The 1153433-nt window shown below is 38.1% G+C and overlaps 7 protein-coding genes across 14 annotated transcripts; 4 read left to right on the top strand and 3 right to left on the bottom strand.

Annotated features, from left to right (window-relative positions):
* Nucleotides 1-341578: 341578 nt before the first annotated feature.
* LOC136746953 (cell adhesion molecule 2) lies at nucleotides 341579-926030 on the top strand. 3 transcript variants are annotated; one of them, XM_066699859.1, is made up of 11 exons: nucleotides 341579-341893; nucleotides 755521-755547; nucleotides 805752-805901; nucleotides 848153-848305; nucleotides 855264-855401; nucleotides 883634-883795; nucleotides 885206-885296; nucleotides 888083-888261; nucleotides 894469-894588; nucleotides 920859-920984; nucleotides 922853-926030. In XM_066699859.1, exons 1-11 carry the CDS (start codon nucleotides 341833-341835, stop codon nucleotides 922969-922971), a joined length of 1326 nt encoding a protein of 441 aa, XP_066555956.1. In that variant the 5' UTR covers nucleotides 341579-341832; the 3' UTR covers nucleotides 922972-926030. The 3 variants fall into 3 exon arrangements, with proteins under 3 accessions (XP_066555956.1, XP_066555957.1, XP_066555959.1); XM_066699860.1 differs by lacking the exon at nucleotides 894469-894588 and adding an exon at nucleotides 903336-903374 and having other exon boundaries at nucleotides 341580-341893; XM_066699862.1 differs by lacking the exon at nucleotides 894469-894588 and having other exon boundaries at nucleotides 341580-341893.
* A 141308-nt stretch (nucleotides 926031-1067338) lies between these two features.
* On the bottom strand, nucleotides 1067339-1088782 carry ltn1 (listerin E3 ubiquitin protein ligase 1). Its single transcript, XM_066699858.1, has 30 exons — nucleotides 1088629-1088782; nucleotides 1087293-1087496; nucleotides 1086889-1086987; nucleotides 1086068-1086298; nucleotides 1085671-1085723; nucleotides 1085092-1085272; nucleotides 1084413-1084586; nucleotides 1083652-1083842; nucleotides 1082840-1082987; nucleotides 1080381-1081190; nucleotides 1079880-1079921; nucleotides 1079331-1079520; nucleotides 1078768-1079007; nucleotides 1078327-1078480; nucleotides 1077844-1077994; nucleotides 1077393-1077597; nucleotides 1076993-1077155; nucleotides 1076614-1076718; nucleotides 1076337-1076479; nucleotides 1075534-1075669; nucleotides 1075283-1075427; nucleotides 1073887-1074100; nucleotides 1073212-1073449; nucleotides 1073046-1073120; nucleotides 1072616-1072802; nucleotides 1071814-1071985; nucleotides 1070810-1071030; nucleotides 1070250-1070444; nucleotides 1069521-1069688; nucleotides 1067339-1069092 (listed from the first exon to the last, which is right to left on the bottom strand). Exons 1-30 carry the CDS (start codon nucleotides 1088668-1088670, stop codon nucleotides 1069030-1069032), a joined length of 5340 nt encoding a protein of 1779 aa, XP_066555955.1. The 5' UTR covers nucleotides 1088671-1088782; the 3' UTR covers nucleotides 1067339-1069029.
* Nucleotides 1088783-1089026: 244 nt separating this feature from the next.
* On the bottom strand, nucleotides 1089027-1092628 carry rwdd2b (RWD domain containing 2B). Of its 3 annotated transcripts, none has more exons than XM_066699855.1 (5): nucleotides 1092442-1092628; nucleotides 1091750-1091969; nucleotides 1091374-1091441; nucleotides 1090557-1090925; nucleotides 1089027-1090057 (listed from the first exon to the last, which is right to left on the bottom strand). In XM_066699855.1, the coding sequence occupies exons 2-5, from the start codon at nucleotides 1091954-1091956 to the stop codon at nucleotides 1089823-1089825; spliced, it is 879 nt and encodes a 292-aa protein (XP_066555952.1). In that variant the 5' UTR covers nucleotides 1091957-1091969; nucleotides 1092442-1092628; the 3' UTR covers nucleotides 1089027-1089822. The 3 variants fall into 3 exon arrangements, with proteins under 3 accessions (XP_066555952.1, XP_066555954.1, XP_066555953.1); XM_066699857.1 differs by having other exon boundaries at nucleotides 1091750-1092013; nucleotides 1092527-1092628; XM_066699856.1 differs by having other exon boundaries at nucleotides 1092527-1092628.
* A 45-nt stretch (nucleotides 1092629-1092673) lies between these two features.
* usp16 (ubiquitin specific peptidase 16) lies at nucleotides 1092674-1110729 on the top strand. Of its 3 annotated transcripts, none has more exons than XM_066699851.1 (18): nucleotides 1092674-1092935; nucleotides 1093716-1093798; nucleotides 1094056-1094234; nucleotides 1094651-1094754; nucleotides 1095696-1095811; nucleotides 1096202-1096401; nucleotides 1096555-1096650; nucleotides 1096740-1096870; nucleotides 1097125-1097212; nucleotides 1097613-1097694; nucleotides 1097840-1097931; nucleotides 1099809-1099862; nucleotides 1100207-1100377; nucleotides 1100509-1101172; nucleotides 1101278-1101372; nucleotides 1109290-1109376; nucleotides 1109606-1109756; nucleotides 1109965-1110729. In XM_066699851.1, the coding sequence occupies exons 2-18, from the start codon at nucleotides 1093738-1093740 to the stop codon at nucleotides 1110087-1110089; spliced, it is 2496 nt and encodes an 831-aa protein (XP_066555948.1). In that variant the 5' UTR covers nucleotides 1092674-1092935; nucleotides 1093716-1093737; the 3' UTR covers nucleotides 1110090-1110729. The 3 variants fall into 3 exon arrangements, with proteins under 3 accessions (XP_066555948.1, XP_066555949.1, XP_066555947.1); XM_066699852.1 differs by having other exon boundaries at nucleotides 1092675-1092935; nucleotides 1096199-1096401; nucleotides 1100207-1100347; XM_066699850.1 differs by having other exon boundaries at nucleotides 1092675-1092935; nucleotides 1096199-1096401.
* Nucleotides 1110730-1112486: 1757 nt separating this feature from the next.
* Nucleotides 1112487-1120308, bottom strand: cct8 (chaperonin containing TCP1, subunit 8 (theta)). 2 transcript variants are annotated; one of them, XM_066699853.1, is made up of 16 exons: nucleotides 1120154-1120308; nucleotides 1118780-1118870; nucleotides 1118284-1118363; nucleotides 1117778-1117927; nucleotides 1117472-1117652; nucleotides 1117103-1117164; nucleotides 1116877-1117014; nucleotides 1116563-1116741; nucleotides 1116281-1116347; nucleotides 1115892-1115979; nucleotides 1115606-1115721; nucleotides 1115259-1115330; nucleotides 1115002-1115166; nucleotides 1114599-1114718; nucleotides 1113577-1113693; nucleotides 1112487-1112786 (listed from the first exon to the last, which is right to left on the bottom strand). In XM_066699853.1, the coding sequence occupies exons 1-15, from the start codon at nucleotides 1120211-1120213 to the stop codon at nucleotides 1113586-1113588; spliced, it is 1677 nt and encodes a 558-aa protein (XP_066555950.1). In that variant the 5' UTR covers nucleotides 1120214-1120308; the 3' UTR covers nucleotides 1112487-1112786; nucleotides 1113577-1113585. The 2 variants fall into 2 exon arrangements, with proteins under 2 accessions (XP_066555950.1, XP_066555951.1); XM_066699854.1 differs by lacking the exon at nucleotides 1113577-1113693.
* A 1257-nt stretch (nucleotides 1120309-1121565) lies between these two features.
* Nucleotides 1121566-1137460, top strand: map3k7cl (map3k7 C-terminal like). Its single transcript, XM_066699849.1, has 5 exons — nucleotides 1121566-1121969; nucleotides 1123321-1123402; nucleotides 1125470-1125534; nucleotides 1129185-1129300; nucleotides 1135664-1137460. The coding sequence occupies exons 2-5, from the start codon at nucleotides 1123327-1123329 to the stop codon at nucleotides 1135842-1135844; spliced, it is 438 nt and encodes a 145-aa protein (XP_066555946.1). The 5' UTR covers nucleotides 1121566-1121969; nucleotides 1123321-1123326; the 3' UTR covers nucleotides 1135845-1137460.
* Nucleotides 1137461-1141035: 3575 nt separating this feature from the next.
* bach1b (BTB and CNC homology 1, basic leucine zipper transcription factor 1 b) lies at nucleotides 1141036-1151581 on the top strand. Its single transcript, XM_066699847.1, has 5 exons — nucleotides 1141036-1141158; nucleotides 1143618-1143863; nucleotides 1144294-1145556; nucleotides 1147637-1147843; nucleotides 1149694-1151581. The coding sequence occupies exons 2-5, from the start codon at nucleotides 1143627-1143629 to the stop codon at nucleotides 1150126-1150128; spliced, it is 2142 nt and encodes a 713-aa protein (XP_066555944.1). The 5' UTR covers nucleotides 1141036-1141158; nucleotides 1143618-1143626; the 3' UTR covers nucleotides 1150129-1151581.
* Nucleotides 1151582-1153433: the final 1852 nt, after the last annotated feature.

Here is a 1153433-nt window from a genome sequence, read left to right as displayed (position 1 = left end):
CAATTTGCACCCCTCCCCCTGCCAAAACAAATATATAATTAAACTATCCCAGCATCAGGACCATCAACAGCAGTGTGGACCTTTTCACAGAGCAGCAGAGAAGTGGGTGTGACATTGTGCCCAAAGTAGTTCAGTGTCAACAAATTTGAGTGATTGTCCTCTGCTATAAAATTATTGTATTTGTTTTTTTAAAAGGATTTGTGCCCAATTTAATTTCCACAGCTTATTACTATAATGGTGATTTCAAATAATTCAATATAATTTCAAATTTTCTTTGCAAATCTAACTTATTGACATAATATCAGCATTTGTTTTAGCTTTATCAGTTTGGAGTAGGTTGTCTAGATTCTAAATATAAAGTCTTATTTGAAAGTGATTGCAAACTCGGCAGGGGGGTGAACTTTGCAAGGCTCTGTATATACTATTTTCTTAACCGCTGAGTTGGAATCGTTATAACGTCAAGCTGAGCAATGGCTTTAATTCAAGATAATGCTAATTTGGGAAGAAAAAAATAGACATAAGCATGACATTCTATGGTGCACAGTAGGTTAAACCTGAAGTTTCTCAAAATATTTTTTGTTGTTGTTGCGATTTAATTAAGCCTTCATCCAACTGTTAATTTTCTCTTCGCTTCCTGAAATTGGCATGCTCAGATATAGCTGCAACCTCTTGTTGGTGCCAATCTGCTGCTACCTACTCCCTTGACTTGTGCTGGTGATTTATTTATTTTTTGTTCATAAAAAAAGAAGAATAAAATCTCAATATCTCTCAGAAAGAGCACCCCTCTCTGCTATTATAGGGAAGTTTTATTATCCAGTGAGACTGCAATCCCTATAGTTTTAGAGTTCTTCCCAGACTACTTTCTTCACAGCACAAACAATTGCCTTCTGCTACAGTATAAGCAGTGAGGTGGTTCGTACTGACATTTACCTATCAGGACCTATATGGCTTTCTCTATGGCTTTTGACTTTAAAGTCCATATGGCTACTCTTGCCAGCATCTTTCAATGTAACCACTAATGTATTAGCTTTCATATGAGGTTTTAAAGATGGTTTAGTCTGGTCCTTTTTCATACTTTGAAGCTTGGATGATTTATAAAACATATGTGTAGACACGTCTCTCAACAGCAGGTCTTGGAATTTGCTTGTAGGATGAAATCATATCAATATTCAAGGATTTGCTGTGTAAAGTAGTGGACACAGTTGGTTCTAGTGGAGGCATATATGTATTGTTAAAAAAAAAAAACATGGAACCAAGCTGTATATCTCTAATTACACAAGCAGTGGAGGAGACTTTGTATCGGCAATGCCAATTGCCTTTGGGATGTTGAGTTATGAGAACCTGGTCATGAGAATCAGTGAAAGGATCCATCTTGTACCAAGAGAGCCGATGGAGGACTGTTTCTTGAACATGTACAGAATAAGTCGTCCAAAACTGAGCTTCAACATGCTGAGAAGTAAACAAGAACATAGCATTGTAGATCAGAAAAAATAACAGTATGAGGCTAGAGTAATTTTGCATGGTCTTATGAAGATTTTATGTAGATTATTTAAATATTTATATATATTTCCTATATGAAACTTTGCTGCTGGTGGGAAATCTATCGTGTATGTTACCTTAAGCCCATATACTTCTGTGGCTGCATCTCTGCGTACATGTGCGAGCGTCCTACGCAGACGTTTACATTGGTGTCTGCCAACATACTTGCACATAAGGTTGACGCGGCCATAGGGGGCAGTGTCGCATTAACACATCACAATCTACAGAAACCCGTTTCCTATGGTGCACCTAGGGTTGTATGGATGTAAATCAACACATAGTGTTAATGACATATTACAGAAACTACACACACACACACACAAATTGCCATATTGCATCCTGTATTTGCAGATCTATATTGTCTTGCTATAGTTGACTAGATACTTAACACTAGAACCACCATAGCCACTTTTTCAATTCCCAAGTAAATCTCTCTGCATATGTGAATTTCTTATGTTACTAAATATTTGAATTAAATACATATACGCCGACCCACAGTTTATGCAGGCTAAACTGAATAGTAGCACACAATCTAGTCTTTGTAATACAATTAGTAATCATGAAAGATTTATAAACATGTTGATTGGTGAAACATATGATTTTCTACACATCATATATTCATTATTTTCATTATGTGTTGTATTAGATTTGACTGTATTGCCTGTCCTGATCGGCTCAGCAAGTTTCTAACTTTCCTTTGGAATTAAATCTTGATCACGTTGCACCCCCGTCTAGACCTTTGCTATGTACCTGCCCATTTTCTATGTTTTCTAGCCTGCAGGACTGCACAGAGCCACCGCTAGCTATCCTAGCATCAGGACCATGGACTGCAGTGTGGAAATTTTCATAGAGCAGGAGAGAAGTGGGTGTGACATTGTGACATTCTGCCCGAAGACACAGTTTTTTTTTGCAATAGAAACTTAAACAATTTTAATTGTTTCAAAACAAATGAAACATTGGAATAGATGTCTGTCAGGTTGTTCACAGCTGTAGCATAATCACTTTTCCATAACAACTGTCTTTGAGTAGCCTGGTGGAGTTGAAGATGTAGTTGCAAATACATTCTCCCGTGTATAGGCTTATTTTGTTATGATTTTTTGGGCTCCAATGCTCGGACTAATACTAATAATAATATGAATCTACATTTAAGAATTGTTATTAAAACGAATAGTGAAACATTGCAGCTCCTATGCGATCATCATTTAGTCAATATGTTGGGATTTCTGTCAGGAACCTCCACACACAACGTAACTGAAAGCACATGTGTGTAAGTCGGTATTACTTTATAACACCTTCAAAAAAATATTTGCAATTAAATTATTTTGAAATGTAAATCTGTATTTTATTCTATTTGTATTTCATATTACTTTTATTTTGTATGTGTGTAGTTCTACTGTTTGACTGTTTTGACTGTTTGAATTTGAAGAGTCTTCCTACTTCTACAACACTTTTGGAACAATGCCCCGCCCACACAACGCCACACCCACCAACAGTAATACCGGCCACCGCGGCAAATTCTTCTACGGTATATCGATATTAAAAATCTGTCACCAGTACAGCCCTATCCATTACATTTCCTGATAGAAATATTTAAAAGAAAACAAGATACCAGAGCAATTGCTGTTACAAAACTGACAGTGCCATTGCCTTTTCTCATTATTTCTAGGTGATCTTAACAGGTAAAATATGGAATGAAATGTTACAATTGTAATTCCATATATATATATATATTGTGGCAGTGTGAGAGGCAAGGCTGGGGTTAGGGCGGGTCTTTCAGTGGAGGAGACTACAAAACCCCTCCTCCAAGACTCCAAACCCCAGAAGCCAGCAGGGCTCCTGATGGCCATAGAGCGAGAGAGTGGAAGAGCAGGAGAAAGAAGGGCTAAGCTCATAGTTGATGGATTCACTGGCTTATGACCCTTTTTCTGGACCTGGACCATTCTCCCTCTTGAACCCCGGACTGTCTGACAACCTCCCACTGGTAACGAACTTTGATTACGGACTATGACTATGAACCTGCCTTGCCCATGTTATGCTTCTGTCTGCCTGGTGTTCGGCTCTACCGACCAGGGCATTTACTGTTATTATTTGTTTTGTAGTTAGGGATTGTTTACGTTTAGTTAGTGCTCGGACAGAGCTAGGTTTTGTTTTGCTTTTTGACACTGTGCCTGCCATTAAGGGAAGCAATAAAACAACAGCAAGCCTTTTTTGTACCCTTTGCCTGCCTCCCTACTGTGTGTTTCAAGACCAGACCCTGCCTACATGCAGCCCTTTCTTGTGACGGGCCCCCCAACCCATTACAATTGGTGGAGAATGCGGGCATAGGCTGTGTGGTCTGGATCAAGAAAAGAGATACACACGCAAGGTTGTTTTGAAAATCCAAAGCCAAACAACAAAGGCAGGCACACAAAATGGCAGCGGTGGAAAACAAAGTGGAGATCGGTGCTGACTGGATGTTTAATCCCAGCTCTCCACTGTGGCTGAAGACAGAAGGCCTCAAATACCTGCACCTAACCACTTGCTCCTTACTGTTGGAGTTTCTGGGCTATTCCTGACAAGCTGCAGGTGATCCAAGGAGGTCAGTCTGACATGAAGACAGCTGTGCAGGAGTTGCTGGATTTCATGGAGAAACAGAGCCAGTAACAGCAGGAGGACAAGGCCATGCAGCCAGAGAAGGCAAAGCTCTCGCCGGTGCCCCGCTTCCAGCCTGAAGGAGAAGAGGAAGGGCCTCTTCAACTGCAGTCTTCCCCAACCACTGATTGCAAGGTCTGTCCAGTGTGCCTTGCAGGGGAAGAGTGGTGTTTCCAAGTTGGACAACCTGGGCATGTTTTGCCTGACGGAGAGGAATACTGGGAAGGGGGAAGAGCCTTACCAGTAGAATGCTGTCTGGAGCCTGAGGAGAAAGAGGAGAAGCCTCCGTCTGTCCCAGAGCTGGAGACAGAGCAGGAGACGTCGCTGACGTCCTGCATTGAGAAGGAGGTCGAGCTTCTCTCCCTCTCCACCCCAGAGAGAGGGTGGAGTTAAATGCCTTCCCTGAGCCTGAAGATGAGGTGGAGTTTCCCTCCCTCACAGAGCTGCAATGGGAGGAACTGGTGCCTTGGCAAAAGACACCAGGAGAAGATGAGGAACTGTTTCTTCCACTATGGCCGGTACATGAGGAAGACCGGCCAGGGAGAGAGGAAGAAGAGGACCTGCTTCTTCCACCATGGCCGGTACACGAGGAAGACCGGCCAGGGAGAGAGAAAGAAGAGGACCTGCTGTGGCTAGAGCAAGAGAGCCTCTGGCCGTGTCTGCCGCTGGAGCCACAGAGGGCCAATGTGTTCCTGCCGCAAGAGCCACAGAGGGCCGAGGTGTTCCTGCCGCAGGAGCCACAGAGGGCCGAGGTGTTCCTGCCGCCGGAGCCACAGAGGGTGAAACCCGAGTATCCAGTGTCCAAGAGGGAGGAGCCCGAGTGTCCAGAGCCCCGGAGGGAAGAACCCGAGTATCCCGTGTCGGAGAGGGAGGAGCCCGAGTGTCCAGAGCCCCGGAGGGAGGAACCTGAGTATCCCGTGTTGGAGAGGGAGGAGCCAGAGTGTCCAGAGCCCCGGAGGGAGGAGCCCAATTATCCTGAAGATGAGGAAGAGGTGCTGCCTTCCTCGTCCCACTCCAAGGGTGAGTGTCCGGCACCATACCTGGTGGAAGAGTATCCGCCACCGTGTCTGGCAGAAGAGAGTCTGCCCCTCAGCACTGAGGAGCTACCAGCAGAAGATGACTTCAGGAGGGAGTCACCATCTGTCTCTTCAGAGGCCACACCTGAACAGGAGGTGCCTACAATCCAGGAGAAGGCATCACCTGTTGTCCCCTGCACTGAATCAGAGGGGAAGATTATACCAGGCCCTGAATCTGGGGAGCAGCCGGGGCAGCCGGAGGAGCCGCAAAAGGAATAGCACCCGCAGACGCTGCAGTTAACAGTGTCGGGATCCCGGAAGACAGAGGAGTCACAGCAACCAGAGGGTGAAACTCTTGTGCTTCCTCCAACAGGTCTCCGTGACATCCAGAGTTCCTGTCCTCGACCTGAGTTCCTGGCTGCAGAAAAGGAGATGGAGACACCTCAGCGTGCCCAGGACCTGCTGTGTCTCCAGGCTGGAGCAGAGACTGGAGGGGAGCCAAGTGATGCTGTGGCAGCAGAGAGGTCTCCGCCAGACCAGCCTGGTTCCTGGAGGGACCAGGGAGCAACAAGTCCTTACCCTGGACTTGACGCTGGGGGGGAGCCACCTTCAATGAAACCGGGGACATGCCAGTCCACCCCGAGGATCAGATGGGTGTGATATGGAGAAGGACAGGACATGGGGGAATGGCACATCCACCGCGAGGATGACCCAGCAGATGGAGACCCCATCTGGCTCTTTGGCCATCCCACCTGCCCCTTGTGTCTTTTGGAGGGGGGCTTGGCCGTGGTATGGCCGTCATTGTGTGTGCCCATGGCTTCACTCTTGAGGGGGAGGCTATGTGGCAGTGTCAGAGGCAAGGATGGGGTCAGGGCTGGTCTTTCAGTGAAGGAGACTACAAAACCCCTCCTACAAGACTCCAAACCCCAGAAGCCAGCAGGGCTCCTGATGGCCATAGCCCCGCCCACCACTTCCCCTATAAAAGGAAGAAGGAAGCGAACCAGTGTGTGCATGCTTGGCTAGGGTAGCAAGGTGCACAGGAGGGCGAGAAGACAACGGAGAGAGGCGAGAGCGAGAGCGAGAGCGAGAGCGAGAGCGAGAGCGAGAGCGTGAGAGTGAGAGTGAGAGTGAGAGTGAGAGTGAGAGTGGAAGAGGAAGAGCAGGAGAAAGAAGGGTAAAGCTCACAGTTGACAGATTCACTGGCTTATGACACTTTTTCTGGACCTGGACCATTCTCCCTCTTGAACCCCGGACTGTCTGACAACCTCCCACTGGTAACGAACTTTGATTACAGACTGTGACTACGAACTTGCCTTGCCCCTGTTATGCTTCTGTCTGCCCGGTGTTCGGCTCTACCGACCCGGGCATTTACTGTTATTATTATTGTTTGTTTTGTAGTTAAGGATTGTTTACGTTTAGTTAGTGCTCGGACAGAGCTAGGTTTTGTTTTGCTTTTTGACACTGTGCCTGCCATTAAGGGAAGCAATAAAACAACAGCAAGCCTGTTTTGTACCCTTTGCCTGTCTCCCTACTGTGTGTTTCAAGACCAGACCCTGCCTACATGCAGCCCTTTCTTGTGACGGGCCCCCCAACCCGTTACAATATGTGTGTGTATATATATGTATATATACCGATCAGCCATAACATTATGACCACCTGCCTAATATTGTGTAGGTCCCCCTTTTTCCCCCAAAACAGCCCTGACCCGTCGTGGCATGGACTCCACTAGACCTCTGAAGATGTGCTGTGGTATCTGGCACCAAGACAATTGCAGCAGATCCTTTAAGTCCTGTATGTTGCAAGGTGGGGCCTCCATGGATCGGACTTGTTTGGCCAGCACATCCCACAGATGCTCGATGTTATTCACTTCACCTGTCAGTGGTCATAATGTAATGGCTGATCGGTGTATATACATGATTTAGGTGTAGTGTCTGCTTATTTCTCACTGTTTCAGTACTTTAACTAGGGTTCTGATTTCCATGTTTTATTTGATATAAAGAGATGTATAGAGATGGTAATTGCAGTATTTGGGTTAAAACTGAAACACACAGAATCAGTGGAATGCTTGGGGAATGGTCTACTTCATATGCCAAAGAAGAATATGGACATTGTACCTTTTTGTTTATTTGGAAAATGCATTTAAGACAAGAGCTTTATTTTTGTATTTTTGCACTTTGTATTGCACTTATGTTGTAAGTTGTCGTGGATAAGGGCGTCTGCCAAGAAATAAAAATAATAATAATAATAGATGCACCCCACTTAATCGTTTCCTTTTAAGATGGTGGTGATTTTCTCTTTTCTGTGTACCCTACCTGCAGTTATATCTGCAAATCCTCAGAAAATAATAATAATTTTAAAGATATTGGAAAATAGCTACCAATATGTTTTTTCTAGATAAGAATTTCTGTGTGTTAATAGGTATCTGTAACCTAATGTTGTAGTGTTCTTTCCTTCATGGATGTTGTGCATGTCAATTTATTTCTGAAAAAAAGGTTTCTATCCAAATATTTCAAAATGTTTATAACATATCTTATTTCACCCACTACTTTATTTTTTTATTTGTATTATTAACCCTAATTTGGAAGAAAATGTCCTTAACTGAAATGTTTAACAGCTCTGTACTTTCACCTGTTCAGTGTGTCCCTTTTTGGATTACCTGAACTTTAACTGGGCCAAACGAATGTCGGAAATGTATTTTATTTTCAGGTTGGCATGTCTTCTGCTTTTGCAGGTAATTACCATCTAAAAGGAATGGTCCACTAATTGGGTTTCCATTAGTTTCACAATTGAGCTTCTAAAACTCTGGGAACATGTACAGTGGGGGAAAAAAGTATTTGATCCCCTGCTGATTTTGTAAGTTTGCCCACTGACAAAGAAATGATCAGTCTATAATTTTAATGGTAGGTGTATTTTAACAGTGAGAGACAGAATAACAACAAAAAAATCCAGAAAAACGTATTTCAAAAAAGTTATGAATTGATTTGCATGTTAATGAGGGAAATAAGTATTTGACCCCTTCGACCCCTTGTTGGCAATCACAGAGGTCAGACGTTTCTTGTAGTTGGCCACCAGGTTTGCACACATCTCAGGAGGGATTTTGTCCCACTCCTCTTTGCAGATCCTCTCCAAGTCATTAAGGTTTCGAAGCTGACGTTTGGCAACTCGAACCTTCAGCTCCCTCCACAGATTTTCTATGGGATTAAGGTCTGGAGACTGGCTAGGCCACTCCAGGACCTTAATGTGCTTCTTCTTGAGCCACTCCTTTGTTGCCTTGGCTGTGTGTTTTGGGTCATTGTCATGCTGGAATACCCATCCACGACCCATTTTCAATGCCCTGGCTGAGGGAAGGAGGTTCTCACCCAAGATTTGACGGTACATGGCCCCGTCCATCGTCCCTTTGATGCGGTGCAGTTGTCCTGTCCCCTTAGCAGAAAAACACCCCCAAAGCATAATGTTTCCACCTCCATGTTTGACGGTGGGGATGGTGTTCTTGGGGTCATTCCTCCTCCTCCAAACACGGCGAGTTGAGTTGATGCCAAAGAGCTCGATTTTGGTCTCATCTGACCACAACACTTTCATCCAGTTCTCCTCTGAATCATTCAGATGTTCATTGGCAAACTTCAGACGGGCCTGTACATGTGCTTTCTTGAGCAATGGGACCTTGCGGGCGCTGCAGGATTTCAGTCCTTCATGGTGTAGTGTGTTACCAATTGTTTTCTTGGTGACTATGGTCCCAGCTGATCATTAACAAGATCCTCCCGTGTAGTTCTGGGCTGATTCCACACCGTTCTCATGATCATTGAAACTCCACGAGGTGAGATCTTGCATGGAGCCCCAGACCAAGGGAGACTGACAGTTATTTTGTGTTTCTTCCATTTGCGAATAATCGCACCAACTGTTGTCACCTTCTCACCAAGCTGCTTGGCGATGGTCTTGTAGCCCATTCCAGCCTTGTGTAGGTCTACAATCTTGTCCCTGACATTCTTGGACAGCTCTTTGGTCTTGGCCATGGTGGAGAGTTTGGAACCTGATTGATTGCTTCTGTGGACAGGTGTCTTTTATACAGGTAACAAGCTGAGATTAGGAGCACTCCCTTTAAGAGAGTGCTCCTAATCTCAGCTCGTTACCTGTATAAAAGAGAACTGGGAGCCAGAAATCTTGCTGATTGATAGGGGATCAAATACTTATTTCCCTCATTAACATGCAAATCAATGTATAACTTTTTTGAAATGCATTTTTCTGGATTTTTTTTGCTGTTATTCTGTCTCTCACTGTTAAAATACACCTACCATTAAAATTATAGACTGATCATTTTTTTGTCAGTGGGCAAACGTACAAAATCAGCAGGGGATCAAATACTTTTTTCCCTCACGCTCCACCTTTTTCAGTTCAGGGTAGCTGCTGCTCCTGACTAAGATCTCCGGAACATATGCTTCAGGTGAGCCGCACTGGAAGGGAGCCTCAGGTGAGTCATCCTTTCTGCGGGCACAGCCATGCTCTCTTCAAACACAATGGATAAGTTATTGTCTCTCTCCCTCTAGCAGATGCTGCAGGCAACAGCCCACACAGACTCCAACACTTCTGTTGTAACAAAAAAGGAAGGTGAAAAAGACAGAGAAAGAACAATCCTTTCACATGTTATCAATGAATGTCAATAAGACAGTGTTTGGTATTTTGCCGTGTCGAGAGTCCCTCTCAGGTTATAAAAACCAAGTACAAAATATGTCAGTTTCGTGTTTAGGAACAAGACTTGCAAATAATTATTCCACGCACTGAGCATACACTGAGCACCTTTAGCAGTTAAAGACATGAATCTTCTGCATTTATCACTCCATGCTTTATCCTAGATGTAGGTCACTCCCTGGTCATTAATAAAAAGGAAACTCTTTATAATACAGTACCATTAGAGGTACAGTACAGTAGAGTACAGTAGAGGTTTGGTCTCTTGCTTTCCTCAAATTACATGGAATGTTTGATTCCAAGCATGGAGATTTGCTCTATGTGGAAACATGTATATGCTTTTTCAATGTTTTTACATGTTTATGTAATTACATGTAAGAGGGAAGTGCTGATCATCACATGTTACACTGTAACAAGGGATGAATTTAAGGTCATCAGTAACATCACAAAGGTTTGCAATGTTTTACATGAATATATAAAGTTAACTAACCCACACTACATGTAACTTAGCCATTCTACTTGTTGGTAAGTGTAAGTAAGCTTGTGTTGTAATTACATTATCAGTACTAGTATTGAATCTTTAACTATACATAAAATACATGGCCAATTCACCTGTGTTACTGTGTAATTACAGTGTAAGTAAACTGTAGTAATGGTACTGTATTATAAAGTGTTTCCGATACAAATAACTGCAACAAAAAATATATTCCTCCATTACACATTTGCTGTTGTTCTGATATTCATGAACAATTTACATATATATTTTTTATTTTTATATTCTGAAATACCACTCTGTCAACCTTTATGATCAGTGTGAAAATAGACTAGAACTATAAGAGGCAATATCGTCTGATGGTGTATACTTCCTTTTCTTCTTCCCTGTCAAAATTGACAGAATGTCTAAATGGTCTACAAGCTGTATTTTGTGCTGTTTGTTTGCTTAATTTTACTTTTAATAATGATTTATTTCAGGCACAATTCACAGCGATTAAATACACACTCTGGCACCAAACAGTACCAATCCCTCTAATTTGTCATGCCATACAGGAAATCAGTTCAGCAAGAAAACATTTAGCCAAGTGGGAAAATTGTGAGTAATGTAAAGGTATGATAGCATGACAATGTTACTCCTCCCCCAACTATAAACACCAGTTTTGAATATAGATTGCAGTTTAATGTAAGAACAAAAAAACATAAGAAAGTTTACAAACGAGAGGAGGCCATTCGACCCATCATGCTCATTTGGTGTCCATTAATAACAAAGTGATCCAAGGATCCTATCCAGTCTATTTTTAAATGTTACCAAATTTTCAGCCTCAACCACATCACTGGGGAGTTTGTTTCAGATTGTGACGCCTCTCTGTGTGAAGAAGTGTTTCCTGCTTTCTGTCTTGAATGCCTTGAAGCCCAATTTCCATTTGTGTCCATGGGTCCGTTTGTCCCTGCAGATCTGTAAAAGCTCATCTGGTTTGATGTGGTCGATGCATTTCATGATTTTGAAGACTTGAATCAAGTCCCCACATAGTCTCCTCTGTTCCAGGGTGAAAAGGTTCAGTTTCCTCAGTCTCTCAGTAGGACATTCCCTTCAGACCTGGAATAAGTCTGTTTGCTCTCCTCTGAACTGCCTCTAGAGCAGAGTTATCTTTCTTGAAGTGTGGAGCCCAGAACTGTACACAGTATTCCAGATGAGGTCTAACTAGTGCATTGTACAGTCCTAATATTACTTCCCTTGTTTTAAATTCTACACTTTTGACAATATACCCTATAATTCTGTTTGCCTTTTTTATTGCTACCCCACATTGTTTGGATGGAGAAAGTGAGGAGTCCACATAGACTCCTAGGTCTTTCTCATGCGATACTTCATCTAGTTCTATTCCTCCCATAGTGTAATTATAGTGGACATTTTTGTTACCTGCACGTAATACCTTGCACTTGTCCAAATTGAATTTCATCTGCCAGGTGTCGGCCCACAACTGAATATCCCTTTGAATAACCTGTGCTGCCTAGACTGCATCTGCTGAGCCACCTATTTTAGTATCATCTGCAAATGTGACAAGTTTGCTAACTATCCCAGAGTCCAGATCATTAATATAGATTAGAAAAAGCAAAGACCCTAATACTGATCCCTGTGGAACACTAACAACCTCACTCCAGTTAGAAGCAACTCCTCTTATCAACATCCTCTGTTTCCTATACATCAACCAGTTGAATGTACTCAATTATGGCTAATTTGCTCTGTGAAAGAGGTATCTGCCAGGCTCATGTCGCAGGGAGTAAAATAAATAAATAAATAATAATACATGAAAATTAAAATGTCAGAAAGAATTCAGTACTGCTGAATATATTACATCTCCACTAAACATGAAAACTGACCTACCTGAATAATACAAAAATGTCTATTGCAGGATTTGGTATTTCAGCTCTATTTTGAGATATGCTACAGCATTACTTTTTTCATGTGGCATTTCAAATATTGGCAGTGAAAGGTGATCAAAGGTTTTTCCTACTATACTGTATTAATTATAATGCAGTGCAATCTAATAGCTAATGCCTGAGATGGAGAAAAATGTGTACTAGTTCAGTTTTGAAAGTGTACAGGGCATTGTATGGGCTGGATGAAACAAAAAGTATTTTTATTGACAGATTTTAATCACAGATATGCTATTGATCCATCCAACATTGATAGTTATACAATGCATTCATTTTTTATTTATCTGTATTGAGGAGTCTACACCTTGCACCTGCTTGCTAAATCAATTTTTAGTTACACTTCAACAACCATATGAATAAATCCAGAGGCTTCTTTAGTTGAGTGAAAAATACAGTGGAAATCGTAATGTGTGTTTCTCTCTTTAAATCCAGATGCTTAGTCAGGGTTTTCATTTTTCTGATATTTATGTATTTATTTATTGAAAAAGAAAAACATCCTTACCTGCACTACAATTTACTAACTTTAAAATGAGTTTCCTCATCTGAAGTGCACAGGACAATCTCTTTTTATTTGGATGATATCAATATTTACACTTACAGCTCATATCAAATACAATAAAGCATTTCAATATTGCCTCCTGGCTAATGTATGGGATTAGTTTGGAGTGCATGTTGTGAGCAAAGGATCACAAAACTGTTTTTATGTTCTGTTATTTACAGATTTCATTTTACTTTTCAGTTAGCCTGTAGTGAGCAATCTATATTTTCACAGCACACACATCGAAACACCGTAGCTTTGCATGACCTTGAGACTACACCAACATCACTACGCAACCCATTAGTGTGTACAATCATAGTACTAATGGAAGTCACGTGTTTAATTATTTGTTTCTGTTGAGATGCCATGTTATGTCAAATTTAAATACAATAAATGACATATCAGTTCTGCATAAATATTCAAATGTATATGAATATGTATATATATTTCTTTGAATGGAATATGTAAAATGTTGTTGTATAGTTCTGTCCGTCTGTCTCTCTCCCCCTGCACACCGACTTTTCTTGTCCCACGTGTAAAACACGTGGAACCACTCTTCCCTCCCCCTGCATAGCACTTTTCTCTTTGTCTGGTTCCACGTGCAAAACACATCGAACCACTCTCTCCCCCACAGTCCTTTGCGCATCCCAGAATGCTTTGCGGAGGAAACGGTGATGTCACCCCTGGTGATTGGTAACCCTACACTCCAAAGGAGGAAGAGGAAGTAGAGAATCGAGGGCTGAGGCAATCCACATGCACATCCGGGACACTGCCCTCTGCTGATTGGACATTATTCACCTTTTGTTTAGAACTGTATAAAAATGCATAGCCTCTCTGTAAGAAAGCTGTTTGAACACGAGTTCACTCTGGTTTTCTTCCGGGCCGGCCTGATTAAAAGACTTCTTTACCATTTGCAACACAACTCCTGCGCTGCCGTTTTTTGTCCATTTAAGAGGGTTTCTTCAGATACTGTCATTCCATGCCATGTGGAAGACCTCTAGTTTTGTAGGACTCCATTTACATTCATATCTACGGCATTCTGTTTTAAGTGAGCATGTTAGCTCATTAAACCATATAGAGTGTTTTGTTTAATTAATCTTGTCCTTAATGGAGCTACTGTATCCAAAGCAGTGCTTAGCGCATTGTTCAAGTTATTTAATAATTCGTCTACAGATTCTGTTTTGATAAAGCTAGCGGCAGGCAACAGGGTAGTGAATGTATTAATAGCAGTAGGATTTAGGCAATGAGATTTTATGTTCCTGTGCTGTGTGTCTGTTGCTACTTCAAGCAGCTCAAATGTAATAAATCAGTGGTCAGGGTGATATTATTAGGTTGTGGTAATTATTAGATCTAGTGTGTGATTGTGACGATGTGTGGGTACTGACACATCGATGCTGGGATGCTGAGTAAAACCGGAGTAAGACTCCAATAGGAACAGGAAACTAGCAATAATGGAGTCCTCTTTAATGTCAATATGTATGTTAAAGTCCCCCCAACTAATGAGTTTATCATGGTGTATGGCTAAGTTAAATAAGTGATCGCTAAATTCAGTAATACAAATGGAGTGGGGGCCAGGTGGCCTATAAACAGCTTTAAAGAAGAGGAGGATTAAATCCTAAATTCTACCCATTGAATTTCAAAAGATGTGAAGCTGTCTAATGGCTTAGTAGGTCCGTGCGGTGATGGTGGCTAGGCCCCAGCCACAGCCTGTTGTACCAGGTTTCAGTCAAGGTCAGTACATCAATGAGCATGTCGCTTATGGTTTCATTTATTAGTGCTGCTTTGCTAGGTAGCGAGCGGATGCAAGACTGCAAGCTTATACATGGGAGAAGTAGTGTGAGCAGGTAATTTCTGTTGTGTAGTTTTAACTTTTGCTAACTATGTACTTTATTGGATGCCCCCAGGCAGGGATCTAGGATCGGGGTAATGCTGTGCTAGGAGTTACAGGCAGACTGCACTGTGCGACTGCTCTGAAGAGTCACATTTTTAAACAACTAGCAGATAACATTAGGGCTCCTCTCCAGTTGGGATGGAGCCCCTCTCTTCTGTATAAGCTAGGCCTTTCCCAAAAACAATCCCATTGTTCACAAAAGCAAAATTATTTGATGCACACCAGCTTGTCAACCAGCTGTTTAGAGAGGACAGCCTGCTAAAGGCTTCATTCCCTCTGTGTAATGTTGGTAGGGGGCCAGAGACAATTCAATTCTGACATCGTGTTTTGCATAGCGATGTAAAGTTTCTATTTTTAAATCTCTGATTGTCTGTGTCTTATATTGTTAGTGCCAGCGTGAATAAACAGAGTAGAAACTTTACTGCTGGTCAGTTTGTCTAATTTAGCCTCAATGTCAAAAACTCTCCCGGGATGCATTTTACTGCTACTGCTACAATCTTTATATTTCTAAATATGTAGCCTCCAATTATTAACACCTTCTCAACAGACACACTGCAGAGGGGTTCAAATCTGTTTGCAGTCCAAATGGGATACTGGTGCCATAGCCCTAGCTTTTGATTTCGTGCTTCTAGAGCCTCTTTATACCGAGACCCAGCGATCATGCTGTGACTGTGGAGCCACCGGAGTGGGCCTCTGAACCAGGAGAATTAGAGAACGAATCCAGGTTTGTACAGACAGAGTCTAGCCAATTTTCGGGCCTCTTTCATGTTTCTAAGAGTATCTACATGCTCCTCGAACACACTCCTTATAAAATATGCATTTTGTGCATGTAATATTATTATTATAGTGGGCAGATCTAACCATGGCAAACAGGCTACATGACAAACAGTACATGACCTTAGAAAAAGACATATTAGCAGTACTCTGCTTTTGTGTTTCGCTGTCGCTATGCTTCACTCGGGGGTAGATCCACAGTACAGTCACTCCTGTGTTATCGCTGTTGACGTTGTTCTTGCTTCACTTCTTGGAGGCACTGTACTTCTGGTCACGTCTGCTGTCTCACTCTCTCTCTGGTCTGGCTCTCTCTCTCTGTCTCTTTCTATGAAATACTGCTTGGCAGACCCTTAAAGCTAGGGTATGCAATCCTGAGAGGCTAGCAGTTAGCAAGCTTGTTTTGAAAGCATAGAGCCCGCCCTCGTTTCAGAGGCGTGTCCAAAGCCACGCCCTCTCTATCACACATGAACACACTCACACAGAGCAGAGTCTCAGCGACAGGAGGAGAGACGTGTTGGTGGAATCGATCGCAACGGTTTCAGTTTACCTCATGTCTCATTCACAGGTTAGACATTACAATAAAAATGAGCGTAAACAACTTATTTACGGTTATTATGTTTTTAAAAATAGTAGCTGCGGCTCGCCTTCCATTCTCGCGCTCGCTCTGCACAGCCTCAAGGTTCCTGCACTGATGACGTGTGATTGTCTGCACGAACAAGTTGTGCGGCAGTATGCAAATATAGATTGACAGACAGGAAGGACATCCTATCATTACATTCGGACCAAATGCAATGATTGGTCGATCCTTTTTTAGTCCTGTCCCTTCCACAGAAGATATACACTCACCTAAAGGATTATTAGGAACACCTGTTCAATTTCTCATTAATGCAATTATCTAACCAACCAATCACATGGCAGTTGCTTCAATGCATTTAGGGGTGTGGTCCTGGTCAAGACAATCTCCTGAACTCCAAACTGAATGTCTGAATGGGAAAGAAAGGTGATTTAAGCAATTTTGAGCGTGACATGGTTGTTGGTGCCAGACGGGCCGGTCTGAGTATTTCACAATCTGCTCAGTTACTGGGATTTTCACGCACAACCATTTCTAGGGTTTACAAAAAATGGTGTGAAAAGGGAAAAACATCCAGTATGCGGCAGTCCTGTGGGCGAAAATGCCTTGTTGATGCTAGAGGTCAGAGGAGAATGGGTCGACTGATTCAAGCTGATAGAAGAGCAACTTTGACTGAAATAACCACTCGTTACAACCGAGGTATGCAGCAAAGCATTTGTGAAGCCACAACACGTACAACCTTGAGGCGGATGGGCTACAACAGCAGAAGACCCCACCGGGTACCACTCATCTCCACTACAAATAGGAAAAAGAGGCTACAATTTGCACAAGCTCACCAAAATTGGACAGTTGAAGACTGTAAAAATGTTGCCTGGTCTGATGAGTCTCGATTTCTGTTGAGACATTCAGATGGTAGAGTCAGAATTTGGCGTAAACAGAATGAGAACATGGATCCATCATGCCTTGTTACCACTGTGCAGGCTGGTGGTGGTGGTGTAATGGTGTGGGGGATGTTTTCTTGGCACACTTTAGGCCCCTTAGTGCCAATTGGGCATCGTTTAAATGCCACGGCCTACCTGAGCATTGTTTCTGACCATGTCCATCCCTTTATGACCACCATGTACCCATCCTCTGATGGCTACTTCCGGCAGGATAATGCACCATGTCACAAAGGTCGAATCATTTCAAATTGGTTTCTTGAACATGACAATGAGTTCACTGTACTAAACTGGCCCCCACAGTCACCAGATCTCAACCCAATAGAGCATCTTTGGGATGTGGTGGAACGGGAGCGTCGTGCCCTGGATGTGCATCCCACAAATCTCCATCAACTGCAAAATGCTATCCTATCAATATGGGCCAACATTTCTAAAGAATGCTTTCAGCACCTTGTTGAATCAATGCCACGTAGAATTAAGGCAGTTCTGAAGGCGAAAGGGGGTCAAACACAGTATTAGTATGGTGTTCCTAATAATCCTTTAGGTGAGTGTATTTTAACAGTGAGAAACAGAATAACAACAACAAAATCCAGAAAAAAAAGTTATAAATTGATTTGCATGTTCATGAGGGAAATAAGTATTTGATCCTCTATCAATCAACAATATTTCTGGCTCCCAGGTGTCTTTTATACAGGTAATGAGCTGAGATTAGGAGCACTCTCTTAAAGGGAGTGCTCCTAATCTCAGCTCGTTACCTGTATAAAAGACACCTGTCCACAGAAGGAATCAAACAATCAGATTCCGAACTCTCCACCATGGCCAAGATCAAAGAGCTGTCCAAGGATGTCAGGGACAAGATTGTAGACCTACACAAGGCTGGAATGGGCTACAAGACCATCGCCAAGCAGCTTGGTGAGAAGGTGACAACAGTTGGTGCGATTATTCACAAATGAAAGAAACACAAAATAACTGTCAGTCTCCCTCGGTCTGGGTTTCCATGCAAGATCTCACCTCGTGGAGTTTCAATGATCATGAGAACAGTGAGGAATCAGCCAAGAACTACACGGGAGGATCTTGTTAATGATCTCAAGGCAGCTGGGCCCATAGTCACCAAGAAAACAATTGGTAACACACTACGCCATGAAGGACTGAAATCCTGCAGCACCCCCAAGGTCCCCCTGCTCAAGAAAGCACATGTACAGGCCCATCTGAAGTTTGCCAACATCTGAATGATTCAGAGAAGAACTGGGTGAAAGTATTGTGGTCAGATGAGACCAAAATCGAGCTCTTTGGCATCAACTCAACTCGCCGTGTTTGGAGGAGGAGGAATGACCCCAAGAACACCATCCCCACCGTCAAACATGGAGGTGGAAACATTATGCTTTGGGGGTGTTTTTCTGCTAAGGGGATGGGACAACTGCACCGCATCAAAGGGATGATGGACGGGGCCATGTAGTGTCAAATCTTGGGTGAGAACCTCCTTCACTCAGCCAGGGCATTGAAAATGGGTCGTGGATGGTATTCCAGCATGACAATGACCCAAAACACACAGCCAAGGCAACAAAGGAGTGGCTCAAGAAGAAGCACATTAAGGTCCTGGAGTGGCCTAGCCAGCCTCCAGACCTTAATCCCTTAGAAAATCTGTGGAGGGAGCTGAAGGTTCGAGTTTCCAAATGTCAACCTTGAAACCTTAATGACTTGGAGAGGATCTGCAAAGAGGAGTGGGACAAAATTCCTCCAGAGATGTGTGCAAACCTGGTGGCCAACTACAAGAAACATCTGACCTCTGTGATTGTCAACAAGGGTTTTGCCACAAAGTACTAAGTAGAAGGGATCAAATACTTATTTCCCTCATTAACATGCAAATCAATTTATAACTTTTTTGAAATGCATTTTTCTTGATTTTTTTGTTGTTATTCTGTCTCTCACTGTTAAAATACACCTACCATTAAAATTATAGACTGATCATTTCTTTGTCAGTGGGCAAACTTACAAAATCAGCAGGGGATCAAATACTTTTTCCCCCCACTGTATATATACACTCACCTAAAGGATTATTAGGAACACCATACTAATACTGTGTTTGACCCCCTTTCGCCTTCAGAACTGCCTTAATTCTACGTGGCATTGATTCAACAAGGTGCTGAAAGCATTCTTTAGAAATGTTGGCCCATATTGATAGGATAGCATCTTGCAGTTGATGGAGATTTGTGGGATGCACATCCAGGGCACGAAGCTCCCGTTCCACCACATCCCAAAGATGCTCTATTGGGTTGAGATCTGGTGACTGTGGGGGCCAGTTTAGTACAGTGAACTCATTGTCATGTTCAAGAAACCAATTTGAAATGATTCGACCTTTGTGACATGGTGCATTATCCTGCTGGAAGTAGCCATCAGAGGATGGGTACATGGTGGTCATAAAGGGATGGACATGGTCAGAAACAATGCTCAGGTAGGCCGTGCCATTTAAACGATGCCCAACTAAGGGGCCTAAAGTGTGCCAAGAAAACATCCCCCACACCATTACACCACCACCACCAGCCTGCACAGTGGTAACAAGGCATGATGGATCCATGTTCTCATTCTGTTTACGCCAAATTCTGACTCTACCATCTGAATGTCTCAACAGAAATCGAGACTCATCAGACCAGGCAACATGTTTCCAGTCTTCAACTGTCCAATTTTGGTGAGCTTGTGCAAATTGTAGCCTCTTTTTCCTATTTGTAGTGGAGATTGAATCAGTCGGCCCATTCTCCTCTGACCTCTAGCATCAACAAGGCATTTTCGCCCACAGGACTGCCGCTTACTGGATGTTTTTCCCTTTTCACAACATTCTTTGTAAACCCTAGAAATGGTTGTGCGTGAAAATCCCAGTAACTGAGCAGATTGTGAAATATTCAGACCGGCCCGTCTGGCACCAACAACCATGCCACGCTCAAAATTGCTTAAATCACCTTTCTTTCCCATTCAGACATTCAGTTTGGAGTTCAGGAGATTGTCTTGACCAGGACCACACCCCTAAATGCATTGAAGCAACTGCCATGTGATTGGTTGGTTAGATAATTGCATTAATGAGAAATTGAACAGGTGTTCCTAATAATCCTTTAGGTGAGTGTATATCTACCATTAAAATTATAGACTGATCATTTCTTTGTCAGTGGGCAAACGTACAAATACGTATACATATAGACCACTTAAATTATTGATTGCTATCAGGATGTGAAGAGACTTTCAACCAGTATAACAAAAAATGTTTCTGGAAAAGATTGCATACCCTACCTTTAAGTGTCACTGATGGTGATCAATTTTTTTTAATAGCCTTCATTTTCTATTTTTGTTTTGACAATATAATGTATAAATACTAATACTACACATTTGTGCCAAAAATGTGTTGTGCTTTAGTTGTGCATATACCTTCTTTGTCTCTTGTATGTAAATGTAAATGTATGTTGACATTTCCAACATACTCAAAGCTTCCCACTCAAATCATTTTGTTTACTGCCAGAAATAAGGACATGTTGACTTGGCATGTAACTTTTTTCTCCTATGAATGATTCATATGTACATACACAAGGTCAACACAAATGCATGTATGTTTTTATTATTGGTTTTAAATATGTCAGATGATTGACATGTTGTATCTGTCAATTTCAAACCTATATGTGCACATGTACACATATATATTACGTGGCTTCTTCTAGTTTATGTATGACATGCAAGTCTCCTTATATTAAACCAGAAAGAAAGCATTTGCTTTTTGTATCCATCTATGTACATCTATTTTTTCCTTTAAGAGATGGTAGTATAGCCTCTCTTCCCATCAACAGCTGGAGATTTACCCAATTCATAATTGCATGTCTCACCCTGTTCAGTGCCCTTTAAACTAGGTGATTTAAAATGGAGCCCCCCTGAACTTCTTTTTGACAACAATGATTGGAGGGGCTCCGGAGGGGGGGCGGCAGAATAAAGGTCTAATGAGTATCACTGATTGGCAAGGTGAAGCTCCAGCCACCTGCCTTATGAACTGAACAACAAGGCCCATGTCACGCCTGTTTCAAGACGGACAGCCATTGACATCAATAGGGCCATCTGTGCCTCATGCCCTTCCAAGCATTGACTTTGCACTAGGCCCTCTCTCAAGCTGTGCAAAAGCAAGACTGAAATACATTAAGGTTTTGCCCTCATATTGATCAAAGTTTTATTTTAAAGAAGCCTTGATGAAGATAGCCACTCACTAAAAAGATGAGTAATGCTTTTGCATAAGTAGTTGAACAATGGATATTCTACTAAGCCAGGGGTAACCAGGCTATTCCAGTTCTTCAGGGCTGAAGGTGTTCCTAGTTTTCATTCCACCTTAATTTCTTAATTGAAGTCATTATAAAAAATAGGAAGTCACCTGTTTATTCCTAAACAATAGACTGCATTACCATTATACCATGATTATTTCACATGATTATTGGTAATCTCCAATCTCTCTCTCTCTCTCTCTCTCTCTCTCTCTCTCTCTCTCTCGCTCTCTCTCTCTCTCTCTCTCTAGGGTAGCTAAAATTTGACAACAGAATAATAGGACCCTTGGTATTATTCCATTAGTTGGTATGTATCACTTAATTTGTTTAAATGTATTTTAAGTAACTACTTGCAAAAATATCTGAATTATTTCACTTACTACAGTCTTGCCAGTCTAGAAATGTTTTTATTTCTGATGTTAGTTCACACCTAGTCCTCTGTTCCTCCTTTTACCTTTTTTTGGCTATGCAGAACTGTACTTTGTGTTCTTTGAAAAAGTGTGAATTGGAGAATTCTCATCTTACCAGGCCGCCAAGTTTGTTTTTCTTTGTGTTTTTTGTTTTATTCCAAAATTATTATTTTCAGTCTTCTGTGTTTGTTTAACAATATCTCTCACCTTAAACGCAATTCATACTTCATGTGTATTTAGTGTATTTAGAGTACTCTTAAAGAGTAATTAAGACTGCATACAAAAAAATTACGTTTTTCCTTGCTGCGATGATTATATTTAATCATTATATAATGATACAAGTTACAAAACATCTTCAAAATGCCACAACACCCAAAGTATCAAATCGATTCTGCCTGTGTAGTCTGATAGAGCCACATACTTTGTCTTGAATGTACCGAGTGCAGGTTCTGACATTTACTGACACAGCCCCTGTAGCAGTGTAGTGTACCACAGCAGCTAGACATGTTCTCATGAAGTTGACAGTACGACTTTACTGGGTAACAATCAATGAGCATTCCATTAGTAAGTTCAGGGAATCATTTCAACAACACTGCCTTGTCCAGGTAATATTTATTTTGCAACATTTATATCATGCTTGCTATAAGTGTTTGCCAAACATATTTGGAAGATGTTTTCCAGTTAAAATGTCACATGCTATGGTAGTAACATCAGTGGTAATACTATTTTTTCTTTACCATTTTGAAACATTGACTGAAAATGCTTTCTACATCTGGGTAAAGCCTCTTACTATACTGAGAGATAGTCAGTATAACATTTTAAGCCACCATCTTGTCAGGATAACCTATATTTTTTCCTCTTACACATTTTAATATGGGGATTTTCTCAATCTTTATTTCTTTCATACTGCTGTACAATTCCTGACTATTAACCTAATGTGTCTACCTACCAGACCATAATAAGTAGATAATTTAGTAAATAAATTGGGTGTGGTTGACAGCAGGATAACATTGGTTAATCTTGAATAAAGGCACATATTTTACATGACTGTGTGTAAAATGTATATGTTCCTTCATTATATTACTTTGGTCTGTCGAAGTCATTACCTTAAGAAGGCAAACATTAAATTCAATCTATAGTTCAAACCATCATCCTGCAATGAATCGACAAATGTTGGAGATGACAATGACAGGTGATTTTAATTATTTTGTCTAAAACCACACTTTTTTCTTATATTCCCTTGTCTATTTGCTATTTACATAGATTTTGTATCCTAAGGATACCTTACCTTAGTGTGAATGTGTGTAGGGGGCTGTTTATGTGTTAGTTTACAGTGGTGAGTTAATTAAAAATGGTGAAAAATATTGATTGTTGATGTATGTAACACTGTTGAAACTTCTGTTTGGTGGAATCCTCACCACAGCATAATAACTAAATCAATGAAATATTTACCTTATTAAACATTCAGTCACCTGTGGTAGCTATCTGAAACAGTTCTTCAATTATAAAATAAATAATGCAGGTATTTCCAAACAAAGGGATTCTTAACACTGTTTTCTCTCATTACTGTCAGTGTACATTTGTGCTACAGAACAAGAAATCACCTGTGCGTAGACCAAGGTCCACCTAGATGAATGGATTTCCATGGAGACATATTTTTTGGCTTAGCTACCCAATCCAGTTTAAATCAACCTCAACCAAAACAAAACCCAAAGCCCAGGGTTTATACATTTTAAAAGCCTACATGCTTGCACACCATCTCCTAAACAATCTCGTATTGTAGTCTTGGTTGGAAGTTCAAGGTGTAAGTAATGGGCAATGTCAGCAAAGCCTGTGCTATATCCATATACAATGTATTATAAACCAGCTTCATTTGTTGATTCATCAAAATCTTAAAAATTGAAATGATTTTAAAAAGCAGGAATTACCTGGATTTATACTAGAACAGAAATACATACAATTTGATATACATTTCAGCCTCAATTCAATATGTCTATTAATAAATGTTTACTTGGTTCACTGAAATTGACTGGCACCATATACATAAATATTACAGGCCAAAATGTTTTTTTGTCCAAGGGGGCTTTTTCCTCCACAGCAGGAGCATTAGTAGTGGCAGTAAAATCCGAGGCCCGGCTGCCCGGCCTAAGCCTCGGTGTGTCTGAGATCTGACCCGCATGCGGGGCTCCTCCACCGGCTTGCGCCCGCACTACAGCATGCAACAGTGGCTGTAGGAGATCTCGCTCTGTCAGCTTGCTGGGATCGAACTCTGCTAAGCCTCCTCGTCCATGTGTGCAGGCCTCGGTTTTAGGCCCCGTTTCGGCTGATGGCCTACTACCCTTGGCCCCCCTCAGACCCCGGACCCCACGTCACCCTGTTTCCCCTGAATGGCAGGATGGACCAAATCTGTGCTTTGCTGGCCGTGCAAGCAGCACATGCAGTGCAACAGGTCCTCCCCCCCCCACATCATGATGCTCCACCACTAGCCCATACTGTGGGGAGTCTCTCTGTACTATCTCCAGATGGTGGCAGCAGATGGAGTCAAAGCTTGAGGTGGAGCTTGTGGAGATGGTGCTGGTTTCCACCACCTCTCCTCCTCCATTGAGTGAGGACATCCCTCCTGCTCCTGCAGTGATTCAGAGGGCTGTGGAGTGCCTCCAGCTCCCCTGGTCTTTTGATCCTGACCAGACCATCTCCAAGTTTGAGAGGGGTCAGCATTCACAGCGGCCCACACAGGCCCTCCCGCTGCTTCCTGACCTCCTCAATGAACTGAGGGCCACCTGGGACCATCCGGCAACAGCCCCCTCCCTAGCCAGGAGATGGGAGGCTTATGCCAGGACCTAGGGTGCAGCACAAGTGGTCCCTCGTGTGAAGGTCTTCCAACTGAGTGCTCGTGTGGGGGTGTCCCTTTGCCAGAGGCTGCTGGGCCTCCTAACGGCTGCATCGCAGACCCTCCCCCTTGGCGTCCTCCATTTGAAGCTGCTACAGTGGTGGTTCATGTCTATCCGGATGCATCAAACAAGGTTGGGCTTGGACCCTGAGCAGGAGCGTTTGATTGCCTGGGGTCTGTCAGACGCGGTAGTAGTCAGCGAGAGCTCCCTCTACGAGGTTGCAGTATTCCTACTGCTGGCGGATGTTTAGCACCTGGTGCCAAGACGGCGGTCAAAACCCAGTTAATTGCCCCATTGGGGTCATATTACAATGTTGGAGCTGTTGGACCAGGGTAAGGACCAGGGTAAGGTACCCGTCCACGCTCAAAGTGTATCTGGCGACCATCTTTGCATGTTATGTCTGGATTGATGGCGAGTCCCCTGGGTGTCATTTCCTGGCTGCGCAGTTTCTGAAGGGAGCTCGATGGCTACAGCCTCCTCCCACCCCTTCACTGCCTGCATGGTACCTTGATGTAGTGCTGGACACACTTTCCCAAGCCCAATTTGAGCCATTGAACTCAGTTGAGCTGAAGCTGAAGTGTCACTTAAGAATGCCTTTTTGCTGTCAAAAACATATGAGCGAGTTACACGCCCTGTCCATACACCCATCGTGTGTCCGTTTCGTGGGAGATGGCTCCATGCTACAGCCTGACCCTGCGTTCCTTCCGAAAGTGCTGTCTCCATTTCATGTCAACAGGCTTATTGAGTTGATGGCTTTTCATCCTCCTCCCTTCTCTTCAGAGCAGGAGAGTAGGCTTCACCCTCAGGTGCTATTTGGAACGCATTAGGTGCTCAGACCAACTGTTTGTGTCCTATGGAGCACGGACACAGGGCCAAGCACTTTCAAAGCAGTGCCTCGAGCATTGGATTGTGGACACTATTACCATGGCCTACGAGTCCACCGGGACCCCGGTGCCTGAACACCTGGTGGCCCACTTTTTCCACCCCCTTGGCAGACATCTGTGTGGCTTCAGCTTGGGCTTCGTCGTTTACATTTGTCCGGTTCTACAGGTCGGATGTGACGGAACCAGTCCCTTCCTTGAGGAACCCGGTGTTGGCTTCAGTCGAGCCCCAGTAGCCCACGTGCTCTGGCTCCTGATTTCCCTTCCCAGTCTGCGCCTGTTAGTGCATCCTGGATGGAGCTATTTGAACCGGACTATGCCTTCCAGTCGAGCACCCATGCAAACTGCTCCTGGACCTACTGACAGCCCTGTCGATGTGTTGCCGGGGTCTGTCAAGCAGCCTACAGGTACGTTACCTTACGAGGCTGCCCTGTATATAGTTTGTTCATTATTGCATTGTGTTGCAGTGGTGCATGCATCTGACCTGTACCCCGCTTTGTGTATATAATATGTGTAAACAGCAGGACTGTGGCTATGCTCTAGCTTGTTAGTGGATTGGAGCTCAGTGCCGCTGTTCCGAGCTGATGGTGCTCGAGCTGTTCCTTGGTCAGCAGGTCTGTGGCCGCTCTGGTTGTGTGCCATAGAGCAAGAGACCGCTGCTGCTGTCCTCAGTGGTAAGCACTTGAGCAGGCTCTCGTGTTCCGCTGCGTACATAGTTCATTTGTCAACACAGTAGAGCTAATGATGCCCTGCGTTAGCTGGACTAATCAGCAAACTTCAACTTCTTCTGTGTTCCGTGTGTGGGACATGAGTTGGTTCCTGCACCCCGTGGTGTATGTGGTTTGTTTGTACAACATTTTAAGTTGCCAGCACAGTGGAGCTCCAGCTCGCTGCCTCCTCCCTTGCAACGGTTTTGTCATATGGTAACCCCTCCCCCTTGGGCAGTGCTTCAGACTTGAAAGACAATGATAGGTTGTGAATGCAACCCTGGTTATCTGAAAAAGGAAGCACTTCCCAAGGGATGCACGGTCACACTGGAGTCCTAGCTCCCTGCAAAAGAGGACGAACCGGCACAGACATAACCTTTTATACAAACAGGAAGTGGAAGGGGGCTATTTGAGTGATTTGCACAGGGGCCAATGGCAGCTTTGATAGATTGATGTTTTCGGTCGGTGTGCAGACCAGGGTTGCATTTGCAACCTATCATTAGAATAAAGTTCATACTGCAGTGTAAATTACAAAACAACACAAAATTAGAACCAAATGTGCATTATTCAGTCTTAATATATAGTTGACATGTGGATCGATATACACTCACCTAAAGGATTATTAGGAACACCTGTTCAATTTCTCATGAATGCAATTATCTAACCAACCAATCACATGGCAGTTGCTTCAATGCATTTAGGGGTGTGGTCCTGGTCAAGACAATCTCCTGAACTCCAAACTGAATGTCTGAATGGGAAAGAAAGGTGATTTAAGCAAATTTGAGCGTGGCATGGTTGTTGGTGCCAGACGGGCCGGTCTGAGTATTTCACAATCTGCTCAGTTACTGGGATTTTCACGCACAACCATTTCTAGGGTTTACAAAGAATGGTGTGAAAAGGGAAAAACATCCAGTATGCGGCAGTCCTGTGGGCGAAAATGCCTTGTTGATGCTAGAGGTCAGAGGAGAATGGGCTGACTGATTCAAGCTGATAGAAGAGCAACTTTGACTGAAATAACCACTCGTTACAACCGAGGTATGCAGCAAAGCATTTGTGAAGCCACAACACGTACAACCTTGAGGCGGATGGGCTACAACAGCAGAAGACCCCACCGGGTACCACTCATCTCCACTACAAATAGGAAAAAGAGGCTACAATTTGCACAAGCTCACCAAAATTGGACAGTTGAAGACTGGAAAAATGTTGCCTGGTCTGATGAGTCTCGATTTCTGTTGAGACATTCAGATGGTAGAGTCAGAATTTGGCGTAAACAGAATGAGAACATGGATCCATCATGCCTTGTTACCACTGTGCAGGCTGGTGGTGGTGGTGTAATGGTGTGGGGGATGTTTTCTTGGCACACTTTAGGCCCCTTAGTGCCAATTGGGCATCGTTTAAATGCCACGGCCTACCTGAGCATTGTTTCTGACCATGTCCATCCCTTTATGACCACCATGTACCCATCCTCTGATGGCTACTTCCAGCAGGATAATGCACCATGTCACAAAGGTCGAATCATTTCAAATTGGTTTCTTGAACATGACAATGAGTTCACTGTACTAAACTGGCCCCCACAGTCACCAGATCTCAACCCAATAGAGCATCTTTGGGATGTGGTGGAACGGGAGCTTCGTGCCCTGGATGTGCATCCCACAAATCTCCATCAACTGCAAGATGCTATCCTATCAATATGGGCCAACATTTCTAAAGAATGCTTTCAGCACCTTGTTGAATCAATGCCACGTAGAATTAAGGCAGTTCTGAAGGCGAAAGGGGGTCAAACACAGTATTAGTATGGTGTTCCTAATAATCCTTTAGGTGAGTGTATATAGAGATTATGGACATCTTGAATCTTTTTAAACTACAACAAAGTTTAACCACAGTTTATTCCACACAACCACATATTCATTAAGAAAATAAACAGCAAATTGACCATTCGGTCAATGAATTACAAGTGAATTACAGCTGAGCTCATATAACTGGACTTTTTATTTTTAAAGAGTTGCTGGGCAGTTGTGTTTAGGGTTGACACCCATTCCATAAAATACGGAATCGTTCTGTAATCAAGAGCAAAATGTTGTGTTCCGTTTTGAATCAATACAGAATGCTAATTGTTCTGAATTTCCATACCTGCATGACAAAAGTAAAACCAACACAGTTGGGAACCACAATGAAACGATTTTTTCTTGGTAAACTTTTCCTGTGAGTAAGTCGTTGAATTGCAACCACGTGAGGTTAGCTCTCTACTCTGTGTCCTAAGTCTATACAGACATTTTGCATACTCTGTGACGAAACTGTCCAAGTTCGGCGTCTGCATGAATGCAGCCGGAACAGAAGTCACCAGGCGACGCAGCCACAGGCTACAAAGTCTGCACACTAGCGCAGATTCCCAAGAGGTACTGCGCTGGAGCAGCTGCAGCTACAAAACAATCCATGAGTGCTGTGTGACATAAACGTGTGCCTCTCCAGAGACAAAGTTCATTGCTTGTGTGAGCGCCCCCTAATCAGGTGAATTGCCTCAAGGGCAAGATCTTATGGATTTCATGGTACATATGACAAAGTATAACAGAAATATAATATTTCAAAGTTTGTCAGCTCATCAATACAAGAACATGCATGTTTCAGTGGTGTATATTATAACAATTTCCATGTGTTCCATGCATTTGTAAGTGCACACCTGGCAAGGAAATACATAATACATAAATGTGGGCAAATGTGTTTTACATGTGTATCTCTCAAAGCACACATTAAATGTATATTGGAAACCAGTGTAAATATGATATTATACACAAAAAAATAGTTGTAATGAATTTGATCAATATGTGAGTATTTAAGCCTTAAGTATCCCAACAATGAGCAGGAATAAAGATTTTGACTAATTGACTAAACATTACAATCATCTGTTCAACTGTCACACTTTTGACCTCATATTTACTTAAAATAAAGGTACATTTTGTCAGGATTGTGTTCTCAGAAGTCACCAGATATGGCCATTTAAAGGCTTTATCCCTAAAATGTTCTCATGGGGGCGCATGCCGCCGGACCCCCCTAGCTTGACTCCGTTTATGCTCCCCGTTCCTTTTTTTTGTTTCTCAAAGGTGGGAACCCTAGTTGTGTTACAGTTTCCTGCCTGTTTCAGTCATCATCCTGACAAAAACAGAGCATTCACAGGCCCAGGGGACATCTGAATAAAGGAGAGTATAAAGTGATTTGATAGCCCTGATGGTATGGAATCTTATTTAATGAGAGAGAGAGAGCGAGAGCGAGAGAGAAAGTGACATCCAAGAATCTTAAAAATATATAAAGTTTTGTTTTCCACGGAACAGCATGTAGCATATGCAGGGTTTGTAAATACAAGCAGATACATTAAAATAGTTTTATTACAAAAGTAATCCAACATATTATTGTTTTTCCAGTGTCATGTGCTGTACTGTAATACAGTGTAGTGGGTTAATAATGAGGTCCAAGCAAACTGCTGTGCAATCACAGCTTTTAGATCTACATTCCATGGTTTCTTTGATTGCTTTGCTGTTTTCTACATACAGCAGCTTGTTAGGTGTTTATCCTTTAAGAGGGACATTTCAGCTAAAGGATTTTCTTTTCCTGAAACCTGTAAAGCATTCCACTGCTACTATTTTTTTCTTTCTTTTTCATCCTGTCTTAAATGTGGTTTAGTTGAGGTGTTTTAATTAGTAGCCAATGACTTTCACCAGGATTCAGCCTCTGTTCTCATCCTTCATTCTTTTTCAACATCACAATTGACAGCACATGTTAATGATGTGGCATAGGCACCCACATGAGGTGAGAAGAGGTTACTATATCCCTTTCCCTCACCTCATTGCTTGCCCACTTTGCACTGATCAAACTGTTGAATTCAAAATGCCATTTACAGCAGCTTTGAATAGCATCCCAGATGGCGATTAACCATGGCGATTGTTTCCGTAGTTTACTATCATCATGATGGCATAATGTATGAATACCTCAGAGGATGGCTCTGTGTGTGATCCGTTGAATCAAATAGTCTTGAACTGACCTATTTTTGGGGCTGGTATTTAAATGCACACTGGAATACAGGTTTATCTATAATTGCCTTATACAGAGGTTTCTCTTTATGCCAGTGATATGCTGACTAGTTTGAAATGAATGCTTGAACTCACCAAAGAATATATTGTTTTGTTTCATGGTTACACCACTGCGGTTTATGTTTTTTTGCCACTAAAGCAATCTAAACTCAGATTTTCCTCTCATTCCCAAGTGAATCTAAATACATTTTGTACACCAAGTAGCCGACAAGTGGGGTTAAAGTGCAGACCGTTAACTTTCCACGGTGACAAATAATGAGTCTCGGGCAGAAGGAAAGGGAAAGAGTTTAAAGGATAAGCTGATTCCTGTTAGATGTTGGGTAGGAAACAAAGACCATTCGGATTTAACAGGTACTTCAGTATTCCATTTTATTTTCTTTCAACTACAGAACTATACAAGTGTGAAGCCCACAGTCTGAAGCATTAAAAACCCTTTATGCTCACTATTTGGGGATTATAACAAATGGATATGACATCCTGAATATTACTAATAGTGGGGATGTAGGCTAAGGAGCATAACTATCAGAGCTTTTTCCACAATAAATAACACAGTTAATAATAATAATACACAGCAGAGGAAAACAAATCATCATTTCAAAAGTCACTTTATGCAGTACAGGGTAATGGTGAGCTGGAGCCTGACCCAGTGTACACAGGGTGCAAAGAAGGGTACACACCCAGGATGGGTGGCAATTTCAGGGACTTGTAGTGGGTGGAAATGTCACACAACACCCCAGTGGCCAGTGCATAAGAGGAAAACAATACATTGGAAAAAAATGATTCAATAAATAACCCAAAAGACTCTTTAAAGAAACAGTTCTTCACAAAAACATCTGCCCCATGATTATTAGTATGACCTCATGCAGTTGTAGTTCAAACTTCCATGTAATGTTTGAACAGTTTCAGCGGAGCAGTGTAAACTAAATGTAAATGTTTTCAAAGGATAGAATGCTAGCTTGAGGAACGCATTATATACACAATTCAATTAATTTGGGATGGATTCTTGAGCTGGGCTCAAAATCCATTCATAATTTTCAAGCAGCATGATACAAGGAATTGCGTTGCACGTTGAAGGTAGCTGAGTACTTGGCTAAGTCTGAGGTGGCTTTGTATTCAGGAAGCTTGTGTAGAGCATGCAGAGTGTTGTTTCAAACTAGGCGACGTATTTTTAAGGAAAAATACTACGAGCGCTGGCTGGTTTACTTCCAACTGTGGGCTGTGGTCTGGGCCCTTGTGGTATGTTCCTAAAAATTCACTCAAGATCAACAAATCAAAGACAAATCACTTCCGTGACCAAATCAAAGAACATGGAATCGCATATGATAACACACAAAACGTTACACAAAATTACAAACACATTGACTACAATACCAGTGAGTTAGACGAAGGTGAGTCTCTCATTAGTATTGTTAGTCAGACATTAAATAACTAATGCAGGTTAGTCAAATAACTTCTCGTTATATATATCAGTCTAATTTACGTTTGGGGGTTTTCCACCGTAGTTACTTGAAGACAAAGTCTTTGAGGAAAGCAGGACCCTGTTCGTTTCCAAGGGTCAAGTTTCTTAAGACTCAATAGTTATTTAAATGACTGAACACTTTCGAATTGCAGTCGACTTAGTAAATTTTCCAGCTGTAAAACTCCACTGATCAGATGGGTAGAGGTGGGCATGTGCAGTTTCTAAAGTTCTTTACTTAATAAAGTTCTTTAAAAGAATTCTTCGTACAGCTCAATCTCCTTCTCCCAGTTTAACTCTTCTGTTGCCGGCAAAGACTTAGTTGGTTTCAGGTTTTGGTTCTGGCAACAGAGCTACAAGTTGAGCTGTGGCAACGGGTTACTGGTTCGGGTGAGAGAGAGAGTGAAAGATGCCGTGCGCTAGCTTTCATATGCCTGTCAGATCATAGACGATAGGTTCTTGAGTTTGCGAGATTGGATTTCGGTTTCAGCCCCCAGTGTCCTATTGGAGGGGGCTCGATTTATGACTGATGTCAATCCATGCCATCTTTTGGAAATGCCGGTTGGCCTGGGTTTGTAGCTCTGTTTCGGGATTTCGGCTCTCGCCTGCTTCAAAGGGTTTTTATTACCTCCAGGCCCTATTCCCCAGACATTTCACAGCAGGGATTCCAAGCCATTTGGCCCATTCTCGGTGCCATCCTCCCAAGACTGCCACTTTGATGTAGAACAGTCCATGTGCCGATGAGCTCAGGAAATCTGATAACTTTGGGGGAGAGGTCTTCTTTAGATCAACGCTCCAGCTAAGGGCTCTGAATGCTCTTATCAAAATACACCCCCCCTTAACGCTACAGCAGCTTGTTTAAATGCAGAGAGGAAACAGACAGAGTTGCTTAGAGGAGGCAAGTGGGGAGAGGGTCCAGGGCACACATTGTAGGTTTGTGACCTAGGAGGAGAGGAAAGCTCAGAGTCTGAGAGAGGTAAGAATGAAGAAAAGGAAGGTTGAGATTTGGGAGAGGAGGAGGGACTGTTGAGATCTTGAAGAAGGCAAAATCAGAAGAGAAAGGAAGAAGGAGATGAAGTGGTGGTCTGAGATGTCATGGGGTGTCACGGAGAGTGTCGAAGGGGCAGCCTCTAGAGAAGATGAGATCTAGCTGGTGGCCTGCCCTGTGAGTCGGGGGAGATGGGGAGAGAGAGAAGTCAAAGGAGTGAAGGAGAGGAAGAAATCTGGCAGAGTGGGAGGGGTTGGAGAGGTGGATGTTGAAGTCTCCCAGGAGGATGGTAGGTGAGGACAGTGACAGGAGGGAGAAGAGAAGAAAGTAGAGATCATCCAGGAAGGAGGTGAGTGGACCAGGAGGATGGTAGAGAACTAGAAGGAAGAGGTGAGATGGAGAGGTGAGTTCCACTGCGTGGAATTCAAAGCTGTTAGTCATGATAGAGGAGAGAAAGGGGGGACAGAGAAGAGGAGAGAAGGGGAAAACAGGAGCCCTGTTCCTCCCCCCCGCCCGGTAAGACAGGGGGAGTGGGACAGGACAAACAAAGAGAATAGGACAGCAGGGGTGGTTGAGTTCTCAGGGGAGATTCATGTCTCGGTGAGAGTGAGGAAATCCAGAGAGAGGTGGGAGGCAAAGGCGGAGATGAAGTCGGCCTTGTCAGAAGCTGAGTGGCAGTTCCACAGGCCTCCAGAGAGTGGAGTAGAGGGAAGGGAGGAGGAGCGGATAGCAGGGAGATGCAGTTAGATGGATTAGGGAGGCAATGGCATGCAGGTGCACGCCGAGTGGAAGGAGAGAACCGGACTGGAATCGGAGAGATCATCATGGCTGCCTGCTGTTGCTGTGCAGTGCCCTTTGGAGATGGGGCACTGAGGCTGCTGGCGCTGACTGCTGTCGCAGAGGTCCAGGGGGCTGATAAATACTCCACCTGTAGCTAATTAGGATGGTACACACCTGCGCTTCGTTGAATGACACAAGGCTACCATGATGGCACAATCCCTCGCACACAGGACTGCTAATAGTACAATTAATGGCTGCTTTAAATCTGAATACAGACAAAAACCATGCCAGACACACGCAGTTACACTGATCAATAGCTCACAATAATGCTAAAGGCTAATGAAAGCCTACAATGTAACCGCTTCTGATTTACAGAAATTGATATGATATGTGGTCAAAGTGTGTTAAGTCAGTTGCTAATTAACTAACAAACAGTCACTGCCGTTACTACAATACAGGTGCAAAATATATCTAACTCTTAGCTAAACAAGTAACCACATAAACAATTGATGTATCTCTTAGCTAAACTAGAAGACATGTGATAAAACGAACCTAACTGGGGTGAGCTAGGCGACTCCTCTGCTGACTTGCCTGAGTGTCCAGTGGCACGCAACGAGTCCTGCTATACTCTCCCTCTCTAAAAACTGCAACATAAGGAACTGATAGGCATCAACTTGATCAAAGTAATGACACCAGTGACGCACAAATAAGAATAAATCCACTGTTCAATTCACACCTCTGACAGTACAAGCCGTACTAGGAGGGCCCCTGATTGTGAGGGGTTTCAGGTGTCTCATATACACATTGAGCCCTCATATGTTAGTTGCATCATATGGATGTTTTGCATGTGCTACACATAGGAGCTAGTGTCTTCTGTTGCAAACTATCCCTAAAGCTTTACGATACTTTCTTGAAGATCAGGTTTATTTTTCTTGCTCTTTCATCCATCTTTTTTCTATTGACATATAAACAAAGTCATAATGGAAATGCAAAGAAAATGCTAAAACATGAGTTAGTTAAAAGACCCTTAAGAAGAATGTGCTTTATGATACTTACCTTAGAGCAATAATGAGTTCTATTCATTTCAGTGCCCATGGTCAAAACTATGAAAGGAGCACGTAATTATTCTTCCTTCACTTGATGTACAGTACTGTGCAAAAGTTTTAGGCAGGTGTGAAAGATTATATTTATCAATTAACTAAATGCAAAGTGAGTGAACAGAAGAAAAATCTAAATCAAATCCATATTCGGAGTGACCACCCTTTGCCTTCAAATCAGCATCAATTCTTCTAGGTACACTTGCACAAAGTCAATGATTTTGTAGGCATATAGACAGGTGTATGATTAAACAATTATACCAAACAGGGGCTAATGATCATCAATTCAATATGTAAGTTGAAACATAATCATTAACTGAAACAGAAACAGCTGTGTAGGAGGAATAAAACTGGGTGATGAACAGTCAAACTCAGCTAACAAGGTGAGGTTGCTAAAGACAGTTTGCTGTCAAAAGTCATACACTATGGCAAGACTGAGCACAGCAACAAGACACAAGGCAGTTACACTGCATCAGCAAGGTCTCTCCCAGGCAGAAATGTCAAGGCAGACCGGGGTTTCCAGATGTGCTGTACAAGCTCTTTTGAAGAAGCACAAAGAAACGAGCAACGTTGAGGACTGTAGATGCAGTGGTCAGCCAAGGGAACTTACTGCAGCAGATGAAAGACACATCATGCTTATTTCCCTTCACAATCGGAAAATGTCCAGCAATGACATCAGCTCAGAATTGGCAGAAAACAGTGGGACCCTGGTACACCCATCTACTGTCCGGAGAAGTCTGGTCAGAAGTGGCCTTCATGGAAGACTTGCGGCCATAAAGCCATACCTCCAACGTGGCAACAAGGCCAAGCGACTCAACTATGCATGAAAACACAGGACCTGGGGTTTAGAAAAACGGCAGCAGGTGCTCTGGACTGATGAGTAAAAATTTGAAATATTTGGCTGTAGCAGAAGACAGTTTGTTCACCGAAGGGCTGGAGAGCGGTACACAAATGAGTGTCTGCAGGCAACAGTGAAGCATGGTGGAGGTTCCTTGCAAGTTTGGGGCTGCATTTCTGCAAATGGAGTTGGGGATTTGGTCAGAATTAATGGTCTCCTCAATGCTGAGAAGTACAGGCAGATACTTATCCATCATGCAATACCATCAGGGAAGCATCTGATTGGCCCCAAATTTATTCTGAAGCATGACAACGACCCCAAACATACAGCGAAAGCCATTAAGAACTAACTTCAGCGTAAAGAAGAACAAGGAGTCCTGGAAGTAATGGTATGGCCCCCACAGAGCCCTGATCTCAACATCATCAATTCTGTGTGGGATTACATGAAGAGAGAGAAGCAACTGAGGCTGCCTACATCCTCAGAAGAACTGTGGTTAGTTCTCCAAGATGTTTGGCCCAACCTACCTACCGAGTTCCTTCAAAAACTGTGTGCAAGTGTACCTAGAATTGATGTTGTTTTGAAGGCAAAGGGTGGTCACACCAAATATTGATTTGATGTAGATATTTCTTCTGTTCACTCACTTTGCATTTAGTGAATTGATAAATACAATCTATTAACATGTCTGTTTTTGAAAGCAATCTAACTTTACATTATTTTTTCACACCTGCCACCTTTGCAGAGTACTGTACATCAAGTGAAGGAAGAATAATTATTTGTCTTCTAAGAATAATCATTATGTACTCATCAATGTTATTCAGTTTCACACAAATAGAGACTGGACTTTTCAATGCCATTGCTTTGCTGTAGATTTTACCAAAAACAATTGTCCATGTATCTGGTACATAGCTAACTTTAAACCAAGTCTTTATTAATTAAACCTTTTTTCCATATATGTGTGTCTTGATTGATATTTAGTCATAGTTGGAGAACCAGGTGAATTTACAACTAAATGGACCTCACTTGCCAAACCACCCAATTAGTAAGCCCATGCAATATGTCTTAAAGAAACTGTCATTACAAACACATCAAACCTTCGGCTGTAGGGTAAATATGGGATTGAAAAATATATTTATTTTTGTTTTTGACTTCCGAGCATCCCTCAGAGGAATGAGAATTTTTTTCCCATTTTCACTACTTTTAAATTCTAGCTGATAAACAATATGTATTTCCTTATGAACCGCAATGATTTTTGTATCTATTGTTTCAGAACAACTTCTGCTGAAAGTATTTTTCATGTTTAATGTACTTATAAGACAGTATTTGAGTGGGCAATGTGCAATAAAGTAAAAACAATCAGAAACAGAATACATTTATTGATATCACACCACACACAGTAATAGTTAACAGTTTTTACACTAAGAAAATGCTCTTCAAAGCCTTAGGTATTCAAAAGCGCACATTGTTGTTCTATTGTCCCTACGTTATGCAGGTCCCTCAGAAATGCCATTGAGCAAAACAGGGCCTCTCCATGAAGCTGCATCTTGATATATATTTTGTTGACTTTACAGTGCTCACAGTTCCTTGAGGGTTTGCTGTGTCCAGAGGGGCAATTGCCACAGGTGTGTGATTGTTCTGCCTGTGATCCAGTGGACAGTGAGAGTGGTCTCTTCCAGGATGACAATGCCCCCATCCACAGGGCACAAGGGCTCACTGAATGGTTTGATGAGTATGAAAATGATGTGAATCATATGCTATGGCCTTCACAGTCACCAGATCTCAACCCAATTGAACACCTATGGGAGATTTTGGACTGTCGTGTTAGACAGCACTCTCCACCACCATCATCAAAACACCAAATGAGGGAATATCTTTTGGACAAATTGGTGTTCCATCCCTCCAGTAGAGTCCAGAGACTATATATCATCCCCCCACGGTGCCACACTAGGAAGGGTCATGCACAGATTAGCGATTAGAAATGATTAGCTGTAGTGTAGGAAGTCCTAGTAGGTCAGGAGACTTCTCTTCCATGCTAGCCTAGCTGAGCCAGGTGTGGAGTAATATGTGTGTGCTGCATGATGCCAGTGAAATATTTATTTATTTTGAACCAGCTGGAGCCTGTTGAGGGAGCAGGAAGGGGATCCAAAAAATAGAGCATTGCGGTTGTCCTGGCAGGACGAGATGGAGGCACAATAGCATCTGCAAGAAAACAATGCTGTAATTCAGAAGCAGTAACAGCAGCATTGCTGTGTCTAGCAGATGGCGACAGATGACAGTTCCTTTACCGGCAGGGAAAGCACATTTCCGAAGTTGTGTGATCTCCATCTTGCTAACACTCATCTGAAGATGTTCATGCTTCTATATCTTCGAAGCGTAGAGAAATTGTAGAGGCGGTAAAGGAATAGTCAGGAGTATTTCCATTGGATCTATCTGTGTTTGTAGACAACTGTCTTGGGGAAGCAGAGATTATAAGCCTGTTGAACATCATTGTTTCTGGGTTGTTTCTTGTCTAGTCTGTCTCTCTCTCTTTCTTTTTCAACTGTTTGATTACCACTAATACAAGAGAGAACCATTCTCTGCATCGGTGTATACACTTTTGAGCAGGAACTAGTTTATTCCAGATTACTGCAGCATCAAAGTCAGTCTCAAGCCAAGAAAAAGGAAACAGTACAAAGCAAATATTGACTATAATGTACTGCAAAAAATGGTTGCATATGCATTTTTCAAGGGGATGGTGAAGGTGGTGCTTTCTTGTGTTAACCCTCCTGTTATGTTCAACTGTAAGGAACAGCAATAATGTTTAACCATCCGAAAGTAGATACAAAAAAAAAAAAAATCTCCATAAACATCTTTAGCTCAATTAATATCAATTTAATCAATATTTAGTGTAATCAAGTTTTCACCCCTGAAAGATCATGGTTTACTTATGATAAGTCACTCGTTTTTCATTAAAAAACTATTTTCAAACTGTTTTTTTTGTACTTTGGCAAAAACTAGAAATTCAACACATTTGTTTTATTTATTTTTATTTTATTTTGACTTGGACATGGCTTTGAAGGCATGTATTGCCTAAAGGGGCAGCAACCTCTGAATGCCACCAGCCTTTCATCCACGGTGACATTAGGACCTGGTTGTAGAGTAGTGGCAGTGGCTCTACCCACTTGTTCCATACTGTCCTAATAGCTGCCAGCTCTTGTCTCCCGATTATCAAACCCGATGACCCTTGAGGAAATATGAAAGGTCTCCAAAGACATGGTGGCTCAGAATATGGCCCTGCCTGTCTCTGCATCCCACAGGCTGGCTGTCGATTTGTCTTTGGACTTATAAACCCCAGCCAGGATGAGAAGCCCCAAATAAGCATGTAAATGGGTTTCGTCCAGTTCTCTCCACTCCTGCCCCAAAATACGCCTCCCTTCTAAATTAGTCACTTCTAGAACAATTGTTTGAAATGAATCAGGAATGAGCAGCTCAAAAGCAGACTTTATATCTATGACAGTAGTCACTGACATCCTAGTGGGCCCTGGCACTGCCTTTATTATGTTTGCAGCTGATATTGTTCCCCGACGCATGTTCGGGGATGAGGACCATTCTATTTGGCAATTTTTTGATATGAATGTCTCTCTTGGAGTTGATGGCTGTGGGACAATACCCTCATCAGCTGACAATTTATCATCATGATCAGAATTGATCTCAAGATCATCTTCAATTTCAGACACTTCCTGCTCTACTTCACTATTTTGATCAAGGATGTGTTCCAGAGCATCTTGGACCGTCATTATTCTGCTCATATTCCTCATCTTTTCAACCTCTGAGAGAGTACAGATGCATAATGTTGGTAGGACTACATCCAAGGACCCTTTTATATTTGTTGCCTATCCTCCCTGAGTGTGGGCAGATTTTTCCCATGCGAAATGAAAGGTTCCTGGATTAGGTAGAATGATATTTGATACTTCTCTGACTTTTCCCGGAGAAAGTACAGGAAGGGGTGTAGTTGGGGTCCAGGAACAAATTCTCTGCGTGTGTGTGTGTGTGTGTGGGGGGGGGGGGTTGGGGTTGTGAGGGATTAGGCAATTACATTGTGTCTCATATTTGGAAAGAAAACAAATCAATTTCGGTCTGAATTTGATATTTTTACCCTTTGTAGGCTCCATTCTCACTGCCGGTCAAATTGACCCCAACAGTATGTGTGTAATATAAACATGCAGGGGGGTTGCAAACACATTAAATTTGTCATTTTCCATTTACATGTTCATTACACTAATTAAGCCCAGCAGAAAAGGTTTCATGCTCCAAAAATTATTAAAAATATTTTTCCTGTATTTTTAAACTTTGAAATGGGTCAATTTGACCCGCAACATAACAGGAGGGTTAATATGATATTGAACATATATTGCATGGGTAGTACATCTTCACTGGGATACATATATATACTCCCCCTCTCTCTTTCTTTCCTAACAGCTTGGCATTTCAACAGCCAGGCTATGAAAGCTGGTCCTGCAGCTGCTGAAAAACATAACACACAAAAAGCAAGAAACAAATCTTGACTTTTTTATTCCTCAGCTATGAACGACCCAAGAGTCACATTCTGAGAGCATTTACAAATTACAAAAGTAAATGAAAGACATTGCTGATTCAGGGAACGTCGTCTTGTGACAAAGGACATAACATGTAAAACAATCTGCTTACAATTTATTACATTTCCTAACTGTAATCCATGAGTTTCTGAATATTATTTCTTCTTTCATTTAAAATCCATTGCGGTATTCCTGCAGGAACAAGCATGAGGTATTACCTAATCGTTTTTACTAACCAAGGGCGAAAGAAAAAGCGCTGTGCCAAACAAACTTTTTTTGATTAGAGTTAGCCACTGATAAGTGAAGGAAAACAAATGTATTTGCTTTTTTTGCACTCCTGACTACTGCAGCTGTTACCTGCCTGAGACATCTGAGCATAAAATAAATGTATCAGTCAGAACTGTGATGAAGTGGGGCTTTGACAGATGCTAGTGGCAGAAGAAAATCTAATCCTGTAGTGGCTACTTTTACATGCGCAGGCAATCCATGGCTCTCAGCTGCTTTATTTTTATTCACTGCTGATTAACCTTTTAACCTTTAAGATTAACCATACACAGTTGAAGCTTTAAGACATGTTTTTACCATGTCATCTTTACATGTAGAAGACAGAAGGTTGACTGTTAAGTTTAGAATTTATTTTGCTGGAAAATTCAGTGTTTATTCAATTAAAATAATATAATTGATTTTATCATATCATTAACATATAAAAGATAATCTTTGACCAAATACAACATTTGTATTTCAGTTTATATATATATATATATATATATATATTATGAAGAGCTCTTTATTCGTTTACATTGATTTTAAATAATAATAGGCAAGTCTAACATAATATAATGTTGTTATAACAAAAAGTTGTAATTATAGTATCCCATTTAAATGCATTATAAAATATGACCATTTTTATTTTGTTTGTTTGTTGTTGTTTTTCTTGGGGAGTGGAAGGTTAAAAATCAATAATTTGTTTCTCAAGATTTTGTTCCCTAGCAAATAAAATGAAATTTAGCACAAATTATGACTTTTGTACACACAGATTTTGGGTAGTGTTCTATCCAGCATTCTCGCTCTCCCCTTTCTGCTCCATTAATTACTGTCCTGTCTGTTCCCCTTCAAATGCAATGGTGTGTTCCTTTCAATAGAGGGCAATCAATGATGTCTTTTCACTTTTCACTTTTCACTCATATCCCTTTTCATGGAAATCACCTTCGTCAGAGCTACCAGATTGTTAGCACCTCTTAGACAATGAAACTAATGATTATATCGGCCTGGCAAGAATTATCTTCTGAACTTAAAAAAAAAGAACATAAAGAACCCTGAAATTAAAATGATGTTAGAGTGCTTTAACATTTTACCCAAGGCAATTATCAAAAGTACATCATGACCTTGGTATAATAATAATAAAAAAGTCTCAGTTCAGTAAGTACCACATGGCAATACATAAATGACTTGTTGAAGCTTATTGTCTCCTCCTATAATTAGTATAAATCTGCTCCCCATCCGCTATTATTTCTCAGTTGCTGTGCTAGGATGTTAGGAGTTTGGTTAAAATAAAATGTTTAAAAAGGTTGAAGTTTCCTTTGCTAGGCAGGAATTCTGCTCCATTTATTTATTAAAACAAAAAAATCAGTAAATAACCATCATATTGTTACATACAACGTTTAAGCACATAAAGGGTTATATTATATGTAAACATGGATTTATAATAACGCATGATGAAGGTTTCAAGTTAAAGATCTGATCTTTCCTGTTGCCAGACTGGGAGTAAAACACAGTCATGAAGACACTCCATTATGTCTGTGATTGTCCAGCTCTCTCCATTGTTTGAAATTGTTGAGCCCCAGTCTAACTTAGTTCATAAAGTATTTCTTGTGCAGCCTGGTATGTATAAGAAAGGCATAGTATGTTCAGAGAATATTGCTGATGAAGATTGTTCACAACATGCAAACCTTCAGCCTATAATAATAATAATAATAATAATAATAATAATAATAATAATAATAATAATAATAATAATGCTGTATTAAATTTGATTGATGGCTGGAGGAATACTTGATCATTCCTCAAACAGTACAACTTCTAGTTGCATTGGAAAAAGTTGATATTTGGGGTCTCTTCCTGAGTCTCTGTTCCCGTTCATCCCAAAAATGTTAAATTATATTGAAAATGTCACTGTATGTACTGGCACAGTGCCCTGGCATTTCCCAAACACCATTGTTAGTGCCCTGTCTACACATACATGACCTGCTGTAGTCCTCTGCTAGAAAACGGTTTCTTGACCCTCATTGTGTGCTGTCATTGCTCTACAGTTATAGCAAAGCCCTCACTATAGAATCAATTCTGATTTTTAAATATGATTTTAATAAATTTTCATTTCCATATGATTATTATTACTATTATGACTGTACCACTTGGTGGCAATAGTGGAGATTGAGCAATCTGTGGGAGCAGGGGGGAGAAGAGAGGGGAAGGGAGGGTCAGCCTGTCTTCCAGTGCAGGAAAGCTGCATATAATGCTGCAGGAACATTATCTGGATGGGGATTTACATAGTATAATATCCCTCAAATCAAGAAAAAGATAACTCCTCTACTGATAATAAGTAATGCAATCTCTCAACCACTGTCTCATCTCAGAATGATTAATTAATTAATTAATACCAATCATAATACTAAAGCAATCAAAAAGTGAGGTGACAAAGCAGCCTTTATCTGGCTTTGAAACTCTTGTTTGAAAGGGGAGGGTGGGGTGACTGTTTATTTTGTTGTAAGATAGATAACTAAATAATTGGCTCCCAGAAGGATTCTGCATCTTTGATACGTGTGGTGCTTCACTGACTCCTGTTAGTTTCTTCATGGCGGTCTCCCTTATGGCATTGGAAATCTATCCACTGCAATCTTGTGACAGCAAACTTCACATCCTTTCTGGTGTATTGCATAATGAGACTTTGTTTACAGTATCACAATTATGTATTTGTTTTGTGCAGATTGAAATGGAGGGGAGAGATGCCTCTTTGGTTTTACTGCCATATCCCCAGGTTTTTAGTTAATGTGTTCTAACTAGCTGGCCTCTTTCCTTGTTGAAGAATAAAGGCGTCTTCCTTAAAAAAAAATAAGAATACAAAAAATATGCTAAACGTTTTAATGTGATATTTATGCATTCTACAAACCAGATTAATAGAAATGAACAATGTCTATACTCAATTGTACCTTTATTTCTTATGTCAGTAAAATCTCACATTTTAAAAATCAAAATCCCAGAGGAGACAACACTATCACATAACGAAAGCTAAGCATGGACTACAAACTGACTGGTTATGGCTGTAAGAATGTAGTGTTATATTACTTTCTTGGTAACACTTTACAATAAGGTACCAGTATTACTCAATAATTAATATATGAATACTATAGGATTTAAACATCAATACATCATGAACATCATCTAAGTTCTGATGTTGAGCACCCTATAAATTAAATTGTAAAGTGTGGAACAAACCATTTGTTTTGATCTTGATGTATGTAATTTATATAGGGTGTAAAATGTAAAGTAACTTTTTTTGTTCAACTTTTTTCACAGAAATGTCTTAAATCTCGTGTTTTTTTTCACTTTTAACAGATAATTAAGCCTTTTTTCTACATTTACAAATATTTCAACTTTTAAAATACTTAAATTAATGCTGAAACTCCAATATTATTATTATTATTTTTATTTCTTGGCAGACGCCCTTATCCAGGGCGACTTACAACATACAGTGAGGGGGGAAAAGTAGTTGATCCCCTGCTGATTTTGTACGTTTGCCCATTGACAAAGAAATGATCAGTCTATAATTATAATGGTAATTTAATTTTGTCAGTGGGCAAACGTACAAAATCAGCAGGGGATCAAATACTTTTTTCCCTCACTGTAAGTGCAAACAAAGTGCAAAAATACAGTTAAGTACAAGGCATCAATCATTACAAATTCAATTTAGCTAAAACATAGCAATTCAAAATAATACATTTTATAAATTCCAATTTACAATTTACACAAGTACAGTAAGTGACTTCCTACATTCTGGACGGTGAAAGCTTAGTGCTGTCAAGATGTAGGGTCACAGTCAAGGGCTACGTACGGGAAAGGGAGCAAGGAGGAAAACAATCAAGAACGCGATTAGCATAATAAAAACTGTGAAGTGCTATCTAGCAGGGATAGAGGACTAATATTACAAGTACTGTCGGAAAAGATGCATCTTGAGTAAGCTCCGGAATGAGGTCAAGGACTCTGATGTTTTGACTTCCGTGGGCAGGTCGTTCCACCTTTTAGGGGCCAGGGATGAGAAGGAGCGGGCTCTGGAGGAAGGAGAGTGGAGAGGAGGCAGAGTTAGTCTTCTGGCACTGGAGGAACACAGTGGTCTGGAGGGGATGTATGGAGAGACGAGTGACTGAAGGTAGCTTGGTGCAGTGTGGTCGAGATATAACAAAATATTTAGCTTAAAAAAAACTTAAATCTTAAGTCTTTGACTCACAAAAATAATATTTATCTTAAATCTTGGACTCAAACACTAAACATGTATATTTTAAATAAATAGTTTATCTTAAATCTAAATCTTAGATCTGGGTTTGCAAAACAAATATTTAGTGGACATTCCTGCAGTCAGCATGCCAATTGCACGCTCCCTCAAAACTTGATACTTGAAATCCATAGATTAGGAACTAATTAATTTAATTAAATTGACTGATTTCCTGATATGAACTGTAACTTTGTAAAATCTTTGAAATTGTTGCATTTTGTGTTGATATTGTTTTTCAGTAAAAATTTAATCTGTGAAAAAAAGACATGCAAAAATATGTGCATTGATTTACATTTGGCACCCCATACATATATTTCTGTGATTATATATATCATACTTTCATATATCATACTTAATTTCTGGGAGGCTGTTCCACTTTTCTAAATAATAAGTGAAGTACAGTTATTATGGGGCATGCACATATTATACATGCTCAGAAATGTATGCTAATTTCTGTAATATTTTACAAGAATTTCATACTATTGTAACTCTATTTAAAAACATATCCATGATATTTGTTGGACATGTTCAATTAAGCTAACCAACATTTGCTTTCTAGTCCAATAGTTACATTTTATATATATAGTATATATAGAATAGAATCATCCACAGTGGAACAGTAGTAAGTCAGTTATTTTAGGCACATCTCATGCTACTTGTATGCCATATATAGAGCCTGAGGCATTACAGAAGAAAAAACAGATGCCATTTAGAAACAGGTTATTGTTTTTTTGTTTGAGTTATCATGAGCACTTGCTACAGAGAATCTACGCGATCATGTATATCACATCACAAACACCTATGAAAAATAAATTACCTACAAACCTAGGATCTCTGTTAATAAAAATACATTGTGTAATCTGTTTTAATTGAAAAAGTCATTAAATACTTTCACTTTGATACATCAATGAACCCCCAGGAAAGACTTATAAAACTCACTATTTTGTTTTATTTAATTAGAAAAATAGAACTGAATAGAGGTAATCCATTATCATTAGTAAACTGATGGAAACCTGAGGATTTTTAAATAGCAGAAATTCAGTACCTAAATAAATTTGCTAATGATTCCCAGTACTATTTATTATGATGAATTTCCTTAAATTCTGAGAAGATTTTGTAAGTATGATGCTGAAGCCCCCAAATTATTTTTTGATTAAACATTTGCATAACTCAATCCAGACATTCTGTCCCTTGTGCATAGAACTTTGGAATTATAGTGTGAGATTAGATGCTAATAAAAATGGAAATGTGGGGTTTCTCATTTCAGTTTTTAGCTGGCTTTACATTAATGTGTAATTCCAGCTGATTATCTATGTCACAGTTACTGTCCACTGCCAATGTTGGGGAATCAGATACCTTGTGTATTGTACTGCCTTTGCAATGGGAATTCAATCAGGCAAAATAATTAAACTGTTTTGACTTTTAAATAGGAACATAAACATTCACCTGATTCCTCTAAACATAACACTCAATATATTATATGACTAATAGACAATAAGACATTAATAGATAATTAGACATACACTTGCTGTTTTAGTTTACACTAAATGCAATACATTTAAATTATAGTTGTATAAGTGGGGGTCTTACCTGGTTCCAGTGGGCACCTTATTTTAACCTTGAGGCAGCTTTCCTAAAGCATTGTGAGCCACAATAGCATCATTTGATCTTTTTTTTTTATCAGATGCATTTCCCAAACTCCATTGTTAGTTAAGATGATCGTAAATAGCACGATAGGTCTGGGGCCATTGTGAGGCAAGACATGGTTCATGAAAGGACATAAATGCATTGCACCAAATCCTATCCTTTTCAGCACCTTAAAAGGGACAGCACCTTCTCCCATCTACTTAAGGATGATTCTTCAACTGCAGTTTCAGGTGGTTCAGGGAATGCATGCGGGGATTCAACAAAGTTGCCTGTGGTTAATCATAAGAATGATCTTGAAACTTTGCATATTATGGTTATTGGGGAAACAGCCTTTGTGGAAACAAAACATTCCTTCAAGTGCTCCACTGAACAAATCAAATGATAACACATTACTGTTTTTCTAGACTAGGCCTAGGCTAAATACATTTTTAAAAAAGCACCTGCCTATAGAAAAAACATAGTTATTTATGTCATGTAGGGAATGCCAGGGGTGATGAACCTGGTTGCAGAGCGCAGGAGACAGGTCAGGTTGGGCAAGAAGTCAAGGGCCAGCAAACAGGAGCAATAGGGGCAAAGCAGTATTCGTGGTCAAGGAAACTAGTGGGTGGTCAAGTGATGGGGCGAACAGACTGGTCAGGAGAATCCAAGGGTCGGAAGTTAAAGGACAAAAGCAAGAGACTGGTACACAATAAGGCTAAACACTGGAAAACAAGGCTCAGAAATGTCACTTGAGAGAAAACAAGACTTTGCAATGAGTGACTGCAGCAAAGAGGTATATGTAGGTGGATCACAGGAAGGCAGTAGTCAATGGATGGAATGATGGACCAAGGAGAGATGGGGAATACAAGGACATGTATGTGCACATGGTGGTTAGGAATGGAATGTCTGGAGTGCTGTTAAGAATTCAGGAGATGATGGTCTCTGGTGGTGAACTGGAGAAGTGTGGGGTGTAGCGTAAGGTACACTTATAAATTTCAATTAAAGAAGTAAATTTATAGTATCACCTTATCACGAATCCTGGAATCTTGTAGAACTCAATTTCTGTAATAATTGGACGCAGACACCAATTCCAAAGATATAAATTGTCAATTTTTTTTCAAAAACAAAGACTAAATGTAGCACTAGACTAATTATACAAAAGGGAAAAACTAATTAAAATTCAACTCTAGATCAACAAATCAAAGACAAATCACTTCCGTGACCAAATCAAAGACCATGGGATCACATATGATGACACACAAATCATTAAACAAAAAAGGTTATAAACACATTGACTACAATACCGGTTAGTAATACGAAGGTGAGTCTCTCATTAGTATTGTTAGTCAGACATTAAATAACTACGCAGGTTAGTATTTATGTCAGGTAACTTCTCGTCATATATATATCAGTCTCATTTACGTTTAGGTGCAGAGAAAGATCCTATCATTACTTGTTACCACAATTTCCATTAACTGATTATTATTCAATGATTAAGGCTAGGCAGGGCCACCTATAATCTGGTGTCTATTAACTTGTGTCAATTTCAGACTAAACAGTTAAACAGGAATGAAAAGATATTTCTCGGCGTTGACAGATTTTATTTCTAAAATTATCAACAAAATAGTTTAATGTAATGCACATTTATATTTAAGAAACTAAATGATATTACACATTCTAGAGTTATGAATCACAGATTAACATTTCTAATTGATTTCTCAAATGTCATGAATCACAAACTCCAAACTGTTAAACTTATCTGAACTTCGTCGCAGAGAGGCCTCTCTGGCTTCGGGCTCAGATAACAGCACACGGCACGAGGTCCGTGTGGTTTGGAACAAAGGCAGTCCGGTTCGGCTTTGTCCAAGAACTTCCACTCAGTCAATGCACCTGGAAGTTGGAGTCTTTTCCAAACAGATTTTCCACTGGTTTGAAGGCTCCAAGGTTGTGCACAAAATCTTCTTTGTAAGCAGGGTTTCCACCGTAGTTACTTGAAGACAAAGTCTTTGAGGAAAGCAGGGCCCTGTTCGTTCCAAGGGTCAAATTTCTTAAGATTCAAATAGCTATTTAAATGACTGACACTTTCGTATTCAGTCGACTTAGTCAATTGTCCAGCTGTAAAACTCCACTGATCAGGTGGGCACAGGCGGGCATGCGCAGTCTGTAAAGTTCTTTATTGAATAAAGTCCTTTAAAAGAATTCTTCGTACGGCTCAATCTCCTTCTCCCAGTTTAACTCTTCTGTTGCCGGCAAAGACTTGGTTGGTTTCTGGTTCCGGTTCAGGAAACAGAGCTACAGGTTGAACTGTGGCAGCGAGTTACTGGTTCAGGTGAGAGAGAGAGAAAAAGAGGCCATGAGCTGTTCTTTATAGTCTGTCAGATCAATAGGTGATTGGTCCCTGAGTTCTTGAGATTGGATTTCGGTTTCAGCCCCCAGTGTCCTATTGGAGGGGGGCTTGATTTATGACTGATGTTAATCCATGTCATCTTTTGGAAATGCCGGTTGGCCCGGGTTCATAGCTCTGTGTCTGGATTTCGGCTCTCCTCCATTTCAAAGAGTTTTTTATTACCTACAGGCCCCTTTCTCCAAACATCTCATAGCAGGATTCCAAACTATTTGGCCTATTCTCGGTGCCATCCTCCCCAAAACTGTCACTTTGATGTAAACCAGTTCCAAGCTGATGAGTTAAGGAAATCTGATAACTTTGGGGGGGAGAGGTCTTCTTTAGATCAGTGCTTCAGCTCAGAGCTAAAATGCTCTTATCAAAATACACCCAACATAACGCTACAGGGGTGAATGCATGACAATTTGTTTTTCTTTTTTATGGATGATTATTTATTTTAGCTATTCCAAATGTAAGGACCATGTTAGTTTTATCTGAAAAAGGAAGCACTGCCCAAGGGGGAGGGGTTTCAGGGCACTTCCATTTGAGCCCAATCGAAACATCTCTCTATCAAAGTTGCCATTGGCCCCTGTGTCAGTCACTCAAACAGGTCCCTTCCTACTTCCTGTATGTATAAAAGGTGACGCACATACAGGAACTTCCTCTTTTGCCACTAGACTCCCACGCGACCTTACAAGCCTTGGACAGTGCTTCCTTTTTCAGAGCAGGCCCAGGTTGGGGTGCCAAAGCATGCCCGGCACCTGGGACAACAAGTCCTCTTGAGGAGAGAGACCAGGTCCACGTACCAGAGTCTGCGAGGCCACAAGCAGAACTGTCACTCAAAACTGGGGCGCCTCCCGGGGGGCCTCAGAGGTGAACTGCTCTGATGGAACATAGCCGGGGCTGCATCCACAGAAGCAGATGGCACACTAGAGGATACAGTTTGTGCGACCAGAGACCTCCTTGCCTGTTGATATAGACAACCACTGCTGTCGGCTGGCTCTGTAGGACTGGCAGAAAATGGCAAAGTCTGTGGAGCACCACCTGTAGCTCTAGGACGTTGATGTGGTGGCCCTGTTTAGGCACTGTCCATCTGCCCTGAACTCTGCATCCATTGCAGACTGCTCCCCAACCTTGTTTGGAGGTGTCTGTTAACCACTCGGTGACAGACTGGCCCTAGGGGCACACCGAGGGTTTAAGTCTGAGAGCTCTGCCACCACCGGAGTGCTCGATCGCTGCAGGGATGCATCCTGAGAGACCTGAACCACCACTGCAGCGGCCTCAATTGGAGGAGGCTGAGGGGGAGTGTCTGTGATGCAGCCCTGAGGAGGCCCAGCAGCCTCTGGCAAAGGGACACCCTGACATGGGCTCTCAACCGGGAGAGGGAGAGACATGCATGCATGGAGGCAACTCTTTCTGTCGCCAGTGTGGCAAGCAGATGGAGTCGAGGCGCAGTCTGAGGAAGTGCGCCTGTTGAGTTGGTGAAGAGCCGTCGCTCTTCTCTTGATTTCCCCAAAGGCCCAACTCGTAGAGACGGTTGAGAATCAGGTACGTATGGCTCTGAACCTGCTCCCTGGTGTGAGAACAGACCAGGCAGTCATCTAGATAGTTGAAGATGCGGACCCCCTGGCAACGCAAGGGGGCTAACACAGCATCCATGTACTTGGAGAAAGTGCAAGGGGCTTGCGACAGGCCAAAGGGGAGAACAGCAAACTCGAAGTGGAGGAAATACCTGTGCATCTACGTAATGGGGATGTCAGACATGGTACACAGGGTGAGCATCACCTTCAAGTGGCGATTCAGGTGCCTCAGATACAAGATGGGGCGGAAACCGCCATCATTCTTGGGCACTAGGATGTATGGGGAATAGAATCTCCCATGCTGCCCTGGAGGGGGCACTTTGTGGATCGCGTTTTTCTCCAAGAAAGTGGATTTCAACGCAAAGTGCCACACACTGCAACGGGTCCCTCACTCGCGTCCATACTATAATTTGAAGCACCCAGGAGTCCTGGGTGGAGAGTTGCCAATTGAAGAGTTGCTGGAGGGTGTATGGGTGGGCCAGAGGCCTCAGAGCCGTGGCACAGGAAGGGGAGGAGGCGGGGGTTCTTCCTCTTGGTGCGAGCCATCATAGTCTGCCGGGGGCCAGTGCGGTGAGCCTGGGGGGACACCTGCCTGACGGAAATGTGGTAGCTGAGGTCAGCAGGGGGGCAGGGGCTGTTGTCTGGGAGCTGGGCGGAGGGTGCAACAGGGTAAACCCGGGCCACCTGCAGGGACTGTTCCCTCTCCTGGAGAGTGCGTGTCAGCATCTCCTCCACAGAGGGGCTGAAAGTGAAGCCCAGAGATATGGGTGCATCCATGAGATGGGTCCTGTCCACCTCAGGCACCCGTCTCATCTGAGACAAGTAGAGGGCCAGCTGGCTTTTGGTGTTCTGGAGGAGAGCCGTTTGGGTTCCAGCTTCGTAGGCCCTTCGGAGTGTTTCTGTCATTCAACTCTGCCTGTTGGGACTAGTGGTGTTGCCTGGGCTGTCTGCGCAGACAAAATATCACAGATATGGTCCATCCTGCTGTGTAAAGCCAGGATGGCAGCATCTCACTGCCTGTCTGCAGAGATGGACCTCCTGCACCAGCATCTCGGCGGGGAGGGAGCCAGCGGTGGTGAGGAAGAGGAAGAAGGGGCTCGGGAGATGGAACTGCTCAGCCAGTGCAATAGGCGCAGCCGGGGCAGTAGGCACAGCTAGAGCAGCAGGCACAGCCAGAGCAGCAGGTGTGGCAGGCATGGCTGCATCCGAAGCTGCTGGCCTGGCGGAGGAGACAGAGGGGCTCATGAAGAGGTCAAAACCTGGATCCACTGAGCCACTACTGTTGCTCGTTGAAGTGGAGGGTCTTGAGATGCGGCAGCGATGGTGGTGGCGTCCTGTGCCACAGTTGAACTGCGTCCATGGTCGTTGCCCAGATAGATGGGGCAGATTACCTCTCCACTCCAGGAGGACAAGGTCCGATGGCCACAAAGAAGTGCAGCGGTGGGTGGGGGGGCGAAGAGGAGCGGGGTCTCTCCATACTCTTTGTGAGTGCCACACGGCGCATTGGCAGGAGTGTGCAGTGGTGACGCCGATCAGTGCAGGCACCAGAGGCACACAACAACTGGGGTGCCCTCGCGACAAGGTGGAGCACCTAGCGGGACTGGCCGCTGTAAGTGCTTCCCCACCCGGCATGCTACACTGGCCAACAACAGGGACAACTGCACAACCGCACAGCAACCTTTCTGCACCGGGGGGGTGGCTGGGTTGAACCAGGGGCACTGCAACTGGGTCATGCCACAGCAACAAACGCGGGAGACCCGAGGAGCAACACCAAGCGCTGCCGAGTTACGCCGGATAGAAACACTGTCTATCCAAACACTGTGTATTCAACGGAATACACAGCCCCTTGGGCAGTGCTTCTGACTTGAAAGATAACAATAAACATCCTTCACTGCTTCGTTCGTTCACTTAATTTAGAGAAAGAAATAGTGTTAAAAAACACAATTTATGTATATTCAGGAGTCTTTTTCTTATAATAATAATAATAATAATAATAATAATATACATTACAAATATTTTTTTTTCTTTAAAATGCTTATTTAACTTTATTTAGTTAAACCTGTATTTCATGTTTTATTTCTTAACATTTGTACACAAACTGCACTGTTTTACAAATATGTTTTTGTGTAATTTCAATAGTAGCCATCTGTTTTATAATTATTATTATTATAAACATAATACCATATATTAAATATATCATAAACAATATACAAGTAATTGTCTTTTTCAAAAATGTATTGTAGCTTTCATAATATGGTTTAATAATAACTATTATTTGTTATATATTGTATAGAAAATGTCATGCATGTACACAAGATGCCTATCATGATTATTTAATGATTTCACTGCATAAATAATCTAATGTAAGTTTTTGTAGAGAATTTGCAGTCTTATCGCATAAATGCAAAGACCCTTGCTCTCTCTTGCCTTGTGCTTCAAAGGTGCCATATTATTTCGTTCATATTAAAGCCTGTAAAGAACTCCCTCATTGCCTGTAGCTATGGCACTGTGTCTCCCACAGCTTCACCTGTGGTGCCTGAGGGTACTTGCATCATCAAACTGATTTACAGCAGAATTTTCCTATTCCCTTGCCAATCAAGTAGTTATTTTTTTTCTTCTAGGATGCAAGCTGAAGTGATTATATATATATATATATATATATATATATATATATATATACCAAAGTTTAAATTTTTGTGACATATCCTTAAGGGTGCTAACATTTCACCAAAGCTCCTTTATAAAACTAGATTCATATTGTTCAACTGAGAATGCCAGGTCCTCTAATAGAACAGATACTATAGGAGCAACTAGCAGTTTGTATATATCACATCATTATGCATTCTTACAGATATTTTCTTGAAGGCATTTTGCACTCTTTCAAAGGCAGAGTTAATTTTCCCATCATTGACTGTGATCCTTCACAGCAATCCTTTAGTGCAGCTTTGAGTCAGGCCCTGTGCTCTAAAAGTAGATATTGTAAAGGCAGTTACTACGTTGCTTTTTTGTGGTGGATGACTTTGTAAGTGTGATATTCACGAGTTGTAAACTGCAGTAGACCCTGTCTTCTTCTGAGCAACCGTGGCGCTGGTGAAAAATGACTTTTATGAAGGATTGGTTATGCATGGCTTATTTCTAAACACAATGCTTTGGCTTTTAAAAGGTCCCAGGAGCACTCACAATACATTTATTACAGCAGGCAGCAGGAGCCTGGGCTGCAGTCAAAACAGAGATTAATTAGAGAGTAGATTCGAGGCTGTGCAGCTTAATGTACAGCGAAGGGGTGAAACAACGTACCTGTAGCATGTGGCAGACTGAAGCTTGGGGCACATGTTTGATCTCTGTAGGTCGTTCTATTTAGAAAAACAAAAAAAATGTCAAACTGTATATTTAAAGGCAGTGTCTCTGGAAGAGAGGAGGTGGCAATATCTGTCATTGGAACACAGTGTCTCCTCCCCCTGCTGTGCTTTCCCCTGTGTTTCCCAATAAGCTGTGTCATCTTTTTTCATTTAACTTTGCACTCTGCTACAAAAGTATTTCTGTGCGGCTGGAAGGCAGGGGTGAACTTGGACTGGGCCTGTGGGCATGTACTGAGAATATGCAGATTGCATGACTGGTACTGGTACTGGCGTGTCAGTCTGAGACTTACTTTATTATAATTTTGTTTATTATTTTAATTTACTATGTTATACTGCTAATGTGTTCTGACAAGCTCACTGCATATTGTATTATATCCTGAGCCTGTATTTGGATATTTTTGGCGGCTGTGTGATAAGCATAAGCATGCCTGTGATTTATTGTTTTTGCAACGAAATAGATAATTTTACCACACTTATATGGACAACAGAAATACTAAAAGACAACTATTTATAAAGTACCAGTATATATGGTGTGCTCCAGGCCATGGACTTAATGGTTACATTGACCCTTTTCATAAGAGGCTGGAGGAATAAAGTAATGTATTTTATTTTGGGAGAATGGAAAACACCAGTGTAAAAAGCTGGATCTACCTTTGTTAGATCATTTGATGGAAAAATTTAATTGCATCAAAAATTATTGTATATTTTCATCATTATAATACATTCAGGATTTTAGTATTTTTGATTTAACTCACTGACAAACAAAAGCAGTCCTATGTCTTGAATTTTAAACTCAACACACACACACACATACACACACACACACACACACACACACACACACATATATAGGAATGCATCATAAAAGAACCCTAGCAGAGAACAGACAATATAATTCTGATGGCTAGAAATATGATATATCAGAAGCATAATGAAAACAAAGTACAATTGTATTATGTTTACACAATATGCCAAAGGGATAATTTCATTAAGTTCAATGTGCCTAAAATATGCTGTTCAAAGATTAATATTCGCCTGTAAATCTTCCACATGGGTATAAAAATGCAGTGTAAAAGCAACTGTGTTTTATGCATCTATTTTTTTTTTCATTTCCTCTATTTAATTTATTTATGTTTCAAACAGTTTCAACACACACTGTTCACAAAAATAAAGTACACAAATTTCCATGAATAAATAAAGATGCATCGTATCCTTTCAATCTCATAAAGACATATATAATTTACAGTGATGTTGGGGCAATTAGAAATTTCAGCCCATCAGTTTCAGTTAGTAGTTATTTAAAAAAAAAAATCACAGAGGAACAACAAAGTGCAGCATTCTGTATGAGGGAACAGTAATCTGTTATCTCTTTGTAAATGGTGTATTCTCTTTTACATCATTGGTTGAGATCATTTGAATGAGATGGTATGATACAATGTGCTGTATAAAATAGAATGCATTGCTATTTACAGTACAAAACAAATGGGGCTTGGGAAAGTGAGTCCAGCACTACATCAAGACACCATGCGGGCAGTGAAGGGGTGCGAGGAGGCCACAGCCGTCAAGCTCCCTTTAAAAACTGCACAGCCAGGAAATTAGACCCAGGGGGCTCGCCATCAATCCAGACATGACATGCGGACATGGCCGCCAGATACACTTTGAGCGTGGATGGGGACTTGCCCTGGTCCAATAGCTCTTGCAGAAATTGCAATATGACCCTGATGGGGCAATGAATTGAGTCATGACCGCCGTCTTGGCACCAGGTGCTAAACGTCTGCCAGCGGTAGGAATACTTCAACCTCGTAGAAGGAGCTCTCGCCGAATGAATAGTCGCTACTACCACGTCTGACAGACCCCAGGCAATCAGTCGCTCCCGCTCAGGGGCCAAGCCCAGAGCTGGAGGAGGCCTGGATTGGGGTGCCAAAGCATGCCCTGCATCTGGGACAACAAGTCCGCTCTCACTGGGAGGTGCCAAGGCTCTCCGTGGAGGAGGGAGATCAGGTCTGCCAACCAGAATCTGCAAGGCCACCGAGGGGCTATCAGCAGAAATGTTGCTCGTTCTCTCCTGACCTTCTCCAGGACCACCGGGAGAAGGGGGAATGATGGGAATGTATGTGGCCTAGCGTGTCGATCCATAGGGCTCCTGAGCGGTCTTGGACGGGGAACCATAGTGGGCAGTATGTGGACTCTGCCGAGGCAAAGAGATCCACGTCCGCTCTGCCGAACCGGCTCCACAGTTGCTGTATCACAGACGGGTAGAGGCGCCATTCCGAGAATGAGGGGCCTCTCCGAGAGAGGAGGTCCGCCGCCGTGTTGGCCAGGCCTGGGAGGTGAACTGCTCTGATGGAGCGGAATCATGGCTGCGCCCACAGAAGCAGACAGCACGCCAGACAGTACAAGGCCAGGAGGCTCTCTGTTTTTCGGGGGTGAGCCGCTTGGGCCTCATACGCCCTCCGGAGCAGTGTCTCCGTGACGCGACACTGCCTGTTGGGGCAGGTCAGGTCGCGTAGCTCCGCAGACAGTGGAGGTAGGGAGACCAGCGCGGCTATGGTGGAATTCACACATGGGAACTCCACCAAGCGTGCTTCTGCCGCACCCTCCCTTCTCCTGGCTAGTGCGGGGGCTGTTGTCGGATGGTCCCAGGTAGCTCTCAGCTCCTCAAGGAGGTAAGGCAGCAGTGCGCGTGTTGACCCCATTTAAACCTGGAGCGCGGTGGGGCAGGGGCAGAAGGCCAGGGGAGCTGGAGAGACTACAAAGCCCTCTGAATGACCGCCCAGAACTCCCTGTCCTGTCCCGTGGGAGCAGGAGGGGTGTCCACGCTCAACAGAGGAGGAGGGGTGGGAACGACCAACTCCTCCTCCATGAGCTCCGCCTCCAGCTCTGAGTCCTAGTGAGGACCCAGAGACAGGCGGTCCTCCTCCCAGGTGGCCCGTCCACTGCCCTCATCCTGGGATGGGGCAGACAGACTCCCCTCAGTCTCCACCGGCGCGGTGTGAACCAATGGTGGAGCGTCATGGTGTGGGGGCGGCGGTATCTGTTGCACTGCTTGCACTGCCTGCGCTGCCTGCGCGGCCAGGAGAGCACAGATCTGGTCCATCCTACTATTTAAAGCCAGGATGGCCTGATTGCGCTCCCTGTCCGCAGAGCTAGACCTCCGTCACCGACAGTGTGGCGTGGAGGAGGCGAGGGATGACGCCGAAGATGGGGAGGGACGCCACAGGCACTGCAGGCAGGAGGGGCTGAACTGATGTGGGAAGGAACCTGTTCTGAGTGACGAGCACAGGGGCCAATGGCAGCTTTGATAGAGTGACATTTCGATCAGGTTCCTACGGCAGTGCTCAGAAACCCCTCCAGCTTGGGCAGTGAGAACGGTTTTCACACTGTCTTCTTTCTTCCCTTTCAAGTACAAGGGTTACTATGAATGCAGCAGGCAAAATTCCAACGACACACCGGAATATGGCCAAAATAAAGTCAACTTAATGACTCTGTCTCTTTATACCCTTTTGAAAAGAAAGTGGCTTCACAAACACAGCATACATAACACCAGCTGTGTAAAACTAAAGCTAGCAGTTGATTAAAGAATTAAATGCAAAAAAACTAAACACACATATAAGAAAAGAAATACAATATAACACAATATAAATAAATAAAGTGTGAAACTAAATACAGTGAGGGAAAAAAGTATTTGATCCCCTGCTGATTTTGTACGTTTGCCCACTGACAAAGAAATGATCAGTCTATAATTTTAATGGTAGGTGTATTTTAACAGTGAGAGACAGAATAACAACAAAAAAATACAGAAAAACGCATTTCAAAAAAGTTATAGATTGATTTGCATGTTAATGAGGGAAATAAGTATTTGACCCCTTCGACTTAGTACTTGGTGGTAAAACCCTTGTTTTGTGCTTCTTCTTGAGCCACTCCTTTGTTGCCTTGGCTGTGTGTTTTGGGTCATTGTCATGCTGGAATACCCATCCACGACCCATTTTCAATGCCCTGGCTGAGGGAAGGAGGTTCTCACCCAAGATTTGACGGTACATGGCCCCGTCCATCGTCCCTTTGATGCGGTGCAGTTGTCCTGTCCCCTTAGCAAAAAAACACCCCCAAAACATAATGTTTCCACCTCCATGTTTGACGGTGGGGATGGTGTTCTTGGGGTCATAGGCAGCATTCCTCCTCCTCCAAACACGGCGAGTTGAGTTGATGCCAAAGAGCTCGATTTTGGTCTCATCTGACTACAACACTTTCACCCAGTTCTTCTCTGAATCATTCAGATGTTCATTGGCAAACTTCAGACGGGCCTGTACATGTGCTTTCTTGATCTTGCGGGCGCTGCAGGATTTCAGTCCTTCACAGCGTAGTGTGTTACCAATTGTTTTCTTGGTGACTATGGTCCCAGCTGCCTTGAGATCATTAACAAGATCCTCCCGTGTAGTTCTGGGCTGATTCCTCACTGTTCTCATGATCATTGAAACTCCATGAGATCTTGCATGCAGCCCCAGACCGAGGGAGACTGTCAGTTATTTTGTGTTTCTTCCATTTGAGAATAATCGCACCAACTGTTGTCACCTTCTCACCAAGCTGCTTGGCGATGGTCTTGTAGCCCATTCCAGCGTTGTGTAGGTCTACAATCTTGTCCCTGACATCCTTGGACAGCTCTTTGGTCTTGGTCATGGTCATGGTGGAGAGTTTGGAATCTGATTGATTGACTGCTTCTGTGGACAGGTGCCTTTTATACAGGTAACTAGCTGAGATTAGGAGCACTCCCTTTAAGAGAGTGCTCCTAATCTCAGCTCGTTACCTGTATAAAAGACACCTGGGAGCCAGAAATCTTGCTGATTGATAGGGGATCAAATACCTATTTCTCTCATTAACATGCAAATCAATTTATAACTTTTTTGAAATGCGTTTTTCTGGATTTTTTTGTTGTTATTCTGTCTCTCACTGTTATAATACACCTACCATTAAAATTATAGACTGATCATTTCTTTGTCAGTGGGCAAACGTACAAAATCAGCAGGGGATCAAATACTTTTTTCCTTCACTGTAATAATAGTGACAATGATGGAAAATGCAAATTATGAATACATTAAACAATCAGTGTGTGAACAAACCAAAAAATGGTCAAGATATTTTGACTGAAATTCTAAACTTTGACTTTATTAATTTCATTACTTTCTTTTTGCTGGTGTTATCTTTTTGCTGAAGACCAGCACACACCCTTTCTTCTATAAAAGTTTACAATTCCTGACATTCACATACAACATCAGCTCATCACTAAAATTTATACAGTATTTTCGGTACAGTAAATGCCCGATTATTTTAATTTTTAAGCCTGTGTGCCACAGTAATGAACTGCATAGTCCAATAATAATGGTCCTTTGTTACGTCATTTAGCATACTTGAAGATATTTATTTTATATATTAACTTTTGAGTCAATAATTGTGCAGTGACATTCAAGGCATTCAAGACTCAAAACAGGAGACACTTCTTCACACAAAGAGTCGTCACAATCTGGAACAAACTCCCCAGCAATGTGGTTGAAGCTGAAAATTTGGGAACATTTTGGATCACTTAGTTATTAATGGACACCAAACGAGCACAATAGGTTAAAAGGCCTCCTCTCATTTGTAAACGTTCTTATGTTCTTATGATAAACTTAGAATGGCAATTCAGCTGCATACAGAGTTAAAAGTAAAGTTTCCTTCAAAATCAGGTGGCTGGCATCATTTAAAGAGGTTATGTCTCTAGGTAGATGATAAGTTAATTATACTTAGCCTGAGTATTTAGTGAAATAGCTGTATATTCTATACCTCCCAGACGAATGCCACTGGTGTGCTGACACAATATTTAATTACCAATGTGTTGTGGGCTAAATTATTTAATATATAAATTGTCACTCCTCATTGTCATTTTCCTTTATTTGGAAGACCAGTCAGCAACAGGAGTCAATGAGAAGGAAACCCTGACTTGGAGCTGAACTGTAGTTTGGCCCTTGAAGAGCTCCTGAACTGCGGTTGGATAATGAGGGCCCCTTCTGTCATCTGAGCAGAGTCTTTTAATAGCTGAGCCACTGAGGAGCCCTGGGAAATATCCTTAATAGTAGATACTAAAGAGTGTCTGCCCCTGCTGCAAAAGAGTGTTAGGTTGAATCCTGGCAGTGTACATGGAATAATAAAGCTCATCCAATCTGTACTTACATATGCTAACCAGGTCATGACTTGGAAATTAGAAATGCTTGTAATATAATATAATATAATATAATATAATATAATATAATATAATATAACATGAAAAAGGATTGGGATACACAGTGGGAAAATCCATTTGTCACTCATAATTTGGAATTATGTTTCTGCTATTTTTTTAAATATTGCAGAATGAAAAACTGTAATTATTAATTATAACATATGATGCAGCATGAGTTCCCTATCATAGACGATTTCTGTTCCATTTTTTGTAACATTGCCAAAATGAATATACCGTAAAACTTCCAATACGTGCTGGGTCTCAAATAGCAGCCAGTCTCCAATAGTCATTGGTTGATTCGCATAATCACTTAAACAAAAGCCTGTCTCTAATAAACGCCGGGTTATGTGTCTTTCTTGTTTTCAGTAAATATATATACCGTATGTTAATTAAAAAAAACACCATCACATGTGTTTTTATTAATTTCTCACTTTAACTAGTGCATCCGGAAAGTATTCAACAGTGCTTCACATTTTCCACATTTTGATATGTTACGGCCTTATTCCAAAATTGATTAAATTCATTATTTTCCTCAAAATTCTACAAACAATACCCCATAATGACAACGTGAAAGAAGTTTTTTGAAATCTTTGCAAAATTATTAAAAATAAAAACAAAAAAAGCACATGTACATAAGTATTCACAGCCTTTGCCATGACACTCAATATTGAGATCAGGTGCATCCTGTTTCCACTGATCATCCTTGAGATGTTTCTACAACTTGATTGGAGTAGACCTGTGGAAAATTCAGTTGATTGGACATGATTTGGAAAGGCACACAACTGTCTATATAAGGTCCCACAGTTAACAGTGTATGTCAGAGCACAAACCAAGCCATGAAGTCCAAGGAATTGTCTGTAGACCTCCGAGACAGGATTGTATCGAGGCACAGATCTGGGGAAGGGTACAGAAAAAAAATGTCAGCATTGAAGGTCCCAATGAGCACAGTGGCCTCCATCATCTGTAAATGGAAGAAGTTTGGAACCACCAGGACTCTTCCTAGAATTGGCCGCCCGGCCAAACTGAGCGATCGGGGGAGAAGGGCCTTAGGGGAGGTGACCAAGAACCCGATGGTCACTCTGACAGAGCTCCAGCGTGTCTCTGTGGAGAGAGGAGAACCTTCCAGAAGAACAACCATCTCTGCAGCACTCCACCAATCAGGCCTGTATGGTAGAGTGGCCAGACGGAAGCCACCTCAGCCTCCTCAGGCACATGACAGCCCGCCTGGAGTTTGCCAAAAGGCACCTGAAGGACTCTCAGACCATGAGAAACACAATTCTATGGTCTGATGAAACACAGATTGAACTGTTTGGCCTGAATGGCAAGCATCATGTCTGGAGGAAACAAGGCACTGCTCATCACCTGGCCAATATCATCCCTACAGTGAAGCATGGTGGTGGCAGCATCATGCTGTGGGGATGTTTTTCAGTAGCAGGAACTGGGAGACTAGTCAGGATCGAGGGAAAGATGAATGCAGCAATTGTAGCAGGATAAGCGGGCAGGTCATAGATGATTACTCCTTTCTGGCCAACAGGACCACGGACAGCACCATGAGTTTGGCTGCACTTCCAGGATCAGAACCACGGACAGGAGTGCGGAACTTTCCAGAGTGCAGCAGAGCTGACACACCCCATGGCTGATGCAATCAACACAGGTGAAGCCTATCAGACCTGGGCTATATAATCAGGACACTGTTCTACTCCTGTGTCTCAGTAGGTGGTTGGCGAAGGGACAAGGAGGGTGTGCTGGAGAACGGAGAGAACGGAGAGAACAAAACCAAAGGCTGCTTTTATGGATAAGGACACTTCTTCTGGATGACAACCCCCCCTGGCATTTGACCCTGGGCTGTGACCCGACGACGGATTTAGCAAGAGAGAACTGTTTGTTTGCCTTTTGAACCTCATTCTCCTGGTCAACCAGGAGCCTCAGGCAATTGAAAATAAATTGACTTACTCCTGTCCTCAACCACATCTGGCTTGATCTTGTGTGTGATCTAGTGTGCCAAGCTTGTAGCATCATACTCAAAAAGACTTGAGGCTGTAATTGGTGCCAAAGGTGCTTCAACAAAGTATTGAGCAAAGGCTGTGAATACTTATGTACATGTGTTTTTTATTTTTAATAAATTTGCAAAGATTTCAAACAAACTTCTTTCACATTACCCCATAATGACATTGTTTGCAGAATTTTGAGGAAAATAATGAATTTAATCAATTTTGGAATAAGGCTGTAACATAACAAAATGTGGAAAAAGTGAAGCACTGTGAATACTTTCCAGATGCACTATATATATATATATATATATATATATATTGCTGTTAATTGTAGTGATTGAACTAATTGTCAACTGTGACATAAACAATGCTATAATTAAGTATAATGTTGATGGTTTGGTTTAACGCGTATTTCCACAGTTCTGTTGAAGTGCTTTTTTTTATTTAGCGAGAGTTCACAGTTTATCGAATCATAGACTGCTTACAGAATTACCGGTATCTTGTTTTCAATCCAGTGTATAGTTCACCATACATTGAATGTGATTTGTTTGCAACTTTGGAAAGCAAATTATTAAATAATAATAATAATAATAATAATAATAATAATAATAATAAAAGCCTGGGCTATTCATCTACTTCTACAATGAAGCAATGTTTCCAGGCTCTTCTTATCTTCCTACCCTGCATGAGTCCGCGATGTCTTTTTATTTATGAATGTTTAATACAAATGCCGGTCTCCAATTGAGGCCGGAGCTTCTTGCAGTTATTTGGAATAAACAGGGGCATTTAATTTAAGTTTTACGGTATTTAAGTAAACATGCGCCAGCGTCTCCAAAATAGTTGTTTCACAGGTAACACTGATAATAAGGTATATGCATAATAAAAGGAAAATGGAATGAAAACCCCCAAAAGTGTACTCTTAACACATCCAGGTGAGTAGTTTCAGTTTCACAAAATACAGGAAATTTACACAGGAGTTCTAATTTCACCTAGAGGTGTTGTTCCCCAAGGAATCAGCATGCCACCTATTCAAATATCAGTGTTTACTTTTTAGGTATCAAATTGATAGGGCATTTGACTGTATTTTAGTTATTTATCCTTTTATGAAGATTTTAAATAAAACACAACTGCAGCAACATTATAACATTATACTTATAAGTCTGAGTATTTAATAACTACATTAGTAACTTGACATAGCTTCACAGGGCACTTACTTATTAACAGTATTTAATTAGTACATTTAATCTCTGATAGAAAAACCTTTGTCATGTGTTTGAGGTTGAAAGATTTGTGAAAAAATTGCATAAATATCTTGTTTAACCTTCTTTCATGCTGAGGGGACACAGGGAGACAGATATATTTAGTGGCTTGTTTTCTTCTAAAAATCAGCAGGTACCCAACTGATACTCTGTTGAGTAGCAAATATACAAATACCTACTATGTCCTTTATCGTCTTTGGAAAAAACCGTTAGTGAACACATTTAGGACAATGGCATTAGCTAAACTGGATCTATAATTTCTATAACATCCCTTTGAGAGAATGAAAAAAAATAAAAAATAAAAATAATAATAATAAAAATAATAATATATATATAACTATACGCATTTGATTTGAGATTTTCAGACTCTAAGTTTGTCAGGTACAGTGACTATATGACTGAATTGAGCATTTATTTTTAAACATCAATTAATGTTTAGCAAAAATAAGGGTATACATTGCGATTACTATCCTTACAGTAGTGATTGGGAAAACAAAGCTTTATGAAGCTTCGAAACAATTGAACTGATTGCTTTGAAAAAATATTTACAGACCCGCAAAATGTTTCAGTGAATCAGTGGTTTGGAAGACAGTAACCGACTATAGTCATTGGATGCTAACATAGGTAACCTATGTAAACTATTTTTAATACTATAAATATATTTAAACTATATTAAAATGAAACCTACTATATTTCTCATGTGTTGTTCATATTTTCATGATGTTATATGTGAAATAAATTGTATTTGTTCGGACCCAGTCTAGCTATTTTGCATTTGAAGTTGGTCAATCATATTTTATTTGTCAGTGTTGCATAAAATAAAGTATGTCTGACAATGTATGCATTATTTATAACATGGTATAGGGGATTCAGTGATGGGGAGTGCTTGTGTCACAGAGGGTGCCAAAGGCTTCGTGTGATCGCTTATTTTCTTTATTTGCACTTATATTATTCTTATTGGTTGTTGATTTAAATCCTATTATCCACTGATTGATTGATTTTTCACTAATTGTTTGCTTTTCACTGATTGATTGTTTTCACTTGCTTTCACCATGTACAAACACACAGAACTTTCACAACTAATGCGGTGCACCTGCTTCACGGAGCAACACCCCACCCTTCCCTCACAGCCACTACACCTGTTACACCTGCTGAGCCGGGTTGTGACTGGTGGCAATCGCCACATATGCATTGCATTGTGACTATTCATTCTTTCTACTTCCTTCTCAGTTTTATATTGTTGTTAGTGAACTGGGGGGTATCGTTTGGGCTTAGTTTTAACCAGGATTTTAGTATAGTTTATTTTTCTATTTTTAGCTTTTGTATAGGTTTTAGTATTTTATTGCCCAGACGTATTAAAGGCAATTTTATCTGTGGGGAAACATATTGAGGGGACTAACAGACTTCATGCCCTGCTAGTTGCCCCTGTTATGATCGTGTTGTGGAAATTTTCTAATTAATTAGAATAAAACAATTATTTTATTGATTGCTTGTGTCTGTGCCGAACCTGCATGAGGGGACTATTTGAGTGGTAGCAAGTCCCCACCTTGTGTAATTAAACTGGGGTGGCGTAGCAGACTACACTGGGACCCAGTGGTCATTGCCACTTGTGACACTTGTGTAAATTGTGAATAAATCTCATTTAGAGTTCTGTAATGACTTATTCTCGCTAGTCAGTTATTCATACACATTGTCATCTATATTATATGGCCTACAAAAAAAGAAATACACAAACATGAAATCAATAAACACATTTAAATAGCCTAATATAATAATACCTCCTCTAGACACTCATGGAATTCCAGATTCACCTGCATTAGGAATATCAGATGGACTATAAGCGTGCTTAGACTGAAGGTGCCCCAGCATTGATGAGGTATCGCTGCATTTAGGACAGTCCTTGCTGATATATCAAGCATTGTACAAGATTGTGCTGGATAATCTTGAAGTGCTACCACACAATAGACATTGGTCTCTCCCTTCCATTTCTTTCTTTCTCTCTCTCTCTAATACATGAAAACCCACAAGTTTAAGCCATTATGGGTCGCTTTTAAACCTACCACGTTTTTGTGGGTGGGCCTGGCACCCAATCACACAGCTTTATTTTGTACATAATGAAATATAAATGAGCCAACGTGGGGTCAAAAGCTCCAAAAGCTAGCCAACCAATGCTAGCCACCCAATGAGTTTCATCTGTTGATATACTATAATGTGACCAATAAAAAACAAATGAACATTATCTGAGTCTCCTTGTCTTAACCATCAGAGCACTGAGCTCACAGCGACCACTCTATGCATCAGGACTACAGCACTCTCACACAAATCACAGCGCTTGGTATAGCACAGCAAATTACTTAATTTTACAAAAATATAATGATCATATGAAACCTATATATCACAAGAAACGTAAGACATTGAAGTTTTTCATTCTTTCTACAATTCATTGATTTTTGGAAAGAATACAGAAATGTGCATTAGCAAAGAAACCTAAGTTATACAGACACCAATTTTATGCTCAAAACATTTTATTTTCAAAATTAACCCAGCTTATAGACACTTTAAAAAAATAATATAGACTAATTCCCACTGTGTTCTTTATAAAATAAAATACATAAAGGGTTGGAAACAGTATCACGTAATGAAACTCCGCTCGTTGTAACTATGTGACCTTGGCACTTTGATACACACTTCGAAACACTGTTTCGACACAATGGTGCTTCAGATGTTTCAAAGCAGTTTTGAATCGCTGTTTCGAACTGTCCATCACTACCCTATAGGCCTTTTTCAAAAGCCTACGGACATGTGCAAGCCAATCGGTTGTATAGGGCTGCATTTGTTTTTTTTAATCAAGAAATGCCTTATCTGAATAAATGCTTTTCTTATAATTGATCTGCCTCGTCTCAAATGGCACTCTGTTGAAAGAATGCATGAAAATTAGATCTCATAAATGGATAATCTGTGTGTTTTGGAATCATATTTTCCTGGCTTTAAAGAATATTTGGGAGTCATTACTTGGTGTGAATTTGGTCTAAAAACAATACATTGGGCTTTATTGAATTCCATAATGACATTATACTATTTCAAGCTTTGACAATTTGGTCCAATGTCCACTTTCTGGCAGGCTTTCTGGTTCACAGATGAGAAATTCTCTCAGCATATGTTAGACAGCTGGCAACCCACCAGATATTCCTCAGAGAGCATGCTTTTCAGTCCCGCATGTTTTGTTGTTATCCAAGAGGATGTGTTCAAATACACCCATTACAGAAGAGCTGCAGGTGTCCTTTAATGAGATTGCTTCTAATGATGTCAAGTCCTCATCTTGTGCCAGGTACACAAGCTCCTCTACCTACTATGCCATTGTTTTTTAACCACAAGATGTTGGGAAGCAAGGCCTCTGATCTGTTGATCAGTGATGTTCCTCCTTCTATACCTCCCACAAGTGTCCAATGCTTATTTTACTCAACCACAGGGCAGCTTTCAAAAACATTATCCCAGTTTTAGAAAATTCAGTTGGGAGGGATTATTTTTATTTTACTGTATGTTTTTAACTGCTCTAATAATTTTGAACTTGTGAAAATGCTGAGTGTAGTCAAAACTTGCTTTTGTCTTTTAGCCTAAAAATAAAATGCAAAACTAGAATGTGAAGATAGCTTCTGTTAGTAGTTTGATATCACTGATGATTGTGGACCCTCTCTGACAATTCTGTGTCTGATGTGAGGGTTTACATAGACGTTTATTTTGGACTACAAAGCAAAGGAAAAACGTTCTGGAGAATAGAAAAACATTTTCTTTTCATTCACCTGCAAACCTTCAAATTGAAGTTTAAGAACTATTATTTTTAGATGTGAATGCACCCTCTTTCATACATTTTATGGGCACACAGATTTTGAAAACCAAAGTACAGGCTTACATAAAAATGCGTGAAGCCATTTATTCTCAACGTACAAAATGGGATTGTACAGTGATCAGTTGTATTATGATTTTGGGGTTGGGGGGTGTAGTAGGAGTGGGGTGTTGACAGTGCAGGAGTGAGGAGGAAAACATAGAAACAAATGAGAAGAAACTGGTAATTTACCTTTTGGATTGGGACTGGAAAAAGGAATTGTGATTTGGCCTGGTTTGTTGTTTCTCAGATATTAGTTTAGATAGGGACCCGTTTGCACAGTTAGTTACACTCGAAAAAAAGAGTTCAGCATTTGTTTGATTTTTGTTTGTTTGTTTCTTTTGATTCACCAGCACACTGTATAATATATCATATCCTTTGCATCATATGTCCCTGCCTGTGTGTGACTGTTTCCATAGACCTGCTTAATTGAAAGCAGAAAAAAACTTCCTGAGTTTATTATTTATATTAGGAATGCATTTACAGCAGTTTTAAAGACAATTTTGGTTGCAGCACACATATTTAAATAAATTACAACAGTCTGAATGATTCTCCCTGTGAGATTCTTCATTCTGGTTAACATCTGTTGTAGTGTGTAGGTTTGTTATCCAAATTCTTCAGCATCCTTTTCAGGTTTTAAGAGATATTTCACCATAATGTTTATGTTAAAGAACAACAGTGTGAGATTTTATAACATGTGTTTGTTTTAAACCGCTGATAATATATACTCTTAACAGTAGTTCATCCAAGAAGAAACGTGCACATAATCTTGAATAAATATATTTTTTGCAAGCCCAGTCTTGCAGTTAGTACAGTTAGACATTAGATATGCTATAATTGTGTCTCATGCAGCATTATTAGCCCAAATGCATGTTTCCATCTTATCATCATTTATTAAAATCAGTTTAGTTTCCTTTGAAGTAAGCTAAGCTAGTAATTGTATGTACCTCAGTCATCTTGTTTCCTTGATGAATGTTTTATGCTTCCATACATTATACATGTTCATGTAAAATTCAGCATTTAAATACGTTTTTTTTTCTTCTATTTATTTTTTTTTCATTTTCAAATGAAATGTATGTTTACCTTTGAATCACTTTGTCCATTTTGAAAAAAAAAATGACTGAGCAATGTGTTATTAATATATATATATATATATATATATATATATATATATATATATATATATATATATATTTGTTGTAATAAAAAAAATCTACATCTCTCTCACTGAATATCAAAAGCCCAAAGACATAATATGCCCTTTTCAAACTTGCTTTCTATCTTGGAATAACATTTTTGTATGATCTGAAAAATTAACAAGGTTACTAACTGTTCTGGACTTTTAAGTGGCACTTACAATTCGTGGTCTTGGCTTAAGAAAATCTCTGAAGGTTCTCCATTGCCTTCCATTTCCCAAGGTCAACATAGGAAAATATAATGTATGACTGCTGTCCAATTATGCAATGTTTTATGTTCATCTTTAATTTAGAATCTGCATGATTTTTTTCTCCTTTTTCACCCCATTGCTCACAATTGTGACTTCTGTGATGTTTCTGGAAAAGATAACCTAAAGCATGTGTCCACTGGTCTATGTATCACACTGTTGTTAGAATGTAATGCAGATGGAACAGCTAACACCTTGAACTTGCAAGTGTGGGAGGAGCCATAGGAGTTGCTTCTGAGTGTCAAACCAAATTGTGAAAATGCATTTATAAGCAGAAATTTAATTTTGTGTGTGTCCAATATACAGGCTTGCTATTCAAATGTGTTGTAATACTCATTTACAACATATACAGTTTTTTGCCCCACTGTATAACTAGGGTTGCCTACTTGTCACTACCTGCCTTTAAAGTAACAATTGGTCCAACATCCTTTTTGCAACTGAATCATGGATAGTCACTGATAAATCACATGTTTATTAATAACTGTGTTCAATTAAAATTACACTCTTCAAATTGTGATTGGTATAGTTGATTAGGCAGTATGCCATTGCATAATTCTCTGAGTGAAGAGAAAATATTACTAGATCAGTTGTTTTGAAAAAGAATGAATCTGCTAATGAGATTTCGCTCTCAAGTCTTTCTTTTCACTTGAAGAATTACACAACTGCACCCTGATTGACCAGATAATTACTCATTATCACCTGCTCACAGTTTCAGGAGTGTAATTTTAATGGGACACAATGATTAATAAATGTATAATCAATCATTAGATTTGTGTAATTTGATTGAGAAGTGGACATGGATCAACACTAATTACAGCTTGAATAAACACTAGAAATGTGCAGTCCTATCTTTAGAATTGTGAACATGACTTTCCACCGTATTCTTGAATGTAATCCACTGGAATGAAAAAAATGTATAAAAACAGTTCTTGCTTTGTCATTGGTAGCACACAAGAGGAACAACAATTTTTTTCAAATTGAGACTGCAAAAGGGAATTTGCCCATATGAAAAATGTATGATCCCCTTTTTCAAAGTGTTTCCAAAACACACAGTATATTCAAATAATGAATTGATTGTTGGGTTGAAAAAATTGTGTGCAATGGCTGCTTTAATAATTGAACATCATTGGGACCTGTAGTATTTTACTGAGGATGAAAACATTCTTGCTCACCCTTTGAATTAAACATCAGAAAGGACCATGTTTAACACTCAGGAAACTTACACTATTAGTCGACAAACAGAAACTGTGAGTAATGCGCTTTTAAAATACACTGTCTAAATTCATTGCTCTATCTATTTCTCCATGATTTCAAAATTCCTTACAGCCTGTAGGACAATTTAAAGTTATCTCCAATCTTGCATTCTCTCTTTATTCATTCGAACAAAGGGATTACAAACTTCACCGCAGACTATCTTTAAAAATAATGATTTATTCTCTGGGGACTCTTAAATTAGCCTCGTGGATTAGTTATATGAGATTGACCATCTTTATTTTGTTTGTTATTTTGGTAGTAAACACAAACAAACAGACGGAAAACGTTGTACATTTATTGTGGCAGTAAATGTTTTATGAATATGACCTCATAGTGTTTTACAGCTGCCTCTTCTGTTTTGGTTGGTACACCTCACCACGGTTCTTAAGGAATGTATTTTTATTTCATCACCCAATAAAACAACACCTGGGTGAAGATTGCTGGGGTTGAGGGCAGTCCTCCAGAGTTCCTTCGATCGGCTACAGCTTACAAGGAGAGAGGAAGAGCTAATGAGGTAGTGAACTGGAAAAGCTGTTAGTTGAATATGGAATTGGAATTCAAAATAAGTAATATAAACCTTGTGTTCTTTTAATTTTATTTTTTTCTGGTGGACTTTTATTAGATAACACTACCCCTCTCACACTATCTATTGAGGACTAAACTAAGAAGAAGCAAAACATTTAATTGATGTTTAGGGGGTTTACATGTGAGAACATTGATTCTAGACCAAAACAAAAGACACATTCCTTTTGTTTCACTTTCAAAGCTTTTTGCATTAGAACACCAATTCAGTATTTTCCTTAACTGGCAGCAATACAAAAGTCCATATGAAGGATGCATCACTGCCATTGTTCCAAACTCAGACAAGTATTGGAGTCCATAGAAAATCTGTGAGGATCACTTCAATTGCACTGACTGCCATTGTCAGTTGGAAATCTTTGGTGTGGATGATCTCAGTCAAGGTTTTTCCAGTTTTTCCAATTAATAAGCAGACAGGTAAAGGAACCTAAATATTTTTTTAATTGAGAACACCCCTCCCCTGGTGCCACCCTTAACATTTGTACAGCACTTTGGAGCAACATTTATGGAATTAATTGAATCAGAAAATTAAAAACACCTGTTCTCTCTGTAGCACTTATGTTAAGTAGTTTCCTCCAGTAGATTTTCACTTTAATTGTGTCTATATATGGATATAATTATTTGAGAGATTCTCTTTACATTGACATCGAAAGACATACTTGAACTTTTTCGTGTCTGTCATTTGACTCATTGACGTATAATCTGTTTTTGTTTTACTTTATGGGATGAGGGAAGTGAGTTCTGAGGAAAGTTCAGAGAAAATGAAAAATGTTGCAGTGAAACACGGTAAGGTGTTGGGCCTATCTTTATCGGGGCTGAAGGAAGCCAAATAAAACATTGGGAGATTGAAAGAGGCTTCTTGCTAATTTACCGAGCTCTACAATGGAACTATGGGAAGAAAATGACAGTTGAACTGGCAGCGAGAAAGATTTGCAGTGGAGAAGCATGGCCTGAAGCACTAGGGAGGCACTGGGGACTGCATCTTTGCACAGCTGCAGGGGACTCCAAAGCGGATAAAGGACTGTGTCGATGAGCTGGAAAATTGATTGAGGAGAAACAAGTCCTGGATGTTTGGGATTGCCAGAGGAAATGCAAGGTGCTGATGCAAGCAGCTTTAAAAAGCAACATCTCCATAGAGTTTGAGAATTCAGGAAACACTTGTGAGACGGTTTTGTCAAACTTCTTTCTGTAAGGCAGCCACTGTTGCAGTAAATTGAGCAATTGGAATGTGAGTGGATATAAGATGCATTACGAGTTCATGTTTGACTAACAGCACAGTATTTGGTTTCTGTATGACTGCATTTACATTGCTTATTGCTTTTGAGAACAATACAGTCAATGTGCTTGCTCCTGTGTTAGTGGCAGCTCTGTGATAACAGCAGCAGCAGTGGCTTTATTTAATTTTGAAACTGTTCTACTTACCGGTTTGAGTACATTTTTGTTCCTGTTTCATTAAAAAAGTAGTTTAGATGTATGTGAAGAAAAACTGTAGCAGCTTTAGACTTACACAATGTAAGAAAAATAACAGACTAAAATAAAATAAAACCCTCTTATATTTTGTTGCCTGTAATTTTCTCCTTTTTTCTTTACTTCTGATATTAAGGAAGGAAAACCTTGCAGAACATCTTTTGAAAACAGCTGCCAATTTCTTCTGAGAGCAATACAGTTTAAACAAGCCTACCATGATTTTTCTCACCTCTAGTAGATACAGAAGGACAATACATACAGCAGACCCCCTTATGGAATAAATTAATAAGCACACTATAGGAAGTGCTGAAAAACGTATAACAAAGCTGTCGATAGGCCTCTGTGGGTTGTCACTCATATGAGTCCTCCTCCTACCACTGCTCATGTGGACAACACTAAGCCAGGAGGCCTAAAAGCATATGCAACCTAACATAATATTTCAAGTCAATAATACCTCCGAAATGGACTATGGAATACTGTGTACCCAAGCGTTCAGGGAGGGAGGACAATCGACAGAAATCCAGGGAAGCCACGTCCAAGGCCAGTGGCCTGCGAGGACACAAGGGCAAGCACTGGAGCAAGACACATAATCAGAAGCAGGGGCTTCACATGGAGCCTGGTGCCAGGGAAGGTTAAAAATAAAAGCCTAGCTCAGGTATGGCGAACCTTTTTTGGCTGGAGTGCCCAAAGTCTGGTTTGTATACTTTACTAAGTGCCAAAGGGTGCCAATGATAAATTAGGGATATAAAAGTATATACAAGGGCTAAACGGCATTTTTTTAACCAATATTTATATATATATATTTTGTTGTAATTAAGTTATTAAGCAAACATGCTAACAAAACAAACCGCAATACAGAAAATTCTAAAACCATGGACAGATAGAACAACCCCCCCACCACCACCTTGGAACCTCCCCCAATATCCTTCTGTGGTTTGGAGAGCAAGTGCAGCTCCAGTCTGCTAATGGGGCTTCTGCTGCTGAATATTAAGCTGAATTATGTGAGGCACATATTCTTTCCAAAAGAAATTATAAATATGCAGGTTCTATTTTTGCTAACAGATTATTGTGAATTTACAAATATAGAAAAGCAATAGAAATAGTACTCCACTACCTCAATTATTTTTGGAATATGTACCTTTTTATTTTGCACAAAGAGAATCTTTAATCCTCATTCAAATTAAATCAATCAATCTTAATTGTATATAGTGGAACACCATGCCAAAGCAGGTCATAACATTAAAGAATAAAGAATAAGTGCATCATACAATGAATACATATTGTATATGTTGCAGTATTGCTACATGTCAGTAAAATGCATGAATCACATTTAATCACGCATTAAGCTTTAGGATTATAATGCTAATGTACATTTAAAAACCCCATTAATGTCACAATCTACCCCCCAAAACAAAGTCCCACAGATTCTCCCATTGCCCTGCCGTTACATACAAGAAGTATTTGTTCATTTGGCTGCATTAGTAACCCTTCCATATTGTTTTGTGTTTTGTTTGCACTTGCACTCAATCATTACCAATGTACCTTGTTTTTTATAACGTATATTTACCTAATATCTACTGCTTTTACATTTTGTAAAATAACTAAAATGGGTAGATTAATATACATTGTGTGGCACTTATGTTTTAAGAAAAAAATAATACAGTAGTATCAATCTACATAATTTAACTATTTTTGAGAATTTACAGCTTTCTTTTGACAACTTTATTAATTTTTTTAATTGTCGGAGTGTTAAATATGAATGATTGTGGCCGTTTCTACATTTGATACAGGAGATCACAGTAAACACAATGCTTCTTCCCTGCGTGCTCAAAAGACACGTCCATTGCTGACCACAATTAATCACAACATGAAAGATTTACAGTTTTTGTCATCTTCCTCGTGCTCCCAGAGTGCCTAAACACAGCAGCATAAATAGTCATGAGAACATTAACATCTCATTCGTGATGTGCAGATTTTCACAGTTCTGCGCGCATCTGTGCAGCTCCACCAGCAGCAATTGGGAGAGGAGGATTCTGCAGTTCTGCGCATAACAGCGAAAATCTGGACAGAAGAACCCGACATAAAACATGAATATTCAGAAAATAACATGAGTGCTGTTCAATTACTTGGGGGCTGTGCCGTCACTGCCAAATATACTGACTGATGTTCTGAAGTGCCAATCAGTTTAGCCTATGGTGGGGCTGGCTGGCAATAAACTAGAAAAAAAAATAATGCAGATAGTCGGTCACCTGGCGTACCAAGCTATACAGCTCCACGTGCCACTCTGGGCACACGTGTCACAAGTTCGCCATCCCTCGCCTAGCTCAAGGTGCATAGTAGAGCAAGCTCACACTACTCCAGGAGGAGATGGGCCTGACAGGAGAGGCAGCTGCAGAGGTAGCCAGAATGACAGAATGTAGTGGACAGAGAAGGCCAAGAGGAAAGCCCTCAGCCTGGCTGCTAGGAAAGTGCGGTGATGGATGGCCTGCTGAGGAAATCAGCGGTGTCCAAACTCCCTAGGCTGTGGAAAAAAACTACTTTGGATAAAAAGGGGTTACAGCCAAAACACAGAATAATTAGGTAAGAAATTATTCAAGTATTATTTTAATGAAGAAACGTTTACAAAACCTGAAACTTAACAAAACACAGAGCTTTAGTGAATACAATACAGGCAGCAAAAACATACTATTGATAGCCAGGAAAGAGATAGTTTCCAGTCTCAGTCCTACGAATGGTGGCCAGTGATTTTAGTGGAGTTCTTTGCAAAATGAGAAGCAATGCAATAAAAGGCAGAGCACACTCAAATACAACTGTATTCTCAAAGGGTGAATGGCAAAATAAGATGTGTTGTCTGCAGTAAATGGGGGAGTGTTCATTGGCAGATTTGTTTGAAGTTTTTCAGTACTTCCTATTGAGTGCAGCAATGTCTCACAGACACTTCAGGAGCTATTTTTGAACTTAAAAGATAACCTGAAAACTAAGTTTCCAACCTGTTCCCTCAGCAGTTGTACCAGCTATTGAACCATAACACTATCCAATACTAATATAAGCATTCAGGCAAAGATTTTCTCACTCTTGGGTCAGGAGAGATCATCCCAATTGTGACAACAAGTACAATATAAGTTAAAGTACCATTGGGGTTAATTAAGGGTTAACCTTTAGAGCCAGCACTGGTGGGCACATGCACAGTTGATGTTGTGTTGTGTGACGTTGAATAAAGACCCCTTAACAAGAGATAGCTCATGGTGTCCGTCCTTCATAGATAATAAGCTAATACTAGGGTATTTAATATTACCAGCGAAATATCACATGGTGTCAGAAGTAAACTAGATAATCTTTCATGGACATATGCAAGAATGGTAAAGTTTTCGGCACTGGATGAACTGAATTTTCGAAAAGCCAGAGGAATGGCCGCATTGGAAGCAGCACTTTGGAAGGTACTACCAAGCTAAACAAAGACACTGCCGAAATTCAGGTGAGTGCTTTAATCTACGGCATGGGACCAGAGGTTGAGAACGTTTACAAGTCTTTTGATCTTGGTGATTTGGCGGATGTTATATACGAAGATGTGTCTGCGAAGTTTGATGAATATTTTGTTCCGAAACGCAATGTTATATTCGAGCGAGCACGTTTCACTCCCGCGGGCAGGAGGCTAACGAGACTGCATATATTAGACACCTGTATGAGCTAGCAGCACACTGTGAATTCACATCAAAGGATGAGGAAATTTGAGACAGATTAGTGATTGGCATTAGGGAAAAAGAGCTCTCACTGAAACTGCAAATACAGATCAACTTGACTTTAAAGAAAGCTGTCAATATAGTCAAACATCAAGAGCTTGTAAGAGTTTAGAACAGTGCTGCCACCGCCGCAGAGAGTGTTGACAAGGTGAAAACCAAAGTAGGAGGAAAAGGGAAAAAACACCCATGTGGAGCTAAAGACAAACTAGGAACACACCAGTTATCGTGGTGGGGAAGGAAATGCAGTAGGTGCGGACGAGCACACACAAAACAGGATGAGTGTCCAGCTAAGGATAAAGAGTGCAACAAATGCCACAAATTAGGACACTTTGCAGCTATGTGTCTAACGAAGTCAGTCTGAGAGGTCACAGAGGAAGTGGACAGCCTTTTCCTGGGATCAGTTTCAGAAAGGTCTGCAGAAAGTAGCATCTCAGTCGACACGGTCATCACAGACAATGAACCTCCGTACAACTCTGGTTATAGCTGGGACAGCAGTGAACTTTAAAATTGATTCAGGAGCTAACACGTCAATTATGACAGAGACAGCATATGACAGCTTGGCCAGAAAGCCACAACTGAAGCCAGTGAAAACGTCCCTAGTGAGTCCAGGAGGTAAGGTGGCCACCAGGGGGCAGTTCATGGCTAGAGCACAGATGCAGAAAGGCAATAAAATGCAAGACTGACACTTTAGAATCATAGTCACACAGTCAGCTGGAGAAAATCTACACAGCAGAACAGTTGGAGCTCACTTGGGACTAATACAACATATAGAGGAGGTGAGTGTTTTGGGGAACTGGGACTACTTAAAGGAGAGCCAGTTAAGATAAAACTCAAAGTGAAGGCACAGCCTTATAGTGTCACTACTCCTCAACGTATCCCCATCCCCCTCATTCTGAAGGTAGAGGAGGAGTTAAAGCGCATGGAAGACAACAGAATCATCAAGCGTGTGACAGAGCCAACTGAGTGGGTGGCACCGATGGTGATAGTGGTAAAGCCATCGGGAAAACTCTGGATCGGTGTTGATCTAAAGAAGTTGAATGAGAATGTGCAGAGGGAAAAGTTTATCTTGCCAACCCTCAACGAGATATTACATAAGCTAGCAGGTAGCACCATCTTCTCAAGCCTTGACACAGCTAGTGGATTTTGGCAAATAACCATAGACGCAGAAATTTGAGGCTGACGACCGACATTTATCACATCACCAAGGGAGATTTTGCTTTAAGAGACTTCCATTCTGAATTACATCAGCACCTGAAATATTTCAAAGAAAAATGCAAGAACTTCTGCGTGACAAAGAAGGCACAGTGGTTTACATGGACGATGTCCTTGTACATGGAGCTACCATGCAAGAGCATGATGCTAGGTTCAGTAGAGTCCTGGAGACGATCAGGAAGTCAGGTCTGAAACTCAACCGCCAGAAGTGTAAGTTTAGAAAATCACAACTGAACTTTCTGGGCCAGGTGGTTAGTAGAGAGGGCATTGCCCCAAACCCAGACAGAGTGTTTGCCATAGCAGCATTGGAGCCGCCACAGAACCAGACAGAGCTCAGGAGGCTACTTGGCATGATAAACTTTGTAGGTAGAGATTTACCACACCTGTCACAAGTGTTACATCCACTCAAAGATGGGAGATGCTACTCCACTGCTCCGCTCCCTCCACTGGCTCCCGATCCTGGCACGCATCCAGTTCAAGACATTAACCCTCACCTATTGATTGTACTGATGGTACTGGTCTACCATGTTCACGTTGTTTAAAATAAAGTCACTGACATTAAAAAAATGTTTTTTTGCCCAATGTTCCTAAGGATGATTCCTGGCCATGATACACAGACATTTGGTTATGTACTGACATAATACTCCATTAAAAACACACTGTGCCATTAATGAATCACTCAGGAAACATGAAAGTCACTTGCAAAAAAATTCAAACCCAATTAAAGTTATTTGAAGAGTTGTATTTACTGCATAACAGATAATTTGACCTTTTATCATTACACATTTTTAAAGCTGGTGAAAGAATTAGGCAATATATTCATTTTTTTATTTTTTTTATCTTGAATGAATTCATAATCACAATTTAAGATACATGAACAACACTAAAACACATGCAAGGACTACTCTAGAATGTCTCCAGGCAGAATGAAATATGTTTTACTTACTGAGCTTCATTATTAATTGCATCATTTGCATTTGTAAGAAGAATTTATCTCATTAGAAAAATGTCATGTAAACCCAAATCACTTTCACATAAATGATGAATTTTAAAGTTTTGATTAAAAATAATAGTGACAGATTTGTACTTTTGTGTGCAAATCTAGCCAACAACACATACCTTGTAGGCCACTTCTCAACATTGAAAACAATGATTCTTCCATATTGAAATGAGGATTGCTAAAACTTGCCATGATTCAGGACAGAGATATAAGAGGGCAGTACATGCAGGTATTCATGGTTATCGTGATCAAAAGAATACAATGGAGAAAATGTACATAAAATAACATAAGCAGCTAAACAGGTCTCCTGAATGTAAAATGTTTTTATCATTTTGATTCACATACTTTCACAAAATACAGTTTGTTTGTTTTTCTGTGCATTTGAAGATATAAGCAGTGCTCCTGCAACTGTAAAAAAAACTGTAAACGCAGGAAATGTATATACAGTTAGGTCTATAAATATTTGGACAGTGACACAATTGTCATCATTTGGCTCTGTACGTCACCACAATTGATTTGAAAGGAAACAATCAAGATGTGCTTTAAGTGTTGACTTTCATCTTTAATTTGAGGGCAGTTACATCCAAATTGGGTGAACGGTGTACGAATTACACCCATTTTTAGATGTGGTCCCCCCAATTTTAGGGTCCCAAAAGTAATTGGACAAACTAACATGAATTCAATTGTGAGTTTCAATACTTGGTTACAAATCCTTTGCAGTCAATGACTGCCTGAAGTCTGGAACCCATAGACATCACCAGATGCTGGGTTTCTTCCCTGGTGATGCTCTGCCAGGCCTGCACTGCAGCTGTCTTTAGTTCCTGCTTGTTCTTTGGGCGTTTTGTCTTAGAAATCAAAACAAACCAATCAGAGAAATGGCAAAAACATTAGGTGTGGCCAAATCATCTATTTGGTACATTCTTAAAAAGAAAGAATGCACTGGTGAGCTCAGGAACACAAAAAGGCCTGGAAGACCACAGAAAACAACTGTGGTGGATGACAGAAGAATTCTGGTGAAGAATAACCCTTCACAACAGTTGGCCAGATCAAGAACACCCTCCAGGAGGTAGGCGTATCTGTGTTAAAGTCAACAATCAAGAGAAGACTTCACCAGAGTAAATACAGAGGGTTTACCACAAGATGGAAACAGGAAACTGGAAGACCAGATTAGAGTTTGCCAAAAAACATCTAAAGAACCCTGTACAGTTCTAGAACAACATCCTATGGACAGATGAGACAAAGAACAACTTGTACCAGAATGATGGGAAGAGAAGAGTATGGAGAAGGGAAGGAACTGCTCATGATCTGGCCAACTGTTGTGAAAGGTTTTTTCTTCACTATGGAAATAATTCTTGTGCCATCCACCACAGTTGTTTTCCGTGGTCTTCCGGGCCTTTTGGTGTTCCTGAGATCACCAGTGCATTCTTTCTTTTTAAGAATGTACCAAATAGTTGATTTGGCCACACCTAATGTTTTTGCCATCTCTCTGATTGGTTTGTTTTGATCTCTAAGACAAAACGCGACAAGAACAAGCAGGAACTAAAGACAGCTGCAGTGCAGGCCTGGCAGAGCATCACCAGGGAAGAAATCCAGCATCTGATGATGTCTATGGGTTCCAGACAAAGGATTTGCAACCAAGTATTGAAACTAAAAATTTTATTCATGATTATGTTAAAAATGTGGGGGGACCACATCTAAAAATGGGTGTAATTCCTACACCGTTCACCCAATTTGGAAATTAAAGATGAAAGTCTCTTAGCTGTACACACTATATATATATATATATATATATATATATATATATATAGTTAATTATTATGTGGCTATAAACTAATTATTTGCTTACCATTCATACACTTCTGTTTTAGACCTTGTTTGAGGAGGTGTTCTTAAAAAGGATTTATGCAGTTTTCATCTCCATGCCTTGTTAGTCTGTCAGCATATGCCTAAAGAGTGCTTTTGACTCTGTCTTTGTGGGAGACATTACTGAGCATCTTCAGTAAAGCCTCCAGTGTAAAATACCTATCTTGAAAATATCTCTGGCACCTCTGACACTGGCCTGAGGCTGGGAATCTGTCATTCTCAAAATAATGATGGGAACCAAGAAAGATTGCCACTCAGCAAGCAAGGAGCAAGCAAAAGCTCAGGCAAAAAGCTATTGTTAATTTATGTATGTACAAAATAGCATAAAGAGAAACATTTGCTTGACTTGGTGTCACAGAATTTCCTCTCAATATGACCCAAATAGGAGCTGACAAATAGTTGGACGAGGGATTTGTTAACAGCTTAAGAAGTGTATGGGTCATAACCTCAAATATTTCCAGCCTAACTCGAGCAACACAGTGCTCTGCTTCCACTATCACTTCTTTAAATTCCCTCTGCACTTTCCTTTAATTTTAAGATTGCACTAAAACCTTCCTAATGAATATATAATTAGTGTTGGTGTGATAACATTTAGCATTTAAATTAATCTTATTATTGCCACAGCAATTTCCAGCGTGATTTTGATTACCTCTTTAATGACAATATCTCCATGGCTAATTAGAACGGATTAACGTGGGATGTTTGAAGTCACTTTTTAAATGAGAAGTTCCAGTTCAAACAAAATGTGCTGGATTGCCGATCAATTTGGGCTGGTGTCTTTCAAAGATTCTCCTGTTTTAGAAAGGGGAACAGACAAACAATTGAGGGAGAAAGATGCCTGAAATAAAAGATAAATTACAAAAAAAAAGGAAAATTCAAATTGTTTGATGCACTGCTTTAGGTTTTTAAGGGAATTTCTTAAATTATTATTTTGCTTTACTTAATTAAGGCAAGAAGTTGATAGGGGGGTTGCATCCCCTTCAGCTGAGATCCCTTTATTATGTTGGTTTCTTCCGTTAGCTTAGACTTGTTCTGTGTATGTTTATTTTTTTTTTACCACTGTACACTGGATGAGAAATGCTGTTCTTTTCAAGTAGTAAAGTGTCTAGGAATCCATTGGATTAAATTGTAGTATCAATAAGGTATTCGCAAATGGCTAAATAAGCTAAAATGGCTTAATCTCAAGCCAAACCTACTATTATCGTCTTCTGTAGAGCCTTTCTATAAAATGCCCTAATTTGAAACCAGTGTTTAATTTTGTTATTGTCTCTTTTTTGTTTCAATTCTCTCTTCTGTGTTCTGTTACATAAGAAGAAACATAAGACGATAATAAAGTTTACAATCGAGAGGAGGCCATTCAACCCGTCATGCTTGTTTGGTGTCCATTAATAACTTAGTGACTCAAGGATCCTATCCAGTCTATTTTTGAATCTTCCTAAATTGTCGCTTCAACGACTGGACGCTCAGGCAAGCCAGCTGAGGAGTCGCCTAACTCACCGCATTTAAGTATCGCTTTTTCTCTTGTGTTTCTTAGTTTAGTTAAGAGTTACATTGATTGTTTACGTGGTTACTTGTTTAGCTACGAATTATATATCTTGCACCTGTATTGTAGTAAGAGCAGCAACTGTTTGTTAGTTAATTTAGCAACTTACGTAGCACACTTGACACGCCCCTTCTGTAAATCAGAAGCATTACGTTGTAGGCTGTGAGTATTTTGCATTTATTTTGCATTACTAAACGCTATTGTTCAATGTAACTGCATGTGTCCGGCTCGGTCTTTGTCCGTATTCAGATATAAAGCGGCCATTAATTGTCCTATTAGCAGTCCTGCGTGGGAGGGAGGGCTATCCTCACAGCCTTGTGTCATTCAATGCAACACAGGTGTGCACTGTCCTAATTAGTTACAGGTGAAGTATTTAACAACTCCCTGGACCCCTGCGCCAGCAGTCAGCACCAGTAGCCTTCAGTGCCCCACTTCCTAATGGCCCCATCTCCAAAGGGCAGGGACTCTAGCTGCAGGACTCCAGCAAGAAGAGGACTGCGAGGAGACGCCGCACAGCAACAGCATGGAGCCATGACGATCTCTCCGGTTCCTGTCCTGCTCTCTCCATCTTCTCGGCATGCACCTGCATGCCATTGCTTCTCTAATCCCACTAACCTCATCTCTCTGTCTCTCCCCTCCTCCTCCCTCCCCTCTACTCCACTCTCTAGAGGCCTGTGGAACTGCCACTCAGCTTCCAACAAGGCCGACGTCATCTCCGCCTTCACCTCCCACCACTCTCTGGATTTCCTCACTCTAACTGAGAAATGGATCTCCCTGGACAACTCAACCACCCCTGCTGCCTTATCCTCTCTCTTTTTCCTGTCCCACTCCCCTCGTCTTACCGGGTGGGGAGGAGAAACAGGGCTCCTGCTCTCCCCTTCTCTCCTCTTCTCTGTCCCCCCCTCTCTCTCCTCTATCATGACCCACAGCTTTGAATTCCATGCAGTGGAAATCACCTCTCCCTCTCACCTCTTCCTTCTAGTTCTCTACCATCCTCCCGGTCCACTCACCTCCTTCCTGGATGAACTTGACTTTCTTCTCTCTTCCCTCTCCTCGTTGTGCTCACCTACCATCCTCCTGGGAGACTTCAACATCCACCTCTCCAACCCTTCCCACTGTGCCGGATTTCTTCCTTTTTCTCCACTCCTTTAACTTCTCTCTCTCCCTGTCTCCCCCCACTCACAGGGCAGGCCGCCAGCTAGACCTCATCTTCTCTAGAGGCTGCTCCCCTTCAACACTCTCCATGACACCCATGGACATCTCGGACCACCACTTCATCTACTTTTCCCTTTCCCTCCCCTCCCTCCCCACTCCACTCACTCCCTCTGTCACCTTCTGCCGTAATCTCCGCTCTGTTTCCCCCTCCACCCTTGCTTCCACTGCCCTCACTTTCTTACCTTCCATTGACTGTTTTTCCCATCTATCTGTCAACTGTGCTACCTCCTCTTTGTTCTCCTCCCTCACCTCCTCCCTTGACTCTCTCTGTCCTCTCACGTCTCGTCCTGCCCGTTCCTCCCCTCCTCAGCCTTGGCTCTCTGCTGTTCTCCGCTCAACCAGAACTAGTCTGCATGCCGCCAAACAGAAGTGGAAAAGGACTCTCGCATCTCTTTCTGTTTGTCTGCTATCTCCACCTGGATGCACTCGCACCACCTCAAGCTCAACCTCTCCAAATCGGATCTCCTGTTTTTCCCCAACTCTTCTTCACCTTCTGCTGATCTCTCCATCTCAATCCCCTTGGAAGCCACCACACTCTCTCCTTCTTCTTCTGCTAAAAATCTAGGAGTCACCCTCGATCCTGCGCTCTCCTACACCCAGCACATCACCACCCTGACACACACCTGCAGATTCTTCCTGGGCAACATACGCCGAATCCGTCCCTTCCTCACCAACTACTCGACTCAGTTGCTTGATTATTAGGAACACCTGTTCAATTTCTCATTAATGCAATTATCTAACCAACCAATCACATGGCAGTTGCTTCAATGCATTTAGGGGTGTGGTCCTGGTCAAGACAATCTCCTGAACTCCAAACTGAATGTCTGAATGGGAAAGAAAGGTGATTTAAGCAATTTTGAGTGTGGCATGGTTGTTGGTGCCAGACGGGCCGGTCTGAGTATTTCACAATCTGCTCAGTTACTGGGATTTTCACGCACAACCATTTCTAGGGTTTACAAAGAATGGTGTGAAAAGGGAAAAACATCCAGTATGCGGCAGTCCTGTGGGCGAAAATGCCTTGTTGATGCTAGAGGTCAGAGGAGAATGGGCCGACTGATTCAAGCTGATAGAAGAGCAACTTTGACTGAAATAACCACTCGTTACAACCGAGGTATGCAGCAAAGCATTTGTGAAGCCACAACACGTACAACCTTGAGGCGGATGGGCTACAACAGCAGAAGACCCCACCGGGTACCACTCATCTCCACTACAAATCGGAAAAAGAGGCTACAATTTGCACAAGCTCACCAAAATTGGACAGTTGAAGACTGGAAAAATGTTGCCTGGTCTGATGAGTCTCGATTTCTGTTGAGACATTCAGATGGTAGAGTCAGAATTTGGCGTAAACAGAATGAGAACATGGATCCATCATGCCTTGTTACCACTGTGCAGGCTGGTGGTGGTGGTGTAATGGTGTGGGGGATGTTTTCTTGGCACACTTTAGGCCCCTTAGTGCCAATTGGGCCTCGTTTAAATTCCACGGCCTACCTGAGCATTGTTTCTGACCATGTCCATCCCTTTATGACCACCATGTACCCATCCTCTGATGGCTACTTCCAGCAGGATAATGCACCATGTCACAAAGGTCGAATCATTTCAAATTGGTTTCTTGAACATGACAATGAGTTCACTGTACTAAACTGGCCCCCACAGTCACCAGATCTCAACCCAATAGAGCATCTTTGGGATGTGGTGGAACGGGAGCTTCGTGCCCTGGATGTGCAGCCCACAAATCTCCATCAACTGCAAGATGCTATCCTATCAATATGGGCTAACATTTCTAAAGAATGCTTTCAGCACCTTGTTGAATCAATGCCACGTAGAATTAAGGCAGTTCTGAAGGCAAAAGGGGGTCAAACACAGTATTAGTATGGTGTTCCTAATAATCCTTTAGGTGAGTGTATATATATATATATATATATATATACATAGCCTCCCTACTATATATACACATATGTGTGTTCTATGGCTCTACAATAAGTTAATGCACTCATGGTTACAAAGTGGAGAACATATATAATGATAAGGGCGAATTGATGCAGGGACAAACTGTCATGGGAATGAATTATCGCAGGACCAATTATCATGGGGACCAATTGTTGCGGGACGAATTGACATGCTCCCGTTTACAGATAATGGCCCTTGTCTTTATTTAGGGAGAGGATCAGGGACTGGATGAGCAGCTGAGTCGAGTAGTTGGTGAGGAAGGGTCGGATTTGGTGTATGTTGCTCAGGAAGAATCTGCAGGTGCGTGTCAACATGGTGATGTGCTGAGTGTAGGAGAGCGCATGATCAAGGGTGACTCCTAGGTTCCTAGTGGAAGAAGAAGGAGAGAGGGTTTTGAGATGGAGAGATCAGCAGAAGGTGAGGAGGAGGGGGAAAAGAGATCAGATTTAGAGAGGCTGAGCTTTAGGTGGTGTGAGTGCATCCAGGCAGAGACAGCAGGCAAACAGGAAAATATATGACAGGGGATGAGAGGGTCAGAAGAGGGAAAAGACAGGACGATCTGTGTAGGAATGGTAGGAGAAACTATGGGATGTGATGAAGGGACCCAGGGAGCATATGTAGAGAGAGAACAGGAGGGGGCCCAGGATAGAACCTTTGGGAACGCCTGTGAGAAGAGGTTGAGGTGTAGGAGGAGAACCAGGCAAGAGCAGTTCCAGAGATTCCAAGGTCAGCGAGAGAGGGGAGGAGGATGGAGTGATTGACAGTGTCAAACACTGCAAGATCAAGGAGGATGAGGATTGAGGAGGGGGAGGCCACCCAAGCACTGCTTAGGGAGTCAGTGAATGCCAGTAGAACAGTCTCAGTGTAGTCAGCTGTGCTGACATTATACTGGTTTGCTTTTGTGCCTTCTTGGCCGGTGGTGGGTTTTCCATTCTGATATATGTGTGAAATTTTTGACAATTTTTTTCATCTCGTGAACAAAAAACATTTAGATCCAGGCAATCTTTCCTCAAAAGTATTTTCCCCCAGGTGGCAACACTGTGCCATGAAACAGCTTTATAAACTTGGTAGAGACAACTTGAACTATCACTGCTACGCTATGTTGTAAATGGCGTAGTAAAGGCATAACTTTTGAAATTGTGGGGCCCAAAATTTGGGGGGGACTTGAGCCATCATTCAAGCTGGCAGGGAGTGGATTGGTTTGAGCTGAAACAGTGTAGCAGTTTGACAGGCTGGTTTTGATGCAGAGTGACTTTTGGATTTTAAAAGTTGAAGTTAAAACTGAGGACCAATTGTGGAAAGATGGTATATGTGTGTAATTATTTATTTCAATTTATTCTATTGAATTTACAGTTGGGTTTTTCACTATTTCAGTGGGCATTACCATTTGATGCTGATTGGCTATTGGCACATAATCGTTTTGTAATTTTCCATAGTTATTATTAAAGGAATTCCACATCGATGGAATGCAATACACTAATTCGTTCTTTTTGAACGACTCTTTTTAGTGACTCGTTCAATTGTATTGATCATTCCCACAGATTTCTACAACATCATTCATTTGCTTCATACGCGGTCCTGCAGTGCTCCGATCAACGTATGTGTACATTCGCAGAGAAAAATAGATCAAGCCAGGAACATTATAAAGGCATGTATATAACTAATATAATTGGATGCTGGATACAGTAATTAATATATTCCATTGATTATTGATTTCATGATAAACACAGATGAAAACATGCACCGATCGTTTGCTTAAGTAAAAAAGACTCGGAAACGACTGAGTCATTCCTTTATTCATTCAATTTTTATCATTCAACATGACTGACTATGCAGTCCTCCAGCATACTCCGTCCAACAAGCTGTTAGTTTTACGTTTGCAAAGAAAAATGGATCAAGACAGTATTATCTTTGCTTGAGTAAAAATTACTCGTGAACTACTGAGTCGTTCATTTTTATCGTTCAGTTGAACGATGAACAGTCGTTCGCCGCGGGGGGGTCTTGGCACTGCTGACTCACATGAACAATATGACTCGAAAGATTCGTTCTTTTAACTGAACAACTCGAAAAGATCAGAGTCAGTAAAAAGAGTTGAACCTCCCATCACTACTGTGTGTGCGTGTGTGTATTGTGGCACCATGGGGGGGATGTCCACAGTACTAGGCTTGATGAATATAGTTATGTATTTAATTGTTGTAGATAATGAATGTCCATTACATAGTTATTCTGTTCTTCTCCTACCTCTTTGACTCTCTTTATTCTCTCGACTGCCCAGGCACTCCTCCATGCCTCTCCACACCAGGAAGCAGTCTGATTCCTGTCTGTTTTGTCAAGGAGGGGATCCACTCATGCAATGGACAGCCTATCATGTGCTCCCCCTGCTAATCCTTACAGATCTGAGTATATCCTCCCTTCAAGTTCTGAGTATAACCTCCCAGGGCAGTCCCCACGACTGTCATCCAAAAATAGGTGACCTATTTAATTCCAATATTGAGCCTATGGCTCTAAAATTCTATAAGATAAATAAAATTGTAAAATTGTATTGTATTGTTTAGTTAAATTAATCTTATGATCTAACTGCATTTACAGGGGACCTTTTTCAGTACAGTCAGGTCTCAGTTAACACGGTAGATGTGTTCCTGAAAATGACCATGCTGCTGAAACCGTATAAAACAAAACCCATTTCTCCTTAGAAAGATATTTTATAATAGCCTTATATATAATGTATGTAATAAATAAATTAATAATTAACACATGTTGAAAGATCACTTACTTTTGACCATTGTTATTAAAACAAGATTTTACTGAAGGCCTTCATTGGGATTATTTTACACCTATTCTGCTAGAATTACACTCATGTATGTAAATGTTTTGTCATTTTAACATGCAATTAAATTGTGATTAGTGAAAATTTTAGATTAATCGTGATTAAAATTAATAATCATTTCAACAGCCCTAATATAAAATATAATATATAACAGCCCAAATATATGAATACTATACACAAAGCCAACAATGATAAAGGAATGTTTTTCTCCTTTCTGTACTACAGACTCATAATTTCATGGAATAATGTCCCTCATGTAAAATGCACACATTTTCAAGGGCATGTATAAAAATGGTCCCACAGTCAACATGTGAAAGTTTTATTAGAGAGCCAGATGTCTATTCAAAAAGATTGATGTAAATGAGATGTGATTTTGTAAATTTTTTAACCACAGATTTTCAAGTTACAAACACTCATCCTTCTCTAGCAGAACCCTAGGGGAAGGGGAATGGAAGGTAGAGTTTTTGAAATTTCAAATGACAGGCATTTAAACAAAAGATAATGCTTCATGGTTTGGAGTAGATTTAGCAGTATGTAAATAGACTGCATCTGTTTAAACTTAAAAGCTTAAGAAATATTGAAGGGGAAAAAAGGTATACTACTTTCAGCATCTATCAATTTTTACATCAATACATCTTTCCCCATTTTTCTGTTTGTTTAGTTTTGTTTTTTATTTTGTTAAAAGGTGAGTTTTTTATTGTTTTTGTTCTGCATTTGAACTACAGATTCAAGTGTGTTTTTAGTCAAAACACTTTGTTTACAGTATCAATGATATTCACCTAGGTTTGATGAGTTTTCCTGTAAAAAAACAGGAGTACCATGAACCGTAAGGGGTCACTTTTCACTTCTGTAATCAAGATGTAAATGTTGAATTATGCTAACACAGGATTTTGTTTTCTTTGAGGAAAATAACTAAATACTATAGCTCAGAATCAATCTAAAGATCACAGACTTTACATTAAATACATTTTCTTCTGGTAAACCTTGCCTCAGTCCATGTCAGAAATTTGCCCCCCAGAATTAAGGAAAGAAATCCATTGTGGGCAATTAAATTCTAAACTCGGCCCATTTTACATTCAGTGGTGTGTGAGAGAAGCAGCTGCTGTGGGCTATTGTGGACGTGCACTTAGCAGCATATACAGTGCTGTTTCCTCCCAAATTAAGCATGTTTAAGTTTATCCTGTCCAAAAATGCAATGGAGGAGAAAATAAATGGCAGGTTCTCTGTATCCAAAATAATTAAATGGTAAAACAGAATGCCCCTCTGAAGGTTCTGCTAGAAGGCCTGTCAAGGGGGAAACACTGGAAATTACCATGTTTAATGCCACTCATTGCTGTAATTAGACTTGAGGTAAGGTGTCACATTGTCATGCAGGGTGGTTACACATTGGTCAATAGTGAAAGTATAACCATTTGCCCAATGAGAGTTTTCAGGGGGTGGGGGTGGGGGGCAGGGGGCGAGGTGCACGCTCCTTTGTGTTTTGGACTAAATGGAGGCAAGTGTGTTAAAACAGAAGGGAAAAAGGGGTGGATCGCCATACATAGGAGTCCTGGAACCCCCCAGCCAAAATGGATTACCTGGAGGGAAGTCTGGAGGAAAATATTGTTTTAAGACTGACCCGCAGAGGAAAAGAGACCGATATGCACTATTTGCACTTTCTCCCCACTGCTGTTTGATTCTTGTGGGATTTGTAAAATGTTGTAGCATAGGATAGTCTTTTTTATTATTATTATTTTATTGTTAATATTAGGTAGGGCTTTAGCTAGCATTAGTACTCATCTGATTTTAATGGAAGTTTAAGCTCTAGGGATAGGATAATGTAACCCCTATGATATTTGTGTTGGACACAGATCTCTTGTTTGGTGCTAAAAATAAAGATCTCCATCTAACTCAAGTAATTGTCTTCATGATGTATTATATTAAAATAAATTAAAAACAAAAATGCCCCTTCTCTACACGCATTAATCTTGTCACATAAACAGAACAGGCTTCTGCATTGATTGGCAAGACTGTTGCTAAGGAAATGCTTTTCCAGCCTATAGCACAGCTTTATGAACATAACGTCAACAAAGTCAGATCTGCAGAAATCAGCGGTACCAGAAAGCGACCTAAGATGTAGGCGAGAAGACATCGATGTAAGATAGTGTTAAACTGTACATTCAAGAATATGGGGAGCTGCACACTAAAAAATAATATGAACATTGAACAGTGTATGTGTGTGTAGGTGTGTGTGTGTGTGTGTGTGTGTGTGTGTGTGTGCGTATAATGCATCTGCCTAGTCTCCCGTTTTCCAGCCTTTTTTTTATGCTGACGAGCTTTCCGCTCTGCTCAAGAACAACAGTTAATAATGAGAAAGAAGATTGAGAGAAAATGTACATCTGTATGTACATTACAAACTTGTTATTTTCTTTTTCTTTTGGCCTCAGTTTTTTGTCACCATATGAAATTAAATCCCACCAAATTTCCTTTTATATGGTGTCTGAAACAATTATAGGATAGTGACAGTATATTTGTTTAATTTTTGTATTATTCATTACTGTACATCACAATTGAGCACAGTTATTTGTGTATATAGATGATTTCCTGTAATAAAATAATCAGACTAAATCAAGATGCCTTGAACAGTCAGAACTAATGACTCAATGACAAGACAGACTCAACTCGACTCAAGTCTTTACACCTAAATTATTAGACTCGACTCAAGTACCAGTTTAAGTCACATGGTTACAACTGTGCTCCAATCCAACTACGTGGGTGTTCCAGTTTGAAGTTTGAGTTTTGTTAAGAGCAATACAATACTCAGTTTCTGTCCCAACAGCAGCAGCAAGTGTCTGTGTTTCGTTCTTTTGACCTTGAAACACCACAGGTGGAATCAAGGTTCTCCTTCAATAATAACAGGGGTGGTATAGTCCACTTGTGGGAGGCAGTGTCGTGTACCACCTGTGGCACCTGACAGTTTGCAGTGTGTGATGATGAGCAATACAAATGTATCATACAAATGGAAGACACAGAAAAAGCTGGGGTACTTAATGCAATTTAACCAGAACCAAGCTGTACTCAAATTGTACTTTCATATTACATTCATATTCGAGGTTGGAGATGTATTTGTGATAAACAGAGGAAAAACTTGTTTCGTATTCTTGTTGCACTTTTTAGCGTCTGGTATGCTAGAATATGAGTTTCTATGGAACACATTACAGAAACTGAAAGAGCATAGGAGACAGTTCTGGGGTTAATGGTATGTGAAAGAAAGAAAATATGTGGAATACTATGGAAAATCGATCTGGAAGGAAGGTTAAAACCAAGTATTCCACAGCAAAAACAACCCCCCTCGAGAGGACACTGTAGTATAACATTTCTGGAAATTAGTTAAATAGAGTGGCTAACAGAAATATCAGGAAGAATGCAAAAGGAAAGATGAGGTGAAAAATGCAGATTTACAGAAGGCCTATTGGAGAAACAAAACCAGATCAACACAACCTTTTTATCACTGTGTATAGCAAGGAGGGGAAGGCATATAGACAGCTTTGGTAGATAACTTCTGTTCACAGGTCCCATTGTAATGACATAGATCCCTCCCCCTTTGGGTAGTATCCTCAACTGGAATGATAATAGCAATATATACATATATCTACATCAGGATGCTCCCTAAAGAAACAACAACAAAAAATGAGAAAACCAAGGGCCATAAAAAAACATGAATACATTTATTACATCAAATTCTTGGAATACTCACAGCATTTGTTTTCATATAAGCCTTATGTAAAATAATAATAATAATAATAATAATAATAATAATAATAATAATAATAATGATAATAAAAAGGTGTTTAAGCACACATTAGACTGCATTTTCAGTCAAATTCACTCTTGACAATTTCAATACATGCATTTCTTGGGAAAATCAATCTGGCTCGTGGGCAATTACAGCAGACCATATTTCAGCATTGATTCTACAGGTTGCCATGGCTAACAAGTAAATGCGTATGACACTCAACAAATCAGTTTGTGCATTGAAAACTCAATTCACACAAGCAGGAGGCCAATTGAAACAGGCACATGAAGAAGCATTTATTGTATGACCCAATCATATTCTACCATGATTGTAACAGAAATACACTAGTGTTCCCCAGAATTCAGACCTACCACAGTTTAAGACATGTGCTTGTTTTGCCTTTTGATGCAATTAAAGTTTGTCAGGGTCAAACATCACAGAAAAATTGAAATCCCCTCACTACAAATCTACCAATTAGATGCTATTGTTCACCGTAGCTTATTCTGCCAAAGTACTGCGTTTCAGCTTATTAAGGCATATGCTGATACAACACACAGCAAGTTTATGCAGGCACTGTGTTGCACTAGAACATGCCCATTTAGACAGGTAGAGGGATGATGCCCTCAGAACTCATTCAGGTGCCATAGCAACAAGAACTCCCCAAGGCCTAATCCAATGCATGTAAAACTGTCACCCCCAAGATGAACAGCAAATGAAAAGGCTAGATATTATTAGCATTAATCACAGCAGACACCTGCTGTGAGACAGGCAGGGAGAAGCCCCTTTTACCAGACAAGGATAGCGGCAAACTTTCAACTGTACCATTACTGCTGAGGAAGCTACATTTGTGCTTCTTTATTAAAGAAAAAAATCCTTTCATAATAGCATATTTGGAGTAAAAGATCAGTCCCTTCTCAAGACTAATTCCTTTCATAAGAATAAATGTATTCTGTGAACCTATGTGGGCTGTATTATTCTCCAGAGGACAGAAAGATCAACATGTTAACAATAATTAACATAAATACTGCATGAAGTAGAGAGAGGGGAGGGTGGGAGGAAGAGAGTGTTTTACGTGTTAAAACCACAGGACCTGGAATTTCATTCATGAAGTAAATCCATGGCTTAAAAACTCCCACAAAATTAGATAACCAGAATATGAAGTTGTTTATACTGATTAAAGAAAAAAACCTCTTCATCTAATTGAGCTCAAATGGCCATCAAAAGAGAGCACTGGTTCATGTCATTCCTGCTCTCAAAAGTATTCACCCCCCTGAATTTTTCCACATTTCATTGTGTTACAACATGAAATCAGAATGGATTTAATCAGGAGTTGTTGCCACTGATCAACACAGAAACTGTCCATAATGTCAAAGTGAAAAATATAATCTGCAAATTGTCTAAATTAATTACAAATACAAAACAGAAAATTTACCCCCTTCGGTCAATATTTGGTAGAGGCACCTTTGGCAGCAATTACAGCCAAGAGTCTATGTGGATCAGTCTCTACCAGCTTTGCACATCTGGACACAGCAATTTTTGCACATTCTTCTTTGCAAAATTGCTCAAGCTCCATCAAGTTTGATGTAGACCTTTGGTGAACAGCAATTTTCAACTCTTTCCACATATTCTCAATTGGATTGAGGTCTGGGCTTTGACTAGGCCACTCCAGTACATTTACTTTTTTGTTTTTAATCCACTACAGTGTGGCTTTGGCTGTATGTTTGGGGTCATTGTCCTACTGAAAGATTAATCTTCCAGGTTTTCTTCCAGGATTTCTCTGTACTTTGCTGCATCCATTTTGCGCTCTATCTTTACAAGGTTTCTACGCAGAGAAGCATCCCCAAAACATGATTCTGCCACCACCATGCTTCATGGTAAGGATGGTGTTCTCAGGATGATGTGCCGAGTTAGGCTTGCGCCAAACGCAGCCCTTAGTATTGAGGCCAAAAAGTTTTCTTTTGGTCTCATCAGACCATAGAATCTTCCTCCACTTGGTCTCAGAGTCTCCCACATGCCTTCTGGCAAACTCTAGCCGAGATTTGATGTGAGTTTTGTTCTCTCCCATAAAGGCCATAAAGACATTTGTGAAGCACCCGGGCTATTGTTGCAGTATGCACAGTGTCTCCCAGCTCAGCCGTGGAAGACTATAACTCCTTTAGAGTTGCCATAGGCCTCTTGGTGGCCTCCCTGACTAGTGCCCTTCTCGCCCGGATACTCAGTTTTGAGGATGGCCTGATCTAGGCAGATTCATGGTTGTGCCATATTCTCTCCATTTATTAAAAATGGACTTTACTGTGCTCCAGGGGATATTCAATGTTCTTATATCCTACCCCTGATTGGTGCATTTGAAGAACTTAATTGCTTTGAATGTTCCTTCATCTTCATGATGTAATTTTTTGTTAGGCATTGTACTAACCAACTGCGGGACCTCCCAGAGACAGGTGTATTTAACCTGAAATCATGTGACACACCTTAATTACACAGAGGTGGACTCCATTCAACTAATTACGTAACTTCTAAAGACAATTGGTTTCACCACAGCTCAATCTGTTGTGTCATTGCAAAGGGGGTGATAACTTTTGCATTTTACTTATACTTTTGAGAACCACTGTAAGCCAAATCAAAGCTGAAACCAAAAAACTGCACTTAATTCAAAATTGCAGTCTTCCTGAGGTCTTGACCACCAGTTGCATTCTACTAGACTCTAGTTGTGAAGTCTGTCCCTCTGATGGGAGGACCAGCGACTGTGGGTTTGGTTTGTGTTTCGTTTTAAAAACAAATACAGAAACAACACTACGAGCGATAGAGCCTGACGTGGAAAGGACTTTTGTGTTTATTTTATTCTTTCTGCTTAACATGATTGTAAACAGCGTAATTGATACACGTTTCTTTAAAGAGATATTAGGAGGAGCTAAACGTGTTTAGACAACATTTTATTCAGACAAGCATTACGTTACCATAAAAAAAATTATTCCATGTGCAACAATAAAATAAATATTTGCTATTTATTATTATTGTTATTTTAATCATCATCAAGATATGTGCTAGTAGATTTGAAATGGCAGAACTTGACTCCCTTAACTTATTACTCTTTCTACAAATTTGTAACTGCAAATGACACTTTTTGACGTATTATTTTTATTTTACTTATGAGATGTCCTTAACCAGGGCAAGTTACAGCTGAAACAAAATACACACGTTTCATGATTAATCATCCAGTAACAGCTGCTACAATATAGCAGGTTATAATTGAACTAAAGTGTGCATGCTTCAGTCATGGCGTTTATGGACGCATTTATGAAACCAGTCTGTAATGTTTTAGAGGGAAACCCAGATCTGCTGTATTTATTTATTTAATTATTTATTTATGTATTTCTTCATTGAAATTGTAAATGGGTACACATTAACTAAATCGTGTTCGCCTTCATACTGATTGTCTCTGCGGGGCTGTTATACAACAGACCTGCACACCATTCACAGGAAACACTGTCCAGTTATTCATAAAATATTATTAATATCGGCTGCTACCAATCCGATTATTATCCTTCAGTTTATTTTTAACTAGTCACAGCACTGCACCGGTCCTGTGAAATCCAAGTTTTTAATACACTCGGATATTAACTGTAAGCAGTGATTGTTTCTGTACGTGGATTTCACTCCATGCTGCTAAAAAAACTGTAACGCACACGGCACTTGAGATTATATCTTCCGACATAATGTATCTGATCTCTTCCCTGTCTGTCTACAAGTCAAGCACACAGCTTTGCTTTCAGAAGTGGAGATATTTCCTTAGTTGGGTGACGGACGCTTACGGACATGTCGGGCAGCAGATAGTTAACCGGCCACAAAACACAGATTCAATCAATTTCACACATAGTGCAGCCACCTTGTGGTAAACATATGAACGACAGCTCATTTAGGCAATTTGTAGTGGTGGTGGGCTAATATAGCCTAAATAAGCTGTGTTACATGCATAAATGGCTCAAATATTTTTTTGCGGCTCCAGGAAAAGTATTGTATTTATTTTTTTGTCAAAAATGGCTCTTCCAGCAGTTAAGGTTGCTGACCCCTGTACTAGAGGTTCAAATCAAGGGGAATGAAAGTGGAGCTGAGTCTTAACATCGTGGTAAAATTAATATTTTAAAATAATAAATGTAATTGCTTCTCCCATTTTGGTATACATTTCAAGTAGCCAGCTGGGGGAAATGTAAACAATGTGGGCTTCATGATTGAGTCACAAAGTCAGCTGCTCCTTGTGGTGGATTTAAGATGGAGGGGGGGTTGCAAGTTTAGTTTCAAAGCCACTACATGGACTTGCACTGCCTGTGGCTGGAGTTGTTATTGTGCATTATGAAGAGAAGCCCCTTTTGGGCTGAACATCTCAAATCCCCCTCAGGGCTAATGCAGTTTCCACTGACTATATATAACTTCACTTTTCAACTTCCAATCTTCCTTGCAGTTTATGATGTGGCTTCAACTGCTAAAAAAAAAAAAGAATTTGGTTGAGCAACATGTACTTTATGTATTTTCCTTTCATGTACATTTTGATTTGTGGTGATTTTATTATTGTTTCAAGGGTTGTTCTGCACTGGAATTGGGGTCACTGCAATCATACTCTCTACAACCAAGGAGATGTTGCCATTTTATAAATACATTTTCTGATTGGTTTTATACTTTCACTTGTATAAAGTGCCTTGAAACTTGCTGGCTGTTGCCACCAGTGCTTCAGTGTCATGTCATACAGAACAGGATAAATAACAATTAGATGCAGTGCTAGTAAAATAGTAGAAAACTAAAAGTAGAAAGAAACTTTTTTTGCATCTGCATCGGTATTTGCACTGTACTGTTCTAATTCTGAAAATAGAGATCACATACATTGTTAAAAGCTGAAATGTATTGCTTTCCCTATCATTGTTGGCTGTTTGATTTTATTATATTATTATGCCTATATTTTGATTTGAACATACTGTGCTCATTATTCAGTCAAACTGTTTTGCAGATGGGTACAACCTGAAAAAAAATGACTATTTCATATTGCACTTGATTAAAGTCGCATAGAGTAATTTCCGAAAGCACAGCATAGTTATTTAATCCCCCCCCACCCCCACCCCAACACACTCTTTCTCTCAGGTGTTACTGCAACACCTTGTTAGAAACCCACTGAGTTAGGTCCTTCTAAAAACATATATATTTTGGTAACTATAAGAAGAAGTCAGGGGAAGACTTAAAAGCCGATAAAGTGGAGGATTTACAGGTTCAGAATCACAAATTAAGAAACTCTTTATCCCTCATACTGGAGGATCAAAGCCAACAGAAGATAAACTGCCTGTTCTGAAGAGGAGTATAGAATATCATCCCTTGTTGTGAGCCTCATATATATATATATATATATATATATATATATATATATATATAATGTGTTTTAAACTGTAAAGCATGAACTAAAGGCATGGGACACAATGGAATTCACAAAGCAGCTGCATTATATTCAGATTTATTGCAATTATAACTATCCCTGAAAGGTCTGTATGACACAGATATATAATCCATATATACACTCACCTAAAGGATTATTAGGAACACCTGTTCAATTTCTCATTAATGCAATTATCTAACCAACCAATCACATGGCAGTTGCTTCAATGCATTTAGGGGTGTGGTCCTGGTCAAGACAATCTCCTGAACTCCAAACTGAATGTCTGAATGGGAAAGAAAGGTGATTTAAGCAATTTTGAGTGTGGCATGGTTGTTGGTGCCAGACGGGCCGGTCTGAGTATTTCACAATCTGCTCAGTTACTGGGATTTTCACGCACAACCAGTTCTAGGGTTTACAAAGAATGGTGTGAAAAGGGAAAAACATCCAGTATGCGGCAGTCCTGTGGGCGAAAATGCCTTGTTGATGCTAGAGGTCAGAGGAGAATGGGCCGACTGATTCAAGCTGATAGAAGAGCAACTTTGACTGAAATAACCACTCGTTACAACCGAGGTATGCAGCAAAGCATTTGTGAAGCCACAACACGTACAACCTTGAGGCGGATGGGCTACAACAGCAGAAGACCCCACCGGGTACCACTCATCTCCACTACAAATAGGAAAAAGAGGCTACAATTTGCACAAGCTCACCAAAATTGGACAGTTGAAGACTGGAAAAATGTTGCCTGGTCTGATGAGTCTCGATTTCTGTTGAGACATTCAGATGGTAGAGTCAGAATTTGGCGTAAACAGAATGAGAACATGGATCCATCATGCCTTGTTACCACTGTGCAGGCTGGTGGTGGTGGTGTAATGGTGTGGGGGATGTTTTCTTGGCACACTTTAGGCCCCTTAGTGCCAATTGGGCCTCGTTTAAATTCCACGGCCTACCTGAGCATTGTTTCTGACCATGTCCATCCCTTTATGACCACCATGTACCCATCCTCTGATGGCTACTTCCAGCAGGATAATGCAGCATGTCACAAAGGTCGAATCATTTCAAATTGGTTTCTTGAACATGACAATGAGTTCACTGTACTAAACTGGCCCCCACAGTCACCAGATCTCAACCCAATAGAGCATCTTTGGGATGTGGTGGAACGGGAGCTTCATGCCCTGGATGTGCATCCCACAAATCTCCATCAACTGCAAGATGCTATCCTATCAATATGGGCCAGCATTTCTAAAGAATGCTTTCAGCACCTTGTTGAATCAATGCCACGTAGAATTAAGGCAGTTCTGATGGCGAAAGGGGGTCAAACACAGTATTAGTATGGTGTTCCTAATAATCCTTTAGGTGAGTGTATTTATATCATCACCCTCACCATCAGCCTATATTGATCCACTTCTGGATGAAGGCCTCCCCAAGATGTTTCCACTTGCTACTCTTTTCCATGTCACACCTGCAAAGTTTATGATTAAATCTTCCCATCTTTTATGTGATTGTCTTTCGTGTATCCAGTATATATATATGTGTGCCAGATCTATCATACAGAAGCAGACAGGTGCGTAACGGACCCAGGTGCAGGGCTTCACAGATAGAGGGAAAGGGAAATAAGTCAGGAACCGGTGAACAAATTAGAAGGAGCAAACCAAATGTCCTTTTAGAAGAAACAGGCTAGAGGTCAGGGTACAGGCAAACAGGGAAATACAGGAGATCCAGGAATCTGTATCAAAAAGATCATCTCGGGTCGAAAACACAGGTCAGGGAACACAGTAGGCTAACAAATCTTTGCAGGAAAGGAAGGGAACAAAGGGGTTTTTATACTGAGTGAGTGAGTAGGATAATGAGGAGCAGGTGCGGTAAATGAACCAACTGACGGGGATGATAATTCAATAATGAAGAGGGCTAAATGGAGAGACAAGGCAAAAGCTGGGACAAGAGTGACATGTTGTGGTGATCTCTGGAAACTGTTTGACCGGGGGCATGACAGAACCCACCTCCCTACCGGCTGCCTGAGCAGCCACAGGTCATCTTCACTTGACTTGACTTGACTTCACTTCACTGCCAGGGGGCAGGATCAGCAGGATGGGTTCTGTGGAATTCAGTGATCAGTGAAGGTTCCAGGATATCGCAGGCCGGAACCCAAGAGTACTCCTCTGGTCCATATCCTTCCCAACCTAATAAGTACTGGAGATTGTCATGGTTTCGACGGGATCAAAGGTGTGATTGAACAGTATAAGCGAGGCCATCATCCTGCATTAAAGGAGGCAGAAGATAGATTGCAGGAGCAGGAGCAGGACTGAAGTGGTAAGTGAGTGGTAAGTCTTGCACCACAGGCTTCAACAGTGAAAAATTAAAAGTCCTCTTGTCCCCTCCTGGGTTGGTATTGCCGTGCAGGTCGTCGGTGACACTCGTCTAGTGTCTTCTGGTGGCAGATTGTTTGGCAGATTTGCAGATTGCTTTGTTGCGGGAGTACTGCCTTCCAGACCTGGTCACTGTGTCGAAACTACTCATCTACGGCCGGGACATCAGAGGAATCTCCTGACCTGGAAAAAGGAAGGCTGGTAACCGAGGGCACATTGGAAATCACAAAGGAATTCTGAGCATATTCAGCCCAGGGCAGAAACTGGCTCCAGTTATTTTGGGAGGTGCTACAGTAAGTACAGAGAAACCATCTGAATTCCTGGTTTAGTCATTCTGTTCGTCCATTGGTTTGTGGATGATAGCCACAAGTGGCTAATATTGATGTTAAGTGTTTTTAAGAAAGCAGACTAGTCTCTAGTGGTGAACTGGGGGCCTCGGTCTGTAATAATATCCTCTAAATATGGAAGACATGAGAGAACAGAAACTTGGGTGTGTCCATCATGGTTGGGAGTGCTTTCAGGGGAATGAGCCTGCATGATTTGGAGAAACAATCGACAGCAACTAGGATTGTGTTATAACCTTGGGATTTGGAGAGATCAGTGATAAAATCAAAAGCGATGTGTGACCACAGTTGGTTTGGGATAGGTAGTGATTCCAAGAGACCTGCTGGGAGTTGTCGGGAGGATTTTGACTGGGCACAGGATGGACAAGCCATGACGAACCATGTTACAGCACAAACCAAGGTGGCCCAAAAGAATCTTTCACGGAGCAGGGTCACAGTTTGACAGACATCAGGATGTCCTGAGGCTGGAGAGGAATGAAATCACTGCAGAACAAAGGAGCATACAGAGCAGGCGAAAATATATGTGTTGCTGGACAAGTAGATGGAGCAGAATTGGTTGAATGTGGTCCATAATGTCCCATCTAATATGTGCCACGATGCAAGTGGAAGGAAGGATTGGTTTGATGTGTTGTGGTATAGCGCTGTTGACAAACTGACAGGAAAGGGCATCTTAGTGTTTTTGGAGCTGGGTCATGTGGAAGAACAATCATCTTCAATCAGGTTGGAACGTTCGTTGCAATGCCTTTAATACACGCAGCATGGAGAGGAACAGTGAATCAAGAAGATCCCAAAGCCGCTCTGCCTTCATTTTAAAAGTCAGAGGCTTTTATACACAAAAAAACAAAGATCTGGTTACAATCAGAAAGTCATTACTATATTATCTTAGAGAGTTAGCTAAGCAGAATATATATCATTATAGGACAGAGTTCATAGATCAACACATGGATTAGGGAGCAGGCACTTCAATCATACTCTTTGACATTGTCTCCAAGATTCTCATCGTAAATAACAAACAGAGATCAAACTACCTTCTGGCCTGACCTTCTAGCTTGACCTTATCTTTCTTAAGTATACAAGAGAGTAAAACAGGTATGAGAGAGAGAATTTCTAACTTTCCTTCCACAGTCAAGAACAATGACCAATGTGACAAGGATTTAGTCTCTTACCATAGCGAATGTACTTGAGATTGTGGTGGTCAGTTAGGACTAAAAAAGGATATCGGGAACACTCAAGCCAGTGTCGCCATTCTTCCAAGGCCAATTTGATAGCCACAAGCTCCGCAGAGGAGTATTTCTTGGAGAAGAAGTCTCAGGGATGGATGGAGAGCCATGTCTCTGAGAGAGAACACCACCCACTATAGGCATCTACCTCTACAGCGAAGGGGGGAGAGAGATCGGGATGTTTCAAGATAGGAGTGGTGGTGAACAGGGTTTCGAGCCAGTCGAATGCGTCGGTGGCAGTAGCAGTCCACGAGTGTGAGCAGATCCTTTCAGCAGGGAAGTCAAAGATTAGGTGACGGAGCTAAAGTTTAGAATGAAACACCTGTAGAATTTGGCGAATCCCTAGAATCTCTGTAGTTCTTTAATAATTTTCAGCTAAGGCCAGTCCATTACAGCTCTAAAGGGCGAATAATCCCCAATTCCAAAGCCTCTTTGATGTAATCCTCTATGGCGTCACGCACTTTTCATCACAAAGACCAGCATTTGCGGCCGTTTTTTTGAAGGTACATAATAAATTCAGTAAATACATATGGAGGGTAATTTGTGCCAACATAAATAAATAAATACATAAATATATAGGCCTACATGAATATATACAGTGAGGGAAAAAAGTATTTGATCCCCTGCTGATTTTGTATGTTTGCCCACTGACAAAGAAATGATCAGTCTATAATTTTAATGGTAGGTGTATTTTAACAGTGAGAGACAGAATAACAACAAAACAATCCAGAAAAACACATTTCAAAAAAGTTATAAAGTATTTGATCCCCTATCAATCAGCAAGATTTCTGGCTCCCATGTGTCTTTTATACAGGTAACGAGCTGAGATTAGGAGCACTCTCTTAAAGGGAGAGCTTCTAATCTCAGCTCGTTACCTGTATAAAAGACACCTGTCCACAGAAGCAATCAATCAATCAGATTCCAAACGCTCCACCATGGCCAAGACCAAAGAGCTGTCCAAGGATGTCAGGGACAAGATTGTAGACCTACACAAGGCTGGAATGGGCTACAAGACCATCGCCAAGCAGATTGGTGAGAAGGTGACAATAGTTGGTGCGATTATTCGCAAATGGAAGAAACACATAATAACTGTCAGTCACCTTCGGTCTGGGGCTCCATGCATGATCTCACCTCGTGGAGTTTCAATGATCATTAGAACGGTGAGGAATCAGCCCAGAACTACACGGGAGGATCTTGTTAATGATCTCAAGGCAGCTGGGACCATAGTCACCAAGAAAACAATTGGTAACACACTACGCCGTGAAGGACTGAAATCCTGCAGCGCCCGCAAGGTCCCCCTGCTCAAGAAAGCACATGTACAGGCCCGTCTGAAGTTTGCCAATGAATATCTGAATGATTCAGAGGAGAACTGGGTGAAAGTGTTGTGGTCAGATGAGACCAAAATCGAGCTCTTTGGCATCAACTCAACTCACCGTGTTTGGAGGAGGAGGAATGACCCCAAGAACACCATCCCCACCGTCAAACATGGAGGTGGAAACATTATGCTTTGGGGGTGTTTTTCTGCTAAGGGGACAGGACAACTGCACCGCATCAAAGGGACGATGGACGGGGCCATGTACCGTCAAATCTTGGGTGAGAACCTCCTTCCCTCAGCCAGGGCATTGAAAATGGGTCGTGGATGGGTATTCCAGCATGACAATGACCCAAAACACACAGCCAAGGCAACAATGAGTGGCTCAAGAAGAAGCACATTACGGTCCTGGAGTGGCCTAGCCAGTCTCCAGACCTTAATCCCATAGAAAATCTGTGGAGGGAGCTGAAGGTTCGAGTTGCCAAACGTCAGCCTCGAAACCTTAATGACTTGGAGAGGATCTGCAAAGAGGAGTGGGACAAAATCCCTCCTGAGATGTGTGCAAACCTGGTGGCCAACTACAAGAAACATCTGACCTCTGTGATTGCCAACAAGGGTTTTGCCATCAAGGACTAAGTCGAAGGGGTCAAATACTTATTTCCCTCATTAACATGCAAATCAATCTATAACTTTTTTGAAATGCATTTTTCTGGATTTTTTTGTTGTTATTCTGTCTCTCACTGTTAAAATACACCTACCATTAAAATTATAGACTGATCATTTCTTTGTCAGTGGGCAAACATACAAAATCAGCAGGGGATCAAATATGTTTTTCCCTCACTGTATATACATACATGTATATATATATATATATATATATATATATATGTATTGAGAACCCTGACCAATTTAGGACACATAATAACTCCAGGCTTACAAGAAAAAATCATCTACCTCCTCCTTTCCAGATTGAAAACCAAGCTGACCAAACTTTTTCTGCCAAGCAATAATCTGCCTGCCCATTCTCTATTGCAACAGAATAATACACATCATACTGCCCTGGAATCGTATTCTCATGGCAATGTGTTATCTGCATGTTCTCAGCTGGCATGTTGACTATTCGACTTAAGTCACTAGAATTGACAGGTACTGTATAATATTTACTTTGTTGCCAATGGATGTCAAAGAAATCTTACCCAGCTAATATAAACCGCATAATGCATCTCACTCTGAAGATCTTAGAATGCCCTTGACACCACTGAATAATTGGTTGAAAAGTTTAGATTATGTATTTCAGTCCTTAAATTAAATCAGTTTTCCCCAGAGTATTCATGGCATAGAATGTAGAGCCTTCCCAACTACTAACTGACAGTTTTTATTTTTCTTCAAGAAAATAAGAGTCATGGAAGGTTGATCGCACATTGAAGTAGCAAGAACTAGGTAAACCTCCACTTTAACTTTGTAAAACTAAGTGGCAGCTTTAAACTTGATACATTTTTGGTGTTTTAACTTTGAAAGATAAGACAGCTGGAACTGGAATATCTCTATATTTGTAGTCATTCCTGTAATTTAAACTACACACAATTTATTTTGAAAACACTACTAGAAAATACATTAATATCCATACAGAAACAAGATATCACGTCCTCAACCTGTCCCCACCCCTCACTTTTGATCTGAAGGATGATAAGCAAAATATTAAAACATCTAATCCTAAATTACACAATACACATAATTAACAAACCTGCCTCCATGAGAAAGTGCAATTCTTTTCATATTCTTAAAAGTAATTTACGTCCCAGTTTTTAATGTACTTTTACTATCCACACTCCCGATTTTTCCTGGGGGAAGCCAAAGACACCCTCAGAGATGGAGTGTTATTTTTGCACTGCAGACAAGAAAATAAATTACTGAGCCTAGCTACCAGCCAGTGCCTTTGTGAATCCCAAATCAGTTGTGACAGCATACCAAATATAATAACTGCCTGGAAGTGACAAAAAGGCATTCAAATTCTTCCATGAACGCCTCTCAGCCCTGATATGAACCCTTTACAACACAAGCAGGAACAGCAGCTGTGCTTAACAAATCTGCACCCTACAGCTTGGACCAGTCTGAAGTAGAGACAAACAACAGCTCCAATGATATGCCTAATAAGATAATACGCTCCATGCTGGACAAGGCAATAAATAAATAATAATAATCGCTTCCACTAGTTAATCATGTGTGTATTCATCCCTTCTGTTAGTTTGCTTTCTCCCCAACAGTTAAAAACACAAAGCTGACCATAAGATCATTAATTGTATGTATATAAAAACAGCCATATTTTTAAATGAGTTTATTAAACACAGGTAAGTATGCAGTCTATATGAGTGTCCATGATGTCTTTGTTATCAGAGCTGTAGTGTTGGAGACCCCAAAGTGGCAAACTTTCAACTGTACCAACCATATTTGCAGATAGGGAGTTCCTTTGTCAGAAGAGCCCATATGTATTAAAATAAATGAACACAGATGCAAATTCAAAGAAATACAAAACTTATTTTTTCTAAAATTACTTTTTACAAATGATTTTTATGTTTGCTGTAACTTGAGGTTAGCCACTGGCTTGTTTTCATTTCTGGATTAGGATGATTATAGCAGTTTACGAAGTGATTTGACTTCATTGGGGCTTTTCTTTTACCTGGCATGTAAGACAGACAAAACAGAAATGTATGACACTACTGACACTATGCAACAGAGGGATGTGGCTTATTCTGATAATAAAAGATAGTAATTCTAGAAAAACTCAGTTGTAGTCTCACAATGTGTGAATAGCTGTGAGGGCAATTTTCTGTTTAAAATGAAGTTACAGCAAGTTAATGGTAGTTAATTTTCTACAGACCCACCATGTGTATTACATTTGTGTTGACATTCTCTGAAGATAGTGGAGGTTGTCTCACCTATCCATGCGACTAAGCTGAAACTTGAGGCATGGATTTTTCCATGGTAACTCACTTACCGTTGATCAATCTACCCTATTTCACGCTCCCAGTGTAAAATATATAAATGGTTCTCTTATTTAATTTTAGTCAGATTCTGAAAGCTGGCTCCAGCCTTCTAAACTGAGAAGAGAATTTACACAATGTTAAGAGACATAATACTTTAGTGGCAGGTAAATACATATAAAGCATATTGGCTGATATATTTTCTATTAGAATGGATAGTACACTCTTCTAATAAATCAGTGACGGATGTGTAGTTTTCATTTGCAATTTGTTTCTTTTTTTTATATATATATACAATATACTCCATGGGAAGTTCCCATTTGAGTTACATGTATCTAGCATGTGATGGAATAGAAAAAGCAAAACACTTATAACATTGAGCTGACATTTGCACTGATGTATCACACAGTTGTTCTGACATCCAACCTAATCGAGATTCTAATTAACACCCTAAAGACCTCATCAAAAAACACTATCTTCTTTACAGTGGACAGAATTACAAAAGTCCAGTACTACTTTATTGGTAATTGGTTTAAAAAAAATATGGTTGTTTGGCTCTATAACCTCTTATTTAAAGCTACAAAAACTGAAAATACATCAGCTTTTTGTGGTAGGATATTGACTCCCTGCCTGTTATAAATGACTCAGTCTGTCTGATGGGTGTCTAATTGGCTAATTGATCTGCCTGAGGAGTCAACATATAAGACTCCTTGGGGGTGGATCAATTAGTATATTAGCTTAACTACCCCACACATCCAAGTATAAATGGGGAGTGGGCCAGGCAGTTTTGATTGTATTTAACAGTTTACACTCACCCCCATTTTCCCCTGGTTGGAACTTCTTAGATGCTTGTTTAATATGGACATTATGAGGAGTACAGGTATCTGACACCTACCAAATGAGACTAGACAACCTGTACTATAATATTCTGCATAGTTGATCATGATTAGGCAAATTATATTACAATACTACCAGGTTTTTTCACATAAATAAAAATGTATTTTTTGACCTAATTCCTCCATTATAGTCAATGGGAAATCTTGATATGAACATTTAATGTTGAAATACCACTTACATTTAAATTTGTAGAAGTTGTAGGTTAAAAATAGAATAAGAAATGAAGGAATAATGTGCATTTGAAAGAACCTAGCCTATGTGGAAAAGCTTAGAGAAAATGTGTACCACAAAATATGCACAAAAGGGTCATTTCTCCATTATAAGGGCCAGAAGCATGTGGGACCACTCAAATGAAAGCATGAAAACTACAGACTAAGTTTCTATCATAATTATTAATTATGACATTTTTGGATTTTATGTAAACTTTTTTTTCAATTTCCCCCTAAAGTACTAGTCAATAAGACAAACTATGTGAAACTTTGATACAAATCGAAAGCGTTATGATACTTTAATTAAAATTGACATGAGTTTGAGCATTGTTATATTTTTATCCTACTTTGCACAGTCAATATCTCCTCAGAGCAACATCAGATCCTAAGAATCATTTGAAAGTCCCAAGTCTTTAGTTTCCAGTATAAAAACAATATTTCTGGCTATAATAATGCCAGCATTATTAATAGATATATCTCAACCCGCCAGCGGGTTGAAACAATGGGGCTGAGTGTAATGGGCTAATTGACTTGGAAGACACCTGACAGCCCCTGTCTGTGATTATTTATTTCAGCATTTTGGTTTAAAGAGCAGCTATAGTCTTGGGCTTATTGGGTAAACTAGCATGCTGATATATCCAAATTACTTTGTTCATTAATCCTTTTGCTTTTCTTTGTATGGTTTTATGTCTCTGAATCCCATTTTAATATTTACCCATGTGTTTATTTCTGCTTGCTTGCTCATTCTCTCATAGTGCCTAACGCCCACTCCCACCACTTGCATCCTCAATGTTGAATAGCAAGTTTATATTCTGCCCAGGTTGATTCTGCTCTCTCATTGAGGAAAAAAAAAGCAGAACAAACTCTTCTAAGACAGGGTCATCAGTCCATAACTTGAGTGCAGCATGAGGAAAGGGAGGCCTCACAATTATACTTTGAGGCCAGTCAGTGAAATTCCTGCTAGGTATTGAAATGAGAATTTACATACAGATGTGTTTTCAAGCAAGAACATGTGGCATCAATATAAATTCTGTGTTACCACTGGGGATCTGCCTGCAGTACTTATCTAACTTAAAATGCCTGCATACAATTTATGGACCTGGATTAGGGGAAGTGCAGCAATTTAGTACACTCTACCACAAAGCTGTCCATTACCATTGAGTCTGTTGTGATTAGAAAATACAACCATCCATAAACTAGCATTTATATGAATTTGAGAACTTTGGCAAGCCATGTGAGTTTGCATTTAATCCCTCATAAATAATTTGTATTGCATACTTGCAAGCTTCTGCTACCACCTGCCTTTTATAATTAGATTATAAATGTTTTAAGTGCATACCTCTTATAGACAATAAAACAGATAAATGAAACAGACTTCAGTGAATACAAAGTTATTACTTATTGTTTGGTTGAATTTCTTTTTTGGAAACATTATAAAACCAAACCACACTTATTATGAAGCAGCAAGGGGCAGGGCAAAGGACTACATGTTACATAAGTCTTAATGAGCAGTTTGTACATTTAAATATTTATTGACATCACTTAACAATGTGCTACCCCTAGATGGAGAGCTATATTTAATTCATTGCAATAAAATAAAGATTTTAATCAATATTTTAAAAAGCAGCTGCTTCCTCTAGCTGCAGCGTGACTCAAGCCTATCTGATTTGTATAGACATCTTTGCCTATTCCTCTGTTTGAAAGACATTAGTGCTATTGTATTGTGAAATTGTGAGACATAAATTGGGCGATCAAGTCATTATGTCAATGGCATGTCGCTGAGTTCATTTGTCAGGGTCTAGATCTATACGACTGACTCAAACAGCCAGTAATCTTGAATACTAATACACAAATGTCTTCGGTCAACACCTCATAAGCAAACTCCCACCGGAAGGTCAAATGTTTAACACTGTAAAGTCACTCCAAATTAACTAACAGGGTTAGGGAGTAACAGAATGCAAGTAGCAGCATTACGTAGTCAAATTACAGAATTTTGATAACTGTATTTCGGTTACTGTTACTCCTGTCAGATGAGTGTTCTGATTACCGTTACTTTTTGAAAAGAGTAAGAGATTACTGAATACTTTACTGATCATTAACATGAATGTGTTTTTATTTAGAATTTCTAGCCAAAGAGCGGGTGATTCAGCTTGATTCTACAACAAGCATGCATAATGGAAGTAATGGACTCATATGGAAGTACAGGGAATTAAAAAAAATATTGAAGTTTAATGTAATGCAAGATGTACATACCATGGGATAATGTACTGTCTGCTTCCAAGGACTCAACTTCAAATCTAAAATAACATCTGGAGGTAAGATTTTATTTTTTTAAATGTGTGCAGCTACCAAAACAATTACGCTTGACGTGGGTAGAAAAAAACGCATTGTAATAAAAATTATAAAATGAAAGTAAGCATCTTTCCGAACCACTGTGGTGAACCAGTTGCTGGGTTTGATGGCCTGGGACATGGTGTGCAGGTTGAGCATCTTGAAGCACAACACCTTGAGGTGGCGGTTCAGGTGCCTCAGATCCAAGATGCTGCGGAAACCGCCATCTTTCTTGGGCACTAGGAAGTATGGGGTATAGAATCCCTTGTGCTGTTGTTTTGTTCTCCAGGAGAGCAGCGATTTCGATGCGAAGCGCTGCACACTGCAATGGGTCCCTCACTCGCGTCCACACCATGCCTTGGAAAGGGGATGGACATGTTTGAAACTGTAGGGAGTAGCCAACCGAAGTCCATCAGGCCTGCTTCTGCCGCACCCTGGGTCCTGGCATAAGCCTCCCCTCTCCTGTCTAGGACAGGGAGCTGTTGCCAGATGGTCCCAGGAGGCCCTCAGTTCATCAAGGAGGTCAGGAAGCAGCGGGAGGGCCCGTGTGGGAGGAAGGAGGGGGCTAGCGAAGATTCAGATGAGTGTGAGGGAGCCAATGGGCGTCGCTCTGCCGCTCTTCCTTGTTCACGTGCTCGTGCAGGTTAGGCGCGGGGGCATGGCTGATGTGGGGGGAGCAGCTGCCATGGCAGGTGCAGCTGTCTCCAAAGCTGCGTGTCTGGAGGAGCTCGGGGAGAGGCGGAGGTCCATGGGTGGGAGATTGCCGGGCCCTGGGCGCGCCGTAGCGGACATGGAAGTCACGGCCAATTCACGCCCAGACAGACGGGGCATAGGACCTCACCACTCCTGTGGAGGAAAAAGCCCTGTAGACAAAAAAACAACACAGCAAGCAGTCAGAATATATAAGGCATTATATAACACGATCATTATTTTTAAAAGTGCTCTATTTCTAAAACGAAACTGAAATGGATTAACTATCAATAATAGCTAATACAAAAACAAATAGAGACACACACACACCCTGTTGGCAAATAACTCTCATTGACTCACATGGGTGCATTGATGAGGTGTGTGCTGAATTTGATATTTCGCTACTTCCTATTATATTAATGTGCAGCTAATGGTGGGTTACTTTACTTTTCCAATTAAACAGATTTGTATCTCACATCTGTAGGTGTGTGGTTTGAGTGTTTTTCCTTTAAACATTTTATAACATTGCTTTAATAAAGGTCCCCTTAAAACTCATGAGAAGAACAAAATCTCATCAGTCTCAAACCAGTGATCTGTAATGCAGTAGTTTATAATTCCATGCAGAACGTCATGCCAAAGTGCATGATCCGTGAACCCTTACAGGTGCCATAAATCTCACATAAGGACTTAAAGTTTTTAAATCGTTCAATCAGTGGATAGTGTTAGTGTGCACAATTTCTGAATTGTCTTTGTTGTTGAATAGTGCTTTGAATTGGTCTACATTAAAGCTATTCTGAAATCTATATTGCATTGTGTTGTGTTCTATAACAAAGGCAAAGGAGCCCATTGTACAGTACAGTTCTATTTCAAGGACCTTCAGTCTCCAATTATAGATTTCAAACCAAAGAATTAGAAGCATAAATGTATTGTTTAAAACCATGGTTCTGGAATCATATTCATATCTGTGAGTATGTAGCAGGATTATATAGCACAACTAGTATGCCTCCTCTATTTAAACACTAAACCAGAAGGACAATAGCTACTGTTTTTGTAGAGGTGGATTTCAGCAGTTTTACAAGCAAGAGACCCCTCCTATTTGTCATCAGACCTGAACCCTGCCTCTGATAGTGCTAGACCCTGGGTGATTTTCTGGAATTCCAATACAGTAGCTCAATATTTTATTTCAGACAACATGCCATGTGAGCTGGGAACAGTTGCTTCTTGCTTATTTGGTTTTGTTTCTTTTGTCCCTATTCCCAAGTCCTCACTGCAATCAGCCGTGTATGGAAGCCGCTTCGTTTTCAGTTATTCAATATTTTCCAAAATATGGATTCATATAAATAAAAAGATTTATAATCATTTCCGCATGAATTTTGGATCCGTCAAGTACATATAAATACAACATTTACAAAATGTATTAAGCAAATATAATGCGTAATGTAAGATCTATGACTTACTTTATTAATAATTTAGTCTTTGTATATATGCAAAACTGCAAGTTGAAGTACAGCAATGTAGTGGAAGGTAAACAACTGAGCAGATACAGTATGCTTATATGTCTGGGATAACTGTTCATTTTTACCCAGCTCATACACATTCCAAGATATTGTCATTTTTCGGAACATACAGAGATTTAAAATAATAATAATAATAATAATAATAATAATAATAATAATAATAATAATAATAATACAAGTTGTGTATATATATATATATATATACCCAGCTAATGCACAATGTTGCCACAATGTTGTACAACATTGTTGCAATGTAAATTACATTGTTACAATGTTGTGGCAACATTGTGTGTTAGCTGGGTATATACACACACATTTTTTCAGTCTACATGCGTTTTGTGGACTTGGAGAAGGCATATGACCGTGTTCCCCGGGATGTCTTGTGGGAGGTGTTGAGGGAGTATGGGGTGCTGAGTCCTCGAAACAAGGCTCGCGGTTTACACATCAATCTACCTCCCCATCCTCACCTATAGTCATGAACGTTGGGTAATGACCGAAAGGACGAGATCACGGGTGTAAGCAGCGGAAATGAGGTTTCTCCGCAAGGTTGCTGGACTCACCCTTTGGGATAGGGTGAGGAGTTCAGTAATCTGGGAGAGCCTCGGAGTAGAGTCGCTACTTCTCCGGATCGAGAGGAGCCAGTTGAGGTGGTTCGGGCATCTGATAATGATGCCACCCGGGAGGCTGCCTGTGCAGCTCTACCGGGCATGCCCTACTGGGCGGAGACCCCGAGGTCGACCCAGGACACGCTGGAGGGATTATAATCTCCCTTGAGCTGAATCAGGCCTAATACCACCTATCCAGTGATTTATACAAAAATATGCCAAGAACTAAATTCCTAAACAAATAATTCTTAAACCTTCCTTCCATGCTTTAGCTTCCTTCCTATTTATTCTCATGAAAACTATGGGAAATTAGACTTATTATTCCACCAATAACTACACCATTTTCCAGTTGCCTATTAAGTTGTTCAAGAAAGTCTTGAACGAGAAAGCCTGAAGAGTTATTAAATGGTACAACTTCCAGTTGAAAAAATACATTATTAATCCTTCACATACAGAAGAGTGAGAGACCATATCCATGATTATCCAGAATTGTAATTTTGTTGAATGCTATAATGGATTTTCCCGTTTCTCTGCTTTAAGTGAGCATTTTAAGACTTTGGTGCAGAGCATATTCAAATAACCTGAGTGAGCAAAGATTTTTTTCATTATGTTTTTGAAATGTTTATTCTTAATTAAGAAAAACATTATAAAACATCAGTATTAATGGAGATTTGTGGAAATATTTTCTTGAGAAAATGAGCCCTGAATTGCAAGTGTGTGTGTACTTTTGATATTAAAGTTAATTTCCTTCCAGGGATTAATGCTAATATTTTTGTTTAAATAGTAACCGTAATGATAACTTATAATTCCTGGATAACAAGGAATCACAACCTGACCTTTAAGATATGCTATTTATTTTCTTGTTGCTATAGATTGTATTCACTTGCCTTAAAATCATTGACCTTTTGTATCTTCTCAAAGTAATTTTTATGTTCAATACCCAGTGATTAATACTACTAAGAAGTGTCAAACAGCAACAAATGTAGTTTTAGACAAGCTAAAGGGCATTATGCAAATCCTGACATCAAGCTGGAAAGGATCATGCTTTATGCGATAGCAGTCCATTAACTTATTTTAAGAACCAGGGAGGAAAATATAGGAAAATTGGAAAACATGTATTTATTTATTTATTTATTTATTTATTTATTTATTTATTTGTATTTCTTGGCAGACACCCTTATCCAGGGTGACTTACAACATAAGTGCAATACAAAGTGCAAGAATAGAGTTAAGTACATGAATCCTACTTATATTTTATTTGATGTTAAACTTTTAAAACCATTTTTGATTGTGATTTAAATATTTCATATAAAATCTAGATTTACCAGGGATTCCTAGAATGATTAACTAGACAAGCCCAATTATGCAATATGTAAAATACCAATTTTGTATTAACTGAAGTCTTGAATCAAATCTGATTTGTACAAGATGTGAGTGAATATGGGGCAGAGTAGTAGGTGCTGTGTATATAGCATCCAGAATACTACACTACAGTCTATTCCCTTGCTTCTTTTATATAGCACCTTTCATAAATAAATATCACAAAGCGTTTCACAAAGGAGTAAACACTGCTGTGTATGCTCTCCTGCAGATGGGGATATACTATATATCCCAGAGTCCTCAGATACTGGTAACTGAAATTAGTGCGTCTCATTCAGCTTGTAAGGGCTTTGACAGGCCTGTTCCAGCAACTTGCAGAGATTCCTAAAGGGGAATAGAGAATTGAGTGTGGACAAGCTCCTTTGGAAACCTTCCTGAGTGAGAAAGCCCTGAAAGATGCATTTGATTTGTTTCGGGGCTTGTTCTGTTATACAATTAGTAAGCAGCTTATCTGCCCAAACCTAGATAGGAAAATATGTATTGTGTAGCTAGAATTCCCAAATGAAGTAGGTTCTTGGACAACATTTTACTTTAAATGGTTGTAGATACAGATCTTTCACTTGCGTACTTGAAGTCTACTTACAGTGTAGTTAGTCAAATGTATGCAATGTGAGATAAAATATGCTGTTGCATAATGTTACAGGCCAAGCTTTTGGAGATAATCCTGGGAGAACAACTGCCGCTTCCCAACGTTGCTAAGCCGCCACCCCGCCTCAGTACTCGCCACATCCAGGCCCCCGCAACCCTTCACCACCAGTCGCCGATGGAGGACACCACACCCATGCCGAGGAAACCTGACACATGCATTTGTTGGCAATGCGGACAAGGACACATCCTCTGTTATTGCTGCATGGTCCTACATGTGCTGCCGAGCTCCCTGCCAGGAAACGGGTTGGTGGCCGGTGTAAGAGCGAATCCGCCGGCCCAGAGGGATGTCCAAACCCTGCCCTGTTCTTCTTCTTCTTCCCCCGTAACCATGTCTTCTTCACCCTTGCCGTCTCCTCCGACCACACCCGCGGCGCCAAGTTCAGTTGTGCCCCAGGTTAACAGCCTTAACCCTCCAGAATGGCCCTGCCCAGTCATCTGGATTGGGAGTTTGACTGGTTGATGAGACAGATCGGTAGTGGGACGTCTCCTCCTGGCTTTAAGCAAGTTGATGGCTAACTGAATGAGCCGCTCCAAGTCAAGGGTTGCATCCCTAAAGGCAAGTTCTGATTGGAGGTCAGAAGAAGACCCTGTTGGATTTTGGAATTAGATGTTCTATGAGCAGGTGTCCACATACTTTTGGCCATGTAGTGTATTTATCAGGGGTGGGGAGTGGGACTGAATCTGCTTCTACTGCAGGTGCCGCTGCTATGGGACAGCCGCCGGAGGAGGAGGTGGTGTTGGAGGAGAGCTCGGAGGAAGCCTCTGCAGTATCTGATTTAGTGCAGATTTGATCTCCTTCAGCAAGTTACCCCAGCATGACATCCTGAGCTGACAAGGCTTCTTGAAAATCGCATTGTCCCGCTAAGTTCATAACTTCTGGTGAAGTCTTCTGTCTTGGGCTGATAAGATGGAACTGACGGGAGTAGAAAATGCAGGGGCTGATGAGCAGGTTAATGTGAGGCAGGTGTAGACAATTATTCAATTATGTGAGGATCATTTAACATTGCAATGTTTCAATAATGATGACAGACAAGAGACTAACAGAATGAAGGGTGGGGCGGCATCTTGTGGTGAACTTGGGTACAGTTAGACTGAAGGTATGACAGACGATGACAGTCATATTTGCAAAAGTATAGGATGGAGTGCATTTGGAAGAAACAGCATGCTGTTGAAAGGAAATCTCAACATACTAACCATACTCACTTATAGCTGTGAAATCTGACAACTAGATGGAAAAATTGTACAGAAACTGTGGGTGATGGAAAGATGGAAAGATGTATGATTGGAAAAACAAGAACAAATAGTTTTTACATGACCTGCATCATCCACAGAAGCAGGAAACTTCCAATAGTTTTGGACGTTTAATAGCTAAATCCATCCATTACTTTTTATTTTTTCTGTTCTCTCACACTTGAAAAAACAATCTAGTACATATTTGTTTTCAACATATGTACATGTATGCGCAGCTCATGGAGAAGGCGTGTTGCCATGGAACCACAGCACTGCAATAGGAAGTGCCACACCATAACTACAATATACATTTTATAATTTGTTTTAAAATGAATAACAGTGCTGCTGAATTTAAATAATACTACTACTAATATTAATAATGTAAATATATCCAATTTGTCAAATTGAAGCATACTGTAATAGGGCTCATACAATATATGAACACGTTACAAGTGACATAACCCTCAGAAAAAACAGTACACTATTAAGCCTCCCACAATGTGATACCCAGTCTTTTGGTGTAGCAGGTGCAACACTCTACTGGATGGAACGGTTGCGGTGAGGAGCGCCTGTGGTGTGCGGTTCAAATCCCAAGCGGGGAGCTCCAACCGCATCGGCTACAATACGTTTGGTCTGTTTTGAGAAATGCCAGTATGGTATACCATTGTATACTGGCCCATTTCAACCACTGTTTATATATATATATATATATATATATATATATATATATATATATTACACAGACACAGGACAAATTAAAGGAAAAAACAACAAAAAGTGTCTCAGTAAGGTGTTGGGCACCACAGGCCAGCCTTGTGTAGGTCTACAATGTTGTCCCTGACATCCTTGGACAGCTCTTTGGTCTTGGCCATGGTGGACAGTTTGGAATCTGATTGATTGATTGCTTCTGTGGACAGGTGTCTTTTATACAGGTAACGAGCTGAGATTAGGAGCACTCCCTTTAAGAGAGTGCTCCTAATCTCAGCTCGTTACCTGTATAAAAGACACCTGGGAGCCAGAAATCTTGCTGATTGATAGGGGATCAAATACTTATTTCCCTCATTAACATGCAAATCAATTTATAACTTTTTTGAAATGCGTTTTTCTGGATTTTATTGTTGTTATTCTGTCTCTCACTGTTAAAATACACCTACCATTAAAATTATAGACTGATCATTTATTTGTCAGTGGACAAACATACAAAATCAGCAGGGGATCAAATACTTTTTTCCCCTCACTGTATCGCAGTAATGCATGAACATCACGGTTATCAAATGTGTGCTTTCAACCACAAATTTCCAACCCTATTTACTGATGTCTTTCCCATACATCTAAATGCAGATTTAGTGACTGTTCCTATTGAAACACTAACCAGTTGAGCAGTCTCTGTGACTGAAGCTCCTGCTATTTGTACTCCAATAATGACCCCTCTTTCAAAGTCACTTAGATCCTTTCCTCTTGCCATATTGATCCAAAATCGAGGTCAACTGGGCCTGCTAAGCATTTTTATACATGCCACATAGCACGATAGGATGTTAATTGCTTAATTGTATATGCAGTACAGCTGTTTGGAGGCATCTGCATTCATGATGTGCCTCCACTCATTTATTCAGGTTTTTCTTTTAATTAGTCACCCGTCTGTATATATATATATATATATCAAATATACAGTATATACAACTTTTACAATTTGCAATAGCTTTGGCGATGAGGGTATGATCAAAGGTCCCTACGCTTGTGTAAGGAAGAGAGAAAAAAGTAAGACAATGAAATAAATGACCGTAGTGAGAGTGATAAAGAGGTATCCTTCACTGTCAAAATCTAAAATCATATTCTAGTTAAAATGGGGTGATTTTTTATTTTTCTTTACCTGCTTGATGGAAAGTAATTTTAAAAAGATGGCCTGCAGGTAGCAGACAGGTATTTGACTTTTCTGTCTGATGAAAGTGACAAAAGACTGAAAGGCTAGTGCCAAGACCGCTGAAGCTCCCAGGCACCAAACAGAGCACAGGGAAACAGAACAAGGCTACACATCCTACATCTGTGAGAACCAGCATGCACTGTGATAATTCAAAACCAGAAGGCCAATAGATTTTAGTGACCGCCTGGCAAAAGATTGATCTCCCTTACTAGGAAGAGAGGATTAATATCTTTGAGAATGTTCCTGTGACAGTTCAGCAGAACAGAAAAAAGATCCATATATATCTGAATAAAAAACAAAAAACACAACGTTAAAAAATATACAATAACATTATATATATATATATATATATATATATATATATATATATATATATATATATATATATATATAATTACATATTTTTCCCAATCAATGTAAAGGTCATCCATTCAAAGAAAGTCAAATGGCTGGTAGAAAGTAGAGCAAGACAACATGAATCCACTGTTATAACTCCTAAAAGTAAGTCAAGATATGTCAAACCCTCAAGGAACAGGTTTTTCAGTTGCTCGATCAAGAGCATTTGAAAATTTTAAAAGAAGGAATCCTCTTATTAAATAGAAAGAAGTAGAGTTCCATAATGAATACCATTATTCTTCCCCTCTGTTTTCAGTATAGAAGCGAAGACAGGACTAATAATAATTCAAAATATTACTTTGATTTATCATTAGCGTCCACAACCTTTGTGGCACAGACATAACAAGCCATAATGAGATAATGCCAAAGCAACTTTTTAATTGTATGTTTTGTTTTTGTAATTGTTCTCATGGAATGGGTGAACAGTCAGTATCAAAACAACCCTGAGCTGAAAACACAGTTGTTGAGTAAGATGGACTTCATGAAATCACAGTCTGTTCACAAAACATGACAGTACTTTCTTGTTTATAAGCTTATTAGAGAAAATTAAAAATGAAATAATAAGAAGAATGTGGGTCCAATGTGATTTTTAAGTATAAAGGTTCAGAAGGTAAGTATATGAAAATAACCTGTTTATTCAATGAACCGAATGAGGTTTTAGAATTTGCTTATTTTGCCCATTTTCAATTACAGCTTACCAGAGCAGGCAAATTGACTGCCGAAAACAACATTATAGTTCAGCTTCATATTCCATATTCTGGTTCACATTTTTCGGGTTGGTTCTGTTCATTACAGGTATGTTAAACACCTTCACATTCCTTTTTTTAAATTTATTTAATATATGCACACAGTACATACATACATACATACATGAAGTCAAATCCTGTACATTATAAAACACAGAAGTGAAGCCAGGAGTCCACTTGAGCAAAATTCTGGAGATCTCTTTGTGAGCTTTACTTGCCTTGATTAACAGCCTCAATATGAAAATACATCATTGTGCTGGCTTAATTCTGTCCTACTTGACCGACATAGGTGGAAGCCAAGTAACCCTAAAGTTCAGTGAAGGCATGTTAGTTGGCTGTGGTCATTAATAAGACAACAGCATATTTGACTCACTTATGTAGCAGGCAAATTATACAACTTGTTTTGCAATAGATCAGAGAGCTAACATTCTCTTTACCACCATAACCATTCCCTTCATCCTCCTCTCTTTTACCTTCGCTCTTTCTTTAATAATTGTATCCATGTAATTTCCCTCCTTTTCGCTCCCTCTTTCTTCATAATCCTCTCTTTGTTCATGTTAACATGTTTGTGTTTCTGATATAATAGGATGAAACACCTCTGTCTCAGCGACTGACATATCCATTGTCAGCAGTAGGCTTGTTTACAGCTGGAAGTGCTGTCAACAAACAATGGCATAAAAAAAAGATAGGTTATCATTCTGATGCAAAGTTGAGGGAGAAGATAAGGATCTCTTCCAAGGTCTGGTGACTACCCATCTGCAGAAGAGCATTATTTTACAGCTCTCGAGATAAAATGGTTTGTACTCTGTTAATTTGTTTCAGAGGCTCAAGTTAGTGGGACTACAGGAATGAAAATCCACAACCCCAGTTTAAAATATGTGCACATTTGGTTCCCATTTTCAACCACTTGGACTATAGCTGGGATTAAATCAAAACTTTGACCCACACGCTAATAGAAAACTATATTCAGTTGCGGAATCATTTATAGTAAGATGACACTTTCTTCTTATCATAAATTTAACCACTATGATGTACAGCTTTGTAGTTTGCTATTAGCAGGTTGGTCAAAGTTTTGATTTAATCCGGCACTATGTTTAACTACTCCACTGAAAATAAATAAATTATGTCTTCTACTGCTACTACATCTACATCTACTACCACAACAACAACAACAACAACAACTATATGATATGATATACTTAGATTTTCAGAAAGCTTTTGATAAGGTTTCACACCAAAGACTGATCCTTACATTGGAAGCTGTAGGCATTCAGGGTAATGTAAGTAGATGGATTATGAACTTGTTGATGTATAGGAAACAGAGGGTGTCGATTAGAGGAGTTGCTAACTGGAGTGAGGTTGTTAGTGGAGTTCCACAAAGCAGAGACATCGCCGAAAAACCTGACATGTAACTATTATTAAATGCAGCCGGTTGATAATTATTTTAAATATAATTTAAACGTATGTCCAGGTTGCAGCCCTATAAATGTGTTGATGTAACTGTGTAAAGAAAAAAATATACACGTATAAATATGTTGACATATAACATTATTTCTGTTAAATGAGCAATTACTATTTGTCTTTAAAGGATATAGTATTTTATTTCCATCCCCTCATCTTCAACATATTTAAAGGAATAACCATTACAGTAATTTAAACAGATTAAAATGTTGTTAAATTAACACAGCCCATTTCATTGCAGTAAATATGCCTTTCTATTAATTAAGAAATGTAAAATATAATATTTTGTATGTGGGGCTCCAGCTATAGCAGGATTCGAACTGGGATCTCTCACACCAGAGCACACCTGGGTCAGGTGGTGATGCGTGATTTTGTACCAAAAAAAGAAAAAGCAGTGAGCAGTGAGGCTTGAGGAGGAGGCATAAGGAGGAGACTTGAGGTATGAGGAGGAGATGAGGAGAAACAATGGTGATTGACTGAGGGAGAGGTGAGTAACGATCTTGATACCAGAGACTTGATTGGGTGATGCTTGATACTTGACTCAAGGACCACTGACGTGTGAGGATGTCCTAAAATGGACACCGTATTCTCAGTATATGTTACTTTTCACATTAAAACAACATGCAAACAATTATGTAAAGGTTCTGATGACAATGTTCGACAGATGCACTTTACCTCTCTTATCCCCATTTCAATTAGTTACTGACTCAAAGTATACAACACAGTATACAAACTCTAATCCTGCACCCTCACCACTTATCTTTCTTTAATCCGGCTTGAATATGTTTCAGCATAAGGCATCAAACATTTCATTGGTAGGCAGCAGGTGTCAGCCTAAAAAGGCAAACATTATAATAGGAAACACTGGTATTAAATCATCTTCATGCCATGGCACTTCCAGAACTTTGAGAAGCCAGGAGTAAGGAGAAAGCCTGTTTGTACATAGACCCCTGCACACTTTGCAATTGATGTAAAATAAATAAATACTGCTCCAGAGTAATTTCCTTAATAGCACAATATCCTAAAATATGGGTGAAACAAGAGGAAAGGGGAACTATGAAGTTATACTTCCTAATACAGCATTCAACAAGATTCAAATCTGGAAAGTTAGAGTGTGTAATTCACTGCTCAGTCGTGTGTACAGCCACTTCTGACTATAAATGATGTAAACACACTTTGCTTTAACACTGTAAATTATACATTGTTGATATTGATATTGATAGAGCAGGAAGGGAATAGAGGAGGTGAGAGGAATGACGGTGAAAGTGAATGATACATTGTTTTTGCATTTATTTATTAGATCTAACAAAATAAATCAGCCATTGAAAATACATGCTACAGTGTTTTTGTTTGTTTAGTTTTTTTCAGATTTCACAGAATAATGTATGGATAAGAACATAAGAACATAAGAACATAAGAAAGTTTACAAACGAGAGGAGGCCATTCGACCCATCGTGCTCGTTTGGTGTCCATTAATATCTAAGTGATCCAAGGATTCTATCCAGTCTATTTTTAAATGTTCCCAAACTTTCAGCTTCTACCACATCGCTGTGTAGTTTATTCCAGATTGTGACTACTTTCTGCGTAATATATCTCTTGCTACTTAAAAATAAGCTAAGCAATTAACACATTTTTGAATTGGTGTTAAACAGATTCATTTAATTTTTAAAAAGCCTTCAAAGTCAAGGGGAAACTGTTTTTAGCAATCAAAACAATTTGTTAATCAGAAAATACAAGACAGTAGGGAGGACAAAAAGTATTCTCAATTAAGCAGCATCAAATCTGAATGATATCAATGCACAGAAGGATTTTTTAATTTAACAGCTGTATTGTACATACATCAAGACAAAGTCGAATAATACATCTTGTCTTCAGGGAAATATATATATTAAATTAATTCTTAAGTAGCCAGAGACAATGAAAACACGTCAGGAAGACAGCCTGAATGTCAATAATACACTGTCATTACCTATTAAAGTACCACAGTAAGGAACCCCCAAAATTGAGAAAGTCACTGCTCTAAGAAAGCCTTTACATTGATTTAAGAATGTTTTGCTTTAAAGTATAAGTTCTGGTAACACATTATAATGCAATGGTACTTATTAACGTGTTATTGATTGGTTATACATGTGTAATAGGTATATATATAGTATAAATATTAATATATACTTTATAAAGCATTAATAATGAATTACAAATTAGTTATAACTCCATTGTAGAAATGCATAGAATGGTAACAAATTTGAACTGGTAGCTATGAGTGTCCCTCTTTCAAATACATTTTCAGATCAAAATTTATTTAAAAAATGTTTAATAAAAATCATAACATTCATAATTCATATTAAAAAAAATATACTATTATTTATCTTGGGAACAGATCAGCTATGCAGAATATTATAGTACATTTTGTCTATTTTCATTTGTAGGTGTCACATACCTGTATTCCTTATAATGTCCATATTAAAAACTTGCTCGCCTAAGAAGTTGAAATGGGGCCGAGTGTCATTTCAGCGTATAGTATATAGTTTTGTTCAGTAAAAATGCATTTATTTACAAATAAACCTCAAGGAAAGATAGGAAATACACACGTAAACAAGTACAGTCAACAATCAAATTTATATTCCACAAAATTGTGTATCTCTGTTAGAGTCTGTATGTTTTCTTTGGTTTTGTTTTGCAATGCTAAACTTGATTTATTTCAAAATCCACAGCACAGATCAATTTAATTTCTGCACTCTGATTATAATCACTAAACTTGTATCATGGGAAACATGTATTTCTGCAGAAGAGCAAGCTTTCCAATGTTTCATTTATTTACACACCCAGGGAAACAAACAGTGAAGGTATATTTGGCATCTGTTGGCATTTTTTTTATTTTTTTCTCTATAATTGTGAAGTGGAAGTATCATGTCATGCACTCAATGGCGCATTACTCTCTGCAATTTTTATTTGACAGATTGTTTTCATACGGTATAATTGGAAAACCTGTTAATATTCCTGAGAAACAACTTTCAACTGTCAAATACAGCCCTTAAAGTGCTTAACATTGAGTTCTGTTCTGGATCTGTTTTTCTTTGTGCAAAATTAGCATTAGAACAAATTATATATATATATATATATATATATATATATTAGAGGAAGGAAGGCACTGATGCCAATGTTTGTTAGCATGTATAAACGAGCAGATACCCTTTCTTAAAATCGGGATTGACCAGTTCCAGTGGTGAAAGATTAACAACACTACAGCAGTTGATCAAATTATGAGTGATTCCTATCTTAGAGTAGCACCAGCAGTCTCTACTTGAAATAATGCCTTTAATGCCTAATGTTTGAGACTGAGCTATAGCCCAGCTGACACACATTGTTGTCACAACATTTCACAAAAGCTCCTGTAAGGTAAAGGTACACATTACATTGTTTCAACATTTCTACAGCTTTGGTGGCTTGATTTGTGTACCAACATTTTGTGACAATGTGACAATAACAGACTATAGGTGTACATATGTTTCTAAAGAGCACTTCTAGTATTAGCCATTGTATGTAGCTATATATATATATATATATATATATATATTGTAGTGATCTGGGACTGGGGGGGGGGTGCATGTTCATGTGTGTGTGTGTGTTTGGGGTTCTGTTTGTTGGGGGATGGGCTATTTAGAGCTTACTTGTGTTACAGCGGGGTAGTTCCGGGGTTAAGGGTTAGCCCTGCACGGGAACACAGGAGGCGCCGTGATTGGAGGAGCCAGTCACAGGGCCAGAGGGCATAAATAGGGATGCCTGGTTCCCACGCGGTACAGTTCAGTGGGGAGTTGCTAGAGTTCAGAGACAGAGTTAGTGAAGTTGCTCTAGCCTGAAGACTGTGTTCAATAAAGTTCCTGTTTGTGGTTAACCCTACGTCCTCTCCATCATTCCTGCCATTGGTGGTGAACTCCCACGACGATATGGCAAACAAAAAGCCCGTATCATTACAATACATATAATACCTATTTGGTATTTTTCATGTTTTCTCTACAAATCATATCAACTGCTTAATGCAACTTAAAAAATAAAAGAAAATAGTCAAACGATAGATTGTAACTGGATCCCAGGTTATCTGAGAAGAAGTACTGCCCAAAGGGGGAGGGGCTATGCTAGTTGCAATGGATACCTATCGAAAACATTTTTCTATCAAAGCTGCCTATAGGCCCCTGTGCATGTCACTCAAACAGTCCCCTTCATGCGTCCTGTTTGTATATAATGTGACATGTACACAGGAACTTACTCTTTGTCAGGAGACCTAGCTCTCAAGCAACCTTGCAACCTTTGGGCAGTACTTCCTTTCTCAGATAACTTTCTTCCTTTCTAGAAAACCTTTCGTTATTAACAGGTAGTAATGGCCAAAGGGGAAGGGGTTACAGTATACCCAATCTGTCGCAATGAAGAAGGGCAGTGAAATGATAAGGAAACCTACCCATAAGCTATGCCTGCTAGGGGGAGCCTCAACTGAAACAGCAAGTCACACATGACTAGTAGTCGTGTCATCAACTGAGCACAGTAGCAAAGCCTCTTGCTCAAACAGCACAGCTAGGAGCGGGGCTACATGGCTCTACTGTACTAAATATAAAACAAAGCAACAACCACCATGTGTCCTCAGTTAAATCCAGGAGCAGGGAGCTCCTGCTCAATCACTACAGCCAGGAGCAGGGTCACCAAAGCACCATTGTGCTGTACAAACCATCGCTTAACACAGGAGCAAGGCTTCCAACTCACCTAACACCAGTAGGAGAGAGGCCAGCACTGCTCTTACTGTGTGACAACAGTGTGAAAAACAGTTACTCTGTGCCCTTCACTGTGCAACACAGGAGTAATCCTCCGCTCAACTAGAACAGCCAGGGGCAAAGTAATAACAGCTCGATTCCATTATTACCAGCAAACGGGTGAGAAGAGAACACCTCTTACAACCTCTGCCACACAAAGGAGCAAAGCCTCCTAGTCTGAGAGCACAAGCTCTACTGTGTTACTATATACAACATAGGGCGAGATAACAGGAGCAACATCCAAGCTTAGTGAGCTAACTCAAATGAGTAGCTTCACCTAGACAATGAACAAACTATATACATGGTGGCCTAGCAAGGCAACAGCTCCTGCCTGTCCATGTGACAATCTCTGGAGCCAGGCTCGACAGAGCAGTCATAATCCAGGAGCCGCTTATGTGGGTGCTCAAAGCAACTTAGGCTCAACTGCAGCCAACACTGTATTCCTGATCGTGGGGGCCAGTCCCAAGATGTGCGGTGAGGCCCAGTTCACAGCCGTACAAATGTCTGCTAAGGGGGAACCTTGAAAAAGGGCCCATGACGAGGCTATACGCTGAGTCGAGTGGGCCACCAGGTGTTCAGGCACTGAAATGCCAGCCAACTCATAGGCTATTGGCAATTGTGTCCACAATCCAATGTGAGAGGTGCTGATTACAAAGCGCCTGGCCCTGTGTTCGCACTTATTGGTCCGATATTTGGTCCGAGCGACAACAGACTGAGAAGAGAAGCCATCAACTCTGTAGGCCTGTTCATATGGAATGAGGAGAGCACTTTCAGGAGGAATGCAGGGTTAGGCCTGAGTGTGACCCTTGACCCAACTCCTGCGAAACTTGCACATGAAGTGTGCACGGAGAGGGCATGAAGCTCGCTGACACATTTGGCAGATGTGATTGCCAACAGAAATGCAGTCTTCAGCGACACTACCTTGAGGTCGGCTGATTGCAATGGCTTGAAGCCGTAGTTTGCCCGCTCCCTTCAGAAATTGTGAAGTCAGAAAATGCCCATCAATTCAGCCTGGCATGTGGAAATGAATGCGAAATACACCTTGAGCATAGACGGAGACTTGCCCTTGTGTAACAGCTCTCGCAGAAACTCCAGAATGACCCCAATATGACAATTGATGGGGTCATGAGCCTTGTCCTGTCTGGAACATCTGCCAGCAGTAAGAGTAGTGCAACCTCATGGAGGGAGCTCTCGCCGACTGAATAGTGGCCATGCCCAGAGCTGGAGGAGGCCAATCCTCTTCACTTAGGAATGAGACCAGGTCCACAAACCAGAGTCTGTGGGGCCATTAGCAGAACAGTCGCTCATTCTCTCCTGACCTTCTCCAGGACTACTGAGAGAAGGGGAAATGGCAGGAAGGAGTAAAGGAGACTTCACGGTCACCTGTGGGACAGTATGTCGATCCCCAGCATTTTGGATCGGTCTTAGACAGAGATCCATAGGGTATAGTGAGCGGACTTTTCTGAAGTGACAAGGTCCACTTCAGTCCTCCCTAAGCGGTTCACGAGCGGTAACACCAGCAGGTGGAGATGCCACTCTGAGGCTGGTGGACTGCCATGATGGAGCAGAGCCAAGACTGTGCTCACAGCAGCATCTGACACACCAGGTGACAGAGCTTGGGCAAGCGGAGACCTCCTTGTCTGTTGATGTAGGTTACCACCGTTGTGTTGTCCGTCCAAATTAACACGTGTCTGTCCTATAGGACTGGTAGGAAGTGTTGAAGTCCAAGGAACGCTGCTCAGAGTTCCAGAGTGTTGATGTTGAGGACCCTGCTGGGTGCCGTCCAACTTCCTGAGACTCTTCATATGCCATAGACTGTGCCCCAGCGTTGCTTGGAGGCACCTGTCTTCATAACCATGAATGACGTGAATGACCATCCTGAGGGGCACACCGAGGGTAAGAGTGGGAGGGCTCCGCCAGTACTGGAGCGACTTAAATCAGGCCTGAGTGAGTCACTTGGTGTGCTAAATCTGTTGTGCGTGACACCACATCTGCAAGAACCTCATCCTGTGGAGGCTCCAGGCCCCTCTGATTCCAGGGGCGCAGTGTGGGTCGGTGGTGCAGTCACATGACGTGGGGGGGTCAGGACCTGGTGTGCTGCTTGAGAGCACAGATCTGGTCCATCCTGCTATTCAGGGCTAGGGTGGCCATATCTCACTGCCTGTCCGGACCAATGCCATGGCGGGGAGGGGGACAGCGATGGCTAAGAAGAGGAGGAGGCCTGTGGGCACCACTCCATCAGTCTCCCTTGTCACTCTTGTGCTACCAGAAGCGTGCAGTGGGGGTGCCAGTCAGTGTGAATACCGAGAGGCACACAGCAAATGGGACACCACCACAACAAGTGGAGTACCTAGCGGGACTGGCCAGTGTAAGTGTGTCTCCGCTTGGCAACACTACTGGGCACACGGGGGCACTGCAACCCCAACTGCACGCAACCTTGCTGCTGCCGGACACAACACTGTATATCCAAACACCGAAGTGTGGGATACAAGTGTCACGTAGGCCTGTAGGCTTAACCACACTGTGGGGGACACCGGGTGAGGCAGTTCAAGGGTCTGTGGGCCAAGGGTAGTCACCAGCCAAAGCGGGGCCTAGACCGAGGTCACACACATGCACGATGAAGCATATCAGAGCTCAATCCCAGCAAGCTGAGAGAGTGAGACCTCCTACAGCCGCAGCCGCAGGATGTAATGTGGGCACAAGCCGGTTGAGGATCGAGGTCTCTTATGATGAGGTTTACTGCCACTGCTAACGCTCCCGCTGTGAAGGAAAAAGGTCCTGTGGACATAAATCCAACACAGCAAGCTGTCAGATAATATAAGACACTATATTAACCCGCTGTGGTCCTATGACTGACTGGATCCAACATTGTAAAAATGCGGTTTCGGTTTCGCAGCCTTTGAAACATTGTGATTAGTTGGAAAACACTCGGACCTTATGGGATAAGCCCCCCACTGCGAGAGTCTGGAGTCAGGAAGTGATAGAGAGAGAGATGCAGCCTCTCACTGCAGGCTAAACATCGTATAATGTATAATGTTTTATATTAATAATAGCATGCAGACCAAGCAAATTAGATTTATTGAGCTAGCGACAGCCACTAAAGCAGTTGTTCAGGGCATATCCTCTACACATTCTTCTCTCCACTTAATAAGAGGAACACCCAAACAGATAAATAGCCCACGGTTGCCAGTTTGCTTAGTATCTGTTAGTAGATTTGTTGTTTCTCCAGACAGGCAGGAGCTCCATTGATAATTATCGATTGACAGTTGATAATGATGACCGTGGGATAAGACCTCTTGCAGTACATCAAAGGAAGCCATCTGGTTTCCGCATCCCGCACCTCCCCCCAGAAAGACAACCATAAACATTACAAAGGTCAGCAACCTGACCTCAAAGCAACACTTCTTGGAAGCATGTGACTGGACCCTGCCCACAGAACCACATGTCTTGCTTTCTATAAAGGCTGTTACATTTTTGTTGTTCAGAGAGAATCCGCTCAGGTGGAGAGCTTCCATGTCGGGGCCTTCCAGGCCGGGCATCTTAAATAAATACATTATCTTCTGTGCTTCAAGACTTCAATTCTTTACTGGGTTCTTCAGCATATTTTTGTGCATTTCACATATTTCTATTTCTTTTTTGTTTTCAAACCTCACCACTTGTAAATAGTTGTAAATATTGATGAAAGAAATGTTTTTATGTTTTTTTTTTTTTTTTTTTTTTGCTGGTTACCTTTGTTAGAGGTATGTGAAGTGCTGTAGCTTTTCCAAAGTTCTAAAGTTAATTTATGGCCAGAAAAAACGTTTTGTTCTTAATAATTTTGTACTTTTTTATTCATTTGCGCCTGGAATAATTGTAAAAAAATGACTAATGTTTGTATTATTTCAAAATTTGAGGGTGTGCTTTGGAATAATACTGCTTTGTGCATTGTTTTTTTCAACTTGAACAACACATGGTCTGAAATATTATTTTCTTCACAATATTAAATTGGACCTGAGCAGCCTGACAGCTGCAAAATAACTGGAGTGCAAAGGGTTAATACAACTATTTATTTTTTAAAACTGTCCTTGTGAAACTAGAAACAGAACCGAGGCACAGCCAAACCTCCAGTGTGCGGATGGAACAGAAACGGGATTAGCTATAATAAAATAACTAATACACACACAAGACAGAGATGGGAAGTAGCGCAACGATGGTGAAGAACACTATAAGTGAAGCCAGCCAACCGAAACTGCAAGGTTTGTGATATCAATTGCAAACACAATGACACAGAGAGCTCACGTTCTCAAGTTCAAGCGAAGAGGCAAAAGAGGAAGTTCCTGTGCAGATGTCAAACAGGATGTGGAAGGGACCTGTTTGAGTGACGGGCACAGAGGCCAATGGCAGCTTTGATAGAGTGATGTTTCGGTTCAAACGGAAGTGCACTGAAACCCCCCCCCCCTTGGGCAGTGCTTCCGACTTGAAAGATAACAGACGCTGTGATTGGCTCACAGTGCCTCTTGTGCTACCTGTCTATTTCAGAAGCCATATCAGCAAAACATGTCTCCTCCTCATTCACTGTTCCTGGTATTTTAGATATTTAGATATTTTTGAATTCAGTGAGAAACTGCGTTGCAAGATTTCACTCTGCTACTGTTCTGCAACTTTTCTTACTAAGACAAATAAGTATTTAAGTTACAAAAATAAGGTTAAAACTAAATCTAAAATGTCTTCCAAAATGAACACTGATGCATAGTTTATTAAAATGCACTATACAATGTTCTTTATAAAGTGAATTTAAAAAATCACTGCAATTATTTACTTGTTTCATGCAAAGTCTTTAAAAACAGACACAAATAAATGTTTAAATGTTTGGAAATGTGTGTGTGTGCGCCCACACACATTTGCAGGAAGGGGTGTGGGAGGCGCCGACACAAGGAAGAGGAGAGCTTATGCCCTGTTTCCACTGGCGGACGCGTCCGTCTCGCCCACTGAGGACATGATTCGCTATCAGCAGCAGAGGTGTGTGTTTGACTTGAGACACAGGGAGATCAGATACATTGTATCGGAAGATATAATCTCAAGTGCCATGTGCGATCACGAAGAAATTACAAGTTTATTAGCATCATGGAGTGAAATCCACGTACAGAAACAATGACTGCTTACAGTTAATATCCGAGTGCATTAAAAACTTGGATTTAACAGGACCGGTGCAGTGCCGTGACTAGTTATAGTAATAAACTGAAGGATAATAATCGCATCGTAGCAGCCGATGTTATTAATATTGTATGAACAGCTGGCCGGTGTTTCAGGCTGTGTTGTGTGAATGTGTGCAGGACAGTCCGCACAGACAGTCAGTGTGAAGGCGAACACGATTTAATTAACGTGTCCATTTACAAGTTAAATTAATTCATAAATAAATACAGCAGATCTGGGTTTCCTCTAAAACATAAGGACTGGTTTAATAAATGCGTCCGTAAACGCCATGACTGAGACATGCACACGTTAGTTAAATTATAACCTGCTATATTGTAGCTGGATGATTAATTGTGAAACGTGTGTATTTTGTTTCAACTGTAACTTACCCTGGTTAAGGACGTCTGATTATAAATTATAAAATTATTATTAAATTATAAATAATACGGCAAAAAGTATAATTTGCAGTTACAAATTTGTAGTAAGAGTAATAAATTAAGGGAGTCATGCTGTGCCGTTTAAAATACATATATACTAGCACAAATGATGATAATAATAATAACAATACATATTCGCTATTTAGTATTATTGTTGCGCATGGAAATGTATTCTTATGGGAACATGCTTGTCTGAATATAATGTTGTCTATAGACATATAGCTCTTCCTAACATCTCTTAACAGAAACATATTTATTACGCTGTTTACAATCATGTAAAGCAGAAAGAATAAAACAGACACAAAAGTCCTCTGCACGTCAGGCTGTGTCGCTCGTAGTTTTGTTCTCTGTCTCTGTTTTTAAAATGAAACAAACCAAACCCACTCTCTGGGGCGCGTCTGAGGACGGACGCGTCCGGCACGGCAGTGGAAGCATGAAGACTCACCCATCTAAAACAATGGTGTGGGATTCAATTTGCACTGCCCTGCAGGGTCATTAATTTACTCCCAATCATGTTTCCAATTTTCTTCATTCAATCATCTACAACCCCAATTCCGAAAAAGATGGGACAGTATGGAAAATGCAAATGAAAACAAAGAGGAGTGAGTGGTAAATGTACTTTGACTTGTATTAAGCAAAAAACATATAAAGACAAGGTATTTGATGTTTTACCTAATCAACTGCATAGTTTTTTGAAGGTAAACATTTATTTTGAAATTGATGCATGCAACACGTTCCAAAAAAGTTGGGATGGGCAATTTAGGACTAATAGCGATGTGACAAGTTGAAATAAGAAGGTGATGTGAAACAGGTGAGGCATTCATGTAATCATACTATATAAGGAGCCTCCAAAAAAGGCCTAGTCCTTCAAGAGCAAGGATGGGTCGAACCTCGCCAATCTGCCAACAGATGCGTCAGAGAATAATCCAACACTTTGAGAACAACATTCCCCAAAGACAAATCGGTAGGATTTAGGGCATTTCACCTTCTACAGTGCACAATATAATTAAAAGATTCAAGGAATCTGGTAAAATCTCAGTGCGTAAAGAGCAAGGCCGAAAACCACTTTTGAATGCGTGTGATCTCCGATCCCTCAGACTTACTGTCTTAAAAACCGTCATGAGTCTGTAATGGATATCCTGACATGGACTAGGGAATACTTTGGTAAACCTTTGTCAGTCAACACTATTCGCCGCTGCATCCACAGATGCAAGTTAAGGCTTTACAATGCAAAGCAGAAGCCATACATCAACACTGTCCAGAACCGCCGCCGACCTCTCTGGGCTCGGTCTCATCTGTGATGGACAGTAGCACAGTGGAATCGTGTTTTGTGGTCCAACGAGTCCAAATTTCAAATAGTTTTTGGACAAAACAGCCGTTGTGTTCTCCGGGCCAAAGAGGAAAAGGACCATCCAAGCTGTTATCAGTGTCAGGTCCAAAAGCCAGCGTCTGTCATGGTATGGGGGTGTGTCAGTGCCCATGGCTGCCATCCAGACGTCGTCTTTTCCAGGGATGTCCATGCATTTTCCAGCAGGACAACATTCTGCCCGGATTACAAGCGCATGGTTGCGTAAGCAGAGAGTGCAGGTGCTAGCATGGCCTTCCTGCAGTCCTGACCTGTCTCCGATTGAGAATGTGTGGCACATTATGAAGCGCATAATAAGGCAACGAAGGCCCATACAGTTGCACAGCTGAAGAAATGCATAATGGATGAATGGGGGACAATTCCGCATGCTAAACTTAACCAACTGGTGTCTTCAGTGCCCAAACACTTAATAAGTGTTATTAAAAGAAAAGGTGATGTTACTCAGTGGTAAACAGTCAACTGTCCCAACTTTTTTGGAGTGTGTTGCAGTCATCAGATTTGAAATGAGTTTATATTTTCAAAAATAAATTAAATTCACAAAGTAAAACATAAAATATTGTGTTAATAATGTGTTTTCAATATAGTACAGGGTGAATTGAATTTTCAAATGACTCTTTTTGTTAGTTTTTTTGCATTTTCCATACTGTCCCAAGTTTTTCGGAATTGGGGTTGTAGTCACAACCTGCTCCTCTTCTTGTTTGTTTTTGTTTTGTTTTTTTGGGGGTGAGATTGCAGTATACAGTTGTCAGGCCCACAATATGACAGTTCCTCAGATCACCAACAGAGGTCTCCATCACACCAGTTCTAATCTCCCCTTCTCTAGTTCTTTGCTTTCCTGCACCTCATTATTGAATCATTGCCCGACCTCTTCTAATCATTTATCTCACACCTGTCCACAGTTACCTCTCCCCTTCCCTATATATATATATATATATATATACACCTCTGTTTGTAGTTTGCTTTGCGAATTCTTGTTTACAATCATCATAGAATTATGAGCATTTAGTCATGCCTACTAGTTACTGACCTCTGCTTTCCTTTCTTTCAACCTTGTCCCTTGGACAGGGGCGTTGCAAGGGGGTAGGCATCCTAGGCAATTGCCTGGGGCCCCCGGGCTGAGGGGGGGCCCCCAAATGGGAAACCCCCCCCCTCCCCGCTCTCACGGAAGAAAACTCCGCCGCACCCCCACCTACCCGGCAGGCATCACCGTCAGGAATTATTATGCCTGGGGCCCCCACATACCCTAGAATTGCCTCTGCCCTTAGATTGCCCCTCTTGTATTTTCTGCCCGATCGCCCCACCTCTTGCTTGTTTATCGACTCTGCCTCACTGACCTCCTTTGATATAGTGTTTACCGGCCCCAGACCTTCTGCCTGTTCTTTGATATAGCCCTGCACTTGGATCCATCATCCCTGCCCACGTGAACGTAACAACATTACAGTTACAGTATGTGCGGATACTGTCTCACATGCTATCTTTTGTGTCATGGCTTTAGTTGTCTGGTAGTTTATACCAATATTTATTTTTATATAATATCTCTGTAGGGTATGAATGACACATGTTGTAATGTTAGCATTGTTAAGTAAAACTAATCCAACATGGCTAAAAATAGGTGTATAAAATTGGTCTAATTTGTCATCATGACAAATGAACCATAAAAATTGAATCCTCAACATGGTTTGCTTACTAGAGAAAGCTATGGGGATTTCTTAAAATAAATAAATAAGTCTTAAAACTGCAACAATGTATTCCTTGTCACTTACACATTATTAAGCACATGTCTATACAAAGTAAAATACAATCTATACTATTTAGTCTATACAATTTCAAAATTACACCTCTCATCTATGGTACAATTAAGCACATATAATCTGTAACTGGGACAACAAAGAGATGTAGCCCTCTTTCTTTTGATATCTTTGCAGTAAAATATGTTTTAAGAATTTCTGAAACTTCTAAAGCTCTCATTAATAAAGGCTTTTTCATACTGGACGGCAAAACATACATTACTCTGAAATTAGCCATCTTTAAGTGGGTTAACATGAGGATTTTGGAAACTAAATTTGTTACTTCATATCCAAAAGTGAACTTAAATTGTCCAATTGAATATTGCTAGCGCGGTACTGAAACACAATTAGTGGATGATTATTCATAGTCATAAATAATGTATAGCAGCTGCCTTTATATTGTGAATGCATTATGGAAAACATGCAAAATATTTATGCAGATGTATTTTTATTTCATTGTAGCCTCAAAGCACTACATCATATACATCTCTGTTATTTTTCTATAATGGAAATTGTAAACATGCTTGTAAAGAAACCACTGTGGTGGTGGCGGGCTACCCTGGACATCAGAAAAGACAAAGATAGAAAATGCTCAAAGTCATATGAAAGCTTGTACCCAGGGAACCTGATGCTTATATAGGGGGTGAAAGGTCACACATCAGTGCCTGATGTATGCATCTTATGAAAACCTGTGCTACCTGACGCATCTGTGCTATACTACTGTTCACAGCTGTTCACTCTGTTTACCAGCTTCGCTGCCTCTCCTCCTTCAGCATTCAAATCTCAAGGTGTTTATAACCAGCCCACAGGTATTCCTCATGTAATCTTTCTCTCAGGTGAAATGGGAATTTGAAACCAGGCAGATACGTGGGTTCTTACTCCCACATGTGAAATAGTGAAATAAATCTTTCAATAAGTCGAAACAAAACTTGTGCACAACCGTGATTATGTGCAAACATAAATCAACTATGATTTTAATATAAAAAAATGATTATATAATGAATAACATGGTAATATACATTGAAAAATAAACCATACACCAAAAAATTTACTAATCACGCATTTCCTTTGTCCTCATGTATTGATTTTTAAAGGAGGACACGAGAGACATGTCTTAAGTAATGAAAGAAATGGACCCAACTCATAAAAGGGAAAGAACCAAGCAGGGAATTTGTGTACACTCCACAAAACAAAAATGACCAAACTACTTTTAAGCCTTTAAGTAAGCTCATGACATGCAGCAGGATAAAGTAGGCCTCATTTGGCTTCTGATACTGAATCAGCCAACATCCTGTTGATGGTAAGGAAGGTATACTCAGACTTACCAGTGACAGTTGTATTTGTATTTGGCCTCGACCTGCTTTGTTGCTTTGGAACAGACCGCAACAGTATACCCCCCAGCCCTCCCAAGGTATAGCTATTGTCATGACATTAGCTTACAGTGAGACCAGGGGTACCTTAGTTACAGTGCAAAAGTGAAGGCCAAATAATGCAGTGAGTAACATTGTATACCTATCCTCTAATAAATGGTATGACTGTCTGACCAAACTGTTGTTATTGTATTTCCTATGGCTCTACAAGTCAGTCAACCCTCCTGGCCCACTTACACAGTACAAGATTCCCCATTATCTGTGGTGCCTTGCTAATTCTTTCATGCCTCCAGCTCTCAGACATACAATAAAATGATACAATCCCTGTGTTTCCCTTAAACTCTTTGTTTAAGTGTGACAACCAACACCGCAATACTTGTGACATCCGCAAGTCCTTGCAATTACACTCCTGACCCAAGAGTTGTAAATTCATCTCTCCCTCGGGGGTTGGTAAACATGGTGCTAAAGTCACAAAGCCGCAGTGTAGCAGTTCCCGACTTATGATAAAATCAACTCGGAGGTGGGTCATGAATTCAGTGCTCCCGAGATGCTGAAGCATACCTCTAAAAACGATAGCAGCAGTGCTCTCTGTCACTCTGCCAGTGGTCCACAATAATAGGATGGCTAAGAGGAAATTTTAAACCTCAACAACAGCTGTCATAAGATTTCCACTCATCATTTTTTAACACGTGAAATTGGTTCACAGATTATGCTTACAAGTGACCGCACAGTTCTGAATGAGTGAATGAAATGTCGCTGTGTTCCTCAGATTGCACAATTCCATATTTAGTCAATTCTATATATTGTTTGAAATGTTATATGATGGTAAAATGAAATAAAATAATACACAGAATTAAGTACCAAAATCCATACAAAAACCAGTGATCATGGGGAACACAGGGAATCAAACTACAAATTGAAGTATTGAATATAGCATTAAGATTAAAATAATTAATTAAATGAATATACCCACAGTATAATGTGGATATACACTTTGATTTCCTGTAGTCTGTCTTAAATATAAAAAAGGTTTCTTAGGACCGAAGTTTAATATTGTATTTGACTTTCAACCTTACATACATTTTTTTTTGTTACGCATTGCACTTCAGCTGCCTAGGACTAATTTCATAGTAATTCAGAGCAAATGTCTTTAATTTTCATATCATTCACATGTGGTTTGATTTTCAAATTGCAGAATCACCCAGCTAAATTACCCCAAGCCATTAATATGAGTAATTAATATGCAGCAAAGAGTTGCTACTGAAGCGTAAGGACATTTCAAATTCAAGGGGATAGATGTTTATTCATTACATTTTAGGAAGACTATCAATTTGTGCATAATAAAAAGAAAAGTAGCATTTGAATGTATATTTTCAACATCAGAGCTCGCTCTTGTAACAATTTGCATATTTTCTATATTTGGTGACTAATTGACATTTAAAACTTCTATTGATATAGTATTGAAAAGATAAATATTTGCCTGCAGCTTTTTTTTTTTTAATACCCCATTGTGCTAGTATAGAATATGTTAATCTCAAATATTACGCCAGGTATATGTTGTCATAGCTCAGACTAATAAGACTGAGAAAAAAACAGCATAACCCCTGTAAGGCATACGCAATGTGAAATGCAGGGTAGTGGTGATTAGTACAAACAATTAATCATTTACATCACATTTTATTCTAAATTAAACTAAGAATTAGTATTTATTTAATTGTTTGTTTTACACAAGTGTATACAAGATACAACCAAATCCATGGAATCAAACAAAAATCCCCCCCCCCTTTTTAATGAGGAAGCCTAAGTTCAATACCGTCAGACAGAGAGTGATGCTTGTTTCTGAGCTTTCTCCAAATAATTAATTTTTCAAAGCCCACACTCTGCTAAAGCCTGATTAACACTGTTTAACTTGTAAAATTTAACAGCTATGTGTGCAAAGGTATCTTTTCATCAATTAACAATCCCGGCGTGGATGGATGGTTCCAACAATTGAACTTTCCAAATAAACAATTGACTATGAAATGTTGTGGAGTGCTGGGTTTATCCCCTTAACAAGGGGAAGGACTTGAATTAAATGTGCTATCTATTAAAAATGAAAACTAATTTAAAAGTCTGATTATTCCCCTCAGCCCTTGCAGCTTTTGGTTTATTTTATTTTTATTTTTGTTTATTTGTGTTTGTTTTCGCTCACGTATTTGAAATTATTATCTTATGGGATACCTGTCCCCTGTGAAGCCAAGGTTCTCTGTTTCCATGCTGTGTAGCTTATGTTCTGTAGACTACTACATCAAACATAGTCTCCCCCCTTCCTATTGAGGGAGGAACACATATATTGAGTAATTATCTCATGCAATTTTGTTTGGTTTTGTATCTAGATGTACAGGCAAGAAGCTGATAATTACAGCAATATATCAGTTTACTGTATTTAAAATCTGAAGATGAGTGACACAGATATTCATTACGATAATATGTTTAGCAGACTTAAGTAGTGTAGTGCATAATTGGCCTTGATCCTGTATAAAACAATTAAATAAATAAAGTTTGTAGGTGGTGGTTAATATTTTTACAATTTCCCCAAGGGTGATATTAATGGAAGAAAACCAAAAACAAATAATACTCTTCATCAGCTATTAATTTACTTAACAGTATGATTAATTACAACAAAATTACTCTTCCCAAGCGGCTCCGTTAACCTCTGATAACAAATACCTTAATTAAAATAGTGTTTTTACCAGTCACTGGTTTTGGATATAACATAATACAATAAATCCAGGTAATCCTGCTATTTAAGCCATTGGCTGATTTAGAGATTTTTTTTTTGTTTGTTTTATCCCCTTTTAATATGACTGGAGCCAAAGTGAAACCAAGAGTAGTCAAAAGCAAATTAGGAAAGTCTCAGCAATGAGATCAGTGAAAGGTTTGGTGAAAACAGACCAGCTGAAGGCCATCACCTAGGCCTGTCCATTTTACACAATGGAGAAAATGTCTACATGGAATATTGCATATATAGATATTGTCCTTCCTGACACACAAAAAAACATTTCCTGACAGACCTTTAGCCACCGCTAAGGCCAAACATTAGCCTACATTATGCTACATACTCTGCAGCTATCTTTTGTTATTTCAATATATTTTGCTAATAAAGTGCATGCAATTGTTTCGCTGCTGTGACAACAAATGCAACTCAACATGGTGATTTCTCTAATGGAATTCTGTGAACAATAATGCACTAACTTCCACAAGCGATATGAAGAATTGCTACATGACATACTAAAGTTAATCTAGTGTAACTATTCAACATTGGTAACGTGATGCTGAAACATACTCACGATGGTATCTGAAACAATTGTTGAATGTATGGGCCTATGTTTAGTGTACTTAATGGGTGTGTGCAATTATCAAGGCACTCTGTTTTGGGTCCATTGCACTCGTGTATTTCAGTGAAAGAAAAGGAGTGCTGTGTGGCTGCAAATTGATTGTATTGTGTGAGACGCTGCCTGATTTTACTGAATAACAATGCAACATATTTGAATGTTCAAGAACACAGCTTTTTTATTGTTTGTATTCATGCAGACGACCATACGAGTTACGAATAGGGATGCAAACATATGACGGTAAGACATCCAGTCGTAATCCATTCGTCTTAACATGCGACTTCCAAGACAATGAAACGGCTACAAATAAAATCTCCCTCTGTGTAAAGCAGCATTATCAGTAATGTGTTCTTTGGAGTGTGCCAAGGTGCTAAATAATTTATTTTGTTCCTCCCCCAGGCCTTAGATTGTCATGCTACATGCTGCTTGCTTTGAACCTAGTGTAGGGAGAAAAAAGCTGCACGATTGTGCCTTCTAGAACAGATCATTTCAAGGATCAGTAAGTAATGTAGCATTTACCTAATAACATGCTTCTAAGTGCTGTAATTTTGTATACATGGCAAAGGCTAAACTTATACCTGTTCACAATTTCATCAGTACTACTATTGCCTTGGAAAAATACATACTTTATTATCAGTCTAATCAATTTACTAGAACTCCAAAACAAAATGCAGGAAAGTATTTAGTTGTGTGGGCTTTTCCATGATCGGTTAGGCCTAATGCTCTTCAGTAAATTCAAGCCCTCAGTGTTTGATATGTGTTTGAAATTCCATTGCATTATTTGCCATTTGGTAACTCTACCGTCCCAATAAATTCACAATAATTAGTTGGCCTTCGAAGTGTTAAGCCCTCAGCATTAGGGGCAGTGAATCTTCCATTCCTGCTGTCAAAGCGCAGAAAATACTCAAGAGGATGTGCTGGGTGAGGTATTATGTAATCTTTCCCTCTAGTTCATTGATGGCCTTGTTCAAATATGATTGAATTGTTACTCAAGCCAATGCTATAGCACAGTATAGGGTAATCTAATTATATGCATTCTGAATACACTTTAAATGTAGTATTCAGTGGATTTAGTATCAACTTTAATATGTATTTTAGGTTAATTTCTTGCACAAACCAGTACTTTTCTTTAGAACCTTAGCATGCCTAAAGTGTACATATAGTATTCTTAACACTAGCACCACCATAGCTGGTTTGTAAGTGACTTTTGAAATTCAAAAGTAAATATGTCTGCGTATGTGAATTTGTCCCACATATCCATTCTTATATGTTACTAAATATTTTAATTAAATACCTTTCTGGTGTTTCAGCTGGACGCACAGTTTATGCGGTAGTCTATATTCAATATAATAATAGCCGACAATCTGGGCTTTGTAATACAATTAGTCATCATAATAGAATTATAATCGTGTTGAGTGTTGGAAGACGTGAATTTCTACACAATATATATATATATATATATATATATATATATATGTATATAATCATTATTTATTTTATTAGCAAATGTAATAAAATATACACAATTCAAAAAAATATTTAAAGTGCAGATAATAATAGATTATGCCATTTACGAAGTGTGAAGTTAACCTCATCAGCTGTTGCAGTGCGAACAAAATCAGTGTGGGCCACATACAGGGCAGTTCTTTAATTGTGCTGAATATTTTACAGCACCAACATTTACAGTGCCTGTTCTTTAAAGAGCATCCCCGTCACAGTGCATAACTCTATTAAGACCCAACAACTGTATTGACTCTTTATTGCTGGTGTGGTGTTGGCACTATGCTGTATGTGGCAAGTGTTGTTTTTGTCCACACTGTAATCACAGTCCCAGTCTGTTGAAATTAACAATTTTGGTTGACTGATCAAACTTACCGGATAGGGGCTCTCCAAGACCGTGTTTGGGCACTGCTGCTCTAAAGAGTCTTTGGTATTGCACAAGAGCTCTAACAAAATGAAGAAAGTTAAACTTTTTTCCATGTTGAGAGTGGCTAACTGGAATGATTAATGACTGCAATTAGTGAAAAATACATTTGTCTGAGATCTGCTTAGCATTTCCACCTGCCATACTGGTTATCAAGTTTGAATTTGTGTTTTCTGTTACAATAATAATAATAATGATAATAATTAGGGAAGCATTTAAAAGAGTCATCTTCATGTTGTTTAGAAAGCTAAGCGATCTGTTTACACAGCTGTATTCTGAGAACTGTGCTCCATGTTGGAATTCAGTTTGGTACACATACAAATGGGACAATGGGGGGTGTGTCTTTATAGACCATGACATTACATACTGTTGTGTCTACTGTTTAATTGTATATTGTTCTGCTACCATATTCATTACTAGCGTTCTCCTGCTGAGTTCTACATTCCACCCGATAGGTGGCAGTATACCTTATACAACATACATAATCATATACTGTACTCTCTTGTGGGACAGAGATAGTACAGATGAAAAAGAAAAGGAAAGTGCTGCCATATTGAACTGGTTCTGAGATTAAAGGGAAGTGAATTGCAATCCGCTCGCTCTCGTATTTTATTTACTCCATCGGTCACTACACATACCAGAGGGCAGTCCTGTGGCTGTGATCACAGTATACAGCAGTATCTGTTCGGTGTTAAAGAGGGAAATATAATCAAATGTCAAATGGTCCCATTTACATTTGTATAGGATTGCATTTTTCCAAGGTGTGACCAGATAGTTGTTTGACTATGCCAACTGCATTGATAAGCATCCTCTGCTTTGGCTTCTGTTCTCCCAAAGCCTTTAAAAAGTCTATAATCTGGGGTTGATTTACTTTATGGTTCAACCTGAAATAAATCCCCAAGTTGCCGACCAGTAATTTAGTACAATTCAGTGTCTTTACTGAATAACTTTAAAGGGTTAAAAGAGGGAAGGCCTGCAATAACTGAGTCTGCATTAACTAAATGCTTAATTGTGAGTTTAATGCCAGTAAAGGTACATGTGTTGTACATGTGAATTATTTGGAGAAAAAAATAAAAACAGGTAGGATAAAAGCACATAAAATATAGTAATGCAAAAAAAGAAAGGGAGCTTTCAATCTCTGGCAATTTAGATAATTCACCATGCCTACCAATCTGTGCATTTCTATCCATTACTATACTAGTCAAATGGCTTACAAGTACAGGTTGCTCAAAGTAGAGCTTTTAAAATATGTTAATATCCCCTGGTTGCAAACCATTTCATTTTCTGCTTCGTTTTCATTCAAGAAAACAAATCTGTGCTTCTTTTGAGAAGCTTTGCATCCCTCTGTCAATGGGCAAGACTGAATGGCTCACAGGGCCCTGATGGTCCTATGGGCAAATGCTATCAAGTACCTTTAAGGGGATGTGAAAGTGAGTGTCGATATTAAAGCATAGGAGCTTGGCATCTGGTTGTGATGGAGGCTGAATAGAGGCGTTGAGTACACACTTCGGGTGGTATCAGCAGGAGTAAATGTCATTCTCTTCTTCATAAGTGTATTCATGTATGGAAGCGCTAAGTAGGCTTCCCTCTCTCCCCCATCACAAATGCATCAATTTAGAGACTCTAGCACAAAGATGCCCTTTAAGGTTTTTGAAGCACCACAGCCTTTATATGGTTTTGTTTAATCTTAGCCTTTAATACATGAATTGACCCAGTTACTGTGCTTTATTGGTCAAAATGATGTAATCCAAGTATTTGGTAATTTATTGATTGTGTATTTATTTCTTAGCAGATACCCTGACCCATAGTGACATACAGATGTGACAAAATTAAAGCATGGTTGCTCCACTTGTGTCTCTCTAAATCATCACCTATTAAATACCTGTGAAAGATGAGAACAGTGACTGTTTAATTAAAATCTTACCTACATTTGGAAGCATTATGGCCCTTGATGTCCTGATGCTGGGCACCCCTGATTTAGTGGTATAGTATAAACCTAATGGGACTATGGCTTTTTTCTAGCTCAGTGATTGTCTGCCTGTGCTATATGTAGAGATCTTTAATATGTGCAGTTCAAACTGTATAAATAAACTTTTTCATAACCTATAAACTTCCATAAACATTCACAAATGCCAAATGCATTTGCAAATATTTGTTTTAGATAATAAAGGGCACCAAAAGGTTCACAGTCACAAATTTGTGCAAATGAAGTCCTCATGTGTGTAATTTAGCTACCATGTTTTTATCTCTCTTCCTGCAATTTGGTGTCAGCGCTGGACATTATGGGTGTGTCCTAATTCTATCAATCCATTTTTATTTAGTGTTGTGCCCTTTGCAGGGTAGCCACAAGACACTTGGCAGATTGAATATAAATAAACAAAAAAATAAAGAACAAATAAATAAACCATAAACAATTACGTCCCCAAGACAATTTGCTCCTATAACAATTAAGTCCCCGATAATAATTTGTCCCCACGTCAATTTGCCCTCACGGCAATTTGCCCCCATCATTATACATTCTCCACTTGAGCATTTGTAACCATGAGTGCATTCACTTATTATGGAGCCATAGAACACACATATGTGTATATATAGTAGGCAGGCTATATATATATACACAATTATGTTTAATTATTTATTATAATGTATGTTTTTAATTGATACATTCATTTGAGATCATTCTATTTTATACAATTAATCACAACAGCTGGCAGTGATGGCTGGAGGCTACTTAAAAAAGGTTTCAAGTAAAATTTGTATATCAGTTGGTGAAGTGGTTAAGGATCAGTGCTGTGACCCTGGTGATCTGGGTTTTATTCCCAATCCTAATTTTATTCCCAATATTCCCAAAGTATTTGTTATTTTATTATGTGTAGATTATTACTTTTTTAATTGCCTTCTAATTGTTATTTCTACTCTGATACCATTTGTATGGAAGCCCATTTCCGCCACAAAAAAAATAAACTTCTTTTTTTGTCAATTTGCTATCTCATAATTATGACTTAGTATCTTGTTATTATGACTTACTATCTCATAATTTCGACTTAGTTTCTCATAATTATGATTTACTCTAACGGGGACTGGGCATGCGCCAACAGGATGGTAGCAATGGGAGCAGACAATGCCTCCCCGTCATACGTTCTCCATTTGAGCATTTGTAAGCATGAGTGAATTAATTTATTGTTGAGCCATAGAACACATACATTACAGTTAGGCTATATATATGCACACTTTTTATTATTTATGTTTTTATTATGTATTAGTATCCTTAATATATAAGTTAATTTGCAATTGAGACTGTAACTCCAATAATTCAGCCATATATGACTAATCAGGACAATTGGCTGCGCTGGCTGCAGGTGACTTCAATAAGTTTAAAAAAAATGTATGTCAGCTAGCATAGTGGTTAAGACTTTCCCCCTCTGAACCCAGAGTTGTGGATTTGATTCCTGATGGGCAGATGTAATTTCTTATCTATGGATTTATAAAAATATATAAATATAATTCCCTGGAGCTAAACGGTATCGGAGTTGAACGAACGGATGTAAGGCAACTAATAAGGCTTTTACATATATTCTCCTAATTAGAATTACAGTTCAGTGAACAAAGAGCATTGCTATCTAGTTACACTGGATCATTAATCAAATTCAGGCAAACTGTAGCAAATCAATAATAATAATAATAATAATAATAATAATAATAATAATAATAATAATAATAATAATGGGGCATCCACATATGCACTGACTTTAATAACAAATAAGTAACGAAAGTAAATTATATATATTTTCAAAATAATAAAACAAAACAATCAATACATTAAAAATACTATCTTATTCAGGAAACTAACCCACAACGCCGGGTTCAGAGGGGAGTGTCTTAACCACTGTGCTAGCTAACATACTAACTTATAACAGCCTGACTGCTGCCATTGCAACCGTCCTTTTCGCGCATGCCCATTCCCCGTTAGAGTAAGGGCAGGATTAAATCAAAAATGTTCGCAAAGTGCGAGCGCGAAAAGTCCCGGAAGAGTCGCAGGAGGGGATCTCGCAGCTCAGCTCCTCGCTCAATTAAATCTAAAATGTGCAGAGCTGCGAACTGGGAGGAGCCGGATTTTCTGGCGGGGCTTCTGGGGTGGGCGGGCAGCGTGAGACAAACCGCGAGCCAATCACAGTGTCTGAAATGTGAGCGACAGCGGGGGGCGGGAGAGCAGGACGGGCTGCGAGAAGAGCGACGCGTCAATAAAGCAGAGAAACAGTGGTATTAAATCAAAACTGTGACCCACCGCTAATAGCAAACTACAGAACTGTACTCAGTTGTGGCTTCATTTTCAGTAAGATGACACTTTCTTCTAATCATAAATGTAACCGCTGTGATGTACAGGTGTGTAGTTTGCTGTTAGCCGGTGGGTCAAAGTTTTGATTATATCCGGCCCAATGATGACGCATGAAGGTACAGAAATCTTAGCATGATTCTACCCGCTGAAACACAATTACAAACCTGTAGTTTGTAGCGGTTACAAATATGAGTAGAAGAAAAAATAATACAATAATAAAAACAAAAGACACTCTTGATGACAGCTGTGTATTTTCATTTTTTTATGTCTTCGCAGATAACCTTATCCAGGCGTGGTTATCCAAGTGTAGCACGGTGCATTCAATATAAACTGACCCACTGGCTAATACAAAACTACAAAATAAACATCATAGTGGTTACATTAATTATTAGAATAAATGATCAACTGAAGAATGAAGCCGCAACTGAGTCCAGTTCTGTAGTTTTGTATTAGCGGGTGGGTCACATATTTGATTCAATCCGGTCCCTAGTTTGCCTGCATAATGTCGGTTGATGTGTGATTGTTCACTGGATGTGTCCCATTGTGATATGTGGTTGTGAAGCAAATATATATTTCATGGAGATATTGATATACGTTGTTCGACTCCGATATGATTCAGAATCGCTCATTTCATGTATTAAATTTTCTACATTTTCTGGTGGAGGACCCCCAGACCCCCGCCGTGAATTCCTCATTACGCCTCGCACCTAATTTTTCTGGCTACGCCACAGATCAATATATAAATACTCTTAACAGTACACATTGTAATATGACAATGTAATATAATTGTGTATATGTCAGTTGTATATATGCCAATCTACATCATTGATTTTCCACAGTGCCAGCTGTGATAGCGTTGCTGATAGTGACTTGGCGCTCCAACAACGTCCCCTACTGTAGTGTGAAAGGAGCCTGTAGCACATAGGCTAACGCGGCACATAATTGTCTCCACAGTGACAGGATGATTGCGTGCAAATCTATTATTCAATTTATCCTTCAGCAGGTGACACAATAACGCTATGTCTATCAAACCGATAATGTCTTATTAAAAGGTGATCGGAAGGTCTAGAAAGTTCAGATGGATCTGAAAGTGTAGAGCTGGCATCGTCTTCGACACGTTCGGGCATCGATGTCTGCCATTATAATTTGAATTGTCATAATAGTCCACTTTCTCTTGTATAGATGGCGATATGGTGCGCATTCAATCCAATTGCGTCATGCGTGTGTGATCTGTGATTAGTAATGAATTATTGACTGATGCTACATTATTACAAGTTTCGTTATGCTGTTGCGTAAATGTTATGAAATTGGCCATACCTCCCATTCGAAAACCTAGGAAACATTACATTGAATAGTTTTGCGGTTCTTGTGGCAATTAAATCGACCAATTATCGACAATTGCTATTAACATTGCAACCTTCTTTCTATATTGTGTGTCAATGTAACGGTGCAGAACAGTACAGTAGTGTATCGTTATCATTTCCATGTTATATAGGCTACTGTGTCTAGGATAAAGGCATAACGTTGGCCACCTGCTACTAGATAATTGATTGTTCAGATGGTTCATATTTTTCTAGAACATTTGTTTGTGTTTTTTTTTTTTTGTGTGTGTGTGTTTTTGCTCCCAACGTGCAGTGCCTAAACGTCACACACTTGTATGTGTACTGGCTTGTACGTTAGACAACCATATATGCCTGTAACAATATTCTATAAATGTCATCCAGACGTCTCCAGATGCTTACTTTTTTGTGTACATATTCATAATAGCAATTATACAGTTGCTGACAGTGTAATTCAATGTAGTGTTCTTGTCTTAAAAGTCGCCTTCATTCCCAAATATACATATAGCCCACGGGCGTGGCTAGACCCTATTTAGTGAGGCTTCAGCCCCCCTACAATTTCTGTCAGCCCCCCTAAAATATTACGATCAAAGACATACGAAGCAACGGAGAACACCGTCAAACCCCCCCCCCCCATTACGCCGTCTGTAGAAACACCGTTTTCCAGCCCCTATAACTGTCAGTGAGAAACGCCTAGCAGCCTGTAAGAGAGATGAACTGTAGAAATACTGTACTCTCCAACATCGGCTACAAAATGCATCAATCAAAATCCACATTCAATCAGTGAGTGCGTTGTATCCAAATGTATCAAGTATGGAAACACCCCCTTTAAGGGGTATAGGCTGAATATATATACACTCACCTAAAGGATTATTAGGAACACCATACTAATACTGTGTTTGACCCCCTTTCGCCTTCAGAACTGCCTTAATTCTACGTGGCATTGATTCAACAAGGTGCTGAAAGCATTCTTTAGAAATGTTGGCCCATATTGATAGGATAGCATCTTGCAGTTGATGGAGATTTGTGGGATGCACATCCAGGGCACGAAGCTCCCGTTCCACCACATCCCAAAGATGCTCTATTGGGTTGAGATCTGGTGACTGTGGGGGCCAGTTTAGTACAGTGAACTCATTGTCATGTTCAAGAAACCAATTTGAAATGATTGGACCTTTGTGACATGGTGCATTATCCTGCTGGAAGTAGCCATCAGAGGATGGGTACATGGTGGTCATAAAGGGATGGACATGGTCAGAAACAATGCTCAGGTAGGCCGTGGCATTTAAACGATGCCCAATTGACACTAAGGGGCCTAAAGTGTGCCAAGAAAACATCCCCCACACCATTACACCACCACCAGCAGCCTGCACAGTGGTAACAAGGCATGATGGATCCATGTTCTCATTCTGTTTACGCCAAATTCTGACTCTACCATCTGAATGTCTCAACAGAGATCGAGACTCATCAGACCAGGCAACATTTTTCCAGTCTTCAACTGTCCAATTTTGGTGAGCTTGTGCAAATTGTAGCCTCTTTTTCCTATTTGTAGTGGAGATGAGTGGTACCCGGTGGGGTCTTCTGCTGTTGTAGCCCATCCGCCTCAAGGTTGTACGTGTTGTGGCTTCACAAATGCTTTGCTGCATACCTCGGTTGTAACGAGTGGTTATTTCAGTCAAAGTTGCTCTTCTATCAGCTTGAATCAGTCGGCCCATTCTCCTCTGACCGCTAGCATCAACAAGGCATTTTCGCCCACAGGACTGCCGCATACTGGATGTTTTTCCCTTTTCACACCATTCTTTGTAAACCCTAGAAATGGTTGTGCGTGAAAATCCCAGTAACTGAGCAGATTGTGAAATACTCAGACCGGCCCGTCTGGCACCAACAACCATGCCACGCTCAAAATTGCTTAAATCACCTTTCTTTCCCATTCAGACATTCAGTTTGGAGTTCAGGAGTTTGTCTTGACCAGGACCACACCCCTAAATGCATTGAAGCAACTGCCATGTGATTGGTTGGTTAGATAATTGCATTAATGAGAAATTGAACAGGTGTTCCTAATAATCCTTTAGGTGAGTGTATATATATATATATATATATATATATATATATATATAATATGTAGTGAGTATGAGTGAGGTGCAATAATATACACTCGATTGTAGCACTTTTCCCACGAAAGAAGGATAGGAAGGAATCAATTGTTAAGACATGAAAGGAAGAAAGCAAGAGCAGAATAAACGTCATGAAACCAAAACGAAACGAAACGAACACTGACACATTGCTAAACAAAAAACAATATAAAATGACATTCAATACCAACATATTTTCTCTCTGTGCACAAATAATAAGCAACATTTCGTTTGTGTGGATGTTGGGCGCAACATCTAATGTATTGTTACGCACACTTTACACCAGTTATTTCACTGACACACAGAGCCGCAGAGGCTGTGAATGAACCCAGAGCTGCGCTTTCTCTCACTGCACCTCAACCGCGAGAGGCTTTAGACGACTCCGGAGTGTCTAAAACTAGAGCAGCTGCGAGATCATTTTCAGGGTGTTTTCTCACAGATATTTTTTGATTTAATGCAGCGAAAATGTAACCACTCCCACTGTATTGTTGGGCGGGATTAACTACAACTTTAACCAGCCGCTAATAGCAAACTACACAACTGTACATCATGGGATTTACTTTAAAAATGAGAAGAGAGTAGCATCTAACTAAACATTAATGCGCGACTGAGTACAGTGGTGTAGTTTTGTAGTAGCGGCTGTATGAATGTTGTGTTTTATTCTCTCGCGTTGTACCAGAAAGTAGCTGCGAGAAGGTCGTTTTGCGGCGCAAATCGGGTCAGATTTAATACTGCGATAGTTTAGCAGCGCGATTTCCATTCGCAGACATGCGCTAATGCTTCTGCGAGCGACTCGCAGCACGAACATTTAATCCTGCCTTAAATATAATATGAGATACTAGTCATAATAACGAGATAGTAAGTCGAAATTATGAGATAGTAAGTCATAATAACGATAAAGTAAGTCATAATTATGAGATACTGTCGAAATTATAAGATACTAAGTCGTAATTATGAGATACTAAGTCATCATTATGAGATAGTAACTCATAATAACGAGATACTAAGTCATATTTATGAGATACTAAGTCATAATTATGAGATAGCAAATTAACCGGAAATGGGCTTCCATACGTTTGACTCCAGGGAATTATATATTTAAAAATAATAATAATAATAATAATAATAATAATAATAATAATAATAATAATAATAATAATAATAATAATGTACACATTACAAAACACTGATCAGGACTCAAACTCAGATCACCAGGTTCACAGCATTGTTCCCTAACCACTACACCAAGCAATATACAATTTAACCAGAAATGATAGGTTACGTATGCAACCCTGGTTATCTGAAAAAGGAAGCACTGCCCAAGGGGGAGGGGTTTCTGTGCACTTCCATAGGAACCCGATCGAAATGTCACTCTATCAAAGCTGCCATTGGCCCCTGTGCCCGTCACTCAGAACAGGTCCCTTCCCACTTCCTGTTCTATAAAACGTGACGTCAGCGCAGGTTCATCCTCTTTTGCCATTTCACTGGACCCGAGAACATAATCTCTCTGTGTCTGTGTTTGTAATAAACATTCAAACTGCATATTTCGGCTTGCTGGCTCACTTTATAGTGTTGTTCACCACCATTTTCGTTACACATCGTCTCTGTCTTGTGTGTGTTTAGTTATTATTGAGGTGCACCTCCGCCAGCTTGTGCCTGCACTACAGCCCGCTACTGCGGCTGTAGGAGATCTCGCTCTCTCAGTTCGCTGAGAACGAGCACTGCAAGCCCTCCTGGTCCGTGTTTATAGGCCTCGGTTTTAGATCCCGCTACGGCTGGTGGTCTACTACCCTCGGCCCCCTCGGAACCCGGACTCCGCGTCACCTGGTGTCCCCGGAAACCCCGGTATACACAGTGAAGTTAAGCCTACAGGCGTGCATATCACCAGGCTTTACTTTTGGTCCCTCCATGGAGGAGATGCTGACGCGCACTCCCCAGGAGAGGGAACAGTCCTAGCAGGCAGCCTTCTGGTGCTCAGTATCTCAACCTTAGCTCCCAGGCAGCGGCCACACAGCAGCCGGGCGCCAGGCCTTACGTCTTGACCCCTGGCGGTCCAGCATGACATGCATCAGGAGGACGGCTGGTGGACCTCCACCCCCTCCCCCTCCTGCGCCTCGACCCTGTGATATTCTAGCGGTCTCTGGCCCACCCGTACACCCCCCAGCAACTCTAAACTATAACAGTTGCCTACTCTCTATAGTTTCAGGCCCGTCCACCCCCCTTCTAAGGCATGGTGTGGCCATGAGTGAGGGACCCGTGGCAATGTGTGACACTTTGCGTCAAGATCGTCGCTCTCCTGAAGAAGCGAGCAATTTGCAAGGCGCCCCCACTGGGGAAGCACGGGGGATTCTCATCCCCACACTTCCTAGTTACCGCGGAAAATGGCGGTTTCAGTTGGAGACACGGCAGTACTCCTTGGACTGTCTCAATTCCTGCCAGTCCTGCAGGACAGACATGTGCTGGTTCGGACAGACAATCAACTATATCAACAGGCAAGGAGGTCTCTGGTCGCGCAGACTACTGTCTAGCAAGCCATCTGCTTCTGTGCGCTCAGCCATAGTTTCGCTCCATCAGAGCAGTTCACCTCTCAGGCTTAGCCAACACGGCAGCGGACCTTCCCTCTTGGGGAGGCTCCCCGGTCTCGGAATGGCGCCTCCACCCGTTTATGGTACAGTAATTGTGGAGCCGGTTCGGCAGGGCAGACGTGGATCTCTTTGCCTCGGCAGAGTCCACATGCTGCTCACTATCTGTCCAAGACCACTCAGGAACCCTAGGGATTGAGGCCCACATGTCTCCTTTACGCGTTCCCACCATTCCCCCTTCTCCCGGTGGTCCTGGAGAAGGTCAGGAGAGAACGAGCAACAGTTCTGCTGATAGCCCCTCGGTGGCCTTGCACCTGGTTCCAAGACCTGATCGCCCTCCTCCACGTAGAACCTTGGCAGCTCCCAGTGAGAGCAGACTTCTTGTCCCAGGTGCAGGGCACGCTTTGGCATCCCAGTCCAGGCCTCCTCCAGCTCTGGGCCTGGCCCCTATGTGGGAGCGTCTGATTGCCTGGGGTCTGTCAGATGCGGTAGTAGCCACTATTCATTCGGCGAGAGCTCCCTCTACGAGGTCGCAGTATTCCTACAATCTGGCGGCCATCTCCGCATGTCATGTCCGGATTGATGGCGAGCCCCCTGGGTCTCATTTCCTGGCTGTGCAGTTTTTAAAGGGAGCTTGACAGCTGTGGCCTCCTCGCACCCCTTCACTGCCCGCATGGCATCTTGATGTAGTGCTGGATGCACTTTCCCAAGCCCCATTTGATCCACCGAACTCAGCTGAGCTGAAGCTGGTGTCACTTAAGACTGCGTTTTTGCTGACAATCACCTCTGCAAAACGTGTGAGCGAGTTACACGCTCTGTCCGTACATCACGTGTCCGTTTTGCGGGAGATGGCTCCAGGGCCTAACCTTGTGTTCCTCCCGAAAGTGCTGTCTCCATTCCATGTCAACAGACTTATTGAGTTGATGGCTTTTCATCCTCCTCCCTTCGCTTCAAAGCAAGAGAGTCGGCTTCACCTGCTCTGCCCTGTGCGGACCCCTCAGGTGCTATTTGGAATGCACTAAGGACATTTGGCGCTCAGACCAATTGTTTGTGTCTTATGGAGCGCGGACACAGGGTCAGGTATTTTCAAAGCAGCACCTCTCTCAGCACCTGATCACCTGGTGGCCCACTTGACTCATTTTCAAGGCGCCCCCTTGGCAGACATTTGTGCAGCTGCAGCTTGGGCCTCGCTGCTTACATTTGCCCGGTTCTACAGGTTGGACGTGACAGGACCGGTCCCTTCCATTGAGAAAATGCACAATATCACTTACTTACAGGTTAAGAGCAAATCAATGTTGTGATTCATATTATGTATTCCATAAAATTTTTTTAGGATATTTGTATTTATTTCCAAGCCACAGGAAAGCACACATCCACAAAACATGGAGTATACTCACATTGGTCTACTTTTTTTCCTATTCTCTATATTTTACCACCTTGGTATTTCAAGTTGATAAGTTTTGTAGACGTGGATTTTTAAAGCCATTCAATATGAAATTTTGGATGTATTTTCTTTTGGAAACAAATTATGTATAATAGAGAAAGAATATAATTAAATAGTAAATTACATCAAAGTGAAGATAAACTACCAATTTAGAGGTGGAAAAGGTTTAGAAGATGTTTCATGATGTTGAAGAAAAATTCATAAAGTTCTCCAGTTCTGTGAAACAAATGGTTGCATATAAACTGTTGACTTTGCCCATTAAGTAGGCAATTTTACTCATATTCAGTGAATGTAATAGTTATTTAACTAATTATTTATTTCACTAATAATTAAAAACACATAATGAAACTGGAAAACAGTACAGGTGACTTCAGATCTGTGGGCCTTCCCTACACCCCCTCCAAATTATTAATCATTCCAGTGTTTGAAATAGTTTTCAAATCCTTCACACTTCAAGAGATATCCTTGAAGATAAGGGGAGGAAAAAACTTAGTCTAAGGGTTAACATATTTCAGCAATGGTATTGCCAGTAGTATATGAGAGACTAGAAATGTATTGAGTCTCATAAATCTCCTTTTGCCCTTAGGCACAATGAAATTGGTGGGCCCTTTATTCACTGCTTATAATAGTACCAGTAACCTTAGCCAGAAGCTTGTTGTGTTTTTAATTAATGTTCAGATAAGCAGGTGTCTTATTTCATTATTTATTGTGCCTGGTGACAGTTCAGAAATACCTTCCTGCCACTGCCATATTTAGTGCCCAAATTGAGGGGGGAAAAGTGATTAAAATTAATTGACTTTGAGGTTATATGTGGATTAGACTGCCTGAAGTTATATGTTCAAAGTCAAATGGTGTCAGGTGCCAATACAACTTCACCCCTGCTGCACAAAGTGAGCACTAAATGATCCAAATGAATTCTACATCCAAGCATCCACAACAGCTGTGAGGAAGTCAAATTGTCAGGCTGCTATAAGGTGAGCTTGTGAGTATTCTGGCAGCTCAAAACTGATCAAATCTTGTTGGTATGAATATAAAGGCGAAGTTCTAAACTGGGCTTTTGAGTATTGTAAAATACCTACATCTCATTATTACTACAGGAACCTGAGCATGGTATTATGTATATCTGTATCTATAACCACACACGATCTCTGCCTTCCACTAACAGTTTAAACTGGTGTCACATCTTCTTCTGTGTGCTGACAACTTAAAGCAGGGACACATTTTATTGGAAAGATGTTCAGGTTAAGACAAAAAAGTTTAATTATCTCACCATGTAAACAAATAAGAACGAAAAGAAAAAAAAATCCTGACTACTGGTGTTTAAATAGTTAAAACACACTTTACATTCATAACTCTTTTTAAATAATATGGATTCGATATTCTATCAATCTGGGACTGTGTATGTGTTGTTGTTGTTGTTGTCGTTCACCACAGGACTGCCAGACAAGCCAGCAGAGCAGTTGCTTAGCTCAGCTCAGCTAAGTATAGTTTTTTCATGTGTTTACTAGTTTAGCTAAGATATATATATTGTATTGTAGTAACGGCATCGACTGTTTGGTAGTTAATTATCAACTTACTTAGTGCACTTTGTCCACATATCGACTGTAAATCAGAAGCGGTTACATTGTAGGCTTTTATTATTTAGCATTGTTGTGAGCTATTGATCAGTGTATCTGTGTGTGTCTGACACTACCCTTGTCTGTATTCAGATTTAAAGTGGCCATTAATTGTGCTATTAACAGTCCTACCTGTGATGGATTGTGCCATCTCAACAGCCTTGTGTCATTCAACGCAATGCCGGTGTGTACCCTCCTAATTAGTTACAGGTGGAGTATTTAACAACCCCCAGGACCTCTGCACCAGCAGTCAGTGCCAGCAGCCTTCAGTGCCCCCTTTCTGAAGGGCCCCATCTCCAAAGGGCAGAGACTCTAGCTGTAGGACTCCAGCGAGGAGTGGACTGTGAGGAGACACTGCACAGCAACAACAGGCAGCCATGACTGTCTCTCCGGTTACAGTCCTGCTCTATCCATCCTCTTGGTGTGCACCTGCATGCCATTGCCTCCCTAATCCCTCTAACCTCATCTCCCTGTCTCTCCCCTCCTCCTCCATCCCCTCTGTTACCCTGGAGGCCTGTGGAACTGCCACTCAGCTTCCAACAAGGCCGACTTAATCTCTGCCTTCGCCTCCCAACACTCTCTGGATTTCCTCACTCTCATCGAGCGGATCTTCCCTAAGAACTCAACCACCCCTGCTGTCCTATCCTCTCTGTTTGTCCTGTCCCACTCCCCTCATCTTACTGGGCAGGGAGGAGGAACAGGGCTCCTGCTCTCCCCTTCTCTCCTCTTCTCTGTTCTCCCCTTCTCTCTCCTCTATCATGACTAATAGCTTTGAATTCCATGCAGTGGAACTCACCTCTCCCTCTCACCTCTTCCTTCTAGTTCTCTTCCCTCCCGGTGCTCTCACCTCCTTCCTTCTCTCCTCCCTCCCCTCACTGTCCTCACCTACCATCCTCCTGGGAGACTTCAACATCCACCTCTCCAACCCCTCCCAATCTGCCAAATTTCTTCCTCTCCTTCACTCCTTTAACTTCTCTCTCTCCACATCTCCCCCAACTCACAGGGCAGGCCGCCAGCTAGACCTCATCTTCTCTAGAGGCTACTCCCCTTCGACGCTCTCTGTGACACCCCTGGACATCTCAGACCACCAGTTAATCTCCTTCTCCCTTTCTCTCCCCTCCCTCCCCACCCCACCCACTCCCTCTGTCACCTATTGCCGTAATCTCAGCTCCGTCTCCCCTTCCACCATTGCCTCCACTGCTCTCACTCTCTTACCTTCCATTTTTTTTTTCCATCTGTCTGTTAACTGTGCTACCTCCTCTTTGTTCTCCTCCCTCACCTCCTCCCTTGACTCTCTCTGTCCTCTCACAACTCGTCCTGTCCGTCCCTCCCCTCCTCAGCCTTGGATCTCTTCCATTCTCCGCTCAACACGATCCAGTCTGCTTGCCACTGAACAGAAGTGGAAAAGGTCCAAACTCCCAGCTGCCCTCGAACTCCACAGCTCTCTATTGTCCACATTCTCCTCCTCACTACCAAGGAGGACCTACCAAGTGACATGGTGAGGTTCCTCATCCACCCCCCTACCTCTCTTCACAGGTTCCATCCTGGGCCCCCTCCTGTTCTCTCTCTACACTCGCTCCCTGTGCCCCCTCATCGAATCCCATGGTTTCTCTTACCTTTTTTACACAGATGATGCCCAGATCTTCCTGTCTTTTCCCTCCACTGACCCTCTCATCCCCTCTCGCATCTCTTTCTGCTTGTCTGCTATCTCCGCCTGGATGCACTCGCACCACCTCAAGCTCAACCTCTCCAAATCGGATCTCCTCTTTCCCCCCCTCTTCCTCACCTTCTGCTGACCTCTCCATCGCGATCCCCTTGGAATCTACGACCCTCTCCATCTTCTTCCTCTAAGAACCTAGGAGTCACCCTTGATCCTACGCTCTCCTACACTCAGCACATCACCACGCTGACATGCACCTGCAGATTCTTCCTGAGCAACATACGCCGAATCCTCACTGACTATTCGACACAGCTGCTCGTCCAGTCCCTGGTCCTCTCCCGCCTGGACTACTGCAACTCCCTCCTGGCCGGCCTGCTTGCAACTACTATCAGCCTGCTCCAGCTCATCCAGAACTCTGCGGCTCATCTGGTATTCTCTCTGCCCCGATTCGCACACGGTACTTCACTGCTCTGCTTCCTCCACTGGCTCCCGATACCGGCACGCATTCAGTTCAAGACATTGACCCTCACCTACCACTGTCTTGAACACTGCACCGAATTACCTGCAGACCCTCATCTCTCCATACATCCCCTCCAGACCGCTGCGGTCGTCTGGTGCCAGAAGACTAAGTCTGCCTCCTCTCCACTCCCCTTCCTCCAGAGCCCGCTCCTTTTCATCCCTGGCCCCTAAGTGGTGGAATGACCTTCCCACCGAAGTCAAAACAGAGTTTCTGACCTCCTTCCAGCATTTACTCACTGTGACTGTACTTATAATTCAGTCATTTACTCTCCTGCAAGATAACACTTATACAATGTTTTGTCATACTTCTTGCTTTGCATTACTAGTACTCATATTGTTTATTTTGATTTCCCCTATGCTCCCTTCACTTGGCCCTTGTCTGTGACCTAACATCTTGTCTGCACTTTTACAATCTAGGATGTGTCTTTCTGTCAGTTCTGGGTTTTAAGTGGTGGGGCAGTTCATGTTGGATGTTTGTTATTAAGGGGTATTATTCTTGTGGTTTCTGGGGTCATGGGTTAGCCCCGTGCAGGAATGGGGGGATACCGTGATTGGGGACACTGGTCACGGGGTGCAAGGACATACATGGGGGTGCCCTGGTTCACAGAAGAAGTTGAGAAGCAGTGGAGAAACCATATTCTGTGTGCTACATTAAAAAACTGTTGTTTTGCAATAAACCTGCTGCAGACCCCAACTCTCTCTCATTATTTGTTTTGGTCTAGTGAATCCAGTAGCATAAAAGGCTAAAACGCTACAATATACAGCTCTGGAAAAAAATTGAGACCACTGCAAAATTATCAGTTTCTCTGGTTTTACTATTTATAGGTATGTGTTTAGGTAAAATTAACTTTTTTTTTCTTCTATAAACTAATGACAACATTTCTCCCAAATTCCAAATAAACGTATGAGTGGAATGGAATGGCTGCCATACATGTAGAGATGCTGATTTAAGTAAAATCTGCAGTGGTCTCTTAATTATTTCCAGACCTGTATATAGTATTTTTTTTAGTGTGCTAATTTGATTTTTATTAAGACAGACATTTGAGTTGATTGCTTGCAGCTTCAGCACTTACTGGTCTGCTATTCTTGAAAAACACAGCATGCAAACCAGGCTTTAGAACAGCTTTCAGGCCAATCTGTAAACTGCAACCATTTAACTGCAAATCAGAAACCCTTGTTGTCCTGGAGTACTGGAGACCAATAAGTACAGAAATCAAAATTGTTCAATTACAATTGAAAGTGATAAATATGGAGACTTGAATCAGGATCCAGAAGTCTCAAGGCCCTCTCAGCATAGGTAAAGGTGCCATGAAGGTATTATTAACCTTAAGTCAACTGCAAGAAACTGCAGGAAGCTAATCTTGTTGCATATACAAAATTAATTATGAATGCACTTGAACCAAGTTCAAGGTGTTTTTAGTGTCATGTCACAGTTTTGATCACTAGTCCAGACAGATAGGGGGATAGGAGAGTGTCATGATGGATTTATACCTGGAACATTTTTAAAGGGACCAAAAATGATGGAATTCAGTGCTTCCCCTTAAATACATTATTTTGCACATGCTTAATACTAAAACCACGAGAACTTTCACAATATAAAAATGCAATTAACAAAATTGTTTTTTATTTTCCTTTTATTTTAATGCATTTTCAGATTTCTTTGCTCAGGAATCTTAACTAAGAGCATCTCATGTTTTGCTTCTTCTAAATTTAGCAGCAGGGACTAGAGTTTAGAGAACTCCACAAAGCCACAAAGCCCCTTTGTATTGAATGACACAAAGTGCTGAAAGGATCTATTGAGTATTCTTGTTATTTCACACAATAATCCAGGTGTTTTTTTTCATTCTTTTTTGTTTTCCAGAGCCAAACAGAAATGTTTCCTTATACATATTTCTAAAGAGGAAAAATGCCCATTTTCAGTTGCTCTTGCTAAAATTAAATCCAGTTTGTTCACTAGAAACTCCATAGATTTGTATTCACAAAGGTTCAGCTCTCATTACTAATTTAATTACAACTATTGCTTTTAAAATGAGTTTCCAGGGATTTGGCATTTAAGATTCCAAGTTCTCTAAATGCTTCTTAAGACTACATTGTATTTGCCTGATATGTGAGTTTACATAGATCAAGCAACTTGCTTACAGCAAAAAATGTAAATCCTCAGCGTTTTTTTTTAATCATGATAAATGTAGTCACCCATTTAATTTCACCAGGCATGAAAAACAGAACATAGATTGAAGTAAAACAAACACCAATTTACATAATTTAAACACACATGCACGCACGCACGCACGCACACACTTGATAATTGATATTTTTTTGTGACATAGTGCTTCCATTAAATTATATCAGCCGGTATATAACATTTTAAAATGAACATGTGACAGCACTGAATGCATGCCTTGTTAATGGTCATGGTTCACAGTTTACTACAACATTCCCTTCCTATCCACTGTTCTGGCCCTCTATAGTGGAATATGATGTAACATATAGCACCAGCTGTTGTGATTGATTAATTGTCAGAAACAGCTTTGCAGTTTCCATCCTTACTGTAGAATGTATTCTACATTATAATCTCAGATTCAGACTCAATATAGGTGGTGGTCCTGTCTATTGTTGCCAGTTTTATGCTGCCCAGGGACACTATGGTCTTTCCATGCTGTGTGCCTGTTGTGAACACTCATATTTGTGAAAGGATAATTTAGTGCTCACTAAAAGTCTTAGGGGTGAAGTCATATTGGCACCTGACATCCTTTGACTTTGGACATATAACTTCATGCAGTCTAAATTGTATTGTGTACTTGCTTTAGTGTTTACTTAATGTTGGAATCCACAGAAATTATAACTTTTTTGACAAACCCTACTACCAATGACAATCTATCCACACTCACTCACTAACTAAAAAAATAATAAATAAAATGAGTTTGTTCTTAAATTAATATATACAATTACTCAAAACTAGTAAAAAAAAAAAGTTAAATCTGCAAGTAATTCTTAGTAATATACAATACGTGTTAGTAATTTAATTTAAAATGTAAGTAAGTCTATTACTTATGTTTAGTAAGCAAAATACTTATTATAGTTTAATATAATAAGTGAAGGTACTTACAAGAAGAAAAAACAATGCACTAATACTACAAAAATGCAGTCATTTTTATTAATAGCTGATAAGAAATTCAAGTAATCCAGTTCCTTGGTTTAAGCAATCCTGAGAGAACAATTCCAAGTAAATGTGCATAAATGTAATGACAAATAAATAATAGTAATATGTAGTAAAATGCAAGTAAATGTTTTAATTGTTATAAGTAAAATAAAAATACTAAGTAATGTATTTTTGTTAGTGTAGTTCATGGGAGTTTTAAAGGAGGGAGGCAGCATTAAATAAAAAATGTTCCCAAGGTCGCAATACCATTGTCTGAATTGCATATCCATACATACATTCTCTACAGTACACCTTGTAAAAAGTTCGGTTGTGTGTGTGCGCGTGTGCGTGTGCGTGCATGCATGTGTGTCAATGTAACATGTATAGTTATCTCCTCCACTTTGAGTACTGTCCCTTGGATAATTGCAAAACATTGACCACCCACTACAAGGTAACTGCTGTTCAGATATTTTTTGAAGATTATATTTTCTTCCAACCCAAAATGTATCCACTACATTTTGCAAGAGAATGCACAACGTTTATCCACCCATTATGCAATGCACAAACGTCATACACTGGATGTATAAAAATAAGTTTAGGTTACCAAAAACTGAAAATTAATGTACATTTCAGAATTATATACTGTGTTACTACACCCTCTTAAGCATTATTTGGCAGTGTTCCACGCAGCTCCTGTGCACAGAAGTTACTGTATTCCTACAATGCGCACATCGTTTGAAAGCCTATTCTCTTGGCTGCCAGTGTGTTTCATTCTCGAACATATCCGATTTACAGTTTCTGAGAGTCTCAGCTTTCATGGGATACCAAATACTTGGCAAACAACACAACAGTGAAGAGTACATATGGGATTAAAGAGAAGCACACAGATTTGGTGCTCATTTAAGGGTACCAGAGGTGTTTCTCAGCTTAAGGGTTTAAATTTTGTTAAACAAAATGATTCCATGATTTATTTTTCATCTCGAATTGTTTATTTGTTCTATGCTTTAATTTCAGAGTACATTGAGACATTAAACTGCATATATTTCAATAAAAACTGGAAAAATGTAGGTGTTCTAAAACTTTTGACCGGTAGTTTATAGTCTCAATCTTTCAGGCCGATGCCTAATTATAATAAACATAATAAAAATAACAATCATGTTAAAGCACATGTAAAAAAGCACATGTACATAAATATTCACAGCCTTTGCAATGACACTCAAAATTGAGCTCAGGTGCATCCTGTTTCCACTGATCATCCTTAAGATGTTTCTACAACTTGATTGGAGTCCACCTGTAATAATTTCAGTTGATTGGACATGATTTGGAAAGGCACACACCTGTCTATATAAGGTCCCACAGTTAACAGTGCATGTCAGAGCACAAACCAAGCCATGAAGTCCAAGGAATTGTCTGTAGACCTCCGAGACAGGATTGTATCGAGGCACAGATCTGGGGAAAGGTACAGAAACATGTCTGCAGCATTGAAGGTCCCAATGAGCACAGTGTCCTCTATCATCCATAAATGGAAAAAGTTTGGAACCACCAGGACTCTTCCTAGAGCTGGCCGTCCGGCCAAGCTGAGCGATCGGGGGAGAAGGGCCTTAGTCAGGGAGGTGACCAAGAACCTGATGGTCACTCTGACAGAGCTCCAGCGTGTCTCTGTGGAGAGAGGAGAACCTTCCAGAAGAACAACCATCTCTGCAGCACTCCACCAATCAGGCCTGTATAGTAGAGTGGCCAGACGGAAGCCACTCCTCAGTAAAAGGCTCATGACAGCCCGCCTGGAGTTTGCCAAAAGGCACCTGAAGGACTCTCAGACCATGAAAAACAAAATTCTCTGTTCTGATTAAACAAAGATTGAACTCTTTGGCCTGAATGGCAAGCGTCATGTCTGGAGGAAACCAGACACCGCTCATCACCTGGCCAATACCATCCCTACAGTGAAGCATGGTGGTGGCAGCATCATGCTGTGGGGATGTTTTTCAGTGGCAGGAACTGGGAGACTAGTCAGGATTGAGGGAAAGATGAATGCAACAATGTACAGAGACATCCTTGATGAAAACCTGCTCCAGAGCACTCTGGACCTCAGACTGGGGCGAAGGTTCATCTTGCAACAGGACAACGACACAGCCAAGATAACAAAGGAATGGCTACAGGACAACTTTGTGAATGTCCTTGAGTGGCCCAGCCAGAGCCCAGACTTGAACCTGATTGAACATCTCTGGAGAGATCTGAAAATGGCTGTCCACCAATGCTCCCCATCCAACCTGATGGAGCTTGAGAGGTCCTGCAAAGAAGAATGGGAGAAACTGCACAAAAATAGGTGTGCCAAGCTTGTAGCATCATACTCACAAAGACTTGAGGCTGTAATTGGTGCCAAAGGTGCTTCAACAAAGTATTGAGCAAAGGCTGTGAATACTTATGTATATGTGCTTTTTTAGTTTTTTTAGTTTTAATAGATTTGCAAAGATTTCAAACAAACTTCTTTCACGTTGTCATTATGGGGTATTGTTTGTAGAATTTTGAGGAAAATAATGAACTTAATCAATTTTGGAATAAGGCTGTAACATAACAAAATGTGGATGTGAATACTTTCCGGATGCACTGTATATGTACATCAATGCTACATGAACAATCTGACTCAATCAAAATCTGCAAAGGAGTACATCAAGGAGACACAATCTCTCCAAAACTCTTCACAGCAACCCTTAAAGTGCTCAAGACTTTGGAATTGTAAGAAAATGTAATTAAGTTCAATGGAGCTTAATTGAACAACTTACAATTTGCAAATGATATAGTCATATATGGACTAAAATTAACCTGTGTAATACCAAAATCATGTCTAACAGCCTTGTTAAATCTAAGTAGATCATTGTATACTTGAAAAAGTCAAAAGTTATGTCTACCTTATAAAACAAATCGGCACAGACAGAGATGTTATGGAAGAGATCAAAATAACAAATGGGATGGAGTGCATTTGGAAGATTTGGAAGGAAATCAACCCATTGGCATGAAGAGAAAAACAATGTATACTACCTATGCTCATGTAAGTGGAGAAACCTGATCACTAAATACAGACAACACAAAGAAGCATGCTTGAAATAATAATTAGATATAAAAAAAATGAATGGCAACTGAGAACAAACAAAAAGATTGAAAGAGTGAAAATGTTTAAATGGCAATGGCCTGGACACATTGCAAGAAGAACAGATCATATATACACAGATCAGCCATAACATTATGACCACTGACAGGTGAAGTGAATAACACTGATAATCTCATTATCATGGCACCTGTCAGTGGGTGGGATATATTAGGCAGCAAGTGAACATTTTGTCCTCAAAGTTGATGTGTTAGAAGCAGGAAAAATGGGCAAGCATAAGGATCTGAGCAACTTTGACAAGGGCCAAATTGTGATGGCTAGACGACTGGGTCAGAGCATTTCCAAAACTGCAGCTCTTGTGGGGTGTTCCCGGTCTGCAGTGGTCAGTACCTATCAAAAGTGGTCCAAGGAAGGAAAAGCAGTGAACTGGCAACAGGGTCATGGGCGGCCAAGGCTCATTGATGCACGTGGGGAGCGAAGGCTGGCCCGTGTGGTCCGATCCAACAGACGAGCTACTGCAGCTCTAATTGCTGAAAAAGTTAATGCTGGTTCTGATAGAAAGGTGTCAGAACACACAGTGCATCACAGTTTGTTGCGTATGGGGCTGCGTAGCCGCAGACCAGTCAGGGTGCCCATGCTGACCCCTGTCCACTGCCGAAAGCGCCAACAATGGGCACGTGAGCATCAGAACTGGACCACGGAGCAATGGAAGAAGGTAGCCTGGTCTGATGAATCACGAGTTCAAGGTGTTGACTTGGCCTCCAAATTCCCCAGATCTCAATCCAATCAAGCATCTGTGGGATGTGCTGGACAAACAAGTCCGATCCATGGAGACCCCACCTCGCAACACACAGGACTTAAAGGATCTGCTGCTAACGTCTTGTTGCCAGATACCACAGCACACCGTCAGAGGTCTAGTGGAGTCCATGCCTCGATGGGTCAGGGCTGTTTTGGTGGCAAAAGGGGGACCTACACAATATTAGGCAGGTGGTCATAATGTTATGGCTGATCGGTGTATAAATATCATTACCTTCAGCCCATATCAATCCAGTGCTGGCCTCCCCAAGATGTTTCCACTTGCTTCTATCTACAACTTCTCCTTTCCATGTCACACCTGCAAAGTATATTATTATTTATTATTTAATCATCCTGTCTTTTATGTGGTAATCTTTAGGTCTTTTTCATCTCTTGGGATCCATACGATAGCTTCCTTGATCCATCTTTGATCTGACAGATATTTTTTTGTCAGATCAAAGATATATATACAGTATAGGCTTTCAACCCAAATCCCTGGACACACACGTTCTGTGCCACACCCTATGTATATATATGTATTAAAAAATGTGAAGGCCTGTGTATTTGTATGTACAGTACTGTGCAAAAGTTTTAGGCAGGTGTGAAAAATGCTGTAAAGTAAGAATGCTTTCAAAAATAGACATATTAATAGATTATATTTATCAATTAACTAAATGCAAAGTGGGTGAACAGAAGAAAAATCTAAATCAAATCCATATTTGGTGTGACCACCCTTTGCCTTCAAAACAGCATCAATTCTTCTAGGTACACTTGCACAATGTCAGGGATTTTGTAGGCATATAGTCAGGTGTATGATTAAACTATTATACCAAATAGGTGCTAATGCTCATCAATTCAATAAGTAGGTTGAAACAGAATCATTAACTGAAACAGAAACAGCTGTGTAGGAGGAATAAAACTGGATGAGGAACAGCCAAACTCAGCTAACAAGGTGAGGCTGCCGAAGTCAGTTTACTATCAAAAGTCATACACCATGGCACAACAACAAGACACAAGGTAGTTATACTGCATCAGCAAGGTCTCTCCCAGCCAGAAATGTCAAGGCAGGCAGGAATTTCCAGATGTGCTGTCCAAGCTCTGTTGAAGAAGCACGAAGAAACGAGCAGCATATGCAATGGTCGGCCAAGGAAACTTACTGCAGCAGATGAAAGACACAGCTTGCTTACTTCCCTTCACAATCGGAAGATGTCCAGCAGTGCCATCACGAAAACACAGGAACTGGGGTGTAGAAAAATGGCAGCAGCCGCTCTGGATTGATACGTCAACATTTGAAATATCTGGCTGTAGCACAAGGGAGTTTGTTCACCGAAGGGCTGGTGAGCGGTACACGAATGAGTGTCTGCAGGCAACAGTGAAGCATGGTGGAGGTTCCTTGCAAGTTTGGGGCTTCATTTCTGCAAATGGAGTTGGGGATTTGGTCAGAATGAATGGTCTCCTCAATGCTAGGAAGTACAGGCAGATACTTATCTATCATGCAATACCATCAGGGAGGCATCTGATTGGCCCCAGATTTATTCTGCAACATGAAAACGACCCCAAACATACAGTGACAGTTATTAAGAACAATCTTCAGCATAAAGAAGAACAAGGAGTCCTGGAAGTGATGGTATGGCCCACAGTCCTGATCTCAACATCATCAAGTCTGTCTGGGATTACATGAAGAGAGAGAAGCAACTGAGGCTGCCTAAATCCACAGACGAACTGTGGTTAGTTCTCCAAGATGTTTGGGCCAACCTACCTACCAATTTCCATTAAAAACTGTGTGCAAGTGTACCTAGAAGAATTGATGCTGTTTTGAAGGCAAAGGGTGCTCACATCAGATATTGATTTGATGTAGATATTTCTTCTGTTCACTCACTTTGCATTGTATTAATTGATAAGTATAATCTATTAGTTTTGTTTGTGCATGTGCATGTGCGTGTGGTACTTGACAAATTGCCAACATGTATGACCAGTGTGATGAGATAATAATCCCCTATTTGGAGGCCTAATTCTGCAGTGGATGGATGGATGTGTGTACATATATAAATGTATTTGTTTTTTCCTTTTTTATCTGGAATAGCTCTAAACAAATAGTTAATCTGCATGCCTATTTAGTCTCACATGATTTCATCTGCACTTCATTTATTTTCTTGCTTAGGCAGTAATACCCTCAAAAGCTTGGAGGTTTGTGATGTATTCAAAGTTAATAAGCATTTTCTAATATAGCTGCTTTCATGAGCTAAAAGGCATTTGAAACTGCATTTTCATCAATTACATTATATATATTTTTAATCTAGAATGTCTACATTCATCTCTCAAATTACTTACCTGAAAGGCAATGTAAGTCGTAAATGTTCATGAATTAACGTGGAGTAATTATGTGAAGATAAAACAGAAAAGTGAAATACGGCTTCAAGCTTTTTCTTCTAGAAATATAAACACAATTAAAACCATCTTGTGATAATGCAAGTGCTGTAGCCTAACTAGTCTTCGATTGTGGCAAATAATGAAATCCTGTTTCAATTGCATTGTTCTACGTAAACACTGAAAAGCACACATTAGCAAACGTTTTGCCTGAATGATAATGTTTAGTTATATCAGGCAGTAATGGATTTGAAAGCTTTTCTCACATTCTTTAACCAGTGTGATCACACTGCGATTGAGAGCTTTTAAAAACAATAGACTGTACTATGAGGATGATTTCGCACAACCCCATTCTCTCATCTGTAAATCTGTCCATTGGCCACTGAATTAATAAAACAGGTTTCTTAGTTTGTCAAGGTGCTTCACAGATAAAATCTATTGACTTTAATTATTTCCTCAATTAAAATGTTGTCATTGAATCAGCCTTGTAACTGTAGTGATACTATATCCGGGTGATGAGGTGCCTTTAAGAGAATACTACCAGAAGCTGTAAGCAGTTTACTACAGTGTGACTGAGAGCTATGAGTTATTTTGTATTTTGAAATTCGCCAGAGAAGTTTGATTTCACTCAGCCGGCTTCATGGCCCATCTGGAAGTGGTGTTTCTCAAGATACCGGATTGCCACCAAACTCGATAAAGAAGAGGGGGAGATACAGGTAAATTCCTTGGTATATGCAATGGGCAGAGAAGCAGAGTCTACTTTCAAAGCTTTTGCACTTTATGATGGATAAGACTACAATGAAGTATTTCAGAAGTTTGATGTACATTTCGTTCCGAGGCGGAATGTTATACATGAATGGGCCTGTTTTCTCCAGCACTGCCAGAGAGTGTGGGGAACAATAGAAGCATTTGTAAGGAATTTGTACGTGCTGGCTGAACATTGTAATTTTGGTACCAGCAAAGATGAGCACATTCAAGATAGAAATGTAATCGTCATTGCAGATAGAGGTCTCACAGAAATTGCAAATGGAATCGGAGCTGACATTAGACAAGGCTATACAAATGGCTCAGAATTCAGAGTTAAAAAGCAAAAATCTGAGCAAGCAGCGGCCAAAGATGTGGACGAGATCGAGCAGGAGCGTGTAAATACAGCAAAAGCCAGAGAGATAGGAATATAGATAGGAGATAGGAGCAGCGATCTCGGTATAGTAAACCTAAACACACGGGCCAGATAGAATGTACGCGCTGTACACGCTGTAATCATATGCATGGTTGGAGCGAGACGTGCACAGCAAGGAATAAAGCATGCAGAAAGTGCAACAAAATGGGATTTTGAAAGCGTGTGTCACACTAAACATTACAGTCATTTCTCAAACTACGTTCCAGACTATACTGCAATTCCCCCTGCTGGAACCGACAGAAATAATGTGAACAGTCCTGGGGGAAATCTGAAATGTGTTGGAAATTCTCAGCAACACTTGCTAAGTCACAGTGTTGCTGTTAAGTCTCCTACTCACTCATCCCCAGTTCGCCTCCAGAGGTCCCTGTCTCCAAAATTCTAGTCTTGTTTTCTCCTGGGTTTCTTTTCCTCAGCCAATTGCTGCTCCATTAGTTAATTAATCCTCATTTCCCCATTATTGCACACACCTGCTCTCATTACATAGTATTTATACCCCTTTGTTCCCTGTATCCCACGCAAAGCATTGTTTGCTCCTGAGTGACAGTGCTGAGCCTTATTTCATGAGTTTAGCTTACTAGTGTACCCAACCTTTGCTTTCTCTTTAGACCCTGATTCTTGGATTCCCCAGTCTATCTTGTTTGCCTGATCCCTTAACCACCAGATAGTTTTCCCGACCATGAGTATTGTCTTGCTCCTGTTTTACTTTATTCATCTGTCCTGTTCTGAGCCATCCCCTGTGCTCTACACCTGGTTTCCCTAGCCCCTAGGACCCCCCTGGCATTACAGTTGCATCTAGAATGGGCTTTGTATACAGAGCTGATGCAATCAATGCTGATATAGTTGGAGACATTGGATTGTTAAATTGTGAGCCTGTGAAGATTGAACTGAAAAGTAATGCAGTTCCATATAGTGTAACCACACTATAGAGTGCCATTTCCATTTCCAATTCTGCCAAAAGTTGAAGAAGAATTGAAAAGAATGCTGAAAATGGGCATTGTGGAAGAAGTTACAGAGCCCACAGACTGGTGTGTCCCAATGGTACCAGTGAAACCAAAGAATGGTAAACTTTCAGAATTTGTGTAGACCTTAAAGACCTGAATGAGGCAGTCTAGAGGGAAAGGTTTATACTATGCCCTCTCCACCGCAGCTGCATAAAGCTCACAACATTTATTTCCCCATTTTTTTATTTTTTGTCAGACTGCCATTTGGAGTCACGTCTTCCCCTGAAATATTCCAGAGAGAAATGCGCTGTGCTGCACACAGTAAAATAATCTGAACTGAAGCTGAACAAAGACAAATGCCATTTTGGAAAGAAAGAGCTACAACACTTTGGTCACATCATCAATGAAAATGGAATCAGGCCAGACCTGGACAAAGTGAAGGCAATCACAGAGCTCCCTTGCCCGACAAATACACAGAGCGTCAACAGGTCATAGGCATGATCAATCATGCCCAGATTGTCATCATCATACACCCAATCTCTGATCTTCTGAGAAAAGATACAGTATGGATGTGGGATCATGCCCAGCTGCAGGCATTAGACAAAGTTAAGGAGATGTTAGTAACTGTTCCTATACTATGATGTGTGTAAACCAACAGTAGTAAGTGTGGATGTGAGCAGCTTTGGTCTGGGAGGAGCATTGCTGCAGCACCACGGAGACAGATTTCTGCCAGTAGCTTTCTGCTCCAGAACATTGACAGAGGCAGAGAAAAGATATGCCCAGATCGAAAAGGAATGTTTGGCTGGAGTTTGGCTGGAGAGATTTGCCCGCTACTTACTGGGCTTAGAAGGGTTTTGTCTTCAGACTGCTCTTAAACCTTTAGTGCCACTGATCAATAACCACGACTTGGACAGAGCACCATTGAGATGTCAGCGTCTGTTGATGTGTCTCATAAGATTCAACGTGAAGGCAGAGCATGTACCAGGCAAAGAACTTATTGTGGCAGATTATCTAGGAACCCTCTGAAGGACACTGAGGTTTAAAAAACTGAAGATGAGGTTAAGGCATATGTTCAAGCCATGGTGACCAGCCAACCAGTGTCCAGGTAAGAAGCTGGAACAGATAAAAGAAGCAACAAACAGTGACCGGGATCTCCAGATGGAAATTAACTATACCAGTCAGGGTTGGCCTAGACATTTACAGCAGGTCCCCTATGCCTTGAAAGGACTTTATGCTGTGCTCACAGAATTATCTGAAGTGAAAGGCTTACTTCTTTATCAGGACAGGATTGTTATACCAGAGGGGCTAAGAGAAGAAATCCTCAATAGGATTCATGAGGGTCATCAGTCTGCAAAGAAAATCCTGAAACAGGAGAATCCCCATTTGGCACTAATATGCTACAGAGCAACACCACTCGCTGCCACAGGTGCAAGACCATTTCATCTGATGATGGGTCATCAGATAAAAACTACTGTCCCAATGCTGGAAGACAAGCTGAAGCCTAAATTGATTAGTCACAGGTTGGTGGAGCATAGATACAAAAAGACCAAACAGGCTTATAAGCGATTATTTGTCCAGAGACATTCAGCCAGAGCTCTACCCTAGTTACTTCCAGGTCAGAGTGTGAGGATCAAGCTGGATGGGGAAAAAGGTTGGAGACTACCAGAACAAGTCTGAGGAACCAAGGTATGGAGAATGCCACAACTCTACACAGGAACAGGAGACATCTGCAACTTGTAAATCATAACTCCTGTGTCTGTGAAGCACCACAACGGTCTGATGCAGTGGATCCTGAGGAGCCTGTTCTAACTCCTTCTAATTTGCTGCCCTCCACTATAGTTCCATCACCACCAGAGACACCACAACTGAAAGTGAGGACCACACAGAGCAGAAGAATCATCAGGACACCCACGCGATACAGAGAGGATTAGATTAGAGTCAACTGCTATGCCTGGGGCACAATAATCCCCTATCTGCTGTTGAATGGCAGGCAGTCTACCCCAATGTCCAGGTTAAATTGTTCATGTTTGTTGTTGTTTTTATTTCTTGGCAGACGCCTTTATCCTGGGCGACTCACAACATAAGTGCAAAACAAAGTGCAAAAATACAGTTAAGTAAAAGGCATCAATCATTACAAGTTCAATCTAACTAAAACATAGCAATTCAAAATATAATACATTTTACAAATTACAATTTACAATTTACACAGGCAAGTACAGTAAGTGAGGTCCTACATCCTGGACGGTAAAAGCTAAGTGCTGTCAAGATGTAGGGTCACAGTCAAGGGCTACGGGAAAGGGAGCAAGGAGGAAAACAAATCGAAAACACAAGAAGCATAATAAAACTGTGAAGTGCTATCTAGTGGGGATACAATGACTAATATTACAAGTACTGTTGGAAAAGATGTGTCATCAGTGAGACTACAGTGAGACTGAGAGCTGCTAGGCTGTGTATTTGTATTAAATAAAATTAACTATAAAAAAGTATATCTCTGGTTCAGAAACTGTCATTGAGGTTTACTGAGGTGCAAACAGATTGGTATACATGTAAAGTAGGAGTAGATAAGAAAGCTTTAAAATGTATTTAATATATTGCTCTTGGTCTTTTCAGAAGATGTATTGTTATTGGTTTATTTTGAGAATGCTAGATTTATTTTGAAATGGCATGCACTATTTTGTCCCTCGATACGGTAGTAGTCTCCTGGACAGGAAGCGAAGGAGATGTAGTAGATTAACACAGTAGTAATTGCTGTTATAGAAAGGGTCTGTATTCATGACGTAACTTGGAGACAGTAAAAGAGAAGTGAATTCCAGTACATCTGAAATAAACCATCCTTCTTATGGAAGAACTGTTATAGCAGGAGACTATACATTTTGCTGTTTTATTTATTTATGTTGAGGATTTATAATCTGATTACCAGAGTGAGTTCACCACAGCTTATATGCACACTAAACTCAAACAAACATTTTTAGTTTGAAACGGACCAGGACTTCATCGTGGAAGTGTATTACATTTGTATGGCAAGCCAAATTGCCATTTAGAGATATCTCAAAATACAATTCAAGATATCTTAAATTGGATTGCAGATATCTTAAACTAACTCCATTTCAAGATATCTCAAATTGAATTTGAGATATCTCAAATTCTATTTCAGATATCTCAAATTCAATTCAAGATATCTCAAATTAACTTCCTGTCTCATTTGAGATATCTCAAAATCAATTAGAGATATCTGAAATAGGACAGGAAGTCAATTTGAGATATCTCGTTTAACACTCCATTTCAAAATATCTCAAATTGACTTCCTGTCCTATTTTAGATATCTCAAATTCAATTTGAGATATCTCAAATTAGACAGGAAGTCAATTTGAAATATCTTCAAATAGAGTTAATTTGAGATATCTCAAATGCAATGCTGTACTTTTCATATTGAGTCACACCTACCTGTGGTGGTTGTTGTGTTGGCTGTACCTGGAAAGGAGAAAGGAAATGTGTTAATGCTCTTCTGTGTTTTTGCTAATTAGTTGTATGGGAAATCATTGGGTTTTATAATATTTTATTAGCTTTTCTCATTATAACCTTATGTTGTATTTTGGATTGGGCTTTTAGTATTTTATTGCCAGATTAATTTAAGGTGGTTTTATTTAGATTTTATCTATATATAATTAGATTCCCTCTCATAGCTATTATCGCCCAAGAAAAGTCGTCATTCCCTGTCTGGGTTGTGTTTCTAAAATAAACATTTATTTTTACCTGGCTGTTGTGGTGTTGTCTTGGGGTCCTGTAGAGCCTGCCAGTGGAGAGAGAGAGTGGGTACAATGAGGTCCTCTCTCATTTTAAAAAGAGGTGGCGTGGTCACGTAGCATGTCACCCCTATCACCCACGGTAACGTGCGCATTAGTGGGGTGGGGGCAATGGAGTATGCACGGGCCGGTGGTGGTGAGCCAGTCTGGGTCAATGTCCAGGGATGTTTTTTAGTCCCAGTCCATCCCTGCTCCACACTGCTGCCCTATACTGACTGATTAAGTGTATTACATGAACAAAGACCCATCACCATTTCGATTCACTTGCAAATCCTATACTTATTGGTTGATTTGTGCAAAGTATAAAGAAGAAGCCTCTGCTTAATTAAAAGCTGCCAGAAATATAGGAAATTGGGCAACTTTCCAGCAAAGGGTTTGCAAACATTGGCCCTTAACTAAGAATATTGTTGTTTTGTTTTGAAGGACTATTGTTACTATTATAATTATTATTATACAGCATGTTTTCATTTATGGATTATATATATATATATATATATATATATATATATATATATATAAGAATGTCCTTACCTTTTCTTTTTTGTATACTCATTTTACAGATGCATTACTACAGTGGACTATGAGCATGCCACAGTGGACAGCCATAAGCAAACTATTGACCAGGTTTTTAAACCAATAATATGGTAAGTCATTCTGTTGTCTTAGTCTAGTACATTTAAGGACACTGAAAGCAGAGTGCATTAATGAACAATGAAGAGCGAAACCATGGAAATTGAGTGAATATAGGAAAAGGTTTGCGGTCAGGCCTTCCACATTTATATTTTAAGGTCCTCCAATGCAGAATATCTGTATCTCTAGTTCTGAATACTAAGCTGTACTGCACGGCATGAAGCATTCTAATGAACTGAAAAACTATATCTTCACCTCATATGGAGAAGTTGATGAAGAGATGAATCAGATGTAACAGCAGCCAATTATTAACGTTGAGAGCAGATAAAGTAAAGGTGAATATTGAATATCTGCAATGACAGAACTGGAATCTTTTCTGAGGCTTCACATCTTCAAAAGGCATATTTAAAAATAAATAACTTTACCCCTTGAAATAAAGTGTAGTGAGAAGACATGCATACCATTGAATGATTCAATCAATCATTATATTCTGTTCCACAAAAATTCAACACAAATCTTTATACTTTTTGTAAAAAATCTGGTAACACTTTATTTTAAGTGTCCATTATAAAAAATCTATTATCACATTATTAATTATGTCATAAATTGTTATATGATTATTATTACAAATTATAAATATATTATTAGACATATTTATTTAAACTTTTTTGCTATAATACATTATAATATACACTGATCAGCCATAACATTATGACCACCTGGCTAATATTGTGTAGGTCTACCTTTTGCCACCAAAACAGCCCTGACCCGTCGAGAAATGGACTCCATTTGACCTCTGAAGGTGTGCTGTGGTATCTGGCACCAAGACATTAGCAGCAGATCCTTTAAGTCCTGTAAGTTGCGAGGTGGGGCCGCCATGGATCGGACTTGTTTGTCCAGCACATCCCACAGAAGCTCAATTGGATTGAGATCTGGGGAATTTGGAGGCCAAGTCAACACCTTGAACTCGTGATTCATCAGACCAGGCCACCTTCTTCCATTGCTCCGTGGTCCAGTTCTGATGCCCATTGTAGGTACTTTCAGCAGTGGACAGGGGTCAGCATGGGCATCCTGACTGGTCTGTGGCTACGCAGCCCTATACGCAACAAACTGCGATGCACTGTGTGTTCTGACACCTTTCTATCAGAACCAGCATTAACTTTTTTAGCAAATTGAGCTACAGTAGCTCGTCTATTGGATCGCACCACACAGGCCAGCCTTCGCTCCCCATGTGCATCAATGAGTCTTGGCTGCCCATGACCCTGTCGCCGGTTCACCGCTTTTCCTTCCTTGGACCACTTTTGATAGGTACTGACCACTGCAGACAGGGAACACCCCCAAAGAGCTGCAGTTTTGGAGATGCTCTGACCCAGTCATCTAGCCATCACAATTTGGCCCTTGTCAAAGTCGCTCAGATCCTTACGCTTGCCCATTTTTCCTGCTTCTAACACATCAATTTGAGAACACAATGTTCACTTGCTGCCTAATACAATGAGGGAAAAAAGTATTTGATCCCCTGCTGATTTTGTACGTTTGCCCACTGACAAAGAAATAATCAGTCTATAATTTTAATGGTAGGTGTATTTTAACAGTGAGAGACAGAATAACAAAAAATAAATCCAGAAAAACGCATTTCAAAAAAGTTATACATTGATTTGCATGTTAATGAGGGAAATAAGTATTTGACCCCTTCGACTTAGTACTTGGTGGCAAAACCCTTGTTGGCAATCACAGAGGTCAGACATTTCTTGTAGTTGGCCACCAGGTTTGCACACATCTCAGGAGGGATTTTGTCCAACTCCTCTTTGCAGATCCTCTCCAAGTCATTAAGGTTTCGAGGCTAACGTTTGGCAACTCGAACCTTTAGCTCCCTCCACAGATTTTCTATGGGATTAAGGTCTGGAGACTGGCTAGGCCACTCCAGGACCTTAATGTGCTTCTTCTTGAGCCACTCCTTTGTTGCCTTGGCTGTGTGTTTTGGGTCATTGTCATGCTGGAATACCCATCCACGACCCATTTACAATGCCCTGGCTGAGGGAAGGAGGTTCTCACCCAAGATTTGACGGTACATGGCCCCGTCCATCGTCCCTTTGATGCGGTGCAGTTGTCCTATCCCCCTAGCAGAAAAACACCCCCAAAGCATAATGTTTCCACCTCCATGTTTGACGGTGGGGATGGTGTTCTTGGGGTCATAGGCAGCATTCCTCCTCCTCCAAACACAAGTTGAGTTGATGCTTATTTCCCTCATTAACATGCAAATCAATTTATAACTTTTTTGAAATGCATCATTCTGGATTTTTTTGTTGTTATTCTGTCTTTCACTGTTAAAATACACCTACCATTAAAATTATAGACTGATCATTTCTTTGTCAGTGGGCAAACGTACAAAATCAGCAGGGGATCAAATACTTTTTTCCCTCACTGTATATATATAGTACATATGGGGAATACAGTCCCTGGGATGTGGAACAAGTTTGATACACCCTCGTCTTTGAGAAATGACTTATCAATGTCAAATAATGAAATTCCATAGTACAGCTTGCAAATTCTCTGTGGAGATTAAACACAGCTCTTGCTCAGTTTCGCCAATATCAACACTAAGGAATGGAATCAAGTTATTCTGCAAAAATTCAAGGTACATTTTAGAATTAACTGTGTCTTCAATAATTTAAACTTACAATAACATTTCAGGAGTAGACAAGCTTGACTCAGGTCTCTCACTTCTGCCTAATACAGTATAAATATCCAGTCCCTTAAACACACCTCTAGCGTTCATTGATTCACATCCCACCTCCTCCTCAGTGAGCACTTCTGCAGCAGCTCCTTGGTTTATCCTTGTAAGGAAAGGGGGTGGGGCAGGGGGGTTGATGGTTTGGTTTCCAGACATCATTCCCTCAGTCAAGTGAGTAAAGCCAAACTTCAGTTCAATTAATCACACCAGTTCATAATCAAGATTGTAAACTACTGAAAGGCAGGTATGATATGCCAATGCTGCAATGGGCACCCCATAATGCATCTCATTGAAGATTGTAGGGATTGTCATAGCCGTACAACAATTTTCTACAGTGTTCATACATTTCAGTTCCAAGACTGCAGAGGGTTAATAAAATACAATAAACTAAACTGTGTGTGTGTATATATATATATATATATATATATATATATATATATATAAATAAAAATAGAATAATCTGTCTTTATATTAGTGTTGTTAACCCCTTCAAATCCATATTGTAATCTTAAAGAAAATGTTTAACCTGTTAAGCACAGTAGGGCAGATAAATGTGACCACATTAAACTAAAGGTAGTACAAAGTACAAACTCAAAGTAGGTTTGATTTTGTTTACAGAGACATTTTGCAGCTTTTCCATCCCAGATTAGTTACCAGTACTGATTGAGAGAGACATGTATGTTGTATGTTGATCTTTGGTCAGAGGATATCATCAATGTATCACAAAGATAATGAAACTACAATTGTGGTCTTGTTATAAAGGGAGACATACAAAGTATTAATTAATAATTTATTCATCTGAAAAAGGCAGTGAATTAAATTTAATAAACCTATAAAAAACAATGATACAGAAATATGTTTTTTTATGATCTGCCCTGTACTATCTTTCACTTACCTCAATTACTAAACAATTCCTACCTGAATGACTGTGGAATTATGCTGGAAATGCAAACCATGCTTACCCTAGATGTCCAAAATGCATTAGACTTTGAGTGGGCTGAAGCCACAAAGATTTGTTTTATTTCTTTAAGAAGTAACATGATAATTGAAGTTGAAATCCCAAGCTGAAGACTTAGCTATATTCTACTTGTGTGGAGCATGCTATGGTAATGGCTGGGATAATGCACTGACAGATCTCAGTTTACATTATTGCTCTATCTGCAATGAAATGACAGGCAAGACAAACACAATAACCCTGATTAAAGTGGTAATGCTGCTAACTGGAAATGATTAGTTTAGTCCCAGAAGGTACAAAAAGTGATATTTAAAAATTATACAATAACAAAAGATGAACACTTTAATTATTATTGTAAATCTGTTCAACACTGGGTAAACAATGTGATTAGAAAATGAAACAATTCTTAACATTTCTCCTCTAGAGGAATCCGAGTAAATACATACAGAAAAAGTATTTAATTTTCCATATGTTATAACTAATTCTTAGTCGGAATTTGAAATGGAGCAGTTGAGAGGGGATAACTCGAATATTATGGAAAAGATCCACGTTGCTGCTGAAGGAATTAACAAACACATCTGGGGGAAAGCTTTAATCCAAGCTATCTTGATCTTCAAAAGGAAGAGTACACAGTAGAATTCATGAAGAAATTAAAGGAACAACTACATTAAGTGTGTGTGTGTGTGTGTGTGTGTGTGGGGGTGGGGGGAATAAGAAATGTAAACTATAAATTATTTGAAAGCATGCTGTTCCTCTGAGCATAGCCTGAGCATAAAGGGGCACATTCTCAAAAGATGTTTTCCCAAGCTTTTACAAGTGTCATATTTTAACTGTTAAAAAAGTTACATGACTCAAATCAAGACCAAAATCAGAATTGAGTGACTTCAGTTGTTGAACCTTTAGAGATGTGTTATGGATTCATTACTGTCATGATCTATGCATGTAGAGAAACCATTGAAAATTGAACCGGAATCATCTGTATTTATACAAGAGCATATTGTAACATTTGTGGGTTCTCGTGGTAATAATAAGAGGGAGCCTGTTAGTTAGCACTGCATGCATGCTTCAGATAGGGCAACCTCAGTTATATTGACACGCCCATATCTGACGCCCATAAAGGTTACGCACCCCTGGAACGTTCTCGAACACAACACAGATTAATAAGCAAGTTCCTTCATTGAACAACCCCCAGCCACACTGAAATATTCAACTCAGGAGAGACCCCAGTTTAGCTGAAATGTCTAGAATACTGTATTCTATTATGCATCTGTGCTGAATGGCAGGTGTTGGCATCAAATACTGAAAGCCAGCTATATGTTTTCATATGTGATGTCAGAGGGGACATTTGATTGAGGTCTTTGAAATCTTTGAAAGGCACAATCAAGGTTGATTCAGGCAATTATTTGAATCTTAGTTAGTCTAGAGGATAATAATGACAGAGGGAAGCTACATTATGTTGTAAGAAATGTAATTACATTTGGAACGTGTAATAATTATGTGCAGATACAAAGAATCTGATGGGAGACTGCCTTTAGGGGATGTGTTGGTGTCATTGTGAGAGAGAAAGATGACAAAAAGTGAATGAAGCATTTCCCTTTTCATTTTCCCCTTTCATGGAATATCAATATGAAGTGCTTGTCCTTCAGGAAAGTGTTTGAATTTCTAATGATCTGGTCAAGGAATGCTAAAGATTTTGGACATGGAGTGACAAATCTGAAATGCGTTTTAAGGTACTAAAGCAATCAGAAACGGAAGATGTGGCAGCAGCTTTCCAGTGTCACTTTTTCCATGGAAGTTCAATTGACTGCCACTCTAGCTCAGCTGTTTTGCACTTCAGCAACCAGTTTAGGCAAAATGCAAATACCGTATGCCAAAGTATACCACTCTTCACACTCGCATACACACATACACCCCCTGTGCTTTATTTTTCCACATCTTACCATAATTCATTAGCCTGTGTCAGTATGAAACACATTATTTTTTGTGCCTATTTTCCAGTCACAGCTTGTTAGACGGTTTTGGGTGAAAGAAATCAGAAACTTGGCTTTAGCCAATGTCTGCTACTACTTGGAGCCAGCTGTGCAACTGGCAGCTAAGGATGAGTGTTAATTGCGTAGAGTCTCTAGAGAGTAACCAATCACCTCAGCTCCAAGACAAGTGACACCACATACTGTGTGTGACTGAGAAACTTCAGTGCTTCAGTTTTGAGCCCTTGACAGTGAGCTGCAGTTGTCGTTAAATTAAAAATACAGATGCAAAAAGTTACACATTTACAGAAGACAGAAAAACTTCTGGAATACTTCAGGACAATATGTCTTCTATACATGGAATATATAGTGTAGAACTGCAGCAGTACTAAGTTAATCAAAAATACATAGCACATTCATTTTGTGACATATTATTGTGTAACTTACAGAACAGTGTTTCAGAGTAATTTCCATAAAGGATAAAATTATGGAAGTTATTTAATAAATGCTGATTCATTCACCTGAAGTGGCTTCATCTGCTTAGGTTTAAGCTGAAGCTTGGAATTTACATATCAAACTTTACTCCAGGTGAATGAATAAAGTTCAAATGAGGTACACTGGAAATTTTAACAATTTGTTTTTGCAGCATTATTTTATTATTTTAATTGTGAAATGAAAATGCTTGTATGTCATAAGGACACGCTCCCTGAACCAATTCAAAAATATATATTTTTTAACTTTCACTTAAGATTTACACTCACCTAAAGGATTATTAGGAACACCTGTTCAGTTTCTCATTAATGCAATTATCTAATCAACCAATCACATGGCAGTTGCTTCAATGCATTTAGGGGTGTGGTCCTGGTCAAGACAATCTCCTGAACTCCAAACTGAATGTCTGAATGGGAAAGAAAGGTGATTTAAGCAATTTTGAGCGTGGCATGGTTGTTGGTGCCAGACGGGCCGGTCTGAGTATTTCACAATCTGCTCAGTTACTGGGATTTTCATGCACAACCATTTCTAGGGTTTACAAAGAATGTTGTGAAAAGGGAAAAACATCCAGTATGCAGCAGTCCTGTGGGCGAAAATGCCTTGTTGATGCTAGAGGTCAGAGGAGAATGGGCTGACTAATTCAAGCTGATAGAAGAGCAACTTTGACTGAAATAACCACTCGTTACAACCGAGGTATGCAGCAAAGCATTTGTGAAGCCACAACACGTACAACCTTGAGGCGGATGGGCTACAACAGCAGAAGACCCCACCAGGTACCACTTATCTCCACTACAAATAGGAAAAAGAGGCTACAATTTGCACAAGCTCACCAAAATTGGACAGTTGAAGACTGGAAAAATGTTGCCTGGTCTGATGAGTCTCGATTTCTGTTGAGACATTCAGATGGTAGAGTCAGAATTTGGCGTAAACAGAATGAGAACATGGATCCATCATGCCTTGTTACCACTGTGCAGGCTGGTGGTGGTGGTGTAATGGTGTGAGGGATGTTTTCTTGGCACACTTTAGGCCCCTTTGTGCCAATTGGGCATCGTTTAAATGCCACGGCCTACCTGAGCATTGTTTCTGACCATGTCCATCCCTTTATGACCACCATGTACCCATCCTCTGATTGCTACTTCCAGCAGGATAATGCACCATGTCACAAAGGTCGAATCATTTCAAATTGGTTTCTTGAACATGACAATGAGTTCACTGTACTAAACTGGCCCCCACAGTCACCAGATCTCAACCCAATAGAGCATCTTTGGGATGTGGTGGAACGGGAGCTTCGTGCCCTGGATGTGCATCCCACAAATCTCCATCAACTGCAAGATGCTATCCTATCAATATGGGCCAACATTTCTAAAGAATGCTTTCAGCACCTTGTTGAATCAATGCCACGTAGAATTAAGGCAGTTCTGAAGGCGAAAGGGGGTCAAACACAGTATTAGTATGGTGTTCCTAATAATCCTTTAGGTGAGTGTATAAGCTGAACATGTAAAAATATGGACAACACATAACACAATAACAGACAACATGCGTGATTTCCCTATCAATTCTATGGACAAATTGTGCAAAACAAGGGCCCTACAGTTATAAAATTCTGGTTAAATATCCATCTTATTTTGCATAACGACCTTAAAATACATTTACAAGCCTTAGCTGTACGTGTTTTAAATGCAATCCAAGTAATGGAAATATGTTTAGTATGAGAGGTATATCTAAACATTTACCTGTAATGTGTTTTTTAAATGTCCTTGGTGTTTGAGCTACATTTAAAGAATAATCTTCAGATAGGGGAAGACATGAGGGCTTTGAGAAATAAAGATTAGAAGTTATACACCACTGGAAGCAGGACATTCAAAGAAACACCAATAACAAGAATATCAATACTGAATGGTATGTAAAAAAAAAAAAAATCTTTTTACTGATGTGTTTTTTTTTGGGGGGGCACAAACAATGTTTCTAATTGATTATAATGCCAAATCAAACATGTATTCTACCTGTTTGCAAACAGAGTGCACTAAAAGAATGAACATCTGATATTTGTTTATGTGCAGTCTGGTAAATGTAATATGGATTTAATAGGGTAATACCAGGTAATTAAATTAGTGTAGCATTGTTGTGATCTTGTTATTGCAGCGATTTCAAATACAAATGATGTTTAAAGGAAACAATGTATTTAAATTGGATTGGAATGTAAGCATTTCAATAAATAATAACAATGTATTTTAATGAAAATTAATCGTTTGATGTGTTAAATCTGTTGGAGTGTTTTGTCTGTTTATTGGAATAGATGCTGGAAAAGGGGGGAACATCAATTTTGTTTTGTAACAGCTGTAAAGAGGTTTCTTATTAATTTTTAATAGAATTATTGACTACACCTGAGGGAAATGTAGTTATTCTAAGAACACCTTGTTTAACAAAAGACTACAATACACTGTGGAAAGCAATATGTTTTTTATTATTATTAATGTATGAACTTGTTTTGCATTTGAATCTGATGATAGCTTGAAAATAATTATGATGGATTATGAACTTGTGTTTTTGTGAGTTCTTGGCAGTTTTCCACTTATTCTGCTCTGAAACATGTGTACCATAAGCATTTCAAAAAGCTTCTTATTCAAAAGAAACCTCTTTGATGGCAGATATCTTTCTCCCCATTGTCTCTTAGGACACCTGTTCAGTTTGGGTTAACTCTGGAGCAACAAGGAAAGGACATCTCAAATAAAGCAGAGTCTGATCTCCATTCACCAGCTGAACTAATTTAACTTAAAGAAAAATAATAAATGTCTGTTATACATTGAAATTTTTCAATATCTTAATTTAAACGTACTGTGCATACTTACAGAGGTTTAACCATTTTAAATGATATTTAAAGAGAAATGTCAAAGGAAATGCAAAGGTTATCTTTCAAGTTGGAAGCACTGCCCAAGGGGGAGGGGTTTCTGCGCAATTCCATAGGAAATGTCACTCTATCAAAGCTGCCCCTGCGCACGTCACTCAGAACAGGTCCCTTCTTACTTCCTGTTCTATAAAACGTGACGTCAGCACAGGTTTGTCCTCTTAGCCATTTTGCTGGACCCGAGAACGTGAGCTCTCTGTATCTGTGTGTTGCATTAGACCATAAAAACTGTGTATTTTGTCTGGCTGGCTTCACTAATAGTGTTGTTCACCATCATTATATCTCTGTCTCTATTGTGTATCTAATTAGTTATATTTATAGCTCATTTCGATCCTGTCCATCCGCGCAACACAGCTCCAGCTGTGCGTTCGGTTTCACATTGCAGTTCACAAAAAGAGCATTTAAAAATAATAATATAGTGCCATATATTATCTGATTGCTGCTGTGTTGGATTTTTGTCCACAGGGCTATTTTCCTGCAGAGCAGGAGCACTATCAGCGGCATTAAAATCTGAGGCCTGGCCACCCGTCCTAAGCCTCGTCCTGTCATAATAGATCTCGCCCACGAGAGGTGCTCCTTCACCGGCTTGCGCCCGCACTACAGCCCGTGACTGCTGCTGTAGGAGATCTCGCTCTCTCAGCTTGCTGGGATCGAGCTCTGTTACGCTCCACCGTCCGCAGGTGTGGCTTTGGTTCTAGGCCCCACTTTGGCTGATGGCCTACTACCCTCGGCTCCCTGGACCCCGGACCCCACGTCACCCGGTGTCCCTGGAAACCCCGGCACACATGGTGTGGTTAAGCCTACGGGCCTACGTGGCGCTTGTATCTGGCACCTGGTGTTTGGATACACAGTGTTCTGTCTGGCAACAGCAAGGTTGCTTCTGGTTGGTGTTGTAGTGCCCCGTGTCCATAAACGTTGCTGAGTGGAGACGCACTTACAGCATGCTGGAAGGCACTCCGTTGATGGTGGAGCCCTTACAATTTGAGCCTCGGTGTGCCACTGGGACCAGTCTGCCACCAAGTGGTGATGATGATAGACACCTCCAAACAAGGTTGGGGAGCAGTCTGCGATGGGCATAGTGTCTGAGGCAGATGGACGGAGCATGCATAGCAGTGCTCCTCGGACTGTGTCATTACATGCCAGTCCTACGGGACAGACGTGCTGGTTCGGACAGTCAACACAGCGGTGGTTGCTTATATCAATAAGCAAGGAGGTCCCTGGTTGCACAGACTATAGACTAGCATGCTGTCTGCTTCTGTGGGCGCAGCTACAGCTCCACTCCATCAGAACAGTTCACCTCCCTCGCCTGTTCTGCAGAGCAGAAGTGGATCTCTTTGCCTCTGCAGAGTCCACCCACTGCCCACTATGGTTCTCCGTCCAAGACCATTCAGGAACCCTAGGGATCGACCGCTAGCCCAAGTGTGGCCGTGCTGTCTCCTTTACGCATTCCCACCATTCCCACCATTCCTTTGTCACTCATTCTCTCCTGACGAGAGGTGGTCCTGGAGAAGGTCAGGAGAAAACGAGTGACAGTTCTGCTGGTAGCCCCACAGTGGCCTTGCAGATTCTGGTTTGCAGACCTGATCGCCCTCCTCCACGGAGGGCCTTGGCAGGCTCACGTTACAGCCTACCCTGTGTTTCTCCCAAAAGTGCTGTCTCCTTTTCATATCAACAGGCCTATTGAGTTGATGGCTTTTCATCCTCCTCCCTTCGCTTCGGAGCAAGAGAGTTGGCTTCACCTGCTCTGCCCTGTGCAGGCCCTCAGGTGCTATTTGGAATGCATTGTCTTATGGAACATGGACACAGGGCCAGGCACTTTCAAACACCTCTTGCATTGGATTGTGGACACTATTACCATGGCCTACGAGTCCACTGGGACCCCAGTGCCTGAACACTTGGTGGCCCACTCGACTGGAGGTGTTGCCACATCATTGGCCCTTTTTCAAGGCGCTCTCTTGGCAGACATTTATGATGCAGCTTGGGCTTCACCGCTTATATCTGTTATATCGGTTCTACAGGTTGGACGTGACAGGACCGGTCCCTTCCATTGGGAACTGGGTATTGGCTGCAGTCCGTCTCTGACTCCTAATTCCTAATAATGATGGAGCTATTTGAACCGTGTGTTTCCCTTCCACTGGACTATGCCTTCCAGTTGAGCATCCATACGAGCTGCTCCTGGACTTGCTGACAGCCTGTTGATGTGATCCTAGGGTCTGTCATGCGGTCTACAGGTATGTTGCCTTTTGAGACTGCCCTGTATATATTTTGTTCATTGTTGCATTGTGTTGCGGTGGTGCAGGTGTCTGGCCTGTACCCCACTATGTATATATAAAATATGTAAACAGCAAGACTGTGGCTCAACTCTGGTTGTGTAGACTGGAGCTCACTGCCGCTATTCCCAGCTCAAGTTGTTCTCGTTGCCTTGCTGTGTACATAGTTCCTTGGTCAGCAGGTCTGTAGCACACTCTGGCTGTGTGCCATAGAGCAAGAGACCAGTGCTGCTGTCCTCAGCAGTAAGCACTTGGGTTGGCTCTCATGTTCCGCTGTGTACATAGTTAATTTGTCAACACAGTAGAACTAATGTTGCCCTGTGTTAGCTGGTCTAATCAGCAGGCATCAACTGCTCCTGTGTTCTGCGGCTGATGCATGAACTGGTTCCTGCGCCCCGTGGTGTATACAGTTTGTTTGTATGACATTGTAGAGCTGGTGTGGCCTCGCTCCTAGCTGTGCTAGTGGAGCAAGCGTCCAATGCTCCCATGTTATGCAGAGTGTGCATGAACGTTTTTCCTGCACACCGCAATGTTTATGGTTTGATTGTCATGGTAGAGCCTGCTGTTGTCCTGCATTAGCTGCACTAATAAGTCACAACTGCTCCCGTGTTACGTGGGGACGCATGATCTGCTTCCTGCACCCCACAATGTGTATATTTGTTATGACAACACAGTGGAGCTGGCTGCTCTGTACCGTTCAGTGAACATAATTTTTCCTGTGCTGCATGGAGGCATAATAGTATATATACTGTTATGTCCAGCTGTGGCTACTCAGTTGACTAGCCAACTGTGTGTTTCTCAGTGGATCTGTGGCCCCGCTCCTGAAATTCTGAAATTCTTCTTTAATTAAATTCAAAGCATTGTGAACTGTATATATATTAAGAACACAGCAATATTGTATATTGCAAAAACATTGTATGGACATAGCAGGTGTTTCATGGCTTGAGTTGCAGCTGAGACCTTCATTACTTAATTGAATCTTTGATTGAACTTTTCATGTGTAATCTTATTGCTGGACATGACTAAAAAGGTCTTATTAAGCAAACTATTTGTCAAGCTTATTTTAATTAAATAACAGGGCTCAACTGGAAGCCTAACCAGGAGCCACAAGGGTTGTGTCACATAACATTATTACTTTTTATATTTTTATTGTATGAATAATACACTATGAATGTTTCAATATATTAGACTAGAATTACATTTAATCTCGAAGTATGCTTGTCTTTTGCATGGCAACCCACTGCATACTTAATGTAATTAGCTATTTGTTAACTCTATCGTGAAGCAATGTGGTTATAATTCAATTGCCTCAGATTAAATATTCAGAAGTTCCCAAAACATGCACACACACCTTGAAACATAAAAGTGTGTTTAAAATACCACTCAGAGATAACAGGGATGCAAACTTATAAATAAAATATAGCTTTATGTAAAGCTGTAACTAAAGATGACATATTTCCAAAGCTTATTCTGTTTAATTTTGGATTTTCAACAGAATATCACCTCTATAACAGCATATCAGACCACAAAACATGTGCTCTTTATAGCATGACTTCTTAGGCATGCCCTTATATTATTTTCCTCATATGCTTAACGTACAATTTATGTATATAACATTTGCGTGCATATATTACATGCCCCATATAAATAGGATTTGATCATTTATTTATTTATTTATTTATTTATTTTTCTTCACTTAGATTTAGACAAAATCCATTGTTCTTGCTGAAGCCTGTTTTATACTTGTCTATGTGTAATCATATATACAGTATACACTGCTCAAAAAAATTAAGGGAACACGTAATCATCACATTATAACACCAAGTAAATTGAATTTCAGGGATATCAATCTGTCCAGTTAGGAAGCCTAAGCGATTGTGAATCAATATCACCTGTTTTGGTGCAAATGAAAGTGACAACAGGTGCACTGAAGAGGCAACAACCCCCAAAAAGGGAATGGTTTTGCAGGTGGTGGCCACAGACAATTGCTCTCTCCTTATCCTTCCTGACTGATTCTTCTCTAGTTTTGCATTTTGCTAGTGTCCTTGTCACTACTGGTAGCATGAGGCGGTACCTGCAGCCCATTCAGGTTGCACAGGTAGTCCAGCTCCTCCAGGATGGCACATCTATACGTGCCATCACAAGAAGGTTTGCTGTGTCTCCCAGTACAGTCTCAAGAGCATGGAGGAGATACCAAGAGACGGGCCATTACACGAGGAGAGCTGGACAGGGAAGGGCATCAACCCAGCAGCAGGACCGGTATCTGCTCCTTTGTGTGAGGAGGAACAGGAGGAGCACTGCCAGAGCCCTATAAAATGACCTCCAGCAGGCTACTGGTGTGCATGTTTCTGACCAAACTGTCAGAAACAGACTCCATGAGGGTGGCATGAGGGCCCGACGTCCTCTAGTGGGACCTAGAGTGCCCAGCACCATGCAGCTTGATTGGCATTTGCCAGAGAACACCAGAATTGGCAGGTCCACCATTGGTGCCCCGTTCTCTTCACAGATGAGAGCAGGTTCACACTGAGCACATGTGACAGATGTGAAAGAGTCTGGAGATGCTGTGGTGAACGTTATGCTGCCTGCAACATCATCCAGCATGACCGGTTTGGCGGTGGGACAGTGATGGTCTGGGAAGGCATATCCTTGGAGGGTCGCACAGACCAGAATGAAATCCTCAGACCCTTTGTCAGACCTTACGCGGGTGCAGTGGGCCCTGGGTTCCTCCTGGTGCAGGACAATGCCCGGCCTCATGTGGCCAGAGTGTGTAGGCAGTTCCTGGATGACGAAGGCATTGTTGCCATTGACTGGCCCTCACGTTTCCCAGACCTGAATCCAATTGAGAACCTTTGGGACGTTATGTATTGGTGCATCCGATGCCACCAAGTAGCCTCACTGACTGTCCAGGAGCTCACTTATGCCCTGATCAAGGTCCTGGAGGAGATCCCCCAGGACACCATCCGCCATCTCATAAGGAGCATGCCCAGACGTTGTCGGGATTGCATACAGGCACGTGGGGGCCATACATACTACTGAGTCACATTATGAGTTGCCGTGATGAAATTCACGCAAGTTGGAACAGCCTGTGATTTCAATTGATTATTTTTATTTTCGGTGTGAGTTTGAATCCAGCTGAATCCAGTTTGAATCAGTTGGTGATTTTGGTTTCCTCATTTGGTGTCCATTAATAACTAAGTGATCCAAGGATCGTATCATCTGTTTTTGAATGTTCCCAAATGTTCTGCTTCAACCACAATGCAGGGGAGTTTTGATTTTGACGACTCTCTGTGTGAAGAAGTGTCTCCTGTTTTCTGTCTTGAATACCTTGAGTTTTTTTCCTCCAGTGCTGTCCATGGTCCTGATCTACTGAGAGCCTGGCTGCACTGTCCGTGGTCCTGTCTGTGGCAAAATAGATCATTGGAGCAGGCACATAGCAGTGATCCAAGACCTGGCCGCTCACCTCGTTATTATATGTTATATATATATATATATATATATATATATATATATATATACTCTGATATATGTACTGATCTAAGACTGTGTGTGTGTAGGGACTGCAGGGTGTGTCTGTCTGTTCTATCTGTTGGAGTGGGGTAGTTCATGTTGAATGTTATTGATATAAGTTTATGGGAAATACTGTAATTTCCGGGGTCATGGGTTAACCCTGCACTAGAACAAAGGGGGAACCACTCACATGGCACAGGGGCATATATATGAGTTGCCCTGTTCCCGCTGGGCAGAAGTAGTTCAGAAGTAGAAAGAGAGAGTTAGGAATAGTGTTGCTCTTAGAAAAGCTGTTTTGCTCTATTAATAAATCTAATGCTCTTATATTTTGTAAGTCGCCCTGGACAAGGGCATCTGCTAAGAAATAAATAATCATAATAATATTAATATTGCGTTAACTCTGAGTCTCTCCTATTATTTGTTGTTTTGGTGGTGTAGCGTTATGTTGGGTGTATTTTGATAAGAGCATTTGGGCTCTGAGCTGAAGCACTGATCTAAAGAAGACCTCTCCCCCCCAAAGTTATCAGATTTCCTTAACTCATCAGCTTGTAACTGGTTTACATCAAAGTGACAGTTTTGGGGAGGATTGCACCGAGAATAGGCCAAATAGTTTGGAATCCTGCTATGAGATGTCTGGAGAAAGGGGCCTGTAGGTAATAAAAAACTCTTTGAAATGGACGAGAGCTGAAATCCAGACACAGAGCTACGAACCCAGGCCAACCAGCATTTCCAAAAGATGGCATGGATTGACATCAGTCATAAATCAAGCCCCCCTCCAATAGGACACTGGGGGCTGAAACCGAAAGCCAGTCTCAAAAACTCAAGAACCAATCACCTATTGATCTGACAGACGTATAAAGAACAACGCACGGTCTCTTTCTCTCTCTCTCTCACCTGAACCAGAAACTCGCTGCCACAGCTCAACCTGTAGCTCTGTTGCCCGAACCGGAACCAGAAACCAACCAAGTCTTTGCCGGCAACAGAATAGTTAAACTGGGAGAAAGAGATTGAGCCATATGAAGAATTCTTTTAAAGGACTTTATTAAATAAAGAACTTTACAGACTGCACATGCCCGCCTGTGCCCACCTGATCAGTGGAGTTTTACAGCTGGACAATTGACTGTATACAAAAGTCAACTGTATACAAAAGTGTTCAGTCATTTAAATAGCTATTTGAGTCTTAAGAAACTTGACCCTTGGAATGAACAGGGCCCTGCTTTCCTCAAAGACTTTGTCTTCAAGTAACTATGGTGGAAACCCTGCTTACAAAGAAGATTTTATGCACAACCTTGGAGCCTTCAAACCAGTGGAAAATCTGTTTGGAAAAGACTCTACATTCGCGAAACCCCAACTTCCAGGTGCATCAACTGAGTGGAAGTTCTTGGACAAAGCCGAACCGGACAGCCTTTGTTCCAAACCACACGGACCTCGTGCCGTGTGCTGTTATCTGAGCCCAAAGACAGAGAGGCCTCTCTGCGACGAAGTTCAGATAAGTTTAACAGTTTGGAGTTTGTGATTCATGACATTTGAGAAATCAATTAGAAATGTTAATCTGTGATTCATAACTCTAGAATGTGTAATATCATTTCGTTTTCTTAAATATAAATGTGTGTTGCATTAAACTGTTTTGTTGATAATTTTAGAAATAAAATCTGTCAACGCCGAGAAATATCTTCTCATTCTTGTTTAACTGTTTAGTCTGAAATTGACACAAGTTAATAGACACCAGATTATAGGTGGCCCTGCCTTTCCTTAATCATTGAATAATAATCAGTTAAAGGAAATTGTGGTAACAAGTAATGATAGGATCTTTCTCGGCACCTAAACGTAAATGAGACTGATATATATAACGAGAAGTTACCTGACATAAATACTAACCTGCGTAGTTATTCAATGTCTGACTAACAATACTAATGAGAGACTCACATTCGTCTTACTAACTGGTATTGTAGTCATTGTGTTTATAAACTTTTTTGTTTAACCATTTGTGTGTTATCATATGCGATCCCATGGTCTTTGATTTGGTCACGGAAATGATTTGTCTTTGATTTGTTGATCTAGAGTTGAATTTTAATTAGTTTTTCCCTTTTGTATAATTAGTGTAGTGCTACATTTAATCTTTGTTTTTGAATACATTTGACTATATCTTTGGAATTGGAGTCTGCGTCCAATTATTACAGAAATTGAGTTCTACAAGATTCCAGGATTCGTGATAAGGTGATACTATAAATTCACTTCTTTAATTGAAAGTTATAAGTGTACCTTATGCTACAGTGGTGAATCCATGCAGCATAAAGCCTTCAACACTTCAATATATATAAAATATTTTGTAGTAATAGTCAAACTTTGCTGTTAATTTTGTAATTATTATTATTATTACTATGCAAGTTACTGAAGTTTACTTTGGAACAAACAAAACTTCAGCATGTATTGCTATGTCGGAGTCAGTGCACCCTGGCATTTTTCTATTCTATTCTATTTTTAAAATCTCTATATTTGGTACCTAACTGACTTCAAAGACATTCATTATTTAAATTGTCACGCAATACTGCTGGAGAAATGCCACCTGGAGGAATTCACACCCTATAACTATCTTTATCAAGATATACCTGACCATTAAAACACAACTCTATACTCTTTATTTAATTTGTTGTAGCTTCTAGTTATGATTAAAAAGCTTGTGTTTGGAAACTTGTGACCTTGAGAGGAACTGATCTTCTTTTCACAGTCATAACTGTATTCAAGAAGAATCAAAGTCTCAGTATATCTTTAATATATGTGAAAATGCAGTTGGCTGTTCTACTTGTTTTTTCGTTTGCTTAGAAAAAATTATCCACATGCTGAACGATAAACCAAAAACAAAGGGTGGAAAATGTCAAACTGTGATTACAGAGATTTAAAGAACAGAAATCATTTGTTTCTCAAAAGTAAAAGTAAATAAAACACAATGAAAACTTAATTAAATTCACACAAAAAAAAATACAATTTAACACACAAATGAAAGGGCATAGTGACAAAGAGTACCGTACTATTTCTTCCAGTGTGTCTAATTGCATTCTCCACTGTGATTTTGCGTAAATGATGGCTTACAGTATTCTAAAGAGAGGAGGCTATAATTGGGATATGCAATATCGGGATTGTAAATTGCTTCTTTTCTACGTTGATCAAGTTACAGCACTATTTAGCAAAGGCCAGACTTGTGTTTCTCTTCTTGTGTAGTTTCCCATAGCTTCCTGTGTCACCTAGTTCCTTCTTTCCTGAGCACATTTACCATGTGTCAGTAGTATTGCACAGACAAGATATGGGTCCAGTTAACTCACTGTCTTTTAAAGAAATTGTAGGCCACTTTGCTATATATGTGAGTAAACCTACTGTTTAATTTTATTTTCTTGAAGTACAAGAACTTGATTTATTAATTTCAAACCTGCTTGTTGCAGTACCTGCTTAATTTGTTCTAAATAGGCTATAAAAGGAAGGCAGGCTATCTGAGATCTAACTGTTTTGCATTATCTGACAGAATATGATCATCACAATTTAAAAATGTTAAAAGGCAGACTTGTGACAGTGTACAGTAACCAATCAGGCAGTATACATTGTATCAGTCTGGGATCTACAAGACCCTGTCTGAGATTATAAATACAACACATCCAAATTGTGTCTTTAAAAAAAATAAAGATGATAGAATAAGACTATAGTTGTTGTTTTTTTAGTTTTTTTTTTAATGGAAAACACATTATAATTTAAAAACTAACTTGCAGCAGACTACTTTGCATAAAGTAAAAAGTTCAGCCTTCCTATGATAGACAGGTATCGCCAGTGGGAAATTCAAGGTTACTCTTCTGAAGGTAGCTTAATTCAGCCTGGGTGTAAGTCAGTTGTACATCATTTCACAGTGATGCATGCCGAAGGTTTTTTACCTTCAGTTCAGCCTGATCATCATCAGCAGCTCAATGCGACTCTTTGAAAACATTTTGATAACTGATCTGAAGGGTGTTCTATAATATGAAACAGACCCACATCTGTTAGTCAGTGAAGGACTTGTAAGATACATTTTTAAGAAGGCTTAAAACAGAAATACCGGCAATCACCCCAGGCTGAAAAGAAATCAAGGAATGCTGTTAAAATACAGTCTAATTATAGTATTGTGGAGCTATGCATCTCAACAGTATGTTACTGCTGTAAGACACCTGGAAAATGAAATGGCAAATGTATTTCCATAAAAAGAAAAGGGGGGAAAAATCCTTAGATGTCATATAATTTAGATCAGGGAATTGCCTTGAAGAGATTTTCACCAAGGCAGACATTTTCATTTAATAGCTTTATTGATAGGTTGACAGGTTTAACAAAACATTGCTTAACTTCATTTGGTGTGGGTCTACCTTTTAGTGTGAGGTATTGATTCCGTTACTTTATTTGCCAGGGGAGTGATAAAATGAAATTCAGTTCCCCAACTGTAGTCTGGCTATCACTCAGATGAAAGCAAAGTACACTGTGCTCCCTATTTGTGCTTGCGAAAAAAAAATTTCACAGTGCACTGCACAGCAATAATTTCAATACTTGCGATCAATGTAATTGATCCTTGGGTCACATTCTCCTCTAGCATCTATGCTTGGAGATTTTTAAGTTTGAAATAATAATAATACTAATAATACTAATAATAATAATAATAATAATAATAATAATAATAATACAATAATGAGATAGTTGTTTATACTGAAGAACTAGCGATCATTTTTGATAATGCCATAGAATTAGTAATTAATATATACTGGTTATTACCAAGTGTCACCACTTGCATTCTCTCTTTGTTTATTATTCCTCAATGTTTGTGTGATATATTTGACAGGAAGGCACACAAATCAATACACAAAAAACAACAAACCATGTTTGCCTTTAAGGAAACCAAGGCTAATTTGCATGTGTGCTGTTGGAAAACTGCAATCTTCACAGGATTACAAAATAATGACCACAGGGGCCCAGTCTGCATGCCTAGCTAAATTGGCACCTAAATGTGCATTCAGGATATGTGACATTCTTGGATGAGTGCTCCTGGGGAGTTTAAATCTGGCACACACCTACCATGGGGTAGAAGAAGGGAAAATTGGCTCAGATGGAGTGCAGTGAGACAGGGCTAAATAGCTGGGCTTGCATCCGCTCATTAGTTTTGATTGTTGAAAACAGGCTCTGGACAGTCCAAAAGGAGCTCATTTGCCCATGGTTTTGTGTACTAATGTATAGGAAAAAAAGCTTGGAGAAAACTGGAGAAAAAGCAACAGCATTCTGAGATATATGTACCCTTTGAAAATATATAATCTTGCCATTTGCATATCCAATCTAAAGAGCTCCCTTATTTCTAATGTATGATTAAATATTGATAATTTATTCAATTTTCATATATATATATATATATATATATATATATATATATATATATATATATATATATATAGATATGATGTGCAGTAGTGGGTGGTGTTCAGTAAACAAAGATTGTTGCATGCCCTAAAATAAACTGATTGATTAATAAGATTATACATTTAGTTCATGCCTTCCTTATTCTGATATGCATATACACATTCTGTACTTCAGTAGGTGTTGTAAAAATAAATTACTGGCTTCCATAACCCTTTGAATGTGTGTTTGATGTTCAATGTCCTCTACAAAAGCTAAATTTCAGTAATGTTAGAATATTCTGCTGTGTTTCAAAATATTAATGGTGGCAACAGCATTCATCTCCAAATAAGTCATGAAGGAGCTTGTAAATCTTGGGGGAAAGATTCCAGTAAACATAATGGTTCATAATTGATTGTCACCTACCATTTTACATCATTCTTGAGCAATTCTTGTCTAAAATATACGGATCGTTCTTCACGCTTCTTGGCTCTGAATGTGGAATCGATGTAAACTGCATTAGACCAATGATAGATGTCTGAAAGCAGCCTTTTCTTTCATTCTTTAGGTTTAAAACTGAAAACTCAAAACATAATCTTTACCGACATAATGAATGCAATGCATGTAAAATACTTAATTACCAGATTTACATCCAGATTTACCCATGCCTTTTTGAAGCATGTTCATGTCTGCATGACTTTCAGACTTAAAGAACTTGAGATTGATTTGTGTAGTGATACATTTCCATTACAATAGAAAAATACCACAGTCTTTGTAATTTCATATCAGGAAGATACATTTACTTCTCGGTTAGATTTTAAAACCCAACTTTGACTATGAGTTTGGAGTTATATCATTCTAAACAGCTGTTACATTTGGTCACTATTGTAGAAAACATTACTTTTACCTGGACACAGAAAGAGTCAGCTTAGTTTGTTCTTCTTTGACTCATATTGCACTTCAGCAAATAATTGACATCCATCCCCTCTGCTGTGATTCATTAGTAACACAGTGCAACATCTTAAAAGCTTATTTGTCCTTTCTTTGATTGGATGATTAGAAACGCACATTAATTCAAGAGTGTGTGATTTTCAGCACTGCCCCATGTGTGCGTACATCAGATAGATCAGCTTTAATATCCCTGAAAATCTACCTATCTACACATTACAATAGGAACTGCATCATATAAGTGTAATAATGCTTACTTTTGAGAAGTGACCTGTAATTTCTATTCTACTCAGCACATTTGATTCCCTTAAGGAAACATGAATACTTCCATAGTAGTTACCTTTCCTTCTGTGAAAAGACTGGCTCATGTTTAGCCATGTGTTATCTAAGGTAGTAATTACCAAATACTAGTGCAAATAGACATAGAAAGCTCATGTGAAAAGGATACTATTTCATTCACACATAGTTGTGACTACATATCTTATAGAAACACCAGAGATAAAATGGTTGCAAGCAAAAACACCATTACTTGAGTTGACTTTGTGTGCATGAATTACTAATACATTTGTACACTTTTTAAAGTAGTGGTCAGAATATATACTAAACGGTGCTCATGGATAAGAAGCCATAGTAAATAATTATTTGTTTACTAAGGTTTACTAAATCTAGAATATGCTGACAATATGCAAGACTTGATAATCTGTGCCCAAGAACTAATAAACCATGTCTGCATTTTTGTCTTTATTGTGTATTTCTTGCCATCTTGTCATCCATATGGCTCCAATAATATCTATATTAGGTCAACACATTATTTACTGATTATCAATTGCCTTGTACTATTAAGGTGACAGACAAAAATAAAAAAATAAAAAATCTGTGTTACAGTTTTACATAAACAATGAAACAAAAGCTAAATGGAGGGTGCAGAAAACTAAGCTCAGCACGCAGTTATTGTTTGTGCTCCCTAAATTGATATAGATAAATAGATAATTGGCAAGTCTGGCTCTCTTTTCCCTAAATGTTTATGAGATCAGTGTCTGTGTACATTCTGATATACATTTAAGAGACTTACATTGCAGTGCAATCAGACTAAAGCACATTAAAGCACTGATATGGAAATCCAAAACAATTCCTAATAAGTACATGTGATTAGAAACATGAAAAAGGTACATGTTTATATACATATATTTACATATACAGGTCACTAGAAACCCTAGAAATAGGGTTCCATTACGTAAGTTAGGAATTTGAATGTATATACATATACCTTGCTCCTAACTAGAATGTCATAAATTCTGACTAATCAATAAACCTTTGATACATGTATAGTGTTGGCTTGAGGGTGTTATACATGGGAAGCCAAGCCAAATTATAATTTAGAGATATCGTTAATTCATTTAAAGATATCTTCAAATATTTCAAGATACCTCTAAATCATTTAAAGAAAACTGCAAATATTTCAAGAAATCTTCAAATAATTCCAGATATCTTCAAATATTTCAAGATATCTCTAAATCATTTAAAGATACACCGATCAGCCATAACATTATGACCACTGACAGGTGAAGTGAATAACACTGATAATCTTGTTATCATGGCACCTGTCAGTGGGTGGGATATATTAGGCAGCAAGTGAACATTTTGTCCTCAAAGTTGATGTGTTAGAAGCAGGAAAAATGGGCAAGCGTAAGGATCTGAGCGACTTTGACAAGGGCCAAATTTTGATGGCTAGACGACTGGGTCAGAGCATCTCCAAAACTGCAGGTCTTGTGGGGTGTTCCCGGTCTGCAGTGGTCAGTACCTATCAAAAGTGGTCCAAGGAAGGAATAGCGGTGAACCGGAGACAGGGTCATTGGTGGCCAGACGAGCTACTGTAGCTGAAATCGCTGAAAAGGTGAATGCTGGTTCTGATAGAAAGGTGTCAGAACACACAGTGCATCACAGTTTGTTGCGTATGGGGCTGCGTAGCCGCAGACCAGTCAGGGTGCCCATGCTGACCCCTGTCCACTGCCGAAAGCGCCTACAATGGGCACGTGAGCATCAGAACTGGATCACGGAGCAATGGAAGAAGGTGGCCTGGTCTGATGAATCATGAGTTCAAGGTGTTGACTTGGCCTCCAAATTCCCCAGATCTCAATCCAATCGAGCATCTGTGGGATGTGCTGGACAAACAAGTCCGATCCATGGAGGCTCCACCTCGCAACTTACAGGACTTAAAGGATCTGCTGCTAATGTCTTGGTGCCAGATACCACAGCACACCTTCAGAGGTCTAGTGGAGTCCATGCCTCAACGGTTCAGGGCTGTTTTGGGACCTACACAATATTAGGCAGGTGGTCATAATGTTATGGCTGATCGGTGTATATATAAATACACACACACACACACACACAATTATTAGTTATTATATATTATAATGCATTTTTAATGCACACCTTCAGAGGTCTAGTGGAGTCCATGCCTCGATGGGTCAGGGCTGTTTTGGCAGCAAAAGGGGGACCTACACAATATTAGGCAGGTGGTCATAATGTTATGGCCGATTGGTGTATCTGCAAATAAATTAGAGATATCTGCAAATTTTAAGTTGAATTAAGGGTTCAACTAAGTAATTGAGAGCTGGTTGGAACATAAACCAGCAGGGCAGATGGTACTCCAGGACAGGTTTGAGAACCACTAGTCTATACAATTGGCCTCCTTTCCATTGCTTTGGTTTGGTTTCAACAGGAATTTCACTAAAACATCCTATCATTAACCTTTTATGGGCTTACAGGCTCCTGCAAATTCAAATCGTTATATACTTTTTTGAGTTTTGTAATAATACTGTACACAAATACAGTGGTAGTGATAAGTTTGCAGAGGAAATGCAGTTCAAGAAACAGAATAAAATAACTGACTGACTTATTTTAGATAAAACAGACTTATTTGATTAATATTTTATTCCAAACCTCCCAAAATATCATAACTTTACAATGTCCTGGAGTACCATCTACCCTGCTGGTTTATGTTCCAAACTAGCTCTCAATGTTCAGGCAATTGAGGCTTCTAATTAAGATTTAGTACAGATGCACAATACACTATGTTTTCTCTATAGATGAAAATAAAAACACTTCTTAAATATGCTTTTAAAATGTTTTTACTTCTTACATTGAGAGAAACTGTCTATCACTGATAACACTGCAGGCCCACAGCCATGTAGTATGGCACTTTAACACAGCAAGTCAAACAAACAATGTCTGACTTTGAACCTACCCAGTTCTGGCAATACAATGCCAATTGTTTTCAACTGCTTGGGGCTTATTGAAAAATGATCAGGCCATACTTAATAAACTTGATGTTTTGCTTTTCAACACCACTGTGGCCTACACTCAACATGGACTAGAAGTAATTGCTCTAAACATGCTATGTTGTGTTTATGTTGACACACACTAATTTTAATGTTATAATCTTAACAAATAAAAGGAAATAAAAATATCCTGAGGAATATGAAATGACATTTGCTTGTTGGCTCCCCATTTAATCTGCATGCCACACAATCAGTAACCTAAAAATTCAAAGCTTTTCTTCACAATCAATTGGCTGCGCATAGCAGAATTGGAATGCTTTTTAGATCAAATTAATTTCAGATAATGGCATCTGTTAATTGGCAAATAAACAATGCATTTGCAATTGGTGATGTATCAAAGAATACAAAGTACGTTGAGGAATTAGTAAAAGTGATATGGTGGCCCATAGTTTTTTCATAAGTTTTGTCATGTGAAATTAGCCAAATGTTATCTAATTATCCTTTAGTGAATAGATCAAAAACCAATCTGGCATGTACATTTTGTTGACAAAATGGTCAGACAAGATTAAAGTAAAAAAAAAGAATAAATAATTGATTGCAAACAGGCCTTCAGAGCTCAGCTTAGAAAGTATTACATTATTAGTAGTATGAAATGCTTTTTAAATTTCTTCAGAATGTTGATGCATCTCTACAGACACTTGAAAGAGATTGAATCTCTCATTTCTCATAACTATGAGTTTTATTTAAAAGCTGAGAACTTCTGAAACCATATTTACAAAAATATAAATTGCTTGCTATTTGGCTCCATTTTAACGCATGCTACACAATTTTAGGAAGATTAAACGATTTAAAATACTGGTATGTATTTTGGATTACATAATAAACAATGGGTGCTGCACTTAGCCTTGAACAATATAGCATTCTTTTAATTATAGTTTTAATCAAGTAATTCATGTATGTAATGTAACAGAATCCATAGTCCTGTAATTGAAATAAAACTCTATTTGCTCTATTTGCATGTCTTAATTGAAAAACACATCTGTTTCAAAATGGTGAATCACACTGTGAGATCTCTTCAAGAGTAATGTTTTTAATTTGCATCAACACATGGACTTATGACACACATACACACACATATTAATATAAATATATAAATCAGTAAGGATTGAACATGATTTAAGCAAAGTATACTTTGAAGCCTGAAGTTCATTCAGGAATTTAAATATGACTTCTTCATACCAACATATTGCTTATTTTCCTTTATAAAAGTAATTGACCTCATCCAAATGTCCATATCTTCAATCTTCAGGGTTTTTTATGACATTCATGTTAATAAAATATGGCAAATGTGTTAGAATGCATACATAAATAAATACTCTTGTTGATAAAGCTGCAGTTTGTTTTGATTGTTACACCATCTGTAACTAAAATGACAGGAATCATTCCATTGGTTTATTTGAAAGGTGCAAGTGATCTTTTATTAATTGAAGAAAAATATCTCATTGTGTGCCCAGTTGTTGTGGCTAAACTTGTGTTCTTTATTAGTTTATTGCAGTTAATTCTATATTTCCATTTTTTGTTGTTGTGGGAAAAGCATGATATATAATATACATGAGATCACACATCTAAAAATATTTTAAATGCTGCCCAGATCCAAATTTCTTTAAGTTTTATCACTTCTTAAATGTAGTGTATAGAAGTAAATTAATATTTGATATAACTTAGTTATTTATTTATACATTTCAGAAATCCTGTGGGAATGATTTGGTACAATTAATTTTAATATTTCAGTGTACAACTTTTAATGGAGTATGACATATTGCATGGCTCTCATTTATTTGTTACGTGATATATCTATTAAAATGCCAGCTTGCTGTTTTTTTATTTGGTGTGTTCCCCTTGTTTTGTTTTTTTCAAATGTAAGCCAACAGTTTTAGAAGCAAGCTGTCCAGGTATGTACTGTAGATGTTATATTCTTGTAATTTCTGATACTTAAATTACTGGATCATTAAATGCATTTAATATACAATGTGCATCTTTAATAATCATCATAATAATACAAAGACAAACAAAATAAATACAAAAAATAAAATTACATACTATGTCTATCAAAGTCTACTAATCTACTCATAATTAATTTGTTTTTAATGGAAACTGATAAATCACAATTAATGGTAAAAATTTAAATAGTTGTATTGATTATTTTATTTAATTCTCCATTATGTTTTAATGAGAGAAACCCCAACACTCTAATTTACAGTCACCAATGCTGGTTTATTGTGTAACTTATTTCTCCAAGTGCTTTGCCAACAGAAATGTGCATTTTCAATACTTTGATTTAAATGGTTAACTTCTTAATTTTCTGAAATTCCAGAGTATTCAGTGTTGCATAAGGGCCCACATTGTAGTAGATTTTTTTTTCTCTTTTCATTTTATACACACACGTGTATATATATATATATATATATATATATATATATATATATATATATATATATATATATATATATATTATATGTTTGTTTCAGTATCGACAAAGAACAAACCTGTTTTACATCTGAAGAAAGAGATTTGGAAGAGAAATGTATATTGTTAGTGCTTAGTGTAGTACTTTCCAGTTGGACTGTGCTCTACTCCTCACAAAATCAGCCCATTTTGGCAGCATACCTTGGCAGAGGCCTTCGACTCAATGACAGTGGGAGTGCTGATCAGGAGTTACAGTTCTCTTAAGAGACAATCATCTCATTCTAAATGGTTTCCTGATGCTAGAATATAAAATGGCCTTTATAACCCCATGTCCAATATAAGTCCAAGCTTAAACAATAAATCTAAAAGTGGTATCTGGGTATGTAGTTAGCCACTCCCCTGTTCCTTTCATAACAAGCCATAGATTTTAAATTACAATGCAGTTATGCTACTGTGAAGTTGAGTGAGTTATATATGTGGTAGGTGTTTTGACAATGATTTTATGTTTTTCACACGTCACATCAAATAAGCTGGTGCGCTATATGATGCTGCCAAGTTCAGGTGAATTTATAAGTAACAAAAGCATGTCATTTAAGAAAACGAGTCTTATTCTAATGATAGAGCAAGACACCTTGGGACAATGAAAACACAGAGAACATTTCACATGAGGGAAGATGTTATGCTTTATTTTGTTTTTGGAATAAGTTCATTGTTTCAAAATAAACTGTGATGATGGTCTCAAAGTTAAACAAAGCCAGATCCACTGGGTAAAGACAGAATTCCACTGCTTCATTAACATGAATAGTTGCATAATTAAATAAGCAGAAAAATAAACAAATAAATAAATCCAAAACTGGTAGTCATATCTGATGTAAATTTCTATTTCAAACAGCATTTTATAATCTGATTCAGTATTATAATTATTAAACCAGGAGATCATTTGTATTCAATATGTTCTTGGTTGTATATAGAGATTTTTTTTTTATAATTATTTTAGTTTATTTACTTCCTAATTAGGTCTCAGTTGGCGGTATCAGTAAAACATGATAAAATTAATTTAACTCCATGTTTATATCTCCCCACTTCATTTAAATGTTATAAACTAATGTCTTACTATTCTTTAGAAGCTGCTTCCCACCAAAGCTTATATGCAGGTCTGCAAGGAATTACAAATGCAAGACCAAGAAATTAAATCAATTACATTGATTTTGAATAAATGGAGAGGAAGCTGGGACACTTGCCCAAGCAATCCACTAGAAGTTTTGCCTTTGGAAGAGCAACAACTTCACCTCCAGCTTATGCTTGAATTCACATTAAAGAGCCTTGAAAATGAGTTCCAGGTGCTCTGGTAGAAGAGATAATTCTTAACGATTAAGATTGTCCTTGATCTAAATTGTGGAAGAACGTAGTGTACACACATCTAGATAAGCTTGGTACAGGTGCTAGGTAAGAAATAAGAAATTTACAAATTGAAAAGATACCTGCACACTGGAATAAGTATTTATTATGCAACGTTTCGACCTGTATGGTCTTCTTCAGGCATACACATCCACATGCAAAAAAGGTGTATATATAGAAGAGACGGCATTTGCATAATTGGGTAGGTGGATCCCAATGCGGTCTGTGTGATTACACACATAAAAGCGCTCAGGAATAAATCCCTAGGTCTCTTCAACAAAGTGCAGTATTCACAACAGCAACATACAACACTGAATCTCAATGTACAACATATATATTAAACATAGAAGATCTTTATTATGTAAATCAGTATGGATAAATAGTATTTAATACCCATTTGTCACAGAAAAAGGTGACAAGTCGGGAAGGAGTGTGTCAGACTTCATTAGGTGGTCACGAAGATTTGAGGTGGTTCCTTAAAAACCTTCTTAAATTTTGGATCGGACTATATTATGTACCAGTGTTTCTGTAAAACCTTCCTGAATTCAGAACCAACAGAAGAGTATTTGGTGCAGCATATAAGATTATTCATAGTCTTTTCTCAACTATTGGATGTTAAAAGGTCCGACTGGGAGCTTCATTTAAAAAGGGCTGCAACTTTATCAACCCATTCTCTTTTGTTACCTCTGCATTTAAATCTATTGGATAGGTCTGCCACCTGTTTAGAAAATGTCATCAATGTAACATCTGTATAGTAGTATCTTAGAAAAGAAAGGATTTATTATTCATTATTTTTGTGTTTAACACAAAATGGTTCTCAAACATACCCATATATAAGTTAGCTTAATTGGGCGCCATGATGCTACTCATAGCAGTCCCCTTTGTCTGTATGACAAAATAGTTAATACTAAGATCTAAATTGAACATTGTCTTTTTTATTTTATGGTGCTTTGGATCTATGTTAACCCAATAAATATTCACTCAATATGTTGTTGTAACTGCATAAATAAAGAATGTATTGAAAAATATTTTATTCTGTTACTGTAACTGTATCGTCTCTATGTTTGCTGTGTGAAAATATCTTTCTTGCAACTTTGATTGCATTCACACATTATCACATAGATTCAGACTCAGATTCTGAAATTAAAAAAGATACAGAATAAAATGTCCACTTCCCCTACACAAAGGTCTGTATAGGCTGTACACAATGATTTTTTTTTTATGAAAAGTTAAAAACAGCCATAAACAAAAATGTTGAAATCTATCAGTTTGATGAATAAAACTACTTTTGGCCAAGAGGAAGTTGATTTTGCAGGGTTGAGGCCTCAAACCAGTTGCTCAAACTCCAAAATGTGTTCTTTTCTAATTGTATTTGTATTTATATTGCTACTTTCCTTAAAAGAAATGTGAGAAGCAATTGGTATTACCTTTTACTGGCAGTGATTCATGTTAGAATTTGTATATTTTTTCTTCACCCCTTTAACAATCCATTGACATTTCTGGATGCTCTTGGCTCCATTATAATAGTCATTATGCAGACTGGAGAAATGGATTGAACAGACTTGACAAAGACCTGAACAGTTGAGGTTCACTGACCTAAAGAGAGCCATTCATCTGCTGAGGACAGAGATTGTTAAACAGACAAAAGAACGGAGCAGGAACATAGAACATTACATAGGGTCAGTCTTTATGTTGCCATCATAGCGGGACCAGCCGGCTGAGCTAGATAATGAGAGAAGTCCTGTTCCGGTTACTCTTTATATCTGTAAAATCCATGGTAAGAAGACCAATTACAAGTGCCTTATTTATTGTTGCTGCAATGCTCTTAAGAAGGTGAGTTCCTTTGTGGTGATGTAGAAAAAATATATATGTAAGACTGTGAATTCTAATTGTTTGTCTGTCCTCATCGTGCTGTGATGACAGGTAGTGCTGAGAAAAGCCCCTGTGTGCTGGAGCACAAGGTTGCACTCTAATGACAGAAGGGGGTAGTGTAGTGTAGTGTAGTGTAGTGTAGTGATCTCAAGCCTTGCCAAGAGGCCTGGGCTATAGACTACTTAAAAAGGTTTCAGGTTAACTGCATATATCAGTTGTTGCAGTGGTTAAGGAACAGTACTGTGAACCTGTTGATCTGTGTTCTATTCCCAATCAGTATTGGTATCAGAGTAGACCAAATGATGTGTATATATAGTAGGCAGGCTATATATATATATATATATATATATATATATATATACACTCACCTAAAGGATTATTAGGAACACCTGTTCAATTTCTCATTAATGCAATTATCTAACCAACCAATCACATGGCAGTTGCTTCAATGCATTTAGGGGTGTGGTCCTGGTCAAGACAATCTCCTGAACTCCAAACTGAATGTCTGAATGGGAAAGAAAGGTGATTTAAGCAATTTTGAGCGTGGCATGGTTGTTGGTGCCAGACGGGCCGGTCTGAGTATTTCACAATCTGCTCAGTTACTGGGATTTTCACGCACAACCATTTCTAGGGTTTACAAAGAATGGTGTGAAAAGGGAAAAACATCCAGTATGCGGCAGTCCTGTGGGCGAAAATGCCTTGTTGATGCTAGAGGTCAGAGGAGAATGGGCCGACTGATTCAAGCTGATAGAAGAGCAACTTTGACTGAAATAACCACTCGTTACAACCGAGGTATGCAGCAAAGCATTTGTGAAGCCACAACACATACAACCTTGAGGCGGATGGGCTACAACATCAGAAGACCCCACCGGGTACCACTCATCTCCACTACAAATAGGAAAAAGAGGCTACAATTTGCACAAGCTCACCAAAATTGGACAGTTGAAGACTGGAAAAATGTTGCCTGGTCTGATGAGTCTCGATTTCTGTTGAGACATTCAGATGGTAGAGTCAGAATTTGGCGTAAACAGAATGAGAACATGGATCCATCATGCCTTGTTACCACTGTGCAGGCTGGTGGTGGTGGTGTAATGGTGTGGGGGATGTTTTCTTGGCACACTTTAAGCCCCTTAGTGCCAATTGGGCATCGTTTAAATGCCACGGCCTACCTGAGCATTGTTTCTGACCATGTCCATCCCTTTATGACCACCATGTACCCATCCTCTGATGGTTACTTCCAGCAGGATAATGCAGCATGTCACAAAGGTCGAATCATTTCAAATTGGTTTCTTGAACATGACAATGAGTTCACTGTACTAAACTGGCCCCCACAGTCACCAGATCTCAACCCAATAGAGCATCTTTGGGATGTGGTGGAATGGGAGCTTCGTGCCCTGGATGTGCATCCCACAAATCTCCATCAACTGCAAGATGCTATCCTATACTGAATATGGGTCAACATTTCTAAAGAATGCTTTCAGCACCTTGTTGAATCATTGCCACGTAGAATTAAGGCAGTTCTGAAGGTGAAAGGGGGTCAAACACAGTATTAGTATGGTGTTCCTAATAATCCTTTAGGTGAGTGTATATATATATATATATATATATATATATATATATATATATATAGGCTTTTGAAAATACAGTGCTTACATATCAGTCCTTCTGATTATTTTTATTTTTTTTCACTTAAGCGTTACATTTGGTGCATATGTGAATGTCTTAATAGTATTATTATTATTATTATTATTGTTATTGATTTCTTACATTAAGTTTGGCTGAATTCAAATAATGATCCACTCTTACTGGATATCAATGACTGAATTTGCCTTGTACTAGTTCATGTTCCCTGAACCGTGTTATTGAAATACAATTCTAATTAGGAGAATCTAAAATCCTAATGAATCGCCTTCCAATTGTTCGTTCTACTCTCAAACCATTTAAATTATATTAAAAAAAATATCTGGGGTTATAGTCTCAAATTAATGTATCAATTAAAAAAAATGCATTATAATATATAATAACTAATAATTGTGTGTGTGTGTGTGTGTGTGTGTATTTATATATACACCGATCAGCCATAACATTATGACCACCTGCCTAATATTGTGTAGGTCCCAAAACAGCCCTGAACCATTGAGGCATGGACTCCACTAGACCTCTGAAGGTGTGCTGTGGTATCTGGCACCAAGACGTTAGCAGCAGATCCTTTAAGTCCTATAAGTTGTGAAGTGGGGCCTCCATGGATCCAGCACATCCCACAGATGCTTGATTGGATTGAGAATTTGCAGGCCAAGTCAACACCTTGAACTTGTGATTCATCAGACCAGGCCACCGTCTTCCATTGCTCCGTGGTCCAGTTCTGATGCTTACGTGCCCATTGTAGGCACTTTTGGCATTGGACAGGGGTCAGCATGGGCACCCTGGCTGGTCTGCGGCTATGCAGCCCCATACGCAACAAACTGTGATGCACTGTGTGTTCTGACACCTTTCTATCAGAACCAGCATTAACTCTTTCAGCAATTTGAGCTACAGTAGCTCGTCTGTCGGATCGGACCACACAGGCCAGCCTTCGCTCCCCACGTGCATCAATGAGACTTGGCCGCCCATGACCCTGACGCCGGTTCACCGCTATTTCTTCCTTGGACCACTTTTGATAGGTACTGACCACTGCAGACCAGGAACACCCCACAAGATCTGCAGTTTTGGAGATGGTCTGACCCAGTCGTCTAGCCATCACAATTTGGCCCTTGTCAAGGTCGCTCAGATCCTTACGCTTGCCCATTTTTCCTGCTTCTATCACATCAATTTGAGAACACAATGTTCACTTGCTGCCTAATATATCCCACCCACTGAAAGGTGCCATGATAACAAGATTATCGGTGTTATTCACTGCACCTGTCAGTGGTCATAATTTTATGGCTGATCGGTGTATATATATATTTGTATAGCCTGCCTACTATATATACACATATGTGTGTTCTATGGCTCTACAATAAGTGAATGCACTCATGGTTACAAATGCTCAAGTGGAAAATGTATAATGATAGGGTCGAATTGATGCGGGGATGAACTGTCACAGGAACAAATTATCGCAGGGATGAATTATCGGCGGGGCGAATTGTCGGGGATGAATTGTCACAGTATGAATTAACGTACTCCCCTGTCTTCATAGACATGTGCTTTACTACTGAAAACTGTCACGAAAGTTATACTGTTTCAAGAGAAATATACATCTGTGAAGCCAAATGTCCAATTCACAGTTTGTTTTCTAGCTGAATCCTGATCCTGAAGGGCAACATTTGATCTTCAACCCACTTTGTCAGCCATTAAATATGAGGACCTACAAGCACGTTCCTTATGCGTTGTCAAATGCTTTGTTGCGCTTGTGATATCCCTGTTCTTCAACATGACAGTTTTTTTTTTCTGTTATTGAACCTAAAAGGTTGGCTTTATTTGTAAGTCAGTGTCATGTTTCTTTGTTGGATTCTCCCTCGTTTATTTTAAATAAGTGATATTTGTTAATGTCAGTGTTTGACAGATTTAAATGCATAAGTCCAATGTTAAATGTTTTGAATATTTAAATAACCCCCGAAAATGCAGAGTCAATTCCTAAAAAAAAAAAATATATATATATATATATATATATATATATATATATATATATATATATATATATACAGAATCAAAGGGTAAGGTATGACCTTGAAGATTATCCCTGGCCATCTTAAGGGATATAGTAGAAAATTGATACAGGAACAAACAGGGATTCAGAAGCTTACTGTGTCCTTTTCAAGCAATCTAGTATGATTTTATTTAGAGAAAATACAGAAAAAAAAAATTCCTTTAGAGAGCAATGTATTTTAATCAGATGGGCCTCAAAAGTGCTAAATACAGGAAATGCTTATTCGCTTCAGAGCACCGTAATGAACCACTATGATCAAGAGGCCAGACCAGAAGGAAAGAGATCTATGAAGTAGCCCTCATACATACACACATGCACGGATGCACACACATACGCACACACACATGCACATGCCCACGCACATGCACACACAGAAATAATGATTCAAAACTATTATTATTATTGTAGTACATTTGGAGTACATTATTGGTGCCTTCATTGAGAGGAGAGTTTTTTTTCTTTTTGGCTGATAGTGGCTTGTTATGCATCGGTTAATGCACATGAGTATGCATGGTTCATAGGTCACACTGGTAAGTGAAAATAAACAAGCATGTGTTATGGTTTACATTTTGAAAGCTAGTGCTGTGTGATGTTTTTTCACACTGTATCAGTAAGTACATTTCACATGGCCACCCTGGGCATCTCTCCAGACATTTGGCTAGACATCAAGATTGGTTGCTATTGGTGCTGGGAACACAGATGTTCATGTTTTGTGGGTACATCTCTGCTTCAAGGCGTGCAAAAGCACAGAAACAGAAAACAGGTTGAAGTCCACTGTGGAGGTCTTAAATCCTGGGCTTTAGTATTATGGGTTTTCTTTTGGTAATGACAGAAACCATTGATTTTTAAAACCATTTTCTTTGTTTTTCTTGACAGCACTGTGGACTCAGAAAGGACGCAAGTTAGAGAGATGTTCTTGACAAAAAAAAAACACACTAAAAAGCTTATGTGATTCAAAGGAACACCAGAGGATTTACTTTTTGTTTGTTTGTTTGTAGTTTCCATCCATCAATTATGATGCCTTAAAATGTCGAAGCATTATCAGAAGAATAAATGTGTCTCTGCAACATGTTATACACAACCCTGTTTAACTTGTTATCCAGGTCTAACATGCAGGGATCAGGGCACTGCTATATAAGCTTTTTGCTCTTGTGATCCTGCAGCCCCAATTACTGCTCCCCTATTGTTCCCACATGGGGTTAACCTGTAACCCTGGAATCCCCACAATTCCCCTCAATAACAGGGATGGAGGAGTCCCCTGACTTAGATCCCCCAAATTATCAACCCCCCCCACCTCAACATACAGAACTGACAGACACAGACAGACACACACACAAACACTGCAGTCCTGCCAATTAGCATACACAGTCCTGAAGGGTCCCAGATTGCTACAATACATGCATGTGTGCACACTCACAATTCAGTGCTGCGGAGAGAGTAAAAAAAAAGCGAAATAAAAAATAAAAATTGCTGCAGCATCTATAGATATGTTTCCTTTGAGAAGTCTGAAGTTGCCATAGAAACATGTACCCCTACTTTTGCATTGTGTGGGATAAACACTAAGATTGTGTCAGCTGCGATAAGAAGAGGGCACTTAGTAACATATTTAAATGTACAGTGTTGACAGTCCACTGACAATGCATACCAGTGTAAGTAAGTAGAAATGTACACACAACTTTTCCAGACACTTGAGATTTCCTCTTTATTAATCTCAACAAGGATAGCGGCCTTTTTAAAGTGAAGCTTCAGTACAGCTTGTCGATTTAAAGGCCAACATGGTGAATGCTTCCTTAGGTACACTGACTGCCAAGAACGCAAGAATGTCTGGTGGTGTTGAACACAAACATCAAAATTCACGTGCAGCTCTCGGGAACTGCACCTTCATTAAAAATCAATCGGATTTGCCCCCAAACCACACCGGGTGAGCGCTGCATCCTTGAGAAAGTTATGCTTGTGCTTAATGGTATGACACCTTTGTCAGTCACAGTGCCATTCTGAAAACCTGGAACCTATTGCCTGGGCCTACAACAGGAAATATAAACATGTGTGACATGCAAGGATGAACTGTCAATTATAAAAACGTTATCAACCATTGTGATGTATATTTCACTGTTTTGGTGCATATTACATTTCTCTATCTAAAAATAATGAAGCTAGTAGTTGTCATAGTATTATAAAAGGTAACTTTATAAACAATCGCCAGCAGTGTTTCTATTCTAGTGTTAGAGTGATCTCAAGTGACTAATCTGGTGAAATCCCATGCCCAGAATGCAGTATGTTATAAGTTACAGTGAGGGAAAAAAGTATTTGATCCCCTGCTGATTTTGTACGTTTGCCCACTGACAAAGAAATGATCAGTCTATAATTTTAGTGGTAGGTGTATTTTAACAGTGAGAGACAGAATAACAACAAAAAAATCCAGAAAAAAGCATTTTAATGTTAATGAGAGAAATAAGTATTTGACCCCTTCGACTTAATACTTGGTGGCAAAACCCTTGTTGGCAATCACAGAGGTCAGACGTTTCTTGTAGTTGGCCACCAGGTTTGCACACATCTCAGGAGGGATTTTTTCCCACTCCTCTTTGCAGATCCTCTCCAAGTCATTAAGGTTTCGAGGCTGACATTTGGCAACTCGAACCTTAAACTCCCTCCACAGATCGTCTATGGGATTAAGGTCTGGAGACTGGCTAGGCCACTCCAGGACCTTAATGTGCTTCTTCTTGAGCCACTCCTTTGTTGCCTTGGCTGTGTGTTTTGGGTCATTGTCATGCTGGAATACCCATCCACGACCCATTTTCAATGCCCTGGCTGAGGGAAGGAGGTTCTCACCCAAGATTTGACGGTACATGGCCCCGTCCATCATCCCTTTGACGTGGTGCAGTTGTCCTGTCCCCTTAGCAGAAAAACACCCCAAAGCATAATGTTTCCACCTCCATGTTTGATGGTGGGGATGGTGTTCTTGGGGTCATTCCTCCTCCTCCAAACACGGCGAGTTGAGTTGATGCCAAAGAGCTCGATTTTGGTCTCATCTGACCACAACACTTTCACCCAGTTCTCCTCTGAATCATTCAGATGTTGGCAAACTTCAGACGGGCCTGTACATGTGCTTTCTTGAGTAGGGGGACCTTGCGGGCGCTGCAGGATTTCAGTCCTTCACGGCATAGTGTGTTACCAATTGCTTTCTTGGTGACTATGGTCCCAGCTGCCTTGAGATCATTAACAAGATCCTCCCGTGTAGTTCTGGGCTGATTCCTCACAGTTCTCATGATCATTGAATCTCCATGAGCTGAGATCTTGCATGGAGCCCCAGACTGAGGGAGACTGACAGTTATTTTGTGTTTCTTCCATTTGTGAATAATCGCACCAACTGTTGTCACCTTCTCACCAAGCTGCTTGGCAATGGTCTTGTAGCCCATTCCAACCTTGTGTAGGTCTACAATCTTGCCCCTGATATCCTTGGACAGCTCTTTGGTCTTGGCCATGAGGACCAGTCCATGTGGACAGGTGTCTTTTATACAGGTAACGAGCTGAGATTAGGAGCACTCCCTTTAGTGCTCCTAATCTCAGCTCGTTACCTGTATAAAAGACACATGGGAGCCAGAAATCTTGCTGATTGATAGGGGATCAAATACTTATTTCCCTCATTAACATGCAAATCAATTTATAACTTTTTTGAAATGCATTTTTCTGGATTTTTTTGTTGTTATTCTGTCTCTCACTGTTAAAATACACCTACCATTAAAATTATAGACTGATCATTTCTTTGTCAGTGGGCAAATGTACAAAATCAGCAGGGGATCAAATACTTTTTTCCCTCACTGTATGGATATCAGTATCAGTGGTACAGCTTGTGTTTACCTATAGAGGTGTGGTGTAGTGATCAAGTGCTACCAAAGTTTCTTTGGGCATGATCTGTGACCCTTCTCATAGTCAAAATGCCAGCAGGGGGAGCTGTGTTATTTGCATTCAAAAAGTGGTGTTCATGTGTGGCATGTGTAGGTCAAAAAAATTGATTGGTCTAGCCATTCTTTTTATTGTTATTTTATGCTGTCATTTATTTTAGTAATTGTTAATCTCTTGAGCATACTGTCAATATCTGTACAGTGCATGACTGATTTGCCAGAAGACACAGGTAACCAATATGAACATTATAGCACCTTTTGCAGGTCCTTAACTTGTCCTGGAATATTCTGTTTAGCAGCTTAGCAGTGGTACAATTTAATAGAAAACAGAACCATAATAACTATTTCAGAATCCATAACAGGCAATTAATTCTGCTAAAGCTGTTTTGGTAAGGTAACACTGTATAATACAGTGCTGCTTAGCAATGTGTTATTAATATTTATAAATGTTTAATAGACACTTTATAAATAATTAATACTACATTACAAATTAGTTATAACTCAGTTATAGCACTCCATTGAATGACCACAGTCAAACAGATAGCCAAAAAGTGTGCCTTCTATAAAAAAATCATGATTAAAAACTGAAAATATATTTTTTAGGAATGTATCAAAGCAGTAGTGAAAAGGGACACTTTTTAGCTACCTGTTAAACATTGTGACCATTCCATAGAGTGCTATAACTGAATTACAACTAGTATATAATACAGTATTCATGTTTTATAAAATATGTATTAATTGTGTAATATTGATGTATAAATCATTAATAACACATTAATAAGCAGCACTTTCATCTAAAGTGTAACTGCTAATTTTGTCATTACTGTTTTTCATTCAAGTTGAGGCCATAGTCTATGACAGGGATATGATTTGCTTGAACACATGGCCAGTGAGATGTAGGATGGTTTGTAATGTGACCCTTTAGAGGAGTGCAAGAGAAATGAAAACGGTTAAATAGCACAGCACGTGAATGGATGCAGAAGCCGAAAAGGGTAGTCTGGGACTTTGCTTGCAGGAAGAAGGGGTCTAGAGTATTTGAAGAGACATTATTAATGTTTTGTATAAACTGTATTATGTTTTATATTAACCCTCCTGTTATGTTCAACTATAAGGAACAGCAATAATATTCCCGGGTCAAATTGACCCGGTGCATATTTAACCATCCGAAAGTAGATAAAAAAATATTTTTCTCCATAAACATTATCTTTAGCTCAATTAATATCAATTTAATCAATATTTAGTGTAATCAAGTTTTCACCCCATCATGGAGATCATGGTTTACATGGATAAATCACTCGTTTTTCATTAAAAAACATTTTCAAACTGTTTTTTCTGTACATTGGCAAAAACTAGACATTCAACACATTTGTTTTATTTATTCTTATTTTATTTTGACTTGGACATGGCTTTGAAGGCATGTATGCCTAAAGGGGCAGCAACCTCTAAATGCCACCTGCCTTTCACCCACGGTGACATTAGGACCTGGTTGTAGAGTAGTGGCAGCCACTCTACCCACTTGTCCCACACAGTCCTAATAGCTGCCAGCTTATCTCTTTTCTTTTCTGCCAGCTCTTGTCTCCCGATTATCAAACCCGATGACCCTTGAGAAAATATGAAAGGTCTCCAAAGACATGGTGGCTCGGAATATGGCCCTGCCTGTCTTTGCATCCCACAGGCTGGCTGTCGATTAGTCTTTGGACTTATAAACCCCAGCCAGGATGAGAAGCCCCAAATAAGCAAGTAAATTGGTTTCGTCCAGTTCTCTCCACTCCTGCCCCAAAATACGCCTCCCTTCTAAATTAGTCATTTCTAGAACAATTTTTTGAAATGAATCAGGAATGAGCAGCTCAAAAGCAGACTTTATATATGTGACAGGAGTCACTGGCATCCTAGTGGGCCCTGGCACTGCCTTTATTATGTTTGCAGCTGATATTGTTCCCCGACGCATGTTTGGGGATGAGGACCATTCTATTTGGCCATTTTTTGATATGAATGTCTCTCTTGGAGTTGATGGCTGTGGGAAAATACCCTCATCATCTGACAATTTATCATTATGATCAGAATTGATCTCAAGATCAATGTTGTAGGACTACATGCAAGGACCCTTTTATATTTGTTGCCCATCCTCCCTGAGTGTGGGCAGAGTTTTCCCGTGTGAAATAAAAGGTTCCTGTCTTAGGTAGAATGATATTTGATACTTCTCTGACTTTTCCAGCATAAAGTGCAGGAAGGGGTGTAGTTGGGGTTCAGGAACAAATTCTGTGCGTGTGCGTGTGTGTGTGTTTGTCGGGGGTGGGGGGGGTTGGGGTTGGGAGGGATTAGGGAGGGATTTTATATTTTTACCCTTTGTAGGCTCCATTCTCACTGCCGGGTCAAATTGACCCCAACAGTATGTGTGTAATATAAACATGCAGGGGGGAGTTCCAAACACATTAAATTAGTCATTTTCCATTTACATGTTCATTACACTAATTAAGCCCAGCAGAAAAGGTTTCATGCTCCAGAAATTATTAAAAATATTTTTCCTGTATTTTTAAACTTTGAAATGGGTCAATTTCACCCGCAACATAACAGGAGGGTTAATAATAATATGCAGACCAAGCAAAGTAAAAGTATTATGGTAGCAACAACCATTTTGCAAGTTGTTCAGGGCATACCCTCTAGACATTTCTGTCAATAATAGAAAGGATCAAACTGCAGAGAAAGAGAGGGCCACAGCTGTTTGTTAAAAGTCTGTTTGTGGACTAAATCTTTTCTCCAGATAGGCAGGAACTGTTTTTGTTAATGAGCGATTGACAGTTGTTAAATGATGACCGTGGGATCGGACCTTTCCTAGTATATCAAAGGAAGACATCTGTTCTTTGGATCCCACACCTCTTCCAAGGAAGACTACCATGAACATTACAAGGGTCAGAAATCTGACCTCAAGATACCACTCTGGCAAACCCGCAGTGACAGACCCCGGCCACAGACCCACATGCCCTGCAATGTATACACTCACCTAAAGGATTATTAGGAACACCTGTTCAATTTCTCATTAATGCAATTATCTAACCAACCAATCACATGGCAGTTGCTTCAATGCATTTAGGGGTGTGGTCCTGATCAAGACAATCTCCTGAACTCCAAACTGAATGTCTGAATGGGAAAGCGTGGCATGGTTGTTGGTGCCAGATGGGCCAGTCTGAGTATTTCACAATCTGCTCAGTTACTGGGATTTTCACGCACAACCATTTCTAGGGTTTACAAAGAATGGTGTGAAAAGGGAAAAACATCCAGTATGCGGCAGTCCTGTGGGCGAAAATGCCTTGTTGATGCTAGAGGTCAGAGGAGAATGGGCTGACTGATTCAAGCTGATAGAAGAGCAACTTTGACTGAAATAACCACTCGTTACAACCGAGGTATGCAGCAAAGCATTTGTGAAGCCACAACACATACAACCTTGAGGCGGATGGGCTACAACAGCAGAAGACCCCACCAGGTACCACTCATCTCCACTACAAATAGGAAAAAGAGGCTACAATTTGCACAGGCTCACCAAAATTGGACAGTTGAAGACTGGAAAAATGTTGCCTGGTCTGATAAGTCTCGATTTCTGTTGAGACATTCAGATGGTAGAGTCAGAATTTGGCGTAAACAGAATGAGAACATGGATCCATCATGCCTTGTTACCACTGTGCAGGCTGGTGGTGGTGGTGTAATGGTGTGGGGGATGTTTTCTTGGCACACTTTAGGCCCCTTAGTGCCAATTGGGCATCGTTTAAATGCCACGGCCTACCTGCATTGTTTCTGACCATGTCCATCCCTTTATGACCACCATGTACCCATCCTCTGATGGCTACATCCAGCAGGATAATGCAACATGTCACAAAGGTTGAATCATTTCAAATTGGTTTCTTGAACATGACAATGAGTTCACTGTACTAAACTGGCCCCCACAGTCACCAGATCTCAACCCAATAGAGCATCTTTGGGATGTGGTGGAACGGGAGCTTCGTGCCCTGGATGTGCATCCCACAAATCTCCATTAACTGCAAGATGCTATCCTGTCAATATGGGCCAACATTTCTAAAGAATGCTTTCAGCACCTTGTTGAATCAATGCCACGTAGAATTAAGGCAGTTCTGAAGGCGAAAGGGGGTCAAACACAGTATTAGTATGGTGTTCCTAATAATCCTTTAGGTGAGTGTATGAGGTTCTGCTGTTCAAGTCGCTTTCAGCTCAAATTGCCCTTCCAGGCCTGGCATGTTAAATAAATACATTTACCATCTATGCATCCAGACTGGGTTCTTCAGTATGGGTATATATACTTTTCTCTTTCACTATGTATTGATTTTGAAGTCAGTTGTCTTTGACCCTGACAGAAGATCAGCATTTGTTTTCTTTCTCCTGTTATCTGGGGGAAAAAAGAATGTGGAAGCGGCAATCTAAGGAGAGAGGAGAGGAAACCAGCAGATTGATGTTTCTTTGTAGATTGTTATAGCTGGCCTGTAGGTGTCTGCCCTCTCTTTCCAAAACTGTCTGCCCATCAAATAGAGCAGATTGGCAGTATGTATTAGTTGTGTGTGGTCTGACAAGTAACATGTCAAGTTGTATTATTCTGTTGGCCATTTCCATTATAAATAGACATAGCAATTGAAGGCAAAACGTATACATGCTAGTGCATGTGTTTTATATTCTCAAATAACAAACATTTAAAGAAATAAAGGCTGGGCTTCAGGAACAACTGCAGTTTTAGTTGTGTAGCATTTTTATCATATTAAATTATAAACAAAGCACAACTTCTTACGACAGATGGGTGATTAATAGCCAGCACTTAATTAAAAGTTACGTGTGTATGACTGCTGTCTACCCATTCCTACCTATTGGGTAACAAACACCCCTTCCCAACAATCACTGATTTGCATCTTTCCTACACCCTAAACACCACTTTTGTAGTAACTCCTTGGCTCATTCTACCTATTACAAAAAATAAAAATAGGGGATGTGCCAGGGCATTCCAAATACATCTTCATCATAGCAAAGTCATCATTCCCTCAGTCAGATCAGTCAATTGAATCTAGGCCAAAATCACACTGAAATAACACTGAACAAAAGTATGAATGTAACATGCAACAATTTCAAAGCTTTAACTTGAGAAACAGTTCATATAAGGAAATCAGTCAATTGAAATAAATACATTAATCTATGGATTTCAAGTCTCAAGTTTTGAGGGGGTGTGCAATTGGCATGCTGACTGCAGGAATATCCACCAGAGCTGCAGTCAGATCAAGACCCAGGTGAGGATGATTAGCACACAGGTGAGCTTCCCTGAGATGCTTTCTGACAATTTGTGCAGAAATTCTTTGATTGTTCAAACCCACAGTTGCATCAGTTGTCCCATATACTGCCAAATTCTCTACAGCAACATTGGAGGTGACTTATGGTAGCTCTGGTGGACATTCCTGCAGTCAGCATGTCAATTGCACACCCCCTCAAAACTTGAGACATCTGTGGCATTGTGTTGTGTGACAAAACTACACATTTTGGTCTTTTATTGTCCCTGTAACAACAGGACTGCCAGGGGTTGTGGACTCAAGTGTGTGACTAAAGATATAGGTCAGAACAGGCGTGAGAAAAAGAACCGGCAAACTGGGCAATGGAAGTTAATTTAGCATCGTGGTCGGGGAAGTGTATAGAGGAAGATCCAAGAGATGGTAATCAAAGAACAGGCAAAAGTCAGGAACAGGAGAACTCAGTAATAAGAATAATAATGCTCAGTAGTGTAGCACAGGAGGCTTTACAAGACTTAATGAAGAGCTGTAGAAAGAGGGGACTTTAAATACTGAGCTAATGAGCCCAGGTAACTGAGAACAGGTATGCTAATTGGTAAATTAATGGAGAGCACTTGACCTGAAGTAACCTGGTGCTTGGGAACAGAAAGTTGAGAAAGGGTAGAAGGTGACAGACATTGACCTCTGGTGGAGAGACTGGGAACAAGGTCAGGACGTGGACATAACAGTCCCCAGCATAAGGTGCACCTGTGTAATGATTATGGTGTTTAAACAGCTTCCTGATATGCCACACTTCTCATGTGAATGGGTGTAAACACATTTGTGCACACAATTTGAGAGAAATAAGCTTTTTGTGCATATAGAAAAGTCCTGGGATCTTTAATTTCAGCTCATGAAACATGGAACCAACACATGGTTACATTTATATTTTTGTTCAGTATACATCTATTTCAATCCCCTGAAATGAACCTCAACTTTCTATTTTTTTAACATTCTCTAGACCCTCCATCCCTACAGAACTATCATCGTGTCTCATTAATGGCTGTATCTGAAACTCTGGAAGATGCAGTTTACAAACAGCTATCATCTTCCATCTTCAAACTCTGTGCTCAGCCCATTCCAGTCTGGCCTACAGTGGCATGGTTATTTCTTAATAAAACCCCTATGAAAGTATTTTGAAGTTTCTTATCTGGAAATTAACCGTAATCATCTGAGCAGGTCACTTTATACACATTTTTTTTTAAAGCAAATACAATATCTGAATGAATATCAAAATGGCTTACAGTTTGATCATTTGCATGGATTTTATCAGGAGACACCTCTTTAAAAACATATCTTTACGTATTTTGGTTTCTCTTCTGTTTTTTATGTTATTTTTATGTTTTACTTCCAGTACTCTGGGAATTAATTGCAGTCTTTAAACTTAGACTTTGCTGGCAGTAAGGAAAATATTTTATCCAACCAATTCGAGGATACCTTTGCAGTCAAAATATATGTTAGTCTCAAAGATATCTGGAAAATGAAAACAGGAGAACACATTATTTTTTACTTATGAAACGTATTCTGCATGTCACCAGCCTTACGTCTAAAGAATTATAATTTTTTAGACTTGTAAATCATTCCTTTTACCACTTCTACACACATTTCTGGAAAAAAAAATACAAATTTGTTTTTGTGTCTTACTGAGAATAATACAATGCACCAACTAGAAACTAAGTACAAACTTCTTAAACATTGCATTTGGTAACGCCTAATCTAAAGAAAGGTAGAAGGTACCCCAGCTGTACTACTGTGTTTCACAAAAATGTACCTGTGTTTAAATCATTACAATTATCATTAATTGTTTTTATATGGCTGGCATGTTAAAATACAGCCTTATAACCAGATGTGCCTTTCCAATTTCCAATCAGTCAGAGTATGAATCTATTTTCCTATAACTTCCACTGTGGTAAACACCTCTGCTGTGAAATACACATTTGGAAGCCACAGTTTATTCTATACTGCAGTATATGTTTCTTTGTGTTTAGAGACTCAAGAGATCCTTTGCAGTCATAAGGAGTTTCAGGTTGGGGGCAGCAAAGGGCTAGCAAGCTTTGGTTTGTTCAGTTATTTACAAGGTACAATTGAGAAACCATTTTATGCATATTACATGAAGGCAGTTTCTTCATAGGAATGTATAAATATATAACTGTGATGCATCTAGGTCTTCTTGTTAGTCATTAAGTAAAATGTTGGTTCTTTCATTGTAATTTGTACTCTGCTTGATGATGTAAATTGGCTTGTTTGGTTGCTTCATTCTTCATGGTTTTAAACATTAATTATATTTACACACAATATCTTCATGTCATTTTCTTCATGTGTGAAAGGATGAGTTGTATGGTTCACTGCATGTGTACATACATTAACAAGGGGCAAATGTTCCATCCAGTGAAAAGACACATGTCTGAAATTCAACTTTGTTCCTTCCAATGAAGTCAGCTTCTCTAACCAAAACCATGCAAGTGTTGTAACACTTCCATATTGCACCATATAAAGATGTATTAAAACCATTTAAAAGTTAATAAACTATATTAAAATTAACATTTCATATCATATACTTCTAACTGCTTCTTGAACATGTTTTGAGTTTGCAATGAAAGTGTTAGAATTATTGTCAAAATTAGATGTATACACTTTTGGAACATTAGGGTACACATGAAAAAAAAAAACCTTTGTTTAAAAAACATTAAGTACAGGCCAATGTATTCAATGATAATTAATAATGATTATTTTGTAATGAACTGCAGGCAATTTCTGTATGTTAATACTACTACTTCTAATACTACTACTACTACTACTACTACTACTACTACTACTACTACTAATAATAATAATAATAATAATAATAATAATAATAATAATAATAATAATAATAATAATAATATCTTTTGGCTGGCTCTGGCTTTATTTATTTTATTTGAATTATGGGTGTAGTTTGAAAATGTATTTATTGATTTTGGAATCCCTTCTAAAGTTGTGTATACACCGATCAGCCATAACATTTTGACCACTGACAGGTGCAGTGAATAACACTGATAATCTCGTTATCATGGCACCTGTCAGTGGGTGGGATATATTAGGCAGCAAGTGAACATTTTGTCCTCAAAGTTGATGTGTTAGAAGCAGGAAAAATGGGCAAGCGTAAGGATCTGAGCGACTTTGACAAGGGCCAAGGTGTTGACTTGGCCTCCAAATTCCCCAGATCTCAATCCAATCGAGCATCTGTGGTATGTGCTGGCCAAACAAGTCCGATCCATATAGGCCCCACCTCACAACTTACAGGACTTAAAGGATCTGCTGCTAACGTCCTTCACCTTCAGAGGTCTAGTGGAGTCCATGCCTCGATGGGTCAGGGCTGTTTTGGCGGCAAAAGGGGGACCTACACAATATTAGACAGGTGGTCATAATGTTATGGCTGATCGGTGTATTTAGCACATTAGATGTTAGTGTTTTTAAATGGTTAATAATCTGAATGATGTTGTGGGGTTGCTCATCACCAGTTCAGCAAAATACTACCAATAATCAGTAGATGCACTTGTGACTTTCAGGTTCAACTTGGAAAAAAAAAACTGTCTTGTCTACAAATGTCCCACATTTATGGGGCCATGTGATGTTGGGAATGTCTAAACAGTCTTTGAACAGTCAAGTGTAATCATCAAGAGTAATCATTTCTTGTGCTTATATTTCAACAGACAGACTTGTATTCAGCATTTCTATAACTATCTGTACTTACCCCAGTGTTGTTCTGGCTATCCAATGAGAATATTTCAAATTGATCAAACTGAAATGTTAAAATTGATTCTCTGCTTTTCTTTCCTTGCTTTATATGGTATGTTATATATACGAGTGTGTGTGTATATATATATATATATATATATATATATATAATTGTATTTAAAAAAATAAAAGATTACCTTATATATTTTTACTAATAGTAAAGAAAAACAATGATTGTCAAAAATGTACATTCTCCACAGATGTACAAAGGATAAGATTGCCTGAACCACAAACATCAAAACCACAAAAATTGATAGGTTATATGATCGCTTACCTCTGATCAGAGCAAGATACAAGAAGGGTAGATTGTATTGTCCTTATTATCAGAAGATGATGAGGCCACTCGCTCACAACCATAAGTGAATAGAATGAAGGTGATTACTTACTTCGAACCTTTGAATCACTTCCATGATTCATTATATATTTATGAGGGCTACCATCAATGCCATTTCTCTGTGCAGCTATGAATGAGAGAGGTACATCTGTCAAGCCCTCTGGGCAGCAGGGGCTCAATGGTCCAACTCATCAGATACAGCAATGGGTTTTGTCCTATTAAGAATGTAGTAAGAGCTCCGAACCAAATACATTCAGACAACCAGGAGAGACAACATTCATAAGGACAAGATGGTTTAAGTTAAACTGTACGTGGCGTGTCAATTCTGGTGTCCAAAATATATTATCTATTTTTTCTAAAAGATTACCTTAAATTGATGATAGCTAAGTTGTAGTTTTCCACAGGAGGTTAAGTTAAATATATTTGTTTTGTCATTCCTGGATAACAACCTGTCATTCTTGGATAACAAAAAATCTCTGTTAGCCAGGACATGTCATCCTTTATCTAGAATGACATATGTATAACAATCTAGTTTTTAATTAGTATTTGTAAACTTTTAGACAAAGTTATTATAGTTATATTATTAACATATTAACATTATTTACATATTTGTATGTTTTTTGCCATATTTGCTGTCATTCATCTTGATTTCATATGATTCAATGGGTCACATGGATCATTATCATTGAACTGAATTGTGTAATGTTATTGGTCAAATCACGAATAATGTAATCATTTGTATTAATATAGCATCATTTGATTAAAGCTTTATTATAGCTTCTGATGATTTAAGGTCAATTCTGTCCTTCCAGATGCCTCTGTCTAATAAAGAGAGGCAGAGACAATTCAGAGCCAGGATAAACGCAGATGCAGATGCTAGGGCTGAGTATCTTGGAAAAAAGAGAGCAAGCTATTATAGTGATGAATCAGTGAAGTGATAATGTGTCAGTAATGAGCAAACTTGAAATATTAATCAAAATAGGTTCACACTCATTTGCAATAAGCCTAAATGTTTTAGTTGTATAATGTGTCAGACTATACCCTTGGCCATTGTTTATGAAGCATTATACTTTTACAGATTTACTGTAATATTTTGAAAATATGATTGTAATGAAGTTGGTGTGATTATAACCTGCATCTAATACTCATTATTATTGTGTGTAGCTACTACAAATCAAGGCCACTTCCCAAAACGCCTGTACGGCTGATGACCCCTTCTGCTGCAAAGAAGAAAAGGGGGCAGTGGAGGGTAAACCAGAGGAATTAGAGGGAAAGATTGAAGCAGATCAATGAATTCATGAACGACACTCCAGTCTCAATGAATGAGTCTAATCTTGAAGAACCCCAACCCATAGAGCTAGATGGCCCTCAAGAGAATGTCCAGCCACTTGCTTAATCTACCCCAGAAAGAAATGATGGCAACATGTGAATAAAAAGCACAAACAACAAGATGACAAACAACAATAAACTAAAGAATGAAATAGTCAAACTTAAAAGGCAACTTGTTCTGTCAAACACAAAATCTGAGAAACTAAGAAAACGTCTGCAAAGTGTTAGCAAAACAAGAGTAGTGCAAGTCAATGAGAAACACAAGCCATGGGGAGCCATGAAGCTCGCTGCAGTAAAGAAGGCATAGGTTACTTGCTTCCTGTGTAGGGATGAAAATAGTAGACTTCTACCAGGAAACAAAGACACAGTGACAAAAAAAAGAGAAAGTTCATAGAAGAGTCCTACAAAAACCAATGAAAGAGTTAAATTTACAATACAATAAAGAAACACAAAAGGAACTCTCACACTGCCATATAGACAGTTTGTGCACTTGCGCCCCTTCTACATAATGGAACCTAAAACAAAGTGTCAAGACCACCTCCAACTAGAAGGAATTCACAAACTTTGTCAAAAAAACAGAATGTGGTACATGGCAGGACCTGCAAAGAATACTGAACGAAAAACTTGATCTGCTTGAGAAACATCACTACAACTGGATACACCAGGTTGAGCAGTGCAGAAAGAAACCATCAGTGACACAGAGGTAATGGTCCACATGGATTTCCCTGAAAACTATGCTTGCAAGCTCCACAATGAGATTCAAGCTTTCCATTTTGGTGGAAGTCGTCAACAGGCCACAATTCACACCAGTGTAGTTTACACATCAGATGGGAGTCGATCATATGCCACAATCTTGGACAGCCTACGTCATGATGAAAGAGCTGTGTGGGCTCACATTGAGCCAATTTTAAAGAAGTTGAAGGAGCAGAAGCCCGCTCTTACAACTATCCACTTCATGAGTGATGGGCCTGTTACCTACTATAGGAATAAGCGCAACTTATATCTCCTGACCACACTGCCCTTTATTTTTGTGTTCAAGGAGGTGACCTGGAATTTTTCTGAGAAAGCCCATGGTAAGGGTACACCTGATGGCGTGGGTCGTGCTGTAAAGCTCATGGCTGATCAGAGGGTGAAAATGGGAGCAGATATTCAGACACGAAAAAAGCTCTATGAAGCTTTACAGAGCACAGCCTCTTCTATCAAGTACTTTTGGGTGTCAGAAGAGGACATCCTAAAACATGATGAATCTGATTAAATATGTTTGTTACACAAATGGTTATGCGAATGCTTACAATGTTACTCAATCAGAAAGTATCATCTCTCTTTTAATGTTATTACCAAATCAAATGTTCGTACAAAATTTATGAAATATGTTTAGTATTAAGTGTTTTATTACAAAAATGTATGAAATACTGTTGCATGTAAGTGTTGGCTGAATTAATCGATTTACATGAAAAAATTATGAAAAACTTTTTTAAATCATTACAAACTTGTCAGTGTCTCTTACTTTGTTTTGAGTTTGAGTGTTGGAAAGAAAAATGATACTGAGGATGGTTTTGATGGTAATCCTGAAAAATATTGCAGAATGTCCTTCCGTCTAACAGTATGTCATTCCATCTAACAATGACACAGCCAAGTAATTTAACCCATATTTATGTGTTAGATTACACAATTCTGTTATTTGTTGAGTTAAGCAGAGCCGGCCCTAGCCTTTTGGGGGCCATAGGTGAGATTTGGTTATGGGGGGGGCCTCCACCTCGCCGCAAAACATTTTAGTGGTGCCCATCTTTATGGTGGAGAGTTTAGGTAAAACTATGATTAGGTAAAAGTAAGAGAGACACAAACATTTGAATAGTGCAAATCACAGAACATGTATTGCATTTCAACATACACTGGAATAGATTTAGTAATACATACACATTTAAATAGTACACTGGGCACATTGAAATAACAGCAATAACTAATAAAGAGTTTAGGTAAAAAAACACATAAGTACTCAGTACTGAAAATACTATATTACACATTAAAACACAAAATGTATTAAAAAAAAATCAAGACTATCAAAAATAATTAGCTGACAACTGGCAAACTACTGTAGTAGTTAACTACTAATCATTAGCTATCTATCAAAGTGATCACATCACCAACATTTTCAAAAAATGTATTATTACTTAATCTGATTGAGCTGGATTATTGCTTTATATAGAATAGTTAATTGCTCACAAAGTTATGACATTTTATAGTCCCACTATTTGGAATATACAAAACGGTTGTTAAGTTTTGGTGACATTCTCTTCATAAACTCCTTAGCAATATACATTTATATCCATCATATTTACATGAAATCTAGCACACATATCCTTGACACATGTGTTTCTGACCTCACTGAAGACACTATGCTCGAGTCACAGATGAAATGCGCCTCTCCCTCTCGGGTTTACATGGTCTTAGTTTATTGCACTAGAGAGGATCTGTTGTTTACCCGTAGCAATGCAAAGGGCAAAGGATTGTCTTGTGTATTACACCTTGTTATTTAATACTTTGTTTTAATTATCTTACCGAGTGTTTTTTCACGTCACTGGCATACCTATAGTCGTGAATAGACTTGTTTGATACAGTTAGGATTACAACACAATGTACATGAACAGTGCATAACAGACCCACAGTTATGTTGCAATTTTAATATGTGACCATTTCAGGATATATTATTTTAAACAGTAGCATTTGCACATACACCGATCAGCCATAACATTATGACCACCTGCCTAATATTGTGTAGGTCCCCCTTTTGCTGCTAAAACAGCCCTGACCCGTCGAGGCATGGACTCCACTAGACCTCTGAAGGTGTGCTGTGGTATCTGGCACCTAGATGTGAGCAGCAGATCCTTTAAGTCCTGTAAGTTGTGAGGTGGGGCCTCCATGGATCGGACTTATTTGTCCACCACATCCCACAGATGCTCGATTGGATTGAGATCTGGGGAATTTGGAGGCCAAATCAACACCTTGAACTTATGATTCATCAGACCAGGCCACCTTCTTCCATTGCTCCGTGGTCCAGTTCTGATGCTCACGTGCACATTGTAGGCACTTTCGGCAGTGGACAGGGGTCAGCATGGGCACCCTGACTGGTCTGCAGCTACGCAGCCCCATACGCAACAAACTGCGATGCACTGTGTGTTCTGACACCTTTCTATCAGCACCAGCATTAACTTTTTCAGCAATTTGAGCTACAGTAGCTCGTCTGTTGGATCGGACCACACGGGCCAGCCTTCGCTCCCCACATACATCAATGAGCCTTGGCCGCCCATGACCCTGACGCCAGTTCACCGCTTTTCCTTCCTTGGACCACTTTTGATAGGTACTGACCACTGCAGAGCGGGAACACCCCACAAGAGCTGTAGTTCTGGAGATTCTCTGACCCAGTCGTCTAGCCATCACAATTTGGCCCTTGTCAAAGTCGCTCAGATCCTTACGCTTGCCCATTTTTCCTGCTTCTAACACATCAACTTTGAGGACAAAATGTTAACTTGCTGCCTAATAGATCCCACCCACTGACAGGTGCCATGATAACGAGATTATCAGTGCTATTCACTTCACCTGTCAGTGGTCATAATGTTATGGCTGATCGGTGTAAACTGCTGTGGAAATGGGTGTGTTTCCGACTTCCAAAAATGTTATGCATCAATTATCACACTGCAGCAGCATTTAGAACCAGTCAGCAGATCATTCATTCTGTCATTGCTGCTTAACATTTGGTTGGCTAGTTATCTGCTTTCATGGTATGTTGTGTTAATTTCAAAGCTAACTACTGATTCAGATTGAAAATTAGTTAAATAGTTAGCTTGTTGCATGCATTGAGGTCACACACAAACATCACTTGACAGGTGAGGTTAAATTATGAATAATGGCTGATCATGCCTCTATCTTGCCCCTTCTTGTCCTCGTCCTTCTTTCTGCACTCTCTTTTAAAAGATGCCATCTCTCTCTCTCTCCACCTCCGTGCTCTCATCAGAGCCCCGCTGTAACCCGTGCTTCACCCGCCCCTCCCGCACTAGTGCACATTTTTAGGCACACGCTACATCTCTGTCACTGCACTCATAGTTGACATATTGTGTAGCGCACAGAAGCACTTGGTTGGATTTTAATTTGTTTTAAATACTATTTATGTAATATTTTAGGCTCCCTTTAATATTATGGGGCCCTAAGCGACTGCCTAGTTCACCTGTACATCGGGCCGGTCCTGGGCGGGGCCCTTGCATAATTTGCGGGGCCCTACGCAACTTGTGTAGTGAGCGTATAGGGCCGCCTGGCTCTGGAGTTAAGGATACAACAATAGTCTTATTTACTTTACTAGAAAACATTTATAAACATTTTCCAGCTTTTTTTACGAATTCTGAATTTTGGATTATCAACAGCCCAAATTGATTATATTAATTGTGATTAAAATGTAGTTTTCTGAGCACTAATTGTTTGTTGAGCTCCAGTTATGAATATCAGTACATTTGTATATGCCAACAATGGTAGAAATGTAATTAATTTCAAAATTCATTATTTTTACCCAGGAATTACATTTTCATGGGAAAAAATATGTGATTCACCAAAAAATGGTTAATTACATTCTTAAAATTAGTATATGTCATTGCATTACATACACAACACTCTAATAATTATAGAAAGTCTTTACATTTTTTATTTTAGCCAGTTTTTTTAGGTTTTTTATCAAATTTGAAATCCTTATCTGTCATTCACCCATATATAAGTGAATAAAAGGCTCCTATTACTGATAATAACATGCATGTACCCTTGGAAAGATTAATGGCCAAATTGTGTTAACGCAAGTGCAATGGTGAGGGTGATATTCAAAGTAATTGTACCAGCCTGTGCTAAGAGAACAACTTTATACAGACATAGTGCTGGGCACAGATTTAATTCAGTTCTATATCTTTGCTCTCAGCCAATCACTGATGAGGTGAAAACTGCAGTCCAATTGTGTGTCTTTGACATTCAAGAAATTGTGTGGAAGAGCTGCTGCTGACTGTGGAATGTATCACAGTGTAACACCTCTTCATCTCTCCTTGCCAACGCATATTGGGATTGCAAAATGGTGTCATAAGCAATCTTTTAAATGTTAGATGTATAAACCATTCATATTAGACAGCCACCGTCATTCTGCCAGCAGCTATGAATTCACAAGTGAAAAAGGAACCATGAGCAGAAGTGGAACAATTAGTGAATTGTGATAAGTAGCAAATGTGATAATTGTATTCATAGTGTATCATGTAGTGTAGGCCTAAACTGTCATGATTTGTATTATTCCATATACTAAGTGCATGTTGCTGCATAAGTGTACAAGTGATAGCACTAAGAACTGTAGGAAACTGTAGGATTTTTTTAACATTATAAATAATATTTCAGTTAGCAGCTCATATATATATTTTTTAATATATTCTCCTTGCTTCACTGAAGGTGCTATTGCACCACGTACAGCCAACTGGCAGGATACCTGCACTAGCATCTACAATATTGACTTATTTATTCATGTTTGTTTTATTATGTATACATTTGGATGATTTTAATAAAATAGGGAAGAATTGTTTAATGGAAAATTTGTATGAAATTTGGTTTATTAATATATAATTTTTAATATATAATTAGAATAGAATAAGCATTTGGTTTCAAATTGTAATTTATTCAGAAACAAGTTCAGCAAAATGCTTTAAACAATAATATTTTCACTGTTGACTTCTCTATTAGGAGAGAAAAAAGGTATTGGGTAGATCAACAAAACCCTTAAAGGACAATTCTCCATTGTAATGCACTTTATATGTAGCATAGGGAGAAAGGAAACATAACTAGTTAACCTCCACACAGAAGAGAAAGATTGTAAAATGTACAGTAAAGTAATTTAAACTCTGCTCAAACACATGACTGGGGGAGACACCCTAAAGGCTATATCGCTGTACTACAGGAAAATCTTAAAAATAGATTTAGAAATACTGCCTTTCTTTTCAGGAAAACACATGGAGCATCAGTAGTCAGGGTATGTGTCACAAGCGGGATGTGATGGACTATAAATGCACTAATTATTTGCTTAATAGCTGATTACAGGTTCTTTTCAATTTTTTACTTAGATGTGTGCACATATTGGTTTATTATCAATGGTTGTCTTTTTATTATTGAAGTGTTTGCTTTCTTGCTTTTCCTTTGTTTGGTTTTACTATGATTTACTTTAATTACTTAATTATTGTTCTTTCACCGACCTGCATTCTTACCTGGATTTACCTGCATTCTCTCCTCTAATTACCTCCACCTCCTCAACTGACTCTCTGCCTGGCTATTTAAGCTGTGAGTTTAATTCATTCAGCAGGAGACAGACAGACAGAGTAAGTACACACTTGATGGAATGGGGTGTGTGGTTCCCTGGAAACCAAGGAGGACATAGTGCTGGAGGGGGGAGCAGTCTGATGTGGCAGCGAAGAGGAGATGGCTTAATTAAAGATCCTCAATATGGATTACAATTAATCGCAGAGAAACCTGGGACCAAAAACCGCAGCATTTGACACCGTTGATCACTCCATCCTCCTCTCCTGCCTTGCTGACCTTGAAATCTCTTGGACTGCTCTCACCTGGTTCTCCTCCTACCTCAGTGACTGGTCCTACCAAGTGACATGGCGAGGCTCCTCATCCACCCCCCAACCTCTCCTCACAGGCGTACCCCAAGGCTCTGTCCTGGGCCCACTCCTGTTCTCTCTCTACACTCGCTCCCTGGGCCCCCTCATCGCATCCCATGGTTTCTCCTACCACTTCTACGCTGCTGATGCCCAGATCTTCCTGTCTTTTCCCTCTTACGACCCTCTCATACCCTCTCGCATCTCTTCCCGCTTGTCCGCTATTTCCGCCTTGATGCACTCACACCACCTCAAGCTCAACCTCCCTCCTGGCCGGCCTGCCTGCATCTACTACCTGCCCACTCCAGCTCATCCAGAACTTTGCGGCTCATTTGGTATTCTCTCTGCCATGATTCGCACACGCTACCCCACTGCTCCGCTCCCTCCACTGGCTCCCGATACCAGCACGCATTCAGTTCAAGACACTGACCCTTACCTACCGCTGTCTCAACCACACTGCACCAAGCTACCTTCAGACATTTGTCTCTCCATACATCCCCTCCAGACCACTGCGTTCCTCCAGTGCCAGAAGACTAACTCTACCTCCTCTCCACTCTCCTTCCTCCAGAGCCCGCTCCTTCTCATCCCTGGCCCCTAAATGGTGGAATGACCTGCCCACCGAAGTCAAAACGGCCTTGACCTTGACCTCATTCCGGCACTTACTCAAGATTCATCTTTTCTGACAGTACTTGTAATATTAGTCCTTTTATCCCTGCTAGATAGCACTTCAAAGTTTTATTATGCCCCTTGTGCTTTTGATTGTTTTCCTCCTTGCTCCCTTTCCCGTTGCCCTTGACTGTGACCCTACATCTTGACAGTACTTAGCTTTCACCTTCCAGGATGTAGGACCTCACTTACTGTACTTGTGTAAATTGTAAATTGGAATTTGTAAAATGTATTTTGTATTCATATGTTTTAGTGAACTTGAATTTGTAATGATTGATGCCTTGTACTTAACTGTATTTTTGCACTTATGTTGTAAGTCACCTTGGATAAGGTCTGCCAAGAAATAAAAATAATAAATAATAATAACACATTACAGCACATGTGTTGCGTGATTACTATTACTTGTGTTGTTGTGTATGGGATATATATATATATATATATATATATATATATATATATATATATATATATATTATACATACACACAGTATTATTCACTGTCACATAACAACAACACAAGTAATAGTAATCACACAGCACATGCGCTGTAAAATGGTATAGATTCAGGTAGATTTACCACAGTCGGTTATTAGTGGCGCATTTAATATCTGCTAGACAGGTACATTTCTTCTCTGACAGTCACGTTTCGATTCTGCTTACCAGTACAGCACTGTATAATATCACAATACAAAATAGTTAATTATAATACAAAATAAACTGTGTACCACTTCAGCATCTTAATAGAAATAAAATGAAACAATCTGCATTTGTTTACATTGCTTTCAAATTTATTAAAATGCAAACCAACTTTATTATTCTTTAATTTTATACAAATTATATAAATCTATATTAGTGGGGGGTGCGATGGCATATTGTCGGGGGTGCTTGCAGATCAGGTTTAGCCCGGCGACGAGAGCGGGGCGGAACATATGCGCTTGTGCTTTAAAGTTTCTTTTGGTTATTATTTTTTTCACTCACATATATGTTTGGCCAGAGGTCCCACTACCCAGCTAACACACAACATTGCTACAGCATTGTTAGCTTGAATAGCGCTGCGGGAAATGCTGTGTGTGTGTATGTGTGTATGTGTGTGTATATATTCGCATTCGCTTATGTTCTTAGTGTGTAATTCAAATATTGAATAACTGTATTTCATTCATTCACTCCCATTGCTTATAAAAAATCTTAATATAGAGAGAGTAACATTCAAGATTGTAATTCCACGAATCCGTCCGTTTGTAAAATAAACATGCAACTTTATAAGCAGTTGCATCTCCTGATTAAGGATCTCATAACTACTCATTTACTAACATCAACACAAATTAATTGATAGTACCACACCATCGACACACATTTGCTTCCTCCTCTTCATTCCTTATCCCGCATTACTTTTATAAATAAAGAAGGCGATTGGTGAAATAAAAAATTACTGGGTAGGGTCTTCTGCAAGTGGCCACAAAGATTGACAAGCATTTGCTGCAAAGGGATTGGCTGCATAAATAAAAATGTTACTCCTCCCACATTCCATGGTTTATGGGTCTGCAGCTATATATTAATTTGCATAAAATGTCAAAAACTCGATACTTGCGATATTAGCATTTCGAATTTCATCCAAAATAATACATTTAGTCGCAAAAACTTGATATATCACCCAGCCCTAATGGAAATTGTGTTAAAATTTATACATACACCACTAAAACATGCATGTGCTTTAACTGATGAGCTGACTTTTCCATATGTACCACGAAATCCATAAGATCATGCCACTCCTCCTGATTAGGGGGCACTCACACATGCAGTGAACTTTGTCACTGGAGAGGCACACGTTTTTGTCACACAGCACTCATTGATTGTTTTGCAGCTGTGGCTGCCCCAGCACAGTCCCTCTTGGGAAGCTGCGCTGGTGTGCAGTCTTTGTAGCCTGTGGCTGCATCGCCTGAATTCAGACGCTGAACTTGGTTAGTTTCGTCACATAGTATGTGAAAAGTCTGCACAGACTTAAGACACAGAGTAGAGAGCTAACCTTACATGCTTGCAATTTAACAACTTACTCTCAGGAAAAGTTTACCAAGAAAAAAATATACAGTGAGGGAAAAAAGTATTTGATCCCCTGCTGATTTTGTACGTTTGCCCACTGACAAAGAAATGATCAGTCTATAATTTTAATGGTAGGTGTATTTTAACAGTGAGAGACAGAATAACAACAAAAAAATCCAGAAAAACGCATTTCAAAAATGTTATACATTGATTTGCATGTTAAGGGGGGAAATAAGTATTTGACCCCTTCCACTTAATACTTGGTGGCAAAACCCTTGTTGGCAATCACAGAGGTCAGACGTTTCTTGTAGTTGGCCACCAGGTTTGCACACATCTCAGGAGGGATTTTGTCCCACTCCTCTTTGCAGATCCTCTCCAAGTCATTAAGGTTTCGAGGCTGACGTTTGGCAACTCGAACCTTCAGCTCCCTCCACAGATTTTCTATGGGATTAAGGTCTGGAGACTGGCTAGGCCACTCCAGGACCTTAATGTGCTTCTTCTTGAGCCACTCCTTTGTTGCCTTAGCTGTGTGTTTTGGGTCATTGTCATGCTGGAATACCCATCCACGACCCATTTTTAATGCCCTGGCTGAGGGAAGGAGGTTCTCACCCAAGATTTGACGGTACATGGCCCCGTCCATCGTCCCTTTGATGCGGTGCAGTTGTCCTGTCCCCTTAGCAGAAAAACACCCCCAAAGCATAATGTTTCCACCTCCATGTTTGACGGTGGGGATGGTGTTCTTGGGGTCATTCCTCCTCCTCCAAACACGGCGAGTTGAGTTGATGCCAAAGAGCTCGATTTTGGTCTCATCTGACCACAACACTTTCACCCAGTTCTCCTCTGAATCATTCAGATGTTGGCAAACTTCAGACGGGCCTGTACATGTGCTTTCTTGAGCAGGGGGACCTTGCGGGAACTTCAGGATTTCAGTCCTTCATGGCATAGTGTGTTACCAATTGTTTTCTTGGTGACTATGGTCCCAGATCATTAACAAGATCCTCCCGTGTAGTTCTGAACTGATTCCTCACCGTTCTCATGATCATTGAAACTCCACGAGGTGAGATCTTGCATGGAGGCCCAGACCGAGGGAGACTGACAGTTATTTTGTGTTTCTTCCATTTGCGAATAATCACACCAACTGTTGTCACCTTCTCACCAAGCTGCTTGGCGATGGTCTTGTAGCCCATTCCAGCCTTGTGTAGGTCTACAATCTTGTCCCTGACATCCTTGGACAGCTCTTTGGTCTTTGCCATGGTGGAGAGTTTGGAATCTGATTGATTGATTGCTTCTGTGGACAGGTGTCTTTTATACAGGTAACGAGCTGAGATTAGGAGCACTCCCTTTAAGTGTCTTTAAGTGTTAAAATGTGTTCCGTATTGATTCAAAATGGAACAAAACATTTTGCTCTTGATTACTGAATGATTCTGTATTTTACGGAATGGGTGGCAACACTACCTGTAGCTCCCAGAAGCTACGCATTGAACCTTAATGATATAGCCCCCATTGTAGTGTATGGAACAAATACCACAGCTCTTCGCTAGTTCCCAGATGGCATACAAGCCTACCCTTTCCTGGTCCCAGAAGCCACAGGGGGGGGGGCAGACAGGTGGCAGACTATAGTGTGGGGGTGCAAAGGAATTATTGGGCAGGAGGGAAGGTGGACAAATCAGCAGTGACTATTGATAGCCTCCACAGCCTCTGCCCTCCCCCTAAAACCTGGTGTGTGCCGCACTTGGAAGGTGCGAGACGTAAGCCTGAAAACGAGGGCATATTGGCATCTGGAGGCTCGGAGCCGGTTGGCTAAAACATGCCGTATGTGGCATCTGGGAGCTGAGACATTTATATATTCTTGTTATTACAAGCATCCCATGCTCCTTTATGTTGTCTGCAGTTTCTCTCTCTCTCTCTCTCTCTCTCTCTCTCTCTCTCTCTATATATATATATATATATATATATATATATATATACACCTCTGTACCTCCATCATTATTAAAAACATTTCAATTAACATGCAGACCAAAAGTGTTGTAACATTAATTCCCTTTGTTAAGCTACAAGCAAGCACCTCCACATTAAAAAGTAGTGGAGTAAGACTAAAGGTAATGGAGATGGAATTATGCAGGCAGTCTTTTCTTTAAATGCCATCAAGATTCGCTGATCATTGAAGTACAAATGTGTCCCCTCCTATTAGCAGATAATTACGAACTTCCTTGAGGATGAAAAAATAAGAATTCAATATGTTCAAAGAGTAGAGAATGTAATTTCAGGAGGAAGCAGAGAAAACCTCACTCTCTCTCTATCTCTCATATATATATAGTAACAGTTCTGGGATGTTACCACCCTCCTGGGTCCCAAACAAGGAGTCAGTCACCGACATGAGACAAACGTGCTCTTTATTTGTTCACTGGCACCATCCGCCTTTATAAAGGCAGCACTATTTGTGAAAAGAACTGCTGAACAGCAAAATAAATGGGCGGGGCATTCAGAGCCCGTATAACTAGACACAGGGTGGGGAAACCAAACACTGGACAGAGGGACACACACAGTGGGGGGACATAGGGGAACAAAATGGAACACATAATAAAACATCCCCTAAACCCCAGACATCCACATGTCCAGTGGGCTGCTTCCCAACAGCCCTTAAGGATATGCCTTAATCAAGTGGGCGGCGCTGCCTTCCCATATCTGTTACAATATATATATATATATATATATATATATATATATATATATATATATACACACATAACTCTGGAAAAATGATCAGTTTCTCTGGTTTTACTGTTTATATGTTTGGGTAAAATGAACATTTTTGTTTTATTCTATAAACTACTGACAACAGTTCTCCCAAATTCCAAATAAAAATATGAATACAAATAACATATCTGTAAATAGATGCAGAATAGAGTCAGGTATAGCCAGACTTTGTCTTCAAAGGAAAAAAAAATGGGTATTAGGTTGGCTATTTACATTAATTCTTACCAGAATATGGTGCAATTTTATTCCTGCCCCACCCCCAGGCAATTCATTTTCAACAATTATCACCTTCATCAGCATAACTAAATATTCATGAACTCTAACACAAAAAGGCAGAATTGACCAGACTTGGAATACATGTTCCAAGTTGAGTCCATTCCAGTAGAGTGTTATACATGTTTCTAAAGACATAAATGCCTGCAGCTCTTTGTCAAAATATGGCATTCCCCATTAAATTGCACACCGCACTGCATGTGCATTTATAAAGCAGCAGCAGCAACTGCAAAAACAATAGCAACAACAAAAACAACAACACAATTTTCATGGATCCAATGCTTCCTTTAACAACTGTATAAGTCTAAAACTCTTGAGCCTTTATAATCGTAAAACATGTTACATAATGCCTGCATATGATGCCTGCATGCCTTCTTGTTATATTGGCTTGTAAGTTAAGTAAATTTGTAAGAAGCATTCGTATTGTATTTTTAACATTTTTGTAATTTTCTTTGCATACCTGTATTTGGTGGTTTTGGTTTTAAAAGAAAAGGTGGCATGGTTGAGGAAAATGGAAATGAAGTACTGTAATGGCAGCGGCGAGTTGGAAGGAAAGCCTGGCTCTCATGAATTAATGATGTACCTTCAGGTCCACTCAAATCTATCCAGCTAAGAGCATTGTGGAAACTGTTTGTTACCCAAAGGAAAAAGTGCACAGGAAGCACAGATTTGGTTAATTGTGTAAAAGAGCACCACATTAACATACAATTACAAAAGAATGTTCCTGTGTATAGTACCTGGACTCTAGGCTTAGCTTTATGTCTTTTATTTCTTATTTGGACATACTTTGTCATTAAGTATAGTAATATCTTATATGTAGGTTACCTTTCTTTCAGAACTCAGAGTTGCAAATATACAAGCAATGCAATCAGGCACATGTGACAACATATTTGGCCTTTATTACTGGTCATGCTGTATGCTCTAAACATGCTTTTAAATGTGCCTCCTCTCTTGGATACCCTCAATTCATCATCTTCATTAATATGCTTTAAAATGCTTGGACCATGTTGCTCAGAAGTGCACTTATACTGTATAAGGCATGTGTAAAACAAAGCATAGCTGTAGACTTGAAGCATTATCGATCTGAATTGGTCTATAAATTCTTAGAAGCATGACAACCATAAATGTTGTCACATGATGAATATTTTCTACCATTGTGAAGTTTTCCAATCAAATTACATTGTTGAGGATGGCACATGCCTTAAATTGGGCTTTGTTTGATGTTTTTTCTTCCCATCTTGTTTACACTTTTCTACAGGATGTGTTTCCATCTTTGAATGACACTCCAGCAAAAATGTATTTGACATTGATTGATGAATTTACAAAAGGCTTATAGAGCATGTTTTAAATAATGTTCAAAGTAGTATATTAGAATGGTGATGCTTAAACCAACACTTTACCTTTTGTGTTTCAGAGGGGGGGGGAAGTGTTCTCAGAAGTACATGTTTTGATACAGGTTGTAACTTAAACCCTGTGGATGCTCTTTTCAAAGATTTCTTTCTACTTTCTGAGAACCATTGTGCTCACTGCATGTTAATTGCTCTGTGTTTTTAAGCATTCCCCAGTGTTCATGGAACATGCTTTTTGAATCACCCACGTAAGAAAGCAGCTATTTTCTCTGAAAGTGCATTTACTGCTTAGCTTTGGCATTAAAGTAAATGTTTACATAATTTAGACCAAAGAATATTTCATTATGCAAGTGTTTTGGATTAAGCACTGGAAAAAATGATCTTGATCACAGATATGAATAAGACATGTGAGAATGTTGTTTGCAGATTACAGAAACTAGCATATATATATATATTGTAACAGACAGGAGGGCTTGTCACAAAAAGTGCTCGTTTGTAGGCAGGGTCTGGTCTTCAAACACACACAGAGGGGAGGTAGGTAGAGGGTACAAAACTGGCCTGCTGTTGGTTTATTGATACTCTTAACGGCAGGCGTAGTGTTAACAATGTACAAACCAAAACCTAGTTCTGTCAGCTCTTACTAAACAAACAGTCCCTAACTAACCAAACAAATAAGACTAATAATAAAAGCACACACCCAGGTTAGCAGAGCCGAAAACCGAGCAGGCAGAAGTACAAAAGGGATAAGGCAGGTTCAAAATCAAAATCAAGGTTCATTACCACGGCAAGTTTGTCAGACAGTCCGGGATTCAAGAGGGAGAATGGTCCAGGTCCAGAAAAAGGGTTGTGAGCCAGTGAATCCGTCACCTCGAAACTTCACCCTTCTTTTTCCTGCTCATCCATTCACTGTGTCTCGTCTTCCCCTCGTCTTCCTGTGCACCTTGCTCATGCAGCAAGTTGTGCACCTCACGGTGTCACTATACACTCACCTAAAGGTTTATTAGGAACACCTGTTCAATTTCTCATTAATGCAATTATCTAACCAACCAATCACATGGCAGTTGCTTCAATGCATTTAGGGGTGTGGTCCTGGTCAAGACAATCTCCTGAACTCCAAACTGAATGTCTGAATGGGAAAGAAAGGTGATTTAAGCAATTTTGAGCGTGGCATGGTTGTTGGTGCCAGACGGGCCGGTCTGAGTGTTTCACAATCTGCTCAGTTACTGGGATTTTCACGTACAACCATTTCTAGGGTTTACAAAGAATGGTGTGAAAAGGGAAAAACATCCAGTATGCGGCAGTCCTGTGGGCGAAAATGCCTTGTTGATGCTAGAGGTCACAGGAGAATGGGCCGACTGATTCAAGCTGATAGAAGAGCAACTTTGACTGAAATAACCACTCGTTACAACCGAGGTATGCAGCAAAGCATTTGTGAAGCCACAACATGTACAACCTTGAGGCGGATGGGCTACAACAGCAGAAGACCCCACCGGGTACCACTCATCTCCACTACAAATCGGAAAAAGAGGCTACAATTTGCACCAGCTCACCAAAATTGGACAGTTGAAGACTGGAAAAATGTTGCCTGGTCTGATGAGTCTCGATTTCTGTTGAGACATTCAGATGGTAGAGTCAGAATTTGGCGTAAACAGAATGAGAACATGGATCCATCATGCCTTGTTACCACTGTGCAGGCTGGTGGTGGTGGTGTAATGGTGTGGGGGATGTTTTCTTGGCACACTTTAGGCCCCTTAGTGCCAATTGGGCATCGTTTAAATGCCACGGCCTACCTGAGCATTGTTTCTGACCATGTCCATCCCTTTATGACCACCATGTACCCATCCTCTGATGGCTACTTCCAGCAGGATAATGCAGCATGTCACAAAGGTCGAATCATTTCAAATTGGTTTCTTGAACATGACAATGAGTTCACTGTACTAAACTGGCCCCCACAGTCACCAGATCTCAACCCAATAGAGCATCTTTGGGATTTGGTGGAACGGGAGCTTCGTGCCCTGGATTTGCATTCCACAAATCTCCATCAACTGCAAGATGCTATCCTATCAATATGGGCCAACATTTCTAAAGAATGCTTTCAGCACCTTGTTGAATCAATGCCACGTAGAATTAAGGCAGTTCTGAAGGCGAAAGGGGGTCAAACACAGTATTAGTATGGTGTTCCTAATAATCCTTTGGGTGAGTGTATATATATATATATATATATATATATATATATATATATATATATAAATGAAAATGTGTCCAACTCAGGTGGTTAAATCCACAAAATGAACAGCAGAGACTGGTGTTTGCAGTTCACTTCTTTAGATTCCTTAAATTATAAACAGTTCAGTCAAGTGAAAACACTAGACATCCCATTTGTACTAACATTTTACTCATTTAACAGTTTAGTCTGTGACCTGATGTGAAAGTGTCTAAATGCTTTTGCAGTATGTGTATATGAATAAAGTATATTTGTAATGGGAGATGTAGTGTTTTCTTTCCAAGACTGTTAGTGCATATGCTTCTTTGAAAAGGCTACTCATGCACTCAGCTCAGAAATAAAGAAATAAACAAATAACATCTGAAATTCTTTTGGAAAAAGAAAAACAAATCAACAACAAATCTGAGTGCATTTTTTCCCCCAAGAATTATGTAAAAACAAAGAGGACAGTTACCAAACTGAACTTCTGAGAGAGCTTATTTCACTGTGTTGGATCAGAAGATACTAACTAAAATGTAATTGGCATTTCAATGCAGGATGTTTTTCTGCGTGTTGCCATGTGTTGCCACCAAGCTGTTGTATTGAAAGATGGGTACATGACCCCATGCTCTTGTCATTCTCATATTCCAAATAAAACTGTGTTTGTCATAAAAGGCACACAAACATGTTTTGCCATCTGCACAATCGGATCTAAGCTAAAACTTGATAACTTCCCTTTCAATTCTAAAAACAGTCACCATGAAACGATGGATACTGACTCCAGGCATATGGGATTATTTTAAGGAGGGGGAATTGGGGTTGTCAGCATATGATTTCCTGATCCAACTTTTAAGGGTAACCAGATATTTTGTCAGGGACCAAGATGGTGGCAGGAGGATCACCTAATCAAAGTATTTTCCCATGGACTACACAGACTGTGGAGGAAGGTGGGGTTTTGGTTACAATGGCAACAACAAACAGTCCTCTGCCATGCTGTTTGTCACAAGTTTCAGCCAGGTGAGAGACAAAAAGAAGGAAAAATATAACAAATACATATTATCGTTGAAGGCAATTGTATAATTAGTTTAGTTGTGGAAGACAAAAGTGTAATGAATGCTTGTTGTATTTCGTACTGATTGTACTATTGCCCTTTACACTGCTTTGAAATGTTTTGTTATGGAAATAATAGGTTGAGAATGTAACACCAGTTTTCTGAAAAAGAAAACTATGCAAAGGTTGCAAGGTTGCTTGGGAGTTCAGACTCGCTTGGGAAAGTTCATAAGTTGTGTTTCTCTCTTATTTTGATGTGGGAAGAGGCTAAGTCTCATTAAAACTAAAAGTTTAGGGCTTTCTAATGTCTTTCTGGGACATTAATGGAAAACATTTTAGTTTAAACTTGTTACTGGCAGAAATCTGCATTCCTAACATAGACATGACCTGAAAGAATGGCCTATCATACTTTACCTGAAACACTATATTGCAATCTAAAACAGTCAATTTTTATTGAGTTTTTATTGGTTACACCTTGGTCATGTCTCATGAGAGTTATTGAGGATAGGTGGGATTATTTGTAGTGAACTGTCTTTGATAAGGTACAAGCTGTAAAAGGTATTTGGAGGCACAATCCTTTGAATCATCTTATCGGCTCCTTTTTTAAAGCATGTGCTCGACCTTTTCTGCTTGAGTTCAAGCCCTTCATCTGGGGCTTTACTGAGAAAACCGAAGGGAAAATGTCTGCTCAGCTCACATCCTACTGTTCAATACAAATTATAATGTATCATTAAACATTTAAATTCTGAACTTCTAGTAATGATAATTATGCACTGGAGAGAATGCTGTATTCAATAGAAACCTGCAGTTTAAAAAAAATATATTATTTACTTAACATGACTGTTTAGAAAATTGTGGTAGGGATAAGTACATTGTAAGGTTTTTCAATTTCCCCTGAATTGTGAATATTTCTAAAACAACAATATGTCTTAATTAAAGCAATGTGAAACCGCATTTCTCCCTAGGTAATTTATCTTCACTTTTTCTTGAGGTACTGCGGAGAAAAATAGATTCAATTACATACATTTAGGTGTAAACAGCTTAAAGTACCCACTCATTCCTTACAATTCATGTTTCTTGCTACCTTTATAATGTCAAATGTGTTCAGCTCTCTCAGAAAGTTTGCCCATTGAACGGACTCTGCTAGAGAATTCTGAATTCTGAATTCTATGAAAGTTGGTAATGTTTCAATCTGAAATAAGGACTAAGCAAGAATCCAAGGTAGGGCTGTGCAATAAAGAGATTAGGAAATCCCTGTTTTGATTTAGTTAAGTGAATGTAGGTTCTCTCTCTCTCTCTCATATATATATATATATATACAGTGAGGGAAAAAAGTATTTGATCCCCTGCTGATTTTGTACGTTTGCCCACTGACAAAGAAATGATCAGTCTATAATTTTAATGGTAGGTGTATTTTAACAGTGAGAGACAGAATAACAACAACAAAATCCAGAAAAACGCATTTCAAAAATGTTATACATTGATTTGCATGTTAAGGGGGGAAATAAGTATTTGACCCCTTCCACTTAGTACTTGGTGGCAAAACCCTTGTTGGCAATCACAGAGGTCAGACGTTTCTTGTAGTTGGCCACCAGGTTTGCACACATCTCAGGAGGGATTTTGTCCCACTCCTCTTTGCAGATCCTCTCCAAGTCATTAAGGTTTCGAGGCTGACGTTTGGCAACTCGAACCTTCAGCTCCCTCCACAGATTTTCTATGGGATTAAGGTCTGGAGACTGGCTAGGCCACTCCAGGACCTTAATGTGCTTCTTCTTGAGCCACTCCTTTGTTGCCTTGGCTGTGTGTTATGGGTCATTGTCATGCTGGAATACCCATCCACGACCCATTTTCAATGCCCTGGCTAAGGGAAGGAGGTTCTCACCCAAGATTTGACGGTATATGGCCCCGTCCATCGTCCCTTTGATGCGCTGCAGTTGTCCTGTCCCCTTAGCAGAAAAACACCACCAAAGCATAATGTTTCCACCTCCATGTTTGACGGTGGGAATGGTGTTCTTGGGGTCATTCCTCCTCCTCCAAACACGGCGAGTTGAGTTGATGCCAAAGAGCTCGATTTTGGTCTCATCTGACCACAACACTTTCACCCAGTTCTCCTCTGAATCATTCAGATGTTGGCAAACTTCAGACGGGCCTGTACATGTGCTTTCTTGAGTAGGGGGACCTTGCGGGCGCTGCAGGATTTCAGTCCTTCACGGCATAGTGTGTTACCAATTGTTTACTTGGTGACTATGGTCCCAGCTGCCTTGAGATCATTAACAAGATCCTCCTGTGTAGTTCTGGGCTGATTCCTCACCGTTCTCATACTCATTGAAACGAGGTGAGATCTTGCATGGAGCCCCAGACCGAGGGAGATTGACAATTATTTTGTGTTTCTTCCATTTGTGAATACCTTCTCACCAAGCTGCTTTGCGATGGTCTTGTAGCCCATTCCAGCCTTGTGTAGGTCTACAATCTTGTCCCTGACATCCTTGGACAGCTCTTTGGTCTTGGCCATGGTTGAGAGTTTGGAATCTGATTGATTGATTGCTTCTGTGGACAGGTGTCTTTTATACAGCTAACGAGCTGAGATTAGGTGCAATTCCCTTTAAGAGAGTGCTCCTAATCTCAGCTCGTTACCTGTATGAAAGACACCTGGGAGCCAGAAATCTTGCTGATTGATAGGGGATCAAATACTTATTTCCCTCATTAACATGCAAATCAATTTATAACTTTTCTGAAATGCATTTTTCTGGATTTTTTTGTTGTTATTCTGTCTCTCACTGTTAAAATACACCTACCATTAAAATTATAGACTGATCATTTCTTTGTCAGTTGGCAAATGTAAATAATCAGCAGGGGATCAAATACTCTTTTTCCCTCAATGTATATATATATATATATATATATATATATATATGTATATATATATATAATTTCTAAGCAGAGGTAAAAATGTACAGGAGCTCTGGGCTGGGTGCAGTACAGTCAATTAAAATACTCTTGACTTTCAGCTCTGCCGTTTAGGATCTCGCCTTTTTCATACTGATGACTAGTCTCCTAATCTAATTGCTATGACTGTGTTTGAGTGTTATTGTTATATTACTGCTGCATTAAAGCAAGTTCCCTGCCTGAACTACTGCTTTGCAGTGTAATTCATGACAATTATATGATCTGCAGCACCGAATTAGGATTTGATCAGTTGTAGACACAAATGATGTGAAGGAATTGCCAACATCTAGAGACAGGAGCAATTAAAATAAGATAATAAAATAATAATCCTTATAAAATAAGGATAAGACCCTACTGAATACAATCCAACAGAGGCCTGTGATTAAGTGTTTGTACTGTATTCAATTATTGTCTCTAAAGCAAGAACAATAATACAAAATGTAAAGGAAATGACTCAGAGACCAAACTTTTTTTTTTTTAAATACAAGAAAGCCTTTTAGTTCTTGTAAGGACAGGGGTCAACATCACCTTCTTCACCTCTTTGTGTCACTTTGTGTGACATTTTTCTCTTCAGAATAGTCATGATGAATTTCAATTAAATAATATTGCCTCAGAAAAAATAGTTTCTGGTTATAAAGTTTAAAGATTTAAAACAATAGTGTCTATCCTAAGTGCCTATTTCATAAAATTTTGGTTTACATAATACTTGGCAGCGTCGGATGCACTGATACATAACGTCCCAAAGGTTCTCAATTGGATTCAGTTCTGGGGAATGTGTGAGCCAGTCAATGGCATCAATGCCTTCGTCATCCAGGAACTGCCTACACACTCTGGCCACATGAGGCCGGGCATTGTCCTGCACCAGGAGGAACCCAGGGCCCACTGCACCCACCTAAGGTCTGACGATGGGTCTGAGGATTTCATCCCGGTACCTAACAGCAGTCAGGGTACCGTTGGCTAGCACGTGGAGGTCTGTGCAACCCTCCAAGGATATGCCTTCCCAGACCATCACTGACCCACTGCCAAACTGGTCATGCTGGATGATGTTGCAGGCAGCATAACATTCACCACAGCATTTCCAGACTCTTTCACGTCTGTCACATGTGCTCAGTGTGAACCTGCTCTCATATGTGAAGAGAACGGGGCACCAATGGCGGACCTGCCAATTCTGGTGTTCTCTGGCGAATGCCAATCGAGCTGCACGGTGCTGGGCTGTGAGCACAGGTTCCACTAGAGGATGTCGGGCCCTCATGCCACCCTCATGGAGTCTGTTTCTGACAGCTTGGTCAGAAACATGCACACCAGTAGCCTGCTGGAGGTCATTTTGTAGGGCTCTGGCAGTGCTCCTCCTGTTCCTCCTCGCACAAAGGAGCAGATACCGGTCCTGCTGCTGGATTGATGGCCTTCTATGGCCCTGTCCAGCTGTCCTCGTGTAACGGCCCATCTCTTGATATCTCCTCCATGCTCTTGAGACTGTACTGGGAGACACAGCAAACCTTCTTACAATGGCACGTATGGATGTGCCATCCTGGAGGAGCTGGACTACCTGTGCAACTTGAATGGGCTGCAGGTACCACCTCATGCTACCAGTAGTGACAAGGACACTAGCAAAATGCAAAACTAGAGAAGAATCAGTCAGGAAGGATAAGGAGATGTCAATTGTCTGTGGCTACCACCTGCAAAATCATTCCCTTTTTGGGGGTTGTCTTGCTGTTGCCTCTCCAGTGCACCTGTTGTCACTTTCATTTGCTCCAAAACAGGTGATATTGATTCACAATCGCTTAGGCTTCCTAACTGGACAGATTGATATCCCTGAATTGACTTGGTGTTATACTGTGATGATTACATGTTCCCTTCATTTTTTTGAGCAGTGTATTAAAATATATACATATATGTATATATGTTCAAGTCGGAAGCACTGCTGACTTGAAAAGGGGGAGGGGTTTCAGTGCACATCTGTTGGAACCCAATCGAAAAATCTTTGTATTAAAGCTGCCATTGGCCCCTGTGCACATCAGTCAAAGCAGGTCACTTCCTACTTTCTGTTTGTATAAGAGGTGACGTCTGCACAGGAACTTTCTCTTTTGCCATTTCACCTTTGGAACATCAAGTCGTGAGAGCTCTCTGTGTGTTTGTTTACAACACAGCTGCTATAGGAGAGCTTGCTGGGATCGAGCTGGGATCTCTCAGCTTGCTGGGATTGAGCTCTGCTGTGTTTCACCGTCTGTGTGTGCAGGCCTTGGTTCTAGGCCCCACTTCAGCTGGTGGTCTAATACACCTTGGCCCTGTGGACCCCGGACCCCGCATCACCCGGTGTCCTTGGAAACCCAGCACACACGGTGTGGTTGAGCCTTCGGGCCTACGTGGTGCTTGTATTCCTGCACTCCTCTGTTTGGATACACAGCGTTCTGTTCAGCCCACCTCACTATTATTATTTTTTATTTTATTTTTTTTATTTCTTGGCAGATGCCCTTATCCAGGGCGACTTACAACATAAGTGCAAAACAAAGTGCAAAAATACAGTTAAGTACAAGGCATCAATCATTACAAATTCAATTTAACTAAAACATAGTAATTCAATATACATTTTACAAATTCCAATTTACAATTTACACAAGTACAGTAAGTGAGGTCCTACATCCTGGACGGTGAAAGCTAAGTGCTGTCAAGATGTAGGGTCACAGTCAAGGACTACAGGAAAGGGAGCAAGGAGGAAAACAAAATCAAAAGCACAAGGAGCATTATAAAACTGTGAAGTGCTACCTAGCAGGGATAAAATGACTAATATTACAAGTACTGTCGGAAAAGATGAGTCTTGAGTAAGCGCCGGAATGAGGTCAAGGACTCAGCTGTTTTGACTTCGGTGGGCAGGTCATTCCACCATTTAGGGGCCAGAGATGAGAAGGAGCGGGCTCTGGAGGAAGGAGAGTGGAGAGGAGGTAGAGTTAGTCTTCAGGCATTGGAGGAGCGCAGTGGTCTGGACGGGATGTATGGAGAGACGAGTGTCTGAAGGTAACTTGGTGCAGTGTGGTCGAGACAGCGGTAGGTGAGGTTCAGTGTCTTGAACTGAATGCGTGCCGCTATCGGGAGCCAGTGGAGGGAGCGCAGCAGTGGAGTAGCGTGTACAAATTGTGGCAGAGAGAATACCAAACGAGCTGCAGAGTTCTGGATGAGCTGGAGTGGGAGTTGCAGTAGTCCAGGCAGGAGAGGACCAGTGACTGGACGAGCAGCTGAAGTCGAGTAGTCAGTGAGGAAGGGACGGATCCGGCGTATGTTGCTCAGGAAGAATCTACAGATGCGTGTCAGCGTGGTGATGTGCTGGGTGTAGGAGAGCACAGGATCAAGGGTGACTCCTAGATTTTTTGTGGAAGAAGAAGGAGAGAGTGTGGTGGATTCCAAGGGGATCGAGATGGGGAGGTCAGCAGAAGGTGAGGAAAAGTGGGGGAAAAACAGGAGATCCGATTTGGAGAGGTTGAGCTTGAGGTGTTGCGAGTGCATCCAGGCGGAAATGGCAGACAAGCAGGAAGAGATGCGAGAGGGGATGAGAGGGTCGGAAGAGGGAAAAGACAGGAAGATCTGGGCATCATCAGCGTAGAAGTGGTAGGAGAAACCATGGGATGCGATGAGGGGGCCCAGGGAGCAAGTGTAGAGAGAGAACAGGAGTGGGCCCAGGACAGAGCCTTGGGGTACGCCTGTGAGGAGAGGTTGGGGGGTGCATGAGGAGCCTCGCCATGTCACTTGGTAGGACCAGTCACTGAGGTAGGAGGAGAACCAGGTGAGAGCAGTCCAAGAGATTCCAAGGTCAGCAAGGCAGGAGAGGAGGATGGAGTGATCGACGGTGTCAAATGCTGCGGAGAGGTCAAGGAAGATGAGGACTGAGGAGAGGGAGGTCGCCCGAGCACAGCTGAGGGAGTCAGTGACTGCTAGGAGAGCCGTCTCAGTGGAGTGAGCTGTGCAGAAGCCGGATTGCAGAGGATCAAGGTGTCAGAGAGCTGACAGTGCACCGCCCACTCGAGAGTCTTTGAGAGGAAGGGGAGTAGGGAGACAGGGCGGTAGTTCTGAGGAGAGGTGGCATCAAGGGTTGGTTTCTTGAGCAGTGGGATGACAGCAGCTTGATTAAATGCAGAGGGGAAACAGACAGAGAGGAGTGAGGAGTTGAGGAGGGAGGAGATGAAGGGGAGCAGCCACGTAAGCAGTCAATGTAACTTAACTAAATGAGGAAACGCGAGAGAAAAAGTGATACTTAGCTGCGGTGACTTGAGCGACTTCTCAGCTGGCTTGCCTGAGTGTCCAGTGGCAACGACAGAAACACACCGGCTAATTTAAGCTGTATTAGACAATAAACTGACAAGGCTGGTCAGGATAGCCCTCCCTCCCACGCAGGACTGCTAATAGCACAATTAATGGCCGCTTAATATCTGAATACAGACAAAGACAGTGCCAGACACACGCAGTTACACTGAACAATAGCTTGTAGAAATGGTAAACAAATGCTAAATAATCACAGCCTACAGTGTAACGCTTCTGATTGCAGACAGGGTGTGTCGAGTGCACTAAGTGACTTGCTAAATTCACCAACAAACAGTCGCTGCTCTTACTACAAAACAGGTGCAAGATATACAATTCGTAGCTAAACAACAAACCACGTAAACAGTCAATGTAACTTAAATAAATTAGGAAACATGAGAGAAAAAGCGATATTTAGCTGCGGCGACTTGAGCGACTTGTCAGCTGGCTTGCCCGAGTGTCCAGTGTCCGGTGCTCTGCGTAACTCCTAGACATGTGAGTGAAAGCTTTTTCTTATTAGAATACATATTTCTGTAATTTAAGTCAAATATTGTCTTACTGTTCGAGAAAACAGTATTGATAGTGTCAACTGTAGGGACTGTGCACTCCGGTTACACTGTGCAGTTTACTTTAGCTTCGGCGTTATGTGTTGATATGGAAAGCCACTTAATATATATACACCGATCAGCCATAACATTATGACCACTGACAGGTGAAGTGAATAACACTGATAATCTCGTTATCATGGCACCTGCCAGTGGGTGGGATATATTAGGCAGCAAGTGACATTTTGTCCTCAAAGTTGATGTGCTATAAGCAGGAAAAATGGGCAAGCATAAGGATCTGAGCGACTTTGACAAGGGCCAAATTGTCATGGCTAGACGACTGGGTCAGAGCATCTCCAAAACTGCAGCTATTGTGTGGTGTTCCCGGTCTGCAGTGGTCAGTACCTATCAAAATTGGTCCAAGCGGTGAACCGGCAACAGGGTCATGGGTGGCCAAGGCTCATTGATGCACGTGGGGAGTGAAAAAAATAGCAACTGAAAACAGCAACATTCAAGATTTAGTCACTCATGAATATCTTGTATTTCTTGTATATCGGTATTCCATTATTTCGTAACATTTCACTTGGAGCCCCAAATGACGATACTTCATTTTACAGAATTTCATTTTATGTAAATATATATTTAATTCTACAGAGAGAGAGCATATATGAAGCAAGCATTACATTGACAGTTATTTTTCATAAACAGTGTCTCCGCAGTGATAATCCCTTTCTTTCCCCTGCAATGCATAATGTCAATTTAGGTAGTGCCAATTTATTATAATCTTTTTGGAAGTAAACCTACTTGGAGAATTTTACAGATTACAATTTGATGATGCTGTAAATTATTATCTTGCTTCCCAGCAGTAATTATTCTTGTTTTGTCTACTATAAGTCAGGCTTTGTTCTAATCCAAGCATTTATGATATCTGTTTTTGAAGATTTTGCTTCCATAACAATGTAAAACTCATACAAATGATTGCTCTAGTACAGAATTCAGATATTATATCACTAAAATTGAGAACATGAGTTGGTTGATAAACCGACACTGAGGTATTTTCTGTCCGGCAGTGAAATTACTCATTTAAGTGATACTGAGTCAACAAGAGTAGAATAAATGAATGACTAAAATACATTAATGAATCAGTAAAATGAACAGACAATATACAGACATATAGGTAAATACAGAAGCAAAATAATAAACTAATAAATTGACACATTGATGCATACACATAATTAAAAAAAATGTCTTGCAATATGAACATATTTTCATTCTGTGGATGAACGGTACATTTAATTCTGCATAGGGTACATCTTTACCTCAGTTACTGTAAGCATTCTGTCTTCTCAATTTACTCGCAGGGGCCACAGAGGTGTATAGATATGCCTACTTGTATTTCTTTCACACTTGCCTAACGCACCATCTGCAGTTTGTTTTAATTGCATGTATGTTCTTAATTTAATACTACTATAATGTGACCACTCCCACTGCATTTTCTTGTGTGAAACAAGATCTGTGAGAATCTCATTTGACTATCATTTTATATTTGGTATGACTAAAGTTTAGCAGTGTGAAATTCATTTGCAGTAATGCCGCTAATTCTTCTGCGAGCGATTCACTGCGCACATTTTTAATTGGGCCCTAAAAAGTAACAAAGGCATAAGTTTACACATATTTGCTTCAACCCAGGTTTAGTGCTATACAAGCTCTAATCATATTCTGTAATTAAACCAACGGCCCACATTTTGGTATATATGCTGAATTGCTGTAGGAAATGCCAACTCATTTTGAAAGTTTCAGATCTGCCATAATATTTTCTGACAATATTGCCGGATTTGCCCACTCATATTGGCAGAAATTCCAGCTTAATTGCCAAGGTATCCTGCCATTTCCGTTTGATATGAACACACCTTAAGGACTTTATTAGACAACTGTAAATTATTCACTTTTCAGGATTAAAACCCAAATTCAGTCAGTCCCCTAAGGACTTTTTCAGATGAGCATAATTTCTTCATTATGTAAATAATAAAACCAAACACACCTTAGTTGATCATTAGCCCTCCCTGTTGGAAACCTTAATAAATGCCCTAGGCACAGGTAAAATAATGTCCAGTATATGGGTACATGGGCATGCTGACACTCTCTGTAATGAATGCAAAAAATTACACATTACAATAATACTGTTCAATTTTGCCGCAAATTGAAATCGATACGATTGATCATAAATGCTCCCCAAGTGGGGATTTAATAACCCAGGTATGCATCAATTTTACGCCCTATATTAACTACTTTCTTTGACAGAGCTGTCCAATATTTATCAGAATAAAGTTAGTATAGAAATACCAAATATCTCTAAGATTTTATTGCTAGGTCTTTCCACCAAACTCCAAATCAATACATCTCAAAAGCATCTCCTGAAATGTATTAGCTTTATAGAAAAACTGTCTATTATTTAATACTGGAAGAAACTGATGTGTCCCCAATAAGGATTTGGATGTCATACATGTGGAAATTAATTATCATGGAAGAGACTATGTTTCTATGAAACGTGTTGTATATTTACCAGGAGTATCAGGTGCTTGGTGAGCTAATTTATTTTTAAAATTGTGTGGTTTTTCACTATTGTTTATTTTCATTATTATTGTGTGGGTTTTGTACTTTTTGTCCACTGGCTTAAGCGTCCGTGTCGTGCCATGCCGTGCCGGACGCGTCCGTCCTCAGATGCGTCCCAGAGCTTTTTTTGAAGTCCGTCCCTCTTATGGGAGGAGCAGCGACAGTGGGTTTGGTTTGTGTTTGTGTTAAAAACAGAGACAGGAAACACTACGAGCGACACAGCCTGACGTGGAAAGGACTTGTGTTTCTATTTTATTCTTTGTGCTTTACATGATTGTAAACGGCGTAATAAATACATGTTTCTGTTAAGAGATATTAGGAAGAGCTAAACATGTATAGACAACATTATATTCAGACAAGCATGTTCCCATAAGAATACGTTTCCATTTGCAACAATAATACTAAATAGCGAATGTTTTGTTATTATGATCGTCATCATTTGTGCTAGTATATTTGTATTTTAAACGGCACAGCGTGACTCCCTTAACTTATTACTCTTTCTGCAGATTTGTAACTGCAAACAATACTTTTTGCCGTATTTATAATTTACTTATCAGACGTCCTTAACCAGGGCAAGTTACAGTTGAAACAAAATACACACGTTTCACGATTAATCATCCAGATAATATATTACAGGTTATAATTGAACTAAAGTGTGCGTGTCTCAGTCATGGCGTTTATGGACGCATTTATTAAACCTGTCCTTAATGTTTTAGAGGGAAACACAGATCTGCTGTATTTATTTATTTATTCATTAATTTAACTTGTAAATGGGCACATGTTAACTAATCGTCTTCGCCTTCATACTGACTGTCTCTGCAGATTGTCCTGCACACCATTCACAAAACACAACCTGAAACACCGGCCAGCTGTTCATAAAATATTAATAAAATCGGCTGCTACCGATCTGATTATTATTATCCTTCAGTTTATTCTTAACTAATCACGGCACTGCACTGGTCCTATGAAATCCAAAATGTTAATACACTTGGATATTAACTGTATGCAGTCATTGTTTCTGTACATGGATTTCACTCCATGCTGCTAATAAACTTGTAATTTCTTCGTGATCGCACACGGCACTTGAGATTATATCTTCCGACACAATGTATCTGATCTCTTCCCTGTCTGTCTACAGTCAAGCGCACACCTCCAATTCTGAAAGCGAATCATGTCCTCAGTGGGAGGGACGGACGCTTACGGACACGTCTAGCACCAGCAAGTTAACCGTCCACAAAACACGGACGCGTCCGGACGCTTAGCCAGTGGAAACGGGGCATAAAAGGCTCCCTGTGTATAAAGACTGTTTGGAAACACAGTTCAGGAGTGCATTTAAAGACAGAGACAATGGTGTAGTGGCAATGGTCAGGGAGAGCTAGCGGCTGTACAGCGAACCGGGAATAGAGAGACGTGAAGCGGTACAAGTCAGGATACGGGCTGACAGAGCTCTGAGGATTTCCTGCAGAAAAAGTATTTGTAGTGACTTGAGTCCACAGGTCATTCTGGAGGGATCCACTGTTTGTACAGCCACTTCTTATCCTTTGCTGCACGTCGCTCCCAGCCAAAAGCAACCGTCAAATAAGAGAGAGAAACATTAGAAATAGATTAAAACAGCCCTTATCTGTTCACTACCATTCAATTATCTTTCCAGAGCTGGAGATGAGGACCCTCTGTGGGAGCAGTGTCTAGGAGCCTGGATCAGGCCAGCCTGGGTAGAGAGATACTATGCAAAAGGGGGTGAGAAAGGGTCATATACTGTTTAACTCAAACTTAAACATTATTCACTCTTATGAACAGAATGTGGGACTGTGAACTTTATCATATTCTTATCTGTTGGATTGCTGTCTTGTATTTTAGTAGGGCTATAGGTTTTAGTATAGATTTTAGTCATAGGTATTTGTGTAGTTTTTATCACAGATCACGATTTTAATATTTAAATTTAGTTGAAATACTAGCCTGTTGTTGTGCGCAGCAGACTTCGTGCCCTGCTGCACAACTGTTGCTGTTTACAAAGAAACCCATTTGCTTATACTTGAGTGTTGGTGGTGCATTAGCTGAGATCTTGACGAACCTGCACTGGGAAAAAGGGGGACCCTTTCTCACCATAATAAACTTGGGTAGCGTAGTCGATGTATTGGTGGTTCAGTGCTCACACATCCCCCGAGGCACTGTCACACTTGCTAAGATCAATACAATTATTGTAGATGCACACTTACTTTCATCTCATGGGAAGAATATATATATATATATATATATATATATATATATATATTCATATGTGGCCCCCCATTCTGGTTAGAAATGCTTATTTGTTGAGACAGTGTCTACAAAACAAGAACGTGTTGTCTTTTACTGGAATTCCTCTTAGCATCAGGAAACAACTTCAGGATAGTTTAAGATTGGACACCCAGCCTGGCAGGTGAGGAACATGTCAAAATCATAATAACAGGTATGCAGCTTATAGCTTGTTTCACCCCCAGCGTAGACTCCAATATGAGGTACTTTGGTCTCCGCACCAGGGCAATATGGCTCCTTTCTTACAGAAGACAAAAGCAGGTCTGCAGCTGAATGAGTTTTGGAGCTTAGTGTTGTGTTTTCTATAAATGAAGAGCTGACCAGACAGTATAGTTCCATGCCTGTTAATGGGCAATTTCGTCTTTAGCAGACGTGTAGGGGTCCTGCCCGAAAGGAGGAGGTTGTTAGTACTCAGTGTGGACATAAAGAAGGTTACAAGTAGGGGATGTTGCATTAGAACTTGCCCATTTGTTTGTTGGTTAAGTTGGTGGACAAAATGACCAAATCATCCATAGTTTGTTCATATGCTGTCACAAGACCACAATCAGGCGATTCAATGCATTACAGAGGGGAATAGTGTATAGCAGCAGCCTTTGAGTCAGTTTCGCTGACTGGTTAGGAACTCAATATTATGGACTCCACTTCAAAAGGGGCAGATCCTCAAGAGTTGTGATGACATTACCAAAATGTTCCAAAAATGGGCCAACACTTTCCGAAGTCTGAATCCACCTAACAGTGCAGAAAGGTTTAAGTCACAATGTTATTCATAGTTTTATATTCATAGTGTGTGTCATAAGAGCAACAAGCTTTCTGGCCCTGCACTATCGCTGTACTTAACCTGTCATAGTGAAACAAAGAAATATGAATAAATACTTTGCACTTACCTGAGACTAGTGTGTGTCTGTAGTGTGGAAAGGATGTTTGTGAGGGTCCCTATCCTCTCGGGGTAAATAATTGTGGAGACATAGTAATTTTTGATTGGGTGTTGTGTTTCAGTCCACCCAAGACACATACCATCTTCTGTAACTTTAATGTTTATGATAAAATGGTGTTGCAGTTTTGGCAGAGAGCTAAATTCAGATTATGGCTGCAGTGTTTTGTACTGTACTAATGAATTTCCTGTACTGTGCAAGTCTGCTGGCTGCTACACTTCCTGCCCATGTTTTAACCATCATTCCCAATGTATTATTGGGAAATATGTTTCTGTAAAACTGTAAAGAATTTCTTCCATGTATGTTATTGAAAAAAAGAAAAAGGAAGCACTGCCCAAGGGGGAGGGGTTTCTGCGCAATTACGTAGGAACCTGATTGAAACGTCACTCTATCAAAGCTGCCATTGGCCCCTGCGCTTGTCACTGAGAACAGGTCCCTTCCCACATCCTGTTCCATAAATGGTGACGTCTGCGCAGGTCCGTCCTCTTTTGCCAGGAGCCAGGACTCCTGCACGACCTTGCAACCTTTGGGCAGTGCTTCCTTTTTCAGATAACCGGGGTTGCTAATGCAACCCATCATTCAATAACATACATGGGTATGTCAAGTCGGAAGCACTGCCCAAGGGGGAGGAGTTACTTTTTAACCAAGCCGTCTCAAGGAAGGAGGCAGCGAGCTGATAAGGGAGCCTGCCCCGTTTTGTACCGCTAGGGGCCTCGGCAACACAACCCCAGTCAGGAGCCACAGAGGCCCCTTGGGGCCAAACTGGGCTGTCCAGGAGCGAGGACCATAGTCATGCTCTACCGGGGACTGTCTGCAATTAGCATATACAAAGCGGGGCTACAGAGGTCAACTCTTACGCCCTCTGCTTACAATAGCAAGGCCGGCTGCTCTACTAGTGCAGCTAGGAGCGAGGCTGAATCTACTTGCACAATATCTGGCACGGGCAATCAAGCAACTTGTGCAGCCTCCACGCATATCATGGCAGTGGATATGTTCCCAATAGGAACGGGGACACAGACCCAATGAAAAAACAACAGAATACATAGCTGGCTAGTCAATAGAATAACTGAGCTGAGCAAGAATATACAATATGTACATATCGCGTGACAGCAAGACCTTCATGCTCATCAGCGCGCAGCACAGAAGCATCCTACTCAACTGAATAGTAGAGTGGAAGAGCTCTATTGTGCTGACAATTAGATTTCATACAAAAAAACTATATACACCACGGAGCACAGGAGCCTGCTCATGTGCCACATGTGGGACATCATAACGGTGGCCACTTGCTCCACTAGCCCAGCTAGGAGCGAGGTCATACCAGCTCTACGATGTTGTATAAATGAACGACAATATATATCACGTGGCAGCAGGAACATTAATGCCGCCTGCGCTCAGCACAGGAGTATCCAACTCAACTGAATAGTACAGAGTGGAAGAGCTCTATTGTGCTTTAGTAAATTACGTAAAAACGAACTATATACACCACGGGGCCACATGTGGGACATCAGAGTGGTGGCCACTTGCTACACTAGCAGAGCTAGAAGCAAGGCCACACCAGCCTGACTGTGTTGTTACAAACTAACTATATACATCACAGGGCGCAGGAGCCGTCCCATGCGCCACACATGGACCACAGGAGCAGTTGACATCTGCCGAATAGCGCAGCTAGCACAGGGCAACTACAGCTATTACTGTGTGAATAAACTAACTATGTACACAGCGGGGCACTAGAGAAACTCAAGCGCCCTCCGCTGAGGATAACAGCAGCGGTCCCCTTGCTCCATGGCATACACAGCCAGAGCGGGCCACAGACCTGCTGACCAAGGCAGTGAAACTCGAGCACCATCAGCTGGAAACAGCAGCAATGAGCTCCATGCTGCACAGGTCAGACGGAGCCACAGTCCTGCTGTTTAACACATTTATATATACAGAGTGGGGTACAGGCCAGACACATGCACCACCAAGACACAATGCATAATGAACTAAGGCAACGTGCCTGTAGGCCGCATGACATACCCTGGGAACACATCGACAGGGCTGTCAGTAAATCCAGGAGCAGCTTGCACGGGTGCTCGACTGGAAAGCATAGTCTGATGGAAGGGAAAAACATGGTTCACTAGCTCCCTCAGGATGCAATTAACAGGGAGAGGAAAAAGGCAGGAGCCAGAGCCAGTAGGCTACTGGGGCTCGACTGCAGCCAACACCGGGTTCCCAATGGAAGGGACCGGTCCCGTCAGCCTGTAGAACCGAGCAAATGTAAGTGGCAGGTCCTAAGCTGCAGCTGCACAAATGTCTGCCAAGGAGGTGCCTTGAAAAAGGGCCCAAGATGTGGCAACACCTTGAGTCGAGTGGGCCACCAGGTGTTCAGGCACCGGGGTCCCGGTAGACTCGTAGGCCATGGTAATTTTATCCACAATCCAACGCGAGAGGCGCTGCTTTGAAAGCACCTGGCACTATGTCCGTGCTCCATAAGACAATAACAGTTGTTCTGAGTGCCGAATGTCCTTAGTGCATTCCCAATATCACCTGAGGGCCCGCACAGGGCAGAGCAGGTGAAGCCGACTCTCTTGCTCTAAAGCGAAGGGAGGAGGATGAAAAGCCATCAACTCAATAGGCCTGTTGACATGGAATGGAGACAGCACTTTTAGGAGGAACGCAGGGTAGCCATCTCCCGCAAAACAGACACACGATGGGTGTACGGACAGGGCGTGTAACTCGTTCACACGTTTTGTGGAGGTGATTGCCAGCAAAAATGCAGTCTTAAGTGACACCAGCTTCAGCTCAGCTGAGTTCAGTGGCTCAAATGGGGCTTGGGAAAGTGCGTCCAGCACTACATCAAGATGCCATGCGGGCAATTAATGGGTGCGAAGAGGCCGCAGCCATCGAGCTCCCTTTAAAAACTGCACAGCCAGGAAATGAGACCCAGGGGGCTCCCCATCAATCCGGACATGACATGCGGAGATGGCCGCCAGATACACTTTGAGCATGGACAGGACTTGCACTGGTCCAACAGCTCTTGCAGAAATTGCAATATGACCCCGATGGGGTAATGAATTTGGTCTTGACCACCGTCTTGGCACCAGGTGCTAAACGTCAGGGGCCAGGCCCAGAGCTGGAGGAGGCCCGGATTGGGGTCCCAAAGCTTGCCCTGCACCTGGAACAACAAGTCCGCTCTCACTGGGAGCTGCCAAGGCTGTCCGTGGAGGATGGCGATCAGGTCTGCGAACCAGAATCTGCGAGGCCACCGAGGGGCTATCAGCAGAACTGTTGCTCGTTCTCTCCTGACCTTCTCCAGGACCAACGGGAGAAGGGGGAACGGTGGGAACACGTAAAGGAGATGGCTCGGCCACGTGTGGGCTAGCAAGTCGATCCCTAGGGTTCCTGAGTGGTCTTGGATGGACAACCATAGTGGACTGTGTGTGGACTCAGCCGAGGCTAAAAGATCCACTTCCGCTCTGCCGAACCGGCTCCACAGTTGCTGTATCACAGACGGGTGGAGGCGCCATTCTAAGACCAGGGGGCCTCCCCGAGAGAGGAGGTCCGCCGCCGTGTTGGCCAGGCTTGGGAGGTGAACTGTTCTGATGGAGCGGAACCATGGCTGTGCCCACAGAAACAAACGGAGACCTCCTGATATAGGCGACCACCGCTGTGTTGTCCGTCCGAACCAGCACATGTCTGTCCCGCAGGACCGGCAGGACATGAGACAGTCCAAGCAGTACGGCTTGTAACTCCAGGACGTTAACATGGAGGGTCCGTGCTGGCTCTATCCACCTGCCTCGGACTCCACGTCCCCAACCCTGCTTGGATGCGTCTGTCGTCATAACTGCTCGGTGGAAGACTGGCCCCAGGGACACACCGAGGGTTAAACTGTGAGGGCTCTGCCACCAACGGAGCGCCTTCCAGCATGCCGGAGTAACTGTGACCCAGCGTGCTTGATCGTGGTGAGGATGCATCCAGAGAGACCTGAACCACCACTGCAGCGGCCTCAACTGAAGGAGGCCGAGGGGGAGGGTCTGTGATGCAGCCGCTAGGAGGCCCAGCAGCCTCTGGCAAAGGGACACCCTGACACGAGCTCTCAGTCGGAAGAGGGAGAGACAACTCTCTCTGGCACCAGCGTGGCGAGCATGGCAACGGAATCAAGGCCGAGGAACTGTGCCTGCTGAGTTGACGTCAGGCGGCTCTTCTCTCGATTGACCCAAAGGCCCAATGCAGAGAGGCGGCCTAAAATCAGGTTCGTATGTTCCTGAACCTGCTCCCTCAAGTGAGAACAAACCAGCCAGGCATCTAGATAGTTAGCCAGGGGGCTAACACGATGTCCATGTACTTGAAGAAAGTGCGTGGGGCTAGCGACAGGCTAGAAGAGGAGAACAGTAAACTCGAACGCTCGGCCCTCGAAGGCGAAGCGGAGGAACTTCCTATGCGCCTGCGCAATGGGGATGTAAAAGTAAGCATTTTTCAGATCCACCGTGGTGAACCAGTCTCCGGGCTTGATGGCCTGGGACATGGTACGCAGGTTGAGCATCTTGAAGCGCAACACTTTGAGATGGCAGTTCAGGCGACTCAGATCCAAGATGGGGCGGAAACTGGCATCTTTCTTGGGCACAAGGAAGTATGGGGAATAAAATCCCTCATGCTGCCCCGGCGGGGGCAATTCACTGATTGCTCGCTTCTGCAGGAGAGCGGCTGCAAGGAATCGCCCTGCCGCTGCTATCTCCGAGATAGGGGGCGGGGTGGGTGATGCGCCATGTTGCTCCAAGGGCTCCGCCAGCTGGGCCAAGTACAGGGCAAGCAGGCTCTCTGTGTTTTGGAGGCGAGCCGCTTGGGCTCCAGCCTCATACGCCCTCCGGAGCAGTGTCTCTGTGAAGCGACACTGCCTGTTGGGATAGGTCAGGTCGCGTGGCTCCGCAGACAGTGGAGGTAGGGAGACCAGCTTCTGCTGCGCCCTGGATCCTCGCATAAGCCTCCCCTCTCCTGACTAGGGCGGGGGCTGTTGCCGGATGGTCCCAGGTAGCTCTCAGCTCCTCAAGGAGGTCAGGCAGCAGAGGGAGGGCCCGTGTTGGGGTCAGAGGGACAGGGGTTCTGGAGAGACTCCACAGCTCTCTGAATGACCGCCCAGAACTCCCTGTCCTGTCCCGTGGGAGCAGGAGGGGTGGGAGCAACCAACTCCTCCTCCATGAGCTCCACCTCTAACTCTGAGTCCTCGTGAGGACCCAGAGACAGGCGGTCCTCCTCCCGGGTGGCCCGTCCACTGCCCTCGTCCTGGGATGGGGCAGACAGACTCCCCTCAGTCTCCACCGGTACGGTGTGAACCGACGGTGGAGCGTCATGGTGTGGGGGGGCGGCACCTGTTGCGCTGCCTGCGCTGCCTGCGCAGCCAGGAGAGCGCAGATCTGGTCCATCCTACTATTTAAAGCCAGGACGGCCTGCTCGCGCTCCCTGTCCGCAGAGCCAGACCTCCGCCACCGATGGGAGGGAGCCCGGGGGCGTCGCTCTGCCGCTCTTCCTTGTCGGTCATGTGCATGTGCATGTGCACCGCGGGCACTGCAGGCAGGAGGGGCGTGGCTACCGCGGGGGACGCAGAGGCAGCCAGCGCAGCAGCAGGAGGAGACACAAGTGCAGGGGGCGCGGCTGTCTGCGTCACTGCAGCCCTGGAGGAGGGGGTGGAGGGGCTCAGGGAAAGGCAGAGATCCAGCACCCCCGAGGCCCCCCGTCACTGACCGAGGGTAGTAGACCACCAGCTGTAGCGGGATCTAAAACTGAGGCCTGCACGCACGGACCGGGAGGGCTAGAGAGCGAGATCTCCTACAGCCAAAGTTGCGGGTTGTAGTGCGGGCGCAAGCCGGCGGAGGAGCACCTCACGCGGGCGAGATCTCTTATGACACACCGAGGCTGAGGCTGGGCAGCCAGGCCTCGGATTTTACTGCCGCTGCTAGCACTCCTGCTGTGGAGGAAGCCCTGTGGACATAAAACCAACATAGCAAGCAGTCGGAATATATAAGGCACTATATAAACACAACTATTATTTTTAAAGTGTGCTATTTGTGTCCGAAACTGAAACCGAGGCGCACCGGAGCCCCGGAGTGCAGACGGAACAGATTCGGGTTGGCTATCAAATAATAACTAAACAGTACAAATAGACACAGATATAAACGGTGGTGACAGCACAGCCATGAAGCCAACCAACCGCAAGCAATAGTAATTATTGTAAACAATATTAACTAAGTCTAATGCACGGACAAGACACAGAGAGCTCACGTTCTCGGGTCCAGGTGAAGTGGCAAAAGAGGACGAACCTGCGCTTACGTCACCTTTTATGGAACAGGAAGTGGGAAGGGACCTGTTCTGAGTGACGAGCGCAGGGGCCAATGGCAGCTTTGATAGAGTGATGTTTCCATCAGGTTCCTACGGCAGTGTGCAGAAACCCCTCCCCCTTGGGCAGTGCTTCCGACTTGAGCGATAACAAATATTTTCTTTCCACTATTGTGAATTTCTGAATCAAATATTGTGCATTGCGCATTGTGTTATTATAGTAGTGTTTGGATGCTACTGCCTCAGTTTTCTGGATATCATTCTATAATTAAGTGAATTTTAAATTGAATGAAATTCAATTATTCTTCAGATATTAGCTTCAGAATTCTTTGTTTCCTGATTATTTGATAAGTTGTGGGGTAATTAGATAAACAGCCTTGAAGAGGGAAATAATTACAAGTGAAAAGCCTGTGGAACATTTGCAACTGCAGATCTGTTTGTTTTCAATGTGCTTGCAGGTGCTTCAACTCTGATAATTCAGCAGTGAATGAACAATAAGCATCACAATCACAGTGTTAAGAAATGACCTCATGGCTGACTATTTAAAATGAAGTATGTGTCTGTGACCTGTGTGATAATGATAATAGACAGCATGTTCTATTTCACTAGGGCTGCTTTTATTGACTTGTATTGAGAAATACAAAAGCACATTTCAAATAAGCACATTTCACCTTACCAGCGCATAATAAAGTTAGCCATTATATAGCTGACTGTTATATATATATAGTAAGTGTGTGTGCATGTGTGTGTGTGTGTGTGTGTGTTTGTATTGTATTTTTTCTATTTAGTTAAAAGCTTATATAAACATAATTGTTTTAAATATCCGAATATGCATTTCAAATCATTATGTGAAGACATAACAGAAGGAATTAATAGTGTTGCATATCTCTTTGTGTGATTTTTCTGTTTAAGTGTAAGTAACCTGTCACACTGAGCTGTAATAATATAAATCAAAAAGCAAAGCCATTGCAATGACCACTAAGACAATGTCAGTTCTTTTAACTTTTAATACAGTACAACTGGAGAGTATTAAGTCAGCCATAAGCAATATAGAAAACATGTTGCCTTCTTTTGCCCTACAAAACTTAAATAAAGTTAAACAGCAACCACCAGTGCCATTGGTATTGTGTGGCAAGATGGAAATGTGCATGATGTTGTCAAGTCTTTAAAAGAAGAGTGTAGCATACAAGGAGAGACAAATTGTACCTTGTGCTTTTGTTAGATTTGGGATTTAAAATAAGCACTCTATGGTGAACGCTACTCCTTTATTTATTTCTAGACTTTTGGGTTCTCTACATGGTGTCTTTTATGTTATTTTATTAAGTGGCAATAGAAACACTTGAAATTACTATAAAAAAAAGCCTTCAATCATCTTCAGTTTGTCAGTACTAACAGGGATGACATCATGTGACTCCAAATTCAAGGGTAGTTCATAGGTAACTTTTGAGCAAAAATAAATAAATTTGTATAATGCTTATGCTTATTGATATTCCAGAGTGTTTGTGCGTCCCTTTGAGCTGAAACATCAGCGCCATAAAAGTTTAATGTGTACGTCATCTCGATTCAGTAGACAAATCCTTTTCCGCTTGTAAATGCTGCTTTTGTTTCGAACCTTTTTGCTTGTCTCAGTGTTTTATAGAAGCATGGAAAGTGCAGGGGGGTGGGTGTTGGGGGGATCTCAATGGGAGAAAAGTCTGGATATTGGCATGGTTCTGTTGAGATCTAGAATTCTTGTACAAATCTGGGAACAGGTTACACAGGTTAATGACTATGCAACCTTTAACTACTAAATTCAAATTCGATCCTTTGAGGGATTGTTTCAAGTCCCGAGATATGCTGAAGTGCTGCTACTAGCTGGCGACTGGCAAGGAGAGCCAAACTGGCATTTGTGTTCTCAGACACTAGCCAGGGAAGATTGTCTGTTGCTTTGAACACTTCTGAACAAGTGGTAATTGCTTAGACTCAGCTGAATCCTGCTGGTTTCAAATGCTCAGTGAAAGCATCTCATTATCCTTGCCATGTGAGAGAGGTTGTGGAGAGGTGCTGGGATATGATGATACTAACCTAGCTTCAGTCTCCTTTACTCACATGAGCTTGGCCTTATAACAATGGGAACTGGTCAAAAACCCTGAGACAAATGTAAAACAGACTAACAGGTCAAAAAACTGAAGTCCTACAAATCCCCCATACCTGCTCCACATCATAATGTATAAAGATAACAATGATACTAAAAGGAATGTTAAATTTTACTTTGATATTGTAACATACTGGAGTGTTTAGGCGATGGTGGGATTCAAACTCTGGTCTCCCATGACACACTGCAGTAACCTTACCACATCACTAAAGGCCCAGGCCTGTTAGTGAGGCTTCAAGATTACAACCAATATCATGGCTTGAAATTCCTAGCAGGCATTTGATGTAATTTCAACGTTGTTTTGTGGTTGAAATGTAGTTGCAACGTGGATCAACAAGAATACAATCACTATTCAACGTGGTTTTGGCAATGATTCATCAACGTCAAAATATACATTGCTTTCAAGTTGAATAGACGTCGTGACAGTAAAAACAATGAAACAGACCCCCAGATAACAAACATAATATCCTCTCAAACAAATGTATTTCCCTAGTCCGTAATTTTTTCATGGGTGTATTTTGAATTACATGGTAAAATTTTTTGCAAAATTCCCCTTAATAAATAAAACAACGGATATATATATATATATATATATATATATATATATATATATATATATATATCCATTAATATACATACATAAATACACATACATATACACTCACCTAAAGGATTATTAGGAGCACCTGTTCAATTTCTCATTAATGCAATTATCTAACCAACCAATCACATGGCAGTTGCTTCAATGCATTTAGGGGTGTGGTCCTGAGCAAGACAATCTCCTGAACTCCAAACTGAATGTCTGAATGGGAAAGAAAGGTGATTTAAGCAATTTTGAGCGTGGCATAGTTGTTGGTGCCAGACGGGCCGGTCTGAGTATTTCACAATCTGCTCAGTTACTGGGATTTTCTCGCACAACCATTTCTAGGGTTTACAAAGAATGGTGTGAAAAGGGAAAAACATCCAGTATGCGGCAGTCCTGTGGGCGAAAATGCCTTGTTGATGCTAGAGGTCAGAGGAGAATGGGCCGACTGATTCAAGCTGATAGAAGAGCAACTTTGACTGAAATAACCACTCGTTACAACCGAGGTATGCAGCAAATCATTTGTGAAGCCACAACACGTACAACCTTGAGGCGGATGGGCTACAACAGCAGAAGACCCCACCGGGTACCACTCATCTCCACTACAAATAGGAAAAAGAGGCTACAATTTGCACAAGCTCACCAAAATTGGACAGTTGAAGACTGGAAAAATGTTGCCTGGTCTGATGAGTCTCGATTTCTGTTGAGACATTCAGATGGTAGAGTCAGAATTTGGCGTAAACAGAATGAGAACATGGATCCATCATGCCTTGTTACCACTGTGCAGGCTGGTGGTGGTGGTTTAATGGTGTGGGGGATGTTTTCTTGGCACACTTTAGGGCCCTTAGTGCCAATTGGGCATCGTTTAAATGCCACGGCCTACCTGAGCATTGTTTCTGACCATGTCCATCCCTTTATGACCACCATGTACCCATCCTCTGATGGCTACTTCCAGCAGGATAATGCACCATGTCACAAAGGTCGAATCATTTCAAATTGGTTTCTTGAACATGACAATGAGTTCACTGTACTAAACTGGCCCCCACAGTCACCAGATCTCAACCCAATAGAGCATCTTTGGGATGTGGTGGAACGGGAGCTTCGTGCCCTGGATGTGCATCCCACAAATCTCCATCAACTGCAAGATGCTATCCTATCAATATGGGCCAACATTTCTAAAGAATGCTTTCAGCACCTTGTTGAATCAATGCCACGTAGAATTAAGGCAGTTCTGAAGGCAAAAGGGGGTCAAACACAGTATTAGTATGGTGTTCCTAATAATCCTTTAGGTGAGTGTATATATACACACACACACACATATACACATACATATACATATATATATCTGAATGTCTCAACAGAAATCGAGACTCATCAGACCAGGCAACATTTTTCCAGTCTTCAACTGTCCAATTTTGGTGAGCTTGTGCAAATTGTAGCCTCTTTTTCCTATTTGTAGTGGAGATGAGTGGTACCCGGTGGGGTCTTCTGCTGTTGTAGCCCATCCGCCTCAAGGTTGTACGTGTTGTGGCTTCACAAATGCTTTGCTGCATACCTCGGTTGTAACGAGTGGTTATTTCAGTCAAAGTTGCTCTTCTATCAGCTTGAATCAGTCGGCCCAATCTCCTCTGACCTCTAGCATCAACAAGGCATTTTCGCCCACAGGACTGCCGCATACTGGATGTTTTTCCCTTTTCACACCATTCTTTGTAAACCCTAGAAATGGTTGTGCGTGAAAATCCCAGTAACTGAGCAGATTGTGAAATACTCAGACCGGCCCGTCTGGCACCAACAACCATGCCACGCTCAAAATTGCTTAAATCACCTTTCTTTCCCATTCAGACATTCAGTTTGGAGTTCAGGAGATTGTCTTGACCAGGACCACACCCCTAAATGCATTGAAGCAACTGCCATGTGATTGGTTGGTTAGATAATTGCATTAATGAGAAATTGAACAGGTGTTCCTAATAATCCTTTAGGTGAGTGTATATATATATATATATATATATATATATATATATATAATGCTACTCTATGACACACAGCTTAGTCGAAAGGGTTATGAAGTAATCAGCCAATTAGATGAAAGCGGGAAAGCGCTCTAAACTTAAACCTGGGAAGAACCTCCATTTTAACTTAAGCTGGCTGTATGGAGGAAGGTTTTCTCAAGTAAGAGTATATATATATTTTGTGTAGACTATTGAAAGGGTCTTTGCTGCTTGAATGTTTAACTGCTATATACTGTAGAAATGGAAGAAGGTATATAATTAGAATTTAACCACATTCCTCTAAAGGAAAAATATTTGTGAGTGTTCGTTAATTTAAATAAGTGATTAATGGCTAGTTTAACTAGCAAAATATTTCACTGCAGGATAACAAAATTGTATTATGTGTGCATTAATCAAATGTATTATCAAAATAGTAACTACAATTAAAATATTTTATCAGTGACCGTTGATGATTTGAAATTTGAAAAATGTCAGCGTGCATCGTTTAGTTTTTTTTTACTTCAACTTTAATTCCACTGGAGACCTGTATAACACACATTAGAAAAACTGTGGGTGTGTATAAAAGTGCTCTCTAACCATAACTTGCATGGAACTAGTTTTAAAAAGATTGATAGCATTTTTTAAATCTGTTTTTCAGGTGGTTAAATATACACTCTTAGAAGTAATGTGTAGAAATTCTACACAAAAAATGTGTTAATAGTCCTATGACACATTTTGTGTTATTTTCTACACAATATGTGCAGGTACTGTCTTTCTTCTAACACATGAAAATCAAGAATTTCAGCCAAAAAAATTATGTTTGGAGTTTTCATTCACTTCGTTCATCCTGGAGCTGTACAGTGTTTTTTCCTCTACTGTTTATGTATCAACATCAATAAAGTGTATTTTAGTTGTTTTCTTTTCTTCTCCCCCAGATTAACTCTATCTGTCATCACTCACTCTTTCTTTCTGTGGTTGTCTGCATTTGCTGATTAAATTGATTTTGAAGGAATATTGATAATTCAACGTCGATTCCATTTGCAAATACAACCAATTTTCAATGTATATTCAACGTTGAAATATGACATTGAAACAACGTTGTTTCTAATGTATTTTGCCTGCTGGGTTACAACAGCATGGGGCAGGTCAAGTTACAAGCACAATGGTAATCAAAGAACCACAATATTTGCAAAATAATAATATGAATCGTCATCTACAAAATGTAGCTAATACAATCATTTTAGAAATTCAAGTTACTTCTGAAATTCAGCAATTTACAAAAACAAAAAAACAATTGCAAATAGATATTTTCATTCAGAGCCACAGTACTTGTCCTGCAGAGCTTTTCATTCAGTCTATGATACCCTTCATTTTATGGGTAATACTTTTATGCCACAGTGCATTCATGAAGATCAAAATGTAAAAAGCATAACATTCTGCTCAGGATTTAATGTCTCATCAAAAAATAAAAATCTACATTTTTTGAGAATCACAGAACCAGAAATTCTACAAATCTCCAGACAATAGTGGACTTGTTGAGGTAGACAATGCATTTTTTTCCCTTCAGTATTTAATGCCAGCTGTAGATCTATGCTTTTCTTTTTTTTTTTTGTGTACAAGCTAAATAGTTTTAATGCACAAGCTGGAATCATCCTGTAAATCATGTAATAGCTCTTATTTATCTTCAACACAGTCATGACTTATACTGTAGGTAGAATCTAGACTCCTCATATAATAGTTTTATCACTGGTGGTACATTGTGAAATAATAGGGTTTCCTGAAATTCATTTGTAATTGGATTGAACCACCTTCCTGTCGTATAATCAGGCAATATTTCATGTGTAGATCAGTTAATTATTCTTAAGCTCAAATTCAGTTGGATCGCTAGACCATCAGGTTGAAATTTCAGGCTGAACTGTAGTTTAATCAGTTCATTCTTATTAACCTGTGAGTTTATCTGGGCTTTAAGCATCTTAACTCTTGTGCCAGTATGTGTTTCTTAATTTAGAACACTTTGTGCCTGATTTTCAAAGGGGGCAAAGGTAATGCAGGTCGTCAAAAACATTTTGCATTATGAGACAGGTGGTAAAATGTAAGTCATATTTCTCAGCTGTAAAACAGGGAAATGTAAAGGTGTGCCATATTTGACAATGCACTTGTTTTACGGCTTGTTAATTAATGTACATATATGACATACAGTACTGTGCAAAAGTTTTAGGCAGGTGTGAAACAATGCTGTAAAGTAAGAATGCTTTCAAAAATAGACATGTTAATAGATTATATTCATCAATTAACTAAATGCAAAGTGAGTGAACAGAAGAAAAATCTACATCAAATCCATATTTGGTGTGACCACCCTTTGCCTTCAAAACAGCATCAGTTCTTCTAGGTACACTTGCACAAAGTCAGGGATTTTATAGGCATATAGTCAGGTGTATGGTTAAACAATTATACTAAACAGGTGCTAATGATCATCAATTCAATATGTAGGTTAAAACACAATCATTAACTGAAACAGAAACAGCTGTGTAGGAGGAATAAAACTGGGTGAGGAACAGCCAAACTCAGCTAAAAAGGTGAGGCTGCTGAAGACAGTTTACTGTCAAAAGTCATACACCATAGCAAGACTGAGCACAGCAACAAGACACAAGGTAGTTATACTGCATCAGCAAGGTCTCTCCCAGGCAGAAATTTCAAGGCAGACAGGGGTTTCAAGATGTGCTGTCCAAGCTCTTTTGAAGAAGCACAAAAGAAACAGGCAACATCGAGGACCGTAGATGCAGCGGTCGGCCAAGGCAACTTACTGCAGCAGATGAAAGACGCATCATGCTTACTTCCCTTCGCAATCAGAAGATGTCCAGCAGTGCCATCAGCTCAGAATTGGCAGAAAACAGTGGGACCCTGGTACACCCATCTACTAGCATGGCAACAAGGCCAAGCAACTCAACTATGCAGGAAAACACAGGAACTGGGGTGCAGAAAATGGCAGCAGGTGCTCTAGACTGATGAGACAAAATTTGAAATATTTGTCTGTAGAAGAAAGCAGTTTGTTCACCGAAGGGCTGGAGAGCGGTACACGAATGAGTGTCTGCAGGCAATAGTGAAGCATGGTGGAGGTTCCTTGCAAGTTTGGGGCTGCATTTCTGCAAATGGAGTTGGGGATTTGGTCAGAATTAATGGGCTCCTCAATGCTGAGAAGTACAGGCAGATACTTATCCATCATGCAATACCATCAGGGAGGCATCTGATTGGCCCCAAATTTATTCTGCAGCATGACAACGAACCCAAACATACAGTGACAGTCATTAAGAACAATCTTCAGCATAAAGAAGAACAAGGAGTCCTGGAAGTGATGGTATGGCCCGCACAGAGCCCTGATCTCAATATCATCAAGTCTTTCTGGGATTACATGAAGAGAGAGAGAAGCAACTGAGGCTGCCTAAATCCACAGAAGAACTGTGGTTAGTTCTCCAAGATGTTTGGGCCACCTGCCAGGACCTACCTGCCGAGTTCCTTCAAAAACTGTCCAATTTTATGAATCTATTAATATGTCTATTTTTGAAAGCATTCTTACTTTACAAGCATTTTTCCACACCTGCCTAAAACTTTTGCACAGTAATGTATATGTCAATAATACAAATGACACTGAACAGGGGATGTGCCAACTCATTGGAAAACTGCACATGTCATACCAATCCACAAGAAAGGGGACAACACTGAGCCAGGACATTCATTTTTTTATAAAAATTATGAAAAAAATTTAGATGGATTATAAACTGGTTGATGTATAGGAAACAGAGGGTGTCGATAAGAGGAGTTGCCTGTAACTGGAGTGAGGTTGTTAGTGGAGTTCCACAGGGATCAGTATTAGGGCCTGTGCTTTTTCTATGATACTGACTCTGGAATAGTTAGCATACTTGTCAAATTTGCAGAAGATACTAAAATAGGTGGCTTAGCAGGATACAATATCAGCAGCACAGGTTATTCAAAGGGACCTGACAGATGAAATTCAATGTGGACAAGTGCAAGGTATTACATGCAGGTAACAAAAATGTCCACTATAATTACACTATGTCAGGAATAGAACTGGAAGAAATAATGCATGAGAAAGACATACGAATTGATGTGGACTCATCACTTTCCCCATCCAAACAATGTGGGAAAGCAATAAAAGAAGGCAAACAAAATGCTAGGGTATATTGTCAAAAGTGTAGAATTTAGAACAAGGGCAGTAATGTTTAGACAATGTTAGTACAGCTCTGGGCTCCACACTTCAAGAAAGATATTGCTGCTCTAGAGGCAGTTCAGAGGAGAGCAACCAGACTTATTCCAGTTCTGAAGGGAATGTCAAACTCTGAGGGAACTGAACCTTTTCACCCTGGAACAGATGAGACTATGGGGGGATTTGATTCTTCAAAAAAGTCTTCAAAATCATGAAGGACATTGACCAAATCAAACCAGAGGAGCTTTTCCAGATCTGCAAGGACACATGGACCCGGGGACACAAATGGAAAATGAGCTTAAAGGCATGCAAGACAGAGAACAGGAGACACTTCTTCACACAGAGAGTTTTTAAAATCTGGAACAAACTCCCCAGCGATGTGGTTGAAGCTGAAATAGACTGAATACTGTATAAAAAAATAGACTGGATAGTATCCTTGGATCAGTTAGGTATTAATGGACACCAAACGAGCACGATGGGCCAAATGGCCTCCTATCATTTGTAAACCTTCTTTATGTTCTTCTGTTCTTATATGTGAGGAGTGCTATCCATAGGACAGTTAGAAGGAGGCATAAAATCGAAATATATAATTATGTGGCAAGAAAATACAAACTGGGATGTGAAATCAAAAATGTGCTGTAACATGTGTCTTCCATCTTAGATTGTGAAAATCAGGCTGTTTATTATGTAAATTTAATTAGATTGTATGTTTCAAAAACCTTTAATAAAATCCACAATTCCCTGACTGTGACTTGCAACCAGTCACATCTGGACTTTTACACTTTTAATTAGCTAGCAAAAGCTTGCGAAATTCACTGGATTTGGAAAGTTACAATCTACAGGTCAGTGAAGAGACAGAGCTAAGTGTAGATGAATTGGGACAGCAGGAGTTAGGCAAGGATGTAGGTGTCAGGATTGATACCTCCCCAAAGTATAGTTAAATAATAATACAATGGTCATAAAGTGTGTGTCTTGCTAGTTTCCTTCCCCAAATGATTTTGTTGGTCAAGCTTTCTGTTTTTAGATCATGACATCCTGTACTAGTCTTCAAGTTGTAATATCAGCAGCCTGATGTTTACCAAAAGCTAAAAATGTTTTTTGCTTTCCTCTGCATTTACTCATTGCCTTGCATCACATCAACAATATATAGTCCTTTTGGGTTCCTTCTTACTTAACTAAAAGTATTTTAAGCTTTATGTCCTAGTGGAGTCTTCTGTATCTCGAGATGTACCACTATGATATGATATGTTTCAGTTCCAATTAACTTTCCCAATTAATTTTCTATCAGCACAAAGCAAGGGGTACTCTAACACTTATATGTCTTCCATTTGCATGCATTTTTAAGGGGCAGATAATTCACCCAATGTCCTTTTTAAATGTCCTGTATATTTAATACAAAAATTGTATAAATTGTGAAAATGGAAAAGGAAAGGCGATATCAGCAGTAAAGGCTAATTAAAAAAAATGTGAACAAGACCTGTTCAAACATCTATTTTACTGTCAAGACTCAGGGATAAATCCTGTGTCCTTCCATTGGACCACTGGGAATAAATTGTTCTCTCATGGTTCTCAATACATTCAGAATTGATTGACCATGCACTGTTCAGCAAAAGCACTGGCTGCTGCTGACACAGGAAGGCAGTATTTGGGAATGGAGCAGTAATTCCATTGTCAGTCTGGGCCAGTGAAAGTCATTGAATGTGATGCTTTATGGTTCACCTTCAAAGACAGAGCTCAGGACTTACCACTTCATGCACCACAGTTCCCCACTTAGCCAGATTATCATTGTAGATTTGGAAGTATGTATTTTAATTGTAAACATATAACAGAGCTCTGATGGGAAGTGGATCTGCGGAAATTTACATTTTCATCAAACGTTGAATCAAAACTATCAGAATAAGATAGAGGTAGACATTCAGTGACAAATATAATTCAGGAAGTAAATCTGCTGTTTAGGAAATCCTTTGACCCTGACAATAACTTTCCTAATAGTGCAATTGACTGCTTGATAGTCTGACATGATTTGTAACAATTATATTGGCTATCTGATCTTGTACATAGTAAGAATCAACAACCATAGATTATCTTTCTGTAACAAAACATAACCATCATCATCATTAACTACATTCAGATACTTAGACTTTCTTTGGATTTAAACAAAGAAAGCTTATATATGCCCCCTATCACCAGCCTGTCTAAGCCTTTTTCTGAATGGACATGTGTGTAATCCAGTCATTTGATATTTATACCTTATTAATGTTATCATGGTGCTTCAAGCTATTTTTTAATTCTATGTCTGTTAACTGAATTTGGAAAATGGAATGGTATCATCACTTTACAAATGAAAACATCACAAAAAGAAATCTGTAGTAATAGAGACAGAACTCTGCTCTGTGTACTGCATTTAGCCTCTCACAGTAATCTGCTGACTTACTGAAAAAAATAATGCAGTGGACCCATTTAAAATCGTAATCTGTGACAGATTAACATTGATTTGTTAGTATTAATCACATCAAGGTGTCCTCATCAAATGACATAATAGATACAGAGAGCTTTCCTTGTATTGATTAATTGATTGATTTATAGATGATCTTCCTTTTTGTTGTGAAACAGATCATCATTATTTTGAGTCTTTTCAGCAACCTGTGTGGCTGGCCTATTTGTGGTTCTGAAACAAAAGACAGTATAAATTGCACTTTAAAAAGGAGGGCTTCCAGAAGCTTTTGTTGTGCTGAGTATGTAATTGAACAATAAATCCTTGAATATATCCTCTAAGCTAGTGAGCTTTCAGCTGAACAGTATACCCTTTATAAAATTAACCAAGTCAGGGAAATTATAAAATTGGGTATGGGGGAAGAACATACAACTTGTAGTATTAGGCCTATGTGTAGCTTGATTGCTAGACTATTTTAAGGAAGACCTACTAAGACATGTTTCTCACCTATCCCAGTATCATTGACTCATCTTTTATGTTTGTGAATATATATATATATATATATATATATATATATATATATATATATACAGTATATATACATTTTAAAATTACCCTCTCTCCCTAATTCCCCAGAAAGACTAGTAACCTGGCCTAATCAATCACACATCTCTCTGCTTCTTCCCAAGACAATGGACTGTTTGCCACTTTTCTGACCTTGATAAGCAGTTTTGCACCTCGTACAGACCCCAACCTTTTAGTCATTAAAATCCAATCACATCCTGACCATGTCTCCATATTTATCAGAACAGGGGGAGATATAGTTGAACATGCTTCTGAAAATACCAATACATTAATCAGACATTTCCCATCTTCCTTGACAGCTACTGATTACAATCTCGAGCAGCCAAAGCACAGTAAGGTTAGAATTAAATATTCATTAATGTTTCAGATCCAAATTAAAAGGGATGTATTAATAATAATAATAATAATAATAATAATAATAATAATAATAATAATATCATTCTCAACTATTTCATTTATCAATACCCTGTATTTATAGTTTATATAGGATTTGAATTTTGTGGTTGATATAATTTTCATGAAGCTCCAAATGAATAGTTCTTGTGCTGACGTTGCTTCCAGTGGCAGTCTGGATCTCGGAGTGTTGCAACTGAGGACAGACGATTTTTACGTACCACATGCTTCAGCACTCGGTCCCATTCTGTGAACTTGTGTAGCCAACCACTTTGCGGCTGAGCTGTTGTTGCTCCTAGATGTTTCCACTTCACAATAACAGCACAGTTGACTGGGGCAGCTCTAGGAGGGCATAAATTTGATGAACAGACTTGTTGTAAAGGTGGCATCCTATGACGGTGTCACATTGAAAGTCACTGAGCACCCATTCTACTGTCAATGTTTGTTTATGGAGATTGCATGGCTGTGTGCATTATTTTATACACTTGTCAGCAATGGGTGCTGCTGAAATAGGCAAATCCAATAATTAGAAGTGGTGTCCACATACTTTTGTACCCCTAATGCTAAAATCAATAAAGACAATAATAAAATAGCAAGGTATATGCTTGTAATAATCTCAGTACACCTCTGTACCATAAAGTCTTGCTTGAATGAGAAGACGTTTGTTATGTTTATGGGAAATACATAATTTCCTTTTCTTTATTTATAAAGCATGCAGAGACCTTTTTTTATTTTCTAAATACAATAATATACACAAAAATATCTGGAATATTAAATGAATCTCAGATTGCATCTTTCAAACACTGGTATCAATGCATCCCAATAATTCTGCAATGTGAAAACTGATATTGCTGTGATCTTGTTTCTTGCAAATGATCAGTTTCAATAAGGATCCCTTCTATGGTTTTACTTTCTGTGGACTTTTTCTACAGTACACTATAGCTTGCTTTTCATTCAGATTCTACCATTATTCTTCCTCCCTTTCTGCCAATTACTTAGCTCAATTGACCACTATGACTTCCCTGCGACTTCAGGGGGGATGAAACTAAGTACTTGTCCTCCGGAAAAAACAATGTTGTGAAGGCCATAAGCTACTTTTCTCACTGCAAGCCCTGAATGCCAACAATCCCATCTGCTGTATCATGCCAATTATAGGATTTGATGCAGATGGTAAAACTAACACCCTGAACTTGTAGGCACCTGAGCAGCCACTGGAGTCACTTATGTGTGGCAAATAGAATTTCCCCCAGACAGCTCCCACCCACTTCACCCTAGAAGTGCTCACCAATTGCATGCACATCTTACCCCCCCCCCCCCCCCCCCCCCCTTTCTGAGTATACCACTTTGGACTCCCCCTCAATTTGGTCTCTTTTAGCCTTTAAAAAATGTTTACCTTGAGAATACACGGTGGTATTAACTGTTTTAGTACAGATAATACTCATCTCGTTTTGCAAAACACGTTTGCAAATTTGATTAAATTGAATAAATGTAAAAAATGCATAATATTTGAAAAAGTTATTAGACAATCCTTTCCTCCAACATGAATGTCATGTGCTATACATATATAGGATGTTTTTGGTAAAGGGCACTCTATCATCACATATATATACACTCACCTAAAGGATTATTAGGAACACCATACTAATACTCTGTTTGACCCCCTTTCGCCTTCAGAACTGCCTTAATTCTACGTGGCATTGATTCAACAAGGTGCTGAAAGCATTCTTTAGAAATGTTGGCCCATATTGATAGGATAGCATCTTGCAGTTGATGGAGATTTGTGGGATGCACATCCAGGGCACGAAGCTCCCGTTCCACCACATCCCAAAGATGCTCTATTGGGTTGAGATCTGGTGACTGTGGGGGCCAGTTTAGTACAGTGAACTCATTGTCATGTTCAAGAAACCAATTTGAAATGATTCGACCTTTGTGACATGGTGCATTATCCTGCTGGAAGTAGCCATCAGAGGATGGGTACATGGTGGTCATAAAGGGATGGACATGGTCAGAAACAATGCTCAGGTAGGCCGTGGCATTTAAACGATGCCCAATTGGCACTAAGGGGCCTAAAGTGTGCCAAGAAAACATCCCCCACACCATTACACCACCACCACCAGCCTGCACAGTGGTAACAAGGCATGATGGATCCATGTTCTCATTCTGTTTATGCCAAATTCTGACTCTACCATCTGAATGTCTCAACAGAAATCGAGACTCATCAGACCACGCAACATTTTTCCAGTCTTCAACTGTCCAATTTTGGTGAGCTTGTGCAAATTGTAGCCTCTTTTTCCTATTTGTAGTGGAGATGAGTGGTACCCGGTGGGGTCTTCTGCTGTTGTAGCCCATCCGCCTCAAGGTTGTACGTGTTGTGGCTTCACAAATGCTTTGCTGCATACCTCGGTTGTAACGAGTGGTTATTTCAGTCAAAGTTGCTCTTCTATCAGCTTGAATCAGTCGGCCCAATCTCCTCTGACCTCTAGCATCAACAAGGCATTTTCGCCCACAGGACTGCCGCATACTGGATGTTTCTCCCTTTTCACACCATTCTTTGTAAACCCTAGAAATGGTTGTGCGTGAAAATCCCAGTAACTGAGCAGATTGTGAAATACTCAGACCGGCCCGTCTGGCACCAACAACCATGCCACGCTCAAAATTGCTTAAATCACCTTTCTTTCCCATTCAGACATTCAGTTTGGAGTTCAGGAGATTGTCTTGACCAGGACCACAGCCCTAAGTGCATTGAAGCAACTGCCATGTGATTGGTTGGTTAGATAATTGCATTAATGAGAAATTGAACAGGTGTTCCTAATAATCCTTTAGGTGAGTGTATGTTTGGTGAATAATGTTTCACAGTAGTTCAAGGAGAAAAACCTTGAAAAGAATCCAGACCTTGGCACATGTGAACTCTAATGATGTTCTGCTGCACCATGGTGTGGCAGGAATATCCCTCTGTCTGTCAACGATAATGGTTGCAGCAGAGATGTCCTAACTATCAATCAAAGGCCTACAGCTTATTGTTGCTTCTGTCAGTAATTCTAGGCCTGGGTTGTGTGAACTTCAATTCACCTGCCAAATGCAAATTAAAAAACTTTAATAGAATGTTTCCATTAGGTAGAATGAAGGATTCCACTTTAGAATGGTTTTGTTAAGAATTTTAAATTGGTGAGTGGTCAACATTTCGAAATGATCTGAACCATAGTATAAATACCAGCATGTTCTATTTGTGGTTTGAGTCATATTACTAAATACATTAAGATTCATGTAATATGTAAATGTCTCACTGATGAACACACACAAAAGTCACAGCTTCTGCACATTTTAAAAGCAGTTTACAGCCCATATGTCAACCTTTGTCACAATTTGAACCTCAAAGTTTCTATTCACAGCTGTTGATGCAAAAGAATAATGTGCAGGGGATGTAAGATTACATTTTAGGGGAAATGTAAACCTCAACCTGAGAGCACTAGATGAGTAGAAAAAAGATGTGCAATGTTTCTGGCACACATCTGATTGCTGCCCGCTTAATGACCGCAGCTGCGCAGTGAACAGAACCTCCGCTGTCGATAAAACAATCAAAGAACAAATAAGTATCCCAAGCACAACAGAAAAAAGCACAAGGCATGGAAACCAATTAAATTCAAGAAAAAAAATGTTGCACAGGACATGCAAAACACAATGCGAAAAGGATCACGGGGGGTTTACAGCCTGTAGGGAACCTTTCTTTAAGAACATTTTAATCGGATCTGTAGAGCATGATCGTAATATGTTAAAGGTAAGGATGGCATTCTCAAATATATATTTTTTTCTAATCCTGTTGAGAATGAGCCTTCAGTTCCCTGATGGTGGCAACCCATGGTGAAAGACTTTTTGAGGATGATGGGGATTTTTATTTCCAGCTAATGAGGAGACGGTGCCGTCCAGAGAAAGAGATTACACTATGAAGATTGGCACAAATTGAAAAGAAAATGTAGAAGTCCACTCATGCTGAGTAAATGCATAGTGCAAGCATGCCTGAGAGGTGCTTTGCAGCAGCATTTAATGTTCACAGTGCCTGGTTTAAAGAGGGAGAGGTAACAGCAAGTAGCAGACCTCAGAACCCTAAAGAGATTAAAGTTAAAGGCTTAAAAGTTGGCCCAGATCTGACATAAGTTGGCCACATTTTATGCCTCTCACAACTGACCGTATGGTGATCCTGTATCAGACATTTGGCAAACAGAACTGTTGAAGTATATGTCATTGGAACCAACAGAAATGAAACCACTTGAATTACAATCCCTGTCCTTGTCTGTATCGTATTAATAACTAGTAATAAGGGTCACATTTTACAATAAGGTACCCGTATAACTCATGAATTAATATATGAATACCACAGGATAAATATGTCATGTACTTTAGCTGAGATATTATGTTAATCACATGTATAACAGGGTTAGGGTAAGTGCATGTTCATGTGCTCAGCCACTGGACTCTCGGGCAAGCCAGCTGAGAAGTCACTCAAGTCGCCGCAGCTAAGTATCGTTTTTTCTCTCGCGTTTCCTCGTTTAGTTAAGTTACATTGATTTGTGTACGTGGTTTGTTGTTTAGCTACGAATTGTATCTCTTGCACTTGTTTTGTAGTAAGAGCAGCACATCCAGCACATCACCACGCTGACACGCACCTGTAGATTCTTCCTGAGCAACATACGCCGGATCCGTCCCTTCCTCACCAACTACTCGACTCGTCCAGTCAATGGTCCTCTCCCGCCTGGACTACTGCAACTCCTTCCTGGCCGGCCTGCCTGCATCTACTACCCGCCTGCTCCAACTCATCCAGAACTCTGCGGCTCGTCTTGTATTCTCTCTGCCACGGTTCGCACACGCTACTCCACTGCTCCGCTCCCTCCACTGGCTCCTGGCAATACCTGTTAGTACTGTATCTACAGTAATTAACTGTGTCTTGCTCTTCCGTTATTAAACATTTTCTCATACATTAACACATTTTGTGACCTTATCACAAAATATCACCTTGCCTTGATTTGACTGTCTATGAAAAAATAGACTTAGTGAATTGCATGTTTTGCATAATATTTGTATATGTTGGAATAGATAATGGGGTGGGGAAATGAACATGCATAATGATGACAGATGTCTATTTTAATAGCACACAGGTGTGAGAGATAAATAAATAAACAAATCACTTAAACAAACACATTTTCTTTTATCAACAGAATTCCATTATAAGGTAATTACAGTCACTTTCAATTGCAAAATGAATTGTATTTTCCCATCAGTATTAGTAGGTGTAGTCAGTCCATTATTTTTAATTGATGGAGGAGAGGAAACTAATATGAGAGCTGAGGCCTTTATCCAGCCAATGTGAGGCTTATCTGAGAAGTTACTTACTGTGTTGATCGCTTCAACTCCCAAAAAGATGCACTTCAGTAGGTTGCAGGCAGGAAAATTGGTTAGCGAAGGCAAGCTTCTCACTAGTTTTAACTTTTGGATCAAGTTCTTTTTTTGTGTGTTTTGCTTTACCCTGGCAGTAATCCTTGGAGGAAAAAATCTTGGAACTACTGCCACTGCTACAATGAATACAAACACTCCTTTTGTATTTGCAAACATTGGTGTTTTTTCTAGCCATTTACTGCTGAACTTATTCTGATATTTAACAATGTCTTTACCAATAAAGTATTTATTACTTGAATCTACTTTATAATTAATGTATACTTACATACTAGTACTGCAGTATTCTCTCCTTAGTACAGTGGTCCGCCAAAAGATTTTAATTTTAATTCTTTAAAACATTTATTTTTAATTCCAATAATGCACTGAAAAACAAAACAAAAAAGAGTTGTGAGGCACTATCCCCCACAAACGTGCAATTCAGTGTCAGAGATCGAGCTGACAGAATTTCAGAATGACCTCTCTGTGGAACTGGCATTCAAGTCCAGCAAAAGACCAGACTTTTGGTTGCAGTTACTAAAATAATCAAGTATTTAAAGTTGTTTGGCGTCCGCAGCTTCAAAGATCCTCTGCATGGTTACAAGCACATATCTATGTGAGGCAACATTTTCCGTGATTAACTTAACCGTAGAAGTCATCTGGGAAACGAGAGACTGCAGGTGTCAGGTTTCTGCCACCCTACTCCATTCCACCACCAGAGGTTGTCATCGCCTGAGTTCGAGCCCTGTCATTGAACATTCCTCAAAACCCGTGCAAGCACATTCCACAACACCCAGTGCACTCACTCTTCACCCTCTGGTCCCATTCGTCCAGCACTCACAGCCACTGTTACCTGCTTCCCTCTGCTCCACATATACCAACATATACATAAACCCCTTGGTCCTTTCTTTCAGTGCTAAGTCTTGTATTCTCAGTGTTTCTTTTCTATGCTTTTACCTGTTTCTGAGCCACTTTCTACTGCTCTGCGCCTGGCTTCGTTCCCTGTGTCAAGATTGCCACTACATCGATTAAGCCTAATTACCAGCACATAGGTGTCATCGGAGTAAAAAGGTAGTGTGAGGTCGTGGGTATTTTACCTTCTGGGTAGCGTGAAAATAAAGACCAGGAGTCAGTGGGTGAAGTATTCTGCATCCGATGTACTTCTCTTGCAGGATGGTAGTTACAAGACATCATGTACACCACAACGTTAGTTTAGCAATTAATAGAAGTGAATAACTTAGAAAAGCCAATAGAAGTGAATAACTTAGAAAAGCCAAAACTGAGTGCAAGCCCCGTGCCCTCTCTCACTCTTCAACAGCATACATGTCTCTCTACGGAGCCCTCACTGGACCAAAAAGCATGCGTACTTCATTAATAACAAAACATAATTTAAAACTGCATTGCAGTAATATTTAATCTATCACTTGTTTTTGGTGTACTGTTTATTTTTATTATTGTTCCACAGTAGTGCTATTTTTTAATTTAATAAATATCCAGGGCGACATACATTATATAAGAGCAATACAAGGTGAAATAATATTGTACAGTTCAAAGCATAATGCAATAACAAGTTCCAATTTACTAAAGTGTATCGGAAAATATACAGTAAACAAAATACTACATCCTAGATTGTAAAAGTTAATAAATGCAGACAAGGTGTGAAGTCATAGTTAAGAGCTAAGGGGAAATTAAAATAAACAAAAAAAAGTACTAGCAATGCAAAAGCAGGAAGTATGACAAAATGTTGTATAAGTGCAGTTTTACAGGAGAGCTGAGCCATACAGGGGAATGATCTACTAAATTACAGGTACAGTCTGAAGAGTCTGACGGAGTCTTGACTTCAGTGGGAAGGTCGTTCCACCACTTAAGGGCCAGGGATGAAAAGGAGCGGCTCTGGAGTAAAGGGAGTGGAGAGGAGGCAAAGTAGTCTTCTGGCTCAGGAAGACTGCAGTGGTCTGGAGGGAATGTATGGAGAGACGAGTGTCTGAAGGTAACTTGGTGCAGTGTGGTCGAGACAGTGGTAGGTGAGGGTCAATGTCTTGAACTGAATGCGTGCCGGTATCAGGAGCCAGTGGAGGTAGTGGAGCAGTGGAGTAGCGTGTGCGAATCGGGGGAAAGAGAGAATACCAGACGAGCCGCAGAGTTCTGGATGAGCTGGAGCGGGCGGGTAGTAGATGCAGGCAGGCCGGCCAGGAGGGAGTTGCAGTAGTCCAGGCAGGAGAGGACCAGTGACTGGATGAGCAGCTGAGTCGAGTAGTTGGTGAGGAAGGGTCGGATTTGCCATATGTTGCTCAGGAAAAATCTACAGGTGCGTGTCAGCATGGTGATGTGCTGTGTGTAGGAGAGCATGGTGATGGTGTCAAACACTGCATAGAGGTCAAGGGGGATTAGTACCGAGGAGAGAGTAGCTGCCCGAGCACACCATTGTGAGCTGATCTGGCCAAATTCGTACAATGTCTGCAACTAGGTGCAGGGATGATATTCGAACAGACATCACATGATATGAATATGATATCCAGCAGTAACAAAATAAACTGCACATTCCTTTTTTCTCCTTCATACATACTAACTGTACTGTAAAATTATGCCTGAGCTTTTTCCACTCTAAGGAGAATATTTTAATAATATTAAATAATATTAATAATTAATAATAACTATGCTGTCATTGTGTGTATTCCAGTGACTCAAGTATATTTATATTTTATTTTGTGTTCAATTCAGACTGGTTTGTGGTGAGAAACAAGAGAAAGAGGGAAATGTGAAACAAATTCTAAAAGCACCAGTTCAGAAAGGCCATAGAGCTAAAAAAAGAGAATACTTTGAATGAAGAATGCACAAAATAAATCAATTGAGATCTCTTAAAATACAGATGATTTGACACAAATATGTTTCCTACTGTATTTGCAGCACATAATGGTCAGCCTTTGATATTTAATAAACACCAATACTTAATTAATGGCATAGAAGTGACATATAAAGTTAAATAATGCTTATATCTAAGGGTTATAGCAACACATGGAATGACCACAATGTCGAATAGGTAGCTGAAAAGTGTCCTTCTTATAAATAATGTATAATCAAAAAGTGTAAAATCATGTATTAGGAATGTGTCAAAGCAGATGTGAAGTTTCCTTCATAACCTATTGACTAATTATTTTAAAGAGGGGCACTTTTTATGTACCTTTTCATCTTTGTGACCACTCCATGCATTAATATAACTGAGTTATAAATAATTTATAATGCATTATAGATGCTGTCAAACATGTATACACAATTAGTAACACATTAATAAGTATCTTTATTATAAAGTGTTCCTAAAATAGCTATATAAAATGTTTACTGTCAAGTATAAGTCAGTGTAATATTTAGACATTTTTAAAAGCATTAAAAAGCATTTTTAATTCTATGAAAATATAAATACTTTGTATCCCTGTAGTATAGTATAACATCTCAGTTATTTGTACGTTGCTTCAAAGTTTTTTTTTTTTTTTTAAAGCAAAGCTTTCACAAAAAATGCTGAGTACAAATGGTGCTAAGTTATGGATGGATCTGCTAATTAGTCCAATCTACAGTGTGTACTCATGGAGATAAACTAATGCTGCAGGCTCCAAAAGTTGCAGGCAAGTACAATTCACATCAGTGCTTTAATTTGAAATTATAAAAATGTATTGTGTCATTTCTCACATGTTGATGCACTGAGTAGACTTTCAATTATACATTAAAGACCATTATGCCCAAATTTTACATTTCATATTCATGCACTGCTTGGCATACCTGCAAATATTCTTTGTGCTAGCTTGCAAAAATGAATAAGCATAAAGTGCCTAAAATGTCTTACACATTTCCAAGTCACAGGACCATCATCAGAATTGTTTATCTTATTCATTATTTATATTTGTTTGAGCTTTATTGTACCACAAAAAAACACACAAAAACACAGGACGATAACATTTATCAGTTGGACAGTGTTACAATGAAACTGTACAATATAATCAAAATACAAGACTATAAATATAGCTGAATTTTTTGGAGAGCTATTTTCCTTATCACTACTTTAAATCAAAATCAGTATCCTACTTATGAGAAAAGCATTTAAATCAAGGACCAATGCACAACAATGAAACTGATTGTTGAGAAGTTCAGGCAAAGCATGAGCCAGGTAAATGCAAGTTAAAATAATTATTATTTTTATCACTGAGATATGCATGTCACCTTCTGCCAAAGGCTTGTGTAACACATTGTATTTTATTATTTAGCTGATGCTCTTATCCAAGGCAACTTACATTTGTACCCATTTATGCAGCTGGGCATTTTACTGGAGCAATCTAAGTGAAGTACCTTGCTCAAGGGTATAACAGCACTGCCTGACCCAGGATTTAAACCCACAACCTTCCAGTCATGAGTCTAGAGCCCTAACCACTACTCCACAGTGCTGTATTTGTGTGATATTACCCATCAAGGACACCATTTCTATGTCTATTTAACTTTTACTAAAGGCATTTTACTGGAAGCAAGTCAAGGGAACACCAGCTATTTCTTTTTCACAATTTACAGGGAATTATGGGATTCCTGTGCCATTAGTTTCAACATTGTAGTCCACACTAGTTTTCAAACAGTATGAGGTTATGGTTTCAGATACAAATATATTAGAGGAGTTTAGCAGAGTATACACTGGGTAATCTAGGCAAGCCCAGGAGAACATTTGATGGCATTTATCAAGTAGCATATTACACCATGTAGAGAATCCTCCATACAGGTTTAGAAAATGACTGGCAACTGGTATAATTACTCAGTGTATACTCACCTGTCATCAAGACTTCACATGAGCAATGCCTCTGAGGAGTTGCATGACCATTATGATACCAGTGACATGTTGACTTCAGCATAGACACACTTCTGGGCAAATGCAATTACTTTATTTTATGCATGGCTGAGATTGGTGGCTTTAGATTGAGAGGGACGTGAAAGAAAAGTGGGATTTTCTCAAACTACATACAACAACACAAAAACACGTCCATGACATTCCAAAAGACAACAGTTGCAGCAGAGGTTGGCAGTGGTCTACTTCCCTGGTTGAGATACCAATTGTTATAATTAAGCCCAAAATATAGCCTGGCAGACTCCATTAGTTGAAATACAATAATGTTACATGTTTTGTCTGTCCCTGTCAGTTATGGTGGTTGAAAGTCTTCATACTTCAAGATCCAAATAAGAAAAATAATTGTATAAAATATTAACAGTGAAATATGAATTTTATTTCTTCACACATTCAGTGTTGAATTTAATTCACCCACCCCCCCAATAATTAAATAAATACATACACAAATATACACACACACAACCATCCCTCTTTGAAACCACTTATCCATGTGGGTTGCAGGAGCTCATCACAGCAAGCACAGGGTGCAAGGCAGGAACACACCCATGATGGGATGCCAGTCCATTGCTGGGCACACACACAGCAATTTAGTATGGTCAATTAACCTAACCTGCATGTCTTTGGATGGTGGGAGGAAACCAGAGCACCCAGAGGAACTGACGTGAACACAGGGAGAATATGCAAACTCCACACAGACAGACACCCTGAGGCAAGGCTTGAACCCAGGACCCCCTGGAGCTATGAGGCAGCAGCACTAACCAGTGCACCACCATGCTGCCTGCTATATACACTACCATTCCAAATTTTAGGGTCACTTACAAATGTCCTTGTTTTCCATGAAAACATACATGAAATGAGTTTGAATAGGACATATTGCAAAATGAATAGGAAATATAGTCATTGACAAGGTTAGAAATAATAATTGTGTCCTTCAAACATTTTCTTCATCAAAGAATTCTCCATTTGCAGCAATTACAGCCTTGCAGACCTTTCTAGATGTTCTAGATGTCAATTTGTTCAGGTAATCTAAAGAGATTTCATCCCATGCTTCCTGAAGCACCTCCCACAAGTTGCATTGTGGGACAACAGCTCGATAGGGTTGAGATCTGGTGACTGTGCTGGCCACTCCATTATAGACAGAATACCAGCTGTCTGCTTCTTCATTAAATAGTTATTGCATAGTTTGGATCTGTGCTTTGGGTTATTGTCCTATTGTTGGAGGAAATTGGCTCCAATCAAGCGCCGTACACAGGGTATGGCATAGCATTGCAAAATGGAGTGGTTGCCTTCCTTCTTCAAGATTCCTTTTACCCTGTATAAATCTCCCACTTTACCACCACCAAGCACCCCCAGATCATCACATTGCCTCCACCATGCTTGACAGATGACATCAAGCACTCCTCCAGCATCTTTTCATTTGATCTGCGTCTCACTAATGTTCTTCTTTGTGATCTCAAAACCTCAAATGTAGATTAATCTGTCCATAACACTTTTTTCCAATCTTCCTCTGTCCAGTGTCTGTGTTCTTTTGTCCATCTTAATCTTTTCTTTTTATTGGCTAGTCTGAGATATGGCTTTTTCTTTGCAACTCTGCCTAGAAGGCCAGCATCCCAGAGTCTCCTCTTCACTGTTGACGGTGAGACTGGTGTTTTGCGGGTACTATTTTATGAAGCTGCCAGTTGAGGACCTGTGAGGCTCTAATGTATTTGTCCTCTTGCTCAGTTGTGCACCAGTGCCTCCCACTCCTCTTTCTATTCTGGTTAGAGCCAGCTTGCGCTGTTCTGTGAAGGGAGTAGTACACAGCGTTGTACGAGATCTTCAGTTTCTTGGCAATTTCTCGCATGGAATAGCCTTCATTTCTCAGAACAAGAATAGACTGACGAGTTTCAGAAGAAAGTTATTTGTTTCTGTCCATTTTGAGCCTGTAATCGAACCCACAATTGCTGATGTTCCAGATACTCAACTAGTCTAAAGAAGGCCAGTTTTATTGCTTCTTTAATCAGCACAACAGTTTTCAGCTGTGCTAACATCATTGCAAAAGGATTTTCTAATGATCAATTAGCCTTTTAAAATGATAAACTTGGATTAGCAAACACAACGTGCCACAGGACTGATGGTTGCTGATAATGGGCCTCTGTACACCTATGTAGATATTCCATTACAAATTAGCTGTTTCCAGCTACAATAGTCATACACAACATTAACAATGTCTACACTGTATTTCTGATCAATGTGATGTTATTTTAATGGACAAAAAAATTGCTTTTCTTTTGAAAACAAGGAAATTTCTAAGTGACCCCAAACTTTTGAATGGTAGTGTATACATATATGCACCGATCAGCCATAACATTATGACCACTGACAGGTGAAGTGAATAACACTGATAATCTCATTATCATGGCACCTGTCAGTGGGTGGGATATATTAGGCAGCAAGTGAACATTTTGACCTCAAAGTTGATAGTGTTGAGTGTTAGAAGCAGGAAAAATGGGCAAGCATAAGGATCAGAGCGACTTTGACAAGGGCCAAATTGTGATGGCTAGACAACTGGGTCAGAGTATCTCCAAAACTGCAGCTCTTGTGGGGTGTTCCAGGTCTGCAGTGGTCAGTACCTATCAAAAGTGGTCCAAGGAAGGAAAAGCGGTGAACCGGCGACAGGGTCATGGGCGGCCAAGGCTCACTGATGCACGTGGGGAGCGAAGGCTGGCCTGTGTGGTCCGATCCAACAGACGAGTGACTGTAGCTCAAATTGCTGAAAAAGTGAATGTTGGTTCTGATAGAAAGGTGTCAGAACACACAGTGCATTGCACTTTGTTGCGTATGGGGCTGCGTATCTGTAGACCAGTCAGGGTGCCCATGCTGACCTGTGTCCACTGCCGAAAGCGCCTACAATGGCCACGTGAGCATCAGAACTGGACCACGGAGCAATGGAAGAAGGTGGCCTGGTCTGATGAATCACGAGTTCAAGGTGTTGGATCTGCTGCTAACGTCTTGGTGCCAGATACCACAGCACACCTTCAGAGGTCTAGTGGAGTCTATGCCTCGACGGGTCAGGGCTGTTTTAGCGGCAAAAGGGGGACCTACACAATATTAGGCAGGTGGTCATAATGTTATGGCTGATCGGTGTATATATATGTTTAGAACAATTTGTCTGGATGAAGTATATCAGTAGCTGGTTAGGTCTTTCAATAGGATTCAGTGATCACAAGCTGGAGAGTGATAATACAAAATGTGGAGTGATCAAAGCTTAGTTCCATCTGCTTGCATTTGCTCTTTGCGCTAAGAAAAAGGGCTTGTGCAATATTGAGGATTGCTGGCCCTGTGTAAATGGGTTATTCTGCAGATTAAGCTTAATTTCCTTTTTATTCTGGAACTGCAGTTTGCATGGGCAATTCAGCAGAAACAAATTATGGCAGAGCTTTGGCCAAGTGAAGGGGTCCTAATGGCTTTACAGATGCTGAATGGAGCTCCAGGAATTGTCATTTATCTAAGTAGCTCAAGATGCACATAGCAGTTTTTCTAAATCACTTTAGTCTCTGAGGTCTGCCTGGGAGAGTAAATTGATTTCCAAAACCACTATGTACACTGCAAATCCATGCAAATCACTCATGAATGTGCATGGTTGTATTGTATATTCCCTAAATCCTTGGATCCTTTATTTTGCCTGTTCATTTCAGAAGTTGACTCAACATTTACAGTGCCAAGGAGAGTATTTGAATACAAAGAATATGGTTGTGCATAATTGCATTAATTGTGGTAAACTAACTTGTACATGACCTGCATTATTACAGTATGTAGATGTCATGACCACAAGGCAAGTAATATCTTAATATAAATACTGAATGTGCTGTTCTTTAATACATAAATGTTGTTTTTCATTTGTATTATTCGGTTGCTGCTTTCAAGGAAATTGCTTCAGCATACATACTGTGGACTACTTGACTTGTTAACATATACAATAGGGTGACTTTTAGTTCTATGATTTCTCTTGACTACAATGGAGCCTATAGAGAATTTTACAGACACTTAAAAACATGAGAATATCAAGGAAGGTAAAAAGTTATTCTGTTTGCCAATGTTATCAAGACCTGATAGCACACAGGAGAGTAAACTCTTGGAGGCAAGAGGCTTGCTTTCCTCGGGCTGACTAGTTTAGGTCTTAAAGGAGTCACAGAGAACAAATTGTGGTTTGTGGCAGAATCTACTGTTATTAAAGACTCCACATAGCTGCCTCATTATCATCGTCAGTATGATTCACCAATAGTTTGCAAACCTCAGTATAAAGGTTCCTGCACCCTTCACTCTTTCAGCTCCCAGCCCTGTAGTCCAGGAGCAACACCCTGATGTTGGGATGGATGAAAGCTAAAGCAATGGTTTCATACATGTCCAAGGCTGCATTCATTTTTGAGTTGATTCCTGAAGTATTTTAAATATGTTTGGCACTTATTTACATGCAAACCTTGAGAGGACACAATTATAAAATATGTCTTCTGGACACATGGACAGTTTTGTACTAGAAACTATTATAAGAATAATGGTGGGAGATATTTTAGATTCTGTGGGTGAGGCAGAAATACATACAAAATCAATGTACAACCTGGTGGGCATATCAATGGATCTGCTCAATAAACCCTCAAAAGAGAAAAAGCCGTTTGGGGACTGGGGACATTTCTTCATTCTCCATTTGTGTCACTCAACCCCAGACAAATGTTAGTAGCAGAGCATCTTACATGCTAAGATTTTGTAAACAACATGATGACAACTGTATGCAGCTTTCTTTCTTTTTTAAGAAATGATAAAATCCTTAATATCCCTTACAAAAATGAAATATACTGCAATATATTTTAAAATATGTGTTTTGACAATAAATATATTTTAAAATATATTGCCATACTTACCATATATGTAGACAAAATATAGTGTAGAGTATTCCACAGATAAAATATATTTCCCATTATATAATATATTATAATACACACAATTTATACTGTAATACAGGGTAGTCAATTATTTTCTGTCAGGGTCCAAATTTCTTGGTCAAGGTATAGTCAAGGTCCAAACATCAGAGTGGGTGGTGGGGGGGGAATCACACCTTCAAATGCCCCTTTCCAACACACACACACACACAAGCATTATTAATATACCCTGTTGCATATGTTTAGTACATTCATTTGGCAAAGTATAATCAAAAACATTGGCTGCCCATGTCGCCTAAATCCGCCGCTGAGGGAGTGTATTTCCCTGCCACAACCAAGAAAGAGTAGATGCGTACAACCCCTGTATCCTGAAGCAATACAGTGAAACCAGTGCTTTTCATGACTAGCAATGATTGGACAACAGCGCATGCGCACTCATCCATTTGTGCCGTAGAAAGTCTCCAGTTAATTATAAACTGAAAGGATTGGTTTCTGAGAAGCCAGCTGACGGTGGTTTGTATGATCGTTTCTCCCTTTCGACAACAATGTCAGAATATGCTTTGGTTGAGTCACAACAAGGAGAAGACAGAGGACGCGTGTCCACATTGAGCACAACTCTACTGAAAAACTGACATGAAAGACTGGAAGAAAACTTCTTGAGTGTCAGGAACAGGGAAGAAAAAATGCAAAAGTTATGCCTGATGAGAAAAGCTAAATTCCTTAGCGATATGATTTCTAAAAATGTAAAGTAGTATTCTGTATGCTAGTACTGTATGCTTCAACTAGTAATTTGTTTTAATAAGACATGAATTAGATGAAGTAATGGCGCGCTGCTTAATTTTGTGAACTTTCTTCGTAGCTAATCTAGTATAATATTAATTGCAGATCAAGGAAGGGTCCTAATGGCCCTGAGAAGAGCAAGAATGGCATTGAAGCATCAATATGAACAGAATCGCAAAAAAAAAAACATCTGTGAGGATCCAGAAACGAGTCAAAGAATCAAAGAAGGAAACGAAGGTACAAGTTATGACAAGATATTCAGTAGGTGTATTGTATTGCTTTACATACTGTATTGTACATAATCTTAACTAAAACAATGTGTTAACTGTGTCTACAATAAGAGTAGTAGTTTTACAGTTAATATATGTATAAACTTAACATTCCCTTAAATTAAAGAGTATATGTAGAGTGATACAATATAATGACACAGGAGCATTAAAACACATTTTACAAGTTTATCTTTTATATCAGCTAATTATATATGTTTCTATTATTACAGAAAGTGATGAAAACAGCAAAACAAATGCAACAGCAATGAAATCAGTCAATAATTGACAATGATCAGACATCTGATGCGAGTGATGAATCTGGACATGCAGACATTAAGATTGATTCTATGGATATGGTAAATTTTTTAAAGTGTTTCTATACAATTTAAATGTCTTTCTCCAGTACAGATTTGACCAAAACAGGGTGCATACACAGGGAATAACATTATTAATATTATTAAGTTAAAAATTGATTTTATAATTACTATTCTTACTGTTCATTGTGTGGGCTCTTATTTTGTTCTGTGTATTTTGTGATGACTGTAAGTTGTCCTGGTTAAGGGTGTCTGCTCAGAAATAAATAGTAAGTGAACAAAAAGTAGATTTAAGATTGCCAACGCTTTGTCTCCATAATTTAGATGACAAATGAATGATCAGTGATACAAGTCTCACAGAGCAACTCAGCTATTTGTAAACGACACCCCTCAAATGTAACTGGCAAATAGTGTTTCCTCAAATTTAAAATGAGACCTTTTTGAATGAATATTTATATCTGTAATACAAGTACAATCAAGAAATATAGGTATTACAGTTATGGACAGGTAGGACTTATTTTTTAATAGAACTGTTAAAAGAACAATACATTATCTGCATACAAATCTCTGTGAAGTGTGTAGAAGACTTTATTTTTTGTTGTTGTTTCTTTGCACTGGTTGGTTCTTAGTGTAACTTTAAAATTAGGCAGTATTCTGCTTAAAGTGATGTTTGTTTTAGATCATGAAAGTATAAAATGAATTACAAAAACATGGTTTGTACATTGCATGTTCTTTAGTTAATCTACATGACATCTATTAATGTCTTAAAGCTTAAGTATCCCAATGTTTTAAGTAAAATTTCCATTGAAAGTATACATGTGTTTGTAAGTTTATCCAAATATATTTTACCAGTATATTTAGAATATACTGATATATTTTTGCAGTCTAACTAAATATATTCACAGTATACTATACATACACTATGAAATATATTGTTATATATTTAGCAGTATACTTAATGTATATTGATAAGTGGACATATATTTTTATATATTTAGTAGTATAAAATACATGTGTAAATATGTTATAGTATATTAAAAATATAAGTTTACATATATTTCTTAATATACTAAAATATACTTAATATTATATTTATTAGATAATATATTTTATAATTTTACAAGACTTATATAATATAGCATATTTTACAGTATAAAATGAAATATACTAAAGCGGCAATAATTGATATATAAAAGTATATTTTTAACATACAGCTCTGGAAAAAAATAGTGAGTCCACTCCAAGTTCAGAAATCAATTTTTTCCAGAGCTGTATATTATAAAATATTATAATATATTTAGAAAATATATTTTAAAATATATACAATATATTTCAGAATAATACATTTTAATTATATTTAATTTTTGTAAGGGATGGCATAGGCAGTAATTTCAACTTCAGCAAAGTTTTCCATAAACAGCATCATTCATGGAGACAACTAGCATGTATTGCATTCTGAAAGCTATCATCACCCACTATAGGCTTCAGTGCATCCCAACTCATATCAATATTAAAAAAAAAAAAAAAAAAAAGGCATTACATAGTTCAATAAGCACACAAACTAGCTCCCTTCATCTTCAACACAAGCTGAATGGCTGGGATCGGGACCTCTGGGTCGGCGGGGGCAGCCGGGATCGGGATCGGGACCACTGGTTCAGCGGCGGCTGGGATAGGGAACTGGATCGGGACTTCTGGCTCGGCGGCGGCGGCCGGGTCTGGAGCAGGTACTTTTTTCTTTTTACTTTCTTCAGAATCTCAGATTCGGCAGCGGACTTTTTAAGTCCAAAACAAAACATTTCCCTTAGAGCGACCTCATCAAAAGGCGTCTGGTTGGCTAGAACACAGAATACCTTAAATATTCCACTAGGGAACGGTCTCCCTGGCATAACCCAAGGAGGAGCTCTACTGGGTCCATGTTAAGGCAAAGTGTTCTGTCACGGTTACCTCATGGAAGGCGAACAAGGCGAACAAGGCGAACAAGGCGAACAAGGCGAACAAGGCGAACAAGGCGAACAAGGCGAACAAGGCGAACAAGGCGAACAAGGCGAACAAGGCGAACAAGGCGAACAAGGCGAACAAGGCGAACAAGGCGAACAAGGCGAACAAGGCGAACAAGGCGAACAAGGCGAACAAGGCGAACAAGGCGAACAAGGCGAACAAGGCGAACAAGGCGAACAAGGCGAACAAGGCGAACAAGGCGAACAAGGCGAACAAGGCGAACAAGGCGAACAAGGCGAACAAGGCGAACAAGGCGAACAAGGCGAACAAGGCGAACAAGGCGAACAAGGCGAACAAGGCGAACAAGGCGAACAAGGCGAACAAGGCGAACAAGGCGAACAAGGCTTGGTGATGCAGGGAGAGCTGACAACACTTTGCAAAGAGTGAGGACAGTGAGGGGTTTATAAAGGAGAGCAGAAACTAGGAAGACAAAAGCAGGACCAATGAGAACAAAGGACAGGAGCAGAAGAGCTCAAGGGTGAGGAGGAATGTTAATTGATAGAGTGAAAAAAGGAAAGCAGTGAAGGGAGCAGGAAAAGGCAAGAGAACATTGGCGGCCTCTAGTGGTGGAAGAGGGTCAGGGCTAGGGAACTGTGACACTAACAACCTCACTCCAGTTAGAAGCGACTCCTCTAATCAACACCCTCTGTTTCCTATACATCAACCAGTTCATAATCCATCTACTTACATTACTCTGAATGCCTACATCTTCTAATTTGAGATTTGGTGCTGAACTTTATCAAAAGCTTTTTGAAAATGTAAGTATATCATATCATATGCTTTCACATGATCTACAGCTGCAGTTGCATGTTCAGAAATGGGTAACATTTTACAATAATGGGCATTAATTCCTCATGAATTCCGATAGTGTGTGAATACATGATATATATACAGCTCTGAAAAAAAAAGATAGACCACTCCAAGTTCAGAAATCAATGTTAAGTGGTCTAATTTTTTCCAGAGCTGTATATGATCTACTTCATTTATTAAAAATGAATTCCATATGAATAAGAGCCTTTAAATCATTATGAATTCACATACTTGAATTACAAATGAAGTTCACAAGAACTATATCATGTATTCATGTGTTTTTCCAGTGTTGTACTATCGGAATTCATGAGGAATTAATGCCCAGTATTGTAAAGTGTTACCAAAAAACAAATAAATTAGTAAGACATGATCTGCCTCGTCTAAACCCACTTTGACTATCTCCAAGAATATGGTCTGTCTAAGAATATTTTCAATCTAATACTTTTTTCCACAATTTTACAAGTAATGCATGTGAGACTGATTGGTCTGCAATTTCTTGACCCTATTCCTATGTGTGTTTCTGGGGTTAGAAGAAACTAGTGAGAGGCTGGAAAAGCAATAAGCTACAGGTTTAGTCTGCACACAGAAGCAGATCCATCACTATATCTATCTATCCATTTATCTATCTATCTATCTATCTACTATCGACTGTTGCTGTCTGCCGCTGTGATTGTTGGGAGTGAGTGTGGAGGTGCAGGTGTGCATGTTTGCTGCTGCCAGGTTTGTTTGTGTTTTTTCTCCTTTATACTTTCTTTCTTTTTGAATGTCTTTTTGACAGTTTTGTAAAAGGTTTTTCTGAAGAGTTTCCCCATGCTGAGCTGACTCCTGCAGTCAGCGAAGTGATCGGGATGTCTGGGGCTGGGTCGGGGAGGGGGGGGAATCTGAGTTTTTCATTCGAGACTTTAACACGTCGGCATGGCGTTAAAGTAAGTTTTTGCCGCTGGAGGAGTGTGTTCTGGCGATCGGGCAAGTTGTCGGTTGTGAAAATATAAAGTCAGCAGCTCATATGAGCGGGTCTGTTGTGCTGTTTCTGAGCAGCATTGAGCTAGTCTCGCGTATCGTTGAGACCAGTATAGTGATCAATGGTGTTTTGATCAATGTTACACCCCTAGCAGCTCCAGCCAGGAGAGTTACTTTGTCTAATGTTCCTCTTTTTCTATCAAACGACCTATTAGAGAGGGAACTGGTGAGACATGGAGATAAATTTCGGGGTTGAAACGTATACCGCTTGGGTGTAAGTCACAGCAGTTGAAACATGTTTCGTTGAGAAGGCAGGTATTTATGATTTTGAATGACATAAATGGGGATCTGAACATTGTGCTTAAGTTCAAGGTTGATGGCAATGATTATGTTGTCTTTGTCACATCTGATTCTATGAAGTGCTTCAACTGCGGTAATGAAGGCCACACTGAGAAGGATCAGGATGAGGGTACTGGTCCCAGTTGATGGGGAAACTCGGGGGCAGGGAACCGGGGAGGTCAGCCCAAGCAGACCAGGTTGGGGAGTGGTGAGCAGCCTGACCGCCCTACTAGTGGAACAGCCGAAATGGCAGAGGAGTCGAGAAGAGGGGCTGCGGGGGAGACTGTTGAAGAGAGTGAGGGTCTGGAGGTCCAGGTACAGGAGAGTGTGGGCAGTGAGAGTATTTCTGACAGCGGTGGTACCGTGCCAACTGTGGAGGTCCCGGGTATTAGTGGTGTGTCAGCTAATGTTAGTGGAGCATCAGACAGTATGGATGACAGCCATTTAACTGGACTGGATGGCAGTATACAGCAGCAGGACAGGGCATCAGGTAGTGGAGTGGGGGTAAGCAGCGAGAGGGCTGGTGACCAGACTGAAAAGATGGAGACTGTGAAGACAACACTGAGCAGTGTGTGGGACACGGAAATGGAAGTGGGGACGGATCCTGGTCAGGACAGCAGGGTTTTTAAAGTGCCTGGGGAGAAACGCACTCGCAAATCTGCTAAAAATCTGCTAAAAAGTCAAGCTCCTGAGCCAGATGAGGCAGTGTGCTCCCAGCCGGGCTCAGATCCCCATACGCTGTGGAGTGTGCAGGCTGTGACCGCAGCGGGTGACAGCTCGGAGTCTGACAGTGAGGGGGAGGGCAGTCTCACCGACTCCTCCATCGCCTCGGAAGCCTCTGACGTACAGAGAGTCCAAGGCGGTTACAGCGTGCAGCTTATTAAAGAATTTCTTGATGAGATGGATTAGTGTTGAAGGCTATTTCCCTGATGTAAGTCTGTTTCTGAGCTCGGTGCAGTCTCTGAAACGCACTTCTGTTGGGCAAGAGCTGTTCTGTACGCAAGAGTTTGTTCATTTAAAGAATATCTCCAGCAAACTGCGTAAAGGGTTGAAAACTAAAAAAGACTCCAATGTATAATAACATTGGTGTTTGCTTTTTTATTGCGGTCACCTGTTTTTTTACTTCTCTGTTTTTGTTTTCCTCTTCCTCTTTCTTATCAATGTATAATAACTTACATATTGGGAGCTTTAATATTAATGGTGGTAGGAATGCTGTAAAGAGAGCCACGGTTCTCTCTTATATCATTCAGAAAGGCCTGGGTGTTACTTTCTTACAGGAGACCCACATAGATAGTGTGAATCAAGTAGGAGAAGGAGTGGGCAGGAGACTTCATCTTTAGTAATGGGACTAATGTCAGTGCAGGGGTGGCGGTTTTGTTTAGTAGAGGGTTTTTGCCCTCTACTGTCATTCTGAACAAGGTGGTAAAGGGACGTTTGATGAGCGTTTGGGCAGTGGTGGAAAAACACACTTTTCATTTTATAAACGTTTATGCACCCACTGAGGGAAGAGAGAGAGTGTGTTTCCTCCAAGTGTTGGAAACACTGCTTTTGGAGTGCACACCTGAGGAGACTGTGGTTATAGGGGGGATTTGAATTGTACAGTTGATCCTCTGAAGGATAGGAATCATTTAGAACCTCATCCCCAGTCCAGCAAAGAGCTTTTAAGGATTATTAAATGTTTTGAATTGGCTGATGTTTGGAAAGTTTTTAACACAACCAGACAGTATACTTGGATGAAGATCACAGAGAAGGATGTCTCTCTGGCTAGATTGGATCGCTTTTATACCTTTCAGCACAATATAAGTATTTTAAAAGCTGGTTTTATCACCCCTAGTGGTTTTTCAGATCACAGTTTGGTAACAGCAACTGTGATGTTTCCATCAGTAAAGCCACTTAGCTCCCACTGGCATTTCAGTGCAGTTCTGGGTGCTGACATGCACTTTAGGAGAGTATTTACTTTCTTTTGGGAGAGGTGGAGGGCGCAGAAATCCAGTTTATTTTCTGTACGGCAATGGTGGGATGTGGGGAAAGTACAGATTCAGGATTTTTGTCAGCAGTACACCATGAATGTCACCAAAGGCTTAACTGAAGCCATGAAAGTTTTAGAGGTGGAGATTCTGGAGCTCCAGAGAGCTGTAGACTCCTGCCCAACGGCCGGACTGATTGAGAGTCTGCAGAAGAAAAGGATGGGATTGTCGGATCTGTTGGAAATTCAAGTACAGGGAGCCCTGGTGAGGGCACGTTTTCAGAGTTGTGCGGAGATGGATGCTCCCACTCATTATTTTTTCGGGCTAGAGAAAAAGAGGGCACAGAGTAAGCTGATACACTGCTTGACGACCTCAGCAGGACAGGAGTTGTGCGAGCCTGGGGACATTCGCAGGCTGGCTGTGGAGTTCTACAGGGACTTGTTCATGGCGGAGGCCATGGAGGAGACGTCGGATTCCCAGCGCTTCCTTGAGGACCTTCCAGAGGAGGGAGCCAGGCAACTTGAGCAGCATCTGAGCGAGGAGGAGCTCACTGACGCTTTGCAGGGCCTGAACACTGGCAAGGCTCCTGGGATTGATGGCTTGTCAGTGGAGTTCTACAAACTGTTCTGGTCCTTGTTGAAGTCAGATCTGTGTGAGGTGTTGGAGGAGAGTCTGCAAAGGAAAGAACTGCCTCTGAGTTGCCGAAGGGCTGTGATCACGCTGCTCCCCAAGAAAGGGGACCTCTGCAGCATAAGGAACTGGAGACCTGTGTCGCTACTCTGTACCGATTATAAGATCATCTCGAAAGCCCTAGCCAATCGCTTAAAGACTGTCATGAGCGAGGTGGTGCATCCAGATCAGACGTACTGTATACCTAACAGGTCAATTTTTGACAATATTTTTTTGATTCGGAACATTATGGGAGCCTCTAAACTTTTTGGTTTTAAGGCTGGTATCGTGTCGTTGGATCAAGAGATAGCTTTTGATAAAGTAGATCACTTGTATTTGTGGAAGGTCCTCGATGCCTTTGGGTTTAGTGTTGGCTTTATTGAGAAAATCCAGCTGCTTTATGGTGATATTTTTGGTGTACTTAAGATAAATGGCATTTTAAGTGCCCCATTTTCCGTACGGCGGGGCATTCGGCAAGGCTTCCCTCTCTCTGGCATGCTGTACTCCTTGGCTATAGAGCCCCTGGTGAATGAGTTACAGAGAGTACTGACAGGGGTGACTTTTCCTCAGTGTCCTGATATGTCCTTCAAGGTCACTGCATATGCTGATGACATAGCAGTGCTTGTGGTTGGAGACGGGGATGTGGAGCAACTTGAGGCATGCCAGAGAAATTATGAGAGGCTCTCCAGTGCAAAAATCAACGGGGCGAAAAGCAATGCAGTGCTAGTGGGTGACTGGAATGGCTGTGCTACGCCACACCTGCCAGCAGGACTGTGGTGGGACAGGGAGGGTTTCCAGTACTTGGGAGTGTTTTTGGGTGATGACGCCACCACTCAGAAGAACTGGGAAGGGCTGATGGAGAAGTTTAAAGCCAGGTTACAGTGATGGCGGTGGCTACTTCCTCAACTGTCCTATAGGGGCAGGGCACTTGTAGTTAATAACCTGGTTGCCTCAAGTGTATGGCACAGGTTTATCATTTTGGAACCTCCTGAGGTTTTGATTAAGAAGCTTCAGTCTATTTTGTTGGATTTTTTTTGGGACGTGCTGCACTGGATCAGACAATGTGTGCTTTTATCTGCCTTTGGCAGAGGGGGGGCAGGGTCTGATCGACATTGCCAGTAGGACTGCGGCCTTTCGTCTGAAGGCACTTTAGAGGCTGCTGTACTCTTCAGAGGACCTGCCCTGTGCACAGCTTGCTCTGGGTTTCCTGCGACAGGTGGGGGAGGTTTTGGAAAGAGTATTTTTCTAATAGAAATGCATTGCCTTAAGGTGACCCAGTTGCCCCTGTACTACTGCAGTCTCCTGAAGGTCTGGAGCTTGTTCAGAATTGTCAGCAGAGATACTGAGAGGTTCAGTTTCTATGGTGTACTGGAGGAGCCCCTGATTCTGAATCCCTTTTTCCAAACACAGCTAGTGGAGAGGTCACATTTCACTAGTGTGTTAGTCAGGGCTGGAGTGGTGAAAGTCGGGCATTTGTTCATTTTAGGTGGAAAGAGCCTGAGCTTTTGACTGCAGAGCTGGGCGTTAACTCTGTGCGTGTAGTGGAGCGGGTTCTAAACCAGGTCCGTAATGCGCTGCCGAAAGTGGGGCTGGTTTTGGTGGAGAGAATGCTTAGGCAAAGGACTGACTCCGAGTTCCTCTTGTTAACAGTGTCCCCAGCATTCAGTCAGCACACTGAGGTGCCGAGGCATTTACTGAAGGTTGAGAATGTTACTGAGCTTTCTCTATTTACTGTGGAGGGGAAGCAGGTGTACAAGGCCTGCGTGAAGGTTCGTCACCAGCAGCAGTTCAAGCAGTTACCTGATACGCACTGGCGAGAGCAGTTAGGGGTGGGGGAGGAGTTTGAACCGGCTTGGTGTACTTTGTACAAACTGTAAAAAAGGTCGGGGGATCTGCAGTGGAGGATCCTGCATTCCATCATTGCCATTAACTCTTTTCTGACCATCATTAAGCCTGGGGTTACGGACAATTGTCCTTTCTGTTCTCAGAGGTAGACTGTTTTTCACTGCTTTTTTTTCTGTGCCAGACTGAGGCCACTGTATATGCTAATGAAGACTCTGATTGAGGGTCTGGGTTTGCCGTTTACTGAAGCAAGTTTTATTTTTGGTTTTAAATACCAAATGACGAGGCAAAGCATTTTTCAGCTGAGCAATTTTATTTTTGGACAGGCCAAGTTTGCCATTTTAAAAAGCAGGAAGAACAAAGTCAATGGTTTTATCACTCAGGATCCTGTGCATATTTTCAAACATCTAGTGGTGTCTAAAATCAGGGTAGATTTTCAGTTCTACAGCGCTATGCAGGATTTGGACAGCTTTGAGCTACTGTGGTGTGTAAACAAAGTGTTGTGTGAAGTAGAGGGGGGAGTTTTAGTGTTGTTTATATGATGATTTCATGGTTTGTTTGCTTTTTTATGTGCTTTAAATGTATAAGACTGCTGTTTTTATACGTTTGCTTGTTGTAGTTGGTGGAATGTGTGTGGGGTGGGGGATGGGAGGGTTTGGGGTTGTTGCAGTGTTAATGATTTAGTGGATAGCTGTACAATGTTATTGTTTTCTTGAAATTGTGAATGAAGTTCTTATTTAACCTAAACCTATATCTCTATCTATCTGGGGGAGGGGGGGGGGGGGCATTATTCTTGACATTTTTGTGTTGGTTGCTGTGTTATGTGCTTTTATGTATAAGATTGTGGCTTTTATACTGTTGCTTGTAGTAGTTGGTGGAATGTGGGTGAGGTGGGGGATAGGAGGGTTTGGGGTTGTTGCTGTGTTAATGATTTAGTGGATTGGTGTACAGTGTTTTTGTTTTTTTGAACTTTTGAATAAAGTGCTTATTAAAACCTAAACCTATCTATCTATATATGATTACACATATAGCATTGGCCATCTCTAAACTTGTAACTCATAAATTCATAAATCAAGTGCATAAAACAATTAATCCTCTCTTTCGCTCACTCACTCCTCAGCTTCCAGGCTCTCCTGTCTCTGCACAACAGGAAGCATATACATGTATGTATGTATTTGTGTGTGTGTGTATATGTTCATAATATTGTGTAACTACTTTAGTTTTAATTAATTATTGTACTTAAATTGGATATCTATTAAGTCATTAAAGGTGTGTACATACTTCTTAAAGTATGTATATTGACAATCGAAGTAAGTGGGCCACACCAATTGATTTTACTGACATGTACATATGCAAAAACAAAAAGAGTAACACAGCAGAAACAATTGATTTACATGAAAATGTCTCTTTCTCAACCGAAAATACAGGTATCATTTTAGTATAATATTTTGCCATCATTATAGCCTTCTTGATTGGTTTTATAACTGCCCATGTTCTGTGCTTTCTGTCAAGCAATTTCAGTTTTTTTTCTTCTTCTTAATCCATTTAAAGTTCTCTTTAAATCACATTTAGATTATCTCCCTTCTTTAAAGTGTGAAAGCTATCAAGGGATATATTCTAATGGGAAAAGGTTGCAGTAAAATGACAGCAAAACATGTCATCCACCTTTCCCTTTGAACAGATTACATTTTCATATGAACCAATAACTCGTGCTGTTTCTTCCTTTTCCTCTTGTAAAGGAGGTTATGTCTTCCACATTTTGCCTCTAAAACCTTTAACGGCAGCATATATGTGCTTTCACATCAATGTATTTGTTAGCAGTATTCTTATAAACAGTATTCTTATCTAGTCTTCAAAACCTAGAGGGTCTTCTGCATTTCACTCCACCTGAGGTCTAAATTAGTTAACTGAACTAAGTATCCTCTAAACTAAACTAATTAAGCAGTATTCCCAGGTAAAGGTTAAAATAGATCAATATAATCTTCTGGATTTAGACCCTTGAGGATTCAACTTAAAGAACATACATTTATAGCATTATTATACTTGTATGTTTAGACCCCTTACACAAAATGGGAATACAACGTCATGTTTTCAGATTCTTCTTTCTCTCTTACCTATTTTTTTTTTCTATAACATATTTTGGCAACCTTGGTAAGTGCCAAGTTAAGGTGAAGGTTGGTTGATTGATTGATCAATTCAACTCTATTTTCTCATGCTCCCGAGATAATTTATGTACAATACAATGTGATTCCCATAGAGAATGTCTTGTCTTGTCTTAATTATTTCCAAACTCTCTACTTAATTAAGACATTTTTGTTGAGCTTAAGATTGATTAAAAAAAAAAGAAAGCTCAGGAAGTGCTCAGGTCAGTTATTCCAGGAGTTCTCATTGCAGTTCATTGCAGTATATGTAATTGTTATATATAACAAACTCTCAATTTCCAGACCACACTCAACCCTGTAGTAACACGTTGTGTGGGGAACTGCATTACTTATGTAAACATCTAAGTGTGTTGTTATATGAGAAAGGAATAAGTGTGTTGAATATTTCACTTCGGGTTAATACATTATACCTTTCTATCAGAACCTGTTTAAGGACATAACTCCCGATAATGCGCTACTGAGTCAAACCACTCAAATTAAGAGAAACACACACACACACACACACACACACACACACACACACACATACATTAGCGAGAGCAGGAGACCATATTTTGCTGTGATTACTCTTACCTAGTGCATTTTTAATTTAGACCAATTTTCAAAGTTACCGTGCAGATTCTGTTTAAAGCCTTCTGCAAACATCACTCTTGCTGATGGAACAGAGTGTCATTCCCCCTCAGAGCTGCAGTCATTTGGCTTCTCAGCCACATCTGCTACAGTCAATATGATTCTGCACATATGCTTTCTTCTCTTGCTTTGAACTTGGGAATTGACATAAAAAGAGAGGAGCTTTAGAATTTACAAACCACAAAGCATCATTTCTATTATGATTCCCCCTAATTTGTTTTGTTTGTTTGTTTGTTTTTGCTGTAAAATACAGCCCCTGCAGACTATAAAACCAAGTGGAAAGAAGCATGTGGCAGTCTTGGAAATCCAAAGGTAGAGGACTCCCAGCAATTCACACTGATTTAGATGGTCCCCAATGAGAGACCACTCTGTGAAGCTGTGAGGATATACAGTTTTAGACATCTGTCATCAAAAGCTCATGACAGCCGCCTGACTCCTTTCACTCTTTGACAGAGATGTTTTGGAGGGAGATGGTGTTAAAGTAGTGAAAATTACTTCTTTCATGTTTACTTTATTTTTTCCAATTAGTGTATGGCATGGTGTTAAATATAGTAACAGAGCTGTTGTCAGATTCCCTCCAACCAAGCTAGGGATCATAAAGAGATGGAGGCATTCATATGTAAAAAGTGTATCAAAGGACCAGAGCTATGACAGTTCCTGCCCCTTTCTGAGGCTCATTGATGCTTTATTCTTCATGCATCACTTAAGCACGTGCTTACACTTAGTCGCTAGTGACAGTTACAGTTACTGTGACTTGTGTGCATAGTCCTTCAAGTGTAGGTTTGGATCATGAGTGATCTAGACCAATCAGCACTGACTTCTATCACTGGGGCACTACTGCTCCTCAGAGTCTTGTGCTCATTCTTATTAAGTCCCGGCAGCCTTTCTGTCCTGATGGCTTCGATCGCTTCTAGTCAGGATTCACAAAGTCTTTTAAAGAACAGCTTTTTGCTCCCCGAAATGCAAACTACTACTGTGAGGTGTCGAGGACCAGTGCCAGCCTTGCACTGTCGCATACAATCACCAGTGGAATATACGACAGTGAACCACTGTCATTGGAGTTCGTGCTGCCTGATAATTCTAATGCTTCCCTCCCTGCCAACTCTATTACAACACAGTTGGCTTTTCCACACTACAGGTGCTGCACTGCAACCCAAAGCACACATCATTTATGCAGTTAGGATTGGAAAAAATAAATAAATAGGGTGCTATATTGATAGCACAGCAACTTCCCCACAATCCCACCTAATGGTGTCTTCTTAAAGACCCTGCAGGAGTTTATCAGTTAGAGCCATATGTCAGGTGTTAAATAACAATGGTTGTGTGGACTCTCTGTGAAAACTGAGTGAGATCTTGTCTTGACCAGGGCTTAGGTTAACATTACAGGGCTTTAGCAAGACCACTGGTATATGCTGTTCTTCCCACAAATAGTAATACAAAGAACATATATCCCCAGATATTGCATATAAAGTGATTGGGAAACCAGCATGATTTAATATCTCCTTGAAAAGAAAACCTATTTTGCAGCATGTCCCTCCTATTTAAGATATAGTAGGGAAGAGGGTGAACTGTGTAGTATATGCTGTCAGCATGACTTTCTCTGAGGACAGTCACTCTCTGGGAATTTGAATCTCAGGGCCAGGTGACAATAAATACATAAATGACAAGGTATGCAACTTTTTTTTGTATTATTCTTGTAGTTTATAAAATGTCCACATTTATAACCTCACTGTTGTGTTCCCCATTGGAGGGACCTGACAACATCAATGAGTCCCAAAGGTCAGGGCAGCACCCTGTAATAAAAGTAAAGTAATTCCACACATTTAAAAAATCACATGAGGGTTTGAATGAAGATCGCATGTGTATTTGGGTGATTAAAGTCCATGGAAAGAAAGGTGACTGCACGATGTCAGCTGAATACACAAGCAGGGTTTCAAACCTGGAGAGGAAAGGAGACCGTTAACCTACCTCCTACATGTCCCATATTGCTCTACATACTTTTCCAGCACATTTACTGATCAGGGAGTTTTCACCTCTACACGTGGATGCAAATTATTTGCATATTAATGATATCTATTTAAGCTCTGAAATTGGTACTAGAAGGCAGTAAGTAGATATTACACCCCTTATTCAATTAAGAAAAATATCAATAAAAACAATGTATGCAAGTCTCAGCAGCCAGGACAAGGTACAATGAGAGCTTGAAATAGCCAATTTGAAAATGAAACCCTACTAAGATGGCAAGTTAGAAGTCTAGATGTGTGATTACTGAGGCCCCCTGCTGTAACACTTATTTGGGTTCAGTCTGCTTCAGCTGAATCAAAGTGCAGGCGTAAAGTGGCTTTAAACTCCTTGACATGAACAATGGGGGAGGTGTTTTAGAAAACCCCTGAGGGAACTGCCTTTCCAAAGCTGGAGATAGAGACAGATCACCTGGACTTGGCCAATGATCATCGCGTTCATCTTTTGAGTCCAGGGAGAAGAATGCAATGTCACAGCGAGAGTCCCGTGAGCTATTGCAACATTAGCTGCTATGATCTCTTTAAGTAAGATAATACATAAAATAACAACAAGTCATTTTAAAGGCGAGAAAACAGTGCCATGTATCTGGAAACTGTCAATAAGTGTAGGTATCTGCACCATCATTTATTGCAGATATTCATTCAAGGACATTTTCCTAAGGCAAAAGAATTTACAATTTAGAAAACCCACCAATAAATCTCCAACTTTTGCTTCGGTGTTCAGGGTTGTGTGAAGATAAACTTAGGTTTTGATAATGCAAAGTTTCCAACTACAGTCAGTATCAGGGCTGTGGAAAATTGTCTGTGTTTTGCGAATGATACGCAAAATAAATTCTACCTTGAAAAACCACTTCTCTTGCATTTTAAAGGTGGCAACAGACAAAGTCTCAGCCCTGCCAGTCAGCAACTTGACTCACAATTTGTATTTTATAAGCATTCCTTAAAAACCTTAAAAATATTTTAAACCATTTTCAGGAAAGCCAGCACTAGCTGGCAAAATCATCTACAGCTATCCACACTGCACAAAGGCAAAATAAATATGGTTAAAACGGTTCTAAATTAAGCAAACACCAAACCTGGTTTGGAATATATATATATTCATAAGCATTTCTTAGCAGAATTCTAGTGGGCAGCAACGAAATACATCTAATTTTGAATAGACATTTGCTTCAGGCGTATCAAACTTCAGTTTCTTAATGTTTTTGTTTCACCTTTGCTAGTTATTTCCTGGAAGTATTTGCAAACTCCTTACAGTTGGTGTTTTTAATGGTCATTAAGACTTAACACAGAACATTGCTTTAAATCAAATTTTTGATTGAATTGAATAATCCACCTGTTTTTAATTATTATTTTTTTCAATTCTCGTAATTAATTTATTTGGCTGTCATCTTGCATGTAGAAAATATAGTGGTCCATTCTAATATTTCCAGTGGAAAAAAAATACTTGTCAGTTTTTGAAAGATCAGTTTAATGTGTTTAATTTTGGAGGGTCAATCTAAGTTGGTAATAAAAACTGCCTACAGAACTCCAGCTTTCCTCATTGTCTGTCCCTGGGCTTTTGCCCTGTTAGTCTTCTGATCTCATTCCACTTGAACACTGTAGGAGAGAGCACAGCAGAAAACCAGTTTCTTTCAGAGACGCCAACAGAACTGCAGGACTGATTGTCAGCCAAAGGAAGTAGCAATCTATTTCCATGGAGTTATGCCAAAAACCTGTACTTACCATGGCAGCATTTAGGCAGAAAGATCGGCAGGCTAAATGTTTGTTGTTTTGTGCCAGTGCTTCCAATGAAAGATGCTAACTTATGGTCTTATTATTATTATTATTATTATTATTATTATTATAAAAATATTTTATAAAAAAAATACAAACGTAGTCTACTTTTGACAGTTACAGGAAGTTTTTTATACTGCTAATCAGTGTTCAATTTGTAAAGAATTTATGACACTTTTAAACATATTTTTGTATTTTATACATTTGTGGGAGTCATATCAAGAATAATGTCCACAAATCACTTGAATAAAATGTTTGTTACATCAGTTCATCCAACAATGACTGTGTTCATCTATCAGTATCATACAGAAAATAAGTCAAAGTTTCAGTGCAACAGAGAAAATGACTGCAACTTCATTAATTGATTTGAATGGCTGTTCTCAGTGTGTGGTCCACCCAGCCCCAACAGAGCATCAACACCCCCTAAGCCAAGAGACTGGACCCCTGACATGTGGTGTTTGAATGCTGTAACAAGACTTGAGGGAATTACATCACTATAGCTGGCAAAATGAGCCATGTTACAATCTAGCCCCTCTACACTAAACAGCAACCTCAGTGACAGAATGGCAATTAATCTCATTGATTCATCATGGCAGCAGTGTGGTCTGTACGCTCAGACCCCCACTCAGATTCGAGTTGCCATCTTGATTGTTCTTCCGGGGTCCTGATCCAAACATCCCTGACAAAGTGTCCAGTCCCCCGACATAGACAGAATGAATGCTCTACCAAGTCTTTGACCATAATAGGCACACTTTATTAAACCTGAGCCATGTTGGACATACAGTTGTAGTCAACGAACCCCAGAAGAACTTCCAAGGATCTGCAAGCCACTCTTGCCTTGGCTAATGTGAGAAAGGTGGAAAGATAGCCTGGAGGAAACCATTGCTCTCTAAAAAGAACATTGCTGCCCATCTGAAGTTCACCAAAGAGCACATATATTATCCACACGACTCCTGGAGCAATGTTCTTTAGACAGACAACTCAAAGGTTTAACTTTTTGGCCTCATTGAGAAACATTATGTTTGGTGAAAACTAAGCACTGCGTTGAACAGTCAAGCATGGTGGTGGGGGTGGGAGTGTGATGGTTTGGTGCTGCTTTGCTGCCATCATGGCTTGCCATCATTGTCACAACCATGATATATGCATTGTATCAGAAGATTCTAGAGGAGAATCTCAGGCCATCCATCCATGAGCTGAAGCTGAAAACAAAGTGGGTCATGCAGCAAGACAAATGATCTAGAACACAGATCTACAAAAGAAAAGAAAGGCCATTTTAGAAAGGCCTAGACACAATCTGCAACCCCACTGGAAATTTGTGACAGGACTTGAAGCAAGCTGTCCATGCATGGAAGCCCTCAAATGTCACAGAGTTGAAGCAGTTATGTAAAGAGAAATGGGCCAACATTCCTCAAACCCGATGTAAGAGGATGACCAGCAGTTACAGGAAATGTTTAGTTGAAATCATTGCTACTCAAGGGGGTACTGCCAATTATTGAATCTAAAGGTTCACATACATTTGGAAACATGGAAATTTAATGTTGAATCGTCTGTGGAAAATACCTTGAAAAGGTATAATGTTTCTCTGTCATTTGTTTAATCGAGTTATCTTTATGTGAAATATGTGAAAATCCTAAGGGACAGCAGTGGTCAGTAACTAGGAATTTTAACAGGGACCAAAAGTCTCAGAGTTCCTGTAGTGAAGGCAAAACAAAAATGTGCAAAGACGTTTACAAACGGAGGTATTTATTAAAGGAAGGGAAGAGGTAATTGGGGACAGGTGTGAGTTAAATGATGAGGACATATGGGGCAATAGTTCAATATTGAGATGTGGGCAAAGCACAGATCCTGGGAAGGATTAGAGATAGAAACTGGTGTGTAGGCGACCTCTGGTAGTGAATTGAGGAACAGTCACAGTGTGGGCCTGACAATTAGGTTGTGATGTTCATTTAACAATGAAAATTATGATGTACAGATGTCAGAGAAAAGCAAGCATACTACTGGCATGCAGAAACTACATCATGCAATCATATGCATAGTAGCTTGACAGTTTCACAGCACTTAACAATGATTTTACCTTAGTATACCATGATAACCTAAAAAATCCCTAACATGAAATAGCAAGCAATGTCTTGGATGATGACACAGTGCACATACATGTATACATTATATGTTATACTATATATTATAATTATTATTAGTAGTAGTATTATGTCACTTGCACAAACACATTTTGAAACATATATTCCTTATTTATTAGATTTCAGAAAACATTTGTTCTTTATTCTTTTGTTCTACAACTGACACAGCACGTGCAGATAATTTTTGCATCTGGACAACAATATCAACAATTACTTATTTCTATATAGCTTGGCAACAGTGATTTTTGAATTATGCTTCCACCAAGATATCTGACTATCGGCAGTTCAAAGTACTGTATTTTGTAAGATCAATATTTCTGTGTTGCAGAGGCTTTAACGTCAACAAAATTTCGTCATTTAGACTCTTGACGTTTAAGACCATGGTATTGTAACGTGTTTTATATCCGTGTTTTTTTTCTCTGTTGTCCTTTATGAGTCAATATCAAGACAAATATCAATGATAACAGACTGTCTGTTACACAGTTACATAAAAGAAGCAGTATGAGATCCTGAGGTTTGGACTGTTGGACAGTTAATCTAGACTAGAGCAAGCACAAATAGATGAAGAAATTCTTGAAACCCTTTCTCCAGCAATCCAATAAATAAGATAAATAAAAAACATCATGCAATAAATCACCATTAAAAATTGATTTCAACATGTTTCTTGGCCCACATAAAAATGAATAAAAATTCAGTGCCTGAACAAATATATCTATTACAAGCACTCGAACTCATGTCTTAATTGTATCCTTACAAATTACCTTCTCCAGTTCCTTAACAAAGAAAGCCTCGTTTATTATACGAATTTATTCAAAGATTGCGACTTTTATCACACCATAACAAGACGAACTGGCAATTTTCCATTCAATGGCAAAGGCATGATTAAACTGAAGTGCTTTTTTTCTTCTTGTTGTACTGCAAGGTTGTAAAGCCTCGTGCCTTTTAACATAAATAATACAATTTCATCAGAGATTGCATTCAAAGAAAGCATAACTCATTTATTTCAATTAATACAATGTAAAAATTGAATCGATTGTATAACCTATATATTTTAAAATATAATGCCTATCAAGTTAAGTTGATGTGGTTGAATTTGTATTTTTGTGTGGGTTGTTTTCACACCTGTTGTAGAGTTAGCAATGAGACCTTTCACTTAAATAAATGGAAGGAGATTAGCTTTCACAAAGGAGTGTGTGTTTCGAAGGCTGTCTTCTCAGGGTGTTTTGTTCTCAGACATCAAGGAGACAGGGAAGTTTAACATGAAATCCCCTCATGTTACTCAAACCTGGAAATACTATTCAGACAGATTGTCTATTATTTGTGCAATGAGACACTGATGAAATATCATATGATAAAACATAACAAACACAAACCAGAAGTCAATGGTATACCTAGTAAGGCTTGTCTAACTTAGTTGTGAACAAAATCCTTCTAATATGATATGAACAGCATGAACATTTTAGGTAGAAGTTATTATTAAGGATTAAAAAGCACCCATTTAAATGTACACTTGATGGCTATAATATACAGTAACAATAGTTATGTTAAGAGATTTTCTTCCCACAAAATCTTATATTTGGAAGTAGAATAACAATTTGAAATCAGTTGAGATGCATGTGTACAGTTCTGGGCACCACACTTCAAGAAAGATATCGCTGCTCTAGAGGCAGTTCAGAGGAGAGCAACCAGACTTACTCCAGGTCTGAAGGGAATGTCCTACTGAGAGACTGAGGGAACTGAACCTTTTCACCCTGGAACAGAGGAGACTACGTGGGGACTTGATTTAAGTCTTCAAAATCATGAAGGACATCGACCACATCAAACCAGAGGAGCATTTCCAGATCAGCGGGGACACACGAACCCAGCGACACAAATGGAAATTGGGCTTCAAGGCTTTCAAGACAGAAAACAGGAGACACTTTTTCATACAGAGAGGCGTCACAATCTGGAACAAACTCCCCAGTGATGTGGTTGAAGCGACAATTTGGGAACATGTAAAAATAGACTGGACAGGATCCTTGGATCACTCAGTTATTAATGGACACCAAACGGGTTGAATGGCCTCCTCTCGTTTGTAAACTTTCTTATGTTCTTATTTAAATTGAGGATGGTCATTCTACAGCTTAGGGTCTCTGAAGCTGAATGATGTTTAGTCTTTTTCCCAACCCTCACAATCTTAATTATAATCATAAAGATGTTAATGTTCAATTGTTCTTAACGTTATTTTTTATTTTTTTTTCTGAAATTCATGAACAGTAACATGAGTGAATAGAAAATTCAACCAACAAATAGTCAGGCAACTGATCCTTTTCACCCTGGATCAGAGGAGAAAATGGGTGGATTTGATTCAAGTCTTCAAAATCATGAAGGACATTGACCACATCAAACCAGAGGAGCTTTTCCAGATCAGCAGGGACACATGCACCTGGGGACACGGGCTGTCTTCAAGGAATTCAAGACAGAAAATAGGAGACACTTCATCACATAGAGAGTTGTTACAATCTGGATCAAACTCCCCAGCGATGTGGTTGAAGCTAATAATAAGCCAGTGAGTAATAAAGGAAACATATTTTTCTTAATTGTACTTCTGTGCCCCTCCCATGAACCCTCTGAACTGTTCAGGTTAGTGCAAGCAAAGTGCAAATGAAATCTTCAGATCAGTAGAATTCCACATAAATGTACACAATGTTTTTTCCCTTATAATTGCCTTGTCTGCATCTAAATTGTTTAACAGCACAACAGCGCTGCTTGCAAACCAATAAAGCTAGAAAAACAAAACACCCAAGGGAACCACTAAGGCAATTTGCTCTCCAGTTCATCTTGGACAAGCAGACGTATAATTTCATTGTATTTCATTAGGGCAAGTATTATAATATAAGTTTGATAATGCAAAGAGTTTTCTATTGAATTTATGTGCATCGGTTTATTGCAATAAACTCAAATACCAGTGGAAATCTACATCTTTCATTTTCTTTTCTTTTCTTTTTTCTTTGGTATTTGGTCTTTGTGCTTTATTGGAAGATGATGAAGTTAGAATGGAGTGTATAAGCTAGGCTTTCTCCTCTCATCAATCTTATTAAACGAATGTATTGTGTGTACGACCATGTCGGCTCTACAGTGACCAATCATAACACCTGTCAATCTTGGAAAATACTGCTGGAGGTTCGCTCTGTACTGTGCTACCTTTCTATCCTTGTCAAATGAAACACTGTCAGTCCTATCTGACACATGCATTGAAATGATGCCATGCACACCCAGTACTACCAAGCATAGTGTAACACTGTTACACAGCTGTCAGAATAAATTGACAGTTCTGAGCTGGCTTGGCCAAGCCTTCCTCTTTTCCCCCTGCTATTTTCTAGGCTGCCTGTAGCCTTCACTGAAGACCAGCTCGGGTAGTTTTCAAAAGAGGTTCCCTTTGTGTTTGTAGGTAGATGAGAGAGAGTTGTGTGTTTCTGATATCTCTAAATTCTACAATACTTATAACCTCTGTCCCTTTTGCCTTATTAGTCTGCTGACCTGAGGTGAGGTGGTTCTTGCCTTTGTGTTTTTGATGCATTTTTGTTTGTTGAAGCCTTTTTGTTTTGAAGCCTTTTTGGTTTCTGGCTAGTTTGCCCTGTCAACTTTAGTTATTTTCTGAAAGGATTTGAGTTTGAACTTGGATTGCCTTTGTACTTTTGGACTTTGCATCAATTTTGGATTCTCTTTGGAGTATTTGGGAAAAAATTTTTTTTCTTTGGTGGATTACAAAATCATTCCTGGACCACTCCTGGATCTTCGGCCTAGTCCATGGAGTGGTAAGACCAGCCAGTGGCTGAGAACTTTATTCTTTGGGACTTCCTTTTTGTAACAATTCTTTAAAGGTGTGATTCTTCCTACTGTGCAGAGACTCAGACATGGGACACGTACAAATTGGATGCTGTTGTGAAAAAACACTATACTTTTTCATATACTTCAGCGTGTACTCATTTGTTGTTTTTATATTTGTATATACTGTTTGCTGTGTTGGTATAGGGGAAAGGTGCTGAGATACCGATGTATGTGCACACATCTTGTATAATACACTTTGGGTTTACAACCAGATATTCTACAGTCCTTATCCTCCCTATCTTTAAATCTGGCAATCCCTTCTGTCTGGTTGGGAATCGTTACAGAATTTGACGCCAAAACAGGGACCTGTAGAAAGAAAGTTGTATATAAAACAATATTGTATATAATACATTCACTTGTAATATATTCCCCACATCTTCATTTCACTGTACTATGGCTTCAAGTGCGAGCTTCCTTGCCACCAAAGTGGTTGATGAAATAGGGGATAGCTTACCTCTTGATTTTATGGCTGGCCCATTTGTTACTCGTACAGACTCAGTTAAAGACCTTATCACCAGTTTGGATGAAATGTACCTTACTGATAGAGAACAAATAGACAGCGATCAGGAACCTCTTCCTGATGTGCCTGAGTTTCCCCCTGCCCCTACTGATGCAGCTGTATAATCAGCTTAGCTACCATGTGTCCTGCATTAAAAATGAGGTCAAAGCATGTCATATGTGTTCCAATCGCCAGGAAGAGATAAGCAAATAGAAGCCAATCTCAAAATTCACGCCATTAAAAGCAACACTCCTAATAAACCCAGTCAAAACACTGTGAGTTTCCAAGATCCTGTTCCCAGTGCTAGCACAGGTAGAAATAGTCTTGTTGTCCCAAACATGCCTCAACATTTTTCATACAAAAAGAAACTGCTGATTAAACTAGAGTTTCCTTGTTTTGGAGGAAATTAAAATGACCCACTGTCCTATGTGGAACGTTGTGAGGAATTCCTGGCTTTGCAACCTTTGTCGGATGCTGAAGTTCTTGCTACACTGAACACAGTCCTGAAGGGTACAGTCAAAGACTGGTGGGTGGTTATGTGTTCCTCAATTTTCACATGGCCCCAGTTCAAGGCAGCCTTTCAACATTCTTTTCTCACAGACGACTATGAGGCTGAAGGGGAGAAGCGCCTGAGAAATCGTATACAGAGACCCAAGGAAAGCATATGGGACTTTGCCTTTCACTATCGTGTGTTATGCATGTGTTGGAAATCTGGTATATCAGAGAAGGATTTAGTCCAGCATATTCTGCGAAACAGTAACCCCAAATTGGCCAGTAGTCTGAGAGGAAACATTGCTACCTTGGATGAGTTGGCTCGGGTGGGCACCTTGATTGAATCGGACTGGGCTGTGCAGAACCAATATTGGTTTTATTGGGTCTAACCCTTGTTTTAGGGTTAGATTTCCTGCACAAAACTGGGATGACCCTGGATTTTCAAAAATACCAATATGGAATGCAGCATGCTGAAGCCAACTCTGTGGCTGTTTACATTGCAGTTCCCTCTTTTGTTCCCAACAGGGAGCACGCTGACGACTACAATACTCTGATGGCATTAGCAGAGGGAGCAGAGGCCTCTGCAAACATGCAGGAAGAGCTGCTGAGCCTGTTACACTGATTACCCCAAGTGTGTACAGATGGACTGGGTCTTACCTCTGTAGTCAGCAGAACAGACAGAACCAGTATGGAATAAATGGCATTTGTTTGGATTTGATGGAAGTATTGCTGTCAGATCTGAGAGGCAAGAACTGTCTGGTGTACATTGATGTCATCACTGTTTACTCTGCATCAGAGGCGCAATGTCTGAAAGACCTGGAGAACGTGTTTCAATGACTTCAGGAGGCAGGGCTAACTTTAAATCTTAGCAATCTGTAATCTGTTTCACCACAGCCTCAAGTTCCTAGGCCACACTGTTACTAACCAAGGCATCACCACAGATGAACAGAAGGTCAAAGCTGTCCAAGCCTTTTCCACTCCATGATCAGTAAAGGAGGTGCAGCGATTCCTGGGATTAGCGGGTTGGTACCACCACTTTTTTCCCAACTTCGCCGAAAGGTCAGCACCATTGAACAACCTCAAACGAAAGGATGTAGTGTGGGATTGGACAGCTGAATGTCAAACCACCTTTGAGGATTTAAAATCTGCTCTTTACTGAGCTCCAGTTTTAATGCACCCAGACTTTGGGCTCCCATTTCGAGTACACACCAGCCACATAGGAATCGGGGCTGTTTTGACACAGCAGGGACCAGAAGATGAGAAGGTGATCACCTATGCCTCCCGTCTCCTCTTGCCTGCAGAAACCAACTACTCTTTGTCTGAAAAAGAGTGCCTTACACTAGTATGGACAGTGGAGAAGTGGTGTCCCTTTCTGGAAGGAAGGAAGGACATTTAAAGTCATTACGAACCATGCTGCTTTAGTATGGGCTTTCTATCACCCGAAGCCAACCTCCAGGTGGATTTGTTGGACAATAAGCTTTGACTTTGACTTTAAAATGGCTTATAGAAAAGGGAAGTGCCACACCATTCCTGATGCTCTCTCTCGGGCTCCCCTTGGTTTGAAAGGATTTGCAGCCTCCTATGTCAGCAAAGATAAGGATGACTTTTACTCCAACTTACCTGCAGACTGGCCTGACATAATGGAATTCCAGGGTCAAGATCAAGAGACACAGGCCCTTATAGCACAGATAGCAAGCCATACAGGTCAACCCCACCGCATCACTTACACTTATACATTTCAGTTAAAGAAGTGAATTTAATTATCATCTTATCAAGAATCCTAGAATCTTGTACAACTGAATGTCAGCAATAATTGGACGCAGACACCAATTCCAAAGATATAAATTCTCAAATTTATTAAAAACAAAGATAAAATGTAGCACTACACTAGTTATACAAAAAGAGAAAAACTAATTAAAATTCACTGAAGATCAAAAAATCAAGGACAAATCACTTCCGTGACCAAATCAAAGAATATGGAATCACATATGATAACAAATTGTTAAACAAAATTACAAACACATTGACCACAATACCGGTTAGTAAGACAAAGGTGAGTCTTTTATTAGTATTGTTACTCTGACATCAAAATAACTATGCAGGTTAGTATTTATGTCAAATAACTTCTCGTTATATTTATCAGTCTCATTTAAGTTTCAGTGCCGAGAAAGATTCTATCATTTCTTGTTACCACAATTCTCCCTAATTGATTACTGTTCAATGATTGAGGATAGACAGGGCCACCTATAATCTAGTGTCTATTAACATGTGTCAATTTCGGACTAAACAGTTAAACAGGAATGAGAAGATATTTCTCAGCGTTGACAGATTTTATTTCTAAAATTGTCAAACAAAACAGTTTAATGCAGCACTCATTTATATTTAAGAAAATACTAAATGATATTACACATTCTAAAGTTTATGACTCACGGAATAACATTTCTAATTGATTTCTCAAATGTAATGAATAATAAACTCCAAACTGTTAAAGTTATCTGAACTTCGTCACAGAGAAGCCTCTCTGCCTTCGGGATCAGATAAAAGCACACGGCATGAGGTTCCACGGGGTGGGACGAGGTCCATGTGGTTTGGAGCAAAGGCAGTCCGGTTTGGCTTTGTCCAATAACTTCCTCAGTCAATGCTCCTGGAAGTTAGGGTTTCACAAGAGTCTTTTCCAAACAGATTTTCCACAGGTTTGAAGGCTCCAAGGTTGTGCACAGGATGTCTTCTTTGCAAGCAGGGTTTTCCATCATAGTTACTTGAAAACAAAGTCTTTGAGGAAAGCAGGGCCCTGTTAATTTCCAAGGCTCAATAGCTATTTAAAATGAATGAACACTTTCGTATTGCAGTCAACTTAGTCAATTGTCCAGCTGCATACACTCCACTGATCAGGTGGGTGCAGGCGGGCAGGCGCAGTTTCTAAAGTTCTTTGCTTAGTAAAGTTATTTAAAAGAATTCTTAGTACGGCTCAATCTCCTTCTCCCAGTTAAACTCTTCTGTTACCAGCAAAGACTTAGTTGGTTTCCGGTTCTGGTTCTGGCAACAGAGCTACACGTTGAGCTGTGGCAGCGAGTTACATGATCAGGTGAGAGAGAGAGAAAAGTGCTGTGCGTTACCTTTTATGCCTTTAGATCATAGGCGATTGGTTCTTGAGTTTGTTAGGTTGGATTTGTGCCAGTCTCCTATTGGATTTATGCCTGATGTCAATCCATGCCATCTTTTGGAAATGCCGGTTTGCCTGGGTTCGTAGCTCTGTTTTGGGATTTCGGCTCTCACCCGCTTCAAAGGGATTTATGACCTCTGAGCCATATTCCAAAGACGTTTTCACAGCAGGGATTCCAAGCCATTTGGCCCATTCTAGGTGAGCCGACTCCCAAAACTGTCACTTTGACGTAGAACAGTTCATGGGCCGATAAGCTCAGGAATTCTGGTAACTTTGGGGCAGAAGTCTTCTTTAGATCAGAGCTCCAGCTCAGGGCTAGAATGCTCTTATCACAATAATACCCCTCCCCCCCTTAACACTACACTGGTGTGTCAACAGATTAAGCCCACCTGCCTTAAACCTGCTGGGATGTTACAATCCACCCCTGCAACAGAGACAGATGTTGGGAGTGGATTTGATGGGACCCTTTCCATGACGTAAACAACAGAACCAGTACTTATTTCGTGGTGGACTATTTCATTAAATGGGTCGAGTTATTTCCCCTAAGAGATGCAAAAACACCCAAAACAGCTTCCATCCTAACCAATGAGATTTTCACTAGGTGGGGTACTCCCAAATGTCTATTTTCAGACAGAGGAGTTAAATTTACCAGCTCTCTCCTTAAACAAGTTTGCAAACAGTGGGGCGTGGTCCAGAAGCTCACAACAAGTTACCACCCACAGACCAACTTAACAGAAAGGGTCAAACAAACGCTGAAGTCCATGATCTCCTCCTATGTGAATGGTAACCATTCCAACTGGGACAAATGGTTAGCCGAATTTCAGTTCACCATCAACTCTGCTAAGCACGAAAGCACTGATCACTCTCCTTCTGAACTAGCTTTAGGTCAATCCCTCAAAGGTCAACTAGACAGACCTCTAGATAAACCTCCAGGTCCTTACTTAGACTCCTACATTCTTTGGAGATACAGGAAACATTGTTCGACGAAGTGAGAAGAAATGTCGCCAGATCTTTTTGGCCTCAATGCTAAGCGCTACGTTTGGCGCAAACCTAACAAAGCACATCATCCTGAGAACACCATCCTTACCATGAAGCATGGTGGCAGCAGCATCATGCTATGGGGATGCTTCTCTACATCAGGGCCTGGAAACCTTGTAAAGATAGAGGGCAAAATGGATGCAGCAAAGTACAGAGAAATCCTGGAAGAAAACCTGCTGAAGTCTGCAAGAGACCTGGGACTTGGGAGAAGATTAATCTTCCAGCAGAACAATGACCCCAAACATACAGCCAAAGCCACAATGGAGTGGCTTAAAACAAAAAGGTCAATGTCCTGGAGTGGCCCAGTCAAAGTCTGGACCTCAATAGAGAATATGTGGAAAGAGTTGACAATTGTTGTTTACCAAAGGTCCCCATCCAACTTGATGGAGCTTGAGCAGTTTTGCAAAGGATGGGCATTCAAGTATTTTCTGTTTTGTATTTGTAATTAATTTTCTATATAGTTTATAGTTTTCACTTTGACATTATGGACATTGTCTGTGTTGATCAGTGGCAACAACTCCTGATTCTGATTTAATGTTGTAACACAATGAAATGTGGAAAAGTCCAAGGGGGTGTATACTTTTGAGAGCCACTGTATATGATCTATAACAGGAATCTCCAAGACTATCCCTGGTAAGGTACAAGATCTTCTGTTACTTTCATCCCCAACCAGGTTCTCAGTTACATAATTGAAACATGTAATTGCTTAATTAGTTTTATTTAGGTCACCACCATGTAAAGTCACCCATTCACAATTTAGAGGGCAAGTGTATATATAGAATGGGGCTGTTTTGGTTTGGTTAGAGTCAGGTACAGATTTGTCAGTCATAGCAATATGAGATTGTGGAAACCTTGAGGAAACAGACACTGTATTTTATTTGGTTGTACAAAAATGGGTTAGATATTATTATTATTAATATGTATTTCATTCCTAGCAGACATCCTTCAATGGGACTGAATTATATATTTTTTTCAGGGCTCCAGTCTTCAGTTCATAGATTTGTTTTTCTCTTAATAATGTTTCTTTGAAGTCGTCTTTGTAAATAAACAGAACGCAGACATTCAACTTTTGGAAATTCATCTCTGATGTGGAACTTCCGAACTTCAATCTCCAAAATCACATTGCAACTTTCATTCCAAGTCTATATACAATTGACTACATATTATGTAATAATCCACTTAATTGTGCATTGTATATCTCATTTTAAATGTGTTTTATACTTTCTTGACTTTATGTAATTGATATTTGTGATCATATAGCCCACTGGTAGATTTGCTATGATATGTAGTGGTGGCACTACATAAATCACAATGGAAAATGTTATTAGGTGCTTATTAAATCATCACATACCTAGGTTGTATTATTGACCTTCAGTTTGCAGTAACAATGTCATGGTTTTTACACAGCTTAAAAATTGGTATATAAGTGTAATGCTGTTCTATACAAAAACAATGTCTCTGTACTGCTGAGCTAAACATCTTTGCATGGCACTCTGGGATTGGAAAACTTCCGTCACATTTAGGAATGGAAACTTGGCTGAGGGTGCTGTTTCATCTCCTTGCATCATAGCTACCGCTGAAGGTACTTGATGAGGTCAGGTAGAAGTTACTCAGGGTGATTTCAGAGCTGCAGGGCTCAGTTAGAGTGATTATCGTCACCCTGTTAAAAAAAGTGCATAGCTCTGCAGTGCATTTCTGATTTCTCCAGGCTCTTTGCTCACGTGGTAACTGTGAATATGATCTCTGTAATGGGCTGGTTTTTAAAGTATAATAGCACACAGCAGATACATAATGTGTTACTATTTTGCAGGTATCCCCCCCCCCACACAAGAAGATTTTTTTAGAATAATTTAGCTTATCTGCCCTTCAGTGGACAGTACAGCAATGCAAACTATAGCCAGTGCACTGGTTATAAAGGGATAAAAACAACCAATCACCTTAAACAGAGAACCCCTTTGTGCAGCTGATTCATGACTGAACAACGATGTTGAGACTGAACTATTGCTGTCAGGGGGCCTCATATAACTTGGCTGCCTTTCCACAATGTGTTAACGTGTAAATATCACTCTTTCTTAAGATCTCAGAAGACAGTTTACCTCCATCATATCTGTATATCTCCTCAGTGCAGTAATGGAGAGACTTTGATGAATGCCAATGTAATAGCTTTTTCACAAAGACATTTCACATATTGTTTTAATTCAGTTGTGAAACGAGACCTGATTTCTCTAGTGAAACATCTATTTATATCTTATGTTTTGTGCTATTATGTGTTAATAAGAAAACGATGTGCAGGGTGCACTGGCAAACATTTTGAATTCGTTTAAGGTGTAAAACCCAGTTATCATACTGTATCCTTATGTTCATTATGGCATTCCAATGCCCTACTGACCCTTTAATTTCATTTTCAATGTTCTCTTCCTGAAAGATTTCATCTCTGCTTGTTGACAGAATTTTGGCTGAAGAGAAAGCAGTACTGTGGACTTCTTTTATTTTATTCAGGTCAGCAGAAAAAAATGGATTTTGTACCTTGTGCTGTGATACCTTTTTACTGTGTGTTTTTGAGAATATAAAACTAGTGGTTATAGCTAGTTTATCTCTGGAAAGAGACAAAAAAGCACAATAAATCGTCCAAACATGGTTACTCTTCCATCCGTCCACCTTAACTTAATTTGAAGAAAAAAACATAAATAAATGGAATTGAATTTCTTGCGTATTTGAAAATAGAAGCTACATATTTACATCCAAAATATATTCTAACAAAAAAACTAAAAGAGATTTGAATCTGCTACTGCTCAGTACAAAGTGTAGAGATTGTCTTTAATTGCATTCGGATTCAATATGTCTGAGGCCTTGTTGTTAATTAAAGATTGTTTAACATATGATTTAGTCGTAATCAAAATGTGTGATCTGTAACAGCTGTAACGAGTAGACTTTTTTCTTTTTTTTTAAGATTTAACAACAATTTTCAATTTAGTAAGAGACAGTGTTTGCATTATTCACAAAAACATTTTTGACATTTGTATCCTACCCAGGATTATTCGGTTTACAGTGATTACAAGATAGATATATCTTTCTTCACTACAGGCCCAGAATGCTCGCAGTCCATTTATCATATTGTAATAACCAACTGAAATGAATAGGCCAAAACACAAAACATGATTTATTATGAGTTCTCACTGAAGTGTTTCTCCCACAGCTCACACCTACAGAGAAGATCCAGTAGACTAGTGACGTATGGCTCACCCTATAATACCGTACGTAGCACTAGTGGTACAATATTGATGCAGTTTGAATAGCAAACACCCTGAGCTGGCTCACAACTGACAGGGTCATACAGAGTTTTCCCCAGCCAGCTCCTACCTTCTTCTACTGGTGCCACTTCACCAAAAGTGTCATGCCACTAGGAACTGTTTGAAGGGCACGCCCTGGGCTGCAGTGAAGTGCTTTCACCGAATGCGTCAAACGGGAGCGCCCAGGTGCATATTATCTTAAAATAAAACTCTGAGATTATGAAAGAAGGCAGGGCATGAAATGAGTCTTACTATTGATATTTAATAAATTATCTGACGCAACTTGGGTGTAAGTAAGTGTCCTAGGGCCATCTTCTTAAGCCATCTTCACACTGTGATCTTTAACTACTTTAAAAGCTACTTATTATTTTATTTTTATTTTTTGTGCTGAATTTTATTTCAAAAAGGAAAAATAAACTCCTAATGTTACAAAATCAAATTGCCTGTAGGGATCCTTGAATTCGCTTCCTGAAATACTTTTTTTCTTGTTCAGAAAAAAACTTTGTACACTTTGGTGGGATACCTTTTTTTAATATACACTTTATTCTAATAACTTTGCTTGTTTGTCTCTCAATGGCACATTCTACAAGAGATCAGTAGTATTCAATTAGATACTTGGTTTATTGTTTAGTAGAGGACAAGGTTAAATACAATAACACATTTTATTATTATTATTATTATTATTATTATTATTATTATTATTATGTAGTCCATTTATGGTCAGTCGTGATGTCACTTTAAGATTGGAATCTTTGGTAGTCAATATGTGTTTTTATTACCCAAGAAAGCTGCAAACAATTTATCTCGGAATAAGTTTAATAAGATAGTACAATTATTACTCACATTTGACTTGTTGCTTGTTGTTACTGTGAATCATATTATAAGAAAAAATAACTTTCATATAATTAGACTTGTGAATATTTATTCATTTCTATTAGCAAGAAAAGTATGTAAAGCTTATATTGCATAGTCGTGCTTGTTCAATAGATTTTGTTACTAGTTTAATTATTTAAATAGGTTACGCAATACTTTAAAAAACACATCGTTTTCATCCACATTTAAAAAAATATATATAATTTAGTTTTATTCTTAAATGCAGTTGATCCATTATATAGTGGTTCTTCTTTCAGTAGGATTTGTGTATTTGTGTATCAGGACAATGTGTCACTTCTTATTAAAAAATACCTAATCTGGAAGAAGAAGCTGCAGTTTTTGACAGATTTTATAATGTTATTGCAAGATGACTCAAGATATATGTACTGTGAGGAATCTAGCAATGAAATGGACATTTTATACTGTCATATGGTCTTCTGCTTTTTTAAGAGAAGATTGGTGGAATGTGAGTGACAGTTGCATTAGCTCTGGGGAATTAAGATCAAAAATCAAAAAGCCTCACATGACATATAAAACAAATGTCAGAAAGGTCATTCATAAAGGTCACCGATAACAGAGATGATAGGAATTAATAAAATAGTGTGGAAGAGGGTTACCAACACCATGTTACCAACAATGTTTTCTTTCTCCATTTCATTTCAGAGCTTCATCACTCTCACATATTACATACACAATTACAAAATACAAGAGACAACTTTTCACAATGTATTTTATAGAGTATATATCCAGCCTTAGCCTGGAGGACTACTGCAATCCTTTTGATAGGTGGCCAATGAAATACTACATTGTAGCTCTCACAACCAGATTCTGCTGTATCCACCTTCTGATTCGTCCAACCACTTAATCTCAGGTTTTTTTTTTTGTTTGTTTTTTCCAACCTCAATATTCTTTGATTTGGCTATTAAATACTGTCAGTCCTTTTATCTTTCAACAGCTGTTTGACACTCCCCAGCATCATAAAATGTGTTGCTGTGTTGGTTGATACCCCAGTCCCACTTTGAAATTGCATCAGTCCTATCTGTCATGGTCTCAAGGACCGCAGGGCATGGGAAAAGGGGACCCAGGTGCAGAACTTGTGGAGGTGGCAAATCAGGGCTATGCAAGGTCACAGGCAATGGTCATCAAGGAGCGAGGAGACAAGGCTTGGAATCACAGGAGTGCTGACGAGACTTCGCCCCGAGTGAGGGGGGTGAGGGGTTTAAAAAGAGGAGCAGGAACTGGGAAGGCAGGTGCAGGGCCAATGGAAGCAGAGGTATGGAACAAACGTGCACATGGTTGAGCAGAATGTTAATGGAAAGATAGATAGAAGAAAGCAGTGAGGGGTGAGAAAAGGCAGGGAAACAGTGGCCTCTAGAGGTTATAGAGGGTACAGACTGGGAACCATGACACTATCAGAGTGGCTGTATGCTGTTGTATGCTGTTGTGTCAAAACACATTCTCGCAATTATGGCGCCCTTCACAAACAAACCTCTGCAGAGTACATGATCTGAGGTACAATCCATGGTTAGTGAAAGTCTACTTACTTTGGAAAATATGGTAATGTACATCACCTAGTATGGAAACCATTGCAAAGATTGGTTTTTGACATTCATGTAATTAGAAAATTGCTTTCCATAAGGGCAGTACAGTATGTTGGAAAATGTCAACATATGATGCATATCCACAGCACTAACTGAATACAATGAAAAAAAAAAAATATATATATATATATATATATATATATTGTTTTAAAAATAAAGAAAGAATAATACATTTAACTTTGTAAGAAATCTAATGTGTAAAGTGTCCACAGGACCATGGTGAATGAATCAAATGTTTAGAGAAACCGGTGACAGAGATATGGAGGATCACTGGACTCAAAAATAGGTGTGGTTACTTATATGTTGAGACCTCAAAAGCGAACAAAGTGTATATATGGGAATAATTTGGAATTAATGAATATGCATTAAATAATGATTAATACACAAGGATAACAGATTATATATATTATATATAATAATCAACAATAGAGCAAATTAGTAGATATCTCATACCCTTTCATATAATTCCACCTCATCACTTCTGTGACCTTGTGGACAACTCTCTGAAACAACAGGAAGGTGCGTTATCAATATAGACATATTTACCTCACCCCCTGAAAGTGCAAGGCAAGGGAAATCAAATGTTTTGAGAACTGAGTGTCTGTCTCCTTCTCAATACCCTGAAAGACAGGCAGATACATACAGGCCCTGTATAAACCAAAATGAATTAATGTATATCAATATAGTTGCTGATCAATACTAGAACTTCTCACAACTTCTACATTCTTATTGTTTATACAGAAAGTGCACAAGAGTGGCACCCTTGTTGAGCTTTCAAGAACTTGTTTGGTACATAACCAACATCACAAATCAGATTTTTCAGAAATGTCAAATATTGGAAATTATGTTTTGTGCCTAGTTTGTATTAAGTAAATCCTTCCATATTGGAGTTTTTTGTGTGGTGATATTTAAATACATGATGGCTTTTCACCTCGATTTGAATGTCTAGAGCTGGCACTATTTGACTGCTTCTGACCCTGTGGTATTGGTTGCCTCTCAGTAGATCGCATTGCAATAATGTACCAATCACATTTTAGATAGAAAATGGAAACAAAGAGAGTAATCTGTGGGGAGGAAATAAGAGATGGCAGGGGATGATGTACATATGAGGTGGGCTGAAGCACAAGATAGAAAAACACTCACAGAAAGGTTACAAGAAACAGATGTCCATGTCACCTAGGACTTCAGAAATTGGGTTTGGCATTGATCCTCATTATGCCAAATCAAATACCAGCTACCAAATCCTACTAAGGTCTGACATAGGAAAGAAAACCAATCTGCATTATTCTCCAACTGAAGAGTCAATCATGACAGTGACAGTCAATCATGGTAGCTCCATTTCTCAATGTCACAGGGTGGCTTTTCAACATCTCAGGTCCAGCATATAATGATACGTATTATTTGGACATGACCTCTATCAGACTTCTGTCTGCTACAGACAGTTATAAGCTATCATTCGAAAGGTACATATAGAAACTACAGAAACCTGCCCATTCCTGATGGAGGGCTTTTACAAGAAGGAAGAGTTATTCTATACCAGGGGTTTTCAAACCGGTCCTGGAGTACCCCCTGCCCTGCTGGTTTTTGTTCCAACCTGGGTCTTAATTATTTAATTGAATGGTATATTGCTTTGTTAGGTCAATTAAGGATTCAATTAAGCAATTATGCCTTCAGTTCAAGATTGTTGCTAAAAAGTGCATGTTTATCATACCGTCTGGATCTTCTGCAAAATTAATGGCACTCTCTGTTTGAATGGACAATAGTGGACTGGGGCCAGGGTGGACCATTTGAATACATTCATTTATGTAGACGGCTCTGGATAAATAATGCAATAGGACATAGAGAATTGTTCCCTCTTCGGAGCTTACCCCCTCTTAACAGATAAGGAGTAAGATCGGTGGCGACAGACATCAATGGGCTTAGGTGGTAAGGCATGGCTCTCCAGCAATTACGCTTATCTTGTCCCATTGAAATATGGTGGAGTTTAAATAAGAAATTATGCCTGACTCAAATCTGTAGAGAAAAGATTGACAAAGAGGTGATTTTGGCTATTCTTATCAGTGCTCAAGGAACTCAGGAGGGTTTTGCGTCTGTGAAGTATAGCAGCTGGGGATCTCCAATGAAGGCAACTATCCATCACATAGACTGTCACCGTTTTGCCTCTCTTCAAAAGCACCAGCGATGTCTTTAAGACACCCAGCTAAAGAGGCGTTCTTTGAATTTCCTTATTTAGATTTATTTTTTTGCCTTCACAGGTTGCACAGTTAAAGGATAAAAGCTTAGCTATCAAAGCATCTAATCCTTTCTCCCCCTTGTGCCTTCCCCGGTAGACAAGGTGTCAGATTAATAAAGAAGAATGAAATTAAATCACTACTCTGCTACAAATGCCTGTATGGCCCAAAAAAATAAAAAAATAAAAAAAATGTTGACATTTAAGTTATCAACATTTAGAATCTTAGGTGTTGCAAACATAAAGAACAGTGGACAGGCTTTCATTATGGTACAAAGGGAAAAAAAATGCATAACTAATCATTCTTCCAGTGTACTGTTCTGGAACAATTACAATCACAGTTAAATAAAATAAAACAAAATAACACATACATTGAAGTGTGGAAAAAAACAATACCTCACAGGTCTATAAGATGTTTCTTGTATAATTAGGATGTTTTGTATTGTTGTTTGTTTTATTTATTTTATTTGAAAGGAAATCCCACAATCCAACTCCACACTTTATATTATGACAAACCAAGGGGCAGGGTTATACATGGCAGATATGTCAGGCCAGGTCTGCTGCAAGGCCTGTACCCTATGGTAGAATACCGACAATAGAAAACTACGTTTCCCAAAAACCCTCAGACAGCCATTTTATCATTTAATGAGTTCACCTGGTGCTACTTTCCCAGTTACCCACCAGGTATATAAGGTGTGCCTGAGAGAGAAAACCTGTGTGGGGTTGTGTGGGAAACAGAGTTAGACCATAAGGACAATGTCAAGATGTGTTTATTCCAGATTATGTTTAAAGTATTATGATTTTGTGAGATTAGTTATGACTGTAGTGGGAGCTAGGTTTTGTTTTCTGTTTTGTTTTGTTTTGCTTTGAATGAAACGTACAAACACAGCCCTGTTTTGCAACCTCCTCCCTGGGCCATGACTTGTTTATACTCGGAAAAGATCACGGAGAAGACGTGCACACGTGTACAGCCAAGGCGGTTTGTCATAATATATAAAGTTTTTATACATTCCATTATATATATAAATATACTTATATACATCAATTGTAAATTAGTATATTATAAAGCATTATTGACCCAGATAGAAAAACTGCATATTGTATTAATCATTCCACATTTACATGCATACCTTGACGTTATTTTTGGTTATTCATGGGAGTTTATTTGAGTTAAGGGAACCCAGCAAACAAACACAGTGTAAGCTGGCTGTGGAGAGTTTAGTTTGAAAAACAAATTAACCACAGTCCGTTTTCCCATGTGTGGCCTATTGGAGCATTTCAATTAATGGACAGCTCCCTGCGGTTCCTATAGACAGACTGGCAACTCTGCATGACAGAAACTCAAACCAAACTTCCCCATTGCATGACTCACCCTAGAGTCTTGCAGGACATCTGTTGTTTTCTTCTATTATTTCTCATTAATGTGGTGTTTAAAATCATTTGCTCAAATAATGAATCAAAAAATCAAAAACATTGTATGTTTACATAAATGTAATATAATGTGGTGTAATATTATACAACACATTAATTTGGAATGCTACACCCCAGCTTGTACAAAGAAGAAGATAGAGAGAAATAATTTAAAACTCCTTTTGTTACTGTAGCCTGATATGACTATTAAACAAGTCTTCATTGATATTCGTCCAGCTTTCAGCTACTTATTGCTTAATCTAGCAGTGAGAAGTTTTCTCTTTGGAATGACAAACTGCAGTGGGTCTGAGTTAATACACTTTGAGGGAAAAAGGCACATTTTAGAGGTGCAAACACAGAAAAAGGAGAATGTACTTGTGTAAAGCTATCCTTTTACATAAAAAAATACATCAGGGTCATGGGGACGACTAGGCCTTCCAGTGAGAATATTTGATCAGAAAGATAGCCCATGCCATTGGTGAACAGTGATTTTGGTGGGCAAGAAGATATTCCAAATGATTTGCTAAAGCAGTCACATTATGTTACTACAGCAACGTTTTGAGAGGCTTTGAAAGGAGTTACAGTACTTACAGTGCCTGGCTATTGAGACATGAATGCTTACAATTAACGAAGTACAGGCTGGTGTCTTTCCTAGTGGAGTACAATGTTCACTCTACGAATTGAAGATCATGGGAACAGATGCCAGGCAGGCTTGAATGGCAGGTTACACTGGCAATATGAACTGATTCACACTAGGTTGTTCAGGTCAAAGGCCCAAAAGATACATTGATTAAAATAGATTACTATATACTGTAAATTGGAAGATTTATGTTAAATTTATAGTAGGTCGTCTTGGACAACTGAAATGGAAACAAAAGCTGAAATTCCTTGAAACTGTAGAAACATCCCATACAGTATGTGAGTTTGTGTGAAAACGATTGTGTTTACTGGGAGAATATCTGTTAAACTGACTTAGTTTCCAATGAAAATGTATTGAGGCCAATCATTCCAATGTAGAAGTTCCAGAAGGACTGATCGAGTAGACTACTACACTACACAGATCGTTCCTAGATTTGTGTTTATGCCACCAAGGGCAGTGGGGGGATATCAACATCAGCCAGGTTATTAACAAGCAGAGCAACTTGACAATGTATCTGGTTTTCCCAATGTGGGTTAGGTGCTTTCTTCTCGAAACACTTTGATATCTCAATGTCGGCTTTAGCTAACAATGTACTAGTGCCAAATCTGTGACATTTGCTGCACTTTCTCTGTGAGCTGTTCTCACTCCCAGCGGTTATATCTGCCTTTATCCTCACCTCCTTCTTTGCTTATTGACCCTCATAATTCACTTAATTAAAGAACACCACAGTTAGCAAAACAGAAAGCAAACTCACATACCATACACAAAGCATTACACTTACTGTATACAGAGATAGGGTGAATTACAAAATAAGTAGGTTAAAAGTGTCCTGATAATTAATGATTAATTTTAGAAGGCTGTGGTTAACTAAAATATACTACTACTACTAATACCACTATTGCTACAACCATGACTACTAAGACTAAGAAAAATAATGTTGTATTATTTATAAATAAATAAAGATAAGGCAGTTCTGCAATATGTAACTTTGTCATAAGATTTACTGTTGGTTCATGTTATAACATAATGGCATAATGTACATTCAGAAGTCAGTGTGATCAATTGTGGAGCTTTTGGAGTTCTTACTGTTCTAATTTGTTAACAAAAAGCAGCATAAGATCTATTTTGTAATGTATAAGCAGTTTTATGTCTTCTATACCAGAGTTTTAACATCTCTGTCATCCAAATTTGTCTACAATTGTGATATAAATCTCTAAGATGAATAGTCCAGGAGAATGTTGCTTCAAAAGGCTTCATAATGGAGATTTTGGTGAAAATGTTTTTGGCCTGGGCACCCTGTTGAAAAGACTTTTGAATTTTAAAGTTACAGTATTTCAATAAATACAATACTGGATAGGTGTCTGAAGCACCTGAGTAATTTAATTGCATACATGATCAACCCTGCTAACATTTCAATTAAAGGCACTCTTTAAATCTGCTCTGTAGCTATTTTGTATTATTATTTGGTTGAAGAAGACAATACAAAGCACAAAACATTCAGGGAGACATGTTGGAATCAGTAAATAATGGGGGAAGGTCTGTCCAACAAGGTCCTGATAGACTCTGTGGTTAACCCCAGACTTCCAAAGAATCATTTGAATTTCTGCTTTAGTGGTTTCCATCTTTCTTTGGTTTGCACAGCTAACAGTTGTTCTGCTGAAGTTTCCTGCAGTCTCAAGCATTGTAAACATGATCTATGCATACCAAATCATGATATGTTGTGTCCGTCCTTTTGGGATATGGTAATTCATCATTCAATCTTATGAAAAGTATGTTTCATTAGGGTTACTTAGCTAAAATGCCAGTGAAATGCATTTCTTCGTTTGGATGATACCTTTGTGAAAGAGCAAAGGATCATGTTTATTTCTTTTCTAGGGAGGAATTCTAAAAGATCAGTGAGACATGCTGTTCAAGTATACATTCATTTTTCCAGAATGCATCTGAATTATACTGTTACTATATTGTGGATATTAAGGTATGGTTTAAGCCCTGTTAACTAGTACATATTTTTATATTTTAGAATTTGCCTTGATTTATTTCATGGCTAAATTTAATATATGGTGTATCTTGTGTCATATTATTGATACTTTTCATATTAGTGTGCATGACTTTGATAAATGAAGAATATAAATACATCTTAGCATGTTCTAGTACTCACATGGAAAAAAGCAAAAGAAAACAAGCTACAAAAATAAGAAAATATGAAATATAAAATGAGAAACTATATCTATAATACATGTGAAAGGATCAGTCTGATGTAGCAAGAATTGTGATCCTTTAAAACTTCTTTGAGTCCATAGCCCAAACCACAAGGGGGCAGACACTTGCCCCTCTTCATGTCAAAAGCTGTTTATAGCAGCTACCTTAGGGCATGAATTAGAGAAAACACCGCTTATCTGCACCTCTTGAGAGAAATTTCTAAAACCCACATTTCTGCTTCACAAGCAGCAAAGGTATAAAGTTGGGAAATAGCAATGCTTTAGGGTGTGTCTATATTGTTTTGCAGAAGAGAACTCAAATTATTATTGAGTTGTTTTTTTGTTTTTTTGTTTTTTGGAGTATACACTTAGCTCCAAGGACTTGTTTTATGTTGTTCTGTAAGACCTGGACATACTTTGGCAGGCCTCTCATAAGAAGACTATTTGTAAATTATATATTTGTGAGTTCAGTTAAACAGACAGAGCTGGTAAGTGTGTTTTGATGCTGTCATATTCTATAAATCCAAAATATGTCCTGTGACTGGGCACAGTCCACAACAGGAGGTATGTGAGGCAGAGCAATACAGTGCCCTACACCCCCCTCCTGCACTTACCTGTACATAATAATCCTCAACCTACGCAGCCTCTACACCAAAGAGCTGAATTTAAGGGATGTGCTTTTGCTGGGACAAGATTACCCACCACCTACTCAGTCACACAGTCTCAATCAGGAAACTATTTAGTTGCCCAATCGTAGTCAGGGATTCATTAAATGCATAGTATAGTAAATAGTTCATAAAACAGTGAGGAGCCATTCAAAATTAAATTATCAATACACCTTTATTAAAAAAAAAATATATATATATATATATATATATATATATATATATATATATTTTTTTTTTTTTTTTAATAAAGGTGTATTGATAATTGAATTTTGAATGGCTCCTCACTGTTTTATGAAAAATCATAAAAATCATATCTTATAAAGGTTTATTAATCATTCATGAATGGAATTAATAATGATTCCTAACTGTTTTATAAACTATTTACCAATCTTTTATTTATGACACCATAATATAAAGTGTTATACCACCCTGTCTGCCACGCCCTGCTCAGTGTCACAGTACCAATATGAATATGTGTGCTTTTTTACCTTTTTTCACCACAGGTGAAAACAAAAGAAAATATGAATATATGAAACAATACAATTTATAATATAGTGTAGAGTTTTTGAAGTTTAAGTAGCGTTAGTTTATGTCTTTGGCTATTTCACATTCCTCTGGATACTCGGTGTGGCTGTCTTGCACACATCAGAACACTGTCAATTTTACAGCCATTTCAACGACTCTTGAATAGTTCTATCCAGTCAAGTCTCCTTGCAGGTCTTGGGCTCAGTGCTTTAATAAAACCCCTCACCTGTGAAAGATATCCTCCTTTCATCTGTCAGCCTGTCATTAGTCTCCAGTTCTGTATCTACCCCCTCTTCCCATTTATCTCATGCTCAGTGCCAGTCAAACTACCTCCCATGAGGGTGGATTGGGGATAGGGGAGTTTTGGGTCCACTAAACCCCCATATCAGATTCCCACCTCAGTAAGTTTTGGTCTTAATTAGGGGGGCTTTTACTTACATGACAGGATGGATGGAGTCAGAACGGATAACCTGGTTTGAAAAAAAAAAAACGATCTATCAAATGTCAGTGATGCAGCTTTGCTTTCCAATACAGCAGATTTGTACATGGCAACCTTTCAAAAAAAAAAAAGTCTCACCTGTACATGTTGTGAAAAGTGTTTTTCGACAAGTTATTTCTTCCATAAGAGTTAGTTCATACATTCAGTAAATAAATACATCTAAGAGGAATGAGGCAGGACAGTTGTTTATACATCATTTGTACATTAAAACAAACAAAATAAAAATCAACAAAGAAAACTGAGCATTATTAACTACTCCATCAAGATGCCTGTTGTTACATACACCCATCTAGTCAAGATAACTTTGCAGTATGTTGCTGGAAGCTTTTAATCATGCACAAGCTGGTGAACACATCTGTACAATCTACTATAACCAGCCCAAGTATGATCCTTGATAAGATACAGAGTGACAAATGCCACACTGATGTGCTTCAGCAGAACACTGCACATGAAAGCAGTTGGGGATGTAAGCCACAGATGGGTTTAGGACCTACATTTTGGGTGGCAGCAAACCAAGCTGGGACAGCAGTGCTTTCTGCCGCTCTATGTGCAGTGTGGTGCACAATGGAACTAGGCATTATGCAGCCCTGAATGCCAAGAAGAGAAACTCCATGCCAATAAATGTAATGCCAGGGGAGAACAAAACAAAGCAAACAAACACAAAAGATATTTTGGGAAAAAAAAAATATTTTTAAAAAGGACAAAATTGCATATATTTTTAATGGTGTTGCTGCCAGCATGGAACCAAACAGAATTTAGGAAGGATTAACCTGGCTATTTGGTTCTTTTTGCTTCCTTCTGAGCTGAAAGTATTGTTATTTCTATCACACAATTATTTCTGGGTTTGCCTTTTTCAATAAACCGTGGCAATGCTATTGCACTGGCTGCATCTAAAGCTTTTGCAATACCTGTTTTTAACACTGGTGCTGGTAGCTGTTCTTTGGACAATCAGATAACAGGAAACCGGAATATCATAAAGAAGTCTTGCTTGCATGTCTGTTTATGCCATGGAAGAAAAAAGCAATTGTAGTTTACCATGACACATAATATGATAGACAGATGCATCAGTAACTCACTGGCCAGTGGCAAAAAAAATAAAATATATACAATTGAAACATTATCTACTACATTTTGAATTTTACTACAGATAAATGCTGTCTCTTTAGTGACTAGTATATAACTGTACATTTTATATGCATATACAAGTAGAAAATACAGGTGAAAATATTTGACTAAGTAATAAATAATGTAATTTCTGTAATCCTTGAACATCAATTATACACTCTATATTTAACTTCTCTTGTCAAACAACATACCTATTACTTTGCACACATTTTCATTGATTTGGGCTGGGATTAAATTGCCCTCCCACTAATACCAAACTCCAATACTGTATTCAGTGGCAGCTTAATTTTTTGTAAGATTGTACTTTCTTCTGCTCATTAATGTGTGGAGTTTGCTATTACCGGGTGGGTCAAAGTTTTTATTTAATCCAGCGCCTGGCATGGTTTGAAGTATTGTCAAAAAGTTCAAAGTCCAGTTCAGCATCTAATATCTATCTTTTTTTTCAAATAGAGCTCATGGAGTAATATATTGCAGAACAGTTGAAGCTGGCTTTTGAAACAGCTGAGCAGAATTTTATATTAAACCTTCACCATGGACATCAATGGTGTGAACTTACATTTGTTTGCCACTTGGTGACTTTGACCTGCAGTCTATGGTAATGGCACTGAATTAGCCCAAGTTTCACAGGGACTTGGTTAGTTATAGCTGTCACGGCAATGCTTGTTTCATCGCTCAGCTATGAATGCTGTGGGTGCCTGTATACTTCACTGTCATAGTGTCACGAGCAGGGCGTGACAGGCCTTAAATTTACTAATTATATTATTACCTGATTATGGGTTATTTTTATATTTTTCCTTAGATGTGTGCACTTACTGGTTTTCCATCACTGGTTGTCCTTTTATCATTGAAATGTTTGATTATTTGATTTATTAGTGATTGGTTTCACGTGTGTTTAATTATTTTCTTTTGCCAAGTGCACGCCACCGACCTGCATTCTCACCTGGACTTACCCGCATTCACTCCTCTAATTGCCTCCACCTGCACCCCTGACTCTCTGCCTGGCTATATAAGCTGGGAGTTTTTTTTCAGTCAAGAGCTACATATAGAGAAAAAGACCTGACAGAATGGTAGCTGCTATCATCTTTCCAACACCAAGCAGAGGATTAAAGAGAGGTGGCATAGTCGCTTTGCGTGTCACCCTGAGTAACCACTATTAGGCGACAACAGTGTTGGTGTTTTAGTTCCTCTGTCTCAGTTCTGGTTTACAGTGAGGTAAAGGGTATTTGACTAGAAAACTTTGGGAAACACAATAGCTGTGTCGTGGGCGCAATGGAAATTTTAATAGATGGGCATATTTAAAGCAGGGCTATCATTCAGATACATCATATCATGTTTCTACAAACACTGTAAGTACAATGTAATTGATACCTAATGCATTTTTGTGTTGACTGTACTTGTGATTATTAAATGATGTTGAAAAGTGACAAAGGCCCTATCCAAGACTTATTACTAAAAAAATAAAAATATTTCTTGTTAGTGAAGAACATCTGTTCAGGTTTTCAACTTCAAATAAACCAAGTCCACCTCTATGGACTCAGATATTTGAAGTGAATTTTCACTTGTTAATTTGAGACCCAGAAGACGGTAGTGGCAGCTTACATTTGTAAGGCATCTGCAGATCAGAAATGTAATCAGGACTGTTGTGAAGGGCTCGGTAGGTTAAAAAAGTATTTAAAGTGTATTTTTATCAACAGGTGTGGAATAACATGATTGTGCTGCTTCTTTCAAGTCGGTATAATGGCTGAGGTATTTTATAACAGTTGAAGAATGCAGATGCACTGGGAAGAGTCAGAGGTAAAAAAGAAATGCAATAGTGTTCCAGGTAGGGAGAGATTAAGGAATGACAGAGATGTATGTTTCCTATATTCCAGAGGTTTGTATAAGGCTGTCTCCATAAGTCAACTGTAATGTTTTGGTCCAAGCTAATTTTTTTCATGTTGTATTTTTCCCTGACTGTAGAAACTGGTAGCATAAATCCTCATACTGGAACCCATCAGGGAGAAATATCCATTACTTCTATCCAGAATATGGTTAGTAAACCAGTGATGGGCAACACTAGTTTGGGAGAGTCGCCATTCTTCTGATTGTTGTTTCACTACAATTCACTACAATTTCACTACAACTTCTTAATCCAACAAATGTTTTATGTGCCAACTTGAATGGATTCAGCATCATGCCCCAGACTATGGTTTTCCAAAACACCCATATATGAAATCTCCAGTGTCATAGGCCTCGGCTCATTGCATGGCTGAATACAAACAGCAAGAGCAGGCTTTTTCTGAAAAACGTCAAATAGCTCTTATTGACACTATGTCAATGCCAAAAGAAAGAAAGCTAGTCTAGTGACCACCTGATTCCAAAAGCAATCCCAACTCTCTTCACATTCATTGCTTGTGCGGCAGTATAGGACATGGAACTGATCTGGCCAGCTCAAGGCCAGAGGACCCAACCTGCTCTCAGAGGGCTTTATGGGAAGGCTAATTGAGTGGCTGTTGCAAAAAGGGAAGTAAAAAATGTGCATAGCAGTTTAATGCATATCTATTATTAATGCACAAAGACTATATTTTAATGACCTCAGGCAAACAATTAGAAAGAATACAAATAACCACCATCCTCAAAAAAGGTAGTTTAGGATGATGTAAGAATGTCTTTGGAAACAATATCAATGCATTTTGGTTTCAGTGAGCAATGTATCAGAAAATAGAAAAGGCAGATGCTTAATATTTGTTAACTGAAACATCAATGCTCATGCTATGCTTCTTAGAGTTTCATACAAAGTGTTCTTTGAAAGATGCTAACATATGCTAATTATTAGCATTGTCACTTTGGTTCCTGTTATTGTCTCCCAGGGGTTGTTTAATCAGCTTGCTGTTCCTTGTATTTCAAAATGGATGTGGCATATTTCAAATGGATGGTAAATTACTAGATTTATTTTGTATATGTACTGTGAAAATAAATAAATAAATAATGGAAATCAAAGATGTTCTCTGCTAAATCCACATACTGTAATTGTAATTGCTACATGCAGATATGGTATATGAAGAGTGCTGAAAGTCATACTGTTGGTATTATAGTTGTTTTAATTATTCTCATTCAGTGTAGTACTGTCTTAATTATAATGTGTAACGATTCAGTGGTGTTTAAAATATGATTTTCTTGATTTAGAATATCCATTTTGATCTTTCTCTGGATTTTGTTTTTTCATCATCCCTCCCCTTAATTTTTCGAACAGACTCAAAATCTGCAGCTGAAGAAGTGACTGCATATTGAAATCTCTTTACAAATGCTGGAGAATCAAACACAGAAGATGTCAACTTCATGGCATGATGTGAGACTATGGAAACTCAAGCGAGGTTGATAAGAGACTCGTGGCAATGTTTAAAACAGATTCAAGAGCGACTTTTACACTAGGGCATACTCTTAAATGATTTATTTAACTTCAAGCAGTATTTATGTATTTATTTATCTATGTATCTATGTATTTATTATAACTGTTCACTGACTTGCGATGAGTGATTATTGTGTTATGGGTAGACATCTGCTTTCAGATTAATTTAATGAAAAATAAAAACTGATTAATATTCTTCACTGGATATTCTAAGGAAAGTCAAGGATATGTTGTACTGTAAACAGACAGGACACACATGCTATACAACTACCAACTGTGATGGTAATGGTTCGATACAATTATTTGGTATTCATTTATGCACTTGGGGATTTTTTTTTGCTACTGTTCTCTCATGACAGATATATATTGGGAGTTCCACAGATTAAGCAACCTCACAGTCAAATTTTCAAAATCATGGTAATTGTACACATGAGATGTCTTCAGGTAATTATCTGTAGTTTGAGAAAATAGAAAATATAGATTATGTAAAGAATAAATCAACAATTTGTCTCATACAGGAATTGAAATTAATTTAAATTCAACCACATAATATTCTGAAATGTAAGGCAAGAAATTAATTTAAATTTGCAATTTTGTATCCCCCAAAATTATGGAAATTGTAAATCTCTCTCTCTCTCTCTCTCGCTATAGTTATGTGTGTGTGTGTGTGTGTGTATTATTGTTGAACATCTGACACTAAAAAATACCATTACATGAACTGTCAAGTTGTTGTTGTCCAAAAATCAAACTGTATACCAACTGTATACCATACCTGTCATTATTTATAAATGCAATGTTGGTGTTGGACCTACATTATTTTGTATGTCCAGCAATTTGTATTGATAAAAAAGTAGTAGTAATGAGACCAAGCTTTTGGATTTGTACCATGGTGACTTCCTGGAAGACTGTACTTATTAGTTCACTTCCCATTTGTAGGGCCACACCACTTTGATGAATCGATTCTCCAACATCAATAAAAATAAAATAACCAAATTATTTTAACTGGGGTTGTTCAAGCTGTTTTTTCTGTATTGGTGATTGGGATAATCCAATTTGGGCAGTGCAAACAATAAAAGCTATTGCATTGCTTTAGGGCTGCATTTTCTCTATTTGAACTGGCGCAATTGTTGAGCAAAGAATAGTTTGTGTTGTGTCTTTTTATGTACTTTATAACCATGCAGTCCTTATAATATATGTACAGCTTTCTATTCATAAGTAGGGCCCTGCATTTTCTGTGACATTGTTTCTCAGCTGTAATTAAACTGCTGTGCCCTAGATGTCCCTGCAGCCTGCTAATGTATAGTAATTGAATTACAAAATAACACAAAATCCTGCTAAACTAATTATGATTAGCATAAATGGTAAATTATTAAATGGATGTGTTCAAAAGAAATGCTGAACTAAGTGCATTTGTGAACATGACAACTGACCTGCTGTAGAACATGTGCATTTGTGAACATGTTCGTTCACAAATGCACATGTTCTACAGCAGGTCAGTTGTAAAGGGAATACTTCCCCCTAAATTGCTGATTGAACATCTGGTAAAAATGTCTGACAGTGTACCTACAGATGCAAAAGATCAGATTATTGCACATTGTTCTGCAGGGACTAAAGTAGAACTCAATATAATATTGGCCAATACAGTTAATCACTCTGAATTACTCATCTGTCAAATGTTTAAATGCATTTTAAGTTATTTGAATAATGTGACTGGATTTGTCTCCAGTAATGCCAATTACATGATCAAGCCAAACAATTACATTCTTCGTGATGTATTGCTAAATTTGATACATTTGACTTGTCTTGCCCACTTCATAGTCTTTGCAGCAATATCTGGGCAAATCATTTTGGGAAAGCCGACCAAGCAACTGTGAAAAATGTGTACATTGCCCTAGCAGAAAATCTGACACAAACAACCCAACAAGTCTTTTTCCCATTAAGTTTGCCACCTGAGCCATGCTGAATGTAATTTCTAATGCAACCCTTTTTATGCAGGCTTTGTGGAAACTGAAATGCACCAAACACTGTAGGACCTGCAGAAATTGCTTACAGATGTTCAGAATTTAATACTAGTTTGCATTAAAGCTGAATATTTTGTTTTCCCATTTTAACACCAAAGGCTGTTTTTTCAATATTTTATTATGTACTCTTTTGTATACAAATGGAGTTTCTACTTGTAAATGAATTCATTTAAATAGTTTTTTGCAGATTGTACTATTGAATAAGTTGTATTATTAGTAATAAAGGGATGCATGCCCCTTTAAATATATATTGATAGCTGCTGCCCTGTGATCAACGTGTCAATGCGCCTTGCTTAATATGAAGACTAATTGAGATGATTAAAGGAATCCTGAAATTATTAATCAAGAAGTAGATTATTTAAGCAGGCTAATTGTCCCTTTCCCTGGGAGGAATGTAGTGAACCTTAGAAAGCACAATGCATAAAAGGCATGGGCCCTATTCACACAGTAAGTGTAAATGGTAAAGTTATTCTTTTACATGTTAGTTTCAAGGAATCTTCCTGACAAAGCATTACAACAGCTAAAACCAATGGGTTTACACAAAAGCACAGTTTAAGAGTCTAAGGAAAGTTAACAATGATTCAATGCAGGCATGATACACATTGAAAGTGGCAGATTAAGATCAGCAACTGCTTTAAAGTTTATACATTATATTAGTCCTTGTAAATACAGATTGTTCAGATCATATGTCATGAGATTAATTGTTCACATCGAGAATTTCAGTGAGTCTTTGATTAAACTCTTCATTATGACTACCAGCTATATATAACTTAGCTATATCAGCTAGGGTTTAAGGCTATTTTGTGCTAATTTAATCAAAGTGAAATATAAATGTACTGGTCACACTTTATAATAAGGTGCCGTGATTCCTCATTAATTCATATATGAATACCACGGGATAAATGCATTCATATGTTGTGCACTTAATCTGAGTTCTTATGTTAATCACATGTATAACAGGGTTAGGGTTAGGGTTAAGTCTGGGTTCATGTGCTCAACATCAGAACTCAGATGATCATGAGGTTTTGATGTTTAAATCCAATGATATTAATTCATTAGGAATCACAACACCATATTATAAAGTGTGAGCAATGTACATTTAATGTCTTGAATTGAACCATATCTGAACAATACGACACAGAAATCCTGTCTCTAGTTCAATTGGATCTTGAGGATTGTCAGTGACAGAGTGCCAGTAGGTCTGCCTGCTTTGAGCCTAAAACTAACATCTTATTTAACTGAATAACAGGTGATCTCACCTCAACAGCAATATCTGCAACCTTGGTCCTAGAGAGCTAAAGCCTGGCAGTTTTATTTTGCGACAATGAAGAATCATTCAGTAGAGGCTTTAAATGTGTGCTTATTCATCAGAAAATGAGCCCAACCCATTGCTATTCATAGCTCAGTTTGGGGTAAAGTTTTTTGTTTTTTTTGGTTTACTATTTATAGTACAATAACAGGGAGGCCAATGCTTCCAATGTGTAGCAGTTTGAGCCTTTACAGATTTTACAACCTGCATTTCCCCTGTGTGTTACCCACAATGCAATAGCTCCTTGTGCTTTGAAAGAAAGCAAATGGCTTACAATGTTTTGGACAGCTGTTCTGGTTAACATTTGATTATATCAAATTCAGAGTATAATTAATAATTAAAAACGAGAAGTGATTTGAAAATGACTTAAAAGTGCTTCTGAGTTCAACTTTTCGTAGAGCACTTTGCTTGTATTGGTCTCATCTTTAATCTACTGCACATCAGGGATCAACTTTGATATGGTCTCAAATTCTGTCAATTCTGCTGATCATTCCCTGTTTGTATACTTTCTGACTACTGCTGAACATATTTATATTTAAATATACACTATCAGTATCAATATCACTTAAAAATACTTGACTGGATTCTTGGCATTACACTATAAACAGACCATGAAATTTAGATTATCGGTATAACCTCTTCCTTTACCAGAAGTAAAATCTCAGTGAAGCAGACAGTGGAATAAGTCAGGTTATTAAATAAGCATTAAACCATTCACTTTATAACTTTCTGTTGGTGTAGTAAGCCCAGTTGTGTTGCTGAAACTTCTCACCTTTGGGTTAATGTGTTCATTTTTTGTTTATTTTGTATTTAAGGAACAGGGAAGTTGTCATTTCCAAGGTGAAAGGTTGAGGTTCAAGGCTTTTCTGTGCAAATGTAATGTCAAAATGACTTCATTGAACGAGGTCAAAAGAACAGGACACAGAAATCCTGTCTGTTGCTCAATGGGATTTTGAGGATTATTAGTGTGTGTGTCAGTAGGTCTGCTTTGAGCCTAAAACTATTATCTTATTTAACTGCATAGCTGGCTGTCTTGCACCATTTATTATTATTATATTTCTTAACATCCAGGGTGACTTACAATTGTTACTATATAACATACAATTACCCATTTATACAGCTGGGTTTTTACTGGAGCAATCTAGGTAAAGCACTTTACTCAAGGGTACAGCAGTGTCCCCGACCTGGGATTGAACCTGTGCTCAGGAGTCCAGAACCCTAATCGCTACTCCACACGTAATATTAATTGAGGGTTTTCCAATAAAATAGACACGGGGCAAACACATTTATTCAAACACAGAAGATGTTTCTACATTAAAATGACAACTGGGGGTCCAGATATGTCATGGAATGGAACACAGCCAATTTTTGCTATGATTGACTATAATTTATGCCTATAAGCAATACGATGTTCATGAAAACTTTGCTCTTTCTAGTGTGAAAATTGATTTGAGGATATTTGATTATTTGAGGATACGTCGTAGAACCAAAACTCCTAAAGCTGTGATGCAAATCAAAGCAAATGCAAATTGAGATACAGGAATGGGTAGATGCATTCATTTGCATATCCAGTAAAGGCAGATTCCACAAAACACATACTGTACCAGGCCAAGTGTTTAAAAAAATAATATAAACCTATTCTCCAGAGAGATCTTGCTGCTGTACTGAATGCTGCATTGTTAGACTAGGGAGCTGTCAGCCTGCTTCTATAGCAAGACAATTTTGTCATTATTGTAATAAAATAAAATGCCCCTAACAATTGTCTATGAATTAAACTGGTTACTTAAAGTCAATGCAGCATCAGTAAGCTACTGTCCTTCCCTTTGCTCCTTCTTGAATACATGGGGAGGGTGTGAGAAAAAAGTTCTGTATATGGTATACATATCTGTACACAGGGCAGTTTATAGCCTTTTGGGGGTCCTAAGCAGACCCTTTATGTGTAGTCTGAAGTCTGTAAGTCAACAAAGGCCCTGACTGATATTACACACTTTGCAGGTTTAAATAAGTCTATCTAGACCAGGGATTCACAAACTTTGTAAAAATGAGCCTCCCTGAGCAATGACAAAAAATGCTTCCTCATAGTTTACTAGAACCATACAACAATATGTTTCAAAATCATGAAAAGTAGGGATCTGATCAATATAGAGATCAGTGTGAGTTACAGACGTATTAAAACTTTACAACCATTTATGAAACATGACACAAACCAATGATAGATTAATTCAGTAATATTCATTATTCCTACCATAGCAGTGGAAGGGGTGTGTTTGTTTGCTCAATGCCCAAAGTGGTGGGATTCAGAGTTGCAATTTAGACAGCAAGAGACATCTCTTTCCAAAGAAAGAAGGGCGTGATATTATTAAATGCTATTCTCCCTTTCTCATAAAACAATCAATTTAGTACAACTTCTCTCTAAGCACATTGCTGATGTGTTTACTTTACTTGAGAAAATACACAACATACTTATATTATTATTATTATTATTATTATTATTATTATTATTATTATTATTATTATTATAATACATTTTATTTAGAAATGCCTGTCAGGATACCCAAGGACACTACAAAACTACACTTCTGATGTTGCTTTGGAACAGTAGAACCTTAAACAAAAGCTTTTTGTGTTATTTTGTTTATGTTATTTTAGAATATATTATTATTATAGATATTTTACTAATATGTTAAAAAACTAAAGCTTAAACAGGTTTTCAGTTCTATATACCTTATCGAGTGGTAAATGTTTACTAGCTATAGGTATCAAAAAAGTTATTCAAGTTTATGCTAGAGCATTATGGGTAAGACAGGAAGTGTATGATAGAGGAGTTGTAGTGTGGAAGTAAATGAAGACATGTGTGTGAAGTTTGTTAATAAAACCCATTAATAGTAACCAGTCTGCATCCAGCCAGACACAGAACACAGAACACCAACTACTGCATGCAATTGAGACACTGGCACTTAAAAATCTTTACCTCACTCCTGTCCATGAAACCAGCTACAGTTACCGCTGCGTTTCTCCTTTGGAGCGTCGGTCCCCACATCATCAACCCTTCTACCGCTTACTTGAGAGATACCACAGTGTGGCAGGGAGGGGGTTAACGGTCACTCCCTGCCTGCTCATGGACTGCAGGTGGTTGGAGTGATTGAGCTTGATCAATCAACTCCAGCCATCTGCTATATAAGAGAGTTAGTTGGTTACAGAGCACCTGGAGAGAGCAAGCAAGGTTTTGTTTGGGCTTGCTGTTTTGTTTAGTTTTGTCACAGTGAAGTCTTCGACCATCCTGTGTCTTTTGTTTTTTTTGCTTTGTGTATCTTTTTGGTTGGCCCATTTGAGTATTTATTAAATAAAAGTATTGTTTTCATTACCTGCGGGGTCTCTGAGCCTCTATTCCCGGCCAACCCACCACACACAGTCATGGACATGATCGGCCACAGCACCATCATCCACCATCTCCAGAGCACTACCATGGACATCGGGACTGGAACTCCACCGACAGGTGACGTCTGTATCATGACCACATGAGTATGATGACAACACCAGGCAGGACAGCTGGGATGAGAGACGACGCAGCCCAAGTCGAGTACAATGGCGAAGTCCATGTGAGTCTCTGAGGCATAGTGTCCATTTCTTATCACCACATAAACAAATTAGCAAATTCCACCCGGTACACTCAATCAGGAAACTATCAGTAGCTGATGTTGAAGGGCAAACACCAACTTCTAGACGAGGAGACAAATTTAGCAGCAGACACATCAGGGGGCCAGTTCCCTCTAATGCTCTCACAGCTAATGTTTTAACTATTATAGAAGGATTTGAAGTCTCTGCTTTAGTTGATACTGGTTCCACATTCTCTATTTTGAGTGAAGACTTGTGAATGCCTCATCCCTCTCTGAAGAAACTACCTGTTCCCCACATGAAGTCCAGCCTACAGCAGCTACCTCTCTCAGTCCTGTACATCCTCTGTCCAGTGCAACCACTCAGTCTTTTGGACAACACCATCATGTTAGTGGTTGTAATGCAGATCAATCTCAAGCTTCCACCTCTACTACTGTTATATCAGCTCCTGAACATACAAACGGACTTTCCCTCTGCATTCATCTTTGCACTCTCCACTGATGGACAAGACCTTTCCACTCATCAACAACAGGACACCATCTTAGCTGAGATAATGCGTGGAAATGACAAGGAGTGTGGAAATAAACAAAGATGTGTGTGTGAAGTTTGTGAATAAAACCCATTAATAGTAACCAGTCTGCATCCAGACAAATTATTATTAAAAATGGATCTCTTCACTTATTTGTGGGCGGGTAAGGTGAACTTGGACTGTCCAGTTAAAGTAACTAGGAGAAAAACCCATGCAGCCAACCATCTGGTTTAGCTACACATTTAATGTCATCATCATTAAAACAATTACTTTAGCCAGTATCCAAGCAAGCTACTGAGCTACTGTACAGCAATACAAAATAAACATAACCAAATAATGCTTTTTTTAACCAGATTGGTATGTTCTTTGTCTTTTTGGTCGACATTATAATTTGGTCGCATCACATTCCTAAAAGATATTTTGTTCTTTTCTGCCACACCCAAACTGTTAGGGAGCATACACTATGCAGACGCAGATCCATGGCAGGTTTCTAGAGCATAAACTATAAGTTTGATTCCATGATGCCCCTGGGTCCAACTCACCAATTAACACAATCATGTAATTTTTTTGAAAACTATCATGGCACTATCTGTACATTAGTAAATAACTTGTTATTAAAAAATAAATAGCTGCAATCCCAGGAGTTGTGCTACTATGGAGCCCATAGGCCTACAGTCACATAGTCTTCCTGTTTGATTATCTGCAATACTGTCTGTTAAATAACTTCCATTAAGTATTCTGAACATTGCAGAATAAAAATTGCAACTATTTAGATGTTACTCTAGAATCCAGATGTAGAAATTCAGACACATTCAAACATTCTGTTTTTATAGGGCAAACAAGCCGTTCCTACATCCTCAGATGAAATAATGGGGAATGGAATTTAGTTATGCTAGTACAACACAGTGGTCAGTTTCCTTCAAAAATGATGTGTACAGTTTTTGTTTTTTTAACATCAGGCCTCTGTTGCATTGAACATGCCATATTAAACTGCCAAGTTTCAGTAGCCTCTCCTTTATCAACTTGAGTATTGTTTTAACTTTCAGCCATGACAGTATGTGCTCTCACTTACCGAGTCGAAGGCTGTAGCATCTCAAAGTAAAGGCAAGCCAATCAGAATCATGACTTGAAAGAATTCACTTGCTCTGTAGTGTAATTTAAAAAGCTGAAAGTGGCTTGGCATATGCTTCAGGTGGAGCCCATGCCAATGTTCCCAAAGTATTCAGAAAAAAAAAACTATGCTTCAAAATGGTTGATGGTTCATGCAGATGCAGCAGTTTGAATGGTCCCAATTCATCAGTGTTGTCTTAAAATGCCTTTGTCAGCCATACATGGGATGGGTGAATAACTCAGGCTATGGAACATAGGGATTGTAAAGAAGACATCAAAGTGGGAGCACTTCAAAGATTCCACACCTCTGATTTTCATGTGACTTATGTAGCACCGTGTCCACTGATGTAGCACCTGAGACAACTGGATTTGCAGGGAGTGTCTTTGGTTGATCAAATTTCCTGAACCTAGAGATTCTAACCATTACTAATGCCCCCAGTGCACAATATTTCAGAAAAACAACATTGTTCTTTCTTTGTCTAAAAAAAGTCAAAGATAAATTGCCATGGGGAGCCTCCCTCTACAAAATCTTTTCCAATTACCCCTATCCAAATTTTCACTGTTTTGGTATGCTTCAGGTTAATCTCTTGTTTATTCTATGTACTGTAGCAGATTCTAGTCTAATGAGTTTTTTTATCTTTGGGATCAATTTGATTTCTTGTTTGGTATAATGGTACTATAGTATATAACCTAGTCTCTAGCTGAAACCTTGCTGTTTTCAAACTATGGTGAAAGATAAACTAAAAGACTTATTGATGATTTCTATCATATCTTTAAAAACTCCTAGGTAAATACTCTCAGAATTTAAGACTTTATTTAAGAGCCTGTAGACCTTTTAGTATATCAATTTATTTAAATCAATTGCATCTTGCAGTAGATACACCCTTTTGAAACTGAAGTTAGTTATATCAAGGTAATACACCCATTCAAAACAGAGACTTGTCCACTGTTTGTTTATCTGAAAGATTTGATTTATTTCCTTTTAAAGAATGCATGAAAGATATTCTATTCTATCTATTCTCATACTAGCTGCTTAAGGAAATATTCAAAATTATATATATATATATATATATATATATATATATACAGGGACAATAACAATTATGTGAACCCTTTGAAATTACCTGGCTTTCTGCATAAATTGGTCATAAAATTATATATATATATATATATATATATATATATATATATATATATATATATAAATATATATATATGCTTACTCAATGTGTTTTTTCAACAATCGCAGCAAACATATACATAGAATAACAAAAAATGTCTTAAATGAATCACTATTACCTAATTAGATTAATGTATCTGACAAATATTGAACTTTATAATGCAAGTTACCACCCACTCCGTACAGCAGCCATTCTGTTCCTGTTCAGGCACAAATCATGTAATGAATTAATGTAAAGGTTCTTAAACCTGCATTTTTTGTAAACTACATTTTTATTGCAATTACCCCTACTTCCACATACTCAAGTCTCGTAACTTTCAGTTTTTCATTTTTCATTAACTTTCATTTTGATTTTCAGCAGTATCTGTAGATTGTTTTCAGTTTATTTAGTATTTTAAGATTTTTTTTATTAGAATCCTAAACCCTTCCTGAAAATAAAGGAAAGAAAATTGTGAAATGTAGAATCTAATTGTTGATAACCAATATTAAGCTTGTGGCCATAGCTAACACCAAAACATGTTGGTAAAATCTAGGTATTTTAAGTTGTCTGGATGACAGTGCTCTCAGTCTTTTCAGTAGAATTAAAACCATTTATTTTGTAACCTACAGCATATGTCTCTAGAGTAGCTTACATTAAATAGGATAGTGGACTCCAACCCTGGTCCTGGAAAGTTGCAATACTTTAGGTTTTATAGGTGACTTTAATCGGGGCTGAAAGTCTTAATAATCATAATTTAAGCCAATAGTTTGTGCAGTTCAGTAGCAGAGAGCTTGTTAGGAATTTATAGTGGAAATCCTTGTAGTAGTTTTGGGACAGGTTTGAAGAGATCTCATATAGAAGTAACACTTTTTTTGAAATGTTTAATTATATATTTTTTTATTGCATGGCTAAAACTGAAAGATACAACAGTTTAGGTTTTCATTCAGTTATGTTTGTGCCAGATTTATCCTCATTACTTCCAAGACTTTTAATTTTTTCATGTGTGAAAATAAAGATCAGTGGCTTAATGTCAGCATCAAGAAAAATAACTAACATTGACAGTTCACAAAAAGCCTTGAAGTTATGTAACATTTAGGATGATACAATTTTGCTGTCATATACAGTTAAGGGATAATCTTAAAGTTGTGACCCACACTCTATCAAAACATACACTTGTTTGGGAAAGAAATACACATGCATTTATGGAGAAAGAAAGACTATGGAAAGAAAAAAACATTTTGGGTAATGACAATGTCATAATTGATTAGTGATCTACTCAACCCGAACATTAAAAATGTGCAATACCAAGAGATAAATATATCACCTCTACTAATTTCCCTTTTTTTTTCATGACAAGCAATAACAAATGGGACACAATGGAATGATCCCATCTAAGAGTGGCTCTAAATATAATCAAATACATGTGGGAGTAAGTAGGGAGATGCAAACACATGACAAACAATCACTAGGGGGTGATATTTAAATTAGCCAGTTGTACCATTTATCAAGAGGATATTTTGGAAACAGATGAGGCATGAAACACTTGGTGTATACAGTCAAAGGTCTAAGGGTGGATTTTGTGTAAAATAAATAACTTTTATCGATTTTTTTTTTCGAGTTTTAACAAAAAATAAGTTTTCTCTCTTGTGAAGCATAGAAACAGAGTAAATGCGCCATACTCCAAAACGCTGCCACCACTTAAAGATGCAGAAAATATTCAATGCCGACATGTAATTGAAAATGCAGCCCGATGTGGTTGCAAATGCAGAAGAGCAGTTCTACAGTAAAACCAGATTGATATGGGCTGATATCAGTATTTCTATCCTAGAAACATGATGTTCGAGAGCTCCATTGTGATCAAAAGGCAAAGGGATACGTGATCGTGTTGTGGTCGTCTACTGAAATCCTGAAACTTCAGGACAGATGCCCTCACCCATGGAGTAATTAAGCGCACTCCGAGGCTTGAGGCACCTGAGCTTTGCCCTGGCACAAACTTCCAGTTGACGGGTTGCTTATTTTGTTCGGCGGCGATAGACTTGGGTTGCCGTCCTTTCAGCACCACGCGTGCCCTTCCCCGTATCCTGGCACATCTCACTTCAGCGCTTCTCATTGGGTTACAGGCGCCAGCCACCGAATAACAAGGCGGAGACCTGTTCAGAAGTCTCCCAGGACCCACTCAGAAAGGTAGCCTTTACCTTGAAAGTATTGGGTAACCAAACACCGAGGCGCACTGGAATTGGGCATCACACACGCCAATCTCCGGGCACGGTTCGCTCGCCTCCTGTTTTTTTTTTCCTGGGCTTCTCTCGCCCAGCGCTTTCCCGAGCCACAGCTCCTCGGATATTTGTAGGCGCCCGCTATTGGTGAAGCGTCTTCATCTGTCAAGCGCGGAGGCGGGACTCGGCTTTGCTGCGGCTCCGGAGCCAGAGGCTGAAGCTGCACTTTTCGGTTTCATAGCAAGCGCATCTCTTTGCTAGCAGTCAGTGACGGTGTGTCTCAGCGCCAGGATCGGGAGAACTGTGGGACCTGACAGGAGAAACCGCATCTTTCGCACAGGAGCATATAAATTCACTGCTGTTTCAGTTGCACGCCTCACCTGGATAAACCGCAGTCTTCACAAGGAGAGAAATAAAGAAGAAGAGACAGAGGCAGCTCATTTGGCTGAAGGAACCGAGAAGAATGATTCTCAAGCAGCATTTACTTCTTACCCTTTACAGCTTCTGTGGGATCCTTCTAAAAGGTAAGCGGAGCAAACTTTCTAGTTTCTGCTACTTGTGATATCCGGACGGGGGAAAAGTCGGACGACTTTTTTCCAATTGATTTGATTCATAGCACGTTGGGTATACGAGGGTGCAGGATTCTTTAAAGCAGCATGATTACAATAAAGGTGAATGCCAACTGAATGTTTTTTTGTTTTGTTTGTTTTTTGCACTAGACATTGTCAAAGCCCCTTTTTGCCGTGGGTGTTTCGTCTCCTATTGCACCATCGCAACACCTATATCAAATATGGGCTATTTGTTCAGTGAAAGACAAAATGCAAGATAATCTCCCTATGATGTATGCATTGCCTACTATATTAATCCATATCACATTTGAAGTAATTGGAATGAAAAGCAAGTTTCCGGACCATTTTCTTTTACGACGATAGCGCACATTCTGTGGAAGAACTGGTGTGTGTGTGTATATATATATATATGTGTATATATATATATATATATATATATATATATATATGTGTGTGTGTGTGTGTGTGTGTGTATGGAAAATAACGTAAATATTATATTCACATACAGCTGAAAAAACAAATCTACAGAAATGGCCGTGCATTAACTTGACTCATACAATAAAATGCAATTCTCTGTCTATTAGTGCATTACTAATTTGGATACGATTTTAAAAGCAATATTATTAAGCAGGGAAGGGTTTTGGTGCTTAACTAGCGTATTAACATGATGCTAACTGCGCTGGGCAATGGATTTTACACATTGAGCATGAGCATATTCCGTCATTTAGGATTAATTAAACGGATGCGTTTCATTTAGCCCGATAACTTGCAGCTAAATAAACTTTAAGTTCTTATTAAATTACCATATATATATTATGTACGTTTATTTTGGGTGGAATGCAATCTGAATTATTATTAGTAGTAGTAGTACTAGCCGTAGTAGTAGTAGTAGTAGTAGTAGTAGTAGTAGTAGTAGTAGTAACAAACGATTAATGTGATATTGGACGGACATGCTGTTATTTTATACATACCGTATATTCTTTTAATTTTGCCAAAAAACATACACCATTTTTCTATGCTTATCTCATTGAATATCTGCAGCGCATTTGTCTAATTATATACAGCTGATTGTGTGATATATATTTGTCTGAATATGTGTATTGTGTGTGTATATATATTATATCTTTTTTGCCATGACTTCTTGTAGTTGAATTCTGCACTGACCTGAATATGGTATTTGCAGCAGTCTGCATCTTGGGGTCGTAGTAGCATAAGCTTTTCTTTTCTATCAGGCTCGGAAACGTTTCTCTCTACTTTCATTCTGTCAAGGTTGATCTGAAAACTAGCTTTTACTTCACACAGTATCCAAAGCTATTTTGTTATGCAGCACAGATATGGTGTATAACACAATGCGACCGTTACGGCTATGCTTTTAATTCTACCTATTTTGTTTTTGCAAAGCGTTATTTATTCTGCGTGATCAAAATGAGTAATTTTGACTTTTAATATGGTTGTGGCTAATATTCTTATACATGTATCATTTCTAAATGTGAGCTTACACGCACACCTTCAATGTAAAACATGATGAATCCAATACGCATGTAAACATGACCAATGTATCCCAAGGTCACAGTAGTCGCTGCGACCGGATTTTGTGTCCATGTCATTCACCTATGCTTGGAAAGCTAGCTATTAGGCCAGTATGTGTTAAAATGTATAATTAAAAGATAAGTCTGAGCATGAGATGGGGCACATCTGTCGACTACAGAGCCAGCACTGTGGGATGGTCTCATCAGAGACATGACAGATCTTCAGCCGCACACACATACAAAACAAGACCTGCATGTACCTGGTATCACTAAATATGTTAATTCTGGACTTCTGGCTTTGCGACTAACAGTAATTAAAAAACATGACAGATGCTGTTTCCTGATGCGTCTATTCAGTGTCCCGACCAGTGTCTCAACAATCGGCAAAGCCACCGCCCCGCAGTTCTGCTAATAGAATTCATAAGTGACTTTTCTTTCTTTCTTATTATTCGTGAATTCCAGAGAGAACGGAAATAGATCAAAGGTTATTATGCTTTTCATTGACAGAAATACATATTTAATTTCTAAATGCAAACCATTTACTTCAGGTTTGAATGTGGATAATGTTCACAGTTAAGGGCTTTAGGGTCTCTGCGTATTCTACTGCGACCTAAACTTTGCTTGTCTTTGAAGGTCACAATCTTTGTTACTACTATTGGTTTACTTTGGTGTTAATTTTACTAAAAAACGAATCAATATGTAATCTATATGTTTGTCTCCCAGTTGTTACTGTTACTGTTGTGATACTCGTTGATTTGAGGAGGAAAGGATTATCATTTCTCTACCAGTACCCCCGTTACCACCACTCCTTTTCAGCTATTTTACATCTACCTTTATTGTAATACAGGGAAATGTCTGGCAATGTTCACCCCTTTTCATTCGGACGAATTTGGTAGACTCCTATTATCGTAAGTCATTGTTTTTGTTAGGCTATTTGTTGTTTTTGTCAGTGTCTTGGTGGTGGTTGTCATTGCTGTTGCTGCTGTTGTAACAGTTTGAAACACACAAAACATTAAGCCAGAAACACAAACGATCACATTCAAGAACCGAATAAAACTTACTTACATTGGAAAAGTCACTTTGAAGAGTTAGGTGTCCCCTGGATAAAAGATGACATGTATTCAGGCCACGTTATAGATACAAAAATACATATAATTTTACTTATCTTTGTCAATCTGAGTAATGTTGTCAATAAAATGTACTGCACAGCTCGCCTTTAAGACCTCAAAAGACCTCTTTCTGCCGTAATACATTGGGCCTTTGAGAAATGGTTGAATGAGGAAGTTATAGACAACATTGCCAAACCTTGGTAATCCTCAATCTGAGTTGGTTAAAATAACATTTTCAAAACTCAGTCTCATTGACACATGGAATCCAAAATTCCCAAGTAATCACCTTTTTCCCTCCTTTGTTTCTGGTATGAGCTTTTTGAATATGCTCAAGTGCTGAAAGAGGTCTCGTATAGACTTTTCTCTAAGCTCAGTGCCTGAGTATGTCTGGGATGTCGTCTTGACAGCATTTTCAAGGTTGTAGAAAGCCTTTTCATAGTATTCAAGATGTCTGCATCAAAATTAAAACTTATACTGAAATGCCTTGGAGACATTTCCCACTTACCAAAAGCCTGGAGTGCTGTCTCAAAATATGACTACCTGGCGAGATCATTTCTGTTTGGCATGTTATAGTCAAATCATTTTGCGTTTGCGATTCGTGTTTCCAGGAGGCTTTCATTAATCCAAACACTTTGTAAACAAAACAACTTGTTTTTCTTCCCCACTCAAATTTAAGAAAAGCCTGCACTCTTGTGTGCACCTAGAATGGTACGTGTCATTGATTATAAAACAGTCCATTCGAATTCAGTGTGCAGAATTGAAAGTGACTAATGACTAAACTCATCAATTGTTCCATTTATGTGAGTGTTCAGTTAATCATCACATTATTGTTCTGCTCATCATATTTGTTGAAAGTTCTGAGATGAGTTTGGTCCCATCATAATATGTGAGTAACCAAAGTGCACAGGCTATGCTTTCCATACTAAAGGCAAGTGTCACGCACTGTGCTTGTGGTTTTAAAAGGGATTTGGTTTTTCATCAGTTATGGATCATGACATGATTCGCCTCTGGTACCAGCTTTTAAGGTCATTTATCAATGGCCAATGCCTAATAGCATAAATGTGACATTTCTTGATATTTGTTTGGCATCAAGAGAGTAACTGCAGATCATTTTAGAATCCGCAGGTTAAAGGGTAGTTGTAAAATATATTTATGGCATATATGAGCTAATATTATACCCTTAAATGGCAGGATATTTCTGGGTCGCATGCCATTAATCTTGAGCGATTGAATTTATACATGGATTTTTTTTTCATCAAAGATTTTCATGGTGGTAGTAGTAGTAGTAATAGTAGTAGTAGTAGTAGTAGTAGTAGTAGTAGTAGTAATAACACTTAAACTGTGAATGAGAACACAGACTTAAAGACAAATGCATTAAGATTGATCTTACCACTAATTTGCCATTATAATAATAGTCTCATAGTGGTCAGAGAATTGAGTACCATTTTTCCATGGGTGGATGGAGGCATATTAACAAAGAGCTGTGTTTTGAGAAATCATACTGACGTACTTAAAAGTGAGCATCATTTCAGATAATGATAATATTTGCTGATCTAACTGGTATGGGGTCTCAATTTCTGTTCTCCAAATACATTTGCTTATTAGAGTTCAGGAAATGGACTAACCTGACATTTGATCAGGTTAGTCAGATAGTTTAATTTATCCGCACACAGGTCATGTGTTCTGGCAGCATGCAAGGTATTGTCATGCCTTCTGTGTTAGGGTTGTGTGTCTGATTGTCCAGAGGCCTGTCATTTAAAAATGGCATTGAGGTAATTGGTTAATTGGTGATCCATATCTGTTTGCTTGAACTGCAGAAAAAATGCTGTTTTTATTTAATGGTTTACTATACTATGTGTGAGGTGTTGATTTTTTTCTCCCCAAGTAAATGGCAGACCTTCATTTATTACCTACTTTAAAATAAATGTAGGTCAGTGTCATTCAACAACATGTCTACTAGTTGTGATTGAAACGTATACAGTGTTTTTATCCACAGTTTTGTTACAGATTTGAAATTGGAGGCTTTTGAAAATCTCATTAGTGATTACTGTCATGGTGAGGTATTTTAGGTTCAGTAAACAATGTCATCATATATTCATCAAACTGATCCCGTGTTTTTAATGGACAGACTGCAGTTAGTGGGAAAGGGTTTGTTACCAGGAGGTTCCCTGTGTCAACAGTGTGTCTGTGCGTTACCCGGAGCAACTTGTGTAACCTCCTTGTGCTCTGTCCTTTTGATAAGATTTAAAACAACATGTACGATTTAAAAAAAAGATAATTAAAATCCTATTTTAGTTCTAGATTAATCACACCCCACTTTCCCTAGGCTCCAAACTATGCCCCATAGGGATAAAATGCACAGATAGAATACAGTTAGTTTATTTTAGAGAGTAGTGATAGTCACAGATGAAAAACAATATGGACAATTTTAGCTAGTATCGAAAAATGCAATGCATTGTTTCCTGGGCTTTTTTGACATAAAACAATCAGTTACAACTGCCCACTTCCCTATACACAGAGCACTTCCAGAGTAACTCTTTCATGAGACCGGGTGATACCTAATAGATGATATGAAACAGGTCAATCATGTAGTAACCATAACTGAAAATAAAAATAGACAGTGCCATGGCTGTATTCAAAGTCTACTAATCATGTTGTTACATCTTGAATAATCCTGTTGTTTCATAACTTTTAAATGAGATGAATGTTACTCAATGTTCTTGGTTTTAATAGGAATGTATAGGTTTCTGGTATTTTTTAATTCACATGCCACTGATGACCTAATGCTATTATGCTCATGCAGGAAAACAACTTTCGAGTGAGACAAGTGAATATTGCTATTATATGTAAAAATAGAATAATAACAATAATAATCCATATGTTGGCAGCAATTAGGTTCATCCTGCTATTCAATGAAAAAAAAATGTTATACATGATTTATTTATTTCTATTGTATTATGTATTAATACATTTTTATACTGTTACTGATTCTGCAGCTGCAGTTTTCTTTGAACTTTGATGTAAATCTTTCAAGTCTTTCAAGATCATTGATAAATTAACCGGACATGTTCTGCCATTTAAAGATCTAATATCAGTCTGCAAAGGGAAAATAGCAGTGCATCTTTCCACTGCTTCTGCAGGAGTATCTTGCTTAGTCACTACAATAATCTGACTTTGCTTGAGGGAAGTCTCTGAATGTGGAAAGTGGCATACATTCAGGAATCAAGGCTTTCTCTCCTGCAGTGGGTTAGCTAATCCTTGCAGAATGACTTTAAGCTGTTGAGTGGCAGCCACCATTTGGGTCTTTATATCATGGAATATAAATATTTTTGCGTAAAGGGGGCCACCATGTTTGGAAGATCAGCTGCTTTTGCTTTAAAACATCTCCAGATTAATGCTGGTAAGGCAGACAGGAGAGAAATGTGTAAGTGAGAATCGAAGGAACAGATTTTTTCATCAGTTTTGCTGACTGATTTTTCTTTTGCAGCTGAAAGGGTCCTTAAAAATACAAAAATCCTGATTTAAGGATAATATACTCCCTACATACTAAACATTAATGGCTATCCAATTCTAGCCACCTCCTTGAAGAAGATACTGTCTGAAATGTAAAAGGTCTAGTTTATTCGGACTTGTTGGGGAAGTGATCAGAAAATAACATTGCAGTATGCAGTTTTCCTTCCCAACTTCTATTTTCTTAAAAAAATGATAATCATCATAAAACGTATTATGTGCAGTGTGCTTTGGAGCCTACTCTGAAAGTAGGCACTGGCCTAGAGTACATCTCCAGCACATCTCTTGTGGGTTTCCTGCTGAGCTATTAGGGATTTCCCATGATCAAAGGAGCCCTTTTGTTCTGTCAGGTGATACAAGACAAGTTCCAACAAAAGGAATGAAAAGTTATTAGGAGCAAGTGGCATTCTTCTTCAGAAAAAGAGGTGTGAGCTTTTCCAGCTTGTATAAAGATCATTATATAGCCAAACAAGTAGTTTAAACAATAATCAGTTGTTGACTGAGTGCCTGGCATCTCATCATATCAAGGACTGAAAGAAGCTCTGGTTACTTTATTATGCATCTGTTGGTGTTTTGGATAGGTGACTGGGTTTTTTCTTTGTTCCTGAAGCATCAATCTTATAATGAATGATCTGTATAGCTGTCTCTTTAAACACATCACTTTAGAATGCCACCCTTGCATATTTGCCAGTTTTCCCTCTGAAACTATTTTGCAGAGATGCATCCTTCTCTATACCACCCCTTTATAATGATAACAGTGTAGATAATAAGGGTTTTTCACCTGCTTGTAGATCCTGTTTTTATATATGGGAGTTTAATTATTAGTTCATCAAGGTGAGGTATCTTTCCCATCTCCTATGTCCTAAATGTGTTGCTCTGTCCTACCTGACAGTAATACAGAAGAAATATATATTAGTTGAATCAGGTGACTGGTTTACAGATCTATTCAGGCATGGGTTTATTTCAGATTTTAATTTTGCAGAGTTACCAAAACTAGTCTGCGTAAAAACCTTGCTATATTCCAGGGCATAGGCAACAACAGAGCTACAGTTCAGGTGGCAGAGGGTGTGTTCAGTAGCAATTCTACCTTTTGAATGGAAAGCCATGATTCAGAACACATAAAACAGAAGAAATATTTGCTGGTTTCATTGGCAAGTATCATAAAGATAGCAAGCATTCTGTCAACAAACAGCACTGGTGTTATGTATTGAGGAATAAAAGATTGTTAAAGAAATGACAGAGTGTCAGTGTCTGCGGGTATTATCTGTTTGAAGTTATGACAGTGGGTTGAATGCTGCCTTAAATCCTTCATGGACTTGGAGAATGAAGCTCAATTTAGCCGGTCTGTCCAGATTTGGAATATAAGTAGAAATGAAACTTCAGCCTTGTTAACAGTGGGAGTAGAAAGATTTTCTTTTGTGTGCTGAAAATACTGTTTTAAAGAATTTTATATTGGGAGGAGTGCCATATCTTTCGATCACAGTTTAGGCTCAGTGCAGTGTAATTACCTTTTATCCTCAACCTGGACATGTTGGAATCGTATTCTTAAGAGTTAAACCTGTTACTTCCTATGATCATTTAGAAGCTGATGAAAGAGATTTGTCCCGAGTTTATGGACTGAAGATAGGTAGTACAGCAATGAAACAGATGACATAAGTACTGGAAGAATGTGTGTTCCTTTTACACACATAAAGTCCACATAAAGAAATAAAAGGAAATAAAGCCAAATAAATATAGACTTAATTAGAAGATGAACATGCACTCTTGACAGACATCAACAAACAGAAGAGCTTTGAAAGGATGTTGTAAAGGTAATAGACTACAGCAGTAATTGCAGTCTTCACATGCAAAGGACAGTCCATTTCAGGGTTTGATGTTCCTAGACTCATTGATTGACACTTCTTGTGAGAGCATTTTTCTCATGTGGGCAAAGGCCCCTATCAAACGAGCAAAAGCTGCCCCGGTAGGTCAAACATTTTTGACAATCCTTCCCAATTATTGACAAGAGCTTGTGGGTACTTCATAAGCAAAGGCTTGGTTTTGCGCAGATACATTTTGTATAATGTCTGGGATGAATTAATAGGGTGGCATTCGTTGTAGAATAAATTGGATCTTTATGGGAACCTTTCTCTTTTGATCACATGCTTGTCACTTTAATGAAAAAGTATTGGTGTTCACTCCAAGGTAGTAGTTTTAAAGAATACATCATTAGGGTAGTGGATCAGTTTTAGAATTAGGTGTAATCCTTAAATAAAGTTGAACGCATATCCTTAATCAAGAAGCTTGTGTTTAGTCAAATAGAAAATAAGTGAAACACATTATGGTGGATTTTACAACGGGCATTGAAAAGTCTTCTACCAGAACAAAATTAATACAGTGCCAATCCTGTGGCCTCTGTCAGTTTGCTTTCTAGGCCTTTTATTTCAGCACTCTCCTTTCTAGACTAAAAGGGATTACAAGGTGAAAGAGTTTTCTTGTGAAGACGTTTCAGTTGATGACTAATGTTTGTGTGCACCTGTTTTGGTTCATTTAGTATTGTCACTGTGTAAGCTACCCACTGAGAAACCTTTCACTAGAAAAAGCTCAGCCTGACTCATGAGTGAAATGATTTGAGAGATGTAAGTGTGGCTGTCAGTATCCCTGTTTTGTCTTTGTGCCCATTTAGTTCTCTTATGCCCCTGTTAACTCTGACAGTTCCTCCCTGTGCCAGCGCAAGTCAGCCTTGTGGCACACACCCTTACCATTTTCATTTCCTGTTGGTGTTAAGGGGGACCTAGCCTTTTGATATAAAGGACATTATGCTGCATAGCCCACCTTTTCCTTGATTTCTAGGGAGTGGCAATTAAAAAGGAAATCAATCCATCAAGTTTCAACTTGGTTTACAATTCGGAAAATCTGGTAAATAGGTATCGATGAATGAATATTGTGTATTCAACTAAATGAATTGCCTAATATTTGTGGTGCACAGATGTGAATTCTCTCAACTACATATGTATGGATTTTTTATTTGGGATTTGCACACACTTGCACTACACTTTTACAGCAGGCCCCTTTTTAATAATGAAAATGTAAGAGTTCAGTAGCCTTGCTTTATTTCTTCATAAAATAAAAATGAATACATGATTTGGTATTGGTTTGGACCAGCTGATGCTTGAGCCCAGTAAGATAGTTGGGGAAGCTCCGCTGTTCGAAACATGAACATTGGATAAACATTTGACCTATTTTATTCATCAAATGGATTTACATTTACATTGTACATCATTAAGTTACATTTCTGGCTTGATAGATAGTTTTGGTGTGAACAGCATTCTATGCACTTTTACATGGAAACTAGTTTGTTTTGCATTGAGGAGATTTAGCTTTAAGATAGTTACTTCAAAAGAGGTACAGTGTTTTGGTACAGTAGCTGACTTCTCTCCTATACTACAAGGTGGTATATTACTTACGCTGGTTGCCTTGTTGTTGTAAAGCAAGTCATGTAAGGTAAATACACTTGGTGTCACATATTTCCGACATTTTCGAGGATCATCTGGCTGCTGTTGCATCTTTCAGGCTGTTGTGTTTTGTAGAAAGGCTGGTAACACCATCTGCTGTATGTAGGCTGGAATTTCACACCTGGAACAACACTGAACAATCAATTAAAAAGAAACCTAAAACTAGCAACATACGCATCTTTGGATGAAAATGACCTATTTTGAAAAGTTACAAATGATCAAATCACTGTGTGTGTGTGTGTGTATATACACTCACCTAAAGGATTATTAGGAACACCATACTAATACTGTGTTTGACCCCCTTTCGCCTTCAGAACTGCCTTAATTCTACGTGGCATTGATTCAACAAGGTGCTGAAAGCATTCTTTAGAAATGTTGGCCCATATTGATAGGATAGCATCTTGCAGTTGATGGAGATTTGTGGGATGCACATCCAGGGCACGAAGCTCCCGTTCCACCACATCCCAAAGATGCTCTATTGGATTGAGATCTGGTGACTGTGGGGGCCAGTTTAGTACAGTGAACTCACTGTCATGTTCAAGAAACCAATTTGAAATGATTCGACCTTTGTGACATGGTGCATTATCCTGCTGGAAGTAGCCATCAGAGGATGGGTACATGGTGGTCATAAAGGGATGGACATGGTCAGAAACAATGCTCAGGTAGGCCGTGGCATTTAAACGATGCCCAATTGGCACTAAGGGGCCTAAAGTGTGCCAAGAAAACATCCCCCACACCATTACACTACCACCACCAGCCTGCACAGTGGTAACAAGGCATGATGGATCCATGTTCTCATTCTGTTTACGCCAAATTCTGACTCTACCATCTGAATGTCTCAACAGAAATCGAGACTCATCAGACCAGGCAACATTTTTCCAGTCTTCAACTGTCCAATTTTGGTGAGCTTGTGCAAATTGTAGCCTCTTTTTCCTATTTGTAGTGGAGATGAGTGGTACCCGGTGGGGTCTTCTGCTGTTGTAGTCCATCCGCCTCAAGGTTGTACGTGGTGTGGCTTCACAAATGCTTTGCTGCACACCTCGGTTGTAACGAGTGGTTATTTCAGTCAAAGTTGCTCTTCTATCAGCTTGAATCAGTCGGCCCATTCTCCTCTGACCTCTAGCATCAACAAGGCATTTTCGCCCACAGGACTGCTGCATACTGGATGTTTTTCCCTTTTCACACCATTCTTTGTAAACCCTAGAAATGGTTGTGCGTGAAAATCCCAGTAACTGAGCAGATTGTGAAATACTCAGACCGGCCCGTCTGGCACCAACAACCATGCCACGCTCAAAATTGCTTAAAATCACCTTTCTTTCCCATTCAGACATTCAGTTTGGAGTTCAGGAGATTGTCTTCACCAGGACCACACCCCTAAATGCATTGAAGCAACTGCCATGTGATTGGTTGGTTAGATAATTGCATTAATGAGAAACTGAACAGGTGTTCCTAATAATCCTTTAGGTGAGTGTATATATATATATATATATATATATATAATGTATGCATGTATGATCTGCAAGGTAAGTGATTAATGTTTTACTGGAGGCAAGTTCTTAAAGATATGACAGTATGGTTTAGTAATGCAGTCCATTTCCTGGTAAATTTGTCAGGTTAGACAATCTCAGGCAGATACTGACCCACACTTCTTTTAGGTATTATAACCCTTAATTAGGGTTACAGTTTTGCACCTCCAAACCCCTCAGGGTTTTATTGTAAATTAGATTTATATATCCTAGTTAGGTATAAAAAATTAAGTTTCCTAATAACACGAGAGATAAAAAGTGGTAGGGCTGATTATAATAGCTGCATAGACAAATGTTTCAATGACATAGTCAATTAATATGAACACCTACCCTGGGGGAAGCTGACACATTAATTAGGCTCTGTTTGGAGTCTGCTGATGACAGCAGCAAAAAGTTTTTTTTTTAAGCAGAATGTATAACTCTTATCAATTTAAAGATCAGTGGAACAAGGTTATGGTCGGAGCTGGACTTAATGGGTTACGCATTATCCTTTTGTGCTTGTGGGTTGAATGCATCTCTGTGTGTCAGGCAGTGAACACAATGCACAGTTCATCAAGTCTTCTCTGTATCCCCTAAAGTAGTAGACCTTGCATTGTGGAAGCAGTGTGATGTTTCTTCACCGCATAATTTAGCTGCTAATTACTTTTCTAGACTGTCCGTTTCCAAATGAAAGTTAGTAAGTTTGGTTGTTGCACCAAACACATCCAGCCCTGTCTCATTAAAATAATAATATGAATGTTGTCATCATTGTCAGTGTTTGATGTTGCACCTCTATTGGGGATGAAATAGGTCCCCTTCTATCCATGTATATGTGATGAAAAGCAGTATATGAAAGCAATTACTTTTGTTCTTTCTCTTTCTTGCCAATTGCTGGGTTTATTTCAATTATAAAAGCCTTGTGTGTCATTGAGCTATGGCTGCATTCATTTGGGGGGGAATTGACCACTTTGGGAGGACAGCCTGCTCTCTTGTCTGAAGCTGCCTTGAAGGGTGACATGGCTGGGTATTTTATGAAGTAGACTATAGTCACACTGGGGCAACCGTCTGACAATCTCAGATTCCTTTCCGTTTGTGTCCTAAACTGCTTTCAAAGCCCATGCCTCCAGAGGTGAAAGGAATGAAGAGTTATTAACCAGCCCTACCAATGACCCCACCAGGCTGTCATGCTCTCAATAGTGGGGGAGTTATTATATAGGTAAGATCAGCACTGATGGACTTTTCCCATGCCATAATTGTTCTCTTGCTTACTTCGCTAAGGCACAAATTATTATTTTTAATTACTATTAACAATAATAATAATAGTAAACAAAGGTATCATACTTTATTTTCCCCCTAGACATTTGTAAACCAAAGTCAGTTCCCCTGCTGTTGTCTTCTTTAAGCCCATGATGTATAAGTGCCTATCTTAGCAGCGTTTGTTGGAAGGGAGTGCATCTGTATCTCGAGCACTGGCTCTGATCTCAAATAAAATATTTTACAGCATGATCGGCAGTGCATTACGGCAGCAGTATATCATGAATAATCTAATACAAGAGGTATTTCCACTCCATTTTCAAATCAGCCTGCCAGACCTTACTGCCTTGAGATAGCATAACCTTTATGGAATTGTATAGGCTGTAGGGTTTTATCATGTCCCGTCGAGTAAGAAAAGAGTGCGTTTTCAGTTCTGTTGGAATAGACGTTGATTTCACTTTGCCCTGTTTAGATTCGATCTCTTCAGTCCCGAACATTGTGAGATTAAACAGTTTTGCTTTTAGTTCAATTTAAAAATTCTTGCCCCAATCTTGTTTAATTACCTTTTCACTCTCATCACATCCTGCATATCAGTTTTTAATATTACACTTTTTACATTTTCCTTTCCTGCTGTTATCAAGGTTCTGGACATTCAGGTTGACCCTACATTGTCTGATCCGTAGTTTATACTTGGGTACTTGGGTGCTCCAATTTTAATTGAATGGAACTTAATAGTGATGCTACATTTGCACGAGTTTGGAATGGAGTGAAGTGGAACAATTTTCAACTGGAAAAAAAAAGAAACAAACTGCGACCTGGGTTCATGGAATGCATGTATGATGTGCTTTCAGGATTATTCCTGTGTGCATTGTTGTGTTGGAGGTAAATATCAGTGGACAGTCAACCCTAGCACCATCTGTCTTGCACTGCCACATTACAAATCCATTATAAAGAATGCATGAGGGAGAACACAGCGGCTTTACTTATTGATTGGACTTTAAAGGGGAAGTGGTTTCAGAATAGAGGAAGTATCAATATGAATGTGTATATGCATATGTGTATATGCGTACAGTGTATTGATTTTTGGGTGAGTGTGTATAGGAATATGGATATGGAAGCTGCTCTTTAAGCTACACAAAAGGATGAAGGAGATGTAACTAGTTTATTTAATTTCTTTCAAAACCAACTTTTTTCTTTCAAGCAGAGCTGCAAATACTTGACTTCGGGTAGTTGTTGCCAAAACCAGTAAATCCAATAGATTTTTTCTTATTAGTGCTTTACATTTATGTAGTCTTTTATGTTTTGAGAAAAATGTGGTTGAACACAGGGCTCATTTTCTGAAAACTGCCTGAAAGTATAATTTATTTTTGGCTCAAAGTTTTGGAAATGTGGATTTTGTCTGTAGCGTGCCATGAGTTTAAGGGACAACTACCTCAGTTTCCTATAGTATGTCATAGTTTTGGTGAGTGTTAAACTTTTAGGTGTTAAACATTGCCAAAAAACAGGAAAAACACAGACACATGTACTTATACATATACATAAATGTCCTTACTTGCTGCATTCTCCATCCTCTGGGAACATTTCTCCATCCTTTGACAAACTATTGAATCCAGGTTTCTGTTAGCCTTGGCTTTCAAATGCACTGCTTCCGATTACATTTTCAAACCAAAGCTTCATCCTACTTTATCTAATGTCACAATCAACTCCAGTGCCCTACAACTTTACATTTACAGAGCAGCCAACGGCTCATTCAGTAGTCTTCAATTGTAATCCAAAATAAGTCCCTACGAGCTCCACCTACTTCAAACAAGGAATGCCTTGATGCATCGTTTTATCAATAACAAAATGGTTCTAAATACTCCCCAGTTTCTCCAATACCTCTGTGATTTTTTCAACACCGTCAAAATTGTTGCAGACCATGCTGTCACCCTAGCCGTTCAACTGACTACTCCTCAGCCAACGGACCTCAGCAGATAAATATACAAGTTAATCCTCAAGACTGATGTGTCTTTAACTTCAGAATTCATCATTCTGCATTGGCAGTATTTCCCTCATTTGGAGAGGTTATGCCTCCTCCATGTGGCCAGGCCATCCTTCCATCAGCCAGGCGGGTTCGAGCCAAATCTAAACACATTATGCTCCATCCATCAAAGTCTTTTTAAGGTTCAACCTAAGCTCCTGAATTGGCGTTGTCAACAAAATTAGGTAGATGGTCGGACCCTAATCTTGTATGAACACAGAGCTCAAACATCACTCTCTCAGTATTCGTTGCTCCACATCCCTCCATCCCACTGTGGGGGATGGAGAGGTGCTCCAGTGCCTCGTCTACATTGCCAGACCATCATTCTCTCAGCCAAGCGGGATCAAGCCAAATCTAAACACATTACAATCCATTCATCAAAGTCTTATTGCGGTTTGACCAAAGTGCCTGAATATGCTTTTACCAACACATGGAACATCTAAACCTTTTTTTCTGATAGTTATCCTTAAAGTGATTTTTCTTTAAGTGAAATCACTAAAGATGTAGGTTTGTGATAGAATTGAGTAATGCTATTATTTTAAATGCTTTCAAATGTCTGTGGCATATTTACTGTGTTTGGCAGTGAATCGCCAGCTTATGTATGTTTGGTTAATTTTTTTAAATAAGTAATTCTATCAATCTATGGATATTACTTGAACCAACCTCAGCATTATGAGCATCACTTTCAGTGTTTCATGTATGAATTGAGTGACAGACATTCAGCTACCTTGCTGCACTGTAAATTCACGATGAAATGTAAAGGGGTGCCAAGTGTAAAAGTGGAAGTAGAGTGGTTTAACTAAGGATAGAAAGAGCAATGTAATATGATACATTATACAGCGAATATAAAGTAACAGATACAATAGCTGTAACGATATATGTGAAGGATTTAAAAGCAACTGGTTCTAGAGAAGCTTAGAGTATAAAACAAAAAACATCAGTGTTATCTGACCTTCTGTATTGGAAAGGGCTGCTACAGATAGGCCATGTGATCTACAGGTGTAGTCTGGGCCATGGAGTTTTAATGAGGTGTCTGAAAGTAGCTGGGCACGGTGAGGGTGGTACTGGAGAGAACGAGGGGAGAAGGCACGCAGTCAACAAACGAGGAGCATAGAGGAAGAGAGAGTGGGTAGAGAAATGCAAGAGAAGAGGCTAGAGGTGAGAGAGATGGAGAAATCGAGGTCAAGAATCTAAACTTGAACGAGAACAGAAGGCAGAAGGTGGAGATGAGGGTGGCTGAGGCAAGGGGGGGCAACCAGAAGACCATTGCTGAAGTCCAGTCTTGAAAGAATTCGAACCTAAAAAGGGAGCTGAGAACAGAATGTTGTTTAGAAAGGGCAGAGTTCCAGTGAAGACGTGCTGAGAATAAGTGAGAGAGGAAATGCAATTAAAACCAAGTGTTTTGCCAGGGGAGGGAGAGTGAGTAATAGAATTACAATTGCGGATAAGTTTTCTAACAAACCAACAATGGATTCCTTTTAATTACAGAGATTGTTTCAAAACGATGCACCTCACACTTTGACTAAGACATTGAAAGGATGTCTTTATGAAGTATATACAGTCAAATGCAAAACGATTTGCCCTTCCTCATAACACAACGCGGGGAAGGTAAAGTAGGCTAAACCCTCAACTAATGTAATTTAGATCCGCTTTAAAGCAAGCAAAAGAAATCTCTTGTCTTCCCTGAGCCCGGAAAAGATCCATCATCAGTTAAACAGGGCTTTGTTTTAATTTGCCAACTTTCCTTTGTTCACTCTATCACTCTATCACCAGTGACATTGGAGGGATCAAAGTATGTCACTGCATACGTGCTTATTAAGTCTTTATTTGTTCACACTAGCTGGTGGATAAAACTAAATGTGAGATATTGGATCACAAAACACTTAGGAAGAAAATAAAAATAATTGCCAAGAATTGTCCTACAAGTGTTTCAGATTCATCCTTCACGTTAGGGCAGCAGGGCATGAAATTAAACTTTCTTCTACTAACAATTACTAGATCCCATGGCTAAGCTACAAATGTTTCCCTTTGGTCAAATCAATATACCATTATTCAAAACACCTTTTTTAAATAGTTCTTTGTTTTTGACAACTGAACTTTGCTTGCCTCAAGTGCATCCCCACATTTTGCAGGAATGATCTATTGCAATTCAGAGTAGGGATAGGAATTAGTTGCTAGCATGTCTATACATCCATCTATCCATCTCCATCTTCACCCAGCTTATATTGATCACTGCTGGATGGAGGGCTCCAAGATATTTTTGCTGTTTCGATCTATAGCTTCCTGTCTCCATGTCACGTGAGCAGATCTCATTTAATCTTCCCATCTTTGATGTGGTTGTCTTCTAGGTCTTTTCATCTCTTGAGATCTATTCTATAGCTTTGTCCATCTGTGGCCTGTTCTCCTTGCAGTGTTTGTTCTCTGATCCATTTATTTGTTTTTCTATCTTTTCTTGTTAGCATGAATCTCTAAGCATGAATCTTTTCACACAGCTTTAAGTGAGCACTGGTTGTATGCATTGATCAGATACTTTTCTCTTCAAGCAAATGGCAAGATTTCCTTTCAATAGCATGCCATTTCTTCCAAATGTACCACTTTTTCCTTAAAAAAAAAAAAAATCCCCAAAATCTCTATCTGCATTGATTTTGATGTCCAAAGTAGACCTACATTTTGACTTTTATGATACCTTGCACTGGCATTTAAACCATGAAGCATTAAATAAAATATATATGTACATTTGTTTGGAAGGTTATCCTTGTTTTGGGTGGTTAATATGTCTAGTTAAGGAGAGGTTAAAACAATTTGCAATAACTGAAAAGCAACTTAAACTGGTTTCTGTTTGTCATGTAAATGCTGGTTTCTGACTATGTCCACTTTATTCGTATGGCTTTTGAAATCTGTAACAAGATATTTAGAGACAACTTCCCCCCCAACAACAAGGGCCAGAACTTGTTTTTGAAAAACAACCAATTCTATTTGTAATTTATATTTGTGCAGCCATAGACTGTACCCTCCTCCCTCCCTTCTACAATAATACAAATTAATTGTGTGTTGTGATTGATTGTATGTCACATATGGTATTAAAGTCCAAAGACTGTGCTGTTATTTGGCCAAAATGAGGGTACTGCCAATAAGCTTTGCTAATCCAGGATATTCTCTGAGATGTGATATATACACTGTTCTGCATCCATCTGTTACAATGCAGACCACATTAGAGTCCTTGCCTTAGCAGAGTGTCTTGAGTTGATTGCCAGCAACAACACTGAGGCTAAAATGCTATGCACTAAACTAAGTTTACACTTTACCAGGGGTTATTATGATGGCTCAGAAATCATTATTGTGTTCAGATTCTACTCATGAGGTTAAGTAAGAGGTCAGATGAAAAACCCTGACATACGTAAAAGTATATATAAAATGTTATCTCTATAGCTATGCAAAAAATAAAAATCAATAAAAATGCATTTTTGAATACTCTAGTGAATATTGCTAAATCCGCTGTCTCTATAACATGGCCTCTCACTCATTGCCCTCTGTGTATTCCTAATTTAGTGGGAAAGATAAGAAGCTCAAGAGTTTTGAGATTATGGAGATATGTGGGCACCCACGTCTTATTTCGATTAGTCCTTCAGGCTCTGCATGTTGTCTTTTTGTAAGTTGCTCTTAAATCTTGTGAACCTAAATAGCTCGGCAGTCGAAATCTGAAGTCGATTATAATATGAAACATACAAATGAGATGTAAAGCAAGTGTGAAATCAGCTTGAATCAAAATGACTTTAAATAGAAATTAATGGCAGATACATTGGGGAATGCCAAAGCCAAGGATTCTCAACAACAAAGACATTTGTCAGTACTGCACTGTTTCACCAGTTTGGTTCAGTTTATAATGACAGTGACGTAAAATCAGCTGTATTGTTCACTGTATGATTTGTACTTATCCATTGGCAGTCTAGCAGCGTGTTCACCCTGAAGCAAAACATGGGGAAATATTGCCTTAGGATGCAGTGCCTGAAGATCGTATATGAAAATATGATCTGAGGTGACAGAACAGTACAATCATGAATATATCAGCAAAAACTTTAAGCACTTAGCAAACTATGCTTCCATATATACATATACACATGTACGGTGTATATAGAACGATGGATGGTTATTGAGATTTATTTATTTTTAAGTAGCAGTATTAAACAAGTTTCTCTCTGTAACAGTAAGTGAATGACGACAATCTTTTGGATTTCAACTGCGACAGGCAGAATTGCTCAAGAACTAGAACCAGGGAGTTTTATGTGCATGACAGCTTCTAAAGGGCATCTTCTCAGACTCAATATGTGTTTGTAAAGTGAAGCTGCAGGTTCATTTTATCCTCCATTTGCTATAGTGACCTTTAAAAATATTTCTCAGCACTCTGGTAGCAGGCCTCTGGGTTGGGCAGTTATATAGTTTCTCAGTTTAACAGATGTGTTTTCTATTCAAACCTGCCTTAACCCCTGCCATCACTTAAGGCAATCTTTTAGAATTAATTACTGTCGTAATTCACATGCAAAGCTGTATTTCAGTTTAGATGCCACGCTTTTAACATTAACAATCTTTTAAGACAAGTTTCTCTAGATTATTAATACATTGAAACAGATTTTTTTTTTTAATGGTCTTTCTGGCATGTTTATTGGTAATATGAATACTAATAAACAAGATTGATGTGCACATGACCCTTTTACAGCAATATCATGCCAAGATTCTCAACAGTGTACACATCCCACCTCCGACAGACCTGAAATTTTGTCACAGCATTCGTTTGGAGTTTGTGGCTTGGGCAGTTGTTTATGCCTGTAATGGCCGAATCGGGTCTCGAGTCAATTCATACTTGTCAGTGGTAAAGCATGTATCTAATGCAATACGTTAAATAGATAATCACTGCTATGATTTTATAAAAGGAGGGGAAGGGAACAAAAGCTGGTGTGACCCTTGTGATGGACACTGTATTGTCCCAGCGGTTGATTTTGTTTTCCTGCTTTGCCTGAAAGAAGGATCGGGCTACACTGTCAGAACACAGAGCGTCGATCTGAACAGGTTAAAAATTAAACCTTTATCGGGGGCTTTAAGTTAAACCTTATTAAAAATAATAGCCCCCATTTGGACAATGCAGAGAGTCAATTTTTGACAGCCTGGAAGTAATTTGTGAGAACCATTTACTTTTTAAGATCTGGAGAGGGACTTAATTGCAGATGCATAACTTAATGTAGATGGAAAAAAATCCAGCAACGAGACTTATTACAAAATGAAAAATCGTTGGCCGATGTAATGATATTCATTTATTAATTCATTTAGATGGCCAGCTTAGTTTGTAGCCTAGGTAAGAAGAGAACTTGGATCAATTAAGTGAATAAATGGAATAAAACTCAGCAGAGCCTCTTGCCTTCAGGCTAAAACTGGACGACCACCGCCTGCATTTTATTCATTTATCTTGAAGTCACTTTACACAGCCGCCCATAACTGCTCCTATTTTTATCTGAGAGATGTAGCCAAACACATGGCTTATGACAAGGGAGTTTCAATCTTGCTTCATGGCTTTGTTGTATCTCATGCTGACGACTTTGATTAGCTGCTTGTCAGGTCCTCAATCTCAAACTGAGGTTGATTCAAAATTCGGCTGCACCACTATTTACCATGACTCGAACTAGAAACCATATTGCTCCTGTTAAACATCTATATAGCCTCCCGGTTTCTTTGTATATTGATTTTTAAGGCTCTTTTAGTGACATTTAAAGTAAAACGCAACTTGGCACTATCTTACCTGAGTGAGATGTTTCAACAATCTTATCCTTGCATTGTGAAGGCACAATCCAAGGGGTTTTGAAAATACCTAGAATACGACTGAACAATGAATGGCAGATATTTTCTCTTCCAAACTCCCTACAGATGAAATTTCCTTCCAAATGCAATTAGTTTGCACCTGTAGCTGTTCTCAAGTCACTCATATCTCTGAGATGACATTTTCACTTTTGTAAAGCGTATTATAGTTTGATCTTGTTTAATGGTATTATAATAAATCTGGGTTGTATTGTACAATGTACAGTTTGATGTTAGACCTCATAGCTGCTATTAGAATTAAAAGCACTACATCTGTTTTGTTTTTAAACTCTTAATCTACTGTAGGGAGCCCCCTGCCTACAACAGTTTATGTTTTTAAGCCCTGGGTTTAGACCTGTTTCACAGCAGGTATTCCCCTGTCGTGAACTGAGTGTTGAACAAAGGGAAATTAATTCCACTGAAAAACAACAAGCACATTAAAATGAACTTGCATGCATCACCTTGGGGACTGTGATCCAAGTGTAACTAATGAAGATTTCTGTGTGAGTTTTTTTGTTTCGTTTTTTCCCATCTTGTAAACATGGGAAAAATAATGTGGTCTTCTTATTTTCCTACCACCTAAGCATTATTTAGAAGTGCCAGATGTTCTGAACAAAGTGAAAACTGGCTCTTTTCTTTTCAGATAGAATACAATTTAAAATGAGGACAGTGAAGATGGGTCGTATAATATGTTGATAAAAGGGGGCTGGGGACTTCAGGGTGTGGGCAAGATGATAGAATGTGACAAAAATAGAAGATGAGGGATGCCTTCTACATATATCACAGTATGAGTGAATCTAACGAATAGGTTGAGAAAAGGTAGCTTTTAAATTGATATCAAAAAGTATGTAAATGCGTTTTTCCTGGAAGAGAGATTGGCAAAGCTTGGCAGTGTGAGCTACTCCTACTTGGGCACTAAATATAACACAGAATGTGCAGTTTGGGTGATGGTGTTGAATTTGGCTGTCCATAGTAATGTAGTTTCAATGTGTGTACTGTAATGTCTGTCATGTAAAGTGTATGCAGAGAAAATAACAGTGGCAGGGTAGCCTGGAGTAATTCAAAGCAAACTGAAAGCATAATCAAAGACTGTAAAGCAATGCACAGGCAAGTGCCACTTAATATCCCGTGTGGGTTACACAGATTATGGAATTGTGAAATAATTGATTTCTGTCTTTAATTCAGTTTTAGATGCAATTCATTATAATCAGATGTAGTACAAGCTGGAGGCGATGAATACAGCATGTTTCCGACTGGTTTAATAATATACAGAAATTGTGAATACTCAGTGGAAATATGACCAAAAGTGCCTCCCTTTTTTGGGGGGGAGGTCAAAAGGCTGGAATGAACCAAAACACATAAAGTGGTGTCAGCTCCCTTTATAGACACAGTCTACATTGATCTTGGCTAATATTGAGGAAAGTGTCCAGGGTGTATTTTCCTATGCTGTGTTTTCTCAAATCACTACCATGAACTGTCTGCAGTATGCGTGTGTGCTTGCTTGTTTCTCTGCTTTGCTTTTTAATTTAATCTTGGTGGAGGATGGGTGATTAACCAAAACCTTTTAAGACCATAGTGGGTTTGAGTTAAAACATTTGTGTTATTCAAGATAACTAAATGAGCTGGGTTTTACTTGAGTCTCATACTCTTAACAAAGCTGTGAAGCAGTTCTTTATTTCTAGAATGACAATGAACACCACCATAACTAACTCTCCTCATCTGAATAGTAGTTGGCAAATTAAACTAAATTATTATTTTACAAATGCCAGAGACCTGTAGCACAAATACAAAAACTCTGCAGGATTGATGCATTGTAATAAAACCTTCAATTTTGACTTTCATACCTCTGCAATTACATGCCTACATCCTCTATTTCACAAAACAATACATATTCTCAAGCAGTTTAGATGTGAATTCTAAACTGAATTCCTAATTGTATTATTTTCTGTTGTGCAGAGTGTTCACTTAATAATAAATAAACCTCATTAAGCTGTGTGTAATTATAGCTACACATAAGGAGAACTCAACCTGAATGGACCTTTTAACCAATTTGTTTAAGCATTTGTTTTATCAATGAATGCAGTTGCATGAGAGCAACATAATTTATGCATTAAGCTGCAATTGCTATTTAAAGGAGATAACCTTATTGCAAATGGGGGGTAATGTGGTATAAAGCATGTATTGTTTTTTTTAAAATTTAAGGATGTGACCATTTTTTATCTAAACCCTAAAGCCTTTCAGGTATATCAGTATTCTATTAGGTACTTTTTCATAGCACCCCACTCACCAAAGATACTTTGAACAGTAGGAGGACAGTACAGAACTTACTCTGAAGGCGACAGAAAAATAATCCTTACATTTGAAATTATATTGACCCAAAGCAATTATTGAGGTTGTGTTATTCACCCTGTAGTGTTTTCAACAGATACTAGACAAGCAGACCATTAAGCCATTTTTTAATCACCTCCCATCGTACTCTGTAATTGGCAAAGCAAGAAAAGCTTTTCGAAACTTGATAGTGTTGTAAAATTACGTTTACAAAATCACATTCACTTAAAAAAGAGCCATTCTGTGCGTTTATCACATATGTAACACTTAATTAGGGCCTCTGGCCTCATAATACTGTGAACAACAGTTAGCAATGGCTTTTTTTACCCCAGCAAGACGAGGGTCGTTGGCAGCAAACAATTATCAGATTTCATGTAGAATTTAACACTACGCAGCTAAGTGCTTTAAACCTATGGGGACTTTCCCTTTAGAGGAAATTAAATGTATTTCACGATTAGCAGATTACTTTTGCAGCTCCAATTTGTTTTTTTTAACAAAGACTCCAAATGGGTCAAGATGTTCAAAGTCTCATCTCCCCTAAGCAAAACCAGAAATGTATGACAGGATAAAGATGCACTTAGACATGTTAATTTTACATGTAATATATATATATATATATATATATATATATATATATATATATATATAATCTGCAGTCAAAGCTGCCATTTTTTTCCAGTCCGCATTACTAAGTCAGCTTTTAAAACACAACTGACTTCATATCAGCAGTTTTGCGAATTTACAATCAGAAGATCACCAAGGTTATTCAACTTGACTACAATGTGCCGTTGAAGAGTGGCTTGTGATGTAGCCAGACTGTATGACGCTAATGTATTCCTCTTTGCAGAAGAGTTACAGCAACAAAGTGGGAAGCTGGGTCCCCTGCATTCATCTTCTGTACAACTAACATACAAATTATTTTCATCCAGTAAGCAGTTGATTAGATTCAGGTTTTATTCTTTCGAGGAGAGAAACTAGAAGGATACTTCACCATGCATAAAGAAGCATAACAGTATAAACCATGTATGTCAGTGCAGATCCAAAGAAAGGCATGATGTTAAAAATATCTTCAGTGTCATTTCCTGTGGTGAAATGATTTTACTCGTGACCCGCTTAATGTTATTAAAAATCTCTCCCTCAGTCCTCCCAATTACAGTTTGTGTCCTTTTCATTGAGCTATGTAGAGGATTGGTAGGAAGAGTTAAAAACTTAATTGGGAGAGGCTATCCTGTACATCTGTGAGACATTTAATGGAAAGGTCAACTTGTACGTAATTTTTGTATGTATATGACATTGCATATTCTTACCCCCCCGAAACACTATGACTGGCTAAGGTTCTGGAGAGTCTCGGAGTCACTTAATGGGCCAGTGATACATTCATTAATATAATAAAGCTGTTTTGGTTCTTTTTAGTGCTCAAATATGTAACGGAGACTACTATCCCTGGTCTCTTTCCTGGTTTAAGGATTGGGCTATCAAAATGTGAATATGGATTATGTGAAAATGAGTGTCCTGCTAGATTTTGTTTCAACTGATATCTCACTTCCTTAATTAAACTAATAATTGGCCTAATCAGTGCTAATTAATTATTTTAAACTATTAGAGATGTTGTTTAATAAAAAAGTATATAAGGCACTCATATTCTCCAGTTGTGTAAGTTAAACTATTTTAAAAGTTGAATGAGGCGAGTCAGGACTGAGGGATAGCAGACCAGATTCAGAGCATCAGAACTACTGCATGATGTCTGACTAATTCAACACATGATGAAATGTGAAAACCATCAGGGAATCGCTTCATATTGAATCAACATGAAGTGAATAATTAGCTTTACAGATAATAGTAGGTTTATGATTATATTTCCGAGCACCTTAGAAAGGGTTACAAACAGAAAATGTGTCTATAATATGTACATATTAAGAGAACATAATGAACATGAAATCAAAACAAAGCTGCTTAATTTCAGTGTAAAACTTGTTGTGTCCCCCTGTAAAAACTGAAATTTAATCACCCAGATCGTGAATCAAAAGACATCAAATAAAACCCTAACATGACATCATTCTACCTAGAAATCCTGTCATAGTTTTAGTTAAAAAATGTATTGTTTTTCTATACAAAATTAAAATATGTATGTGGTAATATTTGATATTAATGAGCAATTCCATATATATATATATATATATATATATATAAAGAATAATATCAAAGAGTGTTAATGAGTCAATTAATTATACTCTTATATTCATACATTTATATAGACCTCACTTAGTCAATTGTTTTATACTTAATAATTAATAACTCATAATTAATTACAAGCATGTACACAAATAATTAGTGCAAGGCTGTTTTTAGGATTGGCTGATTATATGATAACAATTTTGAATAATAACTTTCCATATTTTATTCAAAACCATATATACTGTATATATGTATATGTGCATGCCTGTGTGTGTGTGTGTGCGCGTGCGCGTGTTTTTAAATATATATATATACAATGTTATTTTTTGTTTCAGCCATATGGAAAAAGGAGGAGCACACAAAAAATGTACTGTGGGAAACTGTGCATGCAAAAGCAGCCATATGAATCACTGGTGCTAACATTTATGCTTCCTGGTGAGCAATGTTTGGTTATTATTTTTAATGAAACGCATTTGTCATGATATAATCAGAAATTGATACTTCCAGTAATTACAGTATTGATTCCTTATGTTTAAAGGGTAATTGGTTATCAGAATCACAGCTGGGGATTAGAGATTAGACAAGCGATGACCTTTGCTTTGCGTTTGTTCTTCATATGTCTGCTATTATTGCATGCACCGTGTTTAGTATGTTTTACACTACTTAATTACGAAACCGTTAAAAGCCAAAGGTTGGTCTTCGGTAACCTTGTAACTTATGAGCTACTGGATTGATGCAAAAGCCTATTGAAGCGATTGATGTTTGAGGAAACGGAACTCTTCAGCACAATTTAAAAGGAAAAACAAAGCATTAAATCAGGTGCGTCGAGGGCCACAACCATACGACTTTGCTTTCAGTACAGGCTGAGTCTGATAGTCCAGACACTGCTGGTTCAAATCTGGGCTATGTGGTGGCCAACTATGACTGGGATTATACAACAGTCATTGCACAATTGGTCAAGGACTGTTGGGATTGGGTGGATTCCAAGTTAGCCAGGGTTTATGGGCTTACCACACAACACAGTAGTAGCCTGCTGAGCAGATGGGAACCTGCAGTGTTATCAGCAAGAGACACATCAGTCTTCTCTGCAATGCTGCAGCTCCACTGCTTGTACTAGGGACTCACAGCGTGAGAATAATTAGATAGCCCGATTAGTATTACAATTTTTTTTTGGCATTTCCAAACAGCACTTGGCATCAATCAATACATCTACAGTATATAAATGATGAAACAATCATTAAATGACCTTAAGCAATTATAATATTTTAGTCTACATATATCTATTTCTATACACACAATATACTTTCCAAATATTATTCCTCTAAAGGGGCTGTGTTTATGTGACAAAAAGTGGACTAGCCAACTCAGAAGTCAGGGTTTCCTTACTTTCCCCCAATGCAGATTAGACATCTTTATTGTGAATCCTGTTCTTAATATGACCTGAGCATCATGAGTTTTGTCAGTGTAATGAAAGATTAGATTTCCTCTGGGAACCTGCAAATGACCTCTGTCTCTCACTTTGTGTAAGAAGATTAAATAACTTCTGCAGGGAAATGTTAGCGGATTAAACTTAAATGTGGGCTGAAATGGCACTAGGTTTCACAGAGCATATTGTGTTTGTACAAAGGGCTGGGGAAACCAAGAAAGGTATCTTAATTTGAGGTATAATAATTCTCATTAGGCCTGCTAATACGCAAGTAGGGTTTTTCATAATTAACAAGAGGACCCTCTGTGGAAGTAATCGCAGTTACTTAATATAATGTTTCCATATCCATTTTATTTTAGTAAGCTAATGCAGTATTGTTGCATCAATATTTTTCCAGTGCACATATCATTTTAACATTTCTGGATTTTTAAAAGTTAATAAACGACCAGGTCTGCAATTGAGGAGAGTCTCCATATATCTTCCATTCTAAAATAAAAAGGTTAAAACACAGATGATTTTTTACCACAGATACTCTGAATTGTTGAAGAAAACAATTAGTAACTTAAAAGTTATTAAAAGACCTATTGATTCATTCAGTTCATTTCAATGTATGCTAATAACGAATTAATCTAATTGCTAAAGAGAATTGTGAAGACTGTAATGGAGAAGATGACCCCCACCGGTCGACTATTCTGCAGCATGGCAGCATCCACCCCTGTGGTCACACTTGTCACACTTAGCGCTTTGGTTCCCCATGTTCATCTGCTCCCTCACATTCATATTTAGCTCCGGCACCTCGTCATTTACAAATTAAGCATATCCTAATTCGCTATATCCTCACATTTCTTTATTTTTATTTAGTTCAAAAGCTGAATATCAACTGAATAGCAATGAGTGCAGACACATAGAAAGTGATGTCATTCTGAAAATGAATAGAAATTGTTGTATGCAACAATTTAATTCATTGTCAAAATAAATAAATACATATGAAACCATACTCTGCCTCTTTTCACCACATGACAAATACTGACAAAAGTGATAAATCCATTTTTTTTACCTCTCCTAACAGTTTGGATTACGCTTGTCAATTCTAAGATATTAAACAATTATGTCCCTTTGTGTAACTGTTTTTAACACAAGATTGTGATTTGAACATTCTGCTCAGAAATAAGTAATAATAAATACTGTCAATAGTTGCTCTTTGAAGAATATGGTACCTTCCCAAATAGCCTGGTTTATTTTCCCTGAAGCTTGTTGACCTTGAATGCCTCCACTGTTTCTGCAATTCCTAATTTTCTGTGTGGTATGTCTTCCCCTTTTAAATTCAGAAGGGATGACAGCGTTTCAATAGTAGCCAAATAAACCATAAGCAAATAAAGTTAGCCTTATCCCTTCTAGAAACTGCCAACGCTGTCAAAAATATGTAATTTTGCAGTTTACATGACAATTTTATTATATTAAAATAGAGATTGAAGCACAACATATGTAAATAGCTGCATCACCAGGGTGCTTATTTTGAAAAAGGAATTATGAAGCTTAATTCAATACACAGTTATTTCCTTCCCCCCTTCCTCCTTATCTAGTTAAAACATAAATTAAAGTAATTTAGCATTTACAAGTTTATATATTCATATTTATATTTTATATTCCTCAGGGCTACAAATCTTAAAAGTAGAAAACTGAAAAGAAGACAATTTAATTTTGTTTTGCTTTCCATTTACAAATTTAGTTTGTTGTTAATAGTACTATTATGATTGCTATTATTATTAATAATAACATGAATAGCAATAATATAATTTCTGCAGTGAAGGAAATACTATGGCTGGGATTAAATCAAAACTTTGACCCACCCGCTAATAAAAACTGTAGATCTGTACTCATTTTTAGTAAAATGCCACTTTCTTCTAATCAGAAATGTATAGGTTTGTAGTTTGCGGATGGGTCAAAGTTTTGATTTAATCCGGCCCTATAGCTATTTGTCTAATGTTGAAAAATGATGTGCTTATATTATGCTTTCAAATTATTATTGTCTATCTTCTGCTTCATGCAGTACAGGTTTGGGTGGGCTAGGGCCTAACATAGCAGGCACAAGGCAGGGTTCATATGTACATATATGGGATGACAGTCCATCACAGAGCAGCACACACCACACTTGCACAACTACAGGGCCATTTAGAGTAGCCAATAAAGCTTTGCAGCCTGTCACTGGGAAGTGGGAGGAACCTAGAGCACCTGGAGAAAAGCCACATGGGACACGGACATGCAGACTCTGGAATGAAGCCTGGGTCCCAGGAGCTGTGAGGCAGCAGTGCTAACCACGGCGCCACCACTTGATTGACAATTGTATTAATATTAAATGTAACACATTCATTGAAATTGGCTTTATTGTGCATTTAACCAAAATTGAAAAAGCACTGACCTGATAAATTGTATTGACTAATACAAGCAGAGTCTGCCATGGAACAAGCCTGTGAAACTTTTGTACTTCTCATTGGATCATGAGTACACTGAGAACCCACATATGTGTGCATGTATGCCCAGCAGTATACAGATGTATTGGAATGTATTGGATTTATTATATATGTTGGATTCAAATGCACATTCCCTTGAGTTATGCAATAATGAGTAGTACAAAAGGCATTTAAATCATTGCTCCGTCAGAATCTATTGTAGTACGCGTCGGACCCTTATTAAAAGCGGAGTATCTCACAGAATTTGCTTTGCATTTATGAACTGAAACACTTTGAGTAGTTTTAGATGCAGAAACATTAGCTTGATGTTTCATTCATCACAGAGACTTTAAATATTTTGGGAATACAACAGTTTAAGTTTATGAATTGGCTTTTGCAGAAGAGACCTGAACTGTCAGTAGTTTGTCTGGAAAATAATCTGTAACCAAGTTCAAAAAGCAGAAATTTGAAACTCCAAGCACGTGCTTGTCTGTTTTCATTTTGTCCTTTGCTTGTATAACCGTAATATTGTTTTATTATGTGGTGTCATTACAGATTGGTTTTCTATGAAAATATCTAACAGTGACAAAAAGGGTGGTGAAGGTGGATACAGTTATTCTTTCCATTATTGTATTGTATATTAACTATATTTTCTATGTATTTCAAGTGTTTCATAACACTCAAGTTACAAAGAGCTTAACGACTCTAATACTAGTAATTCTGCAGCAGGCATTTCAAATTGTCTTCATTGAAATTCCAATGATAAAGCATGTGTTATTTTTCAAACTTATTAGCATTTCCTTTGATGGTCTAATCTTGAAATACTTCCCAATCTTTCATTAGATATTTTACCTACCTTCTTCTTTGGCAAACAATAACAGTATTTTTTTGCCAGGTGAACTTTGCAATTGTATGATTTAATGACTAATTTTCTAAAGGCCTGAATGGCAACCATGATGCCCTTAATAGTGCAGTAATTATCTTCAAGAGATTTGAGCATTTCATTCATTCTTATTTAAAAAGATACACATTCATCCTGTTGTTTATTCGAAAGCGCTTATTATTAATGTAGAAATTCTCTTTTTATTAATAGTATTTTCTTAATCTGAATGTTAAGCATACATAGAAGGCATGATTGCAACTGCAAGGGGAAGAAATGATAGCACAAACTTCATGTCCTTATAAAGACAAATCTGCAGTTTGCACAGGACTTGCATACAAATGTGAAAATTGGAACACACGCTTGGTGTGCACATGACTTGCTTCTCAGCTAAATTAGACAGAAGGACTGGAATTTACAGCTTCTTAATACAGTGTAGCTGGAAAGCCATAGGGGAACAGACCTACAAATGGCGATGGAATAAAAAAAAAATATATATAAAACAAGAAGTTGTTAGTCATAGACTAGTTATGATAATTGCTGGAGATGGATGAGAAAAATCCTCTTGTTGTGGAAATAAATATGACCTTTTTGATTAATTAATCTCACTGTATAATTTGTCTTTTTAAGATAGTGCTTTGTAATCAACACCGGTGATCATGCAAAATGTAGGCCTGCCTCTTGATTGCTGGAGACTGCTTTCCTGTAAAATGGAAAGCTAGGTACACACGCATTTCTGTGCTAGTGATTTCACAGGATGTGTACATTTAAATCAGATTCAGGTCCATTTGCTAAAAAAAAACAAATATATTAAATACTTAATTACTGGTATTGCTTAATAATAATTTGACATTTATGTATGCATGTATGTGTATATATACACACATACAAAAAGTGTCAGTTTGCAACAGTGAGATATTTTTAAAGCCAGCTATATGTGTGTATTCCATCAGAGGATTTCGACTATTCATCAAAGCATGATCTTAAAAGTGAATTTTGGTGACTTAACAAACCTGCATATTGTACCTGGAGTCCTGTGTGTTTTACAGGTGTCTTTCAATTAGCAAACGATCAAAACCTCCAATAAACAGGTCATTTAACTTTGTCTTGATAATGATAATTCAGTAATTAGACCAGAAATGAAAACCAGAAACGCTAGTCTAGATTCCTATACAGCAAAAGCTTGGAAGAATCTTTTTCCGTACTGCTCAAGGTGGATGACAGTTTTTAGGCAAAAAGAAAACCTATTTTCTACCATAGCTGAAACCATGAGTTTGTATGTGTGCATTGTAATGTACACAGGGGGCAGAGACCATCAACAGCTTTCACTCTTCCTGTCAAGAAGAAAATGTACATCTCGTCTTCAAATGCATCTGAGCTTTAATCCACCTAACTGAAATATTTAGCAGGCTGTTAATGAGAAAATCAATACCAGCAGTGCAGCCCTGCATTGAATCAAAATATATTTGACATGAAAGCATTACATGAGGTTGGGTGGGGTGGGGTGGGGAGTTTGAATACATAACTAACATTGGGTTATGACCACAAAATAGCTAGGTGATAATTACAGGTGATTTATTGTGGTCACAGTGATTATATTGTCTGCAAACAAATGAGCATAATAAAAGGATGCATGTAATTGGCTGGAAGCGCAGTCTTAGAAATTAGCCTTGTGGGAAACTCATATTCAGTGCAACAAATCGCTGCTAGCCTTTTCATTTTTGCCCATGTTGCATTGTGATTAAATGGTTTAATCACAGCTGTGTAACACTGTTTGGAACAATTACCTCTATTGAACTAATGTAAAGTGGAAGAAAGTGCAAACAAAACATGCCTCTTTTGGTTTTTGTTTTCACTTTTTTCCTGTTATTTTAAAAGATCATCCACCAAGATGGGTTGTTGGGGTGGGGGTGGCGGGGGGGTAGTTCCACTAACATCAGGCAATATGACAGTCTATTGCAAATCAAGAAGTATCAAATGGCTGTGTTTCCAGCATTCTTCGTAGACCCTTGGAACCTTACAAAAGACTATTTGTACTTTTCATGTTAAGCATTTACTAGATGCTTTGCTGTTAAGGACAATCACCATCCTATACCTGCACCTTGGCAGGTTTCTGGCAGGTTTATCATGGATAAACCTTGGTTTGTGACTCTGTATTCTTATTGTATATGCCCAAGTATCCCGTCCTGTAAAGTAACCCTTTGTCATGCATAGGCAATGCACTGCCACTCCTTTCTTTTCATTAATATCATACGTGTTGTGACTGATGCCCATGTATGGTAGGCTTCTTTGATGATGGCTCACACTTTCATTGGTCTTGCAGTTTCCCACAATCAGTTCAACTTAATATGTTTCGGCAGATCAGTCTTCCCACACAAGTTCTGTTCAAGTTGGAAGTCGGGCCAGCAATACCATTTTACACTTGGAATTCCATTTTTCTACCCAGGCGTACCAGGATAAAATTGGATGGGCCCTATAACCACACTTATACCTTTCACTTGTCTCTGATAGATCTTTTTTAAATCAGTCTGGTTTTTCAACTCTCTGAAGATGTTCATAGTTCAGCACTGAGCACCACACTGTTATTGACTGCCAAAAGTGGCTTCAAATCTTCATCTGTTTTTTAACTTTGTGATTCTGCCCACTTCCCACAGTCCTTGTAGGGGATGTCAGTGCACAAACAGAAGGCAAGGGTGTGGGCTTAGATGTTAATGTGTCACTGAAAAGAATATGAAGCCACTGTTTGCTCAACTGCTTAAAGGGCTGGCAGCTGGCATTTGCACAATATTAAACAGTAATAATATTTTCAATTACAGTTTGGTTTCATCTTTTAAAGTCACTGGACACAATGGAGTATCAAATATCAAAATAAAACCTTTTCTGTCCTAAATGTGTACCGTAGAGGTATATCTCACCCACAGTGGCCTTCGTTGGAAAAACAAAACAAAATATCTGATTTATTTCTCTCCATTTTATTTTTCTGAAATTCCCCAAGCATTTTGCTATGCTAAATGGCTCAAATTGACCCTGGCAATCAATTTTTAAATTAAAATGTTCAATATATTTGGAAGTTTAAATTGTTCTTCTGCTGAACTAAGTGCATTTCTTTGTCCTTAAATAATTGAAAATGTGAAATGAGTCTAGCAGCCTAGAATAGTAAATTAAAAGTGCTTGCGTTTTTGCCATTGGATTTCCAATTAGTTTCTCTGTCTCTCTTTTCTTGTATTGCTAACCTAGGCATCCAATTAATTTGCTCTTAGTCCTAAACTTTAGCTAAGTATTTTAAGATGACTCTTCAAGGGAGGGGGCAGGAGGGGGTTAGATGCTGGCTGTCTCTCTAGATTGTGATTTTGTGGACCCACAAGGTGTTTTGAAGTAGAAGATCTACTGCTACTCAAAGGCAGCATTGTCATGCATTATTTTATTGATTGGCATAGAAATATATACCTGTGTTCCTAAATGATACTATTACTGCTTAAAATAACTTCAAAATTGCAGTTCCACACAGTAAGAGGACTGTCTTCAGCACACTGATGAAGTGCTCAATCTGTGGCATTGCAGATATTCCCAGAGCACTCTTTTCTTGTTAATTGGATTTTGTTTTATAATATAATCTGTCAGTTTCACCTACACCTCCCCTTCCCATACTCTCACTGGCACCTTCCCACCACAATGAACCATCCTCCTAATCGGTTAGGATATTCTTCCATTTGCTGTGAAGTCACTTTTCTCTTTTTGAAAGTACAGCTTGGTCGAATACAGAGTCTAAAATACCATTCATTTTGTTCAGATATAGGTAGCTGAGGTACACCTTTTTTTCTGTTCTTGTAGTTTCCATGCCATTTACATTTAAGTTTGTATTGATGTATTTGTTTGTTTATTTCAAGTGCGCCATGTTTGCAACTTTGTCTATTCTTGATACTTCTATGATAATCTGGCAGTTCAATGCCTCTTGGAGCATTTGAAGTGATGGTATAAAGGACTTAAATGTGTGACTTGAATGACACAGTGACATAGCTTTGAGAATCTAAAAGTCTGAGCCTTATGATAGGAAAATTACCACAGATAGTCGGATATCAGTGGAATGTTTCTTTGCTTTCCTCTTTAGTTTGTGTACTTTAGATTTACGAGAATCACTTCCTGTTACCTGTTAACTGTTGTGATGAGAATATATCAGTGTCAGATGTGTCTGACACATGGTAAAATGGTAAAAAACCTGTTTTTGTTACTGAGCTGTCAATGTCTGAAGGGAATATAACTTTGAAAGAAATCTCAAATAAGCTACATGTTAAGACTGGGCTCACATTGAGTGGTGATGCTGCAATTTTACTTTAAAACAGAAGAAGATGCTCTTTTAGACTAGGGCTGGGATTAAATCAAAACTTTGACCCACCTGCTAATAGAAAACTACAGATCTGTACTCAGTTGTGGCTTCATAAATGTAACCGCTATGATAAACAGGTTTGTAGGTTGCTAATAGCGGGTGGGTCAATGTTTTGATTTAATCCGGCCCTAGATTTGTGTTTTTGATCATTTGAGAGAGAACTGGTCCATGTATTGCTCAGTTCTTTCCCTGTGTTTAGTTTTCTTGATGGTTTCCATGGGCAAAAAGGGGCAATCAAGGTACTGGACTGTTTCAGCTGTGGCTTTAGTGCTGGATAACCATTATGGTGGCAATGCAAAGTACAATATGGTTTCCCTGTGTTCTCCATACTTTGGCTGTCCATTTTCCAGTTTACTTCAGCAAACACTCTGCAAACACTCTGTTTCCAGGCTTCCATCTGTGATGTGGTGATCTTGGTTTGTTGGCCTTCATGATCCATTCCATAACTTCTTTAGTCTCACTCTGTTCTGATCCAATCACACATATCTAGATGTGTATACTGTGTGTCTGTCTTGCTCTTATCCAATCCTAACAAATTGGGCCTACTCATCCCCAAACCTTTTCTCCCTTCCAGAAAATATCTTCTGACTGCACTAGGTTACCAGAGCTGCGGCCGCACTTTAACTACAATGCATTGTAAATCTGCCCTGCATGCAACACAAGAGACTTCTGTGCTTCTGTTAACTATGTGCACATCCACCCCAGTTGATCGTCCAATGTTGTTTATAGTACATCTTGTCTTTGAGACTTCCACCAGAGTGTGTTGCTTACATCCCTTGCTTTTTGACATCACCAACTGAGCAGCATGTGTCATTTATATGATTTCTGTGGGATTAGGAAGCAGCCCAGTCCATTGACTTTTTCCAGTAAACTGACTTAACAATTCCATAGGCAGCACTGTACGGCAAACATTGCAGCCACTGCACTCAAAAGTTGCACAGCTATTCCTCTGTGGCATGTAAAGCTGTGAAGAGATTTCCCTGTAGTCCAATTATCTGAAAACAGCAGTTTGCTGCATACTCTTTGGACAACACACACAAGGGATGGGGATGGGAACGGGGGTGGGGTAGCACAATCAATCGTTTATAAGATATAGGTTGGCTAACTTAATCATTAATACAACACCTACCTGATGTATTGGAATGATGTAGATGTTTTACTTCAAATACTGTAGTATAATATAGAAGCCTTTGTAGAATTCATCATTGGGCTGTGCAGTACTCAAGATTAAAAGACAGGAGTCTCCGAACACATTTGAAAGTAAGTGCCTAGTGGCAGACAGGTGCTCTTGTGAGGTGGGGAGTGTGGGGGGGGGACAGCTGTTTCAGTCTAAGATATGAACATAAGGAGTCACAGACATAAATACCTGTGTTTTGATCAAACTGACTGCAGTAAGACATCTAGCAAAATCTTAAGGATATTGGACTCAACAGCCGCACCTCGCTTAGTGTTCTAAACAGTTACCACTCTGGGTGAAAAAATAGAATATAATTGAGAATAACTGAATCTGAACCTGTTTGTGCTGAGTTATTGTTTCCTGTCCCTGTTGGGTTAGCTAAACCAGTACCATTGGAGTCAAGCTTCCTCATGTCTTTCAAAATGAGTACAAGAGACAGGAAATATCAGAGAGATCATAAAGTCACTTTTACAAGGTTTTTTTTTTTTTTTTGTGCGTGTGTGTGTGTGTGTGGGGGTAGACTGTACAAGAAATGTTAAATTGCAAATGGAATACCATTTCAACAGCTATTAACAATCTCTTCATGCATACAAATTATCTTTTTTTTTTTTTTTTTTTTTTTTTTTACTTTTACAGTCAAAAGAACAACGAAGCAACCAAGGTCATTATTAAATAGCCCGAGCACCTCTGTGGCACTCATTCTTAATCTTAGTCCCAAGGGTCCCATCCAATTGTCTTGTGGGTTAAATGAATTGTCTATTTATTACTATTATTATTATTGTTATTATTAATAATAATAATTGTTTAATTAAGTATATTTATTTTTTCTTACATTTGAAAAGCCTTTTCAAAGACTTAGGGCTTAGGACAATTTACAAGATCCATGGCTAAACTCACGTAAACATTGATCCCGAATATGTTGAAATTTAAAGGCAATATACTTGTTGTTATCTTCATCCTAGGACAAATTATGCCAGTGTTGATGTTTTTATTACCTTTAAATTATAGTATAGGATTATAGTATAAATCAGTGTTTGCTACCAGCTGTATTATCCAAAGGGGGTCTGAAAATAGCCTGGTTAGGTTTGACATTTGAAGGTCAATGTCACAGGAAGCTTTCTAATGTGCAGCTATGACACTTTTTGGATGAGCAGCAGAACAACATTCTAACTAGGTTGACAACGTCCAGGCTAGAATGCTTTTAATGAGCAGTTTGGCCTGTAATCAAAATGAGTTTAATCTGCTGGTGGAAAATGTGGCCACATTCAATGGGGTAGCAGTAAAAACGTTGTATGCCGACTATCCTATTGACAATTAGATGAAACACTGCGAGTTATTCAATACACTTTGGCAACATCAGGGAAGGTAAGAGTCAATAAAACAAAGGCAACTCAAAATTTCTAAATGCAAAATGCGTTTTATTTAGTATTTCTCTTGGAGAATAAAAACAGGTCAATTGTTGTCTCTTAGGAGTCTTTTCATAAAGGGTTAATGGCTTTTGAAATGAGAAAAACAGGAGAACATGGACACATTTCCTCCGTAACCACCTATTTAACACAACTTCTTATTGATAACTGATATCTGAGGTGCGTTACATCCCGGCAACAGGTGACGGAAAGGAATATAAGGGAAGATTTCAAACCAATTCAGAGTTTACTGTCTACCTCATCATAATGTTTTCACCAGTTCTGAACGTCAATCTGCTAATCTGCCAATACAAACATAGTGCGGTTGACAACAAGGTGTTAAGAGTCAAACTAATCAAAACAAGTAATCTGAACATCAAAAAGTTAGTGGGAAAGGTGTTATTTGTGTCTTCCTGCCAAAGGGGAAATAAAGAAATTGGTGTCTACCTTTTTTTATAACTTGCTACTAAGGTAAACTGTTGGGCTAAGTGCTTCTTGATATGCGGTTATATTTTGAACTGTATTGCTTAAACTTTTTTGATTGTGTGTCCCTGCAACAGCCACCCAACGACAGATGGAAAATAAGAGATTAATTTATATGTTCTCCTTTTAAATCTGGAAGAATAAGTTAGTCTTTTTTTATTTATTTTTTAATCTGAGGGAGAGATATAAATAAACTTAAATAAGAATGCTTCAGGCTCCAGCTGTCTGCCTGGAAATTACACATGCTTATGGTTGTAGGAACTATCTAATCTGGAAAACCTTTATTAATTAGAGCTAGAGGAAACCAATAACGGTTGATACATTTCAACACTGATATAATATGTGGAATCGTGTGCCATCTCAAGGTGGGGGAAAAAGCATACAGCTTTGAGGTTTAAATGATAGGTGTGTCATGAATCATGTCACAGTGATTCTGGTGCAGAGGTTATACATCATGTGGAATGACCAGAAGCACAGTGAAAATATTATAGCTCTTTTGAAGACCTGTGATGCGTACAGTTCTCTTAGACGGCCATGGGCAAACTGAGCAGAAAAGGCCACATGAAGCCAACAGGCCAGCTTCTCATTCTGACTATAAACTTGTCCAAATGCCCGTCTCACCAGAGCCAGGCCCCAGCTCTTTTGCCTCGTCTCTGCAGAAGGCCTGTTCAGAAACAGTAGGTGTTTGACCTAGGGAATCACATACCTAAACACAATCCCTCTAATTTCAAGAGGATCTCCATGTCCTCGTTCACACTGTCAAAGGGCTCTGTGACTTGCCGTCCTTGAATTCAATTAAAGAATGGCAATTCTCACAAAATTGACATTGTGCTTTTAATTTCCTTTTGTATGAGGATTTATCATTTTCAAACGGTTTATACTGGTGGGAAAATTAAATAAATTGCACTTTGTTTGCAATTCATCTGAAGGTCTTCTCTTGGCAGTTTGCTTAGTATCCATTTCATTATTGGGGTTGTGTTACCCCTTATTGTCTGTGCCACAAACTTGCTTGTGGCAATGAACCTATTAGAATCAAATATTGGGTGCCTGATTTTTATTTGACAGTGTCATCTCTTCCCAGACAGGCAGGTTAGCATTAATCCTGCCTAAATTAATCAGACTGTTCTGCGTGATCTTTATTTCTTCTGTTAAGAAGGAAGCATGCACAGGGTTAGATTTAATCAGCTTGTATCCAATTCAAAGTCATGCAAGGCAGGGCTCAATAAATTGAGTTGATCATGGTGAAACTTGCCAGAATGCATAACAAACACGGTCACTTCATCCCACAGCAATTCTCCCATAATGCTTTCCCATTTTATCAAAGCATGACCCTTGAGGTGGTTATGTTCTATTCATTTCTTCCTTTTTGTTTTTGGGATGCTATTATTTTGAACAAAAATAATGTAAATAATTTGATGACAACTGTAAGATACTGCAAGAAAAGCTCCTGCAGTGCTCCATTTGTGACTTGTTCCTGTTTTCTCTTGCTGTCTTATTGTTTCAAACGCAGCAAAGGGGTGAGTCAAAGCAAAACAGTCAATCAGCACGTCCACAGAGGAAAAACAAAGAAAGAAAGAAAAGAAAGCAGAAATGTCAAAGCAAGGGTAATCTACATAATGAAGCTGTTCACGTTTTTGACGTGGTTGAATGAACACCTAGAGAAGCCGACAGACACTTGACAGGGAGGAGGTTTAACTTCTGATGGCTTTGAAAGGGCAGCATAATAAAGCACAGAATGATCAACTGCTTCTTTAAGTGTCTCATCCTTGTGTGTTCCTCTCTAGCATCCAAAGCTAAAAACAAAAAACTCTCACAGACACACAACCCTGGTAAAAGCATTGATAATTGAAGGTCTCCACACAATTGCTGGAATGTAGTCAACAAGCTACAAATACAAAATCTTCATATCATATATATATATATATATATATATACAACATATTTTCAGGTTTCAGGTGTCCGTCTGTTTTCTTTGGATCCAGCCTCTGGTTGGCTCAAATCAGCTTTACCACCCAGACCTTTCTGTTTATTATAACGTATACAGCATTGGAGTAGATCCAAGGAACTTGGAGCCCAAATCGTTAACGTGCTTGGCTGGGTTGTATACATCACCCTCATCATCAGCTTTTGTTGATCTACTGCTGGAGGAAGGTCTCCCCCATCTCTGCAAGATATTTCCACTTGTTTCGATCTACATCTTCTCTTGTCTAGGTAATTGCAGCACAGTTTCTGATCTCATCCTACCATCTTCTATGCAGTCTTCTTCTTTGTCTCTTTTGATCTTTTGGTATACAGGTAGTATTGGTTAGACACTATCCTTTCAGGCATAAAGGGCTGGTTTGGGTGGTTGTCAGTGACTGGTTGTTTTTTTTATTTTGAAATAAATTGTAAAATACACACTGAAGTGAATATTTTCGATACAAAATACGAAATGGTCTTGAAAGTACAAATTTAAAAATAAAAAAAGTAATTAAACTTATTTCATATACATGTATTTCAGTTACTCCTATCCCAGTATATATATATATATATATATATATATATATATATATATATATGTATGACCTATTAAGCTTCAAAAACATGTACATAAGTAACCACTGAAATCGACATACTCAATTCTTGTTTCCCAGACTTCCTTACAGTTTCTTGTGATATTGTGCTGTAATACACTTCTTTTATACCAGCCAAAGGCTCCCATGTTACTCAGTTTATTCTTTGAAATTATGGATTATCTACATCACCAGAATCCTCCAGACTTAATTCTGCGATAGAACTGTGGCAAACCATTAAGCCTGCTTTTTTCATCTTATTGAAGGGAGACTCCAGCTTCATACTCATACCTTCAGTCTGCTGGTCCCTGGTTCTATTGTGACTTTACAGACTGCTCACAGGAAAAGAATGGGCTCCAAATGCACACTTTTAACTGTGGGCCTCTCACACAATAGAAGCATACAAAAGGTGAATGTGATTTCAGTTATTCCTAAGAGACTACTTCTGGGCCTCAGTGGCAGGGCAGTGTAAAATCGGAGCCATGCTTAACTGAATAGAAGATTTTTTTTAAAGTGTTAGCTGAGGAATGAGACATTTTATGAGAGCAAAACCCCATTTGTGTGCCTTAATTAGCCCATGAGTTATATAGATGCCTTAGTTAAGTGTCACATTTTTCTTTCTGAAATTCAAAGCAACTGTAACAAACAAAACAGTGCTGAGTGTATCTCCTGGCTTTTATTCTAAATTGGAGCTGGAGGGGATTAAAAAAGAAAAAGCAATACAGACAATTTTGACTTATGCATAAAAAAAAACAATCTGTAGCACAAATGTGGTTATTTGAGCAAAATATTTGGACAATTTTTAATTGTATTATTAGAAATACTTTTCTTTTGTTCTCCCACATGACCTTCAGAAACTGCAATAGTGTTGTATTTTTAGCCTGGTGGATTTCTATCCTCCTGTATAAGTTTGGAGGCAAAATACTGTATATTTACAACATTTACAACCTGGGTATGGCAGGTCATGTTTTATTTGTTTCTATCTGCACGTTTCTCGTAAGTCTCAGCATGGTTATAGCTTGTGTTATAGCTACATTGCTGAAGGGGGAAGTGGTATTTCGGACGTCTTTTCCCTCTGTTCTGTGAAATAAAAAATTTAAATACCATGGGCCTTTGTGCCATTTGAAAGGTGAAGCTCTTGTAAACACACTTTTTCCTGATTTTGCATTCCTACATGGCATGTGTTACTTTAGGTGGCATTTATTTTATTTTTCTTGCCCCTGGTGCAAGAAGTGCTATTCTCCAGAAATGCAAAGGTGAGTTCTCCCCACCTCAAGGGACTGAACATATCTTAAAGGAGGTGGAATCCATAAGGAAATGTTTGAATTGACCTTTCCAGTGGAAAGATATCTCCATCGGCCAGTGGTCTGATGTTCATTGCAGTAGGGTTATAGCAAAGGTTACTTTTTTTTTACTCAATCTCTTCTGGAATGTCTTGCCCTCAACGCCTCTTGTGGATTGTCAGTAAAAGCTCCAGAAACACAGAGGACAGAGTCTCCCTATCGATTTATCAGCATCACTTTGTGACACCCATCTTTATTGTCGCCTGCTCTCCGAGAATCTGAAGAGATCTGCGACGAGTGATGGGGCTTCAGACTATTACCCATTTAAAAAGTGATTTCTTTTTCAGTTCATCTTAATCAAATAGCAGGCCTGCTACATTAACGCTCAAATTCATTACAATCGTATGTGTCATTAAACCCCTGGCTGTAATGATATTTAGAAAGACATGTGGCTGGTGAAAGAGGAAAGACCGGGGAAGGCAAGACTTTAAATGTATTAGGAGACAGTGTTATTGGGAGGTTATGTTAGAATTTAAAGAAGCTGGGGAAAAGTTTGAAAAGACTGATTTACTAACAGAATGCTTCTATCATTAATTATTATTATGATATGGTTTATAAAAAGTTGTGCTTATCTAAGTATCTTTAAAGATAGGTATTGGCCAACTAACTGTTAAAAATACATTCTAGCCATTTAACAGCCATCCAGTGCTTTACAAGAAGAAAAATAAATAAGACAAAAGCAGCAGGTGGACCACAGAAGGGGGGCTGTTTAATTCTTTTAGTCCTGGATAACTGCAGCCTTAACTGGGCGCTCAGCCAAGGCTATAACCAAAAGACAGAAATAAACGATGGCTAATTAAATAACAAGAACAACACAACCGTTCAGTTTGACAGAAAATGTCCTCAGAAATCAGCAATCCAAATGTGTAGCTTGAGTTTACAAATACCGTTACCAACTCAGGGGCATGGAAATATAAATCTAGATGCGGAGATGGATATATACTGTGCATTTGATGAGTTAATTAGTAACACTGCAGACTAATCTTCCATTGAAGGCATTTGTAGAAATGTTTTGTGAAAAAATAATCCCTGCCTGTTTCACACATTCTGCTCAACATAGCAACTGATGAAGTCTCAGAGATTACAATATAAACACTAAGCTCTTGCTATAACGTTCATGTCAAAATAAGACAATGGTAAACAGGTCTGTGTAAATGGATTGCCCTACTTTATACTGATGCATCATTGCGTTCTGAGCATTGTATTGGGTGTTTTTGTTAAATTGACCAAAATACCGGCTTGTCGCTTAATGTTGAATTCCATCATCTTCCACCACCGAATCCCTGCTAGCTGGAGGCACTTATTATCCAGGAGTGGAACAGGATATTCCAAATATTCATTTAGACACTCGTTTAATCAATGAGGCAATGCTGTCAGACCTAATATAGTGGCCAAGGGTAATCAGACATGACCTTGAATTCAGAAACAATGCCCTTTTCATTTGTGACAATAAAATAAGTTGGTTTTCATGAACTGCTTGGGTCAAATTTGCATATGGGCTTCACATAATTAGAGTTCAATATCAACTGGAATATGTGAGTGCACCTTTCTTCGCTGGTCTATAGAAAAGGCAATTTTGTATATTAATGATATATAAGGTCACACACTTAAATGTATTCTGCTAAGGCGTGTCACTTCTGTGCATGCCTACTGTTTGTATATATTGACCTTTGTCTGTCCTCAATGATTAAAAACAAAGCTGTCAATAGTAATTGATTCAGTGATATTATAGTGCACTCTTTTGCTGTGTGGAATAATATGTTGAACTTGAGCTTGCCTTTGGGATAATAATGTGTGAAATATGTCATGAAAGCTAATGTACAATGTTAGGTTTTTTAGGTTAACCAGGATACCTTGACCCCTGTTGTGGGGGGACATTTTGTATGAATGTGATTGATTGTTTTAAATGTAACTTAATTTTATTTATTTTATTCATGTGTCGTCCCCGCACCCAATGACATCTGTGATATTCGAGTGATTTTTAAAATAATAACTTTTTGCAATATGCCTTGCACAATAAGGAGTGACATTTCTTACTTCATTAGACTATAAACTTACAGTCAGGAATATGTATGTGCATTGGAAGTTGGTCTAATTGCAGTTTACCCAAGAGTGTCCAACATTTGATCTGAACTGTCACTCTGATACAAAGTGGTTGATGCTGAGTGCTCTCAGCGTGCCATGCCACATATTCAATACAATGTCAGAATGCTCAGCTATTTATTTATTTATTTATTTATTTATTTTTAAGGTCATACAGATAGATTTCAGTCACTTTGGGAGGATCACTTTTCAAAACATGAATGACTTGGGAAACAACTTGGTATATTAGGGACAACCACCTTTTTTGAAAACATTACATGGTTATTTAATGTAAACTAATTTGTTCATTATATAATGCTACATGATAATGCCAACGGTATCAGGTTTTGAAATGTAGCAGAAGCAAGATAACTTGGACTGGGAATGCTGGATTGACATGGCTTTTCAAATAAGCCAGACTTGCTAGCTGTTATTGCCTTCTACAACATTTTCCTCTATTGTCTCATATTTTGCAAATAGTGGCATACACTCTGACAGAAGTAATATAGATGTGGAGGTCTTGCATGTAAATGATTGGAGAAACAGAAGAGTTCAAGGTAAAATCCATATTCACTCGAAGTAAAAATAACCACCCCAATGAACAGGTCAACCCACTGAGTCATGCCTGAAGGAAACCTTGTGTTTTTGTACTTAAATACTAAAATACACTTTGATTTATTTGAATGCATACATTTTTTTCCTTTAATGTTTTATGTATTGACCAAATCTTATAGATTTGAACACACGTATTTGTATGTATTCCTTTGGATTTGCAAAAGTAACAACAATGTTTTAGCCCTTATGTCTTAGTCTGAGTGCTATTCATGCAGTTTTCACATAATTAGATTGAATCACCAATTTTAATTACAACCGGACAGCACAGTGCACGAGCACAAAAAGACATTTGAGGCTATTATGAAAATGATATTGAAAATAATAGTCATACCTACTTATCTGCTAACCCCTTGACACCTGTGTGGAACTGCACTTGTGGGAACAATGGCATTAATATTTGTATTTTATTTTAAGAATGATCAGACCAAGGACATTGGAAAATAAACTGGCCACTTTGTTCCCTACAGACAGAAAATAAGGCAGACAAGTTTGAGGCTTTTACCTAGGTGTTAATTATTCATAGGCGGAATAATAACTTTACTTACCCCCACACACACAATTTTTGATGTTCCACAGCTCTCACCAAAAAGCAAAAGCCTTCCTGCAGAGTCATACAGTGATTAGCAAGATCTTTTTTAATGTCATTGCCAGGGAGGACCAGATGGCAGAAAGATGCCTAAAGAGAAGAGTCTTAAAAGCATCTGTTAACTGCCTTTGTACATGCATACAATAGTAGCCATGGGAGAGTCATTAATGTTCGATAGTACTGCTTTCATGTGTTTTCATTTTATTCTCCAATGGTTGACTCGCCCAGACCCTCTGATAAAAGGTCACTCTGTATATAATTTGGCCCTGTCTTATCATGGGAGGCATGATAGAGAAGGGCTGACAGCTCAGACATTTATTTCAATAGATCGATCCTCCCCTCTCACGAGGAGGAGCGGGGAGAAAAAGCTGCTGAAATAAATAAATAAAAACATATTTATTTTATCCCTGCATGTTCAACTGGCAGTGGAACATGTCTGTTCTCGGGAGTTGATTTTGAATTTCCACAGTCAACAACAACGCCTACCTGAGAGAAATGTTAACTTAGACAGATGTCCATAGCAAACAAAGACAATAACAAGAAGGGTCATTCTTTCAGTCTGTGATTTGTGAAGCCCCGGGATTGGCCAGATCTCTGGCAGGAAATGGCATCATTGCTGAACATTGGTGAATCTAATTTATAACATTTCTATCCTAGGAAATGGTAGACTTGTGAACGAAGCTGGAATAGATATTTACATTTAGATGCCATGACAGATGGATCTTTTACATTACTTGATCTGGCATTACTCACTGCAGCAGCTCACAGCTACTGGAGTGACACTTTTGGGCTCGAATGAAGGGAGCCTTCATTCTGCCAGTTTTTAGAAACCATGTTAGATTTATGAAGTAAATTCAAACATACTAGTGGTTACAAACTTTTTACCTTCCTTTTTTCTTTTCCCCCAAGGGTCTATTATTTTTTTTCAGAACAAGTGCAAGAAAATGTATAGACTTGTAGGAAACCCATTAGTTGTTGAAATGAATATGTGAGGGGGGGGGAAATGACGATAAGGAAGGGATGGAATAAGGCAGCGGTGCGAATGCTGAAAGCAGGTGGATCACTGCTCTTGCTGTCACTGTGATAAAATGCTCCTGACATGGTCATTGTGGCAAAATGAATCTGCCAATATTTGAAATGGATTTTTGGAAGCATCGTCTGCTGAGGTGGGGGTGGTTGGTTGGATGGGGGGGGGCAGCAAGCGGAAGAGTAATAAACATGACACGTGAGACAGATAAACAGTCACTTACTATATGTGCGCCACTGAGACTTACAGAATACTTGCTGTTGATGAGGCTCCTCTACATTTGCACATAGAGCCTTCACTGAGCAGCAGAAATCCTACGAATCTCTCCGGCGATCAGGGAACAAATCCCTTTTTCTGAAATAATTTGGCCCCTGGGTTTCTTTCTTTTTTGCTGGAATAGGCAATTGCTGGCCTGTAAAAAGGATTTATAGGCAGGGAGGACAGTGAATTGCTCTTTTGCACTTCAAGGGTATACTTCTGTCCCACAAATGCTGTGAGGCAAAGAGGCAGAGCAAGGGAGTTTGTGGACCAGAAAGGCTTGTATGCCAGGTGCATTTGTTCTCTTCAACATGGCTCGTCTGGCTTCCCAGAAGAAGAGAGCGCTTTTGCCATTGCCAGCCTCCTCCTTCTAGTCTATTACCAATTAACTGTTCACACTGTAAGAAGCATCACATCTCCCGAGCTCAGGGAAGCCACGCAGCTTAAACACTTCATGAGCCACCACTGAGCAGTAGGGGCATAAGTATTTCAAAAGGAAACTCCTATGTACAACAACTCATACAATGAGAGAGGGGGCAGGGGGGATAAGTGCCTTTTCCTGGAGTTTCATTAGATTTTTAACTTTCAGCATTGATTTTAGGAATACACAAGTCTTTGTCTCATTAGAACAGTATTCCAGGCGGGGATTTGGTGTTCCTTTAAAAATAGCTGGACACCATGCTTTTCGTAAGTTGAAGAGTGGGCTTCCACCTTATTAATCATGGTATCCATTTGAGTCACGATTTGGAGTTGTACAATAAAGCACAGGCATTGCAATGAATGCTTCAATTGTAGGGATCCTTCAAATGTTTGGGTACATTTGATTAAAAGGCAATTCAAGGGGTACTCTTAAGAGTTTGCTTTAGTTTGGATGCTTGTATTCATTCCACTTTGTGAACAAACCAACTCAAACTCAGATCAGGAGAGGACTATGTATCAGGAGCCATTGATGTTGGTAAGGAATCTGTAAAGAACGATTATGTATGTATGTACTTATTTCATATTTTTTCCACTCCGTTATCCATTCAGCTAGTGCTAATGCATTTCTTCAGCCTGAATATCTTTCTGCCTATTCGCCATCTCTGTATTTATAATATAAGTGTCACAAGGAACATTATGCTATCTGTTACTGCTGGTCATTGTTGTTTTTCGATTTTGCTTAAAAGAACATCGATGAAATGAAATGCTGTCATTTCACCTTGAGCCTTTGTCACATATTTCTTTATTATATCACATATATTAAAAATAAAAGTATTGATAAATGTGTGATGGTTTTCCTTGATGCAGTAATTTGATACCGTTGATTATACCTTACTGAAGTGAATCAATTGTGTTTTTGCACAACAAATATTAAAAATGTCACATCAGGCTGTTTGTTTTTCCTTGCCAGGGAAAGCAAATACCTCTCTTGATGCCTAGAAAGTGATGTATTTGCTGTTTTTTTTTTCTTCCCTACATTCTTTTTCTCATAAATTTGCTCCCTGTAGTTGTTTTGTAATGAAAATGCCATTTACATGTGGCTGTGTGACTGATGCTCTTATTTCAAAAACGCAACGAGTTAAGAAAATGAGAATTTTTGATTGAGGAGCTGTTTTTTTTTCTGGAGAATCACATTGAAGCATCTGTTTTTGACAGTGTAATTTATTAATTGTGTCAGGCTGCTGGCTTCTGTCATGGTAAGCACTTCAGGTGAGATTGGAGGTTTTTGTGGGATTTTTTTTTTTTTTTAATCAAAATACAAAACCCAACACCACAAAGAAAGTGTAGTGTCAGAGTAAAAGCTGTTTTCAGAGACTCATAAAGAATTTAAGCCCAAACCACAGGGAAATGCCCACCCACTAGTCAACTACAAATTGAAAACCGTACTGGAGTGTACATTTGCATTAGGTGGGAGATAAAGCCCTCCTGTCAACCAAAGAGACATGGTGAAGTACGTTCTAGAATTTTAAACCTGAGCATCACATGTTCCAAACAGAATTCTAGCCTCATATCAGCCTTTTTACCAATTTTTGAAGAGTTGAGAAAAGGAACCCACTGCGTGACTTGATTTCTTGAGCTGCACCAGTTCTTACATGGCATTTCCTTTCCGAATGGGCTTTTATGCTATCCAAATGTAGAATGGTACAACCTTTTAAAACTGATTGTCAGGGGAGCTTTCAGGAACCATATGGGGGAACGCAGTAGTTTTCTTCCATTCCCCCCCCCTTCCCAAATACTTCCTTGAATCTTACTCCCACTAGTCTTTTTTTGCTGTTTTGTTTCCTCGTCATCTCCTGTATGCAGCTATACAGCTCTGGATTTTTTTTTTTTTGAGAAATCAATGTTAAGTGGTCTTAGTTTTTTCCAGAGCTATATTTCCATTTCAGGGACAAGTTTTTGAAAACTTTGAAGAATATGATTTAGTTTTTATAATTTTCCCAAGCAAACATTTCCAGAAGATATATTCATATTTTTGTCTTGTTCTTATCAGAGGAGTAAAGGTAAAATATAATCAGACATGGCTTTAAATTGCTTTATTACTAAGATAAGTACACTAATATTTAAAGTATATAAGACAGACTTATGAAAATATTTATGTGTGTGGTTCAGGGACATTTGAAGTCCTATTCAGCTTTAGTTATCAAAGGGAATTATATGTATATGTGCAAAATACATACATTTAAATATATACATATATATGTGATGACATATTTTGTTGGGAAAATTGAATAAATTACTACTAATTAGGAGGATTTTGTAATCTAAGGAAAACTGTCTGTACATGACACGAATGGTTTATATATATATATATATATACATACACTAGCCTTAGTGATTCAATGCTTTGAGACATGATATGTATATCATGAATGCCAAATAAATATAGAAATATACTTTCTATCAAGCTAAAAGGTGAGCAGTGGATAGTCTGATCGATATTTCTTGCATTTTAATTTATCCAAGTATGTTAATATTGCAGGCGACAGTTTAAATATTAGAGATTTATTATTTTAATTAAGGTGATATTTTTGGACATTTCTTATCTTATTCACTGATAAAAGCACTCTCATGCAGCAAATGCATCCTCATTTCCACATCATATATTTTCCATCATCTGATTTGCATGAAATGAAATATTCTGCTCTGTAAAATAACTTGCAAAGGAGATTTCTCTCTTTATTTTTGGGCTTCTAGAATTCCTATCAAACCGCATTCCTTATAAAACAAACTTGACCTGATACTTCAATAGATTCAAAAGTCTACTTTTGCGCCTGGAAAAAAAAATCACAATCCCTTGTCACAGCCAGGTATTCAAAGGCACTGTGACAAGATTGAAAAACACTCAGTATCCCTTGCTTCTATAGACAGAGAAATTAATGTCTTCCGCTTTTATTCATATGGTAATACAACCTTGTGAAAAGGTTATGGCAACTATTCTTATTATTGTCTTTAAAACCTTAACATAACAAACATAATTTTGTTTATGCTGTCATAAGATGGAATAAAAGAAAACTTTGATTCTGAAATTAAAATTTCAAAAAAGTGCTTTGCCATTGCCTTTGAAATGCCCTTTCCTTTAATTTGGGTTAGATATATACCAAACTTGACAACTTTTTTTTTTTTTTTTCTGCAGTAACTTGAATTTTAATGCTGTAAGTAATGCTGCGAGGATTTTTTTTTAATGTTACAAGGTCATTTTGCTTTTTAGCTTTTTTGGTAGTTTATATCCAATAACAAATCTTACAGAAAAGACACTTAAAAACAAAATTGTGGGGGTGGGGGGGATTCTAAATAAAATAGGCAGTTACTGCTGCTGTGCATTAGTCCTCTGAAATTGAATGGCACTGAAATGCTTTTACTGACTGTTTCTCTGGTACTTTAGCCAACTAATGGAGTCTGCTTAAAATAATAATGAAACAAAATAGCTCTTTCTCAGTTTCCTCTTATATAGCCACCCAGGCAATTGACATCAATTAATATTAGCTTAGCAACATCAGTACACAACAATAACATTTAAACCACAGCAATCACCTTAGGATCTATGCTTATGGGTGAATTGGTAGCAAACGAAGGTCTCTATCCAGCTGAAATACATTTGTATATGTTATGTTGGCTTTGGACAACAAATCAGTGCAGCTGGAGAACTTATGGAAGAAAGGGCATGAAGGCCTCTTCAAGATGTTTCCACTTGCCTCATCTACAGCTTCTCTTTTCCTTGTTATGCCTGCAAAGGTTATGACTTCATCTTCCCATCTTCTATATATATAACAAGACTGAAAAACAGGTTCTAATGGCATTTGGTCTTTTCAGACTGATCAGCTAAAACCATATTTAAGGAATGTATGGCAAGAGCTGGAGTTTTAGCTTTATCATCCAAGAGGAAGTATTTACCCCCCTTGGAACATCCCCATAACATGATACTGCCACCACCATGCTTCACAGTAGGGATGGTGTTACCTGGGTGATGCGCTGTGTTGGGTTTATGCCAGACATAACTTTGCAATTAGACCAGATAATTTATTTTATTTATTTTTCATCAAACCACATAATATTTTGCCTCCTCTTTTCATAGTCTCCCACATCTTCATGGTAGTACCTTTTCTTTGAATGCACTACCCAGCTGTAGGACCTTACAGAGACATGTGTATTTAAACTGCAATCATGTGAACCACTTTTACTGCACACAGATGGACTCCATTCAACTTATTGTGTGAATTCTTTTGTGATTTTTTTTTATTTTTTTTATGGCAAATCCACAGCTCATGCAGTGGGAAAGCAGAACTGATAAGACTAATACAACTCACAGGCACCCAGAGAGAACCAAGCACTTGTGCAGTAAGCTAAAGAACCCAAGCCAGCCTTGAGCCCAACCAGCCCAGATAGTGCTTGGCCAGTTGTGTGTCACTGTTGGATTACAGTGAGCTTAATATCTACTCACCCATTACCACTCAAGCCAATCAGAAACCCTGAGTTTTTTTTTTTTTTTTTTTTTTTTGTGAATTTCTTTTGAGGCTTCTCTTATAGATGCTTCATTCAAGTTTATGGGTGAATGTTACTGTATTATTGATGACAATATTCCATAAAAAAACACAGTAGACTGGTCCTGCTACGCACTCTTTAATTCTTAGTGTAGCTGCTGGTCAAGAGTAGCACTGTGATCATTTCTCTTATTTAGATCATGGCATAAAGGGTAAAGGAGTTCATATCGCAGCTGCCGCACTATTACAAAGTGTGCAGCCAGGTGAGTTCTCATTTGCAAACAAGAAGCTACGTTGTGGAAGTATATGTTGCTTGAATTTCCACCATTTATCTCAAGTGACGCTTGAAAAATTGGGGAAAAAATCAGTTGTACCATCTGCAAATAAGTGTCAGCAGACCCAACAAAGACAGAGAGAGTAAAATATGGAATGCCAATTGGAAGTGTGAAGGATCGAGGAAGAGCGGTGAGCACCATTTACACATCTCGGCATCAGTACAGGGTCTTTAAAGTTGGAGTTATGGAGTGTCAAGTCTAATGATAGGCGGTGGACAGGCACACTTCTTGAGAGAATGCAAAGCATGTCAAATGCTGGGTTTGTAAAATATGTACTTAAATTCACAGCTATTTATTTTTCAAAAGCAAACTAAACAATCTATGCTTTGTTGTGATGCTGCAGGCGTGCAGAATGCCCCTCAGTTAAACCTTAGATAATTTTCTATCCAGTCAATCCAGCTTTCTATGTGCACCAATATCCGTTTGGAGCAAAACTGCAGGCACAATATTTCATAAATATTCAAGGAGTTCTTCCTTTTCTAACTTCATAGAGCATTAGAGAAATCATTACTAATTAAAAAATAACGAGAAGAGTAGAGCAGGGATAATGAGTGTTGGTAAGGAAGCCACTTCTAAAGGGCAGGAAGAATTCACCAATTCAAACACAAAATGTTATCATTTTGAAGCGCTATTTAAAGAATAAACAAGATTTTGGAGTCTTGTGAAGGAATGACCCAAGCTGTGCAAATCAGCCGATTCTAGGTAAATAATTATTTAGATTTCTTTCTGGATTAGAGAGAAGTGGTCTTAAAATAAAGGAGCTCACAGTTTCAGAATGGTGCTAGTTAGTCTTTCTTCCAAAATTACTTCCTTTTATATAGCTTTCTCACCAGGACACAATTACATTGATATGTGATTGGGATTTGTCTTATTTAATAACTGATAGACAATCAATATGTAAGATACTGTACTTCTCCACAGCAATCTATACAAATGGCCATATCTTCAAAAAATAATAATAATAAATACATACAGATTGATTAATTTAGGAATTAATTCCCATCAAAACTGTCCATATGCTCAATCCCATTATGTAGAATGACGAATTCTGAGAATTCGTAAAGGCGTGAGAATAAACAAAAACTCTTTAGCTCTAAAGTCACCTATTGCACCACCCAGAGTGTGTCGCACTAACTGCATTCCTATTTCTTTATGAAGACCTTTACTGTGCCATCATCACCCCTGAATGAAACTTTCGGACCAACTCAATGCTAATCCGCCTTTGACTCCACTGTATGATAGAACATGACTTGAATTTATTTCACCCTCCATAAATAATTCAGTGTTTTGCATCGACTAACTGCCACATACTTAAGGATGTGGGCCAAAGCCCTCAGTGCACTTTGCATGTTAATACTATCAGTATTCAGCACATTATGGACATAAGCATTCCACTACTAATACCTCTATTAAATCTGATTAACAATTAAATTGTTTCTGCCTCTTGCTTGTAATTTGGGTGTAAAACACTTGATTTTTCATTTGTCTTGTCATCAATTATTTAACTCTAAAAGTCTTCTTATGTCGAATGTTATCCATGCATTGAAGGTCAAGTTATAGTGGGGAACTTTCCCGTATATGCATGGACCCAAAACTGCCTTCCTAATGCTCATGTAATCTCATGTAACCAGCATGAGTAGTCTAGTTTAATAACAAACTTGCCTCTTTAGTTCTGCTAGAGTTGTGGTAGACGTGAGTACGTTTTCCGTGTGGAGTTGAAGTACAGATTATGAGGCACTTTGGAGGCTGGTAAACATTTAGACGAGAAATATTCCTGATTTCCAATTAGAGTTAACACGAGTGTCCTTAATTCAAGCAGCCTTAGAAGAATGCAATGTGACTGTGGCATGAGTTGTCATTGCACTCTGAAATGTGCCTGGGGTGGGAGTTTCATTGTATGCATTAGTATATTACATTATAATATGAAAAAGGTCAAATTAGTAACTTTTTATGGCAAACAAAATGTGGGCAGCAGTTATAAAGTGGTGCAAAATCAGTCAGGAGTCACTTACGATTCACAAATCACAACTAAAAAACATCACAACTACTTGAGAAAAAAGTGTCTGTTTGTATAGCATTAGCCATTCAGTATGAAGCAAAGTCATGGTACCCACTGGGATTACATTGTCCAATAGCATCGATACAGCATTGTTAAATGACCGCGATTTAGTGCTGCCATCATGGCTATTAACACTGTTCTAAATTCTGTCCGACGACACAAGTTAACAAGAAGTGTAGAAGTATTTTACTTTCACAAACACTGATGTGTCCTAATCAAATATTGGTGACACTGCTGATATACCATAACAATCAAACACCACCAAAGTGCCTGAACTCTGGGTTGTCCTTATTGAAGTCCTGGTTATTTAGGGAAGTAGACTGTTCTTTCATGACACAACATTTGTAATGCCTCATTATGTATTTAACAGTCCCCAGCGAAATGGTAGCAGATTTAAGGACAAGTGGTGAGAGGACTTGGAAGGGGCACACTACACTAATGATGCCCGTGCATTCTGGGAAGCCCTGTTGATTTCTCAAAATTGCAAAATCGTCCTCTTTGCACTCAAGGGCTTTTGAAGGAAAATGGGCTGTAGTTAAAGTACCTCATTGCAACAGAGGAACATCTGGTGAGAAAGGGCACTGTGCGGCCGTGTTTTGAGGTAATATGGTTGACCCAAAGTGCTGTATGACACACTGCTTTTTCAAGAGCCAGACTGGGAAAACTGGTGGTCGGGCACTCATGGAAGTCAGTCTGTAGCTGAATTGTCATCATTCTGTCTTCGTTAAGAGGCTGAAAAGTCACAACAGCAGCACACACTTATGCAGTTCTATACAGTGCATAGGGTAAGAGTTGTTTCAGAGAAGTGGGACAATTCTGTTTTGCTCCCTGTATGTGATGTAACATGAGTCCAGATATTGAGAAGTGAAAGTCGCCACAGTGACTCTTTTCAGTTCTATGTGGATTTGTATTTGAATTTGTAGGTCTTTTTTTCTTATAATAAAAGAGCTCTGGAACATGATATGACAAACCAATGCTGCATAATCTTAATGCTAAAATGGAAATTGTCTGTTTTGTGCTTGTTTGTATTTTATTTAAATATCCTGTTAAAACCCCAATTTTAGTTCAAACATGTTGCTTTTAAACAGCACAGTTTGCACCAATACATTGATTGACACACACACACATAAATCATAATAATAATAAAAGTCTCTTTGCAATTATTTGCCTATCCGATACCAAAACCAAGGTATTTTCCAATTCAGCACAATGGTGCAGTTAAGCTCTTGACCAGAAAGGTGCAAGGTATGTTCAGATGTTTTCTTCCCATTAATTAACATTTTAAACTTGCACATCTGTTGTTGATCTTAATCAACATGATGCTTTGCCAATACAGACCAAATATTTATGCTAGAGGAATATTAATGTTAACAGTGCTAGAAATGTTAATATAATGTACCATTCACAGAAGAGATAATTCTTTACATTAATAATGCAATTATTTTGTCAGCACCAGTATATTTCATGATTAAAGGCGCCTTGATTTGCATTCGTTCTTCATTGTGATAAATTCAACTAAAACTTAGGTGTTAGTCAAAATTGTATTGAAATACATGCATCTCATTGCAACTTGAATCAAAAAGCTGTGTTGCTAATATATATTCCTCTTTTTAAGTCATGCAGGTATATTACTCTCTCTCTCTCTCACTCTCTCTCTCTATATCTCAATTCAAATATCATAAAATAACTTAATAATAGCACAATTTAATTCTTCCTTGGGGAACCTGCCAAAAAATAGAGTGATTAACACTTTTTTTTCTTCCAATATGACTGTTGACATGAAATTAAAAAACAGAAAATGGCCTAGCAAAATTATTTATAGGTTTAATTAATGTTTAAATGTTTCCTTCAGATTAAGTAACTCACAGCCTAAATCTTATTTCTTGCTTTATTTTCCTTTTTTTCTTTCTTTCAACATGGCAGTTATGGAAGATGCTTTTATAAAACCTAGTTGATTTTATTCATTTTGCATTATTGTCATTCACTTTTTTCCTTCACTTTAGGTTAGATTATTTTGCCATTTCAATCTTTAGGTAGAATGTGGTATATGTGACATTATATTGAACTTGAATTGACTAGTATTACCTAGTATTGACTAGTATTTACTAGTAAGACCTTGTTCTTGCAATGTCAATCACTATATCTGCTTACTTACCTTTTAGATGTGTCCAGTAAAATGTCAGGTAGTGGACATGTTAGAAGTACTGGCAATACTCTTTACACAAGTTATGTGAAGCTTATGGTATCCTAATTGTTTAAAAACTCTGGGACAGATTACTTGGATCTGTCCTGTTAGTCACAGATTTCTGAAGGCTTAAGGACATTGCTTAACGACGATTGCAGATCTTGCTTTAAAATATCAGACAGCGATTACTAATTAATTAGAGCTGAATAGTTCCTCAATGATTTATTAGCCACTTATGAACCCTAAACACATGACTAATAGATTAAAGTGCATGGATAATAACAAGTTACTAATTAGTTAGCAAGTATATGTTTAATAATTACCTATTAAACAAATTTGCCCAAAGTCACTGATAAGCTCTTCCTTTTCACATGCCAAATCATACTTAATACATGCTTGCAAGTCCACTTCCCCAAGCATTGCAGGAAGAGGCCATCACTTAAGATTAACTAGCTGTTATTGAATCACAGTGAACCTGCTGTCTTATTAATAAAGCATAAAGTGTTTTATGAATTTACAGGACTTCGGATTATGAGCTATTTTGCACATTCCTCAGTGCATCCACAGAACAGTATAGGTCTCATTTATGTGTGTGCGTGTCCCTGCCTTTATTTGGATATGTAGCTCTAATTGATTCTGACACGCCATGCCATTTCCCATGAAGTAAAAACAAATCCTAACCAGTAAACACGGTTATTGTTAGTCACAGTGATAACCCACGTAGAGCACGTTTTTCTTTTATTTATTTTTTCTTTTATTTATTTTTTCTTTTATTTGTATTAAATGTCAAAAAGGGACAAAATGGGACACAGCTTGACTAAGGGGCCCCATTACAACGCCCAAGCACAGTAAGACAGTTGCCTAGCGGTGGTCAGAGTGGGGGTGTTCCTTTGATGTTCACTCTAGAAAGCTTCATCGTGCATATCTAAAGGGATTAAATATGTTGGTTGTTTTATTGTATAAACCTCCAGCAAGGATAGGCAATAGCAGTCTGCCTGCTGAAAGGGACTGTAGGTGGGCAACAGTAGCTAATGTTCTACTTGCTACTGCAGATTTCACACTCCACCTTTGGTTAATCTGAAAAGGCTCAGCAGAAGACCCAGAAGGCCCATTCCTTTATCATCAAAACGGGACTTGTCTGCGGACAGACCTGCATTTGTTTGTTTTTAGTCCTTGATTGTGGGTTTACTGCCCCATGTACACACCGAGTCTGACATCCCTTCACATGCAAACAAGAAATTGAACCTTCGTCCTAAAAATGTATCTTTCATAAAAAAGCTTGCCAGTGTGAGTGAAAGAAAAGTATCCTGAAACCGTAGTATGGCATGGTTTATTGTAGCGAACTGTCGATTTGTGTGTAAGAATCGATTCACCTACACTTTCCTCTGAAGAATAGTTCAGCTCTAATATTGACAAATGTGTTTCACAGTATAGGTAGTTATGTTCCCTCCTAACAGACTTTCTTTAAAATGATTATTGAATGTTATTGAAAGCTTACAACACATATTAAAACATGTAAATATTTCTGTGTGTGTGTGTGTGTGTGTGTGTGTGTGTGTGTGTACATTGCCATACATAAGCATTATATTATAATATATTTTGCCAGCATTGGAAGTATTTTATTTTGAGAGGCAGTACATCTACTAATAAGTTACTGCAAAACATTGTACTACTGTAGTTAAAATGGGTAGCGTTATATGCAGTTTAGGAGTTTTTGACCTTTTACATGTTACATTTAAATTGTATACTAATCATTTGCATCTTTGTCATGCCAAATTTCAAAAGGATTTAAGAGGAGAAAAGATTCACTTCATGCTGTAGGGTGGTGTTAGGTAATCATAATGTATGTGTCCCCATTTTTATTTGTGAATCAAATATTTGTATTTATTTTTCGAGGAATTGTAATACAACATAACAATAAAACAGTGTGTCTCCATTTTTGATTGTGTAATGCATGTACTTTAACTATATAGAAGCCTCATTCTAGATTAAATCGAAGCTTTGACCCACCTGCTAAACGCAAATTAAAAACTCAGTATTGACAAATTGCATTTTGTGATAAGCCCCATTTTGTGGATTTGTTATTTGCTATAAATAGGTGGTTCAAAGGTTAATTAAGGCCTTAGTTTTTATCCAGTTGATTCAGTGTTGCCATCTAATGCTGCCTCCTAGACCTCTGTCATATTATTTGTTTTAAAATTTAAATAATATATACATTTATTCTTCTACCTCATACTTGCTTTCTCCCCAGTTTCACTCTTTCCAAACCATACTGTACAGGACACATTTACACACATTCTTAATGAAGATATAGGCACATGGATGTTGTCCTATCCCAGTTTAATGCTGGCGTCCTCCAGGTGCCATCCATGACAAATTTACAATAGATGTTCACCTGTTTTGTTTTTAATTTGAGTAAAATATCCTGTTAGCCAACTTACTTAGTGAATCAGACTATTTAATGTGCATATTCTGCTCACGTATCTGCTGAATAGACAGCTTCTCTAAGCAGATCACACAGGGATGTGAGAGAACTGGCAAATGTTTGATTTGTCACAAGTCTGGCTGCGTCATACTTAAATCAATCCCTTAATCTAGGTCATCTCTTAAACTGAAATATCCACAGTGTATAGTTTAAATTATGTTTTAGTAGGTTTTTACGTATAATTGCAGATGGTTTAACTGCATGCTTTGCATTTTAAAGTATCAGGTTTTTTTTTCTTCTTCTTATTCTTAAGATGGCACTCTGTATTTACAGAGATGTCTGCTGTTGGTAACAACGTCTTCCAAGACTCCAGTCAGCAGGAAAGAGAATCACTCTGGTCAAAGGACACTGTGCTCAAATGAAAAGTACAGTTTGAAGCCGACCATAGGGCACAAGTGAGAAGGCAGCTTTTTGGGCTTAGTTTCCTTTTAACTGCAACAGCACTGTGCTATTCCAGAGTACAAAAGACACTTATGAAAGGCGAACACATTTCAATTTATGCTTTTTCTCTCTTTTATTTTCTTGCAAAAGTACAGTTTTGAATCAAAATTTAGGTGAACTCTCTGCCGCTCTGGCAAATTCTCTGTTTCAAATTAACAACAGGAAATCACGGAACAGCTCGGTTGGTTTCACACTCAGTTAGCTTATTTCAGTTTGTGCATATACAGATGTATGTGTGTATATTGAGATGTGAGAAACAACACGTCAGGACATTTCTTTCTATGCCAACTGAGAGAGATTGTAAACTCCTAAGACCCCAGTGTCATTTAAATGTAAATTCAAATCTATAAATAGATATACATACATACATACATATATGTATGCATACATACAAATAACACACACACACACACATACACACACAAGGCCCTTTATTTAAAATGCCAAAGGAAGATGGTTTCTGTAAATGGTTAAAATGGTAGGCTTTACCTAAACAAATATAGAAATTCTCCATATGCCTCTAATGCTGATACAGCAGTAACTTTAGTTTATATAGTATCCTATATGAGCAATGCTTTAAAGAGAAAATGGAAAGCACCTTTCTCATCCTTCAGGTAAAGAGTTTGTTGTTTACACTCCATGTCCATAGGTTTGCCACTTGGCCCTATAATTGCAAGACGCTTTCAGAAAAAAAGGTTGTGCTAAACTGATGTGGTTCCTAGATTACCTGATATAATGCTATAATTATATGTCATGAAATTGGAAACAATAAAATAATTGTAACATATTTATTGAATTAATAGGCTATGTCCCTAATTTGAGCATAATGGCTATTCCCGAACAAACAAGCATTACTGGTATAGTGATAATTTTTCTACACTGCCATTGCCTCACACATACATGCATACATACAAACTTAGTTTTGACAACTATTTGGAGGTTGAGTTGTTACAGAGGGAGATCGAGAGGCTGTGGAGCATAACTCATCCACTTGGCAAATCGCAACCATGCTTCCCAAGCTAAGTCTGAGTTCCTCTGTTCTCATAAAACCCTTACCATATGCCGTTTGAAGTCTCCCATGCAATTGTTTGCTCCCCTGTGACACACACAGTAATTACAAATTGGAGGCCATTTTAAAGCTGCACGCTGGCTGGTGAAGTTGTCACATCACAGAGATTCATACAACCAACAGTGTATTTTTTTTATATACATTCTTCAGGATTACAGAGTGGAGTTAAGAACACCAACCCCACTTCTTCTATACCCTTGAATGACATTTTATTTTCTTTGAAAACGGAAGCTAAATAAGAAACTTCTACCAGACTCAACAGTGTGCCCATTGTAAATGTTTATGCAGAAATGCAGAGAGATTATTTTGGAAGTGAAACGTCATCCTTTAGTCACAAAAAAGGGACAGTGCATTGAGAGAGCCTGCTGTGAATGTTAGTGTAGATCAGCATAGAGCCAGATATATATATTTTTTTATGTATAGCATGTATAGTATTTCCTGCATGGAAGGGTGGCGGAGTCATAAACAGAAACAATATTGCAGATTAGAGATATTAAAGGGACTCAATACCACCGGCTATTTAAAAAAAAGCTGTATTTTACAATTCATTTGAAGGATGGTATACATTTTTGTTGTTGTTGTGGAGCTGATGTTTTTAAAGATACATTTGTTAATTGTAATCAACTCAAGCATTGGTTTACAATTTGGTTTATTTATGAAAATGTGAGCTCTGAATTGCAATTGACTGCTGTTATGATCAAGACACCCCTTGTGGATGGAGACAGGTACTACCATTCAAGGTCATGCGTAAGGTCTTATGCTAAACCAATTCCGAACCTATACCTTGCTATGTGTATCATTGTATTTCCAGAACAGTATATATGATATTTTATCTGTTTCTATAGCAAAACAATAATTTGAATGGCAATACTAACTTACTCAATCATTTGTTTTATTTTCCTAGATGTTTTTTTTTTTTTTTTTTTTTTCGGTATACTGCCTAGAAACTTTCCTTTTGAAATGTCCTATTTTAGTTTCTGTAACCTTCACTGGATCAAACCTTTATCTATTGCTTTACTCTTTGAAGTGTTAATTCAAGAGCATATATATATATATATATATATATATATATATTTTTTTTTTTTTTGGGTTACAATCAGTAGGTGTTGGTGGTCTTGCTGTTTTGTCAGATTACAAAACATCTTTAAAACACAAACCACTACGATATACAGACATTTTGCTATCTGAGAGCGAGCTGCGAAGGCACACAGGTTTCAGTGAAAAAGGCATACCCTCCCACTTACACATCAATTTTAGTATCTGAGCGTCTACACTGTTCCACTTGCCTTTAATCTATGCAAGCAACTCAGCTATGACTAATGTCTTTCCTCTGAGCAGAATGGAAACGGTAATGTCCTCAACACAATCTGAATTCTTCTAGTTTGTCAATTTTCTGTTTCAAATTCCAACTCGTTTGTTTGTGTGTTTGTTTTTGGGGTTCATTATTTGCTTCTCTGTTCAGACCCACGTGTGATTCCGGCCTTACTCAATTGCAAGGAGACATTATTTGTATTTTTTATTTGCAGGGAGCCTAAAGTGTAGTTTACCGAATGCGGTCTGTGATTGTTTAGTGTTGCAGGAATCTAGCCGTGCTTCAGAGGCGAGTGCAGCAGTATGAATTACCGAAGGGAGAACAGCCAAACACATATTTCTTGATTTATACACCTCGCTGCTGTGTACGGCATCAGAACCAAAGCATAGGAGCTATAAGCGGCAGGTGTTTTGGTGTGTGTTGAAAAATGCTTTTTAAGGAACTAGTTTTTATTCTTACTGGTTTGGTTCTGCTGTGTGCATGTCTGAGCTTAAATATTTAATTCTTTGCCATATTGTGTCTTTCCTTTTGGTTGAGCCTGAGGTACCCACATGTGGCCAGTGCACAGTGAAGTGGGGAGAAGCGGCACGGCTGATTTACTCCCAAAGCGGATTCCGTGCAGAAGAGGAGGGCCATGTTGCTCTGGCTGATCTATTCCTTAACAAGCTGTACAATGTAAGCAGCAAGACAGTTTATGGGTTAGCCAATACAAAATAAAGATATAAACTTAAAAATAACAAAAAAATTGTGATTATGAAATCATTGTATTATAATTTAATTGTGAGAATGTAGGCTATATCAAAGTATATATAATTTGAATGGGTTTCCAAGTTAGATCTTTCTCAGTTTACTTCTGGATGAAGGCCTCCCCAAGATGTTGACTCCAGCAAAAACTTCTGATGACATCTTCCCATCTTGGTCTTGGTTTTGTTCTTGGGCATTTTTCATTCCTTGGGTTCCATGCCATAGCTTGCCATACAATCTATTATCTGTTCTTCTTATTATATGTTTGGCTTGCTTTTTAATATCTACTAAGATCAGTCTGTTAGCAGTTTAAATGCAAAATAAATCAAATTATTCAAAGATGTTTGCTCAAAATAATAATCCTCGATCAGTTGCGCCTGCTGTGATCAAACTCTGAGAAATGTCCATGCATACGTTAAGATCATTACTTATCCAATGCTGTTTTAAGCATGATATCATTAATTCCAGGCTCGATTTGTTTGCAAATCTGCTATCAAATTTAAAACATGGATATTAATAGTTTAAGTTTTCAGATTGTCAAAAAAGTGGACAGTCTGACACCTTTGTACCAATAAGCTTTTATCTAGTATCTAGTAAATTGAAAAAGCAGGATTCAGCTTTATTTCCTGACCCTTTATGGACAACTATAGCGAGAGTTAGTTGCTCAGTTTACAAACATAAGTAAAAAAATTACGAATTCATTGTCTCTTATGACAGCCAATACCTGTCACAGATAACATTTCACAGTAGTTTAATATGGTTATTGTGGCATGACTCAATAAATTATAAATAAAAATGCAGAATCGATATTTGAAAGGTGCTGTAACAGCTTTCAAAATGACAAATGATCAAACATAAAGTTCACGATCGAGTACAAGCTTGCACATTTTTGCTTGGTCTGTCGTTTTAAGCAAGCCAAACTTTTTTAGTTTTTAGATTTTTTTCTCTCTCTAAAAAGTAATGTTTCTAAAAAAAGGATTTATATTTGTGCCGGTGTTTTGTTTGTTCATGTGCTGCATATTTCCATTAGTCAGACCATTTTTTCACTCACCTCCATTTGTCTTGTCACTCCTTATTTTACTTGCAAATAAAGCTAATCAACCCACTTGCTTAATGGTGCTCAAGTGCCACAATAACTTTAGCAGCATGTGCCACTTGATTTCTCCAGTTTACGAAGGGCGCAGGGAAGTGCACACTCTTGTGTTATTATCTGATTATCTGACTTTAAGCTCTTGGTGATCGCAGATGCCAATACTAATCAGTAGATGCCCACTTGTGTTGTCTGCAAATCTGTTCTCTTAAGTACAGAAAAATTGTCTTCTTGCTGGTATACGTGTTTTGAAATTAAAAAATAAAATCCGGACAGGAGTCACATAAGTCTCTACCCCCTGTCAGCATTAAATAACACACTTTTACTGTAGTCAGTAGATTTCCCTTATATGCAGCAATGCTTGATTACGTTGGCAGTAAACTGTGTTTTGAAAGAAGAATGGTTATTTGTGCCCAAATGCCCCTTAATTACACCTTTATTTGTAATTCTTTATTCCAAGGTACCATGCAACACCCTAAACCACGCTAAAACCATCAAACCTCTAAAAAAATTAAAAAATAAAATCATAATCTCTAAATCTGAAATGATCTGCATGGTACAAAATGGACCATTAAGTGCTTTTCAGTTGTTATGGAATTGCAATGTATCTGTTAAAATGCACAAACTGATGAGAATGAGGTTGAACTCTTGTAATCCATTTATAAATAGTGAGGGAGCATTCTGCTTTGTTATGTTCAAGTGTAATTGCAACATTACTATTAAGAATCAATCGTCATTCGTTGTTCAGGTGGATGGATTATTGTTTAGTGGGCTAGAGACAGCCTTCCAGTTGAACAAGCATACATTTGAGTTGTTGCCAAATGAAAGGTTGTCAGAATAACATGATCTATACCCTGACAGATTAGATATATGGTCTACTGTAGTAATTAATTAACTTATTTAATAAAGGAACAGTCCTTACAAGTTACAAATGTAGTTACAATTGTGTACTTACATATACCGTTAATCATGTTTACACATTAAGTACATTGTAATAATTTAACATTGTAATTTCTTTAACTTACTTGTATCCTCGACTATTTGGATTAGTTAATGTAATACATATGTCAATGTATACGATTTATGTGTTTATTTATTTATTTAAATAATATCTCCCTTGGCAGATACTACTGAGTCTATGTAAAAATACAAAAGTTTAGTTGGGTTGCATTGCTTCCTTGTTCAATATGTGAGTCCTTTAAACCTTCCTCGTGGGAAATCATCCCTAATCGTTACAAATCATGGGATGACATCATTGGTAGATGTCATAGAAGTGGATTCTGTGTACATAAAGTGACCTTCCTCTATTAAGTGATTGGCCCTTTTTGTGTATGTGTTGTGTTGCAGAAATCAGTTGTAACAAACTTGCCGTTCACACTAAAACAAGACCCTCTTTCCCCTAACCCCGAGTTCATCAATCGACTATCTCCATCATATACCAGAAAGTGAAAGTTGAAAACCACACATGCCACTTGAATGTCAGGTCTGAAGAGACATACAGGGAAAGTACCATGTTTGAAGACCACATTGTGTACAAAACATTGGAATGAAAGTGGCAGTACAGTGCACAAAGATGACAGGAATCAGTGGATGTGTCTCGTTAGCCAATTTGCTTTGTTTTACAATTGTACTGTCACACATTATAAGGCTTTATGAAAGGCTTTCTGCACAAATCCAAGAGTTGGGGGAAACCGAGCAGAGGTGCATCGCAGCGGACCGACCAGCGGCACTCAGTTTGTTCTTATGGGGGTATGGCCATCTAGCAGATTGTGAACAGAATCGTTGTCTAATCCAATTGCCAACAAACAGTTCTAATGGATTACGCTAATCTCTGAAATCTCTGACTTTTTTCTCGTTCTTAACCTTTTACTGGAATGCAGAGGCCATCCATCACGGCACTTCCCAAGCAGTGCGGAAATGAGCATCAGGATTCTACTACTAGCACTTCTTGTTTAAGAATGGAGGGTTGACATTTGCTTTAATGATTTGGTTAAGCGTTTCCTTTGGACTTGAAGTGCAGTTTGAAATGTAATACATGCCTACAGTACTTTAAATTACCTATAACTATACCTGCTATTAAAATGCTGAAGCCAGCTATGTTAATGGAAGGCACCGCTCCTTCACCAAATTGGTTCTATGTACCAAGACAATCTAAATAAATGAAGGGGATATTTTTCATAACGTACAGTGAGGGAAAAAAGTATCTGATCCCCTGCTGATTTTGTACGTTTGCCCACTGACAAAGAAATAATCAGTCTATAATTTTAATGGTAGGTGTATTTTAACAGTGAGAGACAGAATAACAACAAAAAAATCCAGAAAAACGCATTTCAAAAAAGTTATAGATTGATTTGCATGTTAATGAGGGAAATAAGTATTTGACCCCTTCGACTTAGTACTTGGTGGCAAGACCCTTGTTGGCAATCACAGAGGTCAGACGTTTCTTGTAGTTGGCCACCAGGTTTGCACACATCTCAGGAGGGATTTTGTCACACTCCTCTTTGCAGATCCTCTCCAAGTCATTAAGGTTTCGAGGTTGACGTTTGGCAACTCGAACCTTCAGCTCCCTCCACAGATTTTCTATGGGATTAAGGTCTGGAGACTGGCTAGGCCACTCCAGGACCTTAATGTGCTTCTTCTTGAGCCACTCCTTTGTTGCCTTGGCTGTGTGTTTTGGGTCATTGTCATGCTGGAATACCCATCCACGACCCATTTTCAATGCCCTGGCTGAGGGAAGGAGGTTCTCACCCAAGATTTGACGGTACATGGCCCTGTCCATCGTCCCTTTGATGCGGTGCAGTTGTCCTGTCCCCTTAGCAGAAAAACACCCCCAAAGCATAATGTTTCCACCTTCATGTTTGATGGTGGGGATGGTGTTCTTGGGGTCATTCCTCCTCCTCCAAACACGGCGAGTTGAGTTGATGCCAAAGAGCTCAATTTTGGTCTCATCTGACCACAACACTTTCACCCAGTTCTCCTCTGAATCATTCAGATGTTCATTGGCAAACTTCAGACGGGCCTGTACACGTGCTTTCTTGAGCAGGGGGACCTTGCGGGGCTGCAGGATTTCAGTCCTTCACGGCGTAGTGTGTTACCAATTGTTTTCTTGGTGACTATGGTCCCAGCTGCCTTGAGATCATTAACAAGATCCTCCCGTGTAGTTCTGGGCTGATTCCTCACCGTTCTCATGATCATTGAAACTCCACGAGGTGAGATCTGCAAGGAGCCCCAGACCGAGGGAGACTGACATTTATTTTGTGTTTCTTCCATTTGCGAATAATCGCACCAACTGTTGTCACCTTCTCACCAAGCTGCTTGGCGATGGTCTTGTAGCCCATTCCAGCCTTGTGTAGGTCTACAATCTTGTCCCTGACATTCATGGACAGCTCTTTGGTCTTGGCCATGGTGGAGAGTTTGGAATCTGATTGATTGATTGCTTCTGTGGAAAGGTGTCTTTTATACAGGTAACGAGCTGAGATTAGGAGCACTCCCTTTAAGAGAGTATTCCTAATCTCAGCTCGTTACCTTTATAAAAGACACCTGGGAGCCAGAAATCTTGCTGATTGATAGGGGATCAAATACTTATTTCCCTCATTAACATGCAAATCAATCTATAACTTTTTTGAAATGCGTTTTTCTGGATTTTTATGTTGTTATTCTGTCTCTCACTGTTAAAATACACCTACCATTAAAATTATAGACTGATCATTTCTTTGTCAGTGGGCAAACGTACAAAATCAGCAGGGGATCAAATACTATTTTCCCTCACTGTATTAGTTACTGGGTGAACCCCTAAGAACTTAAATGAAGAAGGAAACAGAAATTCAGCAGATGCAGCAATTAAGGTAAATATTATAGTACTGTTGAAAGCACTTTGATTTACATTGGCAACTCTAACATTGCTTGCAGAGTCTTGTGCTACCTCTTCCATCGGGCATGTATTCTGTGTGTTCAGTTTTGCCTCCAAATTCATTATTGGTTGTTTGTACTTAATCACAAGCAAAATTCTCAGGATTTAGAGCTCATTATTGTAATTGATGTGGAGGGTTTTGGTGCTTATGTTGCATTGGTAATGAATCTCTTTAATTGTACAGTCTCTGTATATGTGTATCGTCTGTTGTTTAAGTCTCTTTCAGACAAGCAGGCTCTGGTCCTACTGAGGGTGAACAATTGAATCTGCACTGTAAACACAGTGCAAATGCCTGGGAAGATAGAGCAGTGTCAGTAAACCCTGGAGAGAATTTGTTTACAGATCCCCCGCCGATACACTGATACATGGCAGAGAAGTGCTGCTGTGTTTTAGCAGGTTTCAAATAAAGTCCAGGGTGGAAATAAATTGCATGAACTCGGTATAGCTCATTTCTCCCTTACTTACGGAGAAGTAGACTGTAAGAGCCTTTTTTTTATTTCCCAAGATTGCTTACCTTGCAGTGCAGTGTAAGAAAACTAATTTAAAGAGGGAAAAAAAACAAGAAACATTTGGGATCTGAGCTGACGCATGCAAATTGTTAGATAAGTGAGGGTCGTTTGTCTATAGTTTACAGATGACAAGGTAGGAGAAGTGATCATTTAACTTGTATGGTGTTGATCTTCATACTTTATCAATCTACCTTTGGATGATGGCCTATTCAAAATTCTTCTCTTAAATTCCATCCTTTTTTTTTCCCACTTTCTCCACTTTTCTCATTCACTTTTCTCTGGCAAACGCCTCGTCTTCAACTTGTCATTGTGAAGCCTGCTAAGTGGTAACCAGGTTTAAACCTACACAAATTACACAGAGAAAGCAGTTAATACATCCAAATGCCACTATGCAATTCAATCCTTGATAATAAGGTAGCATAATTTGGATTTTTTTAAGTGCTTACATTTAGATCCCTGACAGATCTCAATGATCAGAAAAAGCAAAAAGCTCAAATAAATATTGTGATCTTTGGAAAACTTAAGCCAGTTTTAAATTAAAATCTTTCAGGAGTTAAGTGCACCTTACATAAGACAGTTAGAAACAGAATACACATAATAATAATGTACTCAAGGCAACATCTTTTCATACGGATCATACATGGAGAGTCATAGTGTTGTCCATTGGTCCTTCAGTGATGGAATCCATGTATACATGACAGCAGATATAATTACCCTTGTACCAATACTTCCTTTCAATTCATGACATGGAAACGCCAGAGCTAGCTACAGTTGATAAGAAATAGGGTTTCCTTTGTAATGTTCGCCAATGCTTGCAATATTTAAAGAATGTCACCTATCCTATTACCCACATGGGTATACCTTTGCATATACGCTGATTAAAGAATAGGGTGTGAGTAAAGCTATTATGTCTGTATTTCCTTCTTCAGCGCTCTGTTAGTACAAATAAATACCTACCATTTTTAGTGTATGCTATTCTCTGGTTATTGATAGATGTCTGTGGTGCTACTGTAACTAATTAGCAGGTTGTTGTGAAGCAGTTCAGTGTGCTTCTGCACTAAGATGTTTAACAATGAAGTGCTTATGTCTATAAAACCATTAGAATACATTATATGTATAAACACTTGTGATAATGTTTATATAATAATAAAAAAGAAAATGTATACTTATGTAAATACATACATCTGTAGGTAACAATGTCAACTGTGATGGTAAAAGAAGATTCGCTTAATGTCACTTAAGGATTCTTAGGCTGCTATGTAAGCATTGTCTACAGTATCTGAAAATCTGTTGTAACACAGCCTTTACAATTACAGTAATTACAATTGGTTGTTCATTATCAACTTTTGTAGTTGCACAAAACCTAGTGTAGTTATATATAGTTTCTGCACTTTCCAATACTTTTGATGCAGAATGCCCATGTTAGAGAAAAATAATGAGTTGCACTAATTATGCTATATGGCTTTTAGTCTTTGTAATTCAGGTTAGAAGACAGAATGAGTGATTTTCACACCTCTTTAATCTACTATGAAGTGGATGAAAATTACATATCATTACAACATTTGCTGTCTCAAATTGGTCTTATAATACAATACATTACATTCTGTTTTGTGACCCCTAATAGAGGTTTGAATACAATTACTCCATAATTAATTAATTAAAAGAAAATAAAAAGTAAATAAAAAATAAAAATAAAACAGATATACAGATATACAGAAGATGTGTATTTTGGCTGACTAAATTTATACTTCTGTAAACATATGTTTTATAGATACTGTACAATATTTTGTTTCCCCTTCTTTAAATCTAATCATCAGCCATTTGCAAAATTAAAATGAGACTTCTGTGTCTATATATATATGCCAAAAATGTTCAAAATTGGAAACCAGTTTTGGCAGCTGAAACCGTAAATCTAGATAAGCAAGTGGGGCTTGCCATTTTACTTATTTTTCCTATAGGTTTTGAAAGAGGTCAAGAACCTCAAACAGTCGCTCAGAAAATGTTGTGCTTTTAATTAAGATAACATAAAGTCTTCAAACACTTTATTTGAAGAATGCTATATATATATATATATATATATATATATATATATATATATATATATATATATATATATATATATATATATAATATTTACAGGTCTTGTAACTACTTTTGTATTATAATTCACATTAATTATTATTTTTGTATTACCTCATGCAGAGAAATGTATTATAATGAGTTGCTCTTATTATGCAGCTTTTATTAATCTTCTTTTCATCTTTTATTCATCAAATGCTCTTTATTTAAGAATCACATTCTAAAATAACTACACTACACTAATAAGATTTTGACTGAAGGACATGACTGAATTTAACATTTTAAAATAAGTGTATGAGTTTACCCTTTTAAATCTGGGGTTGGGGGAGTGGGAGACATTTTTTTTTGTAGATGATGCATATTTGATTACTAAACCGATGGATGTAAGCCAAATGTCTATAAGCAACCATGTGAATATTCCTTAACATCCTTTCTGCCCCAGACTGGAGATGGATTATATCTCATAGGCTGCAGAATAAAATAAAATAGTGTTATACAGAAGCGATTGGCCAAGATTCTGAGAAGGTGGTGAATAAGTGATGGGAAAACTGAAAAAAAACTAAATCAGATTCTATAAATAGATCCCCTCGGTAGTTTGCATCGCTCCTAAACCTGTCTCCACCCTGCAGCTGGCCTCGTCTTGGGGGAGATGGGTCTATAGGCCACCTGCACTTCCAGCTGACAATTGTTTTTCTTTTACATTCATTCATTAAAATCAACTGGCCTGGGGAGATACAATTAACAAGGCCAGTGGGCCAAACGGGAACTGTCTCTCTTTTGTGTGGGCCTCACACCGAAGGACAATTTTTTATTCCCACCCACTTATTTGGGGACTGGGATTTATATTCAGTTACTCATTACCCCACAGCAGGTTTGCTTCATTTGTATGTTTCCTTGGACATACAGTGGAACAGCAAATACATTGACTAAATTACACAGATGTTTTAATGTGGCTGGGAGAAAGGGGTTTCACATGATTGTGCTTTAGAGTTACCAAATATGTAAGGCCACAAGTAGAAAGCTGCTATTTCCTTTTTTTAAGGTTGAACTTTGCATCAGTTTTAAATGCAGCATTGCATCCTATTCAGCTGGAATCTGTTTATACCCATGTCTATCATACCCTGTAGACCACTGTAGAAAATGGTGCCATGTGGACCAATTTATGGAACAATAGAATCCCTGCAACTCATTTCCAGTGCCCTTTATCAGCTTTATTTCGACTGATTTATACATGTTACAGACTAGCTCTTGGCGTGCCAGAGTTCCTATTACTTGGAAACGGGGTGCTTTAATGATAAAGGCGGAGAGCTATGAAAACTGTCTGCGTGACTACACACTCTTTTAGTATTTACTCATCGCATTTGTCCCTTTTCTTCAGGCCTCCTATGTAGTCACACTACTTCATTATTACAACTTGAAGGGAAATCACAAAAAGCTCTTTTCAGATCCGCCTTTGAGCTCTCAGAAAAAGGTTTTGTTTTTTTCTCACCAAGACATCCGCTACTCAAATGTTAGTGGGAATCCACACTTTAATGATCACTGAAATCCCTTCCGCTCGGCTGAAATGAATAATCATCTAATGCGGTTGTGTTCTTTGTGTTTGAAATTGACCTTGTTACGAATGTGCCTTTTGATGTGCTAATTTTTCAGTAAAACCCCCTGCTAGCACTACCATTGGGATTTGATATCCACTGGAACCTTCCTCGTGGCCACCAGAACCAGGCCTCTCTTAGATGAAACCAGTGCTTCTTCAAGGCACATTTTAAATCACTTGAACCTGACATGTCACTGCACAAAAAAGCATAAATCCTTATCTGTATAATGTCACAATCCCTGATTAACCATTGGCTTGGATTACATGGGACACCATCAATCATTCTATAAAATGTAGTAGTAGTGGTAATCATAATAATAATAATAATAATAATAATAATAATAATATAATAATAATAATAATAATAATAATAATAATAATAATAATAATAATAATAATAATAATACTTTATTTACATGCATCAAAAGTAGGGTAAAACTGCTATTCTAATCATTTTATCATAACAAGAATGTTGACAAATGTACTGTTTTTTCAATATATCTCACTAAGCTTCTAAGCATTAGGGTGAAATCATAGACAACAAATCACAAAGGACAAACGAGTGGAATACAAATGTAACATTTAAGTTGGTCCCAAATAAATAAATAAATAAATAAAAGCAATTAAATAATTAATCAAGGCCATATTTTGACAGATATTTTCCTGCCCTCTCTTCTCTGAAATTAAGTGCAGTATATGGACATCCAGATTAAAAATAAATACCCCCAACAGCACAAAAGGCCTTCAGTACTTCATTTAAAAGGAAAAAAGCCTTCCTTAGACCTTTCTTGTGCTGACGGGAAATCCATGCTGTGTATTGGAGACTGGGTTAGCCATAATACTGAGAAGTGGATTAGAGAGTTTGGAAGGCATAGGTTAACAATAAACGACTGCATAGATTCCATTCATAGGTCAGTATCCCACCTCCCAATTCTCCGGTGAGTTGGAATCATGCGAGGCCTCAGTTTTCTAATGAGGCAGCCTAATGGTATGCTGCCAATTGCTTTATTGGCCAGCATCTGGTAGCAAGCACAAGCATACTCTGTGTATAATTGGATTTCGGTTCCTTTTTTTTTTTTGGTAGTTAAATAAATAAGTGGCATAACAGTTTCCCACAATTTACTAACTGTTTAAGACTTTGTCCTAAGTGTGCCCATTGGATAACAGGATAGCAAAGAAGCCGCTGACATGTCTACCTTTTACAGCACTGATGGATCCCAGGACTCGAACAGTCGGTTTGCTCACACTCTCATGCCGTAAAGCATTGAACCACAAATCCAGCACCTCGAGGGGCTGATCAGGAAACAAACAAAACCAAAAGACCTGGTATAAAAGGCTTCTAGCTACAAGAGAGCTGCCAGAGACTTGCTCAGAGCCAACGTCAGCTACATAAGCAAAGCGTTTCTTAATTGCCGCCCTCTTGCCAAGACTGAGATGTGAATATTGAATTTAATTCCATTTGCACGTGTACCTTTGAGCCTGCAGGCTTTGGTTTTCGAATGGAAAGGAAAGAAGTTTAGTATTCCAGTGGCAGAAGCTTGTTATACAATAGCTAGGCCCATCCCTAGATTATAGTTCCATTTGATTAGGCATTCTGCTTGTTCCCATAGCTCACTTTCTTCTGAGAAAAAAATAAAATAAAATAAATAAATAAATAAATAAATAAATAAATAAATATACATACTTCACCTTCTTTGCAAAGGGCATTAACAGAATATTAAGCAGTTGGAATATATGCTGTGTTCTATTCTAAAAACTAACAAATAAACCAAACTGCCCAATTCTTTTGCTTCAGGGGTTTTCTGAGGCACTGTCTCTCACTGTCTACCAGCTTTGGTTATGTAATGAGAGAGAATTAAGTATGCTTAGATTTTTTTGTTTATCTCATAATGTATGTTTTGTGACAGTTGACAATTAAAAGGCAGTTTATAAATCTGTGTTTGAGCTCTGGAAGCATACCCCACTCCTGGTATAATATTCTACAGCATTTTATGTCATCTTGAATTTGAACCTAGCCTGACCATTAAACTAATGCCAACTTTATAGCTTTCTGAGTATATATATGTCTGTATGGCTTCAGTCCAATCCAATCTGCCATTGACATACAATTCCAAAATGTTCAATGTATTATTATTATTATTTAAATTAGTATAATATGTTACTAAATGTCATTTAAGTTTTAGACTGCATTTGGTATTCCTCATATTCCTCAAATATACCCAGGGAACACACTTTTTGATAACAATTTTCGCCCATAGTCCAGATGGAGACAGATACGGAAATGTCTGTTACAAGACCTACTTTCTTTCCATATTACAGAAAATGGCATGATTGGTAGCTGAAGAAAATGATCGATAAAAGATTAATGTTGGTCTTAGGGGGTTTCCACAGCAATTTGGTAAACGCCATCAGATGACAATGGCCTCGCACAATCTGAAGCACAAAAAGGGTAGTCCAAGGTCTCTGCCATGGCAGTAAAATATAAATGACTTTCCTCATTGATCGAAATACAGTTTTAAGCGCAAAGCAATTTAGATAAACAAAAAAAAAGGCTTTTTGATCTGCAGTTCTTTCCTAATCACCCTGCAGGTTTAATAGTAAGCTGCCTATTGAATTAAGTTGAACTCAATGCAATCCTGGTGTGTGGCCAAATTTGTTCAGCCTCTGTATAATTACAAATTACATTTGGCAAAGACAGGGGAGTGAGTTAAATAATACTAATAAGTTACCACCCTTGACATTATTTCCCCTTGTTCCCCCTTCAATCTGATACTTGACTATATCTGGCAATGTTCTGTATGATTTGAAATTATTCATAAAACCTCTTTCTTGTTGTTTCCTTGCCTTCAACATAGTTTTCCAGACGTTAATATACATTGTGAGAGGCAAGGTTTTTGATTCGTATTTACTAGCAGAATCAAGCCCATTAACCAGCGGACTTGGGGACAATAGACACAGTTTGTTTTTTCAACGTGTTTTGTTTGTCTCTGGTCAGTCTGTGTAACTCTTTGATATATCCAAGCCAGAAGTGGATATTATCTAGTCAGTATGTCTCCTGCTTCCCTGTATATTATATTATAGTATGATACTACACTTATACTCCAATATTATATTATCATAACAGCATGTCTCCTGTTTTGCTGAGATAATTGGCAGGGCTTGGTTGGAACTGGCTTATTGAATTGGGATGAAGACAGTCAGTCCATCAAAATAATTAAATGAACATGGTGGCAAGTCAACCGTGGCACGTGCAGAGTTGTGCATCGCAATGTAATAATGGGGGTGAAGCTTGAATACATATGGTTGATGGCTACAAAATGGTTTGATTTGTATTCCATATATATACTATGTTATACAGCTTTGGCAGGGAGGGGAATGGCACATTTAATTGAATGACTTCTGATTACATCCTAATGCATTACTCTTTAGATAAGTAGGCAATGGGTCTCCAAAGAAAGCCCACACTTTAATGTGGTTTTGTAATAGATTTTCAACCATGGGTGGGTTGAGGGGATTCTTTCTTTTGATCCAGTTGAAGCTGAACACTGTCAGAATATAAAATGCCACTTTGAAAATGAGAAACTAAAATTAGGCAGACTAGGGGAGAGAGAGAGTTTTGAAATTATGCACACATATTTATGCAAAGTTCCCAGTAAAGGTCTTTACAAATTCTGACAATTACATACATGAAGAAACTTTAATTCCACTCGCTTTCATATGATCTTTTTTGTCATAGCATTTGTATTTGCTAAAGAAATCTCTCTTTTTTTGAGATTTTGAGACTTAATTGTCTAATTGAAGGGTTTACTTAACTCCACTAATTAACAATTTCCCCAGGTCTTAAGCAAGTAATTTTTAAAGCAAACCATAAAACCTGGTAAGCTGTTCTTCTACTAAAGAAACAGTCCTGTTTAATCCAGTATCAGTACTGAATTGATCCTGTTTGGCTAATCATTTGGGGACATATTCTGGTAGACAGAGTCTCTGTTCTATTTATTTCTGTGTTTGGAAGATGGGATTGACCGAAGTGTTCTTGAAGTCAACCGCTCACATGTTCCATAAGTTTGCTTTCATGAAACACATCCAAAAGTCAATTCCTGAGAACTCTACAATCAAAAACTGAATTTTCCTCCTTTCACAATAGAATAATAATATGTTTTAGAGCTGCTGAGGGAGAATACAAAGCCAATATTATATACATAAAAGCAATGCAGCGAAACAAGCAGCAGTTTCTGCTGCATTTGAATTTGATAACATGCTGTTTCTATCTCCTTTCTTTTTTCATCCTTTGGTTCTTTATATAGATGCAAATGTACACCCTCCTACTACAGTATTCAGGTAATGGGAGCCTCATTGAATCTAAAACACCATGATTAAGAGGCAAATAATGATTTGACTTAATGGTTAATAACAGTGTGCACTTGCATAAAACAGGTAAAACAGGTCTAAATTAAATGATCTAAATAAGGTAAATATAAATGAAAACTGAATTTTGAAATCCAGTGCACAGTCCATAGTACATTTTGGTGAAGTCCTCACCAAGATTCTAACACTGAATTATTCATTTTAAAAGGGTTTATATATGAAAACTGACTTAATAATGTGTTGTTTATCAATTGAAGACTGTTACTGTCAGACTATTTTGACACTATTACTAATGTGTTCATATATTTTAAGTTATAAGGAATGATGTTAGAATATGAATCTCAATCTAAGTTGTCAGCAGCTTTTTTCATGTCTGGACAGAAAGAACACATTTATTTCCTGATTAACAATATATCTGAGTTTTTTAGTTTTTTTTTTAGATTGAATTGTATTGTTTTGTACCACTAGGGAGAGAAACTGATGGTCTATATCAGGTGGTGAAAGAAAAAGTCTTAATATTTGAAAAAAACAATACCATAGCAGTGTACAGTTCAAATGAACAGTATATCCACTTGTAATTCCCTTTCAAATCAATGTAAGATTTTTCTTATGACAGACTGAAGGGCTTGGAACAGATCTAGGCATTATTTCTCTGATGAAGATCAGCTTTTTCAAACTTATAGTATTATGTAAGTATTTATAAAAAAAAAACATGTAATAGTTATTTAGCAGATGCTTTTATCCAAACCTAAGGGGCAAACACTACTGGGTACTACTGGGGGGTTTTTATATTTAAGGCCTGGTGCACAAATGCTGTTCTTATTGCTGCTGCTGACTAGTGGGTGTTTAGAAAAAAATTATCTAACATGCATGTTGTGAAAGCTGACTCACAAGGATCCCTGCGGAAAAGGTTATGAAGGCCCTGGAATCAATACAATGTTAGCAACCAAATGAACCAAAAGTGGTCAGGAGATGCCAAAGTCAGACACAGGATAGGTGAGATCGAGCATTTTGTTGTGTTTCTACTTTCAGACAGTCTTAGCATTCCTGATTTGTTTTTAGTTTGCCTTAATTGAAGTTAATCTTGTTTCTAGTTTGCCTTAATTGCAGTTAAATCAGTATAGTTACTGTGTTGGTTATAGTACATACATTCAAGGAAAGGTGATCTATTCAAGGAATTTGGAGGTGGAGCCAGTTAGGTATCAATTGGTGGCAATTGGTGGTAAGCTTAAAAAGTCAAGCAGCTGAATTATGTTTTCTCCAAAATACTACTGGTACCATGTGTCAGGCCAGGGAGACAGGCAGAGATTAGAAAGTTGTTGAAATCCTGGTGTAGGGATGAGGGCTTTAGATTTATGGGGCATTCGTCTTTCTTCTGAGATAGATAGGACCTGTACAAATCGGACGGTCTACTAAACAGAAGTGGGGCTAATGCATTGGGAGAGTGTATGTGCAGAGTAATTGAGAATCTTTTAAACTAGGGACCAGGGGGGCAGGGAGCTCTGACAATGGGCGATGTTCCACTAAGGAAATAAAACAAAGGGAAACTGCTATTAGGAAAGTCCTGAAATGTTTGTACCTTAATGCCAGGAGTATAAGGAACAAGATGTTAGACCTAGAAGCCACAGTGCTGGCATGTGACTATGATGTTGTAGGAGTAACAGAAACATGACTTACAGAAAATGATGGGGATGAATACAAGTTGAAAGGATACAGAGTTTAGGAGAGACAGGCAAAATCAAAGAGGTGGTGGGGTAGCATTATATGTGAAAAATGACATTGAGGCAGAAGAACTCAAATTAGATCCTGCCAACGAAACAGAATCTTTGTGGGTTAAACTTTTGAATAAAAGATCTGGAGGATTAGTGGTAGGAATGTGTTATGGAACACCCAATTCAAATATTCTGCAAAGAGATATTAAGAGAGGGATCAGGAAAGCAAAGAGGGAAATAAAAAGAAACATAGCTCTTGGAGTTAAAACTAATGCAAAGAGCTTTTTTCAATACTACAACAGCAAGAGGTCAGTAAAAGAGGAAGTGAAACAGATAAAAGCTAAAAATGGAAGTATCTTAGAAAGATGTGGCAAATGATCTAAATGAGTATTCCACAGAGGTTTTTACCAAATAAAAAACTGATAACATGCCACAGGTTAACAACCAGTCCAGTCAAACCCAGTCATCACCTGGGCCAGATGGTATATTTCCAACAGTACTTGAAATTAAGGAAATTATTTATAGGCCACTAACTAAAATATTGCAATTGACACTTGGAACAGGGGATTTGCAAACTGATTGGAAAACTGCTATTGTCATAGCAATCCACAAGAAAGGGGACAAGCTGAGCCATGGAAATTACAGACCAATCAGTCTTACCTGCATTACTTGTAAAATTTTGGAAAAAATTATAGTCAACAACTGCAGCTGTAGATCACGTGAAAGCATATGATATGATATACTTTGATTTTCAGAAAGCTTTTGATAAGGTTCAGCACCAAAGACTGATCCTCAAATTGGAGGCTGTAGGCATTCATAATGTAAGTAGATGGATTATGAACTGGTTGATGTATAGGAAACAGAGGATGTCGATTAGAGGAGTTGCTTCTAATTGGAGTGAGGTTGTTAGTGGAGTTCCACAGGGACAAGTGCAAGGTATTAAATGCAGGTAACAAAATGTCCACTATAATTACACTATGTGAGGAACAGAACTAGAAGAAGTAATGCATGAGAAAGACCTAGGAGACCTTTGGAACTGCTCATTCTCCCCATCCAAACAATGTGGGGTAGCAATATAAAAGGCAAACAAAATGCCAGGGTATATTGTCAAAAATGTAGAATTTAAAAAAAGGGCAGTAATGTTCAGACTGTACATTGCACTAGTTAGGGCTCATCTGGATACTGTGGACAGTTCTGGGCTCCACACTTCAAGAAAGATATTGCTGCTCTAGAGGCAGTTCAGAGGAGAGCAACCAGACTTATTCCAGGTCTGAAGGGAATGTCCTACTGAGAGACTGAGGGAACTGAACCTTTTCACCCTGGAACAGAGGAGACTACATGGGGACTTGATTCAAGTCTTCAAAATCATGAAGGGCATCGACTATATCAAACCAGAGGAGCTTTTCCAAATCTGCAGGGACACAAATTCAATATGATTTTAATATCCATGTCCTCTGCATAGGTAATGCACATCGCTGAGCTTTTATAGATTTACCTTAATGGGAATGCTTTGCTGATCGTTTGGAAGAGAACTGGAATTATAGTGCAGTATTTACAGTATTTCCTTTTTATTTTTATTTTGTTTGGTTTCAAGGTAGTTTTGAAAGCAGCATCCTTAAGTCTTACAATGTCCTTGGTCCTGTTGTGATGCCTACTGATAATGAAGCCCTGGCTGAATGTTTCTGTGGACGGTAAACCCCTTAGTAGCTTCCTCTCTTCACGAAGTGTCAAGGGTTTACTTAAAGAGAATATCAATTGGATTTTCAGATGGTTCTAAAAGCAGGATCAAGGCATCAGGGATCATATCCTGTTGACCTTGCTGGAGGAGTTCTGATTTATTTCATCTTTCATTGATTTTATTTTTTTTTCCTCCCAGATGATGTTCATCCTGGCACCAGCACACACTTACAGAATCTCTATTAACTTCTGCTGGACCAAAAAAAAAAAAATGGCAAGACTAAAGCTTTATTTTCTTTTTAGAGAACCAGAGTAGCACATATTTCTTATTTTTTTACATGATTATTTATTTAGTAATGCATTCAGAATTTTATTTACTTATTTATTCGTGGAATCATTGTGTGTGGAACAAGTCAATTGTGAAGGTTTTCAGCTTTATTTTAAAATACACAATAAAAAGACGTACTAATACTGTTTTTATACATAATAATAAGCATCATCACTACCATCTTTGTGGCTTGTGTAAGTGACTCTATGGGGGAGTTTACATGCAGCGTTTTTAACTTGTGAGATGATGATGTGTGTGCATGTTTGGCCTGAAAACTGGCGGGAATCAGGTTTGTCGCCAAAATAAACAGCCCCAGAGAAGGACAGGGTCAATCCCAAATACTCGAGTAAATCACATAAAAATAAGGAAAACAAAGGAAAAACACGCCCATTTCCAAATGTAAACCCGCATTTCACATGTAAATGTTACCGAGATAATCATACATTTTTGCTGATGGACATTTCATGGTTAGCAAAGGTGTATTTCAGGCAATGAATGGCAATGCGGAAAGCTTATCGTATGTTCCTGTTATAATTATGCTCTCTATATTGTTGTGGTCATGTTCAGTACTGTACATCATGTTGTAATCCTAACTATATAGCATATAAAACATTAATATTCATGGCTTGCTCGCTCTATCAGTACCACTTGGGTAAGATCAGTAAAACAAAGTATTAAACAGCTGGGCACTGTTTAATTTGAACAAGTTGTCACATGACAGCCATGGATTCTGTGATGTCAGCATCTTGAATACTGTTCTCATGCATGTAAACCACTCTTTCAGGGATTTTCCTGCAAAAACAGTGCAGAGGGCTATTTGTAAAGCTAATTTACATATTAATTCACTCCTTTGTCCTTAATTTGCATAACGATGGGTAAACAGTAGCTTGTCCCGAGTGCAATAAACTAGAACCATGGAAACCCCTAGAGGGAGAGGATCATTTCATCATTTCATTTGTGAGGTCAAAACACACATGTAAACTCCGCCTATGATGACTAAAATTGACCGAAATTAGTTAGGTCTCTCAACTCTGAGCCCTCTACTGTAAAAGACCACCATGACTTCGAAAGGCATGCCAAATCCTACTGTTTCCCACTGTTTAGGAGGATGGAAGGGACAGAAGTAACTTGTTGGATGGTTTCAGGGCGATTTCCATACAATTGTACTTTGTATCATCTGTAGGATTTCATGGAAATGAAAATAATTTAATAGTTAATAGGTCATGTGAAGGGTGTCTCTAACATGTCATCTCATGCAGTTTGGGTGAGAAGACCATGACAGACTTAAGGATTAGACACAAATATCTTTACATTGATAAAATACATTCATTTTCGTTTAACTGAACAATCAAGCCCTTTTCTAATGGACCTACAGTAGCCGATCTGTGTTGTTTTCATGCTTATTAAACTAAACTACCGAAAGACTGATGACTGTTAGAATGAAGAATTTTGAAATACAGAATCTATGAATGGGAAGACATGTATACGCATTTATACACAAGATAAGAGGTACTGGAATTTTTGGAAATTCTGCTCTGTGGTTTCTCATGTATGATTTATAATTAACACAATGAACAAAATAAATACATGAAATACTTAAAGCATTTTTTTTTATCATGGATATCAACTTAGTGGTCAGTTTTTTTTTGTAGCAAGAGTTTTGAGTGGGAAGAAAATAAGTGAACTAAACTGAGCAGAATAGACTACAAGTGACAAAAATTTGGAAGAATGAACAAGACCATTTCCTTCTTCCTACAGTATTAGTGGCAAAGGTGAACTAATGACACCCTCGGTTAATAATTCCCCCATGTCCCATGTATTTCTCTTAGGAGTATGGTACAGCTACAAATTATTAAAAGGTTATGTATGTACCAGAGTAAATGTATGCTTAATATAGTTAGTAATCATATTATAATTGGTTCAGCTTATGTTATTATTATATTATCATCGTTCTATCAATGCAGACTGTAAGATAGCAAGGCACATCAAGTGTTAAGTAAATTAATTGTTGCTTTGAGTTTGACTTTCAGGTCCACTCTGAAAGGCTGTGAGTGAGGTGTATGAATTTGAAATGCAGGGTGTCACTTTTCACCTTCTATCATGTAACAGTTTGGTCCCAGGTGCATAGGCATTCATTAATTTTGTAATTTAGTAATTAACACACCACATTATGCTTATGCAGTCCATGTAGATTCTTGTAGGTGGGTGTAGTAGCTGCATATTAATTTCTAAACTGAAAATCCAATAGTGTTTTATTTGTTTTTTTTTTTTTTCAGTAAGAGGTTGCACTATGTCATATATTCAAAGAAACACACACACACACACACATACATCGATCCTCCCATTGCTATTATTGTACTTCCCTTAGTTGACTTTATAATTATGAAACTCTAGAAATCTAACTGGAAATATGTTGTTGTAAGGAACAAGAAAGCCCTTTTACACAATGCATCCGCTTAGGTTACTGCCTTGCAGTAAAGACGACACGTTTCATCCTTAACTTGATTAGTCTCCCTTTCAAGATCAATTACAGGGGTTTGGATTCAAATATCCTGGCGCCAAGGCAACACCTATTTACTAGAACCCTCTTGCATTTGATGCATGAACTGTATTACTGATACAGTCAGGTTTTCTATAGTCTTACTTCTTGCACTTTATATTGCACTTATGTTGTAAGTCACCCTGAATAAGTGTGTCTGCCAAGAAATAATAATAATAATAATAATAATAATAATAATAATAATAATAATAATAATAATAATGTTTCTCCATTAATAACCCCCATCGTAACAATTTACAAATATTCTAGATTTAATGTATATTGTTACTATTTTGGAGAAAAGGAAGCAATAACTCGGGATGATGGGGCCCAAATGTGAGTTGTTACTTACTTCAGTGGATGCCATGTATTTGCATATTCAAATTGCCAGACAATTTAATGCAATTAAGTGGATTATGTAGTAAAACTAAATGGAAAAAAGTAAGTACTTGAAACATTTATTTTTTACTTTCTTAAAAGCTTTCAGCTTTGCCTGTGAATCTGCTATAATCATGTTAAAACTGCATTATTTATTATGTTTTTAAGTGAAGCAAGAGATGTCAATCATAAAATTGTTTGTCATGGTGTTTGTTTTTGCATTGGTTTCTCAGTCCGTGTATTATTATTATTTTTGTTCAGTAAGACTCTAGGCTTAACACTGAACTAGCCTAATGTCTCCCTCGCTGATGGAGCTGATCACTTTTTCCTTAAGTTGTTGCATTTACAGCCAGGACATCACTGACTTCCACATTTCACATCAATCATTCTGGCTGTTGAGATTTATGATGTCATTTTATGAGAGAAAAATGTTTTTCAATATAAGCAGGAGAGAGAATTATGCAAAAATGGCTCTCTTAAACATGAAAAATAAAAATCTGTGCAATTAAATGGAATTTGTATTTAGAAATTATGCATTTAAATTACGTTATTTCCTCAGCTCTCATAGGAAAAGCTTTTCAATATTTTATGTAAATAAGCAAATTATGCATTACAGCAATATGGAGTAAAGCAGAGCGCAGTGTACCTTGCAACTTTATGCTACAGCATAGTCACTTGAAGCATCATTATTCTAAAACAACGCTGCATCCTAATGAATATGTATGTACAATATTTTCCTATTGCTTTTAATTTACAGAAGAAATTAAAATGCAGGATCTTGTATGCTTGACTCTGCAATCAGGTGGTTTTAGAAGTTAAAATTTCTCAGCACGGAAGAAATTCATAGTACATAATACAATAGTTTGACACTGTGCTAGAATGAAGTGACATTGTCTTAGAAAAAAATGCTTTTCTCAGCCTTTTTTCTTTTGCAGTCTATCCCAGTGGTCTTGCCACACTGTCCATAACTTAAGGTTAGCTGCCTTCTGAGGAGGAAAGCAAACCTCCTTGATCTCTTTAAAAGTCACATCACATGTATTCAAAATAAAAAAGCCTTTAGAGACTAGGTACTCTGTTGTTCAAGAACCTTAGCAAAAGTTTAATCTAGGAGTATTGTATTTTGCCCACCACCACTCCAAAATGGTATTTTTGTGATTCAGCATGTGCAAAAAAAAAATCTAATATAGCACACTACTGAAAGAGCAGCATTCTCAATTTCTTTAAAACAGCCATTGAATTAGCACTGTCTCTTTGTCTTTTAATGTTTTAATACCTTTACAAAAAGAACAAGCATTGGATTGTACATTACATTATACAAGGGGGATAAGGAGAATGCAGGTTGAGATAACTCTTTAACAGCACTTGCACATTATTGCCATTGAGGTAATTTGCAGCAGATGTTTGCTCTTTTATACTGAGCTGTAAAAAGTTTTTTCCTGCTCCCTGAGTATTTTAAATGTGATGCAGTATTGGACACCATAGGTTATACAATACCAAAAGGGACACATATTACAGGAATGTTTTTAATCTCTGACTCATACATCTGTTTCCTAAAAAATCACATTGTTGTTATTAATATTATTATCATTACTTTCCTATCTAAGTTTTTAAAATGTCAGATATTCTTATTTAGTCAAACTATTTCATATAAAGTGAGGAGTGTACTGAATATATATTTCTTCTCCAGGTTCTTAGAGACTTGCTTCAATTAGTTATAACAGTTACTGATCTGTCTTAATAATGATTTAAAATATACATTTTTTAATTAAAACAAATGTTTTAAATGTGAGGCTCCAGTAGTCTTGCACACCAACTGTGTTTCTGGATTGAAGTCAGCATTTGCTTAGGATCACAGCTATTTGAATTTAGTTTTTCATTTACTTACATTTCACTGCACTGGATGGCATGCAATTGTGTAAGCAAACTATCCCAGCACCGGCATGAAATAGATGACAGTTATTTTCCCCCCAGGTGCCAAATATAAGAAGTATTGTCTGACTGTTAATTTGACACTTAACCTGTCAGTGGTAGCTTTTGTCCCCAACAGGAGTAATACTGTTGTCAGCAATGTGGAGAAACCATGCTTTGCGGTCTATAGGATGCAAAGTTCCTGAAGCAACATTTATAGTCAATTAATTCAACTATGCATCCTTCCAGAGCCATGATTCACTAGCTTTTATATTAGATTTCCATTGAAGATTTGAACAAAGTTGTAAAAAGGAAGGGGGGGAGGGAGTACTTTGCATGTCTAATTTAGGAGTTACTCAAAGCAAGTGAAATTGTGCCACTTACTGAGCCATCTCAAATTTCATGCAACAACTGAAATGAATTGAGATCCTACTCACACATGGATGAAAACGGTATGTGGCTCATTTTCAGGTAAACCTAATCTATGGAAATGGATTACTTGTTATTCACAGAAGTGGTAGACATGAGTCGGGCTTCTAGAAAAAGCCTTGTCGCCTTTTTACCTACTTGGAACCCTTTTGCTAGCACAGTCTTTTATTCAAAAATATCTCAAGCATTACTGTATGCTGGTGCTACGCTCTGTGTCTAGATGCATCCAATGAGGCAACTGCAATTATGTTTATTTTTTATCTTTCAAGAATGTCCTTACAGATATATTGCTATAATAAGTTGATGGGTAGTATTTGTTTCCATCAGATGAGTGCATTTAATCCCTGCATATTTGTTATTTGGGGGATTTGTTACAGCTGTTTTTACGATATTAAGCACAACCAACTTTGCATGTTGAAAACCACTATTTTGCAAGACTGAATGTTCTGGAAATGGCTTTGTACATTAACAAGACATGCATTTAATTGAGAATAACTGATGAATCAATGATTTTCAGAGTACATGTGCAAAAACAAAGCCAGAGCTGCCTACAGGGTAGGCTTTATAGGAGCACAGTAATGTTCAGAGACACGGTTTTCATAAGTCAGCATCTATTGTGTTCCTCGGAGGTTAGAGTGTGGAAGTACGTGGAGAGGCCTGAAGGATGGGGAGAATTGTATTTCAAACTGCACATATATCAAACAAGGACATTTTACCACTTTTTTTAAGGCTGGTATTTAAAAATTGAAAATTCCCTGAAATATATGTATGTATTTATTTTAAAGCCACGTCCTTCCTCCTCCACAGCTCAGAACAAAGGCCACGAACAATGATCAAGCAGATCAATTAAGTGGCAAAAGATTCCAAGAAATGAATCGTTACTGCGAGTGTGCTAGTTGCAGTCTGTTCTCAATAGACAGTGCTAGTGACGCAGCACACTGCTCCAACAATGCAATACAATACAATAGGAAGATTTTTCTGTCTTTCACCCAGGTGTAAAAATCCCTTTATTTAAACAGATGCCAGATGGGGATTTCTTACTTACATCAAGCAGAAGGAAGTTACAACTGTGTCACCATCGGAGCTTGCAAATCAAAGTCATTACGTGATCAAATCGATCTGTTTCCTGCACAATCCCAGTCTATTAAATGGAATAAGCTGCATTGCTTATGTAAAATGTAAAGCTTTGAGTACAGATGCATTTCCTCTCACCAGCTCAAAACTATCATCTTTTACCCACATGTATGAACCTGCTTTCTGCTAGATTAATTTAGTTTGAAGTAACTGCTCGCACCAGCCTTGCGTCTTCCTTTTAGGATTATGAAGACCTCAATCAGATCACCCCGCAGCCTTCACCAGCTTCACATGTATTCATCTTAAGCTTTCAGCAGTTATGTCAAGCAGCAGAAGATGTTGTTTGTGGTGTGAAAAAAAATCCTCCCAAGATGTGCTAAATGTACCTTTTTCGAGTTTTATGATTTATGAACTTGTATGATTATAAAAATGTATGCAGACATAATCCTAAACTCTGTCTTCAAAGAACGGCAACACCGCTATCTGGGGGGAAGGAAAAGAAAGAAAGGAAAAAGACTTGCTATGAATACAAGTGTTAGGCTAAAAAGGTTCAGCTTGTTCCATCTTTCTTCGTAATGGAAGCTTTTCAGCCAGGGAATAAGTTTCGTTAGCCTTCTTTGAACCTCATCCATGAGAACCATGCAATTGTGAATTGAATACAGGGTTACAGACGGAGTCTAATTTGGGCATTGGAGAATGTCAGTATAACCTATCTGGTCTTGTATTGAACACGGAAATGTATATACCCAAGCTTCATACATGCTTTTTCATAGCTTTTTTTTTAAGGGATAGTTGGTGACAAGAATCCATTATAACACATAGATCTCTCTCCCTCAGAGTACACAAAACACTCATTTTATACATCTAACCAATACTTTATCTACTGCCAATAAAACTGATTTTGCCACGTGCCTCGTGATATCTGAATCTTGTCTCAATCTATTGTAATGTTTATTGACATCCTCAGTCCTTTACATTATGATCCAATGTACTATTTCTTTCCTGATTTTCCAGACCTCTGTGGGTCTGTAGTTCCACTACCTGACAAGAGGTGGTGAAGGAGTGGGCTCTAGAGCAGAGCAGCCTGGAGGAGGTACAGACACGAAGATTGCTTTGGTTGGAAGGGGTTTAAGGAGAAACAAGTGTCTGGGAGTAGCTGGGTACAGTCTGTTTTGAGGCAATAGTAGGCCAGTATAAGTGTATTGATTGCACTCTCCTATGAAAAAGTGTCTGCTATGTTTTAGTCCGTTACAGATCCATCTTCAAGGAGCACACCTGATTGTTTGTTGAATTCGATTCCAAAGCTAATGCTTGGCGATTCACTTGATCAAATAGAGAAGCAATGTATACAGGACTGGCAAGCATTCAATACTGGAAACTAGGGGAGGTCATTCTCCAAAATCAGTTTTGTATTTTTTGTATTTTCATTATCATCTAAAACCATCATAATACACTTCAGAGTGATTCGTGATTATTATTGATTCCATGAAATTAAATTAGATGCAATACTTATTCGACTGAGTCTGTGGTTTTCATGGTCATTATCTTTATTTTATTTTATACATTGCTGCTGTCTTACCAGGCAGTTAAAAATCCCCTTGTTTCCAAAGACTGGCAAAAGATAACAGTTAAACAATTGTAGATGATTTCACTCATCTCTGTAAGAACTCTGCGGTAAATACCATCATGCCTTGCAGAGTGGTTTGATTTAAACGCCTGTAGTCTCCTCTATTACATGAATTTTCTGTGTATTGATCAAATCTAGCCCTACAGGAATATTATCCAGAATATTAGGAATCCATTTCTCGTCTTTGCTAATGAAGACTTCTGCAAAATATATACATTTAATGCATTACCTTCATCAGTAATTGTAATGTATTCTTGAGAGTCCTATACATTTTTAATCCTGTTTTTTTTTTTAAATACCCTGAATATTGAAAGCACTAAACAAATAAAATATTATAATAATATTTTATTATGATGTAATAACTACCCCAAGTTCTTTTAAGGTCAGTTAGCTAATATATATATATATATATATATATATATATATATATATATATATATATGTGTGTGTGTGTGTGTGTATGTATATATATATATATATATATATATATATATATATATATATATATATATATATATATACGTATATATATATATATACGTACATATATATATATATATATATATACGTACATATATATACATATATACATACACACATACACTCACCTAAAGGATTATTAGGAACACCTGTTCAATTTCTCATTAATGCAATTATCTAACCAACCAATCACATGGCAGTTGCTTCAATGCATTTAGGGGTGTGGTCCTGGTCAAGACAATCTCCTGAACTCCAAACTGAATGTCTGAATGGGAAAGAAAGGTGATTTAAGCAATTTTGAGCGTGGCATGGTTGTTGGTGCCAGACGGGCCGGTCTGAGTATTTCACAACCTGCTCAGTTACTGGGATTTTCACGCACAACCATTTCTAGGGTTTACAAAGAATGGTGTGAAAAGGGAAAAACATCCAGTGTGCGGCAGTCCTGTGGGCGAAAATGCCTTGTTGATGCTAGAGGTAAGAGGAGAATGGGCCGACTCATTCAAGCTGATAGAAGAGCAACTTTGACTGAAATAACCACTCGTTACAACCGAGGTATGCAGCAAAGCATTTGTGAAGCCACAACACGTACAACCTTGAGGCAGATGGGCTACAACAGCAGAAGACCCCACCGGGTACCACTCATCTCCACTACAAATAGGAAAAAGAGGCTACAATTTGCACAAGCTCATTAAAATTGGACAGTTGAAGACTGGAAAAATGTTGCCTGGTCTGATGAGTCTCGATTTCTGTTGAGACATTCAGATGGTAGAGTCAGAATTTGGCGTAAACAGAATGAGAACATGGATCCATCATGCCTTGTTACCACTGTGCAGGCTGGTGGTGGTGGTGTAATGGTGTGGGGGATGTTTTCTTGGCACACTTTAGGCCCCTTAGTGCCAATTGGGCATCGTTTAAATGCCACGGCCTACCTGAGCATTGTTTCTGACCATGTCCATCACTTTATGACCACCATGTACCCATCCTCTGATGGCTACTTCCAGCAGGATAATGCACCATGTCACAAAGGTCGAATCATTTCAAATTGGTTTCTTGAACATGACAATGAGTTCACTGTACTAAACTGGCCCCCACACCAGATCTCAACCCAATAGAGCATCTTTGGGATGTGGTGGAACGGGAGCTTCGTACCCTGGATGTGCATCCCACAAATCTCCATCAACTGCAAGATGCTATCCTATCAATATGGGCCAACATTTCTAAAGAATGCTTTCAGCACCTTGTTGAATCAATGCCACGTAGAATTAAGGCAGTTCTGAAGGCGAAAGGGGGTCAAACACAGTATTAGTATGGTGTTCCTAATAATCCTTTAGGTGAGTGTATATATATATATATGTATATATATATATATATATATATACATATATGTATGTATTTTGTTCCTTGATTTGAAGGGGGCCAAAATCGTTTAATAGACAATATAAATGTGTGAAGTAGAGTAAGTGGAATTAGGCCTACAGAATTACCTTTAATGAGTACAATGGTGTTAGCCTTATAACGGAAATCCATTTACCTGTCACAGTTTAATTCCACAATTCCCAAGTTCACCACCAGAGGTCATCATTGCCCAAATTCTAACCCTGGCTCAATCACATTCCTCAACCACTCCTGCAATCACTCAGTCACATTCCCTAAATGCCATGTGAACTTGCTCAATCATCCTTTGCTCCCAATTTGACCAGCACTCCCCATCATGGTCCTCTGCATGTGACTCCCTATTACTGCTAAGTCTTGTTAACCTTCCGGTTGCATTTCTAAGCATTTTCTTCAGCCATTGTGATTTCCTGTCTTCGACCTTGGCTTACCTTGACCACCAACTTTTGGATTTTCCCTGCTACACTGTTTGCCCTCTGACCCCCTGCTTGCCTCAACTACCCATCTCTCTCCGCACCTGGGTTCCCCTCAACTGCAGTGCTTTGTTACAGGTCCTGACAAGCACTCATTTTTGGTAGTGAATAAACAAAAACATTTAATGTGGCCATAATTTGTTCTTGATGTGATTATGATCAATTGGGTGGAACCATTTTAAGTTTGGGTTGAAATTCTCCATTATTGCAGCTTCACCAAACTCAATAATGTTATAATTTAGTAGATAATTTTAGTAATGCTCCTGCCATTGAAACAAATCACATGGTCCTGTTCATGGATTTTCACATACACTACAGCTACAAGTAATACACAGTTAGAAATATTTCTGATAGTGGTTAAAATTGCAAGCATAACATCCCTGTATAGTAAGTTTTATTATTTGTAGTGCTTGAACATTAAGCAAATTAATTAGATAGAAAGGAATTTAAGTATCAGGCAGGAACTGATCTAGTAAATTCAAAATGCATGTCACAATAATCTTACTATGCATATAAAAGTAGTGATGCCAATGGTTTAGTCTCTATTATAAAAAAATGATGTGCATTGTCCATGTTTCACCCCCGTTTGAACATTAAGCTCGGTCTGTTGCTTCCACACATGCAAAGATTTGTTTTGATTAGCAACTGACATTTGTCTTATTTAAAAAAAATACCAAAACCAGCAATGTTTATGCTTATGCTGATATGCATGGTGTTATCCATGGTCCTGATATGCATGGTGCTGTCCATGGTCCTGATCATGCATGGTGCTGTCCATTGTCCTGATATGCATTACACCTGTCCACAAGGACGAGTCTCAATAATTGACACATGCACCATTTCCCCGGTGATACAGCATTTATATTATTCACAAAAATATTAGGCCTAGTATTAGACCATGCAATGGTTGATTTAAAGGCAAACACCCGGTTTCTGATTCTGCATCTCAAAAAAATAATATAATTAATATTGGTCCATTAATTATGAATGTTGAATGGCTTACTTTTTATGTGTTGTAGCAAACTGGAAAGAATGTTTGGTTAATTTGTGCTGGAATATATTTAGTAGTTAGTATTTAGTTTATTATGTATCAACCCAACCATTCCGATACAAGTTTAAAAAGAAATAATAATGATACTATATATAAATATATATATATATATATATATATATATATATATATAACCTTTTGTGTGTTAATTACAGTTTAGAATTATATTGTCTTTCAAGCTTTGTTAACATAATAGTCTGAGTCATATTTGTGATTCCAGTAAACTGTGCTTTTCTTTCAACATCAATCCCATCATCTATGGATTGGATGGATTTTGATTTTTTTTTTCCTGCATTGCTGCTTAAGCTTATAGCTTGGCTATGAAAAATTAGTAATCAATAGCAGTAGGTGTTGAAATATTTCTTCTATCCACAAACATTATGGGCAGGCACTGTGCCAGCATCCCCCAATACAACAACACTTTGGTCAACACCAGAAACCCAGGGTGGAGGTTAGAGAGTAATTTATCTCCATGATTAATCAATGTACTGTCGGGTCTTCTTTCAAGCAGCTTGTATTTAATTGTGTTAAATTATCTGTAGTAATGATATACAAACTGCAGGTTTCTGAACACTGTGAGAATGCTGTATATGGCTCAATCTATAGTCTCCTAAAAAACATGCATATATATTTTAGTTTTATCCATTGTGCTAATATATAACTGTCACACATTATTTTCTTACTTTCTACATTTACCTTATATTAATTTATTATAGACTTAATTTTATTTACATATTCCCCTATATGTATAAACAATAGCCCACTGTATGATATCTATGGAGTTGAATAGCCTTTGCCTACATTTATATTTCTTTCAGGGAACACCATATGCTTCGAATTCAGGAAAAACAGACCGTTTTTAAAATCAGCGTATGTTCAGTCTACTACAATTTGCAAGATTAGTTTAGCAAAGGATGCTAAATATATTACTCTTTAACACTGGTTCAGTTACAATGTACTGTTAGCAAATTAGCAAGGTAATATATTTCACTTCTGAAATGAAATGCAATACTGAAAAACAACACCACAAAAGACAACCTCTTAAGTGTTAGAGATTTCTATTCAGTATTTCTGATTTTGCACATCAGCTTATTTCTGGGTTTACTACTACATGGTTTGGCCTATGTGAAATGGTTTTGTTAATACATTTTCTAGTTGGTGGATGAAACTGTGCTGTTTGTGTAAGGTGGATTTCAAATTCTAGTAACTGTAAGAGATGCAATGCACTGCAGCCAGCATTCATGTGGGAGTTTCAGCATTATTATTTCAATATCTATGTCTCTAACAGAAAAACAACAACAAAAGAACAGTGACCATCTATGTACTTGTTTACAAGCACAGAGGATAGAATTGATAAATCATGGGTAGCTGATGTTTTATTTCTCATGCCATGAGGGCAACTGGAAACCACAACGCCCTGTGGAAAATGTATTGAAAATCAATCAAAAATCAATCAATCGGCCACTTCCATATCAACCTTTCATTTAGTACAGTTCAGTTAGGCTTGCATTCAGCCACGAACCGTAATCCGCTGCAGCCAGGCCTGTTGTGTCCCTTTGTCCACAGAATTTCTGTGGGATAGATTTCCCATTGATTTGGCCAAGTTGAGAAGGGGGTGATTATGGTTCATTATGTTTTAAAATGTAGTTCCTGGAAGCTTTGAGAATGCATCCTTTTCCTTTCAATAACAAATTGACTAATATACTGATCTGAGATGTATAATTTTCATGGACAGCCAGTCTATAAAATAGCAGTGCTTTTGTGTATGCCCCTGGGGTGTTACTCCAGTCCAACACATTGCTCTCTCTCTCTCTTTACTGTTTTTAATGAGCATTTATTGGATCAATTAGTTAACACAGATCCCGGTTAAAGCAAAATGCTGAACTATACTGGAACATCAAAGTTGAGCTCCCAAGTAGTGAAAAATATGTGTTTTTAACTAATTTTCAGTTTTCACTTAATGCTTATGTTTTTTTTCAATTGATTGACAATTTTATAATTTCTATTATGTATACCTCTCTCTTTTTTCTTTTTAACTTAAATTTGTTTGCCTTGGTTTTAGCAAGGTATCATTGAATATGCACATGATGGGTGACAATATAGTTAAATTTGTATGTTTCAGTTGAATCATTTAAAAGTCAGAACACATTATTTTCTATCCCAGCCCCAGTGGTGTGAATGTGGATACCAGAACCTCATTTTAAAGTCAAACATGAATGCACTTTGTGAAGCAGAATGCACCAACTGGGAATTCCAGTGTTTTCAAGAATATGCATGTTTCCTTTGGGAGGTACTTTTACAATAAGGCTGTAATTCACAAATATCTATCTTCAGTTTGATAGTCACGTGTATTATTTTTTATGCTTAGGACATCTTCAGACATGTTGGAACCAATCAAACCTTGTTATTCTAGTGTTATCTTTTCATGATTGTATACCTCTTTATTGTTTTTTTTTTTTAATAATTCAGCTCCTCTCTATAGCCACTAGGGGAATAGGCATGATTGAGTTGAGACAGGGTTTTCATTAGCATTTACAAGCAAAACTAGCATGGGGTTGTGCTTAAATTGGTGCCTTCAGGCTTTGCTTTCCCCTAAGTGAATAGGGCCTGTTTCTGACAGCTGCTCTTAGTTTTTATGTATATGTTGTTGTATTCTACTTTTGATTTACATATGTGTATATATATTAGTACATGTAGATGCAAAACAGTGTTATACAGTGGTCATTCTTTATGTTTTTACCTTATTTTATTTTGTTTTGGTGGGGGGAGGGTCACAAAGATAATTGTATTTAACATGCAATACCTGTCTTTGTTAGTATTGAACACTTCACCGTGTTCAACAAGAAGAACAGAACATTTAGTGGAACAATTACGATGACAAATGCGAGTCAAACTGCAGATATAACCTGTTAAATAAATGTCTTTTTACATTGTTTTCAGTATCAAATTAAATAGATGGATGTTGAATGCATGGATAAATAGATAGACAGGTAACAGACAGATAATTCACATACCTTTGAACCGCACAACACAGTACTGTTGATGTGGTAAATTATTAAACTCGGTTACAAAAGGACTAATTAAAATTAAGTGGTATGCTGTCTATAAAACATTGCAGAGTGAAGACTCAAGGTTAAATGACACAATAGGCCTTTGTAAAAATAGACTCAGATGGGCTAATTTTGCCCTCTGTAATTCAAATTAGCAGATAATTTGAAACCATTGGAATGATATTCAGATCTTGCAGTTCCGAGCTGCTCAGGCATGCAGGATGCATTATATTTGCAATGGTGGAGCTTATACTGTTGCAGAGCAGCATTACCTTTGAAACTGAATACCCTTTCACATAATGGCATTTGACCGAAAATATCCTCTGCTTTTAACTAATCTTTTCTAATGACACATTTTTTGTGGCACTTGCTGCTTTCCCTTTTCTCTTTAATTTGCTCTAGTTTGATAAGTGCGTTACACCTCCTTCATATCCTTTTCCCTTTGTGCTGCTTTAACACTGCAATTTGTAATCTCCAGTGAGCTAAATGCAGTAGAGTGACATCCAAACAATCGCCATGAAAATACTGTGCTTCCCATGGTGGCAAATGTTGTCAATCTTTTTTGCGTTTCTGTTACATGATTACATGCTATCTGTAGGCCAAGAAAATACTATATATAATATATATATATATATATATATATATATATATATATATATATATATATATATATTCATATATAATTCATATAAAATATCAAATATATAAATATATAATGTATATAGTATATATCAAATATATAATATATAATTTTATTCACTAGATTATTCAGTTATTAATGGCCAAAGTCTCAGCATGTATGTGATTCTTATTGTGATTCCTAATGTGTGCACGTGTTAACATGTATTGCATTTAATCAGCATCCTTGGTATGCAGTGAGGATTGTGTGTCATTCGTTGAATGCTTATTTCTCATTTTAATCACCACACTGTTTAATTTCTTTAATTTGAGTTCATTGCTTTTGCCCCTAGGAAAACAAGGAACACTTTTCTCTATTGTGCCAAATCAGTCATCCACTTTTTTATATTCTTTTTTTACACCTGACTTTTATCCAGCAGTAATAAGGTTTAGTTCGGATATGACAAATACGCTTCTCATAACATTAATGGGAATGACCTTTAAAAAGTGATATTTGTTTCAGAATTGCTGGTAGGTTGTCATTTGCTTCTACCATTCTCAGGTAACTATTTAGTGGCAAGAAAACAGAAGGTGGGATTGAGGTATAATATGGTCTCTATGAAGGAGGTTAACAATTTAAAGTCAGCTGTGAGTTGTTTTTCTGTTGGGTGGGGTGGTTGGTGTTGGCGGGTAGTCAATATTCCAGGATAGATTGAGGAATACAACTTTTAACTTGAAAGGAAACTAGGATAACAACATGTATTTTAAAGAATTGAATTTAAGAGCGAAAACAATGCCACAATGGGTACGTGAAGAGGAAAAAAAGGAGGTGAAATGAGTTCTAGAATATTGCAACAGAGATAAAAGACATCCCAACAATAATTACAATATGAGTTCACCACAGGGGTTATGCTATGAATAAAAGATCAGCCAGCATAGATTTCTAATTCTCTTTAAAAAAGTTAATTAGATCCAGGCTTTCACCACACATACATACAACGATACAGCAATGCAGTGTCATGCTGGTAGTGTCATACATTTGTTATTTCATCACAGAAATTAAATTTTGGCAAACATTTGAAGGCAAATTTGTCCGATGAATGGAGCCTGCCTGTGATAAAAAAATCCCCTTTTGTTATCATTAAGTATCATCTTATGTAAATGCAAAAGAGACTTGGACACCTCATCTCAGCAGAGGTCCCCACAGAACACTCTCATAAATTCAACAGAGAAAGTGGACTGAGAATTCATAAATCTACTGAGATGTTGGATACCCAACTAATTGACAATGGTAAGCTGTTCTCTGACAGAAAGGCCAATGAGGAACCACCACACAGCGAGCATACAAATAATTTGTTTTACGAAGAATTTGAAATGCAACACATTCTGTGAACTGAGTTTTGTCTGAAGGTTTCAAACTGTTAAGTGTCCATTGATCAAACTCTTTCACCACCTTTGAAAGATGCAGAAGACCTCCAGAGACCTAGAGCACTTATCATAACATTTGGCAGGATTACATCCATAAGTATTGGATATTTAATCTTCATCATTTTATGAACTTGAGAGATAAGGGCACATGAGTTATATGAGTGATATAATCTGTTAAGATTATTTTCAAATGTAATGAGAATTATTGTAACTGTTAATTGTGTGTACTTTTATTTATTTTACCACTGTGCGCTTAAAAATATTCACTCTTCTGCTGTTAGCTATCATGAATCTAAATTTAACGTGAGTTGATACTAGATTGATTTGCATATAGACCCTGTCTATATCTAATGTTATAGCAACCAATTTTTACAATTATTAGAGTGATTGCCAAAAACATCCCAACCTAAGTGGAACTGTAGCTATCTTTTGGGACTGATATAACAATTTTTGATATTTAAAAATTAGATATTTGATTAAAAATGTAAGAACAGATTTTCACATAGGAAAAAGTAATTGAAGTTGAACTGGGGTACAGGAGACTGTCATTGTCAAAATGGCAAAGACATGTCAAGTTAAACAAAGAAAATTACAGTATTTTCCACAGGTCCCCTACAAAGGCCATCAGCAGTTTAAATTTGTACTGATGTAAAAGTGATGAGAAAGAAAAGTATTGAATTTGCAGCAAGGAACAAATAGCTATTTAAATTTGTGTTGCTAATTATCTGCAAAATGCAGTAATTATCCACAAAATGGCCCGGGAATACATAATTGCTAGGGCACAAAAATGAATCCTGAGTAAGTGATTTCCAGTTAAATTGAAGGGTTTAGGGAAAATGAGAGGACAGTAATGCGCTTTTGATATACAAACAGATTCAGACTGTCAGCTACATACCCAAACCATATGGTTGAAGCAAGCATATTTTCCACAGAACTGACCGACTAATGAAAAAAAAAAAAAAAAAATGTGTGTGACCAGATACTATAACCACATGCAAACAAAGCAGATAAAAACTTGAAAGTAACACATAATATGAATAACATTGGGTTAATGACAAAAATCACTACATTTCCTGCTCTACAATCCTTAGCAGAGATAAATAACATTTTCCTTTTTTTTTAAATGCAATGAAAAACATTAAGGGGAACACTGTATCACAAGTGTAAAGTCAACCAATATATTCATTGCAATGTTGGCTGATAAATTAACTTAGTCCTACCTTGAACAGATGCATGTTGTCTTTTTCTGTATATGTAAATTATTTTAATGTGCTGTCTTTCCTAGAATAGCAGATGTGCCTCAAATTTCATCCCTATACAGCCTTTGTGCTGAATGGAATATTTGCTCTCAATTGCTCACTATATATTTTTTTGTTCCTGGGTAGTAAGTGTTATTTCCTAATTGCTTATGCCTCAAATGTATATTCCCCACAAACTTTGCTGTTGTGACCAGGACAGTAATATTTTGAAATGTACCTATTTCCAATGAGAAAACGGGCACATTTGTGTCTTTTCGTTCACATAAAGTAAAAAAACAACAACATATGAATCCAAATTAACATGTAGTTATACTAAAGTAATACAAAAATTACTACAAAAGATTTAGAAGTGAGTAGTTTGGAAATAGGTACATTTCAAATTTCATGTCCTGGTCACAAAAACAAAGTTTGTGGGGAATGATAGCCATTTTCTATACTTTTGAGGCATAAGCAATTAGGAAATAACACTTACTACTATATATATATATTTAATTCTCTTTAAAAAAAATATAACTTGAACTTGAAATATTAATGTAAACCTATGTAGGGTTATCACAATGGCCTGGCGAATAATTTGTCATACAATCTTTCCCTCTGTGTATCCAAAGCGATATTTCTTCAGAGTTTGCTGAACACTGATTGATGATCCAATTTTATTGGGCTGAGTTTAGAAAGGGGTATGTAATCTTTGGATGGCCAATCCAGCTGTAGCTGTAGTTAGCAGGTGAAATAGATTTGTGTTTTTACTGTCTTCAATGTATAAGAGATTCCAAACTGTAACACATTATATATATATATATATATATATATATATATATATATATATATATATATATATAGTGAGGGAAAAAAGTATTTGATCCCCTGCTGATTTTGTACATTTGCCCACTGAGAAATAAATGATCAGTCTATAATTTTAATGGTAGGTGTATTTTAACAGTGAGTTAAAAAAATACTTTTTTCCCTCACTGTATGTACACTCCTCACTGTTGTCCTGTGTACTCCTCACTGTTGTGTTGTTTGCCAAGTGTTTGCTATGGTACCCCATGAAAGCTGAGACTCTCAGCTTTCTAATGATGTGAAGCATTCTTTGGTGTGAAAAATTTGGTATTTAACCGCCCCCCCCCCCCACATTCTGAAATGGGGGTGTGGGGGGATACTTGGTCTGAGTAGGAATACAAAATCTTAGAAAATATTGACAATTATGACATATTCTGGAACCAGGCAGTCTACTGATCAAAACAAGATCATCCACGTGTTGGTAGAAGCAACACACACCCGTAGAGAGCTCAAAATGTCAAGATGGAAAGTGTACTAATGTACTAATGTGTACTAATACACAACGATTTTATGTAATTGGATCTGAACTTCTCTGCGTTTGATAGAACATCAAATAATATATACTGGTTAACTGTTAGGATGTTCTGAACAAAACAAGCCTATTTACAAAGAAATCCGAGTGATCTGTGACTGTCTGAATGAGACCCCCAGCCCCCTGGAGTAGACTGCACATTTACCCCCCGGGCTCTGAATGATGGTGGGCGACACGGAAACTGTAAATCGGATGTGTTTGAGAATGAAATGCGCTGGTAGCCAAGAAAATAAGCTTTCAAACAATGTGCGCATTATAGGAATACAGTAACTTCTATGCACAGGAGCTGCACGTAACACTGCCAAATAATGCTTAAGAGGGTGTAGTAACACAGTATATAACTCTGAAATGTACATTATTATTCAATTTTTTGTAACCTAAACTTTTTTTTTTTAACCTCTGGCAGTTTACCGCTTACCTTTGTACCATTTCAGGTTATTCACTGCTTGAATTTCAATAAAAACTAAAAAGGGGGTGTTCTAAAACTTTTGACCAGTAGTGTGTGTGTGTGTGTGTGTATATATATATATATACACAAATAATATATCAAATGAAGTAAATAGGCCTACCTAACATCCACAATATACATTTTGTATTCAGATGTTCAGATTTGTACAATGGTTTTTTGTTAGATTGTATGGGATACTTACTCAATTTAATCTTGTGACTGGCCCCAGTACTAATGGCTTGCAACAAGTACAGTTTCCCATCCGCTGAGAGAATTTAAGAGTCACAGGTTTTTTCTCTGAGGAACATTTTCACAGGTTTTTTGGCCAGAGAACAATGCCCCTCTTGAAGTGTTATCACGGGAAATCAGGATATAATTAGAGGTGCTGGCAAAAGTACTGCAAGTGTCACTGGACAAAAAGAAAGCGAAAATGTAATTTTCTTGTTGGTTTGACACCTGTCAATATTCTCACTTGGTAACTTTGAAATGTCCCCTGAAAGAGGAACCAGAGTCCGATTATTTGTTCAGCATTAACAGAGAAAAGACAATTAGTAATATGAACAGCTGCTTATAAGATATGCAAGTTCTAATTACTGGAGGTCATTCAGGAACATTAGTGTTGTCTGTTTTAATTGAAAGTACATAATACATCTGTATTAATTTGAGTACAATTGTAGTACAATGAAGAAAAAATAATAATTATATATATATATATATATATATATATATATATATATATATATATATATCTCCCTTGGTACATAAAATGTGTTTGAAAATAAATAAATACACACATACATATAGTGCCTTGCGAAAGTATTCACCCCCCTTGGCATTTTTCCTGTTTTGTTGCATTACAACCTGGAATTTAAATGGATTTTTATTTGGATTTCATGTAATGGACATACACAAAATAGTCCAAATTGGTGAAGTGAAATGAAAAAAAAAACTTGTTTTACAATATTATTAAAAAAATGCATATGTATTCACCCCCTTTGCTGTGAAGCCCTTAAATAAGATCTGGTGAAACCAATTACCTTCAGAAGTCACATACTTAGTTAAATGAAGTCCACCTGTGTGCAATCAAAGTGTCACATGATCTGTCACATGCTCTCAGTATATATACACCTGTTCTGAAAGGCCCCAGAGTTTGCAACACCACCGAGCAAGTGGCACCATGAAGACCAAGGAGCTCGCCAAACAGGTTAGGGACAAAGTTGTGGAGAAGTACAGATCAGGGTTGGGTTATAAAAAATATCCAAAACTTTGAACATCCCACGGAGCACCATTAAATCCATTATTAAAAAATTGAAAGAATATGGCACCATAACAAACCTGCCAAGAGAGGGCCACCCACCAAAACTCACGTACCAGGCAAGGAGGGCATTAATCAGAGAGGCAACAAAGAGACCAAAGATATCCCTGAAGGAGGTGCAAAGCTCCACAGCAGAGATTGGAGTATCTGTCAATAGGACTGCTTTAAGCTGTACACTCCGCAGAGCTGGGCATTATGGAAGAGTGGCCAGAAAAAAGCCATTGCTTAAAGAAAAAAATAAGCAAACACGTATGCTGTTCGCCAAAAGGCATGTGGGAGACTCCCCAAACATATGGAAGAAGGTTCTCTGGTCAGATGAGACTAAAATTGAGCTTTTTGGCCATCAAGGAAAATGCTATGTCTGGTGCAAACCCAACACCTCATCACTCTGAGAACACCATCCCCACAGTGAAGCATGGTGGTGGCAGCATCATGCTGTGGGGATGTTTTTCATAGACAGGGACTGGGAAACTGGTCAGAATTGAAGGAATGATGGATGGCACTAAATACAGGGAGATTCTTGAGGGAAATCTGTTTCAGTCTTCAAGAGATTTGAGACTCCTTGTCCAGCAGGACAATGACCCTAAGCATACTGCTAAAGCAACACTCGAGTGGTTTAAGGGGAAACATTTAAATGTCTTGGAATGGCCTAGTCAAAGCCCAGACCTCAATCCAACTGAGAATCTGTGGTGTGACTTAAAGATTGCTGTACACCAGCGGAACCCATCCAACTTGAAGGAGCTGGAGCAGTTTTGCCTTGAAGAATGTGCAAAAATCCCAGTGGCTAGATGTGCCAAGCTTATAGAGACGTACCCCAAGAGACTTGCAGCTGTAATTGCTGCAAAAGGTGGCTCTACAAAGTTTTGACTTTGGGGGGGTGAATAGTTATGCACACTTTTTTTTTAACTTATTTCTTGTTTGTTTCACAATAAAACATATTTTGCATCTTCAAAGTGGTAGGCATGTTGTGTAAATCAAATAATACAAACCCCCAAAATCCATTTTAATTCCAGGTTGTAAGGCAACAAAATAGGAAATATGCCAAGGGGGGTGAATACTTTCTCAAGGCACTGTACATAAAATGTTGAACATTAAAGATCTGTAAGTAGCAAAGCTGGTGCATAAATGCATCATGTTATTTTTACCACATCTGTTTGAACTTACTCTGCATAATGACTGATTTCAATTCATCTACATAAACAAAATTTGATCTTCATAAAAGACTTCTGATAATGCTGGGCTACATGGCATAATGCACAATGGATGAGAACCAATTTACTTTCCCTTCTTGTGATAGGTCAAGGGTTGGCTCTATAGATTAAAGGTGTTTCTTCAGTAGCATACATGTGATTTTAATTTTCTTTCCCGAAATGGGGAAAAGGTTATTGGAAAAGCTATTTGGCTTCAATTGTTCTAAATTTAGCAGAGGGTAAGAGGGCAAGAGAAGCAAGTCAAATGACATCTGTAAAACTTGTGCAATAAAATAAAATAATTAAATATGATGGGATACTTCCATTGAGCCAGTATAATTGATGTGGGCTGTACATTACCATATCTGCATTTGAAAAGATCTCTTCATCCTGTGCAGCTAGAGTATTGACTGCATGAATTCTGATTTGAAGCACTGATAATAAATATTAACTCAAAATTGAAAACAACAAGTTAAACATTTCTGTGGGAATGGATTGCAATGTATTTCAGATGTGTGGTTTTCCGTCATAGGATTTCGGCAAGGTTTCAGAATTGTGCCAACATATATAAATGTCTCGAGTAACTGGGGCAGCATATGTGTTCTGCGCAAAGGGCAGTAAGTTAAAGCTCTTGATGATCATTTGTGGATACTGTAGCCTCTTCAATTTCACGAGCATGACAAAAGTAAAAGGAAGTCACTTCCTTGCCTTGCACAGTGAGGGCACCCCAGAGATCTCTCTCGAAAAGCAACTCGTTCCCCAGCAACTTGCACCGTCTTCTACCTCATTAAAGTTAATGAGAATTAACAATTAATGCAGAGTGTCTGAAGTGCCTTGGTCAGATCCTTACTCCTCCCTTGCCTTTGCATTGTAGTTCAGATGAAACAGGTGCAGCTGGCTAGGGTTCCTTAAAGACTTGGTTCTGGGGAGAGAAATGTGTCTTTCCAGAGGTAGCCAGATGTTCTGGGAGGAAATGGAAAGGGAGGTGTGCAACATTCTGGGCTAATGCATTTGAAAGGGGGGTTAAATGGATAATTATGAGCTGATCATTCTTCCATTCATTCAGAAAGCTTAGTCAGGCTCTCCAGCTGCTATTTATTTATTTTTCCTTACTTATTTCATCTATTTATTAATTTATTTATTCAGCTTTCGTAATTGTTGATTTTAAACCTCAGAAGAGAATTCCACATTTCCAGAGAGAGCGCGAGAGAGAGAGATAGAGAGAGAGAGAGGGGTACCACATAGGTTGCTGAACTCTACTGACATATCTTTGCTGTACTCCACAGACCCAGATTGTAAATTTACAATCCTTTAATATCATTAACACGGTAGTTCTCGATCCATAAAGATGATCCGGTCTGAACTGCTATTCCTCATGTGTGACATTTTAGTTTTATTCATATAATAACAGGTTCATTTTTCACACTTTGAGCCCTGTTACATGAGCACAATAAATACATGTTTAAGTTGTGAAGAAAAGTCATGTCATGTTAAATGTGTCAAATATTTTGTTTTGTTTTTCAAAACAATGAAATACATCAATGATTATTATTATTCTGGAATTAGAAAGAACTAAGACTGAAAAGTATAGTTTGTATATGTGGTATACTGGAAAGTATGATTTTTGAGTGGAAGATCACTGGGTGGGAGGGAATTCAAATGTTATATATTGTGGGAATATGAGCTTTCCTTGACTGGAGACATCATCCGTTTGGGAATTATTTCCATTTGTGAAACTGTACATGACAGCTACATTTCATTGTGTTGGCTCCTGCTTAATTCAATCCCATCACCAATCCCCAAATTCCACCCAGTTCCTAGAAATACCCTTAGTATTAAAAGCATATCCAACTTACTTTATGCAATAAATGGGTGTTTAATGAAATCTCTTCTTTGCTTGCTTTCAGACTATAGCAGTAGCCTGCCCTTCTCGTTTTAAGCTGCCTTGCCATTTGATTTAGACTCTCATATTGTTTGTTCTGTCAGCCCTTTATTGAACTTTGCATTCCTGTGCTCAAAGTGGTAATAAATGTATTCTTTCAGAGCTGGGTTCCCTCAGACAAATTGTACAATAAGGCAAGAACTTCCAGGAAGACGTACAGAACAGACATGAATAAACAGGAGTGAACCACATTAATTTCCCTTGCAAGTTTGACCTGATGCATTATGCATGTCTTACACCTCTTCATTGTCAGATTAGACGTAATAAAAAGGCTGCTTCAGGCTTTATTTGCTTCTGAATGCAGCATTGCAAATTTCTTCCTTGACTTAACCCATGATCTGAATTGTGTCCCTGTAAAGCATCTCACCTTCTCTTCCATGGCACTCCAGATTGCATTTGATTTCCAAATCGGATTTGCTTGTCTGTCTTCTCTAACTAAAGTATGGTGACATCATCCATATCCATTCATGTCTTGAGTTCCTAAGGAAGAGTTTCTTCTCTCTTCTCTCACTACCTATATCAGTGTGTGTATAAAAGTTTTGTCCTTGACTTTCACCGTCTTCAATCTGTCTTCTCTTAAGGTACATTCCTTTTCCCTCCCAACGTCCTCCTTCTTTCTCTCCCATCTTTTTCTTCCGGTTGCTTAGCTAACATCATCTATGACCACTTAGCAGTGGCTTTAAATGTGCACATAGTGAAAATAAAAAAGAGAGATAGGAATAATAAGGACAGAAGGAAAAACAGAACTACCAGAGGTCTAGGTAAACCTACAGGGTCTTATCTGACACAGTGCTGTGTAGATTGTTCACTGTGGGTCCCTCAGGCTAGGCCACTACATATTTTTTCCTTAGTGGGACTGGGTGTCCTTGCTAATTCATCTCTTTCATTCAGTTGTGGGAAATGGGGGGGAGAATGGGTGATTTTGCAAGGTAAATACACTCACCTAAAGGATTATTAGGAACACCATACTAATACTGTGTTTGACCCCCTTTCGCCTTCAGAACTGCCTTAATTGATTCAACAAGGTGCTGAAAGCATTCTTTAGAAATGTTGGCCCATATTGATAGGATAGCATCTTGCAGTTGATGGAGATTTGTGGGATGCACATCCAGGGCACGAAGTTCCCGTTCCACCACATCCCAAAGATGCTCTATTGGGTTGAGATCTGGTGACTGTGGGGGCCAGTTTAGTACAGTGAACTCATTGTCATGTTCAAGAAACCAATTTGAAATGATTCGACCTTTGTGACATGGTGCATTATCCTGCTGGAAGTAGCCATCAGAGGATGGGTACATGGTGGTCATAAAGGGATGGACATGGTCAGAAACAATGCTCAGGTAGGCCGTGGCATTTAAACGATGCCCAAATGGCACTAAGGGGCCTAAAGTGTGCCAAGAAAACATCCCCCACACCATTACACCACCACCACCAGCCTGCACAGTGGTAACAAGGCATGATGGATCCATGTTCTCATTCTGTTTACGCCAAATTCTGACTCTACCATCTGAATGTCTCAACAGAAATCGAGACTCATCAGACCAGGCAACATTTTTCCAGTCTTCAACTGTCCAATTTTGGTGAGCTTGTGCAAACTGTAGCCTCTTTTTCCTATTTGTAGTGGAGATGAGTGGTACCCGGTGGGGTCTTCTGCTGTTGTAGCCCATCCGCCTCAAGGTTGTACGTGTTGTGGCTTCACAAATGCTTTGCTGCATACCTCGGTTGTAACGAGTGGTTATTTCAGTCAAAGTTGCTCTTCTATCAGCTTGAATCAGTCGGCCCATTCTCCTGTGACCTCTAGCATCAACAAGGCATTTTCGCCCACAGGACTGCCGCATACTGGATGTTTTTCCCTTTTCACACCATTCTTTGTAAACCCTAGAAATGGTTGTGCGTGAAAATCCCAGTAACTGAGCAGATTGTGAAATACTCAGACCGGCCCGTCTGGCACCAACAACCATGCCACGCTCAAAATTGCTTAAATCACCTTTCTTTCCCATTCAGACATTCAGTTTGGAGTTCAGGGGATTGTCTTGACCAGGACCACACCCCTAAATGCATTGAAGCAACTGCCATGTGATTGGTTGGTTAGATAATTGCATTAATGAGAAATTGAACAGGTGTTCCTAATAATCCTTTAGGTGAGTGTAAATCCCTAATTTGCGTGTATCTGTTGCAATGTAGGAGGGAGTGCATCTCCACCTCTCCGGCCTCAAAATTGAACACACAGTGAACACAGGGTATCATTTCTCTTTAGAGCTGGGTTGCAGTCTATGTGTTTGTGAAACTATTTTACAAAATATAACCTCTTCACTTAGTAATTTGTATCTGTGTGTATGTATTCATATGTTGGACTTAACGCAGCTTCTCTCATAAGGTAATAGCCCAAGACTTAAATACTGACCCTGCAACAACCTTGCAATTAATTATTCCTGCTATGAGCAAACAGGTCCATATATGTGGGGGCAGTTTATGGTAAATTTGGAAAATGTAGCTTATGGATTTTCTAACCACTAATACCTATACAAGGTGTCTGCAAGCTAAACATTTAGCTTCAATTGTAATTTTCATGAAGGTTGTAACCTTAGGAGTAGCATCTTGTAGCTGTGGTAAATGAATGACTTGAGGGTGTGAAGTTGTCCACATTTTAAGACCAAGAACGTAAGGGGATACTAAATACAGTTCAGGTTGTGGTTTGTCATGTTTAAAAAATGACAAATTACATGGTTTAACACTTAGGCCCAGACCAGATTGAAACGGTGACCTACCTGCCACTCACAAATGACAAATGTGTATCCTTTTGCGTTTTTATTCATAAGTAGCAGAAAGGGGGTTCTGACAGTAATTTAAACCATAACTGGGTAGACGTTTGTAATTTGCAATAAGAAGCTGCATACTAGAACTTATCTATCTAAACAGGTTAAAAGGATCATACCTAACCAATCAATCTTTATACTGTCATAGCATTAACTTTTAAAATTATAATTTACTTTGTTAGCATATTAAATTGAAAATGAAGTAAAACAAAAAAAAAGTGTATACAAGACATATAGACAAGTTACAAATTAAATAGCAGGGCCACACAATTTATATAGCTTCAATGGTGGATACTCTGCTAAAATTCAGATCTTATTAATAGATAATGAAAAATGTTTTATTTTTGTATTGAATTAATATTGATTAATATTGCACTCTCTCAAATTGCTCCTCTGTTTTATTTTTTATTTTCTTTAAAATTAAATTCTGTTTGTTGGCCACATTCATTTTCTCCACCTGCTCCTATTGGTATATCTGGATGTAATATTGATACCGAGAGACAACATGCTTTACACCGAGGGATACGTCAAATGCTGGCGTTCACCACTTTTACACTTCACTAGATACTTAATCTCCCAAAAGCATAATATGTATTACATATTAAAAAAAATCTAAAAGCTTTGGTTTCTGTGTGTCCCCCGAGCAATCATTACCAAGCAAATACCGGTCTTAAATCTATATAACCAAAACAAGAAAGCAAGATACATTCTCTTATCTCCTTATTTTATCTTGCTTACAATGCTACGTCACTGGCACTACAGTGGATGGTTCTTCTGGTTTCTTCCATTTTCTTCAGTCATTAAATCCGAGGAGGTTATTGTCGAGTTTTGAATTGCTTTTTAAATTGATAATTGCCTGGAGGTTACAGACTGAATCTTGCCAACAACTCCCTTTAAAGTGAGTTGTGTAATCTTCAATTACTTGTTCCCTGGCAAAGTAATGATATATATATATATATATATATATATACACAGTGAGGGAAAAAAGTATTTGATCCCCTGCTGATTTTGTACGTTTGCCCACTGACAAAGAAATGATCAGTCTATAATTTTAATGGTAGGTGTATTTTAACAATGAGAGACAGAATAACAACAAAAAAATCCAGAAAAACGCATTTCAAAAAAGTTATACATTGATTTGCATGTTAATGAGGGATATAAGTATTTGACCCCTTCGACTTAGTACTTGGTGGCAAAACCCTTGTTGGCAATCACAGAGGTCAGACATTTCTTGTAGTTGGCCACCAGGTTTGCACACATCTCAGGAGGGATTTTGTCCCACTCCACTTTGCAGATCCTCTCCAAGTCATTAAGGTTTCGAGGCTGACGTTTGGCAACTCGAACCTTCAGCTCCCTCCACAAATTTTCTATGGGATTAAGGTCTGGAGACTGGCTAGGCCACTCCAGGACCTTAATGTGCTTCTTCTTGAGCCACTCCTTTGTTGCCTTGGCTGTGTGTTTTGGGTCATTGTCATGCTGGAATACCCATCCACGACCCATTTTCAATGCCCTGGCTGAGGGAAGGAGGTTCTCACTCAAGATTTGACGGTACATGGCCCCGTCCATCGTCCCTTTGATGCGGTGCAGTTGTCCTGTCCCCTTAGCAGAAAAACACCCCCAAAGCATAATGTTTCCACCTCCTTGTTTGATGGTGGGGATGGTGTTCTTGGGGTCATTCCTCCTCCTCCAAACACGGCCAAAGAGCTTGATTTTGGTCTCATCTTACCACAACACTTTCACCCAGTTCTCCTCTGAATCATTCAGATGTTAATTGGCAAACTTCAAACGGGCCTGTACATGTGCTTTCTTGAGCAGGGGGGCCTTGCGGGCGCTGCAGGATTTCAGTCCTTCACGGCATAGTGTGTTACCAATTGTTTTCTTGGTGACTATGGTCCCAGCTGCCTTGAGATCATTAACAAGGTCCTCCCGTGTAGTTCTGGGCTGATTCCTCACCATTCTCATGATCATTGAAACTCCACGAGGTGAGATCTTGCATGGAGCCCCAGACCGAGGGAGACTGACAGTTATTTTGTGTTTCTTCCATTTGCGAATAATCGCACCAACTGTTGTCACCTTCTCACCAAGCCGCTTGGCGATGGTCTTGTATCCCATTCCAGCCTTGTGTAGGTCTACAATCTTGTCCCTGACATCCTTGGACAGCTCTTTGGTCTTGGCCATGGTGGAGAGTTTGGAATCTTATTGATTGATTGCTTCTGTGGACAGGTGTCTTTTATACAGGTAACGAGCTGAGATTAGGAGCACTCCCTTTAAGAGAGTGCTCCTAATCTCAGCTTGTTACCTGTATAAAAGAGACCTGGGAGCCAGAAATCTTGCTGATTGATAGGGGATCAAATACTTATTTCCCTCATTAACATGCAAATCAATTTATAACTTTTCTGAAATGCGTTTTTCTGGATTTTTGTTGTTGTTATTCTGTCTCTCACTGTTAAAATACACCTACCATTAAAATTATAGACTGATCATTTCTTTGTCAGTGGTCAAACGTACAAAATCAGCAGGGGATCAAATACTTTTTTCCCACACTGTATATATATATATATATATATATATATATATATATATATATATATATATATATATATATATATTGTAAAGCATTCAAATATCATTGTGCACATATGTTTCATTAAAACTGATCATCCATGTTGACATAACGGCATCCTATGTCCATTGTCCACCCTTTTCCATAAAGTTGAGCCTGAGTTATAGATTTACCTCTTCTTTTATTATCGGTGACTTTGACTTTGTTCTTCAAAAAGTGCAATTGTCTGAGCAACCCCAACAGCTGCAATTTCCCACCTTTTCCCCATGTTGAAAATCTCGATGAGAAAGTGAACCTTTAATCTAAATGGTTGAGCGTAGGGATAACATTTTCAAAATCTACATTTTTAATTCTGTGTCCTGCAGTAACTTGTTAGCTACACTAAATCCTCTCTCTCCTGGCCCATAAGTGACCATGCTTATTATTGTTTGTGACGCAGGCAATTGTCATTGACATTCCCTTGGAAGAAATGGCAGTTTATTACAGGTTGGCTGCCTCCCAGCTGCTACAACTAGGTGCCCATTCACAGCGGGATGGACTAAGATAATGGGGAGTTACTCAAGCTCCTCATAATATCAATCAATCGGTCAATCAATCAATGTTTATTTAGTATAGCGCCCTTTTAAGGGTAACCGCAAGGGGGTTTTGGAGACTGAAAATAAACAGAGATAAACCAAAAAACAAACAAATTAACTATTAGACACAGAGGAGAGATGAATAAAATCTCCAATAGGATGGCGAATTGTTATATATCCAGCGTTAGGCTACTGTGAAGCATTTTGCATTGACCAGTAGTGAATCAAAAAGCAGGCATTGGTAGTGCTAAAGTCAGCTGGGAGATCTTCAGCTTACTGTGTAGCTATAACTGTTGAAACTGCCTGTTTGCCTGCGAGACACCCAGCTTGATCTTCTCGCGTGGGAGTAATGTCATTAATGCTTATATGCAGTAAACAGTTGAGATTGGCCATAGTTTGTCCTCAAGGGAAAATAAGGATCGCAGCCTTAATCAGTACAAGTTACGTTAGTAATTTGTTGGGCACTTGTGTTGTGCTGTTTGCAGTTCATGTTCATAGCTAGTAGAAAAAATAACAATTGGTTCGGCTCTGCAGAGGTCAATGTGGACTTGCAGTGGTGGCATGTGTTGAGTAACAACTCTGAATCATCATATCTATATAGTATAGGCTTACATACTGTACATTTGTACATAATTATGTTTATCAATATAAGGGTCTTCAAAGACAAATCTGAAAACACAGTGGGACATTTGTTTCAATAATGCATTGACTGTGCAAACTACTCATTTAATGAGAAATGCACTGGAAACAGTCCATTCATTGTCTGTTTGTTTTCATTCTTCACATGCTGTAAATCTTGCATGTTCCCTTAAAATCAATTGTAGTTGCTAATGATGAAAAATGTTTAGTAAACTTCAATAGACTTCAAGTCATGTATTCTGCATTTTTTTTCCTGATAAGAAAATACTTTTTCTTGACTGTGAGACTGTGAGTTTCTGTAAACTCTATGAATCACTGGCATTTGCAGAGAAGCACAGTCATTGTCACAATACTGAAACATTATGTTTTTCTTTATTGTTCATTGGTAGCAACATTTTTGTGGTACAGTTTGTGTTATTTCTTAATAGCCTTCTTAAATAAAGAGGCACTTGTTCCTCTCTTGATTAATTACAATACATTAAATCACATCACACATTCTATAATGTTTTACAAGACCCAATGAAACTCTCAAACTGGAGGTTCAAATGAACAAGGGATTTAAGAAGGCAAGGTATAAACTGCCAATACATTCACCATATTATTTTATTTTAAATTAGTAAAATAGTTTTTCTGCAGAAAAAAGAAATATGCAAGGTCAAATACACATTTATTCCATTGCAACTGTCATTCATTGTTATATGGAAGGTATATTTCTTTCACTAATCATTTCAGTTTCTACTTTCAACACACCTGTTATTCACAGCTTTCAAACAGGTCCCCTGACCGTTCAAAAAGGCTTCTTGCATCTGCCTAATGGAAAGCTGTCATCAAGTATTAGGCATGATACGTGATTTTTCATGTGGTTTTCAGCTTTGTCCTCCTCTACCTTCTCTCACCCACTTTCCATTTTGCTGTTTGTCAATCATGGGTTTTATTTTCAGTGATAAAATAAATCTTGAGCTGTAATTTTTGTATATATTTTGTCAGAATACATTGTTGTAAATTCAATTACAGGAACATCCATTTGAGCAGGTTGATCTAAACTATACTGACCAGCTCTAATGAGTATAGTTTAGGTCAGCCTGCTCAGATTGTATCCAAAAGTGTGCATACTTCAGTCATGCTGGCACATTGAGACTTGCTACTGAAAAAAGTGGGGCTTGCAAATTTTGCAAGTCTTTGAGCCCTAGGCAATATGAACAGACAGACACCTCTTTGAAAGACATTACAGTAGACATGCAGGCATTTGCAACCATTCTTTGAAACCAGGTTATCAGTTTGTCTTCTATGTGCAGCTCCGTAGGTGTAGGGGATACACCCCCTTCCCCCAATATTGACAGCATCCCCCCGATATTGACAGTGCATTTTGAGTGCATGTTATCAAATGCTTAATTACACTGTTCTTATGAGTAACTAACAAGTAGTTAATGAGTACCGAATATGTTAATAAACTGTAAATTGGGAGACCTATTGTAAAGTGTAACCTACTAATTCAATTAATTGTGAGACAACCCACTTAACATGATGGCAGCATGCTTTTGTAATGCAAATACCACATTACTTGGGCTTTCCCCAGTTGTTTGCAAAAATCGAACAACAGCAGCATATGTAGCTTCACAGCACTGGTGTCTGATCTTACAGAGCTAATACAGAGCTTGCTACTTACCTTAAACCAATGACCCTCCATTGTGATGGAGTGCACTTTAATTTGAAAGGTTTGATCATCTACATCACATATAAACCTAAGCCTTGTTGACTATATCTTTATCTTTCTTTGTTTAGCTGGATCATATTTATAAAGCACTACATACTACTTTGGTACTTCTGATTACATTTGTTCTTTATAAATCAGATGAAGTGTCCAGTTTATTCACAATATTTGCAACATCCAGCAGCTAAGTGTAAATCAGTTGACTGCAGAAGTGCAGGGGAGAAATTGGGCACGTATCTCATGTTCCAGGGAGAGAACAAACATGTGTCCCTGTTTTCCACCCTGCGATCAACTGCCGCCATATGTCTGTAGGCTTAATCATCATATAAAATAATATTTTAGTACATGTAATACGACTTGTGTTTAATCTGGATTAATCAAGCACGTAACCACAAGCTGTATGAACCAGAAACAAAGGCTCACCTTCTATTTTAAGCAGCATGTCTTAACTGAGTATGCTTAGAATGCAAAGTATTAAATCACCTCATTGTTATTAGGTGCAGACAGAAGAAGGATGTGGTATGAGATGAAGGACACACATACATTGGTTTTAAACTATATCAAAAGAACAGAATGCCTACAGTAGTTACTGGTTAAAAGATTTGTCAAAGGATCTTTGTGTAAACAAAACAATAATTAAACATTAATATATATATATATATATATATATATATATATATATTTTTTTTTTTCCTAGCAGAATTATCCATACAGGAGTAATTGAAAACTACTAGTAAGTAGCAGCAAATGCCACGGTGGCATTGACAAGAAACAAAATGTAATTTGATTTTTAGCAGAGTACTCCTTAATGAAAGTTCTGAAATGGAAAGATCAAAGAGCACATAATTGTTCTATTGCAGTAGGGACTGATGTTTTTTTTTTTTGTCTTGATGGCCCCTGACCAAGGTTTATGCCTTCATAAGTGCATCTCTGTATTCCCCACACTAAAGTGATGTACAAGGTGCTTAAGAATGACCGCAGTGGTCAGTCGTGCATTAGTCATGACTTGAAATGCTTGACCTCTGCCTTTTCCTACTATCAGAGAGGAATTTTGCTTGGGATAGTAATTTAGTGTGGCTTTATTGGTTCACAGTTGTGACAAGAACAATTGCACATTAAAAGCAGCTCGCACACTGATTCACAGATGCATTATACAGTGACTGTATCTTGCTTTCCTTTACACTCCACATATAGACAACACCACAAAGTAGTCCAACTGTAAAAGCTATGTTCACTTAAAAGGCTCCTGTGAGGAACAAAAGAGCTGAATATGCCTGCCACCAGATTAATTGTACTGGCGCTGCAAGTTTAATAGACATTGATGGCGATTCCTGTAACTGTGCAAAGATCTAGTCTGGGAAATGTCAATGAAGTTCCATTCTTCAATTAGGTAGAGACAAACCAACCCACTCACTAGAATAATTTTTCAAAGAGCACCTAAACACAATCAGCTCTTGTCGTCAACAGTTTTCATAACTTTCTGGGTTTCTCTCCTATTCAGTTTTTTGGTACAGTCAAAGCTTGTCTTCCTCCTCCTTAAAGTGTGGCCAAGAATGTTCTGTTTATCTTGCATGTGCTCTCAAAAAGCTGTCATGTTTATCAACTTATTATAATTAGTGTGGTTTATGTGCTGCAGCTGGAATGAATGCATCACAAGTGTGTGCCAAGTTAATCTCATGCAATTTATCGTAATGCAGCTTTTAAGGAAATTGCATGCATGTGTTATGTTATCATCCTGTGTAATTTAAATGAGATATTGGATATTAGATATAGGCAGGTAGATAGAATAATAGTATATAAGATAGTCAGGTGACTAAAAAAATGAGCTTTGCATCTTCTCCCCAGCTTACATCTATTTATACAAAATGCCTACAAGAAGAATAATATGTTTGCATTCAGATTTACAGATATATACTGACAGGTGACAAATTAAAGGAAAAACTTGAATGAGTGGAGGAACATAACAAATGCAGATGCCTCCAAGCAGGTGTACTGCATGATACAATTAAGCAATTAACATCCTATCATGCTCTGTGGCATGTATAAAAATGCTGAGCAGGCCCAGTTGACCTCGATTTTGGATCAAGATGGCAGGAGGAAATGATCTAAGTGACTTTGAAAGAGGGGTCATTATTGAGCCATGAATGGCAGGAGCTTCAGTCACAAAGACACTCAACTGGCTAGTGTTCTCGACAAGTGGGAAAGTGCATGTGTGGCGACACCAAGAGAACGGGACAGGCCTGAATGCTTGACCCCTACAGTGAGGGGGTCCAGAGGCTCTGTTATGCTGTGGGGGGCATTTTCCTGGCATGGTTTTTGTCCACTTGTCCCCTTAGAGGAAAGGGTCAAGCCTTTGCAGTCACCAGATCTCAACCCAATTGAACACCTATGGGAGATTTTGGACCAACGTGTTAGACAGTGCTCTCCGCCACCATCATCGAAACACCAAATGAGGGAATATCTTTTGGAAGAATGGTGTTCATCCCTCCAGTAGAGTTCAGAGACTCATAGAATCTGTGCCAAGAGCATTGAAGCTGTTCTGGCGGCTCGTGGTGCCCAACACCTTACTGAGACACTTTATGTTGGTTTTTCCTTTAATTTGTCAACCGTCTGTATATGGAAGGAAAAATAAAAAATCTAACAAACCTGAACAAATAAAGACATATGCAGAGATTGTAGCTGGTTGTTGTGCAGTTCAGTTAACTGATCTTACATGGGTTGTAATTATGGAAAGGAGTCACCTATGAAATTTGAAATTAGTTTCATTAACACTTGCATTAACTGGTTCTTTTAGCAGACAAACAGTCTAGAATGCATAAAAGAATAGAAGCTCACCAGTAAGGAAAGATGTCTAAGTGGGATTTGAAAATCTGAACTGTTACATTTTGTCATTGATTTTTGGGCATCTTGCACTCCTTCATTCTCTTCAGAAAAAGAACAGCCTAATAATTCTGTCCTCCCCCCATCTCCCCCTACCAGTAGCTCACTGAGAAGCAACTGATTTAATTTTTTGTGACAGATGTTGCTTCAGTTAGTTTTATTTTTTTAAACGTCATGACTATAATGTGTTGCATAGTAGATTACCCAATTTCCAAGGTCATATTGAAAGAATACAGTTTAAGTTTTCCTTTTTTTTTCTCCATCTCACTTACTCTTCAGTAAGAGTGATTCACAGCATTAATAGGATCTAAGGTGCTTAATGGCATGAAGAAAAAGCCAAGCATTAAATTAATTTATAAAACTCGTCCGGGAGAATGGCAGAAGTAACCTTGACAAAAGCAGGTGTAATGAGCGGTTTAGGATCTTCTCAAAATAAGGACAGGGTTTGGGGGGGGGGGACCCATTATTCTCCTCCAGCTTTCAAGAATGATCATTACACTGCATGGGTTTCGGGCCATTGTCTTTTAGCAGCCTGTCACAGGATCCTGTGCTGAGTGTGACTAGATTGATCAGGATGCTGCCAAGACATTCCAAAGGCATAGAAGCAATTTCTTTGCTTACAAACAGGGTATGTATGTACTCCAGAAGCTCTAAACCTATTTAACACCATGATATTCTTCCAGCAAGATCCCATTTATAACTCCATGATTAGTTGCTGAAATCCCTAAGGTGGCCCAGACAAGTAAAACTCCTGTCAACATTCTGTTACATGAAGGTTGAGGTGTTTGTGAAGCCAAACTCAAACTGTTTATCACTACTCCAGAAAACAAATATATTTGTTTTTTATTTTAAAAGACATGATTTACTTGTATAATGTATTGTTTGTTCTGCTAGTTTGTCTGGTAATTGTACCAGCATCAAATAATGTATTTGCAATAGCTTAAGGGTCCAGAAGTTGCTGCCACTCTTTTTTGGCAAGCAGTACCCTTGGTGTAGGGAAGGATTTCTGTTACTTTCTGGCATGCTTCTGAATGTATAGAAAATGAAGGAATTTTCTGAATATCATCTTCCTCGTGAAATGACTACACAAAATAATAAACCTTTTGAAGATGTTATCCGAGTGACTGTCTTTGTGAAGTAGTTTCAGTATGGGTATACTTTTGTCCATTTATACCTGAATACTAGTATATTTATGAGTCCTAAGAACATTTTCAGTCTCTATAATTTTGTATTTAAATATTGGTCAAAATAGCTTTTCATTAAGTAAAGATACTGTTGTAAATCTTCAATATAATTCATTCAAGTAATTTTGTAGCTTATCAGATACAGATATTTGTTGGTTTGGCTGAGTGTTAGGCCAAAAATGACATTTGTCTAGTACACATGTTATTACACTGCTATAACACATTTTGTTTTACTAATTAAGTACTAATCACATGCAAACCTGTCTTTAAATATTTCAAAAACTATATATTGATTGATTGATTGATTAATCATTAAATTACACCCAAAATTAAAGTGTTTACTCGTTGTTTTTTCTTAAGCACATATCAAACAGCTGTAGAACACGTTGCACACATTATCTCAGAGTATTACTAAAATTAGTACTCTCCATGATTAAATCAGTTCATGTTCAGGGCATGATCTTCATAGATTGCATATAAGATTGCGTATAATTGCATATGGCAAAAATAAGAAGTGCACAGTTATGTCTATGGTGAGAGCACTTGATATTCTGTTCTTCATGTTTCTATCATGTTCCTACTCTGTAGGTCAAAGTGTTCCAGTAAGATTGCATTGATTACCCTAAGATACAGAGGAAAATGATTGTGCAAAGAATATTTCAAAACTTGAAAATCTATTGAAGCTTATTGTGCACAGGAATACAAAAACATATATTCATTGGTTAGCTTTGGGAGGAAAATGTGGAGTTAAGAAAGAAAAAAACATTAATTTTAAGAGATTAGCCAAAAGTGACTGTCCTTACTTGACTGATAATGCTATAGACTCAATCACATAATACATGCAACCTGATAAAGTCAGCTTATCTTTTTTGGAGTGTGTTACATTATATACCATACAGCAATAAATAACTTGTTTTAAGTGGTTAAAAGCTTCAGGTAGGTATGTTCTGTACTCGGTGAGAGCAGCAATATGATGAAGTGGAGAAGTTTGAACTGCTTGTGTAAAAGGTCAGACACAGGCCTTTAATCATTCTCATTGTTTTAATCTTGAAAGCTGCACAATAAAAACATGTTTTTCTCAATAAAACTCATTTTCAATAGCTCTTGATTTGGAATGTAGAATCGTTCTCAACTGACAAAGAAACAGCTGTCTCAATGGAAATCTTCTATTTTCAGATTAAATTGAAAGTAGTCCATGCGATAATCCCATGTAGCTTTACATATAGATAGATTGATAGATAGATAGACTGATAGATTGATATTGACAGCATGCTGACATAACTTGTTCAGGCACCAGGTAGTTAACCCCACCAAAATACAATAATAAAAACACCACCAGGACACCTATTCCTGTATCATCTTCTACAGATAACAGCAATTAAGATGAACTCTGTGCCACCATAGCCAACATCAGACCAACATTGTTTAACAAACAAGATCTACACCGTATACCACATCCATGATAACAAATCAGTGTTTCACACCCATGTCAAGTACATAAGGAACAGAGCAGAACATAGCCATTGTTAAGAGGTCTTCATCCAATCATCTATTAGAAGTCCATAGTTGTATGGTCCATAGGAGCATACCATGTTCAAGCCAAACAAATAGTTGTTACAAAGCAAACATACAGTTCATCCAATGTATTGAAAAACTAAAAACTTAATTCACTCCGAGAGCTAATACAATTATAATGATTTTTCAAAAGAAAATTGAATTCATACAAACTATATTAGAAAAATACCCCACCCAGATATATGTTAACAGCAACGATCGGTCAAAGCAACTCCCTTATACACAGAACAGAATTCCCTCAGCACTGTTCATGTGCACATCACTTTTGTTTGTGTTAATTCAGTATGACTATAAAAGTCCTGCAAATACACATCATTCAGCATTCCATGTAAAAACATGCAATCAAACCACACAAGAGAATGAATAACAATGAATGGGAGCAAAACATCCCACAAATACACAAACCCACTTGATATAAAAAATAAATAAAAATAAAGATCAAACGTGACAACGTGACATGTGGGTTCTTTGGACCTTGAAACCACATAGCCACATGTGGCAACGTAACAGGATTGGAAAGAAAAATGCCCCCAAGCCCCACTGTACTCACTAGAGTCTGAAATGGGGGCAACCATTTGTATGGTTGTCATGGAATGCAAGAGAGCATGAGCCAGCAGGAACAACAACCCTCACAAGGAAATCTCTAGAACTGGCACTTTCTTTAGAGCAACTGCTTATTAACCAATGGCAGTGCAGTGTACATCATTGTAAGTGGTGCACTGAGATTGTGTGCGTGTGTGTGTGTGTATAGGGGGGGCAAGAGGTACAGTTTGGCATTTCCTGCCCACTTGCAGAATGTAACAAAAGGTTGTGACCTGTGATATCCCAGTCTGAGTGAAAGAGGAACTGTTTTAATCGTGGAACAAGGTTTAAAGCTAGGCACTACCAGATCCTATTAAGACACAGATAAATACATATTTCCTAGTGACCCAGCAACAAGGTATCAATTATGTTCTTTTTCAGCAGAGAAAACATCTCATATTATCAAGGTTGCCTTTGCTTAAAGTATATTCAATTTAACAAAATGACCTAATTATATATGTATCTCAGCATTCATGGAAATATTATGACTTCAGGTATGTCAGTTGGCTCTTGAAGGGGAATTGGCCATCTAGATACAGTTGTAGTTGAAAGTATCCACACCCTTCATTTGAGAGACGAAAAAACTAAATAAAGTTATTTAGTTATTATCATTTAAAAAATATTTTTCATTAACCTATACTGATAAATAATGTATACATTCTCCAAAGTATTTTTGAACACTGATTCAGCCAAGACACAAATCTGTCAATTTTTCCATTAACTGAGCCGAGTTAAGACAGATGGTGTGTAAACTTTGTATTGCAGATCCTTTGGAGCGTAAGTTCACACTCCCTGTTTTATTTCAGTAAAAATGTCTAAATGTTGTTTGATATGCCCTCTGACTAACAATGTGTCACGCCAGCAGATTTGACTGTAATCATGCGTTGACTGGACATAAACAATTACTAGCCCATATGAATGCTCTATTCTGTTCCACAGACTCTTCTGGGTCATTATCCTACTAATTAATGCAACTAGAAACATTATATATATATATATATATATATATATATACACTCACCTAAAGGATTATTAGGAACACCATACTAATACTGTGTTTGACCCCCTTTCGCCTTCAGAACTGCCTTAATTCTACGTGGCATTGATTCAACAAGGTGCTGAAAGCATTCTTTAGAAATGTTGGCCCATATTGATAGGATAGCATCTTGCAGTTGATGGAGATTTGTGGGATGCACATCCAGGGCACGAAGCTCCCGTTCCACCACATCCCAAAGATGCTCTATTGGGTTGAGATCTGGTGACTGTGGGGGCCAGTTTAGTACAGTGAACTCATTGTCATGTTCAAGAAACCAATTTGAAATGATTCGACCTTTGTGACATGGTGCATTATCCTGCTGGAAGTAGCCATCAGAGGATGGGTACATGGTGGTCATAAAGGGATGGACATGGTCAGAAACAATGCTCAGGTAGGCCGTGGCATTTAAACGATGCCCAATCGGCACTAAGGGGCCTAAAGTGTGCCAAGAAAACATCCCCCACACCATTACACCACCACCACCAGCCTGCACAGTGGTAACAAGGCATGATGGATCCATGTTCTCATTCTGTTTACGCCAAATTCTGACTCTACCATCTGAATGTCTCAACAGAAATCGAGACTCATCAGACCAGGCAACATTTTTCCAGTCTTCAACTGTCCAATTTTGGTGAGCTTGTGCAAATTGTAGCATCTTTTTCCTATTTGTAGTGGAGATGAGTGGTACCCGGTGGGGTCTTCTGCTGTTGTAGCCCATCCGCCTCAAGGTTGTACGTGTTGTGGCTTCACAAATGCTTTGCTGCATACCTCGGTTGTAACGAGTGGTTATTTCAGTCAAAGTTGCTCTTCTATCAGCTTGAATCAGTCGGCCCATTCTCCTCTGACCTCTAGCATCAACAAGGCATTTTCGCCCACAGGACTGCCGCATACTGGATGTTTTTCCCTTTTCACACCATTCTTTGTAAACCCTAGAAATGGTTGTGCGTGAAAATCCCAGTAACTGAGCAGATTGTGAAATACTCAGACCGGCCCGTCTGGCACCAACAACCATGCCACGCTCAAAATTGCTTAAATCACCTTTCTTTCCCATTCAGACATTCAGTTTGGAGTTCAGGAGATTGTCTTGACCAGGACCACACCCCTAAATGCATTGAAGCAACTGCCATGTGATTGGTTGGTTAGATAATTGCATTAATGAGAAATTGAACAGGTGTTCCTAATAATCCTTTAGGTGAGTGTATTTGTTTAACATGTTCACAGCTTGTCATGTAATGGTGCTAGGATGATGTGAGATAAAGGCAGTCTTGGAATTGATTCTACAGTTTATTTTAGTAGGGGTTGCTTGGGAATCATGAACCCCCTTATACACACACACGATTTAAAATAACAGACCATTTGCCTTCTCTTCAGAGTCAGGAATGCTGAAATACTCTATCCACACATGCACCATTCACACACTCATCCTCCGGTTCTGCGTTTAATGCACAATAATGACCCAATTAGACCATTTGCGGGGCTTAAGAGGGATCAAATGCACCAATCAAATGACACAATCGTTTGTTCATTACATCAGTTTAATGTGCTGATTATTGTTAAATCAGCCAGTAATGCTCAGAGGCCTTCCTCAGCTGGACAAATCTGTGTCCTCTTAGGAGAAGCCACAACTCTGCAAGAATGTGAGGTAAGCTGAGTCTTAGAGAGAAACAATGTATGTATATATACAAAAAAAAGCAGCTTTTCCACACCGCTTAAAATCTATCTATGCTCTTCGAGATGAACTGCTTGTTAGAAAACAAAAATAAAAAGAACAGTTTCTTTCTTTGTCATAAGCATCCATCAGCATGGATTTAAATTCCTCTCCTGTACTGACGGCAGACTTATCTCTAACCAGCCCTGGCCATCCTTCAGATGTTGGCTCAGAGCTGTCTGCCTGTTTTACTGATGTGAGGACTGGGTTGTCTGAAGATCTCCTGCAGCTTAATGTAGCCAACAGAAAAGTCAGTCAGCTAGCTGCTTCCCCTTCTATATTGAGTACTGTAGGTAGAGTCCTTGGGAAGCCATCCACATTACTTAAGACATAAACACCTGCGCTATGCTTCTGCCTCAGTTAAATTATGATTCCCTGCCTTTACAGATATATCTTTAGCAATCCTTGTTCGTAATGTACAGATAAATCCTGGTATTAGCATTACTAGTACTGTCATGAAAAAGAAACCTATACAGGTAATCTTTTGAAGTATTCCATTAGGTGACCTCCTGATTCAGAAGCCTGCATTTAAATCCATTTTATGTTAGCTGATAGCAAAATGTTTTTTTATTTTTTTTTATTTCAGTATATACGCAGTCCACAATGACAGCATTCAGACTGCAAAACAATTTTTAATGTTAAAGGTAGCAGATTAAACACCCCCGAGGGGGAAGAAAAACAAAGCCAACAAGAACAAAAACAGGAAATGTGGCAAAGGTTTATATGCACATGGAATCAAGCAATCATTACAGGAGAGCTGAAATGAGAACAAATCTCCATTTCACACTGAGATTCTACATATTAACAGCAAGCTTTAATATACATATTTATATATGTATATAAAAAGAAAGAAATTAGAGGTTGGCTTTGTTGCTGTTGTTAATGTTGATGATTATAAAGGTATCAAGTCTGCATTGTTTTCATTAAATTAATTATGTGCATTGATTATTCATAGGTCTCTCAAGGTAGCAAACAATACTCTCACCTGCCAATAACAGCTGCACTCTCTTCAGAAGGGACCTCAGACACATTCAGTCCTTGATCCCATCTTTTGCAGTGGGTGGGGGAAGACACCACAATATGTTTACACCATCATTTACAATATAAACTGAAGATGCAGGTGAAGCTTTCAGCAAAGGCATTTGTAGCTCTTCTTTGTATGAACTTCAAAGCCAGCTTCTCTTTGAAGCTGAGGGGGGCTGTTTGGTTCTTTTCTAATGTTTATTATCTAAGTAACTTCTGAAACTTCACAAATGGAAAACGACACAAAGGTTTTTTTTCAGGACATCAAAATGTAGGGGTAGGGGGGGACATTTGTTTGCGATGCAATTGTGTTCCACTGCTGGCTGGGTTTGACATTTAAGGGCACTTGGGGTTATTTTGGAAAGCTCATTTGATGTGGAACGCAGAACAAGAAAGTAAACCGTAGTGCCAGTAGAAGACATTGAGATGCATGCTTTGAACAACGCACGCTCTTCTTTATTTTGCGAAGGTTGGCTTTGTACTTTCTGTTGTATATTACGACACAGTACCTTATTGGTCAACACACTTGTGATACACATCATTCGCTGTGGTTAATGTACTTGCTTATTATTTTTAGTGCTGCATTATATGACAGTGGCAGTTTGCAAAGGCAACAAGAACAAAATCTAGAAACGTGGCAAAGGTGTACGTGCACATTAGATCAATCAGTAGTCATCACAGGTTAGCTGAATGGAGAACACACCTTAATTTCACAAGATTCTGCCTCAAATGAATGAGAGTCAATTTGTTATATCTTTCTCACACACCAATGTTGCCAAATAGACTTTTCCATTCAGTGTTTGATATCTATAGCATTGGAGTAACATCCGATCTGATCTATAAAGTCCCCTTTTTTACAGATGCTTAATTTCTCTACAATAGTAGATACTGTGACATCTTGTGTACTAACGGTGGATCTAGTCACCTTAAATACATAAAAGCATTTTTTTTGTTTTTTGTTATTTATAAGTTTTATTTCAGGTTGCAGATAAGTTAGACATCAAAAAAAGCTGAACAAAATTATTTTTAAGAATTAAATGAAACCTGAAACATTCGTAACTGACTTGCATCCCCAATTAGAAGTTGGTGTCAGTCTTAGTGTGGTACTCATGTTCTGACAGAATTTCACCCACTGCTGTCAGTGCTCTTGGCAGAGATCCAATTATTTAGAATAAACTAAGTATCAAATGTCCCCCCTGTCATTATACAGTATATTGTAGCAAGAGCATAATAGCTGGGATAGTCACTGTAGCTGCTTTTTATTATTGTTTTCTGCAAAGGGAAACAGACACCGTTTTATTGTATCTAAAGTGGGACGTGATATAGGTCTCTAGATTGTGTCAGTCCCCCCACATATCATTTTAGGAAGACATGTTCAGATGCCATGCTAAAATGTAGATCACCGAGAGTGTTTTGATGGGCCATCTAGTATTCCCATAAACCTTTGGAGTGGTTGATTTTGAATGCGATTGTATTCCCTCCATACCAAACGATTCTGTACTGATAAATGACACATAACACTAATTTTGACGTTTAAGGTTTATACCAATATCAAAATGCTTATGGCAGCACCTTCCTTAACCAAATAAATAAACATTGCCATGAGTCAATTAATATGACATTTATGACATAAGATTAACCACATGCATCCTGAATAAAAAGATCTGAAATTAAGATTTATAGAAATAATTAAAAAAAGACCTGAAACAGATACCAGATTTCAGAGCTATTCAATAAAACCAGATTAAACACATTAATATATATTTCCAATTTCAAAGTCAAAATAATGAAAATAAACAGGAGAGAAAGTAAAAGTTGCATAAGTAAGAGGTACTGTGAACTTTCATCTACTGCATTTGCTTTGCTGTATATGTGGGGAGATAAAAGGAGAAATAGAACAGGCAGATTTATTGAAAATCACTGTCTGCAGCTCCATCAAGGTTATCACAGCCAGTTGGGTTTAGGAAGCAGAGAAAAAGATAAGAAAATTGAATATAAATAAATAAAAATAAATAAAGTAGTTCCTGGATTTCCTTTGCAAGGGCTGATAGTGGAGATGAATATGTTGCATACAATTTGAAAGAGTGCTTGACAGAAGAGTGGCACAAGATCTGTAACAGATGGTTCATCTCAAGGGGATATGGTTAGGTCCTTGTAAGATGCATCAATTCTTATGTATACTGTAATATTTGTTTACATGTGCTGGGGTTGTATTCCTTTTCTTAGGAAATGTTGGCGTTTTCTCTTTTTGATTTTTAAAGTCTGCGAGTAATTCCACTGCAGGATTTTGGTACAGCCAGCGCCATAACTTTGCCATTGCAGCTAATGAACTAATCAAGCAATGACCGATTGGCTCAGAAACTGATCTGGAATGTCAAGCAAATGGACTACCCTGGACACAGACCTAGAAAATGCAATTGCCTGAGGAGCTTTAATATAATTTAAAACATAAACATTTCTTTACAACTAGGATCTCCCAAAACTAGATACATTGAAAATAAGATATTGGTGGTGCTGTGCGCAGTTATATTAGCTGAGGCTTAATGTTATGAGTGCCTGAAAGAACTTTTTGCAAATAGAACCTACAAAGAGAAATAATTCCTTTTCACAATGAAAAACAAACATAATACAAAAAAGATAAAGAAAAATAACACCAAATGGCTCATTCATATATCAAACTTGATACAATGTAGCATAAACTCAATTTGGCAGAACGGATTTGTGTGGTATTTTATACTTCAAAGACTTCACTACTTCATTTATGAATAGCTCACCGCAAACGTTTTATCTATCCATACTTTGTTTTGGTAACAATAAGACTGTTAATTAAAGTTTTTCTTAGTTGTAGTTATTCAGTGATTTCTTTGTCATAAAATGTCTTAAGTTGAAGACATATTTAGCAATTCAATTACAGAACTGTCTGTTGTGAATTCTTTGTGTTTGCTGACAAAAGATCTGAAGAGAAAAACAACACAATATCTTCATATAATATTGATCTCCAGAAACTTTCACAAAACACACAACATTTAAACATTTGGAAATGCAACATCCTTGCATTCCCATTGATAATACATATTGTATAACATATTTATTATGGCCTGCATATTATTGTTACATTTTTCAGCAGACACCCTTACCGTATCCAATTATTACAATATATCAAATTATTTAGTTTACATACAGTTACCTATTTATATAACAGTTTTTGTCTGTGTTTGTTGGGTATGGGGGGGAGGTTACAAAGCAATCTAGGTAAAGTACAAGAGTATCCTACCTGGGACTGAACCACCCTAACCACTGTTCTACACTGTTGCCCAAAACATATAGCTCAATGTATCTTCTTGATGTATGCCAATAATAACTATCCTTCGTTATTTTCCTGCTTTTACTTATGAATATACAATTGAGGGGGAAATATACTTAGTGAAATACTATAAACTGAAAGATGTTCCAAGTCATTTACTGGCCAGAATGCACTGTTTGACTCTCCTTAATATGGGAAATCAGTGTATTCTTCTTTTTGTGTGATCTTCACTTTTTTTAATGTAGTATTGATATAAATGCATCCTTTAAAGACACGCTTAAACTGACAGACACCTGTCTACAGGATACCATTTCCTTTTAAAATGATATTACATTATGGATAATTTAACTTTCACTGCTGTAACTTAGTATTCCTAAAGGATCTAGAGGCTGGAGTTGTTCTTGGTGAACTAGTTTGATTATTTCTTGTTTTGTTTTGTTCCATTTTAGATTAAATCTTAGATTAAATCTTCTCATGCATTTCTTTCTGGTAACATAGGAGATAAGGTCAGGCTAGCACAGATACAAACTGAATCAAGGAAATTAAATCTGTTTAAAATTCAATTGTGCTAGATGATACTGCGGGCAAAATGAGATGCTCTGGAATTTTTCATGAATCTGGTGATTTGATGTGAGTATCAAAAGAATCCATAATGTATAAACACCTGATGTCTGATTTTCACAGACTAGAAATTCCTGTAGCGGCTGTGGCTGTTGCCTTCCCATCTGCATAATAGCAGCAGTTACCATAGAATGAAATAGTTTCATTGCATTTTAACAGATAAAAGCTGAGGATACATAAATCAACACATAATAATATCGATTTAATACTATACAGTTTATCAGTAAAATATGAGAATCATAAGTATCATCCTTGGTTTTGTTTAAAATGTTTATTTTGAGTGAATTAAGTGAGAGTCAGTTTGGTTAAATTTGTGCTTAAATATGTTAGTTGTATTCTCTCACGGACGCAATCATGATGTCTATTTCTGGGATGACAGGACTGTGTGGTGACTTGAAATGTTCATGACAAATGGCCATCATCCACAAAGCATTTCAGCTGAATGTCAGCAAAAGGACCGCATTGATTTTTGACACGTAGTTCATCTTTGTGAAGGCAAAAGCCATTGTTTAAATATCAAAACAGTTTTAATAAAATGAAAAAGGTGAACCTCAAGTGCCAATGTATAATCCTGTGACAGGCCCTTCATTTTCTAGTCATGCAATCAACTTTATATTATCATAAAGCTCACTGAACGTTGTAAGTGATGGAAGCAATGGCGGAAATGAGACATGATTAAGGTTATCATTATACTTCAAGGAAAGCGTCTGAGGATAACTAAGGTCTTTTTTTTTTTTTGTACAGCTTAATATTAATTATTGCTTTTATTGAGCCCTGGGGCTGTCATGTTTAATCTTCTCACTATGAGCCAGCGACTTCCTAACCTGACATCTAGCTTTCCTCCAAGCTGAACAAACAAAACACACAACATTTCAACAGTATGACATATTATCAGTATTATCATTATTATCATTATTATTATTATTATTATTATTATTATTATTATTATTATTATTATTATTATTTATTTCTTAGCAGACGCCCTTATCCAGGGCGACTTACAAAATATCAACGCAATACAAAGTGCAAAAAATACAGTGCAGTTCAAGGCACACAAAATATTACAAATTCCAATTTACATAATACAGTGCAATTCAAAGCATAATACGTTTTACAAATTCCAATTGACACACGTGTATACAATATATGAGGTCTTACATCCTGGATTGTAAAAGATGATGAGTGCAGACAAGGGACCGGATTAAATCAAAACTTTGACCCACCCGCTAATAGCAAACTACAAACCTGTACATCATAGAGGTTACATTTATGATTAGAAGAAAGTGTCATCTTACTGAAAATGAAGCCGCAAATGAGTACAGTTGTGTAGTTTTCTATTAGCAGGGGGTCAAAGTTTTGATTTAAGCTGGCCCAAGATGTTAGGTCACAGTCAAGGGCCAAGGGAAAGGGAGCATTGGGGAAATCAAAATAAACAATACGAGTACTACGAGTCTAGAAGGAGGTCAAGGACTCTGCTGTTTTGACTTCAGTGGGAAAGTCGTTCCACCACTTAGGGGCCGGGGATGAGAAGGAGCGGCTCTGGAGGAAGGGGAGTGAAGAGGAGGCAGAGTTAGTCTGGAGTTAGTCTGGAGGACCGCAGCGGTCTGGAGGGGATGTATGGAGAGACGAGGGACTGAAGGTAACTCGGTGCAATCTCTTCGAGACAGCGGTAGGTGAGGGTCAATGTCTTGAACTGAATGCGTGCCAGTATCAGGAGCCAGTGGAGGGAGTGGAGCAGTGGAGTAGCATGTGCGAATCGGGGCAGAGAGAATACCAAGTGAGCTGCAGAGTTGTAGATGAGCTGGAGCAGACGGGTAGTAGATGCAGGCAGGCCGACCAGGAGGGAGTTGCAGTAGTCCAGGCAGGAGAGAACCAGGGACTGGATGAGCAGCTGAGTTGAGTAGTTGGTGAGGAAGGGACGGATTCGGTGTATGTTGCTCAGGAAGAATCTGCAGGTGGGTGTTAGTGTGGTGATGTGATCAGGGTGACTCCTAGGTTCGAGGTTGAGCTTGAGGTGGAGCGAGTGCATCCAGGCGAAGATAGCAGACAAACAGGAAGAGATATGAAACGGTCAGAAGAGGGAAAAGACAGGAAGATCTGGGCATCTTCTGCAGATAAGTGGTAGGAGAAACCATGGGATGCGATGAGGGGGCCCAGGGAGCGAGTGTAGAGAGAGAACAGGAGGGGGCCCAAGAAGGAGCCTTGGGGTACACCTGTGAGGAGAGGTTGGGGGGTGGATGAGGAACCTCGCCATGTCACTTGGTAGGTCCGGTCGCTGAGGTAGGAAGAGAACCAGGTGAGAGCAGTGCTAGAGATTCCAAGGTCAGCGAGGCAGGAGAGGAGGATGTAGTGATCGACAGTGTCAAATGCTGCAGAGAGATCAAGGAGGATGAGGACTGAGGAGAGGGAGGCCGGCCAAGCATAGCTGAGGGAGTCAGTGACTGCCAGGAGAGCAGTCTCAGTGGAGTGAGCTGTGTGGAAGCCGGATTGCAGAGCATCCATGAGTGAGTGGTGGGAAAGAATTGCAGAGAGCTGACGGTGGACCGCCCGCTCGAGGGTCTTTGAGAGGAAGGGGAGTAGGGAGACAGGGTGGTAGTTCTGAGGAGAGGTGGGGTCAAGGGTTGGTTTCTTGAGGAGTGGGATGACAGCAGCTTGTTTAAATGCAGAGGGGAAACAACCAGAGAGGAGTGAGGAGTTGAGGAGGGAGGAGATGAAGGGGAGTAGATCAGGAGCAGTCGCTTGGAGAAGGCGAGTAAGGAGAGGGTCCTGGGCACATGTTGTAGGTTTGTGACCTAGGAGGAGAGAGGAAAGTTCAGAGTCCGAGAGAGGTAAGAATGAAGAATCCATCAACCATCAAAAAGTGGAAAAACTGAACCAAACAAAAGTAATTCTGAATTTTAAACTACTGAATTAAATGAATGTGTCTTAATGGGTATTTATCTTCTCCCCCCTATCTTTCTCTAATTCCACATCAATTGGTAAGCAAAATATCTATTTCATTATATTTCATAGACCACATTTACCAAACTTTTTCTTACCAGCTACTAACACAGCAACAGACTCACTTTGGTGATGGAACCAGGAAATGAATGTTCTACTCCGAAGACAATGTAATGTAAACACATAATATAGCTATACCCCAGAATAAAATACAATTAATTAATCAATCAAATGTATCTATTGCAAATTACAAATTAGACACTTAATTATGACTTGTTGTTTGGAGGGAGGTTCTTGCTTTTCCCCCAGTAGAAATCTGTCATCAGGTACTGGGTTTGTACTTTTCAGTTGGTGGCTGGGTCAAAATGTTGGTTGAATCCACAACTAAGGTCCGGATTAAATCAAAACTTTGACCCACCTGCTAATAGAAAACTACAGAACTGTACTCAGTTGCGGCTTCATTTTTTAGTAAGATGACACTTTATTCTAATCATAAATGTAACCGCTATGATGAACACGTTTGTAGTTTTCTATTAGCGGGTGGGTCAAAGTTTTGATTTAATCCGGCCCTAAGTTGTGGATTCAACCAACATTTTGTTACAGTGGTTTAATATACATTTTCTTTTGGTTGATATTTAACTCTTTCCAATTACTTAGTGTAAAGAATTAGTCTCATTATTTGCCAAACATTTGTTGTACTGGAGTGTCGGTGATGTAAGGATTTGTGTGGTGATTAGTACCAAACAAATTCCCCAAAAAATAACGTCAGACTGCTTTATAAAAAATTACTCACGTTTAATTTAAGTTTGTATTTTAAACATGTTCAAGAAAATCCTTTATGTAAATCCATGACTTTTAGTATGACAGCTATAATAATTGCTGAGTTTTCCTCAAATTGACTTTTCTTAAAATTGTAAGTTGAAAGACACCAGACATATCTAAGTAAAACTTCTGCTTGAAGATTACATATTCCTACAAAGAGTCTGACTTTACAAAAGAATCAAAAGCTTTTAGCATGTAGGAAATAAGATCAGCAGTTAAAATAATTTAAGTGTCAGCAGTTACTGCTTCAATTTGATAATTAAAACAGATTTGTATTGTGCTTTCTTGAGCTGCAGGATAAAAGTCTAGAAGTGTTTTATCTTTCAAGATATATTGATGGGGGTGGTGTTTTCATTTTTAATTTTAATTCTTCCAAACGTACGTTTTGGTTCTCATGAGTGATTGAAGCAGCGCTTCAACGATTTTCTTCTTGGTCGATGATGTTCAATGCCAGCATAATTTGAAACCGCCAAGCTCATTAAGGATTAAACCTATCAGCACAGTTTTAGCTTCAACATGATCCTATAACATCAGCCAGAGCTCTCAGATTTGACGTAGAATTTCCCTGCACTCAAATCTTCTTCAGGTATTTAAACAATAACACTTAACATAATCATCTTCTGTGTTTTATGTTAAGTTGTAAAATGATGCTCCACACAGAACTAGGTTACTTTAATATGATGAGTTTGGAGAAAACCAGTAACATGTAAAGACTGTATTTTACAAACAAACAAGCAAAAAAATGCAAAATCTGTAAAATGGAAGACAAAGAGTGTGCTTTCTTGCTTGATCAACAGCATGAGAAACAACTGACGGGAAATGGGAAGTACACAGAAGTACTGGACCGGATTGACAAATGTGACTTTAGTGTCTGCGGGAGTACGTGTCAGGATAAAAAAAGACAATTTTGAGGAAATATCTATCCTATTAGTATATGTTTCAAATACTTCTTAAAGCTCAAATCCTGATTTCTATATTAATATGCTGGTTTATTATTGGAATTTAACCCTGTATGGATGTACTGATATCATCCAGTTCTCTTCCTATGTAGTTTTATCCCCATACAAAAAAGAATGCTGACATTAATAAATGAACCAGCATTTATTTCATAGGTGTTAGAATTAGTTGTCAGGAGCCAGAATGTAATAGAAAGAAATCGCATAATTTCCTGTTATTGCCAATTGCAGTTCATTGAATTAGTCGTATGTATTCCTGAAGCACAATAATGACTGAACACTTTGTCAGCATTATGAACTCATCTGTAATTCAACATTTAAAATGCCATCCCCATGGTAACCATACATAAATAAATAAATTGTACTTTTAGTACATCCCAGGCGCCCATGAGCATTTCTTGTTTTTGGATGCTGCATAAGACTGTGCCATTTACCCATGGCACTGTGAGCTAATCTAACTATTTGACAATTTTATAGGCAGAAAAGCATTTAATTCAACATTAGAGTTGAGCATTTGAGCATCTCTGCATATTCCTTGCATCGCGCATTGTCAATATCAGTGGAAAAAATAAAGCCGGTTAAGTGTGGTTACAGATTTCACAGTGTGTCATTAAGGGATGCGTTTGTTAGGGCTTCATTTGTAAGGCATTACACAACCGTTGTTCATTGCCTTACTCCCACTTTTATCATAGTGCTTTCCGTTCTTTCTTTACCACACATTCAACCCCAGACTGAACTCCTTCAGTATGGAAACAAGGTCTTTGGAAAGGAATGCAGTGCTATGAGCCTGACTCTTAAAGGAATTTGTGCACAATTGACTTGCTTTATTCTCCCGCATGTAAGTGTTTACTTCGTAAATATCAATTGCCCAAGCAGGCAGTTGTTTCTGTTGTACCATAAACAAATATATAAAAGAAACAGGTGAAGTGTTCCTGTATAAGACTCAGCAGGCTTTCTAAAATTGATATAAATTTCATGCATATATGTAGGAATGAGAGAAACATGTTTTTTTATGTTCTCAAGCATTCATTTTATAATTTACTATTTTTCTTAATACCAAAGAGGTGCTGCAACTGGTTCTTTACAATTCAATCTAATTTACTTATTCCACACACTTTCAAAATGACTAATACAATCTGCTCACGCATGGTGGTAGACTGTTGTAAATTGCCTTTTAAATATTCATACCATAACTTCTGATCTTTTAACTGAAATCCAATATCAAATGTGCTTCTCTCTGGGAAGAACTGTTTTTGGCTCAGGCTGCGGCGTACCTAAATCTACATATCTACATAAATGTGCATATTAAGCAATCATCAGTATGCTGTTTATTATGAATAATTGACAACTCTGCAATAGATGTTTTTTAAGAAAGAAAAATATTTTTCCTTTGCCTTTTTGCCAACCAATGTAAATATTACAGAAAAAAGAGAGACTAATATAATTAAAATAATCCATTTAAGTGTATTTTTGTAATCCAAAGCAGGACCAATATTAGAGGTGATTGACAAGCACAAGATATATACAGTACTTGTGTTCCAGTTGAAGTAGTATTTTCATTAATGTTGCATAGTAATCATTATATTTGATTTATGCTCACCCTTTTTGGGTGATATGGAGATTAGATGTTTTTGAAGTATTTTTTTTTCTCTCAAAGAGGAATATCCTGACAAGGCTATGGTTTTTTAAACACAGACTCAATGATTAAACCTTTTATAATGTTAGAGGCAATGCATACTTCTACTGCTCAATGATTACAGCAAGAATGGGACCAATGACAGAGATGGTGGGATATCCTTACTAGGACAACCACAGTGGTATAGCTACTTTGCCCAAAGCATTTACCAGGGTTCAATCTATAATTCAACACACGCATTCATTGTGAATTCCAAATGTGCCACTTAACTCTTCTGTCTGCCCAATTGGGAAGCTGCCATCACATTTGGAATTTGTGATTTAATGACTGCCCTTTGTTTTAGGTGCCAAAAGCACGTTAGTTTTGTGCAGTAGCTTACAAAAGACAGAAATTCAAAGATGTATACCTATGTACAAACAATAATTGATGACATTGCCTTCTTAAAAACTAATAATCACTAAATCAGCTATTTAAGCATTTTCTAATTGTACAGCACATGCCAAGACCAGATAAAATGGAAATGGCCAGTGGAACACACATTTCAATTTTGTGATAGTAAAATACATAGGGCTGGTTTCAGAGACCCAAATTAGCACTACTCATGGACTACCTAATGTTACTTTAGTTAGTGTAGATTTATACCTGTGCTAACTGAGGTATGTGAAACAAGCCAGCTAACTTGTTTGGCTAAGTGTTGGAATTTGGGAAATGTAAGTGTGTAATCTTTATTGTGCCTTCAACAACATGGTCAGAGAAGTTGTAGAGAACAGAAGAGTCCTGATTTGGGACAGTTACAATTTTACCATCTGTAAATATTTACATTATAGCACTACCCAACATAATAAAAGATTTAGGTAACACTTTATATAAGATGCTGCTTATTAATGTGTTATAACTAACTTTATAAAATCACTACTGTGGTTGGTACATACTTTATAAAGCATTAATACAGTATTATAAAACAGTTATAAATAGGTTATAGCAATACATGGAATGGTCACCAAGTCAAACAGGTAACTAAAAGTGCCCCTCTTTCAAATGTATGAACAGATCATAAAGCCAACTTCACTACTGATTTGACACATTCTTAATACATTATTGTACAGTTTTTGATAATACATTATTCATAAGAGGGACACTTTTAGATACCTGTTCGACTTTTCGCCATTCCACATTTTGCTATGACTGAGTTTTAACTGATTTATAATACATTAGTAATGCTTTATAATGTATCTGTTAATCGTTTATTAAACATTTATAAATAATCAATAACACAATTAAGCAGCACCTTATTATAAAGTGTTACCAAGGTTTGTATGTCAGCAAAATGTTATGAAAAGCTCACAATCCAATGACCCATTTCAATATGCCATTTATATAAGGTACCTGTGCTCTTAATTTGTGTTTTATTTTACTTAACTGTTTTCTCCTTTCTTTTCTAGGTGAGTAAATGATGTCTCTAACAGGGAAAATATCATTTCTGAGTCTATGTCCTTAATAGTAAGTAAGTATTTTTTTTTTTAATGAAAGGGGAATGACATCCACACATACATGTATAAAACCTGCTCCTTGTTATCAGACAGCTAAACATTGTGTTCCGAATACTTCCAGTCTCAGATGGACCTGGTTTTTTAATCAGAAAACAAAACTCTTCAGTGCTCAATCAATTTTAAACAATTATTAGTTAGAAAAATACTGGTGTTAAACTCTTTCACAAGCATGGGAAATTGAACCCTACTCCTTTCCTGTTCTGTTTAATTAGACAACAATAATTTTGACAAACTGATTATTTGTGGTCCGTGTTGAATTTACCATTTTCAGTATCTACCAGTGACCACCAGATCAAATTGTTTATGAAGCTACTTTCAGTTTTCTTATTTGAATGACCATGAGTCCAAAATGCTTTTCTCGAAAATGCTTCCAACTTACAATATACTTAATGAGCTGTACAGGGATTTATCCAGAACACAGGATGGCACTACCACTCTTCTTTGAAATAGTGCCCCCCAGGGTCTCTACCATTCACAGGGAACAGACAGGACCTCATTTAAACATTTAATCTGCAAGTCATCTCCTCTTACAACACAGATGCCCATATCACCAAGCCCAAGAGTTGTCTATGTGCTTTTGTGCACCATCTAAGAGGTTTGTCTGTATTGTTTGCGTATAGGTGACTATGGGACAGATTAAATCAAAAATGTTTACCCACCCACTAATAGAAACTACAAACCTGTACATCATAGTAGTTACATTTCTGATTAGAAGAAAGTAGCATCTTAGTAAAAATGAAGCCGCAACTGAGTACAGTTCTGTAGATTTCTATTAGCGGGTCAGTCAAAGTTTTGATTTAATCCGGCCCAATGTCTCTATTTTGCCAGTCAGCTTAATCATAATTGTCTTTTTTTTGGATGAGCTTCCATTAAATAATTCAAATTGTGAATGTATGCTTAAGTTCATGATACCACACAGCACATTTTCATGGAAAAGGACAGAATTCCACCTCTGCTTGTTGTAAAGTGTTGCTGTGAAATGCCATGGATCTACAGCACGACCTAAGAATCGACATGTTGGGTGTAGTGGTAATGCATGTCTTCAAGTCTTGAGGACAGTGATCAACTCCCATGTTCAGCTCATATCAACAGCTGTCGTAGTATCATTTTCCTGTGCTCTTCAGCCAGATAAACAGCCATAGTGGAAGTATCTCCACTTAGCAGTAAGGCAGTAGACAATGGGCTTCAATATGGTACAACAGATCTATAACACTCAGCTTTACTCTTTGCTTTGCTAAGAATTCTTTGATTGTTGGTAAGTTGACATGAATAATTTAGACAAGGAACTTTACATGTAACCAGCAAAACTACTTTGTTTAAGCAAATAATAGTCTTTTAGAACCAGGGAAAAAGATTACCTTATGCACCTTGGCTGTATCCAGTGTTGCAAAAAAAAAAAAAAACACTTGTTTTCAAGTAGAAATGGCCGAAGTAACAAAGCAAAACAATTCTGAATCTTTATTTATTTATTTATTTTTATTTTTCAGGTAGCATTACTGTGGTCACAACTAGGGCTATAGCATGTTTTTTTATTGTTTTTCATTTTCCCCTTCACATGGGGAACAGATAGATGAACATTGGATCTGTGCGAAGTGAAGGCAGCCAAGTGTGGCTCTGCTTGCCCCTGTCATTTTGATAGAGTGAATATGTTGAAAGAGATAATGGAAACTTTCTATTCAGTGAGGACTGGAATAAAGAAACCGTTCCCAGTCATTCATCAGCATTGATTACCACAGGGCCCGAGGCCTAAAAAGGAGTCTTGCACTTTATAAAGACACTGTTAAACTGGTTGAGGCAAAAAAAGGTCTTTGATACATTTGTGGGCCAAAGAAAAAGCACTGATCTGCTTAACGAGATAACTATGACGATAACACAATAATCCCCTATTCGCACAAAAAAGCCAACCCCCAGAGGTGATTTGTTATCATTTGTTTATTTGTTGCTTCAGCTCTGTTTTTATATACAAGAAGGCCTAGTCAAGCATACTCTTAATGTATGGCTTTTATTTGTTTTAGCATTGGTGGAATTTACATGTGTGTTCTAATTCTCCGTATGTCATTTTGCTATAACCACAGATGAAAATGACCTTATTCCTCTTGGGGATTTATTTTAAGTGGAAATAACAGCTGTTAACCTGACATGATGCAAATGAAGCAGAAAGCATATAGTACATATGTGCTTAGTAGAAGTAGTAAAATTTAGGCCATGCATAGATTTTCCATACTATTGTCACAGGAGAAAGTTGGAAAGGGTCTTTCCATACACTGAGAATGATGACGCATTATGGCATTACATCATGGAATCCGTGGTTATCATGTGACATCTCGTTTCTCTGCAATCTTGAAACCCTGCATAGAAAATGTCCTGCTTTCTTTTTGAGATATAGGATGAGATATTTTATGTCTCTACATTTTTTGTGCATTTTTGTGTGAATCAAATATGGGATTATTTTGTTATCGTCATAGTTATCTTGTTAAGCAGATCAGTGCTGCACTGTTTCTCAGTGACAAAAAAGTCAAGCAGTTGACCAGGAGACAGAAACCAAGAGATGAAAAAAAAAAATTTGATCATGTGGCCACTACAGTGTCATGTTTGCAGAATGATTGCCTTCCTGGATGTCAGCATGTTGAAATCAAGGTCCGTGATTTTGAGGCTCAGCTTGTTGATCTGTGCTGTATTAGTGATATGGAATAATTTATCAATCAACCTATTAGAGGGATAGTGTGCACGCCAAAACCTAGGAAAGTTGAGACCTTACAGCAGGAAAGTGTACAAAACTTCTGGGTTACAGTAGGTCGTAACCGCAGAAAAGGGCTTGCACAACCCTTAAAGTCATCCCAAGAGCTAGAAATGCCCAACAGGTTCCAACTGCTGGACACCGAGTTGGACAGTGACAGCTCAGAGGGTGATGGGAGGGCAGTTGAGCACCAGAACACCATGGTGTCCACTCCCCCTGAGAACAGGGAGGTAGTTATAGTAGGAGACTCAATTCTTAGAGGTGTAGATCACACAGTGTGTTCTAATGATAAGGAGACCCGCATGGTATCTTGCCTATATGGTGCTCAGGTTGCAGATCTCCCTAAACCAGTAGACGGGCTATTGGCCAAAGCCGGGGGGAATCCACTGATCATGGTCCAGATTGGAATCAATGACGTAGGAAAAGGTAGGACAGAGGTTCTGCAAGACACATTTAAAGAGTGAGGAAATAAACTAAAGAGCAAAACCTCCATGGTAGTTTTCTCTGAAATACTACCGGTACCATGTGCATGGCCAGGGAGACAGGCAGAGATTACAAAATGTACCACGTGGTTGAAATCTTGGTGTAGGTTTTAGATGTATGGAGCATTGGTCTTTCTTCTGGGATAGATGGGACCTGTACAAAATGGACGGTCTACATCTAAACAGGAGGGGCTAATGCATTGGGAGAGCGTATGTGCAGAGAAATTGAGAATCTTTTAAACTAGGGACCAGGGGGGCAGGGAGCTCTGACAATGGTACATGTTCCAATAAGGAAAGAAAACAAAGGGAAACTGCTAGTAGGAAAGTCCTGAAATGTTTGTACCTCAATGCCAGGAGTATTAGGAACAAGATGTTAGACCTAGAAGCCACAGTGCTGGTGGGTGACTATGATGTTATAGGAGTGACAGAAACATGGCTTACAGAAAATTATGGGGATGAATACAAGTTGAAAGGATACACAGTTTAGGAGAGACAGGCAAAATCGATGAGGTGGTGGGGTAGCATTATATGTGTGTTGAATTTCCCATAGACTAGGAAAGCCCAGGTGGGACTTCAAAATATGTTGAACTGCCAAGAGATCTTAAGAAAGGGATCAGGAAAGCAAAGAGGTAAATAGAAAGAATATAGTTCCTGTAGCTAAAAATAATACAAAGAGTTTTTTTTTTCAATACTACGACAGCAAGAGGTCAATAAAGAAGGAAGTGAAACAGATAAAGGGCAGAATGGAAGTATCTTGGAAAACGAACAAGATGTGGCAAATATTCTAAATTAGTATTTCACAGAGGTTTATATGAAAGAATAATTGATAACATGCCACAGGTTAACAATCAGTCCAGTTAAACCCTAAGAGAGATCAGGATAAATGAGGAGGAGGTAATAAAGGGACTAGTAGAATTAAAAACAAACAAATCACCTGGACCAGATGGTATATTTCCAACAACACTTAAAGAAATTATAGAAATTATTTATAGGCTGCTAACTAAAGTATTGCAATTGACACTTAGAATGGGATGTGCAAACTGATTGGAAAACTGCTAATGTCATACCAATCCACAAGAAAGGGGACAAAACTGAGGCAGAAAATTACAGACCAATCAGTCTCATCTGCATCACTTGTAAAATGTAGGAACAAATTAAAAGACAACAAATAGAGGAGCATCTTAATGAAAACCATATTCTTGGAGATAGTCAGCATGGGTTTAGACGAGGCAGATCATGTCTTACTAATTTATTTGAATTTTTTGAACATGCAACTGCAGCTGTAGATCATGTGAAAGCATATGATATGATATACTTAGATTTCCAAAAAGCTTTTGATAAGGTTCCACACCAAAGAGTGATCCTCAAATTGGAAGCTGTAGGCATTCAGGGTAATGTAAGTAGATGGATTATGAACTGGTTGATGTATAGGAAACAGAGGGTGTCGATTAGAGGAGTTGCTTCTAACTGGAGTGAGGTTGTTAGTGGAGTTCCACAGGGATCAGTACTAGGGCCTTTGCTTTTTCTAATCTATATTAATGATCTGGACTCTGGGATAGTTAGCAAACTTGTCAAATTTGCAGATGATACTAAAATAGGTGGCTCAGCAGATACAATCTCAGCAGCACAGGCTATTCAAAGGGACTTAGATAATATTCAGTTGTGGGCCGACACCTGGCAGATGAAATTCAATGTGGACAAGTGCAAGGTATTACATGCAGGTAACAAAAATGTCCACTACAATTACATTATCAGAGGAATAGAGCTAGAAGTAACACATGAGAAAGACCTAGTAGTCTATGTGGACTCCTCACTCTCTCCATCCAAACAATGTAGGGAAGCAATAAAAACGGCAATCAAAATGTTAGGGTATATTGTCAAAAGTGTAGAATTGAGAACAAGGGCAGTAATGTTAAGACTGTACAATGCACTAGTTAGAGTTCATCTGGATAGTGTGTACAGTTCTGGGCTCCACACTTCAAGAAGGATATCGCTGCTCTAGAGGCAGTTCAGAGGAGAGCAACCAGACTTATTCCAGGTCTGAAGGGAATGTCCTACTTAGAGACTGAGGGAACTGAACCTTTTCACCCTGGAGCAGAGGAGACTATGTGGGGACTTGATTCAAGTCTTCAAAATCATGAAAGGCATCGACCACATCAAACCAGAGGAGCTTTTCCAGATCTGCAGGGATACACGGACCTGGGGATACAAATGGAAATTGGACTTCAAGGCATTCAAGACAGAAAACAGGAGACACTTCTTCACACAGAGAATCGTCACAATCTGGAACAAACTCCCCAGCGATGTGGTAGAAGAGACAATTTGGGAACATTAAAAAATAGACTGGATAGGATCCTTGGATCACTTAGTTATTAATGGACACCAACTGAGCACGATGGGTCGAATGGCCTCCTAAACATAGTAAATGTCCTGAACCCGTTGTTATCGCTGAATATGCTTCCAAATATTGAATATACATTTATTTTGTCATTTATAACACTTTCCAGAAGCCATTATACTCTGCAAAACTAAACCCAGAAATAGGGACACAACTAGCATCGTGTGTTTCAGTTATTTTGTGTTTGCCACAGTAATGGTTACCTGTATTTAGTTTCTGGAACTTTCCAAATCACATTTGATATCTATATGTATTTATTGCTGAGGCTGTTACTGTCAAACTTTCATTTAAGAAAAAGAGAAATACTTTATCTGAGAAATACTACAAGATTTTTGGAGCTCCAATGAGTTTTAGCACAGATTAAGGGAAACTGAAACTGGTGTTTGGAGAAGAAAATTAAAAAAATGCTGCTGTGAAGGTTGCAGCAAACAATTCAGTTTATATTAAAGGGATAACCCCGGGGCCTGGTGAGTGATTGAAACAATAATGAGGCTCCTAAATAGATAAACCTTATCAGGAGTTAGGTTATTGGCACGTTCACTTCTTTGACCTGTAGACTTCTTCCTATTACATTTAAAGTCTCCTACCACAACTCCTATTTATACAGACTTCAAGTTTCTACTAGAACAGCTTCCCCCCCAAGGACATTGTGATACTCAGGTATCAATGAAGTCCCAGAGCCTTTTAGACGATGCTTTGAAAATACATTACAAGAGTACAATCTACAATTTCAAATATACACATGATCTGCACGGCTATGTACTAGTAATTCACAATCATATTTACATATATAATATGTATAATAGAAGCCTTAGTTTCTCTGCTTATTACAGCAGTTGAATTAACATTACCTGTTACTTTGCTTTATATTATCATTTTTTAAGAGGGCACAATTCTACATATTCTTTAAGTATGGTTCCTTTAATTCCCATGTGGTAGGGGCAATAGGCTCTGAAAGCTGTTCTTTTCGTTATGACAGTCAAACAGTCAATATGATCGTCCATGATTCTCATTGCACTTTTTCTGTCTTAATTTCTGTATTACTCTTCTTTGCTCATCGTGCTTTTGCAGACAAATGCGAATGAGCTCAAATAAAGGACATGCATAACTGCGTTCAAAGGAGGGGAATTAGAAATTGTCCTTTCAGAAGCAGCGTATGTTAGTAGAACTTTCCTGCTGTTTGATATCTGAGCCGGTATGTGTCCTATTGTGTGAGTTTTAGCTTTTTCTCTCTTGTTATTTCCACCTTAAGGTTACTGCATCTGAAAATACTTGATATATTTTTTTAATTGATTAGCGAGATGTGAGGATGTGAATGTCACACAAAAGGAAAGAGAGAAGGAGATGAAAAAAAGAAGGGCATTATACTGATGTATCACGGATTAAATACCTCCGTTCTCTTCAATGGACAGTTAAACTTTGTATGACCCTTTACGATTCCTGTCAATCAGCTTTGAATAGGCATTCCCCTCTTGCTGGACTGGTGGTTCACACCAATAAAACAGGAATAATGTAAAAAAATATATATATATTATTAAAAAAATATATATATATATATATATATATTTTTTTAATGAAATAAGTCTACATGTCCTACTTCATTAAATATGTGTGTGTGTTTGTGTATATACAGTGAGGGAAAAAAGTATTTGATCCCCTGCTGATTTTGTACGTTTGCCTACTGACAAAGAAATGATCAGTCTATAATTTTAATGGTAGGTGTATTTTAACAGTGAGAGACAGAATAACAACAACAAAAATCCAGAAAAACGCATTTCAGAAAAGTTATAAATTGATTTGCATGTTAATGAGGGAAATAAGTATTTGATCCCCTATAAATCAGCAAGATTTCTGGCTCCCAGGTGTCTTTTATACAGGTAACGAGCTGAGATTAGGAGCACTCTCTTAAAGGGAATTGTTCCTAATCTCAGCTCGTTACCTGTATAAAAGACACCTGTCCACAAATTATTCACAAATGGAAGAAACACAAAATAACTGTCAGTCTCCCTCGGTCTGGGGCTTCATGCAAGATCTCACCTTGTGGAGTTTCAATGATCATGAGAACGGTGAGGATTCAGCCCAGAACTACACGGGAGGATCTTGTTAATGATCTCAAGGCAGCTGGGACAATAGTCACCAAGAAAACAATTGGTAACACATTATGCCGTGAAGGACTGAAATCCTGCAGCGCCCGGAAGGTCCCCCTGCTCAAGAAAGCACATGTACAGGCCCGTCTGAAGTTTGCCAATGAACATCTGAATGATTCAGAGGAGAACTGGGTGAAAGTGTTGTGGTCAGATGAGACTAAAATCAAGCTCTTTGGCATCAACTCAACTCGCCGTGTTTGAAGGAGGAGGAATGACCCCAAGAACACCATCCCCACCATCAAACATGGAGGTGGAAACATTATGCTTTGGTGGTGTTTTTCTGCTAAGGGGACAGGACAACTGCACCGCATCAAAGGGATGATGGACGGGGCCATGTAGCGTCAAATCTTGGGTGAGAACCTCCTTCCCTCAGCCAGGGCATTGAAAATGGGTCGTGGATGGGTATTCCAGCATGACCATGACCCAAAACACACAGCCAAGGCAACAAAGGAGTGGCTCAAGAAGAAGCACATTAAGGTCCTGGAGTAGCCTAGCCAGTCTCCAGACCTTAATCCCATAGAAAATCTGTGTAGGGAGCTGAAGGTTCGAGTTGCCAAACGTCAGCCTCGAAACCTTAATGACTTGGAGAGGATCTGCAAAGAGGAGTGGGACAAAATCCCTCCTGAGATGTGTGCAAACCTGGTGGCCAACTACAAGAAACGTCTGACCTCTGTACTAAGTCGAAGGGGTCAAATACTTATTTCCCCCTTAACATGCAAATCAATTTATAACTTTTTTGAAATGCGTTTTTCTGGATTTTTTTGTTGTTATTCTGTCTCTCACTGTTAAAATACACCTACCATTAAAATTATAGACTGATCATTTCTTTGTCAGTGGGCAAACGTACAAAATCAGCAGGGGATCAAATACTTTTTTCCCTCACTGTATATATATATATATATATATATATATATATATTCATGCGTCATTCTGTTAATACTGTGGTGAATTTTTGAAGATCGGGGTAAAAGATGTTTCAGGAAGAGTCAGTCATTATCTGAACTTTCTGGAATCTTAATGTACAAAACTTACTTAATGATCTTTACAGCTGCATATTATTACAAAATATACTAGAATATTCTGTAATAGGCAATATTTGGCCCATGGCAGTACTGTGACCTAATTCTTCTCAGGGAGAGTTCAGCTCACTTCCCAGTAGGGCTGAGTGTTCGATTCTGCTACAGTTACATTTGGAGTAGTTGTTACGAAGTTGCAAACTACTGCAGCTCTGTATAGAAAGTTACAGAACTGCGGGACTGGCTGCAGAAGAGAGTGCTAGGCCTCTGTGGAGACCAGGAATGGCAAGAGCTTGGTTTAAATGCATGTAAATTCACTTTTTTTTTCTTTCATTTTACTTCAAAGTCATTCCCCAGTGTTCAATAGAGTTCCCCCTCCCCCATCCTTTGAAACATCAATGTACCGATGTATCAAAGAGCATAGTACTTGATGGCAAGTTTTACATTAGATAGTAGGATTAATTCTTTGTCAAACAATTTATTTGTGAAATAAAATATTCTGAAAGTTAGGTACCAGCATTGTTTGTTTTTTGTCCTTTTTGGACATCAGGAGTGTTTATCAAAAGTCCTTCACTTTCATAAAAAAATAAAATAAATGATGTTGATGTTAATATGTAAATATTTTAAAAGGAACAGAAACCTTTAACCTCAGATGAAACAACCAACTATTTACCAAAGCAGTGTATTGTTTGTATTTGTTTAACCTATTACCTGACATTTTATACATACATGATATTGATAAATCATCAATGTATTTGTTTGTCAGTGAAAATTGGGTGTTTTGGGTAGGTTACCCATGGAGTGGGTCTGAGTGAGTCACAGCATGTTTATTATCAAGGAAATATGCCATGAAGCAGATAAAACATTTATGAAGCATTCATTGCTTTGTAAGCTGAAATAACTCCTGTCTTGAAAAGTGTTTCGCCTTGAGGGGTTTCAAAAAAACATGTGTTAGGACTATTAATGAAGTTGCAGTGTCTGAGGACAAAATTAGTACTTACGCCTGCAATGAATAAAGTACAGCAACTGCTTGATAGAAGCACATCATGTTTTTCACCTGGGGACATTGGTATTTGTGTTCAAATAAAGTGATGAAATTGGAAAGACAGCTGCCCCCAAAGGAAGATTCAGGATGCTTGTAACTACATAAATTACTTTGCAAATAGGGCTCTTTCAATTTTAGTGGTAGGCAAGAATAAAGATTCAGTTAGTTTATAAGCCATTAATAATTAAAAGTGGCTGCGTTTAAGATGGGCACCAGGCTTAACCTTAATCTGGCTGTCTGTAGAGTAATTAAATATGTAACCAGATGCTATTTGATGGCTGCAGGTAACCGTGGCGATGGGCTATATATTGGCTGTTGTGTGGAATAACAGCACTGTGCAATATTCCTTTTCAAATAGACCCAACTCTACTGTTACTTTAGGGCTTACAGGCATTTTCACCAAAAATAGAACTGCATTTTTAATTTTTTTGCCACACATGTTTGTACCTCGGGCTACAAAACACATTGTAAATGCTCAGTATACCACCACCCCCCCTCCATACCGAGTGTCTCTGTGTCCCGATCTGAAATACCAAGTATAAACTATACCCCTCTCTATATGCTGGCTTTGTATACTGAATATAGGATACTTATCAGAGGTAATAGATGTAAAATGCATACAATCTCATTTATAAACAGAATATATATAAAATGTGTTATTTTTTACATTCAATTTGGAGGTTGATAGATTGTATTAATGTATTTGCCTCATCTGTACTGTAGCTTCACTAAGAATTTGAATCATGGATGTACTTGAACTCTTGACCTTCCTGGAGTTTGTATATTTTGTCTCTTTGTCTGAAAAATAATGAAACTATTTCAAATGTAATTCTACACTGGATATGGTTAATAAAGGACAGTTTATAGGAGATATCGAATATAATTTGCTGAGGAAAACATCTCAGTTCTGATTTCTGTGCTTTTGTATACCGTCGTCCACAGCAGAAATACCTATAATATAGACTTCCTTTCTATTGTACTGTTTTCTAATTGAGTAATTTCTTTCCTGTGATTTATTTTATTTTCATTTTTGTATCCAGGCTGTATTAAGCTGCCCATGTTGGTGACTTCTTTTTTTTTTTTTTTTTGGATGTGAAAGTAAAGAAATGCTCCTGTCGTCGTCCATCAAGTAAATCAAACCATGAACTGCAATTAAAAGGTTTCTTTCATATTGTGACCTCTGTAATCCTTTATTTGCACTGCTGGCAGTGCCTGTGAATTTGGAGTGAACATTAATTAACACAGATTGCACTCTCAAAGTATTTGTCTACCCAGTGTTTTGCTGGGAAACGAATTTGTCAAGAGTGCCGTGCGTCTGCATAACAACCTGCAGGATGCAAATTGTTATTGTTTAACCAAATAGCAGGGTGCTGGAAAGCTGTGAGAATAGGGTTCGGTGTGGTAGCTGAGTAGTCAAGAAAGTATTTTTAGTTTTAAACCCTGATGTTAATGCAGAGGATGAGGAATTAAGAAGTGAATAGACTTATTACAGAATAGGTTATTTAGTGGCTGATTTTGTTTCCTTTTTCTTTTCTTGTGGAATCAGTTTTGCACTTTTGTGAACTGTTCGTGAACAAGCTATGCTTGTGATCCTTAGAACAAGCCATCTCTGGCCATACAATTGATGGATGGAAGTAGGTGGCAAGAAAGATGGTAGCATCATCGTTCGCTGACCCTTTGCTTTCCTTCTTCCTGTTATGGATACATTCCTCAGTAAGTCTTGCAGTCCAAACCTCACAAATGAGGGATACAAGAGCTGCAAAAGAGGGGTTGGGGTTGCAGTCAGGGTACCTGCCTTATGCTACAGTGGATTTAGTCCCAAGAATAATATCCTAGCATGGACTGTAGTGTTCTTGAATCATACTAGGCTTACTGCAAATCAAGTACACAGAGTAAAATCACAAGTAAGTCTAATTGAAGATTCTAGACTATTTAGTTATTTTCTCTATGGATTTTGATGTTCTATTACATTTGATAATAAAAGCTTCCAGAGCTGATACATCTTCAGCAAATTGGGAACTTGCAAATATATCAGTATATATCAGTATATATCAATATATCAAATATATCCAGCAAAAGAAGCTGGTCTAGTGGAGAATTTTGAAATTGTGTATGGTTCTGCCATTTGTTTTTTATTTAATTAGTGAATAAAAGTGACTTATGTTTGAATTTACCAGAGAGTCATCTGCTTATTTAATCATTCTGTCTCATTCCATTCCCAGTCGAGGCAAACCCTCCATGGAACACTATTATTTTTTAGTGGATACCACTTGGAAATCTCATCAAGCCTGTAGTCTTATTTCCTTTGGTTTGTTTTATCATGTGTCGCACTGTTATTATTTTGTTTGACTAGATCCACAAGCACTGCATTGGAAAGCTGCAGTAGTACATGCTTATTTATGTTCATTTAATAATTGTGGATTCATTTGAAGTCTGATTTGTATTTATGAATTTGTTGTTGTTTTTCAAATGCTGCTCTCCTGAGGGTCCTTACAAGGATAGTAAATCCTTAATCCAGGCAGTTAATCAGAATTAAAAGCTGATCAATTGCAACATTTTCTCTGGGACGTTGTAAAAGAATTTCACCAGGAGGCTGCTCATGTTCATATATTACAATGCTACTGTAAAGAATGGTAATGATGGTACTTGTTCTGCACAAATATTAATAATAGAGAAGAAAAGCCTCTAAACACAGTACAGAGTGAAGAATAATGCAACGCTAGTTTGACTGAACCATTTGGCTTTCAGCTACTGTTTTAGATGACTCCAGTTCAGATATTACAATAAATGACTGCTCTATATTCCATTGAAGTCTAGAGGAATGGAGAGCACTTACCTGAAGCTAGAATCCTTTTAACCAATCCCACTATTCTGTTCATAGTCATCTTTAACCGGAGGCCTGGAGCGGTAGAAAGTGTGGTGGGAAGATGTAGCATTAAACAGGTCACTGACTATCACACTTGCATAACCTTGTTTCTGCGAAATAATTACTTGTACTGTTAATTACATGATGTACAAAAATTCTGCCTGGCCCAAAGAGGCCGGTGTGAACAATTTCCCTCCTTTAATATGAAAAATGACATCTCTTTTCAATAAGCTCTGAGCATTTTAACTACTCTCTACTTAACTCTTATTCTTTTTTTCTTCAGAGTGGTTTGTGTAGTAATTTCAGTGTTTCTTAAGGCAGTGTAATTCCATATATGTCTACGCGTAGTGTTACATGCACCATGCCTTTCATTGTATCCAGGTAATTCAGCATTTTACAAGACTTTCACCTTTTCACCCTGCCATCTCCCATCAGTTTCCAGAAACCATCCTGTTCATTTCTCATTCTGTTCTCTTCAGACGTGACATTCCCTTCAGGAATTAGAATATGCAAGGGGGGGAAAGCCTCATGTAAATATAAATCAGATTAATGTGTGTGCAATTACCACAAAACATCTCTAGACACCCCTACATTTCATGGAACAAGCTGCTGTCAATTACAGATTGTTGCATGTTACATTATCAGATATAAGTGTACCCTGCTAACCACTTTTTTGACATTTTGTGTAATCTAAAAAAAAAAAAAACTACATTTGAATCTGTTGTAACAGAGCAAGGGGGATTATTTATGTCATGTATGCATTTCCCCCTTTATCATTGGTGTGTGTGTATGTCTAAGGACCTTCTTTCCCATTTACTGTTTTGTTGGATCCATTATTGTATGAATAAATATGAATCCATTACTGGATAAAAAGCTATATCACATCACAATATAATTGATCTGCATACTTTGTTATGGATCTTAACCAATTTGTATGAGGTGCGAGGTGACATAATTTCTGTAACAATTTATATTTTCGTCCGCAAAGAAGGCTCCCAAGAGGCTTAAGTGTCATGTTGTTTTAAATGATTCTAAGATAAGATTATAATACAGTAGTATGATTGTAAAATGATATTCTGACCACTTTGAACTTTGCATACGCATATTTAGTTGTAGAAATATGTAACTCCAGCTTTAGTGATTTTTGTGGTGATTGTCCTCAGTCTTTGTGTGGAATACGAGATGCATAGTGCTTCAGTAAAATGATCCCGCTTCAAAATGATAACGGTGGTGGCCCTCAACAAAAGCCTAATTTCCTCTCTGTCATGACCGACCTTATGCTTTCCTTGTAGACTTCAAGTTTCTGTGAATCTTTGTAGTATTTGGCTAATTATCTTATTGAGAGAGTGCTTTCAACTTTTGCTCAGTGGTTGATCTACATCCCACAAAAGTCTGCACATGTTTGAATCTGTTGTCCCTATGGTGACAAAAGGAACTGTGATGTATTGCCCCTTTAGAGAGAGACAGAGAGAGAGATTAAATGAATGACCCAGCAGAGTATGATTGTGTTTATTGCGTCTTTTTTGCAATTATGTGAGAGTACAGACTTCAGAAAACCAGTTTGCTGTAGTTGATTTGGGCACAAGCAGTTAAAAGTACAGACAAGAGCAATAAGAGAGAGCTAAGGCAATCGTAGTGCAGGACTGTCACCCCGTGTAACTGGAAGATTACACTGCCGGCGCACGACTGTTACAAGACGGATGAGTGCTACCGATACACTAGGCAGCACTTGGGACCATCCTTACCCTGGACAGGCTAGACATTCCTGCCTGTGAGATTGACAAGGGAGTGTGGTGGTGCGGAGCAATCTAATCAATTTATCTTTATCTTATGCGGACACCTCTTTATGTCTTTAGGGGATGTGTGAATGGAGAGGCCCAGGTCACTGATGTATTGACTGGGATTGTGGATGTTTTTCACGTTTCACCTCTGAACATCTCAACAGGCATACTAATATTGCTGGAGCTCACCTGGACTATATATATATATATATATATATATATATTTTTTTTTTTTTTTGGCACAGCCAAATTAAATGCCATAATTCAGGTAGTCTACACCTATGGTTCTCAAACTAGGGGTCCCCAGACAAATAAATGAGTTACATAGGATTTAGATGGGGCTCCAGAATAAGCGTTTCTGAAAAGGGGTCCTTCAACCAAAAATGTATGATGACCACTGATCTGGTTTATTGAAACTATGAAGTGATTTGGTCTAAACTCTACAGTAAATATCAGAGGGTTAAATCAGATTGAATTGCAATCTTGACCCATCAACTACTAGCAAGCTAAACATCCAGTAGCTTGGATACAGCATTGTTAAACAATTATTAAAATATAATCTGCAATGATTTATTACATGCTATTTAACATTTGTAGTAGTGTGACATCCGTATTGCAAAGAAAGCACAATAGTAAGAAAGTAAGTATGTAAGAGACAATGTTTGTGGATACAGATGTTAGTGATGTAAGAGTGAGAGAGCCCTTAGGTTTGAGCAATACCTTGACCGACTCAGAAGAACAGTGTCCTTTGGGAGAATTTTCTTCTAAAATATCTCCTTTATCCAGCTGAACCGCCCACACAAGCCCAGGGATACCTGCCATTTTCTCCACGTAAAGCACAGAAAGCAGAAAGCAAAAACTCCAGGTTCAAGTATAATCAAGATTGTACGTGGCCTTACCCATTCAAAACAAGTTCACAAAGTGCCTTAATGCACAATTAAAAATTACCAAAAGACGTTGCAGTGTATGTTTGCTCTTTTTGTCTCACTCACTTGCATACCGAACACATTAAAACCAACCATGATTGTACTTCATTTTCATGTTGGTGGATATACATTATTCTATTGTTGTACTCTTCAACCCAGTCATGTGATTATCTTTGAGTAATCAGTGTCCCCTTGAACCTCAAAATAGTAGTGTTGAATTAAAGCTCCTGTTTTACTGATTCTGACACTGTATGTCTATTTAAATGGTTCTTATGTGGAAAGATGTTCTGAGCACATTTTCACATTCTTAAAACAATATGCGATTTAAGGTATTTGCTGTGCAGCTTTAGAAATGTGTACATGGATGAGTCAGTCTATCTTTTCCCCTGATGCTCTTACCCTCTCCGAAATACATTTTTGTGTATATTTATTTATTTGTTTTCCCACAGGGTGGACAAAGTTTTTGCTTTCTTTGCATATAGACTTGTTTTACCCTGTATTCTTAACACATATGCATTATCACTTAGTAGTAAACCACATTCAGCCAAGCAGAGACTCTCAAAGTATATATCTATCTCTTAGGAGGCTGGAACATTGGCTGTAGTTGAAGTTATAGAACTAAAGCAAATGTTAGAAAAATATTAACCCCAGAACAGTGATGAATCATCCTAAATGTCTGACCTAATGTGTACAAAATAATTGTCTACATCTGAGTCAAATTGATAATAAAATCACTATTCCACTATTTCACACTTTACACAATATGATTTTCAGTGCTGGTTGATATGGGAAGGCCTCAATGATATTATGACAAGGCTAAGGAAAGTGTTAGTAAAATTACTATAGCACCAATTGAGTTTACAGATCTAATACATCTTGTGCTACCTGTATTACAATGCAGCATGATATAGTTTCACAAACCTACCTTCAGACCATTACAAATGTGTGCTTGTCACATGACACCAGTAGATTAGATGGCAACACATTCAAACTCTGTTACAAATGTCTTTGCAACTGAATTTCAGTTGCAATGAAATCTAAACATATGTTGTTGATAAGTGGTTGTGATAGCACACTGTCTGTGAAAACCTTTGGTATTAGGAAAACTACAATCAGTTTTCCAGAAATCAGAATAGGTCTGCTGTGCCAGTAGGCTTCTCCTCTTCCTTAGTAATCATAGGGAAAACACAGTGCAAAGAAGAAGGGATTGTAATCTTAATTTGGGTGATTTGCTTACACTAGGTGATGGTCAAATCATGCATTTACTGTGAAACTGAGGGATGTTTAATATACTTTCCTTGATACAGTAGTTCAGGATGTAACCTTGTGGACGCCTTGGTGAGAAAGGGGTGGATTCTGCGTATGTTGCTCGGGAAGAATCGACCAGCGTGTGTCAAAGTGGAGATGGGCTGGGAATAGGATAGAGCTGGGGTCAAGGGTGACTCCAAGATTTTTAGTGGAAGTAGAGGGAGAGAGTGTGGGGTAGATTCCTCGGGAATTGAAATGGAGAGATCAGTGTCAAGTAAAGAGGAGGAGGGAAAGAAGAGCAGGTCAGATTTGGAAAGGTAGCATGGACCACTACAGCTTATTAAGAAGGTTGATAGCAGCAGGTACAAAATAATGTTTAGACCTGTTTGTTTTAAGCCTAGGAAGCCTGTATCTTCGCCGTGATGGGAGCGACACAAATTCATCCCATAAGGGATGTTGGGAGTCACCCAGAATAGCCTACGCTTTACGCAGTACTCTAGACAGATACAAGTATGAAAGATCATTCAGTTACACACCAATGATCTTCCTGCTTTGTCTAACAACATTCGTAAGGCTGTTCTTGCATTTCAGATTTAAATATCCAAAGCAGCAGATCATGATGAATGTTAAAACAGACTCAATAAATGCTCTATAAAATATAATTAATAGTGTCCTATCTACCCTAAAACTACGCAATTTTCTGAGGAAGAACAAGTGCTGGTTACTCTTTGCACATACAGAATCCACATTGGCCTCAATTAAATTTGCTGTAGCAAGATATTTGTACTGATCAACACTTTCCCTCTATTAGAGTTTGCTTTAATGGTGCCAAGCTCTTTCAGAAATCAATTGCCATGTCTTTAGTTTTCATGACATTAAAGGAGCATTTACACCATGCCACAGACTCCTCCACTACAGGACCATGGCTCACTTCCTCATCCTGTAGCAGACTCACAATAACAATAATAAAGATAGCGGATGGATGTAGGTCAACGCCATATCTCTTGGTAGGTGCGGCAGTTGAGGTAGGAGGAGAACCAGGCAAGAGTAGTGCAAGGGATTCCAAGATAGGCAAAGGTAAGAGAGGACAATGGAGTGACAGTGTCAATGACAGGGCAGAGAGAGAATTTGGGTGAGTCAGTGACAGCTAGAAGAGCAGTTTCATTTTCATTTACAGTTGCATGAGTCCCTCCTCCCCAATACAGTGGTTTGCAGATTGCATGCAAAGATGAAGTGACCTGGAATGCCAGGAATACTAACACAATTAAGGAACCAACTTTTTATCAGTTACACAATTTAAAAAGTGAAATGTAACAGTTAACTTAAGGGTTAATTTAAGTATTTGAGAGCTTGGTTGGAACAAATAACTAGCAGGGTATGGAGTCCTCCAGGATCAGGGTTGAGAACCACTGCTCTGCATTATACTTTTGGCTTAAAATGTCTACATTCATGGCAGACTGTGACCATGGAAATAACAATGAAAGAAATGTTACTTAAACAGTTGACAACACCTGCAGATATTAAACAATACATCTGACAGAGCTGGTAGTTCTCTGGTAAAGGATCTCAAAATGTGTTATTGTTTCCTCATACATTTAATTTTGATAGACATTGATAGACTAACCAACTGGTATACATAATTCCACCAGGGAAAAAATAAATCTCTTATATACCCAGCTCACATTTTCAGCTTCACAGTATTAGATGTAATTTGTCTGAGCTCTACTGCAGAATCTAAAATGGCTGTCATTTTTCAGCCTTGAGTCAAAAGCCAGAGAAAGAGACAGTTTCACTTTACAAGAAATCTGTTGTGAGCAAATTATTTGATTTCTTGGTTGGGTTTCACCGATTTGCTCACAACGCCACAAGGGCACATTTAGTAAATTCTGAAATCCACCCTTCAAGTGTGGTTACACATGAGATTGCTCATAATGCCTGAGAAAACACACACACACACACACACACACACGCACACGCGCACATGCACACACACACAGAGACAAATGCTTTATAGATATAAGAAATGTTTATGTCTTAAGGGGGTGAAAAAATAAATATTACTCCTTCTTTCATAGTGGGAGGGATGAACTCTTCAAAAGTAAACTCATTCCTTACAGAGAAATCACGACAATGCCAACACAGAAGTAGAAGAAAAGAAGAAAACAAAACATGGAAAATTACACCATATCTGTTAACCTAAGGGGGGCACAAACTGGTTTCCTGGCGTTATGCAGTGTGGTCTTGTTTTTGATCTCAAAAGTTCTCAAAATTAGCATTTCTCTCCAGGCCTCGGAACAGTTTAATAGTTTGAATCAAGCGCATCTTTTAAATCAACATATTTAAAATACCTGAAATATTTCCAACTGTGACACATAACATATTTATACCTCCTGGGGTATTATAAATCACTGGCAAAATGTATACCACATCAAGGCACTTAAAGGGAATCTATTGTTTACAGTACATGCCAGTAATTGAAACCAAGGAACCATACTTTCCAAAAGCGATAAGTCATAAGCAAACATGCCTATATGAATCAGGTACAGAATGTTATGTGCTGTTATGAGAAGCAATTTCAGAACATATTTCTGCAGTTGTTTGTTTGTTTTCTTCCCCCAATTAAAATAAGACATATATCTATATTTAAACCAGGTTTCTGGGATCCTAACTCAGCAATCTTGCTTTTTCATTTTGCAGATGGTGTGTTTTTAATTGTGGGGTTATTGAAAATAACATACACATAAAACATTAATTTCCATTAGTGCTCGCACTGCCAAGTGTATTTTGTGATGCCACTTGGTTTGATGAACACTATTGACAGCTGAATCTTGCAGGTGATTTAAAAACAAATGAATATATAAAAGCACACCAGAACCCAGATTAATTATACGTTTCTTACATTAGCCTAGTTGTCAAAAGCATAGCATTACCAAGAGAAGCAGCATTGTATGATACCTTACAATAAAGGATTGGGCCAAACAACAATCCTTTCTGTTTGAAACTGAATGATGGAGTACTAGATGGGAAGAATATCCAATGTTGTGACCCGCCACTGAACAAATCAATAATCAAGGGGAATAAGATCATCATTATCTCAAATGAGGAGAAAGCACAGTAACACACCATAAGGAAGAATCATTAAAACATGACTATGCATAGAAACAAACTAACGACAGCAGAAACCGATTTCATTACTTAAGGAACAGCAAATCAAGAGCATTATATATATAATGCTCGAACTTGTGCAGTTCACGGTCACCATAATTCCCTGCCTTTCTAAACATACATTCAGCTAATGTTGGTAATGCAATTTCTAGGTTTTGCAAAACTAGTCATGACCTACATACATTTTCATGTTCTTAATACAACTTTCCTGTGACTGGGCCAATCTTGAATGATCTCCAAACTTAAGCAGGAGGAATATCTAAAAATAAACAGATACAGGATCCTTTACTGTACATTGAACTTTGGCCTTAAAATCTATTTATGAACAAAACACTGAATGCTCTTTTAAAGCCTATTTAAATGCTTGTCCAAAACAGTGACATTATTTATTTATGCATTGAAGCTGTTGTAATAGTTTGTAGTTTGTGAACCACAGGAGCTGTGTATCACTTTCTGTAATCAGATATGGTTTCATTACATATTAGTGTTTTTCTTTTGAGCTCCTGTACAGTGCAGTTTGGTAGCTTACTCTGCAATCCGAAAAGGCTGTTCATAAGATAAGTTTCTTATACAATTTTATACTTACCTACTGTTTAAAATAATGAAAATTATCTGATATAGGACATTATTTAAATTAAGGGTTCAATTAAGTAATTGAGAGCCTGGTTGGAACAAATCCCAGCAGGGTAGGGGGTACCACTGAAGTAAAGGTCTCCAGTCCTGTTCCTGGGGAGTCCCAATTAATGACATTTAGCTTAGACATAACAAAAACATTACATTTTGTAACTGAGCTTAGTTGGAGTGTTAACCAGAAGACACTGTTGTCTATTGCAATTACTTTCAAGTCGGGGGGGATCCCCAAGGCTATATGTTCCACAGGGTGAGAATTTATGTTTTTCATGCCATGTGTTCCTATGCATATCAGTCATACATAGCCAAATTGATTCCTCATTTTGCATTAGGCCCACTGTGTTTAGGGCCCTACATTTTGTAAGACTCATTGTTTTTACTTGTAATTCCATTGTTATGCAACAAGTTCATATTGCCACTCCAGTTACCTATGCAAGAATAAATCAAGACCTTGAGCTCTGATTCATTACAAAAAAATCATTACAAGTATTCTAATATGGCTATTAAACTAAGACACTTGTTTCAGGTGGATGTCATTTTTAGGCCATGAAGCCATTGTTATTGTTGAGTCCAAGGCTGCTGTAAAATTTAAGTTTGTTTGTGCTTTATAAGGATTTAACATTATTTAAGATTATGTTTTTTGGATAAACATGTATGGGTTCCTGTACATGTTCCATAGTAGTTCTGAACGTATTTGTGCATATACAGGAATTTTAAGCCAGTTTTGGATCTGGGTTTATTATACAAAGTGCAAATGAAACCAGTGGTGAAATGATTTTTCTATGATTTTTTGGGATTAAAAGTAGATTATTATTTTCTCCCAGTTGAACACTAAAGGCTACAACATATCTGTAATTCAAAAACAAGTGTTAATTTGTATGACTGTATCACAGAACAATTTGACAGGGTACTAAAAACTGACTTTATACTTGATTCACTTAATTAAATTAATCTAATAGCAACATATAATGCGCTAGAATAGCAACATATAATGCATTAGAAGAACACTTATGTCTAAATTGACCATATCGCTTCTAAATCTCCTAAAACTTTGAGACAGGACTATTTTCCCATTCCCACCATGAATACTTATGTCTAATTGCAGTGTATGGCAGTATAGTACTCAGTCTTGCTTCCCCTCCAACTGATCAGACTGAACGAACAGCACATCATTTTGTGGTGTGATCTCAAACTAAACTCAAAGCATAATTATGACTAAAATAAGACTAAATTAAACAACATCAGGAAAAAAGAAGGAATCATTATCTTTTATATATATATTTTGCAGTTGGCATTTATCCCTTGGTAATGAATTGATACTCGCCGTTTTGTAATTTATCTTCTGAACACATCAGAAACACTTCAGCCTGATCAGTCACAGGAAACGTACAACAGCTGTTTGGAGTACCTCGTTTGTCATGCTCTGCAATTAGTCGTCAGATTTCATCTTGGCACATTTATAATAATTTGTTTTTTTAATTTCATTTAGTTTAAGGGAAAGTGTAAAACTTTGTCTCATAGTGTCCTGGCGGTTAGGGAGACGTGAACTTTTGCCAAAAACCTTTTATAATCACGATTTTCTCTTTGTTAGATGTGTATATGCTGTGCAGCTACATATTTAGTTATATGTATGTGTCTTTTTCTAGGTCTTTTTTCTTCTTTTGGGGGATATACTGTATAAAAATATATGTGATCTGAAATAATATTGATATGAAGTTGTTTTAATTATTAACACTGTTTTGTTCACCAATGTACTAATGTGTAGTTAGTATTACTGTGATATAATTATTCATTTAAAAGACAAATGTAAGCAATGGGATGTGGAGGCTATACTGGCATTAGGGGCAAGAGAACTGAAGTACAACTTTTAAAAAAAAGTTGTGCAAAACAACTTAGTCTCTGGCAAGGTATCCACACTTTCAAATCTCCTTAAACAGTTTTAGTTTCTGAATGTGACACCCGTCCTATCCTGTTCATGTCTGTGCGTTAGATGCCTGACTCCTTTTGCTAGAGCAAAACTTATCAAAGTGGATCTGGGTTCTCTTTGCAGGGCCTTAATTTGGAGAAAGCAATCTGTGAAACTAGCAGAACAGTTTATCCGAACTTTCAAACTTTCTTGTCATAGTATAACCTTTTGGTTCCCTTAACTTCAGCCGAGGTGAAGATACAGACAGGTGACAAATTAAATGAAAAACCTGAATAAATGAGTGGAGGAACATAATGAATGCAGATGCCGCCAAAGAGGCGTACTGCATGATACAATTAAGCAATTCACATCCTATCATGCTCTGTGGCATGTATAAAATTGCTGAGCAGACCCAGTTGACCTCGATTTTGGTCAAGGAAATGATCTAAGTGACTTTGAAAGAGGGGTCATTATTGGGGGACGAATGGCAAGAGCTTCAGTCACAAAGACTGCTCAGTTGGCTAGTGTTTCAGTAGGAAACTAAAGTTACTAGTGGGCGAGTGCATGTGTGGCGACACCAAGAGAATGGTACAGGCCTGACTGCTTGAAACCCCTACAGTGAGGGGGTCCGGAGGCTCTGTTATGCTGCGGGGGGCATTTTCCTGGCATGGTTTGGGTTCACTTGTCACGGCAGAATCACGGCAAATCAAATCACGGAGTTATCACCTTTAGCCTATTGTGAAACATTTATATCCTGATGAGAGTGGTCTCTTCCAGGATGACAATGCCCCCCTCCACAGGACACGAGGGCTCACTGAATGGTGTGATGAGTATGAAAATGATGTGACTCATATGCTATGGCCTTCGCAGTCACCACATCTCAACCCAAATGAACACCTATGGGAGATCTTGGACTGACATGTCAGACAGCGCTCTCCACCACCATCATCAAAACCCCAAATGAGGGAATATCCTTTGGAAGAATGGTGTTTATCCCTCCAGTAGAGTCCAGAGACTGCTAGAATCTGTGCCAAGAGCATTGAGGCTGTTCTGGCAGCTCATGGTACCCACAACACCTTACTGAGACACTTTATATTGTTTTTTCCTTTAATTTGTCACCCATCTGTATTGTATTGTTTTGCTTCCTCCCAATGCAACTCACTTCCAGTTAAAATCACTCAGTTGGTGTTCTTATATCAAATTTCAAGGCATGCTTGTTAAAGCTACCTTTATATACCTTTATACCAATATATAATTGGTTTCTACTGTCTCACTGTAAGGATTATCGGGATGAATTCATGTACTACAGAAGTGCACTGTAACAGTACTGTGTTGCAGTTTCCACACAGCTGTTTAAATGGTCTCCTTTTGCTGGTTTTCCTATAACAAAAACATAGATTTTTAATTTGTATGTTACAGGTAACCTCCTTTTACTTCATAATAATTGGATACTTAATACAGGATGTTGAATGCAAGTGTAGGCTGAACCAGGACTGTTTTTATTTATTTTTAAACATGTATTTTCAACACTATTTCAAGGATACAAGACATTTTTTATTGGAGTCATTTTTGTCCTGCTTTCTACAGAAGAAATAAATTGAGTGGAAAGGAAATTTCCACTGTTATTAATCCTATTATGGATGAAGCAGAGCATCTCTAGAAATACACCCCCTTACTCCCATCCCACAGTTATTGCTTTCTGTCGTTCCAGCCCTCCCCTTGCTCTACCTTGCAGGTGGCCTTGTCTGTAGGGCTGGTGGCCTCGAGTGCCACTTGTATTTCCTGACATTTAAAAAAATCACTTTTAATTCATTTTTCATTTTTCATTTGAGTTTTCACATTAGGTGTGTTTTCCAGCTTAGTGGCAGCACAATATGCACTGAATGACAAGGCCATGGGCCAAAATGTATTACAATTATTTTCAATATGGAGGTCTCCTTCCTGACATTTAATGTTTTACACACTGGCAAACAATTTTAGAACATCAAGGCTACCACATTTTATGCATTTTTAGAAAGATGCAAAATGCTGCATTGCATGAAGTAAAAACAAAAAAGATTGTAGTTATATTGCACTACTTAACCTACGACCACTTTGAAAAAATAATAAACTCTATTAAACAGTGTTCTTTCTAGCCTGTAAGATCACATGACTCACAATTGATATTCAATTTTAATTAATAACTTGCCTTCATATTTTACTGATGGCCAAGTTTATATACCAGGAACAAACTAGTTCAGATGGGCTTAAGAGTTTAACTTAAAATCTTAGTTCTGTGCTGTAAATACCAGCTCTGACATAGCAGGTTCATGTTTTGTTAGAATCAGCAGACACAGTGATGGATATAATTCTTCAGTTTGTGGGTGGTTCATTAGTTATTTACATATTTTATTTCAGCCATGAATGTTGCATGTATAACAATCCATTGTCGTTCTGTGGAGATCTGCCCATCATGTAGACATTTCATTAGTATATTAGTCTGTACACATTTGATATGTCCAAAAGCTTAGAGTTGAGGTTGGACACAAAAAATAAAAAAAAACTGAAACATCGTGGCTCTTCAAATCCAGGGTTGCAAACTGTTCTAAACAGTGGACTTTTACAAAGAACATATATTAACATTTAAACTACTTGAGCCATTTAAAAATGCACTATCTGCTATTTCCTGAGGTGAGAGATGAATGAGAATAAGGACTCTTGAGCAGGAGAGCCTGTTTTATTGTTTTTGTGTGTTTGCGGAGAATATTTGCATTTTAATAGTGTGGTGTTAAGTCACTAAAACCTTAGATTATATAAATATACTGTTTAGTTTAAAAATATAATCAAACTGAATGATTGTTCTTTACACATGTGATGCTGAAGTTTGATTTTCAACTTAAAAACTTTGAAGTTGTCCAGTGGTAAAACTGTAACTACTACTTCAAGACCCATCAGGTATTGCACCTTAATGACAAATGCCTGCTTTCTTTTTTCTTTTCTCTTTTCAATTGAAAGAAGTCTGAAGACAATCTAGAAAGTGAAAACCTTCCTTATTTCCTTCCAACACTGCTACAGTGTTTTTCTTATCTTGGCTGAGGAGAATATTTGATTATCACAGCCATTTATAGTGTGCTTGTTAATTAACTGTATTATCAGTTTATTTTGAGAAAGATGTCAATTAAAATAATCTGATGTCTTATTCAAATTGAAATGTCTACAGATCTGTGCTGTTCTCTGTGAATGTCAGCATGCAGATCCAGGCGTGAGGCGTGTGCTTTGCTTTAGTAGCAGTCAGCTCCGTTTATAACTTAATTAAGGTCAGCATGCTAAATTGTAAGTGTTGCACACAACAACAATAATAACAACAATGTGTGGCTGATTTAGAAATGTTCTCAAAGGCACGTGATGTAGTTGCGATGTTATAACTGTGACCCTTTATGTCAGTAAGGGGAACATAATTAAGGGGGGTGGGAAGTATTTGAAACATCCCAGACCAGACCGCAAATCAGATCCCAGGGGCTTCTTAGTTTTTACAAAACCTTTGAGTTCTCAATTAAAAAAACACATTGCATACTAATCAACATGTCGTTTGAACTCTTACCCTGGGCTTTGGCAAGGCTTCTAAATGAAACATCTGCCATATTGTGTCCAGAACTACATGTGCTTTGCATGGCTTCTTATGACCTTTGTTTGTACCAGTGTGGATGCCCTGGATGCTATAGTTAAATAAAATTACAACCTGCTGTAAGAATGTTTCCTGTGTTGAGAGTATATGGCATGTCCTTTTAACTCCTTTTAACTCCTGTGGCCATATTAAACATATGCTGTATACCAACATGTCTGATTCCACATGCAGGTGTAAATGACTTTCCTATTATGTTCTGGCCTCTGTGTTTGGAATTTCACTTGTTTTTCAATATGGTATGATGCCATTTTATGACCCATAATGCAAAATCTACATGTGGTGTTTAAATACTTAGCTTGGAAAATGTAGTAAAAATGTACCTGGTATAATCCTGAAACCCCAGCTGTGCCCTATTACTGTTTGTCATCAGATTTAATAGCAATGAGATGAACAGGCTACAGCCTGCCCGCATGAAAAGCAATGACTGGAACAGGAAATGAACTAACGTAATAAGATAAGGACTGGGGAGAATGTTATTATTGCTAATCAAATGGAGAAATTGTTCAATTAAGTCTTAGTACTTATGCTTAAATGGCAATAAACACCGACTATAAATACAGGAGTAAGTATCTCAGTTTTCTTGTGAATATTTTTAGCATCTTTGCACAGGGTTGGGGCCAGAGTATAATAATCAATATCAAGAACAGATATAGAAAAGATCCAGTTTTTCCACTGACATTTGACATAAAATCAAGCTCAAACAGGATGGAACATTGAGCGATTAATCATTCTGTAATCCAGTACTAAATCGGTGAGATTCAAATAAAATATACATTTTGACCAAGTTAATGCATTGTAGCCTCAACACATTTTCTTCCAATATGATTACCGACCATATGTATATCTTTCAATCTTACCAACCTTTGAGATACCAATAGCCGAATTAAAGAGCAGTAGAACACATAATGTAGGTTATTATTTAGATTATGCTTTTAGGATAGGCATTACTTGAAAAGTTCATTTGTAACATTTGTAAGGTAGAGAAGAAACAGGATTTGTGAGGGGAGAAAACTCAAGATCAGGGTGCAGTACTGCAGGATTGGTGAGATTCTTGGAATTTTCTAACGTACATCAGTGATCTAGAAAACTGGATTAGAAAACATGTCAGTTTTGCAGATGGTTTAAAATGAAGTCCAGGTGTTGCAAACACACAGAGATGAGCAAAGGAAATTCAAGCATATGTCAACTGTACCCTGAAGTGGGAAGAAAAATTGAAAATTAAATAGAATCTAGATAAATGCAAAGTATTACATACAAGTGAATTGGATATACTGTGTATTAGATTGTTAGTACTGAAATGGAAAAGATAAATAAGACCAAGTAATTCATATGCCTTCATCGTTGCCTTTATGCAAGTAAGGAATGGTAAAAAAAAATATTGTAAAAGTGCAATGCAAACCCATTTGGAATACTGCAGAGCTTTGGTCAAGACATTAATCAAATTACACCTTGGCCCTGGAAAAAGTTCAAAGAAGGGTGAGTGGAATAAATCCAGGACTGAAAGGCTTGTCCTGTTTGGACAGGTTGAAAGAATGTAATCTCTTCAGCCTGGAAAAAATCAGACTTCAGGGAGATTTGACTGGCGTATTCAAAATCCTGAAAGGATTTAGCAATGTCAAGCCAAGCTGCTATTACAGAGTCAATATGAAAATCCAGACCTGAGGACATTAATGGAAATGAACTGGAAATAAATTAATGGATCAGAATGAATGTACTTTTTAGATCAATGATCTACTAAAAGCCAGTAGAGCACAGTACACCAAAAGCTCTGGCTTTGTTTGTATCTATCTTTCTATATTTATTTAATTTGGGAAGTTACTGTATCATTTGCCATACTGTGATGGTCTGATATTTTTCTGTATTTGACATATATGATTCTGTGGAGTGTTTTTTAGAGAAAACAGGCGAACAATAGTATAATATGTATTTATAGATCTTAAAAATATACATTGATAGACATGCAGCCATGGCATTGGATGCATTCAGTATGGGAACTGCTTTTGACTACTCAGTGTTTGACTGGGCACTTTGGTTTAATTTTAACTTATAAGCATGCCAACTATCCATCTACCTACTATATATTTATGGTTTTGGATTCATACCAATGTTCTGTCTTCTGGCTGTGGCCTTTTTATTTGTTTTGATTGATTGATGATATATTTAGAAAGCCACAGTTCATTTTAGAGATTAACTGAACCTAAAGGGAATGATTGTGTTTGAGTCTGATAAATTGTGTTTTCGAGATTGATCAAGGGTATAAGTACATCATCTGCTGTGACAAGCCTCAACCGTTTGGACACAAGTGTCACCTGTTTGCAACCAACCCCCCCCCCCCTATAGCTCCAGCACTGTGCTGCATGGACTCCACCCACAAAGTCCACTGTAAGACTGAGGTCCACCCTTGCCTGGACCATGTCAAACAGTCTGTCCACCAACTACAGTACAGTCCCAAGAAGCTGCCGGTATTTACAAACCTGGCGGCCTGGGCCTCGGCCACATACCCTTTCCTCAGAAGGCCGTCAGTGAGCTTACACCACCTATTGGGGCAGTAGAAGTCCCGAGCCTTGGCCGAGACCAGAGGTAGGCACACCATTGCAGCGATGGTGGAAAAAGCCACCAGGCCAGTAGCGTACATGTGTTCATGGCCCGGAAGCAGAGTCAGGCTTGTTCCATGAGGACTGCGGTTCTTTCAAAAATGACTTTGGATAATAATGAGGCATAACTGAGACTGTTGATAATCCTCATAGTTGCTTTGTGTACAGAGATTGCTGTGATATGAACCTTTAATAGTGTATAAAGCCAGTTAAAATGAATAACGATCAAACCAATTATATATGTATATGTATTGTATTCATTATTTAAAAAAAATTCAGTTACCATGCAAGCTGATTCGGAGATAAGCAGTGGAATCAGGAAGATGATATGAGTAAAATCACCCTTTTTTGTTATTTAATGCTTACATCTATAGTCAACATGAACATTAGTTATAGACTGCCTGTAGAGGTATAGAGACAGAGACATCGTTTGGGATTCTTGAAGGGCAGAGGTGAACTTAACAGAAACCACAGGGGCTCCTTCACTGTGACTAAGTCTGTTCTTCCCAGTATGAATTGAAGAGCCATTGACAGCGATGAGCTGTGAAAAGCCAGCTGCATTTGTCTGCCCTTTGGTTCTGGAGGGGGGTTCTCTCTCTTTGCTGCCATCAGTCGCACACAGTCCAGAAAGGAGTTCATCCATCATATTCGCCACAGACGTCTGCTTTGCTGTGAAACAAATGTGAGCTGGGAACACCTTTCAGCACCATGAGCCATCTCCAGGAGCAGAAAATTAACAGCTATAGTTGTTCACCATGATTGAGCCCAGAGTTCTGACTGTCAGATTTCACCTGCATACCCAGTTTTCATTTTCTCCTTCACTCCCAGAAAGGAAAAGAAGTTGAGAGTCATCAAGATTTAGGATATGCACAGGACTTAATCGTGTATATCATCTGGCAGATCCACAACCACTGACTTCAGTGAGCTGTTTTGTGCATGCACACATAAATATAAATCACAGCATGGGCATTTTAAAAAGGGTATTGCGCCTAATTAGTCTTGGTTGGAAAATGCATTGTGGAAATACACCGATGAGAATGTAAAACCTTTTAATTTGCTTGTTTCCCGTCTTTTGTTTAATGGAAATCGTGAAACAGACAAAATAAGTGATCAGGTCAGCATTGGCATAGTTGTATTTTTCTGCAATCAACGCTGCCAAAATCGTAGAGCTTTTTAAAGGTCAACTGAACAGTATTTAATGAGAACATAATTTTCCATGAAAAACTTTCTATTTCTTTACTAGTATTGGGGTAGTGCAACTCCTAAAAGAGAGGCAGAGGCTATAGAAAGGCATTTCAGGGGAATGGGGACAGAGTTTCTCCCTGCATGTAACATAATCTGATAGTTAGAGAAAAGGATTTCTTTAGAACAGTGACACAGCACAGAAGAGAGGATGGGTACTTAATTTACTAATCATGTTTTCATCTTATACCAGTAAGGAAATAGAATTTGACTATAATTATGTTTATCAATTAATATTTAGTTGACATTTAAGGTGCAGGCAATGCTGGATGACCTTTGCTCTTATACATCCATACTGTATAACCATCTTTCTGGCTTGGAGAGTCATGGCTGCTTCTCCCAGTGACAGGGCGATCTGTATCCATAAATGGATTGAGAAAGGTTGGAGATGATGATCTATATATATTGTAACATTCTTGGAAGAAGTTTCTTAGAGGCTCGGTGACCATACATGAATAAACTTGAGAACTTACAATGAGAATGTTACACAGTTGGGTGTGGTCTAGGCCAAAATAAAGAATGATAGACAATGACTTCAACAATAACTGTATGAAGTCAAACAGCTCTATGTTGGTGCATGTCAATCCTCTCCTGCCAGACAAGGCATACTTAATCACTTCCCTTTTTAACCTACCCGTTAAATTTAACCCCCCAACAGTACTAAAGCCAAGTCACATATATATATGGACGTGATTCTTGGATCACTTTGTTAGTAGTGGACACCAAACGAGCACGATGGGTCGATTGGCCTCCTCTCATTTGTACACTTTCTTATGTTCTAATATGTTTGTGTCAGTCATTTGCTCCCCTATCAAAATGAAGTGGGGTTGTTTCTTTAGTTCCACCCCCCCCCCCCACCCCGTTTTCTTTGACAAATATTGAACACGCTGGCTTCGTTTCTGTGATCTTTTATCGTTCATTTTGCGTAATAAGATTACAAGGGACAGTGCCCTGGTATACTGTGTTTGTTGTTTATTTCCTTTGTTCTCCTGTGATCAAGACACCTGCTTAGCCCTTCCTTTTTTTATTTTTTAAGTAACAATACTCCTGAAGGTGTATGCATAAAACATCACAAACAGAGCAAAGCTTTTTCTCCCCCTCTGCTATGCTAACATATGTCAGCTGTCTGTAGCAATTGATAACATACTACTTAGTTACTTTGAGAGTGACAGTGTTGTGGTAGTCATGATAGTTTTTACACCTTTAAATCTTTTCTGTGTGGAACAGATTGCGGCTCCCTGGCCCAGTGCACACCTGCAGCGATTTCAATGTTTTGCCCTCTATGGGTGAAGCCACAGAGTCCCAATACATGTTAATCTTTGTCAAAATCTTTATTATAGTATGCCAGAACCAGTGAACTGAGATTTTTTACATGAGACCTGACAGCAGCTTTGCTTCAGAGGGTTATGATTTGAGGCTTGTGTAAAAACAGAAGTAGAAGAGCTAAAATCGCCATTGAAGTTGGAGAGCACGCAATAAAGATTTCTTTGATTGCTATTCTTGGCATGTTCAAAGGGTGCAGGCTGCTGACCTTGAAATGCGAGAAGGAAAGCCGACCCAGGTTCAATCTTTTCTTTTATACTTTTAAAGTACACACACACACACACACACACACACACACAAATGTGAACAGTAGTGGAAATTAATGGCAGAATACAAATAATGTCCTGTTCCTGGCATTAATGTTGCAATTAACCTTTGCATGTTTGATCACTGGGGTTCTAATGCTTACCTACCCCCCCTTTTATATATGTGACCTCATACAGCTCCACAATGCTGATATGGAGGAACGACTTTGTAAATATTTGATCTCCGAGAAGGCGCTGCTATTTGCTGATGAATCTGGAATCGTTTGAAAGCAATTATTTTATAGAGGGACTTTTGTGGATTGATTTATCTTGTACAAGAGTGATACGCTTTCATTAGGCCATTGATCCATTTTCAATTTTTCGTAATCTGTTCACATCTCTCAAACGTCGGTAATATTTCAGCACTGAACATGAGCTTATTACACGTGTTGAAATAAATGTTTAAAGCCATTGTTCAGCCCAGGCAGAAAGGCTAGTGTGTCCTTCACAGGCCAGTACCTTCAGTTGATCTCATTGTGCCACAAAACACAGGAGCACTCTGAGGATGGCAGGCAGGCGCGCTGTGTCTCTGTGTTCACGCTGTTGTACTTGATGAATCTCTGGTTCCAAATTAAATAAATAATACTAATTTAGTTGTTTTCGTCTGTTCCGCGCCCGGCCTCTGTAAATTGGATTTGTCGGAGGCTTTTTCTCCTCCGTGGATTTATTAACATTCCACAGGTGAATCAATATTCATTCTCTGCTAAACGATTTTTAAACATAATGTATGAATCTCATGACCACAAATGAAAAATAATCCTGTCTTTTTTTCCTCTCTTTTTTTGGTTAGTGTGTGTGTTTGTCTGAGCCTGCACATGTTTATTTAGAGGTTGTTTATTTCTAAAAACAGCCAATTCACATTTAATTTATTATTGCTGTGGTTTTCATAGAATATGGAATAATAAGAGAAGAAGGAACAAATGGTGTTTGTTTGTGTGTGTGTGTGTGTGGTTGTGTGTGTGTGTGTGTGTGTTCGTGTGTGTGGTGAGTTTCCTATTTATTTTCTGTTATTTTATTTTATTTTATTTTATTTACTTTAACAATTGTTTAAGTAGTGTTTACAAATGAGTCAAGCAAAACAGCTGTTAGCATTTGTGCCTAACCAAGGGATATCTGAATTTGGCTTGTTGAGCCTTATTAGACTTTGCTTCCAGAAGCTCGGAGGAGTTTAGAGGCCAATGCTTATCGTCAGTAGATATTGACTCTGCATGGTTCACAGCTTTTCCGTGATTTTCTCTCCAAGGGTCCTTTTTGAATACTTCTGTTTCAAAGCCTCCTTCTTCAGAACATTTCAGGCGAAAAATCTATTAAATTGCTCAATGAAAAAAGACTGTAAAACTGATATCCTTTGACATTGGTGTACCCCTCAATATGAATTTAACTATCAGGCAGCTAATGTGCCAAAGAGGCATAAACAGTTTGGGTGTTGATAGTTTATTGGTTCAAACCTGATGAACATCAGCACCAGGGGCTGGAGTTCAATTCTTATCTACTCCTATACCCTTATTACATCTTGCTGTGCTTTTTACGGTGTAAATTATGAGAAATACAGAAAACAACAATATCAACAACATGCCAGCAAACATTCTGCACCTGGTTGAGTCAAAATCCATCGGTAGTGACAGAGAAGAACAACAAGTTCACGTACAAGTGGGACTCAGACAGCATACAAGAACTGCAGTGTGTGTTGTAGACCTTCCCAACATCGTAAGAGCAAAAACCTTTTAAGGTCATGCTTTTATAGGTTAGATGTAACAGTATAAGAGCACATTTGCAATCAACAATCTAAAATAAAATGTAGGGGGGGCGGAAAGTGACCTTTAAAAAAAAAAAATTCTAAGGTTTATACCTTCAACTTCCGTGGTTCAATGCATATATCCTATATTGTGACTTGATCTTGTAGTTAGACATTCAGCAACTGGATTACCCAGCTGACCTCGGCAGCAATAAAAATAGCTTGTACTATGTGACTCTCATACTCAATAACTGACTCATGCAGCCCTCCAATGACACTCTGCTTTGGTAAGTGATAAGTCCAAGACAGAGCTGCAGTTTTGTTAGCCACTATCTGAAATACCTGTTAGCTTGGTGTGAGCTATTAACATGCAATAGATAACTGAGGTTAATTCATGGCCATATCATTAGATGTGTCTGCTTCTAATCTTACCACCCAAATAAACTAAATAAAAAAAATCTGACATAGGACAAGGTGGAAGTTGTTATGATCTGTCCTCCTTTTTGTATCTGGAATAAGTAGGTCCTACAGCATATTAAGGATGATAAGGTAATATGCAGACGTGCTGGTAACTCAGTTCAGTTGTTTCTTAATGAAATGCCAGGAAAATTCCATATGGTAACTTATTCCTTAATAACTTTGCACAGTTTCTGGAATTGCATTGGAAAAATGTCTGTAGTTTTTTGGACATGTACAAGTAATTCTGATGCAACGTAAATCTCCAACATGAAGAACGAAATTAATTCTACTGGTAATAATACATATTCAGCATTATACATAGTAAAACATATTCTCTTTGTTACTTTTAGAAGATAAGAACAATCGAGAGGAGGCCATGCTCGTTTGGTGTCCATTAATAACTAAGTGATCTAAGGATCCTATCCAGTCTATTTTCAAATGTTCCCAAATTTTAATCTTCAGCCAAATCGTTGGGGAGTTTGTTCCAGATTGTGAAGCCTCTCTGTGTGAAGAAGCGTCTCCTGTTTTCCATCTTGAATGTCTTGAAGCCCAATTTCCATTTGTGTCCCCGGGTGCGTGTGTCCCTGCTGATCTGGAAAAGCTCCTCTGGTTTGATGTGGTCGATGCCTTTCATGATATTGAAGACTTGAATCAAGTCCCCACATTTTGTACTTCGCTATACATTTGAAGATTTTACTGAATTTTGCAACTGGTACATTTCAGTAATTCAGAGCTGCTTTGCTTATGATTAATTTGTAGCATGGCATTGCAATTGAATAATTACTTTCGGAGTATTTGTTTATGGTTTTAGCACAAAAAGTAATGGAATAAGTTCAAATTGATTGGAAATAAACTAGTGTGGGAAGGGGGAGGCGGTCTACTTCATAGAAATACCAGAGATAATATATTAGCAACATTGTGGTGGGATGTACAGGGACTGCACAGGGAAAATGGTTAGCAGTAAGAAACTTAAACTTTAGGAGCACAATTGTCTGTTACCAAAGCCTCCTAAATAGTGCTTCCTGTTGAAGCTTGCTTTTTCAGCTGTGTTGACATGTACACTCTGCAGTTAGTTCAATGGAGGGCACTCCGTCCAATTATATGCCCCCCACCCCCTCCTTCCCCATTATCCTGATATTGAGCCACCATTATGTGCTATTATCATCTTTCGCATGATTGACATTACAAATGCAGGCCGAAGTGACAATCCAAGAAAAGTGAGAAACCTCTGAGGGTAAAATGAAGAGTCCATGCTGATAAAATCCCAAGGGCTGAGCTTCAGGGGAAACTGTCACGTCCTGAAGTCTCTCAGTTGGACACGGAGCAAGCAAGGAAGGATGGATCAAAGTACATGGTCTAAGGAGCTACAGCAACTGTCAAATTGTATGAATTCAGACTAGTTTTTCTTTTTCTTTTTTTTGTTTCACTGAAGGCAGAGGACTTAGAATCCAGAGCTAGAGTCTGGCAGCAGCTGAGGTTCTTAAGATTTCATTATGTATGGCTATTTGCCTTAAAAAAAGGAGTCCTGTTGAAAATGTAAGCTGCTCTGTGCCTGGGTACTGGCTACATGAGCATATGAAGAAATTAAACCAGCTGTGGCCTAGGATTCAACATCTCTGAAGATGGAAAGACGATAAAAAAATACCAGGGGTAGGAATTATACTTTATATGACATTAAATAGTAGGCAGTCAGGCCACAGAGAAAAGTTCAGGGGAAGGACTGGAGGTGTGTGTCTGTGTTTAAGTATGTATGTATGTATGTATGTATGTATGTATGTCTCTTTAAAGCCAGGTTGACTAAATGTCACCATAATGTGATCCCTATTCAGTACACAGAAAAGCCCTTCTAACTTAATTGAATCTCAGTGTAGTTTCACTCTTAATGATGGGGAACAAGTGGGGCACAAGTGTGTTATAAAATACAAATATAAAAAACACAGGGTTTTGGGTTTTGAAATGTGTTCCCAACACCTGTTTTATTGACTTGTTTATACTATTCCCTTGAACTCTTCCTTGCGAAACACCATCCTAGACTTTTTAATGACAAAACCAGTGTTTACATACACGTTTAAATCTCCTGATTGCCACACTGTTGTCACATATTCCTCTTATGCCACACACTAATGACTCAGATTGTTCGTCTGATGCGAGGCAACTTTGAAAGTCATCATACTTTGGTTAAGCACAAGTGCAAATCATCCCTCAATAAAGAGTAGCCAAAAGGTCATTGAATTTGTTCTCGTATGGTAATGAGGTCATTTTAGTCTTTAAAATGAATGTCAAATTCCTCTTTTTTTTGAGAGAGGACAATAAGAATGTTGGCAGTGGTTTATCTGACCAAATATGTTATATGCTGTATTTGTGTATCTCTGTACTTGCTGGATATTTACACTGATCAGCCATAACATTATGACCACCTGCCTAATATTGTGTAGGTCCCCCTTTTGCCGCCAAAAAAGCCCTGACCCGTCGAGGCATGGACTCCACTAGACCTCTGAAGGTGTGCTGTGGTATCTGGCACCAAGACGTTAGCAGAAGATCCTTTAAGTCCTGTAAGTTGCGAGGTGGGGCCTCCATGGATCGGACTTGTTTGTCCAGCACATCCCACAGATGCTCGATTGGATTGAGATCTGGGGAATTTGGAGGCCAAGTCAACACCTTGAACTCATGATTCATCAGACCAGGCCACCTTCTTCCATTGCTCCGTGGTCCAGTTCTGATGCTCACGTGCCCATTGTAGGTGCTTTAGGCAGTGGACAGGGGTCAGCATGGGCACCCTGACTGGTCTGCGGCTACGCAGCCCCATACGCAACAAACTGCGATGCACTGTGTGTTCTGACACCTTTCTATCAGAACCAGCATTCACTTTTTCAGCAATTTGAGCTACAGTAGTTCGTCTGTTGGATCGGACCACACAGGCCAGCCTTCACTCCCCACGTGCATCAATGAGCCTTGGCCACCCATGACCCTGTCGCCGGTTCACCGCTTTTCCTTCCTTGGACCATTTTTGATAGATACTGGCCACTGCAGACCGGGAACACCCCACAAGAGCTGCAGTTTTGGAGATGCTCTGACCCAGTCATCTAGCCATCACAATTTGGCCCTTGTCAAAGTCGCTCAGATCCTTATGCTTGCCCATTTTTCCTGCTTCTAACACATCAATTTTGAGGACAAAATGCTCACTTGCTGCCTAATATATCCCACCCACCGACAGGTGCCATGATAACGAGATTATCACTGTTATTCACTTCACCTCGGTGAAGATAATAATGCATGCAATAGGTCTTACTAAATTATTTTTGCACTGAATTGCAATTTAAGACCAATTAATACGTTCTCTGTCCCCGGTTGCTCTGTATAGCATTATTATATTGTTGCCAGTTGCTTTTCCTTTCTTCAGCCCCTGTCTCCAGCATTTATTCTCTGTGTTAAGGTTTTAAACTACATTCCAGAATGTCAGCTGCCTCAACTTTCTGTTTTGTTTTTTGGACAGCGTAACTGGAGACTTGATACTGAGAAAGAGATTGTTGAACGCCCTCACCTCAGTTTCAGTTTAAAGATCTGTCGGTGAATGTATTAGACCTTCTATTTGTCCGTTTATTAACTTTTACAACCCGCCACTAATTCTTGTTGACATTTTTGCTTTGCCGTTCATGAGAAGAACAAGAGTATGATTAGTGAAGCAGCGAGGTTGTCCTGGTGGCAGTCTGCTCTCCCTAGATAGCTGCATTAGTGTCTGCGGTGAATAGTGTTTATCATTAGTGACAGAGCTAGGGTTTGGGCTTGCTTCTGCCTAGCCCTGTCGCTTTGCCAGCATCAGTTGATGAGCTGCGTAATTTACATTTCTAGGTAATGATTCCCTATTCCTGTTGCCTTAATTCATGGATTACCAAGCAGGTACTTCACCCCCAACTACATTATCTTATATTAAGTCATTCTCCTTTGATTGGGCACATTACGTTCAGATGAGACCGGGTCTGTGATTACTAAAGTCAAACAGCTGTCTATATTCCATTACGGTTTTGTTTGGTCTTTTCTAAATACTCAAAAGGCCTCCCCTTGAAGATGTCTTTAATTCACCTCAAAGGCAAATTTATATTAACACCGTTTACACAAAAACCACAGTCAAAACACACTTAAACTGCACAATCAGTATTCAGTTATACAGACCTTTCATCACATTTAGAGGCATGGTCATTATTGTGATGGTATCAGGGGTGAAAATACTATGCAGCAGAGCTATACCTCAGCTCCTTCACACAGATATCTGATGTTGTGTTACATACCAGCCATGACAGATGTTGTTGTCTTTTCTTGCATTTCCAGCATAAAAGAGGCAGTAATTGTGTTCAACTTATATTTTATGTATTTTTAATTGTATTTATACATCCAATCCCCACACCCACCTCCATTTCTAATCAAAGAAAGAAGCTGTTTAAGGTCATTCATTTCCTCAGAGGAAGGGTAATTGGTTCAATTAAGCAATTAAAATGGTGCCAAATTATTATCATTATTATTATTATGGAGAAGATATGGAGCTTATGCTGCCCTGAAGGTAGTTAAGATCTTACACAGATCCAGGAGCTCAGACAGCAACCAGGGGCATCCATTGCACAAAGGAAATGTGTACAAATTGCTGTCTCATCAGTTGATAAAGGTTTCTGTTTTGAAACTAACGCTCTTCAGAAATCCTTCCCTGCAAGGACTTTTGGCAGTTCTGTGCTGCGAAAAAGCTACACATCTGCTAAGGAATAGTTAGATTTTCAATGCATGTGTCCACTATAGACTGCTGTGTGATTTAAACAAGCACAACGTGATTAATCGTTTCTGAAGAGTCCGAATAATCGAAAGACAGAGAGAGAGGTGTATTTTCAATCAAAAGTAATTGATTACGAGTGGCCGCACTGAAGAGGTGTTCAAGAGACAGACTCAAGAATAGTCTCAGAAAAATTACACACTACAGGCATGTTTATGCAGAGCAGACAGGAGAGAAAGATAACAGGCCTACATGTCTGTCCCGTGATGTGTGGAAGCTTGGTTTCTACTTGACAACTGGTCAGGAAGACCGATATATACTTAAACCTGGGTAACATTAAGGCATACGTAATGTTTTATATAAGGGGGGCTTGTAAAATGTATCTTAGCAGACCCTGTCCCTCTGGGTATCAGGGTTGAACTATAGCACAGTACTGACCATGAGACAGACACACAGGGAAAGACATGCAGTTTGTCAGTTTCTCACTGCAGTCCTCTCTTTAAATAGAGTAATAAAAGCTACATAAACAACAAGAAACATCCTTTAGTCTTGGTCATTTTTTTTACATCAAAAATGTCTTGGTGTACAGAGATGCTTAAACAGTTTCTATGTTTTCTTAATGAGGAACTGTCTTTTGAATTTATCACGCAGTCAGTCCCCTCTTAGGAATTCATTTTCGGTCTGCTTGTCCATAAAAATACAAAGCGTCTATTCCAACCATCTCTTCCACTTAATTATGATAGAGCTGAATGCAAGTCACTCAGATCAGCAACAAACCATTCTCATTAAGCATCTCTGTGTTAATGAGAAGCAGGGTGGATATTCTCCAGTGTGTGGCAGGTCTCCAGCTTGTGTCGGTGGAGAAATCCTAGCGGCAGAAAGCATATTAGGGGTGCTAAGGCGCTACTGAAAGACTGCTTTCACATTTCAGAGATGCAACTATGAAATAATTGTGTCAGATTCCGTTGCCTTTTCCTGGCCCTTCTGGGTTGTCAGCTTCTATCATATTTCCCAGCTTGCCAAAAGCCGCAATATTTATCTACATTAATTACCCCATAGAAACCTGTTGATTTTAAAAAAGAAGAAACAATGAAAATAAATCAGTTCAAAGCAATATTGGGTATTTTCTAAAAGCCCAATCTCCAAATAACTGACAAGCAATAACCAAAACTGGTAGCTGTTTGAACCTAATGCATAAAACTCCTCACAAAGAAGAGGTTTAAAAGTCCAAATCCGCAGTCAATAAAATATTCCTGTGTTTTATTCTATTGATTTTGATGGAAGTAGAGTTCAGTTCCAGTTAGGCAATTGTTGATGTTTTTTTTTTAGATTTTTGTGCAAGACTGAATGACATTAAAAAGTTTTAAAAAGTAAGCAAGAATTAAGCTTTTAGTGCCACCTTAATTTAACTCTTATTAATTATATGAATTATATGAATGATATGTGAATGTGATTTTCTATTAAAAGTATAATGGATACATATACATATGCAAAATAGTAACTGATTGATATTTAACTACCTATTCAGCATATTAAGCATGCGTTGCATTTTTCAAAAACTATTCCATGTAGGAAATTGAATAAAGATGGAAAACTGAGTATGTTTCCTGCCACTATTTTGGCATCTGAGCTATTTCAGTTCTACATTATAATTTAAAGCTGCCATCTTATATGGTTCTGCTAGATACTTGTTCCTTGAATTGAGGTTTCCTTAAGGATGGCTGCATACTGGTGACCAGCTTGCCATTAAAGTTCATAAGCCTGGATAGCCTTGTCTGTGGACTCCTAGATAAGCTGTGATTTAAGAAGAAATGTCACTAAATTTGTTTGTACAAACATTTGCTTTTAATGTATTTATTTATCATACATGTCACTGCACAAACATATTGAGGCCCATGGAGTACAATACTAATTTTTGTTTTGTTTTACCGCTAAGCCATATTTTATGGGAACAGGGAGAAACCTGAACATGTGTGTCACATACAATTAAAGTATGCAATGACTAATCTAGTAAAACAATATACAGCTCTGGAAAAAATTAAGAGACCACTCCAAGTTCAGAAATCAATGTTAAGTGGTCTCTTCATTTTTTCCAGAGCTGTATATTGAGCATATCATGATATTACTGGATGATGGCTTCCCCAGTGTAAAGAGCTATAATTGCCTGAGAGTCAGCAATCCTACACATTGTCTAGTTTAGTCTGCAAAAGTTATATCATCGTGGTTCTGCAGTCAGTGTGTCAGTTTTGTACCAACAGCAAGGGGAACATGTCTGTAGAAAAGAATCAAATATTTGTTTTAATTAATTAAGCAATTAATCTAATAAATGAATAAGCTTCCTTTTATTCACATGCAAGAAACATTCATGTTTTATGTCTTATGCATGTAAATGGGAAATGGAATTTGTTTAAGATTTTGAAATACCCAGATTTCTTTATAATATAATATTTGTGGGCTTGTTTCATGAATATTCATGTACAAACCAAGTGCTGTAGTAGGGTACTGCCAAAAAATATTTACCCTAAATACAAAGCATATGATAATTAATTCTCAGCTGTAATATATGCAGAATCACTTTTTTATTTCCATTCTAGAATTCCAAAGAGACACCTCCTGCATCTGCATAATGTTTTTTTTTATGTGTCTTTCATTTCTATAATTGCTGTCTTGTTGTTTTATTGTATTTTTTTGTATTATTATTTTTGTTTTACAGAGATGCAAGTAGCATGTATAATTATATGTATAACTAGCTGGGGGAAGTTATTTTTTCATTTGTTTTATTCTTACTGGAACTGATACTAAATATAGTACTGTGATGGGTAGAAAGTAATTAAAATGTTCCCGTTACATACATACATACAGAACCCTTGCCACAACATTTTGGTCTTTACATCATTCAGTACACTCTGCAAAGATACAAACAGTAATTGTGACATCATCATCAATAAATAATTTGGAGGAAGAAAGTTCAATATATCCAAGCATTTTATTTGCCCGTGTTACTTGGTAATGTCTAGAAAGTGATTAAATTCACTCCTAGATCTCTATGCTGCTGCCTCATTGTATATTTGCGGTTTATATTATTATTGCCCACATGCAATACCTTGCATTTGCCCACATTAAATGTAATTTGCCAGGTGTCAGCCCATAGCTGAATATTGTCTACGTATTTGTGTATTACCCTCATGTATATTTTAAATTACGCATGAAAAAAAATCTTAAAGCTCAGAAACAAGTAAAACCGTAATGGTTACCTTTTATCTGCAACTGAATGAAATTGATTTTTTTTTTTCTAAAGTCAACCTGTGAGAATTTCAGGTATATAATTGGTTGTGGAATTTAATGATAAATTCGGAAACATTTAAGTTCGGAAATGCTTTTTCAAAATAGACAGCTTCAAGCAGAGTGACAGTTCAAAGCTGAAGCTGTCTGCAGCTGTCTGCAATTTCTGCTGTCTGTCTTGGCTTGTCAAAAAAGTTGCTGCAATTTGGGCCTAGAATATTCATGGTCTGCCACATCTTCTAGTAGATATTTTCCCGTACCCTGTTCATTTTTTGGCTCATTAAGACTTTGTTTTCTTTTTTTGTCAAATATGCCAGTCTTTTTTTTTTTTACGCAAGATGCAGGCCTTTCTGTTTCATTTCAGCATTGACAAGGCTATATCTGAAGTCATATTTTCCTTTTCTCATGGGTATCATAATTACATTTCCTTTAACAGTGTTACTGAAGGAACAACTGAATAGTGACAGCACAAATGGCAACAGATGAGCTTATATTGGCTGGTGACCAATTTACAATTATAAGTAATTAGTGTTAGTGAGAGGGAAAGCAACCAGGAGTGTCCCTGATGAAAACTAGTGAACTGGAGCTGAAACCTTTGAGGATTAGGAGCTCCAAACCTTCAACTGACAAGGTCTGCCACATAAAAAGGACCTGTCGGTTAAGATGGGATGATGCTTCTCTCCTTTTAGTCTGCTTTCATCAATTGTGTCTTACAACAGTGTGCGACAAGGACCTTATCCAGTATTTCAGGAAGAAAAAATAATCTGACAGAAAATAAATTAATAAATACAATCAAACTATAACAAAAATATGTAATGTAGATTTTATTCTTTAATTGGGGTTATATATCACAATTTATTTTCAGTTGGGCTTCATTTGCATCTGAATCAAGATTGTACTCTTTCTGAAAACAAACATTACTTGTTATAAAGTCTATGCGTTTAACCTTCAAAAGTCACAAGAAAGATCCCGTGAATTTGAAGAGGAAGAATCGGCAATAAATGGTGATAAAGAGAAAGGCCGAGATTGAATTACAGCCATAGGGAGTTCATTCACTAAAGCAATGTCTAATTGTATCCGCAGTGATAGAAAATAAGACCAACACTGAGTTAAAACCATTGGGAGTTCACTATTTACAAATGCGATGTCTAATTATATCTGGCAGCTGCCAGAGGATAAAAGAATCTTTAAAGTCTTTGTTTTTTGTGGTTTAGTTAATGTATATGTATGATATGTTTATTTTGATTTTTTTTTTACATTCAAATGTTGGGCATGATACCGGAATGAATGATGTGGTAGAATTTCATTTCCCCAGTAGAGATGGCATGCTAAGTGTTATTTGTGAGTTTATTGCTTTATATTTTCTATTACTTTTCTAAATCAATTCCAGAAACCTCTGTGCTCTCAAAGACGCTCCATGCTGATAATGTAATATGCTGCCTTAATTACCTGGGGCTATTTCCCATTCTTTGTCAGCAGTATAGCTAAGCTAATTTTAAGTCATAAGTTAAAAACGAATATTTGGCAAAAGCCCCATTTCTCTGTGGTTCACAGGTCTGAAGATCAGATTTAACTTTGTCTTGGAGAGAGAAAATTAAACTTTTTTTTTTTTTTTAATTTCCTTCTTGAAACAGTCAGTTTATTCCTTTAATTGTAACCTTTTGACATATCTGGGCGGAAATCCTTTGTTCTGGATTTTTCTTGGAAGAGAGAACTGACGGAATTGCAGCCAAATCCTGCCATGCCAAAAGACTGGTGCCTGATGCAGGGAGTTTGAATGCTCTTCTTATTCTGGGAGAATTATCAAAATATAAAGCTCATTTATACAAAGAGCTCTGTTACACCTACAATACTTGTGGGAGAATGTGATTTGACCTTTCTAAATTTCTCCCCGCACTGAGTCAGTGTGTGTGTGACTGTTATTTATTCATTCATTTGTTTGTGTATTCAAAAATGCTTAACACTGCAGCAGTAAATGTTTATCTGTGCAATTAAAGCTGCTATAGCCCTTGTGTGTGTTTGATGAATGTCTGATAATGCTCTATATGCCAGACTGCTTTTTTGACGGGGACATTTTCGCACAGCTGTAACAGTGAACCTCCTACCAGGTGGCATGAAGCAGACCATTTACTCCCTGCAGTTGTGCTTTCTGCAGTATTTACAGAGAGTGCAGGTATCAGAATTGCAGTAGCTCTGTGCTTTTCTGTGACGCACATTCTGCTTCCTTCCTTTAGAGTGGTGAGACTAAATTAAAGCTTTCCCACCTGGAATAACTCTTGTCTTAAAAATAAAAGCTGGTGGGTGTCTTAAACACTGCCTCAGATACCCTTGACCTCCTGTTTAAAGTAGTACCACATATTTGAAGTCCTAATTCCACTTTGTGATGCTTCTTTCAGTGCTGGGAGTGAAATGGTCCTTGGGGTTGACTTTGTGAAAACACTGAAGGATCTTGAATACTTGAAGACTGAAGAGGATCGGTTTATAATGCCTAAATATAAGACATTACTTTGAGACCAGGAATTATTGTGGGAAAAAAAATAAATGAGGCGCTAACTCTTAAGTTTTAGACTCTACTTTCAAATACTTATTCAAGATTTTCATTGATAAAGATTAATCAACAGATTTTTCAAGGTTAGCACAGTTGATATGTACACTCACCTAAAGGATTATTAGGAACACCTGTTCAATTTCTCATTAATGCAATGATCTAACCAACCAATCACATGGCAGTTGCTTCAATGCATTTAGGGGTGTGGTCCTGGTCAAGACAATCTCCTGAACTCCAAACTGAATGTCTGAATGGGAAAGAAAGGTGACTTAAGCAATTTTGAGCGTGGCATGGTTGTTGGTGCCAGACGGGCCGGTCTGAGTATTTCACAATCTGCTCAGTTACTGGGATTTTCACGCACAACCATTTCTAGGGTTTACAAAGAATGGTGTGAAAAGGGAAAAACATCCAGTATGCGGCAGTCCTGTGGGCGAAAATGCCTTGTTGATGCTAGAGGTCAGAGGAGAATGGGCCGACTGATTCAAGCTGATAGAAGAGCAACTTTGACTGAAATAACCACTCGTTACAACCGAGGTATGCAGCAAAGCATTTGTGAAGCCACAACACGTACAACCTTGAGGTGGATGGGCTACAACAGCAGAAGACCCCACCGGGTACCACTCATCTCCACTACAAATAGGAAAAAGAGGCTACAATTTGCACAAGCTCACCAAAATTGGACAGTTGAAGACTGGAAAAATGTTGCCTGGTCTCGATTTCTGTTGAGACATTCAGATGGTAGAGTCAGAATTTGGCGTAAACAGAATGAGAACATGGATCCATCCTGCCTTGTTACCACTGTGCAGGCTGGTGGTGGTGGTGTAATGGTGTGGGGGATGTCTTCTTGGCACACTTTAGGCCCCTTAGTGCCAATTGGGCATCGTTTAAATGCCACGGCCTACCTGAGCATTGTTTCTGACCATGTCCATCCCTTTATGACCACCATGTACCCATCCTCTGATGGCTACTTCCAGCAGGATAATACACCATGTCACAAAGGTCGAATCATTTCAAATTGGTTTCTTGAACATGACAATGAGTTCACTGTACTAAACTGGCCCCCACAGTCACCAGATCTCAACCCAATAGAGCATCTTTGGGATGTGGTGGAACGGGAGCTTCGTGCCCTGGATGTGCATCCCACAAATCTCCATCAACTGCAAGATGCTATCCTATCAATATGGGCCAACATTTCTAAAGAATGCTTTCAGCACCTTGTTGAATCAATGCCACGTAGAATTAAGGCAGTTCTGAAGGCGAAAGGGGGTCAAACACAGTATTAATATGGTGTTCCTAATAATCCTTTAGGTGAGTGTATAATGTAAGCATTTTTTCTGCTGCTTGCATTTAGTGCATTCTATTTGTCACATTTAATTTGCAGGGCTGAGGCATAGTCCTCCATAGTGTCTATATCATTGTATATTTCCATTGGTATCAGTTTTTTTTGTAAACTACCCCAATTTGTGTATTCATGTATGCAATGGAAGTTTACTAATTATTCCAGAGATCCTGTCTTCAGACTTTTGCTGCACTCTAACTCTGGTTGGATTGTAAAAAGGAATAAAACTCTTTGCGAGGCATTGCTGAGTTTGATTAAAATAATTTAGTAGTAATATAATGTTTGCAATACTGTAGTTTGAACAGGAAAATTTTCATGACCTTGGCTGTTAATTCATTTTCAAAACTTTGGTCTAAGTTACACTCCTGTTTTTATTCCTCCTTCTCCTTTTTCTCCTTCTCCTTCTAAATGGAAAAAAAGAAAAGCTTAACACTACAGGATTAAAGCTGATAGTTATATCTGTAGGTTAGATGACTGAGAAACTTAATTCTACCATATGTTTCTCCAAGTATAATTGGGCTTTTGCAGCTTAATCTTAAGCTGATGGAAACCCTATGGAAAGTGCATTATGAAGTTTTGGCTTTATTGTGGACAGCGGGAAACACAGTCTTTGCTTCATGTGTGCTGGCCCTCTTTGCACTCAGATATAGATATTCAGCACAGCCTTTCTTCAACTCAGCAGTTTATCAAATACACCTAAAGGAAATCATTAGTTTTATTTATTTATTTTTAAAATGTAGTTTTCAACAAAAAGGACTTTAGGCAATTCAAAACTTTACTTTAAATTTTGAAGCATTTTTTCTAGGTAGCAACTTGTCCATCTTGATTTCTTTGTACAAGCAGTATGAAGCAAGACCCAGCAGAGCTTTATATATGTGGGGAACCCTGAGAGTAATAATAATAATAAAGAAAAAACACTTTAAGTAAAGCTTTTTCTCAGAGATAGGCCTCATGGATTAAGTCAAGCCTGCTGGTTGTGTGATTAAATCAGTGCTTTAAAATACTACTATAGCCTTTTTAACACTGTTACAGATTAACCGTAAAGTTCTCTCATAGCACTTCCAACTCCCTTCACAAGATTCAACAAGTCTTTGCATCATCACTGTGGTCTGTATTTTAGCATCATCAAGGTGCATTGTTTAAAAGGAGTACCCTTAAGAAGATCAGTGGCAATACTGGCAATAATTATTTACTATACAGTGTTTAAATGCATTTTGGCGGGAAAGCTGAACATATAAAATATGCTTTTTACATTTACAATTCAAAATATTGGCTGTAAAATATGTATCAAGTTTTATCACGGTCTATCTTTTTTTCTTAATTCTTTTTTATTTGTTCTTTCTTTCACAAACTTGTCAGAAAGGCATCTTTTTGGTGAGGTGTAACATGTCTAAAATCCGAAAAAATATTAGCACATTAGAACATAAGAAAGTTTACAAACAAGAGGAGCCAATTCGCCCCATCGTGCATGTTTGGTGTCCACTAATAACTAAGTGATCCAAGGATCCTATCCAGTCTATTTTTAAATGTTCCCAAATTTTCAGCTTCAGCTACATCGCTGGGGAGTTTGTTCCAGATTGTCACAACTCTCTGTGTGAAGAAGTGTCTCCTGTTTTTTGTCTTGAATGCCTTGAAGCCCAATTTCCATTTGTGTCCCTGGGTGCGTGTGTCCCTGCTGATCTGGAAAAGCTCCTCTGGTTTGATGTGGTCGATGCCTTTCATGATTTTGAAGACTTGAATCAAGTCCCCACGTAGTCTCCTCTGTTCCAGGGTGAAAAGGTTCAGTTCCCTCAGTCTCTCAGTAGGACATTCCCTTCAGACCTGGAATAAGTCTGTTTGCTCTCCTCTGAACTGCCTCTAGAGCAGCGATATCTTTCTTGAAGTGTGGAGCCCAGAACTGTACACAGTATTCCAGATGAGGTCTAACTAGTTACATTACTTCCCTTGTTCTCAATTCTACACTTTTGACAATATGCCCTAACACTCTGTTTGCCTTTTTATTGCTTCCCCACATTGTTTGGATGGAGAAAGTGAGGAGTCCACATAGACTCCTAGGTCTTTCTCATGCATTACTTCTAGTTCTATTCCTCCCATAGTGTAATTATAGTGGATATTATTGTTACCTGCATGTAATACCTTGCACTTGTCCACATTGAATTTCATCTGCCAGTATGTTGGTACTATAACTGTGATCGATCACTAGGTGCTCTGCTGTTATTTTCAAAGATACATTTTATATAGCCATGTCTCATTCTACATTAATTGCTTGTGAGATAAGGAAGAGGAGCAAGCAGCATAATTCTAGTCAACAACACTGTATTAGTCGCCTTCCATGGGTAAACTGTTGGTGATACCAGATTCGCAACAAGTATATAAATATTTTAAAGGCAGCCATGATTGATTATAGGAGGGAAAATGTCAGCTGTATGATAATTAATATAGGGAATTGCTGTTTATGTTCTGAGACATGGTTCAATCTTTTTTTTTTTTTATTCAGAGCAAGAACACATTTAAGTGAACAGATTTAAATATGCCTTTACATTTGAAAACCCTTGTCCTGCATCAATGGATCAGTAGATAAAATATGTCAATGGAATTACTCATGATTATTCAGATTATTTTTGCAAGCTTTTTTTTTTTCCTTCCTTGTTTTCCTTGCATTTGAATGTTTAAATAGTCCACTTCATTTATATAGAATGCCTCATGGTAGTATAAAAAGGGAATCGATGTACAACAAAATCGGAATCCTGGAAAACATTGTGGGTGTACACATCAATACTCAATTCTGAATACTCAGCAAAAACAAATTGATTTGAGGAGGTTTTTGTTCTACCATGGAGTTGGTGACCTGTAATTTATAATCTACCCTTTCCTTTGAAGTTTTGTGGTTTAATGTTTAGCTTGCTGAGATGTGTGGAGAAAGGTGGGATTCTGTTCTGTACAGTATATGAAGTGTGATGTTATTACTGTAGGACTGCTGTAGAAAAATAACCTCCAATTTTGTGTTGTGGTTTAACTCTAGGGAGCAAATTTACTAGTAACAGAAATCTAAAATAGGTTGTTGAAAGGAAAACATCAGGGGTTTCCGAAAAGACCCAAACCTCTAAGCTTCCAATGAAAAATGTATTCTGTTACCTCTTGGCCTTACAATAAGGCATCAGCTCTGTTTGTTTAGTCATAGGCCACTGGTAGTTAAAACCAATAACTTGATGACACAGACATTTATCCAACAGTAAGTACTAAATGTGACTAAAATGTTTCCTAATTTCAACATTTTGTACCTGCAATCTTGCCATTGTGGGACCTCTTTTAAATTGCAACCGTGCAGTTTGGTAATAGTATTCTATTGATTGAGCTCTCAAATTTTTGTTATTAGCTGGACATGTGCTCTTCCTGCTGTTTGGTGTGAAAGCAAAATGAACAATAACATTGTTAACTTTCGGGGGTTTAAAAGTGTCACTTTGATTTCTCACGAAGGGCGTTAGAATCTCAAGATGAAGGGGAGAATGCATGAGAACAAACAATTATCAATTTGTGTTCACACTTCCATTTCCATTTAATCGTTTTGTCATGTAGAAAATTACTTAAACACAAGACGGTGAACTTTGAAGTCCCTGCTACTGAATTCTATTTAGATTAGAGGGTTTTCTTCTTTTTTTGGGCAAGAGGGGTCAAAGGCTATAGCTTTTTGCAGTTTGTTTCAGATTAAACGTGTCATACCTTCAGTTCCTGTTAGATGGATGAAGTACGGTGAGATTGTCAGGACTTTGAATCAGCTCTGTTTGAACTCTACATTATGTGGCATGGGAAATCATTGACAGCAGGTCAGCTGTAATGGCCATTGATGACATTTACAATATTTTGCATGTTGTATGCTGGATCGCCAGGTAAATTAATTTGGTTGAACTTTCTACCTTTTCACTCTTTTCCGAGTTGTATGCACCACAACTGCACAACCGTACAACTGACTACAATTGATAAAAAAAATGTAAACTGAAAATACAATGTGCCTGCCATCAGAATTCATTTCTCATGTGTAGGAACATATTTTTGCTAACTTTATATAATATGATATATATATTGAGATTCTGTTTTCATCACATGGGTACATACATTTTAAACAGAACTTTTTACATGTTGTTAAGTTGAAATCTTAATGCAATATGTACTTTACAAATGTGCTTCGCTTCATGTCAAGATAGGAGACAGTGTTGGAGTTTTTTTTTAATTATTTATGAGTGAAAAGGAAAATATAAAAATGGAAGATATATCTTTCATGGGTTAAAAACTATTTACAAATTCATAAAACTGTCACATGGGTAAAAAAAAAAGATTCCGACAATACATAAATAAGCAGACAAACAAACAAATACATTAATTAATAGATCCTTGCAACCACAAGAAGGTGAAAAAGCCATGTTGGAGTTTAACAGATTTTGCCAGTACATACAAAAATAAAAAAATACAAACACTGCTTTGTGGCAGTGAAGAAACCTAGGCATTTGTTGTACTTAATTTGCATTTGAATCATAACAAGTTCCAGGAACATGATTTCTGCTTTTGTCCCTTTGTGCCAAACAGGGTGTATGATGCCACATTAATTCCCATTAAAATAAATCAGGCAGCTATTGGTAATTCATGATTCTCACCAGTAATTCTTTATTGCAGGGTGGCAGAAATTTGCCAGGAATCAGGAATTTAGCAGGAAGTGTATTGTGTGTAGCCTACAGCTACATACAGTATAATTTACATTTTTCAGATTTAAATGTTATCCCTAAAAGCAATTGGTTATATTTAGGCTTACTCTATGTCTATCCTTTTTTTATTATTTTAGTGCTTGAACAAAAAATAACACAAAAGCAAAGGATAGAGAAATTAAATACATACAAAATACAGCCATTGTTAGGTACAGTTTAAATATATATTAAGAGGCAGTATTACAGATATTAAAGTCTACAAAAATGTTATATGTTTAAATAGCTTGAAAAAAATGAGGTTTTATTGACTTACATATTGCTCTATATCCTATATTTCTACCTTTGTTTTGGAAGGATATAATATTTCATAATAAAACCCTTACCTCCAGTAAATTAATTAATGAGTGAGGATGGAGTATGCCTGGGGATGGATAGTTTATATTGTCTATAAACTAGAGGTGGGCATTTTAAACATTTAAAAGAGGTAATGGAATGCTTTTTTTCATATTTTACACACTTAACTTTATATGAATGTATTATTATTATTTTAAAAACCTGCAACCATACAAATAGATGTATAAAACAACAACAGGTCATTCATATTGTGTAACAGATTAAGAAATTCAAAGTAGCCTTCCCAACACCATACATGCTTATAGATTGGTATTTTTCAGGTGCTGTAGTCATTGTTGTGTAACTTGTTGCCTGCCCTGATATAATGGCATAAACCCAGTAACTGATTGGTGAAAGGTCTTCAGGCATTTGTTTTGAATGTATGCACGGATTAACTTATTTATTTATTTGCTTAATTATTGCCTGCATTTGGTAGTGTTGCACTTTTCAGAATGGAGAGGCAAAGTGGCATTTGCATCAAGGTGCCAGTACAAATTGGGAGTTTGCTGCTCAGGCCTTGTCACTCGCCACATGTGCTTCTCAGGGGTAATTCATCTTAAAGTGCGTGCTGCCTTTGAGGCAATAACACACGACAGTTGTGCCTGTTCCAGTAGCTCTGATCAACAGCTCTAAATCTTTTTGTCACCAAGTGGTACAGAAGGCAATCAATCTTACTCCCCTGAATTGAAATGGGATACCATGTTATGGAAAAAGAAAATACTGCCTCCCCCTGCAAAAAGAAGCACATCATTCTCTCTGGTTCTACCGTCGGACTTGTAGTGAAGTCGAAATGAGACCTTGCGTCTGTGGTTGCGTTCGGAAGATGCTCCAGACTGCAAAATCAAGTAAAGCCACTTTAAATGGCAAATATCTGCAAACAAATTGTTTTAGTGTAGTCTTCTCTTCTGTCTTGTGCTGCAGTTATGCTTTCAAGGCATTCAATATGCTAAGTTGTTGTCCCCTTTGCTATGTTTTTCATTAAACGTTAATGCCTACTCTGAACCCATAAAAGTTATGTGTTTAATAAACACATCTGGTTCATAATTAGGAGCCATAGCATATCCATCGCCCATATGAGATGTGAAATGTCCTTCAAGAGATCATAAATAGTTTATTGCTTTTGCGTTCAAAAATAGCTGCAGTGTTGCCACAATTACACGAGTCCCAAAAGCTGTCAGAGCCTTTTCTTACAGAGCTGTGCCGTTGCTGTTGCTTCCACAGACTATTACCTTCACCTGGAAAATTTGAAAAGTAAAATTAATGAAAACTTTTAGTTTGTACTAACCTTGCGAAATGGCAGTGGAACAAGCATAATGACAGACCGTAAATCACCTTACAGGGTAGGTAGGTTTCAGTAAGTCAGTGTTTCGACTTCAGATTGCTTTGTTTTATTTTTTTGGTGCCTTGTTTTCTTATTTTTTCAGTCTTGTTTTTCTCCCTGCAAAACCTGACTCCTCACTTTCTATAATGTATTGGCAGTAATATAAATAAATCATTTCAAGTTTCATGCATACTAGTCATTCATCTCTCTTGGAATTGAATGTTGTGTTGTGACAACCCCTCATATCAATGACTTTGTTTTAACACAATAAGCGGCTCAGTATTAATGTTTCACATCTGTTCGTACCTGCAATCATAAAACACAGCCGTGCCGATAAAAAACATGGGAGATTTGCATTTTACCAGTATTGAGTGCTATATATTTCCTGCCTTTTTTGTTTGTGTTAAGGAGTAAAACTAAAATTGTTGACTGATACATATATGACAATGAATGTCAGAATGGGTTTGTAAATCATTCCTTCCTGATGTTTTTTATTTATTTATTCAAAGAGACTTAGATAATGTTCAGTTGTGGGCCGACACCTGGCAGATTAAATTCAATGTGGACAAGTGCAAGGTAATACATGCAGATATCAAAAATGTCCACTATAATTACACTATGGGAGGAATAGAACTAGAAGTAATGCATGAGAAAGACCTAGGAGTCTATGTGGACTCCTCACTTTCTCCAATCCAAACAATTTGGGGAAGCAATAAAAAAGGCACACAAAATGTTAGGGTATATTGTCTAAAGTGTAGAATTGAGAACAAGGGTAGTAATGTTCAGACTGTACAATGCACTAGTTAGACCTCATCTGGATACTGTGTACAGTTCTGGGCTCCACACTTCAAGAAAGATATCGCTGCTCTAGAGGCAGTTCATAGGAGAGCATCCAGACTTATTCCAGGTCTGAAGGGAATGTCCTACTGAGAGACTGAGGGAACTGAACCTTTTCACCCTGGAACAGATGAGACTTCGTGGGGACTTGATTCAAGCATTCAAAATCATGAAATTCATAGACCACATCAACCAGAGGAGCTTTTCCAGATCAGCAGGGGGACACACACCCGGGGGCACAAATGGAAATTGGACTTCAAGGCATTCAAGACAGAAAACAGGAGACACTTCTTCACACTGAGAGTTGTCACAATCTGGAACAAACTCCCCAGCGATGTTGTTGAAGCTGAAAACTTGGAAACATTCAAAAACAGACTGGATAGGATACTTGGATCACTTAGTTATTAATGAACACCAAACGAGCACGATTGGTCAAATGGCCTCCTCTCGTTTGTACCCTTTCTTATGTTTTTAGGTTCTTATGTTCTTATGGGTGTAGAGCAGTGATGATGCTTAAAACATTGTAAGCAAAACTTTACATTTGTGAACAAAATTGGGAGTCATGGATTCAACTGAATAAATGTAGTTTTTAGTTGGTGTGAAAAACAAGAAATAAATGCTTTCATTTTCAGGTTTGAAAACCAATAGAACTAATATGCAAAATAACAATATTTCCTGAATCTCGTTGGTGATAGATGTTTTGTTGACGCAAACAGACAGAATCACATATCCATTCTGCACACAGAAGTAGCGGCAGAGGAACGATCACAGAATTTGTGGAAAGACTATACACACCCCCTATTCCAGCCCCCCAGACACCCCTACCCACATTGTTTTTTTTTGTATACACTGTTAGGATAAGCTACTGTGGAGGTTTGCTTTGGCCTACCATTAGAACAATCCTTGATGCATTTTATTTGCGATTGTTGAGTTTGCAAATTTACCTTCCCATGTCAATAAGCCTGCTGTACACAGCTTGTGTGTAATTAGGGAGGTTATATGAGTTTGCGAGATGTTTGGGGAATTAAATTTACTTCATTAACTTTATCACTGCCAGTGGAAAATAAACTTTTGTCCTTCATCCCAGGCATGTTATCCTCCCACATAGATATTGAGGATGAAACCTTACCCTTATAAGCATATGCATGTAACAAGAAACTCAAAAATTGAACAATGTGATCTTTAAAATCCCAATGGGAACTTAATGGAGTATAAGAGAAAGGTCCCCTCATCTGCTGTAAATAAAAACCACCCAGAGTACAGGAGAAACTCAAAACTAGGAGACATACAAGAAACGATAAGGTAAAAATAGGACTTTTGTTGTGCTATACCCACCGGAAGGCGATCTGTAGAGTAAGAGTTCGTTTTGCAACATGATATGGATATCAAAAACACAGACAGGCTCACCAAAAATGACTTACTACAGTACACTAGGTCTCCAGATTGATTTACTGGCCTCTCCTTCACTTAACCCCAGTGAAATATTATGGGATAAGCTTTGACAGAACAGTGGAGAGGAAAACAAGTTCAAACTGCAAGACTCTGGGAGATCAATGGACAAAATGTTGTGTCAGAATGGCTGCTAACAAAGAGTGCCATTTGATGTGAAATTTATAGTGAAATGCCTTAAAAGCATATCTGTTTTGTCATTTGCGATTGAGAAGGTTAATACATTCCCATGCAGATCAATAGTTTATTCTGATTATTCCTGCCTGAGTTACCCTTCAATGAGGTTTCTAGGTCGCCCCATAGCTTTAACTGGCAGAGCGCAGATAAGACAGTCACGCCATATTAAAAAGAAAGGCTTTGACCCCGAGAAATATTTGACAAAATGGAAAGCACAAGACAGAGGAAAACCAAATCCAGCATGAGGTGTGGTGGCTTTGCTGTTGTTTGGTTTGTCAAACTTTCAAGGACTTTCAAACCCCAGTAGACACGTTTCCGAATTGGACAAAATCATTACAAAAAAACGTATTGGATGTTTTATTTATTTAATCTTGGCTATACAAGTAATAACATTTTACTTTTCTACACCAGGGCAGTTTATAAGTACTAACAGGAAGAGGGGGAAAGGAAGATGCTGCTAGTAAGATTACAGTCATTAATATCAATATATTCATGAACACTCATCTTCCCTTCATGTCGTATATATCTAATCAAGTTGTCATCGTAAAAATGCAAAGGCCCAGTGGGAAATCTATTAAACATCAATTTGTTATAAACCGTAGATTACCCAATAATTCTGACATGTTTTAGTTTGTCAGAAGTGGGAGATTCTCGCAGCCGTGCTTCAATGAAATTCTAAAGGCTAATTTAAATTGTCAAGGGCAGGGAGACAGGCTAAGAAAGCCAGTGTTAATAGCTGTGTAGGAGGTGGGGATATGGTGACAGGAAACAGCAGAAGGATTGGAGCATCTATTGATTCTGCAGTGGGCTTTGGTTGATGAAATGAAGAAAATACCAAAGCTGGTTCTTTAAGTTGGACATAGAATTCAAATGCTGCCACTCACACACTCGAAATACATGACATAGAGCCAATCACAGGCACTTCTCTTTGAAAGAACAAAAGTGATTTTTTGTATTGCCTTTATTGCCCTATTGTTATCAAAAGTAAAATATTGTCAGCCTGCCCTGTACTGTAGGTATGTATACATCAAACAAGCAAACAAACAAACAAAATAAAATACTTTGATCTCAGATTCTGTTCTTTTTGCCGTTTTGATAAGCTTGCTATCAGGCAATAAAGGATAAAGATGGTTTACTGGCGATTCTCATTGCAAAACATTTTTTCACTCTCTTTGACCTGTTTGGCCTTGAGCTTTATTGGTGAAGCCTGTAATCCCTTTCATTGAGGAATTCAGACTCAGATCTGGGTTTCATGATCTTGAGTTGGCAACCTCCCCAACAAACTGTATATATATATACACTCACCTAAAGGATTATTAGGAACACCTGTTCAATTTCTCATTAATGCAATTATCTAACCAACCAATCACATGGCAGTTGCTTCAATGCATTTAGGGGTGTGGTCCTGGTCAAGACAATCTCCTGAACTCCAAACTGAATGTCTGAATGGGAAAGAAAGGTGATTTAAGCAATTTTGAGCGTGGCATGGTTGTTGGTGCCAGACGGGCCGGTCTGAGTATTTCACAATCTGCTCAGTTACTGGGATTTTCACGCACAACCATTTCTAGGGTTTACAAAGAATGGTGTGAAAAAGGAAAAACATCCAGTATGCGGCAGTCCTGTGGGCGAAAATGCCTTGTTGATGCTAGAGGTCAGAGGAGAATGGGCCGACTGATTCAAGCTGATAGAAGAGCAACTTTGACTGAAATAACCACTCGTTACAACCGAGGTATGCAGCAAAGCATCTGTGAAGCCACAACACGTACAACCTTGAGGCGGATGGGCTACAACAGCAGAAGACCCCACCGGGTACCACTCATCTCCACTACAAATAGGAAAAAGAGGCTACAATTTGAACAAGCTCACCAAAATTGGACAGTTGAAGACTGGAAAAATGTTGCCTGGTCTGATGAGTCTCGATTTCTGTTGAGACATTCAGATGGTAGAGTCAGAATTTGGCGTAAACAGAATGAGAACATGGATCCATCATGCCTTGTTACCACTGTGCAGGCTGGTGGTGGTGGTGTAATGGTGTGGGGGATGTTTTCTTGGCACACTTTAGGCCCCTTAGTGCCAATTGGGCATCGTTTAAATGCCACGGCCTACCTGAGCATTGTTTCTGACCATGTCCATCCCTTTATGACCACCATGTACCCATCCTCTGATGGCTACTTCCAGCAGGATAATGCACCATGTCACAAAGGTCGAATCATTTCAAATTGGTTTCTTGAACATGACAATGAGTTCACTGTACTAAACTGGCCCCCACAGTCACCAGATCTCAACCCAATAGAGCATCTTTGGGATGTGGTGGAACGGGAGCTTCGTGCCCTGGATGTGCATCCCACAAATCTCCATCAACTGCAAGATGCTATCCTATCAATATGGGCCAACATTTCTAAAGAATGCTTTCAGCACCTTGTTGAATCAATGCCACGTAGAATTAAGGCAGTTCTGAAGGCGAAAGGGGGTCAAACATAGTATTAGTATGGTGTTCCTAATAATCCTTTAGGTGAGTGTATATATATATATATATATATATATATATATATATATATATATATATATATATATATATATAATGTTAATGGAAAATAGTATTCTTTCTGCCTGTATACTTACACTTCCTCCATTTCTGATCCTGTTGTCTTCCTACCTAGTGCTTTGATACCATTGTGTTATATTTCTCTTCCATTTTCTTGGCTTTGTGCAACAATATGTGTTCTAATAATCATGAACTGGATTGTTTTACCTTCTATTTATAATACATATATATTGAGTCTATTTATGTGACATACTTTGATAATTAGATGTTTTGTTTTTTCTCACAATATACAGCTTTGAGTAAACATACAGTATTGACTGCTTTTTTCAGTGCGGTCTCATTTAATAGTATATGTAATGTATTATTCAGTGTTTTAATGACAGTAAATATAAGCATATAATGTTTATCTGTGTTGTATATTTGGTATACTCCATAAGCTAGTTTCAATGGCTCAGAAAGCTATTTAAAGAAAACATCGGCCCAATCAAGAAATTGTAGTGATGGGAGACGTTGAGCCTGCAAGTTTCTTTTAACAAACTCTCTGACCTAAAATTATCAAAAGTCACCCATGTTAAGCGTTCTGAGAGATAAGGTCTAGACCATTTTGAAGGAGACAGGTCCACTAAACCAGTTGTGACGAAGTAGATCTCTATCGCTGAAATTGAAGGGAGTATAAATCCAGAAGGATGACCCAAATAAGTCTTAACGGTTGCTGCCACAAATTGTCTTGTGAAATTTTAAAATGCCGTCAGATTTGCAGAATTTACTTGTGAGCCCCCAACAATTGAAACATATACTTGCAATAACTGGAGGATAAATAGCATAATATAAGCTGAGACACAGAAGCAATGTCATTGGTGAAAATGGTCAAAACAGCTGTGTTATATGCAGCTCTGCCTCGGCTGCAATTACCCTTGAAAGCTGTAGTAGAGAAAGTGAGGCATATTAAAACTTGGAGGCTTTTTCACAACATCCTGCCTCAGCCAAAATGCTCAGGGTTTTTCCAGTTACACTAAGCTTGATGTACCGGCAGATGTAACTCCTGGGTAAATTCATGAAACTACCATTAAATGTTTCCAGCCAGAGCACAGAGGCAGTGGTATAGTATCATATCTTATGTTGAGGCATCACAACAAAGCAATAGCCCCACTTAAAAATACATAATGTCAAAACATACTCCATTCATCTGTTATTATAATTGCAGTTGTCCTGTACTTTTGGGAATCGAATGCCATGTCTTTAAAACATGTATGAAACAATGTGCCCGAGCTTTGGAAACAGCTGTGAAGCAGCTTGTGACATTGAGATTAAATAACTGGAGATCTTCAAAAATATTGGATGGCGATTTCTTTTAAAAATGTTATTCATTATTAAAAGTACATAGACATCATCAGTATTATTATTATAATGATGATGATGATGATGATTATTTATAAAAATAATAATAAGAGTAGTAGTAGAAACACGAAATTAGTTATTTATAAATACATTTATTCACAGTTACAGGTGAAGGACAGTTTGTTTCTTCCAAAATATTGGCAATACAATACTGTATCATTCATGTTTTGAAAAGCAATGCAACTAATCTATTTCAATTATACACACACACACACACACACCCACATATATATATTTACAATGTTATAATATATTTTGTTACATTTAAGCTCAAAATCAACTTAACATTGACTGTTTGCATATTGACAGATTCAGACATATTTTAGCTGGGACCCAAGGGTCTGATGATAAATGGCCCCCAAGGTGTTTTACTATGTCTCTTGACTTAACTATGTGTGATGCTCCAGTAATACAATACTCAATCTATTCTTAAGCAATCAAAATTGTCCACTGAAATGCTTAAACTTAAATCTTAAACTTGTGAGCCAGAGCTGCTGTTTCTACAGCCTGACTTAATTGGGAACCAGAGCTTTGAATTTCATGGCTAGACCAAAAGCATAGACCAAAGATAATGTGTTGGTGGTTCATTTTCTGTACTACAGAAATTTCAGTTCAGCACCATTAGTTTCATTAGATTCTCTTCCAAGCTATCTCCCAAATATGAAATGTCCTCTGTGCAACCCTCACAAAAAGTACTTATAAAACTTTACTCTGGGGCTTCACAATGGTCAAAGTGTGAAGAGGTATGGTATCTAAAGACACCGACCATTTGAAGCAAAGTAAATGTTTAGTGTAACTATGGAAGTTGGTGAATTACCATGCAGATTTAGCTTGGTCAATTTTCCTTCGAGCAAAGGGAATGAAGAGTTTCATTTTGCCTGGTCTCACTCAGTGTGTTGGCTCAACACGGGTTTTTGTGGCACAGTCAGAGAAACAAAATCCGCATGATTTACCCCCTGCTGAAGCCTGCAGATGTTAGCAACTAGCAGTTTCACAACAGCAGCGACTGATTTGTGTATGATATCTGACAACAGCTTGATTTCAATGTGGACATTTCCATGATTGATCTGCTTGAAAATCTTCAATGAACATGCAGACATGCACTATACATGCTCAAGTTTTGCTTGCAAGTTCTTTCGCCTCATTAAGGTGACAAAGACGTGTCAGATTCAATTAAAATTAGCAACACACTGTCAGCAGGAAGCCCAGTTTACAAATTACGTGTGTTTCATTTAGTTTCCATGATGCAAATCTGGCATCTAATTTCCTCAAAATAAGTAAACCAAAGGCTTTATAGTTTTAGTACCAGCCATGAGTGTGGGAAATATATAACCTATATTATAAAATATGTATACTGAGTGGCCACCTCACCTTTACATGAAATAGACTGGGCAGTGAGTGACAGCATTACGTGTTCTGACTAAGCAGGTAGGCAGGTATCTAGGGTTTTTCTGTGTGTGCAATTCAGAGGGGGAATGGACAAGACAAAAGATTTAAGTGACTTTGAACTGGGCATGGTAGGTCAAATGTCAGAAACAGCAAGCCTGCCGGGGTTTCACACATGACAGTTTTATGGTTGTATTGGGATCTCAGGGAGATCTCCAAAACTTTTCACTTGAAGTGTTCTAGGACGAAAAAGGACTCAAGATAAACTAAGCTTACTTTAACAACCTACTATTTGCCGATGAGATTGTCATACTTGCAAAAACTCCTGAAGTTTCAAGAACTCTCGGATACAAGTTAGAAAACTGGACTCAAAATGAACTTGAGTATGACTAAAGTTATTTTCTACAGTTTTGTTAGAATTAAAAAAAAAACGTAGATCAAAAGAAGAATGTCTACCTTGGACAACAAATCTGCACAGATGGAGATATTATGGAAGAAATCATTAGAAGAGTAAAAATGGGATGGAGTGCAGTTGGAAGAAACAGCAAGCTGTTGAAAGGAAATCTACCCATTTGCCTGAAGATAAAAGTATTTGATTAATGCATACTATCAGTGTTCATGTATGGCACTGAAATGCATACTATCAGTGTTCATGTATGGCACTGAAACATGGTCTCTAAATGCAACAAAATATACAGAAACTGGAAATTACACAAGGAAGCATGGAAAGGTGTATACTTAGAATAACAAGATGAGACAGAAAAACTAATACATGGAGTTGAGGACAAAGAAAAGAATTTGAAATCATTGATAAAGTGAAAATATTAAAATGACAATGGGTCAGACACATTACAGAAAAAAACAGACCAGAAAGGGACAAAGGAAGCTATAGAATGAATCCCGATAGATAAAAAAAATACCTAGAAGACGACCACATAAAAGATGGGAAGATGAAATTAGAAGCTTTGGTGATGTGACCTGGAAAAGAGATTGTCTCATTCTCTCTGGTTTGTCTGAATACAATACAAGTGTTTTATGATCATAGCAATAATTTGAAATACTGATAACACATTGTGGGATTGGATTACATTTGGTATTGTAGGTATACTGTTATAAAAAGGTAAAAAGCAACAGATCCATTTGCCAACATTTAGACATGAACCATAATTAGTATAAGCATGCCAATAATAGATTTTTTTTTCTCTACAATTTTTATTTTATTTTACATTTATATTTTAATAGGTGTTTAATCCCTGTCAGCCCATTAGCCTTATGGGCTGGAATAACTCAATCTCCCAAGATTGTTCTAATGGAGGAATTGACCTAATTAGCTTCCAGAGAGAAGGTAGAGTCTGATATGGTGAAAGTATAATTATGATTTTTTTTTTTAATAATTAAGCAATAAGTGAGAAATGAGAATGAAGCAATTACACTGGAACATATATGTATATATATATATATATACATGTATGTATATCTGTCTACATCTTGATAGAAAATTCGTTTTGACAGTGTGTTATAAATATATTAAATTAAGCTGTACCTCCCATTATGTTTCTTTTGTAGGAATAATGTTTTGTGTAAGTCTTTTCAGTCTTGACATTTTTCTTCCTGAGATAATAGTTAACTTTTAAAATGTCAGATGAAAAAAAAAACATATCTCCCAGGTACATAGGTAAATATAGTGTATTCTCATTTGGGTAAGTAAAATAAAAGAGCTGCAAATCTGTCAGTGCAAGACCTCTGCTCTCCATTACATTTATAAACTGCGAGTGAAACTTCAGAATTCGCCAAAAGCCAAGGGAAGCGTTGGAATTATGACTATTTGATTTGTTTTTTTCTTGAGTTCTTGATTTAACCTTTTTGAAATGTCAAAACCCTCAGTTCATTTTTCTTGTGATCTCAGCATTTATTTCCATTTTCAGCAGGCTTCCATATGTATTATTATTATTAGAGGTAGTCATAGTAGTAATAGTACTAGTAGCAATAGTAGCAGTACTACTAATATTGTTTTTGTTATTTTTTTTATTTGTTTAGGAAAACCATTGGATTTGCACCCACCATTTTACATAGATTTTTTATTTTTTTCCAGCAAATTTAGAAGTTGTTGTGTGTGGTCACTGTGAACAATTGCAATTCACATTAGGTTAAGAAGTCATGAAATGAAGTGTCTGTAAGACTAATGGAAAGGCAATCTTACTTGCCAAAGAGGGAATTATTTTGTTCAAACCCACACTTACCACCCGCCTTCCCCTGATATGTGGGCTGGGAAGTGTTGATACCATTAAGCTTTTAACTCGGTAGGTTTGTTCTCATTTATTTTATTTTATGTTACTGTTTTTTTAATGCTTCTGCCTCAGAAGATTCAGATTAAATATCGGGATAAAGATTCCTGTGAACTTCAGACATTTGTCAAATGTAGTGACTAGCTTTCAGCTGACTAATTAACCTAGAGTAAAGTTACACAGTGGGGATATATGACATGTACAATATAGACTATTGACTAGTGTAGCAGAACATTGAATCTAATGAAGAGGTCTTTTAATGTTTATGAAGTACATGCCAGTCTGAGAAGTGAAACTCATATTGAGTGCCCTTTAAATGCATGTGTCAACTGACCTTATTGGCTTTCACTGAAAATGGCTTGTATTGTTAATATAATAGGTGATCTATAGCAGTTATTACTCAACAAAATACAATAATGTTGTATAAATTATAGACTATTTGTAGATGATAAATGTTAACCTACAAAAGCATTTTTAATTTAGTTATAAACGTTAATGACTCTTCCAAAAAAGCAAAAGCACTCAAAAGTGCAACATGTTAAATGTATATAATCTATTACAAACTGAGGCAAGATGTTGTAGTCAATTGACAGCACAATGTACCGAGTCTTGCCCAGGATTTTCTGTCAGTGCAAAAATTCTGCGAGCGGGGGTGGGGGGATGGGGCGACGGGTATAATCAGAGATATGCGATTTCGTCAGCAAATCACAAGTGTTCATTCAACATTGGCCTTAGAACATACCAGAATGGTGCCCCAGGTCTTGAAATATTGATGTAAACAATGAAAATGGCAATATTTTTTCTTTTTTTTTAAATGTACATACATCGGTACAACTGAAAATTATAATGCCTCAGCAACCTTGCATTTCGAATTATGGTGATTCGGCACCGAGGTGCTTAAACGGTCTGGGATAGACTGTGATGTAATATATTCCAAATGCCTATATACAGTGATGGAAAAAAGTATTTGATCCCCTGCTGATTTTGTACATTTGCCCACTGACAAAGAAATGATCAGTCTATAATTTTAATGGTAGGTGTATTTTAAGAGTGAGAGACAGAATAACAAAAAAAAAAATCCAGAAAAACGCATTTCAAAAAGGTTATAAAATGATTTGCATGTTAATGAGGGAAATAAATATTTGATCCCCTATCAATCAGCAATATTTCTGGCTCCCAGGTGTCTTTTATACAGGAAACGAGCTGAGATTAGGAGCACTCTCTTAATGGGAGTGCTCCTAATCTCAGCTCGTTACCTGTATAAAAGACACCTGTCCACAGAAGCAATCAATCAATCAGATTCCAAACTCTCCACCATGGCCAAGACCAAAGAGCTGTCCAAGGATGTCAGGGACAAGATTGTAGACCTACACAAGGCTGGAATGGGCTACAATTGGTAACACACTACGCCATGAAGGACTGAAATCCTGCAGCGCCCGCAAGGTCCCCCTGCTCAAGAAAGCACATGTACAGACCCGTCTGAAGTTTGCCAATGAACGTCTGAATGATTCAGAGGAGAACTGGGTGAAAGTGTTGTGGTCAGATGAGACCAAAATCGAGCTCTTTGGCTCGCCGTGTTTGGAGGAGGAGGAATGACCCCAAGAACACCATCCCCACCATCAAACATGGAGGTGGAAACATTATGCTTTGGGGGTGTTTTTCTGGTAACAGGACAGGACAACTGCACTGCATCAAAGGGACGATGGACGGGGCCATGTACCATCAAATCTTGGGTGAGAACCTCCTTCCCTCAGCCAGGGCATTGAAAATGGGTCGTGGATGGGTATTCCAGCATGACAATGACCTAAAACACACAGCCAAGGCAACAAAGGAGTGGCTCAAGAAGAAGCACATTAAGGTCCTGGAGTGGCCTAGCCAGCCTCCAGACCTTAATCCCATAGAAAATCTGTGGAGGGAGCTGAAGGTTCGAGTTGCCAAACGTCAGCCTCGAAACCTTAATGATTTGGAGAGGATCTGCAAAGAGGAGTGGGACAAAATCTCTCCTGAGATGTGTGCAAACCTGGTGGCCAACTACAAGAAACGTCTGACCTCTGTGATTGCCAACAAGGGTTTTGCCACCAAGTACTAAGTCGAAGGGGTCAAATACTTATTTCCCTCATTAACATGCAAATCATTTTATAACTTTTTTGAAATGCGTTTTTCAGGATTTTTTTGTTGTTATTCTGTCTCTCACTGTTAAAATACACCTACCATTAAAATTATAGACTCATCATTTAATTGTCAGTGGGCAAACATACAAAATCAGCAGGGGATCAAATACTTTTTTCCCTCACTGTAGGTTGTTATTCATCATATATTAATATTATATAACCTTATATATTACCTTATTATAACCTTATGCTAATAATAATACCATCTTGTGTTCCTGAAGGTGAAATACAGTAATCATTATGTGCCTGAACATAAGATATGCAGAAAGACAGGTGCTAAATACATATTTAATAAGGACACACCCTTGGCCTTTCTGACTACAGCAATCCTTTTGATATATCACTACAGGGATGTCGTGCAAACATTTAACAACATAGTGCAGACTAGTTTTGTCGAGGAGAAAAAGAAGACACTTTCTTCTGAAATGGTCACATTCGTAAAATGCATTCCACACCTTGAGACTGCTCCCAATGTCCATAAAAAATATATTGCAAATTATATTGTTCCAGGATCAAGATGATATTGTCGAGCCAGTGACAGAGCACGCATATCCGTCTTAATCAGTAAACAGCTGTGTTTAGTCTTCAAAGCAGGTTGCCCTCATACTGGCGGTCATATGTGAAAAATGACTATGAAATCTGAATCTTGCATTTCTGTTGTGCTTTGCTGCTTTTATCTTGATTTCAAAATGCAACAAAATTAGAGAGAGGAAAAAAGAGAGAACCAGTAGGGGACAATCAATACATCTGTCATATACTATTCACTTTGTATGTATATGAACTGGCAAGAATAAAGATTTCAAACAACAAATACTTTATAGATTATGAAGATCCCTGTATTTCCCTTATTCTGTTATAGAACACAACTCCCACAAAATGTTCAATCTCCAGACTTGTAGTAAGGATGTATTGATTAGCTTGAAGATTTACTTTAGGCGCATCAATAAACAGACGGGACCTCTGTTTAAAGCAGCAGAAGTGTAGTGTAGTCGTGCAAACATTTAACAACATAGTGCAGACTAGTTTTGTCGAGGAGAAAAAGAAGACACTTTCTTCTGAAATGGTCACATTCGTAAAATGCATTCCACACCTTGAGACTGCTCCCAATGTCCATAAAAAATATATTGCAAATTATATTGTTCCAGGATCAAGATGATATTGTCGAGCCAGTGACAGAGCACGCATATCCGTCTTAATCAGTAAACAGCTGTGTTTAGTCTTCAAAGCAGGTTGCCCTCATACTGGCGGTCATATGTGAAAAATGACTATGAAATCTGAATCTTGCATTTCTCCTTGAAACTGACAAGGGGCCACTGTTGAGGATTCTTAATTTATTTTCGTTCTCCAATAGCTTGGCCATAATTATCAAAATTAATTTCCCTTTTTAATTAATCATCGAATGAGTTCTTTCAGCGTGCATCGGGGGGAGTCTTAATTGGGTTTCCTGCTGTGTGATACACATTACTGTACAGGCTGAGCTACTGTAGGGACCACATTTGCTGATAGGCAATGAGAAGGAGCTGGTCTGCCCTGAAATAAATAGTGATCATGCTGACATTATCATTTAGAATAATGAGTTAGTCTGAATTGAGTGTCATCACTTCAGCTATGTTTTGTATTTATTTATTTGATTTCCTTTTAAACTTAAAATGTTGAGAGAATAAATTGGGGGGGGGGTTGCTCTGTGTTGTTCTGCTCCTTTTCTTGTTTCTTGCATGCTTCATTTCACATTATCAGTGTTCTGTGTTTTTCTGCTTGGATTAGTTGCCACGCTGAATTTTCTGACAAACAGCTCCCGTTTGCAAAGAGTTCTAAAAAATAATGATGTTACAGTGTAGTGGGGACGAAGATTAAAGTTGAGCAATGCTTTGAAGTACACTCGTGGAGCACTTGTGAAGCATGAAACGCTGACACTCTACTTTGGTGTGTTGTTTCTTTACAATCAGGCTAGAGATATCTCTTGAAATGCTATTTCTGATTGCAGTAGGTAGCCATAAAGGCAGATCACAATTCCAGTAAGAATACGATAGATAAACACGTAGCACAACATATTGGCGATAGAGAGTGCTATCACAGAAATGAGCACACCGTATATACGATTACCTCCTTAAGACATGGCTATTAAAGAAACTCTTGCTTTTGAATAGAAATGTTATGGAATGTTGCATACATATTTTTAAACAAGGACAGAGCATAAATAACATCATAATTCTTAATCCTGCCTTTTAACTTAAGTTGATCAGCCAAACCATACAGGGCTTTGAAACAGAAATGTATATCTCAGTTAAGTGCTCTATTCTTTAAGCTCATGTAATGCCTATCCGTCCTACCTGGTAAATAGATATCAGACTAGGTGCCAACATTTGCCATGACATGCATGTTCCAGTAGAATCTGGAGCTTCCATCCAATGAGTCAGAGAGATTGTGTCCAAAATCTCCCAGAATGCATCTGAACCTTGTGTTGTGCATTAATCCTGAAAATATAAATGAAGCACATTACAGTGAGATCAGCGGGGATCCAGTGTCGACTAGACAGTACTTGCTCAACAGAAATAAGGAGATGAACTGGAATGTCTAGTGATTTGCTTACATTGGCGTGATCATATCGAAGGTTCACTTACGACCCAAGGTGAAATATGTTTCCCCTGCAATGCAGAGCCCAGAATGAATGCCCTGCGTCAGACATGAGCTCAACGTTTAAAGTTAAAAAGACATGCCTGGAGATTATGGATTTTTTTCATCTCTGTTTTTGAACGGATCTGTTTTGAATAAAATACTCAAATGATGCCTGAAAAGAAGATGGGTGCCTTAAGTAATAAGTAGTAAATAAAATGATTTGTTGTGACAGCTATGAAAGTGCTTAATATGGTAACACTCAAAGCTACAGCAATAGCCATGAATATTGCATCGCTTTAGGAGTTGTTGTTTTTTTTCCATTAAGGGCCATTCCTCTCATGTTGTGTGACAGAAAATCTAATGCTGTTGTGCTTTGCTGCTTTTATCTTGATTTCAAAATGCAACAAAATTAGAGAGAGGAAAAAAGAGAGAACCAGTAGGGGACAATCAATACATCTGTCATATACTATTCACTTTGTATGTATATGAACTGGCAAGAATAAAGATTTCAAACAACAAATACTTTATAGATTATGAAGATCCCTGTATTTCCCTTATTCTGTTATAGAACACAACTCCCACAAAATGTTCAATCTCCAGACTTGTAGTAAGGATGTATTGATTAGCTTGAAGATTTACTTTAGGCGCATCAATAAACAGACGGGACCTCTGTTTAAAGCAGCAGAAGTGTGTGTAACCTGGAGACTTTTTATTTGCAAAAGCCAATTCAAGTGTTTTTAAGCATACTGGACATCTCCTCTGGGTATCTGTTATCTTTCTATGTATATAGCCAAGAAAGGTACTGTCAGTTGTGTGTTGGGGGTAGCTTATAACATTTGAGAATGATTTGAGTCTTGAATAAAGTTATAGCAAGCAGGATTTTGAAAAGATGGCCATTTCTTCTGGCATTGTGCTTAAGATCAATTTTACCACTTCTATATGTATGAAGTATTTTTTTGAGTGCCACAATTTAGCACTATGGACTGCAGAATGCCCCCCTCTTATTCTAACCATGTATTTATTTTTCTTTTGTCTTTCAGGTAAAGTCACATTCTGCTTGGGTTTCCTGTTCATTTGGGATCAAATAGGTTGACCTTTTCCTTTATATGTTATAGTGTAAGACTTTTATTCTGTTCCTATTATATAATTCTGATTCACCTATTACTTCAAATATAATTTACACAGCTGTATGCTTAGTGTCAAGTTTTAAACTAATTTATTAAAGTGCATCCCCATCAACACACATTTGTTTCTGTGTGTGTGTGTGTGGGGGGGGCACTGGTTTAAAGCAAGAGAGATATAGAGACTCAAGTGTTAATCTTTCATTACAAAAATAAATAAGATGATTATATAACATTGGGGGGGGAGGCACAAATCTATCTCAGATTCGGGCAACACCATTTAATAAAAAGAACCAACTTGTGGATACCTTCAATAGGTAAGATTTTGTTTATGAAGTTATTGATTTGACATATATTTTAATGTAAGGCTAGGGTACAGTCAAAACATGGACCTACTCATTTATTGTAGTCCTATCTTATAGCTTAATGTGTATGCACTCCATGGTTTTGGATGCTTTACTGATTAATGATAATGATGATGATTATAATAATAATATTTCAAATGTATTTTAATAAAATGTGTGCAAGTAAAATGTATTTATCATTCTAAGATTGGATGTTCCACTATTAATATTATTATTATTATTATTAATTCTGTGTTTTGGGGCACTTTGTACTAACTTGTCATTGGAATGGAGGGATATTTAAGTTGCCAAGCATTATTTAACAAGCTGACTAGAGGCCTTGAGTACCCAAATGGACAAAATGTACCCAAATTCATCAAACATTGACAGTACCATCAATAGTGGCAATATTTTCAGAACTCAGTTGATGTTTTTTTTTTTTCTCCTCTATGGTAATTTGGACATACTAGCAAGTCCTAATTACATGAGCATCAATAGTAGTTGCAATGGAATAGTCATTTCTGTAAATGAAATTCGGCAATGCAACATGGAAAGTGGTTCCCTAAGTAATCTGATAGATGTGTAAAATGTAAAGTAGGGAGTTAAAGCTTTAAAAAAGAATATTTTTATATTGAATATACAGTACATATAACTGGTTAAATACTGCAGAGGCCTCTACATAATTTGGGATGAACTGTCAACTATTACTCCAGAGTGATTTATATCTTGTGATTTTTAATGATTAGGTCTGGGTCATGCTGTGGCAGCAACTGAATTCAAATTATTTGTAAACCGACTTTTGAATCTCTGGCATGTGCAATACATCTTTTACAGCTTACTTTTTTCTTCTTCACCGGATCGATAAAAGATATAAAAAGCCTTCAAGTAGAAGTAGTGTTGATCTCTTTCATAATGGTTGTACCCTGTCCCTTAAACCACACATTATTTAAGGGGAATGGTAATCTCAGGGAACAAGATTGTGCTCCATTTGAGGGAACTGATTATGCATGCTGTACAAGTTCTGGTTTCCTACTTGAAGGTGCACATTTCCTCAGAGTTCTAAGTCATATAAACAAAAAGTTAAAACTAAAATCTTTCTGAATTAAAGGCAATGCATGAATCCTTGTCAAGAGAAATGTCTATGACAAAGTTACATTTTGCTTTCATAGTGTGCTGCACTCAATAGAAAACAGTTGTTAAAATGCTTAAAATCATAGGTTAAATTCAGGACAAACTGTTGTTTGAAAATATCTCCATTTATTTGTGGAATATGAATTAGCCAGTAGCCATAGCATCCTGCTAGTAAGCAGTAGCAGCACTATGACCTCATTCAGGTAGGTGCTATAAATTTGTAATGTTGGAGGTGGGACTAGCATTTAAAATGTATAAACCCGGGGTCACTGGGGTTCCTTGGAAAAATAATAAATATGCAAACAAAAATAAGTAAATAAAAACACTAAGCTCAGTCTAAACTTTTGCCTTTTAAACTTTTCTCTCTCCGTCTCTCTCTCGATTATACAGCGCTTTCAGCGCAGCATGTGTGCCACGGTACCTCGCAGGTGCACACCTCACCCTGTCACACACTGTTGGACACATCAAACATTATAGTTGACTGAACTTCTGAAATCTTAGTTTTTCCCCTTATTTTATTCATTAAACTAGAACCCCTGGCCATATCAACAAGGTAATACTAAATAACTAAAATAATAAATGCCTTTTTTGTGTCTATTTTATGTGGAGCTGAAATTAAACACAAACTCAGATATACTGCATTATTATTATTATTATTATTATTATTATTATTATTATTATTATTATTATTATTAATTCATTCACATAGTTATTATGTATTGATCATTTGTATAAACTGAAGCGACCTTGTAGAACCCCCAGCTGTTTGCAATACCTTGTTTGGATAAGTTTTGCATTTGGCTGATTGGCCGTTTAATTCTTGTAGGAAGTAGAACCTAACCGAGCTTGGATCGGAACATTTTTCTTGAGCTCCTCGTTTTTGCAATGGTGCTCAATTATATTGTAGGTTTTGCCAACAGGTTATTGATGAACATTCCCACTTCAATCTTCTCACCAAATTAGAAAATACACGAAAGTGTACAAAAGCAAGTATGTTTTTTTTTGTTTTTTTTTCGTCAACGCCGTTTTATTTTTACCCATGCCAAACCTGGGCTTGCGGGGTTGAGATATCGTCCAGGTTGCCCGGGTTTTCGGTGCCCCGGGTCCCCGGGCTGGAAACACTAGGTGTGACCCCCTAACTTGTAAAGCGCTTTGAGTGTTTTAGATAGACAAGTGCTATATAAAGGTAAGGATTATTATTAATTAGTGACTGATGTGTTTTCAGGGTCAAAGTAGCAGCCACAAGCTAGTTCTATGTGGTGTCTGACTTATGTCAATTGCTTTTGGGTCATATGTTTGTAACATCAAACATAGCCTAATGTAGCTTATCCAATCTCATTATTCTGTTTTTAACAAGGCTGACCACCACAGCTAAGTTTGTCTGGGAAATGATTATACTCTCCACTGTGTCCATTTGCAGACTGCAGGATCACTGCAATATGTGGACTGATTGTGGAATCTCTTGAAGATTTTAAGCCTCTTCAATGATTGTCAAGGTACATTTGTTACAGGGGAACTTCAGTTACTGAAAAGGGCCTGGGGTTGATGTTTACAACAGGGTTAAACATTCCTCAGATTTGTGCATCGGTGTGCATTAAGTAGCCTCAGTGGGATTGGAGTAGTGGTAGGGCTGTAGCTTGAAGGAGAAGAGGACAACGGAGATCAGGGGAAGAAGAGACCAAAGCAGTGCTCTGAATAAAATGAGTGTTAGTGTAGCAAAGCCAAACCATTTAGTACTATCCCAACTGCCCACCATCATGTGCTCCAAGAATGGTACTGGACAAAGTATTATTATTTAGCAATTAAAAAAATAAGTAAAATAATATATATATAAGTAATTCATCAATACAAATATGAAACACTGCATATCACAAAAAGTCAGCATAAATAAATTCCATGCAGTTGATAATATATATTGTGACACGTTGGAGTGTGTGACAGGATCATGGATGGAATGGCAAATAGTTCCCTGTGGAGCTGCCTGTCGGGGCAATCAAATGGGCCGCCTTGAAAAAGAAAAGGCTATTGCACAAAAACAACAGCAAGCCTGGGTCGGGGCGCTAGCTAACACTGCCTCAGGACACATAGCTATGCTCGGGCCACTACTCGGGATGCAGTTGGGAGAAGGCAGTCTCATGGTCACGTTACATGCTCCAAGTTGGGTTTCCAAACAATCTCAGACAAGCAAAAGTCGTTAGCCAGGTTAGTCAGTGGATACGTTTCTTGCCTCTCGTCTCCTCACTCGCATGCACAGCTCTGCTAATCGCCCTCCTTGCTTTTCCCCTCAGGTACTCCGCAATCCATTAGCCAGTGAGGTGCCCTGATATGTGGTTTGCTCAGATGAGCTTTGTCAGCTGATAGGGGATCGGAGAGGTGTTTTTCCATGTTTCCATTAAAAGATGGGAGAATGGGCTCATGTATATACCACCAGTTCTTAACAACTCCCCACATGGCGTCACATACAATTTCTACTGCCTATGTTTACAGGGTTTTTTAACTGTCAATCACAGTGTGTTGGAAAGTTAGTATCTGAACAGACAGTACATTTTATTTCAAACGTATTTATGCAGGCAATAATAATCTCTAATGCTCACAATAGAAGATTAGAAGCAAGCCGAGACAAAAATGAGTTTGTCATTTCTGATCCTAAAAGAGACAGTAAGTGATAGATTGTCAGCTCCCTTGATCCTTGAATCAGTTTATTCAATTTCCCAAAACCCCCAAGCCAAACTCAAATAATCCTGAACAGACTGAAAGGATGCCCATATCTGGATTATGTATTAAGTAACGACTTACATAAGTATACTTCAGCAGATATACTTGAGCTACAAACTCCCTTTCTTAATATCTCTTTTCCAATTATATTTATTGCTTACTATGGACTGGAAACCATCTGTACATTTACTTATCCATCTTTCATCCCCCCAGAGAAGACAATGCAACACATTCCTTTTATAATATAATAATTATAATTTATAATTTAAATACAGACCTCAACAAAAACATAGATTTTTTTTCATTTAATTTTGTGATATGGATAGTGTCTACTCAGACAACTATAGATTGTATGTTTGCATTCAGTGATATTTCATCATATATACAAGTAGAATTTAAGACTCCATTATTTCCTCAATCCCAAATAGCACACCTCGCTCAGATACTCCCTGCTGTGCTAATCTCAGGTTTGAAAGCTATTACTAATGAAAATGGAACCTTATACATTAGCTACCCACTGTTTTAATGACTTAATTTTAGCGTCTTTTGCAGCAGATTAAAACAAACAAACACAAAAACACTGAATTTGCAATGTTTAGGGACTAAACAAGCAAGCAAGCCAGCTGAAATGAAAATATGAACTCATATGAAGCTTAAAAAAATCATCACGTATCATCAAATGTTCAAGTCTCTTGAGAATTCGATTAGAGGTTCACATGAATGTTTTCACTTTAAGATTGGAATCATAGCAGACAAGAAGCTGAGCAATAAGCATTAAGATAACGTTATATGTCCATATAAACAGAATTCTAGCTTTTTCTGAAAATCAATCAGTGGAGCTAAAGGCAAATCCATTTTCTGATCATGTATGAGCTCTGCCAACTTCTATCAATAGTTATAGAATAAAATGAAAAATCATAACTGGACTAAACATGATCTAGAACATTCTATTACTGAGCAAATAATGCTGCAGATTATCCAGAACTTGTTATTATCGTAAAACAGCTGTATTTAAGGAAATACAAATTTCTAGGACTTTCTAATTTTGAGAACTAGCAAATTCCATGTATGCACCACATAATAATCCAGAATATTTGCATATTGGCACACTATCAATTTTGTTTTCATTTGTAGAAATACATTTTTCTAAGAAAGTTATAGATTCAATACTTTTTTGATATGTTACAGCAAAAAGTGTAGACATGAAAAAAAACCACATACAATAGAGTTTTGTGTGCCTTCATTAACTTTGTACAGCTGCAGTAGCAGTCTGCCTTGGGAATTCTAGACTTATGGCTCATTACTTCCACAAATCCAGCCCTAACCTTGGCAATTCCCTGTCTGTCTGTGCCTAATTAATAAAGGGTCTAACCTCAGTAAAGAAGCTCCTTGGTTCAGCTGAAGAATCCCATTGTGCCCATATCATTCATCTTCCAGATCCACCAGTTATAGATCAAAATTTGGAAATCCCCAAATTGTACCCTACTGAAAAATGATCTGGTGAAACCATTTAAACCCTGTTCTTTTTTTCTTTTGGATGTTTGAACTTAGTTTCTCCTCTCTCTCCTTTTGGTCTTGGCACACCTGTTATTTTGTATATATAATGTGATTAGATGCAAAGTTTTCAACACATTTCCACGCTGACATTGTGTTCAAGGCATCACTTGACCTTTAAGCAGTAGGAAAAAAGGGTTTGATTATGAAAGTGAAAATACAGCAGAAAGAGAACATCAAACACTGCACATTTGGTTTAAAAGTAACAATAATAATCATAATAATAAAAATGTACTTCAGGGATCAAAAAGACCAGTGACTTTCAAGTCAGCTAATAGCTCGTTATCTTAAAACATGGTACTGTAAGAGTTATTTAATTCATAATTCACTATGGCTTTAATCTGTAAGGCTTGGGCTGAAATGTCTTAACTCTTCAGAAAGAAACAACAACAGTCAATTACCATCTAATTATGTTGAAGGACAAGTAATATTTTGTATTTCAGTCAAAAAGTCATCCAGTAAAAAGGCTGGTCAAAGTCACATTGGCAGGCTTTCTCATCACAGAAGAAGAAACATTTGACAAGGGGAAGTTTGCTTTTCCACATATGTCCTTCTGCTGGAGAATATATTTTCCAAAATAAAATTAGCTTTTGTTTTTTGTTTTGTTTTCTTATAGAGGTCTTCTGTGCTTTAAAATATCAAGACTCTATAGCATGTGGGGTCAAACTCCTGCTCGGTTTTGGGCACACCTCTCAAGCACCTTTGCTGCACAGCCTGAATAAACAAGGCAGACAATCCCGCCATGCCAAAAAGACTACTTTTGTAACATTGGGTGGGGTCGAGATTCAAAAACACTGTGGTTCAAGGGGATGATTTGGGAGGCCATTACACAGTGTTAATAATTCTTTGGAATGCTGAAAGAGGCTGACAGAAGTTATTTATTGCAGTAGTGTTCTATACATTTTTGATTAGGAACAAAGACATTTAAAATAAAAATCTGTTGCCTGATAAAATAAAGACCCAATACTATAAGAATATCACTAAGATACTACAATACAGCTTGGAAGTGTCAGCTAAGACAGTGTCTGTAATGCTTAAACACAATATCTGGTTTAAGAGCTATTTTCTTCTGCATTTATTTTTTTTTACTGTTTGGTGACAAATATTGGATGGCTCATTTTGGTTATCTAATCAAATCAGTGCTTTATTCTTGTTGTTTTTTTGTTGTTTTTTCTTTCTTTTTTTTCTCTTTTTCAACATGAGAACCATTTGTTTTGACAGATGCTTGTTCTGGGGTTTCTGCCAAAGCATGGAATGATTTCAGGGAGCTTTGCACTACAATATGTGCTCAAACTTTGTCTATTAGACAAACAAAGCCTACAGTAGCCAGATAAAGAGTGATCAATTATTTCACTCTTCTCAAATCTGTTAACCTTTTCTCTTCCCTAATAAACTGACAGCTTTTGTACAATGCAATCATTTCGGCTCTTTACAAATTACAAAGATATTCATTGTACTGGGGGCAGATTTTCCTTGGCATTTTTTTTATCCGTAAATGTTATGCCAATTTGCTTTTTCAATAAAAACTAGAATATAACATTGGACATCTAAAACCTCATTATAAGGCAATTAAACAGTTATGTATTAGAAATATATGTATGGGAACTATAAGCCTCAGTTACAAATCAGTATTCAATTTCAGATTTGTCTCTAAAAAACAATCAGACATTTTTGAGAGATTGGTACTGAAATCAGCTATATTTACTAATGTATCTATTTAATTAATTTATTTGAAGAAATTCTGGGGGAGAATGAGAAACATTTTAGTTCAAGCCAGCGGAAAAAAACAGCCAGTTATATTATTAGCTGTTACTCAAGAGTGGGGTTCAGAGTTTGGGTTTCATGGTTAATAATGATGCCGTGATGGTATTTTCAGCCTAGATTTCCATGATAGGTTTGCACATTAATCTTCTAAAAGCCCTGTTTGCCTTTAGAAGCAGTCGGCAGAGGTGTTGGTGTTTCAATAAGCATTCACCATTCACATAATTTTCAGCATTAATCTCTGATTGAGGCTTCCCACTGAAAATGAGTCTGATTAGGCCGATCATCCGAGCGTGAGAATAGTCCTACCCCCTGTATTTTGTTGAGCTTGTTTTAGCATAGCTAAATTTATTGATTTGATCTCGGAACAATTTCCACAGTGAACGAAAACATGATCATAAGTGTGTACCTTATTTCTGGAGTTAAGACCACAAAGCCTCATTTTATTGTTCAAGGAAAGGATAGAAAATGATGAAGAGGAAGCCATTTTTCTTGACTTATGGTTCATTCCTTCCTTGTTTCACTGTTGAAATAAGATTGTTCAATTATAATAAACAGGGTTAACTGATCGGTGCATCGGCATGTCTGTTGTGGCAGAGATCAGAAACAATTTGTAATGCACTGTACAGTTATCAGGAAATGTCAGTTGCCAGCCTGCTGTTTTTGTTGTTGTTGTCTTTTGTAAAGGGCAAGTGTGGTGAACCATACACTATATATTGATAATTAGTCTAAATACTGTTTTAATTTATCATGTAAGATGGGATAATAATTGAGCACTCTTCTTATTTAATTTAATTGATGTTGCTGCAGTGTCTGAATAAGAGGTTTTGTTTCTGCTTTTCTCAGGACATACTTTGGATATTCTTTGATACTTAACATTACAAAACAGACAAACAACAAAAACATAACTACATAAGAGACCCTTTCACAATGTGTGTAATACTCAAGACTCACAAAAGTGCCATGCATTGGACATTAAAAGGGGTGGGGGCTGACAACCTGTCGAACTGGGGGGGTGAGGGGCTGACAAATCGTCGACTATTGGGGGTTGCATTGCAGGAGAGCACCATGAACCTCAAAGGTCTTCTCAATATAAGATCCTGTCTTGTGCAAAGCCTTTTATTCAATCACAACTCAAGGGGCAAAATGCACAGCAAATGTATTTCCTGAGGATTCTATTACTTCTGTCCATAAATTCTCATTGGGCAAATAAATACAATTGAACACTCACAGCTAGCTCACAGTTTCAGTGTAAGCCGTAACCGTTCCATCCCCTATTTTATTGCAACTTCAGTGAGAATAGCATCTCTTGCAAGCTAGTATACAAGCCTCAGCAATAGCAATATACACAACACAGACATTCAGTAACACATCAGTCATAAAAAGCCATATCTGTTTGTTATGTGTTCTAGATAGGCTGCTTTAATATCACATCTACCACATATTAATGCAATGAAAATTATTTTTTCTTCTTGTGCACTTGTACATATTCATATTGATAAATAATGGCTCTGCTGGGTGCTAAATAAAATCATAACACAGCACTGGGTGAAATACCATAAAATAAACGTTTGGCACTTTTTAAATTGCTTTACTGTAATGTGTTTTTTTCTTATACCTTAAATATAATTTTTTACTTGAATTGCTGTCATTAAAATCAGATTACATTCTTGTGCAAAAATCAAATAAAGTAGCTGATAAAAGTGTGTATAGCCTAGCAGGGACCAATTCGGATGCATGAGAGCAGCAATCTTGCTCCTTTTATAGGTATCTTAAAATGCGTCTGTGGTTTAAGACCTGACAGCAATGGCAATATTGAGCCAAATAGCAGCTTCTGTGATGGAACTGATAGCTCCAGTTGAAATACATTAAGAAAACTCCTGCATAGCTCACAAGGACTAGAATTAGCCACTCTTGAAAGACAATTAGAAGCAAAGCTTTCTAGTTCATAATTAATGAACGGGGGACTATGGCTGGATTTTGTGCAACATTTGCTCCAAAGTATACATAGGGTTCTGCCAAGTGAAAACCCAGGAGATGAATAGCTGGCATTAAACACCAATAGTGGCAAGAGTAACGTTTACAGGTACTACTGTTACAGTTTCAGAGAATAATGATAGGTATCAGGCCTAGTATAAACACACGCACACTCTCACACAGATATACATCATCTCAAAAATCATAGAGTGCGCAAGGGAATGATACGAGTTGTTCTTCTCTGATTCAGGATCTGAGCAAATGCATTAATGAAGCACAGTTTCTTTGTTTTGCTGATGTGTTTGTAAATCCTTCCTTGACCTCTGTTCAGGCTTTTCAGTTAATGGGTATCGAGCATATTAATTTAGTGCGGTAATCGTTATCATAGCCAGGCACACGTATATTGTTGGGCAATGCCAAACTCCTGAGATTGAAAAAGTCATGCCCTTCAACACTGTTAATTGTATTCTAAATCATTCGGGTGTCTTTACCTTTAGTCTTTTTTTTTTTTTTTTTGGTGCAGTTAGCAAATTGAGGAGATTAAGAATGCTTGCTTAATAGGCTGATTTAGAAGAGCTGAGTGACGAGATGGAAAAGCCCAAGATCTATAAGTAGCTAATTCTTTCTTGAAGAATGATGACTTTAGATTGAATTACATATAAATGCATAATGTGTGACAACACTAAAGTCTTAAAATGCAATTCCCAAATCAGCTTCATTTGACCATATTTGTAAATCCCGGTATTCTGCATTTTCTAATCATTTTCTAATTTATAGCAGTGAACCACAATGTCAATGATTTCATCTGGTTCACTTATACAATATGATTGAAGCTAAATTGCTACAATATAACCTAATTTACTTTCACTGAAATAACTTTTTGCTCTTATTGTTTGCATGATATGAAATCTAGCTCACATTTACCCATTCCCTTGCTTGGAATGCATGTTTGTACAAAATTGTGTTGAAGAATAAAGCATGTTTATTTAAGAGGACAAGGTCAGCACATATTCAATTTGGCTCTAAATGTGAAAAGACAGACAATTCTCTCTACCTATTTAAAGAGTTGAGAGACCAGAAGAAAACACATATACACATTGAATTGGCTTAATTAACAATGTTTTAATGCCATTCACTAATGGCACGGTTGAAGGGAATACATTTAATTTGGAAAATAAAACCACACATGATGGCAGACAGAAATAAAGCCGTGCTTATTTTTCATGGTTACTAAGATCTTGTATGAATGTGCTGCCCATGTGCCAGATTTGTTGTTTTCTTACATTTTGGCACTTAGAATCCAGCTAATTTTCCAAACACTTTCTTTGGTCACGTTACTTCTTTCCAGCTTTGCAGCTTTAAACTTTACAAATTACTTCAAGATTTGTACAGCTGTGAAAACCTTCCTGAGAGGGCAAGTAAGTGCTTCCCTATGTAGCAGCCTGTAATAAATGAGTTGTGATTTGAAAGACACATTAGTAAAGGCCTAAGCTTAGTTAAAATGTTTTAAAGATATCTAATTGATATGGGCGATGTGAGTCTCATCATACATTGTAAAAGCAACATTATGAATACTTTTCTTCATTTCCTATCTTATACTACATGCAAGTATATATACAGACAGGTGACACATTAAAGGAAAAAACAAGATAAAGTGTCTCAGTAAGGTGTTGGGCACCACGAGCCAGCAGAACAGCTTCAATGCTCTTGGCACAGATTCTATGGGTCTCTGAACTCTACTGGAGGGATGAACACCATTCTTCCAAAAGATATTCCCTCATTTGGGGTTTTGATGATGGTGGTGGACAGCGCTGTCAGGTCGGTTCAAAATCTCCCATAGGTGTTCAATTGGGTTGAGATCTGGTGACTGAAGGCCATAGCATATGATTCACATCATTTTCATACTCATCATACTCATAAAGGTGATCACTCAGAATTACTTTGTAATGATTTGCAGTGACCCTTCCCTCTAAGGGGACAAGTGTACCCAAACCATGCCAGGAAAATGCCCCCCACAGCATAACAGAGCCTCCGGACCCCCTCACTGTAGGGGTCAAGCAGTGTCCTACAAGTGAATGGATCTGAGAACAAACAAAAGTATGTGACATCACTGAAAGAGTGAAAATGTTTCAATTTGAATGGGCTGGACACATTGCAAGAAGAACAGACCATAGATTGTGACCATAGACATGAAATAAAGAACATTATATTATGTAGAAACACTATGCTTCCATTCATAAAAGATATATTGGAGCACTGAGATGCACAAAGTGGGAAAGTCCAGATTGAACCTATAGTGAACACTTAAATGGCAACCTGTCATGTCATCTCAGCAGTTTATCTTCTGTGATGAAAGAGCCAAGAATTCACACTTCAACTTCTTACTTGTGATAAGTGATTCAGCTCCCTTGGTAGCTGCATATATAGAGTATACAGAATTGGCTCTGTAGGAAATGCTCAGTGCAGCTTTAGTCCTACACTACTCAACACTAAATGGACATAAAGCAGTCGAAATATACAGCTCTTAAAAGCTTCACAGTCAGAACCATCAGTGAACACTGTCTCTGAGAGGTTATATAGCATTTTGGACAGAAAAAAACGTGTTAGATTAGTAACATATTTCTTAACAGTCTGTTCTTGATGCTTAAACAAGCTGGACTTGATTTGGTTAGAGAATGCTTGGAGTTTTTATTAAGTAAGTTCCTAGAATTTAAAAACAGGAATCAGCCATTTAACAAATACAAAAACAACCATTTGTTATACATTTTCTCACTAAAACTCAAGGTATCTTCAATAACCATATTAAGCCTTCTCTCTTTAACTGTTCAAATTTGACATTGTATGCTGCTGTTTAGATTGGATGTAAAATTTGTTTCGGTGAGCCGGATTTTTAGATGCACTGTTAGCTGACATCCTGTGTTTAAGTGCACATTTTCCAGGGAGACATCGACAGGGATTTTCAATGAGGCGTTCCAGTGGCTACATTTCTTCTTTACAAGCACTTCTTCTCTGTGTTTATTGATGCCACAAAAGCTGGGTATTTGCCAGATATGTAGAAGAAAAAGGCTGGTGTCTAAGAGGGAGACATTGCAGGAAGAGGTTTTTCTTTGTCTTGAAATGTTCAGTTTAATTTGATCTGGAGTGAAAGTTTGAGATTTGTGTCCACATAATTACACACACATACACATACACACACACACACACACACACACACACACACACACTAATATAATATATATAATATATAATATAAATAGATAGATAGATTGATAGATATAGATGGACAAAGGAAGGTATTGAATGGATTCTAAGATATGAAAAAAGACCTAGATCACGACCACATTAATTTTTTTCAGATTGTATTTTGCAAGCTTACATATGAGTCTACAGATGCAGAGTAAGATAAGGCTACATCCATTAAGGAGTATATTATGACACAGTGCAGGTAGAATTGAGTTTGGTGTTCGAGCCACACAATAATATGAAGAAAGTACTCTTCTCATTGACTGCTCAGTCTGTCAATTGACCACCTGGGCAGCCACCACACAGCCACTCTCCCTTAAGAAAAGACTTCAGTATACGGGATCATTATTATTACAGATAAACAAGCAACAAGCCAATATTTTTTGCCCAACCTTGCCCTTTCCAAGTGTGAGCAGTAGCACAGACTTGTAAAATGCTGCGTGGTCTGTTCAACAGATCAGTTGATGTTAAACATCCCCTGTGAAATGGTAGGCAACTGAGATAATCTGTTCTGGAATGCCTACTGTTGCCTACTGCAATGTCTGCCACAGCTTGAGAGAAACTCCTTGAACTCTGAATGCCGTTTCTGCATTGCAGTTTGCACTGAAAAAAAGACGCTTCAATACCTGTACTTTTTTAATCTATCCTCTTCTCAATAGCAGTGGCAGTGCCTGAAAAAAATGTTCCCAAGAACACCCACTGTAATCCCTGTAATCACCCACCACATTAAGATGTATTTAACACTCCACAGAGCAATGTGGGCACTGAGTAAATTTGTTGAAGGCGAACAACTGCAGTACAATACAGTCTTACAGCACAGCAAATGTCAAAGGAGCATTATCACATCATTATGTGAGCAAGTGGTAATGCCAGTGAAAAGCCTTCTTTATGGTATTTGAGTGCAATTGATAATAACTAAAAACGAATCCTTGCGGACGTATTAATAATCTAAGGATACAGCCACGGGAGACATCCACACCTCTTCTAGAAATTCTCACTACCAATGAGCATGTAAACCGCCTTGCTGCTAGTGTTAAGTCAAATGCTGTGAATTTAGTTGTTAAATTGAGGTTGCACATGGTATTTATGTAACAGAAGGAGGCCTAAGAAATGGCTATGGGCCTACTTTTGCCACAGTCTGTCTTCATCACGTTACAGAGGTTATGTTTCTGTCCCATTGCTGACACTAAGCATAGAAGGAAACCTGTTGCGTGTCACTGCTTGTCACAGTTAGATGTGTTTTATTCTACCTGCAGCTATTTTGGTTTCTGCAAAGTGTCTGAAACTATTTTACTTGTCCACTTGAATTTGATTGATGCAGTCGCTGTGGAAAGCACAGCTATGGAAGAGCAAGGCTTCCTTTATTATTCCATTTGTCAATTAATAACTCTTTGTTCCTGTGTTATGTCTATAAATCTGTGTGGATTGCTCAGTCTTGTGGAAACTTAGAGTTACATATCTCACGAATGGACATTTGTTCACAATTCATAAGAACATAAGAAAGTTTGCAGTCGAGAGGAGGCCATTCGCCCCATCATGCTCGTTTGGTGTCCATTAATAACTAAGTGATCCAAGGATCCTCTCCAGTCTATTTTTAAATGTTCCCAAATTTTCAGCTTCTACCACATCACTGGGGAGTTTGAAGAACTCTCTGTGTGAAGAAGTGTCTCCTGTTTTCTGTTTTGAATGTCTTGAAGCCCAATTTCCATTTGTGTCCCCGGGTGCGTGTGTCCCTGCTGATCTGGAAAAGCTCCTCTGGTTTGATGTGGTCGATGCCTTTCATGATTTTGAAGACTTGAATCAAGTCCCCACATAGTCTCCTGTGTTCCAGGGTGAAAAGGTTCAGTCTCTTCTTGAATGTGTGTTCCTTATATATATATATATATATATATATATATATATATATATAGAGAGAGAGAGAGAGAGAGAGAGAAAGAGAGAGAGAGAGAGAGAGAGAGAGAGAGAGAGAGAGAGACACAAAATACAAGTTCAAGAAATTAAATATATTACGATTACACCGTGTAACATTTTGTTTTAGTTTTTTTGTGTTATTTCCTAATTGCCTTTACAGTATAATCATAAATCTCAAAAAAACTACTCACTTCTAAATCTTTTGTAGTCATTTTTGTATTACTTTAGTATAAATACATGTTAATTTGGATTCATATGTTGTTTTTTCTGACTTTATGTGAACGAAAAGACACAAATTCACCCGTTTTCTCATTGGAAATAGTTAAATTTCAAAATATCACTGTCCTGGTCACAAAAGCAAAGTTTGTGAGGAATAATAGCCATTTTCTGTACTTTTGAGGCATAAACAATTAGGAAATAACACTTGCTACCCAGGAACAAAAATTGTGTTACATAATGTTATTGATTTTACATGTTTTATATATTTAATTAACTTATTGTAATTTCAGTAATATTTTACTCCGAAAATGTTTGATAAGTTAAGAGCATCCCAGAACAATCAAGAAAGATCTGAAGCATCACCATACATTGGTCTCTCTATGCCCAAGCTTTGCAGACCGCAAAACGGTATCGTCACATTTCCGTTGTTTGCTATGTGATATTGCTCTATGATTTTTGTCTAAGCAAAGTTTTCCAGGAACGGAACACCAGCGTATCTCGAGGGATTATTATACATGTAACCTTTCTGTCTTTGAACTGGGATATAAGAAGTGGAGCTTTGTTATTTATGGACTTTTGTAAATGTAATCCTTCAAGCAAATATTTATGGGTTGTGTATTTCCTCATTAAATCGGCTTTATTTATTCACCTTTGATTGGAATAAATAACAGTGCACCTTTCATCCACACAGATGTTTGCTGTGGCTGTCAATGATAAACAATCATGACATTGCAGCAAATACATCTGGCAGTCATACAGAGGGATATTAAAGTGAGCAATCTTTATAGATAACACATTAGAACGCTGACCTTTGTAGTTACCACTTGTGTGTCCTACTTAATAAGATAAGCCATGCTAAAGCCCATAGTTTGTATTTAATTAAACAGGCAATGCAGCTAATGATGAACCAATACATTTCCCCATACATGTTGTAGTTCCCCAGCAAAATATATCAACTTTTGTATTTTTGAAATCCTGCTATTCATTCTACCTTAAATTAATTATTTCATTATAAGTTCTTTATATACAATAAACCAGCTTTTCTGTGGTTTATTCTACTAAAATAAATGACTCAGTATTGTCATAGGGGTCTCGCTCAGAACAATTAAGGCATTAAGAAGGAAGGAGAGGAAATAAATGTTTTATTTTTTTGATGGAGCAGGTTCAAATAGGAGGTGAAAGGTTGCCACAGTTGTGTGAATGTAATTTTCTGCTTCAAGAAAAGGTAAATTTCATGATGTCCCTAGTGCAGTAAGTGCAGAGAAGTAGGCCAACTTGCTTTCAATTAAATTTAATTAGAATCCCATCCTTGTCTCAATAGCAACAAACAAATACACCAAAAATAAATTAAAAGAGGATAACATTTTTCTTTTAACCATATTAAAACTTCAATCCCAAAAAATAGTTCTACTTTGCATGTTTACATGGATTCAGAATTCAAGCAGGCTGAAGAAATCACTATTTATTTGAAAATGTATTTCAGTGCTTTTTGTGTGATGGGCATTCGAGCAGCACTACCATAGGGTGACTCAGATTCAGATTTGAGCACCGTTTAGGAAAAAAGCTTGTTCTGCAACGGGTCTGTTTGCTAACTGCTGTTATCACAGTGTTCAAGAACTTACAATTTGAAAATGTAAAACTGTGGAGTTACCTCCTTCTGCCAACATAACATCTAAAAATACATTTGGTTTTGTGTTTGTGCGCATCTCTATGTAAACAGAAAAAAGTTGGGGACATGCAGTTTCCCTTTCAAAAACCAACTGCATCTGTCTCTCGCTGATAGCTGTATATGTAGCGGATCCCAATTACTACCTTTGATGTCAAAGAACATCTCGGAACAGACAAGGAGCCATCATACAGCAGGAATGGTTCTCCCTAGCAAAGGTTTTTAGTATCTACTGATACATGGTTGCATGGAGATCGTCAAAAGAATCGCTACTACGCACTAGGTCTTGGACGTCAACTTGTCATAGTGTCTACTCTTTCAAACATCAGCCTGTCAGGATGTCCCCATTTGTGATGTGTGTGAGACAAAAAAGAGAGAATGAAGGAAACAAAATAAAAGCTTGGCATGGTCTTAGAGAGCTGCATGGTGATTTACTTGAAGATAGACATGTACTTTTGAAGACTGTCAGCTGTTCATGTACTATGCTTTCCTGAGACGTGTGCAGAAGAGATAGGGGGAAAGCACTCTAAGTTTCAGGGGATGTGATGTTTAAGATGGTGGTGGTGTGGGGTGATTCTTTCCCACAAAAGGTATTTGCTGGTTATATTTTGTTAGCAGAATTGATGAAAAAGTGTGTAATTGAATTTGTGTTGACCCGTGCTTCCCTGCCAGATACATACTGACATTCCGAGCTGCTTATTTATTGGGAGAAACCTTGACTAGGGTGAATTATTTTGATTGAATTGCGTATGTGTAATACAGGTGCTGGTTACCTACAACAGTGCATCTGCTTAAGAGGTATAACCATCAAGTTATATAATTTCACCAGACTGCTGGACACATTCAGAGGTCTTCATGTTTGATTGGTCCTTGAACAATTAGGAGGTAAGCCTACATCACATTATAGAAATTATTCAAACAGATATCATATCTTACCGATTTGCAGGAGAGTGTCAAAAGCAAACAAGGAGTAATGTGAAAGGAATTGATTTAAACAGGAAGGGTCTTGTTGATATGCAGAATGTGTTGAATGTGGCAATGCGATAAATAAAACATCTACCAAATAAACTTGCTCATAAAAATAGTTTCTAACATATAACTGTTATGCTAATTACTCCTATGATCATTACATAAGAGACAGAAAAATATATATTTCAATCCAATCCCTGTAGTACACCATAACTACAAATATCACCTATGCCTTTCATACCATTTGATATTCTTACCTCAACTAATGTAATTCATTTCCTCCCTTTGCATTATTTAGTAATATGACATTTTGCAGAACTCAGATTGCTTAAGCCTATAAGGGATAGCAATACACCAGCTTTTGAATTTTGTTGTTGGGCTGAGATTGAACCTTTTTATTTGTTTGCAAAAGGGTCCATCCGTCTAACTCCGTTTGTGGTCACTAATCAACAGTCCCGATTCATCATGCTTATTCTTTAGAGAGCTTTTTAGCAGAGAGCTGTGGGCTTTCAGCGGCCACACTGAGACAGATGTGTTGGTTGATGCCTGTAGAATTTGTGCTGTCAAGCTTGGGAAGATCAAACCCAAATGCCTGTGCTGCATGTTTGATTGGCAACCTCCATTAAATGTCAAATCAGATTGGATATATTAAATGACACCAAAGCAATGTCTTCAGGAATGCACAGTATTCAGCTTCAGTATTCATCTCAGGCAGTGGTGAGGAAGCCTGGTCCTGGAAGCCTAATTTCTTAATCACTTAATTATTATTATTATGATTTATTTATTAGCAGACACCCATAACAGATTAATTAATTACATCTTAAAACATGTGTTTGTTAAATTGTCCCAGATATTGTTTAGTTTCCAGGTCATAAGCTGCTGGGGACCAATAACCTACATGACCTTTGACAAAGCTGAATATTCCGAGTCAACTTTTAACCAACACTCCCCCAAAGACTGTGTGAGTTCAATCACTTTGAAGTTCAATCAGCTCCTCTTGAATATCATTTGAGAAATGGGACAAAGTCACTACCTCTGCTGCAAAAGGTTGTATAACCCAGTCGTTCAGGGGTGCAGTTCCTTCGGGAAAATATGTATCCAAATTGGCTCTGAGAGAAGTCAAGTCTTTCTTGATTGGCTCCACAACACTTGAGAGTTCAGAAATAGTGCTTGAACCAGTTTCAATCTTTGTTTTCCAGAGATCTAGCTTTCTCTTGAAGGCCGTTATCTTGTTGTGCAGGTCAAAAACAATACTTCCCGCTCCTTGCAATGAGACATTTAGACAATTCAGTTTGTCAAAAATATCAGCAAAAGCACAAGCCAGTGGGGATCACACAGTGAAATTCAAATCCAGTAGAAAAAGTCTAACTTTGTTTCTCAGTTCAAAAATGTGCTGCAACACTTTACCCCTGGCTAACACCTGGCCTCTGTGTGAAACAACAACGAATCGTGCTCCACTCCCATTTCTGCACAAAGCATTGCGAAGAGACGTGACTCTTTTAATTTTAATACATTACTGAACATTACTGAGCTCCTGATCCATGTTTCGAGTTACAAGGGCTTTGTGGTGAATCATACAATGAGACCACGATACATGTGGAGCAACTTCTAACACTTTGGCTTTCAAGCTTGCCCTACCTCCAGACATAGAAGGGGCTCCATCTGTGCATATTCAAATGCTCAGACCCAGTTGCACGCATTTTGATTGGCTCGCAGAACAAACAAATCTTCCAATATTGATGTTTTGTGAGTGTACCAAATTAAAGCAATTAAATTAGCTTCTTTGGATATATGCTTCATCCAACTGGATTGCAAATAAACTTGATCGTAATCAAGAGATCAGCTGTGCATTGATATTTTCTGACATGTCTGAGATTCGGTAGCTCACCGTGTCCTGTGACAGCAGGATCATTTTTAACTTCTCAGCTGCATTGTCACCAAGCATCATCCTGCAAATGTCAATTACTGCAGGGAGAATCAGTTTTTCCCCAATTGTGTAAGGCTTCTTATTCTTGGCAATGTAGTATGCAATTTGAGATTAAGCTTTCAAAGCACTGGCAGGGGTGGTTACCACAATTTTCATTGTGCTTTTTTGTTGGTTAATTTCTTGTAGCTTTCGTTAAAAAAAATCTATTTTTTCTTTCCAACCAGATCTCCATGCTTTGTTTTTAAATGGCATCATCATTTTGTTGGCTTCATGTTATCGTTTGCTAAAGTTACGGCACACATTACACATTGAGGTCTAATTTCTCCATTAACTGCAATGGAAGTAAAACCAAAATCCAAATACGCTTCAGCTTTTCCCGTTTCAGCTTCTGCCTTTCGTTTCAGAGCACTCCTCTCTTTTGGCAATAAGTAATAAATCCATTTTTAATCTTGACATTTATTTAGAAGGCGGAAAAGGTAGTTCCTGTACAAATGAGTTGTCTTTATTTGTATTTGCATCAATTAAATCATAAAATAATACAAAATAAATTTGCAATCTTGGGTTTATAATGAATACAGCAGCAGCCTTATATCAGCCAAAAAAGTAAATCAGAAAAATGTTTACTCATACTATTTAAATAAATGTTCAGTGTTACGCAATATATGGTGCTCCATCGAACCCCCCCCCCCCCCCACAGTTTGAAAAGTGCTGCCCTAAGGTATCTAAAGACCCACAGATCTAAAGTGATGTATGAATTACTCTGAATCACATAATTTGTTGTAATGGATGACAGGTTCTCTTGTTGGCGAATGGCAATAGGATGACTGTTTAATCATTGCTAAGTTGTTTACTTATTGTGGAGACTTCACTGCCTTCTCCTGGCTATATGATTATATTACAAGAAAACGGGAAAGAAAGTGAAGGGGGGTGACTAGTTTTGAAGTATCAGTATTAAGACAGAACCCTTGTATTTGTAAATCAAATATTATTTGTATTCCATAACGTTACACTAGAGGTCAATTTAATCCAGATTTTCATTTACTACTATTGTGTGTAGTCTGTAAGAAGTGAAATTGCCTACTCTTTTATTTGAAGTCTTAAAAACGTGTGAGGCAGAGAACCTTTTATTTGTCTTAGTTTTAATTGTGTTCCTAGTAACTTTAATAGCTTGTGAAGATTAATCCTCCACTGAAAACCTTTTCAACTTTGAAATCCAAACCGCATCACCTCTTTAAGTGGGTGTAATGCTTTACAACACATTCAAAGGACTTTGTTTCATTACTCTTGAATAACTCATGTTTTCATTGTTCTTGAGTAAGTGGAAAATACACCACAGCTCAACCAGCTTGTAAAATCGGTCAAAGGATTGTCGGCGGGTTACAAAACTAAGGAAGTTACATAAGAAACATTTGAGTTCGATTAAAAAATAAAAAATAAAAAAGGTAATTAACCTTTTAATAAGGAATTTAACACAGCACTAAAGCATTAATATCTCTATTAACTAATGGTATTAGGGTATTATAAATGAAATGTAATTCTCTAGGCAGACTTCAGAGTGACCTACCCTGACATTTGCCATAGAGCATGCCAACTTTGTGGTGGATTGCAGGCTGTAGTTTGTGGATGTAGGCAAATGAGTAAACACATGTGATGGCATTTTTTGTTTTGTTTTTCAGAGTGATACATTGAAACAAAATGTCTATAATGTTAGTCAAGTACTTTTTTCCCACCTTGACAAATAAGTGCCAAACAGAGGACTCTGCAGGACAAGTGGTTAATTAATGGCTAAAAATACCAAGCTGTAAGTAATAATTACATTGCATTTCTTGATAATGACTCTTCAAACTTAGACTGAAGTAATGAAATTGGATCCACGGTATAATTCGATGTGACACACAGTTTAGAGAGCGCTGCAGTTTGACCTTGAATCGCACTTGCTCAGATAGAGGCAGTAAGCAGCAGGGATGTTACAGCAGGGGGGTGTATGTGTGTGTGGGAGGCGGGTATAGGTGCTGTAGCTTTTCAAAAGCTGTTCAGCATACTGGAGTACAATGAAGACATGCGTGGTGTATGCAGCTTTTTAATAAAGAGAGTGATGCTCGAGTTTGTGGCAGATTGTCATGATGACCTGTATAACAGAATAGAGTTCTGCATGGTCTCCTCTTCCTTCCCCAGTTCCTTAAATCAGAGTCCTCTGTTTTGTGTCAAAATTGTTTCACATTTGTCCATTGCGATCTTATAGATCTCACGTGCTGCCTTCGGAAAGAACACACACACACTTTACTGAGGCTGTCCAGCTCTAATAACCTTTATGAGTGTCATCAGCTTATTTTAAACCCAGACTTATAAACACACCACCACGGTAGATAGGCCTATACTATAGAGTGAAATGTGTAGTGTAGATGTACTTTTTATTTTTAACATGGCAAACAAACAAGAAGGAAGAGTACCACAATTGTAACCTGCCAAATCCCTGCTGAAATCGTAAAATTATATCCCCTCTTCCATATTCAAAGCTAGGGGTGGTTTCATTTGGGTTGGACTGTGTGGAAGACCTTGCTTGAAAATCAGGCAGCACTGAACTGATAGAAGGAATGGATACCAATATAACTTGGCAGACAACACACTCCAAGACAAACAGTTTTGAAAATACGCTTCTTTTTTTTACATCTATATTGTGACAAAATATCATCCAGAGGCATGAAACTGGAACTGTTAATGGAAGTGCCTCTTCCCGAGCTTGTGACCCTCAGAAGGTCTCTGGGATTCAGCGGGGTCTGTCACTTAGCACAGCATGAAAACTTTTTCGGTAATTACATGAGAATGTTTTATGAGTTTGGGTGTCAGGACCTTTCTGAAACGTGAACCGCATGCTGTACAAAACATGCTTTGGGTATTTCAGAGCGGACTAATTAATTAAAGAGCTGGGGCAGGCGGTGGGAGCTGAGATCTGAGAGAGCTGAATTCTCCAAATAAGTGTATTTTTCAGCATGGATTCCTTCAACGACCAAATATACTTTAATTACACCCCCCCGAATTAAAATAATAAAATAATAAACCCAGACTTCAGAGAAACATAAAAGTTGTTTATATAATGTAGATATTTATCAGGAAATGTAGTAGAACATAAAAACATAACGTTTTCAAACGAGAGGAGGCCATTCAACCCATCGTGCTCATTCAGTAATCACTTTCAGATGCATGTTTTATGTGTGCCATTTTACAGCTCACTTAATGTTTAAAATAAATCTTTGAGTTTGAACCTTAACAAACAAGGAGGAGTCTATTTACCAAGAATTTCCTAAGTTACTTGAAATATTTGATTGGACAGATTTTTATCATTCAAAGTTTATAATTGGTTCTTCCTTTGTCTTTCATCTGTTGTCTTTGGAAGGATTTTTTTTTTTTTTTGCTGAGCCTAAAAATATGCATTTTCAATTCATTCCTGACGATTTTCTAATTCACATCCAAATAAAGACTTTCAATGCCACTACCGTCTTATTTAGAGTTTGCTCTACGCCTTTGAAATTCAATTTTGTCTCACTGTTTTTCTTAATCATTTTAATTTATATTCAGTTGCTGGCTAAAGTCTCCCCATTGCTGAGGAAAAGGCCATATCTCAGTTTACACCACATTTCTTTCTAAAATATGTGTAACTAAACAGATTTTAACAGCTTATTATATAAGTAGTTCTGTTCTGTGGTAGTTCTGTGTGTAAGAAAAGAAAAGGATAAGGGGACAAGATATAATTAGCCAATGCTAATGAGAGGTAAGGAATTGAAGTTAATAATCTATAGGCACTCTTAGGACATTGATTTGACTTATATTTCTTAGATAAAGCCTATACGATCCTTTAAGAATGGTGATGCTTCTTTGCTAAAATAAACAATGATAAGATAGGATAACTAGCAGATATGTTATAATTAGATTAAATGAAAGGAGGCTTAATTTATGTTTTTACTAAAATGTTGGTAAAGTTCTGCTGGTGCATTATGGGGCAAATGTGAATTTAAATGCTGTGATTCACTGAAGACGAAAATGGTGTAGAATACAATTTAGTCCAACATGCTGTGTGTGTTAAATGCACAAAAAATAAAAAATAAAAACAATAATAAATTCAAATACCTTTATAGAGCTTTATTTTATGAAAACATACCAGTGATTGCATGTTTTTCTCATTAACTGGAAATTATGTATTGCCTCTAAACACATCTATAAGCTTCTATATATTGCTTTTATATTGTATTATGGGTTGATCATGCTTTCTGATGACAGACTTGATCTTGCCTACAGTACTGACATTGTTCAGGTTCCTACTGGTGAGATAGTTGTCTTCAACTTTTTGTGCATTGGAATTCAGGCAGTGCCACAAGGTATCTAAGGGTGCAAAATGATCTTTTTGTTGGGAAGAACTATTCACAATGTAATTTATATTATTCAGCATAATTAAAAAGTCTGTATCTTTCATAATAGATAAGAGCTGTGTTGTATATGGGACAAATGTTTGTGCAAAATATAGTTCAGTTCTTTCAGTGATAGGTCTCATGGCACAATTAACTACTTTTCTACGACCAAATGGGATTCTTAATTAACACCATTGATGTTTCCACACAGAAGAGCCATCTGCTTCCAAGCAGTAGGAATCACTGAGGAAATGTTCAATGAAATACAAACTTGATTGCCTTTGCGTCTCTCTGCCACAGATTGGTAAAGGGATTACAAAACAAAAGATTAATTATTTTCGGTTGAATCTCTGTGCATTTTGTGCATTGTAAAACTCCGGGAAGCAAGGGTTTAAAAACATATCTAGAAGATTTTGAAGTAAGCAGATATATTTGCATGTGTTGGTAAATGTTCAAAACATTAATAAACTGTTGTTTACGTGATGAAGTATAATATTTTATTTGAGGCTGAAAGGATCAGAAGCTTAAAAAAAACAAGAACATTAATATTACCCATGTTTGTCATAAGTAGCAGAACAACAAAATTGTATGATCTCTCTCTATTCATTTCTAAATGTATTTATTTGTAAGAGGAGATAAGAAGTGAATTCTTTGTTGCACAGGTGCCAACATGCCTCCACAAGGACAAAACATGATCATCAGATAATCTGCAGATTGAAGCCAATCTCTCTATATCTCATCAAGATCTGGTATATATATGCCAGCTCACGGCAGGGCTCTCAGCTGCCAGATGTCTTAAGGAATTTAAATAATTTTGTGCAATTACATGATATTTCATAGACACAACTGTTTTGACCACGAAGGTCAGATATAAATGATGAGCTCCAAGAGGCCATGCTAGCTTGATGCCTGCCATCTTGTTCTATACAGGATTGCTGTTCTGCTCTGTGCCATTGCTCATGCGATATGTACATGCACACACATGACTGTGTGCCTCTGCATTGTTCTATCATGTGCTCTGTTCAACCAGATGTAGTTCTGGGCAGATAAACGCCAATGTATCTTGGGAGCATAGCATCAGAAAAGGTTAACAGAGGTGATGTCTTCATTGTTTGCCTGTAATCCAGCACTGATCCCTGCTACAAGGCTGCTGAAAACATGGCTTTGGCAGTTGTTTCGACAAGAAGGTGTCAAGTAGCATCAACTCCAAGAACCTGAATTTCAAAACAGTGTGGAAGGCTCTTGATAGACCTTCTGCAGTAATTGGCTCAAGAGATTCATAACTCCATTGCATATTGTAACTTACTTCCAAACAGCACTGTGCTATCTCTCACTTAATACAATATAATTAATTTTATTTTAGAATAGCAGTGCTCTTTTTATAGCCTTGCTTAAGGGAGAATCATGGTATTTCACATCACTGCATTTGTTTTTGCTCTGTTACTTTGCATTAAATTGTTATTCTTAAAGTGGATTCTTCATATCTTAGGACTATAAATATATGATTTTCAGTGAACTCAGCATTTGTTTAATAATTGCCCAACACTTGATTTAAGTATTCAACCTAACCTTGGGTTAATACTTACAAGAAAATAGTTTCCAAACTTTGTGACACTAGAGAGGTATGGCTTGAACAGCTACCACATCTTCCCTTTTCCCTTTTCCCGATTTTACTGGGATATGTAGAAGTATGGAGTATTTACTGTACAGGTTGTATGCTTTTGAAGTTTACCAGATCTTATAAACATGTTTTCTGATGGATGGATTCAACAGTAAGTCAGGAGGAAAAGGCTTTGAAATTGTTCGTTTTTTGTCAAATTAGTTTTGAGCTGCACATTCTAGAGAGGGAGAGAGAAAAACAGAAAAGACAGAGTAATGCACGTAATTGGCATTCAACTGGGAGCTTGTGAGCCGACTGTGCATTAATTCCACAACTGATACGTTTTATTTTAAGAAAAAGGAAGCGAAAAAGGAGAAATACCAAGGTAATAGCTATGTTGTAGATTTCAATGGTACATTTTCCAGATTGTGATATCTGTGTGACAAAAAATCCTCAGAAACTCCTAAACTTTAAAGGCTGTAAACTGGCAGGACATTCCAGATGTGTCTTGTGCAGCACCAAGATATTTCTCTAATACATGGACAAGTTGATGAAAGTAATATGTGCAATTCATTTGTGGAAATAGCTCCGATAATGTTTATCGTCTGCACACAATCAAAAGATTAATGCAAGTGAGAAGTGCTTTATAAGCATTAGTGTGATTCCGGCGCGTCTTTGACACAGTGACAATTATCATCTGTGTAATTTATTTAAAGAATGTTGTTCAATGGAGATTAAGTGATGCTCCGAACTAAGTTGAAACCTTAAGACCAACTAAGAATTTGGAAGTGAACCTTAGCATATGATGATGTGACTAAATGAAATAGCAAAGCAGAAGACTACAGAGGAGGGCGGAAAGGCTTTGTTTGTCTTGGTAAATACATTCAATATACATTTTGTAATTTGTTGAGGTGACCCACTACAGGTGAACAGCAAAAACTGTGTGAACTCAAACTATTGTTGTGGAATTTTGATTTCCTGATTGATCATAGTATTATTTCATAAAGTGTTGAATTCATTTTGCAAACCTTTCTTGGTTCTGATAAATGTAAGTTCTGCTTTATTCACATTAGTTAAATATAGCTTTTTCAGTATCTGCATCTGAGTTTTTTATATCTTTCTGGTTGGTAAATGTATACTGTTCTCTAAAAGTAATAGATATGTTTTATACCAGGAAAAATAAGTTAAGGAAAGTACTTGAAATTTCCACCTGCGGGGTAATTTTGGCAGTATGTTTTATACAGTGGATACAAGTGGTAAAAAAAAAAGTGATTTCTGTGCTTAAATTACACATGTCAGATTATGATAGTGCTTCAGCAGGTCTTGCTCTCAAAAAATTATCTTGTCAATTTCAATGTGACACTAACCACAGCAGGAACCAGTAATTTCCCTCTGATTATGTTAAAATCTCATCTATTATTTAGTCTGTAAGTGACAGCATATATTAAGGCTTAATGAAGGCTTTCAGTTATTCACAGACTAAATTTGTTGGATAGATTCAGAGAAAATGGTCCTGTAGAACTTTGTCAATTTCACAGTGAAGGTAGTCACAACTGTCCATCCATTTTGTTGCAAATGGCATGGGATTTGGAAGTGCCAATGACCCACTCCATTTTATTTTTTTCTATTTCTGGGTCTTGGTGGGGCATTTTTTTTATGCAGATGAGAAATGTGTAATCTGTGTAGTTTAGCCACCTGTGACAATTTCAAGTGAAAAGGCATAAAAAAGTCCTAGAAGTTATTTGATACTGTTGGTGGTGCAAATTCTCTTGCGTTCAAAGGATTCACAAAGATGAGAACTATTATTGAGGGGATCCTCTATTGCGTGTTATGAACTGTCCATAATTAATTAAAAATATCTTGCAGATGTGTTTGGGTTAGGGTGTTGTGCATTTCCAGGTATCCTACCAGCTGTCATATGCTGAATATATTTCAAATATAATCAATTTTGTTAATTAAGTAATGATTGTATCTGCTATTTTTGGAAATATATGTCAAACATGGTTCTCTTTCGACCCACAACAAATAAATACACCTATACCAGGTGGATTTACTCTCTTTTGAATACATGAGTAAATGTTGTTATTTCAAAGCATGATGTATTTGGGGTTATTCAAAATAAAGTCATTGAGATATATTTTGCATATTGAATAGCAAACTGCACTACTGTGGTCCTCTTGAAAGTGACGGGATGTCACTCACTTTACCATTTGTTAGTTTATGGTTATGATAAATGATTGTTAATCTATTTGAAATTAAATGTATTATTAGTACTGAGGTATTATTTGGTATTATCAGCGGAGGTATATTGTAGTATTTGTTAAGAAATGATTCTGCTGATTTTTTTATCTCAAGGATAAATGTTGAAGAACTGCTAATGCGTTCAATATGGTTTAACAGTGTTTATACTAATTTTCAGTGTACCATATTTTTGTAAAGCCTAGGGTGTTTATAGATATATTAGTCAAGAGGTAACTTATTTATTAGGTATTATTCAACCTTTTTGCAATATTTCTTTCAATGGCACCATTACTTCAATTGTTCTTAATACTTCTTGACTATAGAACTATATATTGCTATTGTATATGTATATTGCTAACAGCTGACATTGTCAAACAAAAGTATTCAGTTTAAAGCTGGTCATTTCTTGTAACCTTGATTCCCAGCAAGTGCCATTATAACAGCACAACATTTAATAATTACTTATTAGAAACTGGATTTGTACCGTATTTGATTAGAACGATCTTGTATGTATGTCAATTACCAAGAATTATACTTTTTCATAGAACCTAGGGGAGGGGAAATAAAAGAATCTATACAAAAAATAAAAAAAACAAATATGTTATTACTGTTGAATTTAGAATACCATTTAAACCTTGAAATCATTGAGACTCTCCCTCTTTGTGTATGAATATCTGTATCTTATTTATCCTTCAGGCTATTGGCTGTTGACATGGAGTATAGAGAGAATTAATCAACCCTTTATTGGAATCATGTTTAAGATGTGGGCAGGCCAATGGCTTTTGACCCTTTGGATACATCTTTGGGCTCACCTCTCATGATATCAAAAGTTCATTCCAGAATAATTCAGGGTGCAATTTAAAAGAATTTTCCATCTGCATAGATCCAGCAGATCCATTCAGCATAGTTAAGGAACTTGGAAAGTGAATCTTCTCTTTGATTGCTTTTCAGACACAGTCAGGAATTACTGGACGTTTAGACCATATTTCTCAATTGCACAGGCTGATTTTGGTCTTGACCTTTATTACTTGAAAGCCTAGGCTGATCTGCTAGCTTCTAGACTGAAATTTTAGGTATTTCATCCTGTAATGAAATACAGTTTCCCATGTATAGCAGGAAAGTGTCCTTGGGAGAACTGAAGCCATAATGGTTTGAAATATTCTTGATGAATTCAGCTTTGTCTTTTTATGTAGTGGAATAAATGGATTAACTATTTTGTAGTCCTGCTGGAAAAGGCATTTACCTGCCCACCAATACAGTGTTTAGTTGTTGAGTATCATTGAGTGTAATTCTGGACCCAAATCTGTGATGAAAAGACCAACTGGTATTAAATACATAGAATTGTGACCTTTTATGACTAGCATTTTTTGGGGCTTTTGGGTTCAACTACAGTACACAATAATCCTTTCAATGTTAACCTTGAAGGCATTAAGCTAAAAAACATACTTGAATGTTTTTACTATGGCTAGACAAAGAGATTCCTAGTTTGGAACAGGTTATTCAGGATATAAGCGGTAATGTTTTGATGCAAGCATGGCATTGGCCAATCTGAATAAAAAGCACTATGTGTCTTGCATAATCTAGCTTTAAACATAAAAAATGCCCCTGATAGGTCTTCTTTAAATCACCCAATCAATTATGAGCTGTCTTCAAACCATTGTAACAACATCACTAAGTAGGTATCAGCAGCAATAAATTAGTCCAAATGGCTCAATGAATGCAGACAATGTAAAAACACACTGTGGTAATTGCATGGTCAAAGGACTGCAAAGTGCAGTCATAGGAGAGAGCTAAAACACTCAATGTTTTGAAATGTGGCATCAAAAACTCTGCAGTGGGGCTCAACGAAAAGGCGAAAGGTATCTGAAGATATGGTGTATCAGTTTGTTCGAATTGGACCAGGATATATTTGTTTATTAATTTATTTAGTCAGTCAGCCAAATTCAATCACAACCTGACAGTTTACATGCAAATACTCTGAAGCACTAACTAGCACACACTTTCCATCTGGCCACAAAAAAAGATTTTGAGAACAGAATATGTATTCTCAATTGACAATACCTTTGCAGAGCAACATTCTAATTATAGACAATGGCTAAGCCATGTGAAATAAGGGTTAGAGCTGATTAGAAGAGCTGTCAAAGCAGCAGAAGGCACAATTTTACATGTCCCAGTTTATTAAGCATTATATAACTGGATGAAGTAACACTGTAGATGTAGATAGCTTTGCATGCAGGCTTCAAATTGGTATATTTTACACTGATGCTGTTTTTTCGCCTTTTGAAATTTCCTTCTGTTGCATGTCACTGCACTATAGCTAAGGATAGAGCGCTCACTAAGCTGTATTGGATTTTTACTTCTGGGGTGATATTGGTTCCCAAGAAGGCAGATATGAATCCATACTGTTAATTCTGCAGGGGGTGCTGGACCCATTACAGTTACAGCTGATATAAGGGGTTTTGATTGTATTTTTGAATGACCACCATCCAAAACTAAAAGTATAGGCCACACAGCAAGCAAAGACCTGGGGAAAAAAAAATCTAAATAAGATTAATTTCAATAAGTTTAACTTTAAATCAAAATCAAAGGGGGACACTCAATATCAGTAATTTCCAAAACTGACTTTAAGGCTCTTTTTAATGTAAATAGCAGTGTTCCAATGTATGAAATCAACTTCAAAAGCCTATTTCAAGAATGCATTTGCCATTCACTAGAGAAAAAAATATATATATATATATATTCATATATCATTCAACTGTATTTATATATCACTATGCATCTCTTGGTATGTATTATATAATAGTTATATTTCTAAATACCCAATTATCAGCTTAGTTCACAAAGTACTGAATACTGGGGTTTGAATACTTTTTACTGTCCAATATTTAGAAATAGAGTATACTTATACGTAAACTTCAATTAAGCGCTTCTGGTGTTTATTCCAAAAATCTGCAAGAAGCCCCAGCATCAATTGGAGGCCGGCGATAGTATTAAACATTCATAAATAAAAAGACATCGCCGACTCATTCAGGGTAAGAAGATTAGAAGAGCCTGGAAACATTGCTTCATTGTAGAAGTAGACTAATAGGCCAGGCTTTTATTTATTTATTTCTGTAATTATTATTATTTTTTAATTATTTGCTTTCCAAAGATGCAAACAAATCACATTAATTGTATGGTGAACTATACACTCACCTAAAGGATTATTAGGAACACCTGTTCAATTTCTCATTAATGCAATTATCTAACCAACCAATCACATGGCAGTTGCTTCAATGCATTTAGGGGTGTGGTCCTGGTCAAGACAATCTCCTGAACTCCAAACTGAATGTCTGAATGGGAAAGAAAGGTGATTTAAGCAATTTTGAGCATGGCATGGTTGTTGGTGCCAGACGGGCCGGTCTGAGTATTTCACAATCTGCTCAGTTACTGGGATTTTCACGCACAACCATTTCTAGGGTTTACAAAGAATGGTGTGAAAAGGGAAAAACATCCAGTATGCGGCAGTCCTGTGGGCGAAAATGCCTTGTTGATGCTAGAGGTCAGAGGACAATGGGCCGACTGATTCAAGCTGATAGAAGAGAAACTTTGACTGAAATAACCACTCGTTACAACCGAGGTATGTAGCAAAGCATTTGTGAAGCCACAACACGTACAACCTTGAGGCGGATGGGCTACAACATCAGAAGACCCCACCGGGTACCACTCATCTCCACAACAAATAGGAAAAAGAGGCTACAATTTGCACAAGCTCACCAAAATTGGACAGTTGAAAACTGGAAAAATGTTGCCTGGTCTGATGAGTCTCGATTTCTGTTGAGACATTCAGATGGTAGAGTCAGAATTTGGCGTAAACAGAATGAGAACATGGATCCATCATGCCTTGTTATCACTGTGCAGGCTGGTGGTGGTGGTGTAATGGTGTGGGGGATGTTTTCTTGGCACACTTTAGGCCCCTTAGTGCCAATTGGGCATCGTTTAAATGCCACGGCCTACCTGAGCATTGTTTCTGACCATGTCCATCCCTTTATGGCCACCATGTACCCATCCTCTGATGGCTACTTCCAGCAGGATAATGCACCATGTCACAAAGGTCGAATCATTTCAAATTGGTTTCTTGAACATGACAATGAGTTCACTGTACTAAACTGGCCCCCACAGTCACCAGATCTCAACCCAATAGAGCATCTTTGGGATGTGGTGGAACGGGAGCTTCGTGCCCTGGATGTGCATCCCACAAATCTCCATCAACTGCAAGATGCTATCCTATCAATATGGGCCAACATTTCTAAAGAATGCTTTCAGCACCTTGTTGAATCAATGCCATGTAGAATTAAGGCAGTTCTGAAGGCGAAAGGGGGTCAAACACAGTATTAGTATGGTGTTCCTAATAATCCTTTAGGTGAGTGTACACTGGATTGATAACAAGATACCGGTAATTCTGTTAGCGGTAATTCTGTTAGCCCCGGATTTAATCAAAACTTTGACCCACCCACTAATAGAAAACTGCAAACCTGTTCATCATAGCGGTTACATTTCTGATTAGAAAAAAGTGTCATCTCACTAAAAATGAAGACGCAACTGAGTACTGTTCTGTAGTTCTTTAGCGGGTGGGTCAAAGTTTTGATTTAATCCAGCCCTATGATTTGATATACTGTGAACTCTCGCTAAATAAACAGGAAGCACTTCAACAAAACTGTGGAAATACACACCAAACCATCAACATTATACATCATTAATGCATTGTTAATGTCTCAGTTGACAGTTAATTCACTGCAATTAACAGCAATACAAATATATAGTTAAAGTGAGAAATAAATTAATAAAAACACAAGTGATGGTGTTTTTTAAAATTAATATACGGTATATATATATATATACTGAAAACAAGAAAGACGTGTTATTAGAGACCGGCTTTTGTTTACATGATTATACAAATCAACCCGGCCACTATTGGAGGCTGCTATTTGAGACACAGTGAGTATTGGAAGTTTTACGGTATGTTACTATTTTTGGCAGATATGCTATATCTAGAATATTGACAGTTTCTCAATGCATTAGATTACCCATGGTTTAGGTCCATTTGTAATGAAAAATATTAAATGTATATTTTCTTGTTCAAATCATTAACATAAAATAATTAACAACCCATGGATCGTCAGGAGAAGAAAATGACGAATACATATAATCTCAGTTTTGTCAGTGAGTGATTTGCATTAGTGCAGTTCAGTCTCTCGCAGGATGTAATCACACTGGGTAACAATTAAAGTGATTCTTTCTCTTATATAACATAATGCACAATACACTGTAAGGCATCTACTTAAAATAATCAAAGCTTCCTGTGTTTACTAAATTGCTGCATTGCAATTCTGATGTAATCCCAGCATAAATGTCCATTTGCTTCAAACATCATTGCTTAAATTAGGCTTGAAATTAACAGTTGGAATTTGGACTGTGAAAGAAAGGAACTACAGTGATTGTTTATAATTATATATCTATATTGTCTACTGTGTGCTTACTGAATCATAGACATGTTATTTCTGTTCATTTTGGTAAATAATACTCTATTGTATTTTAAACAGACCTTAAACATCAATATTTAAAACTGTGTGAGCATGTGCGTGTGCGTGTACACGCATACACACAGATTCCAGATATACACACACACACACACACACACACACACACACACACACAGATTCCAAAGTCAAACAATATATCATCCTTCATGTAAATTATCCTAAATAAAATGTGAATAGATTCTACTAACATACCTTTATATATATAAGCCCAGAATTTAGATGTATTCTTACTCTCTTATTTTCATGTTAAACCAAATTCCACAAAAAGTATCATAGAGAGAATGGTGAATGTCATTAGAAGTGCATATTTCTCAGTAAAACAATTGCAATTGTACATTTTTTGTATTATTATTATTAATTGTTTTTAATTACTTATCTTTTCAACTGTATACAGTTAAATTATAAAGTAATTCCCAATGAGTTTCTAAGAAAAAAGAATTCAAGAGTGAGCAGACAGAAACCAAGGGCCATATTAAATCAAAACTTTGACCCACCTGCTAATAGAAAACTACAGAACTGTAGTTGACACTTTCTTCTAATCATAAATGTAACCACTATGATGTACAGGTTTGTAGTTTGCTATTAGCGGGTGGGTCAAAGTTTTGATTTAATCTGGCCCCAAGTCCTTGCCATGTTCGTCAAGCATTATGCTAAACAATTAACATGCACTCCAGAAAACTGATTTGATGAATATCTGATAGTGAATTACATAAAGTTAACTAGAACATGGAAACTGAATTCAGGTTCAAATTTACACTCTTGGCCTGTATTCTGTTCCGATATCAATGTACAATGTACAGTATAGTACACATATGTTCCTACCAAATGACATTGTCTGACCTGTGAATTCCTACACGTTCAAAATTTATCATCCCTAACTAATTGAAACAGCCACAATACTAATCAGATTATATGTATGTCCCTCTGCTGGATTCAGTCTGTATTCCCAAACTGTGTCCATACAAGATTCTAATGAACTGATCATTAATTACCCTGCCTCATCCTGAAAACAGTTTATTTGGTTGCTTGTTTGTTTTTAAAATCAGATTTATAGATTTATTTCTATGCATGCAGACCCCTGCTCTGAACTGTATCAATTTGCCTGTACAGTTCATCAATGAAGATGCTGGATTTGTTATAAGCATACAACCTAACTTTTAGCAAGGCTGTTGATGGGAAATATGTATGGCCTGATCTCCCTATCACACCACCAGTGCGCCAAATTAGTATAATCTAATATAAACATTATAGTTGGTTGTTTGGTTGCTATTGTGCAACATTGCAGTGTGGCTGTTGAGAATGAAGCATTTCCCTTTAGATTTGTGAACACTGGATCAGAATTCCAGAATTATGAATTCCAAAATAAGTGAAAAAGTATAAGGGGTATTATCGATATTTCTCCATTTGCGTGATACCTTTAGTCATGTATCATTGGCATGGAAGTAATAGCAGAAGCAGTAGACAGAATTACGACAACCCAGATAGCAGGTGCACAGAGTGAAAAAAGGGGTCCAGGTACTACTCCTTGGGGAACACCTTGAGGCAGCAGGAAAGGAACAAGAGAGTGCGGAAGTGGATCAGCACCGGAGACTCAAAAACCACAGAGTGATAGAACAGAGGAGATAAGGATGGTTTGGTCCAAATGAGTAAGGACAGAGGCGTGTGAATTGGCAGGAGCAGAAAGTGAAGTGTCAGTGATGGAGACCAGAGCAGTTGAAATGGAATGGGTGGTGTTGAGACTGAACTGAAGAAGTGCCTCATAGGGAGTGTTCAGTCATCAGCTAACAATGGATGGCTCGTTCTGTGGCCATAGAGAGCAAAAGGAAGAAAGGGACAGGCCAGGAGAGTGGAATGGTCAAGAGAAGAAAAGAGATTGTGGAAGTAAGACGGAAAGTAGTGAGCAGGTAGGAGAGAGAGATGGAGGTGGGAGACAAGTGTGATTAGGCAGGTAGAGAGGGGGATGAAATGCAGGTCAGAGTTTAAAGACTTCAGAGTAGAAAAAGGAAGATAAATCACATTACAAAACCAGATGATACACTGGCTATAATAGAGCAAATAGGGAGCCTGATGCATAAGTAACTGTATTTAATATGTTTTTCTCCTACATGGCCTCGGTATCTCGATGCAGGCACGTTAATGAGAAGGGGATTCAGTCCTGAACATTTTAAATTAATTTTCTCTTTCTATTGTGCTGTTGCTTGTGTTCTCCTATTGGGTCAACGAATCAAAGGAGTTTTTTGTTCCGTTTTTTTTTTTTCTAATCATTGCTGAATGTGTTTGTTTAGGGACTACATTGACGCAGAATCTTGATTTACATCAAAGCAAAATTAATTTCTTGTTTATTGTCTTGCTTATTAACAAACCCTGATGTAAAAGGAGATTGATTGTGAAGTCCCAATATAAATGATATATTGCAGAGCCCCATTGTCCACAAATGGACTATGCAGGAAGGATTCTGACTAAAGATGCATTTTCAGCACGAAACAGAACACAAGCCACTAAACAAAATCCAATGGGCTCCAGCTAGCAAACAAGCAATAATGTGACAAATTGACCTCTGGGTCTAAATTGCTGGAGATTTATGGAAGCCGAGAAACACTGGCTGTCCTCCGGACCTCCAGACCATATTAAATCAGGATTACTTTCGTATTTGTGCCAAACTAAATATTTCAAGAACTGTGCAATATGTGCTGCTTTTTTTTTCTTCTATGAAGTATTGAAACACTTCTCCTCCACCTGGCAGTGTGGCTCTTCTGCAAAGGTTTACAAACACAGAAGATGATTATTTCCCAGAAGGAAAGCCTTTCTCAAGGTCTGAGAAACTTGATCCCTACTGCAGAATCAAATGCTCTGCTGTTGCTGGTCTGACACACTCTTACAGTGTGTGTCCCTTGTGGAAACAGAAAAGCAGGTATATGCCCTGCAGCAGTTACAGTAATGACAGTATATTGTAGTTAGTCTTCCCCCCCACACAGTCTACTAAGCCCTAGAGATTGAAAAGCAAGTGACTGGAATTGAAGTTCAGAGCTAGTTCAACGATATCCAACTTACAACCTGCCTCTAATGATAAACGCTTTCAATAAAAGCACCCCTTTTAAAGGAAATTGTTTAGTTTTTTGTTTTTGTTTCTTTTTTCGTTCATTTTTTTTTTACTTATAAGCAATTTCTGTTATTGGTACAGCCTAAGATAAAGCATGCACAGGCTAAGATGCACTAAGCAAAGCTGTGCTGTTGACACATATTCTCCACTTCTTGTGTTTCTCCCCCAGCTTTCAGATTATTAATGAAATGATCGGAGTTTCTGAGCCAACCACTCTGTTTGATCCTTTTGAATCATTGTGGCAGAGATAGAGGGACAAAATGCATATATAATTTTCCACTAATAAGCTGTAGATATGCAATACCCAATGCTATTTGTTTCCTGTTGGCCTCCATCTAATATGGACAACACTAATCCTGTGTTGTTCTGCCTTGTTTTGTGTGACAGGCATGTGTACACAGTTAGTTCAAACCAACAGAGTGGTCGACATTAACAGTGTGTGAGTGCAGCCTGTGAGTGCAAGACAAAATTACAAGGTTGTTGGAGAATTTGAGGCTCACATAGACAAGGTACAAAAATTATATAAATATATATATGGAAGGAGGCTGATACTTCTGATTTATTCCCGTATAAATATCTGATGACAAAGTGTGTAATTGAGGTCTGAAATGACAATCAAACTTACTGTATATTTGCACATTATACTAAGGGTAATTCAAAACATGAAGAAAAATTATGAAGTTTAAACTTGGATCCGTGACAATCACAACTTTTTAAAATGCGCTCATATTTATTTTTATAAAGTTATGTTGCTAACATGGATGGAAATGTTTGGGTTAGTTTGGTTCTCTACATGCGGTTTTCTATTTCAAAGATTGACTTTGGCTATTGTTTGGTAAACCCACACGATTAAAGCAAGTAAATAAGTTTCCTCTTTCTATAAATCTGTATTGAAAAACCACAATCTAAAAAAAAAAATGAGGCAAGGTTTTGTGGGTAATACCCTGTCGTCACAGTTGAGTTTGTTTAGGGCCTAGCTGGTTGTCAAGAGGAATACACATGCAAATGTTTGACATCCATAAACCATTACTTACCGTCTACCTTCTGGCTGTTTAGCACCTGTCAGTTATGACAAATCTACACTATTGTACATTGCATTGAAAACAATAATATCCTGTTTATTAATACCCTTTAAGCATCTGTATTTTAGACAAACTGTACCACAGGGCAGTTCTCAAAATTAATGATGAAGTTCAAAAACGTGGACCACTGGGTTCCCCAAAGATTTGAATTCAGAAACCCTTCTCTACCTTCTCTGCAGCTCAGTCCTATCCTCAGTCTTACCCTCTCAGCACATTTTTCAAGCAGTGCAGTGTCTCCATGGGATTTGCCCGCATTATTTCTTCTTTTGACTTTTCTTTATTCTCACTTCATTTTTTTTGTCTCTGGGTTTACTGTCTGTTCTCATATCTGCAAATGAAAGGATTACAGAAAACAAAACAAAAATTCCACAGGACCTACTTGTCTACTTCTTAATGAATTAGGAAATGAAAAGAGAGAGCTTGACTGCCATGTTTAATTTGCAATTATCTCTATGATTCCAGGATGGTAATCAGATTTTGTTGCACTGTTCAGTGTCAAGTACATGTAGAAAGTGACCCCCCCCCCATCCATCCCCGCTTTTATTTATAATACAATCAGTATTTTTGTTCTGATTAACCATGTAGCTATGAAAATTTTAAAATTTTCTCTCTTAGTTTGTCAATGATTCCAACACAGTCACATAGTGATACATAGTGTGATTATAGATGTGTACCTTCCTTACTTTTTCAATAAATATCTAACTGTCCCTCAACCTTGAATGAACATATGCAAGGTCTCACCTTCAGCAAGCTGACACATTTATTTATACACCAATTTCGTATTGAAATTGTTCCGACTTTCTACCCTCTCACACCAGTTGACTACCAAGAAATGCTGCAGGGAAAATATTTGCTATCACTGAGACTGCCATCCTTTGACTGGCACATAGACTTTGGCGGGACATAAATACTTAATTTAATCAATTGGATTTTGTCACCTCGGATCCCAAGGCCGGGTTGAAGGCCTGTAAGAATGTAAATATTATACCGAGACTGGTCTTATTCAGAATGAAACATGTGAAATGGAAATCAGGAGTCCTTCATCCTCCTTTTTCACATTCCCTTGGAATACCTGTATCAACCCTTGTTTGATCATTATTAGTTTTCTTGTGCTTGAAGCAATGATAACATGCATCGTTCATTTGGGGTAAATACACGTTTTTGTAAAGGTGCCTCACCTCTATACATTTTTCTCTCGGTCATGCTGACTTAGATTGAACCCTCTTCCAGATGGAAGTAGTCTAGTTAAAACATCCGCAGAAAGTTTTAATTATTTTCCAGAGGATATTAGCAATCTCTTCCGAGATTAGTACTCTGTGGCAAATGGAGGGAGAATAAAAAGCAACAACACATTGATATAAATAGTTTTTACTCTTCCATTAATGAAACTCACAGCACAACTGACAGTTCTTTTTAACCTAATGGAGTTGATAATTAACGTCGGAGAAGGTTCCACACTCCGATCCGTCTGCTCCGATGCAAACTATTTGGAATTAAGTTTATCACGCAGCTGAGGCCTGCCTTCAAAAGTTATGAATAATCCCTGTCTGGTCCCTTAACTAATTATTCCCACAACCTCATCCTGTCATGTTTTTGAAGAATCACAATCAGTCTACATCATTACGAAGGCTTAGTTCAGTAATCACGGCACAATGTATATTTTACCATTGGCTGCTTCATTCTCTGCTGAGATCTGTCAGTTGATCAAAATCAGTAAAACCTGTGCAGTTTAAAATAAAAGGAAAATATAAACATAAATATAAATAAATATATGAATGTAATTGCCATTAGTGGTTCAGTAAATGGATTTAATAACTGAAGGCTGACAGACCAATGTGAAATCTGTTACTTCTTCAGCCCTAATAGAGAGTTTAAAGACCTCCACATCTTTGAAAGACTAACTATTGTTTTTATAATGTGGATAGTCATTGACACAAATTATGACAATTTTTGTAAAGAGAAAATGCATTTACTCTGACACAAATGCAATTTAGATGATTGTAAAGTTGCTGTTGGGTTAAGGCAAATGTTGGCATGATCACACAATCTGAATAACCTTTGAATCAATTCAGTTTAATTTAATAAAGTTTTGCTTACCAAAGTAAGTAAAGTCTGTTTTTGTGTATGTGTATACTAATAAATAAAAATAATAGTGATAACAAAATATAGTTTTATAGTTTATGCTTTGGTTTTCCACAAAAAAAAAAACATGACACAACCCTTCCATTCAAATGAAAAAGTTATGTCTACATTGGACAACAAATCAGCGCAAACAGGGGATATTATGGAATAAATCTAAAGAGTGAAAATCGAATGGTGAAACAGTAGGCTGTTGAAAGGAAATCTACATATTTGAGTGAATAAAAAAGTATTTGATCAATGCATACTACCATTGCTTACTTGTGTTTGTGAAACTTGGTCACTTATTGCAAAAATTATACAGAAACTGAAGACGACACAAAGAGGCATGGAAGGATGCATGCTTGGAATAGCAAGAAGAGATGGAAAAATAAATACATCGATTTGAGAACAAACAGAAATATGTGACATAATTAAAAGAGTACAAATGTTAAAATGTCAATGGGCCAGACACACTGCAAGAACAACAAATCAAAGGTGGATAAAGGAATATATACACAAACACGTATACAATAGATGTACAGCCAGGTAACAAATTAAAGGAAAAACCAACATAAAGTGTCTCAGTAATGTGTTGGCCACCACAAGCCGCCAGAACAGCTTCAATGCTCTTGGCAAAGATTCTACGAGCTTCTGGACTGGAGGGATGAACACCATTCTTTCAAAAGATATTCCTTCATTTGGGGTTTTGATGATGGTGGTGGAGAGCGCTGTCTAACACATCGGTCCAAAATCTCCCATAGGTGTTCGATTGGGTTGAGATCTGGTGACTACGAAGGCCATAGCATATGATTCACATCATTTTCATGCTCATCAAACCATTCAGTGACCCTCATGCCCTGTGGATGGGGCATTGTCATCCTGGAAGAGATAGAAAAGTTTCACCATAGGATAAAGGTGATCACTCAGAATAACTTCGTAGTGATTTGCAGTGGACAAGTGGACCCAAACCATGCCAGAAAAATGCCCCCCACAGCATAGCAGAGCCTCTGGACCCCCTCACTGTAGGGGTCAAGCAGTGTCCTACAAGTGAATGGATCTGAGAACAAACAAAAGTATGTGACATCACTGAAAGAGTGAAAATGTTAAAATTTGAATGGGCTGGACACATTGCAAGAAGAACAGACCATAGATTGTTGAAATTAATTGAAAACCCATAGACATGAAATAAAGAACATTATATTATGCAAGCAGTCAGGCCTGTACTGTTCTCTTGGTATTGCCACACGTGCACTTGCCCACTTGTCGAGAATATGGTGAAGGATGACTCATCTGACCACATCTCTGTAGACCAGTGCCTATGGTGCCCCAATTATGACCCCTCTTTCAAAGTCACTTAGATCCTTTCCTCTTGCCATCTTGATCCAAATTCGAGGTCAACTGGGCCTGCTCAGCATTTGTATACATGCCCCAGAGAATGATAGGATGTTAATGGCTTATGTTTGTTATGTTTATGAAAAACGAAACGCTGGTAGGAACTTCCCCGCGACCCTCACCAGGATAAGCGGTTTCAAAAATGGATGGCTGGATGGTAGGAACTTAAACAGTTGTAGAATCATGTTGGAATGTATAATGCTATATTTTCCCAGAAACTGTCTACTCTCTCAAAGTCTCAATAAATATCACATTTGCTCGCTCTTGAACGTGAGAAATGTGTAAAGTCATCCTCCAGCTAGCTGCAATAGGGAACCTCTGCACCGAGTCATTGTTTTACATTTACTACACTCTCAAAACCATCTCCTGGGCCAGGCTTCAGAAAACCAAAAAAAGAAAAAGGAAAGAACAAGGAATTGAAAATGAAAAATAGTTATTGCACATCAATGCTTCGTTGCTTGTGATTTATTGAACCCAAATTTAAATTACATTCCTGTGGTCAATGTTTCAGTCTGAACCAGGGCCCTGATGAAGATGTGTTTTAGATTGAATCACTGACCATTGCAATGTAATCTAATAGAAAGTGGTAGCACCATTTTCCCCCTTTTTCTTTTTTTCAGTTTTACCTCTTCTTTCTTTACTACTGTATGGCCTACATAGCAAATGGTGTTATTTTGCATACTAGGCAAGTATAATTGATGGATTCTTCTAACATGACATTTGTGTTACTGAAATGGGGATTGTGGTATACTTTTAATTGCTTCAATGATTCGACTCAGATATTGCTGTCATACTCACAGTAATTATTGGTACCACGAACCATAGGTGTGACCTGCATCTCAAAATAAGAGTTAAACAAACAATGTAATTTCCTTTTAACTCTTCAGGTATGCCTGCTCAATCCAGCAGGCAGATAATGCTATGTAAATTACTTTATTTATGTTGATTGCAATGACAGAAAGTCATTGGTGCTTGGAGAAACAAGGTTTGTGACTTGCTTGAATGAACTGTCAAAAGTGACAATTCCTAAAAGTCCTGGGTCTTCAACTGCAAACAAACCGTTTCTACGCACACCCTTATTAAAAAGTGTCAGAACACATTTTCTGCTAAAATGGCCTTAAACAATGATGACCATTAAACTAGCTAAGGAAAATATTCAAGACTGCAAACGTTAGCAGTTTTCATTCCCTGAAACATGTTTACCATACCTGTCCTATTTGGATCAGAGTCTTCTCCCTCTACTTATCCAGGGTTTAAAAAATTAATTAATGTCTAATTAAAGATTTACATGTTGAGCCATAAGCTCCGGCTTAGCGTTAGATGCTGAATTATTTCTGTAAGAAATGATGACGATGACATGTGTAAATACCACTAACAAAGTTTTTGCTCAGTAGAAAAGAAAATAGCTTTCCCTTGTAAATGACACCGCAGCATCACTATGATGAAGTACAGTAGTAAAGCTTCACACTGTTCTGTATGTAACTTGATCTGGATAGAATAAACTGTAGTTGACAAAGATAGATGGCTTTTGTGTTGGTATGGGTGAAATGAATTATGTACAAGCTGAGAACAGTTCTCAAACTTTATTTTCCCCTCACTGAGTAGAATCACAACATACCACTGGGATATTTTGGACTCTGGAACAGATATGTACACCACACAACTGTACAATTCTGTTACTGTTATATTACCTTCAATTGGATCAGGGTAAACACTTTAGTAGCTTTGGGCAACAATCATTTACTCAATATTGATCTTGCTTACTGCAGAGCACCTGACAACTGTCACCAGTTTGGAAAATAAAACAAGGTACAGTGTGCAGAATAAATATCTAGATATGGGCTTTCCATCACCCTTGTATGCCGTTACATCTATTGGTAATGGCAAGGGTGTCAACATTCAGAAATACAGCTCACAAAAGTGACAGTTTGCTTACTTTCTGCTGAGAAGCTCTTAGCAGAAAAACATAAACAAAAACTAGATGTAGTGTAATGATGTAGTTAGGTTTAGAGAGATTGTATATAAAGGGAAATTATTTATTATTGTTTCTGTTCCACTTGATTTAAACAGTGCAGTGCATTCTGAAAATGTCCTCCAAACAATAATAATAATGTTTGATGTCTTCTGTTAATTTGTGTATTGTCTGAATTTGGACAGGGTGATCCCCATGCTGAATTTACTTCTAGATCAAACAGGTACTACATCATCTCTTCACCAGCAGTTCTCCAATAATCAGTCTTGTTTAGAGAATGCAACTAGCAACATCTCAGAGCTGGCCTTGTCATTAACAGTCTGTTTCAATTATGAAGGAGAGACAACTTAATATTGTCAGTTACAGCTTTAAAGAAAGGGAGACCATTTAGCAAATAAGCCCTACAATGAAAACAAAAACCTTTATAAAAAGATGAGGCCATTTCACCAAGTCACCGCAATTGAGCTGTCTAGTTGCCTCTGATGAGGATTTTACTGGGGGATTTTGCAATGGTAAAGTTTAATTAATGCTCAATGGGGACTTTCAAACAAGAAATTAAATGCCAGCATGTTTTACTGCACTTATTTACATTATTTTCTCACACAACAATTACTCCTGTGTTTTGGATGATAATCAGTATACTGGAAACATCCAGCATGTTTTATAAATAATGACATGCAGTCATACAGGTATTTTGCTGGGTTCTAATTGCCTATAATTCTGTATGTGAAATGGATTCCCTGGTTTATGTAAAATGAAAGGCATTTGTGAGTCCTCAACAGCTTAATCGTCTATCTGAATACACAGCAGCTTTATCTAGTTGCAGAATAAGTTGCAGCTTTGCATACAAAATGAACCATTTCAGGTTGGGGGGGGGGTTAAGTAGGATAAACATTGGTTTGAATAGCAGGTGTATTTTCAGGGTTGGCAAGAGCTGAGTATCTCACTAGCATTGGTCTTAGCCAGCATCTTTAAAGTTATTTTCACCCAATTTGGGTTTTGAATTCAACTTAGAAAAAGTTAGTAATTACAAAAGGTCATTTGTTTCAACATTTTGATTGTTATTGTGATTATTATTAATAGTAGTAGTATTGAGTAATGTAGCAGCCTTTATCCAAGATTTACTATTAAATGTATATATTTTCAATGCATCTTGTTTAAATTGTTTTACATTGAAATATTAAGGCTACTACATCTCTGTAGTAATTTATTTATTAGACGAAGACAATAGAAACTGGTGGTTGTTTTTTCTCAAATTGGTCTTCAGTTTTGACTAAACTCCAGAAAGGTACAATTAAATAATATGTAATATAGGTAGACAGATAGAAGTTGTTGTGACAATTAGCTCCTGAATTATATTCCTGTAGCACTGTGCTGAAGGTCAGCCATGTATCTTGCCATTTTCTTTTTGTTGATTTTCAATATGTGAGGTGCGTCGTTCCATTCAATATCACTTGCCCCAGCAACAGTCTGCAGTGTAATGAATCATACTGCAGACATACGAATTATGTATCTGCATTCAGTTTTAGTCAGAAATGTGGAACAGGGCTTTCTCTTTCTTTTTCCATGCACAGGTTATGATCTCAGAGTTTGATATTTTTCCCTCTTGTTTTTTTTGTCAGCCTCATAAAAATTCCTTGACTTCGGTTTATCAGACTCTGCTTTGAAAATGGCCAGCAGAGAGCCTTCACCCCGTAGCTGATGTCTGTAACCTGAACTGATATGATAAAGGAACTCTTTTAAGCCAAAGAAAGAATATGTCTTATGACAGACATGACTGTGATCTGAACAACTTCCAGAAGGCGTTTCCAGTCCCTTTTTTGAAACTCTACATAGTCAATAATACCAAGTGACATATTTCGGAAACCATTACAAATAGCTTAAGCAAAGAGAGCAGGACCTGCTGTTTTATGAAGCAGATTGATTATGCATAATGAAGGTCCAAAATAGTAGTTGGTATCCAATTTGTTTTCTATCCTAGGATGAACAAGGTAGAGGATGCTAAAGAAATGAAGTAACTAAGTAAATGGCCAAAGGAAAACATTTAAAATCAAAGGAAGAAATTAAACAAAGGAAACAGGTTTCCAAGTTGAGCATAGATTGTTTTGTGCCTTTATCATAATGAAGGGTCAAAACTAAAGACATGTTGTACTCAACATCACATATTTATTTATGGCCATCCCCTGATCTGATCTGAGTATATCCTGAAATTATAATATATCCTGTAATATATCCTGTGAATTGATACAATTTAACACACTTGGTGTGTGATTTATTATGATTATTATGATTATGATTATGATTATTATTATTATTATTATTATTATTAATGCATTTTAATTCCAGGCAACAAAATGTTTTTTGTTTTTTTTAACAATGTCAATAAATATGGATATATGGAAATTTGTTGCCCTTTCTCAAATACATTGCAGAAAAATTTGCTTCCTGTGCACCTACACAAACTGGTGTTGAAATCTACATTCACTTTCCAAATGTTTCACCCAATTTGGAATCGCCAGGTAATCCAAATGGAACACTGTGCTTATTCAGGAGAGATGAGACCAAAAACAGGCCCTCTGAAAGAACATGTTGTCAAAGCCATCGACTATGTGTTTGCATTTGAGGCCCAGAATGCTTACAGCCCTGTGACTCGACCAATCAGAGGATATGATGCAGCATTAACTGCAATCGAAAGTGGAAACCACAGCAGGTGCCCGAGAAACCCTACGGGAATCGCTGGTGTGTGATGAACTGAGGATTACCCAGCCAAGTTCTAATCGCACTGCCCTGGTGGTGCTGGGCCAATTCTGCAGTGCCCCCTGGGGACTCCCAGCTCAAACAGACAATAGCATAGCTGGAATTTGAGACTAGCTTAGTGTACGCTGCCGGATGCATCCCGCACACTGGGAGATATTTTTTAGTTTTTATACTGGATGTATCATTCGAATGACTCAAGTGTATGTATTCAGCTACTATTACATTATGCTTGACGCTTTATCTTACTAAGAATGGGGAAGATCCCCTGACAGCTGCTGTGTAAAATAGACTCTGTGATGCTATTTAGAGGTTACATTCTCATATGAACAGAATTGCGTCCCATGCTGAACCTCCGTGGCTACAACCTTTAATATCCTGCAGCAAAAGGTCAAACACTGCATGTTTGATAGAAGCTATCTTGATTTGGCTTAATGTAGCATGCTTGAAATGTCATTAGGTGATACTCCTAAGACACTACAAGCTGTTTCACTCGGAGCTCCAAACACACGGCCACAGTGTAGCATATCACATAGCACTGAGTAGAGGTATAGTAAGGTGCAAATTGCGTTTTCACATTATGCAATCTGAAAAGATCTTCGGTTCACTGTGGAACCATACTCAGAAACTGCACTCGTGAAGGGGATAAAAACGTTCCAGTTTTCGTAAGCTGTAATGATGTCACATCTTCATGACTTCAGTACCTGCACATGCTACAGCTGCAACAGTCTGCATGCATATAATTATAATAAAAAGTCATTCAGCAGACTATTTTGTTTGAAGTAACTCATGAAGAAAGTGGGTAGGAGAGTCCCTTTTAGGACTTGTATTTATTAACTGAAGGACAGTTACAGTGTACCAACTATGGCCTCCAAAAAAATAAAATAAAAAAATAATAATAATATGTATGTGATTATTCTTCTGTTTGTTTGTTTGTTGTGTGAGTTTTTATAATTTTAGATTCAATGGGTATTACATCTCTTCACAAAAACTCCAGGAATAATTAGAATAGAGAATGCAACTAGCAACATATCAGAACTGGTTTAGTCATTTACATTTATCTGCCTCAATGACCCTCCTTCATTGGCTTAGAAACTTGCCCAGGGTTACACACGGCGAGTCAGTCTCTCATATTGGTATCCTAGTTACTTGGCAGGACCCTAGGGACGTGCAAGGGTTAGCAAGGAAACGTGTTTGTGCTGTATAACTGGCATACATACCACAGAGGCGCACTCCAAGGAGGGGAGGGGGTTGTTGCAGGCAGGCAGCAGCTGTAATTAGGTCTCTGCTTTGCGTCCTAAGTGGGATCCAATCAGGGTCCTTAAGATTTCAGTATACTATTACTAAGCTGGAGATTCTCTCGCTTGGTCATCAGTACCCCCTGTGTTTTCTAGTCTTTGTTCCAACTGAGCTCATAATTACTAGTCTAATTGAACTCTTGATTGAACTATTTTTGTAATTCGATTATTGTTCACTATCTTCTCCCCACAGTCCTGCAGAAATACCCTGACTTGAGTGTACTTTTGCCAGGCAGTTTAGCATAGAAAAGTCTGTTTAGTCTGTCCTCAACTTGTTTAGTAAATGCATGCTTCTCAAGGCGCTGTCGGAACAACAATTTATCCGTTTCAAATTGGTCAAATGGGGAGAGCAGTACTGTATACCGCAACCCCATGATATTCTTTTTGTTTGTTTGTTTTGTGCATGGGCTCCACTGATCCAATTCCAGACACCTGGTCATTGAAATAGTATATCAACATGAAGGCATTTCCGTAGTATGTTATGGACTACAGAATTAATTCTACCCCCGAGACACATCTTATGGATGTACGGGCAGATCTAGGTGCTAGTTTAGGTATAATATTTCCACTGTGAGCAAGAATGCATGCATTTCACAAAGTACACTTGAAATTAAATAGCAGCTGAACCGTCCTCAAGTCATGTAGGATATTTGTTCCCTGTTTCATCCTGTATTATGTCCGATTGCCCTTCTTCTTTAATGCCTTTAATTTGTTCTATTCTGCCAGATTTTAAAGTGTCATTCTTGTGTATCGTTGGTAAAATGTCACAGAGTATATTTTCTCATTCTAAACTGAAAAGAGCGAGCTGAATTTAAGAACTGGTGGACAGACTATGCCACAGGGAATTCAGTGATGCTATAAATTGCTGCTAATACTGTGGATCTAGTTTTCTTCATTCTTATTTATTTTAATTCCTGTATTTTACACACACACATAAACATATATTGCAGTTTAAAAGCATGTAAACAATCTTTGTCATGTACATATTCCTACAAAGACTTTGTGTCGCTGGACCTTATAAAACAATGTTTAAATCCCTCACAGCATAATGATGCATGTTCAATTTGAGCACTGTAGGTCTGAAGGGTTTTCTTGCAATGCTTTTCAAATAAATAAATAAATATGTTACGACCCCACACTTGTGCAGTCTGTGCGGTGTCGTTGTTTTCTTTTTGGTGCTGTGTTTCCCCCGCTGCTCTCTCTCAGGTCCGGGTTCCTCCATCGTCACTCATCATTGGTCCGTTTGTTTCCTGTGCTGTCCTTGGTCGTCCAATCAGAGGAGGCTCCCTGACTTCTTAAACCCTCCCGTTTCGTCCTGCAGGACGCTTGTCATTCTAAGTGTGTTGTCTGTGCTGTCGAGAGCTTTGTGCGTCTGCTATTGTTATACCTGCGGGTTTCGTGTGTATTGTTGGTGTGTATCTTATCTGTGTCAATCCCACTGTCACCCATCCCGGTCTAGCATATGACAGTCATTACTGTATTACTAATGTGTCAGTACTGTGTAATAACATGGCTAATACAATCGTTTTCTTCAGTGATGTGAGATGCAAGGAAAACAATCAGGTGGAGCTGCCTCCAAATGTCACTATTATTTTGTGAAATGGCCTGCTGGTTGTCTTCTGGTCATTTGGATTGTTGGAGCATGTCATTACAGCTGAGTCAGTAACAGCCCCTTCATTCACAATCTGTGTTTGCCATAGATGTTTATTAGGTTCTTGTAAGAAATCCAAGATGGGGGGAGGGGTTTAAACAATGAAAAAGGACATTCAGGAAATGACAGAAAATAAAATGTATACTCCAGAGTAAATGATGGGACATTAACATCTGGCGAGGGCTAACTCGTAACACCCAGCTAGGTTTCCACAGTCATTAAGTTTTCAAACTCATTCTTCCTTTCTTGCACCTGCTTTTCCTCCATTTCATTAATTGTTTGAATCTGTCATCTGGATGTCGCTCGAAAGTTAAGGTGGAAGGATTACTCCTTCACATGGTCGTGTACACAATTTTGCATGAGAGCAAATCCAGCTCCATTGTACATTTCCACCTGGATAGTTACATACAGAATGAGGTGTAGGGTGTGGGTGGTGGGGGGGCTGTCTGTTTGTCTAATGATGGAAGCAGAATGTGCTTGGAGGAAGCAGGGAAAGATTTCTGGAATACTGCAGGAATAGTCGTTTTTTTGCGAATGGGAAAATAATGAAATGGTACTAAAACACGAAAAGCTAATTAAAGGTTGCTGTCATTGCTTTTTTTTTTGCGTAGTGTCAGTGAAGAGGATTTGGCAAAAGAGCTGCTGCAAGCACACATTTTGCTCTCTGAAGACTTTCTTTAGTTCAGAAACATCCTGAGGCATGATAGATAGGCTGTACTTCTTGAGAGTAACAGCCGGTATGCTTATCAGCGCTGATTAAGGTAACATCTGTAAATTAACAGCAATTGCGTCTTTAAGCGCTGTCATTAAAATTGACAAAATTGCTAATTGTAAATATATTAGTAGGAGCTTAATGTGTAAATGTAGGATTTGTAGGATGTAGGGTGTGTGAAACACAGGAACAAAAATGTGTACTGGATACAAAAGACGGCAAAGATGTTAGTACTTACCACATATGTTGAACTATAAATGGTCTGAACTATGCAGGCACAATTCACTCAGCTTAGCTGCTTAAGAGGTCCAGTGCAACATTTCAGGATTAGGGCTGGGCGATATGACTTAAAAATAATATCTCAATATTTTTAGAAGTTTTGGCGATATGTGGTATATTTCTTGATATTTCTTGTTTTTTATCCAATCAAGCTACAAAATAAGACCAAAGACATTCAAACTACAAGTATTGCTTTAATCATTAAATATACAAAACTAACAAATACTACATGCAGGCTGTCATGGTAAATATATGCAGAATGCAACATTACAGCGCAAGTGTTGTGTGATTACTATTACATGTGTTATGTTTTTATGGGAATGGGATATATATATATATATACACACACAATATGATTTACTGTCACATAACAACAATAACACAAGTAATAGTAATCACGCAACACATGCGCTGTAAAATGGTATAGATTCAGGTAGATTTACCACAGCTGGGTTTATAGTGGCCCATTTAACATCTGCTAGACAGGGACATTTCGATTCTGCTTACCAGTACAGCACATGTTAATATAAAATAGTTATAATAGTAATAATAATAATAATAACTGTTCTACCACTTCACCATCTTAATACAAAGAAAATGAAACGTTCTGCATTTGTTTGCATTGCTTTCCAATTTATTAAAATGCAAACAAACTTTATTATTCTTTAATTTTATACAAATTATATACATCTAAATTAGCGTGGGGTGGGGGGTGCTTGCAGATCGAGTTTAGCCCGGCAACAAACATGTCTGTTTGTGTTTCTGATGCACATTTCTTGCCGCATCCGGCACGTGTGGAAGAACCAGGAAGAACGCAAAGCATCGTCCAAATGACGAAAAATATTGCCGTGGGATTTGCGACATAATGAAATAAATGATACAGCATAATATGAAATATTATATAATTATATATATTATATAATATAATTTTTCTATCGTCACACGATATATATCGTCATATCGCACAGCCCTATGCCATTTTCTTCTAATCATAAATGTAACCGCTTTGATGAACAAGTTTGTAGTTTGATATTAGCGGGTTTGTCAAAGTTTTTATTTAATCCCACCCCTTGTTCCTTTTATTAAGGTGGGATAAACACGTGATGGAAGTTTCCAGATGCACAGTAGAGCTAATGGTTGTCATTGTTTATTGTGAATGGATGAGAAATTAAATCAAAGGGAAGAGAGAGAGAAGAAAAGGAGAATTTCCTGTGAGGATTGCACAACAAATTTGCATAGTGATCTGTGTTTTGACACAAATCCAAGATGTATTGTATTCAGCTGGGAATATAGAATAATACATTTTAAAAAAGGATCTGTTGCTGAGCTAGTCCACTAAAAATAAATACATACATTCATAATAAACCTTTTCTTTTTCTATTTCATAAGCCAAAAACATATCCTTTGGCAAGTGGGCAAGGCAGGTGGGAGTGAGAAATCCGTCAAATATGTTAAGAAAAAGAATCCAAATTATTGTGTTTTAGATATTGGATAATGTATTCCCAAGTGCATTTTAGAAATCAGTTAATACACACGCTGCAGATAAATGGTGTCAACATGTAATAATATCCTTGTCTTGAATGTGCTGATAATTATCTCTCACCTTTCAGTCGTTCCCCCGCTATGACTTTGTAAAAGAGCACTTCTTGGCCACCTTGCACATTAATATAAAGCATACAGCTTGAACGGAGGTATTTGACTTAAACTCAAACAATGTGGTTAAATAGTGTGTAAATGAAACCAGCACCAATGTTAAATGTAATCATTCTGAGTTTAACTTACAATGCTTATCACACATATGTATAGCATCAGATTTTTTTTTTTTTAAGAAGTGAATACAAAATCCCACAAAGCTATGCATAGTTTTCTCCTGTTTTTCTTTGTCATCTTATAACTATGATCTTTGGTTGAGGCAAATATTTGTTTAATTACTTGTCTCAAATATAATGATAACAATAATGATAATCATAACTCTATTTGAAGTTTTGCAGACAACTCATTCACTGTGAAAGGTCTTGTGTGTACAAGTACAAAAGATACACACAGATTGGTATTCGTAGACCACTTTGTACTTATGTTTCAGACTCCACTACAAACAAACCTGAAGGCATCTCTTTTCCAGCTCAGCTGCTCTAATTGCTAGTACAAATAATTCTCACCGACTCCAGCACCAACTTCTTCTTAAAAAAAATCAAATAGATATAAAATGAGTGGGGAGAAATTCCCAATTGTGGAAAATAGTGGGTTCACACAAGAAATGGTGCCTTCCCAGCCACATTAAATCATTTTTTGTTTATAATAAAGTCTCTGAATTAAGGATATCGGTGAAGACTTGCACTTGTACCTTTAAAATGTAAATGTTTAAAATTACTTTGCCATGAAGCACACAATTTAAACACTGCTGTTGCATTGCAAACCGCCAAGCTCTTTCTGCTTAGCGAATGCATGTTCTGCCAAGAAAGGCCGTAATTGCTAATCATTAGTGAAGGCCAGAGCTATGGGCATTTGAAACAAACAAACAAAAATATATAAATAAAAAACAGACATTCTGTTGAAGGGCTGTAGGCAAAAAATATATAATAATAAGATAAAGCTGGAATAGCATGCCGTCAAACATATGCCGTGAGATTATGAATATTGTGAAATACAGTTTTTTGTCTGCATTTTATCATTGTATACATTTACTTTTTCTTTTCATTTGCATTTGAGCATAGACCATCAAACATGTCCTTGCGTAGCTTCTGCCCATTTAGATACAATACTCAAATGGTTCTTTAGTATTTGTAAGAGGAATAACACAATAATACACTCACATAAAATGGCAAAACAGGACCTTTGTAATGGATTCTGAATATTATGTTTATGTTCAAGGTTAGTTATGGAGCTGCTGGAATGTGCTAATGGTATGGTTGATTTGTTAGAAACTAAATGGCAATTAAGTCAAATGCTTGAGAAAAGCTATTGGTATTAGCATGACAAATGGAATAGAACCCATACAATTCTTTAAAATCTGTCCATCTCTTCTGTACTGTTGTATTTAATGTTTTTCACATGTAATATCTAACAAAGGCAATTTATTTCATTATTGAGATGTATGGCTGGTGTTTTTCTTGATCCATTGTAACACACATTTTAATGCATTTAGGACATGTAGGAGTGTTAGCAGGATAGACTTCTTAACAATGTGTGTGAGTTTGGGGTTTCTGGAACAAACTATCTAGCCAAGTGATTTAGGCTGATTCCCTGAGATGCTTAGAAAAAAAAATCTGGCAAACATTACTGGATCAATAAGCTACCAGCACCCAAATGAGTTTGTAACCTTCCTTATCTGCTGAAAGATCCTAGGTAATTGTCTTTCAATAGCATCCATCATTTCTCTGAATACAGGTTGAAAAATCTGGCTCATGTTTGTCTAAGCACTTCTAATCCCTCTAACACTTCAGCCTCTTGTGTGACCAAGAGTCTTTCTCTTACCTGGGGTACATTTTCAGTTTCATCCTACTGGGTAATATATTAATTAAGTGCTTTTGCATCCCACTGCCTTTTCACCCCCTGTAATTAGTACATTAATATCCATCAGGTGCTTTATGCCTTCATGTACTGATCCTTTGCTGTTGTAAAGAATCTCTAGGCATTTGTTTTAGCCCCCGTTGCAATATTTTCTATCTTTGTCCTCGCCTTTCTAATAGATTTGACTCTTGTTCTGCTTATGTTGGTCATTGTGCCTCCTTCCATGCCCTACTGAATAAAGTACCTCCTTTTTTTATTCCCTGTTGGTTTTTCTTGATTGACCTATTAAACTATTTAGACTGGTCTTTCCTAGACTTTCATTTGCTTACTCTCGGGACTCTTTGCTCTTGTGCCTGTAGCAATATATATTTTCGACATCTATCCATCCACCCTCGGCTGGTTCCATATCGGTGTGACCCCAATCTACTTTTAGCTCTCTCTCTCACTCTTCTCTTCATTGTCTGCTTTTCTGGAATTGTAAACTATAACTTTAGGCTCTGCCTGGAGAGTTGGATAATATACTTATATATATATAAAAAAAAAACTTGTTGTGGTCACAATTCCCCAGCGTTCCTCTCGCCTCTGTGTTCCAAGCTCTGCCTCTGTTGATTGAAAAGATACGATCGATACAAGCAACTCCTCCTTGGGTGCCTTGACATATTGGATTAGAAAGCAGTTGTTAACTATTTCAGTTTCAAAGCCCTTCTTTTTATACCATTGTCTAATGATTAATAATAGTAGTATTGTTGTTGTCATTGTGGGTGCAGTGGGTAGCTTCAAATACTTTAGTGCTACTCCACCATACTTTATTAGTAAGTATTCAGTATTTAGGATAGATAGGTAAGCCAGTGAAGTAATTCAATATAGATTATCAGTCTTGTAAGCAAAGTGTTAGTCAGTCCTATAACTTCCAATATAACATGTTAATGCAACAACATCCCAAACATAGTATTTCAACAATAAAGGCAAGAGTATTCATCTCACAGTTGCCGCTTTTGCCCTTTGCACATTTTTATGAGGAACACAGTCCCAGACTTGATTACAGATTTGGATTTTAAAAAACATCAGGGGTTTCAACAAGGCACTTGAGGAATTTTTGATTACAGGCAGTTGAAATAAAATTCTGGGCTGCGCAACCATGCGGTGCAAAAGAGGTTTTATTTGTGTTATTGCTGACCAAGTACGCTAATAATAGGTTATTTCCAAAAAGACCATGCTGCTCTCATCAGTTTATGGAGACAAACTATAACCACACTAGCAAAAGGAAGATGTGTGTGCACTTGAAATAAATCACTAGAAACGTGTACCCTTTTAGCAACATTGTGATGAGCAACCGATGATACTGAATTCTCTCTCGCTCTCTCTTTTTGCTGTCTGTCCCTAGTATAATGTTCTAAGATCTGAATCCTCTGGGATGAAGTCAGGACTTTCCTGGCAACCGAAGGTCTTCCACATTAACGTCTATGAATCACTGTCTTGTAGATATGGTTGCATGACAAGTTTAATGGAGCGTTCTCAGTGTCCAGTGGCACTACAGGGAAACTCTATCTTCCCAGGTGGAGAGATCTGAGAACTGCTAATCGGGCTAGCCTGTTTTATACAATGTACTTGACTGGGCAAGGATGTGATATGTCTTCAATGAGTATCTTTCTAGGCTCTGTCAGTCTCACACAGAATCTGCTTTGTTTTTTTTATGTAAAAGTGAGGACTATCACTGGGGAAGGCAATAAAACAGGACCACAGTATTACTTTATTCTATCACTGTATCTCTAGAAATTCTTACCTCTTAACAACTGCCCTTATCCAGGGTGACTTACATTCATTACAGTATATCAAATTATATTTACATACAATTACCCAATTATACAATTTGGTTTTTTGTAGCAATCTAGGTAAAGTACCTTGCTCAAGGGTACAGCAGCAATGCCCCCCACTTGGGACTGAACTCATGACCCTCTGCTCAGCAGTCCAGAGCCACACTGCTTTTAGGATCATATTCATTTTTATTAATAGATCATACATGAGAAAACGTCATTATAAAGGAGGTAGCAATACATTTTTGTTTAAAAGAGGATATTAATGGAAGAGGGAGCAGACATTTTTCGATTGAGTTAAATGGGAGAATGTTGGCTTGGAAGCAAGCAAATTCTAAGCACTTTCACATTGTTTCAGGTACTTCAAGAGAAGCTGTAATTAAAGAACTTAATGATGCAGATGTTTATTTCATTTGGGTCTAATGTGCTTTGCAGTGCAGTTGATGAACCCTTTGCTTTTATGTGGCAATGGAAGTACATATTTTTAAAGACTTACCATACAAACGTTTTGCATCCAGTGGCTAAATAGTTAAGAAGAGTTCAGGAAAGAGATCCTAAAAGTAAGCATCAAGGTCTGTATTAATGGTAATGTAATGGTTTACATGGATTATAGTTGCTCTGCTTCTAATTCCCTGAACTTCTCATTCCTCGCCTACTCCTCCAATAGGAGCGGTCTACCTATGTCTCCGTGGGAAATTAAAAAAAAACACATACAAGGCAATTTATTGAAACAAATAGACCTAGAGTATTACCCTAATGAATAAAACAATTCTTACTGAAGAGGGGAGCAATATATCACAATTTATTGAAGCAATGCATTAGATGTGGGCAGAATATACACATTTTTGTAAATCCACCCTTTTTATTATTAATGTACATGTACTGTGTTAAAGTAAAAATGCTTTGTCTCAGACAAGACAATTTCCCTGCTCAATATCACATTTCAGCAACTGCCTGCAAGTATATAAAGGCACTTTCACACCTAGTTCACTTGCAAATAATTCAAATTGTGGTTCACTTGCAAACAAACTTTTTTCTTTTTTTTCAGATTAGCTTTGGATTGTTTCACAGCAGGACACTTGATATTCCTTGAAAGTGCGTACAAGTTGATACTGTATCATTTTTCCAGCTATCCTTATTCAGTTTCCTACCATCAGATATAAATTTGTTTTTAACCTCTGTGCACATTCTTTCCCAAACTTAATACTGATCAGTTGTTCATGTGAATACTATGTAATATATAATTAATAAGCAGTGGCCTCTAGTTTTGTCATTTGTTTAGTTTTGCAGCTTTAAATACCACAAGAAGGCCTGTTTTGACCCTACCTGGTAGTATTATGAAAATATATGGGGGCTTTTAGGCATTTCATCAGTTTTTTGTTTCTTTTCAAGAATTATACACACACTTAATGGGGGTATGTAAATGTTTTGTGGTATATATAAAAGACATGCCACATTTTCCAGCTCATGAAGGGATAGTACTTAAGCTTTTGGCTGAAAACATTAGCCCTCAAAGCCAAAAGCTGCCGAGTCCAACACAGGCGAGCATATGTGTCAGAAGCTGTGTTGGAGTTGGTTTGCATTTTCACTCCTGAAGTCCTTCAGATCACCCATTTGGAAATGTCACAGGTAATTGGGTTCACAGCCAGTTGCGAGATCAAAGGAGCGAGGCATTGAAACATTAATGGAAAGCACTGGTAGCATTTGTTTCTTTTTTAATCTTTTACTGTAAACCTGAAAAAGGATGCTTGGCCCATCACTGTCAATAACTGCGGAATGGCCAAATCAAACATGTATGTGGGCAAAAGATTTGAATAGCTCCATCTGTGCTTTCGCTTGGTGTTATGTGCTATCAGACTAGATGAAACTGCTGTAAGCACTCCAATATAAATCCCTTTCTATCAGTTTAATATCTCTTTTTGTTTTCATCTATTTATAAGTACACACACACACACTTACACACATACAGATAGATAGATAGGTTAACAGACAAACATATACATGATATTACATAACCATTATTATTAATATACTTTTTGTGTAATAACTCTGCCATGACCATCACGGAAGAGATGTTGACAGTGCCCATGTCACGCAAAAGGTGGTCTCTCAGGAGTGGACCAATGCAGATCTTTGACAACACTTAAAGCTGAGGGGACACTAGTTCTGCATGTTGCTAAAACAACATAGAAATGATGTTTGTTTGTTGTAGAAATTATGTGGATTCTACATTTTCGAGCATCTTTGTTGCTTGCAATATGATCAAATAAGTTTTGATTTTGTGGAAGCAAAATTACGTTATATAATGATTTAACCAATCAATGTTTGTGAGAACACTGTGGGGGAAAAACTATATATATTCTAGTCTTTCTTTCTATTTTGTGTGCCATGACTCTGGTGTTAGTAACTTTAATGGCTTGCATTCTTGTCTTAACCTTTCTATTACTCCTTTTAATCAGCAACTCAAATTCCTTTCTTGCAACGTATTATCTGCAGATTACCTTCCAATGCAATTGGCAATGTAGAGGTTAATGATTGTTATTCATGAGTATTGATTATAATATTGATAAGATGGGAAGGCTTAGTTTAGAATGCCAATGAAATCACTGCTAGTTATTAGAAATGACCATTCAGACTGTATGTAAAATGTCAAACCCCTTGTGGGTATGTCTCAGAGGGGATATAAAAGCTTTGTACTACCTCAAATCTTTTGAAGAACAGTGTTATGCTAGCCTTAAATCTTTTGAGTTGTGTGTGTCTGCTTTTCTTCCCATGCACGTAATAAATTCTGATTAGAACTCCCGACTCCAAAACTTTCTTCCACCACAACAGTCATGTGACTACATTCTTCGCAGAAAGAAAATATGACTAAAAATGTCAGAACAAAAATAAGCCAAACCCAGTGTAAGACTGCCAGGGAGACTGCCCTTATCGATTTTTATTTTATTTTATTATTTCAGGGTGGATATGAAGCTTACATTTCTATTGCTTTTTATGTCTTGGGAAAGTAGACTATAGTTAACTCATACTATAAAAAGTATTTTACGTTCCCACTGTTGATTTAAGTCTCTGTTTTTGTGAAAAGTTGTTGCATATCCTAGGAGAACATGTTTCACACTAATAGCTAATTCATTGCCTTCCTTTTTTCATTCTATCTACATTCTACATTCTCTACAAAATGTAGAATGGTGTCCCCTAAATGTAGGAAGCAACGTGTTTCGTTCTACAATTTCTAGCAAAATGTAATGTAGACTGGTGTCCCCTCAGCTTAAGGCTAAGAAGCACTACACAGGCTACAGGGCTAACTGTAAGACAAGTAAAACATGGCTGAGACCGTGTTTGACAAGCCCACCCAATCAACACAGTGCTCAACTAATTACTCCCCATCCCCAAGTTGTAACCCTGTTATAGTCATCCATCACATAACCCAGATTCAAATCAGCAATCTCTGGACTGTGGGGCCTAACCAGCAGTCTGAGTGGAGGCTTTTATTGGTTAAGTCACTAGGGACTCCTACAATGTACTTACATAGGGTGTAGGATGCAATCCTTTTGATAGATGGCAATGGGAATACTGTGTCATTCCTCTCCCAGTGCAGGTTCTAGTGGAGCCAAATAAGCTGGCCTGTGCAGTCTCTTCCTGATTCACTGTTCTAATTTCCCCTAGACAAGTTCTGTGGGATTGAGGGCATGTTTCTGCCCAGGTTGTGAAATGTTTTCAACCTGTGCTTGAATTACCAAGTTACACTCTCAGCTTTGTTACATGAAATTTTGTCTGTACAGTTGTGTATCCGGCCTCAACATAAAATGCTATGAATGTTGGTTTTACAACACAGCATATTGTTGGTCATAGTGGTCTTACAAAACGAACAAAAGAAATACACTGCAACATGACCTCGGGTGCAATAAACTATTGGTGGCATCCGTGGCTGTCCCGTTAGCTTTTATAGCACACTGACCGTAACTGATTCTTGCTCTACTTTATTAAAGCATATTCAAAGACGTGGCAGCTAGTGAAAAACTGTACGCATATGCATCTTTGAGTTGCATTAGGGCACCGTGTCTGTGGCTTCAGACTTCAGCTGCACTTTGTCACTGTCAAGACGTCCAAAAAAAGGCTTTTTGTAATTATGTCACAGGAACCAAATAATGCAACTCCCATTGTTATCAACCATCATAGGTGCCGAGCTTCCTGAAATTCACCACACAGTGCTATCACCACACAGACATGTCTCTGTTGCCATGGAAATGAGTTCTGCACAAAATACCAATGTTGGTATTGAAAGCCATAACAGAGTTACAAAGATGCCAGTAGACCCCCCCCCCACCCACTTTAAATTAGATTATTACAGCCATTGCTAGTTCCTAAAGACATGGAAATCATTTTTAAAGAGATACACTCAAGTGGCGATATAATTATGATGCTCTGTTTCTTCCAGGTTCCAGTTACTTCCCCCGTTCTTTAACAGTTTATTAAATGTATGTACAACAGGTTCAGACTGACCTCAAATATAATTTTACCTTGAGTAATAACTAATAGTCTATTAATCACAACTGGGGAGGGGGGGGAGGGGTTGTGATTGTTATCGCTAGAAACAGAATGTTTAGTTTGCATTACCATTCAGATCACATGGTTTCTGAGTGTCTGTCAGATATCAATGTGTACTCTGCTTGTTTTACTTTGGCCTGAGATGCAGTCTATTAATATAAATTAGTTATGTCTTTGGAAACCCAGCTGAAACATCATGACACCAGTTTCCCTGCAAGGGCAAAAGATGACATTGTACACACAAGGGGAGAGGGTGGGAGGTTGATAGGAAATTAGAGCAGACATCTATTTTGATGCTAAGAAACTCCATTAATTCTGAAAAAACAAATCCTTAAAATGATCTTCAATTCATTTTTTTTAAATATTCGATTTAAATATTTTAAATATTAAAGGCTGAAGGATTGATTCTGTGATGGTAATCATAGTCTTGCCACCGTATTTTGAATTTTCTGACAGTAGACTGTAGGTTGAAGTTGGTTCTGCAGTTTGCTAAACAATTTTAAGAGCCACATTTAGCAAATGATTAGTTAAGTTAAGTAGTTGAGAACTCCATTGGAACAAAACCAGTAGTGCTGTGGCATTTCAAGGACCAGGGCTGACAACAAAACACTGTTTTTTTTTTTTAACAGTTCCCCACCCAGGCTGGAGGTCTATATAACATTTTCTAACTACTAAAATGATCACTGCCTGCTACCAGTTTCCACATGCAGAATAAATGTGCATGTGGAGTGTGATTAAAATCAATTTAACAGCCTCTGTTCATTACAACATATATAATCACCAGCTTTTGAAATCAAATAAAAGTAGCCTATTACCAATCTTTCCCTCAAGAACTATGGTCATCCTCAAGTGGTAGTCTCATTCTGGGAAATAATGACTTTGAAAGAGATTATGCAGCTTTCCTGCAATTATTTAAACAAACCTTTGAAGGGCTACTTCATGTTAAATAATTGTTCCTAACTTTATTTATTTATGCAATTATGTATTCATTCATTCAGTCAGTCATTTATTTATATTATGGTGAGAAAAAGGAGAAGGAAAAAAACAGTGTGCTCATTAACAACCACATTTAATTAGTGTTTTGAAATGGTAATGCATTGCTCGTATAGAATAACCGTTTTTATAATTTTGCTTGTTCGAAACATCTCCCCGAGCATTCTTTTCTTCTGTTACCTCACACCCGAGATTAATATCAGCTTTCAAATGGATCAGCTTTGTTATATATTATCTGCTTGTATAAATAATACTACTTCCTGCGATGTGTTATCATTTGATCAAAGGCAAGAAGGCTCGACTTCTATCAAAACCTTTGGTTTTGAAAATCTACAAAGTCCTTCAAATCTCAAAAGAAGGGACGGAGCATGGAAAGACCTACCCATCCTGGACAAGGGTCAGACAATATAATGAAATGGAAATCAAAATCAAAGGACTGTTCTTTTAGCTGCATTTAGTTTGCTCCATTGAATTGTAACTGTTCTTTTAGATGTCTAGTCTAGTTAGTTGGAATGACCTATTTGGTAGCCTATTTAGCCTGGGATGTGGAATTGGCAACAAACAATGATCAAACAATCAGATATGTGGTGCCATCTGTATTGTGTAGGGTTAGAGTGAACAGCTAGGTCATGCCTACATTACAAACAGAGAAGTTTGCATTCATGTATTTATATATTTGTGGTTAATGATTAGTAAATGTAAACAACTGTCCCTTAAGATAAACCACGACCAACAAAAATACTTCTGTTTAAAAATAAAATAAACGTGTATATGAGCCATAACGAGCAGGATTTCTGGTCTGCAGAAGGTACAAAACATATAGAGCTCTTGGAGTTGTAATTACTGTGATTCTTGTCTATCCTTATGGTTATTAGAACTTCAGCCACTTATTCCTGCTGCTTGTAAGTGGGCAGTGCAGCAGACACACAGCTCTGGGTCAGGCCATGGTGTTTAGTATGCTGACTTGGTTCCACCTTTCCAACCATTTGCTAGAGATTCTGTAGTGTGTGTGCGTGCGTGCGTGTGTGTACATAATAAATAGACTATTACCAAAAATACCAAGACAACTGGCACAATAACATAAAAACAGATGTTTGCAATGTGTGTATCCCCACCCTGGCCTTAATGACTACTGCGATAGATTGCCAGAGGAGTGCTGTGCCATTTTTGTTTCTTGTTTTTCCATTTTAATGTAGCCTCCTGATTTGCCATTCCAGTTCATCCCAGAGATGCACTGTGGGATTGAGGTCAGGACTCTGAGCAAGCTATGAATTGTTTTGAAAAGCCATTCTCCTTGAACTCAACCTCAGTTGGCTGATATTGTGAGTTAGTTATTTGATATATGTATATTTACAGGCCCCAACCATAAAATGGCATCCAGGCCAGCTATACAATGTCTGGAATATCACATTTCATACTGCAAAGTTTATACAACATTAATGATTTGAGTCAGGCATCCTATTGTACAAGTGGTAGAGAAACATGGGAGACTTTGGCCTAGGTTTTATTAGATTTTTTTTTCTCCATTATTGATCTCAGGAACAAGGGGCATAACAAACGTAGATGTTACTACATGACTGGTGCATCTCAAAAATGGAATAAATCAATCTTGTGACAAAAGAAAACAAACAAAAAATGTGAGGGTATTATCTAGCAAGTGTGTCACATAAACAGGTCTGAATATTTGCTATGCCTAAAAAGTGATGCTGCTATGAATTGCTAACAAAGCAAATCAAGTGGCTTCTCCTGTACAGACAGTCAACACAAATTACTAAGGCCCTTTGGTAAACTTAAGCTCAGTCACTCATTTTATATGTGGCTTATTGTCCCTGCCTCTGTGGGATTTTGAGCCTCATTTTCCTCTCTGCACTGTTGCCTCTACACAGAGCCCAATAATAACTAATTCCTCTGTGCCCATCCTGCAACGCTTAGTCTTTATATCTTTAATATCTCATGCTATTGGAAATGTAGCCAGCAATAAACCTTAATACGTCAGATCTCTCTCTTTTTCTCTTGCTTTGTATTCCTCCTTCAGTTATCACATGCTAACATGTGCATCCACATGTACAAAAATAAAAAGTAAAAAATGGCAGGAGTGAGGCCATACACTGCAAAATGACAGATGTTTAGAATAATGTGATTAAGCTGAGCAACCTCCCTGGGGCCAGATTTCAAAATAAAGACGGAACAAAATTCATTGCAACGGAAAATATATAATAACGCCTTCAGTCAATGACTAGGATGCTTTGCACTCCGGGTCACGCACTAAGCCCAAGGGTATTTCGCTCACCTAAGAGGGGAATGCTTTATTACTCTGCAGCAATTACATTGAAGCGATAGGGAAAAGATGCCCTCTAGACATTCTGCCCAGATGGCTATGTTTTTGAAGGCTGACAATATATTTTCTCTGATAATTCAAAGTTATAGTATTGTAATGTGCCCCCCTTTAGCATATTCCCACACCTCCTGGGTAATCTCTCTTTTTTGCAGAGCAGCAGTTGTGTCCCAAGTCGATAAGCAGAGTGCAATGATATACTGTAGCACGGGCGTAAAAGCTTTACATGGTTGCCAAGCTTGAGACAGCTATCTACGACTATTGTTTTATTCAGCTTAACCTTTGAGCTAAACTGTTGTTCAAGTTCCATCAGTTCAGTACGTCAAGCCCTTTCTGAGTTTCCTGACTGCTGCATAAGATGGAAGGACAGGATGGACCGATGTAAGCTTCCAAGCAGATTCTAAAATAATGTGTTTGAAATTAGTCCAGATTTTTTTATTTATATTCGGTTTAATTTATTTACTTATTTTCATGATCATTTTGGTTAAGGACATAATAAACCTTAGCATTAAATGTATCCACTGACACCGGTGCAACATTAATGCATGCTCCTGTAACAATTCCTACCATTTGAAGTTATAATAAGGCAGGTATCCTTAATTTAGCGGAAGACAATTTTAATGTTCTCTGTGCAGGGTTTTCATATACATATATATATATATATATATATATATATATATATATATATATACACTCACCTAAAGGATTATTAGGAACACCTGTTCAATTTCTCATTAATGCAATTATCTAACCAACCAATCACATGGCAGTTGCTTCAATGCATTTAGGGGTGTGGTCCTGGTCAAGACAATCTCCTGAACTCCAAACTGAATGTCTGAATGGGAAAGAAAGGTGATTTAAGCAATTTTGAGTGTGGCATGGTTGTTGGTGCCAGACGGGCCGGTCTGAGTATTTCACAATCTGCTCAGTTACTGGGATTTTCACGCATAACCATTTCTAGGGTTCACAAAGAATGGTGTGAAAAGGGAAAAACATCCAATATGCGGCAGTCCTGTGGGCGAAAATGCCTTGTTGATGCTAGAGGTCAGAGGAGAATGGGCCGACTGATTCAAGCTGATAGAAGAGCAACTTTGACTGAAATAACCACTCGTTACAACCGAGGTATGCAGCAAAGCATTTGTGAAACCACAACACATACAACCTTGAGGCGGATGGGCTACAACAGCAGAAGACCCCACCGGGTACCACTCATCTCCACTACAAATAGGAAAAAGAGGCTACAATTTGCACAAGCTCACCAAAATTGGACAGTTGAAGACTGGAAAAATGTTGCCTGGTCTGATGAGTCTCGATTTCTGTTGAGACATTCAAATGGTAGAGTCAGAATTTGGCGTAAACAGAATGAGAACATGGATCCATCATGCCTTGTTACCACTGTGCAGGCTGGTGGTGGTGGTGTAATGGTGTGGGGGATGTTTTCTTGGCACACTTTAGGCCCCTTAGTGCCAATTGGGCATCGTTTAAATGCCACGGCCTACCTGAGCATTGTTTCTGACCATGTCTCCCTTTATGACCACCATGTACCCATCCTCTGATGGCTACTTCCAGCAGGATAATGCACCATGTCACAAAGGTCGAATCATTTCAAATTGGTTTCTTGAACATGACAATGAGTTCACTGTACTAAACTGGCCCCCACAGTCACCAGATCTCAACCCAATAGAGCATCTTTGGGATGTGGTGGAACGGGAGCTTCATGCCCTGGATGTGCATCCCACAAATCTCCATCAACTGCAAGATGCTATCCTATCAATATGGGCCAACATTTCTAAAGAATGCTTTCAGCACCTTGAATCAATGCAACGTAGAATTAAGGCAGTTCTGAAGGCGAAAGGGGGTCAAACACAGTATTAGTATGGTGTTCCTAATAATCCTTTAGGTGAGTGTATATTTGTGCTTCTCTTTTCCATGTCACAAAGTTCATCACTTTATCTTCCCATCTTTTATGTGACCATCTTTTAGGTTTTTTCGGCATCTAGTGGGATATGTTTGATAGCTTTTTCCCCATCTTTGATCTGTTTTTCTTGAAATTTAACATTTTCTTACAATGATGTCACATTTTGGTTTGTTCTCAGATCCATTCATGTATTTTCCTAGCCGTTCTTGCATACGTCTTTCCATGCTTCTTTGTGTCGTCTGCAGTTTCTGTATAATTTTTGCGTTGAGTGACCAGGTTTCAGAGCCACAAGTGAGCACTGGTAGTATGCCTTGATCAAATACTCTTCTCTTCAGGCAAGTGGGTAGATTCCCTTTCAATAGTGTGCTGTTTCTTTTAAATTCTCTCCATTCCATTTTCACTATTCTTTTGATTTCTTCCATTTTATACATATATATACACACAGAGACACACAATAGAATAAGCTAAATTATAGTCTATTCCATCTTTCTGTTTATGTAGAATGATTTCAGGGACTCCTGCCTCTAAAAACTGGGATAAATGCTTCGTAATGGTATTCCTTACAGGGCCTAGTTAATCTTCAGGGTGTTTGATGACAGATATGCTGCTGGTGTTCAAAAGAGCTCCACAGAACCTGAAAAAAATAAAAAAAATAATGCAAGAAATTGTAGGTTTTAAGGATGAAGGATTGTTGAGGGCTACACAACCTGTAGCTCTGCGAGACATGTCAAGTTAAAAATGTAAGGGGGAGAAAACGCCAACTGGGTAGCTTTCCTAGCCAACCGTTAATAAAGGCTCTGTCAAATTGGAACGCAACTGCTTTTGCAGTCAGTAATGCGTTTTCACTTACCAGCTCATCTCGCCAACACGTGGTCAGCAGTGCAGCAGCTGTTTTACAGACTCTTACTCCCTGTGGGGTACAGCGGTGATATTGTAGGAGCAGGAGGCTTTTCTTTGATCTTGATTTGACCTGGTTCAAACCATGTCCAAAGCTTAAAGTAAGTTTAGTTGGCTTATGAATGCTTCAAAACCTCTTTGACTTAACAAGCCCCACCAGTGTATGGAATCCTGTCGCCTGACTAAAGTCCAAGCTTCGGGAAGTTGGATATGGTGGCGGGGGTAAAAAAAACCAACATCGTGGAAGTGAATTCTAGGATTAAAGTCTGTATAATATGGTAGCTTAAAGTACTGTTTCTGAATGGTTATTTATGTTTGGTTTGTTTCGTTCTTTCAATGTATTGATTCTCAGCAGTGATAGCAGTCAGTCTTAATCTGTGGTTATTGTTCCTGGATGTACCTTTTAATAACAAAAATGTCACACAATGTCTTTAAGGGAAGGGTGCCTGCATTTGACCAACAAATACTGTACAGTTTCTGTTTCCCAGTGGTATTTAGTTTGTAATTTGGTGGCTCTGTGAAAGTTATCACTTTCCATGATGAAATACATTGAGAACCATGGCAAAGCAACATACTGTGATACAACTGGAAAATGACTATGGAAATTCAGTATGGTCAATTTAAAGGAAAGGCCTCACACCATTCAGAATATTAAAGCAATCTGTAACTCACAAAGAAATGTAGGACATCCTGCTCAAATGTAGTACTCCCAGCCAGCTAATGAAGGCTTCTGGACAAAATAGATGAATTCTACCAAAGATCATAGCTGTTATGATTACATTATTTGTTACCATTTACTTATTTGCCTTTACCCAAGGCAAAGTGCACACTACAAGATAATGCACTCGGTAAAAGCAATTATTTAAATAGAGGACCATCTTAAAACAGTGTTGTAAGCTATGACATCCAGTTGATAACATGAGTGCAGTACAGGAGGTTACACAATGGCGACAGAACAGTGCTGTCGACAACAAATCAGCATCCTTTACCAGGTCTCAGTAGTACGTCTGATAAAGACAGGATGGGTTATTTGAATTGTAGGAGCCTGAAAAACATAAGTGGCTACTTTTTTTTATTTTTTATTTACACAGCTTGGCGCTTTTAATAGGAGGTTGAAACAAAAGTGTAAGCTAGGGGTCACCTGATCTGTCCTTCGGGTGGTATTCTTAGTGACATTCAATTGAGAACTTGTCTCATGGTTTAAGGTGAAATTGAGCCCAGGTCATCAGAGGTGGAGCACGTGCCTAGGAACGATTAACCTGCTGTTGCACCCAGCCTGCCTACTGGTGTGGAAATCACTGGTGAAAATGCTGCAGTGCAGTCAGGAAGAGTATTTTTTTATTCCCTAAAGGTAATCAGTAGAAGCAATGCAGTGTATAAAAAGAAGAAGCAGACGGAAAAAAAAAAAAAAAAACTTCTGTCTGACTGCCACCTGCTGATTTTTCTTGTGTATGATAAAGCTATTAAAGTGGATTCTGTGGTGTACACTAAAAGAAAGGAGACGCATCTAACTTACAAATAAAGCTATCCAGTTCAGTTGTGTGTGTAAACTAAGACAACATTCTAGCCTTGTCTTCATTTATTGTACTGAAATCCCTGTTTTCCATGGGCCTTGGAATCAAGATCAGAGCTGCAGTAATTGTCGTGGGTGATGTCTTCCCAAGCTTTTGTTAGATGTAATTTTCCCAATTTGCGTTCGAGCTCATATGTTGTCTTGTCACATCAGAAGTAATTTCTTGTAATTGCTCCTTGGTGCCAATAGACACAGAGGTGGAAATGAATCAAAGAAAGGGGCGGGGGGTGGGGATTCAAATCAAATAAGAGGTGACGCAAGAAGAAACAAGCCTCACGTCTTGCCAAATTGACTTCGTCGTGACCTAGCGATTGAGGGAAGCGAGGGGAAGGTGAGAGGTTTGGATGGGTTCTGAAAAGGCCAGATTGAATAGATGGTTCAGAGTGCCACTCTTACGGAATCGCAAGGGTGAAAGGTTTCAGTGGCTGATAACTTAATTATCTGTCACCTCCGGTTTGGGAGATCTCTTTAACATGTCCAAAATGTCTACAGAAATCTACAGCAAGTGCAGCAGAAGATTAAGCAGGGATAATGGTACAGTTGTTTCTCGCTTTTGTCTTTTCTTTTTTTTTATGTCTACTGAACTGAGACCAATCATGATGAATTGCCTCATTATACTTGTTAGCACACGATCGTTCTCTTTTCTTTTTTCCTTGAGCCCGTTAACCTTCAGCCACGTGCTGGCTTTAGCATTATATTTAGGTCAGATTGTTTAATGCGAACAACTGTGAAAAGTAGATATTTTTGAAAAGGAACTTGTTTTTAACTATGCAAAAAAGTACAAATCCCCATAGGGGCTGGATCATGGGTAGATAGTTAGACTCTCTTTACATCATTTGGTCCCCATCCTGCAGCATAATAAATCCTTTGCTGGCGTTCAGTAAGCACCCATCAGCAATAACCGAGTTCTTATCTCCGAATGCATGCAATAATCATTTCTGATAACTGACAGACTTTTTCTGATTGGTAAAGCAGATCGACGAAGCAGTTAATTACAGCAAGAGCGGCTTTCTTACGCCCACGTAAAAATGTGGTATTATGTCTGTGGTCTAGTATTCAGAATCCACGGCTGATGTGCAAACTTGCATTTGTCTCACACTGTTGCCTTCCACATTTCAATAAAGCTTGATGTACAGGGGTGAAGGGCATTTAAACATTATTTCCTCACTCGGTACTTAACCTTATTCGATCACAAGGAACTACTTCATAATGTTTAGAAACCCAATCAAAATTATTTGAAAAAAATTACAAACTCAGTGTAACTACCTATAGTGTATGTCCTTGAATATATAATTTATTTTGACTTTGCTTCTATGAAACTCTACCTACTATATGTGATAACATTGTGTGTTTGTGTGTGCATTTTTTCCCCCACTTACATTTATGATTTTTGTTGATAACCTGAGCTCTGCATAAGTCAGTTTTAAAGCCCATCTTTAGATCCTAAAGCTCTGCTGTATCCAAAATCGAACTGGCCTGCTCACAGAACAGCCACAGTGAAAGTCATGAAGGCTGTTTTCAAGCTCTGGTAGGTACTGGAGTGGATAAATGTTAATGCTTTGGAAAAGGTAGGAGGATCGTAGCACAGCAGAAGTAGATAATTTATAGAGGCATTGAGCTCTTAAATCATTTCACAATTACAAGTGGATAATAATCTTGCACGGCGTGTTTGGCGCTGCAGTTGGTAAATTATTTGTATTTATTCCCAACAGACGGCTGATATTTATTAAAAACTAATAGGAATTGGAAGAAACATAAACATCGGAAATTAAGAAATATCTTCCCATATTTCCATGGTATGAATAGTGTGCTGTAGTTGTAACTAAACCAGCTGAAGGTGTAGCTACAAGCTGATTTTTCACCAGCCACTGAATTAAATATTCTCCTACTTCCAGTCCACAGCAAAAGCCATTTTATACTACATTAATTCAGTAGGAACTTAATGTTTCAATTATCAGACTACTTAGAAATTATATCACCGTTTTTGAAAACCCAATTTATCGTAAATATAAAATACACTAACATACGCGTTTGTTTGTGATTTGTAAATGTCTTTTTATAGAAAACATGTCCGAAATGTTTACACTTAATGTAAGAGAAAGGATAGAAGCCATTCAACCATAAGCATTATCCACTTTTCACATTACCTGACTGTGTGCAAGAGAAGTAAGTACCGAAAGGTCAACAGGGCACTGTACAAGAGGTGTTAGTCACTGGTCAATAAACAATAGGCATTTTACCATGACAGTGAATATGTTATCTTCATATTCCTGTTCTATGATTTCCGTTGCTGACCTGGCCTGGTGTTTCTGATTGCTGTTTGCTCCTCCTACATACTGTGCTAGGAAATTATACAATCTGAATTGGGGCTCTGAAAACTGAACAGGAGCACATATGAAGGAAAAGCATATCTTTGTTTCTCTAAGGTTTTTTAGTGCATTTTTCAATAAGAGAAAACATACTTCCCTTGTTGCATATATACTGAATAACACCATACATAAATATGTAAATAATCTAAAGATATGCCACGTGGTTTGATGTTATAGGTAGCATTAGTGGGAGGAGGAAACACAGGAGTAAGCTGTATCACTCCCATATATATATATACAGTGGATTTGTTTTCCATATTCCACAGGGGGGGAATTAGTGGAAATGAAAAAGACTGATTTTATTGATTGTAAACTCCTTGTAATAAAGAAAAGTGCAAGCGGCATTACCCATGTTCTTGTTAAATAACGAGTAAATCAAGTAAATCATTCAAATAAACGTGAATGAATGCATTCTTTATTTGATGGATATCACTCATGCAAAAGAAAGGAGAGATGCATTGAAAGAATGGTATAAAAGCCCATAAGGTATGGAATATTGCCACCTTCAAATAAATGGTGTTTGTAAATTGTTTTGTTTTCGTTCTCTCACGAATGAAATGAGTTCAGCATTTTTGAGAACAGATAAAACGTCTCTGATCAGATCTTGTGGTACAAATATGAATGGATTTCACAGCCCACCATGAGCAATTCTTCTCCTGCAGCTCATAAGAGTTATTGCACTGCAGTGATTTTATTCCAGGTAAGGCGTAGAGGAATTCCACCAATTCCAGTCATCTACTGTCACATTAGTGGCTCTGAACAAGTTAAAGGTCTGGAGTAGCAATGCTGTGACTACTAACAAGAATCGTACTTTTATGCATATCACAAAACAGCAATCACAACGTCTGAGTCAAAGAGGTGCAAATAAATGCATCTGTTGCTTTATGATCAGCTTAAAAATCACATCTCAATCTATCTATATGTATTCCAGTACTATCCTGAATACAAAGGAGGTATTCAATAGCACACTTGGAATTGCTACGATGCTACATTGATATTTATTTGGAATACCTTGTTTGCATGGCTTGAAAATAGCTATTCAGATAACACAGTATTCAGAAAAGAGTTCGAATCCTGCTTGCATGTAGACTTTTACAATGATTGACATCGTGATTGTACATCAGCGTGGGGGCCTTGGTTTTTGTTTAGCAACCCTGCATAGAATCTTATCAGCCCGAACCAGTCCCCTAATCATTTTCTTGGATTATATTATTGTTACATGATGCATTGTGCCTTGTATGTTTGTATACTATAAAAAGAACAAGGGAATCAGAGAATCAATAGCCACTCTGGGGCCAAAATGGCAGACTCGTTCAGGTGGCCCAAATGAAGAATGAAATGAATTGGAGACGCAAAATTAAGCATGAGAGCATTTGTGTTGATGAAATTATAACCATTGCAAAGTACTGTGTATGTATTGCAATCACCATGTATGAATATATACTGTATACACATATATTTAAGTGACTATTTGTCTCCACTTCTGTTTCATAGCCTCCTATATAATGCAGCAGGTTCCATGTGCTTTTTAATCTTTTTTCCTGGGACTTAGCTGGCCCAGTTCCCATTGTCACTTCCTCTCATTTTAGTGCTAGTGATAAGTGACATCCTAATTACCTAAGAAAAGCATCCTTTTTCCATAGGAGGAGAGGTGTTTCTCATTCACTGTATCACCACCCTATGGGAAACGCACACTTTTACAGAGGGAGCGGCCTCTCTGCGATGTGATGGTTATAATCACTATAATCTGCCACCTTGTGTTAACCAAGGTTTACTCAAAAACCTTTTGGGGATCATTGCCTTACAACAGCTGAATCAATTCATTTGTTTTCTCTGCTTTAAAATAATCTCTCTTGGCTGTTTGTTTTTCTAACTCCAATGTTTTACTGGTGAAATCCTAGGAATTACTTGAGTTTTTTTTTTATAAACTGGGAAATTCTTTGTGAAGATGGAACTAGGAATGTGTCCCTTATTTCATACTGTGGAACAACTCATTATAATTCAGTCCTGACAGCAGGATAAGTTGAAGTAAAGCTCTGCCAAATAGTTTTGTTTGCTGGCTTAAAACAGGGACATCACTTCCCCTCCCCTTAATTATAACAGTGAATATAAACTGTCGGCAATTACAGAGCCATTAAGGAGGAGAGAACTGAAGATTTGGTGGGTTCTTTTATTTGTTAAAGCCTTATAACTGTAGGCCTAGTGTTGCAGAATAGAACACAAAAATGGTAAATGCATGTTGTGATGCTACAAATTGTACAACAATTTCCAGCCCAGAAATCTTTATCAAGCTCCATACTGTAATCGCAGTGTGGTGGTATATTATTGCAGTAGTCCTCTCAAAGGTATTATATACTGTTTCAAGTTTGTATCACCCTTTTCTTAGCTAGCCATGATTACAGTTATCTTTTTAGAGGAGCCCTTTTGTCTTTTGGGGTTTCAAACAAACTTTAAGTAGGCACATTCTACAACCCAGTGGAGGGGGGAAGAGCACAAACAGATGAGAAGCACCTTTTGACCGACTGGACGCTGCAGTCCTGGTAAACAAGAGAGCCAGTTCAATCTGTGAATCTGGTCCCAAATCTGAAATGCAGATGGATGCAATGCACCAATTATGAACAAACTGTAGCTGGAGATTAGTTGACCTCCACCTCGCTGCAGAATAAGTGCTTATTTGTACTCCATGCCTAGCGGCTACAGCTAAACATCAAAAGAAAAACATGTTTTCCAAAATTGTTTTGCTCCTGCGTTCCTTTTGCAACAATCTGCAGACTCTCTCGTAGCAAGCTTCCACCAAAAACTATTAAAACAAATAAAAACATACATGAAAGTGAATTTAAGCATTAGTGTAGGGTATGATCTGCATTTTTATTGTATTAAATGAATACATATATTAAAGATAATTAAAAATAATGAAGACAAAATAAATAAGTAATTAGTGTGTAAATGGAATCAGTTATTGGTTACAATGTTGCCCCTAGTGGTTATTAACCCTCAAGAAAAAAACTCATATAACACCTCTTGGTAGTTCATGGAAAGTGTGCAAGCTCACAGAAGAACAATTGCATCGCTGGTGTCTGTTCTCATGGCTGCTTTTTCAAAACAGTTAAGCATTAATTTTTACTGTGGGTTTGTTAAAATGTGAAACAATAGAAAGCCTGTTAAGGACATCTGTAGTCAAAGAATAATCAAAAGATGTAAAGAAATATCTAATAGATTCTTTAAAGCTATATACTGTACAGTGGTAGACAAAAGCATTCACTCTCTGGGAATGAGGAGGTGTTTTTTTTATTTTTCACCCTTATTTCTTTCCTCATCACAGAAGAAAGAACTGTGTACTGTGGCTGTTTTACAAAGGCTGAATATGCATATCCATTTTTATCACTTTTTCCAATCTGTTTTAGAAATGGCTTGCTATTTCATGGACAGACATTCTTTGCCACACACACACATACACACTCTCCCCACTGGGTATGCCAACATTTGTCCAGCGGCATATTTATCTACTGTCTTAAGTCTAAGAAGTTTGAGAGGAGGGTGCATTGAACTGTCAATTTTAGTAAATTAAGTCCCCCACCCTCTGCTTTGCCGTGAGATGAAAATCTGTACTTTTCCCCTCTAGCTGTGTCCCAGCAGGCGGAACTATGCAAATCCCCCAAAGTCCTAATCAGTGATCTTGTTTGGCAGCAACTGGTCTTTTTCCCTGGAGCTACAGAGTGGGGAATATCATCAATGATTGTGTTTGCCTTGATCCTATATGATGGGACTGCTGGGCATTATCAGTTTATGGAGAATATAGAACAGGGATAATGCTGTACTTTTTTTTTAATTTTTTTTTTTTTTTTTTACTATTGATATTAAACACTTTGAAAAAGGTCTCATTTGCTCTGCAATTAAGGCTAATAAGTAGCCTGCTGCGACCTTTTCATTGGTGAACGTGCAAATTACCATTGATCCATGGAACACTGAAAGCAGTCAAACATCAGAGGGCTGATTGCCTCCCTTAGCAGGCCTGATGGGCCTGATTAATTCAGTTTGGGTATTTTTATTTTCTATTTTCCTTCTTTATTTCTGTATATATGTGAATGAAAATGCTGAGCTTCACTGCACTAACTCAGGGCTTAACATCTGCCTTAATTACTGGTTCTGCACAAGTATCTTTTTCCACATACAGTTACACCCAAAGAGCAGATGAGGGGGTTCGTGGGTGGTGGACCCCATTAAGAACCTGATAAAAACATGTTAATTGCAGGTAAGCTTCTGCTGATGGATTCATATGTGTTTCCTTCAAGTTTCTGTCCTTGCAAGGATGTGGATCAACAATGGTGACTTATAATTGGAAATGTATTAATTTCCTGATGTAAAAAAAAAAAAAACATTGCCCCTTATTAACATTAGAAAAGGAATATGATTTAATTCAAGCCCCAAAATGATTGTTTCTTTTTGTCTCAAAATACTATCAATTTTCCAATTTGATCTTCCACATTATAACATGATTGTTTGCAATAATCTGATTCCACACTGCTGACCCTGTGGCATTTCATTATTTATTTTAATGACCTAATACTTAGTTGTGGTATGCATTTATCTTGATTACATTCCTGAATTTCTGCAGTTGACCGAAAGATTGCCCTATTTTCAACAGGTTCTAGGAGCACTTTTTTGTTTTAAGCAAACAAATATTTCTTTCAATATTATGTAGAAACTGTGCTTTGAGATTATACAGAAAAGTGTACGTCCAAGTCATACTTTTAAACACACACACACACACCCACACACAGAAATGTCTGTTTTTAGTTTTTGTTCAGTATAATATTGTAGATTTGTTGGCTAAGATCATTAGGCAATTATATTCCTTCAATCATAAAACCAATTTTCTGACTCGTTCTCTCTGATGCGTGCATTTTTATAATGCTCTATTTTTTATTAATTTTTTATCCTACGTGTAGAACATATACTGACACTAGTCAGAAGGTTTACATTCAGACCACCCTCTCAGAGACTCTCTTGCGTAAATGGTTGAAAGCTGAATTCACATGCACAGATAACCTCTTCAGTGAAACTGAGAAATACAATGTTTGTTTACCCCCCTGTAGCTTAATATGGTAAGAGGTGGCATACCATAAAATAGTATAACATTACAATTGCTAAGCCAGAATCAGACTTGATTGAAACTTAGTATGCTATGTTTTTCTTTTTACATGTAGATTTATAGGAAATACAAAAATCTCTGGGTGAATGCAAAACAAAAAGCAAAGAAAAAGTGTCTTACTAATGTGTACAACCTTCTCAAAATATTTGACATCATTCTCATGCTCATGTTGCTCCTTTATTAAGACCAGTTAAAGAAGTACACGTTTGTAGATTTCCCGACCAGAATAGTATGAGTTTTCCATGCATCTCAAGTTGACAGAGTTACCTTTCCAATAGGGGGGAAGGGGGGGAACACTGAATAAATGTGATGGATATACAGGAAATTGGATCCTTGGGGGCTCATTGGATAATAGTCTCTCCTATGGAGATTGAATTTAGAACTGAAGATGGGCCCTTAGCCAGCTGAATCTGGGAGTGCCCAATTAAAGTGCAACATAAGCAATTTGCCTTGGGGATTACGGAGGGGGAAGAACTGACTGGGAGATCTTTGAATCGCTGTGAACTCACTGTGCTACTCATGCACCTTTGGTAACAGGGGAAGTTATGTGTCCTCTGGTTGTAAAAAAAATTAAACCAACTACTGAAATCCTCTGCTCCTTCTCTGAATTTGAAGTGGGGAAAAAAAGTGATGCCTGACAGCACTTGAGTCAGAGGATGTGTGTGTGTGGGCTTTGCCTTCCGATCTGTTAACTTGTGTTGCAGTGTAATCAGATGGAATAACAGCTGACAAACCATACAATATAGCCATATCTTTCTCTTAAAAACATTGGGACCTGGAACACCCATCATACGTAGGATTACTGGCAGTAGGTATTGCAGTACTTGTTTATTCAGAACAACTCAGGGACTTAAAATAACCCAATAAACAAATTTCCATTCCCATCATAAACAACCGAGGAGTCTGGTCCTTTATTTGCCTTTTTTTCCTGCCTTTATGAATTGTGATTGTGGTCTGTGGTAGTTCATACAGTAGCTGAGTGGTTGTTTTATGAGGCGATAGTATCCCCCTAGCAGATTTTTTTTCTAAATTGACCCTTCAATCATTTTAACTGGCCCTACTTTATTTTGCCTTTAGGGTTATGTAGAGAATTCATTATTTTAATGAGATAATGCCAAGATTGAATGTCATTCTCAGTATTTCTGCATGTGGAGGATAAGCATCATACCATAGGCATTGTTGCCAGTGTGGTACAGACTATGCAAATCAAAAAATGCCAGTGCTACATTTGTTGTATTATTATAATTATTATTGTGTCACCAGCAGACTTATATGCATAATATGCATAATTATTTTAAAGAGCTGGATACCTCATTTAAAACCCTTGTTCAAATCATTTCAAATCGATATCAAATTAAATGAAAACTATTCACTAGTAATACTTGTAGACACAAGTGTTATTGTAACTACATGTTTATAACATATCCATAGCTTATAACGTAGTGTTTGAGTTGTCCCTGATAGATAGGGAGCAACTGAGAGAGTGTGCCAGAGTCAGCAGATGAGAGAACAGATGTCCATTTTGTTATATGATACACCGGTGGTATGCAATGTCTCCATTCCTTATCAGTGAAAGCTAGGTATATAAAATTATTGTTACTCTTTAAACCTTCTCAGGCTTGATTTAAACCTCCTCACACTTTGTCATATCTTTATGTAATATGACGACTTAAAAATATGACCAAGCATCACAACTGTAAATAAACTCAGTTGTACAATCCAGCAAAATTATAACAGTTTTATGTATTTGTGCCTTAAGGCATGAATCAGAAAAGGACAAAAAAAAGAAAGGCCTAAATGTGACATTAACATTGACAGGCACTGGGTCAGATTACGTTTACATAAGTGAACTCAGGGAAATTATATATAAAGATAAAAGGCCATCAGGTTTCCTTAAGGCAGTTATTTCAAATACTCTACAGTAACATGGTTCCATACATGCTTCAAGATTTGTATTCTGAGCTGAAAGTAAACAACTCAGTCGGGGTGTAATAAAATAAGAAGAAGAGTGCAGAAATAGGCACATAGGTCTTTAAGCTGTGGCCTTGCCAATCACTGGGCAAGAAGCCTGTTGAGCATATTTGGGTTATCCACAATTGTAAAATCATACATATTCATGTTATTTTAAGGATGTTTGCAACACGTTCATATTCTATGCCAGGAAAATGGGCTGTATTTACACAAATCAAGTCTGCAGATCTCAAGCTCGCAATGTGAGGAGACAAAAAATGCATATGGGCAAGCATAGCAAAGTATTAAGCCCACTCATATTTTCAGAGTGATGTTACATTCCAGAACATACAGCGCTTCTTTACAAATGTGGGCATCTATTTACTTCTGTCAAGTCCCTATGAATAATAATACTTGTTTCATTCTGCTGTGAAGTGGCAGGAAGATTTCTGTGGTTAAGAGGCCTTTTTCTATTTTGCTTAGCAAGCATTCATAACCTGGAATACATTCCAGTCCTGTGAAGTTTGTAGCTTCTCTACATTTGTACAACTCTGTGTGACAATTGTTATACATGTTTAACAATTGCCTTGGTTTCAAATTGGTTGTTTAAATCACATTGAAACATGTTTTCTTCCAGTTGCTGAAATGTCATCAGTGGTAAATACTTTCCACAGGGTAACAGGTATAGCAAGTGAGTTTTGCAAATATTTATAAACATAAATTATATAACATAAAAAATGGCAATGCATTATGAAACTGTTTCGGAGCATTCTTTTGTTATATTACAAATCAAAGCAGCATGGTTTCAGTCCTCTTGAATGGTCCTTTAGTCTAAAGATTAAGTTAAAATTGACTACTGGTCCAAGAAAGTTACTGAAGCTCATCTGGAATCCAAACTAAGTCTGCATCAGTCCTGGGGCAAGGCGGGATTGCACTGCAGGATCTTTAAATGTAGTAGTCACTGACTAAAATTGACAAATTTCCTGCTTAAATTAACTGGACTCAAGGGCAAGGTATGGTAGCAATACGGACACAAAAAGAACAGGTATATATAATATGATGAATACCATCAACCAAAGGAAAACACAGAGCAGTTCATTTCAGATTGATCAGTTTCATTTTGAGTCACCACAGCTAGAAAGAAAGAAACAAACAAAGGAGCATAAAGAGACATAATAATTATATCACCTTACAATTTCTAAAACATTGTGAATCTAGTTCCACTCTTTTATTAATGTTAATCATTTTGGACGGAGAACATATATTTTGTGTTATGATGGCGTGTGAGGGGGTAAGGTTGTTTTGAGATGCAGACAGCTCAGAGGAGGAGGCCAAGCTCTGATGTTTAAATGACCTTTAATTCCCCTAAACCTTTGATATGTTCCTGTGAGTGAACTTGGTTGCTTCATTTCAAGTTTCCAAATAGGATTTAATCAATAAAGTAAATCTCCCAGGATGCCCAGTCTTCAGCAGAGGCTGTGGAACACCATGAATTAAATTCAGACTTGCTCCGCTCCTTTTGGAAGACAAATGAGATGTCTTGTTAAGAAGGGACTGCTACAGTATGGCGGAGCTTATGTCATGTGTGATTTCTATTTTCGGAAACTTGGGATTTTTAATCTAGAGAAAAGGACAAAAAAAAAAGCAATAGCTCCTTATATTTTATCAGCATTATCCTAACATACTCACTAGGTGGCATATCAGAGGTTTCACCATTACGCTAGATAAGTAAATATGTAATAAAATGCCATAATTCCTATCCATTTATTCATATTGCTTTGTGGATTAGATTGGATAATTATTTTCTGTGTGACAGCAACCGATACTGCCTTGTATCCCAATTGCACCTTGCGATGGCTTTTTTGCGATAACATTCCCATTTTTAAGGAATGTATTAAAAATGCATCAGCTTTTATGTAACCTGGCAAGGCAGCACTTTCTTTCTCTGTCGCTTCCTGTGCCAATATGTGATAAGAAAATTGACCTTTATAGGAAATATCCTATAAACATTTCATGTAACACAGCCCTGTATATAAAAATGCATTGCGCCCAAGGAACACGTTTGCCACAGGGCATGTTAGAGTAAGCGGGACGCTACATAAAACCAGGTAAAAAAAACAAAAACGGAATACTTCCTGGAATTCACCTCACTCTGGCTAAAAATAAAGCTGGAGCCACAGCCATTTTCAAAGATGCTTTTACCAAACCCAGGCAGAAAACTGAAACAGTAGTTTTGAATGATTAGCTCCTTTGATACAACATATATGTTTATGTATATTTTATATATATATATATATATATATATATATATATATATATAGAGAGAGAGAGAGAGAGAGAGAGAGAGAGAGAGAGAAAGAAGTGTCAGTGCTTAAAGCTTAAACTGCTATCAGCAAAAAAAAAAAAATCTTCTTCCCATTCACCCTCTCTTCACCTATACTCTTCTGGATCACTGCTTCATCTTGAAAGCAATGTCTTTTGGGAGAGTTGCCCTGGGGTTTGATAAAACTCCTCTGCAGGCAACAATATAGATAGTAACTCTACAGCCACAATAATATCACATTTGTATTCTTCCCTCTTCTTCAAGACAACTTGTTATCCTCAAACACATTAAAAGCATACCATGTAGTCCGCTCACATTGACAAACTAATGTTAGCTGTGAAGGGAAAACCTACATACAAATAAAATCTAAAGTCTTAGTATCAGTACCATTCCATTGAAATCATGCTCTTTTAGATTATTACGTTATTTTTGGGGGGGAAAACAAAAGTTGGTATGTTAGTTTCTGGACGATTTAAAGTATTTGAAATTGTGAACAAATCAATGTCTGTTCTTTGTTTTGGTTTTTGTCTTTGTGTGAAACTGAAAGACGCCTCGGGTTTATATTTGTCTTTGAAATTCCACATGTCCTTGTCAGAGAGAAACAGATGAATCTAGCAAGGGAAAGGGAAAAACAAAACCGAACAAAACAAATAACATAAAAAAAAAAAACAATAAACCTGCAAAATATATCCTGCAGATATTTTTGGGCATCCAAAGCATTGAAATGTGAAACTTCTACATTACATTGCTTCTCGCAATCAAACAATTTTTCAATCTGTTTCTCTGTGTACTGTAGAAGTAATCAAATTATTGTCATGGACTCTCACAAGGATAAATGGCTTTTTTGTTTATTAACTGCATAAGCGTTTTATTAAAGTGCTGGTTGAAATCAAATCACTGTATATTTAGCTTAGTGGCTGGGAGGTTGCTAAGATAATTCGATAAAGTAATCAGTTGACATAATATAGTGAACAATTGCAGTTTTTGCCTCAGAGTCAAAATCATAATTAGATAGTTGTGTTTGCATTTGATTCCAAAGCCCCAAGTCACTTTTTCTGGAACTTGCTATCTTACAGGTAAAGGAGACTTAATAGTTAGTGAAGAGGTATTTGAGGTGTATATTTTTTAAAGAGGTATATGTGATAGGGTTGGCCATGCACCGGCTCCAGAGCCCGGAGCCAGCTCCAGAACCAGGAGCCGGAGCGGAGCTGGACAGTTTTTGTTAGGTGTGCTCCGGAGCCGGAGCGGAGCTGGAGCTGGCATTGCTGGAGCCGGAGCGGAGATGGAGCTGGCAGTGCTGGAGCCGGAGTGGAGCTGGACTCGGTCAAATCGGAGCACTCCGGAGCCTGGATCCGGAGCTGAGGTCATGGAGCTGCTCCACTCTCTCCCCCTCCATTAAATTCTCACACATATTAAGTCCAGTTTTCTTAAATTAACAAAATATATAACTTCATAGGTATAGTTGTGTGTTGGGGGTTATAAAATATGATCAGTTCTCATTCCAGCTATTAGTACATAATACATTATTTTTTATTAATTGTAATTATATGACACCTTCACTTTCTCACTCTGTTCAAGAAGTGATTCTATAATCTCAGGACACATCTCTTGTGAACCACTTCCAAAAGAAGGAAAGTCCATTTTAACTATCTCCAGACCAAATTCTTCATCTGCCTAAATTAATCTAATTTTATAGCAATCTGTTATCTGAAATGTCCTGACCTTAGTTTGTCCAAAGGTGGTTGCCAGGGAGTTATGGTCACATGCAGGAGTCATGCCCCCTGCACTTTGTTAGCCACTAGGGTTGCCACTTTTAACATACGAAAATACTTTTCAAGGGGGGGCGTTTGACGACGACAGGAGGAGGTTGAGGACAAATTGTACACTGATAACATTTTTAACGACATATACAATAGATTACAATACTTAAAACAGCTGGACATCTTCCAAAAATACTGGACAGGGGGTCAAAGCACATACACTACATGGTCAAAAGTATGTGGACACCTGCTCATTCCAAAATCATGGACATTAAAATGAAGTTGGTCCCCCATTTAATGCAATAACAGCCTCCACTCTTTCCACTAGATGTTGGAACATTGCTGCGGGGATTTGCTTCCATTCAGCCACAATAGCATTATTGAGGTCGGGCACTGATGTTGGGCGATTAGGCCTGGCTCACAGTCTGCGTTCCAATTCATCCCAAAGGTGTTTGATGGGGTTGAGGTTTGGGCTCTGTGCAGGCCAATCAAGTTTTCCACACCGATCTTGACAAACCATTTCTGTATGGACCTCACTGTGTGCATAGGGGCATTGCAAAGGAAACAGGAAAGGGCCTCCCAAAAGTGCAAAATCATCTATAATGTCATTGTATGCTGTAGCCTTAAGATTTCCCTTCAGTTAGGAATATACATTCAGGCAGGTAGTGTTCTCCTGGCACCCACCAATCCCAGATTCGTCCATCAGACTGCCAGATGGTGAAACATGATTCATCACTCCAGAGATCGCGTTTCCACTGCTCCAGAGTCCAGTGGCGGAGATCTTTACACCACTCTAGCCGATGCTTGGCATCTTAGGCTGGTGTGGCTGCTCGGCCATGGAAATCCATTTCACGATGTTCCCGACAAACAGTTCTTGTGCTGATGCTGCATCCAGTTTTGCCAAATATTGACTAAAGGGGTGATTACTTCAATTAATTCAATTATTTTATATTTTTATTTTATAATATATTTGTAATTTAATTTAAGGGGGGTGAATACTTCTGAGAGCCACTGTATACAACTGTCAGCAATGGGTGTGGCTGAAATAGCCAAATCCACTAATTAGAAGGGGTGTGAAAATACTTTGGCCTTGTAGTGTAAAAATACCGGACAGTCCAGTAAATTACTGGCCGGCTGGCAACCCTAATTGCCACAGACATCTTTACAATTTTCTACTTTTACATGTTTGAATGGTTAAACAGATGTTTGTTATTAATATTTTGGTTTTGTTAAACAGTTATTCACATAAAAGAAGTAAAAAATGAAAAGTTAAAAATAATGATCGCATCCTAGTTTGCACTGTTTTTTGCCGCTCCGGAGCTGGAGCTGGAGCAGGGGGTCTCCATCAGCCCCGGAGCCAGCCTGGAGCTGGAGCTAAACCTCTGGAGCCACTCCGGAGCCGGAGCCAGCAAACCCCGAGCACTGCCAACCCTAATATGTGACATGAAAGCCTCTTCTTGCAATACAGTAGGAATTCTATAGCCTGGGTCAGTGCTGTGGGATTGCACTCCTTGGAGGCTACAGGGTTTTCTACTTGTTTCCTCCTTCCAATTCCTATATGACTTCATTAGGTAAACAATTTACAACATTCAAGCACTGCTAGGCGTTGGTCGAGTGGAGTCAGCTGGGCAAACCTTGGCTTAGTGCAGTGGCACGTCTGCGTCAGCTGGTTTAATTCCAACCACATTTACAGTTAACTAATTTAAACCTTGATTGAACTTATAATTGACTTAATTAGGCTTTTTGCTTTAGCTGTGTTCTCCTCTTAAAGCTGGTGACATACAAAAATGTAATGTGTAAGAACACCCCCCCGCCAAAAACTCAGCTGGAAGGCAAATCAGCTGAGAAAGGGATACTCCAGGATCTCTGACATAGTGTACACTAGCGCCCCCTGTTGCCAGCTAGGCTCCTATGTGAAAGGGTGTTAGCAATTAGAGCAACCAGCACTCAGTTTAGTGGGAATTCCCAGAGTCTGCAGAGAAAATACATACAAATAATGTATGCTTCGTCCTCAAAGTTGATGTGTTAGAAGCAGGAAAAATGGGCAAGCGTAAGGATCTGAGTGACTTTGACAAGGGCCAAATTGTGATGGCTAGACGACTGGGTCAGAGCATCTCCAAAACTGCAGCTCTTGTGGGGTGTTCCCGGTCTGCAGTGGTCAGTACCTATCAAAAGTGGTCCAAGGGAGGAAAAGCGGTGAACTGGCGTCAGGGTCATGGGCGGCCAAGGCTCATTAATGCACGTGGGGAGTGAAGGCTGGCCCGTGTGGTCCAATCCAACAGACGAGCTACTGTAGCTCAAATTGCTGAAAATGTGAATGCTGGTTCTGATAGAAGGGTGTCAGAACACACAGTGCATCGCAGTTTGTTGCATATGGGGCTGCATAGCTGCAGACCAGTCAGGGTGCCCATGCTGACCCCTGTCCACTGCTGAAAGCGCCTACAATGGGCACGTGAGCATCAGAACTGGACCACGGAGCAATGGAAGAGGGTGGCCTGGTCTGATGAATCACGAGTTCAGGGTGTTGACTTGGCCTCCAAATTCCCCAGATCTCAATCCAATCGAGCATTTGTGGGTTGTGCTGGACAAACAAGTCCAATCCATGGAGGCCCCACCTCGCAACTTACAGGACTTAAAGGATCTGCTGCTAACGTCTTGGTGCCAGATACCACAGCACACCTTCAGAGGTCTAGTGGAGTCCATGCCTCGACAGGTCAGGGCTGTTTTGGCGGCAAAACGGGGACCTACACAATATTAGGCAGGTGGTCATAATGTTATGGCTGATCGGTATATATATATATATATATATATTAGTAGTATTCTTAATTTTCTATAATAATAATAATAATAATAATAATAATAATTATTATTATTATTATTATTATTATTATTTCAAGAAATTAGACCAAAACGACAAAAAAATGCAAAAAGACATATTTTGAGCCAAAATTCATCACGGCCAGTTTTTTCAGTGCATATTTAATTTTCATTTAGGTTCTCATCCACTTCAGTGAGCATGTTGTTTGTGTGTGAAATTGACCTTGTTAAATAATAATTGCTCAATGATTACCAAATTTGGGGTTCCATGCAATTAAGTTGTAGCATCAAGGAGAAAGAAAATGAAATTGTTGTTTGTTTGTGAAGACTAGCCCGATCCTTGCTGTACCTTAGGTTCTGTCTGTGGTCATCAACGCCTGGCAGGATTTCACACCAATATAACCAAATCCACACTCTCACGCCAACACGAGATTTGCTCTCCTGAAAAGGAATACCTTCCTGTTGTGTCTTGAGGATGTTGTGGAAGTACAGTTCTTGCAGAGACTGACAATCCTCTCCTTTACTTTGATTGTTTCAAATTTAAGATTTTGTTGTAAATCAACCGCAATGCCCATTTCCCCTGTGAATTGTAAGTTGCTTGTGAATAGTCTGTGAACTAACCCAGGAGGGTCAATCTGTGTGCTAAATTGAATGTAGGACCACTTCATTCATATCACATTGAATTGTAACTTTTAATGTACTGATATATTTTTGATTGGAGTTTTCCCATTGCGTTGGTTGTCCAGTATTGCATATGCAATTGAGGACATTATACCTTACAATGCTGCTTCAAATGTATTTTTATCAAAATTACCTCCATACCGTCATTTCAATTCACTTTCCTTTAATACAAATTTAAACTTGGAGGTCGCTGTTACATGTGTTGGCTTGAGAATTAGTCCCTCATGCAGATGTGGTTTGAGACATCTACACCATCTAAAAAGCTTAATGGGATGGTATGAATATTCCTGCAGTTTTGGTGAGATTGCACAGCTATGAAATTGTACTTTACAGTAATAAGTTCATAGAACATTTGACCTCCCCAAGATTTTCTACACTTTTTTTCTCCTGAAGTCATCTTGATTTCTTCTCCCCATCTTCCAAGAGATCTTGTAAATCCTGTGGAGGGGGATGCCAGGATAGACAAAGTTGCAAGACATTGTAGCTACTAAATCCAAATTATTTTACATTGTGTCTTATGTCAGCTACAACAAAGGGCAAATTACCAAAAGCACACTTTTCCACAGCTGCAATTAAGATAATGACGATTCTTGATATACACTACATTTTTGGCCGCTGATGAGCTCCCCATTTTTGCCGATTTCACAACACATTTTGTCGCCATGCAGTTGTGTTGTGGACACAATTCACTAAACGCCTGTGCTGGCATCACCCCCAAAATTCACTACTAATAATGTATATATTCAAAGAACTTAATGAGTTCCACACTTTTACAAGAGGCTGAGGACGAATGTATTTCATATAACCAATGATTGTTTGTTTGATTATACTCCCACAGGACATTGTACGTCACCCAGTGTTAATGAATGTTCCCTAAACTGCAAATATAAAAGTGTTAAATACAACTACATTGTCTTAACATTTCTGTCCCTCTGTTCTTTTGTTTCCTTAGGTAAGCTGCATTCCAGTTCCTTACAAGATGCATGCTGAAATTCTGGATGTTCGCCTTTTGGAGCAAGGAACAAAACCCTGTCTTTTAGCATTGTGAGGGACAATGGGAAGTGGAAAATCAGAGTTTGGTAATGTTTGGTTGTGCTTTTGTTGTCCATTTGGTGGTTTGAAGGATGTAATCCTGTACTCATGATGGGTTTTGCAATAAGCGGTTTTAAGCTGAACTATAATAATAGTATATGAATAACCACTTAACTTTGGAATGAATAACTCTAAATACATCAACACATTATTAGTGGACTTTTAAAAACATTGTATTGGTAATTATAATGGATTAAAAAACGAATTAGAAGCTGCAACAATTCATATATTTTATTTACTCTATGTGATACATGTTTAGTTGTTTTATGAGGTGAAGGTAAATGTGACTTTATAGAGTAATACTAAGAGTAAATACCCTATTTACTAGATTTACAGCAGAAAAGGCTACTGTACAATCATGTCTTTGGCATCAAAAGGGACTCTTCAGTCTGGTACCAAAGTGTAGGGATGTATTACGCTTGTTAAGATGCATCTGAGGGACATTTAAGTAGCAATTTGTGTTGTTGTATTTTAGTTTTTTGTTTGTTTGAAGTTTAAAAATTAAATTAAGCAACAAAGGACTGGATTTTGACAGATTTCAGATATTGCCAAGTTGCACAGTGAGTCAGTGTAAGGTTAACAGGGGATTTCTTTGTTGTACAAAATGTTTTTTTCTGACATGAAGCAGTAATGGCTTGACTGAACAAGACTGCCACTGAGTCTTCTTCATATTCCACATTTTGCAGACAAGAAAATGGTTTTACAATGCGTTTTAGGCAAATTATTTAAAAGGGGAATTGGTGGAAAGTTAATTAACTCAGTTATTAAGGCGGAGAGAGAACATTTTGTTTCTGTTTTTAAAAGTGTATGTATTCGTATTTTCCCTTTAGCTCACTTATTTCCTCAAAGAACAACAGGGCAAAAACACAGCTTAGTATCAAAACATTATTTAGATGTACATAATATACCTTACATTTCTTTATATTGTAAGTGAGTTGATTCTTCTTATGAAAACACAGAGTACCAGGCTGTGAGGGGGGGAAAAATGGTCCTTGAATCCCCAAACTCCATTTCTTTATTCTAGTGTTTGAGTAACTGCGCATACTGCATTCCCTGCCCTTTTGATGTTGTGGCTGCATAATAGAAAACTACTTTTGACTACCTGAGAAGCTCATTAGTCTTTAGACCAAGGTATAATAAGCAAATGTTTTAGCTAGACAAGCAGTCCTGCACTGAATAGAGCAAGCAATGTCAGAAATAATAGCAGGAGGATGTAAGGAAAAACTGCAAAGAAGGCATTTTTTCCATCAGAAGAGGGATAATGAACTCAGTGGGTCTGTCCCCTCCTGTGGGATCTGCTTCTGCACTCTTCCTGGTGACAGTGTTTGATTTTTTTTTCCCCACTGCTGCAGAGAACATGATTTATTAGCAGTTGTTTTATTGTTAGACCTAATTGGATATTATGTATGCAATCTCTATAACAGGCCTTTGCAGGGCCAAAATGATAACTTTAACATAGCTGAAAAATGCTATTGATTCTTGCACGAAAAGGCAAGGCAGCAAAGAGGGAAAGCAGGATCGCCAGGACTGCAGAGCACACTTCAGACTGATTGATGAAGTTGGTTTTCTTTTTCCGGATTTCATTGGGAGTAGCTTTTATTGTTATTAAAATTATTGAAAGCTCGTGAAAATGAGCTGGAGACGACAGGATCGCTTTTTGGGCTTTTACCTCCTTCAATCGAGCTCCTCTTTCAATCCATCATGTGCAATCAGCAGGATGTGTGAAGTTGCCAGGCTTGTGTGGGGAACAAAAGCACTTCTTTTAGCACCTCTCACCGGATACGAGGTCTTAGTCTTATGTCTTATGTTCAAAGAGCATCTTTCACCTAACTTAAGCTTGGTATACACTTATGAAACTTCCTGTAAAACATCTATGGCTCTAATGTAGTTGTTAACATTTAAGTATTTGTGTGTTTGTTTGCTATTTATGGCCCCTTTTTCTGATGACAAGAAAAAAAATTAAAAAGTAACATTTGGTTATAAGATTTTGTCCTTTTATTAAAAAAAGCTTACTTTCTGCAGGCATCTGTTCCTCTCTAAAGGGAGGCAGACTCAACTGGCGTATTAAATTAAACACAAGTAGTTGGTTTGTAGTTGATTTGAATGTGTAATCATTCTTGGTGTATTTTTAATATATATATATATATATATATATATATATATATATATATATATATATATATATATATATATACATACATTACAGACATTATAATTTATAACACATGGATGTGCTTTTAGAAACATGTGAGCTACTGTTTAACAGTTTCCAGGGTTATACATATAAACAACTGCAGCTTCTACTCCTGTGTACAAGAATGGAGAAAAACAGACAGAAAGTCCTTGCTTAATTGAAGCAGAGATGGAGAGATAGAGGGAAAATAAATAGGTTGGATGTATAAGTGCAACATTGTCAAGAGATGACGGAGAAAACCACAGTGAAACTTGAGAAAAAGCAATACCCCATCTTTTCAATTACTTTCTGCTAAACCGTCGTGCCGTGACTTGCTGGTACAAGGTCTTCTTTAGCGGCGGTGGCCAATTAAAAGGCTGCATTCTAATCGATAAAACCATTTGTAATACAATTGAAGCATGCTTTTCCAGGCCTCCCTAATTAAATATGGTGGGTTCGGCCTGCAGACCTATAAACTCTGTCACCTGGTTTGTGCAATGGAAACAGGCAGACACAGGATATTAAAGTACTCTAGCAATAAAAATGAGTAAACGCATGAATCAAGTGTGGTTAAGAAGATTTGGCACTGCAATTTTCGAGATAACACACTTCATAAGAAATGACTCAGAGGCGCTTGTGAATATTAAGTAATAAGAGCCACAGGCATGGAAGCAATATTTGATGATTTGATCTTATTTATCTAGTGTTGTGCTTGACCTTGAAAAGCTGTTTTGTTTTTATGATGATAGTGATGATGATTATTTTTATTATTATTATTATTGTTATTATTATTATTTTACATTCTCATTTGCTGAAGCACTGTTTGACCTGCTGTGTCTGTAGAGCGTTATTCTGTGTCCTCTGCACGGCGCACGCCTTAAATGATATGATGTTTATCCTGAAGCAGATGTGTCAGTAATATGGCACAGGTAGTCGAGCAGTTGGCTCTATGCATTTGAGAACAAATTAACGCTTGTAAATTGTGCAAAACTTCATTAGAATAATGAAATATAATTAGTCAGCTCTTCCGATGACTCCTGGTGAAGCAGAAGCCCAATACTCCACCAGAAAGATAAATGGTGTTTACTTAGGCCTGAAATAAACCACTTACTGTGTGATGCTCTGTAGATTTTGAATACCTCTCACTATTCCATTTCAAGACCACCAGAAAAGCTTTTTATCAGAGTTCCTGTATAATTTTACTCTCCCTATGTTTTTGAAGTGAGAAGGCTTTTAGGACAATGGGCATCGCTAAACTTCTAGGTTTGATTTCACTAGAAAAGCTTTACTTCTCAAAGTATGGCAATTCCCATCCTGTAGCTGATTTTGCAAGTTCCTGGGCAATGAGTGCAAGCTGTGCAATGTTAAATACGTCTCTGTGAGGCTTTTTGAGATAAGTTAAAATAACTATTATTTAGAGAACTCAGTCATCAGTCTTCTCTTCTGTCTTCTATAGAAAAGGATTTGGTAAAAACTAAACAAACAAAAAAGCATATATATATATATATATATATATATATATATAGTATAGAAGGTTCAGTGTTATGGCCTATAAGAACATAAGGAAGTTTCAAACGAGAGGAGGCCATTCACCCCATCATGCTCGTTTGGTGTCCATTAGGATCCAAGGATCCTATCCAGTCTGAGTTCCCAAGTTTTCAGCTTCAACCACATCACTGGGGAGTTTGTTCAGATTGTGACAACTCTCTGTGTGAAGAAGTGTCTCCTGTTTTCTGTCTTGAATGCCTTGAAGCCCAATTTCCATGTGTGTCCCCGGGTCCATGTGTCCCTGCTGATCTGGAACAGCTCCTCTGGTTTGATGTGGTCGATGTCCTTCATGATTTTGAAGACTTGAATCAAGTCCCCACGTAGTCTCCTCTGTTCCAGGGTGAAAAGGTTCAGTTCCCTCAGTCTCTCAGTAGGACATTCCCTTCAGACCTGGAATAAGTCTGGTTGCTCACCTCTGAACTGCCTCTAGAGCAGCGATATCTTTCTTGAAGTGTGGAGCCCAGAACTGTACACAGTATCCAGATGAGGTCTAACTAGTGCATTGTACAGTCTGAACATTACTACCCTTGTTCTCAATTCTACACTTTACTTCAGATTAACTCAATTGGGCCTAAGTTTAAGATCTGTTTTAGAAGACATAAACCTACTGAAAAGAAGTTCTGCATGACATATATTTTAAAAGTGCAATGATATCTGCAAGGTTTTATGAAATGGTATGTCTTTGAGGTTAAGCCCTTGAGTAATATTTGATATTGAATAATCAGTCTGGAGATTGTGCAGGTGAGGTTTGTCAAATTTTGTAACGAGAAGTACTAAAGCTGATGTCAGTTGTGATACATCAGTTAGCGAAGAACTCTGGAAAACATTATCAAAACATTACAAGGCATTATGGGAAAACAAGCCCTGGTAACCACTGTAGGACTGGCACTTGCTTTATCATCTCTCAGCTTTATGTCCTGGCATCTTGTTTGTTTTATTTTTTAATGACTTAAAGTTCTTTCGGTGACTTTATCTAATGTGGAGTTCCATATTTGATATTTTTCGACCAAATGAAGACTAGTTTGATGCTGCCAAATCTCCAGCACAAGAATGCCCACCTTCTCTCAAAACTGGGAGAGCAACACAGTACTTAAAGTTGAAGAGCACTGAAGATAGCTCTTGGTCTCCTCCCATCCCTGACCTCAACCTCACACATTTTCTCCCGAATGGCCTAGAAAAAGACATCATGAAAAGACCAGAGAGAGCAGCTTCTCTCACTGAACTTCTAGCTACACTGTGGGAGGAATGGCACGCTATTCTCTAGGCCATTGATCAAAAGGATTGGAGTCATTAAGACCCACAGTGGGCCTACACCCAATGAAATACAATGTGAACTATTGGTTAAACTCAGAGTTAATGATCTGGTGACCATATATGCTGAATCAATGCATACTGCCTCAGCATAATCTGGTACACCTTTAATAAGTAGACCTGTTTAGTATGTGATGGTGCATAATTGCGTCTACAGTCTATCTCCGAGACAGCTGTACTTTACTGAGGTCAGTGGGTCTCAATTATTCGAGAATTACCAAGTCTTTTGTTTCCTGCAGTAACCTTGACAACTGGAGTGCATATAAAGAAAAAGCTGCAGGCATGAAGTCACAAATGTTCTATTTGTCAACCGAGTTTTAATGAAGTAAATGGAATGTTTTGTCAAGTTAATAATTAATCATGTTTTGTAGTTCCAACATATATATTGACATCTTTGAAGCATTTTATGACAGCACTGAAAGCCCTTTGTGTTTCAGAGGGGTTGGGTGGGAGCAGGTACAGGGTCATGTTTTTATCATTCAGTTGAAATATTGGTATTGCTTGCAGGCTCAAGTTTTGAAAGGCAGAATGTCATGGGCTCTAAATTTGGTCTTCCGTAATAACTACACTCATTGCCAGTCATAAATCCCGAGCCTGGTTTATTACTAGTTTGTGGTAAATCATGACAAGATCATTGAATGACCCAATAACAGATGGCAGGCTATGTTCTCATTGCACTTTTTTTCAATGTGACATTAAAGAAAATACTTATGAATATTTTAAATCTAGGTTTATTATAAAAAATGTTGTTAATCATTTTGTGTTCTGAAATGCACCTGTAGATGCTGTAGGCTCTTTTTGGATGCTGGAAGTGGAAAACTTGGATTCTTATAAACAGTGTGCTCCTCTTTCTGGAAGTGAAGCAGCAATCTGTGGCTGCAGGATTTTTGTGCATGTGTGTGCGCATGTTTCATTTTGGGAAATTCTATAGAAACCTGGCAGCACTTCTCTTTTGGGAATCGGCCAGCAAGCATGAGCCAAGAAAAACTACTACTCTTTGGCGGTGGCATTCATAAATGAGTTACATTTTTATTCATGCGCACACCGAAGCTTGTAAGAGGCAGTGGTTTAATTTAATGTGTATTTCTCTGCCGCGTTCTTGCAGTTGAGATTAACATATGTATGCTCTGACCTTATCACAAAACTGTTTTTATTTTGTGGGATAGACTTCGATTTGGTGTACATCTGTTTACACTCAAAAGCTTTGGCCGTACCTCTTGACGTCCTTATGAAATGCATGAAATGTATCCACTGAGCTGTAGGTCATCAGATATTTTAGAAAGTTGCAGTTATGCAGTATATAGATCCAATTGACCTCAACACAGTCATGTAAGATCACTGAAATAGCAACCATTGTCCTTGGGAGTGAATGTGCTTATAATGACTGTGATAACACTGCCTAGGTGGTACTAATACCAGGGCAGAGGAGTGTGAATGCCACCTGAGCAGTGATATGAGAACCAGGAATGCCCATGGTTTTGAACTTGGATCAACGGTGAGAAGAAAATGAGTACAGGGATACCCAAACCTATTATATAGTTTATGCATTGATTACTCTCAAATTGAAAGTGAATTAACCACTGAGACAAACCACACTTGTGCCAGAATAGTTACACAGTATGCTGCTTCTAACACATCTGTTTTACGGACCACTCTGCTCGAGAAAAGAACAGATGAGTTTGAGAGTTGAAAATAGTTGTAAAGAACAGACGTTAACATTTTGCTTTAAGCCGGAGGAATGCAGCTGTGTAACGCAAACTGTGTAAAGGTAATGGAAATCTCAATGTCAGTGTACTATAGTGGGTATGTTGAAGGGCGCCAAGACTGACATTATATAATGAGCTTGGATCTGGATAAAATGCATTGCCAGCACTGATGGCCATGCATAATACAACATACTACAGCAGAAAAAGCAAGCTGCGAGGCTAACACTGGCTGATCCTGGAGAATAGCTTCAAAAGCAAGCCATGGTCTGGCTGAGATCCATAGAACACCTCTGTGATGATCAAGGCTCACAAACCAGGAAGATAAAGCAGAGACCAACATCTTAACCTTGTAGAATGCCTATTGGTGGCCAAGGGCCTTATATCAATTCCTGCAAAAATTGCCGTTTTCTCTTATTCGTGAAACCCACAATATCTCAAACCTACTTCCCTTCCTACACAGTTCAAATCCGTTTTTGTGTTGTTTGTTTATTTCCCTGAGACACTCATTGATTGAATTTTCTTTTTTTTAATTACATTTGCCTGGTTGGTCAGTTTTTCAAGGGAGAAAGACGTTTTTTAGCAAGTTATTTCAATAAGTTCTGTACACCGGGATGTATCGATTCTCGCATACAATTTACCCCATCATAGATTTATTCTATTTTTACTTTAAATAGTGTTCTTCAAGGTTCTTTCTATTGATTCTACTGACATTGTAGCTAATGGGAAAATCTTTTTATTGACTATGGAATGTGCTGAATGATATTGTAACATTCTGTGAATAACAATGTTTGATGCTTTCCTTTTTTTTATTAGGACAATATTTCTCTGTTTACACCACTGGGATCCAGAGATAAAATGCTATGGAATATTGCACTTTGTTTATACCGTGATCTCATATTTCTGGCCACTAACCACTACTGCAGCTGTTCTTGCATACAGAGCAAAAAAAACACATTTAAATCCAGGTGCACTGATGTGCATGTCATTTTTTCCCTTCTTTATTTTTATTTTTTTGCTGTTTGCCCCATTAAGTCTGCTGGAACAGAATTGGTTGAAATAGAATTGGCAGCAGGGTCTCGATTACGGTGTCATCAGAGAGCTAAAGCTGTTAATGACTACAGAATCCATTACCAAGGGCAAGTTATTTCACCATTAAATGTTCTGTGGCTAAAGCTCATAAATACAACTTTACACTAACCTGGCTGTTTCATTGGCTCAAACTGTTGTTAGGTTCTTCCCCTTCTATTTATATCACCCCCCACAACCCAGAAACAATGGGCGCCAGTAGGCTTGTTGTCATCCTAGTTACAGAACCCCGGAAAACTGGTTGCTGGGCTACCATAAAATCTTAGTTTATCGATAGCTCAGCCATGGCTGTCACACATTTTGTGCATAAAAGCGATGTCTTTAGCAGTGCTGATTAATCACGGGTTATAATGCCCTCTAGCAATGGAATTGTGGATACGTTGTTGTTGTTGATTGTTTGGACAATGCTGGGGTGGGGTACGTGATCAAAGTATGGACCAGGAGAGCTGTGCCAAACTCTTTCATTTATTCCTCTAGACAACTTAATGTACTAACTCCCATATTTGTTTAAGATACTGCAAACCGAGTGCCCTAGTATTCAGATCACCATTGTACATCAAGTATTGTTTAAATGTTCTTTCTTATCAAAAAAGCAGAAGAAAGGTAGTTTTGTCATGCAAAGTCTATGCTAATTTTAACTGGCAAATTGTCCAGTAACAATAGAAGCACAGTCTATGATTTACAATGCGGGGGACTAAAAAACAATGCACTAATCAGAGTCATGAGGATAAATCGATGTAATTCATTAAACTTATTCAGACTATTTTTTTTCTTTTTTTTCATGGAAATATCTGCAGAATATTCAACCTATTCGGAGAAATCTAGCTTCTGCATCGCTGAACTCTCTCCTCACCTCACCAGGAATTCATTTCTGTTCACTAACTCTAATACAATAACAATGCAAACAAATGTCTTGTATTCAAATACTTAAAAATTCACCATCCCATTCCCCCTTAAACCCCTCTAAGCCCTATTGCCCCTTCATGAGGCCATTTATTTGGCACGGTCTCTATAATAATTCTTCTTACATCCTTCTATTAGTTGTTTTATCATTTTCCCTCATGACCACAGTATATATTTTGATATTTTTGAGGTAACAACATAAAAACACCTTGACAGTATTTGTACTGATTATAGTTTTTTTTCTTTTCTCATTCCTCTTTTGAGATTTAGAACTCTGTATTATAAAGGGAATCAGAAAACATTTGGTACAATTCAATTTCAGTGATTTGTATTTCAATACTGTTGTGTGGGAGGTTGCTTTAATTTGCCTTTGTAGAATAGTAATAGAACTTTTTTTTGTATATGACTGTTATGTAAAGCAGTGCAAACAATCACTGCACTAATTAAAAAGGGTACATAAAGCTTCAAATACACAACTTGCAAAAGCATTCATATATAAAGAAAGCACAGCTATAGATTTCATATAAACTATTAGTATTACCATTAATCAACTATTAATGTTAAAGTTTTACATTTAAGTGCAAGTATGAAATGTATGTATATGTTAAGTTGACCTGAGACAGGGAAAAACGCTGAAGTTGTAATTAATTTAAAAACATAAAATGATTAAAATAATAATAATAATAATAATAATAATAATAATAATAATAATAATAATAATAATAATAATAATAATAATGTCAGCAAACTGTATCATCTCTTTCTCCTCCAGCACTTTGTGGGTTATAAAACTAAATTTACACATTTAAAATATTAACAATTATTTAAATTTGGTCTGGTTCCATTAAGAAAATGTGGGTGTGGGACTTGGACTAGTGTAGCACTGTTCAGTCCTGTATTTGTGGATGAAGTGATGACTTTTAAGGCAACAGGTTCTCACTGGTGCTATAGCAACACATACATCTTGTAAAGTGTTTCTATGGAGATAAAGCATGTGCTGCCTGAAAGTTTGTCATTCCAAGTGGAGTGAGTTAAATGAGGCCCAGGTGGTGGATCCTTTTGTACTTTAATGTTAAATTCAGCATATCATATACCATCGAGTGTGTCATCAATGTTTAAGAATCTTTGCCATGTTTTTTTTAAAAGATAGCATATTTTCCGGAGTTAGGAATGCTTTTCTTTTCCCCAATTTCAGCAACAGCTAAAACTTATATGTCTTATATTTTATCATCTTTCTGCTCTGAACAAATTTTAAGTTCAAAAGCCAGCACGTAAAAGGAATAGCGTTCGTGGTTAACATATGTAGAAACATATGAACTTTGGGATTTAGACTTCTGTGTGTTCTACTACAGATGAACAGATTGTGGCATGACGTTGGGTGTCGTTGTCAGTTGTCGTCACATGTTTGTAATCCGGGGGGGGGGGGTTCTCATTTGTTTTTGTTTACATTAGCCCTTTACAGCGAGAGCTCCATTTATTTTATTTGTTTATGTGGCTTATATTTAGAATTGTCAGTATGCTAGAGTTAAAACGATAGGTTGCAAATGCAACCCCGGTTATCTGAAAAAGGAATCACTGCCCAAGGGGGAGGGCAGGGGCCAATGGCAGCTTTGATAGAGTGACATTTTCAATCAGGTTCTTCATTTGTACCTTTCAAAACATTAAGATATGTAGAGAATGAATTGCTCTGTATATGTGTTATTCAATATCTGATTTTGTCTTTATAATGTGCCTATTGGGTAATAATGAATAACAATTTGCATTGAAGAATAGCCAATACTTTTTTTGTGCTCTTAGTTTTAATGATATTTGTATGTCTGGGGAGGTTTTCAACAAAGCAGTCATTTTTTAATTTAGTTTCTTTTGAATTATTAATTTTAATTACATTATGCATCGATTAACAAGACTAGTGTGTACTACAAGCAGGGGACAGGGCTGCAATGAGTTTGTTTGCTTAATTTCTTCACTGGGTATTTTTGTTTGTTTGTTTGCTTGTTTTCACAATTAATTTCAAACAATCTATACCACTTTGACTGCCCGGTCTTCATTAAGTTCCATGACCAAACAATTTATAGTGCATATATAGAAGGTGATCTGTTGAGATCATTATTGAGTCTGAACCAGTTATCTCCCAGACACTTGGCTGGCCTAGCAGATCATGGGATGAATACCAACATTTTTTAAGTAGGAAAAATATGCAGAAAGTGCAGATAAAATTATGCCTTATTCAGATTCTGCAGTCATCAAGAAAAAGTCACATTTGCAAATGAACTTACATCTGCCATTTCACATAGCGATGTACAAATTATTCGTAATGTCTTGGGGAGTATTGTCACGGCAGCTCTTATTTGGCAGTTGTTGCTGTCATAAATTGAAAATGTAATTCTTGGTGTTACAGCTCTTATTTCTGGGGCTGCTTGATTTTAGTTTTTATTATGCCTATGATGGGATTTCAGCTAATTACAGCAGACGTATTGTGCAGTTACAACACAATAACCTTGCCTTATTTTCAAAGGATCCATTGTCTCTCAAATCAAGGAAATACTTTTACAAGTGTTACCCCTGAGCATCATTGTTCCTCTGTACAGTTTTTAGTATTAATATTATATATTTTTTTTTATGATGACATATTAAAAAAGTCTAAATTACCTTGACTGCAAATGTTTTTATTTATTTAAAAAAAGGATGGATCCACGTGACATCATCGATTGTTCTTTTGGGCTTTGGCAAAAATACATAAACTTACAATTAAACTATCAAGGGGAGATACTATTAAACAAGCCTCAGACATTTTTCAATTGGGTTATGCCAGAGAAAGCTTGTGATAGAACTCTAATGTCAGCATGTTCTGTTTCCACGGGCACAATTTTGCTAATTGTCAGGTCACTGTAACCTTAGGAAGAAATTGCCGCTTTTGTGTTTGTGTTTACTGTGCATTAGCATGATGATCTGTACACTGCAGACTGAAAAGAGGGAAACTGAGCAATAAGGCAATTAACTTTATTTGGTTTCGTCAGCAGAAGTGGCAATGTGTGGGCAACTCGAAAACCCGCTGCCTGCTATTCTGTGCCTACTGTGATTTGGTTTGAAATGACTGTAGTGCAGCTGGAGGCAATACTTTTGTAATTTTCTCATAATGGTTCCCTTACAAAAATAAAATGTATTTAAAATATATTATTCTAAAATATATTAAATATATTTAAGTTATATTTTATAAATATACTTAATATATTTTATAATATATGTTCAAAATATACTTGATGATTGCCGCTTTAGTATATTTAATTTTAAACTGAAATATATGGTAAAATATACTGTATTATATAAGAAAAATATATTTAAACTGATATTGTTATATATTTTGAAATATAGTGTAATATATTGCATTTTCTTAAGGGTTCATACTAATACTTAAACAAATGGAAGTCACACACTTCCTAGCACTCTAAAAATCACACTAACATTTTGGATTAAAAAAAAAGAAGAAACTTTTAAAAAAAATGTGGGGTGCAGCAGTGTGCGAAGATTCCTTTAATATTTTCAGGCTTTTTGCTTCTTTGGCCCACACCTCTATACTTTTATGGAAATGTTGTCCATTTCTTATTTATTAATGGTCGTGCTTGTGTTAATATAAATTAATGGTTTATATATGTCCCAGGGAAGAAGGGATAGGCAACATGAAGACTTACTCCGTTATTAAATCCTGTCAGCTTCAAGTGTTGCTTCAATTGAGTATTAGTTGGTCTCACTCATATCTGTAGTACTCTGAGATGGCATGGCGGGGGGTATTTAAAAGAGCTACAAGATCCAGCTCGAATGACCTCCATCATTAATCAGTACACTGCTGCGCTTCCTGTCATAGGCATTATGACATTAAGATTTGAACATTAACACATGCTTCTGCATATGGAGCAGGTGATGTGATGTGCAAAGTGTCTCCCAGTGTTCTCAAATGCAACTCACGAGGCATTGACATATGACGAAAAATACATGGTGTCCTACATAAACAGAAGATGTTTATTTTACATTAAAAAAGCACGAACTGCTCTAGTCTAAGATGTACAGACTAAACCAATGGTAGTGCTGCAATATTGCTGCAATATTGCTGATCTCTTTGATGTTGGTTTAATTAGTCTTTTTGGAAATTAACCAACTAGCCAACCATACCTGTACTATATATTTTATTTTATATTATGAATGAAACTCATCAGTTAGTAGTTGGTCCCCTTACTTTCTTGTCGTATCTCTCCGAACTGCCAACACAACCAAACCAGGGCTCCTGCGTTTCAAACCCAGCATCGTGAAACAGATACAGAACATAACAAACTTTGCAGGGCAGGACTTGTCCGAGACTCTGTGAACTCAGTCCCATAACAACAGGCCAAGAAATACAGCCCCCTGCTCCCGTGGATTTGCAGTCTTTTAAAAGGTCAGTGAATATCCAGAAGTGGCAGTATAAAGTTGAGTGCTAGGGGCTTTGTGTGACGATGTAGAAAGAGAAACTTGAACCTGTAGGTAATTGACCCACAGTATTGTAAACATTGTGTATCGCACCTGCTGCTGTTGTGTTTGTGATTCCATGTGTCAGAAATGATTAGAGCAACCGGCTGTATATGTTTTTCTATCAACTGCTATGCATGGCAGCTGAATCAAAGGAAATTTGCTTTTAATAGAGTGATCTCAGAGTTCTTTCTTTTCTATAAATCTCAATTTTTGTTTTTTTTTTGGTTGTGTGTCACTCTAATTTGGATGAGCCTAAATAAACTCATTGTGATACGGAAATTCAATCTTATAATAATCAGTTTCTTTCGATGTGATTTCTGTTATTCTGAAGAAGTCAAGTGAATGTGGATGGTGTTGGACTGATACTGTGTTGACTTATATATATATGTGTGTGTGCTTTATTATAGTTTTCTTAGATTGGGAGAACATACATCTTTGCCACTCAAGAGAAGTCATTTTATTTATCCAATGAACTTATTGATTTATGTACTGCTCTTCAACATTTCCCTTGACCAATTTATATTACTAGCTCCTGTCATCTCTGTTTACTTCATATCCTTACCCCCATTTGAATGAGCACACTTCCTATTCACTTGATAAAAGTTTAGCTACACGCAAGTCCTCTGTGAGGTTTTGACAGGTCAATTGCTTGGTTTCTTTGAGAGCTAAAAGTGTGTTCTGTGATTTCAGTATGCAGACAGCGGCATATGGGTCAGTTGAAGGACAGACTGCTTTTACTGATGCTTCTCGGTCCCACAGCTTCTCAGACAGTAATATAGGGTCACTGTTTTGCAGTAAGCTGACATTTCCCCACCAAATTCATGTTGAACTCCAGCCACTAAGGACTTTTGGCTACAGCTAGCAATAACCTGTCTTCAAACCAGTCATCCTTGGCTATATCAGTCATATGGTCCTGTAGGGTTTTTCTACCACTAGGGAGCCATGATTAAACTGGGCCCAGAGAAAGAAATATTACTGAGACTGGTAAATTCAATTTGTATTATTATTATTTATTTATTTTCGTCTGTTTGTTAGTTTGGTTTTGGACATCCAAATCAATTTTTAAAAACACTGCCCAATGTTTAATCGGCACTCAGTGAGTGGTAAGACTGACTGCTGTTTTAGCCACTGGCTAAACACATTCACTGAGTCATACAGTGAATATGCTTTGGCTATTTCCAGAATCCATGGTGAATTCAAGGCAAGGATACAAACAGCTGTGTGCACTATTTCTGATGAGTCCATGTCAAGTTCATGACCGCAAAATGCTACATTTAAAGAGCTTGGCATCAGAATATCCAAAATAACGCAGACATTTATGTTGTTTTAGTTCTTACTGACACAAACCACGATAAAACGGTTATACTACTGTCATCCCCTTGCATGTTACACTTAGTGGAGTGAGATCAATAACCAAAATGCATGGAGACTTAAATCCATTGCATAAAAACAGAATCCTTATCAAACTTGTGAAAGTCTGTTTAGCACACTACATAAAACTTTAAATCTGATAACTCCATAACTGCCATTCATTATATTATTAAGCTATGATACAGCAAGTGCATTCCAATTTCATTAGATATATCCCACTGCAGTGCTTCAGTAATAACTCCTGCATTAAAGTAAAGAACATGTAGGGCATTTTCACAGGGAAGTAATAGAACTTTTGCATTGCGTTTCTGAATGTCTGTAATTTGTATTGGCTGTTAAGAGTTTTTACAATGTTGTCCACTTTTAAAGACACTAGAATATGGGCCTCCTTAGTAGGTGAAGATAAAAACCTACATATTTTGGTATTTATTATAATATTTTGTTGTCAAAATCTTGACTGCATTCACTCAGAGTTTAGTATGCAGCCCAGCAGGCCTCTGTTTTGTTTTACTGAGGTTTTGTTTTCCTACAAAACAGGCAGTAAATGCTTGTTTCCAAAATGTATACACTGTATTGGATGCTTTTGAAAATCTGTAAATAATTGAATTTTAAATGACGTGTGTTTAGGGACTAATCTAATTGAGCTTCTGAAACAACAGATTATGAGGAAGAAATTGACTTTAAGGTTGGGAACAGAACAGTAATTACCAGCCTGAGTGCACAAGTGCTTATGTATATCATCTCACTAGAGATGTTCTTCAGAGCAGAGGGGTAGCTTAACATTGGGCTACTAAGAAGAGTAATAAAGACATGTTGTGTTTTTTCCCTGGGATTTTAACCATTCAGATTCTCACAGCCAGGGAGTCCAAAGGCAGATTGAAAAGCCCTGTTCAATAAACAATCCCAGAGGAGACTAAAGGGAACAGAAATATGTATTAAAATATTTTTGTGTGTCTTTTGCAGCACCAAAAGAACAAAGATCATCTGTGCAAAATTGAATGACTCTTGCTAATTGCATTGTGTTGCAATGCCAGGAAAGTAATTGTGTTATTTTATTATTATTATTTGTATTACTATTACGATTATTATTTGTTTGGGCTTTTGTAACCATCTGGTGGATCATGTCATTATACATATACCACAGTTGCCTATAATAATTTCAAAACTAGCACACAAAAACATTTCAAAATTAGTATTATAAACACAGGGATATTATTGTGCTTTTTGTGTATTTATATATTTATTAATTATATTAAGGCATCATTCGGTTAAGTATTGGTGCCGCTTTTTAGTAGGTTACTGATTTTTGTCTGGTTTCATTTATTGTCTCTAACCTTAGTTAGTAGCTTCAATTTCACACTCTCCCATTCATATATAGTGATTTGGAGCCACTGCAGCATATTACATACCAAGATTTGTAATCTTAGTTACTGTGGAAAAATGCATAGAAAACATCTCTGGGATAATATTCTGCCAGTTTGATGAAGGAATATGGAAATGTGGCAAAATAAACGGAATTGCCTTTTCTGCGTGTTTGCTTTCCTGCTATATGTGGCGATGTAGGCTTCCCTCATCTGATTTGTGGAATGAAATTTGTTTCCCAGCCAGGAAGCCAAACTTTTTGATTTTATCGGCGAATCAAAACTGATTTTTAGCTTAATTTCCCCTGCAGCACACTGAACCCAGTGAACAGACAGTAAGGCACTGGGACTCCTGCCAATACAAAACATCCGTTTGAGTCCTTTTTGAACAGATAACTGATAATACGAATCGGCTGTTTTGCCTATATGAGGGTTTAAAGACAGTGGTGAGTCAATAGCAATGTATAACACTAACACCTGCTCACTGCATTATGTCAGAATATCAGTGGAGCATGAGATTATATAGTGAAGGTTAAAAAGACTATTTTCTAACTGCTTTACATGGCCCTGCTGGGTGAAACTCACGTCCGCATTCCAGTTTTGCATGATGAAATGAATTTCCGCCTAGCTGGTTGCCACCTTTCATTTTCCCTCCCAATTGTACATAAATGTGAAAAACATGTTCTGTTTAGGCTTTGAAATCAAATTTGAATATTGCGGGAATTACTTTAGCATGGCCGTAATTAACAAGCAATATTTCTTGCCTATTTCTCAGGGGCCATATGCAGGAAGCACTTTTAATTTATTGCGCTCGGGCAATAAAAAGAAAAATTGCACTACTGAGATTAGTGGATAGCTTCAGAATAGGTTTAGCATCAAGGACGTTTGGAAAAAGAAGTGGGGGGGGTGAAACAGTAAGCTGGATCTATAGTAATTTGCAGAGTAAAGCACTCTGTAATAGATTTAAAATGTTGTCTGTAATTTGTAAATGCTATGGTAACAATCGGTGCAATCTGGCACAGAAGCACAGTAAAAAGCTCATTGATTATATATCGGGCACCAAGGTAGACGTTGTAGGGCTGTGCAACGGTGTAAGCTGATTTCTTTTATGAGTCTGAAAGGTAATGGGAAAGTACAGGAAGGGGATTTGTGGCTTAAGTAGGAGAACATAAACTCAACTGTAAACAATTGCTTATAGATCATTAACTGGGAAAACACATCACTTGGCTTTGGGAATGAAATCTTTCAGTACTGACCTTCTAAAGAGAATAACACAACATTTTTTGGACATGCAGTTTGTAACGTGTTCATGGATATTTTGTGCATATTTCACCATATGTTTCTGAGTCAGTCCTTTAGATATATATATATTTTTTTTAAGTTCAAGCATCTTACTAACTCCTTGAGAGTATTATACTAAAAGAGCAAATAGTAGAGATCAGATTAAAAAAAACAGACTGCATGCTCCCTAAACTATGTAACTCACCTGCAATATTAGTTAGCTTGTCTTTCTTCCCATTTTATCAACTTTAAAGTCTAATTCAATACCTTTCAGGATGTCAATGTGCAGCCATGCAGATGGTGTGTGTCTGGAGTTACTGGCTGTCTGACCTCGCTCACACCTGTAAGAGAAATGCTTTTCTCCAAACCAGATGCCTATCTACAGGCAGGCAGGACCGCTGGGCTGTTTCGCAAGCAGCTGTGGGAGAAATCCAAACTTACTCTCTCTACACAAATGCAACCTGACATCTTGAAAGTGGTTGCATTGGACTAGCTCATCAGGTTGTGTGCCATGAAAAGAAAGAAAAAACTATTACAGACACCTTACATAAATAGCTTAGGTAACACTGTGTGTTTCAGAAACCAACCAAATGCTCTGCAAAATGTCCATTTTAATTTTATGTTCGGAATGAGCACTTTCTGCACTCTTGTGCTTTATGCTTGTATTTGGTTTTGGAAGGTTTAGTGTTTGTTGTCATGTCACTAGCTGGTTTTTCAGCCCTACCAACCTTTCACATTTGGTCTGGTTCTGATTTTACAAGCTTAGCATTGAGCACATCGTACCATCTGCCAGTCTGTTGTTTTTTTGTATTTTCTTTGCTCTACTTTTTCCTATTCACCTCCACTGGGCAAAATAAGAGGTTTGCTTTCCAAAAGTGGTCTTGCAAGCAGCTCTGTATGACGTGCATTCTCCCACTACAGACAAGTGCTGAAGCTGGAAAGCAAGCATCAGATAGGCTTCCTCACATGGAAATGTATTTTAAGACATCAGAGCTCACATGAGGGAGTGCATTAGAACAAGCATAAAATATTCCAAGTTCTTGCCTTTGGCTCCTTCTGCAGCGTAACACTGAATATACAGTGGGATTCGCTCTTTGGAGCAGGGGGAGTTTAAAATAAGCTTGCTATTTTTAGCTGGGTAAGTAGAGGTGAAAGAGTTGATTGAGTGATTTCCATCTCTTTTGGTTGAAGGGGGAGTAACAGGACTGCCATTGTATAGCTGTCAGATCCAATTTGGCTTTTGCTGTGCACATTTAAAAAATTTAAATGGTTCTGATAATGCACAGAAAACAAACAGGGCAGATTCAGTACACAGAAGATAGGAAACTTGACTTGAATTCTCCATGTTGGGGAACCTAGATTGGGTCTATAGTGGCAGTGGCACGTCCGGCTGATTTCACTGACCCCCTCAGGCCTGTGGCAACTCTTTAAAGCCAAAGACTCTAGAGGAAGTCATAAACAAGTAACTTTAGTGCTCACTAGAAATCGCAGTTTTCTAACAGAGGCGAAACTGCATGAATAAAACATAAATTATGCATAATAAATGCCAGGCCATTTAATTGCATAGCAGTGTAGTGGGAAGATAGTGACTTGCAATTCAACATAGAGGGCTCAAGTGATTTCAGTTTTCTTTTGGTTTGTTTCTGGGTTTGTTTTGTTTAAATATGTTTCAGATGTTTCTTTTCATTGATATCACACACGCATAAATATATACAGTGTATAATTCAGGTGGGAGCAGGATATACAGATCCCCATGAAATCACTGATGGAACAGAGTATGAAATGTGATAACAAGATGTACACCATGACTAAATTCAAAGATTTAATCTGTACCGAATGCACTTAATTTGCTTAATGACACACCATGCTGTGAAGCACTGGGTTTAACAGGATGTAATTTTGAGGACATGAGGCTCCATCAGTGGTAAGCACTGCCTTATGTAAACTCCTCATATAAAATCTAACATGACAACAGGGAATAGCATAGAAAGGAGGAAAAAAAATCTAAAAAACAAAACAAAAAAACAATTTTCAGCCTGGTGAGTGCTGTGTTGGCTTTGTGTCATGGGGATATGCTAACCTAAAAGCAAAGGAAACAAAAAGGCAACAACAACAACGAAAAAATGACTTTTATTCTCTGTTGCCCATGGGTGGCACGCAACTGCACTGCAATGAGAGGACACACTGACATTGGCATGAGTTTGTGTTCTCGGAAGTGTTATCAAACTGTGTCTGTTCATCGTGCAATCCTGACCAGATCAGGTCAACTACAATGTGGATTATACAGATGCGTTAGTATAAGAGCGGTTGAGCCCAGTTACAAATACATAAGAACATAGGAAAGTTTTAAAATGAGAGGAGGCCATTTGCCCCATCATGCTCATTTGGTGTCCATTAATAACTAAGTGATCCAAGGTTCCTATGCAGTCTATTTTTGAATGTTCCCAAGTTTTCAGCTTCAGCCACATCACTGGGGAGTTTCTTCCAGATTGTGACAACTCTCTGTGTGAAGAAGTGTCTCCTGTTTTGAATGCCTTGAAGCCCAATTTCCATTTGTGTCCCCGGATCCATGTGTCCCTGCTGATCTGGAACAGCTCCTCTGGTTTGATGTGGTCGATGTCCTTCACGATTTTAAAGACTTGAGTCAAGTCCCCATGTAGTCTCCTCTGTTCCAGGGTGAAAAGGTTCAGTTCCCTCAGTCTCTCAGTAGGACATTCCCTTCAGACCTGGAATAAGTCTGGTTGCTCTCCTCTGAACTGCCTCTAGAGCAGCGATATATTTCTTGAAGTGTGGAGCCCAGAACTGTACACAGTATCCAGATCAGCTCTAACTAGTGCATTGTACAGTCTGAACATTAGTTCCCTTGTTTTAAATTCTAAACTATACTTCGGATTAAACCTACTGAAAAGAAGTTCTGCATGAAATATATTTTAAAAGTGCAATGATATCTGCAAGGTTCTATGAAATGGTTTGCAGAGATAATATGTCTGTGAGGTTAAGCCCTTGAGTAATATTTGATATTGAATAATCAGTCTGGAGATTGTGCAGGTGAGGTTTGTCAAATTTTGTAGCGAGAAGTACTAAAGCGTTCGTGAAATACAGTTTCCACAGTTAATAATATGAAAAGTTGAAATTAATGACTTTGGTTTGTGAGCTATGAGGTACCAGTGGAAAGCCTAAGGTCGGGACATTGGGGTGGGCTGTACATTTGAACATCTCCTGCCACACTAGGTACATGCCAATAATATAATCACTGGAGTATGGAATGGTTAAATCTTTACTCACAGGTTGTTAATTGTGAAGGAGAGGCAGCAGGGAAAGCTGTTTTTAATGTATTTTTATTTGATTTGTTTCAGTACTTTTCACAAGAATATGTTGCATGGGTTTAGAGCACTATAATTAGTGGCTCTTATATTATTTTTTGATATTTGCCTGCTCTTATGTGTTGCCTTCAATCTGATTACATAACCTTCCCCTCTGTCACCTTACAAGAGCTTCTTATGTCTTCACATGCAGATGATACTCCTTTGTCCGATGTTGTATAGCAGGTGATTTACTGTACCATTCTTTAATCCCTCTCTCTCTGAAATGATACAGGTTTTTAATTTATACAAGATAATTGTATGTCCAACAAAGAACCATTTATCTTATCATACAGTATTGTGGACTTGCATATTGTAGTGGGTATTTCAATTTGAGATGGTGGAACGCAATGCAATTAGAATACCACTTTGCTATACCACAGAGAAGATTGCAGTGGGTGTCTTTAGAATAAAGTCCTTTAAGATTTAGGTACATCCCATCGAGTCAGTGCTTTAGTGATTATAGTCTTAACTTACAAACCCTATTATAGCTCAGAATAGTATGCAGTTGTATGTGTGAACTGGCAGGAGTCTCTCATGCTTCTCGATACCTTTGCAGGACACATTGTTGGCACACATTCCAGTAGAAAAGGAAAGTATTCACACTTCTGATGTCAAACAATGTCATTCTGCTTAATGAATAGTGTCCATTATACTCGACTCGATTATGAATGAGGTCTTCTCAGTAATTGTTGAACACTGATTCAGACAAAACTACATTTTCCACCTGACTGAACGGAGCTAAGAAATGTGGGTGTAGACTTTGACTGTAGAATTCAGTAGAATTCAATGGAGTGGTAGTCAGATGTTTAAATACTCTCTGTTAACAAAGTCAATATATCAACCACAGCAGCATTCAGGGAAATATAATTGTGTACGCACTTGGCAACTTTTCCTTTAAGACACCAAGACGGCTGAAAACCACATCTGTATCCTTACATGAATTAAATGTCATTGTGCATGTTTTTGTTCTAAAGCCACCCACCCAAATCGCCTTTGTTACATGGTAAAGCATTGTTCTATGCATCTGTATGCATGCTGGCATGTCTCTCTGTGTGCCTTGGAAAGTGGTCTTGCTCTGAATATTAATGATCTTGTATTGTGCGTCCATGCAATTAACAAGCTAATAAAATAATATCAGGGAATGAGATGTTTTTCTGACTTCTTCATAATCTACACACATTAACGATGATTAAAGTTGCTGTTAAACAGTGCTTATTGTTAATTTGCTTGGAACAGAACACTACAAGAGCAAGAAGGTACTTGAAGGCTCTTAAGTCCTTTGTCTAAAGGTATCATTTCGAAAGTGTCCGTGTCTAAACATCTTAGAATGCATATGTAAATTAAATTAATAGGCTGATAAGCGAAAAAAAAAAGGTAATCCCGGACATTAAATAGTTTGTAAATATGTACTCCCCCCAAAAAAATTTAAAACACATAATTTCCTTAAATAATGATAAGAATGATAATATTAATAATAATAATAATAATAATGCAAAATTTCAGTATTCTTAGAAGATGAATTATATAAATGGTGCCTTCAAGGTGAAATAAATTGTCTGCAGTTTAAATTGCTGTCCTTGGCCATCTTCAATTAATCATTTAACATTGCATTGTTAGATAATATCACATGGAAGGCAGATTTATTAGTTTGATGTAGCAGTTTAATTCTGTGCTTATCGAGACACGACTATCTGCCGCACCTATTCATTAATGAGTCTTATGCAATTGTTAACAAACAAATCGGCACTTTTTCATATGTATTTAGGCTGAGTTATTTATGGACTGTGCATGTCTAGTCAGTATATTTATATTTATATGATGATTCACCCAGTTAAGTTTGACTGCATACATTTTCATGATTTACATCAATTAAAGGGGAAGTGAACCCTCGGAGACTGTGCCCTGACATCTTTAAGTGAGGAATGACTTGCAGATACTGTTACAAAAACTATGATAAAGTGACAATACTCTGCAGAAGAAGAAGAAGAAAATCTGAATGGATTGATTTTTCAGCTCTTAACTGATGTGTCTGGGAGTTTAAGATTATCAGATGTAATGAAGGTGAAGGCCTATCTTGTATTTTGTTATCGAGGGAAAAGCGAATGTTACTATTTAAATTAGAATAAGAAGGAAACCAACTGAAAAGACACTGTAAGAGGTTCTGTTTTGCTTTGTGTAGTTAATAAATTAGAGTGTGCAAATATCTTTTCATAGCAAGGCATTTCCCAATTCAGGTTTAAGCACTTTGTCATTCTAACAAGGAGCAGAATTTCAGAAGACCAGTGCCCATATTCATAAAGCGTCTGAGAGTGAGAAATCGGTCCTAAGTGCTTTAAATATCTGAAAGTGACGTCCTACTTTTAGTTTTAGGAGTAAAAGCAATTCATAAAGACTCTTTAGAATGAAAAGTACTCTTAACTCGACCAATATTTAGGAGACCTCATGAGGTCCAATAACTAGTTAGGAGTTGGGAGATGGCAGCAATGAGAAGATGACTGAATGCACCTTCCGTGAAAGGAAAGCGGTATGATGATGAAGAGTTAATGTGACAATATAGATTGGACAGAAACTGAATAATCTTGGTTACTGAACGAGTCAGAAATCCAGTTTCTTACACCACTGTCAGCAATGCAGCACCGTCAGCAGAGATACAGGTTTGACAATGTTGCGGTGTCTGCCCAGTGGTGATTTGGGAGCATCGTCACAGCCTTCAATAAGCAGAAGTTCCCATCAGACCATAATTGCATTAATAGCACACGAGATCGTCCGACAGTTTATTGATTTCCCCACAACTGCATTCAATAATCCCCAAAACATGCCGCATCCATAATCAATGATTATGCCTATATATAATCAATGCTAGCCTAACCAATTCATAATCAATCTAGCCTATATTCATCAAGGGTTTTACATTACACCAATTCTATAGACGACTATTTTTTAACAAAAATAAAAGTAAAACATAAGCTGCAAAATGAATGAAAAATGATCCACTCATACAAAGCACATTCATAATAAACTGTATGCATGGTGACGAATGCATGTTAACCTTAATTTGTATTTTATTCAATACAGAAAAGGTGTCTGAAATAGAAAATCGTTGTAAACCCCTTGATGAATATAACCCAGTGTTTCCAGCTGTGGACAATTTCCTATGTACAATGGAAGGGTAAATAGTGTTAAATGTAAGATGTTTAATATATATTTTATGATTGTGATTATGAATGTGAAATTAATGTAGCATTTTAATTCCATGTAGCACCTTAATGTCCTTGTAATGAAGGAATGAGGGGGAAACACTTTTTATTTTGTGTCAAATTATAAACAAATAAAAGGCTGAGTTAGCACATTAGCATATTCGTATATTTGTCCTTTTGCTTCTGCTTGTCTACATGTGAACTCATGTATTTTGTCACAGTGAGTCACAGTGAGCCGTATTCTAACCTACACTGTCGTGAAAATGTGCTTTTTCGTAGGATTGGATCCTTCTCCCAGCTAAAAGTAGGTGTAAGAGACTTTATGACTGACTTCTACCTCCTACTCTGAGCAAGGAATAATTTGACTCCTAAACTAACTTTTCGCGTGATTCCTAGGAGTAATTCTGAGTTGTTTTATGCATACAGGCCCAGATGATCAGCTGAGATCGGGTATAAATTTCTTAAGCTGTTTGCATAGCTTTTTTTCTAACCTTGCTTAGATCACTTCTAGCATGTTCCAGTCCATGATGTTAATTAATTTCGCATCCAGGCTTTCCCACTTTCACATCCCCCGTGGAGGTAATCCATCATCTTGCTATGGGAAGAGAAATTCAATCCATCACTGCTGGATTCTGATAGAAGGCTATAAGGGAGATGCAAGTCATCTACCCCAGCAGTAATCAAGCAGCTGCGGTACATGCCATTTTCAGGCTATATCATCGCATAATAGATGCTTTTTACACAGCCTGCGCGCTGGCTTCAGACATCCAGGCAGATGGGCTGAGTTTTTAGGCCATTTTAAGCAGTTTGAGGCCAAGAACTTGGTTATTGACAAATTCCCTCTCATCAGTTCTGCTCGATGTCACAAACCAATAACCGGAACATCAGCCCTAATCCCCCTTTAATCAGCTTTCAAATCAGCACGTATTGGTGAGCAGCTCAAGAGCTTTGGGGGCAGTTATCTTAAATATAAATCGGAGAATGGCAGGTTTGCAGATTGCAGGTTTCAGTTGGCATTTTGTTCACCCCAGTGTGGGCCTATGTACAGTTAATTTAAGTACAGTCAGGAACGATGGCTTTTCCTTTTCCTCTTATGACCCTGTTCCGCTCCTTCCTTCCTAAACCATGGTTTCAACTGGTTTATAAACCATACAACAGAGTGGGCAAACCCCTGTTCTCTGGACCCCAGTGTCTCTGGATCTGTATTCCACCTGTTCTCTCGTTTACGTCATCGAAGCCTTAATTGAACTAATCACTTGTTTAATTAAACCTAAAAGTAAAACGCTACTCTTTCACGGCTGGAGATTGCAGGTTAGATGTACAGTTTTAAATTTCACATGAATCATAGCTTCTCAGGAGCCGAGAATTAAAACAAATTATTAGTTCAATTAAGAGTTTGATTAAGAAATTAAGAGCTCAGCTGGAACACAAAACAGAAGACTCTAGGATTTTAGGAAGCAAGATTCGGGACTCGTCGCCACTCAGCGTTCATGGTCCATTTTTTAATCAAATCTATGTATGTAATGAGAGTTGGGAAAGTAATTAGAGTACAGGGCCTTGTTCCTAGCTAAACTGCTATATCCTCAGAAATATGTAACTTAAATGGAGTAAGTTTCTGTTGGGTTGGGTCCTAATTAATGTGGATTTTCTTTTGTTCTTTTGTTTGTTTGCTTCTTTCTTCACCAAATGATGGAAAGTGGAATGCAAGTCAAATGATCAATACTACATATTGCTTGGGGACTTTACCTGACAAGGAAAAGGTGTCTGCATTTTACAGTACAAGTGTGTTTTTTCTTATTAATGTTGTGAAATGCACTAGGTTAACATTAACTAGGTGTTAGTAGGGCTAGTGTTGAACTGCATCTAGCACTCCCCCTGTGCTCAGTGAGTATTTCAAAGAAACCTCTCTCTCTTGGCAAGTGTGCCATTTCTTTGTGTTTCCTTCTCGTAGTGTTCACTTTTCTCAGTACGACATAAGGCTGTTAATTTGTGTTTATTATAGAAAAGTATGGTAATAAAGAATACTGAATATATGTAATGGAATTTTAGCACTACTGCTTTAAGAATGTGAAGATTAATTTTTCATAGTGTTCGTTCAGTCCCCTAAATGCTGTGGTATGATTTGATACAGTATTTAACAACTCTTCATGCTAGCAGACTGAGCTCTGTTTCCATTCAGTAACCTAAGCACATTCACCCTTATGAAAGTTTACCACAGTAATTGGTAGTGGAAAGTTTTTGACCATCAGAAAAAAAAATTACTAAAATACAAAAATACATATAACAAGAATAATTGTTATTGTGAAGTCAAAAGCAGTTCCTTAAGTATAATTTTACACTGCATGCCTTCAGCTTATCTCTGTGGGTATGCAGCCAATGCAGTTTCATACAAGAAATGCAGTTCATACCAAAGAATATATTTGATTTACTTTAAATATACTGGAACAGCAGTGTCACAGGCAAAACCGAGACCCTCACATTTCAAATAAATATAATTTACAGATGCTCAACTCGATCTGAATAATGTCAAACCATCTACATTTTATTTTGAGGATTTTTTTTCTTTTGTTGAACGCTCTTCGTTTGTTTGGCGTAACTGTTGTGCGATAATTGCTACTGTGGGTCCATTTCAGAAAGCAGGGATTACTGAATTATAGGAAACAAGCTTTGAATATCCAATTGGGTAGCTGAAATTAAGTTGCATCCCATGCAACGTGATTCAGAAACCCAGTAGCATTGTTTAAGCCTGAAAGAAAACAAATGCATTTGATTGTGTGAAGGGTGATATGCAAAGGAAAAATGTCAGTGACAGGGAAACGTTAGGTTTTGGTAGCAACCCTGGTTATCTGAAAGAGAAAATAGCTCCCAATTGGCTATGGGAATTGCTGAAAACTCAGGACAAAGCTGCCAATAGGCGCTTATGATACTTATGAACCCTCCCCCTGCCTTTGTGCATGGCATTCTCAATTTGTTATTTTTTAATTGACAGATAACCTGTGTAGTATTCTGCTTTGTTTACCCACACCTGTGCATCTGTGCAGCATTATTCAGAAAGCCGTGAAAATCTGGTAATTTCAGAAGAAATGCATATGTGTAACAATCACTGTTTTTGTGATCCATTATGGTTTGAAGTACGCTACTGCACTTGAGGGTAAACAAAAAAATCCTGCGTATTGTTTTTATGAGGAGCTGTTTACACTATTGGATTTGGCATCATGCTCAACTGTAGATGCAAATCAGGGTGACCATACAGAGTAACACTGTCCCTGCAGCTCTTATGTCTGTGTAAGCTGTTAAATTGCAAGTATTAGGGAAACTACCAATATATACAGTTGGAAAAGGCATAGCTGTGGGTATATTTTGAACAGATCCTATGGAAATGAAGGAGACATTTTGGAAGGGTTCCCAGAGGCATGTAATAAAAGCAAAATAGCAATGGTAAAAACAAACAATGTAAAGCTGAATATCATTGTTATCAGCCTGACTTTTATATTCACCATTACCCAGTATCTAAAGCATTTGCAGATTATTTTCTTTCAAGAAAGTTGTTAAAAAAAAGTTTGCTTGCATGTTGTATTAGTTTAAATTTAGATTTTGATTGCAGAACACTTCTTAAGGAGTAACACAACATGTACTACTAATGGTTCACACCATATTTTAATGCTCACCCTGCTGCTAGACAGAGAGGCCTATGGGTCTGCTGACAGTGCCTGAGCGCTTGGTGGTGTATTCACCTGGAGGCGTGGCTTCCTCATGGGCTGTTGGCAAGCTGGGCTTAACTGCACACACATGGGAGGTTTTATAGACTTGACGTCACAGGACCAGGCTCATCTATCAGTGCTCCTGTGCTTCTCTGTAGGGTCCATACTCCATTTACGTGTCTTGTTCCAGTGCTTGCCCTTGTGTCCTTGCAGGCCACTGGCCTCGGACTTGCCTTCCCTGGATTTCTGTTGATTATCCTTCCTGACAGCTTGGGTACACAGTTTCCTATAGTCCCTATGGGAGTTATTATTGACTTCTCACATTATTGTTTTCTAGATGAGTAGTGGTTGGAGGAGGACTCATTTGAGCGACAACCCACAGAGGCCTATCAACAGCCTTGTTATAAGAGGTTCAGCAATGCCCATTGTGTGCAGCAATGTCCCACAGTCTTTCAGATTTTCTTTTTTAGATAACCTGGGCTGCATAAGCAGCCAAACGTTACTCAGTCTTACTCAGCGTACTTTAATGACTTGAGAAAATCTGGGACTTCATCTTAATACTAATATGTAAAAAGTATTTTTTATTAATAATTAAATTAAAAAATATATCAATCAACTGACTTGTATATTAGGATTACATAGGTATTGGTGTTTTGTTTTGGTTTGAAAGGGAAGATACAATCTTTGCACACAATGTAAAAAACCTAAATCATATTTGAAACGATGTGGTGCCAAAATCTCATTTAAGCTTTATCATAGCTGAGATTCAGCCAATTCTAGACACTTCTTTCCTTCGTAATAAGTCACTGTGTGTCCCATAATAGGCAATCTGCTAAGAAAATACAGCTCCTTCCCTGGGGACAGACACTCTCTGGCCTAGTATCCATGAAGACTAGAGAAATCCTGTAGCTTACTCCATATCCGTGAGAACATGTTATTACACCCTAAGAGAAAGTATATTCCTTATATTAGCTATGGCCAGATTCTGGCATTGTGCAGCTTTAAAAGAGAAAATCATTACTTAATGGTCACTATAATTGCATATGTTTGGGTTTTAGCACTGATCACAATGTTCCTTCCTTTTATTTTGATCAATGTTTTCCAGCAGTGATACAGTTTCAGCTTCTCCCGTTGTGCATTGAACATGTGCATATTAAAACATTGGTGTTTCAACGCTACACATGAATAAAAAGTGGGCAATATTGTTTTTTTTTCTTTTCTGTTTCCTCAAAAGAAAGACATGAACTTGAAAAGTGTTCTTAATTTCAAATTGTAACGCATACAATTCAGTGTATTCCCTACTGAAACATAACATTGGCTTATGCCAGTTTGGCTTAACTATCCATAATGATAGTTACAACAAAATGTACCCTTAAAAAATGTAATTGGTGCTTTCACAATAGGATCTATATAGATAGATAGAGACAATATATACTTATTGGCCAATACTACTGTGCTTGCATCTAGCCAGCATAACTACACTTCAGTTGCCTATTAACAGCACAGTTTAATTTTTATATAATTACGTTGTAGTTTATATATATATATATATATCTGTGCAGTGGAACAGCAATTTCACATTAAGATAATTACAGCTCAACTAGGTCATAATCCCCTGAAGAGAGAACAGTAATACAACTGTAGTGGCAAGGCTTCAATATACTTCTCCCAGCACAGTTAAGGTGGCCAGTCCAAATCCTGTCAGGAGAATTCACTTCATCATACCAGCCTGGCATAATGGCCTCCATGGAAATAAGGAAGCACAAGGAAAAGAGCAAGAGATATCTTTAGATGAAATAATTCTGGCAGACAGCTCCACTCCCTGGATTGCTCTGTACTCCCTAACCAATAAATAACATAGTATGTGGTGTAAGACTTGATATACTGAGAGGAATGACAAGAAAGAGGAAGAGAGAAAAAAGGAGAACGAAACTTAATGAAAAAATAATTTCAATTTCAATTAAAAAGATGGACTGCAGGGAATGTTTGAATATCGAAAGTAAGATGTCTTACATGAAGACTTACTATCTGAGGTAATATTGAAACACCTATGGCCTTAGGGGGAAGAACAATCCAATCCAAGCTGTTGAATGTACATGTTTATAGTTTTGTTGAGTTTAAATATAGTGTTCAGAATATGTTTTAAATCTTGCTATTGATACCTTGGATTTGATCTAGATTATTTAAATGTAGCATGCCAAAAACAAAGTTATCAACAAATAATCATGGGGCCTTTGCCTTATTATTATTAAAATAATTATATGACAATTATTATTATCATCATCATTATCATTATTATTATCTATGCATGTATGTAAGTATTTATTTATTTATTCTTTTATTTAATTATGTACTTTGGCTGACACTGTTTACATTATAAACCAGGGGCTGTAAAATATTGTATAGTATAAAGTTATAGCGTGCAAAAGGGAGTCCAGAATAGTGTGGTTTTGCAGCAGCACAAAACTAACAATGCGTTACATTGCATTAGCAGCAGGACAGGACTAGTGGTTGAGATTTGGGGGAAGTGGGAGGAGATGAGGCTTTATGATTGACATTTCAACAGTAACCAATGATGAGCACTCTGGCCATTTTTAGGATATTCTCGGGTATGAGCCTTACCAGAGTCAATTATCAGGAATCAATATCTCAGTCTAATACCCTAGGCAGCAGGCATCATCCTCCAACACATTTACACAACTGTTTCACTAGAGGAATAATGGATAAGAGCCAAGCAAGGGTGATGAATTATGGCTAATGTCTAAATCAAGCAGCAGTGATGCTTGGTGTCGGATGATTGACTTGAGGAGGGGAGATTGTGGACGTTATTGTTCTCTGCTATTTGAGCTAGGCAGGGGTAGGGTATATACCTGACCTGACTTCATAATCCAGACGCAGCAGATAGACACCAATCAAGGATCATGTGGGACTTGCACTGTCTTTCCTTCCTTAAAAGGAAATTCAGGAGCTTTGGCCAAACCCTAATAAGACTTTAAAATTATGATAAAAGACTGCTTATAATTGAATATGCTCTCAATCCTTTCAAAGTGATACAAAACAGAGAAAATAGACTGTAAAGGGTTAATCAGATGTACAGTTAGTGCCCTGCAATTGAGAAAATAGAGGCCATGAGTCATATGTGTTAGAACAACAGGAAATCATTGCAATGAAGGAAAAGGTCATAATCTCAATCTTTAATGCCGGAGCATTCAAGAAGTTGCCTGAAGCAGGTACATAAATTGCATAAACTGCATTAATATCTCTGAATTTAATGAGATTTGTTTGTTTGGGACATATTTCAGAGGTATTCTTTTGAAAATCATGTCATCGTCATTTTTAGGGTGGGGTGTTTCTCTCGGAAAATTGATTTGTCCTCAACTGTTCTTTTTCTCAAAGGTGAACTCACTTTAGTACACCTCCTGAAGATCTCTATAACCTACAGAAAGATTGGTTGCCTTAATCTACAGCAAGTCAAAGTATACAATGAAAACCTGCCAGGCAAACTCTTTGCCTTGATAAAAATATGTGAGATTCTGTCAGCCCTCAGTATACAGAATATTGGAAATGGGACTGCTGGCTATATCTGGAAGACGAAGGGGTATAAACGTATTAAAAATTGCAAACCAGGGGGGCTAATACTGTCTGTATTGATTTTAATACAGTTGAACGGTACACTCTTGCCTCCGAGAAGTTTTGGTGGGGAGATTAATTAAATTGAACTTCTTAACTTTCTCAGGAAAAATAAATAAATAAATGTAATACTACAAGTAGTGTCTATTTTGTTTTATTATTATTATTTTCAATTTTGTCTTTTATTATTTATTATTGTATTGATTTTGTTTATTTTGTTGGTACATCTTGTGTGTTGATTTGAAGGCTGGTATAGTTGCAAAAATGTTTTTAAAAGCTGAACTGTTAAACATTCATATTTATAAACACTGAATCTGAATGGGCAAATGGGCATTATACTAACATTACTTAAATGTGTGCTGTCGCTGGACATTGTTTAAGCTGCTAAGAAGGAAGCTCCCGCGAAACCAGTGGAAATTAAACACGTTTGCATCTATTGTATTGGAAATTATTGTGGCTTACAGCTGTGCTATGAAGGTTGACTGGCAGTCAGGGACTCAGTATAAACAGTATTCATTTTGACATCTATAACCACATGTAAGAGGTTAATCAGGAATTTCCTTCCCCCTTCTTAACCTGTGCCCAGTTTAACTCCAGGCCTGTAGGGTTAGAATACATGGAAGAATAATGAAGCAATCTGCAATGGGATCAGAAACCTTGCAGGAGCGAGGGGCAGAAAGCTAGCCTGTGTACGATGGCACTAGAAGATTGAATTTGCAGGATTGTGGTATATCAATACATGAGGTACGATTGGCCCAGGAAAATTGGAAGTGCCACTCTGAGATCTGCTGTAAAGATTACCTGGATGGATTGGAAAGGTCTCAATGTGTTATGATTTGTTGAGCTGTGCTCTCAAGAGTTGATGCATCATGATTCACACAACGATCCTGTGTTTTTTTTAATCATTATTCTCATTGTTTTTCATAAGTTCAAATTGATCTTTAATAATTGCCGTTGTCCTTTAAAGGTCAAACCAGCTATTGTGAACAGTGTGGTGATGGAAGAAACATTACACATAAATGTCCTGAGTAACCTGACAATGTTACTGTTGTGGAAGGGCAGTCATTGTGGATTGTAATTTTTCATTATGGAAGAATAGGCTTATGGACAGTAGAGTGCTATTCACTCTACCTAGCCTTTTTAACAGTCATATAAAGAAATTACGTGAATGCCAGTCTATAAAAAATGGTGCACAGCTTGAATTGGAAAAGACTACAATTTTCAATTCAGGATACTTCAAGATAAATTAACATCATTACTGATTTGTTATGGTTTTTAATCGCCTTTTAATGAGTATAATTATATGAAACGTACCTTTCGAATATGCCGACGTGCTTCAAAGTCTTAGTTTTGATTAATGGCAGGGTTTTATTTTTACAGGAAGTAAAGCTCATTAGATAGTTTCCATACAATGAAGCATCAACTTTGTTCAAATACATTTGGCAGACACTTTTTTCATCAAGGTCTCTTCAAAGAATATATTAGGTTGTTGTTTTATGTTGTTGTTGTTGCCATGCCGAAAAAGTTTGTTGATAACATTACTCACCTTCCAATAAATTGTCTTTTTTGCACGAAGAACCATTGGGGAGAGTGTCAAGTCTCTACTGGTGTGACAGCGCTTCAGAATAATGACAAACACAAACTGCACTCGGTCGATTAGTTTCTTCACAGCTGAATAGGATTTTAAGCGTTTGGGAAGGGGCGGGCTGTTTATGAATGCTTTTGCTGTCACAGATTTTAAACAGAAGCCTACATCTATTCCAAACAAGAATTAGAAGCAAAGAAACTAATCATCTTTGATCGTTGGGCTTTGTGTTCTTCTCTTCGGAAAAGCAGAGACCTTGTTCTCGGACAGTTTTTTCCTCCGTTCTTTGTGGGTTATGTTCTTCCCTTTATTGCCAGCAAAACTTATATTTTAGTACTTTGGTTTTACATATTTTATATTAACTTATTATTAGTAGTAAAATTAGTATAATTTTCTTTCTTTCTCTACCCTCTCCTCCCTATTTGATTTGCCAGCTGTAAATTCTGCTTGGTTCAACTCTACCACCCTCATACTAAAACTGGATTAAGACAGACACAGGAATCAGAAATAGTTATTGTCAAACCATCTGCTTCTTTATGCCATTTGCAAATGGCAGTACTACAGTCCTGACAAACACAGTAGCCTCAAAGGCGCTCGATAACTTGTGTGCTGCCCCATGGGGAATCATGGTCACCATTGATTCAAACCAATATTATTTGACCTACAGGTCAAACTGTGCTCCAGGCAGAGGGTTTTACCAGTTGAGCCTCTTGGCAGCACTCAGGATGATTTAATGTTAATCATGGATTACTGAAGTGTAAGTTTAATGGTTGTACAACTTGTTAATCTTCAGTAAATTGGTCAGGAAAACATCCTGTTTCCTAAAATTTCACACTTCATTTTCAGACATGAAAATGGTTTATTTATTTGTATATTTTATTCAGACCAATTTAGAATCTCTTTAATAGGGTGTGTGTGTGTGTGTGTGTGTGTGTGTGTGTGTGTGTAATGTGCAGTATTGTGTCTACATACCTCAAAACTGGGCTTCCAATTTTGTTTCCTATTTATTGACAGAAAAGGATGCATCACAGTTGCTTTGTAAAGGCAGCTTAACTGTCAAGATGGGTGACGTCCCAGCTCTTTTCAGGAAACATGAACAAATCTGATGATTGTTAGTCTATGAAAGAAGTGTGAGAAAGCCTGTTAAAGATATCACTTTAGACAGTTCAAAATTACATGTTACACAAAAGGATAGAAAGCGAGCAAAAGTGACACATGCTCCGCAAAAATCCTAAAGTCTGGCAGAAAACAGAATATGCAATTAGATAAGAAGTGAAACTGCCAATTTTCTGATTCTTAATGGCAGGAAGTGTTTTATTACCATACAATATTCTACGGCACTTCATCCTTCACACAAAAAAAAGGCCGTCTTTATAGAGGAATATGATCAAAGATGAGAGCAAGGAAATACACAGGATTAATGTCTGTCTTCATCAGAGGTTATAGGAATGAAGATATAGGAACATAAAAGAAGGCAAGCAAGTAAAAAATCTAATTTTGACCTGAAAATACTGTGCTGTCATTTTATTTTATTATTGTTGCAAAGGGCATCATAACTGCTAGGAGCCATTGTGATATTTTGGAGATCAAACCTTGATGCACCTGAATTTTACACTTAAGATCAAATACCTGCAAGTGAGAAGAGAAGAGTCAAGGAGAGTGCTGAAAACATTGCATGGCCTGTCTTGGGGCCTGGCCTTAATCCAATAGACAACCGTAGAATGATCTGGAGCTGTGAATTAGGAAGATCCACCTAACACCAGTTTCTGTCAGTGTGCTAGGTGTTGCTCTGCAGGAGGAGTGGTTCAGTTTTCCTCCAGACATGCTTTAGGCCAAGGATCTAGCCTACACCATATTAAATATATGGTGATCAGTTACATCATATCAAAGAGTTATATAGTTATGCAGTTATACTCTGTCTTTTATCTGTAAGTATGTACATGCTGTTTAGAGAAAGGGAAAGGAAAGAAAAACCTGAATTGAATCTGTACAGGTCAATATATTGTTCTCTTTCATTTTGGTGTTAACCAGGTCTGATTTGTTTCATTTCTTTTCAAAACGGTCGTTAATAGAAACCAGTTGGCTAAACAACATTCATTCTTTGAAACTCACTGACAGAATGAGCAACGGGAACCTGTTTTTTTTTTTTGTTAATACCCAGTTGGTGTTAAGAGTTTATTTCTTTGCTTTTCTCAGACCTCGTGGTAAAGTGAATACATTACATGGCACCCCTACTGTCACAGCTGTTTTCTGATGTTCTTGACAAACTGCTGTAGTGCTTTTCATCCAAATTGAAGGCTGGCTAAATCTAATAGATCCAAGGCTGGTGAGTTGAAAGTTCAGACCTCCGATTTTTGTCGCCTTTGTAAATCACCGCCTGCTGTGGTTTAGCGGCAACTCAACCCCATTATTACTTGGAAAAGCATTGCTGAGATTTAAGGAGCTTTCATTTAGTGCATTAAAGGAGCACCTGGCGAAGAGGCATATTTGGGATGGAGGACCTTTTTTCCCACGTTTGAAAGCATATAATGGAAATAAGAGTTACAGTGGAAGGCGGTAATCTGTCCCATTCAAAGGTGAAGCTTTTTCATCTTTCACTTGGGCTTGACAAGTGCACCCTATACATGGTATAGTTTTGTGTGTTATTCTTTTATATATATATATATATATAGCAATGCAATCTCTATCTGTTTGCTCACTGCCACTATGAAGCACCCTTAACGTCAAATCAACTTACTGAGAAGTGCACTGCAGGCTATATATCTCAAACTTGATCCTTTTTAAAGCAAGTCTGTTTTAACGTGGTGTAAGTTTGGAAAAGAAGAGTGGATACAATGTAATACATCTAAACTCACATTTAAAGAGATGGAATGCAGATGCTATTTTTTTCAGCATTTCAAAAGATTAAATGAATGTTAAAGCAGACACTTGTTTAAAAGAGATTGCAAAGAGATTCAGATCAGCTATATTAGTGAAAAAAAACAGGTGCCAGTGTAGAGTTGGTTGACCAGTACTGATTTTTATTTGGTAAGGCAAAAAAAAACACTGGTTAACAATAACATCTTTTTGCATATTTTGGTTGACATATACAGTATACTAGGTGCTTCTGTGCTGTTTCCCCAGTGTTTCAACAGGTAGTTTAGTGGAAAAAACAAACAAAACAACCAGCATAGTAGTAATACATACTTTCATATTTCGTTGATGCATGCTACTACGTGCATCTCCTGCTTTCGTTTTCAGAGTGACACATCAATCATTGTGTGGGAACACTTCATCAATACATAATCTCAAATTTCACCCTCCGTTAAAGAGGGAGTAAAATATTTTGCCCTGAGGTAAACACAGCCTCATCTCTAATATGTAACTTGATGAAAAGGCTATTGATTAAAAATGTTTGACCATACACTTACAGACTTAATCATAAAGGTTAATTTGTAGAAGGACCCTGTAAGGCACAAACATTTAATTAACTTTTTTATTATTATTATTGAATGTATAATTTCACTTATGCGGTTTAGAGAAGAGGTTATTAGAATTCTACCTATTGGTAAAGAAGTGTAATAGAAGACGAATGCTTGATGCCAGTCTGGTGATTCAGCTTCAAAACAACAGCCCCCAAAGCAAGATTTTATTTTTCATATGACATCTACTGTATTTGAAGATGATACTCTAGAGCTTCTTTTCATGGTGTAATTAAACTTTCCTAAAATAGGCCTTCATTACACGTACTTTCTTCATGCCTATTAGTGTTTGATATTTAATAAACTCGTCAGACAGACTTTATTTATATTCCACTAATATTAAACAAAGAATTAGATCCGGGTCTTGTATTAACCGTTCTAGTGCTTTAACACAGAGAACACAAAAGACTCAGTGTCTGTTTAGGGAAATAACCCTAAGCTGTACAGCTATAATAAAAAAATAAGGACATACATAATTAATTAAATAAATGTGTCTATATTAAAGAACAGAAGAATCCCTTTGAGATGGACTAAGTTGAGTCTTTCTAAATTAGTTCAACTAATATTATGCTCTATGATGGAGTGGGGAGAATCATAAAGCCTTCTGGGGGAACACCATAGCAAAGTTCACAGAGAAAGTCAATGGGAAAATAAGTACAAAGATGAAGAGTTATGATGGCTCACAGAGGGCAGTACTGAAGTTGAGAAAAGCAGGATTATTGCTCATCAAACCCCAATTACTCCAACCGTCAACCTTGATTGTCATGCAAATGGTCCTTGGTGCTATTTAATTGCACACCATACAGAAGAAAAGAAGGATTGAATGCGGAAGTTAATTCATACAAAATAAAAATAAAAATAAAAATCTGCATACTTATACATGGTAGCATAGACATTGAGACTTTAGATTCAAGAGTAGTATGAGGTTCTTTTAAGTTAGCCAAAGTTATTGCTTTGCCATTGTATCTGAATAATACATGATCATTTTGTATCAGCATGATTTTATTTATTTGATTAGATTGTCTTACAACACTAAAAAGTAATTCAGCATCAACATGTTGTAATGAAAAACGTAGAATTTAGTTTTGCAATAAATAATAATAATAATAATTAATAATATAATAACTAGTGTTCTTCCTTTAGGCAATAATATTATGTGGTGTTTATCTGATCTTCTCTAAAGTCTTGTTCACACAGACTCAAAACTCAAATCCTATTTATGACTCAAATCTGATTTACTTTGTGCAGACATAAGTCACATGGAGTCAAATATTTCAAGCCACAGTTCAAACCATGAGGTGATTTAAGTCTTAAAATCTGTTTCCTGGCCATGCGACTTAAGTCAAATCCGATTTATGAGCCATGAAGTCAGTCTGAAATGCCTTTTTCCGTCACTCCACAAGTGATGACATCATCACTTTGCATAAATGTACAAGCATGGAGGATCACATGACAAAATAGGTGTGTTGCCTTCTGTCTCTCTTGGAGGGTGTGTCAGTGCAAGCGAAACTGGAGGGATCCTACAGAAAGCACCATCATCACCACCACGGATAGTAATGATAACTAGCATAGCCATGGCAGTTTTAAAACTACAGTCTGAATGCTCTGAAATCCTATAGAGCCACTTGTAAATGCTGTTTGAACAGTCAGTATTACAAAACAGATTTCAAAAACAAAAAAACGATTTGAGCAGTAAGGCCTGCAGTGTGATCAAAGATGAAACATCACATCATTTATTTTCTATTTTTCTTTTTTCTCATGTTGACTCAAATCCACTGGGACAGAAAAACTCACACATTTTGTCAACTTGGGACACAGAAGCTTTAAAAGAATTAACCTTCTGTCCTATATATCCCTGTGAGAAACTTTTAACTTGGATAATGTATTCATATGTTTATCTGTCTATATATTTATTTATCTAATTTCCTCACGGTAGAGCAAATTGCTCTTTTTTGGGGTTCCATCTGTTCTCATTTCAGTCTCCCTGGAGCCACAGCATGAGAGCATGAAAGCTTTCAATAAGACCAAGAGACAGAAGGCTGCAAAGAGAGATCCTAAACTTTGTGGCAGACTGAGTTATTCAAAAAGAAAGCTATTGGCTTCAATTCTGAATACTGCTTAGACACAGATCCTTGTTAAATGACTTGGTTGAAGTGTCAGTGAAAACAGAAATGAACAGACACATGCACACTTATATCTAAGCATCAATATCAGCCTATATATCGATCCACTGCTGGATGAAGGCCTCCACAAGATGTGTCCAGATGTGTCTACAGCTTCTCTTTTCTCTTGTCACGCCTCCAAAGTGTATGATTTCGTCTTCCCATCTTCTATGTCAGGGGATCCCAAACTGCTCCTGGTGACCCCCTGCCCTGCTGGTTTTCATTGCATCTGAGCTCTCAGTTACTTAATTGAATCCTTAATGGAACTAACAATGCACTATAAGAGCTTGGTTGGATGTCGCAATGTGTCCAGCCCATTGCCATTTTAACATTTTCATTGTTAAAATCTAAAGATGGTGAGAGAGAAAAAAAAAGGATAAATAATGGTAACGACCTTGGACTTTGAATGTGGACTTTGCGTTTGGATTACGGATTGTACTGTCAGCTGTTTATTGTTTTTGTGTTATTCATTAGTGTAGAGAGGCACCCATTATATGACATTAGAGTTAGGTGTTTATTTGCTAGATTTGCCTGTCTGTTTATTTTGCTTCACCAGCGTACTGTAAATAATAAATTCGCTTCTCTCACAGTATCCCTGCCCTGTGTTTCCTAGACCCCACACTTAGAGCCCTGACACAGTGAGTAAACCCCCTACAGTGTCACAGTCTCCAGAGAGTTTTACATTATTATTGGTCAAGTGGGCAGTTTGATACATCAAGAGTTTTGATTCATGCTTATGATATGTTGTTAGTTAAAAAAGACTGATGCATTTTGCCCCAGTGATCCATGTACATTCTGATTAAACTTTAATTCAGATAAATTGTGCTTTCACACTGTACTTAAGATGAGCCAATAAGTCAGCAACTGAGTCTTTTGGAAATCGAAACTGTGAAAAAGGCAGTCAGTGGAAAATATTTCCCCCTCCCAGATGGATAGCTGTGCTGCCACCATCAATTTCTGTTAATCCATTTGAGAACAAAATCTAACACTTTGTTTCAGCGCTCATCTAAACTGTTTTTACTTTCCACTTTGACCTGCAAATGGAGTTTGCTCTCAGCAGAATACATTCTTGTTGGCTTTTAACATTTTACTAAAACAAAATAAAAGAATAATTGAGAAGTTCTACCATGAACTCTGTCCTCTGCCGAGATTCAGAGAGGCTGAAATAAATAGAAAACAAGTACACTGGCAATGTTTTTATATGGTGTTTATTTAATTATGTCCTTTTTCTTTCTCTCTCATCACAAAAGGGTACTTGAGAGAACACACAGAAAAATACGGCAGCGGGTAGCTTTTATTTCCGGTCATTAATTCAAGGTTTATATTCCCTTTCACTCTCCATTGATCAAAGCCTGTTACCTAAATGAAACATATTTGGAGTTGGAAATGGAACTCAACCAAGGTTGATTGAAAGGGTACATTTGCTCTTGGTTTTACTGTATCAGCCAGCGCTGAAGATCAGTGTGACCTTCTTAACTCTCCCAGTTAGAAAATAAGTGGCACAAACCTTATCACGTTCTCTGTCTTCCTGCCTGTATTGTGTTCTGTCATTCATCCTGCTGGTGGCATTATTTCCCCCTGATTGTTAAATTCCTAGAGGCTTAGGATGTATTTCAGTCCTTGATCCCAGTAATGCAGATATGTTTTGCTCTCTGATACTTTTCCAATTCTTTCTTTCCTTCCAGTCAGAAATACCAGGAGCATTTTTAATAAACTTAAGGCACCAATGTCTTGAAGAGTTTCCTAACACACTCATGTCAAGTTCTTAAAGGTTTCTGGGCAACAAAGTGCTAGTATAGGTTCAATGTTCTAGTACTGTAGAGCATTTGTATTACACTTTATAAACAGCAAATAATTAAGAAATAAACAGCAGGACATAATGAATATTCAGTATAGTATATTCAATTCAGTATAGCCAGAGTCAGAACTGAAACAGCAGGAGGGTGTTGAAGAATGAATAGCACATCAAGTGTGTGTGCATGTAGACATCACTGGTGTTTTGTTTGTTTATTTCACATTTATTCTGCTTTGTTATTTCTCATGGACTGTGGAGTGTGGTGCCAATTCGGTCTATTGGGAGCTCCGTCTCTTCTAACGCACACATTGGATTAGAGTAGACAACTGGTGAATATGTCACAGTAATTGGGAGTGCATTAAAATCAAATGTAGTCAATCTGGACAGCTTTAGTAGGAATGATTTGCTATTAATTTCCAGATATGCTTTTAGCAAGTGATACACTCTTTTTGTTAATTTGTTGTCATTCTGTACAGCAGACACTACCTGAAATCAAAACAAATTATGCATAAATTGCTCAAAAAGGTTGAACCAGCACAGTTGTCAAAATGACCTGAACCAATTAAATACAGGGAAGTTATAGTTTAGCTTCCATTGATCCCTGGCTTTTTGCTTGGAAACAAATACCTTTTCCTTGGTTGATGTTATTATTGCCCCCCTGCATTTAAACCAAAATTGCAATCACCCTTTAAAGACTCAAGACTAATGTCCACATTGTACTTGTTCTTTTCATAAATAAAAGACTGATGACCCCTCCTGTTCTCGGTGTCCACAGCCCTGTAGGTTTTGTATGACTGGATGCAGTGGTAATTTAGACCGCTTCAGTGAATAATTCATTCACTTACCTCATTCAGAGCTCCATTGGTAAGAAAATCAAAAGGCTTCAGGAGCAAGGAGTGAATATCATGGAAACAGAACGTGAATGTGCCCTTCTAGACTTGTTACAAAAGGCCAAAGATTTATTTTTGTTCTGTGGAATTCCTGGATGTAAAGGTCAGATTTCTTTATGTTAACAGCAGGGTAGAAACAGGCCCTACTGATCTCTCATATCTCACAGTGGTTTGCTTTGCATTTTGTATGATCCAACAACTGCCTGCTCTCTTTCTAACTCCAGAATACAAACAGAGAGTTTTTATTTTCACACTGGGGAATACCAGTCAGCCAAGGCCCAGCCAGGATTGTCATGTACTATCTCTATACTCCTGATCATATTCATGACAATAAATACATCCTACATGATCCAGATCGAATAGTCATCCATCCACAACTTATATAAATATTCACAGTATTTTATTATTTCATGGACTTTCAAGAAATGAATCAATTCTTTACTTTTTGCTTGTGTTACTTTCCTTTACTTTACTTTACTTGTGTAAAGGTAATACTGCGAAATAACAATAACAGAATAATTAAACAAGGTTCAAATGTAATGTTCAACCCTCACATTAGTTCAAATCTGATCTTCTACTGTGTATTCTTCTGTTTCCTTATATTTCAAGACTGACGTTCTTGCAACAGGGGCTGTATTCTCTGTATGCAAGTCAGAGCCCCCCGAAGTTAGAAGTTAGGAACCTAAGAAATATTGATGATTTAATCATAGCAGATGATATTCCAAAATCCAACATTAATAACATCCCTCAGGTTACAGAGTGTCCTGACACCGTCTGATCTCGGTAAAGTGAAGCAGGAGTGCCGGGAACAGACACACTTAAATAATAGCAAATCACTGAACCATGATAGTGTCCAGACACACTAAAAAAATGACAGGAGTTCTGGACTAATGGTGTTTAAAGGCTTTCAGATAAACACCAAACGAAAGGGCATAATGACTTTATTATGTATATTCCAAAACACATGACATTTACATGCACAGAGGCACTGACCTACACTGACCTTCGCTCAGCTGTTCCATGGCTAAAGTGATGGGGCTCAGTAATAAGTGAACCTAAAAGCATCTGCACAATCGTATCGTATTCCACAAGGATAGGAAGCGATGGCTGGGAGCGAAAGGGTTAACCCAAGGCTGCTACTTCAAATTCAACTCCAGGATCAAGAACAAGGGGAGACAAATTGTAATGAAATGCAAATAGATGCAGAGCTGAGCTATGAATGTATGGAGCAAACCATCAATCACTGATGCGTTATGGCAGGGAAGCTCAATCCTGCATCTTGTGGGTCACGATGTTTTCAGGTTTGTGTTCCACCTGTTCCCACTCTCTAATCCTGCTAATTATTGTCTTAATAGAATCAGTTGATCTCCTTCCCCCTGTTCTTAGAGTGCTAGTGATTTAAAGAGACCCCTATTTTATGGAGTAGTGTTTGTATTATCTGTGGTCCTTCCTTACATAAAAAACGATGTACTTTGTAAGGGAGGTTGTGTGGCATTTGGCTTATTAATATCTTATTCGTATTTGTAGAGCTTAACTCATTGATATTGGTAGGATACGCACACAGCCATTTAATGAATACGAAACCATAACATTTTACGTGAAATACTTAAACTAAATATTAAATCAGACACCTGAAACGATACCAGACTGAAAGTGAGTGCGGTGACATTTCAACATGAATAGAAATACACACACATATGGATCCGGCTCATAGAAGATATTTAAATGCATTGATGTATGTGTATATATTGTGCTTTTTAAGTATATAAGTGCATTTTGCCAGGCATTCCCCTGCTACCACATTCCAATCTAACTAAAGAAAAGAGAGAAATGGCAACTGTCCCAAAACAGACACATTGCATTGGTTATAATGATATTTACTAAACTTGTTAAACTTACTAAACAGTTGCATAATTTTCTTTATTGCCTTTATTCTGCATTGTAAATGAAGCAGGACCTTTGAGTGAAATGTTTACTTTTACCTTTTATGTATTTTATTATGCAATTCTTGAGCAGATTGGAATAATTTTACAAGTTTACCTCCACTACCGAAAGCACAAGTACATTTGTCCACAACTAACTGCAACTTAATTTTGCAAGATTCAAACCCCTCCTTATCGATGTTTCATTTACATTTGGGGGGGGGGGGGAGGGGTGTGTTAATTTTTTAAGATTTTGTTTCGAATTTCACAAAATTGTGTTTTAATGTAAGACAACTCGTGACTGAAGCAGAGTGGTCTAAACCCACGATTTCTGAATGAAGTTGAGGAAAAGAGTTGAAAAGAAAAGAAAAAAAGTAGAACTTGGGATCGTGAAAATCTAAATCATGAAAAGCTTTCATGCAAAAATTATCTATTGCTCTTTTTTCTGGTGGCATTCAATGAGAGATGGCCCTGCCAGAATCCATTAGTGACATTTTTTTCATCACTTTTTTCACCATATAATTCAGACTCCTGTACTGGCCAAGTCCTGTTTTTCTAGGGTGGGACTTTGATGTGGATTTATGTAGGGTGCTGTTTTTGGTAGTTATCTCATTTTGCTTTATAATGGAACAAAAAGCAGAGCACAGTATCAATCATCACATAAATAATAATAATAATACAAGTTTCCTCCACTCCCTGCTACTGTTCTCAAGTTGGTGCTTAGCTGGATTTTTGTGAGGTTAGTTAAACAGTCACACTTTGTATTTTTGTTGAGGTGTGTGCCCGCTCTGAAGAAGGTAATTTACCACATGACTGCTTATAAGATAAATTTTCAATTTCATACCCTGTCTGACCTTGCAGAGCCAGGAATAATGGTCAAGCAGTCAGATCCCCATCTGTAATTTTCAGTTGACAAATACATATTTTTGAATTTTTGGGGGATATATATATATTTAACCCTTCTCTTTACAGTGTAGACAGATGTTACAGAATTTTCTCATTGAAAATGTAATCACAATGATCCAGTAGTTTGAAAGCACACTGTAATAAAAGCAGAAGTAGGGCCTATATCCCTATCCTGTAAGCATTATATACAAAAGTGACAAAATAGCAAATAGGACCATGGCCAGCTAAAATGACATTACACTGTTGCTTCATGGAGCAAATGGCTTTATTCTGTGGATTCTGTCAAAGGAATAACAAACTTTTCTTAATTTAAAATAATACAATTTGAATCGGCATGAGGTTTGTGTGTGGACCAAGAGGGAGGGAAGTTGGAATGATATCATTTATGTACATTTGCAGTTGCTTCTTTTTTGAAACATGAAGAAAACTATATTTCTGTTTCCCTTTTGAGAAGTTCAGTTCAATTGGATCTGTAAAGTGTATTTTATTAAAAAATCACTTTCTAAAACATTCTGCTTCATCTTATGTTACTTTTAACTTTGAAAATGTTGCTCAAGAGCAGTGAAGGAGGGTTGGATTCAGAAACATTTCTGTATTTTGCCTACTGGTACTGGATAACAAGTAATGAATTCTGGAAGCTCTTATAAAATACCTTTATATAATAACATTCTTCTTTTCTTATAAGCTGCTGAAGGCACGCTTAACTAATCATACTGCCATGATCTCATATGTAGCTACGGGGGTGTGGGGTAAGCAAACATCATTATACATATTTATAACTCTGGATATATTAAATCTCAAATTAGTCAAAAGACCTGGCCTCTACTAATCACTTTGGGTATGTTATTAATATCACAGTTAGATATTTATATATAAACCCTTAATTCAGCGTTAATAACTTGTTTATAAGCATTAATACAATACCCCTTTATCATAAGCCTTCTCAGAATATTATACATTTAACATCTGTCATTTTTAGTTTAGTCTTTTTCACATTTGTTTAGGAAGGTCATTTTAATATGCTTGCTCTAAACATATACCCAGCAGCTCTTAAATTTATGAAATATTCTTATCTCCTTTTATACACACACTTATATTGAGTTGTCAGTGTCATGCTTTTTATCATCAGTGTACATCTGATACACAACAGAAACGGTGTGCCACTTTGCAGACTTCCCCTGGCACAGATAATAAGATAAAACCACCATTATTAAAAACAAAGTCAACGTATTTAATAGCTACAGCAATGTGTGTTGACAATTTCAATCACTGAAGTGGAGACCTAACTTAGTAAATGTTTTCCTGTGTTTAAGCTGTCCAACATTGGCCTCACTGTCTCAATAATGACTCGATATTGAGGTTTAGGACCACGAAAAGAGCTAGAAAAATAAATAAATGAATGAGAGTAAGCGTGAAGAAGTGGAATTGCAAGAAAAACAGATCAGAAATGGATTAAGGCAACGGAATGGATTCCGAGAGATTATAAAAAGACCAAGAAGGTGATCAGCAAAGGTGATCAGAAGATTTATTGATTTAACCTGAAAATGCACTGTAGATCAAAGCAAATGGAAGCATCTTGGAAAGGCCTTGATCCAGCAGTAGATTGTGAAAGATGACGATAATGATTATGATGATGACAACATCTATCTATTTGTATATATATATATATACATATATATATGTACTGAAACTGTAAACTTTACACATCCGCATTTTCCCAAGAGTTTATTTCAAACCTCAGGCTGAATCTAGTCTTTCTTTTATTCCCTTTAGTATGCATTAACATTATGTACTGTAAAGGACAATGCAGTTTCAAAGTTAATTAGTCAACCTGCCTCTGTTGAACAGACTGTCACCTAAGGAAATGCATTACTGTTTCAAGTATAATTAAAACTAACCTCTTACAATGTGGATTAAGGAAAAAAAATGTGAGTGCCTGCTGTATAGATTAAACAGGATCCTTCCTTGTATGATGCCCAGTGTACATTCACTGTTGCACAAGTACAGTTATAATTAAGTGCATTTTCAAAAGCTTATGAGTCTATTCACTCAGCCCTGTTTGACAGCAAGCCTTTGATTTCTATTTCCAACAAGCACTTGAAATACAATGGCAGCTTCTGCGGCAGAGTTCCACACATTTTTTTCTATAAGTGCTTGTGGAGATAACATTTGGGGTGGGTGACTATATTACAAACCATACAGGCCAATGCAGTTTTTTACCCATTGGAATTCTAAAGTATGTTTTCAAGCCAGTTCAGGTATCAGGCAGCTTGTTTCTTGTAGTGCCGCTAAATCATTAACACATTAATGATGTATGAGCTAAATTCTGTTGTTGTATTTCTTGTATAGTTTTCTTAAGAAAGTTTACAAATGAGAGGAGATCTTTCGACCCATCATGCTCGTTTGGTATCCATTAATGACTAAGTGATCCAAGGATCCTATTCAGTCTATTTGTAAATGTTCCCATATTTTCAGATTGCCATGTGTCTTTCACTTTCAAATCCATTAATTATGAATTTAACATGGACCAGGAGTTTATATTTAATTTATATTGAAAAAACAAAGCTTTTCATACTCCTATAATTGTCCTCATATATCGTCAAATAATTAATATTCACCGATCAGCCATAACATTATGACCACCTGCCTAATACTGTGTAGGTCCTCCTTTTGCCGCCAAAACAGCCATGATCCGTCGAGGCATGGACTCCACTTGACCTCTGAAGGTGTGCTGTGGTATCTGGCAACAAGACATTAGCAGCAGATCCTTTAAGTCCTGTAAGTTGCGAGGTGGGGCCTCCATGGATCGGACTTGTTTGTCCAGCACATCCCACAGATGCTCGATTGGATTGAGATCTGGGGAATTTGGAGGCCAAGTCAACACCTTGAACTCGTGATTCATCAGACCAGGCCACCTTCTTCCATTGCTCCATGGTCTGGTTCTGATGCTCACGTGCCCATTGTAGGCGCTTTCAGCAGTGGACAGGGGTCAGCATGGGCACCCTGACTGGTCTGTGGCTACGTAGCTCCATACGCAACAAACTGCGATGCACTGTGTGTTCTGACACCTTTCTATCAGAACCAGCATTCACTTTTTCAGCAATTTGAGCTACAGTAGCTTGTCTGTTGGATTGGACTACACGGGCCAGCCTTCACTCCCCACGTGCATCAATGAGCCTTGGCCACCCATGACCCTGTCGCCAGTTCACCGCTTTTCCTTCCTTGGAGCACTTTTGATAGGTACTGACCACTGTAGACTGGGAACACCCCATAAGAGCTGCAGTTTTGGAGATGCTCTGACCCAGTCGTCTAGCCATCACAATTTGGCCCTTGTCAAAGTCGCTCAGATCCTTACGCTTGCCCATTTTTCCTGCTTCTAACACATCAACTTTGAGGACAAAATGTTCACTTGCTGCCTAATATATCCCACCCACTGACAGGTGCCATGATGACGAGATTATCAGTGTTATTCACTTCACCTGTCAGTGGTCATAATGTTATGGCTGATCTGTGTATATAATATTATTTTTATTGTTGTACTGAAAAGAGTACACAAGCATTCCACTTCCTCAACAATGAAAAATCTTCTGTCCCGTCACAATTTCAGTGCTGAAGAGACCGAAGAACATGATCAGACTGCCAATATAGGAAATTATCAAATCAGATCCGGAATTGAGTTCCCTCAATTGAATCACTAACACTGAGGCCCTTATTGAAGAGGTATGACTGGAATCGACTGAGTCAGATCTCACTCTTGTCTGGTAAATGGATGCTATAGTGATTGCACAGCAGACAGCTAAAGTGGTGACTGGTTTCTACTCTAAATGTTAAGATGGATATGACTGCGGACATTTCCACTACTGCCAAAGAATGTCACTGGTATTTTCTTGTAGCTGTTGTGGGAGTATGTTTTGTAGCTAAATCAGTTTAGGTTTTAAGGGCCTGGAGTACTCTAAGAAGTCAACAGGATTTAAAACATTGTCCGTTGATCCATTTAAATATTGTTTTAATTACTTTTAAGCAACACGTATCGTCTGACTGTAATCTTAAACACAATGTCGCAAACACTGTATTTTTGGTGTTGCTTTTTTAAAAGAACAAAGAGATTAAGTGAAGGTATCCCTTCATGGTATATAATTACCTTGCCAAAGTCTATTAAAATTACTGAAATCAAAATTAAAACATTAATTTGTTAGCATTTACCAAAGATGTTGGAATGTTACCATAATTCCCATCTTGTTTTTATCTTGTTTTGTTGCTGTGTGCTTCAGGCTGTTTTCAAACACATCCATTATATTTAGTCCCACTGAAATATAGCACCCTGCTGTTGCTTTAAATGCACAAGTTTGATTAACAAAAAAACTGCAACAAAATCATTAAAAGTTGACAGAAAATACTTACACACTCACAAGCTAAAATAAACATTTTGAGGGCTGACATCTATAGCTTTTTTGTTGGGAAGTGGGGGAAAAAATAATACCCCTCCAATAATATCTATGGCAAGTTGACAAGGTACATTATGTAAAATATACCAAAGGTATACATAAAATTGGCTCAACTTTTCTCTGTGGGTAGTGAGTGAGTCTGGAGCAGATTGGAGTAACTACATCCACTTTAGAAAGCTGTGTGAGCATCAGCTCTGTCGTCCCAGGTGTTCACAGAATCACTATAAATTGCTTGAAAGAGAATCACTGAGTGTGAGATACAGGCAATACACTGCCTTTTTTCATTTACTGTACAGGGTTATTCTTCGCATATAAAACATGTGGAAGTTGATGCTTTTCTTCTGGAATCCATTGAAAGATTTTAAAAATTAGAATCTGCATTCGCCTTATTTGATGGCTGCATTGAATAAACCATTGAACAGCTGTTACAATGTTTATTTTATGTATCTTTTATTGGGAATCAGGAATTGTGTTTAGCAAGCATATCAGCAGAGACATAAGCTACACTGACAATGACAATTGATGGAGAGTCCATATTGTGTCTTAAAGACTAATTTGTTCGAGTTCCACATTCCAGGCCCTAGTTTTGTTTCTGAGAGTCGTTATAAACAAATGCCAAATGAAATGCCTGTTACCCATCAGCTGCTTTCAGGCATCCGAACTAGGCCATTCAAAAATGTTGTAATATGTATAGTCTTAATTTATTCATTACAATAATGGTGAAAACAATACTTAAAAAAAATCAATGTAATGTCTGGTTTGGAGCACATGCAATACTCTGTAGATTATCTTCCCATTACTAAAATATGAGTTCTCTGCCTAATTGTGTAGAAAATTGTTGTTCATGTGACCTAACATGCCTACATTTAGGCCTACAAAAAATAAACAAAAAAATCCAATAACACAGTCAGTTAAAATATTACACTGATGCTGTTCAGAGAATAACATTAATTTTGAACAATGTAATTATAAAGACTAAAAAGTAAGAGATGAAAACAGTCAGTCAATGCGGATGACCTAGACTCAATAATTTGATGATGATTGGTTCATTTAGAATTCTTTTTTTTTTTTTTTTAATTTTAGAAATGGGGCCTCTGCCAAATATTGCTATATCTTAAAATAAGTAAACTGTTCAAGTTGGCTTGGATGCACTTGTGCGATACTGAAAGAACAATGAGTTTAGGACAAATCAGTTTTCTCATGGGGTGATGGAGAAAATTTGCTGTTTTGGTGCCTGTGAGAAAATGTGCTAATACTTTTACTTAGAATCTGAAATTCTGAGGAGAATCATTGTGTGAACAGCTCCACACGAAATCAAACAATTAAAGCAACTGCATGTAAATGTTTATGTTGCAGGTACATTTGATTCTGCTGTTTAGATTTAATTGAACAAATTAGCAAGTACAATAAACTAATTACCAATTATCAAAAAAGCTGTTTTTAACCTGCAGGGTGGTGGTAATTCATTGAAACCCTGTTTTGAAACCAGTCCCAGTTCTTCTGTAGAATAACCTAGAATGTGTTACACCATTCAATGAGATGTTGAAGTATGTCTTGTGGGATTTTATGTTTTAGATGCATATTTGGTGGCGTATTACTATATATTTCTAGGGAATTAAATTGTTTGCTTTGCTTTATAATAACATACGGGAGAAGAGTGATTTAGCTATATATTTTTCTTTTTCTTTTTCCACCATCACCTGATACTGCAACAACAGCCCCCCGTATTATAACATATGAATATAAATGCATTAATTTCCATATTTCTTGAAATGCCAATCGATCTGCCTGAAAGAAACACGTACACATGCATAGGATGTTTACATATCTGCCCCCTTGTCTCCTGCACAAACAGATGGACAAAGTGCTTGTTAATCTGCTTTTATTGTTTGTTTTACACTCTCATAACCTTTCTCTTATTAAAATCCAACCATAAAGGATGGTAGTTGAATCTTTAACTCGTATAAGTAAAGCCACATTGCCTTCGCACTGACTAATGAACTGTAAATATGCTCACAATGATTTCTGAACACACTGCTGTTTTAGCAGTATTTTAAGTACTGTTGACACAGCTATATACTTTACATAGCTGTGGACCTATGGTTGATCATCCTATTCAAGTGATACCAAGAACATGTACAGACGGGTGACAAATTAAAGGAAAAACCAACATAAAGTGTCTCAGTAAGGTGTTGGGCACCACGAGCCGCCAGAACAGCTTCAATGCTCTTGGCACAGATTCTACGAGTCTCTGGACTCTACTGGAGGGATGAACACCATTCTTCCAAAAGATATTCCCTCATTTGGTGCTTTGTTGATGGTGGTGGAGAGCGCTGTCTAACACGTCGGTCCACAATCTCCCATAGGTGTTCAATTGGGCTGAGATCTGGTGACTGTGAAGGCCATAGCATATGAGTCACATCATTTTCATGCTCATCAAACCATTCAGTGAGCCCTGGTGCCCTGTGGATGGGGGCATTGTCATCCTGGAAGAGACCACTACCATCAGGATAGAAAAGGTGATCACTGAGAATAACTTTGTAATGATTTGCAGTGACCCTCCCTCTACAGGCCGATTTATATTTCTGCGTAGGTACACATATGCGTCTCTGCGTAGTGACGCAGAGCAGGGGTTTCTGGGTAAGCGCAGCCCTCAGAGGCCCGCAGACGCACCGACACGTACTCCTCCGAGATCTCAACAGCACGTCTTTTCGTCTCTGCGTCCTGCACATCAGGCCAGCGCTGATTGGCTGAGCTGTGATATTCTAAGAGCCGCAGCCAATCGCTCAGTGCTGGGGCGACTGGTGTGCGATCTCTGTATGCGCTGCAGCAGGGCAGAGAAATAATGTGGTGACATACGAAAGTATTTAAAATGCATCTCCTCATCCACGAAACGCATTTGTGCACATAATGAGTATTCTGTCCCTCGAACTGCACATTTCGTTAATATAATTTACATTTCGTAAACATAATTCACATTTTATCCCACGAAATGCCCACGTATTTCATGCTTGGCAACTTTGGACGAAAGGTAAAATGTTCTTTGCTTTCCGTGGACGGAATGAACAATTAGCATTCATGATCAAACAGGTGACTGATAAAGGAATCGATCCAGAGACCCAGGTTTGCAACATGGGGCCGGATTAAATCAAACTTTGACCCACGCGCTAATAGCAAATTACAAACCTATACATCATAGCGGTTACATTCCTGATTATAAGAAAGTGTCATCTTACTGAAAATGAAGCCGCAACTGAGTACAGTTCTGTAGTTTTCTGTTAGCGGGTGGGTCAGTTTTGATTTAAATCTAAAGCAATAAATAATGATAATAATATATGATGTGTAGAAAATAGCATTTTTAACCAATCAATATGATTATAAATCTTTCACAATTAATAATTTGATTACAAAGCCCATATTGTCGGCTATTTTTATTATATTACTCAGTGGACTATAGCCTATCATATAAACTGTGTGTCTGGTGGTTGGAGAAGAACGTATTTATATCTCATTAATTTTGAGTTTAACAGCTGAAACGCCATATATGTATTTCATTCAAATATTTAGTAACATATAAGAACGGATATGCAGGAGAAACTCACATACGCAGAGATATGTGTATGTATGTTCTAGTGTTAAGTCTCTAGGCAACTATAGCAAGACAATATAGATCTGCACATACAGGATGCAATTTGTATTTGTGTGTGTGCGTGTATTTTCTGTAACATGTCATTAACAGTATGTGTTCATTTACATCTATACAATCGTAGGTGCACCATAGAAATCGGGTTTTGTTTGCTGTAGATTGCGATGTGTCAATGTGACACTGCCCCCTATGGACACATCAACCTTACATGCAAGTATGTTGGTAGACTGCTATGCGACCATCTGCATATGACACCCGCACATGTACGCAGAGACGCAGACGCAGAAGTGTAAATCAGCCTTAAGGTGACAAGTAGACGCAAACCATGCCAGGAAAATGCCCCCCACAGCATAACAGAGCCTCCACACCCCCTCACTGTAGGCGTCAAGCATCCAGGCCTGTACCGTTCTCTTGGTGTCGCCACACATGCACTCACCCACTTGTCCAGAACACGAGCCAGTTGAGCGTCTTTGTTACTGAAGCTCCCGCCATTCATGCCCCAATAATGACCCCTCTTTCAAAGTCACTTAGATCCTTTCCTCTTGCCATCTTGATCCAAATCGAGGACAACTGGGCCTGCTCAGCATTTTTATACAAGCCACAGAGCATGATAGGATGTTAATTGCTTAATTGTATCATGCAGTACACCTGTTAGGAGGCATCTGCATTAGTTATATTCCTCCACTCATTTATTCAGGTTTTTCCTTTAATTTGTCACCCGTGTGTACATCATCACAAACCTAGTACTGGAAATGGACTTCTTGTGATTGCATGTGATTGCATATCAAATTGTCTACCAAATATATAGTATATATATAGAACACCAGTCAAAAGTAATACTTTTCCATACTTTACTTTCCTAAGTAATTGAATTGACTAAATTAATACATTTGAATTAACCTGATCATGAATTGCCATTGTTTTAATTTTAGCATGGATTTAACAGCAATTATAGTCATGATTTCCAGAAAACGAGAGTAGGTGTACATATACTCCTCTCTCACCAAGATAATTAATATATAGACGAATTTCAAATGAGTCTATGTGTGTTACAACACATTTAACCTCTGTATACTACCTGAAGTCAACCCTTATACTTGTTCCATAGTAAATAAGCTCTAATGAATTTGGGGAGTATCAAAAACTCAATATTTTGGCCAAAAGCATAATTCTTCAGCAGTGTTGTTCTTCCAAAATGTCAGCATCTCATTTTCTGGCCTCGTTGCCTGACTTTGGCTTCAGTCTTGGCTTCAGCAAGCCCTTTTGGTTGCGGAGGGAAAACTGGCAGGATTCAATGAGCCAGCCAACACAAGGGCCAACCTTAATGAGAAGGCATGTAGTCCAGCCAAACAGACATCTGCGTGGCTGACCCTGGTTGTTCTGGCAGGGAGTGCAAAGTGTCCATTGGGTAAAAACAGGAGACCAGCTCTTAAGACCTATCTAAACATTGATAGGACAACTCTTGGTGTCGTGAGGTCAATTAAACAATCCAACCCATGTCTTTTGTACTTCATAGTGACCGCACATTTGATACCAGCTTTTTTCCTCCCCCTGCTGCATCTCTTTGGTTGCTTCTGACGCTTGATCATTCTCACTGCAACCACTCACGAGGATAGGACTGTATTTATTGATGTTTTTTTTGTTTCTTTTTCTTCCCTCACTGAAGTGCCTGCCAGTGTTTGTCAGTCATTTCAGTATTCATTGAATAATGATCCAGTACATTACACCAAGAAGACTACGGAATTACACAGTTAATTTGCTTATCATGTCTTTGTTTTTGAAGTCCAGTGGTTATTGAAAAGGTTAAATAACTGAGGCAACCAGGCTGAAATTGTGGGATGGACAGAATAAGGTTTTGACTCGTTCTTGTTGTCTTAGACTGAATAATTATTATCCGCTTGGCTGAGAAAAGACTCAAAAACTAACCAGAATTACTATGTACAAGGAATAGAGCAAACTAAGCATTTCTTCTCTGGCCATTCCTGCTTTTATTTCTACAAAGGGAAAAACACCTTTTTGAACTTGGGGAAAAAGAGAATACCTGAGAGATATGAAATTGCATTCCTCATATATTAATTTCAAGGTCTGCAACTTAAATAGTTTTTCATCTCCTAGAATAAACTCTGTGGAGTAAATGGCTTTGTGACGTTCCCTGAAGGTGCAGAAAAATGATAGTTGATGAAAGGCTACATTGAAATCCTTCCCACTTAAATGATTCACAGTCACCTAAAAGATTGTGTTACTTTAAGTTTGAAACTGACCTTGTTAAAGACAACTGCCAATAGTAAACAGTGATAGAAGCAGGGACGTTACTGCATTTGCTACAATTTAGTATGTTACTGCCACAGCGGTGCTTATTTTGAGAATCTGCTGCATATGAAATTAAGTACTTGGAGGAGAAATAATCCAAGGTTTGCAGACTAATTTATTTATGTGTTTTTTGAAATGGCATTACAGTAAGTGTAAAGGAAAAAGTCTTCTATAAGAATACAGTGTAGATACAACCATTTCAAGGTAAACTTAGAGCACCTTGTTCTCAGGGGATTTCATACAAGATGTAAATAGTTTATGTCTTATTTAGTGGTGTATAGAAAAGGGGGATAGTGTGGAAAAATCATGAATATGTAGCTAAAAGCCTATTTTTCCTTTATACCATTTTATCAATAATACATTAAGAGGATGCGAGTCCGGAAATGTACAGTTAATTGTTTGGCACACTCTGCTAAAAATGGAAACGTGTTAGTCTATCTCCCCATGCTACAGAAGTAATATTATCTGTTCTCTGGAAGCTGTATCTATCTTCAAAAATGTTAATGATGATCTGGACTTTAATAGCATCAAGGTCATGCACAGATCGGGAATGTCACCCAATCCTTGCCTTTAGTATCCTATATACATAGAGATACAGAGTTTCTGAAACATTAATTATGCCTTGGAAATCCAGTGCTATACTGCATATCTGAAGTATGGGTTGTATCCAAATCTGTAAATTGGAAGACCAGTGTCTACTGACCTTTAAAAAACCTTGCCACAAAAAAGAATGTCCGGATTTGGGTCATACCAGTTTCTACCTTCAAATGTACAGACTTACTTGATTGTCCACTTTGATCCAACAAACAAGATCATCAAACTACTCTGCTGTTGAATTGTTAAAATCAGGTGCATTCTGGTTAATTGTGAGAGACACGTCAGGGCAAAATGGTAATCATTCCTAACTTATTTTATTGTTGTTATAATTGCTATCGACCTGTGGGTTCTTACAAGAATACTGCAGGTAATCATCAGGCCAAGGACTAGTGAAATTCCTGTAGTATCAGTCAAAGCTGTATCTCCTTGAAGTTGTTTTTTTGTGCGCTTGAAAAGATCTTTCTGAGTTTATACTATCAGGCACTTAGAGAGTAAGTAAGTAAATATATAAATAAAAATAAGATAAGTCTGGTGTCTTGGGGCTAAATACTGTCATTAATTCTTAAAACTGTGAGTTACCCTGTAGCTTTTTCTAGTTAGCTTTCTCTTTCTTTTTGAATCAGGAGAGCAGAAGCTGAATGATCCTTCGTCATCTCTGACTGGTTTATATATACATACGTCCACTAACAACCCGCAAATATATCTGCAGAGTTTCTGTGGTAATCTGCTGGCCCGGAAATTTGCTTGTAGAGGAATCCCACAGTGGCATTATAATCTTTCTTTCTTTCTTCTCCAAACTCCACAGGGGTTATTTAAAAGGCTAAACAAGCAAAAACTCCAGTGATGGGGTGTGTAAATAATTAAAGGAATATTTATACCAATGGATTACGAATGGTATTTGTGACACCTTTATGAAAAATACATTCTACTTCTTTTTGGGTGCTCACCATTTTTATACCGCTTACCTTATAGTGAAAAAGCCATCTGTGTACAATACAATAGGTGCACTACACTTTCATTTCTGATCTGGATCAACTTTCTGCCGCAACAGGGCTCCACATGCCCACTAGCACGTAAGTCCAAACTTAATTATATGCATATTTTAAATTAGTCCTTTAGAACACAGAGATATATAAAAAACTGTTGTTTTATTTTGTTTCAAATTATTCTAACAAGTAAAACCAATGCATTTGCATATTTTCATAACCAAAGCATTTAAAATAAAAATACAATTATATATGTTTGCTAATATAAAGTTATTTAGTGTTCATTTTAACAATATTTTATTTATAATACAGGAAGCAGGGAAATATTCTCTTATCTGCTCCACTCATGCGATATGTTTTTTTTTTTACCAGCACATAACATTGGTAAAACCCACTTTAGCAGAGGCTGAAGATTATGTTTTCTACTTCAACTATAGTGTCATAACCACCATGCCAGCACAATGCCAGACTCAGACATCTGTACTTTCTATCCTGTTAAATACCTTAATTGTCCCTCCCTGACTGCATTGTTCCCCACACTGAAATCAGATGTATGTGTTTACTTTGATTCGATTTCTGTTTGGCGGAGGGATTTTTAAGATCTGTTGTGAATCTGGCCAGTGATCAGTGATCAGCAATAAGCCTGATATTGCTTCCTTTGGAAAGAAGTCAAGGCAAATTCATCTAGTTCAAGAATTCAACATGAATCTCCAGGAAAAGAGCAGATTAAAAGTGATGGATAGGTAACATTTGTGCTGCTATTATTCTTGCAGCATTAGGCCCTGCAATTTAATACACATACGGTAAATGGAGGTGCACTTTACTGGAATGAGGATTACTGTTCAAGCTAGCAGTTATTTAGCCAGCAGAAATGCATTACAGCACTTAAATATCTCCTTTTAACTTATTAGATAAATAACAGAACTCCTCATTCTTAACTTGAAACGTACAGAGTTCAAATTTAATGTTGTCTCAGCGACTGTAGTGCTTTAAAAGTAACACTTCAACCCTGAGATATTAAAACACTATAAACAGAGTGTGGTAAGGTGTAGGGTACAGTCCTGGAAGGGTGCTACACCAGGGAATAACATCTTAACCATTAACCCACTGTGAGCAGGATTTTAAATGGAATTTGTGATTTTTCATGGCTAGTGGAAAATAGTGAAAGATTACTAAATGATTACATGTCCCAAGATGCATCAGGCAGATTCACGAGATCTAGTCACTCATCAGGATAATTTTGAAGTTAGTATAATTAGGCCCCTTAACCAGGGAGACTTAGTTATTTAAAAAGAGTTAGCTAGCAGGTTAATTAGAGTTAGTGTAAAATACATAACATAGCATATGTCCTAATTAAAGGAGACCTAATAAGACGTACACAAAAAGCAGAGAGACCAAAGTGGTCTGCAGGGGGTGTAGGAAGAGATAAGAGATTGGAGGTAGCTGGCCAAATTCTGGTCAAGATTAAAGTAGGCTAGAAGCAAGAAGCAAGAGTCCTGAATTGAGATGAGGGACAGGAAACAGTGGAGAGGGTGCCGTAGTGGAGTGGCATGGGTGAAGTGGGGCAGAGAAAATACCAGGTGTGTGGCAGAGTCCTGGATGATTGTTGTTGTATGTAGCACTTAAAAAACATCCATATTCATTAATTTTGTGTAAGCTGCCAGTGAGATACAGGACTGAAATTAGCGAGGCCATTTATCACTTAAAAGATGCTTTTTCTGCAGGTTCACAAAGCGATGCGTCTTAAATTTCTATCCAGAGGCCGCTTACATTGAATGCTAAATAGAGGTGAGAATATTTAAAGAATGCAAGTGTTTTCAAATAAACAAAAAATATGTTTTTTTTTTTTTTTTTTCCTGCGCCTAGAATAATTACAGGAATAATTAAAAGGCTTTGTTTTCTTTTGTGTTTAGTGCCTTCCTTTGTAGAACTTCAATCTGCATCTAGAGAAAGTGTCCTTTTGAGAAATTCCAAGCATAAATATATATATTCTCTCTTTATAGTCTTTGATTAAATCTGACCTTGGTTCACATGAAGTCACTTTCATGCTTTCTATCTTTCATGCATGCATTTTCACTCAAAAAGCAAAAAGCAGCAAGCAAATGTTCAGCTTTTGTTGGTAAACATCTTCTTTGTAACAGGTAATTCTAAAGTGAGGTGTGTACTTTTTATATTTTCAGCATTGTGTCCAATTAATCAGTAGATTAAAGAAATAATAAGTAAAATAAGATGTAGAATGTGCCTTGGAAGTGGGTTTCTATTTTATTATCCATCAGTTGCTACAGCAGTTTGAAAAGTCGATGCCAGTGTCAATTAATTTACTGACAGCTGAATATCATTTTATTTTCAGCGACTGGGGGAACTGAAGGCATTAGGCGTAAACATACAGCAGCATCATGCTGTCAAGCTCGAAACGGTTATTAAATGCAACAAATGTTTCTAAAATCGAGGAACTTTACGCTGCATTAAAGCACACAGAATGTGTATGCCCCACAAGGCATAGAATAACTAGTTATGGACTGTATGTACAATTTTCCATGTGTTGTAGAACTGAATTATTTATACCATAGTGAGGACAAATGCGGGAGTGTTGCTTATAATGGTGTGATTCATGCGGATTTGGATTCAGCAATTTTAATCTATAAAGGCTACCGTATTACTTTCTCTGATTCCTCATTCAAGTATGGTAATTGAAAGTCTTGCCTGGATCTCTCTACCCAACCCCCACCAGAATGTTTTAATTCTTTTTTTGACACAGCTGATTCTATCGTGTTGTCCAATTGCATTACGGCTTTAAGTTAGAGAGACGTCAATTCTAAACTCCTGATTTTCACCATTTGCTACATCTTCCCATTCAAATGTACTTGATTTAATTTTGAAAACAAAACAGAACAAAAAGGATTATTTTATTATAAGTTTATGAGAACAAATTTCTTTTTTTGAGAGAGATTTGCACAACTCTTTATTATAATCAGTAGTACTAGTATTTTGGTACCACATTATATTATATTCTGCATGACAGTTTTGAAGGAGCTGGTATAAAAACAAAACAGGAAGTCAGCACATTGGGTAGAAAGCAGTGTGGTGGTATTTTTTTTTTTTTTACTTTTATCAGCAGGGTCTTGGTCATTTAACAAGCTATCTAAGAAATGATCAGTGTTTTACATTGTGAGTACTCAGACTAAATTGGCTCCTGTGCTCTGTTTCAAAGATTAGATTCAAAACCATGAGTCTTCAGAACGCATCGGGGCTGTGGTTTAGTGGTTTTATATGGAGTTGGGCTTCTCCTGCGGAATGGGTTCTAGGCCAAAAAAAGGGTTTTAACAAAAGGGGAGCTTACAGAAATTCTGGTTCAGTACAAACAAGTATTTTTATTCTGCTCTTCACTGCAGAATAATGAGCTGTTTCCCTCTAGTTATGTGTGATCTTTACGCTGTACAGGACGGACTTGTTTTTGTAGCACAAGGAGTTGTGCTACAACAATGTACATTAGCAACAGGTTATGGAAAATAACTCGGTGATATACAGCAGCTGTATGACAGAAACATAGTTTGTGTGCAAATAAGGTTGTTAAACAAAAAGCTTTTGAATTCTTATTAGTTGGAAGAAAAGTATTATGCAGTATTGGCTTAAATGTTATTGCACATTTACTCCTGGAACATGGCCAATAATTGTACTTAGGAATATCGGTGCTATATACAAATACCCCTGTGGTAATACATATCTATTCTTTTTGGTTCTAAGTTGTTCTGTGTCTCTGTAACAATGTTTCGTCCACCGGCTTGAGGCACTGAACCAGTTAAAATACAACAATACCACAATAAACTTCACATTTCATTCACACTTTTACAGACCAACAAGTTTTTCTTTTGTAGCTTATCTTTGTGAACAGCTGCAGACATTCTGGTTGTTGTTGTTTTTTTATGGTACCTATCTTATTTGCTTGTCTTCTCAACCTGGTTCTTCTCCCCAGTTGCTTTCTTTTGTGAGGAGCATACAGTTAGGTCCATAAATATTTGGACAGTTACACAATTGTCATCATTTTGGCTCTGTATGCCACCACAATGGATTTGAAAGTGTAGACTTTCATCTTTAATTCCTGTTGTTCTTGTGGCGTTTTGCCTTCAGTTTTGCCTTAGAAATCAAAACAAACCAATCAGAGCGATAGCAAAAACATTAGGTGTGGCCAAATCAACTATTTGGTACATTCTTAAAAAGAAAGAACGCACTGGTGAGCTCAGGAACACCAAAAGGCCCAGAAGACCATGGACAACAACTGTGGTGGATGACAGAAGAATTATTTCCCTGGTGCAGAAAAAACCCTTCACAACAGTTGGCCAGATCAAGAACACCCTCCAGGAGGCATGCAATCAAGAGAAGACTTCACCAGAGTAAATACAGAGGGTTTACCACAAGATGTAAACAGGAAAGAAGAAGACCAAATTAGAGTTTGCCAAAAAACATCTAAATAACCCTGTACAGTACTGGAACAACATCCTATGGACAGATGAGACAAAGATCAACTTGTACCAGAATGATGGGAAGAGAAGAGTATGGAGAAGGGAAGGAACTGCTCATGATCCGAAGCATACCACCTCATCTGTGAAAATAGTGGTATGGCATGGGCATGTATGGCTGACAAAGGGAACTGGTTTATTGATGATGTGACTGCTGACAAAAGCAGCAGGATGTATTCTGCAGTGTTTATGGCTATATTATCTTCTCAGATTCAGCCAAATGCTTCAAAACTCATTGGACGGCGCTTCACAGTGCAGATGGACAATGACCCGAAGCATACTTGCGAAAGCAACCCAAGACTTTTTTGAGGTGAAGAAGTGGAATGTTCTGCAATGGCCAAGTCAATCACCTGACCTGAATCCAATTGAGCAGCATTTCACTTGCTGAAGGCAAAACTGAAGGCAAAACACCCCAAGAACAAGCAGGAACTAAAGACAGCTGCAGTACAGGCCTGGCAGAGCATCACCAGGGAAGAAACCCAGCATCTGGTGATGTCTATGGGTTCCAGACTTCAGGCAGTCATTGACTGCAAAGGATTTGCAACCAAGTATTGAAACAATTTAATTCATGACTATGTTAGTTTGACCAAATGCTTTTGAGCCCCTAAAATTGGGGGGACCACATATAAAAGTGGGTGTAATTCCTACACCAATTACCCAATTTGGATGTAACTACCCTGAAGACAAAAGTCTACTACATCTTGATTGTTTCCTTTCAAATCTATTGTGGTGGCGTACAGAGCCAAAATGATGACAATTGTGTCACTGTCCAAATATTTATGGACCTAACTGTATTCTATTTTTGATAGAATCTCCCCATTTTGGAATAACTTTTTAAACATGGCACATACTGTAGTGGATCCAGTACTGTTTGCAAAAATCTGTGTAGCTATACTTTGACCAATTCATACAAGTTTGCTTTCATCTTCTATTTGTGCTTCAAGTTATTTACCTACATAGGTACATTAGGGCAATCTCTTCCTTCAACTTTATGAATCAGGGATAAATGTAAAAGATTCTGAATGCTGAGAGTAAGGTTTAATATGGACAGGGATTGAACAATTGTGTTGATTTAGAATTTGTCCTCTTTCAAATGTGATTAGCCAGGTATAGAAGCACTTCCAGTTCTCATTGAGTCTAGCAGACCTGTTTGTTTATTTATTTGTTTGTTTAGTTGTTTCTTTGTTAATGTTTTTAATGTATCTTTCCAAAGTTTAAAAGCTACCAAAGGTCTCCTGAATGGAATTTGTATCACCAGCATAATTATGCATTCATGTGTTACCAAATTACAAAGTGTAATGTGCCAATGTCGGCATAACTAGAGCATCTGATTTCCTATTAATGAATGCATTTCCTCACTCATTTTAATCAGAAGCTGTGTGCCAGTTGTTGAAGTTTGTAAATAAGCCGTCACTGTGACTTGCACGAGATCTGTCTGCAGAATTAAACGGAAAACCAAGAACAACCCAAATGGACATTGGATCAGAGTAGAAAACTATGTAGGGCAAGTAAATGCTGTGTGTGGGATTAAAGTAGCAATACAAAACTGAATCGTTACCCCATTTACATCTAATTTGCCATTTCTTCATTTTCTTCCTTGATGCGTGTACATTTGAAATTTGATTTCCCTGAAGAGTAATGCTTTATAATTCAGGTTGTTTGAAAGCATGTGTTTATGTTGTGACACTCAGAGTTTCTGTAAGGAACAGATCTGAGACCACCTGCTTTGCAGCCACTAAGACACAATGGGTAGGAAGCCTGCATGTATTCCAGCTCATTTTCTTTAACCAAAGTCTTTACCCACAGCATGATGTCAATGATAGGATTCAGGGAAAACATTAACAAAAGGAAGACTAAAGGATCAAATGAGAGTCACTGAAATCAGTTGTAAATGTATTAAAATACAGGATATAATAAGTAGGTATATTAATAGCTTTTTAGCATCTACTTCTATGCACAGCCTGATTTTGATGTGTTGGGCTCTGTTCGAACTCATTAAAATGCACCATGTTTTGTGACATCAATACCATGTTTTTAGTATTCTTTATTAGTTAAGGGGGGTTTCTTCACGGGATTTCCCTTTTTTGATGTCACTGGAACAAGAGCAACACAGTAAAATCAGTTTGTGAACTTTGACATAGCTACAATGATGCCTTGACTCAGACCACCGAGATTGATGCCGTTCGGTCGCTGATTTTGCTGCGGAGCTTAAAAAGTAAGAGTGTAACTGTGCTCATCGCGTATGAACCTCTTCCTGTGATGTCATCTGTCTGAACTTGGCAGAACATTCAAAACTTTTTTGGTGTAAATCTCTTCCAACTTTGCCCATCTAGATTTGGCAATATTTGGCCATTCTTTAAACATTTTTTCAAACTCTGTCAAGTTCTAGACAGCAATCCTCAAGTTATGCAACACATTTCAATTGGTTTTGGTTGGGGCTGTGACTGTGTGAACTTCCATCCCAGTTTCAACTTTCTTACCTTTCATTTTCTCTTCTGTCCTGAGAAGTGCCCCAGTAACATCCCCATAACATGATGCTGCCACCTACAATCCAATCCAGTTTTAATCCAATGTTATGATGAATCCATAACTGTGTGTAATGAAATGAAATGTAATAAATTATCCAATTATCTTAAAGACCTAATTGTTCTACATCCCATTTTGTATATTTATAAGACCCATTTCTCATTCCCAACCTGGCAACAGCCATTAATACACCACAAGTTCTCAAACTGATCCATACTGGACATTGTTTTATGGTCTACATCATCCACCGTGATTTGTGCAGCCACACTAATTTTAAAAGCAGTCAATACCTCACGAAATACATGGCCACTCAGTTTCCTCGTACTTCGTATTTTTATATGTCTAAAAATGGACAGCTTTACCTTGTATTTCTCTTTAACATTTTAACTTATACAATACACAACAACACTCTGAGAAAAAACAAACATTGATACTTGAGAAAAAATCGTCCTGCAACCATATAAATAAAGGTTGTAGTCTATTACATTCTGAATAACAATGAGCAATAGTTTCCCTTTGGCCACAAACCACACAGGCATCTGTTATGTAATGATTAATAATAGACAGAAAGGAATTCACTGCTCACAGTTCCCCAAGCTGGGCTGACTGTACTCTCTACATTTATTTATTTTCTCTCCAGTGTGAATCAGATATATCTTTCAAAATGTTCAAAATGTTTAGTTTTTATTAAAAGTATTTTTATTAACCAGGGATGGACTGAGACTGGTAGTCACATGACTGTTCTCACAACTTTGACTGGTTAAATAATTCCATTATGTAATTCTGCGTATACAAAATCAAAACATTTCATTATGTGTGAGGTGTAATTGGATCATTGGGCAGAAGCAGAGCACTGGGAGAGATATTTATTGATTTATTTGTATCAGGGCCACAGGTCTGGTTCAACTTTCCTGCCAAGGCCTCTGTACTCATCCAGCCCCTCTTCCTCCTCATCAAAACCTGCCCCAAACTGGTCATGTCCACCTTCACCAGCCTGCTGTGGAGATCCTGAGACTCCAGCATAGGGAGTCTCAGTGGAGGGTGACACACCAGGGGCTCTCTCAAGAGCCATGGAGCCCCAGCCTCTCCATGTATCTCCATGCACCCTTACTAGCTGCACGCTTTCAACATGCTACCATAAAAGGTCGCACCCCTCTGAGATCCAGCTGAGACACGTCCAACTCAAACAGCTGCCCATCCAGCTGCAGCCCTCCCACTCTGCGCAGGAGGGCGAAACAGCAGAGAGAGAGAGAGAGAGAGAGAGAGAGAGAGAGAGAGAGAGAGAGAGAGAGAGAGAGAGAGAGAGAGAGAGAGAGAGAGAGAGAGAGAGAGAGAGAGACTGCACCTTTAGAAGACACAAAAGGATTTCCAAAAAGCTTGATGCTGTACAGGATTCTTTTACTTTTGGTGATTTTTTAACAGGGCAAATCTTCATCCCTTATTATCTCTGCCTGTAACGAAGATCACTAATGACAGTAATGACTAATCTTTTCTCTGTACTGACACCTCTTCTGCCACTGATCTGATCCTCATGTGTTTCTGAACATATCCTGCCCTCCATCTAGTGGCCTACTGCCTACTGGCTCAGCAACTTTGGCACTAATCAAACATCACAGACCTATCAACAACAACAACAACAAAGCACAGAATTAGATACAAAAGAGGAAACCTTCACAGAAATCTGCACTTAGAATTAGTATTTGATAGCAGGTAGAAAGAGGGCCAAAAATTGGGGCCATGACAATATGTAGGTTTTGGGTTTGGAAATGCCAGCTTTGGTGTGGGAGAAATTTGATAATGCGTAGGTTACGTTTGGAACACGACCACGCGCTGCTCTGTGGTAAATCTTTCCTTGTTGTTGTGTTGCCTGACAATTTAATCATTGTATTTTAATATATAAGGTTCAAATGACAGTTTTATTGCAAGTCCTGCCCGTTAGTACATTGAAAACTAATGTTTCATTCTTATTATGGATTTGATTGTTCCACTGTGTCAAAGAATTTTTGGCAGCAGTCCTGAAGCAGCTATTGCCCTGCACTTGATATTATCATGTGTTGTTATGATGGCTATTATATTTGGAAAACATGATTTATGTAATAATTAGCAGAAATATTATAGAAGGATATACTGTGTGTATATATATACACCGATCAGCCATAACATGATATTGTGTAGGTCCTCCTTTTGCCGCCAAAACAACCCTGACCCGTCGAGGCATGGACTCCACTAGATCTGAGAAGGTATGCTGTGGTATCTGGCACCAAGTTGTTAGCAGCAGATCCTTTAAGTCCTGTAAGTTGCGAGGTGGGGCCTCCATGGATCGGACTTGTTTGTCCAGCACATCCCACAGATGCTCGATTGGATTGAGATTGGGATTGAGACCTTGAACTCGTGATTCATCAGACCAGGCCACCTTCTTCCATTGCTCCGTGGTCCAGTTCTGATGCTCACGTGCCCAGTGTAGGTGCTTTTGGCAGTGGACAGGGGTCTGCATGGGCACCCTGACTGGTCTGCGGCTACGCAGCCCCATACAAAACAAACTGCGATGCACTGTGTGTTCTGACACCACTCTATCAGAACCAGCATTCACTTTTTCAGCAATTTGAGCTACAGTAGCTTGTCTGTTGGATCGGACAACATGGGCCAGCCTTCACTCCCCACGTGCATCAATGAGCCTTGGCCGCCCATGACCCTGTCACCGGTTCAACGCTTTTCCTCCCTTGGACCACTTTTGATAGGTACTGACCACTGCAGACCTGGAACAACCCACAAGAGCTGCAGTTTTGGAGATGCTCTGACCCAGTCGTCTAGCCATCACAATTTGGCCCTTGTCAAAGTCGCTCAGATCCTTACGCTTGCCCATTTTTCTTGCTTCTAACACATCAACTTTGAGGACAAAATGTTCACTTGCTGCCTAATATATCCCACCCATTGACAGGTGCCATGATAACCAGATTATCAGTGTTATTCACTTCACCTGTCAGTGGTCATAATGTTATGGCTTATCGGTGTATGTATATATATATATATATATATATATATACACACACATACACAGAGAGAGAGGGAGGTAGATAAGCAAAAGTTTATTTCAGGTATGTTTTCAATGCATAATAAGAACAACTGGAGTTAGCTTCGGGAACATGGTGTTCATCGTGCATATTTGAGCATCTCTCGCCATCTCCCAGATGCTAGTTACAGGGCATTTGAATCACTGTCAGCTGCTTTTCACGGTGATTCAAGTTGGCAAAAGGACAGTTTGAGAGCAGACTATTAGGTCCATAAAGTCAATGCCCACTCCAGGGGAAGAGATCACACTGCCTACGGTGGTGCAGTAGAAAGCTGGCTGGAGTGAGCAAATTGCTTGCTCTGGAAAACCAGTCATTCTGTCAGAAAGGAAGACTTACCCCCTTATGATCCAGGGGGGTTCTGCAATGTTAAGATAATCAAAAAATCCCAAGAAGACAGCATCTTCCAGGACTGTTGGACTGGCCCCTTTCTGTTGCTAGTACTGTGCTTGACACGTGCAATCTCAGTGCCTGCAGTCACAGTACCAAACCACACTCCCATACTGCGTACTTAACTGATATTAGAGCCCTCTAGTGTTCGAAAGTAGGAAGTGATCACAAAACTAACACTATTTACTTCTGACACTGGATTTAGCTTAATGCTTTCAGTTATGAGGGTCCGTTCAATTAAAAAATAACAGAAAAAAGAAAATCATATACCAAGAGGGATATATCATATAGCAGAAACAATAATTCATATACCAAAGTGGATATATCATATACCAAAGTGGATATTTCAATAAAACATAGCAAGCAACGTATACACTAGCCTCAGAGTGTACACTTGTAAACATTAATTTAGGCTTCATGGATGGTATCTTGATTAATGCCTCGATTTCTCCCTCATTCGGCTCTAATGCCTGTGACCCTGTGATGGATCCACTCTCTTCTCTAACCACCTGGGCACTGCGCATGTCCAACCCGACATCTCCACCACGTCACTTTGGTATATATTTTTTCTGCAATGTGACATTCGTTCTACTATATGATATATCCACTTTGGTATATGATTTTTTTTTTTTGCAATATGAAATATTCTGTTATTTTTTAATTGAATGGCCCCTTATGTTCAGTAACAATGAATAGTTCTGTCTGCCACATGAAACTAAAAAATAAAAAAATATTAAATAAATACACTCTGCTAACTGGATTCCAGAGATCAATGAATAAATACATGTTGTAGAATTCTCACTACATTAATTATGGGTCCCTTTCTACATCGGCTTTGCAGTTGTGGAACAAAAGTGTGGAAATAATAAGAAAATGTAATAAATGTGGCTACTAATATTATGCTTCCAGCCACATCAATAATGAGGCGGAAGTAAAATGAAATTAAACCCCAAGAAATCAAAGCAGGCATATTAAACATGTTTTCCCACTGCATTGTTTTATCTCGCCTTGTATTCAATGGAATAGAGAAAGATGGTTTTAGGAATGCTAATTTGGTTCACTTTCTGAAGTCAGTTTGTAAAATGAATTAATTAAATAAATAAATCGTAGGAAACATCCACAGAGTATTTCCCCCCCCCCTCCCCCCTGTAGGGCCTACTATATTTCCTTCACAAATAGATAATAGAAATAGCAGCACAGGTTGTTTCTCTGCTTTTGGAATAAACAACATTTTAGGTTTTTTAAATAGACCGCTGCATCCACAAATCCTGTCCATTTGACGGCAATCTAAAACACCTAAGGTTCTTTACAGTTCCCTCCTTGGCTCTGCAGTTGACAATTTTCAGCTAGGATTATTGTATGATTAGCTGCATTATTTGGCGAGGTGGATTTAACCAGGTCCTGTTGTCTTGAGGTCAATCTAGAAAGTATAATCTACTGAGCTGAGGGTCAACCGGGGAGGTTGGCGGAACACCAAGATGCCAACCCCAGAGAACGCTTATCGCCTTCAGTATGAGTGTTTAGTAATGAAGGTTTAGAGTAATCTAATCCTTCTGGAGCCTGAAGCGTGATGCAGTCGTGATTGGACTTTTTGAATCAGTTGAGATTCCTGTGTACCCCTTCTACAACACATTCAGCTGAATACAATACAGTTGTAGTAGTAGTACTACTAGTAGTACTACTAGTAGTAGTAGTAGTAGTAGTAGTAGTAGTAGTAGTAGTAGTCCTGTGGTCCCACCTGCTGCTGAAAGGAGATGAACAGTAGACTTATATTTTTTATACTGGGCGTCCTTCAGCAAAATAGATCTGTTTCTGAATTGATATGGCAAAGGAAACGGGTAAATGACAAACAAATAAAAAATGTTGGCATATTTACCACCGCTTTTTATTCCAGTGCCACATGTGTGCTCTGTTTTCTGAAGGTCGTTGTTCATATATAAAGGTTAATATCCAGCAAGAGACAATATATGTACTGATAACATAATGGTGTGGGTGTGTTCATTGGTTTAACTCACTTTAACACGGTTTTGTGAATATTAGTTGGAGTTTCTTTCTTTCTCCAGGACACTGGGGTTAGCACTGAGATTATTAACCATCTCCTGAGATCTCCAGGGCTGAGCAGGGCTGAGGTTGGGCAGTACTTGAATGGGAAACCTTTAAGGAAAGTCAGGCTGCTGTTCAAAGTGGTGTTACTGGGGGCATTGTGCTGTAGAGAGTATCTCCTATTAGATGGGACATTTAGCCAAGGTTCTGAATGCCTGTGGTCATTTAAGACATCAAAGAACATTTTTAAAAAGTAGGGGTGCTAAGCCAGTTGTCCTTGCTAAATTGCAGGTCAGGATTTCTCCAAGTGGTCTACTTAAAGCAAATCCCACTATACTTTTAATTGTCTACAAAACTTCTCACTTCTGCACCTTATCTGCAGTGTTGTGAGCTACTGGGGCACAGTGGTGGCCATGGGTCACTCAGGTGGAGACTACATTTGGTGAATGATATGAGTCTCCTTTAATTATAAAGCACTTGGGGATGAAAGAAACAAAAACTGAACACATTGTGCATGGCAGCAAAATGCTTTAGAAATCATCTTAATAGCATGTGTATACCATCTAGGAATAACAGCAGGCCATTTACACAATGTATGTGTTTACTTGGCCTAGATGCACAAGGGTTCCACACTCCTCGAAGTGACAGTTGCACAGCATGGGCAATTCACTCGGAACAACAGACATTCACCTGAAGTAGCCGCAATTATTTCTCCTTGCCGATATTAATCTCACATTTAAATATACCTTTGAAAAGCATCACTATGTGCCAGGCTGCCACATTGCCCAAGGGGTTGTAGCGGCATCATTTGCTGTACATCGGAACATAACAGTAAGACTACAGATTTCTTTAATAGCCACTTGGGGCCTCTCTGTGAGCCTATTTGAATTAAATTAGGTAGTAGAAATCATAGCTGCTGCTGCATTCTATTTACTGGGGATCTCCCCACAGGCTTTTGTTCTTTGCTGAGCTAGGCCTTATAATTGTATTTAGGACAGAATGGTTCCAGAATATGCAGGAAAAGGGAGGGAGAAAAGCCGGATAAAATCTTCATTTTCTGTAACTGCATTATTTGTTTGATTCTATGTAAAGCAAGTGAAGACAAATGGCCCCATTTTTGTCGAAGAAAGGTCAGGCACACTTGTTCGTTAATCAGGACACTATCTGAAACCTTATTAAATAGCAGACAGATACTGGGCAGATATATACTTTGAGATATTATTAATATGTTGAAATTCTTGCTTAAAATGGTATTTCTGAGTGTAATTGATGATGCGATTATTCCAGAAAATATATGTGCATTATTAAACATCATACCTCACTCACCCAGGCCCGATCATAGTCTCCGTAATAATTATCTTATCATAAGTATTGGCTCTGGGTTTCCCTTATGAAAGATTACCACTCTAACTGTATCAGTTGGCATATGGCTTTATCATGCATGGTTTTATCAGGGTTTACTGTACCACTTCATGTCTTACCTTCATTTCACTTTGCCTCCTTACACTTTACTATAGTTTTACCATGGTATACGATAGTAAACATCTATAATGGCTGTCATGGACTAAAAAAAACATCAAAAAATGACAAGTTACTTGAAATTCTAGTGAACTGCAAAATCAGCTTCTCTGTCTTTCTGTCTTGCATTTAGTCAAAGGCAGATGCAAGGGGTGTGGGCCAGAAGCACTGTTACTTTCATTATAATTGATGATTAAACAGAGTAATTATTACACGAAAGTGAACACAAAGTAATTTGATTTACTGAAGCAGGGCTGCATTGTAACAATTGATAAGTTAAAACTCCTGAGCTAATTATTTAAAAACTCTTGTTAATGAACTTTTTTTTCTTTCTCTCCTGCTGCTATATAAGCCCTGATAACTGGGGATGGAGAATCTATTCCAACATACCCACTGGGAGTGTAGTTTATCAGTTATAATTTCCTGCCCTGATCACTTATATGACCCGTTTTAGTAGATGTTTGGCCTATATTTTTTTCATGTTGCTGGCATATATCCTCTCTTCAAATATATGCCCTGGAAGCTTGTTTGTTTTCTGAGTTCTGAGGGTGTAATTCCAGTTGCCACCAGAGAACCTGGAAGAGAGCGAATCGAGAAGTTGGACAGTCTTTTGGCACAACAGGAGCATTTTCATCAGTCTAATGCTCTTGTCCCAGGCTGTCTATTTAAAGCGATGAAGAGCTTAGAAACGTTTCCTTTTAGATGGGCACAAAAGGATATCCTACCACTTAATAAAGAGTAATGTGCTCAGTCCAAGCTTATGTCACTTCTGCTTCCATTCTCACTTCGTTCTCCTATAGATATGGGCATGCAGCTCAGAAATCAAGATTTCTTTCTTCCTCCAGCTCAGATGGTGTCACCTGATTGGCCACCCAGGTGCCAGAATAACATTAGAATTGCTGGGCAGGTGGCACTATTTGAGAAGATAGTTTCAGACCCATCATAATGAGGGAAGTGCCAACTGGTCTTCCATCTGTTGTGATGTGTAGTGCTGTGGGCTATTAAAATCATGGTGTTGAAGTTTCATTTGACAAAATGTCTTGAACCCCTTTCTTTAACACGTCTATTGCCACTGTTTCCATTTGTGAACGCCTCAAAGTACACTTCTTTGCCAAATATAGCAATGTTAGAATAGTGGGTCTCTTTCGCCTTTTCCTCCCCTCACTTTTCACATTGGTTTTAGGTAAAGAACAACATAAGATTATTGTTTATTCTTATATTTTAACATTTAGGCTTTTGTTTTCCCTTTTCTCAGTATACGTATATGTGTAGTTACATAGTGATTACAATTATAAGTGCAGAACCTGGTTTAGCCCTGATTTCCAATCTACATGGTCACACTCCAGTCTACATAATTTACTTAGTACACAATTATCAGGTTTATTTGGTGGTATGGATTGGGGCTGAATGGGTCGTGGTTTTAAAGAAAAAAGCAATGAAGGCTTGTAAGTACTTTCGGAGGTTGTCTTGCAACCTAGCCTGGTCTATATCAATACTATCCAATAGCTTAGTTTTGTTCAAGTCTTCCTTCTACTTTTAAAAGCAGGGCATTCTGCAAAACATGTTATGGCTTCCTGATGCATTGTCACTTTGTTAATGTAAGGTAGCCTTAAAGAATGTTCACTTAATGGGAAAAACTAGAATAACAAATAAATAAAATCTGTAGATAAAAGCAGTCTTTCTACACTGGACAGAAAATCAATCAGAGATACATTTCAAGGTTGGCATCCAAAAGGAAATACGTTCTATTGGGAAGCGTATAATATGTATTTCATTTATTTTTTCTCCCCCCTCATTTCATGATATAAGATAAGATAATACTGACACCCTTGTAAACAAACAGCATAGAGTATTTAGAAGTTATCATTGTGAGTGCTTAGGTTAAAAGCAAATGGCCAAGCACTGATAGGGGATTTCAAATAGGATAGTTTGCTGCAATACAAATATATATATATATATATATATATTTTTTTTTTTGTTTGTTTACTTCATCTTCTTCTTTGCTCCATATATCCAAGAAGATGTCTTTGAGACACCATGACTGACAAAGAATGACACTCCATAAAATGATAAGGTATGACTTATACAATGATCTGTAATATAGGGGTTATTTTGCCAACCTGTTTTTTCAGTGTTGATAATGGACTCTGCTTCTGCACAGCAGGGAGGTTAGAGTAGTTTTGGCTCTAAAAGCTGTAGGTGTGCTGAGTTTCAGTTGATTTATATTTCTGGTGCCTTATAGTATTGGTTATGATTTAACCAAGCAGGGTTTTGATCTTGCTGAAACAGATGGTTTAGCTGAGAGAAGCCGAGAATAGGATTTATTAAAATCACAATATGATGTGGCATCTTCATCCTCATGTTTGTGTGCACTTTCTGTACACCATGCATATCGTGATTAGCTGTTTAATACTATGTGTGTGTTAGTTAATTTGTTTTGCCCCTGTAGAACACCCCACACACATTGATTAATACACAACTTGCCCCAGAGCATGTATGGTAAATTAAAATAAATATCTGTATATTGTTTAAGACAAAATGTATCAAGGCACAATTCTTGTTGATGTATAAAACTGCTGGTTTAGAACACGGTGGAATCCTACACAAAGACACATCTTAACCTACTTTTTTGTAGAGGAGTATTGAACGGTAAAAAGACAGGAAAATACGTTGCTACATTTTCAGAGAAATTATTACTGTGGTTAAGGGAGAGTGGCAATGAAAATCACTTGATAGCTGAAATGAATACAATTAATAATTGCTTCCTTTAATTGTACAACAAAAGGGCACACAACACATTTTGTAAGAAATACAATTTTCACATTTCAACAAGGTTCTAGTTAGAAAATAAATAACATGCAGGCTTCAGGAATTGTGTATCCATTTTCATAAAGCAAGTGAGATCATCTTTATTTCTTCACTGCTTTTTAATGAACATAGATTCAGTGACACCCTCTGTAGCACTGTTTTAAATAATATAATACCTTTTGTTTCGGCATATGTTACTTAATGTTTGTGCTGGTATGGCTTATCAAGAATTGGCTTACACCTTTCCCAATGATTCAATTAAATAGGATGATGAGACAGTAAAACAAAATGACACATCACTCTCATTCTGTTTCCGAGTGAAAACGCTCCAAGTGTGAATCATATACTGTTGACTATCATAGCAAATCTGTGTTCAAACTAGCCAACAGCATCTCTCTTTATACATCCAATTGTTTAATATAATTAGTAAACATCAGACAATAATTTACATAAATACCTAATTATGGTAAATATTGCTTATATGACGATATGGCAGTTGTTACTCTATCAACCCAGTTTAGGCTTCTGTGCTTATAAAGTTGATACTTAAGATGATCTGTGTAAGCAGCATCCTTTATTGTAATATTAGTTTTTGGCAGATGCAACAGATTAGACTGTTTTATTTTATTCAGTTCTTAATATATATTACACATTACAAACCCAAACAGCAACACCACCACCGCCACCAAAAAATAATGAAATATATCTCTAAAAAGTGTTTTGATTCGAGTGGCTTTCCCACTTTTATCCTTTGTATGTTTTCAGAAATAAAACCATCAGCAAATGAAATGTAGAAAAATGTAACCAGCCCTTTAGGAATTTGTGTAAAATGAATCATTCAAATAAAAATAAATAAAAAACAAGTAAAAAGTATATGAATTAATATATAATTTCTAACTCAGGCTTATATTTATCTTTAGACATATTCATAGCAGCTTCTATACCACTGAGAGTTCAGGACATCTGATGAAAGCTTCTTTCCTGGAAAATGAAATCTGGGGAAAGGAACCCGTCAGTTCTAATCTCACTAGAGTGTCCAGTGGATTTGGAGATACTATTCATTATTTAAGGCGCTGTTGTTGTGCTGCGCAGCAGTGACGTCATTGGTCTATTGTATGTGATTCTCCGCTGGCATGGTCTAATAAAGAAACCAAGCCCTCTGACAAACAGTGAGTTACTTCATTTTGGTTAGGCAGACTGTCCCTTAAACAGCATGGAGGGCTGCTTGGTGCAGTGACCTTCAAGGCCCTAGTGCTTAACAAAGCACATGCCTTTTACAGGAACAGTAAAGTTTTATGTTGGTAATGGCAATGTAGCCTATCCTTATTTATTCATAGATTGGGTCATTATTGCAACACCTTTTTAGTATCCCATCTTTTTGTATCTGTGGAATTAGAAAAACATTTTAAATACCTTGTAATGATTGTTATGTGTTCCCCATCTCCTCTCTTTTAGCTTGAAGACTACTTTAATGTTTGTTTCTCAAGCTGTTGGGTTAGCTAATTAGCAGTGGCAAATAAAACTGAGCACAATCAACAAAAAATCTCACACTAAAACAATTAGCCTTTTGTTTTCCCTTTTCTCGGTTTACATATGCATGTAGTTAAATAGTAATAACAATGTATTTTTTGTGTATTTAATATGTGTGCAATATATGTCATAAGTGTTAATACAGAAGGAGCTTAGTTATAGTCTATAAATTACATTTAATTTTGCCTCTGTTACAGTGTTTCAGAATAGAACAGGAAAGAAGGATAGCAGATCATAGATATTTGACAATATGTTTTTTCTTTGCACCTGGAAATGCCCTTTTGGATGTTCAATGACAACCCCATGCCCCTTTTCATATGCTTCAGGTCTGTAAGCATTCAAACTTCATCACAAGTTCCTGATCATTGAAACAGAGTAAACATATCAGTGCCACCCTGAAGGATTCCTAAACAATATAGAAATCAATAGAACGCAGGGGTAAAATGTTCTGAAACAAATGTACATCGGTTACACTTATCAATTATAACATTGCCCCTGTTTTGTAATTCACACCTGCAGTCTCAGTTGGAGCCTTTTCTGAGGGTCTTGTACCTATCAAACATGACTTTCGACTCATAGTTGGCGGGGAGGTAAATGCCTTAAGATAGAAACATTATTGAATAAACAGTGTACTTTTAGTGTTATTGATTTGCCAGGAGCTAATGTATGGATATTTTATAATGACATATTAGGGAAATGGTTACAAGTTTAGTCTTTTGTAATTGATTTTGTACTATATACTTGGAAAAAAAAAATAGCCTTTACAATTTTGAAAGTTTGACTACAAAGTTGTTTTTCTTTTTAAATGGTGTTATTATTGATTTTTTTTTATATCTGCTGTACATTCCACATGATAGATTTCCATACTGTACTGTACTGCAATACGTGACTAAATGCTTTACAAACTCCTCTGCACATTGCTTCTCTTCCCTGAACTGTAAATTAATGTAGGGGTAAATGCAATCTATATAGTGCAGTCACATATACTTAAGATCTGGCTTGGAACTTTTCAAATTCGTCGCTATGAACCACTTCAGGAATTAATTTGCCTGTGAGCCTCCTATAATTCTCCACCTTGATTAATTTCTAAATTTAGTCTTCAGGAGCATTAACCATTAATTTAAACATTTTTCCTTTTTCTTCTTTCAATGGAGCCATCCTGAATTACCAGTTTCTTATGGTATTTGGTGATAGTAGTTTAAAGTTTAAGTTTGAGCTACATGCAATAAACTTTACAGAAGATGCATGCACGTTTATACTTATACTTATACTTAAATGCTTCCACATTTATTTACATTATATGAATTACAGTACCTGAGCTCACAGCCCAGTTAACATAACACATTTGTCTAAATCCAACTAACCCAACCCAACCAACCTGCCTAGCCAACATGGTGAGTTATGGCTAACAAATTCCCATGATATAGGCTAGATACATTTTAAAGGGATGATATTACAATCGACCAAATGTTGTTGAGGAAAACAATTAATCCATTTGCTTTTGGATCCCAAAAGTGGCAAAGCATGGCTGCTTAGTAAATCCATAATCAACCTCAATGATTCCCTCAGAGATTAGTGTATTTTATAAGGGATAAGTCCACTCTGTCTATCTATGGAGCAGACCTGTTTGTTCACACAAATGGAAATGAATGAGGAGAAAGGCTGTCTCCAGTTCCAATAGCTGTGCATGTGTCATAAGATTTAAATAACAAGGATGGTTGTCAGGATTAATTTACTGTGGGAAGTGTAAAGGCACAGGGAGCAGACAATTGGAATGGCTTGACTTACTTTTCCATGGAACCACTAATTGAATGAGTTGAGATAAAATAACTGAAATTGACTGCCCATTTAAAAGACAGTGGAATGTAATGTGTCAAATGCTGTAGTGAGTTGTGTGCTTTATACACTCTGACCCTTGGGAGTAGAACAAAGCGGATTTCATCCAGTAATTGGGGTCAGTTGTGTGTCAGAGTAACATCATAATTAGATAGGCAGATGTTATATCTGCTGTTTTTGTCATATCAATAATTTAATAATATATTATATTGTAATGGATGATATACAATGGCATTCCAATCTATGAGGTGATCTGGATAATCTTACTATAATCATACTATAAAGGAAATCATATTCTTAGACCATGAGCATCTATGAGGGTGTAATATCTGATTTAATGAAATATATATGTATTTGTTTGTTGGTTTGTTTTGTTGTTTTTAAACAAGGCACTTAAAAGAAGATTACTTTTATGTTTTGTTTCTCAAGCTGTTGAGTTAGCTAATTAGCAGTGGGAAATACAACTGACCACAGTGAACAACAAATCTCACACTAAAACATTTAGACTTTTGTTTTCCCTTTTTTCAGTTTACGTATGCGTGTAGTTACGAGCCCTGCAAGTTTCATAGGATGTATATTTGTTATAGTTTTGTTACGTTACCAGCATGAAAACACAACACAGATTGGCTACTGTAGGTCAGTTACAGTAGATCCTTGACCGAAACATTTTAGATGGAGAAATGGGCAGCTGATTTTTAAATTTAACAAAAATACATGATATTTGTGTGTCTGATCCTTAGGTGTGTGATTTATAATAACTTAATAGGTTTTGTGAAGGGTCTCTTCTTGTATAAGAGATGTCATTTTGTGCAGCTCGGCTTCACTCTGTGATCCTCTCGCACACTGCATCTCTGATACAATAAGAAACACCTTAAACACCACCTATTAACTTTCATTTTATATCACATAGAAGAAAAACCAGACAGAAAATGGCAGAAAAGTAAATGATTCACATTATAAAGTACAAACCACAATCAACATATACAGAAAAAGTGATACATATAATGAAAACAAAATTGCAGATTACCTGAGCATCCAATGTCTGCCCATCACATAAATTAATGCCGAACACACTATCAACTATGTCTGGAATTAGTCACTAAAGAGGCATAACATGATTTGCACCCAGTATAGCCCTGTACATCATGCTTTGTACACCTGTTGCACTCACTAGCAACCTAATATGTAGAAAAAGTATCATTTTGAAGTCATTTACATATAATATATAATGATAATGGTTGCAAAGAGCATGTAATTTACATCACTAATTCTGGCTGAAGGAGGTATTTAATCTGCAAGCCATAGTCACTTAATGCTGCTAGCTTTACTTTGTGTGTGTTAAAAGTACTCATTATTGAAACCTGTTGATTACATTACTAAATCACAACATAAAATGACAAAAAAGTGGCACTCTGTGAATATAGCAGACCTCTTATCGGAAACAGCCAAATAACCCTTTTGCTAAGGTAACAATTGAACAGTTAGATGTAATAATTGCACTATTGTTTTATTTTTTATGAACCCATCTCTTAGAAATGAAGTAGATTTAATTAAGTCAACATTTATTTAAAAGATAAAACATAAAAGTCCAAAAAGATGCAAAAACCTCAGTCTCATTCAGTCAAGTGAGACGAGCTGATTTTGGACAAAATTATTTGATTCATTTGAGGGGGGAGTGTTATGTATAGGAATGATAATAATGTTTTACTATATGAGGTTTGCTTGTATTGATCAGCAACTATATTTCAATTATTCATTCTGGATTATACAGGGCTTGTGTATATTTTTGGGTCTTCTGAAGTTTGAGAAGAGAAAGACACTCAGGTCCCAAAACATGTAATATTCCTAGCCTTGCCACTTTCAAGGGATGAGGTAAACATGGTTAAATTGATAGCAAACCTTTCTGTTGTTTCTATGAGTCATCCACAAGGTCAGAGAAGTGGTGTGTTGGAATTTCACCTAATGGGCCTGACAAAGGAGCATCATATTTACTCATTATCTATACTGTTGATTGATTGTCAAGTAGCCAATATATTCTGTTAGACTTGCATATAGATCAGCATTTAATGAATATTCATTGATTCTTCCAATTGGTCCCATGTATGGACTTTTTCTCAATCTATTATTATTATTATTATTATTATTATTATTATTATTATTATTATTATTATTATTATTATATTCACTTTGTATATGAGTATGAAGGCCATCCTATGTAAATGTAGTCAAAGTCAAGGAAGTCAGGCATGATGTATAAATATGTCACCACATAGAACAAATTTCAACCCCAACAACGAGAAAGAGCAGCAGTTGGAAGTCAAGAATAGATGCATTTAGGCATGAAGATAGGAGGCAATTCTTTACACTTTACAATTTAGGCCGGATACAATTTAGAGCTTCATTTGCCACTAAAACACAAATGAGAAATGTGTCCTACATGGCATTTTCTTATTTGAAACCCTTCTTATTTTCTTAATACTGGCCCTCGTTGACCAAAACCCCCTTGCATGTCTTCATAAAACCTTAGGTTGGGTCGATTTCGAGCTGAAGAGAAGGTTTTACTGATATTAACATAACCCCATAGGGAACGTAGTGACAGTTTCCAGATACTCCATATCAAAGTGAAATGACTCCAGCTGCTTTATTGCTCAAATAGTCAATAACCTCTTCAATAATATTAAATATTTAATGCTTGAACGGCACCGTTATTAAGTATAACAAATCATATTCACAGCCCGCCGATACATGTGCTCTATAATAGAAGTATGGTAACAATCAATATGCATCTCCTTTGAATTAGCCTTGGGTTTCTGCGCTATTAATTGTTGTCTGTTCATTTGTCATCCCTTTCCAATGAGTGGTGTGCTGTGTGCGCTGGCAGGGAGAAGTGTGCTTTGTTTGAAATATCTGGTTTGTTTGAAATATCTTCACACTTGCCAGGGAAGAAAACCAGTGGGCTGACAAATCATCCCCCTATTGCAGGTCGTTTGTTGTAAACAGTGTGCTTTAGCTGCTAGGCCAGGGAAGGTTATGACATTTGTCATTACAAGGTACTAAGGAGAAAAGTTAGCTGCTGTAGAAGAGTGTGTGAGATTTTTTTTTTCTTGCTAATTGCTAACTGATGTGAATCAGTTGCAATGTGACAAGGAGAAAATGGCTTTGCCAGTGCTGAGTGTAACTCATTTGGTGCTACCTTTGTTTCTGACAGCCTTGTCACATGATTGATTTTCAGCCCTCGGGCCATAAATTGCAATAATGTTTCCACCTTGTCTTGTGCTTCAGAGTAATTTCAGAATGGTGATCAAAAATAAAATAAAAAAGTTTGTGTGGGAAGGAGAGGGGGGTGATTTAAAAAAAAAACCATAATAAATTAATCTGACGTTGATTTAATGTGAGTACAAGATGTATTGTAAATATTAAAACTGTTTAGGTAGTCTGACAGATATATACATTATTTGACAGGAAACTGTCTTTCCACTTAAAATAAATGCAGGATATCCAACCCATCAGTCAATTAAAAACGTAAATGTATTATTATTAATGATTAATATTTTTAATAATTTGAAAAAACATACATTTTGCAATTAGTTTACATATTTTATTTGCATGTTTGGAGCTGCTAATTACAATGAAACAGGCTCCCTATGGTTCTCTAATGCTGACCTGGAAGATGTAAACTAAATCTTTGTTTATTTCATGTCAGTTATAGTTCATGGAAAATTCATGGCAATGTGGCTTCATGCTTGTGCCCAAATCAAAGGTGACAACAAAATGGCATCATCCCAGATTCCCATTAGATGAACTCCTGCTCATTTTTGCTTTTGCTGCCTTGTGTTTGCAACTGTTTGGAACAAGTTCCTCTTGATTCCCTGCTCTCCTTTTATAGTCTGGTGAAGCTTGGGGAAAATATCCAAGCTTTGCTAATCCTAACAGATTCCATAGCTAGACAACATTTGTTTTGGGTGCTGCAAGGAAAGGATGGTCTGAAGACGGGAACAGGGGTGTGCAATCATTTCATATCTTCGGCTGTGTGGGGGGTGAAACGGCAAAGCAGCGAAACAGTAACAGTTCAGCTCAGAGCTCGAAATTCAAGACGAATTAAGGGAAATTAAATAGAATCAAATGGTTCTGAGCCAGGAACAGAAATCAAATTCAGTGTCCTGAGCATGTTATTTTGAAATTATGCCATGAAACATTTTGTAACGGTACACTGTTGAAAGGGCAAGTCACATATAAACTGTGTTCTCATCTTCTCTCTCAAATAATAACCTTCAAAATGCCAATTAGAATGTCCTTACAGCTACATGGCAGTGTTTTTTGTTCCAGAGATGTTTGCTTTTTAACCAAGCTTCAGAGGTCCACACGCGTGACAGTTTGACACTAAGGGCCCATGACAAATCAGAAGAAAGCAGTTTGACCTTAGAACTGATTCAATTACACATTTAACAGCGAACCCACATCATTTTCATAAAGAGCCTATTGAATCCTAGGCACATCAAAAGAAACATGTTTGGTTTAGTTAAATTACATGTTTTACTTCACCACAAGGGACTTGAAACAGTTAAAAAGCATATTTCAGGTCATTTCACACTATAGATTTAAAGGGAAGTCAAACAAATTTTGCATCACTGTCTCTTCACTTGCCGAAGGTTAAAAACAAAGCCTAGAATTGTATTTTCATTGGTTGCACTAAATAAAAAAAGAAATACAAGCATTTAGGCTGGAATTAAATCAAAACCTATGTATAATAAACAACAGCAAAACTGTGCTCAGTTGTGTTTTCATTATGAGAAAGATGCTATTTTATACTAATCATATAAATAACTGCTATGATATATAGCAGTGGTTCTCAAGCCTGGTCCTGGAGGAGCCCCTACCCTGCTGTTTTTTGTTCCAACTGAGGTCTCAATTAGTTAATTAAACCCTTAATTTAACTAATAATTTAAATCAGAGCCTTTTAATTAGTTTAAACAGTAGGGGGGTTCAAAAATTGTACATTGGAATTGTACAAAGAACTTATTAAAGAACCAACTACTTTATTACACATTTTAATCATATTGTTACTTCAATTAAGGTTCAATTAAGTAATTGAAAGCTTGGTTGGGTAGCAGGATAGGGGGTCCTCCAGGAACCCCTGATATATAAGTTTGTAGTCTGCTAAACAAGATAAAGGTGTAAAGCACAGATTGTGAAATTAGAATTATATCACTATAGCAAAACACCCTAGCCTGACCATCAATCGTGAAAATGTTCTGCTCTAGTGATAAACAATGAAACCCTTTTGAGTACCTTTTAAACATGTAACTGTTAACTTATATGCCACTATGAATGTGTAAGAACCGTGTAAGCATTTGTTCAGGTAGCAGAGAGTTTTATTTCTCTTTCAAAAGCCAAACAAAACATTTTGTTTCCAGATATTCTCATTCAGGTTCCTACAAACCCAACTTTTCCTGTGTATTTCAGATAAAATTTCAGTTAAAATTAGTCTGAATGCTTCTTTTAATTAGGGCTAGACAAAATGAAAACATTGACCTATCCACAAAATATAAATTACAAACTTGTACCCTATTGCCTTTTGATGTATAAGTAATAGAAAGCGGCTTCTGACAATGATTTAAAGTATAATAGTGTAGGGAATTGTACTTTGCAATTCACGGGCAGAGCCAACTTTTGATTTGGTCTAGCCCATAGTTTTGATTTCAGGCTTTATTTATTCATAGGAGGATCTGTACAATTATGTGTTCCAGATATGTACTATTTTTAGCCAAGTTTATCCTTTTCACTGAGCATGGGGATTGATTTATACATTTCTCCCAGCACAATCCTCCTTGTTTTTCAGCATAAATGGAGTCCCTATTGATGAATTATGCAAGGATATATTATTTTTCTTTAGTTAAATTATAATTGTAGCAGATCTTAAGTGAAAATGTATGTTTTCTTGTTTTAGCTGTCCTAACACTTCCCAGCCTTATGAAATAGTAGATTTGTATTTTATTTAATTTTGCTGTATATATTTTATTCCCCTTATACAGTTAGCTATGTTATTTACCTTAATGCAGAAAGGTATGACTTCCTTGGTCAACACAACATAAGGGCCTGCTAATGAGGTTCAAGTAGGAAACAGTTTATGTTTTTTTTTTTTAAAGCAGTGTAAAGTTAAATAGGTAAACGTTTCCTTTTAAGACTTAGAATGGAAGGACTACTGTAATGCCTTGAAATGGCCCAATGTTTTAATAGATGAGATGTTTTTTGCCTATTGCAGTCCGTGAGCTCTCTGGAGACAATGTCTTCGAGAGGCAGGCTCACTCAATCACCTTATTTATGCCTACATTTATTTATTTACTTCCTTCTTTCTCCAAGGCTCATTTGTTTTTAATTAGTTGCTGCATTCAACACAAAGTTCACCTCACAATTACTGTGGTCGTTTACCTTCTTCAACAATTTTTTTTAATTATCCCTGTTTTTCTCCCCTTATAAAAGAGCATTCTGTTTACGCTTTAAGTGAAGTGATTGTATCTCTTTAGAAATACAGCTCCAATAATTGATACAGACATCAGTGATTTACAAACTTAATTAGAATTTTCCTTACCCTCGCTCTCAATTATGTTGAGTTTCACATGACACCTTGGTTCTTGTTAGACGTCTATCCTGTCTTTGCCAGCAGCAGTTGATTTGATCAGACGTTCTGCTGTTATGAGTGGAAGACTTATTGGCGTTTTTCATAAATACGATTTTGCAGACTATAATGCGAGTTCAGATGCACTAGATACACTCATGCATCAGTGCAGCGCTTTTGCCATTGTGTTTTCAATGAATGTGCATGCTTTGAACTAAGACGTTATTCCAAAACGAAAGATCTGCAGAACATATGAATGCAGATATAATCTTTGCATTGTATTTAGAATTGAGAAAGAAGTTTAACTGAGACACTTTCGCAGTGATGGGTCAACGATGGCCTACACTTAGTGAGAACAATCTAGATTTTTTCTACATATCTCTGTATTGCATACCTTCTACACAATCTTTATGAGTTCATATTTGATTTTGTGGATTTGTTTATTTCATTGTAACCTTTCTTTTGTTAGTATTTTAGTATTTGAAGCTACACTGAATTATTTGGTGTTCAAAGTATCATGAATCTCACGTGGACGAGAGCTGTTTTGTAAAACTTTTGAAAAACCTCACAGTAAATACAAATGGTTTTCAAGCAAGTAAATGTTTTTCTTCCTCAAACCACATCAGAAACAAAACATTAAATGCATAATTCCAATGTCCCTGAAACTGGAAACATCCTCAAAACTAGAAATTGTCTTTCACTTCATTCATACTGTCTTCTACACTTACCATCCAATTTTGTCATAAAGAGGATTTTAGAACCATTGTTTCCAATACATTCTTTGAATATAATCCTGATACACACACATATATATATATATATATATATATACACTCACCTAAAGGATTATTAGGAACACCTGTTCAATTTCTCATTAATGCAATTATCTAACCAACCAATCACATGGCAGTTGCTTCAATGCATTTAGGGGTGTGGTCCTGGTCAAGACAATCTCCTGAACTCCAAACTGAATGTCTGAATGGGAAAGAAAGGTGATTTAAGCAATTTTGAGCGTGGCATGGTTGTTGGTGCCAGACGGGCCGGTCTGAGTATTTCACAATCTGCTCAGTTACTGGGATTTTCACGCACAACCATTTCTAGGGTTTACAAAGAATGGTGTGAAAAGGGAAAAACATCCAGTATGCGGCAGTCCTGTGGGCGAAAATGCCTTGTTGATGCTAGAGGTCAGAGGAGAATGGGCCGACTGATTCAAGCTGATAGAAGAGCAACTTTGACTGAAATAACAACTCGTTACAACCAAGGTATGCAGCAAAGCATTTGTGAAGCCACAACACGTAAAACCTTGAGGCGGATGGGCTACAACATCAGAAGACCCCACCGGGTACCACTCATCTCCACTACAAATAGGAAAAAGAGGCTACAATTTGCACAAGCTCACCAAAATTGGACAGTTGAAGACTGGAAAAATGTTGCCTGGTCTGATGAGTCTCGATTTCTGTTGAGACATTCAGATGGTAGAGTCAGAATTTGGCGTAAACAGAATGAGAACATGGATCCATCATGCCTTGTTACCACTGTGCAGGCTGGTGGTGGTGGTGTAATGGTGTGGGGGATGTTTTCTCGGCACACTTTAGGCCCCTTAATGCCAATTGGGCATCGTTTAAATGCCACGGCCTACCTGAGCATTGTTTCTGACCATGTCCATCCCTTTATGACCACCATGTACCCATCCTCTGATGGCTACTTCCAGCAGGATAATGCACCATGTAACAAAGGTCGAATCATTTCAAATTGGTTTCTTGAACATGACAATGAGTTCACTGTACTAAACTGGCCCCCACTGTCACCAGATCTCAACCCAATAGAGCATCTTTGGGATGTGGTGGAACGGGAGCTTCGTGCCCTGGATGTGCATCCCACAAATCTCCATCAACTGCAAGATGCTATCCTATCAATATGGGCTAAAGAATGCTTTCAGCACCTTGTTGAATCAATGTCACGTAGAATTAAGGCAGTTCTGAAGGCGAAAGGGGGTCAAACACAGTATTAGTATGGTGTTCCTAATAATCCTTTAGGTGAGTGTATATGTGATGTGTGTGTGTGTGTATTTTGGTAGTTGTTGATATTAGAAGGTTTTAAAAATTAATATTTAGATCTATAGCATTGTTTTGCCATGATAAAATATAATACATTTTCTCTGCGGATTCCATTATATTTTTGTACTTTTTATAATGGTTTGGCTCTAGCTCCATTGACTTGTGTATATAAAAAGCTAGAATTCTCTTTATATGGACATATGGGTGGGACTTAGTGGAGAGGAGTGTTCTCGAGTTAGCTCAAAAAATGAAATAAGTACAGATCCAGCACTGTGCAGGGTTGTTGCTGAGCAGTTGAAGTGAACACAATTGAAGGTCAGTAGACCTGCACTGTATGAAGGAACTTAGTAACTGTGAAAGCAGCCTGGCCTGGTGGAGATATTGAATATTGTTACAGCTAATATTTCTATGTTAGAATTTCTTATTTTCATTCAGGGCTTAAGAACCAGGTTTTATTTGCTGAATTATTTGGTGAATAAAATAACTAGAGTGTCTGCTGCCTATTTCATCTGTCTGCCTCACTCAGTCCAAGCATTTTTTTTTTTCTCCATGCTTCGTGTTTGAGTATTGTGTAATTTGTGCATTTATTGTCCAGGTTTCATTTGTGTGTTTAATGTCAAAAGTGCACTCTCTAGATAATTAATCTAGCAGGTTAAATGGAAAGCAATGATTAATAAATGTGTAATTCTGAGATTGGTCTATTGGTTTTATTTAATCTAACCCCTTGTTTCTTTGTTGTGCTTGAAATAAGGCATTGGTTTAACTTTGACTTGACTTTGAGTGCTTGACTCAAATCCCTGTGATGTATTACTGCTGTTTGAAGAGAGATCCCCCATTAACCAATCATGGGGATGTTTAAATATTGATATTTTTTAAAACTTCTACCACTTGAACTGACCGAAAGCCAAGGGGAAATATTTGGTCTTTGAAATGTTAAAACCTTAGCGTGCTGAAATCTGCATCCTCTAAACATCTGTCTGCTATTTAAACACCAGTTTCAAATTGTATAATGTATTTGTTTGCAGTCTTTTATCATGTTCAGCCTTTACCCTTCCATTTCAGTTTATCTTTAACCTTGTTACTGATTTTTGTATCCGACCAACTGAAAGCCTGCATCATAATCTTGATAAAAAAATAAATAAAATAAAAATGCATTCCCCTCTTTGGCTTTCATAGACAGTAGGAATTTAATAAATGCTATCTATGTGTAAGAAGATAAAGTATTTTTCTGTCAGTTGGGGCAGTAATGCCACAGTGAGTTCACAGTATTTGTTAGAGTGTAGTAAGTGTAGAACTCTGTAGTTAAGAAATGTCAATTCAAAGTCTGGGGTATTGATTGCTAACGTTTACAGGGACAGGATGAGATGTGATAAAGAGACATTATCAGCCGCGAAAAACAGCATCATCACAACACCCTTTGGTCATTTCCATGTGAAATAAAGCTATATATATATATATATATATATATATATATATATATGTTAAATATGACCTGAAGGTTAAATTGACAGTTCAAATCTAGGTTAAGATTAACAGATTTCAGATTAATAGAGTATACTTTTTACTTAATCTGACCCAATGTCTTTACTACAAGTTTATTTCCATTCCTTTAAATGTTCACAATTAAACATGGTCACTTTCTTGAGAACACTGATTCTCATATAAATTGACAAGCAATTTAAGGTATTAAAACACCTGTATGATGTCATCCTTTGATCTTTTAATTGATTACACCTACAAATCAATGAAGTGGCAGATGTATTGTTGATAAGCTCAATCCACACCTTGAGCTTACAAATACTAGGGCTATTACACGTTTTAAATGTAACACTTAAACAGTTTGCAATTTCATCTGCTAACGTTAAAACTGTATAAATATCTTTCAAAGGCTTCAGTCAATTCTGTATCCGTCTGCACAGACCACCACTTACTAGCTCAGAAGCAATGTTTTGCAGTGTACTATTTTCTCTTCATCTACTTTTCCTTATTGAGAAACACATCGGGTTGTCCGAAAATGCCATTCGTATACTGGCCTTACAGTGCTCTTCAAATGATCTCTGTGCCTTAAAAGAAAAAATGTGGTACGAGAGATGCCCAAAAAAAAAAATCTCTTACAGTTCCCCTGCACAATGAAGCCTGTTTGTTCCTTCCTACTGGTCTCTTGCCAGTGCGTAGATGTCAGTAAAATCTGGAGTTCTCTGAGGGTGAGTGGCCTCCTGTGACCTCATATTGAAAGAGCACGTTGGTCTTGAAAATGCCTTTTTGACAACAAGGGGTGTGATTGCACTCAGTCTTTGGATTTCTTTGCAGCTGCTCATGCTGTGTTAGATGAAGATGTTCTGTCAGTGATCTCCTAGTCTCCTATAGGCTGTTGTCATGGGATTCATTTCTCAACTTAGTTTCAGCAGTAGCAGGCATCAGTGCAGGATATAAAAAGGAAAAGCCAAAATAATGCCTGGCAAGTGTACAACAAGTACAATTTGTATTTCCAAAGTATTTCCCCTTTGAAAGCAAGTGCAAAACTGTACAGTGAAGACTGAAGATAGAAGTGAAATTAACTCTGGATAGCTGGTCTTTTAGGCCAGGGGTTCCCAATAATGGTCCTGGACCTGGTCCCTGTTTTTTATTCCAACCGAGCTCTTAGTTGCTTAATTGAATCTGAATTGAATAATAATCTGCTCCAATTTGACTTTTTAAATTGTGTAATAAAAAAGTGTGTTCTTTTCAATTCTATACTTAACATAAATCCCCTACTATTTAAAATAATCAAGAGGTTATGATTTAGGAAATTATTAGTTCAATTTAGGGTTCATTAAGTATTCGAGAGCTCGGTTGGAACAAAAACCGTCTCAGTAGGGAACCACCGTTCTAGGCTATGCAGCTGTATACTGTACCTGCAGATACCAGAGAACACAGTTTACAAATACTCAAGCAATAACGATTGATGACATTTATTTTAACAAATAATTGTATTTGAATGGTTACATTTTATACATGAGTAACCATAAGTCAATACTATTCTAGTTTTTGACATCTAGTCTAAAGTGTATGGATGTTAAATGTGCCAACAAAAAATAAATGGGGATTATTGCTCCCAGTCTCTAACAAAGTCTTTGTCACTTTCTTTCTCTTTCATGTCCTGATGACGGTTGTGTTGGTGGGCCTCTTTTCTAGGTAAGTGTATTATACTCAGTTTGTTTTAACCTCCTCTTGTGCATAGTAGGAAACAGGAACGGAAAAGCCATAGGATGGGTAAACAGCCCTAGCAGTGAATTGGTGCATTTGAGGTAATGTAATGTATTAGGGAAATCACATATTGAGTGTAGACACAATCAGTTAGGGTCATATCAATCTTATGAATGTTATTGAAACAACAACAGCAGCAACAACTGCAGTGCTACCTTTCCAGACCAGACCCAACTTCAGAACAATCCACTGCAGTCTTAAATGGTAAAAGTGAAATAGGAACAGTGTAAAAACAGGCTTAAAAAAAACAAAAAAACATCAGTAATCTTCCCTTTGTTCCAGTATGGCTCCCTGCTTTCTCCCTCCACCACCATAAAACATTTGATCTTTGGTGCTCTTTCCTCAGCTGAAGTGTAAAGTTGGCTCTTCACAGTGGTGTGCTGTGCCTCTCTGTATAGAGAATTTTGAGAGCCTAGTAAGTATGTCTTTCTCTTCCAAATCTCTCTTCATCAAACCCCGTGATGAGACTCCCCTCTATGTCCTTTCTGTACCATCTTCTACTGCACTTGTATCCCCTTAGATGTGCATTGTTTTGAGGCACTTCTTCCTCCAGCAATCTTTCAGCCAGCCAACAGGGAGGCTCCTCAGTCAAAACAGTATCATTCAGCCTAATATGGAGGCCTTCTTATCTCCATTTCCCAAAGAAGAAAAAAACAAATCCCAAGTAATTAAGGCAAAGAAGCTGAGTGCTTATTATTAATGACACCCATTAAGGAGGAAATCTCTGCTTTTGCAATGAGAGTAGAGAAGTAGGATTCACAAGAGGAGTCACTCACTTCGAAAGCTTAACTGGCATTTCGTCTGTGTGCCTGCAACCTCCCCCAAGGTTGATACGGAGCAAAATCTCTCAGAAGGCTGTTATGTCATTGAAGTTTGCACAAGGTTATGCGTCTCTTTTTTTTTTTCCTCTGTGCGCTTGTGATGCGGATCAATGGACAACAGCGCAGGCAGCTGAGGAAGACCCATCCAGACGTGGATGTGTCAGGAAGTTGACAGGCTGACCATTTGTATTTACGGTGTCATTTGGAGCTTGACAGAAGTCAAACACCAAATATATAAACAGATAAAAAGAAAGAAAGAAAAAACAAAACAGGGGGGTTTTCCAATTTGAATGATCTCTATGTTTTCATCAAAATCAAACTGAATATAAATGAAGGGCAGGAGTGGTGGTAATCCATTTATTACATGAGATGCTTGTTGGCCTGGAAGGGCTGTGATACCAGTCTGCGATGCCCTTTCAAAACCTATTAGGCTACACGTTTCAGTTCAATCCAATTATGTTCTTGCTGCTGACAGTAAACATCAAATGTAGGAACTACATGTTTGTTGTCTATCAGTCTAGACTTAGCCTTGCACAAATGCAGAGCTGCGATAAGGGTTTATTTTTAGATGGACGGTGGAAGTATTGGAGTGTACTTAATTGTGCCACATCTTTGAGATAAAATGTGCACTTTGACAGTTTATCCAAATATACAGCATTTGTATGTTAACATCACACTCTTCTTGCCGGAATATTTTCACATTACTACCTACTAATTTTGTTCAGGTTCTTTCCCAAGATAAGAAGAAATGTCATGATACAAATACAAGCAGAGTTATTTTAAAGCTGGCGTGGTTGTGCCTGGCGACATTGGCGACAACTGGCTTCCTCATGAAGTTTTTGGGGGCTTAGCTTGATGTCAGGAACTTAAGAGGAAGTAAACAGCCAATGTCAAAGAGCATTGCGAAGCCAGTGTGCCAGATCTGCATTGTTACAATTGACTGAGTCATAGCTGCATTATAAAAGTAAGTGTGGGTCTGTTTGTAGTTTTGGGATTAGTATATATGCTCATGTCTCTAAATTATTGGATATCCAGCATACAGATCTGTTTTATTTTTTTAGCTCTACAAATTGGCCTTAATTTTTATACGTTTATGTATACATTCATGTCATAATGAGGAAAAGAATAAAACTTATATTTTTCAAAGACTTGTTTAAAGTAATTAGCAGTTGAGGGCAAACATTTGTTTTAGTTTTTATGCTTTCTTTTATTATTTCTTTATCAAGGTGTGCACGTGGATCATTTGCCACAATTAGCATCCAGCAGCTTTCAAGGGTGGTTTTAAATCTTAACAGCAAATTATATGAATTGCTTCCCTTGAGAGGAAAATTGGGGGAATTTTGCACTGGGTGGCTTTGAGTAATGTGTGTTTTGTAGATTGAATTAAAGTAATTTGTATAATTGTGAGCCCAAATCGAAAAGCATGCTCATTAGACCAACTAATGTCTTTTGTAAGCACTTTGTATAACGATGTGAAGGAGGTCAGAGAAAGTGGGCTGACTGTTCTAACCAAGAAGTGTTTAATATGGAGTGCACACTGCCACCCAAACAAAAGATCTTAGGAAAGATGCATCAAGTGTTGCAGCAGTACATTTTGCTCCATTGCATTTCAAAGAGCCCCTGCTTTGAAGCTCCACATTTATGTATCCACATAGTAGAAGTATTTAACATAACATCAACAGCTGGGGCAATTTTTCCATAGTTTATTTGTTATGAGACATACTAGGTGGACAGCTGCCGGAGTTGTGAATTTGTCCACAGCAAGGCAGGTAGAGTGTGCAAGGATCTAAGTGGTATACGTCTTACTTATACACTATAGCAACATGAAAAGATGCATAAAGCCATTATTTTAAAAGCCGGGCTCGTTTCCCTTTAAGGGCAGGGGTCAATCACTTTTTTATGTAACTTTAAAATGCCATGTGAATTGGTGCAGGACTCACACTCAAGTCTTCCAAGATTTCAGCAGTGCAATAGTATATGATTCACATCATTTTCATACTTATCAAACCATTCAGTGACCCTCGTTCCCTGTGGATGGGGGACATTGTCATCCTGGAAGAGACCACTCCCATCAGGATAGAAATGTGTCACCATAGGATAAAGGTGATCATTCAGAATAACTTTGTAATGATTTGCAGTGACCCTTCCCTCTAAGGGGACAAGTGGACCCAAACCATGCCAGGAAAATGCCCCCCACAGCATAACAGAGCCTCCGGACCCCCTCACTGTAGAGGTCCAGCAGTCAGGCCTGTACCGTTCTCTTGGTGTCACCACACATGCACTTTCCCACTTGTTGAGAACACGAGCCAGTTGAGCGTCTGTGTGACTGAAGCTCCTGCCATTCGTGGCCCAATAATGACCCCTCTTTCACAGTCACTTAGATCCTTTCCTCTTGCCATCTTGATCCAAATCGAGGTCAACTGGGCCTGCTCAGCATTTTTATGCCCCAGAGCATGATAGGATGCTAATTGCTTAATTGTATCATGCAGTACACCGGTTTGGAGGCATCTGCATTCGTTATGTTCCTCCAGTCATTTATTCAGGTTTTCCCTTGAATTTGTCACCCATCTGTATATACACTTATATAGTCCCTCCCTATTATTAATATGAATTGTGTAATTTTCAGTTTACCTAGTATTGTTTTACTCCATTAAATGTATTGTTTTCAGATGTAGCTTTTAAGTTAGGTTAACAGAACCGTGTAGGCCAAATGGTTAGTCTTTCATGGGTTAACTGTCAAAAGAAGATGGAAAGAATATAAAGTGGAGGGAATTCTGTGCTGGGTGAATTGTTCTAAATGTCTACTGACCCACTCTGTGCTTGTGCTGGACCAAATCAATGACCCTATCACTTCAAGTGTACAGAGAGAAGCGAGACAGCAGGAGTCATTGCAGGTGTGGAGAACACTCCCTGTTCTTAAATGTTGTTCTTTCGGTAAGCACCGTGAAACCACATGATATGACATGATGAGGCATGAGGGATGGACCCCTGTCAAGGGTTTTGAAAAACTTTTGAAGCATGCTGCACAGTCATTTTTCCTTTTCTTTTTTTCTTCTTCTTCATTGGCATCTCATACATGGTGTCAGTTTGTCACATATCAAAAGAAAGGGTACTATTTTTCAGGTGGCCCGATCTTTTTAAAAATGAACTAAAAAACACTGCTATTCCATTTTTTGTTCTTTTTGTATTAATGGATGCTGACAGCCACAAGTGGAGCTGTCTTAAGTTCAGTTTAAAAAGATTGCTCCTATCTGACAACATTTTTGTAACTGAGCACTGTGCAACTCTGAGTCCTCTTTTTTTTAAAGATTACCCATTAGACACATTTAATTTTATTATTTTAAGGCTGAAAGGTGATATACAACAAACATTAATGTCTTCCTCTTTCTTTGTGTGAGCCTTCAATTAAAATGAGAATTATCAAATGTCCCGATAATTGGATGTAAACTGTGATTGCTGACCTCAAGATCCAAGATGACTGTGCTTTTCGTGCAGGGAAGTAATCGTTGCACTTTTTTAAAAGCAAGTAACTCTTAACATTAGCATGATGTGGTGAGGTCTACCTGTCTGCCGAAGAACTAACCTTCCATTTGATGTTTCACTAACTTGAGAATGCACACTTTTGATGTATGTATCTGACATACAAAGCATGCTTTCACTGCAGGTTACACATCTCTGAGAATGGGTTCACCTTGTAACCGTTTTTAATGACAGTGTTTTTCAGGAGGCTCACATCATTTGGACACTTTAATTACAGCCATAGCCAAACTAACTTTGCAAAGGCTACTTTCTGTACTATTATGTTCAATTTTAGAAGACAAGGGTACCATTTAATGTGTGAGCTGTGGTTGAACTTCCTTTTATATTTGAAACCAATAACCTTAATATACATGTCTTAAGAAAGAAAGAAAGAAAAATGTTCCTTATAGTTTAAGGAGCAGAATAATGTGGTTTCCAACAAAACATATCAATGCTACCCACCACTGCGAGTTACACACTCCCTCAGCTGACCAAGTAACCAACACAAAAGCAAACATACGAACAGTAGCCCTTTATACTGAGGAGTGACCTGAGTGTTTATTATCTGCAGTGCTACAGCCCAGGCTAGGAAGGCCGTACACCTGTGCACAAGGGTGTAGGTTTGGTTTGAACATTGATGGGGACACAATATTTTGTGGGGGTGGAGGGTTGCTAGGGGGGTCTGGGGGCATGCCCCCCTGGGAAGTTTTATGTTTTTAAACACCCTTTAAAGGGCTGCTGAAAGCAGCTGAAACGTTTCATTATCTGACAACCAGAGAACAGATTAAACTTAAGGTACTGAAGTAGTGGAATATTACCTTGAAGGGTATAAGTAGCTCACAAACAAGACCAAAGCATTCAATTCATAGAGCAACATGGTAAAAAGTGCAATGTTTGTCTTTGAATGTCTCTCAATCTATGGTTGCTTCACCTACAGAAAACCTACATTGTGCAGTTTGTAAATAAAAGCATTTTCATTAATACTAAAGTCAGGAGAATTCACTTTCCCATTCCCATAAGTATTTATGCAGACTCTCTCCCTGCTGGGGGCCATTTTTGATGAGAATGACGATCGATAGTACCAATGATCTAGGATGCCTGATCTACACTTTGCTTTTTGATGTCAGTGAGAAAAGAGTATCTCTCTCAAAAGTAATTGCAAGCGTGTCACGAGGGCGCAGTGAGTATTCTGCGTGCACAGACTGAACTGCACGTGTGTAAACGGTATTGAAGGAGCGCAGAGTGGAGTTGTTGGTGTAAAATAAAAAACGTAAGTGTAGAAACCAAAGGTAAGGATCTCCAAATACCTACAAATCCCAGGGTTTCATTAAATTTAAAGCACCAGGACTTTTTTACGCTCTTTAATGTCTGCACTCAAAGGTGAAATAAGCAGCAATACGCTATTGAAGCATTCACTGCGCCACGGCTTCAGAACCTAAAGACAAAGACAAGAGTTAACTAATCTTAACTAATCACAAATACTGCTAGGGACAATTCAACATTCCCTTGACATTGGTAGGGACCCTACCATCCCTAGCTAAATCTACGGTGTTTTCTGTGTGTGAGAACATTTTTGAAAGCTCTGGGTCTCCAGTTTCAAGCAAAAGATGAACTATGTTGAACTATGATGAACTATGCCTCTATGTTGTGTGATTTTTTAGTTATTTCAACTTTAGTGCTCAGATTGTCCACGATATGAGAAAAAAAATGGATTGTAAAAAGTTGAACAATCTATTTTGGTTTAAAATTTTAACTTGGTGTTCATATTATGTACTTGCTTAATATTCTGGGAACATAACCCAGGACATTTACATTTGATTTGATTTGGTTTTCAATGGGAATATGTGTTTCAAATAAATTAATTTCAAGAACGTCTCTATGACCTTGTTCGAGGATTATCTGTATTTTTACCTTGAACAAATATAGATATTCTGTACTATATAAAATACATTTGAAGTAAATCAAATGACAATTTAATGTAGAAGTGACCTTCATTTCTAGGGGACCAATGACCAAACAAACACATATTTTACTAAACAGCAGTGTAGGCCTGTCAGAGAATATTTAAATACAAACATATGTTTTTGGTGTTTTTTAATGTCATTTTTTTTTCATTTTTTTTTCTAACTTTATTAACTATTAATGTGTTTTCAGTCTATTGAAAACTCCCCCTATTGGATTTAGTATTTAAGTAAAGTGAAACACTGACTGTTTTTCTCTTACTAAGGTTAGATAGATATAATTGTAACACTGACTTGTCTGAATATTTCTCAGCAAAGGGTATTCATTCTCTTTTGCCTCTGGAGACCTGTGTAACTGAAGATAACTCAGTTCTTCTTTAATTAACAACACCCTTAGAAAAAAGGGTTAGTTCAGTTCTCAATAAATTATTTTGGAAACTGGATTGTGGAATTGGCGTACATTTATTTTATGCAGAAATATTTAACTAGGGTTTAAGGACTGTATCAAAACTGTTAAACCTTAAAGATAAAGTACCCCGTCATGTATTAAAGGGATAGTTAATACCTGATGTACACAGAATTTGGTTGATTTACACATGTTTACAAATGTGCCCTTAAGGAGTATTTCAATTTTAAAATAAATACAATAATTATATTTCTGATTGACACTTAAAACCTGTGTGTGCACTTGCATTGACTCTCTCTCTACAAACGCTCTCTCTGCTGAAAACTGCAGATGAGATACTGCTAGATCTGGTAGTAATTTTGTCAGTGAAATTATATATGTTTAATACCATATAAATATGCCCATTTCACCATTTATATTTGTTATTATAGTATAGTTTAAAGAGCAATTTCCACCTACATTCACGTTTGTTCAGTAATAGTCACTGAATACAAGAGTCAAGCTACTTGTATTGTTTATTAGTAGTGGAGGGAAGCCTTGAATGATTTGATATGAAAATCATTACTATTGTTGTTATTACTATTTGAAGCCTCAGCCTGTATTGAAATGGCTGCCGAATGTCTTCCACTCAAACTGTTTAGCTGGCGTGTTATATAGCCGGTTTTGTGAGAGACATTCACATGCAAATGAGGTTTGTTTAGAAGGAGCAAAAATGCCACCATAGTGAGTGATGAGGGCTTTTGATCATGGCACTCCAGAACTCCAATCTCTGGAAGGCGCAGACTATTCACATAGGCATCTGCTTTCTTTTGAATTAATAATCGGGTCCACATTATTTATAGCTCTTTTCGAAAGGACAGTTTAGGGTATTTGAGAGTGTCCATTCTCCTTTAGGTTTGACAGTAGCCTGTGTCTCCCTTCTGAAAGCTGTGCCATTATATATATATATATATATATAGAAATACGTGTGTGTGTGTGTGTGTGATAGAGATATTTTGCCAGCTGTGCAGATAAACGGCAATTAGAACTTTTGTATCTTAAAAAAAAAAGTAGTTTGGTGACATAGAATGCCAGTGCAATTGTGTATATACATATGCTTGCACATCAGCTTGATTCAAAGTCATGGATATTGATTTGTGTGTCACTCAGAGGAGATGAGAGACCCTCACTGAGATCAAAGTGTCCTCCTGTATACAGTTGGGACCTTTGTTTTATTGCGCTGGCGTTGAATGTTCTGTGGTATGTACTGTTAACAGGATTAAAACATTAAGCAGTTCCAAAATTAAAGGTAGCATGATATGAGAATTGTGAAATGCTGACATGATTGACAATTTGTAGTGCGAACATCGTTGTCATACAACTGATTTACTGTACATATCTGATGCATTATAAGATTCCGGGATAACAAATATTATCTTAAACACACCTCAAATATGGTTTTATTTGTAGGCTAACTAACTTTTTTTGTAACTAGTAAAGGGATGTAAATCACCAGATACTTGGATAATTTTAAATGGCATATTTATACATGAACATAGCTTTCATTAATCCTACAGTCAGTGCAAACAGCACTGCCTTCATCATGTCTTCATTACCCTCTCATTTTCTGACTGCACCGGTACTCACTGCAGCAGTTGTTAGCATCCAGTTGGTGTGACTTTTAGTGTATGGGGCGGGTGTCACCAGATGGTAAAGGCTGCTTCCCCAGGTATTAATGCTTAATTATCTGTGTCAAATTTCAGCCATTATATCAGGATAATAAAGACTGGAATAGCTGGAACCAGAAGGTGTAGAAAAAGACAGTTGAAAATGATTAAAACCTCATTTAAACTGGAGAGATCCATCTGTGGCAACGTCGCTTTGCATTTCTGTAGAATCCTTACTGTTCTGTATCGGGTAGTTCTTTCTGTTTTTATGTAATTGAACTTTGTGGGGTCAGATTAAATTAAATGAACAGCAACCCATGAATTTGCTGTCACCTTGCAATGTATATAGATGTTCAACTAACTCCTTTTCCTGAAAGTCGGAGGAAAAGCCCAGGTGTTTCATTGTGGTTGCTTCTCTACCTTTAAGCAAAGATTGCAAAGTGTTTTATCAAGCCATAGCCCTCAGAGCCTGCACAGTTTTACCTGGGTCTGAGTTTGTCAACGTGTACAACTGAAATTGCATTTGAACGTCTGGAGTGGGAGTAACAGACGAAGATTCTTTCTCATCCCTAGTCAGAAATTAAACCTGGCCCGCTTTTTACACATTAATTACATGTTAACAAATGCTTAATTACACTGTTCTTATGAGCTACTAAGATGTAGTTACCTGAGTACCTACTATGTTAATACACTGTTATTAGGGAGACCTATTGTAAAGTGTTACCAATATAGGAGTATACATTCATCTCATCACCGGTTCCAGAAATGTAGTTTACCTTGAAAATCAAATCATCCTAAACATGTAGCAGCTTCAGTGTTAAACTCACAGGAGTCTATGCCTGTGAGAGTCATATATTTTATTTTTTTATTTTTTTCATGGTTGCCATTTACAATCAAATCCCCAATTAAAACTGAACAGCAGGTAGTTTTTGATGTGTGTGTGAGACATCCTACAGAGCTTTATACTTTATTTATTTATACTCCAGCACACTTATATACTTCTCCACTGTTTTAGTTTTTTATCACCATAGTAGTGGGGAATTTACCCATTATGGTATATCTTGAAAAAAGCTCAGTTACACAATATGTTCACCTAGATAGGTGTATTAAAATAAGATCGCCTTTCCCATAGTGAAAACATCTGTGTTCCGTCGGTCTCTCTTTGAGAACACTTTGTACAGAAGATGTACATCTGGAACAACAGCAGCCAACAGGGTATTAGCACAACTAAATTAAGTGACAGTGAATGACTGCTTGCCCACAAGAAGACAAAAAAAGAAGCTGAAATTTGTATCTCGTTAAGAGCAGGAGAGATACTCCACAAGGGAGCACATCCTTGTGCAATGTGGACATAAATGAACCTGTATTTCCCAATACTTAATTTGAAGACTATCTTGGACTCTGACTATTATGCAGTTGATCATATTACTGAGAACCTTTACAGAATGAGCCCCATTCCAGTAACATTACACAGACCTTGAAAGAGCTCACATCTTGGAAGCTGAAATTGTTAGAAAGCCTATAAGAAGAAAATAAAAATGGAGCAAAAGGATAAAAGACATTAAAAAGGATAGACTAACGATAGATTAAGTTTTAATTAAGTGTATATATTTGTATATGTATACACATTTAATTACAAAAATATATACACAATCTAATATGCAGATGATATTCTGAGTAGCTCAACAGCCAAACACTGTTTAGACGTAGATTTTTAATTAATGACTGAGCTATCCATAAGGGATGTAGATTATTGTCTTGTGGCCTTATTCTGTTTCTAAAGTGGCAGAATTAAAGAAAGTTTGAGCTGTTATGCATCCAGTTAATTAATTAAACCTTCTGGTCTGTTTTGTAGTTCATGGAGAACTCAAATATAGGGGCTTCAAATGTCACTGTTAAGGAGGAGGTAGACATCTGTACTCTCTCTAAACTGAAGCACAGACAAGGCTAGTAGTGACTTATTTAGATATTGATGGATTGATTGATCAAAATAGTTCATAGATAAGAAGCTTAACTTTGTTCTCAACCCTATACTTGCTCTCAAAACAAGACTTTTGCTGCATTGATATCACCGTGTAACAATTTTTATTAATTTTTTTGTTCCTGGGTAGTAACTGTTATTTCCTAATTGCTTATGCCTCCAAAGTATAGAAAATGGCTATTATTCCCCACAAACTTTGCTTTTGTGACCAGGACAGTGATATTTTGAAATGTAACTATTTCCAATGAGGAAATGGGTGAATGTGTGTCTTTTCATTCACATAAAGTCAGAAAAAAATAAAAACATATGAATCCAAATTAACATGTATTTATACTAAAGTAATACAAAAATGACTACAAAAAATTTAGAAGTGAGAAGTTTTTCTAAATTTACGATTATACTATCGTAAATCTCAAAAACTACTCACTCCTGTATCAAAAGTCTCATTCAAAGATCTTACCTGCCTGAATGATTTCAAAGTTGCTAGAATTAGTCTCCCTCAATTGGACATTGCACAACCTGCCCCAGGCTTTGGACACAACTGAGCCGCAGTCATGTAGAACATTTCAATTGTAGGGAATGCATGGCAACAATGAAAACTTATTTTCTCTCTTGTTCAGGTTTAACTTGGTGCTACAGCCTATGATCACTCCTCTTTATATGCAATTATTTTGAGTCCCAGTGGTTTCATTATTAATACATTAGGATTGCTACACAGTATAGTGTGAAGATGAACTCTGATATCAGTAAATCCCTTGAGTGGTAGGGAAATAGAAACTCAAATCATGCAACGTGGAGCAATTTTGCTTCAGGGAAAAGTCCACTCATAAAGATATCTACTGTAAAACCTTAACTTGGAGTCTTAAGGAAGAAGAAGACAAGTTAAAATTGGCAATACTCTGTTTTTATTATTCCCAGTTAATTTTTCATAGGAATCAAATTAGGAGTTTAATTGAATTCAAGTCATTACTTCAGAATATTATATTCTTTCAGAAATTATATTAAGTTTCCCCGCTTTTATGTACTAGTGAAAGAGGAATACTCCATTCGGTCTCATTCATGAGGAATACAACACATTCTGTTACATCCTACAGACACTGATGTGTTTGACTCAAAGTTCTTTCTCTGTTTGCCTGGGTATTGCAGCCCCTAAATCATGTAAATGTAAAGTATGTAGAATCGGGATAAGCATGTGAATGGAATATGTCAATAATTCTTGAGAGGAGACATTTCACAGTAGTGTAAAACTAGAGGAAATAACCAAAAATCTCACATTTCAATTGGGAGACTTTGATGTCAAACCTCATAACATCATGAAAAATCCACGTAGCTCTTATAACATATAACAAAGAACATGATGTTAGGAAAAAAGCCCACGTGCTGGTATATTCAGTATGTGCAATGGAAACAAAAAAATGGCATTATTAGTTAATAAAAAGCAAAAATACCAGATGAAAAAATGAAGAACAGACAGCTCGTATTCTAAAAGCAAGAGTGATGAATGGAATGTGACCATTTACAAGCCTTCAGTAACACGACGTAGCTAGGTCCGTGATGCAGAAGTAACCGGAGAAGAAGTCACGCAGCCAGCCTTGTTCAATGTCAAGGAAGGCTGTAGCTCTTTATTGTTTATTTGCCTCGGCTGACTCAAGTGTTGGTGACTCAGTAGACAGCAGGAATCCCCCCTGGACAACTAGGCCAGGAATGTGTGTCCTGCTTGGTTGGGTGGTTGACGCTTGCTGCGCACAATATCCTAACCCCCTCGTATGGTGATTGGAAGTACTGTGATTCCTGAGCTGTGTCGCAGTGAGATGGGCTGGAACGCAGTTGTAATTTCTCTAAGGAAACAAGATATTTACAAAACTTTTGCAAAAGTCTCTCTCTCTTTTTTTCTATTCTTAGAGAGTTATGCACCAGTACTCAGAGAAAGGTGGACTAAACAAATCAAACCGTTCCAAAAATATCCTTTATGAGTGATAGGAATGTACAAGCTGTGGTGCAATAAGCTAAGGCTGCAAACAATTACAGATGATTTCACATTTTTAAAACATTAGATAACGCCTTAAATTTAGTTTAATTAGTCATATTGTAACATCACATTGTTACTCTTGGCTAGATATGTCAAATCTGACTTTCCTGTGTTACTTTTGAGACATGGTAATGTATTTTCTGGTTTTAGTGTGTAATAGTATACTTTTTCCCAAAAAGTGACAGAATTGTCCGTATCTCAACATATTTTTATAATGGAAAATGGAAATGTTACGCAAAGAAGTGTACTCCTTGAGTGTTTTAAGATGATGATGTCTTACTTCAAACCTATGAGAAAAAAAATCTATCTATATATTATGGCTGTCAGTGTATGAATGCGAATAATTTCAAATGAATAACGTCTTAATATATTTTTGAGCAAATTATCATATAGAAGGGTAGCAATATCTTCTTATAGTTTGAACAGACTAGTTTCTCTGAGAAACTGGCTTAGTGAGAAGAAATAGGTGACCTGCAGTACTATAGTTTTTGTTCCTATATTGAGCCTATGCGTTAAAAAGTCTATACGATGCATTGTAGATTTTCTTTGAACTTTATTCAGTTTTCCAGTGTGGTTAAATTAATTGGATATTCTAACTGCATTTACAGGGTTCCATTTCAGTACATTTACAGCAGGGTTGTGACAACGAATCCGCATTAGTTGATGTCAAACTGTACACTTTTTTTAAGCAAATCTGGACTCCGACAAATATTAAACAATTTTTTTTATAATTTTTTGTCTACCCATTGGAATTTGCACATGCTTGAAGCCAGTCTGCTCATTCAGTCAGTATGGTCCAAATTTTAGTGTAAGCACATGTGTCATGTTTGTTTACTTGGGAATGGGTCAACTTAGTCCAAAGTCCAGTGTTTCCCTCAAAAATGTGCATAGGCAGGGCGTTCAGTTATGGAATTTTTGATGGGGTGGGTGGGACATGACTACTAGATTGCTGGGTAGTCATGAACGGAGCAGAGAGTGGAGCATGTGTGCTTGTGTTATTATTGTTTTTTTTATTTTTCCTGTTGTTCAAGAGGAGTGTCTCATGAACTTGGGGTGGCAGGCCGCCCCCCCAGTATAATGGTAGGGGAAACACTGAAGTCATTTCTGCTAAGGTTGATTCAGTAAAAATCTATTTGGCATATATTCTGTTTTGTGGCATGATTTGTATCATTAGTTTATTTTTTATTTGAAACATATTGAATAAAGCCTAGCATATAGGTGCATTATCAGTGTTTAAACAAATTAAGAAACCATGTTCAATAGTTGCTTTTACATCTCTGAACAGTTAATTCAAACTGTCTGATGACTCACACAATTGTTATATTTTTTAAATTGAAATTAAAGTAGGAAAAGTACTCCATTTCATTACATTTTAGAACTATGAGCAGATGTTTATTTCAGCTCCAACACATTTAAAGCCTGTCATTTAAATTACATAAAAACTTTACAATTTTAATTTTAATGATTAATTTGTGAAAATGTGAGATTAATCGTGATTGTTTGACAACCCTAAAATATATATATATATATATATATATATATATATATATATATATATATATAAACTCACCTAAAGGATTATTAGGAACACCTGTTCAATTTCTCATTAATGCAATTATCTAATCAACCAATCACATGGCAGTTGCTTCAATGCATTTAGGGGTGTGGTCCTGGTCAAGACAATCTCCTGAACTCCAAACTGAATGTCTGAATGGGAAAGAAAGGTGATTTAAGCAATTTTGAGCAGGCATGGTTGTTGGTGCCAGACGGGCCGGTCTGAGTATTTCACAATCTGCTCAGTTACTGGGATTTTCACGCACAACCATTTCTAGGGTTTACAAAGAATGGTGTGAAAAGGGAAAAACATCCAGTATGCGGCAGTCCTGTGGGCGAAAATGCCTTGTTGATGCTAGAGGTCAGAGGAGAATGGGCCGACTGATTCAAGCTGATAGAAGAGCAACTTTGACTGAAATAACCACTCGTTACAACCGAGGTATGCAGCAAAGCATTTGTGAAGCCACAACACGTACAACCTTGAGGCGGATGGGCTACAACATCAGAAGACCCCACCGGGTACCACTCATCTCCACTACAAATAGGAAAAAGAGGCTACAATTTGCACAAGCTCACCAAAATTGGACAGTTGAAGACTGGAAAAATGTTGCCTGGTCTGATGAGTCTCGATTTCTGTTGAGACATTCAAATGGTAGAGTCAGAATTTGGCGTAAACAGAATGAGAACATGGATCCATCATGCCTTGTTACCACTGTGCAGGGTGGTGGTGGTGGTGTAATGGTGTGGGGGATGTTTTCTTGGCACACTTTAGGCCCCTTAGTGCCAATTGGGCATCGTTTAAATGCCACGGCCTACCTGAGAATTGTTTCTGACCATGTCCATCCCTTTATGACCACCATGTACCCATCCTCTGATGGCTACTTCCAGCAGGATAATGCACCATGTCACAAAGGTCGAATCATTTCAAATTGGTTTCTTGAACATGACAATGAGTTCACTGTACTAAACTGGCCCCCACAGTCACCAGATCTCAACCCAATAGAGCATCTTTGGGATGTGGTGGAACGGGAGCTTCGTGCCCTGGATGTGCATCCCACAAATCTCCATCAACTGCAAGATGCTATCCTATCAATATGGGCCAACATTTCTAAAGAATGCTTTCAGCACCTTGTTGAATCAATGCCACGTAGAATTAAGGCAGTTCAGAAGGCGAAAGGGGGTCAAACACAGTATTAGTATGGTGTTCCTAATAATCCTTTAGGTGAGTGTATATATATATATATGCAATATATTAATGATAACTGATTTATTGAAATTAATATATGTAATTAACAGGTTGGATGAGTGCTTTGTCAAGTTGAAGAGAGTCAGAAGTAGCACTGGATTTCAACAGATACACACACACAACCTGTAGGCCTTAGGGCAACATAGGCCTTTGTACCTCATTTCATACTTTCTTGTGTTGGTTGCATTGAATCTTGATATTGTATTGAGACCTTTGCACTAAACATAGTTGAAGGACACACTTTATTTGTGTGTATGTGTGGAGGGGTGCATTGGCAGTAGTGTCTGACCAAAATAATACACTGGATCATTATTTTTATTTTTAATTTGTATTAACATATACTACTGTGTAACAAGATGTATGAGCCAGGTGACTACATAAGACATTCAAGTAGCACAGGATTGTGATTTCATTTATATTTCTTTTTTTCTTTTTCTTTTTTGTCCATTCCCAAAATGATGGTAGGGAATTTCAAACTCTTGTCTCTGCAAGTGAATAATCCTTATTTGTCACTTCCAGACAGTCTCCCAAAGGGGGGTTGCCAAATTACAGAACAAATTACAAAACACTGTAAATGACTGCAAAAGACCCTGTTGGGAACAATTTAGCAATTCAGGGTCACATAGTTCAAATAATTGATATAAAGTCAGTTGTTTTTCTGTGAATGTGTAAAGATTCATAGCTAAAACAATAATACTCATTACCATTCAATGGTTTATGCCATTAATTTAAAAGTAAGAAAAGTTAAGGGCCAAGTATAGAGTGTGATACAAATCTCAAAGTCAAGTTCTAAAGTTACACAAAAGTGGCATTTTGATATTCCTAGAGGCACAACAAGATTAAATTAAAATTTGAGTGAAGAGCTCAAAATGATAAACTCACATATTGAGACTGAAAGATTTTTTTTCTCGATTCCTTTGACATTTACATTGTACATAATTCAGTTTTCAAAACCTGCTTGCTATGCATTAATAAAAGACCATCATAGTTCTTGAACCAAACTGTTTTTCAATAATATTTACATTATTAAATTTAGCCATTTTGTTAATTACTGCAGGTTTCACTGAAAATCAGCAATTGTAAAGCAGTGGTCTAGTGTCCATAGAGCAGGTTATCAGAATATCAGTGTAGGTGAAAAGTAGAAGGGCTATTGAGTTTTACATTGATGCATCCATTGTTTGGCTTTATTAGCTATCATTCGCCTTCAGCTAATATCCCACTGTACCCAATGCTGGTTAAATTACCCACCCATTCATTTCAATATGGCTGAGGACACTGATATATTGGCCCAGCAGTCACTTACAATAGCAGACAAAGGCATAAATCCTGATCTCTCCTGGTAAAAAAGTTGTATTTCAATGTGTGTCCCCCCCCATAATTGGTTGTCGAGAAGCATGCTATTTAATAGTTCAGTTCAGATTGCACCTCACTGAGTCTAGTGAGGAGAGAAAAAGAGAGTTTTTGCAGCAGGGAGGAAGCTTTGCATAAACAGGAGGATAATACAGTGAATTCTCCCGAAGATCACCATATCTCTCGTTTCACTCACACTGCCTTTACTGCTTTAGCTATAGAGCGACATGTCGGTATTGGCACCAGAAAATCCTATTGCTTTCCCACACTTACTGCTTTCAGGACAGAGATAAGGGTGCAGCTGTACCTTTTCAGCAGCTCCTTCTGAAGAGAAGTGCAAATGGACAACAACCCTATGCGCTTTTATCGTACTTGCATTTGCATTTGTCTCATCAAGGACCTCAGTTTAGCCACATTTGTATGAAATGAGCATGACTTGCTGAATTAATTAAAACCTTACATTGAGTACAGTTAAGTTCTAGCAGTTATTAAAATATGTAGCCAAAGGCGGGCCTACAGGTGCTGTTGTGGGTAATTGTCTATTGTATCCACTATGTCAGTTTGTACTACTACTTGTACTACATTGGAAGTATTTTATAAAACTTGTGAAAGAGCATAACAGAGAATATATTATAGATCTCACATTATTAATACGTTCCCCACCATTTTAAATGTCAGTACTGCTAGAATAGGTTATTGTGTTATTACTACTGCTATTACTATTTTTATTACCACTGCTATTTCAATTATTACTATTGCTATTATTTTACTGAGCAAACAAGACGGGTAAGACATTTTATGTTTGCGCTAACTCCTATTGTTAAGGATGGTATTATCTGGCAAAGGATAACTACATTCATCTTCTAAAAGAAAAATACATTGGCATGTTGTTCCCTTGGAACACCACAGTCCATGATATCCTGCTGAAGCATAGACCGAGTACCTCCTTATGTGCACAATAGGCACTTATTGCAGATGAATCTATGAGGAATCCCCTCGGGGCAAAATTATGAAATTATATGCACACACCTGCTGTTAATGAAATCAGTAAATGCCTTAATATGAAGATGCATTAAAACTGGAGTTTAGGTTGATGTACATATTTCAGAATTGAAGAGCATTGGAATAAAGAAAGGATACCCAGTGCTTTTATTTATGTGTATTGCTGTCAAATACAGTTTATTATACAGTGTAGTCATTTGAAAATAGATGTTAGACTCCAGAGAACCTGGCACTTCCCAGGGGTACCTAAGCTGCTGTATTAGAAGTAGTCTAACTGGACATGAATGTCAATAACCTTCCCTTATTCTCCCATTGCCAGGGGATGTGTAGTTGCCACAAAGGATGATGTTTTGTGGACCATTCAAGTTCTCATTAAAAACTGAGGCCACACGTTTTGCTTACGCTTGGAGCTACAGTCCCTTAGAAATCTGTTCCTGCTGCTTCTTCCTAAGTCTCTGGAGGTCTTCTGCTGTGCTCATTAAAAGCATGCTTCAAAAGGGTTGCTTCTGAAAAAGAACAATATATATATATATATGTATAATTGCCTTGATTTACTGGCCACTGAGGAAGAGTATCCAATTTCTTAAGTATTAAGTCAGTTGGACAAAAGGTTTAGATTTACAACAAAATGTTTGGAATTAGTTAGTTGATACAAAATAAAAAGCTGGGCCATAATATTTTCTAGTCCATTTTCAATCAGCATTTCTGAAACTGGTTATTTGACACTATTTAAATATTGTAGCATTTTTGGATTTTTGCTACGGGATTCATCATCTCACATAACCACAAGAAGTAACCAGAGGAGGATCAGAGAAAGCAGGTATATTTGCAAGAGAAAGCAGTGGTACAGGCATAGCATCATCTCTCTCTCTTTTTCTGCTTTCACAAGTCTTTAAGACTAGTCTGAATCTGTCCGTGGGGCCTAGGGCACCCCTATTTATCCCCTTGCTCCGGTGATCCCACGCCGGGCCAGGCTTTGACCACACAACCAAAACTGTCCAACTCACTAACACTCAGATCCCCAAATTCTCTCTCTCTCTCTCTCTCTCTCTCTCTCTCTCTCTCTCTCTCTCTCTCTCTCACTCACATACACACACACACACATGCACACAGAACTGACAGACACACATACACACACAGAACAGTTGTTACAATATTTTTAACACAAAGCTTCTAATTTCTAAAACCAAGAAAACAATAACTGATGTGTTTCAAACCCCTTGATATATGTATGAATGAGGGATATTCTCTGTTGGTCTATATTACCTTTATTTTTCTTGAAATACAATTTCACAAAGGCATGATTATTAAGAAGCCAATTAGTGTCAATACTGATTTGCCTCTCACCCTGTAGAGACCCCGACAACACTTGTCATTTATTCTGCATGGGTTCTGATACAAAAAAAAATCACAATGACACATTGACTTGGCACAATTTGTTATTCACTGTACATCAATCAAGATAGAAATTACTTTGTACCCCTCATCCTGAAAACCCTACCAATACTGTCCTGAACGAGTTGTCTATCATTTTTATCAATATCTGTTGCCTTTTCCTGTGCAGAGATTTATGGTATTTTACCCTGTGGATCAGTTGAAAATTGAAAGGTATAAAGGCAAACTTCAAGGGATTTACAAAGACCCTCATTTAGAGATTGTTTCTATCAGTTGGTCTTTACAAATTCTGAAAGATCTCAACAACCCAGAATGAGGCTAGAATCACCATCCCCATTAAATATTTTAGTCCACTCTCAGCCATTCCCTGTTCATTTGTGTATAATATGATTAAAAGGATTGTGGAGCAATTGTCAGAAGCCTTCCAGGTTTTAAGTGCCAGGACAAGATTCAAAATATATTGAGTCCAGTATGAGTTCACCTTTAAAATTAATCATTTTACAGGCTGAAGAACAACACCTAATTGGCAATCAAAAGTAATGTAGTTTCCATAATGCCCATGTAGTAAAAACACACAAAATGGTTTGTAACCTGCTAAAAGCCTTGGAAATATTAAGTCACTTAGTGTAACAAAACTAAAAAATCTAACAATTAGTCATTGACCTAATGATAGCAAAAGACATGAAAGAACCTTGTTCTTGCTTAAGTATTTTAGAAATTAATTATTCCCACTTTCAGAAGTCCTTACTGAAATTTGAAAAATCAAATAATCTTAATTAAAAATTGAAAAAGGAAATTGATGTATTTGATTATAATTTAAATTGTAATAAGTATTATTACGGGTATGACATTGCGTTTAATTAAAATCTTCCAGTCTTACTGTTGGTTTTCATCAAACTCTCACAAATGATTGATACAACATTTGTACTGCTAAAGATGCAAATTAGCTTTTCTCTACAGCTTTGGCTCAGAAATCAAAATTGTTGCCCAGTTGCCCATAGTAAATTCCAAATGCATCATGTGATGGCAGTTTTGTTTGCCATCTACTCAACTGAATCCCACCATCAAATATTGGTTTTGATCTTGCAAGTGGTGAGTTTTTATCAATGTAGGCCATTGTGTGTACTCTGTAGACATTAGAGAAAAATCACATTATTTAAAAGAGAGTTTAATCAACCCTGATTATCAGGATATAAGCATAATTTGGGTTTCATTCTGGTAACTTAAGCAAATTAATAATGTATTAATCTTCAGCTCCTAAAACATGTCTTACGTTAACTACAAGTTATTATTATTATTAATATAACCATACAACTTTTCTTGATCGGAACGTTATTAAATAAGCCAATAATTAGTCCAGTAAATTTACCAAGAACTCAGATTAAATCAAATCCATGGAACACAGGAGTCCCAAGGACAACCTTATTGAAACCCTGATTTATATTTTTTGTGTTATTTGCACTCTTTAGTATGTATCAATTAGTGTAGGCATTGTCTAATGAAGATAACATTAAATAAAGTAATGAGTAGAGAATGTTTGACAGAACAAGCATACAGTGTACTTTGGAGCTTTGGAGAGCACAAGACAAAGTACAAATATATATCTCTCTGACACTGCCATTATATGGGGTATGGGTTGTGTACAAATGTATACAACGTGGGGCACATATAATAGAAGAATGTGTTTACTAATAAGAACACCTCCACGTTTGTCATTCGCTGACAATTTATTCATTTGAGCTCAATGTGTGACAAATGAATGTCCACAATAAAGTAACACAACCAGTTTCATAGTGTTCAAGCATGTGCCTTCACAGTGGGTAGTTTTCTTACATGCAATACATTCAATGTGCAAAGCCAGCGGTGTGTTCCCCATGACCCCGTATCTCCTATAGAATATCAATGTAACATTAGGTATACAAGCAACGGTAGAAAAGATTATTCACTTTCACCTACCTGTCCATGAACCCAATATTTTCTCTCCGCTGTAAGCTACAAAAACATTTGTCTTTGTGTCCATGCTGGGCAAACATGGTTGCTGTAGGGGTGTAAAACATCTAAGAGTCCTCAATGTGAAAGGTGAATAGAGACTGAGAGTTGGACGCTTTGCCCTGTAGTGCACTTTCAGAAACTGCGTGATATTTGATGGATGAGTTTAGTTTTAAAGAGGACCAGGTTATAGTTCCTGACTTCATCTTCTCATGTCAGTAAAGCCCCTAATTAGGACGTTGACTAGCTGAGGCTTTAAGACTGACAGACAGAAGAATGGGGGAACAGAAATTGGACCCCCTTCCCTTTTCTCCTCAAGGGAGGTAGTTTAGTTGAAAGGGATGGGGTAGGTGAATTGGGAGGGGGGTCGGATATATAAAGAACCAGAGACTAATGGCAGGCTGATAGGTGAAAAGGGCATTTCTTTTACAGGTGAGGACTTCTTTTAAAGCAGTAAGGACAAGCCCTGCAAGTAGATGTGACTGGAGAAAACGATTCAGAATTCAGGTTTTAATTACATCCTCCACTCAGACTATTCCTTCCTGCTAAATTGTGGCAGTTCAATTGCTGTCTATTGCTTGGGCTGTTTCTTTTAGTCTTTTATTTTCTTAATTGACTGAAGGATTAACTTCACTAGCATTTGAGTAACTGCAGCATGCTGGAGCTCTATCCCACCCTAAGTAAGACGATTCAATGTTACAATATTTTAAGTGGCATAAACCATGCTGCTCAGCCTAGCACGAAAAGCGACAAAAGTAGGAGAACAAAAGATTGTTACTCACCGATATAAATGTTACCATGTGCCATAGATCTGTATTTTTGTAACGTGTTAATAGTGGCACTGCATTTCATTAAAGGTTAATCTGATGATCCAGGAAAAAAAGGGAACTGCGATATGTCCAAGCTCTGCAAAAAAAAACTAAGAAAAGGAGAAACATGGGCTGTAATAAGATTAATGTTACTAACATGTGCTCCAGGAGATTTATGTTGTTTTCCTGCAGGGAAATTAAACTGGATTATTTTACAGTGCTAGGTCTAAATACCCTAATTAAATTCAAGAGACCTTTAATTGATATTAGAAGGTGTTTATACCGAGTCCTGAAATATCAGCTCGTTTAAATTCTGATCATTAAAAAAAAGAAGAAAAGAAAACACTGTGAAGCAGGCCCATTTGGCTTATTGTACCCTAATTCAAATGAAGTCCTCTGCAATGCTTGGATATGACAACAAGTAATATAAGTATACAAGAACTGAAGGATTAGAATTGGATCAACCTTACAGCATATAAATATATCTATTGAGCCACACAGGAATCTTGGTCTTATCAAATGCAGTGAAATTGTCCCTCATAAATGCCACAGCGTGAGCAGACAAAGAGGCAGGCTTGCTTTGCTGGGCTCAGATAAAGTACTCTGCTGCAGCCATGTGAGTTTTTTTGCTTATATATACCAAATGTGGAAAAATGAGGTGGTACAGTGGGAGCAATTTTCTACCCAAGTTCAACAACAATCATATCAACTTGATGTTTACCGTTGTCTGACCTCCATGCTAACAGTGAGACAAAACTTTTTTGGGAAAAAAACAACACAAAACAAGAAACTAGTGTTTTATCCAATTCCAAAGTCTACTCCATTTTGGTTTAGATAAGTCTTAAACACTTCTTAATGCCTGAGTAATCCACAGACACTCAATATGATTTTTCAAATAATCTCATTAGTCTAGAAGTTGCCTGTGATTCTCAAGCATGATCATTATACAATAAATAAATTGTAAAAAAAAAGGGAATAGTATTCTCATATATACAGTATATGACAGTGTGCTGATCATATGATCTGCATGACAGGATGGAACAAAAGATTATTAAACCCTGGGAGTCATATGGGAGTTTCTATATACCTACAAGACTGAACTATTGCAGAAAACATAACATCTTTATAATGAAAGATAACCTTTACCCTGGAAGTGCCAACAGATTCATTCATATCCCTGGGGCTTACTGTACATTTGCAGAAGGAAATGAACATGTCTAATCTGTCGGTACTGTCTTACAAAAATTCAAAATTAGGAGCCAGTTAAAGCACCAACACCCGGACTGACTGGTGATGAATCCCACAATGCGTTCTGCAAATGTGCAAAGGAAGACCTTGAAATGAGGTTTTGGAGACTCATGTTAAAGAAGTGAAATCACATCTTCATATATATTTACAGAGTGTGGAAGGTAGCTTGCAGTGTTTGATCATAGTCACCCTTACTATTTAATTCTCTATATTAAAAAATAAATTTAAAAAAAATCCAGAAATGCTAGAGCAAATTTCAGTGGAAAGTCCTAGACAGTAGAAAGTCTAGGTTGAACTTTATTGGCCTTGTTTTTTTCTCTATATTAGAATTTGAATGTGGATTAAATTCACCCAAAATAGCACCTGAAACAACAATTGTAAAAGGTTTCAGGCATTGTATGCACCTCTTTTTGTATTGCTTTTTGACCCCTGCATGTCTGGAAATCCAGCTGTCTGTCACCTGCGTTTATCAATTAGATACACAGCATGCTAAAGTCTAATGCACTACATCCATGTGTTACTGTAGTTACAAAGATTTTGTGTTACAAAATTCCTTCCATCCTTCCCAAAAATAATTAGTCCCAAATATATACTGGCAGTTGAAATTGAGGCTTTCACTGTAGGACTATAAATACATAAGCCAGACAAGTGTTGTCTGTCCTGATGACTCAGACTTCATTGTTTAGATGTAATTGCATACATCTGTGTGTTGCATAACGTTAGACTTACACTTTGAAATACAACCTCCTTATACTGTACATTTTAGATCTGGCAATGCTGGTAGCTTGTCCCATTATTTTTTGGTAATCCCTAGTATGAAAGTGTCTGTCGCAGAAGTATTATCAAATATACATTCTTCTGAACTTTCCATTGTACTGTGAGATTCATGGAGCGATATATTATCCAATGATGGGTAGGTGTTAAATATGAGGATGTAAGGCTGTGAAGCATCTGGCTTTGCGTTGGTCTCAGGTGTGTGAGAGTGAATACAAATTTTGGCATAAGAAAGGGAGAAAGGTCTTCCTGTATGCAGTTTAGAAAGTGTTCTGTTTGTAGCTGTCATTGAGACCAAGGTGGAACGGCGCACATGCTTGTGATATGAGGACACTTAAAAGTGATTTCTGTTTCAGAATTAGCCTCTCTGCTTGTGGGTTGTGAAGGGAAAACCAAAGTTGAAAAACAGGCAAAATGGGAGGGAACTAAGTAATTGGAAAACGTGCTGCAGCCTGTGTTGTGTGCAACAGCTTTATTTTAATTCTAATGCTAATTCCAATTCCAATTTTGACTCATTTAATTTGCTGATATAGGAGTTACAGAGTGTGAAGGCCAAGAAAGAATTATAATAATGCACAACATTTTGTGTTCCGAACATAAAGAGTTTAAATCGGTAGCTGTTGTGCCAGAATATCCAATTAAAGCAAAAGGGGAAAGTTATTAAGACATAAAACAAATAAATACACACGCAGATGGACAACAGTGCAGACATCTTAACACATTTTTTTTCCATAGCTAATTTCTCTAATGTTGTCTTCTTCTGTATTCAGAACTAGTATACACAATGTACACGTGCGTTAATAGTGTGGGTTTTGTCACCTCAGTATTGGGTCATGTTAGACTTCTCTGAAAGCTCTCCATCTCTATCTGTGGTAAACGTATAGTAGTCTCATCTCTTTAAAATGAGTGACCTTTCAAAACTATTAGTCTAGTGAGTAAATTTACTGTGTCTGAGATCGTTTGCTAGTGTCCAAACCAAATTTCTAAAATATTCATAGCCTATATACAATAGCCTTTTTGTCTTTCTTTTCTGTGTTACATGTAAAAGAAGACTTGTCCAGCATCCTTTCAAATTGTCTTTTTGTTAAGCATTTACTGTGGTATGTTGTAAGAAGTACTAACTGCTGAATTCTAATTCAATTTGTTTGCTCAAATCTGCTGTTGTTCTGGTTGCCATAACACTCTTAGAAATGCATCCTTAAGGGACACGTTTTAGGGACACTGAACAGTGACAAACTATTTTTTGACCTGACTGTTGGGGTTGTGATGCTGTTTAGGGACAGACAAACTATTTCCTTAATTATGGGTGTATTTGACACTAAATGGAAATAATTATTAAAGAAAATTGTTGTGTTTAGTTTAGAAGGCTTTGCTGTAAACCTGGGAGTGAATGGAGGAATGCTGTTTTATGGTGGCCTACTGAAGAAACTCTTTGGTTTCCCCATTTCTATAGTGTATTATCACAGGAGATCAGAGGAAAATGGTACATCTGAACATCACTGTCTCCATGGCTGTAAAGATTACAGATTATATGGATTTAAAAGGGATTACGGGGATATATTTCAGAAGGTCATGGAGTTACTAGAATCTCATAGGGGAAAAAAACAGCTCTGGAAGGATTCCATGTTCTAAGTATTATAAAAGCTGTGACCTAGGTGGGTCTGGGAAGACTATCCTCTGAAGATTGTTCATCCTCCACTTTGATTGCATATCCATTTGGCGTTTTGTGTGTGTTTCTTAAGCGGGTATGTCACCGAATTGTTACACAAATGTAATGTCCCCCACACCTTTTCTGTTATTCCATTATTTGCAGTTGTCTCTGCAGTTTAGTTGGCAGTGGCTGGAAAGTGTCTCAGGTTAGAGATTTATGCTAATGCAGTGAACTGGAGTGCAATAGTGTCCATAAGTTACTTTTAAATAAAGTCAGACTACATTAGTCCAACTGCCCTTTGGCTGTCAGCATTTAATGCTCAAGAATCTTAGTTTCTTTTCCCAGGAAATCCTACGAAGATTAACTTTGTTACAACTTTTCCTCTTGTCACAGGCCCTAGATTCAGCTGCAGTGAGAACTCAGGATTGAACTCAGGTGCACTGGCAGAAGAGTGAGAATGAGGTCTGTTGATGCCTGTTCGCTAGTAGTTAGTGCCATTGACATTTGATCTTTTTTGAGCGCTTGAGTTTAATAAGAGCTTTTTTTTGCTATACAGTATAACAAATCCAACTTAGAAATGAATCCACACTTCTTATATTGTTTTTAATTCATTGTTAAACGTTGTTGCGAATGGTAAATATGAGAAGGTGCTCTCTCATATTTCATGCTTGTCAAGCACTCCAGTGCACGTCACAGGAGATAACTCCTGTCTGTCTTTCCCCCCTGCAAGTGCTTTTTTTTATGTATGTGTCAACCTGTCATGGTTCCTCCATGAAGCCTAGCTTTTGAAGCCTTGACATATTTACCTCTTATTGCCGCCTGTGGCAAGTTCTACCTCTGCTCTAAACTGCAGTAATGACAATGGATCTTGAGAAGGAAGAAATCAATGAAAACATCACACAACCAGGTCCCTTCTTGTCTAAAGGAAGTGCTTTGTTGGCAATTTGCATTTCTTTAATATGGTGCTGTTCTGATATTTGATATGTTCTGCTACAACTACAACCTTGGTTTCCAGCACTTGATGCCTCTTAAAAGGAGGAGGTCATAGAAATGAGATTATAATCTATGTTCTGCTTTCACCTGAAGTGTGCCAGAGAGACACCATGAGCATTTGGTCTATAGGTTGAAAAAAGGAATTCCTGTATCAATGTGTAAAACTTATTTTAGCTTCACTTTTGGGTAAGCTGATGTTGAAACACTGGACAATGATACACTGGTACTAAATGGACAGCGCACATTGCCCCAGAGGGAGTAGCACTTCAAGTGGTGGATGAAGTGAGAGTCCTGTCCTACCTGTAAAGTGCTTTTCAGATCCTTTGGGAAATGAAATGAAATGAAATTCACTGTATAAATGCAAGCTCCTCTTATTATTAAAAAATAATATTGAAAGCCATGTCTCATACTGGTTAACATTTCAAAAAGATGCTGACTTTCTTGATAAATGTTAGTTTGAGTCTCACTGAGGGATAGAAATACACACCGTCTTGCAGATGTACAGTAAGATAAAGCAGAATCTAAGCAACGGCTGACAGGTCCCCCCTCTCCTGGGAGCAGTCCTTACTCAAAGAAGGATGACCTAGGACATTTGAAGTGTAATTCCTACACTAAGCAGGCATTCCACCTTTTGATAATCAGGATCACAAAAAGACAGGATGCAAAAGAGAGTGCAGGAGACATAAGTAATGAGCTCGAGTCCGATTGTGATGACTGCACATAAAGACAGCCACTATTCACTGATGAACTGGCTCATTTCAGAAATTCCAATATGTATAGCATCATCGGTGCTGTTTTCCAGATTTACAGCTGCTTGTGTTACAGCTTGGCTGGGATGCTGTCATTATCTCAATAGTCCACATAGCATCAGCGTCTCAAAATAGTAATCACCACTATTGGAGATCTTAATTCAGTGGAATGGCTAGTAAGCATAAATTACACAAAGTGGGAAGGAGCTCCCACTGCTGAGATATGATTGCTTTTGTATGTCAGTGTCGATTTTGATCTCTGTTTTAATTGTTCTCTGAAGTTTTGGAAGATTTTTTCCAAATTTGGCAGATTCTCACTGTAGCAGCTGACAAGTAGACGCTGTCACATGGGTCATTGGCAACCACTTGATATGTACAGCAATATTTTATATTTTCCCCCAAACATCTAAGCACTCTACATAGGTGATTTGTGAGTTTCCACAGTTCATTTTGTGTATGTTGTTTTTAATAATGTTTTTTCTGAATGCATTGGATCATTATAAATGCTTTAAAACATTTATTTAGTTATTTTTCTTATGATTATTTATTTATCTTAGGGTATAAAACATACATTTTGCAGAAATCTATATATAGATGTTACAGACACATTTTTGTGATCAGAGACAGTCTGCTGGCTGCTCCACAGCTACAATGTCACATTTGCTTCCTTTCAATTCAATGAATTCAACAGTTTGAATAATCTCATTTCTATGACCTCCTCCTTTTAAGAGGCATCAAGTGCTGGAAACCAAGGTTGTAGTTCCCAAAAGGACACTCTACTCAGTCATGAAATATATTGTATTGTATACATATAATCTATGACAAGCTGTTGTGTCTGAACAATGCCTTCTCCCTTGTCAAGGGGCATGTCAAGGGGCACGGCATCCCCCATTTTATTTTATTCTACCTCTTTTTCACAGTGCACCCCAATGGACAACGCTGCTGTGTACAATACACTGTTGAACTACCACTGTGGAGGTCTGCTTTTCTGAAATAGGGAAACACTCAACCAAACGGAAATGAATTCATGTCTTTTAAATGGAAATGAGCAATTTGGTTTTCTTGCCTTACCACTAAAGTACTGCACACCCACGTAATTACTCGCTCCAGTCGTTTCAACTGTGTAAAACATGCTGTTCGTAGCTGGTAAGGCGCTTTATTTTAAAGCAAATGAACACCCTTGAAATGTTCTAATTCGCAACACCGCCATCCTCTGAACAGGCAGAGACAGGCACGGCTCTGGTAAAACATGCAACAAACGAGAGCACAAACGAACCTAGAAGGCACCCAACATTTATAAATCAAGGGTAAGTGCCAGAAAGCAATATTATAATGAGATTTCTAGCTCATGCACATGAAATTAAGATTGAATGAAAATACACAACAGAGTAGTCCCTCATTGGGAACAAAGATGTTACAGTGGGAGGAAAACGCACAGCTCCAAGCTCCAGAAAATAGCAGAATGAAATGGACTGTCACAACCCAGCATACAGGAAAAAAGGATGACACTCCACACACAACACAGTGACTGCAAATGATGTGGGTATATAACACACAATCAGTCAACATTTCTGAGGCAAACTTCCAATTATTAGAGCATTTAACCTACAGCACCTGTTGCATATTATCCTAAGAACGATCTGGTCCTTCTGGAACGTAGTGAGAAGCATTTTTTTTAAATATCCTGTTGGGGTATTATGCTAATTAGTGTGTATTTGTGTGTTAGAGGAAAACAGCTTTATGTTTGTCTAGATGATATCTGATACACAATTAAAGACTCAAAGAGAGTAAGAGTTTTCAATGAAATGGCCCTATGGTAATATCTTTGAAAAGCAAATAGTGCTTTGAACATGTAAACCCTTGAACTAGAAAGTTAAATGTCTACATCACTGCTGCATGATCTCTACCTTACCCATTTCTCCTGCAGTACTGTGTTTGCTTTTGCTTTTTATTAATTTCCAAGTTTGAATTGCAACACTTTGTAGTAATCCAATGGACCACGCATGTTTCCATTTATTTACTTGTTGAAAGTAATTGGGCTCCTTCCTTGAACATAATGCACAATGATTGTAACAGGAATTTAATGCTCAGATGATGCCCTTCATTGCTTTCTGTGTCTATGCCACCTCGGTTAGAAATTGCATTATCTGCCGCATGAATATACAGCAATTATCAGAGGGATCATTTTACAGAACATATACACTCACCTAAAGGATTATTAGGAACACCTGTTCAATTTCTCATTAATGCAATTATCTAACCAACCAATCACATGGCAGTTGCTTCAATGCATTTAGGGATGTGGTCCTGGTCAAGACAATCTCCTGAACTCCAAACTGAATGTCTGAATGGGAAAGAAAGGTGATTTAAGCAATTTTGAGCAGGCATGGTTGTTGGTGCCAGACGAGCCGGTCTGAGTATTTCACAATCTGCTCAGTTACTGGGATTTTCACGCACAACCATTTCTAGGGTTTACAAAGAATGGTGTGAAAAGGGAAAAACATCCAGTATGCGGCAGTCCTGTGGGCGAAAATGCCTTGTTGATGCTAGTGGTCAGAGGAGAATGGGCCGACTGATTCAAGCTGATAGAAGAGCAACTTTGACTGAAATAACCACTCGTTACAACCGAGGTATGCAGCAAAGCATTTGTGAAGCCACAACACGTACAACCTTGAGGCGGATGGGCTACAACAGCAGAAGACCCCACCGGGTACCACTCATCTCCACTAAAAATAGGAAAAAGAGGCTCCAATTTGCACAAGCTCACCAAAATTGGACAGTTGAAGACTGGAAAAATGTTGCCTGGTCTGATGAGTCTCGATTTCTGTTGAGACATTCAGATGGTAGAGTCAGAATTTGGCGTAAACAGAATGAGAACATGGATCCATCATGCCTTGTTACCACTGTGCAGGCTGGTGGTGGTGGTGTAATGGTGTGGGGGATGTTTTCTTGGCACACTTTAGGCCCCTTAGTGCCAATTGGGCATCGTTTAAATGCCACGGCCTACCTGAGCATTGTTTCTGACCATGTCCATCCCTTTATGACCACCATGTACCCATCCTCTGATGGCTACTTCCAGCAGGATAATGCACCATGTCACAAAGGTCGAATCATTTCAAATTGGTTTCTTGAACATGACATTGAGTTCACTGTACTAAACTGGCCCCCACAGTCACCAGATCTCAACCCAATAGAGCATCTTTGGGATGTGGTGGAACGGGAGCTTCGTGCCCTGGATGTGCATCCCACAAATCTCCATCAACTGCAAGATGCTATCCTATCAATATGGGCCAACATTTCTAAAGAATGCTTTCAGCACCTTGTTGAATCAATGCCACGTAGAATTAAGGCAGTTCTGAAGGCGAAAGGGGGTCAAACACAGTATTAGTATGGTGTTCCTAATAATCCTTTAGGTGAGTGTATGTCTATGTATTATAGGCACACATGATTTCAAAGCAGACACCATCTGTAAATATCAGCAACTTTACCATTGTTCTGTTAAAGAACACTGCATCTTTGATCCCAGAGTATTTTTATGTTTTAATGATTTTTACTTTGATTTGATTTTCTCCAAAGTAAGAGTTCGCCTCTTAAGAACAGAACACTTACATTTATCATATACTGTGTCACCCTTTGTGCTGGTAGCAGATATTATGATCTGGGGTTCAACTGCCAAGACTTGAATGAATACATATGATTGAATGCAAAAAAAGTGTTGTGATTTCAATCAAATGGTACATAATTTCAAAGGCAGCAACCTGCACAGAGATATATTAAAAGGCATAACACTACAATGCATGTTTGCATATACAACTATATAAACACTGTACAGATGCTATAAAGCATTCTTCAGTGAAGGTCATTTGTGATCAAATGTAACAATCCTAAAGTAACTTTTTCAAAAAGTCCCCACATACAAGATGTTTTTGTCTTTCATAATTGAATGCCTTTATTGATAAATACACGACTGACAGAAATCATCAAAGTTCTCAACATTGCCGTTGCTCTGCTCTGGTGTGTTTTTTTGTTTGTTTGGTGTTTTATTTCCCCTGAAGTATACAATCATTAGTCATGTCATGCCACACTATAACAGGGAGTGTTATGTATTTAGTTAAAAACTGGGACAACGATTATTATCTGAACACAAAATTTCAAATCAATCCCCATGCAGAAACATCTCCAGTGTATGCTGATAGAATCCAAATAATGCTCCTCAGTGCAAACAGAACAGTATCAGAAAACATATTATACAGTGAAGGAAAAAAGTATTTGATCCCCTGCTGATTTTGTACGTTTGCCCACTGACAAAGAAATGATCAGTCTATAATTTTAATGGTAGGTGTATTTTAACAGTGAGAGACAGAATAACAACAAACAAATCCTGAAAAACACATTTCAAAAAAGTTATAAATTGATTTGCATGTTAATGAGGGAAATAAGTATTTGACCCCTTCGACTTAGTACTTGGTGGCAAAACCCTTGTTGGCAATCACAGAGGTCAGATGTTTCTTGTAGTTGGCCACCAGGTTTGCACACATCTCAGGAGGGATTTTGTCCCACTCCTCTTTGCAGATCCTCTCCAAGTCATTAAGGTTTTGAGGCTGACGTTTGGAAACTCGAACCTTCAGCTCCCTCCACTGATTTTCTATGGGATTATGGTCTGGAGACTGGCTAGGCCACTCTAGGACCTTAATGTGCTTCTTCTTGAGCCACTCCTTTGTTGCCTTGGCTGTGTGTTTTGGGTCATTGTCATGCTGGAATACCCATCCACGACCCATTTTCAATGCCCTGGCTGAGGGAAGGAGGTTCTCACCCAAGATTTGACGGTACATGGCCCCGTCCATCGTCCCTTTGATGCGGTGCAGTTGTCCTGTCCCCTTAGCAGAAAAACACCCCCAAAGCATAATGTTTCCACCTCCATGTTTGACGGTCGGGATGGTGTTCTTGGGGTCATTCCTCCTCCTCCAAACACGGCGAGTTGAGTTGATGCCAAAGAGCTCGATTTTGGTCTCATCTGACCACAACACTTTCACCCAGTTCTCCTCTGAATCATTCAGATGTTCATTGGCAAACTTCAGACGGGCCTGTACATGTGCTTTCTTGAGCAGGGGGACCTTGCGGGCGCTACAGGATTTCAGTCCTTCACGGCGTATTGTGTTACCAATTGTTTTCTTGGTGACTATGGTCCCAGCTGCCTTGAGATCATTAACAAGATCCTCCCGTGTAGTTCTGGGCTGATTCCTCACCGTTCTCATGATCATTGAAACTCCACGAGGTGAGATCTTGCATGGAGCCCCAGACCGAGGGAGATTGACAGTTATTTTGTGTTTCTTCCATTTGCAAATAATCGCACCAACTGTTGTCACCTTCTCACCAAGGTGCTTGGCGATGGTCTTGTAGCCCATTCCAGCCTTGTGTAGGTCTACAATCTTGTCCCTGACATCCTTGGACAGCTCTTTGGTCTTGGCCATGGTGGAGAGTTTGGAATCTGATTGATTGATTGCTTCTGGCTCCCAGGTGTCTTTTATACAGGTAACGAGCTGAGATTAGCAGCACTCCCTTTAAGAGAGTGCTCCTAATCTCAGCTTGTTACCTGTATAAAAGACACCTGGGAGCCAGAAATCTTGCTGATTGATAGGGGATCAAATACTTATTTCCCTCATTAACATGCAAATCAATTTATAACTATTTTGAAATGCGTTTTTCTGGATTTTGTTGTTGTTATTCTGTCTCTCACTGTTAAAATACACCTACCATAAAAATTATAGACTGATCATTTCTTTGTCAGTGGGCAAATGTACAAAATCAGCAGGGGATCAAATACTTTTTCCCCTCACTGTATATATATTAAATAATAATATTACACTTTTTTTAATATCTGTTTAGGGGAAGAGGTGATGAATCATTTCCCCTACAACGTGTCCCTTATTCCCATTGGCTTGGTGATGTCACGTCATTATGAGCATTTAATGCCTTTATATCCTCTCCTTCTGATTAATTCTATGCATGAGATCTGAAATCTCCTGAAATGTAATATGGTTTCAAATTTCCATCTCATTGTGGCAGACCTTGCGCAGGAAAGGAGAATTAATAATCAAACAGTCTCACTTACATTGCTTCCCTTAACCAATGGTTTTGAAATTAAATTGTGTTGAAGGGCACATTTTGTGGAGCCAATGAATTCCTGGAAAATCTGTGTTACATATAATCTCCACCAAGTCAGTTATTGGTCATTCAGTTATTTCCAAACTTTACTTCCTCCTGTGTACCTGCCAGTGAAGACAGCCTTCACTCGGGCATGGATTAAAACATTTAAAACTTAAAAATACAGTAGTATGCAAGCCATTCACTAGTGCGTATCAAGGCTATAACTGGCTGCCACTTGGATTCTGCATACAATTGGCACAGTTGGCCAAGCGCTCCTGAGATTGGGTGAACTCAAAGCAGGTCAGGGTTCCCTCAGCTTGCTAGTCTACGAAGCTGTGGAGTAATTTGAGAGAGCTGGTTTAATCGTAGCTACAATGCCTTTACTCTGCAGTTTGTGTTGTGCACTTGCCTGCTAAGTGCCTGACTCTTCCATTTACTTTGGTCATTTACAAGATTCTATTGTCCACCCAAGTATTCCAATATTCAGATATTTGAGCCTTTGTCTTCGTCTTGTCTGTTGTTACTGAATTTGATATATCTTCCTTACTTCTCACAGTGGGCTAAAGAAAGAAGTCTCTTAAATGTGTGCATTTCAACAGATGTTGAAGCTTTCCTTTCTCTCTTCGAATGAGTCATAGCAGTGAACACATTGATTAGCTAATGATTCCAAATAAGAAGGATATAAAACAAAACCTATTTAGCCATTTCTAATTAAAATAATACAGAGCATGTGTGTCCTTATTCTTAGCTATAATTTGTTTTTTTTCTTACATATATTGGTTCACTTGGTGTGCTTTACAAGTAGGTGGTTAGTGTTTATTCGCTGAAAACAAAAACAAACAGAATAACCAATCAAACCCTATCAAAAGCATTCATGCAATGCCATGTTGGATCTTCTCATTTTGATTCAGGGGAGTTGATCTGCTGATAAATAAGGGCAGTTTTCATGCAAAGAAATGATATGGGGAAGCAGTGAGAGAGAGAGAAAGTATATTTTGTTTGTGTGTATGTGTGTGATTTTTTTGGGTGCAAGTTTATTATTGAGCATTTTGCTTTCACACTCTTGTTCCTAAGCCCTGTAGACTTCTATTATCCCTCAGGCCATATGTATTTTTAAATACTTCTCTATTTGCACACATGTACTATTTTTATTACAGTAATTATTATATTGTCTATAAATTAATTTTGGAAAAGGACTGAGCAGCAGATCCAGCTAAAATAAATGGAGCCAAAATCCATCTCTCTGTTAGGTGTAATTCTATGTTGCATCTTTCTATTTTTTACTCCAACGAGTTCAAGAAATGCTCTCTCTCTCACACATCTCAAAATGCCATCAATTATGCAGGAGCACTGAATTATTTACATTACTAGCCACAGGTGAAGGGACACTACTAAGTTCTCAGGATGACATATATCATGCCATGTCACTTAGAGCACACAGAGACATTCACTTTGCTTTTCCACGCTCCCTCTTGACTTGGGGGATGGTGAAAATGGAAGCCAGCAATCATATGCTTTCTTCAATTATGGCCCGTTCATTGTATTTTTCATTTAGGTTTTGCATTCTGACAGTTTTCTTAACTCAACCAATATACACTCACCTAAAGGATTATTAGAAACACCTGTTCAATTTCTCATTAATGCAATTATCTAACCAACCAATCACATGGCAGTTGCTTCAATGCATTTAGGGGTGTGGTCCTGGTCAAGACAATCTCCTGAACTCCAAACTGAATGTCTGAATGGGAAAGAAAGGTGATTTAAGACATTTTGAGCGTGGCATGGTTGTTGGTGCCAGACGGGCTGGTCTGAGTATTTCACAATCTGCTCAGTTACTGGGATTTTCACGCACAACCAATTCTAGGGTTTACAAAGAATGGTGTGAAAAGGGAAAAACATCCAGTATGCGGCAGTCCTGTGGGCGAAAATGCCTTGTTGATGCTAGAGGTCAGAGGAGAATGGGCCGACTGATTCAAGCTGATAGAAGAACAACTTTGACTGAAATAACCACTCGTTACAACCGAGGTATGCAGCAAAGCATTTTTGAAGCCACAACACGTACAACCTTGAGGCGGATGGGCTACAACATCAGAAGACCCCACCGGGTACCACTCATCTCCACTACAAATAGGAAAAAGAGGCTACAATTTGCACAAGCTCACCAAAATTGGACAGTTGAAGACTGGAAAAATGTTGCCTGGTCTGATGAGTCTCGATTTCTGTTGAGACATTCAGATGGTAGAGTCAGAATTTGGCGTAAACAGAATGAGAACATGGATCCATCATGCCTTGTTACCACTGTGCAGGCTGGTGGTGGTGGTGTAATGGTGTGGGGGATGTTTTCTTGGCACACTTTAGGCCCCTTAGTGCCAATTGGGCATCGTTTAAATGCCACGGCCTACCTGAGCATTGTTTCTGACCATGTCCATCCCTTTATGACCACCATGTACCCATCCTCTGATGGCTACTTCCAGCAGGATAATGCACCATGTCACAAAGGTCGAATCATTTCAAATTGGTTTCTTGAACATGACAATGAGTTCACTGTACTAAACTGGCCCCCACAGTCACCAGATCTCAACCCAATAGAGCATCTTTGGGATGTGGTGGAACGGGAGCTTCGTGCCCTGGATGTGCATCCCACAAACCTCCATCAACTGCAAGATGCTATCCTATCAATATGGGCCAACATTTCTAAAGAATGTTTTCAGCACCTTGTTGAATCAATGCCACGTAGAATTAAGGCAGTTCTGAAGGCGAAAGGGGGTCAAACACAGTATTAGTATGGTGTTCCTAATAATCCTTTAGGTGAGTGTACATCTTTAGTGAAATTTATGTCCCTTGTATGTTTTAAGGTTCAGTGTTTAACTCTAATGTCTAGGAAACCTATTGTCTAGCATGGTGCTGTCGATGAGAGACAAATAGGTGTTCAAGTTATTGTAGAGTCTTGTATTGTATAGTATAGCAGCATTACTCTTTCTTATAGAGGTCTAGTAATGTATTTAGCAGGGCTCCAATAAATTAACCATTCTCCTTTCTCATGTTTTGCTACAGCTGTGGTACTAATATACCTGTAACTTTTCTTTCCATACAGTAGTTAAAATCCGGACAGTTTGTTTGTTTTTTGAAGTAGACGTTTGAAGGTTATCATAATTAATAGTTCAGAAACATCTTGTAATATGGGTGGGTGAGTAGGAAGAGCCCTAGTGTGGTCTTTGACCTCTTCTACAAAAGTGATTGGCCTCAATTTTAATTATACCTAAAATGATAAAATTGCAGCAGAAGCCAGGCAAGGGTCACAAGCAACAACACACTTATTCTATTTCTGATTCTGAAATACCAGCTAAAGAGCACTCTTGACTTCAACCTTTAATAAATTAATAAATAAACATGTCAATAAATAAAGAATTGGAGTATGGACATTAATACACTGAGGTATATTGTCTTTCATTTTCAAAATGTTGAAAGTTGTGTGGTCAAGTGGATTTCTGGGAAAAAAAAAAATAATAATAATTTGCATTTTATTTTCATTATGGTTTGAAAAACAAAAGCAAACCAGGAATAAGGTTCTTTTGGGTAATAAATCTATGATAACTGAAAACCCGGCTTAGTGACTGAAGGCTTTGTCACCAACCGCTATCAGGGGAACTGAGGAACACTGGAAGCAGGCCTGCAGTGCCATCTCAATCAGCACTGAGGTGCAGAATAATTTTACTGGTGAATAATAAGGTGTCTTTCAACTCTTCTATAAGACACAATTTAGCCAGTGAAAGCATCCCACTTCATGGGTCACAGGCATGGTGGATGTTGTCCATATTTTTCATAGACTGTAGTCTGCATAGGTGCTGTTAATTTATAAAGATCAATTGTTGTCTCAGATCTGGACCAGTGAGACTCATTGTAGCACCCACTTGAGCACTAATGTAACTGAACACTGTTGCATTGGAATTGATCACTGGTAAGTCAAGTTATGCTCTCTCAAGGCTACATAACTTGTTTTAACTGTATTGGCAACAGGAGCGTCAGTCGGCCCAAGCCAAGCTGACAGTTCCTGTCTGGGTTTTCCACAAGAAAAATATATTCTCCCTCCTTTTTCTCCTGTGATGGAACAGATGTGTGAGCCTGGCCTGTTTACCTTTGCCACCTCATGGCTAATACTTCCTCCATGGTGCTTTCAAATAAAACCCAAAACAAAGCTGAAGGCTGGGCTGTGAGTTTTAGATTTTTTGGTTTTTGAAGGAAAAACATTTCCTTTCATTACTGGCTAATATCGGCTGGAAGGGAGGCAGCTTCAGGAGCGCTGCAGAGTTCTTGTTTAAGAAAAGGTTGAGAGTGCAGGATCTGACTGCTCTGGGGCAGTCTGGATTTTTATCTGCTCTGCAATATGTAGCAGACACATGATGGTAGGTTAAACAAATCACCATGGGGACCAACACATGCAGTTAAGTCCCATGGCTGTTGCTTCGGAGCAGAAAGGGGCTGCCAGAAATATAAATGCATTCAGGCTTACAGTATAGAGCTGTAGCCCTGGAAACCTTAGACTGGGAAACACATCTAATTGAAGGTCAAGAGCCACACTGAAACCGAGAGACTGGGGGGTCTATTTAAACTAAAACAAAGTTGGCAGTATCTTCTGTAAGGTCTAGAGCAGGCTTCAGCACATATATTATGCTCTGGGTTATGTGTCATCTACAAACAGCAGGAGAGCAGGCGGATCAAGAAAGTCAATTATTTCCTAAAAATGCAGTTATTACTTGAGGAAAACTGCTGGTCACGTTTGCATTTATTGACGTCCGACGTCTGTCCATAGCAAATCATATTTAGCAACATAATTGGGGCTACACAAAATAAATGCAAAACATAAATACTGTGTAGCATAATGCAGGTATACACATACACATATGTTCATTTTCTTTGCTTGTTTTGACATGGAAAAAATTAATAAAGAGCATGGTTAAGGTTCCTGGAAGGGTTAATGTACTGTGTGTGCTGAGAGCGTCTAATTAATACATTGGTTTGCCTCTAACAAGAGTTAAAAAGCTCTCAGAAGATTACATTCTTATTGCACATTGTGACTTTGGTCAACACTATTAGATTAGGAACAAGTGATGAAGTCAGAGATTAATAAAGTTTATGTAAACAGAGGTAGAAGTTCAACCAGTGTCAAATATAGTGCATTCTCAGTGTTACTGTCTATTCGTTTACTGCTGTATGCTGTGTGGCGGCTGACATAGACTTTATTCTGTGGCCTTGATCTACAGATAGAACACATTTGTTCTGGACTATATGTATATATATAAGATATGCAGTGCCTTGCAAAAGTATTCAGATCCTCACATTTTTCAGATTCTGTTTCTTAAAAGCTTGCAGTCATGACAGTTTTAAATAGGAATGAATATGTGTTATATACACAACATGTTCCATGCATTCAAAGCAAAAACAATAAGAAGTAAATCAATAATGAATAAGAAATAAAAATGGAAAAGTCATGATTGCATAATCACGCTGCAAAAGGTGCTTCCATGAAATATTTAGTTGATGGGTATACTTATGTAATCAACATAATTGTATTTTTCTCTTTAGTTTTTGCTGACATTTCTTGCAACTTGCCTTACCCTTAAAAGTCTTCAGTTTTAACATTTTGAATAAAATATTAAGTTACAAAACAATGTGTATGCATCATCTTGTAATTACACAAAATGGGACACCATATGAAGGGTCTGAATATTTTTGCAAAGCACTAGAATGTTTCAAGGAAAAAAGTAGCTTATTTTTTTAGTAGACTTTATATTTTGGGATTTTAAAAACTGAATGAATATATAGCCATCAGTGCAACCTTGCAAAATTATATTTGCTTTACTCCTAATCAATACCAATTCCAAAGGTAAAGGCAAATATTTGCACTAAACTTGAAGTTAATGAATATACATAGGTCAATTTGGGAACATTTAAAAACAGACTGTATAGGATCCTTGGATCACTTAGTTATTAATGGACACCAAATGAGCACAATGGGTCAAATGGCCTCCTCTCAGTTGAACACTTTCTTATGTTCTTATAATGTCTACACTCCCTCACTCCCCATTAGCAGTTTTCACATTAAAAAAAAGACTTTGACAATTACATTTCTCTGTTTATTTATTTAGTTAGTTAGTCATTCTTGCTCTATAACAGTTACCCTGGTATCTGGGGGAGTGGCAGGGGTAAATAAAAATACTTGTAGAGGCTGCTTGCTATATGTTAAACCCAGCTTTGGTGCTGACCAGATGTGGAGAGAAATAATGTCACCTGCTAATCTTCTTGATGAAATTAAAATAAATAAAATCCACTGAAAGAGAAGAGAAGGACGTTTCAACATAACTTTTCTGCAGAGTTTATATACAAGGTCAGGCATCGGAATGTAAGTCAAAATCAGTCTGTCACAATTCATGGGGACAAGATAGTACATCTGTGAATTAATTGAACAAATTAGATCAGAATGCTGCTTTTGTACGAGATTGGAATCGGCACTGATGCCATTCCTCTCCATTCTTTGCCTAGTCAAAGCCTGTCTAATCTATCGTTGTCTCTTCTCTCCCTCTCTCTCTCCCTCTTTCCCCTGTGCTTCCAGCGGCTGCGACAAAAAATAAAGTGAAAGGTGAGTTATCACTTCCGTCTCTCGAGCGCATGATTTATGGCAGACACAATTCCCAATAAACAGTGCCCAGATAGCACTTTATCTCATATTCAAGAGGCTTGCATTAACATATACTCTGCGATGTGGACCCAAGAGTTTGAAATCCTGATAAATGGACTTTTGGGGTATCCATTTTACAGTGAAGTAGAGGGCTGGCTGTATCTTTGTTGGTGAGTTTAAAAGATTAACATTATTAGGAATGTGTCACTTTAAAGAGGTTATTGACATGGTTTTCCATCTAGGCCTCTAGTCTCAGCAGTTGTCCTTTTTTTTAACGTAAATTAATTTGTATCTTTATCAGTCACTTTTATGTTGCAGAAGACTGTCAAGATTAAAAAGAGGCAAAAAGAGACACACACTAGCAGCATCCGATTGCCTTTTATAAATGTATTGGACGTGGGGCTCTCGGGTATTTTTAATCAGGTGGAATTTTGAAAGTGGAGTTTATAAGTGAATCCCAAAGCCAGGGGGTTACAGGTCCTCATATCCTGCTTTGTGACCAATGAGGTTAAGGGCCAAACCTTCATTCTCAGCTGAATCCTTTGTCAGTTTTGCTGACTGGGATGACTTGTGACTTATTTTATCTATCTTACACACACTCTAATAGATATGTGTGTTTGGGTTTTTAGACAGGATGTTTTCAGCTTTGTTGTCACCATATAAAACATTTTTATTTTATTATTTTAACTGAATTTCATAGTTCATAGAAGCAAAATTGATTTTTAGCATCATGAAATGTTGGCCGATAAGGTAAATGTAATGAAATCCTAGATAACAGTTTCCTTCTTACTGTGGTTCATGATGTGCGAAGTTAAGTGGTGTCAAGATAGTTTAGGCTCAGATATTGATCATTTTCCATTCATTAGACAATCTCTTGCTTTTCCCGACTAATATTTTTTTTTATGAGTTTTTTACTTTGCTTTGTCACTCCCCTGAATGTAGATTGAACATGACAAGGTCATCTTAACAGTTGGTAATAAGTGTAAAGATTATATTATAAAGCTTTACTGCACGATTACTCATTGGTGTTGGTCATGCTGTTGTCAAGAAGAATCATGAGATGTCATTTTTTATGGAAGATTTTATTACCTTGTATTTCACTTACCTCTAATATATGCATTTTTAAGAGTGTCTCTTAAAAGGTTACTTATTGAATATGATATGAGACATTAATTAGGGAACCCTATTTAAGCTTGTCTTTGTAGTTACAAAGGTAGTTTTATTTTGGAGTTGAGTGTCTATATCTAGAAAATTACCTTCCTTTCACATAGATTCATCCCCCACAGGATAGTCAGTAAACTTGTATCTGTTAAATTCCCACTTCTGTGCTAGTTTCTAGGGCTATTGATTTGTTACTTGTGGGATTTATTTTTCCTGCTTTAAAGTTTGTTCGATTTGCCTCTTTTTTGTGAACTGTTATTCCACATTTTTATAAAATAACATTATAAGCTACTGGGAAAAAACAAACAGAAAACATGGTATATCTGTTTGGCTTACACATAATGAAATCATAGTCAATACCAACATTTTCTTTTCATTCTTTCTAACAAAGGACATTTACACACCATCAAATACAGCAAACAAATAAGCAGGAACTATATGAAGATACGAGGTACTCTACAGTAACCGAACACACAGTAACCGGCAGACACACTGAACACACACCTGAATGGCACACCTTGTCATCCGAGGATTAACCAATTTGACCAGGGGTTTTTAATGGCTTAAGTACCAGGGACGAATTAAACACATTTCCAAAGGCTGCAAATGAAATATTACAGGTATTCGAATAATCAAAATAATATAAGACATGCTCTGTAAAATACTTTTAAATAAGGTTATGTATGGTTAATTGATAAAATAATTAAGTCATTGAGTGCTCCAGTTGGAACAAAAACAAGAACATACTCTGGACCTGCCAGGAACTGGGTTTGAGACCCCTGAGTTGGACAGTAGGGCAAGGACAATATTGTTATTTCTCCCAGCATGTGTTTCTTTAGCTCCATTGTTGTCCAGTGAGTTGAGATTTCTAATGGTGCTAGACTAGCATCACTGAGCCCAATTAAGCACTCTCCAGGATAGTGTGTGGCACAGCCCAGATTTGAACTGGAAACCTCTAGACACCTGCATACATCCTGAACCTCTCTTCAGACCTGTCCAGAATTTAAAAAAATGAACCCATTATTACTAATATAGCCTGTCTGCTGCCCGAATATCCCAGGGCACCAAGCAGAACCATAGAGCGGTAGGGTGTTTGAGACATAAGGTTGCCAGTTACTGTTTAACACTGTAATCTTACTTTTGATACAAAGCAATGACACAATCTGTGAAAGTTATAGTACTGTAGTGCTGACAGACATCTGAATAAATGAGCAGGATGCCTGTATTTATGCCTCTGAGGTGTTCTTGCTGAGAACCTATGTGACAGTATTAAGGGTAAAACTGTTACAATATGTTAACACCAAGATTTGGGTCACACTTGGGGACCAAGTCGTTTTTCCACTTACTACAGTGAATTTGTAGACATAATCCATCAAACACTGTAACCCAGACTCTAAACTTATCATGATGTTGCTGAAAGGCATACATTTCAATCGTGCTGTGGATGACAGGGAGTTGACAGAAAGAACATTAATATACATGAATGGCTGTGAACTTTCCAATGTAGAATGTTTTTTAATTAGACATTGTAATATATATATATATATATATATATATATATATATATATATAGGCAATGGAGACATTTCAAAGCATATTGCAGTACGGATACCTTTCAATAAAAGTGTTTTAGTTTTTTTACACATGCACGTGTGTATATGCATCAGCCTGCCAGATTGTCTTGTCTACTGCACATAAACCACAAAACAGAACAACAGATCTTGTTATTAGAAGCACTACATTAAACAGTAGCAAAATAATAAAAAAATAAGCTTCTACTTCACATATGTAAAAATATGTCAGCTAGAGGCTTCTTTCTTTTCCCCCCTAAATAATGTATGAAGATATTCCTGTAGACTTCCTTCTAATGCAGTGTGCGAAAGCTTATGTCAAAACAATTAGGACACATCGAACAGCATGTGAGCCAAATGAGATCTGCTCTGCAGATGGGGTAGGGGTAGATTCAGTTCAAAACAACAAAACCACAGAACAGAATTGACCATTGGGAATTAAGACTAGAATATAGTATGGTTGGGCATAAGCATATCCTCTTAGAGGTGGACAGAGGCTGGAGAATACCTAGTGGTATCTTACAAGCAATGAGATGTATCTTCAATGCTGGAGAAATTACTCTAAAGCTCAGATTGGGACTTAATATAGACAAAGTCTTAAAGAGTATTTTAAAGTTCAACCCTCATAGGCACAATATGAAGCCTGACCTTGACAGAGTTAGGTAAAAATCCAAATATATGGATGTCTCACATGGTACATGCTGATTTGGGTCCTTTAGTATTAGACCTCTGCAAAAGGCCTGGAATATGGTTGAAAAGTAAATCTTCATGGAAACACTGTTTCACAACAGGCAGAGATGGAGCTCACACTCTTTTAGCAACCGTGTGTGTCATGTTTGCCTCACTGAACTGGATAGTCTAAAATAACATGGCACTTAGCATCAATACACCAACACATAAGCCAGCAGTGGTGAATAATGGATAATGGCAAAGTAATATCACTATTGTGTACGATGAATGATTGCTGACTACTCACTTGTTCCCCAGAACTGAAGGAGACTGCAACAATCCTGACTCCATTACTGACTTGCAAATGTAATTCGCTTGCCATTCCCATTTGCCTTTACATCATAATTTTCATAATTTGATGTACTTTCCAGAAAATCCACAATGCTCCTTTGCTCTAATGAGAAATTATGCTTTGTAAACCACCAGGTCAAGCTGGTCTTTCCTGAGTTCTTTCACTATGTAATGAATATATTGACATAATGCCAGGCTAGATTTATGTTGATGACCACAGATTCTGAACAGCTCCGCAGCAAAGCATCTCTAATAAGAAAGCGAAGGTGCCCCCGAACATAGTTTTATTATCCTATTTTTGTCTCATTGATTCCTCAGACATCCCTTATTAAAGAAAGGGACTGCGGTGGGAATAGCTGAAGGAGATATAATAAGAAAGGACACGTCTGTAAACAGTTCTGCTGGGCAGAGGGATGTGTCTGGGAAACGCTTAAAAATAATAATATATTAAAAAAGAAAAGAAGCTTTAGCTAAATATTGATTTACTAGAACTGCTGGATGTGGAAGCAAGACATTATGGGGAAAATGGACAGACTTCTTCATGGATGAGAAAAACAGCTGTTTCTTTTTTTTTTAAGAGCAGTGTGTTGTGAATTATAGTACCTTGCAAGTTCACATGCCGGCGGTGTCTCTGTTTCCTACTAAGGGGAAGATATGTTTGTCTGTTGCCTGACTAAGGCCAACTTCCTTGCCTGCTTTAAATAGGCTTCCGACAGGATCAGTGTTTTTCTTTCAGAAATATTTTACTTTTGCTGCCCTTGACAAATATCCGGTAGGGGGGTGACAATGTAAACTGCAGATAACAAGAATGACAGAGTGAGGCCTGGGGTAGAGCCTGCTAGGACTTTCAAGTGGAAGTAGCAATGAAAATTGAACCACTGGGCCCTTCAGGTCCCTGAGTGACAGTACAGAGCGGCTAATGAGGAGGAGAGGGAAATGGCCGAGGTATTTAAGACACGGGAATCGGATTTAGCTGGGGAGGCAGAGCTTTCGCTGAGGTGACAAAATCAGGAAACAAGCTGCGTTTCCTCCCACCTTGGCGGCTATCACGCTGTGCCCACACACTGCCTCAGCTCTTCTTCAAATGGTGCTCTCTCTCAGCAGAAGTTTTGATGATACTTAACAGATAACGGATGGCCACCAGGAGGACGGAGGGAAATGATCTCCTGTGGTGCAAAATCTTCTGAGTTTCCAGTTTCCTGCCTGTGCGGTTTATTCTGCTGTTTATCTTATGTCACTAAGAGTCCCAGCGTATTTGTTCCTGCTCTTAACTGTACTGCCAGTCACACAAGAGCCAGGAAAAGTAAAGTAAGGAAAATGGTGCTGCGGAGGTGCTATTGTCCAAAAGCCCCCTGCACATGTCAATGGGGATTGCACAGTCTGATGGTTGTTTGACTAAATAATTCAGCATCATAAGGGGGATAATTGATGTCTAAGCTCACTTTCTTCATTAAACAATGTATTCCAAATAACCCGAGTTTATATATGAGATGGCATTCTGATTAACATTCCTCAGGTGAATTTGAAAAGCTGCAGGGTTTGCGGTGGGAAGAATCAAGCTGTAAATCTCGCCACTAACGCGAGGCAGATTTAAAAAATAATTGTGTAATCAACCCACACCTCTCCTGGCATATTATTAAATATCTCCTTATAGCGATGGAGACTTACAGACATTTTCTAATTGATGCATTTAGAGGTGAAACTTAACTACAGGAGACTGACATTTAATTTAAAATAATTAAATAAATCAAATTAATTACTCCGATAGAACGGAAGGCAGAGGAGTATTTGTCTTCGCTACCACCTACTTCATTATTATTAATGAATTAATAAACCAAAGTGACACATATTCCACAAATACTGTTTGCTTGTTCAGCACCTGTGTTCTGAAAGTAATCTGCCAGTGTTATGTATTAAACTAACATTACTGGACTACATAGAGTGTTTAAATCAGTTAATTGATCTTATGACATACATCTTTCATCACAGAGCAGGAGACAATAATAGGATCTTTCATCGATGCCCTCAGTCAACTTTACAGCGGCACAGCCTCTCTAAGACAATTCCAGTGATAGGTTACTGCAATAATGCACTTTTAAATAGAGAGTACATTTCTGGAGCTGTATAGCAAAAATAACATTGATACAAAACATTTTTGCATTTGCAGTTTCGTGGTACATTTTAGTTGTACAACATCCTTTTATGTCAATAATAATTGTAGAATTGCTCAGTACTCAACTATTCCTAGTTGTACTTTTGAATTGGATGTACTGGTATTAAAATACATATTTTTAAAAACATAATAAACAAATAAATGCTTTTTAAATACACTAGTGTATAATGTGAAGATCAGTTGAGTACTTTGAATGGTTTTCAAGAAGCCTAGCCATTTGTTATGGAGCATTTAATTATAAACAGTACTGTGCAAAAGTTTTAGGCAGGTGTGAAAATGCTGTAAAGTAAGGATGCTTTCAAAAATAGACATGTTAATAGATTATATTTATCGATTAACTAAATCCAAAGTGAGTGAACAGAAGAAAAATCTAAATCAAATCCATATTTGGTGTGACCACCCTTTGCCTTCAAAACAGCATAAATTCTTCTAGGTACACTTGCACAAAGTCAGGGATTTTGTAGGCGTATGATTAAACAATTATACCAAACAGGTGCTAATGATCATCAGTTCAATATGCAGGTTGAAACACAATCATTAACTGAAACAGAAACAGCTGTGTAGGAGGAATAAAACTGGGTGAGGAACAGCCAAACTCAGCTAACAAAGTGAGGCTGCTGAAGACAGTTTACTGTCAAAAGTCATACACCATGGTAAGACTGAGCACAGCAACAAGACTCAAGGTAGTTATATTGCATCAGCAAGGTCTCTCCCAGGCAGAAATTTCAAGGCAGACAGGGGTTTCCAGTTGTGCTGTCCAAGCTCTTTTGAAGAAGCACAAAGAAACGGGCAACGTTGAGGGCCATAGACGGAGTGGTCAGCTAAGGAAACTTACTGCAGCAGATGAAAGACAATCGTGCTTACTTCCCTTCGCAATCAGAAGATGTCCAGCAGTGCCATCAGCTCAGAATTGGCAGAAAACAGTGGGACCCTGGTACACCCATCTACTTTCCGGAGAAGTCTGGTCAGAAGTAGCCTTCATGGAAGACTTGCGGCCAAAAAGCCATACCTCCAACGTGGCAACAAGGCCAAGCGACTCAACTATGCACAAAAACACAGGAACTGGGGTGCAGAAAAATGGCAGCAGGTGCTCTGGACTGATGAGTCAAAATTTGAAACATTTGTCTGTAGCAGACGACAGTTTGTTCTCTGAAGGGCTGGAGAGCGGTACATGAAAGAGTGTCTGCAGGCAACAGTGAAGCATGGTGGAGGTTCCTTGCAAGTTTGGGGCTGCATTTCTGCAAATGGAGTTGGGGATTTGGTCAGAATTAATGGTCTCCTCAATGCTGAGAAGTACAGGCAGATGCTTATCCATCATACAATACCATCAGGGGGGGATCTGATTTGCCCCCAATTTATTCTGCAGCATGACAATGACCCCAAACAAGCAGCAACAGTCATTAAGAACTATCTTCAGCGTAAAGAAGAACAAGGAGTCCTGGAAGTGATGGTATGGCCCCCACAGAGCCCTGATCTCAACATCATAGAGTCTGTCTGGGATTACATGAAGAAAGAGAAGCAACTGAGGCTGCCTAAATCCACAGAAGAACTGTGGTTAGTTCTGCAAGATGTTTGGGCCAACCTACCTGCCGAGTTCCTTCAAAAACTGTGTGCAACGGTACCTAGAAGAATTGATGCTATTTTGAAGGCAAAGGGTGGTCATACCAAATATGGATTTGATGTAGATTTTTCTTCTGTTCACTCACTTTGCATTTTGTTAATTGATAAATATAATCTATTAACATGTCTATTTTTGAAAGCTTTCTTACTTTACAGCATTTTTTCACACCTGCCTAAAACTTTTGCACAGTACTGTAGGTGATACCATCGTTGTAGCAATACCCCATATAGCTCATGGACACTTAGTTTCCCTCATGGCTCCATTCATTTTCAGTTTTCTGTCCAAGCCCAAAGATGATGTCATTGTTCTTCTCCCCAGAGCAGGGTAGTTTGCACACATTGTTCATACTGCTGTCAGTGCTCCCCTGCAGAGACCGACCATGGGAGATTTCCCACTTTCCTTGAAATATAATTGTCTGTGCACTGGAAGATGTCTTGCAGTATCACCTTCAGAGAGAAAACCCTAAACGCTCCGGAAAGTACTAGCCACATCCCAAGGCTGTTATTTACCAGGAGAACCATTTATTAAGTAACCACCTCTCATTTTGGTGAGCTGAACACAGCATAGCCTGTTATCAGTCACAAAGAGGAAGAATGCGGGAAGAGAATGTTGACTGAAAGTACCTGACTGTACAATTTTCACACTGGTGTGTTTTTAGGTTTTATTTTTTGAAGTGCGATACTCTAGTCACTAGAGTCTAGTGTAAACTTTCATTTCCATACTTAATTCCATACATTGATATTAGCAATATTTGCAGCAGTAGCAAGTAGGGAAATGTATCTATGTTTCTTATTCTAAACTATTACTTTGGAAGCACATTTTGCCGCATATGAAAAAGCTCAGTTTTATTTCTTTTTACTATGCATTTTATTCTAGACTCATTTGAAAGGGGTATTGATACAGTCCATATACCTTTATGTCATGGACAACAAATCACTATTATAGATTGTTATGGTGCTGTGGTCAGAATCACTATGAAAGATATAGGGACTCATAAAAGGCTTTTCAAAAATGTAGAGTCAAGCCCCTTGTGCCTATTGTATTTAGATCTGACACCATGAACCAAGGGTCATTGTTTTCTGGGCTTTGTGGTGGCCTTGGGACTCATGGCACTGGTTGTTAAATGGTGATGAAAGGGCTATCATAAATGTCAGGAAACCACATTTGACAAGAAGCAGGAGTGATGTTGAGTCACTGAGGCAAGGAGCAAAGAGAACACAGAAGATGTGAGAAAGTAAGGAAGCATATTTTATGTATTCAGGTCTTAGCTTAGATTTAAGCTAGACAATCATAGGTAAAGCCATACATACAAACTTGAATTGGTCCCAGGAAGAGAATCTTTGACAATACCTAAAAACCTGAAAACCTGAAAAGTAATGTGTTCAATGCGATATTAAAAAAAGCTCTTTGTACATTCTAATTTCTCAGAAGTCACACGTAACCAGAGCTGTGTATTTTTTTCAAGTGAAGTAATTGTTTCAACCCACCCACACCTCATACCCCTGCATTCACCTCCCTCAACAAACATGCATTTGATTTCTTCTTTATGTGCTTGGCAATTCAAAGCTTCAACAGATTCTTCCACAGACATTCACAAAAGGCTTGATTTGAGGTTCAGAGGGCAGAAACAGTATCCATAGCTCAATGCCAGTTCGCCAGCTGTATCTAAGGCTTTCAGCTCTTTCACAGATTGTGTCTATCCCTCCCGTTTAGGTGGGCAAACACAGTTGCGTGGATTTCTCGCAATAACCAAGCACATATTTGTCCTCCTGCCAACTCTGCACTCATTAAAACATGTTGAGATTACTGTGCTTGCTTTTCAAATGGCAATCAATTGTTGCAAATTACAAAATAGACAGCATGTGTTTAAACAGATGCTGAGATTTGTTTCCCTTAGACTGTTGCAGTCTGGTGTCCCCTTCGCATGCCATACCGCGAGGCCCATAACCAGGTCTCCAATGTTAATCACAAAGCCAGCGACAACAGTCTCTGTTGCTCTGGTCTCATTATTGATTTCTGCCTCGGCTTTCATAGCTTCTTCAACCAGCGTAGACAAGAGTTTAATAGCAATTGCCTGGACTTGCATCTCAGTGAAATAAAAGACTTTAAAAGATTTTAAAAAGCCCCATCAACTGTTCTTGCTTGTCCCAGGTTGCAATTACAAAATGGCAGTTTACACTGGCCCTTTATTGGACTCTAAAGATCAGAATCCCATAAAATAAAAATGGTCTTGATTCTTTGTTGTATTTTCATTTATCTTATATCACAGCACACTTATTGAGCAGAAGCTTTGTTGAAAAACTAAAGAAGAAAACAGTTTGGGAGCTTACCATAGTATGTGTTATCATAAATGAGGGTTTTACGACTTTCAAACTACCACTCGCTAGACGTGTTTCTATGTCTCAGGTATGGCATAGATGGTTATCAAATAAGGCTTTTGAACAATGTTTTCAAGTTTTATAGATGCCCATTCCCGTTAATAACAAGAGGTGAATCTTATACAGATTATGGGCTTAGAGAAAGGTTGTGTGCACATGCATTGAGGTTGAACTTACATTAGAGGTTGTCATTTTGTTATAAAGTCTTCTAAGTATTAGCCTATGTTTTTCCCACATGCTTACTTTATTCAACCATTGTTTTGCCTGGCATTATTTAATTTTAAAATGTTTCATTAAATGAAAGAACTAAACTCCCTTCCCTTAATTTCATCTCTCCCACAAATTATGGTATTTAATCAGTCAGGAACTGAACACACTTTTCACCACCCACGCTTACTCATGCTTAAGAATACTGACATTCACAGATGAATCCCAATCATTTGGAGACCATCAGAATTAATTATTTCAGTCCAAAACTATGCTTTGTTTCAGAGACAGAACAGCTTGTGATTGACTTCTCCTAGCATTCATTAAATAGATGAGGAACAGTTCTGAAATGGTAAAGATTTTATTATCATCCCAATTGTAATCCTATGTCAATTCAGTTCATTTTAATCTTGACAGAACTCAGTTTAACTTAAACTTTTTAGTTTTTGTTTTGCTGTTTTAATGATTGAATTTCAGTTACAACTCATATTTACTTCTCCAAAACATCAGCCAATTTAAATGGTTGAAATTAGAGATGGTATTAATCTTTATATTCCCTTTTTGTTTTAATCTATTTACATTTTTGCATTAAGCATGTCCTCTGTTTAATGAAATATAGAGTTAGCTTCATTAACGGAAAAAGCCCTACCTGTACCATCAATATAATATACTAATATTTGTTCAGGGAAACACTTTAGATTAGCGTTCACAAATTGCATTTGCAAATGCTTTACAACATTGAATGTACTAATAGAGCCTTAAAAAAAATAACTGGCCTCTATTAATCATAATTTGCATGTTATTAACAAAAGTTCAATTGTTCTCCAACCATCTCCAACCCACTGTAAGCACACACTTTGCTAATAACACTTATGCATTTATAAACTGTCTTTAGTATTAAAATATACTGATAAATGGTGCTTTAAATTACAATTGCAGCAAGAGATTAGTATTCTGTATTATGTATTTGAATATTTGTCATAATAAGAGTAAAGGGACAACCATCTACATTGGAATGGCACAGCATATGAAATTCATCCTTTGGCACTATTTAAAATAACATGAATTCAAAGATCTGCATTCCTCTGCACCCTCTATAATGAGAATATCTCAAGAGAATAATGCAGTATCTCAACCCTGGCCTTCCTGTCCAAAGCTTAAAAAAATAATGCAGAGCAACTTAATGAAAATGTAGGGCTTAATAAATACATGTGACATGTTTTCAGTCTTAAGTAACACTTTGGCCACCCCAGTGTTTTTGATGGCCTGCACCTGAAGAGATGAGACCTCAGATGAGCAATCTGTTGGCTTTGAAATACACTTCAGACAAATAGAATATATAGTTGACAAGATTTTAAGTGGAGTCTATTTAGACAAGGCTGGGGAGTTGGTCTGAACCACCAAGCACTTCTTAGCTTTCTGTATTGATAAACTGAAATGTCTCGCTGGAAGATTTATAGATTCTTGTGTATGTGTCCTTTAACTTTTTAAGCACAGTCTGGTGAAAGTATATTCACTGCTGATTACGAAATGTGGAAACCAAATGGTAAACGTATTTGCATGCTGGATAAGGTATATATGCAGTGATGATAAACTTGTTGGGATTCATTGATTGTCCATGTAAGTTCACTAAATATTATTTAGGTACCCGTTTCTTTGCAAAATTAGCAAAATTACAGGGTAGTTCTTTGCATACTGTAGCCTTGTACATTACTGGGGGTGGGGGTGATATTGCAACAGTTTAAACAAGTTATTCGACACACACTCTAATTTCTAATTGAAACAATGGTTTGGAGTCATCCTTGCTGTGGCATTTCAAATGAAAGAGGTATTATTTTTTGTATGCAAGCATTCTGATTTAATGTGCATCAATTACTTTTATTGTAGATTAATTCCAAACAAAATACAGTTAAGTGGAAGTAAGAGTTGACAAAGACATAAAATACAGGAAATTGTCAAGAAAGACCGCCACTGCACTTTTACTTCACCCTTGTTCTGACCAGGCTTTCCAGCACACACTGCTTAACCAGTGTGTAGGTTGGTTCACTTCAGACAACATAAATACAGTAGTCACCACCACTGGGCAGGTCCGTGGGTTGCTGAGGATTCAAAGTTTCTCTTAAACAGCCTAGTCAATGCCTTAAAACAGTGCTTCTAATTCCTGGTCCTGGAGCCCCTCTAATAGACATACTGGAAAAACAAATATGGCTGTTCTGCAAAGCATTCTGGATTTTGGAATCTGGTATGAAATGTGTTGCTTGGGAGTTGCAGTCTATAGCCTACACCACTGCTTAAGTAAGCTTCAGACAGCGCACCGTCTACTGAGGATTGCAATTCAACGGAGCAAGTGTTTCCACTATGAAAACTAACACTGTAGAATTCAGTGTTTGAAAACTTTTTTCTTTCATAACAAGCAACAAGGCCAACATTCCAACCCAAGTGCGCATTGCTCAGGTGTATGTTCAGAGTAATGAACTAACCATGCATGTATGATGAAACGTATAAATTACCCAGTAACTACTTGATCAATGTTGTTGGTTGCACAAAAGGGCACTCCTCCTTAACACGTTCTACACCCAACCAAAGTAGGGTTTTGAACTCACAGCCTCTTTTAAGATATTGAGCTCCAGAAAAACTATATTTTTTGTCATTTTGTAATTTAAATTAGCAAATGGATTTTCCATGATCTATAGCACAACACATTTTCAGTGTCAAGGACACCAAACGTGCCAAATGCTGTCCTGCTAGGTTTTGAAACATCTGAGAAAACATTGAGTTGAGCTGAAACAGTGTCATCCGTTTACAGTACATACATTTTTTTTTTTTTTTTTTTTCAGGATTAGGATTATCTATAATATTTAATTTGTTTTTGGCACACGTGAAATCTTTCCTTTGTTTCAATCATGTAAATACCATAATAGATGTTGTGGTATATACTGTATCTCCTACTATACCGTTCATTTTACTAGGTTAAAACATATTTGTATTATCATTTCATTGATTTTTTTGTTGTTAAAACTGACTTAGACCTCAGTGATATATCTCATGTAGATTAAGGGTGATACAAAGCAGTTCATTGATAAAATGAGAATGTTATTTTAATATGCTCTTTCCCATAACAGTTAGACCATACAATTGAATAATGGACTTCCAGGTATACCATTCACAGCATGTCTCACAGCATCACCTTGAATAACTCTTTCACACTGTTCAAATGATTTGATAAAAAAAAAAAAAAAATTGAATAATAACAAATATCGTAATTACTAATTATTGTAACAGGCAAAGATCAGATTTCCTGTTCCAGTTTTCCAGTGGCTTCTGTCTTAGAAAAATAATGAGATTGATGACATCCATTATTTTGTTGAAGCTGCAACCATGAGGAGAACAAATAGTGTTAATGGCTTGTAAGGAATCCACAGGACATAATTGGGAATCAATACAATCTTTATTTGGTAATAAAATACAGAAAAACAGGTGACAGGGATACAGAGGATATAATAATAATAATAATAATAATAATAATAATAATAATAATAATAATAATAATAATTAATAATAATCTTTTTTTTTATATAGCACCTTTACAAGCAATATTATCTCACAGTGATTTACCAATTAAAAAACACACACACAGTATGCAGGAAGAATTAAAAACAAGGAACATTTTTTTTTTTTAAGTAAGTCTTTAAACTAGATTTAAAAGCACTCAATGTAATCGAATTCCTAATTTCTATCAGAACTGTGTTCCAAAATGTAGGGGCATAACAGCAAAAGCCCCGTCACCCAGCAGTCTGGGATCAGTGGGGTGAACACTGTCCTGTGTTCATTGAGTGATTCATTACACTCGATATCTAGATTATTCTTGGACCCATGATTTAATTTTGACCTGGATAAAACTATGACAAACTAGATTTCTAACAATGGGCATTAGTTATTTCTAAATATTTAAAGCCAAGTTTCTGTTTTGAAGTATTGTGTTAGTCTGAGAAACATGCCTGAGCATTTAGGAGATATCTCTGATTAAACTCTGCAAAATTCTGTAGTAAAATATTGAATTTCATTACATCAAATCCTATATGTCATCCCCTCTTCTAGAACAACCTACTTTTAGGCAACATTTTATGGCCTTATCTGTATTGATTATGACAGTTGGAGCCCACAGCTAAATCGGAAAATTGAAAAAAAAAAAAAAAACTTGGTCTACAGTTTTATTGCATTTTCAGAAAAAAAAATGAAATAATGATTTCAGCTACAGCGTTCGTAGGTGATTGCATTGCACACCGATGCACAGTAGAAATCTAATTCCACCTTAAACACAATCCCATACACCCTGCTAACAGACAAAATAATAACACTGTAAAGTAAATGTAAAAGTCATTTACTTGAACTCTATTAACTTCTTCATTCCATATGTTTATTATTTTCACTGCTGATGAAGAGATTATATATATAACTTTACACAAAACAACCTAAAAGTGTACAAGTTATTTAAAAATATAATATTTTTTTCCCTTCACAAAAATACTATGACCCAATTGAAATTGATTTATTTTCCTGTATTTAGATATTTATAATATGTTTAGCATCGGCTATAAATCAACTGCTATTCACCTCAATACCCGACTGCACCCACCCACAGCGGGACAGAGATAAAGAGTAACACTCACCCCCTCAAATAGTTTTTTAGTGAACACAAATATTAAAGCTAGAGTACTAATTGATGAGTGACCAAGCCCCCCTGATACTGTGTATTTTTGGGCACTCAGCCAATAGCATCGGTTATAAGTGTACGAATTACACTTCACCCAGTCCCTGTGGCATTTGGCAAGATTTACACCTTCTATAATAAGTCAGCCTGGATTCAGGTCATGGTGCTCATTTTGCACTCATATCACAGGATTTTATTTCATGAGTCATTTTCAGGCCCTTGGAAATTAAATATTTAAGCTTTTTTTTTTTTTTATGCTGTTTATCCCCAAAACTACATATCTGATTGTATGTCTACTTATTTACCTTAAGCAATTCATGTAGGAAGTGCCATACTGTTGATACTGACTTCTGAAAATGAACAAACTCGTATAATGAGAGGAATAGCCGTATCCACACAAAGGTGCCGACAAATTCTGAATTGCCTTTGCTTTGTTGTTTTTTAGATTTTTTCCTTTGAGGAAAAGCATGTTTTTTTTTACACCAGATTTAGCACATGCAAATTCTAGAGATTCAACAGAAAACTCTACAATTATCCCAGCTTCTACAACATAGTTGGCTAAACAAGCCAGATATGACACTGAACACAAATATGTTATCACACTTTAATTAAAAAAATGGGTAGCACTACAGGAAAAAGGAAAAGGAAAAGCACACACACTGGAGTTTAAACATGAACATCTGTTTCAATTTGCAGTTTTGCTCCTGTTTTCCTGAATTGTATCGGAACCTCGTGTTAAATTAGCAAAATGGTCTGGCCTTTGTTAGTTGGGGTTCAGGTTGAAAATGTAATTTATACTTTTTTTTAATGTAGCCTGTCAGAGTGGGTAACAAATGTTTTTTGTTGTTTGCATTTACATTACTGTGTTATCTTCTCTGTTAGCAGGCGGAATGGAAGCGTAATTCAATTGGAATGAGATTTAAAATGTGCATCAGTGTGCATTATCATGACCTTGTAGAATAGCTGTAGCTAAAATTCTTTTTTATGATTTCTGAATGCAATGCAATAAAGCTAGAACATTAAGTTCCTGGCAGTTTCCATGCTGCTAGATTATGATTCTCTTCCCTCTGATGTATCTGGGCACCACATCGTCAATGGTATAATACAGGTTGATTCTTTATATGTTGCTTCTTTGTGGTGTTCTGGTAAAGTGTGAAATACCGTCATTTCCAGCCAAACCAGCAATTAGCAGGAGCAGGCTGCAAAGTTTATGATTTCATCTTCCCATCTTTTATGTGGTTGTCTTCAAGGTCTTTTTTCATCTCTTGGTATCCATTCAGTAGCTTCTTTTGTCTGTTCTTCTTGCAGTGTATTTGGCCCATTGCTATTTTAACATCTCTCTTTCAATTATGCCACATACTTTTGTTTGTTCTCTGAACCATTTACGGTCTGTTATTAGTATTCCAAGCATGCATCTGTCCATGCTTCTTTGTGCTACACTGGTAGTATGCATTGGTCAAATACTTTTCTCTTCAGACATATCTGTGCTGATTTGCTGGTCAGGTGTTTACCGTAAACTGTTGACTTCTTCAAGTATCTTTTGATCTATTTCAGTCTTTGGTAAAGATTATATGGCCCAATTTAATATTAAATAGATAATAAATTGATGGCTAAATAAATATCAATAGAATGTTAATGTGTTATCCATCTATAGCAAAACCATTAGCATGAAACAAACACAAGTTTCAAATGCATTCAGACATCTAAAGTGGAGATATCAAGCCCATGAGTCAAGTTACAAGAAACAATTGCGGCAAACATAGATATCTCCCATTTAGATGGCTGAGCAATTGTTTTTTCCACATTGACAATGTGTTGTTGGTATGGATAAATATTACATTAATATTCTATTGAACTTTAATTGTCAACAGTTGTCTATTTAATATTAGATTGGGCCACGCGATCTAAAGTAGGTCTTCAGAGGTGTTTTACTATGTGATCGACAAATCACCAGAGGTGTAAAAAGTAGTTGGAAGTCATACTTGAGTAAAAGTAAAAATATTCTATCAAAAACTTACTCCAGTAAAAGTAAAAAGTCTCTGATTCAAACAGTACTTGAGTAAAAGTAAAAAAAAGTAGCTACTGTCAAGAGTACTCAAGTACCAAATGTAAAAGTAAATTGTGATTTTAGTAATAAAGTGAATGTGCATGTGTTTGTGTGTGAGCATTATTATTATTATTATTATTTATTTCTTAGCAGACACCCTTGTCCGGGGCGACTTACAAAATATAAGCACAATACAAAGTGCAATAATACAAATGAAGTGGGCACACAAGAGATTCATTTGATGTTTTAATCCAACATTTTATTTTCCATAAATGTTCAAGGTATTTTATTTTTATGGTTCGTCAATTTTATCAAAGAAAATCACATCCAACAAAAATAAATATTATTTAGGCACATATCTGGAAATTACTTTCATTTGTATTCAATATTGACAAAGGGTAACATTGGGGGATTTATATAATAGCCTATTTTGAGTTTTTTTAGCAAACTCACTGTTCACACATACACAACTCTTTTATTACAAAAGTTTCATTTTATTGAATAACAATGCTTTTCGACATACTGTGTCTTCATCTGGGCTATAAATACCTAATGAGTTAGAGTGTGGCTACAAAATCATTTTTTCATTTTATATATATATATATATATATATATATAGTTATACAATTCGATGTTGTCCTTATACATGCCATCTTAATAACTGGAACAAACTCCCCAGTGATGTGGCTGACGCTGAAAATTTGGGAACAATTAAAAATAGACTGAATAGGATCCTTGGATCATTTAGTTATTAATGGACACCAAACGAGCACAATTGGGTGAATGGCCTCCTCTCGTTTGTAAACTTTCTTATGTTATTTTGATTTTATATAAATCACCATGGACATGATTTCGGGATATTTTCTCATATACAATTGTACCATTTATAAAGTGAATAATACAGTTAATATGTAAAATACAAATCACATTTAATTATGCATATTTATTAATACTGTATCTTTTATGGACAGCTGTATTAAAGCTGCTGTGATGTTCACCCACGCATTTTGTTTTTAATGGATGTGTTCGTGTTTTAATGTACAGTGATACAGTAATGGATATTGCTGTGCCTCATGAATGAACTTCTCATTGTCCCTGCTGTATGGAGCGCGCACGTATACTGTGCATGTTTCCACGTGGAGTGACGTCACTTCTGATTGGTCAGATTCTTTCCAGTCGCGGCGAAAAAATCTAGAAAGTAGACAGTTTAAATCTTAGCGATGATAATTGTCTTAAAGCAGTGTGGAAGCTGCTATTGAAATACAGGCAGTTCTACCATTTCCACCAGCGTCCACTGTGAAGCACCAACAGACTTTATATTCATGTCTGACGCAGGACGAGCACTTTACTCATTTTATGAAACTGTTAAGGTCGGAGACATGAACTAAATTAGGGCGAGTGTAGCGAATCTCTCTCCAGGCCCGGCAGCAGGATTAACTCGCAACGGGCATCAGAAATGACTGAGCACAACTATTTTCAGTCGATGATAACACAGGATGTACAATAATCGATATTACAATTACACACCATGTTTTTGAATAGCTCTCAAGTTTTCAAAACGACAATGCATGAGATTTGTCACAAAAAAAAATGTGGTGACAGATACCGCTGCTGCCAGCCAAAGCAAGGAGCCAGAGGGGGGGTAGGCACAAATATGTTTGGGGCAAATGCTTAAGATTTTAGGGGCAATGCATGAGACTTGAGAACTGTACCTGCCACAAGAATACAGGTCACTGCCCCGCTTTACAACATGGACCATTCATAACCAGCTCAGAAAACACGTTATGACAACACTACACAGCTACATGCACAATACCCATCGATCTACTGCAACATAAAACAGCTGCTAATTACCAAAATAACACTTCCCCATCCAATACAATGCATTTCCAATCGCAGAAAGCAAACAATACTTTACAATGCACTACACGACTTATCGGTGCACTGCAGCTCGGACGCAGGTACGCATGCGCTGTCAGATCAGTCCTCGCCTCTCTGTGCTGTGCGGAGCGGGTGTCCGTGTCCTTCTGTTTCTCCCATGACTCGTCAAACTTACCGGCACGTCGCAGTTTTTCCACGCAATTATGAGCAATGCTAAACTATTCATTTTGCATACCCATTATTAACGTTAGATATATTTTTTTCATGCAGCTGCACAGTGAAACTTTTTGTTGTTGTTGTTGTGGGCATACTACTTTGAAAGCAAACCAAAATGGTCATATTGACCTTGCCTTTCTACTGTGTGAAGGCCAATCAAAGTAATTTTTACACAAATGGTAAAATGTGTGACTGATGTTGAATGGTGCTATGGAATTGCAGAATGATGTACAGAGCCAGTGTAAAGTAATGGATTTACTCCAGTCCTCTTTTCTGAGTGATTCAGCATATTCCTAAAATTTACAGGAAATCTGATTTTTGCCTTGGCATAGTCGTCTGTGGGAAATGTAGTGGAGTAAATAGTACATTATTTTGTTCATAAATGTAGTGGAGTAAAAAGTACATTATTTTGTTCATAAATGTAGTGGAGTAAAATTAAAAGTAGCCACACATAAGAAAAGCTTAAGTAAAGTACAAATTCTCAAAAAACTTACTTAAGTACATAAACAAAGTATTTGTACTTCACTACTTTACACCCCTGCAAATCACGTTGTTAAAATAAGCTCTGTTTATGTAAATGATTTGTTGTTTTTTATATAGATATATTTAAGTTACCTGATACCTGTGGGTTACTTCCATCTTCTACCCATATTGTAGCTGCTATTGTAAATTATTGTCTATGCTATATTGTTATTCAGTAATAAAGACTCTTAATCTTTGTTTGGCTTGGTTTCTCATAAACTCTACATGAAGCATTCCTGCTGGCCACTGTCATAATGATTCACAATAATTAAAACAGCATTTTATGAATATTTGTTTACAAACGATCAGCAGCTGAGGTCTGATTTAATCCTACAAATGAGAACAAAAGCACCAGGCTGCTTTTGATGTTTTGTCATTAATTAGTCTACTGCAGTTTGTCTTGACGTGTTCGCGGCTAAAATGGTTTGCACTACTGGATGCCTTTCTCGGTTTTAATTGATTTAGCTTCCGTTAACAGTCCATCTACCTATAACGTATTTTGCATTTTGCCTTGTCACATTTTTCACTGTTAGGTTGAAAAGAAAAAATAGATAATAATTATCCTCTTTCTAGAAAACCATATTGTTGAACATCCTCTATGTATGAATATTAATTTTCACAGAAAATAAACTATGGCGATGGATTAAACAATGCAAGGAGACATCATCTTATAGCATGCTGTCTTGCATGTACTTGTCATTTTAAGGAACAAAAAATGTAAGCTTTCTTAGCACTTAAATTGGCTGACTTTGACTCAGATCACACATACATATGATTGGAGTTGATTAGGTGTGAAATTCAGGCGCTGTAGAATCGAATTAAGTCATGCAAAACACAAGCCCTGCAACCAGCATCGGGAATGAGATTAGGAAGATTGGGTTCTGAGAACAGAAATGCAATCATCAAGGAGTGTTTTCTCTCTTTTTTTTTTTTTTTGGTTAAGTTAAGAAAAAAATGGCTGTTAAGTACTACCATGAACATCAGCCGAGCACCTGATGAAAGTTTCTTGATGAGCAATCGGGTAAACTAGCTGACAAAGGTTGATAAATTATGTATACAAGGAGGCTAACATTCTGGATGCGCTAAAAGGAGGGATAGGGAGATGCAGAGTGATTGTCAGCATGTTAAAGTAAAGAACATTATAATTTTAAATGGCAACTGTGTTCCAGATAACACTTAATTGTAAGCTCGGAGAGACGAGGGATGTCACCCTGGGGAAAGAGCAGCCGAGAAATGAACGCTGTTATATCATATTCTTTAAAGTTATCTGTAATTGGTTCAAGATTCTGGTTTCCTTTCTGGTCCATTATGTGAACAATCATATTTGGTGGGACCTGTTGGGCTACAATAAACATGCAGCAACCTTCAACGCATGTGGCCGTGTGTGTGGATCTTTTTATTTTTATTTGCGAATGTCTTTATTCACAAGCAATACTTTTCCATGTATTGTATTAATTTTCAATTATGTATTACTAGAATCTTCCACCAACGATTTAAATCCTTTTCAGAATTGCTGCAGTTATGAATATCTCATTTATAACACAGGCGTTTCAGTGTTAACCCATGTCCTCCACTACAATTGCTTCCTCATCTATCTTCGTAGTGTGGAACACAATTTTTTCAATCATGCTGACAGTGCCACTTAGTAAATATGGAATATGCATATACTATATTCCATTAAGATGTGTTATAAAAAACATAAGAAGAACATAAGAATGTTTACAAACGAGAGGAGGCCATTTGGCCCCATCGTGCTCATTTGGTGTCCATTAATAACTAAGTGATCCAAGGATCCTATCCAGTCTGATTTGAAATGTTCCCAAGTTTTCAGCTTTAACTACATCGCTGGGGAGTTTGTTCCAGATTGTGATGCCTCTCTGTGTGAAGAAGTGTCTCCTGTTTTCTGTTTTGAATGCCTTGAAGCCCAATTTCCATTTGTGTCCCCGGGTGCGTGCGTCCCTGCTAATCTGGAAAAGCTCCTCTGATTTGATGTGGTCGATGCCTTTCATGATTTTGAAGACTTGAATCAAGTCCCCACGTAGTCTCCTCTGTTCCAGGGTGAAAAGGTTCAGGTCCCTCAGTCTCTCAGTAGGACATTCCCTTCAGACTTGGAGTAAGTCTGGTTGTTCTCCTCTGAACCCTAGAGCAGCGATATCTTTCTTGAAGTTGAATAATTTAGGAAAAAAAAATATCAATATCAGGTTACAAATTATGGTCATAAAAAATATATATATAATAATAGTAGGAAATAAAAAATAAATATTATTTAAATCTAAACGTTTTTGCAAATGTTTTTTCTCCTTCTATGACAGTCATTTTTCACTTTGCATTGCAGTAATACTAGAACTTACAATAGTTGTATTCCCATGCTGAGATTTCACACTAGCCAGAGGCGAGCTCCAGTTCATGTGAAAGAAACTGCAAGGAACTTCAGCACAGGGTAGAAGTCAACTTCAAAAGAGACGGTGGGGGGGTGGTGGTCACAATTGGATTTAATAGGCACTTAATTCAGCAGGCTCAGTTTAGAGAGGCCAAAAGGACAAAGCGAGTCCCTGGGGGATGGAGCTGTAATGCTGATGATGCAGTTGGGGGTTTTCAAAATTAGGATGGAGATTGCCACCGTCTACATTAAACCTGACCTGAAGACTATTCTAACTTTAATTCTACAGCGATGCCTCAGGCTCTTTCCCCCTCTTCAGAGAGGTGAACATTCTGACGAACCCTGTAGTTTTAATTAAGCTGCAGACATGCTTTATGGCGAAAGCCTTGAGACACGTTTTTCCATCAGGTACAGGGATCTATTCACATCGGGTAAATGTCTCCGTTGATTCAGATAAAGGGCGCGAGGAGGCAAAGGAGGCGTCCTATTTTTGGGAGAACAGCACCAAGTAGCAGTCTTTGAAGGTGTGGGTTTCTCTTTGTTTTGCTTGTGTTGAGTGGGTTCACAGTATTTTTTGTTTGCAAGTTTTAGATACCTGGAGAGGTCTTTCTAACATACTGGACAAGCCTCAGCTGAACCACAAATGATTTAAGTGCCTTTCACAGAAACCTTCATAGCACATTGTCTGTCGGTTCTGCTATGAAAAGTCTCTGCGGTTCTGTCAGACATTTCATATTTTATGTTTGATAATGGACTGTCTTGACTGTGCTTACACAGATGAATTAGGCCATACATCTTTCCAACAATCACTTCTACCTTTGATTAAACCAGACCGTTCTATGAGCGTACATGTCTAGACCCATTCTTGTGTCTGCACAGGTTGATTAATTTCCCAGTGCTGTGTCTGTAAAGAATGTCTTTAAAGTGTTGTATTTATGCATTTGCAAATCCATTTTTTGACCTTTTTTGAAGAAATGCACACTGAGGCTTGACACTACTATCTTGATTCATATTAGTCAATCCACATTATCTGGCAACTTTTAATATCACAATAAAAATGAATAAAACTGCTTTATGATTACACATCTAATTTTAATGAAACCTGAACCTTGAATCTGAACAAAACAATGAAAAATAAGGAACAAACCTCCTCCTTCTCCTTCTCTTCTCCTATCCCATGCCAATTCACAGCACCATAAGTACAGTAGTTCATGTTTACTTGCTTGATTCATACAATAACCAATGGTCACACCAGTGTTTGTGTGTTCCATATAACCCCTTCACGTTGTAAGATGAGAATTGTTGATTAGATTGAGGACAAAAAAGTGAACTTTTAATTTCATCAAGATCTGTCTGCTTTTCAATGAAAGTGTTTTTGCAACACATCTTCCACCACTGAAAATAGATAACATTTTCTGTATATTCTACATAGACTTCCTCGCCGACAGTATTTATTTGATTTCATTTTCATTCATCAGGCTTTAATGGATCAGGCTTGGGGAATTGAATTGTTTTTTTCTGATCCAGTCGGAACAGGATGGATTTTATAGTTTATTCTTTTTGGGGATGTAACTGCCAGTTGACTGTGGAGCTCCCGAACATGTATTGAAATGCAAACTCAGATAAGGTACAAAGAAACAGTTAAAGAAAGCCAGCGGGAGCGTGTTGCTATATTTCTGGATTGTTAAGTCTCTGTTTATTAGAGTGTGAAGAGGTGGTGGGGCTGCACTGTATATGCAGAGCACACCACAGTGTTGTGTCATGATGAGGGTTTAGCACAGCAGTCTGTTTTTATTAACTGGCAGTAAATCAATGAGGCTTGGACTATGCAATCTAAATGAAATGTGCTGCAGCGGGGAGGGGTGCCGTGCAAGACTGCTACCTGTGTGTCAGAGCACTGGCACGGAAGGTGCTTTGAGGGATCAGTGTGGTCACCCAAACATTTATGGATGGCACCAAGGAAAGCAACCATGGCTATAAAAGGTCAATATAGTAGTTGCAAATGTCTCTGTGTAGGTTTTTTTTTCGTATTATTATTACAACCCCACCCATAAAGATGTGGGCAGTGGGAACAGTACTGAAGGGTAATATCCCTTGACTTTATAACAAAGCACATAAGAAAGGTTCACGATGACGATGATGATACTTCATCTTTGTATTAATGTTCTTAAAAAAATATATACCCTTTAAGCGAAAAATAAATGGCCTTCATCTACACGAATTGTTAGTTCAGTGTCCAGCTATGTCATTGTGCATGACATTGTTTTTGATGGAACATTAAATTCATTTTAATGAAAAAAATACAACAAACTTTTACTTTTGAGGAGAGGTGCATCTGAATGGTTGGTTTCAGATGCTTCTTGGTAATTACTGGAAAACCACACTTAACCATAATGGAAGATTAGACATTTTAATATGGATATACTTCCTCGTGCATTGTCAAATTTCGCATGTGAGAGCATTTTGTGTAGTAATTGGATCTAATGAACATTCAATTATAATGATGATTACTTTATGCTTCTTCTGTCTATTTTGATCTCTGTAAATGAATCATATGTTCCTGAACATTAGACAGAAATTCAAAAAGAGGGAACAAAAATATTAACGGATGGATATTCCATTCCAGTGTCAAATGTTCATCATCTCCAAGTTCAGCTATGGTTCTTAAATAAGCATATGGGTACTGATAAAGTTAATCAAAATAAAATGTGGATCAACAGATGGTTGCAATACTGTCAACAGGACAAAGGATGTTACCTGTACTTTAGAACAGATACAAATGCAAACTTTTAACATCATGCTAAGCTATTGATGTGTTTTTTTCTTATAAAACTTTGTTTGTTTTCCAACTTTTAAAAATGAATAGTAATTTTACATTATGTTAAATGTTTCTGAGCTCACAGTAAGTTAGACTCAATTTTGACTGTGGATGATCAAGCTGCCCTGTACCATTATATTGTCAATACTACAGAAAGCAAAGGAGACCAGGCACTCTCTGCCGTGACACACAGTGCAAATTGCTTTGCAAATGACAGTGATTCATCTAACCTACAAGCTGCTCACTTTCCCTTTGTGCTGTTTGGTTGGTAGGAATAGACACAATTGAACAAATGGAAGAAAATATACCTCGGAAGAGATAAGGTATAACAAATTAATACTAAATGTTGCAAATAGGCGGCCCTGGATGTTTTTTTAAATGGAGATAAATGTTGATTGCTGCTTGCAAGTAAGTGGAAATAATTTCCCACTGCTACCCTTCTGTAAATTCCCATCCTGATTTAAACTGGTGATCTAGTTTTGCATCACTGGAGTCCATCTGCCTCACAGCAGTCTCTTTGGCACCTGCGCTGCCTGCTGTATTCCTCAGGGCGAAGGACATTTTAAGTTCTGTAATATACAGTGCTCCCCTGCATCCTGCCAGCAGTGGTCCATAACCCAACTCAGTTTCATACATTCGGATCATCTCACAGCGTCTTGCTTTGATGAACTGAGAATCTTTTTAAAAGAATGAAACCAATTCAAAGTTCCCTAGCCATTTTTGTCATGTATATGTATATGTGAGCATGTGTGTATTTCTATCTGAATGTATGTATTCAAAACACTTTACAATAGGTCTCTGTAATTACTTAGTAGGTACTCAGTAGTTGCATCTTACTCATAAGAACAATGTAATTATGCATGTGTTACCATGTACTTAAAGTGTAAAAAGTGGGCCAGGCCTGGCAGGTGTGTAGGTTTCATTTCAGAACATGGGGGAACACTGTCTGTATTGGGGGGACCATGTAAATAATGGGGGGATGTGTCCCCTATGCCTATAGAGCCGGACATACAATTTAAACCTACGCCTATGATACTTAGGATAGCTCCAAAGGCATCCTTACCAGACAAATCTGTACTTACATATACTGTTAATAATTTTTGCACATTAAGTACATGTTAACAAATGCATAATTACACTGTTCTGATGTGTAATTAAGATGTAGTTACTGAATACCTACTATGCAATTAGGGAGACCAATTCTAAGCCTGGTTCTAAATATTAGAAATATGTACATGCTCTTTTCAATTATCTGTGGGGGGGTGTATATATTTAAATATACCCCAAAACTATCAATACAATAATTAAACAAACTTGGATGGGAGAAGAGTGCAGCACATGATTTTGCTTATTCTACTTTAAGCTATCTAGTTCAAAAGCAGTACATCTCTGTAGTCCTGAAAAATTATATTCCACAGTCAAAGCCACAGACTTCCTTGTTTAAAAAAAAAATACACTTGTGTTTCCATTTCTTCCCATTTTTGCAGAATATTGTAATGGAGTTAAAACCTGGAACCAGCTAAGAACCAGAAACCCAACGCGGCTTTAAAAATAGATTCTTCAGCCGTTAACAGTGGTGCATTTCTTCTCCTTGTCATTAGAAATGTCAAGAAGCATTATGTATGCAAGTGGTGCCATGTGAAATGCAGACCGATTTTAAGTGAAATCACTGTTGTGGGGGAGATTAAACTGTTCATGAGGCTAGATTCAGATCCAAGGGGTTATTGATGACCATACGAATATAAAGTACATTCATAATCCCTTTTTTTTAAGTGGGAGGTGCGGGGTGTGTAAGTTTAGATGGAGTTTTGATGTTGCTCGCATCGAATGAAGCAGTATTAGGTCAGCCATGTTTCAACTATTGGCAAGAGAGTGGGCGGCAGGAACTTGGATTTAATGAGAGTGAGGGGAAAAAATGACAGAGGGAAATTAATGATGCCTTGCAAATTTACAGCACACTGAGGTGCAAAAGATGAAGCAGGCTTAATGCAGGATCAGAGGTATTATTTCAACATTTAAATGGGTAATAAGAAGGAGGAATCAGTTGAAGCTGATACTCATGATTTAAAACTTGTTTTTAAGTTATGTGTCTTAAAACGAAAAAACAAATCTGACGTGGACAGAACAGAGATTTAAAACAATTATATCATGCATTTTGATGGGATACTGCTGGTGAAGTTCAAGAAAATGCAACTTATGATTTGTATTTGTATATTGGTTTTGTGTCAGAAAACAAAACAACAAAACAAAGAACTGAGGTTTAAGAGTAAACACCTAAAAAAATATAATCCCTTTCCTCACTCTTAGAAAGGAGAGACCCCGTTCTATCCCCCCAAAGGATAATGGCTATGTCTCATTACCTTTCCCTTCGAGGAGGAAAGCCGGGTCCACTGCACCATGTTAATAAAGGGCATTTGACTTGTGTTTTATCTTTTTAATTAACCCTTACTGTTTGAAATCTCATATTCTGTTTAATTAAATGTCAAGAAATACAGCTCTGTATTCCCAAGCTGCAATAAACAATCCTGCTGTTGTTTACTTGATTAAGCTTAGACATGCTTGGAGAATTGGGTGGCTGTTTGAATGTGCACAATGTTGTTCAATTATTGCAGTACTGGAGGCAGGGTAAGAGTGATGCTCTAGAAGGACGGCCAACTCACTGTGGTATTCAAATGCGTCACAAATAAAGGGGTCCAAAACCATTCTTTCCCCCAAAAATAAAAAAAAGAACTTTGTGAATATAAATAATGTACATATCCATGCAGGTTGTCTTATTTAAAGTATTTTCAAATTACTCCTTACATTTCTTAAAGCAATCGCCCTCAGTGGGATAATGTGTCACACTTGTGGGAGGCTTCCTGAGATGTGTGTCATACCTGCTGATTGGCTCTCCTGTGGGGAGGCTTCAATTGCTGTGCTTAACCTCCTGGGCCGGTTATTATATATATTATAATACACCTGCGTTATTCCCCTTGTATTAGTATTGTGTGTCCTGGCTACATGATATTGTCAAGGGATTGCATTCAGTCCGCCATTTTTTACAACCCTAGATTTTTGTTGTTTTTTCCACAAGCTTAGGCTAGCTTAAAACACATGTTTTCAGAAGGAATATCATTGACTGAGAGTTCAAAGGCATCTGTACAGTATTTGGAACAGCCATAGAGAAATAAACTGAGTCTCCATACCTGAGAATCGTGCATAGACCTTATTTGTTTAGTTTTTCAAAGAACCAGGGTTTCATTGCAAACCCAACATTTTCAAGTCTGAAATTGAATATGCATTATTTTAAATTGTATTTCATATATATTTCATTTATATTGATGCAATTTTGTTTCCCTCACTATTTATAAAGATGCAGTTTATATATACAAGATATGTGTAATCTTCTGTAATTTGTGACTGGTGACTGGTGGTGGTATGTAGTTAAATGTAGTTAAAGTAATAATAATTGCCATTGGTCCTTTGTGCTATTTTGGACCTTTGTGTTTTGCCATACTGTTGTGTATTAAAAATATTTACTTTCTAGGTCCCAACTTATGTTATGTAATATTTATTGAAATAAAAACTGTGGTCCATAATCATGTAATGGAATTAATTGGGACTCTAGGATTTTACCCATGGGTCCAGTCACGGACAAGCAATCCCAATTCAGGTCTTGTGATATGCAACCGTGATTAATTTCTTGTGGATGGTGGGCACCATTTAAATGACTTGCTCTCCTAAAACTCCTTATCTTATTTCTGATTGCTTTCCTTTGTGCAAATTCCTTGAAGTTCTCACCTAACGGGCCACAACTTTCCATTTGCTTGTGTGCTCAATGATAAACGTAATAGGAAATAGCTTGTTCAGACTGCAGATAGCAGATATTTATCTGTATAACCTAGGTGCCCAGGTCCCTGCATAAGTTTTTAAATTGGTTTTAAAGTACTTCTTCCTTTAATGGTTAATTCTATTCATCCTCCACAAGCTAGTAATATCCAATGTTCCAAAGTAGTCCAAAGCTAGTGAAGTGTTCCATGTCCATGGTGTTTAAAGTCCTGTTGTTATTGTGTACAACCTTCTGAGATGCTTTTTTCCATCAAGGGAAGTAAATAAAATTATCTTTTTTATTTTTTTGCATGATCTATGGCCTTCAGGCTGCTTTCGATTGTCAATAAGGGAACCAAATGTAATAACTATTTAAAAAAGTGTGTGTGTGTGGGAGGGGTTGTAATCACAATTATCTACATGGATCAGGTTAATCCTTGCACAAAAATATCTGAAGAACTTTCTTGAAATTACCCTGATAAAAAAAGTTAATAGGATTCATACTATCAGGATTAGACAAGGCACATCTTCTTTTGTAATTGCATATTCTTAAACAAAAGCTGCAGGAAATGGTCTATATCTGGATCAGTACAGTACAGTATCTGTCAGTCTATTCCCTCATTATGGTAGCAGGACCAGTGTCTCCAACAGTGCTTTTCATTGTTTAACTAGATTCTTCAATCTATAAATTATGTTTTTTTGTTTTTGTTTTTTGTTTTTTGGCCTCAGAATGTCAGAGATTTTTAAGGCGGAACATGTAGACTAGAAGCATTTTGTTAAAATACACAATTAAGTGGGGGTGGTTTGAAGTTTCAGTACATTGCAGTTAATAAAAACATACATACTTAAATTGAACAGATTGAGACAGCTTCTTCAGCAGTGTATACAGTCTATTTTTAAAGAGGAGTGTTTTATTGTCTCACTAAACAATATTAGTTAACCAGGGAGGTGAACAAGAATTTGACCTCTGAATATACATACATACATACATACACACACACACACACACACACACACACACACACACACACACATATATATATATATATATATATATATATATATATATATATATATATATATATATATATATATATGTTGGTATGTGGATGTTCAGTTTGTGGATTGTAGGGTGACAGAGATAGATAACTGACACACCGAATGCAAGTATATAAACACCTACTCTACACAGAACATTATTTATAGGACAATGTAGGACACATGCCAGAGAAATGTCTTTGCAGATTGCACTGAATATTTGTTTCCCCCAACCGCAATGTGACTGTGATGTGCTTGTATAAAGAGGATTGCTACTAATATTCTACAAAATAACAAAAAAAGCGACAATGCTTGGGGATGAGTGTCCTTGTCTGAGCATTGAGAAAATGCAGTGTGACTGTCATGAAGAGAAGAGGCTGGAAAAGGAGAACGCTAAGGGGAATGCAGGAGAGAGATGAGAAGGTTGAGGTCATAGACAGAAATCCTTTCTTGTAGAAAAAGAGAAGAATGCAGGTTGACAGCATGAAGCTTATTCCCATATAAGTCAACTTCTTGGGCATAATACTGTTTGTCAGATTTACCACGGTTAAAATAAACATATATATGCAAATTTGTTAATTAGTTATTAATTTTCTTAGTTGCCATAGTTTTATATATTTCATAATTTCAGAAAAGGATGTACAAATATTTATCATGTATCATTTCATTATATTTCAGTGGGGTTTTAAATCAGTCGAAGTAAATGGATGTGTGGTGGAATACAGGGCAGGGGGGGATTAGACAAAAGTGTAGGCAGATGTGGTTCCAGCAATGGCTGTCATATCAGTCATATCATGGAAGACCAATTTGGAGATAGCACACTGGTCTGCACTTCAGGCACCCTGGGGCAGCATAATTCCTTTAGGTCAGACTATGTAGGATATATCGCAGATCAATACTTGCTATCTTGGTGGCTTTCCACAAGGTATGCAACATTGCTTTTTTAATCATGGCATTTGCTTCCGAAATGCTTTGCTGTGTTTTCCAATAACTTGTAAAAGTTCGGTTTCCTCACCTTCAGAGTCTGATCTGACATAATGGCATCAATTAAGTTTGCAATCCTCCAGTGTTAATATCAATTCTCCAGTTCTGCCTTGTAACATTATTAAATCCACTCATGGATGTTAAAACTTGGAACAAGTCTGACAGTCTGTACTCACAAGTGGTTTCTGAGCTGTAATGGAAAGAAAACAACAGGAGCCAGTGACAAAACATTTGCAGTGATTTCATGCAAGTTCATTTGTTGATTGTGCATGCATTAAAAATATTTGTATAACTGATTAGTCTACAGCAGGAACAAAGCAATGACCAATGTGCACTTCTGACACATTGTCAATATAGTTACATTGGGATCATTTTAAAGATGATTGAATGGATTTTAGATTCCCAGTCTGTGCTCTAAGTGCAAGTGCCACATTTGTCATCATCACACTTAGTTTTGCACTGTGTTGACCTGATATCTTTATGTACACAAATAAAATGTAAACTTCAAAAGTATATCCAACCATAATCAGTAATCACTTCACTGTGAGCCAGAGCCCAAAGGTGAAATGAATTATTGTCTGGCACTTAGCACTTACACTATGACTTTTCTCAATACTATTCAATAAACATAATATGTTAAAACCTTAAATGATATTATATGTGAAACTATATATGGAACCTACTCCAAGTCTGGTTGAAGTTGTGGTGAAGTGTTCTTGTGTGCTTTTATTGAATTTAGTATTTTAGTTGGGACCAAGCTGTCTATAGAAAGGAAGTATATGATACAGGGATGACAGTAAGTAAATTAGGACAGCAGGAAAGCACATGGTCTGTCAGTGAACACCAAACCTCTGTAAAAACTCTAATTTGATTAAATTGATAGATAGCTATTGTTGGTTCAGGCATTACACCTTTAATAAAGAGTTATTTGATTTGACCTGTTTACCCTTCTTTCCTCTAGAAGTCTCTCCTCATCCATATTTACCCAGAAGCCTCAGCATATCAATCTTGTTCGCAGTGGGGTCATCTGAACACAACATTCAGAGAGGAACGTTTTTTTTTATTTGATTTCCTTCCGATATAAATATTTCGTCTCGTGCAAGGCGTACAAAACTGCGTAATGCCCTTCATTTGTCGATGACAAATATTATAGTGAATGGAAAATGCCAAACTAGTGTAAGCAGGCCGGAGGGCATGATTACAAAGATCAAGATAGGTGGATAGAACTGAAAGAATTATGTATGAATCCCAAGCTACAGGCTTGTATTTCCTTTGACTTGCCGTTAAGGGAACATAATAAGCAATCATAGTGCTTGTAATTTTTGCAGACAAGTGCGGTCGCATTCTGGCATGATCTAGTCCTCACTACTTGTTATTGGAAGCATTGTCTTCGCTGATATGCTTGGGAGGTGTGAAAAGAGCAGAGCACAAACAGATGGGCCCCTGATAACCTACCTTTGTTTAATTAAATTGTCTTTTGTTCTCCGGGAATGAAATGGGATGATGTCATGCATCACGAATTCTTTTTTTTTTTATTCCTACCTTTCTACCGTCAGGAATGTCACAGTTGGCTGGTCATTGCTCATTCATTCCAGACCTGCCTCCCATTATGTGGTGCAGTCAGTCGGAACGGGACACGTTTTGGGGCTATGCAGGCTTTTTCCCCATGCCCTGAATTTATTTTTCTCATCTAAAGAGACAGTGGCAATACTATTATTTTTGTATTTTCTTTTATTTAATTTGCGATCAGCATTTAATGATCTCAGCCATTTCAGAAGACTGGGATTCAAAGACATAAGCCAGCCAATAGCTCCATATTGCGGGAGATATCAAACAAATCTATTGGTCTTATCGCCGCAAATGTTCTTGCATGAGACATCAAAGCTGGGGAAATTGTCAAGTCATGCGTCACATGAGAAACTATGAATAATGCATTCTTCTTACCTGAAGCAAAACAGATTTATCTATCTGTATTTTCTTTTTTTGCTTCTTCAATTCACACTGTTAACCACAAGAGACCTCAATCAATACTTTAAGTATAATGACCTCTGTTTCTTACCTTTTGGTGCATTTAGAATTCAAGAGTCAGTGTGCCTTCAATAGACTGATTAAAACAGACTGAAATGATGACTCTTCAAACATTTTCTCGGCGGCCTTTTCTTCTTAGACTCCCACTTTGAAATGAATCAATTAGTATCCCTTGATTTGAGAATGCAGCGTGCCTTGCTAGCATACTGTATTGGAATGTAAGTTTAAGGCCGTGGAAATGATTTGTACAATTTCGCGATCAATATTTAAATAACTTGACTGTACAAATTCAGAAGACATGGGTATGCCTAAGGATATAGGCTTAGCTAATTAATTTTTCTTTGATGTAGCTACATGTAGTAATATCTAGGTTAATAATATAAGGTGATGAAATCTTTAACTAAAGGATAAATACGCTTTAATTTTGATTGGTCTGGGATTAATGCAAGAGTGAGGGAGATAGTTATAGGGCTCCCAACTACACAGCATTCAGTGAATTGTATATTAATTTTCTCCAAATTAGACAGGATACACCCCAGGATATAAGGTTCATTCTAATCAGTTTATTCCACAAAACACGGGCCTGGATGATTAAAGAAACCACGGCCTGTACATTTGCTGGCTTAATAAAAGGAACACTGTGTTTCATTAAACCGTTATCTTCCTAATGCTGTACTTACAGAAGATAAGAAGTTGGAGTATCAGAAATGCCTTGGAGAGTTCTGCCTGTCAGAAATAATTCAGGGTCTGCTTTCCACAGTCTTCTGATTCATTAACTTTTTTAAGAGGCTATTTCAAGGAGATAACATAAATAGCTGTAGTATGTGCATTAAATTTAGACACAAGCCCCAAACATGAATATTCTGTTTTCTAAGCTGAGGGTATATTGACATGTTTGTTTGTTTTTTGCTTTGGAATGTTGCAGTTGCAGTGAAATTACTTTGATATTGAGTGTTGTTCTCCTTGCATTTCAGTATATGTATTAATGTTTATACTTGCTTATTTAGTGGCACAGCAGCATATATACTACATATGCAGCTGTTCCATTAAGTAAGCAATAATATAAACTATATAGATGAAATTATAACCTTTGCAGGCATGACAGGGAAAAGAGAACTTCTAGACTGAAGTGGAAACATCTTGAGGAAACAACTTGCATTCAGTGTGAAGAATAAGACATATCACTTAATAAAGCCAATATTATGTTTTAAAAAAAGTGAATAATAAAGATATACATATATACATATAGGGTGGAGAGTATAATAATCAGAATGTGGAAAAGAGCAGGGGTAGTTAACCAGCTAGTTAAGCATTTACAGTGACGCACCAATGCAATCTGGAAAAGCAATAAATACTGAAGCTCTTTATCAAATCTACATTTTAAATGCATTAAGGAATAGTTTAAATTACCATTTGTAGTTTACATTACCATTCTGTTTGGTAATGTAAGTGAGAATAATCAGGCATTGCTGTAAAGTGAATGGAATCTACCCCTTAGATATTCATGTCTTTATAGAACGGGGTTGTAATTTAAAAACAATTATGTCTGAGCTATTGCACTGTGGTTTGGATGGGCTAAATTTAACTGACAAAAACACTGACATTATTATTATTATTATTATTATTATTATTATTATTATTATTATTATTATTATATTTTTCTAAAAAAAAATATATATATATATATATATATATATATATATATATATATAATTAAAACCTTCCAATTTCAAATTGTTGATTGTTAATCAAATCCATACAGGAAGATTAACGTGATCAGTTTTTGCTCATGAATGTATAATTATAGAAAAATATTAGAGCTAATTTTGTTATCAGCAGATAACCAGAGTTGCGAATTTGACATGACTTAGCAATTCTAATTAAGGATTTAAAGTCAGGTGGTAAGGATGGAAATGATTGTCAAATGCTGCCAGTTCTTTTCATAGCATGTTAACATTACCTCTATACTGTATCAGGGGTAATACATGCTTAAAGTGTTAGCATGTGTGTTCTTAGTCCTATTATCCAAAGGCATTCAATTATATATGCAGTTAAAAATAAGCCTGCAAAACAATTAACACTGTTTCAGGAATTAGAGTAAGGCAAAGGATTTGTTTCCCTCTAAATGGAAGTCACACCAGTCTGCATTTCTTCATTGAACTTCTTTCAAAACTCTCTTCCATACATTTCATTATTATATTTAAAGTAGGTTTTGTGGCTGCTGTGTTTTGTTTTCTGGCATATATAAAATCTCTCAGGTATATAATATATGAATGTTGTAGTAAATTGAAAGTATATGAATTGGAAGCAGCTGTAATATAACATATTGAACCAAGCTTGTAGGTGTACTGTGCTCCCATGCTTATACAGTACAGGCTGTGTTTCAGATCCGTGAGGTGTCACAAAATCATTGGTCAATTCCAACTAATGTGGTCCATTCCATATTAGAAAACTTGTACACAATTCTCAGGGTGCTTTGTGTATGAGACTTAAACAGTATTAACAAGTTCAAGTTAAACAGGCATATTAAGAAAATAATTATGCATTTTGGCCTAACAGCTAGACAAAAATAATACTTATTATTATATTCACAAATTGTTGTAGGGAATTATACATATACTGTGTCTCTCCATATTTGATGAAACATAGTGTCCCTTCCAAGGTCTGCAGCACAATTTGTTTTTCAGAAGAAAGTAAAGCATTTCTTGATTAAATTATATACTGACAAATGTGATTTAACTGAGTTTGAATTAATCAGAAAATAAGTTTGGAGAATGAAGATAAATGAATGAGTGAATGAATGAATGAATGAATGAATGAATTAATTAATGAATTCATACAATTCAGTTTTTCTCTGTATTTCACAGACTCAGATTTATTTTCATTAACATCAGCAGCTGCCTTGATTGAAAAAATATATTTTTCCCATTATGTTTTCTAATAACTTTATTACAATGTATGTACTAATTTGCAGAATTTGTCATCTCAGTAATGAAAAGATTTCTGCCCAAACGTTTGATTAATACTGGGGCTTAACGTATTGTGTTTTTCATTATTGCAAGAAAGCATAACATAATGTGCAATCTAAGACGCATTTTGAAAAACAATTTTGGCAATAATTTGCCAACCAGAAAAAATAAATACATGTATGTATGTGTGTATATATATATATATAATCTGTCCTACTTAGATGTGCCGCACCAATTGTATTGACTATGTCATTCCTAACAAAGAAATGTTGGCTTCACACCAGTCCTGAGAGTTCTTTAGTAGGGATTGGATATTCCCTTATGCTGTCCTCTTTTTTTAGTAGAGGGGTGATGTCACCTTTGAAGAATTTAAAGTGGGCCATACCATACTTCCAGGACTCCTTGTTCTTCTTTACACTGAAGATAGTTCTTAATGACTTTTGCTATATGTTTGGGGTCGTTGTCATGCTGCAGAATAAATTTGGGGCCAATCAGATGCCTCCCTGATGATATGGCATGATGGATAAGTATCTGCCTGTACTTCTCAGCATTTAGGAGACCATTAATTCTGACCAAATCCCCAACTCCCTTTGCAGAAATGCAGCCCCAAACTTGCAAGGAACCTCCACCATGCTTCACTGTTGCCTGCAGACACTCATTCATGTACCGCTCTCCAGCCCTTCGGCAAACAAACTGCCTTCTGCTACAGCCAAATATTTCAAATTTTGACTAATCAGTCCAGAGCACCTGCTGCCATTTTTCTGCACCCCAGTTCCTGTGTTTTCATGCATAGTTGAGTTGCTTGGCCTTGTTGCCACGTTGGAGGTATGGCTTTTTGGCCGCAAGTCTTCCATGAAGCCTACTTCTTCTGAGCAGACTTCTCTGGACACTAGATGGGTGTACCAGGGTCCCACTATTTTCTGCCAATTCTGAGCTGATGGCACTGGGTGGTCGCACCAAATATGAATTTGATTTAGATTTTTCTTCTGTTCACTCATTTTGCATTTAGTTCATTGATAAATATAATCTATTAGCACGTCTATTTTTGAAAGCATTCTTACTTTACAGCATTTTTTTACACCTGCCTAAAACTTTTGCACAGTACTGTATGTATACCAGACAACACTTTTTTAGCACCTGTATATGCTTTTTTTGGAATATATACACTGATCAGCCATAACATTATGACCACTGACAGGTGAAGTGAATAACACTGATAATCTCGTTATCATAGCACCTGTCAGTGGGTGGGATATATTAGGCAGCAAGTGAACATTTTGTCCTCAAAGTTGATGTGCTAGAAGCAGGAAAAATGGGCAAGCGTAAGGATCTGAGCGACTTTGACAAGGGCCAAATTGTGATGGCTAGACGACTGGGTCAGAGCATCTCCAAAACTGCAGCTCTTGTGGGGTGTTCCCGGTCTGCAGTGGTCAGTACCTATCAAAAGTGGTCCAAGGAAGGAAAAGTGATGAACCGGCGACAGGGTCATGGGTGGCCAAGGCTCACTGATGCACGTGGGGAGCGAAGGCTGGCCCGTGTGGTCCGATCCAACAGACGAGCTACTGTAGCTCAAATTGCTGAAAAAGTTAATGCTGGTTCTGATAGAAAGGAGTCAGAACACACAGTGCATCGCAGTTTGTTGTGTATGGGGCTGCATAGCTGCGTAGCCAGTCATGCTGACCCCTGTCCACTGCCAAAAGCGCCTACAATGGGCACGTGAGCATCAGAACTGGACCACGGAGCAATGGAAGAAGGTGGCCTTGTCTGATGAATCACGAGTTCAAGGTGTTGACTTCAAATTCCCCAGATCTCAATCCAATCGAGCATCTGTGGGATGTGCTGGACAAACAAGTCTGATCCATGGAGGCCCCACCTCGCAACTTAAAGGATCTGCTGCTAACGTCTTGGTGCCAGATATCACAGCATACCTTCAGAGGTCTAGTGGAGTCCATGCTTTGACAGGTCAGGGCTGTTTTGGCGGCAAAAGGGGGACCTACACTCTGGACTCTGGGCTCTGGGCTCATAACTGGAAGGTTGTGGGTTCAAATCCCGGGTGGGGCAGCGCTGCTGTACCCTTCACTTCAGATTGCGCCAGTAAAATACCCAGCTGTATAAATGGGTACAAATGTAAGTTGCCCTGGATAAGAGTGTCTGCTAAATGACAAATAATGTAATGTAATTAGGCAGGTGGTCATAATGTTATGGCTGATCGGTGTGTGTATATAAATATATATATACACTCACCTAAAGGATTATTAGTAACACCTGTTCAATTTCTCATTAATGCAATTATCTAACCAACCAATCACATGGCAGTTGCTTCAATGCATTTAGGGGTGTGGTCCTGGTCAAGACAATCTCCTGAACTCCAAACTGAATGTCTGAATGGGAAAGAAAGGTGATTTAAGCAATTTTGAGCGTGGCATGGTTGTTGGTGCCAGACAGGCCGGTCTGAGTATTTCACAATCTGCTCAGTTACTGGGATTTTCACGCACAACCATTTCTAGGGTTTACAAAGAATGGTGTGAAAAGGGAAAAACATCCAGTATGCGGTAGTCCTGTGGGCGAAAATGCCTTGTTGATGCTAGAGGTCAGAGGAGAATGGGCCGACTGGTTCAAGCTGATAGAAGAGCAACTTTGACTGAAATAACCACTCGTTACAACCGAGGTATGCAGCAAAGCATTTGTGAACCACAACACGTACAACCTTGAGGTGGATGGGCTACAACAGCAGAAGACCCCACCGGGTACCACTCATCTCCACTACAAATAGGAAAAAGAGGCTACAATTTGCACAAGCTCACCAAAATTGGACAGTTGAAGACTGGAAAAATGTTGCCTGGTCTGATGAGTCTCGATTTCTGTTGAGACATTCAGATTGGAGAGTCAGAATTTGGCGTATACAGAATGAGAACATGGATCCATCATGCCTTGTTACCATTGTGCTGGCTGGTGGTGGTAGTGTAATGGTGTGGGGGATGTTTTCTTGGCACACTTTAGGCCCCTTAGTGCCAATTGGGCATCGTTTAAATGCCACGGCCTACCTGAGCATTGTTTCTGACCATGTCCATCCCTTTATGACCACCATGTACCCATCCTCTGATGGCTACTTCCAGCAGGATAATGCACCATGTCACAAAGGTCGAATAATTTCAAATTGGTTTCTTGAACATGACAATGAGTTCACTGTACTAAACTGGCCCCCACAGTCACCAGATCTCAACCCAATAGAGCATCTTTGGCACGTGGTGGAACGGGAGCTTCGTGCCCTGGATGTGCATCCCACAAATCTCCATCAACTGCAAGATGCTATCCTATCAATATGGGCCAACATTTCTAAAGAATGCTTTCAGCACCTTGTTGAATCAATGCCATGTAGAATTAAGGCAGTTCTGAAGGCGAAAGGGGGTCAAACACAGTATTAGTATGGTGTTCCTAATAATCCTTTAGGTGAGTGTATATATATATATAAAAAAAAAAAAAAGTATATACAGGTGCTAAAAAATAGTTGTCTGGTTGCGTTTCCAATCTGGTGTTCCTTGTCCCGGGAATTTAACATAAAAAGAATATCTAACTGCGAAAAACCACTGAAGATAAGGAACAGCAACTCCCATGGAATAATTCAAATCTGTATACTTTTATTCTTGCACTTTCATATTTCAAGATATCAGCAAACAACAATGTTGACGCGTTTCAACGGTTCATCTTCATCAGAACATTCTATATATATGATATATATTATATGACTTAATTAATAGCCAGTTCACCATTTTTAATACATGTTCAACAGACTAAATTCTTCAAAGGTGACATCACCCCTCTACTAAAAAAAGAGGACAGCATAAGGGAATATCCAATCCCTACTAAAGAACTCTCAGTACTGGTGTGAAGCCAACATTTTTTTGTTAGGAATGACATAGTCAATACAATTGGTGTGGCACATCTAAGTAGGACAGATTAATTACACTGAATTGGATTTTAGCCTGGGTACTGGAATTAGCACCCTTATTCTTTCAACTAGTGCCATGGGATCTTTAATGACCACAAGAAATCGGGGCCTTGGGTAAACATCTTGTTGGAAAGAGATATCTGATCTATTTGTGGAGGTTGATTGGTTCACCGTTTGCGTTAATCTGGGTAATGAGTTGCTCCAGCTGGTGTGTAATCAAACAGAGAACTGTGCTACAGCAACGTATTTGCAAGCTGCTAGTCTCCCGGTTTCACACCTCCAAGCTGCCTAGGAAGCTCTTGGAGGATGCAGTGCTAGGCTATGTCGCTCACCTGCAGCAGAGAATATCTTTTGGTAACGCTCCTTTTTCTGTGCCAGTGGCTAATTCCAATGAGCTGTTGATTATACAGCTGGCATCAGTCTATCAGTCATATCTTCCGTGTTGCAGCATGTAGCAGCTGCTTTTAACAGCTGATCTTGTTATTCCTTTCCCTACCTCCAGTGAACTGTAGCAGAGTGCAGGCTAGTCTCTTTGAGATGAGGATTCCCCGACGCTCACAGAGCCAACACTCTCAACTCTTTTCCAGCTGCAGCACAAACACAGAAGCACAATGTGAACAAGCAGGCCTCGATATTCAGCGACATTAAACACGTTTCGTTTGTGACAAACACAACACAGGCTGGCTTATGACAGATTGTAATCCTAAAACAACAGACAAAACTGCGATGCAATCAAGATAATGCTTAATTACAGTGTGAATTATGAGCAATGCTCTTGATTAAAATATCAGTCCCGCTGCTGATCAGATTTTAAAATTGTATTCTTATTATCTTCTATCAGAATGAATAGCTTTGTTTCAGAGATTGTACACCTGTGCCAGTACACCAAACATTACATAGAACTGGCATGAAGATTCACATTTGGTAGCTTAAAACAATACATCCCCTATAATCTATGATGCAATCTAGGTTTTACAATATTAACCCTTTTTATTAAAATTAATCTCCAATTATTATCACTTGCAGCTTCATTTATTATTATTTTTTCTCTCTAAGGGAATTGTATTCCTCAGAATACCTCTGTGGAGCCACAGAATTGTTCTTAAAGAAGATGTGAGTCACCTTTGATTCAAGTTTGTCCTAGGGCTAGATTAAATCAAAACATTGACCCACATTTTGAGTTATAAATAGAAGGATGTGGCTTCTAGAAATACATTTAACCACGATGGGCTACAGATTTGTACTTTTCATTTCGTGGGTGGGTCAAAGTTTTGTATTGCTCCTGCCCCTAGTGTACATTTATTGGTCTTGAAATGAGTTGGCACTATCACTTTCCCATTTGAGGCTTTGGCTTACCACAATCTTGGTTAGCTATACATTATATTTATGGGGTAGATTAAATGTATATTTTAAATCCAAACCCCATCTGATTTCTTCTCTTTAAGATTGTCTTGTATGGGTTTCTGGTTTGAGCATTATTGTAAGCATGTGAACATCTCTCTAGAGAAATCACTAACATTTTATTTATTTATTGTAAGCATGTGTAACCTGGTGAAATTTCTAATTTTCTAGGATTTGAAAGTGCAGCTATATTCCAAATGCCCAGGTCACTGTGCAGAGTACGGATCTTTGATCCATATTTATCCCTGTTTATCAAGATGTATTGTTCCTATTCCACATGCTTCAATTCAGGCCTGTATTGTTTTGACCTTCATAGAGGTCTGGGTTGAGAAATTTTTTCCAGAGAGAGTTAGCAAGAGTTTATTCAAAGGACATTCTATTTGTGTACAAAATTGTATCTATATGGCAAATATTAATTATTAGAAATTTTAGTACCACAAAACTTTGTAGTGTAATCTCAATATGTGTATTAAATAACGGTAACACTTTATAATAAGGTGCTGCTTATGCATGTGGTATTACTGATTTATAAATGTTTAAAAGACAATATATGCATTAATAATGTATTATAAATTAGTTAAATCTCAGTTATAGCAATATGGAATGGACACAAAATCGAACAGGTAGCTACAAAGTGTCACTCATATGAATAATTTATCAAAAAAAAATTTATAATGTATTAAGAATGTGTGAAGCAGTAGTAAGTTTGCATTACAGCCCACATATTGATATAACTATTGTATAATACATCATTAACCATATATTGTGTGTAATAAGCATTAATAAACATTAATAAGTAGCACCATATTATAAAGTGTTACCTAAATAATGGTATGTCACATAAAAATGTAATGTTCTCATTTGTATTCAACGTTCCTACCTTCTGCTTCTATCTGAACCAATGTCTAATTACAAGGGATATCAATTATGTCATGTGGAAGAAACATTGTCAAGTCAAACTCTTTTCTCAAATAAACCTGTTGTAATTAATTGTTTTACAGCAGCAGAGAGTAATCACTGGGAGAGGAAAAGATAGAAGGCGTGTAACTGCATAAGATGTTCTGCACATTTCTGACTTAACCCCCCCCCCCCCCATGTGTTAATGTTAATGTTGCAACCTAGCAGTTTTTGAATTATGAGTTCCTGCACCTGTTTGCCATTAGAGCTCATTTACGTTGATTCCGAAACAATACGCGGATCTCCCAGAATTCATTTGTATGCAGAACTGTCTGACAATCACAACAGTTTTTAGGAATTGAAGCCAGGAACTAATTGCAGTGGCTAAAGCTAACTTCAAGTGCATATGGTATTGCTATGTTCTTGTATTTCCCCTCTGTTGCTAAAGAATTGTTCTCAAATCAAGGTCATAATTTTATGTGCTGTAATTAAAACAGAGATGAGACCTGAAATCCTTGACACAAATTGGTATCACATTTGCCTCGCTGTAATAATGTTATAGTGTTTCAGAATCAAAAAACACCATCCTTACAGCAGTTTTTGCATTAAATACTGACTACCACACAAGGATTGCACATAAACTAGGAGTTTTTTCTGTACAATTTTTTTCCCTTCTATTACATATAATCTTTTCCATGTAATCATTTACACATGGTGGTAATGTCTCGCTGAATGAAAAATACATCTTCCACATACACAATAAGTCAGAGAATAAAAATTCTTCAAGTGTATTTCTCTCTCTCCATCTATCTTAGTAGTAGTGATTTATTCCCAGCTTCCCAAGTCTTCCCTGGGGGTTCCCCTGGGGTGCCAGTTTCATTTACAAATCATTTCTCATGCTGGTAAACCTTTATTCACTTTACCCTTCTCAGTCTTCTGCTCGAGGGCGGTTGATATGTGGAATCATCCCCAATGACAGGCCGCAGATTTCCTGCTAGCAACTGGACCATACTTAATTTACTGCAGCAGAAAATGCACACACAAGTAGATAATTAACATGTTGCCCTAGCTTTTATTTTGTTACCAAAAGGCCCCAGGACAGAAAATATGATTAATTTTCAAGAATCTCAGCATGCATTTTCTTCCCCATTTAAAGTGAAAAATACATTAAAAAATAAAAACAAGTACAAATCTTGATATCATAATTTGATGCAGAGTATATGGGCTTTAAGACCCCGAGGTGACTGACTGTCCTTTGAAGGATTTTTCTTTTGAAAAGGAAGTTGATCGGCCTCCTGGGAGCTAATTAATTAATGTGATTTGTAATGCCTTCATCTCAATTATTTCAAGTAAACTTTTAGGGAAAAAACACTGGCACTTTACATTGAAAATACTTTTCAGTTCAGTGCAGTTCATTTTCTTCTTTCTCTTCTAAAGTGGCTGTCTGTCCGGATCTAGCTCTGCTCAAGGTCAAATGAAAGGTGTGCTGTTTTATTCAGCACCAACTGTTGCGTGTGATGCAAATGCAGTCGCATTCAGGAAGAGCATGGAAGCATGTTAAATTGAACAGCTTTAGCGCACTAAAGTTGAGCGCACAGACACTTTAAAATTGTCTCCACCCATAGGGACAGCGTAGGAATTGATTATAGGAAATAAAACCTGCACCTGCATTTCTTAAATCTCGGATAGTGGGTTTTCTTTATTTGTAATGTTTTAGACATTTTCATACCTTTTTTAAACATGCTAACTGTCTGCAGTAAACACAATTATTGGTAAAGTTAGCAGGGACAAGATATTACCTGGATGCCTGGAAAATGCCTGGAGTACTTAGAAAAAAATGCATTTTAGTTTTGGCTATGGTCAGGTGTCACTCAAACTATCCAGTTCGCTGACACAATCACAGTGCTGATTAAAAGACATGAGCTTGCTGTTAAACTGCAGATCATATCAATCAAACAAGCAGAAAATGGTAATGTGTTTATTCTAAAGGTATTCTTTTAAAAGACTGAAACAAATTAACAGTGTATTCCATTGTTTTGCTAAACCAAATAAAAACGTTCTTCTAATGTGAATCGCAAAGTACACACCTGTACCCTATTGCATTTTAAAAATGCATTTTCAACTACTTATACATGAAAATGTGTAGGTTTGTAATTTATACTCCTTGAGATTAATTTCTGATTAGAATAAAGTTAACATTTCTAGTCTCGTGTGGAAAGGTGTAACTAAATGCATATACATTGTATAAAGTTTTAAATATTATAAATATAAATAATATATTTTTTTGTCTCCCTCTTAGTGATATTCAGACACTTTTATTTGAAAAGGCAGGTGAAAATGGCAGTTTGAATTTGTAGCAAGTAGATCATAAATAGCTTATCACTATCCTTGTAGACAGACAGCCAAGCACTGTGTTTTCAAAGATAAGATGATTATCACTTACAAAGTGCAAGCTATTTAATGAGCAGTTTAAAATAATATGATTTGGGATTTAGAGGAAAGTCAAAAGCAAAAGATAAAAATATGGATCTCAATTAAAAAAGAAAAAAGGTATTAGGGATTTGTGTTAAAGTGGCTTCGAATACAAAGTGGAACTGGAATATCAAAAATCAAGGAAGCTGCCTAGTGGTCATTCACATTTAACATTCATAGTCAAACCAATTTTTGTGTGTTTTTCATTCCCTGGAGGTGATTGTGTTTCTACTGAGAACAGCAATACACACTGCCCTCTTCTAAAACATAAATAACGCCTGGGGAAGATCTATGGAGGAAGCTGAAAGACTCATCTCTTGTGAATATCACTTTCCTTAACCCTTTTTTTTCTGCTTCGTCTGTACCCTCTGCTGCCACAGTGTTCTCCTCTGGGGGTCTGGTGACATTTGTAATCCTGCCTTTGAGGCGTACGCTTCACATTGATGTGCTACTGTAAAGCTAAGAGGGTCTCTCTACTGGGAGAGGAAGCATTCCTACAAAACATGCAGAGCTCAATTAAGTGAGCATAAAGCCACCTCTACAGTTGCACAACGATTTGTCTGCTGTAAAACCATTTCCATTCCCGCACTGGGCTTTAAATCAAACTTTTTGGGGATTTTATTGTATTATAGTAGCCTCAAAAACTATCCGTAAACCTGCTATAATGAGTGTAATGCTTCCAGCTACTAATCTCATTTTGAGTTTTTACTGAATCTTCAGTTTGTACTAAACTGGCTGGGGATTTTGTTGTTTGCTTTCTGCATGTGGGTGGGTGGGTGTAAGCTTTGGTTTTGGTTTTGTTATATATATCAGACAAATGACTGAAAAGACTCCAATGTTAAAGTTACATTATATCTAAACTGAAGATGAGTTTTTATTCCATATCTATATTGAAACCACATATGTTAACTTCCACTTGAGATTTGGTACAATTGGTGCTTAAAAATCAACACTGGAATGCCAAAATAAGTCGTCATTAGTCAATATTATATTCAACAATGAATAGTTTTGTTTTAATATATAGAATACTTACCTTGGTATTGAGAGAAACTGCTTCATATCGGGTAGACAGGCGTGTTATACATATTGGTAGAGTGCTTTAACATGTTCCTGCATGTACAGATAATTACTTGAGGACTTTTCACATGCATTGGAGTGTGTCAATTTTGCCAATTGGGAATCCTTATTAACATTTCAGTGTCATCACCTTGGGAAGGCACTCGCAAGATTGATAGCGTAGGCCTGAAAAGAGGGCAATAGGAGCCTTAAGTGGCAGGCTGTTGCTGTGCAAGTCTGAGGCTGAGTATGCTGTCATATACAAATTCATACACGTGTTTTCAACAGACAGATGGCTCTAGGGACAATCCTTGCTCTGGTCAGTCTCGAGTGGCCACCTCCAGGCAGGCGGGCTGGAGGGAGCGTGGTGCCGATGAGACGGCCCTGTCTTACTATTGTTTTGACAGGAATCTGAGACCTGTTTTCAGGCATTAAATTGAACCCTCATCCCTCAACTACTGGACCACAATATCCTATGTAGTGTAAAAATATATGTTTCAAGCTTCCCCAAGAAGGTACATGTTTGTTTTGGTATTGTTGTTGTTGGTGCCTTTTCTTCTACTTCCTTTTTGTGAATGAACAAATACATTATTTTACATTATAAGCACACACCAGATCCATTGAACACCAGGCCTTAGTCATGCAGATGGACAGTAGCGCCTCTCAACCCCTGCTGACCTTCCTGCCATAGAGAAAAACAACTAATCCGCTGCAGCTAACAGGCTCTTTCAATGAGCTCAGCTGTACGCGTGAGCAGCCGAGGTGTGATAAAATCGCATAACCCCAAGAGGTAGGGAATCGATACACAAGTAGGATGTCGTGTTTAGACACACTGGAGGCAGCAAGAGTAATGTTCCACAGAGCTGTAACCCAAATATGCACTGTGTACATCCCTTAAAATCACAAAACACGTTTGTTTTATTATTCGTAGAGGCAAACCATTAAATTGTTTGCCATTTTAAGACCGTGAGCAAGGTTACCAAATGAGATGATGCCAAATTGGCCCATCTTGATTTTGGATTCTAGTACCTTATCAATCCCAGAATTCCATTTGGCTGTTTTGTTGTAGAAACCCAGAGAGTCAGCTTCGGCTGTCTAACTGGGTAGTTTGAATCAGACCACTATACCTCTTTGTGTCAAGAAATACCAAAGAACCAAAGCTATTCTCTCGCATTAAAAGGTATTGTGTCAAATCAAGGTGATAGATAGTATACATTATCAGTGCATCATACTTATAAACTTGCAATCATACTATTAAATTGAAAACTTTAATCCCATAAACTTTAAGTGGGCGAGCCCAAAAGTAATTTATCAAGAACATCTTTCTTTTATTACAGTTCTTTTATTACTTATCTTTTTTTAAATTGTGTTCTTTCTAGACTCCCAGGAAGGTAGTTCGCAAACTAAGTCTAATAATAACAATCACACACATCCTTATTAGTCTTTAAGGAAACAGAGAACAGAAAACAAGAACAAATGATTTCTTCAGTCTTGCCTTCCATTGCATAGTCCTGGAGCTATGGTTGATTCATCACAGTGTAACCCCTTTAATTGTCAAATATGTTTGTAGCATTTATGCAAAACCCAACAAATACTGACATGTCCAGATAACAAATGTGAAAAAGATTAGTGTGAGGGAAACTTGACATTTCAAACCGTTTTTCCATTCTTTTGCTTCTGATTAGTTCTTGAGTTGTTTGTACAAATTATATTATTGTTTTAATTCTCCTGATCTCTGCTCGGGCTTCAGAGCCTAAATTGTTCTTGTAAGCTTCATATCGATAATCATTCCTGTCCAGCAACTGAAAAGAACTCAATTTGTGATTGACTTTGTTTTGCAATGGCAAAGCAGTACAGGATCCAGCTTTGAAACTAATACCAGACTCTTTGCACTCCTTGTGCAAGTCTGTGCAAAATACTAAAGTGCTGGATAACTGACTCGTTGGAATCTTCCAGCTTTATCTATGTGTGCACTTAATGCATTCTGTTTATTTCCATATATACAGCATTTTAACCGCTGAGTGACAACAGATTATTTGAGAAAGGAAGTTCAAATTCTGCTCTTCATACCTTAATTTTGTCAACTGGAATAATCGATTAAATAAAGGGTGGTAATGTTCTGTATGCAGATGTAAATAATGCTCAGATTGTAATTTCTGTTCACAGGTGAGGGTTACAACAAGGTACAGATTTCCACAACAGTTTATTTGAATTTCTCAGCCTAGCGTTCTGATATGTGTGCCAGCTATTTGAAACTGCAGTTGTTTTTCAGATATGATTGATTTCAGTGGAGACTTTGTAGGTAAACTTGATCTACCGACAAATGTAATTTCTTTCTACTAACTCGTAATTACCTAGGCTATTTCCCTTTTATACCACTTGTCCCTTATAATATCATATGCCTACTTTCCTGTGTTGTTGTTCAGTGCTAAATATGAATTTGTTATATTTAATTAAAAACGTGACAGCAGCTAATTTTCTTTAATTATTCAAAACATTAGAAAAACCAAAGCACACTAAATTATTGAGATAAAGTCTTAAATGAGAACATGCTATGAATCAGCCTTAAAGGAACATGTTGTTTTCAAAGTTTTTGTTTTAGTTATCAATTTCCTTATTGGTTTGTTTGTCTGTTTATTTACAATTTACCTTTCTGTATCATCGTTAAATCAAATGTGAGGTAGTAAAATAAACCTGGAGCCTCAAGGAAATACATCTGGAATGTAGAATGAAAGACTTTAAATACATTAATAAATTACAAAAAAACATTACGATCTCTAAGAGGCTGTATGATAAGAAGGTCCCCCCCTCCCCCGTATTCACCAACATCAACTGCACTTGTGCGAAGACTTGTTTGGGATTATTTGGCAATTTACCACCCAGCTGCAAAATAGACACTTAAACACAGAACATAACCGACACTAATTGGGCCACATTGCCAATTAGAGGCAAGTAACAATGGGATGGAAAAAAGAAATTGCAGCAAAGCACAAGATGCATCCGTTTCAAACTGAATTCTTAAAGTTCTGTTTATTCCTGCTTGTGGACACCCTTTTATATTTTCCCTTCATGATATTCAATTTCACGATGCTTTTATCATAGTCCGCAGCATTCTCTCTGACTTATTTAGGTATACTGTGATTATGCTGTGCATTACTGCACTGTAGCCTCCTGCTCCGCTACGCCTGTCCATTATGATGAACTCCTCAGCAGCTGAGTTAAACACTGTATATAGGCGTGTCTGTTGCATGGCTCAAAAGAGCCTCAGTTCTTTAGATATGCTGACAGTGTGTTTGATTTGGAGCCACACAATCCCAGATCAATTCTCAGAAACTGTCTTCGATAAAAAGCTAAGGATGCTGACACACCATTCCAGCAGCTCCTTACATTATGCATTGTCACGCTGTCCCCCTGAGATTCTGCTCTTTGGAATTTACACTGAAAAGAAACACACACATACACACACATACACACACACAAAAAGAAAAAAAGAAAGGCAGTAGGCATTTTCTAAGGACAAAAACTTAGATGTCCTGTCATGAGTTTTGTTTTTGATCCAGTTGAGGAAATTAGTTTTTGCTTTCTTTTTTTCAACACAAAGTGAAAAGTAGGCACTAATTGAAGCCCCGTGTTAATACTTTAAGCATATTAGGTATAGGTATAGGGGTTAAGTTAATTATTTAACCCAAGGCAGTGACCTATTGTTAAATCTGTCAGTAATTCAAATGACAGCTAGAAACAAATCTTATTAGACACCTAGGTAGTAAGCTGGGTGATAATAGTTAATTGAATACTTGATTTGTCGCCCTTTAAACTATTCGATTATTTGTTCAGTGAAAAACAGCAAACTCTTAGGAATTAAAAGGGGAATGGTGGTTAACTTTATTTGGAAGTATGAAGCAGAGTATTTCTCAGCCTTTTGAGTGAAAATTAGTAATGTAGTAATTTAATAGTGTAGTAATTTAAGTGATTTAATTGTTAGAATATTCTCTTTTGGAAATGTGGCTTTTTATCTGTTATAATGATATTTTTTATTTGTTTTCTTTTCTTTTTTTTACATTTTCATGTTCTTTTCATTATGATCCAGAGAAGCATGTTTTGCTCCAATTAAATACAAGATGTTTGTGATGCTATTTGCCCATGTAAATTGGTAAAAGGGACTTTTAAAGTTCGGAAAACATGTCAAGGTTCTTATTAACCTCACTACTTCTTTAACTAAACTATAAATTAATAAATACATAAAGAAGAAGAAGAACACACTGATTCAAGAACTGAAAGGGAGTCTATTAAGTACAGTGACTTCAAACTCCAGCTTTCCTTCTGGTCGGATTTGGTAATGCAGATATCCATAAAAGGGTTTCAGAAGGACAGTTAATGATAAGTCTGCCTTTGTATTAATTATGCACACAATCTTCAGCCCAGATGAGCTTGGCTTTGACTGTACTGCTTAGGTAATGTGATAAAAAATTGTTTGAAGACAAGCAGGACAAGTGAGAGGCCTGTTTCTCTGCAAGTCAGCCATTTTTTCTTTGTGTGTGTGTGCGTGCGTGTGTGTGTGTGTGTGTGTGTGTGTGTGTGTGTGTTTTATTTTTTCTTTTGCTCGCTTGGCATTTCTGTTTGCTTGACCCAGTAGGTAGAGGTGTTTGTCGAAAGAGGGAAAACGCATGAGCTGCCGAGGTCCTGTGTTAGCTTTGAAATAGATCAATTCCTAACCTTTTCATTGAGAGTTAGCTGAGGCAGACATATGATAATATCACACCACTCTTTTGTAGTGTGAATACTTGGTGGAGGACAAGATGAAGAGGAAGGGGTGAAAAAAATACCCATTACTTTATTTCTTTCTCGCTCTCTCTCTCAGGCGGCCAGGGCCAGTTTCCCATTGCTCAGAATGTGACAGTCACAGAAGGCGGAACAGCAAATCTGACTTGCCGGGTGGATCACAATGACAACACCTCCCTCCAGTGGTCAAATCCAGCTCAGCAGACTCTGTATTTTGGGGACAAGAAAGGTAAGATGTTGACTGATTTCTGTGTGATGATTTTTTGCCGTGGTGTTGCAGCTAAGTGCCTGCCAATAGTGTTTTTAAGTTTTTCTTTTGTTTGTAAGATAAATCAAACTCTCAAAGGAAGGTCATCGTCTTGTTGGTGGTCTAAAAGCCCTTAATCCTGTCTTAAGTTTTAATGTCTTAATCCTAAACCATATTCCTTTCTGTAGTAATTGTTTTAATCCTTCCTTCATATGATCTGGTTACGTATCTTGTCTGTTGACTTCTTCAAAGGCAGGTACTGTAGTTTGCTCACTGGTTTAGTCAGTCCCTACCTATTTTCGCTTGCTCTGGTTTAGTAAGGAAAGGTGGCCCAATAGTTTGTGGTTGTGGTAAGCGTCTCTGTCTAGAATCAATATCTCTATTCTGTAAATGAATGGAACATAGAAATATCATTAATATGTATAATTAATGAATATTTAATCATTATTTTGACCAAAATACAGATTTAATAGTGAATGGCAAATTTGTCATTTGAAGTTATTCTGTTATTCTGTTACAGTACTTTAGACTGAAGGTGGGGTTCTAACGGGCTTTGGTAGCATAGTCTATCGTTAATAAAGCTAACCAGGTTTAAATAACACACTGCCATCTCGAATGTTTGTAAGATGAATTTATAATCAGTGTCTTTTCTGTTTACTGGTGTTTATTTAAACAATAAGTCTCCCTTGTGGAAATTTGAAAGAGCTTTTATTGTGATGGGGGTTGGTTGAAATGATGAGCGATGTGAAGAGAAATCTAAAATGACAGGAAGAGGAGGTTAGTTCTTACACTGGTGGATTGAGGCGCGCTCGACTCTGAGCCTGGAAAAGCCCCACACATTTACAGCTGCTCAAGTCGAGTGCTGCATCCCCAAAGCAGGCGAAGGATTTAGCCATTCCCACACAAGAAACACAGGAAAAGTAGGACAGCGAAGTGATTAATGCTGCAAACTTGTAACAAATTACGTTTCTATCGGACGCTTGATAAATGAACTCGACGTGGGGAAGAATTAGAGCAGGTGGGCCTGCAGGAGGAAATAGACACACAACACAGAGCACTTTCATTCCTCGGCCCTTTGGGACTCCGGTCTCCACACAGGCCAGGAAGACTGGAGCTTCTTGTGTGGAGCCTATCTGGGGAACCCTTCATCAATGTATGTTGTGCAGAAAAAATCTAAATCTCTGGTGGTTCCTTCCAGTTATTTGACTTTCATACATTTATCAGTCGAAGAAGTATATCATTGTTTTGTTTGTTTGTCTGTTTGTTTTGTGTGTTGTTTTTTTTAAGTTTCGTTTTCTTTTGCTTCCAGCTCCATTGATTAAACCACACATTTATTGGTGTATTTTTATTCAGTTGTATTTGCTTTCCCTTGAGACTAAACTTATGCAAAACTCTTTCCTGAATTATTTGAGAATGATTGTTAAAGCTGCGACTGATGAGAATGAAAGAGCTCATTAGACAACAGCAGGGTGCAGTCGTTGGCATTTGGACAAAAATTAGTTTCCATTCTGAGCCGTATATGTGTATAGTTTTTTATACTCCCCAACCAAATATATAAGAATCTGAAGTTCTCAGTTTTTATAGAAACAAATTATCATTATAATGATGTTTCATGTGAAAGTGATACCGCACTTTTATTAGTCCTTGAAGTAAAATTTGAAGCACACTAAATTAGCATTCCCAATTTTCATAATTTAGATCTCCAGCATCACTGCAAAATGGATACATTGGATAATAAGAGTATTCTCAACCCCAACAGCATTAGTTGAAATGGAAAGGATCCTGTTAAAAAGTGTTAATTGCACGAGAATGAGAAATATCATGCCTGTGTAAAGTTCACAGAGGCTAATTTTACTGCACATTGAGGGGTTTGTTTATTTCATAGTGTTTGGTCTGGCAGTATGGACTAACATGAGGTAAATTATGTAGCTTAATTTGAAGGTAGAATAAATTGCTTTGCTTCCCAGCTTGTAGGGAAGGAAAAGGAACTGTTGCCAGGCATTGAAGTATTCTGGTGTTTAACTCTCCTACTATAACATTTTATACTATAGCAATCTCAATACAGAAAAGAAGAGAACAACATTGTGGATACTGCAGATCAGGATATATAACCCATTATCCTTTATGTGTGTCAGGATAATGTTCACATTCTCTTCCTCTGAGGCTGTCACAGTCCCTTTCAAAGCGAGACCCTGTTTCACTGCAATCGGGCACTCAGGGGACTGTTTGATGCTGTTATTATCTGCAAATTTATACAATTAATCTAGCCTGCTGAATATGATTCTTTGCGTTGTACCCAATGAAGTGACAGCCTCTCATTTGATCAGTAAAGAAAATATGATTTTTTAATCTTCCTTGTTAGAGGCACATAGCTGTTTCCACATTTCTGTTTTTGCTGTTGATTAAAAGGCATCTGTATACCTCAGCCATGATCAGCAAAGCAAATTAGTCTACCGAATGTAACATGAGCACAGAAGTTATCTAAATTAGATTGTCAAAGGACGTTTTCTTGTTATTGCTGATTGCGGTTGGAAAAAAAAAATGTGAGGATTGAAAATGAACGAAAGGGCAGGGAAACTCATTTTGCAATTATCAGGTTTCAAATTGGGTTCTTGTTTTAAGTGATACCTGTAATCTCAATCCATGTCAAAGGGTATTATTTGGAAACTCGAATACCTGAATGACCCCTGGAGAATATATGTGTCTATGCTTGTGTAAAAAACTCCTTTCGTCTGAAAGACCTCTTGTCAAATAGCAACAAATAAACCAGAACAATGTATAAATACAAATGATGACGACATCTATTTCTAGCGACTAGTGGCCCCTTTTTTTTCTTCAAATTTAACTGCAGAAAAGGAAACTGCTTGTAATATGTGTGTCTCTGAGATGCAGATACAGGTAGAGTGTCTATCTGGAGATTGCAGGCTGGAAAATTGCCGGAGCCATTGGCTGTTAAATTTGCTTCATTTTACTGGTAGTCCCAGTGGCAGCTCTGATTTGGCCTGAGAACCGCCAGGTTGTGTAGTGTGGTAATGGGAGGGATCCTTGTCTTGCTAGATAATAGCAACTCCTGGGGCAGCTGAAGACCTGTCAGTCACTCCCAACAGCACAGCAGCTCAGCTGTTTTCATTGAAGTTCGCAGTGCAAACTGAAGTAACTGGCCTGAGAACAAACTACTTGGAGGATGCTTAGTATGTTTTCAGCAGCTGGCAGTCAGTGCAGCCCAAATAGGTTCTGCTATATTACATTAGGGAGACTATATTTCACTTTGAAACATATTTACTCTAGTTTATGTACTAGATACATACACCAACATGTTTTCTCTTTTTACAGTATTCCGTATTTGAGTTGGCAACCTTAGGTTTAATCTGGTAACTGTTACCCTTGAAAAAGGTTTGCAATCCTGCCTTTGCTGTTCAGAACTGTAGCTTTAACATCTCAAAAGACAAATTATGGTTGAAAGAAAATGCTAAGTATGCTAAATATATTTGGTAAATATAAGGCGAAGATTGAGTCACGATTGTGCTGTTTTTCCCTTACTTATTTAGAAATCTGTTTCTCTTCTGAATTGTCACATTGCTCTCTTCTAACAAGGTCCTCCAGACAACCTAACATTAATGAGATTCCTTTAGAAAATAAGTAGCTCTGTAATTATGGCAAAGGGAAAAAAGCCCAAAACAAAATCTCTGACATCAGCTCCATAGCAGTGCATGTGTCTGTTTAAAAACACAATGTCAGTATCCATTGCTGTCCTGCTTTGAGTTTGTTTTTTTATTCACTTGAATCGAGTGAAGTAGATCACCACATATCAGGTTGATATATTGCTGGTGGTGTCACATTTCAAGGCAGTAACCAAATCGATTACATACCTATTGTACAAAGTAATTTCTTTAATCAAATGGGGTTGGTCGACAGATATCTGCTGCATCAGTCTACACAGAGAAGATCCATATATCTGGTATATGTATGATCCCCCAACAAAGCTGACTTTCATAATGCATTCCATGTAAATCAAGACAGGCACATTGATAGCAACTCCAAGACCAATAAGGTAGAGCTGCCAGTTTCATTGTGTAAGAGACATGGTAAAAGGGCAAAGAAGAAAGATGTATTTTTGTGCGGGCTGTGCACTTTAGTGTGGGAAAGCGCATTTGTAATGCTTAGCACATTCCTCTGTGATGTTTAGGACGAAAGAAATGTATTCTGCTCAGCAGAGGTTGCCTGGGCTAAGTGTGAAACACTTACATTCCATCTCTTTTTAAACAGCCAGATGAAAAGGTTTTTGGCACAACTAATACAATGGCAGTGTGAAAATGAAGAATGGGAGGCTGGGAACAGCACAGAATTGTGCTTTGGAGCTTCGCCGGGGGGAAATTCCTGGGAAGATTTACAGCTGCATTGGCTCATTGCTTAATCGGGTGGCAGAAAGCTATTCTGTCTCAGTGTGTGTCCCCTACACCTTTAAAACATGATTTATACATGTTATATTAGCAATAGATGATCCTTGAATTATGTGGTTCACTTCAGATCTAACCTGAATACACTATCCAGACAGACTTAATCAATCAATCAGTCATGGTTATAGACTGCCTATTCAAGGCAAGCACCCTCTCTAACAGCTTTAAAGAGTTTGTGGCTTTTCTACCAAAATAAACATCTCATTACTTACGCCTCGGATTTCTTGTTTATTCACATTGTAACTGGGGCAGATTCCTGCAGAATCGAGCACAAATTTGTATTATTCTGTTATGAAGCAGAGAGAATTAATCAGAACTCCTCTTCCTTGTCTAGATTTACAGTCATGCACAAAAAAAAGACTTCACAAGATATGTTCCAGTGAATGTGCAGATATGCACAAAATGAATGTGAAAATGTATATCTGGGTTATCTCTCAGACCTTTAATTACAGCTCTGGAAAAAATGAAGAGACCACTTAACTTAACTTAACTTGGAGTGGTCTCTTATTTTTTTCCAGAGCTGTATGTATAAAAATTTACAAATAAAAATCAATACAACCGAAAAAAATAACACCTTTATTTCAAAGGATGTGAATCTATAATGAATGGTCAAGGACAAGAACAGCTTCGGGTCACTGTATAAGGTGTCCTTACTTTACTGCAAAGTGAGGAGAGATGTTACAGAAAGATTTTAAAAATAGCAGAGTGAGGTTCTGCATAGTGACAAAGTAATCAGCCATGAATTTGCCATGAATTTGCTCTTCAATTATGGTGACTTCTGGGGAGCTCTTTGGAACAGAGCATAGCAGTACAAAAAACAAAAATATTATATATATATATATATATATATATATATATATATATATATATATATATACGGTACTGTATTTAACAGTTTAATAGTTTGATTGGAAAAACCTGAAAGAAAATAGGGGAACGCTTTAGATAACATGACCCAATTTCACATTAAATAGACATTTGATTGGTAATCTATTAACATTCAACTCATTGCTAAATAAATATTAATAGAATGTTAATGTAATATCTATCTATTCCAAAAAAGTTTTCAGCATAAAAAAACGCAAGTCACAAAATCGCTTAGCCATCTGAAGTGGAGATATCAAACCCATAAGCCAAGTTACAAGAAATAATGCAGCAGACGTAGATATCTCCAAATTAGCCATTGGTTTTTCTACGCTGACAATGCTTTTGGTATAGATAGATATTACATTAACATTCTATTGAACTTTAATTATCAAGTAGTTGAATGTTAATAGATTTTCAATTGAATATCTATTTAATATTAAATTGGACCACGTAATCTAAAGCGTTACTGAAAATAGATATATTTTCAATGATTGTGCCATAATTGATGGATGTAATTGAAACATGATCCCCTTTAGGAAGAAATTACCAAATGTACAAGTTGTGCAAGAGACCATCACTTATAAATGTTGTTTTATTATTATGTTCTCAGTCATAACGTGACTCACACTAAATCAGCCACCACATTCGCAAACACATAGATATGCCGTTACATTCCTCCAGATATAAGTAAGCTCATGTTTTTCGTTTATGGCCCAGATGTAGTACAATAAGGCATCTCAAATATACCATGCTTAAGTAGCATATGCTTCCCAAAGATACGGTCTTGAAAGGCAGAATTCTGAGTCATTGCTCTGAAAATGGGACTAAAAGAACATGACATCAGATATCGAGTATGCAAATGTGGCTAAGTTGCAGAACTGCACTTTGCTCAAAAAATTAAGAAATACAGGGTCTGACAGAATAGAGACTGGAGCTCAAAATGTTAAATAGAAAATAATTCTGAACAACTGCACTCATTGCAGTCAAGACCTCCATGGCTACAGAAATAACCTGCCCAAACACAATCGGTTTATGTACATATAGGCCCAACCTGATTTAAATTTTTTGCTAATTCAATGCAGATGAAAACGATTCAGCTCATGATCTTCGTTCAGGCATAATTTATGATAAAAAAAAACTAAAAAACTGCCTATTGCAGCTCATGCCGAGAGAGGATTGAAAAAAGCAGTACATGATAAAGTAGCACTTTACAAAGGTACATCGTTCACTGACACAAAATCACAAAGGGACATATGCACATAAGCAAATCCAGGAACTTTGATATGGGTCTTCATACATTGTTAGTTTTGACCATTTTGGACCTTTTTTAAATGTATTTAAACATATACATACATGATAATTGGACTCATTTGCTTGTCACACTAGGACATGGAATAACCCTCCCTCCTGCATAAAAATAAAATTAAAATAATACTTAATCAAGCTTGGTGCTAATATCAAGGTGTTCTATCACATTTAATTCTGGGATTACAGCCAGCCAGGGTAATAATTGAATTCCTTGATCTTCTTTCTAGACTTAAGCTTTTTTTTTCGGGCTGTGAGGCAGGGTGCTCCATCTTCTTGGAAAATATTTGATTTTTTATTGAGCTTTCCTAATAATAAACAGAGCAATATCCCTCTGGGTGAGATCATTACTGTATTTTTCGGACTTTAGCTGTTACTCAGACTGCTCTCCACACCACGATATCAGATTCACTTTGGGTCACAGCTGCTCGCAGACATTACCAAATACTAGGTTGACATCAGGTATTTCCCATAGATTTCCCTGTCCAAAGTAGATGTATTGGCAGAGCTTGCTCTTGTCTGAACACACCTTTTCAAGCAGATTGTTTGTGTGCTCTTTCACCCACAGTGCTCCCCTCTCCATATGTGTGTCTGATATCTGTTTCTCTTACAAGCTGCTCTTCAGCTAGTAACCTTGTTTCTTCAGATTAGTTTTCACAGTACACTGAATGATACTCCTTACCTTTTCCAGCTCTTTTCCTGTTTAAAATATTAAAGCAAACCTTTCTGTTTTCTATAATTTAGATATTTTCTATAATTTAATTTAGATTTAGAGAGACCATATATATATATATATATATATATATATATATATATATATATATATATATATATATATAGTATGTTTTATTTGTCTTACACACTTACACCTCTTAAATTGATCAGTTGTGTAATTCCAAATTTTAAGATCTGGAGAGAATATTGTGGGATTTTCTGCTTTTGGGTTTTCCACAGTCATGTTGCCAATCTTTCCTCTTCTTCAAAGTCAATATCCAGAGTATTCTCTGGTCTCCAATGTCTGTTTAAGAGATATTTCTGTCTATTTTAGGGTTTCGTCTGCTCACCAGACCTTCAAATGAGCTTATCGAGTCAAACTGTGACTTAATTGGATGTTGCTAAAATAGTATGGGACCCCACTGTGTGTGTGTGTGTGTGTGTGTGTGTGTGTGTGTATTTCTGCAGGTTTACAGAATTATGTTTTATATAACATATTGATGGACATTTTCTCTCCATTTTAATTTAGTTTTATTTTATCATGTTGTTGCTTTTTTTATTAGCCTCTTTATTACATTGTAATACTAGTGTACCTAGTATCCCTTGTACCCTCTGGCAATTGGTATTTATGGTTGACTACCAAGGTAGAGAAAGTAACAAGGATTTCAAGAACAAAAACAAGAAAACTACTTCTAACGATGGCCCAAACCGCCCCTGTGCACCCCCTTGTCCAGTCTCAGCTTCATAATGTTCAATATTTCATTTCCACAGAAGGCCACCGCAGGGACTCTGCTTATTACTGGACCTACCTTCCCATATCTCACAACACCTGTCAGCTCCCAGTCATTTCTCCAGCCGGCGTGTCATTTCACAAACAGTGGGTGGAGGATAAGACCCTCTCAAAACTCATTTGTGGCACAAAAACACACTTAACTCCAACGTTCCTCACAGAAAGTACAGTCAGTTACTCCATAGAATCCTGTACTAACTGCATGCTTGCAACCGGTAGAGAGAAAAGAAAAGATACTTAACTGCCATCAGGAGAAATCTGGACAAAATTCTTCCTTATTAACTGTCCTACTGCAGCCCCTGCTCTGTGTCATTATTATTCTCAAAACACCTTTAAATACCAGTCACTAGATTCACCCCAATTGACACTAACTCCATACTGTATGTGTGTGTATCTATCTATCTTTTTATCTATATAGAGAGTAAACATGTTCAAATGGCAATAGGCCGAAAACATTGCAAGAAGAACAGATCAAAGATGGCCAAAGGAAGCCATTGAATGGATCCCAAGAGATGTAAACAGAGCAAGAAGATGACCACCTAAAAGATGGGAAAATTAAATGATAAACTTTGCAGGTGTGACATGGGAAAGAGAAGCTGTAGATCGAAGCAAATGGAAACATCTTGGGGATGATGGTAATGATGGTGAAGATATATATATATACAGTGAAGGAAAAAAGTATTTGATCCCCTGCTGATTTTGTAAGTTTGCCCACTGACAAAGAAATGATCAGTCTATAATTTTAATGGTATGTGTATTTTAACAGTGAGAGAAAAACGCATTTCAAAAAAGTTATAAATTGATTTGCATGTTAATGAGGGAAATAAGTATTTGATCCCCTATCAATCAGCAAGATTTATGGATCCCAGGTGTCTTTTATACAGGTAACGAGCTGAGATTATGAGCACTCTCTTAAAGGGCCAAGAGCTGTCCAAGGATGTCAGGGACAAGATTGTAGACCTACACAAGGCTGGAATGAGCTACAAGACCGTCGCCAAGCAGCTTGGTGAGAAGGTGACAGTTGGTTTGATTATTCGCAAATGGAAGAAACACAAAATAACTGTCAGTCTCCCTCGGTCTATGGCTCCATGCAAGATCTCACTTCGTGGAGTTTCAATGATCATGAGAACGGTGAGGAATCAGCCCAGAACTACACAGGAGGATCTTGTTAATGATCTCAAGGCAGCTGGGACCATAGTCACCAAGAAAACAATTGGTAACACACTACGCCATGAAGGACTGAAATCCTGCAGCGCCCGCAAGGTCCCCCTGCTCAAGAAAGCTCATGTACAGGCCCGTCTGAAGTTTGCCAATGAACATCTGAATGATTCAGAGGAGAACTGGGTGAAAGTGTTGTGGTCAGATGAGACCAAAATCGAGCTCTTTGGCATCAACTCAACTCGCCGTGTTTGGAACACCATCCCCACCGTCAAACATGGAGGTGGAAACATTATGCTTTGGGGGTGTTTTTCTGCTAAGGGGACAGGACAACTGCACCGAATCAAAGGGACGATGGACGGGGCCATGTACCGTCAAATCTTGGGTGAGAACCTCCTTCCCTCAGCCAGGGCATTGAAAATGGGTCGTGGATGGGTATTACAGCATGACAATGACCAAAAACACACAGCCAAGGCAACAAAGGAGTGGCTCAAGAAGAAGCACATTAAGGTCCTGGAGTGGCCTAGCCAGTCTCCAGACCTTAATCCCATAGAAAATCTGTGGAGGGAGCTGAAGGTTCGAGTTGCCAAACGTCAGCCTCGAAACCTTAATGACTTGGAGAGGAACTGAAAAGAGGAGTGGGACAAAATCCCTCCTGAGATGTGTGCAAACCTGGTGGCCAACTACAAGAAATGTCTGACCTCTGTGATTGCCAACAAGGGTTTTGCCACCAAGTACTAAGTCGAAGGGGTCAAATACTTATTTCGCTCATTAACATGCAAATCAATTTATAACTTTTTTGAAATGCGTTTTTCTGGATTTTTTTGTTGTTATTCTGTCTCTCACTGTTAAAATACACCTACCATTAAAATTATAGACTGATCATTTCTTTGTCAGTGGGCAAACGTACAAACTCAGCAGGGGATCAAATACTTTTTCCCCTCACTATATATATATATATATATATATATATATATATATATATATATACATATATATATATATATATACACTCACCTAAAGGATTATTAGGAACACCATACTAATACTGTGTTTGACCCCCTGTCGCCTTCAGAACTGCCTTAATTCTACGTGGCATTGATTCAACAAGGTGCTGAAAGCATTCTTTAGAAATGTTGGCCCATATTGATAGGATAGCATCTTGCAGTTGATGGAGATTTGTGGGATGCACATCCAGGGCACGAAGCTCCCGTTCCACCACATCCCAAAGATGCTCTATTGGGTTGAGATCTGGTGACAGTGGGGGCCAGTTTAGTACAGTGAACTCATTGTCATGTTCAAGAAACCAATTTGAAATGATTCGACCTTTGTGACATGGTGCATTATCCTGCTGGAAGTAGCCATCAGAGGATGGGTACATGGTGGTCATAAAGGGATGGACATGGTCAGAAACAATTCTCAGGTAGGCCGTGGCATTTAAACGATGCCCAATTGGCACTAAGGGGCCTAAAATGTGCCAAGAAAACATCCCCCACACCATTACACCACCACCACCAGCCTGCACAGTGGTAACAAGGCATGATGGATCCATGTTCTCATTCTGTTTACGCCAAATTCTGACTCTACCATCTGAATGTCTCAACAGAAATCGAGACTCATCAGACCAGGCAACATTTTTCCAGTCTTCAACTGTCCAATTTTGGTGAGCTTGTGCAAATTGTAGCCTCTTTTTCCTATTTGTAGTGGAGATGAGTGGTACCCAGTGGGGTCTTCTGCTGTTGTAGCCCATCCGCCTCAAGGTTGTACGTGTTGTGGCTTCACAAATGCTTTGCTGCATACCTCGGTTGTAACGAGTAGTTATTTCAGTCAAAGTTGCTCTTCTGTCAGCTTGAATCAGTCGGCCCATTCTCCTCTGACCTCTGGGCATCAACAAGGCATTTTCGCCCACAGGACTGCCGCATACTGGATGTTTTTCCCTTTTCACACCATTCTTTGTAAACCCTAGAAATGGTTGTACGTGAAAATCCCAGTAACTGAGCAGATTGTGAAACACTCAGACCGGCCCGTCTGGCACCAACAACCATGCCACGCTCAAAATTGCTTAAATCACCTTTCTTTCCCATTCAGACATTCAGTTTGGAGTTCAGGAGATTGTCTTGACCAGGACCACACCCCTAAATGCATTGAAGCAACTGCCATGTGATTGGTTGGTTAGATAATTGCATTAATGAGAAATTGAACAGGTGTTCCTAATAATCCTTTAGGTGAGTGTATATATATATGTATACATATTTATTTAGTCTGTGTAATTACTAAATAAAGTGAAAATTAACCACACGGTAATTGACAATGAGATGATGCAACAGAAGAAAACCAGAACAAAACTTTTAACACTATTAAGCTTTTTATGTATATATTCATACACAGAGAGAGATGCATGGGATGAAAGAACTGTTACTGCACTTGACTGTGTATATGATCAGCCAAATAAAATAAGAACATGATTAATGCTTTAACTGAAAGATGGCTCCTGTATCTTTAAAAATGGTAACCTAAATCTAACACTAATGTTACCAAATATGGTTGAGACTGATGACTGGAGACAAGAGGTCGTGAATGTTTTATCTTTGGCGAATGGAGATGGAGATGAATTAAGATCAAAATGATTGAGGGGGGTCACCAATTATACCAGCCCTGCATTTGAGTACCTTATTAGAAAACTCATCCTTCACTCCAATGAGTCAAGGCGTCTCAGGGACATGCAAAGTAGTGCAGATTCATCATTATACTCAGAGTACGGCTGGCAGATGTACAGGACAGTACTGTCAGAGCCGACACAAAAAGTCTCAGGCTGGTGAGAGAGGATATCTTCCGCTTGCTAGCCAAGCTGCAGTCGTACACACTTTGCGAAGTATTGCTTTTCCCAGTTGATATGCTTAGATTGCTGCCCAGAAACAATAAAATGCCAGTATATATACAGCTTTTAGCCCATACACACATCAGATTCACCCTTCAATTGCCATTTTTCTACTTCATAATAGACTATGACACGAGATGCATACATTTTTTATCGTTTTACATAGTTTGCCTTCAAGAAACACATTCCTGTACAGGTAATGACTGTAGCTTGATCTTAAATGGACATGTTTTCTTGTTCTCTGTCCTATTAAGTAATATTCTGTATGTTTCCTCAATGCATGTCTTTGGTTTCTGGAAGAGAATGAATGCCTGGCAGATATCAGGGTCTTACCTTCTTAATGAAATTTTTCAGTTCCAGTCAGTATGCCTTGCCCCAGTTTTGCAATATATTGTACACCAGCACTTTAGTATTATGCCAACAATATTGGTATTTTACCAATAAATTATCTTTTGTAATACATATTATCAGGCTGCGAGATTTTTCCAAGGGCTAGAACCCATTACTGTAACTGAAAAAGATGGAGAAAACCCCCCAACAATAAACATACCAATAAAAAAATGAAAAATAAAATTGCTGTAATTTGCTAACCAACAATAATTTGAGTAATGTCAAAACAAAATTGTTAGTAGAATGAACATGGAATTAGGGGACATCATCAGATACCTACATCATTATATATTATTATTATTATTATTATTATTATTATTATTATTATTATTATTATTATTATTATTATTATTATTATTTCTTTCTTAGCAGACACCCTTGTCCAGGGCGACTTACAAAATATAAGTGCAATACAAATGTACATCTTATTTGATGGAGAATATACAAAAAATGTTTATGAAATAATTTGTGGTTTTGTATTGTGTTTTTAGGATGAGTTGCAGAGAGAGGGGAAAAACAAACTATCAGAAAAAGTTAGGTTACTGAGGAGGTACTTTCTGGGCATGTTTGACAAACCAACAATGAGGAAAACAAATTGAGATCTAACCAAGATACATGAGTGCCCCACTAGAAACAACTACCTGTCCATTCTACTTTTAAAGGCACTGTATACTTTTGACAGTACCTCTTTACAAAACGAATCAATAGCGCATCAAGACGTCAAATCTTTAGAACAACTGAAGGCTTCGGCAGGCCATTCACATGATACAAAGCATCACAAATCAATAACTGATTTGTAACTTAATTGTTTCTTTGTATCTCCTTTCCTGCAAGCCCTAAAGTGCATTCCTTGGACCTTCATTCTGCTGTGAACCTGACCTGAGGTTATTTATCCTATATATATTTTTTCTGCATTTGTCCTGTAATAGGGAAGGAATCTAGGCTTGCTTTCTTTTCACTCGGCAATTTATTTTCCCTTTCATTTGAAGGGCATAAATAAAGGCTTTATTTACAATGAAGGAGTCACTATTTGTTGATGCTATTGTGAGTTTGTATTTTGCAGACTGATTCTGCAACTTACCTTGCATACCAAATTCATTAGCTAAGTCACTAAGGTAATTCATCACTGTGTAGGAATGCTTCTGCCTGGAAACATCAGACATAACATGGGATTTGCCCAGAACACACAGACTGCTGCTGCTTTAATTCATCTTTCAGCTACAGAGAATGTCACATTATTCTTCTTTCCTCTGTTCCCCTATTTTTCTATTTCTGCATTAAAAAAATCTAACTATTTTCTCTTACTTCTACTTCTATCACAGTGCCCTCTAGCAAAATATACCTTTTGCAGTGAAGAACAAATGTACAAGTGCCCGAATGAAGTGTACATTTATTTCAAAGACCAGTCGCTTCTACAACCTTGAGAAGAATTACTTAAAACGTGTATATAATGAAGGTTTACATATGGATTGGAGCTCAGTGATTTTGTTACATTATTATTATTATTTTAATAATAGAGTTTATTCATTTTTACTAACCTATACAGAGGTTTCTAGGCGGCGTTGTCTAGGGTGGTCTCTAGATAGCTAGAACTCTCTAGAACTCAGCGAAAGCAGCACACAACCGTGGAAACTTTGAAAGCTGAAGTTGTTTGGATTGCAACTTGATGCACAGTTCATAGCCTCCTAGGCCTACTCAGCATAAGCCTCTGAGAAAGGAAGCTCTTTGGATCGAGTACACAGCCAGCCTAATTTATCAGAAGCTGCATATGAACACTTCCAGGAAGAGGACCTACACTGTCATTTTGTTTGTCCTTTTTGGAGTGTGCTTAGCTGTTATTCCCCCAGGGGTTTTATTGACTGTTGCTCTCAAGTTGATGGGTACTTGTGTTCCCTTGAAATGTGCTGTAAGATTCCATTGCCAAGGATGAGCACTTTCTGTAGCTCTGAGGTGGCTGTTTGTTGATGATCCTTTTTGTGCTAACATCTGGCTTCTGTCACCAAAAGCCTGATTTGACTTCCAGTTAGTGATATCTTTTCCCGAAATCATTGACTTGTGAAAGTTAAGGAGAATAGAATGCAAACTCTTCAATTAATATATTTTTTCTCTCATACAGCACATTTTGTTTCTTAGCAGCATCAGAACACCATCAGTCACTGTGTTGAAGCTCTCAATCTTATTATGATTGGTTTCTTGCATGGGCCTTCAGCTTGGGCATCACCAGTCTGAATGTACCTCTCAGTGAACGTTACTAGAGGTCGATAATGGCAATACGAAAATGGTAGGTAGGTAGGGAGGTAGGCCTGGCTGAAGGATCGTTGGCTCGGAGATGTCTGTCTGTCCTTCTGAAACTCTGCCGTTTCCCATCTTGGAATCACAGCCCTGAAAGAACCAGTACTCCTATCAGAGTGTGTGTCAGAGGTCATGTGATGAAAAAACATTTCTATTTGGTAAACAAAATTAAATAATCACACGTTCTATTCTTATTAATTTAATCCTAAAACAGATGTATTTATACCTTCTTGTGTTCAGTTGTTGTGACTTATACAAGCATTCTCATTTTTATCGCAGGACAAATGGCCGAATTGACAAGGCTTTCTGTTTTCGAAGAGGCTTTTACTGTGAGGAGGCATGCCCACTCGCATATTAGTAAAAGGAAATAGCATGAGCTGTATTTTAAGGTTTATTAAATGTGTGTATGTGTGTGATTTCACAGTATATCCTGCTTTTAGCTGACACTTGTCCTTTTGCAGTAGCAGGATTCGGAGGCAGCAGGATACACTTTTAAAACCCTTTTCTGCTTCCTGTTAAACACTGGTGGAAAAAAAACAAGAAAAAACAGACATTAACTCTGTTGCTGAGCCCTTATATATCCAGTATTTCAGACTGGGCTCATCGTCTTTTATTTATCTGGTTCTATCCGGAGATGGAATTCGGAAAGAAGCCTTAAAAAGAAAAGCAGGAGTAAAAACAAGAATCAATAAAAACCTAAAAAAAGATACGGCAATACCTTTATCCTGATATTATATCACTACCGTGATTCAGTGCCTGGGTTTCGTTTTCCCTTCCCTATCTTCCTACAATAAAGCAGAGAGAATCCAGCAGAGATTTTACCGTCTCTGCCTGCTAGAGTATATTTATTACACATTAAGCCCCCTCAGCTGTATTCTTTTTAATATAATGACATATAAATCACACAGGCTATCGACTGTCCGAACAAAGTACATTAGGAATTTATAAAGGCAACTGCCATCATGACTGTGTACATAAGTGTTTTCAGTAATGCTATATAGTAACTTTGGGACAGGGGAGTATCAGTGGGGGGTAATTGAAATGCTGCCACCCCATCCTCCAGTGGATTGATGCTTTCTTGTAGACTTGCCACACTGAGGAACTCGAGGCCATCTAACCACCATTCTTTCTGTGACGTCCATTCATCTCGATTTTCGAACCTGGATTATAAAAATGGCTTTGACTGTCAATACTCAGGGACTTTTCTGTAGCATTACAATACAGGTCATGGCCTTTAATTGGATACAAGAAAAGATAAATCCTTTTTTGTTTTCTTTCATTCTTTTTTTTTTCCTGTTCTGAGACGTCCTTCACAACTTGAAGCCAGACGTTAGTTATGTTGCCTGTGTTAGCACTCAATTAAGAACTGGATTTGCAAAACAGCATGAAATAAAAAGGTCAGGATGAGTTCTTTAAAGTGAACTTTCTCAGAACAGGATTTCAATCTTGTGTCAAATGAAAAAATGATAATTTTACGACTAATAATACTAACACGATAAATGTAGAGTGTCTGCTGGTAGTAGGAGTTTGATTTTCCAACATTTATGTTATTTGATTGAATATATTATGTAGATAGACTTTTTGACCTAAGGAAGGGCTAAACAAAACTGATAAAAACAGAAGACAAACACTAGAACATCTGTCACTTTGTATTGCTCTATACATTAACCTGAAAAAATCATCACATACAGTAGCAGCACAAATCGACTGACATGCTCACCGAGGAGAACAATCCAGAGAGCAGGGTAGGCCGATGGCATGAGTGTATAAACACGCTTTGCATTGATTCACGCCCTACACAGTAACAGCTTTACAGGCATTCTTTCAGAATATAAATGAAGTGCTGTCCTCGTTGCTGTCCATTGGGGACCTTGCTGTGAGGCGCAGTTTCAAAAAGAGGAGAGAGTGCTGCAGATTTCCACGGGGAGTAAAGAACCATTTGTCCTGAGAGAACATGAGGGCTGTCTGAGAGAGAGAGAGAGAGAGAGAGAGAGAGAGAGAGAGAGAGAGAGAGAGAGAGAGAGAGGGGGGGGGGGCATTAATAAGTTACTGCAGTGTCCTTTACTCCATATAAACAAATGTGAGGAGTGGCAGCTCCTGTTAGGAACTTGACAGCCAGCAGCCAAACATTTCAGGGTTGAGTGCTAGGCACCTGTCAGTCTCAAATCACAAACCAGAAAATAACTTCCGATTGGTGGCGGCTGGAAGAGGTGCCTTTGGAGACTTCTTTTGAATTTAGCTACTGTGATTTTTCCCTTTGAGATTTCCCTGTAAAACAAATATAAACAACAAAGAAAGAAACTACCAAACAATCATGACAGATACCATTCTAGGTAGCAACACTAGAACGTAAAGCAGAACAGTGCCAAATAAAATGCTATATTTTAATGTTTATAATTTATGTTATATAACAGAAAAATGCACACAATTCTCTCAGATATTTTTCTATTTGTTTTACACAAAGTACTACAAGCTTTAGAAGACTTGTATTAGCAATAAAATGTGTAAAGTAATAGATCACTTTACAAACATGTTGTCTGGTTATTCATATTCATTCATTTTATTACCTAAGATACAAGTCTCCCCAGGCAATTGACTTCATGGAATGTACACCTAGGATAGTTAAACACATATCCTACACCAGTTGTGGATGCCTACACAAACTACTGAAAATGCCATTATTTATTCTGTTTTGTGTATCCAGATAAACAAAGACCTTAAGCCCAGAGTTCATCAAATGAGGCTAATTACTCAAGAGAAGGCACCACATTTGGCCTTCATAAAATATGCATTAGAAAGCTTTTGCTTGGAGTGCAAATCTCAAATAAAATAATGTGGGAAGCCTTGAGGTTTTTCCTTTTCTTTTCTTTTTCAACACGGCACTACATGGTCACGGTATCTTCTACGTGCAATACCAAACCTGCTGGCTGCATTTGATGAATCACATTGTTACAGAGTGATACAACGTGCTAGTTATTAATTGTCACGGTGATAATCCATAAATTAGTATATAATGTATCACATCATCATCAGCGCTGGCATTTGCTGGTTCACTGTTGAATGGATAATTACGGGAAAGGACCAAAACCCTACACTGAGTAGTTTGGGGAACACAGTATTATTGAGAACGGACTGGGACTGAATCTCAGACACTGGTATAATCAGCCCCATGCTCAAAGTAGCTGAGCCACCTAGCTCCAAAAACATGCATACATTTTCAAAGTCTATTTATATTCAGCTTTCACATCTCCCTGCACTTGGCAGTCCTCTTTCTGTACTGGTGTTGAAACTATAGATAGTGTTTTTAAAAACACACAGTTCAGAGTCAAACTAATCACCTTATTCTGTAAAAAACAGGGAAATGTAGGGTTACAATTTACCCTTTATTTCTTAGAAAAAAAGACTATTTACAAACACATTAGGCCCACATAGTGAAAATTATCTTGAAAATAACCTTCATTTAGTCCCATTCATTACATGTTAATATCTGACAATATAGTCTAATTGTGTGGCATAGCCAGAAGGCTTTAAATATAATGTTAAAACAAGAACAAAAGAGTACCTTTATTTCAGTTTTGCAGTCTCCTTTGAAAAAGCACTTTTTACCACAGTGCCTTTCAAAAACACATCCTTGCTCTGTGAAATTGGCACAGCAGGTGCGTACCAAAACAAGTATATAGAGTGCTACCCCCGGGATACCTCCTCTTGAAAACCCGCTTCACAGACACAGTAATGCAAAGCCTGAGCAGTACTTATTAAGGTGTAAATAATGGCGCCTACCCAGTAGATGCCCCCAGCCCCACACGGCTCGTTCATCTCGGAGAGAGTTGGTCAGGCTAGAGGGCTTCTTCAGCTACCCTGAGATCATTTGTGGCAGATGATAGATTATACAAATATGATTCCGGACATTGCCTTAATACATCAGCGCAATTAGAAAAGGCGGCCCACTGCTGCTGCAGCTACAACTACTAAAAATCAATTTAGCCCATGTGTCTTCCGTTTAATTGTGGTCTCATCTCCTTAATAGATCACCAAATTATGAATTATTATTACAAGGGCCCAAAGAGAAAAAAAAACATTACTTCCGATATTTATATTTAATGCAAACACTTAAAAAATATATATATTAGACTGAAAATTGACACACATATATATATATATATATATATATATATATATATATACACACCGATCAGCCATAACATTATGACCACCTACCTAATATTGTGTAGGTCCCCCTTTTGCCGCCAAAACAGCCCTGACCCGTCGAGGCATGGACTCCACTAGACCTCTGAAGGTGTGCTGTGGTATCTGGCACCAAGACGTTAGCAGCAGATCCTTTAAGTCCTGTAAGTTGCGAGGTGGGGCCTCCATGGATCGGACTTGTTTGGCCAGCACATCCCACAGATGCTTGATTGGATTGAGATCTGGGGAATTTGGAGGCCAAGTCAACACCCTGAACTCGTGATTCATCAGACCAGGCCACCTTCTTCCATTGCTCCGTGGTCCAGTTCTGATGCTCACGTGCCCATTGTAGGCGCTTTCGGCAGTGGACAGGGGTCAGCATGGGCACCCTGACTGGTCTGCGGCTACGCAGCCCCATACGCAACAAACTGCGATGCACTGTGTGTTCTGACACCACTCTATCAGAACCAGCATTCACTTTTTCAGCAATTTGAGCTACAGTAGCTTGTCTGTTGGATCGGACAACATGGGCCAGCCTTCACTCCCCACGTGCATCAATGAGCCTTGGCCGCCCATGACCCTGTCACCGGTTCAACGCTTTTCCTCCCTTGGACCACTTTTGATAGGTACTGACCACTGCAGACCTGGAACACCCCACAAGAGTTGCAGTTTTGGAGATGCTCTGACCCAGTCGTCTAGCCATCACAATTTGGCCCTTGTCAAAGTCGCTCAGATCCTTACGCTTGCCCATTTTTCCTGCTTCTAACACATCAACTTTGAGGACAAAATGTTCACTTGCTGCCTAATATATCCCATCCACTGACAGGTGCCATGATAACGAAATTATCAGTGATATTCACTTCACCTGTCAGTGGTCATAATGTTATGTCTGATATATATATATTATATTTATACATATGTTTTATCTTTTTCTGATGGACCACATTATGGATTTTAATATATATATATATATATATATATATATATATATATATATATATATATATATGTATATATACCAAGTAAAACTAATTCAAATGCTATTGTTTCTAAATAGTTTAAATAATGATAAGAAATCATCAAGCCGGAGAATAATTCACAATATTGCTAATGGATGAAGCTACATGATAATTGCTTAATATAAATAAATGTTATGAAAAAAAAGTTTAGCCCCAGTATGTATCAGGGCAACTCATATATATATATATATATATATATATATATATTAAAATCCATAATGTGGTCCATCAGAAAAAGATAAAACATATGTATTGTCTTTATTTTATTTCATGTATCTTACAGGTGTGAGGTTTTGTTTTGTTCGATGTTAGCTGAGAAAAGTTTCTGTTGGTTTATGTATATTCTCAACCAACGGATAAAGTGATGTCTAATGTCACTGAGAAATTTAAGAATTTCTACAGGTCCAAATGTTAAGCGGTAGTTTTAATTGGTGTTCTAATTAACATGCAGTTAGGCAGCTATTAACTCCTGTTGTGGGTTCATTAAAATGCTCATTAGTTGGGTAAGTTAAAAAAGTGATCCTAAAGGTGAGAAAGCTCATGCTGGGGCTTTGAAAGCACACATACAAACATTAACATCTCATCACAGAAACATAGCGCAGTCTTAACAAAGGTGAACTGATTCCACATCTCAGAAAGACATGTAGTAGTTTGAATAATTGTCTTTGTTCCCAGTTCTTAGGCATCTTGTGGCATTTTCTCCTTGCTGCTTAATGCTTTTTGTCAAGTCCAACAACACAAAGTGAAGGGATGATATTTGTCATGGTATGAGCAGGGTTGACTGTGTAAGTCTGTGTGTCTTTCTGTGTGTTTGTGTCTTGCTGTTTTTTTTAGCATTACCAGCTTCCTAAGAAAAGCTATCCAGACACAGGGATACTGTCACACTTTATTATTTGAAAATACTTGTCTTATTTCTGGCCATGCTGCTGAATGCAATTGACACTCATTATGCCTATTTTCAACATGTAATGAAGCCTATTTTTCCCATTGCGCTTAGGGAAAAACAGTCAATTTTGATATGCTTAGTATGATTGACAGCAGCTTACTGCAGAAGTACAATAACATGAACTAAATCCATTATTCATGTATAATGTTTCTAATGACTTTTTGGTGGAACACGAAACGATGCCAAGACATGTAATTTATGTTGATTTTAATTCTGTAATTTCGTATATATTGCTTACAATGCTGAACCTACACTTGTGTGTTAGGGTCTTTGCTGTAGTATTTAATCTGCTATTGAATGTGCTAACTTCAGTAATACGACTGCAGCTTTCTGTTCAATCTCTTAGGAAGTGTGCTTCACCTAATTGCATTCAGTGACATTAACACGCCCTGGTATAAAATAAAGGAAGCTCTTCTTTGCAGTATCATGGAAATCTGCTATCTGGTCAAGGTAGTCTATGATGACTTTATGGGTTCTTACCTCCAAAACTGATATTTGACCCCAGTAATCCAATTCACTAAGAAACTTGAATTTATCTGTAAGCAAGATCAAATCCAAGTGCATATGGTAAATAAATCTAAATCATTCTCTATAGTTTTTGGCACTGTTCAGTTCCCATTTTGTAGGCTCATGAAATGTCATCTCGAAAGTGCAAGTGAACAAACATTAGCCATTTGTACTCTTTTGCCCAGGCTTCAATAATACTTTGGACAACTGAAAGGCTGTTCAACCTTGTGGAAGAGGACTGACTTTATTGAACTTGGTGTATCATCATTGTTAACTTGGAAATGCCACAAGTCAATTTAAGAAGTGGCAGACGAAGTAAGTTCAGTGAGGGGGCCTTTTGTCAAGTTTGGCCTTTACCTTTTTCAGTTTCATTTCTCCTCTCAGTGCACAGCTTTAGGACAGACATGGGCAAATAAGAAAGAGTGATTGCATTTTAAATGGATCTCCCAATGAATGAACCCTGCCGGAATATTAAAGCCCTGGCCTTAAAAAGTGTTTTGTTTACTTGGCCAAATATCCGGCTTTTCAAAGCCTCAATCAGATGAAAGAAGACAAGTGGAAATGAGCATCTCAGTGACTCTACCCTGTACGAGGTCTCTTCACAAAATCTAATGGGATTTTAAATGCACTGTATCACCTGAGGCCAAATGTAGTAATGATGAGTCTTTGCCAGGACAATGTCAGGAATGCCAGTTTGCAAGTTATGTAGATAAGTTACTGTAGATAGTCGCACCTTTTCTAACATGGCAATGTTTCATGAAAAGGAACATTTATCTAATTGAACTATATTGGTAATATAAAGCAATAGATAAACAAATCTATCATCTTAGGCCCTGCTGTGTCAAACTTTAAAGCTATTATCATGTCTGTACTTTACTTATTGATATTTGCCTTCAGCTGTTTAAGTCAAGTGTACATGTAATTTGTCTTCTCAAAGTTAAAAACCTTTAATATATATAGTAAAAAGTTGAAGAAAATTCATTTTTTTGTTTCCTATGTTTCATTTGCGCCTAAAACCAGCCATACCAAGCACAGAAAACGCAGCATGTAATTAAAATGTATTATGGATGTTAAATATATAGTAAATAACTAGGTGCTTGAACAGGTTTTACAACATATAGGGGATGTAAAATACTGTATCTTTTCAAACCTAGATAGTTGAGAAAAACAGCAATTTTACAGCTGAAAATCTTAGAAACAAGAGGTTAATTACTTTTAATAGGTTATAGAATTCCTTGCCATATGACATCAACAGATCAAAGTTGAGTTGAAACAGACATTACATTATTTTAAACCTATTTCAGTAAAGGTTATTGCAAGAAAGATTTCCCTAACCTGTTTAACAAAGAACATAATTCATAAGAAATTGTGGCCTGTAGGGAAAACCTATACAGGCAAAAATAAACTTAATTTTAAATCAATAATTGCTGAATATCAATCTAGTTCGGGCTCAGAAATATTAAATATTCAGTAAGATCATTTTTTCTCTTTCTGCTTGGTTTCCTCACTCAGAAAATAAGAAGGTGATGTTTTTGATACTTCAAAATTGTTTTTTTTATTTTTGTTTAGTTTTTTTCTGGATTAAGTTATATTTCAAGGAAACTTTGAAAGCCCATTGTAGCATGTAAAAGCAAAAAAACACAATGTTACATGTTTTTTTATTCAACATATGCTTTGTTTGTTTGTTTGTTTGATTGTGTGTTTGTTGTTTAAATAAAATGTCTGAGCTGGTTCTCTAGAGAAAAGGGCCTTGTAAATGCCTCACAACCGTGCCAAGTATGATTGTTTAATACAGGAAATTGCATTGTTTAAAGCCTGTGAAAACAACATGTTATCAAACAAGTGGATGGCACCTGAGCACCTTGGATAATTGGAGAAATTAACAACGTGTTTTATTACAGATTTCTGTCAGTAACGTAAAATAAATAAAAAACACTTTAAATGAGCAGACAACTTCTCAGAACTCCAGCCCTTGAATTAGAACACAACTTTCTCACCTGAAGCAATTTTTGTTTTTCTTTGTGAAAAAGTGTTTCTTCTCCAGTGAGGAAATTGTCCCAGTTTACAATTTGTGGAATCATTTTAAGATGACATGACTTCTGCAATACAATCCCCCAAATAGTCTAAAGTGTCTGCTGTTACTGCTGCACTTCCATGGTCTAGTGAGAGTAATTACATGGTATGATACCAGTTTATAAAAGATGTGCCTTCCAATGTTTTAGCAGTCTTGGCTGACACCTCTCCCATAAGGATCAGACATTAATCACTTTACATCAGTGCATATTTTAGTAAGCAAGAAACGAAACAGGCTTTGCTCTGTGTGTGCTCTAGTTGGGAATTGCTTATCTTGCAGAGATACAATTCAGGTTTGGTTATATTTAAAAAAACAAAAAAATGAATACAAAATTAAGAAGTATTAGAGAAGTTATTCACCCCCTTTGCTACAACAGTCCTAAATAAGATCAAGAGCAAACAATCACCATCAGTATTCACACAATAAGTTGAATGGAGTCCATCTAAGTTCAATAAAAGTGATTCACATGATTTCAGATTAAATACACGTAAGGTCTTTGTAAGGTGCCATAGTTGGTTAGTGAATTCAGAGCAAAGCCAGGTAAAAAGGGCAATGGTCACAGAAGCTACCAAGAGGCCAATGACAACTCTGAAAGACCTACAGCATTCCATGGCAGAGATGGGAGAAACTGTCCATGTGTCAATTATAGCTCAGGTCCTCCACAAATCTGGTGTGTATGGAATAGTGTCAACAAGGAAGCCGTTTCTGAAAAAAGACCACTTAAAATCACCCTTGGAATTTGCAAAAATATGTAGCAAATGAAACAGAAATTCAAAGATTTGGCCTAATTACAAAGCGTTATGTCTGGCTCACACACACAGTACATCACCATCGGGTAACACCATCCCTACTGTGAAGCATTGTGGTGGCAGGATCATGTTATGGGGATGCCTTGTATTGGCAGGGGATGAGAAGTTAAAGACTTACCAAAAAGACTCACATCTGTAGTTGCTGCCAAAGGTGGTTCTACCAAGTATTGATTTGCAGACTTTTCAGGTTGTTTTTGTTTTTCACTCACTGTTGTTTCACAATAAGGATGCTCTTGCCTCTCCAAAACACCTTCCCTTTCTTTACCAGTTTGAATGTGTGTTTTAATAGGCATTGACCTAAATAGTTAAACATTAATGAACATGAGCAAATAATCCAACTTTTCTGCCAGAGTGCTGTGCTGTCCTGTGTAATACCTCGCATTTGTGTCAGAATGCAGGCAGCACTATATAGTACAAAATTGTTCTATTTTCTATTTCTTTTAACATTCCTTTTGTATTGTTGTTACCAGTATTTATATAAAAAACAAAACAAAACAAAATAACGATTTGGCTGCATACAATTATTATAATTGCATTTGATCATGTTTGTACATTACTTCAAAACATATGTATAAAAATAAACACTTAAAATTCCACAGGCTTCTCAAAAGAGGGCATGTAATACTGGTATTGCCAAAGAAATGTATTTTGTATACACACTGACATAATCAAGCTACCTTTGATTAAAGGTATCTCTGTAAGCACATTAGTTTTAATTAGAGTGCCATTTAGGGCAAACAGCTGTACTGTATATATCTGTAAATAATCTAATGCAAAAAATATGTAAAAAGGTTTTATATAATAACAAAGCAAACAAACAGAAAAAAAGACTTTCATTATGAATCATTAATTGGACAGTACAGTCAGCATTTTAATGCTAATACACAAGTACAAAAGTGATGTTTGTATCCATGGAAGTATTTTTTGTCTTTTAATCTATAACATGAACAGCACCTTCCAAAAAGATGCCAGGGTGATATTAATATGGAAAACAATTATCATTAATTGAAAGTGCCACACTAACAATTGTCCCTTTTGCTAGGGAGCTTTGAGTTTCTCAGGCATTCTGTTCTACATGCATCACACATCTTAGACGTGTGTGTTTTGTAGGGGGGATAGGGGGAGTTATGAACCGTTTCTGGGAAATAAGACCACACTCCACTCCTCTCACAGCTATTTGGCACCTGTCATCCATTAAAGGATCTCAGAGCCATTAGGAACAGTGACTCATCAGAACCTGCTATCACACACTTAATTGCGGTCACCAGCATGATGCAACTCAAGTCGCCGTGGGCTCCGTCACCCTCTCCACTCGGCCATCTCCATGCTTGCTTAGTGACCTGATGAAGCCAGCGACACACGCAGCGCAATAAGAGACTAAGTATCCAGCCAGGCATATCTTTACGCACTCTCAGCTATGATGTAAACGGTCGAGCTGCGTGGCAAACAGAGGACAGATGTGGCTTCAACTTGATGACACCCCCACACAGGAACACAGCCACATCCATGGTAGTGTGGTGTAATGAGGATTACCCTCAACAGTTGCCTTCTCACAATGTTCTGTGAGGGTATAGTGATGTCAGGAAAAGGAGGGATCGTCTCTAATCTCGATTTAATTTGCTTTATCAGGTTGTGTTCATAGCAGAAGATACAGTGCCTTCACTGAGTTGGGTGGGTCTGAATTAAAGATTACTTGAAAACAGTGGGGGAAAAAGGAACTGATTTTATTTACAGGGTGTAATTCTAGGTTTGTATATCAATTCAGATAGTATTTTTCAGAGACGAAAATGAAAAACCTCACTTAGAATTGTTTGTGCATAATATTTTTAACAGTGAGAGAAAAAACAACAATCCGCAACAAATAGCTCCAAGTCCCGAATTGCCAATTGGCCAAAATATCTCCTAGCATTTACTATCACTGCAGATTTATTAACCCCAGCCCTTCTGTTGTGACACTGTTTTCCTCTCAGACAGAGTGTTAGAAAGAAAATCAATGAAGCACTAAGACAGCGCGAGAATGCTGCTTACTAACATGGACCGTGGTATAAAGGAATGTCACTGAAGGCAAGGGAAACAGTATTTTGCCACAACGAGTGCTTTTAAGAATATGCATTACCCACGAGGCTACTCAACTGTCAATGAGAGTTATTGATACACCGTGGCCTTGTGATGGTTTCCGTCAGAAAAAATATACAGCGCTATAGAACCCAGCTCATAAGACTGTAACAGACAAGGTCATAGTCCAGATTCATTCATGTTGCCTTTTGCTGTGGTATGGTGTATGCGAATTAAAATCACAGTGCTCTTTGGGGTGTGGAAACTGTATTTTTGTTGCGGCTCAAGTTTGGTCCTGATGACAATTGTGTCACTGTCCAAATATTTATGGACCTAACTCTATATCTCTCTCTCTCTCTCTCTCTCTCTCTCTCTCTCTCTCTCTCTCTATATATATATATATATATATATATATATAAGTGTTCTCTGCCCCTTCATACCTCTGCTCTGGCACCTTTCTTAATTCATGTATTCAGCATGCTGTCAAGTCAGCGCCGTGATGCGTGAGTGTAAATGTGCTCAGCTAAAATAATCAGTTTGCAGACATTCTTGCTGCTGGCAGCGAAAGGTCTCTATGATGCTTTCTTGTTTGTGCGGTGTCCAAAACAGACGGTAACTGCTGGCCCCTTCGCCGGGGGACATTATACCTCTGGAAAAATTGTTATCCAACCTGTTTAGGAAACTTAGCCAAGAATTCTGTGTGTCAGCTTTGACTGAGGGTCAGAGTTGTCAAACAGGCATGCATAACTAAGCTCTTCACACACTGATGCTCATCTTTCCAGAAGGTGGAATAATAAGGACCTTCATCTTCTCAAGTGTTTACTGAAAACGATTTATAGACCAATAGTGTTGCCTTGGTTTAGTATTCTGTAGAAGTTATTTTTGTTTACTTTGCAACTTAAAAAAAAAAACTTTATTTAACACATACTACAGCAAGGAATATTATTATTATTATTATTTTATAAAATGTCCTAGTTAGTGGTCTAATCCACAAAAATGCAATTTCAAGTTATTTATACTTGACAGAGAATGCCCATGTATGAGATATATAAGTGCAATTATTTGTGTACATACATATACATTTTAAACTATACATATGTATTACTTATACTGTATAATTCCTTGAAACAAAGTATACATTTTCCTCCACAGGATCATTAACGGATACATAATTTACACCCCTTTATAGCTCATCAGTGTACAGTATTTTATTTGTGTTTGTTCCAATACATAATGTATGTATTTGAAGTTTATTGTAATAATTATAGAGTGATTTTCTTTTTTCTTTTGTTCTAATCAGCTATTAAATGCATGGCACACCGATTTTAAAACCTCATTCTGTAAACATGTCATCAGGGCTCCAGTGGATTCTTTGTTGGTTGGATTGATGTGCTTTTATGAAATATTACAAGATATATTCTGTCATGTGATTATGAGAGAAGAAGGTAATTAAAGTGTCCATTAGCAGTCTTGAACATCACACATATTTATCAATGCCATAATTTATGGGGTAATTATCTATGATAATTAGTTGGTTGTTCAAACGCTGATGAATAAGTGGCACAAGTTTTTATTAGTGAATACCAGGTATTCTTACTGAATGGCAAGACTTTTGTGTGGTCCTAGGCCTCTACTGCTTGTGCTATTCCTCTTAAATGTTGCATAAGATAGTCTTTGCATTGTTTTTAGAAATGGTATTTATTCATCAGTACATTTAAAAAGTTAAATTATAATTTGTAGTCTTTCGGTTTAAATTTGAAGATATTAAGAATCGTTTCATTTCAGCGCCTAATCCTATGATGATAACTGCACATTGTACTATGACCTGTTTTACCACAGTAGCACAAATGATTATATATTTTGCGCAAAAATACAATTGCAAAATAGAAAAAAAACTCATTATCACTCATTTTTTGTACATTATGTTAGCTTGGTTTTATACAGAACACATCAGTTTTTCAGAAGGCAGTAATGTAGCTTTCACTGAATCATTTACTAAGAATGCTTTTGCCGAGCAAAAAAAAAAAAATTACAAAATTGACCAGTTACACTATTTAACTTGAATTCTCAAAGGCTATAGGGAGAGAGTGTGCTCATGCACAATTAAAGGATGGTAATATCTATAGGATTAATATAGTATCTGGATTGTGTGTAATCTTGTAAATTATGTAATGCAGTAATGGGGACACATCCATGTAGCATCTGTGGGCAGTTATCCTGTCTAAAATAAATAATTCAAATCTATAGTACATTTTCTCCAATAATGTTTTGTACCATTTCAGATAGTAGCCAATGCCCATAACTTACTCTCTTTCTGGTGTTCATGAAGATTGGCTCTCCTCAATTAACCCTTGGAGTGGTACATAATATTCCAATGATAAAGTCTTGATTATGGGATTCTACATCAGACTGATTCAGTTTTGTGAAAACTTTCCAATCCAATTCTCTTTGGCCAGTGTTTCTACAAGGATGGTAACAAAGAATAATCCGGCTTGAAAAGCAGAACAGATCATAAAACAATAGGGTTTCCCCCTTGTCATTAAAATAGAGATCTAACAATGGACACATGCTTTGATCCACAGATATCAATGAAAACCTTGTCGGCCTTGGTATTCACAGTAGGTAAATGGACATTATTAAATACAGTATATTAATACCTAAAGGGTTTATCTGTATGCCTCAGACCTATTTTCCATGACCTTCCAAGCTAGAGGAGATGCATCTAATTAATACCTTATTAGTATGACAAGGCTGACATTCTCAGAAATCTATTGGAAGCTTAAACAAGGGATCCTTCTTTTTAATTACCACCTTAGACAGATATTTTACTTAACAGGTTCTTTATAGGCAGTATAGTAAGTAGGAGTATAAGATTTAGTACACCCACACTTTACTGCTCTCTCGATTTCTCAAACCCATTTTATTTGCATACCACTCAACATTCATTCTTCTTTATTGGAAAGGGGAAAAAAAAAGATTTCAGTGTACAAAACTGGGGAAATGTCATTAAACAATGTGGCCCACAGTCATTACAGCAAATCAGACCATCTTGGCTACCCAAGTGTCTATAGGAGGCAATATCATGTTAATGTGGGGATCATTACGTGAACGTCTATGCAAATGTTTGACATGCATGTAAGGTCACACGTTTTGTCAAGTGAGGAGCTATTTTGCCAATTTGGAGGAAGATAACTGGATGCCAAGATTGACAAAAAAGGGCAATAGGGATGCTGGTTGTCTGACTAACACAAAGGACATAGTTGGTCAACTCTAGGTTGTGTACCAAAGCCTGCATCCATGATAATATGAACCCAACAGTACAAACAGCTCCCCACAGTCTTCAGAAGAACTGTTAATGGAAACGTCTACCTCACTAATACCTTGACTGTGGAACTGGGTTTCACATATTGTAAGCACCATTCAATATTACATTGCATATGTTCATAATGTATGAATTCAGCTGTGAGCTGCAAAGTCATCTGACACTGATATATGAAGTACATTCCTTCCTAATCAAGGTGTTTGGCTGATGCGTGTAGCCCATGTTACCTTAAGCTTGAACAATGTATCAGAACCTGCTGCTACAATTTCACCCCAGGGTAACATCCATTCGCCGAGCTAGGGGCTTGAACCAAGAGCTTTTCCTTTCCCACTAGAGCATCTTCTCGTCCAGTGGTGGAATGGTAAACCCCAGGCTTTCGTTCAGACACACATTTGATCAATGAGGCAGCACCTGAATTTCCACTAAGAGGCTTTTCAATCGATACTTATTTGTGAACACTATCCCCTGTACTGCTGAGGCCATCCCATATAACAAGGCCCTGCTGATCAGAGTGTTGTTGTCATTCATTTTCCAATTGGACTTCACTTCATTACGATCCATTATAGTACCATGTGGCCCATTAACAGTGCTTGAAATACACTCCGTAGCATTTAGTACATTATTCAAGCCAGTATATATATTAACCATTTCCAGGCTGAACCTGAACATTTGGGACACCAGAATAATTACTTGAGACTTGAGTATTTCACACCTTGCCACTTCACAGCACTTCCTGGATTATTTAGCATATTGTTTAATTGAAAATGGCACAGAAATGCACTCAATGTGTATAGACTTGAAATAAACATATTGGCTAGGTGAATGGAGGCATTGACACCTTTGAATTGCATTTTAGAAGTGATTTTAATATGTATATGTGTATTTTAGTTTTTTGTTGTTTTGTTTAAATAGTGAAGGTAGATTACATTCACTACATTTTTCACTAAAACTAATTATTTATACTGTACCCTTTCAATTACAATTGTTTTATCCTTTTCATACCTAGTTTAAATTCTTTTTTGGGGGGGAAATTAAAGGCAGAGTTCCTTGTTAGCCTTTTGACTGAATTCATCAGCCTTCTGTAATTGCTTTTTTGTATCCATCTCTATGCAGATGAAAAAACACTAAGAATATTTGTTATACATATGTGAATGTTTAATGTTTTGATGTTTTAATTAATGTGTCTTTGCTAGTTCGGGGGCAGAATCAGAACATTTCTATTATATAACATAAAACACGGGAAGGACACACCCATTGGAGAATTAAGTAAAGTTTTTTGTATTTGTAAAACAGATGAAAGACAATGAATCAAAGCCCCTTATCTGCATGCTTTGTTCTTCCTGTGCAATACGACCCTTTTCTTTTTGTTGTTTATTTAACATTCATCCTTTATTGAACTCATTATAACCTTTTCATCTGTAGACTTTCCTTTGAATATTAATATTTTGTAAGAAATTTAAACCCTTGGGGGATGTTTGAAAACATTAGCATGTACCACATAACTGAGCATCTGATTTGCATGTTTTAAAGGACTAGGTATAGTATACATTTTTCTTTTCTTTTTTATATATATATTTGTACTAATCTGCATTATGCGGAGGACCTGCAGCAAGAAGAAACTGTGATTTAAGAGGATTTAAAAAAGGAGTATTGCAGCCATCAATGAGTTTTAATGAGATGTTCTAAAGGAGCATTTTCTGTCGAGTCTAAATTCTTATAATCTAGCTGAAAGTCCTTCTGGGAAGCAGACAAGGACATAAAGGCTTTAATCTTGATATTGCATTTCATAAGCTGCATAAGCTACATTTTAGATCTAGGATCTGGCAAAGTATGTATAGTTTCTGAGCAAATATCTCCTTAATGAGATGATCACACGACTGGCTTATTTTCTCTAAACACACAGGACGAGTGTAAAGTTATGGGCCTGATTCCGATATTGGCCTTATTCGCTCTTTCCAAAAGTTTTCCAAGTTACACGGCATTACAGGTAAGCTATTTAGGTGATTTATATATGTTCAGGTATTCAAGATCAGTAAGAAATACAAAACAAGGGGTCCCACTCTTTGGACTAAATATAGTTTTCTTATAATTAACTAGAAAGCTAATTGAATTCTGCATTCTTTCTCTCCCAAATCAGGTAGAGAAAGTGAGTTTCTCTTCTCTTCCAGCTATTGCAGCTAGCTTTGGTGCTGTTTGAATTCCTGCAGTGGAATTAATCATTTGAAGGTTGTGTATGAGTGTCTGATTAATAATATGCACTTCCATAAATGTGTTTATACAATTTTTTATGTATGTCCCTATTATAAAAGTAACCTTTCCAGAAAATATTGTGGGAACCAATTTAATTGCTTAGTACAACAGTGGAAGCTTACTTCTCATGGGAACACCTGTATGCTTGGCCATTTCCTTTGCTTTGGTTCTTGAAGTACAAATGGCATTGCTCTTCCTTAGCTTCAGCTACAGCCTTAATGTGCAATTACAGCTTCTAAAGAGCGAAATAATTAAGAAGCCAATCGTAAGTCCTCAGTTGGAGGTGATTGTAAGAGCCTGTGGTTGAACATTGATGATGTAGTTGTGGGAAAATTATATTTATTGTTGTGTTTAATGACGAGTCGAAAGTAGGCGTTAATTCAGCAGGCAGGGAAGTCAGTAGTCTGGCGCTTACGCAGCTAAAAGGCTTGAATGTCTTATTCCTAATTTATGTAAGCAAAACAGCAGCAGATATGTCGGAATCGAGTGCAAACCAAGAGTTGATTTTCACCGCACTTAAAATCTCTTGAATGTCTTGTTCTTGACTAATCATTGCATGCTATTATACATACTTGGAAATGTCCAGGCTATGGAGTGCTTCGTTTTGTCTTCTTGAATGAGCAGCACACAGAATCATTATCTTTGTTTGCCCATTTTCAACAGAAAGCAATTTTTTTGTGTTTTTTTGTGACTTAACAATACAAAATATTGTTTTAAATCGCACCAAGCAGAGCAGGCAGCTCTTGAGAATGTTACTGCCAATTATTGTTACAAGATTAGGGATTTCAAATATTGACTCTGTTACTAAACCGCAGCTGAAACAAACATTTCTCAAATGAGTCGATGCATTTGGTGAGGATGATTAATAAGGGGAGAAAATGTTTATCCTCTTAAAGCGCTGTGGATGCAGCCCATTATCTGCTTTTCAAATGAACATTCCTTTTAATAATATTAACTGACATCGGCTGCAATTATTCCCTATTGTGGCTTCACCCGGTGATATAATTTATCACAATTTAAGTTGAGTGCCATGTTATGTTTGACCTACATTACATTCAGTTACTCTGACAAGCTTTCTTGCTTAAAAAGTAATCCTTGCATTGTCTCTATTGTTTGTCAGATTTGTAATGATAAGGAAACAGCCGCCATAGTCAATGTGTTGAAAAGAATGATTGCAATCCAGTGGGTTGTGTTAAGTACTACAATCCAGTTAAGATGAGAGCAGAATTGTCTGTAGTTTTATGAGCTCCCCTAAGCCTCTTGATTAGTCAACTGTTTGTTGGAATATGACACATATATCTTTGTTGTTGTTTGTGATTTGTTTTTCAGTTCATAATCTTAAAACTTAAACCTGCAAATAGCACAAGCGCACAGAGTTGGATCTTTTTCCCAAAATTATACCCTCAATGGCACTCAAGTCGTTTCCCAAAAGACAGATAGGTGTCAGAAGAAAAAACATGCAAAACCAGATCTGGGTTCAAATGCAATTGCATATACCTCAATGCTTGCCTTCACTCTTGTTCAGAGTGACACCAATTCAATTCAGCCATACTCACCTGTTCAAAATCATCTGCAACTTTGAAGGGGTTGAGGAGTCCGTGAACAAGTGGGCCTGAATGAGCAATTGTAATCGTCAGAGCTATGATAAGAATCTCCCACCTTTGATGAATATGGGTGAACACAATCTTAAAGGTACTTGAAAAGCATTTACAGATGGCAAACAAAGGTGGTGACAACAGAGTTTAGAGATGCCTTCCACAACTGAATCAGAATTGTGTCCAGTTTCCTTAGGAAGCTTGGAAATTCAGTTTGGGAAATTCACATTCAAACAGTCTATCTATTTTTTTTTTTACCAATTAGCTTGACGATCTTGTTCTCACAGCCAGCCACTGAATGTGTTTGAGGCCAGATATGTCTGCAACTGTAGGTGTCCATACACATTAAACTGCTGGGGGATGTCTGGAACTTTTGAAATGTATTTCTTCATAGAATCTAAGTGTGCTCCGAAACACAGTTTTATTTTATAATTATTTATATTTTAAGAACATGAAATGTACACCGTGTTGTGTAGCATCCAGCTCCAACCAAGTTCAGTGTTTATTTTCAGTCTTGGTGTCCCAAAAGCAGAATTTGTGCAGTCCATGTTCCTTTACCAACTTGTTCATAGCTCCGAGTTGCACAGTGTCCTCAGCAAATATGTTGAAAGTTGAATTTGAGAAACCAGTTGACTAGCCTGTTAATCACACTGAACTATTCAACATCAACATGTGAATGTCAGATGCCCAAAACGAACCAGTTCTGGAAACATTTTGAAGAGCTCCCTTTCCTGTCCTTATCTTTAAAGTAAGTGTTCCCCCTATATGGGCTTACAGGAAAGGAAAGAGCACAGTGAGTTATTGCAGACTAACCCACTTTAACATGATTTACTGTGTCACGTATTGGGTTATTAAGGATAATTTTAAAAATAAGGATGTATTAGTCAAATTAGTGGAAGACCTAAATCATTTATGAACAACATGATTCTGATGGCACTAAAGAAATGATCAAGTATCACATTTAAGAGAATTCTGTCCCACATCTTTTCTGTCCCATTCAAAAGTTAATCAGTTTTGTTCACTTCCTACATCAGACAGACTGCTACTCTTTCTACATGCACACTGTTCTCTGACTCACGGCTGTGCTGTCGTTCTTTATCCTTTGATATCCTTCCTGAATATATGTGTTGTGCAGGAAGTTTACATTCATTACTCCAAGCATCAGGGAACCTTGCATAACATAAAGAGGGTCCATTTAGCTGTCAACCTGTAGCTTGTATTGCAACAAGAAAACATACTTTTATCCGAGTATGGTGTCTTATCAATGTCTCTGGGATGTTGTATTGTTCAAAAACAAAAGCCTTTCCTTTGGGGAAATACAGAGATACTGCCAGCAGAAAGCTGTGTCGTCTTACTTGCTCTTTGATTATCACACGTTGCTGTGGTCTTTGATATTTCATATCTCTTAGCTCTTGTATAGATTTCCATTCAACCTTAGCTCCTTAATTCTCTCCCTTTTTCTCTGTTCTACCAAACCACAAAATTTAGGCCACTGTGGTCAAATTTCTAGGCTTGTCAGGAACTCTACAATCACAACTTCGATATTGGCGCATTTGTGGAAGAATACGATGCAGTTATTGAAGGCATTGTTGCCCAAACATGAGTGTATTTCGAAACAAAAAACAGCAATTGTACTTTCTGTATCTCAGTGCTAATCTCTCACAGTCTGCAACAATCTCTCACAGCTTCCCTGGCAGTCCTTCAAAATCCTGTCTCTTTTATCTGTTAGCAAACCACACTCAGGTGGAAAATTCTTTCACACAGTCTTTCATGGGGAAGCTACATACCCCAATTATGATCTACTTTGCATGCACCTAAATGCACACAGCAAGCTTTTTTCACTTCCACACTAAGTACCACTAAACCATATCAACCAGACCACTGTAAATATCTTTAGCAAGTGTTCTCTGTTCAGTACAATTGATTTGTGTCATTTTCTGACACAATATTATTAAAGCGCAAAAGCAAATATGATTTTTATGAAGGTGTTGTCCGTACTCTAATGGCAGTTTATTACAGAAACAATAGAATCTATTAAAGTTTTTTGATAAAAATTGATTATTTTATTGTTTCCAATTTTCAAAAAGTTCACTACATGATAGCACTGTACGAGTTATTGTTTGTGTTTCCCTCTTTTTGAAATCAATCATTGGGACTAAACGCTTTACAAAGAGACAAGTGAGGCTTTGAAATAGTCTAAATCCCTTACACAATGGAAGCATATACAATAAGTATACATATGCCGGGGCAACACTTTGTGATATAGAATGAGATACAGAATAAATCAACAGAGACAAATATATTAATATACAGTTAGGTGCATAAATATTTGGACAGTGACACAATTTTCATCATTTTGGCTCTGTATGCCACCACAATGGATTTGAAAGGAAACAATCAAGATGTACTTCAAGTGTAGCCCCAAGAACAAGCAGGAACTACAGACAGCTGCAGTACAGGCCTGGCAGGGCATCACCAGAGAAGAAACCCAGCATCTGGTGATGTCTATGGGTTCCAGACTTCAGGCAGTCATTGACTGCAAAGGATTTGTAACCAAGTATTGAAACTCACAATTTAATTCATGATTATGTTAGTTTGTCCAAATACTTTTGAGCCCCTAAAATTGGGGTGACCACATGTAAAAATGGGTGTAATTCCTACACTATTCACCCACTTTGGATGTACCTACCCTCAAATTAAAGATGAAAGTCTAGCACATCTTGATTGTTTCATTTCAAATTCATTGTGGTGGTGTACAGAGCCAAAATGATGACAATTGTGTCAATGTCCAAATATTTATGGACCTAACTGTATATAGACATGTTTGACACAAATATATTTTATATGGACATTATATGATTTGCTGATCCAGCACCCATTTTTCCTCATCATTAGGGAATATATGACAATTAGCCAGCAGTCAATGTTTTCATTTCATACTGGTTATTTTCAGTTTCATTACAGTGACATAATTGACATCTAGAGATTTTGGAACAAAAACCAAATCGCTCAGACATTCCAATTCAATCTTAATTGTAGCAGACCTTTATTAATGATACATGAAGTATAAGACCAAGCTCTTGGGAAATCTCCCAGTGGATACTGCTGAGGCTATATAAGGAGCCCTCTAATGTAAAGTTAAATTTAAATTAATAACTAAGTTGTGGGGCAGCTGACATATTACAGTTAGTTCTGCACTTTTACACCATTTTGCTTACATTTGAAATCAGACCTGCCACAGAGTCAGCAATTTGTTTGTGTGTAAATTTGCCTTAAGTGTTGCTACAACGTTTTACATAAGATGCCTGTAATTTATTCATTGTCCTGCATTGAATTTGATTTGTTTAGTTGTTTTTATCCCATTACACATTATAACTAGAGACTTTCAAATGATACCAAGATTATTAAGATCTGACGTTCCTGTGAGGACATATTGACTGTGAAATATAACAGTGCTTGAACCCATTCAATTTGAAATAAATGATTACATTTACATACCCCTTACATTTCTATAACATTTTCACCCAGTTTGTCTTAAAGGTTGTATTGTGACTAGTACTTTAAGAGACATTGAATTGTTTTTAATAAAATCCTAAATTATGCTATTATTTATCTTGAATAGGTGGTAGTGTTGCAATATAGTTTGTGTCTAATCATTATCAAAAATGCAGAAACTGATTCTGTAGGTTATATGCTTTCATTTGAGTGGTCCCACATGCTTGTGGCCCTTGTAATGGAGAAATGGCCCTTTTGCATGTATTTTGTGGTACACATTTTCTCTAAACTTTTCTGCATAGGCTTTTCTGCATTCTTTCAAATGCTCATTATTGCTTAATTTCTTATGCTATTTTCATACAACAACTTCTACAAATTTCAATTTGAGTGGTATTTCAACATCAAATTTTCATATCAAGATTTCCCATAGACTTTAATGAAGGAAAAAGGTCAACATTTCTAAAAACGCATTTTTGTTTTTTTAAAAACCTTGGTAGTACTGTAATAGAGTTTGACTAATCATCAACTATGCCGAATATTATAGTACAGGTTGTCTAGTTTCATTTGATATTCGTCACATACCTGTATTCTAGACGCCGACTACGCTGGGGCTCAAGGACTTCATCCCCGCCGAACATTAAAAAAATGGGGCTCAGCGCCCCCTGGAATTGTGATGAGTTACTTAATCATTCAAGTAAGAAAATAAAACAAACACCCTCCCCCCCCCGCCCCCCACTCCTACCGGAGAAAGCATCGTCAGCCCCTCCCACCCCCCATGCTCTTACCGGGGAAAACACCGTCAGCGTCCCTGCTCTTGCTAATTATTTTATCTGACAGTGGTCGTAGTGGTTTCGGCTTAGAAACTCAGCCCCCCGGGAATTTCAAAACTCGGTGCCTATGCCTGTATTTCTTATAATGTCCATATTAAACACTTGCATGTCTTAATAAGGTCCAACTAGGCGGAAATGGGGGTGAGTCCAAAGTGTTAATGGTAATCTTCAAGTCCATTTTATCCAGTCCAGGAGTGTATCCTTGAACCTGATGTCACTTGCAACTGTAGCAAATTGCTGCAAAGTGAAATATAACATATATATTTTTTCAGAAACCTGTTACATATTCTGTAAGGCCATATTCACCTTCAAGAGAAGTGGGAAAGGGTCTCTAAAAACTATTTTATGTCGTAGAATAAATACTGATAGTATAATTCAACAGATCATTTTAATTTTCCACCTCTGTTGCAAGGAAAATGTTTGTCTTGCCCTTTGTCTTCAGTCAGCTTTCTGTCTCCCAGTTTCCATGTCATCTAACACAGTGAAAAACTGTAATTGCCTTTTACAGTTTCCTCTCCTAAGATATGTAGCATCAGTTTATTTTCCCCGGCCTTATCTCATGCATCTCAGAGCTTCATCTTGGCAGTGTTTAGTCTGATGATATCTCTGGAGACACAAGTAAAAAAAGATACCAGGAGGAAGTCTGTCAAAGAAGAAAAATAAAAAAAGAAACATTTCTTGTGATGGATACATCCAAAGGAGCAAGTAAACATTTTTTTGTAATCTTGCAAAACCTGACCCTGTTATACAAATGAACTAAATAATATTAGGATGAGATATTTACAGTTCTAATCATATTTGTATTTCTAATTATAGTGGTAGAAAATTAGGATATACAGTTGATCTAATTAATATATTTACAGTGTGAAATAGGGATCCTTATTTATAGAACAGTTATTAATGTGTATTTCCCAAGATAAGCAAATAAGTATAATGAATTACAAGCCAGCATTCAAGCAGTCTGGCCCATTTCTGGTATCTGGATGGCAGTCGCTTAATCGTTCAATAATGTGATCAGGCCGGTTCTTGGTTCATCATAGTAAAAGAACATCCACACCATGGTTATTGACTGTTTGTTCCTCACATTGCATAAATATTCTCTCCCATTGATCTACTACTATCAATTCCATTTTCAATAATGTTCTCCCCAGTAGTCTTGGATGCATCAAACAATTATGGGCTGGAACCCTAAGATCCTCTTTCCCAATTCTATGCCGACTAATTTTGTACAATTTTCAACTTTGCATTATCTTAAATTGCATTTAATTTTCAATTTTTCTGTCCAGTCTTGGGTGTAGTGCAAATCCTTTTGGCAGTCATTTAATGTTATCAGCATGTTTGCGATACTTTGCTGCTTTTTTCTGCAGATCTGATGCATTTACGCAGTGTAGGTCATTTATGTACATCCGAAGTAATAGTTCTCCAATGCTGATACTGCCAATAAATCTTGGGCCTCATTTTGGCACTCGACATCTCAAGTATTCTCAAATGCATTTTCTCTATATAATCAATCTTTAATCCAAATTACTATTTTGCCACCCATACAAGATTTACCAATTAATTTAATGCTTAGTCAAAGGCAATCTGTTAATTTGGGAATGTCATGTCCTATATCCTATTATTCATTACATTTAATTGGACTTATATATTGCAGGACATGATGTTGCATTTGTGAAGACCTAGGGCCACCAGTAATTATTGTTGACATTTACACCAGGTAATCAACTTAATTATACAGGGGGTTAATTGATATACATATAATTGAAGTGAGTGGTCTGTACCAAGTTCAGTTTTGGCCCCATTCTTGCTCAGTCAGCAAGAACACCTGCTCTTAGAGATTCTTTAAAAGCCATTTCTGGTGGGTAGTGATTAATATCCCTCATTTATCTTGGTACAATTGAATAGATACTATCTGGACCGCATGTTTTGTTTGTTTTAAGTGTTCTTTATCCCTACAGTACTCCCAACTAAGGTCAGTCAATATGGTGTGGGCACCTTGTCTAAGGGGGCAATGGTATTGTTATCTTCCTTGGCAAACACCTTAATAAAGTTCTTTTCAAACTAAATTCATCATTACCTTTCCATCGATCACCACTTCATTCTTGCCTATCGTTTTTAAACTCATTTATACAGTATCCTTCGCCATTATTTGGGGTTAACTAACTTTCTGACCCTTTTACTATACGCAAACTCAGTGACATCTACCCCAGCCAGTTTGGTTTGAAGTCATCATCCAATCAATACATGCAATCATCGCAATCTGTTAAGGATTCTGGTTATAAGTTTAATGTTAGTTAAGGAACAATTTAAGACCTAGGTTCCTGTTGATTGAAATAACTACACTGCGTAGGGGCATTTTATAGAAAACTCCCAGTTTAGGATTGAACATACATTCATCCTTTCCTCTGAATTCTAAACTGTGCCTACTCTACTGAAGCAGGGAACTGACAGTAGAATTCAGTAGTGATTGCTTGTTAATGCATTGGTCAGAAATGATCGTACCCTGGGCCCCCAGCCTTTAAATGTAGTTAAATAAAGTGAGGAATGTTTATAAATTAGGGTTGGGGTGCTACATTTGTGCTTAAGAGTTTTAGGAAATCGTGGTGGCTAATGAACTGGGTTGTGTTCATTAAGGTGAAACATTATTTGCACTCAATCTGCATTTAGTCTGGTAACAAGCATTTTTTAAAATAATTCCTCATGCTTCCTGGCTTGGCAACGCAAGCTCTTTTACCAAGTATTTTTGCCCACTTTGAGCATATTAAGTACATCCCCCCAGTGGTCATTCTTTTTATTTCATGGGACATTTCCACATTTCTCAAGTCTATGGGTGTGTGGCTGCTCCATAAACATTGACTGATGCAAGGGCGTTCAGGAATGAAAAATGTGGTATCTTTACCTCAGCCCATTTCTATTAACATGTTAACTAGGAATGCCCTGTATAATGAAACTCATTAAGTCCAATTATATCCAAGTAAAAACTTTCCTGAGGGACCATTGCCAAACCCTTTAGGGCTGAGGGTTTCAGTTTTGAAGAATGTGTAATTTATATAATGAAGAGCCTAGAGTTTTTCTTTTGCCTCCCCGCAGATCATATATTTTCAGCTCGGCTGTCTTAAGAGACAACATGAAAACTTCCTTGACCTTTGCTAGGCCTTGGATTGTTTTATCTTCAGCTGGAACAGGCTGACCCTTCTTTAATGAAGGTGTTCCAAAGAATAAATCAGCTGCAAACTTTAATCATATTTATGTCAATGAGAAATGCAAGATTGGTTCTGAGGGCTTAGATTGCGCTGACACCTTTTTAATGGCTTAATATTAAGCTGAAAGGAAAGAATATGCAGGGTCAACCCCTGGTTAATAAGTGAGTAAATGTACATTCTTCAGGTATCATAGGCTGGAGTAACCTATTCAGAAAGAACTTATATTTCTATATCTGTTTGCATTTCTGTTTGTGTTTTTGAGACAATGGGTAATTTCACAAGTATATGAATTCTACATTGCAGATCAAGTTCAATAAAAAACTTTTCCAGTGGAAGTTTGACCAAAACATTTTCTCTTTTTGTTTTTCTGTCTCTGTGTTTATTTAATATGTATATTAAAATATATAAACTTCTTATTAGAATAATTTACACAAACATGAACTGAGTCAATACAATTGCTTTCCCATAAAACTATCTTTTGTTCTTTACAAACATATGATTAATGCTAGACTCACAGGTTTACTCCTGTCTATAAAGAATCAGTCTGTGTGTACCCTTTAAAAAGACTATTAAATACATGTTTTGTGCAGTAAAACACATGTAACTGCTCTTTAAAGTATAACCGCGGGTAGTTCTCTTTTACTACTTCTGAGAACACATCTAATTGATTCAGTTATCAAGGGTCCGAATCTGCTAAGCCGTTGTAGGCTTGGATCCATATTTTGTAGACCTTTGGATGAGATCTTGTTAAAAAATTATTAATGATTGATTATAATATACTTACTCATTTCTTTTGGGAGGCAATTTTTTCAAGTCAAAGTTCTCTATCATTTTTTTTATTCCAGGTTATGCAATTGAAAAAACTTGAAGCCAAACATTAATTTTTCTACCTGCATTTAAGCGGGAGGTGCACAATAATAATAATAATAATTATTATTAAAAAAAGTCTGCTCCCAAGGTAATTTAGGTATAAGAATTCTCATGCATCTTTGATGTTCGCTGGGAATTTGCATAAATGGAGCCGAGTGTGAGGTGACCGTCCTTGTAATGGGATTGTTAAAGATCACTTACTCTTTTAAATTTATCTTGCAGCCCTAAGGGACAACCGGATCGAGCTGGTTCGCGCTTCATGGCACGAGCTGAGCATCAGCATCAGTGACGTGACCCTGTCAGATGAAGGACAGTACACCTGCTCCCTCTTCACAATGCCTGTCAAGACTGCCAAGGCCTTCCTGACAGTGCTAGGTGAGTGCCTGCTCTTGAACATAAAGGGGCTGTTTTAACCTGGCTTGATTGAAATAATGTGTAAATCCCAGTCACTGTAAACTGTATTAACCATATTAAAAAGATGCGTATACTCTTTTGCCTCAGGCCATTTTAGGTCTGTCTCTAATGGTTTCCTTTTTTCCCAGGAAATGTATCTCTGTGGATGTGTATCCACTTGATATCATTGTACAAGTCAAACCAGTGTTGTACTTGATTTATAGCATGGGGGATGTTAGTTAGCAGTTTGTGTCACCAAGATTCAATGAGATGTGTGCTTGTGGCAGAAAACTAGAGGTTGAAATCTGTCCACATCACATGCTTTAAAGACCTGGTTGCTCAAAACAAGAAGAGACCAATGCTTTCTTCTTATGACCTAAACTAGGTCATTTGAGTGCCAACTCATGTGAGAGGCAAAGTTTTTAGTCCAAAAGAAAAGTGTGTGAATAATACATAATAATAATTACTTGGATTTCAAAGAAGGGTGTATCTTTTTTATAATCGTTTAACAATTGTTTCCCTCTGTACAATGTTTTAATCTGAGTATATAGATGCCCTCAATTTAACAATTAATGTGCAGATGAATCCTTCTTTCTTGTTAATGGGCATGTTTCTAAAGTATTTGTCATGAAATACTGAATTTGCAATAGAAAATTAAACAGATGTCCCAAGCCTCAGACTTGTGCTGAAAGGTCATCGTTCCTAAACTCGTTTTTGAATCTGTTCACACTGTGTTTGCACTGCCTTTGAATATTTTCCCATTATGATAGGGAAGGGATAAGGCAAGGGAAAGACCATTTACACTTCTTATTTTAATTAACAATCTCTTTCAGGTGCCCCTCAGTAAACAAACGGTTTCACAAAACGCTTAAAAGAGAGATGCACAGAAACCGTAATGAGATTTTGTTGTAGCAAACATCTAAAGCTGTTTTAGCTTTTAAATTATATTTCTTCTGGGACATGTGTGCTTCATTTCCAATTTGCTTGCTGGGCAAATGTCTCAGTTCCCTCTTCAGGTGCCAAGGAATCTTTTTGAAATATTAATTAAGGTTCTGAAAGAGCGTTTTCCGTAATCCTGCAACCATACCTACTTGTCCCTTTGTTTTTGTTTCTGTTGAAGTCAGTTGCAATAGACAATGTACTGTTATCTCATTGCTCATTCTTACATTAATTAGGTGCCCAATTAATTTGCCTGATTTTAATTATTTGACCTGCACCATAAAAGCTATTAGTCGGTTCTACATGACAACAAACATACGGAACATCAAGGTCTAACCATTCTGGACATTACTCTTTTAAGTCATACAATGCTGTGTGTAAAATAAATACGGAAAATGAATTCTCTGTAAAAAAAAGTGCTTATGTCAAGTTCAACTATGGAAAAATAAATCCTAATTAAACCATCTGAAATGTACCCACATAATTACCAGTTGATGTAGCATATGTCATGCATTGTCAGAAATTGAAAACGCATCTGTTTATTAGAGTTTTGTTTCTATGCATTATCCCTTTACGGTCTATTTATTTGTTCTGCCGTAAACCCCAGAAGAACAAATGTGAATGTCAGACAATGTCTTTATTATATTTTGCTGTGTTGTGGAGGTTTCCTAGCCAGTGCAATGATGAAGAGCATCGCTGCATTTGCATGGCTGCAAAGGCAATCATAATTGTAATAATCTATATCCCGAAAGAAGTTGACTGGTGCAGATCCAATTCCAACTGCATTCACACCACACTGTAAATACAACTTAGCCCCGAGTAAAAGTTTATTCTTGGCTTTGGAAGTGTTAAAGTTATAATACATTGTATCGCATAGAGACTGACAAAGAGACGTATCAAACCATTTATAGTTCTGAAGCCAATCCATCCTAAATGGGATTATATTTTCTTGAAACTTAATAACTTGGATATGTTTGTGTTTTATCACATTGCACAGCTGTCTCCCAACTGCTGCGGCAGATCTCACAGAGGTAAAAGGTATTCTTTTGTCACAGGACGAATAGGATTGCATTTAGTCTGAAAAGCCATTTCTGTTCTTAATTATTATTTTTTTAGTGGAAACAGATATGATTTATTAGAATACCACTGCAATAAAACAATGTTTTACAAAAATGTCTGATATGTGATAGTTTGCAAACAACATATCAATAAAGCAACAGTTGGTTTCAGAAAACCTATAGTATAGTACTATTTTATGAGCATTTATTCTTATGTAATCGGTAATAGTTTACATTAAAAAATGATAATTTCTTCCCTTAATTCTATGAGCATTAGGAATACTATTGACTCATGTCATTTAATCAAAGGAATGCATGATGAGTGACATTGTTTTAAAGATGCAATGTGATTTAGCTGTCATGCCCCATGATCTTTAAATGATCTCCTAACCGAATTAAAGATTTCAGCTCTTATACCATTTCATTTATTCAAAAAGAAACCAATATCTCATTTTCCTGAGTTATGATTGTATTGATTGCCATAGTCTTTTGTTTTATGTAAGATTAAATTTCTTCAGATAAGAAAATTGGTGGTTTCTGGATTTCTGTCTCTCTCACACATTTATATATATATATATATATATATATATATATATATATATATATATATATATATATATATATGTGTATATATGTGTGTATTCATTATTTTACCAACACTGAATTTAAATATGAAGAATATATTATGGTTGATGTCAAACAAGAAAAAAGAAGAGCAGAGTTATCAAACCACTATTATGCTGTTTTACATCATGTTTACATTGATATATAAAGAAGAGAAATAAAATACAATCAACTCTCCAAATGAAAAGTTAATTATATATATATATATATATATGTATTATAATTATATGGGCAAAACAGTAAGGAAATGTATCACTGAAGATGTAAGAAAGTTTATCAGGAACTTAATTAAAGAATCCATTGAAGATAATTGGAACATCAAAAATGCAAAACAGATAGGAAAGAATCAAAGCATTGCACAAAAAATGATGGCACAATAATAAAACGGAATAATAAAATATCAGAATCTGTGGAAGAATTCTACAAAAACTTATATAGTAGTGACAGAAGTAAAGAAGGAGAAGAGGTCTCAATGAACACAAGTGAAATACCAGATGTGATTCCAGAGGAAGTAGGCAAGGCCATTAAGAAGATGAAAAATGGAAAAGTACCTTGATGGAAACACAGTGGAGATCCTAAAAGAAGCTGGAGAAGAAATGGGGACGATTCTGGCAAATCTTTAAAGTGTTTTAAAATTTAACAAATACCAGATAAATGGAGCTATGCAAACCATAATTCTCCTTCCAGAAAGGAGACCATGAAGATCTCAAGAACTATAGGCCCATTACTTTCCCATTATTTAAACTATTTACAAAGATATTAACACGACTTTCAAGACTTTGTTCAACCAAAAAAATAAGGAGGAATCAGAAGTGATGGATCATATACAAGCTGTACGAGAAGTATTGGAAAGATGTAGAGAATATGAGCTTCCTCTGTGCCTGGCCTTTGTCGATTATGAGAAAGCATTTGATTCAATACTCTGGACTTGGAAGAAAAACAAACAACTTGTGAAGTGCAAAAGACCTGAAGACCTCAAGAATTTCAAGAACTCTCAGATGTAAGCAAGAAAACTGGACTTAAAATGAACCTGAGTAAAACCAAAGACGTATTTAACAGATGTACGAACAACCATGCATGAGACAGCAGTGTGCTGCAGTTGGTCAAATAAGCCTCCCAGACCAACACCCCTGAAAAGTCCACGTGGCAGGGAGGGAGCTCATCCGGTAACAATATACAGTCACAATCATACTATATTTTAATTAATTAGGTCTGTTTTCATCTCTCCCATGTTACATGTACTCTCATAACCTTTTATGCAACATATAACTTTCTAAAACGTCAAGCACCCCAAAATTGGCTCTTCAAACTTGCTGTCCATTGGAATTGTGAAGTTAAGGAGTTACCATAAAAACGAAAGCTTATGCACGTATCATGTGAAAGGGGATTCATGGTTGAATAGAAATGAATGGAAAGATGGAACTCTTTTGAAACCCAATCAAAATGTGCCCTTTATTGGAATGCTCATCTTCTGATTCCTCATTTCACTTGAAATACCTTCCCCTCGAAATGTCTTTATGATTCACAGAACACAGATGGCTGTGAGACAAATTCAGCATTCATATGACTTCAGTATTCCTTTGAAATGATGATTAATTAAAATGGTTCCTCTCAGTTCGTTCAGAAGTCAGCAGTCACATACGTTCTCTATAATCCTGTTTTTAATCCTGCCATTCATCTCCTTACCTTACCTTAACTTACCTTAGTTTGTCTATCGCGATGACTGCAGATACAGAATATTCATATCTATTCATAAATATATTGGATGTATCTATATGCGTTACTTTCACAAACAAAAATCTAATTTTAATTATTTATGAGAACATAAGTATTTTTTACATTGAAATCTGATTCAGTTTTCTGTAGCATAAATATCAGGCATACAAGCTACTGACTATTCATGTAGGAAAGGTAAGTGATAAAAAAAATGGACAGGCTGTGGAAAACAAAAAAAAGGAAGAATGTATACTTTTGAAAATTGACATAGTCAAAGGCAAGAATAAGAACTCAAAATGATTTATAAAAAACTATGAAAGTCACTAAATATGTCACTCAGAAGGCTGATATGAAGTGAACTGTGATTTTATTTGTTGAATCTTTAAAATATATAAATATAGAGATAAGACATAAGATTTTCCCAACACCTAGTTCTTTTCTTTGACTTTAATACATACTAGATTGTGTAATGATTCCAATGGTCAGTGTCTGTAAGTTTAAAATCTATTGATACTGTTGATGTGGAATCAAAAACGTGTTAAAGGAGACCAAAAGAAGCGTAGGAGCTGAAAGTGTTTTTCTATGTTAATTAATCTTCTCCTTCCCCTTCAGACATTTTATAATTGTGATGCAATGAAATTACTTCAGAACACAACCCAGGCCATATGCAAGGTTCACACTTGATGGAATATTTACACACAGGGCCTTCATCCACTAATGGTGTAATTCATAAAAGCAGTATTTCGTCCTGACACCAGAAGAGCTGCACTGTTTGAGACCTAAAAACGCATATACTCCTCATTTAAAACCATGAACCTTAATGGGGGACATGTATCATCTTTAAAATTCCCTTTCCTGACGGGGATTGCTGTCCCTAGGAGAATTACAAATATTCAAGTAGCAGCGATCCTAACTCCACAAATAGATGTTAAAAAGTGAGAGGTACTGTATGCACTAAACATATTGCAATAGAACATATCACTGCTAAGGGATGTGCTGTAGAAAAGTATTGGATCCATTACTTTTGATATTCTTCACAATATATCAGTGGAAAACAATATTATGGGAAATAATGAAAACCTCTTTCAAGAGCTCCCTGGTAACACAGAGAGTATGATATTTTTTCTTCCAGGATTCTCAATTCTGCATTTATGTATCTTGAAGCAGGAAGTCATAAAAATGATAAAACATTGTACAATACAATTTAACAAAGAACTGGAGGATATAAACATGCTATTGATTAAAAGAGACAAGAGTCACATTAGAGCCCAAATTCCCTGAGCTTCCGAAAGGCCTATTCCAGAAAGATGTTTGAAAAGACTGCAGTCAGAGTGCATTAGCCAAACGGATTGCAAAAAGAAAAGAGGGAAGTGAGATGTAAGTAATGCTATCCACTGTCAAAGCTTTGAAAAAGAAGGGGTAAAGTGTTTGAAATGTGGATTTGTACAACTGAGATAAAGCATGTAATTTTAATGTGGCAGACAGAAAAAAAAAACCACTGCTGTGCTGTTTTTACCATTTTCAGTTTTCACTTGCTGAGCTGTAATTCACTTTGGAACCACTTACTGCTGCAACTGGGAAACAGGAATGTTCTACTCTGTGCTACGCTCAGATGTACAGTTAAAGTTAATATTGTCAAATATCTGAAGACGACCTGCACAGAAAAGAAAAGACTTTGCCATTGTTATCCCCTCGCCTGTACCACGCCAATTTAAAATGAAGTATAAAATTATCGTTCTGCCCTGTGCAATGAAGTGCATCTGTAATCCACATGTTGGATGCAGCAGGTGCCATAATAATTGGATAAGTAGAAATGCTCATGAACCTTTGTAGAGCATATTGTCCGACAAGCAGGGAGGGCCAATTCTGTTGGAGCAATTGATTTTCACACTCACCACAATTGCACTTGTTATTTCACTTTAAAATTGATTTTTTTTTTTTTTAGGTCAAACTCTAAATGTACTGCAATACAACTCCCTTTTGTAATATTGTCAAATATTATCTTCCATTTTTTTGTAATATAACCATTATGAGTCACAAAAGAGAGAGCACACTATCCAAAGTTGTTTTAAATGGAGTCTTTGGATTCATTTTCCTTTTGTTTGAGAACGGTGAAACCCATGAATATCATTAAGAGCTGTTAGGAGCTCAGAATAATTAGGGCTGGACATATTTCATCCATGGATTCTGAGATGCCAGATGTTTCTTATGCAAAGAAAGCCAAACAGAGAGCTGTGGCGCAGGCGGAGATAACAGTGCTAACGCAAGAGAATATTTGTTAGCTAAGACCATAATGTCACATATTGTCATCCCAGGTTATAATTTATAACGGTATCATTGTTGTGTTTGCTCCCCGGTTAGTGACATGATGTAATGTGTCTCCGTATTTCAGTTGACAATCATAGGAAGGACTAGTTATTTTGCGGAGGTTGAGATCGCTGATTGATAAGATGTTAGAGCTTGCGTTCAAACATTCCCATATGCCTCTGTGCCATTCTGATGAAATAGAATAGGCTGCTGTCTATTAAAATGTTTTGTTCTAGGAGTAAAAAAAAAGCGCAGATGTTGACAAGGGTAACCGAGAAAATGTTCCCTCTTTGCAGGAGTCCCCGAAAAACCACAGATTACTGGTTATTCAAAGGCAGCCCGGGAAGGAGATAAGATCACACTGACCTGCATGACCTCCGGCAGCAAGCCCGCTGCCGATATCCGGTGGTTCAGGAACGAGAAGGAGATCAAAGGTAATGCATTGTCCTCGTACATGTACCTACGATTGTCACCGCTTTACACACACTTCAGTAGCATTGACCCCTTCCTTTCTACGGACTCTCGCAGAAAGCTCAGGGATATTTACCCTCATCAACCTGTGTTAAAAGAGCAGTAAATCAATAATGCACTGAAAGACAGCACTTCAATGTGAAAGATGGGAGAACTATAAAATCCCAATGTATCAACACTGGTAATTAGTTCAAAGCCATTCTTCGAAGCCAGTTCTTATCAGCTAAAAGTGTAGGTCACTTGATTTAAAAAAGGGGTGAATAAATGCAGCACAATGCTTGGTGGTTTTATTCTGTACATTCATTAAAGGAACAAAGCAATCTTGTGACTTGGCAGTATAACTCAAAGGAGCTGCAACAACAAGGGTCTCTGAGACCAATCTATATTAGACTTTCATCTTTTCAAACCAGACATTGCGAAATTGTATAAGCTAATATTAATTTTATATATGCATCTGATTACTCATACGTTATTCTCTCTGCAATAACTGAAACCTGCTTTAGATCAGAGAAGTGATTATGAGCATAGATACTAAGCACCTCTAGTGTAATGTAGTTTACAGTCAATTCTCTAGAAAATGAATGTCCTTTGAACAAAAAGAAAACAGGTCTCTGTTCCCTGAATAAGAATTAAAAGACATTGATTGCTTCTGTTTATCTTCTTTAAATACAGTACTTTGTAATTAATTGAGTAGAAATTGTTCTGATGAAAGGCCTGGATAATTGAAGTTACACCAATATAAAAATGGCGAGTAGAAAAGTGGCACTCTGGTGATTGAAGGTGTCAGCTGAAGGTATATGATCATTCGACAGCGTTTGCTTTGGTTGCTCTCAGGGCAAAACACTTATGTCTGGGTCTGTTTTCTCCTCTAAATTGCAATGGACTTCTTGTCTGTGAAGTTGAAATTACTCATAATTAAAACATAAAAGCCTATATTAATGAATGGGTATCAATGGGTCCATTTATAACCAGATGTAAGTGTAACTGTCCTAGTGTTGTGATATCTCTGCCATGCTTCATTATGGAGGGACTGTGATTAAAAGGCAATTTGTCTTTTAATGATACCAATTATAAAATAAAACCCGGTCCTGCTTCCAATCTGCTGCAGTCATGCAAGGTCAAAGTTCAGTCCTACTGCTTGACACTGTTATGTTATTCAGTCTATTCTAAAAGGTAAATTTCACACAACCAGTAGACACTTGTGATAAATTGACTGTTTAGACTATTTTGTTTTACAATTAGATTAAATGAAAAGCACTAACATTTTAAAATGTGCAATTGACACTTAATAAACACATCATAAACAAGCTATGAACATAATGTTTGACATACAATGAATCACCTGTAGAGGTCAAGTAACTAAAAGACTCTTTATAAGTTCTTATAAACACTAATAATCAGTCTAATGTTATAAAGACATGATTGATGTAACCTGCATTCTCTCAATATCAGAATTGCAATTATTCCATTATTCCAGATAGTATTCAAATTAGTGTTATTACTATGTTATTAATATCACAATTGTAAACATTTCAAATATGTGAATATTTACCCTTCTTAAATTAGTAGTAGTATAACAGTGGGGTGTGTAGATCTATCTATATTCATATATCTATATCTATATAGATATGTCTGTATGTATGTATAAATTCCGTAAATGTCTATGTGACTTGCCTTATTTTTGTTGATGCAGTAATAGTCTATGCTGTAATGGGACGTGTGGTGATGTTGACACTTTCTTTGTTGCACTGTAATGTTGTGTAACTTTATATTTTTGCCAAACCTGCAACTCTATGTATGTATCGTCATCTAATCCTTATTTAAGCTAAAGCATGAGATAAATCTTCTAGATGTGAAATTGTGGTCAATTGTTTTTGCACTTTTAATTGAATTCCATTTTCATTCTATTAAGAGATTGTTGATGCGCGGAAAGAAGGAGGTGTGTGCTAATTAGTTCATTACTTATCCCTGATCCTATTTTAGAAAGCGGCGTTTATGCATTTGCCTAATTTTGACCTCCGATTGATTTTTGGTTTAATTCTTCTTATTTGATCTTATCTGTTTATCCATGGGCAGAAATTCTTTGAGAAACAGATGCAACTCCCTCATCAGCAAAGCAAGAAAACAAAGTCATGTAAAGAATGCAGATAGCTCTTAACTTTTTTTCATTAACAGTTATCAATGAAATACTTAATAATCAGGCCCTTTTAACAATGTGAAAGAAAGTGATTTTAGGATGAATTAAAGACCCTACATTGTGATTTAATGTGCTTACTGTAGGTTTTCCTGGCCCTGCGCTACAGGAACTCTGTGTTTTGGGGTTAATTTTCACTGATCTCCCCTTCTTGCCTAATTGTTTCTTTGTTGAAATAAGATTTTGCTGAATTTGACATGTTTTAATAGTTTTCAGTATAAAAGTGGTATAAATGACTGCTGCAGCACTGCGGGAGCTACAAACGTACTTACATTAAGGAACAGGGAACAAAGACGGAATGAAAATCATAAGAGAATGTGTTTGCTAGGCTTAGGATTGGAATGCCCGTTCAGTAGGCTAGCTTGCGATTGTAATTTACAAAGATAATTTTATGTATTCATTGATTTGTATGATGTCAGCATGAGGCCTGGTGTTAATATTTGGAATACATTCACTTTTCCAATTATTGTCAGACTGCAATATGCTCAAATACAGCAGGATGAGAACCCAGCTTTGTTAGAAAAGCAATCTGCAAGTTTGAACTTGATCTGAGGAAGGAATCCAATCTGATAAGAAGGAGAGCTGCTTGTATCAGGAGTCAAGTTCATTAATACTTGACAATATTGTTCCATTGCAGCAAATTGCAGTGTTTTAAGAGAACTTTACTTTTGCATACATTCCACTGCATGAACTGTTCAACGTATTCAGAAAAGGGTAGCTAAGAAAAGCACTTCACAACTGCAGCAGTGATCGATGTTTTCAATAAGGTGAGACTGACTTTTTGGACTCCCATCACCAAGATGGACAAATTGTATAATACCTGGGCACACTTCTATTATCTCTTAGTGCTGTGAAAGATATTGCTTTTCTGGCCCGTATGTTGCAGCGCATTTCCTGTAATCATTATTCTTGTCAGCGAATGTGACAGATCGTGCATTGGAAATCATAGTGTGTTACTTTTTGAGTTGAGTTTGAGTTGGGAGTTTTTTCTTTCCCAGACACTCAGAATAACATTAGCATAGCGATAATGCTGAAGCACTGCAATGTAGAACTGAAAGCTGTGACCATTGCTGGTTTCCTTGGTGTAACCATAACAACATGCCTTTAAAAAAATAAAAAAATAAAAATGGGGGGAAAAAAATAAAATTAAAATAGAAAACATGTTTTAACCACTGAAAAGGAACAACCCCAGGTATTTCTTCATGGTCTCTGTGTATGATTGTAAATTGAAAGTTCCTTTTTTTTGTCACAGACGTATATGCTTTTTCCTGCATCCTTGACTGAGTTCAGAGACTGCATGCTAATGTGTCCATGACATCTTCACATACTAGTTGTGGAATGGAATTGTGTAGTCTGTTCCGTACCTTTAATTTTTGAAATATAGATTATAGTATTGCACAGTCTACTGCTGGAGCGATTCATTTAAAATAATTAAATCACATTCTTTAAACACCCTTGCCCTTTGTTTGCCATGTTGATTTTTTGCCAGTGTACTTAACTTTAAAGCTATAATCAACTGTCATTAAGGTATCGACATTCCCTATCTAATTCACTATTATCTTTCCATAATGAAAAGATGATTTTGTATTTTCTGCAACACAGGTTTGGCAACAATAATTTAACTCTGTGTGATCAAATCTGACTGGAGATTACCTTGAGACACAGTTCAAAATATTTAAAAATAATATATATATATATATATATATATATATATATATATATTAAAATGGCTTGGATTTAAACAGGTACAATTACCTTATTAGCATCTATAAGATAAGATCAGCAAGGGCTAATCAACACTATATCAAGCATATAACAACAAAATGTGTCTACCTTGCTACTCTGATTCTATTTTAATCATTATTTATTAATTGTATAATCCAAAATATCTGTATAATGCCACACTGCCAACATACCAAATCAGGTTTGTTGGTGCAGTCAGAGAAAATGTAGTGAGGAATGCAGGGTACATTTTATTCACTTCCACAAAAAATTACATCAAGCTCCAATTAAAAACAAAATAGGTTGGTGTAGGTTACAAATCCAGTTTTTGATACAAATTTCAATTGCCTGCAGTTTTGACTTCAGTGCATAGTGTAGAGAACCTAAGGTTTGTAATAGGGTTATCATATCACCCCATTAACCCTTGGACACATTGAGAGTTTTCAAGTTTTTCCTCCCTCCCCCAAAAAAGGAAATTAAACTAAACATAAATGATTACACATTTGACAAGAATAATACTGGTGACTAATTGCAGTGCATGACAATTGATTTACTTTGATCAGATGCATTTTCTGCAACTGTTCAGACTGAATGAATAGATCAGTGTTGTTCAGTGCTGCTATTGGATGAGAACCTGTGGCATGCCAAGTTATAATAACTACCAGAAGATCAACGTTGACTTTAATATATGTAATCTAATCAAAGGTTAATGTTTTTTTTAAATGTATTATTCTTGATATGTAAAAAGTGCTTTCCATTTCTCCTCTGATGACATTCAATCTAATCAGCTGCAGTTAAAGCCCTAATCAGAATCCCTCGTTTGTCAGTTGCAATATCAGGATTCATATTTCTATTTTGTTCCCCCCCTCCCCAACACACACATTCACAGACATTTTAGGTCACTGTTAGGACTGCAACAGCAAAACTTGTTGGCATTGTGGCATTTTGAAGAAGTTATATAGAGATATAATGTATAATGATTAAGTACAATCAGAGCAGAAATGTAAGAACTGTTTTGTTTTATACAGCCTTGATTTTGCCCTTCAAGCTATAGAGCAAAAGCAATTGAACTCAGATATGATTAATATATTATTTGTTTGCTTTAATTAACAGAAAGCATGTGGATGAATATAAAATAATATATTTGAATATGGCTAACAACTCTAACAGGCACTTTAATGTGCTGTTATTTTATTGAATTTCAGTACTGAGGTGCTGATGTAGTTACATCAGCTCTCCACACTTCCCCAGTTCGCCTACAGAGGTCCTCATCACCTGAATTCTAACCCGGTCTCTCACATTCACAGCACAATGAGCAATCACCCAATTAACATTCCTCAGCACCATGTGCACATGCACCTCAACCCTCTACTCCCATTGGACCAGCACTGCACATCCCTGTCCCCTGCTTCCCTCTGCTCTGTATTTAACCCCCCTGCTAGTTACATATAATGCTAAGTCTTGTCAGTTTAGCTGCATTTCTAAGTGTTCTGCCTGTTTACTGATTGCACGTCTTCCTGACCTTTGTTTATGCCCTGTGTTTTGACTCCTGGATTGCTCTCTGACTGTTTGTATGCCTGATTGATCGACCTACTGCCTGTGACCCTAACCACTGCTTTTCCATTGCCTTGTTTTGCTGGCTCCTAGACTGTTGCACACCTGCTTCTTCCCACACTTGAGTCCTCCACTTCTCTGGCTGTTTGCACTGACGGTTGTGACAGTGTTATTAATCATTTTTAATGCACTCGCATCTTTTTCTTTACAGATTTTAAAGCCAGCTAAAGTGAAGTGCAATTGTTATGATTTTAAGCAAGCAGAACCCCCACTGGACATTAGTTCACATCATACATCAAGTCCCACATTATTCCTCACAAATGAGCTCATCTGAAAGCAATCTTGGCAAGACAAGCCAAGTATTGGATGGATGAAGACACTGACTTATCCTGTCACATCCTAAATAGTGGGCACCTATAGGGCAGACTTATGGGACTGTAGGGAAATAGAGGCCAGTTTCTGTTTCCTTGAATGTGCTAATGTCATCCTCGATGCATCTCCAGGGAGCACTTTACATAAATAAATGCATCAATAAAAGATGAATACATAAAAAGATGGGTCTTATTTTCCCTCTGGTAAATAATGTTTAAATAGAAGGTGCTAAAAAAAAACATGAAGCTAAATCCAAAAGCTTTTGAAAAAAATATATAAATCCTTACTAATCTACTAAGCCACTACATAAGGAGTAGCTGATTTTGTGCCAGAGTATCACGTTGCAAATACAACATTTCGCCCCAGTATAACAGTGCCCTGCAAATACCTGTTTGTAAAGAGCTCAGATGTTGCTTCTGCAAGGGGTCCATTTCCTTGAATCTAATATTGGAAATAAGTATGCTGTTTCTCTCAGTTCCCTCGTATCTTAGAATCGTTAAAACCGAATGATCTTGGTTCAGTATAATGGGTTTTCCTTTTGTAACAGGGGAAACCTTTTGCAAGCGAGTTTGAATATCATCATCAGATCTCGCATGACTGTGCTTTGATCTAGGCCACAGGCATGTTCCCCTAGTCCAAGAAAAGAACATTTCAAAGACATTTGCTTTGTAATGGTATGGACAGTGTGTTGAAAAAACAAACACAAAAGGTCATATCATTATAAATATTGTAATAGAAGCTGTGTCCTGTTTGTAGACTGCCCTCCTATTGGTTGTTGTGGGGGTTGGGGTTCAGTCAGCGAGTTTTAAGTATTTTCTTGTTCATAGAACGACAGTGATCCAGTATAAACTTTTCTCCACTATTTTTGTGATCGATTGTTTTAATTGATTTTACAGAACAAATTACACATTTTAATAGTAATAACTCACAACAATGTATATTTTTTAAGATGTCAATTTTCTCTCCACTTTTTCTATCAGTTATAAAAGTTTAAATAAATCTCCAAAGCTGCATCTCAATATACATCTAACACTGGGACAGGCATTGAAAGTTAATGGGCTGTCATAATAAAGGGCCTGGCTTAGGGAGAGAGAGAACCTGTACATTGCTGCAAAAGTGACAAAGAGGGATAAATAGCAAAATGTGAGGGTGGTTGTCAGTGGTGAAAGTAATTTGTGATTCTTACCAGTACGATATACCTCCCCCCCTCCAAAAACAAAGTTCTGTGCCTTCATCAAACATGTAAACCTCAATATATTATGTTGTAATTTATGTGTGATCCACATTTTTTCTTCATGTCAGAGGAGACATGCTCTATGACCTCACCACAGACAGTTTTGCTTTGAAGCAATTGCCCCATCTCAACCCCATTCATTTGTTGCAGGTCAGTCAGGCTCTCGTGGTCTGTATAAAGGATGTTTAATTTCCGCAATGTTGCTGTTGCTCGAATTTTTGTACATTCAATGTGAGTAACTGACTGTGTTCTCGTTTATTATTTTTTGGAAGGGATGTAAGCTGTGTTTCTATATTTTCCCCAAAAAAGGATATTTGACATTTGGCCCAATTAGAAGCGATATTCACGCCTCTAGCAAATAGAAGCTTCAAATTAGAAACAATATGACATGTTGTGCAACCTAGCTTTCCATCCACAGCAAACAGCTAATAATTGTTCCTTTGTAATTCTTCAAATTGAACCTCAGACCACACATTTTACTTCTCATTGGTACTAGGCTTACTCAATTCAGTAGACTCCTCAGGCTGTAGATTTAACTTTTCGGTGATTTCAGACTGTGTGGGTGACTAATGTTTTGCATGCTCAGTCAAGGTTGTTTTTTTAGAGAGCCCGCTTTCTCCACCGTTATCTGCTTTGCACTGGCATGGTGCTAAATCTGGTTTTCTCCTTTGATCGATTCGTATTCCTCCTGTCCAGGTTTGTAATATGCATGAGCGGATGTGCGTAGTTACCTAAATATGACAATTAGGATTCCAATCTAGTTTACACACACGAGTCGCTCACTCCCTTACAAGACAACACTACATATTGGAATTAATTTGATATAGAGTACATTTATACATGGTTTACTATAATTCAATAAATGAAAATGATTAATTAACCAATATATCCAATATATATTATTATTATTATTATTATTATTAATATTATTATTATTATTCATAATAATATTTTCTATAACTAAGCAGTTTTTTTTTTTGTTTTTTTTTTCTCACCATGGCAATCCACAAGACCCAGTGGACCACAAATAGCACTGGAGCAATGCAAAATTAAAGAAGGATTAAATATACTTTTTTAAAGTTTTTTAAAAGTAGGATTTATGTGCCAAAGATATGAAATCAATAAATTACTGTTTTTCAAGTGATCTCTGAAGATTCAGAGTTTTGAGAGTACAATCAATACATGTCATGGCTAATGATGGGAGGACATATTGTGGGGTCTGTTATCTATTCCTCGGTAATCAATTAAGTCCTGCTGTCCCAGACCCCGGAAGTTGGGCTTTTGTTGGAGGAACTATACAACATGCGGTTTGAACATCATCATCAGTCATTATTTTCATATAAAATTCAAACACGTATGTGAGTCCCATTCATTTATGTTTGGCGGTGACTTTTGCAACAATTTGGTACACACACACACACACACACACACACACACACACACACACACACACACACACACATATATATATATATATATATATATATATATATATATATATATATATATATATATATTCCAGTAGATTTAAATTAAGTCTGTGCTCTCATTAAATCTAAATATTTGTTTAAATGGATCCATTTAAAATACAATTATTTGGGCCATACAGCCCAGCCTCTCTATGGTGTGTTTCCTTTATTCCCCCTATAATGTGAACACTGTATTTAAAAACAATACGTTTCACTTTCCATCTTGTTGATCTATTTAACCCCCAGAACATAAAATGAGTTAGCATTTAGTGTAACCTGATCAAAATTATCCCGATTCAACACATGTCTAATAGTTAACATTTTGCATAATTATAGGCTGCCATGTACAATATGTAATTATTTTTTGTCTAATAGTCTTTTTAGTAGTGCATATTTCAAAGTGTGCTGTATTTTTCTTGGAATTGCTGTAATCTGATTTTGCTGTGACATGAATAAGAAAGTGAACCAATTGGCTGCCTTAGTAGACCTCAATTCAATACACAATTCAATGTAGCTGCTGTGAACAGTGTTCTAGCGAGACAGATGTATTTTTTTAAAGTATGTATTTTGTTACAGGAATCACAGGGTGAACATTGCTGTGCTGGGCACCATATTGGGGGCTGGAATGCAATAAGGCCTTGCTGTTTCCATGTGAAAACGGTCCTATACTTTTAAGACACTTTCAAATAATACAGAATCATAGCCACTAGCTCTGTTCTCCCCAGCTACCTCCGCCCCACCCAGGCCTGGGCAGTCAGGGAGAAATCTCACTCACAAAATACAATTGGCAAAGCTCTTATCTAGAAAGCAACTATTCGTTCAGCTGCAGGGCTCATTCTGCACTCTCGATCGAAGCTTTGCAGCAGATAAACAACTCTGGAGGACCCCAAGAGAATTCAGTTTATTTATTAATTTATTTATTTGTATGCAGAATATGTAGTCAAGTCACATCATACAGTTTCTCTCTTGTTTTGGGTTTGTATTAATTGTTTTGGTTTCTTCAATAACTGTCACATTGCTTAGAGTCAGGTGACTGCAAGTGCTTAGCAAGGTTTTCTGCTTTTTAATTTGTATTGCATGGTCAAAGTGTAAATGACAGAATTACATTAAACGGTACCATATGCTTAAGATGCCTTTAAAGATCTGAAGTACAAAAAAAACACTTGCATGGCCTTTTATATGTTTTTTTTTTCTTATTTGGCATTGAAATAGCAATATGTCAAACAGGAGACACAGAATACTGATTATTGAAAGATATTTTTCTGCCCATTATTTGTGTGTGTGTGTCTGGTACAGGCCAAGTGTACATAAATCCAATGGATCCCCTTCACTGTTCTTGGACTCGTACTACATTTAGTTATGAAGAGAAAAAGTTAATGTATTTATACTTCTTGTGTTTATTGGGCGCATCAAATATTTCCTTATTCAGATCATTCAAATACTTAATCTTGTCACAACTTATTTCATGTCTAACATATAGGCCTAATACATATTACATAATAGTTACCACAAATAAACCTGTTTATGTAATACATTTATTGTACAACCTTACAACGCACAGAAACATTTTTCAAGTTTAATTGTATTGTAGATAACCAAAGAGGTGGGGGGTACCGGGGGGCACCATGTTGACTGGTTCGCAAATCTGATTTTCTTCTTTCTTTCTTGAATAATTCAGAGTGACATTTTTAAATGAGCTAATATGTCTTATCTAGTGTTGATATAAGCCAGCAGCTGTGATACTGTCATTTTATCGAAGGGCAAATCGTTAAGTCCATATCTACTCCAGGGTTTTTCTCACAAATCTCATCAAAGTCAGCTGTCTTTTTTATGGGAGGCCTTGCTATGACTGGATACAAAACCTTAACAAGTCAAGCAAAGATAAGTAAAGGTAAAGAAAGAGGAAGAATGAAAGGCAAACAACTGCACAAGGTGGGAGTGTAGAAACAGCATAAAAATAATTTCCTTTTTTCTTTCCCCCCCTCTGATATAGCCATTGTCACTGGCTTTATCTGATGTCTTATCACCTTTTAGCCTTGGTGCTCATATCAAATCAGATTTAAACATTCCCAGTGGATGCTGGATACTCATATCCAAGTCTTGTTTCCATCTTCGGTCAATCTGTTCTTAAATTAGCATTACTCTCCTGAAAAGGTTAGTTATTTTGATGTGTGGTTTTGGTGAAAAACATTGCTTTACCTTTTGACACAGCAGAGCTTTGAACTGCAGACTGGTATAGAACAAGGCGATCTAAAGATGCAGTAGGGAGTTACAAACACGTTTAGCCAGTTTACTGCTAGAACATACAGTATATAGCCAAGCTTGGAGTTCAACTGAAGATCTGATGTATATGAATCTACACTTTGGGAGTCTAGAATGTAAATTTAACTCTGTTCAGTCAACACTTTTCTCCAGGCAGAATTCATCACACTCTGAAATATTGAACTGCTCATTGAGTATAGTTTAATCAAATACATAAAGCACCGAATGACATTGTTTCAATTGAAGTTGTATAGTGTAAGTGTATACTTTGGCTGCATTTTTGGATGGCTAGATGGTTAATTTTGTATTATTTCTAACAGAAACAGAAAATAATCTCTGTCCTTGCAGAGTCTTTAAAAAGTGTCGTTTCCAGAATGTATAGCCATATTCCCGTCCTACTTTGCTATTCTGATCAGTGTGTAATATTCTTGCATACATGGGTAGTAGGCATTATTAACCTTTCTCAGGAGTATGCTAGACATTTGGGAATTTCAATTTCAATTTCACATTTTTAGTAAATGTTCTCATCCGGACTTCTGTAGATAGGCCAGGGGAAGATAATTGAGGCAAATCCAGGATAGATGCACCCCCATGGAGCTGGAAAACATTGTTTATATTTAGATTCCAAGGTTTTTTGTGTTTTTTTCAGGGCTTCATCACACCACAGATGCACCTCAGCTGACAACCAGAAAATGCATAGTATACTCTAACTGAAGGTTCTTTTCATTAAAACACTGCTGATTTGTACATTACAGTAATCTTTTCAACATTTCAGGGATATAAAAATTATTTAACCTTTGATGTGCTCTGTGGTTGTCTTTCTGATAAAAGTGGAAGAAAGAAAGGTGACATGTTTTCTTTACTGTCTGTGAGGGCAGGTATTGAGAATCTGAATGGGTCTTGATATTAAAACTGCCACTGCAGTCCAGGACACTTGACTCAAGACATTTTGTAGAACTTGGTTGCACTGAGATGCATGAATTTGGTCAAAGCTGATGCAATCACATACTGAATGATGCAAAGGCATTGATCACACAGCAGTTATAAAGCAACACAGCACTTTTTAAGTCGTTTCTGGGGTATTGTGGTGAATGATATACTCTTTAGATGTTTTATAATGAATGTATTTGTTTCATTATTTATATCCTTGTGTATGTATGTGCTGTATTATACTATTGTGTGATGACTGAAACAGTAACTTTGTAGGAATACTACAAATAATCCACAAATATGCAGAACAGGAAGTTAATTCAGTGCTTACACAATAATACATAAAAAACAACAACAACAACAATTGTTCCGTGGTCCAGTTCTGATGCTCACGTGCCCATTGTAGGCGCTTTCGGCAGTGGACAGGGGCAGCATGGGCACCCTGACTGGTCTGCGGCTACACAGACCCATACGCAACAAACTGCGATGCACTGTGTGTTCTGACACCTTTCTATCAGAACCAGCATTCACAGGGATTGTGCTGCAATCTTCCCCAGCTTTGCCCAGTCGGGATAGATTTAGTCACATGACCAAACACTCAGTAATGTCTTATTGTAACAGCGAGTGGAGGCTCGCTAGTGTCTTGGCAACATAGCCTAATATTGTGTAACCTATAAGATATGTAATATTCTATTAATCCATTTATGTATTTATTTGGCATATTTCCCACCGGACATTTTGGACATTGATATTTTCATCTGCAGGACAACTACACGTGATACCGGCGAAAAGCTGGCATTTGCCAGCTAACGTAAACCATCATTTTCACACTGTGGCCCGGCTATTTGTGGTATTAAAATACTGTGGGCCACCACAATATGATCTATACCAACATACATTGTATTGCATATAAAACATACACATAAACATTTTGAATGATGTCTTTAATATTCTGATGGATATTTGAATGTGTTTTTGGAATAGCATACAGCGCAAACTATGCTGCAGACCGGCACCAATCGCAGTGTTTGGGAGCCACTGATCTAAAGTATTCACACTCATCATATGAAACACCTTTCAGTGATTAATCTAGTTTAATTAATGTTTTTCATTTCACTTTTTGTTTTTGTTTGTTTTTCTCTTAAATGATGGTGCAGTCGAAGGGAAACAGAAAAGATTGTTCTGAGTTCAGACAGAATGTTTCTTTCTACTGCAGACCATGAAATCGGATTACTGCATTTCTGCATTCTGCGCTACTTCCCCATGGGAAAGCAAACAATTCAAAATCATTGGAGTTCTGAATCACAATGCGGGTGACATGCTTACAAAGACTGTACGTTTCAACTTTGATTTGTGTTAATTAGCATTGTGTTAATCAGCAGTGCTGTCTAAGGAATTTGTCAGGACATTGCATTAAACCTACCTTTTTTTTCTCTCTCTCCTACACTAACTAAGGTACTGCATTAAAAACAATTTTTAGGGAAGATGCCTTGATGATTCATAATTCAAATTCCCTCATATGAGTAGCCTTAGCCAAAGCCATATGCAGTAAATATAGTTTGCCAAGTTTAGAATCCAATAGCGCACAACCTAATAATGCATTCATTTATTAATTACATTTCTTTATTCTTAATTTCTTCATTGCATCAATTAACCCACTCATAGCAAAGACATTGACCTATATACTACATTAAAAAAACTAAAAACATGTTATTTCCCTTGTACATATTTATAAATATTTAAATATTATCTTGCTCCTGATTTATAATGTTTTACTTACACTTTTTTTGTATTTTCCTTTCATAAATCCCCAGAAGGCATTAAAAAATCTCAATTAAACAGCAGAGCAAGGTGTTATTTCATTGGCTTGGAAACATTAATGCAACACAGATTTGGCAGCTTTACTGTTAATAGCCCATTCAAAATCTCTGTGGTCAAGACCAAACTGATAATATGACTAACCACTGACCAATCACAAATTAGAACATGATGGTGGCTATACACTAGGCAGAAGTAAGAATCTTCTCCCATTTTAATTTAGTGAGAAGCTTAATTTATTTGATTTAGTCTGGACCTCTGGATGTTCTCAGTAGCTGATTTGCATTGGATTAAATAACTGCATAATTGTTATCTCTATTTGGTTTTGTTCCTGTTAAGAAGACTGTGGTCTGGCTGTTAAAGTCCATATTTATTAATAAGGCAGTAGAGTTTTCAGATACAATTCTTTTAGCACTGTGCAATAACAAATACAAGTGCCAGTAGTGAAGTGTGACCTTCACAGGGATATTTTTAACAATTTGGATTTGCTTAAGAGCATTTTGCCTCTATATGCCATATTTCTGCATTCTTAGTGTATAGTATAAGAAAAGCTTATGTGATGCAAAGGCCATTGTATAGTAATGAGACATGAATAGGGATTCAGTTCTTGAAGCAGATTGTGAAACACAAGCTGTGACAAGGAAGAAAAAACATGTTTTTTTAAATGCAGAGTATAAATGCCCCCTTACAAAGAAACCATTCAATAATTGTTTTTGAGTCATACAGAAAAACCCATCTGTGTAATAATTTCCTGGCTAATAATCAAATAATATATATCTTTTTATTTTGCATACTTATTCATCTGTTCAGAGGGAAGAAAGCTCTCTTTCTGGATACCTTGAATTCCAATTATGAATACTTATAATTTGCAAATTATAAATGCTTGTTTTTCTGTCAACTTGTAATGCTAAATAGGTTATTTTAAAAGTTTGACCAACAAAATTTGTATCTCTTGAACCAGGGGTAGTCAATTATTTTGTGTCAGGGTTCAAATTTCTTGGTCAAGGTATTGTCAAGCTCCAGGCATCAGAGTGAGGGGGGGTCACACCTTCAAATGATCCTTTCCAACACACACACACAATTCTGTTTAGTAATTTATCCCGTTGCTTATATTTAGAACATTCATTTGACAAAGTACAAAAATAAACCATTTAAATAAATGTAAATATTAGTATTAAATGGCTTCAGACCACTTTTAATTTTAATTTGTTAAAGATTATTGTAGGCATATGGATAAACATAATAGAAACTTTCAAGCATTTCATGTCTTATTAGATTCAGAAGATTTTGACAATTGGAGACCTGAAATGCGTGATTCTGAGTCATTTCGAAGTCGAAAAACATAGCTTAAAATTTCTATGAAATCAGGCAGATTTGGACTCAAACATATCTTTGCTTCACAACCACATGTCACCACCGAAAAATCACATATCAACCGACATTATGCAGGAAACTAGATGTGGTTTCTGGTGCTTGTGAATCACAGATCTGTGACAGTGCGTTTCTGTGATTGAAATTGGTGAGGACCATAATTCTCGATTTGTGTGCTGCTAGAAATATGCGTCTTCATTGGAAACCAGCTGTTTCTAGGTGAATACAAGCTATGGCACTGTGCCCCCCCACTATCCACTTTTATATTTTGGAGGCGAGGTTGAAATATGTCCACAAGACAAACAATCTGCAGTTTAGCTGCTTATTTATATAAATCAGGAAAACAAAACGAATACCTGAAAGTACAAAGTGCCGCTCTTGCCCCAGTCCTGACTGTGTATAGAGACGCCCAAACCAGGAATCTGCGAGCAACTAACTAACGGGAACACAAGCTCTATATAGGACATCCAATATTAATACGTAACATCCTATTGGCTAATAACCAGGTTCCAGCTGTTCAAAAAGTTTAATCTGGATCAGAATGATCAGATATCCCATGTTTTGCTATCCAGGATCAGGATTCATCTTACTTTTGTGTTTTTCAAAGCAACTTTGGATTCGATCACCCTGATCCAGATACAGACTTTTCAAGAATATCAAATCCAGATTACCAGTGCTCTAAATGGGACTACATATCACAATGTACTAGCTATGTAAAGAACAACAGGTAGAATAGCCAGAGTGGGGTCACGTTAAGTGTTTTTATTTGAAGATACAGAAAATAAACACAATAAAACAATACAAACATCCCCTTCCAATTTCAATTTTCCCCTTCCCCTTCCATTTTCAACTTTTGACTGGTTAATCTCTGATGATTGTGTAATTGTAATTAATATACAGTGATGAATGACAGTTAAAATTAAATTATTATTATTATTGTTTGATATTGACAGCTGTTTGGGGGATTATTTTATGGGGACAAAATAATTTGTTTTATTACCTTGATAGGTAGCCTAATGTCTCCTTCATCTACTTTATCACTGTAACGGTTAAACAAATCAAATGCAAACTATAAATCAATGTATATATACTACATGATATAAATGTTGTATTATTTGACCAATTTTAAAGTTGTATTACATTTTGTTCATTACACCCTTCTGCTGGGATCAGGATAATCCTGATTTTTTGGATCAAAGGTATCCCAATCCTATTAAAAAGTTTTCAACAACACATACTGAAGGTTGGATCCAGATCAAAACCAAGACTGGATTACGTGATCTAATCCGATTTCAGAATCCTTTTTTTCTTTTGAACCACCAATTTTCAAGATTTAATCCAATCCGAAAGCTGAAATCTGATCAGATTACTTCTGAACAACTGGGCCCTGGACGGACTGCTACTAGGGTCCACACAATATCAAGCATGGGAGTGCAACAAACCTCCGTAACAATACATTAAAAAACAAAAACAAAAAAAAACAATCATGATAATAATTTGATTAAAATTATTCTCGCGGTCTAGTCAAAAGCATCTGGCGGTATGGATTTGGCCCGCAGTCCACCTATTGACTACCCGTGTCTTGAACCATAAGCCGTAATATCAAGTATATTATTTGGACATTTTGATTTGATTAACGTCAATTTGCTTATGCACTTCTCAGCAATTCCATCCAAAATGTGTTCACCGGGTACTCGGCCAAATGCATTTGATACGTGGACGACCTGTGCGGAACGCCAAAAAGATTACACTACGTCTGAGAAACATCTTTTTAGCGAGGTTGCATGCAGTGTGTCATTCAAGTTGCATATGTGCCATATCTGCAAGGTGCATGTTTTGCTCAGCATGTAATTGTGTGAAATTAAGACTAGCCAAGTAAACAATTTTTGTAAACATCTCTGAAAAGCATTCACTTTGGTAATACTTTGCTGTGCTGTGTCTAAATGTGTGTGTTTGCAATTTTTAAATGAAACACCCCTGACTTGTTGCCTATATGTATTTACACACACACATAAACATCTGTTCTGTGACACCACTTTTCCCAGAATAATAGTGTTGCAGCTATTATATTTCTGTGGCATAAGTAATTCAATTCAAAAGGACTTGTAGGCATAGCTACTCTGGATTTTATTTATCAATGTCAACACACATTCACTGCATAAATAGAAGCAGATAAATAGAGGATGCCATGTGAACATTAATTAAGTACTTCATTCACTTCACAATGAAGATAATCTGAATAGCCCTAAAGGGTATATTTTCGCCCCTCTGAACCGATTCTTCATGTGGTTACCAGTAGGCCATGACCTGCAATGAATTAAGATACTTGAATTCCTGTGTACAGTTCATATCAGTTCATTTTAAAAAGTAGCATAAGAATACTTATTTTATGAAGTCATGTTTTACAAAACCAAAAATGTGTACAAATGTTCTTAGACTGAACATTGAATACATTTAATATATTGAATACATTGAACTGAATATATTGTTCTGTACTGAAAATTGTGTGAAAGAATCCTCCGAGCTATGTTACATGGACACCTACATGTATAAACAATGTCTATAACCATTTCCACTCATCACTGTATACATTAGAATGGAAGTAATTGAAAGGGTGGATTTGTCTTTGATATCTTGAGGGCTGAAAAGTGGGGGGGTATTTTACAGAAAGTATTATAAGTCTGTTGGAGCTGAAAATTGTAGCACCTGGGTGTACTTTTCTGTCACAAAGGTTTAGACCTTTAACTGTACCAGGGCACATTTTTTAACTACTATTTAGTTTACTTCTCCAGTTTCAGAGGGTTGTTAAGAGTGTCCAAAACCACTGTTGTTTAATTAATGATTTCAGTGATTTGTTATTTATTTTTATTCGCTGGATACAATTTACCAACCAACTCAATTTCTGTAAATCTCTCTTTCAGTCATATTAAAAAAAGCAGTTTAGATAACTGGGGTAAATCAGTCATTATTCTTTGTTTCCATAGTTCTCCTAAATCCCCACTGTTGGAGGCAAAGAAAAGCATTTAAATTATGATTTACTTTGTGAATTAAATGTTAATCATTTTCAGTCAGCCTGCACATAGGCAACTGCTATCACTAAACAACAGGAAAGCAAACTAATTTAAGGAGCTCTGAGACCCATACCCTCCAACTGAAATTAAAAGTGTTAAGTGTACTTTTATTTGCAGCAAATTATATCCTGCTATGAGCATAATTATATGAGCTGTCTTGTGTAATGAAGATTAGAACTCAGGTTTTTCCAAGTGTTCTATTGTGTAAAATATATATTTAGTTCCCTTTCACAGGTTTGTCTCCATAAATATTAATGCAATGCATGCTGACCTTCACTTTTCTGTGTTGTTTAACAACACATCCCTGTGGCATTCATACACTATGGTAAGGCATATAAAAAGGTTTATATATGGAAGCTCTGGACATCTGTTGGCATTTTAGTAAGGTGGTCTGAAGGGAACATTATAAAGGTTTCCATATATATGTACACTATATTACACAAAGCAATGGGGCACAGTGTCCTACACTGGTAATGGATTGTACAATAAGTCATTGCTGGGTAGAAGTTGTTTTATTGTGAAGGGCAAGGTGACCACAGTTACATACTAGGATATTTTTGATAACAGTGCCCTTCCAGGTTTGAGTCAATTTTACAGTACAGGTCTGTGAATCTAACAACAGGATAATGCACCATGACACCACACCAAAAAAATAAAAATGTAATAATGCTGGAAAACAAATGTAGAAAATGTAATGGCCTGCTCTAATGCCTGACCTCAGACCTATAGAACACTTCTGGGATTAACTGTAACTGTGAATTGAGAAGCGACCATAAACAGGTGTTTACTTTCACTGCACTGGAAACTGAGTTTCAGTCACTGCATGACTACAAGCTTTAGGCATACGGTACAGCTCCACTTCAGTAGAGTGTCGAGTTTTCACACAGATAAAGGTGAGTGCCAGGTGTTGTAAAAATGGGGAAAGCGTGGGAGCAAGCAAGATAAGTTTATAAACCATATCACCATAGCTCATCCTTCATTTTAATGAGCACCTCTGGTCTTCAGAGGACAAAAATGATTCCTGCAGAAGAAAGAATTCCCCAAACTCCACAAAGGTAGACGTGGCAAGCTTCTCTTTAGTTTGATGATCCAGATGTTTCAGAACAAAAGTGGAATTTTAATCAGAATGTATACCTGGTACCAGGCAGTCAGAACAAAAGGAAAACAAGAAAGACAAAAAAAACTGCACCAAAACTGATTTAAGATATTCTGTGTTTGTTTGTCCATTTGTATCTTGTGGTTATTACACACGTGATACATGAATAGAAAGCGTTGCCACCTGATTTTGATTTATTTACTTCTGACGATGTGTTCACTCCAAAGCAACCAAAGTTATCTAAATCCAACCACCCATTATCCTGTCTGCCAACAGTATATCTACTATACAAGGAAACATTTTCTGTCAAAAAGAAAAGACAGCGTCAAATGCTGGAATTGTACTTTAAATATATATTTTTAGGGCTATGTATAACTTAATTCAATCTGTATACGCAACAATGGGTACATATGTACAATGTGTCTTACATATTGAGTTAATCCAGTGAATTTTGCAAATGTTCCTGACTGACGAACACATTTAACGCCCTGCTCAAGACTGCATTCATGCCACTATTTTTAAGAAGAAGAAAAAAGCTGTAGGCTTAGGGGTGGATAATGACAAAATGTTTAAAAAAGCTGCCTTCTATACATCTTAAGATGGATAAAGAACAAACCCATTTCCTCATTTATTAAATCAGCTAATGACGACATGGAGAAAGTGTGTCTTTCAGCAGTTCAAAACTTGTCAAAGTTCCGGTTCCTCCACATCCCTGCTGTCAACCTTAGATAGTGTTATCTTTGCCTCTTTGAATTGTGATGATGACTTCAACTTTTTCCGACTCATAAACTGTGATTTTATTGAAAGTAGAAAATAAATCTGGAAAGATGGCCTACATATCAGGGAACTTAACTGCAGCAAGAGGAAGAACTTTAAACAGTGTGCGTCAGCAGGGACAATGGAAAAGTGAACATCCATTTAATTACAATGTGTATCATCAGAAGAAGACAAATGTATAGAAAACACAATGATATCTATAACATTGTCAAAAAACTTGAAATACATGTATGGGAGAGTTATAATACTGTCAAAGCTCAGGAAGAGTTTAGATGTCATGTTATTATTATGTTAAAGCAAATGCTTGAGAGGAAAGAATGCAAGAAAATGTATCATTCTTCGAAGCATCATCAGTCAGACAAATTCTCTTTCCATTGAACAGATAGCCCAGATAAATTAATACATTAACAAACAAACAAACAAAAATAAAAAGAAATATATTACTTAAAAAATAACACCAGCTTACCAAGTCAGACCAGAACAGGGCATTTATTATTATTTTTAACAATTGATTTTTGTTAATTACTTTATTAAGTTAAACTGGCCAGTTCTAACATACAGTGTAGGTACTATGAGAACAACAAAGGATTTTGTATGCATATGAAATCACCTGCTATAAAACTGGGACAATAGTATTTTTTATTTTTTTTTACTACTCAGAATCAAAGACTGAGCTGCTGTATTGTTTTTTTTTTTTTGTGGTGGTGTTGTTTTCAGTGAGCTTCAAAGCATATGTGTGAACTGGAAGCCTCTCATTTCAGTCTGGCAGAGTTTGTTTATTTGTTTGTGTTTCTGAAGAAAGCGTTTCTCCCTCAAGAGTATCAGACTCGAAGCAATATACCTTTTCTTTCGGTTCTCCAGTCTTCCAAATTATATTTCTGCATGCTCAGATGGTCTTGAACAGAATGGCAATCCCCAGTGCTCCCTATGGACGTCACTGAATGACAGCTCCAGTGTGATACCATTAATGCTATAAGGAGGGAAGGAAGAAGCTCTGTAACTTGAAGAAACAAATTCACTCAATATACTGTAGTTATAGCCTTCTGACCCCAGATACTTTCATAAAACATCCCCACGAGTATTGCTGACACCTCTAAAGTCTGAAGTCTAACCTCTTGTGGAACAGCTATATATACACACCGTTCAAAATTTTGGGGTCACTTGGAAATGTCCTTGTTTTTGAAAGAAAATCTACTTTTTTTGCATTAAAATAACATCAAATTGATCAGAAATACAGTGTAAACATTGTTAATGTTGTAAATGACTATTGTAGCTGGAAACAGATGATTTGTAATGGAATATCTACACAGGCGTAAAGAGGCCCGTTATCAGCAACCATCAGTCTTGTGTTCAATGGCACGTTGTGTTTGCTGATCCAAGTTTATCATTTTAAAAGGCTAATTGATCATTAGAAAACCCTTTTGCAATTATGTTATCACAGCTGAAAACCGTTGTGCTGATTAAAGAAGCAATAAAACTGGCCTTCTTTAGACTAGTTGAGTATCTGGAGCATCAGTAATTGTGGGTTCGATTACAGGCTCAAAATGGACAGAAACAAAGAACTTTCTTCTGAAACTCGTCAGTCTATTCTTGTTCTGAGAAATGAAGGCTATTCCATGCGAGAAATTGCCAAGAAACTGAAGATCTCGTACAACGCTGTGTACTACTCCCTTCACAGAACAGCGCAAACTGGCTCTAACCAGAATAGAAAGAGGAGTGGGAGGCCCCGGTGCACAACTGAGCAAGAGGACAAATACATTAGAGTGTCTAGTTTGAGAAACAGACGCCTCACAGGTCCTCAACTGGCAGCATCATTAAATAGTAGCCAAAACACATCAGTCTCACCATCAACAGTGAAGAGGCGACTCCGGGATGCTGGCCTTCTAGGCAGAGTTGCAAAGAAAAAGCCATATCTCAGACTAGCCAATAAAAAGAAAAGATCAAGATGGGCAAAAGAACACAGACACTGGACAGAGGAAGATTGGAAAAAAGTGTTATGGACAGACGAATCTAAGTTTGAGGTGTTCAGATCACAAAGAAGAACATTTGTGAGACGCAGACCAAATGAAAAGATGCTGGAGGAGTGCTTGACGCCATCTGTCAAGCATGCTGGAGGCAATGTGATGTCTGGGAGTGCTTTGCTGCTGGTAAAGTGGGAGATTTGTACAGGGCAAAAGGGATCTTGAAGAAGGAAGGCTATCACTCCATTTTGCAATGCCATGCCATACCCTGTGGACGGCACTTGATTGGAGCCAATTTCCTCCTACAACAGGACAATGACCCAAAGCACAGCTCCAAACTATGCAAGAACTATTTAGGGAAGAAGCAGTCAGCTGGTATTCTGTCTATAATGGAGTGGCCAGCACAGTCACCAGATCTCAACCCTATTGAGCTATTGTGGGAGCAGCTTGACCGTATGGTACATAAGAAGTGCCCATCAAGCCAATCCAACTTGTGGGAGGTGCTTCAGGAAGCATGGGGTGAAATCTCTTCAGATTACCTCAACACATTGACAACTACAATGCCAAAGGTCTGCAAGGCTGTAATTGCTGCAAATGAAGGATTCTTTGATGAAAGCAAAGTTTGAAGGACACAATTATTATTTAAATTAAATTTCATTATTTCTCAATGACTCAATCAATATTGTCAATGACTATATTTCCAATTCATTTAGCTATAGTTCCTATTCAAACTCATGTCATGTATGTTTTCATGGAAAACAAGGACATTTCTAAGTGACCCCAAACTTTTGAATGGTAGTGGGTATATATATATATATATATATATATATATATATAAACACATTAAGATAAACCTAGATGGACAGTTCAAGGGGTTTTCTTTAGACCCTGTTTGAACTGAGCATATAAGACAGTGAAATCAATAAGAATGTAAATAACAGGAAACACATAGCAAAATTCAATTTTACAGGATGGCAGCAGTAATAAAAGCAAATTTAATAGCAATCGGAATATGAAAAGACCCCATGTTTGGCTGACTGGGCAATTGCATACATGTTTTAGTTGCCAACAGTTCCTGATAGCAAGATGTATCAGTATTTGAAATTAATAACAATGTTTCCTGTTTTTGTTTCATTGCACATCCAAGTATCTTCTATTGTTGGGAAAATGTAGAATTCTTCTTTCATTATAGCACAAAGTCAGGGACAGGCATTGACACTAAGTGGGCGGGTGGGTGGATGGCTTAACTGCAGTGTAGAGAGAGGCACACAGCTGAGACAGGGAACACTGTGAAAGCTGTTTTGGGGTTAACTGTTTTCTACTGAAACATAAAATTGTATTAACATACTGAAACTGTGGCACTCACTGCATGGTTTTTATCCAAGTATGGAAAGCCCAGCAAAAGAAAAAAAAAATTATAATAAAAATCCTACCTTAACGAAGTGCAATGTTTCATCAGTGCCTTCTAAGACAAATGTGGTCACTGATATGCAGTGTGTACTTTTTAAAGTTACGTGGTCTAATTCATCTGGAAGATTCTAGTGAGAAGTATTCTCCCGCCAAAGATGAAGGCTTATGGGCGCAGTACATCATTTCTAAGCCATGCTTGTAACTAATTAGCAGTAACTAGTTTTATCCGACTAGGTGCAAATTGCAAATCTATAATTTATAGGCAAATCAGGCTTCTTAGCTCTACTTGGCCATGATATTGATTGAATTGGAGTAAGTGTTGAACAGAGGTCCCTTAAATCTTCATTATGTTCCACCACACAATTATTCTTTAAGACGTGAGGCAGCAACCTATTAGTCATAATGTGAGTACAGTTTGCAGTCTCGCTCTCCAAGGGAGAGATGTGGCTTCTAGTGCAGCGAGCCTTTCAGAGAAAATATATGAATCAAGTTCACTGACAAGGGTAATAAAATGAATTAAATTACTTTCTGTGTGTGTGTGAGAGAGAGAGAGAGAGAGAGAGAGAGAGAGAGAGAGAGAGAGAGAGAGAGAGCGTCCTTTCCGGTTGTAATCCTATTGGGTCTTTGGTATAAATAATTATTGGTTGTGTAAGAGAATTTGAGGGGCAATACAAAGCTTCCATGCTATAATTATGGGATACGACACAGAAAAACGACTGTTGATTACATTTCTAGAACTGAAACAAAAACGTTTAATTTGAAGATTTTTTACATCAGCCCTGGTCCAAATTAAATTTGCCTCCTATTTGTCACAAAAGAAGAAATATACGGTATGTATGCAGTGTGTAATATTAAAGATATAACCTGCAAACCATGACCACGATCCTAGTAACATAATGTAACAGTTCAAATTCTTCAAATCGCTGAAAATAAGGCTAGCTAAATGGTTAATTATAGTTCATACTTTGATTAACCTTTGTGTTATGTTTTGTAGGGACCTCCAAATACAAATAAATGGTTAAACAATTTATTGAGATTATGCCCTACCGATTTAAACATTTATAGAATATGTTTCGGAGTTGCTTCTATTTGTTGACTCATATATTGACTGTGGTCCTCTTAAAGCTCTCTGGTAGAGCTTTCTTTGTAAGATTAAGTCTATTGGGAATAAACCTAGTAAAGAAAATGGGTATTTGAGAGCAGGTCACATAAAGTTAAACCTAAACCTGCTTGGCAAGAAGTAAGCCTGCTAGTATCAGTTATCTCCTTGTGTGTGTGAGATGATAGCAAATCAGGCCACTCACCAAAAGTGTACTCTATTTTTTTGAAGTCTCAGAGATGAAAAAGAGCAGAATATAGTTCTAAAGATACCTTAAAAAGACACCGCTGTCAATCAAAAATGTGGATTACGGTGTTGTATCCACTTATGCTAGAGTTCCTTTCTTTTTCTGAGAAAAGCGATAACTGCAGCCTGAAGGTAATTGCAGTCACTATCCTCTCTCCATCGAGAAATGAATAAGAAAGTAGCAGGTATTCCGCACCCCTATTCTGCTGACTTTGAAAAATAAAGCCGAAGAGTCTTATATAAAAAAAAAGATTGTCATTTGACGTACCGAGGCTAGTACAGGTTAATATAATCCGTTCCCACAAGTAGCATATCATTGCTTGTAAAATCACTGGTGTTTTAACCCCGTCAACCTCTTTGGGTATTTCTGCAAACCGTATCCTGACCTCGTACTTATCTGCACTTAATCATGGTGACGGGAGTGTCACAGTTTGGGGAGATATATGAACTGTAAATGAACAAAGTGGTTCCTCTGCTTATAACCTGCTTGCAAATTGAAAGCTAAAAAACAAAATACATTGATAGTGGCATATTAGTTTTCTTTCTCAATATGTGAATAAGAACCCTGTGTTGAATACTTAAAGTTAAAATGGAGTATATTTTTGGTGGGTATAAGCCACTTAACATGGAATAAGCCAGTATTTTGTATTTTTCAGGAAAGCTTACGCTAGCTGTGGGATTAAAACCGTTCCGCTCACAAAAATTCACATTTATTTCAAAAGTGGCCAAGCCGTACTTATGTGTAATGAGTCAGAATAGCTTTGTATCACCTTGAGGCAACTCAGATTGTCAATGACGCAACAAATGTTGATAAAATGTGACTCGGCCTTAACAGGGACAGTCTCGGAAGTACAGGACTAGTTATCTGTTCTGTGTGTGACATCATGTAGTAAGAAAACGGTACAGACTTGAAATAGTTATCTGAAAGAATGTCTGGTGAACTGAATTGTGGCAGCAAGAGCAAAGGCTTCTGGGTAAGGGTTGGGGGGTGTATACTTACTGTCCTCCACCATCACCTCCCCCTCAACCCATTTGTCAAAGAGTAGAGTAGTACTTGTGGTGTTAATCTATAGTTCTGAAAGCAAAATGTTAAGATGGCTTGCCCAGCATTGGTTTTTTTTTCCTTCTAAATGCATGCATAGATTATTTTTTTTTTCTACTTTTTCAAAATCACTTTTACAAAGTCAGCATTGCTTCTGTTCTGTCCCAAACCTACACTTCCTAATGTGACATCCGTCTGTGAGGCACTGTGCGATGCCCGCCTAATGCACAGCATCAGAATAGATCCTGTCTTTTTCTCCTCCTTATTGTTCAAGAAAAGTTCAAGCACAAACTCTGAACAAAACAGATTACGTAATTTATGTATTCAAAAACTTTCAAACCACAAAGCAGTCCTCAATCTTCCCCCTCCCCAACCTTCGAATCTTGCTTAAATGGTAACAACTTTTTTCCTTTTTCATTTAATTCATTGCTACCACCGATGAATCACTTTTAATAACATTTCAATCTCATTTAATCCTGCCTTGTTAACAGAACATACATATGCTTCTTACAGTGCAGAGCTGCAAATAAAAAATGAGTGACAAACTTTATTTTGTCTCAAGTGTTCTGGTGGTCGACCTTGATATTTAACCTTCATTATAATTTAAATTAAATGTTGTAACTTAACTGAAAAAGTGATTAAATGGCTTTTTTTTTCTTGGCAGTTGTTAATAATGTCTTTTGTGCTTGAGTGGTAATTTGAAATGGGAATTATAAACTTCATGTTTTATTCAAAAATATGTTGATTTAATCTAATTATTTAAAATGTTTTTTCTGTGTTTATTCTTACGGTCTGTTTTACTTAATTTTGTTGATTTAAAAAATAGCAGGTACCAATAAGCAGTGAAGGCTTTGTATTTTAATTGTGTTTAAAGATCAAGTGTGAGGGTTCAGTAAACTGTAGTGTTGCACCTCACCAGTTGTTGGTCCAATTGATTGAGTAATGTGGCAGTAATCTGGCCTGTAATTGTACTTTTAAAGGGTCACATCCTAAGAGGTTTTTAAGCTTATGAGCTCATTTCAGACTACTGCAACTGCCAGCTTGCATTAAGTGCAGTAGGAGGGTTGTCCTCCAGGCTGCTGTCCATCTGATATTGATCATTACTGTCTTAAGTTACAGCAAACGATAGATGCTCTTGCAGCTAGTATTTTTCCAGCAGTTTAGGTCAACTTTTCATTTAAAAACTTTTCTGGTCCTGTAGAAATCGATGAAAAGAAAAACAATGTGCACATTCTTTCTGTATATATATATATATATATATATATATTTGTGAATAGTTATAGAAACTACAGTTAACTTTTATTGCATTAACAATGTTTAGGTTGGCAATTCTCTTGCAAATTTAACTTTCAATAAAGGCTTCATTTTTAAAACTATTAGACCTTTCTGTACTTGATTTAAACAGGCTTAATTAAGTAGCCCCTCATCTAGTTTTATATTAACATTACTTTCGTGAGGAGATACAATCTTAAGTGAGATTAAATGTACTATTAAACAATAAATAACCTTCTATTTAACACCTGGGTACTCATCAGAAAGTTTTGTGGTAGACAAATTACATTTCTAATTAGAGACAAAGCCCTGGAAAGAACCAAGTTGCACTTGCCTGTGGGGGTGGAGTAGTTCATCAGTATCGACCATTGATTATCTTTACTTTAGTTGAGTATATGTATGCAAATTTGTATTGGGACTGTGGACAGTGAAACCCGTAAAAAACTTGAATTATCATTATTATTATTGTAGGGGCATCCATTACTTACCCCTGACTGTTCAAATCAGACATGTACATTTCTTTCCCTGCTAAATATATTACAGATTCTTGCTTTTAAACAGATTTGCTGATCTGCAATCTGCCATGTGTAAATCTAGTTTGTTTCTGGATTATTAAGGGAGGTAAATGTGTATTTTTACCTACAGAAGAACTCTAATGGTATTCATTCCTTTAGAATGTAGCTCAGCTTAAGTCTTCACACTTGTTACGCATGGAAATTGCAGATTTAACCCTCAGTCACTGCCAAAAGTAAACAGTTTTAGATTTTACCAGTTGTTTTTCCCACTGTGGCCCTGCTGAATCTCAGACCGTCTCCCTGAGCAGGGAATTAAACACGATGTAGAGTTGATTTACCTTGCTATATCATAGTACTCCCCTGTGCAATAGGTAAAGGGTGGGATGAGTCCAATTAGAACCTCTATGAATATACCATCCATTAGGAATGTCTTTATATTTCTCCCATGTATAGGATAGCAACCATAGGTCAGTTTCAAAGAGCGAATAGAGCACTTGTTTATATAGTGATCTATCATATGGCATTCTACATTATGAGAATGATTTATTATGTTTAGTTTGTTTCTTAGAGGTGTGTGCCTTCAAACCCAGTGATTCTTCAACACCCCCAACTTTTGTTTTTAATACTGACTAATGAGCAATAAAGTAAAGTATGCATACACGCTATGTTTGTATTGCACTTAGAAACATATGACAGCTGTGGACTTAGACTTTATTTGCTATAAAGAACATTATGCAACTCATTAAGCTAATGAATCATCTTTCCTTGACAACTCTCAAGGTGCAAAAGAAGTGAATGCCAGTGGCAAGACCTTTACAGTGAAGAGCACCCTACAGCTTCTGGTTGATCGCAATGATGATGGAGTGGCTTACACCTGCAGAGTGGACCACATTTCCCTGAACTCATCACCGCAGCAAGCCACTCAGTTCGTGGAGGTTCATTGTAAGTCCCACTGTCTCCCATTGTCCTTGAAGATGCATTATTCGGAGTGTGTCAGGTGCTCAGATGCATTACACTAGAACCCCTTATTTTGTTCCAGTTATATGTTGCGCCTGTTTTGTTTTTAAGTGTTACAGTCAATGTCATCTACAAAGACATCATAATAAGAACCTCAACATTTAAAACAATTACAGTGTTATTTGGAAAAGGGGAACATAAGAAGTGGATTTAAAAAGAAAACATTTCCAAATCCTCATTTGCCTTGACTTTTTTCAAAAGTTTAGATAACATGAATCATTAACATCATTGAATCATTAATGAAATTAACTTTCTGCACCTTTCAGTCTATAAATAAAGCCATTTGGAAATAGCACTCATAATTTTGAACACCGTTTGAAATCTTTTTTTTTTTAAATCACTTTGCCACCAACGTTTCCTCTTGTCCTTCTTGAAAAGCAGACAGTCAATGTCACATTCCACACAATTCAAAACCAAGCACAAAAACATGTTCTTTTTTTTTTTTTTTCTTTTTGCAGGTCTGGAGGGGAAAATGTCCTTTATATAAAAAAGTATCTGATTAATGTTTTTAGCCATAATGTTTTTCTACAATAAAATGTGAGTTTGATATATCAGTGTGCAATTCATTCCTTTATTTTATACACAGTGTGCCCAACATATCAAAATGTATCGGGTGTTATATTTAAAATTAGGACAAAACAACCCTTTCAGCTCTAGCAGTCATGGGATAGAATTCATGCTGGCAACTGTGCAAACTGCTCCTGTGACTCAGCACTGAGATATGACTAGAGAAAATTATTAAATTCATTTGAGAAGGGATGGCTTCTCCATTAAACAAAAGTTAGATTAGAAAAATACAATAAAATAATAATATTTCAGATGAATGCATAGAGAGGTAAAAGTGAAATAACATAGATCAAATGTATGATTACAACTGGAATGAAAAATATTAAGCATTTACCATTCAAATAATAAGTTTCAAGTCTGTTTCTATTGTAAAATGAGGAAGAATCTCCCATAACAGTAAGAAAGCACTGGATTTTGAACATTTATCAGATTTATTAAAGTTGCCAAGTGAGAGTAAATCAGTTTATTTAGCAAATTAAAGAAAGCCCTGGTATGTATTGTATTGCCATGCTACATACTCTGGCCATGTGGTTATTTGTTTTAATTTAAAGTGTTCCTGGTTTCTGTGGTACCAAACTACAAAATTATGTTTTCTGTACTTTGAAGTTAATTTCAAAACAGTCCAACAAACCAGATGAAATGGTCACAACATGAATAAGAGTCTTTTATATTAATTATATTATTGTATGTGTACAAGCCTCAATGCATAGTTTATATTTGTTTCATATGCATGCCCACACATTTTAACCTTCTCTTTTACTTTCACAGATGCCCCCCTTGTGGAGATCACACACTCTCTAATTTTTCCACAAGAAGGTCAATATTTAAAACTGGAATGTGTATCCAAAGGAAATCCTAGGTAAGTTTTAATGAGGCTCAGTTTTGCTTCATTTCAACACAGGAATAGCACTGACTGCATTTGATTGCACAGCTATAGCATAATTCCATCTAAAAATTGAAATTCTTCACTTTTCTCAGACAATCCAGAAGTGTCACACAACTTACATTGCCTTAAGCTCTGTAAACCACATGTAAACCCTGCATTTCACATTCAAATGTGAATGACCTAACCCATGTCTTTATAAGAGACCTGGGCATGTATTGTGGTGGGTTCCAAGATGGGAGAAAACGGAGATGTCACATGACAACCATGAATTTCATGATGTCATTGTCTTATGTCACTGTTCCTTGTGCATGGAAACCAGCCTTTCTCACCCCCCCCCCCCCCGTGATATGTTTACTTTGCATAACAACTTGGTCTTTTTGCTTCATTTGCACAAGGTCAGGTTAATGGCTCTTCCTTTCCGTGCAGAACAAATGCACCCTAAGTAAACCCTGAGAAATTTTGATCACGATTGCATACTCAAGAAGGGCTCAAGAAAACAAAACACATGATCACAACAACACTAATGACAAGTAATCAAGACAATGCAAGTCTTTCCACGTACAGCAGGCCAAAGTTAAATTGCATTGTGATAACCTTCTTTCTCGACTTCAGTGCTTCTGCTTGCTTTTTTGGGTGTGATCCTTTAACGATACAACCACATTCCCTAAGAATGTGGCAAGGCAATACCAGTGCAATGCTGTAGATCAAACTGACATTTGCATAAAATATGTGGAGCTAATAAGAATTTTACTAGGATATAGAATGTATAAATCTAAACATGATTGAAAAAGCAAAATTAAATTAAAAAATCACTTGTTTCGAATGTGTATTATTTCTTATTCAGCCCTATATCACTTGACCATAGAAAAATAAACAAGGTATATTTAATTTACATTGCTGAAAAAGGCATGGACCGAAACATGAAAAAGAATAAGATTTTGTAATTGGGTAGCTGATGTTTAAGAATCAAAGCCAGTCCTTGCTTACAATACTCTACAGTATGTCTGCTTTCAAAAGAATATAGGAAAATATGAAAGAAAAGATGTGCGTATTATTTTGTCAGATTTATAGATTAAAAAGTAATAATATGTGTAAATCGGTAGGGCTTCACAATTGTTAATCAAGTTCCAGCATTTAAAGTTCCCTTGTCAACGCTGCTGTTAATAAATAAATAAATAAATAAATCATAACTTAGTATTTAAAAGGATTTTATGATGTCATATAATTATAGAGACACAGTAATCCATGACATTTAACAACCACTTTGACCTTTCTCCAGAAGTTTGCTTGAATACATTAGATGACATTTCCCTCTCTAATTATTGAAAAGAAGTTGAACTGAAAAGTTTTATTGAAAAGTTTAATGAATGACAGGATAATGTGCTAAGTTCTATTGTACTTTGAGAAAAAGTATTTAAATTTGCTTAGATTTTTACTATAGATATTTGAATGAATATCAAATAAGATTAAATAATTTCCCAGAAAATACATTAGTGAAATTAAACCTCTAAAATTTAAATTGCTATAAAAATAAAAACCTCAGGGGGTAGAAAAAAAAACAAACAAACAATGCAGTTATGGTCACAGGCAGGTTGCATTTTGAAATCTATATGTTGTTTTTAATTTCAGTTTCTCAAACCACCTAACACCTAACACACCTTACTATTGTCAGCTACTGCTGTTTAGAAATGAAGACCCAAAACAATCTTCTGAAACTGTCAAGAATATATATATATATATATATATATATATATATATATATATATATATATATATATATATATATTAAAGCTCTGGTAAAAGAAAAATAACAAAATGGAAATAATGCAGATTTCACAATCATTCTGCTTGGAAAGAGATGTCTTTGTACCCTATTGACTTTCTGTGTGTATTATTATGTATTTTTTTGTGGTGTATACATTAGAATAGAATCAATGGCTGATGAAGGAAGCAGCAGTTTGCGGTTTGAAGCCTGTGTTTGTGACAATACTAATTGTCAGTGTTCATATTGGCCAGTTACTCTTTTTCACTTGTCTCTTTATATTTCTCAGCTATATTATTTATTAAAAACAATGTTCTATTTTTATGAAAAAAAAAGACTTTTAAAGTAGTCATCATTTTATTCTTTATTTTATAATACTACTAATACAAATAATTTAGACTTGATTTGCTTTAACTTCTGCTTTAAACAGTTTGGCGAAGCATGATAGATACAGGTCTCCGTACCCATTGGGAATAAATATATTTTTTAAATAAGTGGCAGAAGTGTTTGATCCTTATTTTTTTGTCCTTTAGCAAACTTGATCCCTTTCATGTCCAAGGGATACATTGTAAATATATTTTAGTATTTATTCTATATGTTGAAAAAATATAGGAGAAATTAACCTCACCGTATGGTTTCAGCCTATAAACTACATATATGGATTACAGACAAAAATATATTAGTAATCCATCTCATGCATTTTAAATGTACATGGAAAGGGCCAATTTTGTCATATGAGAAATATAAGGATCACCCTTTTCTACCACATATTAAAAATATATGCTTGTTCCATATGTGGAATCAATTTCACACTATGTGGTTTAATCTCATCCACTTTTCCCTTTTATGCTCAGTTTGATGCCGAACAGCACCTAAAATTAATTTCCAGCTGGACCTTGAAACTTTTCAAACTTTGCATGAAACTGATTGGATGGCTCCCTACACTGGGACCTTTTCATTTTTTTAATTGAAACTTTTGCTGTTCTGTTTTCCACAGTCCCGACCCTGTGCTTTGGACAAAAGATGGACAAGACTTGCCTGACCTTGACAGAATGATCGTCGACGGTAGGGAGCTAACGATTACATCACTAAACAAGACAGACAACGGGACGTACCGCTGTGAAGCCAGCAACAACCTTGGGAAGAGCAGTGCAGAGTACAATTTGTATGTGTATGGTGAGTATTTGCATTGAAATATGGGAATAAAAGAGCAGACACAAGCAAGCGGAGTTTGTGCAATCTTCAGTGTTACGCTGTTTATAATTCTGGCAATCAAAATCAGAAGTTTATTTAAGCAATCCCAGAGGTCTCTGTCTGCATCTGAAACAGCATGATAATACACTCCATGCAGCTACCCTCTTATGTGCTTAAAAAGGAAAAAAAACTGTTTTTCTCCTGCGAATCTCTGTTAATACTTACTTACTTGGTTCTTAAAAAGCACTTCTCCTACTTTTCTGATTCTGTTCAACGGCAGGTCGGGATATTTCTCAGCAAACAACAAACAAACAAAAAACAAACTAAATAAATAGATACACACATGTATACATAAAAAAACAGACTGCCTATGCTTTATAATGTTGACCTTTTGCCACAACTTTGAACTGCCAGTGTTTGTTAGTCAGCTAAGGAAATTAATTAACTAATGCACTTACATGTGTCATCACAAACCATTCACATGTGTTCTTATCGCTTTTGTGTGGATTGACTGACAGAAAATTGTCATGTGCACTCCAGTGAGGTGTCAGATTCAGTGACACTCAATAGCTTGCAGGCCAGTGGGTTCATAATCCAACTTACAATAAAAGCCTCAATACCAATTTACTTATTCTGTATATGTTGTTGTTGTTGTTATTATTATTATTATTATTATTATTATTATTATTATTATTATTATTATTATTATTATTATTAATAATAATAATAATAATAATAATAATAATAATAATAATTTAGTGTGTAAATTATTTCCTGTATTCTTCTTAATTTCTAGTAATCAAAGTTCAATTTGCTAGCCTTAAAAATAGAAGCAGGGAAAAACTGCTAGTGCTTTTAGGGTTGATATGAACAGGGAGCAAACTTAGGTCAATGGGTGGATGATAGCCCAAGCAAGTGGAGTTTTTATCCAGGGATCAGCCAATATCATAGCAGTTGCTTCGTTATGCTGTACCCCGTCTGGAAATGTTATATTTATTCAATCCTGAGTGCCATGGGAAGGATGCCAAGATTAAATTAGTTCTGGCAGTCTTCTTTGATTTTACCAATGGGCCTTTGAAAACCTTCCCTAAACCCCTTAGTATATTTTATCATGTTCCACCTCTTGCGATTTCCATCCAGTGGAGGTCTATGGGATTTGAAAAGAGCCTTACAGTAATTTAGCCCCCCAGCATCTCCAAGCAGTTCATATCAACTTGCTTACCTTTTTACCTCGGTGGCTAAATACCTCAAGTGTGTATTTTTTTTTTTTTAAAGAAACACACAGACAAAAAGTGCAAAGAATGCAGTATATAGTGCTACTGCATGAAACATTACCAGGCAGAAAGACAAGTTAATCCATGAACAGCAGGAGAACATTAAAAGAAAGAGTCTCGGTGTCAGTGAAAACAGATTGTGAGACATCCTGCACGGACTGCGTCAAAGGCAATAAACGTACGAAAGCTGAATATTAGAAATGGGTATGGATTAAGTAACTTTCAGGAACAAAAGAGCCTACATGTGGAGAGTTTCTTGTTTGTTGGCTTTTGGTTTTTTTTGGGGGAGGGGTTTTATTCAAGTGACACTTTGGCAGGATTCGCCAAAGATTTGACTGATTTACAATGAAATGTCTGAAGGAAAAAAGGCTACAGAGAGCAACATGTTAATTTCATTACTGCTAGGATTAAGATACTCTGGCCCAATGTTGGTATAGGATTTACCCATGTCCATGTTTTACCAATTTTGCAAAATCAGGCCCCATGGATTATTTTTCCACTTCTCTGTATATATTACATAGTTATAATACGGTATTCAGGCACTATTGAAAAACTACAACCTCAAATTCCATGTTTATTGAGAAATATATGTCTTCACCATCACCATCACCCCATATCGATCCACTGCTAGATGAAGGCCTCCCCAAGATGTTTCCACTTGCTTCCATCTTCTCTCTCTCTCTCTCTCTCTCTCTCTCTCTTTCTCTCTCTCTTTATATATACAGCTCCATAAAAAAAAAAATTCAGAGCTGTATATGTATAAAGAGTTACATTTATTTGAATCATGATTGAAATGCAATAACTTCATATCGAGTTGGATAATAATATATACACAGTGTACTCTATATTTCACATTCAGTAATATAAACACCTGTCTGTATCTAGTTGCAGAACTCTTCTGTGTGCTTGTAATTATGAAGTACTAATGCTAATCAATGATATTATAACGCCGAGAACAGGTTAATGATATGTATTATATATATATATATATATATATATATATATATATATATATATATATACACACTCTACATATTTTATGCAGAGACCTATAGGGAAGAAAATACATATTTATAGACTGCATTCATTGGTGCTCGGATCCAACTGGTGTAAATGCAGGTTAGAGAATGAAGAAGAGCCTCATTAGCAGTGACAGCGATTCTTGTGAAATACATTTTGCTCCTGTGAACTGATATTCATCAAGAGCAAAGGATTCAGGATGATCTTATTGACTGAGCTTGGCTCTCCTATGAACCTAATTTGCTAATGACACGAGTGCTGAAAGCAATAAATGTCAGCTGAAGTTCGTAGCTTGCTATTTATCACCATTTTCAATTTTAATTCTAATTTATTAAATGTATCTGTGGAAGGCACGCATTAGAGTCTGAAGATACATGATAAAACATATATCTGAGACCATAAAAAATGATAAATAGCCACATTGAGTTAAACACAGACTTTCAGACTCATCTATAAAATCACACATTGTAAATGACTCTAATGTGAGCAAGCAGCATGTGCCCATTTGGCTTGGATATTACCTGTACAATTTCTGTTAAAAGGACTGTGGGGGACAGTCTCCCATAGCCATTGCAGATACTTGAGATACTATATATATATATTTTATAATCCCCTTATGATAAAACAACAGTAACAATAACAACATAATTAATAAATATTTGGTCTCCCTTGAGAAAGCGTGACAGTGGTCTTCCTGCTTAAATATATCGAGTTAAATATTATGCACTTTTAAAACCTTTTGAAATGGACTATAATTTCTCCTGCCTGCGTTCGATTTTGACTCCCCTTTTAACTCCCAAGTTCATCGCGGGTCATATCCTGACTTGGCACATTAAAGTTTGGAAACTTTTAAACAATGTGTGTTTAAAAGAGAACTGTCCACAGAGAACAAAGAGACACAGTCCATCATGTCAGCTCTTATCAGTGATAGATATTCCTCTGTGAGGCTCAGAGGGAATGAGGGAAGAGCTTCACAAAACCATGTATGTTACTGAGAATAGATTTCAAACTTTAAAAAATCAACCAAAAAGTGCTTTGTTGACTTCCTTGGAATGTAGGAGTTTAAATGTACTAAAAATATGCTTATTGCATCTGTGAATTTACAAAATCTATAGATTACAGTTGGGTAGAGTATCTGAGATTCCAGATCCCTTTCATACAAAGACTGTTCACATCCTCCTTCTCATTCTCAAATATTGCAGCAATGTTTCTGCAGAATTCCATAATCTGAAGGGAAGAAAAAGGTATTTACATTGCTTAACAACTCGTATAAATGTATTGTTCTTGGTCCAGTTATGTATGAATGATCTTCAGAGGGGTTAAAATAATAAACTACAGATATTTGGAGAATATAAAGAGGCAGATGTATGGATATGGATAACACCAGACTTGATGACTACTGCGGTTCCTGATAACTGCAAGTACCTTACCTTTTCCTTTTCAAAAGCAAATGTCAGTCTTTTTTTTTTTGTAACAAATGCCTTAAGATATTTAATTAGCGCTTAAATCCAGGTATGCTTTAAAACCCCCAGCAGTTTCTCCTCATATTCGGAAATGTCAGCCCTCATGTAAGAGCAACAGTAACACAAAAGCATTAAATGATGTTGATGGTATAGATCTGACAACTCTCCGGTGCAAAGGTAATTAGGTGCCACGAGGAAAGAGTATATCCGCTTGAATTCATTACTGTCATTGCCAGCGCACAACCTGTTCATTGTATTCATCACTGAATTGAAACCTCTTTGTATCCAAAAATAATCTAAATCCTTTTTGAAGGGGTGTTCCAATCAGCCTCCTTTGCATAAACATATGTATACTTTTTAAGAGGTCGATTGGTTCTTTTGAGTAAACACTTTGTATTGTATAGCTGAGATAGCACCAGTGCCATTTTCTTACTTGTATCCCACTTAGAATTAGTTTCAAATAATGTGCAATGGTCTTGAAACCATATATTTCATTTTTGTTTCACCCCTGCACATTTAATTCCAGGTTTTACCCTTCTAACCATTTTTTTTTCTCTCTCTCTGTAAGAAATAGAATTGTAGAATTTAATACTTGTATTAATTTAAATATGACTAGAACAAATCACTTCATTTAGTTCACCACAAAGACCAACGCAGGCTATCATTATCAGTTAATTGGCTTGTTTTTCATTGGAAAAGATACAAGGTTGTAATGGTCCTGTCTTTTTGACTTCCAAACACCACTGGTATCCCTGGTGTCTGTAATAGAACCTCTGTCATCTTTATCAGACTAGTCTTGTGAACTATGATTTCTGTTATCTCTCATGGCTCAACATTGTTTTCTAGCCTTTTTATCTCAGCTATAAATTCTGCTAAACTTAATGCATTTAGAAAAGGGGAGTGCATTTATTAAGGTTTCTGCCTCCACACAATGAAAGCAGAGAATAGTCTCCCTTCCTTACAAAACAAAATAATCTATTTTCTCCTTTTTCTCTGTTCCTGCCAGATAGTGAAAAACAAATTAGGTCATTTCGTTGCATAGTGTAAATGATATGCAAATATCATTTCTGACATATCCTGTTTGTTCTTTGCTTTCACAGTTTTGTGTCCATATTTTCTTAATGCATCATATAGGGTGACACCAGCTTTATAAAATTCACATTTTAAATTGGAGTCGAATGTTTATTGTGGGTGGGGACGACACCGTCAATAAGATCCACACTGTTTGTATCTCATGTCTTGATTTAAATATCAAGGCTAATTGGTCACAAATGTATTTCACAGGACAACATTCTTGCCGTTGTCAAGTCACTGTGTATCCAATATACAGTAAATGCCATGAAAACCACTTAAGTAATTTTAGGACAGGACTACAATGCAATGCAAAGCCCAGGAAAATACAAACAACACAATATGCAATATTATCGGAAGTAATCTATCACTTCTAAAGCTAATCCCATAGCCCGCTTGAGAAGAACTGGAATGGTGAATTGTGAAAAGATTATAGAGACCAGTGTTTCTTTCTGAACTAAGTAATACTGTGCTGTTTGAAGAATGGCAAAGTCTTCCTTTGGCCAATTTTGTTTTCATAAAAGGAGATAACAGCAGCCAAGGGTTGGTCTACACACTATTAAATACATTTTACCAGCTACAACGTTGGGTAATGTAATGTGCACAAATGACACAGTGCACGTTTTTATCTTGTCATAGCTATATTTATGTGCCTGTAGGGACCATTGTAATTACTATTGCATTTAGAATAGGCCACCCTTTAGATATTTAAAAGCAAGGGTCTATTTTAAGGCTGTATGCACATCAGTTCATCTGTCCTTTTTCCTTTGAATTCAGCCTTGCGGGAGATGCCTGTGAAATCATAAGTATTCTAAGCATAAAGAAACTAAGTATCATGCACAGCCACAGTATTGCCTCATCCTAACTATAGGAATAAGAATCTAAAGAAATGAATGTGCTAATTTGTGCAATTTTATGTGTAAGGTCATTTATTACGACCCAGGCTTGTGGATCCCACTGGATTTTTCTTCCTTTTTTCTCTACTTGTTATGTGTCTCTCCTATTCATCTTTTGGTACAGCTGGGAAAATCATTCTTACATACAGCACATTGTTAGACATTGTCCAATAAGGCTATTTACAGTTCATACATTTATGTGTATGCATGACTTTTTGCACTGCCGTGAATTTATGTTTCTGAATGCGGAATGTGTATGCATGCTTATGTTTTTGTTCCACAGTGAACTTTTTTGGTGGTGGTTGTTATTGTTCTTTTTTTTTTCTTGTTCTTTATTTGTGGATCGATTTATTTACTTTGCTTTTGGTTTTGTCAGAATTCTTTTTTTTTTTTTTTTTTGTCTTGATGAGTTTCCTTTTTTTGTTCGCTTGTTTGTTTGTTTTTTGTTTCTGTTTCATTCACCAGATTTCCCCACCACTATGCTTCCATGTTCAACAACCCCCACCCAAACCACTACAACAGCCACCAGCACAGTACTCTTAGCAAAGAGTGCCTTCACATCAGCAGCCACGAGCATCGTCAGAGGTACGGTATTGTTGCAAAGTTGTGCATATTTGTATTTACTAAATACTATACTCCCTTGGAAAAGCACAGGTAGATTGCTTAATGTAGTTGTTCCATCCCTAGATGTGCTATTTTATACATGCTAATTGTAATTTTAAGAAAATCTATCTCCAAGCCAGATTTTAAGCTTGCCATGAAACTCACTGAATTCTTATTCCTATATTTCTTGATGAGGATTTTTTTTATTTAATCAACAAAACAATACTTCTTGCATCTACAATAGTCAGTCTTGAAACAGAGATAGGAGTCTAAACTTGAATCCAAAGCTGGTAGTTTGGCGTAGTAAATTTGAAAACAACAGTGGTCAGAAGACAACTTATATGTTTATGATCAGTAAAAGCCTAACAATGGCTGGGTTAATTCATGCTTTGAATCTACACTGCAACATTTTGTAATATACGAACCAAGTAACCAAATTAACACCTAGCACCAATATGAAGTATACATTCACAGATCATTTTTGAAATATTACAAGCAATGTCTTTTTTTTGGTTGTTTTCTGTGAAGTGGTTACTCAAAATAAGCTCTCTTGGGGGGATTAATGGAAATGGAAATCATTGCTACATACTCAAAAGCTTAAAAGACAAATACATGCATCTATTATCTAAATGGAGTAAATGCACGGAGACCGAGAGCTGGTGTTTAGCTAAAAGAAGGCGGAGAACAGTCACTCAGACGGGGATTATGGACATTCACTGTATTAGGTTTAGAGTTGGAGTACAGAATAGTACTTGGTCATACACTACATTTATGTGAGGTTTAAATGTAAACTACTGCAGTAAATAATTTACCTGGAAAAATATCTGAAGAGAGATATTCAATTAAAAATAACTGCATCTTGTGCACTGTATAGACAAAATGCACTTCCAAAAATAAAAAATAAAAAAGATTCAATTTGGCATTTCTTCACCTCAGACATTAATATTATGATTAATATTATATTTCTTAATTGACACTAACCGCTACTCAACACTGCTCTATCAAACCCTTCTCTTTTGCAATTTGATATTTTATTACAGTATTCTCTCAGGAATGTGTCTGAGGAATAATTTGTCATAATCAACTTATGTGTGGGAATTTCAGGTTCTCTTGAACTTCTTACATTAACCCCTTGATAATTTCCCCCTTTGGTTCACTGCTAATATTGTTGGGTGTTTTCACCATTCGTTGCAATACATTTTCAGAGGGATAAATTGTCTGGGGATGGCATCATGTACTACTCGTAGCAAATCAAAACATTCTAGCACCTTCTTTTTCCATGGGATAACACTTACAGTCTTATGTATTTCAGATCCAGTTAACGTTTGGTGTTATAGCTGGAAATGCTCTTTTTCAATGTTTCTTTTCAGTGGGGATAACTGTAGCAAAACACCCTTTCAATGTAATTTATCAACTTTGATGCATAGCTTTTGTGTTATCAGGACAGCCAGGGGGCAGGGAGCTTATTTGATTTGTGTGATAATTTTCAATCAATTGATTTTTCTGATTTTTCCCCTTGTACCTTAAATGTGTGAATCCTAAAACTACCAGAGCCTTGAAATAAGAAGAGATGACCAGTTTTGAAGTCTGATACATGGTGTCACATTGAAAAACATAGATGATTGTTCAATAATTAGGTAGTATTTCGTTTTTTTAATTGTTTCCCACTTTACAATCCCATTTTTAATTGGCAGTTTCTGAACTCAGCTCACCCCTTGAGTGGCCACAAATGTCATTGAATTCTGGCCAACCAAATGTTCTGTAGTCATCTCCCACCCAAAGCTACACAGCTGTGCCTTTTTCAATTGTTAAATATAATTCTTCAGAGATAATTCATGTCATTTGTTTGGATATAAAGTGTTGCAGCTGCCATTCATACAGTGTTGACTCGTTGATAGTTGATATGAATGTGATAAATAAAAGGCTATTTATTATGCCTTTAATTGCACTGTATTATTATTGCACTTTGTATTGCTCTTATATTTTGTAAGTCACCCAGACAAGGGTGTCTGCTAAGAAATAAATAATAATAATAATAATAATAATAATAATAATAATAATAATAATAATAATAATAATAATAATAATAATAAATAAAAGGCTAGTAATGTGTTATAATGGAAATTATCAAAGCTGCAAAAACAATAGCACCAAACTATATATATAAATATATAAAGTATATCATATCATGTTTGCTTGTACACTGTTCAATTCATATTGTACTTAAATATGTTACACTCGATTTCTGTGGGCAGTAAGATTTTATTTTAGGCTTTACAATTTCTTGGGTCATATTTATCTGTTTGGGTTTTATTATAATGTGTACTTAACACATCTGGTCGCCACGGAGACCCCTTACATATTATTATTGCTCCTGCTCACACCCTGTAAAATGTTTTTAATAACCATTACAAATTAACAACAATATACCCATCCTCCCAACCAGCATGGTAAACCTAGAGAAAGCATTATTGTAATAACATAATTCGTTGGATAGTTACCAAGGAAGCTGTTTTCAATCATCTCCTTGTCTTTGACTGCCATGGTCAATGGATAAATATCCATATTCACTACATTCAAAGTGATCCCTGGCTTACAAATTAATACATTTGATCATATCTGCAAACTTGCATCTGTCACTTGCCTGAGAGATTTTCTTTTAAACACAGATTAATTGCATTTTAACTACAATAGTATCATTGCTTGAGGAGCTTAGAGTTTTGAATTATGCTTTCACCAAGAAACCAGGCAGTTCAAAGTACTGTATTTTATAATATTGGTATAACAATGTTCGAGAGGCTTTGACATGAACAATATGCTCGATTTGGACTCTTAGAGTTTAAAATCATCATAATGTAAAGCATTGTTATATCAGATATCTATCTTAGGTTCCCTTCAAGATTAAGTGCAGTTTTCGTATTAGATACATCAGTGACCTGTTTGTGATTTCAAAATCTAGTCATGTTTAGATCTTTCCTCAAATGTTCACATGATTATGAATTGATGACCAAGGTATCAGCTCATTTCATTAGACCAATAATGTGCAATTTCAGCATTTTACTTGTTTCCATGTGATAATGTAGAATAAGTTGTTATTGTTTGCTCTGTTTTAATCTGCTGATAATAAGTACCTATTTTTTAGAAAATGTACAGGAATTCCAATTCAATGCTAGACTGCTCAAGCATAGGTGTTGACTAAGCAGAAATTCACAATCCAATGCACACCCATTAATTCAATTTAGTGTGGCTCTTATTTGAAGAAAAAGTTTCAATTTGCAAAACCCTCACTTCCCACATAATTGAATATGAAAAACTAAATTAACCAGTTCATACGGACTCTTATATATTGAAACATGCCTACTCTATTAAATATGGCAGTGTTTTGCAGCAAGCCTGTATATATCATTTGGTATATTACAAGCCATCTATAGTACACATGTTGTGATGATTTTGATTGGAAAGGAACTAGGTACACTCTTCTGCAAACTTTCTAAAACTTGTGATTGTACAGAAATTACCCTCATTAGACACGATTTCTTGTATAATTGCCTTATACCTTATTATTTTTAATGAATGTAAATCGAATAATTCAGCTTGATGAGGTACTTTTGTACGTAGGTATTTATAACAAAGAGAGTTTTCGGTTACACAATGTATAAATTGCATAATGTGCCAATTTGTTTTGACTCCTGGGGTCATGTGAATGTAGCAGAGGGAATTATTTGTCACAGATGAATATGGAGAAGCTGCCGTTGTTTTCCTGGATACACTGCTGAATTCTGCAGCTGAATTTGAGTGAGTCATACAGGAGAATATTGATTAAACAATTCCCATTTTTTGGAGGCTTACAGGAAGCATATGGTTTATTTTTTCTCCCAATTAAAAATATTATGATAATTTAACATTAAAAAACGTGCTGCTGTGTTTTCCTTAATACTTAATTGGGAGTCCATGAGCTTTTAACGTGACATTCTGTGGCTTTCATGCTTTAAGGGATCATACCATGACTGTTTGTTCTATCTACAGCTACTGACTCTAGACCTCTTTTAACTTGCAGCCCAATACAGACTCCAAGACTAATTTCTCTGCTTTTATCAGTGGTCACCCATGCACATTGCCCTACTTGTGTTGATGCATAATTCCACAGTAAAGTTTTGTAGGGGGCACCCAGTGTCAGTAGAGCTCTGTTACTGGTAAAGCCATTGAAAGCCTTTTTATGGCTTGCAAATTAGATACAGCCTTATAAAACTGAAAGGTTGAATAAAGTACAAAGGTTCCTTAGCATTTTCAAATATTTATGACTCACTTTTCATAATCAGTACTTGTACATGTTAGACCTTTCCTGATTGAACTTGGAGAACAATTTTCTCTTAAGGAACAGTGATTGGTTATGCTTAACTGCACATGCTCTGCAAGAAACCATATATTCTGGCATATTTTATTGCCACCAGTACTGCTAGAGAAAAAATAATAATAATTAAAAAGTTCCAGCCCAAGGATGTACGTACTCCTTGGCTTACAGTGCCTGGCTGCCAAATAGTTGCAAAACTGCTGACTAAAGTATATTTAAAAACATATTCTCCATATTCTCTTTAAAGACCTAATTAGGTATTTTTCTAATCAAATTTTCTGTAAATGAAGGAAGCTTGGGGAATGTCCTTTAGTATAAAAAATTGTAAAAAAAATAAAAATAAAACCTTTCCCTTTGAAGTTCATGTCAAAGAAGCCGTCCATGATGCAGCCTTAGACTAATGAATCAACATCATACTGCATTTGCTAAATTTCCTCATCCTGAAAAAAAAGTAAAAAAAGAATGACAAGCAGTAGAGTAGTGGATTAAATATAACATTTTTTTTTTTTCTGGAGGCATGGAGAGTAAAAGGATTTCACTCTTGCTGATCAATCAGTAAGTGGAGATTTGAACCTCTGGAGAAGTACATTGCCTATAGCATGGGGTAATCCATCTTCTGCCTTTTGTTCAACTAACTCTTATTAAGTATTGTGCAGCTTTTTAATATTTTCCCCTGATTAGATAGGACACACTCCGTTGACATCTGGTTCAGATGCGTTTTATAAAGATATCGACTTCGAAGCAATTGTTTCGGCTCGAGAACTGGTATGATGAAATTTGAAACAAAAATAAATGTATATATATATATATATATATATATATATATATATATATATATATATACACTCACCTAAAGGATTATTAGGAACATCTGTTCAATTTCTCATTAATGCAATTATCTAAACAACCAATCACATGGCAGTTGCTTCAATGCATTTAGGGGTGTGGTCCTGGTCAAGACAATCTCCTGAACTCCAAACTGAATGTCTGAATGGGAAAGAAAGGTGATTTAAGCAATTTTGAGCGTGGCATGGTTGTTGGTGCCAGACGGGCCGGTCTGAGTATTTCACAATCTGCTCAGATACTGGGATTTTCACGCACAACCATTTCTAGGGTTTACAAAGAATGGTGTGAAAAGGGAAAAACATCCAGTATGCGGCAGTCCTGTGGGCGAAAATGCCTTGTTGATGCTAGAGGTCAGAGGAGAATGGGCCGACTGATTCAAGCTGATAGAAGAGCAACTTTGACTGAAATAACCACTCGTTACAACTGAGGTATGCAGCAAAGCATTTGTGAAGCCACAACATGTACAACCTTGAGGCGGATGGGCTACAACAGCAGAAAACCCCACCGGGTACCACTCATCTCCACTACAAATAGGAAAAAGAGGCTACAATTTGCACAAGCTCACCAAAATTGGACAGTTGAAGACTGGAAAAATGTTGCCTGGTCTGATGAGTCTCGATTTCTGTTGAAGTCTGTTGGAGTCAGAATTTGGCATAAACAGAATGAGAACATGGATCCATCATGCCTTGTTACCACTGTGCAGGCTGGTGGTGGTGGTGTAATGGTGTGGGGGATGTTTTCTTGGCACACTTTAGGCCCCTTAGTGCCAATTGGGCATCGTTTAAATGCCACAGCCTACCTGAGCATTGTTTCTGACCATGTCCATCCCTTTATGACCACCATTTACCCATCCTCTGATTGCTACTTCCAGCAGGATAATGCACCATGTCACAAAGGTCGAATCATTTCAAATTGGTTTCTTGAACATGACAATGAGTTCACTGTACTAAACTGGCCCCCACAGTCACCAGATCTCAACCCAATAGAGCATCTTTGGGATGTGGTGGAACGGGAGCTTCGTGCCCTGGATGTGCATCCCACAAATCTCCATCAACTGCAAGATGCTATCCTATCAATATGTGCCAACATTTCTAAAGAATGCTTTCAGCACCTTGTTGAATCAATGCCACGTAGAATTAAGGCAGTTCTGAAGGCGAAAGGGGGTCAAACACAGTATTAGTATGGTGTTCCTAATAATCCTTTAGGTGAGTGTATATATATATATATATATATATATATATATATATATATATATATATATATGAGGTTTAGTTATGTTAAATAAATTATTTACTTTTAATATGATAAATTCAATATTTCAATGTGGTTATGTGTAATACTAAAGCATATTCCATTTTCCCATTGAAACATACTTTTCCCAGTAAAAATATAATTATCTCATGCTTTGCTTTTGTAACACTACAGTGAAGGTCACAGTGGAAAAGATCAGGTACAGTACAGTCTTGTCTGACCGAAAGGTATTCAGTTTGGATACCAAAGCACAGGGATGTGGTAATAGAGGATGCTATCATAGTCAACCTTCAAAGCAAAAGAATAATATCAGCTGTCCAAATTTGGGAGGATATATAATAGGTATTTACCCCTCGTGCTTTGAAATAAAACAGCCATCAATACCACAGCCTCTCTCTGTAAGCCTAACAGCATTTAAATAATGCCAGTCGAAACCAACATTTCCTTCTGAGATTCTCATATTTAAATTGCTTTACACAGTGGCGAAGAACTTACTGTCAAAACTGTACAAACCTACCTCTTTTTTTCCTAAGCATAGCCAATATAAATATCAGCTCATGCTTTTCCCATGAGCTGAAGTAGAGCACACATAGAAACTAACCTATAGTTTTCTTGAAGCGCTGTTCCACGAAGGGACAACACTGCAGTTTGCATGGCGTAGAGACATCTGTAAGGAATGTGAGTGCCTCGAAGTCTTAGGTGAAGTAATGCCTACTGTTAGCTAAGTTACGACTGTTCATTTCACCTGTGGTAATCCACATAGACAAATGGGCTATATAACTAAATTCCTCTGGAAGCTAATGAAGCCTCATGCCCTTTCAGCTGATGAATTAATCTTATTTTAAAAAGGATAATTTATGGTCAAATAAAATATGCCCTTATGGTCTGTCCATGACGTGGATAGATAATGAAGTGTCTCTGGGTTTCATCTTTAAATTCTTGGGAATATTGAATCGAAAATTAACGTATCCCTTACTTTCTCTTGGCAGTTCACTTCATATGCACAGGATATTTTAGTACTAGGTATATACATATCCCTGAAATTGATTACAGGCTTTTGCATTTACATAGATTGGTAATTCTGTTGTCCAGTAACCAGTGTTTAAATGATCCCTCGCACAACTTGCATTAAGCAATGTGTGAATAAATCAGAAAATGTATGCAGTTATAAACGCCTTTCACACTTGGTGCCGGGCTACGCGATATAGGTTAAATTATGTATAGAAAGCAGGCTAGCACAATAAAGTATCTTGCAGTTCTCATTTGGCTCTACCCAAAGGATGAAACTTTAATGTTTCATTAATTTAATGTTTCTAATTCTTGAGTCCAAGCTTAAATTTTATTTTTCTTCCAGAACAGCAAATGTGTGTCAGATTTACATTGCGGTCAGAGTAAGCTTTTTCCTTACTTGTATATCCGAAGCGCAAAATAGGACTTAACCTGGATGCTTAAATAGTTGAAGTAATTCACAGTTTCCTGATTTGTCCTGTAGCAGGTACCCACTGTGTGTCTTGCATGATGTGTCTTGATTGTTATTTGCTCTGCTTGCAGAAACACTGTGTCCGAAGCAGCTTCTGTAAAGGTGCCTTAGACATGATAAGCATTTCTCCATGCCCTAGAATGAAATTTGAAGCATTTTTATTATAGAGACACCAAAAACCAAAACTCTAAGGAGGGATGGGTGAGAAGGTGAGGAAAATATTGCTCCCTGTCCTGGTCTTTGATCCTTGGGTTGCTGATAGCTTTCCCTTTCAAAAATGATAATGATCTCCTCTTTGAAATGACACTACATATAACGCTATTGAAGGTAGTTCAAAGGTGAAATGGCTGCCCTGTGCATCCATGTTTTATGAGGAGAGCAGTGTATCTGAGAAGAGGTACCTGATCATTTGGTTGGATTTGTTCATCAAACATGTGGGTTCCCCCATTGTAAGTAACAATCAAGCAGGAATTAAATGTTTAAAAGCAAGAATGACACACAATATATATAATTAATATATGTTAAATATATTAAACCTATTTAATATGGGCACAGGAACCTGGGAGATATTCAGTGAAGGCAGAAAAACAAAACCTACCCCATTTAAGGTGTGGTCATGTTCGCATTTAATAGCAGTTTTAGCACCTTCTGCTCTAAAGTGGGCAGATCCGGAGCAGAGCATTGTCATTATGGGCAGAGAAGGCCGGTTGTTAAAAGCATGTGAACTATTTGTCATGTGATGTTCTTTTTCTCCGTGATGTTGTTCCCTTCATCTTCTCTTATTGCTTGTACTGCCTGCAGCCATGACAACATCCAAAGAATTACCAGGCCCTGCAAAAGGTAAATATGTTTGACCTTTTCTGACACAAGAGATCATCACAGAGGACGTAGATAAGGCACTGGTTAAGACACCTCATAGCCTCTTCACAGCATGAGTAATGCCATTCTTGCATGACATATGCCAGTCTGCTCAACAAGCATTGCTGCCCTATTCAGTGCTTATTTTATTGATTTGTTTATTTATTTTAGTAAATGTAACTGAGTTGACTCAGTGAGCATTAAAGGTGTTAAATGGGATATTTAGGCCTTTGGATTTGCAAAGAGCCAGGATTTTAAGACTATATTACCAAAAGTAATGGGACAAACCACCCTCCGTTGGTGTTGAATTGTACCCGTCTAAACTGAGATGTTGTATTTTTGTTGGATTGTTAGCTTGTTTGGTATGAGGGGCACCATGATGTTTTGGACAAGGATGTAATGCTACCATCAAAGGGATTTTGTAGTAAAGGTTTATCTTTACTACATGATAATGCACCTTATCATTAAGCTGGGAGTGTAGTATCCCATTGAACAACAGTGAGTCCTAAGCATAATTCCATAGAACACACGTGGGATGAGCTATAAAGGTTAATCAAATACAGACAACAAAGCAAGACCACAAAAAACACTACTGACAGGATTAGAGCAGTCAAAAACAGCAATGTCACCCCCTAAGAAATACCTAATTGAATGCCTTTTGTATTTTGTCTATTGTGCCAATACTTTTGGTAATATAGAGTGCATTAGGTGAGTCTGGATATTCATCAGCTTATCCCTTTGCTGTGGCTGGGAGCCCACAGACATCTCACTGATCCTTGGGGCTGTGGAAAGGGCACCATCAGGGGGTTGATTCACTGGAATGCATGGCCTTGCCACCGCAGTAGATGCACAGAGCAATATTTGCCTCCCAGTAATGAATGGCTTGGAAATGTGTTCTTGCTCATGTATGGGTTGAAGAAATTAGATTAAAAAACGAGAGAAAGAAAAAGAAATCCCACTTGGCATTGGTAATCTGGGAGCCAAACAAGGCAGAAAATACCCACACGGAAGATTAATATATTTATAATATAGTGTCTATGTTGTCATATATGTGTAATATATGTAACATATATCATATAAATATATATTATAAATTTGAGTCTTCTTAATAGGCTAAAGATCCAATTTAGCCCACTGAAAAAAAAACACTGAAGTCCAAACGCAAATGTTATTGTTTTCCAACGGGATAGAGATACATATATCTTGTGTCAGGTTTGCTTAGATTAACATTTCTATTTTCAAAGCATCTTTGCCTGGGGAAAGGCCACTTTTTTCTCTCTCTCTATCTTGGATTGATGCACTTCCATAGGGTAGCTACTGTAGAGTAATTTACTCTAGAATTCCAGCAGCTGTTTTTTAGAAGTGATTAATTACCTCAAAAGACATATTTTACTCCCTCTGGGACAGCTCATTTCAGATAATAAAATAATCATTTTATGGAGTAGTCTTAAAACTTCTTAAAAAGTGGGAAAATGATATTTCAGTTTAACTATTTCACTGTAGCATATGAAGTAGAGATATACCTATGTGGGATATTATAAATGATGAGGACATTGCTAAATCTGGAAGACACAGACAAGTATTAGAAGAAATGGAGATCTGTTTTCTTCAGAACTTCTTAAGGGAAACATAAGTCATGGGTTTTATCGTGTATAGTATGTTAATATTTTTCTCTAGTAATCACAGTTATAGATGAATAGATAAAGTGTTTCTGCTGGCTGAAAAACTAGATATATTGAAAAGCTGTCTTCCAATAATATGCATCCCCATTCATTGATGAATATACATCCCTTCTAGCACTGTAATAAAAATACAATACAAATATAAAAATCATAAATTGATCAATATAAAATAAAAATACTTGTATAGCAACTTTTTCAAGATAATGCACAGTACAGTATGTCACAGTAGTTAATATTAGTTACTTTTTGATCATTGGATGGCAAAGACATTATGATGAACATCCACAACAACAACATAGACAATGATATTGTTTCTGGATAAAATAATGATATATTTGCAGACTTCGTCTTGGTTTCAAAGCACATGTGCTATGCTTGACACAATAATTGAAGATGTTATGACATTTTAAGTATTCCATGTACACACTCATTTTAAAGACCCTTGTTCAATTTTCAGAAATGGACTGAATTAAGTTTATTTATACGTATATCTGTATCTGTCTCAGTAATGCATACACAGGCTAAAATGGGAATTCTCATATTATTTTTTTGACATATTAATTAGGTTTTGCTTCTTGCAGACTATCTTTAGATAAAGACATAATCAGGGGAAACCTGGTGCTCCTGCAACTTATTTATTTCGAATGTTTGAAAATGTTGTACGTGTGAAACTGAAGACTGACGGTTTATTTTTATTTTTTTCCCAATTTTCTATTCTTGTCTGCTTGACAAAAACAAAATAACAAAACCAACATAAAAAATAAATAACTGCTTTGAATAACACTAGGCAACTCTATCAGAAGTTTGGGTGCTTACACAAAATGACATGTTGAGGATGGGGTTAACTTTAGATTTGACTTTCTCTTTGTGTTTTTTTTGCAAATACAATAGAAATAGAATATGTATTAGTCACTCGTGCTTGGCCTTCAATGATACCCTGTTGTTTCCTAATATAGAGACATTAATCACTATTAAAAGTTCATTAAAGTAAGTAAACAACTCTTTTCAAGATTTCTCCTGTACTGCTCAACAACATCATTACGATTCATTTTAACAAAAATGGAAACTCCTCTGATCATCAAAACCCACAAATGATTTGTGTTATTATCAGTAGTAGTATTGGTAGATATAGTAACATTAATAAAATTAGTATCTACTAATTATATATGCAATAACTTAATCAGTTGGAATATGAATACATAAAAGGTGCATGGTATCAGCATTCTTTGCAAGTCTTAGTGGTGAAGATGAACATATATTTATTAATCTATTCCCTGCATTTAATTGTTCAATTCTAGTTTCATGTCAGTTTCATTGTTTGAAAGAGTAAACAAAAAAACACCATCTAGTTCATGAATCCCAAACCAGACTATCTATCTACAGTTTGAAATAGATAACCACCCTAATAAACCCTTCTGACATTTTTGTCTTGAGTTCTCCAGCTAGTACTAAATTGATGAGACGTGCAACAACATTTTCCCAATTTGGGCATTAAAGTAGAGAATAAATAAATGTGAAATGTATGTATTTTTTTTGTGTGTGTTGTCTTTTTCAATATATTATTTTAATGGAAAGGGCTGCAGAGTACAGTCTTGCACTTAATGAATCTCTTAAAGGCTTTAGTTATTCGGGGTAATGGAGTGCTTCTTTTGCAACAACCCTATGTGTTCAAGGTAACGTGCCTGGCATGTTTACAGCTCCGAGGTCCCAACGGAGAAAGTAAAAATTGGAAATCAGCATCTTGAGTGCCTCATTGCCCCTTCTCTTTGAAAATGGTAGGAGCACAAGGGGAATTAAAATGTAATGTAAAGGTCTTTTTACTTTGTCATATTTTGCAGTTATTGATGGTCTGTCACATTAAGCCTGTATCAGAGGAAGAATTATTGCAACAATTTAAAATAAAGCACAAGGCAAAAAATCATTAAACACTGGAGTGGAATATGAATTACAGTTAATATTCCCCTATTCATTAAATTTCAATAGATACACTTTAAGTAATCTTTCGAGCCAGAGTATAAGAAGGTCTATTTTTGTTCATGTAGTTTCGTCAGTTTCTGCCGGAGAGCTAGAGCAGGAAATGAGTTAGTCCCTTGGTGACTGCAGCCATCCTCCTGTTTTATATTTCCTGTAGCTCATGATTATATTTGTTTCATGTTAAATTATTTCTGTTTCTTAAGAGGACATCGACTCCCTCCAGACTCCCAATTTTTAACAATTAGAGTCGGTAATTTGTTTTTAAAACTAATTAAACCACCTTGACCCACCTCCCCTGTGCATTCTTTTTTTTTAATCAGTCTAAAGTGTCCACTGCGTATAAATTACTTAATTATTCATTTAGCTCTGTGAGGTGAATTGCCTGTGAAAGAAAAAAGCCCTTGAAGAGAACCTACCTTGAGAACAACAACGAAAACAAATTACATATCAATTTCTCCCCCCTCTAGTTTGTGATATTGTCAGTCATTTCAGGAGTTATATACATGTCATTAGGGATATGTGAGGTTCTTTTGGCATTAGGAAGCTTTGTTAGATACCTCTGTTTTGGCAGCTACTCATGTATTTATTTGTGTATTTTTATCTTCATGACTACATGTAAATACCTACCTTTTCAGTTCAGGAGACAATTGACATAATTGACTTATTAGACTGTTCTTAATTCCTCATATAGCACTCCTCCTGCCATTAAGCAGAGATATACAGCTTCATAGCAACATGGTGTGGCCTGGGCAGGTACTGTACCTGAAAATGTCTCAGCTGCATGAATTACACTGCAAATAGCATGGCTGGTAGAAGGTCAGTGTGTTCAGGAGCTGGCTGAGTACAGAGGACTCTATTTGTTAATAGGGTTTGAATGCTAGTATGGAAGTCTGGATAAAATATGTCCAGGCCTTGAAAATGCTTGAAAAAGTCTGGATTTTTTACTGCGATTGTCTATGATTATTATTATGATTATTATTATTATTATTATTATTATTATTATTATTATTATTATTATTATTATTATTATTAATCATTATTAATCGTAAAGGATCTCAAAAGCGGGTCAGCTTTAACATTAACTGCACCATGCAGTAAATAAGCAACAAGCTTGCGACCAAATCCCACAAAGATTGGTTAGCGCAACACCCCTTGACAACGTCCTAATGACAAACCTATTTCATATCCACTCGCAATGGTATATGTCACATGACTGTGTCTGCTCCAGTGAAATGAAGATTCAATAGGGACACATTGACAGCCACGTTTTAAAGAGTGCTTTAGAAAATTATTGATTACCAGAGCACTGATGTGACAGATGCCTGAGTCAGAATACAGTGTTGAAGTTATTTTCAAATGGTGACCATACATTTGTCTAAGGTAGTGCCTTTACTTTCATTGTTTTTTAATTAGAAAATGTATTAACATGCCTGTACTTTGCCAGTAATGTGTACACCTGGTTTGTCTTCCTTGATCAGAACAACACAACAAAGCATTTTATGAAAGGTGTGGCCAAGAAACATGAGCACAATAGTGGTGACTTCTCCATGTAAACACTGCCACTGTCATAGAAAACTGATTGTTAGACAAAGTGTTGCAGAGGTTTTAGCAGCAGTTTTATTAGTGATTTCTGTCAAATATTGACTCATTCCTTACCTTGGTACTGCAGTCATTATATGCCACACATAAAACATCACGCAAGCATACTGTATTCTGTCATGTGGAAAATATATAAATTGCAGCTTCCCTATGCCACTGCTTGTCTCTAGCCATACTTCTTCCTTCATGAAATATGATCATTACAAAATGGTACATCATTGGTTGAACACACGCAGCCCAGAAATATTGTTGACTGCATGGATGAAAAATGAAGTAGTGGTCTGATGTTGCGAGTCGATGGCCAATTGGAAATTTATGGATCGACCGACCTGCCAATTAGTGACAGACAGTCAATTTTTACTGTCAGTTTGAACTGCCAAGAAAACACTACTGGTGTATCTCAGGCCTGATAAAGCATTTATATTCAATCTGCAGTGTTTCATAAATTGTGAAACAAAGGAGTGAGTAAATAATGCTTGTATTAGTGGACCCTCTGCACTGTAGGCTACTTTATTTTGATTACTTTGCGGCTCCATTTTAGAAAAATACATTGACCACCTTGAAAAGACTATATGTACACAAATTACATATATATTTCATTTAACCACTTGTGTTGTGTTTAGGTTTGTTGTTGTATTTGTTGTGTGTCTTGTTTTCTTTTTAGTTTCTTTCAAAATTACAATTTCATATAAGTCAAGCACAATCTGGAATTACGTAGTGTTGAGAAAATTCTAGGATTCCTAAACAAAGAAATAGAAAGTATATTTTGTAATGAGGAAATGCAAAGGGCACAGTGAGTAGAACAATAATGACAGACCCATATGATGCTGGTCCAATAGTTCATATAATAGCTTAAACTCTTACTCAGGCTGAACCCTGAATAATGCGCTCCCCAGACAAAGTGCGCTCCGTTTATACTGAAGTGCCTGCACCAGATGGCTAAGTGACTGACTGACCAGTCGATCATGGAAATGTAATTTTCCACATCCCCATGCTGGTCAATCAGTCAATGCAGGCACACATCCTGGAACTCATTACAATGTTAATGAAAGGTATTGACAGGTCCTGTGAAGCATCTGGGCCCTACTACAATTGCATATCTTATTTTTGTGTGTTCTGCAGGTTATTTAGTTGTTTTTCTTGTTTTTTGCTACGACTGTTGTTGTTGTCAGTAGTAATGCCTTCATCATTCAGCTACCTTAATCTATCACAATGCAGTTTACTTAAGCTGCAAGCATGTGGTAGAATCAAGACTTTAAATCAGATCTGATGTGCAATGGCGGGCGGTGTCCAGTACTGCATTGCTGATAAAAATGGATTATAGGTTGCATGTCCTGAAGATGGATCAGCTGACTTTTTTGGCTGAGCCGGAGAGGACAGATTTGCTGACACGAAGACCATTATGCCAGATGATATCCACCATGTCAGTTTCTTTCTTTGTAGACACACGGGCTAATTCACTTTTTCTGCTGTGTACATTCAGTCTTTGCTGGTTGGCACCTGAAAGCTGCCTTCTGGTGAACATCATGTGCATTGTAAAGCGCTGTGAAGTGTTGTGTTCAGTTTGTAAACAATTTTTTTTTAATACGCAGCAAGCTAGGTATATTGAATATTTGCAAGCAGAGATAAGTGAAAGTAGTGTTCAATTGTCAGGAAGTGAATTTTAAGTGCAGGAACAAGAATTTGTATCTTATTTGAGGTATTAGCAAAGTTTTACATGAAAATGCCTTGTCAGTGTAATTTTTAACACCTTCCGGCTTTGTAGTTGAAATGCACGTGCAAAGAGCACACCAGAAATATTTCTTCAGGTGCATAAGGCTCATAAAATGTATGAGATTGTGCCAAATTCAGTGACACTGAGAAAGCACTTGACCTAAATTGCACATTAAACCAACTAAATTTCATGAGCCACTTATAAAAGGGTCTAGGAGTTGTTCTGAACTAAAATAAATTAATCTCAAAAAGGATGATTAGATTAAGTTCAGAGCTCCCTAGAAGTACAAAATAATCCTCAAAAAAATGCCTTTTTAACCATGTGCTGTAGCTCCTTTAATCTGTTACAATTTTCTGAAAAAAAAGGATTACAGAGACTAAATTATTACACTACCTCCTTTAAGGCTTTGGAGAAAAACCTTCAAGTAGGTATCATGCCATAAACTGATTCATCTGCACAAATGGTTAGAAACTAGTGTGCCATTTGAGAATAATGAGAGATGTAATACTTGTCCATAATAAGTATACTGTTGTAGCTGAAAGTGTTCACATCCTTCATTTGAAAGTTATGATGTGATTTGTTTAGTTATAAATATTGATAATTAAACTATATTTATGTATCCATGATTTCGTTTCAGGGTTTGGAATTTAAGATCAACATAACTGAAAACAAATCCAGCTGACTGAACTAAGTTAACACAGTGTGTGTAAACGTGTATTAACTTGTTTCAATCAGTTTGGAATCTTTATCGTTGTAGATTATTTTTCTGTCCAACATTTGAAGCTGAGGTTTTCAGAGTTCTTATAAGTTTGCTCTTCACCAGTAGAATGAGTCATATTGCAGGTGATTTTACCTACTTGGGAATAGATTTACCCCAGTGCATCTAGCCAGGGTTCTTGATTAAGAATATATTTGCAATATAGTTTGTATATATGAACCAACACTATACTTTTTCCTTTCCAAGAAGTATTGTGCAAAATATTCTTAGACCAGATTTCCTGTTGCAATCGGTTCCTTGTTGGAGGGTTTCCCCAATACCAACCAGCTGTTCGTATCATTTTAGTTCTTTAGCTGTCAATAGGAAGCCTTTGTTTGATTCTGCTATATGTATGTGTTTTGTTTAATATTGTTGATCAATAGATTGGCTGCAAGTGGATGTTTGACACTAGTGTGCTCCAAAGAAAGGATTGCTTCCTTATTCAGGGAACTCTAGATACAGTACTGTCAAGCACGGGAATGGGAAACCTGTGGCCTACGAGATCTTTAGTTTTCATCCCGCTGTGCCTCTCAATTAGATTGTTGATTGGCCTTATGCGTTTGCTTTTGTTTTCTTTTACCACCTTGAATCGGTTTCTGATTGGGAGAAGATCAATTCTGAGCTATGCATTCTTGACCTGCTCTGTTTTTCTAATCCACAAACTATAAAAGGCTTTGTTTTTGTTCCCCCCAGAAATTAAATATTTAAGTATCAAATGAAGAATGATGATTCTTCTGCTCTTACTTATTGTAGTGGTTCCCTACTTTTTTTTTTAAATGCACTAAGAATTGCAGGCATTCAGCAGAAAGACGCAGTATATCAATACATAAACAGTTTGTGGGAATTGCAGGTCATTAAAATGGAACCCCACTGTCTTTGAATACAACATTATATATTGTGTGTATAAGATCGTCATAACAAAGGACCATCATAATCTCACAATATTGTCTCTTGCTATTCTGACAGGTACTCACAGGCAGCAGACTGCATTAATATTAAATTTAAACCGTGTAAATATCCCTGTAAAGGAAAACATAGCTTTTGTACATTGAAAGGTTTGTGTTTTGTTTGAGTGGGTTACAACTGTTTCCTGTGACAAAGGCAATAGCCCCTATAGGTAATCATTATCTTTAACTTCTTTGTGTGTGTGTCTCTGAAATCAAAATGGGGAAACACTTTGAAAAAGAAGGAAGCTCTATATTTTCCATTAGTGAAAAATCCATGCTGTTTAAAATGTGTTAGAGATTGTCACAAGAGTGCCTTTGGCTGTAGGTCTGTTTTATTTTTATTCCTGTGTAAAATGCATCAGACACACAAAAGAAAGAGAAGATGGGGAAAATAATCATTTTCAAGCTTTGTATAGGTCTCAGTCTCAACTAGATGAAAGGGTGTTTCAATCTAAGCAACAGCATAGAAAATAATACACAAGACATCATAAAATATAGAGAGAGACATGTAAACATTTCGGTGAGGGAGTCAGAATAACATTATCTAAATAAATTCCATTTATTAGAGGCAAATTGTGATGCAAGGATCGAGGATTGGAATATAAATATTTAAACAGAAATTTGCACACATATTCCAATATTAAATCATATAGAAGGGACTGTCTCCGGCCTTATTAAAAGATAATGTGTTCTCCAGTGCGAAAAATGTATCTTTCTCTTTTTTTTTCTTTTGTCTGTACCACTTCTATCTCTTAAGAGGCCCAGCTGATGAATTCTGTCAATCTGTAGCAGATGAAATGTAAATTTATTAAACCACCATATTTCCAAGAGAAATAATGAACCCCAAAACAGCAGAGAGTAATGGGATGTGCTGTATTATTCATATCAATCTTTAGGACTGAAGAAATTAGTTTTCATATTATTATCCATTTTGGTTAAAGTGTTGGCAGTCAATAAATTTGCCTTGGGAGCATTTATAGGGTGGCCTGTTACATGATGATCATAAATAGTCGGTGCTCAAGGTATCCAATTATAAAAACATTGGAGTGCTGGCCTCGGGTAATACACAATAGTTTGGAAGATCATTGAAATATTAATATTGAATAATAACAAGCATGGCTGGAAGCAGTTTGGAATCGGGTTGCATTTCATTTTCATTCTCTCTAGCCAATTCTTCTTCTTCTTTTCTTGAGGTCAGTGCTTATAGTTTTACATAAGGCAGGGAATGGGCTGTTGAGGTTTCCTTCACCCTTAACCCGGGAAAAACTGCTTTTCCTTTTTTCCTTATTTTTTCGTGTTTGGTAATTTGTGTACTGAAAAGCGGAATCAAATGAAGTTTGGCGAGAAATGGGAGACAGTGAGAGAGAGGTTTTTATGACAGCCATTCAGAGTGGAGGGTGAGTCATGCATGTATGAAACAAAAATGAGCATATAGTATTGCCCAAAATATATATGTTGGTCATACATACATACACTACCGCTCAAAAGATTTTTTTTCCATTAAAATAACATAAAATACAGAAATACAGTGTAGACATTGTTAATGTTGTAAATGACTATTGTAGCTGGAAATGGCTGATTTGTAATGGAATATCTACATAGGCGTACAGAGGCCCATTATCAGCAACCATCAGTCCTGTGTTCAATGGCACGTTGTGTTTGCTAATCCAAGTTTATCATTTTAAAAGGCTAATTGATCATTAGAAAACCCTTTTGCAATTATGTTATCACAGCTGAAAACGGTTGTGCTGATTAAAGAAGCAATAAAACTGGCCTTCTTTAGACTAGTTGAGTATCTGGAACATCAGCAATTGTGGGTTTGATTACAGGCTCAAAATGGACAGAAACAAAGAATTTTCTTCTGAAACTCGTCAGTCTATTCTTGTTCTGAGAAATGAAGGCTATTCCATGCGAGAAATTGCCAAGAAACTGAAGATCTCATACAACACTGTGTACTACTCCCTTCACAGAACAGCGCAAACTGGCTCTAACCAGAATAGAAAGAGGAGTGGGAGGCCCCGGTGCACAACTGAGCAAGAGGACAAATACATTAGAGTGTCTAGTTTGAGAAACAGACGCCTCACAGGTCCTCAACTGGCAGCTTCATTAAATAGTACCCACAAAACATCAGTCTTACCATCAACAGTGAGGATGCTGGCCTTCTAGGCAGAGTTGCAAAGAAAAAGCCATATATCAGACTGGCCAATAAAAAGAAAAGATCAAGATGGGCAAAAGAACACAGACACGGGACAGAGGAAGATTGGAAAAAAGTGTTATGGACAGATGAAAGTTTGAGGTGTTCGGATCACAAAGAAGAATATTCGTGAGACAAAGACCAAATGAAAGATGCTGGAGGAGTGCTTGACGCCATCTGTCAAGCATGCTGGAGGCAATGTGATGGTCTGGGAGTGCTTTGCTGCTGGTAAAGTGGGAGATTTGTACAGGGTAAAAGGGATCTTGAAGAAGGAAGGCTATCACTCCATTTTGCAATGCCATGCCATACCCTGTGGACGGCACTTGATTGGAGCCAATTTCCTCCTACAACAGGACAATGACCCAAAGCACAGCTCCAAACTATGCAAGAACTATTTAGGGAAGAAGCAGTCAGCTGGTATTCTGTCTATAATGGAGTGGCCAGCACAGTCACCGGATCTCAACCTACCGAGCTGTTGTGGGAGCAGCTTGACCGTATGGTACATAAGAAGTGCCCATCAAGCCAATCCAACTTGTGGGAGGTGCTTCAGGAAGCATGGGGTGAAATCTCTTCAAATTACCTCAACAAATTGACAATTACAATGCCAAAGGTCTGCAAGGCTATAATTGCTGCAAATGGAGGATTATTTGATGAAAGCAAAGTTTGAAGGACACAATTATTATTTCAACTAAAAATCATTATTTCTAACCTTGTTAATGACTATATTCCTTTTCATTTAGCTATATTTCCTATTCAAACTAATTTCATGAATGTTTTCATGGAAAACAAGGACATTTCTAACTGACCCCAAACTTTTGAACGGTACTGTACATATACATCCATCAGCCTTTATCAATCCACTGTAGGATGGGGCCTCCCCACAGGAAATCGTTAGCATTAACTCACTACATTGGCCAGAAGGGTTGGCAAGGACCACACACACACAACCACGGGGCAGTGCATCTAAGCTAAGCAGCATGTTTTGGGGAAGTAGGAGGAAACTGGAGCACCCAGAGAAAACCCACACACATACAGGGAGAATATGCAATCTCCACACAGACAGACGCCCAAGACAACAATCGAACCAAAGTCCCAGTAGCTGTGAGGCAGTAGTTCAAACCACCCATATATATATATATATATATATATATATATATATATATATATATATATATATATATATATATATATATATATGTAGAGAGAGAGAGAGAGAGAGAGAGAGAGAGAGAGAGAAAGAGAGAGAGAGAGGGAGAAAGAGAGAGAGAGAGAGAGAGATTATGCTGTGTTACTCTTTAGATCAGCAGCATCTTAACTTGATTTGAAATGTGTTGAATTATAGCTTGGTCTTGATTTCATCCATAATTTTAATATCGATTAGTGTGCACATTTCAAATACACTTTTATTGATCAGAGTGCTCCAATATCTGCTCAATAGACGTGTGTGTGTGGAAGATTTGAAAGCCCCTTTTGGTGCCTCTAAATAGCTGTTATTTTCAGAGAAATGGACTGTACCATTGGTTTATTGTGGGTTTAAATAGAACAGCATATTGTTAAACAAATGAAAGAGACTGTTCTTAATGGCAGAAACAAATGATCGTGAATGCAGACAGTCCTTGAATACCCATTGACTTTGTGAATGTAGTACAAAAAGCAACTGCCTGGATTTTCTGAAATGGAAATCAGTGTATCCTGCTTGAGAACTGTCTATTCAAAAACATCATGGAAAAAATTATATTATTCTGAAAGTACTGAAAGAGGATGACTCTCAAAGGTCTTTGCTTCTCTGTGAAATTAGCTCTATGTGTTCTGTTTCAGAATAAAATCCACTTATGAATATATAGCTAAACATGTACTATGGAGACACAACATATAGCGGCTAAGGAGGGGGCACATAAAAAAAATTGGGGCATGATTTGTGACCGTATTAAAGACTATTTTGAAGAATACAACTCAAAAGTCCCTATAAAGAATATGGTAACACTTAACAATGTCTCCCTAGTTACAGTGTATTTATATAGTAGGTACTCAGTAACTACACCTTTAGCTACTCATAAGTACAGTGTAATTATGCATTTGTATATGTAATCACATGTGCATTTAAGAAATAAACTGTTACAAACATAGTTACAAATGTAGACACAATACACTGTTAATCATTTTTACACATTAACTACATTGTAATTACAGTGTAATAATACATAATAAACATAATACATGCATAATTACAATCTGTATGTAGTTACCGAGTACTTACTATGTAATTACACGTGTAACTAGGGAGACTTACTGTAAAGTGTTACCAAGAAAACTATAGGCGTTAGAATTAAAATCCTTGTTAAATTACCCTATTCAAAGTTGGAGGGGAATTTTAGATAATTTAGATAGTTTGGAATGTCAGGAAGGAAAGCATCTGAAGAAGAACAGCAGCCAAAAGTAAACAAATTTTAATTCAATAACAAAAGTAACCTTCTTTGAGAGAGCCCTCTGTGGAACCAAATCTCTGTGGAACCAAAAGCTAAGAAAGTATTTTTCCTAGAGGGAGGTTAAGCAGATCTCCTGACTTTTTAGTCAAGACTGGAATATCCTAGGGGAAGCTGCAACGTTAATGCAATCTTGTGTACAGGATAAAGGTTTTACTCCATTAAGCTCAAATCAAATCTCGGTTCACTCTTCTGCTGGAGGACGGTGGTGTGAAGGGAATTATAACTCCTGTCTAGTTAAGTATCAGTCCATGCAACAGTTATGTGATATGGTTGTGGGCTAATGTATCACCTGAGGTCCAGACTTGGGAGGTCTCTGTTTGGCCTCACTGAGCTGGGTAGGTAGATATCGCTGTGGCACTGTAAAGAGCCACAGCAGGCTTCCCTATGGGTCTGTGAGCAAGATAAGGTTCTCAGCCCAGCAATCTTTCCAGCTAGTGAGTTTCTGATTTGTAAGCCTTAGTCTGTTACTCATGGAAAGTAGGTGTATATTCTACAGGCTTTCTGGCTAGAAAACCCCTCTGGAGAGAGAGAAACTCTTACAGGCTTTCACAAAGGATCTTCTGGCCATATTTTTCAAGTAACCTTTGGCAAGCCTCAGTTCCAGCATAATTTTGAGTGTTAGAAATTAAACATGGGACATAATGGGAAAGTTGATCCGCTTTCCCTAACTTCAAGTCATTTTTCCAGTACCATCTCCTGCTAGCTTTTGTGCATAGGATTTTTCAGGCAGAAAAAGCTCAGAATTTAACACCGTTTGTTCAGCTTTGCACATGTTCAGATCACACTCTTCGGAATTAGCATCATTTACTGATACAGTGGTAGCTGTGCCAAGACTTTATCGTTTCTTTTTGTTTTCTTCTTTCATTGTACAGCTTTAGAGTACAGTTTAATGTATAACTTAATTTAAGTGGCTGGAGTTTTTGTGGAAATCTGTCTGTGAAAGGGTCACCATAGCATCATAATGTAACTCTTGAGGGATAACGATTCCCATGACAAAGCTCATTTAAAGCCAATATGGACTTTCCAGAAGTTCCTCAGTCAGGATTAGCCCCCAGCATGGCCAGCAGTCAAATAAGCCATCATCCACATCCACCTCACCTTACACTTTATTATTAATTTGCTTGTTCATTTGGCTGAAGCTATTATGCAAGGCGACTTACAGCATAATGCAAGATGTTAATATTTCATGTTGCAGATGCCAGACGATTATTAAAACTTGCCTTTCCTGCAAAGGAATGCTTCCATATCTTAATGTTTTGATTCTGTTGCTGCCAATCCAAATTTGTTTAAATCTTCTGCGTAGAAATTAAATAGCTTTGGCATAACAACCTTATCTCATCAAGAGAAGCAACTGCAGAGTCGCACGATTTCTCCATGTGTTCACACGTTTAAATATTTAAACGTATGTTTAATATCTAGCCTAGTCAGTCAGACTGTTTGGTACGTTTTACATTTCTCAAAAATAGCCTTATTTTTTCCAAAATATAAAGTCTCTTGACTGCAGTTAATTGGAATAAGATTAGCAGGTTGCCCTTGCTATACTATCATAGTTCAAGGACTCCCAGAGGCCATGCAGCCTTTAAGTATTATTAAACTATGTGCATAAATAACTGATCAGTAAGAGTAATGATTTTTGTGAAATCTGTTTACACGACTTGCATACAACAGCCCTCGTTTGACAAACCCAAACACCCGCAGTGGTAGTAAAAGTCATTAATCAAGATGAACTAATGAGAGCATGCAAGTGGCATAATTAAAGAGGGATGTAAAATAAGTAGCTTTTGACTAACGACAAGTAAGTGTCCTGCAGTCCATTTTCTCAGGTTTAATTTAGTTTGGAGCAGAGCAAAATAAAAAATAAAGCATACAAATTCAAATCAGCCAACAATACAGAGTGAGAAAGTGCTGCTTGAGGGAATTGCCACATTCTTCAACTGAGGGGTTTTGTAACACATCTCTTTAACATCTATAAAAGAGCAACAGAAATGAAAAGGCAGCTGAACAGATTGTTACTGTAGGATCAGACGAAGGGACTAACTACAGGGTGCCATATAGCTGTATATGCTAAGTGAACACAGTTATTTTAATGTTTAATTAAGATGCAATGTCCTGTTTTTTAAGACCTACCAAGTTGTTTACTATTTGTAAACAATGTTTATAAAGAAACGAAACAGTGCATTGATGATTTTTCTGAATGCTAACTGAAGAACTGTTGTGTTTCTCTTTGTTTGCAAGTGTGTTTTTCTTTCCTATTTGTAATAAGCAATGTTGAAGTAAGCAAGGTGCTTTATGAACACAGCCTTTCTGAGATTCCTGAGATCTTAAACATTGTCGTATTATGCTTATTCTGCATGATTCTCTTCTGTTGTTTTCAAGTTTTTTGCTGAGCTGTCCGCAAAACTATTGCAGCAAAAGATACATTGAGGTTTGAGCATGTATAGATTTTAGCACAGTCCTCTCCAAGTATTCAGAACAGTATCTAATAGTTTAAAGTTTTTGTTGTTGTTGTTGTTGTTGTTGTTTTTCTGTGTAAGGGAACAGTCAATGACAGAAAATGTCAAAGACAAGAGAGACTTGGCCTGGGAACTATGCAGTATGCACATAATAGGATGGGAAGGTTAAAATAAATGAAATTACAAGAAAACAAAGGTGACACACGCTGCTCCTTTTAGTTAAGCACAGATCATCCTGAGAGGATAAGCATGTTTAGCAAGCGTATATGAAACACATTTTTAAAACAGAGGATCATTTAACTGGACACAAAATAAGTAAAGCTTCCCAAACATGTAAAGAGTATGGTAAAGACTTCTCTAGTCTTCTCTTTTTGATAATCATTGAACTCTCAGGTTGACTCACTTGGAAATGGTTGCAGAACTCAGGAGTGATATATTCGGTTACTTATCATTGACTTTTTTCAGGCAGCATTTACATTTTCCTTTCAATATGCTGTTTTATATTCAGTTTAGGAGCATTTGCGACAAATGTGACAGGCCTAAATATGCTACCTTAATTTCTAGTCATTCATATTAAATCCATTTCAGTTTAGGTGCATTCTAAGGCAAAAAATACAAATCACACAAACTAACACACATGCGTATATGTGTAAAGATGTGTAAGATGCCTTCCTTAATATTCCCAGCACCTTCACTTTTATTTGAACGTGAAATATGGTTTCTGTGTCGAGGGGCAGCAGGACACATTTTGTCAGAAAGAATCTAAATGACAGATACCTCAAATAGGTGGCCATATCCAACAGAGCAGGCAAAGTTTAAATATACAGCTAATTAAATAACAGAAGCAGAATTAGTTTTTAATTGAAGATTTTATATCCCCCCCACCAAAAAAAAAAGAAAAAATGTGTCATTGTCAAGGAAGCTGGTTTTCAATGAAGTACAATGTTGCTCTGCACTGTTTTAGATTTTGTGTTGTTTTTTCTTCACTGGAAAATCTTTCTGGTGAAAATGGTTCATAACCTCTTACAGATTGCCTAATTTGCAAGAGAACCAGTAAGATTAACACGAGCTGAAAACAGAATTCAGAATGTTTGTACATTGGAGACAGCTGTCTCAAACTGTGTCCACCCATCCCTTTGACATAAGAACTCCATCTAGGAACGGATTTCTGTCTGTTCTGAAATTCATTTACGCATCAGCTACAGCTGGCAAGGTTTAGGAGCCCGTTATATCCTATAAATTGGGATGTATTTATTTTTTCTTGTTTTATTTGTTTTCTTGGCAGTCTGTTCATCTGCTTGAAACATTGAAACTTCAGGGGGGTTCTAAATTATTCAGCAACCACCCAGGATCTCCCTCTATAAGATTCTGTAACAGCTTTCCATCTCCCCCACCCCCCCTCCTTTTCAGTACTATCATAATAGCTTTGAATTTTCATTATCCTACTGTAAATATTCAGCAGAAGCAGATGAAAGTGTGATTAACTAGGTGTACCAAATTTGCAAAGAAGGCAGCTACTCAGAATGCTAAACACTGGCTAACAGAAGGGTCTCTCTCTCTCTCTCTCTCTCTCTCTCTCTCTCTCTCTCTCTCTCTCTCTCTCTCTCTCTCTCTCTCTCTCTCTCTCTCTCTCTCTCTCTCTCTCTCTCTCTCTCTCCAGATCCCAACGCTCTGAATGAACAGAATGGACCAGACCATGCAGTTATTGGAGGAGTGGTGGCCGTAGTGGTGTTTGTCACCTTGTGTTTAATAATTGTGCTGGGGCGATATCTGGCGAGACATAAAGGTGTGTTTAACTGTGGTTTGTTTCCTGCCACCATGCAATCAAGTACTGTTGAAATATAAATCTAAATTGCAGTTGGGCCTCACTTTGAATCAGGAAGGCTGACTGTTTGAATCTTGGCAAATATACAAAATTAATTGTGTCAAAAAGGTCTACTGTGTAGTATTTAAAAAAAATGACAATAAGCTATTTCTTTATTAATATTAAGACAATTTACCATTTGTGTAGATGCTATATATATATATATATATATATATGTATAAAAGCTTGTATATATAAGAGAGAGAGAGAGAGAGAGAGAGAGAGAGAGAGAGAGAGAGAGAGAGAGATAACATGGTGCCATGCTCCCTTAGTGTGATGTTACACGGGGAGAGTTCAGAAGCTGAGATCACCACTGTCAAGATCTTTATTATGATTAATAAGTTATTTAGCGAATGCCTTTATCCATGGTGAGATACATGGCTAAACCATCACTTAACATACAATGTTCCATATATACAAAACTATTACAAGGGTAACAACATCACAATAAAAACCGAAGAACACAATGGCCCTTGTTGTGTGTCATACACCATGCCTACACTTTGAAAATGTGTTGATCATTTTCAACAGGTAGTAAAATCCACTGCAAATCCATCACTGCCATTGCCTCTTTGGTTAATCATTTTACTCAAATCTGAACTATAATAAGGATGAATTCTTAGCAGCTTGGTGAAAAGAGAAGTTTGTGAGAAGTAGGGTATTAAATTGAATAGGGCCACGACAGAAAGTGTAAAGTATGAAATAGAGGAACACGCTGAGAGAATGTAATTGAGGAGATGGTAGAAACAGGAAGGCCAGCCAGAAGAGAGTTGCAGGAGTACAGTCTTGAATGAGGATCTGGATTAAAAGCTGGATAGAGTGAATAGTGAACAAAAGCAGGGTTTTGTAGAAAGAAACCACAAGAGCATCCTGGGGAAGATATAGAGATCAATGTTGACACCAAGATTTTTGCTGGAGGAGCAGTAGGATAGTGTAGTGGAGTCAAAAGGTTAATAGAAATAGAAAGGTCAGTTAATGGAGAGGAAGAAGTGATATAGGGGAACTTGGATATCTTTTTTTTTCTTTTTTATCAAAATGTATCCATAGATTTTCCCAAGACATACATCATACACTTCTACACTGGGCATAGCAGAGAGTTGTTTATGGGAGGAGTATAAAATGCAGACCATTGCTCCTTGAGTTTGAGGTAACATGAGTAGATACTTCTTGAGCAACTTCAATGACACTTGTTGAAGCACCACACCCATTTTCTGATTAAATGAATCATTAGGAAGAAAAGTAGATCTTCTGTACACTGTGTATTGTCAGACATATTTATTCATCATTAACAGTAGAGCTACAGAACACTTTTAAGCAAACAAATGTCACATAATCTTGCCCTGGATAAGGGCGTCTGCTAAGACATAATAATAATAATAATAATAATAATAATAATAATAATAATAATAATAATAATAATAATAATAATAAAAAGATGATAATTGTGCTTGTTTAAAAAAAATACAGCACAGTAGACCTTTGTGGTATTAAATGCATGGTATTGTGATAAATATTGTATATCTAGAATAATAACTGAATTTCTTTTAATAGTAACTGCTTAGTGTCTTAATTACCTCATCCCCAGCCAGGTGATTTTTAGAGATGCACAGCTGAACTGCAATAGATTTAAATCAATAACAGCTGATGTGCTGCACAGTGAGAAAGTTCTCCCGCAGCCCTTAATTTAAAAGTATCTGCATACAGACACAAAAAAAACAGAAGAGAACTCAGAGCATAAGAAGCATTGACAATACTTTTTTGTCGCTGTTCTTGTCTAATTTTGCCCACAGGGACATATTTAACGAATGAAGCCAAAGGAGCCGAGGACGCCCCTGACGCAGATACAGCCATCATTAACGCAGAAGGCAATCAGGCCAACGCAGAGGAAAAAAAAGAGTATTTTATTTAGACTCGGTCTCCATTCTGCTTACTTGAGTTGCTTACAGTAGAAACCGGCAATCAACTAAGCTCATTTTTATTCAGTTCCTTATTGTGCCCAGGTACTTTTTTTATAATTTAATTTTTTATTGTTTTCGCCACATACTTCTGTTAATAGCCGGTTTTTGTACAAGCAACTAGCTGCTGAAGATGTCGCCTTTTATATTCATATTCTATCTGTATAACAAAAGCCTCCAATACCATTTGGACCATACTACTTTACCCCTTGCTTACACAGTGCCTAAATATACAGACGTTCATTTAACTATGATGGCTTCATCAGTGTATTCTGTGTAAAGGAGCTTGTTTTCTTATTTGGGGTGGGGCAGGGGTGGGGACACTGAAGCAAGTTATGAATAGTATTTGGGTACTTTACAATAATGGACACCATTTCTTAATTAATTCATGTATGGATACCTCAGAAATAACATATGAATGCCTCATGCATGTCCACTGAGTTCTGTTGTTGAGCATATGTATAAATCATAATCCCAAACTTTGACTCTAACCTTATTATAACATGCGATAAACAACAGAACTCAGATGATGTGCATGAGGTATTAATGTGTTATTCCTGTGATATTCATGCATCAATTACTTAAGAATTGGTGACCTGTATTTGTAAGTCTCAAAAAATGTAGACTAAGAAATTAGCCCATACAAACCATAAAACATGTGGGCACACAAAAAATACAAAACAACAAAAATGTATTGGACACTTTCCACCTCATAGAGAATAGGGACAAAAAAATCCCATTCAAAAGTGATGTTGCTCCTATGTCTTTTTTTTTCTGTGTGTGTGTATCGGACCTTCTGGTAAAACAAAAAGTATATGACATAAAAGTATGTATAGATTTTTTAGATGTAAAAAAATGGATTTGAAGACAGTAGTAGCTCAGACATAAAGAGAACTAGATGGTTATTGTTGTCTCCACCTAATCAGTATTTGAATTGTAAGATACTGTAGTTCCCATTAAGCACGTAACATAAAAGATCTGAGTATCACAGTATCCATTAAAGCCCACAACTCCACGAGAAGGAAACATCTAAAGTAGATGTAAATATCTGGACACTAAACAAAGTAAGCTGAAACTGTTACCCCAAATGTTAATCTGTACTGCATCCTAATTAACATGTTCCATTTGTGTCTGTATATTCCAGCACTGTTTAGCTGTAGGCTTTTTATCATAGTTTGATAAAAAAAATAAAAAATAAAAAATAAAACCGGAAGCACAACATTATAAGGAGAAAAAGTTTTTTCGCTACCAGCCTGTAGACTCGGGATTTGAACTTGGGTCTAATAACACCATTAGGCTGTGAATGATGAGGATTATGAATTGGCATACCTGATTCAAGCCAGTTAAGAAATGCTATTGGGTAGGGACAATGTACTACATTCAACAATCAAATATATAAAGAGTTTTCTTTTGAAGAGTATAGAAAAAATAAATTAATAATACCGCATCTTTTATTTTTCTTTATATGATGAATACGCTCCCTTGTTAATACAGCTGTATATTATGTCTGCTAAGTGTGGTTAATAGTGAAAACTTGTTGTTAGACTGAATCCCTCATACCTTAAATTTGTATATTAGCCAATTTATCTATTGAAAATAATCTATAAATATTTTCAATTTATGTTATTTGTCATTGCTCATATTAGAAAAAAAATGACAACTTTGTTTTCTTTCACCAGAAAGCATGTATATACAGTGTAAGTACTAAAATTTAGTAATACGAATTTGTTGGTTTTTATTTTATTTATTTATTCGTGTTTTTTAGTTTTTTTTTTTTAAATTAATATTATACTGATTTGACATCTGCTCTGCAAACATATGAATTCCAGTCTCTTATTTTTGGAGGGAGGTTGTGGATATTAACACCTGGAATATCCGCTGGTCAGGTTCAATGTTACTGCAGAGGGGGGAAACAAGGTTGGGTCCAACAGCCATGCTAACGTGCAGATTTCGAAAAATATTTGGGGACAAACAGAAATGCTTTGAAACTTACTTAATTGAGCTCAGCCACAGTATTTACTAAGAGACAGTCATCTCCTGGTGCAAACCGCACTATTCTACTTTTACTAAACTGTCATAATGTACAGTAATGATTGTCATTTGTCACAATAAGCTTTGGTGAGAGACTGCATTTTTATGAATTGGCGCTGCTTTTTTGTTTGTTTGTTTCTTGTTTTTATTATCTTCTAATTCAAGCTTTAAAATGTTCAAACAGCAAAACTTCTCTTTTGACACAAATGCAAAACAAGGGTAATATAATATATGAAGACATCTAAAAAAAATAGTTGTTTTGCATTATTATTATTATTATTATTATTATTATTATTATTATTATTATTATCATCATCATCAACATCATCATCATTATTATTTTCCTGCTAGTATAACTGCACCGCTTCTTAACCACATACTATAAAATAAATCAGACGATGAGGAAACAAAAACATTTATTTGTGCTGAAAGATCACATTTGGACTCTTACTGATTCATGCCTAAGGCCATTTAGAACTCTTGTCTTGAAGGTGTAGCCTATTCCTTTTCACCAAGGCCATCAAATAATATTTATCTGAAATAATCAAGCAGCTTCAATATAACAATCACCATGATTGCCTTTGTGTTTGCAGCAAACAATGTTGATGGCATGTTGAATAGTATGTCCTAAAACAGGAAGTTACTGTTCACCCCAAAATGTCAGAGAAGTTCTATCTAAGCAGTTGAAAAATAAAACACTTGTAGGTGTTGATACAGTCAAGCATGATTTAACTTTTTTCTAATTACTTTATTTGACTTATTAAGTTGTTTTTATTTTATTTTATGGCCTCTCTCTCTCTCTCTCTCTCTCTCTCTCTCTCTCTCTCTCTCTCTATTTATCTATCTATCTATCTCGGGTGTGTGAAGTGTTTGTGTTTCCAGTGTTAAAATGTCTATTTTCAGAGCTATTTAAATGCCATTGTAAAAAATGTAATAAACTAAAAATAAAAAGAGTTGTAAAAGATTATAATGATTATAAAGAGGGGTGGGGGGCTCTTGTCCTGTGTCAAGGTGCGGACTCAATTGTAACACTATTGACACTTGCTGATACACTATGTCTATGGTCATGAGTCTTGACAGTTAATATAAAATAAAAACACTAATGAGAGAAAAATGCTTCAAAGAAATTGTTCAGCTCACTGGTTTATTGGTACAGCTGCCTATTTTGCTGATAAACAAACGTTATCTTGGAAAGCTGGGAAACATTAGGCCTCAAACTGAATATAACTGCTAGATTGTCACCTTTAAACCAAGGGATAGCAAATGTTGTGTGTTGGGTTGTGGGTTGTGTGTGTGCCTTTTTGTTAGGCCTCAATATCTTCCACTACCACCTTGGCTTCTGTTGTCAGAAGGGAAGGGGGCCCCAAAATATAACTGCCAACATGTCAATGTTAAATTCGATCGTTTAGCTATATCCCATTTTCCTTTCATCTTTTTTCATGTTTTTTTTTTTTGTTTTTGTTTTAAACATTAATCTTTAGTAACAGAAAACTATTGTATGTTTTGTTACTAAGCCTGGGATATGTATATTTTTGTTTCTCTTCTTCAAGCTACTGTGGATAATAATGCAGAATTTATATCATGAAGGATTTCAAGCAACATGTAAGCAACACGGATAGGCTTTTGTTTGAAAAATGTACACTGACGCTCTTCATTTTGAAAATGGGCTTGAGCCAGAGAGGTGTCAATTAGCAAATGTGTTTTCCCGTGGGACGATAAAACTCAAAATGAATAAAAACATTTTAAAAAATGTAAAAAATAAAAAAATAAAAAACAGAAAAAAAAGAAAACCCAAAAAATACAAGACAGTGTTCCTGCATTTAGATGGTCTGGTGTTTAAACCGTTTAAAACTGGTTGCATGATGTCCAGCAGCACATACATAATATATTCTTTAATTGAAGCTGTTCCATTTGAAAATAAAATACTTTATTTGTGTGTTGAAACAAATAATGGAAATGAGACATTTTAACATTTCACACTGTTCTTCACCATTTGCAGTACTAACTTATGTATGTTTTAATTTTAATGCCATAAAAAAAGCTTGTTACATAAATGTAGGCTAGCACAACGTATCATAATTACATGTAGTGGAGTTTTTTGCATCTCAGGAATATGTTTCAATTGGCTCCTGTTCAGAGCTGGGATGTGCAGGCTCACTTATCCTGCTTGTCTCAGTTTGTTGGAGCCCTGATTATGTTGAGTTTTTAATCATTAAACTGTTAATAAAAGGATTTCATGTTTTCATTGTCTGGAGTTTGGTTTGTGTGAGTTTTGTGCATAAAATGTTCTTGTATTTGTATTAATGATGATGCCATACAGAAATAAACACACACACACATATATATGTACTGTATATCTCCTTGAACATTCTTCACATTTTGTTGTGTCAGTAATTCAGAGTTTCATGCATATCAATTTTGATTTGTTCCCTAATTAACTACAATCCACGCTCCACAATTATATATAAAAAATAAAAAACTTAAATGTCATAGTTGGATAGGTCTCCACCCCCCTGAGTTAATACTCAGTACATTTGGCAGTATTTACAACTGTGACTCTGTTGGGATAGGTCTATAGCAATGTTACAAACATATATTTGACAATATTTGACCATCCTTCTTTACAAAACTGTTCAAGTTCTATCACGTTCCTTGTAGAGCGTTGATGGACAGCACTCCAGTGTAGTTTTGACTGTGTGGTGTGTTGGGTGTACTGCGTTGGGTTCATGCCAAATATAACACTTTCCATGTAGGCCAAAAAGTTAAATTATAGACCACATCACTTTTTGCCACATGGTTACAGAATCTATTGAGTTGCTTTTTTGCGTACTTCAAATGGGACCATACAGGCCAGATTTGTGGAGTGCTAGGGATATTGTTGTCACATGCACACTTTGAACAGTCTCTGCCATAGCTGTACCTCTTGCATTGGCCATTGGCCTCTTGGTAGCCTCTCTGATCACTCTCCTTGCTTGGTCATCCAGTTTGGTGGGACGGACTGAGTGACACCTTCCACTTCTTGACCGTGCACCAAGGGATATTTATTCATATTATTTTACAACCAAACCATGATCTGTGCCTTTTAACAACTTTGTCTTGGAGTTATTTTGACAGCTCCTTGGTGCTCATGGTTGAGTCTTTGACTACCCAGCAGAGGGAACATACAGGAACTGCTGAATTTATCCTGAAATTGTGTGAATCAAAACAATTTAAAACAGGTGGAGACCACTTATCTTGGCATATGATTCTGAAGGTGATTACTTTTGAGCCCCTAAAATTGGGGGGACCACATATAAAAATGGGTGTAATTCCTACACTGTTCACCCAATTTGGATGTAACTACCCTCAAATTAAAGATAATAGCCTAAACTTTAAACACAAATTGATTGTTGTGGTGTACAGAGTCAAAATGATGACAATTGTGTCACTGTCCAATTATTTATGGACCTAACTATATTTGCAGGAAGTCTCAGGAATGCAGTCCTCCATTAGGTTAAACAAATCACACACTTGGTAAATATTTACCATGATTTAGAATTGATTGTTTTCCCAAACTTAATACAAAAATACATATACCATAAATCATAAATTGTGTACTCAATTGCAGCTTATATACACTGATGATGATGTCATTGGTGTTTAGCCTATTTGTCTCATGCCATCTTAGCAAGCCAAATACCTATGTCTTGTTCTGGAAATAGTGAAAACCTATGGCACAGAAGGGCTGCATTATTTTCACCTTTGTCAACAAGGAATTATCCAAAATCATGCCAAAAAGAGGCTCGAAGGGATTTGAACATCTTGATTGAATGCTAAAGCCACAGCAAATAAAGCTTCCAAGATGACTCTAACCTGACTAAACATTTTTTTTTTAAATATTATGCATTGACCTTTAAGATGAGTGGCATAATTTCCATCACTGTTGTCCTTCAGGGGCCATCACCCATTGCATTAATAGGAAGCAGCATCTGTTCTTTTATCTCTTATGCCGATACCTGGGTGGCAAGCTTTGACGTAGTGGGAGGGTAATGATGAAGGTCATCTTACCAAGAGAAGTGGCATCCCTCCGGGCACTCCTCCATCCAGGAAGATCAGCTTACAACATGTTCAGTTTTCCTTTCATACTGAAAACTTTCAAAGTGAACTAACTTTCTAGGGAGGCTGGGGCGCTGAGTGAGACATTGTTCAACTGTGGGGCACGATGCAAATATTGAGTTGTCATTGGTGAATTACAAGTTCAAGAATTTCATGAAACTATCATGAAAGTGAGGCTGAAAAGGCAGTGAAGATTAACCAATACGCCGTTAATGGGGTTGGGTAAGACTATACAATAGGTCTCCCTAATTAGTGTATTAACATAGTAGGTACTCAGTAACTACATCTTAGTTACTTATTAGATCAGTGTAATTATGCATTATTAACATGTAGTTACTATGTACCTACTATGTTAATACACTGTGACTAGGGAGACCTATTGTAAAGTGTTACCATGGGGAGAATGACATTTAATTGTACGTCATCAGTTCATGCATTTTTAAGTTTTTAATATCGTCAACAAGCAAACAGAATGTCTGACATTAACAGGAAACAGGTGAGCGTACTTTTGGAATATAAATTATGATTCTAACGTGGAACCTCCTTTTGTGTCTTAAAACAAAAGTGTTTACCCAAAGTGCCTTGCCTGCATGTGTTTATGAATGTGAAGCCTAGGCTCTGAATGCAAAAATGATACAAAAAACTACAGATGAGCAAAGTAGACTATATAATGGTCTGGATCCCAAGATAAAGAACAATTTTTAAAAGAACACCCAGTTGATGTTCTTAGAGATGGTAAAATGTAATATTTGAAAGGGGGACATTGACTGAGGAAAATCAGTGATAGAAATCAGTGGTGGGATTTTATGGAGGCCTTTATGCTGTATTGAATCAAATGGAGATGATGATGATATTTCAGTATCAATATCAGATGGGAATCCAATTTAAACTGCATCTGTTTCAAAGTATTGCATTTGTATTTGATTATTTAATTATTTGTGTATATGTATTTCAGTAAGACCATATATCCAACTTTATTATTGTTTCATGTTTTTCTTCATTGCATTTTGTAGTGTGTTTTCTCACATCCTTGGCTTCTGCACAATCAGAATGCATGCCTAAGAAACCATATAGAAAAAGGTCAGCCATTTATTCTTATCTTGTATTGCAGTCATGGATTCATGCATTCGAATTTGCAACGCTATTCGCAAAGTCATGCCACAACACAAACTGCTCCAGAGGACACCTTCAGCACTGTCTTTAATGTAACAGGGATATTGTTTGTTTTATCTGAAATTGGGGTCTTGCCACTTTCCACAATTAGAAGGTGTCTTCTTTGGAGACTGGAGAAACTTGCGGAGAGTTATGCCCTAAACAGAAGATTAGAAATGAAGCGCTTGAATTAAGATTGAATTATTTCATCAGACAAAGGAGTTTTCATCTTCATGAATGTCATCAAGCATAATTACTGTTCATCACCATGCTTAATGTGTAGGTGTGCACAAATTAGCAAGTTTATAAAAAAGACTAATACAAAAATATTTACTTTTGAGACAATGCTGCCCCAGCGGCATACATTCCTGGTTTGGTAATGGACGGCATCGGCTTAATTTTGTGTATTTTATATAAAATGGGATGTTGTCAAGCTTACCTGATATGAATATACTTGTCCTTGCTCACTAGGATGTTGAAGTATCAGGGTCATTCACTTGATTCATAATAAGGCTTTTAAAACACAACCAACACACAGAGCTTGACATTTTTCTGTATAGAAACGCTTTCAAAACATGTTTGTTAATTCATCATAATTTATGTAGAAGAGTTCAAAACGTTTCATTTAATTGCAGTGAGAATCACTCAAATGCATATGCAAACTGAAATCAATCTAAACATTCATTTGTAGCAAAATGGTTGGGGGAATGAGTAATAAAATAGGTCATGCTTTATTTTAATGGAAAATGGTTTGCCTTAACTGTTGACAACAAGTTTCTAAAATTGAAAATATATTAATACAAACAAAAATTGTTAGTAAGCACTTTTGGTTGTTTTTCATTTCTAGGATCTAATAAGTATGTGTCACATTATAACCACAGGAGTTTTAGGACCCAAGTGTGGAAAAAAGACAAAACCAGGGGAACGGCTAGGGTGGAAATCCAGCAAAGTCAAAAGGAGTATCCGGGAATCATGGTAGGAAAACAGGCAAGAGGTTGAGAGATCAGGCAAACAACACAGAGCGGGGAATCAGCAAATCAGCAAACAAGGAATCAGGCGAGGGTCAAGAGCACAGGAATTCTAAAGATTGAGTAAGAAAACTAAGACTGTTGCACGAAGGAGGCAAATAAGGCTTCGCACTGAAAGTAGGGAGAAGAGGGGTATATAAACAGGAGGCTGATGAGCTGGGAATGAGGAGCAGGTGTGATAATTACTAATTGAGATGGAGATGATATTTCAATTATGAAGTGAATAGAGAAAGGGAGCTGGGAAAAGAGTGTGATAAAACTGTGGCCAGGGCAACCGCTGGTGGTGATGATGGGACCAGGGGTGTCACAGAATGACACTGTGTATTTGTCACAGTTTCAACCCACAATTCCCAATTCCACTAGAGGTCATCATCACCCAAATTATAAAACCCTGGCTCAATCTCATTCCTCAACACCATGTGCACATCCTCTGCTCCTATTTGACCAGCACTCCCCATCACGGCTCTCTGCTCTGCATATAAACCCCTATATTTATAAACCCATTTATAAACCCATATAAATTCCCTATCATTGCTAAGTCTTGTCAACCTTCCAGTTACATCTATAAGCATTCTCCTGAAACATTGAGATGTCTTGCCTTCGACCTCGCCTGTACTTTTGACCACCGATTCCTGGATGTTCCCTACTATTCTGTTCGCCTGATCTCTGACCTCCTGTCTGCCTTAATGACCATGCCTTCTGAATTCCCCTGGACATTATTGTTTGCTGGCATTGACCCCAACCTGTCTCTAACTATCTCTCTCTCCGCACCTGGGTTCCTCTCTACTGCAGTGCTTCGTTAAAGCATTGCATGTGTGTTTGTGGTATTTACTGACACTTGTATGAACTTATTGTATCTATGCACTGAAGCCTCAAATATAAATGATTAAGAATCTATTTTTTTCTTAGCGGAAGATATAAAAGTTTGTGACTGCAGTTTGTAAGAAAATAATAATATATTATTATATCTAGAAACATTTTGAGGTTTATTCATGTAAAGTCTTTTTTGCAATATTCCCCTCTACATCACTTTTGGCATTTCTAATCTCTCTCTCTTCTGGTCTGTGTTGGTTAGCATTTTATTATTCCCTATCTTTTTCATTATATTGTTTGCTCATTTTCAATCTATCTGATAAGTTCCTAATTGATACCATTGCTGGACTGTTTTGGACTTAATAGCTGGTTACCTCTTGGATGTTTTTGTCCTACATAGACTTAGGGGATGTTTTATCATATTCTCTTCATTCTAAAAACTCTTTCCTTCAATGTCAGTTTTCCTCAAGGCCCAACACAAAATTCTTTTTCACAAAAGTTTTTCTTGTTTTGTATTTAATGCAAATGTTATAATCAGTTGTCCTAAATGGTTCCCCAATTTATATTGATCTACGTCTGTCTAGCTTGGTTGAAAACAACAGCTCAATACCTGACCTCTTGTTGAGGTGATTACAAATTGGTTTAGAAGTTCCACCATTCAAATTTCACCATTCAACTCCCCAGTTGGATTTTCTTCGATCAATGTAAGAGAAAACCTTAATTATTATAGCTTCTCCTTTCTTGTAAGTGTTTACTTACTACTGTGTCTGTAGCTTTACAATGACAAGCAAGGTCCCTCCAGACATGACATGCGATGACACTTGCAATGACAGGAAATTGGCCAGGATTTAAACCATGCATAGAAATATTTTGGGTACTTTGCTTATACTATTATACTATAATGCATATATAATGCTACTTGATCTTTAGCTGAAACTGTTCTGAATGCATGTTTATTCACTCTGCTTTTATTTATTTATTTAAATTCAAAGTAGTGCTTATGAACTCCTTCAGGGTACAGTATTAGATAAGAAAAAGAAAAGTCTCCTGGCTGAGATTCTTTCACTGATTTATTAAATAATTCTCTAAAGAGTAATAATTAAGTATGCCTGGGAAGCATCGTCAAATTGTATGATTTCCTTTTAAGTTTTGGGATAATCCAAAACAGAGCAGGTGTTGAACCTGCCTACTTGGTGGCGGGGAGAAAATTGGACATCTGTTCCAAAAACTGCAACACTTGTGGAGCAGGTAACAGTTAGATAGGAAAATATGCATCTTGCAGTTGGATTCCACAGCACACCTTTCGAGGCAGACATAACACGTTGAAAATTCTTAAAGAACTTCTTGGATGTTCGACCTTCCCCGATGGAAAGGTTAGAGGAGTTGCATCGATTAAAGCAAAAAGAGTGCCTTTCAAATTGAAAAATGAGAGCTGACATTTGATTGCTTTTAAATTGGTGTCCTCTGTAGGTATGATTGGCTGTTAATTAATCTTGAAAGTGGGACTGCCATCCGCTGATTTTGATACCTCCCACAACCCAGAAAGACAATGAAGTTTGTCTCTTTGTGCAATTATCAGAGTTCTTAAAATGCTAAGCAGTAATATCATTAAGCACCAGAGAGATCGAATACACATTAAAGGTATGCAGGAGGAGGTGATCCTATTGCTTATTATGACAAAGGCGTGCTTGGACTGCCAAAACTTCACAGTGGAAAACAAATATAACATTTCTGGCAACCAACACAAGTCCTTGAGACTGAACTCAGTTAATTAATTGATCTGATTATTATCTTACTTCCTTTAAATTACGTATTTTTCTTTTCTTTTTTCAACTTATTTATCGATGGTCTCAGGCTGTCTGATATATTCAAATGATACGTTGTAACAGCAGGATAACTTTGGATATTCTGCGTAGATCTTGGGAACCTTAGAGGATGAACTACTTTAATTGATTTAATCTGGTTAAATAACAGATTAATTAAAGACAAGTCTGGTGTTTGGCATTCTCAGGGAAACATGGATAATAGCAGTTAGTAAAGGAGACTAATGTCATTGCCTATTAGCCATGGCTGGAGATCAGTTTTGATTATTTTAATGTTTTTTAGGTGAAAATATACAGTACATTGACTAATACAAATAGCAGCCTAGATGATTTTGCATGGCCTTTGCTTCCACCGGTATCCATAAGACTACATTGAATGGATGTATTTAAAGACAGATTTTTAAAAATTACACTGGGCAGCAATAAAAAACCCTTGAAGAAAATGTTTTTTCCGTAAAGATAAGTCAGATTACAGCAAATGCAATGTGCCTCTCTGTCATTAACTGACATTTCAGTATGGGAACTTAAAAATAAGTGAAATGGAACTATAATACAAATGTGTAGAAGAAAGCAAGTAAAACATTAATCATTGAGCTATTTCAGCCAGGCTACCGTCTTGAGCACATTCTGCAAAACGTATATATATAGAATGTTAATAAGATCTGAATAACCAGGCACATCCCTGAAATGTAATAAATACATAAAACATCAGGTAGTGGCTATTTAATATTTAAATATCAGTGGATGTTGTAGTTTAGAGTTGCTTCTGTCATTATTGGTTTAGTTTCAATAAATAAAAAAAATAATCATTGACTTGCAGGGTCTGATCCGAGTCTATTCCTCTGAGTTCTCCATAATTATTATATGTGTGTAGCTCTTAGTCTTTTCAGATGCAACCTAAGCATATCTATAATAATATGACAGTGAAGCCTTAGGTATTTGAATTGTAGAAACGCATACAAACTGACTTGCCCTCTTTGAGTTCTTCCATTTGAGGTTCATCATCGACTGTAAGTTTATCATATTTTATCTTATGGATTTCTTCCACCTTGGTTAATTAAGTAAAACTACCTATGCATAGTCCAGTGCTGTGCAATACTGATCTTGGAGAACTCTCAAACTGCCAGTTTGTCTATGTCTATGTTAATCTTGAAAAAGTAAGCACATACAATACTGGTCAAAAGTCTCAATGTACTCTGAAATTAAAGCATAGAAAAAATAAACAATTGGAGATTGAAAATAAATCATCGAATCATTTTGTTTAGCAAAATGTAACCCCTTAAGCTGACAAAATGTGTTTCTCTTTAATCACATGTGTACTCATGTACTTCACTGTTGTGTTGTTTGGTATCCCATGAAAGCTAAGACTCTCAGCTTTCTAATGATGTGAAGCATTCTCTGATGTGAAAATTGTGTTTTTTATATCCCCCCCCCCCCCCTTCCGCATTCTGAAATGGGGGGGTGGGGGAATACCACACAGTCTACTGATCAAAACAAGACCATCCACGTTTTGGTAGAGAGCTCAAAATGCCAAGATGGAAAACTGTTTACAGTGTACTAATACACAACGATTTTACATAATTGGATCTGAACTTGATCTGTGTCTCATGATAACTGATTCAGACCCAAGGTGGACTGAAAACCAGAAACCCCCAAAACCCCCAAAACCCCCAAGGACTGAATTTGCCTACCTTTGGTGGAGATTACGATTCAGTTGAAGATAAATATATTTGAATGGATCAGCCTTTTACTGTATATCCCAATGACTCAAATGTTATGGTAAGTGACATAATCCGATCCCCCTTATTCTCTTATTCCAATTTGGTTAATGTATTTGAAGTTAAAGCCACACTGCATAATTTCCTTGAAGTTCCATTGTCATTTCTATGCCTGGATACTCTGTGTAGCAAGGCCAGGGAAATTCAGCTAATTTGTGCCTTTTTTACATATGCAAGTAAGTAGAACATAATTAACACTGAACTCTAATTGGTACATTCATGCCAAATGAGCATGCTTGTTACAGGTAAACTGTGACCTAAATGACACTACGTACATTACTTTCCACTTTCTTTCTTTCATTCATGTCAGTTCCAGTGAATTTGTTTTGATTGTGTTATTATAAGCGTGCATTAAAGGTGTTGGATTCAACATCGTGGCAAATATTAGCATGTGGTTTGAAGAGCATTCTGTTATTCCATAGACCTGCCATAGAACAGTTGGTATAAAAATTACTAAAAGCAGGAATATGTAGCAATAGATTTAGGCACCAGCAATATATGAAATGAAGTAGAAGGTGTTACCTTTGTAATGACGCCTTGCTTTGTTAAACATGACTATGAGCCTGCAACACCCTGGACAATTCTCTATTAAAAGTGATCAGGAAATTGAGCAAGAAACAAGAAAGTAAGAAGTAAGTAAAAAAAGAAGTAAGCAGCATTACCTGAACTAGGTGTTTATTTATTTGATTGTATTTTCTACCACAGAAATCTGCCGGAACATCCGTCTCTTTCCACCCAGATCATCAGACGTGCACAGTGTCACAATATGCATTCATATTTGCAACTAGCCTAGATGTGTCTGTAGTATACAGTGAGGGAAAAAAGTATTTGATACCCTGCTGATTTTGTACGTTTGCCCACTGACAAATAAATGATCAGTCTATAATTTTAATGGTAGGTGTATTTTAACAGTGAGAGACAGAATAACAACAAAAAAATCCAGAAAAACACATTTCAAAAAAGTTATAAATTGATTTGCATGTTAATGAGGGAAATAAGTATTTGATCCCCTATCAATCAGCAAGGTTTCTTGCTCCCAGGTGTCTTTTATACAGGTAACGAGCTGAGATTAGGAGCACTCTCTTAAAGGGAGTGCTGCTAATCTCAGCTCGTTACCTGTATAAAAGACAACTGTCCACAGAAGCAATCAATCAATCAGATTCCAAACTCTCCACCATGGCCAAGACCAAAGAGCTGTCCAAGGATGTCAGGGACAAGATTGTAGACCTACACAAGGCTGGAATGGGCTACAAGACCATCGCCAAGCAGCTTGGTGAGAAGGTGACAACAGTTGGTGCGATTATTCACAAATGGAAGAAACACAAAATAACTGTCAGTCTCCCTCTGTCTGGGGCTCCATGCAAGATCTCACCTCGTGGAGTTTCAATGATCATGAGAACGGTGAGGAATCAGCCCAGAACTACACGGGAGGATCTTGTTAATGATCTCAAGGCAGCTGGGACCATAGTCACCAAGAGAACAATTGGCAACACACTACGCCGTGAAGGACTGAAATCCTGCAGCGCCCGCAAGGCCCCCCTGCTCAAGAAAGCACATGTACAGGCCCGTCTGAAGTTTGCCAATGAACATCTGAATGATTCAGAGGAGAACTGGGTGAAAGTGTTATGGTCAGATGAGACCAAAATCAAGCTCTTTGGCATCAACTCAATTTGCTGTGTTTGGAGGAGGAGGAATTGGGTTGAGATCTGGTGACTGCGAAGGCCATAGCATATGATTCATCATTTTCATACTCATCACACCATTCAGTGAGCCCTCGTACCATGTGGATGGGGGCATTGTCATACTGGAAGAGACCACTCCCATCAGGATAGAAATAGAAACATAGGATAAAGGTGATCATGCCCCCCACAGCATAACAGAGCCTCTGGATCCCCTCACTGTAGAGGTCCAGCAGTCAGGCCTGTACCGTTTCTTGGTGTCGCCACACATGCACTTTACCGCTTGTTGAGAACACGAGCCAGTTGAGCGTCTGTGTGACTGAAGCTCCTGCCATTCGTGCCCCAATAATGACCCCTCTTTCAAAGTCACTTAGATCCTTTACTCTTGCCATCTTGTTCCAAAATCAAGATTAACTGGGCCTGCTCAGCATTTTTATACATGCCCCAGAGCATGATAGGATGTTATTGCTTAATTGTATCATGCAGTACACCTATTTAGAGGCATCTGCATTCATTATGTTCCTCCACTCATTTATTCAGGTTTTTCCTTTAATTTGTCACCTCTCTGTATATGCAACCATAGTCATCCAAATACATAAAGATGTTAAATTTATTGGTGGTCATGCTTAGGAATACTTGAAAGAGCAGAAATAGTATTTGGTTGAATGCATAACATAGATGGTAACAATGAAGCACACGTTTACATACAGTGGAGGCAGCTTAATATTCATAATAGTCAGGTTGAAGACAACAGCTAAGGCCATAACTTAGTCTGCAATCACTAATTACGGCACTTCTTTATCATGTTTTATTTAATTATACTTACAGCCTTATTAAAATTTGAAGGCTCTGCTGCACATATTAGATACATATTTTGAATAATGCAAATTTGATATCAGTTTTATTAATGGTTTAGTTTCTGAAAACGTCTTTAATGAGGCTACTCATTTTAACTTGAGTTAGTAAGTCGTCTACTTAGCCTAAAGAGCTTGGAACGGTAAATCAGGAACATCTAGTGGGCAGTAATCATCATCTGAATTTTGCTAGATGGAAGTTCTAAATCCTCACTTTGGGACTATCTGGTAGTTAGTGTAGTCCTGGGGTACCAACTGTATCACCCACACTTTTTGTTTTAATTGAACCAATATGTAATTGAATCAAATATTGTAGTAGCTCCAATTGTGTATCTTATTTCATCTGGTATTCGAGCACCTTTAAACTTCTAAGCACTTAACATTCAAACATTGCAGTACATAGGCTACTAACTAAATTAACATTCACCTTTATTTATAGGCAAATCTGAATTAGATTAATTGAATTAGCATAGTAATGTTAATTGAATCTTGTTGAACAGCATTTGAAAATCCTCCTGGGTAGATTGGACTTTCTTTGATTTCTATCAGATATATAATCATTCAATTTATTTGGTTAGGAAGTGTGTTAATATGTTAAAAGTGGCTTCATTCTGTTCTTGGCAACTCTGTAGAGTGTTCTCACTGAGTATACTCAGTCATTTAATGGTGAATCTTGACGTTTAATAATTGCTGCAGTTAATGAGCTAATGACTTGAGTATTCATTGTGTCAGTTCAGTCAGGCAAGCTGTCTAAACAATCTAGAACTGATTTCCCTCTGTGGATTTCTGGGAGCTATGGGTATAAATCTTTTGCAAAGTCAGTAAAGAATTTCTCCTGAACCTACTAAAAGGCTACCAGCAGGATTTCCCAGTTGCTAGCTGTATGTGTATCTGTAAGCTTTCTTGTTATTTTAGTAGTAGTAGTAGTAGTAAAAATAGTAGCAGACGATGAAACAATAAAACAAACCACTAAGATACAGTCTTTTTACTGTGTATTTATCAAAGCATAATTTCCGTCGTGGCAGTTGACCAAGTTCTGATGCACTGAAGTAGTACTTCTTCATCCTACTCCTCAAAGACCCATGTGTCTTTGTCCTGGCTGAGATCTTTTGAGATGTATTTAATTCAGTCCTTCACCTGAAGTATCCCCGTCTCCACAGCTGACAGTGACCAGGTCCAGGATTGAGAAATAACAAAACATGGCAGTGAAGGACTCTGATGCTGCAGACTGTGTTTGAAGATGTCCTTTCCAAACCAACTGCATTGCTAAAATCAGATGCATTTTAAAGACTGAAACAAAAAAAGAGCAAATGTTCAGGGCTTGAAATAAAATGTTCTGCTTAGCTTTTTCACAATGCTACAAACACAGCACCTGTGCCCAGAGCAGTGTGTCCTTTCAGATAAGAAGTGGAGCTCTCTAATTGGCTTGGGACGTCCTTATGATTTATAAACAGTGGCCCGTATTTTGAAGGAGGTTTCTCAGTGTTTCCCACCAGGACTATACAATCATTTTGTACAAAGCTTTCCTGAGGCAAAGCAGTTCAAAGGGCAGCCACTCAAGAAATGATCTCAGGCTGGAGCTCTTTCGACAATTTCTTAACAGTAAATGAATTGCATTATGTTATTATTGATAGCGTTGCTAACCCTTTTTTTTAAGTTTAGTTTAATGCAAGCTTCCCTTGTGATCATTTTTCTCTAAATGGTGTTTAGTATTGGCTAAAGTCATACAGGCTAAACAAATATCTCCATGTGTAGCTGCAAACGTTTTCTGAATGATAATACATTACTCATCATGTCCTGTTGTCTACAATGCAACCTCTGGATGTCTGCATTTTCATGGCCTTTCATCTTCAATTGGGTACCATCTATAGTGTAGTAATATGTACTGCTGATTGCAGAGACTTTGTAACAGGTGCATATATGTAGATTGACTTGGCCTACTAAAGCAGAACCATCAGTTTATGTAGGAGGTAACTTGAAGAGCAGCTGATTAAAGAAAGACAAAAAACACAGACACACAAACTGATCATGCTTTTTAAATTAAACAAGTGAATAAAGACACAACTGACATGCCACCCACAACAATGTTTTGTATTAGATGTGCAGGAGCATAAAATGCACTAAAACACTGGTTTTATGATTCCTTCAAACACCACTGTGAACATTTTATAACACCTGGTTATAGGCGATGGGCCTTGGACAGATGGCCTATTTTCACATTTTCAGAGCAGTCACCCGTGGTTTTTTAACAGAATCAGTGTCTCGAGATGCCCAGGGAGCTGTGCTTTCCAACAGGGTAGGCAGAGTGTGTGTTGTCAACTGTGGTAATGGTGTGGACAGACAGGTCAATGTAAGGAACACCTACAATCTGCAGTGTTGTTGATGATTTAATTTTTTATCTGATTTTGTTCTGCAAAACTGACTTAGGGTCACCACTCACATTAACTTCTCTGGTGACAAGAAATCTGACATATGATGTAGCACTGTGACATATATCAACTTGTTTGTTATACATTTATATATGTTATTATTATTATTTATTTATTGGCAGACAAGTATGAAGTAAGAAGGATTCCACGGTGACAAGGTCTGCCATTCCCTAGCAGAAAAATAAAAATAAAAAGTTTTTCAGCTGCCTCCCCTTTTTTAAGATGGCAACTGTAAGTCACTTCATTGGATATTTAATGTGGATTTAAGGACTTCAATTGTGTGAGCAATCAAACCCACAATGCTGAAGTGTGGAAAGAGTCTGGAATTATTTTTGCTTTTTCTTGTAGCTGTTTGTCTGTTTGGTATTACTGGTGCATTTGTGTAATAATACATCTCTTGTATTGTGTTCTTTCAAAGGGTCTTAGCAATAATTCATTTTCTGTAATACTTTTCTAAACATATTAATTCTCTGGAGAGAAAGAGAAAATAATTATTTTGGATAGTTGATTTAGTGTTTTTTGATTGCCCACATATATATATATATATATATATATATATATATATATACATATATATATATATATATATATATATACATATATATATATATATATATAAATCCAAATAAAAGTCACTGTATTTCCAACCAAGGGTGTTTATTTCACTGTTGCCTCAAGAATGGCAATATCCATTTTTAGAACCACACAACTTTCTTAGTGTTTTGAGGATGAATTCAAGTGGCCCAATGTCTAGTGGGGACACTTTAGACAGCTGTGTTAGCTGGTACAGAATCTCTTAATAGGAATGATTTAGTATTTTTCTGCATCACATGGCCCCAATGGAATGGCAATGGTTTCCTTCAGTCAATTCTCCTGTCCCATTTGCCTCCTTGTTTAAACCAGATATATTTCTGGGAAAGGTGACAGCTGATTAATCTGTACTTGCAACTGGGAGAATCCCCCTTGACTAATGATTTGATGAGGAAAAAGCAGATCCAAGCCTCACACTGAAATATACAGCTGAGGTTCAAAGTATATACACCCTTCATTACAAACAATGTTATGCAGTCTAATGATTCATATAGTTTGCCAAGTTTTGTTTATTAAGCTATACTAATTTATCAGTGATATTTTTTCACTGATTCAGTTTAGAGAAAACGGTAAAGATTCAGGGTTGATGAAACTGAGCATAAGTGCAACATCCTTCGACTGCCTTTCAAATGATCTCCCATCCCGCAGCAGTCAAATGTTTACACCTCCCATGTCTTAATCAGACAGAATCCGTATCCAACAAAGTCTGAAATTACACTCACCTAAAGGTTTATTAGGAACACCATACTAATACTGTGTTTGACCCCCTTTCGCCTTCAGAAATGCCTTAATTCTACGTGGCATTGATTCAACAAGGTGCTGAAAGCATTCTTTAGAAATGTTGGCCCATATTGATAGGATAGCATCTTGCAGTTGATGGAGATTTGTGGGATGCACATCCAGGGCACGAAGCTCCCGTTCCACCACATCCCAAAGATGCTCTATTGGGTTGAGATCTGGTGACTGTGGGGGCCAGTTTAGTACAGTGAACTCATTGTCATGTTCAAGAAACCAATTTGAAATGATTCGACCTTTGTGACATGGTGCATTATCCTGCTGGAAGTAGCCATCAGAGGATGGGTAAATGGTGGTCATAAAGGGATGGACATGGTCAGAAACAATGCTCAGGTAGGCCGTGGCATTTAAATGATGCCCAATTGGCACTAAGGGGCCTAAAGTGTGCCAAGAAAACATCCCCCACACCATTACACCACCACCACCAGCCTGCACAGTGGTAACAAGGCATGATGGATCCATGTTCTCATTCTGTTTACGCCAAATTCTGACTCTACCATCTGAATGTCTCAACAGAAATCGAGACTCATCAGACCAGGCAATATTTTTCCAGTCTTCAACTGTCCAATTTTGGTGAGCTTGTGCAAATTGTAGCCTCTTTTTCCTATTTGTAGTGGAGATGAGTGGTACCCGGTGGGGTCTTCTGCTGTTGTAGCCCATCCGCCTCAAGGTTGTACGTGTTGTGGCTTCACAAATGCTTTGCTGCATACCTCGGTTGTAACGAGTGCTTATTTCAGTCAAAGTTGCTCTTCTATCAGCTTGAATCAGTCGGCCCATTCTCCTCTGACCTCTAGCATCAACAAGGCATTTTCGCCCACAGGACTGCCGCATACTGGATGTTTTTCCCTTTTCACACCATTCTTTGTAAACCCTAGAAATGGTTGTGCATGAAAATCCCAGTAACTGAGCAGATTGTGAAATACTCAGACCGGCCCGTCTGGCACCAACAACCATGCCACGCTCAAAATTCCTTAAATCACCTTTCTTTCCCATTCAGACATTCAGTTTGGAGTTCAGGAGATTGTCTTGACCAGGACCACACCCCTAAATGCATTGAAGCAACTGCCATGTGATTAGTTGATTAGATAATTGCATTAATGAGAAATTGAACAGGTGTTCCTAATAATCCTTTAGGTGAGTGTATACTCTTGATAATTTGAATCAATGTGTGTTTTGGATCCAGCTTAATAAATCACCAAAAGTAGTTATTGTGCTGTGTTTCAAATGAATGGACGTTTGTTCAAGGTAGATGGAGGTCCAGTGAGGGAGACCAAAGAGGACCAAGCAGATGAGCTGGAGATCTGGAGTCCGGTATATCTAAGCTTCTTGGTAGAGCTAGTTGGTGTGCAGTGAACTTTGCTTCTCTTGTCAAGGAAGATGGGAGTGTGCCGAGGCTGCAATCTGGTTCCTGAGATGGAGGGAGAGAAAAATGCCTCTGATTTTATTTTGTATTCCACTTCACCTGTGTGCTGTGCAGGAGTGATTGTGGGCACAATTGGGGAGCATCTCACAGTGCACTGTGCAGCAGGGGGTCTCGCCTGCTAAACAGTCTCTGCTTGGTATAGTGTGTGACTTCTTGAGTACAGCAATCTTTGAATACTCTCTGGTTTTAATGGGGTGTGTTTGACCTCCCACTCCCACTTCCATTGGATACAGTTTAGACATAATTGAATGACGTAATGCCTGTATGTCCAGCTTTGAAAAGCTAAGGGTGGAAAGGGGATAAAATACAGAAGCTAGCAGGTCAGTTTCTTTAAAACTGGAAAACAATTTCAGTGTAATACTGTGCCTGAGACCCGGGGACATAAAGGTCACTGAATTGATGTGGGTAGGAAGCCGAGGATGCAGTGTTAAGGATGAATCCGTCAGTGTTTTGTACTTTGGAGGTATGGCCAGTGTTTGAACACTGTGGTGACCCAAATTGGGAAGGGAGGGCTGGTACCACAGATAACGATGGGTATTACGTTTTACTTGCATTTATTTATTTTATTCGTTTTAAGTGTTACTGCTTCTAATCTGATATGTGGAGCAAATATCAGATTAGGACCAGTGTCCCTTGGCTGCTAGAGAGGAGAGAGGCTCTGTAACCTGACGGGAGTTAGCAGAAGAGAAACCGTTTTGAAATGCTGAGAATTGGTTCCAGCTTTGTGGTTTTGGGGGCTGCACTTTAATCGCCTGGTGCTGTTGTCAAAAGCAGTCTGTAATCTGAATTTCATCTGACTGCAGCTACTGAAATGCAGGATATAAAGAGAGTGCTAAGGACAAGGACTGGGCAGCCATGAAATGTGATATGAAGCTCTGGGCTGTAGGAGGGGACAGACAGTGACGCAGGAAAACTTACCAGTGGAAGAGACAGATGGACCACTGAGGGGGAGATGTAGAACTATTCAGATATTTCAAAATACATTGATAATGTGGATGGAAACAAAAATACAAATTCAAAGTACCTTCTAATGTTCTAATGATGTGCTTGTTAAGTGGGACTATTCCCTCATCAATACATCGAAAATAGAACTCCACTCTGCACAATAAATAACAGGTGACTTTTGTCAGTCCTAGTTAGGCTAAGAAATGCAAATACTTGGGGTTTTAATACTAATAAAACATCTCCAATAATTCTGTCCCTGTTTTGAGTGGACTGGGATTTGTAGCCCTGGTGTTGTAGTCTTCAAGGTGGTTAAACAAAACTTCAGGGTGTGGTTATTATACCAGAGTAAGTATGAATAACATTATAGCAGAATTACAATGTTACTGGCCTTATAGCACGTAGAATTGTCCAAATCCTGGCCGGATAATTACTTTCTCTTTTGAAGGGGTGGCAGTGTGAGGTTAATATAGCAGACCTTTGAGGAAATGAGAGGTAAATTCTCACTGGCTCACCACATGGGACGCTGACTTCACATCTAGCCAGACCTGGGTTCCAGCACTGCCTGGAGAGCCAACGTCTGAATTCCAGTTTGTTGTCTATTGCCAATGCTAAGTTTTAGTGCCAGTGTTGTCAGGTTGGTGTTAGCAGATCTTCAACATAGTAAGGAAGTGAATCCTTGCTCCAAAAGGTTTTGGTGAGATTAGGAGAGCAGTGGGAGGAGTATGATATAGTGAGATAGATGGATGTGGATGTTGAATTGACAAATAGTCATCGTGTATATTGTGTGTATGCCAGTGTCCACTACCTTCACCAAAGGAAACTTTAGATCCTGCTCCTCAGTGTCTGTAGAGAGACTATATGGCATCTTGCACTGCAGTAGTGTGTCACAGATTATAATGTTGTTGTATTCTAAATATTGTTTTTATACACCCCTCTACAATATATATATTTTAAATCAATTTCCTGAATGTGAGACACCTTGAATAACGGCAATGCTTAAACAACGACAAATAAACTGAAAATTGTTGCCAACTCAGTCTGCTTCACTGTAATCATATGCTCACCTGAATCGACCTTCACCGTGCACCGAGTCTGCTGTACTTTGCTCCTATCAGCACTGCAGAAGTTCAAACACATTTTGGAATAAACTGTGAGTTTGTGTCTATTTGTCACACACACAGGAACCCAGAGCAATAACACCCAGACTTCCAGCAGGGGGGAAAAAAAGGCTTAATTGCGGCACAACACATCTGAAACCACTGCATGCTTGATCTTCAAGTGCCTCTGGCCTTCCTGCATAGCGGGATAAAGAAAAGAGAAGAAGAAAATGCAGAAGGAAGGGTAGTTTTTAGAAAACCTAGGTAAACTTATAAATCCAAATGCTTTCTGCTTGAACACAATGAACTAAGTAATACACAACAATATTAATTGAAAAAGCTAAAAAGACAATTAAAATTGTAATACATATTTGCAGTGAAGCAAAGAGAAGCCTAAGAAAATTATGTCTAGCCAGTCCAGTGGCAGCTGCTTTTTCCCCTCAGAGTAGCTATGGTGGTTTTATCTGTCTGTATTAGGGGCTATAAAAATGCCTACGAATTCTGAGGAACACACACAGGGCGACTCCATAGTCGTCAGCACATTTTAATACAAGAAGAGAGTAAAATTGCCCTTTCACTGTAATAGATGAATGTGTAAATTAAGCATTTACTCCTTTGCCAAGATAAATACTGCAAACAGGCAATACTCTTTACGCTATCCCTGCCACCAATCAGACCAATTGAACAACCTCATTGATGTTAAAGATTGGTTCTGGAGTTAACTTTGCACATTCTATGTTATTTATTAATTAAAAGTGAAATGTCAGTGAGGATGACGTTAAAATCCTGAAAGAAAGACAAATGAACACTTAACAATACAAATCAATGATTAGCTAAGATCAGTTTAGCAACAGTGTGATGCTTAATCACGTCTTTCAGTTGAAAGGCAATTTAAAGATCCAGTCCTGTCTCATAGTGTCCAGACTATGAAGCCATACGATCACAATAAACATATACTCAAAATATATTTTTCAAGCTTTCAGCATATTTATTTATTTATCCGTTTATTTGTCTGGTCGTCTTTATTTTATTCTGAGTTTGGTGACTCAGCCACAGACTTCACAATCAGTGAGCTTTTGAATGCGCATAAATAAGTCTTCCCTGTCGTCTCTCAGTTAAAGAATTCTTCATGTACAAATGCATATTGCTTTTCCTGCTGACCCCTACACTGCAGATTTCAAGCAGGGCTTGTGTGATGTTCATAACTTTGTGTGTTACTGCTATTGATGTGTATGTCACTGCCCTGGGTCATTTTCACATGCAATAGTACCCTGCTGTAGATCATTGGAGCTGCTTCTGCTGGTAAATGCAATTTTTAGCTTGCAAAGAGATGCCCAAGGCATGTGCTACAAACTCCTGTGTCACCCGTCTCCTGATTTGATTCCTTTCAGTTAAAAAAATACAATGAACATCTTCATTACATTTTGTACACACAGAGACTCAAACATGATCGAAGCGGACCACGTTTTAAACCACGTTAGCAGGAGGTTTCTCCAAGTTTAAGACCAAAAGCCCAGTGAGGCAAATGGATTCAGTTGATTCGTGTCCGATGTTCACCAACCTCACTACCCAATAGCACTGATGTATACGATTATTTACTTGATGAAAGATGTCAGAGGCGGTTAAAGCCTTAATCAATTTTTCCTCTAGCTGGAGAGTTGATTCATTTATGAAGATGTATTCACTTTGACGTTGCGAGTGAATTGTCAGATGCTGAAGGCATTGTTATGGGAGGATAGAGTAACGGATGAAAATATGAAACGTATGAAGTCTTACCTAATTTCATATAATGACTTGTTTTTCTGTGGTTGTGTAGATAGTTGTGATTTGCTGCTGTGCAGGAAAAATATTCTGGTCTTAAAGTGACACCTAGTGGGAAAAGAGTGATACCATGGGAGACAATTATGCTGTTTTCATGGATTATAATAATAATTACAAATCTGCACAGGTCCTGAGTTTTCATGTTCAAAGTTACTAAAAAACAAAAGCAATTTCTAGATGCCTCTGTACATTTTCAAAATCTCCCAAAAGACTGAGACCATATATTTTCATGCCAATACAGTTTAGATGGTCTCCAAATTTGGGAAGTTGCAAAACTGAAGAAATAACTACAATTACTGAAAAGAGCTTTGACATATTATTTCTCAGTGCTGTGGCTCATAAATCTACAGGTATGGTGACATTTAAAAACAATATTTTATCGTTTTCTGTTATAAAAATACAGAAAAATTAAGGTTTTTTTTAATTCTTACAATTGATCAAATCAACACACCAGCACATTTCTTAATTAAAATATTAAGTTGTAATGGCATGCCTTCAAAGTTACTGCACTTTAAATCAATTGGGCTACATTTTTGTAAAATAATTTTCAGAATGTTTTCTAAGCTATTTAATACTACACCATAGACTTATAAATACTATAATCTTCTGCTATGGGAAGAATGCTAATTCTAATAATCTACGTGCTCATGTGTGCAAATGTGATCTCTTGCAGCCCATAAAGCACTGACTATCAAATGTTTATGTATTCAATATGAAATGTAATGGGGGTCTTGTGTCAACATGACAGGTGAACTTGTTGAAAATACCCATATCTCTGTGGGCAATGGAACAGGAAATATAGGGAAAATATGTTGGCAGGCTGGAAAATCAAATTGTTATTCATGTGCAATTTATATGGACGTGGAGGGGTATATGAAGATGATCACTGATGAGAAAGCTCCAAAAGCAAATACATTTCTAGTGCCTGTGACAACACTGCTCATGTGGTCCATCCTCCCAAACTAGGCTCTTGCCAACAGAAATGGCAGGAAGTATGACAACTATAGGTAAACCATTGTGTCATTCATTTGTCCACCAAAAAAACAGATAATCATTTATTTTGACGTCATAATTGCCATCATTGTTTGTTTATGTATTTATCTCTCCATTACAAACGTTGTAACCTTGACTATTTGGGGCCCTGTTGAATGGTTCATTGAAAAACATTTTACCTGATGTTCAGGGGTCATTTTCCTGAGGTTCAGTATAATATTATACCATTTCCGTAATAATTATCCAAACTCTAATGCCACAGGTTGTTATGGCAAATAAATGGTGTGTGGTTATAAGTATGTACTGGGTGCTAGCTATAAATGCTTTATATTGAAGGGAGGATGGTACTTAATTTTCTGCAGGCTGCGGTCTTGGATTTGATTGCCACAGTATAAAGGTATTCTGCAGCAGGAAGGTCAACCAAGTCCGGAGCAATTTTGTCCCAAGGCTTTTTGAGGCAATATACAAGGAGGTCTGTTTTTTTTTGTTTTCCCAGACAGCTGTCATTTTCAATTTCCAGTTCAAAGCGAACATGTAGAGGTCAACACACATTTAACACAACAAAGTAAGTCCTCTCCCCGATGAAGCTATTTAGTCGACAAAGTCAGTTGGCAACATATATACTACAATGTGCATTAAGGTATTCTTCCAAAGGTGACATGCTCAGTAGAGTTTGTTTATGTTAATTGTCTTTAGGTTACGATGAGAGAAAGTGGTTTTATCTTTGAAATTTTGGACTAGCGTATACTGCCAGAATTTATTTTTTTCTGGAGGCCTGTATGGATACAAAGACCATATACACTTTCGGTCCTGGGAGAGCCATACGAGCATTCGGGTACAATTGCATTGGAAACACTTTACAGTTCGGTTGCATACAACACTTTTGTGATGGACTGAATTGGCCTATTGGGCAGATGCCACAGAAGACAACTGCTTTAATTGCACTATCGGAGACATAACACCACACTCCTCCAGCTGTGTATCAAAAAGATGGAAGCAGTTGTGAAAACTGAGTGAAAACCTTGCGAACAGCTGTTTTTGTGGTATTTGCCTGCCCCAGTATTCTTTGTTGTTGTTTGTATCTATGTTTCTTGAAATACAATGGTGAACTGATGAATAAAGCCAGGTCTAACAAGAACAACCTGATAGGGGAGTAAATATCTGTGGCCTGACACCAGTTACAGGTAAGCAAATTCAAAGCACAAGGTTGAAATCAAAATCATGCCACATAAAGAAACCAAAACAGGAATAGTGTCCTTTATTAAACCAGGGTTATAGACCTTTTTAATTGCATGAGTGCACATCATTGTATGTATGTACATTGCTTTAGGAAAGGTGATACTGTGGACCAAACAGCAACATCCTAAATAAATTCAAATGGAAAATAATATTCTGCCTCATTCTTTATGTAAGACTTCAGTATGGTGGGGGGGGCGGGGAAACAGAACTAGCTACTGGTGATCGAGCAAATCTCTTCAGCTTGCCGACAGATGAAGAGTTTCCGCCAAGTTCCTTTGAAAGCTCCAGTGTATTGCTATTTAAGTCTCTTATTTATTTATTTTTGAATGTTTAAAATCTCAGCTAAAAGTAGGGTAGGGAAACGAGGCGTAGAAAAGCACTTTCATTTGGTTTTCGTTTTCGTAAAATTCTAAAGCACCTCTGACAAGTTCCCGTTCTCCCAGAAGGTATACTGTGGTCACAGTTGCCTGTCAACATCCTCCCTCAAGGTGCATATTTCAGCTGTAGCTGCTTGTCAGCCCACTGCCTAAGAGAGTGTAATTCTGCAATAGACGCCGGTCATAAGCCTCTCTTAATGCAAATTTTGTCAAGTCACTGTCAGTGCTCTTCTGAAAGCTAAAGCCACAGTTGCCTGTTGGCACTCTCCCCAAAGGGTCACACGCCACTGTTCTATCAAAATGCTAGTGAAAGCTGTTTTGTTTATAAAACCACCTTCCCCAGATACTTACAATCAGCTACAAACAGAAGATTTTTTCAGCATGGAAAATGGAAAGTACCTCTCTTGAATTCTACTGAGGCTGAAGCAGAACGCTTTTTTTTCTTGCTGTAATTTTCACTCCTACTGCTTTTATATTTCTCTTGTCACATTTCTTTTAGTGTTTAATAGCATCAATATATCTTATATAATATTAATATGCTAAGTTCACAGTTAATTAGAAAAAAAAAAATGTGAAAGATTTTGGCACCTTTAGTAGTGTGCCTGAGGCACTTCGTGTTGCTTTGCACTTGATTTCTATTAAGTTGTATTTTTTTTAAATTAATGCTTCGTTAGATTTTCCATTTAACAGGACTTGGCCTTTGTTCTTTACTTTGGCTGAATATTTTTTAAGATTGAAAGTGTCCACAAGATAATGAGTTCTGTGATGGGGGTTCTCCCAGGTTGAGGCCTAAGGCTCATATTGGTATATTTGTGGGGTTGCATTTAAAAGAATGGCATCAATTTACTACAGTGAAGCTTCTGGGCTCCTTTTGTTTGTGCTTAAGATCTAGATCACTATGGTTATCTCTCAGTCTCTTTGCAGTCCTATGTTTTGACAGTTTTAATAAATGTACAGGTTCTGCTGCTGTCTATATGGCTATCTTCATGAAAGTTTCCAGTTTTCCACTGTTGTTAATTTAGCACTGTCTAGAGTTAGAAAAATTCCCACTGCTAGGCATTGAAACGACTGACCTCTGTGTTTTGGGTATCAACTTGCTTTATAGTTCTTGGTATATGGTATTTTCGAAATGCTTAGAGCAGAACAAATCAAGTTGAAAGCTTTGCATCTGGTATGTGCTACTGGTCAGAAGGGAAAACCAATCTGAATGATAGTTGTCAGAAACTGATTATGCAACCTAATGCCAGGAAAGAGTTGATTACCCAGGTATTATCAAGGTGAACGAGGACAGGGTTGCTTAATTAACAACACTGTGAGGAACAATAGGAGAGCAGATGTGAGTGTCCTGACTGTTCTAATGATGTTAAACACAGGATGTTTTCTTTGGCCGAATCAAAAGATAAACATAAACACATTTATCTACAGAACAATGAGCAAATGATGCAATGCACGTCATTTCATCAGAAAGAAATGGATGTCTTAATTTCTTAACATGCTGTATGTAGTTAGTGCAGCTTGCTGTATTCTGCTGCACCTCTCAGAAAGTGAAATTGACATGTATTCAAAATTATGTAAATTCTATACTCTAGTTACCAGTTCGTAGTACATTTGGCGCCAGTCCATAGCATATTTCGTCCTGCAATCAAACATGCTAAATGATCTGGATTAGATCATTTAGACTGATCTCCAGCCTATATGACAGAACATAAGGCTAAACAAAAGTACTGCAAACAAATTATAGAAAGTTATTCAATAAGGCACAGACTGTTCTACAATGATGTAGCAATATATGTGCTAGTATCACATACATAAATACTCAAGGGATATTTGTCCCTAACTACTGGCCCTGCATCAATGAAAAGTGTTATTCTTTGTATTAGTTTATGTATTATTAATTAATTATTAGCAGATGCCCTTATCCAGTTTACACAGGAAACATTTTAAAGCATTACAACAGTGCAATAATACAATCAATACATATACAATGTAATGCATTACAAAAGTGCAGTAGTATAATGTGTACAAAATACAAAATAAAGCGCAAGAAAAACGTCCTTCACATATTATTATTATTTATTTATTAGCAGACGCCCTTGTCCAGCAATATAACAGCAATACAAAGTGTATTCTATGTATTCTATGTATATTCTATGTATGTATGTGTATGCGTTTGTGCGTGTGTGTGTGCCTGCGTGTATACCAAAAACAAATAAATAAAAGCATCCATGCATAAAAAATTATTTTATTTTTGTCCACCACACAGGTTGTTAGTGTAAAGGTAATTTAATGTGCTTTACTTAAGGGTTTACAGGGCTATATGGTTAAGGTTTTAATTTTCCATAGCCCAATGTACAGTATTTCAGAATGTCAATATAAACAGCAGTTAAAGCTATTTATTTTAAAGGACTTTATAATGTAGAAAAAGCACTTAACCTTTAACGATTCTTGGTTGCCATTCAGATATGTGAATAACATGCATGCCTGTATAAACATTTACCCTGAAGGCTGGAGTGGTTGAATACTACACAGGATTTTATATATTTTTTTCTTCCTTGTGACATTTTACATAATTTTGTATTGTGTTCTGTGCAATTTATTATTTAGTAGATCCCTTTCCCAAAATGAAATTCTTGTTTTGCAGTCTGGTTAAAGATTAGAAGCTTCCCCAGTAAGCATATTGTTTTGTTCTGTTTTGTTGCCTAGTTTAACCATAGTAGATCATAGGATGAAGTGGGCGATGCCTAATTTATGTATGACTCTGGTGACATCACTGCATTAATATTCTTACATCATAATTGGGGAAGTGTTTTTAGGGGTATCTTATTAATATTCATTTGTCATATTTGGAAGGCTGCAATAAAATAAAAAAATAATAAATGCTTAAAAGGTGTCCACAGTGTGGTGATTATTTATTTTATTTAGATCTGTGTTAATGTATTTCTGCACCCGTGGTGTAGGTTAAACAACCAATGTTAGTTAAATGCTGCTGTGTTAAACACATGAAGATACAAGCTTACAAATCATATCTGTGTAGACCCACACTTAGTTGTGTTCTTGCAGGCTAACTTTTGAGTCTGACGTTTTTTAGAGTGTCCCAGGGTTTGATCTTTGCAGAGTTTCCTGGGGGCTCTGCCACCCCCCCTGAATTAGAAAATCTGTAATCTTTCAAGTCGGTTTCAACACACTTCCATTAGAACCCGAAACATCTCTCTTTGAAAGCTGCCATTAGCTCCTTTGTCAGTCACTCAAACAGGTCCCTCCCTACTTCCTGTTTGTGTAAATGGTGACACGCAGGAACTTCCTCTTTTGCTGGGAGCTAGGACTCCCACGCAACCTTGCAACCCTTGGGCAGTGCTTCCTTTTTCAGATAACCGGGGTTGCATTCGCAACCTATCGTTATCTTTAAAGTCAGAAGCACTGCCCAAGGGGGAGGGGTTACTGTATAACAAAACCGTCGCAAGGGAGGAGGCAGAGAGCTGGTAAGGGAACCTGTCCCATGGCGTGCCCACTAGGGGGCGTCTTGTTGAAACAGCTCCAGGCAGAGAGTGGCCCCTTCGGGGAAGACCCCAGTCATACTGTTCTGGGAATTGTCAACAACCAGCATGTATAAAGTGGGGCAACAGAGGTCAACTCTTACACCTTCCGCTTATAACAGTAGCAATGACCTGGGTGGGGTTCTAGCCATCTGCTCTGTAATAGTAAAATATTTGTCAGAAAATGTTTGTTCCTAACCTTTGGCAAAAGGGTTTCGTAGCTTCAAATCTTGCACCACATTGCCTACGTTGAACTTGCAGTTTCTCTGCAATATTGAATGGTCTGTATACATTTTTAAAGACATTAAAATAATTGCTCTTTCCAACTTCTATAGGCTTCAGTTTGTTACTTGTATGATACTCTCGGTTGTAACTTTATCAATATACTTGAATTTATGGACCGCTGTAAAGTATCTCCCCACTTTTGTCTTTATGGTGCGGTTAAACCTCTCCACCATCGAGGCCTTAATCTCATTACCGGTGATGAAATTATGTACTTTATGTCTCTTCAACAGATTCCGAAAACTCTTCGCCTTTATCTGTCTTTATTTTTTGGACACCAACCCTGCCCCAATATATCCTCAAAAGCCTTTGTCACTACCTGTTTTACTGCGCAGAACTCGAATCCAGGTGTATTTCGATAACACATCAGCATAGATTTGTTACCATCATTATGTTTTTACAAATGTGACACATCGACTAGATCCATTTGCCATTGTGAGTCTATGTCTGTCAAATAGACATGGTTTATTTTAAACTTAATTCTGAGAGGTTTAGGTGTCTTGCTCCATTAGCCACTCTGAAACAACCTCATTATTAGCCTTAACCCCGGCCTCCGTGAGCCCTCTTTGAAAGCCCTTCTTACCAACCAAGTTCCTACATCTGAGGAGCTTGCTGAGCCATTCTGTAAGATCACACGGAACAATTACTAAAGTTTTTATTACATTTCAGGAGAGTGCACACCCTTTTTGGACAAGATACACAACATTTTTGCTTTTGTTTTAGTATAAGCACATAATATTTACTACACGGTTCACTTAATTGTTTTCAACTTTTATATTAAGTTTTTTTCAGAGACTTGTTAATCAAAACGCGTCCGATCAAAAAATTTGCATTTTGCTTTCTTACAGCACAATAATTATTACATAAAACGTATTAAAAACATTTAAATAAGGAAGTTTACACACTTTTAGTCATTTGCAGTTGATGAATTTACCATTTGAAAAGTTCCAGTAACATCCACTGTGCACTCAATAAGTATATTATATATATAAAAAGCGCAAAGTAGAGAGGGAAAATAGACTGTTCTATTGGGATTGAACGGATCATTTTTGCTTTGTTCTGCTGGGAAATTATCATGTAAAACCAACATGCGTGTTGGTAGCAGTCTACAAAACTACAAATGTCCATTGACATGTTGAAACAAAGCGTGGCTGCATTTTCATTATTATTATTATTATTATTATTATTATTATTATTATTATTATTATTATTATTATTTTATTATTATGTTTATTATGTTTTCTTAATACAAAACGCAGAATTACATTACTGAGCACAAGTATTTTTAACCAGATATATACTACTAATAATAACAATAGTACAAATAAATGACCAAAAGAAACAAAGGGAAATTAAGAGAAAATATAAAGACAGAAGAAGATAAAGAAATATAGTCTTAAGGTAAACTTATAGTTTGTGATTGCACTATTGGTGTCCCGAGGCCTGAGGTTGAACTATGGCATTAAGGAAAGGCTACCAAATTTTATAGAATGTTTCCAGAGATCCTCGTAATATATACTTAATGTTTTCCAGTTTCAAAAAATACATTAGATCCCTATACCATTGGAGATGGGAGGGCGGGGCAGATTGCTTCCAATTAAGTAGAATTAGTCGACGGGCCAGCAAGGTGGCAAAAGCCAAGGCATTAGACTGAGGTCTGAGCATCGAGACCTCACTGGGAACAACCCCAAACAAAGCAGTCAACAGGTGAGGGTCAATTGAGATTTGCGTAATTTGTGACAAAGTATTAAAAACAAAGGTCCAGAAGGGAGCAAGCCGGGGACAGGTCCAGTACATATGAGCAAGACAAGCTGGAGCTTGCTTGGACCTGTCGCAAGTTGGATCCACTCCTGGATATATTTTGGATATTTTGAGTTTAGAGAGATGAATGTGATGTATTATTTTGATTTGAATTAAACTGTGTCTGGCACAGAATGAGGAGTGCATCCTTTGAAGAACTCCCACTCATCATCCGAGAAGTGAATACCAATATCCTGTTCCCAGCGATGCCTCAAAAGGTCCAGAGAGGGGCTGCCTTGTGTAAGCAGGATGTTGTATATTTGAGAGATTGCCCCCCTGTTAGTAGGATTGTACTGTAGTAAAGATTCAATTGAAGATTTAGGGGGCAATACTGGAAAATTAGCTAATCTACTATGTACAAAGTCTCTAATCTGTAAAATGTGAAAACAATGTCTACGTGGTAAGTTAAATTTGTTTGACAACTGATCAAAGGAAGCAAAGGTATTGTTCATATAGAGATCCTTAAGGCTTTTAATACCATAACGATGCCAAGTACCAAATGCTGAATATTTCAATGAGGAAGGGAACAGATGATTTGTCTGCAATGGGACAAGTGAAAGTATGGACCGCAAGACAAAATGACGTCTGCACTGACCTCAAATCCTTAATGAGTTCTGAACAACCAAATTGCTACTGTGGCGAGAATAGGATAAAGGAAAGGGGGAGCATAAAAGAGAATTCAGAGAGGAGGAAATGCAAAAATCTGCTTCGATTCTCAGCCACACATAGGCAGACTGCAGGGTTGCGTATGATTGGCTCCAGAATGTCAAAGTACGGATATTTGCTGCACAGTAGTAAAACTGAAAATTAGGTAGTGTGAGTCCACCCGATGACTTAGATCTTTGAAGAAATGCTTTTTTTTATTGGAGGCTGTTTCATATTCCAAATAAACAAAGAAATGATGTGATCAAGAGTATGAAAAAATGATAATGATCAGAGGAATACATTGAAAAAGATATAGACATTTTGGAAGAGTGTTCATTTTTACTGAATGAATTCGCCCCACCAATGACAACTGGAGAGTCGACCAATGACTAAAATCTTGTTTGGTACATTCTAAAAGAGCCAAAAAGTTGTGTCTAAACAGATCTTTAAAGGAACAAGAAATAATAACTCCAAGATATGTAAACTTATGTGTAATTGTAAAGGGACAGTTATCAGAACAGCCCTGGTGAGCGGCTGAGTTAATAGGAAACATTACACTTGTGTTCAGATTTATTTTATACCCGGAGATCTTGCGAAAGTTGTCCAAGATAAGCAGGGCATGTCGCAGAGAAGAAATAATAGAGGGCAAGGCTTTCTCTAGATGACAAACAAGGGCCTTTGCAAGCACCTTAACGTCAACATTGAGAAGAGAAATGGGCCTAAACGACCCACAGTCAAAGGGACCCCTGTTATTTTTTAAGAGCAGAGATATTGAAGCTTTATGGAGGGTTTCAGGGAGTAACTGAGTGGTTAAGGATTAAGAAACCATCAGGACCTGGGGATTTTCCACTCTGCATAGATGTTATTGCTTAATTTACTTCTAATGGTGTTCAAGGTTTGTCCAGTTCAATTTAAATTTGCGGGTTGAGCTTGGGAATGTTAAGTTTGTCCAGAAATGAGTTTGTTTGAGTAGAATCATTCAACTATTCTGAGTAGTAAAGTGTTGAGTAAAAATTTTTCAATTCATCATTGATTTCCTGTTGGTTAATAGTTGTTGAGTCGGATTGAGTGTTAATTTCCGTAATAAAGTTAGATACTTCCCTCTTATGAAGTTGATGCACTAGAATCCTACTAGCTTTATCTCCATGTTCATAAAATGTATAGCGAGATTTAAGTAATTTCTGCTCAGATTCTTTTGTGGACAATAAATCAAACTCTGTTTGAAAGGCCAACCATTCTTTGTAAAGGTCAGAGGTTGGGGAATTTGCATATTCCTCATCTATTTTTAAAATAAGATCCGTGAGTTCAGACAACCTCCTTAAGTTATGCTTCCTTGATTGCACTGAGTATGAAATTATTTCCCCCCTTAAAAAAGCTTTCAGAGCTTCCCATAAAGTTGCTGAGGAGACTCCTGGGGTGCTGTTAGTCTCCAAAAAGAAGGCTATTTGAGAGGAAATAAAGTCAACACATTTTTTATTTGAGAGTAGAAGTGAATTAAGGCACCAAGGGCGATGAGGGGAGGGCTGACTGGATACTATGAGTTCCATAACAAATTGAATTTTAACAAAAACTTGGAACTGTACAGCATTCATTTCCCCATTATTACCATCCAGGGATGAGGAAAATAAATAAATAAAACAAAATACATGTATATATATATATATATATATATATTATTACTTAAATCCAATCTAATAAATGGAGTGAAGCTCTGCTGCATCATTACAGCGCTGTCCCACTGTCTGTTACTCAAAATAAACATAAAGATATCCGTTCATGAAAAAATACAATCTGTTGAATCAATTAATCTTGTTATGTGAACTTGTTAACTGAAAATAAAATAAAATACGATACCAGTTTAAGATGTGACCCTTAAGGTAGAGAGACGCATCTTCTGGAGAAATGAAGAACTGTGCTTTGCCATTGACGGTGATTTTCAAATGAGCCGGATGTAAAAGGCCATACTAAATCCCAACACTTCGCAACTGAGATTTGATTCCAAAGATGCTCTTTCTCATGCCAGGTTTGCACTGAGATTGGGGAAAATGTGAATTTTATTGCCATGATATGTCAGTGGGCCTTTTCTCTTGCCTGGCGAAAGATATTTTCCTTATCCTGGAAACAGTGCATCCGAATGATCATTGGTCTCGGTCTCTCCCCAGTCCTAGACTTCGGGGAGGGAGATCTGTGAGCTTGGTCGACGTTGGGATCCCCCTGGAAAACCGCTACGTCAAGAACTTTTGAAAGAACGAAGACATGAAAGCTGTTGGATTATTCCCTTCCTCTCCTTCGGGGGTTCCAATAATGCGCAAGTTCTGCCTTCTGGAGCGATTTTCTAAATTATCAACTTTTTCCTGTAAGGCCTTGTTTTTTTCCGTTAGGGTGGAGCACAAGTCTTCCAGAGAGGTAACCCTGCCATCAATATCGGTCACAGAGTGCTTGAGGTCTTGCATGCAGGGCATAAGCGCTTCTCTAAGTGCTTCCAAGCATGCGTGTATTTCAGAATGGAATCTCGAGTGTCGGTTCGAGTGTCATCCCTGAATTTACGAAGCTCGGATTTGAAGGATGACATTTCTGATTGCATGATCTCAGCAATTTGCAGTCAGTGAAGGGTTTGCTGCGGCAGGGCCTACACTCTTTTCGGATCATGATCCAACTCATCCTTTTTTTATTGCGGACGCCTACCCTCGATTTAGACATTGTATTGTAGTAGGTGAGTGTTACTTAACTATTTCAATATATTATTACGTTGTTAACAGTGCAAATGTGCAAAAATAATAATAATAAGGTGGAGAGCGGTGTTTTTGCACGTCTACAACATATTACACTAAAGCATGGCTACTTTAACAAAATGTTTCTCCTAAGTTGGCATTTCTTTATGCCACAACTGTGTCCTTGAGATCCATAAAACCACATCCATCCAGGAAAACTCAACAGCAGAAATTCTTCGTGTTGCATGGCGTCTTGCAAAGTCTTTCACTGAAACTGAGCTTTTAGAACATAAGAACATAAGAAAGTTTACAAACGAGAGGCCATTTGCGCCATCGTGCTCGTTTGGTGTCCATTAATAACTAAGTGATCCAAGGATCCTATCCAGTCTATTTTTAAATGTTCCCAAGTTTTCAGCTTCAGCCACATCACTAGGGAGTTTGTTCAGATTGTGACGACTCTCTGTGTGAAGAAGTGTCTCCTGTTTTCCATCTTGAATGCCTTGAAGCCCAATTTCCATTTGTGTCCCTGGGTCCATGTGTCCCTGCTGATCTGGAAAAGCTCCTCTGGTTTGATGTGGTCGATGCCTTTCATGATTTTGAAGACTTGAATCAAGTCCCCACGTAGTCTCCTCTGTTCCAGGGTGAAAAGGTTCAGTTCCTTCGGTCTCTCAGTAGGACATTCCCTTCAGACCTGGAATAAGTCTGGTTGCTCTCCTCTGAACTGCCTCTAGAGCAGCTATATATTTCTTGAAGTGTGGAGCCCAGAACTGTACACAGTATCCAGATGAGGTCTAACTAGTGCATTGTACAGTCTGAACATTACTGCCCTTGTTCTCAATTCTACACTTTTGACAATATACCCTAACATTGTGTTTGCCTTTTTTATTGCTTCCCCACATTGTTTGGATGGAGAAAGTGAGGAGTCCACATAGACTCCTAGCCCTTTCTCATGCATTACTTCATTTAGTTCCATTCCTCCCATAGTGTAATTATAGTGGACATTTTTGTTACCTGCATGTAATACCTTGCACTTGTCCACATTGAATTTCATCTGCCAGGTGTCGGCCCACAACTGAACATTATCTAAGTCCCTTTGAATAGCCTGTGCTGCTGAGATTGTATCTGCTGAGCCACCTATTTTAGAATCATCTACAAATTTGACAAGTTTGCTAACTATCCCAGAGTCCAGATCATTAATATAGATTAGAAAAAGCAAAGGCCCTAGTACTGATCCCTGTGGAACTCCACTAACAACCTCACTCCAGTTAGAAGCAACTCCTCTAATCGACACCCTCTGTTTCCTAGACATCAACCAGTTCATAATCCATCTACTTACATTACCCTGAATGCCTACAGTTTCCAATTTGAGGATCAGTCTTTGGTGTGGAACCTTATCAAAAGCTTTTTGGAAATCTAAGTATATCATATCATATGTTTTCACATGATCTACAGCTGCAGTTGCATGTTCAAATTCTAATAAATTAGTAAGACATGATCTGATTTGTCTATACCCATGTTGACTATCTCCAAGAATATGGTTTTCATTAAGATGCTCCTCTATTTGTTGTCTTTTAATTTGTTCCTACATTTTACAAGTGATGCAGATGAGACTGATTGGTCTGTAATTTCCTGCCTCAGTTTTGTCCCCTTTCTTGTGGTTTGGTATGACATTTGCCATTTTCCAGTCAGTTGGCGCATCCCCTGTTCTAAGTATCATTTGGAATATTTGAGTTAGTGGCCTATAAATAATTTCCCTAATTTCTTTAAGTACTGAAAAAATTGAAAAAAAAATTGACTTGTGTGCTATAGATATGCTGGAAGAATTGTTAAATCATGACAAAATAACTAAAATGTATTTACCATAATGCTGGTCAAACCAATTCCATTGAGAACAGCGCTTTTGGATAGCAAGTCTTATCAAGAGGAGCTAAGCATGTTTTTTCAAAATGAACAATGTGGATCTTTGCAAAATTTAACTCAGTCATTACTGACGGGGCTCCATCTCTGCGCAGCTCTCAGAGCTGCTCAGTTAACCGGCTGCTATAAACTGACGATCATGTCTGTCCTGTATAATTCAGCAGTCTTGTCTGCCCCATTGGTTCATGTCATCCTTTGATACTGGCCCATGGTGAAAAATAATTGGGGACCCCTGCTCTAATGGAATTAGTAAGAGCTCCATAGTTTTTATACTCAAATCCCATTTGACCATATCAGATGATATTTATTTCCCTCACGAGTGCGGATTCACTTTAATAACTTTACATCTTTTATTGAAGATAGATGGCAGGATTCAGATACCAGACAATTACCTGAGAAGTCAAGTATTTTTCTTCTTCTTTTTCTTCCCCCCTCCCCCATTATTTAGAAGAATGGAATTTTTGTGACATTTCAATAAAATTCGTTTCATATCACTGGGCATATTTGCTGCACCGAGATATATTATTTTAAGAATCATATTTATATGTATATTCCATGTTTTTGACTGAGAATGCTTAATACCTCAATTTTCAAAGTTGCTGGAGATATAGGTTCCTCCTGGCTTATGTATTCTAAAATAGTCTGAATCCCCTCAGGTGCTCACAGAAGCATTCATATAAAACAATAAAGTCTGCACAGCCTTCACATCTATGCAATTCAGACGTGAGATTTGCATTAGTTTTCAATTATCAGTATGAAGACAGAAGGAAATGTAATAGATACATGCATCTGTCATGCACAGTTTATTTTGTGACAGATAGCTATTTGTTTAAAAATAAAAAAAACAAGCTGTGATTAAATGTACATTCTGCATGTAGGAATACATTTTATTTTCAGGTGGTGCGATGGAAGAAAAAACAAAAGACCTCTGTCCAGAAATATATAATTGACATACTGAACTGTTACAGTCTTTCTGTTTTTTAGTCTCGTAGCTTGAAATAAGCCATGACATATAGATGTGTTCTGTTTATCAGCACAGCTTGGAGTCTGACAAAAGCACCCTATGAATGCCTATTTGTTATTTGCTGATTTTCGGCAAGGAACTTGCAGTACTCTTTGTGGAATAAGATGTGCCCTGGAAACCTGAAGTATTGGAAAATATTACTGACTAAAAAAAGAGTTTGAAAAGCTGCAACCAGAGGTTAAAAGGCATCAATGTCTTAAGTGTAAAATGAAGAACACTTTTGGGGATTTGAGTCAAGTTTTCAAAGTCAGGGAAGAATCTGCACATAAAGTTTTTATTTTAGAACCATAGACAGGAGACATTTTCTTACAAACTGTATTTAACAATACAGTATTCTATTGTATTCTACATATAACAAGCTATGCTATATCCTTCAAGAAGCAGCTGGACATGACTGGGATCAACAAGCTGCTGGTAAGCAAATGGCCATCTCTCATTTTTAACCTTATGGCATCATTTTCTTGGCATCTATGGTATCATTTTCTTAAGAAAGCCTATATGGGCTGCATTGGTATTTGCAAATCCCTACAAAGTAATGCTATTCCGTTTGCATGGCTTCTGAGAAGGAAGTGCAAGAGACACCAGATGGCAGTAACAAAGATGCTTTAAGGGTAATTGTTTTGCCATAATACTGCCATTAACCTTTATTCATGCAAGCTGCCCAACATGTTGTGTTTCCAGTGTGGTCTCCACAGCACCCCAGCTGTGCTTATTTCTCCAAGTGATGAGAGGGGAAGGGTGTAAAATGTGAGGCCAACTTTTGAAACCAATTCTTGAGAGGGTCATACAGGGCCAGCTCTGCATGATTATTAAGGGATTTTCTATATATATTTGTTTTAATATATAGGTCTACTGTTTCATGTTACGCTTGTCAATATATTGAATGTTGTGTTTTAGATATAGTGGTAGAGTCAACATAGCATAGTCAGCTAAATATACATCACCATCAGCCCATATCGATCCACTGCTGGATGAAGGCCTCCCCAAAATTTTTCCACTTATTTCGATCTACTGCTTCTCTTTTCCATGTCGCACTTGCAAAGCTTATTATTTAATCTTCCCAGCTTTTATGTGGTCGTCTTCTAGGTCTTTTTTCATCTCTTGGTTTCCATTCAATAGCTTCCTTTGTCCACCTATGATCCATTCTTCTTTCAATATGTCTGGCCCCTTGCCCCTTAACATTTTCACTCCTTTAATGATGTTGCATATTTTTATTTGTTCTCAGATCCATTCATATCTTTTTCTGTCTCTTGTTTTTTCGTACATATAGTTTTAGAACTTTGTTTAGAGTGGTTATGATTGTGCATCCTGTTCACGTTTTTAGTTTCTTCAGGTCTTCCAGCTTACACCTGTTGCACAGATTTTGTTTTGCAGATTTTTGTTGGCCCAATGCTGCTGTGCTATCTGGGGACCTAAAACCCCTAACCTAACACTAACACAATATAACAAAAACAAAGGAAGATAACTGTAAAACCAAATTAAACTGCTATATAAAATAAAATATTACAGCAAGAGTAAAGAAAGAAATAAGTCTCTGCTCAGCACAGTCCCTCCACCAAGCAAAGCAGTAGAAACTCACAATAGTTTTCTCAAGACAATCAGCCCAATCGCCACACACATCAAGGACAGTGGCTGAGAGGGGTACAATAACCATGTTTAACATAATCAGGGTTTAGTTGCCAAGCAACAGCCACACCTGCAGGCATACTCTCAGGGGAATTAAGGCTCAAAAATAACTTCAAAACTCAATTCAAAAAAATCAATTAACTCCAATATCCCCACCACCACAAGAAAATCCAATCCAATGATGCCCACAACCAAACCATTACATCACCCACCAGATGAGCTGCAAAGAAACAAATACAGCAATAATACATAAATAAATAGCTAAACAATTAATTAACCTTAATTAAGCCCTTTGTCACCCCTGGTGACACTATCATATGGCAAGCCAAATTATCATTTAATTATCATTTAATTATCAAATATTTCAAGATATCTCTAAATCATTTAAAGATATCTGCAAATCAATTAGAGATATCTTTAAATCATTTCAAAATATCTCATTAAAAGTACATTTAGAGATATCTTTAAATCATTTCAAGATATCTCTAAATGATTTGCAGACATTTCTAAATGATAATTTGGCTTGCCATACTATCAATCAGTTACTTTCCATAAAATCAGCATTGTTCCTTTAAATGTACATATCCAGTCATACATTTTGGCATTCTTTGTAGTTTCAATACACCCACATTGTAACTGCAGGGCAACCTCTACCTACAGGCTGCAGAATGTCAGAGTACTTAAGGATATGATTTAGGATCTTGTATCTAGATATTGGATCTTGTAACTAGTATTGCCAGCCATTTCAAAAACAATGTTCAGCTGTAGTTTGTAATACACTATATTACACTGTTTCACTGATTGTGGGAGCATGTTGACTTATTGCATTTGAATACGTTATTTGAAAACTTATGTATGTTTATCATTTTACTGTGTACTCAAGTAGTGTATTTGACTAGCTTGTATAATCAAAGTTACAACTAATGCTTCGATTCCATAGGATCAAATATTATTACAAGTAGGCAAAGATCAAGAGAAACACAATTTGAAAACATGAGTCATGTTCACACACTCAAAACAAGATTTTATTTTCTCCTATTTCAAAGTTTGTGACTGTAATAATGTTTGCATTATCAGACATATGGGTCATTAAAAAAAAAAAAAACATTAACATACATTGTTAGTATTCATACAAAATGAAGAAATAATTATGAGTTTCAATAATGAAATCTACAATTTTTGTGTAATTAATAATTTTATTATAGATGCCATTTTGTCACATGCTTTGTAGTAATCACAAACACGTATATTTTTTAACAAAAATGGCTCCGAATTATTGTCTGCCTTACTTATTACCAACAGAATTTAGACTGATATTATAACATATTAGCTGATAATGAAATAAAACACTTAAATCGTTATTTACTATTGTAACGATTTCGGCGGGCTAACGAGTCACACACTACTCCATGTTGCTCAAAACAAAAGGGGTTTATTAAACACAGACAGCTACGCCTCGGGGCGCACAATCACCACAGCATAGGTCAGCTCCTCACACACACCGGGGCACTGACTCTCCAAAACCCCGCGAACACTACACTATATATCCCCGACTGTGCGTGACCACCGGCAGGTCCAACCCCCCTGCCAGTAGTACACCTATCGCCACTCGTTCACTCTACGTGATCAAACCCAATTAACCAATCACAAAACATAACTGAAGCATGATAGAGACTCAATTTAGCAGGGCCCCTCCCACAATCACATGCAGTGTCCTGGCACTCCTGTTGCATACAACATATTCCTACACCGTTATGCAAGAGGAACTAGTCCCCAACAGGACTAATCACATACGATTCGTCGCATGTAGTACCAGACGAAGGCATACCCCCTGACATGCTACACTATATTTTTCCAATGTCGAGTTTGAAACACTCTGTGTTTTTAAGCACAACTTTTTTTGCCCATCGTAGTATTGAATGGAAACTACAGAGTTTGAGATGCATATAACCACACAAATATAGGGTTGGTTTAGTAAAAATGTGCATGAAAACGCGTGCAGTGTTATGCAATAATTAAAAATATTTTTTTCAGTGAGCGCGGTGTCCCAAAATCATGTTTGATCTGTACCTGACATATTTTCTTGCCCTCGGCATCGAAGAAGAGCAGTTATTCTACATTTATAAATAACCTACTGTTGGCAGAAAAATGACAGTTGCTAAATTTAGAAGGGTTGAAATCATTGATCTAAATACTAAAATGATCAACACAAACTGGACAAAAAAATGTTCAAATCCAAAAACTATGACAGTTTTTAAAAGCAGTTGCTTTTACATTGAATGGGTCCCCTATTAGGTGTGGGTTTGTCATTTTTAATTAGCAGGTGTGTCAAAGTTTTGATTTATTATCCCCATTAGTTAGATGTTTTTTTGCTTGTTTGTTTTTTACTATTACAGCACATTTCGTAGTGCTAAATTTGGTGTTAAAAAACAAGGTTCATGTTGTAAGGGAATATAATTGCATAGCATTTGTTTTCAAATGATTTCTTAACTTTTTGGGTGAAAGTGAAACTGAAATCATCAACATCAGACACTGTATGTGTGCTTCAATGGATTTGGAAAGACATTTGTTTTTATGCATTGGATCTTCTGGAGAAATTATCTCTGTGTTCTTATACCAAGAGAGTTGATTGGCAAGAGAATATTGTTGAGCCACAGATATGAAGGGCATAAAATGGTATTGACCTGAAATCGCCAGTATTGGGGAATTTTGGGGCATTGGCGTTTAATTTTTAGAGTTGCCCTTGATAACTATTTACAATTTCAGGTAATGAATATAACAATGTTTTCAGTAAATTGGATAAGCAGTGCAAAAGTTCACTCTCGCATGTCAGCATTAGACCAGTTTAAGAGAAGATGGAAATATAATAACATTCAGAAGAGCAGTTAAAGTGAACCATTGAAATAGTCAGGTCTTGTGCACTCCCCTAAGTTAATGTTAGAAAGAGAGAAAAAATGTTTTGCTTCAGGAGCAAGATACAAACTTTGTATTTTTTAAACACAAATGTATGAATAAAAATAAAAATCCCCCACCAGAATTAACTTCAAATTGCATCAATATTCCGTGCTGCCTTCTGTACGTCTTGACAAAGTGAACACGTCTTCATCAACCGTAAAACCTCTATTCTATTTTATGAATGTTATGAACAATATATGATGAATGAGATGAGGATAGAAGATTTGTTTTGCTCCTGTCGGTAAGACCAGTGGTTTCCAATACTGGCCCTGGAGGTCCCCCTACCCTGCTTACTTAATTGAACTCATAATTTCAGAGCCTTTTGATAATATGAAACAGTAGGAGTATAACTTTAAGTATAGAATTGTATAAAGACATTATTAAAGAACCAACTCTTTTATTACACAACTTAAAAAGTCAAATATAATCAAATTGTTATTTTGATTAAGGTTCAATTAATTAATTAAGAGCTCCGTTGGAAAAAGTATGGGGTCCTCCAGGACCAACATTGGGAACCCCTGGGTAAGAAGATAGTGACACAAGACACAGAGGTTAAATGCGAACAACCTTTTATTTATACATAATACATATGAAAACACGGATACACACACACACACACACACACACACACACACACACACATCTATCTATATAGATATAAATACATTCCTTTTAAGATATTTTTAATATGTACTTATTCTCTAATGGGAAACTGCCACTCTGTATGAACAGTAATTTAAATGGAGAGTTTTCATACAGTTTGTTGTGAAGGAAAATTGGGGGCAATAAGTACTTCTTATTTTTTTATTTTTTTTTAATCCCCCATCTGTGTCTGTTAGCAATGACAATCCTGCAGTGTATGATTACTCCAATGTTCCCATCGCCTGGGTTGATTCAGTGGGAGCCTTCAAAAAATAAAGAATACCGTCTGGGGACTTTAGAAAAAAACAAAACAAACAAATGCCAAATTACCATCTTGTGTCAGTAACTTTTTTAGCATGTCATTGTGCAGTGGCTCAGGATAAAGATGGAAGGGTTTGCATCAGTGTGATGAAAACACCACATACTGTTACTAATCAAAGGCTTGTGCATTGTCATTATTTAATAAGGAGTGAGTCACAGACAGTGTGGGTAGAAACATGACTATGGTGGATACAGACTCAAGTTAAAAACAGTGATCAGTGTAGATCCTGTTCATGGAAGTAGACAGCTCTTTCACAGGGATTTCATTAGAGATAACATACAAATTATGAGGTTCCTAATTTGACAAAAGCAATAAGAACCATCTCCAGAATCTATGGTAAATCATTCAGAATAGGATCTCACATAGATTGGGCAAACTAATCTTAATATAATTACCAGGTCAATACAGTGTGGGGGCGCTGTCAATATTGTCCCCTATGCCTATGGAGCCAGGCATACAATGTTGGGGGTGCAATTTAAGGCTCTCTCAACTTTAGGGTGGGATAAGAGGAGGTGATGCCAAGTTGTCAACCGGAGGGGGTTGGGGGGTGCTACTGCCTAGTTGTCAACCCGGGGGGGGGTGGGCGGGTTAGAGTCTTGATCCATTGTTATACAGCTCTGGAAAAAATTAACACAGATTCCTGAACTTGGAGTTGTCTCTTCATTTTTTCCAGAGCTGTATATCAGATTATGATTTTAATCACAATACCTTTTAATGAATGCCTTTTTTCTAATCTATTTCTAGTTTAGTTACTTATAACAGAATACAAACTCTTTAAAGGGGCTAAATATATGCTATATCTGAATCACCAAAAATAATACAGACACATATTGGTGTATATAATGTATGTGTATGTATATTGGTGGATGTGGACCATGTGTATTTTGGTTGCCTATATATGCTGAGGCTGGTCCCACAGAGCGGAGTCATTTACTCTGCCCTCCTCTGCTAACGGCCAAAGTTTGAGCACTGCTTATCCTGCTCCAGAGGTCAGAGCTGGATTAGGATTAGGAGAAATGTCTATCCCTGATAGAAACCAACTAGAAGACGTGCCTGAAGTAATCTCACTGGAAGATGCCATGCAAATGTTTCACTGTCCACCGGACACAGAATGTTCTCTGTGGGGCCTGCCCTTCCTTCAGTGAGCATGAACCTATGGACCAAGAGTACTCCCTGGCTGACGTGGACTGGGATGGCTGTATCAAATGCAAGTTTGCCGCACAGAACGCTGAGAGCCATGCCACCTCTCCAGGAACAGCAGAGGCACATGCTGTGAAGGATGTCTTCCATGATGTGAACAGTTTGGGCCAGCTTTGTGACTTTCAGCTTGAGTCACTGGTTGGGTAAAAAGAACAACCCACCTCCACCTCCACCCTTACTCACCCCTCACCCTAACATATGAGTCAGTTGGCCTCCACAATGACTGCCATCCACCAAGCAATTCTCCACTTCCTGGCTTTTCCTCAATATCTGTGGAGGCAGGCTGCACGGGACTCCCACCTCCTAGGCATGAAAGATATAACCATGTTTCTGAAGGAGATTAAAAGGCAAAGCAGACAGAGCAATTAACTTCAAGTGCATTTTAAATATGTAGATTCTCCCACCCCCTGTTCCCCTCCAGGTGTCTTCCCATGGTATATCTGTGTAGCAACATTACTCTGTGGAGTGAAAGGGCAGTATAGTGAATTAACTGAGATGCACTGAAATACAAAAGTGCAAGGCACTGTTTAAGAAGGTTTAACGTCTTTCTTATTGCCAAGCTCTTCTTTTAAAGTGGCTCTTCTTTTAAGAAATTACAATGTTAGCAGTCTCAAATTTGAATAACACTGCACTGCACTGAGTGCAAGAGATACCATTGCACTTATCATTAGACAAGGAGTGAAGCATGGAGTTCTAATGGAAACTGAGCATGTAAAATTAGTTTGATTTACTGTAGTCAAGCAAGCACCTCTGGACTGTTAATAACAAACAAGTCCAATTGAGGGCAACAGAACTTGGATTGTGGGGCGAACTGTCAGCAGCTTCTTTTTTCCCGGATGCACTTCTCTCTCTAAAATGGTAGCGGGGCAAGATCTGCACTTCCTAAACAGACCTTCTCAATTGCAATGCTATGTGAAAGTTTTTGCTGGTTTTAGTTGACCTAGGCACACATCCCACACATGGTCTCACTCTCTTGAATTGATGATTTTTATTTAACAGGCATAGTTTGTCTTCTCATGAGATCCATCATCATATAATAGAGGGAAAGTAAACATAAAGGTCAAAACAAAAGTTCACTCGAGTAATCAGAAGGTGTCAATGATGTATTGATTAACTAGCAGTTATATGGTCTTAACTTTGGATTTGAACTACCACTGAGGTAGAGGTCTCATTAAGGGTGACTGCATTAAGGATACAACACAGCCAAAGCAATGTGCACCATGTCTATCTCTTTTAGGAAAGGCAATTCCATTCAGGTTTCAATGGAAGGATCTGATTTGTTGCCAAGGAACCTGCGAAATTCAGGTAGCTGCACACAGAGATTCCATTTAATGGTCAGAAAGGAGGATATTGCAAGTAACACATCTGTGGGAAGGCTGTTTTCACTGCAAAGAAAAATCAAATCAAACTGAGTGCTGTTTTAGGAAGTCCAATGTTTTTATTGTTGTTGTTGTTCATCTTATTGTTTTATTTGAAGAAGCAGTCTGAATTCATGGGATCAAAAGCTGATCTTCCATCCAAATTAGGGTAGGGTCCTTTGTTAGCAATGGGCAGCAACAAATCTTTGGCACAGTTCTGTGCTGCTCAAGTAACTTTTAGCAAATTAGTAAAAATTGCTTGCTGAATAAACAAATAAGTTTATCACAACGAGGTACTTGCCATAAAGGAAAAAACAAAATGTCTTCAACCAATGATGGTAAAATCCACTTAATGAACAGCAGAGTTTTCGCCTTCACTGAACTGTTCATAATTTAAAGGATCTAAGGAGTGAGCTGGTTTCTGCTGTTCATTAACTGTATTTTACCATCTGAGTTGGATACATCGTCATGAATATGAATATATAATGATCTATTAGTAACTTATTGATGTTCCACAATGATTTTTCATTGTACAAACAGGTAATGTCTTCAAAGGGGAATACATGGATTCTTAGAAGTATTTGAGAAAGTAAAAATTGATGCATTCATTAGTAAAAGCCTATCTGAGTTCTGGGTTATTTGTATGTATGTATGTATGTATGTATGTATGTATGTATGTATGTATGTATGTATGTATTATTATTATTATTATTATTATTATTATTATTATTATTATTATTATCATCTGTTTTTTTACTTGCACTTGTTACACAAAACGAGTGTAGCAATTTGCACCTTTTGTTATTAAATGTATGTATTGAAATGTATTGATACAGCATATCAAAACTAAAGAAATGTAGCAGGCAAATAATGCTGAAAAGGGTGAAGAAAAATCTGCCCGTCTTTAGGATTCCATCCCCATTGAACTCAGTGTGATACAGACTCTTGAATAATAATGTATTTTGATGATGACCTTGGCCCCAAATTCCTAGAGGGTAACTCGTATCGTATTTCTCTGGAAAAAACACGCTGAAGGCACAAGGCTGCAACAATAAAGCTTCGGCCACCTACTGTCACGCACCCTTGAAACTTACATACATCCTTGCTCATCCATGTTGTCTTTCAGTTGACATGACAATTTCTCGACTTGTTTGGCTCAGCAGGTCACATGAGAAAGCATCTCTTCTGTCTTTACTCCTTATGAAAATAAATTGCTTGCTCGTCACATTTCTGGGGTAGTGGTTCAAGGGAGTTGGATGGGGGGAGTAATAAAGTGGCTGATTAGTGCATATGTGAAAGAGACACCCTTCAGTCATATAGAATGAGCTTCATTTAGCTCTCAGTCAAGGTGTGCACTTCTTAATGTATTAGTTTAACAGCTTTTCTCCCAGTTTCATATTCACATTTCACTTGGCACACCATCCATTCAATTATTACAGTATTTTAGAATATTAGTTCTATTTTGATCAATCATATCAAAAGTTGATTAAGCAGGGAAACGTGGATTGACAGAGTATTTTTGGACACAAACAAATTAAAGGAAAATAAATCAATGACACATTGATACCCAACAAGTACTTTGTGAACACATTGTGGGGCAGAGTTGTAACCAAGTCACTAAAACTGGGAGTCAAGTTATTTAGGATTAAAGACCCGAGTCGACTCACTGAATTTGTCGAGTTGAGACGAGTCACCTATCTGGCCCGAGTCACTTTGAGTCATTAGTTATGACTTTTCAGGACAATCAGCAATATATACAAATATCTGTGATCAGTTGGGTTGGATGTACTGTAACAACCTCACTCCAGTTAGAAGCAACTCCTTTAACTGCTTCACTACCTCCTTTATTGTTATAGTATTGAAAACAATTTTCATAAATTTTAGCTCCAAAAGATATGTTTTTTTTCTATTTCCCTTTGCTTACCTGATCCCTCTCTTAACATCTTTGCAGTTTTATATATTCTTTGTATTTTGTTTTGTCTATTCATTTTTTATGCATTATACAACATTTTCTTTCTCTTGTTTTAAATTCTACACTTTTGTAGATATTCTTTGGCATAATTCTATTCAACCATTTTGGCCAAGTTTTGGTACAAATTTCTTAGCCTCTAGTAGTATATTTTTTAAATACCATACATTTTTGACTAGTGTGCCCAAGTCTATCTCTTCTAACTACTGCCGCATACCTTCAAGGTTTGCTTTTCTAAAATTGTAGACTTGGTCCTTGTTTATTGAAATTATGCCTCAAAGCTAACCATATTGTGATCTCCACTGATCTCTGTAACTAATGTCCCTCTGACTCTTGATCTTGGTCATTTAGAAATATAAAAGCAATGCATGCTCTTTCTCTGGTTGGTTCAATGACAAATTAGAGTTAGAAAGCAATCATTTACCATCTCAACCATTTATATTTCTGCTTCTGTAGTCCCAACTGGGCTTTCCCAGTCTATGTTTGGGAAATTGAAATCCCCCATTATAACAGCCACACCCTTGCTACATGCAGTCCTGATTACACTGTACAATGCAACATCTTTCTGAATATCTGAGTTGGGTGGTCTGTAACACACTCCTACCACTAATCCTCCAGATCCTTTATTCAAAAGTTTAACCCACAAAGATTCTGTTTTGTTACTAGGATTTAATTTGAGTTCTTCTGCCTCAATGTTATTTCTGATATATATTGCTACCCCACAACCTCTTCAATGTTGCCTGTCTCTCCTAAACTGTGTGTATCCTTTCAACTTGTATTCATCCCCATAATTTTCTGTAAGCCATGTTTCTGTCACTCTTACAACATCATAGTCACAGCCAGCACTGTGGCTTCTAGGTCTAACATCTTGTTCCTTATACTCCTGGCATTGAGGTACAAACATTTCAGGACTTTCCTACTAGCAGTTTCCTTTTGTTTTCTTTCATTAGTGGAACATCTCCCATTGTCAGGGCTCCCTGCCCTCCTGATCCCTAATTTCAAAGATCCTCAATTACTTTACACATACTCTCTCCCAATACATTAGCCCCTCTTCTGTTTAGATGTAGACCGTCCAGTTTATACAGGTTCCATCTATCCCAGAAGAAAGACCAATGCCCCATTAATCTAAAGCCCTCTTGCCTACACTAGGATTTCAACCACGTGTAGAACTTTCTAATCTCTGCCTGTCTCCCTGGCCTGGCACATGGTACCGGTAGTAAATCTGGAGAAAATTCAGATATTTCTGAGATTTGTACTCTGTTATAACTCTTTAAATTTGTCTTGTAGAACCTCTGACCTACCCTTTCCTATGGCATTAGTTTCATTGATGCTACATTGCACATCCTTGCATTCTTTGAATTTGATTTTCATTTCAAATTTTATGCCACTCATAATACACTCGGATGTGAAGTCACTCTCCCTTGAGTGACACTCAAGCTTGGTAGACAGACAGCAAGCTAGTTGCTCTGTTTTACAGCAGTTACTATTTGTATGATTTGTATGCTACTGCGGCCAGCAACGATCAACCTTGAAACGTCTCACATTAAATAGTACCATGTTGTGTATACCTTCATTCTTCTTAGAACAAACGGCAGATGGCATTGTTTAACTGGCAACCAGCAGTTCCAAAGAAAGCAATAGCGTGGGCAAACCTTGACTAGTGTCCTTATAGTTGAACTCTAATATTAGAAGTTAATGTAAATGATAATTCTTAATATATTGTGCAGGACATATGTTGAAAGACAATTTATGACATGGCTAAATTTAAACCCAGTAGATAGTGACCATGTTGGTCCTTTGTCAAGAGCTCAAGCTTTGTGCAATTTTCTTAGTAAAGTAACAAGGCGAGGGCAATGTCAGACTATGCCACCCTGTTGATTTGCTTAGGGGTTCAGTGTCCTGTAAATTCACTTCTATAATACCTTCCATTATTATTTGAATCAGTTAGATGGGCACAGAAATTAAATCTATTTGAAAACAAGTGTATTAAACAAAACAAACAAAAAATATACTCACAATGTGTAGTGCAGGAGAGAGCAGAAAAAGAAACCTACTAGCACACTTTAAACTAAAGGCTTTCTTTAGTTAATTTACTTCAAATACCTTATTTCCCCATAACAATACCAGTTAAATTATATCTTTTTTCTATTTAAATATATTAGTCTTTGTTTCTTTGTCTCACCATTTCCCTGACTCCAGAAAGCCCATCCTGGAACAAGCAAAAACAGGAGTTTTATAACAGAGCAAAAAGCTATTCCCAATTAACCAATTAACAATCAATTAAAAGGTTGGAGTAGACTGGAGAGGGGAGTTCACCTAGTGAATTAACAATTAAAATGAAAATAAACCATGCAATACTAACTAACCTGAATAAATATAAAATCAAAAGAGTTGAAAACTATGCAAACAAAGTACAAATCACAGTTGTAACCCAGTTACAACATTTTAACAATCCTAAGCACATATTCAAGTCAACATTGGTTATATCAATGTTATTCACTGGCCATCACAATGTTATCAATGCCAAGTGGATTCACAAAATACTGAATGCTGAATAAATTTGAACCCCATGTATACAGAAATATATGTAACTGATTTTGACAGATACAGTATGCAGTTGAGTCATACAATATGGATAGTCATACAGTTGATTCTTTACTTTATCATTTGTATATATATATATATATATATATATATATATATATATATTTTTATTATTATTTTTTTTTTTTTACTGTACACCTGCATTTTCTTGAGAAATATATAAATATGCATAAATAAATATATAATATATTCTTCAAAGGTATTTAATCGTTAATAAACTGGTAGGAGCAGCAGTGTAGGAAAATTCTTTAAGAATGCCCACCCACACTCACACCATGCTTTTAGCATGTCAAATCCCTGATTTAATTACAAATGCATACATGGCAGCATTTGGAAATTGCAATGTGGTAAATTTTTCCTTGGAGAATCAGAGGTCATCTTAGCTGTCATTTCATCAAACAGTTGTTTAATATTTATGATGGTGCCTGTGTCCCTAGCCAATATCAAACAAAATTAAATCTTGATAAAATCTACAGCTTTATAACATGTATGACATTCAATCCAACATGGTTTTGTCAAGGATTCGTTCATTCCTGTGTCATTATGGTGCCACGTCTATAATATATTGTCTCGTTGTCCCAGTGGAGTTAGGTCATTTAATGGATACCTTCATCTGTGTGAAAATAAACCACACTTTGAATGAAAAAAAGGAATGCATCAGGTGAATACAAAGTTGGTCCTTTTTCATTATTATTCTTCTCTCAAGCATGAGCAACCCTTATAAGATGCCCCAGAAATATTAACGGAAAGCCATCACTGAGGCACAGATAATAAAATGCCTTTAAAGCTAGCAGGTATTACAGTGCACAGTAGCTATCAAAATCTATTAAATCTTGCAGTAAACATCAAATGTAGGATTTTGAAAGACACAATTGATAGACGAAAAGCAAAAAAAAAAAACCTGACAGGAAATAAAAGGGAAAAGGTCTGGAAGCTCTGTTTAGCTATGGAAGCTATGCTTGAAATCACTACAGAGTTTGTATTAGAAAAAAACTCACTCACTCAAATGTTATCCTTTCTGAAATGGGCAATGTTTCCCAATTCATTAATTCAAACCTAAATAAATACATCATTTGTCCTCTGTGTAAACACGACACCAACAATCTTATACCACCTAGTTATACGTCTGGGGACTATTGGAAGCAGTACTACTGAACCAACTGAAAGAAGAAAAGTTATAAGGTAATCTGGAAAGAAAAACACAAGATCAAATCGAATGATAACATTTTCCTGAGCCCTGGACCTAGCTTTAAGCAGAAGTGATTGTGAAAAGCTTTGACAGAATTCTTAATCTAAGCCATCATTCTGCCCATGAATATTGAACATGAATTTGTAGTTTAGTTAATGTACAGTTATGTGGATTGGCTACTGTTTAATTACCTTGTTTGGAATTCTCACTTCTTTTTCAGTTTTAATACCTGCAAAATAGGATTAAGCTGTTGTCAGTCAATCTTGGCCAATCTTGGTACAGTTTTGGTATGTGTACTACCTATTTGGGAAGTGCAGGAATATTTTATGGTAATTCAAGTGGCAGCTATACAGTAGACCTGTAGCATTTTATAGGGTTGATAATCGACTAAAGGGTGTGTGCTTGGGGGTTGGTAGGAGGTTTATTTATAAGCACGATGTATGTACTAGTGTTTAGTGTGCCATTATTTATGCAGCCATAGCTATTCAGAAAAGGTGGACTAGGTAGTTTACTGTAGATATTTAGCACTGGTTTGTAAAGTTTCCACCTTCACAGCGAGGAGACATCATTTCAGGACTTCTGGTTTACTGTGATTTGTGATTCTGAGAACTTTCAAATGCCATTTGGCTAAGTGAAAGCAGCTGTTAGGATCTAATGTTATTACTTCTATAATGAAAAGAAAAGAAAAAACACAACAGATGGCAAACTAGCCATGCATTATTTTTACCTATTTAAAAAGCAGAAGAGTAATACTTCAAATGCTGAGTAGTGTAATCATTTTAACATGCTCGTTTTAAAAACTACTTTTTAACAGACTGCACTCAAACGCTCCTTGGACACGACCTCACGACTGCAAACTAAAGATGACTACTAATATAGATCAAATCCTTTCACCCTAAGGCACACATGGGAACATTACAATATGAACATTCGAAAAGCAGCTTTTTTCCAAGTTGCCTCTGCAATAGCAGCTCAAGCCAGAGGCTTCGAACATTTCACTTAGGGAAACTAAAACTTTTACAGATAGTGGGTGTAAAGCTATTATTTAAAAATAATAATAAATAAACTTTGTATACTTCAGACTTACATTCAATCACTGTTAATCAAATTGTTTTTCACAAATGTGTCAATCGGTACTTATATAACCACACATATTGTTCGTCAAATCTCAACCTTTTCGTTTAGGTTACAATTGTACCAGAGACACCTCAGTTGATTGCATAACAGCTGTCACACAGAAAAGCATGTAGGAAAAACATCTATTATTTTTCTAGGCAGTGTTATAGAAAAGGCTCCAGGAGGGCATCGTGTTAGCTGCTGTCAGCTGGAACTTAAATACCAGTGTCATTTACCTGTGAAGAAATTCTCTCTCACATCTCCACCTGGAGTGCCAGTGTATCTGCTTGGCCCTATGACATTGTATTCTCCATTAGAAGTCAACCTTGAACAAATGCTCTTTTTCATGTGCTATTGCTAATATTATCTCCATATCATCCTGCCAGCCATCTGCCTCTCTCTATCAGAGATTCTCTTTCAGACTCGTCTGAATGTGTCCCCATACCCATATCAACATTATCAACTTAAAGGGTACATTGATGCCAAATCTGGAATATTTAACACATGAGCTCCTTGCACAGAGTCCCTCGGGTGAATTCCTTATAACCTAATTTTGGAAGTGTGTCAGATTTTTATATGTCTGTTGTACTCATATTGGTCGTATTTTCCGAGCCTTTTCCACATCTCTTTCCTGCACCAACCCAGAACATAATCTTTGACTTTTGTCGGCTTCATTTTAACATTTTCCTGGAATCAAAAATGACCCTGTTGTTAATTTGCTTTTTCAATGATCCAATATTGCAGTCATAAATTATAGTTTCTATGTGCACTCAATATTAATCATCTGAGATATATATATACAGAAGCATATTGCTGCCATAAAAAAAAAAACTTCTTACGTTTGAGATAATACAGTGAAGACGCATCCCTTTTGCGTTACTACTAGACGAGGAATGATCTTAAGGATGAACTTAGGACAACTTAGGTGACAACTCAGGAAGTCAGAACATGTGTATTTGGGGTGGGTTATTCAACTTTCCACATTACGGAAGAGACCACACTAGTAAAGTACAGAATCACATTGCTGCCATACATAAAACAAATATTTACTTTGCATTTGTATTGAATTAAGCACATTTGATTTGCACTTCTTTTTCCTCTCAGTATGATCTGTATGTTGAAAAACTAAAATGAAGCTATCAAGCCACATAGAGGATTATCTGTTGTGTTGTATTTAATGGTGATTTGTGTGCATACAAGCTTTTTAAAATCCACATCTGGCATTGTGTCTGCAATACATGCGTGATAAATCACATAATGACGTGACAATTCAGTAACACATACATTTGTGATTCATCCTCATCACTTAATTATGTCATTGTCATCGCATACCCTTCTGTGGTAAAGACATGTCATAAAGGTCTGTTTAAGAGTAGCCTGTCTTTATGAAATGCACCACAGACTCACCCCTCTAAAATGGCAGCACCCTTCCTTAGAGATTCCATTGATCAGTGGTTCCCAAACCGGTGCTGAAGTACCCCCTGCCCTACTGATTGTCGTTGTGACTGAGCTCTTAATTACAATGAACCTTCAATTTAACTGTTAGTTCAATTATGTAATTGAGAGTTCAATGTCATTTTCATCATAAGATTGTTCCTTAAGACGCCTAGTAGTGATGCAAAAGGGATGTGTCTTCACTGTAATATTATCTCGTATGCACAAGATAATCCTACTTTTTTTAGATGGCAGCAATATGCTTCAGTATATATATGTATATTTCTTTATTGCAGTGTGTTAAAGTAACTCATAAGATGTGGAGAATAACTTGGAACAGTTTAAAGTGACACAAACAACCCAACATTTTTATATATACTGTACATGAAATCAAAAGTTTGATGGCATGAGCTTTGCTGGCATTTTATAAAAATATGTGGAATCATCTTGGGGAGGCCTTCATCCAATAGTGGATGGATAAAGGCAGATCGAGATGATGATGATGATGATGATGATATTTATATTGATATGTAAATAGATAGTCTTTTTCAGTGCTGATGCTTTAAGAGCATATGAACTAAACCTCACTGATTTGCTTTGCCCTTTAAATTAATATTAGAGACTGTATGATGACAATGATTAATTACAAAGCCAAGTGGTTATTAACTGTGAAACAGGATACAATGGTATTTGGGTGCGCTGTAGTCATCCAGTCTGTGGTGAAGATTAGAAATCACTGGAATTTCAGAGATAACCTCTCATTATTGGCCTTTCAAATTAATTATGTATGTTGTGTTAAGTGAAGAAGGCAATCAATGGCTATTTAAAGAAGTACTTCCCATAATACCATTTCTTTATTGTTATATATCTTGATTTTTTTTTCTTCTCTTGACTATTTCTAGATTTTTACCCCCAAAATATTGATCTTTTTTCATTTTCAGATTTTCATTGCTACAATTTCAAGACATTGTGTCAGAAAATAATATTACTACAGTATTTTTAAAAAACCTTATAACACAATTGATAAACTCACTCTTGGAGTAACTGTAAGAGTGACAATATTAACACTTACAAAGACTGCTTCTCTTGATATTCAATATTGTTACCCCAACCCTAAACTCATGCATTGGTAATGTTTAGTTGTTTCAACTAGGAGGGATTCGAACAATGCCACCTGAGGTCACCGCTAGTAAACCTTTCAATTTATTTTCATTGGGCACAACTGTGTTTAATGTGGACTAGATTTCAATAAGCTCTGTCATTGGCAGAATTGTAAATATCTCTCTCAATATACACACAGCATATATATCTACAGTACCGGTAAAGGTTTCAGAACACTCCAATTTTTCCAGTTTGTATTGAAATGTAAGCAGTTCAAGTCCAGTGAATAACCTGAAATGGTACAAAGGTAAGCAGTTAACTGCCAGAGGTTAAAAAAAATAGTTTAGGTTACCAAAAACTGAAAAATAATTACTACACCCTCTTAAGCATTATTTCGCAGTGTTACGCGCAGCTCCTGTGCATAGAAGTTACTGTATTCCTACAATGCGCACATGGTTTGAAAGCTTATTCTCTTGGCTACCAGCGCATTTAATTCTCAAACACATCCGATTTAGCCCGGGGGATAAATGCGCAGTCTACTCCAGGGGGGGGGGGTCTCATTCAGACGGTCACAGATCACTCAGTTTTGATCGGATTTCTTTGTAAATAGGCTTGTTTTGATGTTCTATCAAACACAGAGAAGTTCAGATCCAATAATGTAAAATTGTTGTGTATTAGTACACTGTAAACAGAGATTTCCATATTGGCATTCTGAGCTCTCTACAGGTGTTTCAATAAAAACTGGAAAAATGTAGGTGTTCTAAAACTTTTGACTGGTAGTGTATATTAGATAATCATCTCCTATATATGAAACAAACATTCAATTTTGTAATTGAACTAGATTATGTAAAATACATTAAGTAATATGATATTGTATATATGCAACACCTTTTAAGTAACTTAAATTGCAATATTCCACAAGTTTATTAATAACAAATAGTAAATGTTCAGCTACTTACCAGAGTTTTCTATTAGGTTGGCCACCCTAGTCAGGATCTTATAAGGTTGCAGGCAGGACTCCACAAGGCAAGGAACGTTGATCTGGTGATGTCAGGTTCCTGTGGTCCTCCGAATATAGATTGAGAAGACATTGTGCTAAAGAAAGGGGGCCCAGTCACTCAGATATTTCACAAATGCGACGGTTCTTCTACGGGTCGTGGACCCCTGGCTCTGTTCAGATTTCAATCTGAGATTCATCTCAATGAAAGCTGAAGATTTGGAGCCGCTAAGTCTCAGAAAGCCTTGATGAATCCTGTGGAGTAGAGATTCAAAGTTGTGTGCCACGGAGGTTAGTATTTGTGCTGATTGAGTTGTGGGCCATGGTCAGGGCCCTCTTGATAGCTCCTCGTTGGCAGGTTCCACGTGGGGTTGATTCTCCACCTAGCCATTGGTTGTTCATCCGGCAGTTGTCAGTGACTTCAGACCACCTTCACTTGTTTAATGTATGGGGGAGACTGACACCTTCCAGACACAGGATCGAAACCTTCGATTGTGTGGGAAAGTGTCACAGACTGGCGATGGAGGTTATGTCTGTGAAATTATGGATTTTTAGTATTTAGCATATCTGGACTCCTAAACTGTAACATATTTTGTATTTGTTTGCCTGCTAACTATAGCCAGCCTCTGGAGGGTCAGAGACATGGAGAGGGTGCAGCATGAATGAATTCACCACTTTATCTCGATTCTTGTTAATTAAATATATCACACCATATGCTGGTCGCTACAGCGTATAGAATGTAATTCTTCATTAATGCCCTAAGCAGTATGGTTTCGTAGGTGGATTTAAATCACAAAGTCTATGTTGTGAAAAATCTGTTTGACATACATACAGCTAAACAATATGGAAAAGCATGGTGTGATTTCATCATGCAGTGTCAACAGATAGGGGATAGGAAGGTCATTTTCAAATCTAAATTGAAGTTTTAGGATTTCTCCCACTGACACCCACAGGGAAAGTCCATTCATTATTGTAAGGCCTTCTTTCTAAATTGTGTAGATTTGTGTTTAAAAAAAGGATCATATCTCAGCATCATGAAGTTTAGATTGAATAGAACTTCAGCAATGCATTACTAATTGTTTGAGCTAAGTAAGTAGGCAAAACTGTGCCTCAGATTTGTTTCTAAAGGGGAGATCTGAGGCATGTTGGATAGATGAGCCACTACAATATGTACCCTGCGGACAGAGAGGATTGCAGTTCTTCTAATCTCTTATCGTTTCAAAACAGATAAATCCACATTGAAAAACCTAGAGGGTTGAATTTGATAATAAGAAATAATATTGCTCATCAAGCACAGTCACCAATTGGACCATTCGTTAAGGTACATTTTAATTTTAAGGCTGTCTGTTGACTGAACTGTATCCTTAACATCCAACTTTTACGATCTATCATATTCCTAAATTGAAGCATTGCATAACATTTATTTATTGCTTAATTCCGAGTTTATTTTTCTGGCATTTGTCACCCTAAATATATGCTGATTGATAACGTAACAAGCACTTTTTCAATTTTATCTTCACCAGTAAGCTTCAGGTCTTAATAGATCAAGACCTTGACCAACCCATTCATGGCAAAATACAAACATACATTTGATAGTAGTCATATTTACGAAGAGAAATGAAGCTACCACTTAGTACAGGTTTGTAGTTTTCAATGAGCAGGTGGGTAAAAGTATTGTTTTAACTCTGGCCCTACAATTAAAACTGACCTTTCCTTTTAGGGTGTATCTTAACTGATATAATTAGGATTTCACATGCTTTATGTCATGATTCATGTAAAAAAAAAGAATGTCCACAATAGTGGAAATCCTGTGACGTTAATTTGGAATGACTATGAGTTCTTATGTTAATCACATGTATAACAGGGTTAGGGTTAGGGTAAGTGCAGATATCAAAACTGAGATGATGTTCATGATGTATTGATGTTTAACTCCTATGATATTCATATATTAATTAATTAAGTGTTACTGATATATTTCCTCTCGATACAATGAAGGTGGCCAGTAACACCAAATTACCTTTCTGAAAAGAGAATACATTTTTATCATTATTATTATTATACAAAAAATGTATATTGTAAGGTGGTATTAAAGTGTTGCTTGGGCATAAAAGTGTTTGCCATTGTTCGGCCAAGTGTAAGTGTTTCAATTTTCTGCAGCTTATTGCTGCCATCTACAGCTGAAACTTTTTTTCTTGTCACAAAAATGCAGGGGGATGTTTAATGTGCTTGTGCTGAGGTTTGTTGGTTCACAAAGAGAATAGCCTAACACGAAGCAAAGAACGCCGTAAAACATGTTTTTTGGTCATGGTGTAGGGTGCAATTATTGACAAGCTTGACAGAGACATACAATCACAGGAAATAAATTACTTGCTCTAAACAAAATGAGTTGTACCTTACCTCAAAAACACTTTTTGCTTGGTCTATAAATAAACCGTAACTTCTAAACAGCACCAATCATGTGGCTCTTAATTGTAAGCCTAGTATGTAACCACCATTGTTCAGTCTGATTTAAATTGACATGGTTTTCTTTTGTTGCTGCAGCAAGAAAACAAATCAGCTATTATGATGCAATGTAATCACTGTTAATGGCTTTAATTGTTGTAGTAGTAATCAGGCCGTGTGTATAATATCTTTATATTTTAAGACTCTAGTGAACTTCATCTGCATGTTCTAACTATGATTAGTAACAAGCTTATGAAGAAGAAATCGCATATATTGGCAAAAGTCTCTATGCAAGTAAATGTATTAAATAGAATGCCATCCTTTTTGTCCATTTTGTCTCGGTAACATTCTGTCCATGTCTGTGGCAGCAGCTTTATATTAAGCTTTTTCAGAGCTTCTACGTATAACCTTATGTATTGATAAGTTTATTTCATTTTTGCTATCAGACTTATACTGTACCCTCCAGTATCTCTTAGATTAGCCACTATGTTTTACTTTGAATGCAAGGGCTCGAAAGCTAAAAAAACACAAAAATACAACAAACAAATGGTAGCAGAACAATGGTGGGCAATCCTAGTCAATCCTGGAGGGCAACTTTACTGAAGGTACTCTCTACTTAATCTGCCTCTACTTAAAACCTGGAAGCGTTCCTTTTTGGTTTAATTTAGCAAGAAAAATGTTGGTGGCTTAGGAGAGAAGGAAAAAAACGAAGACCTGTAGTCCTCTAAGACTAAAGGTGCTCCACACAGTTGGAGAAGCTGATGCAATTTATAAGTTGGTCAGGGGCAGAAATCCTTCAATAGAACACACTGGAAGAGCCACTATCATCTGTATAAGATACTAGTATATACGAGAGTATATTTTCTGCCACACTGCCTAACAAAATCTAAATTTAGTATGTCTGCATCTTCAACTAACTTAAGTTATTTGGCTTTTGACAGCTATTATTCCTTATGTAAATATGGTGGCCAAGGTGAAATGCAACTCTGACTTAATGGTACCAAGTGTGACATGAGGCAAGAAATAAGATGCATTGTTTTTACTCACTTCCTTTGCTTATCTGAATGGCACGGGATGCATTCCTCGAATTCTTACATCAAAGAAAGGTCAATGTATTTGCCAATCGTTTGAATTTACTGAAGTGCATTCAAATGGAAAAGTAAACCACCGGTAAAATATCAGTGTGTTTTATACCACTAACACAAGCATTTCATGTGTATTGAACAGCAAAATTTGATTTTAAGAGAGGTTAATACAGTAAGGCATCAAATTAAGCGATACTTGGCAACACAATCCCTGGAGTGCGAAGGGTTAAGCCTTCCACTTCATTAGTATGAAATGTGGCATATTAATGACAGTGACATATTCTTATGTGCCATTTTAATGTTAGCTTACATGTACAGAAGAGGTATCCAGCAAAACACCATTAGAATAGCAATATCATTTTTAGAGAGATGTATAACACAAATTGATATATATCAATCAAATCAAAATAACATTGAGCCGTCCAAGACTAGTGCTATTCAAGGTCCCCTACATCTTGACAGCACTTAGCTTTCACCGTCCAGGATGTAGGAAGTAACTTACTGTACTTGTGTAAATTGTAAATTGGAATTTGTAAAATGTATTTTGAATTGCTGTTTTAGCCAAATTGAATTTGTAATGATTGATGCCTTGTACTTCTCTGTATTTTTGCACTTTGTTTGCACTTATGTTGTAAGTCGCCTTGGATAAGGGCGTCTGCCAAGAAATAATAATAATAATAATAATAATAATAATAATAATAATAATAATAATTAGCATATACTCTATTTATAATATTTTAAGAAGAAGAAGAAGAAGAACCTGGGGCAGGTGGTAATAGTATGTTTCTTTCCTAGCCACCAGAAAAAGGATACTTATTTGTACTGTGCATCCCAATACACATGCTTGACTATCACTTTGAGGTTTAATTTCATACAATTCTTAATGACATAATTGAATTAATTATTGACTTATGCTATAATTTGCAAACTGGATTTTAGGTTCCCCTCTGTGGCTCTTCAGGACCAGAAGTGAGTATTCTGGAACTAGACCAGGCATAGTATTGAATATATATTTCAGCATCCAGTATTCTGACTATTAAATGTTTTATATACTATGGTTCATCGTGCCGTGCCTGTACAACACAGGAAATCATTTCAAAGACTCTGACTTTATTATTTTCAATAAACAATTGCTTCTGTCAGAGGTGTCATAAGTAATTTTTGGTCATATTTCTCTGAGATTAATTTTATTTAATTTTCCTTTCTATGAAACTTTAGAATATATTAGGAAATATGTGCAGTGCATTCATTGTTTTTTTTGTTTTTTTTTTCATATGAAGACAGAATTTCGATTAACTCCATGGTAAAAATGTGTAAACTTCACACATTCATGTCAGAGCCGCATGTTTGGGACAGTTAATATATATTCACATAGAATCTCATATAGAGCTGACCTAACAGTAGCTTGCTAGACTATGATCTGCATCATTTCCAAGCACAATTTATACAAACTAAGTAGCGAATATACACTATAACATGTCACACTTAGATTTTTCATGGTTCCAACAACAAAGGCTGTTTCTCATGCATCTTGATGACAATGTTATGAATATATGTATGGAGATTGAATACATTTATTCATTTTGGGTATTTGTATTGTTTGACTGAGACACAGACAAACAAGAGAGACCAGGTGAATGGAAGGTCATACACATGAATGAAGACGACATGCCAGGCCATATGAAAGGCTTGTAAAAGCTTCTAATTTGAGATTGTCTCTTTGCTTGTTTGAGAAGAGAAAATAAAAGGCAAACAAATTGTGAACACAAGTTTATTGTACAAATGCACTTTATCCCTATGGCTTACAAAGGAATATATCTGAATGGATTAGAAAACCCCTAGGTTAACAAACGTTATTAATATAGATTTATTTACTCTCCTGTGCTGTAAATCTAGATGACAGTAGTTATTGTACATCAAATTGTTCCATCTGACAGCTGTCTGATGGAGGTTAATGTTAGCATAATTTTAAGCAAATAAAAAATTCTCTGTCTACCTTTGCTATGGTTTCACTAAGAAAATCTGTCCCCTCTAGCCATTTGCTATGTTGAAACAATGTTTGTGTATGATGGCTTTAAGGCAGCAGGAGAAATGATAGACTACCATAATCAAAACAGAAGAATCCACTAAATATGGCAGCAGTGTGAAGAAGTGGTTAGGGCTCTGGACTCCTGAACCATCCAATCCCAGGTGGGAGACACTACTGCTGTACTCTTGAGAAAGATACTTTACCTAGATTGCTCCAGTAAAAACCCAGCTGTATGAATGGGTAATTGTATGTAAAAATAATGTGATATATTGTAACAATTGTAAGTCATCCTGTATAAAGGTGTCTGCAATAATAATAAATATGGAAATAATCTGAGAATTACATTATTCTATTAGGTAACAACTACATCATCAGCAAAAAAGTAGCATTCTAAAAGTATACATTTTCCACTTCATGCACCCCCATTTCACAGGTAGAAGTGCCAACCACATTTATTCAGATTCAGCAATCACTTTTCTGAAGCTTTTTCCTGATTTGGGTATAGCACTTTTGCAGTGCACTTTTCTATAGTGGTTCACGGTAGAATTCTCAATATATGCGGCTTCAAAGTGGAATGCATATGTGCATTGAGATATATACTGGAAAATAACTTCCCATCAGATTTGCATCTGTACCTGCATTGATACCATCTATTTGGAATTGTAATATTAACATCTCCAGTGTATTTTCAATGAGTTTTAAACTTTGATTTCAGGAAGACAAGCCCCTTTCTTGCCTCTGGCAATAAACACACTTTCCCAGCATTCATCACTTTGTATCCCTCCTCCACCCTACCTAGGAGGGGATCTTGGCCATGACCTTGTCCTCAGTCAGGTAAATAAAGTGAATATTTACTATAAACATCTATTGGGGTTGAACTTAAAAGAAAGATTATTCCCTGAAATATGGGAAGACTATAATATGAGTTCATAAGCAGACCCCCAATATTGTTGGAAAATACTTTTTGCCAAAACTGGAAACAATATGGTCCTTTAATAGTATATTGCTAAAGTTGTGGGACAACTAGTTTCAGCTGCTCCAGTAGTAGTTATGGATTTGCATATTGAAGGTCAGAGGTTGCATTTTGAAGGGAACCATAACCCCTATTACATTATTTTGGACAACCACCTACAATTAAGTTTTATATTAAAAGTCTACTAATATGCTAACACCATATCACAAAACTTTGAATGTAAGTTATCTTTCAAGTCGGAAGCACTGCCCAAGGGGGAGGGAACGTCACAGGGGTCACCTGGGGGCAGGTAGACAAAAAGCTACTTAAAGCTGCTGTTGAGATCAAGATGTAAACAGAAGGATTTACAAGTTGCCATAGACAGACACAAGACAGCACAGGTGACAGGCAGCCATCTTGTTGTGTTCCTAGTTTCAGACAGTCTTAGCATTCCTGATTTTGTTTTCACTGCCTTAAGTTAACCTTGTCTGTAGTTTGCCTTAATTGAAGTCAATTCAGTTCAGATGCTGAGTTGGTGAAATTAGCAGGAATTCAGTTAAGTGAGTTGTGCCAGGTGGATCCAGTTGGAGCCAGTTAGGTGTGAATTGGGGGCAGGTAGACAAAAGGGTACTTAAAGCTGCTGTTGAGAAAGCTGCTTTTGTTTCTCGGTGACAAAAGAAGTCAAGCAGTTGACCAGGGGACAGAAACCATCCATCCATTGATTCCATCCATCCATTTTAAAAACTGCTTATCCTGGCGAGGGTCACGGGGAAGCCAGAGCCGATCCCGGCAGGGACAGAAACCAAGAGCGCAAAACAAATAAAAAATAAAATAAAAAAACTTGCAAAATTTAGAAGCATGGGGCCACTACAGTGTCATGTTTGCAGAATGATTGCCTTCATGGATTAACTCATCCAAGAAGATTTCATTTGTGAACGTTGAAATTCTAGAGATCAAGTTCCAGCTTATTGATCTGTGCTGTATTAGTGATATTGAAGAATTAATCAATCATCCCATGAGAGGGATCCTAGGAGAGTTGAGACCTTAGAGCAGGAAAGTGTACAGAACTGCTGGGTTACAGTAGGTCGTAACCGCAGAAGAGGGCGCGCACATCCCTTAGAGACATCCCAAGAGCTAGAAATGCCCAACAGGTTCCAACTGCTGGACACCGAGTGTCACTGAGTGACAGCTCAGAAGGTGATGGGAGGGCAGTTGAGCACCAGAGCACCATGGTATCCACTCCTCCCCAGAACAGGGAGGTAGATATAGTAGGAAACTCAATTCTTAGAGATGTAGATCACACAGTGTGTTCTAGTGATGAGGAGACCAGCATGGTCCACATTGGAACCCTTGACATAGGAAAAGGAAGGGCAGAGGTTGTGCAAGACAAATTTAAAGAGTTAGGAAAGAAACTAAAGAATCCTAGCATTGCTGGGTGGAGACAGCAGCCAGTCCTGCTTGGCTAGCCCCTTGCTGTACGCATTGCTATGGCCACGCGCACCCTCTTGCAGGCACGAGAGCGGCAAGGGTGAGCGACGGAATGGTGACGACAGGCCCCCTCCTCCTCCTCCTCTTCCACATCGTCGCTAGCCCCCTCCAGCGCACCAGGCCCGCCCCCCCCACAACATGACACTCAGGTCAATCGAGAAAAGCCGCCTTATGCCAACTCAGCAGGCACAGTTCCTCGGACTGCGCCTTGATTCCGTTGCCATGCTAGCCGTGCTGGCGCCAGAGAGAGAAGCCATACACGCGTGTCTCTCCCTCTTCCGACTGAAAGCTCGTGTCGGGATGTCCCTTTGCCAGAGGCTGCTGGGCCTCCTAGCAGCTGCATCACAGACCGTCACTGTGCATCACTCCGATTGAGGCCGCTGCAGTGGTGGTTCAGGTCTTTACGGATGCATCATCACCGCAATCAAGCACAGGCTTAGTGCTGGAAGGTTCTCCGTTGATAGATGAGCCCTCACAATTTTACCCTCAGTGTGTCCCTGGGGCCGGTCTGCAACTGAGTGGTGATGACGACAGACGCTCCAAACAAGGTTGGGGAGCAGTTTGCGACAGACATGGAGTCCGAGGCAGAGGGACAGAGCCCACATAGGGCCTCCACTTCAACGTCCTGGAGTTACAAGCAGTGCTCCTTGACATTTTCTGCCAGTCCTACGGGTTCAGACGGACAACACGATGGTGGAGGTCTCCGGTCTCGCAGACTCCTGCTCCTCTCCATTAAAGCAGTTCACCTCCCCGGCCTTTCCAACACGGCAGTGGACCTCCTCTCTTGGGGAGATCCCCCGGTTTCAGAATGGCGCCTCCACCGGCTTGTGATTCAACAGCTGTGGACCCAATACAGACCGATACTCTTCAAAGCAGCGCATCTAGCATTGGATTGTGTACACTATTACCATGCTCTATGAGTCCACTAGGAACCCGGTGCCTGGACACTTGGTGGCCCACTTGACTAAATGCATTGTCACATCATGGTCCCTTTTTCATGGCACTCCCTTTTCAGACATTTCTGCAGCTTGGGCTTTGCTGCTCACATTTGTCCAGTTCTACAGGTTGGACATGGCGGCCCGGTCCCTTCTATTGGGAACCTAGTGTTGGCTTCAGTCGTTAGCTAATCCTGGATGAAGCTATTTTGAAACGTGTTTTCCTTTGCTACCGGACTATGCCTTCCAGTCAAGCACCCACGGGAGCTGCTCCTGGGTTTGCTGACTGCCCTGTTGATGAGTTCCCAGGGTCTGTCACATGGCCTCCAGGTATGTTGCTTACGATACTGCTAGTTTATCATTGCATTGTGTTGCGATGGTGCATGCATCTTGCCTGTACCCGACTATGTATATACTATGTGTAGACAACAGGACTGTGACTTTATCCTAGCTTGGCTAGTAGATTGGAGTGCCACTGTTCCCAGCTGATGGCGCTTGAGCTGTGCTCACTGTCTCGCTGTGTATATAGGTCTGTGGCCCGCTCTGGCTGTGTGTCATGGAACAAGAAACCACTGAACTGCTTCCCTGCACCCCGTGATGTATATGGTTTGTTTGTCATGGTAGAGCTTGCTGTTGTCCCGCATTTAGCTGCGGTTCCTGCACCCCACGATGTATATAGTTATTATGACAGCACAGTGGAGCTGGCTGCTCTGTATTGTTGAGTTGTCCTACTGCCTGTGTTGTATATACTGTTGTGTTCAGCTTGGCTACTCCAGTGTCTGACTAGCCAGCTGTGTATTATGTTGAATTTCAGTGGGTCTGTGGCCCCGCTCCTGTGGGAGCAGGGGTCCACTGCTACATTGTTGTGCAGAGGGCATAAGAGTTGCTGTATTGCCACGCAATGTACACTCACCTAAAGGATTATTAGGAACACCATACTAATACTGTGTTTGACCCCCTTTCGCCTTCAGAACTGCCTTAATTCTACTTGGCATTGATTCAACAAGGTGCTGAAAGCATTCTTTAGAAATGTTGGCCCATATTGATAGGATAGCATCTTGCAGTTGATGGAGATTTGTGGGATGCACATCCAGGCCACGAAGCTCCCGTTCCACCACATCCCAAAGATGCTCTATTGGGTTGAGATCTGGTGACTGTGGGGGCCAGTTTAGTACAGTGAACTCATTGTCATGTTCAAGAAACCAATTTGAAATGATTCGACCTTTGTGACATGGTGCATTATCCTGCTGGAAGTAGCCATCAGAGGATGGGTACATGGTGGTCATAAAGGGATGGACATGGTCAGAAACAATGCTCAGGTAGGCCGTGGCATTTAAACGATGCCCAATTGGCATTAAGGGGCCTAAAGTGTGCCAAGAAAACATCCCCCACACCATTACACCACCACCACCAGCCTGCACAGTGGTAACAAGGCATGATGGATCCATGTTCTCATTCTGTTTATGCCAAATTCTGACTCTACCATCTGAATGTCTCAACAGAAATCGAGACTCATCAGACCAGGCAACATTTTTCCAGTCTTCAACTGTCCAATTTTGGTGAGCTTGTGCAAATTGTAGCCTCTTTTTCCTATTTGTAGTGGAGATGAGTGGTACCCGGTGGGGTCTTCTGCTGTTGTAGCCCATCCGCCTCAAGGTTGTACGTGTTGTGGCTTCACAAATGCTTTGCTGCATACCTCGGTTGTAACGAGTGGTTATTTCAGTCAAAGTTGCTCTTCTATCAGCTTGAATCAGTCGGCCCATTCTCCTCTGACCTCTAGCATCAACAAGGCATTTTCGCCCACAGGACTGCCGCATACTGGATGTTTTTCCCTTTTCACACCATTCTTTGTAAACCCTAGAAATGGTTGTGCGTGAAAATTCCAGTAACTGAGCAGATTGTGAAATACTCAGACCGGCCCGTCTGGCACCAACAACCATGCCACGCTCAAAATTGCTTAAATCACCTTTCTTTCCCATTCAGACATTCAGTTTGGAGTTCAGGAGATTGTCTTGACCAGGACCACACACCTAAATGCATTGAAGCAACTGTCATGTGATTGGTTGGTTAGATAATTGCATTAATGAGAAATTGAACAGGTGTTCCTAATAATCCTTTAGGTGAGTGTATATTGTGCAAGTAGATTGCAGCCTCACTCCTAGCTGCACTAGGCCTTGCTAATATGTAAGCAGAGGGTGTAAGAGTTGACCTCTATGCTGCTTGTAGACAGTTCCCAGTAAGAGCATGACTGCAGTCCTCACTCCTGGGCAGCCCAGATGTGGCCCCAATGGGCCCCTGTGGCTCCTGTCTGGAGTTGTGTTGCCAAGACCCCCTAGTGGTATGCCTTTGTGACAGCTATCTGAAAAAGGAAGCACTGCCAAAGGGTTACAAGGTCAAACGGTAGTCCTAGCTTCCAGCAAAAGAGGAAGATCCTGTGCAGACGTGTTGTATAAATCACTTTTTTTTTTTTTGGTGACCTGTTATGGTCCCCTCAGAAGTAAAATTGGGCTGGCGTCTGTAAACCTCCAGAATGACTTGGTTCTTTGCCAATGATGGGTCGGGTTGCTTTGGTCCCTCCCACTCCTGTAGTTTGATTGGTCTGTGCTCACACAACTACCATAATCCCACTAAGATATGGTCGACCTTTCTATATTTTTGATACTTCTACGGTAATTAATTACCGTTATCTCTCTAATATAGCTCTTCCTTGCTTTATTTTGTTTGTTTCTTGCCCAATTACCGTATTTTCCTCTTCTTTAATTTTATTTACTTAAATTTACATTTACTGCAGAATAATAGGAACAGTACACAATGTCGTTGTATGTTCTTCTCCCAACTGAGTTGTACATTGTTACTGAATAAATACCACAACTGATTTATACTCCTTTCTTTGGCTATAATTGTATTGTGTTTGAATTGATGTTTAGCAGTTACCCCAGAGATTCTGACATGATGGGTAGGGCTTTCTCCAGCCCTTGGCTTCTTTGAAGAGAAGGCCTAAAAATTCCACTCTCTGTCTGAGTTATTGTTTTGTAATTGTAGCAGAAGTAAGAAAGGTAACAGACGTCACCTTTTATACAAACAGGAAGTGGGAAGGGACCTGCTTGAGTGACAGGCACAGGGGCCAATAGCAGCTTTGATAGAGACATTTTGATCGGGTTCCCCTGGGGCAGTGCTTCCTTTTTCAGATAACTGGGGTTGCATTCACAACCTATCATTGTTAAAGATTATTAGCATTGAATACATTTTTTTAAGTCCTCCTCTTAAACCCACAGAAAAGTTCTAAGATGAAATGGACTGGAAAATCAGACAAGCCTCTTTCTCTGCTGTGGATGGGAAACTACAGGAAGATGAGCAAGGTATTCCTATGTGCCATTTATCAAAGGATAGTAGCAGTCATTATAGCCAAGGGTAGGTGTATATCCCATGAAATGCATTGTGAACAGCTGTATGTTGTCCCAATACTAGATTAGTGATGCAGTCAATGTATGTGAACAGGGTTGTTAACCCAGGCTGAAAATCAATCATCTTGAGAATGAATATACGGATATATTTCCAACAGTTGCCTAAAATAACTTGAAGTTCATGCATATTCTCCTTAGTTTAAAAAGATTTAAAAAAAACCTTGCAGCTACAAATCTCCATAGTATTTTTGATAAAATTGTAAGGAATAGCTTGAGGGAAAGAGTGTACCTTGCACAGCTAAATCAACTTCAGTAAAGTGGTGAAGTAACTTGAAACCACCAAGCTAAAGTTAAATGGTAGTATTTACACAGGGCCTTTTGCACTATTTACAGTTGCATGGAATGATATTGTGACTGTTTGAAATACATTTCTCCTACTGCTTTCAAATAGGGGGTCAAGTGCATTGCAATGTGAAGAACTGGTATAAGTGTTTTGTAGTAACTGTATAATGTTTCATATTAATAATAGCATTATAAATAATAGCATGTATACAGACTGAGCAAATTGGATCCATCAGGCTAGCAAAAGTCTGTTAGAAATTCCTCTCTTAAAAGCATCATACAGCTGCTCACTTGTTTAGAGTCTGTTTATGGACTTAATTGTTTTCCAGACAGGCTGAAGATGTCACATCATAGTGATTGATTGACAGTGGTTAATGAGGACTGTGGAACTGGACTTCTTGCAGTACGTTAAAAGGAAGCCATCTGATTTCCACATCCCACACCTTCCCCCGGAAAGACAATTACAAATATTCCAAAGGCCAGAGACCTAACCCAAAGGCAACACTTCTTGGGAGCATGTGAGTGGACCCTGCCCACAGAAACACATCATGCTTTCTATATAGGCTGTTACATTTTGTTGTTCAGAGAGACTCCGCTGAAGTTGGAGAGCTTCCTTGTTGGGGCCTTCCAGGCCAGGAAAGAAAAAGGAGAGAAACAAGAGAAGCCGAGGCTCAGAGGGATAGCTACACAGATCGGGCTAGGTAAGTAGAACCGCGCACCACCAGTTGAACTTATGTACGTGCCTTGGTTCTCCTTTCTCCCAGTTTGTCTCCTGACCAGGCCCAGTCTCATCACCCACACTGCCCTCCACTGAGGATGCAGACTGGCTGCTTTTAAAGCCAAGTTCATGGTCCAGAGCAGGGAGGTGATTGGTTGAAGGGTGTTTGGCTGATTGCTCAGGAGAAGATCATCCAATGAGGAGAGGCGTGCTGGATTGTGCGAATACCACAGTGTGGAATGTGCACAGGGAATACAAACGTGCTAAATAAAAGTAGAAGAAAGTGACATACAAAAAACATAAAGTTCCAATCATAGTGAAAACAACACAACTTATGAAGTGAAGAAAAAGCAAGCTAATGATAGACCAAACCAATAAATTAAATAATCATAATATTATAAGTATAATAATAATATAAAAGGAAACCCACACACACACACCCACACTGCCCCGCACCCAGTGCAACAATTGCTTTGTGCTTTAAAGTCCTGCCTTTCACTTTTAAGAATGATGTGAGTGCACAACTATTTAATTACTTTTACAGGTAAATTATTCTGCATCAATTGATTACAATTTAAATAGTCTGCTAATGAAAAGGAAACATTAATAAATGTGACATTAGTCAACAAATCTGTGATTTAAAGATGTGTGGTTGTACAGCAGTCAGTTTAGGGTCAAATGCAAATGCATTTGTATTAAAATTCACTTTAATTTAAACCAATTTGCATTGCACATATTATTTGAATCTTCTGGAATATTCTGAATATTGTATTTCAAATGCTATGGAATACATAATCAAAATATACTAACGAAATACATTTACATCTGTTTACTAATCTGCAAAAGTTGTATTCACCTGAGTAGAATGAAAATATAATATTTTTCATATGCAAACTCAATGTTTATTTGTGCCGTGCCATCTGCATGTCATTCTGCAATTAATGCTGTTAATTCATGTCTATATCACAGTTAATATGAGTGATGGCATTCAAGAATTTGAATTTCGAAACTAATATTTACACCCTATTGCCCATACAGTTATACATTTGCCAATACTATTTTTAACATTTATTAAGTATCAGTAAGTCCTTAAAACTTGTTTATATTTCTTTACTGTAATCATGAAAGATTAAGTGCTTTTACACTGCCATTTCTGATCCGGATTAAATACATCGGTACATTGGATAAGGATCAGTGGTGTTACGGTCGAGCATTTACACCAATGCATTTGATCCGGATCAGAAATTGCAGTGTAAAAGTGCCTAATATGTACAGAACTGAATTTTAACAAATTATCAATAATCATTTTTCTATGTCACATCCTGTCTCCTTTGTAGAAGTGAAACTTTCAAGAAACACCTGTCTTTTTATTTTTTCTTGCCGTATGGTGTCTTTGGTATTGTGATGAATCTTTTAATCAGTGCATCTCAAAATCCATTTAAATAGATATTGGTATTTTTATTGCCCTATAAATTCTAAAGCTGGCTTCTTTGTGCAGGGACTTTTGCATCTTAGATCTGAATCTCATATTGGGAGCTTAGAGTCTGATTCCCACTGTAATTGAAATTCCTAATTTCCATTTCTTAAAGGTCCAATTGCTCGCTCTTTCTGAAATAAAAGTGCTTTTCATCACCTTTATCTTTGAACATACCTGTCCATTTCATGTTTAAAGTTTAGATCAAATCCACCACAAAACAGAAATATTACATATTACAAAACACAGGGCAAAGCTCTATATACTGATATCTATGGTACCATGTACCATGTATCTTCAAGTGAATGTTCCTTGCTTGAAAATGTGCGAAAATGTGGTAATCTCTAGAGATCACTTCAAATGCAGGACATATAAACACTGTGCTGTTGCCGAGAGCAATAGAAGGTCTGTAAAATCCCTGCTTTCTATATATTACTATCAGTCTGTTTGTTGGACTGTCTGTCCCCTTATGGGTTTATATAACATTTTATATATTTACCAGTCCCAGTGCCTCCAGCACTTCCTACATGTCTTGAGGGGTAGGCATGTGCTGGTACAGATGGAAAACACCTCAGTTGGTGCCTACATCTACAAGCAGGGAGGTCTGCAGTCACCGACCCATTCATGTGGCCTGTGCGCTGTTCCTGCAGGCCAGCAGGACTCCTCTTGGGTCATTAAATTTTGCCTACATTTTGGTTAAACTCTATTAGGCATTTGTATGCCTAGTTATGGACACCATCATATTACATGTATAAGTAGGTCCATGGTCTGAAAAGTAGCATTGGACACTGTTTTGCATCCAGATACTGCAGTTTGCAGCAAAAATGCTTATCTTCCAGATATACATGAAACAAATCTGAATAGTGGGCCAGTGTCACCAGGTTAATAAAGCAACATCCTGTTAATGACCTTTAGAGACAAGACAATTACATTACAACAGAGAAATTAATTGCAACCAGTGCCATTGTAAATTACTGACACACTCTTTTAAGCCTTTAGTATGACTTGCATAAGCAGCTGTCCAATTACAGAGATCATCATTGTTCATTTACGCCATCAGCATATAGGTCATTGGAAATGCTGCATCTATCCAAAATCACCAACCATGGTTCATATGTAAATTGTCATTAAATCTCCCCCATTCATCTATTATCACCGGCACAGTAGCAGTCATCTGTTTTCACTTGCATGTGTATTATTACCACTCCCACAGATAAAAAGATGGATGGCTTTCCGGTGGCAGTGTCTAACAAAAATAGAAAAAAGGGATGCAATTGGTAGGGTGCAGGCAGTTTTAACACATGATGCGCAGCCATACTTTAGGGGAGTTTCATAGTCTGATTTTATAATTTGTATGAATGTCCATTTGAAAATTTGCAGGGTACATTATTCATTCTGTCTGTAGTACAACTCCCTTTTGGTTGTCTTCCATTAAAGTAAAAAACTAACTACCCACTAAGTGTCAATTTGGATGAATGTATGTGACCTTTATGTCTTGTTCAAAGTCATCTAAGTGAGACCAAATTATAAAAAATGACTACAGATCTTCAAGATTTTAGGCAGATTATGCACATTTGCAAAACAGTAAAAACGTTTTAATATCAAGGTTGTTTTAATCTTGATAGATCTGAATGAATTAAAGACGTATGATGTTATGTCAAGTGAACCATAATTATTTCATCACAGAATTTTCTTTTATGCTTTATTTTTAAGTTCTTCGAAAAAAGGCAGATCAGTGATTTGTCTACGATCAAAACTTGCTTTAAGGAGGAACAACAAAGTGCTTCAAATTATACATCATAATAATCTTATAACAAAAATATAGCTAACAAATGTAAGTTCATGAAAACAAATGCAACAAAATAGAGTCTCTAGCTGAAAAACTGAAAAGCAGTGAGTGAAAAAAAATGGCTGAACAAAAACCTCACAACTGATAAAATATTCACATCCGCTTTTAATCCTCATATTGCCTGACTACAGATCTAATCACTCACAAAAAAGCCTCATGCTCCATCCCCCCAGAATATAATTTGCAGTTGAGTATTATTTTATTCATACAATAAAGTCATTTATACATTTTATCACAAGCACTGCCAGTGGGACAGTACCATTTTCCTGCTTTATGAGAAGCAAATCTTCAGATGGCGTTCCGAGAAATACAGGTGTGAAGGAACCTTAACAAGCAAATGCTTAAAGAGCTTGTATGAGAGCGAGACTGTACACACATTTTCTATTTATATACAGTTAGGTCCATAAATATTTACACAATTGTCATAATTTTGGCTCTGTACGCCACCAAAATGGATTTGAAAGGAAACAGTGAAGATGTGCTTTAAGTGTAGACTTTAATCTTTCTGTCACAATTGTGTCACTGTCCAAATGTTTATGGACCTAACTGTATGTTTATGGGCTGTATTACATTTGAAGTCCTCACTCTTGAGAATTATTTATGACACACAACTCCTTTTGTGTCACAAAGTTATTCTGTACGGAAAGGATTTGATACGAAATACCTATGTTTACATTTTCTGCGCAGTTGCATAATGGTAACTGTAATGAACCCTCATAATGAAAACGTCAATAGGCGAAGAGATTATATATGTGTCATAAGAATGATACTGAATAGTAGATTTATTTCAAAACTAATTTCGTAACATGAAATGCATGTTTTCAATATTAACTATAAATAATTCAATGTAATACAAAAATACATATTCATTACTTCTACAACTAGTGTTGGTGGGGGCAAGACATGATTACTGCAACTTTCTTTATTCTGTCTCAAATGCAACTCAGCTTGCCTAATAATAATAATAATAATAATAATAATAATAATAATAATAATAATAATAAATAGATTAAACAGTCACATTTCTCTGTAGTTATTTATTTATCTTCACCAGTTTCCAGTAGGGACACATTCAAAGCTCTAGTCTGCATGGCCTAGGATGGTCACGCCTCTGTGAACCTTTAATTTCTCCCCTTTTTGAAGGTCTTGCATTGCATGCTACCTATGATTAACTACAGCCCACTGGGTGACTGTGTATTTAGTTTTTATGCTTCTAGGTGGGGGAGACCTATTCCTAGGCAGCTCCAGGAGGCACGTTATCTCATTAGCTTTAGGGCTCAATTAAAAATGTCTCTCCTCTCTTTGGAAAACTTACTCCGCTTACTTGCAATATTCATTCTCTTTAAGAATTGTGAGGCCAAATAATAGCAAAACTGCTTTTTGTTAGTTAGTTTACCTGTTTAAGCCTTGCTCTTAGTTGTTTTGTACTACTATTCATGTACTGCATTCAACATTGAGATGATTGGTGCATGAATTGGCACAACACTAAATGATGATAATGATAAGAATAAGTATACATGTAAGGCACATCTGAGTCCATAAAAGAGTATAGGAGTACTTTTTTGCCTTTTTGAATTGAAAAACAATTAAAGTGAATGTAATTGAGAGGTTAAAGGCCTTGAATTATATAGTTTTAATCAAGAAATCCCTTCAGGAAGAACAGCAGAACTCTCTTTCTTTCCGCAGCCCAATTATATTCTGCTCTCACATGAAGCCCTGTAATTTATTACAGTTGTTTTGTTTTGTACTCAGTAATAGGCAAACTGCTGAGCTCAACATCTTCCCTGGTGTTATTTCTATTAATAAATATGTTTCTGTATATTAACTTCAGTGAGGGAGGATACACTTTCTTGTCTCATCTTACATTTTTTTTACTCATAGTTGACCTGAAGTCATTTTTTTTCGCACTTGCTGCCTGCAAGAAATACACCGGACAATTAGAAAGTAAGATAAAATAGTGGAATGTACTGTCAGGGTGCTTCATATATATGTATATGGTGCAGAGGCAAAGAACTGTTTGCTATTTTAAGGCAGATGAACTTCAACAGGAATTTGCTGCGACAGCACTTATGTTATTACTTTTGAACTTCCTCAAAGAAATAAAACTACAACAGAGTTTAATGTGTAACTGTTCCTCCCTAACATTAAATATATTTCTTTCTATATTTATATCCCGTTCCTTTCATAAAACCATTTCAAACATACAGGCTGGAATATTATGAATAAATCATCAGACTGCAGATAGATAAAAATGTAAGGAATGAGAAGTACAAAAAAGTGTGGACCTAGATATTAATTCTTCAATTTCAGTGGTTTCCTTTTTTTTAGATTGGCTAACTGCATAGTGCGAGAATGCAGGAGTGTTTTTTATTGATTTGATTTATTTAGATGAATGTATGTAGTAGAACACGTTGAGAGAAGGTTTTTACAACTTCTGTGATGCATGCTTCCCCTTTTGATGTGATCCTAATTGTGATTGTTCTGGATCACCACAGTTCAGATGCACAAGTCCAAAACGAGTCAAAGGCCCTATAAAATACAGGATGAAAGAACAGGAGCAGGGGGCCCTGTGTACTTGTGTATATGACAATCTATTTCCCATGCCTTGTAGCATCAAGTGTTATGCCTGACAAGGAAAGCAGTATATATCAGAAATTCACTTTTTATTTTTTTATTTTACAAAGATAAAAAGTAGGAGAACTGGCAGCAACAAATCATGTAAGCTGTCAGTCAGTGCCAAGGGTGTTTCATCGAACAAAGCTACGTTTGCTGACAGAAGGTAAACGATATGAAATGGAGCTACATTACAATATACTGTAAAATCACCAACAAGGCATCTGGAAGTCAGATTGTATTGTCAGATAGATGAGACCTGACACCTATGGCATGCAATATATTATTATTATTATTATTATTATTATTATTATTATTATTATTATTATGACTAATTTATATGGTTTGGTCCTCTCATTCAACATATGTTATAGCCAGCCATTCCTAAAGCGATAGCTACAAACATGGCTATGGAATAAAGTCTCACTGGAGAGGTGGACATATGGTGGCACATAGAAAGTAAAGCCATTTCTCTAGCTCTGCCTCAAGATGAATCTCATATCGGATAGTGATTTCAAATACAGCTTATCCCCCCCTTTTTCTTCTTCTTCTCTCCCCCCCCCCCCCCCCATTTCTGGATAACTTTATAATTGCTTCTGATAAAGAGCAACAATGGTGCCCTCAAAATACATAATACAAGATAATTTATATGTTCTCAATGTATTTGTGTACTCTGACAAACCTGTAATTGAACATGAAATTCAATGACAAAATGACAAGTCGGCCCTGTCCCATCATTGTAATTGAGAGTCCTGTAGAAATAACACTTCAGCCCAAGTTTATGGCTGTGGTGAAAGGACCTTAATTACTTAAAGCCTCAGAGGGCATGCTACAATAATTACTTTGTCTTTGATACCCTGCCCCAGCAGTACTCTCCAGGGCTTCAGCCAATTACTACCCGCAATTCAGCAGACTTCAGTAGTAAAATATTGCTAATGCAGCTTAGTGTTAACTGCTCCAATTCCGTACCTATCTCCCATGCTTGGGTGTTTTCTCACGCAAATGAGGTCTCTATCTTTTGAGAAATTAAATCCAGTTCTTTGAAAAAAAAAAAAAGATCTATAAGCAGGTTTACTGAAGTGAGACATCAATTGTTCACTTTTTCCGAGCAAGTTTGCTGTCGTGGTCATTGTTGTTGCTGCTGCTGTTACTGTATTTCATAAATTGTCATATCATATTTAGTTTTTTTAGGGGGAAATTAGAATCTGGGATCTAATCACAGCTAGATTGCCTACTTGTGAAAATTTTTTAGAAACATGTCCACTACTGTTAGGATGCATTTTCTTCTATGTTGATACACTAGGACTTCCTCTTGACTTTCCATCAGAGACTGGTTTGAAAGATGAACGGCCCTCAAAAATTATCTCTCTTGATTGTCCACGGTTGATGCATGCCACATTTGGGAAAAGACACTGAAAACATACTCAAGTTAACTGCAGTGTTTCTCCCTTCACTTTCAATCATGCACCTTTGCTATAAATCTAATTGTGCTTGCCTATCCAACTTCTGATCCAAGCCATTCACATCTCTGGTTCTGAGAACAATATCACAGACTTTCTCCCTTGGTGCTGCCGCTTCTGCAAGCAAGCTCCCCAAAGGCTCTGTCTCCTCCGGTGAGATGCGCCTACTCCTAGCACTTATCATTTCCTTGAATACAATGAAATCAGATCCTCTCCACAGTACCGCAATGCAGATCTCTATCATATAAACACTATCGTTCCCTAAATCTGTGTCATGAAAACATCAGCCTGGGCTTCTGCACCACAAATTTCCTTACGGATGACAAATCCCTTCTAAACACTTTCCTTCCTTAACTTGTGTGGAGGAATTTGCAACGTCCTCAGCAGCTCTGAATGTCACCCTGGCTGGCTTCACATGTATAATGGTCATGTATTTGATGCCATTAATAAATAAATGAATTCATGAATTTAATAAATACTCCTGCCCCCAAGCTGACTTGTCTGCCATAACAGTAGCTCGGAATTATTTTGAAAGAGGTAGTCATGCCAGCAAAAAAGGTTGAAGCTTGTTTTTTTTCATTATCTTCCTATTTCCAGCGGTGGTTTGAGATGCAGACGATCCCTAGAAATCACTCTTCCTCTTTAGAAAGCATGCAAAGTGCAACGGAAGAAGGTTTGCCATTTACAGAGATAATTTGATCTGTTCTGCAATGTTACGCCATGTCAGTTACGTCTTAACCTGAGGGATCATAAAATGTTGCACTTTTCTTTACATATCTGTGCATCCCGTTGACCTTCTTAATTGCTTCTGCACATTGTCTAGACGAGCACATCGATGAATCCAATTAAATGCTAAAATCCTTCTCATAGGTTGCTGCTTCAAGGTCAGTGCCCCTCATTCTATACTCATAATGTTCCTTCCTGCTACCTTCATGTTGCACTGTGCATGTGTCAGGGGACTGGCCAGTGCTAAAATAAACTTTAGTTTGTATTTCCTTTACACTCTTTGGTATAACTTGTGTACTTTTCCAGTCATTGAGTATAATCCATTTAAAGTGCCAGTTTCTATCTTAAAAGCCTGCTGAGGACGTAGCGTTTAAAGTATTTAGATGGTGTCCCTCATGAGTACAACTGGAAAAGCACCACCAGACTCAGACAATGTGTTTGTTTTAAGCAGTCATAGTCCCTGTGATACCGCAATCTCGGTTAGGATGTGATTATTCATACTTGTGCAGGTTTCGTTTGAACCTATTGCAGGTTATTAGTTTTTGGCTTAGTGAGTAAGCTCCTGTATAAAATATTAATTCTGTATATTTAACACCATCTTTTCATCCTCGGCACTCAATCCAATAAGATCTCCAAGCCATTTTATTTCTGACTGTTCTTTTAATGCTGTATTATTGGAAAATCCTCTCTTCCTGGTTAAGCCCTAAATGCAACATTACTGTACTAAGCTTAGTCTTGCAGATATCTTTTCTGACATGCCTCTCAGTGGACCTTTTTGTGGTTTCCGTCCTGGTCTATATTTATGAGTGCTAGAAAGCATTTCATATCTCTTGATATTTTTGGTATCGATTGATCAACCTTCGATTTAAACCTGTTTCCTAGACCAGGCACTCCAGTTTTTATGGTGTGGGACCTTTTGACTGGAGTTGACTGTGTCTCCAATCAAATCCTAATTAGATGTCCTCGTTTAATGTTACACCACACTAGCTGTCTGATGACCAATTTAATGAGCAATTGGGAGGCTTATGAGAAATATGACACTTTACATCAACACACATCATTCTAACTGCTTAAGTCATGCACCTGTAACTGTTATTTCCCCCCATTGTCAGCATCCCGATGATTATTTGAACTTTCGGGTTAAAAGCCCATTGTAATAATTTTTAACAGGTCTTTTAGCATCCGTGCAAGGAGAGAGTAACCTGAAGGATTCAGTGTGCCTGAAATGATTTGCAGATGTAAATGGTGGCTTCTCTGATTTGAGATAAATTTACATGTTTTTCTTAGAACCCTTCTATTTAGTCCTTAAGCCTATGTATATATCAGCCTTCTCTGTTAAAGGTGCCTCATTTTAAATATGGTAGCTTATTATTTTTTTTTTTTCAGTTGACCTCCAGTCTCACATTAAGTAGTGGAAAATGACATATAACTTGTATTATACTTTGCTATAAATTGTTGATCATTCACTGTAAAAGGAATTATTTATGACTTTAAGACTTAATATGTGTGCATGTTATGTGTATATACTGTATTTTGTTCTTCAGTTAATTTAATATTTCTACATTAATCTAACTTAAACGTTATTGTTATTGAAACGTTAATCTGACAGCGGAGACAGTCTTGGCGAGGTGGAGGGGGAAGATGGGTTGCATTGCTCCTACAGATCATAAGACTATTAACTGTTGCAATCTTGTAAATTAATGAAAACTATTCTGATTGGCAGGCTAATAAAATGAAAGCGAAATTATGCTAGCGTTTGTCTTTTTTAGGAGAAAATGCTTGCATCTCCACTGTGAAGTGATTTCCAACTGTATTGTAATTTTCCATTAACAGATTGATAACTGACAGTGTCTGCAGGAAGGAGAAAAACAATATGGTGCCAGAATCTTTAGATTTTTATTTCTTTTAATGTGCTGTGATGAGTGGTCTTTTATGGCCTGCGTAAAGATCTATTTCTCTCTTAACTGTTCCCTGGTGTAATCGCATTGCTGGCGCAGCATTGACAGACACCTTAACCAAATCATTAAAAGCCATTTCCAACTAAAATATTTCATTTAGAAATTATGTGGAAATCTGATGCCAGCCGAAAAACCCTTCTAACTGATCTTCCAAAGACATTATCCAAATGGATTGCCCAAGTCTTGAATAAATCCTGAAATATGCTATTTACTGACCTGGCATCTCATTTGAACCCTCTTCTACTAAATATACTTAACGACAATCCTATATTAATATAGGCTCAATAACTATTTGAAAAGTTTCTTCTAAGTGCCAGTGAAATGCAATAAATAGCAGTCTGAAATGTATAGGACTTGGATATAATTTCAAAATTAATTAGTTTAATTGGGAGGAGTGGGATCCTGGGAAGGAAATGAGTCTAAACTACCTCTGAGTCTGAGATCATGCCACATTAATGCTCACTGATATATAGCTCTACATCTGTCCCTTCTGTCAAAGATAATTTGACTAATTTGGGTATATGGAGTGTTTCACAATTGCAAATAAACTAGATTGAACCAAATTCTGTTTCGATTTGTATCTGGGATAAAAATATAAACATTGTACAAACAAACAAAACATAATGGTTATCTTATTTTATGATATATATGGAAACATAAATCTTATTATACTTGCTCTTTAATAATGTCTTTATTAATCTGTCCTTAAAGGACTGCAAATGGAATATTCTGGGTTGTGTGAAATGCACTGTTAAACACAACATTAAGAGAGGAATGAGTTTTAGATTATTGATCAAAACCCAGCTGCAAACAATTTTCCTAACCTTCCTTGCTCTGAAGCATCGTTAGGCTAAGCAATGTTACGGATGAAAGGTTAACCTGTTGCGAGCTATTTTACAAATTAGAATAAAAGTGGTAAAAATGTGGTTGATTTTGTTCATTTATCTTCCTTCAGTAATGCGAGACCATTTGAAATGAAAATGTTCTTGAAAACTGGAATGTCAACATGAATATTTCAAATGACAGAAAATGACTGTGTATGCAGAGCACCTCACCAGAATACCAATATACACCAAAACAATATAAAACTTCATAAAATGACTTTCCAAGTGGTTTAAATAATGATGCCCATGTTTTGAAAGCAGGATGAAGCTGTATGGCTTAATTGTTGTATTGCACAACATAATCTGTTTTAATTCATATAAGTGTATTTTCAAAGGTAATGAAACATCAAATGAATCTAGGGAGACCAGACCAAACATGATTCCTAGTGTTACCTCTGTTTTTGGAAACAAAAGAACTGAAACATAACCACAGCAATTACTTTGAATACATATTTTGAATAAATGTAATACAATTGCCTTTATTTTAGTTTGACTTATCAGGTTTACATTTTAATTTGTATGTGTTATTTTTTGTAGTTGTTGTTGATCTGGTGCGATATTGTAGCCCTGAGGTTGGAATGTATGCTTAAATGTCAGTAGACCTCCTTAATTAAAGCCACAGCTCTTTGGTATATCAGGTATGATGACTAGACAGTGTCTTTATGAAACATAGGTACAGGTTTGGTTATAAGTGTCTGGAGTGTCCTTGGTCTAGCAGTTTGATAAAAATGTAATTCTCTTAAGTGCTCCCACAAGAGTCCTGCTGAGGTAAATTTAGTTGTTTGAATGGTATGAGTAATTTCCCTGAAGAAAAAGGGGTGGGGAGAAAATAACACAGTCCAATGCAAATTAGATCACAGAATCACACCTCCATACACCTAAAAAAAGCCATGCTTGAAATCAGATCTTCAGATGCTATCAACTATCAAAAAAGAAAACAAATCAGTTTTTAATCAAAGCATCGAACCAAGTGCTCTGAGAAAAGAAAGCTGACATCACAGGCTAAGATAAAAATACATGTCTTACATACATACATGTACAGTTCCCATAAGATGTCTACACCCACTTTCAAAATGTTCACCTTTTGCTGCCTTATAGTCTGGAATTAAAATGCTTTATAATAGTTTTTAGGTTTTTTTCCCATTTATCCACACATCCTACCCCAAGTGAAATAAAATATTGAAGACATTTGTAGAAAATAGATTAAAACTAAAAACTGAAATTAGTTGGTTGGATAAGTGTCCACCACCCTTATAATAGAAATACTACATTAGCTCAGGTGTAAGTAACCACTTCCAAAATCACACACCAAGTTAAGTGACCTCCATCTGTGTTAAATTGTAGTGATTCACATGATTTCAGGATCAATTCAGCAGTTCCTGTAATTTCCCTCTGCCGGGTAGTGCATTTCAAATCAAAGACTCCACCATGAGCACCAAGGAGCTTTCAAAAGAACTCCGGGACAAAGTTGGCTGTCCATCTAAACTAGATGACTGAGCAATGAAGAGACTGATCAGAGAAGCTATCAGGAGGACAAGCTACAAGAGCTACAGGCTTTCATAGCCAAGACTGGTGTGCATGTGACAAGTACTCCACAAATCTGACCTATATGGTACTCAAGAAAGCCCATCTTGAATGCCATTTAAAGTATACAAAAAAACACTCAGGAGATTTTATAGCCATGTGTCAAAAGGTTTTGTGGTCTGACGAAACTAAAATGGTTTAGCCTCAATGCAACACAAAGAACACCATCCCTACTGTAAAGCATGGTGGTGGCAGCATCATATTATGGGGATTTCTTATCCAGCACGGACTGGGACCCTTATCAGGATAGAAGAGAAAATGAATGGCACAAAGTATAGAAAAGTCCATGTGGAAAACCTACCCTCTGCAAGAAAGCTGAAACTGGGATGGAAGTTCACTCTCAGCACGACATGAAGCAATAAGTTAAATGTCCTTGAGTGGCCACGTCAGAGCCAGGTTTGAGAGGGAGCTCCGGCCAAAGCAGCCCACACGGGCCTTCCCGGATGACCTGAGAGCCACCTGGGACTGTCCAGCAATGGCCCCCGCCCAGGCTCGGTCGGGGGAGGCCTATTCCAGAACCCAGGGTGCGTCTGAAGCAGGCCTGGTGGATTTCCCCCGAGTGAACTCCACCTTCGCTGCGCTGGTCTCCTTAACCCCGCTGTCCGCGGAGTCACTTGATTTGGCCTGTCCTGACAGACAATGTCACGTGACGGAGACCCTGCTCCAGAGGGCCTACGAGGCTGGAGCCCAAGCAGCTCGCTTGCGTAACACCGAAAGCCTGCTGGCCCTTTACCTGGCCCAGCTGGCTGAGGCCCCGGACCCAGTCACTGTATCACAGGCCCCGCCCCCTATCAGAGAGATAGCGGTGGCGGCCGACCTGCTGGTCAATATGATGCGTCACGGCGCAAAGGCAGGTATTGTGGCGGCACGCCGCCAGCTCTGGCTGTCACAGACAAGACAAGTACCTGTCATGACCAGGACCCGCCTCCTAGATGCGCCCATAACGCCGGGCTTTACTTTTGGCCCCTACATGGAGGAGATGCTGATGCTCACTCCCCAGGAGAGGGACCAGTCTTTGCAGTGAGCCAGGTTCTATCTGGTTACTCCCTCAGCCCAGCCTCGCAGGCAGCCTTCAGTAGTTCAATGTCTCTCGACCTTGGCTCCCAGGCAGCGGCCCAGGCAGCAATCCCGCCCCCCTGCTGATCTTCGAACCAGCAGGCAGGCACCCCACACGGCAGCCGGGTGCCAGGCCTTACGTCCTGACTGCTGGCGGTCCGGCATGACATGCATCAGGAGGACGGCTGGCGGACCTCCGCCCCCTCCCCCTCATGTATCTCGACCCTGTGATATTCCAGCGGTCTCTGGCCCACCCGTACACCTCCCAGCAACTCCAAACTATAACAGCGTAGTTTCAGGCCCGTCCACCCCCTTCAGAGGCATGGGTGTGGCTGTGAGTGAGGGACCCATGGCAGTGTGTGGCACTTCGCGTCAAGATCGCCGCTCCTGGAGAAGTGAGCAAAGGGAGCTCGACAGCTGTGGCCTCCTCGCACCCCTTCACTGCCCGCATGGTGCCTTGATGTAGTGCTGGACACACTTTTCCAAGCCCCATTTGAGCCACTGAACTCAGCTGAGCTGAAGCTGGTGTCACTTAAGACTGCATTTTTGCTGGCAATCACCTCTGCAAAACGCGTGAGCGAGTTACACGCCCTGTCCGTACACCCATCGTGTGTCCGTTTTGTGGGAGATGGCTCCAGGGTCACGCTGCGGCCTAACCCTGCATTCCTCCCGAAAGAGCTCTCAATATTCCATGTCAACATGCCTATTGAGTTGATGGCTTTTCATCCTCCTCCCTTCGCTTCAGAGCAAGAGAGTCGGCTTCACCTGCTCTGCCCTGTGCGAGCCCTCAGGTGCTATTTGGAACACACTAAGGACATTCGGCACTCAGACCAACTGTTTGTGTCTTATGGAGCGCAGACACAGGGCCAGGCGCTTTCAAAGCATCGCCTCTTGCATTGGATTGTGGACACCATTACCATGGTGCCTGAACACCTGGTGGCCCACTCGACTCAAGGCGTTGCCACATCTTGGGCCCTTTTTCAAGGCGCCCCCTCGGCAGACATTTGTGCAGCTGCAGCTTGGGCTTTGCCACTTACATGTGCCCGGTTCTACAGGTTGGACATGACGGGACCGGTCCCTTCCATTGAGAACCCGGTGTTGGCTGCAGTCGAGCCCTAGTAGCCTACGGGCTCTGGCTCCTGCATTTTTCCTCTCCTAGTCTGCCCCTGTTAAGTGCATCCTGAGGGAACTAGTGAACTGTGTCTTCCCTTCCACCAGACTATGCCTTCCAGTCGAGCACCCGTGAACGAGCTACTCCTGGATTACCTGACAGCCCTGTCGATGTGTTCCCAGGGTCTTTCATGTGGCTTACAGGCACGTTGCCTTATGAGGCTGCCCTGTATATAGTTCGTTCATTATGCATTGTGTTGCGGTGGTGCATCCATCTGGCCTGTACCCCGCTCTGTATATATAAATGTGTTAAACAGCAGGACTGTGGCTCCGTCTGACCTGTGCAGCACGGAGCTCCCTGCCGCTGTTTCCAGCTGATGGCGCTCGAGTTTCGCTGCCTCGCTGTGTATATAGTTCCTTGGTCAGCAGGTCTGTGGCCTGCTCTGGATGTGTATGCCATGGAGCAAGGGGACCGCTGCTGTTGTTCTCAGCGGAAGGCGCTTGAGTTTCTACAGTGCCCCGCTATGTACATAGTTCATTTATTCACACGGTAAGAGCTGTAGTTGCCCTGCGCTAGCTGCGCTATTTGGCAGGTGTCAACTGCTCCTGTGTTCCACGTGTGGCACATGAGCTGGCTCCTGTGCCCCGTGATGTATACAGTTCGTTTGTCATGACACAGTCAGGCTGGTGTAGCTTTGCTTCTAGCTGTGCTAGTGGAACAAGCGGCCACCACTCTGATGTCCCACGTGTGGCGCATGAGCAGGCTCCTGCGCCCCGTGGTGTATATAGTTAGTTTGTACGAAATCTAATTGTCAGCACAATATAGCTCTTCCACTCTGTACTATTCAGTTGAGTTGGATGCTCCTGTGCTGTGCGCAGGCGGCATGAATGTTCCTGCTGCCACGCGATATATATTGTTGTTCATTTGTACAACATTGTAGCTCTGGTGTTGCCTCGCTCCTAGCTGGGCTTGTGGAGCAAGCGGCCAATGCTCCCATGTTATGCGAAGAGTGCATGAATGGTTTCCTGCACACCACAATGTTATGGTTTGATGGTCATGGTAGAGCCTGCTGTTGTCCTGCATTAGCTGCTCCCGTGTCACATGGTGGTGCATGATTTGCTTCCTGCACCCCGCTTAGTTTAGTTGTTATGACAGCACAGTGGAGCTGGGTGCTATGTACCATTCACTGAATGTGATTTTCCTGTGCTGAGCGGAGGCAGCATGAATGTTCCTGCTGCTGCACTGTGTATACTGTTATGTCCAGCTGTGTGTTATTCAGTGGGTCTGTGGCCCCGCTCCTGCAGGATCAGGGGTTCACTGCCATGTTAATGCAGGTGCACAAGTTGCTTGATTGCCCGTGCCATATATTGTGCAGGTGGATACACGGCCTCACTCCTAGATGCTCTAGTAGAGCAGCCGGCCTTGCTATTGTAAGCGGAGGGCGTAAGAGTTGTTAACCTCTGTAGCCCCGTTTTGTATATGCTGATTGCAGACAGTCCTCGGTAGAGCGTGACTGCAGTCCTCGCTCCTGGACAGCCCAGGTTGGCCCCAAGGGGCCTCTGTGGCTCCTGTCTGGAGTACACCTCGGGGCAGGCTCCCTTATCAGCTCGCTGCCTCCTCCCTTGCGACGGCTTGGTTATACAGTAACTCCTCCCCCTTGGGCAGTGCTTCCGACTTCCGGCTGTGTATGCAACCCCAGTTATCTGAAAAAGGAAGCACTGTCCAAGGGTTGCAAGGTCGCGCGGGAGTCCTTGGCTCCCAGCAAAAGAGGACGAACCTGCGGTGATGTCACGTTTTATAGATCAGGAAGTGGGAAGGGACCTGTTCTGAGTGACGTGTGCAGGGGCCAATGGCAGCTTTGATAGAGTGATGTTTCGATCGGGTTCCTACAGAAGTGCGCAGAAAACCCCTTCCCCTTGGGCAGTGCTTCCTTTTTCAGATAACCGAGGTTGCATACACAAACTATCGTTTTGTATTTTTAATATATATATTTTTTATTTATTTATTTATTTATTTATTTATTTAATTAATGTTTTTTTTCATAATGAAAACTTGTTCCCCTTAACAGTGTGGAGTATGGAGTGTAGATAAGTGGAAACAATCCTCATTGACACTGACACAATAACCTGACAACTGTAAAAGTGAAAAAACACTATATGTGTATAGCAAGGTTTAACTGGATGTTCCTACTACAATATACATATTTCTGTACTGTACTTTAAAATCAGTAAACCTGTGATTTATTCTGTTATTTATTCATTGAGATAAATAATTGACCTCCCCTTTTAAGAGAAAAGTGTTTTGTCCAGGCCAACAAATTGACATGTACATACCCCTCAGTGACACTGTTTAAGCTTTCAAGTGTAGTGTGCAAATTATTAATTTATATCTACCTTTCATTACTGTGGCATGTATGTTTACAGTACTTTTACAGGATAATGGGTGCTGTAGTATTCCACTTGACCACAAGCCATTCATACAAAAATGAATTGTGTAATATTGACCTTTTGCCTTTTCACAACAAATTCAAAAGGATACCAAAGATCAAAATGCAAATCAAATAGTAATGGTCAGCCCCTAATGTTACCGACTGAGTTATTCGGTAGTCTCAGTTCGAATGTATCTCACTTTTATGCATCGTCTGCAGCTTGTCTTTGTGACTGGGTTGTAGAACGTCTGAATTTACTCCAGTTTGTTCCAACGAGGTTCGAGGTAAAATGCCAAAGTGTGTGTGTGTATGTGTGTGTATGTCAATATGTTGAGCAGTTTTTCACATTTTGAATTAAAAATGCCTTTCTTTGATTCACTGGTAAGCAAAATCCACCTGAAGTGTGTGCACAATTCAGTTAAACCATATACTGTATACACAAATATTTTCACGGGTAATTATTGCCACAGAAATCGCCAAACAACTACAGTCCTTTATAATTTATAGTGTCCCCTATATGCGAGATGGTTAATGAACACATCCCAACACACAGAGCACATTCTGGACTGTATTATTGGGGGTTTCCAAAGGAAAACAATCTAGAGTCATCTGAGACCCAATAAACCTGAACTATAAACACTAGCTACATGTAACTGTCTACCATATATAAAGTTATGATGTTTTCAAAGTTTTATAGTTTGGACTTTTAAAATGATTAAACTGTTACATCATTTGAGAAAAACTGCCCTGCTGTGGCAGGTGCTGCATTACTTTTGTTCTGCACATTTATGTTTGTTGTATGATTGTGTGCTTAATCATTTGTATTGTGCTGTACTAATTATTCGGTTTTATGTTATACTGCAGTTAGTATTTTTTAATCCGATACTTGATTCAAATGTCTTGACCGACTGTGGCAGCATGTACTAAAGGTTAGCCAGTGTGGAATCAAACATTGGCACTTGGCATCCATGAGCACTGAACATTTTCATTGTATTTTCCTGTGTACCATCCGTGAACATTTCTTCTTGCAAAAAGGTAAACAATTAGGATGATTCACAAAAATGTGTCACACATATATTTATGTATATGGTATATGAAATTGTTTGAGAATTACAAACAGAATAGACTAAGTAATCTGAATAAGTGTATAACATTATATTCTTGCTTTTACTTGCACAGCAACGCTTGTCAGCTTAAATGCTGTGAATTTAACAGGCTTTTCAAATATAGTAATAAATTAAGTTCCCAATAGTGGAATATGTTTGCCAACCCAGGCTTCTAAAAATGAATAGGCGCTATATGAAGCATTAAATAATAAATATATTTGGTAAACAGTGCAAGCATTTTTGCATGTCAAAATCATCATATTAACATATATTTTAAATATTGGCATACAATATCTAACTCACTGAAGACTGAATAGACTGAATTGCTTTTATTATTTTTATAGTACATCTTAGTCCCATTAATATTGGAATTATTTTCATCTAAAGAAAAATTTGGCCAGAAGAGGCATCTATCAAACAATGATAGTATCTTAACAGGAAATCCCTGCACTGTCTGTACTGTTCAGTCTGCTAATAAATTAGAAGTCAAGAGTTAACTGTGTTGTGAGAGGACATTGGCTTTTGACTAGAAAAGCAGAAGAAAAATGTGTGCAACATTTTCTATGAGAATTTTAACAGCATGATGGATGGTTTGAATTTACTGTTTTACCTTATTTTTTATGTTTCGTCGATATGGCCTGATTAATGACTGCTTGATCCATTTACAAAAGACCCTTGTCTTTAGCCGATGAACTTGACAGGTTTTATTTCCAAACAGCATGAAGATTACACTTAATTTTCTTTTGCATGCTAAGAATTCTTTAATACTTGTTGTGAGGCATCAGCCTTGTCATTATTGTACCCGTTGTGCTTCAATTATTGTGAGGATTATTGTAAGGATTTTAATTTTGTTTATGTAAAATGCGTTACATGTGCTACACTTTATTGCAGTTTAAAAGATGTTTAAATAATGTAAAGTACCCCAGGCTCATTTTATTACACATGATAATAAGTTCATAATTTAGTTTTTGTAAGTTTAAAATATTAATTCATTTATATTTTAATCAGACCCATTGCAAGTGTTTTCATGTTTTTCAAAACAAAAGGTAAGGTAAGTAACTTTGCATATTTTGCATAATGACTCAAAAGAAAATGTAATAAAGACAACTGTCAAAAAGAGAACAATTCTACATATTAATTATTTACTTCAGTTTAAATTTGTAATAATACCTTTTGTAATGTCAAACAAATTGTAAGACTTAACACCAGACGCATAGTTACATGAAATACTAATACCTTTTGTAGAACAGGAACAATAATTAACATACATTTAAATAAGAATGCATGGTATGCATTATAGTTTCTAATAGCCTAGTTATTAATGATCGTCAGTGAGGTATGCTACAAGACAAATGTTAAAAGCATGAAAAAAATGCAAAAACAGAAATAAAACAAAGCAGTGCAGAACACCTTTTACAAATAGACTACCTCAAGTATGTAATTATTTGAACTGAATTTAATTACAGGAACATTTGTTCTATCCTGGTTGTTAAGGAGAGTGATTATCAATACAATGGGGTCTGGCTCACCCCCTTCACCCACATTTACATTTAAAACAAGGTTTGTACAAACACGGTGAGATGGGTAACTATAGGATTCAGCCTATTATTGGACTAAGAAAGCTATTGGATATGAGTCCTCTGAAAGCAGCATTCAATAGAATATATAATATCAAAAGCATATCACAAACTGCGGCTGAGGAAAGGGGCAGGAGATTATATAGAAACTCTACACAAAATCGCTGGTTCATTTGATTAATTCCAGACAGTCCTGGGACACAATTTAATAGGCACTGTGACAGGAAGTTAAAATCCTCAGCAATGTTACAAGCAGTTGGGGATAGATAGCAGAAATAGAACGCAAACAGGAGAGGATAGGTGAAAAATAGTGGACCCCAAATGAAACCCATGGGGGACCTTTCCAACGAATTATGAAGCCCCTTGTAAGATATAGGAATAAATGGGAAAAATAAGTAAATACATTCGTTACGGTGAGACACTATTTTCACCAAGAAGGCCTTTGGAGAGTAAAGCACAGAGCACATCTGTCCAGCAGAAACACAGTGGTATTCCTGTTCTAATATATAATAAATCAGTTTGTGTTTTTGGTTCGAAGGTCACTGTCATTGTCATTCCTTGTTATACTGTGAATTTTTATCAGGTCCTCACAATCTGGCAGTTTCTTTTTTTTTACTATTAGGAATACAGGTGAAAATGTATTCAATTTACCAGCAATGTCGTTATCCGTATCCAGTGGCTGTATTGGTGAGGAAAATTAATAATTACAATTTATTTTCCCATCGTCGTAATGCCAGCAATAAATCATACTCCACTCTCTTCACACCGCGACACCTAATAGGATTTTTTTTTTGTAAGAACTGCTGGAAACGATGAAGTAATGGCACATTTGTTAAAATGGATTGAGGCTGCTCATCCTATGTAGAGCAAATCTTTCCCTTATTGATCTATTTCAACAGAGTCATCATCCAGTTTATTCTTATTGCTTTTGTTTTGTTTTGACATTAAAACGTACTGAAAAGTATCACTAATAATCATCGTTAGAGGGATTTTTTTCTTTTGTTGGTTTAGTTGTTGTTAACATTCGGTTCCTTTGCTTTCAGTAATGTTACTTCTTCAATGTTTAATATAAATCAATACATTGTTAATGGATGTAACTTCTTTGTCTGCCAGACTGTTGACTAAAAGAGTAATGACTTTCATCTTACCTATCATTTTTCCTATGGTGCTTTATGGTGACTTAAAAAATATAAATAATACAGTTTTCATGTCTATTGCCACTGTCTGATAAGTGTTGAATATCGTGGGCAAAATTAAAATCCACCATTGATCCCATTTTGTTATGCAGTTCCAGATTGCAGTTTTAACAAATGTTTGTTCTCCATATAAAAAATGTAATTTGTGCATTGGAAGCTAAAAGCTTCCCTTTGCATCAGAACTAGCCAGTATATTGTCTCTGGAATGATCACGGAGTTCCTAACTGCTCGCAGCCAATCTAAGCAATCTTTTATTACTTTGTGTTCTAGCCATCAACAGTAGCAGCAATAAACCTGCATCTAAATCGAAAATGGTTCCCAATCTTGATGTTACTGACTTCCTTCATGTTCTGAGCTTTTGTAAATAAAATCATAAGGCCTTGGAGACCTGAGGAGGGTCTGTCCTGGTTCTGGAATCATACCACCGATGCTTAGAAATATGATACTGTTCAGGGTCCTTTCATTAATCATGGTTTCAGACAATTCCAATATCACATCAGGGACTGTCTCTTTTCAACAGGCATTCCTCTCAGAACATTGTAATTATCAAAGTTTTATTTTTCTGCTTTTCCTTTATCAGTTGGCCCCGCTTTCCCACAATTAACTTAATAAACTCTCTGAATTATGTATAATGTTGTCAATTAAGACTTTATTTGAGAGACATTGCTACATTTTCATATTTTGAAACCGATATGTTGACACTCCTCATTAGACTGTCAATTATATGTTTGCAACATTTATCAGTCATGTCATAGTTCAGGGGCTAATTGTGCATGGTAAGTGTTGGAAGTTGATTGTTCAATTACTGTCACGTAAATACCATGCATTTGTGGTTAACTGACCAGTTTTAATGAAACTACTAAATGACAGTCATTAAAAACTTCTCCTGGCACCGCCTATAGAGATCAAATTCCTTTTCAGTTATTAATATGTTTCTGAAATATAAGTATTGCTGGGTTTCCCTCGGTTCTCTGAAATATTATCCAGCAGCTACTGAAGGCCACAATTTGGTTAAATTACAGTTTAAACTATCCTTAAAAATAAAAAATAAAAAACATTCTTACCATAACACTTTGCCACTTCAATTTGTAGTGAAGATAATGCAAGTTGAATGATACCAGTCCTGCAAGGAACTAAATGTCTAGATGGATATTTCAGTATGGAAATTCAAAATAAAGGGGTTTATGTTCTTGAAAAGCCAGTTTCCATAATCCCAGACAAAAGCGCAGGAGGAAGTGGAATTATAACTAAATCAAAATGGCAATAAAAGAAAAAAAATGGAAACAAACCATTCGATTCATTGTCAGTGACTGTGTTTGTGTTGATATACAATCTGGCTTGTTTGGCATTGTTTTACAGCATCTAACCATGACATCTCTACTTTCTAAACAACTGCTTAAATAATGACAGGTTAAGACATTGAACATACTATTATTCACATGAATAAAGAGCATTAAAAGACCAAACGAAATCAAACATGTACAACAAGGACAACTAATTCACAATAAATATGTGTATGTTTGGTCACGTTTATATCATTTCACAGGACGTGAAATGGCTCCAGCTTTGTCGTTTTTCTCAATATTTAATATGCACCTAGAGAAGCTCATAAATGAAGGGGTGGTCACTACAAATACCTCCTAAATGAGACAAACAGGAATCATCAGCAATCAAGGATAACTTTCAATTCCAGAGGGAAGGAAATTGGGATTGATTTGTTGAAATTATCTTTGGATGAGACGCAATGTGAAAAGGCCTACTATGTAATAGTATGTGTCCATTAAATATCTCCCTCCTAAGAATGCTAATCAAGGCTCTTCCCTTACACCATTATGTCTTAGACCCATGTAATGAATGCCTGATCCATGTTTGTACAGGTATGTCGTAGTCTGTCTGTGTACCCTTATTGTATCATCAGTAAATATGAAGTGATCAAGTCAAGCTGTCAAGTCCTGAGTCTTAAGGTTAAGCTGTTAAAGTCCTTGACTAATTATGTCTTCATTCTTCACCTGTTCCTTGTAAATCTTGTTTCTTTGTCATAACCTATTTTTAACGTCAAATTGCTGTTGTCGTGGTAACCGTATGCATGGTCTTTAACTGTACATGTTGGTCTGAAACGGCATTTTGCCCAACTCAATAATAAGCTAATTCCATTAATTACTTGTTTTGACCCACCTCCCATCCACACACACATAAAATTATATTCTATATTTAGATTTTACAGGCTTACACAACAAGGATTTATAAAAAGAACAACAAAAACAACAACAACAACAACAACAACAAACTAATAAAGAAGTCAAGGTAAATCTAGTGAGAGAGCCAGCATGTGAATGGTAAACATTACACTTTAAAGCATATTGCTTATTGATTTTAAGAACTTGAATCTAATACAACGTTTGTCTTAGCACAATAACTATTTCTTCTGAATTATATGAATGTGGTGTATATGTTTCTTGAAATGGTACAAACAAATTGTACCATTCATTCTAGTGTTATGGTCTTGAACATTTGAGTCCTCTGCATGAAAGAAGGATTGATGTGTTTTTTTTTTTTTTTGTACAGCCATAAATCTGTTACCCTGTATACCCATATTGCTCTATATTCTACACATCCTGTACATGATAGTCACAATCCAAATATTGTAATTGGGATCTTACAAGTGTGTTGCATAGTTTCAACATTATTTCCTCAATTTTACTTTTCACTTTCTGCTTATGAAGAGTCTAAAAACCTTAATCTGATGGTAGTCCTGAATTAATATTTTTACTATTTACAGGGATTATTATTATTATTATTATTATTATTATTATTATTATTATTATTATTATTATTATTTTTATTTCTTGGCAGATGCCCTTATCCAGGGCAACTTACAACACAAGTACAAAAACAAATGCAAAAATATAGTAAAGTAAAAAGCATCAATCATTACAAATTCAATTTAACTAAAATATAGCAATTCAAAATATAATACATTTTACAAATTCCAATTTACAATTTACACAGGCAAGTACAGTAAGTGAGGTCCTACATCCTAAGCTAAGTGCTGTCAAGATGTAGGGTCACAGTCAAGGGCTACGGGAAAGGGAGCAAGGAAGAAAACAAATTGAAAACACAAGAAGCATAATAAAACTGTGACGTGCTATCTAGCGGGGATAAAAGGACTAATATTAAACAAGTACTGTTGGAAAAGATGCGTCTTGAGTAAGTGCCGGAATGAGGTCAAGGAGCGGCTCTGGATGAAGGAGAGTGGAGAGGAGGCAGAGTTAGTCTTCTGGCACTGGAGGAGCGCAGTGGCCTGGAGGGGATGTATGGAGAGACGAGTGTCTGAAGGTAACTTGGTACAGTGTGGTCGAGACAGCGGTAGGTGAGGGTCAATGTCTTGAACTGGATGCATGCCGGTATCGGCAGCCAGTGGAGGGAGCGGAGCAGTGGAGTAGCGTGTGCGAATCGTGGCAGAGAGAATACCAGACGAGCTGCAAAGTTCTGGATGAGCTGGAGCAGGCGGATAGTAGTTGCAGGCAGGCCGGCCAGGAGGGAGTTGCAGTAGTCCAGGCAGGAGAGAACCAGGGACTGGACGAGCAGCTGAATCGAGTAGTTGGTGAGGAAGGGACGGATCCGGCATATGTTGCTCAGGAAGAATCTACAGGTGCGTGTCAGCGTTGGTGATGTGCTGAGTGTAGGAGAGCACAGGATCGAGGGTGACTCCTAGCTTTTTAGCTGAAGAAGAAGGAGAGAGTGTGGTGGATTCCAAGGGGATAGAGATGGGGAGGTCAGCAGAAGGTGAGGAAGAGTGGGGGAAAAACAGGAGATCCCATTTGGAGAGGTTGAGCTTGAGGTGGTGTGAGTGCACCAGGCAGAAATAGCAGACAAGCAGGAAGAGATGCCAGAGGGTATGAGAGGGTCGGAAGAGGGAAAAGACATGAAGATCTGGGCATCATCAGCGTAGAAGTGGTAGGAGAAACCATGGGAAGCGATGAGGGGGCCCAGGGAGTGAGTGTAGAGAGAGAACAGGAGGGGGCCTAGGACGGAGCCTTGGGGTACGCCTGTGAGGAGAGGTTGGGGGGTGGAACCTTGCCATGTCACTTGGTAGGACTGGTTGCTGAGGTAGGAAGAGAACCAGGTGAGAGCAGTCCCAGAGATCCCAAGGTCAGCGAGGCAGGAGAGGAAGATGGAGTGATCGACGGTGTCAAAAGCTGCGGAAAGGTCAAGGAGGATTGAGGAGAGGGAGGCCGCCCGAGCACAGATGAGGGAGTCAGTGACTGCCAGGAGAGCCGTCTCAGTGGAGTGAGCTATGCGGATTGCAGAGGATCAAGGAGTGAGTGTTGGGACAGAAAGTCAGAGAGCTGACGGTGGACATCACGCTCGAGAGTCTTTGAGAGGAAGGGGAGTAAGGAGACAGGGCGGTAGTTCTGAGGAGAGGTGGCGTCAAGGGTTGGTTTCTTGAGCAGTGGGATGACAGCAGCTTGTTTAAATGCAGAGGGGAAACAGCCAGAGAGGAGGGAGGAGTTGAGGAGGGAGGAGATGAAGGGGAGAAGATCAGGAGCAGTTGCTTGGAAGAGGCGAGAAGGAAGAGGGTCCAGGGCACATGTTGTAGGTTTGTGACGTAGGAGGAGAGCAGTAACTTCAGCATCTGAGAGAGGCGAGAATGAAGAAAAGGAAGCTTGATCGGTGGGAGGTTTGGGTGTGATGGGAGAGGAGGGTGGAGTATTGAAGAGCCTGCGGATGTCTGCAATCTTGGAGGAGAAGAAGGAGGCAAAATCAGCATTTGCGGGGGTTGTTGACAGTGGATTCGAAGAGAGATTGGAAGTAAGACTTCTTGGCTGAGGTGAATGAGGAGGAGAATGTAGACAGTAGAGGGGGAGACAGAGCGGAGATTATGGTGGAAGGTGACAGAGGGAGTGGGTGGTGTGGGGAGGGAGGGGAGGGAAAGGGAGAAGGAAATTAAATGGTGGTCCGAGATGTCCATGGGTGTCAAGGGGAGCAGCCTCTAGAGAAGATGAGGTCAAGCTGGCAGCCTGCCCTGTGAGTGGGGGGAGATGGGGAGGGAGAGAAGTTAAAGGAGTGAAGGAGAGGAAGAAGTCCGGCACAGTGGGAAGGGTTGGAGAGGTGGATGTTGAAGTCTCCCAGGAGGATGGTAGGTGAGGACAGCGAGGGGAGGGAGTAGAGAAGAAAGTCGAGTTCATCCAGGAAGGAGGTGAGTGGACCAGGTGGACGGTAGAGAACTAGAAGGAAGAGGTGAAAGGGAGAGGTGATTTCCACTGCATGGAATTCAAAGCTGTGGGTCGAGATAGAGGAGAGAGAGGGGGGGACAGAGAAGAGGAGAGAAGGGGTGGCAGAGTTGTCTGGGGAGATCCATGTCTCGGTGAGAGTGAGGAAATCCAGTGACTGGTGGGAGGCGAAGGCGGAGATTAAGTCGGCCTTGTTGGAGGCTGAGTGGCAGTTCCACAGGCCCCCAGAGAGTGGAATAGAGGGGAAGGAGGAGGAGGGAAGAGGCAGAGAGATGAGGTTGGAGGGATTAGGGAAACAATGGCGCGCAGTTGCATGCCGAAAAGACGGAGAGAGCAGGACAGGAATCAGAGAGATCGTCATGGCTCCTTGCTGTTGCTGTGCGGCGTCTCCTCGCAGTCTTCTCCTCGCTGGAGTCCCCGCAGCTGGAGTCCCTGCCCTTTGGAGATGGGGCCCTTCCAAAGGGGGACACTGAAGGCTGCTGGCGCTGACTGTTGGCACAGAGGTGTGGGGGGCTGGTAAATACTTCACCTGTAACTAATTAGGACTAGGACAGTGCACACCTGTGTTGCGTTGAATGACACAAGGCTGGTCAGGATGGCCCTCCCTCCCACGCAGGACTGCTAATAGCACAAGTAATGGCCGCTTAATATCTGAATACAGACAAAGACACATGCAGTTACACTGAACAATAGCTTGTAGTAATGTTAAACAAATGCTAAATAATCACAGCCTACAGTGTAACACTTCTGATTGCAGACAGGGCGTGTTGAGTGTGCTAAGTAACTTGCTAAATTCACTAACAAACAGTCACTGCTCTTACTACAATACAGGTACAAGATACAATCAGTAGTTAAACAACAAACCACGCAAACAATCAATCAACAGGGATACAGTCTCAAGCTCACAGCTTTATTATACTTAGATAATATCGAATTATGCATCTTCCATAGCATTGTTCAGGACCTGAGGCTCTCTCTGTTCCTCATATGTGAAACCTCCAATCCACAGAACTGGAGCTTTAGCTTTTAAGACTCTTCCAGCCTTCATTATAAATGGAAGAGCTGAACTAGATCTCGAAGGTCAGAGAAGGACACCCAGAGTGCCAAGCTCCCTGAAAGATTTAGGTGAATTCCTTTTTAGTGCCTTATACATGAGTAATAAAAATTTAAAATCAATTCTGAACTTCACTGCAAGTCAATTTACCGAACAAGGACCACCGTAATACCACCTCTTTTTAGTCCTCCTCGGAATCCGGGCTTCTGCATTTTGCATTAGCTGTAAATGTGACAAGTCCTGGCCTGCAAGACGAGCCAATGTGGATGGTAGCTACCTTTTACCTTATTTGCTTATAAATAAAACTGGAGGTGATGAAGAAACCTAACTTAAATGTTTCCTAGGTTATGTTAGAGGTTCAGACAATCCCATGCATAGTCAGCTGAGTCCTGAAAGATAAATGGAATGAGAGAAAATTATTACGTATACATTATCCTACCTGCAATTACAACAAATAACTACAAGGTCTATTGCATGAAGAAAACTGAATCTTAATGTGCTTTAAAGTGCAACACCTGATATGAATGGCAGGAATTAAAAATCAGGGTTATTAGTGTACTTCTTACAGATTTACATTCATATTAAAGGCTTTAACTCTTAAAAGTCAAAATCTAAAGCTAGCCTTTGCTTCTATTTTAGCTTCTGTATATGGGATTTAGGTAGCAACAGCAGGTTACGCAAAATGCCCTAGGAGAGTTGACAAAATGTCTGCAATGTTGCATGTGCGGTGCCTTGCAAAAGTATTCAGACCCTTTCACAGTTTTCATTTTGGTGTTTTAAGGCTTGCAGTCATGACACTTTGAAGGAGGAATTTAATATGTGTAATATACACAACTAAATCCACACATTCAAAGCAAAAGCAATAAGAAAGAAGTAAATAGATCATTAATATGAAATAAAAATGGAAAAGTCATGATGGCAGAAGTATTCAAGCCCTTTGCTGCATGCAAAACCTAAATTAATTCTGGTGTACAAAATGACCTTAACAAGCCACACAATTAGTTGAATGGCCTGTGTGCAATCATAGTGGTCATGATTTGGACTATACTGGACAACTAATGAGTTCAACAGGACATCATGTGTTGCTTCCTATATAACCATAGTGAAATTACAGACACACTGCAAATGTTTATATTCAGACTTGAATTGTGAAGTATTATACCAACATTTTACACCAATCATTATAGGAGGTGATTCAATAGTTCTCTGCAAGGTTATGTTCTTGTTTGCTTTCGAATATTATCTCCCTGTAGTTCTTTTCTGCTTAATCTGAAGCTATTTTGTTTACTTTCAAAGGAGATGAACGTCTGCCACACTTTTACTTATTAAATATTGAAATAGTCCATTGGAAGCAAAAGGCAAAACAAACAGCAGGTTAATTCAGGAAAGCGGGCAAGAATGATAGGGATTAGGTGATGTTAAACTCCCTGGCAAGATGGAAAATATTAGAATGAGGTTTTTTTTGACAATGCAGATGGCTTCTGGCAATTCTCAGCCATATAATGAGTTTCTCACCTTTATTGAAGGCTCTTCTGAAAGTCATTAAACAAAAGCTTTAATGCTATGCTGCCACCACTCCTACTGTGATGCCTTTAAAATTCTCCCACATTAAAGTAGTGTCCTTTCAACTGCATAGAACATTGATGTAGGAGTCTCGTTTCCTCTTGAGAATGACAGTAAGAGGTGCCCTCCCCCCATTGATGGAGCCATTCATCAGTGATTCATACTAAGGTATTTTTTCCAGATTGGGCAATGTATGAACTGTCAAAAGATTTGCAGCTGCTGAATTTCTTTATTTGGCCTAGATAGATAGATGAGACTTTTAAGTAGAGTTAAGCTTAATTTTAACTTAATGTCCATATGTCCAGCATGTTTATGCAAGCTTTATAAGCAAATTAACAACATTTATTCTGGGAAATAATATTGTGATTCTAGACACACACACACACACACACACACACACACACACACACACACAAGTGAAGAAAAACATTATTTTGGCATACTTTGTTTATTGAACTACTCCAACAAAGTATTTACACAGTTTTTTGTTTATTTTTTGTGATATGGGTGTATTCAATCCCACATTCATGGATTAGTTCACATGCACATGATATAAAGACTCTGGGATGTTTGACACCACACTTCAAGAAATATATCGCTGCTCTAGAGGCAGTTCAGAGGAGAGCAACCAGACTTATTCCAGGTCTGAAGGGAATGTCCTACTGAGAGACTGAGGGAACTGAACCTTTTCACCCTGGAACAGAGGAGACTACGTGGGGATTTGATTCAAGTCTTCAAAATCATGAAAGGCATCGACCACATCAAATCAGAGGAGCTTTTCCAGATCTGTAGGGACACACAGACCCGGGGACACAAATGGAAATTGGGCTTCAAGGCATTCAAGACAGAAAACAGGAGACACTTCTTCACACAGAGAGGCGTCACAATCTGAACAAACTCCCCAGCGATGTGTCTGAAGCTGAAAATTTGGGAATATTAAAATCAGACTGGATAGGATCCTTGGATCACTTAGTTATTAATGGACACCATTCGAGCACGATGGGTCGAATGGCCTCCTCTCGTTTGGATACATGTTTATAAAAATGATTTAGCAGAGTTTCCTCTTGCCCAGATTGTGCAGAGACTTTCTGAAGACACCATCATGACTGAAAATCCTCAGTTCTGTGATTTTTTCAAATAGCAAAATTTTGTTGGACCATTTCCTTTTGGTCTTTCAGTTAATAAAACAGAAAAATGTACACAGAATGTTTGCTATTAAAGTTTGCACTTTCCTGATCAGCAGTGATATCTGCATGATTTATATTTTTCTTTTCAAAACAAACTGAACATTTTGAGTTTGCAAAGGTCACAGACATTTCATGTTAATGTGTGGTTATGCCTTATCTAGATAAGTTTGTTGCAATTCCTCTGTTTCATATACAGTGCTAAAGTTTGTTTTATTATTATGACTCACTGACTAAAATGAAATACATTTGTAGAGACAGTGTTTCCCCTGATAATTATTTGTTAAAAATAGGAAAGTTGAAACTTAAAAAGAAACTTGCAAACACTGGATATTGATAGACATTTTGGATGTTATTTCTTAAATAATTTTATAGCAGAAATGTAAACATATGTGTGTTAAGTTCATATTGTATACAATCCTTTTTTGTATATATAGACATGTATCTCATAGCAGAATTCATGTAGAATGAAACTGTCAATACAGTGCCTGGAGGTTCTCAAGCCATAGGCTTCTTTATTGTATGCCGTAAGAAAAAAGTCCACCTCACAGAGGAGCCTTCAAACCATTTGAAGGGTTCCAAAATTACAAAGTAAAATAACAAACTAAAACAAGAAAGGCAAATGAAAACAAACAAGAACGGGTCAGCTCAAGAACGCTGTCATGGTTCAGGTTGGACATTCCAAGATTTCAAGTCAGGGTTTAGGCTACTGCTCAGAGACACAGAGGTTTAAATAGGGTGAGGCATGCCTGCTCTCCTTGCAGCAGCTCCAGTCAGGTAGAAGGTGTAAACGACAGCTGTCGGCAGTGAAGGGATGCAATCATGCTTCCCCAACAGGTGTGCCCGGACAGTCACAATGTCAGGTGAAGGGTGTGTATTACTGAGATGTCATTTCACAAGCTTTGCTTCATGAATGTTGAAATCTATCAAGCCTACTTATACAATAAGAGACACCCTAAACATCACATATTACCTTACAAAAAGGTAAAAAAAAAAGAAAAATGTTCGCCCAAGATGATTACCTAAGATCAAGACAGAAGTTAAAAGACTCCTTAACATGTTTAACATCAGATTTGCAATCGGAGAAAGAACATGATGTAAAAAAGCCAAAGAGAAATAGATATCCAGGTATACAATTTTCACTGTTGGATGTAAGATGTAAGAATTAAGCAATTTAAAAACAAGCTGTAACAACTGCTGAGGGGCTTAACTATAATAGGGTCAAAGCATGTTATTGTATTTATCTACCGTGTATACAATTTGTATTGTAATTCCAAATATGCAAGCCACATCATATAACATATCTGCTGGCCTTGTGTTGTAATAACTCTGTCATAACAATATGTACTATGCTAAAGAAAAGTAAAGTATTGCCCCCTACAACACTTTCTCTCTTTCCCCCTTTCTCTCGAAAGATCGCCCTGTACGCTTAGCATATAATTTTGTAGTTATGTACAAGTTACAGTATGAACTTACATTGTAACTGCTGTAGATCTGGACCTGAACTGTTAGATCTGAAGACAATCACCTCAAAAAGAGATTTCATAAATGGATCAAAATCTTTGGTTTTTGGGTTGTTCCATGTGTGCCACCACATCTTTGACCCCTCAGATCTTTTGAAGTAAACTTGGTAAGGAAATTACACTTCGTATTTGTTTTATAGAAGCATCCTCAGATGGATTATTCATTTTAGATGTATGCATTGTTTCTCTTGTTTCTTTGTTTTTTTTTAGGAGGAAGGGATAGCATGAGCTTGTGAACATCTTTCAAACAAGACTGGTCTCCTTACAAACCGAACCTGCCTCAATATGGTGAAGTGCTCAAAGGGAAAACGATAAGGCATGATCGTTTCTGTCTGTAAAATGTGGGGGGGATAAAAGTGAATTATGTAGGCAAAGTCAGGGATTTTCCTGAGCTTAATTTATCCACTCCCATTTCTTGACAGACACTTTATAAATATGTGTAATGCCTTTCTTCAAATTCATTTTTTCAATGGCTTTTGCCAACAATAAAGAAATAATTGAAATTGTATTCTGGCAGCCAGCATTGCATGAAGTCCATTTTGCAGAAGTAATAATAATAATTAATGATAATGTAATACCGGTAATGGATTATTTAGAAATGTAATTGCTTTTCTGCTATTTCAGTCTCTATATCTATCTATCTATCTATCTCTGCACTTTTGTAATGCTTTAAGATTTGTGTGTAACCTTTAAGTCACCCTAGATGATGATGATAATATCTACAAAGTGGTACCAAATTATTTATTTAAGAAGAGGATTGACTTGGCTCTTCATTTAAAACAATGACCTATTCAGAGTAATGCTTAGTGTAATGCATCACCTATGAGACTTCATTTATCGTGACCACCAGGCGCGGCTCGTTCATATTGGCAGATGGGGCAGAACCCCCACTAAAAATCATTCACCGCAAAACATAGTTCTTCCTCATAAACTCATTATCCACATCAATACATCATAAATTACTTTGTAATAAATATTACCCAGTGTCTTTACAATCAATGAATCAAATTAGACAACAAGGCATGGGTGTGGTTAGCGATTCAGGGACTACCCCACCAGTATTAATTGCCACAAGCCGCTACTGGTGACCACTGGATAATTTATCTGTTTTTATTGCAGTGATCGACCCTATGTGATGGGCTCCATTGTGCCCAATCAAAAGCAACTGATGGCTCTTGCTGGAGGAGATCTGAAAGAACTCCACAATGGAAAAATAAGTTTTCCCAGTTATAGCAGGAGCAGCAAACGGGTACCTTTGGAAGGATTATGTATTAAACATTTCAGACTATTTCCATTGTTGACTTAGGAAAAGACTTTGGGTATTTAATTTCATTGACCCAGGACTTTAAACTGCTGCTACCCAATATCGTATCCTGAATAAGCAATGTCTCTGTAAACTGAAGTGTGTTGATTTGAGTTCAAAGTTACTGTGAAATTACAGAGAATTACTGCACAACACTCGAATTGCATCCCTCCAGCCTGCACACAGAGCGTATCCACAACAATTTACACTACCGTTTTATTGGCCATGTTCATAAATGCACTTCACACCACAGAGAAGCTGTGGCTTTTAACAATATAGAATACCTTTTACAATACAGAATCCTTTGAAATCAACCTTATACATACCTGTCTGTCCCAGTGAATATATGCCTGAGTTCTGAGCCTTGGACCTCCAATACGGTGCTGTTAACAGATGTCTTCGAACTGAAAATAAAGGAACTCAAGACTTGCTACCAGGATGACATTGAGCGAATGTATGGAGGCAAATAAATCCACATATCACATCCTCACTCTACTATTACACGCTCTGATCAAACAGGAAAAGTGATGGTAGTGATGGGTTATTTCATAACTATTTTGCTTCTTCGAATTATAATCAAAATCTATACACAACATCTATACACAAAATAAAATCAAAGCCTTCATCAGATAATAATTTTGACAATTCCATTATATTCATCAGACCAGTGGCAGATTTCATAAAACTATATTAGACAAGTCTAAACCATTAGACTAGTCTTAATTTGACAGCCTAGTCTAATGCAAGCTAGTCAGCTGCATACAAATTAAGATAGCCTCCTCACCCCCATGTGTTTTGCTCTTGTATCCTGTATTCTGTCATGGATAAGGGCGTCTGGCAAGGAATACATAATAAAAATATTTATCTTAATTGTTCTTTACTTCTTTAGTCTTGATTGTTATTTTCGTTAATGAAGTTGATAAGTGTAACATTTATAAATGAAAACGTTTCCGTGAATGTGACAAGGGGGCCTGTACTTATTTAATTAGATTTTTATTATGGAGAAACTCCCCCTGTAGGCTTCCACTTTGATAAAAGATGTAGGCATCTTGGACTGGGACCAGCATTTTTCACAGGAGAAATGTACATTAAAAAAACAACAAAAACAGTATTTAATAATGGGCATTTTGATTTATACGATCACAGTTTTGGTTTGTACATTGATTTTAAAACCAAATTGATTTCCCTATATGCACGCACCTCATAGGCAGCTGGGGTTGAAGACATCACTGCATACTTGAGAAGCTACAATCAAATTCAAGGCCAGCAAATCAGATGCAAACCACCTGGTCGTCTTGCAGCAAAACCTCTGTAAATCGGATTATAACAGCCGATGACACAAACATCTTTTACTTTTCTCCTCTGTCCTTACTTACTAAGGCAAGAGATTACTATCTCCAGGATTTTGAAGAGGCACTTAAGTAATTTCAGAGTAATGTTTTTTGAATAGGCTCCCAACAACCCTGTAAATATTTATTAAAGATGTTCCATTAAGATTTCACGTGGGTAACTTTGACCCAAGCTATCTGCAAACATCACTTGTTTAACTTTTTAAATGCACTTTTGGTTGGGAAGTGTGTCTTTCTAATCCATTCAGAACGCACACGACAGTCATGCTGATTCTGATGTGGCTTTGAAGGAATTTAGGTTTGGTTTTTCCCATTGAATCTGGTAAATGAATCACTGCAGCTTCTTTGTAGTTTTGCATAGTCAAGGTCACCTCACTCTTGTTCCCTCTGTGTTTTGTTTTTGTTTGTTTTGTTTTTTATATATGATTTTCCCATAGATTTTTCTTTTCCCTATTTAGACTGTGTTGAGTAATCTATTGTTCAAATAGCCCCACAGTACTCAAAAGAGCAGCAAATTAAGGTAACACTTCGATTTATTTCTGAGCGCATACTCCCAAAAAGCCAAGATGAGCTCCCGTTAGTAATTGCTTTTTTACGCAAATACAAATGAAACGAGACAACATTTTTTGCCTGAGCTTCAGGAGCTGAGGAAAATAAATCAGTCTTTATTTGCTTAGCTTAATAATATCATGCAAATTAGTATAACAGGTAATTAAAGTAACATTTTTAACTAACTAATAAAAAGCAGATCCTTAGCCGTGCTTGTTCAGGTATTAATTATGCATTTTCTGCCCTAGTCTGCTTTCAAGCTATGCTATCTCTTGATTATATACAGATTTATTGCTGTCTAACTTTAAACAAAGCTTTCTGTTCATTTACATGTCTGTCATAAAACAATATGAAAATATTAAGAGAAGGAATAGAAAACTTGAACAAATAACTTGTAACGCTTTCGATTTAATCAGTAAAATCTAATAAAGGCCTCTAAATTAACTGTGAAGGTTGAATCCCATAACTTGGATGCTCAAATCCAGACTGTGCCACTGACTGGGCTATAGTCAAGAGTCTCCGATGATAGTGCCAAAGTAGCCCACAGCTGACAGGGTTTAGTAGTGATGAGTTGCTTTGGCCAGCCACAGAATATTGGCTTGGCAGTGTCACAGGGATCTGGCAATGTCCCCTGCTTGACTCCAGTGTTTCCACTCTCACAGGCAGCATGAAAAGAGTCCATACTCATAAATCTTTAACATACGTGTTGCATTTAAGATATTAAACTGTTTTTAAAGATTAAAAAACGAACACTGAATTTAATGCTGGCTGAATTTATGCGACACTTCACAACTTCTTTGTGTGTTTTCCACCAGGAAAACAGGGCAAAACAAACAACCACCCAAAAACTTAAATTAATGTGGTCCCTTTTGTGTATTTTAGATTCCCCCACATGAATGTTAGAGTATGTTGGCCAAACCCAGGTTATGATGTGCTGATCACTTTAAAGGAGATAAACCCTCTGCGTTTCTCAGAGTAACTGTAAATTCCAAATCGAATATCTTTGTATCAGACTACTAACTAAAATCACAAATTAACCTGTTCAAATCATGTTGGGTGCCAGACAATGACTTGCGTGTTATAATGCCTGTTATAATGTCAATCTATGTTGTTAATCCTGTTTAACTGATGACAAGGAAAAAAAGGCCTCGGTACACCCTATGTAGCTTTTCTGTACATTAGACTAATGTTCAAGTAGATAAGGCACACTTTCATAAAAGTGAAACCCTAAAATACTCTTTATATAAATGCTGTGCCAGCTATATCATGAAATCTTCTTTCATCCTCTTTCCCTGAAGAAGGTAACACAAAGTCAGCAGTAATGTACAATATGTACAATATTTGTACCACATGCTGTTTTGATTTCCATTTCGTTCTTAAACTGAATAAGCCATTTATTATTTTTCAAAAGCAATTTATTGCATTGCAAGAAAATCCCCTGCTGTTCCCCACTATAGATGGCTCCAAATTGTACACTTAGTTAGACGGCTGGCACATCAAACAACATGCATCAAGATTAGGCTTTATAATGAGATCAACGGCAAACTAATTCCCTTTGGCCTGATCTCTGTTGAAAGCCACCAACCTCACAGCCAGAGGTTTGATCTTCGGTCCACAAAACAAGGAGAACAACATCCTCAGATTACATCCTGTTGTTTGTGAGAAACCTTGGCTCATCAGCTCGACTTGTGTGCCCCTTTCCATTTAATTACGTGTGTTCAGCCACAATCAGAACTGGTTTCTATTGATCAGCAGGGGATGAATGATCAATCTCGAAATTCCGACACAACCTTCAGAAGTCAGAGTCCCCTGTGGATTCCTTCTTAATAAATTCATAAAAAAAAAAAAAAAACTTATTCAAGGTATTGATTTCTACTCTAAAGGCTGCTTGAGGAGGCCTCTTATCTGTAACGGAGCATCTTGAGACATTAGGAGTCTAAATAGATTTCACTTATAATTCCGTACACCCCTATTTCACATGTCTTTTGCAGGATTGGGAGTTTTGTAATCTTTCTTACCTCTGTAGTGCTTGCTCTTGCTCCCTGGTTGATCTTAAACAAACAAAAATGAATGGCAAAACACAAAGAGAAGAAAAGCAAATGTTCTCAAGAACTCCAGATCCTCCTTTAAGCTAAAGATGGGCATAAGTGATATGTCTGGCTTCAGATTTGTCGTCTCTGTTATGATGTAATGCCAGTTTTTGGAAGGGACCGTACAAAACATTTACACATTTTGTATATATGTGTTATTAATGTTCATTAATGTTTTAATGCACATATGTTCTGGGGATTTTCAATTTGAAAAGGACTGCAATCAAAAGTAGTCTTCTTTTGGCAACAAACATTACTCCCTTAGGTCATGCAACAAGTCAACAAATTTGAGACGCAGATGGAATAAGTACATTATTATTGTGTATCTATCGATCTTCAAAATGGCTTAAGAAATAGAAAGTATAAGAAAAGGACTTTTATATCTATCTATATTATGTTTTGTTAAGAATCTCAATACAGCGTGGAATCCCAGTGAAAAACACTTTAACTCATTTATTTGGCAATATTCTAAAATTAATTTAAGTTGAAACTGTTTGCCTTTCCAGTAGAGATTTGTTTTTGTTCTTTTGTTTAGTTTTCACTTGGTACAAATATATTTAATAGAAATTTGCTAAGGGAGAAGGGATTAGAGATAAAATCCACTCTGTGAACACTCCTCAAAGACTTAATTTTGCTTGTTTATCTGGCCTGCCAAGTCAGAATCAATGCCGCCTATATATTAGTCATAAACTCCTGGAATGAAAATAAACATATTCTTCACACTGTCCAAGCATGATTGCTCAAATAATCCTATATGTGATTAGTCTGGAATAAAGGGATCTGGGGATTTCCACAGATGGGGTCCAGTTAATATTAGAAGGCACTGTTTATTCTGTTTTTTAAGTCAACACACAGGAAGCAAGATTAACTGCTTAAGGAAGTGCAGCGCTAGCATCCCCCACTTTCATTTTGCTCTGTCTTTTAATTCAGGTAAACACGGCAACACGTGGGTTCAGCTGTTAAGCGTGTTGCCAAACAGCAAAGTGATTTTGAAAAGCTTCATCAACAGACATTTGGGTGGCATGCTGGATGAACGTTGCTCCAGTTAAGTGGAATAATGCCAAATGCACCTACAGGGAGATGATGGTTGTCAGGGCCACTCCATGGGGACACTGGAAGACATGGGGGTCTCTCAGTTTTTTTTCTGTGTTTATTAATAAACCATGATATCCTACAAAAGTACACATAGATTTTTCTATGAACAATTGTACAAGGGTAGCCACTGTTGCAAACCACTAATTGTTCAATTCATTTTTATCTTAAAAAAAAACATTTACTGCTTGAGACTTGTTGTCCACTGATCAGAAAGGAATTGGTCACATGGGTGGATGAAAAGTAATACATTTTTATCTCACCATAAGAATAACTAAAACAGTATATTGAGACTGAAAATGCAGAGATGGCGTTAAGAAAATGGCTTATCTTGTTGCTTACAAAGGCGTTTTGTAATCAGAGGCTGTCTGTCCCAGCTTTGCTAAAAGTGGAGCGCTGCTGGATCATCTGTCTCTGCATATTATAGAGTGTGCCTCTGATATGATTATTGGACAGTAGTAAAGATGATTTTTTAATGAGTTAGATGTAAAAGGCCAGGGGCTTTCTGGCAAAGAGACTTCAGATAATATTAAATGTTATCTCTAATGGTATTACATTTTCAGGCATATTAAAAAAAGAGAGAGAATAGACTATTCATTCCCAAGAGTAGTCACAGCTGAGAGGAAACAGCCAGCCCATGAACACTTGCTGGGTTTGTGAAACTGATCTAATAACAAAACTTCTGGAGCCCAAATTGATAACTCCTAGTCATTCAACAGCTACGGTATGATTTATTAGTACACCCATTTCAAAAGTTAAACATACCCAATGTCGCCACCAGGGATGTCACACGTTAAACCGTGGTATAAACTGCCGTGGTTGTGCAACAGTATCTATTTTCTCTATACCATGATTACTGAGTGGTTTAAGGTGGTATATGACCAAGATTTGTATTTAACGTTTGTCCATCAGTTACTCACTAATCATTAGAATTAATAAACACAGGCCACTGGATAATAAAAAACCACCCTATGTTTTTGTTTCTCCACCATCTGGTGCATGTCCGTTATTGAACTTAAACATCTTAATCTTTTGCCATAAAAAAACCCAGAGACGATGATGTTAATAATGCAAGGTGTTCAGCGAAACAAGTAAAGAAAAATTACGACTAGTTCAAATGTGAAGGAGACCTCTTTCCCCCTGCCAAACTAATCAAATCAGTCATCTGGGGATGTTTTGGATATGTAAAATATGAACAGGGCTTTGTTGTTGAGGATTTGCAGAGAGTGCGGATTTGGGAAACATCCAACCTATTCGCCCACCTATAGAGCATCACCTGTCCCATTATAGAGAAGCTCAGGTGTGTACATTCTCACTTTACCAAGTTTTTATATTTAAAATGCTCAGTAATCATTTCATATGAAGCAAATTAATTACATTAATAAAGTACAACCAATACAGATTATTATTATTTTTTTAATTTTGTATTTTAAATTTTGAGATCTGAAAACTTGCAAAACCAGTAAAGACTGTTTAACTTTATTTCAATGTTTTTTTTTTTCTAGTGTAATTTTCAAATTGCAAACTTACTTTTATAAAGCCTGCTTTATGTATTTTTATTCTACATTTTAAAGTTCAACAAGTAAAAAACACATTTAATACAAATTATCTAAATAAAAAAACATTGGTGAGGTTTTATAAATCACTTTGCACATTATCTTCATCATCTTTATAAAATAGAACATGCAGTATCATTGTGATTAAACACCTGATCAAGATTACATTTTAATAGCGAGTTTTATTTTATGCAGATCTAGACAATGGCTGCATTGTCTTTAATAAAATAAAATAAAAACATTGCTGATTTAAAATGTAAAATAATTACATGCTTCTAGTAATAATGTACCTAATTAATGAATACACATCATGTTCAGAACAATACAGAGAGTGCTCTCGCTTTTTAAGAGCTCTACTTTGACTTAAAACTCTTTGGACAGTTTTGAGTCAAAAATAAATAATTATCGTACATGAAGGTTCCGCAGCTTCTGTTGAACTGGCTTGCGTTCACAAATAACATTCGTTTTTATTCATGGGCAGATGGTCTCTGAACATTTTTTTAATACAATGATAAGTCTTCATTGTAATATTTTTGTGAAATGAGAAGTGTGAAGTTTCCAAAACACTAACAACAGCAAAAGGTGGAGGAAGAGAACGCTATGTCTGGTGTCTGATTTCACACTGTGACTTAAAGACAAATCTCGAGGACGTGGGCTTCCGGAGTGGTTATTTGTCTCCAATGTATATTAACATTAGAAATGTTCCTCTTGAAGTCCAAGAAATACTGTAGCCAGTAATTAAATGTGGGTTTATCCAACCTCCATCCATCGCAGCTTTTGCACAACCTACATTATCACTCCAATGGCTAGATTAAAAGGGCTTGAAGGAATATTAATATCTCAAAATCACACTGGATGTGTCAAGGGACATCTGCATGAGAACATTATGATGTTTTTACAGACTTTACAAACTTACTGTACTGGCTCATTGCACTGAAGAGGAAATTATGACATTTTAGAAAGCAAAATATTTGTTAAATTAGGGCCAATTGAAACCCAGATTTTTTTATTTATTTAGATTGTCTTAAATCCAGAAATTATTTATAAGAACGTGAATTAATTTATATCAAACTAACAACAGAAGCGGAAGCTGTTATTATACCTCTTGTTTGAATGTTAATTTTGGAAACTGGGACATCTGGTAACCATATTTAAATAGACTTTTAAATTAAATATTACAATTTCAATGTTGGGCTGCCAGCTGTCTCCTTATTTCCTCCAAAACATTTCCACTTTCACATTTATACAGTCAGAAAAAGAGGATTGGTGCTCCATTTTGCATTTTTTTTGCTGGCATTAGAGCTGTTCAATGGGAAAGTAGAATCTGTTCTAAAAAGCTAAACAAAAAATACAGGAGAGGCTACAAAACACGATTATATGAGAAAATCCAAAAGATCAAACCAATTCTACATCATTTTTCTTTTCTGTCGGATTATAATTTTGCAATAACCGAGAATAAATAAGATAGACAATATTTTGTCTTAAGGAAAATGAATGGGTTAATAACTGAGTGTGTGCGTTACCTAACATCATTTTGGCACCATCTAAGCATATTCCTGGATTCTATTCATTTGCTGTTGTTTCCTGGACTTGGTCAAATTATGCTGACAAACATTTGCTATTTGCTTTGATATTCCCAAAGTTGCGTAATGACGTTAAGTGAGGATGGTGCCGAAGACAACTATTTCCTCATCTAAAAGCTTGCTTCTCAGCCTGTTTGGGTTTTATATAGATCATTAGAATCCAGACCTAGTTTCTCTTTGTTACTTCACATCAAAGTGTTCTGAATAATCAATTATTTTAAACTCTGAACTGACAGGTCAGATCTTTTCCTGTCACCTTTATTAGGATTACCTTTAATCAGGTTATTTACCAGCCAGGAATGAAACATTGATCAAAGAAGGCTATTAAAAATCATAAGCTGTTTTGCATGTAAAAAAAAAGTTAACGCAGATGTCTTAAATTGATTTTTAAATCAAAGCTGTGCTTACACACACAAACACACACACACACACAGCACATGTTATTGAGACACCCTTTGAATAAAATTGAAGGAATCTATTTTCTTATTGAGCATAATACATTTTACGTAATACATTTTTAAATACATTTTATATACATTAAATTGTTTAGGTGATTTCTCATCTTACAAAACAACTATGCCTAATGGAGATTATTGATGATAATAATAAACATTATTGAATTTTTTAGGTGACTGAGGGCACTGGGAATTATATTGTTATCCCCCAGGTCACAAGTCACAGCCATTCCCACCTTGCCAACATGTCCAGACCCACTGTCAGGGCAGTAGTTGGGGTCTATGTGTTTCTTGTACCTGCTTCCAAAGCTGGACATGGGACAGTATTTTCAACCCTGAAAGACCACTAGTCCTATTCTCCCCAGCCATCGATTTCAGTGTTACTTTCCCTAGAGCTCCAGATACAACAGACACTTTTAATCATTTCATACCACAGTTCCTGATATTGTCTCATTGTAAAGGCCAGAAACGGTTTCCATTATCAGTAGCAGCACGATTGAAAGCTTTCTTGTCCATTCAGAGGCCGTCCCCGCAGTGGAAAGTGTAGTTTCCAATTGAAAGCTGCACCTTTTCAAGGCCCCCTTTAATCAAATTGATGCATTTTTCATTGTCCTCCGTTGTGAAGTTAATTAATTTGTCACTAATAACATAAAAAGGGAACACTGAACAACCACCACCAACAAAATGCAGAAGACAAATTGAGGCATTTTGTGAATGATTCAAAATGTATCCTCTGTGAAACACAATGCATTTGTAGTTTTTGAAATTATATTAGTCTGCGAGATTTGTTCTTGGTTAATTTTGAAATGTCAAAACAAAGGGCCAGCATGGAAAGAACTCTACACAGGGTTTCTGATAAATCCCTGATCAACACACTCATGTCAACATTCATCATGAGACTTCCCAAGGGTCCCCAGAGATTCAGTCTGTCTCTGTTTTTCAAGTCAAGTCTCAAACCAATGTCCTATGTCTAAAGCTACACTTCTATAAGATAATAAAATAGCACTGAGATGACTGAGTATTTGTGTAATGTTGTGTCTTAATCTAGAGATTTATATATATATTTAGTTGGAAGTGCTGAGAGTCTCTCCTGTATTTCAGGGAAAAGCCCACCTCTATTCACATCTCCTATAATATAATTTCCAGTGCTTCACAAAATATATTTTCAAAGTGAAACATCAGTAGTAGTAGCAGCAGCAGCAACACTACATGCTACTTATGAAACCCCTCATATAAAGTATAGGCTATGTCAAACAAGAAAGCCTTAATTCTATTTTGAAAGCAATTTTTGAAAGAAATATTATTTTGGCCAGCTGCATATACCCTTGAACAAGTATTTAATTATGAAATACTACAGATTTGCCTTTTTTGCTGCAATATGCTATGGGACTTTGAGTGATGCACTTAAATGTGAAGAACACTGAAGGGGAAAACTAAGGGGAAACTTAAAAGTTACTTAAAAAGTAATAACTTTTCTTTAATATCCAGGAAGATCATTGCAAAGTGTCCAGGAGAAATGGCACCGAAAGTAGATGAGGGATTTCAGGGGAGGTACACTCACTCTGAGCAGATGTCAGTGCTTAAAATGTTATCTTCTGTTAAGTTCAGATGGGTTTATTACCAGACCATGCAAGGCTACAAATATTACAAAAAGACCAGACCCTTGTTCAAAAATGTAATGTGACGTATGGTGAGGCAAGTTTAGGTATGTTGGATATAATTTATTATAACAAGTGTTTGCTCTTGGTAAGTAACAATCCATCATACTATCTAATTTTATTTTAAGCACAGTAAGCATTTCCATGAAAATAGGAACTAAACAGGGACAAATAATTGGTGTTGGATTACTAAAATGGAATGATAAAAAACACAACACACACACACTCAAAAAAATGTATTATGGTAGTTATTTGTGTTGTATATGGCACTCATAGTGCCTAAGTGTATAAATATCCCATTTATTCTAGTGCACATTATGCTTTTTGCAGTTAATGCAGCTGATTAATTACCTTCAGTTTGGTTTTAGGTTTTTTTCTGTTCTTTGGAAAACAAGCTGATTGGTGATTAGGGAAAACAAAAAAGTGAACATGTATTTCCAAGAAATCACCTGGCCTCATTACATTCCTTTTTCTCTGAAGGAAGAAGAAAAATGTGCCTGGATTGCTGCTGTTAACTGGTTCACTGCCTTCCATTTGTTCCTGTACTGACTGGTTGCAACTTCCCAGCTTGCTCAAATGCATGATGTACCTAGAGTAAAACTCCTTATTACCTGATGTACAATATTGCCTAATTGGTAACTTTTTCATGTGTTCCCAAAGCTTTCTTCACAAAGACACAGATAACTTGTCTTACACTCTGTATATAGGAAATATACACTTTCAGGTGACTGTTTCTTTCAGTGAATTTGTCTCATATTTGCTTTATACATTTTAAAAGTGGCCTTATTTAAGTGTCATCCATTACAGTCAAAATACCTTTTTTCAGAGCTCTGATATGAAAATTATCTTGTTTTTCAACTCCAGACCACAGGGGGGAGCAAAACAACCCCCCAGGAAACAAAAGTAAGGTAGAGTCACAGAGCTCACATTTCATTTTATGGATTTAGAGCTGTATGTAATAAGTAGTTTCAATTTTGAATAAAGGTTGTCTGAATGTTAACATCAAAACATATAAGATAGTCAGTAAGTTACAGGAGAGTAAATGACAAAATTTCAAGTACTGTCTGAGTATTCAATGGAAGAAGGTCAGGGACTCTGCTGTTTTAGGAAGGTGGTCTCACCACTTATGGGCCAGGGATGAGAAGGAGCGGCTCTGGAGGAAGGGAAGTGGAGAGGAGGCAGTGTTAATCTTCTAGCACTGGAAGACCACAGTGGTCTGGAGGGGATGTATGGAGAGACGAGTGTCTGAAGGTAACTTGGTGCAGTCTGTTCGAGACAGCGGTAGGTGAGGGTCAATGTCTTGAACTGAAAGCGTGCCGGTATCGGGAGCCAGTGGAGGGAGCGGAGCAGTGGAGTAGCATGTGTGAATCGGGGCAGAGAGAATACCAGACAAGCTGCAGAGTTCTGGATGAGCTGGAGCGGCGGGTAGTAGTTACAGGCAGGCCAGGAGGGAGTTGCAGTAATCCAGGCTGGACTATCAAATGATATTGAAAAACTCCTTTTGCAAATCATTCTAATTCTTCCCAGCCAGTCCAGAGCTGAAACCAGTCCATTGTTGACTGGCTATAACTATACTCCTATGGTAGTTCAACAGATCTGTCATGGCAACAACTTTGTTTGCCAACTGTCCAGTGATTACAGTTCCTGTAGCCCTCTCATATCCCTCGTGCCTCAACCTTGTGATCCTCTTCCAAACTGGCAAAACCCAAATGTTGAAAATGTGTTGCTCTGACACATAAAATGGAAAGTTTTCTTGAAGGAAGCTGAAAGCCAAACCGGTCAACCAATCAGAGTTGGCCTTCAAAGACAAGTTCAACTCACCTGACCTCACTTGTCATTTTGTTTCTTCATCCATCACCTGTCTGCACCTCACAGCTGGTGCTTGTCTCCAATGAGACAACTATCGGCACCCTGCCTGCCTCCTCAATAGATGTTAGACCAGTGGGCCACAGCAAGGAGCATTTTAAAACAAAAGCATCGCTATTCCAAACTTCCCAATGATCTGTACATTCATATGGTACAGTATATAGGACATATATGACATTCTACTGACAAGTGGAATATGCAGGTCTATAATAAAGATCTAATTTTCAGACAGACCTCTAAGGAAGTGAAAAAAGAAACGTTATCAAAAACTAGGACTAGGCTGGGCAAATGATAGAGAAAATTACTTTACACCTGTGGGTACAGTATATGAAGCCTGCATACTGATGTGTTCCCAGGAAATAGATGAGAACGACCTTGATAAGGTTATAGACTGTGTGTCGGAGAAGATGTGTGTCAGAGCATATATCTATAATGTATATATGTTTTCATTGATATAAGAAGTCAACCTTATATATGTGTGTAAAACATAGAGTTTAACATCAGCTGGTGCAAAACAAAGGAACCAAAGAGTATGAGAAAACCTTTAGCCAAGGTTATAGGTATAGAAAGGTACAATATATTCCATATACTCTACTATAATTACAACACAACACAAGTGCTTATGTAGGGATAAAAAGAGTTATAGTGGAGTACAATGAATAAAAGTGCAAAGAAATATAACAAATATGTTGCCCATTAACAAAATATCTTGTTTTCTGTTGCAATGAATGTTTTTTTATTCTGCGGATGTGAATGAATACATTTTGTCAAGGATAACACCTCTTTGTAATTTAACAGATCACTGTAGATGGCAGACTGCCTTTTAAACACATCCTTTACCATGATCACTAGCTTTTGAATTTCAGATCTTTGCAGTTTGATCGAGCTCAGACCAGTGTGAGAGCTGATACCATAGATAAAAGATTTCCCGACATTAATATGCCTCATAAAGATATACAATCTGTCAATAACCACCTTTTGTTTACAGCAGGGGAGCCATTCTGTGTCAGTGATCGCCATTCTCAGCCCTAGAAGTTTTGCTCTTTTTTTCTTTTTTTTTTTTCCCTTCCTCCTGAGGGGATTATTGACAGACTTTTACTCGGTTGGCCTTAATGAAAATCTCTCAATAGCTCACAATAGTATTCCTCTAAAGGAGCTGGCAGGGAATCCGAATCAAATGGGGAAGGAAACTCGCCTTTTTGCAAAAACATTATGAGGGGGTAAACGTTGGCATAGTCAGATAAAGGATACCGCATAAATGCTACAGTTGTGTATATTTAGTGTGGACACTGGCCTGGTGAAACAAATGTGTGCAGGGACTCTATAAACATTTAATGTAGACATTGAGAAAGTGTTTACAAAGGTTATGAGAATGAAATACAGTTCATACCAGACTTCTTCATGAGGCCAACAGCCCTGAGATTTCAGCTTTCTAATGCTGCCCAGGAGTTAACTTTTAACGCCTAATTTTTATTCTGTCCCTGCACATCATTTTCTCAGTCATTTTTATTCTGCTGTGCAGAGAACTGCTTCTCTGACTCATTCTTAATCAAGTTGTCTGTGGGTTTTCCTATACTAAAGTTAGGATAAGTAAACGTGTGTTTTTTTCTGAAATGCGAATTCAGGCCTTTAAATGCACTTCATGTATTTGGTGGAAGTGGTATTATTCCATGTCATGATGTAAGGAAACTATTGGGTATTGTGCAAGGATCATTTGGAACATTTGTAGTATTTACTTTAACGTCCATTAATTGCGTTAGAATAAATATTTGGATGTCATACCCTGTAAAATAAATATTGACTACTTTGTAATTATAGTCAATTAGTTAGACTCAGCCGAGGGAACTACAAACTGGTGGGGAATTCTGGGATGCTTCCTGTTTCCTGGCAGGAAGGAAACATTTGCTCCCCATGTTGTCTTATTAGCATTCTGGCGCTAATTTACAAGATGGTCTCTGGCTGAGTAACACTGCACTGATGTCAGTCTGCAATAATACCATTTCCATTGCAGGAGCTGAGAAATTAAATCCTTACCCAAGTTAAAAACAAGATTGTGACCTGGGTCGAATATTAATTAACACAACGCAGAGCATGTTAGATGTCAATGTATTTTTATTATCAACAACACTCTCTTTTGTACACAAAATGCTTTATATGTTGCACATTTTTTCCTCCACCTAGAAAAAAATGTTGTATTATTGCAGAGACATTACATGCTCTCTAGCTATAGAGACTGGTGTAGTTACAATGACATTTAAAAGTTCTATATATGGATCACCATGTTTTAACTGTTTGAGTTTGGTAGTGACAGGCAGCGGGGTGTGTGAGAAACCAGGTTTTCCTACTGAGTTTCACTGCTTGTTACTGTCATCAGCAAATCATTATATCACACTTAGCTTCTGACAACTACTGTATCTACAGGAGGGATGCTCAGGAGGGTTGGTTGTTGTGGGTTTTATAGGTTCCTTAATCCATCATCTGCTAAAGACCTGGGAAAGATGGTTATTGTGTTATGAACTCAAGGTGGAATGAAACACAGAAGAGGAAATTTTCAGAACCCATAATCTAGGTATAAAAGGCATAAGGCATAAAATGGATCTATCCAAAATGGCTTATTTTTGAGACCCTCGCACTTGAGCCCATCTACAATTCAGCAGAAGGTGTGAATTCTGAATCAGTCAGGATGGGTTTCTCCAAACTAAATATTAGAGACGTGAAACCAGTGCACATTTAGATGCAGATTCATGGGTGAAAAAGGAGGAAATTCCATGAAAAGGTGAAAACAAGGACACATTTTCTAAAATGTGAAATCCTTACTAATTTTTCTTTCAGTTAAGTCAGGAATTATTAGTGTCCCATTTTTTCCCGCTAAAGTGCTAAAATAAAGTATAGTTTCACCTGTTTCCAGGCCATTCACATCCAGGGCAGGGTTAAAAATAAAGTAATTCCTATCTATTATGTTACTCTGTGGTATGCATTTCTAACAAGTGATGTCAAACCAAATGCCCGAGAGCATGTTTGAAGATGTTTGAAGACTAAAACAATTCTGAGGAACGTTGTTTATTATAGATGTCGGTCTTATCTGATGTATAAAACTTTTATCTATTCCATTTGGCTTTGTTTGAATTCATGCCACTCAGTTTTTCATTCTTCTAATGTGTCTAAAAACCAAAGCAGTTGCTACTTAGCCGTAACCTAGCAACCGGCAAGATTAGAAGATGCTTAAAAGGAACGCTTTGAGTGGAGGCTTCAGAGGTGTAGGACAGGTTGGCTGTCTGGATCTGTTCTTGCTAATCAATCTTCCGGCAAACTTCCACAATAGAGATATTTCTTAAAATAGTAATTTAAGAAGGTCTGGACTTAAATGGGAATGGATTCTTTTCAGCATTGTCTGATGGGCATGGTAAAAACACATATGAGTGATTAGCCTTAAACACCCTTAAGGCTTTGGTTATTTGCATATTATGCTTATTGCCAATCACATCACATATAAAGGACCTCTGAAGTTGATACCTAAGATTAAGTGTTACTGTGATTGTATCGAATTTGTCTTGCTGGGGGTGCATCTTTCTAAGTGCTATTTCGTCACAAATAAATGGTTTGATCAGTACTAGATAGCTAGATTGCTTTGCTTTGAAATATTGAATAGCGTTGTTACCTTAAAAAATAACGTCCATGCATCGTGCCACTCTCTTGTACATGTTTGTAAGCTGAATTGTGTCAGTAGTAACTTTAGTGACGAATGTGTGCCAGTCTGGCTGGTAACTTTCCTGCAACAGAAAGTGCAAAAGTATGCCTCCTAAAGCCAGACAGGAATTTGGCATTCCTTCCATTAACCGCCCAATGTAAACGATATGCACAGATCAGGCTAGTCTAGTCTTATTCTAGGTCATATTCTTCTGTCAGAAATGAAGTACATTCGCTGTAGAGTGCACACATTTGTACATTCAATTTTCCGTGAATGCCTCACAGGGATTTTGTATTAATTTAATATTTGGCCATGTACATCTTTGGATTACTAAGAAGCTAGAGGTGGACACCAAGGATTTCTGTCTGTAACACGGGCAAATAGTATTTCTTTTTTTCTTTTCTTTTCTTTTTTTTAACTTGAGGGAATATAATGTGAAGGTGACACTGCTTTATCCCTAGTGGTTTATACCTATGCATCACCTTTCAGCACAAGCTAGGACTGTTTTACACTGTAACAGACCCTGGACAGCACCGTTGATAAGCACAGTTGCCATAGTTGTCAGTCGTGTGGTGTTAAATCAAATAGGGTTTATGCGTGCTGACAGGATTAAGTCATCTTACAGTGGAGAGGGAGGCTACCTGCAGAAAACACAAGAGTATTGCGCTTGCATGAACGTGGGACCCCAGCTTGGATTCGAATTACTGCCTCCGGCACATCTTAGAGTGCCCGATTAAGCAGCAAACGCACAAACACCAAAAGAGCCAGTCCCCTGACATGGGGGGATTTGAGTGCTCTACAAAGTCTAGGGGGAGTGATGTCGCTAACAGGCTCATTTTCCTATACACCCATAAGCACTACCCTCACCCTCCTAACCCCTTCGGCAATCTTGGAGACAGAATTGTATTGGTCACAGCACTGTTGTAAAATTTGTACTGACACCCCCTACTTGGATTCAAACCTTCTAATACTTCCCCCTTAGTATCATATCCAACAACACAAATGTTCCCCATAGCAGGATACTTAATTTGACCACACTGGGACATTGGTTTACACTTTCTGGTCCTAAGGGAAGAGTGTCCCCTACTGTTCATTCCACATCACTTCCAGCACTACCTGATTTTCCTCATAGACTTCCTCTCAAAGAAATAACCAGCCAACTTCAGTGTCTGAAATCTGACAAGATCAGGCTTCACTGTGATGTAGCTGCTGGCATTATTAATTAAAGTAAAGATTGAACATTGTCTTCATCTCACCTCCTCAGTGCTTAAATGGGATCATTTTTTAAAAATGACATCGATCCATTTGCAGTGTAATTAAGTACTTTTTAAAAAGCATTCTCATATTCATGTCTTTCCAATCTGAAAAGCAATTACAAATAGAATACAGCAATTGACAAATGGGTAAAACTGAAATGTTATGATGTTCTTAAGTTGCCTGGTTATTTTATTTAATTTTATTATTTTTCTGGTACTGCTGAATATTAATGGAATTGAAATGAATTCTCTTGTACGCCTCTGTTATATGATGCCTGTTACTTGGCAATTTAGGCATGATGAGATTTCACCATTAATGATAAAAACAGCCTTAGTATTGGTTTAATACAATCTGACACAAGTCATCTTATAATTTCCCCCAATTACATACGTACATGAAAATCTTATTTCTGCTCAAACATATTCATGTGTCCAATCACACCCATTTACATGTAAACTGACAAGTAAGTTGATGGATTAGTTCAAAGTGATATATGACTTATGGAAAAGAAAACCAATAATTTGACTATCCTTCATCCAGGGACTATACAAGTCAACACTGCTGAACCTTTGTTTAACGTTTTACTAAAATAAACTAGTTGCCTCTTTTACCTGCACAATTAATGTTAAATGAAGACTAGTGTTTATTATTTTTAAGTGCACATTTCCCATTGATTTCTACTAAACACATAGTTAATCAAGATACAAAATGTGCCTGGTTAGAGGAGATGTTTTCTACTCGTAAGACTAAAAGCCATAGCATGGAGTTTGTAGCATGTAATCCCTCATCTCCAAAGATTGTTTTACATGACCAGGTAGCCTTGAACAGAGGGGATTATCAAGGGATTTGATTCAGATAATTAAAATCCTGCAATGGGCAAAGTCAAACCAAAGGACGACTTAAAGTACAAAATTAAAACAGAGACCAGAGGTCACAAATGGAAATTTAGATTACCTGGGGTTGATTTGAAAATAGGAAGCATGCATGTACTCAGTGAGTTGTGGGTGTATGTGTGACGGGGGTGAGATGGGGACTATCGCAAAGTGGAGCCTTACACAAATAAATAACTGATTGTAGTCGTGACTACGCCACCTAGTGGATTTAGGGCACTAGGACCCAGAAAGGAGCCTTTGCTTCTCTTGATTGCTCTTCCACACTTCTGGTTCAAAAATCCCTAGTTGCACCTCTTGAACCAGGACCACTATACAACACCATGCACAGGACAGACACCAATTTCAAATCAATAAACAATTAATACAAAGGGATAAAACACTAAAATACTTGAAGGTTATTGAGTCCTCCTTGGCTTCCAAAGGGGAGAGGACAGAACCCAGAATTCCACCTTGCCATGCTCTCAATGCCTCAGTCAGAATATGTGTTTGAAAATGACTGCAGCCTGATGCTGTACATACTATCTACTAACGTGCTGGGAAACCAAGGAGGTCCATTTGGTTTTAAATGTTCTTGATGCTCATTTAACAAAATCTATGCCATTTATTAATTTAGAGCATTCGGTTTTCATTAATCCAACTTGTCCTCCTGAGAAAACCATTTCATTCTGCAACTGAGGACACCATGTAGAGACTGAAGATCAATAACTGTCTTTCCAAAGTCCCTGGGTGTTCCTCTTTTCTTTCCTCATTAAACTTCATCATTGGGTATTCATAAGGTCATTTGACAGTGCAAGATGGCACATATCTGTCTGCATTCTTCCAGGGATTTAGACATACCTGGATATTTGAACCTCAGATGTAATAGACATGTAAAACTGGGGTGTGAAACTGTTTTTAATGGAAGCCACCTCTCCTACAGTCTTTGAGGAAAGGCAGCACAAATTGCATGTGACAAAAGGTGTGTATAAAAATAGTGTACCATCTGTTTCAAAAAGAGGATAGGAAACTTTTCCCTTTAACTCAACGGGGACTCAATTAAAAGCAAAATATGTATTCAGTGGTTGAAACGGCACATTTCAGAACCTGCCTTAATGTAAAGAAGCCCAGGTACACTGAAAATTCTGTTTTTCTTCTTCTTCTTCTTCTAGCTGAATCCCAAAGAGCCAGAAGATATTTTATTTTCTATTGTTACATTATTCTTTGTGCTACATACAACATAGCATATATTACTACAGCTGCACATGCATCCATTTCTATATACAAAAAAGACAAACAATATTTGGGAAGATGACTAGGGTGCTAATGCCTTATTCATGAATATTTATTTCAATACCTACATTCATACATATATTAGGAGTCCTGATTGAAAGACAGGAAGCATTTGAGATGTGTCCCAGGCTGACAGTGACAGTGTGTTATATGTGCTGTAACATATAGGCCTGCAGGAATTGATGCTGCTTTTTGTTTTTGAGGTCATTCTCCATGTGAACAAAATGTCATAGCATGATAGATACACAGCTCAAGGCTTTGGCACCAGCCCCTTCACTGACTGAACCACTCTGAAAGAGGTGGATTAGAACTGGCACAATACTTTATCCTTTGGGAATATACTATAATATGCAGGAAACATGTATTGACATGATTGTTTTGCTGTCACTTTCTCTTCTGGCCACAACTTAAAGTGACAATCCTTGCACAGAAGTGTACACATTTTTACAATAGTTTTGTCTTGTTTTGTCATAACTAATGAGCAATTTCTACAATAAAGATGATTATTCACCAAATCATGGGCCGGATTAAATCAAAACTTTGACCCACCCGCTAAAAGGAAACTACGAACCTGTACATCATAGTGGATACATTTATGATTAGAAGAAAATGAAGCTTTGATTTAATCCGGCCCCATGTATCTATAGCAGTGGTTCTCAACCCTGGTCCTTGAGGACTGCCTACTCTGCCACCCGATCCTCGCGATTCTACAAGAGTGGGGGCCGCCCCTGTAGCTAAAGCATGCTGTGTGGGGCACCTGGAAGCTGCGAGATGTAAGACTGAAGCAAGTGAATGCCAGTTTCTGGGGGGCCTGGAAAGCATAGGATAAAGCAGCGTTTTTATGCCACTAGCGGGGAGTTGCTGTAGTTGTTCCATAGACTACAATGGGGGGCTGTATCGTGAGGCTCAATGCATATGCCTTTGTTTCTGGGAGCTACAGGGGTGGCCCCCACTCGCCTCGATTGCATAAACTTTTCTTCTACTAGGCACTTCAATGCATGTAGAATCGCGAGGATCGGGTGACTCTGCTACTCAATTACTTAACTGAACCGTCAATTTAACTAATAATTTCCTAAATCAGGGCCTTTTTATTATTTTAAACAGTAGAGGTTTTAAGTTAAGTATAAAATTGTATAAGGAACTTTTCTTATTAAAGGACCAACTTTTTATAAGTTCATCAGCATTTTAAAAAGTCAAATGTAAGCAAGTTTTAACTTAAATTAAGGTTTCTACTTAAGTAATTGAGAGCTCGGTTGGAAAAAAAAACAGGTTGAGAACCACTGATCTAAAGGCATTCGGCAGTATACAATGAATGCTCTACACCTCTGGTGTTGTTCAACATCAGGTAAAATCACTTCAAATTAATGGCACTAAAAAGGCTTTAAATTCCAAAATTAAATCATAAAGTGGACCACATTGGACACCCAACTACATAAAAATAAAGTAAGTATTTTACGCTGGATTGTATTTTGATTACAGGATGCAAATAATTGTTTGGCATCTACCTATAACCACATTGACTGGCACAAAATGAAAGCTGGTAATGTCTGATAACACAATTGGCTGTTTTTGTTGTTGAAAGGTATTAAGATGCTGCTATTGAAACATTTGTTTTAGGATTGAAATGAGAGAAGTAGGGCTGATTTATCAGAAATTTAGGAAGGCCGTGGATGAGATAAGCATTGATAGAAAGGGCAACAGTACTGAGAACAGCTCAGGTTTAGAATATCACTTCGTCACTTGCAGAAAGAAAATGGAGCCTCCCGAGACATTTTCCAAATGAGTTAAACCACTTTTTAAAAGGCAGACGCAATATAAATCTTTTTAATGCCAGTCATCTACCCAGCCAGCCTCAGGGATTACTCTCAGACAGATATCTTAGTTAGAAAGGCTGATTAAGTGCATTGAGAAGAAATACAGAAAAATGATTAATCTGAGACAGCTTTAGCATGCATGAAATGGGGCAAACACATGATCGGCATGATAGAGTTAATTTGCTTTTGGTTCACTGAAATCTTTGTTCATTTAAACAAAAGACGTACATCGTTTAACACGTTAGTCCCTGAGGCTGAAGAGTTAGAGGTGAAGGGTTTGTTTTGAATTATTATAAAGACCCCCAAATAAACCGCCAAATTGGGAAATTAAAATAGAAAGAGCTACAGGTGTTGAAACTACACTGCTTCCCAGATAACACTGGCTCTAAAATTATGTTGATATCATTTGATATTTTGATATTGGTCAGAAGGTACACAGCTAACAGTAAAACATAACCTCTGTTGCATTTTGTTTTCATAGTATCGCATAGCTTATTCCAGTTCTACCTCAACTTAATGTTCAAACAAGTGTCTAAAACAAGAGTTCTGCAAAAGTAATGATTATAGTTAAGAAATCCACAGGGGAATAGTAAATACAATTGTGACAGATTGGACTCTATGCAACCTGCACTAGATGTTTGAGTGTGTGTGTGTGTATTTGGCTAGTTTTAACATCTGTCTGCCTTGCTGGACATCACTAAGCTAGAACGTTTCTTTGAGGAGCTTCTGGAAATCTTTTTTTTTTTAAGCAAGACGTGTATGTGTTTTGTGTGGGGTTGGACATGGTGGTTTTAGGACACACAAAGGTAGGCAAAGCTTATTTATTATATACAGTGCTCGTGCTCCAAAACACACATGTAGAAATTATTTGAGCCAACCTAAACATATAAACAGGTCCATCTGTAAACATACAACTAATGATAAACATGAACCCAATACAACACAGCAACAGTTACAGCTAAATCTGTAATCTAAAGCAAATCCAAGTTCATAAAGTAAAGTTTGTTAGCGTAATCAAGTGTCCTTGAATCTGTCACACTCACACACACAACGGCACTCCTCCCTGGATTTCCTCATCTGGATGAGAGTTTCCTGTTTCATGGAGTGGGTAGTCAAAAATAATTCGAAACCCTGTTAATTCACTTCCCCTTGTCCAGGGGTCCAGGGAGGGGCAGCACGTTTCTGGGTGGTCTCTCTATCTCTCGCTCCACAAGGCATCAGTATTTATATATATATATATATATATATATATATATATATATATATATATATATATATATATATATATAATCCATAAAACACTTGTTTAATGTTTTCCATAAACATAACAGGAACTGCTATCTCTGTCCAACAGATGCAGTTCTCCCAGCCATTAATCCTGTATACCACACAGTACTAAATTGTCTGTCAGCATATTCATTATAGCACCAGAGGATAAATGTACCTATTGGTAGAAAAGTAAGAAGCACTTGGGGATACCTGGAACAAAGCCTTTTTACTGAGTTCTTAAGAATCTCCTTTTTAGTTTCATTCTGCCGCTAAAAAAAAGATTAATGATATGGTTGAGGGTGAAAAACAGGGAAGGCAATGCAAATTAGAATATAAATATGATGATTCCTAAGAGAATAATAATGCTCAATACTAAATTAATATACTGAGATGTAGGCTTTAATGTGAACATGGATATTAAACTATTTCAATACATATAGGCATTTCAAATAGGACTAAAGTTAGTTTCCTCTCATGGAATATTTATACTTGAATCACTGTTGAAAATGTTTTATGAAACTTCTGGGAAGAAGATCATGTTTATTTGGCCTATATCGTGTATGAGAAAAAAAAATGCATGAATGCGGAGAGCTCTTATATATTATGTTCTGGAAGGCTTTTGCTATAGTTAAGAAATATTTAATACATTCAGACACGTAATTACAAGCTGCCTACAAAACCCCCCATAGACCTCGCTGAAAACAGACAGTTCAATGTCTCTAGTCTTGAAATTTTCAAAAACTGCACAGATGTTGAAACATAATTTTAGGAGGCATTGAAATCAGGCAGTCGCTTTTATCAATGAAATACTCTCATAGACATTCAAATACTAGCTCTGAACTCCTAAAAAGTCCTTTCACTGCTGCCATTTCCAGGGATCTTGCTGTGCAATTTAGCCTGCCGTGCTTTCCAGCAATGAGTTAGATGATAAAATATTAAACCGTTTCTCCTTAATTTATTTATGCACCCAAATGATACCTCTGAATCTGTCAGTAAAGATGAATTTCCCGCAACAGGAATGTAGCCTTTTCACCAGAGGGGTTTGCAAAGCATTGTAATGCCGAACTTTGAGTGTATTAAAAACACTTAGATTATGGCAAGCTTAGCTTCATTAAAATATATTTTTGGGACGTCAACATGTGTGTGACTCAACCTGTTGTTTCAGTTTGATCCACACTGTTCTGATAATCTTCAAGTCTCCCTGTTCCTCACTCTGTCCTGCTTTACTTAGACTTGGGAAACATTTAAATATCCCCCCCTTGTTGGCTGCTGCTCAAGCTGAAATAGATTGCAGATAACAGTGTCCGTGTGCAGAAAATGAACAGGCACGTCACATTTGAATGCATTGTACGTGTGCCAACTCAGTGTGCTCCCAGGTGGCCTGGATAGAGCTATTTCCGTCAGGAGAACTAATGTCATTAGCTATTCATTAGAGTGCAGAAAAAATGCATTATCATTCTGTCTGTACTCTCCATTTACTGTAGTCCAAAGCTACTTCTAGAACTGCACTTATGTAATGTTGTAAATTGGTATGTAAAGTATTGTATAATGACTCTTGTTAAACCTCTATGTACCCATTGATAAAGTCAAAACAACAACAGCAGAACACAGTATAGTGTTATGATTTGTTGAGAAGTGAGGGATTGGTTTTAACTCTCTGATATTGAGGTATCCCTAGAAGGGGGATGTAACTCAAAAAGCAGATGGGACCTGGAAATTAGGACAACTGTGTTTGAGGGTTAATTTAATATATCCCTTGCCTCCTATTCGTTGAAGATTCTTTAATTTGGAAATGGGTTACTAGGTGTGCAAGCTGACCTTTGTCATTTAAGCTGATAGAACATGAAGGTGAATTCTCACGCCTAGATGTTTTCTTGAAGGGACTTATTGGCTATCAAGTGACCTCCCTGGCTTCCACTTCCAAATGACTAAATTTCCATCATAGTTTGTTTCAGCATAATAATAATAATAATAATAATAATAATAATAATAATAATAATAATAATAATAATAATAATAATAATAATAATAATGTACAAATACATGTCTCTTTAGAAATCACTAGTTATTCCACATGCAGAACACTTTCTAAACATCTTTCAACTGTACATTGCTTTGGTGAGCTGCAAACTATGTGCGTTAGAGACAATGGCACGGCTGTGAAGCTGTTAGTAAAACAGCAGAATAGTTACCTTAGAAAGTTACAAATGATGGCATGAAACAACATCCTTGACCTAAAAGGATGTGCACATATATATGAAAATCAAAAATGCATTGCTGTAAAAGATAAAGTTTCAAAGTGTCTTTTGAGGATGGAGGAAAGTTTTTTTTTTTTTTTTTTTGCTGAAAAACGTTAAATCACTCGGGAAATGCTGTCTACGAAGGCAAAAATAGGGCTTGATTTCCCAAGAAAAGATCACAATAGCCCATTCCCTGCTGACACTCTATGGTCTTGCATGTGCCAATCGCTTTTAAAATCAAGCCCTTAGGCTCTGTTGGCAGTAGACATCTTTAAAGAAACTCAAATCCACTGCTAGTGTAATATTTTGAAAGCTCAGTCTCTTCCAAAATACTACTGTAGATATCATTGTTTTTTAAAGGGCATTTCCAAAAAACATCATTCAGCAGGACTGAACTATGGTTAAATTAGGCCTGTAGTACAGAAGTCTTGCATATATTATCATTACAAAGGGATTTCATACATTTGTTTTGCAAGACAATGTATCACTCAAGGTTTATATATGCTTTTGAAAATCTATGCCCTACTGGGATATATTTAGAATTATGTTTGTTTCATGTTGAATATGAATATATTTAAAAATCAACATACTGTAGTATGTTTCATGATTGTCAAAAATAAATAGAGATATATTTAGAATTTAGAATTAGTATATTAAGCAAAGCAATGGGTCAGGCAGATACACACAACAACCAGTGCGTTAAACACACACAGCAAGACTAAGCCAATTGGCTACTTCAGATGCAGAACACTCAATAAAGGTTATTTTAACATGTCCAAGACAGTGCCCACCGTGTGTTAATACCCTCCAAAGCCTCCACCTGGGGCCTATCTTTTCTGTCAAGGGAGAGCTGCAGTTATGTTGCCCCCTGCAGTTTTCATTAATACAGTGTAAATAGGCACAATTACACTGGTAGTTACCAAGTAATTACAGTGTAAATGCACAGTAATTAGGGACACTTAATGTAAACTGTTACCAATATCTGTTATAATAGTAATTGTTTGAGTGAAATAATATCCCAAAATTGTAAATTACACAAAATCCATTTCATGTATCCATTATTTGGGAACAAATACAATTTCCTTTATAGAAAGCAAACATGTATAACTAATCATTTAGAAATTACACACACACACATTGACTATTATAATCAGCCTATTGTCTGAGAAAATATACTGTAATACCATGTTATACATATAAATATTTAAGGTACTTAAGGTTAATGTAAGGTAGTTTATAAATGTATAATACTCTATATGCTATAAACTATTAATAAACTACCTTCAAGGACCTTGTCTTAGTTACAAACTTAATGAATCGCAAAGGTCGGTAACTGTCTGGTTATTGAGACTCATAATTCATAATTTGTTAATATATTCCAGGTTCTTTTTAAATGCAATGCATATACCCAATTAAGACAGTTACCAATGTTTGTTTTATTATTTTATTTTATTTTATTTCTATATTGCAGTGTGTTTTCCTGGCAATTTTTTGCATTACAATAGACATATTTAATTTACTTTCAGGAAGTGTTTCTTCATATTTATCTTCCACATGGGATATCAAGCTAGAGAAAAATGATTCCTAAAGAACCTCTATTCATGGTCTATACAGCACTCAACGAAGCTGTCACTTAAAATAATCTTGTTCCAGTGCTAGCATAAACATAATTTTGTTTAGGTAGATATCAGTGTTCCTGATGGCATGCATTGCAGTCTAGAGAGACACATGTTAAATGCATGGTGTCAGGATCAGCACTGGCTACCTATATTAAGTTTGAATTATAGTAAACAAGTTCAATATACTTGCAGAAAAATAATCTTTTAACAGATACAGCCACATATTCGCAGTGGTATCATTTTTTAATATTTTGTTTTGTTAAAGGAAACTTCAACATGCTGTCACTTGCATACTGCAAGTTCGAAGCAAGCAGGAGCTAGTAATATGGTTAGACTGGTTAAAATGAGGGTGCAGTTATATACACTCACATAAAGGATTATTAGGAACACCATACTAATACTGTGTTTGACCCCCTTTCGCCTTAATTCTACGTGGCATTGATTCAACAAGGTGCTGAAAGCATTCTTTAGAAATGTTGGCCCATATTGATAGGATAGCATCTTGCAGTTGATGGAGATTTGTGGGATGCACATCCAGGGCACGAAGCTCCCGTTCCACCACATCCCAAAGATGCTCTATTGGGTTGAGATCTGGTGACTGTGGGGGCCAGTTTAGTACAGTGAACTCATTGTCATGTTCAAGAAACCAATTTGAAATGATTTGACCTTTGTGACATGGTGCATTATCCTGCTGGAAGTAGCCATCAGAGGATGGGTACATGGTGGTCATAAAGGGATGGACATGGTCAGAAACAATGCTCAGGTAGGCCGTGGCATTTAAACGATGCCCAATTGGCACTAAGGGGCCTAAAGTGTGCCAAGAAAACATCCCCCACACCATTACACCACCACCACCAGCCTGCACAGTGGTAACAAGGCATGATGGATCCATGTTCTCATTCTGTTTACGCCAAATTCTGACTCTACCATCTGAATGTCTCAACAGAAATCGAGACTCATCAGACCAGGCAACATTTTTCCAGTCTTCAACTGTCCAATTTTGGTGAGCTTGTGCAAATTGTAGCCTCTTTTTCCTATTTGTAGTGGAGATAAGTGGTACCCTGTCTTCTGCTGTTGTAGCCCATCCGCCTCAAGGTTGTACGTGTTGTGGCTTCACAAATGCTTTGCTGCATACCTCGGTTGTAACGAGTGGTTATTTCAATCAAAGTTGCTCTTCTATCAGCTTGAATCAGTCGGCCCATTCTCCTCTGACCTCTAGCATCAACAAGGCATTTTTCGCCCACAGGACTGCCGCATACTGGATGTTTTTCCCTTTTCACACCATTCTTTGTAAACCCTAGAAATGGTTGTGCGTGAAAATCCCAGTAACTGAGCAGATTGTGAAATACTCAGACCGGCCCGTCTGGCACCAACAACCATGCCACGCTCAAAATTGCTTAAATCACCTTTCTTTCCCATTCAGACATTCAGTTTGGAGTTCAGGAGATTGGCTTGACCAGGACCACACCCCTAAATGCATTGAAGGAACTGCCATGTGATTGGTTGGTTAGATAATTGCATTAATGAGAAATTGAACAGATGTTCCTAATAATCCTTTAGGTGAGTATATATATATATATATATATATATAGTGCTGATTGTGAAACTGAAATGTACAGACATTTAAGGAATACTGAGTTTTATAAATGTTTAATGAATGACCAGGTTCAAAATTGGAAAGAGATCATATATTGAACTAAGCTTTGGCAAGTGTATTGATTACTCAGAGTTTTTTATAAATGATGTCCTATGAACACATTACCAAAAATACATAAAAGCTATCTTAATCCTCCAGGTAGTCCTATTGTGTCTGGTAATTAATCAATCACAGAGCCTTGAAGTCAGTTTGTTGAGTTTTATATCAAGCCAATTATTTAGGAACTTCCTTCTTGTTTAGTTGATATTAGGGAAGTAATCTATTTACTTGCCAATTATAAGATTCTAGCTCATTCTTTTCTTGTAACATTTGATGTAGAAAGTCTGTAACAAACATACAACATAATAAGGGACTTGAAGCTATGGCACATTATTTCTCATTAAAACTGAATAATCAGCCTACTGATTTATTGTTACAGGTAACTTGATTTATTCTGAAATCAACTTATTTTATTTTTAATGTCAAGTATTATTAACAGGTACAAGGTACAGCCATGGGTTCCTCTTTTGTTCCTAATTATGCAAATGTATGTATGGGTTTCTGGGAAAAACAGTATGAGTAACACTTCAAATAACATATGGTTTGTGGAAGAGATTATGAAGCATTAGTGGTCTGGTTGGGTTCAGCTTCTACATCAATGAGATGACATATTTATTTGAAATTCACTGATGGAAGACAGTACATCTGAGTTACATTTTTTTAATTTAATCATTTCAATTTCTGGTAATAATACAGAGAACAGTCATTATCCCAAGCACTTCACAGATATAGTCATCCCCTGACTTACGTTGTCTATTCGGCAACATTGCACATGGGAGGAGCCCCAGAGCTTCATTCTGCAGTCTCTGCTCTCTAATAACAGTTTTTTACAATTAATTTAACTTTTTACTGTTTACTCCTGAATATTAACTATGGCTTTGAAAAGGAATCGTTCTGCTTCAACATCTGACTTACATTTTCTCGACTTACTGACAGAGTTTGTCTCCCCCTGAATAAAGGACAAGGAAAACAAAAAGGCGATCTTCCAATAACACTTGCAGTAAGACACTTTTTCTTTTTGCACCCTATTTTTTTATTTTCCTTGTTGGGGGATCACAAGATCTGTCGCTTGATGGGGACCTAATCATTGGAGTTCAATATTGTCTTCAAATGACAACAAAGCAAAACTATTTTCTAACAAGAAATCAACTCTGTTCATCTTGATCACAATTGTACAGTACACAAAATAGTAGTAACTCACTGACAAGCAGGAAATGACAAGTTAATGTGCAGTAAGGCAAGGGGCCGAAGCTGAAGCGCCCCTTCTGAACTCTTTAAAACTCATAAAGCTCATGCATGACTGACCATATTTGCTGTGTTTCTGTGCAGTACACTGTTACTGCATCAGTGCAAACAAGGGGCTGGCCCCACCAGATAAACAGACGATTGTGTTCCCTATCAATGTGTGCTTTTTCCATTCTAAATATTTCCCTTCCTGTTTTGTTTATTTGTTGTTTTTGATTTTGAATTAAAAAATCTATTCTTATTTTCATTATCAGCTGCACAGTTTGCTTTTTTGTTGCTAACAGACATTCTGACCGTAAGTATATACCTGGCTTTATTGTTTTTATCTTTATTGTGTTTGTCTGATGTAGTAAAAATGATGACACAACAACCCCTAACCTGGTAACAATAATCCACTGACAGGGCAGTCAACAAGAAATACCACAGTAGGTTAAGAGAAATGAAGGAAGCTCCATTTCTGACAATGAGGCATCCAATCAGACCTACCTCCAGTGTGTAATACCCTTGGTAGTTCAAATGGACACCATAGCCAATTACACGCATGGGCAACTTTTCTATTACCCCCCCATCCCAAAGTAAAATAGCCTTTTGACCAGTCACAAACATGCAAAAACATAACACAGCAGTAGAAAGGTGTGTGTGTGTGTGTGTGTGTGTGTTTATATTAGACTGCAGGAAAATATTTCCATTCCTCCTTATAATGATAGGGTTTGTGTGAGGGTAGATGACTATTCATAGGGAGAAAGTGAATATCTGGCATTCTTTCTTACAGTTGTTACAAGTGAGATCAACTTCCTTGCTTTCAGACCTGGATATAAATGTGAAAAATGACAAAATACAAAGGCTGCAAAACAATTACAGTGTCATATGAAATAGTAAGTGTTGCGAATTGGGAGTATGAACATAACATAATAAGGTTTACAAATGAGAGGAGGCCATTCGCCCCATCGTGCTTGTTTGGTGTCCATTAATAAGTGATCCAAGGATCCTATCCAGTCTGTTTTTAAATGTTCCCAAATTGTCTCTTCAGCCACATCGCTGGGGAGTTTGTTCCAGATTGTGACAACTCTCTGTGTAAAGAAGTGTCTCCTGTTTTCCATCTCGAATGCCTTGAAGCCCAATTTTCATTTGTGTCCCTGGGTCCATGTGTCCCTGCTGATCTGGAAAAGCTCCTCTGATTTGATGTGGTCGATGCCTTTCATGATTTTGAAGACTTGAATCAAGTCCCCACGTAGTCTCCTCTGTTCCAGGGTGAAAAGGTTCAGTTCCTCAGTCTCTCAGTAGGACATTCCCTTCAGACCTGGAATAAGTCCGGATGCTCTCCTCTGAACTGCCACTAGAGCAGCGATATCTTTCTTGAAGTGTGGAGCCCAGAACTGTACACAGTATCCAGATGAGCTCTAACTAGCGCATTGTACAGTCTGAACATTACTGCCCTTGTTCTCAATTCTACACTTTTGACAATATACCCTAACACTGTGTTTGCCTTTTTTATTGCTTCCCCACATTGTTTGGATGGAGAATGTGAGGAGTCCACATAGACTCCTAGGTCTTTCTCATGCGTTACTTCATCTAGATCTGTACCTCCCATAGTGTAATTATAGTGGACATTTTTGTTACCTGCATGTAATACCTTGCACCTGTCCACATTGAATTTCATCTGCCAGGTGTCATCCCACAACTGAATATTATCTAAGTCCCTTTGAATATCCTGTGCTGCCAAGATTGTATCTGCTAAGCCACCTATTTTAGTATAATCTGCAAATTTGACAAGTTTGCTAACTATCCCAGAGTCCAGATCATTAATATAGATTAGAAAAAGCAAAGGCCCTAATACTGATCTCTGTGGAACTCCACTAACAACCTCACTCTAGTTAGAAGCGACTCCTCTAATTGACATCCTCTGTTTCCTATACATCAACCAGTTCATAATCCATCTACTTACATTACCCTGAATGCCTACAGCTTCCAATTTGAGGATCAGTCTTTGGTGTTGAGCCTTATCAAAATCTTTCTGAAAATGTAAGTATATCATACTTCCACGTGATCCACGGCTGCAGTTGCATGTTCAAAAAACTAATACATTAGTAAGACATGATCTGCCTTGTCTAAGCTCATGTTTACTACCATCAAAAATATGTTTTTCATTAAGATGCTCCTCTATTATCTATCTAATATTTTTTAAAGTAATGCAGGTGAGTCTGTAATTGTCTGGCTCAGTTTTGTCCCCTTTCTTGTGGATAGGTATGATATTTGCAGTTTTCTGCAAATATCCTGTTCTAAGTGTCAATTGGAATATTTTAGTTAGCAGCCTATAAATAATTTCCTTAATTTCTTGACGTACATTTGGAAATATACCATCTGGCCCAGGTGATTTGTAAGTTTTTAATTCTGCTAGTCCCTTTAGTACCTCCTCTTAATTTATCGTGATCTGTTTTAGAGTTTGACTGGACTGATTGTTAACTTGTGGCATGTTATCTGTTTTTTCTTTTCTTAACACCTCTGTAAAATACTAATTGAGTTCAATTTTTTGCCTTTAGCTGTTTCACTTAATCCTTTATTGACCTCTTGCTGTTATAGTATTCGCATTAGTTTTAGCTCCAAGAGCTATGCTTCTTTCTATTTCCCTCTTTCAATCTCTTAACATCTCTTTGCAGTTCTATATGGTATAAAAACATTTGCATGATTCTATTCAACCATTTTGGTCAATGGTTTGTGGTCCTTAATTTTATATGTTTTGTTAAAACAAATATCCTGAGACTCTAGTAATATGTATTTGAAATATAACCATACATTTTCAGCTGAATCTGTATCCAGTGTGCCCCAGTCTATCTCTTCTAAGTGCCACCTCATACCTTCAAGGTTTGCTTTTCTAAAATTTTAGACCATCAACCACGTGTTAAACTTTCTAATCTCAGCCTGTCTCCCTGGCCATGCACGTGGTACCGGAAGTATTTCAGAGAAAACTACCATGGAGGTTCTGCTCCTTAGTTTCTTATCTAGCTCTTTAAATTCGTCTTGCAGAACCTCTGGCCTTTTCCTATGTCATTGGTTCCAATGTGGGGATCCCCCCAGCTTTGGCCAGTAGCCCATCTACTAGTTTAGGGAGATCTGCAACCTGAGCACTAGACAGGTAAGATACCATGCGGGTCTCCTTATCACTAGAACACACTGTGTGATCTACACATCTAAGAATCGAGTCTCCTACTATATCTACCTCCCTGTTCTTGGGGGGAGTGGACACCATGGTGCTCTGGTGCTCAACTGCCCTCCCCTCACCCTCTGAGATGTCAATGTTCAACTCAGTGTCCAGCAGTTGGAACCTGTTGGGCATTTCTAGCTCTTGGGATGTCTCTAAGGGATGTGCGCGCCCTTTTCTGTGGTTACGACCTACTGTAACCCAGCAGTTCTCTACACTTTCCTGCTATAAGGTCTCTCCCTTCCTAGTTATTAGTGTGCACACCATCTCTCTCATGGGCTGATTGACCATTAGATGACACTAATACAGCGCAGATCAACAAGCTGAGCCTCAAGATCACGAACCTTGATCTTTAGGATCTCAACATGCCAACAACGTTCACAGATTAAATATTTTTGGACGAGTTCATCCAGGAAGGCAATCATTCTGTAAACTTGACACTGTAGTGGCCACATACGTCTAAATTTAGCAAGTGGTTGATGCCCTAACAATTGTCTCTTGGTTATTGTCATCAAGTCAACTGCTTGACTTTTTTGTTACTGAAAAACAGAGCAGCTGTTTCTCAACAGCACCTTTAGTACCTTTTAGCTAACTGCCACCTATTGACACCTAACCAGCTCCACCTGGCACAAAGCAGTATTAAATAATAATCTGAACAAAATAATCGGTTAATAACATTTCTGCTCTCAATATCCAGTATTTGCCAGCTGGTGCAGGATGCTAAATCATTGCCCTTCAGCTATAAGCCTTCTGGAGCACTGTGTTTTAAACTTTCTTTAGGAAATGGTCAATAGCAGAACTCCACTGCAGCAACTAAGACCAAGAGGTTTGTGATCAGGCAATTCCAAGGTGAGATAAAGCTATCGAGCTGAAGACTTCTTAATTGTTTCAAGAGAGGGTTGAGAATAAGCTCATAGTAGGTATTGTTATATGTGCTTATATTGTGCTGATGTGTACAGATTACTAACAGGAATTGGTAATAATAAACTATTACTTGATTACTAATGTTTGTGATTACCTATAACACGTTTATAATTGAATTGCTGACTTCACCTTGCATTTGTATGTATGTATGTATGTATGTATGTATGTATATATATATATATATATAATCTTAATTGATAATACATTAGATATGTATCCATTGCAGCCATTCTTTTTTTCTGCCAGCTTTAAAAAGGTTATTTTGGAATTTCAGCTTGAGCTGCTCCAGAACCTTTTTGTAGCATCTAGCTGGAAGCATTCCAGGGAATAAACAAGACAGAAAGTGAAAAATGTGCCTTTTTTTGTTGTTGCCCTGCTATTCTAATTTAGATATCCCAGTTCATGACTGGAAGAGATTAAAGACTCTGAGATGAAAGGATCTGACCAGCTGCATGTCTTGAAGACTACAGGCAATTTGGGTCCCATTTCATATCAAGACTGCTCTGGCTCAACTCATAATGAAATCCAAACCATAAAACAGCATTCTCAGATGGAAATATTGATAGAGATTAATGGTGTGAGAGATGAAACGGCTCTGTCACACTGGTACATAATGAATACGAGATACACATACTTGGCCTGAATAGATTCCAGTCAAAAGCATGGACTACATTGAATATAATAATAATAATAATAATAATAATAATAATAATAATAATAATAATCATCATCATCATCATCATAATCAATACTCCTCATCAAAGTAAGCTATGCAGTGATAATTGCACACCCGTGGTCTGGTTTTCTAACCCACTCGATAAACTCGATAAATAGAAATGCTTCTTTAAAGACTGATATGAATTCAGGTATGGATTTTCCACACAGGCAGACACACACCCACACAAACCCTGTGGAGTAGAGACCATATTCTCACAGGATTTAGAGGTTAAAATTCTGTACAGATTCCTGCTTATGACCTTACTGTTACTCGTGCTTTGGCTGCAATCTCTGGAAATGTGGTCTCCATGCACAGAGGACAAGTACAGGAGAGAACCCATGGTTGTCAAAAAAGTAATGGGAAAAAATAATGGGAGGTGGCAGCCATTAATGCCTACTTGAAAAAAAAAATGTGTATCTATAAAGGTTTTGGTTTATTTATTTAATTAAAACAAATAAGGTAATTCTGATCAACAAGGCCTGCAAATCAGCAGAGAAATGCTAAAAACTCTAGACAACCTTGTTACATTAGTCCAGGGGTGGCCAACCTGTTCCTGGAGAACCACAATCCTGCAGGTTTTCCAGGTCTCTCTAAATCACCAATCATTGGATACCTTGAACACAGGGACATTGGTTCAATTAAGCAGCTAACAATCTGGATATAACAAAAACCTGTAGGCCTCCCCTGCAATAGTTAGTTTGCCTTTGCGTTTTGGACTGAACTGCAAAATATCTAGCAATGGATTGGATCACAGCCTATTCCATGGTGACCTTTAGAGTATTCTTCCTTAAGGAAATAGTGCAGGCCAATGCAAACTTTCATGTGAAATATGATTGGTTCCTAAGGGTAGTTCATTGCAAATGAAAAGACAATGAGGGTGCATGGCTTATGGGAAGGCCGTTTGTGGCTGTACTACACAGGCCTAGTGAAGGACACGACGGAACACAATTGTACATTAATTTGAAAGTCGAATGTGAATTCCAAGCCTGTTTTCACATGAAAACGCATATTGCCTATGATAGTTTTCTGTACTGTTGTGTTTCTTTATCATACTATGGAAAATGTGACAATGGAATAAGTCATTGATGGTTCCTTTGTGACTGTCAAGCTGTGTTGACAATTGATAACAAATCACTGAGTGAAATGCTGACAGGAAATGGTTAGTGCTTCAATATCCTGATAAAAAGGCACAATCACTGTTACGCCGATGTTTTTCAGTACTGGCAATCAGATATAGCTACACACTGATGTTTGGGAAATAAAATCTGAGCAACAGCAATAAAACATCCTATGATGCCACTGGTTAGCTGTGCCATTGCGAACTATAAGATTTCTATAAACATAATTGGGGCTTCTTTATTTATAATTCCAATAATATTGAAATGCTTGTGTTCAAAGTTTTTACAGAAACTGATAGGAACAAAAAGGTTTAAAATCTCAAGCAATTGCTGTATTTTGAAAGGGAATGGCTGCCATCTTGTGTTAAAAGCACTGCATTGCAATTGAAACCTGAAGGAGAGCAGCTATGGAAAATGTTAGATTTAGATCTATCATGTTCACCGTACTGAATTCAAAATGTGCAGTCTTGGTACCTAAAATACATTAGATGAGTTACTTGCACATCAACCCTGAAAGCATAACGTGTAGCTAAATGTAGCTTGTGTTAACTAGAATGTGTATTAACATAATACACAAAAGGAAGTGCTTCTGATTAATGTATTATATCTGAATAATTAGTTCCATCCTTTGGATCACATACAAAATGATTTTGATTCATTATGAAAGCATGTTTTTATTTTCTTGGGGGGGAGGGGGTAACTCTCTTAAAACTCCTACAAACCTTCCAGTGAATAAATAGTAAATGAACACCTAAATATTTTTACCTGAATAGGTACAACAGGAATTTAATATTTTGATTTTAACAACTAATAATATTAATAGTAACAAACAACAAATAACAGAATTGGTAATAGTCAGTGTTATAATCATGGAAGAGAGAGAGAGAGAGAGAGAGAGAGAGAGAGAGAGAGAGAGAGAGAAAGGTTTGCCTGCCCTGTCTGAAGTCACTAAATTGTGTTACACGATGTTTATTATGCAGTTGATTTGCATGTCATTTTATATCTTCTTCAGTGACACTCTATGTGAAACTAACAAATATGCCACTCTCATAGTTCACAATTCATTATTCATGCATCAAAATGTCTTGCAGTAGATACAATGATTATTATCATTATTATTTATAACATTCGGCCAACAGATTGGTGGATAGAAGCTTCATCTCTCATTTAACTGAGAATGACAACATACCAAGTCAGGGAAGCAAAGGTGTATGAAGAAAGGATTTCCAGTTTGATTACTACAGAGACTAGAGTCAATTATCTTCTTAATTCATCAAGATTAAAATGATCTTCAGGCACTGATAGAGACATCTGTACAACCTGAATAATTGGGGCTCTCCAGTCCAGGGCTGGTGACCAATGGCTTAGGTGAACCCTGGATTTAAGCTTGGAAGAATGTGAATGGGGGCACAAAGACAGGTGTTTATTACACATATGAAACCAAATATAAACAAGTCGCTTCCTTACATCATGTATTTACATGAAGGTTCTTGTACTTCCTTTTTAAATCTACCATAAAACAATGCATGATTTCCTTAGAATACGGTATTGGGCTGAATTCTATTTTTTTTAAATAGTTTTTAACCCTTGCTTTGAGTCTAAAAATAAAAAAAGACAGAATTTGCAAGCAGGATTGCAAATTGTGAAATGGGAACATGAAATATGGCCTTCGAAGTACATTTGTCCTATAGGTGTCAAATTAGAATAAGACATTAAAGAAGCGGTATACATATGCTTCTGCTGATATCCCACGAAATGGCACCATTAAAGGAAAATAATGAGATGATAGCCCCACTGTATACATTGCTCAAAAATTATTTCCTGCACGCAGCGCTTTGTTTCTCACTCATTCATTAATTTCTTGTTGACAGCCTGCAGTTGGTTATATGCTTTGACAGACCATTAAAAATAAGGCGATGTTGTTAGCCTACCAAAACGGATGCTGTATATTTCATCTCGCTAATACTTGCGTGGACTTCTGACAGCCTAGTCTCTTCAGTGCTTTGAATCTTTACTGCTATTGATCGGTTTTTTTTATAGATAAGAACCAGATCTCAGCAAATACTTAAGCCCTTGCTCTGTTTTAGGGAAGCTTTCTTAACCTCCCTCTGCAAACAAACCTTCAATTGTAAAAACTTCAGCGTGCCATTTATTTCCCTCCAAACAAGCTGAGCACACACTATTAAAATTGTAAATGGTAGACATGATTTGTTATGGTGAAAAAATGTTTTTTTTTTTTTTTTTTTCCCTGGGCCGCCTAGCATTAATATCTTCCCCTACGCCATCCTGTCGGTACTTCATAAAGCTGCAGTAAAAGCTTTTTATTCCTGTGCCCAATGCCATGTATATGCAATTAGACATTTTATTGTGTAGCTAATAGATTTATTAAAGCTCTTGAGACTAATGTGAGTGTATTCACAGAAAGAAGCAACTGTTTTCCCACCATACATACAGACGGGTGACAAATTAAAGGAAAAACCGGAATAAATGAGTGGAGGAACATAACGAATGCAGATGCCTCCAAACAGGTGTACTGCATGATACAATTAAGCAATTAACATCCTATCATGCTCTGGGGCATGTATAAAAATGCTGAGCAGGCCCAGTTGACCTCGATTTGGATCAAGATGGCAAGAGGAAAGGATCTAAGTAACTGTGAAAGACGGGCCATTATTGGGGCACAAATGGCAGGAGCTTCAGACACTCAACTGGCTAGTGTTCTCGACAAGTGGACGAGTGTATGTGTGGCGACACCAAGAGAACGTTACAGGCCTGACTGCTGGACCTCTACAGTGAGGGGGTCCGGAGGCTCTGTTATGCTGTGGGGGGCATTTTCCTGGCATGGTTTGGGTCCACTTGTCCTCTTAGAGGGAAGGGTCACTGCAAATCATTGCATAGTTATTCTGAATGATCACCTTTATCCTATGGTGACACATTTCTATCCTGATGGGAGTGGTCTCTTCCAGGATGACAATGCCCCCATCCACAGGGCACAAGGGTCACTGAATGGTGTGATGAGTATGAAAATGATGTGAATCATATGCTATGGCCTTCGCAGTCACCAGATCTCAACCCAATTGAACACCTATGGGAGATCTTGGACTGACGCGTTAGACAATACTCCACCACCATCATCAAAACACCAAATGAGGGAATATCTTTTGGAAGAATGGTGTTCGTCCCTCCAGTAGAGTTCAGACTCGTAGAATCTGTGCCAAGAGCATTGAAGCTGTTCTGGTGGCTCGTGGTGCCCAACACCTTACTGAGACACTTGTTTTTCCTTTGTCACCTGTCTGTATGTACTGATGATGTATCATGAGAGGTTGACTGATAAAATACATTTTAAAAAATTGTATATTCTTTCTTTATTTAAATACAGTGGGTATGAGTTGTAATCCATATCCAAGCAAGATTTTGTATCTCCGTAGGATGCCAGGGAATAAGCACTATATTGTATATCAGTAAGAAGGCCTACATATTGACTTGCTTCAAGCAGTGCTATTTAACCCTGCATCTAGAACAGATTAATGGTTACTCCCTCTGTCCACATCTGCTCAACACAGTCAGGAGGGCTGCTATAACATATTATAGTATAGTGCCTGGCCTTTGGCAGGTATTGAAATTAGTAGTAAGTGGTGCATTAGCAAGTGGATAGAAAAGAGAAAGGCAACAGTATACAGTTACAAAATCATTCAAGGAGGAAAACTGGTGATATACACAGGTGACGTAATGAAGAGGAACAACTACTCTCAAAGATCGCTCTACACCCCAATAGATTTCCCATGTGAAGTCTGGGCAGAAGCTCTTGAACATATTTCTAAATCATTAAAAACGAGTTTCAGAAAGTGGAAATGGCTTTGAGCACAGAGGTAAAGTGAACAATATTTTTCTTTGGCAGGAGTAATCGGAAGGCGTTTAAGGCTAGTAATAGCCCATTTAGACATGGAAAATCTTGTTTTCTGCATAGCCAAACTTCCGCAGTTTGGTTGAGGATTTAAAACTGCTAGCTAGCACCAAAGAAATTGTGTAAATCAGCCTGAAAAAATTGGATTTCATATTTACAGGATTAATGTCAGGCTTTTATCTTTGTAATAGTGTTTCAAAATTGGTTAAAGGGACCACTGAACCAGTAAACAACATTTCTTTAGTGATTTATTGATCAGTGACATCTACTGACTTATCTTTTCATGTTACATTGCAGGGTGTTTCTATATTCTTGTGTGTCTGTCTAATACAAGTTCTGCAACTTTAAAAATGCTGAGGTCTGTAAGCTTTCTTTTTTTTTTTTGTGTTGGCCATGGATGGCTAAACATTTGGCTTCTAATTTAATGAAGTGTCTTTTCTGTATTTAAAATGAAGTAAACATAATGGATCTGAAATGGCTGCATTGAGGAACTAACAAAAATGGAGTATAAATAAGTTATAAGAATCAATCAGTGATAAGAGCTTGAAATAATTGTAATGGGTTTCAAAACACAAAACCACAATCTAGGGACTTCCCACAGACAATGATTTTGCACCCCATGATTTAACATTTATCGCACATCTCTTCCATCAGGTCATGAACTTTCAGGTGACAAAAGTAATCTCATTTACTGTTTATACACCATATTTTGTTTGGCAACGAAAGCAAAAGCAATGCAGATATTTTACATGTAAAGCGAGTAATGCTGGATAATTGGCCATTACTTAAGGCATAGATTTCAAAAGAAAAACCAAGGCTGTACTTTGTATTCCAAGCCAATACAGACCATGTTTTTCTTGACTACCTGTTCGTCACAGATAAGCACAGATGCAGCTTGTATCTAATGGCTGTGTTTTAAGATCTAACATAACCAATTGAGGAGGATAAAAAAAATAAAGCATATTCCCCTTGTTTTATGAAGCCATCCATTTAAGTTCAGTTAAAAAACAACATAAAAAACACATCTGTCTTGACACTCTTCAACCAAGAGCAAAGCAGGCAGCAAGTCTCTCACACAGAGTTTTCACAATCTGGAACAAACTCCCCAGCGATGTGGTTGAGGCTGAAAATGTGGGAACATTCAAAAATAGACTTGATAGGATCCTTGGATCACTTAGTTATTAATGGACACCAAACGAGCATGATGGGGTCGAATGGCCTCCTCTCGATTGTAAACTTTCTTATGTTCTTATGTTCTAAGCTGTGGAACTGAAGTAAAAAAAGGTAGACACTTCTTGTATGACAGCACTGCAAGAATAGAAATACCAACCTTTACGGTTTCATAATGATGATGATCAAAAAAAAAAGGAAACCTCCAATTGTAATGAGATTACAATAAACTGATCAACCTTTTCAACCTATTCAAGAACTGAATAAGTTGAATAACTTGGAATAATCAAAATGCTGAAATCATAAGATAGTTGAAAATACAGCCTTGGGCTTATTAATATAAACCAACCCTTAACTACTTTCTCACTGTAATCCCATGAGTAATATGCACATACATATGCAACACAGTATATACCAAACATTCATGGACAAAATTAAGTGTTAGACCACCGTCATTGTTTATTTCACAGCAATACCTCCAAAGGCAACTAAGCAGAAACCAGAAAATAAAGACTATTTTTTTTTTTTTTTTTTTTTTTTTTAAATCAAATCAATTTCAAGCAGTGTAACCTTTAGTTCACCTTGTGATTTTGTGATTTTTTGTTTTTCTTCTAACGTTCAGGGATACTATTAAATATTTACAGATCATAGACAATATCCTGGCCCTCCAGTCTTTGATCAAGTGCTGTTTTCATCTTGACAATGCTGTCTTGTGAAAGGACACGCTTGATCGTTCCATATATCAAGTATTCTTTACATAACAGCTACCTCAGCAGCTAAAATATACAAAAATAAAAATCTTGGCACTCTCCTGCAGATTTCTCACAAGAACAAACAACTGTTCTGCAAAGCCAAAGATAACACTCCCCATGTCCCGCTCTCATGTATAGGTACTGAGTGAGAATCTCAAACTTTTGTGTGTGTGTCAACCACAAACTTATAAAGGTTTAATAATACTGAGAGGGAGTGTGTAGTGAACGCACTGGGAATTCATTGGTTAATTCAAAGGCAGCTAGGATTACAATAAAGTTCCAGATATTCTGTTTGTTTCACAACATTACACTGTAAGAGATATAAGCCATTCTACCACAGGGAGGGAAAGACTCTGAGGTGTGCACTGTACTACCTCCCACCGTGCCGGATGAAAACAGGCAAAGACCTGCTTAGATGGGCACCATCTGTCTGGACCCAGTAGTAGAAAACAGTCACCAACAGGTAAGGTAAGAAAAGAGGGCACATTTATGTATCAAACAAGGGACATTTATTGGACGAGTCTCAGGATTTAAACAGATGCATTTTCGGCTAGTTAACTGCTACACAATTTGATTGCAAAATAGTCCCTTGTCATCAAAGCAATTGCATGGTTCTAATGAGTGCTTTCCAAAAGCTTCTCTCTATATGCAGCTTTTACATTTCAGAAGTTGGATGTGCAAAAAATAATGAAGAAAGCATGTTCTTTATAATTTTGTTTTAAAAACTTTGGATTCTTTCACTGTTTTAAGTATAATCACTGATGAATTAATTAATCCATGCAGTTGATCAATATAGATCACTTACTTCTTGGTATTTCATGGCTTCCCAATTAAGAAAAGACCAAATCATTTTAACCCCAATTCCCCTACCCAATCCTTAGGATTCCCCTTGTGTAATCGTGTTTGGGAGCAAGTGAGCATATTTGTAATTATCTCTCAGTCCTACATTTCGGAAATACACTGCATTCAGTTTACAGTTGCCCCAAAATATAATAAACAAGACTCAATTCTTAATTTCTGAAAAGTAACTGTTGATCCAACATAGCTATTTGAACCCAGCTGGTGGAATTCAATACACCTTTCTAATTGAAATGATGTGAAATCCAGTATTTGGAAAGGATTAATGCTAATGTCCTGCCCAACCTTAAGAGCTCACAACGGTTACAGATTAAAATACAAAAATCTAGGCACACGTGTAGTACAGTAATAAAGAGCTCAAATGGAACAAAAACCTAAGGAGACAAGGTGTCCCAAGGACTGGGAAAAACGATATCAGCCATCCTCAAATTATAGTGACTATAGGTTCAGTTAGATTCGGTATTTACAAATATACAAAACCAGACCCTTCCTCCATATCCACTCCGAATGACAGATTAGAAGAATGTTTCTCTGCACAGCGGACATGTTGACTTGTTGCTGGAAGTGAACCACTTGTACTGCAAAATGAAACAAGAGTCAGTAACTGTATGCTAAACATGTGAATGGTTATCATGACATAAGATAGAATATATTTTTTATTAGGTCTGAGAGTTAGCAGATGGCAACACCATGTAGATATTCAGAAACCAGCTGCACATCAACCAGTGCCGATAATTCATAGTGACCCACCATGTTGAAAACCATGATAAACAATGACACAGGGCTGCACATTTATCAAATTTGGTTCTATCGTTTACAAATCAGCTTTGGCCAACAATAGTTGGGAAAATACAAGTTTATCATATGATATGTAAATTGTTTTATATAACCACTATTGAGAAAAATAAAACAACATTTTGAACAAGTGTAAATACATAGTTACTTTCTGAACAATTTTGATTGGTCTAACAAAAGGGGGGGATATTTTGGTCACAGCCTTTCTTACCAGACACGCCGAGTGGAACTTCTTCTTGCAGGTCCTGCAGGCCTTCTTTGGAAGAGAGTAATTAGAGCCGTGGATGACCGAGAAGCAGATCATGCAGTCCTCCACGCCCTCAAAGCGCTTGTCAACGTTGTTCTTCCACAGCGCCAGGCCTTCCATGATGCTGCCGTTCTGCCACGCACAAGAGAATGGGTAAAGATTGGCACTCTGTTTCTACCACATCACTTGCTGTTGACCAGAAGGGTTCAGTTTTCATCAGCAAGTAACACATCCTACCATGGCATCATGGGGTATGTTGTGTAATGGAAAAGGTGTTGTATTGTCACTGCTAAGGTAGTGATAGTGAGTACTGTAATCATGGGTCCATTAACTTAGCATCATTTAGAAAAGGGAAAACAAAAACTGCATCTGTTAATTAGCAGCTCTGTCTCAGTCACTCAGAGCCCCAGTGGAATATTAAAAAAGTCAATTTTCCAGTTTGAAATACCATTATACATTTAATGCAGTTAAAGACTAAAAATAAGATTAGCATCACAATTGCAATTTAGTTCTAAATTAATTGAAAGCTAACCAATGTCTCAATAGATACAAACAATTTGGATTTTTTCCAAAATAGAAGTGGCCAGAAAACCTTGAGACAATGTACCGGAATCCTACCCAGACATTTTCAGACATTTTTCATATTCATATCCAAATACATGCCGTAAAGGACGATAACCACACACATTTTACCTGATGGGTGAGGTAAGTACTGAGCTGAAGCATCCAGTTTCGCCACTGTTGAACGGCAACTCCAACCCGTCTGCCGCTTTCTACAGAAATGGAGCCTAGAGGATAGTTCTGCGGCAGCTGGATGACCAGCTCAATGAATATATCATCCACGGAGTAGGTGGCAATCACTTCTCGGGTGGTAGAGCGAGCCTTCACCTGGCAAGAAACCGAACACACCCACAGAAAGCCTTAGAAATGCAATTATCTGGGATGCTTTGTAAAATAAAAGTTCGGAAATGTCGAGTCAAATACAGAAAATCTATGGTGTGTAACTAAACACTTGGGTCAGGAATGAGATCTTACAACAACAGTAAATCAAAGATGATACGATTCTGAGATGATACAGACTACAAACTGTACATTTATTTATTTTCGGTGCTTTTGTTGTAAACATCTTGAATATGAACTCCTAGCACATGAACACAGAGACAAATGTAAACAAAACCTGAAAAGCTAGAAACTGTGCACACACAAAGTCAGAACAGAAGGGACAATTCAAGTAAACAAAAAACAAAACGTACGGTCATGCTGTCAAACGTCTGGGTGCTTGTGTGTACTGACGCGATCTCCTGGGAGGACAGCACGTTGCTGACGTATTTGCTGGTGAATTTGTCCACGGTGTTGAAGACACGCTTCTCCTGGCCATTCCACCACAGGCGCACCATGGCTGGCAGGTCTTTCAGGGTGCTGTAGTAGACTGAGCAGGCCAAGTGGGGAATCTCCCAGTTCAAACCGTCTGTTTCTGAGAGCAAGACATGACATTACCGCAACTGGAAACTGATTGAGTTCTCTATCGAGTCCTGTGCCGTTCTATAATTAGGATCATTGGTGTTCAGCTTCTACTCCTACCCCAACAGTGCTGAATTAATGGACTTAAACTGAGCTCTCTTTCACTTGCTAAAGAAATAAACAGCATGCCAAATACTTTCATTACTCCAACTCCAGGGTTTTGCTGTGTGGCAAATTGACTGCAATTTAAACTGTATCCTCCTGACTACAAACACTTCAGTCCTCATGTTTTTTTTTTTTTTTTTTTACTGCTTCTGCTGTGGTTTTATTTGCCAAGTTTAATAAGTCACCCAAAGTGAGAAAAATATATATGATTGTTATTTCTTACTTTAGCCGTGACTACATTCTCAAGTCTTACAATTAAAATAAAACCATAGGGGGAAATCAAAATAATTGAGGATATTTCATCAAGGTCAGATTATTTTGTCCCACTTGGAACAGCATTCCCAGACTGACCTTGGTGAACCGACAAACTGTACGACTCCAAAACTGGGGTGTCACTGGCCTGTTGCTCGTTTTGAGAGCGGTAGACGTACGTGCCGATGGGATGCCAGCAGGAACTGTCAGGTTCTGTTTATCGCACACATTCCCAATGGTGCCCTGGCCAATCCCTACCCTCACTCCCTGTGGAGGCTTTTATTACAGGCACTAGTTGGGATGCCTGACCGATAACATAATACTGTGTGGAAGAGAGTGCGTGCGCGACAGACATTTCTCCCACCGTTGTTGAGCTTACTTTGCACAGACAGATGTAGGCTCTCGGTGAAGAAGGTCCTGCTGTCCTTGCCAGCTGGCTCTGTCATCTGACCGGGGTACAGCGGGTTGTCGGGCATCAGACGGAAAAGGTGGAAGAGCAGCTTGTGCAGAGATCTGCATTTACGCAGATAAAGGGAATACTGCACTCGCAACTGTGGCAAACAGAAGGGCATGCAGTTAGCAGAATATAAAACCAATACACAGACACACCAGGAGTCAGATTCCTCCTGCTCAGAAATGCTTGTGAAAGGCATTTGTTCACCCACAGATGCTGCTTTATACACTAAATAAGTTGGATTCCCTTTGGAAGGCGAATAGTTAAGCGATAGCCATTGCTCGTCCAAAGCATGGCTGTAATACATTTTTGCGATACACTTTCAAATCAATTTAATTTCTCAGTCTCAATCTCCATGAGAAATGAAGGGCAGTTTAATAACCTAAGATCAATAACACACACACTCAAACTTTGCTTGATAACGACAGAAGCAGACTGAAATCCAATCCAAACAACATCTTTCCAGTCCAAGTGCATTTAACCCTTTAGGACCCAGTGTGTATGGCTGAAAAAAAAAAATCACATTATCTCCATTTAACAGGCCTCTGTGTGTGCCATCTATAACACGCCAATTCCCTTAGGGTTAAACCGACTGATGGTGTTAAAAACTTCAACAAGATTAAGGTGAAAAATCACAGTCCCTCGCTTTTCCATCCAAAATCATATGAAACCAGACAGATTCTGTTTAATTAAACATTTGCTTCAATAACGAAACAAACCAACTTACATGAGAGGAAGAAGCCTTGAAGAAAGTCAAAATCAACTTCCACGTCAGCAGATAGCCCAGTACACAGCAGTACTCATCACTTAAGGGCTGGACAACTGCAAACTCGCCGACCTGAACTCCACCGAGAATGTTATCCAGTAGCTCCTCCACGGCAGCAAGGATTGACATCATGGCTTCGGGCGGTGATCTCCATTTTGAGACAAAGGATACAAGCTTTATGCTAGTCTAATTTAGTGTGTAAGTACTGTAATTGCCAGGATACATACATACATACATACATACAACATATTACACAATATTAAGTCAAGAAGATCAGCCTCAGGTGACACTTAATAAAAATGTGTGATTGAAAGATGTGGAAACTAAAGAAATAATAGCACATTTGAAACAAAGAAAAAGGTGTATTCAAAATAAACAAAAACCCACTCACAGACATGGTTCTTCCTCCTCCTCATCCTCAGATCTGGCGTTGTCACTGTCAGACTCTGGGAGCTGCGGCATCACTCTATAGGGAGAGAAATCACGTGAAAGAACCGTTACTATAAAAATAAATATATTAGAAGATTAATCAATTGCACACAGAAGACTAATCATACTTGTTTAGGATGTGGAACGCTGCGATTTGGACGGGCCTGGCTTTAAACAGCAGCAGCGGTGTCAGGGTGTTCAGTAACGTCTGCAGTTTGTCAGGTAGGTTCGTTTTCTGGCCCGCCACAAATTTCGGCTGCAGTTTGTTGTCTGTCAGCTGCTGAAGCGGAATGTAACTCAGAGCGATGCCTAAAGACTTCAGAACCGGAAGAGGGAATAGGGGATCATCCGGCTCGGTGAACTCTTCTACAGAAGGAAAAATAAAGTTGAGTTCATATTTGTAACACATGAACTGAAGAGTATATCTATAATGCGAATATATACATATAAATCAAAAAGTTCTAAGATATTGCATTCCTGTATTATAACCCGAGTAAATAGTAATGCTTACAAGCAGATTGAGAATACATTGACAATTTCGGTGCCAATGCTCAGCTATGGCAGCTAAAAAACAAGCCTGTCTAGCTCATTTGGTTGCGTGCCAATAACTAATTAAACCAAGTATTTAAATCCTGCCGTTTCCCAAGGGAGTCTCAAGTCTGCTTCAAAAACATGGCTGTATAATTTGTCCCAGCAACCATTTGTGTACAGACAGTGCCTCCTGAGAAGTTGAAGAGTCTGCATCAAAAGGATACCACAACTGCAGTAGTGAGCTGAAAAAGGACCAATCTGCCTATTCTCACCTGTGATCTTCACCAGCAGTGGCAGAAGCAGACTGTGTAGCCCTACGGTAAAGAACTCTTCCCATTCACCCATCAGGTTGACTGGCAGGCTGGGCACCACGTCGGCCGGGGGCGCTTTGAAAAACTCACTCAGCACCACAATTAACTCGCACGTCTGACACACAAACAGCTGAACCCAGGGATTCCAGTACGTTGCCGTGTTCTCACTAGCGGTCTGAAAAGGTAGAATAGTCACCTATCACAGCCATGTAAAATAAAAACAGCAAAAGACTTATCCATGTTGGTATAATACCTGCAGTTGTGCCTGAATCTCCACATTGCCCTTTTTTATTATTTTGTACTACAGCCTGTAAAGGGAAGTCTTTATGGACTTATATAAAGAAAGACTCACTCATAAACCTGAACTCAAACAGGAACAGAGACTGAAACAAAACAATGAAATAAAAAATACAAAAAAAGCTCTTGACATCAGAGAAAATGAAGCACTTCTACACAAAGATCGTTGGTATATAGAGTCAATTCCCGAGATATGTTGCACATGGTGAATCACTAGCCTCCTTCAAAATATAGCTGGATGGATCAATAAGCTGCTCGCACCCAGAAAGAAAGGCCAACTGACCTCATTTGTAACATTTCGTATTCTCTAGAATAAACAATATGCATCAAAGCATGCCTGGAATATACAGTGGAGTTAAAGGTTAAGATGCACACACTGTATACAAAACAACATGCAAGGGAATCCCATTATTTCAGGAAGAAATAAATCTACCTCTCCATTGCTTCAGCCCACAGTTTGCAGAAAAATCTAAACTTAAAGAACCATTTCTTCAAGCCCACACAGCTTTATTTGTGTGTGTCATATATATAAAACATGTTTTATTTGGGGGGGACAATATATCTAAATCCTTTTGCATAAGATGGGGTGGATGTATACGTTTCTGTATGTCACACGCAGTAAAATGTTCTCACGATGCCAAGTAAACCAAACAAAATGTACTTATAATATGTAATCTAATTTTCATTATTCATAAGAGGCTATAAAAAAATGGCCATTTCAATTTAGATGCCACAAAAGACATTTATGTCCCTGGCACTTATGTGGGCTAGACAGACACCTGTAAAATACCACCTGCCATTGAAGGCTTAAAAGCACCTGCATTGAAATTAAAACATCTAAATAACCTCTTCTAAATAATAGCAGTTTCTACGTAACTCTTAAGGCTGAACAACCGTCTTTTATTTCAGTGATTTGGGCCTTTTTACTCCAACATGGCATTATAGAAGCGGTTGTTCAACGGGATTTGAGAATGTCAAAGATGGTCTTGCAGGAATCATTAGCCTGTTGAAAAGACAATAGCCGTATTGAAATTCAGAGCAAACTCCCACACTGCTTTACCTCCAGCCAAGACAGCATAGAGCAGAGGATGAAATCCCAGTGAGTGTCTTTCAGGGAAGCCAGAGAGTGACCTGCCAGCCAGCTCAGAAAGCGAATCATTTCCACATTGAGAGCCAGTAGACTGGGAGAAGCCTCCTTTAGGTCACTGTGGACGGACAAGAAGATAACATCCACACCTAATCAAAACCAATTCTCAATGAATTGCAGACTATTTATTAGCCTTTGAAGATGCTGAATTATGAAATACTCACGAGCTAAAAATAAAGAATTCCTCCTTGCCATTCCGCCACTGCATCATTGTCATCAGAACCGCCAGTAAAACCTCCTGATCGGCAGTGGCTTCACATCTGAAGCAGCAATGCAGGACAGCGAGGCACCCAGGCCCACCTGTAAAGAAAGCACATGTATGGGATTTAATGGGGGGGGATCTTTAGCAGATATCCACAGTGGTAACCCTGTCAGATATTTTAGTCTCCCTTAATCTATTGTGTTTAGCAAAACTAGATATAAACTTGGTCATTTATATGCATAAAATAAGAAATGTCTTGCGTCCTTGTCATTAAGTGTATCAAAACATTAACGTTCTACTTAACAATAGTTAATAGGCTGCTAAAGGCAACTAAATGAGATCGCTTCGGACATCTGCTGCTTTAATATTCGTAATCATCGCAATTCGAGTTCCACAACAAGATAAACCAATCTATCCACACATTAGCCGAATATTAACAAGGAAATAACTTCCTCAATGTTAATATTATGTTCCATTGAAATACTGCTCAGTAAGCTTTAGCACTTTGGAGGCAGGAAAACCTAAATGACAAAATCACATACTACACTAGCTTCCTCTCCCCGTTTCCTAACAAGGACTGAAAAAAGAGTTGCAAAGAGATTCAACACAATTTGAAATTAATGGAATGGAAAAAAAAGGGGGGGAATCAATTTTACTTCCTATCAAATCATTCTTCAAGAAATAAGTTGTGTGGTTTAATTAACAGAGCTGATATCATTTGGTTTGGAAAGTGTAAATTGAAGGCTAAATACATTTAACACTTACTGCGAATGCTGGAGGGATCCGTCTCCTCCCAATTGAGAAGTTCTGCCACCGAAAGAGCAATTAGCGATTCTTTTTCCTCTTTCGGAAGAATTGAAGAGAGGGCTTGAATGGTGCAGAGGTTTTGATCATTCAGAGGGAAGAAACTGAGGAGGGAAACAAAAATAAAAAGTTATTGAAGTCCTGTTTTCTGTCACTCCCTTCAAACGAGAACAAAAACCAGTAAATAAAGTAAATTAAGCATATTTCAAATATATAATATAAATTTGACTTAATTTACCTCTCTACAGTTCCATAGAGTCGCTTAATGTCAGAAACACTGATTGTTCGGCTTTCAATGTATTTTGTCAGTGTCAAAGCCCACAACGAACCCTCCTGCAAGGACCTAATTTGAGGAAAAAGGAAAAACAGAATTTGAATGGGGGGAGAATGTGAATAAACTAACGTTTCTTTTTTTTCCCCGTTTTACTTTTAATTAAAATAAAGAGTTGACAGATGAAGAAAAAATGATCAGAATTGAGGAAAAAAAAAAGAATAAATTAAAAGAGTAAATAAAATGGAAAATGAACATTATTTACCAAACCAGCATACATATAAAGACATAACGGAAGAGCAATACAGACAAGTCAAAGTGGGGGCAAAAAAGTTTGATTATTCACCTAGAAAAAAGGGTTTCTAGAACATCGCACCACATGGTGCTTTCCGTTCTTATTCTCTCCTGGGTTACGTTCATGTCCTGAAGCATCCCATGGTACTCTGACACAACAGCTGGCAAATACTCCATTTCTTCACACCACTGCAGGGCGTAGAGGATTTCTGAAACTAATCACAAAAACACAAACACCCAGGGTCATTTCCTCATTGATTCATGGTTATCACAATTCCACAAACAAAGAAAACAGCATGACAAACAAACAAAAAGCCAACTCCATTGGAGGAAAGGCAACAAACGTCCAGTTTAAAAACACTGTTGGAATCATAATTACACTAGGCAAACACTTCCAAGGAGCCTATGTAAGAGAAAGACTTGTTATTTCTGAAGAGAATGTCTTGGCTTACTGGTGTTCTGCATTTCAGAGAGATGAAGAGAGTGTTTCTTGCGACAGTCTTCCAAGTCCAGAGTGGTGAAGATGACCCTTCCTAAAAGTGCAGCGGCACAGAGGTGACTGGGAATATTGAGGGAGGCACGGAACTTCCACACGTCCATGCAAGGATATTCACAGGTCACCCTGAGTCTGCCGGACAACAGAGGGGCCTTCAGCCACTGCACCAAGGGCCACAAAAAAAGGTTAAAATACAGCTGAAAACAAATCTATATAACATGAACAAGTTAAGAGATCATGCTCATGAGGAACATTACTCAACACCTAGATCTTTTGTTATATGTCCTGTGTGCCAGGGACAAATAACCAGAAAAGTTAGCATACATCATATAAGAGCTGCATGAGATTACACTGCTTTGAATAACAGAACTAAAGATACATTAGTAGGATGAGTATTTTTTTTAAACCTGTGGAGGTAGCGCCCGTCTCATTTTCTTCCATTCCAGGTCAGTGGGCGTTAAACAGCAGATGAATTTCTCCAAAAGATTAAAGCAGGCTTGATTGGTCTTGATGAGGGTTTCTGCCAGGCTCTGCACAGCTGCCACCAGTACTTGCAGGCTGAGGAAATCAGAAACCTTTCGTAAGCAAGCAGTGACAAAGTAATCCAAGATCTCACTAGTCAACAGCGCTTTGAGTCTGACATTTGCACGTCCTGTAGATGGTCCATTGGTAAGATATTCTGCTGCATCAATTGACGAGACTTTATGCTTCACATTTACACGATACATTGCCCAAAAACTGAAATGCTTGATAAGTAAATATAGGCAATACTGCCATGTCAGTTTCTCGCCATTACAAATTGAAACCATTGTGCGTACCATTAAAAACATTTGAGTCCCTGGTTTAGTTACACGAGCACAATGACCACCGATACATGAGGGAAGAATTACCTTTTAACACCAAACGATGAACTCAGAATCTGTTTCTTAACCCAGAGGGCAGCGCCGTGCAAGAAGGTCCCCTCGGTGAATTCCATCTCCGAGTGACTCAGCAGCGAGTGAACCCCAGCAGAACAAGCGTGGCTCAGCTTCTGCAGCAGGGAATCTGTCAGACAAGCCAGCATACAACAATCACTGAGAGCACTGAGGTTCCAGCTGCAGGGATTGGTACTGGGTTCAGAAATGGGTAATGCAGAACTTGTTGTCAAACGGATTACTTTGCGATCAGCTGTGTGTTAATATGAGCCTTAGCAGATATGCTTAATGAACATGTCATAAACAGTATAATAAGCGATTCTAACACTTGGTAGATACCAATAATAAATCAATATTAGTTGTAATATGACATATAGGAGATATTCAATTGAAGGTAAAACAATGTGGCGAGATTACCTGATAAGCGAGTGACATCCTGGCCCTGAGCACAGAGCTGGAACACGGTGAGCAGAAGATCCTCGGCCGACGACAGAAGCAGGCAGTCCTTCACAGAGCAGAAGAAGTTTGAGGCCACGTCACAGATGAAGGACACCAGAGGCTCAATGTTACCGGCGTCCGACAGGTCTTTGGCTTTCGACAGAGTGGCATGAAGCTTCGTGATGATTTTCTCCACGTAAGCTTCGCCGATGAGAGATTCTGATGGGAAAATGTTAAACCTGTCACCAAAACTGTAAGCAGCGGAAATGGTTATTGTATTACCCTTATGGAACCACATTCAACCTGCGCTAGAATCTGGCAGTTTTTTCATTGTTTCAACGTCCTCATATCATATATTTACAATGCTATGCTATTGCTTTTCCTGATTTATTAATGAAATATAAAACATTACCTTTTTATTAACCCTGTCTCTTAAAAGAAAAATGTTGGTTTATTTAAACATGCCCCTTAAAATACCCAGTGCAGTCAAAATAAAGCCAAACAATTTATTTCACCTATGCTAACATTAGTGATCCACTCACCATTGTGAATGTGCTGTGAGAGGGCCAAACTGATTAAAGCCCAGCTGTCCGAGTGGCAGGGCGTCAGAGAAGCGGTTTCTTTCAGCCCCATGTCACAGAGACCCTCTGCCAACTTCACCAACTTCTCGCCCAGCACATCTCCTTTCAGCCACCCCGACGTGGCTTCGAACTTAGCTGGGTCAGCACAGGCCTGGAATACAGAACATTAGCAGTCAGCATGCAGCTGCTCCCACATTCCCAAAAAATCCCCAAAGAGGTTAATATAATACAAGCAAACACAGCTCTACAGTCATAAAAAGCTCAATTATGCCGAAAACATCACATTTGACATTTTGGCAGGCGTTATGAATACAGGGATTAAACACGTCCGCCACTGGACAAAGAGACACAAATGTGAAATTAACAGAAGCTGATTCGGATGTGTTTTTAATGTTTCAACCATGATAAGTCAATTTCACTTGTCATGTCTTATATGAGGTTTGCAGGTTCCGATACAGGGAAAAACAAAAAAAACAACAAAAAAAAACCATGAATGCTTTTGTCACGCACCTTCTGGATGAATTGAAGTAGGATACTCCATTTAAGGTCCATCTATAAAAAAAATATATAAAACACAACAAAGAACAGATCATCACAGGGAACAAATGCATGAACTCAAAGCATACCAGAAGAGAGATCTCCACACTACATAGATGTATTAATGTACATTACACAAAAAGAAAGTTAAATACCTCTGATCGACTAGTTTTCAACAACTCATGTTGTTCTTGAAGCCCTACATTGAGCCAATAATTATATTTTTAGAGTTATCACTATACCTTCTCTACATTCAGTAACCTATGATAATATGATATGACATCTGATCGTCAGAATGAAGGACAAATAAAGAACAAAGCTCCAGTTAAAATCAATCGGAATTAAAAATAAAAGAGATCACCTTCACTTTTAATCCTCAAAAGAACATGATATCACAATGTATTTCTGATCATTTTCCTACAAGCATTTCCAGACCTCTGGAATTTCTTAAATGAAAATGAAAATTACAATGACCTCAGAGATGTGATCCAGAATTTGCTTTCTCTCCTCTTTGCTGTTGCAGCAGTGCAGGACACTGAAGACCATATTGACCAAGAAGTCGGTGTCTTTCCTGTGGTCTTCCTGGAGCCAGACCACAACTTTCTGGAGGAGAAACTGGACAGCAGGGTTCTGAGTGACTGTGTTCTCCTGCCCAACGCCTCCACCCAGGGTGGTCTCAGCTCCAGCAGCACGGGAATCCAGCAGCACTTCGAAAAGCCGGCGTGAGGGGAAGGAGCTGATGAGCAGGGAGAGGAACCTCAAGTGCTTCTCAGAGTCCTGCTCGTTCACATACACCATGTTCAGTTCAGCCAAATGGCAAACGAGGTCTTCCAAGTGCCCACTTTGCAAGGGAGACAACCCAGACCCTGCTGAGAAATCAGCCAGTGGTGCACACTTGTTCTTCTCCACCACCTCCTGGTCTTTACCACCTTCCACCTTTGCATCAGACCCCTCCAGATCGGAGAAGCAAATCCTTACACCCTTCTTCCTGCCCTGCTTCCCCCCTATGCTTCTCTCCGCTGGGTTCTGCATCACTTGCAATAAGGTGGAGACCCCAGAGAGTGCGTTTTCATCTGCATCTGTCCTGTCCACCTGTTGGATGCAGAGCCTTGTCAGCCCATCCCAGAAGTCTGTCAGGAGCCTGTGGAAAGTGTTCCCAGAGGAGCTGTCACTGAGACAGTTGTCCCGTTTCTCCCAGGAAACCAACATGTCTGTGATCTGGTGGAAAAGAGGGCCACTCTGAAGCCTAGGGTTCTTCAGGGCAGAGTCGACCAAAGGAAGGAGCTGAAAAGAACAAAGAACAGTTCTCGGTCAACAGAAATGTCATATATAAACAGTACTGTGCAAAAGTTTAAGTAAGAATATTTTCAAAAATAGACATGTTAATAGATTATATTTATCAATTAACTAAATGCAAAGTGAGTGAACAGAAGAAAAATCTACATCAAATCCATATTTGATGTGACCACCCTTTGCCTTCAAAACAGCATCAATTATTCTAGGTACACTTGCACAGTCAGGGATTTTGTAGGCATATAGTCAAGTGTATGATTAAACAATTATACCAAACAGGTGCTAGTGATCATCAATTCAATATGTAGGTTGAAACACAATCATTAACTGAAACAGCTGTGCAGAAGGAATAAAACTGGGGGAGGAACAGCCAAACTCGGCTAACAAGGTGAGGTTGCTGAAGACAGTTTACTGTCAAAAGTCATACACCATGGCAAGACTCAGCACAGCAACAAGACACAAGGTAGTTATACTGCATCAGCAAGGTCTCTCCCAGGCAGAAATTTTAAGGCAGACAGGTTTCCAGATGTGCTGTCCAAGCTCTTTTGAAGAAGCACAAAAAAACAGGCAACGTTGAGGACCGTAGACGCAGTGGTCGGCCAAGGAAACTTACTGCAGCAGATGAAAGACACATCATGCTTACTTCCCTTCGCAATCGGAAGATGTCCAGCAGTGCCATCAGTTCAGAATTGACAGGAAATAGTGGGACCCTGGTACACCATCTACTGTCCCGAGAAGTCTGGTCAGAAGTGGCCTTAATGGAAGACTTGTGGCCAAAAAGCCATACCCTCCAACGTGGCAACAAGGCCAAGCGACTCAACTATGCACAAAAACACAGGAACTGGGGTGCAGAAAAATGGCGGGAGGTGCTCTGGACTGATGAGTCAAAATTTGAAATATTTGGCTGTAGCAGAAGGCAGTTTGTTCGCTGAAGGACTGGAGAGCGGTACATGAATGAGTGTCTGCAGGCAACAGTGAAGCATGGTGGAGGTTCCTTGCAAGTTTGTGGCTGCATTTCTGCAAATGGAGTTGGGAATTTGTTCAGAATGAATGGTCTCCTCAATGCTGAGAAGTACATGCAGATACTTATCCATCATGCAATACCATCAGGGAGGCATCTGATTGGCCCCAAATTTATTCTGCAACATGACAACGACCCCAAACATACAGCGACAGTCATTAGGAACTATCTTCAGTGTAAAGAAGAACAAGAAGTCCTGGAAGTGATGGTATGGCCCCCACAGAGCCCTGATCTCAACATTGAATCTGTCTGGGATTACATGAAGAGAGAGAAGCAACTGAGGCTGCCTAAATCCACAGAAGAACTGTGGTTAGTTCTCCAAGATGTTTGGCTCAACCTACCTACCGAGTTCCTTCAAAAACTGTGCAAGTGTACCTAGAAGAATTGAATTTGAAGGCAAAGGGTGGCCACACCAAATATGGATTTGATGTAGATTTTTCTTCTATTCATCTACTTTGAACTTTGTTAATTTGATAAATATAATGTATTAACATGTCTACTTTTGAAAACATTTTTACTTTACAGCATTTTTTTCACACTTGCCTAAAACATTTGTACAGTCAATTTTTATCTTAAACTCTAGTGTCTATAAAAAACAAAATTCAGAATAAAAACGTACTTGGTCAGTGATGAGCATCTGCTGTATATTCTTGCTTTGCTCTTCTTCACTGGCATTTTGCAGAAGACTGAAGCGCAGACACTCGAGGGTTGCAAAGACGATCGCAGCACATTCTGAAGGACTGCTCACTGCACGCTCACTTGATAACCTGGAAGAAGTAATCAAGTTTGGCTGCGTGGAAAAATGTGATTGCACCAACATCGAAGTACAACAGGCTTTGTGCAGGCTTAACTAAAAGTAGGATCACTATCTATGCATTTTCTTGGAATAGTACCCAACTTCTTAATTTGTATTTGCTCCATCAAACTGCACTTTGTTGTTCTTCTATCTTGTGTAAAGCAATAGTTTGGTCTGTATTTTGATAGAAAATAAATAAACCCATCAAAGCCGAACCAAAATAGCTTTTCTTAAATGTGTGCTTTCTTTCCAACTTCATCAGATGTTGTGTATGTATGTTATGCAGTATGTTTTCCAGCATAACTCTGACACTTTGGAATCACTATAAAGAAATCAGATTACTGCTTGAAGACATTTCTACCGTAGCCCATTACATGATATTTTCCCAGATGAAATAAAACAGTTTTTGTTTTCTTTGTACTGCTGATTGTCAGTATTTATGGACTAGCTGGGATCTATTTGTTTAGTCAAGCGTGGGACATGAAGAAAAACTAGTTTCATAGAACTTCCAACTAAAGCCAAAACAAATGTACTAGCTTGTGACAAAGATTGAATTATTTGCAACTTCTCCAAGAGTTACTCTGATAACCATCAAAAGTGTCCTTAAATCTTCTTTTAAGATGAAGTTTTCATACCCAAGGATGATTGACGTGAAGAAAGTGTTATAAAACTCCAGCTTTGGGTCGGTCACTTCATCTGGTAATTTACTAATGAAAGGCAGCAAATTGGGATGCAAGACTGTAGCTAATCCTCTGCCTCCTTCTTTTAGCAATGACCACAGTTTGGGCATCACTCCTTTTCTGGAGTTAACATGTTTCCAGCAGTCCTGAAAAACAAAAGGAAAATGTTGAAAATACTAAAGAGCAACTGCAAAGTAAAATAACATTTTGAAAAAAAAATATATAAATCACTTGCATTTTGTTCTCTAAAACTCGACACCAAAATAAATTGCTTTTTAATGCAAATAGGCACAAGACAAAACTGGTTTGTGGAAAACAACAGCAGGTAAGGAATGATTTTCATTCATGACTGTGAAGCCATTTGATTCTTAAGCCCTTCATACATTTTAAAATATCATTATTCTATAAATGTCCACTTCTATATGCAAACAAACACCTGAAAACATTTTTTTTGCTAGAAAAGATCAAGAGCATTTAATCTCCAAGCTTGAAAATGTAGGTCTCCAAATTCTAGGAGGCCTATGGTACAAAAGCTTCCCGTCTTTTCAGATGCCATTTCTGCTGGAAGATCTGCTCTCACCTGACCCTTGATCCTTACATAATAAGTAAGCAAGTTAGTCAGAAATGTAGGACAAAGTACATCGGAGATCAATTACAGCAAGGAGAAGAAAAACAAGAAAAAGACCCTACAAGACAACGAATGAGCAAGACCCTACCGTGACATTAGAGAGGATGTGTAAAACTGCCTCCCACAGAGAGGGCAGGACGAGGGGGTCCGTGTCGTCCATGCTCAGCAGGACAGCGCTACAGGCTCGGCTGGCTTCATCCTGTATCAGCTCTGGCGTGTGCTCGCAAAGAGTGGCCACTGCTTCGAAGAATGCCCCTCGGATCTAAAAGAAAGTTAAACATATGCTTATTGTAGACCAGTAATGAACTAATGTCCCCGGTTCATTTACCGCTCAAACCGGGAAATGACATTCAGATTCATGCGGTATGCCTGCCTGATATGAACATCAAACTCCTGCAAACACCAGGGGCTGGACCCCCACCTCACCCTCGGAAACAAGTAATAATAAACAGAAAACAAGTAATAATAACACAAATTGTGGATTAATTTTGAATCCACAATTTGTGTTATTATTACTTGTTTTCCGTTTACAGTAGGGGAACCACCTTGTGGCTCACCATCTTTTGGATCAGACCCATTTTAGATCAATTCAAACCCATTATAGATCAATTTCAAATGAAAGCAGGTGTTGTAAAGCCCACTGAGTCTCTGGAGAAAAGAAATGGCATTTGTCTTGATCTCTGCACTACAGAGCTCAATACATGATGCTCTATAAAAGGTGAAATTGGGCCGAGCAGAGTCGACACAGTTTAGCAGAGAAAAACTACCTGTGGGGTCTTGTGCTTGCTGTACTTCCAGAATTTGTTTTGTGAGATGAGATGCTTCAGCCTCTCTGTCAGTGTGTCGATTTCCTGTTTCGGGAGCGTGGCAAGGAGCTTCTTCACAGCTAAAAGGGAGCTGGTCACCAGACGGACGTACTTGGCCTCCCTTTCCTCCTCTGGAACACTTCTGAGCACAGGGAAAAACCAAAGGTTTATAAAGGGTTCTCTGCGCCTTAAGAAACATTATCTTACCAACACATCATCAGGCACAAGGCATGAAATCACTAATAAGATGCTCAAAAGGCATAAATTCGCAAGACGTTCAACACCATAGATGCTGAAACATTACTTTTGTCTGGATGCTTTGCTGTGACAATGTTTGCATCCTTTTCTGAGAAAACCATAGTTTTTCCTAGTATTGTTTTTTGGCTTCCTTCATGTTTATATAAATTCTCTTCCATTGCAATAAAGATATTACATTTTCAATTTGAGATTTCTTCTTAGATGGGCAGTGAAAAGATGTTTATAAAAATGTTGGGATGATGCCTGTACAATAGGATGATATTGAAAAGGGATACAACTTACTGGGGGTCACTAAGGGTCTCTGGGGTTTCCTTTAGCAGATTATCTTGGAGAATCTAGAAATAAAATCAAAATCCAGGTTAAAAACCAAATGCGCTGAGATGAAAGGCCTAAATGACTGTATACAGGCAAAAGGAAGGAAAATCAAAACAAGCTTTTAAACCTAGTGTGGACAGCACTGCATCAGAGTCTACAGTGATCTACTTAGTGTTTAATCAGTTAATAATGAAAAGAACGGAAATAAGGATTGTGTGTGTTAAAACTTTGTAGATTTTACAAGAGACTTCTGCTTGGAAGATCTGAAATGGATGAAAAGGCTGTGCAAAATGTTATCATCCCATTGGGAGTAGGATAAAGAAAACAGTGTGCATCTGTGTGCGAACAGCTGAACTGTACTCACATTCAGGACTTCTTCCTTGCAAAAGGCAAGAGCCTCCGACTGCTTGCTTAGTGGAAAAGCAGCTTGAAATGCCAGGCTGGCGGCTGAAGCTGCAGGAGAGTAGGTGTCACATTGTGCGATCAGCCAGTATCCCATGATGCTTTTCAAATATGGGGCCAGATTCCTCTTGACTTTAAGAATTAGCTGCTCAAAAGCCTGCTGTGTGGCTTCACGGACTCGACGATCATGATCCTGTTGAAACAAAACACAGCACACCGTTGCATGTTTCTTTCATATTGAGCCACTGTTTGAACCCAAGAAAAAGGTACAGTCTATATTCTTTTTAATGAACGATAAAGCTTTTGGTATTTGAATTTGGAATATGAATAGTCAGAATGCCTAGTTCACAATACTAGGATTTAAAACAAAGGGCTATTATTGCATTATTGCATTCTTGTGCTTTGCTCATTGAAAGGCCAGTACTCCTCCTTTGACTAAATTAGTTTTTCAATCAGACCTGCAGAACAATGTTTTAAATACGGTTACATTCTGTAAGAGATGGCAAAAGTTGTAAATCTGACTTTTTATGTGCAAAACCTTGTGGGCTGCATTTCTCATTAGATGGGTGATAGAAACACTTACACTTGTATAAGCATTATGATATGCATATAGAGTTAATGGTTTGGTTGAAAATATTAAATGTGTGTAGAAAGGAAGTAAACTGCAGAACAATTTGAACTTGAATTTTGCATGGCACATTTTTTCAATACCCCGCAAAAACACTTCAAATCAGCATATTTATTTAGAATAAATCAATAATAAACGTAAGTCCCCAGTCTTACCACTGAAATTTTGCAATAAATCCGAGGCCAGTATGGTAGAACACCCTTGACAATCTCCGTCTCTCTCTCCTTGCACATTGCACCAAATTCTTGCACAGCCTTGAGGGAGAGAATGTTTTTATTTTGGTTATTATTAAGTTAACGAACTAAAGATAACCATAAATAGGATCGCACCATCTGCTTGACAAGACACATCTAAGCCGTAGTCACAGAACAAGGTGAATAATCCAAGTTCTACAGAAGACCTAATAACAATTAGCTATTCAGAAAATGTGTTCTTATCCAGCTTTATGTGCAAACAATGTTGAAATAAAAGCCCAAAGTAATCAAATGACTTGTCAACTCAATCAGATCTTTCAAACATCTGAGGAAGATTAAGAAAACAAAAAGAGGGCAATGCTTACCTTTAATTTTGTCACTGTGTCTCTTTTAGACAGTTTGCGCAAAACCATGCGGAAATCTGCATCTACCAGATTGTCAATTTCCTCGGCCCCGTAAACAGCAGGGACGTACCCCAGTTCAGTTGAGGATGTACCAAAGCCCACAAACCCAGGTACAGCACCCCTCTCTCTGGCCAGCAACTCTGCAGCCCTGCCACTACTGGAGGGCTATAAAGATAGGAAAACAGCTTATTTAAAATGTTATAAAATACAGAATGTCCATGATTTACCAGTAAAGCAATACAGTTTCTTGTCAGCAATGCAATACTTCTTTGTGTTAAAAGGAATATGGTTACATAGTTGTCCTGCATAAAAGAAAGAGAAGAGATATGATTGAAAGTTGTCCTGCATAAAAAAAGAGAAGAGATATGATTGAACAAAATTACTGTTTTTAAAGGCCAAAGAGCTTTTAGAAATTATAGTACAGAAGGAAAAATAATCATACCATACATAACATGCTTTGGGTTTATATACTTTGCATAATCATGATAAATATAGACTAGTATTTGGGTGTATAAAATGGTTTAATAAAAAGGACAATTATGCGGTCATATGCTGTGATTCAATAGATGGAACATCTGATGTGGGAAATCACTTAAGGAATCAATGTTGTAGAAAGATTTTAATAATGTTTTGTGCAACATCTGGGAAGTGTATTTCCCTTAAACTAAATTCAGTCTTCCGTACACAATTTACTGTAGACATCTAATTGACATCAAAAAGATATAATAACGGCTGAAAAGGTTATATTATTGCTGCGAGCCAAGTGAACAGATAGTTTTCTATACTATAATCGACATATTGTAAGTTCTTTATTGCAGTTTAAGTGCACCAACCTATACACAAAATGTGATGGTATACGTGTTTTTATGGGTTTTTTTTTATAAAGTTCGTTAAACTTTAAATGCTCGGTGTGGAAACGGTTTCGTTGGTTGGTTTCACTCCCATTGCCCATCCCATCACAGGTTCTGCTTTTTAACAAGTCCACTGGCAATATTTCGTCTTACTATATATCCCCTCAAACCTGGTCAAAGTCATTGATCAGCAGCATGTCCGTGGCTCAGCAGTCAACAACTAATACCTGTAATAGATATTTGATACCTAACTTTACACTTTTTAATTTCCAAAGCGATCACGTTTCCAATCCATTTGAAAAGCAGTGTAGACAGCCGTGTAAGAAAACTAGGATCGGTAGCTCAGTAAGCACAGGTGGTTTTTGGCAATCGTGGTCCTGGGGGTCGCAAACTGTGACAATCCACAAATGACTGGTGGCATTATGGAGGGGAAAACAGCCACTTACCCGAACATTTCCTTTGGTTCTCTGCTTGTTCTTCCCTCCCATGTTTTCATATGGGACAGGTTAACAGCGAAAGAAATGTACTCGCTGTCTTTTCAAACGACAACGGCCTGAGTTGAGACACATGAAATCCACTCCCGTATGCCAGCACTGCCAGTAACCAGGAAGTCTGTGTTGGACCCGGAAACACGTGTTGCAAAAGTGTGGCAAGAGTGTACACAGAAGACGCCATCTTTACTACTGGCATGCATTTTACTAAACTGTATGCTCACAGTACATTAATTCAACTGCAGAATATATATACTACGTCTAGCATTTCTTTAGGCTTTCAGGCAAGAGACAAGAGATGCAACTAAGTTTCAAGTTGTTATTGACCTACAAAAATGTATGCAAAACTCATGTATATTTTAAGTACCTCTTTCATGTGGTTTATTTTTGCAAAGACAAAGTTACTTATGGGGATGTGCAAATAAACAAAATAACACTAAGCCTACCCATACACATTAAAGTGAAGTTGAGCAATGAGGAGAGACACACATAGGTCAAACAGGCAACACAAGCTTAACTGAATATTAAAAGGGCACATAAATAATCACCACCCACAGATGAGGTGCATTAGAAGAGAATTGGTAATCGGATTCAACACATTAATCATATACCTTCCATGTGGCATGGACCAGTGAAATTAAGGTTGGGAAAGACCAAGAATAAAATGTAGGACAGTTTGTATTTATGTAAAAAAATAATCACAATTTGATTTTTTCATTTTATTTGAAAATGTGTATATGCATATTTGCATAAATGGTATGTATTTACCAGTTTTATACAAAGTGAATATAAAGTGTTACGAAGAAAAAAGTAATACCTAATAATAGTCCATTTCTGTTGAAAATATCCATAATTTAAAGCATTAATGGCATATACAAGATAGTTTACCATCAATATCAATACATTAAAAGAATTGTTATTTATTTTTACTTTTACAGTTCACAAGAAATTATGAAGCACTGGTTGTGAAATGAAGGACAGCTGATCACTGAAAAGGCATTGTGGGGCAGGGATCTTGAAGCCAGGACACCCTATGATTAGATTCAGGGAAGAGTGTCCCATTAAAACTATAGCACCTTCAACTTATCATTAATATGATCTTTTTCAAATGATGCTCTTCATTTACAGGGTGGGTTATATTATTCTATGCTACCTGCCTTCAATACCAAAGTACAGCTGAAAAACATCCCCACACCCTTTTTCATTCAGAAAATGATAGAGCTGCCCAAGGTCCATGTGGTTTCCTCTATTTCCTCGCGTATCAAAAATGGCCTCCTCGAAGCCAGTGAAACGCTGCAGGGAATCTGTACCAATGCCATCACTGTCCAAAGGAATGTCTTCTCGGTGACGAATCAGGATTCTCTGCCATGTTAATCGCCTTAACCTGCAAGCAAACAAAGATTTTTCAGTCTTGTACATTTTTGTATTGCCATTTCAAAACCAACAAAGTCACTTCATAACATACAGTACATATGAGAGAATGGTGCATTTTACAAGCCCTTCTGTTCACTGAATCATGAAACGTCTTACAAATACTGAGTGCAGTTAAAGTAGGGGATGCCCTTGAAAATAGGCCTCTTGAGACAGACACAGGCCTGGAATAAATCAAACTTCTAGCCTTCTACTTAATAAATCAGTTAGTGATAGTTGCTGTTTATTTACCAGATACTTCATGCTTCAACCCACTAGAAACTTATCATGAAGCACTGTATAAGCTATTTGTTTTTAGCAGTATATAGGTCAAGTTTTTGCTCTGATGTAATCCACTGTTCTACATTTTACACCAGAAATAACTGGGAATACAAAACATTTAAGAAATGGCACAGGGGGCATGATTACTGGTAATAAAACATTTCAAGACAAAAGATGAATCAATGACACACCTTGCCCAAAACTCCTCACAAGCAATCTGGGGTCCCTCTGCACACACAATGCCAGGCTTCCCAGGCATGCTGAACCCAGTCAACCCCAGCTCTTTGGACCAGTCCAGGATATTCTTCCTCTTCTGCTTGTTGTAAATGTGATGGCTGTAGATCCACAGTCGAGTAAACATAGCCCCCTGCCCTGATGGATCTTGCTTTTTGGCTTGCACAAGATCTGGAAGCAGGCCCTTATTCAGGTACATATGTGCATTGTCTTTGACCCATTCGATGGCAGCCAACACACACAGCTCTCCACAGCAGTTCTCTTTCAAGTACGCATTTAAATCAGTGTGTAAGTGAGTCTGTTGACTTCTGTTGAGCTCCGAAGACCTAACGAAAGAAGATTTTCAATTATGTACTACAGGGGTCACTCCAGCACAAATACACATGTTATTAGCTCATCTATATCTAAAATGGTTTATGGAAATGTTTCTACTTTTTCCTCATTTCCTTTATTAATTAAGCTAAATCCTAATGCTCAACTTTGTCTGTTTCATTCACATCACAGGAGCTAGAATTGTTTGTATCTGTTCACATGTAGTAGGATTGTGTCATAAAGGAATATAATAAAAACATGTAGTTTTTAAACAATTAAATTAGGATTTTATTTAACAGATTTATTAAAGACTTACAGTCAATATTCATGAGCACAATTCACCTGTTGGGATTTCAAAAATTGTAATGAGATGCCAATCAACTCTGCACCAACTCCTGCTGCTTAACGTAAATCACATTTATTCAGTTCAACCCTCTCCAGCAGGTGTTCCCTTTTACATACCTGACAGTTATTTCTGGTAAAACTGTGGGATAGTTGATCACATAGATGCAGGAGACAGAAAACACCACCTGAAATGAGAACCAAACTCTGGAAAGTGTGTACTGTGATTTCACATAGATCAAGTTAGTCCCCAAAATAGGAAAATAATCAGTAGAAATTGGTCCACTGTGTTAAGTTCCTTTTTGTCTTGAAAAAAGCAAAATGTTGACTTATTTTCCAAGATGTTATGACACAGACTTGAGAAATATGTATTTGACACAATAAAATAACCTGAACTTTTAAATAATTTTGTGTGATCCCTTATTTTTGTCTTGTTAGGTTTCTTTCATTAAAAATCAGATACTGTCTCACTTATCACACAGTGAACGCTATTTACCACATTTCCGCTGGCAGTGTCTAGCTTCTGTCGTACTGTGATCCGAGCCCTGGAGGTGGGCAGGGTGGCGGTTCTGCCTTCAGCATAGTCTCGGAGTTCTGCCACTGCCAGCTGGTCATCGATCACAAACTCCTCCTGGCTGGGGAACATACTGAGCAGAAGCTCAATCTCAGACAGCTGGGTGGCTGCTTCCTCAGCCCCAGCCATGACTGGGGATGTTCTGTTGGAGGAAACAGACAACAGGCGTGCTGTTCTTCATATGTTCTGTGATGGAAACATGTATTTCCACGTTTAGTTTCAAGTAGTTAGCTATGTGGATAGTTATGGCAATGGGCATTTGTCTCGGTTTACCATTTTGTAAGTTAACAACCTTAAGAAATATACAAAAGCAGATCACACCTTTAATCACCATTTGTTCAACAAGATCATGTATTAAAACAATGTATGCAATCCATGTATAAGTTAATTAGTCGATTGTGTAGCTCTTTGAGTTACTGTCAGACTAAACGTAGCCTATGCACATACACATTACATACACATATGGATTTCAGTGTTAAACATCTACACATTTAAAGGCAACATTAAAACCATATTGTTTTAAAATAAAAATGCATAAAATAAGTTATCACAAAGGGAAGCTTTATTGTTGTCACAAACAAACACGAGTTGCAAACTGAACTAGGCTGTGTTACCTATTCTCGATTTCCTCAATGCACGTCAAAAAATGACGTCATCCGTTCCTGATTTAGTCTTAACATACGGAATGGTGTAAATTACCTCAACGGCTATTATTGTTTTTTGATGATCACTTCATATATTTCTCATAACAGGATTCACCTGAACTAAACGCTTATGTGCTAGACTTCTTTAAAATATATATAATAGTAAACTACTTCCGGGGTCACCGGAAAACGTACAGTTTTCTTCCTGGGACCCCGGATGTATGCAGAGTTAACACACGTTACATGCTGAAACTTATTGTGCATGCAAAAAGATGATATGAGTCTCAAAATAAAGAAAGGCGTCAGTGCATAGTATGATAAATATAGGGTTTCGTAGAGAGGATTCGTCATTTAAGTGTAACAGCTAACTGTGTAGGAAATATTTACTGTATTGATTTATTAGTAAAAGTGCTGAGAGGTTGCAAAGTGACGAATATATTCTCCGTGACTGTTCTCAATAGCAGGTAAGCTTTGCATCGCTGATCATGTGCAAACAGCATTTTGAACACAGTGATTCATTCATTTTTTAAATTTTAACTAAAAATCTATGAAAACTTGAAAAAACCCTGGGATAATTGTTCCTGTTGGGACAATTCATCAACAAAATCATAATAGTCTGTATAATCCCTACGGAAGACCAGTTTATGTGGATACATTTTGTTGTCTTATTTTTTTGTTCGTGTACATTTTGAGAAAATGTTGATGTGTAGATCAACCCTGAACTGTTCGAGAAATTACTGTCCTTCTCAGTATATTGTATTAAATTATAGGCTAAAAATGCACAGAACGTTATACAAAATATTTTGCATTTACCCTACATAAACGTGTAGGCTACGTGTAGTTTGAAAACAATATATAGAAATAATGGAATTGCAGTTGTGCTCAGAGGACAAGATGTACCTGATGTCTGTTTAAACTCATTTATCATTAAAACCTTTGTACCACGTCAAGTTTCTCCTTTGTAGAAGTATATCCTTGTGTCAATTGTGCTGTCAATCTCTCAAATGACTGCAAGCAACTATAGCTGAGATTAATGTTGTTACTTGTGACTCTTGAAGATTAAAGTTGTTATCAATTCCACAGATTTCTGGCCAGTTTTTGCATTTTATATGACATGTTTTATGTTTTGTTTTCGTATGGTTTGATGTGGTGACAGCTGGAGCTGGATAAAAAAAAAACATAATTATACAAAGTCATTATTTATTAATTGGTCTCTTCTGATGGATTTGATTTCCTTGCTCTAGATCCCCACTGTGCTGAATTGTAATGGGGAAGAAAAGGGCAAAGGAAAAACACCAGAAAGACGAGGACTCCTTTGACTTGACAGGTATTAAACAGTCTCATAAGGTTGAGGATTCCACTGCTTTGCACATTCTTGAGCTTTGGGACACTTTCAGAGAGTCCGTTCCCTCTCCTTATTGAGCCCCGAGCTGGTGACCCTTTGGTTTTCTCTTACAATACTCTTAAAGATATATTTCTAATAAGACTAAAGTAACTATTGTTCATCTTTTGCGTGTGTAGGGGTTGAATGAAAGAATTCTGGATATGTATTTATTTTTCTGCATTGAAAACCTTTTGTTTTAGTACCTCGCTGCACCCACATTCGAAAGGGTATAGAGCAGCATCTGCACAAAAAGATTGCACAGGGTGTCCACTGGTATGCCTGCCAGGAGTGTAAGGATGAAGAAACCCTTGAAGCCACATCAGAGGAAGAAAACGGTGAACGCCCAATGATCTGGATATGCCTGAAGTGTGGTCACCGGGTAAATATCAAGGACCTAGGTAACACGGATAATGCAGTGCACCACGCAAATATGTGAAGATCAATTAACTCTGATTCTTCATTTGAAAAGCCTCCTTATTCACAGTGTAACATAGCATATTGATTGAAGGGTATAACAGCTGGTAAACACATCTCTCAATATCTGGCAGACTTCCTAGAGGTGATTCGACCCAACTTCCTGTCAATCCTTGCAGTATTTTGAAAAAAGAAAAACTGTATTCCTGTGTTAATGTTGTGCACTGATTTAGAGACTCTTCTCTTGAACATCAAATTGTTTGTGCTGTATATCAAACTACTATTGATCAGTCTTGCATAGTTTAAAATTTAGTTGTATCCTTTTCTTTAATGCTCATGCTATCCATTGTTAATATAAGTGACTTTTTGTGTTTGCCAAAGGGCTGTGGAAGAAACTCTGAAAATCAGCATGCTATTAAGCACTATGAGAAGCCACGCTCAGAGCCCCATTGCTTGGTACTCAGCTTGGACAACTGGATTGTCTGGTGAGTTTAAAGTTAGAGATTTAATAGACAAATCTGCAGAGTATTATAGTTTGTATTATTAGTTTGTTACAGACATACTTGTGAGTGTTAGCCTTCGGGAACATAAAGCACTTTCATTCTAGCTCATTTCAATTCCTCATGATAAGTAAATCAGTAGTCTATAGTCCTGAGTTCTCCATCTGGGTCCTGGGGGATCCCTGGGTCTTCTGTATGTTTTATTCCAAGCAGGTTCTAAATTGCTGCCTTTATTGATGGATTTTCTTAATTAGCTCATTTGTTTGCTAGGATCACAGAAATATTTATTTTTAGCCTAATCAGAGGTCTTCAACATGTTCAATGAACTGTTGCTTATTTATACCTGTTTAAAAAAAAAAAAACTCTTGACACCTTACCTATTAATGATACAGAGAAATAGGGGGTAATTATACTGTGTGAAACTCTCACAAGCATATCTATCTATTTATGGTCTGAACTGATTAAATTCTAGACACGTGGTAATTGACACAGTTTACCTAAATGAGAGGAATTCTGATGCCCAGCACATTGTACAAGGTCAATGCCATTTTTTGAAATTAAGAAGGAAAGAAAAATGTAATGGTCCTATGAAATATTTAAACTAAAGTGTTTGGCTAGCTTAATTGATCAAGGACACAGGAGGAATGGAAACCAAAAGATACAGGGCCTCCTGGATTGGGAAATCTTGGTATAGTCTGATATGAAAATATAATATAGTATTTTTATCTGACTCATTTCTGCTTACATTTCTGTTGACCAGGGCACAAATAGCCCCTAGATAGACTTTTCAAAGCTGATGGAATGAGGAAGTGTGCAGCTTTGATGGAGTACTTAGGAGAGCACACAATACCCCAACAAACATTTGGGTGCAGGTGGAAATGGCTAGTTCGATGAAAGTCCATTGTTGTCTTTGTGTTTCAATGTAGGTGTTACAGTTGTGATGACGAAGTTCAGTATTCCAGCACCGGACAGCTGGCACAGCTTGTGACTTTCATTCGAAAGCAAGCTCTTCCAGAGATAAGCAAGAAAACCCCCAATAAGAGTAAGTCCACACTTCTTGTCAGTTCCTTTACTTAATTTATTAGCATTTTTAAAAACGTTAATTGACACATGGGCAATTCAAGGTCTGAAGCCTTTTATTTTTTGTATGGCAGAATTATTTAATTTTACCTAACTCGAGAATAAATCTTATCAGCTGCTGTCACAAAACTTTGAACAAAAATATATACATTTTAAAAGGAACAGGAAAACCCCACGATTCAGTTTAGCGATACATAATTACTTCTATATTATAGCATTTAATGTATCCTATTCTATTTTCCTGGCACTTGTTAACTGAATACTCACAATGTGGATTCAGCCTCTTTACAGGTCATAGTTTGCATTATTCAAAATATATACATATACAAATGGATATTTTACTGTGCAGCAGCAGCAGCTGACGAACAAGAACATGAGCCCAGAGAAGACAAAAAGCCTGAGGAGATCAAGAAAGAGCAAAAGAAGCATGCTAAGGAAGACATGACTGAGGCAAAAGAAGAAAAAACACCAGATAAGACCAACAGCACTACAGTGTCTGTTAAAGGACTGAGCAATCTGGGGAATACTTGTTTTTTTAATGCAGTTGTACAGGTAAAACATCTTTTGGGGGCATGTGGCTGTTGTGTATCAATCAGCACTAACATAAGTCTAAATGCTGGTCAATGTATAACTGAGAGACTTCGTTTCTTGACATAAATAAGAGCCTGAAAACCTTTGTCAATTAATGTTCTTCTTTCATAACAGAACCTTTTCCAGACTCAGCCCCTCCGACAGCTTCTCAGTGAGATGAAAGCTGAGAAGACCACAGTCACAATTACCCCAGAAGCGTCCACCGGATTGGTATGTTAGCATTGGCATGTTGTCTGTAGGACTGTAGCTGTGAATTAAAGCAGCCCAAATTACATGTTTCAAATGCCTTTTGTTTTCAGGAGCCCCTTCTCATCACCTTGAACAGTCCCGGGTCTTTGACACTGGCCATGTGTCAGCTGCTCAATGAAATACAAGAAACCAAGAAGGGTGTAGTGACGCCTAAAGAGCTGTTCTCCCAAGTCTGTAAAAAGTATGTAAAGCAAAAAAAAGCACCTAAATCTGGGTTGTTACGGAATTCTTTTAGCCATTAACTACATAACTTAAGTATATTTTGGTGCATGTAAATACTGGATATATTTTGTTTTTTACTTGATTTAATTCATTCGAACCTACTTCATCCAAGCTTTCCTCTAGGCTCATTTTATACTGTGTATTTGTGAAATGCCAGTGAATAGGTACATTACAATAGTCCAATTTAAAGATGTTGTATGTGAATATCCACAGGGCCGCAAGATTCAAAGGCTTTCAACAACAGGATAGCCAAGAGCTGCTACGCTATCTTTTGGATGGAATGAAAGCCGAGGAGATGAAGGTGAGTCCTTTCTGAGGCAAGACTTGGTGCTCCACAGATACTGTCAGGTTTTGCTGGGAGTAGTGTTTCCGATTGTATACCGAATCACCGTGTCAAGCTTTTCCACTAAACAAAATCACTGAATCTCTGCCAGAGACCTTTTAAGAATTTGGAAATGTACCACGAGCTTCAGTTTTATCTTGATACTACTTACATACGGTTTAATTTACGTAATTGAAAGAACAGCTATAGTTTGACTACTTTGATAGTATTGGTATACAGTGATTTTTATTTAAAAAATTAAGAATTGTTCATTTGAAGCACACTTTAATGTATACATTATATGATCATTAAACTGTTGCATTTCTTTTACGAATTAATGTGTTAATACAAAATATTTTCTGTCTTCCTTTGCCTTCAGAGAGTAAATTCAGGAATTCTGGAAGCTTTAAATCATTGTGGAAACCACACAGAGGCTGAAGAGTTAAAGAAGCTAGTCAAAGGTAAGCAACACTTCCACACACACCAACAATTATAATGATAAACTTACAGAATATGAGTTCTGTTTTTAAAAAAATATTTCTTAAAATATTTGAGAATTTATTCCTTATTTCTGGGAAATGCGCCATTATTTTTTTGTTTCCCTAGAGTATGAAAAGAGTGGGGCACATCTAAACTTCGTGGACCAGGTTTTTGGTGGAGAGCTGACAAGCACAGTTATGTGTAAGGAATGCAGAACAGTAAGTAAAACAGTATTGTCAGGCACAGCCTCTGTCTGTGCTAGTTACTGTTAAAAGTTGTTTTCAAAGTCATATTCACAACTTCTAATTTCCTCTTGACTATATAATGTCTTCTCTTGCCAAACATTTCTTCTCACACTGGCAAAAATATGAATATTTCCAAAGCAGAAAAATATAAAATCTCAAAGCTGGTTATGTTATGTTCAGTAATGGCGGTGAGTTTATGAGCTGGTGGGGCATGAAAAGACCTATGAACACATGTACCATAATGCATATTTGCACCGCAGTGATTACAGTCCCGGAAAAATAAGTGAAGATGACGTAGGTAAGTAGGTCAATTATACAATTCAGTTTTCGAGTTACTGCCATTTTTGAGCACCAATAATCCTGAGAAAGCATATTAAAACAATAAAGGATAATAAATTGTGATTTGCCAGAATGTTTTTTTTATTTCTTTAAGAAAGTTACAATATCGGAAACAAAAAAACACACAATCAATTGTAAATTGTGTTGAGGCGCCTTGTATATATATGAAAATAATACATATGGTAGATTTAAGGTACATTCTAACTAATTAAGCTGCAATGCTATGAACAACAATTATATAACTAGGTAATTATATATATAACTCCTATCACATACACTTACCAATACAAGTAGGCTATAGCATAGAATACAAATAAATGTCAAAAATAAATATCAGTCCACGATTGTAATACAAACACATGATCCCCCAATTTGTCTATAGCTAATACTGTAGCTGTATAATAATTAATTGAAAATAACACTCACCGATTGCTGACTTTTTTTAATACACGGCTGTTGTCTCATCTGCCTGTGCAGCAGCGAATGCGCTTTGAGACCCTTGTTAATGTCCTCCTGTACACTTGACACAAGCAGTCAACGGCTCATTCTGGATTGCTTAGGATGTCCCTATAAAATACTTTCATGTTTCCCTCGTCTCTCTGACAAGTGTTTTAAGTGCTTGTAAGCAGCGTTTGTCCACATGGTCTCTCCCCAAATGAAAGAAGGAAAACAAAATTATTTTCCAGTAATGCTTTTTTTTTTTTTTTTACCCATTCTGTATGTTCCCTTTGGACGATTAAACGATATGTCGCTTGATGGGGACCTAATCCTTGGAGTTCAATATTTTCTGAAAAATGACAACAAAGAAAAACTATTTTCTAAAAAGAAATCGACTCTTTTCATCTTGATCACGGTTGTACAGTACTCAAATTAGCAGGTTGCGTACTGGTAGTGCAGATTTCAGCAGTTGTGCGCAGATCTGTGCTGCTCCACCAATGGGATCAGTGGAATTCTGCAGATCTGTAGAGAACTGCTGAAATCTGTGCTACAAGAACACGACCTCATTGATAAGCAGGAAATGACAAGATCATGCACAGTAAGGCAAGGGACCGAAGCTGAAGTGCTCCTTCTGAACTCATTAAAACTCTTAAAGCGCGTCCATGATCGGCCGTATCTGCTGTATTTCTGTGCAGTACGAACATTATTGCTTCAGTGCGGACGAGGGGCCGGCCCCACCAGCTAAACTCACAATTGCTCGGCTGCGTTCACTGCCATATGACCTTGATGACTTGCCATAGACATGCCGTTTCTGGTTTGTTTACTTCCTGTTATTAGCATCTGCCATAGTGAACTGTGCATTGTTATCCACGGAACTTACACTAATATGGAGTTTATAAAGTTTGCAATGTACAAGCAGTGATTTTTTTTATTTTTATTTATTCTCTAAGTAGGGCCCGGCCCCACTGGCTCCTAATGACGGGCCGCCCCTTGTTGTTTAATTCAAGATGCAAACCACTTAAATTCAAATTGTGTTCAAATTTAAACTGTGCTTTTCTTCTGCTGTCTTCTAGGTATCTTTAGTCACTGAGATGTTCCTGGACTTGTCTCTCCCCGTTTCAGATGAAGTAATTCCTCCTTAATAAATGGTTGCAGTGTTAAATGCTGGAAAATAATCTTGTCACTTTTACACTTCATAGCTAAACATTTTTGAATGGGAATTTTTCTATAACAAGTAAGATGACTAATGTATTTAACTAGTGTAAAGAAGGCAGGAGTATATTACTGAAGTAAGGGTAACTATTTAATTAAGGGGAATGAGTCAAGAAGCTGCTGACTGGGAAGGAGGTGAGATGTGAAGCAATGAATGCTGGGGGGATTGCTATAAAACCAGCAGCATGGACCTGCATCTGGCTTTTCCAGCACTCATTAAGAAATCACGATTCCCTATTAATCTCTTCTCTTTTCCAAGGCTTACAGGAAAAAGAACCAGAAAAAAAATGTGAGGAAGATCAGTGAGAATGAGGACGATGATTACAAGATGCCTACTGCGTCCGCTAACGGGAAAGAGGACCTTCCCTCTGGCGCTGGCAGCAAATATCAACAAAAGAAGGTGAAGAAACAGGCAAAGAAGCAAGCAAAGGTAACGCTTGTGTATCAGTATGATTCAAAGCAGATGTAAAATCATCATAACCTGTGTCATGCGTGAGATCCATACATTTGTGTGTGTGTGCTCTGCAAAGGCGAAACTAAACGTACGCTTCTACCTTCCAGATCCAGAGACGTCAGCAGAAACAGGGAGGGAAGATGGAACTTGGCTCCACGGCCCAGCTGGAGTCTGAAGAGCTTCCGAACGGAGTGGAGTCTTCATCTCAAGGAGAGGTCAGCCAGGCAGACCCGGGGGACTCGGCGCAGGGAGAGCCTTGCTCCGACAGCAGCGAACAGGCCCAGACCGATAACCCGGAGCCGAGCAACGAAGAGAACAGCGCAAAAGACTGTCAAGACAACCACAACGGCAGCGGCGGCAACGAGCCGAAACCCACAGAAGATGAAACGGGGCAGGGGGACGCCGACGTGCTTCCGAATGGCGATAACCGCTGCGGAACTCTGACTAATGAGAGCGCCAGGGAGGGAGAAATTGTCCAGGATCTACACAACCTGAGGCTGAACGATGCTTTCATATCTCCCGACGATATAGACTTGGAGATCGATGTCAGTGAGGCAGCGGCAGACACTAAAGCTTACGTTGTGGTGAACCAGGACCCAGATTTAGCCTTCAGCACTCTTGCAGTCAGAGCTGCGCCAGGGAAGCAGGAGTGCTCGGTGCAGTCTTGCTTGTTTCAGTTCACTGAAGTGGAACACCTCACAAAAAACAACAGCCTGCAGTGTGTCACTTGTACTCGGCAGAAGGGCAAAGGAGCTAAATCATCCTCGGATGGTACATCTTGATTTTTTTTTTTAATTATTATTTCCCCCGCCCATACTAGAGTAAATCCCTAGTAAGAATGCTAACTTGTTGTTGCTGGTATTTCTCACTGGCCAGGTGACAAGAACAGCGTCTACACAGATGCCCTGAAGCAGATGCTGATCTCAAGGCCTCCCCCAGTGCTCACTCTTCATCTGAAAAGATTTCAACAGGTAAGGTTTTATGCATCATTTAAACTCTACACTTGACTGTTCTATATTAAGTCATTAAGTAGGGTGGTCAATCCATTTAAAAAAAATAATTAATTAAAGCTGTTATACACTTAAATGGTTAGATTATGCATTAACTTAGATATGTGCATTACCAAAAAAACTAAATTGTGACTTTAACCCCAATAAATATGTCTTTTTAGGCACTAAAAACGCCATCTTGGATTTTCTTTACCTATTTTCATTAAACAGATGTTTTAAAACTTAATAAAAGTAAAAATATTAATAACAACCACATATATCATAGTACAAGACCCCTGTCTAACGTTTGCATGTGCTAGTTGATGCATGTGTGTGGATGTGTGTGAACTACAACCCAAAACATCGGCACATGGTGCCAGTCCGGCATTTTCGTAGAAACGGCACCGAGACGAGCTGCTGCTGCGCGCCCCCGTGCCGCGTGTGCACAGGGCAGTGTCGCAGCAGCAGCAGAAGCGCGTCCACGCAGCCCGGAGCTCAGCACTGACACTGCAACACAATACAACCTGCACACAGGAGCGTAATTACATTAGACCAGGAAGTAAGATATAATGAGCATTATATTCACTGCATATTTAAGTAGTGTGCACTGCAAACGCAAGTTCATGTTTTGATACATCAGTTTACTATTGGTCATCATCGTGTCCTGTTAAAACTGCGTATCTATTGCTAGGAGAATCGCAAAATGTTTGCAGCACATTACTGTAACGTGATCAAGTACCAAGAATAATAACTGCAGGCACAATGAAATGCTGTTTTCACATGCCACTAACAAAACAATTATATAAGTTATATAAATTATATAAATGGCGCTTTGGTTGTAAATAGCTTACAATGTAATTGCAGACAGTTCAGAAAATATTAGACACAAATACATACATTAAAACAGCAGGACATTCTTCCCAGAAAATAAAAATCAACCATGGAAACTTTTAATTTAATCAACACTTTATTTCAAGTTTTCTGAAAGAATAACAAACATCACATTTGTTAAAGTTAATGTAGCTCTACCTTCATGTAATTTGACCACTTTTTTGCAAATTACAAAATAAGGAATAGCATTTCCTGTTGCTCTTGTCTTCTCTCTCAACAACCGGTCAAAAATCCCCAAATCCCTCTCACAACTGGCATTGGTTTTGGAGCGGACTGCAGCTTACTGCGCAGCTCTGCTGATACCTCAGCATACCGCCCATGCTCTAGGTCAGGGGTTCCCCATGTCTGGTGATGGAGGGCCAATTTCCAGAGGTTGCATGGGATGGGGGGCACAGTAGAAAATTAACCACCAATGAAAACGAAATATGTCCCAAATCATACCTTTTTATTTCCTATACATTTCTAATAGGGAAAATGTATTCAATTGTAATTCTTGTTTTATTATTTTCCCCCACTTACATGTGCATTTTGTAACAGAAAATGTTCAGAAACTGTAAAAATATAGTAAAGGTTCAGAAAAGGGGGGGTTGAAGGTTTGCTTTGGGGGGCCGCACCAAACATCCTTGAGGTCTGCTCTTTGGGAACCCCTGCTCTAGGTGATCAGCTAGCTGGAATTAACTCCACTACCTGCACAGTCATGCTGTCAAAATCTGCAGTTGTCTCCTCTGTAAGTTTCTGAAGGACAGGCTACACAGTCACTTCTACATCATCGAACAATTGAACATCTCCTCTAACAAAACTCTGGCCGTCTGGCTGCCATGCCTTCGGTTTGTGGACAAGTTCCTGATACCTGTCATTCATCTCAAGAACATGCTCCTTTCCTTGACAAAACTCTCAAAAGAGGCTCTGTCACAATTTTACAAATTAATCCAAGTGCCCTACATCCTACCAAGTACTGTCTAACATTTAGATCAGCAAAAACAGCTCCACCAATTTGTTTTCATGCTGAATTTCTCTACTGAATTCCAGCAAATCAGAGAGCAGGTAAAAAACCCAGCTGCACTGAAAAACAGCATTGATTCTGTTACCTTTGAATGATACCAGTGGCACAAATTCAGATTTATCCTTGCCTAACAGAACTATCTTGAATTGCACTGGTTTTCCACTTTTTTCACAGCCTCTTTTCTGACCAAACCATAAACTAAATGCAATCCACAGAAAAGCTCATTTAAAAGTCTAAGTTTAGCCTTATCAGCCTCTCTGTGCTGTTCAAAGTCTTCCATGGTCTCTGGAAGAATATCTGATGTGTACTGAGACAAAATGTCATTGATTTTTTTTCTCAGGTGCAGCTCTGTCCCCCACAAGAGTTTTAATTGTTGTGTACATAAAAATGTACATTCAAGTCACACACCCCACTTCTGACTATGTCCTGAACCATTTCTCTGACAGTATCAAATGAACACTGAGCAGAGCCTGATGTCTGTTCCCCGAGTTCTAAATGCATCCTTATGCCATCCTTAAAAAATATGCCAGCAGTGTCATACCTGTGACCTATTCTTGTCCCATCTGTGCAGAGAGCCCAATCATTTTCTGTAAGAATTCTACTCTGCAGTCTTTCTGTGTACCAACCAGTTTTTTAAAAAACTACTCTAACAACCTGAGATGCCTCATGTGTGCTAACTCCCATATTAGCAACTAAGTCCATATGCACTTCACCCATGTATCTATTTTCGACGTATGTTTCGGTCTTGTTCCAGCTCTCCCTTCACTTCTTCACACTCAACCTGAACAGCACCTCTTCATTTAACTCTCTAACCTTGTCTGCCACACTTAAGCTCTGTTCACCATCCATTGCAGATTTTATTTTATAGTAAATGAGTGTCATGGTCTCTTTTCTTTTACTATGCATCTCCTTCTGCAAATCTTCCTTCAGTATCTCAATGCTCTGCTCTAACTCAGCATTAGCCAATGCAATCTGTGTCTCTCTGCATTTCTTGATTTTTGTCATCTCTACATCTAATGCTTTTATTGACATGTCTAACACTCATCCGGGCTAATTTGTCTGAAACGGTGCTCAGTTATTTTTTCAGTTTAATTATCTTCACCTCAGCCTCATTCAACTGACCCCCCCTGTCCTCTCGGTGTCTATTCTGTCTCGTTCATCTGCCGGAGTTTTACACTGTGAGGTCAGTCGATCACGTTGCTCTTGTGTTTCGTGTCCCGGCAGCTACACAGCGCACATTTACATGAATGAAATGTCGGCTCGTCCTGCGCCTGTGTGTGAAGCCGCGCCAAGTCTGAGTCACGATCCGCAACCGCGCTGAACCGCCGCGCTGCTGCTCTACTGCACACACTGTACAGCACACAGCCCCCCATCAGTCACACACTGTACAGCACACAGCCCCCCATCAGTCACACACTGTACAGCACACAGCCCCCCCATCAGTCACACACTGTACAGCACACAGCCCCCCATCAGTCATACACTGTACAGCACACAGCCCCCCATCAGTCACACACTGTACAGCACCCAGCCCCCCATCAGATACACACTGTACAGCACCCAGCCCCCCATCAGTCACACACTGTACAGCACCCAGCCCCCCATCAGTCACACACTGTACAGCACACAGCCCCCCATCAGATACACACTGTACAGCACACAGCCCCCCATCAGATACACACTGTACAGCACCCAGCCCCCCATCAGTCACACACTGTACAGCACACAGCCCCCCCATCAGTCACACACTGTACAGCACACAGCCCCCCATCAGTCACACACTGTACAGCACCCAGCCCCCCATCAGTCACACACTGTACAGCACCCAGCCCCCCATCAGTCACACACTGTACAGCACCCAGCCCCCCCATCAGTCACACACTGTACAGCACCCAGCCCCCCATCAGTCACACACTGTACAGCACACAGCCCCCCCATCAGTCACACACTGTACAGCACACAGCCCCCCATCAGATACACACTGTACAGCACCCAGCCCCCCATCAGTCACACACTGTACAGCACACAGCCCCCCCATCAGTCACACACTGTACAGCACACAGCCCCCCATCAGTCACACACCTGCGATACTGGCTTCGTTTTTAACAAAACAGATATTAAATAAAAGAAAGACAAATCCACAACTAGGATTCAGTTTATTAGTTTCCTGTCTGTCATATACATTAATGCCTTTTTCATCATAATATGGGCAATAATAAAAATGCACACTTCAGATGACTCCCACAGTCATACGCAACAACAATAAAAAGCATGCATTGACACTTTATTAAGAGGGAATAAGACACACAGCTCAGCTGCACTCAGAGCTGCGGCTCCTCGTCTCTTATCACACAGTGACGCGTGCGCGCTCCCGCGGCTGAGGGAAATGGCGGCTCGTGTTCGAATTTGTCTTTTCCCAGAAATACGCGGCGCAGGTTGTGTTTAAAACCCAGCGGATTACAGAGCCCAAAAAGTTATGCTTAGGTCTGTATAAAAATTTAAAGTAGAGGGGTACGACCACCTCCCATATGTGTGGCGACACAGGCGTTTTATGTTCAGACTAGCAGCACACGTGTTAAAGCAAACAAACCTGTTTTTTTTTTTTTTTTTTCTAACTTCCTGACTTCGGGTGCAAAAAAGCTCGTAATATGCTATTGGTGGGGATGTGACCTATCAGATGACACCTTCATTGGGGCTGTGCGTGAAACCACCATTTGGGCTTGAGCTTTTAAAGGGGAGGGACCGAAAATCTCGGTGCCGCGGCGCCCTGAGAGGCGCGGCTCCCTGTCACTCAGCAGGAGAGGCGGGCTTTCCGTATCGGGTTTTAAAGAAACAAGCCTTTCGTTTTGACACACAGTTTTATGTTTCCGGTTTTTGAAATGGTTTGTATTACTAATCTATGTAGTATTTGGATCGGATGGTTCTTTTATTTGTTCTTAATAGTGATTTGAAAACGGCGCACGTAAGTGCTTGAAAGCTGTTCACTGAGAGCTGCTTCACTCTGTGATAAACGCTGTGAGGGAACGGTCGACCTCTACATTAAGTGAATGCAAAGCAAACTTGTAATCATTGTAAGTTTTTCTTTTGGCTTAAGTGAATAATTCATCAGCTACTTTTGTAGCAGGGGGCGATTAAAAACCAATCAGACCAGGAATCCTCAAATTTCTTCCAGAAGATTAAAGGTTTTAATTTCACTTATATCTGTCGGGCTCTACATGAGTTAATCCATATCGGAGCACCGATATTATCCGACGATATTGGCCTTTTACACAAATATCTGTATCGGCACATATTCCACCGATAATCCACCTATCTATTTTCTAATATTTTGCTAAATATTTGTTTTCAAATTGCCATAAAATCCTTCGTCAGACTTCGGACAATACTAATATACATGTGTATTTGGTTTTACAGTTGTTACTATAATTATTAACTATTATTTTTTTAACATGGTTGTGGTGCTTTCATTTTCGCTAGATTTTTCCGACTCCACAGTGACTCTCAGCACAGCGGCACATGCGCACAATACACTACTGAGCGCCGGGGAAACACACACACACACCCACTGAGAAACACAGCGCTCATACACCAATAAACATGTGTTTTACTAAAACCTTCGTAACCGATAGAAAGTGTTTTTGAAAGCCGTGCTACATTGGAGTATCCATGGTTATTGTTTATTTGATTGTTTATTTTTGTCATGACTGAAGATTACCGTATACTATGGCATAGAGACGCATTTTTACTGAAACGTTAAATTGCTTCTCAGAATTCACAATAGCAATTAAAATTAAGAAATACAGCAAATGTTGCCTGAAGATGTTGACTTGGATATGAGCAAACAAAAACTGCCTCCAAATGACAAGCAAGCTCAGATCACAGAGAACAATCTAAAGAAAATGAGTGAAAACTGAAACTATACATGATATTTATCGTGTTTTAGCTGTGATTCATATTGCAATACGTTTTTCATTCGCAGTAAGTAAGTTACACTTTTGAGGGCATTTTTAAATACATTTTTTTAAACAAATGCAGCTGTACTATAACCTGCCCCTATTGTATCGACAGTGTTGAGCACTGAGGAGGATTGTGAACCTGAGAGAACCTGATGCGTGTATAATGCTAATATAAGCTAGACCAGCACTTAACACTATCTTATTATTTTATCTAATGTATAGAACATGCATAGTTTTATATTTTTCCTTTATTCTGCCTTATTGTAATTTAATGTTTTACAATGTTTGATTTGTGGTTCTTATTTATGTTGAAAATGTATGTTAAGTTTATTATGTGAAATGTAAAAATCCTGCCTTCAGTGCATATTTCACCCAATTACGCAGAGATTAGAGATTCCATGCTAGAAAATGTCTGTTTTGCATGCTAACAAAATAAAAAGTAAATATCGGCAGATATATCAGTAAGCGGGAAATTTAGCTTCCCGATTATCGGTATCGGACCCAAAAGACCTGTATCGGTCAGGCTCTAAACTCATGTAGCACAGACCCCCATCAGATACACACTGTACAGCACACAGCCCCCCCATCAGTCACACATTGTACAGCACACAGCCCCCCATCAGATACACACTGTACAGCACACAGCCCCCCATCAGTCACACACTGTACAGCACACAGCCCCCCATCAGTCACACACTGTACAGCACACAGCCCCCCATCAGATACACACTGTACAGCACCCAGCCCCCCATCAGTCACACACTGTACAGCACACAGCCCCCCATCAGTCACACACTGTACAGCACACAGCCCCCCCATCAGTCACACACTGTACAGCACACAGCCCCCCATCAGATACACACTGTACAGCACACAGCCCCCCATCAGTCACACACTGTACAGCACACAGCCCCCCATCAGATACACACTGTACAGCACCCAGCCCCCCATCAGTCACACACTGTACACCACCCAGCCCCCCATCAGTCACACACTGTACAGCACACAGCCCCCCATCAGTCACACACTGTACAGCACACAGCCCCCATCAGTCACACACTGTACAGCACCCAGCCCCCCATCAGATACACACTGTACAGCACCCAGCCCCCCATCAGTCACACACTGTACAGCACACAGCCCCCATCAGTCACACACTGTACAGCACACAGCCCCCCATCAGATACACACTGTACAGCACACAGCCCCCCATCAGATACACACCTGCGATACTGGCTTCGTTTTTAACAAAACAGATATTAAATAAAAGAAAGACAAATCCACAACTAGGATTCAGTTTATTAGTTTCCTTGTCTGTCATATACATTAATGCCTTTTTCATCATAATATGGGCAATAATAAAAATGCACACTTCAGATGACTCCCACAGTCATACGCAACAACAATAAAAAGCATGCATTGACTTTCTGAAATCCTAAGAGGATTTAACCAAATGTAACTGAGTGATTTGGTTGTATGTTTCCAAAAGGAGATCCATTAGGTCACAATTCTACAATTTGTGAAAGGGCTATCAATAAAAAGTGGATTAATTATTTAGAAAAATCGATTTAGCATGTTCCTATAGGGGCAAGAGAAGATGGGTATTAAGGTCTGTGATCATGAAATGGCTTCCATATGATGTAGAAGACTTCAGCATCTGTGTTTCTAGGGGATGTGAATGTGGCAATTCCAAGTAAGTTAGGGCCAGATAGTTTTAAACCTGAAGAGGAATGATAACTAGTTGCACAGATCAGCCACTATACAAATTAGCTGCAACACTTTTGAACAGTTGTTGATACATGTGTAATATAGAAGGGAGCCCCCCCCCACACACACACCCTTAACCTGTTATTTATACTGGTGTTAATGACCCCCATCTTTATTCATGTAAGTAATATAATGGTATCCATTTTATATATTTAATAGAACATCAAATCATAATTTAAGAAGGGAAAAAAAGGAGTTAGGGTATGAACCAGGTAAGACATTAAAAAGATTGTATGAACTCTTCATTCATATTGTGTTGTTAAAAAATGTGTATTCTTCTAGGTTGGATACGGTGTGTGTAAAGTGAATAGACACGTGCAGTTTCCACAGGTTCTGGACTTGGCTCCATTCTGCACTGTTAACTGCAAGGTAAATGTTTGTTATTTTCATGTTTTTAATGATGCCGTCCAATGTGTTGGATAAATAAAACGAACAAGGACAATGAATACCCTGAAACCGTTTTTAGAGCACAGGAAGAAATGAACAGTGTAACATTACTATCAAAATCTGTATCCAGCTAACTGTCAAACATTTATGTTGATGAAGGAAACATGTTGATGCCTTTCAGCAAGCTATTTACTCTGGTCTGTTCTCCTAGAATATCGCTGAGGGAGAAACGAGGATGCTGTACAGCCTCTATGGGATAGTGGAACACAGTGGCACGATGAGGTCCGGTCACTACACGGCCTATGTCAAAGTGCAACCGAAGGACTACCTTTCGAAGCATTTGAATGGATTGAGTCCGCAAGGTACGTATTGTAGCTAAACTATTATTATTATTATTATTATTTTTATATATATAAGGACCAGGCAAAAGAGTGATTTGCTTTTACTAAGGCCTGGGATATCTGTCAGAATAGCATAAACACTGTAGATTGTAGATTGGAGTGCCATAATAAGGTATATGGAGCTAATCACACAAGACATTGACATGCTGTGTTCTGTGTTCTCTTGCAGTGAATGATGCTGAATTGGTCAAAGGCTCCTGGTTCCATATAAGTGATACAAGTGTCCAGGCTGTGCCCGAGACTAAAGTGCAGAACTCGCAAGCCTACCTCCTCTTCTATGAGAGGATACTCTAACTGACATTCAGGGGATACGACACAGAGGACTTGAGTTGCTTTGGTGACAGTGGGGTTACATGGCATGGCAGAACACTATACTGTTTCTACTATTGGATATGAAATGTATCCATACTTATCTGAGACGCATCAAATAGTGTGACACTGCTAAAGCACGGGGGCAGCCAAAATACAAATCCTTTGATGCATTCCGCTGCTTCAAACTCTTAAAGTGATTTTAGCAGCATTAACTGTGCATACACAAGCTTCCTAAGTGATTGCAGAAGGGAAAGTACTTTCATAGGAATCTGTTCTGGCAAGTTAAATGTATTATGCTTTTCAATACAAAGGGGAACATGTAAAATAGCTAGTGTGGCAAGATCTACAGACTAAAAAAGCATTTAGCATGCTGACCTTGTTATGCACAATTAATTCTGCTAATGTGCATGTTGTTGTTTGGGAAAGGAACATGATGCATTAGGTAAAGTAATAGTTACCCTGTATGTATATTTAAAATGTTATAATTTATAAAACTATTAAGGTAGGTAATTTGAATCAATTTCCAAATAGGAAAAAACATTTGTATGAAATATGAAAAGATTTATTTCTGTAATATTTTATATAACATGGCCAAAACAATAAAAAAACACATGTTTTTTAATACTTGTGGACTGTTGATTACTTACTTTCAGGTTGTAACAACAAAATGTGAAACATTCCACTTATAGCCTATAGCCACTGTTATATTAAATCTTGGATGAACCCAATTTTTCTTTGATGGGACTGTGACCAGATAGTAGTCTTTATTGGGTTTTCCTTCTCAGCTCCATAAACAAATGCTTAAAATCTGGCATTCTTAATGATTGTTGCACTAAAATTCTAAATGTGGGAGTAATTTTCAAGCCTTGTCCAATTTCAGATTTACATAAAATAGTACCAAGATGCCTTTTTCCATCTTATAACCTGACTGACCCAACCTTACCAGTCACTGTTTCAGAAACTATCATGCTTGTCTCTTCACATATTCATATTTTAAACAAATTTGATGTTAAATCAACTTTTAACCCTATATAAATACTTTCTAAAGCTTGTGTAAAAGTAAGATAGTTTAGCTGTATTTTAAACTATATAGATCAGGGGTTCCCAATGTGCGGTCCTGGGGCCAAGTGTGGCCCTCAAGGATGTTTGGGGCGGTCCCCCAAAGCCAACCTTCAACCCCCCCTTTTCTGAACCTTTACTATATTTTTACACTTTCTGAAAATGTTCTGTTACAAATTGCACATGTAATTTGGGGAAAAATAAGTTCTAAATGTTCCCTGACAAACATATAGGAAATAAAAAGGTATGATTTGGGACCAATTTAATTTTCATCTGTGGTTCATTTTCTACTGTGGCTCCCATCCCATGCAACCTCCGGAAATTGACCCTCCATCACCAGATATTGGGAACCGCTGATATAGATACTTGTACTACAACTCTCAAAATAGTAGTAGGAAAATAGAGTAGGAAATGTCTAATGTAGCTGAAGAAATGAAAATGACACATGAGCTGCACAGGTTGAAGGTACATTTTTTTCAGTTGTTATATAAACCTGAGCAACATAATGTAGCGATTCAGAGGGGCAAATAACTGAACATACTTTAAAAGAAACAAGGTAAAGGGACTGGACAATGCATTAGTGATACTGTCCAAATCCTTGGCCTGCTCTTTTTGTCCATTATTGAATTATGGGATTTCAAAGTCCTAATTTAATTACATAAGATTTTAGGTTTGCTCACATGCATCCAGGGGAGGTGTCATAGGCTCATTGGACATTTCTTGCTGCTGCAGAATTATTTAATACATCAGCCTTTTTTACATTGATTTTGTTTTACTTAGGAAGATCTTAGAATACAAAATATATTAATAAATATGAGTAAGGGTCCTTAATTCTGTTTTACTGCAGGCTTGTTCTGAAATTCAAGAGCAATCATTTCAAATATTTCTTTAGCAGGAGAAAAACAACACCGAAGGAAATACATTCATGAAAGACAGAGTAGGGCCACATTCAGGCATTTCAGTTGACTTTTTCACTTTTAGACATCTGCTAAACAACCTAAAATATAACTTGAGCCACCTGTGGTATTGGGTTGTGTGACAAAACTGCTCATTTTAGAGTGGCCTTTTATTGGCCCCAGCACAAGGTGCACCCGTGGTTTAATCAGCTTCTTAATCCATCCACCTCAGAAGTGTGGCAGATCATCTTGCAAAAGCAGAAATGATCACTGACAGGCATGTAAACAGATGTGTGCATAGAATTGAGTGCAATTTGCAAGATTCCTGGGATCTTTAATTTCAGCTCATGAAACACGGGACATGTTTATATTTTTTGTTCAGTTTATGGCAGAAAGTCACATTAAAGAAGCCAAAAACCAACCCTGACAGCTCAAGTGCCTTTTATTGGGAGGGAAAAAAAAAAAAAAAAATGAAAGAGCCAGCCTTTAGAGCTTCATATCACAATGCATGGTTTTGTCCAAGAAACATGAACAGCAGGAAGTACATCAGATTAAATAAGAGGCAAACAAAAAAGGACTGTTAAATCAGTTGGTTTGTGTCAGTCCAAGTATAAACAAGGTCAACAAAGGGAGAGAAACTAGGAAGATCTTAATCTTGGTCTTCATCCCAGTCTTTCTTTCCTTGTGGGGCTTTGGGCCCACCTGCTGGTTTGGCCATGATGATCTGTGAAGACAAAACCCACATTACTGCATTGTTCACAAAAGGTAGCAGGCAGACACAAGCGCTGAGGAATCCAAAGGGCTGATGTGTACTGTTCAATGGCATTCTGAATTAAAGAATTTTTTAGATGTGTGTATTTTAATTCAACTCAAATATTAAGATCTAAAAAAAAGATTACATTGAGTCACTTGCCTCCTTTGGACATCTCAATCACAGAATGCCTGGCACCTTTTTAAGCAAAGTTATTTCTTAACCATGCAACATGCAAGAAATCCATGCATGTGTGATATTCAGTCAAGGCCACAACGCATCTTTAACCATATTCTTGACAAGTATAATGTTGTATTCTGTACAAGATCAAATCAAAAGGTATATCATTGAGAAGAAAAAAAAACTAATTGCAAGTATGCGACTTACTTCACCAAGGCAGATAAATTGAATTCTACATTAGATAAGGTAATACAATATACATTTCTTTCAAAAGAGGCCTTTAAATTAAAAAATGGTTAAGGGAGAACACAAATCACACATTTGAACAAAGATTGTAAGAGTTGAAAATGAAAAGGCTCATAATGTCAAAAAATATGTACAGTGCATCAAAAATCTGCTTCTGGAATCCACAGATGTGCTTTAAATTAGTAGGAGTGGATTAGTTTTAAGAGACTAATAGAAAAATCAAAATCCATGTTAGTAGTAACACTGTGCAGAATTATTCTAACACACGCAAAATGTGCTGAACTCCATTTCTCTGGGGTTCCATTCCTTAAAAATGCACTCCTGTTAATAGTGGCACCTTTCTAGTTTACATATGGGTGTCAAATTTATCAGGTTCATCTTCCCAACTGTCTTTGTCCCAGTGTCCTTGCTGTTTGGGAGCTTTGGGTCCACCTGCTGGCTTTGCCATAATAATCTGACAGATCACACAAAAAGGATTTAAAATGTCACTGGCAACATTCACTTTTTAAACATTCAAATGCAGATTACCTAGTACTGTACCTGACAAGAGGTTCAAGACAAATAGTGACTTAAAGGTAGGGTATGCAATCTTTTCCAGAAACATTTTGTTATACTGGTTGAAAGTCTCTTCACATTCTGATAGCAATCAATAATTTAAGTGGTCTAAATGTAAAACATACATCTTCTGTGGAAGGGACAGGACTAAAAAAAGGATCGACCAATCATTGCATTCGGTCCGAATGTAATGATAGGATGTCCTTCCTGTCTGTCAATCTATATTTGCATACCACTGCGTAACTTGTCCACAGACAATCACATCAGAGCAGGAACCTTGACGCTGTGCAGAGCGAGCGCGAGAATGGAAGGCGAGCCGCAGCTACTATTTTTAAAAACATAATAACCGTAAATAAGTTGTTTACGTTAATTATTATTGTAATGTCTAACCTGTGGAGAAGCCTCTGAAGCGAGCTCTATCCTTTCAAAACAAGCTTGCTACCTGCTGGCCTCTCAGGATTGCAAACCCTAGCTTTCTTTTCGGCTGGGGAACTATGGTAAAATCCTAATAGTAGTATAACACAGTAGCTGAAATATTCAAAGTCAATCACCAACTCTATTGAATAGTTTGGAAGATAACATTCGGCAAGGAACGATGTGACACTTGTGGCACGCTGAGGGGGGCAACTACACTTTTATATTGCCATCAACAGCGCCCCAAAGTAGGATTCAAAAACACAGGACAGTAGCACCAATGAAGAGCAGGAGCAGTGCCTGTCCTCCAGTTGACCATGACAGGTTGTTCATACATCCTTTACAAAAAGGCTTGCATGTTAAGTCTTTGAGAACCCAAATTCATCTTACTTGGTCAACTCTGAGCACTGTCACGGCTGCGTTGGTGGCCATTTTGATTCCCCAGTACTTCACAAGGTAAGGGTCCAGGATGCCAGCTTCGAACATGTCTTTCACGGCAGCACCTTCACCCTGTAGGTAAAAGGAAATCCTTACACAAGGAACCTCTGCAGAAAGTGCAACTTTTAGTAGCCACATTTTCACTGGCATCCCTGGCATGGGATCACACGGACAGAAAACAGGGAGGATGGCCGGCCTCCACCATATCGATCACACCCCAGGTTGCAGACTGGGGTAGCTTGCTCTGTTCTTCTGTCGCATCTTTTCACGACGTTAGACCTCATGACAATTGCTTTGCACTTTAATAAAAGTTGAGAAGCATCTCATGTCTGAAGCCACCCCTCTTCCAACTCACCTCGATGTCAAAACCAATGTTTTTGTTCCCCTCGTGATGCACCGCATACAGTTTGGAGATGAGCTCATTGGCCTTCACTCCAGAGTTTTCTGCCAGAGCACGGGGCACACATTCAAAGGCCTCTGCAAACTTCTTAATGGCGTACTGTTCTAGGCCTGGGCAGGACTGGAACACAAAACAAGAGTTAGGGAAGGCACTACAGACTAAAAATGGCTTTTCTATATATCCATGTGTTGTTTCCACCTCTGAAGACTTACCTCTCCATAAGAAGTGAGCAGCTTGGCCAGTTCAATCTCGGTTGCACCAGCTCCTGGCATGAGACGCTTATCCTGGGGAAGAGATGTAATTTAATATAAGTAAGAGCAAGTAATGTAAATATTGAACTGTATGGACATTTTAAGCATAGATTATCTGGCTTCACTTAGGAAAGGGCAGGACTGGAATCTGTAATTCATCAGCTGCCAATAAACAAAACAAGACAAAGTCCCAACCCTCAGGAGTCGTAGATGGGTGCCACACTCTGATTTATTTGTGATACAGACCAATTACACAACCTTATATAAAACACTGATGTACAGCTGCGCATCAGTTCTGCTATACATACCCGTACAAGAACTTTAAATGTGTTGACTCCATCGTCCACTGCCCGCTCAATATCGTCCATCAGGTTGTTCGTTGAGCCTCGGATGACGAGTGTAGAGATGGCACCATCCTCTTTTTCTACAAGGGAGAGGAGGAATATTTATAAAAACACACCTATACTTTAGTAGTCTTGGATAAAGGCATCTGCTAAACCTAACAGTAGTAATAAATAGACAAGAAAAAGCTCTCCATATTGTATCTCCATATTCAGCCAACTGTATCCAAACACTGACGTTCGCAAAGCTTACCATGTTTGAAGACAACCACCTGGGTGTCGCCAACCTCGTTCAGGTACACGCTGTCACAGTGCCCCATCTCCTCAGGGGTGGGTGGCGTCTGCAGACACACAGGAAGGTATGTCAGTCAGGATTTAGAACGACACAAATTGTTAAATTTTACACAAAACCCTCACTACTTGTGTACCCAAGAAAAAGCTGCAAGAACTCTGAATTCACTGGTTTTAAAATGCATCAGTGAGATTTCTGAAATGGATTACTATTTCACCATAGTGCAGTGTGTACCACTGAACTGTCCTGTTCATCAATTCCCTGTGCTATTACTGACATTTTTAAATCCTATTTTGAACTGGTCTGGTTTATGAGGTCGATAATATTCAACTAAGTGTAATGCATCTTACCAATCTGGGCAGGGCAACAGCTCCCAAAGTTTTGCACAATCTTCTTAAATCCCACTTAGAATTTAGCCTGTAGAAGAAAAAAGGTCATGTTGGAAACAGAATGGAAAACTAAAACCCAACAAAGGCTAGAGATGGTTGAGAACTCTATTCCACAAGATGTAATTCACTTATTTATGTATGCCTTGTATTAATGATATATAGACTGATAGCAAGCACCAAAAAGAAAACGAGTTCCACTTTCACATTGAAAATCTCCTTCACAGTACCACATCCATGTCTCACCTCACAACCATTAGCTGGTACTTGTTGGCATAGTGCAGGGCCATGTCTGCCACTTTGCCTCCCGTCACCACCACATTCGCTCCTGTGTCGGCGATGGCTTTGACCTGAGCCTCCATCATGTTCTCCTCTCCCTGGCTGAAGTTCATCAGCTCCTCTGCATTTTTTATCAAAACCGTTCCCTAAGAAGAATACAGATGCATACAGCTGCTAAGGGATATCTGAATAGATGATCTACTCCAGATGTTGACAACCTTATTTGATACGGACTTCAACAATAGGAAGGGGGACAAGAACACCTTAGGTCACAGACTTACCTTCGTCTCCATAATCATACAGTCAAATGGACAGGAAAACACTGCAATCTTTGCATCTTTGACAGATGTGATGTCGCCTTCGGTTTCTTTCTTGAACACCATTCCATGCAGAACTGAGGAGGCAGACAGTCCACAGCCCTGAAAAAACACAGAACTCCAGTTGTTTAACACAGGCACCGAGGCTCAATTTGCAATAAAACCTGGATTTATGGATTGAGAAACTTACCAAGATCTTACACACTCTGACATTGTCCACGCTGAAGTTACCAGATTCAGGAAAGATAGAAACTGCAAAAGAAAACATGTTCCCATTAAACAATGAGCAGAACTGAGGAAAATAATCACAACCTCAATCAATAACAATTTTTGTTTTTTTAATCAAATAAAACTAAAAAGAAAGGTGTGTTCAAGTGTGCAAAGAGGCAATTCTAATTATCACTTCTAAAAGCTGTAATTGTCGTGTTACAGTGATCCATAAATTTTGGAATCAAAGCGAGGAAGACATGGATTGATGGAATAGTTTATCTTCTGTGTGTCTAACCACAAAGAACTAAGATGCAATTTTTATAATGTAGAATAATAAAATGGCACTCACCACAAGCCTGTGCAATGAGATTAGCCAAGAAGTCTTCGTTGCCATACTGCTTGCTCATTACTGCAGGGCGAATCAGAGAGGTGACCTCTTCCAAGTCATGGAGGTTCTTGGCTGAGCAGCAAACACATTCTGGAAGAATTTCCAGAGCTTTCTTGCATGCCATTTCATAGCCCTCAATCACCTAAAGAAAAAAACAAAACAATTACAAAAAAACTGCTTTCACCACCTGTGTGGACTACACAAACTTGAAGGGAAGTCCAAACTGAATCTTTTCAAAATCATGGTGGTAGTTATTCAGTCCCTCACCTCAGATACGGAGAGCCCCATCCTCAGAAGCTCCTCAGCCAGTTCCAGCAGAGCCCCTGCGAACACCAACACAAAGTTGGTCCCGTCCCCAACCTCCTGTTCCTGCATGTGCGATGCCATCACGACCATTCTAGCGGCCGGGTGCTGAACCTGAAACACACATACAAGGTTTACTGTCATTCATTAGTCTCTCTCAATACACCACCATAACACTTGCCATGATTTCTTCTGAAAATTAAGGAAATTGAATAACTTTTCTTTCAGCAGTCTCTCAGGCTTTGTAAAACAAAATAATGCACCACATTTTCCAATCTTATTTAGATGTTCAACAAATCTATGCATTAAAAGGTCTACCGATTCAGCTCGGACATTCTGCTCAATTTCTGTTTCAAGTAAGGTTTTAAGGTTAGAGTCAAGAAAACAAATGGTTGAACCATTATCATTGTCTAGGAAAAAAAGCCACCAGGAATTAGATCCTAAGCTTAAAAGTATATGAAAAAGCTTACCTCAAGTTCACGTAGAATAGTAGCAGCATCATTGGTGACAAAGAGCTTTTCCAAATGGTTGATGACCATTTTGTTCATGCCTGAAGGAAACCCATACAACGTTCAGCCGTGACAAAGAACTGCCTCATTTCAATACAGAAAACTGATCTTTAATACTCCTTCCCTAATTTTTAATGTAAATATGGCTTCAAAGTATATTCATTTTCAAATACTAACTGTATGTGGTAACCAACGTTCTGGTTGACAAGTTGATTATAAATAAACAAGCGATTCATAAAATTGCGTCAAGTTCCCAGCACTCATTTGTGCACATTGGACGAGCAGAAATCAAATGAAAGTGTTCATGAAGGACTGAAAAAGTCCCACAATGTGTCTTGAAAACACAACTGATCCAAAAATGATTTCAGCAAATCAAAAAATGTACAGACTACCCCAGAGAGCTACTTCAATTTAACATAGTAACGGCTGAACTTCAGGAGAGGCAATCACCACCTACCATTTGGGCCGTAGGCAGTGCGTGTGGTCTGTGCCAGTTCCTTGCAGGCCTGAATGTTCCGGTAGACGGCCTCTTCCAACCCCGAGTAGTGCTGAAAAGAACAGAGGAAAATACATGAATAAAGGATTGATTCAAACAGACTGACTCAGAAACAGACCAGCCATTTAATTCATACCTTTCTGCATCTGCAGGTATTGACATTTTTTTTTGACTTTTTACTTATTTAAACAGTTGGGGGTTAAAGTACAGAATTGTACAAAGAAAATATTAAAGAAAACTCTTATCACACAACTTATAAAGTCACATTTAAATCGGATTGTTATTTCAATTAAGGTTCAATTATGTAAAGCAGATTTATATCTGGTCTCCCAATTTTTGTATATGTGTATATGGTGTATTCCTATACGCTGTAATTGAATTAATTGGAATGGAGAGTCATATCTTGCAGGGTTCATAATTCCCTTTCCTGTCTGTACGGTCTACAAAAGATCTAGAAAACGGTAGGATATGTTATGATCCTATCAATCTTTGCTAATGTTAGAATTGAATCAAACAATGCATTTTGCTGCTAGTGCTAACTGTTAAATGTTGAACTGCAATAACCCCCACAATGGCAGTTGTGCTGTCCATTCTCTGCCGGGCATTTTAACCGCCGCATCACAAAGCAAAGTTGACATCAGTTATTGTAATAAAAATGGCTACGCCCCATGGCTTTTATCAATAAATACCGTTATATACCCTACGTTTTGACACCGTAAGCGATTAAACTGATATTTATACAAAAAACCAATATGATGAATTACACATTTTAATTCCAGATACATAATCTCAACAGCGAGCCTATATATGTTCCTCTGTAAAAAGTAAAGCCGCGTTGCCACGTCCGTTTACTGTAAACAAATCACTCGCCCGTGTCCGTTTATTAAAAATACATCATCACTGATCGCAGTTTTAACAAAGACTAACTTCCCCACCTAACATCCCCATATATGGTAGACACGAACTGAATGAATGACTGGAATGAATACTACTAGGAGGCACATGTGCATTTCTGTATTTTGCTTTAGGGAATTATTACACAGTTGGGTATCTGTGCATAAAGAGATCAATAAGCAGAGTCGAAGAGTACGCTATATATATTGCTGGTTTCTGAAATAAGCTTTCTAGTAGCACGATGGCCTTATACGAGCTGCGGCGATCCACACAATAAGGCGAGCTGAGCGACCGCGGCCTACACCGGCTCTTCTAGAAGCGTCCACATGACACAGCACGCAGCCAGCGCATCCTCGGCCTTTCGTGCACAACGGCCTGCAAACGGACACTTATATAAAGAGACACAATTATCTGTAATGCGGACACATCATTACACTTTACCTTAGCACCATCCTTTAACATCTGGGCAAAGCCCGGAGCTTTCGGTACGTGAAGAGCCATGTCTGCGCTGTTCCGCTAACCCTGCGCCGGAGAGAAAGAGCCGGTGCGTGTGCGGGGCGTGGGCACAGTCGAGCTCCGAGCGGGGAGCGGGCAGGCGCAACACATCGATCACCGAGTCACTCATTACAGAAGAATAAAGGCGATCACAGCATCTTAATTAGGTGTTAGGCATTTTCACATTTAACATATATAAATAACACAGTTAATTGTGTTTTCTTATTATCTTATTTATTTTAAATATATCTAGTGTATGCCTTTATCTCCTATAACTGAGGAGACTGTAATCTCTGGAAGTGACAATATTGCAGGTTCTGTCATTCTCTCTAAATTATCAATCTATGAAAGCCTTGAACACATAGTAATTGTAACAAAGCCAAATAATTGAATAGTTGAATTGAGTAGTTAATAGTTTGGGTATGAAAAAAAGAATACACTGCCTCCACAATCTTCAGGGCTGCAGAATCATCTGGCAATTTATTTTATATGTAGTGCACTTTGAATCAATAGAATCTGCTAAGCTTTTTCATTTTAACAATTTAAAAACAATGTCACTTATGTCTAATTGATATTACAAAACTAGATTAATTAAGTACTGCAATTAAGGGCTAAACCAAATCAAAACTTTGACCCACCCACAAATCAACCCACAAAAAGTTGTACCCTATTGTGTTTTGATTTAAATAGTGCCTTCTAACAATACATTAAATTGTGAGAGGGTACAGATTTGTATCCAGTGGGTAGGTGAAAGTTTATATTCAGTCTCGCCATAAGTCTGGTCTAGTGGGAACAAACCCAAAAAACTGTGGCCCTCCAGGAAGTGAGCTTGAGATCCATGGCCTACATAAGTGGCTATTTCGGCAAATAACTGTTTCAAATTTGAGAACAGGTATCACATTTATGCTTGATGTAAGCTCATAAAGCAACACATCTGCTTTTTCTTTGTTTGTTTTTCCTCAAATTCTAGGCCCAATACATTATATACTAGCTTATCTGTCTGTGTGGGAGTCTGCATCACTTTAAAGCCAGCCATTTTGCTTGTATGATGAATAAGTCTTGATTAAAACACAAGCTTATGCCTGGCCCATCTTGAAAGAAGTCTTGATTTACAAGTTCTAAAAAAGTTTTTTCTCTAGCTGGCTGTTTCTCCTCTGCGCTGGGTGTCAGCGGGATTGTGAAACTTATTCTGCGGCCAAGTAATTAGCCAGCCTCTTTCTGGTACGCTGCATCATTCCACAGTTATTGCTACCCAGGCCGTGCATGGCGATGTCACTCAAAGCTGATTGGAGCTGGAGGCATTTTTCCTGTCTAGAGTCATGCCATCTGAGCCATTTAATTGGAGGCCGACTGACAGACAGAAGCACGCTGCAAACATTCTCCTGCTGCCAAACACTTTGTGTTTGTCTTGCAGGCTGTCCTGGTGGGAATACGCTAGGGAGGGAGTTGACAGTGTACAGTGAAGAGCATGCTTAGGGTTCCCTGTGAGGACTTTTCTCTCTAAGCACCATAGTGATTGCCAACAGGCTTCGCCCACAAAAGGAGAAGAAACACAACACACAGCACAAGAGGAGACAAAAGGCACTCTGGGAAAAAAGGCAGGTAGCAGCAGTATGCTATCCTAACTGTTTTTTTTCTGAGCACTGGGACCAGCTGTGTAGCAGGTGCCGTGTTATTGTCAACTCCTTTGTGTCTGTGGCTGAGAAAACGACACGCAAGTTTGGCCCTAGTTTCAACTCATCCTGCAACTTATTTCACAAAGGTAGGTGTGTGAGGTGAGCTCACTTATCTGTGGTGTTTTGCCCTCTCACCAGTAGGGCATTATTGTAATTCTTATTTTTGGTACGAAGGCATAGTGTAGTGAATGAAAATGTGTCTGTAGTGGGTGGCATCCGGAATGTTCTATACTGGGATGATGGGGGTGCTCCACAGACTGACAGACTTGTGAAGGAGGTTTGACTTTATTATCATGCCAACAAACAGCACTTGATCAGATAATATGTTTATTTTTGAACTCTGAAATCTGTAATTTCAGTTTTTGTTTGGGGGGGAACATAAATGCAGTACAGACATAGTGGTACTTTAATTTGAACAGTCCTCCTGTTTCTTCACAATTCCATGCTGTAATGAATAAGCAATACTTCAAGTTATTACAAAACCACAATAAATGACCAGATTACATTAAATAAACATAATTATATACATTAAACATAAAAACACAATGGATACATTACCACAATCTGTGATTCTTGGATGGATTTATACATTTATAATGTCAACTTTTAATCTATTAAAACTATTAATATTAATCTATTACAACTATTAAAATCTTACTAAATTCCTAATCCCAGACTCAGAAGAGATTTGATGAGAGACATTATATTCAAGACTTTGGTCAGATACTATAAAGGCTCTGGATCCTGAATGACAGTCAGTGATCGGTGAACTGTAGCTATTACATAAGTAGCGGGAATCCAGTGGCCCTGAAATGTCCATGGCAACTCTCTGAAAACAATCCTTAACCAACAGAGTAGGAATCATCTTACACTTATTTCTGGCTGAGATTGGGGCAGCGAACTGGCATTGAGAACATGCCTGACAATAGTCAAAAGCATCCTTGAGAATCCTTGGCCAGACAACACACACACGCACACACACACACACACATACACACACACACACATACATAAAGTATCCTGCTCAGGGTTATTTCTTTATGCAGATTATCTGCTTAAGGTAGTATACTGGTTATTGTATTCTGAAGGTCATTCCAACCCAGCATCAGAAGTACACTTTAATTTGGTTTTGTGATGTTTAATGAAAACCTGTATACTAATCAGGAAATTGAAATCATTCCAGAACCCTTAATCATGAATCATGGAAAAAGTTTTGAATGTAATGATTAAAGAAATGCAAATATTTCATCTAGAATTCAAAACAGTTGCAAATTGAATGTATTGTTCTATAGGGGACCATGACACAAACCTTCTGGATAACAGAATTTGCTTTAAATCTGATCCTTCCACTATCTTAGTAGACATTCATTCATTCTCATCCAAAAGGTATCTTAGTGTTTACCATCAATGTAAATTATTTTGTTTTTTCTTGTAAAGGGATAAATGATCACCACAACAAGGCGAGTATCTCCCGAGAAACCAGAAGTCAGAATAGCCTTCAGCCTAAATGATTCCAGAGGTAAGTTTGACAATATCATGATTCAGATTATGTATTCTGAAATCTCTGGTTTTTGACTTCTATGCTGTCCAAGTTTCAATACATGATTATATAAAATGGATATGTATGTTGTGTGGAATTAGCATAGTTAGGGAATCTACTGGATTTATGTTAAGACCAGTAGAATAGGGAGGAAATCAGTGGATGATGTCAGTAGTGGTTTTTTTTTTGATGGACATACAAAATAAGTATAACATTTGAAGCAAATCCTATCTACCTGTGCTGTAATTACAGATAGTTGTCCATATTCTTGTGAAGATATCTACCATTAAAAAAAAAGTTCTCAGAGTTTCTCAGAACAATGTGCAATGTGTTACTTTATGTTACTATGATTTTTTTAAGTTGCTGTGCTCATATCTTTAGTTGTCTGTTTGCTGTTTGTTTATTATCTGTTAATAATTACAGCCAAATCCTATCATATCCTTTTCAAATTGTGGTGAACACACTTTTACCTTTTCTTGTAAGTTAATATGCTTACTGTTGTGGTTATACATTTTCACCTTCTCTGGTTTAAAAAGGACTTTGCAGCCAAACAAAAAACTTGAAAGTGAAATCAATTATAGACTATATTATAATCTGTTATAGTTTTCTTCCTTTCTTTTCTTTTCTATGCAAAATTGATTGGAATCACACTGAAAAGCTTCCAGATCACTAAGTGAGGGTCCCTCTCTCTGAAGTTTAAATTTAATTTGGTCATTCTTTAGGGGGACAAGTGTTCTCTATTTTGGTAGGCTTTGGCATTTTCAAAACAAAATATCAAGCTAACTGCACAGTGGGACTCTCATGCTGTACTGCTGTCAAAGTGTTTTACAGCTATTCAGCCAAATGTTTAAAGAGCAGCTGCACAGCTGACATCCCGGCATCATATTTCCTCTTTAATACCTCTATGGTGCGTGATTCACTCATTTGCTTTTAGAATACTGACCTATATTTAAAAACATTTAACACTTCACCTGCCACTTGTGCTTGTTGGCGCTTTAACAGTAAGCCAGTGGGTGTTGTATACAAGCAAGCTGACCTCGTTCATGATTGTGGGGCAGGTGGTAGCAAACTAAATGTCAGGCCAGAAATGTTGACATTCTTCTCAAAACAATGTTGTTAAGTACGACGTCATTTACATAATTAGATAACAAAAAATCATTACATAAATCGAAGCACATGGTTGAATAGTGTTTTGAGCACACATTTTTCATTTGTGACCGCTGCTAAAGAAACGCAGATAACGAACAAGTAGATTCTGCCCACGAATGAGGTCACCATGCTCAGACATTTTGAATTCGCGCACATGCCTTTAACATGGAGAGTTTGAATGCTCTACTGACTGTAGGGAATTGACTGTAAAAGGCTCATGTATACTATGAACCCTGTTAAATATAAAGTAGAGAGGATAAATCGGCATTAAATACCCCTTCATCTGAAAACCCACTGACCTTTTCAAAAGAAAAGATAAAATAATTCTAAGTTCTAAACCTGTACTGGCCATTCTGTTACACAACAACAGTGCATCACCATTGATGCTGTGCAGTTTAGTGTACATCATTTGTTTTTCTAACCATTTATTCTATTGCAACATAAATTATTTTGATAATTCCTGTAGTTTTATTAAAAACAATTGGGAGTCAGCAAGTCCTTAAAATGGAGTGTTGTCTCACATTATAGAAGAAAATCTGCTTCTGTCAACAATTTAAATATTTTAATTGGCATTGTAATTCATTGAGGTCATTTCCTTTCTAAACATGTGATATAAATCTGCATTAGGAAGTATTGTACATTTACAGTATGAAAATGTCATGCGTCCCACAACTTTTTTGGACAATAGGAATATAGATCAAAATGTCCCTCTGTGAGCTCCAAGTTTGTCATGCCAGTGTCCTAAATACATCAAACAAAAGGATTTTAACTTATTCCAAAGGTCCCTAAGTGTAAAGCAGGCTACATTAAAAATGTTTTGAAAGTAATAGTTCCTTTTGTCCCTGGAGAGAATATGATTTCCCCTTAAAGTTGTACTTAATTTTCTGTTTCCTCTAGAGTTGAAAGATGCTGAAGACTCTCCTTTCCCATCTTCCTTTCCAGAACTTGAGCAGCAGTTACAAGTAAGACTTACAATCCCACAAGTAGAACTCCAAAGCAACATAAGAATAGCCACTTTATAACACTGACATAAGTACCTGACATTTTTGAGGAGAGGGTACAAGTGGTCCGAAATATGGGCCTAAAGCTAGAACGTACAATACACATGTAGGGGTCTCCAAATCTGGTCCTAGCAGAACTGCATGGTTTTCATTCCACTCCACCCCTCAGTTACAGAAGCAATCCAAGTACTGGCTTAAATAGTTAACATTCCCTGCGGGACCAGAGCTGGATACCACCGGGACAGGGGTAGAGTTGCCGAGGTAAAGTATTGCAGCACATATACTTTCTGGCCGAGTAATGTGTTCTGGTGCAGTGTAAGGTAAATAATAATGCAATAGTGACTTGAATAATCATGATTCACTACCATGTTTACAAAGCAAAACAGATTTTATAAATAAATAAATATTTCGACACATGCTAAAAAAAATGTTTATTTTTTAAGCCATTATTTCTTCTAAAAAAAAGTGTCAGTGCAGTGTGTAATATCATTGGTCTACTATATCTGGAAACTATATAGCTGAAACAGCGTTATTAAGAAGTATTTATTATTCTAAGAGTTAAACTAATAACAACTAATAACACTTTAATATGAGAGCTGTGTGCTCAAAATAGTTGTATTATATTGTGTGTTGACTTGAAATTCATTGGTTTTAGTCATTCATTAGAATCATAGCCAGATATGTCAGAAGGTAGGGCCAGAACTAATGATGTATTGCTTCCCATTTTTAATTTGCTGCCAGTGGGCAGTGTGTTCCTCTCATTCCAATGGCAACACCATTAGCTTAAATCACAAAAACAATCAATCTTTATCTGGAATTCACATGGGGACGAACAATTTAGTGGTGATAAAATAATATGTTCAAAATAAGCACCATCAATAACTTATTTGGCACAACAACACCATATACAACTGTATATTTCTAAAAATATGTTCCATGCAATACGTTTGTTGCATGATAAGATCATATGAGCTTGTCCTCGTGAAGAAATTGAAAAACAACAGTACAAAATGCGTTTTATATAGTTATACTGTAAAGCTGTAAATATCGTGTAGAGCTTAGATTATACACTTAGATTCACACAATCACCTTGGAAAAAGTTGTATACCAAATTAATAAACAATTTCATTATTATCATATGCATCACATGTCTGAAACTACTTCAAATTAGTTTGTTTTTCAGCTATTTTCAATAATGCATAGATAGGAAAGGTTAAACCAGAGAATCTTAAATCTGGATTTGTCATGTGATGTGGATCCATATCCACCAGGGGGCACCAAATACACAAAGTACATTAATAGTGACAGATTCTATCGGCAGTGAAGTAAATCATTTAAAGTGCTATAGTAGCAACTGGGGGTTGCACATGATTTGCTGTTTGTTGGGTGACAAAAGACAAAATCTTCCTTTTGGAGTCCCGGTCAAATCAGGGGTGAAAACAATCGGTCATACATTAACATTACAATCCAATTAGTAAATTATGATGTAGGTTTATGACAAATGTGACACTTAGGCATATTATATAAATATTTGTATAAGGCTTTTTTTTGTCAAGGTGTTATTTCAAAGGATATTGTTCCAGATACATCCTATGAATTACAGACTATGTGACTCTCAGGTCATGTCACCATACACTTGCTTATTGGACTTTACTACTATGCCCATCCACAAAACAAGTATGTCAAACTCTAATAAGTCAATCATTAGAGAAGGTACAGTTAAAGATTATTTTCCAATGGCTTTCAAATGATCTTTTTACAATTAATAATCTTTGTTGGGAAAAAAAGAGTGGCATGAATTTGGAGGAACAAATCTGAAGGAAACTTTATAAACCATTGTATATGCAGATTATGCTTAAGTGACAGATAAAGAGCAATAAAGACACCAATCAAAACACATTATTCTTATTATGGGTGCATCATTGTCTCCTGTACATTATGCCTGAAACCTACTTTGATTGGTTCAGTTTAACCAAACTTTCTGTGCATCTCAGAGCACTGGATGGTTAGGGAAACTGAAGTGGAAATCCTCTGTGCAATAAAATATCCGATAATATATAAGATAATATGTCAGATAATATGTCACATATTGCCCTCTGTCTGACAGATAGCTCTTTCATAATTTATATTTTACATTTTATAAATTAAACATCAGACTTTTCCTTTTTGGTAAAATCAGGAAATTAAACACACATTACCAACACAACATTTATTAAGTTCCAATAATAATACAAAATATTAGTACATTACCAAATAAATTTCTAACCGGTTAACAGCCTAAAGGAATGTGGCTTTACACCACACTGTTTATGATAATGTACCATTAGCTATTTATTTTAGTTTTTTTTACAGAAGTTGTCTTAAAGGGAAATGCATTCTTAACTTGTCTGCTCTGTCTCATACTGAAAGCAGAAGTAAGGACTGAACAACTCACGAGAATTGGCATTGATTTTCCACATTTTGTAATGGGTTTGTGTGTCCTATTGCACTTCCTATACGTGCTGTTCTTTTGAAATACACATATTTAGAAAAGCTATACACAGCCATACATTTCTTTTTGTGTAATTGTTTTGCAAGGTCAGCATGAGCATTTTCAACTTTTGTGATATTTCTTACAAAAAATTTATGTAAAGAACTGTATGTATTACTTAAGCAGTATTAGCTTAAAAAGTAATCTAAAATATTAACATATCTATGTTAAAAAAGGATTGTATGTTTAAATGTATTTTTTCAAAGTATTTCTATAATATACTTCCAAAACTAATGTTTTTCAATGTAGGTTATCATTATAACTACACAGATACCCTGCTTCATGGTTCAGTTCAACTATAGCTTGTCAAACCTTTATTTCAAGGTTTTCCAAAATTAAATTATTGAATTGAGTTACAGATGACTCAGTTGTGAACTGAAAATGCAACAGTTTCCTGTATATGTGATGTCTTTTATGTATGTCTCATGGGCATGTTTCTGAAAAAATTATTTGATATGTTCATATCAGCCATAAATGCCTTTCGTGAGAGACACACTTTTTAAAAACTGAATTGTATCCTTTCTCTTTCTCCCCACCGTTTTGTAATGTTTGACCTAATTACGTTTCCTCAAGAGAATTGAAGAGAAGAGAATTGCCTTTTTTCAACATTTAAACAACATTTAGATTGTAAATTCATTTCTCTCTCTCTCTCTCTCTCTCTCTCTCTCTCTCTCTCTCAATTTGATATTCTTTATTTGTCATGTCAGCTTCAAACCTGTGCCACCAAAGTGCTCTGTTCTGTTTTGTAGTTTTAGAAAGCCTGCCTGCTTGCTGTGTAGCAATCATGGTGTAGTTCTCAAGCTTTCAGTGTTAACTAGCTCAGCCAAGTGAAAACAGTATGCCGTCGCTGTACGGGAAGCAGCTTACGTAAGCAGTCATAGCAGACTCAAGCGCTGAAAGATGGCTGTCCCTCGTTGATACTCCCCGCGCCTTATCACATTCTTGCCAGATGTTAATTTGGAATTGCTTCTAAACATGCTCCCCCCCAACCCCCCCCACCCCCGGACAAATCTGCTGTTCATGTGCTCATCCCTATCTTTACTCATGCATGCAAACTCATTTCTTTTTACATTTTCTACAGCCATTGCCTCCATGTCACTCATCAACGGAGTCTATGCAAGTCTACAAGGACCACTGCAAAATGGCTAAGGAGTTCCATGATGTCAAAAAAGAGATTGCTCTGCTGGAAGAGCGCAAGTAAGTTACATGAAAGGAGACTCATGTCCTGTTTGGCATCTCTTTTTAGAAACATCAGAGTTAAAGGGAAGGTATATTTTTTTAATGGTTTGCTGCTGCTATGTAGAGAAGAGGTTTTCCTGTAGGACAGGGGTGGCCTGTTTGCAACCCTGTTCTTGGAGCCATAATCCTGCAGGTTTTCCAGGTCTCTCTAAATCACCAATCATTGGATACCTTGAACACAGGGATATTTTGCCTAATTAAGGCCTAATTGGTTAAATTAAGCAGTTCATGATCTAGATAGAACAAAAACCTGTCAGCTCTGCTGCTCTCCAGGACCATGGTTAGCCACCCCTGCTGTAGGATGTTCATATTAAGTGTCTTTTTTATGGTCTTTTTTATGTTTTAAAACACAACCATTATTTAGTCTAATTCATTTTCATTTCAGTTAATTTAGTCTGCAACTGCTTGATTTTAGTCATAGCCTCATCCATTTGAGTTATAGAAGCATCTCGGTCTTGGGATATAAAGGAGTCAAGCTTTGTGTTCAGTCTTTTGAAACTCTGAGAAAAATCAGTATGCTTAATTTGTACTCAGAAAATAAAATAAATAACTAATACAAGTTTTAGGAAAAAGGTTTATGCATTTTTCTTACTATTCAGTTACACACATCTAGTACCTCCAAGAATAAATTAACTTTAAAGTTTTTAACCCACGGATGCATTCTGCAATATTGTTTAAGTTAAACCAGTGCACCAAAACCCCTGCCACTGCCCCCAACCAGCTAAAGTCAATAAAACATTTGCAGGAAGAGCTATATTTTAAAACAGACTACTGTGTACATTAGGGAATTTCCAGATTACATCATTATTTGTCCGTTTTAAACGTGAAAGAAGAAGAGGGAAGTACGAATATCTCATGGAACAAAGGGCATTAAAATGTAAAGTTATTTAAATAAACAGCAAATGTTCAGTTGTTTAACACTTTAAACTCCAGTTTGGGACTAGGGCAGTTGTCAGCAACCTTGGTCCTGGAGGGTTATAGTGTCTTCTGATTTGTCTTCCATTTCATCTCTCAATTACTTGAACTAGATTTCTAGCAAATCAAATAACATTGTGGCAATATTTTAATAAAGTCAACACAGAAAAATATAATGTTCTAGCAAAACACACATTTGCAGCCATTAGAGGAAGTTGTCAAAAGATTGTAAAATGGTGTGATTACATTTATATCATTTCTTTCCAAGCCCAAAATATTTAAAAATACATAAATACATAGGAGGAAATGTTTATTTGAGTAAAATTATTTTATTTATTAAATAGACTGTATTTCTACATGCATTCAAATGGACCCAACAAACGTGCAGACAACAAGAGAACAATAATGACAGTGTCTAGTCAGGGGTAGTATGTTTCTACAACATATTTCTGATGACATATTTGCCAGAAGCAAACAAGAAGAGAAGTCATTAAGGGCTGTGGAGGGAGATGGGAAGGGCAGGGGTAATTCAGTGAGTAAGTCATTTTTTTAGAAACCTGAATATTTCCATGTATACTTCCTTTGATCTCATTATATCTTCAAGGCAGGCTACACTAGTTCCCCTTATCATGGTGATGTGGTTTTCAAACACATTATAAATCATTAGACACAAAGGACCATTTACAACTTTTGCTATACAACTTTTATTTTGTTGCTCATGTTGTTTAAAACATACATGCCTGTTGGCACATATCTAGGGTTTAAGGTCTAGAGTTCAATTTATGTCCATCTCCCCCTTTCATTGTAGAATAAAGGAGTTTCAGTTTACCTGTGTCCTTCAAAGTTTTGTAGCATTCTTTGCTTTTCTGCTACTTCTGGTTTGCCACTACAGCAACATTAATTGAAGGGAAGTGGGTTTCATGAAACAGAACTTTATTAAACAGGATAACTGGAGCAACACTCCTATCTACTACTGCTATAAATCTAACTCCCGATCTCCACTCTCTTACCTAGAACAAACTAATCCCCACTAACAGTAATACACACAACACATGAACTGCCCCACCCCCAACACACAGACAGACAGACCTAACGCAGTCCCATATACCCACAGTCCCAGATCGCTATGGTATGTTCCAAACGCTATCAGACAAGTAGTGAAATGGCTAAAAAAGCAATTTCTTGCTTTTCCACAGGTGCATTCTCCAATATTAAAAATGACATGTTATATGCGCTACAGCTGAATAGATGTATGAGACAATAGAATAGGTTCAATCTACCATGGATGTGGTAAGGCAATCGAGTTTAAGTATGAATGTGGGCTTTCACTTTATCAGAGCATCTGATGTTGGCAAGATGCTGCATTTCCATTGTGAAATATTTGTTTTTCTTCCTTTCTTCTGGTTTGGTATTGTGGATTTCTGTCTTGCAAGGCTTTAAAACTGGTATACTGAAAGAAGATATGTTAAGATTAGTGTCAGGCCAGGAGGTACCTTTGACTCATGTTAAGAATTATGTGCATCAGGGAGGCATTGTCAAACTGTGTGATTTAAGTGTCTCTTCCCTTATCTATGCATTAGCCTGGGATCTGTCCTCCCTCAAGAAATATCTTCTGATTAGTTTGCTTAAAAGATAACAGAAATTATTTAATTATAACCACATTTTTGTTTACTTTTGTGTATAAATGTCAGTCTTTTTGTATCGAGCCAGAGCAACTTTGTATCGCTTCGAAGCATTTTTTTGTTCCTCCCCATGCTGCGTGAGGGCTGAGTTTCTTCCACATTACCATGGCCAGAGCAGAAGCTCCGAGAAGGTCAAGCACAGACAGGTTAAACTGTATCACAACACATTCAGGAGAACATAAAACCATAGGAAAGGTTACAGTCAGGAGGAGGCCCAGTTTCCTCAATATGGTTTGCAATAACAAATTGATCACAAACATTTCATCCAGCTGTTATGTAAAGGGATCCAGACATTCAACAACTTCAATATTGCACAGAATGATTTCATTATTTGCTGGAAATTGCTATCCATAAAATGTTGTTGTTTTTTGTTTTGTTTTTTTGCTTTGAGGATTTAAATATAAAAATACTTTACTGAGCCAACTGTTTCTTCTTCTTATTATTACTATCTTGAACTTTTTTAGTAAGTGGTAATTAATCAGGCTTTTCACTGTATATGTTATTAAACAAAACCCAAGTCTTATGAGCTTTGGATTGCAGGTGTGTGCAGAAATTGCTCTGAGGAAAATTCAAACAGCTGCATTATGTGATGATGACATTTCTGGCATAGACAGTGTGCGATGCTTGTACATGTTCACCTACAGCCAAGTTTAAATAAACTGACTGGCCATAGAAATGTTTGATATCTTCAAAAAGAGACAATATCTATAGCATCACAGGCTGTTTAAAAGGCAAGATGAATGTTGTTTGATTGTTTGACACAGTTGATGCAAACTGATCAAACTCTATAAAATATATTCACTTTCTTCTGAGCATGTTATAAAAGGTGTAATAACAGTGGATTTATCACCTTAAGAGCAGCTGTGGCAATCCCCATGACTGGGTTAAAAGCAGGATCATGAATAGACTCATAATCATGTGTTGATTTAATCTGAGCCACAATGGAAAACAATCCAAATTTTAAATAAAGTAGACAACAGATGACAAAAAGGGCAACGTGTCGAAAATAGATGCAAATATTATTTAAAAAAAATCTCACTGCATTTCAGTCTATTTTGTTACACTCAAAACTCGGGGGCAAAAGCAGGATATAGGTGTTGACAGAGGCATACATAGAGGAACCGTTACAGCTTTTAAAAGTTTGTACGTCATGAAACTGGAACATGTCATGTCAAAACTTTCACTTGAAAATAGGTGAATACTGTGTCTCTATTTCATATTTTTGCTTCAGTAATCCAGTTCCCAGTGTGAAAAATCACCCACAATGTAGGCTAATATCCATAAAAACCATTATAATAGAACTGCAGTTTTTCATCTCCTGTATTAGGAAACAGACATAGCATTGTTCTTTTGGGATGTAAAATAAGGAATAATAGCAAACCCTCCTCTTCACTGTTAAGCAAATGCTTTATTTTAATTTGATTTACTGTGTGTGGACAGTAGATCAATAATAATACAATGTATTTTATAATTTGAGGTTCATTCCATGGTAACAATATAAATTTAAAAATATATCATTCTACCTAAATAGGCATTGTTTTTCATTACAATTTTAGTGCAGTATATCCTGTTTTTGAAAACAAAAAAGAAATATTTCAAAGTAAATATCATGATCACTTTCTATTCCATTTTAGAGGTTCTCTACATCTGAATGTAGGACCAAGAAACTATAGTTATCTTAAGTTCAGAATATATTTAGCTGGATTAAATGTCCTCAGTGGAGGAATATGACACCTTAAAAACTAAAATAAATGCATGCTTGCTTTTGGGTTAAATATGTACAACTCTACCCCGCTATAACATGGTTTTTGGGGGTCAAAAAATCGTACCGTATTAGAAGTGAAGCCACATTCTGCAAATCAAACTTGCTTTGGCCTCGAGTATTTCCAATATTAATAGTCAGCAAATTAATTTTGTTAGAGCTAACAAGCTTTATGCAGTAACTAAAATGGGTAAATTCTCTTTAATTACAACACTTATTTTATAAGCTTTCGTAAAAGAACACTGGTACTAAACACAGCTAAATCTAACCATGTGGGCTTGGTTTTATTATTAATCATTTGGTCTGTGGGTAATGCTTAGGAAAATGCAAATTTCACAATGGGCCGGATTAAATCCAAACTTTGACCCACCCGCTAATAGAAAACTACAGAACTGTACTCAGTTGTGGCTTCATTTTCAGTAAGATGCCACTTTCTTCTAATCAGAACTGTAACTGCTATGATGTACAAGTATTTAGATTTCTATTAGCGGGTGAGTGAAAGTTTTGATTTAATCCGGCCCAATATCAGAAAACACTTTTAATTACAGATCCTTAATTATCCTGTTAAGTAATATGAACTACTTTAAAAACCATGGTACAGTTCATTTATGATTTTATTTAGTGCTAACAAAGTAAATTCCATATCAGCAAGTATGTTTTCTACAGAGGCGGTACAATGCTTTGAAATACAGTGCAAGTAATGGGTGCATTTTCTTTTTATTAACAATGTACAGCTTTCAATTCATTACAAGATGGGTCATTTAATTTAGCCAACACTTCTTGCTTTGCTTGCTCAACTAAGTTATCTTTCTTCTGATGCATCATGACTTAGCATTTACACCTCTTGGTGCAATGTGAACTGTGTGTTAGGCGCCACACTAAACAAGAGCTCTCTGAAAACATAGTGGTATCCACTTGTGTTATGTGATCACACATTAATGTTCCTGTTCCCATTGCTCTTAAATTTGTCATTCCTTACTTGAAAACAATGTATTAATTGTTAAAGCTTGCTGCATGCTGTCCAATGGATGTCCAATTCTGTATGGAAACCTTTCTATGTTTACAGCACCATACTGCATAGTACCTTTTAGTGCAATATAAATAATTATTTTCAAGTACAAAAGTCAATGTTTCATGAGCTTTTGAATAAGGTTTCTTAGTGATGCTGTGAAATGCAGTGTCACTGTGCACAATCTTAAACTCCGTTACAGAGATGCACTGAAAAATGCATTTAAGTGTCGATAGTTAGGATAAGGTATAGAGATTCAAGAAAGAGAGAGAGAGAAATAAAATATTCCTGTCTTGCCACAATTGTGGGTAGCTTTGTTGCAACTCACCCAATGCTGTTTTTTCATAAAATAATAAAGATTGCTTGGTATGTGTAATAACAACTATTCACAGTCGAGGCTGTTATCCAAAACAACTTACACACTAGAGGTTAAGCAGGAAACAACTGCAGACTCGCTGACAATATGGCCTCAGGACGGAGCACAAAGACGTTAAGTTATGTTAACACACAGTGCGTCAAGGCAGAGATAGGACACAGACTGTGAATCTTCTAGTATCACACTTCTCTTGTCACTACGACAACCTTTCTATGTCATGTTTCTGCTATATTTTGTAATGCATTTCTTTTTAAATGTATTGCTTTTGGATGGCTTTAAAAATCCTGTTGCAAACTTTGAATGTCATATTTGTATCCATACACACATTGTTTAAAATATAACATTCAGTGAGGCTTGGAGAACATTCAAGGGACACTTCTTCACACAAAATATCATGGGGATTTGGGACTTCCCATACAGGTTTTTGGAACCACCAAGAAACAGTTAGATGAGAACCTTGGATCATTAAGCTACTAAAAGCCAAATGTTTGAGATGGGTCTAATAGGCTTCACTTTCTTCTGTTCATTGGCTCTTCGCAAATGTTCTGTTCCTTTAACTGTCTGTCCCATTCCCTAGAAAAGAGCTGATTGCCGAACTGGTTGAAGATGAGAAGGTGAACTTGGAGGTTGCCCAACTGGAAGAGGAGTTCAGGGAGCTGACCGAGGAGAATCAGACTCTGATCACGGTCCACAGCCAACGTAGTGAACAGCTGGAGAAACTCCGAGTGCTGAACCAAAAGCGTCAGGGATCCTCGTGACCCCCTCACAATGGGAAGTTTAAGATCAGCCACGGCGAGTGGGATAGTTGTGCTTGCAGAGAAGCGTAACTTCGCAGTGTGACCTGGTTCCTACTGCTCTTTGAGTGTGGCCAACCACTGCAGAGGTCAAGGAGATAGCAGTACAAAGTATAGGGGTAGATGGTACCCCTCTGTTGGTCTGTTGAAAATAAGAAAACTGCTCTGAATGTACTGATCTATGTTATCCTTATGGGGGTCTGCTTACAAAATGTTGAAATGTTTCTATTTGAATTTTGTCGTAATAATTATGAGACAAAGAAGGAGCATGATTAAAGACCTGAATATCTCTCTCTATATATTTATAAAAAAGTTAATTTTCTAAAGTTTTTTTTTTTTCATTTTTGTGTTGCTTGTTTACTACGCACCATTTTTCTTTAGTCCCCAGCTTACTTTTATTTTTGTTGACTGCTAAGAAGATAAGAAGTCAACAGGAGCTTAAATGGTGTATTTCTAGAACACCATACTGTCATATAATGTTAAATCCATATTAGTGTCTTTAGTATCAGAAATAGAAGTACTTTAGTGCTTTGAGGCCATTGGTGCCTTTCTCTTCACTGAAGTCTGCTCCTTCAACAATAGTTTAGGTTCCTTGTGGGGTCTATTTTCATTTGAAACATTTTACCTGAGCCAAGTGAAGACTCTTTTCTCACAATGTCATGCGAGTGACAAGTTAATGTTATGAGTTAATATTAATATTACACCAGCAGGGCCAAACCCCCGTCTTGTGCTGACATTTACCTGAGAGAAGTTCACCAGGAACCCCTAGATTGCCTCGATAAACCTCGTTTGAATTTTTTAAAGAAAAGTGTTCTGTTTTTACAATAAAGTGGGGCTGTGTAAATGCCTCATGCTTAGTTTGTAATTGTTTGTTTTAGTGCAATTGCCAATGTGCTCTTGCAAATGTTCCTCTCTGTGAATGCGGTCATTAGTTATGGAGCTAATACATTTCAGTTATTTTCCATTTGTCAGGGCTCAAGACCATCAAGAGACATAGACTTTTCAGAGATCTGTGTAACATGGCTGTGCTGTTGTGGATAGAAAAATATTTCTGTATAAGCGTGGGTGAGTTTCATGTTCTGCCCCTAATACACATGTGAAAATGCCATACACCCCATCTTCCTCTTTTCTTGTTCAGCCACAATTGTTATTTTTTTTCCAAAACTAACCACCGATAGAAACAGCCTATACTAATGATGTTTAGAGGATATAAATCAAAATGAATTGTGTTCATTGTGTGCATGCTGAATGACTGGAGGCATTGAAAAAACTTCTAGAAACAGGGTTAGCAAAATGGCTCTAATAGCCTCCTATCAACTACAATCTTTCTTAGCATGTTTTTAATAATGGAAATTGATACTAAATAGTACTATTAACCATAATTGCTAGTACCAAGATAGCCGAGTCTAACAAAGGCCACGTTTTCAGGCAAGTTTCACTTGATGTACTATTCTGAATACAGTATACCTCAGGTTCAGGAAGGGAAACTGAAGTCTGACATGCTTTGAACAGCACCAGTTTCCACAGTAATTATAATTGAAGACATGACAAATAAATAATGATAGTAATATTTGAAGAGATTTAAATTTTTTGTCTTTTTCTGTCCATGGGTATGCTTTTAGTCACGCTTTATTTTACATGGTTTTGCTTTGACGATTTAATCGTGCCACATTCAGCACAAATGAAACTCACATTAAAAAATATGACTTGCAAAGTCACTAAATAGTTTATTTGGAACATTGTATTTATTATGTATTTAATTTTGAAGTCTTCATCTCCATGTTAATTTGAATCACTGAAAGTAAAGTGGAAAAATATATCCCAAATAAAATAAACATTTAATTGCCATGGGAATTCCTAGCAGTATTGCTAGCAAAAACTAAGAAATACATAGATAAGAAATACATAATAATAATATAATCAAATATTAATGGCAAGTACTGCTAGCAATAAAAGCCATGAGAAACAAATGTACCTTAAGCTCTAAAGTTCAGTAGAGTCTGCCACATTAATAGATCTCAGCACCAGAAAACAAATAGTTTTATAAATTACAGAATATTAAACAAGCAAGAAATGGAATGACAGGAAAAAGTGCAAGACACAGACTAGTACAAGATAAACGATTTTAATTTTTAGTAAATATAAACATAGCAAATATATATTGATAGGGAGTAATTTGTTCTCTCGATAGATAGGCAGACAAGGAACACTTAGGATTCAATTTATTAGAATAATACCAAAGTAGTTCATTCAACAATATTGAAATCTAAATCTAAAGTTGTCTAACAAAACACACTATCATATAGAAGATTACTCCCTTTGGTTGTTGAGCAACTACTTTGACATCAATGAGGTTACTAAGGTGTCCTAAATCAACTAGACAGAAACTGTAAGGCACCTGGCCTCCTTGGCTTAATTCACAAAGCTGAAATTCACACATGGGTTACACAGTCTTAGTGCAACAGTAATACAAATAGACTATGCTTCGGCATTGAGACAGGGCAGTGTCCCACATCAATATAGATATATAGTGGTATAAATCTAACACCGTTCAGAAAGAGATTCATGAGTACATTCAGAACTGAAGTTAGATGTGCATGTAAAGTACCATCTTAAAGGGAATGACATGAGTGCAAAATATATTGCTTAATTACGTTTTGCAATTACATAAAATATAAATCTTCCTGAATCTAGAAATACTATATAGCCGGAGTAATGCAGGAGAGCCTTCCAGCTTCAAGACACCTTTGACGGACCCCCCTCGTGCCCTCCTTTTCTTCTAAGATCTGAGAAGGTAGTATAGCCACTGCCCTTCCATTCAATAAGCAGAAGCACACTTTTCATATGCTCTGCAATTTTCTCTGAATTCATTACAAACCATGACCTCAACTTGATCTTGAAATTGATTGGTAATTTATTGCAATATTTGATGTCAGTTTGCTCAAATAGTGGTTCACAAAGTCCTAAAAAGATATTTCTCTCTCTATCTAAAAGGCAATGTTCAAGGGTTAAGTGATTCGTTTTCAGATAGATCAGATAAGTCAGATACATTTACAGTGTCTTAATTGTCAGTCTTCTCCACAAACACTCTATTTGAATTGACCTCATAGATAGCTGGTCTAGCAGGTCCCCTGAAACAATAGCTGCCTTCATAAGCACAGTTCCTAGCTGTCTTGTTTTACACCTCCTTATGAGAAAATGCATTTTGATTTCTTGTAATCAATGATGTGACTAATCTGAACATAATGTAAAAGAATAACCTGTAGGACATATTATAAATGTTGCTGTTGCTGTCAAATGAATGAGAGAGAGAGACTGTTTAAGCCCTTTTTCCAACAAGCAGAACAACATACTCCACTACAGTCCTAAAAACCTGTTCAACAAATATATCTTTATGTTTATTTTTTCATATATGTGTGTGTGTGTGTGTGTGTTTGTTTTGTACCTTTTTTAATTAAATAAACAAGTCCTACATACACCTGTAAATTGGTTACAGAAAAACAATCAGTTACCCGTCAGCACCACACACAGCATTATTTGTACACCACTTTGATGTAAAACTCTCCAAGTCATTAATCAACTTATAATAAACAAGCTCTATGTTGAGCCTGCTGACCACCAGCACCTTCAGGATACGCTGCACATTCCCACCACCATCCCCAGTTTTACCAGCTGTATGTGTCTTCAGAATGACAAGCTTGGCTTGACCAATGATAAAATTAGCCAAGGAACAGAATTCAGCACCCCAAAAATAAAAACCTCTTTATTAAAAGCAAAACCCAGAGCAAGAAAAATATGTCCTAAAGAATCAAACCAGGGAATAAGCCTGAGACAGTCAGCGAAGGCGTGACACACTGTGTCCCTCTCTAGACAGAGAGGGGCACAGCTCTGCTTATGCTGCATCAAACTTGGGTTTCTTGAAGATAATATCCTTAAAAGAATAGCAAAGAAGTGTTGAATTCACATGCACTTAGCACCCACTTCATGGTTTTCGTATTCACATCCACAGCAGATTTGTTTCCAGTAATTATTATAATGTGGAGATTGAGTGCAACATATGAACTACAAATTATTTTAACATATAAACAAATTAATTTGTACCTAGGTTGCACCTAGTGTTTGCTAGGTACTCATGTTGAAATCCTGAAACATGCTGGCCTTTGACATCCACCGTTATTTAATAAGTTTTAAACTCCAAGTTTTAAAAGTTGACCTTATGATAGAAACAATTTGGAAAAGTGCTATACATCTTACTTATACATTATAGAGATATGAAAGACGAATAAAACCATACTTTTAGTTTTAGGAATCATGCATGTTTCCCTTTAATACCTGACAGCAAAATAATTATCCAAAATACTCTTATGTGCAACACAAAGTGTCAGCTGGAGTCTTTCAATGCAAGGTATGCCCCCTACATCTCGGGATTATTGAAGCTGTACAACTTTGTAACAACATTATTTGAAAGTATTTTGAAAGAAATATAATATATATATATATATATATATATATATATATATATATATATATATATATATATATATATATATATATATATATTAGTACACAAATACATTAGTCGATTTGCTATTAGCATAGCAAGATATACTATGTATCAGTTTGTTATTTTAATACGATTTTCTGTTCATAAAGGTGTGCACTGAATATTAAGTTCTGGGGCACAGTAGAAGAATTTCAATATTTTCTGAAAACAAACAAAAAAACTTAACTTTCGCTTTGTAAACTATTCTTATATAATACTATTATAAATTAGTATAGTTTGAATATGATATTATTAATAAAATGACATACATAAATTAATACTAATTTCCTTAAACCATTCATTAAGTAAATACATAAAAACAAGTTACCACATTGATCGTGTTCGTGTAGCGCAGACTTCCGCAGTTCTGCGCAGATCTGCAGAATTCCACAGACCCATTGGTGAAGCCGCGCAGATCTGCGCAGACCTGCCGACATCTGCGCTGAACACACGCGGCCATTGTTCGACACTGGCCAGTCCTTATTCGCCTCGAGAAACGGAAATGGAGCGTTTAAAGGGATGTGACTGACAGCCGCCGCGACCAATCGCAGGCAGGAGCAGCTGGCTAGAGGGCGGGCTCAGGAGCGTTTTGGTCAGTGTCACATGATCCCAGTCCGAAAGAAAGGTTGTAGTTACAGGCAGGGCTGTGAGGGCACTGAGCACTGTTTACACAGCGAGAATGATAGTGGCTTTCGTTAAAGTGTGAATTTATCGTTACGACTGGGGATTTTAACGGTAAGTAAAATCCTTCATATGTATTCACATCGTTATTCTGATTACAAATGTCCATGCCAGCCTTCCCCGCCGCGGATTCTGGCGATACGTTGTTATTAGATGAAGGAACTTTAACAGTTGCCAAACTGGGAGGGGACATATCCGAGAAGTGCACACTTCACAAACTTTCGTCCTGAGTGTGACTGCAAGATCAGGACACGGACATGCCTGCTGTTTAGTCGTCGCTAGACGTATGTGTTGTTGCAGGTGACAAATAATTACGTACTTTTTCCAGATCCCTACCTGGACAGACAGGGCGATCGTACAGTATATCAGTAAACACCATGTGGTTGAGTTACTTGATGACATTGTACTTGTGATCAACACTTCCGTGGAAATTGGAAAGCTTATCAGCCAAATAAGGCGGCTAATATGTTACTAATACATTGAAAAAGTATGTTAGCTAAGTTTTGAAGACTATAAGGCTGATATAATAGGTTTGATGTTGTTAGATCTTTATATCGTGACACCGAGAAGGCAGATGCACACACGTCATGGCTCGCCGTCATGTTAGCGCAACAAGTCCTGGCTACAGTGTTGCACGGTTTCGTGTGCTTTCTGTTTGCAACTTATTTTTTAGTTTGATCGCCTTTAATCCATTCCCCAGTTGTAGATTAGCCATTGACATTTCTTTGCCGACCCAGAGAAACTTCTCTAACACGGCTCAGTGTCATGACTCATAGATTGCATTTTTAAATAACATCTGGAAAGACACTACCCCAAAAACTCCAACTAGTAATGCTTGGACTGGTATCCAAATGTCAAGCAACGCAGGTTTCGATTCCCTCAAGACCTTTGAAATTCACGATCTGCGACACGCATTACGCAACAAAATCATTGAGAATTAATAATGATAATAATAACAATAAAAGAATAATGCTGGAATGGGATGGGGACATCATTTATATCAATAGCGATCACCATTATTTGTGTAACCATCAATCCATATGTAGCCAGAAGCGGCAGGTTTTTATTTACAGGCTATTATGAATATCATTTACAACGACTAGACTGCCATGGTGTGGGCAATGCATCACCAAATGCCTTATCAGTTAGATAACTGCGTTGTTTGTAGGAACTAATAATAATTGGGAGAAAAGAAAAAAAAAACACTGAATGAGGAAAATGCTTGCTCATCCTTTATCAGCAGAAGTGAGTGAGTCAGCACACTGTTGCTTAACCACAGGGACAGGGCAAGCATGACTAGACTCTGCTCAGCTCTACTCCAGCTCAGTTGGGACCTTCTTCATTTAATAAAGCGTTCGATTCAAGTATTCTATTGGTTTGGATTTTGTTGTGGTTGTTGTTGTGTGCTCTGTTTTGTTTATTGGAACCTAAATCATTATGTGTTAAATATCTATACTTTGTTAATTTGCTACATAACATAAGGTCATGTCTTTTTAATGTTTGTATTTACCTGATAACATGACACATCACAATTGTGAAATAGCCTAGATTGACAGAACTCTGAAACTTTATAAAAAGTGTAACATATGGAGCTTTCCTCCACAGTATTTAATAACACAACTACAATCTTCCAGTTGAAGAAAAGCGTTTCCATTTATAATGCATTCATTTTATTACAACCGTGATGTACAAGGAAGCCCCTTTAGCATACAACAAATCGAATGCATTACATTAGAAACTATCATATGGCTTTTTTGAATAATCTACTTCTTTGTCCAGCTTTTTTTTTTTTTTTTTGGTAGATTTACTTTAGTCTTTTCCTTAGCTTCATTAATAGATTTTATACTTATCAGCCAATACCTGAAAACTGACACAGCAGCAAACAGTTTCACAAAGCTGTCACCAACTTTTCTGTGAGTCAATCATAATTAAAACACACCTATATATAATAACTTGTTTGCAATTGTTTAGCAATGAAATGCAGATGCTGTTCACACAGGATTTTGTAAAGAATAGTCAAAGGAAGCCATCTCAGTTATTAATTTTGTATGGTGAGTAGACACAGCAGGTGTTTGGGGGGAATCCAACCATGGACTGGGATTAGGTGTACCTTCATTCTACACTTTAACAACCACAATTAAAGATTTTTACACTAGAAAAATGCTGTAATCCTAATTGCACTTAAGCTTATACTTGCCTGCTCCCCATCTTTATGCTTTCTGCTATAATATCCCTATTATATCTGTACTTATTCTTGCAATTTAAATGGTCTTAACTGTAGCTGTACTATTGGCAATTTTGTCGCCTCTGCATTTGGCACTGATGTGACTATTACCATATTTATGTTTTTTCCTTATGAACTACTACAATAGTTTTCTTGTTTTATGTTTCTTGAAATATATATATTTTGGGCCCTGGACAAAGGTATCTGCTAAGAAGTAGATTCATAATAGTCCTGGTTCTGGAATGTGTACCTCATGAATGTGCTTGGTCCGTGTTTGTTTGTTGTGTAGATATGCCACATGATGACGTTCGAGGGCAAAAGGATGACAGCTTTCAGTTACCAGTCTTCGGTGCACAGTTGCCATGTGCTCCTATGTCTGAATGAGCAGCGGAATAAGAACATACTGTGTGATGCGACTGTGGTGGTGGAAGACAGGAGCTTTCGGGCACATAGGTCCGTGTTAGCAGCCAGCAGTGACTATTTTCAGTCAAGAGTCACAGGCCATGCGGACCAAGTTATTACCCTTCCTAAGGAGGTAAGCATTTTCTCTTTCAAATGAGATTAGGCTGGATTGCTCACATTATTTTCTGTAGTGCTACAAGTGTGAGAGGGCACACCCCAGCAAAGAGATGTGTTCCAGTCATATAACTCGCCTGATGTTTGTTGCAGTCATAATTGTGCCAATTGTGGATTCCTTGTATTCATGGTGCACTTCACATGAATTATATCTCACAATTATATAACTACTATTATAGGTTATACCAGAAACTAGAAGTGTTGTTGTCTTCAGATACCAGTACTGCATTTCTCCTAGTCAAGTCAAATGTTTAATGTAGGCAGTTCATGTGTTAGTTATTTGGAACTTAAAATGCATGCTTTATAAGCCTCCATAGCTCCTAGGAAGGCTTATTGTAACCAGTACTCACAATAAACGCTCTGTGCTATTTTTGTGGCTGTTCTTCCAGGTAACAGTGGAAGGCTTTGACCCATTGCTTCAGTTTGCCTACACTTCAAAACTCCTTCTTACCAAAGAGAATATTCTGGAGATCCGAAATTGTGCCCAGATCTTGGGTTTCCGTAATTTGGACAAAGCCTGTTTTGACTTTCTTATCCCAAAGTTCTTTGAGATTGGACAAAAGACCACAGAGAGCACAAGAAAAATATGCTGCAAAAGTAAGTGCTGGAAGGAGAAATTACAGGTGGCAAGTTCTTTCAGTTCAGATGATGTGGGAGAGGAGCTCTTGGATTTGGAGTCACCAGAGATGGTGCTCCTGAAAAAGACTGATGTTACCCTGTGTTCCAAATCAAGTGCAGAATTACCTGGGGCCTGCAGGGCAATCTGCACCGAGGGGGATGCACAAGCCGATTACTCTTCACAGTGTCCAAAATACAGGAAGTTCCAGAATGCTTGTGGCAAAGACCGGCCCTGTTTGGAGAGCTGTGCCCCACAAATGCATCAGTTTCTGCCAACTACAATGAGTGAACAGGGTATGCCCAGTGATCGACCTTGTGGAATAGCCAGCTTGGGAGCGGAAGATGCTGGGGATAACAACGGCATTAATGAATCGGAGATGGAAGAACAATGTAAAAACCAGATGCCGCTGCAGACTTTTGACAGTCCAGACAATGGAGAGACCACGCAGCCAAGCCACAGTCAATCTCTCATGTTACGTCCGCCAGCAGCTGGCTGCTTTCCTGCAGATTGTTTGGGAAAGTGTCCTGACAGCATCTGTAGCAAAGGTGACGGGACTTTGGGGGATAATGAGAACCTACAAGCAACACAAACAGATCCTGCCATTTCCAACCTGCCCCCGAAGGACCAAACCAGCTGTGGGGAGAGGAGCAGTGTTGAGAGAGAAGTTGCTGAACACCTAGCGAAGGGATTCTGGAGTGAACTCTGCCCCTCCCAGACTGCAGCTTGCAATATGGACCCAGATCCTTCACAGAAGTCAACTACAGGGAAGAACTTGGAGTGTCATTGGTTGGCCATGAACGCTGACAAGACTTATGAACAGTTGGACTTGAATGCAACCATGGCAGACTGCCCCTTCCTAAGGGACCTAGGGACTGACGATTGCTGTGAGATCTCGGAGGAGCAGAACGCAGGCTGTGGTGGAGCTTCGCAGCAGGAGAAGAGCCCTTACATTTCCTCGGTGAACTCCGGGGATGACTCAGATTTTGACACAGAGGGAGACAGTGAATCATACACCAGAGAGCGTGCCCAAGAGGTGAGAAGTTTTGCTGTAGTGTTCTGGCTTACATGCCAAAGACACTCTTGTCTAATACAATCTGGTCATTTCTGATAATTGCAAACTTACTGTAGCCACCCTAGCACTTTCCACACAATGTAAGCACAAAATTGCTTTAATTGTCTACATTTTCCATTCTGCTTACAGAGCAGGTCCTTGCTTAGTGTTGTCAGAAGCCAGACAAAGATGACCCCTGACCTTTTGGGTTCCTTACATTTAGTCTACTACGAAGCTATGTGTGCCTTAAGGATGAAAAAAGAGGAACATATAAAAGAGAACATAACCGATGATCTCAGCAAAGTAGTTTAACTACATTTCCAATGTAGCTTGTACTTGAATCAGTTTATTAAAATGCGCTGTTTTATATAAGATTATAAGTCTCGTGTAATGATTTTAACATGTCAAAATAATAATATTGATTTGCAAAATGTTGTGAATATGCTGATGATCACCAGAGACTTATTCCACTTCAAAAATAAATAATGACTGAACACACTCATGAGGAAGTTGCCTGTTGAATATACGTCATGTATTGTTGAAGCTTTACACCTAGGTGGGGCTGTCTTATGACTTACCACTGCTGTTTTAAACCGCAGACGAAACCAGGTGTTTTATTAGTAAGCTAGTGGAGACGTGCAGAATGTGAATGACATTCAAGAGGGGAAAAAATAGTACAAAAAGTACTATAACTATATAACTATAATCCTGGACATTTGATGAGAAGAACTCATTAACTTGATTATAGTATCAGCCAAATTAATGTTTTGGTCGCCCTAAATCCACTTTGCCAATGGATAAAGATTTCACCCTTTACCATTCTGACATTGTATCCTGGTAGACTAGTACCATTTGTGGTTTACTAGCCAGCTATCGTTATTGTAGAAAGAGAAAACAAACCCGACACAAAAGGCATTTTGTGTTTTATTATTGATATTAGCATCGAACCACATTAAAATAACTATAATTCCAATTTGAAATGATTTTTTTGGTGGAGATAACCAAACATTAGCTTTTTCAAAGATGTAACAGTTGAGATAAATAATGCCTCAGCTGTTTTAATTCAGTGTGTGTAGAAGTAATTTATTTTTGTTTATATTAGCAGGGTTCCTTTCAAGTTCATCCTATTCTAAAGATTTATGACAAATAAACAGTTTTTTTAACTAACTAATTTATTGGGACTTGCAAAATCTGTTTCTCTCTGATAAGTACAGAAGTGATTCTGATTGGGACTTTAACGACATGGCTCATAAAAAGCTAATTGCTTCAAATTCTGGCATGTGGCCTTCTTTCATTTTTAGTGTGGCATAACATCACCCTATTCATCCCCTGCCACACTTTAGTCCTTTTATAATGCGTTTGATTTTTAATCGTGTTTTTATGGTCATTTTTGTTTGGGGAGCACCTTTTTCACATATTTGTAATGAAGTGGCCTTTTGTCTTGGTGTGAAAAAGTACACCTTATGCTACAGCCCCAATGGCAAAGCTGTGCTGTTCCTCTGTGATCTCAGAAGTGATGGGATCCAGTGACACGCATGGTGACCATCTGGGTTTAGACCTCAACTCATCTTTACTTGCCAAGCTCGGTCGGAGAAGAGCCAGCACAGACGAGGCATGGGTGTTTTGGTGATCTTGATTCCACAACATATAGTCTTTTGGGCATGTTGTTTGCTTTGAGCATGAATGCAGTCTGGCATGTTCTCAGGGTATTTTCCACAGTCTCATCCTACTTCAGCCAAAGTTGCTCTGACATTCAGAGGTTTGAATGGGGAGTAATTACAAAGAAAGCCATTCTCAAAACATGGAGAAAGCCATGTAATGCAGCAGTGGGATGAATTTCCATGCTTGGACCATTTTCTCCATTTATTCTCTATATGTTAGTGAAGTAGATGAATTCAGGAAAGATAATACAACTCAGCCTATATTGTAATACCAGTATAACAATAATTTGCAGCATTATCATATAGTGTTATTTAACAAAACATTAAGCACTGCTATGAATGTAGGTCTTTCGTTTGTTGAGGCTGGACTGTCAAGAATATTCTTTTTTTTTCATTTTCAGGTACAGTTGCCGTTTTCTGTGGAAAAAATCGCTTCACTAAGTCGAAATGATTTCCAGCAGATGTTGAAAGTGCATAAGCTGACTCGGGAACAGCTGGACTTCGTCCATGACATCCGGCGACGGAGTAAAAATCGGATCGCAGCCCAGCGATGCCGCAAAAGAAAACTCGACTGCATTCAGAATCTGGAGTCTGAAATTGACAAGCTGGTGTGTCCTTTAAGTGTATAATAATTGGCTCTGTGACTGTAAAAATAGGGTCAAACAACACATACATTTTTGATTAGTCTAAAAGCTTCTATTATATATAACAAAGTAACAAAATTAGGGTTTATAATGACCTTGGGTTTATGCACAATTTGCATACAGTGAGGGGAAAAAAGTATTTGATCCCCTGCTGATTTTGTACGTTTGCCCACTGACAAAGAAATGATCAATCTATAATTTTAATGGTAGGTGTATTTTAACAGTGAGAGACAGAATAACAACAAAAAAATCCAGAAAAAAGCTTTTCAAAAAAGTTATAAATTGATTTGCATGTTAATGAGGGAAATAAGTATTTGACCCCTTCAACTTAGTACTTGGTGGCAAAACCCTTCTTGGCAATCACAGAGGTCAGACATTTCTTGTATTTGGCCACCAGGTTTGCACACATCTCAGGAGGGATTTTGTCCCACTCCTCTTTGCAGATCCTCTCCAAGTCATTAAGGTTTCGAGGCTGACGTTTGGCAACTCGAACCTTCAGCTCCCTGCACAGATTTTCTATGGGATTAAGGTCTGGAGACTGGCTAGGCCACTCCAGGACCTTAATGTACTTCTTCTTGAGCCACTCCTTTGTTGCCTTGGCTGTGTGTTTTGGGTCATTGTCATGCTGGAATACCCATCCATGACCCATTTTCAATGCCCTGGCTAAGGGAAGGAGGTTCTCACCCAAGATTTGATGGTACATGGCCCCGTCCATCATTCCTTTGATGCGGTGCAGTTGTCCTGTCCCCTTAGCAGAAAAACACCCCCAAAGCATAATGTTTCCACCTCCATGTTTGACGGTGGGGATGGTGTTCTTGGGGTCATAGGCAGCATTCCTCCTCCTCCAAACACGGCGAGTTGAGTTGATGCCAAAGAGCTCGATTTTGGTCTCATCTGACCACAACACTTTCACCCAGTTCTCCTCTGAATCATTCAGATGTTCATTGGCAAACTTCAGACGTTCCTGTACATGTGCTTTCTTGAGCAGGGGACCTTGCGGGCGCTGCAGGATTTCAGTCCTTCACAGCGTAGTGTGTTACCAATTGTTTTCTTGGTGACTATGGTCCCAGCTGCCTTGAGATCATTAACAAGATCCTCCCGTGTAGTTCTGGGCTGATTCCTCACCGTTCTCATGATCATTGAAACTCCACGAGGTGAGATCTTGCATGGAGCCCCAGACCAAGGGAGACTGACAGTTATTTTGTGTTTCTTCCATTTGTGAATAATCGCACCAACTGTTGTCACCTTCTCACCAAGCTGCTTGGCGATGGTCTTGTAGCCCATTCCAGCCTTGTGTAGGTCTACAATCTTGTCCCTGACATCCTTGGACAGCTCTTTGGTCTTGGCCATGGTGGAGAGTTTGGAATCTGATTGATTGATTGCTTCTGTGGACAGGTAGTAAGAGAGTGCTCCTAATCTCAGCTCGTTACCTGTATAAAAGACACCTGGGAGCCAGAACTCTTGCTGATTGATAGGGGATCAAATACTTATTTCCCTCATTAACATGCAAATCAATTTATAACTTTTTTGAAATGTGTTTTTCTGGATTTTTGTTGTTGTTATTCTGTCTCTCACTGTTAAAATACACCTACCATAAAAATTATAGACTGATCATTTCTTTGTCAGTTGGCAAATGTAAATAATCAGCAGGGGATCAAATACTTTTTTCCCTCACTGTATCTGTGAAGAAAGGCTAGTGTTTTTAATAGTTATCTACCAACTTTCACCATGTTTATTCAAATTAAATGTAAGTGGCTGGCTTTATTTTACTACTTATGTATTAATTTGTTTACTTTCAAACTCTCGTTCTACAGAGGAATGAAAAGGATAGGCTTCTGCTGGAGAGGAACCAGCTGAAGATGTCTATGGGCGAGACTTGGCAGAACTTATCAGGCCTGTGCCACAAGGTGTGCAGCGAGGCGGCACTGACCACCGAGCAGCTGCAGGTACTAGCAAAGTACACCTCTCCTGACTGTCCATTCTCCCTGCTGATCACACCCGATGACAGCCCCAGCACCTGGGAGCAGGGACTTGCGCTCTCCTGCCTGGCAGAGGTTTCTGTAGACGCGTTTGACGCCGCCGCCAAGGGGCAGCCCGACAGTGGACACACAGCTGCTCAACAGCCACCAGAGCTGCCTACTCAGGTACTGCCAAGGAGTGCAGATGGCCATTCTACAGAACGCTGCTGCCACCATGTCATTACAGACTTCTGTTTGGAAATGACAAACAAGTGTACTACAGATGAGTAATTCCCCCTTTGACCTGTCAATGACAATGTAATGTATACATAATTCCTGTCAAATTCTATTTTGTCTTTTTTTGCTTATATATAATATAAACACACACATGCATAAGTATATGTAAGGAAAATCACAATACATCACTACTATGGTACTTTACAACATTTGCAAGAGCCTTTTGTGTTTATAATTGTTTTCTTAAAATGGCATAATTAAGTAGAGTATTATAAACCATTACTTAGGAATACACTGGAATCTTATGCATCTTTCAGGAGCCCATTAAGTCTGAGTGTTTAAGCACAGCCAGTATTGTTACCATGGTTATCCTTGTCCGTTACTTCCATGTGGGATGATGGGAGTCCACTGCACAGCCTCAGGTCTGAAATATCAACGGATACCTCAGGACGGTAGTTAAGCATATTTCTCTGAGACGTTCAAGGAAGTTTGAAGTGATGTGACACCAAACATCTATCTTCATTAACAATAATGCACCTTTAAAATTCAGAAAAGAAATATCATCCAGATTTAAAGGTTTCATATTTTGAGGAAGAATCACATTTTCCTCTAATTGGTGCTGCTCGGTGGTGCAACCAGAGAAAACCAAAATCCAGACTATGCATTTTATCCTTCACATTTTACATCCCAGGCTATTACCTTGGGGTGTGCCAGCTAACATGTATTGCCAGGAGTCCCCAAAAGCAGCGAGACAATTGGCTGAACACTTTGGGTTTTCGACGGAAAGAAATGACAGGAGTGGCCTCAACTGTAGTCCCAGGGCTGGGCACTAACAATGGCAGCAACATCCACTGTTATTGGAATGCTTAAAGGGCACATTGGGAGGTAAAAGTGATTAGCATGCAATCTAGATTAATACAGAAAATCACTTTTAGGTTGGCATTATCTGTACCTGTTCCTATGGCCGCTTAAGGTCATGCAAAGCACAAATAATACTGGGTACATATTTTCTCCTACTCAAAAACCTCCTTAGTGGCTATTTATGGATCAGTGTTTATGAAGTCGTAAAAGTTAGTTGAAGATATAACTTATGTCAAATGTATTCAGTTATCTTACTGGATATATTTAGTTTCACCCCTTGATTACGAAGTATTTTATTTTTTAAAGAATTTATTATATCTGCTGTTTTTAGAGGACTGCCTTTAAAAAAAGGGCCCCCTTAAAAAAAAAAAAAAAGTTTTGAAAGAATATCGATGGGAGGAAAATGTCTGTATTTGTGCAATATATTTCTATTTGACCAATATGAGTAGTAAGTATATGATTTTAAGTGTGTAACTGTTCTTCTGTAACAACAATGAAATTACGGTGGAAGTATTGGCATCACAGTTAATCACCTGAATGAAATGGTATATATTCCATTTTGAGCTCTGCCATTAGACAACAAATTTAGCATTTATATGCTGATAAAGACATGAATCTTAAAAAAAAAAAAAAATGTAATAATGCACATCCTTGTTCATTACCTCTCAGTGCCCCTTTCTCCTAAACTGCAATAGAAAAGGAGAAATAACATTGTTATACAAATGTGTACAATCACAATCTAATTTTCTGCTTAGGCTATTCTTGGTTAATGTTTGTGTTTCTATAGTCACGTTTCATGGGTTAGAGTTGGAAGATGTGGTCAATCTTTGTTAGAGGAATAAGGGCCCTAGTGGATATATAATATATATATATATATATATATATATATATATATATATATATATATATATATATATATATATATATATATATATATATATATATATATATACACTCACCTAAAGGATTATTAGGAACACCTGTTCAATTTCTCATTAATGCAATTATCTAACCAACCAATCACATGGCAGTTGCTTCAATGCATTTAGGGGTGTGGTCCTGGTCAAGACAATCTCCTGAACTCCAAACTGAATGTCTGAAAGGGAAAGAAAGGTGATTTAAGCAATTTTGAGCGTTGCATGGTTGTTGGTGCCAGACGGGCCGGTCTGAGTATTTCACAATCTGCTCAGTTACTGGGATTTTCACGCACAACCATTTCTAGGGTTTACAAAGAATGGTGTGAAAAGGGAAAAACATCCAGTATGCGGCAGTCCTGTGGGCGAAAATGCCTTGTTGATGCTAGAGGTCAGAGGAGAATGGGCCGACTGATTGAAGCTGATAGAAGAGCAACTTTGACTGAAATAACCACTCGTTACAACCGAGGTATACAGCAAAGCATTTGTGAAGCCACAACATGTACAACCTTGAGGCGGATGGGCTACAACAGCAGAAGACCACACCGGGTACCACTCATCTCCATTACAAATAGGAAAAAGAGGCTACAATTTGCACAAGCTCACCAAAATTGGACAGTTGAAGACTGGAAAAATGTTGCCTGGTCTGATGAGTCTCGATTCCTGTTGAGACATTCAGATGGTAGAGTCAGAATTTGGCATAAACAGAATGAGAACATGGATCCATCATGCCTTGTTACCACTGTGCAGGCTGGTGGTGGTGGTGTAATGGTGTGGGGGATGTTTTCTTGGCACACTTTAGGCCCTTAGTGCCAATTGGGCATCGTTTAAATGCCACGGCCTACCTGAGCATTTTTTCTGGCCATGTCCATCCCTTTATGACCACCATGTACCCATCCTCTGATGGCTACTTCCAGCAGGATAATGCACCATGTCACAAAGGTCGAATCATTTCAAATTGGTTTCTTGAACATGACAATGAGTTCACTGTACTAAACTGGCCCCCACAGTCACCAGATCTCAACCCAATAGAGCATCTTTGGGATGTGGTGGAACGGGAGCTTCGTGCCCTGGATGTACATCCCACAAATCTCCATCAACTGCAAGATGCTATCCTATCAATATGGGCCAACATTTCTAAAGAATGCTTTCAGCACCTTGTTGAATCAATGCCACGTAGAATTAAGGCAGTTCTGAAGGCGAAAGGGGGTCAAACACAGTATTAGTATGGTGTTCCTAATAATCCTTTAGGTGAGTGTGTATGTGTATATATATATATATATATATATATATATATATATATATAATTTTTTTATTTTTTATTTTTATTATTATTATTATTTTAATACTTTGTGATTTTATGCAGGTGAGAAAAGTGCAATATGGATATGAAATTTTTAACATAAAAAAAAAACAAGAAAAAGCTTGTCTTAGCAAAATGGAGATCTACACCAATATGTAAATTATCAATTTCTGGGAGGGATTATCTTCATTTAAATCTAGATTCATGGATTGTTGTGCTTATTTTAAAAATGATGACGTCATTCAGTATCTTCAATATTGTGAGTTGCACCTTTGTTCCTT

The sequence above is a fragment of the Amia ocellicauda genome, chromosome 3 (genome assembly GCF_036373705.1).
Source record: "Amia ocellicauda isolate fAmiCal2 chromosome 3, fAmiCal2.hap1, whole genome shotgun sequence".
Taxonomy (NCBI): Eukaryota; Metazoa; Chordata; class Actinopteri; order Amiiformes; family Amiidae; genus Amia; species Amia ocellicauda.
The sequence above is the reverse complement of the archived record's forward strand: the minus strand, read 5'-3'. Positions and strand labels throughout refer to the sequence as shown.

What these genes read in the sequence shown, in the direction of transcription:
- rwdd2b (XM_066699855.1), bottom strand. Translation starts at nt 1,091,956, where the DNA reads ATGGCTGGGGCTGAGGAAGCAGCCACCCAGCTGTCTGAGATTGAGCTT. An exon ending in ACACTGCCAGCGGAAATGTG is followed by an intron (nt 1,091,442 to 1,091,749) that starts GTAAATAGCGTT and finishes TTCTCATTTCAG; the next exon opens with GTGGTGTTTTCTGTCTCCTG. An exon ending in TTACCAGAAATAACTGTCAG is followed by an intron (nt 1,090,926 to 1,091,373) that starts GTATGTAAAAGG and finishes TTCTTTCGTTAG; the next exon opens with GTCTTCGGAGCTCAACAGAA.
- cct8 (XM_066699853.1), bottom strand. Translation starts at nt 1,120,213, where the DNA reads ATGGCTCTTCACGTACCGAAAGCTCCGGGCTTTGCCCAGATGTTAAAG. An exon ending in GGTGGTTGTCTTCAAACATG is followed by an intron (nt 1,115,722 to 1,115,891) that starts GTAAGCTTTGCG and finishes TCTCCCTTGTAG; the next exon opens with AAAAAGAGGATGGTGCCATC. An exon ending in ACATTGGTTTTGACATCGAG is followed by an intron (nt 1,114,719 to 1,115,001) that starts GTGAGTTGGAAG and finishes TTTTACCTACAG; the next exon opens with GGTGAAGGTGCTGCCGTGAA.
- LOC136746953 (XM_066699859.1), top strand. Translation starts at nt 341,833, where the DNA reads ATGATTCTCAAGCAGCATTTACTTCTTACCCTTTACAGCTTCTGTGGG. An exon ending in CTGTGGGATCCTTCTAAAAG is followed by an intron (nt 341,894 to 755,520) that starts GTAAGCGGAGCA and finishes CTGTGCTTCCAG; the next exon opens with CGGCTGCGACAAAAAATAAA. An exon ending in GTATCCAAAGGAAATCCTAG is followed by an intron (nt 885,297 to 888,082) that starts GTAAGTTTTAAT and finishes TGTTTTCCACAG; the next exon opens with TCCCGACCCTGTGCTTTGGA.
- map3k7cl (XM_066699849.1), top strand. Translation starts at nt 1,123,327, where the DNA reads ATGATCACCACAACAAGGCGAGTATCTCCCGAGAAACCAGAAGTCAGA. An exon ending in AACTTGAGCAGCAGTTACAA is followed by an intron (nt 1,125,535 to 1,129,184) that starts GTAAGACTTACA and finishes CATTTTCTACAG; the next exon opens with CCATTGCCTCCATGTCACTC. An exon ending in GCTCTGCTGGAAGAGCGCAA is followed by an intron (nt 1,129,301 to 1,135,663) that starts GTAAGTTACATG and finishes CCCATTCCCTAG; the next exon opens with AAAAGAGCTGATTGCCGAAC.
- bach1b (XM_066699847.1), top strand. Translation starts at nt 1,143,627, where the DNA reads ATGATGACGTTCGAGGGCAAAAGGATGACAGCTTTCAGTTACCAGTCT. An exon ending in TTATTACCCTTCCTAAGGAG is followed by an intron (nt 1,143,864 to 1,144,293) that starts GTAAGCATTTTC and finishes CTGTTCTTCCAG; the next exon opens with GTAACAGTGGAAGGCTTTGA. An exon ending in CCAGAGAGCGTGCCCAAGAG is followed by an intron (nt 1,145,557 to 1,147,636) that starts GTGAGAAGTTTT and finishes TTTCATTTTCAG; the next exon opens with GTACAGTTGCCGTTTTCTGT.
- usp16 (XM_066699850.1), top strand. Translation starts at nt 1,093,738, where the DNA reads ATGGGGAAGAAAAGGGCAAAGGAAAAACACCAGAAAGACGAGGACTCC. An exon ending in GCCTGAAGTGTGGTCACCGG is followed by an intron (nt 1,094,235 to 1,094,650) that starts GTAAATATCAAG and finishes TGTTTGCCAAAG; the next exon opens with GGCTGTGGAAGAAACTCTGA. An exon ending in CAGAAGCGTCCACCGGATTG is followed by an intron (nt 1,096,651 to 1,096,739) that starts GTATGTTAGCAT and finishes TTTTGTTTTCAG; the next exon opens with GAGCCCCTTCTCATCACCTT.
- ltn1 (XM_066699858.1), bottom strand. Translation starts at nt 1,088,670, where the DNA reads ATGGGAGGGAAGAACAAGCAGAGAACCAAAGGAAATGTTCGG. An exon ending in GCAAGCACAAGACCCCACAG is followed by an intron (nt 1,084,587 to 1,085,091) that starts GTAGTTTTTCTC and finishes ACTTTCTTTTAG; the next exon opens with ATCCGAGGGGCATTCTTCGA. An exon ending in TTCACGTCAATCATCCTTGG is followed by an intron (nt 1,082,988 to 1,083,651) that starts GTATGAAAACTT and finishes TACTTCTTCCAG; the next exon opens with GTTATCAAGTGAGCGTGCAG.